We start from the raw sequence: 1,153,433 nt of genomic DNA, 5'->3' as shown, positions 1-1,153,433 counted from the left end.
TATTGCGTCATAACATGTCTTCTTAATCAGTGCAGTCTGTTTTGTTGATAGAGTGTTATACCCCTTTCAGAATAAAAAGCCCCCTTTCAGACAGGTGGCTGGACCTGGCTAATTGCCAGGTCGGCTACATCACTGCACACAGGGACAATGCTGGCGCTTGGAGATGAAATCATCTTCATGTGCCGGCGCTTCCTATGCTGTACTTAGGTCCCGGGTTGGATTGACCTGGTTACCTTTTTACATTTGAGCCTTACCCAGGTCCTTCCCAGGAAACACCATGCTCACAGGGATTCCCAGATTACGGTATTATTGAATTGCATTGAAATACTTTATTGTCAATGTACAATAACAGAAATACATTCATGAACTCACACGGCCTTTATACAGCAGGGCACAAACACAACAACAAACCTATATACAGTTTTTCAGGCTCATTCTAACGATGATCGATATATTTCCTCAATAGAGGGAAGATTAGCATCAATAACATATTCAGCCAATCTCACAACCCTCTCCTAAAGCTTACAGTCTACTTCAGAGCTGTTCCCATACCAAACACATTTTCAAAAACACAGTAACACAAATTCACCAGATTACTTGTCACTAGATTCATCGTCTGCAAATTCCGAGGAAAATTTAGGCGCTGTTGTGCCTTTAACCATAGTTACAATATTTTATGTCCATGACATGTCCTCAGATATGGTGACCCCTTAACAATCTGAGATTAATTATCCTCTCTACCTCTAAGTAATTTAGAGCTAATGGCTACAGATTTGGCTTCACTAGTCTTCTAAAAACACTAAAATAGATCATTATCTTCACTCCGTTTAATCAGGTGATCAATTTCGTCCTGATATGCCTTCTAATCGCCATTAGTAATGAGACCCACTATGGTCGTATTATCGGTGAACTTGACAATAGAATTAGATTAGATTAATCCTAACTACAGTGGACATCACGTTTCCCAATCTTACTAGCGGAGTCCTGTTAATTAAAACATCCAAGATCCAGTTGCACAGAGACACATTACATCCTACCTTACAGACTCTGACTACCAATGTTGCTGGGAAAATGGTATTAAACACTGAACTGTAGTCGATGAAGAGTAATCTCACATAGGTATTAGGCAGTTCTAAGTCACTGAGGGAAGAATGGACCACTGTAAGCAAAGCATCCTCAGTCTGCCTATTCTCTCTGTAGCCACACTGATGTCTAGCAAAGTCATCCTGCAGACTACTTTTAGTATGTGCCCATGTAAGTTTCTAAAAACATTTTATAATAAGTGGAATGAGTGCAATTGATTCGTAGTCGTTAAGACCTGTGACCTTGGGACTTTTTAGGACTGGAAAAATCAAAGTAGACTTACTGTAAAACATTCGGGGACAATACATTTCAGCATGGATATGATAAAACCCCCACAAGCTGGCCAGCACAGAACTTTAGTACTACTTACCCCGGTATCCAGCCAGGGGCTGGTGCCTTCCTAGCTGTAACTATCTGTAAACTTTCTCTAACATCTTGTTCTGAGAAAACCAATACTGAATCCACACATGTAATAGAGCATTATTTCTCTAGTGCTACTATCCCTTTCATAATGAGCATAGAGGTTACTTAACTCACCTGCTAAGGATGCATTCGTATTACCTGCAATAGGATTTTCAATTTTATACTTTGCTGTGCTCTGTGTGTTATAGATGATGGTACTAACAATTCTTCAACTCTACAGAATAAGTATAAACTACAGTATATTACGGTGATGAAGAGGAAAATAACTAATTATTTATTTCCTCACTATTTATTTTTCATAATACGTATAGTTTACATATGTCTCAAACTCCATCTCCCAGGAAGATGCGCTTTCTCTGTAACGTTTGTCAGCAATACCTTCCATCTGCCTCGGGTTACTTCTCATCCTACAGTACTGGGCTGTAATCAAATGTCTATGAATACTGAGGCCACATAGTGTGCAGGAACCCATGCAAAATCTGCTTACTCAACAACTAGCTAAGGAACAGAAGGTTTATATACACAAAATAAGACAAAATAAGAAAACATTACAAGGTAACCCTTTCACTGGCAAGCATGCTGCACATAAGTAGAGTATGTTTGGTTCGTTGGGTCGGCAGTAACTAGGTCGACAGTCATTAGGTCAACCACTATTGGTCGCAGTGACTAGGTCGACACATGAAATAGGTCGATGCGGTCATTAGTTTGACATGGGAAAAGGTCAACATGAGGTTTTTATTTTTGGGGGTTGTTTTCTTCATAAAGTGACTGGGAACCCCAATTAGTGCACCGGGTCCACGTGGATCGTAAAGTATGAAAAAGTTCAAAACATGAAAAAGAAATGTGAAAAACTCATGTCGACCTTTTCATTTGTCGACCTTTGTCATGTCGACCTAGGGACCATGTTGACCTAATGACCATGTTGACCTAATGCATGTCAACTAATAGTGGTTGACCTAAAGAGTGTCGACATAAGTTGTCGACCTAAAGACCTTATATATTATATGTCATATATTAGTGTTCTTCGGGCCTGATGCAAAGTTGGCAGTGTACACGGAAGAATGATTTGTATATTTGCCAGTATGAAGGTTTGCTATTAGTCATCATCATCGGTGAGTATTTGTATCTCCTTACCCCATACTGGGTACAAAAATAACACTACCAAAAAGGGAGGAGGGAAGAACGGGATTATTGGTAATAAAACAGAATTGTATCATTTGTATAAAACAATGTTTTGCAACTTACAGATAAGTCTAAACTGCTTTCATGTTTCGGACTGGTTTCCAATATCAAAACTCCTCTTACATTCTCAAGTGTCATCCCCACATCATTCCTTTGACAAGTGCTTCAATCTGCTTACACCAGAGAAGTTCTGTAAGTCTGGTCACTTGCTGAAATGCTTTTGATATACATCACTGTCATACCTGGACATTTTGGCGCCCTGTGCTTACCTGAGTTCCCCCACCACATTCTCCCTGGCACTTGCACAATCCTCAACCCTCCACCCACCATTTTTTGCTTTCATCCCATGCTGCATAGTCAATATTTACGTAAAAACACCCTCACCAAACTTTGCTTATGCTTTCTCTGCAATAGCAATAAAGCAACCATGTAAAAATGTCAGGAAACTGTTTGTGATCGGCATAGCCACAATGGAAGTCTCACTCAACTAATGTCACAGTCGTGCTGCAGTGGTTGCGGCAAAGCAGTTTGCATCACCCTTTGTTGGCAGGAGTCCACCAGGGCAAGAAGATCTCCTGGTTACAAATGAATGGCATTTTCAGTGAATTACAAAAAGACCGGATGGCACATTTTCATGTGGAACTTTGAAAAGATTTTGAACAAGATCTTGGGCAGTTTTAATTTCATTAAAAGTCTATTTTACAATTGTATCTTTCTTTTAGTTGTATTTTATTACTATTTTAGTGTAATAAATTCACATGGTCCCACAATTCCTCATTTCCCCAGTACACAGAGCCCAGGGGTTTGGAGGTGAACATTATAATTTTTCAGCACAGGGCTGGCAGTTTTTGGAAGTGGAAGGCAACCCCACATAGATACTCCAGATAATGATGAACATGGCTGCAATGGTTCTGTTGTGGGAACCACAGTTTGGGTTTCTCTTATCAGAATCAGAATCAAATTTATTGACCAGTTATACAACAGTACACCTGGAATTTGTATCCGGTCAACTGCATGCCACAAAATTCACAAATATTCAACATACAAACATAAAATAAAAACAGTCAACATACAATCATTAAAACCAACAGAGCTAAAGCAGCGATGTTTTAGAAGAAGAATTACATAATTCAACAATTATTTAACAAACGGATTGCCTGAGGGAAAATGCTGTTTTTTGTCTGACAGTTTTTACGGGATGCACTCTATATAGGGGTAATTCTGAGTTGATTGCAGCAGGAATTTTGTTAGCAGTTGGGCAAAACCATGTGCACTGCAGAGGAGGCAGATATAACATGTGCAGAGAGAGTTAGATTTGGGTGTGGTGTGTTCAATCTGCAATCTAAATTGCAGTGTAAAAATAAAGCAGCCAGTATTTACCCTGCACAGAAACAAAATAACCCACCCAAATCTAACTCTCTCTGCACATGTTGTATCTGCCTCCCCCTGCGGTGCACATGGTTTTTTGCTAACAAAATTCCTGCTGTGATCAACTCAGAATTACCCCCTATAGCTCCTACCTGATGATAGCAACTGAAACGGAGAACAGCCCAGATGTGTCTCATCCTTTACAATATTGCTAGCTTGTTTCTCCACCCTTGATAAATACAATTCCTGAACAGATGGCAAACCCACCCCAATTATTCTTTTTGCAGTTCTCACAATTCTTTGGAGCCTATGCCTATCATGTTCAGTTGTTGAACCAAACCATATTACAACCGACGAGCACAGCACAGACTCGATTATGGCCGAATAGAACAGAATCAGCAACTCACATGGGGGGCTACATTTTTTCAGCTGTCGTAAAAAGAACAGTCTTTGCTGAGTCCTTTTGACAATTGCATCAAAATTGACCCCCTACTTAAGGTCTTGTGAGATTATTGACCCCAAGAACTTAAAGGAGCCCACCATAGACACAATATTGCTAGCTATTGTAAGTGGGGGCACAGTGACCAAACCCCTCCTAAAATCAGCAACCATCTCTACTGTTTTAAGTGGACTAAGCTCTAGATTGTTTTTACAACACCACAGGGCCAACTTGTAGACCTCTCTCTGATATGCTGACTCATCTCCATCCTTGATTAGGCCAATGACAGTGGTGTCATCCGCAAATTTAAAAAATTTCACGGATGACTCACCAGCGACACAGTCATTAGTATATAGTGAGAAAGCATAGAGGATAGGATGCATCCCTGAGGAGCACCCATACTAGTTGTACATACACTAAAAGTGATATCCCCTGCTTTCACAGACTGTTTCCTGTTTGTTAAGAAATCGACAATCCAGTTACAGGTGGATAATGGAACCCCACAGTTTAACAACTTGGAGAACAATTGTGTTAAATGCTGAACTGAAATCTACGAACAGGATCCTCGCATAGGTACTAGACAGATCAACATGTTGCAAGATGTAATGAAGCCCCATGTTGACCGCATCCTCTATGGACCGATTTGCTCTATAGGCAAACTGCAGGGAATCCAAGTGAGGACCTCTTTCAAATTATTCAGCACCAAACGTTCCAGGGTTTTCATGACTAACGATGTAAGGGCGATAGGCCTGTTGTCATTTAAACCTGAAATGGCAGATTTCTTAGGTACCGGGATGATGGTGGAACATTTCAAACAGGTAGGAAACACCTTTCAAACCTGCAATAAAAATAATTGAGCTCATCGACCAATTTCCGGCCCATAGCAGTAGGGGTAGGCACTTTTTTTTATAGTTAGTAACAGCCTGCATTCCTCTCCACACAGATACAGGGTCATTTGCAGAGAAATTTTTCAACAACTTATCAATAAAACACCTCTTGGCAACCTTCATTTCCCTAGTCAGGGTGTTCCTGGCCTTATTCCCACTACTATAGGCCTCTTCCTTAGCACGACTCAACTTCCTAAGCTTATTAGTGGTAACCTGCACACATGGTTAGACTGGTCCAGAGAGGTACATTGTAAACCCCTGGTGGGCCCCACTGCCTGTGGCACCAACTCCTCCTCTAGGAATCAGGTTCCTGAAAATAGGAGGCACTGGGGACTTGGGGATCAGCGTTCAGAAGCCAGAGTAATCCACCAATGAAAATATAAAACTGCATACCAGACGTGTGGAGCTAGAGCAGGGACCAGCTGCTGGAAGGCTGATATCTCTGGTTCTGGGCATAGTAGAGATAAGTTGCTAGTGTCCACCGAAAGGAGAGAGTCAGAGCTATTGGTGTATACACTCAGTAAAACTCTAAGTCAGACAAAACCTGAGATATCTGGCTGGGAAGAGCAACTAACAGGCTCGGATGGGGACCACTGCTTGAAAGTTTGATATCTCTGGTTCCCCAGGGCCAATTTTAAAAAATCTGGTACCCCGGCAAAAAGGGGACCCTCAGCTATCAGCCTAGGGCCCATCTACTCCTAGGGACTTAGAGAATCTGCTCATTGAGCCCATACGAAAAGAAGGCCTTGACCATTCATTTTCTAATGGTTAGCCAAAACTTTGTGGCGACTGGCCACACCCTCACTGGATACTGCTGCAGTACCCCTGTGGGCCCTTCATGGCCCAGTCCAACATTGCATGCCCATGCTATTTAGTTTTGTTTTTACTGTGCCCCCTGCATCGTATAACTAGCACAGAATGTCTAGTGCTGCAATATTTAAAGAATTTGAAGTGGTGATGTTGCCTAATTTCTTTTATAGAGGTTCACCCATTTCTATAGCACATACTAAATGGGATTTTCCATGCAGTGTAAACAGTAGAATCCCCATTGAAATGGATGAGTTATTGCAGGGATGCACAAATCCAATTGCGTTCTAAACACTTTTGTAAATCCATACGAGCTCATCATGCAGTAGTATACTGCATATCAGGGTCATACAGGGGTAGTGCAACAAGTGCTGCCATCCAAGGTGCAATGTTAAGGGGTTGGCATATGTTAATCGCATATGTTAGTACATATGCGATTAGCATCACTGCGGTGGGCTGCAATGTATTTTAATACATCCTGCCCAGGGGCTTAGATTTAAAATGAAAATAGCAGTGGTCCTGCTACACCACTCACTGTGCACGCTGCTGCAGCACCCCTCTCTTCCCCGGCTGCTACAGCACCTCTCTCTGCCACAGCTGCTGCTGCAGCACCTCTCTCTGAATTAGAAACTGCAGAGTAACATGTATACACGGCTCTACTGTGGAATAACGTATATAAATGGCTCTATGGTGGAATAACATGTATAAGGGGCTCTACTGTGTTGTGTAATGTGTATAAGGGGCTCTACTGTGTTGTGTAATGTGTATAAGGGGCTCTACTGTGTGGTGTAACATGTATAAGGGGCTCTACTGTGTGGCTTAAAGTATATAAGGGGTACTACAGTGTGGTGTACTGTGAATAACTGATACTACTGGTGTATTGTGAATAACGGACAATAATGTGCGGTGTAATCTGAATTGGTACTATCCTGTGGCAACGCCCTTCCCCATGAAGCCACATCCCTATATTTTTGTTGCGCGCCTTTGGCGCACACTGTCCCAATTTTAAGCATGGGGGTGCCCAAAGGAAACTTTCACCCTGAGATCCACAAGTTCTAGAACCAGCCCTGTCACCAATTTTAGTATTTTTGAATATTTTTTTTTCTTTTCAAATGTAACATGCACCCAATTCAGTACCGGAGAGGGTGCACCGAAACATACCCTTGCTCCAGGCACCATGGCACCTAGCTACACCTCTGAGTATATGTATTGATACATCGTGATGTATTTTATTTTATCCACTAACATTATTCATCACAAATTCCAAGTTTTACCTGTATAGGGGTCCATTTATTAAAGTGTTAAGATGTAAACTAATTAGATGCACTATTTATTAATGCTATAATAACACTCACTACCTCCCTCGCCTTAGTTCTCTATGGCAGTGGTTCTCAAACTGTGTGCCGTGGCACCCTGGGGTGCTTCGGACATCTGCAGGGGTGCTTTGGATTGGTGGTCCAGGACCAATTCAAATGATTAATGGTCAATGTAATAGACAAAACCAGTGCTGGTGACTGCCAATCATAAAATATGTGACAAACAGATGTGAATCCTGTTCCTCACCACACAAGTGAACCTAAGGATGGCATATAAACACAGTTTACTTAATTTAATTTAGACTTCTCAATAAGAAACTTTGGCCTAGGGGTGCTGTGAAAAACATTTACTGTAAAACTCATTTAAAATAATAGAGTGTATTTAACTTAAAACATATGCTTCATTTAAGAATTGACTATTAACCAATCGTCTTACCTTTGCAGGATCAGTATGAAGAACATGAAAAGTAACCCTCCTTGTAGTAAGAGGTAGAGGGCTTGCTGGGGAAACCATTGTCTTCTCACTTAAGGACAGAGTTATACGGTAAAGGAACTTGAGACCTGTAGTGTCCAGTACATACGTGTATGCCAAGTGTAACTCTTGCAGAGTGGTAGCGTGGGAATACAGACAGGTGGCACAATTTTCTTGTCTCCATGCCCTAACAAAGCCTGCTGGCTTATTGGCATTGTCCGAGTGCTCAGCAGAATGAGCTACACACAAAATTCTCCCAGCAAAGACTAGACTTCTTTAAATTGTGAAAATCTCTCACAGGAACCAGGAATTTTAAACGTACATATCTTTTGTAGCTAAGCTTTTACCATCTGTTCCCTTATTTAAGTGCAGCCTTTTGAAACCTTGTAAATCCTAAGTGGGTTTTTTATATGTACATGTCCTTGGGATTTTACACTCAAAAAGCATTAAATGATTCTCAACTGGAAGCTACAATTAATATGTAATGAACCAAACAAAAATAGTTTATTTGACATTACCGTGCGGTCTCTCCTTTTCAAATGAAAATTACATTATCAGGCTAACTATGCCATCTGCAGTATTTTGACATTGTATTTTCTATGACATAATAGGAACTGTAACCTGTTATTTTTTTGAATGTCATCAAAATGCTGTTTACCCCTTGGCATAATTCACTATTTGTACTTATAATGTAGGTACACATACTGTACCTGAGAAATCCTTTCATGTATTGCTGAGTTTACATCTGTTGTTATGGAAACCCCTTTCCTCTTTTCATCTCTTCCAATCAGTAAAGAATGATACTGTAAAAATGGTGGAAGCATTGGCCTAATTCAGAGTTGATCGCACCAGCAAATTTGTTAGCTAATGGGCAAAACCATGTGCACTGCAGGGGGGGGGGGGGGGGGGAGCAGATGTAACTTGTGCAGAGAGAGTTAGATTTGGATGGGGTGTGTTCAAACTGAAATCTAAATTGCAGTGTAAAAATAAAGCAGCCAGTATTTACCCTGCACAGAAACAAAATAACCCACCCAAGTCTAATGGGTCCTACACACGAGGTGCCCGGGGTCCAATACGGCTGACGGGTTACCCGCCAGGGGGCAGGAAAGGGGGGGGGGGGGTAGTGACGGGGGGAGTAAAGTTTCTTCACTCCCCCCATCACCCGCCTCCATAGCAGTGCATGCTAATATGGACAAGATTGTCCATATTGGCATGCATGTATAAACAACCCGGCACCAACGATGAACGAGCGCAAGGCCGCACATCGTTCATTGTTGGTGCCTACACACTGAACAATATGAATGAGTTCTCGTTCATTAATGAACGAGAACGTTCATATAGCTCAGTTACTTCTTTCAGTGTGTAGGGCCTTTAACTCTCTCTGCACATGTTATATCTGTCCTACCTGCAGTGCACAAGGGGCCTAATTCAGACCTGAACGTTTGCAAGCGATTTTTGCACTGCTGCGATCAGATAGTCGCCGCCTACAGGAGGAGTGTATTTTAGCTGTGCAAGTATACGAACGTATGTGTAGCAGAGCTGTACAAACAGATTTTGTGCAGTCTCTGCGCAGCCCAGGACTTACTCAGCTGCTGCAATCACATCAGCCTGTCCGGGACCGGAATTGACATCAGAAACCCTCCCTGCAGACGCTTGGATACGCCTGCGTTTTTTCCAGACACTCCCTGAAAACGGTAGGTTGACACCCACAAATGCCTTCTTCCTGTCAGTCTCCTCGCGATCGCCTGTGCGAACGGATCCGTCGCACAAACCCATCGCTGAGCGGCTATCCGCTTAGTACCCACGTGATGCACCTGCGCATTGCTGTGCATACACATGCGCAGTTTGGACCTGATCGCCCGCTGTGCGAAAACGCACAGCAGCGATCAGGTCTGAATTACCCCCATGGTTTTGCCCATTAGCCAGAGCCGGCCATAGGCATAGGCAAACTAGGCAATTGCCTAGGGCATTTAATATGCCTAGGGGCATCAGCAACTTCTGCTGATTAAAATGATATGCAGCATGCCTATATTCTGTGTGTAGCATTTCATATGCAGATACAGCCACAGTCTCACACAATATATAGGCATGCAGCATATAATTTTAATCAGCAGGAGCTGCTTGTGCTTCCTAGCCACATAGCAATGCAAATAAGCTGCATTTTCATAAAAAAAGGTGCCAGACATTAACATTGAGGCAAGAATTATGAGGACACATCTGTATCTAAGCAGAGGCAGAGGTCACAGTGTTATTTGGCAGTGTGAGTGCTGTGTGCATGTGAGTGGGTTGGTTGTGCAGTAGTGTTCGGAATATGTGTAAGGAGCATTATGTGTGTCATGTAAAAATGATTTAATAATATGCAACATATGTGTAAAGGGCCACAATGTGTATCATTATGGGGTCGATTCTATTCGGCAACTAATGAATAGCGCCGGGAATTAGCTCCCGACGCTATTCAATTCAGCAACTAGTTACGTCGGCGATGGCCCGTTCTCGCCGACAAAACAGGTAGTTTTGTCGGGAGAACGGGCATTCTCCGACTTAACTCCCCGGCGAGAGGCTGATTCCCGACAGAATCAGCCTCGCGCCGGCCGCGAGGCAGCACTTTTGTCGGGTTTCTCTTCTCATCCCCCGGGGATGAGAGAAGAATTCCCGACAATTGCAGGTAACTAGTTGCTGAATTGAATAGCGTCGGGAGCTAATTCCCGGCGCTATTCATTAGTTGCCGAATAGAATCGACCCCATTATGTGTATAAGGGCATTAATAATGTGCGGCATATGTATAACAGGGTACTACTGTATGTGTGTCATTATGTATATAGGGACACTAATAATGTGCAGCATATGTGTAAGGGGCACTATGTGTGATTATGTGTATAAGGGCATTAATAATGTTAATACTACTGTAAGATGTAATGTGAATTATGGACACTATCGCATGATCAAATGTGAATAAAGTTGCAGTACTGTGTGGCGTAATTTGAATTGGGGTTACTATTGTGTGGCCATGCCCCTTGCCAGCAAAAACACACCCCTGTTTGCGCTGTGCGCCAAATAAGCGACCTGTTTCTATTTAAAATATAGGGGGTACAAACACCAAAATATGGACTGTTATGGGTAAGGGGTGATGGTGCTGGGAAAGAGGTGCAGGGTCAGAGGTGGAACTAGCGGCGGTGCTAGGGGGCACCAGCCAAAATCTTGCCTAGGGCATCATATTGGTTAGGGCCGGCTCTGCCATTAGCTAACAGATTTGCTGCTGCAATCAGGTCTGAATTAGGCCCAATGTCTCATTGTAGATCTATAGTCTGAATCCGGATCAGAGAGCATTCAGAGCTGTGACTGGTAGAAAGGATGCAATGGACCACAAGTCAGGGCACCTTGGGAAGTCGCTGAGAAGCAGGCGGGATTTATACCAGTCACACAGGTGGCAATAGTTCCCATTAGCTGCATACAAGTGAAGTGGCAACACGGTTATTTAATGTAGTACAGATTCTTCATTTTTCGGTGTGTTTACTGATCAAATTAATGCTACTGTATATTCTTATCTAAGGTTGTAGTGCGCATACAGGGTGGCCCAAAAGTAGGCATACTGTAAGTATATATTTATACTATGTTTATATTACATTATTTATTTAATGCTATTTATACTATATTTACACTACATAGTATATTTCTTTGTTCCTCACTCAGATTCCCTGCTATCATTCCAATTCTGCAACAACAACAACAAAAAAGAAAGAATAATAATAATAATAATAATAAAATTGTATTTGTATAGTGCTGTTTCTCCAATAGGACTCAAGGCGCTTAACAGATACATAGCATAATATAGTACAGAAACAATGAAGTACAGAAAGCTTTTGCTAAAATACAGAAGCATGTAGATACTAAAGGGACATTATGGAATGTTTTAGTAAACAGGAAAGTCTTGAGTCTACTTTTGAAGGATTCTATAGTTGGGGCCTCTCGCACTGTGCGGGGAAGTGAGTTCCATAGAGTCAGAGCCGCATGACTAAAAGCTCGACCCCCAGATGAATTACGGGAGATTAAAGGTAATGCTAAAAGTCCTTCATCTACAGATCGCAGTAATCGAGTGGGGCAGTATGGGGTCAGAAGCTTTTTCAGGTACCTTGGGCCTTGGTCATGTAATGCTTTGAAACTCAGTAAGCCAATCCTGAAGATGATTCACCATCTTACAGGCAGCCAGTGAAGGGAGTAGAGGATGGGTGTTATGTGGCTAGAACAGGGCTGATTGGTTAACAGCTTGGCAGCTATGTTTTGCACCAGCTGTAAGCAGTGCAATTATTTTGCTGAAAGACCAAGGTAGAGGGTATTATAGTAGTCTAATCGAGATGATACAAATGCATGTATGACTTTTGGCAGACCATCTGAGGGAATTAAGTTATTGATTCTGGCTATGGCCCTCATTCCGAGTTGTTCGCTCGTTATTTTCCTTCGCATCGGTGCGATTTTCCGCTAACTGCGCATGCGCAATGTTCGCACTGCGGCTGCGCCAAGTAAATTTGCTAAGAAGTTTGGTGTTTTACTCACGGCATTACGAGGTTTTTTCTTCGTTCTGGTGATCGGAGTGTGATTGACAGGAAGTGGGTGTTTCTGGGCGGAAACTGGGCGTTTTATGGGTGTGTGTAAAAAAATGCTGCCGTTTCTGGGAAAAACGCGGGAGTGGCTGGAGAAACGGGGGAGTGTCTGGCCGAGCGCTGGGTGTGTTTGTGACGTCAAACCAGGAACGAAACTGACTGAACTGATCGCAGTGGCAGAGTAAGTCTCAAGCTACTCAGAAACTGCTAAGAAATGTCTATTCGCAATTTTGCTAATCTTTCGTTCGCAATTCTGCTAAGCTAAGATACACTCCCAGAGGGCGGCGGCTTAGCGTGTGCACTGCTGCGAAAAGCGGCTAGCGAGCGAACAACTCGGAATGAGGGCCAATGTTCCTCAGGTTAAAGAATGAAGATTTGATTGTGGCTGATATATGATGTTTAAGTGTCAAGCCACCATCCAGGACAATGCCAAGATTCCGCACATGATCAGTAGAGATGAGCGGGTTCGGTTTCTTTGAATCCGAACCCGCACGAACTTCACTTTTTTTTCCACGGGTCCGAGCGACTCGGATCTTCCCGCCTTGCTCGGTTAACCCGAGCGCGCCCGAACGTCATCATGACGCTGTCGGATTCTCGCGAGGCTCGGATTCTATCGCGAGACTCGGATTCTATATAAGGAGCCGCGCGTCGCCGCCATTTTCACTCGTGCATTGAGATTGATAGGGAGAGGACGTGTCTGGCGTCCTCTCCATTAGAATAGAGATAGATAGATTAGATAGAGAGAGATTGTGCAGAGTCGCAGACAGAGTTAGTTTACCACAGTCAGTGACCAGTGCAGTTGCTAGTTAACTTTTATTTAATATAATATATCCGTTCACTTCTCTCTGCTATATCCGTTCTCTGCCTGAAAAAAAAAACGATACACAGCACAGTCAGTCACACAGTGTGACTCAGTCTGTGTGCACTCAGCTCAGCCCAGTGTGCTGCACAGTCATCAATGTATAAATTAAAAGCTTATAATTAATTGTGGGGGAGACTGGGGAGCACTGCAGGTTGTTAGCAGGAGCCAGGAGTACAATTATATTAATTAACAGTGCACACTTTTGCTGCAGGAGTGGTGACCAGTGCCTGACCACCAGTATAGTATTGTTGTATACTACTAATATCTCTTTAAATATCAACCAGTCTATATTAGCAGCAGACACAGTACAGTGCGGTAGTTCACGGCTGTGGCTACCTCTGTGTCGGCACACGGCAGGCAGTCCGTCCGACCAGAATTGTATTATTTATTATTATATACCTACCACCTAACCGTGGTTTTTTTTTCATTCTTTATACCGTCATAGTGTCATCCTAATTGTTACGAGTATACTACTATCTCTTTATCAACCAGTGTACAGTGCGGTAGTTCACGGCTGTGGCTACCTCTGTGTCGGCACACGGCAGGCAGTCCGTCCGACCAGAATTGTATTATTTATTATTATATACCTACCACCTAACCGTGGTTTTTTTTTTCATTCTTTATACCGTCATAGTGTCATCCTAATTGTTACGAGTATACTACTATCTCTTTATCAACCAGTGTACAGTGCGGTAGTTCACGGCTGTGGCTACCTCTGTGTCGGCACACGGCAGGCAGTCCGTCCGACCAGAATTGTATTATTTATTATTATATACCTACCACCTAACCGTGGTTTTTTTTTCATTCTTTATACCGTCATAGTGTCATCCTAATTGTTACGAGTATACTACTATCTCTTTATCAACCAGTGTACAGTGCGGTAGTTCACGGCTGTGGCTACCTCTGTGTCGGCACACGGCAGGCAGTCCGTCCGACCAGAATTGTATTATTTATTATTATATACCTACCACCTAACCGTGGTTTTTTTTTCATTCTTTATACCGTCATAGTGTCATCCTAATTGTTACGAGTATACTACTATCTCTTTATCAACCAGTGTACAGTGCGGTAGTTCACGGCTGTGGCTACCTCTGTGTCGGCACACGGCAGGCAGTCCGTCCGACCAGAATTGTATTATTTATTATTATATACCTACCACCTAACCGTGGTTTTTTTTTCATTCTTTATACCGTCATAGTGTCATCCTAATTGTTACGAGTATACTACTATCTCTTTATCAACCAGTGTACAGTGCGGTAGTTCACGGCTGTGGCTACCTCTGTGTCGGCACACGGCAGGCAGTCCGTCCGACCAGAATTGTATTATTTATTATTATATACCTACCACCTAACCGTGGTTTTTTTTTCATTCTTTATACCGTCATAGTGTCATCCTAATTGTTACGAGTATACTACTATCTCTTTATCAACCAGTGTACAGTGCGGTAGTTCACGGCTGTGGCTACCTCTGTGTCGGCAGTCGGCAGGCAGTCCGTCCATCCATAATTGTATTATTATTATAATATATACCACCTAACCGTGGTTTTTTTTTCATTCTTTATACCGTCATAGTGTCATACTAGTTGTTACGAGTATACTACTATCTCTTTATCAACCAGTGTACAGTGCGGTAGTTCACGGCTGTGGCTACCTCTGTGTCGGCAGTCGGCAGGCAGTCCGTCCATCCATAATTGTATTATAATATATACCACCTAACCGTGGTTTTTTTTTCATTCTTTATACCGTCATAGTCAGTCATACTAGTTGTTACGAGTATACTACTATCTCTTTATCAACCAGTGTACAGTGCGGTAGTTCACGGCTGTGGCTACCTCTGTGTCGGAACTCGGCAGGCAGTCCGTCCATCCATAATTGTATTATAATATATACCACCTAACCGTGGTTTTTTTTTCGTTCTTTATACCGTCGTCATACTAGTTGTTACGAGTATACTACTATCTCTTTATCAACCAGTGTACAGTGCGGTAGTTCACGGCTGTGGCTACCTCTGTGTCGGCACTCGGCAGGCAGTCCGTCCAACCATAATTGTATTATATACCACCTAACCGTGGTTTTTTTTTCATTCTTTATACCGTCGTCATACTAGTTGTTACGAGTATACTACTATCTCTTTATCAACCAGTGTACAGTGCGGTAGTTCACGGCTGTGGCTACCTCTGTGTCGGCACTCGGCAGGCAGTCCGTCCAACCATAATTGTATTATATACCACCTAACCGTGGTTTTTTTTTCATTCTTTATACCGTCGTCATACTAGTTGTTACGAGTATACTACTATCTCTTTATCAACCAGTGTACAGTGCGGTAGTTCACGGCTGTGGCTACCTCTGTGTCGGCACTCGGCAGCCCGTCCATAATTGTATATACCAGTGACCTAACCGTGGTTTTTTTTTCTTTCTTTATACATACATACTAGTTACGAGTATACTATCTCTTTATCAACCAGTCTATATATTAGCAGCAGACACAGTACAGTGCGGTAGTTCACGGCTGTGGCTACCTCTGTGTCGGCACTCGGCAGCCCGTCCATAATTGTATATACCACCTAACCGTGTTTTTTTTTTTCTTTCTTTATACATACATACTGCAGTGCCACTCCTAGATGGGCCCGGTGTTTGTGTCGGCCACTAGGGTCGCTAATCTTACTCACACAGTCAGCTACCTCATTGCGCCTCTTTTTTTCTTTGCGTCATGTGCTGTTTGGGGAGGGTTTTTTGGAAGGGCCATCCTGCGTGACACTGCAGTGCCACTCCTAGATGGGCCCGGTGTTTGTGTCGGCCACTAGGGTCGCTAATCTTACTCACACAGCTACCTCATTGCGCCTCTTTTTTTCTTTGCGTCATGTGCTGTTTGGGGAGGGTTTTTTGGAAGGGACATCCTGCGTGACACTGCAGTGCCACTCCTAGATGGGCCCGGTGTTTGTGTCGGCCACTAGGGTCGCTTATCTTACTCACACAGCGACCTCGGTGCAAATTTTAGGACTAAAAATAATATTGTGAGGTGTGAGGTATTCAGAATAGACTGAAAATGAGTGTAAATTATGGTTTTTGAGGTTAATAATACTTTGGGATCAAAATGACCCCCAAATTCTATGATTTAAGCTGTTTTTTAGTGTTTTTTGAAAAAAACACCCGAATCCAAAACACACCCGAATCCGACAAAAAAAATTCGGTGAGGTTTTGCCAAAACGCGTTCGAACCCAAAACACGGCCGCGGAACCGAACCCAAAACCAAAACACAAAACCCGAAAAATTTCAGGCGCTCATCTCTAATTGATCAGTGGTTTGTAATTCTGAAACCCCAAGTGTAAGTCCAGTTGTTTGGCTATGCTGCAATCTTGTCCTTTGATGTTGCGGTCCTATCATAAGGACCTCTGTTTTATCCGAGTTCAGTCGCAGCCAACTGGCACTCATCCACTACTGGATCTCAGCTAAATAGCCATTTAGGGTTGTTATTGGGTTTTCAGTGCCAAGAGCAAAGGACAAGTACAGTTGTGTATCATCGGCGTAGCAGTGGTAGACCAGGCCATGGTGCCTGATTATTTTACCCAGTGGGAGCATGTATACTGCAAAAAGCATGGGGGATAGTATAGAACCTTGTGTGACACTACATGGCAATGGCACTGATAGTGATGGGTATAATCCAGATGATACTCTCTGTGACCTGCCAGTGAAAAATTATGTGTACCAGCTTAGGACTGTGCCATCCAGTCCACAGAAATTTATCAGTCGCTCAATCAGAAGCCCATGGTCCACGGTATCATATGCTGCCGAGAGATCCAGAAGGATTAAGATTGAACTGTCACCTTTGTCTCTTGCCATCAGAAGATCATTTAACACACACACCAGGGCTGTTTCAGTGCTATGTCTTCTCCTGAATCCTGATTGGAACCAATCATAAATATCATGGGTTGTCAGACGGGTTTCCACTTGATTTGCAACCACTTTCTCAATAACCTTTCCTAGAAAAGGAAGGTTTGATTCCGGTCTATAGTTGGTCATGCAGTTGGGATAATGAACAATCATTACTGTATACTAACTTTTGGGCCACCCTGTAGCTCAAATTGGTGCTGACTAATGATCATATGGGTGCTGCATTACATTCTGTACAAATGGGGGTATTTAATGGTCAAATTAGTGCTGCCTTGCATACCAGTCAAATGCAGTATGGTACTATAGTGGGTGCTGAGACAGGTATGCAGCTTACAAGGGGAGTGGCCATGTTGGTGTTGCTTTTACCTTTTTTCTTCTGGTAGTGCATACATTATGTCTTTACATTTACCATGTAACCCCTAGACTTTGGCTGTGGCAGCAATGGGGGTAATTCCAAGTTGATCGCAGCAGGATATTTTTTTGCAGTTGGGCAAAACCATGTGCACTGCAGGGGGGGGGGGGGGGCAGATATAACATGTGCAGTGAGAGTTAGATTTGGGTGGGTTATTTTATTTCTGTGCAGGGTAAATACTGGCTGCTTTATTTTTACACTGCAATTTAGATTGCAGATTGAACTCACCCCACCCAAATCTATCTCTCTCTGCACATGTTATATCTGCCCCCCCTTCAGTGCACATGGTTTTGGCCAACTGCTAAAAAATTTCCTGCTGCAATCAACTTGGAATTACCCCCAATGAGAGACACATTAATAATGTTATCTGGCAATATCTGCCATGGCAACCAAAAAAATATAATATACTGTATACGTTTAATCTACATTTTTTATACATACATTTATATCACCAGTACATGTATTCAATATATTACATGGATCTTTGATTTATATATTTAACTTCATTTATTTTTGATAGATCTACATAGAGTATTTCTTTTTGAAAGCTGCTGTAACCTCCCCACAAAGAAATGGTAGAGTGCTGCTCACTTATAATGACAACCTATTTAAACCATGAACAAAGTTGTTGGTTCCTGTAGTGCTGATAAATAATGACCGACATGCAATAATAACTATGTACATTATTCTGGGATTAAGAGTATAAACACAGGAAAGGATCTGTTAAGTACCACAGCTGTCTCTTGGTTTGTGGCTTTATCCTGGATTGTAAACCTATACAGCTTCATGTTATGTCAGGGAGAATATTTGACTACTCTATTTTTATCTCACACAGGGTCCTAGATCGGAGAGTGTAACATACTTTTGGATGCACACCAAATTTACATCAATGTAAAAAGAGCCAGGTTTATTATGGACAGACAAAATAACATCCAATCATTTACCGCAGACAGTATATCCTTTTGACATACTACTGTACAGAGGTCTGACTTCATTCACTCATTAGGGATTGCTACTTATAGCTATCCTACTCCACAGACTGTTTCCCATCAATCCATTGTAAATGCTTATGTCAAGCTATCAACCTGAAAGCTGCATCATGTGAGATGTCCTGCTCTACAATTCCACCACCATGCATCATCTAAACTAATGTGGTCACTCTATACCAACTAGTCCTTAGACAAGAAAGAAACTCAAAGTGCTGTACCTGGTATTTGTATGGTGAGTAATGTTTTGCTAACTCAGGACCAGTAAGTGTGAATAATTGAATGATGTTGTGGTTCTAACAAATAGGGCCCGATTCTGAGTCGCAGACTGATGCAACTGCTTTTGCGTCTGTTTCCATAGCTGTGTCTGTGTCTTTATGCTAATGCTAGTATCAGCCTCCCCCGGTGTAGAAGCCTGCGTCTATCCTGATGCGTAACCTAATCCTGAGGCTGCTCCTCCATCCCCCTACCTCATGCCTTGAACATCTCGGCTTTGCTTACATACTGCCATCAGGCTACCTCCCGCTTGCTTGCACCTCATGTCATCTGTCTGTCGCCCCTTCTCACTAGATTGTTAGCTCTTCAGAACAGGACCCTCTTTCCTCTTGATGTTTAAGCCCTCTTCTCGACACATTTCACTCACATCTCTCTCCTACTCAGCGACCATCTTTACCTGCTTTCTCTCCTACTGGTAAAGGCTCATCTCTCTCTATGGCTGCCAGCCCCAAGTAGTACGATGGTTACTCCCTCGCTACTTACATCTTAGCTGTATTATGTTTTGAGAATTGTGGTGCTCTATGTTACTTGTACTCTATTTTTGTTATTTATTTATTTACTGCAATGCTAAGTTTTGTCTCCCTGTACTGTCTTTTGTATGGTGCTGCAAAACACTTGTGGCGCCTTATTAATAAAATGTAATAATCTCCTATATATTAGCCCAGATCTGTGACTTTGTGCCTCATTTGCTAATGCTGGGTGGAGTCACAATGCTGGGCAAAGTTAGTCAAATGAGTCACAGATCTGGGCAAATCTAAAGGAGACTAGGAGCAGAAGCAGATGGTATGGGCATGGCACAGGCAGGGGTGTGTGAGGGGTGTGTGCCATACAGACAGACGGCACTGGCTCACTGTGTGCTTGACCCCCCAAATCAGCATACTCAGCAGGGGCGTTCTGGCGCACCTCTGTTATCTCCAGCCCCGGCAACCCCACCGCTAGCTGCTGCGCTGCCGCCCGTAGTGAGGTGCGCCAAGCTTCTTCTCAAGCTTTAGCCGGCGGGCAGCGCTGCAGAAGCCCGCGCCGCTTACAGGCTCCAACCTCCTCCTCCCTCCGGCCGCAGCGTCTTCTGGGGGCTACAAAGTCACTCCCAGTCTCCCCATATCACAGTGCCTGGCAGCCACGAGGTCTGCGCCGCGTGCAAGCTCCGACCCGCTTCTCCCTCTGGCCGCAGCATCTCCTGGGGGCTAACCAGTCTCCCCTTACCACAGTGCACGGCAGCCGCGCGAGGTCCGCAGTGTGACTGAGGAGTGGGGGGGGGGATGCGGGCAGATGCAGGCGGGCAGAGGAAGCAGGACGTCAAGCCTGAGAGAGTCAGCCATGCCAAGTCTCCAGCAGCAGCAGCAGATCCCAACAGGCTGGAGTGGAACAGCAGCAGCCAGCAGCAGTGACCCCGGTAAGATACATCTGTCTGTCACTGTCACCACTGTTTTGTCCCTAATACCAATCTCTCCCATGCCCTGTGTTCTGTCACCCCTGACATTGCCCTGTCACCCCTGGCCTTGCCCTGTCACCCTTATCCTGGCCCTGTCACCTCTATCCTGGCCCTGTCACCCCTGTGCTTGCCCTGTCACCCCTGTCCTGGTCCTGCCACCCCTACCCTGGCTCTGTCACCCCTATCCTGTCCCTGTCATTTCCGTCCTGGCCCCGTCACCCCTGTCCTAGCCCCGTCACCCCTGACCTGGCACCGTCACCCCTGTTCTGACCCTGTCCCCCCTGTCCTGGCCCTGTTACTGCATACCCTCCAACTACCTTTTTGGCAGGTACAGTACCCGCAGCGCCTCCAGACCCCAATGCAGCACACCTCCGTACCTTCCTCTCCACCACATGAGGCACCCCACCCCTCCCCAACATGCTGTGCCTCCAGACCCTTCCACCACCGGCGGCTCCCACTCCCCCGCCCCTCCACCACCCACAGCACCTCCAGACCCCCTCCACCATCCAACCCCCATATATGTCTCCCCCACACCTGCCCCCCCTCCACCCGCAGAATCTGAAGACACCCTCCCCCATCCGTGGTCCCTCCCCACACCCACCCCTACCCCACCCACGGCACCCCCACCCCCGCCCCTCCACCACCTGCAGCGCCTCCGGACCCCTTCCCCATCCGCCGCACAACTCGTACCTGCCCCTCCCCCACCTGCGGTGCCTCCGGACCACCTACCCCACCCCCGGCACCTCCGCCCCTTCCCATTCCACAGCACCTCCGGAACCCTTCAACCGTCCGCAACATCCCCGCAACTGCCCCTCCCCCACCCATGGGACCCCTGCCCCTCCCCCACCTGCAGTGCCTCCGGATCCCTCCCCCATCTGCAGCCCCCACTCCTTTGCCCCTCTCCCACCCGCAGCACCTCCCGGCCCTTCCCCTTCTGCCCCCCCTCCATCCGCAGCATCTGCAGACACCCTCCCCCATCCACAGTCCCCCCCGCACCCGCTACATTCTGTACATCGTGCCTTGCAGGCGCTGTTCACACCGTCGCAAGGGGCTGCGCCTCCTTCACCATCGCACGCCCTTTCATCGTGCAATATTTAACCACTAACAAAGGAATGCAGGTAATACTCCATATAATACAAATATTGAACCCCAGAAAGGCGTGCAAGGGTTAAGGGGGCGTAGCCCCTTGCGACGGTGTGAAGAGTGCCCGTAGGGCACGATGAAGCACCTAGTAATAATAATAATAATAATAATAATAATAATAATAATGACTATATGATAATGCTAGTATCAGCCTTTTCCCAGGTGTACAAGCCTGTGTCTGTGACTATATGCTAATGCTAGTACCAGCCCTTCCCCTGGTGTACAAGCCTGCATCTGTGACTATATGCTAATGCCAGTATCAGCCCATCCCCGGGTGTACAAGCCTGTGTCTGTGACTATATGCTAAAGCTAGTACCAGCCCTTCCCCTGGTGTACAAGCCTGCATCTGTGACTATGTGCTAATGCCAGTATCAGCCCATCCCTGGGTGTACAGGCCTGCGTCTGTGACCAGTGCTGGACTGGGGTATGAAGGGCCCACCGGGGGAATGCAGTGATAGGCGCCCATACATAGTGGTGTGGCCAGTCTACAAAGGGGGTGTGGCCAACCGCCACAGAGTCTTGAAATGCACAATAGTCTTGTGCAGTGTAATGCAACATATCTACCATGTATAATACAAGTGCACAGTCTGGAACATGATCCCTAGAAGAAGGAGTGGGCCCTCAGGCACTGGGGCCCACCGCTGGTTCCCCCTGTACCCCTGTGGACCAGTCTGACCCTGCCTGTGACTATATACTAATGCCAGTATTAGATGTAGTATGTTATGCCGGCGGTTGGGATCCAGAACACGGGCGCCGGGATCCCGACCGCCGGCATGCTGGCAGCGGAGTGAGCGCAAAAGAGCCCCTTGCGGGCTCGCTGTGCTCACCACGCTGCGGGCACGGTGGCACACTGAGCGCGCCATGCTATTTATTCTCCCTCCAGGGGTGATGTGGACACCCCAAGAGGGAGAATAGTTGTCGGTATGCCGGCTGTCGGGATCCAGGTCGGTATGGTGAGCACTGGGATCCCGACAGCCGGCATATCACATGCTTCCCCAGTATCATCCCTTCCCCAGGTGTACGAGCATGTGTCTGTGACTATATGCTAATGCTAGTGTCAACTATTCCCCAGGTGTACAAGTGGGCATCTGTGACTATATGATAATGGTAGTATCAGCCCTCCCCCAGGTGTACAAGCCTACGTCTGTGACTATATGCTAATGCAAGGGTCAGCCCTTCCCCAGGTGTACAAGCCTACGTCTGTGAGTATATGCTAATGCAAGGGTCAGCCCTTCCCCAGGTGTACAAGCCTACGTCTGTGAGTATATGCTAATGCAAGGGTCAGCCCTTCCCCAGGTGTACAGGCCTGCGTCTGTGACTACATACAGTGGGGCAAAAAAGTATTTGGACAGCCACCGATTGTGCAAGTTGACCCACTTAAAAAGATGAGAGAGGTCTGTAATTTCCATCATAGGTACACTTCAACTGTGAGAGACAGAATATGAAAAAAAAAACCTAGGAAATAACATTGTATGATTTTTAAACAATCTATTTGTATATTCTTGCGGAAAATAAATTTTTGGACAATCAAAACGTTTGACTCAATACTTTATAATATAACCTTGGTTGGCAATTACAGAGGTCAAACGTTTCCTGTAGTTCTTGACCAGGTTTGCACACACTGTAGCAGGTATTTTGGCCCACTCTTCCATGCAGATCTTCTCTAGATCTGTCATGTTTTGGGGCTGTCGCCAGGCAACACGGACTTTCAACTCCCTCCACAGATTTTCTATTGGGTTGAGGTCTGGAGATTGGTTAGGCCACTCCAGGACCTTGAAATGCTTCTTACGGAGCCACTCCTTAGTTGCCCGGGTGGTGTTTTTAGGGTCATTATCATGCTTTAAGACCCAGCCACGTTCCATCTTCAATGCTCTTACTGAGGGAAGGAGGTTTTTGCCCAAAATCTCACGATACATGGCCCCATTCATCCTCTCCATAATAGGGATCAGTCGTCCTGTCGCCTTTGCAGAAAAGCATGATGTTTCCACCCCCATGCTTCACAGTGGGTATGGTGTTCTTGGGATGCCATTCATCATTCTTCTCCCTCCAAACACGGCAAGTGGAGTTTATACCAAAAAGTTCGATTTTGCTCTCATCTGACCACATTACATTCTCCCAATCGTCCTTTGGCTCATCCAGATGGTCACTGGCAAACTTTAGACGGGCCTGGACATGTGCTGGCTTAAGCAGGGGGACCTTTCGGGAGCTGCAGGATTTCAATCCATGACGACGTAGTATGTTACTAATAACCTTTGTGATTGTGGTCCCAGCTCTCTTGGTGTTATTGACCAGGTCCCCCCGTGTAGTTCTGGGCTGATTCCTCACTGTTCTCAAGATCAACGATACCCCACGAGGTGAGATCTTGCATGAAGCCCGAGGTCGAGGGAGATTGTCAGTGATCTTGTATTTCTTCCATTTTTTTATAATTGCGCCACCAGTTGATCTATTCTCACCAAGCTGCTTGCCTATTGTCGAGTAGCTCATCCCAGCCTTGTGCAGCTCTACAATTTTGTCCCTGGTGTCCTTAGACAGCTCTCTGGTCTTGGCTATGGTGGAGAGGTAGCAGTCTGACTGTTTGAGGGTATGGACAGGTGTCTTTTATACAGATATCCAGCTCAAACAGGTGCCATTAATACAGGTAACGAGTGGAGGATAGAAGAGCTTCTTAAAGAAGAAGTAACAGGTCTGTGAGAGCCAGAAATCTTGCTGCTTGGTAGGTGTCCAAATATTTATTTTCCACAAGAATATACAAATAAATTGTGTAACAATCATACAATGTGATTTCCTGTTTATTTATTTTTTTTGATTCTGTCTCTCACAGTTGAAGTGTACCTATGATGGAAATTACAGACCTCTCTCATCTTTTTAAGTGGGTCAACTTGCACAATCGGTGGCTGTCCAAATACTTTTTTGTCCCACTGTACTAATGCCAGTATCAGGTGTAGTATGTTATCCCAGAAAACTGGGTTCCCGACCGCCGGCATAAAGGCAGTGGAGTGAACACAAAAGAGCCCTTTGCAGGCTCGCTGTGCTCACCACTGGGCGCGCCACGCTATTTATTCTCCCTCCAGGAGTGTCGTTGATACCCCAAGAGGGAGAATAGTGTCAACTATTCCACAGGTGTACAAGTGGGCATCTGTGACTATATGCTAATGTTAGTATCAGCCCTTCCCCAGATGTACAAGCCTGCGTATGTGATTACTGTATATGATAATGCTAGTATCAGCCCTTCCCCATGTGTACAAGTGGGCATCTGTGACTACTGTATATGCTAATGTTAGTATCAGCCCTTCCCCAGGTGTACAAGCCTGCATCTGTGACTATATGCTAATGCTATTATCAGCCCTTCCCCAGGTGTACAAGTGGGCATCTGTGACTACTGTATATGCTAATGTTAGTATCAGTCCTTCCCCTGGTGTACAAGCCTGCATCTGTGACTATATGATAATGCTAGTATCAGCCCTTCCCCAGGTGTACAAGCCTGCATCTATGACTGTATGATAATGCTGGTATCAGCCCTTCCCCAGGTGTACAGCTGTGTGTATGTGACTCTTCCCCAGGTGTACAAGCCTGTGTCTGTTAATGCTAGTATCAGCCCTTCCCCTGGTGTACAAGCCTGTGTCTGTGACTATATGATAATGCTAGTATCAGCCCTTCCCCAGGTGTACAAGCCTGCATCTGTGACTACATGATAATGCTAGTATCAGCCCTTCCCCAGGTGTACAAGCCTGCATCTGTGACTATATGATAATGCTGGTATCATCCCTTCCCCAGATGTATAGCTGTGTGTATGTGACTATATGATAATGCTAGTATCAGCTCTTTCCCAGGTGTACAAGTGTGCGTTTGACTGTGACGCCCATGTTGAGCATCTATTCACACTAGTACTTTCAGTGTGTCTCTGGAATCTTGCACCAGCCCTATGGAAGATGCAGATTCTCAGGCAGGTTATGGCCTCCTATGTGTGACACTCCCATAATGCCAATGAGATGGGAGCATTTCTATGTGCACCATTAGCCACCTCCCAGTCACCACCCGGGAATGCCCACAACATTTCTGATAGCATGTGTATCAATCACAACTGTGTCTTTGTGTGTGGATACCATGGGAGGCATGTGCCATAGGATTGCACCTGACTGAGGAGGGGGCAGCGGTGCTGGGGGGAAGGATGGTTAGAAGGTTGGAGGAGATTTTAAACTAGGAGCCTGGGGGGAGGGTTTAGCTAGAAACTACGGGTCATGCAGTGAGAATAGTGGGGATGGCGGTAGTAAACGAAATGTAAACGAAATGGGGGAGAAGTTGGGGGGAGGGTAAGAGCAGGCGGTAAGGTTACTAACATGGGTACTAAAAGGGATTTTGCCAAAGCACTAACCAATGACGATTACAGGTCATCCTTGCTACATAAGGTGAAAGATGTCCCTAACGCAAGGGAAGATACTTATCTTAGTTGTATGTATGTAAATGCCAGAAGCATTACTGGTAAAAAGGGTGAACTAGAAATACTTGCAGCAAGCAAACAGTATGATATTATAGGCATTACTGAAACTTGGTGGGATGAATCTCATGATTGGACAGTCAATCTAGAGGGCTATACACTGTTTAGGAGAGACAGACTAAATAAAAAGGGTGGAGGGGTGTGTCTTTACGTAAAGCCGTTTTTAAAACCTAATATATGGGAAGATATTCAGGAGGGTACTGTAGACACTGTCGAGACATTATGGGTAGAAATTGCATGCGGGGAAAAAGGAATAAAAAAGTAGTATTGGGTGTATGCTATAGGCCGCCTGGTATCAACGCATCTGATGATGAATTGTTACTAAAGCAAATTGAAAGAGCAGCAGGAGTAGGAGACATAGTAGTGATGGGAGATTTTAACTATCCAGAGATAAACTGGAAAAACGATTCATGTGATACTGCTAGGGGCAATATGTTTTTAAACACACTTAATGATAACTACTTAGTCCAACTAATTGAGGAACCAACTAGGTACAATGCAATCTTAGACCTGGTATTAACAAACAATGGGGATTTGGTATCAGGTATTATAGTAGGGGAACCCATAGGAAACAGCGACCACAATATGGTCACATTCAATATCAGTTTCTATAAACAGCCCTATACTGGCTCAACTAGGACTTTAAACTTTAGCAAAGCAAATTTTGAAAAGATGAGGGTATTTTTCAGGGATATTGAATGGGAAGGTTTGTTTTTAGGAAAAAATACTACGGAGAAATGGGAGGTACTAAAATTCCAGCTAGCTAAAAATACACTCAAATGTATTCCTATGAGTAGCAAAAAAAGGAATAAAAATCATAAACCGATGTGGCTTAACAAAAAGATTAAGGAACTTATGGGCAAGAAAAGGCGAGCATTTAAAAAATACAAATCTGACGGGGAAGCAGAGTCATTTCAGCACTATAAGGAATGTAACAAAATTTGCAAAAAGGAAATAAGAGCGGCTAAAGTAGAAACTGAAAAACTAGTAGCAAAGGAAAGCAAAGCGAATCCAAAAAAATTCTTTAAATACATTAATAGCAAGAGATTAAAGAAGGAGAGTATAGGCCCTTTAAAAGACAAGTTGGGAGTCTTAAGCAAAAATGATAATGACATAGCGGACACACTAAATGAGTTTTTTTCAACAGTATTCACTCGTGAGGACCCAATTCAGGGACTAACGCACAATCTCAATAATGAGAATATCACACTGATAGGTACTTATTTAAGCGAGGAAGTAGTCTGTGACCGATTAAAACATTTAAAGATTAATAAATCACCAGGGCCCGATGGTATTAATCCAAGGGTTCTAATGGAGCTTCACTCTGAACTGGCAAAACCGCTATCTTTGATCTTTAAGGATTCAGTTATATCAGGTATGGTTCCCAAAGACTGGCGTATAGCAGAAGTAGTGCCTATATTCAAAAAGGGAAGTAAAGCTGAACCAGGTAATTATAGACCAGTTAGTCTTACATCTATAGTGGGGAAAGTATTGGAAGGTATTCTAAGAGATAGTATTCAGAAGTTCCTTGAAACCAATAAGGTAATTAAAAGGAATCAACATGAGTTTATGAAGGACAGATCCTGTCAAACCAACTTACTTGGCTTTTATGAAACAGTAAGCGCAAATCTAGATCAGGGTAAAGACGTGGATGTAATCTTTTTAGACTTTGCCAAAGCGTTCGATACTGTACCACACATGAGACTTATCTACAAGCTACAAGAATCAGGGCTAGGAAGCACAATATGCACTTGGGTCAAAAACTGGTTAGATAATAGGAAGCAGCGCGTTGTGGTTAATGGATCTTTTTCAACTTGGACTGAAGTGCTAAGTGGTGTGCCACAAGGCTCAGTATTAGGACCGCTATTGTTCAATATTTTCATTAACGACCTAACAGAAGGTCTAGAGAGCATGGTGTCAATATTTGCAGATGATACTAAATTGTGTAAGGCTATAAATACAGAGGAGGATGCCGAGTCTCTTCAGAACGACTTAGTTAAATTAGAAGCATGGGCAGCCAAATGGAGAATGCGCTTCAACACAGACAAGTGTAAGGTAATGCACTGTGGTAACAAGAACAAAAATTACACCTACCTACTAAATGGGGTAAAATTAGGGGATTCTGTACTGGAAAAGGACTTTGGTGTCCTCATAGATAGCAAGCTAAGCAGTAGTACCCAAAGTAGGACTGTAGCAAAGAAGGCTAATAAGATATTAGCATGCATAAAACGGGGTATTGATGCTAGGGACGAGAGTATTATACTCCCGTTATATAAATCACTAGTGAGGCCACACCTTGAATACTGTGTACAATTCTGGGCACCGTACTACAAAAAGGATATCCTGGAGCTAGAAAAGGTACAGAGGATGGCGACCAAACTAATTAAGGGCATGGAGACGATGGAATACAAGGAAAGGCTTGAAAGATTAGGCATGTTTACATTGGAAAAGCGGAGACTAAGAGGGGATATGATCAACATCTACAAATATATAAGGGGACAATACACAGAGCTTGCGCGGGACCTGTTTTTGGTTAGATCAACACAGAGGACTCGTGGACACTCGCTCAGGTTAGAGGAGAGGAGATTCCGCACAATACGGCGTAAAGGCTTTTTCACGGTAAGGACAATACGTGTTTGGAATTCCCTGCCCGAGGGAGTTGTAATGGCGGAATCTGTCAACACCTTTAAAAATGGGTTAGATAAATTCTTAATGGATAAGGATATCCAGGGGTATGGTGCATAGTCATGCATTATAGTTACTATAAATAGGAATAAAATGTAACGGCTGACAGCAGCATCAGTCAGAAATTTTAGTCAAATCATCATGCATAGGAGACCACAAATAGGTTGAACTCGATGGACAATTGTCTTTTTTCAACCTCAGATACTATGTTACTATGTTACTATGTATTTGTAGTACTTTTCACATATGCACAGTTGCAATAAAAATTGATCGCCTACATGAACATTGTCAGTGTGTCCATCTCTTAATTAGGCCCATAATATTGATATACCCATACAATATGAAGATAGTCAGTAACAGTCTATCTATGAGCATCACCAAAACTTACACAGGTATCTGATCATGTCCTCCTGTGTGAGCAGTTGTGTATATCCGGGGGCTGCTACTTACAGCGACACTCTCACATCTGCTTATCCCGTCCCTTACTAACCCCCAGGAGCGCCCATTGACTTCCAAAGTCTGTCGGTCCAATTCTGTTCAGCACCTCTGAGTGCAATCAGGATGCTGTGGGACTCATACACAAACTTAAAACATCAGACGACTGCGTGCAGCATCGTCATTGCGTGTGACTCGGGATCAGGCTCTAGGTCTAATGCTGTGTGCGACTCAGGATCAGGCCATAGCTCTAGTGCTGCACGCAACTAAGGATCAGGCCATAGGTCTAGTGCTGTGTGCGATTCAATGTCAGGCCATAGGTCTAGTGCAGTGTGCGACTCAGGATAAGGCTCTAGGTCTAGTGCTGTCAGTGTCGGACTGGGGCATGAAGGGAATGCAGTCGTAGGGGCTCATGTTTAGGGGTGTGGCTAACCATTAGAGTTCATGGTCTGGGTCCATTGTTAAATATGTTTTGCAAATACGGCAAGTGCATGCATAATAATGTACCAGATTAATAACAGCAATACACTGTAGTGATACACCATAGTCCTGTGTGGTATAAGGTAACAGATGTATAATGTAAAATTCAAGTGCACAGTCTGGAACCTGATTTCTGGGGGAGGGGCAGTGGGGCCCACCGGGGGTTTCCCCTGTACCCCTGTGGGCCAGTCCAACCCTGAGTGTTGAGCGCGACTCAGGATCAGGCCCTATGCCTAGTGCTGCATGTAACTAAGGATCAGGCCATAGGTCTAGTGCTGTGTGCAACTCGGGACCAGGCCATAGGTCTAGTGCAGTATGCAACTCAGGATCAGGCCATAGGTCTAGTGCGGTATGCAACTCAGGATCATGCCATAGGTCTAGTGTGGTGTGCAACTCAGGATCAGGCTCTAGGCCTAGTGCTGCATGCAACTCAGGATCAGGCCCAAGGTCTAGTGCTGTGTGCAATTCAGGATCCGGCCCTAGGTCTATTGCTGCGTGCAATTCTGGATCAGGCTAGGGCGGATTAAGCCTTTGAGGGGCCTGGGGCACTTAAGATAGAGGGCCCCTCTCCCTGTACCCGCTATATATGTGCCTTCTATCTCTGCACCTCCATAAGGGAGCAGCTCAGGCCCTACCTGCTATCCGGAAATAAGGCCATGCCTTCTCACACAAAAATAGAAAAAATACTAAAGATGTGTGGGTTCGGATTTACCCGTTTTTTTACTCAGATCTCATAACAGCATCTTATTGGATATCCAGCTGTCACGTGCTTTGGATAGCCAATAAGAGAATCTGGACATATCAAAACTTGCTTTAATTTTGCATGAATATATAAGTAAATCTGACCCCTCACATCTCTAAAAATGACTATGCTGAGCTGAGGGTGGGCTGGATCTGAGACAGAGATGAGGGCAGAGAGAGAGGATGAGTACTGGAATGGAGCAAGTAGCATGGTTACAGAGGAGTGGGGGGGAGACAGAATGAGGGCAGATCCATCTTAACAGCAGTGTAGGCCCCTGGGCACAGCAATGCACTGGGCCCCCAACCCATCCTCCAGCGGTAGGGATGGGGGGTGCTATCAGTGGCAACTTTGATGTCCAGAGGGCGGTAGGGGGTGTTCTCGAGCATGTAGCATTTGGAGCAGTAATTTCTTCTTATTACTCCATTACTGCACAGATGGGGAGGAGGAAGAACACTAATCTGTAGAAGGGGGCATTAGGCTGAGTGAAGGGGCCCTTGTACATGACTTCCAGGGTGGTAAGGGGTGTTTAATACGTAGGGGAGGGGTGGATAGTCGAGTGGGCTTAATATTCATCATTTTCTGGTGGGAGGGCAGCTTGCTTGAATACAGATATTTCAAGTTCCTGAAATAGATTTCTTAGCATTGAATGGGATAAAAAGCTAGAGAGTCCCACCTTCCAGGAGGTACTGGGGACATGGGGATCAGAGTTCAGGGGCCAGAGTAATCTACCAATGAAAATATAAAACTGCATGCCAGGTGTGTGGAGCTGGAGCAGGGACCAGCTGCTTGAAGGCTGATATCTCTAGTTCTGGGCATAGTAGAGACAAGCTGCCAGTGTCCACCAAAAGGTGAGAGTTGGAATATACCCTCATAAAAATTCTTAAGTCAGACAGAACCCAAGATATCTGGCTGGGAATAGTAATTAACAGGCTTGGATGGGGACCACTGTTTTGAAGTCAGATATCTCTGGTTCCCTAGGGCCGATTTTCAAAAATCTGGTACCTCTGGAAAGAGGAGACCCTCAGCTATTAGTCTGGGCCCTTATGCTGCAAGTGCCCAATGAGCCCATACAAAAAGATGACCCTGAACGAGGGTGTGAATCTCAAGTACCAAGTGAGAGTAACAGGCTAAGGAGATAAACAATAGAAGCAAATGAAAGGTAAATCATGGGGTGAAGTGAATGAGAACCAATATGGGACAGTGAGAATAAAGCCTACACAAATAATATCTGCCAAGCAGCACAAATAATGGCTACCTATCTGTAAATTGTAATTGTGGGTCAGCAAGTCCAGACAGAGCAGAACAAGCTAATAGTGGTAAAAATAACCACAATGGAGGTTCCAGGTAAAACAATTTCCCCATGTATAATGCAATGAATGTCTAAAGAGGAGAAGGAGGTAGAACAAGGTACAAAGAAAGGGGCGCAACGCACTGGGGAATTGTAGGTAGGTAATGAAGGTAAAGAAAGGGTGAGGAGGAGAAGGACATGCAGCACGTAAAAAAACAATCACAATAGTGGGGGCTGCAGAGGCATTGTCAAACCATGAGCTGAGGAGGGAGCAGTCCAGCAACATCCAATACTAGATTGGAGAAGCTAAGGAGCAAGAAGAGGGAGGACTTCAGCCACCCCGTGGAGGCTGTATAGAAGGGGAATAGCAGTCATCTACACGAACACCCCAACAAAATGCACAAAGAAAGAGCAGCAGGTCCCAGAGTGTACTTCCATGGAGAGGATCGAAGAGCCCAGCAGTGATCATGGAGATAGGTCGAAACAGGTCCAGTGAGGGGGCAGAGGAAAGCCACAGATGGGAACTGGCTCATCAGCTAAGTGCACGGGGACCCCAGCAGCAAAGTTCCAAAAAGTTCAGAGGGTGATCCAGTAGTGGACATGCCACTCGGCACCATGGAGCCTCCTGGTCCCAGCAGGGGAAATCAACACAGCCTAAGCAGTCAGATGATCCTCAAGCTTGATAGGTGGATTGCTGTCCTGAACTGGAGGGCAGTAGCTACACCAATTTATCAACATCCATCAAGCACACCTGTCTATTTACATGTTTTCTTATCTGCTTAACTAGTCCATCTTCATAATGCTTCCTGATAGCATGCAGTCAGATAGTCCAAAATAGCGTGAGCTCCAGGACCCCGGAAAAGTTAGAGGACGTGTCGTCTCCCCCTCTTTGCCCGATATACCGCGGGCCACTGTACACGCAGCCCCAGAGCAGGACGAGGAAAAAGCAGAGAAGAGCACACTGACTCAGACTCGGAGACTAGGTAGGAAACAGAGCATGCCAGGGGCGACAGCAGTAGACACTGACAGTCAGTACATGCTGGAGCTCTGCAGCAGGGTTACTTCTGTCCTGCTACACCACTCTCTGCCCCCACTGCGCAGCACCTCTTGCTGCCCCAGCTTCTGCAGAACCTTTCTCTGCCTTGGCTGCTGCAGCACCTCTCTCTGCCCTAGCTGCTGCTGCAGGACCTCTCTCTGCCACAGCTGCTGCAGCACCTCTCTCTGTCTCGCCCACTACAGCATCTCTCTTTGCCCAAGTTGCTGTTGCAGCACCACTCTCTGCCCTGGCTGCTACAGCATCTCTCTCTGCCCCAGTTGCTGCTGCAGAGTAGTGGTGCAATGTGTATAAACGGCTCTACTGTGGTGTAACATGTAAATACAGCTCTACTGTGGTGCAACGTGTATAAGTGGCTCTTCTGTGATATAATGTGTATAAACAGCTCTACTGTGGCATAACATGTATAAACGGCTCTACTGTGGTGCAACATGTATAAGTGGCTTTACTGTGTTGTGTAATGTGTATAAGGGGCTCTACATTGTGGTGTAACATGAATAACAGACACTACCTGGTGGTGTAATGTGAATAAAACACAATACCGTGAGGTGTAATCTGAATTGGTACTATTCTGTGGCTATGCCCCTTCCCCATAAAGCCACACCCCTATATTATTGTTGCACACACTGACCCTGTTTTAATCATGGGTGGCATCCAAAGGAAACTTTCACCCTGAGATCTACAAAGTCTAGAACCAGCACTGTCACTAATTTAGGATTTTTAAATATTTTTTCTTTTCAAATGTAACATGCCACCACATGTTGGCCAGGCCCCCAATTCAGTACAGGAGAGAGGGCGCTGAAAACCCGTGCTCCAGGCATCATGGCACCTACGCAGCTACACCTCTGCCCTTAAGTTGCTGGACACACCTCTTCAGATTTCATAGAATCAAAAATCCTAAAGCTTCTGAGGGTCTAGGTGGCCCACAGGCTCCAATCCGTTCACTTAGTTCTATGTGGCAAACATGAACTGTCATCACTACAATGATGTTTCATGTTAATTTACAAGAAAAAAGTAAGGTTGGGAAAAAAGCAAGAGTCAGATACCATGACCTGAGTATACAGATGCCGCGTCAAAACATTATTGCCCAGCTAATGGTCCTGAGTGACAACACATGTTCTGATGAGGTATTTGGAACAGGGATTACCCATTACCAAATGTGTCATTTCGCCTTTGTTGGTGAACTGATGCTGTGCTTAAAAAGTTAATATATTAATATTCACCAATTATTTATTAAGACATACCTTTCTATGCCAGGCATCTGCTAATAACCTATTATAAAATAACATATAGATTGCCTTTTCTAGTCTTAGTGAATTAATAAAATGAGAACAGATGCGTTCTACAACTTAGACATATCATTTAGGGTGTTGTCACATTTTTTAAAATGCATTTTAGACAAGTGTCTAAAGTGCTTAACAAAAACTGCATAATTATAATCCATTATATTTCAACAGTCCTGCCACACAGTGCACTTTAAGCGCTTATTATACTGTAAGCTGGGAGCAATAAAAGCACTGGGCTTTTCCAGCTGAGATAACAATGCTATAATATTAAGCATTAGCGCTTTTGAAGCTGGAAAATCAGAAACATAAAAAACACCCATGTGCCGTTGCCTTTAAGTTTTTATGAGTCCGGAACATTTGGATCAGTTTTAATAGCTATCGGGATGCTGCTCTTTCCGTACATGAAGCTCTTTGTGATGTTGGCGACTGTTAGTGTCAGGTTGGCACTTGCTCTCTAGGAGAAACATTCGCTAAGATAACAAGTTTTAGTTTCTTCAATTGAATATCTGATAAAATAAGCCCGGCATACAAATGCCTGAAGAAGGCGTTACATGTACATTTTTTGTTGACTCACACTTTAATTTATATGTGTTGCAATAGAAAGCTTTACGCATTGCAATTAATTTCGCCATTACAATTAGCTAGTCACTACAATTAGTTTTGTTTGTGTTTTTACTCACTATTGTATACATTGGGTTTATGATTCATGCTCTGTTTTAATTGAAGTGTAGTTCTTCACAGTACAGTTAAAGGAGTGTGATAACAGCACAAGGTGTGATAACGGGATGCAGTCAATATACCGTCACTGGGGATCCGACGTTTAGGAGGCCGACACCGGAATCCTGACAGCCAGTGTAATGCCACTGGCCAGAATCCCGACAAACGAAGGTTATTCCCACTCGGTTGGTGGGTCCACGCCACCAACCGAGTTGGAATATAATCTGTAGCGAGCAAAGCGTGCCACTGGGCCCAAATTGTGGCGAACACACTCGCTGCCTCGCTGCCAGGATTCCAACAGACGGGGCATCGCTGTTGGTATAGTGACAGCTGGCATCCCGTCCGCCAGGATATCATATGTACTCCGTGATAACGTATCACACACACAAAGGACTCCATTAGTGTAAATGTGTTGGAATAGTAGATGAATTTCTGTACTGCATGCACATAAAATGCATTTGGATCTGTGCATATTACATTTATGTCTTGAGAGGAGTAACGGGATGGGAGCATTCTTACATGGTTACTAGAAAATCGGTATGCAATAATGGTGAAGACTATCAAAAGCACTATCTATTCCGCTTCGCTATACTGTATCACATAAAGGCCATCAGCTTGTATTACTTATATGTAGTGATGTGCGACAGAGTGGAACCGCGTCCCGTCTCAGGTCTGTTTGGAACTTGGATTTAAAAACCAAACTCAGGTTTTGGATTGCATTTAAACAACAGGTGCAAATTCCATGATTTTAGCTGTTTTTTTATTTTTTACATTTTTTATTTTTTATTAATGTTTATTGATTTTTAAGGAATCCAAAACTGAACCAAAAACCAGATCTGCACCAAAACACTTGAGGGTGGTTTTGCCAAAACCAAAACATGGTGATGAACGAGAAGCAAAACCAAAACACGGGGTTCTGCGCATATCTCTACTTATTTCTCATCTCCATTTGGGCCACTGTAGGAAAGAAGACTGTCATTATTAAAGCAGTAAACAACAGTTTTTTGATAATTACATTTTAAATCGAAAATATGTTTTTCACACTTAGAAATAACTGTGAGGACACTATTTATTCTTGTAGTTATGACACATTATTACTTTATTATATTATGTACAAATGTGACATTTTCATTTACAATACTTCTAACACTGTAAAGCTACATCTGTACTGTAGTATGCCTGATGTTTGATACTGGGTTAGGAGCATAGAAATATAAAGCACTTTACACCTTAGTAGGTCCATGTTGCACTGCAGGTAGGGCAGATGTAACATGTGCAGAGAGATTTAGAGGCATGTCCAAACTGAAATCTAAATTGCAATGTAAAAATAAAGCTGTCCGGCATTTGTGGGCTACATGCAAAAAAAAAAAAAAAAAAAAAAGGATTTGCGCCCCTTGCGTTGCACCATGGTTTGTCTAGACACAAAAGGGTATATTTACTAGTGATGAGCACCGGAAATTTTTCGGGTTTTGTGTTTTGGTTTTGGGTTCGGCTCTGCGGCCGTGTTTTGGGTTCGAACGCGTTTTGGCAAAACCTCACCAAATTTTTTTTGTCGGATTCGGGTGTGTTTTGGATTCGGGTGTTTTTTTCAAAAAACCCTAAAAAACAGCTTAAATCATAGAATTTGGGGGTCATTTTGATCCCAAAGTATTATTAACCTCAATAACCATAATTTCCACTCATTTTCAGTCTATTCTGAACACCTCACACCTCACAATATTATTTTTAGTCCTAAAATTTGCACCGAGGTCGCTGGATGGCTAAGCTAAGCGACCCAAGTGGCCGACACAAACACCTGGCCCATCTAGGAGTGGCACTGCAGTGTCACGCAGGATGGCCCTTCCAAAAAACACTCCCCAAACAGCACATGACGCAAAGAAAAAAAGAGGCGCAATGAGGTAGCTGTGTGAGTAAGCTAAGCAACCCTAGTGGCCGACACAAACACCTGGCCCATCTAGGAGTGGCACTGCAGTGTCACGCAGGATGGCCCTTCCAAAAAACACTCCCCAAACAGCACATGACGCAAAGAAAAAAAGAGGCGCAATGAGGTAGCTGTGTGAGTAAGCTAAGCGACCCTAGTGGCCGACACAAACACCTGGCCCATCTAGGAGTGGCACTGCAGTGTCACGCAGGATGGCCCTTCCAAAAAACACCCCCCAAACAGCACATGACGCAAAGAAAAATGAAAGAAAAAAGAGGTGCAAGATGGAATTGTCCTTGGGCCCTCCCACCCACCCTTATGTTGTATAAACAGGACATGCACACTTTAACCAACCCATCATTTCAGTGACAGGGTCTGCCACACGACTGTGACTGAAATGACGGGTTGGTTTGGACCCCCACCAAAAAAGAAGCAATCAATCTCTCCTTGCACAAACTGGCTCTACAGAGGCAAGATGTCCACCTCATCATCATCCTCCGATATATCACCGTGTACATCCCCCTCCTCACAGATTATCAATTCGTCCCCACTGGAATCCACCATCTCAGCTCCCTGTGTACTTTGTGGAGGCAATTGCTGCTGGTCAATGTCTCCACGGAGGAATTGATTATAATTCATTTTAATGAACATCATCTTCTCCACATTTTCTGGATGTAACCTCGTACGCCGATTGCTGACAAAGTGAGCGGCGGCACTAAACACTCTTTCGGAGTACACACTTGTGGGAGGGCAACTTAGGTAGAATAAAGCCAGTTTGTGCAAGGGCCTCCAAATTGCCTCTTTTTCCTGCCAGTATAAGTACGGACTGTCTGACGTGCCTACTTGGATGCGGTCACTCATATAATCCTCCACCATTCCTTCAATGGGGAGAGAATCATATGCAGTGACAGTAGACGACATGTCCGTAATCGTTGTCAGGTCCTTCAGTCCGGACCAGATGTCAGCATCAGCAGTCGCTCCAGACTGCCCTGCATCACCGCCAGCGGGTGGGCTCGGAATTCTGAGCCTTTTCCTCGCACCCTCAGTTGCGGGAGAATGTGAAGGAGGAGATGTTGACAGGTCGCGTTCCGCTTGACTTGACAATTTTGTCACCAGCAGTTCTTTGAACCCCAGCAGACTTGTGTCTGCCGGAAAGAGAGATCCAAGGTAGGTTTTAAATCTAGGATCGAGCACGGTGGCCAAAATGTAGTGCTCTGATTTCAACAGATTGACCACCCGTGAAGCCTTGTTAAGCGAATTAAGGGCTCCATCCACAAGTCCCACATGCCTAGCGGAATCGCTCTGTGGTAGCTCCTCCTTCAATGTCTCCAGCTTCTTCTGCAAAAGCCTGATGAGGGGAATGACCTGACTCAGGCTGGCAGTGTCTGAACTGACTTCACGTGTGGCAAGTTCAAAAGGTTGCAGAACCTTGCACAACGTTGAAATCATTCTCCACTGCGCTTGAGACAGGTGCATTCCACCTCCTATATCGTGCTCAGTTGTATAGGCTTGAATGGCCTTTTGCTGCTCCTCCAACCTCTAAAGCATATAGAGGGTTGAATTCCACCTCGTTACCACTTCTTGCTTCAGATGATGGCAGGGCAGGTTCAGGCATTTTTGGTGGTGCTCCAGTCTTCTGTACGTGGTGCCTGTACGCCGAAAGTGTCCCGCAATTCTTCTGGCCACCGACAGCATCTCTTGCACGCCCCTCTCGTTTTTTAAATAATTCTGCACCACCAAATTCAAGGTATGTGCAAAACATGGGACGTGCTGGAATTTGCCCAGATTTAATGCACACACAATATTGCTGGCGTTGTCCGATGCCACAAATCCACAGGAGAGTCCAATTGGGGTAAGCCATTCTGCGATGATCTTCCTCAGTTGCCGTAAGAGGTTTTTAGCTGTGTGCGTATTCTGGAAAGCGGTGATACAAAGCGTAGCCTGCCTAGGAAAGAGTTGGTGTTTGCGAGATGCTGCTACTGGTGCCGCCGCTGCTGTTCTTGCGGCGGGAGTCCATACATCTACCCAGTGGGCTGTCACAGTCATATAGTCCTGAGCCTGCCCTGCTCCACTTGTCCACATGTCCGTGGTTAAGTGGACATTGGGTACAACTGCATTTTTTAGGACACTGGTGACTCTTTTTCTGAGGTCTGTGTACATTTTCGGTATCGCCTGCCTAGAGAAATGGAACCTAAATGGTATTTGGTACCGGGGACACAGTACCTCCAACAAGTCTCTAGTTGGCTCTGCAGTAATGATGGATACCGGAACCACGTTTCTCACCGCCCAGGATGCCAAGGCCTCAGTTATCCGCTTTGCAGCAGGATGACTGCTGTGATATTTCATCTTCCTCGCAAAGGACTGTTGGACAGTCAATTGCTTGGTGGAAGTAGTAAAAGTGGTCTTACGAGTACGACTTCCCCTCTGGGATGACCATCGACTCCCAGCAGCAACAACAGCAGCGCCAGCAGCAGTAGGCGTTACACGCAAGGATGCATCGGAGGAATCCCAGGCAGGAGAGGACTCGTCAGAATTGCCAGTGACATGGCCTGCAGGACTATTTGCATTCCTGGGGAAGGAGGAAATTGATACTGAGGGAGTTGGTGGGGTGGTTTGCGTGAGCTTGGTTACAAGAGGAAGGGATTTACTGGTCAGTGGACTGCTTCCGCTGTCGCCCAAAGTTTTTGAACTTGTCACTGACTTATGATGAATGCGCTGCAGGTGACGTATAAGGGAGGATGTTCCGAGGTGGTTAACGTCCTTACCCCTACTTATTACAGCTTGACAAAGGCAACACACGGCTTGACAAATGTTGTCCGCATTTCTGTTGAAATACTTCCACACCGAAGAGCTGATTTTTTTGGAATTTTCACCAGGCATGTCAATGGCCCTATTCCTCCCACGGACAACAGGTGTCTCCCCGGGTGCCTGACTTAAACAAACCACCTCACCATCAGAATCCTCCTGGTCAATTTCCTCCCCAGCGCCAGCAACACCCATATCCTCCTCATCCTGGTGTACTTCAACACTGACATCTTCAATCTGACTATCAGGAACTGGACTGCGGGTGCTCCTTCCAGCACTTGCAGGGGGCGTGCAAATGGTGGAAGGCGCATGCTCTTCACGTCCAGTGTTGGGAAGGTCAGGCATCGCAAACGACACAATTGGACTCTCCTTGTGGATTTGTGATTTCGAAGAACGCACAGTTCTTTGCTGTGCTTTTGCCAGCTTGAGTCTTTTCATTTTTCTAGCGAGAGGCTGAGTGCTTCCATCCTCATGTGAAGCTGAACCACTAGCCATGAACTTAGGCCAGGGCCTCAGCCGTTCCTTGCCACTCCGTGTGGTAAATGGCATATTGGCAAGTTTACGCTTCTCCTCTGACAATTTTATTTTAGATTTTTGAGTCCTTTTTTTACTGATATTTGGTGTTTTGGATTTTACATGCTCTGTACTATGACATTGGGCATCGGCCTTGGCAGACGACGTTGCTGGCATTTCATCGTCTCGGCCATGACTAGTGGCAGCAGCTTCAGCACGAGGTGGAAGTCGATCTTGATCTTTCCCTATTTTTGGAACCTCAACATTTTTGTTCTCCATATTTTAATAGGCACAACTAAAAGGCACCTCAGGTAAACAATGAAGATGGATGGATACTAGTATACTTATGGATGGACGAGCGACTGCCGACACAGAGGTAGCTACAGCCGTGGACTACCGTACTGCGTCTGCTGCTAATATAGACTGGATGATAATGATATAAAAAATATATATATATCACTACTGCAGCCGGACAGGTATATATTATATAATGACGGACCTGCTGGACACTGTCAGCACTGCAGACTCCTAAAGTAAGCTACTAGTATCAAGAAGATAGAAAAAAAAAAACACCACAGGTAGGTGGTATACAATTATGGATGGACGAGCGACTGCCGACACAGAGGTAGCTACAGCCGTGGACTACCGTACTGCGTCTGCTGCTAATATAGACTGGATGATAATGATATAAAAAATATATATATATATCACTACTGCAGCCGGACAGGTATATATTATATAATGACGGACCTGCTGGACACTGTCAGCTCAGCACTGCAGACTCCTAAAGTAAGCTACTAGTATCAAGAAGATAGAAAAAAAAAAAACACCACAGGTAGGTGGTATACAATTATGGATGGACGAGCGACTGCCGACACAGAGGTAGCTACAGCCGTGGACTACCGTACTGCGTCTGCTGCTAATATAGACTGGATGATAATGAGATATAAAATATATATATATCACTACTGCAGCCGGACAGGTATATATTATATAATGACGGACCTGCTGGACACTGTCAGCTCAGCACTGCAGACTCCTAAAGTAAGCTACTAGTAGTATCAAGAAGATAGAAAAAAAAAACACCACAGGTAGGTGGTATACAATTATGGATGGACGAGCGACTGCCGACACAGAGGTAGCTACAGCCGTGGACTACCGTACTGCGTCTGCTGCTAATATAGACTGGATGATAATGATATAAAAAATATATATATATCACTACTGTAGCCGGACAGGTATATATTATATAATGACGGACCTGCTGGACACTGTCAGCTCAGCACTGCAGACTCCTAAAGTAAGCTACTAGTATCAAGAAGATAAAAAAAAAAAAAACACCACGGGTGGGTGGTATACAATTATGGATGGACGAGCGACTGCCGACACAGAGGTAGCTACAGCCGTGGACTACCGTACTGCGTCTGCTGCTAATATAGACTGGATGATAATGAGATATAAAATATATATATATCACTACTGCAGCCGGACAGGTATATATTATATAATGACGGACCTGCTGGACACTGTCAGCTCAGCACTGCAGACTCCTAAAGTAAGCTACTAGTATCAAGAAGATAGAAAAAAAAAAAAACACCACGGGTAGGTGGTATACAATTATGGATGGACGAGCGACTGCCGACACAGAGGTAGCTACAGCCGTGGACTACCGTACTGCGTCTGCTGCTAATATAGACTGGATGATAATGATATAAAAAATATATATATATCACTACTGCAGCCGGACAGGTATATATTATATAATGACGGACCTGCTGGACACTGTCAGCTCAGCACTGCAGACTCCTAAAGTAAGCTACTAGTATCAAGAAGATAGAAAAAAAAAAAAACACCACGGGTAGGTGGTATACAATTATGGATGGACGAGCGACTGCCGACACAGAGGTAGCTAGAGCCGTGGACTACCGTACTGCGTCTGCTGCAGTGCTAATATAGACTGGATGATAATGATATAAAAAATATATATATATCACTACTGCAGCCGGACAGGTATATATTATATAATGATGGACCTGCTGGACACTGTCAGCAGAATGCGTTTATAGAATAAAAACACCACACGACGAGTGTTTAACTTTTTCAGGCAGACAATCACAATATACTGGTGGTCAGTGGTCACTGGTCAGTCACACTGGCAGTGGCACTCTGGCAGCAAAAGTGTGCACTGTTAAAATATGTACTCCTGCTATAACTGCTCCCCAGTCTCCCCCACAATTAAGCTGTGTGAGCAGTGAGCACTCAGCACAGTCAGATATACAGTATTACATAAATGATGCAGCACACTGAGGCTGAGCACAGATATGGTATGTGACTGTGTCACACTGTGTATCGTTTTTTTTCAGGCAGAGAATGGATTAATTAAACTGGTGGTCACTGGTCACACTATCAGCAAGTAGTACTCCTAATATGCTCCCCAAAATTAGTAAATCAAGTGTCTCTACTACTCTCTAGTCTACTCTAAACGGAGAGGACGCCAGCCACGTCCTCTCCCTATCAATCTCAATGCACGTGTGAAAATGGCGGCGACGCGCGGCTCCTTATATAGAATCCGAGTCTCGCGATAGAATCCGAGCCTCGCGAGAATCCGACAGCGGGATGATGACGTTCGGGCGCGCTCGGGTTAACCGAGCAAGGCGGGAAGATCCGAGTCTGCCTCGGACCCGTGTAAAAAGCGTGAAGTTCGGGGGGGTTCGGTTTCCGAGAAACCGAACCCGCTCATCACTAATATTTACTAAAAGTCAATTTAGTGTCTATTTATAATAGTGATGTGCACCGGACATTTTTCGGGTTTTGTGTTTTGGTTTTGGATTCGGTTCCGCGGCCGTGTTTTGGATTCGGACGCGTTTTGGCAAAACCTCCCTGAAAATTTTTTGTCGGATTCAGGTGTGTTTTGGAATCGGGTGTTTTTTACAAAAAACACTAAAAAACAGCTTAAATCATAGAATTTGGGGGTCATTTTGATCCCATAGTATTATTAACCTCAATGACCATAATTTCCACTCATTTTCAGTCTATTCTGAACACCTCACACCTCACAATATTATTTTTAGTCCTAAAATTTGCACCGAGGTCGCTGGATGACTAAGCTAAGCGACCCAAGTGGCCGACACAAACACCTGGCCCATCTAGGAGTGGCACTGTAGTGTCAGACAGGATGGCACTTCAAAAAAATAGTCCCCAAACAGCACATGATGCAAAGAAAAAAAGAGGCGCAATGAGGTAGCTGTGTGACTAAGCTAAGCGACCCAAGTGGCCGACACAAACACCTGGCCCATCTAGGAGTGGCACTGCAGTGTCAGACAGTATGGCACTTCAAAAAAATAGTCCCCAAACAGCACATGATGCAAAGAAAAAAAGAGGTGCACCAAGGTCGCTGGATGGCTAAGCTAAGCGACACAAGTGGCCGACACAAACACCTGGCCCATCTAGGAGTGGCACTGCAGTGTCAGGCAGGATGGCACTTCAAAAAAAATAGTCCCCAAACAGCACATGATGCAAATAAAAATGAAAGAAAAAAGAGGTGCAAGATGGAATTGTCCTTGGTCCCTCCCACCCACCCTTATGTTGTATAAACAGGACATGCACACTTTAACAAACCCATCATTTCAGCGACAGGGTCTGCCACACAACTGTGACTGAAATGACTGGTTGGTTTGGGCCCCCACCAAGAAGCAATCAATCTCTCCTTGCACAAACTGGCTCTACAGAGGCAAGATGTCCACCTCCTCCTCATCGTCCGATTCCTCACCCCTTTCACTGTGTACATCCCCCTCCTCACAGATTATTAATTCGTCCCCACTGGAATCCACCATCTCAGGTCCCCGTGTACTTTTTGGAGGCAATTGCTGGTGAATGTCTCCACGGAGGAATTGATTATAATTCATTTTGATGAACATCATCTTCTCCACATTTTCTGGAAGTAACCTCGTACGCCGATTGCTGACAAGGTGAGCGGCTGCACTAAACACTCTTTCGGAGTACACACTGGAGGGTGGGCAACTTAGGTAAAGTAAAGCCAGTTTCTGCAAGGGCCTCCAAATTGCCTCTTTTTCCTGCCAGTATACGTACGGACTGTCTGACATGCCTACTTGGATGCGGTCGCTCATATAATCCTCCACCATTCTTTCAATGGTGAGAGAATCATATGCAGTGACAGTAGACGACATGTCAGTAATCGTTGGCAGGTCCTTCAGTCCGGACCAGATGTCAGCACTCGCTCCAGACTGCCCTGTATCACCGCCAGCGGGTGGGCTCGGAATTATTAGCCTTTTCCTCGCACCCCCAGTTGCGGGAGAATATGAAGGAGGAGCTGTTGACGGGTCACGTTCCGCTTGACTTGACAATTTTCTCACCAGCAGGTCTTTGAACCTCTGCAGACTTGTGTCTGCCGGAAAGAGAGATACAACGTAGGTTTTAAATCTAGCATCAAGCACGGTGGCCAAAATGTAGTTCTCTGATTTCAACAGATTGACCACCCGTGAATCCTGGTTAAGCGAATTAAGGGCTCCATCCACAAGTCCCACATGCCTAGCGGAATCGCTCTGTTTTAGCTCCTCCTTCAATGTCTCCAACTTCTTCTGCAAAAGCCTGATGAGGGGAATGACCTGACTCAGGCTGGCAGTGTCTGAACTGACTTCACGTGTGGCAAGTTCAAAGGGTTGCAGAACCTTGCACAACGTTGAAATCATTCTCCACTGCGCTTGAGTCAGGTGCATTCCCCCTCCTTTGCCTATATCGTGAGCAGATGTATAGGCTTGAATGGCCTTTTGCTGCTCCTCCATCCTCTGAAGCATATAGAGGGTTGAATTCCACCTCGTTACCACCTCTTGCTTCAGATGATGGCAGGGCAGGTTCAGGACTGTTTGGTGGTGCTACAGTCTTCGGCACGCGGTGGCTGAATGCCAAAAGTGGCCCGCAATTCTTCGGGCCACCGACAGCATCTCTTGCACGCCCCTGTCGTTTTTTAAATAATTCTGCACCACCAAATTCAATGTATGTGCAAAACATGGGACGTGCAGGAATTTGCCCAGATGTAATGCACGCACAATATTGCTGGCGTCGTCCGATGTCACAAATCCCCAGGAGAGTCCATTTGAGGTAAGCCATTCTGCGATGATGTTCCTCAGTTTCCGTAAGAGGTTTTCAGCTGTGTGGCTCTTCTGGAAAGTGGTGATACAAAGCGTAGCCTGCCTAGGAACGAGTTGGTGTTTGCGAGATGCTGCTACTGGTGCCGCCGCTGTTGTTCTTGCTGCGGGAGGCAATACATCTACCCAGTGGGCTGTCACAGTCATATAGTCCTGAGTCTGCCCTGCTCCACTTGTCCACATGTCCGTGGTTAAGTGGACATTGGGTACAACTGCATTTTGTAGGACACTGGTGACTCTTTTTCTGAGGTCTGTGTACATTTTCGGTATCGCCTGCCTAGAGAAATGGAACCTAGATGGTATTTGGTACCGGGGACACAGTATCTCAATCAAGTCTGTAGTTGCCTGTGAATTAACGGTGGATAACGGAAAATCGTTGCTCACCGCCCAGGCTGCCAAGGCCTGAGTTATCCGCTTTGCAGCAGGATGACTGCTGTGAAATTTCATCTTCCTCGCAAAGGACTGTTGGACAGTCAATTGCTTACTGGAAGTAGTACAAGTGGTCTTCCGACTTCCCCTCTGGGATGACGATCGACTCCCAGCAGCAACAACAGCAGCTCCAGCAGCAGTAGGCGTTACACTCAAGGATGCATCGGAGGTATCCCAGGCAGGAGAGGACTCATCAGACTTGACAGTGACATGGCCTGCAGGACTATTGGCTTTCCTGTGTAAGGAGGAAATTGACACTGAGGGAGTTGGTGATGTGGTTTGCAGGAGCTTGGTTACAAGAGGAAGGGATTTAGTGGTCAGTGGACTGCTTCCGCTGTCATCCAAAGTTTTTGAACTTGTCACTGACTTATGATGAATGCGCTGCGAGCGGGTTCGGAACCTCGGGATCCGAACCCGCCCGAACTTCACCTTTTTTTTCACGGGTACGAGCGACTCGGATCCTCCCGCCTTGCTCGATTAACCCGAGCGCGCCCGAACGTCATCATCCCGCTGTCGGATTCTTGCGAGATTCGGATTCTATATAAGGAGCCGCGCGTCGCCGCCATTTTCACACATGCATTGAGATTGATAGGGAGAGGACGTGGCTGGCGTCCTCTCCGTTATAGTAGAAAAGACTGAGTGACTTATAATTGTGGGGAGGATTGGGGACGGGGAGCAGCTGTTAGGGAGTAAAGTGCAGGGTTTTGATTATACCACCAGTGAGTTTAATCCGTTGTTTCTCTGCCTGAAAAAAAACGCTCCACCATATCTGTGCTCACACAGTGTGCTGCACTGCTGCATATATCTGTGCTGAGTGCACTGCTCACACTGCCTAATTGTGGGGACTGGGGAGCAGTTATAGCAGGAGTACAGTGCACAGTTTTGCTGACAGTGACCACCAGTCCAGTATACGTTTGTCTGCCTGAAAAACACTCCTGTGGTGGCTTTTTTTCTTCTTCATACTAGTTTAGCAGTCTGCTGACAGTGTCCACCAGGTCCGTTATTATTATACAGTATATTATATATATATATAGCAGTACGGTAGGCCACGGCTGTACCTACCTCTGTGTCGTCAGTGCACTCGTCGTCCATAAGTAATATAATACTATACTATAGTATCCATCCATCTACATTGTATACCTGTGGTGGCTTTTTTTTCCTTCATACTAGTTTAGCAGTCTGCTGACAGTGTACACCAGGTCCGTTATTATTATTATACAGTATATTATATATATATATATATATATATATATATATATATAGCAGTACGGTAGGCCACGGCTGTACCTACTTCTGTGTCGTCAGTGCACTCGTCGTCCATAAGTAATATAATACTATACTATAGTATCCAATCCATCCATCTACATTGTATACCTGTGGTGTTTTTTTTTTTCTTCATACTAGTTTAGCAGTCTGCTGACAGTGTCCACCAGGTCCGTTATTATTATTATACAGTATATTATATATATATATATATATATATATACTCCTTCTCCAAACACGGCACTGGAGACCAATTTCATATGCAAAAACGCTTGTATTAATGGTAGACGCACGTTTCAGAGCAGACGCTCCTTCCTCAGTACCATACAAGAACAAACAATAAATGACAATACACACATTTAAATACCTGTGGAGGTCCCGTCCAGCACCGCCGCCGTCCCCCTGGTTCCCGTTCATCACCGCTGCGCTCACTTCCGTCTCCGGTTCATGACCTCATGTTGCTAGGCGACACTTAGCTTGCGTGTCACCAGCCCCACAGTCTATAGAACAGGACGTTACTGGTACTGCAGCTCCGCAACAAGTACACCCGGGATCGGCAGCACAAGCCTGACAGGGACCACAACAACAAATGATAAGCACACATATAACAGACATTAAGGAGAGAAAAAAAAGGTTAAACAAATCATATAAACATTAAACATATATATCTAAGCTAAAATGTAAGAAACCCCTAATACACAAAGGATCAAATGAGGATACCTGGGGAACTAGAGACATTATATCATGGTACTGCTAGCTAATATCTCCCTCACTCAGAACCCCACGGACCAGAATATTATACCTGCAGAGCATGTGACCTTTAAATCCTGAAGTACTGTACTCACACTACATCACGTTCCAATTTATCTTATCATTCAGGCCAAAAGGAGTGAATGTGTTAAGTCTCAGAATCCATCTTGATTCCTTTTCCAACAACCATTTAGCCCTATCTCCACCCCGTAAAGTAAGTGGAACATGGTCTATGCCAAAATAGCTGAGGTCGCTTAGTTTGTGGCCTGCTTGTTTAAAATGACGCGCCACAGGCTGGTCTACTACCTTGCCCTCCAGTGTAAGCTTGATAGCAGACCTGTGGGCTGCCATCCTCTCGCTAAGTTTACGTACTGTTTGGCCTATGTAATATAGACCACAGGGACAAACTATAATATATATCACAAACGAAGTACTACATGTAATGACGTATCTGATGTCATACTTTTTGTCATTAATGTGTGGGTGCTTAAACTCTTTGCACACCGTCATATAGCGACATGTCGTACACTTGGGGCATCTGTAACACCCAGGAGCCTTGCGATAGACGTTGGGTGCAACCCCCATGCCCATGCCTGTGATGTCAGTATGTACCAATCGGTCCCTTAAGTTTCGCCCTCTCCTGAACGCTGCAACTGGTCTAATTTCTCTGAAACTGGGGAGTTCCGGGTCTGATGCTACAATAGGCCAAAGAGCCTTGGAGGCCCTATGGATAATGGGGCTGGCTACAGAGTAATCACTACTCCAAGGCAGAATGGTACTAGCCTGTTTTTTATTGGATATGAGTAAGTCCTTACGGGACATACCCAATACTTTCTGTTTTTGTGTCTGCAGCAGGTGTTTATCATACCCTCGGTGCTCAAATTTAGAAACCATTTCATCCAAGAGATGAGGTACTTTACTCTGGTCACTAGTGATGCGTGCCACTCGCATCATTTGCGATATTGGTAAACCCCTCTTTAAGGCTGGAGGATGGTGGCTAGAGGCGATCAGCAAAGTGTTGCGATCCGTGGGTTTGGAATATATCTCTGATTGTAAAACCCCGTCTTCAAGCATCACTTTCACATCTAGAAAATTGGCTATCTTGTTGTGACATGCATATGTGAATTTAATTGGAGATGATGCATTATTAATCTCCAACATCAGAGCCTCAAAGGATAGCCGATCACCCCCCCACACTAAGAACACATCATCAATGTATCGGGTATACATAAGTATCTTACTTCGTACCGCAGGGTTGTTAAAAAACAATTTCTGTTCCTGGTCGAACATATACACATTAGCATACGAGGGTGCTACCGATGATCCCATCGCGCACCCTCGCAGCTGTAAATAAAATTCACCATCGAACAAGAAATAGTTGCGGTATAGCGTCAGCTCAAGGAGGGTCAAAAATAGGTCATGATTGAATACATTAGGAGCCAGGTTCCTGTTAAGGAATGCCTGCATGGCCCGCATTCCCTCATGATGAGGGATAGACGTATATAAGCTCTTAACATCTAGACAACAAAGCCAAGCATTGGGGGGAATGTCCCGTAGTGTCTCCAATTTGAGTAGGAATGAGGTCGTGTCTTTCAAGAACGTCTCTTCAAGTTGTAATAATGGTTGCAAGATACTATCCAGCAGTTGTGCCACTGGTTGGTACAATGAATCCCTTGCAGAAATTATCGGTCTGCCAGGCGGGAGGGTGTCATGCTTGTGTAGTTTGGGCAGTGTGTACAGCACCGGATTTTTAGGGTGTTTGATACATAATGCTTCATGGACTTTGCCTGGAAGTAGACCGTCCTCCTTTGCTTTTAAGAGGATGTCCATCAGCTCTTTCTGGTATTCCTGAACCGGGTTCTTTCTGAGTTTCTGATAAACTCCAGCTTCCGACAATTGTGCTTGTATCTCATTTCTATAGTAGTCCAAGTCCAGAATCACTATAGCCCCGCCTTTGTCGGCGGGCCTAATCACAATATCCTGATAAGAAGATAGTTGATTAACTGCTTCACGTTCTGCTCTAGACAGGTTGAATTTAATTCTAGCAGGTGCTGCTAGATATCTATTCACAGAATTATCCATCAAACGGCTAAATGTTCTAATAGAAGCGTTGTGAGATGGAGGGTCAAACCTAGACCTGGACCTACTACGCAGAAAAGAATCGAAGATAGAGTTCGCTGTTGTAGATGTTGAGTTCTGAAAATATTCTTTAAGCCGCAGTTTACGTGAGAAATTGTATAGATCACGTGACCAATTAAACGGATCGTGATTATTGGTTGGTACAAAACTGAGTCCTTTATTGAGCACTTGAACTTCTATGGCGGACAGGGATCGTTTGGAGAGATTAAATATTAAGTGTTCTTCTTGAGAGTGACTGCTCGTATGCCTTTTGTTCTGGCCACCCCTGCGGGTGGCAGATTTCCTGAGCCTCTGGCCCCATCCTGGGCTTGTTGTCCTAAAGGGGCCCCACTATGTGTGGGAGTGTCTTCTGATTCTGAAAAGGCGAATTCACTATCACTACTCGAAATTCCGCTCTTTTCCCCTTTGCGTCTCGGGTTCTGCCAAGGGCGTCGTCTCATAGAAGACCTGGAGTTCCTGTCAGGCTCTGCACCAGTCAGCCACCTATACACCTTATTCTCCTCGTAATCCTGGTCCACCATTGCCTTCTTGTTTCTTTTAAACTTCAAGAGCTCACGTCGGTATTGGTCACATTGTTTATCAATTTTTGATATCCAATCCTGTGAACTGTCTTTTTCTAATACTGTCTTGTTCTCACGTTCCAGGTTGTTGATTTTGGTGCGTGTTACTTCTAGTTCTCTATTCGCCTCTTCAATCACAAGGATCATTAGGTCAAAACTACAGCGGTTCAGAATCCCCAACCATTTTCTGACAAAATCAGGGTTCTGTCTGCCTATCGTCGGTACATTCCGCACCCGAAATCCACGAGGGATTTTGTGTTCCCTGTAGTATTCAGACAGCGAAATACTGTGTAGCACAAAGTCGATTTCGCGACGCTTCAGTCGCATAACCTGGAACACATAATCCTCAGCTTTCATCGTTTGATCCTTTATGGGTAAAGCTTCTTTAGATAAAATGCTTTCTATCTGAGCTGCCGTAAAACTGAATGTTTCACTGGGATTCACTGGCTGCATCACGACACATCCCAGGGGATCCTGGGATCTTTGGGATTCTTGTTCCATCATATACCCGAACTGATTTACTGATAAATCCCACTCGCTGGAAATGCACTAGATGATAGCCTCAGATGTGATCCACCTTGTCTGGCAGCTGTCTCAGTGTATTTCACCCAGTGTCAGTAAAGCATACTTGCCTGCAGCCCGCTCAGAAAGCCAAGAGATCAGTCCTGTGTAATTCACAGTGTCTGTGGTGTGCTTCTTTGTTCACAGATATCAGCACAAATATAACAATAGTGATAGGTGCCTTGCCAACAGCTGCTCAAGTTGAGCCTGCATACATATTAGTCCATAGCAGCCGGCACTCTGTGTTTAAATAAGTAATGCGTCCCGTGCCTGTGTAAAAACCACATACACTCCTTCTCCAAACACGGCACTGGAGACCAATTTCATATGCAAAAACGCTTGTATTAATGGTAGACGCACGTTTCAGAGCAGACGCTCCTTCCTCAGTACCATACAAGAACAAACAATAAATGACAATACACACATTTAAATACCTGTGGAGGTCCCGTCCAGCACCGCCGCCGTCCCCCTGGTTCCCGTTCATCACCGCTGCGCTCACTTCCGTCTCCGGTTCATGACCTCATGTTGCTAGGCGACACTTAGCTTGCGTGTCACCAGCCCCACAGTCTATAGAACAGGACGTTACTGGTACTGCAGCTCCGCAACAAGTACACCCGGGATCGGCAGCACAAGCCTGACAGGGACCACAACAACAAATGATAAGCACACATATAACAGACATTAAGGAGAGAAAAAAAAGGTTAAACAAATCATATAAACATTAAACATATATATCTAAGCTAAAATGTAAGAAACCCCTAATACACAAAGGATCAAATGAGGATACCTGGAGAACTAGAAGTAACACGCACCAAAATCAACAACCTGGAACGTGAGAACAAGACAGTATTAGAAAAAGACAGTTCACAGGATTGGATATCAAAAATTGATAAACAATGTGACCAATACCGACGTGAGCTCTTGAAGTTTAAAAGAAACAAGAAGGCAATGGTGGACCAGGATTACGAGGAGAATAAGGTGTATAGGTGGCTGACTGGTGCAGAGCCTGACAGGAACTCCAGGTCTTCTATGAGACGACGCCCTTGGCAGAACCCGAGACGCAAAGGGGAAAAGAGCGGAATTTCGAGTAGTGATAGTGAATTCGCCTTTTCAGAATCAGAAGACACTCCCACACATAGTGGGGCCCCTTTAGGACAACAAGCCCAGGATGGGGCCAGAGGCTCAGGAAATCTGCCACCCGCAGGGGTGGCCAGAACAAAAGGCATACGAGCAGTCACTCTCAAGAAGAACACTTAATATTTAATCTCTCCAAACGATCCCTGTCCGCCATAGAAGTTCAAGTGCTCAATAAAGGACTCAGTTTTGTACCAACCAATAATCACGATCCGTTTAATTGGTCACGTGATCTATACAATTTCTCACGTAAACTGCGGCTTAAAGAATATTTTCAGAACTCAACATCTACAACAGCGAACTCTATCTTCGATTCTTTTCTGCGTAGTAGGTCCAGGTCTAGGTTTGACCCTCCATCTCACAACGCTTCTATTAGAACATTTAGCCGTTTGATGGATAATTCTGTGAATAGATATCTAGCAGCACCTGCTAGAATTAAATTCAACCTGTCTAGAGCAGAACGTGAAGCAGTTAATCAACTATCTTCTTATCAGGATATTGTGATTAGGCCCGCCGACAAAGGCGGGGCTATAGTGATTCTGGACTTGGACTACTATAGAAATGAGATACAAGCACAATTGTCGGAAGCTGGAGTTTATCAGAAACTCAGAAAGAACCCGGTTCAGGAATACCAGAAAGAGCTGATGGACATCCTCTTAAAAGCAAAGGAGGACGGTCTACTTCCAGGCAAAGTCCATGAAGCATTATGTATCAAACACCCTAAAAATCCGGTGCTGTACACACTGCCCAAACTACACAAACATGACACCCTCCCGCCTGGCAGACCGATAATTTCTGCAAGGGATTCATTGTACCAACCAGTGGCACAACTGCTGGATAGTATCTTGCAACCATTATTACAACTTGAAGAGACGTTCTTGAAAGACACGACCTCATTCCTACTCAAATTGGAGACACTACGGGACATTCCCCCCAATGCTTGGCTTTGTTGTCTAGATGTTAAGAGCTTATATACGTCTATCCCTCATCATGAGGGAATGCGGGCCATGCAGGCATTCCTTAACAGGAACCTGGCTCCTAATGTATTCAATCATGACCTATTTTTGACCCTCCTTGAGCTGACGCTATACCGCAACTATTTCTTGTTCGATGGTGAATTTTATTTACAGCTGCGAGGGTGCGCGATGGGATCATCGGTAGCACCCTCGTATGCTAATGTGTATATGTTCGACCAGGAACAGAAATTGTTTTTTAACAACCCTGCGGTACGAAGTAAGATACTTATGTATACCCGATACATTGATGATGTGTTCTTAGTGTGGGGGGGTGATCGGCTATCCTTTGAGGCTCTGATGTTGGAGATTAATAATGCATCATCTCCAATTAAATTCACATATGCATGTCACAACAAGATAGCCAATTTTCTAGATGTGAAAGTGATGCTTGAAGACGGGGTTTTACAATCAGAGATATATTCCAAACCCACGGATCGCAACACTTTGCTGATCGCCTCTAGCCACCATTCTCCAGCCTTAAAGAGGGGTTTACCAATATCGCAAATGATGCGAGTGGCACGCATCACTAGTGACCAGAGTAAAGTACCTCATCTCTTGGATGAAATGGTTTCTAAATTTGAGCACCGAGGGTATGATAAACACCTGCTGCAGACACAAAAACAGAAAGTATTGGGTATGTCCCGTAAGGACTTACTCATATCCAATAAAAAACAGGCTAGTACCATTCTGCCTTGGAGTAGTGATTACTCTGTAGCCAGCCCCATTATCCATAGGGCCTCCAAGGCTCTTTGGCCTATTGTAGCATCAGACCCGGAACTCCCCAGTTTCAGGGAAATTAGACCAGTTGCAGCGTTCAGGAGAGGGCGAAACTTAAGGGACCGATTGGTACATACTGACATCACAGGCATGGGCATGGGGGTTGCACCCAACGTCTATCGCAAGGCTCCTGGGTGTTACAGATGCCCCAAGTGTACGACATGTCGCTATATGACGGTGTGCAAAGAGTTTAAGCACCCACACATTAATGACAAAAAGTATGACATCAGATACGTCATTACATGTAGTACTTCGTTTGTGATATATATTATAGTTTGTCCCTGTGGTCTATATTACATAGGCCAAACAGTACGTAAACTTAGCGAGAGGATGGCAGCCCACAGGTCTGCTATCAAGCTTACACTGGAGGGCAAGGTAGTAGACCAGCCTGTGGCGCGTCATTTTAAACAAGCAGGCCACAAACTAAGCGACCTCAGCTATTTTGGCATAGACCATGTTCCACTTACTTTACGGGGTGGAGATAGGGCTAAATGGTTGTTGGAAAAGGAATCAAGATGGATTCTGAGACTTAACACATTCACTCCTTTTGGCCTGAATGATAAGATAAATTGGAACGTGATGTAGTGTGAGTACAGTACTTCAGGATTTAAAGGTCACATGCTCTGCAGGTATAATATTCTGGTCCGTGGGGTTCTGAGTGAGGGAGATATTAGCTAGCAGTACCATGATATAATGTCTCTAGTTCCCCAGGTATCCTCATTTGATCCTTTGTGTATTAGGGGTTTCTTACATTTTAGCTTAGATATATATGTTTAATGTTTATATGATTTGTTTAACCTTTTTTTTCTCTCCTTAATGTCTGTTATATGTGTGCTTATCATTTGTTGTTGTGGTCCCTGTCAGGCTTGTGCTGCCGATCCCGGGTGTACTTGTTGCGGAGCTGCAGTACCAGTAACGTCCTGTTCTATAGACTGTGGGGCTGGTGACACGCAAGCTAAGTGTCGCCTAGCAACATGAGGTCATGAACCGGAGACGGAAGTGAGCGCAGCGGTGATGAACGGGAACCAGGGGGACGGCGGCGGTGCTGGACGGGACCTCCACAGGTATTTAAATGTGTGTATTGTCATTTATTGTTTGTTCTTGTATGGTACTGAGGAAGGAGCGTCTGCTCTGAAACGTGCGTCTACCATTAATACAAGCGTTTTTGCATATGAAATTGGTCTCCAGTGCCGTGTTTGGAGAAGGAGTGTATGTGGTTTTTACACAGGCACGGGACGCATTACTTATTTAAACACAGAGTGCCGGCTGCTATGGACTAATATATATATATATATATATATAGCAGTACGGTAGGCCACGGCTGTACCTACCTCTGTGTCGTCAGTGCACTCGTCGTCCATAAGTAATATAATACTATACTATCCATCCATCTACATTGTATACCTGTGGTGGTTTTTTTTTTCTTCATACTAGTTTAGCAGTCTGCTGACAGTGTCCACCAGGTCCGTTATTATTATTATACAGTATATTATATATATATATATATATATATATATAGCAGTACGGTAGGCCACGGCTGTACCTACCTCTGTGTCGTCAGTGCACTCGTCGTCCATAAGTAATATAATACTATACTATCCATCCATCTACATTGTATACCTGTGGTGGGTTTTTTTTTTCTTCATACTAGTTTAGCAGTCTGCTGACAGTGTCCACCAGGTCCGTTATTATTATTATTATACAGTATATTATATATATATATATATAGCAGTACGGTAGGCCACGGCTGTACCTACCTCTGTGTCGTCAGTGCACTCGTCGTCCATAAGTAATATAATAATATACTATAGTATCCAATCCATCTACATTGTATACCTGTGGTGGTTTTTTTTTCTTCATATTAGTTTAGCAGTCTGCTGACAGTGTCCACCAGGTCCGTTATTATTATTATACAGTATATTATATATATATATATATATATATATATATAGCAGTACGGTAGGCCACGGCTGTATCTACCTCTGTGTCGTCAGTGCACTCGTCGTCCATAAGTAATATAATACTATACTATAGTATCCAATCCATCCATCTACATTGTATACCTGTGGTGGCTTTTTTTTTTCTTCATACTAGTTTAGCAGTCTGCTGACAGTGTCCACCAGGTCCGTTATTATTATTATACAGTATATTATATATATATATATATATATATAGCAGTACGGTAGGCCACGGCTGTACCTACCTCTGTGTCGTCAGTGCACTCGTCGTCCATAAGTAATATAATACTATACTATCCATCCATCTACATTGTATACCTGTGGTGGGTTTTTTTTCTACATACTAGTTTAGCAGTCTGCTGACAGTGTCCACCAGGTCCGTTATTATTATTATACAGTATATTATATATATATATATATAGCAGTATGGTAGGCCACGGTTGTACCTACCTCTGTGTCGTCAGTGCACTCGTCGTCCATAAGTAATATAATACTATACTATCCATCCATCTACATTGTATACCTGTGGTGGGTTTTTTTTTCTTCATACTAGTTTAGCAGTCTGCTGACAGTGTCCACCAGGTCCGTTATTATTATTATACAGTATATTATATATATATATATAGCAGTACGGTAGGCCACGGCTGTACCTACCTCTGTGTCGTCAGTGCACTCGTCGTCCATAAGTAATATAATACTATACTATAGTATCCAATCCATCCATCTACATTGTATACCTGTGGTGTTTTTTTTTTCTTCATACTAGTTTAGCAGTCTGCTGACAGTGTCCACCAGGTCCGTTATTATTATTATACAGTATATTATATATATATATATATATATATATATAGCAGTACGGTAGGCCACGGCTGTACCTACCTCTGTGTTGTCAGTGCACTCGTCGTCCATAAGTAATATAATACTATACTATAGTATCCAATCCATCCATCTACATTGTATACCTGTGGTGGCTTTTTTTTTTCTTCATACTAGTTTAGCAGTCTGCTGACAGTGTCCACCAGGTCCGTTATTATTATTATACAGTATATTATATATATATATATATATATATATATATATATATAGCAGTACGGTAGGCCACGGCTGTACCTACCTCTGTGTCGTCAGTGCACTCGTCATCCATAAGTAATATAATACTATACTATAGTATCCATCCATCTACATTGTATACCTGTGGTGGCTTTTTTTTTCTTCATACTAGTTTAGCAGTCTGCTGACAGTGTCCACCAGGTCCGTTATTATTATTATTATACAGTATATTATATATATATATATATATATATATATATAGCAGTACGGTAGGCCACGGCTGTACCTACCTCTGTGTCGTCAGTGCACTCGTCATCCATAAGTAATATAATACTATACTATCCATCCATCTACATTGTATACCTGTGGTGGTTTTTTTTTCTTCATACTAGTTTAGCAGTCTGCTGACAGTGTCCACCAGGTCCATTATTATTATTATACAGTATATTATATATATATATATATATATATATATAGCTGTACGGTAGGCCACGGCTGTACCTACCTCTGTGTCGTCAGTGCACTCGTCGTCCATAAGTAATATAATACTATACTATCCATCCATCTACATTGTATACCTGTGGTGGTTTTTTTTTTTCTTCATACTAGTTTAGCAGTCTGCTGACAGTGTCCACCAGGTCCGTTATTATTATTATACAGTATATTATATATATATATATATATATAGCAGTACGGTAGGCCACGGCTGTACCTACCTCTGTGTCGTCAGTGCACTCATCGTCCATAAGTAATATAATACTATACTATCCATCCATCTACATTGTATACCTGTGGTGGCTTTTAGTTATGCGCATTAAAATATGGAGAACAAAAATGTGGAGGTTAAAAAAATAGGGAAAGATCAAGATCCACTTCCACCTCGTGCTGAAGCTGCTGCCACTAGTCATGGCCGAGACGCTGAAATGCCATCAACGTCGTCTGCCAAGGCCGATGCCCAATGTCATAGTACAGAGCATGTAAAATCCAAAACACAAAAAATCAGTAAAATGACCCAAAAAGCAAAATTAAAAGCGTCTGAGGAGAAGCGTAAACTTGCCAATATGCCATTTACGACACGGAGTGGCAAGGAACGGCTGAGGCCCTGGCCTATGTTCATGGCTAGTGGTTCAGCTTCACATGAGAATGGAAGCACTCATCCTCTCGCTATAAAAAAGAAAAGACTTCAGCTGGCAAAAGCACAGCAAAGAACTGTGCGTTCTTCGAAATCACAAATCCCCAAGGAGAGTCCAATTGTGTCGGTTGCGATGCCTGACCTTCCCAACACTGGATGGGAAGAGCTTGCGCCTTCCACCATTTGCACGCCCCCTGCAAGTGCTGGAAGGAGCACCCGTAGTTCAGTTCCTGATAGTCAAATTGAAGATGTCAGTGTTGAAGTACACCAGGATGAGGATATGGGTGTTGCTGGCGCTGGGGAGGAAATTGACAAGGAGGATTCTGATGGTGAGGTGCTTTGTTTAAGTCAGGCACCCGGGGAGACACCTGTTGTCCGTGGGAGGAATATGGCCATTGACATGCCTGGTGAAAATACCAAAAAAATCAGCTCTTCAGTGTGGAATTATTTCAACAGAAATGCGGACAACTGGTGTCAAGCCGTGTGTTGCCTTTGTCAAGCTGTAATAAGTAGGGGTAAGGACATTAACCACCTCGGAACATCCTCCCTTATACGTCACCTGCAGCGCATTCATAATAAGTCAGTGACAAGTTCAAAAACTTTGGGCGACAGCGGAAGCAGTCCACTGACCAGTAAATCCCTTCCTCTTGTAACCAAGCTCCCGCAAACCACACCACCAACTCCCTCAGTGTCAATTTCCTCCTTACCCAGGAAAGCCAATAGTCCTGCAGGCCATGTCACTGGCAAGTCTGACGAGTCCTCTCCTGCCTGGGATTCCTCCGATGCATCCTTGAGTGTAACGCCTACTGCTGCTGGCGCTGCTGTTGTTGCTGCTAGGAGTCGATTGTCATACCAGAGGGGAAGTCGGAAGACCACTTGTACTACTTCCAGTAAGCAATTGACTGTCCAACAGTCCTTTGCGAGGAAGATGAAATATCGCAGCAGTCATCCTGTTGCAAAGCGGATAACTCAGGCCTTGACAACTATGTTGGTGTTAGACGTGCGTCCAGTATCCACCATTAGTTCACGGGGAACTAGAGAATTGCTTAAGGTAGTGTGCCCCCGTTACCAAATACCATCTAGGTTCCACTTCTCTAGGCATGCGATAACGAGAATGTACACGGACGTCAGAAAAAGAGTCACCAGTGTCCTAAAAAATGCAGTTGTACCCAATGTCCACTTAACAACGGACATGTGGACAAGTGGAGCAGGGCAGACTCAGAACTATATGACTGTGACAGCCCACTGGGTAGATGTATTGCCTCCCGCTGCAAGAACAGCAGTGGCGGCACCAGTAGCAGCATCTCGCAAACGCCAACTCGTTCCTAGGCAGGCTATGCTTTGTATCACCGCTTTCCAGAATACACACACAGCTGAAAACCTCTTACGGCAACTGAGGAAGATCATCGCAGAATGGCTTACCCCAATTGGACTCTCCTGGGGATTTGTGGCATCGGACAACGCCAGCAATATTGTGCGTGCATTACATCTGGGCAAATTCCAGCACGTCCCATGTTTTGCACATACCTTGAATTTGGTGGTGCAGAATTATTTAAAAAACGACAGGGGCGTGCAAGAGATGCTGTCGGTGGCCAGAAGAATTGCGGGCCACTTTCGGCGTACAGGCACCGCGTACAGAAGACTGGAGCACCACCAAAAACACCTGAACCTGCCCTGCCATCATCTGAAGCAAGAGGTGGTAACGAGGTGGAATTCAACCCTCTATATGCTTCAGAGGATGGAGGAGCAGCAAAAGGCCATTCAAGCCTATACATCTGCCCATGATATAGGCAAAGGAGGTGGAATGCACCTGTCTCAAGCGCAGTGGAGAATGATTTCAACGTTGTGCAAGGTTCTGCAACCTTTTGAACTTGCCACACGTGAAGTCAGTTCAGACACTGCCAGCCTGAGTCAGGTCATTCCCCTCATCAGGCTTTTGGAGAAGAAGCTGGAGGCATTGAAGGAGGAGCTAAAACAGAGAGATTACGCTAGGCATGTGGGACTTGTGGATAGAGCCCTTAATTCGCTTAACCAGGATTCACGGGTGGTCAATCTGTTGAAATCAGAGCACTACATTTTGGCCACCGTGCTCGATCCTAGATTTAAAATCTACGTTGGATCTCTCTTTCCGGCAGACACAAGTCTGCAGAGGTTCAAAGACCTGCTGGTGAGAAAATTGTCAAGTCAAGCAGGACGCGACCCGTCAACATCTCCTCCTTCACATTCTCCCGCAACTCGGGGGTGCGAGGAAAAGGCTACGAATTCCGAGCCCACCCGCTGGCGGTGATGCAGGGCAGTCTGGAGCGAGTGCTGATGCTGACATCTGGTCCGGACTGAAGGACCTGCCAACGATTACTGACATGTCATCTACTGTCACTGCATATGATTCTCTCACCATTGAAAGAATGGTGGAGGATTATATGAGTGACCGCATCCAAGTAGGCACGTCAGACAGTCCGTACGTATACTGGCAGGAAAAAGAGGCAATTTGGAGGCCCTTGCACAAACTGGCTTTATTCTACCTAAGTTGCCCTCCCTCCAGTGTGTACTCCGAAAGAGTGTTTAGTGCCGCCGCTCACCTTGTCAGCAATCGGCGTACGAGGTTACTTCCAGAAAATGTGGAGAAGATGATGTTCATTAAAATGAATTATAATCAATTCCTCCGTGGAGACATTGACCAGCAGCAATTGCCTCCAGAAAGTACACGGGGACCTGAGATGGTGGATTCCAGTGGGGACGAATTAATAATCTGTGAGGAGGGGGCTGTACACAGTGAAAGGGGTGATGAATCGGACGATGATGATGAGGTGGACATCTTGCCTCTGTAGAGACAGTTTGTGCAAGGAGAGATTGATTGCTTCTTTTTTGGTGGGGGCCCAAACCAACCAGTCATTTCAGTCACAGTCGTGTGGCAGACCCTGTCGCTGAAATGATGGGTTTGTTAAAGTGTGCATGTCCTGTTTATACAACATAAGGGTGGGTGGGAGGGCCCAAGGACAATTCCATCTTGCACCTCTTTTTTCCTTTCATTTTTCTTTGCGTCATGTGCTGTTTGGGGACAATTTTTTTGAAGGGCCATCCTGCGTGACACTGCAGTGCCACTCCTAGATGGGCCAGGTGTTTGTGTCGGCCACTAGGGTCACTTAGCTTAGTCACACAGCTACCTCATTGCGCCTCTTTTTTTCTTTGCGTCATGTGCTGTTTGGGGAGTATTTTTTTGAAGGGCCATCCTGCGTGACACTGCAGTGCCACTCCTAGATGGGCCAGGTGTTTGTGTCGGCCACTTGGGTCGCTTAGCTTAGTCACACAGCTAGTCAGCTACCTCATTGCGCCTCTTTTTTTCTTTGCGTCATGTGCTGTTTGGGGAGTATTTTTTTGAAGGGCCATCCTACGTGACACTGCAGTGCCACTCCTAGATGGGCCAGGTGTTTGTGTCGGCCACTAGGGTCGCTTAGCTTAGTCACACAGCTACCTCATTGCGCCTCTTTTTTTCTTTGCGTCATGTGCTGTTTGAGGAGTATTTTTTTGAAGGGCCATCAGGCGTGACACTGCAGTGCCACTCCTAGATGGGCCAGGTGTTTGTGTCGGACTAGGGTGGCTTAGCTTAGTCACACAGCTACCTCATTGCGCCTCTTTTTTTCTTTGCGTCATGTGCTGTTTGGGGAGTATTTTTTTGAAGGGCCATCCTGCGTGACACTGCAGTGCCACTCCTAGATGGGCCAGGTGTTTGTGTCGGCCACTAGGGTCGCTTAGCTTAGTCACACAGCTACCTCATTGCGCCTCTTTTTTTCTTTGCGTCATGTGCTGTTTGGGGAGTATTTTTTTGAAGGGCATCCTGTCTGACACTGCAGTGCCACTCCTAGATGGGCCAGGTGTTTGTGTCGGCCACTTGGGTCGCTGAGCTTAGTCACACAGCTACCTCATTGCGCCTCTTTTTTTCTTTGCGTCATGTGCTGTTTGGGGAGTATTTTTTTGAAGGCCATCCTGTCTGACACTGCAGTGCCACTCCTAGATGGGCCAGGTGTTTGTGTCGGCCACTTGGGTCGCTAAGCTTAGTCACACAGCTACCTCATTGCGCCTCTTTTTTTCTTTGCGTCATGTGCTGTTTGGGGAGTATTTTTTTGAAGGGCCATCCTACCTGACACTGCAGTGCCACTCCTAGATGGGCCAGGTGTTTGTGTCGGCCACTTGTGTCGCTTAGCTTAGCCATCCAGCGACCTCGGTGCAAATTTTAGGACTAAAAATAATATTGTGAGGTGTGAGGTGTTCAGAATAGACTGGAAATGAGTGGAAATTATGGTTATTGAGGTTAATAATACTATGGGATCAAAATGACCCCCAAATTCTATGTTTTAAGCTGTTTTTTAGGGTTTTTTGAAAAAAACACCCGAATCCAAAACACACCCGAATCCGACAAAAAAAATTCGGTGAGGTTTTGCCAAAATGCGTTCGAACCCAAAACACGGCCGCGGAACCGAACCCAAAACCAAAACACAAAAACCGAAAAATTTCCGGTGCACATCACTAGCACTGACGTATAAGGGAGGATGTTCCGAGGTGGTTAACGTCCTTACCCCTACTTATTACAGCTTGACAAAGGCAACACATGGCTTGACACCAGTTGTGTTAAAATAATTCCACACCGAAGAGGTAATTTTTTTTTGTAATTTGACCAGGCATGTCAATGGCCATAATCGTCCCACGGACAACAGGTGTCTCCCCAGGTGCCTGACTTAAACAAACCACCTCACCATCAGAATCCTCCTTGTCAATTTCCTCCTCAGCGCCAGCAACACCCGTATCCTCATCCTGGTGTACTTCAACAGTGACATCTTCAATTTGACTATCAGGAACTGAACTGCGGGTGCTCCTTCCAGCACTTGCAGGGGGCGTGCAAATGGTGGAAGGCGCCACCTCTTCCCGTCCAGTGTTGGGAAGGTCAGGCATCACAACCGACACAATTGGACTCTCCTTGGGGATTTGTGATTTAGAAGAACGCACAGTTCTTTGCTGTGCTTTTGCCAGCTTAAGTCTTTTCATTTTTCTAGCGAGAGGATGAGTGCTTCCATCCTCATGTGAAGCTGAACCACTAGCCATGAATATAGGCCAGGGCCTCAGCCGTTCCTTGCCACTCCGTGTCGTAAATGGCATATTGGCAAGTTTACGATTTTCCTCAGACGCTTTAATTTAGATTTTTGGGTCATTTTACTGAACTTTTGTGTTTTGGATTTTACATGCTCTCTACTATGACATTGGGCATCGGCCTTGGCAGACGACGTTGATGGCATTTCATCGTCTCGGCCATGACTAGTGGCAGCAGCTTCAACACGAGGTGGAAGTGGATCTTGATCTTTCCCTATTTTACCCTCCACATTTTTGTTCTCCATTTTTTAATGTGTGGAATTACATGCCAGTATCAATAGCAATGGCCTACTACTATATATACTGCGCACAACTGAAATGCACCACAGGTATGGATGGATAGTATACTTGATGACACAGAGGTAGGTAGAGCAGTCGCCTACTGTACCGTACTGCTATATATTATATACTGGTGGTCAGCAAACTGTGCAAAACTAAAATGCACCACAGGTATGGATGGATAGTATACTTGACGACACAGAGGCAGGTAGAACAGTGGCCTACTGTACCGTAATGCTATATATTATATACTGGTGGTCAGCAAACTGTGCAAAACTGAAATGCACCACAGGTATAGATGGATAGTATACTTGACGACACAGAGGTAGGTAGAGCAGTGGCCTACTGTACCGTACTGCTATGTATTATATACTGGTGTTCAGCAAACTGTGCAAAACTGAAATGCACCACAGGTATGGATGGATAGTATACTTGACGACACAGAGGTAGGTAGAGCAGTGGCCTACTGTACCATACTGCTATATATTATATACTGGTGGTCAGCAAACTGCAAAACTGAAATGCACCACAGGTATGGATGGATAGTATACTTGACGACACAGAGGTAGGTAGAGCAGTGGCCTTCTGTACCGTACTCCTATATATTATATACTGGTGGTCAGCAAAATTATGCACTGTACTCCTACTATATACTACAATGCAGCACAGATATGGAGTTTTTTTTCAGGCAGAGAACGTATAATACTGGTGGTCACTGGTCAGCAAAACTCTGCACTGTACTCCTCCTATATAATACTGCTGGTCCCCAGTCCCCACAATAAAGCAGTGTGAGCACAGATATATGCAGCACACTGAGCACAGATATGGAGCATTTTTCAGGCAAAGAACGTATAATACTGGTGGTCACTGGTCAGCAAAACTGTACTCCTCCTATATAATATTGCAGGTCCCCAGTCCCCACAATAAAGCAGTGTGAGCACAGATATATGCTGCACACTGAGCACAGATATGGAGCGTTTTTCAGGCAGAGAACATATAATACTGGTGGTCACTGGTCAGCAAAACTCTGCACTGTACTCCTCATATAATACTGCTGGTCCCCAGAATAAAGATATTTGCAGCCCCCTGAAAGTTCTGAAACAAAGTGAGAGGACGCCAGCCACGTCCTCTCACTATCATTTCCAATGCACGAGTGAAAAATGGCGGCGACGCACGGCTCCGGCTCCTTATATAGAATCCGAATCTCGCGAGAATCCGACAGCGGGATGATGACGTTCGGGCGCGCTCGGGTTAACCGAGCAATACTGGAGTATCCGAGTATGCCTCGGACCCGTGTAAAATGGGTGAAGTTCGGGGGGGTTCGGATTCCGAGGAACCGAACCCGCTCATCACTAATTATAATTGACCAGAAGAGGACCAACATCCCCAGAAAATTTACTACAGTGTTTCTATTCCAAATAGCTCATTTACTAATAGTCAGTTTTGAGTTTATAAAATTAATGAGTGGTGTTAGTTCTATTTAAAGTTCTAAAAGTTTTTCTATTCATAAAAAATCGACACAAAATCGATAAAAATTAATCCAAAATAGACACAATTGTACAAAAGCATTTCTATTGGCCAGGGTCACATGCACTGTGTTACTCACAAATACCTTCATTCCTGGGCTAATTAGCATATCCACTATTTTTAAAAAATCATTGCTGTGTCTTTCGATGTCATGTTTCATGCAGCGAGTGTGCCCCACATGCTTTTCTACCCTGTATTTTCCATCATATTGACAATTATACTGTACATGATATAAAATCAAGTAGAACTGTTTCTGATGGTTCTATTGAAAATAGTGATTTTGGGTTGATTTTGAGTTGATTTTCAAATCGACTATTAGTAAATATGGGTTAGCAATTGAACTCTAAGTTAAAGTATTGAAGGTACTATTGTAGTTCTATGTGTCAAGTTCTATTTCAGTTGATTTTGGGTTGATTTTGACTTTTGTAAATACCTGTCAGACAAAATTGACTGAAAACTAAAATCGACTTTTAGTAAATACCAGGTGATTCATCGCGCCCTACGGGCGCTCTTCACACCGTCGTAAGAAGCTACGCCCCCTTAACCCTTGCACTATTTGTATTATATGGAGTATTACCTCAAATCATAACAGTGAGTGGTATCCCCTTGCAACGGTGTGAATAGCGCACGCAGTGCCTGATGAATCAGGTAGGTGCTGTGGCTGGGGGAGTGGCAGGTGCGGGGAGACGCAGATGGTAGAGGGGTTCCTGGGGTGGCATGGGTGGGGGAGGGTGGTTTGCGGGGGATGCCGCGGGTGGGGGAGGGGCTGTTGCGGAGGTGCAGTGGGTGGGGGAGGGGGGGTGCCGCTGGTGGGGGAGGGGTGGGTGCAGGGGTGCTGCAGGTGGGGGAGGGGGTCCAGACCCACCATGGGTGGGGGTGCCACTGATGGGGCCTGGAGGTACTGCGAGTGGGGGAGGGGTGGGTAATGCTTCTCCTGCTTCTCCTCTTGGAAGTAGCTAAGCTGCTGTCCTCCCTTTGGCAGTGGCTCTACCAGAGACTCGCACAGCAGCCAAGCAGCCAGTAACTATTGTTAGCACCGGTGTCCCAACGCGCCACATTACAGGGAAGAAGATGCCCTCAATAAACTACAACTCCCAGCGGGCCTTAGCACTGGAATGCTTCATCGCTAAGGGCTGCTGGGAGCTGTAGTTTATTTAGTGCATCTACTTCCCTGTAAAGCGGCGCGTTGGGACACCAGCGCTAACAATAGTGACTGGCTGGCAAAACTGAATGACTCACTGTTATATCTGCCCCACCTGCAGTGCACATGGTTTTGCCCATTAGAGGAACATGGTGTTTTGAAATCAACCTTGAATTAGGCCCTTTGTCAGACAGTGCTCCACATGTGCAGAACGGGTCTCCTAATCTACAAGCAGGGGCACCCAGCGGGGCAGCATGTCGCATGTGATGCGACCTGGCCAGGTAACGTACTCCTGGGCCCGGTCGCATTTTGTGCGACTATGCCAGGCAAGTGATTAAGGAGCTCTCCTCTGATTTCAAAAGCCAGTCAATATTAGTGAATAAATGTCTGGGGTTGTTTGAAAGTCATCTCAAATAGGGGGATATGTATTAAACAGTGTAAGAAGAAGGAGGAGAAGTGGAGAGTGGGAAGTTGCTCATAGAAACCAATCTGCTTCTACCTATCATTTTATAGAATGTACTTGATAATTGCAACAGAGAAGCTGGTTGGTTGCTATGGGCAACTTCTCCACTTGCCTAGTCTTTACACGGTTTGATACATCCCCCCTCATAGTTCCTTGTCAACCTCAAGTGTGAAGCCTTCCATAATCTTGTTTGTCGACTCTTGAAGGAACCTACAGGTTGATCTGTAGTTTTCCAGTTTAGGAAATATGTCTGTAAAAAGCTGGTGTGTATGTCAGACATGGGTTGTCTTGTAGGGAGATTGTTTAGAGGAAATTTATGTTATTGGCAATTAAAATTTGTATTGATTTGGAGCACTCTTTTAGGTGTTTATTGTTTATTTAAATGTATGTAAAGTATAACTGTGGAATTGTCTGAAAACTGTAGTTAGATTTCAAAAGGCCCACTACGAGGCCCACTACAAATGAACAAACCTGTACAATTTCAATTATGTTTTGTTTCATGTTTGTATGTAAAGTTTGTGAATATTTCGCCTTTCAGATTTAGGAGTTAGACACACAAATGTTATTTTCAATTAAGAATAAAAGTTGTTTTATGATTCTATTCAATACAACATGGGTAATATTTAGTTATACATACAAGTGCCCTATATAGAAGAGTCTATTACCATCCTCTTTTGGTATCCCCTTTTTGTATACCATGGGAGTCTTCAGCACAGGACATGTACCATTATATTATTTGGAGGAATAGGAACATAGCTTGTGTAATCCCCATTAAACAAACCTATACATTACTATTCAACATGAAATAAAGTGTTAGGGTGCTGGAAAAATATGCAGCAGCAGTGTGGCTGGGCAATTAGATAGTTATTATCTGTAGTATAAAATTGTAATTTATTTTGAATCACCTTTCTAATCACCACCCTTGATGGTATATGCCCTTAATTAAGACATCTGAAATACAAATAGTATTTAATTAATGTGGCATGTACAATGAATCACTGACTTCTCCTCTATGCTTCTGTAAGTTAAACACTGTATACTACATTAAATACAAATGTCAATTTATAGCAGTGTGGAATGAAAATACATCATTAAATCAATTGAAATCCACTGTTTTAATGACATTTTGTACTATGCTTCATTACTAAATTATTTTTTTTCCTTTACAAGGAAATTGGATTTAAGATAAGGAATGCATACTACAAAGAGCAACATAATCACCAGCATAAAAGTCGGATTTTTTTTTGGGTGCTTGCAAAGTGTTTATCCTAACGACCTCATTAAATTGCCCACTGCACGTTACAAGATGGCGGGAGGATACTAGGATGGCAAGATTTAACACCAAAGCAATTACAATATTTTTTCTTATTCAGCATTTCAAAGCATTCGGACAGCATCATCTGGTCAGCATTCTGTAAGTAAGACAGCCATGAATGTATTTCAGTTCTCTTTCCTCTAGTTGAAAATATTAGTTATGGTATTACAACTTTCTGCTTTTACAGAAGCTATACTAAGTCCAATTTATAAAAGCAGAACAACTGTATGTGTATAATATGATCCAATGTAAACAACACTGGGCCTAATTCTGACATGATCGTAGATATGCTAAATTTAGCACATCTACGATCAGTTTCCCTGACATGCGGGTGGGGGGGACGGGTGGGGGGGACGCCCAGCACAGGGCTAGTCTGCCCCGCATGTCAGGCTTTACGTCGTCGCACAAGTACAAAAGCATTGCACAGCGACAATGCTTTTGTACTGGAAGAGTTGCTCCCTGCCAGCGCAGCTCCTGCGCACTGGCAGGCGCTACTCAACGCTGTGAGGGTCGCAGCGGCTGTGTGTGATGTCATGCAGCCACCGCGCCCCCCCCCAACGGTCCGGGATGCCTGCGTTTCCCAGACTGTGCCCCCCAAACGGCAGTCAAACGCTGTTGGACTGCCCCCTCCCGCCCAGCGACCGCCTCTGCCTGTCAATCAGGCAGTGGAGATCGCAGGGCTAAGACAGCCATTGCCCTGCACATTGCTCCGCCGCCCGCTGATCGTGCTCCTCTGCCGCCCGCCAGAGATTCCTCCAGCCATCGTGCACGGGCTGCACAGTCAGCTCTCCTGCTGCCCAGTCCGTGACCTATGGTGACGTGCTGTGATGTGCGCATTACCGCCCGCGCTTGGTGCTGGTGTGTGCTGCAGCCTGCGGACTACCCTGCACTGCTCATACTACTCCAGCTCGGATATACAGGACTTCAGGCTGACATTATAGAGGGGGCTGTGAGTACTACTAAATGGAGGGAGGGGATGGGGCAGTGTGTGTGTCATTACTGTGGGGTATGTGAGTACTATTACAGGGGGTAGCAGTGTGTGTGTCATTACTGTGGGGTATGTGAGTACTATTACAGGGGGTAGCAGTGTGTGTGTCATTACTGTGGGGGCTGTGAGTGTCATTACAAGGGGGGGGCAGTGTGTGTGTCATTACTGTGGGGTATGTGAGTACTATTACAGGGGGTAGCAGTGTGTGTGTCATTACTGTGGGGGCTGTGAGTGTCATTACAAGGGGGGGGGGGCAGTGTGCGTGCCATTACTGTGGGGTATGTGAGTACTATTACAGGGGGTAGCAGTGTGTGTGTCATTACTGTGGGGTATGTGAGTACTATTACAGGGGGTAGCAGTGTGTGTGTCATTACTGTGGGGTATGTGAGTACTATTACAGGGGGTAGCAGTGTGTGTGTCATTACTGTGGGGTATGTGAGTACTATTACAGGGGGTAGCAGTGTGTGTGTCATTACTGTGGGGTATGTGAGTACTATTACAGGGGGTAGCAGTGTGTGTGTCATTACTGTGGGGGCTGTGAGTGTCATTACAAGGGGGGGGGGGCAGTGTGCGTGCCATTACTGTGGGGTATGTGAGTACTATTACAGGGGGTAGCAGTGTGTGTGTCATTACTGTGGGGGCTGTGAGTGTCATTACAAGGGGGGGGCAGTGTGTGTGCCATTACTGTGGGGTATGTGAGTACTATTACAGGGGGTAGCAGTGTGTGTGTCATTACTGTGGGGGCTGTGAGTGTCATTACAAGGGGGGGGCAGTGTGCGTGCCATTACTGTGGGGTATGTGAGTACTATTACAGGGGGTAGCAGTGTGTGTGTCATTACTGTAGGGGCTGTGAGTGTCATTACAAGGGGGGGGGGGGCAGTGTGCGTGCCATTACTGTGGGGTATGTGAGTACTATTACAGGGGGTAGCAGTGTGTGTGTCATTACTGTGGGGGCTGTGAGTGTCATTACAAGGGGGGGGCAGTGTGCGTGCCATTACTGTGGGGTATGTGAGTACTATTACAGGGGGTAGCAGTGTGTGTGTCATTACTGTGGGGGCTGTGAGTGTCATTACAAGGGGGGGGCAGTGTGTGTGCCATTACTGTGGGGTATGTGAGTACTATTACAGGGGGTAGCAGTGTGTGTGTCATTACTGTGGGGGCTGTGAGTGTCATTACAAGGGGGGGGGGGGCAGTGTGCGTGCCATTACTGTGGGGTATGTGAGTACTATTACAGGGGGTAGCAGTGTGTGTGTCATTACTGTGGGGGCTGTGAGTGTCATTACAAGGGGGGGGCAGTGTGTGTGCCATTACTGTGGGGTATGTGAGTACTATTACAGGGGGTAGCAGTGTGTGTGTCATTACTGTGGGGGCTGTGAGTGTCATTACAAGGGGGGGGCAGTGTGTGTGCCATTACTGTGGGGTATGTGAGTACTATTACAGGGGGTAGCAGTGTGTGTGTCATTACTGTGGGGGCTGTGAGTGTCATTACAAGGGGGGGGGGGCAGTGTGCGTGCCATTACTGTGGGGTATGTGAGTACTATTACAGGGGGTAGCAGTGTGTGTGTCATTACTGTGGGGGCTGTGAGTGTCATTACAAGGGGGGGGCAGTGTGTGTGCCATTACTGTGGGGGCCAGTGCATTTGATTTATACCTGTGGGGGTCAATGTGCTTGATAACTGTTGGGGCCAATGTGTTTAATTACTGTGGGGACCAATGTGCTTATTTGATATCTGTGGGGGCCAATGTTTTTTTTTTTCCGTGGGTAACTGATAGCATGCCTTGAGAATTTTGAAGTCTTGTTAGGCATGCCGCGAGTCGAGAAAGGTTGAAAATCACTGCTCTAACCTAATGTGAGAAGAATTTGTCTGTGGTTTTACAGAAAATTTGGTGTCTGAACCAGGGCAGCTATCAGGGGGGGACTGAGGGACTGAGAGAGGGGCCCACCCCTGGCATCTACTGCTGATACTTGGAGAGCTGCACCAGGTGTGTACAACAGTGGGCTGAAGCGCAGGAAGGACTACTTAAATTAAGCCTCCCTGTGCATCAGCTCTCTGTGAATTTTTCTTGCAGGTCTGTAACGCTCCACCCATATGTAACTTCACAATGTATGACATCACATAGATGTGGGGCCCCAATGTATGACATTGCAGAGGAGTCTTTTTTTTTTTTGCGGGGTGGAAGGGGGGGGCTCTCTATTTTGTCAATCCCGGGCCCCACAATTTCTGATTGCAGCCCTGGTCTGAACCATTAAGATGTTCCCTATTCGATGGAAATAGTTTTCTCACTAAATTGCGGGTGGTTGACAGCCATTGGATGCAGCTTTCCACTGCCCATCTGATGGCTAGCTGCTTCTCGGCAGCAGGGACGTGCAGTCAGGGGAGGCAGTGCTTCCATTGTCATTAATGATTTCAATAATATAAGAAGATACTTAGGACACATATTTTGTGTCTTAAGTATATGCTTTATATTATTGTAGTCTTTTGTACATTATAAAACGGGTTTAAATGTGTTTCGGAGGCACTAAGAACGGTGCCTCCCGTGGCCAATGATAAAGGACCGGAAGCAGGGGGCGGGGCCAAAGAGAAGGCTGTAAAAGCCCATTAAAAAATCTACTGGATGTGGCACTAGTATAAGTGCCTTAGTGACAGGGGCGTGCTTTCAGCCCATATGAAATCTTGCCCCTGTCACTGAGGAAGAGATGATTGGGCAATAGATTTGGAGCTCTCCCTGAGGTCCAGCCCACTTTCACTGGGATTGACTCCTTTATAGACCGGGACCCTGCACCTGTTCCTCCACACCTCTTGATCATCACTAGAAGCTGGGGGTAGCGTCCTTTCCATCAGTGGTGGATTTAGGAGGGGGAGGGGTGATTGGGGGTGTCCCCCCCCTACAGCTCCATACCTCTCATCAGAGCCGTAACTAGGTGTGTGCCGATGGTGCCTTGCCCACAGCGCAAATGCACTGAGGGCGCACCATCTGGCATCACACCCACATGGCTGCTAGCTCAGGGTCTAGACTCACTGCGGAAGGCGGTGGCGCCTGTGTCTCGCTGAAGGCGGCACTGCCTGTGTCCCGCTGAAGCTGCCATCTGCCTGTGTCCCTCTGAAGCCGCCGCCCGCCTGCCTGCCTGTGTCCCACTGAAGCCGCCGCCTCCCGCCTGTGTCCCACTGAAGTCGCCGCCACCTGCCCACCTGTGTCCTGCTGAAGCCACCTGTGTCCCGCTGAAGCCGCCACCCGCCTGTGTCCCGCTGAAGCCGCTGCCGCTGCTGCTGTAAGGTCCCGGCAGCGCTGCAGCTGAGGTGTGTGTCAGAGCGCTGCTCTTCTCATTGGCCCAGCGGCAGCCGGCTCGGCCCCCCTCCCCTGCAATTCGGGAGAGACGTCATGTGATGACATCAGACGTCTCTCGCACACTGCCCTCTACCCTGCGCCTATTGCTGCACAGCGAGGAGCTGCCGAGCTGGTGTGGTTGAGGAAGGAGAAGAGATCCAGAGCCTCTGGAAGAGCCTGTGCTGCTGACTGTGACACTGTCTGCCGTAATATGTAAAAAGGTGACGCTGTCTGCCGTAATGTGTAAAAAGGGGACGCTGTCTGCCGTAATGTGTAAAAAGGGGACGCTGTCTGCCGTAATGTGTAAAAAGGGGATGCTGTCTGCCATAATGTGTAAAAAGGGAGACGCTGTCTGCCGTAATGTGTAAAAAGGGGACACTTTCTGCCGCAATGTGTAAAAAGGGGACACTGTCTGCCATAATGTGTAAAAAGGGGCGCTTTCTGCCACAATGTGTAAAAAGGGGGACGCTGTCTGCCGTAATGTGTAAAAAGGGGACGCTTTCTGCCGCAATGTGTAAAAAGGGGGACGCTGTCTGCCGTAATGTGTAAAAAGGGGACGCTGTCTGCCGTAATGTGTAAAAAGGGGACGCTTTCTGCCGTAATGTGTAAAAAGGGAGACGCTGTCTGCCGTAATGTGTAAAAAGGGGATGCTTTCTGCCGTAATGTGTAAAAAGGAAACGCTTTCTGCTGCAATGTGTAAAAAGGTGGACGCTGTCTGCCGTAATGTGTAAAAAAGAGATGCTGTCGGCCGTAATGTGTAAAAAGGGGATGCGGTCTGCCGTAATGTGTAAAAAGGGAGACGCTGTCTGCCGTAATGTGTAAAAAAGAGATGCTGTCGGCCGTAATGTGTAAAAAGGGGACGCTTTCTGCTGCAATGTGTAAAAATGGGACGCTGTCTGCCGTAATGTGTAAAAAAGGAGACGCTGTCTGCCGTAATGTGTAAAAAGGGACGCTTTCTGCGACAATGTGTAAAAAGGGGGACGCTGTTTGCCATAATGTGTAAAAAGGGGGACTGGCTGCCGTAATGTGTAAAAGGGGATCTACCTGGTGTAGTGGCACTACTGTGCGGCGTAATTTGAATAATGGAGACTACTGTGCATCGTAGTATAAATTGGTATTATTTTGTGTCCACACCCCTTCCCTATGAAGCCACGCCCCTAATTTTTTTGCACGCGCCTAAGGCACGCACTGCCCGTGTTTTCCATAAGGGGGGGGGCAATGCCGTTTCTTGCACACAGCGCTAAAATGCCTAGTTACGGCACTGCCTTTCATCCCCCTCTACCTCTGTGCCCATGTACAGCTGCGCAGCCACCAGCTCCCTCCCGCAGGCTCCCACCCGTAGCGGCGAACCGCCTATCGGCTTAGGCACGGAGCAGAGCACTTTGTGCATACTGCCATGCTCATGCCTGAACCAGCTGCCAGGGACCCGATCAAAGCATAGCTGCAGCATCTCCGGAGGAAGCAGTAACAGGCCGGGTAGACAGCCGGGGAAAGGGGGGGGCGCTGCCGGGAAGCTGCGGGAGCGTCCATGATGTACTGCTGGGTGGAAGAGTCGGGCCAGGAATCCGGGAGGTGATCGTGCTGCTGGCTGCCTGGGTGCAGCTCCTCATTAACATCATCGCCCTTATCTGAGGAGGGAGTTCTGGTAAGTATTACCATTCTTATGTACTCTAATTAACTAAAAAAATAAAAAATACAAGAGAAATATGCTGGACATTACCAGGGAGTCAGGGACCCATGCATCCTGACTTTACTTCGGGGTAGAGATATCAATTCTTGAAGATAAAGTGGAGAAGTTGCCCATAGCAACCAATCAGCTACTAAGTGCCATTTTATAGACCAGATAAATGATAGCTAAAAGTTGATTCATTGCTATGGGCTACTTCTCCACTTTATCTCTCTCTCAGGATTGATACATCTCCCCCTTTACATGGGCAGGTGGCAAGTACACTCCAACCTTTTCCTTTGAGAATTCCCTGGACAGATAACTTCTCTTGTTTCGCTTACAGAGAGAGATTTATCTGGTTAGGTATGTGTGATCGGCGGTGAGGAGACCGCCAGTCACAATACCGACGGCAGGATTCCGGCTGTTGAATGGCCAGTGGGTGGGTGAGCGCAAGGAAGCCCCTTGCGGTCTTGCTGTGCTCGCCACAGGTTCTATTCCCACTCTGTGGGTGTCGTGGACACCCATGAGTGGGAATAGCCCTCGGCCCCCTGCCAGCATTCTGGTGACCGGGATCCCTGCAGTAGCTGCACTCACTGCCACTACCCAGACCCTGGCTGCCGCTACTCCCCTTACATTTGCGACGGCATCGGAATTAGGAATTAGTGGTGGGGGCGAGAGCTGGCGGGGCAGCACTACAGTAGCGGGCAGAGGCGGCTGCGGACAGTAGCGAATCTACCACCACTATACAGCCAAAGCTGCCCGGCAGGTTGCAGGGGGCCCCAGACAGGGCTGTATCATACTTCCTCACCAGCAGTGAACTGCCAGCTGCTAGCAGGGCTCTGGGCGAAGCCTCCTCCGATCCGCTGCCATCCACCCTCCCTTCTCCTCCCTCTGCGCTTTGTTTTCACTGGCGGCTGGCCTTGGCCAGTTGAAATGCACCAGGTAGTGGGAGCAGGCAATTATTCCCCCGGATAGTTCCTCACACACCCAGCTGATTTTATTGGTACCCCTCCTCCTTACAGTCACCCCAGGTTCCTGTCTATGAGTCGGAGACACCCTGATCTGAAACAAACTAAAGGTGATGCGGCAGTGGCGAATGTAGAGGGAGAGGGGGTGTACGAGCTGCTGCAGCTCCTCGTCGGTTGTTTACTCTGAGGAGCTGACATTCTAATCGGAGAGGGGATTTGAGGTGGGCTATTCTACCTGAGCACTGTGTTTGGGTGTCTGAGGAGTGGCTGTGTACTGGCAGTGAGGAGTGTGTTAAGGGAATAGGTAAATGGAAATGAAACATGTGAAATGGAGAGATTGGGTGTGTGGCTCTGCCTGATTATGGTGGGTTTGATATATATGTGTGGTTCTGCTGCACAGGGGTAGATGAAAGGAGGTTGTACTGTTACTCTGGGAAGGGTCAGCAGTGATGACTTTTGGGGAAATGTAAAGGGGTGTCTCCATTATACAGATTGCAGGAGTTGTGAGATGGCCTGTGTTCCCTATACTGGGGAGCGGTAGATGATTTGGGATCATCATGCTGGAGGCAGGTGATCAGCTTTGCCACCACTCCCCCCTGGCTTAAGAAGCAAGGCAGGTGGGCATGCAGACGTCAGGGACTGCTGCATCCACAAATGTAACAGACTAATAGTTGCCCTCTGTATATATGTGTGACATATATGTGAGAGATAATATCGGGATTCTGGCGCTTGGTATGTCGACAGTCAGAATACCGACAGCGGCATCCCGACATGCAGGATCCCGACAACTGTTAGGTTGTTACCCTAGCCCTAATCCCCAACCCCTGTAACCCTCCCTGCCTGCAGCCTCACCACCATTGCATCGATGGATTTGATATTGGAAGCCTGGCAACCTTTCGATGCCAGGCTTCCGATGTCTATCCCAACATCACGGGAAATCTTTACAGGTCTGGATTATGTTTTTGCATTAGACTAATTTGTCACATGGTATTTTTATTTGTAGGTTTTCATGCCCTATTATATATTTCAACAAACCTCCGAAGTGTAGATACTGTAGATATAAAATAAGAAAATAAAAACATTTACAAACTACCAAAGAGAATATAATGGGCAGCCTGCCACCACTGCTGTTCTGCTGTCCTAGGTCTTCGTTTTTCAAAATAACAGGGAATATGAACTAGTCTTGGTAATTACATATGATCATCCAGAGCTAATCAGCACCCTGTGATGAAAATGGCATTGCACGAAAGCTTCTCTGTAGTAGAATACACATGTCTGCCAGTATTTGGTGAAAATGACTCCTAATGGTAGTAGAACATTTAGAGATCTGAGCATATAATTGCAAAGATATGGTAAAGCCACCAGGCCTCAGCAAGACTTCTCTGATACTAGCGGTCCCTAATGCTACATGGTAATAGCACCCACGTTTGGTCATATAATCATAGGCATGCGCAGGGGGGGTGCCTGGTGCGCACAGGCACCCCCTAATGTCCGGCACCCCCTCACAGATGCCTGCTGCTATCCCTACAGCATCATTCCTGTGTCACCACCCGCTGCGCCATCCGCCCGGTCTGGCCGCCAGCTGTCCGGACACCAGAGATGGGTTCATCATTTATTTGCATGGGTGCAGCGTCGCTGACAAAATCCTCATCCCGATTCCGCCTAACTGCGCGATGTGACATGATGATGTCACGCCGCGCTCCCGCCCGCCTCGCTCTCCACTCATTGTATTCCATTCCACACTGACGCCACATCCCGCAGTGTTCCTCTTAGGAGGAGAGGAGGAGGGCGACTGGGTGACAAATTCAAATTCAAATCAATGATGACAGTTTGAGTGACAGTAAGTTATAATAACTTTAAGTAAACTGCTGCAGCTGAGCTTGCTCATGCAGGGGAAAGAGAAGGGGGCAGCCAGGGGATATACAGTACAGTATATTATTAATAATAACAACGGATTATTATTACATAAATTACACCGTATATTATATGACACAGTATATAATATACTGTGTAATATAAGTAATAATAATACATTATTATTATTATTATTATTATTATTATCAATAATAATAAATATTTTAAATGATGAGTTGATAATCCATGATAATAAAGCATACAAATTTAACATACATGAAACAGATGTTATATATATTTTTTTCATACGCATTATCCAGGCAGGGCCGCCATCAGGGGGGTGCCCTGTGTACAGTTGTCCCGGGCCCAGCCACTCTGACAGAGTGGAGGGCCCGGGCTGCACACACAGCGGCTATTCCCAGCGGCGACCGCCGCCGGTGACACTGACCGCGGCGCGGCTTTTGCCCCTTCGTGTCCCGCCGCCGATCACAGCAAGCTGCAGCTTGCTGTTCGGCTAAATAAAGTTTATTTTATTCAAATGCGACGCAGCGTGACGTCATGACGTTACGCCACGTCGGGTGAAGAGGAGCCGCGGAGCTAGGGACAGGAGGCGGCCGGCAGCAGCAGATAGCGTGGGAGAGACAGGGAGAGCAGAGAGGACGGATTTGTAGGTAAGTATTTCTTTACACAGGTAAGTATGTATGTCTCTGTTGTCTGTGACTGTGTGTTTTATGAAAAGGGGTCCCGGAGCTTTGAGGACATGTGTACCTGGCACTGGGGAGTGGGACATATCTGGCACTGGGGGCATATCTGGCACTAGGGGCATATCTGGCACTGGGGACATATCTGGCACTGGGGGCATATCTGGCACTGGGGGCATATCTGTATCTGGCACTGGGGGCATATCTGGCACGGGGAGCATTTCTGTATTTGGCACTGTGGGGTATTTCTGTATCTGGCACTGTGGGCATATCTGGCACTGGGGGCATATATGTATCTGGCACTGGGGGCATATATGTATCTGGCACTGGGGGCATATATGTATCTGGCACTGGGGGCATATATGTATCTGGCACTGGGGGCATTTCTGCATCTGGCACTGGGTGCATATCTGGCAGGCACAGTGGGGGCATTTCTGTATCTGGCACTGGGGGCATATCTGCAGGCACAGTGGGGGCATTTCTGTATCTGGTACTGGGGGCATATCTGGCACTGGAATAGAAATATTATTTTTTCTTTTTTGGAATATATATTTATTTTACTTTTTTTCCGGGAAAGGGGGGGGGGGGGGGGGGCTTCCTATTTGGTCAGTCCCAGGCCCCACAATTTCTGGTGGCAGCCCTGTATCCAGGTACACATATTTACCCCTATCACTTGTATATGGTACTTGAATGTATTAATAAGCTCAGACAGGGACTGGGATTCTGTAAAGGAGGCCATCCCTGTGATGTGCTCAGTGAGCTTGTGGGGGGGCTGTAGTCTGAGCATGCGCGGTCAGTGTTTCCGCACTTGCACAGCCACCACTTCCAGGGACGGTTCTGAGGAGGAACCTTCAGATGGCTGAGATTGCAGTGAGTAGCCCATAGGCTACACTGGACCACCACCATTTTCAGATAGCGGTAGCCAATATTGGGAATGCTTTGCATTCCAGATATTGGTAAAATGGGCAGCATCGCATCCACCACAGAAACTGCCAAATGGAGGGAGATCTGCTGCGGTGCCTCCTTCATACATTTGAGATATACTTAATATTTGTGACTAACCTCCGAAAATATGTGTTTTTTTGGGAAATAGCTGTAAATATTGTTTGACAAATGGGCCCCTTAGTCCCCTTTTTCTTTATCAAGAGCCATTTATGGATGCACTATACCAGTAGTTGCCAAACTTTTTTGAATCTTGGCACCCTAGAGTATCGGAACTTTTTTCATGGCATCCCAAAAACAAAAGTTTCTTATTGAGAAGTTTTGAAAAAAATGCAGGTTTACAGATTTTGGGTTTAATAATTATCTAAGGAGCCAGCCCTGACTGTACAATCTATTTAATCAAATTCCCAATAGTATTTAGTTTGCATTGAGTGGCAATATGCAGTGCTAGACACGCCCAATAGGTGGTATTAGTCACGCCCAATAGGTGGTATTAGTCACGCCCAATAGTTCATGCTAGACACGCCCCTCCAATCGTGCACCCCCTAATAAAATGTGCTGCGCACGCCTATGCATATAATTGTTTATTGTTATACCACACGACAACAGCACAACACAATTTTTTATAAAATGAGATCCAACTTACCTATAGTCACCCCTAGATTCTCCAAATGGCACTATAAGAACCAAAATGCTCTCCAAATGCTGGTCCCATCTGTTGCTGTTCTGAGAGGCATATGTTATCATGTGACATAACATTAAGCAGTTACTTAACCCAGAGTGGGTTTTTATAGTGTCTTTATAGGATCATGTATGTAAAAACTATACAGTAAAAATAAACTAGTTACTATAACAAAATATTCTTCATATGTTATTTGTTCAGGTATCCATTTAATGTTAGGAACTATTAACATCTTGCCACCATTTATCTAAATTCATGCAATAGACTGACTGTCTTGAACTGATCTCCCATAATTGTCAGCAATAAATTTTGCTTAGTAGTATACTTAATGCTGAGTGATGGCTGCAGTCTGTGGATTGTAGCAGTATACTTATTGCTGAGTGATGGCTGCAGTCTGTGGATTGTAGCAGTATACTTATTGCTGAGTGATAGCTGCAGTCTGTGGATTGTAGCAGTATACTTATTGCTGAGTGATGGCTGCAGTCTGTGGGTTGTAGCAGTATACTTATTGCTGAGTGATGGCTGCAGTCTGTGGATTGTAGCAGTATACTTATTGCTGAGTGATGGCTGCAGTCTGTGGATTGTATCAGTATACTTATTGCTGAGTGATAGCTGCAGTCTGTGGATTGTAGCAGTATACTTATTGCTGAGTGATGGCTGCAGTCTGAGGATTGTAGCAGTATACTTATTGCTGAGTGATGGCTGCAGTCTGTGGATTGTAGCAGTATACTTATTGCTGAGTGATGGCTGCAGTCTGTGGATTGTAGCAGTATACTTATTGCTGAGTGATAGCTGCAGTCTGTGGATTGTAGCAGTATACTTATTGCTGAGTGATAGCTGCAGTCTGTGGATTGTAGTAGTATACTTATTGCTGAGTGATGGCTGCAGTCTGTGGGTTGTAGCAGTATACTTATTGCTGAGTGATGGCTGCAGTCTGCGGATTGTAGCAGTATACTTATTGCTGAGTGATGGCTGCAGTCTGTGGATTGTAGCAGTATACTTATTGCTGAGTGATGGCTGCAGTCTGCGGATTGTAGCAGTATACTTATTGCTGAGTGATGGCTGCAGTCTGTGGATTGTAGCAGTATACTTATTGCTGAGTGATGGCTGCAGTCTGTGGGTTGTAGCAGTATACTTATTGCTGAGTGATGGCTGCAGTCTGAGGATTGTAGCAGTATACTTATTGCTGAGTGATGGCTGCAGTCTGAGGATTGTAGCAGTATACTTATTGCTGAGTGATGGCTGCAGTCTGTGGATTGTAGCAGTATACTTATTGCTGAGTGATGGCTGCAGTCTGTGGATTGTAGCAGTATACTTATTGCTGAGTGATGGCTGCAGTCTGTGGGTTGTAGCAGTATACTTATTGCTGAGTGATGGCTGCAGTCTGTGGATTGTAGCAGTATACTTATTGCTGAGTGATAGCTGCAGTCTGTGGATTGTAGCAGTATACTTATTGCTGAGTGATAGCTGCAGTCTGTGGATTGTAGTAGTATACTTATTGCTGAGTGATGGCTGCAGTCTGTGGGTTGTAGCAGTATACTTATTGCTGAGTGATGGCTGCAGTCTGCGGATTGTAGCAGTATACTTATTGCTGAGTGATGGCTGCAGTCTGTGGATTGTAGCAGTATACTTATTGCTGAGTGATGGCTGCAGTCTGCGGATTGTAGCAGTATACTTACTGCTGAGTGATAGCTGCAGTCTGCGGATTGTAGCAGTATACTTATTGCTGAGTGATGGCTGCAGTCTGTGGATTGTAGCAGTATACTTATTGCTGAGTGATAGCTGCAGTCTGTGGATTGTAGTAGTATACTTATTGCTGAGTGATGGCTGCAGTCTGCGGATTGTAGCAGTATACTTATTGCTGAGTGATAGCTGCAGTCTGTGGATTGTAGCAGTATACTTATTGCTGAGTGATGGCTGCAGTCTGTGGATTGTAGCAGTATACTTATTGCTGAGTGATGGCTGCAGTCTGCGGATTGTAGCAGTATACTTACTGCTGAGTGATAGCTGCAGTCTGCGGATTGTAGCAGTATACTTATTGCTGAGTGATGGCTGCAGTCTGTGGGTTGTAGCAGTATACTTATTGCTGAGTGATGGCTGTTTAAATTTCTGAAAGGTCGAGTTTGGAAATGGAAATGGGCCCTGCTACCATCTATTTTCATGCCATGGTGAATTTGCATCGTATTAATTCAGAAAAGAAACTATGGCGGCAGCGATCGCAGTCTGAATTACTATGCACATTTGCAGCCAGTGAGATGCCTCTGCCTGACTGACAGGCAGAGACAGTAGCTGGGCGGGAGGGGGCGTGCCAACGGTGTCCCCCCGCATGTCAGAGTAAATGTTAGTACTGTAGATGTGCTAAATTTAGCACATCTACCATCAACTCTGAATTACCCCCAATGTTTTTGTTCCATTCTGTCCATGGGTAGAGACACTTCAAGCCATATGCCAGAATAACTCCGTTACTGGTGGTAACGCTCTTTCTCCTTAATCTGGAATGCTCCTTCTAGTGGCATATTTTTTGCTGCCATCAAGCTGCAACATTCTTAGGATTAGTCACTATTAAATTTCTCAGTCAAATGCAAGCGAAATAATGGCAAATAATAAACTGTTATAATAAATATGGTATGACTCACTGCAGTGTATGCTACTCTTATACATAACTTACAAAACATTTCCCAGTACACTAAGCATTGTAGGCTGTCTGCAATTTTTTTTTATATAACCATGCTCATAAATTGAGTCTAGAGGTATGGAAAGTGTTTCTGATTTATTTTGTGTGGCCCACAGGAATAACTGCAGCAGTAGCTGTAGCTGGTGTGAATCACAGTAACAGATGCCTTACTGATTTTTTTTTATTAATGCAGTTCTGGTGGGAGAAGTGCAGCTCGCAGTCTTATCGAAGCACTATGGGGTAATTTCAAGTTTATCGCAGCAGGAAATTTTTTTTGCAGTTGGGCAAAACCATGTGCACTGCAGGGGGGGCAGATATAACATGTGCAGAGAGAGATAGATTTGGGTGTGGTGAGTTCAATCTGCAATCTAAATTGCAGTGTAAAAATAAAGCATCCAGTATTTACCCTGCACAGAAACAAAATAACCAACCCAAATCTAACTCTCTCTCTGCACATGTTATATCTGCCTCCCCTGCAGTGCACATGGTTTTGCCCAACTGCTAAAAAATTTCCTGCTGCGATCAACTTGGAACTACCCCCCATATGCTATGATTATGGGGCTAAACTGCAATGCTAACATGCATCCAATTGTAGCACTTCTTCACCGCCATCATCAGTCATTCTAGTCATGATTGAAACCCTTACTGTACATGTTTTGCCTATTTTTTAGCTATCTCCTTGGTCCTGCGTGTGTCAGTTGCCTAGTGGGTTGGACATGAGGGCTGCTAGCAGGGGCAAATTAACAGAGGAGAGGGCCCGTTTGCAGACTCTATATGGGCCCCCTCCTCTCAATGGCACCGTAGACTCTGGCATTATGCCAGAGTCTACTGCACATGCGGCAGTCTCCGGAAACATGGCACCCGCCATGTTCCAGTGACTACAAACTACTGTGCATGGTATCCGGACTCCAGGTAGACAACAAAAAGGTCGACACACCTTAGGTCGACGCCAATTGGTCGACACACCTTAGGTCGACATGGACAAACGGTCGACAGGAACAAGGTCGACATGGAAAAAGGTCGACATGAGTTTTTCACGATTTTTTTCTTTTTTTGAACCTTTTCATACTTAACGATCCACGTGGACTACGATTGGAACGGTAATCTGTGCCGAGCGAAGCGGTAGCGGAGCGAAGGCACCATGCCCGAAGCATGGCGAGCCAAGCGAGCCATGCGAGGGGACGCGGTGCACTAATTGGGGTTCCCGGTCACTCTACGAAGAAAGCGACAACAAAAAAACATAAAAAACTCATGTCGACCCTTTGTCCATGTCGACCTAAGGTGTGTCGACCAATTGGCGTCGACCTAAGGTGTGTCGACCTTTTTGTTGTCGACCCTGAGCCCCAGACCCCTGTGCATGTGTATATTTTCCCATTGATTTTGTGTCATGGCTGCAGCGCTGACTTGGGACTCTGGAAAGATATGTTTTTAACACTGCACTTATTATAGAAACGCCAATTGCTGCTACCATGTGTCCAATAGGAAAGTCCATCATCTTCCTTGCAGGGACCCTGGTTAAGACCAGACAACACTGAGACTCATAGATAAGTCACTGTCAACTGCAAGCAGCAGTGTTGGTCTACACAATGTAGAGACTATTGTATGTGACTGATTTTGAGTTGTGAATAAATCAAGAAAGAGCAAGTATCTGTGTACCTGGACAACCCATGTTGCAATGCAAGGGGTGTAGATACATACATTTTTTGCATGTGAGGTAAAGACTGGCTTCTTTTGCGGGATGCGGTCAAAATGCCGCCGGCCAGAATCCTGGCGGTCGAAATACCGACGCCGGAATCCCGACCGCCACAATCCCGACATATTCTCCCTCCGTGGGTGTCCACGACACCCATAGAGGGAGAATATAATAGTGTGCCGAGCGTGGCGAGCGAAGCGAGCCCGCAAGGGGCTGCATTCCGCTCGCCACCCCTGTTGGGATTGTGTGGTCGGGATTCCGGCGTCGGGATTTCGACCGCCAGGATTCTGGCCGGCGGCATTTAGTACTGATCCCTCTTTTGCATGTAGTCCACAAATGCTGGAAAGCTTTAATTATACACTTTGGATATGCCTGTCTCAAGTCTAAGCGGCCTATTTACTAAAGGGGAGATGTCCTAAGCAGTGATAAAAGTGGAGAAGTGAGCCAGTGGCAACCAATCAGCATTGACGTAACAGTTAAAACCTGCATACTATAAAAGTCTACAGAGCAGCTGATTGGTTGCCATGGGCAACTTCTCCACTGGCTCACTTCTCTACTTTTATCACTGCTTAGTACATCTCCCCCTAAGTCTTGGAAGGAGATAAAGTACCAGACAATCACCTCCTAACTGTCATTTTTCAAACCCAGCCTGTAACATGACAGTTAGGAGCTGATTGGCTAGTACTTTATCTCCAGCGACTTTATCTCCATCCAAGGCTTAGTAAATAGACCCCTCAGTCTCACTCTGCACATTTTAAATCTGGGCCACCCGCAGAGCAACATGGTCTTACCAAGATGCACAGTTACTTGTTCTGTCTTGTTTTATTCTCAGTCTCTAATGTATCTCAGCTTGTAGCTATTGTATAGGCAGATGCAGATTATTCATAGGACTTATTATTAAGATCCCCAGTGGGCTGATGTGTCTGTGTGTGGGATCTGTTTTGTTGTGGCTTGTGGCCCTGACCCCCACATGACAGCTGGTGCTTATTACACTAACTCACTGCATTGTCCTCATTAATACTTTTATTCCATCTCTGTGTATTGTCTGGTGTACAGCATCTCTGCCATTGATCATCTCATATCAGTGTATAGCACCTGCATGCCTCACACCAGTATATATTGAGCACATGCATGTCTCACATGATGTCTCTCATCAGAGTATATACAGCACGCATATTCTCCAACATGACCCACTCCATTAGGTACAAAATGCTCTGTTCCTGGACTTCCTTGCCAGTAGCAGTTACAGAGACGCGGCTGCAGCACAGTCCAAAATTCAAATAGGGGAGCCACACCAGCTGCCACCCCAAACACTGCCAACCATCACCGGGACTCGATGGCAATAGTCAAAATCGCAAGGAAAGTTAGTGCAAATCGCAAGGTATTAGCCACCTTGCGATACCGATTCGATCCCGATGCGCACTCCCGCGGGGACGGTATCGCAAGGTTAGATTGACTGTGCAGGCAAGTCAATTTTGACTATCTAGTAGTAAAAGTATAATCAAAATTGGCACTTAGTCAAAATCACACATAGCCAATATTGCAAGCACACACAGGGGGACATGTACTAAACAGTGATAAAACTGGAGAAGTGAGCCAGTGGAGAAGTTGCCCATGGCAACCAATCAGCTGCTCTGTATATTTTTATAGAATGCAAATCATAAATGTTACATCAATGCTGATTGATTTTCAATATTTTGAATATTATAGTTAGTTACAGAATTTTCACTAGTTCTATGTAGGTATTAGTTACAGAATTCTCACTACTCCTCCTATGGGGATCTGGTCAGGATCCCGGCACTTGGGATCCTGGCAGTAGTAATATCGATGTCAGAATCCCAACACTGCTCAGAATGCCGACGCCGGCATCCCGACATGGATTGCAATATCAGCGTCGGGATCCTGAATGCCAAAATCCTGATCAATGTCTGCCAGGAGTCTGCCCTGCTAAGCCCTTGGAGTGTAGGGGCTCTGGTATGAAAGATAGATAGTGTCTAGTTAGACAGTCAATAGATAGACACCATATGTTAGACAGACATTAGGTCGACAGGTCAAAAGGTCGACAAGGTCAAAAGGACGACATAAAAAAGGTCGACAGGGTCAAAAGGTCGACACGAAAGAGGTCGACATGAAAAAGGTAGACACCATGTTTTTTGCATTTTTGTGGTTTGTGTGGATAGTTTTGTCATCTGGGACCCCCAATTGTAGAAAGGCATACCCTCACGGGGCTCGCTGCGCTCGCCACAAGGTTTATAACCAACTCTATGCTGACATGGATAGAGAAGGTATGAAATAGTCCAAAAATATGTTACATTAAAAAAACATTTGTCTATCTTTTTCATGTCGACCATTTTCATGTCGACCCTTTGACCCTGTCGACCTTTTGACCTGTCGATCTTTTGTACTGTCTACCTTTTTCATGTCGACCTTTTGACCCTGTCGACCTTTTGACCATGTCGACCTAATGTCTGTCTAACATATGGTGTCTATCTATTGACTGTCTAACTAGACACTGTCTATCTACCAAACGGATACCGTAGGTTTAGGCTGGTGGTGGAGGATTAGGATTAGGCTGTGGGGGGGGAGGTTAGGGTTAGGCTGTGTAGGGCGGTTTAGGGTTAGGCACCCCAGGGAAGGGTTAGTTATAGGCTGCTGGGGAGGCAGGGGTAGGTTTAGGTTGAGGGGTGGGGGGCTTAGGGTTAGGCACCACCGGGGAGGGTTTGAGAGAGGCTGCGGGGAAGGGGGAAGGGTTAGGGTCAGGCTGCAGGAAAGTAGTGTCAGGGAGGTTAGGGGTAGTTTACTTACCAAATAGGTGCCGGGATCCAGAGAGTCAGGATGCTGCTGTCAGTATTTACAACGGGATCCCGATACCATCCCCTTCTAGGTACTGTAGGTCAGACTTGCCTACTCTCCCGGAATGGCCGGGAGGCTCCCGAAAATCGGGTGACCCTCCCGGCCCCCCGGAAGAGCAGGCAAGTCTCCCGATTACAGGGGTCCCCCCAAGCCCGGCCGCCCACTTAGCGAGTAAAGTGGGCGGTCCGGGCAGGCGATGACGCGATTCTTGTTGAATCGCGTCATTGTAGCCACACCCCCTGCTGTATAATGCCATAATAGCGGCATTACAAAGCGGGGGCGGGGCTTACACGACACGATCCCCCACAGTCACGCCCCCGGTCCGCCTCCGTCACGCCCCCGGTCCGCCTCCGGCCCGGCCCCCTCTGCACACACATTGCAGCCCGCCCCCCTGCCGAACCGACCTGGCTGCTCTCTCCCGGAGAGAGCAGCAAAAAAGTCGGTAAGTATGCTGTAGGTATTAGTTACAGAATTCTCACTAGTCCTATGTAGGTATTAGTTACAGACTTCTTACTAGTTCTTCTATGTAGGTATTAGATATGAGATGCTTACTTTTTTGTTTACATATTGTATCAGATTACATATGACTACAAATGTAATACCCGTTTCTTCATGTATGTATAGACCAAAACAAAGTTGTTAAAAAAAACAAACATAAGAATAAGGGGTATATTCAATTGCAGTCGAATTCCGGCTGGAATTCGACCGTTTTTGGATTCGACACAATTCGACAGGCGAAACCCTCCCGCCGGGACCCGAATTCGACATATTCAATAAATAACGGATTCGACAGTGCCGCTGTCGAAAAACGGACCAATTGACGAATAGTGGGCGGCCTGGATTTGACTTCATGGACGGCACAAAAGTGTTCAATAAATCCTGGAAAAAAATGCGTGGGGTCCCCACTCCTAAGCATAACCAGCCTCAGGCTCTTTGAGCCGGTGCTGGTTGTAAAAATACGGGGGGGGGAAATGACAGGGGTTCCCCCATATTTGAACAACCATCACCGGGCTCTGCGCCTGGTCCTGGTGCAAAAAATACGGGGGACAAAAGACGTAGGGGTCCCCGTATTTTTAACACCAGCACCGGGCTCCACTAGTCAGAGAGATAATGCCACAGCCGGGGGACACTTTTATACCGGTCCCTGCGGCCATGGCATTAAATCCCCAACTAGTCACCCCTGGCACCCCTAGTTTCCCCCCCCCCCCCCCTCCAGCCACCCAAGGACCAGGGGTGAAGCCTGAGGCTGTCCCCCCATCCAAAGGCGACGGATGGGGGGCTGATAGCCTTTTGTGTAAAAAAAAGAATATTGTTTTTTGTAGCAGAACTACAAGTCCCAGTAAGCCTCCCCCGCAAGCTGGTACTTGGAGAACCACAAGTACCAGCATGCAGTGGAAAAACGGGCCCGCTGGTACCTGTAGTTCTACTACAAAAAAATACCCAAATAAAAACAATACACACACACCGTGACAGTATAACTTTATTACATACATGCACACCAACATACATACATAATTACTTACTAGTGATGAGCGGGTTCGGTTCCTCGTAAACTGAACCCCCCCCGAACTTCACTCATTTTACACGGGTCCGAGGCATACTCGGATTCTCCCGTATGGCTCGGTTAACCCGAGCGCGCCCGAACGTCATCATCCCGCTGTCGGATTCTCGCAAGATTCGGATTCTATATAAGCAGCCGCGCGTCGCCGCCATTTTCACTCGTGCATTGGAAATGTTAGGGAGAGGACGTGGCTGGCGTCCTCTCCGTTTATTCATTGTTGATGCAAATATTTGTGCTTGCTTATATCTTAATTGTGGGGACTGGGGAGCAGCTGTATTATTAATATAGGAGGAGTACAGTGCAGAATTTTGCTGATCAGTGACCACCAGTTTTATCCGTTCTCTGCCTGAAAAAAACGCTCCTTATCTGTGCTCAGTGTGCTGCATATATCTGTGCTCACACTGCTTAATTGTGGGGACTGAGGAGCAGCTGTATTATATAGGAGGAGTACAGTGCAGAGTTTTGCTGACAGTGACCACCAGTATACGTTGTCTGCCTGAAAAACACTCCATATCTGTGCTCAGTGTGCTGCATATGTAGCAAGGGCCAGTGTACTCGTGTGGTCACTGGCCCTGCTACTAGCCTGCACCTCCCTCCTTACCTGGGATGGCTCAGCGCCATCCCATGGGGCCGGAGGTCGCACTCGCTCCGGGCAGCACTGGGGGCCGGGCCTGGTCCGGTCTTCCCCTGCCCGGCCGGTTGCAGAGTTCGGCAGCGGGCGTGGGGGCGGCGGTGAATATCCACCGCCGATTCACGCGGGTGATGGCGGCGGGCCTGCATCCTCCGGGACTCAGGCCCCGCCAATCACAGCGCCGCTTTTTGAATTTGGCGCCAGCCGCGAGCCAATCACGGCTCGTGAACTGGCAGCCAATCGGGAGTGGCGGCGGCGAGCCAATCCCGGCTCGCCGCGTCATAGCCCCGCCCCCAGCACTGGTTTGTTTTAGCCAGCGCCGGGCGCGGGAAGTCAGTTCGGCGACGGAGAAGGAGCGGAGAAGAGCTCCTGAAGATAGAAGAACGAAGACGGCGCCGGAAGTCCCGGAGGGCGGCGGTAGTTGCAAAAGAGCTGAGACACGCCGCCGCCCGCCGGGTGAAGTACAAGGAGCCGACCCCCGTTGGTGAAGACCTCGGAAGCCCTGGGACAGTGGTGTGCAACGCGAAAGAGCTTGCACAGGCCACCGCTGCCCAGGTGAAGTCTCCAGGAAGCCCGGAGGTGGTGGGAGCCATCCCAGCTCCGGCGAAGACAACGCGGTGGGCGTGGCCGGACCAGGCTTGGTCCAGCCGTGGCCCTTTGGACGGGTAAGTACAGGCGGTGTCGCCCCCCCCCTCCTTCCCCTAGACCACCAGGGATTCGGGCACCAGGCCCGGGGGGCATGCAGGCACTAGGCCTGAGGCGCATTAGGCGGGCACTAGGCCCGGGGGACCGAAGGGGGCATTAGGCCCACTAGCCGGAGGCACCTTAGGTGGGCACTAGGCCCGTGGGGCAAAAACAGGCACCAGGCCTGAGCAGCAAAGGGCATTAGGCCCCCATTATCCCCCCACAGTTAGGCAGACATTGGCAGGGGGCATCCAGGGCCAGGAGGCCCAACGCAATGGTGTGTACATAAGTCGGCACTAGGCCGCAGGTTGCTGAAGTCGGCGTTAGGCCGCAGGTTGCTGAAGTCGGCGATAGGCCGCAGGTTGCTGAAGTCGGCGATAGGCCGCAGGTTGCTGAAGTCGGCGATAGGCCGCAGGTTACTGAAGTCGGCGTTACGCTGCAGGTTGCTGATGTCGGCGATAGGCCGCAGGTTGCTGAAGTCGGCGTTAGGCCGCAGGTTGCTGAAGTCGGCGTTAGGCCGCAGGTTGCTGAAGTCGGCGTTAGGCCGCAGGTTGCCGAAGTCGGCGCTACGCCGCAGGTTCGCATAAGTTGGCGCTACGCCGCGTGTGTGATGAGTTCTCAGTTTTCCCCACAGCCAGGCCCCCATGAAAGGTAGGCTGTCGGAAGTACGCGTTGGTGAGTACCACAAGATTGAAACAGTATTACGGTGTTGTGCTATAACCTTTGTATAAGTGTCTCTCCGTCATAAAGCGTAAGCAGCGCCACGTCACGTGGGCTGTGTTGTGTGTTCTCTTACAGGAGCAAAGTAGAAGAAGGGCCAGTCGTCTGGCGGAAGCCGATTATATAGCTGGTGAGCATAAAGGTGTTTTGTGTGTGTTCGTGGTGTATGTTGCCCCTCCCCCACCTCCCCTTTGGGCGTTTTCGTTCAGGGTCGCCCCTGGTGCTTCGCACCACTACGGGGGCACCCAGTCTGAGGCCACAAGTGCCAATGATGACCCTTCACTGAGCCCAGTGTAGGCCACCCCTGCGTAGTGTGTCCCCCATTCGTTTCAGGTCACCCCAGGAAGTTCTGTGTCTGGAGGTGTGCCAGTACCGTCTGAGCTACTTCGACGGACTGAAGGTAGAGGACGGGAGGCGTGAGGTACGTAGGCTGGTAAGTGAGCGATCCGAACTTTGTTCCCCAGGGCCCCACCCCCGTGCCTCTTACACATATATCTGTGCTTACACTGCTTTATTGTGGGGACTGGGGACCAGCAGTATTATATAGGAAGAGTACAGTGCAGAGTTTTGCTGACCAGTGACCACCGGTATACGTTGTCTGCCTGAAAAACACTCCATATCTGTGCTGCATTGAAGTATATAGTAGGAGTACAGTGCATAATTTTGCTGACCACCAGTATATAATATATAGGAGTACGGTACAGAAGGCCACTGCTGTACCTACCTCTGTGTCGTCAAGTATACTATCCATCCATACCTGTGGTGCATTTCAGTTTTGCACAGTTTGCTGACCAACAGTATATAATATATAGCATTACGGTACAGTAGGCCACTGCTGTACCTACCTCTGTGTCGTCAAGTATACTATCCATCCATACCTGTGGTGCATTTCAGTTTTGCACAGTTTGCTGACCACCAGTATATAATATATAGCATTATGGTACAGTAGGCCACTGCTGTACCTACCTCTGTGTCGTCAAGTATACTATCCATCCATACCTGTGGTGCATTTCAGTTTTGCACAGTTTGCTGACCACCAGTATATAATATATAGCATTACGGTACAGTAGGCCACTGCTGTACCTACCTCAGTGTCGTCAAGAATACTATCCATCCATACCTGTGGTGCATTTCAGTTTTGCACAGTTTGCTGACCACCAGTATATAATATATATAGCATTATGGTACAGTAGGCCACTGCTGTACCTACCTCAGTGTCGTCAAGTATACTATCCATCCATACCTGTGGTGCATTTCAGTTTTGCACAGTTTGCTGACCACCAGTATATAATATATAGCATTACGGTACAGTAGGCCACTGCTGTACCTACCTCAGTGTCGTCAAGAATACTATCCATCCATACCTGTGGTGCATTTCAGTTTTGCACAGTTTGCTGACCACCAGTATATAATATATATAGCATTATGGTACAGTAGGCCACTGCTGTACCTACCTCAGTGTCGTCAAGTATACTATCCATCCATACCTGTGGTGCATTTCAGTTTTGCACAGTTTGCTGACCACCAGTATATAATATATAGCATTATGGTACAGTAGGCCACTGCTGTACCTACCTCTGTGTCGTCAAGTATACTATCCATCCATACCTGTGGTGCTTTTCAGTTTTGCACAGTTTGCTGACCAACAGTATATAATATATAGCATTACGGTACAGTAGGCCACTGCTGTACCTACCTCTGTGCCGTCAAGTATACTATCCATCCATACCTGTGGTGCATTTCAGTTTTGCACAGTTTGCTGACCACCAGTATATAATATATAGCATTACGGTACAGTAGGCCACTGCTGTACCTACCTCTGTGTCGTCAAGTATACTATCCATCCATACCTGTGGTGCATTTCAGTTTTGCACAGTTTGTTACCACCAGTATATAATATATAGCATTACGGTACAGTAGGCCACTGATGTACCTACCTCTGTGTCGTCAAGTATACTATCCATCCATACCTGTGGTGCATTTCAGTTTTGCACAGTTTGCTGACCACCAGTATATAATATATATAGCATTACGGTACAGTAGGCCACTGCTGTACCTACCTCTGTGTCGTCAAGTATACTATCCATCCATACCTGTGGTGCATTTCAGTTTTGCACAGTTTGCTGACCACCAGTATATAATATATAGGAGTACGGTACAGAAGGCCACTGCTGTACCTACCTCTGTGTCGTCAAGTATACTATCCATCCATACCTGTGGTGCATTTCAGTTTTGCACAGTTTGCTGACCAACAGTATAAAATATATAGCATTACGGTACAGTAGGCCACTGCTGTACCTACCTCTGTGTCGTCAAGTATACTATCCATCCATACCTGTGGTGCATTTCAGTTTTGCACAGTTTGCTGACCACCAGTATATAATATATAGCATTACGGTACAGTAGGCCACTGCTGTACCTACCTCTGTGTCGTCAAGTATACTATCCATCCATACCTGTGGTGCATTTCAGTTTTGCACAGTTTGCTGACCACCAGTATATAATATATAGCATTACGGTACAGTAGGCCACTGCTGTACCTACCTCTGTGTCGCCAAGAATACTATCCATCCATACCTGTGGTGCATTTCAGTTTTGCACAGTTTGCTGACCACCAGTATATAATATATAGCATTACGGTACAGTAGGCCACTGCTGTACCTACCTCTGTGTCGTCAAGTATACTATCCATCCATACCTGTGGTGCATTTCAGTTTTGCACAGTTTGCTGACCACCAGTATATAATATATATAGCATTACGGTACAGTAGGCCACTGCTGTACCTACCTCTGTGTCATCAAGTATACTATCCATCCATACCTGTGGTGCATTTCAGTTTTGCACAGTTTGCTGACCAACAGTATATAATTTATAGCATTACGGTACAGTAGGCCACAGCTGTACCTACCTCTGTGTCGTCAAGTATACTATCCATCCATACCTGTGGTGCATTTCAGTTTTGCACAGTTTGCTGACCACCAGTATATAATATATAGCATTACGGTACAGTAGGCCACTGCTGTACCTACCTCTGTGTCGTCAAGTATACTATCCATCCATACCTGTGGTGCATTTCAGTTTTGCACAGTTTGCTGACCACCAGTATATAATATATAGCATTACGGTACAGTAGGCCACTGCTGTACCTACCTCTGTGTCGTCAATTATACTATCCATCCATACCTGTGGTGCATTTCAGTTTTGCACAGTTTGCTGACCACCAGTATATAATATATATAGCATTACGGTACAGTAGGCCACTGCTGTACCTACCTCTGTGTCGTCAAGTATACTATCCATCCATACCTGTGGTGCATTTCAGTTTTGCACAGTTTGCTGACCAACAGTATATAATATATAGCATTATGGTACAGTAGGCCACAGCTGTACCTACCTCTGTGTCGTCAAGTATACTATCCATCCATACCTGTGGTGCATTTCAGTTTTGCACAGTTTGCTGACCACCAGTATATAATATATAGCATTACGGTACAGTAGGCCACTGCTGTACCTACCTCTGTGTCGTCAAGTATACTATTCATCCATACCTGTGGTGCATTTCAGTTTTGCACAGTTTGCTGACCACCAGTATATAATATATAGCATTACGGTACAGTAGGCCACTGCTGTACCTACCTCTGTGTCGTCAAGTATACTATCCATCCATACCTGTGGTGCATTTCAGTTTTGCACAGTTTGCTGACCACCAGTATATAATATATAGCATTACGGTACAGTAGGCCACTGCTGTACCTACCTCTGTGTCGTCAATTATACTATCCATCCATACCTGTGGTGCATTTCAGTTTTGCACAGTTTGCTGACCACCAGTATATAATATATATAGCATTACGGTACAGTAGGCCACTGCTGTACCTACCTCTGTGTACTCAAGTATACTATCCATCCATACCTGTGGTACATTTCAGTTTTGCACAGTTTGCTGACCACCAATATATAATATATAGCATTATGGTACAGTAGGCCACTGCTGTACCTACCTCTGTGTCGTCAAGTATACTATCCATCCATACCTGTGGTGCATTTCAGTTTTGCACAGTTTGCTGACCACCAGTATATAATATATAGCATTACGGTACAGTAGGCCACTGCTGTACCTACCTCTGTGTCGTCAAGTATACTATCCATCCATACCTGTGGTGCATTTCAGTTTTGCACAGTTTGCTGACCACCAATATATAATATATATAGCATTACGGTACAGTAGGCCACTGCTGTACCTACCTCTGTGTCGTCAAGTTTACTATCCATCCATACCTGTGGTGCATTTCAGTTGTGCGCAGTATATATAGTAGTAGGCCATTGCTATTGATACTGGCATATAATTCCACACATTAAAAAATGGAGAACAAAAATGTGGAGGTTAAAATAGGGAAAGATCAAGATCCACTTCCACCTCGTGCTGAAGCTGCTGCCACTAGTCATGGCCGAGACGATGAAATGCCATCAACATCGTCTGCCAAGGCCGATGCCCAATGTCATAGTAGAGAGCATGTAAAATCCAAAAAACAAAAGTTCAGTAAAATGACCCAAAAATAAAAATTGAAAGCGTCTGATGAGAAGCGTAAACTTGCCAATATGCCATTTACGACACGGAGTGGCAAGGAACGGCTGAGGCCTGGCCTATGTTCATGGCTAGTGGTTCAGATTCACATGAGGATGGAAGCACTCATCCTCTCGCTAGAAAAATGAAAAGACTTAAGCTGGAAAAAGCACAGCAAAGAACTGTGCGTTCTTCTAAATGACAAATCCCCAAGGAGAGTCCAATTGTGTCGGTTGCGATGCCTGACCTTCCCAAAACTGGACGGGAAGAGCTTGCGCCTTCCACCATTTGCACGCCCCCTGCAAGCGCTGGAAGGAGCACCCGCAGTCCAGTTCCTGATAGTCAAATTGAAGATGTCACTGTTGAAGTACACCAGAATGAGGATATGGGTGTTGCTGGCGCTGGGGAGGAAATTGACAAGGAGGATTCTGATGGTGAGGTGGTTTGTTTAAGTCAGGCACCCGGGGAGACACCTGTTGTCCGTGGGACGAATATGGCCATTGACATGCCTGGTCAAAATACAAAAAAAATCAGCTCTTCGGTGTGGAATTATTTAAACACAAATGCGGACAACAGGTGTCAAGACGTGTGTTGCCTTTGTCAAGCTGTAATAAGTAGGGGTAAGGACGTTAACCACCTCGGAACATCCTCCCTTATACGTCACCTGCAGCGCATTCATCATAAGTCAGTGACAAGTTCAAAAACTTTGGATGACAGCGGAAGCAGTCCACTGACCACTAAATCCCTTCCTCTTGTTGTAAGCAAGCTCCTGCAAACCACACCACCAACTCCCTCAGTGTAAATTTCCACCTTACACAGGAAAGCCAATAGTTCTGCAGGCCATGTCACTGGAAAGTCTGACAAGTCCTCTCCTGCCTGGGATTCCTCCGATGCATCCTTGAGTGTAATGCCTACTGCTGCTGGGAGTCTAACAGCCTAATGCTGTTGTTGCTGCTGGGAGTCGATCGTCATCACAGAGGGGAAGTCGGAAGACCACTTGTACTACTTCCAGTAAGCAATTGACTGTCCAATAGTCCTTTGCGAGGAAGATGAAATATCACAGCAGTCATCCTGCTGCAAAGCGGATAACTCAGGCCTTGGCAGCCTGGGCGGTGAGAAACGTGGTTCCGGTATCCACCGTTAATTCATAGGCAACTAGAGACTTGATTGAGGTACTGTGTCCCCGGTACCAAATACCATCTAGGTTCCATTTCTCTAGGCAGGTGATACCAAAAATGTACACAAACCTCAGAAAAAGAGTCACCAGTGTCCTAAAAAATGCAGTTGTACCCAATGTCCACTTAACCACGGACATGTGGACAAGTGGAGCAGGGCAGACTCAGGACTATATGACTGTGACAGCCCACTGGGTAGATGTATTGCCTCCCGCAGCAAGAACAGCAGCGGCGGCACCAGTAGCAGCATCTCGCAAACGCCAACTCGTTCCTAGGCAGGCTACGCTTTGTATCACCGCTTTCCAGAAGAGGCACACAGCTGACAACCTCTTACGGAAACTGAGGAACATCATCGCAGAATGGCTTACCCCAATTGGACTCTCCTGGGGATTTGTGACATCGGACAACGCCACCAATATTGTGCGTGCATTACATCTGGGCAAATTCCAGCACATCCCATGTTTTGCACATACATTGAATTTGGTGGTGCAGAATTATTTAAAAAACGACAGGGGCGTGCAAGAGATGCTGTCGGTGGCCCGAAGAATTGCGGGCCACTTTCGGCATTCAGCCACCGCGTGCCGAAGACTGAGGCACCACCAAACATTCCTGAACCTGCCCTGCCATCATCTGAAGCAAGAGGTGGTAACGAGGTGGAATTCAACCCTCTATATGCTTCAGAGGATGGAGGAGCAGCAAGAGGCCATTCAAGCCTATACATCTGCCCACGATATAGGCAAAGGAGGGGGAATGCACCTGACTCAAGCGCAGTGGAGAATGATTTCAACGTTGTGCAAGGTTCTGCAACCCTTTGAACTTGCCACACGTGAAGTCAGTTCAGACACTGCCAGCCTGAGTCAGGTCATTCCCCTCATCAGGCTTTTGCAGAAGAAGCTGGAGACATTGAAGGAGGAGCTAAAACAGAGCGATTCCGCTAGGCATGTGGGACTTGTGGATGGAGCCCTTAATTCGCTTAACCAGGATTCACGGGTGGTCAATCTGTTGAAATCAGAGCGCTACATTTTGGCCACCGTGCTCGATCCTAGATTTAAAACCTACGTTGTATCTCTCTTTCCGGCAGACACAAGTCTGCAGAGGTTCAAAGACCTGCTGGTGAGAAAATTGTCAAGTCAAGCGGAACGTGACCCGTCAACATCTCCTCCTTCACATTCTCCCGCAACTGGGGGTGCGAGGAAAAGGCTAAGAATTCCGAGCCCACCCGCTGGCGGTGATGCAGGGCAGTCTGGAGCGAGTGCTGACATCTGGTCCGGACTGAAGGACCTGCCAACGATTACTGACATGTCGTCTGCTGTCACTGCATATGATTCTGTCACCATTGAAAGAATGGTGGAGGATTATATGAGTGACCGCATCCAAGTAGGCACGTCAGACAGTCCGTACGTATAATGGCAGGAAAAAGAGGCAATTTGGAGGCCCTTGCACAAACTGGCTTTATTTTACCTAAGTTGCCCTCCCTCTAGTGTGTACTCCGAAAGAGTGTTTAGTGCAGCCGCTCACCTTGTCAGCAATCGGCGTACGAGGTTACTTCCAGAAAATGTGGAGAAGATGATGTTCATCAAAATGAATTATAATCAATTCCTCCGTGGAGACATTCACCAGCAGCAATTGCCTCCAGAAAGTACACAGGGACCTGAGATGGTGGATTCCAGTGGGGACGAATTAATAATCTGTGAGGAGGGGGATGTACACAGTGAAAGGGGTGAGGAATCGGAGGATGATGATGAGGTGGACATCTTGCCTCTGTAGAGCCAGTTTGTGCAAGGAGAGATTGATTGCTTCTTTTTTGGTGGGGGCCCAAACCAACCAGTCATTTCAGTCACAGTCGTGTGGCAGACCCTGTCGCTGAAATGATAGGTTCGTTAAAGTGTGCATGTCCTGTTCATACAACATAAGGGTGGGTGGGAGGGCCCAAGGACAATTCCATCTTGCACCTCTTTTTTTTTTTCATTTTTCTTTGCATCATGTGCTGTTTGGGGACAATTTTTTTGAAGTGCCATCCGGCCTGACACTGCAGTGCCACTCCTAGATGGGCCAGGTGTTTGTGTCGGCCACTTGTGTCGCTTAGCTTAGTCACACAGCGACCTTGGTGCGCCTCTTTTTTTCTTTGCCTCGTGTGCTGTTTGGGGACAATTTTTTTGAAGTGCCATCCTGCCTGACACTGCAGTGCCACTCCTAGATGGGCCAGGTGTTTGTGTCGGCCACTTGTGTCGCTTAGCTTAGTGACACAGCGACCTTGGTGCGCCTCTTTTTTTCTTTGCATCATGTGCTGTTTTGGGCCAATTTTTTTGAAGTGCCATCCTGCCTGACACTGTAGTGCCACTCCTAGATGGGCCAGGTGTTTGTGTCGGCCACTTGTGTCGCTAAGCTTAATCACACAGCGACCTTGGTGCACCTCTTTTTTTCTATGCATCATGTGCTGTTTGGGGACAATTTTTTTGAAGTGCCATCCTGCCTGACACTGCAGTGCCACTCCTAGATGGGCCAGGTGTTTGTGTCGGCCACGTGTGTCGCTTAGCTTAGTCACACAGCGACCTTGGTGCGCCTTTTTTTTTCTTTGCATCATGTGCTGTTTGGGGACAATTTTTTTGAAGTGCCATCCGGCCTGACACTGCAGTGCCACTCCTAGATGGGCCAGGTGTTTGTGTCGGCCACTTGTGTCGCTCAGCTTAGTCACACAGCGAATTTGGTGCGCCTCTTTTTTTCTTTGCATCATGTGCTGTTTGGGGACAATTTTTTTGATGTGCCATCCGGTCTGACACTGCAGTGCCACTCCTAGATGGGCCAGGTGTTTGTGTCGGCCACTTGTGTCGCTTAGCTTAGTCACACAGCGACCTTGGTGCGCCTCTTTTTTTCTTTGCCTCGTGTGCTGTTTGGGGACAATTTTTTTGAAGTGCCATCCTGCCTGACACTGCAGTGCCACTCCTAGATGGGCCAGGTGTTTGTGTCGGCCACTTGTGTCGCTTAGCTTAGTGACACAGCGACCTTGGTGCGCCTCTTTTTTTCTTTGCATCATGTGCTGTTTGGGGACAATTTTTTTGAAGTGCCATCCTGCCTGACACTGTAGTGCCACTCCTAGATGGGCCAGGTGTTTGTGTCGGCCACTTGTGTCGCTAAGCTTAATCACACAGCGACCTTGGTGCACCTCTTTTTTTCTATGCATCATGTGCTGTTTGGGGACAATTTTTTTGAAGTGCCATCCTGCCTGACACTGCAGTGCCACTCCTAGATGGGCCAGGTGTTTGTGTCGGCCACGTGTGTCGCTTAGCTTAGTCACACAGCGACCTTGGTGCGCCTTTTTTTTTCTTTGCATCATGTGCTGTTTGGGGACAATTTTTTTGAAGTGCCATCCGGCCTGACACTGCAGTGCCACTCCTAGATGGGCCAGGTGTTTGTGTCGGCCACTTGTGTCGCTCAGCTTAGTCACACAGCGAATTTGGTGCGCCTCTTTTTTTCTTTGCATCATGTGCTGTTTGGGGACAATTTTTTTGATGTGCCATCCGGTCTGACACTGCAGTGCCACTCCTAGATGGGCCAGGTGTTTGTGTCGGCCACGTGTGTCGCTTAGCTTAGTCACACAGCGACCTTGGTGCGCCTCTTTTTTTCTTTGCATCATGTGCTGTTTGGGGATAATTTTTTTGAAGTGCCATCCGGCCTGACACTGCAGTGCCACTCCTAGATGGGCCAGGTGTTTGTGTCGGCCACTTGTGTCGCTTAGCTTAGTCACACAGCGACCTTGATGCGCTTCTTTTTTTCTTTGCATCATGTGCTGTTTGGGGACAATTTTTTTGAAGTGCCATCCTGCCTGACACTGCAGTGCCACTCCTAGATGGGCCAGGTGTTTGTGTCGGCCACTTCTGTCGCTTAGCTTAGTCACACAGCGACCTTGGTGCACCTCTTTTTTTCTTTGCATCATGTGCTGTTTGGGGACTATTTTTTTGAAGTGCCATCCTGTCTGACACTGCAGTGCCACTCCTAGATGGGCCAGGTGTTTGTGTCGGCCACTTGGGTCACTTAGCTTAGCCATCCAGCGACCTTGGTGCAAATTTTAGGACTAAAAATAATATTGTGAGGTGTGAGGTGTTCAGAATAGACTGAAAATGAGTGTAAATTATGGTTATTGAGGTTAATAATACTATGGGATCAAAATGACCCCCAAATTCTATGATTTAAGCTGTTGATGAGGGTTTTTGGTAAAAAAAAACACCCGAATCCAAAACACACCCAAATCCGACAAAAAATTTTCAGGGAGGTTTTGCCAAAACGCGTCCGAATCCAAAACACGGCCGCGGAACCGAATCCAAAACCAAAACACAAAACCCGAAAAATGTCCGGTGCACATCACTAATACTTACCTATGTTGACACAAAGAGTTGGTCCCCTTCTCCACATAGAATCCATGGGTTACCTGTAAATAAAATTATACTCACAACAATTCGGTCCTCTTCTGTTTGTAATCCACATACTTGGCAAAATAAAAAAACGAAAAACACGATCCACACACTGAAAGGGGTCCCATGTTTACACATGGGACCCCTTTCCCCGACTGGCGGCACCCCCGTGACTGCTGTCAACGAGGGTCCCTTCAGCCAATCAGGGAGCGCCACGTCATGGCGCTCTCCTCGTAGGCTGTGCGCGTCTGAGCTGTCAGTCAGGCGGCGCACTCAAGATACAATGTAGCGCATAGGCACTCCATTATATCCAGTGGTGGGAACTTTGCGGTAAGCGGTAGACCAAAAGAGTGACCCCACATAACCTCACGGTCTACTACTGACCGCAAAGTTCCCACCATTGGATATAATGGAGCGCCTATGCACTACATTGTATCTCAAGTGCGCCGCCTGACTGACAGCTCAGACATGCACAGCCAATCAGGAGAGTGCCATGACGTGGCGCTCCCTGATTGGCTGAAGGGACCCTCTTTGACAGCAGTCACGGGGGGTCCCGCCAGTCAGGGAAAGGGGTCCCATGTGTAAACATGGGACCCCTTTCAGTGCGTGGATCGTGTTTTTTGTTTTTTTATTTTGCCAAGTACGTGGATTACAAACAGAAGAGGACCGATCTACACTGGATTGTTGTGAGTATAATTTTATTTACAGGTACCCCGTGGATTCTACGTGGAGAAGGGGACCGACTCTTCATGTCAACATAGGTAAGTATGTATGTATGTTGGTGTGCATGTATGTAATAAAGTTATAATGTCACAGTGTGTGTGTGTGTATTGTCTTTATTTGGGTATTTTTTGTAGTAGAACTACAGGTACTAGCGGGCCCGTTTTTCCACTGCATGCTGGTACTTGTGGTTCTCCAAGTACCAGCTTGCGGGGGAGGCTTGCTGGGACTTGTAGTACTGCTAAAAAAAAAAAACAATATTCTTTTTTTTACACAAAAGGCTATCAGCCCCCCATCCACCATCCTTGGATGGGGGGACAGCCCCGGGCTTCACCCCTGGCCCTTGGGTGGCTGGAGGGGGGAGACCCCTTGATTTAAGGGGACCCCACTCCTCCAGGGTACCCCGGCCAGGGGTGACTAGTTGGGGATTTAATGCCAGGGCCGCAGGGACCAATATAAAAGTGTTTCCCGGCTGTGGCATTATCTCTCTGGCTAGTGGAGCCCGGTGCAGGTGTTAAAAATACGGGGGACCCCTACGTCTTTTGTCCCCCATATTTTTTGCACCAGGACCAGGCACAGAGCCCGGTGCTGGTTGTTAAAATACGGGGGAACCCCTGTCATTTCCCCCCCCCCCCCCCGTATTTTTACAACCAGGACCGGCTCAAAGATCCCGAGGCTGGTTATGTTTAGGAGGGGGGACTCCACGCATTCTTTTTCAGGATTTTTAACCATTTCACACCCCTTCCAACTGAAAAACATGCACTGATCTCTCCATATATTGTAGTTAGTAAAAAAAAATATATATATATTCTTTTAAAAAATCGATTAAATAATACTTGTGGCTCCTAAATAGACAAACCAAGTAGATAATCCCTTCAAATATAAATAGATATGCTATTAGCAATAAAAAAAGCACCAAAAAATACATTTTTAAAAAAAATTATTAGATCACGACAGAAAAATGAGGCAGAATGAAATTGACGAAATGACTGTCGAAAAGCACTGTTGTCGAATCGACATTCTTCAATTGAATATACTTTTGTCGAAAAGCCCCATTTTTAACATTGCAGACATGTCGAATTGAAAAAATGTCGAATTGCAAAAAGTCGAAAATTAAACGGCAGTTTTTTTGTCGAAAAGTACTGTATTGAATTGTCAAATCAAATTCGACAGGTTTTTTGTGTCGAAAATTACCCATTTTTCGACATTTTCGGCAATTCAACCGCAATTGAATATACCCCTAAGTATACAAAACTATTTAATTCTACTAGTATCATTTTATACTATTTACAATGTAACAAGGAAAATTATAGACGCAGCACAGCTGGCCTTATTCAAATGTATGTCTGACTGAATGGAAAGACTGTGTATGGCTGCATGATGTCAATGATGCATACATGTAAGTACATATACATCAAACATAACAACATGATTGTGTGACAGCAGTTAATACCACAGTCACTGACATGAGGCAGTCAGGGATTGTAGACACCCAGCATCAAAGTAATAGCTAAATAAGGACATGCTCAGCAATAGTAACATACTGTATTATTACATGTAACAGCAGCACCCCACTGCTACCTAATCAATTCTCTTAGCATGTTATACAAAAGCCTAATACTAATTACTGCTCCTGGTAAAAGCAGTCTTTGCCAAAACTAAATGCAGAAGTAGAAAATATTTGAACTATGAATATAAAGTAGAAACAAATACTGTATTATTATTGTTTGACATTTAGAATCCATTTAAAATATAAACATTTTCAGTTAAAAAGTATCTAAAAATCTTTGGAAATTTTCATTATCCCAACTCTTTTCTGCAGCCTTCAGTTTGTCCCAAATATAAACAAATACAGATATTATTATTATTATTATTATTATTATTATTATTACTACATGCTATTGCATGAATCCATAGTTAATGTTTAACTTTACATTATTTAAATTTTCTCTAGATGCTTATTGAGTAAACATGCATTACAGTATTTATTCATTTATCAAAGATCTTTACAATTGGAAACAAAGTAATAAAGCAATACTGGGTAATAACAGACAGACAGCTTACAATCTATAGGGAAACAGGAATTTGACAAATGAGGCTACATAACTGATCCGACCAGATTGCAAGTGCTTGGGCGTGTGATCCAGTCCTGCAGCAATTTTGGAATGGGGTCAAAGGGCCGTTTGGGCATGTGAAAAACATATGTACTGTACATTTTGTGTAGATGGGAGGTAACAATGGCGTAAGTTTGTCCCAGATGGACGGAGGCAAGTTAAAACTTGGTGCCCCCCCCCCCCTTGCTATGTATTGATTAATATATACGTATGCAGACTATGGAAGGGGTCATTGACATGATGCATTGATCTTGAACGGTCATTTATTGACCGAGGTCCACGGACTGATAAGTTACCATCTATACCTTCTTTTAAGCATAAATATTGGATTGCAGATGTTGGCACTATGTCTGCTATTATGGATGTATACAATGTGTTGTAATTTTTTTATGCCATGCCACCATTCCATAAATTTCATTCATTTTTGAGTGCCCAACCTGGGTGAAAAGAAAATAAATGATTTTTCTACATTGTTTTTATATATATATATATATATATATATATATATATATATATATATATAAATAGCTCTATGTAAGAAATGGCACTCAGAGTCGACATTATCAGCAAAGAACAAAACTGTATTGTTTGTTCTTTGCTGATAATGTCGACTCTGAGTGCCATTTCTTACATGGAGCTGTGAATTGGACTATGCTGCACCAGGGCATGCTGTTCAGGTCAAGTGAGTGCCGGCAATATATGGATGTATATATATATATATATATATATAAAATGTTCGATGGCCATCCCTAAAACAGTATGCAAGAGACTCAAAGTTAAAAATTGTAATTTAACTAGAATAACAGAGAAATGCCTAAAGTTGTGAGAGTTGTGAGTGGTGAGAGAGGGGTCAGATGTGAGCTGAGTTAAAGACTGACAGATTATGGCAGTGTCCTAAATACTTAGCCTAAACTTTTTTGTAAATAACATATAAAGGGGGTATCTAATGAGAAGGGCTACTTTTTTTGGTAGAAATAAAAACAACAGGCTATTATTGCGGTTTTAGCCCGATGGTCATTATCGGGCTATCCACTATAGCCCTTTTTTTTTTTTTCCAGATGAAAAATTACCTGTTTTCGGGCAATAACACATGGGATTATAACTAAGTTATAATAATATCTCCTACTTGTCTGATTATAAGGAGAAGATCTATTATTATTATTATTATTATTATTATTATTATTATTATTATATTTCTCTGATGTATAGAGATAGCATGTTTGAAAAATGTCTGAGTCAGGAAGGTATTCTAAACTCTGGATCATTAAGAAAACCAGCCATGGCTAATCTTCATTTACACTGAACTGGACAGTGATTACAAGAGAAGAGTGGCCGCTGAGGGGAATGGAGTTGCATAAAATGCCATGTTAGACACATACAGTAAGGGGGAATTTAATAGCCTCCAATTTTTTTAAAAATGGTGAGATTGCTTAAGCTGCATGCATTTTATGCTATCTGTCCAGGAAGGACATAACAAAGAGCCACAGAAAACATACAGTTTACTGAGCCACTACTTAATACTCAATTATGGGGCCCAGAAAATAATAAATATTTTGATAGGCCATAATTATTTAATTTATTATTGGGGAAATAATGTTACAAAAATAAGAAAATTTTAAATGATGAAGACAATAATATTTTATGATAAAAGTACATCCATGTTAGCACTTGAGTGCCAAATGTTTGTAATATAGGGGGTCATTTCGAGTTGATCGCTAGCAGCTTTCGTTCGCTGCGCAGCGATCAGGCAAAAAAATGGCACTTCTGCGCATGCGTATACGGTGCAATGCGCACGTGCGTCGTACTATTACAACGAACTATGTAGTTTCACACAAGGTCTAGCGAAGCTTTTCAGTCGCACTGCTGGCCGCAGAGTGATTGACATGAAGTGGGCGTTTCTGGGTGTCAACTAACCGGTTTCAGGGAGTGTTCGAAAAAACGCAGGCATGTCAGGAAAAACGCAGGCGTGGCTGGGTGAACGCAGGGCGTGTTCGTGACGTCAAAACAGGAACTGAACAGTCTGAAGTGATCGCAAGCGCTGAGTAGGTCTGGAGCTACTCTGAAACTGCACAATTTTTTTTGTAGCCGCTCTGCGATCCTTTCGTTCGCACTAAGCTAAAATACACTCCCAGTGGGAGGCGGCATAGCGTTTGCACGGCTGCTAAAAACTGCTAGCGCGCAATCAACTCGGAATGACCACCATAATTAGCACTTCTAAAATTAATTAATATGGCCTTAATTAATATAAAAAAAATTGTCTGCAATATTTTAAATGTTATTATTTGAAAATATTATTGCCACACTATAATAAAATGTTTAATTAATTATGGTTCATTAATATTTTTATTATTTGTGGGGGTAGTAATTAGTGGCAAAGTAATACATATGTTTAATGTGGATCTTTATTATGTTCTATCCAGACACATTGGGCCTAATTCAGACCTGATTGCAGCAGCAAATTTGTTACCAGATGAGCAAAATCATGTGCACTGCAGGGGGAAAGGGTGGGGGGAGGGGCAGATGCAACATGTGCAGAGAGAGTTAGTGAAAAGTCAAAGGAATCTCACTGCGATTTCCAAAAAATGTAAACATGGCAAAAATATGCAACCTATTAGATCCCTCTTTAGATTTGTCTTGGGGCCAATTATCATATTGATGTGTGAACATCGATTTTTTTACAAGTCCCTGCCCACAGAAACCAGACTTTGTAAGAGTGCTAATTTCAATATTTTTATCCTTATTATAGACTCTTGTGCAATTTATAGTCTTTGCATGGAATCTATTATCACTGTTTTTCTGTACTTAAGCATTGGCTATATTTTTCCATATTAAATCTTTAAATTGAATAAGTCATGAATCTGTGATCTCAAGTGTCAACATTTTAGCTTTTGTAAAGCAAAAGATCTGATTAAAGTAAATTCTGGAAGTGTATTGTAAAGTATAAGGTAGGGAGAACTGTTGTACTCCTTATGGCTGAAAGTAATATTAATTGTGTTATAGGAAAAAGAGGAGGTTTTAATAATTTTTACACAGATCAAGTGGATGTTTTTTATTAACCCTTTGGGTGGAATTGAGTTGTTTGAAAAGTCGGTTGGGTGTCTGTTTTTTCCTGTCTATTCGATAGGAAAAAAACAGACACCCAACTGACTTTTAAAACAATTGAATACCCTCTTTGTCTTGCGAGTATCACAACAGGTGAGAACTGGTTGTGACACACACATACTATGATGTCTGCCCATGGTTACAATGTACTCTTGCTAATGAGGTTAGCACAAATTGGGACATTTTATGTGACCATCATTGTGTATATTTTTTAATTAGTTTGCGCAGGATCGGACTGGGCCACTGGGGAGCCGGTGAACTCACCGGTAGGCCCTGACGAGTGTTAGGCACGCCCTCTTTTGTGTGAGGGCGGGGCTGCACTCTCCTCACTCTCCTCCCCGGCTCCCGTCCCAGCCACAGGAGCAGTGCAGCAGCTGGCAGGTGATCCCCGTGGTGGCGGTGATTGCAGAGTCCGGCTGAGGGGAGGAGAGGTGCGCGCTGCAGCCGACAGGTGATCCCGTGGGGTGGCGGTGAATGTAGAGTTGAACTGAGGGAGGAGAGGCGCATGTTGCGCTCTCCTCCCCGGCCCCCAGCCGCAGGACCAGCAGCGGGAGCAGCAGCAGAGCCAAGGCAGCGCAGGTAAGCAGCACTGTGGAGGCATCTGGCATTGTGTGGGCAGTGCCTGTGTATATGGCACTGCTGGGGGCAGTACCTGTGCATCTGGCACTGCTTGGGGCAGTACCTGTGCATCTGGCACTGCTGGGGGCAGTACCTGTGTATCTGGAACTGCTGGGGGCGTATGTGTGTCTGGCACTGCACTACTTGCGGTGTTTGTGTATCTGGCACTGCTGGGAGCATCTGTATCTAGCACTATTGAGGGCATCTGTGTATCTGGCACCGCTGGGGGCATCTGTATATCTGGCACTGCACTACTTGCAGTGTTTGTGTATAAGGCACTGCTGGGGACATCTGTATATCTGGCACAGCACTACTTGTGGTGTTTGTGTATCTGGCACTGCTGGGGGCATCTGTGTATCAGGCACTGCTGGGGGCATCTGTGTATCTGGCACTGTGCTGCTGGGGGCGTATGTGTATCTGGCAGTGGGCTGCTGGGGGCGTATGTGTATCTGGCAGTGCGCTACTGGGAGCGTATGTGTATCTGGCACTATTGGGGGTGTATGTGTATCTGGCACTGCACTACTGGGGGCATCTGTGTATCTGGCACTGCACTACTGGGGGCATCTGTGTATCTGGCACTGCACTACTGGGGCATCTGTGTATCTGGCACTGCACTACTGGGGGCGTATGTGTATTTGGCACTGCACTACTAGAAGCGTATGTGTATCTGGCACTGCTGTGGGTATCTGTGTATCTGGCACTGCACTACTGGGGGCGTATGTGTATTTGGCACTGCACTACTAGAAGCGTATGTGTATCTGGCACTGCTGTGGATATCTGTGTATCTGGCACTGCACTACTGGGGGGCATCTGTGTATCTTGCACTGCACTACTGGAGGCATATGTGTATCTGGCACTATTGGGGGTGTATGTGTATCTGGCACTGCACTACTGGGATCATTATTTGCATCTGGCACTAAACTGGGGTCATTATTTGTATCTGGCACTGTACTGGGGTCTTTATGTGTATCTACTGCTCTCTCCCAGTGTAACCCAGGCACATTTACTGCTGCTCTCTCCTGGTGTAACCCAGGCACATATACTATTGTTCTCTCCAGGTGTAACCCAGGTGCGTATACTACTGCTCTCTCCTGGGCCAAAATTTACTAATATTCGTGTTTTAGCCGTTTTAAGGGTGTTTGAACTCGAATGGTATCAGGTGCATTTTACTGCAACTTTTTGAATCCTGATACGGTCAGTTACTAAGCTGCCGAGTTTTCAACATTTGTTTTTTCTGATGTCGATGTGATTCGTAATGTCAGGCAGTGTTTTACGGGAGTGATGAGTAAAACACTGCCTGACAAAACACAAGGAATCCCGGCCGTGTTAAAAATCAAGAAAAAAATTGCGTGGGGTCCCCCCTCCTAAGCACAACCAGCCTCGGGCTCTTTGAGCCAGTCCTGGTTGCAAAAATATGGGGGGGAAATTGACAGGGGTTCCCCAATATTTTAAAGCCCCCCATCTGCAGCCCTTGGATGGGGGGGACAGCCTCGGGCTTCACCCCTGGCCCTTGGGTGGCTGGAGGGGGGGGACCCTTGATTTATGGGGTTCCCACTCCTCCAGGGTACCCCGGCCAAGGGTGACTAGTTAGTGATTTAATGCCAGGGCCGCAGGGACCTATATAAAAGTGTCCCCCGGCTGTGGCATTATCTCTCTGACTAGTGGAGCCCGGTGCTGGTTCCAAAAATACGGGGGACCCCTACGCTTTTTGTCCCCTGGATTTTTTGCCCCAGGACCAGGCGCAGAGCCCGGTGCTGGTTGTTAAAATATGGGGGAACCCCTGTCAATTTTTTTCCCATATTTTTGCAACCAGGACTGGCTCAAAGAGCCCGAGGCTGGCTATGCTTAGGAGGGGGGACCCCACGCAAATTTCCCCCCCAGTTTTTACATTAAACAGACCCTTTCCCATAGATAACCATGCACAGATCTCACTGATCCGTGCATGGTTATCCAAACTCGACTGGAAAAAGCAGGTCTATTTTTTTGCTGCTTTTTTTAACGATTCGCAAAAAAATACACCTGCACTTGAGCACTCAGAGACTAACACCCAAATACGAATGAATAGTGAATACCCGTGTTGTAGGAAATAACAGCCGCGTTTGACCGATGGTCTAGTCATTCATATTTCTGAACTTTGCCAATCAAACCATTACGAATAGACCAAACACTGCCGAGATTTGTGCTTAGTGAATTCCCATGTTGGGACTTAGAAAAAAAAACACAAATCGGACAAGCTCGGATTTTTAGTAAATATTGGCCCTGGTGTAACCCAGGCACATACACAACAGCTTGAAGTGGGCAGCGAGGTAGAGCTCTTTTTCTTTATATACTATGCTAGGTGGCGCCTTTAATGGCTGGCCACTCCCCTCTGGTCCCCTGGCCACACCACTTCTAGCAAATGGCAACACCCCTTAGTGGGCCCCTGTGATTGCATTTCCCTGGTGGGCCCTTCATGCCCCAGTCCGACACTGAGTTTGCGACATTCATGTAGAATGCAAGACATAAAATGACACGGTTTTATCATACAGTGGGAGGGTAATAGGAAAGGAGGAAATTTATGCTACACTGTACTCACTTTTTTGCAGTTCACAGTAAAACTCTTAATGCAATTTACATGTAATCGGCAATTTCACTTTATGAATATACACATAAAAAGGAAACTCCAACATCCGTGGGATTCCCAGTGATGTCATTGGATTCCCTAGCGACCTCCATGATATGGTAGTATTCACACACTTCTGTATTTTGAGCACAGCATTCACAGTGATCAATAAGCTTCAACAGTAAACTATTGAATTGTCACTGACATCCTGAGTTTGTTAATGGTTCTGCAGTGCACACATACAGTACAGTAGATGCTATTGCAGCCCATTGCCGTTGAGGCCCACTGTTTTACTAAGTTGGCTCCTGATGTCACAGGCCTCTAAAGTAGAAAGAATTACCCGTTCAGACATTTTACGCACTATAGCTAATATTTTTTCCAAGAATTTCCTCAAAATTGTCGATTTTTTTATTATCAAATTACATAAATTAATATTAGTCTTTCAACAAATCAATTTTCACAATTTAGCTATTTAAACCTGATTCAGTATCATTTTATTAACAAATATACAGATTTGTTAATAAAATTATACTGAATAAGAGTTCAAAATCTCTTATTTTCAAAAATTAGATCATTTCAAAAAAAGTCAACAATTTTGGGGACATTTTTGGGGAAAATTGTTTTTACAGTTATGCAGTTAAAAGAAAAAACTTTACTAAGAAATATACTGATCAGCCATAACATTAAAACCATTTACAGGTGAAGTGAATAACATTGATTATCTCCATATAATGGCACCTGTCAAGGTGGGATATACAGTATTAGGCAGCAAGTGAAGTTGATGTGTTGGAAGAAGAAAAAATGGTCAAGTGTGAGCAACTTTGACAAGGGCCAAATTGTGATTAATAGATGAGTAGGTCAGAGCATCTTCTTGTGGGGAAGTGGGGTGTTACCGGTATGCAGTGTTTAGCACGGAAGAGCTACTGTAGCACAAATTGCTGAAACAGTTAATGCTGGCTATGATTAATATAAAGGTTTCAGGACATACTGTACATGCATCACATTTACCTGGAGAAGAGATGGCACCAGGATGCACTAAGGTAAGAAGGCAAGTCGGTGGAGTCAGTGGTATGCTCTGGGAAATGTTCTGCTGGAAAACCTTGAGTCTTGGCATTTATGTGGCTTTTACTTTGACATATGCCACCTACCTTTGCTTTGTTGCAAACCAAGTACACCCCTGGGCAATGGTATTCCCCTATGGCAGTGGCCTTTTTCAGCTGGATAATGTGCCCTCCCACACTACAAAAAATGTTCAGCAATGGTTTGAGGAACATGACAAAGAGTTCAGGGTGTTTGCGTCCAAATTCCATAGATCTTAATCCAATCGAGCTTCTGAGGGATGTGCTGGAAAAACAAGTCCGAGGCATGGAGGCTTCTCCTCGGTTCTTATAGGACTTAAAGGATCTGCTGCAAATGTTTTGGTGACTTTCATGGACCCACTTAGTATCTCTGGCTGACTGCACCCTGACTATGGTCAGAGGCAGTGATTTGAATCATCTAGACCATAGGTTCTCAAACTCGGTCCTCAGGACCCCACACAGTGCATGTTTTGCAGGTCTTCTCACAGAATTGCAAGTGAAATAATTAGCTCCACCTGTGGACCTTTTACAATGTGTCAGTGAGTAATTAATACACCTGTGCACCTACTGGGTTACCTGCAAAACATGCACTGTGTGGGGTCCTGAGGACCGAGTTTGAGAACCTGTGATCTAGACCATATCACATTAGTGGTAGGACTTAGATTGCAGAGATCCCCATGTCCTGATACAGTGAGGGCAGAGGCAAATATAACATACTGAATGTTCTATCTCTCTGCCCATAGTACCATACATCTTTTCTACCACCACCCATGGTTAATTACCAAGGAGCCACAGGTTTCCTAACACTATCACAATTGCGTAAGCTCGGTGACACAGACTATCACGCAGTTAGCATAATTCCCCTCTGCTTCTAGCAATCAATAACAGTTATAGCGTAACCTTAGTGCTCCAACAGCCTCCTCAAAGACTGGATTCTGAAGCTTATATGAAAAAGACTTATAAAAGAATATCCTATTTCCCAAAGAAGTACAATGCTTAGTTACATAAATGTTATAAAGAATCGGTTACACACATACATAGACAAACGTATTGCAATTTCAAATAAAAAAGGAAAACCATTTAACACAGATTAATACATAGCTAACCTGTCTGGAAGAATAGAATAAAAATGCAGGAACCGTCTTCAATACAGAAATTGATCCCCAAGTTTGAACACACCACATGAATGATGTCAATCAAGTCTCTGCTGACTGGCTGCGCAGTTAAATAAATCTGAAATCATCCCAGAACTGCCCATGTAACTTTTAATTTAAATAATTGTGCATAGCTTCCAGTGTGCAATGACTATCTACTGTAAGGTTTAGTATGTTCACCTTAATCTCTATTTTTAAGATATGAGTGTAAATATGTATTAGGGCACATCTAGTAAACCACACAAACTCCCAATATTCGACTACAGGATCTTCACCTGTAACAGAGGGTCTTCATCTATAACAGCTGCCGTTCTCGTAACAAAGTAAATTCTAAACAGTACTTGGATGCCACCAGGTCTTATACAAAAGATAGAAGGAGTTAATGTAGGAACTTTGTGAGCACAGTGAGTAGGCTGGAGTGGGTAAGTGGCTGTAAATTGGGAGATAGAATAACCAGGTACTGAGCTGGAGGGATAGTTTCAGGAAAACCCGCAGATCTAGGACTAGAGACAGGGTGTTGGCTGAAAGGTCAAATAACAAGGAGCAACTACAGGATTCACTGGTAGGCAGAGTCCAGGCAGAAATCCTGGAGACAGGCAGCAGCAGGTCTGCTTCATGCAGGGCAAAGAAACTATAACCGGCAGGGAGACTAAGCTCTCCCTACCCATTACCAGAAAGTAGAAGAAGTGTCCCGGCTGCTTAGTAACAGCCAAGACTGTTGGCCAGTGCACCACAGGTGAGACCTAGTTGCATAGACAACTGTCAGGACCAGAATTCCCAGTAACCGGTGTGATGCGGTGTCCTGGCAGCCCGGTAGCATCCGGGACACCGGGATACCAGCATTTAAAATGTTGCTGCAACTCAGAAAAACATCCCAGATTACAATATTTATAGGAGCTGCCATACTCCAGAGATTTTTTATTTTTTTATTTATGAAATAATTTCACTTATTTCTTTCTATTTCTGAAACAGGTTATAAAAAAAAGTATCAAAATAAAAGTGTTGGTACCATGAGAAAAAAGGTTATGTATGCATGTGTATGTCTGTGTGTATAAGGGAAGCCTTTTAAACTATTATCTGTACTTTAGCTCTAGCCTGACAGACATGAAATCCATGTTTTTCGTTCTTTGAGTTTGACAACACCCAACTACCCTTAGGAAATGATGAGGAATGGTCTGCTGTTTGGCCTATCTGCAAGTCTTCACCACAGTCACACCATGGAGCCTTCTAGACACATAAGTTGCTCACTGTGCCAAACTTCACTCCTCCCATCAGAACACAGCTGCATACTGCAGGCTTTATATAACAAACCTAGTCTGCGCTAAACTAAGAAGCTGAAGGACTGTACACTGAATCTGGGTACACGGACAATATATCACAAGCCTGCCGGCGGGTGAGTACCCCCGACATGTCTGTGAATGACGTTGTTCACAGACAGACACCCAGCTTAACAGCCAAAAACCAGTGAGTTACTTTCACATGATGGGTTTGGCTTTTTACCCCCGCTACCACCTTTCTTAACATGTGTTTCAAGGTTCTAGTAAAGTATCTATCAAGCCATCAGCTTGGGGATGTAAACTGAGGTATGAGTAGTGTTTATCACTTCATCAGCTATTCAGTTTTGACATAAATGGGGTGCCCTGACACAGGGTTGCCATCAGAATTTGTGGGGCCCGGGACTAACAAAAGAGACAGGGCCCCTCCCCCCCAAAAAAATAAGATTTTGCAACACCACTTCACACCAATGTGATGTCATATATTGTGATATTACATATAAGCCTGCAGTTGAAGGCATGTTTTAAGAAGTCTTCACTCTGCATCTCTACAGGTATTGGTAGTAGGAGCCAGGGGTGGGGCCCACTCTCTGTAAGGGCCCAGGACACCAGTCCCCATAGTCCCCCCCTGATGGCTGCCCTGCCCTGACGTCACCTATGTGCACAACCTCTTCATGTAGCTGATGGACACCCTATTATTTTGTACATGTATGACCCTATGGCTATCACTTTCAAAAGTTACTATTGTCAACTGTTAATGTGTTTATCATGTCTGCCGGGAAAGCCCTTTGAAAACGAGAATTGCACAGCAAAGACTTTTCCCGTAGCAAAGTCTTTCTCTGTTATCATAACGCAACTACACAAGCTGTCACTTCCTGCAGGAAACTTCTGAGCTTGTGACGCCGGAAGTCTATAAAAGCGCATATGGCAAAGGACATTTTTGAAGGCGCTTTACCTATGGAAATGGCTGCTAATGCCATCTTGAGATGTTAGCTACTGAGGGGAAAGCTATTACACTTGGTAATTTTGCAGTCCCCATAGAGCTTTAAGGGAATGGTGGTACTGCCCTTTTACTGTTTTAACGCCAGTGGATCAGTGATTTCTCTGATGTAAAGGCTTTAATAATACTGATTCTAAATTGACAATTTCTCTGGCAACTGCTGACATATGCCAGAATTAGTGCTTCTTAAATAGGCCCCTAAGAGTGGTTAAGGCAGTGCTGCATGTTGAAGTGGTGTTAATTATCCAATAGAATGTCATCATTTGACTGTTAATATAAATAGGCATTCAATACAAGCTCACGGGGAAAAAATCAAGTGGATTCTACAAAAATAAAGGTGATGGGTCTTTTAAGGGTTAAAAAAAAGTTACAGCTGCTGATTATTGCAATGAGAGCCCTGCTTTCAGAGCCTTTACCTTATATCGCTGAGCAGACAGCCTGCGGAGGACGATTATCTCCAGAGGGGTGACTCTAGCTGCAAAGTTATTATAAAATCCCGCAATTTGAAAAACCTTTTAGTATAAGTACTTTGTTTATTTTTATGTTTTTATTCTTTAATCCTTAAAAAAAAAAAAAAAAAAAAAAAAATCTTCCTAAAAGCTTTCATTGATTTAGGAGTTTGTGGCAGTTGTGAACAACATATCAAATTAAATAGGACTGGAAAATATAATTAGTAGGACTCTAATTATTATTCTATTGACAGTACAAATGTACTGGTTGTAGCAAGATAGTTAATTATACCTATAAATTGCAACATTTCTGGAAATATTTTTTAATTGATTTGTAAGGTACCACATTGCTCTGCAGAAGAGGCAGTGGGAAAATGGCACCTACTGTTAGGGGTGGATTTAGGGGTCAGGGCACCCCTAGGCACAACAGTAATGGCCACCCCCTCTGTCAATTTTCATTGTTTGGTTACAAGCCCTCCTTTGATAATTATTAATTTCATATAATAATAATAATAATAATAATAATAATAATTAATAATAAGACATGAACAATGACATTGTTTTATTTTTAATTATGAATTCCTATTTTCTAAGCAGGACAGGTTACAGGGGCTGATGTCCTACCAATTTATACTCCACTCATGATAGCAAACAGTAAGGTACCGTGGAAATATTTTGTAGTTACTGGTAAATTTTGGACTGACAGTGCTAAAACAAGAATCCAAGTGCCGCCTCCCAACAAGTGCCGCCTCCCAACAAGTGCCGCCTCCCAACAAGTGCCGCCTCTAGGCACGTGCCTCATGTGCCTAATTGGAAATTCACAACTGCCTACTGTAAACAAAACCGGGCCATACAGGGTGGCCAAAGTAAATGCAGACAAGAACCTAAAGGTTAGTGAGGGCATTGCTCATGATAAACTTTCAATTGATTTGGAAACTAAAACTTCAAACATCTAATAATCCATTACTCTATATCCATTTATTAATAGATGTTTCAATTGTCATACCTTGGTGCGGTGTAATCCATACCTCCCAACTGTCCTGATTATTTGCAGGACAGTCTCGTTTTTTGTGACTGTCCCGCTGTCCCACCTGTGGGCCGCAGTATCCCACAGTGGGGGGAGCAGCTGGGAGGCTCCTATCAGTCACTGTTCTGCCTAGCAGAGCAGCAGTGAATAGATGGGAGGTATGGTAATCCTTGTGTCTCTCAAATTTATTGTACCTACCAGGTGCTTAGACTCATGTATAGGGAAAGAGGAAAATGATGCCTACAATATTTAAAGCAAAGTTAGGTAAAAGACATTATATGCATATGGGTTCCCGTCACCATACTGGCGATTGGGATGCTGGGGGCATGTATATGGTACACTTTCCCTTTAAAAAAAAAACAACTTCTGCAGTAATAAAACAAACATTAAAAGTAGTTAGAAGAAAAGTGCCATTATCATCGCTGTTTAATGAGCCCTGGAAACATTTTCTGAATCAGCAGTTATTTTTCTACATTATTTGTTGGATGAATCCAAAATAAAGCATAGTGCAAACATCATCTGGTTTGGGTTTTGCATTTTTTGTGTTAGTCTTTGTCTTTTATCATTTGCATTGTGGTAAGCTGGTGCACACAATTTGCTCATCTCTGGTAGAATACTTCTGTAAATGTAATTTTTGCAGCCAACTACTGTATTCTTTGTCACACCTACCAGTCACCTGAAAAGGGTGTAGTATGGTATGCCGGCGGCCGGGCTCCTGGCGACCAGCATACCGGCGCCGGGAGGCCGACCGCCGGCATACCGACAGGGTGGCAAGCGCAAATGAGCTGCTTGCGGGCTCGGTAGCACACTACGCGCGCCACACTATTTATTCTCCCTCCAGGGGGGTCGTGGACCCCCACGAGGGAGAATATCTGTCAGTATGCCAGGTGTCGGGATTCCGGCGCCGGTATACTGTGCGCCGGGATCCCGACATTCGGCATACTGAAGACCACCCTCTGAAAAGTCCTCTGTTCTGCATGGTTCACAGAAAACATCACAGAAGGCATATGTTTATTCTACCTGGTGACTTGCTCTTTGATAAAGCCCTCTACAACGAGGGCCAGATTTGTCAGAGATCGCCCATGTTCAGGGCCAGTTCTAGACCTTGTGGGCGGCGCCCAGGGCGGAAGTTTCCTTTGGCGCCTGCCCCCCCCAAAAAAAATAATAATAAAAATTAAATTAAAATAATAATAATAAAAACAGGTAAAAAAGGGTTCATGTGCGCCGTAGACGCACGGCAAAAATAGGGCGTGGCTTCATAGGGAAGGGGCGTGGTCAGAGTTATGCCCCCTGTAGTTGTGCCCCCCATAGATTTGCCCCCTGTAGTTGTGCCCCCTGTTGCTGTGCCCTCAGTAGTTGTGCCCCCTGTTGCTGTGCCCTCAGTAGTTGTGCCCCTGTTGCTGTGCCCTCACTACTTGTGCCCCTGTTGCTGTGCCCTCACTACTTGTGCCCCTGTTGCTGTGCCCTCACTACTTGTGCCCCTGTTGCTGTGCCCTCACTAGTTGTGCCCCTGTTGCTGTGCCCTCACTAGTTGTGCCCCCTGTTGCTGTGCCCTCAGTAGTTGTGCCCCCTGTAGCTATGCCCTCAGTAGTTGTGCCCCTGTTGCTGTGCCCTCAGTAGTTGTGCCCCCTGTTTCTGTGCCCTCAGTAGTTGTGCCCCTGTTGCTGTGCCCTCAGTAGATGTGCCCCCTGTTGCTATGCCCCTAGTAGCGGCGCTTTAAAAAAAAATACTCACCAGCCCCGCTCCTACTTCCCGACCGCAGCTGCTGTCCTCCGTCTCCGATCGCCGCTCCTCAGATCTGCACAGTCTTTCCCATAGCGCCGCACACTGCACAGACACTAGAGGTCAATTATGACCTCTAACATCTGCGGCTGCTCCCACAATGCTGTGCAGTGCGCGATGACGTCAGGCGCTCGGCACCGGCACAGTAGCGGGCGGCTCTTGCCACGGCAGCGGCGGCGGTGTCCTCAGGGCAGCGGAGACCCGGGAAAAAAGCCTGCTTGCCCGTGGCAAGAGCCGCTACTGCCCATGTTGGAGGACACTTACCTGGCTAATTAGAAGTGCTTATTGTGAGGTCACATATAATTGTGGAGGAACTGGACACAGACACCAGTGCTGCCTTTCACATTAGGAGATTGGTGCTTGAAGAACTGCATTATAGTGGTGAGTGCTACAGAAGGATTAGCACAGAGTTACTACACACTCAGCGGCTTTTGAGAGATCCCAGACGGCTACTGTGCCCAGGGAAGAGACTGCATTTCTAGCGGTGTGTGGACACTTGATACCTACTCCCTGTCAAGCCATAAGTAAGCAGCGTTTAATTGTATTGCCCGGCTCATATATCAGCTCTGCACTAACTGCTGAAGTGAAAGCATACTCTGGAACTTGTAGTTCCACAGGGAGGATTTCTCCATTGACCCTCTTACTGTATATAGGCCCATTGTCTGATCATAAACAAGCAGCACTTTACTGGATTGCCTGGCTCATTTTCTAGCCCTGCACTAACTGCTAAAGTATAAGCATACTCTGGGACTTGTAGTTCCACTGGAGGATTTCTCCACTGTAATTTTTATATAATGTGGACTTTATATGAATCATTTTATAGGCACTCTTATTTATACACAGTGTGTTTTACTAAAAAGGGCTAATAACTAATTGATATGGAATAATTTTAGTTGTTCTTATTAACTGAATATATAGATATTAAAGTAATTGTATATATATTCTTCACAGTATTATCGTGGCTTGACTTATTGCGCCATATCAGTATTTGATGTTTTAGTATTTTCATATAAACACTGTCTCGTTTGTTTTGTGTTTGTTTGGTATACAGTATATTAGTTAAATTTTTACACAGATTTGACAGAGCCTGCAGCTTTGTATATATTTATATATTTCGATTTTCTTCCTATATACTTTTATTTACATTTTTTATTAAAGCCAAGGAGCTTTTTTCTTATTCTACCTGATGAGTTTTGTTAAAATCTATTACTGAGCTTATTGGGTCAAAAAACAAACAAACACCTTTTTATAGCAAGGCATTAAGGGTTGTTTACAAAAATCCAAATCTATGGACTGCATCACAAATGCAATTAATACGCCTTTCACACACGCAGCTATATCCTGGGTGCATGTGAATATGCATCAGCCCGGAATTCTGCATGTGTGAAAGGAAACAACCCGGGACTAATGGCGCATACACACGGAGCGATTGTGGCTATTTTGGCTTAACGCTTTCCCTTGAACTTCCAGGAGTCTAGAACCAACTATATTGACTATACACACGGAGCAATTTTGGCTATGGCCCTCATTCCGAGTTGTTCACACGCTAGCTGCTTTTAGCAGCAGTGCAAACGCTAAGCCACCACGCTCTGGGAGTGTATCTTAGCTTAGCAGAAGTGCGAACTAAAGAATCGCAGCGCTGCTACAAAAAAAGATTGTGCAGTTTCTGAGCAGCTCCAGACCTACTCCTAGCCTGCGATCACTTCAGACTGTTTAGTTCCTGTTTTGACGTCACAAACACGCCCTGCGTTCGGCCAGCCACGCCTGCGTTTCCCCAGCCACGCCTGCGTTTGTATTTGGCACACCTGCGTTTTTCCACACACTCCCCGAAAATGGTCAGTTACCTCCCAGAAACACCCACTTCCTGTCAATCACTCTGCGGCCAGCAGTGCAACTGAAAAGCATCGCTAGACCTTGTGTGAAACTACTTCGGCTGTTTTGAAAGTACGTCGCGTGTGCGCATTGCGCCGCATGCGCAGAAGTGACGCTTTTTTACCTAAACGCTGTGCTGCGAACGAAAACAGCTAGCGAACAACTCGGAATGACCACCTATGAACGATTTTGGCTATACTAGAAACCAAGCTAGCAAGCGTTTTTTTTAACTGCTGTGATCACATAGTCCCCGTCTACAGGGGGAGGGTATTTTAGCTGTGCAAGTGTGCGAACGCATGTGTAGCAGGGCTGTACAAAAAGATTTTGTGCAGTCTCTGCGCAGCCCAGGACGTATTCAGCCCCTGCGATCACATCAGCCTGTCCGGGACCGGAATTGACGTCAGGAACCCTCCCTGCAAAAGCATGGATATGCCTGCGTTTTTCCAGACACTCCCTGAAAACGGTCAGTTGACACCCACAAACGCCTTCTTCCTGTCAATCTCCTTGCGATCGACCCGTGCGAACGAATCTGTTTCACAAACCCATCGCTGTGCGGTGGTCCGCTTTGTACCCATGCAACGCGCATGCGCATTGTGGTGCATACGCATGCGCAGTTTGGACCTGATCGCCCGCTGTGCGAAAATCAGCAGCGATCAGGTCTGAATTACCCCCTATGATGGAGTGGCTATGATAACGTAAATCGGTATTGTTGGTTTTTATAGTTAAGTACCGTACACACGTAACGATATGAACTAGTCAAGTTTCTAGCCAATATGTATGTGCACGCACAGTCTATTTTTTCCAACGATGACGATCCGTGGGAGCACGCCTCGTTTAGCGTTGGTTCTACACACATGGAGCGATATGCACTAGTTTTTCTATTGATATAGACTATATAGTGCATCAGGGCCAGCTCCAGGCCTGCTAGTACCCTGAGCGAGAACATGTAAAAGCGCCCCCCCCCCCCCAAAACCCCTATACGCGTGTCCCAGGAAAAGTAGGTGTGGCCTCTGGAAAAGTGGGCGTGGCCTCAACTTCATATTATTAGACTATAAATAAATATATTTTCACACCCACTCTACGCACACAATTAGCAGCCTACACATAACAGCCACAGTAGTGTTCCTTACACACAATGTCTCCAGTATAGTGCCAGATACACATAATGTCTACAGTAGTGCAGTGCCAGAGACACATGATATACCCCCCAGCAGTGCCAGATAGACATGACATGCCCCCCAGCCGTGCCAACTACACATGAAATGCCCCCATCAATGCCAGCTACACATGACATGCCTCCCAGCAGTGCCAGCTACACATGACATGCCCCCCATCAATGCCAGCTACACATGACATGCCCCCCAGCAGTGCCAGCTATACATGACATGCCCCCCAGCAGTGCCAGCTACACATGACATGCCCCCCAGCAGTGCCAGCTACACATGACATTCCCCCCAGCAGTGCCAGCTACACATGACATGCCCCCCAGCAGTTCCAGCTACACATGACATGCCCCCCAGCAGTGCCAGCTACACATGATAGTGTTCACTTTTTAGGGCAGGGTGCTGATCACAGGGAGGGCACATTTTTAATTTAGTAGGGCAAAATGATGTACATACTGTAATGCTTGGTGCTCATCTACCTACATGGCAAAACAAAAATTTAGGAGCGTTGCTTCGTGGGGAAGGCGCGTGGCCACATAATAGTGGCAATTCGCATTACACCACACAGTAGTGCAGTTAATACACATTGCACCAGGTAGAACCTCCTATACACTTTGCGCCAGGCACAGAACGTTAGACACTTTGCGCCAGGCAGAGCACGTTAGACACTTTGCACCAGGCAGAGCACGTTAGACACTTTGCGCCAGGCAGAGCATGTTAGACACATTGCCTAGCCACAGACGCCTAGCGGGAACACTACATGATATGCTCCCCAGCCGTGCCAGCTACACATGACATGTCCCCCAGCAGTGCCAGCAACACATGACATGCCCCCCCAGCAGTGCCAGATATATAAATGGCCACACAGTGCCAGATATGTCCCCACAGTTCCAGATACATAAATGCCCCCACAGTGCCAGATACATAAATGCCCCCACAGTGCCAGATACAGAAATGCCCCCACAGTGCCAGATACATAAATGCCCCCACAGTGCCAGATACATAAATGCCCCCACAGTGCCAGATACATAAATGCCACCACAGTGCCAGATACATAAATGCCCCCACAGTGCCAGATATGCACCCACAGTGCCAGATACATAAATGCCCCCACAGTGCCAGATACATAAATGCCCCCACAGTGCAGATATGCCCCCACAGTGCCAGATAAATGGCCCCACAGTGCAGATATGACCCCACAGTGCCAGATACATAAATGCCCCCACAGTGCCAGATAAATGCCCCCACAGTGCCAGATACATAAATGCCCCCACAGTGCAGATATGCCCCCACAGTGCCAGATAAATGCCCCCAAAGTGCAGATATGACCCCACAGTGCCAGATACATAAATGCCCCCACAGTGCCAGATAGATAAATGCCCCCACAGTGCCAGATAAATGCCCCCACAGTGCCAGATAAATGACCCCACAGTGCCAGATAAATGCCCCCACAGTGCCAGATAAATGCCCCCACAGTGCAGATATGCCCCCACAGTGCCAGATACATAAATGCCCCCACAGTGCCAGATACATAAATGCCCCCACAGTGCAGATATGCCCCCACAGTGCCAGATACATAAATGCCCCCACAGTGCCAGATACATAAATGCCCCCACAGTGCCAGATAAATGCCCCCACAGTGCCAGATAAATGACCCCACAGTGCAGATATGACCCCCCACAGGGCAGATATGCCCCCAACAGTGCCAGATAAATGACCCCACAGTGCAGATATGACCCCACAGTGCCATGCCCCCACAGTGCAGATATGCCCCCAACAGTGCCAGATAAATGCCCCCACAGTGCAGATATGACCCAACAGTGCCATGCCCCCACAGTGCAGATATGACCCCACAGTGTCATGCCCCCACAGTGCAGATATGCCCCCAACAGTGCCATGCCCCCACAGTGCAGATATGCCTCCAACAGTGCCAGATAAATGCCCCCACAGTGCAGATATGACCCCACAGTGCAGATATGCCCCCAACAGTGCCAGATAAATGCCCCCACAGTGCAGATATGACCCCACAGTGCCATGCCCCCACAGTGCAGATATGACCCCACAGTGCCATGCCCCCACAGTGCAGATATGCCCCCAACAGTGCCAGATAAATGCCCCCACAGTGCAGATATGACCCCACAGTGCCATACCCCCACAGTGCAGATATGACCCCACACAGTACCATGCCCCCACAGTGCACATAAGCCCCCAATAGTGCCAGATAAATGCCCCCACAGTGCCATGCCCCCACAGTGCAGATATGCCCCCAACAGTGCCAGATAAATGCCCCCACAGTGCAGATATGCCCCCACAGTGCCATGCCCCCACAGTGCAGATATGCCCCCAACAGTGCCAGATAAATGCCCCCACAGTGCAGATATGACCCCACAGTGCCATGCCCCCACAGTGCAGATATGCCCCCCCAATACCTGCGGCGCTGGGAGAGGGAGGAGTGCTGCTGTCTGCGGGTGCGAGTCCGAGTGCAGGCGCGGGCGGGCGCGCGGACAGGCGGGCAGCCTCCATAGCGGTTGTGTGCACTATGCGCGCTGCACAGCGCCGGCGTCTGACGTTAGACACCGGCGCCGCTCAGCGCGTACTGGCACACAAGCGTTCTGCTGCACAGGGCCGGCTCCAGGTTTGAATATGGCGGCGCCAGCGAGCGGCGCCCATTAAGGGTGGCGCCAAGCGCGGCCGCTCTATTCGAACATGCCTGGAGCCGGCCCTGTAGTGCATATTGTTAGCTAGTATAGTTCCGTGTGTAGGCTCCTTAAGTCCTGGGTCCACTACCCTGCTTCCTGTCAAGCTGAGACTCGGGAATTTGCAGACTGCTATACCTGGCTCTTAAGTCTGAAAGCGGTAAAAGGCGCATAATACACTTACATTTTGTACATGTCCTTAAGAATTTGTACATAGATTTGCAAACAAGGCTTATGGCTTCTGCACGGGTGCATCATTTTGGGTAATCAGATGGAAGCAGCTGGTCAGATTGATGTGTGCGGCATAGGTTATGCCTAGTAATGCACAAATCAGATTTCATTCAGTGATATGAGATGATTTAAATGAACTTCAAGAAGTGGAGCAGATGCATTAGTGGACATTCTCTCTTTGTTTTTTACAATTTAGGCCAGGACTTGTTGTATGCCAGGCCTGGCCAACCTGTGGCTCTCCAGTTGTTTTGAAGCTAAGTCCCAGCATGCCTTGCCACTGTTTTGCTATTAGGAAATGCTAAAACTGGGCAGGGCATGCTGTAATGTGTAGTTTCACAATAGCTGGAAAGCCAGAGGTTGGCCAGGCCTGGCCTATGCACTCACTGGCAAATCAGTTTCATCTTTCATCTGTACTTTGTAGGCAACTTTCAAATTGTTTTTCAACTGCAGATGTGCGCCGGCCCAAATCTTGGGTTTTGGGCTCTTGTTTAGGATTTGTATTTTAGGATTTGTATTGCCTTCATGTTTTGGCTCTGTATTGGTTTTGCCCAAATCTCCCTTGCAGGTTTTGAATCTGTATTTGTTTTAGATCTGTATTTTCGTTTAATAAAAATCATATAAACAGCTAAAATCACAGAATTTGGGCCTGTTTCTGTTCCTACAGTATTATTAACCTCCATAACATTTATTTCCAGTCATTTCCAATTAATTTTGACCACCTCACTGTTCACAATATTATTTTCATCCATTTTAGACCAAAGGTTGCAGCGATCCGCCAGCTGGTCACTAACCGACACAGTAGAGGCACAAATATGTAGCACTTTACAGCGCATCTATGAAACATTGCCACACCGCAGTGCAGAAATTAAAAGTGGTGCATGATGGAATTGTCCTTGGACCCTCACTCCCACCCTTATGTTGGATATTAAAAAGGACATGCACAATTTAACAGCAACAGTGACTGACACTTTTGTGGCTGAAGTGCTTGGTTTGTTTGGGCCCCCACAAAACAATTTTTTAGAAGGACTAGCTCCAATCACTAAGGATGATGATGTTGATGAAGAGGGTGTTAATTACATTATAATCTTGTACAATAAATTTAATGTCTTTGACACAAATGACGTAACATAGAGGAGGTGCCTAGATGGCTAACGTCCCTACCTCTACTAACTTTGGCCTCATAAATGGAGCAGATGCCTTCACAAACATTGTCAGGATTTGGGGAGAAATAACCCCAAACCCAAGAGGTGACTTTCTTTTGGTCTTTTGCCCAGGCATCACTATGGCTTTCTTTTTATCACGGGCAACACCTGTAGCCACTGGTGGCTGACTTACACAAAAACATCATCATCAAATCCTCACTGTCAGATAGTACACACATATCACCCTCATCCTGTTCCACTTTCACACACGAATCCTCAATTTCTATTATGTCCTCCTCATCATCAGCATCTTTACTTGTACTGCTCCCCACAGATGATGCAGAAATGGTGGAAGGAGGTGAAAGAGGCTTCTCTATGAGGACAGTGTGAGAATGTCAGACTCACACATAGCTGACGTGGACACCCCTAAACGTTCCTCAAGAATTTCTGTTGGTTCTGAATGCACAGTTTTTCTTACTGCCTCTGCAGCTAACTTTCCTGTTGATGTTATTTTCTTTACCCTTGTAAAATTAAATTACTTTACATGCCCTGACTTAAGCCCTCTATGCCCTTCGGCATCGGCCATAGTAGATGATGCTGATGGACTTGTATCGTCATGACTGGTGGCAGCACCTGCATCACTAGTATGTGCTTCCTGCTCTCCTCTCAATTGTTTATCCTCCATATCTATCCACAAACATGAATAAAGTGGGGTATAGCACACACCACAATTTGTACAAAAAATGTAATAGTCAGAAATAGTAATCAAACAATGCGGTTTCATTTCACCAACAGTGTCGCACAATACTTGTATGAGATGAGTACAATAATATATTACTGTGGTACCACCTTCACCCACAGTGTTGCACAATACATGTATGAGTCAGAAATAGTAATCAAACACTGCGGTTTCATTTAACCCACTGTTGCACAAAACGTGTATTAGTCAGAAATAGTAATCAAACACTGCAGTTTAATTTCACCAACAGTGTCGCACAATATGTGTATGAGTACGAAATAATAATATACTAGTTTTTGACCAGCAGTGTCACAGTACATATGAAAATAAATAAAAATTGTATAGTACACTGGGGTACAGCACAAATAAAAATGTTATAATTATAATTTAAGCTTTTTTAGCTTTTTTTCATTTTAATTTTACACTGGGGCGTACCAAATGGCAATATATTGAAATATGTTATTTAATAAAGGGTATTGTAACTGAATAACAAAAAGCCATCAACTTAAGCGCACGAATGTGGGATAAAGAGGATTTGTGTCCATATCCAATTTGTTGCATTGCTCTATTAATGTATGTGTGCATTGTATGTGTGCTTTATATATATATATATATATATATAAATATATATATATATATATATATATATATATATATCCAGTTATGTATTAAAGTCTTGAAGTGAATGAGGTTACTGAGGAGAGTGCTGGGTTCTCTGTATATGTATAAGTGAGCAGGTGGTCACAGCCCGCTGCACCCCAACCTAGGGGCGGAGAGTGCATGTGTGCACGCCATTTCTTGGGACTGCGAGTGCGGTGGATTCCTGTATGTGTAGAATATGGTTATTTTTTAATTAGCCCTTTGTGGTCATAGATCTCCTATGCACCCCTTGCTAATCTCATTTACTTTAAATCTGGGTCAGATGTTTCATGGGTGTGCTGGTGACTGTCTCACTTTTAAAAGGCAGTAGTCAATTGGCAGGTGAGCTTTAAACCAGGTAAACAAACACATGAGTGGAGTTGTGTTGGTGACTGTTTTACCTTTAAAAGCCAAAAGTTTGTTGGCAGGTGAGCTTTAAACCAGGTAAGCACATTTTCTCCTATTGGATAGCAGTTGCCAGGTTTCCAATAAATCTATGTAAAAAATGTATGTGATAGAGAAGTACTTGCAATGAAATGGGCTGCAAGCTTGAATGCATTGTACAGTTCATGAACTAAAACCCCATTATTTATCCAGTTATGTATTGAAGTTTTGAAGTGAATGATGTTACTGAGGAGAGTGCTGGTTTCTCTGTATATGTATACGTGAACAGGTGGTCACAGTCCACTGCACCCCAACCTAGGGGTGGAGAGTGCATGTGCTGTTTTGGATCCCATTTAGTGCTGGCAAGCTATCTGTATACAGCAACAAGTTGTGAATAACAATTACATGACATGGCTTTGTCTATATGCTACAATCTGATTAAAACAACAATTACATGCCATTATTTACTGAAGTCCTTTTACTGGCATTCTATTGGAGCGTAACCATGCCTGATTAGTGCCTAATTAATCATCAAAGATGGACCTTGAAATTGTGTACTGATATAAGACCCCTGAAGAAGTTCTTTGGGCGAAATGCGTTGGTTTATATGCTGAGTTCCGTAACAGATTGAATTCAGAAGCTTTGTGTTGCACAATAAAATTTCAACATTGTTACTGATTTTGATGTAAAGACTTCTATAATTTTATTGTTCATTGTGAATACTGTACATTATTGACAAAACAGAGACTGTGAATCATTTTATGTAAACATGCAACATGTTCTGTGAATAAATGTGTACTATTTGAACTGATGTGGTCAAAAGTGAAATATTGCTGGTGGTAAAAGGACTCATTCAATTCAATTAGCTCCCTTGGGAATCTTTTTTTCTTGTATTTTTATCTACTGTACTATGTCTAACAGGGGGGACTTTCTTGAGGTGTAGCGTAGTCTTATCAGCACAAAGTAAGGTCACATTGTACATATCTATCTATCTATCTATCTATATATTTATATATATATTTATATTGAGTCGTGCATAGCGTGCTGTCTCACTGTCCCATAAACAACCACAGCAAAGCGCCGTCAGTCATCATTGTCATCCGGACTTATACCAGGCCATGCTGGGTGCAGAAGATGCATCAAAGATGAACAAGTGCAGTAACTCTGCATACACACCCACTGCACACCCATAGCCACATAAAACTATGTGCAGGTGGCCATTAAAACCATATACTCATGAGAGAAGATGCACGCAATTTGTGTATAGGTCAGAATTCCTCCGTACATGTGTATCTAAGAGTATATTTGCTGCAAGCTAGGACATACAGTGCATGCGGAAAGTATTCACAGCGCTTCACTTTTTCCACATTTTGTTATTTTACAGCTTTATTCCAATATGGAAGAAATCATTTTTTTCCCCTAAAAATTCTACACACAATACTCCATAATGACAAGCTTGGCACACCTATCTTTGGGCAGTTTCGCCCATTCCTCCTTGCAGCATCTCTCAAGCTTCATCAGGTTGTTTGGAAAGTGTCGGTGCACAGCCATTTTCAGATCTCTCCAGAGCTGTTCAATCGGATTCAAGTCTGGGCTCTGGCTGGGCCACTCAAGGACAGTCACAGAGTTGTCCTGAAGTCACTCCTTTGATATCTTGGCTGTGTGCTTAGGGTCGTTGTCCTGCGGAAAGATGAACCTTTGCCCCAGTCTAAGGTCAAGAGCACTCTGGAGCAGGTTTTCATCCAGAATGGCTCTGTACATTGCTGCATTCATCTTTCCCTCTATCCTGACTAGTCTCCCAGTTCCTGCCGCTGAAAAACATCCCCACAACATGATGCTACCAGCATCATGCTTCACTGTAGGGATGGTATTGGGCTGGTGACGAGCGGGTGCCTGGTTTCCTCCAAACATGATACCTGGCATTCACGCCAAAGAGTTCAATCTTTGTCGCATCAGACCAGAGAATTTTGTTTCTCGTGGTATGAGAGTCCTTCAGGTGCATTTTGGCAAACTCCAGGCGGGCTGCCATGTGTTTTTTACTAAGGGGTGGCTTCCATCTGGCCACTCTACCATACAGGCCACTGTGCTCATTGGGACCTTTGACTTCATGCTTGGTTTGTGCTCAGACATTCACTGTCAAGTGTGGGACCTTATATAGGTGTGTTCCTTTCCAAATCATGTCCAATCAACTGTATTTACCACAGGTGGGCTCCAATTAAGCTGTAGAAACATCTCATAGATGATCAGTGGAAACAGGATGCCCCTGTGCTCACTTTTGAGCTTCATGGCAAAGGCTGTGAATACTTATGTACATGTGATTTCTTTGTTTTTTGTTTTTTATAAATTTGCAAAAATCTCAAAATAAAACTTTTTCATGCTGTCATTATGGAGTATTGTATGTAGAATTTTGAGAGAAAAAATGAATTTATTCCATTTTGGAATAAGGCTGTAACATAACAAAATGTGGAAAAAGTGAAACGCTGTGAATACTTTCCAGATGCACTGTATGCGTAGTATGGATATTGGGGCCACTGTGTGTGTGACTCAGAATAAGGCACTTTATAGTATGTTTGCTAGAATCTGGACTGAAGCAAGATGGCATAGTGGCTAGTAGTGTTTGTGGTACCACCTAAATCATTGCACCTCCATGGAAGCAAAGAGAAACAGCGATGTAGGAGGACCTGCAAAGTACTGCTGCAGAACACAATGAATGGCACATCATAATTAATTGTACTGACCCCTTGGCAGTTTTAGCAAGGCGCCATGCCCTGCCCATTTTGTGATTGAAAAAATGTGCTCTTCCATTTTCCAGAACACTTTGAGTTGCTGAATACAATCCTAACAGTGTGAGCTTGGCTAAGCTGTGGAGTCCGTTGGGAACGGGTCACTGTTGGCAGCACTTGTCAATTAACTGTTTTAATTACTGTCACTTGTAGCTTCAGTCCCCTCTTTGAAGCCCAGCATCTCCTGACCGCCCCTTTCTCCTTCCCCCACCCCTTCCATTGCTAATACCTATACAACAGTCATGAACTTTACTTGAGAGCTCTTTGTTATTCAGTCACACTGTCCTTTATTACATTTCAAGGATGTTGACATACCTGGGATTCAAGCCCATCGCTTGTGGCATTGCAGTCAGACACTGTATTAATTGAGCTATCTGCCCTTACATAGAAAGCTACAGCATTCTAACTATTAGAAGCTCACCTTGTAGCTTGGGAAAAAATTATCAGTATTGCAGCTGAGCAGATCTATGTAGTGTGGATTGAATGTGTGGCTGCACACTACATAGATCTGCTCTTTTCCAATGTTGTTTATTTTTTTACAAAGTACAAGTAGCATCATATAGTTAGAAATCTCATGGGTTTTATGCAAGGTCAAATACTGGGTATGGCAGTATATTGAAATGTGTTATTTAATAAAGGGTATTGTAACTAAATAACAAAAAGCTATCAACTTAAGTGCATGAATGTGGGATAAAGAGGATTTGTGTCCAAATCCATTTTCTTGCAGTGGTCTATAAATGTGTGTGCATTATATATATATATATATATATATATATATATATATATATATATATATATATATATATCAGGGCTGGCCAAACCAGTCCTCGAGATCTACCAACAGTTCACATTTTCCAAACCACCTAGCTAGTGCACAGGTGTAGTCATTTCTAATTAAGATGTGCTGCATTCATTCCTAACTGACAATTCTACAGATCTCCAGGAGGCCTGGAAAACATGAACTGTGGGTAGATCTCGAGGACCGGTTTGGTCAGCCCTGATATAGATATATATATATATATATATATATACATATATACAGGTCAGCCATCGGGGGGGGGGGGGGGGCGGACTGTGGGGACTGGTGTCCCGGGTACTTACATAGGGGGGCCCCCATGCCTGGCTCCTACTGCCAATATCTGTAGAGCTGCATCAGTCTGTAAATCAACAGCAGGCTGATGCGCAGGGATTTCTTCTTAAAACAAGTCTTCCATGTGCATCAGCTCTCCGTGAAGCATTCCTGTTGGTCCACAACTTTTTTTGGGGGGGAGAAGGCCCTGTCTATTTTACCAGTCCCGGGCCCCACAATTTCTGATGGCAGCCCTATATATATATATATATATATATATAGATATATACAGGTTGAGTATCCCATATCCAAATATTCCGAAATACGGAATATTCCGAAATACGGACTTTTTTGAGCGAGAGTGAGATAGTGAAACCTTTGTTTTTTGATGGCTCAATGTACACAAACTTTGTTTAATACACAAAGTTATTAAAAATATTGTATTAAATGACCTTCAGGCTGTGTGTATAAGGCGTATATGAAACATAAATGAATTGTGTGAATGTACACACACTTTGTTTAATGCACAAAGTTCTAAAAAATATTGGCTAAAATGACCTTCAGGCTGTGTGTATAAGGTGTATATGAAACATAAATGCATTCTGTGCTTAGATTTAGGTCCCATCACCATGATATCTCATTATGGTATGCAATTATTCCAAAATACGGAAAAATCCCATATCCAAAATACCTCTGGTCCCAAGCATTTTGGATAAGGGATACTCAACCTGTATATATATATATATATATATATATATATATAATGTGGGAAGGGGCATCGTGGCATAGCATGGGCTTTCTCTGGGATCAGTTTTGTCATGCATCTTCCCCATAAGGGCATTGTAAAAATGGGGTGGGAGTGATGCGCCAATTCTCTTTCTGGCCCAGGGCACCAAAACATCTATTTATGGCTCTGCAGTTGACTGTTAAAGGGCTGTTACAGCTCTGCCTAGAAAACTAATATCTAGGCACTTATACAAAGAAGCGTAATGGCTATCGTAAAGAAACGGCTCTCAAAAATGACCCTTTTTGACAGCTTACGTCCATGATGTGACGAATGTAGACTGCTCTGAGGACAAATGCTGAAAACACACTACTTCTAAGAATGACTACAATGGTGGCTGCTGGACAAGATTGTATACAGGCTTAATTGAGTTGACTATTACCTACATCTTCCCATAAACAACTGCAAATAATGACAAGTTCAATCAAGTTCAGTGAGAACAAATCATTCTGAAAACAAGAGGACAACAAAAAAATAACTTATAAAAGCAGTGTGGATAGAACAAAACAATTACAGCAGCGTTGTGTAGTGAGACGTGTCAGAAGCATTGCAACACACGACAATCAAGCACCACTCTGCCTGAGACACAGCCATTTGCTGCACTCTGCATAGGCAGAAACGTATGCACAATTTGTTACATTGGTTTGAAAACCATTAACCGCACTAGCATTTCAGACATGATGAGACTAATTTAAGACACATTGGCAACTGAAATATGAATCACTGAATAGCTTGTAATATATACTACTGAATTCCTTTGCAAAGATTTACAATTCTATAACAGTAGTTAGAATAATACAGCACACAGGCTAACACTTTAGATGCACAGATTTATATCTGGAACTAAAGTCCTGTAGACTGTAAGCTCTCACAAGCAGGGCCATGCGTCCCTTTCGTCACACGCCTGTACCTCCTTCGTCAACCTTGTCTGTGTTTGTTCTCCCTTTATGTACCATTGTATTTGATAGAATTTGTAACACTGTGGGGGCGATTCAATTATTTATTGTGCGCCGCTAAGTAATGAGCACCCAAGGGTGCAATTAAGTTGTTTATGGGCGCCCATTACTTATTACTCGTGTCGAACCAAATAGCAAAGGGTTTAGCCGCGTAAAGCTATCTCTCCGGCGATACTATCTGGCAGTGATAAGAGAAGTCTTACTGCTCGCTAGGAAATCACAGTGATCCTCTGTGCATGCGTTACACAACATTGCTGCATAACATCTACAGTGCATCCGTAAAGTATTCACAGCGCTTCACTTTTTCCACATTTTGTTATGTTACAGCATTATTCCAAAATGGAATAAATTAATTTTTTCCATCAAAATTCTACACACAATACCCCAAAATGACAACATGAAAAAAGTTTTTCTGTGATTTTTGCAAATTTATAAAAAACAAAAACAAACTAAGAAATCACATGTACATAAGTAATCACAGCCTTTGCCATGAAGCTCAAAATTGAGCACAGGTGCATCCTGTTTCCACTGATCATCCTTGAGATATTCCTACAGCTTAACTGGAGTCCGTCTGTGGTAAATTCAGTTGATTAGACATGATTTGGAAAGGCACACACCTGTCTATATAAGGTCCCACACTTGACAGTGCATGTCTGAGCACAAACCGAGCATGAAGTCAAAGGAATTGTCTTGTAGACCTCCATGACAGGATTGTCTCGAGGCACAAATCTGGGAAAGGGTACAGAAAAATATTTGCTGCTTTGAAGGTCCCAATGAGCACAGTGGCCTCCATCATGCGTAAATGGAAGAAATTCGGAACCACCAGGACTCTTCCTGGAGCTGGCCGGCCGTCTAAACTGAGCGATTGGGGGAGAAGGGCCCTAGTCAGAGAGGTGACCAAGAACCCAATTGTCACTCTGTCAAAGCTACAGCATTCCTCTGTGGAGAGAGGAGAACCTTCCAGAAGGACAGCCATCTCTTCAGCAATCCACCAATCAGGCCTGTATGGTACAGTGGCCAGACGGAAGCCACTTCGTAGTAAAAAGCACATGGCAGCCTGCCTGGAGTTTGCCAAAATGCACCTGAAGGACTCTAAGACCATGAGAAACAAAATTCTCTGGTCTGATGAGACAAAAATTGAACTCTTTGGCGTGAATGCCAGGCGTCATGTTTGAAGGAAACCAGGCACTGCTCATCACCAGGCCAATACCATCCCTACAGTGAAGCATGGTGGTGGCAGCATCATGCTGTGGGGATATTTTTCATTGGCAGGAACTGGGAAACTAGTCAGGATAGAGGGAACGACCCTAAGCACACAGCCAAGATATCAAAGGAGTGGCTTCAGGACAACTCTGTGAATGTCCTTGAGAGGCCTAGCCAGAACCCAGACTTGAATCCGATTGAACATCTATGGAGAGATCTGAAAATGGCTGTGCATCGACGCTTCCCATCTAACCTGATGGAGCTTGAGAGGTGCTGCAAAGAGGAATGGGTGAAACTGCCCAAAGATAGGTGTGCCACGCTTGTGGCATCATATTCAAAAAGACTTGAGGCTGCAATTGCTGCCAAAGGTGCATCAACAAAGTATTGAGCAAAGGCTGTGAATACTTATATACATGTGATTTCCTAGTTTTTATTTTTAATACATTTGCAAAAATCATAAAAAAATTTTTTTTCACGTTGTCATTATGGGGTATGGTGTGTAGAATTATGAGGGAAAAATGAATTTATTCCATTTTTGGAATAAAGCTGTAAGATAACAAAATATTGAAAAAGTGAAGCGCTGTGAATGCTTTCTGGATGCACTGTATCCAGCAATATTGTGTCCTATAGTAGAGTGTGGGCAGGATAACAAGTGGGGGCAATGCTATCAAGATGTGGAGGTCTTGAGTAGTGGGACAGGCCCTGCCAAGGCTTAATCTAGCCCTGCCACTGCTGATATACTGGCAGCACATATATTACATACATCTTCACATGTATGTTTATATGTGGCTGGCCCCCCTTTCACACATATATATTTATTTTGAAAATGGCATGGTATAATAACAGAAAACTCAGTAACATGATTGGACATTACATCACATAACCGTGCATTATTCCCAACAACCACACAGTTCACAGTATAACGGGACACGTGAACTGCTTCCAACTGTCACATGACCACCTGTAACCAACTGCATCACTCACAGAGACACTACTGCCATATTCATCATACACACCAAGGCTTGCATATATCAGAGCACAACCGCACACCCAAGAGTTCTATATATATTACACACAAACATACCACTCTTGCCTACTCTCCTGGAATGGCTGGGAGGCTCCCAAAAATTGGGTGGCACTCCCAACCACCTGGAAAAGTGGGCAAGTCTCCTGCAACTTGCTCACACTCTCGCACAATTTTAAAAAAAAATGCTAACCAGGTTGGTTTTTACTTTCACACACTTTAAAATATTTGTTACTAAAATCACCAACTAAGAAATGAATACATTATATAAGCAATATTCTATTTTATCATTTAACTGACCATAAATCTGGGCAAAATTATTTTATATATAATTAAAAGTTATAGAAAAGAGGAAAAGATAATGTCAGATATTAACAGATATTTTGTCAATGTGCAAACTGAATTCCCAGGGGCACCCTACACACCATACCATTCATTACACTTCTTGTCCAGGGGGAGTGAGAGGGATGGGGCAAATTGAGTGTTCGCCAGTATGAAATGGGGGATGGGGCACACTCCTCACCACTGCATATGTGTCTTTAATCCATCTGTTCCATACCCGTTCATAACTTAATCAGATTGTTTATTTTAATTATAAAATGGAATAATTAGTGTTAATCATTGTCATTATCAGATGTTATCCATTTTAATTATGGCTTCCCCATGATGAACACACTAGTTGACGTAGCACGGCTTTCATTAAATGGCTCAGGTATGCTCAGAACAGTGGCCCCTCCACGTGCCTGGGCACCCATGTGAACCGCTTGTGATTGACTTCTTGCGAACGTTCTGCTGATGTTGGTTTGTGATTTTTTTTGTCACTAAGACATATGCTTTTGTGTGCTTGTTTAAACAACTTACTTTTTTTACTTAAACATACCAGCGACTAGGAGGTTTCGCAGTTTACTAATCTCTATTAACAAATACATTTGAAGCCCCCTTATTAAACCTCCAGAATCTATTACTTTATTTACCACAGTTTTGTGCTGATTTATTTTATTATTGTGTATTTTTATAGCACCACATAAATACTGGAGAACATACACACTCCACACAAATAAGGCCTTCCTCAGGAAACAAGCTCATGACCCTAGTGCTGTGAGACAGCAATGCCTACCACTGTGCCACAATATTGCCCTGTTTATCTGCATAAAGTCCTCCACTTGCTCCCAAATACAGTGTCACCCTTTGTATTTTATGATGTTGAAGCTGTTTCCTAAGCGGTGTTCTATTTTAATTTGTACTTAAATGTTGCTTAAATGGCTGTCTCTTTCCATGCGACATGTTATCATTAGAATAGTCAGCACAATCATTTTTTTCCACATATAAAAAAAAGAAAGAAATATTTTTAGTAACCAATGTATCCGTCTTTTCCTGCACCTCCCTAATGTGCACCTTGGAACTGCTCGATGTCATCTAGCAATACAAATGCATTGTTTTTTAAGCTTACAGTGGTACATTGAATGGTTTGCAGGTTCAATATACAAATACATAAATAGTCTGGAGTCATATAATTCAATGTCATGGTGACATCTGTGTGGGAGCAGGAACATGGTAGGTGGGGCTAAAAGAAGGACAAATGAATGACTGTAACTGTGTCTTCTGTTCTTCAATCCATCAAGTTACATGCTTGCTTTTCCACATTAACTTTACACCACCTTGTCATATTTACAGTGAGCTGTACATACACAGAAAACAACCTCTTTACATATTTTTGGGACACTTTGGGAAAGTAGACAGCACTATATTATCACAAATGTAAAAGATGATTCATCGATGATTTGTGTAGGGAATAATACATTGCCAAACATTCATACACTTTTCAATGTCCTTGCCTGTTCATGCAAGCATTATGTTCCCAATAAACGGTGTTGCAAATATGAATTTTCTGGCTGCATGTAGCATGTGAAGAACACTTCTGCCTACTGTATACAAGTTCCTGGCAGCATTGATAGAAAATATATACATTAACACTTGTTCATTCTAGCCGCATTAACTGCACAACATCCTCTAAGGTAAGCAATTAATAGAAATCTTACTTTCATGATTCTTTTGATGTGTTCACTCTGTTCAGCCATCTCTCACGTTCGCTCTTTCTTCTTTGCCTTCATTTTTCGATAAACCCCCTCCTCTATAGGGCCCTTTTTACATCTGGAGTTTCAAAGTGCTAATTACTCAGTGGGAGTCCTGTAGCTGCTTTACTGCTTGTGTAACGGGGACTGTACTAGGATTAAGCTTCCTTCTCTGTGCAAAGCTAGCACCCATGCAATCTCCTCCTTCGCTCAAAATAAAGGCGACATCGACTAAACTCACATTTGCCAATCCCCTTCAGGATGCTCAGATTGTATTTCCTAAAGCCCTCTAACCCCTTTCACTGCTCTGGGATTCCTCACTCTTTCAGCAGCTTTCATTAAGAATAGCATGGAATACTCACTATTTCTGCAGAGTGTGATGGTGTGTACATGTGACAATTCCATATTGTTTGCGGCTTTAAATACGAAGTGTGCCCACCTTCAGCTTCGTTGTCAAATGCAGTCATGCTTAAAGGCAAATGATCACTACTGTATAGGTTCCTCCTATCTTCTGCCATATAGTGCAGTATTTTGTTTAAAATAGTAATTGAAACAACTCTAGTTACCTAAAATCTCATTTAGTTTGTGTATGTATGTATATGACTATGTGCACATAAACTGTGTATAATAAGGCTTATCTGTGTATATAACCGATTGCTTGGCTGTAGATGAAAGCTAAATAAAGAGGTTGCTTTACAGGTCAAGAACTTGAAAGAAATATCGCACATCTTTCCATTTCAGTCATAGCTATTTTATTGTAGAAGTAATAGTGTTGTGCAGACACAATACAGGTTTTATTTTTAATTGTAAGTACATGATCACGTTTCTGTTTCACTATGTCAGAAGTAGCCTAGCTAAGGGTTTAAAGGAAAATATATACAGTTATAAAATAAAACTCCCCCCCCCCCCCCTCCCCGTTTTTCTCCAGTAAGACCTGGCTGGAAGCATACAGTAAGTAATTCCACCTAGTCCACCTTCTTCCTCTCCATATTTACATATATTCTTATATGTGATTAATACTGCCATTTTCTTGCTCTGGGCGTACAAATCACCTATATCAATGGTGACTAATAGAAGAGTGCTGCTGAGTCAAGGTCGGATTTGGAGTGCACTCCAGGGTCCCATCAAGGGCGTAGCTACCATAGGTGCAGGCAGTGCAGCTGCTATGGGGCCCAGAGCTGAGAGGGGCCCACCTTTCCTGTCAAAGTTACATGTGTAATATACATTTTTCGTCATAGGGTGGTACGTAGGGGTCCTTTTAAACTTTTTCCTTGGGGCTTGCACTATATCTAGGTATGCCCCTGGACCTGCTCATTGTAGTGTGGTATAAAATGAACTGGAGTGCATTATATATAATATAAACCGGAGCACTGTAATGAGGAACAATATGATCGAGGAGCACTACATAGCATAATATGAATTGAGGGTACTGTGCTGCATAATGTGTACTGGCAACTCTAAAATGTGATATATGGTGAACTTAAGGACTACTACGATTCAGAAAGGAAACTAGGGCACTACTATGGGGCACAACATTAAATTAGGCTCTACTATGGTTCAGAAAATGAACTAGGGCACTATTATAGGGCATAAAATTAACAACTGCTGCAGAGCAGTGTCTCTCTAGAAGCATTGGAATTGGGGCCCCTTCAAAATGTTGCTATGGGACCCACAAAGTTCTAGTTACGCCCCTGGGTCCCATTGTCATATGGGGGCTCTGCATGATTTTGCATATTTGCTTTAAACCATAAGCTATTGGCAACTGGTGTTAGAGCAGTACGTAATTCATTGACCTGAAAGAGAAATGCTGCTATTCTGCTGCATGATCCAACAGAGCAGCATAGGACACACAAGCAATTACGTCAGTGCTACTGATCAGAGATCTGTCGTATTGGGGATAATTCGGATCCCAAAGGATCTGTGTCCTGATGCGCAAAGTGCTGATGTTTGGTACTTTACGCATGCGCAGGACCCATTCTGTGACAGTGTTTGACAGCCTGATGCTGTTTGGGGGTGGGAAGGGACACTTACAGCCAAAAATCACTACCAAAGTGGCAGCTGCACATGTGCAGTAGGTAATTAGTCTCCAGACCATGTCGGACGTCATGTTTCTGGAGACCTGCACATGCGCAATAAAGAGGAGGGGGTCCTGCACACGGGCCCCCTCCTCTCTTCAAATGCCCCTGCTGTGACGGGTGTCTTGTACAACCCCATGGGTGCCACAAGCCACCTGATGGTGTTGTAGTGATCCAATGCTGCGTCCCTGTCACTACTGCAGCAGGAGGCATCTACTTGTAATAAACACCACCTGCTGCATTTACATACAGAGCTATTGCTGCTGCTTCCAAGAAAGTGATCACTACTCTAACCACATCTGAATTAGCCCCTTTATACTGGTCAGGTTCCCTAGTGCCAGGTGTGATTACTGGTACATTAATGAAGCTAGATCAGATGGTCGTATAATAATACTCTGTATGCAAACTATAGACAGAAGCTAAGGTATCAGGACTGAGTGGAAGTGGCAGTTGCAGAGAATATCCTTATACCAGGCACTAAATGGGATCCGGTCTGAAGATCGACACTGTCTAGGTCGACAATGTTTAGGTCGACCACTGTAGGTCGACAGTCACTAGGTCGACAGGGTTGGAAGGTCGACAGGGTTTCTAGGTCAACATGTGCTAGGTCGACAGGTCAAAAGGTCGACATGAGTTTTTCAAAAAATTTTCTTTTTTTGAACTTTTTCATACTTAACGATCCACGTGGACTATGACTCAGTAATCAAAGTGGCCTCCTGTATACACCTCCTGTATATACTTGCTTTTGTGTGAAGAAATACTTTACGTTGATTATTTCATTGGCGGAATTCTTGACACCAAGATCTGGATGTAATAACGCCCGAGTTCGGCGGCCGTGCGGGATGCCGCCCAAACACGGACATTTTTTTTTAAGGGGCAATCACTTACAAGGCAAAACCATGCGTTGTAGTGATTGCCCCTTTAAAAAAAATATCCAAGTCCGGCCGGCATACCGCAGAGCCACCAAATTCGGACGTCATTACATCTGGCACCAAATATAGTTTAAACACTAAGGGGCATATTGATCACAGCACGGAAAGCCCCATGGTTGTTTTGTTTTTTATTGGTCCATTGCAAAATAATGTGACACATGGCATAGCCCGGAAAAAAAACATTAAATGAAATCTTGGGAATTAATAAAACAATATATAGTGCATGCCGGGTAGTTAGCATTTTATAAATGAATGGCTGGTTAAAAACAATGGGGCATGAACTACTGTGAAATCTCCTAATGCACTAGTACACAATTATAATTATATTGTGGTATAACTACACTACTACTGTAGGTCTGTGTAAGCCACAGCAAATTATCAGGCAATTTATTACTGTAATACCTGTAATAAATTGAACTTATTTATCTTTTCAATTATCTAAAAAAAAAAAAAGACAGCTTTTATTTTATAAAATCATTTTTGTTTTATCTTAATAAAAGTTGTATAGGGGATCACAACATGTCTATTTGTATGAGCAGTTTCCTGCCAGGTTGAATTTGGCAGGCAATGCTTTTGCAGATCAACATTTTATTTGTTTTGGCTGTAAATGTAATAGCATAGCTTACTTGCACTACCAACATCTGTGCAATCTGCACAGTAGATTATAACTAGCAAACATTATCTTTCAGAAAAAAAGACATGTTAAATAGAAATAAAAATGACTGCTACCTTCGGGTGACTTTCATTGATCAGGGCTGATACATGCCCCGTGCAGCTTTTATTAATTGCATTGGTTTATTTTTATTGTTTCATTCTGTGATTTTCAGCCATGTCATTACATAATTAGTAAGATTTGGTGTTCATTGCCCTGTAATACCAAACATCTATGTTTTATTCTTGATACTAGATACAACTGTACCCATAGAGAGTCTTCACGTCTTATCATAACAATGTATTGTACCAAACTATATTAATAGTCTAAGAAAAAATCTAGTACAAAAAAAGCTATGTATTAAGTAAAAGTCGCAGGATGTGTAAACAAATTTGTAAGCCAATAAAACATTTTTGCAAATGTTTTCATGTAATTTCTCCTTGTCACTACCAGTTGCTCTATCTAATTGTCTATCCTTCCATACATGTCACCGGGTACACAGGGTATAGAGTCTTCTGCGTTCTTCAATTTTTTTTACAGGGACTGGTCTATGTGGTTTCCGACGCCTTCCCCATGCTTGGATGTGTCCTATTGCTGAGTTTATTTTCTGTTCTATCATACCTCCCTCTACCTGCCCCCTTCATCCCATCCCATCTAGCCATTTGGACATCTGGTCATTATTACAGGCGCTATTCCTATGGTGTTCCGTTATACAGATCCTTTAAGAGTGATCTATGTATTTGTTATATGTTGATTTTATATGTCTACATGTGACTGGAGAAAATTCAATCATTGTTTCTGGCTGCCTACTGGCAGTGTTGTGCTAAATATTTTTTCCTTTCTTTTGCATGGGTTTATTATTATTATTATTATTATTATTATTATTAATAATAATATTATTATTATTATTTTATTATGTGAAATGCTTCATTTCCATTTATTTCAAGTAAGAGTAGGTATATGCATTGGTGTTTGGATAGAACCCGAAAACAGTACTTTAGTCTCCTGGAGCTGGCTGAGTGAAATGGGCGGTCGATGACGTGATTCGCGCTGGATCGCGTCATCATTCCCCCCGCCCCCCATTTAACAATGCTGATAATCGCCCATCGATGCGGTGCCACTCCCCCCGCTGTGCTGACCTGGCTGCCTCCTCCCGGAGGGTGCATATTACACTATGTTCTATTTTTTATTTATTTTTATGTACTTATTGAATATGAATATATACATTGTGGTAACACTACCCAGATAGCTTAAAGGAGGTTCCCTGCAGCAATCACAGAATCATTGGGGGGTATTCAATTGTTTGAAAAGTCAGTTGGGTGTCTGTTTTTTCCTATCTAATAGACAGGAAAAAACAGACACCCAACCGACTTCTGAAACATTTGAATTCCTCCCATTATATCAGTTGTTCAGTGTCATCTATGAACTTTCATCACAGCTGCAGTTGTCAGGAGCATTGTCACGTTTCAGTTACACCAGGGATGGCCAGTTTTTTGTGACCTGGAATCTACTTTTTGTTTACTTACTTATTGGTGATCAATGCGTTGAAACCTAATGCTTAATTTATTGATATATAACATGCACTGCATGGCATCAGAAATCTTTGAATAGTCAGACAGTAGTAGGTAATCACTCCTAAACATTAGCAGACGGCCAGGTGGTCAAAAATAGCCTTATTGTTATGATCCTGCCTGCAACAACCAGTGGAGTATCTATATTGGGTGCAGTGTGTGCAGTGCACACGGGCCCCCGGGGTGGAGCGGGGTACACCCTGCACACATTTTTTCAATACTCACCTCTGCAGAGTTCCCCATCGGGAGCAGCACCTCTTCACAAATCATTAGGAAAATGGGGCGGCAACCATTTTCCCAGCGTTTTCCGCATGCACAGTAAGGAAATCTCTGGGAAAATGGCTGCCGTAAGCAATAGAATATTTGCTCCCTAGTGTTCAGACTATTTTGCTGGTGGCTATAGAGAAGGAGGCCCGGATGGAGGAGGCTACACACGGGCCTCCTCCTCTGTCAAAACTAGAGATGTGCGCCAGCCCATTTTTGCTGTTTTAGGCTCAAAGACTGATTTTGGTCTTGGATCTGTATTTTTTTTTTTAAATAAAAATAAACAGTTAAAATCACAGAATTTTGACCTTTTTTTGTTCCTACGGTACTTTAACCTCAATCACATGCATTTCCACGCATTTCCAGTCAATTTTGACCACCTCACAGCTCACAATATAGGCCCTCATTCCGAGTTGATCGCTCGCAAGGCGATTTTAGCAGAGTTACACACGCTAAGCCGCCGCCTACTGGGAGTGAATCTTAGCTTCTTAAAATTGCGAACGATGTAATCGCAATATTGCGATTACAAACTACTTAGCAGTTTCAGAGTAGCTTCAGACTTACTCGGCATCTGCGATCAGTTCAGTGCTTGTCGTTCCTGGTTTGACGTCACAAACACACCCAGCATTCGCCCAGACACTCCCCCGTTTCTCCGGCCACTCCTGCGTTTTTTCCGGAAACGGTAGCGTTTTTATCCACACGCCCATAAAACGCCGTGTTTCCGCCCAGTAACACCCATTTCCTGTCAATCACACTACGATCGCCGGAGCGAAGAAAAAGCCGTGAGTAAAAATACTATCTTCATTGTTAAATTACTTGGCGCAGTCGCAGTGCGAATATTGCGCATGCGTACTAAGCGGAATTTCACTGCGATGCGATGAAAATTACCGAGCGAACGACTCGGAATGAGGGCCATCGTTTTCATCCAGTTTAAGCCAAAGAATGCAGCGAACTGGCTGGTTACTAAGCAACAGAGCAGTGGCACAAATACACAGCAATTTATAGCACATCTATGAAACACTGCAACACAGCAGTGGCAGAAATTAAAAGTGGTGCAAGATGGAATTGTCTTGCTGGTGTTACGTTCCTGGTGCTCAGAACAAGAGAGATGTTGCGTAGTGAGTCCAGAGCACCAGAACGTGACGCTGAAATAAGGTGTGGTGTGGAAATAGCCCCTAGCACCCTACCTCCATTGTTTCACCCGTGTGGTCAGTTCACGCCTGAGTGACTATGGTTTCTTGGGCCCACGGCAGCCGCGTTTGAAGGGCGGATTAGGTCTGCCCAACTCCGATGCCCCCAGGTCTTAGAGTGAGACAAGGCGTGAACCGAGACAGGATAATAACAAGGGGACCTCTAACTAAAGCAAACAGAAGGCTAGGGGCTACTAACAACCCTAAAACTAAATACATGTGCGGCACGCCACCAAAGGAAAAGAACAACAAAGGAAATGCTGTCCACACGCCGACACTATACTGTTGTGTACCGGCGGTGACAGCATATGCAGAACCCTCTGCAAAAAAACAGTAACAGATATAACCAAGGAATACAGCGGCCTAGGCCGACGGACGCGGCAAAGCCGCTACTCACGGAACCGGTACAAATACTGGCAAACGGACAGGAACCCCCAATGTAGCCGACACAGGCTCTCAGAACCGGAGGACAGGCAGAATCCCAAACGATAGACCGGTGGACACCGAGAAGCCAGATACTCGACCAGGCACAGACAAAGCCACAGGACTTCTGGACAGGAACGCTTCACGGCAGGACACGGGATCAGACACTGGATCAGACACTGGATCAGACACTGGAACTAGCTCAGAACTCAAGAACTATCACCGGCGTCTGTGTATTGCACTGAGCCAGAATATAACAGAGAGCCCTAATTAATTATGCCATGCAGCTGCCCTGTTGCACGGCTCCAAACTGACAAGATGCAATTAGCAGACAGGTGAGGCCAAACACATGGAAACAGGCTGCAATACACAGACTCACCACCGGCAGCAAACAAGAATCTTCTAAACCAGAGCAAAGGGAAATCCTGGCCTGCAAGAGAACTATAAACATAAAATAGGAATGAACCACTACCTGTGGTTCATAACAGTACCCTCTCCTTAAGGGTGGGCTCCGAACACCCCATGACACCCACGGGGAACAGAAACACAAGTATAACATAAAATACATAACCAAAATGCAAAACAGGAATGAGCCACAGCCGTGGCTCATAACAGTACCCCCCCTTGAGGAGGGGTCAACGGACCCCAAAATTCAGACTTTCCAAAACAAGGGATACAAAAAAAAACCTGACACACTGGTCTAACAGGCAAGAAAACAGTAACAAGCTGTGGCAACAGCTTGTAACAGTGCCCCCCCCCCCTCCCCCCTTGACGGTGGTCACTGGACACAAGACAAGGAAAAAAAATCTTTTTTTTTTTTTTATAACAAGGCAAGAGTCAATAATTATTTCTTTTTCTTCTTCTTCTTATTTTTACAAAGTTCTTGAGGTCTGACCAAGGTAATTCCCCAAACATTGTCTGAACTGATGGTACCTCCCAGCAAGGCTGGGTTCAAATCAGAGATTGGTTTCTTAACCTTGGGAGCTGAACTTTCAGGCAAAGTACTACTATTAGAAGAAGACAGAAAAGCACATCCTGCAGTCAAAACAACGGGCTGAGACTCTTGTGCCGAGTTTACAGTATACGGTGGACTCTCAGCAGATAAGACGGGTGACCTAGAGGAACCTGAACCAATTTCTTTGGAACCATATCTCTTAATAACTGCATCACTGAATGCTGGGGGATCCTGAAGAATGGGATCTTCAGTTTTCATTAAATTTGATGCCCACTCAAAAGGCTCCCCTCTAAAGGAATATATCAGATAGAGCACAAGGTTCTCTGAAGTGATGCCCAGAAATGGTCTAGACAACATAATGATGTAATAGTGTTTGTAAAGCGCCAGAAATTGGACTAAGTCCCCATCAAAGATTATAGATGTTGAGATATCAACAGAGTCAGGATCTGCTATCTTCCCATCTGACTGACTAGAGTGCTTTGCTAGGACCTGGTCACTACTGACCTTACTCGAGGCTGAGACTTTCTGAACCCCACCTGGGGTAGTGACTTTCAGAACCCCACCTGGGGCAGCGGTCCTCGGAACCCCACCTGGGGCAGTGGCCCTCGGAACCCCACCCGGGGCAGTGACTTTCTGAACCCCACCCGGGGCAGTGGCCCTCGGAACCCCACCTGGGGTAGTGACTTTCTGAACCCCACCCGGGGCAGTGGCCCTCAGAACCCCCTCTGGGGCAGTGGCCTTCGGGAACCCCGCTGGGGCAGTAGCCTTCGGGAACCCCGCTGGGGGCAGCACCTCGGATTGTTTTACTGGGACCGGGCCGTCAGCCTCCCTCTCTGGGACCGGGCCGTCAGCCTCCCTCTCTGGGACCGGGCCGTCAGCCTCCCTCTCTGGGACCGGGCCGTCAGCCTCCCTCTCTGAGTCGATAATTATCGAAACTTCTCCCGGGACTATGACTTCCGGGACTTTTGCTGAAGCTATAACCTTCAGAACCTCCACTAACGCTATGCCTCTTGAGTCCTTTCCTGGGGAAGCGACTTCTAGACCCTTCTCTGGGGCTGTGTCTCTCGAGACCCCACTTGGGGATATTACTTCAAAGATCCCTTCTGGGGTTTTGCTTCTCGAGTTCCCTTCTAGAACTATGGTTTTAGACACCTTCTCTGGAGTTGCGCTTTTCAAGTCCCTACCTGGGGTAACAGCTTCTGAGACCCCTTCTGGTATTGACACCTGAGCTATAATATTCGATGTCCCTCTATGACCCAGAGCATCGGGTACCGCTCCAGGACTCTGGGCATCGGGTACCGCTCCAGGACTCTGGGCATCGGGTACCACTCCAGGACTCTGGGCATCGGGTACCACTCCAGGACCATGGGCATCGGGCACCACTCCAGGACCCTGGGCATCGGGCACCACTCCAGGACTCTGGGCATCGGGCACCACTCCAGGACCCTGGGCATCGGGCACCACTCCAGGACCCCGGGCATCGGGCACCGCTCCAAGGGTTTGCAACTCTGCTTCAACAGGAAAATCAAGAGAGGAGAGAAACATTCTCTTTTGGTTCCTGAATCTATAATAGGGCTCCCTAGCCCAAGGACCCCAATTATAGGACAGAGTGCTTTTTAGTGTGGGTTGTGTGACAAGTACCTCTGCCACAGTAGAGACAGGAGTAGGTCTTGTATCCTGACTCAACTTGGCCAGAGGGCAGGACTTGTCGCCACACTTTGGCTTGCGCAACTCACAGGCCTGCAGATAGTGGCCTAAACCCCCACAATATAGGCATAAGTTTGAGTTTCTGCGACACAGACGCTCCCTTTTCTGAGAGCCTGGGCCGCGGAAAACTTTTAAACCTTTTCTCTTCAATTAAACCTGAGGATTCTCTGGTCACCATACTGTGAACAAGAGTCTCTTTAGAGGATGAACTCTCAACCACTTCTGGCAAAATAAGCAAAATTTTGGTCAGAAGGTTTTGCAGTTGCTTTAAGGATTGCTGCAAAACTCCCAGTGCTCAGGTTTCAAAGCACTGAAAGCAGAGTTCAGGGCTGAGAAAGACGCCTGCAGGGCTTGCATAGTTGGCATAGGAGGATTTTAAACTAGACAAGACAAGACTAGACACGATTCTAGACACGATTCTAAGACAAGATTCTAGACAAGATTCTTAGACAAGATTCCAGACACGATTCCAGACACGATTCTAAGACAATATTCTAGACAAGATTCTAGACATTGGACTGGGTTCTGCACACTGAATTCTAGACAGGACTGGTTTCTAAACACCGGACTGGATTCTGCACACTGAGTCTAGACAGGACTGGATTCTAGACAAGACACTGGACCAAAAAAGAAAAAACTACTATTTAGCTTTGTTTCTTTTTTGTTGTATGGCCGGTGATAATGTTACGTTCCTGGTGCTCAGAACAAGAGAGATGTTGCATAGTGAGTCCAGAGCACCAGAACGTGACGCTGAAATAAGGTGTGGTATGGAAATAGCCCCTAGCAGCCTACCTCCATTGTTTCACCCATGTGGTCAGTTCACGTCTGCATGACTATGGTTTCTTGGGCCCACGGCAGCCGCATTTGAAGGGCGGATTAGGTCTGCCCAACTCCAATGCCCCCAGGTCTTAGAGTGAGACAAGGCGTGAACCGAGACAGGATAATAACAAGGGGACCTCTAACTAAAGTAAACAGAAGGCTAGGGGCTACTAACAACCCTAAAACTAAATACATGTGCGGCACGCCGCCAAAGGAAAAGAACAACAAAGGAAATGCCGTCCACACGCCGACACTATACTGTTGTGTACCGGCGGTGACAGCATATGCAGAACCCTCTGCAAAACACCAGTAACAGATATAACCAAGGAATACAGCGGCCTAGGCCGACGGACGCGGCAAAGCCGCTACTCACGGAACCAGTACAAATACTGGCAAACGGACAGGAACCCCCAATGTAGCCGAAACAGGCTCTCAGAACCGGAGGACAGGCAGAATCCCAAACGATAGACCGGTGGACACCAAGAAGCCAGATACTCGACCAGGCACAGACAAAGCCACAGGACTTCTGGACAGGAACGCTTCACGGCAGGACACGGGATCAGACACTGGATCAGACACTGGATCAGACACTGGAACTAGCTCAGAACTCAAGAACTATCACCGGCGTCTGTGTATTGCACTGAGCCAGAATATAACAGAGAGCCCTAATTAATTATGCCGTGCAGCTGCCCTGTTGCACGACTCCAAGCTGACAAGATGCAATTAGCAGACAGGTGAGGCCAAACACATGGAAACAGGCTGCAATACACAGACTCACCACCGGCAGCAAACAAGAATCTTCTAAACCAGAGCAAAGGGAAATCCTGGCCTGCAAGAGAACTATAAACATAAAATAGGAATGAACCACTACCTGTAGTTCATAACAGTACCCTCTCCTTAAGGGTGGGCTCCGAACACCCCATGACACCCACGGAGAACAGAAACAGAAGTATAACATAAAATACATAACCAAAATGCAAAACAGGAATGAGCCACAGCCGTGGCTCATAACAGCTGGGTATTACAAAGGAAATGCACAGTTTAACAAATCAAGCAAAAGATACTGCCACTTTTGTGCTGAAGTGGTTGGTTTGTTTGGGCCCCACAAAACAAGTTACCAGTTGGCTTAAGGCAACTAAGCTAAGATGCTCACACTGCTGCGAATCACAGGGCATTTATATGTACATGAACAAATGCACTGGGGTACAGTGCACAACACAGTATAAACAAAAGAACAATATATTTTTTTTATTTGTTCAATTCGCAGCTCAGCTCACACTGCGGGGATTCAGAGGATTTTTATATGTACAGTATGTGAATAAATGGGATCCGTTCCGGATCCCAGTGGTCAGGATCCCGGCAGTCGAAATACTGATGCCAGAATCCCAACACTACTCGGAATGCGGACCCTGGCATTCCAAATAGGGTCACAAGCCCGGCATTGGAATTTCAAACGACAGGATCCTGGACAAGGGGTTGGGCTGAGGTGGGGGGCTTAGGGTAGCCTGCAGAGGGAGGGCTAGGTTTAGGCTGCGGGGAGATGGGGTTAGATTTAGGCACCACCAGGAAGGGCTAGGGTTAGGCTGCAAGGGGGGAGGGTTAGGTTTAGGCTGCGGGGAGTCGGGGTTAGGGTTAGGGGGCCGTTGGGGCAAGGTAAGTATACTTACCTTCCCCTGTCAGCATTCTCAACATCAGGATGCCTTGGTTGGTATTCTGGCCACTGGCATATCGATCCTAAACCAAATAAACTCTCTGGGGTACAGCGCAAACAGGTTGTACAAACTTAAAAGAAAATGCTTTTTCTTTTTTTTTCTTTTTTTACTTTTTATTAACTTTTGAGAAATGTATTTGCAACTGACATTGCGGGAAGTCACACTATTTATATGTGAATGCAGTGGGTTATGGCTTGCTGAGTCAGTGCCACACCACTGTGTCACAGAAATAATTAGACTAAGGGGACAGGACACACACAGCACAGCTTGTGGATGGACACAGTGACAGTACAGCTTGTAGATGGACACAGTGACAGTACAGCTTGTGGATGGACACAGTGGCAGTACAGCTTGTAGATGGACACAGTGACAGTACAGCTTGTGGATGGACACAGTGACAGTACAGCTTGTAGATGGACACAGTGACAGTACAGCTTGTAGATGGACACAGTGACAGTACAGCTTGTGGATGGACACAGTGACAGTACAGCTTGTGGATGGACACAGTGACAGCACAGCTTGTGGAAGGACACAGTGACAGTACAGCTTGTCGATGGACACAGTGATAGTACAGCTTGTGGATGGACAGAGTGATAGTACAGCTTGTGGATGGACACAGTGACAGCACAGGACACAGTGACAGCACAGCTTGTGGATGGACACAGTGACAGCACAGCTTGTGGATGGACACAGCGCTTAGACACAGCACAGCACACGGCAGCTTGATTAGAGTGAAATGGCGCAGAGTCACCACCACGGGGTCCTTATATAGAATCCAAAACACACAAGAATCCAACGTCGGGATGATGATGTTTTGCCTTGATTTGGAATCCAAGCCTGGCAGGAAAACCCAAGCCAGGGCTCAGATATACTTGTTTACCGGAAGTTTAGGTTGGCTCAGATTTCTTAAAATTCGAACCGCTCATCTCTAGATGAAATGCCCATGGCAATAACTACAGTTTGGTCAAGTGCCTTTGTTTCTATTTCAATTACATTCCAGGCTAAAGTTCTGTCTGAGACACCACCTGTGTCTGCAGCCTACTTCTCATTACAGTGCTTACCACAGCCCATACAAGCAAGTGCAGCTACAGTGCATTTCTCTATCTGCTCCAGAGATCTTGAACACTGCCCTGCTGTAACTAGGGTTGCCACCTTGGGTGTGGTTTGTTAGGTAGGTAAGACTTAGGTCGACAGTGTCTAGGTCAACCACGATTGGTTGACAGTAAGAAGGTCGACATGGTTTCTAGGTCGACAGGGACTCTAGGTCAACATGTACTAGGTTGACATGAGAAAAGGTCGACATGAGTTTTTTTTACTTTTTTTGGTATTGTTTTCTGTATACAGTGACTGGGAACCCCAATTAGTGCACCGTGTCCCCTTACATGGCTCGCGAGCTTCTGGCAAGGTGCCTTGCTCTGCTACCACTGCGCTCGGCACAGGTTAGCTTTCCCAATTGTAGTCCACGTGGATCGTAAAGCATGAAAAAGGTCAAAAAATAAAAAAATTGTGAAAAACTCATGCCGACCTTTTGGCATGTCAACTTAGTACATGTAGACATAATGACCATGGGGGTCATTCCGAGTTTTTCGCTCGGTATTTTTTTCTTGCAACGGAGCGATTAGTCGCTAATGCGCATGCGCAATGTCCGCAGTACGACTGCGCCAAGTAAATTTGCTATGCAGTTTGGTATTTTACTCACGGCATTACGAGGTTTTTTCTTCGTTCTGGTGATCGGAGTGTGATTGACAGGAAGTGGGTGTTTCTGGGCGGAAACTGGACGTTTTATGGGAGTGTGTGAAAAAACGCTACCGTTTCTGGGAAAAACGCGGGAGTGGCTGGAGAAACGGAGGAGTGTCTGGGCGAACGCTGGGTGTGTTTGTGACGTCAAACCAGGAACGACAAGCACTGAACTGATCGCACTGGCAGAGTAAGTCTCGAGCTACTCAGAAACTGCACAGAGAAGTATTTTCGCAATATTGCGAATCTTTCGTTCGCAATTTTGATAAGCTAAGATTCACTCCCAGTAGGCGGCGGCTTAGCGTGTGCAAAGCTGCTAAAAGCAGCTTGCGAGCGAACAACTCGGAATGACCCCCAATGTCGACATAATGACCATGTCGACCTAATGCATGGCGACCTAACGACCGCCATCCGTCCGCGACATCCCTGGAGGGAGAATAAATAGTGTGGTGCGCGTAGCACTCCACCGTGCCGCAAAGTGGCGAGCGCAGCGAACCTGCAGGGGGCTCTTTTGCGCTCGCCCTGCTGCTGGCATTCCGGCAGTTGGGATCCCGGCGCCGGGATCCCGACAGCCGGCCAGTCCATAGTATACCCTCCATTAGTATATAAATGCTCACAAGAAAGCAGTTATATCACCAATATTTCCAGAGGATAAATAAACCTGGAACGGAGTGGAACTGAGTTCCGCCAGTTCCATTTGGATACGGAACGCAGTTCCGCCTCCTCCAGCTCACCTAACCTAGGGAAATGCCGGGCGCCCGCTGAGACTGTGTTAGCAGCAGGCGCCGGCTCTTTCTCGCTAAGCGCTGCCGGAAGCCGGAGCTCACTCCCCAGCTCCGGCTTCCGGCTCAGGCAGTGTGTGCGGCTGTGCGCTATGGGAGAGACATCATGATGTCTCTCCCATAGCTGCGAGGAGAGTATGCGATCTGCCCTGTGAGTTGTCAGCCCTGGTCGTCTCCCGCTGCTGGGGATTCCCGCAACACAATACAGTCATACAGTGTGCGGTGTGTATAGTGTTATCATTAGAGATGAGCGCCTGAAATTTTTCGGGTTTTGTGTTTTGGTTTTGGGTTCGGTTCCGCGGCCGTGTTTTGGGTTCGAACGCGTTTTGGCAAAACCTCACCGAATTTTTTTTGTCGGATTCGGGTGTGTTTTGGATTCGGGTGCTTTTTTCCAAAAACACTAAAAAACAGCTTAAATCATAGAATTTGGGGGTCATTTTGATCCCAAAGTATTATTAACCTCAAAAACCATAATTTACACTCATTTTCAGTCTATTCTGAATACCTCACACCTCACAATATTATTTTTAGTCCTAAAATTTGCACCGAGGTCGCTGTGTGAGTAAGATAAGCGACCCTAGTGGCCGACACAAACACCGGGCCCATCTAGGAGTGGCACTGCAGTGTCACGCAGGATGTCCCTTCCAAAAAACCCTCCCCAAACAGCACATGACGCAAAGAAAAAAAGAGGCGCAATGAGGTAGCTGTGTGAGTAAGATTAGCGACCCTAGTGGCCGACACAAACACCGGGCCCATCTAGGAGTGGCACTGCAGTGTCACGCAGGATGGCCCTTCCAAAAAACCCTCCCCAAACAGCACATGACGCAAAGAAAAAAAGAGGCGCAATGAGGTAGCTGTGTGAGTAAGATTAGCGACCCTAGTGGCCGACACAAACACCGGGCCCTCTAGGAGTGGCACTGCAGTGTCACGCAGGATGTCCCTTCCAAAAAACCCTCCCCAAACAGCACATGACGCAAAGAAAAAAAGAGGCGCAATGAGGTAGCTGTGTGAGTAAGATTAGCGACCCTAGTGGCCGACACAAACACCGGGCCCATCTAGGAGTGGCACTGCAGTGTCACGCAGGATGTCCCTTCCAAAAAACCCTCCCCAAACAGCACATGACGCAAAGAAAAAAAGAGGCGCAATGAGGTAGCTGACTGTGTGAGTAAGATTAGCGACCCTAGTGGCCGACACAAACACCGGGCCCATCTAGGAGTGGCACTGCAGTGTCACGCAGGATGTCCCTTCCAAAAAACCCTCCCCAATCAGCACATGATGCAAAGAAAAAGAAAAGAAAAAAGAGGTGCAAGATGGAATTGTCCTTGGGCCCTCCCACCCACCCTTATGTTGTATAAACAAAACAGGACATGCACACTTTAACCAACCCATCATTTCAGTGACAGGGTCTGCCACACGACTGTGACTGATATGACGGGTTGGTTTGGACCCCCCCCAAAAAAGAAGCAATTAATCTCTCCTTGCACAAACTGGCTCTACAGAGGCAAGATGTCCACCTCATCTTCACCCTCCGATATATCACCGTGTACATCCCCCTCCTCACAGATTATCAATTCGTCCCCACTGGAATCCACCATCTCAGCTCCCTGTGTACTTTGTGGAGGCAATTGCTGCTGGTCAATGTCTCCGCGGAGGAATTGATTATAATTCATTTTAATGAACATCATCTTCTCCACATTTTCTGGATGTAACCTCGTACGCCGATTGCTGACAAGGTGAGCGGCGGCACTAAACACTCTTTCGGAGTACACACTTGTGGGAGGGCAACTTAGGTAGAATAAAGCCAGTTTGTGCAAGGGCCTCCAAATTGCCTCTTTTTCCTGCCAGTATAAGTACGGACTGTGTGACGTGCCTACTTGGATGCGGTCACTCATATAATCCTCCACCATTCTATCAATGTTGAGAGAATCATATGCAGTGACAGTAGACGACATGTCCGTAATCGTTGTCAGGTCCTTCAGTCCGGACCAGATGTCAGCATCAGCAGTCGCTCCAGACTGCCCTGCATCACCGCCAGCGGGTGGGCTCGGAATTCTGAGCCTTTTCCTCGCACCCCCAGTTGCGGGAGAATGTGAAGGAGGAGATGTTGACAGGTCGCGTTCCGCTTGACTTGACAATTTTGTCACCAGCAGGTCTTTCAACCCCAGCAGACCTGTGTCTGCCGGAAAGAGAGATCCAAGGTAGGCTTTAAATCTAGGATCGAGCACGGTGGCCAAAATGTAGTGCTCTGATTTCAACAGATTGACCACCCGTGAATCCTTGTTAAGCGAATTAAGGGCTGCATCCACAAGTCCCACATGCCTAGCGGAATCGCTCCCTTTTAGCTCCTTCTTCAATGCCTCCAGCTTCTTCTGCAAAAGCCTGATGAGGGGAATGACCTGACTCAGGCTGGCAGTGTCTGAACTGACTTCACGTGTGGCAAGTTCAAAGGGCATCAGAACCTTGCACAACGTTGAAATCATTCTCCACTGCACTTGAGACAGGTGCATTCCACCTACTATATCGTGCTCAATTGTATAGGCTTGAATGGCCTTTTGCTGCTCCTCCAACCTCTGAAGCATATAGAGGGTTGAATTCCACCTCGTTACCACTTCTTGCTTCAGATGATGGCAGGGCAGGTTCAGTAGTTTTTGGTGGTGCTCCAGTCTTCTGTACGTGGTGCCTGTACGCCGAAAGTGTCCCGCAATTTTTCTGGCCACCGACAGCATCTCTTGCACGCCCCTGTCGTTTTTTTAAAAATTCTGCACCACCAAATTCAAGGTATGTGCAAAACATGGGACGTGCTGGAATTTGCCCATATTTAATGCACACACAATATTGCTGGCGTTGTCCGATGCCACAAATCCACAGGAGAGTCCAATTGGGGTAAGCCATTCCGCGATGATCTTCCTCAGTTGCCGTAAGAGGTTTTCAGCTGTGTGCGTATTCTGGAAAGCGGTGATACAAAGCGTAGCCTGCCTAGGAAAGAGTTGGCGTTTGCGAGATGCTGCTACTGGTGCCGCCGCTGCTGTTCTTGCGGCGGTAGTCCATACATCTACCCAGTGGGCTGTCACAGTCATATAGTCCTGACCCTGCCCTGCTCCACTTGTCCACATGTCCGTGGTTAAGTGGACATTGGGTACAACTGCATTTTTTAGGACACTGGTGAGTCTTTTTCTGACGTCCGTGTACATTCTCGGTATCGCCTGCCTAGAGAAGTGGAACCTAGATGGTATTTGGTAACGGGGGCACACTGCCTCAATAAATTGTCTAGTTCCCTGTGAACTAACGGTGGATACCGGATGCACGTCTAACACCAACATAGTTGTCAAGGACTCAGTTATCCGCTTTGCAGTAGGATGACTGCTGTGATATTTCATCTTCCTCGCAAAGGACTGTTGAACAGTCAATTGCTTACTGGAAGTAGTACAAGTGGGCTTACGACTTCCCCTCTGGGATGACCATCGACTCCCAGCGGCAACAACAGCAGCGCCAGCAGCAGTAGGCGTTACACGCAAGGATGCATCGGAGGAATCCCAGGCAGGAGAGGACTCGTCAGAATTGCCAGTGACATAATAATAATAATAATAATAATAATACTTTATTGTCATCAATAGTTCAATGAACAATCAACGAAACTAAAAAGCAAGCATATACAGAGACCATAAGAACAGAACGAAGAGAGCACTCCTAAACCCAAGACATTCCCAATTGTCAATTTATCTCGGTCCTATCTGGTTTAACATGTTTATTGCTTTTGGGAAAAAACTACCCCTTAACCGGTTTGTCCGACAAAGAATAGAACGGTAACGCCTATTAGATGGCAACACAGAAAACATCCCCCCATTTGGATGAGATAGATCTCCCAGAATACTTTTCACCTTAGTGAGGAGCCTTTTTTCATATATATCCTGAATACAGGGCAGGCTGACTCCAATTACTCTACTTGCAGTTTTAACCACTCTCTGAAGGGACTTACGTTCTATAGCAGTACAGTTTCCAAACCATACTATAATTCCGTATGTGAGGACACTCTCTAAAATTGCTGAATAAAAGTTTACTAAAATCTCCTTACGTATCCCTGCCATGCGCATTTTCCTCAATAAAAACAGGCGTTGTTGAGATTTTTTAACAACACATCGTGTATGGATACCCCAAGACAGGTCATTGGAGATGTTAATACCCAGGAATTTAAAGGACTCAACTGTCTCCACAACCTGGTTATTTACGACTAGGGGACAAGAAGGCTGCATGTGAATTTTCCTAAAATCTACAATCATTTCTTTTGTTTTTTTTACATTTAAAATTAAGTGATTAGTTTGACTCCAAGCTTCTAACCTAGCGACCTCAGATCTATATTCTGACTCATCGTCCTTACTTATTAAACCTACGACTGCGATATCATCGGCAAATTTAATAATGTGAACTGACTCCGAATTTGAATGGCAATCATAGGTAAACAGAGAGTACAGCAGGGGACTCAGTACACAACCCTGAGGCACCCCTGTACTGATTACAAGTTCGCTTGACAGGGAATTGTACAATCTAACAGATTGGGGCCTGTTAGTCAAGAAATCCAAGATCCATCTACATACAAAGTTATTCAATCCCAACTCAGATAATTTAAACACTAATGATGTTGGGATTACTGTATTAAATGCCGAACTGTAATCCACGAACAAAATTCTCGCAGAGGAACATGTGGATTCTAGATGGGTAGCCACACGATGAATCAAGGTGATAGCAGCGTCATCTGTCGACCTATTTGCTTTATATGCAAATTGAAAAGGATCCAGATTGGCTGGGATACTTTTTTTTATGTGTCCCATAACCAATCTTTCAAAGGCCTTCATTATAAGAGATGTCAGAGCAATTGGTCGGTAATCGTTTGGCTCACTGGCCTTACCATTTTTGGGGACCGGGACAATAATAGATGACTTAAAACACTTAGGCACATGACAAGTGGCAAGAGAAAGGTTAAAAATTATAGTAAAAATCCCAGCCAACTGCTCAGCACATGTCTTGATAACATTTCCCGGAATCCCATCTGGGCCGGGGGCCTTACCTGATTTAGAACTGGCAAAGCACCGTCTGACAGACAATTCATCCAGTACCAGGGGCTCCGCGTTCTCCAGATTCCCATCCCAGTCTACAGGGGAAACAGCCATGCTATCAAAACGAGAGTAAAATATGTTTAATGTCTCCCCTAGGGAACTGTCAGCCTCTTTATGAGAGGGGTTCTTATTAACTTTGTAGTCAGAGATATCTTGAATACCTTTCCACAGACTTTTTGCATCTTTATCATTTTTAAACTTGCTTTCGAGTTTAACAGAAAAGGCCCTTTTTGCCTCTATTATACCCTTTTTTAATTTTTGACGGGCAGCCCTAAAAACATTTTGGTCACCAGATCTAAAAGCTTTGTCTCTCTCACTTAATAAGGTTCGAACCGTACCATTTATCCATGGTTTATCATTTGCGTAAGTACGAACACACTTTTTAATTGTTACACTCTGTATGCAACAACACACATAACCAAGGACCATGGAAGTAAGGGAGTCCACATTCACATTATTATCATCCCCCAATGATTCTTCAATGAACAACCCCCAATCAGTAAATTCCAAAGCATCCTGAAGTTTCTGCATTGCCCCCTCAGGCCAAACTGTAATACTAGTACTAGTCGGCCTAAACCGTTGGACTACGGTTTTGTATGCTGGAACCAAAAATAGGGACATGTGATCAGAATGACCAATATTGGGATATCTAAAAGTCGCATAAGCATCCTTAATATTACAATAGACATGGTCCAACACATTTCCCCCTCTAGTAGGGACTTTAACATATTGATAGAATTTTGGTAAAACTACCTTCAATCTAGCCTGATTAAAATCCCCTGCTACTAAAAGAACCCCCTCAACATATTTAGTTTCCAGTTTAACTATAGCAGCGTGCAAGATATCTAATGCAGATTCTACATGAGCAGAGGGAGGAATGTATACGGCCATTACCAACGCCACTGAAAATTCTCTTGGCAAATAGAATGGTCGACACTTTACCACCATATATTCCACATTTACAGAGCAAAAAGTCGCAACAAGACTGGCATCAGTACACCAGTTATTATTTACGTATACACATAGTCCACCTCCTCGCGTTTTCCCAGATTCCATGGTTCTGTCTGATCTAAATAATGATCTATCTGTAAGCTGAACTACAGAGTCCAGGATAGAGTCATTCAGCCATGTCTCTGTGAAAATCATGAGAGAGCAGGTCTTTAAAGGGGACTTGTTTGCCAGTCTCACATGGATCTCATCCAATTTGTTCGTAAGAGATCTTACGTTTGCCATAAATAAACTGGGAAGCGCTGGTCTATAGGGGCACAGATAAAGTCTTACCCTAATACCTGCTCTTTTACCCCGCTTTTGCTTCCTCTCTCTCCGTGGTCTGCGTTTCCATCTGGGCTTGCATACCCTCCAGGGACTAGGCATCCTCCATTCATGGGCAGAGTCTTGTTGCTCAGGCTGCTCGGGCTGACCAGATTCCAGGCTTCCTTGCCTCCTCCAGCCCCTAGCAACCACGGTCCTCCTGAGACCTCCGCAGGATCCACCACAATTCTCCTGACCAGAGGAGCACCCAGCATGCCTCGGGCCATCACCTCCTCTGACCCCGGAACTAGCCTGCGAGCCCGCCGCAGCAGCAGCACTCAGAGGCCGGCCAGCGCCTCCCACATCCACAGCAGCAGCGCCCGGAGGCCAGCCAGCGTCCCCGCCAGCCCGCACATGGCCTGCAGGACTATTGGCATTCCTGGGGAAGGAGGAAATTGACACTGAGGGAGTTGGTGGGGTGGTTTGCGTGAGCTTGGTTACAAGAGGAAGGGATTTACTGGTCAGTGGACTGCTTCCGCTGTCACCCAAAGTTTTTGAACTTGTCACTGACTTATTATGAATGCGCTGCAGGTGACGTATAAGGGAGGATGTTCCGAGGTGGTTAACGTCCTTACCCCTACTTATTACAGCTTGACAAAGGGAACACACGGCTTGACACCTGTTGTCCGCATTTCTGGTGAAATACCTCCACACCGAAGAGCTGATTTTTTTGGTATTTTCACCTGGCATGTCAACGGCCATATTCCTCCCACGGACAACAGGTGTCTCCCCGGGTGCCTGACTTAAACAAACCACCTCACCATCAGAATCCTCCTGGTCAATTTCCTCCCCAGCGCCAGCAACACCCATATCCTCCTCATCCTGGTGTACTTCAACACTGACATCTTCAATCTGACTATCAGGAACTGGACTGCGGGTGCTCCTTCCAGCACTTGCAGGGGGCGTGCAAATGGTGGAAGGCGCATGCTCTTCACGTCCAGTGTTGGGAAGGTCAGGCATCGCAACCGACACAATTGGACTCTCCTTGTGGATTTGGGATTTCGAAGAATGCACAGTTCTTTGCTGTGCTGCTTTTGCCAGCTTGAGTCTTTTCATTTTTCTAGCGAGAGGCTGAGTGCTTCCATCCTCATGTGAAGCTGAACCACTAGCCATGAACATAGGCCAGGGCCTCAGCCGTTCCTTGCCACTCCGTGTGGTAAATGGCATATTGGCAAGTTTACGCTTCTCCTCCGACAATTTTATTTTAGGTTTTGGAGTCCTTTTTTTACTGATATTTGGTGTTTTGGATTTGACATGCTCTGTACTATGACATTGGGCATCGGCCTTGGCAGACGACGTTGCTGGCATTTCATCGTCTCGGCCATGACTAGTGGCAGCAGCTTCAGCACGAGGTGGAAGTGGATCTTGATCTTTCCCTAATTTTGGAACCTCAACATTTTTGTTCTCCATATTTTAATAGGCACAACTAAAAGGCACCTCAGGTAAACAATGGAGATGGATGGATTGGATACTAGTATACAATTATGGACGGGCTGCCGAGTGCCGACACAGAGGTAGCCACAGCCGTGAACTACCGCACTGTACTGTGTCTGCTGCTAATATATAGACTGGTTGATAAAGAGATAGTATACTCGTAACTAGTATGTATGTATAAAGAAAGAAAAAAAAACCACGGTTAGGTGGTATATACAATTATGGACGGGCTGCCGAGTGCCGACACAGAGGTAGCCACAGCCGTGAACTACCGCACTGTACTGTGTCTGCTGCTAATATATAGACTGGTTGATAAAGAGATAGTATACTCGTAACTAGTATGTATGTATAAAGAAAGAAAAAAAAACCACGGTTAGGTGGTATATACAATTATGGACGGGCTGCCGAGTGCCGACACAGAGGTAGCCACAGCCGTGAACTACCGCACTGTACTGTGTCTGCTGCTAATATATAGACTGGTTGATAAAGAGATAGTATACTCGTAACTAGTATGTATGTATAAAGAAAGAAAAAAAAAACACGGTTAGGTGGTATATACAATTATGGACGGGCTGCCGAGTGCCGACACAGAGGTAGCCACAGCCGTGAACTACCGCACTGTACTGTGTCTGCTGCTAATATATAGACTGGTTGATAAAGAGATAGTATACTCGTAACTAGTATGTATGTATAAAGAAAGAAAAAAAAACCACGGTTAGGTGGTATATACAATTATGGACGGGCTGCCGAGTGCCGACACAGAGGTAGCCACAGCCGTGAACTACCGCACTGTACTGTGTCTGCTGCTAATATATAGACTGGTTGATAAAGAGATAGTATACTCGTAACTAGTATGTATGTATAAAGAAAGAAAAAAAAACCACGGTTAGGTGGTATATACAATTATGGACGGGCTGCCGAGTGCCGACACAGAGGTAGCCACAGCCGTGAACTACCGCACTGTACTGTGTCTGCTGCTAATATATAGACTGGTTGATAAAGAGATAGTATACTCGTAACTAGTATGTATGTATAAAGAAAGAAAAAAAAACCACGGTTAGGTGGTATATACAATTATGGACGGGCTGCCGAGTGCCGACACAGAGGTAGCCACAGCCGTGAACTACCGCACTGTACTGTGTCTGCTGCTAATATAGACTGGTTGATAAAGAGATAGTATACTCGTAACTAGTATGTATGTATAAAGAAAGAAAAAAAAACCACGGTTAGGTGGTATATACAATTATGGACGGGCTGCCGAGTGCCGACACAGAGGTAGCCACAGCCGTGAACTACCGCACTGTACTGTGTCTGCTGCTAATATATAGACTGGTTGATAAAGAGATAGTATACTCGTAACTAGTATGTATGTATAAAGAAAGAAAAAAAAACCACGGTTAGGTGGTATATACAATTATGGACGGGCTGCCGAGTGCCGACACAGAGGTAGCCACAGCCGTGAACTACCGCACTGTACTGTGTCTGCTGCTAATATATAGACTGGTTGATAAAGAGATAGTATACTCGTAACTAGTATGTATGTATAAAGAAAGAAAAAAAAACCACGGTTAGGTGGTATATACAATTATGGACGGGCTGCCGAGTGCCGACACAGAGGTAGCCACAGCCGTGAACTACCGCACTGTACTGTGTCTGCTGCTAATATATAGACTGGTTGATAAAGAGATAGTATACTCGTAACTAGTATGTATGTATAAAGAAAGAAAAAAAAACCACGGTTAGGTGGTATATACAATTATGGACGGGCTGCCGAGTGCCGACACAGAGGTAGCCACAGCCGTGAACTACCGCACTGTACTGTGTCTGCTGCTAATATAGACTGGTTGATAAAGAGATAGTATACTCGTAACTAGTATGTATGTATAAAGAAAGAAAAAAAAACCACGGTTAGGTGGTATATACAATTATGGACGGGCTGCCGAGTGCCGACACAGAGGTAGCCACAGCCGTGAACTACCGCACTGTACTGTGTCTGCTGCTAATATATAGACTGGTTGATAAAGAGATAGTATACTCGTAACTAGTATGTATGTATAAAGAAAGAAAAAAAAACCACGGTTAGGTGGTATATACAATTATGGACGGGCTGCCGAGTGCCGACACAGAGGTAGCCACAGCCGTGAACTACCGCACTGTACTGTGTCTGCTGCTAATATATAGACTGGTTGATAAAGAGATAGTATACTCGTAACTAGTATGTATGTATAAAGAAAGAAAAAAAAACCACGGTTAGGTGGTATATACAATTATGGACGGGCTGCCGAGTGCCGACACAGAGGTAGCCACAGCCGTGAACTACCGCACTGTACTGTGTCTGCTGCTAATATATAGACTGGTTGATAAAGAGATAGTATACTCGTAACTAGTATGTATGTATAAAGAAAGAAAAAAAAACCACGGTTAGGTGGTATATACAATTATGGACGGGCTGCCGAGTGCCGACACAGAGGTAGCCACAGCCGTGAACTACCGCACTGTACTGTGTCTGCTGCTAATATAGACTGGTTGATAAAGAGATAGTATACTACTAATATTATATATACTGGTGGTCAGGTCACTGGTCACTAGTCACACTGGCAGTGGCACTCCTGCAGCAAAAGTGTGCACTGTTTAATGTTAATATAATATTATGTACTCCTGGCTCCTGCTATAACCTATAACTGGCACTGCAGTAGTGCTCCCCAGTCTCCCCCACAATTATAAGCTGTGTGAGCTGAGCAGTCAGACAGATATATAATATATATAGTAGAGATGAGCGGGTTCGGTTTCTCTGAATCCGAACCCGCCAGAACTTCATGTTTTTTTTCACGGGTCCGAGCGACTCGGATCTTCCCGCCTTGCTCGGTTAACCCGAGCGCGCCCCGAACGTCATCATGACGCTGTCGGATTCTCGCGAGGCTCGGATTCTATCGCGAGACTCGGATTCTAATTAAGGAGCCGCGCGTCGCCGCCATTTTCACACGTGCATTGAGATTGATAGGGAGAGGACGTGGCTGGCGTCCTCTCCGTTTAGAATTAGAATAGATTAGAGAGACACTTGATTTACTAATTTTGGGGAGCATTAGGAGTACTCAGTAGTGTACAGTGCAGAGTTTTGCTGATAGTGACCAGTGACCACCACTTTTATTTATAATCCGTTCTCTGCCTGAAAAAAGCGATACACAGCACACAGTGACTCAGTCACATACCATATCTGTGTGCACTGCTCAGGCTCAGGCCAGTGTGCTGCATCATCTATTATCTATATATAATATTATATATATCTGTCTGACTGCTCAGCTCACACAGCTTATAATTGTGGGGGAGACTGGGGAGCACTACTGCAGTGCCAGTTATAGGTTATAGCAGGAGCCAGGAGTACATAATATAATCCGTTCTCTGCCTGAAAAAAGCGATACACAGCACAAAGTGACTCAGTCACATACCATATCTGTGTGCACTGCTCAGGCTCAGGCCAGTGTGCTGCATCATCTATTATCTTTATATAATATTATATATATCTGTCTGACTGCTCAGCTCACACAGCTTATAATTGTGGGGGAGACTGGGGAGCACTACTGCAGTGCCAGTTATAGGTTATAGCAGGAGCCAGGAGTACATAATATATTATATAGTGAGTGACCACCAGACACACAGTGCAGTTTATTTAATATATCCGTTCTCTGCCTGAAAAAAGCGATACACACAGTGACTCAGTCAGTCACATACCATATCTGTGTGCACTGCTCAGGCTCAGGCCAGTGTGCTGCATCATCTATATATATTATATATCTGTCTGACTGCTCAGCTCACACAGCTTATAATTGTGGGGGAGACTGGGGAGCACTACTGCAGTGCCAGTTATAGCACTACTACTGCAGTGCCAGTTATAGCACTACTACTGCAGAGCCAGGAGTACATAATATTATATTAAAATTAAACAGTGCACACTTTTGCTGCAGGAGTGCCACTGCCAGTGTGACTAGTGACCAGTGACCTGACCACCAGTATATAATATTAGTAGTATACTATCTCTTTATCAACCAGTCTATATTAGCAGCAGACACAGTACAGTGCGGTAGTTCACGGCTGTGGCTACCTCTGTGTCGGCACTCGGCAGCCCGTCCATAATTGTATATACCAGTGACCTAACCGTGGTTTTTTTTTCTTTCTTTATACATACATACTAGTTACGAGTATACTATCTCTTTATCAACCAGTCTATATATTAGCAGCAGACACAGTACAGTGCGGTAGTTCATGGCTGTGGCTACCTCTGTGTCGGCACTCGGCAGCCCGTCCATAATTGTATATACCACCTAACCGTGGTTTTTTTTTCTTTCTTTATACATACATACTAGTTACGAGTATACTATCTCTTTATCAACCAGTCTATATATTAGCAGCAGACACAGTACAGTGCGGTAGTTCACGGCTGTGGCTACCTCTGTGTCGGCACTCGGCAGCCCGTCCATAATTGTATATACCACCTAACCGTGGTTTTTTTTTCTTTCTTTATACATACATACTAGTTACGAGTATACTATCTCTTTATCAACCAGTCTATATATTAGCAGCAGACACAGTACAGTGCGGTAGTTCACGGCTGTGGCTACCTCTGTGTCGGCACTCGGCAGCCCGTCCATAATTGTATATACCACCTAACCGTGGTTTTTTTTTCTTTCTTTATACATACATACTAGTTACGAGTATACTATCTCTTTATCAACCAGTCTATATATTAGCAGCAGACACAGTACAGTGCGGTAGTTCACGGCTGTGGCTACCTCTGTGTCGGCACTCGGCAGCCCGTCCATAATTGTATATACCACCTAACCGTGGTTTTTTTTTCTTTCTTTATACATACATACTAGTTACGAGTATACTATCTCTTTATCAACCAGTCTATATATTAGCAGCAGACACAGTACAGTGCGGTAGTTCACGGCTGTGGCTACCTCTGTGTCGGCACTCGGCAGCCCGTCCATAATTGTATATACCACCTAACCGTGGTTTTTTTTTCTTTCTTTATACATACATACTAGTTACGAGTATACTATCTCTTTATCAACCAGTCTATATATTAGCAGCAGACACAGTACAGTGCGGTAGTTCACGGCTGTGGCTACCTCTGTGTCGGCACTCGGCAGCCCGTCCATAATTGTATATACCACCTAACCGTGGTTTTTTTTTCTTTCTTTATACATACATACTAGTTACGAGTATACTATCTCTTTATCAACCAGTCTATATATTAGCAGCAGACACAGTACAGTGCGGTAGTTCACGGCTGTGGCTACCTCTGTGTCGGCACTCGGCAGCCCGTCCATAATTGTATATACCACCTAACCGTGGTTTTTTTTTCTTTCTTTATACATACATACTAGTTACGAGTATACTATCTCTTTATCAACCAGTCTATATATTAGCAGCAGACACAGTACAGTAGTTCACGGCTGTGGCTACCTCTGTGTCGGCACTCGGCAGCCCGTCCATAATTGTATATACCACCTAACCGTGGTTTTTTTTCTTTCTTTATACATACATACTAGTTACGAGTATACTATCTCTTTATCAACCAGTCTATATATTAGCAGCAGACACAGTACAGTGCGGTAGTTCACGGCTGTGGCTACCTCTGTGTCGGCACTCGGCAGCCCGTCCATAATTGTATATACCACCTGACCGTGGTTTTTTTTTCTTTCTTTATACATACATACTAGTTACGAGTATACTATCTCTTTATCAACCAGTCTATATATTAGCAGCAGACACAGTACAGTGCGGTAGTTCACGGCTGTGGCTACCTCTGTGTCGGCACTCGGCAGCCCGTCCATAATTGTATATACCACCTAACCGTGGTTTTTTTTTCTTTCTTTATACATACATACTAGTTACGAGTATACTATCTCTTTATCAACCAGTCTATATATTAGCAGCAGACACAGTACAGTGCGGTAGTTCACGGCTGTGGCTACCTCTGTGTCGGCACTCGGCAGCCCGTCCATAATTGTATACTAGTATCCAATCCATCCATCTCCATTGTTTACCTGAGGTGCCTTTTAGTTGTGCCTATTAAAATATGGAGAACAAAAATGTTGAGGTTCCAAAATTAGGGAAAGATCAAGATCCACTTCCACCTCGTGCTGAAGCTGCTGCCACTAGTCATGGCCGAGACGATGAAATGCCAGCAACGTCGTCTGCCAAGGCCGATGCCCAATGGCATAGTACAGAGCATGTCAAAACCAAAACACCAAATATCAGTAAAAAAAGGACTCCAAAACCTAAAATAAAATTGTCGGAGGAGAAGCGTAAACTTGCCAATATGCCATTTACCACACGGAGTGGCAAGGAACGGCTGAGGCCCTGGCCTATGTTCATGGCTAGTGGTTCAGCTTCACATGAGGATGGAAGCACTCAGCCTCTCGCTAGAAAACTGAAAAGACTCAAGCTGGCAAAAGCACCGCAAAGAACTGTGCGTTCTTTGAAATCCCAAATCCACAAGGAGAGTCCAATTGTGTCGGTTGCGATGCCTGACCTTCCCAACACTGGACGTGAAGAGCATGCGCCTTCCACCATTTGCATGCCCCCTGCAAGTGCTGGAAGGAGCACCCGCAGTCCAGTTCCTGATAGTCAGATTGAAGATGTCAGTGTTGAAGTACACCAGGATGAGGAGGATATGGGTGTTGCTGGCGCTGGGGAGGAAATTGACCAGGAGGATTCTGATGGTGAGGTGGTTTGTTTAAGTCAGGCACCCGGGGAGACACCTGTTGTCCGTGGGAGGAATATGGCCGTTGACATGCCAGGTGAAAATACCAAAAAAATCAGCTCTTCGGTGTGGAGGTATTTCACCAGAAATGCGGACAACAGGTGTCAAGCCGTGTGTTCCCTTTGTCAAGCTGTAATAAGTAGGGGTAAGGACGTTAACCACCTCGGAACATCCTCCCTTATACGTCACCTGCAGCGCATTCATAATAAGTCAGTGACAAGTTCAAAAACTTTGGGTGACAGCGGAAGCAGTCCACTGACCAGTAAATCCCTTCCTCTTGTAACCAAGCTCACGCAAACCACCCCACCAACTCCCTCAGTGTCAATTTCCTCCTTCCCCAGGAATGCCAATAGTCCTGCAGGCCATGTCACTGGCAATTCTGACGAGTCCTCTCCTGCCTGGGATTCCTCCGATGCATCCTTGCGTGTAACGCCTACTGCTGCTGGCGCTGCTGTTGTTGCCGCTGGGAGTAGATGGTCATCCCAGAGGGGAAGTCGTAAGCCCACTTGTACTACTTCCAGTAAGCAATTGACTGTTCAACAGTCCTTTGCGAGGAAGATGAAATATCACAGCAGTCATCCTACTGCAAAGCGGATAACTGAGTCCTTGACAACTATGTTGGTGTTAGACGTGCGTCCGGTATCCGCCGTTAGTTCACAGGGAACTAGACAATTTATTGAGGCAGTGTGCCCCCGTTACCAAATACCATCTAGGTTCCACTTCTCTAGGCAGGCGATACCGAGAATGTACACGGACGTCAGAAAAAGACTCACCAGTGTCCTAAAAAATGCAGTTGTACCCAATGTCCACTTAACCACGGACATGTGGACAAGTGGAGCAGGGCAGGGTCAGGACTATATGACTGTGACAGCCCACTGGGTAGATGTATGGACTCCCGCCGCAAGAACAGCAGCGGCGGCACCAGTAGCAGCATCTCGCAAACGCCAACTCTTTCCTAGGCAGGCTACGCTTTGTATCACCGCTTTCCAGAATACGCACACAGCTGAAAACCTCTTACGGCAACTGAGGAAGATCATCGCGGAATGGCTTACCCCAATTGGACTCTCCTGTGGATTTGTGGCATCGGACAACGCCAGCAATATTGTGTGTGCATTAAATATGGGCAAATTCCAGCACGTCCCATGTTTTGCACATACCTTGAATTTGGTGGTGCAGAATTTTTTCAAAAACGACAGGGGCGTGCAAGAGATGCTGTCGGTGGCCAGAAAAATTGCGGGACACTTTCGGCGTACAGGCACCACGTACAGAAGACTGGAGCACCACCAAAAACTACTGAACCTGCCCTGCCATCATCTGAAGCAAGAAGTGGTAACGAGGTGGAATTCAACCCTCTATATGCTTCAGAGGTTGGAGGAGCAGCAAAAGGCCATTCAAGCCTATACAATTGAGCACGATATAGTAGGTGGAATGCACCTGTCTCAAGTGCAGTGGAGAATGATTTCAACGTTGTGCAAGGTTCTGATGCCCTTTGAACTTGCCACACGTGAAGTCAGTTCAGACACTGCCAGCCTGAGTCAGGTCATTCCCCTCATCAGGCTTTTGCAGAAGAAGCTGGAGGCATTGAAGAAGGAGCTAAAAGGGAGCGATTCCGCTAGGCATGTGGGACTTGTGGATGCAGCCCTTAATTCGCTTAACAAGGATTCACGGGTGGTCAATCTGTTGAAATCAGAGCACTACATTTTGGCCACCGTGCTCGATCCTAGATTTAAAGCCTACCTTGGATCTCTCTTTCCGGCAGACACAGGTCTGCTGGGGTTGAAAGACCTGCTGGTGACAAAATTGTCAAGTCAAGCGGAACGCGACCTGTCAACATCTCCTCCTTCACATTCTCCCGCAACTGGGGGTGCGAGGAAAAGGCTCAGAATTCCGAGCCCACCCGCTGGCGGTGATGCAGGGCAGTCTGGAGCGACTGCTGATGCTGACATCTGGTCCGGACTGAAGGACCTGACAACGATTACGGACATGTCGTCTACTGTCACTGCATATGATTCTCTCAACATTGATAGAATGGTGGAGGATTATATGAGTGACCGCATCCAAGTAGGCACGTCACACAGTCCGTACTTATACTGGCAGGAAAAAGAGGCAATTTGGAGGCCCTTGCACAAACTGGCTTTATTCTACCTAAGTTGCCCTCCCACAAGTGTGTACTCCGAAAGAGTGTTTAGTGCCGCCGCTCACCTTGTCAGCAATCGGCGTACGAGGTTACATCCAGAAAATGTGGAGAAGATGATGTTCATTAAAATGAATTATAATCAATTCCTCCGCGGAGACATTGACCAGCAGCAATTGCCTCCACAAAGTACACAGGGAGCTGAGATGGTGGATTCCAGTGGGGACGAATTGATAATCTGTGAGGAGGGGGATGTACACGGTGATATATCGGAGGGTGAAGATGAGGTGGACATCTTGCCTCTGTAGAGCCAGTTTGTGCAAGGAGAGATTAATTGCTTCTTTTTTGGGGGGGGTCCAAACCAACCCGTCATATCAGTCACAGTCGTGTGGCAGACCCTGTCACTGAAATGATGGGTTGGTTAAAGTGTGCATGTCCTGTTTTGTTTATACAACATAAGGGTGGGTGGGAGGGCCCAAGGACAATTCCATCTTGCACCTCTTTTTTCTTTTCTTTTTCTTTGCATCATGTGCTGATTGGGGAGGGTTTTTTGGAAGGGACATCCTGCGTGACACTGCAGTGCCACTCCTAGATGGGCCCGGTGTTTGTGTCGGCCACTAGGGTCGCTAATCTTACTCACACAGTCAGCTACCTCATTGCGCCTCTTTTTTTCTTTGCGTCATGTGCTGTTTGGGGAGGGTTTTTTGGAAGGGACATCCTGCGTGACACTGCAGTGCCACTCCTAGATGGGCCCGGTGTTTGTGTCGGCCACTAGGGTCGCTAATCTTACTCACACAGTCAGCTACCTCATTGCGCCTCTTTTTTTCTTTGCGTCATGTGCTGTTTGGGGAGGGTTTTTTGGAAGGGACATCCTGCGTGACACTGCAGTGCCACTCCTAGATGGGCCCGGTGTTTGTGTCGGCCACTAGGGTCGCTAATCTTACTCACACAGTCAGCTACCTCATTGCGCCTCTTTTTTTCTTTGCGTCATGTGCTGTTTGGGGAGGGTTTTTTGGAAGGGACATCCTGCGTGACACTGCAGTGCCACTCCTAGATGTGCCCGGTGTTTGTGTCGGCCACTAGGGTCGCTAATCTTACTCACACAGCTACCTCATTGCGCCTCTTTTTTTCTTTGCGTCATGTGCTGTTTGGGGAGGGTTTTTTGGAAGGGCCATCCTGCGTGACACTGCAGTGCCACTCCTAGATGGGCCCGGTGTTTGTGTCGGCCACTAGGGTCGCTAATCTTACTCACACAGCTACCTCATTGCGCCTCTTTTTTTCTTTGCGTCATGTGCTGTTTGGGGAGGGTTTTTTGGAAGGGACATCCTGCGTGACACTGCAGTGCCACTCCTAGATGGGCCCGGTGTTTGTGTCGGCCACTAGGGTCGCTAATCTTACTCACACAGTCAGCTACCTCATTGCGCCTCTTTTTTTCTTTGCGTCATGTGCTGTTTGGGGAGGGTTTTTTGGAAGGGCCATCCTGCGTGACACTGCAGTGCCACTCCTAGATGGGCCCGGTGTTTGTGTCGGCCACTAGGGTCGCTAATCTTACTCACACAGCTACCTCATTGCGCCTCTTTTTTTCTTTGCGTCATGTGCTGTTTGGGGAGGGTTTTTTGGAAGGGACATCCTGCGTGACACTGCAGTGCCACTCCTAGATGGGCCCGGTGTTTGTGTCGGCCACTAGGGTCGCTAATCTTACTCACACAGTCAGCTACCTCATTGCGCCTCTTTTTTTCTTTGCGTCATGTGCTGTTTGGGGAGGGTTTTTTGGAAGGGCCATCCTGCGTGACACTGCAGTGCCACTCCTAGATGGGCCCGGTGTTTGTGTCGGCCACTAGGGTCGCTAATCTTGCTCACACAGCTACCTCATTGCGCCTCTTTTTTTCTTTGCGTCATGTGCTGTTTGGGGAGGGTTTTTTGGAAGGGACATCCTGCGTGACACTGCAGTGCCACTCCTAGATGGGCCCGGTGTTTGTGTCGGCCACTAGGGTCGCTTATCTTACTCACACAGCGACCTCGGTGCAAATTTTAGGACTAAAAATAATATTGTGAGGTGTGAGGTATTCAGAATAGACTGAAAATGAGTGTAAATTATGGTTTTTGAGGTTAATAATACTTTGGGATCAAAATGACCCCCAAATTCTATGATTTAAGCTGTTTTTTAGTGTTTTTGGAAAAAAACACCCGAATCCAAAACACACCCGAATCCGACAAAAAAAATTCGGTGAGGTTTTGCCAAAACGCGTTCGAACCCAAAACACGGCCGCGGAACTGAACCCAAAACCAAAACACAAAACCCGAAAAATTTCAGGCGCTCATCTCTAATATATAGATGATGCAGCACACTGGCCTGAGCCTGAGCAGTGCACACAGATATGGTATGTGACTGACTGAGTCACTGTGTGTATCGCTTTTTTCAGGCAGAGAACGGATATATTAAATAAACTGCACTGTGTGTCTGGTGGTCACTCACTATATAATATATTATGTACTCCTGGCTCCTGCTATAACCTATAACTGGCACTGCAGTAGTGCTCCCCAGTCTCCCCCACAATTATAAGCTGTGTGAGCTGAGCAGTCAGACAGATATATATAATATTATATATAGATAATAGATGATGCAGCACACTGGCCTGAGCCTGAGCAGTGCACACAGATATGGTATGTGACTGAGTCACTGTGTGCTGTGTATCGCTTTTTTCAGGCAGAGAACGGATTATAAATAAAACTGGTGGTCACTGGTCACTATCAGCAAAACTCTGCACTGTACTGAGTACTCCTAATGCTCCCCAAAATTAGTAAATCAAGTGTCTCTCTAATCTATTCTAAACGGAGAGGACGCCAGCCACGTCCTCTCCCTATCAATCTCAATGCACGTGTGAAAATGGCGGCGACGCGCGGCTCCTTATATAGAATCCGAGTCTCGCGATAGAATCCGAGCCTCGCGAGAATCCGACAGCGTCATGATGACGTTCGGGCGCGCTCGGGTTAACCGAGCAAGGCGGGAAGATCCGAGTCGCTCGGACCCGTGAAAAAAAACATGAAGTTCTGGCGGGTTCGGATTCAGAGAAACCGAACCCGCTCATCTCTAGTTATCATGGCTGTTCTTGTCTGCAACTGTCACAGCTGGGTTTGGTAAATAGATTTATTGTCAACATTGAGGGTGTCAACATACATAATGTCGACATGGACGGGGGGCGTCAAGTCAAAAGTTGACATTGACATAATGTTAACATTGGCAAAATAATGTTGACACTGTGGAGAAAGGACGTGAGAAAGGACAGTCATCTGTAATGCTGCATCGCTCACATTATGGCCCTCATTCCGAGTTGATCGCTCGCTGCCGTTGTTCACAGCATAGCGATCAGGCTAAAAATCGGCACTTCTGCGCATGCATATGGTGCGCACTGCGCACGCGCGACGTACTTTCACAAAAGCCGATGCAGCTCTAGCGACGCTTTTCAGTCGCACTGCTGGCCGCAGAGTGATTGACAGTGGGTGTTTCTGAGCGGTAACTGACCATTTTCGGGGAGTGTGTGAAAAAACGCAGATGTGCCAGATAAAAACGCAGTGGTTTGGAAAACGTAGGCATGGATAGGCGAACAGAGTGCGTGTTTGTGACGTCAAAACAGGAACTAAATAGTCTGACGTGATCGCAAGGTAGGAGTAGGTCTGCAGCTACTCTGAAACTGCACAATTTTTTTTTTGTAGCAGCATTGTGATACTTTAGTTCGCTATTCTGCTAAGCTAAGATACACTCCCAGTGGGCGGCGGCTTAGCGTTTGCACTGCTGCTAAAAGCAGCTAGCGAGCGAACAACTCGGAATGAGGGCCAATATACATCCAACTCCACATGAGCGGCTTTTAGTGAAGACTCTTCATAGAAAGTAAATTATGGGAGGTGAAATGGAATGAGTGCTAAAATCTGCTAAACATACCGCTTTTAAATTACAAGCTTTGTGTATGTTACAAAAAATCCCATCCATATAGATTATGTGTCTGAAGCCAATCAGAAAAAGCGATTATCTTTGTATCTGGAACACACCATGCTACAATGCAAGGGGAGCAAATACATTAATATCCCTTTCACATCGCCAAAATAACCCGGGTCGTGGAGTGGGTGCCAGACGGAGGCTGCGGTCCGGAAGCAGGAGCGGGGCAGGTGAGTATTGTGTTTTTGTTTTTTTTTACTTTTGTGTGTGTAAGCAGCGCTACTAGAGGGGGAAACTGGGGGCATATCTACTGGGCGGCAAACATACTGGGGGGGCATAACTATTGGGGGCAAACCTACTGGGGGCATATCTACAGCGGGCATAACTACAGGGGGCACATCTACTGGGGACATAACTATGGGGGCATTACTACTGGGGGCATAACTACTGGAGACAAACCTACTGGGGGCATATCTACAGTGGGCATAACTACAGGGGGCACATCTACTGGGGACATAACTACGGGGGCATTACTACTGGGGGCACACCAACTGGGGGTATAACTACTGGGGGCATATCTACAGCGGGCATAACTACAGGGGGCATATGTACTGGGAATATAACTACAGGGGCATTACTACTGGGGGCAATACTAATGAGAACATTGCAAGGAGGGCACTTAATAAGGGGCATCACTCCTGGGGACATCAGGGGCACTACTACTGGGGGCACTGAATAAGGGGCACCAATACTAGGGGCTCTACATAAGGGGCACTACTACTGTGGGCACTACCACTGCAGTGGGTATTGCATAAGGGGCACTACTGCTGTGGGATTATGTGTAATAGGAGTGCTACTACTGTGGGCTTTGTGTATAAGGGGCACTAATGTGTGTCATAACATGAATAAGGGACACTACTGTGTGGTGCAATGTGAATAAGATTGTGCTACTGTGCGGTGTAATTTGAATTGGGGATACTATTGGGTGACCACGACCATTTTTTGGAGCGCATAATCGCTTCGTTTCACAAGCGGAGGGGGGGGGGGTGAGTTCCACCACCTCTCTAGGACCATTTTAAGCACTGAATATATCCATTTTTGTACTGTTACTGTACTACTTTTCTTCATGTGCTATTTACAGGCCACCCCCTGCTGAGAGACATTATAAAGTTATCCAGTGACATAATTGTTCTATAATATATACAGTATGTCTCAGGGTTTGGGGACACTTATTGGTAAGGTACAGTATAAGTAAGAAGGATCCAGCTACCAGTTTTTATGTGATCAGCAACGGAGCAATATGTCTGCAGCTTTGACAATCTTGATACTGTTTGGCAACTATTAACTCTCCACCACATGTTTACAGAGGAACTTTATGAAGCCATGTACTTGCAGACGTGTCTATTATATTTACTGTGCTGATTGAGAATTCCTCATATGACCACATTGGCAGCTTTGAAATATCACGTTATTACACCACATTATCTTTAATAATTTTGCTATTTACCCATAACACTTTCAAGATGTTTGTTTTTGTTATGTACATCTTTACCCTATTTTAACTGATGTATTAAAAAAAGCTAAGTTTTATTGTTTATCATAAGCATGCCCCCAGCAACATGAGAGTTTCTTTTCTCTCTTTCCTTGTCCCAGAAGCCATTGCAGGTTGGTTTTTGTTAAGTTGATTGGGATCTATTCTCTGGCATTTTCCCTTCATGCTTTACACATGCTGTTGTATAACCCATTCTCAATAAACCTTCTCTTGATCCTGCCTCTATATAAAGGTAGCCTAATGTATACTACCTGTCTATAATCACCTCACCAGCTATCTCTTCTCTTATTATTGGCGGTTGCTCCCAGAGGGCTGCAGCGCAGACCACAAATAGCCGAGGGAGCGGGGGCCATTAATACATAAGCCTAACTGTACCTTTCATCTTGTTTTTAATATCTGCGGGTATCTGTGTCTCCTGTCTCTATCTGCCCGCCCCTCCTGTGTAACTACAGTATACCTTCTTGGCGCGCCAGGTCTTATGCATCTTTTTTAGTCAAATGTGTGTCTTAATCGCAATGCGTGTGACAAAACCACTTTACGAACTACACTGATTACTTTGATATGTAGTACTTGTATATCCGTGTGCGGAGGGCTTGATTCAGACCAGGACGCTGTGGCTAATCTGTCACAATTCACCAATGTCTTTAGATCTGTACATGTGCAGGAGTTGTACTGCCCATTTGCAGATCTGGTCTTGTGTGGTTGGAAGCAGTGCGGCTGCAGATGTCAGATAATTGTCAGTACTATGCAGCCATTTGGGGGCAGGAAGGGAGAACGTTGCAGAAAATGGGGACGTGTCGACACCGTTTTGTGGGCGTGCAGAGGCCAGAGAAGCCAACAGTGGACGTCTCTGTCCAACTCCTAAGGCTTTTGCTTATTTACATACAGCTACTGCATAACAATGATGCAGTACCCAGGGGGTCGGGGGGAGATGCAACCTATACTGGTATCATTATGTCTGTTGTGGCATAATGTCTCTGGGGCCCCTGAGGGCCATGCTTACCTTCAGAAACGTGTTTGGCATAGTGTTGACTGAAGGGAGCGGTGGCAGCATGTCAGTCCATCAGCAGCCTTGGTCACACATGGGGCCCGCTGCTGCATGTGTGTGTGTGACACGGTGAGGAGGCGTGAACAAGAACGCATCCTGCTGCTGCTGGGAGCAAAGCGGGACTCCCTCCCGGGGCTGCACTGACAGCGGCTGCAGGATGGGGGGATGATCCACCTCTGCAGCAGCTACGCACAATTTATCACTGTATTACTGTTATTATGGGGGATATGTACTAAAACATAATTATCTCAGAAAAGCTGGAAAATTTTATATTTATGTTCTCTGGAGATGAAGATAAATATCTCCTCTCCAGTGGCAGTTGCAGCACAGTCCAAAATTCAAATAGCAGAGCCGCACCAACTGTCAGTGAGTCCCGGACAGTAATGTCTGGCAGTGTTTGGGGTGGCAGTTGGTGTGGCTCCCCTTTTTGAATTGTGGACTGCGCTGCAACTGCCACTGGAGAGGAAATAATCATCTTCATCTCCAGAGAACAGAAATATCACATTTTCCAGCTTTTATGAAATAATTATGTTTTATTAAATATCCACCCCTGTATGAGCACCCGCTTCATTACATACACAGTGAGTCAAGCCAACCCTGGGTGCCTGACGGTGTGAGAAAAATGCTGGGCAGAGCGTCCATTAAAAAGGCCTTGGGGAAAACATTGCGTATGATACATTAATTTCACCCCATCCATAGAATAATCTACAGCATTAATTTTAATAGTTTATATAATACAGGTTGAGTATCCCATATCCAAATATTCCGAAATACGGAATATTCCGAAATACGGAATATTCCGAAATACGGAATTTTTTGAGTGAGACTGAGATAGTGAAACCTTTGTTTTCTGATGGCTCAATGTACACAAACTTTGTTTAATACACAAAATAATTAAAAATATTGTATTAAATGACCTTCAGGCTGTGTATAAGGTGTATATGAAACATAAATGAATTGTGTGAATGTACACACACTTTGTTTAATGCACAAAGTTATTAAAAATATTGGCTAAAATTACCTTGAGGCTGGGTGTATAAGGTGTCTATGAACCATAAATGCATTCTGTGCTTAGACTTGGGTCCTATCACCATGATATCCCATTATGGTACGCAATTATTCCAAAATACGGAATAATCTTATATCCAAAATACCTCTGGTCCCAAGCATTTTGGATATGGGATACTAAACCTGTAGTTGAATATCACAGAATGAATCCTCTCTTTTAGCATGTTTAGGGGTCAGTGGTTACTGGTGTAGTAGTATATCTTCACAGTATTTACATAGACTAATATAACGGAACAGGGCTCTGCGTGTAAAACAAATGTAATACAGTAAGTGGGCAAAGTTATCCATGAATAACTTGACTCCATTGTGTGTACTTGATATATTTTTTCTCTTTATTATGTAACCTGCACATTGATTTATTAGTATTTACTCTTCCAATTTTGCATTGCAATATTTTACAACGAACTTATGATATTCAATAATAAAGTATTTTACATTGCATCTCACAAATATCTGTTAAATTTGATTGAATCAAATAAAGGTCATTTCACAGGCTTGTATGGGAGTTAGTATACACTCCTGTCCTGTGTACATACCCTTGACAAGCAATGTGGGATATTAATTGACCTCAATTCTTTCCTGTTGTCTTGAAAAGCTGCTTTGTCTTACATGTCACCTTCCACCACAGAAAACATTCTAATAATCTTTGTAAGGTGTTTTTTTCTTCAGTTTCATTTGTTAAACAGAATCTTTTAAACTCTTCAAAAGAACCCAACATTGGAAGATTCCAGTCTTAGAATCACAGAAATCCCTGTAGATGAGAGCAAATAAATTGATGAAACTGCTACCCACAAAACACAATTTGTACGCAGAACATGTGCAGTTCAAGGACTCTCTACTAGCAAGAAAATTAACCTGTTCCTCCTGCGCTGTCTATGGAGACACTTTGAGGAAAGCACTGTGAAACGCTGCATACAATAAATGACAAAGGCTATTACATGACATATAATCTCAGTGTATTTAATATTCCAGTTCATTTATTCATTTCTTTTTTTGCACAGAGAAAAAAGTTAATCTAACATTACCAGTGGACAACTAGAGATTTTACACCTCCACAACAGCCGACACTCTGCATGGAAAACTTCAATCAGCCTCCGTGCCCGATCATAATAATCTACATACTTCCACAAAGAACGGCACTGGAGGCATTTTCAATATCACAAGATTATTATGTGCTATTAAAAATGCCTCTAGTGCCGTTCTTTGTGGAACTATATATATATATATATATTGACAATGCTAAATTCCTTTGTCGTATAAACAACCCTTTATGAAGCTAAGAACACTGTACGCTGTTTACTTAAGAAGTACCGTAATGGTACGCTATCTGCGTAGCGATCGCTCAGCCGTAGGCGAGACGCTCAAGCGTCACGTTCGCTCACGGCCCAGTGATCACAGGACACGTTATTGGTTATGTCTAGGGGAATGATTCGCTGTAGCGTAGCATACGCTCGAGACCACGAGGAGGTCACCAGCGATGCAGACGCTTACAACACTATACCTTTATGTTAAAACCTTATACCAATGAAATACACTGAATACCTTAATGTGAGTACAGGGTGTAAGTGCAACCTTGTGTAACCTGACTATCTACAAAGCTGCTTGAGCGTCACCGACGCTCAAGTGAACACTTAACACTATAGAAAATACACAGATGCTGGTTTAGGTTCCAAAGCCTATTAACTGTATTATATCTAATATACTTGTAAAAGGGGATAACAGTACAAATGATACACTACAATATAACAGAGACTTCCTAACCACAGAACTAAACAATAAATACAAAAAGACAATACTACACTGACCTAAATGCAATACAATACAATACTATCTAATACAATACAATACTAGCCTAGTCTAGGGGAGATATAAGAGAACAGATCAGAGAGAGAGAGAGAGAGAGAGAGAGAGAGAGATTGGCTCACAGAAAGACAATGATAACATTAAATAAGAGACAACATGGTTGCAGATAAAACTACACATGTGAGAGACAATCGCTGCGCAGTTAGTCAATGCTGAATACAGCATGGGATGGAGGCTAGACTCCATTTTGAGAAACCTCCACTTGATTCCAAAGACCACACCACATGGCTGAAAGGGGGAGGGGAAGACATCCAGCAGCAGCCATTTTAGATTTGCAGGTCCAAACACATGGCACTCTATACTAAACCACAATCACATAGCAGAAAACACAAGACTCCATTTTCTTCCAAAATGTCCAAGCCTCAAAACAATGCATATGTTCTGATTTTACAATTCCAAACCATCTAAATCACCTTTCACAATGTAATCCAACTTCCTAGAACCATCTCATAATTTCACATCCCAAACAACTTCAGTATCTCAATAACCAGAGCATATTCATCACAAGACCAGATCACAATGTAATTAACACAAACGTAACTGCATGGTGGTATTTATGATTAACAGGATATATATATTATAACTAACCAGCACAATCTATTTTAAATCTCCATAGGCAAACAAATACCACAAATACTATACTACAGATTGTATACTGTTCCAATTTATCACAGACTTCACAGAGTATCCACAAACACCCAACAATCACACAACCAAGTTACAATATCCTATTTAAACCAGAAAGCAATCTATCTGTTTCCTTATCTAGCCATGTGAGGTTCAATACTTAGCCTTTAGTTTGGAAGATGTCCTGGGGATTTAGCTGCCATGCTGCTTGGTGCCAGGTAGCTGTGTGTGTGTCTGTGAGTGTAGCTACATTACATCTGTTCTCTGAGGCCACACCTGACCACTACCTTCCTGTTTGACCAGTACCTGGGGGAGGGGTCTTTCTTTCTCCTTTGTACTGAGTCACCATTCTCTTTGTATATGCTAATCAGGTTCAGCCCTGAAAACTTAGTAAAAGGTTGTCTTGAGCATCATATTGTTCTAACAATATGATCTTAGCTTTTATACATATAATCATATCTATCCGCTGCAATGTCCCACAACAACACAACAGGCCTCAAACTAACCCACACCTGATTCTGCTTGCTTCAATACCAAACATGATGTGTTTATCTGGTTCGGTTCGAATGATACACATCCATGACATTAATTCATTAGCCAATTCTAAATCTCCATGATGTCTGGTGCTGTTCATTATTATAACCATGTACTGTATGAAACAAGTGCCGAATCCATCTCTGTGCCATGTCCGAGCAAATGCGTGTGTTTCCATATATTGCTGTGCTCGCTGCGCATATTTGCAAGTATAGCGACTTATATGTGTGCAGTTTATATGGTCTCTCTATGTAATATTTTTGACTTTGACAGTCCACCCTTTGGCAGTCACCAATAACTGCCACTTCCTAAAACATTTCAAAAAGAGAAAAATATATGTCAGGGGTTAATACATTTCCATGGTTGGGTAAGGGAGGAGAGAGGAGAAGGTGTGAAGAGGGTATGACCTAGTGAGAAAGCAGAAGCATGTGTGTATGAATCCATGTTTGGGGGGGTCATGTATCATCGTGCCGTACGTGTTGTACATCAAGCTTCGAGGTATTGCGAAGTATACATTTGAATTCCTTCTTATCCCGTACTAAGGGTCTGTGGATGGGCTGTCAAACTTTACCGAGCTCATTTCGGCTGTGGTTGTAACAAAATGGGGGAGCACATTTTAGTTGATGATACATGAATGGGGGAGGTATGTGGTTGTTGATATCTGTGCCTGTATTCCCTATCGTCTATGTGTGTCATTACCTGAGGGTTGTAGAGATGAAGATAAAGAACACTTATGGAAAATGGAATGATATTCTATGTCAGGGAAATGTACATCTGTCGTCGAAGTTGTTTTCGGTATCTGTTGAGAGTCGTCTTCTTTGCGCTGTATTGCTCCTTAGGCATGAGCAAATAGCTTTGTCTGAGCCATCAGATTTACAAAAATGTTGGGCTAGCGTGAGTTTAAAGATACTAGGGAAACTGGGGATCTATGGCAAAGTTCATCAAGTGTCCATATTTAAAGTTGTCAAATCTTCTTCTTTGGTCAATCCGTTGTCTGTATACATCTCGTCTCGTCAGCTTCCTCGTCCAAGGGGGTCTTTGTATCTTGGAGAAAAGCAGAAAAACAGGTGAAAGAAACGGACCGTATAATCGCATTTTCATCACATTCTGGTTTCTATCATTGGGTCATAAATCAAATCCAGGTTAATTACGGTTTCCTCACTCCTCAAGCTCATCACTTTTGTACTTTGTTTGCACCTCATTAAAGCCTGCCCGCATCTAAATATCAATCCAATCGATATAATGACACCCAAGATACATAGTAGAAACTTTCCAACATCCATTTTGACTCCTTGAGCCCAGTCTCCCAAACCGGAGAACCAATTTCGCGGGTTCAACCATGACACCCAACCAGTCAGCTCATTACCTACAGCAGCAAGGGTGAGATTGTGTTTTCGACGAAATTCCCACTTTAATTGCAGAATATCATCCATCTTTTGGTCTATGACCTCTACCGGATCCTCGGTGCTATTTGTGATATACGTGCAACACTTTATGCCGTACTGTGTTGCCAATGTAACACAATATCCGCCTGTTACTGCTGTAAGATAATTAAGAACCATCCTATGCTGAACTAGTTCTGTTTTATAAGCTTGAAGTTCTCTTCCAGTGTATCTAAACGTGTCATCATACATTTCAGTGATATTATCTAACAAATTGGCGAGTGCGGAAATGTATCTATAATTCATCACTCCCCGAGCGGTACGAGTGAAATCTAACGCTACCAGAACCTGAATCCCGGTGGATTCATGGATAAGATCAGAGGCCGGATGCTCTAACCTTTCTGACAGTTGTCTTTTAACCCGGTGCTCGTAGTGAGTGTGAGTATAAGGAGCTTGGGCACCACGGTGTATGTCTTTCATTTTGTCATGTGTAACAGTCATCACTTCAGGCAATACTTTTCCAATATAACACAATCCTTCAGAGTTTGGGGCAAGCCATTTGTACGCCTTTCTCCCGCATATGAAATATGCATCATCGGGGAGAACATAAGGGACGGAGAAGGACATGACCATGTTACAAACCTTCCAGGTGAAATCTCCTGACCCTAATTCTTCCATCTGCCTAATGCACGTATCAGTTTGTATGACATGTGCACAGTATCCTGGTGATACCTCTCCAACTCTAGTAATCCTATTTCCTAAGGTATATCGATACCGAAAAGATTTTCCTCTACTGGCTATGTGGCGTACCAGCTCTGTATCTGTAGGCATTCTATCTGCTCTGTGTGAAAAGGTCATGGTAAGGTTGCTCCATGACACTTCCCAATTTCCCGGTTTTCTGGGATTGGAGATGTTAAAACATAAGAGGGACCTATCCACATGGTATTGGTGGAGCTTCAAACTAGGAGGGCTGGAGATGTTAAACCTCCGGTCCACCGGTCTCCCACCCTTTAGCTCAAGTACCTCCCCTAACGTTAAAGGAAATGGTACTAGCCCTGATTTGCTGTGTCCCTGAGGTACTTGAGAGCATACCCAACAATCGGTCTTATTTAACACATTACCCACTAAGGAGTGATAGTCACTCAATGGATGCCGGTCCATATGGATATTAAAACTGGATTGGCATTTCTTTGTTACAGAGCCTACAGATACAACTTTCTTTTTGAACTAACATTCCTTCACAGTTGTTTACAAATAACATGGTTGTTAGATCGTGCCCGGTACTCGCCTTTGCTTGGTGATTGGGTTGCTATTGGAAATTTACACCTCCGTCTCAGTCATCAGGACCTTTCTGGATCCTTTCTCGACCTCACTGGTACTCTCACCGAAACAGACTGCTCTGGTCAACATCATGGTTAGCGGGAAAATCCATGTCACAGTCTCTTGGGGCAAGTCCATCTTACAGGAGGAGAAAAGAAGAAATTTGTAAAGGGGGTATAAGAAAATCAGTTTGAGGGGGAGAGAACTCGTTACGATAATAAGTTCTCTCGTCTTGTTGTTCTTCTTGTTCTGCTGTCCTCTCAAAGGTGTTGTCTCTCAGTCTTCAAAAACGATCATTCTGGTGATGCAATATTCCTTCCTAACCGACGATCTTTCTGTAAGGAGCAAAAATCTGGCATTACCATTGGTCCAACTGAGGGGTGACATACCATCTTTAAATCATGGAAACATGAGTGAGAAGAGAGAGAAAATAAAAACAAAAGAGATAGAGAACAATTCATGTGCATATATACATTACATAACTCGACAATAACCATCAATAAGAGAAGAGAAACAAAGCATTTTTAAACATTGTCAACATTAAGAAAACATTGTCAGACTATTAGGCTGTCGTATCTACGTGTCTAATGGTTTCCTTGAGCAGTCCCTCCCCACCAGCACTTGCATTACTCCACTGTCTGTATCTGGCCAGAAATACATTGTGGTGGATAGGTCATGCTGGGGTTTGGTAGACTTCTGCAAGGACCAAGCGAATATGCAATGTTTGAATTCTTACCAATAATCGTCAGAGATGGGGATAGAGAGAGGGAGAGAAAAACATTTTTCACAAATACATTTACAACTTTTCACCTGGTCATTCCTGTGTCTTTAGTGAATGACCTCCCACTTCATTAACCGTTACTTCAGGCTTGCCTCCATTCCTAATAATCACCTTTCCTAACTATATATTATGGGTGTGGCCCAGAATTCTTCCTATATGATCCCTGCTTGTAATTTGGTGTGTCATAACTTTTGCTCATTTTCATGTCTAGGGGGTCTGATTTTATGTGGGCTGTTGCAGTTACTGGCATAATGCCCTTCTCTTTTGCACAGATCACAAATCCTTAAGTTCCTCCATGTGCCAATGGCCTGGGGTTTTGGTTGATTTGATGCCTCCTCAAACGCTCGGATGTTCATCATCATCAACCGCTTTCCCTGTACCTACCTGATTCCTTGGATACCATGATTATGTCGTTGTCTAGGGAGTTGATATACCTTCTGTGAATCTTTGATCATACAGTTAGATCTTTCCTAGGATCTGGGTAATCAGACATGATTGATCTCAATTCTGTCCGGGACCAGGGATGGCGCATTGCACTGTCCTTGACGGGAATGGTTCCCTGATCGTCAGTCTTCCCATTGGGGACTGTGATCACCCTGACAGGACTAAACTCAATTACATCACCTTGTTTTGGTCTTATAATATGGGGTACATTTGTTTGTGCGTGATATAAAACATTGTACGTACCTGTGGACACGACCTCACCTGACCCTCCGTTAGGGGGTTTGATTATTGCCTTTACCAATTTGGTCGTGTCCACCTGGATGTCTTGTAGGATGGCTTCTGGAAGAGGTGCCGACATCGTTCTGGGCTCACTTTCTTGTTTGTATTCCTGAGGGAGGTTTGACATGGGGTGCAGCTTGCACAGGTTAATAGTTGTACATTCAACAGTATTACAATAATCATTGTTACATTTATTACACTTATTCTTATAATCTATATTACAGTTGCTAAGAGCGTTTTTATTGTTCCACCTTTGTGCTTTTCTCTCCGCAATCAACTCCTCTCCTGATGCCATATCTCTCCTCTCAAGATAAGAGTCAGAAAAGTCAATAGACTCTTTTTGTAATTCACTTTCCTGTTGCCATAACTGTAAATATTCATAATGTTTATTTTGTCTCTTCGTTGGTTCAACGAGACTTATCCTCCTCCTTAAATTTTGTAACACTACTGGACTGAAGCTACCTATTCTTGGGAATTTGTCCCTGTCTTGTACAGTCATTCTCTCCCATTCATCACATAAAACTTCAGCGTGATTTCCATATTTCTTACACATCACATATCGTGCCGACCCGATGGATCGGTTCTCTGAATCAACCCGAACCGAGGTTGATCGCCCCCTACCTGAACAAATGGCCCCCATAATCTGCAGGCGTTGCCTATTCCTCCTTGAATATCAAGGCTTTCAGCGAACCCTTACAAACAAACCAAGATGTCCTTGGGCAGGCCGGCGGTGGTGGTTTATCAAGTACCCCACTTACTTCTCGCCCACGTTGGCCTGTGCTGCAATCACTGTAGCCAGAGCTGCTGGACCCAACCTAGGGCCCCTGTGAACCTTTAGTTTACTGGAACATATGAGGGTTACCCGCAGGACACTTACTCTTTCCAGTAAAGTTGGGGTTGTTAGATAGTTCCTGAGTGACCAGCGAACTTCCCTTCCAAAAATAAAAAATTACACAAATCACGTCAGAATGTACAGATAGCGTTTGTGACCACTTTACTCTAATGGTATTAGGTCAGATTACTAACTACTGCACACAATAACGTGCGGTCCAATCGTTCAGTATACGAGCACTACTTGTCATGTACTGAAAGATCAATGGAATCTATGTTTCCGGCTGCGATTCCTTCAGCCAGAGCTTGTATGGCCTATATGGGTTCTGCACCAACACCCCAGGCGTTGTGCCACTGGACTTTTATAGCGGACCTTTTACCTTACGACCTCCTGGTCTTGTTACCTTATGACCTCCTGGTCTTGTTACCTTATGACCTCCTGGTCTTGTTACCTTATGGTCCGCTATACTCTAATGCTCAAATATTATTTAACCAGGGATGCCTCCCTGGCCACCGTATATGTCACTTACACGTATGTCCCTTGACGAGTACCCGGCTTTCCTTTTGGTTCCACCTTAAAGTTATATAAACTTTTGTATACAAAACACACTCACTCAACACATGTACACTTTTGTTTCTATATCTATTTCTGCGCAGAAATTTGTCTTTAGCCCAACAGTGTTACCAATTAGGAGCAGGATCTGTTAAACTAAATTTCAGATTTTCTAAAAATAGATTTGCGTTATTTACCGCTTCGCGTTATCTACCGCTGTGCGTTACTTATCGCCTTTGCGTTACTTCACTTTATCACAACTTGAGCTACGTGGGCGTAACCGGACGCTACGTTGCGTAATGAACGCTGCGTGCGTCTGCCTTTTGGATTGCGTACGCTAGTCTTTGTTAGCGACACGTGTACGCAATGCAAAGGATCCACCGTAACACAATATATTTTTATCAATGTAAATGATCCCTGATCATCTACCGCAATCCACACTGACTGCCTTGTATCTCAGACAAACCGTGTGTTTGTTCTATACTTTAACTATCACCTCTACTATGAAATAACAGCAAATCTCTTTTTAGCACTTTCTATCAACTATAAAATTGGCAAACAGGAATGTGAGATGTGAAACTTACACAGATGAAAATGCAATTCTAAATTTAATCTAATAACATACATTGATGTAAGCACACGCATATGAAATTACATATAAGTACCAATCACTATTACTTATGATTGACTATGATATAGATTAAATAAATGCATAAAAAAAAAACCTCATTAAATGATGATTTCTTTTTGACAGTGGATGGCTGATTGTTTCCTGAGTCAACTGAAAACCAGCCGCTCAGAAAAAAAAAAAAATTTTTTTTTTGACCTTCCCAAAATGGCCGCTGCTCCTCCCCCTTCCACCTCCATGAGGGTCACACAAAATGGTGGACAGACCATGCGGCCTCTTGTCACAAAGAAAGTCATCATTCAAAACTCCTAAAGTTATTCTAGGCCTGAGTGTGTAGTTGGCACCAAATTGAAATAAAAACCAGATTTTCAAAGACAATAGCGTACTGTTCTTACCTCCGGTTACCGGGTTCCTTCAGCACTCTTTATCTAAGCGAAGCAGACGCTTATCCCGTCAGCACTGTGAGACAACCTCCCACCCTTTGCTGGAGGGATAATGTCTGCTGATCTACCTAGTGCAGATATGAGAAGTATAGGACGAGCCCGCAATTGACAATGCTAAATTCCTTTGTCGTATAAACAACCCTTTATGAAGCTAAGAACACTGTACGCTGTTTACTTAAGAAGTACCGTAATGGTACGCTATCTGCGTAGCGATCGCTCAGCCGTAGGCGAGACGCTCAAGCGTCACGTTCGCTCACGGCCCAGTGATCACAGGACACGTTATTGGTTATGTCTAGGGGAATGATTCGCTGTAGCGTAGCATACGCTCGAGACCACGAGGAGGTCACCAGCGATGCAGACGCTTACAACACTATACCTTTATGTTAAAACCTTATACCAATGAAATACACTGAATACCTTAATGTGAGTACAGGGTGTAAGTGCAACCTTGTGTAACCTGACTATCTACAAAGCTGCTTGAGCGTCACCGACGCTCAAGTGAACACTTAACACTATAGAAAATACACAGATGCTGGTTTAGGTTCCAAAGCCTATTAACTGTATTATATCTAATATACTTGTAAAAGGGGATAACAGTACAAATGATACACTACAATATAACAGAGACTTCCTAACCACAGAACTAAACAATAAATACAAAAAGACAATACTACACTGACCTAAATGCAATACAATACAATACTATCTAATACAATACAATACTAGCCTAGTCTAGGGGAGATATAAGAGAACAGATCAGAGAGAGAGAGAGAGAGAGAGAGAGAGAGAGAGATTGGCTCACAGAAAGACAATGATAACATTAAATAAGAGACAACATGGTTGCAGATAAAACTACACATGTGAGAGACAATCGCTGCGCAGTTAGTCAATGCTGAATACAGCATGGGATGGAGGCTAGACTCCATTTTGAGAAACCTCCACTTGATTCCAAAGACCACACCACATGGCTGAAAGGGGGAGGGGAAGACATCCAGCAGCAGCCATTTTAGATTTGCAGGTCCAAACACATGGCACTCTATACTAAACCACAATCACATAGCAGAAAACACAAGACTCCATTTTCTTCCAAAATGTCCAAGCCTCAAAACAATGCATATGTTCTGATTTTACAATTCCAAACCATCTAAATCACCTTTCACAATGTAATCCAACTTCCTAGAACCATCTCATAATTTCACATCCCAAACAACTTCAGTATCTCAATAACCAGAGCATATTCATCACAAGACCAGATCACAATGTAATTAACACAAACGTAACTGCATGGTGGTATTTATGATTAACAGGATATATATATTATAACTAACCAGCACAATCTATTTTAAATCTCCATAGGCAAACAAATACCACAAATACTATACTACAGATTGTATACTGTTCCAATTTATCACAGACTTCACAGAGTATCCACAAACACCCAACAATCACACAACCAAGTTACAATATCCTATTTAAACCAGAAAGCAATCTATCTGTTTCCTTATCTAGCCATGTGAGGTTCAATACTTAGCCTTTAGTTTGGAAGATGTCCTGGGGATTTAGCTGCCATGCTGCTTGGTGCCAGGTAGCTGTGTGTGTGTCTGTGAGTGTAGCTACATTACATCTGTTCTCTGAGGCCACACCTGACCACTACCTTCCTGTTTGACCAGTACCTGGGGGAGGGGTCTTTCTTTCTCCTTTGTACTGAGTCACCATTCTCTTTGTATATGCTAATCAGGTTCAGCCCTGAAAACTTAGTAAAAGGTTGTCTTGAGCATCATATTGTTCTAACAATATGATCTTAGCTTTTATACATATAATCATATCTATCCGCTGCAATGTCCCACAACAACACAACAGGCCTCAAACTAACCCACACCTGATTCTGCTTGCTTCAATACCAAACATGATGTGTTTATCTGGTTCGGTTCGAATGATACACATCCATGACATTAATTCATTAGCCAATTCTAAATCTCCATGATGTCTGGTGCTGTTCATTATTATAACCATGTACTGTATGAAACAAGTGCCGAATCCATCTCTGTGCCATGTCCGAGCAAATGCGTGTGTTTCCATATATTGCTGTGCTCGCTGCGCATATTTGCAAGTATAGCGACTTATATGTGTGCAGTTTATATGGTCTCTCTATGTAATATTTTTGACTTTGACAATATATATATATATATATATATTGGTAGATGCTCAATTAGCTTAGTGATATCATTCAGGTGCTCCAAAGGGAGGGGTATTTCTAAGCAAGAAAAAAAGGCATTTTTTTCCCCCAGCACCCTGAATGAAAACCGTAACCAGATATATACACACACACACACACACACACACACACACACACAGGCACACACACACACGCACGCACGCACACACACACACAAACACAATATACAGCAGACTGGCACTCCACATACAATTTTAAATACCTGGGTGCCCTCCCAGGAAAAGCCGATATTTGCTCTCCATAGATACCTCCTGCAGTGGAATGGCACTCCTCTGGATTTAAACACAAGCCAGCCAACTAAGGCATAAGTAAAGCCAATGTTTCAATTGTTTGATATTAATTTTTGTCAGGGAACTCTGACACTAAATGTTGTTAAACAATTGGAACATTTGCTTTACTTATGCATAAGGCCCCCATACATCAGCAATCAATTGGGTCAATTTGGCATTTTGCAGATGATTGCGTAAATATATTTGCAATGTATGGGGTTCACAGATCAAAGATTCAGAGCAAAAATCGATTATGATTGTTCAATCAGGTTGTCCAACATGTTGGATTTCATAGATCATTTGGGGCTGTAGTTTGCTAGTGTATGGTACTGTAACAATCAGCAGATTTGCAGGCCATTTCTAGAAAACTGATGAGCCTTTCAAGATCTGTATTTGCTGAAAATTATCTGCAAATCACTGAAAAATGTCTGGGGCGGGCAGCGGCCATTTTGGATACATGGGACACAGTCTGATGCAAGTTGTATGCACCTGAATGCAGCCACATCTGCCCCTCACTGCACCAGGGACCATCCATGTGCAGCATATGACCATCTGGTCATCCCCACTCTGGATCCAGAACCTGGAGGTGAGAGAAACCCCCCTGCTTATTCACACTAGGTGAGGAGACCCACTGTGCCAGCCCTTGCATCCATTATATAGTGTCACCCCTCTATCCCTTGGCTGGTCCAGGATCTGCGGTGACCTGCTGTGCATTGGGCAACGGTGTCCCTTACTGAAGAGTGGCATAGACAAGCGGACGCCTGCGCATGGGGGCTTCCATCGACCATTTGCAGCACCTTTGGGACTACCGATCACCCTTTCGAAATCGTTTCTGCATTATGCTTTTGTAACAATGTGGTGAAACCACCCATGTTCTCCCATCGCTCTCTATACATCTTATGACGCACTGAGTTACTGCCTTATTATAGCCAACCTGGTTGATCTACAACTATACGTGTGAATGCAGTTATTAGGACCTGTCTACATTTATTTCTTCACCATGCCTAAACTAAAGAAGGATAACCATGGGACCCCCTAAAGTAATTTTCTTCAAGGCAAATCCCTTGCCGCCTTCAGCTAAGTCCTCGCCGACGGGATCGGAACCGTCTTCACAACTTTCAACTCTGTCTAAACCATTTGACCCGGTGCGAGCTACATCGGCTCAATCTCTGGATCACGGAGATGATGCCTCTTTGACAGTAGGCCTAATGAAACAACTATTATCGTCATTTAAAACGGACATTTCCACTGAATTCAAAAATGCCTTGCAGACATGCCAACAGAGCATCGATGACATTGGTCAGAGGACTGACCATCTGGAAAATAAATTTGAGGAAATGATTCAGTCCCATAACGACCTTATCACCTCCCATGATGCAATGCAGGTTGAAGTTGACTTCCTGAAAGCTAAAGTCGGGGATCTCGAGGATCGTTCCAGAAGTAACAATGTCAAAATAACGGGGATACCAGAATCTATAGCCATCTCCGATCTGGAGGACCATGTTCTGAGCATCTTTAAAAGGTTAGTTCCAGATATTCCTTCTACCGATCTTCTGCTTGATCGTATTTACCGTCTACCTAAACCCAGGACCGCCCCGGCAGATGCCCCTAGGAACACTATTATGCGTTTCCACTATTTTCATGTCAAAGAGAAGGTTTTGAGTCTCTCCAGATCCAATTAGAAGGAATTGTTGGCCATGGGAAACCTCCAAATTTGTGGTGATTTATCGGCTGCCACAATAGCCCGATGCCGAACCTTTCTCCCGGTAACCAAGGCGCTCCAAAAGGGGGACATACCATGCCGATGGGGCTTTCCAACCAAACTCATCATCCATCACAACAGATCAACGCTGGCTGTCTCTTCATCAGAGGATGGCGTTAAGCTTTTGGTAAGGTGGAATTTAGTCACCATTTCTGCAACTGGCCCCAGACACTCTCCGGTGTCTCGGGACTGGTCGAAGGCCTCATAAATGGCTGTATCCTTTGCTATATACTGTTGATATTTCATCCCATATCTACCATAGTTCTGAGCTCTATGTTTATCTGTATTGTTACATTATGTTTGGGGGGGCATCCGAGTCCCCATGTCTATTGCGGTCTGCAATGACTTGCTGCTCTGGGGTCTCGTCGGAGATGGGGGATCGGAGATCCCTCAGAATGGTCTGATTTATCACACACTGTTTTGTTACGTTGCTTTAAGATACGGTTGTTGAGCATTTACACCACTCTCTATCTACCCATTCTCCTTTATAATGGTTGCAGGTTGGCTACTTAGGGTTTTCAATTGTCTATTTAAGCAACCAATGCTCAGTTGCTTGCTTGTTGTGTGATTTAGTTCCTGTAGAGAGTGATGGGGGACAGGTTCTACCTCCACGCCTCCCAATGTGTCGCCTACTGAGGCGGCCTCTGGTTAGAGTGCTGTATGGCACTTACTACTTTTTTATTTTGGTTTACCTTCGTTTTCTCCTCCCCATACCCCGACCCGACCACGATCCTACATTACCTTCCATGAAAGTACATTTCCTACATGGTGTCCCTTGGCCTCTGTGTGCCCGTCTGCATCCGGAGGGCCACACAGATGCCTTGGATTATCTCAGCCTATCTACTATGTGTAGCCTATCTCCACACTCTCGTAGATAATGGTTAATGTGATCTCTGTTAATGTGAAGGGTCTCAAGTCACCAAATAAAAGGAAAATCGCATTGAGGCACTTTGCAAAGCTGAAAGCGCATGTCGTAGCAGTTCAAGAGACCCATTTCATGTCCTCCTCCCCTTCCCAATTTTTTAACTATAAATTCCCTCTATGTTACACCTCCAATGGCCCAAAAAATAAAGCGGGAGTTGCCCTGCTGTTCTCCTCTACTTGTCAGTTCGTACTGGAGAAGCGGACATCTGACGCAGAGGGTCGCTATCTGATTCTCAATGGTACTTTAGATGATAAGCAAATCACCTTAGTGGTGGTTTACGTACCTAACTCTAAACAGATTCAGTTTCTCCGTAAATTCTGCACCACCCTACAGATTGTTTGTTCGGGAGCATTATTGATTTTGGGCGATTTTAATTTAGTATTGGATCCCCATTTGGACAGATCCTCCCCACGTCGCCACAAGCGTAGACCCACCGCTAGGGATCAGTCGTCCCAATTTAGGTGAATATTAGATGAATACGACCTCTATGATGTATGGCGGGCGAAAAACCCTTTACATAGGGATTATACCTTTTATTCCCCAGTACATAGCTCGCATTCTCGAATAGATATGGCCCTGTCGGACAAATGGACCCTACAATCGATTCGGAGATCCCAGATTATCCCCATTTCTTGGTCGGATCATTCTGCCTTGTCTCTCCGCTGGTGTATTCGGCACCCAATGTTTCCCATAGACAATGGCACCTTGGCAGGTATCTTTTGAACGACCCTTCTGTTAAGGAAACTATATTGCACTCGATACAATTGTATTTAGACACGAACACCCCTGAGGAAACAATTTTTTTTAATTATTGGTGTGCCTGAAAGCGGTCGCTAGGGGTTCCTTCATACAAGCTGCCGCTAGATGGCGCGCTACTCACAACAAAATGTTAAAAACAATAGAATCCCGCCTAGCGGATCTAGAATCCAAACTTAAATCAGCCCCTTCAGATAAGAGGATATATAGGGAACTACTTAAAGCCAGAGAGGAGTGGAATACTTTGACTCTTCAAGAAGTTCACAGAACCATGTTCAGACTGAAACAAAAATTCTATGTGCAAGGGGACAGGGCGGGTAGGATGCTAGCCAGGAAGCTCAGAGGTAAAACGGCGCATGAACGTATTAAAGGAGTTGTGAATCTGAAGGGTATTAAAGTCACGGACCCTTCGGACATAGCAAATGCTTTTGCTTCATTCTACTCCTCTCTGTACAATTTAGGTGATGACCCTATGACCCCCCAACCAACATCAGAAGGCATTGAGTCCTTCTTAGAGAAATTGTCCCTGCCCTCCATAGATACGACCACGCTTAGTGACTTGGAGAAGCCATGGTCAGTAGATGAGATCACTCGGGTTATTCGAGAACTACCCTTGGATAAAGCGCCGGGGCCAGACGGTTATTCTAATGATGTCTATAAATGCTTTAGTGCACACCTGACTGGACCATTGCGGTTGGTGTTTGAAGAGGCCTCCCGCAATGGGACATTCCCGGCTTAAATGCTGGAAGCAAAATTAATAACTTTCCCAAACCAGGGAAGAATCACTCGCTTTTGGCCAACTATCGCCCTATTGCCCTGTTAAACTCCGACGTGAAACTATATGCTAAACTTATTGCTAATAGATTGGTGCTACTACTTCCGACCCTGATCCACTCAGATCAGGATGGAATTATAAGCGGTCGACAAGCCCCGGATAATACAAGGAGGGTGATTGACGTGCTGGATGCCTTCTCCGCTTCCCCTGAACCGTTGATATTGCTTTCGTTGGATGCGGAGAAGGCATTTGACAGGTTACACTGGGATTACCTGCGGGCGGTGCTGCATAAATTCGGTATAGCCGGCAGAGCCCTTTCCTCAATTACGGCTCTTTATTCCCACCCGTCAGCTAGAGTTCTTATTAATGGGCTGCTTTCTACCCCTTTAGTATTACGAATGGCACTAGGCAGGGCCCCCATTGATGTTCGCTTTAGCAATCAAGCCCTTAGCGGAAGCTATTAGAAGTGATCCTAAGACAACAGGCCCGGATTTATATGGTGTCCCGTGTAAAATAAGTTTATTTGTGGATGACGTCTTGTTAACCCTCACTAACCCGCTTGTGTCCTTGTCCCAACTCCATGTAATCCTTCGAGAATACTCCTCCATATCCTTCTATAAGTTGAACTGTTCCAAAACGGAGGCCTTACCTATTTCCTTTACTCCCGACCTATTGACACATTTAAAATCAACTTACCCCTATGCATGGCAAACTACTAGTATTAAATACTTAGGTATAAACGTACCTACCACTATGAGGGACATTGCCTCTTGTAACTATCCCCCACTCTTAATTAAATTTACACAATTGACACAACATTGGATGATGCATCAAGTATCATGGCTGGGACGCATTGCTGCTCTCAAAATGGTCCTGCTGCCCAAGATATTGTACCTATTTAGAACAATTCCCATTATAGTCCCCGATACTCTCCTAGCTAAGTTTAATAAGATATTTGTGACATACATATGGAAGGGGGAAAAAACGAGATTTGCACGAGCAAAGATGGCCCTCCCTAAATCTTTGGGAGGATTGGCTTTCCCAGACCTGCATGCTTATCATCTAGCCTCCCTTCTGTCCCCATTGGAAGCTTGGAATCCGGGGGTTGACCCGAAACTGTGGGTAGTGTTGGAGCGAGGCCTCTTATCCCAATTCCCGCTTCAAGATTTACTTAGATTACCATTAAAGGAAGGGAAACGTATATCTCTCCCATCCATCATTGTTTCCTCACTGTGCAAGGCATGGCACATGTTCATTTCTAAAACCTCCATGTTCTCTCTACCTTCCCTAGACCTATCACTGAAAAGTATCACATTCTTAATACCCAACCTGTCCTTCACCACCTGGGCACTGAGGAACATAAACACGCTCCATGATGTCACAGAAGCAGGTGTATTATTATCGTTCTCCCAGATTCAAGCTCAATATTCTATACCTTGGAATGACTTTTATAAAAATCTCAACTGAGGCATTGGCTACATGGTTCCAACGCGACCCGGCCACCTCTTTGATCATTCCCTAAACAGATCCTAGCTCTCCTTAATAAGTCTGATAAAAAGAGCGCTATATCTAGGTGTTATTCTGCGTTCATAACCCCTGACCACGGCCCTAACTTTCCTTCCTTACGAAAATGGGAAAGGGACTTAGGTTGTACTATATCGGACAATGAATGGTATGGTGATTTCGAACATGTTTTGGAATGCCTAAATGTATATCTCATATCGAGCAACACTTTAAGCTTATACATAGATTGTATATGACACCAGCCCTGCTCCATAAGATGTGGCCGGATGCTTCAGGAGCATGTTGGCGTTACTGTAATGGTGTGGGATCAATTTACCATATATTCTGGACGTGCCCTATGATAACTGAATTGTGGAAACATATATTCCGTCTTATCTCTGCCATTTTGCATGACGATATTCAACCACACCCAAAGATAGCACTACTGCTCATACTCCCAGAAAATATTTCTGCACCCAATGCCTATGTTATATGTCACATTCTATCCACCACTAAACGATACTTAGCACGCAATTGGCGTACCACCTCAATCCCCCACTGGACCGATGTGGTGAAGATAATTCAATCCAATTACGAATTTGAAATGGCTGAAACTCTCTTAGGCCCAACCCCCAGATCTCTTATTATTAAAAAATGGGCCCCATGGCTTGCTTATAAAACCTCCTTTTTGAATAGTATGATGAACCCCGTGGTCTCCCAGAGTTGATAAGTTTTTTTCTCTGAACCTCCCTCCCATCCATCCTCTTAGTACCTATCTAGATTACACTGATGTTTGAGGTGGCATGATACTGGAGGGATTGGCCTGATTTTTAGGACGGAGGGATACTTACTTACTTAGTATGCCATTTTTGTCAGTATTTTTTTCCTTGGTGACCCTGTATATTGCATTGTCGGTTAACTTACCAATGTCTATGTACATTCAAACTGTTTCCTTTTGTATACCCTTTCCTGTATCCCCCCCCCCTCTTTTGTTCTGTACCCCTTTCCCCTTCCCCCTATTACTATTTCTGTTTGTTAAAAAAATCAATAAAAATCTACTTTGGAAAAATGTCTGGGGCGCAGATTGGTAGATTGGGGAATCTTTAAATCTGGGAAGAAATATCAGAATCTGCAAACTTTTTTTCTCATACGTCCTAGAGGATGCTTGGGACCACATCAAGACCATGGGGTATAGGCGGTTCCGCAGGAGCCATGGGCACTCAAGACTTTTCAATGGGTGTGAACTGGCTCATCCCCCTATGCCCCTCCTCCAGACCTCAGTTTTAGAAATGTGCCAAGGCAGACTGGATGCACTCTGAGGAGCTCTACTGAGTTTCTCTGAAAAGACTTATGTTAGGTTTTTTATTTTCAGGGAGATCTGCTGGCAACAGACTCCCTGCTTCGTGGGACTGAGGGGGCAGAAGCAGAACCAACTTCCTAAAGAGTTTCATGGCTCTGCTTCTGGCTGACAGGACACCATTAGCTCCTGAAGGGAACTAAACGCTAGCCGTGTCTAGATGCTCACTCCCACAGCACGCCGTCACCCCCTCACAGAGCCAGAAGTCAGAAGACAGGTGAGTATAAGAAGAATGAACTTCTATCAAGTAAGTGACGGCTGAGGTCCGGTGCGGCTGGTGGGAGCGCAGCGCACTATTGCTGTCCACGCACACAGGCACTGCAGGGTGCAGGGCGCGGGGGGGGAGCGCCCTGGGCAGCAAAAATATACCTCAAAACTGGCTAAAAGGGGGCATAAGGTGCCGCTGGCACAGCCCTACCCCCGCCAGTATAAATATTACAGTGATTACTGAGTGTAAGGACGCGCCATTGCGGGGGCAGAGCTTCTTCCTCAGGCAGCCAGCACACTGCTCAGCGCCATTTTCTCTCTTTCCTCAGGCTGCAGAGAACACACTGGTCCTCTCCTCCACTTCTGACAAGTACAGGGTGATATTTGGGGAGGCACAAGGCGTTGTGGTGTATTTTATAGTGTGATTATCTGTATAAAAGCACTATTGGGCTGTGGGCATTCTGTGTTCACACTCATTACATACTGGCGCTGGGTTTGTGAACTGGCTGCTCCTATACTGTGTCCCTCTGACAGATTTTACTATGGGTCTGTCCCCAAATAAGTCCCAGTGTGTCTGTGAGTGTGCTGTACACGTGTGAGGCATGTCTGAGGCAGGGAGTTCCTCCCCGGAGGAAACCATGTTAGGGACATAGAGTTGTAATGTGGTGGCGCTGCCGGCACACCAAGAGCCTGCATGGGTGAAAGAGATACGTGACAGTATGCATCTGATTAACCAAAGATAAGTCTGAATCTAATGCTGCATGCTGGAGAAAATCTGTGGAAGATGTGATTTTTCAGGATTCTGTTATTCCTTATGCATGCAGTCCCTCTGGGTCACATAAGAGACCATTTGCGAATGTTGTAAACACTGATACCGACACGGACTCTGATTCTTGTGTCGACGATAGTGACTCCAGAGAGATAGATCATAAATTGGCGAAAAGTATACAATATATGATTGTGGCTATAAGGGACGTGTTGGAGGTTACAGAAACCACTCCTGTACCTCAGGAGAAGGATTATTTTTATAAGGAAAAGAAATCCAAAGTCACGTTCCCTTCTTCACACGAACTAAATGCTCTCTTTGAAGGGATGTGGGTGAATCCTAATAAGAAATTTCGTATTCCCCAAAGGATTCAGATAGCTTACCCTTTCCCGGCTGAGGACAGGAAAAAATGGGAGTCACCCCCTGTGTTAGACAGTGCACTTTCCAGGTTGACAAAGAAAGTAATGCTCCCTGCACCTGGCACGGCTTCACTTAAGGAGCCGGCAGACCGTAAAATGGAAACAACATTGAAATCCATTTATGTTACCAATGGTACACTGCTCAGGCCCACTATTGCATGCGTGTGGGTGAGTCGCGCTATTGAAAAATAATCAGAAAGCGTGTCATTAGAAATTGACACGGTTGATAAAGATGAGATACTCCTTAAGTTAGGGAATATCAAGGACGCTGCTGCCTACATGCTGGAAGCAATGAAGGATATTGGACTCCGCCGCTACCATGGCAGTATCGGCTAGGCGGGCATTGTGGATTCGCCAGTGGAACGCGGATGCAGATTCCAAAAGAAACATGGAGGCTCTCCCATATAAAGGTGAGGCCTTATTTGGCGATGGCCTGGATGCGTTAGTCTCGGTGGCTACCGCAGGTAAGTCGTCATTTTTGCCCTCTGCGCCTGCACCGGCAAAAAAGACCTATCACCCGCACATGCAGTCCTTTCGGCCCAATAAATACAAAAAGACGAGAGGTTCCCCCTTCTTTGCAGGTAGGGGAAGGGGAAAAGGAAAGAAGTCCGCAGCGGCTTCCGGTTCCTAAGAGCAGAAGTCTACCCCTACTTCTGCCAAATCCTCAGCATGACGCTGGAGCTCCCTTGCGGGAGGCCGCTCGGGTGGGGGCACGTCTCAAACTGTTCAGCCAAGGTTGGAGTCTGTCTGGCCTGGATCCCTGGGTGTTGCAAATAGTATCCCAGGGATTCAAGCTGGAGTTTCAAGACGTTCCCCCATGCCGATTTTTCAAATCGACCTTGCCAGTTTCTCCGCCAGAGAGAGAAGCAGTAACAGCGGCAATCCAAAAAATATGTCAGGACCAGGTCATAGTCCTGGTACCGTTGTCACAACAAGGGCGGGGTTTTTATTCAAGCCTCTTTGTTGTTCCGAAGCCGGATGGCTCGGTCAGACCGATCCTAAACCTAAAAGATCTGAATTGCTACCTGAAAAGGTTCAAGTTCAAGATGGAATCACTTCGGGCGGTGATTTCCAGTCTGGAGGAGGGGGACTACTTGGTGTCGGTGGACATAAAGGATGCTTACCTGCATGTTCCCATTTATCCTCCACACCAGGCTTATCTGAAATTCGCGGTTCAGGATTGCCATTACCAATTCCAGACGTTACCTTTTGGCCTCTCCACAGCGCCGAGGGTATTCACCAAGGTGATGGCGGAGATGATGGTCCTCCTTCGTCAGAAAGGAGTCAATATAATTCCTTATCTGGACGATCTCCTGATAAAGGCGAGATACAGGGAGCAGTTGTTACAAAACATCTCACTCTCTCTGTCAATACTCCAACAACACGGGTGGATCATAAATTATCCAAAGTCACAGTTGGAACTGACGACAAGGTTGTCTTTCCTCGGGATGATTCTGGACACAGAAGTTCAGAGAGTATTTTTGCCGTTAGAAAAGGCTGTGGAAATACAGAAAATTGTAAAACAGATACTGAAACCAGAAACACAAAGTTTTTCCCCAGCGCACTGGACAGGATATAATAATACTAAAACACTTAACGCAATAAATTTCCTTTATACTAGTAATATTTTTCAAATGTATTTTATTGAAACCTTCAAGGTGATAGGATTATCGGTTTAGAAACCACATATGGATATATCTGTGACTACCTATTACCGGTAAACATGGACATGACAAGAACAAACAGGAAACATATAGTGGGAGGTAAAAAATCAGAAAGTAATTGTAATCTGATAATTATGCCCCACAGTACTTTAGTAGTCTCCAGTACATAGAAGAAAAAAAAAAAGAAAAAAATCAAAAATAGACGAGACACGCTAATTAGCAGCTTACTCTCTCTATGGGAATTAGTTAGATCACTGCTGGTAACTTTCCAGGAGTAATCCCGCAGTCCAGCACATTAAAAAGGTCACTGATAAAGTACTAATAGAATTTCCCTTCCAAATGGAGTTAGCCTTCAAAAACGTCCAAAGAATGTCCTGCACGTGGGAATTTGCCTTCAGAGACGCTATCCTGACGAAGCCTCATTCAGGTGAAACGCGTAGATCGCAGATAACATCGATCCCGAGCAACGCCGTGTAGCGCTACAGGCAGCGTGCACGGGATTTCCGCCGGCGGACTCCAGACCCCGCTCATCAGTACGGAGGACTACACAGCCAGGGTGCCTTCCCGCGTGCAGGACATTCTTTGGACGTCTCTGAAGGCAAATTCCCACGTGCAGGACATTCTTTGGACGTTTTTGAAGGTATCTCCATTTGGAAGGGAAATTCTATTAGTACCTTATCAGTGACCTTTTTAATGTGCTGGACTGCGGGATTACTCCTGGAAAGTTACCAGCAGTGATCTAACTAATTCCCATAGAGAGAGTAAGCCGCTAATTAGCGTGTCTCGTCTATTTTTGATTTTTTTTCTTCTTCTTCTATGTACTGGAGACTACTAAAGTACTGTGGGGCATAATTATCAGATTACAATTACTTTCTGATTTTTTACCTCCCACTATATGTTTCATGTTTGTTCTTGTCATGTCCATGTTTACCGGTAATAGGTAGTCACAGATATATCCATATGTGGTTTCTAAACCGATAATCCTATCACCTTGAAGGTTTCAATAAAATACATTTGAAAAATATTACTAGTATAAAGGAAATTTATTGCGTTAAGTGTTTTAGTATTATTATATCCTGTCCAGTGCGCTGGGGAAAAACTTTGTGTTTCTGTGTTTCCAATTTGGTGGAGCAGGGTAGTAGCTCCACTCCCTTCAGCAGCACCGACAGGAATAACCCTATCCTTCCCTATAAGCGCAGTACCGCAACTTTTTCTGTGTAGATACTGAAACCATCCTGTGTGTCGATCCATCAGTGCATTCGGTTGTTGGGGAAGATGGTGGCAGCCTACGAGGCCATACAGTTTGGCAGGTTCCATGCCAGAATATTCCAGTGGGACCTGTTGGACAAGTGGTCGGGGTCAAACCTACACATGCACCGAAAGATAATCCTGTCGTCAAAAACCAGGATTTCGCTCCTGTGGTAATTACACAGCTCTCACCTACTAGAGGGACGCAGGTTCGGGATTCAGGACTGGGTCCTGGTAAACCACGGATGCAAGTCTCCGAGGCTGGGAAGCAGTCACTCAGGGAGAAAACTTCCAAGGACATTGGTCACATCAGGAAGCCTGCCTTCACATAAACGTGCTGGAGCTGAGAGCCATTTACAACGGCCTTCAACAAGCGGTACATCTTCTTCAAGACCGTCCCGTTCAGATCCAGGCGGACAATGTAACAGCAGTCGCGTACATAAACAGGCAGGGCAGAACGAAAAGCAGAGCGGCAATGGCAGAGGCGACAAAAATTCTCCGCTGTGCAGAAAAACAACTACAAGCTCTGTCGGCAATATTCATTCCGGGAGTAGACAACTGGGAAGCAGACTTCCTCAGCAGACACGATCTCCATCCAGGAGAGTGGGACCTCCATCAAGAAGTCTTCGCAGAGGTGACAAGTCTTTGGGGAGTTCCTCAAATAGACATAATGGCATCTTGCCTCAACAAGAAGCTTCAGAGATACTGTTCCAGGTCGAGAGACCCTCAAGCAGTAGCAGTGGATGCGCTAGTGACCCAGTGGGTTTTCCCGTCAGTGTATGTCTTTCCTCCACTTCCGCTGATCCCAAAGGTACTCAGGATCATAAGAAAAACAAGGGTTCGAGCAATCTTCATTGCCCCAGACTGGCCAAGGAGGGCTTGGTACCCAGATCTTCAGCAGTTGCTCATAGAAGATCCTCGGCCTCTTCCTCCTCGCGAGGACCTGCTGCAGCAGGGGCTGTGCGTGTATCAAGACTTACCGCGGCTACGTTTGATGGCATGGCTGTTGAGCGCCAGATCCTAGCCAGGAAGGGTATTCCCAAGGAAGTCATCCCCACTCTTATTCAGGCCAGAAAGGGAGTAATGTCGAAACATTACCACCATATTTGGAGAAAATATGTGTCCTGGTGTGAATCCAAGAAAGCTCCTATGGAAGAGTTTCACTTAGGACGTTTACGCCATTTTTTACAGGCTGGTGTGGAAGCGGCCCTCCGATTGGGATCAATCAAGGTCCAGATTTCGGCCTTGTCGGTGTTCTTCCAAAAACAATTGGCCTCTCTCCCAGAGGTTCAGACCTTCGTGAAAGGGGTGCTGCACATCCAGCCTACATTCGTGCCTCCAGTGGCACCATGGGACCTTAACGTGGTGTTGCAGTCCCTTCAATCGGATTGGTTTGAGCCTCTACAAGAGACAGAGTTGAAGTTTCTCACTTGGAAAGTGGTGATGCTTTTGGCTTTGGCATCTGCAAGACGGGTTTCTGAATTGGGGGCCTTGTCTCACGGGAGCCCTTACCTGATCTTCCATGAAGATAGGGCAGAGTTGAGAACTCAACAACATTTTCTTCCTAAGGTGGTTTCATATTTCCACATAAACCAACCTATTGTAGTGCCAGTAGTTACTGACACATTCACTGAATCAAAGTCTCTAGATGTGGTTAGAGCTTTGAAAATCTATGTTGCTAGAACGGCTCGTATACGGAAAACAGAGGCCCTGTTTGTCCTGTATGCTCACAACAAAATTGGGTGTCCTGCTTCCAAGCAGACTATTGCACGTTGGATCAGAAATACGATTCAGCAAGCTCATACTACGGCTGGATTGCCGTTTCCAACATCGGTAAAGGCCCACTCCACTAGGAAGGTGGGCTCATCCTGGGCGGCTGCCCGGGGGGTCTCGGCATTACAACTGCGCCGAGCAGCTACTTGGTCAGGGTCAAACACATTTGCAAAGTTCTACAAGTTTGACACCTTGGCCGATGAGGACATAAAGTTTGGTCAATTGGTGCTGCAGGGTCATCCGCACTCTCCCGCCCGTACTGGAGCTTTGGTATAAACCCCATGGTCTTGATGTGGTCCCCAGCATCCTCTAGAACGTATGAGAAAACAGGATTTTGATACCTACCGGTAAATCCTTTTCTCCTAGTCCGTAGAGGATGCTGGACGCCCGTCCCAGTGCGTACTTTACCTGCAGTTTAGTTATTCGAGTTACACAAGTTGTGTTATCTTAGTTTCAGCATGTTGCTGCAATTGTTTCATGCCTGTTGGCGTGTGTTATGGTGAATGCCATGTGTGCGGCATGGTTGAGGGTGTGAGTTGGTATGTATCTCACCACTAGTATTAAAGTAAGTCCTTTCCTCGAAATGCCCGTCTCCCTGGTAGAGATGAGCGCCTGAAATTTTTCGGGTTTTGTGTTTTGGTTTTGGGTTCGGTTCCGCGGCCGTGTTTTGGGTTCGACCGCGTTTTGGCAAAACCTCACCGAATTTTTTTTGTCGGATTCGGGTGTGTTTTGGATTCGGGTGTTTTTTTCAAAAAACCCTAAAAAACAGCTTAAATCATAGAATTTGGGGGTAATTTTGATCCCAAAGTATTATTAACCTCAAAAAACATAATTTACACTCATTTTCAGCCTATTCTGAACACATCACACCTCACAATATTATTTTTAGTCCTAAAATTTGCACCGAGGTCGCTGTGTGAGCAAGATAAGCGACCCTAGTGGCCGACACAAACACCGGGCCCATCTAGGAGTGGCACTGCAGTGTCACGCAGGATGTCCCTTCCAAAAAACCCTCCCCAAACAGCACATGACGCAAAGAAAAAAAGAGGCGCAATGAGGTAGCTGACTGTGTGAGAAAGATAAGCGACCCTAGTGGCCGACACAAACACCGGGCCCATCTAGGAGTGGCACTGCAGTGTCACGCAGGATGTCCCTTCCAAAAAACCCTCCCCAATCAGCACATGATGCAAAGAAAAAGAAAAGAAAAAAGAGGTGCAAGATGGAATTATCCTTGGGCCCTCCCACCCACCCTTATGTTGTATAAACAAAACAGGACATGCACACTTTAACCAACCCATCATTTCAGTGACAGGGTCTGCCACACGACTGTGACTGATATGACGGGTTGGTTTGGACCCCCCCCAAAAAAGAAGCAATTAATCTCTCCTTGCACAAACTGGCTCTACAGAGGCAAGATGTCCACCTCATCTTCACCCTCCGATATATCACCGTGTACATCCCCCTCCTCACAGATTATCAATTCGTCCCCACTGGAATCCACCATCTCAGCTCCCTGTGTACTTTGTGGAGGCAATTGCTGCTGGTCAATGTCTCCGCGGAGGAATTGATTATAATTCATTTTAATGAACATCATCTTCTCCACATTTTCTGGATGTAACCTCGTACGCCGATTGCTGACAAGGTGAGCGGCGGCACTAAACACTCTTTCGGAGTACACACTTGTGGGAGGGCAACTTAGGTAGAATAAAGCCAGTTTGTGCAAGGGCCTCCAAATTGCCTCTTTTTCCTGCCAGTATAAGTACGGACTGTGTGACGTGCCTACTTGGATGCGGTCACTCATATAATCCTCCACCATTCTATCAATGTTGAGAGAATCATATGCAGTGACAGTAGACGACATGTCCGTAATCGTTGTCAGGTCCTTCAGTCCGGACCAGATGTCAGCATCAGCAGTCGCTCCAGACTGCCCTGCATCACCGCCAGCGGGTGGGCTCGGAATTCTGAGCCTTTTCCTCGCACCCCCAGTTGCGGGAGAATGTGAAGGAGGAGATGTTGACAGGTCGCGTTCCGCTTGACTTGACAATTTTGTCACCAGCAGGTCTTTCAACCCCAGCAGACCTGTGTCTGCCGGAAAGAGAGATCCAAGGTAGGCTTTAAATCTAGGATCGAGCACGGTGGCCAAAATGTAGTGCTCTGATTTCAACAGATTGACCACCCGTGAATCCTTGTTAAGCGAATTAAGGGCTGCATCCACAAGTCCCACATGCCTAGCGGAATCGCTCCCTTTTAGCTCCTTCTTCAATGCCTCCAGCTTCTTCTGCAAAAGCCTGATGAGGGGAATGACCTGACTCAGGCTGGCAGTGTCTGAACTGACTTCACGTGTGGCAAGTTCAAAGGGCATCAGAACCTTGCACAACGTTGAAATCATTCTCCACTGCACTTGAGACAGGTGCATTCCATCTCCTATATCGTGCTCAATTGTATAGGCTTGAATGGCCTTTTGCTGCTCCTCCAACCTCTGAAGCATATAGAGGGTTGAATTCCACCTCGTTACCACTTCTTGCTTCAGATGATGGCAGGGCAGGTTCAGTAGTTTTTGGTGGTGCTCCAGTCTTCTGTACGTGGTGCCTGTACGCCGAAAGTGTCCCGCAATTTTTCTGGCCACCGACAGCATCTCTTGCACGCCCCTGTCGTTTTTTAAAAAATTCTGCACCACCAAATTCAAGGTATGTGCAAAACATGGGACGTGCTGGAATTTGCCCATATTTAATGCACACACAATATTGCTGGCGTTGTCCGATGCCACAAATCCACAGGAGAGTCCAATTGGGGTAAGCCATTCCGCGATGATCTTCCTCAGTTGCCGTAAGAGGTTTTCAGCTGTGTGCGTATTCTGGAAAGCGGTGATACAAAGCGTAGCCTGCCTAGGAAAGAGTTGGCGTTTGCGAGATGCTGCTACTGGTGCCGCCGCTGCTGTTCTTGCGGCGGGAGTCCATACATCTACCCAGTGGGCTGTCACAGTCATATAGTCCTGACCCTGCCCTGCTCCACTTGTCCACATGTCCGTGGTTAAGTGGACATTGGGTACAACTGCATTTTTTAGGACACTGGTGAGTCTTTTTCTGACGTCCGTGTACATTCTCGGTATCGCCTGCCTAGAGAAGTGGAACCTAGATGGTATTTGGTAACGGGGGCACACTGCCTCAATAAATTGTCTAGTTCCCTGTGAACTAACGGCGGATACCGGACGCACGTCTAACACCAACATAGTTGTCAAGGACTCAGTTATCCGCTTTGCAGTAGGATGACTGCTGTGATATTTCATCTTCCTCGCAAAGGACTGTTGAACAGTCAATTGCTTACTGGAAGTAGTACAAGTGGGCTTACGACTTCCCCTCTGGGATGACCATCGACTCCCAGCGGCAACAACAGCAGCGCCAGCAGCAGTAGGCGTTACACGCAAGGATGCATCGGAGGAATCACAGGCAGGAGAGGACTCGTCAGACTTGCCAGTGACATGGCCTGCAGGACTATTGGCATTCCTGGGGAAGGAGGAAATTGACACTGAGGGAGTTGGTGGGGTGGTTTGCGTGAGCTTGGTTACAAGAGGAAGGGATTTACTGGTCAGTGGACTGCTTCCGCTGTCACCCAAAGTTTTTGAACTTGTCACTGACTTATTATGAATGCGCTGCAGGTGACGTATAAGGGAGGATGTTCCGAGGTGGTTAACGTCCTTACCCCTACTTATTACAGCTTGACAAAGGGAACACACGGCTTGACACCTGTTGTCCGCATTTCTGGTGAAATACCTCCACACCGAAGAGCTGATTTTTTTGGTATTTTCACCTGGCATGTCAACGGCCATATTCCTCCCACGGACAACAGGTGTCTCCCCGGGTGCCTGACTTAAACAAACCACCTCACCATCAGAATCCTCCTGGTCAATTTCCTCCCCAGCGCCAGCAACACCCATATCCTCCTCATCCTGGTGTACTTCAACACTGACATCTTCAATCTGACTATCAGGAACTGGACTGCGGGTGCTCCTTCCAGCACTTGCAGGGGGCATGCAAATAGTGGAAGGCGCATGCTCTTCACGTCCAGTGTTGGGAAGGTCAGGCATCGCAAACGACACAATTGGACTCTCCTTGTGGATTTGGGATTTCAAAGAACGCACAGTTCTTTGCGGTGCTTTTGCCAGCTTGAGTCTTTTCAGTTTTCTAGCGAGAGGCTGAGTGCTTCCATCCTCATGTGAAGCTGAACCACTAGCCATGAACATAGGCCAGGGCCTCAGCCGTTCCTTGCCACTCCGTGTGGTAAATGGCATATTGGCAAGTTTACGCTTCTCCTCCGACAATTTTATTTTAGGTTTTGGAGTCCTTTTTTTTCTGATATTTGGTGTTTTGGATTTGACATGCTCTGTACTATGACATTGGGCATCGGCCTTGGCAGACGACGTTGCTGGCATTTCATCGTCTCGGCCATGACTAGTGGCAGCAGCTTCAGCACGAGGTGGAAGTGGATCTTGATCTTTCCCTAATTTTGGAACCTCAACTTTTTTGTTCTCCATATTTTATAGGCAGAACTAAAAGGCACCTCAGGTAAACAATGGAGATGGATGGATTGGATACTAGTATACAATTATGGACGGACTGCCACGGTTAGGTGGTATAAAAAAACCACGGTTAGGTGGTATATATTATAATAATAATACAATTATGGATGGACGGACTGCCTGCCGACTGCCGACACAGAGGTAGCCACAGCCGTGAACTACCGCACTGTACACTGGTTGATAAAGAGATAGTAGTATACTCGTAACAACTAGTATGACACTATGACGACGGTATAAAGAAAGAAAAAAAAATACCACAGTTAGGTGGTATATATTATAATAATAATACAATTATGGATGGACGGACTGCCTGCCAACTGCCGACACAGAGGTAGCCACAGCCGTGAACTACCGCACTGTACACTGGTTGATAAAGAGATAGTAGTATACTCGTAACAACTAGTATGACACTATGACGACGGTATAAAGAAAGAAAAAAAAATACCACAGTTAGGTGGTATATATTATAATAATAATACAATTATGGATGGACGGACTGCCTGCCGAGTGCCGACACAGAGGTAGCCACAGCCGTGAACTACCGCACTGTACACTGGTTGATAAAGAGATAGTAGTATACTCGTAACAACTAGTATGACACTATGACGACGGTATAAAGAATGAAAAAAAAACCACGGTTAGGTGGTATATATTATAATAATAATACAATTATGGATGGACGGACTGCCTGCCGACTGCCGACACAGAGGTAGCCACAGCCGTGAACTACCGCACTGTACACTGGTTGATAAAGAGATAGTAGTATACTCGTAACAACTAGTATGACACTATGACGACGGTATAAAGAATGAAAAAAAAAACCACGGTTAGGTGGTATATATTATAATAATAATACAATTATGGATGGACGGACTGCCTGCCGACTGCCGACACAGAGGTAGCCACAGCCGTGAACTACCGCACTGTACACTGGTTGATAAAGAGATAGTAGTATACTCGTAACAACTAGTATGACACTATGACGGTATAAAGAATGAAAAAAAAACCACGGTTAGGTGGTATATATTATAATAATAATACAATTATGGATGGACGGACTGCCTGCCGACTGCCGACACAGAGGTAGCCACAGCCGTGAACTACCGCACTGTACACTGGTTGATAAAGAGATAGTAGTATACTCGTAACAACTAGTATGACACTATGACGACGGTATAAAGAAAGAAAAAAAAATACCACGGTTAGGTGGTATATATTGTAATACAATTATGGATGGACGGACTGCCTGCCGAGTTCCGACTGCCGACACAGAGGTAGCCACAGCCGTGAACTACCGCACTGTACTGTGTCTGCTGCTAATATAGACTGGTTGATAAAGAGATAGTATACAATACATACAACAATATACTACTATACTGGTGGTCAGGCACTGGTCACCACTAGTCACACTGGCAGTGGCACTCCTGCAGCAAAAGTGTGCACTGTTTAATTTTAAATTAATATAATATTATGTACTCCTGGGGGCTCCTGCTATAACAACCTGCAGTGCTCCCCAGTCTCCCCCACAATTATTATAAGCTTTGCCTTTTATACATTGATGTGCAGCACACTGGGCTGAGCTGAGTGCACACAGACTGAGTCACACTGTGTGACTGGCTGCTGCTGTGTATCGTTTTTTTTCAGGCAGAGAACGGATATAGCAGAGAACGGATATATTATATTAAAATAAATAAAAGTTAACTAACAACAACTGCACTGGTCACTGTGGTAAACTCTGTCTGACTCTGCACAATCTCTCTCTCTCTTCTAATCTAATTTCTAATGGAGAGGACGCCAGCCACGTCCTCTCCCTATCAATCTCAATGCACGTGTGAAAATGGCGGCGACGCGCGGCTCCTTATATAGAATCCGAGTCTCGCGAGAATCCGACAGCGTCATGATGACGTTCGGGCGCGCTCGGGTTAACCGAGCAAGGCGGGAGGATCCGAGTCTGCTCGGACCCGTAAAAAAAACATGAAGTTCGTGCGGGTTCGGTTTCAGAGAAACCGAACCCGCTCATCTCTACTCCCTGGGCACAGTTCCTATAACTGAGTTCTGGAGGAGGGGCATAGGGGAGGATGCAGTAAGTCCTGCATTAGGAGGAACCCAGGGCCAACCGCACCAGCATATGGTCTCACAAGGGGTCTGAGGAGCTCATCTCGGTACCTAATGGCAGTCAGTCTACCTCTGGCCAGCACATGGAAGGCTGTGCAGCCCCCCAAATAAATGCCACCCCACACCATTACTGACCCACTACCAAACCGGTCATGCTGGAGGATGTTGCAGGCTGCAGAACGTTCTCCTTGGCGTCTCCAGACTCTGTCACGTCTGTCACATGTGCTCCGTGAGAACCTGCTTTCATCTGTGAAGAGCACAGGGCGCCAGTGGCGAATTTGCCAATCTTGGTGTTCTCTGGCAAATGCCAAACGTCCTGCACAGTGTTGGGCTGTAAGCACAACTCCCACCTGTGGATGTCGGGCCCTCATACCACCCTCATGGAGTCTGTTTCTGATCGTTTGAGTAGACACATGCACATTTGTGGCTTGCTGGAGGTCATTTTGCAGGGCTCTGGCAGTGCTCCTCCTGTTCCTCCTTGCACAAAGGCGGAGGTAGCGGTCCTGCTGCTGGGTTGTTGCCCTCCTACGGCCTCCTCCACATCTCCTGATGTACTGGCCTGTCTCCTGGTAGCGCCTCCATGCTCTGGACACTACGCTGACAGACACAGCAAACCTTCTTGCCACAGCTCGCATTGATGTGCCATCCTGGATGAGCTGCACTACCTGAGTCACTTGTGTGGGTTGTAGACTCCGTCTCATGCTACGACTAGAGTGAAAGCACCGCCAGCTTTCAAAAGTGACCAAAACATCAGCCAGAAAGCATAGGAGCTGAGAAGTGGTCTGTGGTCACCACCTGCAGAACAACTCCTTTATGGGGGTGTCTTGCTAATTGCCTATAATTTCTACCTGTTGTCTATTCCATTTGCACAACAGCATGTGAAATTGATTGTCAATCAGTGTTGCTTCCTAAGTGGACAGTTTGATTTCACAGAAGTGTGATTGACTTGGAGTTACATTGTGTTGTTTAAGTGTTCCCTTTATTTTTTTGAGCAGTGTATATATTTTTTTATTTGGTAAATTATTTAACTGGTGCAGAGCACCCCTAGATTAGCAAATGACCCCTTTGTGTACAACAAAGCAGGGACAACCTACAGTATCACTCACAATACGTGTATTATAATTTATAGTACACTATACATTAATGATCATACAGTAACCCAGGTCCCTTGATGGAACACAGCACCCCTGGTGGACACAGGTACCCCTTTAGCAGCCCCAGCCCAAACAGAGCACCCCTGGAGCACCCCAGGATGGACACCGCAGTGATACGTCCATTCACTACAACCTCCACAGCAGAGTGAAATGGCGCAGATCACCAGGGACCTTTATAGAATCCAAAACGTGAGAATCCAACAGCGGGAGGATGACAGTTTGCCTCGTTTTGGGATCTGAGTCAGGCTGGAAAACCAGAGCTGGACTTGAATCCCGGCTCCGATCCCTAAGTTTGGGTTGGTCCGGCCAGAGATGTAAATGGGAGAGGAGTGGATGAGGGCCTTGTAAGTGAGTGTAACATAGTAACATAGTAACATAGTATCTGAGGTTGAAAAAAGACAATTGTCCATCGAGTTCAACCTATTTGTGGTCTCCTATGCATGATGATTTGACTAAAATTTCTGACTGATGCTGCTGTCAGCCGTTGCATTTTATCCCTATTTATAGTAACTATAATGCATGACTATGCACCATACCCCTGGATATCCTTATCCATTAGGAATTTATCTAACCCATTCTTAAAGGTGTTGACAGATTCCACCATTACAACTCCCTCGGGCAGGGAATTCCAAACACGTATTGTCCTTACCGTGAAAAAGCCTTTTCGACGTATTGTGCGGAATCTCCTCTCCTCTAACCTGAGCGAGTGTCCATGAGTCCTCTGTGTTGATCTAACCAAAAACAGGTCCCGCGCAAGCTCTGTGTATTGTCCCCTTATATATTTGGAGATGTTGATCATATCCCCTCTTAGTCTCCGCTTTTCCAATGTAAACATGCCTAGTCTTTCAAGCCTTTCCTTGTATTCCATCGTCTCCATGCCCTTAATTAGTTTGGTCGCCCTCCTCTGTACCTTTTCTAGCTCCAGGATATCCTTTTTGTAGTACGGTGCCCAGAATTGTACACAGTATTCAATGTGTGGCCTCACTAGTGATTTATATAACGGGAGTATAATACTCTCGTCCCTAGCATCAAAATTGAATTGGATTCTGAAAGGGAAGGGGAGCCAGTGAGGGGCTTGTAGGAGAGGGGAGGTGGACGTATTACATTTGGTGAGGAAGATGAGCCTGGCTGCAGCATTGAGGATAGAATGGAGAGATGCATTTGTCAGGGATGCCACATAGGAGGAGATTACAGTAGTCCAGTCTGGAGATGACCAGTGAGTGGATAAGGGTTTTAGTAGCATCCTGGATGAGAAAAGGTCTAACCCTGGAAATATATGAGATGAAAACGCGGGTTTGTGAGAGGTGCTGAATGTGTGGTTTGAAGGAGAGGCGTTAGTCAAAGATTACTTCAAGACAGCACACTTGGGGGCTAGAGGAGATAGTTGTACCATGGATAAAATCAGGGCCTGATTAAGGGTTCCAGCCACCCTAGGCTAATGAAGAAGTGGCCGTGCCCCCTACACCCCCCACCCCTACCAATTTTATTGCTTAGATTTTTTTAGCTAATAGTCTTCCCCTCCTGTCTTTTATTCTACACATTTATTTCTATCATTCCAACTATTCCCTCCTGTCTCTTATTCTGTCCATCCCCTAGGACAGGGGTGGCCAACCAGTCATAGGCAAAGAGCTAGAAAAGATCTGTAGTCAAGGGCAAGACACTATCATACGCGCGCCTTTGGCGAGCGTGCAAAAATGGGGGCATGGCCTCGTTGTCACAAAGCCACACCCCATTTTTGTGCGCACACCTTTCGGTATGACATTTGTAGGAGTATGACCTTGTATCATAACCCTCTTTTTAGTCATGTTGTACAGTGCCACATACATATAATGCCCCAGTACAGTGCCACATACATATAAAAACACCAAAGAATGGGTGCCTTCACAGTGTCAGATACATATATGCCCCATAGTGCCAAAAACCCATATGTTTCCACAGTGCCAGATACATATATACCCCCAGTGCCAAATACACATACCCCCACAGTGCCAGATACACATGCCCCCACAGTGCCTGATATATATATATTCCCCCACAGAGCCAGATACATATATGCCCCCAGTGCCAGATACATATATGCCCCAGTGCCAGATACCCATGTCCTCACAGTGCCATACACATATATGCTCCCAGTGCCAGATACATATATGCCCCCAGTGCCAGATACATATCTGCCCCCAGTGCCAGATACACATGTACTCACAGTGCCATACACATATATGCTCCCAGTGCCAGATACATATATGCTCCCAGTGCCATATACACATATGCCCCCACATTGCCAGACATATATATGCCCCAAGTGCCAGATACACATGTCCCGGGGATTCCCAGGATACCCGGGATTGGATTTTCCCTATGTGGCCACCCCCCTCACCACGCCCCACCCTGCCCCACACACATAACTCCCCATACATCCAGGGCGGATGGGAGGGAAACATCCTCTTCTCCCTCTCAGCTGCTCCCAGTGGCGGGTGATGGCGTAGCGTGACCTGTGACTGCACGTCACGCAGCGCGGGGGAGCAGGGAGCCAGGCAGCATCTGAGCGTCCCGATCCCACAAACCCCGGGATTGGAGCTTCCAATCGCGGGATTGAATCCCAGCTGTTTTTTAGCCTAAATGCAAGGATTGGCCTCCCTATGCCCCACAATGCCAGACACATATATGCCCCCAGTGCCAGAGACATATATGCCCCCAGTGCCAGATACACATATGCCCCGACAGTGCCAGACACATATATGCCCCCTGTGCAAGATACACACGTCCCCACAGTGCCAGATACATATACATACGGCTGGAGCGAGGCGGCGGCGGTGAAGACCCTTCTGTGGCTGGAATTAGATGGCGGTGGCGGTGGTGAGGAGCCTCCTGGACCCTGCAGCTGGAGCGGGAGGGCGGCAGCAGTGAGGAGCCTCCTGGACCCTGCGGCTGGAGAGCCTCCTGGACCCTGCAGCTGGAGTGGGACAGCAGCGTTGAGATCCTTCTTGGACCCTTCTCTCCTGCCAACGGCTCTGGGAGTGCGGGCGGGAATGGCGTCAGTGTGTGATGTCATGATGCACATGACGTCCGTACCCACCGCGCCCCCCAGGATCCTGCACTCCAGGCTGCAGCCTGATCAGCCTATTGGTTGATCAGGCCCTTGATAAAATCAATACCACACATGAGTACGTTCCTTTATGTCAGTACTATGGGGGTCATTCCGAGTTGATCGCACGCTGCCGATTTTCGCAGCGCAGCAATCAGGTTACTACTGCGCATGCGTATGCACCGCAATGCGCATGCGCATTGTACGGGTACAAACAGCATTGTTGCTGTGCAATGCTTCTAGCGACGATTCCATTCGCACAGACATTCGCAGGGAGATTGACAGGAAGAAGGCGTTTCTGGGTGTCAACCGACTGTTTTCTGGGAGTGGTAGGGAAAACGCAGGCGTGTCCAGGCGTTTGCAGGGCGGGTGTCTGACGTCAATTCCGGGACCGGACAGGCTGAAGTGATCGCAGCGGCAGAGTAAGTTCTGAGCTACTCAGCAACTGCAATAAACTTTTTCGTCTCGCTCGGCTGCACATGCGATCGCACACTTGCAAAGCGAAAATACACTCCTCCATGGGCGGCGACTATACGTTTGCACGGCTGCAAAACGTAGCTAGCGAGCAATCAACTCAGACTGAGGGCCTATATCTGTTTGCAGGTTGCTGGCCTGGGCCTGGTAAAAAGGAATGCACAGGGCTTTGGCACTAAGGACCTGATTCAAATTGTAAGTAAGGCAAAAAAAGCAAGCAACTGGGTAAAACCATGTGGCACTTCAGGTGGGGCTGATGTAACATCTGCAGAGAGTTAGAATAGCCATTAAATAACTAATCTCATTAATTAACCACTTACAGAAAGTAGCTTCCAGTTTCCTCAAGAAGAAAAATCCTTTTTTGCTGTAAATTCTGGCTTATACATACAGTATGTACCGATGTATCATTGCGACTCATACTGTAGCATACATCCTAGTGACGGAATACATACTATTTCACGGTGGGTGGGATGCCGGCTGTCAAGATCCAGTCAGTGGCATCCCTCCCGCCAGAATGCCGGCAGCCGGGCGAGCGGTACAAGTCCCCTTGTGAATAGTCCCCATGGGGTGGTAGTCATGTGACCGCCGGTCGGCTGACCGACAGTCACATGACCTCCTCCGTGAGCCCGACGGCTCACTATCCCGATGGTCGGCATGCCGACCAACGGACTATTTCCACTCGTGGGTGTCCACGACACCCATAGAGTGGGAATAGAACCCGTGGCGACCGCAGGTCGCCGCCGAGCCCGCAGCGTGGCGAGCGCAGCGTGGCGAGCGCAGCGTGGCGAGCGCAGCGAGCCCGCAAGGGGCTTGCTGCACTCGCCTCTCCCCGCCGGGATCCCGGCGTCGGTATGCTGCCGGGATCCCGGCGTCGGTAAGGTGACCGGCGGTCAGGAGACCGCCGGTCACCCGTACTACACCCGTCCCCATGTGCTGGGATTCCCGCTGTCAGTATTGTCGGCTGTCAGGATTCTTGCTTTGGTATCTTGACCACCGGGATCCTGACAGACAAATTGATTGCATCCCCTAGTGAGGACTTGCACTGCAGTCATATGCACGGTACAGTACATATTCATTTCCTAGCTCCAGATACTTTAACCAGAAGCTGACGCTGCAAGGTAAAGCCTGCAACTAGTTTTATTCCCCCCCAGAGCCGGCCTTAGGCATAGGCAAACTAGGCAATTGCCTAGGGCATTTGATATTCCAAGGGGCATCAGCAGCTTCTGCTGATTAAAATGATATGCGGCATGCCTATATTCTGTGTGTAGCATTTCATATGCAGATACAGCCACAGTCTCACACAGTATATATGCATGCTGCATATCATTTAAATCAGTAGAAGCTGCTTGTGCATCCTAGCCACATAGCAATGCAAATAAGATGCATTTTCATTACAAAAAAGGTGCCAGATGTTAGCATTGAGGCAATATTTATGAGGACACATCTGTATCCAAGCAGAGGCAGTGTTAGTAGCAGTGTGAGTGCTGTGTGCATGTGAATGGGTTGGTTGTGCAGTAGTGTTCGGAATATGTGTATGGAGCATTATGTGTGTCATGTAAAAATGCATTAATAATGTGCAACATATGTGTAAGGGGCACTATGCATGTCATTATGTGTATAAGGGCATTAATAATGTGCTGCATATGTATAAAAGGGTACTACTGTATGTGTGTCATGTGTATTGGGGCACTAATAATGTGCAGCAAATGTGTAGCGGGCACTATGTGTGTCATGTGTATAAGGGCATTAATAATGTGCAGATTATGTGTAAGGGACATTATGTGTAAAAGGACATTAATAAAGGTTGTCATAATGTGTAAGGCGCATTATGTTTATAAGGATAATAATGTGTCTCATATGTGTAAGGGGCATTACTGTGTGGAATTATGTGTATAAATGCATTACTAATGTGTGGCATTATGTGTATAAGGTGCTCTACTATGTGGCGTTGCATATAGAAAGGGCACTACTGTGTCGTCTAATGTGAATAAAGAGCAATAGGGTGTGATGTAATGTGAATAAGGAGCTCTACTGTGAGTAGTAACGTTTATAAGGTAAAGTGATACTACTGTGGGATGTAATATGAATTAGGAATACTATCGCATGATCAAATGTGAATGAAGTTGCAGTACTGTGTGGCGTAATTGGAATTGGGGTTACTATTGTGTGGCCATGCCACTTGCCTGCAAGAACACACCCCTTTTTGGGCTGTGCGCCAAATGTGCAAACTGTTCCTATTTAAAATATAGGTGGTACAAACACCAAAATAAGGACTGCTATGGGTGAGGGGTGATGGTGCTGGGAAAGAGGTGCAAGGTCAGAGGCGGAACCAGCGGTGGTGCTAGGGGGCACCAGCCAGAATCTTGCCTAGGGCATCATATTGGTTAGGGCCGGCTCTGTTCCCCCCTCGGGCTAGCTAATGAGAAGGGTATGGGCGATGTTTCCTTTAACAGCTGCAACTCCCATGTATATCAGAAATCCATCCACCTTCTTATGATTGAAGTCACCATACTGTACATTTACTGTACATTATGTGAATTGAAAATGGTACATGAATGTAAGCTCTCACGAGTAGGGCCCTCTTCCCTCATGCGGTTATCCTTTTCTTACTTTAATAATCCTCAACTGCCCAAATCCCGCAGTTTTTTGGCCACCTCGGAACTTATCTCTATGTCGTTTACTGGTGTAGTTATGCTTAGTTACTTGTCCTATATTGTCTTCAACTGTAAGTCACTGTTTTCCTGTTTTGATTATGTGCACATGTACTCTGTAAGTCAGTGGCGCACCCAGGGGTGGTTTCGAGCACCCAGAAACCCCCCTCCACCAAAAAAAAGCAACATTTTTTTTTTTTTGCTGCATGAGTATTATTAATGGCTGTCTAGCATCCTCTGCAGCCTGCTGTCTTCCTGGTGGCACTTGTAAGTGCTTAATAAAAGTTTACTTTATTTTAATTTTAGTACATACATACATATAAACACACACACATATGATATATTATATACATGTGTATATATACATGTACTGTGTGTGTATATATATATATATATATATATATGCATGTTTAATATGCTATGTATATGTGTATATATATATATATATAGGTGTATATACGGTATATATATATATGTGTAGATATGTGTGTATGTATATACATATATATATTTATATATATATACACAGACACACTAGTTTTACGGACCCAGCATATACTGGGTCACCTCAGTCCCCACCCCCGTGATTGGCTCCACCCAGTTCTGGAAAAAAAAAACATGCAAATCCTGCGTTTGCCACTGGGGACGGCGGCGCGGCTCCGGGAACGAGCAGCTAGGCTATACCAAGTGATCAGACCCTCTGGAGCTAATTGTGTCCAGTAGCCTAAGAAGCAGAGCCTTTAACTCACAGAAGTAGGTCTGCTTCTCTCCCCTCAGTCCCACGAAGCAGGGAGCCTGTTTCCAGCAGTGCTCCCTGAAAACAATAAACCTAACAGAAAGTCTTTTCTAGAGAAACTCTGTAGAGCTCCCCTAGTGTGTGTCCAGTCTCTCTGGGCACAGAATCTAACTGAGGTCTGGAGGAGGGGCATAGAGGGAGGAGCCAGTTCACACCCATTTAAAGTCTTAAAGTGCCCATGTCTCCTGCGGATCCCGTCTATATCGCCATGGTCCTTTTGGAGTCCCCAGATCCTCTAGGACGAAGGAGAAATATTAATGCTGTATTCCATGATCTGCAGAGTGGGAGATTGTGGATTGCATTTGGAAACCCCCCCTTTAGAAATCCTGCTTTGCCGTTGCAATTGGGCACTGCGGAACCCTTGTGGCGCCATATAAATAAAGGATAATAATACTAATAATAATATTACTAAATAGTTTTTATATTAAGATTGACTGCACAATTTTAAGATGGATACAATGCCCTTATCTGGATAAAGCCAAATGTCTATATTGCAATGCATTATTGCTTTCAGTATCAATTGGTCCATGGACGTAAAGTTATTTATTGTTAATAATTTGCATGTTTTATTTTTTGGAGGGAGGTGGATTATTGTGCTGGTTTTAAGGCCTGTATACACTAGGGGGTCTATTCATGTAAGAATGTGATGTTTATGTTTAACTTATCACTAAACATCACATTCTTATTTCAGGTTTTTTTTCAGATTTCTAACGCAATTCATTAATACTTACCTATTCCCTGATGCGATGCGGTATTAGGCTGTTCCGCGATCCCGGCTTCCCCAGTCTTCTCTCTTCATACCGCGGCTGGGGGCTTCTGCACATGCGCAGTGTCATCTGCGCATGCGTCGGGGAAACGAGACCTCGAGCGGCGGGCAAGGGCAGCAAGGAGGAGGTGACACGGCATATGCAAATGCATATGCCCTGGGCTCCTCTGATTGGCTCTTGTCACGGAAGGGGGCGGGGAGAAGTCAGGAGATGGACGTCTTCACTGCTCTTCTCCTGTACAAGCCTCCCCATCGCCTGTCTGAGATGGCGATGGGGTTTTGCGAAGGGTAACGGAAAGCTGGGCTTTCCGTTCCTACATGAATTGCAGTCACCGTACAAACGTATGGTGATGCAATTCAGCCACAGAGCGGTGGTGCCGCTGGGGAAGTCAGGGACTTCTCCACGGTAACCCGCTCTGTGAATTGCGGTAAGCAGAGAAAAGCCCTGTTTACCGCAAAACAGGGCTTTTCTCTGCTGCATGAATAGACCCCTAGGTGATTTGCTCCAGGAGCAACTAGAGATGAGCGGGTTCGGTTTCTCTGAATCCGAACCCGCCAGAACTTCATGTTTTTTTTCACGGGTCCGAGCGACTCGGATCTTCCCGCCTTGCTCGGTTAACCCGAGCGCGCCCGAACGTCATCATGACGCTGTCGGATTCTCGCGAGGCTCGGATTCTATCGCGAGACTCGGATTCTATATAAGGAGCCGCGCGTCGCCGCCATTTTCACACGTGCATTGAGATTGATAGGGAGAGGACGTGGCTGGCGTCCTCTCCGTTTAGAATAGATTAGAGAGACACTTGATTTACTAATTTTGGGGAGCATTAGGAGTACTCAGTACAGTGCAGAGTTTTGCTGATAGTGACCAGTGACCACCAGTTTTATTTATAATCCGTTCTCTGCCTGAAAAAAGCGATACACAGCACACAGTGACTCAGTCACATACCATATCTGTGTGCACTGCTCAGGCTCAGGCCAGTGTGCTGCATCATCTATTATCTATATATAATATTATATATATCTGTCTGACTGCTCAGCTCACACAGCTTATAATTGTGGGGGAGACTGGGGAGCACTACTGCAGTGCCAGTTATAGGTTATAGCAGGAGCCAGGAGTACATAATATATTATATAGTGAGTGACCACCAGACACACAGTGCAGTTTATTTAATATATCCGTTCTCTGCCTGAAAAAAGCGATACACACAGTGACTCAGTCAGTCACATACCATATCTGTGTGCACTGCTCAGGCTCAGGCCAGTGTGCTGCATCATCTATATATATTATATATCTGTCTGACTGCTCAGCTCACACAGCTTATAATTGTGGGGGAGACTGGGGAGCACTACTGCAGTGCCAGTTATAGGTTATAGCAGGAGCCAGGAGTACATAATATTATATTAAAATTAAACAGTGCACACTTTTGCTGCAGGAGTGCCACTGCCAGTGTGACTAGTGACCAGTGACCTGACCACCAGTATATATAATATTAGTAGTATACTATCTCTTTATCAACCAGTCTATATTAGCAGCAGACACAGTACAGTGCGGTAGTTCACGGCTGTGGCTACCTCTGTGTCGGCACTCGGCAGCCCGTCCATAATTGTATATACCACCTAACCGTGGTTTTTTTTTCTTTCTTTATACATACATACTAGTTACGAGTATACTATCTCTTTATCAACCAGTCTATATATTAGCAGCAGACACAGTACAGTGCGGTAGTTCACGGCTGTGGCTACCTCTGTGTCGGCACTCGGCAGCCCGTCCATAATTGTATATACCACCTAACCGTGGTTTTTTTTTCTTTCTTTATACATACATACTAGTTACGAGTATACTATCTCTTTATCAACCAGTCTATATATTAGCAGCAGACACAGTACAGTGCGGTAGTTCACGGCTGTGGCTACCTCTGTGTCGGCACTCGGCAGCCCGTCCATAATTGTATATACCACCTAACCGTGGTTTTTTTTTCTTTCTTTATACATACATACTAGTTACGAGTATACTATCTCTTTATCAACCAGTCTATATATTAGCAGCAGACACAGTACAGTGCGGTAGTTCACGGCTGTGGCTACCTCTGTGTCGGCACTCGGCAGCCCGTCCATAATTGTATATACCACCTAACCGTGGTTTTTTTTTCTTTCTTTATACATACATACTAGTTACGAGTATACTATCTCTTTATCAACCAGTCTATATATTAGCAGCAGACACAGTACAGTGCGGTAGTTCACGGCTGTGGCTACCTCTGTGTCGGCACTCGGCAGCCCGTCCATAATTGTATATACCACCTAACCGTGGTTTTTTTTTCTTTCTTTATACATACATACTAGTTACGAGTATACTATCTCTTTATCAACCAGTCTATATTAGCAGCAGACACAGTACAGTGCGGTAGTTCACGGCTGTGGCTACCTCTGTGTCGGCACTCGGCAGCCCGTCCATAATTGTATATACCACCTAACCGTGGTTTTTTTTTCTTTCTTTATACATACATACTAGTTACGAGTATACTATCTCTTTATCAACCAGTCTATATATTAGCAGCAGACACAGTACAGTGCGGTAGTTCACGGCTGTGGCTACCTCTGTGTCGGCACTCGGCAGCCCGTCCATAATTGTATATACCACCTAACCGTGGTTTTTTTTTCTTTCTTTATACATACATACTAGTTACGAGTATACTATCTCTTTATCAACCAGTCTATATATTAGCAGCAGACACAGTACAGTGCGGTAGTTCACGGCTGTGGCTACCTCTGTGTCGGCACTCGGCAGCCCGTCCATAATTGTATATACCACCTAACCGTGGTTTTTTTTTCTTTCTTTATACATACATACTAGTTACGAGTATACTATCTCTTTATCAACCAGTCTATATATTAGCAGCAGACACAGTACAGTGCGGTAGTTCACGGCTGTGGCTACCTCTGTGTCGGCACTCGGCAGCCCGTCCATAATTGTATATACCACCTAACCGTGGTTTTTTTTTCTTTCTTTATACATACATACTAGTTACGAGTATACTATCTCTTTATCAACCAGTCTATATTAGCAGCAGACACAGTACAGTGCGGTAGTTCACGGCTGTGGCTACCTCTGTGTCGGCACTCGGCAGCCCGTCCATAATTGTATATACCACCTAACCGTGGTTTTTTTTTCTTTCTTTATACATACATACTAGTTACGAGTATACTATCTCTTTATCAACCAGTCTATATATTAGCAGCAGACACAGTACAGTGCGGTAGTTCACGGCTGTGGCTACCTCTGTGTCGGCACTCGGCAGCCCGTCCATAATTGTATATACCACCTAACCATGGTTTTTTTTCTTTCTTTATACATACATACTAGTTACGAGTATACTATCTCTTTATCAACCAGTCTATATATTAGCAGCAGACACAGTACAGTGCGGTAGTTCACGGCTGTGGCTACCTCTGTGTCGGCACTCGGCAGCCCGTCCATAATTGTATATACCACCTAACCGTGGTTTTTTTTTCTTTCTTTATACATACATACTAGTTACGAGTATACTATCTCTTTATCAACCAGTCTATATATTAGCAGCAGACACAGTACAGTGCGGTAGTTCACGGCTGTGGCTACCTCTGTGTCGGCACTCGGCAGCCCGTCCATAATTGTATACTAGTATCCAATCCATCCATCTCCATTGTTTACCTGAGGTGCCTTTTAGTTGTGCCTATTAAAATATGGAGAACAAAAATGTTGAGGTTCCAAAATTAGGGAAAGATCAAGATCCACTTCCACCTCGTGCTGAAGCTGCTGCCACTAGTCATGGCCGAGACGATGAAATGCCAGCAACGTCGTCTGCCAAGGCCGATGCCCAATGTCATAGTACAGAGCATGTCAAATCCAAAACACCAAATATCAGTAAAAAAAGGACTCCAAAACCTAAAATAAAATTGTCGGAGGAGAAGCGTAAACTTGCCAATATGCCATTTACCACACGGAGTGGCAAGGAACGGCTGAGGCCCTGGCCTATGTTCATGGCTAGTGGTTCAGCTTCACATGAGGATGGAAGCACTCAGCCTCTCGCTAGAAAAATGAAAAGACTCAAGCTGGCAAAAGCAGCACAGCAAAGAACTGTGCATTCTTCGAAATCCCAAATCCACAAGGAGAGTCCAATTGTGTCGGTTGCGATGCCTGACCTTCCCAACACTGGACGTGAAGAGCATGCACCTTCCACCATTTGCACGCCCCCTGCAAGTGCTGGAAGGAGCACCCGCAGTCCAGTTCCTGATAGTCAGATTGAAGATGTCAGTGTTGAAGTACACCAGGATGAGGAGGATATGGGTGTTGCTGGCGCTGGGGAGGAAATTGACCAGGAGGATTCTGATGGTGAGGTGGTTTGTTTAAGTCAGGCACCCGGGGAGACACCTGTTGTCCGTGGGAGGAATATGGCCGTTGACATGCCAGGTGAAAATACCAACAAAATCAGCTCTTCGGTGTGGAGGTATTTCACCAGAAATGCGGACAACAGGTGTCAAGCCGTGTGTTCCCTTTGTCAAGCTGTAATAAGTAGGGGTAAGGACGTTAACCACCTCGGAACATCCTCCCTTATACGTCACCTGCAGCGCATTCATAATAAGTCAGTGACAAGTTCAAAAACTTTGGGTGACAGCGGAAGCAGTCCACTGACCAGTAAATCCCTTCCTCTTGTAACCAAGCTCACGCAAACCACCCCACCAACTCCCTCAGTGTCAATTTCCTCCTTCCCCAGGAATGCCAATAGTCCTGCAGGCCATGTCACTGGCAATTCTGACGAGTCCTCTCCTGCCTGGGATTCCTCCGATGCATCCTTGCGTGTAACGCCTACTGCTGCTGGCGCTGCTGTTGTTGCCGCTGGGAGTCGATGGTCATCCCAGAGGGGAAGTCGTAAGCCCACTTGTACTACTTCCAGTAAGCAATTGACTGTTCAACAGTCCTTTGCGAGGAAGATGAAATATCACAGCAGTCATCCTACTGCAAAGCGGATAACTGAGTCCTTGACAACTATGTTGGTGTTAGACGTGCGTCCGGTATCCGCCGTTAGTTCACAGGGAACTAGACAATTTATTGAGGCAGTGTGCCCCCATTACCAAATACCATTTAGGTTCCACTTCTCTAGGCAGGCGATACCGAGAATGTACACGGACGTCAGAAAAAGACTCACCAGTGTCCTAAAAAATGCAGTTGTACCCAATGTCCACTTAACCACGGACATGTGGACAAGTGGAGCAGGGCAGGGTCAGGACTATATGACTGTGACAGCCCACTGGGTAGATGTATGGACTCCCGCCGCAAGAACAGCAGCGGCGGCACCAGTAGCAGCATCTCGCAAACGCCAACTCTTTCCTAGGCAGGCTACGCTTTGTATCACCGCTTTCCAGAATACGCACACAGCTGAAAACCTCTTACGGCAACTGAGGAAGATCATCGCGGAATGGCTTACCCCAATTGGACTCTCCTGTGGATTTGTGGCATCGGACAACGCCAGCAATATTGTGTGTGCATTAAATATGGGCAAATTCCAGCACGTCCCATGTTTTGCACATACCTTGAATTTGGTGGTGCAGAATTTTTTAAAAAACGACAGGGGCGTGCAAGAGATGCTGTCGGTGGCCAGAAAAATTGCGGGACACTTTCGGCGTACAGGCACCACGTACAGAAGACTGGAGCACCACCAAAAACTACTGAACCTGCCCTGCCATCATCTGAAGCAAGAAGTGGTAACGAGGTGGAATTCAACCCTCTATATGCTTCAGAGGTTGGAGGAGCAGCAAAAGGCCATTCAAGCCTATACAATTGAGCACGATATAGTAGGTGGAATGCACCTGTCTCAAGTGCAGTGGAGAATGATTTCAACGTTGTGCAAGGTTCTGATGCCCTTTGAACTTGCCACACGTGAAGTCAGTTCAGACACTGCCAGCCTGAGTCAGGTCATTCCCCTCATCAGGCTTTTGCAGAAGAAGCTGGAGGCATTGAAGAAGGAGCTAAAAGGGAGCGATTCCGCTAGGCATGTGGGACTTGTGGATGCAGCCCTTAATTCGCTTAACAAGGATTCACGGGTGGTCAATCTGTTGAAATCAGAGCACTACATTTTGGCCACCGTGCTCGATCCTAGATTTAAAGCCTACCTTGGATCTCTCTTTCCGGCAGACACAGGTCTGCTGGGGTTGAAAGACCTGCTGGTGACAAAATTGTCAAGTCAAGCGGAACGCGACCTGTCAACATCTCCTCCTTCACATTCTCCCGCAACTGGGGGTGCGAGGAAAAGGCTCAGAATTCCGAGCCCACCCGCTGGCGGTGATGCAGGGCAGTCTGGAGCGACTGCTGATGCTGACATCTGGTCCGGACTGAAGGACCTGACAACGATTACGGACATGTCGTCTACTGTCACTGCATATGATTCTCTCAACATTGATAGAATGGTGGAGGATTATATGAGTGACCGCATCCAAGTAGGCACGTCACACAGTCCGTACTTATACTGGCAGGAAAAAGAGGCAATTTGGAGGCCCTTGCACAAACTGGCTTTATTCTACCTAAGTTGCCCTCCCACAAGTGTGTACTCCGAAAGAGTGTTTAGTGCCGCCGCTCACCTTGTCAGCAATCGGCGTACGAGGTTACATCCAGAAAATGTGGAGAAGATGATGTTCATTAAAATGAATTATAATCAATTCCTCCGCGGAGACATTGACCAGCAGCAATTGCCTCCACAAAGTACACAGGGAGCTGAGATGGTGGATTCCAGTGGGGACGAATTGATAATCTGTGAGGAGGGGGATGTACACGGTGATATATCGGAGGGTGAAGATGAGGTGGACATCTTGCCTCTGTAGAGCCAGTTTGTGCAAGGAGAGATTAATTGCTTCTTTTTTGGGGGGGGTCCAAACCAACCCGTCATATCAGTCACAGTCGTGTGGCAGACCCTGTCACTGAAATGATGGGTTGGTTAAAGTGTGCATGTCCTGTTTTGTTTATACAACATAAGGGTGGGTGGGAGGGCCCAAGGACAATTCCATCTTGCACCTCTTTTTTCTTTTCTTTTTCTTTGCATCATGTGCTGATTGGGGAGGGTTTTTTGGAAGGGACATCCTGCGTGACACTGCAGTGCCACTCCTAGATGGGCCCGGTGTTTGTGTCGGCCACTAGGGTCGCTAATCTTACTCACACAGTCAGCTACCTCATTGCGCCTCTTTTTTTCTTTGCGTCATGTGCTGTTTGGGGAGGGTTTTTTGGAAGGGACATCCTGCGTGACACTGCAGTGCCACTCCTAGATGGGCCCGGTGTTTGTGTCGGCCACTAGGGTCGCTAATCTTACTCACACAGCTACCTCATTGCGCCTCTTTTTTTCTTTGCGTCATGTGCTGTTTGGGGAGGGTTTTTTGGAAGGGACATCCTGCGTGACACTGCAGTGCCACTCCTAGATGGGCCCGGTGTTTGTGTCGGCCACTAGGGTCGCTAATCTTACTCACACAGCTACCTCATTGCGCCTCTTTTTTTCTTTGCGTCATGTGCTGTTTGGGGAGGGTTTTTTGGAAGGGCCATCCTGCGTGACACTGCAGTGCCACTCCTAGATGGGCCCGGTGTTTGTGTCGGCCACTAGGGTCGCTAATCTTACTCACACAGCTACCTCATTGCGCCTCTTTTTTTCTTTGCGTCATGTGCTGTTTGGGGAGGGTTTTTTGGAAGGGACATCCTGCGTGACACTGCAGTGCCACTCCTAGATGGGCCCGGTGTTTGTGTCGGCCACTAGGGTCGCTTATCTTACTCACACAGCGACCTCGGTGCAAATTTTAGGACTAAAAATAATATTGTGAGGTGTGAGGTATTCAGAATAGACTGAAAATGAGTGTAAATTATGGTTTTTGAGGTTAATAATACTTTGGGATCAAAATGACCCCCAAATTCTATGATTTAAGCTGTTTTTTAGTGTTTTTTGAAAAAAACACCCGAATCCAAAACACACCCGAATCCGACAAAAAAAATTCGGTGAGGTTTTGCCAAAACGCGTTCGAACCCAAAACACGGCCGCGGAACCGAACCCAAAACCAAAACACAAAACCCGAAAAATTTCAGGCGCTCATCTCTAGGAGCAACATCGCCTAGCGTGTCCCCTTCCTGGCCACCCAACATGGGCATACACACTGTGCGATATCACTAACCATATCGCACAGAGACGTAATGCCGAGGCCGGCCCAAACATGCAGCGTCTGATATTGTCAGATTGAGCTGCATGCACAGACGATGGAGGGGGTCGTTAATGACCCCCGTGACCGTGCAGTGGCATACACACTGAGTAATGTAGTAAGAGATATCGCTCCGGAGAGTACAAATGAGCAGTGGTGCACGCGGGGTGGGGGGGTTCTGAGTACCCAGAAACACCCACCCCCCCCACCCCCCGATGTACCAATTTGGCAACCCATGTCCAGGGGTTCTGAGTACCCAGAAACCCCCCCCCCCCCCGATGGATCAATTTGGCAACCCATGTTCAGAGCTCCCCAGCCACTGCCAGTGTCGCTGTCAGTGGCGCCAGCGTTTGTAATAGGCAGCCGCAACTACTTAAGGGCGTCGGGACCTGAACCAGTTACCGCACATGCTATAGTGCGACCCCGTTCTGCTTACAGCAGTGTGGCCATTATTACTATTCCTCCTCTCCCGGCTCTGCTCCCCATTTCTCCAGGCTCTGCACAGCTTCCACGCCGGCCACCCTGTGCCTCTCCCGATGGCAGCAGCAAGACATGCCCTCCGCATTCACCTTCTTATCTCAGTGGAGATGGCCAGAGTAGCTTCCGTCAACTGTCAACTGCTGTATAATGTGAGTCCCACAGCAGGTGAGAGGCAGCCGGAGAAGGCCAGGGGGGCTTCTCTGTGGCCGCTGGAGACGGTAGGGGTGCCTGGCCAGGGAGTATAATACCAGTAAGGTGGACAGGGAGAAGTTAATTACTCAGCTGGCAACAGGTACACCGAGAGGAGTCAGCTCACACCTCACAGTGCTTTATACAGTCCCTAATCCTGGCACAGGACCTGGGAAGAGAATCTGGGGAACTTGGACCTTACTGCAGATCACAGGGTAGAGTCACAGATATCACCTCCAAAGTACAGTAGGTAGTGGTACATGTCAGATTTGCAGAGGGTCAGAGGTGCTCCCTAAAGTACTGACATGCTGGGAGGTGGGGGTGTCATCAAAAGGTGTTGACATGCTTAGTTCAGTGGTCGTGTGTGCACCTAACATAAAATCTGTAGTTCTGCTCATGTTGAAGTGCCTTCCCCCTAAAGTGTTGTCAAGTTGGGGTTAATAGATGTCCCCCCGAAAAAAAATTGTTTACTGCTCATAGGAACCACCTATACTGTGTGGTGACCTGCTGTGGTGGTCATATGTGCCCCCTATAATGTATGGCATTCTGAAGTGTTCATAGCTGCCCCCTGCAATGTGTTCTCTGATGATGGGTTAAATAAACTCGAAACGTTAGAAAGCACAATATAATCTCAGTGTCTTATGTTCCTGTATGAAGTCTATGGAGTTGCATTTGCTCTGGGAGATATGTTATGGGAATGCAGACCATCTTGGATTTGTGTATGTATGTGTGTGGTTGTGTGTGTGTGTGTGTGTGTGTGTGTGTGTATATATATATATATATATAGCTATAGCTGTATACTGCTCCGGCACTTCAGGCCTCCCCCACAGGGTATAACTCGCTCTGGTTCCCTCCCCAGAGATCACATCCCTTGTATTGTATATCCAAAATCAGAGGCGGCACTCAGAGACTGGTGTATAAACACGAATGCTGTATTATATATATAGCAGAGTTGTGTGCATACCTCCCAACTGTCCTACATTCGGACTGTCCTGCTGTCCCATCCGTGGGCCACAATATCCCGCTGTTTGTGGGGGGGGGGCAGTTGGGGGGAGCACACAGCGCTGCTCAACACAGCTCTGCATATCATATCAGACATATATATATATATATATATAGAGAGAGAGAGAGAGAGTGTGTGTGTGTGTATATATATATATACACACACACGGAAACCCCTCCCATAAAAATCCTACGTTTTCCCCTGATGAGCGATATCTCTTACTATATCACCCAGTGTGTACGGGCCTATTTTCTACACAGAACACAAATGCAGAAGTTATTTTAGTAAACAGTATTAAATAAGCATCTGATTAGCTGAAAACAGTACTTTGTGGAAGCCATTACCCACTGGTGTAAAAATAAGGCTTTTGATCTGTAGCATTGGTGGTACAGATGCGAGTTTTGGACATTGCCTGCTCTTTTTAACTGTGGGCCTGATTCAGAGATGTACATAAACCCAGTGATTTACATACATCTTTGTGGAGGGTGGCTGGGCATGTGCAGGACCTGTTTTGTGCATGTGCAGACAGGTTTATCTTTTTCTTCACACAGCTTTATTGCTCCTATGTTACTATGATCAATTCCATTAATGTTATTGAGTCATTTTTACATTTGTTATTTAAAACATTATGAGGGGAATTACCCCCTATATATTTTAATGACTGAAACGCAAGAACCTATTTTGTATTAAGTTGAAGATCATTTTATTGTTGCTTAAAAAGTTGAATAACTGAAAATTTTAAATAAAGTATATAAAGTCTTAAGCACTGTATTGTCCAAAGCTCTTTAAGAATTGTTTAATTCTCAGAATTACGGTAACATAACATACTGTAACCAGGGAGAATTGTATTGTGATTTTGTGAGCACTCTTTTAAACACCCATTTCCTAGCAGGATATGAATTCTTAATACATGTTTTTAGATTAGGATACAGATAGTTAATTCTCACCAATGTGGTTTATATTAGGTACTGGATTCTTTTTATTCTTTTTGCTTATTTTATTCTTTGCATTTTCCAGTTGCTAAGAGACCATTTTTACTTTGTGAACCTTTAAGCATTTAAATGATGACAGCATCCATACCACAATGATAACCTAAGACTGCATATTACCACTGTAAAGATCACATGTTGCCAGTACATTAAAGGAGACATTTATTAGGCTTGTGCAGCAGTCTCCTGCACTGCACCTATTTCTAGTGACCCTGTGTTGTAAAAGGACAAGTGTAAAGAAAGATAGACATTGGTGATATCCAGTGCCGTAACTAGACATTTTAGCGTTTTAGCGCTGTGTGCAAGAAATGGCCTTGGCGCCCCCCCTCTATGCAAAACAGGGGTAGTGTGCGCCGCAGGCGCGCCAAAAATATATAGGGGCGTTGCTACATGACGAAGGGGTGTGGTTACAAAATAATACCAATTCATATTACGGTGCACAGTAGTCTCTATTATTCAAATGACGCCACACAGTAGCGCCACTACACCAGGTAGAGCCCCTTTTACACATTATGGCGGACAGATTCCCCTTTTAACACATTACGGCAGACAGCGTCCCCTTTTTACACATTACGACAGGCAGAGTGCCCTTTTTACACAATACGGCAGACTGTCCCCCTTTTTACACATTACGACAGGCAGTGTCCCCTTTTTACACATTACGTCACCCAGTCCCCTTTTTTACACATTACGTCAGCCAGAGTCCACCTTTTACACATTACGGCAGACAGAGTCCCCCTTTTTACACATTACAGCAGCCAGCCCCCCTTTTTACACATTATGGCAGCCAGTCCCACTTTTTAAACATTACGGCAGCAAGTCCCCCTTTTTACACATTATGGCAGCCAGCGTCCCCTTATTACACATTACGGCAGATAGCGTCCCTTTATTACACATTACGGCAGACAGCGTCCCCCTTTTTACACATTACAGCAGACAGCATCCCCCTTTTTACACATTACGGCAGACAGCGTCCCCTTTTTACACATTACGGCAGACAGCGTCCCCCTTATTACACATTACGGCAGACGGCGTCCCCCTTTTTACACATTATGGCAGACAGCATCCCCCTTTTTACACATTACAGCAGAGTCTCCCTTTTTACACATTACGTCAGCCAGTCCCCTTTTTTACACATTACGTCAGCCAGAGTCCACCTATTACACATTACGGCAGACAGAGTCCCCCTTTTTACACATTAAGGCAGCCAGTCCCACTTTTTAAACATTACGGCAGCCAGTCCCCCTTTTTACACATTACGGCAGCCAGCGTCCCCTTATTACACATTACGGCAGATAGCGTCCCCCTTTTTACACATTACGGCAGATAGCGTCCCCCTTTTTACACATTACGGCAGATAGTCCCTACACACACACACACACACACACACACACACACACACACACATTGTCCCATCCAGTGACTACACACACACACGGCCTGTCCCCTCCAGTCACTACACACACACAGCGTCCCCTCCAGTCACACCACACACACACACACACACACACACACACACCACTCCCCACCCGTCCCCCGGTCCCCAATGTGTTACCTCCAGTAGAGCTGTAGCAGAGATGGACGCCGACAGACCAAACAGCAAATTCGGGGACGAGGCCTAATCGCGGACCCATGGCCATGCCCCCTTTCAGCACCGATAGGCGGACTGGGAGAGGAGGTGGCGCAGGACCGGACATACAGCAATCTCATCCAGCGTCCTGATCCGCTGCTGCAGCTACAGTACTCCTGCAGAAAAGCACTGAGCAGCATTTAAAAGTACTATGGGCCTAATTCAGAGTTGATTGCAGAAGCAAATTTGTTAGCAGTTGGGCAAAACCATGTACACTGTAGGGGGGCCAGATAAAACATGTGCAGAGAGAGTTATATTTGGGTGGGGTGTGTTCAAACTGAAATCTAAATTGCAGTGTAAAAATAAAGCAGCCAGTATTTACCCTGCACAGAAACAAATAACCCGCCCAAATCTAACTCTCTCTGCGCAAATTTTATATCTGCCACACCCGCAGTGCACAGTTTATCGCAGCGTCGCAATCAGGTCAGAAGTGCGCATCCGCCGGTGCCGCAGTGCGCCGGCGCATGCCCGACAGCCGAAGGCTGTCGCTGCGCTACGATCGCCTCTGCCTGATTGAAAGGCAGAGGCGGTCGCTGGGCGGGGGGGAGGGGGGGCGGAACGGCGGTGTTTGCCCGCCATTTCGCCGGACCGTGCGGGGGGCGGGCCGCAGCGGCTGTGTGACGTCACAGTCTGCACTGTATGATGGACTTTGTTGTCTATGTCTTGATATGCCCATGTGGTTTATATTATGTGGGTATGACCAAAAGATGCTTTCGTGACAGGATGGGCAATCATAGGTCTTCTATTAGAGCAGTAGTGCAGAATGGGACATCAGACAAACCGTTAGCCTTGCATTTTATGCAAATGGGTAACTCTATCGCAAGCCTTAAATGGATGTTGGTTGACCACGTACCAAAGCCATGACATGGCGGAGATCGGTTATCAGCATTACGCAAATGTGAAGCCAAATGGATTTTCGAATTGGACACTTTGATCCCGAGAGGGTTGAACGAGTCAAATCCTTATTATATCTTTTTGACGTAAAATGAATTTATCAGCAAGATTTTTTTGGATTGGCTATGTATATTTATTTTATTTCATTTTTTGAAAATGACCAGGAATTTATAAACTTTAAGAGTTTATATTATATTAACTTATGTGTATGTCTTTTATGTGTGTTATATAATTGTCACTTAGGGTGTGTCTACTTCAGGTTTACTACCCCCCTTCTTTACAGCATGCTCGCCATTACTATTTGCTGCTAAATGAAGTATTCTATTTTTCTCATACGTCCTAGAGGATGCTGGGGACTCCAAAAGGACCATGGGGTATAGACGGGATCCGCAGGAGACATGGGCACTTTAAGACTTTGAATGGGTGTGAACTGGCTCCTCCCTCTATGCCCCTCCTCCAGACTCCAGTTAGATTCTGTGCCCAGAGAGACTGGACACACAACAGGGGAGCTCTCCTGAGTTTCTCTGTAAAATACTTTATTTAGGTTTATTATTTTCAGGGAGCACTGCTGGCAACAGGCTCCCTGCTTCGTGGGACTGAGGGGAGAGAAGCAGACCTACTTCTGTGAGTTAAAGGCTCTGCTTCTTAGGCTACTGGACACCATTAGATCCAGAGGGTCTGATCACTTGGTATAGCCTAGCTGCTCGTTCCCGAAGCCGCGCCCCCCCCCCCCCCCCCCCCCACCTCACAGAGCCAGAAGAAAAAAGCCAGGTGAGTAACCGAAGTACAGAAGACTTCAGGAAAGACGGCAGAAGACTTCAGTGTCTCTGAGGTACCGCGCAGCGATCGCGCTGCGCGCCATTGCTCCCACACACTAGCGGCACTACAAGGGTGCAGGCCTCAGGTATTAGCCTGGCAAAGAGGTATACAGTGCACAGGCACTGTATACAGACCCCCCGCCAGTATAAAAATTCCAAAAAGTAGCGGGACTGAAGCGCGCTGATAAGGGGGCGTGGTTTAGCCCTCACTGCTCTATCCAGCGCCATTTTCTCCTCACAAAGACGATGGCCCCGCCAAAACACTGATGAACAGCTCACAGTGTAAAACGGGGGGGGGGGGGCACAGTGGTTTAGTGCAATATAGGTGGAAAAATAAAGCACTATATACATAATGAGCGTGTGGAAAATGAGCTGGTAAACGTTTTCTGTGTTTTCCCTGTCAGATACTGGGATCTACTCCTTATAGTCAGTGTAATGTTGGTGGGTGTTTAGTACACGTGTGTCGACATGTCTGTGTGCTCTGCTGCAAACGGCTAGGGGAATCCCTCTGTCGGCACCGCCGACTCCTGATGGTACTTGATTCATGAAATTAAGTGTCTGCATGTCAATAGTGGTATGTTTTTCCAAAAGAAAACGCTATATGGGAGACACAGGCATGTGTGGAGTGACCCTGTCAGCACCAACTAATCTGCTGCGTAAAAATTAACATGATAATGTGATGCATTTCAAAAAGCTATACCTGTATATATATATGTATGGTACGGTTGCATTGATCTGTGGCTCGAGCACAGACGTAGTAATGCTTGTGGGGGCGTAATATTAATAATATATATATATATTTCCCTCAGACCCCTCGGGGACCTAAAAATTTTATTTTGCCCAGTTAGTACTCCCTGTTGTCGACACGAATACTATGTCTTATGTCGACCATAATGTTTCCTGATTAGATCCACAACATCAGCATTCAGTACATGTTTCATACACATTAAGAACGTATTAATGTCACTAGGGACCCTGCTGTTCCTGACAAAATATATATATATGAGATATGTATATATAGATATATATGTGTGTGTATATGTGTATTTAAATGTGTATATTTATAAAAAAAAATAATATTTTTATAATGAATGCTGAAGTAAACTTTTCCTTCTCATGTGCTGGTCGCTCAGTTGAATAACTCTAGGTCAGCCGGGACAAGATGGTTTCAAATCATCACGAGTAGTCCGAGTGTTTATTCTTTTCCCGCCGTGGATAGAATAAAGTGAGAGTCAACCCCTGTTCTGCACGGGGCCCTGTCACAAAGGATCGTTTACAGGAAGCTAAGTGATATTTTAATTATATGCTTGGATTATACTTGCATTGCATGTGCAGGGGAAAGTGCTTGTATTCAGGAATGGTCGGTTACTTTGTCATCCGATATAATTACCCTGGGGAGAGATGTGATACTCTTTAAGTTGGGTCATATCTAGAACATTGCAGCATATTGCCGTGCGACTACAAGGGATGGAACTCTTGGGTGCGCGGGCCACTTCCATGGCGGTCTCGGCTAGGAGGACGTTGTGGATTCACCAAAGGGATGCAAATGCTGACTCCGGAAAGAAGTGGAGTCTCTTCCCCATGAAGGTGAAGCCTGGTTTGGTGATGACCTTGTTAATATGCTCTCGGCAGGTGCCACGGGTAAGTCTACCTTCTTCCCCTGTGTTCCCTCACAACGGTTGGTGACGCATTGTTGTAGGATGCAGTAATTTCGAACGAATAGATAAAGATTCCCCTTTTCCTTGCAGTTAAAGGAAGGTAAAAAAGGTAAGAGGTCAGCTGCCTTTTCAGGTTCACAGGAGCAGAAATCATCCGTTGTTTTCTGCCACGTCCACCGCAGGACGTTGGGTCTATCTTGCGGGGGCCCACACCAGTGGGACCACGTCTAAAACTCTTCAGTCAGTCCTCAAAAGGACATGGACCAGTGAGTTAAGCATAGAATCCCTAGGGGAACATACGGGAGTTTCCAGGTGTTCCCCTCACCGATTTTTTTCACAATACAAGAGTGGTGTCAGGATCAGGTCATGGTCCTGCTGTTCCTGTTTAAAAAAAAGAAATAAAAAAAAAAGAAAGAGAAGAAGCTGTTATTCATGCTTTTTCGTGCTCCCGAGGCCGGACGGCTTGGTCGGACAAATCCCAATATTCCTGCTTAAACTCCATGAGGAAATCTCTCATGGCAGGGTTCTCCACTCTGAAAGAGGATGAGGGAGGTCTAGTTACGGTGTCTTCCACATTAGGCTTCCCTGAGGATTGTTGTTGCCATTTCACGAGGGTGATGGCGGTATGATGGGTTTCCTTCGATAATAAGGAGTCATAATTATTCTGTACTGGATCGCTCTCTGATTTACGGAGAGATTAAGAAGCCAAATGGTGCAAAACGTTGTTTTCTCCTTGACAGTTCTTCAACAACAGGACTTGCCAGAATCCCTGTTGGTCCCAATGACGCGGTGGTCGGCTTGGGCAATATCATTAGATGCAGTACTGAGGAGAGTTTATTTGCTTCCAAAAAAAAAGGGGAAGCTCTGAGAATTCAGAGTCTGGCAGACCAGCAACGGTGTCAATCCGTCAATACATTCAGTTGCTGAAAAAGATGGTTGCGGCCTACGAGGCCATTCAGTGAGCAGGTTGTAGGCCTGAGTGTTTAGCGGGACCTGTTGGACAAGTGGTCCGGATCCCACCTGGGATAATCATGGTTTCAAGACCAGTACCTCGCTCCTGGGGTAGCGACGCTATTCTCACTGAGGACAAGGGTCATGTTGGGATACTTGTTGCCTCATTAACGGTCTAAAGTTAAGGGCCGTTATAACAGTTTTCCGCAGACAATAACTGGAGAAGAAATGGCAAAAGCTAGAAAGATTTCCCGCTGGGCGACGAAAACATTTACGCGCTCTATCAGCGATGTTCGTTCCAAGAGTGGACAACCGGGAAGCAGACTTCCTCGGTGGACACGTTCTCTGTCCAGGAGGGTGAGTCTTCATCAAGCGGTTTTCACAGAAGTGACAAGTCTTTGGAGAATTCCGCAAATAGACAAGATGGCGTCTCGCCTCGACAAGAAACTTCAGAAATATTGTTCCAGGTCGAGGGTCCCTCAAGCGATAGCGGTGGACGTCCTAGTGCCCCCGTGGGTGTTTCGGTCGGTCTATGTGTTCCCTCCACTTCCACTTTTTCCAATGATGTTAAAGATAATGAGAGAAACAAAGGTTCAGGTGATACTCATTGTACCTGACTGGTCAAGGAGGGCTGGTGTCCGGATCTTCAGCAATTACTCATAGGAGGTCCCTGACTTCTTCCTCTGCGAGAGGATCTGTTATAGCAGTGGCCGTGTATGTTCCAAGACTTACCGCGGTTTCCATTGACGACTTGGAGATGGAACATCGGATCCCAGTCCGAAAGGATATTCCCAGTGAAGTCATCCCTACTCTTCTTCAGGCTGAAAAGAAGTAACGTCAAAACATTACCTCCATATTTGGAGGAAATTATGTGTCTTGGTGTGAATCCAAGAAGGTTCATACGGAAGAATTCCAGTTGGATCGTTTTCTCCATTCTTTTGTTACAAGATTGTGTGGATGCGATCTTAGGTTGGGCTCGATTAAGGTTCAGATTTCAGCCTTATCGGTTTTCTTCCAAAAACAATTGGCCTCCTTGCCGGAGTTTCAAATTTTCGTTAAAGGAGTCTTACACAGCCATCCTCCCTTGGTGACTCTGTGGCACCATGGGATCTTTACGTGGTGTTGCAGTTCCTGCAATTTCTTTGGTTAAACTTTTCAGTAGGGTTGAGTTGAAATTCCGCATTTGGAAAGTGGTCATGCGGTTGACCTTGGCATCCACAAGGCGGGTGTCTGAGTTCGCAGCTGGGTCTCACAAGAGCCCTGTTTAATCTTCCATGAAGATAGAGCGGAGTTGAGAACTCTGGTAGAGATGAGCGCCTGAAATTTTTCGGGTTTTGTGTTTTGGTTTTGGGTTCGGTTCCGCGGCCGTGTTTTGGGTTCGAACGCGTTTTGGCAAAACCTCACCGAATTTTTTTTGTCGGATTCGGGTGTGTTTTGGATTCGGGTGTTTTTTTCAAAAAACACTAAAAAACAGCTTAAATCATAGAATTTGGGGGTCATTTTGATCCCAAAGTATTATTAACCTCAAAAACCATAATTTACACTCATTTTCAGTCTATTCTGAATACCTCACACCTCACAATATTATTTTTAGTCCTAAAATTTGCACCGAGGTCGCTGTGTGAGGAAGATAAGCGACCCTAGTGGCCGACACAAACACCGGGCCCATCTAGGAGTGGCACTGCAGTGTCACGCAGGATGTCCCTTCCAAAAAACCCTCCCCAAACAGCACATGACGCAAAGAAAAAAAGAGGCGCAATGAGGTAGCTGTGTGAGTAAGATTAGCGACCCTAGTGGCCGACACAAACACCGGGCCCATCTAGGAGTGGCACTGCAGTGTCACGCAGGATGGCCCTTCCAAAAAACCCTCCCCAAACAGCACATGACGCAAAGAAAAAAAGAGGCGCAATGAGGTAGCTGTGTGAGTAAGATTAGCGACCCTAGTGGCCGACACAAACACCGGGCCCATCTAGGAGTGGCACTGCAGTGTCACGCAGGATGGCCCTTCCAAAAAACCCTCCCCAAACAGCACATGGCGCAAAGAAAAAAAGAGGCGCAATGAGGTAGCTGTGTGAGTAAGATTAGCGACGCTAGTGGCCGACACAAACACCGGGCCCATCTAGGAGTGGCACTGCAGTGTCACGCAGGATGTCCCTTCCAAAAAACCCTCCCCAAACAGCACATGACGCAAAGAAAAAAAGAGGCGCAATGAGGTAGCTGTGTGAGTAAGATTAGCGACCCTAGTGGCCGACACAAACACCGGGCCCATCTAGGAGTGGCACTGCAGTGTCACGCAGGATGTCCCTTCCAAAAAACCCTCCCCAAACAGCACATGACGCAAAGAAAAAAAGAGGCGCAATGAGGTAGCTGACTGTGTGAGTAAGATTAGCGACCCTAGTGGCCGACACAAACACCGGGCCCATCTAGGAGTGGCACTGCAGTGTCACGCAGGATGTCCCTTCCAAAAAACCCTCCCCAAACAGCACATGACGCAAAGAAAAAAAGAGGCGCAATGAGGTAGCTGTGTGAGTAAGATTAGCGACCCTAGTGGCCGACACAAACACCGGGCCCATCTAGGAGTGGCACTGCAGTGTCACGCAGGATGTCCCTTCCAAAAAACCCTCCCCAAACAGCACATGACGCAAAGAAAAAAAGAGGCGCAATGAGGTAGCTGTGTGAGTAAGATTAGCGACCCTAGTGGCCGACACAAACACCGGGCCCATCTAGGAGTGGCACTGCAGTGTCACGCAGGATGTCCCTTCCAAAAAACCCTCCCCAAACAGCACATGACGCAAAGAAAAAAAGAGGCGCAATGAGGTAGCTGACTGTGTGAGTAAGATTAGCGACCCTAGTGGCCGACACAAACACCGGGCCCATCTAGGAGTGGCACTGCAGTGTCACGCAGGATGTCCCTTCCAAAAAACCCTCCCCAAACAGCACATGACGCAAAGAAAAAAAGAGGCGCAATGAGGTAGCTGACTGTGTGAGTAAGATTAGCGACCCTAGTGGCCGACACAAACACCGGGCCCATCTAGGAGTGGCACTGCAGTGTCACGCAGGATGTCCCTTCCAAAAAACCCTCCCCAATCAGCACATGATGCAAAGAAAAAGAAAAGAAAAAAGAGGTGCAAGATGGAATTGTCCTTGGGCCCTCCCACCCACCCTTATGTTGTATAAACAAAACAGGACATGCACACTTTAACCAACCCATCATTTCAGTGACAGGGTCTGCCACACGACTGTGACTGATATGACGGGTTGGTTTGGACCCCCCCCAAAAAAGAAGCAATTAATCTCTCCTTGCACAAACTGGCTCTACAGAGGCAAGATGTCCACCTCATCTTCACCCTCCGATATATCACCGTGTACATCCCCCTCCTCACAGATTATCAATTCGTCCCCACTGGAATCCACCATCTCAGCTCCCTGTGTACTTTGTGGAGGCAATTGCTGCTGGTCAATGTCTCCGCGGAGTAATTGATTATAATTCATTTTAATGAACATCATCTTCTCCACATTTTCTGGATGTAACCTCGTACGCCGATTGCTGACAAGGTGAGCGGCGGCACTAAACACTCTTTCGGAGTACACACTTGTGGGAGGGCAACTTAGGTAGAATAAAGCCAGTTTGTGCAAGGGCCTCCAAATTGCCTCTTTTTCCTGCCAGTATAAGTACGGACTGTGTGACGTGCCTACTTGGATGCGGTCACTCATATAATCCTCCACCATTCTATCAATGTTGAGAGAATCATATGCAGTGACAGTAGACGACATGTCCGTAATCGTTGTCAGGTCCTTCAGTCCGGACCAGATGTCAGCATCAGCAGTCGCTCCAGACTGCCCTGCATCACCGCCAGCGGGTGGGCTCGGAATTCTGAGCCTTTTCCTCGCACCCCCAGTTGCGGGAGAATGTGAAGGAGGAGATGTTGACAGGTCGCGTTCCGCTTGACTTGACAATTTTGTCACCAGCAGGTCTTTCAACCCCAGCAGACCTGTGTCTGCCGGAAAGAGAGATCCAAGGTAGGCTTTAAATCTAGGATCGAGCACGGTGGCCAAAATGTAGTGCTCTGATTTCAACAGATTGACCACCCGTGAATCCTTGTTAAGCGAATTAAGGGCTGCATCCACAAGTCCCACATGCCTAGCGGAATCGCTCCCTTTTAGCTCCTTCTTCAATGCCTCCAGCTTCTTCTGCAAAAGCCTGATGAGGGGAATGACCTGACTCAGGCTGGCAGTGTCTGAACTGACTTCACGTGTGGCAAGTTCAAAGGGCATCAGAACCTTGCACAACGTTGAAATCATTCTCCACTGCACTTGAGACAGGTGCATTCCACCTACTATATCGTGCTCAATTGTATAGGCTTGAATGGCCTTTTGCTGCTCCTCCAACCTCTGAAGCATATAGAGGGTTGAATTCCACCTCGTTACCACTTCTTGCTTCAGATGATGGCAGGGCAGGTTCAGTAGTTTTTGGTGGTGCTCCAGTCTTCTGTACGTGGTGCCTGTACGCCGAAAGTGTCCCGCAATTTTTCTGGCCACCGACAGCATCTCTTGCACGCCCCTGTCGTTTTTTAAAAAATTCTGCACCACCAAATTCAAGGTATGTGCAAAACATGGGACGTGCTGGAATTTGCCCATATTTAATGCACACACAATATTGCTGGCGTTGTCCGATGCCACAAATCCACAGGAGAGTCCAATTGGGGTAAGCCATTCCGCGATGATCTTCCTCAGTTGCCGTAAGAGGTTTTCAGCTGTGTGCGTATTCTGGAAAGCGGTGATACAAAGCGTAGCCTGCCTAGGAAAGAGTTGGCGTTTGCGAGATGCTGCTACTGGTGCCGCCGCTGCTGTTCTTGCGGCGGGAGTCCATACATCTACCCAGTGGACTGTCACAGTCATATAGTCCTGACCCTGCCCTGCTCCACTTGTCCACATGTCCGTGGTTAAGTGGACATTGGGTACAACTGCATTTTTTAGGACACTGGTAAGTCTTTTTCTGACGTCCGTGTACATTCTCGGTATCGCCTGCCTAGAGAAGTGGAACCTAGATGGTATTTGGTAACGGGGGCACACTGCCTCAATAAATTGTCTAGTTCCCTGTCAACTAACGGCGGATACCGGACGCACGTCTAACACCAACATAGTTGTCAAGGACTCAGTTATCCGCTTTGCAGTAGGATGACTGCTGTGATATTTCATCTTCCTCGCAAAGGACTGTTGAACAGTCAATTGCTTACTGGAAGTAGTACAAGTGGGCTTACGACTTCCCCTCTGGGATGACCATCGACTCCCAGCGGCAACAACAGCAGCGCCAGCAGCAGTAGGCGTTACACGCAAGGATGCATCGGAGGAATCCCAGGCAGGAGAGGACTCGTCAGAATTGCCAGTGACATGGCCTGCAGGACTATTGGCATTCCTGGGAAAGGAGGAAATTGACACTGAGGGAGTTGGTGGGGTGGTTTGCGTGAGCTTGGTTACAAGAGGAAGGGATTTACTGGTCAGTGGACTGCTTCCGCTGTCACCCAAAGTTTTTGAACTTGTCACTGACTTATTATGAATGCGCTGCAGGTGACGTATAAGGGAGGATGTTCCGAGGTGGTTAACGTCCTTACCCCTACTTATTACAGCTTGACAAAGGGAACACACGGCTTGACACCTGTTGTCCGCATTTCTGGTGAAATACCTCCACACCGAAGAGCTGATTTTTTTTGTATTTTCACCTGGCATGTCAACGGCCATATTCCTCCCACGGACAACAGGTGTCTCCCCGGGTGCCTGACTTAAACAAACCACCTCACCATCAGAATCCTCCTGGTCAATTTCCTCCCCAGCGCCAGCAACACCCATATCCTCCTCATCCTGGTGTACTTCAACACTGACATCTTCAATCTGACTATCAGGAACTGGACTGCGGGTGCTCCTTCCAGCACTTGCAGGGGGCGTGCAAATGGTGGAAGGTGCATGCTCTTCACGTCCAGTGTTGGGAAGGTCAGGCATCGCAACCGACACAATTGGACTCTCCTTGTGGATTTGGGATTTCAAAGAACGCACAGTTCTTTGCGGTGCTTTTGCCAGCTTGAGTCTTTTCAGTTTTCTAGCGAGAGGCTGAGTGCTTCCATCCTCATGTGAAGCTGAACCACTAGCCATGAACATAGGCCAGGGCCTCAGCCGTTCCTTGCCACTCCGTGTGGTAAATGGCATATTGGCAAGTTTACGCTTCTCCTCCGACAATTTTATTTTAGGTTTTGGAGTCCTTTTTTTACTGATATTTGGTGTTTTGGTTTTGACATGCTCTGTACTATGCCATTGGGCATCGGCCTTGGCAGACGACGTTGCTGGCATTTCATCGTCTCGGCCATGACTAGTGGCAGCAGCTTCAGCACGAGGTGGAAGTGGATCTTGATCTTTCCCTAATTTTGGAACCTCAACATTTTTGTTCTCCATATTTTAATAGGCACAACTAAAAGGCACCTCAGGTAAACAATGGAGATGGATGGATTGGATACTAGTATACAATTATGGACGGGCTGCCGAGTGCCGACACAGAGGTAGCCACAGCCGTGAACTACCGCACTGTACTGTGTCTGCTGCTAATATATAGACTGGTTGATAAAGAGATAGTATACTCGTAACTAGTATGTATGTATAAAGAAAGAAAAAAAAACCACGGTTAGGTGGTATATACAATTATGGACGGGCTGCCGAGTGCCGACACAGAGGTAGCCACAGCCGTGAACTACCGCACTGTACTGTGTCTGCTGCTAATATATAGACTGGTTGATAAAGAGATAGTATACTCGTAACTAGTATGTATGTATAAAGAAAGAAAAAAAAACCACGGTTAGGTGGTATATACAATTATGGACGGGCTGCCGAGTGCCGACACAGAGGTAGCCACAGCCGTGAACTACCGCACTGTACTGTGTCTGCTGCTAATATAGACTGGTTGATAAAGAGATAGTATACTCGTAACTAGTATGTATGTATAAAGAAAGAAAAAAAAACCACGGTTAGGTGGTATATACAATTATGGACGGGCTGCCGAGTGCCGACACAGAGGTAGCCACAGCCGTGAACTACCGCACTGTACTGTGTCTGCTGCTAATATAGACTGGTTGATAAAGAGATAGTATACTCGTAACTAGTATGTATGTATAAAGAAAGAAAAAAAAACCACGGTTAGGTGGTATATACAATTATGGACGGGCTGCCGAGTGCCGACACAGAGGTAGCCACAGCCGTGAACTACCGCACTGTACTGTGTCTGCTGCTAATATATAGACTGGTTGATAAAGAGATAGTATACTCGTAACTAGTATGTATGTATAAAGAAAGAAAAAAAAACCACGGTTAGGTGGTATATACAATTATGGACGGGCTGCCGAGTGCCGACACAGAGGTAGCCACAGCCGTGAACTACCGCACTGTACTGTGTCTGCTGCTAATATAGACTGGTTGATAAAGAGATAGTATACTCGTAACTAGTATGTATGTATAAAGAAAGAAAAAAAAACCACGGTTAGGTGGTATATACAATTATGGACGGGCTGCCGAGTGCCGACACAGAGGTAGCCACAGCCGTGAACTACCGCACTGTACTGTGTCTGCTGCTAATATATAGACTGGTTGATAAAGAGATAGTATACTCGTAACTAGTATGTATGTATAAAGAAAGAAAAAAAAACCACGGTTAGGTGGTATATACAATTATGGACGGGCTGCCGAGTGCCGACACAGAGGTAGCCACAGCCGTGAACTACCGCACTGTACTGTGTCTGCTGCTAATATATAGACTGGTTGATAAAGAGATAGTATACTCGTAACTAGTATGTATGTATAAAGAAAGAAAAAAAAACCACGGTTAGGTGGTATATACAATTATGGACGGGCTGCCGAGTGCCGACACAGAGGTAGCCACAGCCGTGAACTACCGCACTGTACTGTGTCTGCTGCTAATATATAGACTGGTTGATAAAGAGATAGTATACTCGTAACTAGTATGTATGTATAAAGAAAGAAAAAAAAACCACGGTTAGGTGGTATATACAATTATGGACGGGCTGCCGAGTGCCGACACAGAGGTAGCCACAGCCGTGAACTACCGCACTGTACTGTGTCTGCTGCTAATATATAGACTGGTTGATAAAGAGATAGTATACTCGTAACTAGTATGTATGTATAAAGAAAGAAAAAAAAAACACGGTTAGGTGGTATATACAATTATGGACGGGCTGCCGAGTGCCGACACAGAGGTAGCCACAGCCGTGAACTACCGCACTGTACTGTGTCTGCTGCTAATATAGACTGGTTGATAAAGAGATAGTATACTCGTAACTAGTATGTATGTATAAAGAAAGAAAAAAAAACCACGGTTAGGTGGTATATACAATTATGGACGGGCTGCCGAGTGCCGACACAGAGGTAGCCACAGCCGTGAACTACCGCACTGTACTGTGTCTGCTGCTAATATAGACTGGTTGATAAAGAGATAGTATACTCGTAACTAGTATGTATGTATAAAGAAAGAAAAAAAAACCACGGTTAGGTGGTATATACAATTATGGACGGGCTGCCGAGTGCCGACACAGAGGTAGCCACAGCCGTGAACTACCGCACTGTACTGTGTCTGCTGCTAATATATAGACTGGTTGATAAAGAGATAGTATACTCGTAACTAGTATGTATGTATAAAGAAAGAAAAAAAAACCACGGTTAGGTGGTATATACAATTATGGACGGGCTGCCGAGTGCCGACACAGAGGTAGCCACAGCCGTGAACTACCGCACTGTACTGTGTCTGCTGCTAATATAGACTGGTTGATAAAGAGATAGTATACTCGTAACTAGTATGTATGTATAAAGAAAGAAAAAAAAACCACGGTTAGGTGGTATATACAATTATGGACGGGCTGCCGAGTGCCGACACAGAGGTAGCCACAGCCGTGAACTACCGCACTGTACTGTGTCTGCTGCTAATATATAGACTGGTTGATAAAGAGATAGTATACTCGTAACTAGTATGTATGTATAAAGAAAGAAAAAAAAACCACGGTTAGGTGGTATATACAATTATGGACGGGCTGCCGAGTGCCGACACAGAGGTAGCCACAGCCGTGAACTACCGCACTGTACTGTGTCTGCTGCTAATATATAGACTGGTTGATAAAGAGATAGTATACTCGTAACTAGTATGTATGTATAAAGAAAGAAAAAAAAACCACGGTTAGGTGGTATATACAATTATGGACGGGCTGCCGAGTGCCGACACAGAGGTAGCCACAGCCGTGAACTACCGCACTGTACTGTGTCTGCTGCTAATATATAGACTGGTTGATAAAGAGATAGTATACTCGTAACTAGTATGTATGTATAAAGAAAGAAAAAAAAACCACGGTTAGGTGGTATATACAATTATGGACGGGCTGCCGAGTGCCGACACAGAGGTAGCCACAGCCGTGAACTACCGCACTGTACTGTGTCTGCTGCTAATATATAGACTGGTTGATAAAGAGATAGTATACTCGTAACTAGTATGTATGTATAAAGAAAGAAAAAAAAAACACGGTTAGGTGGTATATACAATTATGGACGGGCTGCCGAGTGCCGACACAGAGGTAGCCACAGCCGTGAACTACCGCACTGTACTGTGTCTGCTGCTAATATAGACTGGTTGATAAAGAGATAGTATACTACTAATATTATATATACTGGTGGTCAGGTCACTGGTCACTAGTCACACTGGCAGTGGTACTCCTGCAGCAAAAGTGTGCACTGTTTAATTTTAATATAATATTATGTACTCCTGGCTCCTGCTATAACCTATAACTGGCACTGCAGTAGTGCTCCCCAGTCTCCCCCACAATTATAAGCTGTGTGAGCTGAGCAGTCAGACAGATATATAATATATATAGATGATGCAGCACACTGGCCTGAGCCTGAGCAGTGCACACAGATATGGTATGTGACTGACTGAGTCACTGTGTGTATCGCTTTTTTCAGGCAGAGAACGGATATATTAAATAAACTGCACTGTGTGTCTGGTGGTCACTCACTATATAATATATTATGTACTCCTGGCTCCTGCTATAACCTATAACTGGCACTGCAGTAGTGCTCCCCAGTCTCCCCCACAATTATAAGCTGTGTGAGCTGAGCAGTCAGACAGATATATATAATATTATATATATAGATGATGCAGCACACTGGCCTGAGCCTGAGCAGTGCACACAGATATGGTATGTGACTGAGTCACTGTGTGCTGTGTATCGCTTTTTTCAGGCAGAGAACGGATTATAAATAAAACTGGTGGTCACTGGTCACTATCAGCAAAACTCTGCACTGTACTGAGTAGTGAGTACTCCTAATGCTCCCCAAAATTAGTAAATCAAGTGTCTCTCTAATCTATTCTAAACGGAGAGGACGCCAGCCACGTCCTCTCCCTATCAATCTCAATGCACGTGTGAAAATGGCGGCGACGCGCGGCTCCTTATATAGAATCCGAGTCTCGCGATAGAATCCGAGCCTCGCGAGAATCCGACAGCGTCATGATGACGTTCGGGCGCGCTCGGGTTAACCGAGCAAGGCGGGAAGATCCGAGTCGCTCGGACCCGTGAAAAAAAACATGAAGTTCTGGCGGGTTCGGATTCAGAGAAACCGAACCCGCTCATCTCTAAACTCTGGACCAGTTTCTGCCAGATGTGGTTTCCTCGGTTTCTCTTGAACCAACCTATTGTGGTGCCGGTGGCTCCTGACGCCTGGGCGACATCGAAGTATCTTGATGTGGTCTGAATTTTGAAAATTTTGTGTTGGCAGATTGGCTCAGATTAGGAAAATGGAGGCTGTTTATCTTATATGCTCCCAACATGATTGGGGTTCCTGCTTCCAAGCAGACCATTGCACGCTGGATCTGTAATCTTAAGCTTGCTCGTTTTACGTCTGGATTGCCGTTACCGAAATCGGTCAAGGCCCATTCTACCAGGAAGGTGGGCTCATCCTGGGCGGCTGCCCGAGGGGTCTCGATTTTATAGCCTTGCAGAGAAGCCTCTTGGTCGGGTTCGAACACTTTTGCAAATATTCTACAAGTTTGATACCCTGGCGGATGAGGACCTCTTGTTTGGGCAATCGGTGCTGCAGAGTCATCCGCACTCTCCCGCCCGTTTTAGAGTTTTGGTATAGACCCCATGGTCCTTTTGGAGTCCCCAGCATCCTCTAGGACGTATGAGAAAATAGGATTTTAATACCTACCGGTAAATCCTTTTCTCTTAGTCCGTAGAGGATGCTGGGCGCCCGTCCCAGTGCGTACTGTATCTGCAGTTATTGGTTATGGTTACACTCATGTTGTGTTTCTTTTCAGTCAGTCTGTTGCTGACGTTATTCATGCCATGGCATGCGGTATGCTATTATTGGTTGTGTTTACACACAGGTTGTATTACATTTTCGGTCAGCATATTGCTGTATATTTTTTCATGCCGTCGGCTGGTGTTCTATTGAATGCCACGTTCTGCGGCATGTTTGAGGTGTGAGCTGGTATGACGCTCACCGTGTTTAAACAATAAATTCTTTCCTCGAAATGTCCGTCTCCCTGGGCACAGTTCTATAACTGGAGTCTGGAGGAGGGGCATAGAGGGAGAAGCCAGTTCACACCCATTCAAAGTCTTAAAGTGCCCATGTCTCCTGCGGATCCCGTCTATACCCCATGGTCCTTTTGGAGTCCCCAGCATCCTCTACGGACTAAGAGAAAAGGATTTACCGGTAGGTATTAAAATCCTATTATCTATATAATGTATGCTAACTGGTGTTGTGTATACTTCCTGGTGTGGTTGCTATGGTGCCCTGCGTTCCATGCTATGTGGACTCCATAGTATCCTCTGTTGCTTTGATATTTAGCTGAGCGCTATTGAGCCATGAGCGACATTGCCACTTCCGGCTGTGCGTTCCACAGATCGGTGGAACGCACGCGGCTTCCATTTTTTCGAAGCCGCGTTATGATTAAGTTCTATGGGTCATTCTGATTGATATCTGAGAGCGTTTTTTTAGGTTAGTAAGACCCCGCTCTGTGTGTGTCACTATGATGCAAATTAAGTCTTATATAGAGTGTTGCTATTAGGTGTTTTAGCCCAGTTCCTGATTAAAATTATTCCATGATGCATTGCACTAGTGGGTGTGTATTGCTGGTGATTGAGAGGGGTATTTAAACTAGAGATGAGCGGGTTCGGTTCCTCGGAATCCGAACACCCCCGAACTTCAGCCTTTTTACACGGGTCCGAGGCAGACTCGGATCTTCCCGCCTTGCTCGGCTAACCCGAGCGCGCCCGAACGTCATCATCCCGCTGTCGGATTCTCGCGAGGCTCGTATTCTATCGCGAGACTCGGATTCTATATAAGGAGCCGCGCGTCGCCGCCATTTTCACACGTGCATTGAGATTGATAGGGAGAGGACGTGGCTGGCGTCCTCTGCGTTTAGATAGAGAGTGAGACACTTGATTTACTAGTAATTTAATTTTAGTAATTTTGGGGCGCATTAGGAGTACTCAGAGAGTGCAGAGTTTTGCTGATAGTTATACTAGTGACCAGTGACCACCAGTTTTATTTATTATTTAAAATCCGTTCTCTGCCTGAAAAAAAACGATACACAGTCACATACCATATCTGTGCTCAGCCTCAGTGTGCTGCATGATAATATCATCTATGTATATCTGACTGTGCTGAGTGCTCACTGCTCACACAGCTTAATTGTGGGGGAGACTGGGGAGCAGTTATAGCAGGAGTACATAACAGTGCACACTTTTGCTGCCAGTGTGACTGACCAGTGACCACCAGTATATTGTCTGCCTGAAAAAGTTAAACACTCGTGTGGTGTTTTTTTTTTTTATTCTATAAACGCATTCTGCTGACAGACAGTGTCCAGCAGGTCCGTCATTCATTATATTATAATATATACCTGCAGTAGTGATATATATATATTTTTTATATCATTATCATCCAGTCTATACTAGCAGACGCAGTACGGTAGTCCACGGCTGTAGCTACCTCTGTGTCGGCAGTGCTCGTCCATAATTGTATACCTACCTGTGGTGGGTTTTTTTTTTTCTATCTTCTTCATACTAGTAGTTTAGGAGTCTGCTGCTGACAGTGTCCAGCAGGTCCGTCATTATATAATATATACCTGTCCTGCAGTAGTGATATATATATATTTTTTATATCATTATCATCCAGTCTATACTAGCAGACGCAGTACGGTAGTCCACGGCTGTAGCTATCTCTGTGTCGGCAGTGCTCGTCCATAATTGTATACCTACCTGTGGTGGGTTTTTTTTTCTATCTTCTTCATACTAGTAGTTTAGGAGTCTGCTGCTGACAGTGTCCAGCAGGTCCGTCATTATATAATATATACCTGTCCTGCAGTAGTGATATATATATATTTTTTATATCATTATCATCCAGTCTATACTAGCAGACGCAGTACGGTAGTCCACGGCTGTAGCTACCTCTGTGTCGGCAGTCACTCGTCATCCATAAGTATACTAGTATCCATCCATCTCCATTGTTTACCTGAGGTGCCTTTTAGTTGTGCCTATTAAAATATGGAGAACAAAAATGTTGAGGTTCCAAAAATAGGGAAAGATCAAGATCGACTTCCACCTCATGCTGAAGCTGCTGCCACTAGTCATGGCCGAGACGATGAAATGCCATCAACGTCGTCTGCCAAGGCCGATGCCCAATGTCATAGTACAGAGCATGTAAAATCCAAAACACCAAATATCAGTAAAAAAAGGACTCAAAAATCTAAAATAAAATCGTCGGAGGAGAAGCGTAAACTTGCCAATATGCCATTTACCACACGGAGTGGCAAGGAACGGCTGAGGCCCTGGCCTATGTTCATGGCTAGTGGTTCAGCTTCACATGAGGATGGAAGCACTCAGCCTCTCGCTAGAAAAATGAAAAGACTTAAGCTGGCAAAAGCACAGCAAAGAACTGTGCGTTCTTCGAAATCACAAATCCACAAGGAGAGTCCAATTGTGTCGGTTGCGATGCCTGACCTTCCCAACACTGGACGTGAAGAGCATGCGCCTTCCACCATTTGCACGCCCCCTGCAAGTGCTGGAAGGAGCACCCGCAGTCCAGTTCCTGATAGTCAGATTGAAGATGTCAGTGTTGAAGTACACCAGGATGAGGAGGATATGGGTGTTGCTGGCGCTGGGGAGGAAATTGACCAGGAGGATTCTGATGGTGAGGTGGTTTGTTTAAGTCAGGCACCCGGGGAGACACCTGTTGTCCGTGGGAGGAATATGGCCATTGACATGCCTGGTGAAAATACCAAAAAAATCAGCTCTTCGGTGTGGAAGTATTTCAACAGAAATGCGGACAACATTTGTCAAGCCGTGTGTTGCCTTTGTCAAGCTGTAATAAGTAGGGGTAAGGACGTTAACCACCTCGGAACATCCTCCCTTATACGTCACCTGCAGCGCATTCATCATAAGTCAGTGACAAGTTCAAAAACTTTGGGCGACAGCGGAAGCAGTCCACTGACCAGTAAATCCCTTCCTCTTGTAACCAAGCTCACGCAAACCACCCCACCAACTCCCTCAGTGTCAATTTCCTCCTTCCCCAGGAATGCCAATAGTCCTGCAGGCCATGTCACTGGCAATTCTGACGAGTCCTCTCCTGCCTGGGATTCCTCCGATGCATCCTTGCGTGTAACGCCTACTGCTGCTGGCGCTGCTGTTGTTGCTGCTGGGAGTCGATGGTCATCCCAGAGGGGAAGTCGTAAGACCACTTTTACTACTTCCACCAAGCAATTGACTGTCCAACAGTCCTTTGCGAGGAAGATGAAATATCACAGCAGTCATCCTGCTGCAAAGCGGATAACTGAGGCCTTGGCATCCTGGGCGGTGAGAAACGTGGTTCCGGTATCCATCATTACTGCAGAGCCAACTATAGACTTGTTTGAGGTACTGTGTCCCCGGTACCAAATACCATCTAGGTTCCATTTCTCTAGGCAGGCGATACCGAAAATGTACACAGACCTCAGAAAAAGACTCACCAGTGTCCTAAAAAATGCAGTTGTACCCAATGTCCACTTAACCACGGACATGTGGACAAGTGGAGCAGGGCAGACTCAGGACTATATGACTGTGACAGCCCACTTGGTAGATGTATAGACTCCCGCAAACGCCAACTCTTTCCTAGGCAGGCTACGCTTTGTATCACCGCTTTCCAGAATACGCACACAGCTAAAAACCTCTTACGGCAACAGAGGAAGATCATCGCTTACCCCAATTGGACTCTCCTGTGGATTTGTGGCATCGGACAACGCCAGCAATATTGTGTGTGCATTAAATATGGGCAAATTCCAGCACGTCCCATGTTTTGCACATACCTTGAATTTGGTGGTGCAGAATTATTTAAAAAACGAGAGGGGCGTGCAAGAGATGCTGTCGGTGGCCAGAAGTATTGCGGGACACTTTCGGCGTACAGGCACCACGTACAGAAGACTGGAGCAACACCAAAAACGCCTGAACCTGCCCTGCCATCATCTGAAGCAAGAAGTGGTAACGAGGTGGAATTCAACCCTCTATATGCTTCAGAGGTTGGAGGAGCAGCAAAAGGCCATTCAAGCCTATACAACTGAGCACGATATAGGAGGTGGAATGCACCTGTCTCAAGCGCAGTGGAGAATGATTTCAACGTTGTGCAAGGTTCTGCAACCTTTTGAACTTGCCACACGTGAAGTCAGTTCAGACACTGCCAGCCTGAGTCAGGTCATTCCCCTCATCAGGCTTTTGCAGAAGAAGCTGGAGACATTGAAGGAGGGGCTAACACAGAGCGATTCCGCTAGGCATGTGGGACTTGTGGATGGAGCCCTTAATTCGCTTAACAAGGATTCACGGGTGGTCAATCTGTTGAAATCAGAGCACTACATTTTGGCCACCGTGCTCGATCCTAGATTTAAAACCTACCTTGGATCTCTCTTTCCGGCAGACACAAGTCTGCAGGGGTTCAAAGAACTGCTGGTGAGAAAATTGTCAAGTCAAGCGGAACGCGACCTGTCAACATCTCCTCCTTCACATTCTCCCGCAACTGGGGGTGCAAGGAAAAGGCTCAGAATTCCGAGCCCACCCGCTGGCGGTGATGCAGGGCAGTCTGGAGCGACTGCTGATGCTGACATCTGGTCCGGACTGAAGGACCTGCCAACGATTACGGACATGTCGTCTACTGTCACTGCATATGATTCTCTCCCCATTGAAAGAATGGTGGAGGATTATATGAGTGACCGCATCCAAGTAGGCACGTCAGACAGTCCGTACGTATACTGGCAGGAAAAAGAGGCAATTTGGAGGCCCTTGCACAAACTGGCTTTATTCTACCTAAGTTGCCCTCCCACAAGTGTGTACTCCGAAAGAGTGTTTAGTGCCGCCGCTCACCTTGTCAGCAATCGGCGTACGAGGTTACTTCCAGAAAATGTGGAGAAGATGATGTTCATTAAAATGAATTATAATCAATTCCTCCATGGAGACATTCACCAGCAGCAATTGCCTCCACAAAGTACACAGGGAGCTGTGATGGTGGATTCCAGTGGGGACGAATTGATAATCTGTGAGGAGGGGGATGTACACGGTGATGAATCGGAGGATGATGATGAGGTGGACATCTTGCCTCTGTAGAGCCAGTTTGTGCAAGGAGAGATTAATTGCTTCTTTTTTGGTGGGGGTCCAAACCAACCCGTCATTTCAGTCACAGTCGTGTGCAGACCCTGTCACTGAAATGATGGGTTGGTTAAAGTGTGCATGTCCTGTTTATACAACATAAGGGTGGGTGGGAGGGCCCAAGGACAATTCCATCTTGCACCTCTTTTTTCTTTCATTTTTCTTTGCGTCATGTGCTGTTTGGGGAGTGTTTTTTGGAAGGGCCAGCCTGCGTGACACTGCAGTGCCACTCCTAGATGGGCCAGGTGTTTGTGTCGGCCACTAGGGTCGCTTAGCTTACTCACACAGCTACCTCATTGCGCCTCTTTTTTTCTTTGCGTCATGTGCTGTTTGGGGAGTATTTTTTTGAAGGGCCATCCAGCCTGACACTGCAGTGCCACTCCTAGATGGGCCAGGTGTTTGTGTCGGCCACTTGGGTCGCTGAGCTTAGTCACACAGCTACCTCATTGCGCCTCTTTTTTTCTTTGCGTCATGTGCTGTTTGGGGAGTGTTTTTTTGAAGGGCCATCCTGCGTGACACTGCAGTGCCACTCCTAGATGGGCCAGGTGTTTTTGTCGGCCACTAGGGTCGCTTAGCTTACTCACACAGCTACCTCATTGCGCCTCTTTTTTTCTTTGCGTCATGTGCTGTTTGGGGAGTGTTTTTTTGAAGGGCCATCCTGCGTGACACTGCAGTGCCACTCCTAGATGGGCCAGGTGTTTGTGTCGGCCACTAGGGTCGCTGAGCTTACTCACACAGCTACCTCATTGCGCCTCTTTTTTTCTTTGCGTCATGTGCTGTTTGGGGAGTGTTTTTTGGAAGGGCCATCCTGCCTGACACTGCAGTGCCACTCCTAGATGGGCCAGGTGTTTGTGTCGGCCACTTGGGTCGCTGAGCTTAGTCACACAGCTACCTCATTGCGCCTCTTTTTTTCTTTGCGTCATGTGCTGTTTGGGGAGTGTTTTTTGGAAGGGCCATCCTGCGTGACACTGCAGTGCCACTCCTAGATGGGCCCGGTGTTTGTGTCGGCCACTTGGGTCGCTGAGCTTAGTCATCCAGCGACCTCGGTGCAAATTTTAGGACTAAAAATAATATTATGAGGTGTGAGGTGTTCAGAATAGACTGAAAATGAGTGGAAATTATGGTTATTGAGGTTAATAATACTTTGGGATCAAAATGACCCCCAAATTCTATGATTTAAGCTGTTTTTTAGGGTTTTTTGAAAAAAACACCCGAATCCAAAACACACCCGAATCCGACAAAAAAAATTCGGTGAGGTTTTGCCAAAACGCGTTCGAACCCAAAACACGGCCGCGGAACCGAACCCAAAACCAAAACACAAAACCCGAAAAATTTCCGGTGCACATCTCTAATTTAAACCTGATTAGTTGTGTTGGTGATCAGTTCTCTTCCTGGCTGCTCTCTGTGCACATCTATACTGCTGCTATGTCCTGATGATGATCCTTATGGGTCCGAAACGTCAACTGTATGTATTTTTCACTTGTCCTAATATGGATTAAATTTTGATTATCCTATTTTTGTGGTGGTGAGTGCCTGAAAAATATACTATTGGATATTGATGGACCTTGTGTCTTTATTGGAGCACCCCAAATGCATCTTTTCTTCTAATGATGAATGCGGATACTCTGGAAAGTATATCTACATATATATATATATCTATATATCTATATATCTATATATATATATACCACTGATGGTCTACATTATATGGCGGTCACTTCTACACTCACTGCAAACCTCTCTGCATTATATGGCAGGTTTTAGAATTCTGTGCATTATGGCTGTCAGTGAAATGTTCTCTATTAAATGGTAGTCACTGTGAAGTTCTCTGCATTATAGGGCAGTCATTGTATTGTTCTCTGCATTATATGTCAGTAACTGATGGTGTTTGTATTATATGGCAGTCATTGCATAGCTCTCTGCATTATCAAATGGTTACCTTCGATGCTCTCTGCATTATATGGTGGTTAATTAACTGCTCTCTGCATTATCTTCTGGTTATTGTTATGTTTTCAACATTATATGTTGGTAACCATAATATTCAGGGACGTGCGGTGAGGTAAATTGCTGAGGAGGCACTCGCTAGTACCAGAGCCAGATTTACACACAATATTTGAGTCAAAAGGGAAACATATGATATCCCGGCAGACAGGATGCCGGCTGTCACTATACCGACAGTGGCATCAAATCTACTGGAAACCCGGCAGCGAGTCCCCTTGTGGGGTCCCTGCGCTCGCCTTGCATCAGGTCCAGTGGCTTGCTGCACTCGCCACATGTTCTATTCCCGCTCGTTTAGTGGTTTGGACCCACCAATGGAGTGGGAATACAGGGCGGATGTTGGGATTCCAGCTGTCAGTATATCACCGGGTGTCGGGATTACGGAGTCGGTCTCCTGAACGTCGGGATCCCGACAGACGGTAAATTGACTGCATCCCAGTCAAAAGGATCATGTAGGCATTATACACAGGTGTAGCAGTATATACTGCTGGAAATTTGGTGAGTTTTGCTCAGAGATGTGCGGAAAAAGGTAGATAGGTGATGCACTGCCTCACCTGCCATAGACTGTTTACTCCCGAGTTTTGACTATGAAAATGATCAGAATAATACAAAGAAGATATTTCTAATATATTGTTTGTATTTTTCATATACTTTATATAGTCAAAACTCTGGCGTATACGTTAGTATGACAGGAAAGGCTCAGCCTCACCGCACGTCACTGATAATATTCTTGTATTATTTGGTGGCAACTGCAATGTTCTCTGTATTATATGGCAGTCACTATGATATTCTCTGCATTATATGATGGTCCCCGTAATAATCTGTGCATTATATCGCGGTCACTGCGACACTCCCTGTATGGTATGTTGCTCATTGCAATGCTCTGTGATGGCTGAGGGAATTTAAGATATGCAGCAATACTTAGCCACTGAGGCTTGAAATATTCGAGCCTGCATGCTGCAAAGTTTATAAACCCCAGAACCACAGGAAAAATGTATAAGGTTGCACTTTAATGCAATAGTACTAAAATATTTTTTCTCACTGTGACATGGGAGGGAACCATAAAATTTTATTTTTGTGTGTATAACCTATGAATGTATATTCTGTCTGAAAATTTTTATTTTCAAATAATATGTAAATTGTCAGCGGACATTTGGTGGTCTATGCCTCAGATCTCCTATCTCTTCTCTCCCAGGTTGTGAAAAGAACTGTGTGTACTACTGTGTACACCTAAGGGGGCTGTGCATGGGCTAGTGGAATCTCACCTTTTTGCTTTGAGTACAGACTGTGTTGCTACACAACTGACAAAAATGTCCTAAGGAGAAGAGATTTGAGAAACCTTCTCCTACCTGACAAACCCATACATCTGTCCATAGCAGTGATAAGAGACCCTGCTAGCATGACAAATAGACCCTGTGTTAAAAGAACAAAAGAGGCTATAAACACATGCATCAATACATTTTGGTACTGAGTTAATCCCAAAGGTGGGGTCTGAGGAGTAGCTGCCAGGGGTAAGAGGGGTAAGAGTCAGATGTTCTCAGCATAAAGTGTCCATTACTTAAAGGAAAGTCTGCAGACTGGTAATGCATCAAACCTTTCTCACGTGACTCTTTTCATGGCAGAGTCCTAGCCTATCTTGTAAATAAGTGAATTCTGTTTTCATTTCTCCTTTTTATTTTCTTGAAACTAATACAATATAATCTGTATATCAATATTTGTAATATCTTTTAATAATTAAACTTTGGTAATTTTTTTGCTTAAGTACATTTAATCAAGCATATTCTCTGTGTTTCTTGTTGAACTTGCGAACCTGTGAAATCAATGCTACATACCTCTGTGTAAATAAGTGTGAAATATTAATATTTGTGCAGAGGACATAAAGATTCCCTGAAATTATTTTGTGGCAGCAGAGTGAAATGCTGTTATCCTAAGTACCCGAAGTGCCCACTGCCACGACCCAGCTGTCCGAGATTGTGTTATCTGAGGGCAGGCTGGAATCGTGACACTCACCCTACATACATTTCAGTCTTTACAATGTTGACAGCTACGTACATCCAAGATAGCCAAGGTGACTACTATTTACAGGGGTGGAGGGGGCTGCCGGTGAACCATGGGGTCTATTTACTAAGCCTTGGATGGAGATAAAGTGGACAGATATAAAGTACCAGCCAATCAGCTCCTAACTACCATGTTACAGGCTATGTTTGAAAAATGACAGTTATGAGCTGATTGGTTGGTACTTTATCTTGGTCCACTTTATCTCCATCCAAGGCTTAGTAAATAGACCCCTAAGTCTTTGCACTAGGGGTGTCATTCCGAGTTGATCGCACGCTGCAACTCTTTGCAGCCCGTGCGATCAACTAGACGCTGCCTATGGGGGAGTGTATTTTTGCATAGCAAGGCTGCGATCACTTGTGCAGCCTTGCTATGCAAAAAAAGTTTTGTGTAGAACAAGACCAGGGTAAGAGTTACTTACCCTGTGCGATGAATCCAGCGTTGCAGGTCCCGGAAATTGACGTGAGACATCTGCCCTCCAAACGCCTGGACACGCCTGCGTTCGCCGCACCACTCTCAGAAAACGGTCAGTTGATACCCACAAATGCCCTCTTCCTGTCAATCTCCTTGCAATCGGCTATGCGAATGGATTCTTTGTTAAAACGATCCGCTTTGTAGCCGTACGACGCGCCTGCGAATTGCAGTGCATACTCATGCGCAGTAGTAACCTGTTTGCTGCACTGCGAAAAATGGCAGCGAGCAATCAACTTGGAATGACCCCCTAGGTGACAGAAAGCCTAGCTTTACCCTTGCTGTGTACACTGTATAATGAAGATACTGTTAGATCATTCTTGCCTGTGTGATTCTGGACTGTAAGAATATGATGGGGCAGCAAAAGGCCCATTTATCATTAATCGCATTTGCAGTATGCAATTCTAATGCCTTGATGTAACAAAGAGCTTTCTTCATTGGTTTATTCTTAAAATTCTTAATCTGTGACTTTATTGGACAGTAAATGTAATGTGTATTTCTTTGTAGTTTGTTCAGATATCTGTTTTGAGTAGATGACAGATATGTTTTAATGATAAAATCCTGAATGTGATATAATTTGAATATTTACATGTGGATCATGTTACATGCAAAATATAGCTGCTGCATTAGTAAAATATTGTCACAGTTTGAAATAACTAATGAGTTATTTGAAATAATATTTGGTACAGTCACAGTTACATTATCCTATTACTCATATGTGTTATACTTACATGGCAGAGCACTAGACGGTAGTGGTGAAACTTGGCACCCAGTTATGATAAAGTATTATGTAATTCCATATTACATCAACTTGTGCTGTCTGCAAAGTACCATATGCACTAGAGCTAGGATTATCTCTCTTAGCAAAACGGTATTATGTTAGACTTGCAGGATAAAATACATTTCTCTGTGCAAACCAGAGGTATTTTTTTCACATAAACTTGTTGCATTTGTTGACAAACGTTATTGAAAAATGGGTTTACAAATTATTGGTGATTAGGCCCAATGTAAGGTCTGACCCAGAGCCTTTCTGTCCCTAATGTCTGTTCTCTGCACAATCCCCCTTCCCGCCTTTGTTACATTGAGCCAGTTAGACAACAAAGCCTTGCTACATGTTTCTGCAAAAAAATTAAAAAATATTTTTCGCATGTTTTTTACCTGATTTTTTTTGGGTGGAAAAATTTACCAGTGTTTATGCGAAAACACAGGATCTGGAATAAGTTCCTGGATCCGTGACATTTTGTGATCGCAGCCAGGCAGGTGAAATAAAATCCCCAATAATGATGGCCATCGGCTTCAAATGAATTACCCTCAGGAGATCAATTAGGGTAAATTCCCTCTCTCTCTGGCATACGCAACACTAGCAAATGGTACCTACTAACTACAATTGGCTGTTTATCACTGACAGCTTGAGGGGGCTTGTGGTCCAGCGCACACTGTAGTGAGTGGTTGTTACATGTGAACTGTGGGACATATTTACAGTGACAACCTCTTCAACTGCAATAGTGATATCAATATTATTAGAAAAGACGAATGTATGTGTATATATATATATATAATATTTGTTACATATGGAGATGCGTTTGACATCAGTCTTCCTGCATCATTTTGAGGAACCGAACTGTTAGAAGCCCTGCGCGTTCCACTGTGTTTTAACCCATGGAATTACATGTTGTGTTTCCCGACAGACAGCTAATAGTACTACCACAAGGCTTTTGTCACACGCATGCAACAATAAACTTTATAAACACTGTGTCATTCAGTTGTCTGATTGGCTGCAGGCTGTGCTATGTCTGCCTATTTGAAAATTATAGACCCACATTCTGGTTAATAGCAAAAAGGTGCTTACACCTATTAAAAACACACCTTAAAAAAGCATCACATGACATTTGTTTTGAGACATATTAGTAATCAGACTATTTGAGGAAAATACACATACTGTATGTAAGGAGTGGACCCTCTGTAACTCACTTCATTTGATGCATGAGTTGTTACAGATAGTGATGGGTGTGAAAATAAAAGTCAGGAGCCAATCTGAGCTTTGATGCAATCCTTTTCAAATTCTTTATTGGCATAAGTAATAGAAGACAGCGGCACTTTTACGAAACACTGCATGAGAAAACACAGTTGGGTAGGAAGGGGAAAAATAAAACCATTCCAAGATGAATGAGCTGTCTTCAGACAAGGCAACTCGGAAGTCAGAGTTACATTGAGCTTTGACCAAATCCCTATATAGAACTCGCTCCCATCTGTAGAAGCGTTTTCTGCAGTTTGACATTCAGCGTAAAATTATAAATACCTTTTGAAAGTGTAGAAAATGTTAGAAATGTTTTCTGTACAAAATTTACAGAGTAAGACCCTCTTCTATCCCGTCCTGCCCTCCCCAATATTTTGATTATCACAGTCTATAGCATTTTTCTCTCATGACTTCACATCTACTTATATCCATCTTCCACCACAATATTGAAAACAAAATAATTACACATAAATCCGTTCTGCAGAAATCTGACATTTAATGGAGCAGTATCAGCTCACTCGTACTGTACAACATTTGAATTCATTTTGCTTCAAAGTGTACTGGTTATAGTAACTGTACACGGTGGAGGCTGACATTTCGTGGACTGAAACAATTTTATTGAGCAGCCTATCAAGTCCATGCCCCTGGCTCCTAGTGAGGTAATAGTTTGCAGTCTTATGATGCTTAGTTGACCCAACAAAATGGCTGATCCAGTCCATTTGGGTGGGGTGTTTACTTTAAGGGGCAATTACAGTTTTTAGCAGAGGAATGAAATTAGTTTTTATTTTGCACAAATCCCAATGAGATGCACATGGGGTAAGTGTACTGCTTGAGAAAGCTTCTTAGCTGGAGGAGCAAATTAAGTTACTGAACTGATACCCAGCTGAGGTAATTCAAGTGAAAATAACAAAAATTAACACAAGGCAAAGAAAATGGCTGCATGTTTCAGATAGAAATTTGTTTTAACTATATAATCTTCCATGTTTACACTCATACTCCAAGAATACAGCTGTAATAGACTTGATGTGATAGGTTTGGATTGGATTTGCCCTTCGGAACACCCTCAAGCATGACACCTTCCATCTTGCAGCTAATGTTCTGCTCCCGATTTTCTGCTTAATTTAGTCTGGCAGTTACCTATGCTAGATTAATTAAGTGACGTTTAAAAAAACCCCTCCCTACTCATTAATTGATTAAATCAGCCTAGGTAACTGCAATAATAAATTAAGTGGGAAGTTCAGAAGCAAAACATTTTGTACTGAGTGTCAGGGATCATGTTACAGAGACAAAGGTACAGAGCGGGCAGTTCAGGCAATGTTTTCACTAGATTCTCATTGTCCAATTGAACAGCTACTACATTTACTGCAGATTATTATTTTTATATTTACTGCCGGCACGATACAGAATTGCATTCTTATAAATATAATTTATTCAGCAAAGTGTTTCGTTCCAATGTCTGAGCACAGTTTACTTTCATTATTGTGGCCCAGCCCCTAAATCATCAATACCTTACTATAATGTTTTACTTCTAATTTGTACGTCATCTTAATAAGACTTGGAGCTATGGTTGGCACTTCCAGTTTGGGGATAAACAAAAAGGATTCATGTGACCCTTTCCCAACTTGCTCACTGAACTGCTTTTTGTGTTACTGCTACAAAATGCCCTGTAGAGCTACACGTTGCACACTTGGTAGCATGATGGTGCAGATTGCAGTGTATAGGTAATTTTTGTGGTGTAAAATGCAAGTTGGCTTGTGTATTTTCCTTGACGTTTGAGGAGACTTTAGATGTAATGAAAGGGTTGAGGCTAGATCCAAGTGGCCTAAGGGACCTTTTCCGTCAAGGGGAGGAGCCACAACAAAAGGGGGAGGAGCTACGCCAGCGGGACAGTTGCTCTAGTATCCACGCCACCAACTATATACCTTTAGTAATTAGGTGGCGAGCGAAGCGAGCCACCGTGCCCGAAGCGTGGCGAGCGAAGCGAGCCCGCAAGGGTACTTTTCGGGTACCTTGTTCGGCCGTAGCTCCTCCCCCTGGTGATGAGTCTCCTCCCCTAGGTACGTCAGAAGGTCCCTTCTCCCACTCCGATATAGAATCAACCGTAATGAAAGGCATAGCTACTGTTGGTGCAGAGGGTGTGGCCACTACATTCACGTCACACTTCAGAGAAGTATTACCCGGGCACTGCCTGGAGGGAAGATCACATCTCCCGACAGCACTGCATTTGGCCATCTCACCTACACAATGGGGCAGATGTATTAACCTGGAGAAGGGATAAAGATAAAGCAGTGATAAGCACAAGGTGGTAACGCACCAGCCAATCATTATGGATTTGAAAAATGACAGGAGCTTTCTGGCTGGTGTGTTATCACCTTGCACTTATCACTGCTTTATCACTTCTTTATCCCTTTACCAGGCTTAATACATCTGTCCCAGTGTTCTATATCTATACTGGGAGGGGCAATGACATCACAATTCCCAGCACTTCAGTGGCAGTGTTATGGTTGTCACTAGATCCCCTTTGACGTCAGGTGCAGGATGGGGCCACTGGCAGTGGCAGGAGTCTGAGTGATCAGTGGTGGTGACTGGCCAGGATAGAAACCAAGGTGCTCCGGGGCATTCATACTGTGAGGTGGCTATGTGCGGCTAGTGTGTGGCAACGGGACCCCAGGAGAAATGTGGCCAGCTGGTGACTCTATGGCTGGCTGACTTGCTGTGCACAGGGGAATGGCACAATGGCACAATTGTAAAGGTGTGTGGCGTGCAAGGAAAGAGGGGGAGGTTGTTGGTGCCAAGTGTGCACCCCTGGACTTATTCACAGCTTTTCTCCACTTGTGTGCTGCCCGGCATATCAACCCGAAAACATCAGGAGTGCACAAATAAAGATTACTACAGGTCATATGCTGTCACAGAGACAGAGAGATATATTACCTGTTACTTATTTTGTTTATCTCTACTTACGCGTACTATAGCAGAATCAGCAGGAAGCAGAAGTTTGGAGATGGGCAGTGACACGAAATGTCCAATACTGTGTATGTGTCTCAGTATAGACTGTATTCCGGCCTATTACGGAGCAATCAGTTTAATGTTTATAATGTATTTACTCAGATATGATCATTAAATCATTGAATTAGAAATGCAGCTGTAACTCAGTAAGTGCTTTACTGTCCTTATCGCTATAAGAAGATACATTAATTAGCGGGCTATTTTTTCCAAGCAGTAAAATAAAAGCCTTCTTATACCAGGTCATTCAAGTGGCCTTGCTATGAAAATAAAATGCCTAAAAAACCCCATAAAATTATTTATTTAATCCTCACTTGTGATAGAAGCTATTCAAGCAGACTCATTGCAAGAGATGGAACAGTGGCGTGTGTCTGTCATACATGCCTTGCCACCCAGCTGTCACAATTAAAGGACTGTCCTGCCATCCGGGTAGTCAGGGGTATTGTCCCATCTGCTATGACAGATGGAAAGTGTGTCCTGGTCACCAAGGTGCATCGGTGCCACATGTACCTGTCACTGGTGGGGGTACTTCAGTTTGGGGTACAAGGTATTAATGGCAGACTAGCACTGCAGAAGCGCTAAGTACACGACTGGGGAGTGAACTACGCCCCAACGCTATGCAGCCGTTCCCCCTTCTCATTGCATCAAGAGACAAATGCAAGATTTCTACAGGGAAGTTTTAAATGCTTAAGTTAGGGAAAAAACATAAGTCAGACTGTAGTAATAAGCCTAAAATGGACACTTTTTTGTTAAATTATACATAAATAACAAGCACGGTGGATAAAGTAACATGCAATAATGTATTACGTGTTCACACAATCTTATCTAACAGAGATTGATAATTAAAAAGGGTAAAATGTTTTTTACTTACTATAAAGAACTCTCTCCCAGCAGTGAAGTTAGCTGCATACTCCACACGGAATACATACGATATCTCGGCAGATGGGATGCCGACGGTCATATGACCGACACCGATATGCCAAAGCAGAGAATCCCAACAGGGGTCGGGTGAGTATGTTTACCCCCCCCCCCTTCCTTACCCCCTAACCCTCTCTTCCCACAGCCTAAACCTAACCGTCCCTTTCCTGCAGCCTACAACCTAACCATAACCCTCCCCCCTGCAGCCTAAACCTACCCAACCCCCAGCACTGTCAGTGCTGGGAGACAGGCTCACAGGATTGACAGACACTAAAAGTACTAGGAGACAGGCTTACAAAAAAATGGACACACTGAGAGTGAAGTGAGACAAACTAAAAAAAATGGACACACAGTAGTGGCACTCATGCTCACAGGACAGACTGACACACTGACATTAATGGAAGACAAACTTAGAGGTTGGACACACTGACAGTGTTGTGAGACAGGCTCATGGGACAGGCACACACTGAAAGTACTTTATGACAGACTCACAGGCCATACAGTCACAATGACAGGTCTTTGGGACAGGCTCGCAGGGCAGACATACTGTTAAGACAGAAACACTGACAGTACTCACACTCGCTCCACTGTGGATCTGGCATCTTCATATATCCCTTCTCCCAGAGCCTCTTCATGACATTGGGGAGACACTAAGGTCACATTTGGTTTGTTCTACTGATTCCTGACTTTTTCACCCCTCCCCTTCTGCTCTCAGACCAATACAGAGCATGCAGCTTCTGTATGACAGAGAAGCTACAGTATACATTAGTTTTCAGTTACTATGGTGGTTTCTGGGCAACTGGATAACCCCACCTCCCCCAAGAGTGCTCCTGGTGTACTTGCTTTAGGAAATTAATGTTGGGGGTGTGTGCTGATACATTAAAATATCTACAATGAGAGTGCAAGTGACTATTTTTTGTTCATTAATAAACTTTTACTGTGTATATAGTGGATAGCTTTTTGATGTCCGTTAGCCAACCTTATCCTAAATTTACTGATTAAAATGATTTCTGAAGACCAAAATTGCATGTACCTCATTTCCACTGGTGTACCAAAGTTTTGCCAAAGTGTTTTAGGTTGTGGAACATGATGCCATGTGGCTGATGGGAAGAATTGGGTGGAACTAGGGTAACAGGTTTTAATCCGGCTTTGGCAAAGACAGGAAAGTAGGCATACATTTGAAATGTACTAAGCAGAATAAATGCCTTTTGCAAAACCAAATCTTGGCTTCGCCTTGGCGGTACTGCATTTATAAATCTAATGCTCTTGATGCTGTTATACTGTATTGAGCTTTTACTATATGTCCCAGGTCAATATTTCTGTATAGTGTGGCAAATGGAAGTGATTTTTCCAGGGCAATGTTATCTGTGCTGAGTGTTAACCAAATTTTATCCCTAGCTATAAGGTCAACAATGGGGAAATGGTATACAACATTAATTAAATCACTTGATGTTAATGCATAACCAATTTTTTTTTACCAATGTTACTGTTATATTGTTATATTGTCTGGCCTATTTAACGTTAATTCCAACTATGGGGGTCATTCCGAGTTGTTCGCTCGTTGCCGATTTTTGCTATGCTGCGTTTTGTTGCTAATTGCGCATGCGCTTAGTTATTTAACTAAAAACTTAGCAGTTTTGCTGTGGATCCTGCGGCGCTTTTCAGTCGCACTGCTGATCGGAGAATGATTGACAGGAAAGGGCCATTTCTGGGTGGTAACTGAGCGTTTTCTGGGAGTGTGCTAAAAAACGCAGTCATGTCAAGGAAAAACGTGGGAGTGTCTGGAGAAACGGGGGAGTGGCTGGCCGAACGCAGGGTGTGTTTGTGACGTCAAACCAGGAACTAAACGGACTGAGCTGATCGCAATCTGTGAGTAGGTCTGGAGCTACTCAGAAACTGCAAAGAATTACTTAGTAGCAGTTCTGCTAATCTTTCGTTCGCTATTCTGCTAAGCTAAGATACACTCCCAGAGGGCGGCGGCCTAGCGTGTGCAATGCTGCTAAAAGCAGCTAGCGAGCGAACAACTCGGAATGAGGGCCTATGACCATTTAAGTGCACTTTAATGATCTCTAACATTTTTTTCCTTTTACCTCCTTTCTTTTTTCTGTCACTGTCTTTCTTTATTTCTTCTTCTTACTTCAGCTCTGACTCCATAGACAGGGTCTTGTTTTCAAGAAATGTGAGAGAATACAATAAAAGAGCATTGATGTTTATATTCCTATGAGGATATGCCCCATTTCTGGGGCTGACAATGCTTATGAGCAGTTTAGTTTGAACAGCTCAGTTACAGACAGGTGCGACTGTGCTCTCGTATATGTTCCACTTCCTTTCATTATCATTTTAAAGAAAAATGCACCCAAAGATCCACCAGGCTCATTCCATTATGTGTTATTTCTCTTGACTTTCACTTTTTCTGTTTTTAAAATGAAATGCATAAAATCCTTGGAGCACTTTTTTATCCGTGTTGTGTTGTAGCAAGAATACACAGCCAATATAAGCTCTTACAGTTTAATAAACTGAAGAGCAGAAAAATGAGTGACAGCAGTGCCATCAGAACCTCAAGCTTTATTTAATCTCCCCCTCAGTGTGCAATGTGTGTGGCATTAGTACGATTCAATAACCAGAGGTCTCACTCACAAATTTGAAACCCAAATTAAAACTGCTCATACAAGGGCACAACTTTTATTTCACCAAATCTGCCCAAATCTGCCACATGTGTATGAGGCCAATTCATATAAAGATAGGCATTACATTGGGCTTATATAGCACATTAATGCTGCAGTAGCAGCCATAGTCTGACCACATATTCCACCAGTCTCAATCGTTCCTGATCACGATAAGCAACCATTTTGAGCCCATACATATGGCAGTATGTATTCAGTAAGGTCTAAACTGCAGTGCTTATGTGCACCTTCTGTAAGACCATGTAACAGGACACAGAAATACATGGATGATTTACCAAATATATTGTATGTAAGATTAGGATAAAACATGCAGCGTTAACAAAAAATGCCTTGTAAACTTTTATATAAACTTTCATAATTATGTCACCTCTTACCCATCAACAGGGCTTAGATTTACTAACAGTACATTTTAGTGCAAAACTGTACTGACCTACATCAACCAATCAGCAAATAGCTTTTATCTGTCTGGTGCAAGTTAGATGGTGAAAGCCATTGTCTGACTTGATGTTATGGTTTATTGCAAATTTTTGCACCTAAATGCAGTGTTAGTATTAGAGACCTATTGAGTAAAAAGTGGTAGTGCTTATTATTGAATTAATATATATATAAGGAATGAAAGATTAATTTGCTCCATGTAAATGTCCTCTGTACTGCATGAGGAAAGCAGCATGCCATCAGTAGCTTAACAATGAACACAAGTAGACACAGATAAAAGACCAGTAATTCAAGACATCTTTCAACCATTCCAGTAACTAATGTACAATCTCCCGCCAATCAATCAGATGCATAAAACTGTAGAGTCTTCATATTTCCCCTATCAGTTTCGTTCATCAAAAACATCTTAAAAAAATAAAATTGATGTTTCAGAATCTCTAACGTTTGTCCTCCACAATCTGAGGAACACAAACGCAAGATAAATGATTGTAGATAGTCAAGATTTCCCCCTTATGCATTAACTGCTAGAGATGGCCACAGGACCGTGAAATCACAGGATTCTGCGGCTTTTTCTAGCATATAGGAGGTACATAATTAGGGTCAGTTTGGAGGTATGTGTGCAACTGGCCCTCAGAGATCAATACAGCGCATATAGTGACCATCAAGAACCTGTAATAGCTCCGGTCAGAAACACATCTTCTAATCTCCTAGCATGCCAATTTGTTGAGGAGGTTTTAACTTCCCTTTTCAACACTCCCATTCACTGGTGGACTAACACAGAAGGGGCAGCACAGGGCTTGTTCTCAGGTTGCATTGCAAGGCTCTGCCAACTTGACATTTTTGCTGCCTTTCCTATAATGCCTTCCACCTTTAGATCTTCCACAGTTGGAGGAGAACAATAGTGTTCGGGACAGGAAGGCGGCAGATGTAGAAGAGGGGACACGGAGACGCCAATGCACAAGATATCTGTCACAGCCTGTAAAAAAAATAGAAAATAATTTGAAATCATGTATTAACAGTAAACAGGTTATTAGTGATTCCATGACTACACTTTGTATACTTGAAAGTGTTGAATAACTTTTCAAATAGACCTTTTGTAGCTCACCAACTAAATATTTTCAGAATTAAATATCAAATGGGCTCAGCATTACCAGAAAAATGACACTGTTGTCTGTAAAATGAAAAAAAACAAAACAAAAAAAAACTTGTCTAGTGGATCTAGTGGAGACGACTGACTTTTGTAACGATCTCACCATTTTAATCTAGTAATACAGATTGTCAGGGGCCATCAATCTAATAGAATATTGGACGAGTTTGGCTGATTTGTGACCGAAAGTAACCTCACCGCTGACCGCAAAGTTCCCACCATTGGCTACAATGGAGCGCATAGGCGCTACATTGTATCTGTGCCGTGTGCTGCCTGACAGACACTACAGGTGCACACAGCCAATCAGGAGAGTGCCACGACGTGGCGCTCCCTGATTGGCTGAAGGGACCCTCTTTGACACGAGTCAGGGGGGGTCCTGGCAGTCGGGGAAAGGGGTCCCATGTGTAAACATGGGGCCCCTTTCAGTGCGTGGTCGGGTTTCCGTTTTATTATTTTGCCAAGTATGTGGATTATACAAAGAACAGAAGGTACACTGGATTATGTGAGTATAATTTTTTTCACAGGTACCCCTAGGATTCTACATGGAGAAGAGGACCGAGCCTCGTGGGAACATACGTAAGTATGTGTGTATGTTGGTGTGCATGTATGTAATAAAGTTGTACTGTCACGGTGTGTGTGTCCTGTTTTTTTGGGGGTATTTTTTTAGTAGTAGTACTACAGGTACCAGCGGGCCCGGTTTTCCACCGCATGCTGGTACTTGTGGTTCTCCAAGTACCAGCTTGCGGGGAGGCTTGCTGGGACTTGTAGTACTGCTACTAAAAACAATATTCACATTTTGTAAACAAGGCTATCAGCCCCCCATCCGCCACCCTTGGATGGGGGGGACAGCCTCGGGCTTCACCCCTGGCCCTTGGGTGGCTGGAGGGGGGGGACTCCTTGATTGAAGGGGTCCCCACTCCTCCAGGGTACCCCGGCCAGGGGTGACTAGTTGGGGTTTTAATGGCACGGCCGCAGGGACCGATATCAAAGTGTCCCCCGGCTGTGGCATTATCTCCCCAGCTAGTGGAGCCTGGTGCTGGTTTCAAAAATACGGGGGACCCCTACGCTTTTTGTCCCCCATATTTTTGGAACCAGGACCAGGCGCAGAGCCCGGTGCTGGTTGATTAAATATGGGGGAATCCCTGTCATTTTTTCCCCCATATTTTTTCAACCAGGACCGGCTCAAAGAGCCCGAGGCTGGTTATGCTTAGGAGGGGGGACCCCAGGCAATTTTTTTAAGACTTTAATGAACTTTTTGAGGTACACAATGAAGCCCTGCACGGATCTCACAGATCCGGACGGGATTCCTTGTGTTTTGTCAGGCAGTGTTTTACTCATCACTCCCGTAAAACACTGCCTGATATTACGAATCACATCGACATCGGAAAAAACGAATGTGCAAAACTCGGCAGCTTAGTAAATGACCGTATCAGGATTCAAAAAGTTGCAGTAAAACGCACCCGATACCATTCGAGATCAAACACCCTTCAAAATGGCAAAAACACGAATATTAGTAAATAAACCCCATGGTCTTTTTGTACTTTTCCACCTTAATCAAACAATGTTAGTTCATAGTATACAGACCACATTAATTAAATGTAATTATTAAATATAAATTATTTCAAGTTTTAAGGATCAAGGATTTATATTTTGTAATTAGATTAAATACAAAAGAGTGATAATTAAAATTGTTACTAGAAGGAGACAGGGTTTCTTGGCTAGATGAACAAGTATTTATGAATTTAGGTTATTGACAAAGTAGATTGATAATTGATCAGAGTAGATGACCTGTTAGCAGTGATCTGTTGTGGAGTCTTTACACACTTCAGTGTCTATATTCTGAGAGACTGCAAAGTACTTGTGAAATTAAATTGATTTAGGAGCAGATGACAGTTGCTATAATTGCTATTTCACTTATGGACCTGATGCAGAATTGAACACAAATCGGTTGTATATCCTCCAGCATTACTTGCTGAGAAATAAATGCATTTATGCACCCTTAAGCAGTGTTGCTTGCATCTTGTAGTGCATCATATCCATACGCTGGGTTTGCTACTCATGATCTGCATCAGCATGCACCAACCTAAACTCTGCATAGTCCTCAGTTGCGTTGACACACCCTAACTGTACTTTGCCTTTCAGATTATTAACAAATTTGCTGCTGATGGGTTTTTTTGTTTGATTTTAGAAGTTTTGATTTTTTCAGAAAATACAGTATCTATACCTACTCATAAGCAAATTACACGTATCTAAAATGGCCAAAGAAGGGTTGTTGTTTTTTTTTATAAAATTGCAAGAAAAGGGAACTACAGGTTGAGTCTCCTATATTCGAAATGCTTGGGATTTTGGATTTCAAATTTTTACGTATTTGGAATATTTGCATACCATATCTTGAGGATTGGACCCAAGTCTGAACACCAAATGCATTTATGTTTCACTAGCTGTTCTACCTGTTCTTCGCACAGAAGTTTCTGATTTTCACGGTTGTACATATAAATGAGTGTTAATTTGGTAACTCTATAGGGATGTAAATTTGAGACGTCTTAATGTAAGTAAATATAAATCCATTGTTCTTGGCATTACCTGAGGAGCACCCGTAGCAGATATGGTAAAAAGTGACAGGACCATTTTTGTAGTTTATTACATTCTACACACTGGTGGTGCAATCTAAATTTTGATCCAATTGTATGTTTGGGCGTTATCATACACACAATGAAAGCCACGCATCGGTAATGACGTCATTATGTCAACCCCATTTTCTTCCCCTTAGAATTAAATTAAAAATTAAAATTCTAATTACGTAGTTTTCCTATTTCCCACCTGAAGAACACTTATGTGAAATTTCAACTTCCTAACATATCGGGAAGTAAGAGAATTAGTGATGAGTCAGTGAGTGAGTGAGGGCTTTCGCTTTTATATATATAGATATACACCTTATACACACAGCCTGAAGGCCATTTTACACAATATTTTATTAATTTTGTGCATGAAGCAAAGTTTGTGTATATACACAAAATGAATAATGTTTAATATACACCTTATACACATAACCTGAGGATCATTTTATACAATATTTTTAATTTTGTGCATTAAGCAAAATCTGTGTACATTGCACCGTCAGAAAGCAAAGGTGTCACTATCTCAGTTGCGCTGAAATAATTCCGTATTTTGGATATAGGACACTACGCCTGTATGAGCAAATGTATATGACAAAGTAGCTTAGCTTAGCTGCAAATAATGTACTCTAGACTGGAACTTGTTTTGATGAAGCATATGTTAGGTCTTGGTGAAGGTTACTCACTCAGCTGATTTCCAAAAGTGACCTGGATGAGAGAGACGTCTGTTCCGCTTTGGCAGTTTTTCCAGCATCTCCATCAGTTTGGTGAAACTTGGCCTTTCTTCTTGCTCAAAGGCCCAGCAGAATAGTAGAATGTCCTAAAAACATTAGTGAACATCCGGCACTTAAATTATTTAGCATCAAAGCAGTATATAATACAGGAAATAGCAAAAAAACTTGTCTGAACAAAATGAAATAAAAAATACTTGGAATAAACACATATATGTTCCTTCCCAGGCTAAACCATTCATAAGGAAAATAGGAAGGTAAATTGACAAATTTTCCAGTCCTCACTTACATGAAATTTTTATGTACCACAACTGGTTGTTAATTATGTCTTAATTGCACCGTGATGCTTTCACTAGTAAGCAAGTTGTGCTGTCTTGCAAACAAGTGATAATTGGTTTGATTAGGTATGATTAGGGTGTTTACTGCAGGAGTATATTTGGATATTCTTAGTTAAATTATTGCAGTCTTTTTTGGTTTATAATTGTCCTTTATTTAGACAAGTGTTCACATCCGTCTATCCACCACCTGTTCCTCTTATAGCATGCTCTGACAATCAAGTGAACACTTGACAGAAGCATCATTAAGAAATATACTACTACTTTTCCACCCAAGTCCCGGGTCTGACCTAAAATTTGTAACACAGTTCCAAACCAGGTCAGACCCAGGACTGACCCTTTCCACCGCTGCTTCGACATGGATTATTCCCGGGTTGGAGCCAGTTACACTGCACCGGAGTATCTCAGCAGCAGTAAAGACTCTGGCTCCGCCCTGACCTCTCTGGCCTGCCCTCAGATGTGTGACAGCACTGCCGGAAGCAGCGTCCCTATCGTGAATCTACCTATGGTGTAAACGGGATCCGGTTTAATCTTATTCTGGGTCAGTGTCGGACTGGGGCATGAAGGGCCCACCAGGAGAATGCAACGGTAGGGGCCCATATTTTGGGGTGTGGCCAGCCGCAACAGAGGCTTTGCTAACCATTACAGAGTGCATAGTCTGCGCCCCTTAATAAATATATATAGTAAATGCTGTGAGTGCATGCATGATAATGTACCACATTAATAACTGCAATGCACTATAGAAAATACACCATAGTAGTGTGTAGTATAAGGTAATATTTATAATGTGAAATTCAAGTTCAACTGAAACTTGATCCCTAGAGGAGGAGGTGGGCCCTGTCAAAGTCAGAAAAATATCATGCTGCACGTTGCCATATATTCACCTCATGCGCTCGCCCGCTGCACATGCACTTTCTCTGGCGTGCGTGCACATATTCGCAGTTGCGTGATGGCGCCCCTACGGGCGTGCGCTTGAACGCATGGTATGTGCATTTACGGTAGAGGTTGTGTGCGTCTAGCGAGCGACACAATCGCTACTTAATAAATCCATATAGCAGGTTTAATAGATAATGTTCCCCTTAATAGTAACAGTAAGTTTGGTTAGTGTAGTTGGTCCCTGGACAAAGGAATTCCTCTTTTTGTTGTACGAAGGGCCAGACAGGGTTTGAGCAGATGTGTTTGGTACCTAACCGAAGAGTATTTTAATAGCAACAATCCGGTGTTGGTTAGGTAAAGATTAATCGCTCCTGCATATAGTTATGGCCATTAGTAGTTTCTGGACATTTCTTATATTGCAGTTCATTATCCATGCGGCGGGAATCCGGCGATTCCCTCCCACCTGAGCTGTTTGTAATAGTCACAGCCCACCTGTTCAAACTAACCTATGACCTTTTGCTATGATGCGAGGAGACATTCCTGTGTCCAATGAACAATGAGATTATAGGTCCCTTTGTAGTATACTGTATGCAGTGTATATAAGATCAGCCAGCCTGGACAGCTCACTCTCTCACTCCACAAACGGTTTTCATATTGACTAACTTGGAGCTGGTACCAGGAATAGCGCAGCGATCGTTCCCAGTGTGTGTAAGTAATTCTCTGTAATCAACTCGCTCTTTGTTTGTATTGGCCATTCACTCTCTCTCTCTCTCTGTTATAGTATAAGATTGTAACGTTATTGTATATTTCTGTCTAGATATTCTGTTAGAATTATATGTTAGCTTGTAGTGTATGACTTGTAAACTGTTTACCCCTTTTCGATATAACTAAAAGCTTGTTAGTAAAGGTGTTGGAACCTTAGCACGGTATCGTGTGTTCATTACATTGCAGAGGGTAATAGGAGCGTCTCGATCGCTCAAACAGCTTTAGGATTAACAAGGATAAGCAGCGTTATATCGCTGCAGTATTTCAGTACAAGGTTTACAGCATAAGAGTATCCTTTCTGTGTGTTACATTCAAGGTTTACTGATTGTCATCCTGTGAGCGTCTGCGCCGTTCGTGATCTCCTCGTGGTCTCGAGCGTCCGCTACGCTGGTAGCGTAGCATTACGGTAGTTGCCCACCTATAGCGTGCCCGACACCACGCATTAAGCTGTGAGCGAGCGTATCGCATGTGCGTCTCGATCACGGCTGAGCGTATGCTACGCTAAGTGCGTACCCTTACTGTACCCCATACGCCAATTGCGTACTATGTCTCTTACCCATATATAGTGAAGGTTATAAGGTAATCAAATCAGCATTATCAATTGGCGGCTCGTCCGTCCTCCACATATCCGCACTAGCGAACACAGACTTTATCTGTCAGCAAGGGCGGGAAGGCAGTATCCCTTCGTATCGGGATACAGTAGTGCTGGCTAGATAAGCGTCTGTTTCGTTACGTTGAAGGAGTGCTGGTGGAATCCGGAACCGGAAGTAAGAACAATACGCTATTGTCTTTTTAAAACTGTTTTATTTCTGTTTTGCGTACGCACGCACGCATACATCTGCATTTCTTTTCATTTGTGTATTTTCACATCACTCTCCTGGTTGCCATTTCATAATTGATAACGTGCTGAGAAAGATTTGTTGCTATTGGTAGTTAAAAGTAATATTAATACGTTAAGGAGTAATTTGTAAAACACGCGCACGGCTTGCCTAAGATACAAGGAAGTTCGGTGTGGTGTTCGGTAGATGATTACAGTTAAAGATCATCTACATTGATATAAACGTGTTAATTGTATTTCTGTGGACATATCTGGCTGGCGTACACGTGTCTCTAACAAAAGGGTGAGACTAGCGTGCGCGACGCAAGGGCCAACGCACGGAGCGTATATTACACAACGGAGCGTCTGGGTACGCCCACATAATACAAATCACACGATAGTATTATTTTAAATAGGCGAAAAGGAGGCAACGCGATAAAAGCGCAAATCGATCTCAGTGTCCAAAATTTTAAGCTAATAGATCCTTCTCTAATTTGCAACTCATCTGGACTAGACTGTGTTACTGAATGAAAGGGATTTCTGCGCAGAAACAAAAGTAAAGTGTACATGAGGTGAAAGTGTGTGTGTATACATATATAAGTATTCTCTTTTTGATTGGAACGTAGAAGTCGAGTTCTCGTGAGGACATTCACGTAAGTGACGGCGTGGTGGCTTGGGAGGCATCCCTTGTTAAACATATACAGGAGCATTAGAGTATAGCAGAGTAAAAGTCTACTGTAGACACAGACCAGGAGGTCACGGACCAGGAGGTCCAGAGAGACAGACCAGGAGGTCTAGGTACAGCAGACTAGGAAGTCCGCTATAGATAGAGAAAAGAGGCACAACCCAGGGGGTTGGTGCAGTACCAATATAGGCCATTAAGCTCCGGCTGAAGGAATTCGCAGCAGCAATTTTCGATTCCACTGGTCGTTCCGCACATAAGATTAGTTGCTTATGTGCAGTACGATTGTACCGCACGTAATTGTGTGCATTAGTTAGTAACTTGACCCAGTACCGTTTGCGTACGCTAGAGGGGTCATAAACGCTATTTGTACATTCTAACGTGATTTGTGAAATTTTTTTTTATTTTAAGGGAGGTTCGCTGGTCACGCGGGAATTCTCTAACAACCGATACTTGCTGGGGATGGGTAACCTACTCCCACACGCCCCAGAAATAAAGGTTTATAGGGGCCCTAGGTTGGGTACAGCAGCTCTGAGTCAGTGATTGCAGTATTGGCCAACGTGGGCGAGAGTTTGTGAAGGTACTCGGTAAAGTTTCACCGTCGGCCTACCGGACATCTTGGTTTTTGTAAGGGTTCGCTGAAGACCCTGATTTGAAGGTCAGAGGTAGTGAAAGCAACACCTGCAAGGATGGGGGCCAGTTGTTCAGGTAGGGGGTGATCAACCATGGTTCCGGTTGATGTCGTAAACCGGCTAATAGAGTCGGCAAGGATAACGTGTGATACAGACCGGGAAGTCCGAAATGGATCACACACAAAGGTATTGTGCAATGAATGGGAAAGAATGACTGTGCATGACGGGGAAAAGTTCCCACGGGTAGGCAGTTTTAGTCCCGAGGTGTTACAAAATCTAAGGAGAAGGATATGTCTCATTAAATCTGCAAAGAGACGGATCAAACATAATGATTATTTACAGTTATGGCAACAGGAAGGTGAAATACAAGGAGAATTAGCTTACACAGCTGACTCTCACTGTGGTAAGAAAAATATGGCAACAAGAGAGAAGGTGGTTACAGAGAATGGCACACTGGTGTTTGATAAACATGCACTTAGCAACTGTATTATAGACGATAAGAATAATTGTAATAAATGTAACAATGATAAAAGTAAAACTGTTAAATGTATAACTGTTAACCTGTGCAAGTCGCACCCCATGTTAAACTTCCCTCAGGATTACCAGCAAGAAAGTGAGCCCAGCACGATGTCGGCACCTTTTCCAGCAGCCATCACACAAGACATCCAGGTGGACGCGACCAATTCGGTAAAGGCAATAATCAAACCCCCTAACGGAGGGTCAGGTGAGGTCGTGTCCACAGGTACGTACGGTGTTATATATCACGCACAAACAAATGTACCTCATATTGTAGAACCAACACAAGATGATGTAATTGAATTTAACCCTGTCATGGTGATCACAGTCCCCAATGGGAAGACTGACGCTCAGGGAATCATTCCCGTCAAGGACAGTGCAATGCGCCGTCCCTGGTCCCGGACAGAATTGAGGTCAATTATGTCTGAATTTCCTGATCCTAGGAAAGATCTAGTTGCATGTCAAAAGTTTATTAAAGAACTAGGAAATTCCACAGAACCCACCAACAAAGATTGGCGGACAGTGCTGAGGGCAGGTTTGCCCTCCAGTGTTGACCCTGCAAAATGTATTGCTGATTGTAAAATAGACACAGAAATACCTCAAACGGAGGAACACAATCAGGAATGTATTAAGCAGATCAACCGACAGTTAGCAGTATATTTCCCAGCCATTGTCGAGTGGAACGAAATCTTCTCCATAAGACAAAACGAAGGGGAAAGTACTTCTAATTATTTCCATCGGGCATTGCAGGACATGACTAGGTATACCGGTATAGCAAACATCAAAACAAATGTGAAGCATAGAGAAGTAGCGGTTAAGGTATTAATGAATGGTTTAAAGAAAGTGTTGAGAACAAGGGTACAGACCACCAACCCAAACTGGAGAAATATCTCGGTGGCTGCTTTAAGAAAGTCCGCTGTTGGGCATGAGCAAAACATCAGCAAGCACAGGGAAACACAGAGACGTAAGGAGCCTCAGATCCCTGTGGGTAAGTCCAAGGTGATAAGGTGTTATAATTGCCAGAAGGAAGGTCATTATGCAAGAGATTGTAGATCAAGAAATTTACAGAAGGTATATCAACCCCCTAGACAACAACAACATAACCATGGTATCCAAGGAATCAGGGAAGTACAGGGAAAGCGGTTGATGGTGATGAGCATCCAAGCGTTTGAGGAGGCATCAAATCAACCAAGACCTCAGGTCACTGGCACTTGGAGGAAGCCCAGGGTTTGTTATCTTTGTAAAAGAGAAGGGCATTATGCCAGCAACTGTAACAGCCCACATAAAGTCAGACCCCCTAGACAAGAACACGAACAAGAGCCATGACACACAAAAAAAAAAAAAAAATTGTAATCAGGGATCGCATAAGAAGAAGTTTGGGCCGCACCCATAAGATGCAGTCAGGAGAGGTGATCATTAGGACTGATAGTAAGCCTGAGGTTACAGTTAATGAAATTGGGAGGTCAGTTCCTTGTAGACACAGGAACGGCCGGGTAAAACGTTGTAATTTATCTGTAAATGTTTTTTTTTTGTCCCCATCTCTGATGTTCATCGGCAGAACTCAAACATCACATAGCTATTTGGTCCTTGCAGAAGTCTACCAAACCCCAGTGTGACCTACCGACATCGGAGTGTCCTGGCCAGGCGCAAAACGGTGGGGAGTGGAAATACTGGTGGGGAGGGGACTTCGCAAGGACACCAGTGGAAGTGTTGGTGTGACAGCCTGATGGTGAACGGAAGATCTGACAATGTTTTTTTTTTTTTGTTTAATGCAAAATGTGATGAATTGTTCTCTCACTCGTTTGTTTTTCTCTCTTCTCTTCTTTCTCATGTTTTAAAGATGGTATGTCACACATCAGTTAGACAAATGGTAATGCAAGATTTTTGCTCCTTACAGAGAGATCGCTGATTTGGAAGGAATATTGTATCACCGGAGTGTTCGTTTGGAAGACTGAGAGACAGCACCTTTGAGATGACAGCAGAGCAAGAAGAACAACAAGACTAGAGGACATAAGACGTCGTAACATTTTTCTTTCCCCTCAAAGTATTTTTTTTGTACCCCCATTACAAATTTCTCTTTCTCCTCCTGTAAGATAGACTTGCCCCAAGAGACTGCAGTCCGTGTTTTCCTGTTGACCATGATGTTGACCAGAGCAGTCTGTTTCGGTGAGAGTACCAGTGAGGTCGAGAAAGGATCCGGAATGGGTTCTGATGACCAGGACGGAGGCGTAAATTTCCAATAGCAACACAATCACCAAGCAAAGGCGAGTACCAGAAAACGATCTAGCAGCCATGTTATTTGTAGACATTGTGAAGGATTGTTAGCTGAAGAGAACTGCATCTGTAGGCATTGTGACAATATAGTTGAGGATGGGTGTATCAAGAAATAGAAATGTCAATCCAGTTTTAATATCCATATGGACCGGCATCCATTGAGTGACTATCACTCCTTAGTGGGTAAAGTGTTAAACCAGACAAACTGTTGGGTATGCTCTCAAGTACCTCAAGGCCATAGCAAATCAGGACTAGTACCATTCCTTTTAACGGTAGGAGAGGTACTTGAGCTAAGTGGTGGGAGGCCGGTGGACAGGAGGTTTAATATCTCTAGTCCTCCTAGTTTGAAGCTCCACCAATATCATGTGGATAGGTCCTTAGTGTGCTTTAACATTTCCAATCCCTGAAAGCCGGGAAATTGGGAAGTGTCATGGAGTAATCAAACCATGACATTTTCACATAGAGCCGACAGAATGCCCATAGACACACAACTTATACGCCAGATAGCCGACCATAGGAAATTCTTTCGGTATAGGTACACCTTAGGAAGTAGGACCATGCGAGTTGGAGAAGTATCACCAGGATACTGTGCACAGATCGTACAAACTGATACGTGTACTAAACAGATGGAAGGATTAGGGTTAGGAGATTTCATATGGAAAATTTGTAATATGGTTATGTCACACTCCGTCCCATATGTTCTCCCCGATGATGCATATTTCATATGCGGGAGGAAGGCGTATAAGTGGCTTGCCCCAAACTCAGAAGGGTTATGTTATATTGGAAAAGTACTGCCTGAGGTAATGACTGTATCCCACACTAAAATGAAAGATATTAACCGCAGTGCACAAGCTCCTTATACTCACACCCATTACGAGCACATCGTTAAACGGCACCTGATAGAGAGAACAGAGCATCCGGCCTCTGACCTGATCCATGAATCCACCGGGATTCAATTCCTAATCGCGTTAGATATCACTCGTACCGCCAGAGGAGTGTTAAACTATAGATATATATCTGCGCTTGCAAATTTATTAGACAATATCACCGAAATGTATGACGACACATTCAGGTATACTGGAAGAGAGTTACAAGCCTACAAAACAGAACTGGTTCAGCATAGGATGGTTCTCAATTATCTCACAGCAGTAACAGGCGGGTATTGTGTTACCCTAGCGACTCAGTATGGAGTAAAGTGCTGCACGTACATTACAAACAGCACTGAGGACCCGGTCGAGGTCATAGACCAAAAGATGGATGACATTTTGCAATTAAAATGGGAGTTCCGAAGGAGACATAATCTCACTCTCGCCGCTGTGGGCAACGAGCTGACCAGTTGGGTGTCATGGTTGAACCCACGAAATTGGTTTTCGGGCTTAGGAGAATGGGCCCAAGGTATTATTATGGATGTAGGGAAATTTCTTTTGTGTATTCTGGGAGTCGTCATATTGGTTGGCCTGATATTTAGATGCGTTCGGATTTTAACAAAGTGTAAACGTAGTACCCGAGTGATGAGTCTAAGGAGTGAAGACACTGTAATTACAATGACTAATTTGATTTATGACCCAACGATAGAGACAATGTTGTGATGAAAATGTGATACCACGGTCCGTTTCTTTCACCCGTTTCTCCTTTGTTTTCCTCCAAGGTACGAAGACATCCGCTTGGAAGAAGAATTTGACAACCTTTTACACAGATCACTGATGGACAATGCCATAGACCCCCAATATCCCTAGTGACTTTAACTTTTACGATAGCCCAATACTTTAAAGATTGTAAGTCTATGGACATTGAGAAAGCTTTTTGCACACCATTTATAGCAAAAGCATCGGGAGACTACAGTCAACATGTACATCGAGACAAGACACAAGACAAGACCTCAATCGGCAAATGTATATTAAACTCACATAGTTTATGACTGCATTTACCATAATTGCTTCTTATCTTCATTTCTACAACCTTCAGGTAATAACACACACATAGTCAATAGGGAACATAGGCACAGATATCAGCACTCACATATCCCCCCATTCATGTATCATCAACTAAAATGTGCTCCCCCATTTTGTTACAACCAAAAGCCGAAAAGAGCTCGGTAAAGTTTGACAGCCCATCCACAGACCCTTGATACGGGATAAGAAGGAATTCAAATGTATACTTCGCAATACCTCGAAGCTTGATTTAAAACACGTACGGCACGATGATACATGACCCCTCAAACATGGACTCATACACACATGCTTCTACTATTTCACTAGGTCATACTTTTTTTCCCACCTTCTTCTCTTCACCCTTACTCAATCATAGAAATGTATTACATATGACATATATTTTTCTCTTTTTGAACTGTTTTAGGAAGTGGCAGTTATTGATGACTGCCAAAGGGTGGACTGTCAAAGTCAGAAAAATATCATGCTGCACGTTGCCATATATTCACCTCATGCGCTCGCCCGCTGCACATGCACTTTCTCTGGCGTGCGTGCACATATTCGCAGTTGCGTGACGGCGCCCCTACGGGCGTGCGCTTGAACGCATGGTATGTGCATTTACGGTAGAGGTTGTGTGCGTCTAGCGAGCGACACAATCGCTACTTAATAAATCCATATAGCAGGTTTAATAGATAATGTTCCCCTTAATAGTAACAGTAAGTTTGGTTAGTGTAGTTGGTCCCTGGACAAAGGAATTCCTCTTTTTGTTGTACGAAGGGCCAGACAGGGTTTGAGCAGATGTGTTTGGTACCTAACCGAAGAGTATTTTAATAGCAACAATCCGGTGTTGGTTAGGTAAAGATTAATCGCTCCTGCATATAGTTATGGCCATTAGTAGTTTCTGTACATTTCTTATATTGCAGTTCATTATCCATGCGGCGGGAATCCGGCGATTCCCTCCCATCTGAGCTGTTTGTAATAGTCACAGCCCACCTGTTCAAACTAACCTATGACCTTTTGTTATGATGCGAGGAGACATTCCTGTGTCCAATGAACAATGAGATTATAGGTCCCTTTGTAGTATACTGTATGCAGTGTATATAAGATCAGCCAGCCTGGACAGCTCACTCTCTCACTCCACAAACGGTTTTCATATTGACTAACTTGGAGCTGGTACCAGGAATAGCGCAGCGATCGTTCCCAGTGTGTGTAAGTAATTCTCTGTAATCAACTCGCTCTTTGTTTGTATTGGCCATTCACTCTCTCTCTCTCTCCGTTATAGTATAAGATTGTAACGTTATTGTATATTTCTGTCTAGATATTCTGTTAGAATTATATGTTAGCTTGTAGTGTATGACTTGTAAACTGTTTACCCCTTTTCGATATAACTAAAAGCTTGTTAGTAAAGGTGTTGGAACCTTAGCACGGTATCGTGTGTTCATTACATTGCAGAGGGTAATAGGAGCGTCTCGATCGCTCAAACAGCTTTAGGATTAACAAGGTTAAGCAGCGTTATATCGCTGCAGTATTTCAGTACAAGGTTTACAGCATAAGAGTATCCTTTCTGTGTGTTACATTCAAGGTTTACTGATTGTCATCCTGTGAGCGTCTGCGCTGTTCGTGATCTCCTCGTGGTCTCGAGCGTCCGCTACGCTGGTAGCGTAGCATTACGGTAGTCGCCCGCCTATAGCATGCCCGACACCACGCATTAAGCTGTGAGCAAGCGTATCGCATGTGTGTCTCGATCACGGCTGAGCGTATGCTACGCTAAGTGCGTACCCTTACTGTACCCCATACGCCAATTGCGTACTGAGTCTCTTACCCATATATAGTGAAGGTTATAAGGTAATCAAATCAGCATTATCAGCCCCCAGGCAGTGGGGCCTACCGGTGGTTTTCCCTGTACCCCTGTGGGCCAGTCCAACCCTGTTCTGGGTCCTTCCTAGGACCAACCCTGCAAACTAACTGTACTGGATTCCCACGTCACTGAACCCATTTAACCCTTTTCCACTGAGCCACAACCCAGGTTATCATGGCAATAACCCGGGTTTTAGCGGCAGTGTAAAAGGGGTATAAGTAAAATGGGACTGTTGGAGGTCTGGGAGACCCAGAAAAATAGCTGAAGATCATTTTATACAATATTGATTCTTAAACAAAGGTGACATCATAATTTGCCATTGTCTGATGTATGCAGCGTAATATTTAGATAACACAAAATATCATCCCAGAATGCAGTACACATGTGCCCAGCAGTAAAGTTAAAATTAAGTGCAAAGAGAGGAACTGAAAGTCCCCACTGAACAATGGGATTAATTAAAGTTTGTACGCAGCAGATGCAATTGCGATTATCTAGGCTATAGAGCTGCTGTTGTTAGCAAGTGAAGCTGCTGCCCAGGAACCAAAAGAGACGCCCACCGGAGCCATTGCATACTCGTTCGCAATTGCGTAGACATTAACAGCATATATGTAAAAATGAGGAACATCGGGGCTAAGGGTTGGTCTATAGCTATGCAGACTGCACACAGCAGTAGCGACTCAGACGCCATGTTTTTGCATGTACAAGTTTGCAGCCGTCAGCAGATACACACCCCAAAAACAGCCATGACACACCTGTGTTTATCCAACCATTCCCCATAAACACTCCGTTATCACCTCCAACTGGTCACTTCCTGTCTTTTCCATGAAATCTGCAAGCGACATCGCAGCGGCCCCTTTGTGCATTGCGATCACAGCACATTGCGTGCTAATCTGCTATTGCATACAAACATGAATTAGGCCCCCTATTGTCCTCTGTGATTTGTTCCGCAGAACTCTGCATTAGGGGGAAAATCTATTGTGGGGATCTAGGGACACTGGGGAGGATTTTAATGCTCATAAGAATTAATGGGGAGGTTATTGTTAAGGGGAATTATTATTTTTTTTAACACCGGGGGTAGGGAAGTTCTAATAAAATGGGAGCTTATTACCACAGGGAGGAGGGGTATTGTTTCAATGGCTAAATATGGGCAGTCGGGGAAGATACCACTGGTGACTATTTCCACTGGGGGGCAATGCCACTGGTGAGGTGGGGGTAATATTATAATAGGAGCCTATGGGCACTGTGAAGGATGCTAGACAACCACTAAACATTCTTTTACGCTAAACTATTTAAACGTGGTTTTAAAAATGTTTTCAATTTTAAATAAAAAAATATGAAAATTTCTTAGTGATTTTTGGAAAAAATATTAGCCAGTTAAGGAGGGAATTCAATTAGGAGTGAATACACATCGGGAGCAAAAAATGGACGTTTTTCGCAATGTTTCCTGAAGTTTATTCTGCATTTTTTTCGGCTATCCAATTTGGTCTCCTGAAAGAAAGAAAAAATTATCTCCCGAAAACACACAGGTTCAGTGAAACCTGTGTGATGCCGGGAGAAACAGACCCCATTTTGGCCCAAAAAAGGGGCTGTTTTTGAGACTTTGTTTCTCCTGCCAGAGGCAGTGAGACGCGGCTTATCGGTGATAACTGAATAGGTGTAGGGGAAGGGGAGGGGTGGGGGCAGGGGAGAAGTGTGTACCCTGCCACAGCTGTGATAACTTCTTTTTACTTACTGATTCAGTGAAACGCTATTTTTGAGCCTGCAGCCTCCCCACAGCATCAGGGTCCCAGGGACTCCATGCTGTGCACCAGCATAAGTGACTTTCTACTGCACTGGGGCACACCGCGCCCCCTCCTGGCTATTGCTGCCTGCACTCCCCCTCCTATCCATAGTACTCCACTCTGTTGCGTCATGACATCACAACATCACGTCAGGAGCGTGCTTTACAAAGGGGGATACTGAGGAGGAGCAGGTGGCGGCAGCAGCAGCAGCTGGCGGGGGGGTGAGACCTCTGACAACGAGCAGGAACTGTGGCATAAGGGGCATTATTAGTGTGTGGGATGCATAATATGGTGTCGGGCATTACTGTGGGGCAATGTAGCTCCTACCTTTCCTAGGTAGGGGGGCTGCCGCTACCCACATCAGTGAGAAAAGAAGAGTCCCGTCACTGTCCCAGTGCCAGTGCAATGGAGCTGACAGGCACTGAGCCCCTGCGCATGCGTACAGGCATCAGCTTGAGTGCACATGCACTAACCCCCAGATTCTATGGACTGCATCGGTTGCAGCCCATAGAGGCCAGCTAGGCAAGGAGTGGCTCTCTGCCAGTCACAGCCCGATTTGGCAGTCCTGGATGGAGGAAACATCTCCCAATGGGACTGCCTGTACTATGGATAACTGGCAGGTAGTACTTCCAATAGGAATTCCCTGTCACAGTGAAGCCACTGAGCCAATACAGTCACACAGACTGCAACTAGCTCAGCAGAGCTCACTGAAGTGACAGATTTTACTGGAGGGACTGCAGTCCTACAACCCATAGGTAAAATCCACCACTGCTGTGGGAACATAATATGGTGACAGGGACAATACTGTTGGTGCGTAATATGGTGTTGGCCATTACTGTAGCGACGTAATATGGTGTCAGGGGCATTACTGTGGGGGAGTAATATGGTGTCGGGCATAACTGTAATATGGTGTCAGGGACATTACTGTGGGGGCATAATATGGTGTCAGGGGCATTACTGTGTGGAGGATAATATGTCCCGTCTTTGTGAGACCACACATTTTTTGCGGTGCGTTCCTTCTGTGCGCATTGTCCCTTTAAATACGTGTATCCCATCAATGGGCCCACATAGCCTAAACTATGTTTTTAAGAGTTTACGCACCAATTGATGCCCCACCCTTGTGGTAGCTCCACCCACATCCCCATCCACCTCTGCCCCGCCTGCAGTTCCTGAACCTATTTTCCGACAAAAATAGCACTGTTGATGACGAGTAATATTAAACAATACAAAACATTGTCTCACCGATATCTCCTTTCCCATCCCAATTTGGCTTAGATTTGGCTTCATGCCTGTTCCAACTTGCCATATGATCGCCTCTGCTGGCTGGTTTTTGAATGGCCACTCTCGGGCATGCAGCTCATACCAAATAGTTCTGTGAATATGAAATAAGATAGTATTATTAAACAAAAAAACAATTGTTGCAGTCTTATTTAGGTATAACACTTAGGAAAGTAAGTGCATGGCATAGAAATAGTACAGATTATAGCTATACTGTTCTTACATGTTGACTATTCCAATATTATGGGCAAACAATCTCTTCTGTACTGCCAATTTTACTATCAGAGACCGCTATTTACTCAGTATGGCTCTGGCAAAAGAGTGTCTATTTCAGACCAAACAGACATGGAATCAGTGCAGCTAAAATGATTGCCACAGACTAAAATCAAATATAGCAGACTCAGAGGCAGTTTGAGTGAAAACACAAAGTAAAAGTGCTGCAGCAGATACAGGTGTGAATAGGGTCTCATAGCACAGGATGACATAGGATGCCCTGCCACTTTGCTATTGTACCTCTATTGTGGTTTGGGAAGCCGCTGCATTGGGACATACAGTACTGTAGCAGTATAGAAACAATGGGCTAGATGCATCATCGCTTGGAAAGTGATAAAATGGAGAGTGAAAAGGTGTCAGCCAATCAGGTCCTAACTGACATTTTTCAAATACAGCCTGTGACATGACAGTTAGGATCTGATTGGCTGACACCTTTTCACTCTCCATTTTATCACTTTCCAAGCGATGATGCATCTAGCCCAATATAATATACAACCCAGGGCAATAGGAAAAACAGTAGTAAAAACGAATGTATGTGTTTTTGGTGAGCCATATGTCTAGCTTGTGACAGTATGTTATTTAATGTTATTTAATATCTCTACTTACCCAAGTGCAAATACATCTGAGAGCTTTGAGAATGGAAGTTTATCCTCCTCTGTGTCAGGAGACAATTGTCGTATTATTTCAGGAGCCAAATGGCAGAGCCATCCATTAGGGATCCGGAGCTTGTCTTGCCGCCTGATCAAGAGACAGGTTTAGATTATATAAATATTTGTGTCATAGATCACATGTTCGTAAGGCTATGACTAGATGCTACACCATGATTATATATATTAAGCTACATGCTAACTTCATAGATGAACTGTCACAGCAGGGGTGTGCATGTGTGTGTGTGGGTATATATACTGTATATACATAATACAGGATGGATGGATAGATAGACAGACAGACGGATAGATGTTTTTATATATATATATATATATATATATATACATACAGAGAGAGAGAGAGAGAGAGACTACATATATAGAGACCAACACCCGACCCTCTGTGTGTACACAAAGCAATTTGCCAAGGTGCCTCCCTTGAACAGCCTGTTGTGAACAATTTTGTTTCCTTGTCCACCAAAAGTATTACTAGAAGAATGTCCCAGCATTCCTATATACAGTATATGTTCCCCAGAATCCACATGTAATTGGAGAACTCGGCGGGGAGAAAGCTTTCCTTAAGGTTACTATTACATTCCTTAATTATCTCCAGAACCTGATTTTACTCCTTCAAAACTTTTCACTCTTTACGTCAAGAGTCTGTGTACTAACAAACCACATACTGTATGGCCGGTTTAGAAGCAACGTGCAGGTTGATCACCAATAATAACAAGTATTCGGAACTTGACATTACATTCTTGTTACATCAACTAGAGCCAACCCTCACAAGAAATTATCTGTACATATAATAAGGGCAGATGCTCGGTGAGCCCACTTGCCAACTGCCACTGGTTGTGTTTTTTTTTTTTCTAAAAAATGGATGTTGGGTGTTATGAGAGTGTCTCAGGCATGTCACTGAAAGCTATTGCATACAAAGATGCTGAATGGCTCACATAAGAGGTCATATTCCCATGGATAATCTGCACCTGCTTTGATGATGCAATGGATAATGCATCTAAAGATGCACCAAGCGATATTTCAGCATCTACACGCGCTAATGGTGGGCATGTCAGTTACTGCACGTTTGGACACATGGATGTACACCAGGGAAGGCTTTATAGTGGTATAAGCATATAGTCTCAGCCCTAACTGTGGCAAAAGATGACTCTAAATCAGGCCCAGTGTGGCCTAGCCATCAGAGCCTGTAGTCGGGGGCATGGTGTGGGCAGAGTGGTAGCTCTTGATTAAATGTTGCCTCCCCGATTGAGCAGGCAAAACAACTCCCTGATGTCTGTGCCTTCTCACTCTATACCCTCAATGCCAGAAGTGCGTCATTCACCAGAATCTGGGAGGCTACACAACCTGTGTTGTACATTGCCTATTGTAGTAGTCCGGCAGGTTGTAGCCTTTTATTTTACATTTGTGGTCCAACTCTCAGATATCTGCACTTCTCCTCCCCAGTACGGACTCTGCCTGGCACAGCTCCTCTTACAGAAGTGTGATGTGGACTGCACTGTGACCAGCCAGCAGAGGACAAGGCGAGATGAGCACCTGATCTGCCAAAACTCCTACATCTACAGTTCACAGACTGCCTCTTCTTTACGTGTTTGTGTCTGTGTCTCCCTGATACTTCCTTTCTCATCCTGCTGTGACTGTCTCTGTCACCCCACATCTTTTCCTCATTATTTTGGTTTTCAAAATATCCTCACTTTGGGGTAAATGTAATAGCGTCCTAGTTGCCGGAGGTGCAGCCTTTTGGACGTATTTTTAAAGCGCCAGTCATTTGCAAAGCAAAACCAGGTTTTTTTTATCTTTTATCCAGCAAACGTGGGGGGACATCAACTGTGCATTTTTCAGTCTATTATAATACTATTAGAAGGGTCCTAGAGTGGTCCAGAGCAACCAATATTAAGCAGTGGGTTAACATAGAGAAGGAAATACTACCTATACACATTGCACAATACACCTAGAGGTCCAAAGTCCCTGTTATTCCTCATCCTACTATTGATCCAACTTTGGCTTGTTGGAATAGAAATGACAGTTCGTGTCCTCCAAATCCTCACCTTTGTTTAATTACCCTGATTAATTACCCTGCTATTTCTACTTTTGCTATTTGGGTGAAATGGGATGCATAGAGTTGGTCAGCTGGTGCATGGGGGAAGTGTATCTTCTTTCTCCACTTTGCAGACTAATTGGGACCTTCCACCCTCTGAGATATGGTGCTACTTACAATTGGAACATTTTATGCAGACTGGGAACTTGCGTGCAGCTTCCATCATACCTCTGACCCCTTTTAAGAACATGTGTTTGGCAACTGTGCATCCGGCACACTTTCTCTCGAGGGGGTGCGGGGTCCTGATCGAACATACGTACCCTGCTCTTCCCAAATATGCTAGAGACTTGCAATTTGAGTTGGATGAAGATAAATGGATTAGGATTTTCCAGAATACATTTGCTAGCTCTGTGAGTTGTTCTGTGATTGAGACTCAATGTAAGGTTCTTTCACACTGGTACAGGTGTTCTCTAACGCATACTTGCCTACCTGACCCTCTCCATGAGGGAGAAAATGCTCTGTTCCTGGACTTTCCTGGTAATGTATGATTGCCATCACCTGTGGTGAGCTAGTTAATTGATAAGAAAGGTGTTTCACCACAGGTGATGGCAATCATACATTACCAGGAAAGAACAGGAACAGAGCATTTTCTCCCTCATGGAGAGCGTCAGGTAGGCAAGTATGCTCTAACGCTGGAAAAGATGTTCCCTGGGGGTGCCCGATACATGTTGGTGCTGTAATGCAGAGGTTGGCTCCGCACTTCATATTTGGTGGGATTGTCGGCTCTTGCTACCTTTTTGGCATACCTCCCAACATTACCCTCTCCAGGAGGGACACAATGCTCTGCTCCTGGACTTCCCTCTTAATTTATGATTTCCATCACCTGTGGTAAAACACCTTTCTTAGCCATTAACCTGTTCAACACAGATGCCAGCAATCATACATTAAGAGAAAAGTCCAGAAGCAGAGCATTCTGTCCCTCCTGGAGAGGGTCATGTTGGGAGGTATGTTTTTGGGACCAAGTGATATCCATTTCTAGGTTGATAATAGATGTTAAGATCCCTTCCACCCTCACTTTCTGGCTTCTTAATGCATATCCTGACTCCCCAGCCTTTTTAAAAAAAATCCTTATTGAAATTCCTCAACAGTGCTGCGAAGGCCACATGTCCAATGGAGGATTTTCCAAATGACTCTGGAGCGGAACCAAGATTTCACGGGTACCTGCCATACTCACCAGCCTCCCCCCCCCCCCCCCCCCCTCTCTCTTTTAGCTTCTTTCTTTTGGTGTCTTGTGCCTGTTTCTGTCTAATTGTTTGACTTGTCTTACGTGTTTTATTTCTGCTTTGTTTGAATTGTAATGGGTACTGTTTGGACACTTTTGGTACATTTCATACATCATTTCTTATGCACCAGTTTTATACTGCATTTGCTGTCTTTCTTCCTGACCAATGTGTTTATTTTGTGTATTGAAAGAATAAAAATATTTTTGGGGAAAAAAACTGGTAGGTTTTGCCTTGTAAATGATTGCCGCTTTAAAAATATATGCTTTTGGGTAAATATCCCTGTCTCCAATGTCCCACAGGCAGGAATGTGAGACCCATCATTTCTTTTTCCAAAAGTTGTCAGTACATTAGGGAATGCAAAAATTACAGGTGCAACCTAATTCACAATCAACAACTGCCTGCATTCTGCCATACCATTGCACTTTTGGCAGGAGAGACACGCTTTTCAGGGGCTGTCCCACCATCCCAAATGCTGACCTCGGTGTCCCGCCCTGGGGTGATATTGGGGGGAGCACTCTGCTCTGCTTCCTTTTAGATCTTTGCAAAATTTTGACTAAATCTTAACTAAAAGAAAGTAAAAAAAAGTGACTAAACCAAAATTTTAAATCCTTGTAAAAATAACACTGGAAGTAGGGTTTACAATTTGTAAAGAACAAGTATGTGTTCTACTTAAACAGAAGATTTATTCCAGTTCTCTGCACTCCTGGACACCATAGATGCAGCTGGTGGATGGAAAAACAGGAGGGCACCTTACTCCAACAATCAAATCTTTAAGAATAAAAGGAACCATCCACCTGCTCCAGTGTTAATATGGATACCTCTATCACATGAGGGGTTAATTCGACATCTACTGTGAAAATGTATCAGCTCACACGCCAGCTAGACAGAACACACTTATGAGCCATACACACTCGGCGATCCGCCGCCGAGCTGTCCGACGGTGGATACACCCGAGGGGCAACGCGGCGGCGGGGGAGGTGACGGGGGGAGTGAAGTTTCTTCATTCCCCCCGTCACCCGGCTCTATAGCAGTGCATGTTAATATGGATGAGATTGTCCATATTGGCCTGCATGCATAAGCGACCCGGCACCAATGATTAACGAGCGCGGGCCGTGCATCGTTAATCATTGGTGCCTACACACTGCACGTATGAACGAGTTCTCGTTCATTAATGAACGAGAACGTTCATATCATGCAGTGAGATCTGTAAGTGTGTAGGGGCCATTACCTTCTGGTTCTGTCTCGCATTCACGTAACAGTTTCTTTAACTGACACACAGTCACAACTTCAGGCTAATTGGAGACAAACTTACATTTAAATTCTGTCTTGAGTTCACATCAAAGGTTTCTTTACAATCAGCGCTGAATGAAGTCCTCACCATCAGGAAATGTAGCAAGTTCTTTTAATTTTAAAATTTAACAATACAGCATGTAGAATTGTTCGTTTTTAAAAATGCAGTTATCGGCAGACACAGACACAAGTACAAAACCCGGTGCAGTGCAGAAGTCCCCAGATATACTCTGCAGTCGTTACCCGGCTGTTACCTTCGTCCAATGGTTCGTAAAGTGTCTCTGGTGCTGTTCATTCAGAAGCAGGAAAAGCGGCACACAACGCGTTTCGGAGTGTGCACTGCTCTTTTTTCAAGTTATGCTACCATAGTAAAATCTTAACATTTTTAAAGGCAAGATCATATGATCGTGACAACTAATAAAAATCAAAGCAGTATGACAAGTCACATAATATAACATAAACAGTTACACCTGGATTGATTAGTCTGTATATACCTGTAGCTTTTTTATCCAGCCCCATGCTATAAACAGAGTTACATATTATATAAACATTAACCTCAGAATTGCCAAGTGTAACAGTACGAACATAACAACATTCACTTTATAAAAAAACACAATTAAAATACAAGATTCTTTCTAACATGTTATACAAAAAAACATACAAGAAATTTATGATAATGCATAAATGACACCCCGTTTTATAATGATATATAGTCTCCACGATTTGTGAATGCGAGACAGAACCAGAAAGTGTGTTCTGTCTAGCTGGTGTGTAAGCTGATACATTTTCACAGTAGATGTCAAATTAACCCCTCATGTGATAGAGGTATCCATATTAACACTGTTAAAGAGATCATCTGACACAGGTGGATGGTTCCTTTTATTCTTAAAGTATGTGTTCTAGATATTTGCAGAAAATATAATATGACCTACTATGAAGGAAATATGGTTGTTTATTGCACTTGTATTTTGTATATGATATATGGGAGTACTGTGGTAAGTCAGATTAAGTATGAAACACATTCTCAGCCTACTGAGCCTAGATTACTAAACACATTATTAAAGGTACAGTATGCAACAATCTCAAGGAAATTTTAAAGAAATGTTCTTCAGCAAAATCCATTACAAATGTTATCTGTACAGCAATACTTAATCATGATATACAAGCCTTGCAAAAACTAGGGCAGAGTGTTTTGAAAAGAAAATGCATTGCATGGGGTTGGGTGCCTTATCTTGTATGCCTATTGAAGTCTTAACCATTGTCCGTTATATCTTTCTGACATGGATTGAAATGATATATTGGCCATATTGTCTAGTGTGTACCACCAATTGTGTGCATTCTAAATGCAACCATGAATGATAGACAATATTGCGCAATTGCGATATATATTGTTCAGTGTGTATGGCCAACCGATATATCTTTCTATCGATCGTACCATCGGCCAGGAAACACATTGTTGTGATGTGCACCCAGCCTTAGGGAAGCATTTTAAATGTTGTTTACTATCATTATGAAGGCATACAAGATACTGTAGCTCTATGGTACATACTTACCGACATTGAAAATCTCCTCTCCGGGAGATGCCTGGAGAGGAAAAGCAGGTAGGTGGAGATGGGTTCGGGGCTATGCTAATCACACCAATAGGGCCCCACCACACATTCTACCCACTTCATTCCCACTCTATAAAGTGGGCAGAATGCGAGACGGGTGCCTACTCTTCCGGGGGGTACAGAGGACAACCTGAAAACTTGTGTGTCTCCTGCAGAAACCGGGAGAGTAGGCAAGTTTGCTATAGTGCTAAAAAAACAAAACATAAAATGTAGAGCTGTGCACAGTATCAGTGCCAGACCAGTTGCTGGGCTATAGACATACAGTATACAGTAACTCTTTTTGCAGAGTATGTTAAACCAACTCACTGTAGCTTATGATCACACCATGTTTCCTAGGCATTTACCAGAAAGTATATTTTCCCTTCAAAAGCAGTTAATCAGCTGTTTAGGAGGAAAGACTTGGTTAGCATCCTTGATACTGTATACCACATTTCTTGGATCCAATATATCATACTTACTCATGTTTGCCCTAAGGGAGAGATCCTGAAGAGGACATGCGGATGATCACTGTGGGAGGGCAGGGGCCAGGGGGCGATTGCTTTGCAACATTAGTCCCTGTAACTCAGTGGTATAATGCTGCATATCATGGGATTATGAAGCGGTAGCAAGATGACGCAATTATCTAAGAATCACTTGGTCACGCCCCCATCCTGGTTCTGCTCATGAATTGGCAGGATGTAGGACATTGACGCACTCTCCAAGAAGTCCATCAGACTTTCCAAGACAGTAGCCATGTATGTAATTTCCTTCAGGTATTAGTTAATACTTTTGTATCCACTGAACATTTACTTCCCGCTGTTTTTTTCTTTTGTTATATGTATATACAAAAAGAGATTGCATTGAAATGTAATTTTCAGTAGAACCCACAAAAAATTGTATGCTTTGGCAGCTATGAGTATTCTGGTACTTGTAGTTCTACAAGCCCCAGCTTATCCAAACAGTTTATAGCTGCCAGGGCTTGCTGGGATCAGTCGTTTCACATATTAAAATGCATACTATTTTTTAGACTTTGCAATAGTGCTTTATGCTTCAACATGTAGGTTTACACAAAAAAATCTGCTAATTATTATGGGGGCGATGTATCAAGCCGTGGAGAGAGATAAAGTACCAACCAATCAGCTTACCTCATTTTTCTAGCACAGCCTGTAAAATGATAGAAGTTGATTGGTTAGCACTTTTCTCTCTCATCACTTATTCACTCTACAAGGCTTGACACATCTCCACCTATGATGTTTTTTTTTTAACTTTTTTTTGCACATCTCAATTTAAACTCTTACTATGGGGTATATTTACTAAGCTCCCGATTTTGACCAATTTTGCGTTTTTTCTTCAAAGTGTCATCTCGGGAATTTACTAAGCACAAATCTCGGCAGTGATGAGGACATTCGTATTTATTTTGAAGTGCAAGAAAAAAAATACGAATGAATACACCATCGGTCAAATACACCTGTTATTTTATAGAACTCGGTCATTTACTAAAATTTGTATTTCACAAACACTGCCGGCAATAGCCAAACACTGCCGTGAATAAAAACAAATCGTAAAAAAAAGCAGTTTTAAAATAGACCTGCTTTTTTTTTACCGTGTTCTGATAGGCATGCACGGATCCGTGAGATCCGTGCATGTTTATCATTGGGAAGGGGTGGGAAAGTGTTAATTTTTTTTAAAAAAAATGCGTGGGGTCCCCCCTCCTAAGCAAAACCAGCCTCGGGCTCTTTGAGCCGGTCCTTGTTGACAAAATATGGGGGGAAAAAATAAGAATTTACTTACCGATAATTCTATTTCTCGTAGTCCGTAGTGGATGCTGGGGACTCCGTCAGGACCATGGGGAATAGCGGGCTCCGCAGGAGACAGGGCACATCTAAAAAGCTTTTTAGGTCACATGGTGTGTACTGGCTCCTCCCCCTATGACCCTCCTCCAAGCCTCAGTTAGGTACTGTGCCCGGACGAGCGTACACAATAAGGAAGGATCTTGAATCCCGGGTAAGACTCATACCAGCCACACCAATCACACCGTACAACTTGTGATCTGAACCCAGTTAACAGTATGATAACAAAAACGAAGTAGCCTCCGAAAAGATGGCTCACAACAATAGTAATAACCCGATTTTTGTAACAATAACTATGTACAAGCATTGCAGACAATCCGCACTTGGGATGGGCGCCCAGCATCCACTACGGACTACGAGAAATAGAATTATCGGTAAGTAAATTCTTATTTTCTCTAACGTCCTAGTGGATGCTGGGGACTCCGTCAGGACCATGGGGATTATACCAAAGCTCCCAAACGGGCGGGAGAGTGCGGATGACTCTGCAGCACCGAATGAGAGAACTCCAGGTCCTCCTTAGCCAGAGTATCAAAATTTGTAAAATTTTACAAACGTGTTCTCCCCTGACCACGTAGCTGCTCGGCAAAGTTGTAATGCCGAGACTCCTCGGGCAGCCGCCCAGGATGAGCCCACCTTCCTTGTGGAATGGGCATCTACATATTTCGTCTGTGGCAGGCCTGCCACAGAATGTGCAAGCTGAATTGTACTACAAATCCAGCGTGCAATAGACTGCTTAGAAGCATGAGCACCCAGCTTGTTGGGTGTATACAGTATAAACAGCAAGTCAGACTTTCTGACTCCAGCCGTCCTAACTATATATATATATATATATTTTTAGGGCCCTGACCACGTCTAGTAACTTGGAGTCCTCCAAGTCCCTAGTAGCCGCAGGCACCACAAGAGGTTGTTTCAGGTGAAAACGCTGACACCCCTTCATGAAGAAACTGGAGACGAGTCCCAGTTCTGTCCTGTTCAAATGGAAAATTTTAATATGGGCTTTTGTAAGACAAAGCCGCCCATTCTGACAATCGCCTGGCCGAGGCCAGGGCTAACAACATGGTCACTTCCCATGTGAGATATTTGTCAACAGCATGGTCACTTTCCATGTGAGATATTTCAAATCCACAGATTTGAGCGGTTCAAACCACTATGATTTTAAGAAATCCCAACACTATGTTGAGATCTCACAGTGCCCCTAGGGGCACAAAAAAGCTGTATATGCAATACATCCTTTACAATCTGGACTTCAGGAACTGAAGTCAATTCTTTCTGGAAGAAAATCTACAGGGCCGAAATTTAAATGTTAATGAACCCCAATTTGAGGTCCAAAACACTCCTGTTTTCAGGAAGTGTAGAAATCGACCTAGTTGAATTTCCGTCGTGGAGCCTTCCTGGCCTCACCCACGCAACATATTTTCACCACATGTGGTGATGACGTTGTGCGGTCACCTCCTTCCTGGCTTTGACCAGGGTAGGTATGACCTCTTATGGAATGCCTTTTCCCCTCAGGATCCGGCATTCAACCGCCGTGCCGTCAAACGCAGCCGCGGTAAGTCTTGGAATAGACATGGTACTTGCTGAATCAAGTCCCTTCTTAGCTCCCCAGGCCCTTAGTCCTCTGTGAGCATTTCTTGAAGTTCCGGGTACCAAGTCCCTCTTGGCCAATCCGGAGCCACTAGTATAGTTCATACTCCTCTATGTCTTATAATTCTCAATACCCTGGTTATGAGAAACAGAGGAGGGAACACATACACAGACTGGTACACCCACGGTGTTACCAGAACATCCGCAGCTATCGCCTGAAGGTCTCATGACCTGGCGGAATACCTGTCCCGTTTTTGTTCGGGCGGGACGCCATCATGTCCACCTTTGGTCTTTGCCAACGGTCCACAATCATGTTGCAAAACTTCCCTATGAAGTTTCCACTCTCCCGGGTGGAGGTCATGCCTGCTGAGGAAGTCTGCTTCCCAGTCGTCCACTCCCGGAAAGAACACTGCTGACAGTGCTATCACATGATTTTCCGCCTAGCGAAAAATCCTTGCAGTTTTCACTGCCCTCCTGCTTCTTGTGCCGCCCTTCTGTTTACGTGGGCGACTGCCGTGATGTTATCCCACTGGATCAATACCGGCTGACCTTGAAGCAGAGGTCTAGCTAAGTTTAGAGCATTATAAATTTGCTCTAAGCTTATTTATGCGGAGAGAATTCTCCAGACTTAATCACACTTCCCTGGAAATTTTTTCCCTGTGTGACTGTTCCCCAGCCTCTCAGGCTGGCCTCCGTGGTCACCGGCATCCAATCCTGAATGCCGAATCTGCGGCCCTCTAGAAGATGAGCACTCTGTAATCACCACAGGAGAGACACCCTTTTCCTTGGATATAGGGTTATCCGCTGATGCATCTGAGGATGCGATCCGGACCATTTGTCCAGCAGATCCCACTGAAGAGTTCTTGCGGGAAATCTGCCGAATGGAATTGCTTCGTAAGAAGCCACCATTTTTACCAGGACTCTTGTGCAATGATGCACTGACACTTTTCCTGGTTTTAGGAGGATCCCGATTAGCTCGGATAACTCCCTGGTTTTCTCCACTGGGAGAAACACGTTTTTCTGGACTGTGTCCAGAATCTTCCCTAGGAACAGTAGACGTGTCGTCGGAAAAAGCTGCGATTTTGGAATATTTAGAATCCACTCGTGCTGTCGTAGAACTACTTAAGATAGTGCTACTCCGACCTCCAACTGTTCTCTGGACCTTGCCCTTATCAGGAAAGCGTCCATGTTTCTTTTAAGAAAAATCATCATTCCGGCCATTACCTTGGTAAAGACCCGGGGCGCCGTGGACCATCCAAACGGCAGCGTCTGAACTGATAGTGACAGTTCTGTACCAGGAACCTGAAGTACCCTTGGTGAGAAGGGCAAATTTGGACCTGTAGGTAAACGTCCCTGATATCCAGTGACATCATATCGTCCCCTTCTTCCTGGTTCGCTATCACTGCTCCGAGTGACTCCATCTTGATTTGAACGCTTGTATGTAAGTGTTCAAATATTTCAGATCTCACCGAGCCGGTTGGCTTCAGTACCACAATATAGTGTGGAATACTACCCCCTTCCTTGTTGTAAGAAGGGTACTTTGATTATCACCTGCTGGGAATACAGCCTGTGAATTGTGTGAGGGGGAGACGTCTCGAATTTCCAATGTACACCTGGGATATTACATGTAGGATCCCGGAGTTCCCTTGCGAGTGTTGCTGAAACTCTTGAGATGACCCCCTACCGCACCTGAGTCCGCTTGTACGGCCCCAGCGTTATGCTGCGGACTTGGCAGAAGCCGTGAGGAGCTTCTGTTCCTGGGAATGAGCTGCTTGCTGCAGTCTTCTTCCCTTTCCTCTCCCCCTGGGCAGATATGACTGGCCTTCGCCCGCCTGCCCGTATGGGGACGAAAGGACTGAGACTGAAAAGACTGTGTCCTTTTCTGCCAATATGTGACTCGGGGTAACAAAAGGTGGATTTTTCAGCTGTTGCCATGGCCACCAGGTCCAATGGACCGCCCCTTTATACGGCAATACTTCCATATGCCGTCTGGAATCTGCCTCACCTGACCACTGTCGTGTCTTCGTCTGGCAGATATGTACATCACATTTACTCTTTGATGCCAGAATGCAAATATGCCTCTGCGCATCACACATATATAGAAATGCATCCCTAAAATGCTCTATAGACAATAAAATCCTGTCCCTGTCAAGGGTATCAAAATTTTCAGTCAGGAAATCCGACCAAGCCCCCTCAGCGCTGCACATCCAGGCTGAGGCGATTGCTGGTCGTAGTATAACACCAGTATGTGTGTATATACTGTTATGATATTTTTCAGCTTCCTATCAGCTGGCTCCTTGAGGGCGGCCGTATCTGGAAACGGTAACGCCATGTTTTTTATATGCGTGTGAGCGCCTTGTCCACCCTAAGGTGTGTTTTCCAACTCGCCCTTACTACTGGCGGGAAAAAGGGTATACCGCCCATAACTTTCTGTCGGAGGAACCCCACGTATCATCACACACTTCATTTAATTTATCTGATTCAGGCAAAACTACAAGTAGTTTATTCCCACCCTACAAAATACCCTTATTTGTGGTACTTGTGGTATCAGAAATACGTAACACCTCCTTCATTGCCCTTAACATGTAACTTGTGGCCCTAAAGGAAAAATACGTTTGTTTCTTCACCGTCGACACTGGGGTCAGTGTCCGTGTCAGTGTCTGTCGACCGACTGAGGTAAATGGGCGTTTTTACAAGCCCCTGACGGTGTCTGAGACGCCTGGACCGATACTAATTTGTCCGCCGGCTGTCTCATGTCGTCAACCGGCTTGCAGCGTGTTGACATTATCACGTAATTCCATAAGTAAGCCATCCATTCTGGTGTCGACTCCCTAGAGAGTGACATCACCATTACAGGCAATTTTCTCCGTCTCCTCACCAACATTTTCCTCATACATGTCGACACACACGTACCGACCTACAGCACACACATACAGGGAATGCTCTGATAGAGGACAGGACCCACTAGCCCTTTGGGGAGACAGAGGGAGAGTTTGCCAGCACACACCAAAAGCGCCATAATGTATATAACAACCCTAGAAGGTGTTGTTTCTATATATGGGCTCTTAATATATAATTATATCGCCAATTTATGCCCCCCTTCTCTTTAACCCTGTTTCTGTAGTGCAGGGGAGAGTGGGAGCCTTCCTCACCAGCGGAGCTGGTCAGGAAAATGGCGCTGAGTGCTGAGGAGAATAAGCTCCGCCCCTTTCACGGCGGGCTTTTCTCCCGGTTATTAGGAAAACTGGCCTGGGTTAAATACATACATATAGCCTTAATGGCTATATGTGATGTATTTATTTGCCAAATAGGTATTTATATTGCTGCCCAGGGCGCCCCCAGCAGCGCCCTGCACCCTCCGTGACCGTGTCAGTGAGCCGTGTAGCAACAATGGCGCACAGCTGCAGTGCTGTGCGCTACCTCTCTGAAGACTGTGAAGTCTTCTGCCGCCTGTTTCCGGACCTCCGTTCCGCCGTCTTTCTTCAGCGTCTGTAAGGGGGATCGGCGGCGCGGCTCCGGGACGAACCCCAGGCTGACCTGTGTTCCGACTCCCTCTGGAGCTCAGTGTCCAGTAGCCTAAAACTTCAATCCTCCTGCACGCAGGTGAGTTGCAAGTCTCTCCCCTAAGTCCCTCGTTGCAGTGATCCTGTCGCCAGCAGGAATCACTGATTAGAAACCTAAAAAAAAACTTTACTAAACAGCTCCTTAAGAGAGCCATCCAGTTTGCACCCTTCTCGGACGGGCACAAAAACCTAACTGAGGCTTGGAGGAGGGTCATAGGGGGAGGAGCCAGTACACACCATGTGACCTAAAAAGCTTTTTAGATGTGCCCTGTCTCCTGCGGAGCCCGCTATTCCCCATGGTCCTGACGGAGTCCCCAGCATCCACTAGGACGTTAGAGAAATTACAGGGGTTCCCCCATATTTCATAAACCAGCACCGGGCTCTGCGCCTGGTCCTGGTTCCAAAAATACGGGGGACAAAAAGCGTAGGGGTCCCCCGTATTTTTGAAACCAGCACCGGGCTCCACTAGCCAGGTACATAATGCCACAGCCGGGGGACACTTTTATAGTGGTCCCTGCGGCCCTGGCATTACATACCCAACTAGTCACCCCTGGCCGGGGTACCCTGGAGGAGTGAGAACCCCTTAAATCAAGGGGTCCCCCCCTCCAGCCACCCAAGGGCCAGGGGTGAAGCCCGAGGCTGTCCCCCCCATTTTAAGGGCGGCGGATGGGGGGCTGATAGCCTTTTGTAAAAAATGTGAATGTTGATTTTAGTAGCAATACTACAAGTCCCAGCAAGCCTCCCCCGCAAGCTGGTACTTGGAGAACCACAAGTACCAGCATGCGGAGGAAAACCAGGCCCGCTGGTACCTGTAGTACTACTACTAAAAAAATACCCCCAAAAATACATGACACACACACCATGAAAGTATAATTTTATTACATACATGCACACCTCCAAACATACATACTTACCTATGTTCACACGAGGCTCTGTCCTCTTGTCCCTGTGGAATCCTTGGGGTACCTGTGAAAAAAAATATACTCACATAATCCAGTGTAGATTCTGTCCTTTGTATAATCCACGTACTTGGCAAAACAATAAAACGGAAACCCGACCACGCACTGAAAGGGGTCCCATGTTTACACATGGGACCCCTTTCCCCGACTGCCAGGACCCCCCTGACTCGTGTCAAAGAGGGTCCCTTCAGCCAATCAGGGAGCGCCACGTCGTGGCACTCTCCTGATTGGCTGTGTGCTCCTGTAGTGTCTGTCAGGCTGCACACGGCAGAGATACAATGTAGCGCCTATGCGCTCCATTGTATCCAATGGTGGGAACTTTGCGGTCAGCGGTTGACCGAAAGTAACCTCACCGCTGACCGCAAAGTTCCCACCATTGGATACAATGGAGCGCATAGGCGCTACATTGTACCTCTGCCGTGTGCAGCCTGACAGACACTACAGGAGCACACAGCCAATCAGGAGAGTGCCACGACGTGGCGCTCCCTGATTGGCTGAAGGGACCCTCTTTGACACGAGTCAGGGGGGGTCCTGGCAGTCGGGGAAAGGGGTCCCATGTGTAAACATGGGACCCCTTTCAGTGCGTGGTCGGGTTTCCATTTTATTGTTTTGCCAAGTACGTGGATTATACAAAGGACAGAATCTACACTGGATTATGTGAGTATAATTTTTTTCACAGGTCCCCCAAGGATTCTACATGGAGAAGAGGACCGAGCCTCGTGTGAACATAGGTAAGTATGTATGTTTGGAGGTGTGCATGTATGTAATAAAATTATACTTTCACGGTGTGTGTGTCCTGTTTTTTTGGGGGAATTTTTTTAGTAGTAGTACTACAGGTACCAGCGGGCCCGGTTTTCCTCCGCATGCTGGTACTTGTGGTTCTCCAAGTACCAGCTTGCGGGGGAGGCTTGCTGGGACTTGTAGTACTGCTTCTAAAAACAATATTCACATTTTTTACAAAAGGCTATCAGCCCCCCATCCGCCGCCCTTGGATGGGGGGGACAGCCTCGGGCTTCACCCCTAGCCCTTGGGTGGCTGGAGGGGGGGACCCCTTGATTTAAGAGGTTCCCACTCCTCCAGGGTACCCCGGCCAGGGGTGACTAGTTGGGTATGTAATGCCAGGGCCGCCGGGACCAGTATAAAAGTGTCCCCCGGCTGTGGCATTATGTACCTGGCTAGTGGAGCCCGGTGCTGGTTTCAAAAATACAGGGGATCCCTACGCTTTTTGTCCCCCGTATTTTTGGAACCAGGACCAGGCGCAGAGCCCGGTGCTGGTTTATGAAATATGGGGGAACCCCTGTCATTTCCCCCCCCATATTTTTGTCAACCAGGACCGGCTCAAAGTGCCCAAGGCTGGTTTTGCTTAGGGGGGGGACCCCACACATTTTTTTTTTTAGATTTTTAACAGTTTTTTTTTACGAAAGGTGCCCAATGAAGCCCTGCACGGATCTCACAGATCCGGCCGAGATTCATTGTGTTAATGTCGGCAGTGTTTTACTATTCACTCCCGTAAAACACTGCCAAAAAATACAAATGACATCGACATTGGAAAACACGAAAATGCAGAATACGACAGCTTAGTAAATTAGTCGTAATAAATTCAAAAAGTTGCAAATTTACACTTTCGATGTCATTCGTGTTTGAACTTTAACCTCATTCGGAAAAAAAAGAATTTTAGTAAATATACCTCTATGTGTATGAATTATATTGTAGCCCAATAAGGACCATCATTTTTAATAATAGACAACCTAAGAAATGTAATTGTGAGCCACAGACAGCATAATAAATAGAAACTCATATACATAAACACATACCTCCCAACTTTTTTGGGGTCTGTCCTGCTGTCCCTCCCGTGGGCTGCAGTGTCCCGCGGTAGGGTGGTCTAGTTCAGAGTAGAGGTGAATAAACTCTGTGCACAGCATCTATTCCAGTGAGCAAGAGGGCTAGGGGGCATGGCCAGCAGCTCGCAGAGCGCTGGCCGTGCTCCCACTGTGACGAAAATAGGAGGTGTGGGTCGCGATCGCGGCATTCACATGAAGCAACACCCCCTTTTCAACAGACCACGTCCATTTTCGGTGGCGCGCAACTTCGCCGTGCAAGGGGTCCCGTCTTCTAGCCTCTAGTTGTTGGGAGGTATGTAAACATAAGTGTAAATATACATTAGTACAGGAAAAAAGGGTATCCTTTTTTATTTGACACAAGATGGGGGAAGGCCTTGGCTTTAGAACACCCTATCTGTGTATTTTTTGTGTCATTTTTGAGTTACTGTCCGGTGATCAACAGACAATTACTGATAAGGGGCAGATTGATTGAAAGAGGAAACTCCCCTCTCTCAAAACAGGAAGCACCCATGTGTGTGCGTGCCATATGGTCCAATTTTCTGCCGTAGCGCGGTGCGATATTGTCTGGTGATCACAAGTAATCATCAGGCAATAGCTGCTCATGTGAAAGAGGGGACTCCCCTATTTCATATGTGGTTTCCCTCACGTTTACAGATGTATTTTTGGGCATGAAACATGATACGTGCCCTCCCAGTAAAATACAGAAAATGTCTATTTTCAAACCACAGAGTAATACTGTCTGGTGATCACAGGTGCTGCACTAGAAAATAGCTATTAGTGGGCCCCATTGTTTGAAAGAGGGTATTCCCTGATTTCGAATATGGGTAACACTAACTACACAGTTGCAGGTGTAATTAAGATAGCACTGCGATTGCCCCCTCCCCCCTTCCCCACCACGACCACCATATACAGAAAACGTATGCTTAACATAGTATGAGTTAACAATAAGTGCTAAGGTTTCCCATCATTTGGAAGTAGGGACCCCCTTATATTTGGTTGGACTACATTATTTTTCTGTAGTGCCGTAGATCCATGTCTGATGATCAGTGGGACCTCTTTCAAACGAGGGTAACCCATACTTACCGACAATCTGGCTGCCCCCTCCGGGAGGAGGCAGCCAGGTTCAGAGCAGCAGGGGCGTGGCGATGGTGGAGGCTGACGTTTAGGGGCGGGATTGGGTGCGTGGCCACATGCTCATGTCATCATGGCTCCGCCCCCTATCTAGCAATGCAGATAACATTGGCATTGCAAGGCAGGGGGTGGGGCCGGGATGACACGAATCGTGCCATCAGACCCCCAGACCGTCCACTTTCAACTGCGCCGCCAGGGGTTTGTTAGGAGATGCGGGGGGGATGCGGGTGGTGGGCGCTCGGCCGGTAGACTTGCCCACTCTTCCGGGGGGCCGGGAGCGCCACACGATTTTCGGGAGCCTCCCGGCCATTCCGGGAGAGTAGGCAAGTATGGGGTAACCCCATCTTTCTACTTTATGTCAAAGGGAAGATAAAGGGACTTAAAAGTCCCTTACCACACCATTTTCCTAAGACATTGGGGCAGATGTATTAAGCCTGGAGACGGCATAAGGAAGTAATAAACCAGTGATAAGTGCAAGGTGATATACGCACCAGCCAATCAGCTCCTAACTGTTAATTTACATATTGGAGCTGATTGGCTGGTGTGTTTATCACCTTGCACTTATCACTGGTTTATCACTTCCTTATGCCTTCTCCAGGTTAATACATCTGCCCCATTATTCCTTACAGCAGTGCTGCCGGCGTGCCTCTTCTGGATCCAGCAGTGAATGACCAGTGGGACAAGGTAATTGGAGCTCGTCCTACGCACTTTGGGTGAAAATAAGAGTATGAGTCCCACTTGTCCTCCGCAGCAAAGGGGTTTATATACTATACAGCTTTATTTTTCATAAATGTAGCCCTTTGGAACCTTTAATAGCACCAATGTTGGTAGCATTGTTTTCTTCCTGATCAGTAGCAGTTAAATATGACAAGAATAACAGAATAACTGGAAACCAAAGAGACATGACCAACAGCATGCACATTATATTCTTTAAATACACATGGTGTTAAAGCACCCCTTTATTACCAGCGGGGATATCAGGCTGCTGTAATGTTAGACTCTGTTATGCTCCAAACAAAAAATACCCACGGGTGTAGCGAAAACCTTAGATCAGAAATTGGAATAAGAGATCACAGAAGCAGGAGGAAAGAGCCCACTACAAAATTCTATAGATGCCCAGGCTTCAGGCCGTGGATGACAAGATACTGTATTTACAGCAAAAGCGTAGCACAAGCAACTCTCTGTAGCTTTATAAAATAGATGGGTGTTCCCTGGCATCCGGCACTGCTTCTTCTGTGGTGCTTTATACAGTATTAGGATCACTGCTTCAATATTGGAAGAAGTAAACCTCGTAGTTTTGTACATTTGTAGAAGGTCATTTCTAGGGTGTCACAACTTGTACACAGAGCCTTGCAGCCTACATCACAAATTGGAAAAACAACAACTTCAGAATATAATAGGAGAGAGGTCCCTGCCCTAAGATAGAACTCTGTGGGGGGATTGAATAGTAGTCTTGAGGCTGTCGTCACAAATATTAATCTGTCCACCCAAGCAGTCATGTGTGACATGAGAATGTTTTCTACTATTTAACCTCTTTGCTGCTGTTCTCTGGCATTTTTAGGGCTGGCCATATTCCACCATAATTATCAGCAATTATTTATGCAGTACCCACACAAATTGTTTTGTTTGTTTGTTTGTTTGTTTGTTTGTTTTCCAGAAGAATTTGAATTTTCTGGAAAAAAAAATATTTATTTGCTTATCTCTCCAAAGCAAAAACATCTACCCAAAATGACAAAAAGTAAATTTTTAACTGAAACTGGCAGAAGGATGACTAAAGAAAATATGCATATTTTTTTATAACCACCTACGAGAATTACTTACATTAATCAACCATTCCAAACCCGCAAAAAAACACCTAGGTTTCTATAACAAAATCGAAATTTTTAACACACACAATTTGAAAGCGAAGACTCTTCTTCTTTCAAATAACATTTTGCAAGTGCCGGGCTGTTCTCTGGTAAACATACATAATCACCAGAAAATAAATGCTCAGTGGTCACACCATTTGAAAGAGTGCTCTACCCTCTTGTAAACATGGCTGCAAATGAGGCTGTGGGATATGGGGAGGATGCATCAACCATCGCATTTTGTTTGCTATGAATCCGGCCAGTCATCGCTAAGAGCTGTTCTTTGCGATGATAGTACTGCCGGGTTTAGGACCCGGTAGTCCTTCTCTGACTGCGTCAGGTGACTCACCCGCCGCATGGGGTGCTGAGGGGAAATGCAAAAAGAAGCCCATAGGCTTAAATAGGGTAACGTCACACATCCAAGTGATACATTCCAGAGCTTGGTGCATTTTAGAAAAACAGATAAACCTCAGAAAATAGCACTATCAGAGGTTTGGAAGCAGTTTTAGCTATTATGCATGCCCCACTGTGGTAGTAATTCAGACCTGATCGCTGCTACAAATCGCATTGCAAGCGGCATTTCTTTGCCAAATGAGCACGCGCAAAGTCACGAGTGCGCATGGGCCGGCCTCGCCGTGCAACAAATGTGCAGACATACACATTAAATTTGTGAGTGCAGACAGACAACGACCAACGACACGACAAAGAGGCGTGGTGAAGTCAGTGCAAAGATGAAAAAGAGGTACACCAAGGTTGCTGTATGACTAAGCTAAGCGACACAAGTGTGCGGCACAAACACCTGGCCCATCTAGGAGTGGCACTGCAGTGCCAGACAGGATGGCACTTAAAAAAACTAGGCCCCAAACAGCACATCGTACAAAGAAGGAAAAGAGGTGCAATGAGGTAGCTGTAGGACTAAGCTAAGTGACACAAACAATTGGCCCATCTAGGAGTGGCACTGCAGTGTCAGACAGATGGACAGATATAAAAAAGGCCCCAAAACAGCACATCATGCAAAGATGAAAAAGAGGTAGCTGTATGACTAAGCTAAGCGATACAAACAATTGGCCCATCTAGGAGTGGCACTGCAGTGGCAGACAGGAGGACAGATATAAAAAAAGGCCCCAAACAGCACATCATGCAAATATGAAAAAGAGGTGCAATGAGGTAGCTGTATGACTAAGCTAAGCGACACAAACAATTGGCCCATCTAGGAGTGGCATTGCAGTGTCAGACAGGATGGCACTTAAAAAAAAATAGTACCCAAACAGCACATCATGCCAAGAAGTAAAATAGGGCAATGAGGTAGCTGTATGACTAAGCTAAGCGACACAAGTGTGCGGCACAAGCACCTGGCCCATCTAGGGTTGGCACTTCAGTCCCACTGCACTAATGGTGGATACCAGATGCACGTCTAACACCAGCATAGTTGTTATGGCCTCAGTAATCCGCTTTGCAACAGGGTATATATATATATATATATATATATATATATATATATACGGTAGTATCACTGGAATTATATGGCAGTACCACTGAACATATAGGGCAGGATCACTAGAATTATATGGCGGGATCACTGGATTTATACGGCAGTACCGCTGGACACATACAGCAGTATAACTGGACATATATACGGCAGTGTCACTGGACTGGACTTATACGCCAGTACCACTGTAATTATACCGCAGGATCACTGGATTTATACGTCAGTACCACTGGAATTATACGGCACTATCACTCGAATTATACGGCAGGATCACTGGATTTATACGGCAGTATCACTGGATTTATACGGCAGGATCACTGGATTTATACGGCAGTATCACTGGACATATATGGCAGTGTCAATGGACATATATGGCAGGATCACTGGACTTATACGCCAGTACCACTGGAATTATATGGCAGGATCACTGGATTTATACGTCAGTACCACTGGAATTATACGGCACTATCACTGGAATTATACGGCAGGATCACTGGATTTATACGGCAGGATCACTGGATTTATACGGCAGGATCACTGGATTTATACGGCAGTATCACTGGACATATACGGCAGTGTCAATGGACATATATGGCAGGATCACTGGACTTATACGCCAGTACCACTGGAATTATATGGCAGGATCACTGGATTTATACCGCAGTACCGCTGGACATATGCGGCAGTACCGCTGGACATATACGGCAGTATCAATGGACATATAGAGCAGTATCACTGGACATATAAGGCAGTATCAATGGATATATATGGCAGGATCCCTGGACTTACACGCCAGTACCACTGGAATTATATGGCAGGATCACTGGATTTATACAGCAGCACCGCTGGACATATACGGCAGTATCAATGGACATATATGGCAGTATCACTGGACATATATGGCAGTATCACTGGGCTGGATTTATACGCCAGTACCACTGTAATTATATGGCAGGATCACTGGACTTTTACGCCAGTACCATTGGAATTATATGGCAGTACCGCTGGACATATACGGCAGTACCGCTGGACATATACGGCAGTACCGCTGGACATATACGGCAGTATCAATGGACATATACGGCAAGATCACTGTAATTATACGACAGGATCACTGGAAATATACGTCCGGATCACTGGACATATACGGCAGTACCACTGGAAATATACGGCAGCACAGGGACACCACCACTGGACTTATGCAGGACAACACAGCACCACTGCAATGAACTGGACTTATACAGCAGCACTGGACATATGGCAGCAGAGAACACCACCACTGTGACTGGACTAATGCAGCACAACACACCACCACTGGACTGGACTTATACAGCAGCACTGGACATATGGCAGCAGAGAACACCACCACTGTGACTGGATTGATGCAGCACAATACACCACCACTGAACTGATGCAGCACATCACAGCAACACGTTAAGGGGCATATACAGCAGCACTGAACACATGGCAGCAGAGGACACAACCACTGTGACTGGACAGATTCAGCACAAGACACGGACACTGAGGACGGAGACAGGTCCTCTCTCTACACTCTCCAATGCTGGTGTGAAAATGGCAGGGATGCGCGGCTCCATATATGGCAACCAAACCCCGTGAGAATCCGACAGCGGGATGATGATGTTTTGCTCCGTTCTGGTTTCTGAGTCAGGCAGGAAAACCCAAGCCTGACTCGGAACCGGGCTCGAGTGGTGAAGTCCGGTAGGGTTCGGTTCTCTGAGATCCGAACCCGCTCATCTCTAGTTTAAAGGCCCTCTTTCTTGTGTTCACATTGCTTTAAGCTGTCTATTAAGCCTCACTGTGCTAAAAAAAAATACACATACTGTATGGATCACACCCACATACATGCTATGTTTTCTGGAGGAATACATTTGTTGTGTGACTCTCCACCATACTGCACGTTTACATATAATGTTCAGTAATGATGCTTCAGGTACTAGTTTAATATTGTGGATTATTTTTTAAACCCATAAAAAATAACCATAGCATTATGTTTAGAAAAAAAATAAAAAATTAGCCATTACGATGCATCACAATCAAATCAACACTATTTTTGGACAAAGTGTAAGGGGTGCTAAAGTTTTTAATAATAAATCATAAATTTAGAAATCATAACATAAAGACAAAGAGAACAAAAAGAAAGGCTATGACAAATGGCACAGCAACAAGCACATGGCTTTGCAGAAAAGAGGATTACAGTGCCCAGTAGTCAGTTACCCCCATCTCTTCAACAAACACAACAAAAAGCTGGTCTCAGTACCCTGGCTGAGGAATATGTGAGGCAAACAGACAAATAAACTGGTCTCAGTACCCAAACGCAACAATCAGTCCCACAAACTGAAGAGGAAGGTGGGGCAAGTTCATAGCCTACTGCATCACAGACAGGTAAAGAAAAGAGAAGACGCCAACCTTCATTTGGCAGGATGAAGTTGCACATTCTTGTCCCACAAGCCATTGACAAAATTCATTTTGGAAAAAAGAACATGGGCGCTGGAACCAAGGGCCGCATCTGGAGAAAAATCACCGTCTGCCCCTTTTTTTGGCCGGCTGAAGAGGTTGTTCTTCAGAGTTGGCTCTGCGCGTGGTTCTGCGAGGGTCCTGCCCAGTGAGATCTTGTTCCTGAGCAGGGCTAGGGAATGGGGCAGGTGTTGTGGCCTCCCTGAAAGTCTGGCCAAGGAGGGCTGCAATGGTCTTCATGCCTTGACCAATAGTGGCGGATATGTCACGCCTAGCTTCGGCAATAGAGGAGATATCACACATGCGTTGTTGCACAGTGTAGGTAAGCTAATGGACCTCCAGGAGCATCTGGTCTTGGAACTCAGCGTTGTTTCTCCCTTGGTGCTCAATTTGCACCAGAAGCTCCTGGAGACTGGGTTGGAGGGGTGCCTCAGTGTGTTGGCGGGATGGTGTGCTTTCTGGGCCCACACTGTAGCTGTCGTCGTTAGCACTCTCCCCAGCCTCAGTGAGCTGCACCTCCTGTGCTGTGATTGGAAAAACGAGACGGAAAAAAAAAACATTAGTAAACCCATTTTTTGGTTTGTATTTAAAATTCACAAATATTTTTCAACATTTACCTGGCAAGGCATGTGGAGATTCAAGGGCAGGCATGTCTGTGTCCATTTCACACACACCTGCCACCTCCTCATCCGCCACACAGACCAAGGCTTGCTCCTCCAAGGAGGTGTATTCCAGACTCTCAGGGTTTCTCCCTCCCCCTGTCTCCCTGGCAGATTTCCACCGCGCAGACATCTTGTTTTTCAGCCGGCACTTGAAGTCAGCCCAACTACAGATGTTTTTGGTTGAAATAAAATGTTTAAAACATTTACATTATTTTCATTTTTTACACTTAACTTTTTTAAGATTCTGTCCGTCTATTTTTTTTATTTATTTAGAGTTTTTGGTGCAATTGTATACATCAAACAATCACAAATATCATAACCTAAATTACTTAGGTAAACTTCCACTTGTACACATACATAGCAGTAAATATTGTAAGATGATATTTTTACTTCAATATATAATTTTGCACATAGCAAACAAACATTAATCTGCTCATTTTTCAGACACCTTCTAAAGGTTATATATGTAATAGTCTTGGTTGCTATAGGCAACATCACATCTAAAAAGGAACTACCATTTTAGTTAATGCACACAATAGTGTTTTTCAGTGTGATGAAGTATGTACTTACCATCTCCTTACTTCTTGAGGTGTGCGGATAATTGGGGCCACCTCATTCACGGCTTCGGTGATTTCTCTCCAGATATGCTCCTTGGTCGCAGCGCCCATGTTCTTATTTCCAAAATGGATTTTGTCAATGGGTTGTGGGACAAGAATGTCCATCTCTCTCCTGCCAAATGGGGGTTGGCGTCTTCTCTTTCCTTTCCCTGGTTGCGATGAAGTAGCCTGTGAACTTGCCACACCTTCCTCTTCAGTTTGTGGGCCAGATTGTTGCGTTTGGGTAGTGGGCACAGAATCTTCCTCAGTTTGCCTCACATCTTCCTCAGCCAGGGAACTGAGGCCAGCTTCTTTTTGTGTTTGGCCAGTAGATGGGGTACTACACTACTGGGTCCTGCTCCTCTCTCCTCTGCACAGCCAGTTGGTTGTTGCTGTACCATTTGGCCTTATCTTTCTCTCCTTTCTATTTGTCTTTGTCTAAAAGTTGCATATTGTGCTTTAATCTTTTAATTTGAAGTGTTATCTCAGTATCTGAGTCCATGATGCTTGTAGCATGTGCGTATGGTTCAGAGGGTGATGTTTTAAACCTGCGTCTGCATGCTTAGCGTAATTTCTCACAGGTAATGCATACACAATTGGTACATTTGCTGTGATTGCCTACATTATTTAAGCATGTTCTAGCCATCCGTGGTTTGTGGGAGGAGAAGAAGCTGTCTGTCGAGGTGTGTGTTGTTGAGAGGTCTTTGGAGGTGAGTTTTTTTTTTTTTTTTTTTTTATTGAATAAATGAAATATGTAGTGATTGTGTTTAAATTTCCCTGGAGTAATGTTGATGTAATGTGTTATGCAGAGTTGTGCTGGTTTTGCTTATTTTTTTCATTCTTCTGGTAAGTATGTGGTATGGTGATAGTTGTGTGACTCCGCACAGCGTGTCTTTGCAACATGGCCTTGTGTAGTGTGTTTTGGGATGTGGTGCATTCATGTGGTGTTTTGCGGTCGCACAGCGTGTAGGACAAACAATGTATGTTGTATTTGTTTTTGTTAATGGATTTTTATGTTTGTATTTAAGGATGTCTGTAGTGTGTTTTTTTTTACTTTTATTTATGGGTTGTTTTTTTTTTCTCTTTTGTCATTTCTTCCTAAGGGAACATCCGTTTATTTAGTTTTTTTGGCCAAGTAGCCTTTTTGTTTTGTTTTTTTGGAGCAATATATTTATCTGCGGGTAAGTATATGCATGTTCCTAGGTGTGTGTTGGGTGTTGGGGTGTTGTTTTCTGTCAGTGTGTTTATGAAGCTTAGTTCTCTCTTTCCTGAAGGGAGCAGCATTTTAATTTCGTATTTTGACAAAGTAGCCCATTTTCTTTGATTGTTCTGGCCTTTTGCCTTTTCTTTTGATTTGTCTACTCATCTGCGTGTAAGTATATGCATGTTCATAGGTGTGTGTTGGGTGGTGGGGTGTTGTTTTCTCTTAGTGTGCTTACTAAGTGTTTCTCTTTTCTTCTCAAGGGAGCTTATTTTTTAAGATTTTTGGTTAAAGTAGGTCTTTTAAGTTATTAGCAGCCTTTTGCTGTTTTTTTGTTCGGGTCTTTTCGTCAGGTAAGTATATGCATGCTTATTGTGTTGGTTTGTTGTATGTGGTTTATTTTGTTCTTTACTTGTATTTATTTGAAAATGTATACAATGTTCCTTTCCTCCTGTAATGCACAATTTAGAGATGGATTACACCACACCTGTAAGTGTTTTTGTTGTTGTTAATATTGGTTGTCAAAAATGCTTGGTACCAATCACTGGTTTATGAATTAACACTCTGTTAAATGTGTATTTCAGTTGGCGACGGTGGCATACCTGTATATCTTATACGGCCAACCCCAACCTGCCCCTCATCCTCGAAAGCCAAGGAGGCGTGAAAGGCCTAGTATCTTTCGAATCCCTGTAACCCTTTTTGGAATGCCAGATGATGAAGTGGTGCAGCGCTATAGACTGCCCCCTCATGTCATCCTAGAAACTCAATAATAGAGAGTGATCTATAGAGTACAATTCGCACTCCTACAGCAATTCTACCACTGACACAATTCATTGCTGTCTTACATTTTTGCACCTCAGGGTCCTACCAGCATATAGCTGGAGTCCTGCTTTGTACCTGTGCGACGCGCCTGCGCATTGCGGTGCATACGCGTGCGCAGTTTGGACCTGAACGCCCACTGTGTGAAAACGTACAGCAGCGATCAGGTCTGAATTACCCCCAATGTCTGAAATAAATTATAATAATTGTTCAAACATTCTTTACAGATGCTGAGGTTGGAGATCCAAATGCCCCAATTCTTTTGTCCCTGCGCAGGATGGAGCTACATGTTAGAGGCGTCCTTGACTAAATAAAGTTTTTGTTAAACATGTTTTGTTGATTTTTTTTTGTTAATACGAATTATTTGGAATTAAAGTTACATTATAAGTATAAAATTGATTAAACAAAATTTTGTGTTTTTGTTAAAGGACAATGGGGGTCATTCCGAGTTGATCGCTAGCTGCCGTTGTTCGGAAAAAAAATGGCATTTCTGCGCATGCATATGCTGTGCACGCGCGACAAACGGGTAGAAAGCCCATTGTGGTTGTGCACAGGTTCTAGCAAAATTTTCAGTCGCGTTGACGGCCGCAAGAAGATTGACAGGAAGGGGGCGTTTCTGGGTGTCAACTGACCGTTTTAAGGGAGGGTTTGCAAAAATGCAGGCGTGTCTGAAAACACGCTGGCGTGGCTGGGCGGGTGTATGACATCAAATCCGGACACGAATAGGCTGAAGTGATCGCAAGCGCTGAGTAGGTTCAGAGCTACTCAAACTACACAAACTGTTTTTGCAGAGCTCGGCTGCACATGCGTTCGCACTTCTGCTAAGCTAAAATACACTCCCCAGTGGGCGGCGGCATAGCGTTTACACGGCTGCTAAAACTAGCCAGCGAGTGATCAACTCGGAATGACCCCCAATATCATATATGTTGAAATGAAACCTCACTGTGTAAGTGTTAAAATGGAGAGTGATACAGTTGCATCCAAAAAACTCCAAAATGCCATTTTAAATACACAGACTGTGATATGGCAGTTAGGAGCAGAATGTATGCTACTTTATCACTCCCCTTTTCAACACTTACAAAAAGATGAAACATATATGCAAAAGTACTTAATGTGTCTATAATGAATATAGCAATTCACATTACTCTCAATAAGGGGGTATGGTCTGGGCTACTTTACCACATTCCCAAAAAATGTACCTTTTTGGAGCTTGGCCCCAATAGCTAAGACTTCCTGAAGAAGCAGTTAGCCTCCCGGGCAGCCCCCATTCTCATTTCCATCCTTTTATCGCAATGTTTGCAGAGTCGCACACACAGGATCATTATCACTTTCCTGCAGGCTCTTCACCAGGACAGGCTCCTATCACCAGGGCCGGATCAAGGGCTGTGGGGGCCCCTGGGCAACAAACTTGTGGGGGGGGGGGGGGGGGGGGGGGGGGGCGGGGGGCTATAAATTTTTATTCACCTTGGGCTGCTGCATGGGTTAAAATAGCCACCCACTCCCCCCCCCCCCCCCCCCCCCATCCCGCTCCATCCACCTCACTAACTGGCCGTTGGAGAACGAAACTGAGCTGGCCGCTACTCCTGCTATGTGTGATGGAATACAGTGCAGCGTGAGGGTGCACGCTCTGTAGAGAATGGAGGAGGTCCGGGCAGTGCGTGGCCTGGCAGCTGCTGAGGGAGGGAGGGTGCCGCACATTCGGAGTCCCGCTGGTGGGGTCCGAGTGTGTTTGCGTCCAGGTAAGTATACCCCGCTATGGCAGCCTCACTCTCTACTCCCGGAAGACACGGTCGCGGAGGTTCCGTGTCTTCTGGGGAACTCTGAGAGGAGACGGAGAGGTGGCGTCGGGGTTCCGGAGGCAGAGAGTGAGACTGCCTAGGCGAGGTACACTTACCATTGTGTCACATTTGCAGTGCAAGTTCTGGGGGACAGTGTGTGGGGGCCCCCGGGACGACTGCCCTTGTCGCCTCTGCTATAATCCGGCTCTGCCTATCACAGTTGCTGTCCCGGCAGGACATTTTTGACAAAAGGCAAAGAACATTTCTGGATGAAGGGACCCACAAATGCATGTAAATAATGGCAGCCCTTGGCTTAACTCATCCTTTTGTTCCTGAGCAATTGTTCACTCTAAATTTGGATGAATGAATTTATATGGGTTGGTTCCCACGACTACATCCTCAAATCTTACAGCCACGTTGAATATTCTTGTGCTGTAGTATGTGCTGTGCTGCCAGTACAATGGCACAGATTTATCAAGCCTTGTAGAGTGATAACTTGCACAGTGATAAAGTGCCAGCCAATCAGCTCCTACCTGCTATATTACAGGCTGTGTTTGAAAAATGACAGTTAGGAGCTGATTGGTTGCTACTTTATCACCGTGCTATTTATCACTCTCCAAAGCTTGATAATTCTGGGCGCATATGTTGTACTGATACATGTGCAATGTTTTCAAGTACGGGATATGGTCATTAGGTCGACCACACTTAGATCGACAGTCATTAGGTCGACCACTATTGGTCGACATGCATTAGGTTGACATGGTCACTAGTGTCGACCTAGTTACTGTTGACCAATAGTGGTCAACCTAATGACTGTACACCCAATGCGTGTCAACCCTATGACCCATACCCTCAAGTACTTTACCCATTTTCTTGGTGTACTGTATATATGTGAATAACGTACACATACAGCATTTAAGCTGGGTATTATAGACAGCTGCCAACCATGATCATCATCAGTATATGTATCAGCATAAAGTATACTCTGAAACGGGAGGCATTCGATATGCCGGCTGTCGGGATCGCGATGCCCAGCATACCAACAACTATTCTCCCTCTTGGGGTGTCCACGACCATGCCCGCAGCGTGGCAAGCGCAGCAAGACCGCAACGGGCTCTTTTGCACTGGCCCCGCTGCCAGCATGCCGGCGCTCGGGACCGCGGCGCCGGTATGCTGGGCGCCGGGATCCCAAGCGTCAGTATAACATAGTACACCCCTCTGAAACAGTACACTGTCACTTTGGGGTCGATTCTATTCGGCAACTAATGAATAGCGCCGGGAATTAGCTCCCGACGCTATTCAATTCAGCAACTAGTTACGTCGACGATGGCCCGTTCTCGCCGACAAAACAGGTTGAATTGTCGGGAGAACGGGCATTCTCCGACTTAACTCCTCGGCGCGAGCCTGATTCCCGACAGAATCAGCCTCGCGCCGGCCGCGAGGCAGCACTTTTGTCGGGTTTCTCTTCTCATCCCCCGGGGATGAGAGAAGAATTCCCGACAATTGCAGGTAATTAGTTGCTGAATTGAATAGCGTCGGGAGCTAATTCCCGGCGCTATTCATTAGTTGCCGAATAGAATCGACCCCTTTGATTTAGAGATTAAAACCTGCTACTGGAGACAGTTTCCCAGTATTTATGTTTGTATGTAAATTACGCATGTATGAATACACTGTATGTACTTGCGAACGGTTGCCTGTGTGGTTCCACAAAGTGTGGTAGTATTTGTACTGTAAATGTGTGACTATTTGTAGTAGTCACATATTTAGTGACTATTTGACATTTACAGTAGAAATATACATTATTTGTACAGTACATGTGTGTCCAGGGGCGTAAGTTCGTTTCCATTGCCTCTGGAGTTCCACCCCTGTGTGCGGCTATATACAGTGTTTGTACTGTACATGTGTGATTATATACAATATTTGTACTCTACATGTGTGATTATATATTGTATTTGTACTATAAATGTGTTTTAGTAATTTGCCATGTACAATATATTGGAGCCTCATCCTAAGTTTCCTAAGGTCCATGAAAATAAGATAATTATGTTGTGTGTTTGTGTGTACATTATTGTGGTAGCATGATACAATTGTTTCATTATAAGATAACTAGTTACCCGCCCGCCAAAATGATGGAGCAACATAACCGTAATGTCAGCGCCAGCGGCTGTGTGACCCAAAACAGAGCAACACTTGAATTGCTACGTTGTGCGCCATCTAGTAACCATTCTTTTAAAAATTATTGTGTATGAGGCCTATGGGGGATCTCCGGAGACTCACAATACTAGTGTAACAGTTTTAAGACTTGGGGCAATCACCGTTAGGGAAAATTAAAATATATATATTCAATTGTTTTATCTTGATTTTATTAGATAGATTAATGCACCTCGAAAGATAAGTGTATCTCTGTTAACACATGTGGGCTGTCATCGACACAGTTTCATATTGGAAAGATTGTATTTCTGGAAAAAGGCGACCAACCTCCGCAGTCCGCCTGCCCCTAAGACCAAAGAACAATAACGCCGGGTGTTTAAAGATAACCTTGAAGCGTATAATTAGAAGGTTTTTCTGTTGTTGGAACTGATGTTTAATGCATCCCGAGCCTTTCAAACCCCAGCAAGGCAGCGTAGAACGCTCACAGTAAACTGTGCCAGGTGTCCTAATTTCCTGACTGTGCAGCTCATCCTGACACATCATAAGAAAAATAATTGCTCAACATCAATTTTTGCTGTGTTTTAATTGCAAGTTATGTTACAATGAACCGCGCCTCATAAAAGGCACGGAAGAAAGGATCTCCCACATAATAATGCAGAAACTTTACAGCTGCTAACAGCAGTTTTAACACGTGTTCACAAAGTCTGACATACTGTACTAACTAAGAATGAACCTGAGCCTCTAGAGACAAAGATGGCAAAGAACTGACAATCTACAGCTGACTTTGTCAGGATTTTCAGTCCTTATGTGAAGTAATGTTTACGGTGGTGCACATAGCACTGTCCGTACTGTATGTAGCACATAATCAGTATGTGAATTGGAATAAAACAGGCATGTCTTAGCTAGATACCGCTGAGCCCTCTATTCTGATTTCACATTTACAATACTGTACTTTGTAAATAGAATGGGGAAGGAATTGTCTCTTCTTGTATTGCTATTTTTATTCATAGCAATTTGGTTCTCCAGTGACTCTATGCATCCCCTCCTGCTGTCACTGTACAGATTTATTTTACAGAGAGATCTTGTTCTTCTTAGGAAGCATCCAGCTAACCTGTATGTCTTCAGCTTAGATTCTAGTTCTTTGGACTGTTGTAACATCCCATGGTTCCTGGTTATCATGGAGATGCATAGTTCTGTATATGATAATGAAATGACATAAAATATATGTGTTCCAGTCAGCATTTATATCTGTATACTGTAGATTGATAAGTTCTGTTGATCTATTCTGCAAAGACTACTGCTCAACCTAGTGCTTGCTAGCAACTTGGGGTGCAAGTTGAGTATTATGTTGTCCTTATCCAAAGACTTGTTTATTAGATAACTTTTCTATGCAGCACTCAGTAGCTAGTACAGGTTGAGTATCCCTTATCCAAAATGCTTGGGACCAGAGGTATTTTGGATATCGGATTTTTCCGTATTTTGGAATAATTGCATACCATAATGAGATATCATGGCGATGGGAACCAAGTCTAAGCACAGAATGCATTTATGTTACATATACACCTTATACACACAGCCTGAAGGTAATTTTAGCCAATATTTTTTATAACTTTGTGCATTAAACAAAGTGTGTGTACATTCACACAATTCATTTATGTTTCATATACACCTTATACACACAGCCTGAAGGTCATTTAATACAATAATAAGATTTTACTTACCGATAAATCTATTTCTCGTAGTCCGTAGTGGATGCTGGGACTCCGTCAGGACCATGGGGATTAGCGGCTCCGCAGGAGACAGGGCACAAAAATAAAAGCTTTAGGACTAGGTGGTGTGCACTGGCTCCTCCCCCTATGACCCTCCTCCAAGCCTCAGTTAGGATACTGTGCCCGGACGAGCGTACACAATAAGGAAGGATTTTGAATCCCGGGTAAGACTCATACCAGCCACACCAATCACACCGTACAACTTGTGATCTGAACCCAGTTAACAGTATGACAAACGTAGGAGCCTCTGAACAGACGGCTCACAACAATAACAACCCGATTTTTTTGTAACAATAACTATGTACAAGTATTGCAGACAATCCGCACTTGGGATGGGCGCCCAGCATCCACTACGGACTACGAGAAATAGATTTATCGGTAAGTAAAATCTTATTTTCTCTGACGTCCTAGTGGATGCTGGGACTCCGTCAGGACCATGGGGATTATACCAAAGCTCCCAAACGGGCGGGAGAGTGCGGATGACTCTGCAGCACCGAATGAGAGAACTCCAGGTCCTCTTTAGCCAGGGTATCAAATTTGTAGAATTTTACAAACGTGTTCTCCCCCGACCACGTAGCTGCTCGGCAGAGTTGTAATGCCGAGACCCCTCGGGCAGCCGCCCAAGATGAGCCCACCTTCCTTGTGGAATGGGCCTTGATAGATTTAGGCTGTGGCAGGCCTGCCACAGAATGTGCAAGTTGAATTGTGCTACAAATCCAACGAGCAATCGTCTGCTTAGAAGCAGGAGCACCCAGCTTGTTGGGTGCATACAGTATAAACAGCGAGTCAGATTTTCTGACTCCAGCCGTCCTTGAAATATATATTTTCAATGCCCTGACAACGTCCAGCAACTTGGAATCCTCCAAATCGCTAGTAGCCGCAGGCACCACAATAGGCTGGTTCAGGTGAAACGCTGAAACCACCTTAGGCAGAAACTGAGGACGCGTCCGCAGTTCTGCCCTGTCCGAATGGAAAATCAGATATGGGCTTTTATACGATAAAGCCGCCAATTCTGACACTCTCCTGGCTGAAGCCAGGGCCAGTAGCATGGTTATTTTCCATGTAAGATATTTCAAATCCACCGATTTGAGTGGCTCAAACCAATGGGATTTGAGAAAATCCAAAACTACATTAAGATCCCACGGAGCCACTGGGGGCACAACCGGGGGCTGTATATGTAGTACTCCTTTTACAAAAGTCTGGACTTCAGGAACTGAAGCCAATTCTTTCTGGAAGAAAATCGACAGGGCCGAAATTTGAACCTTAATGGACCCTAATTTGAGGCCCATAGACAATCCTGTTTGCAGGAAATGTAGGAATCGACCCAGTTGAAATTCCTCCGTCGGGGCCTTCCTGGCCTCACACCACGCAACATATTTTCTCCAAATGCGGTGATAATGTTGTGCAGTCACCTCCTTCCTGGCTTTTACCAGGGTAGGGATGACCTCTTCCGGAATGCCTTTTTCCCTTAGAATTCGGCGTTCAACCGCCATGCCGTCAAACGCAGCCGCGGTAAGTCTTGGAATAGACACGGTCCCTGCTGAAGCAGGTCCCGTCTTAGAGGTAGAGGCCACGGATCTTCCGTGAGCATCTCCTGAAGTTCCGGGTACCAAGTTCTTCTTGGCCAATCCGGAGCCACGAGTATCGTTCTTACTCCCCTTTGCCGTATAATTCTCAGTACTTTTGGTATGAGAGGCAGAGGAGGAAACACATACACTGACTGGAACACCCACGGTGTTACCAGAGCGTCCACAGCTATTGCCTGAGGGTCTCTTGACCTGGCGCAATACCTGTCCAGTTTTTTGTTGAGGCGGGACGCCATCATATCCACCTTTGGTTTTTCCCAACGGTTCACAATCATGTGGAAGACTTCTGGATGAAGTCCCCACTCTCCCGGGTGTAGATCGTGTCTGCTGAGGAAGTCCGCTTCCCAGTTGTCCACTCCCGGAATGAACACTGCTGACAGTGCTATCACATGATCTTCCGCCCAGCGAAGAATCCTTGCAGCTTCTGCCATTGCCCTCCTGCTTCTTGTGCCGCCCTGTCTGTTTACGTGGGCGACTGCCGTGATGTTGTCCGACTGGATCAACACCGGCTGACCCTGAAGCAGGGGTTTTGCCAGGCTTAGAGCATTGTAAATCGCTCTTAGCTCCAGTATATTTATGTGAAGAGACATCTCCAGGCTTGACCACACTCCCTGGAAGTTTCTTCCCTGTGTGACCGCTCCCCAGCCTCTCAGACTGGCATCCGTGGTCACCAGGACCCAGTCCTGTATGCCGAATCTGCGGCCCTCTAACAGATGAGCACTCTGCAACCACCACAGAAGAGACACCCTTGTCCGTGGAGACAAAGTTATCCGCTGATGCATCTGCAGATGCGATCCGGACCATTTGTCCAGCAGATCCCACTGAAAAGTTCGTGCGTGGAATCTGCCGAATGGAATCGCTTCGTAAGAAGCCACCATTTTTCCCAGGACTCTTGTGCATTGATGCACAGACACTTTTCCTGGTTTTAGGAGGTTCCTGACAAGTTCGGATAACTCCCTGGCTTTCTCCTCCGGAAGAAACACCTTTTTCTGAACCGTGTCCAGAATCATTCCCAGGAACAGCAGACGTGTCGTCGGGGTCAATTGAGATTTTGGAAAATTCAGAATCCACCCGTGCTGTTGCAGCACTACTTGGGTTAGTGCTACTACGTCCCCCAGCTGTTCTCTGGACCTTGCCCTTATCAGGAGATCGTCCAAGTAAGGGATAATTAATACGCCTTTTCTTCGCAGAAGAAACATCATTTCGGCCATTACCTTGGTAAAGACCCGAGGTGCCGTGGACAATCCAAACGGCAGCGTCTGAAACTGATAATGACAGTTTTGCACCACGAACCTGAGGTACCCTTGATGTGAAGGGCAAATTGGGACATGCAGGTAAGCATCCTTGATGTCCAGGGACACCATAAAGTCCCCTTCTTCCAGATTCGCTATCACTGCTCTGAGTGACTCCATCTTGAACTTGAATTTTTGTATGTACAGGTTCAAAGATTTCAGATTTAGAATAGGTCTTACCGAGCCGTCCGGCTTCGGTACCACAAATAGTGTGGAATAATACCCCTTTCCCTGTTGTAGGAGGGGTACCTTGACTATCACCTGCTGAGAATACAGCTTGTGAATGGCTTCCAATACCGTCGCCCTGTCTGAGGGAGACGTTGGCAGAGCAGACTTTAGGAACCGGCGAGGGGGAGACTTCTCGAATTCCAACCTGTAACCCTGAGATACTACCTGCAGGATCCAGGGGTCCACCTGTGAGTGAGCCCACTGTACGCTGAAATTCTTGAGTCGACCCCCCACCGCCCCTGAGTCCGCTTGTAAAGCCCCAACGTCATGCTGAGGGCTTTGCAGAAGCCGGGGAGGGCTTCTGCTCCTGGGAGGGAGCTGCTTGGTGCACTCTCTTACCCTTTCCTTTGCCTCGGGGCAGATATGACTGTCCTTTTGCCCGCTTGTTCTTATAGGAACGAAAGGACTGCGGCTGAAAAGACGGTGTCTTTTTCTGTTGGGAGGGGACCTGAGGTAAAAAGGTGGATTTCCCGACCCCAAATAATTCCTCCCCTTTATACGGCAATACTTCCATATGCCGTTTGGAATCCGCATCACCTGACCACTGTCGCGTCCATAAACTTCTTCTGGCAGATATGGACATCGCACTTACTCTCGATGCCAGAGTGCAAATATCCCTCTGAGCATCTCGCATATAAAGAAAAGCATCCTTTAATTGCTCTATAGTCAATAAAATACTGTCCCTATCCAGGGTATCAATATTTTCAGTCAGGGAATCCGACCAAACCACCCCAGCACTGCACATCCATGCAGAGGCGATGGCTGGTCGCAGTATAACACCAGTATGAGCGTATATACTTTTCAGGGTAGTTTCCAGCCTCCTATCAGCTGGATCCTTGAGGGCGGCCGTTTCAGGAGACGGTAACGCCACTTGTTTTGATAAGCGTGTGAGTGCCTTATCCACCCTAGGGGGTGTTTCCCAGCGCGCCCTAACCTCTGGCGGGAAAGGATATAATGCCAATAACTTCTTTGAAATTAGCAGTTTTCTATCGGGGTTAACCCACGCTTCATCACACACTTCATTCAATTCCTCTGATTCAGGAAAAACTACAGGTAGTTTTTTCAGACCCCACATAATACCCCTTTTTGTGGTACTTGCAGTATCAGAGATATGCAAAGCCTCCTTCATTGCCGTGATCATATAACGTGTGGCCCTACTGGAAAATATGTTTGTTTCTTCACCGTCGACACTAGATTCGGTGTCCGTGTCTGGGTCTGTGTCGACCGACTGAGGTAAAGGGCGTTTTACAGCCCCTGACGGTGTCTGAGACGCCTGGACAGGTACTAACTGGTTTGCCGGCCGTCTCATGTCGTCAACTGATTTTTGTAACGTGCTGACATTATCACGTTGTTCCATAAACAAAGCCATCCATTCCGGTGTCGACTCCCTAGGGGGTGACATCACCATTACCGGCAATTGCTCCGCCTCCACACCAACATCGTCCTCATACATGTCGACACACACGTACCGACACACAGCAGACACACAGGGAATGCTCTTATCGAAGACAGGACCCCACTAGCCCTTTGGGGAGACAGAGGGAGAGTTTGCCAGCACACACCCAAGCGCTATAAATATATAGGAACAACCCTACAGAAGTGTTGTTTCCTTTATAGCAGCTTAATATATCAATATCGCCAAAAAAGTGCCCCCCCTCTCTGTTTTTTTACCCTGTTTCTGTAGTGCAGTGCAGGGGAGAGTCCTGGGAGCCTTCCTCGCAGCGGAGCTGTGCAGGAAAATGGCGCTGTGTGCTGAGGAGATAGGCCCCGCCCCCTATTTCGGCGGGCTCTTCTCCCGGTGTTTGTGAGACCTGGCAGGGGTTAAATACATCCATATAGCCCCAGGGGCTATATGTGATGTATTTTTAGCCAGAACAAGGTATTATCATTGCTGCCCAGGGCGCCCCCCCCCCAGCGCCCTGCACCCTCAGTGACCGCTGGTGTGAAGTGTGCTGACAACAATGGCGCACAGCTGCAGTGCTGTGCGCTACCTCATGAAGACTGAAAAGTCTTCTGCCGCCGGTTTCTGGACCTCTTCACTTTTCGGCATCTGCAAGGGGGTCGGCGGCGCGGCTCCGGGACCGGACTCCATGGCTGGGCCTGTGTTCGATCCCTCTGGAGCTAATGGTGTCCAGTAGCCTAAGAAGCCAATCCATCCTGCACGCAGGTGAGTTCACTTCTTCTCCCCTAAGTCCCTCGTTGCAGTGAGCCTGTTGCCAGCAGGACTCACTGAAAATAAAAAACCTAATAACTTTTTCTAAGCAGCTCTTTAGGAGAGCCACCTAGATTGCACCCTGCTCGGACGGGCACAAAAACCTAACTGAGGCTTGGAGGAGGGTCATAGGGGGAGGAGCCAGTGCACACCACCTAGTCCTAAAGCTTTTATTTTTGTGCCCTGTCTCCTGCGGAGCCGCTAATCCCCATGGTCCTGACGGAGTCCCAGCATCCACTAGGACGTCAGAGAAATTTTTAATAACTTTAAGTATTAAACAAAGTTTGTGTACATTGAGCCATCAAAAAACAAAGGTTTCACTATCTCAGTCTCACTCAAAAGTCTGTATTTCGGAATATTCCGTATTTCGGAATATTTGGATATGGGATACTCAACCTGTAGTATATTGGCTGTATCAGACATGCAGAGGTGTCCTCCATAGGCGTTTCTATAATGGGTGCAGGGTGTGCGGTGCACGCGGGCCCCTAGGTCAGAGGGAGGCCCACAATGCACACACTGCATCCATATAGTTACCCCTCCGGAGACCTGCGGCAGCAACCCTGCAGTGCGGGCACAAATCACTCAGACAATGGCCCCCGCCACTATTTCTGAGTGATTTGCACATGCGCACTGGAGATGTCCCTCCCAGAGACCTGCGCATGCGCAGTAGACTCTAGCATTATGCCAGTCTACTAGCTGCCGGAATGGAGGGGGCCCGCAATGGAGGCTGCACGCAGGTCCCGTCCTCTTTTGAAACGCCCCTGGTGTCCTCATACATCTTTGCTGCAGTCACACCAAACAGCCCTTCTTGGCATTGCGTGAGAATCTGCTAGCATCGGGCATCTTTTTTTGCTAAAAACGCGGCTAGGACGCATGAGGAGACTGTGCTGCTTAATTTGATACATTACATTTGTATATTGTCTACAATGTAGGATGATGTGTTGGAAGGATGCTGGTGCTTTGGTAGATATAGAATTAAAAAGAGATGGGGAAGCAATACTCTCAAATAATTTGGTAGTCCAAACTACCATTGGATAGCTGAGCATGGTATGCTGCTAAGTAATATTTTCTGGAACTAGGAATGCCAAGGACCCTTTATTTGTGAGATACACATTTGAGTTGCGGTAATTTATTACCCTAGATAAATTGTTACCATGGATTTTAAGCACTAACAGTTCAATAATAACAGCTAACAGTAATTGAGAGATGGAAAACCCCTGGCGAGCAGTGCAGTAAGGAGGTATAGGCCTTGGCAGCAACATTTGTAAATGGATTGTGGTAGCACCATTAGGGAAATTCCTGAATAACCAATGTAGACAAAAGTTCTGAACATGAGTGTACAGTAGATCTGATTACAAGACCTTTCCATGCCAATGTCAATAACTAGTGAACGACACTTCTGCTCTGCTAGATCTACTAGTCTAGTATTCTCTGGGGCATGACAACCTAGGACAAAACTGTCTTGGTCTCTTGTTGAACCAGGGCTGGGATTAGAAAGTTTAGGAGGTTTGTAGAGTATAATAGCATAGCAAACAATATTTGCTGTGATATTCAACAAGTAAAACTGAGTCTAGTAAAATTGGTCTATAGCTAATGTAATGCATGAGGGGACCCTTTCTGGCCTTGTGATGGCCTTGGGGAGAGGATATCAGAGATTTTTTGTAATATAAAGCTGTGAGGCCATCTTGTCCTAAAGCAGCGTCATCTATTTGATGGCTTCAGTCGATACCTAAACGGAAATATCAGCATTTAACATGAGTACATTTTGGTTTGTCAACAAGTATGTGTTGAGTGAACTATTTAACTTTTTAAACAGAGAGTTTGTGAGCCTGCCTTTGGGTCAAATGGGATGTGCCTTCCAGCGTGTCAGAATTTATTGTACTCATATAGTAGATATTGGTTTGGTGCATTTTAATAGTGTAAATCGTGTCATGTTAAAAAAAAAAGTACGGGCTCCAATATATGTGTTTGTCCGTTGGTGGTGACACGGTCAATTCACAGAAACTATTACATATATATTGAATTAACATTAAAACATGGATCATATAACTGTTCAGCGTGTCAAAATAGGAAACAAGAGCAGATTTTAGATTAATTTCAGTGTTATTAGCGCAACTGTGGCAACGACTGAAATTTATGGGCCCACTCATGTCAGTGCTTGTGCATGTATAAAAGTGTATTATGGGTGTCATCTCACTGGTTTTAACCTTATCTCAGTATTTGACACCAGTGAAAACATTTGCGGTCATTTCCAAAATACTGGAAATGTACTAAATTAATATTTCAATGATTCATATGTTCAATATTTACTAAAAGTAAAGTAATTTCAGTAATTCTGCAATGTGTGGTTATTTTTTTCTGAGGTTGGAGAATCTGGTGACAGTTCTAGGCAGTGCTATTTTTCTAGAAAAATACTGTAGGTTTAGGAACTCCTGAGGTGGGCAGTGGTGGGCGGAGCTGTGGGTAATGTGGAAGGGGCTGTAATGGGCAGGGCGCCTTTTTAAAAAGAGAGAATTTTCACAAAAAAGGGGGCGTGGCCTCACTGCAAGGTGCGTGACTTTGCAGGAAAAGACTACCTTATACTGCATTTTTACAACCTGCAAGCCCAGACATTGGCCACCACAGGAAAAAAATATCCTGATTCATGCCCCTTACATTATTTGTCATTTTTTTCTAAAAGGATAGGGAAAAGGGATATGACTAGGCACCAGTTCATTAATTTCACAGATATATTAACAAGAAAAGCCCTGATTAATAACCATCAAAATATTACATACGTATTGATAGGTTGTCGGGGGTGCTACCAAAGACAAGATTGATAACCACAAAAGAAGAGAAGAAAGAATGTCTCTTTGTTGGCGCATGTAAATAGAATAAAAATATAACTTTTATTGTGTTAATTAAAAGTCGTCCACCCACAAAGTAAAGACAATACATTTAAACATATATGTACAATACAAATAGCGAATAAAGTGTGTAAAGTGACACTAAAAATAAAGGCTCACTACCTATCTGCTACTTTTAATCTTATATCTCTCAATAAAGATGAGAGTATAGCAATATCTGTACTTAACAATGAGTCTGTACTGATAAATATTGGTGAATGCATTTGTCATTTTTCCTCCTTATAGTAATGCCCCTTACACATTATGCCACACACCATAATGCCCATTACACAATATGTCACAAACCGTAATGCCCATTACACAATATCCCATACACAGTAATGCCCATTACACATTATTCCACACACCGTAATGCCTATTACACATTATGCCGCAAATTGTAATGCCCATTACACGTTATGCCACACATTGTAATGCCAATTACACAATATGTCACACTCACTGTAATGCCCATTACACATCATGCCACACACAATAATGCCCCTTACAAATTATGCCCCACAGTAAGGCTTCTAATTACTTTTAATTACCTGCTCATTGTCAGGGGTCTCATGATTACTGTCAGGGGTTTCATACTTGTTGCCAGGGGTTTCATGCTCATTGTCAGGGGTTTCCTGCTTGTTGTCAGGGGTCTCATGCTCGTTGTCAGGGGTTTCATGCTCATTGTCAGGGGTCTCATGCTCGTTGTCAAGGTTTTCATGCTCTGGGTTCCATACTCATTGCCAGGGGTTTCCTGCTTGTTGTCAGGAGTTCCATGCTTGTTGTCAGGGGTTTCATGCTCATGGCCAGGGGTCACTGACTGATGGGTGTAGTAATATAAAGAGTGGGCACTTGCTACAATCAGTGAGGGGGGGCACTAACAGTGACAGTGCCCCCCATCCTTCACCTTTGCTGATTGTAGCAGGTCCCCATCCCTTATATTTATTATAGCACCCATCAGTGATTGTCCCAATAAATTATATTGCCACTCGGATATATACAAAGTGAAAACCAGTATGCTGTATGTCTGTGGGTAAAACCAGTATGCTGTATGTCTGTGGGTAAAACCAGTACGCTGTATGTCTGTGGGTTTTTTTACATACGTAATAGCAGCAGGCAGGCACAGCAAGAATGTACCTCTTTCCTTTTTAGTTTGGGTTGGTACGTCCCTGCTCCTCTCTCCTCTTCAGTGTCTCCACCTGTCTGATGTTATTTACACATGCGTGTGATGTCATGATGTCACACACACAACTTGGGAGCGCAGAGGGAGGAAGTTTACGTGGCTCATGACATCAGTGAGTAGAGAGCTGCGGGGGGCAGGTGCTGCATTCACATTGCCCAGAGCTCAAGCTCCACCGGAGCCACCCTCCCTATGCCCCTGGGTACTGGTACTTCCCGTGATATTCAGGGGTACTTAAAATAAATTCTGTAATTGCAGGGCAGCCTGGTGATAACTAGACACATAGGAAAAGCAGTGACCTAGGGATCAATAGCCCTTTGCATCCCAGTAAGAACTTGATAACAAAAAACACACACAAAAAAACCCAACTCTATTCATGTAGAAGAAGCAATTTCAGATAAATAGTAATGTGAGAAATATATGTATATGCTTCATTCTATTCTTGAGTTATGGTTTTTTTTTATCTTGTTTAGATCATATATATTGCTTTTATATCTAGAGACACCTAAACATGTGATTCAAAAGCAATTCTAGGGCTTGATTCTGATTTGTATGTAAACCTGATGGGTTAGGTCAGTGGTTCTCACACTGTGTGCATAGGCACTCTGGGGTGCCTCGGGACGCTTACAGGGGTGACTTTGATTGGTAGTCCAGGACCAATTCAAATTATTTACGGTCAGTGTAATAGGCAAAACAAGTGCTGGTGGCTGTCACTCATTAAATATGTGGACAAACAGAAGCAAATCTTGCCCTTCACCACACAACTGAACCTACAGTTAAGATGACATATAAACGCAATTTACTTAATTTAATATTTCTTTCTAAATTTCTCAATTAGAAACTTTTGGCCTAGAGGTGCCTATATGTTGTACAATAACTTGCTGTGTAAGGAAGAAGGGTAGGCTTGGTCAGTAGGTGACTTTATGAGGATATTTTAATGGGAATATGTCTACAAAATGTTGTCTATGTTCTTGAGAAACGTAGGGATGCATATAAATGCCAGAAAATAATGCAGTATAATTTTCTATGCATGGTATCAGTTTAAGGAGAACTGGTAAGAAAGTCCTCGTCAAACATACAGATTTGTCAGAGAACTCATAGCCCATAAAATGGTAACAGTGCGATATGTATATTTATAGAAGCCAAAATTGATTCTAGAGCTTTTCAAGTTAATGGCTGCAGTGTGCTGATAACATAACAATTCCGTTATTCACACAGCCTGAAAAGCATTACCCTACTGCATATGATCATATAATTACTAATGTTTCTTACAACATTTGTTTAACATGTAGCATAATCTGTTTGATATATACCATTTTAATAATGTGTATACCAAGGGACAGCAGATCAGAGTTTATGCCATTATCCGCAACACATTATAAATCTATTTTCAAGATGCATGGTCTGGCAAGCACAGCACAAGACTAATATATTGGAAAAACTACTGGGAATAACTTGGAGAAAAGAAGCTGAAGATTAGTCATGTACAATATCTGTTTATTAGAACCAATTTGTGTGTGGGATATAAAACATGTTAATCTAAGATATTTATATAAACATCTCCCTGTTTAGCAGTATGCTAATGGAAAGAATAAAATATTAAACATTTAAACTTTGCAGATTTTATAATGTGATTGTTCCCTAGTTGCAGAGATTAAACCACAAATGGTCAAACACAAAACCTCAGTTCCAGAAAGAAAAAAGAGAGGTATTTTCTACTACTTTAGATAAAAGCGTTAAATTCTAGAGGGTGCAAGTTAACGCTGACTTTTGCGTGGGGGATACAGGACCTAACAGGTCCGAGACGACAATAATTGGATATGCCTCATAAGGTTGTTTGGGTATTCCCAAAATGTGGCACAGCAGAAGACATATGAAAGGTGAGAGGGTAATTAGACCCAAACTGAGTTTGACACTGATTGCTAGGGCCCTAGAAGCAGAAGCACTAGTGGATCCATGGGTACAGTGCAGGCGGTGTCATAAGATTTACCGCCATAGACCAAAGCTGTTGGATCACTGGGCATTCCTACCAGACATGGAAAATGTGCCAACCATACCGCAGCTATGCCAACACTGATCAGAAAAATGTGGGTCGAAATGGACTAACCTATCAGGAGTCAAGTACCATTGGGTATATACGTTAAAAGACTTTTCCCTGATATTGATGCTAATGGAAGTTTTAGTAATCCACTGTCGGATGTGAGACTATCCCTCTTTGTCTAATTGTAAACTCAGATTGCGTTCCCACTCTACTTCAAAAAATTCCTTAGGAGGTGTTCAGGAGCTATAATGGAATGGCATAACACATAAATGGTGTCCTTAAGTCCCACAGAATACAGGCATTGACGTTCCACAGAGGAAGGCCGGTGAAGAATCCTTAAATGGCATTGGGACTGTGCGAAGTGAGTGATCTGTAAATAGGTGTTGTGAAGAGTGGAGGCAAGTTAATAGCGTTCGTGAAAGTCTGCAAATGTGGATGGAGCAAACTGGCAAGAAATGTGCAGAAAAGTGTAATCCCACAAGAAAAATACAAGACACAGCTCATCTACCAGAGAACCCTGATGGAAACAGAGGGTGCCTCCAAACAGGCGTTAAGTGGGATGGGTAGGATGTGAGGGAAAAATGTCTATTAATTGCATCCCTAGTCGTCAGTGTAAATTGGACAGAGGGGTGAGTGTAAGCCGAGGCCGGTCTGTGAATGCGCAGCAACCAGGGGAGAACTTCTACTCCAAGATCTAATATGTGTTTTCAATATCGACCAATTGCTTTGTACCAGGAGTGGAGTGGCATGAAATTATATGACTCAAACTAGTGGTATTATAATAATAATAATAATAATAATAGTAATAATTCTTCAGAAAGGGAAGACCTAATTTGCAACAATCTGTAGATTTGGTCAAAGTCAACTGGCTCAACCATGTTTTTGTACTCGCCCAGACAAATTTCCCAAACAAAGGGGGTTATTCAAAGTTGTTAGCACACCAAAAAAGTCAGCAATTGGGCAAACCATGCTGCACCCAAATCTAAATCTCTCTAGATCCCTATGTTTGGCTATAGTGGTAGGGGCTAGATCTTGAAAAATGTAAACTTTCGATCATTTAAAGTTTATGGATAGAGAGTTGTGGCTCACAGACAGAATTTGTTTCTTTATTCGAAAGGGCAGAAAATGGAGGACCACATCTCTAGCAGGTTCAGAGTCTTTAGGTTTAGGACACATTGCCCGGTGTGCACGCACAATGCCTATATCTGAAGGAGACAAGGTGTCACTGACCTGGGTTGGGAGTGTTGAGAACTCGGGGGTTCTTACGATGGTAGGGAAGAGGAACCACAGCTGGGCCGGAGCAGGGATGGCCGGATGTAGGTTTTCCTCATGCAGAACTTAGCCGTTGTACCCGACGTGTAATGCTAAAGAATTAGTTGTGGCCAAGGCTTGGGGGCGATGCTGAAGTACAGTACACAGAAGAATGAAGAACTTGTGAGCGATGTTGAAGAAATGAATGAAGATTTGAGAACGATGTTGAAGCAGACAGAATAATGAAGAACTTGTGAGCGATGCTGAAGAGATGAATGAAGATTTGAGAACGATGTTGAAGCACACAGAAGAATGAAGAACTTGTGAGTGATGCTGAAGAAATAAATGAGGATTTGAGATTCAGTGTAACTCTGGAAGTTTGGGAGGCGTTCCACTTAGGGATACCCTGTAATACTGGAAGCACAGGAGGTGTCCCTCTGAGAGATACACTGTAACGCTGGTAACGCAGAGAATGTCCCACCGAGTGATACACTGTAACGCTGGTAGCACAGGGAAGGTTCCACTGAGTGATACACTGTAACGCTGGTAGCACGGGGAGGGTTCCACTGAGTGATACACTGTAATGCTGGTAGCACAGGGAATGTCCCACTGAGAGATACTCTGTAACGCTGGTAGCACAGGGAATGTCCCACTGAAAGATTCTCTGCAACGCTGGAACACAGGAGACGTTCAGCTTGAGAACACGCTGAACGCTGCTAGCACTGGTGATCATTGGAAAGACGATACTCAGGCGCCGGGGCTCTGTACGGCATCTGCCTTTGAACTTCCCGCCCTCTCCTGATTGGCGGAAGGGGCCGATGACGTCACCCGCTCACCACGCTCTCGTGGATGCCGGGTGCAATGGCGGCGCCCACACCCCGGGAACCCGCCGGAGGCAGCGCCAGCAAGACGCGACGACCCGGAGCCCACCGGGGGCGACGACTGCCGGGAGACCCAGCGCACTCGGAGCGGTAAGCGCGGCAGCCGCAGCGCCGCTAGTGTGACGCTACCCCCTCCTCTAGGAGTGGCCCCTGGACACTTTCCTGGTTTCGTTGGATGTTTAGAATGAAAGTTCCGGACTAGTCATGGAGCAGTGACTTCAGAAGCTTTGACCCAGCTCCTCTCCTCAGGACCATAACCTTTCCATTCTACCAGATACTGTAAATTCTTGTGAAGATAACGAGAGTCAAGAATAGTTTTGATTTAAAATTCTGTTCCAGCTTCAGTCTCTACCGAGGTTGGGCTAGGAGACTCCGAATGAAACCGATTTAAAATGAGGGGACGAAGGAGAGAAACATGGAAAGAATTTGGTACCCGAAAGTGGGAAGGCAATCCCAATTTGCAAACAACAGGGTTCAGGACTTGCAAAACGGGGTAAGGACGTATGAACCTCGGAGCAAACTTCATAGCGGGTACTCTTAAACGAAGATTGCGGGTAGAGAGCCATACCCTGTCACCAACTTTGTATTGAGGAGCTGCTTGCCATTTTCTATCCGCAAAGAATTTGTAGCGGCCAGAGATTTTCTTGAGATTAGCATGAACCCTACTCCATATTTGACTGAAGTGCCGGAGAGTGGAAGCTGCAGCAGGAACATCCTCCTAAGGAAAAATTGGTAATTCTGGGACTCGTGGATAGAATCCGTAATTAATGAAGAATAAGGACTCACCAGTGGAAAAGTGGTACAGATGATTATGGGCAAACTCGGCCCAGGGTAACAGTTCCACCCAATTGTCCTGTGAAGGAGAGAGATAAACGCGGAGAAAAGTCTCTAAATCTTGATTGACACGTTCAGTTTGCCCATTGGTTTGTGGATGGTAAGCAGATGAGAACTTGAGTTTTATTTGTAAGGCTGAGCAGAGGGCCCTCCAAAATCTTGCAGTGAACTGTACCCCTCGATCAGAGACGATCTCCCGAGGTAACCCGTGCAGACGGAAGTGTTCACGAATAAACAGTAAAGCCAACTTGGGAGCCGTTGGTAAACCGGTCAACGGAACAAAAGGTGCCATTTTTGAAAAGCGGTCAATAATCACCCAGATGGTATTGTAACCCTTGGAGAGGGGTAATTCGGTAATAAAGTCCATAGAAATATGGGTCCAGGGTTTCTTAGGAATGGACAGTGGACGAAGCAACCCCGCAGGAGGCAGACGAAGAGTTTTGTGCTGAGCACATTGAGGACATGAATTGACATAATCTTGTATATCCTTCTTCATGGTGTCCCACCAATATGACCTTCGTAGATATTCACACATTTTTTGAACTCCAGGATGACCGGAAAACTTGGAGATATGAACCCTCTGCAGTAACTTTGGTCGAAATTCAACTGGTACAGACATTCTCCCAGGAGGAGGACCCAGAGAGGTGGGAGCTGCTGAAATAGAGACTGGACTGAGAATTAAACTCTTTTCAAAGGAATTCTCCTCATCCGAGGCCGTTAAAGAATGAGACAGAGCATCAGCCTTAGCGTTAAGAGTCCCGGCCCGGTACTTAATAATGAACGAGAACCGAGTGAAGAAGAGCGCCCATCTAGCTTGACGGGGATTCAAGCACTGGGCCGTCTTGATATACAACAAGTTTTTGTGATCGGTGTAAATAGTAATTAGGTGTTTAGCACCTTCCAGTAAGTACCTCCATTATTCTAGGGCAGATTTTATTGCTAAAAGTTCCTGATCTCCAATGGTGTAGTTTCGTTCAGCAGGAGAGAACTTACGAGAATGGAAACCACATGGATGTAACTTCCCATCAGAAGAGTACTGTGAAAGGATGGCACCGATGCCTACTGAGGAAGCATCGACTTCCAAGAAGAATGGTTTTGAGAAATTCGGTTGTTGGAGTACCGGAGCAGACATAAAGGCTGATTTCAACCGGGCAAACGCTTCTACAGCTTCGGAAGACCAGAGACTTGGGTCAGACCCCTTTTTGGTTAGGGCAGTAATGGGTGCAACGATGGTAGAAAATCCCTTAATGAATTTCCGGTAGTAATTTGCAAAGCCCAGGAATCTTTGTACCGCTTTCAAGGAGAGAGGCTGAGTCCAGTCCCGAATGGCAGTGAATTTTTCCGGATCCATGCGAAGCTCCGTACCCGAGATTACATAACCGAGGAACGGAATCGAAGGGACCTCAAAGATACATTTGGAAATCTTGCCGTAGAGACGATTCCTTCGTAAGCGAAGAAGTACTTCTTTGACCTGTACTCTGTGCTCTGCATGATTCTTAGAAAATATCAGAATGTCATCCAGGTACACCACTACGCTTTGGTATAACATATCTCGGAAGATTTCATTTACAAATCCCTGAAAAACGGCAGGGGCATTGCTGAGGCCAAACGGCATTACCAGATATTCGTAATGCCCATCCCTGGTATTGAAGGCCGTCTTCCATTCATCCCCCTGTCAGATACGTATCAGATTATAGGCTCCTCTTAAGTCGATCTTAGTGAAGACGTGGGCTCCACGAACCCTATCAAATAGCTCAGTAATTAGCGGCAAAGGGTATTTGTTCTTAACGGTGATATAGTTTAAGCCACGATAATCAATACATGGTCTTAACCCCCCATCCTTCTTCACGAAAAAGAAACCTGCTCCAGCCGGGGAGGTAGAGGGGCGAATGAATCCTTTCAGTAGATTAGATTTGATATAGTCCGACATAGCTTGGGTCTCAGGTAATGACAAGGGATATGTGCATCCCCGGGGTGGCATTTTCCCTGGGATAAGCTCAATGGGACAGTCCCAGGGTCTATAGGGTGGTAACTGATCGGCCGCCTGTTCCGAGAACACATCTGTGAACTCCCGGTAGGCCTCCGGAATGAGCTCCTCATCCGACTTGGAAGATGCACGGAGCGGGTAAACAGGAGTGAGACAACTAGTGTGACAAAACGAACTCCAGGACAATATTTGTGACGACTTCCAGTCGACGTGAGGGTTGTGAATTTTAAGCCAAGGTAGAACAAGATCGTGAGGTATCCCTGGAATTACTAGAAACTCCAAATGTACTTGATGCAGAGCTCTGACCTGCAGCTTGATTGGCTCTGTGTGACTTGTAATAAGACCATTAGATATTTTGGTACCATTGATGGCAGTCAACGTTATAGGTCGTTTGACAGACTGTAACTGTAAACCCAGACTCTGAACACAAGAAAGAGAAACAAAATTCCCTGCAGCCCCAGAGTCCAGCAGGGCCTTAACAGGTTTGGATATAGACTCAGAAAACAGAGACAGAGAGAGTAAACAATCCACTGACTCCTCCGGAACAAGCTAGGACTGCCCGTTTCCCGGACGGGACTTGCAGAACTTGATAAAGTGATCCGCGGCTCCACAGTAGAGGCAGAGTTTACCCTCACGACGGCCTCACGACGGCGCTGTCGTTCCTCCGGGGACAGCCGGGATCGGTTGATTTGCATGGGTTCGTCCGGACTCGAGGTAACTGTGTGCTTAGGCGGGAGAAGCCGGAATCTGGATCGATCCGACCGACTACGTTCGCCACCTCGTTCCTGCATGCGAAGATCCACCTTGAGAGTGAGATCAACTCTTCTAAAGGATCCGGCAGATCCCTAGTGACCAGCTCGTCCTTCAGACGGTCAGAGAGCCCGTTCCAGAAAGCGGCTCTGAGAGCATCATTATTCCAGCGTAGTTCTGAGGCAATGGTCTGGAGGTGAACCACATACTGTCCCACAGAACGGGAGCCTTAACGGACTCGGAGCAGGTCAGAGGAAGCAGCGGTCGTTCTGCCGGGCTCATAAAAAATCCTTCGGAATGACGAGATGAAATTAGTGTAACTGGAAACCAATGGGTCAGATCGTTCCTACAACGGAGACACCCAATCCAACGCTGAACCTTCAAGCAAGGAAATAATGTATGCCACTTTGGACCGATCCGTGGGGAAATTGTGTGAGAGAAGTTCAAAATGCACCTCGCATTGGTTGAGAAAACCACGGCAATTCTTTGGATTCCCATCATAGCGAGAGGGAGTGGGAAGCTGAAGGCGTGACCTGGTTCCAGACGAGGATTGATCATTACTGGAGACGACTACTGGAGCGGGTACTGGAGCAGGAGCCGGAACTACTGAAGCAAGGAAGGCCTGAATTTGATCCGGCCGGCAGGATAATTCCTGGAGATACTGCATCACCTGGCTCTGTGCCGCCTCCTGACTCTGAACTCGGGAAGCCAAGTTTTGGATGGCGCTTGACTCTGGGTTCCGATCCCCCGGGTCCATGTGGCCTGAGTATACTGTCACTGACCTGGGTTGGGAGTGTTGAGAACTCGGGGGTTCTTCCGATGGTAGGGAAGAGGAACCACAGCTGGGCTGGAGCAGGGATGGCCGGATGTAGGTTTTCCTCATGCAGAACTTAGCCGTTGTACCCGACATGTAATGCTAAAGAATTAGTTGTAGACAAGGCTTGGGGGCGATGCTGAAGTACACAGAAGAATGAAGAACATGCGAGCGATGTTGAAGAAATGAATGAAGATTTGAGAACGTTGTTGAAGCACACAGAAGAATGAAGAACTTGTGAGCGATATTGAAGAAATGAATTAGGATTTGAGAACGATGTTGAAGCACACAGAAGAATGAAGAACTTGTGAGTGATGCTGAAGAAATAAATGAGGATTTGAGATTCAGTGTAACTCTGGAAGTTTGGGAGGCGTTCCACTTAAGGATACCCTGTAATACTGGAAGCACAGGAGGTGTCCCTCTGAGAGATACACTGTAACGCTGGTAACGCAGAGAATGTCCCACTGAGTGATACACTGTAACGCTGGTAGCACAGGGAAGGTTCCACTGAGTGATACACTGTAACGCTGGTAGCACAGGGAAGGTTCCACTGAGAGATACACTGTAACGTTGGTAGCACAGGGAATGTCCCACTGAGAGATACTCTGTAACGCTGGTAGCACAGGGAATGTCTCACTGAAAGATACTCTGTAACGCTGGTAGCACAGGGAATGTCCCACTGAAAGATTCTCTGCAACACTGGAACACAGGAGACGTTCAGCTTGAGAACACGCTGAACACTGCTAGCACTGGTGATCATTGGAAAGACGATACTCAGGCGCCGGGGCTCTGTACGGCGTCTGCCTTTGAACTTCCCGCCCTCTCCTGATTGGCGGAAGGGGCTGATGACGTCACCCGCTCACCACGCTCTCGTGGATGCCGGGCGCAATGGCGGCGCCCACACCCCGGGAACCTGCTAGAGGCAGCGCCAGCAAGACGCGACGACCCGGAGCCCACCGGGGGCGACGACCGCCGGAAGACCCAGCGCACCCGGAGCGGTAAGCGCGGCAGCCACAGCGCCGCGAGTGTGACACAAGGAAGGCACCATTGATAAAAAAAAAGGTAAGAAAAGAAGAAAGGGCTGTAGGCTTAGCTGATTCTGGTTATTGCGTCGTTCTCTGTTCTTGATGTCCTAATTCTTCTCCTTCAAAAAGTCAAGTTCACGACTAAGATATTCCATGTGTCTGCAAATTTCAGATTGGAAGGTAGAATGCTGGGAGGTACTGGCTTCTAACCCTGAGGTGAGTTTATCAAGAGCAGAGATGGCCTGATTTAGCTCACCTACCATTTTGTGAAATTTAGCTGTAAGGGTGTTGGTAAAAATCACAAGAAGAGATCAGAGATATTCTTCTTAGTAGCCGGTGCCTCCTCTTGGTCCATGTCATAGTCGGTAGAGTGGGATGGGGGACTGATTGAGAGCTTGTGGTTCCCAGTTTACCCTGTTTGCTGAAATGATGCATAATTTCTGCTTGAGACCCCTTCCTGCCCTTGGGTTGGGTTCTGTTCATAATGAGAAAAGAATAACAAATGGTTCCAATGATACAGCAAATGAGGAATAAACTTGCTGGGAGAAAGAAGCTCAGGAAGCAACACGCAATAGTTAACCAGGCATCATCTATACGGAGTCAATACACAAAGAAACAATGGCACTGCAGTGGGTGTCTGATTTGTCTCACCCCTACAACAGAACCAAAGAGAAAGGAGGGTGTAACAAGAAGAGTGCTGTGGTGGGGGCACAGTGTCCAGCAGAGGGATGAACCTTATAAGTGGGACAGAAAAGTGGGCACTGTCCAGGAGACAGAGTACTATGAGCAATCCACAATGTGTAATATGGAGCACAGGCACTGCAGAGATATAAGGATAGTTAGTCACTCTAGTTAACGGCCTCTGTGGGAAGCAGGTCTGGAAAAAGGTCCACCCTGTAGGCTGTGAAAGTGAGCAGTGGTTGGGACCACGATGGACAGGAACCGCAGCCAGATTATGAGATCACAGACTGAACATCTCTGTCACTCCCTACAAGAGGCAAAACAACTTTCACTATAGCTATTTTCTGCTGCTATACACTTAGAGGTGAGAGGCGGTCCACCATCCTAAGGCCCTTATATCAGAAGAAGCAACATTGTGCATGGCCTGTCATCACACACACATGCTCAGAAAGACAGCAATGGCCTAACTCTAACTAACTGCTAATAGTAATTTCATCATCATCCTAATTGGGCTTCTTTGATGCTCTATAACTACAGTGACTACAGGATGTGTGACTGCTATAGGGTTTGATACAGGGGTGGCCACGCAATGCCAGTCCACCCTCCTGAGGCCTTCATTTTGCTCCCTTTATAGTACATGTGCAGACCTAGTGTATGCTCAGCAGAGACTCCTAGTAGAGACGCCCAGATAGGAGACAGGGAGCTTCCAAGGAAAGGAACAACATTTTTCCACATTCTCTCCTGTGGTGGTCTTTGTGGAGCATTGACAAGGTCTGTACATGTACTGTGATGTCCCTTCTGAGAGTGAAAAAGTAAGGTCTCAGGTGGGTGGACTGGCATTGTGGGGCTGCCCTTATCCCAAGCCCTGTATCAGTCACCAAACAGGTACTTCTGGCCTGCTGGATAAACTATTTGATAGGTTTTTCAGTAAAACAAAGGGTAGCTTATCTTAAAAAGATCAGGGTGATCAGGGACATCGAGAGCTGACTCGAGCCCAGGTACTGTAAGGATGTGATCAAATCTGGAGAGGTGTGGCCACGCCCCCTAAAACAATGTGTAAAATACTATGCCACGGTGTCGCACACTGCACAAGAGCTGTAAGTTGTGCTGAAATTGACTTAAAACCTACAAATAATATGTGCAGGCTTGGACTGGCCCACAGGGGTACAGGGGACACCACTGGTGGGCCCCACTGCCTGGGGGCCCACCTCCTGCTCTAAGGATCAGGTTCCAGACCGTGCACTTGAATTATACATTATACATTTGTTACCTTATAGTGGACTATGGTGTATTTTCTACAGTGCATTGCTGTTATTATAATCTGGTACATTATCATGCCTGCAGCAACTGAATTTACTGTATATATTTATGAAGGGGCCCAGACGTTGCACTCTCTAATGGTTAGTCAAACCAATGAGGTGGCAGGCCACACCCCCTCTGCAGACTAACCACACCCCTAAACATGGGCCTTTGCCTCTGCATCCTCCTAGTGGGCCCCACATGCCCCAGTCCGACACTGAATATGTGGATTGAAAAACAAGAATCTCACGATCTATTTATTGTGCATAATGTTGACCGTTAAATATTTAATTTTACTTACAACATTATTTTTAAATAAAAACATAATCATGAAGAATAGCTGGGTCTGTTTTACATTAGGATGCTGTGGCTTTTTAATGAACATAAAAAGCACAACTGTATGTGTCTGAAAGCAAATGCATCCTCTTACAAAATTAATATACCAATAAAACATTATATTTACAAATGCAGAATCTAAAATAGTGCCAGACTTACCATTAATAGCTCTTCAACCCCCTTTATAAATAATACAACTTTTTATACATTGTCTGCTACCTTTATACGTTATACTTGTTTTGACTCAGTCACTATCAGTACTGTAGATCAGACCTGGCCAAAACATTGATCGCGATCTACCGGTAGCTCGCGACCAACTACACAAAAAGCAACCTGTAATTAGCACCATGCTAATTAGCCGCTGATCACTTGGGAGGCCCCATAGTTCCCAGTGATGCAGTGCATGGTGACGTCATGAGCCAGGTGAAGCAGCCAGCAGGAGCTCAGACAGCAGGGAGCGTGAAGTCTAAAGCCAGTCAGAGTGAAGACTTCAGGTAAGTTCCGATATCTGGAGCATGTTGAACAGGGGTATTGTACAGAGGGCAGTTATGCACTCGGAGGTGAAGGGGGGAATCTGCACTGGAGGGTGACTGCACAAGGATAAGGAGATCTGCATGGGAAGGTTTCTGCACAGGGTGTATTGCACCAGGGAGTATTGCATGGGGGCTTTTCTGCACATGGGGGAATCTGCACAAGGGAGGGTATTCTGCACTGAGGTGATTCTGCACAGGGGAGGGGGTATTCTGCCCAAAGTGGAGTTCTGCAGAGGGGCAATTAAATATAGATTTTTTTTGTGGGGGACAATTTTTATTTTTTGTGTGGGGCAATGTGTTTGAGTTTTTTTCTGTGTGAGGCAAATTGAGGTTATTCCTGTGTGGGTTAATCATATGTTTGAGGTTTTTCCTGTGTGGGACAATGTGCTTATTACTGTGGGGGCCAATGAGTGATTTTGGAGAGCCAATGAGTGACTTGGGTGAGACAGTCCCTACACCCAATGCATTGAGGTAACTCTCCCTTTTTGTTAAGCCTTTTCATGCATGCTAATGTGCCACACATGTAGCTCACAAAGGCATTCAGCTTCCAAAGCAGATCGCCAAATTCACACCCCTGCTGTAGATTCTACATCATGGTCTATCACAAAATTAGGATGCCAATGATAGAGAACCTGACATTAAATGTAAATAGCTAAATCATTTTAAATAGATTTGAGAAATAGAGACGTTCGGCGCCACTTGTGAGATGACTCTTAGCCTTACCTTACCAAAAAAAATTTTTTAAGCAGAAAACAGGTTAATAGACACTCCCTTAATATGGGCGTCAGCTATCCCCTAATTAAATAGCAATGGGAAATTACTGAGAGGTTAGCATGGGAAAAGACAGATAGGGGTTCCAGCGTCCAGTGGTACCATATATTATTAATAATTAAACGAGAGCACACTAAAATATATATATATATATATATATATATATATATATATATATAAAAATATATATTCAATGACGTGCGATGGGGTGAGGCAGAGCCTTTCCTGTCATTCTAACATTTGTGCCAGAGTTTATACTGCATAAAGTATATGAAAAATACAAATAATATGTTAGAAATATCTTCTTTGTATTATGCTAATCATTTTTATAGTCAAAACTCTGTAGTAAAAGTCTGTGGCAGGTGAGGCAGTGCCTCCCTTGCTTATCTTTTCCAAACATTTCTGATCAAAACCCACCAAAATTCCAGGAGTTTATACTGCTGCACCTTTGCATAATGCTCACATTCACCCTTTGGCTCATATATTGTGCGTAAATATAGCTCTGGTATTAGCCAGTGCCTAGTGAGAAATTTACCTTGCCGCACGCCCCTAATATATATATATATATATCTACATACAGCGTAACGCCGGCACTCTGGATGCCCCCTAGGGCTTGCTTACTCTGGTGCCCTCCATGTGGGTTTGGCAACCCCCATATGTAGATCACCTGTTTACTTTTCAACAAATCTCTGAGTGCCGCCTCATTTTTTTGATCTATATATATATATATATATATATTCACAATGAGGCCGCACTCACATCTTCCGGAAAAAAAATCTAGGGGTCTTCAGATATAGAAAAATACAAGCAGGGGCACTCTCCAGGCTGATGTAACTGATCAAGCAAAGGTTTTTATTTTAAATAGACATACTTAACTTATAGTCCCAAACGTTTTCGTTCCTGACAGGATCTTCATCAGGAGCTACTATTGCACAAATTCACAAGCAACATAACCTACAGTGATCCAGCAGCAGAGCTGGTTGTGCCTACCTGGCTCCCCTTATATATCAGTAAATTAAAAAAAGACGCCAAATCAACAACTTCTGCGTTCCATCTGGAACGCATCTTATGTCACTTCCCCTAGTTACCGCACTGTCCAATGCCTACTTGATAGAAATACAAAATGTAAACGTACGGTATACGGTGGTTGTACTGACAGGGTATTGGGTGTACTTTAAAGCTCTCCTCCGGTGATATTTGCGCACACACAGCACTGAATCTTCCGGCCAGCCGCTGATAGAAACTCAATTCATGGGACCGTCAAGCAACTTCTGGCTTCAGGATGCTGGAATGCAAAGTGCCACGACCGGAAGTATCGATTCAGCAACTTGACATCTGATCAGAGACACGCTGTCATGTCCCTACGCGATAATGTCAAGATCGTTATCTGCCTCGCTGATAAGGGCGGGGCTGTTGTTATACAGAATTTTATGGATTATGACAAGGAGATCAGGCGACAACTTGCTGACACTTCCATGTATACTAACTGGTCATCTAATCCGATACCTATGATTAAGAGGAAGGTGGTTAGTTTGGTTGATATGGCTGTGAGCAATAGTTGGTTGTCTGACCAAATATCCCAATTTTTAAAGGTTGAATACTCCATTTGTCCCATGAATTTCCCCTTTACTGAAAGTGCACAAGACTTTAGTTGATCCTCCTGGCAGACCAATAATTTCTGCCAGGGGTTCACTGCTGCAGCCTTTGGCTGTATTCATAGACTGCTTCATACAGTATTTGATCCCCCACATACCAAGATATCTGTGGGACACAGGTAACTTTTTGGAGAAAATCATGGAGATGGGTGATATCCCTGAAGGGACTTTGTTAGCGACACTTGATGTCTCGTTTTTGTATACGATTATACTGCACTTATTGGGCATTGGTGCTGTGAGAAAACTCATGACCTCCTCTGGAGGTTCAACATTGCCGGTTGAATTTATTCTTGAACTGCTAGAGGTGATTTTAGTGAATAATAACTTTATGTACCAGGGAAAGTATTTTATTCAACACTCAGGCACCGCAATGGGCTCGAATGTGGCCCCTTCCTACGCAGGTATCTTCATGCATGACTATGAGACCACCTACATTTTATCTACATATGGCACTAGAATCATCTATTATAAATGTTTTATAGATGATATTTTTGTTGTTGTGGGATGGCACTGAGGGGGATTTTGCTTTGATGCTGGATGACCTTAACCAATTGGAGTCCACAGTACAGTTTACAGGGAAGTCTAGTTTGGAGTCTATTAACTTCTTGGATGTGGCAGTCTTTCATGATGGCACAAGACTGGGCACCACCCTTTTCAGAAAAGCAACTGATCGTAATACCATCTTGTACATGTCAAGTAATCACCCGCCGAGCTTGAAAGCCAGCCTTACCATTTCACAATATATGCGCGTGTTGCGTAACAATACAAACCCGATTACAGCACAGAAACAGATTTTGGATATGAAAAATCAGTTCCTGAAGAGGGGTTACAATAAGAGAAATATTGAGGAGTGCCTTGTTAAGGGACGTGCGAGACTGGAGACAAACCAAATAAAGAAAAAACATATGATTTTAATAACACAATTTGATCACAAGGCTACTGATATTAAAAAAATCTATCAGGAGACACTGGCCACAAGTGCGATCTGAACTGAGATTTCATGAGACTCTCAATGATCCACCAAGTATGGCGTTTAGATGTGGACGTAATTTAATGCAACTGCTGCTGCATCCTGTATATCAGCCAACTGGTTGTGACAACACCAGGTTAAACACATAAAAGCCAGGGTGCGTCAAGTGCAGAGGATGTGTAACCTGTCGCTCGATGTTAACGGGCAGCACTTTTCCACATCCATAGAATGGAAACCCATTAAGATACGATTTAAGCTCCATTGTAGATTGGATCATGTGATCTATATGCTGCTATGTCCTTGTGGATTGGCCTATGTGGGACTGACCACTTGCATGTTTCGGGAACGTATGGCAAACCACGGAAGCTCATCATGCCAGGCTTTGACAATGGGAACTACGGATAAACCGGTTCCCCAACACTTTCTTGATGCAGGGCACCAAGTAGCATCACTAAAATGCACGATAATTGATTGAGTGCCAATTCCTAAATGTGGGGGTGACCGTGCCTTGATCTTGAAAAAACTTGTAGCAAGATGGATTTTTAGACTCAGTACAGTAACACCAAATGGGCTAAATGAGTCCTATCCTTTAAATATTTTTCTAAGCTAATCAATCCTATTGGACCAGTACACTCCTTTAGTGAAATATATTCATTTTTACATTTTTGTATTTTCTTTTTTGTGGTTTTAATATTATGTGATTTAATATTTATGTTTTTGTAAATGTGTATTATATGAACTTACAGTATATTCTATGTTATGTATGGTATATTCATCATGCATTCCTGGCCCGCATATATGCCCTTCTTTATATATATATAATTTTACCCTTTTGGGTATCCCACACCAGATCTGTTTTCTTCAAGCTGGTTTGGTTGTGGTTGATTATAGTGTTTAACTGGTATGTTTAGACCCCTTAATATAGTAGGGTTGAGCTGACAAGAACATATGCACTGATCTACATAAGAACAGTTTTTCTGTTCCGCGTTGTCGGTGTTACAATTTTCCGGTGGGGAGACCTGTTGGCACTGGCACGTTGCTCCATCGAGGCCTCCGATACTTCCGGTCGGGATACTTAATGTAAAATAACTATGTTCCAATCATCGGTGGACCAATACATTAACCATCGATAGTTGAACTGATGTTTATATTTAAAAAAGTTTAACATTTTTTATATTTAAAAAAAAAATTGTGTTGGATATGTTTTAAATTAATTTTCTTAAATTATTTCAATCATAAAATAGATGATTTCTGAGCAGTTTTTGGAAAAAAAATATTAGCCAGTTAAGTGATTAATATGCATTCTTGTTTTGCCCCTTAATTACATACCTCCCAATATTTAATGCCTATGAATCAGTACAGAGAACATAAGGGTATTTCCACATTATGGGCCTAATTCAGACAAGATTTGGGTTCGGTGTGTTCAAAATTAAATCTAAATTGCAGTGTAAAATAAAGAAGCCAGTATTTACCCTGCACAGAAACAAAATAACCCACCCAAATCTAACTCTCTCTGCACGTTATATCTGCTATATCTGCCCCCCCCCCTCCCCCTCCCCCCCATTTCCTCCCCTGCAGTGCACATGGTTTTGCCCATTAGAGAAAGATTGTACTTTTGCGATCAGGTCTGAATTAGGCCCTATGCAGGGTGCGCTCATTAACTGATACGGTACCCTTAACAATCCTCCTTCTAACATCCATTTCATGATGCTTGCAGAACATCTACATAAACAAAGATACAGACTAAAAAAACAATGTGTATTTGCATGCATATGCTCAGTCGGAGGAATAGAATAATGGCACCACCAGCATATACTGTACACCAGGTTTATGCCTGGGGTAACAAATGTAATGTAGAGAAAGTGTACAGATGTGGCTTGACAGCATTAAGGGGCCTACACACGGTGCGATTCTGCCTGAAGGCCGATTTTGACTTTGCAATTTCCTTTGAACTCCCCGAAGCCAAGAACCACCGATAATGACTATAAACACAGAGCAATTTTGGCTATGTAAAATTTTGACTATGTACAATTTTGACTATACTATAAACTAGATTGTACACTTTCTAGTCAAATTGACCTGCCTGCACAGACTATTTTTTCTTGGGATACCGACCCCGCGAGCTGTATACACATGATGCGATATGTACTATGGGGGTAATTCAGAGTTGATCGCAGCAGCAAATTTGTTAGCAGATGGGCAAAACCATGTGTACTGCAAGAGGGGGGGGGGGGCAGATATACCATATGCAGAGAGAGTTAGATTTGGGTGGGTTATATTGTTTCTGTGCAGGGTAAATACTGGCTGCTTAAATTTTACACTTAATTTTTGCAATTTAGATTTCAGTTTGAACACACCCCACCCAAATCTAACTCTCTCTGCACATGTTATATCTGCCCCCCCTTGCAGTGCACATGGTTTTTGCCCATTTGCTAACAAATTTGCTGCTACGATCAGGTCTGAATTAAGCTCTATGTCTTCTACGGACTATATAGTCCATATCGGTAGTTCATATCTCATCGTATAGTAATAAATGCACAATTGGCATTACCCTATTTATACACAATATAATAATATATTGTATTGACATTTACACAACAGTATCTGTATAATTAATAAATGGGAAAGATACATTTCCAATATAAAATAAACTACAAAAACTAATACAAAATACAAGTTCATTTTAATAAAATTTAAGAGAAATGAAAAGCAAACATTATTTTTTCCTTTCATTTTTTCAGTGCAAATGCACATATCAATTAATGCTAATAGAAGTCTGCAGTGGTATGCCAGGGAGAGCGAGTCTCGCTGCCGTTGCTGGCATTTATATGCCTTTATAATGGCAACTCGCCAACTTCGCTCCTAATTTGATTGACCCCATTCAGTGAATAATTATTTGAAGTCAGCGAGTCTGAGTTTAACAGTAGAATCCAGGTACATTTTATCTGTGTAGAATTCCTGAGATAAAGGAACAAGTAATATTTGTGATGACAACCTGATGCAGGTGAATCATGCCAGCTGCTACAGAAGCCAAAGCATGGAGTGTCAGCTCTTGTACAGCATATAAAAGATGACATTGAATTTATTGAAACTACGAAGCATGTGCTGCAGGTGTTCAAAGGCTGAAAGAGTGGACTATGTCAAAAGATGGTCTCCTACCCATTTATTACAACAACTATGACTGTGTTGGTGCACTTGTGATGTGCTACTGGTAAACTGTTTTTAAAGCTGCCCAAAGGCCATTTGTCAAAAGAGCTCAGAAATGTGAAGAGACTAAGATTGCCTGGTGGTACCCTGTCAACTGACATCTACACACTCATTATTTCCTGTGGAGGACAAATATAATCCATCAAATATAAATATGATCCTAGATAGAAGCCACACATACATTTTCCAACTTTTTTATTTTGTGAGTTGAGACTACATGCAAGTGCCAGGGCAGTATCTAGGGTGGTGCCACTGCACACGGCACCACAAGGCAGGTGGTCGATGTTCTGAAGCACCTGTCGATTTTCTGTTTTAATCAAGCTCAATTGCAACATCCTCCTCTTTAATTCCCACTATCACAGGGCCGCCCCTATCTTCCCTTCACGTCCCTAAGCACTTTCAGTCACTTTCACTTTCAGTCCTTTATTTAAGGCACACATTTTAAAATGCTCTCATAATTCCCATACAGGAGCAAATAGCTCTATGAGTAAAGTGTATGACTGCAATGTGGGTATGACTGCTAGGAAATGTGTGATTTAAAATAAAGTACAATGATATTACCAGAGGATAGGGTGCCGGATGTAATGACGCCCGAGTTGGCCGGAGGTGCAGATTCCCAGACGAACTCTGGCTTTTTTTTAAAGCGGCAATTGTGTACAAGGCAAAACAATGCCTTGGAAAAGATTGCCACTTTAAAATAAAGTCTGCGTCTGGCCAGGAACCCGCACCTTCGGCCAACTCAGGCGTCATTACACCCAGCCTTTGGTGTCCAAATCCATTTTCTTGGGAGTGTTGTGTAACACATGTAGGGCTGGATGTATCAATTTCTGCTGCATAGCAAGTGCTTTCACTGGATGCCAGGTCTCGCCTTATATACATGTGCAGGGGAGGGGGCAATGCATTTCTTGCTGGCCCAGGGCACCAAAATGTCTAGTGCCATAATTTTGCACCCTCACGCATACAAAATGCAGTGTTCACACACATTTAAAGGGATATTTAGTAAACCTTCTAAAGAGAACAAGTGGAGGTGTTGTCCACGGCAACCAATCGGATTCTATTATTTAGCTTGTATACTCTATAAAATTATAGATAACATCTGATTGGTTGCTTTGAGCAACACTTCTACTTGCCCTCTTTATAAGTTTTGATCATTTTTGCCTTTGATGTGTTATGTCAACTCGAGGAGCATTCTATAAATTCTGAAGTGCTTGGCCACCTCCAGCCACCTACCCATACCCTAATAGCTTACATTCAACTCCGAATGTACCCGCCTTTGATTTATATGGCAATGAATGGTCAGTTGTTAGTCTTATATACCTTCCAACTGTTCTCAAATCAGGATCTTCTCCAATATATTCGAATTGTTGAGACAGTTGGGAGGTATGTACTGCTGTGGTGCCTTCAAGTGCAAGAACGGTGGCTCCAAAAAAAATCTACTTATCCAATGCAATATCAGTTATCTGTAAACCGATTTCCTGTAACATATCACCGAAGATCAATGTAATGCAAATATTTTTCACAGTATAACTGCACTTCCTATAAAGTCATCCACAAACAATATATTATTAATTATGAGACAATAATTTTGTTTTTTAAATATCTTTTTTCTTATAGTGATGTACTATAATTATAAAGATGAAAAAAATAGTAGTAAAAGACTGCTTTTATAGATTGGCTCACATGCTGAAATGTGGGGTATAGTGCAGTATAATATCACAGCGACACTAATAATTATATGGTGTGGGAGATCTGAGGCAGAGCTGGGAATATTGCTGGTATTAGGATGCTGCTGAAAGAATTCATAACTTTATTCAGAAGATATGTAATATGCTCACTCTATATAGGTATTGCACATATTTTTAGATAGAATATGCATAACATACATATTGATATACACAGAGATAATACTCAGTAGATGATTTCCATTTTCACAGTGACAGTTCATCAGGAGTGAGGGGAAGAAGTTAGATGGCAGTGGGAGGTAAGAAGTCAGGCCATTAAACTTAATAGCAGTTAGTGACAAAGCTTCACACACAGAGGAGTGGGTTTCATAGTCATTTAACTTATAACCTTCATTTGGTTATAATGGTGTCTTTTATATCAGGCAGAAACACGGAGCTGCCGAGTGGATAGATATAAAACGTGACATTGAGATTTCATATTCCCTGAATTTAAAGCAGCAACGAGATAAGTGGTTTCAGGACAATAGGAGAAGATATGCCAGGTCAAAAAGACAAGGCATTTCGGGACGATAAGACAAGGCATTTGAGGACAAAAGCATAAGGTGTTTCATGACCATATGTTTCAGGACAATAGGGCAAGATGTTTAAGGCCAATAAGACAACACATTTAAGGACAATTAGACAAAGCATTTCAGGACAACAGGAAAAAGCATTTCAGGACAATAGGACAAGATGTTTCAGGACACAGGACGTTATTTCAGGACAATAGGACAAGATGTATCAGGACAATAAGACAATGCAGTTCAGGACACAGGACAATAGGACAATATATTTCAGGACAAGATGTTTCAGGGCAATATGGCTTATTTGCTAGAATTGCTTCTGCTGTACTGTAGGTGCAATATTTGTTCTACACCACAGCTACCAAATAGTAATTCATTCCTATCTGTCTAGTGCACGTAAGACAATTAAAGCAAAGTATAATATTGTGATAAACATAACATTACATTCACAGTGAATTAATTGTTTTCCTTTTATTTCCTCCCTCTCCCCCCATGCCCTCTTGGTCCTTTAGTCTGGCTTTTGTCCTCTCCATTCCACAGAAACTGCCCTCACAAAAGTTACAAACAACCTTCTTGCACCCAAATCTATTAGCCATTACACTTTACTTATCATTATAGACCTTTCTGCTGACTGACTCTGTGACACTGCCCATTATTGACTGTCTTCCTACCTCTATGCACTCTTCTGTCTCTTATCATGACATACGGTAATTTGGTGAAGGAGGGGCGCATGCCAGAGAGCCGCTGCATGACTGCCCAGCTGGACAGAGCTGAAAGATCCAAAAAAGGTTAATAATCCATCAGCTGAACTGAAATACCCTTCAGTTTAGCTGTGCTGTGGGTGTCTCAGCTCTTGCATATTGACACACTGGCAGCACATGCAGCACTCTATGGTGGGAGGAAAGATGCACTCAACTTAGGAGCCTGTCAGAAGCATGGATTGGCAGTCAGATAGTGCTGAATTTCCCACTAGGTCAGCACCTAGTAGGGGTGGCACGGCAGCTCCCCCACCCTCATTTGATCCCTCTATTTAATGTTGTCTAGAAATGGTGACAGACAGTCCAGGATCATCAGCAGCTGCTTTGATGGAAGGCAGGTCGCATGGGATGGGGGGGGGGGGGGGTGTTGGGAGGTAGATAGTACCAGCTGCCGGGTCCCAGAATGGAGGCTTCCTGAATGGGATGGTGCCACGGACTGCTATGTTCATACAGAGTCATCTATCAGAGCCCCCGTGTATCAGAGCACTAGAACTAGATCTTTAACCTAGCTCTTATGGGCTGCTGCCAGTGATGGAGGAGGCCATGCATTCCATCGAACAGCCCCACCTCCCAACGGGTGTAGTTGTGAATGAGGGCCAGCTAATATTATTGTGCCTAGGAGCGGCCTAATTCCTAAATCCACCAAAGAGACTTAGTTGAAATACTACATGCCTGCAGCTCTGCACTGACAGTTAGTAACATGTTTTTGTAAACTGGTGATAACTACACACTGAGGGGGAGATGTACTGATCCTTGAAAAGTGATACATTTCACGGTGATAAAGTACCAGCCAATAAGCTCTTTGCTGCCATGTTACAGGCTGGGTTTAAAAAATTATAGTTGAAAGCTGGTTGGCTGGTACTTAATCACTGTGGTATTTCTCACTTTTCAAGGCTTAGTACATCTACCCCTCTGAGTCTTATGGCATATATGAGGCATTTGTTGGGTATGATGGCATATTAGGGGCATGTGGAGGAATCTGTTGTCACAAAAAGAGTGTACTGTATATGGGTGTAATGGCATATATGGTGCATGTGGAGCAATCTGATGGCATACAAGAGATGTGGAGGGTCTGATGGCATATTAGGCCATGTGGAGGAGTCTGGTGGCATTTCAAAACCATAAAGAAATTAAATATGTCTAAAACTGAGTTTATCATCTCTCCACCCTCCCCACTCCCCTCACTTCCCCCTATTTCACTATCTATAAACAGCATCACAATCCCTTCTGTCCCTCAAATCAACGTAGGAGTTATTCTTGGCTCCTCCCTCTTTAAAACCCTGTATGCCCTCTCCCATTGATGCTGCTTCCACTGCTATGATGTATCCCATCTGTTATGAGCCACCGCGCTAGCCATAATGTCTCACATTTACACTTCCGCCCGGTTGGCAGCTGGGGCGCCTCTCACAAGCTCTACCAAGCTTCTGGGGGCTTAATTCCTGTACTGGATGTGACTAGTTGCTGGGGCGGTAAAAGGCAGGCAAGGCAGTGCCTCCCTGCAGGTTATAGTGTCCATGCTCTGACCCTCCACCTGCCATGCCAGCTGTGACCTTCTTTTTCTGAATTCAGCCTGTGTAGTGCCAGTCAGAAGTCCAGTCTGTCTTCAAGATATGGTTCCCATTTACCAAGCCTTGGAGAGTGATTACTAGCACGGTGATAAAGTACCAACCAATCAGTTCCTAACTTCCATGTCACAGGCTGTGTTTGAAAAATGACAGGAGCTGATTGGCTGGTGCTTAATCACCATGCTATTTATCACTCTCCAAGGCTTGTTAATCTGGGCCTTTGCTTTGTCTACAGTGACCTGACCTCCTGGCTTCCAGTCTGTGTTGTGCCTGTCAGCAGCCCTGCTCTTAACCCTATCCCTCCCTTTGAATTCCAGTCTGCATTCTACCAGTCAGCAGCATCTTGTTACTCTCTTATACCTGCGTTTACCATCTGAATTTCTGCCAGTATATTGCCTGTAAGAAAAAATAAAGAACAGGGATCAGTTTCTCTGGGTGCACTCGGTCCCATTCATATGTATGCTGTATCTATATTGATAAATTTATTGATTAACACTTAATTTAATAATACAATACCAATACCCACATGGAATAATTATACTTTATTGTGTATCAGATATGAAGTATTAATATGACCTACAGTATGTACAAGGTCATAAAAAGCAAAATATATAAAAACAAATGAAAGAATAAGTAAATGTGATGGGGGAAAAATTGGACAAAAAATAAAAATATTTTTTTTCTCTGTCCTAGTGAAAAATAATAAAAAGATATTAAAAACAAGACCGTGTGCTGTCTTTAATTTATTGAATATGTAAATTATCTCTGTAGAGTGTGTTCCACTTCCTTATTACTTAGAACATATTTCAGATATATACTGTATATTTGTTATAAATGGTAACCCTACCAATGTTATTTTCTATAGTAAACCTGTCGCAAACCTGCTCAAGTTATGTTATACAATTCAGCTTAAATAAGATTGGGCATTAGTATATGGTCAGTTACCCCTTAAGGGAATAATTCCAGCAGATTAGACAGTATCTATGCTGTTGTATGGTGGTTCTATTGAATAGTGCAGTAATAGCCAGTGATACACACGTGGTTGTCCAACATAGTAAGGAGTAAATGTAAATGATACAAATGTTGCTAATAGTAAACAATGTCTCTCCCTGTATCAAATCTGTGTCGCTATCCTTTAGAGCAGGGGTCTTCAACCTTTAAGACAGTGTGGGCCACATAAAAAAATGAAACGAAGCCGAGGGCCACTAAGCTATACTGCGGTATTTAGAATCTAAATTTTAATTTATGATTGTAATGAGACCTTTTCTAGACTCATAAGACCATAAAAAAGACTTCAAAAGATAATTATTGTAATTTAATGAATGAAACATGGTCTACTTTACCTTTGTTATTATAATAAGTTCATATCAGTGGGAAACTTGGCATTGTTTTTGCTTGGCCAGCTTGTCGATGTTGGCATCAATGTTAGAAGTCGCTATGCGCAGAGTATTCTCAAGATGTTGGTCTGTAAGCACTGAACTGGACTCATACGGCAGTATCACTGGACTGGTGGGTATAATGTGGGCATGCTTTCACAATATTGCTGCTGTCTGTCTGTGATGGGGGGAGGGAGGGTATGATAGCGCCTATGTCAAGACATAGGTGCTATCATACCCTCCCTCCTCCCCATCACAGACAGACAGCAGCATTGTCAAAGCATGCTCCCTGCCATCTCTGCTCTTAATACTTAATACACCCCCTGCTGGGTCCCCCGCCACGCCCCCTGCCCTCAATACTAATTTATTCACTGCCATGCTCAGGCTGCCGCACCCCCGTCCCCGCCGCTCCCGCACGCCGGGTTCCTGCACTGCCCCCTGCCCTCAACACTTATACACTTTTATTCTCCTGCCGCAGCCCCCCCCCCCCCCCGCGCCGGGTCCCCGCCGCACACAGCCATGCTCAGGCTGCATACATGCTGCCGCACCCCCTCCGCTCCCGCCCGCCGGGTTCCCGCACTGCCCCCTGCTCTCAATGGTAACTTGCCGCACCCCCCCCAGCCGGGTCCCCGCCGCTCTCACCCACCTATTCAACACTGCAGGCGGAGGGAGACACAGGGAGGGAGACACAGTAAGGGTGACCAGACCACTGACCAGCCTAAGAGGAGCTACTCCCCTTCTTCACAGGCAACCAGTGACAGTGCGGGGGAGTCACATGACTCCGGGAAAGGGAAAAAAAAATTTTTTTTTTGTGTGTTCATATGTGCGCTGCGGGCGGGCGCGTCGGCGGGCCATGGAAACCATAGCAGCGGGCCACCTGTGGCCCGCGGGCCACGGGTTGAAGACCCCTGCTTTAGAGATCTGCAGTCTCTTGCAATGGAAGGATCCCCTTAAATGTATAAATTAAACTGTATTGCACAAAGTACTGACATCATGGAAATATATTTGTGTGATCAGTGGCTAAACAGCCCTTAATAATAATTTATGATTGCACTTTGTTAAGAACTTGGAAAGTACCATGATGATCTGTATTTTATATGTACATGATGGTGTCCCCTTATATTATAGCCAAAGATATAGCGCTAAAGGTATGATGTATGTTGATAGTGGCAGTCTATTGAATAAACCAAATGGGCTATCCAATGATGTTCACACTGCTGAATTAAGAACTATCAAATTCAGGAGGAAGCATGCTCACTTTTATTAAGATAGATCAACACTCACTAAACTTCATAGTATTGCTGCATTGACTATTTAATGAGGACTGATGATTGCACTTTAAAGGCGCATGGTCTATTAATTAACCATGCATCCTTAGGTAACCAATAATACAGTACATACTGCTCCTATTAATTGAGTTGTATAGGTATACCTTCTGAGTTTCTCAGATAGTACAAATGATAGAGTAATAAACTATGTAGGTGATACACTGTTGCTGGTATTATGCACCGTATGGCTGTGACCCCTGTCGAATATCAGATAGTGGGGAAGCCGTTATAATGACAGCTTGTTGCTATAACATGAGCATATATACTAGTATAGGGGCTGCTTAAGCACACTTGTAATATAGATTAATATTGTAACATGTACATACAGTATAGCGTATCTGAAGGTACTGAAATGTACTATAGTGTATCCTTACACATGTGTACTATATTATTGGTTACCTAAGGATGCATGGTTAATTAATAAACCATGCGCCTTTAAAGCGCAATCATCAGTCCTCATCAAATAGTCAATGCAGCAATACTATGAAGTTTAGTGAGTGTTGAACAAGTGTGAGAACAAAATTCTTTTTCTTTTTTGTCCAATTTTTTCCCCATCACATTTACTTATTCTTTCATTTGTTTTTATATATTTCGCTTTTTATGACCTTGTACATAGGTCATATTAATACTTCATACGGGATACACAATAAAGTATAATTATTCCATGTTGGTATTGGTAATGTATTATTAAATTAAGTGTTAATCAATAAATTTATCAATATAGATACAGCATACATATGAATGGGATCGAGTGCACCCAGAGAAACTGATCCCTGTTCTTTATTTTTTCTTGTATCCATTTTAGGATCAGTGGGTAGCACCAGGGTATTATTATATATGTGGACTTCACACAGTCTAATAAGAGACCATATCCCTCATACTGTATCACAAATTTATTATTTTGAAAAAGTTCTGGTGCTGGACATCTTATCCTTTCTATGAATCAGTATATTGCCTGTCTCAGCACAGTTCTCCCAATGCCTGCCTATGTTCTATATACATCACTGCAGCTATCTGCATTCCAGCATTCTTGGATGACCAGCTGCATCAGTCTCCTTGTTACCAGTGACTGGTGATCTGAGCCCGCTCTAGACTCTAGATACTAACCTCTGACCTACTCCAGTTACTCTTCCTGTAGCCACCAGGTTTCTGTCATAACCTCCTACTACCTTGAGTTTAAGTCCTGGAGGTACTTATCTAGCTGTGAGAATATTGATCTCTACGTTGATCTCTATGGGAAAGGTTCCTGCTATAGATGAAGACCTCTCTAGTCTAGTTCTAGGAGTTCATGCAGTAATTCGGGTGCACTATAACATGAGCAGCTCCTTCTTCTCTCATGCACTCTTCTTTTCCTTACATATGCCATCTTCTCCTCTATTTTAATATTTTGCAGTAAGTAGCTCTGAACCTGTCTGCTGCGACCATCCCCTGAGGTGTGGGTAAAGCCAGCACTGTTTTTCTCGGTAAAGTGACTATATTTGCATAGATATGTATTTATTGACTGCCACATTCATATTTATTTCTTCCTAGTGTACTGTTCACACTGTACTATCATAAGCACTTATTGTCCTCTTATGTTTGGAATGAACTTTTATATGCATTTTGTACAACTCTGCTGACCCTTGTGTTCCCATGGATAATAAAAAAGGATGAGCATTTTCTCCCATCAAGTACTATAGATTTCACACACATATACTGTACTTGTATTTCTATATAATCAAAGCAGCCCTTTTAGCTATGAAATATTTCACTATAATAGACATTTCACAAAAACAAATTACAATTTGTGAACTGACCACCTGTGTATACAGTAAGAGTTGGGCCAACCGAAATAGCTTGAAAAAGTTGCTAGGCAACAATCTCTGTGACAACCAGTGATAGTAAATGTATAAGTAATATATAAAGGAGAAACTACTGGGTCAGACTGGGATTCTCTTCTCCCACTGGGACTGAGCTAAGGTAAGCAGAGAAGGATTATGATCACCATGTGCTAATAGCTAAAGAAATGGCCTCCACCTTATACCACAGAGGTCATTTAAGCATCACCAGTTAGTCTGCTTAATATACAGTGTACAAAACATACAAAATACCGCATACTGTATATATAAATATACTGCCTCAGAAAATGTTGGTATTTCATTAATTCAAGAAGATAATTATAATGATAGGTAATTTAGTATTCATTTCTGCAAAATTACATTACAGTAGATTCTAAGATGGACACTTTAGCATTTACCAGATTTAGGTGTTTATTTGATGTAGAATGCACATGTTTGAATATTGAGGGATAATTTCAATCAATTGCGGAAATTTACTGTGGGCTAATTGATCCTACGGGGCTATTTAATTAGCCACAAAGGCTGCATTTAACAGGAATTTATTTTTGGGTTTGAGCAGACCTGAAAAGAGTTCCCTGATAAATGGCCTGTTTCCAGGGTTGCGACACCTGTTAACACATAGGTCATTGGAACTTATCCCAGATTCTATGGGCAGTATTCAAATGATATATCACGCCAAATCTCCTTTCTAAAGTTCTCCTTTATCGCGCACAACGCGCCTATAGTAATCAGGTTTAGCTGCGTAAAGGGTTGGCCACCTAGCTGCCACGGGGGTAGCGAGCTGATAATGATGATACACCTGTCAGCAGATACAGAACAGGTGTGTAAGGGGGCAAAAAGAATTGAATACCGCCATATGTGTTAACACCCAAAAATAAGGTAATCTAATAGGCAAAAAAAAAAGAGGCTCTAAGTGAATAGCCTCGGTCGTTAAAGTTCGAGTCTACTCCTTTTTTCACCCTCGTGAAATCAACAAGGCTAAAGGAATTCCCCCCTAAAAACACATTTTTTTGGAGTATGGACAAAAACAATGTGTTTTCCTGTGTACAGATTACACTATGTCTGTATAGCATCTTTTTACATCTGTTGATGCGGAATAGCTGAGGGAGAGAGAATTTTAACATACACTATGGGGGTCATTCCGAGTTGATTGCTCGCTGCTGTTTTTTGCAGCGCAGCGATCAGGTCTCTACTGCGCATGCGTATGCACCGCAATGCACATGCGCGTAGTACGGGTACACAGCGGATCATTGCTAAGCGATGGATTTAACGAAGAATCCATTGGCACGGGCGATCGTAAGGAGATTGACAGGAAGAGGGCATTTGTGGGTGGCAACTGACTGTTTTCTGGTAGTGTTTGGAAAAACACAAGCGTGTCCATGCGTTTGCAGGGCGGGTGTCTGACGTCAATTCCGGCACCAAAAAGACTGAAGTGATCGCAAGGGCTGAGTAAGTCCAGACCTACTCAGAAACTGCACAAAATGTTTTTGTAGCGCTCGGCTGCAAAGCCGTTCGAACGCTTGCAAAGCGAAAATACACTTCCCCGTGGGCGGCGACTATGCATTTGCACAGCTGCTAAAAGTAGCTAGCGAGCGATCAACTCGGAATGAGGGCCTATGGGGGAATATCCAATTAGCCACAGAAATTTTTTGAGACTGAAAAAAATATGTATTTTTTTTTTTTATATATATATTTTTCCGGGCTATCCAAATAGCCCACGTTTTTTACTCCTGAAAAAAAAAATTGGGGGCAAAAACACAGAATGTGCAAAACTTGCGGACCTAAGTGTTTTTGCAGTCCCAATCAGGAAAAAAATTCTGCTTATCGCAGATTTGGTTTCGCCTACCTGAAGAAGGTAAAGCAAAATCCCAGATAAGTGCCAGCATCGGGGCTAATTGGATAGCCCCATTGGAGGTAATTGGCTGCTGTAAATTTCCGCAGTTAATTGGCTTTCACCCTAAGTACAGTAAAGACCCATTTACGCACATGTGCTCCACTAAGAGGTAGAGAAAGTCACAGATAGGCCTGGCTAGATAGGCCTGTGAGTACTGTCAGGGGCGGTGCAAGGTTTCTCGGCACCCTAGGCAAAACTTCTGCCCCTTCCCCCTACCCACCCTTCAGATGAAAGGCATGCTGCTCTCACCCCCTCCCCCCTACTCTGTTAAATGTCTGCTGTTCTATCCCCCCCAAAATATGTGTGCATGGTGCTGCTCATCCCCCCAGACTGTGTGCATGCCTGCTCCTTATCTCCTCCCCCACACCCCCTCACCACACCGCTGCTCTTGCTCTCTTTCCTTATCAATGCAGAGAATGCACTATGCAGCCACCTTACCTGCAGGCTGCAGTGCAGAGTTGGAACTGAGTAGTCTGTGAAAGAGCCTGGAATGAAGAGCAGTGCTTCATGTCACCCCCAGCCAGGACTCCAGGAGGTGTCAAAGTTACTGCCTGTGTCGGGTGGAGGTGGAGCTGGAGGCTGCAATACGGGAGCTTAGCAGTGACGGCTACTGTAAGATATGCATTCTGGGGGATTGCAGTGGCTGTGAAAGGTAGGACTATGTTACCTTTTTTAGGCAGCTGTAGCAGGCCGCCCCCTCAGGTCCCGGCGCCCCTAGGCAGCTGCCTAAAGCTGCCTAGTGGAAGCTCCGGCCCTGAGTACTGTACCCAAGGAGTAAATGACCACAATGATGATGATGCTGCTGCTGATGATGAATATGATGATGATAATGATGATGATGAATATGATGATAATAGTAATGATGATCATCAGAAGCAGCACAGACATTTGTAGTTTAAAAAAGTATATATTTTTTAAATGATAAAAATATATATATATATATATATATATATATATGTTCCCCCTCCTGTTTGTGACAATTGGGGGAGAATAAACAGCATGGTAGAACCTGAGTAATATCCACTTTTTGCGTTTTGGGTTTACATGTGGTCAAGTATAAATGAGTCTGCTAATGAGTACTATTAGTGTTATGCTCATTGTTGGAAAGTCTAGAGATGTGTCTTGTGGATAGTTGTGGAGCAGGTCTACATTACTGTCAGACATGAGTGAAGACTGTCACATAATGGCTCTGCATTTAATCGGCATAGCTATAGAGGGTGCAGGGGGTGCCATTGCTATGGGGCCCAGAGGCTTAGGGGGACCCAGACACAGCTCATATAGTTGTCTCCCAAGATCCCAGAGTTAGCTGATAAGCTATTGAGTCCAGCCTGTGCCCAGGTGTAAACAGGGTCTTGTCAGCACAGATGCAGCTGTGTTAATCAGTGCACTCAGCAATATGAAAGCATAGGCCTCTCTTTGATTACAACCTTTGTGAATGGAGCTGGGGGTGGGGATTGTGCTCCAAGCATAGGATTGTACCAGAAAGGGACATGGTTCTGAAATGAAGAAAGTCTCCCCACAAAGTGGAGTTTCCTGCATAAGGAAAGTAGGAGCTGACTGGTTTCTCCACCCCCACCCCTCCTCTTCTCTCTTTACACTCACTGTAAACTGCAATTTTCCCTGTTCCGAAGGCCCTGCTTATGTAGGGATGTCATGTAGGATTCAAAAGCTGCCAATACTAATGGGGCACTTGAAGCATTGCCTACGCAAATAAGGTGAAAAATTAAACACAGAAATTAACTAGGGCACCACTATGGGCATAACATAAACTTAGGCACCACTATGGGCATAACATTAAGTAGGGCACTACTATGGGTTATAACATAAAACAGGGCACTGCTTTGGGTAATAACATTAACTAGGGTACTACTATGGGGCATAGCATTAACTAAGGCTCTTATACTGGGCATAACATTAACTAGGGCACCGCTCTGAGGCATAATATTAATTAGGGCACTACTATGGGGCATAACATTAACTAGGGGACTATGATGGAGAATAACATTATCTAGGGCACTACTATGGGGCATAACATTAACTAGGGAACCACTATAGGGCATAACATTAACTAGGGAACCACTATGGGGCATAAAATGAACAAACACTGTGGAGAGAGGTGTCACCTAGAAGCACTGGGGCTAGGGTCCCTTCAATACTGTATGTTGCTATCTATCTAAATGTGTAATCTCCTGAGCCAGTATCACATCAGTAATTACTATTGTCCATTTAAATCCAGCCCTCTAAGCCACTGAGAATCTGTGGCTTTGACCTTTAGTAAATATACCCTCTAGATTAGAATATGGACACACAACAGTAGCACAGCAGCAACAATATGAAACCTGTTAGATCTTTTTTTCAAGAAGGATTTCGAATATATTCAAACTATTGTGAAGAGTTTCTCAAATTCATCAAATAACATTTCCAACACTTTCAGTATTTTCTTCCCGAATTCACATAATTGAGATTTTTTTTTATCTACACATATTTTCAATTGAAAAACACCACCATACATTGTATAAAATATAAATGAAGGATAATGCATATTACCTCCCAGCCTGCAGCACACCAGATATACTGAATAGACCAAAGTCTGTGATCACTACTTTTCCATTGTCATAGAAAACATTTTTTGATTTGAGATCCTTATGCAAAATGCCCTTGGCATGAAGATAACCCATTCCCTAAAGTGGATGAATAAAAGTAATGTAATTAGTTGAGCTGACATCATAGGAACTTGAAATCAAAAGACACATTGTATTAAAGAACATTATTTAAAACGTACAATCTACCGTATGTTTGAGTTGAGTTCATTAATTTATGATGAACTGTAAAGATCTACTTACTTGTGGTATGCTTTTCTTCCGCCATCCTGAAGGTCCACCTAAATCTTAGACAGCCCAGCCATGCTCTATACCCAGCAAACACTGTGGGCTAACACTAACCTGCTTAAAGTACACAGTGCTGTCTTTGAAGCCCTTGGGGGCTTGCCATTTGCATGACTTGGAAGTTCACAAGTGAGAGGCACTGATGTTGTAGTGTGTGTGTGTGTGTGTGTGTGTGTGTGTGTGTGTGTGTGTGTGTGTGTGTGTTATGAGTGGGGGGGGGGCAGTGCTGGATGATAGGAGTCTGAAACCCAGGTAGGTGGTGCACTGTAGTTAATAATAAATCAGTGACCTCTAAGCAAGACTGTATTTTCTGTGTTTGGTGTAATTGTTCTTTAATACCAGCCATCACTGTAAATCACATCCAAGTTTATATTTAATAGCAATATAAACAAATATATGTTTTCATATATTATAATAGTAAGATTTACAGGTAAGATGTATAGGTACATATACCCTGATCACATGGTTTCAAGTTCATTATTGTTTTAACTATATATATATATATATATATATATATATTTTATAAATCTTACCTATTATTTTAGCAGATTGTATCTCAGTGCATACTTTCTTCCGCTGTATCTGGGTGTAAAGCATAAGCGCCAGACTTATGTACATTTGTTGTGTTTTAAGTAAATGTCTGTATGGCTTATTGTTTTCTTATATCATTTTCCAGTCTACTTCCTGGAGAACTGTATGTCGTACTGGTATCTTTTGCAATTTTCTCACCTATTTTTCACTTTTCCTTTTTCTATGTGTTGACATAAGACCAGAGACACAGATAAGTGCATCATGTAGGTCTTTTTCTCTTCTCTACTCAATAGATAAGGATCATTACTAAAAGAATCGGGAAGGCGTATAAGAAGTGTTTTAAGAAAGGAAGCATCTGCATAAATAGGAAAACCGACATACCGTCCTCACTTTGTACTCACAGCTGCCAAGATATGGAAATTGTAAATAACATTGAAAAATTAACTGTTGGCAAATAAAGACCCCTACTCAATCTACTGTAGCTTGGTCAAGTTTTATTTTTATATATTAAATCATTCTTGGGGTAGAAAATCAATTACACATTCAGTGAAGGAACTGTTCTATCCGCCGTATTGTTGAGTCATTTTCTTTAGTTGAATTTTGAATTATGGAATACATTCTGCTACTAAATTATGAATCCATTTATTTACTTTATTATTGTAAGCATTAATTTGGGGCTCATGCTGAATTGGATGGAATTGGCATCTAAACAGCAAGCACTCGACTGTATACAAAATCAACATTGTGTACATCTCTGAATAAGGCCCAAAGTTCTTTTATGGCAAAAAATTTGTTTTGTCAGAACAGGCCTACATATAATGACATAGAAAAGTGTGTAGCTAAATCTCTTGGCTAATTCACAACTTGTGTCTGAGATTCATTCGACCATTGGAACGCAATATATTGCTAATATATTATTAATTATATTTAGAAATGTACTTAAACCAGTATAAGTTTGCACATGATTTCACAAAGGCAAAGGTCAAATGTCAATTACAGCAGCTGATTTAGATCCTGATCCATTAGATGCACTTTCTTACTCAAGAGCATTTTACAATGAAGACTGAATGCTCCATCATTGTGATTCATTCACTTGAAGTGGCGATGAATGAAATACATAACATTCCCTTTCTCAACAGCCTTCTGTTGCAGTGATGATCCTACAGTTAGATTTGTTACACAAAGGATCATAACTCAAAACTTTTTCACAGACTGGAAAAATAGCTATTGTGTTTTAAACAGCTCTTACAGGATGTAGATGCGCTTCCTAAATCATTGTCCATATGGTGGTGGGAAATAAATGAACTACTTGTCAGAGGAGATATTTTATGCTGATAATGCAAGACATGTTAAGTGTAAGAAGAGGGTGATATGCATAAAGTCATTTCGGGGAAATGTTTATTACAACAAAAAACAAAAAATATCGTCATAAACAATATTACCAACTGTGTCCCCACTAAAGGTCAACAGAAGATAAAAATAAAATGGTCAACCCTGACTCTTCTGGAAGACGTAGAAACATTTAAACACATTTAGCTGTATCACAGTATGGGGACCCTTACTTATATTCTTGCAGGGTCAGGCCTATAAAATGGGTCTTGAAGGGCTGCTTATAGGGGATTCTGCTGCGTGCCGCCTAACCTCCGATAATTGTTGACGGGCGGTGCTAACTGAATAGCCCCCTGGGGGGAACTATTAGTCGCAGTATTTTACAATGGCTAATTGAATACTTCCGCATGTTTTGGTCCCTTTGATATTATCTTTTAAAGCCCATTATGTACTACCAACTAACAAGAGGATTTTGGTACTTACCGATAAATCCATTTCTCTGAATACACTCGGGGACACTGGAAATCTGAAACAGCTGGGGTGAGAAGGATGTAGACCAGAGGTAGAACAATCTAAAAAAAAATTATGCACAGCTGGCTTCTCTCCATTCACGCCCCCTAATCCCTCCAGTTTGAAAAATTGATGGAGAGAAGAGGGAACATGAACCTGGACCTTTAAGGATCCCAATCTCAAACCACCATCCAAACCATTTTGGAGAAATCTCAACAGTCTAGTTAGGCGAAACTCTCTGTGATACCAGCCCTTAGACTGGCTTCAGTCCATATGCTTCTTCCAAATTCTATAGTAGTATGCTGCGGTTACAGGCTTCCTTGCAGCTAACATGGTAGGAATAGCCAATTTCAGGATACATCTGTCTCTTAGTATCCTGTTCTCAAGAACCACGCCGTCAAACATAGACAGTTCAGATCTGGGTGAAGGAATGGGCCTTGTGACAACAGGTCCTCCCTCTGTGGCAGTTTCCAAGGATTTTCCGCCAGGAGTCCCCTCAGGTCCGAGTACCAACTCCTGCGAGGCCAATCTGGGGTTATTAAAATCACCCACGCTCTTTCCCGTTTGACCTATTTTAACACTCTTGGTAGAAGGGGAAATGGTGGGAAGACATACACTAGATGGTATGTCCAGGGAATCGCCAGTGCATCCACCGCCTCTGCTGCTGGATCCCGCGTCCTGGCCACATATCTTGGCAGCTGATGGTTGTTCCGAGAGGCCATTAGGTCTATTTGCGGTAGACCCCACCGTCGTACCACTGCCCCGAATACCTGTGGATGTAGACACCATTCCCCTGGATGCATATCTTGACGACTGAGGTAGTCTGCTTTCCATTTTTCCACTCCTGGAATGAAGGCTGCCGACAGGATTATGTTGCGCTTTTCTGTCCAATCTTTGTGGCTTCTTTTAAAGCCATGCAGCATCTTGTTCCTCCCTGACGGTTTATGTATGCTGTTGCCGTCACATTGCCCGACTGCACTCTCACTTGCTGAGCCCATACTAGGTCTTCCGCCAGAAGGAGTGCATTGTAAATGGCCCTTATCTCCAGCACATTTATTGGGAGACTGCTCTCCTGTGGTGACCATCTTCCCTGAAACTGATGGCTGCCCATTACTGCTCCCCATCCTCTGTGACTGGCATCTGTCATCAAAATCTTCCAATCCCAGATTCCAAACCTCTTTCCTGCTGCTAGGGTCCTGTGGACCGACCACCAAATTAACGAGGTCCTGGCAGGGGGCGACAAGCGAATCCTTTGGTGAAGAAGTAAATTCATGCCTGCTCCCCGTGCAGTCAGATTCAGCTGAAAGGGTCTGGAATGTAGTCTGCCATATTGGATCGCTTCGAAAGATGCTACCATCTTTCCTAGAAGCCATACACAAAGATGTAGAGAGACCGTCTGGTTCTGTAGGACCTGACGTACCATTTCCCTGATGTCCCGAATCTTATCTCCTGGGAGGAATATCTTCAGTTGTATTGTATCTAAAATGAGGCCTAGGAATTGAATCCTCTGCGTTGGTTGCAGATTGGATTTCTTGAAATTTATTATCCAGCAGTGTCGAATCAGAAACCGATGAGTGATCTGAGCATCCTGGGTCAACTGGTCCTGAGAGGGAGCCTTGATAAGAAGGTCATCCAGCTACGTTATTATCGTTATCCCTATCTATCTCAATTTTGCTACCATGACTGCCATGATCTCTGTGAAGACTCTCGGGGCTGATGATAGGCCGAACGGAAGGGCCCTGAATTGGTAATGATTCTTGCCTGCAAACCGTAAATAGGCTTGGTGGGGGGTCCAAATTGGGACATGGAGATACGCATCCTTTATGTCCATCGACACCATGAACTACCGTTGTTCCAGTCCCGCAATAACTGACTGTATTGATTCCATCTTGAATCTGTAAGTTGTCAGAAATTGATTTAACACCTTTAAATTGAGGATTGGTCTGACCGATCCATCCGGTTTTGGCAGTACAAAAAGATTTCAATAAAAGCCTGTCTCTCTTTGAGAAGTCTGAACAGGCATAATCACTTCTGTCTGAAGTAACTTTTTAATAGCCCTGTCTAATGCCTTCACTTTCTGAGGGCATCGAGGAAGGCCTGTCGTAAAGAACTGATTGCGAGGTCAATTCAGAAATTCTATTTTGTAACCTTGGGAAATGATATTGTTGGTCCAGACTTCTGGTGAGGTTTCAGTCCAGGTGTCCTGAAACCTTTCCAACTGTGTGCCCACCATAGGAGACCCAAGGTGAGCTGGGATACCATCATGCCACGGTCTTGTCAGCAGGTTTGGGGTCCTGTTTTTGGGCTGTGGACAGGGAACGGCCTCTGCCTCTGCTTCCACGAGCTTGACCGCCAAAACCTCTTCCTCTAGCTCGAAAGGATTGAGACCTAAAAGAATTGCACCAGAGTAATTTCTTCTGACCGGTGGCATGGTTCTAGGATACATGGTAGGCAGAAAAGTAGATTTTCCCGCTGTTGCTTGTGAAATCCACATGTCCAATTCTGGCCCAAATAAAGCTTCCCCTACAAAGGGGATCGCCTCTACCGCCTTCTTGGAATCAGAATCCATTTGCCATTCGCTGAGCCACAGAATCCTTCTAGCCGATATAGCCGAAGACGAGATGCGTGACGCTATCCTGCTAGCATCCTTTGTAGCCCATTTGATTCTGGAGAGTCTGAGGAATCGGAAAAACTGCTGTTTGCGGTTTATGAGACTAAAATAAGTCAAATACTTCAGGTTCGTTAATCTCTTCCTCCTTGAAGTTAAGAACCTGCTTTACTAACTCTCCCTCTTCCTCCTCATCTATGTGACCCTCCTCCTCTTCCGATTCTTCTTGCAGGATAGGGAGGGGTCTATTTACCGCTTTACGCACTTTGTTTTCCACCTGTGCGGGTGGAGTTATTATAATTAGGAAATCCTCCATAGTCTTGGAAAAACCCGCAGCCCATTCTAAATTTTGCTTGTGGGATTCCGCCATTTCCTTAGAAATATCTGCCAGGGCATGTTCCCATGACCCAGACGGACCACTGCTCCCAGGTTGAGTGTCCATTCCCACACATGTGTCGCACACCCCAGAGCTGCAAACATTAGTGCTCTTTTTTTCACATTTTGAACATACATAGCAAGTTTTTGTGGTCTTGGTTGGTGCTTTAGACATGTTAAAGACACACACATGCCAAACAGCAGTACTTTCACCCTATTAGAATAGGAAGAGAAAGACCGTAGGGATATAGGGTGCAATGAAAAATTGGGAGTCACACAGCTGGAATTACATTTTACACAAAAAAATAATAATAATAATAATGAAAAATAAATAAAAAAATAGGATTTTAATACCTACCAGTAAATCCTTTTCTCCTAGTCCGTAGAGGATGCTGGGGTCCACTTCAGTACCATGGGGTATAGACGGTTCCGCAGGAGCCATGGGCACTTTAAGACTTTTCTAGAGTGTGAACTGGCTCCTCCCTCTATGCCCCTCCTCCAGACCTCAGTATAGGAACTGTGCCCAGGGAGATGGACATTACGAGGAAAGGATTTACTTTAAAGTTAACGGTGAGATTCACACCAGCTCACACTTCAACCATGCCGCACAACATAGCATTCAACATAACACATGCCAACGGGTATGAACTATTGCAGCAACATGCTGAAAATAATTGTAACACAACACTTGTGTAACTACAACAACTAACTACTACAGGTAAAGTACGCACTGGGTCAAGTGCCCAGCATCCTCTACGGACTAGGAGAAAAGGATTTACCGGTGGGTATTAAAATCCTATTTTCTCATACGTCCTAGAGGATGCTGGGGTCCACTTCAGTACCATGGGGTTATAAAAAAGCTCCAGTACGGGCGGGAGAGTGCGGATGACCCTGCAGCACCGATTGACCAAACTTGAGGTCCTCATCGGCCAAAGTGTCAAACTCATAAAATTTAGCAAATGAGTTTGACCCTGACCAAGTAGCTGCTCGGCAAAGTTGTAAAGCCGAGATGCCCCGGGCAGCCTCCCAGGATGAGCCCACTATCCTAGTAGAATGGGCCTTCACCGATTTCGGTACCGGCAAGCCTGCCATAGAATGAGCGTGCTGAATTGTCCCTCTGATCCAGTGCGCAATAGTCTGCTTAGAAGCAGAACACCCAATCTTGCTGGGAGCATACAGGACAAACAGAGCCTCTGTTTTCCGTAACTGAGCTGTTCTTGCAACATAAATCTTCAAAACTCTAACCAAATCTAGAGACTGTGACTCAGTGAAAGTGTCAGTAGCTACTGGCACCACAATAGGTTGGTTTATGTGGAAGGACGAAACCACCTTTGGAAGAAATTGTTGACGAGTTCTTACACCCGCCTTGCGGATGCCAAGGCCAAAAACATCAACACTTTCCAAGTGAGAAACTTCAATTCTATCTCCTGCAGAGGTTCAAACCAATCTGATTGAAGGATCTGCAATACCACATTAAGGTCCCATGGTGCCACTGGAGGCAAAAATGGAGGCTGGATGTGCAGAACCCCTTTCACGAACGCCTGAACTTCTGGAAAGGAGGCCAATTGTTTTTGAAAGAAAACTGATAAGGCCGAAATCTGGACCTTGATTGACCCAAATCTAAGGCCCGCATCCACACCAGCCTGCAGAAAATGGAGAAAAACGTCCCAACTCAAACTCTTCCGTAGGAGCCTTCTTGGATTCACACCAAGATACATATTGTCTCCAAATACGGTGGTAATGTTTAGACGTTACTCCTTTCCTGGCCTGAATAAGAGTGGGGATGACTTCCTTGGGAATACTCTTTCGGGCTAGGATCCGGCGCTCAACAGCCATGCTGTCAAACATAGCCGCGGTAAGTCTTGATACACACACGGCCCCTGCTGTAGTAGGTCCTCTCGAGGAGGAAGAGGCTGAGGATCTTCTATGAGCAACTCCTGAATATCTGGACACCAAGATTGCTCGAACTCTTGTTCTACTTATTATTTTGAGAACTTTTGGAATCAGTGGAAGTGGAGGGAAAACATATACCGACCGAAACACCCACTGGGTCACCAGTGCATCCACTGCTATTTCTTGAGGGTCTCTCGACCTGGAACAATATCTCTGAAGCTTCTTGTTTAGATGAGATGCCATCATGTCTACTTGAGGAACTCCCCAAACTCTTGTCACCTCTGCGAAGACTTCTTAGTGGAGGCCCCACTCTCCTGGATGGAGATCGTGTCTGCTGAGGAAGTCTGCTTCCCAGTTGTCCACTCCCGGAATGAAAATTGCTGACAGAGCTCTTACATGTCTTTCTGTCCAGAGGAGAATCTTTGTCACCTCTGCCATTGCCGCTCTGCTTTTCGTTCTGCCCTGACGGTTCTGTGTCATGAATCATCCCTAAAAAGAACAATCTTGTCGTCGGTTCCAACTGCAACTTTGGAAAATTCATGATCCGTGTTGTTGGAATATTGACAGGGAGAGTGCAATGTTCTGCACCAACTGTTTTGACGAAGGAGGACTATTATCTCCGCCATCACCTTGGTGAATACCCTTGCTGCCGTGTAGAGTTCAAACGGCAACGTCTGGAACTGGTAATGGCAATCCTGTACTGCAAATCTCAGATAAGCTTGGTGAGGAGGATAAATGAGAACATGCAAGTAAGCATCCTTTATGTCTACTGACACCATGAAGTCCCCCTCCTCCAGACTAAAAATCACTACCCTCAGGGATTCCATCTTGAACTTGAACCTTTTCAGGTAGAGATTCCGATTTTTCAGGTTTAAAATCGGTCTGACCGAGCCGTCCGGCTTCGGAACTACGAAGAGGCTTGGTAAAAAAAAACTTCTCCTTGCTGAGATAAGGGTACCAGGACAATGACCTGATCCTGACATAATTTTTGAATTGCCGTTGTTACTGCCTCTTTCTGGAAGCTGGCAAGGTCAATTTGAAAAATCGGCATGGGGGACGTCTTGAAACTCTAGTTTGTACCCATGGGACACTATTTGTAAGACCCATGGGTCCAGGCCAGATTGAATCCAGATTTAACTGAAAAGTTTCAGACGTGCTCCCACCCAAGCGGACTCCCGCAAGGGAGCCCCAGCGTCATGCTGCAGATTTGATAGAAGCAGACTTCTGCTCCTGCGATCCGGGAGACACTGCAGATTTTTTCCTTTTCCCCTTCCTCTACCTGAAAAAAAAAAATTCTGATGAAGCCGCTGAACCCGGAGGGAGGCGGGGAAACGCATTAAGGACTCATATATCTCTGCTCCATACCACTGCCAACTGTACTGCTCACCGCCAGTAATATCTTCAGATCTACATGGATGATTCCCTCCAGAGATGACTGCCCTTAAAGGTTAAAAGCACCAGCAGCCGGGAGGAGTTCACTGTGATCTTAATGCTGGAAGAGAGCGGTGAGCATACATATTCTGTCTGGCCAGACACTTTTAAGAATTAATCCTTTTAGCTTCAACGAATCCCAATTTCTAAATGGACTTCCTGTCACGTTGTTGTCATTGAAACCCATTATTGCAGCTACCAGTGATTATTGCTGGCTGGATTTATCAGCGTACAGTGTGTCACACTGCTACATTATTTCTACAGTGATACAGTGTTTTTAAATATCTGAATGGACGGCTACATTGTTAAAGTGGACTGATTTAATATAGCAGTCAAAACATACACTATAGAGGATATTGCTGAATGAGCTTTTGTCTATTTTATCAATAGTGTTCAGACAGAAAAGAGCATATTTCATGTTTTTTAAAATAATATATTGATGTGTTTCAATTACCGGCCGGTGGTTATGTTTGTTGGTTTTATTAAATTGTATTTGTTATCTTTTGAAATGAAGCAATACATTTTTGCCCAATCTATATGCGCTACAATATCTCTGTTTGTTGATTACAGTCTTACGAGCCTATTGCCTCCTTTCAGCCAGGTTGGATCGGCTCATATCAATATTTAAATAAAAGAAAATCTCTTATGGAGCAAGAGCTCCTTTGTTGTGCTGCTAACTTCCAGCACAATTTTTCAAACTGGAGGGATTAGGGGGCATGAAGGGGAAGGAGCCAGCTGTGCAGAATTTTTTTTAGATTGTGCTTCCTCCGGTCTAAATCCTTCACACCCCAGCTGTCTGAGATTTCCAGTGTCCCCTAGTGGATGAAAGAGAAATATTCATTATTGATCATGTTTTTAGAAGTCCCCAAGTTCCCATTAAATGCAGCATTTTTAACAATACAACAGTATATATTATACACTTACACAGTGTAGACAACTGTAAAATCTTTAAGAGGAAGTTTATTAAAAAGTGGACAAAGGATCATGAAGCCGACTGACAGACAGATGGCCAGATTCATTTGTCTGTTAGGTAAAACCTTGTTTAAATAAACACAGATTTCCTAACCTGAAATCTGTTGTGTGACATCGTGCAAGGTTCTCGCGGAACCTCACAGCTAACTGTGGGGCAGATTTATTAAGCCTGGTGAAGTGATAAAGTGGAAGGTGATAAAGCACCAGCCAATCAGTATCCAACTGCCATGTTACAGGCTGGGTTTAAAAAATGACAGTTAGGAGCTGACTGGCTGGTGCTTTATCACCTTCCACTTTATCACTTATCCGAGCTTAATGAAGGTGCCCCTGAATCTGCCCCATAAATTGGATCCCATACAAAATAAGTTAAAAGTCCCATTCTCATGATGAAGCAACTGTCTTTGAAACATTTACAGGGCAGCAAAATGTAAATTCATTAAAAATATTAGTGTTCTTTCTGCCATGGTCTAGGTCAGTGGTTCCCAAATGCAATCCTTAAGGCACCCTAAAACTACAGGGTTTGTTTTGTTTTGGGGGTTTTTAAATCGAAAATGTGTAGTACGCATCTTCACATACAACATGGGTGGTCATTCCGAGTTGTTCGCTCGCAAGCTGCTTTTAGCAGCTTTGCACACGCTAAGCCGCCGCCTACTGGGAGTGAATCTTAGCAGAGTAAAATTGCGAACGAAAGATTAGCAGAATTGCGAATAGACACTTCCTAGCAGTTTCTGAGTAGCTCCAGACTTACTCGGCAACTGCGATCAGTTCAGTCAGTTTCGTTCCTGGTTTGACGTCACAAACACTCCCAGCGTTCGCCCAGACACTACCCCGTTTCTTCAGACAATCTCGCGTTTTTCCCAGAAACGGCAGAGTTTTTTCACACACACCCATAAAACGGCCTGATTCCGCCCAGAAACACCCACTTCCTGTCAATCACATTACGATCACCAGAACGAAGAAAAAACCTCGTAATGCCGTGAGTAAAATACCTAACTGCATAGCAAATTTACTTGGCGCAGTCGCACTGCGGACATTGCGCATGCGCATTAGCGACTAATCGCTCCGTTGCGGGGAAAAAATAACGAGCGATCAACTCGGAATGAGGGCCATAGTTGTCATAGAAATATTCTCACAAAAAGGCAAATAAAAACAGTGCGTTGCACATTATATAACCTACCCATGGCAGGAACATCCTCTCAAACAATCAACCCCAATAGAAACCCAGGAATAAATTAGGTTCACTCAGCCTAAAGAAGGCAAGGAAATTGGGGGGTCCTCTAACAAAAGCCAGGTTTCATACCAAGAGGTACACCGGAAGTAGAAATGTATTTGACGTTTAAGGCCCAAAGTCAAACAGTCTATATAACCCTCCTACAGCTGGAAAAAAGAAGCTGTTTTAATCTCTTTATGCAAGTTACTGTAGTCTCCAGCCAATTCAGTTGGAAGGCGAAAAACAGCTTAGCCTGGAACAGAGAAATCAGTCTCTGGAGGAACTGCATGAGTCCGTGGGGGTCATTCCGAGTTGATCGCTCGCTACCAGTTTTTAGCAGCTGTGCAAACGCTATGCCGCTGTCCACTGGGAGTGTATTTTAGCTCAGCAGAAGTGCGAACGAATGTATCGCAGAGTGGCTACAAAGTTTTTTTGTGCAGTTTCAGAGTAGCTCAAAACCTACTCAGCACTTGCGATAACTTCAGACTGTTCAGTTCCGGTTTTGATGTCACAAACCCGGCCAGCGTTCGCCCAGCCACGCCTGCGTTTTTCCTTGCATGCCTGCGTTTTTACGAACACTCCCTGAAAACGGTCAGTTGACACCCAGAAACGCCCACTGTGCAAAACTACATTGTTCGTTATGCCCGTACGATGCGCGTGCACATTGTGCCGCATACACATGCGCAGAACTGCGTTTTTTTTAGCCTGATCGCTGCGCTGCGAACAAATGCAGCTAGCGATCAACTTGGATTGACCACCCATATCTGTATTATACACTTAAGGGCCACCACCAATATATGGAACATAGTTTTATACTTTCCCCTCTACCTGAAATAGATGGCAGCAAAATACCCCGAATCGCCAGCTCCACCGATAATGAAAGAAAATTTACAAGATACATAGAAGCAAATATATTAACAGACCACCAGAATCTACGTATAAGGGAGCAATCCCACATACAATGTATAAAGTTTACATTAGAAGCCCCACATTTACGACAAGCACTGACGATCCCAAGAACTTACGGAAGGGGGAAAGGTACCCATTGTGATAGATATTATCGAACGTTTCTCTGTACATGCTAGATGACAGCAATGACTGAGAGTTGAGAAGTAACCTTAATAGATTTTCCATGGAAATATAAGGGAATACAGTACACCAAGAAGGTAATCCTGTAGATATTTTAGTATGATCTAAAGGAGTTTAAAGAACTTTATAATAAAGAGATATTGCCCTCCCTCCCTCCATAGGTCTCATTAATAACAAGTCAAAAGAATTGGACCAGTCCTCCGAGGAAAGTGCCCTTAACATGGAGCTCACATAATGCTGTGCCTGATATAAAGCCAGATAATGGGATTGAGGCAAATTATACTTATCAACCAATTCTGCCACTCGATGATGTCTATGATTTTCAATATCAACCAATGCTTGCACATAAGCAATCCCCATGTCAGGCCATGACTAGAAAGGAGCAGAAGCCTCCCCACTTTGAAACTCTGGATTTAGAAGTAACGGGAGAATAAGAGAATGAGGGCAATTTAGATTTGGTTGCTTCCTCATACAATGCCATACTCGCCACACAGCCATCAATAAGGGATTCCCAATAGCATCCTCAGATAGCTCTTGTTTATGGGAATAAAAAAACACCAATACATGCTTATTAGGTAGAAGAGATTGGTCCAAAACAGTTCGAGGACATTTACTTTTCTAAATAAAGTCCCAAAACATGTTGTATAAGGATTTTTCATCTGCTTTGGTCAACAGAAGAGGCAACATCTGCCAGACAGTCCAGGATATAAGAATATCCCTGCTTGTGCACAGATGGTATAATCAAACTGACTGAGGTATTAATTAAGGGGCAGATGTACTAAGCCTTATTTATCTATCTATTCATTTGGTATTAATTAAGGGGCAGATGTAGTAATGGCTGACACTATATCTCCAGCGGTGGATTTTACCTATGGGATGCAGGACTGTAGCCCCCCCCCCCCAGTAAATTCTGCCACTGCAGTGAGCCAGTTGCAGTCCATGACTGCACTGGCTACACTGTGACTGGCAGTAACTTTCCATTGGAAGTCCTACCTGCCATTCACTCGCAGGACAGGCAATCCTATTGGGAGATGTTTCCTTCCTCTGGGACTGCCAGAAAAGGCTACCATTAGCAGAGAGCATTCCCTGTCTGATCATCAGCCCTAGCAGGCTTCTATGGGCTGCAGCTGATGCAGTCTCTAGAAGCTAGGAATTTGCGCATGTACAGTCAAGCCGCTGGCTGTGCGCATATGCCGCTCCCGGCACCTGTCAACTCATTGAACAGGTGACAGGACATGCCTGGCGGCAGACAGCATGGCCAGCGGCAGCCCCCCTCCTTCACAAAGGTAGGAGCCGCCGCTGTTTATCTCCCTCCACTGTATAACTATACAAGGCTTAGTGCTTTTCGCCCTAAGTCACCTGTGCTTTAGCATGGATATCTTTAAAACTTGGACTATTATGGTGCCTTGAGGACCGTGTTTGGGAACCACTGGTCTAGGTTTATGTTTTTTATCCTTTTGGCAAATAGAATCATTATATTTGTTCTTTAGGGTGCATGTTACAGTAATTCCAACGCTTCTCAGTTTAAGTAAATGATGATAAAATGCCACTTAAATAATCCCCTGAAGCAAAACAACTAAGTTCCCCCCTATATGACTACAAATGTAATAATGTACTTATTCACATCAAGCTGAATTCATTTTACATATATGGCTATTTCTTTTCTCTACTGTATGGCGCTCTAAGTAACTAAGTATATAGCGATCTCGTTATATATGACATACCATTAATAAGAAAGCCATAAACACTGCAATATTAGTATTAGGCTGATTACAGAGAGGGTCATTCCAATTTTGCTGCTGGAAATTAAGAATGATCCACAACAATAGGGACACAATTAATTATATGAATAGCGCACCTACACATGCTGTGATCTTTTCACCTCTATGGACTCAGTAGAGCAGATAATTAAGTCTTGTAATTTTTCTCATTTTTGATGTGCGCTGCATAACATTTTCCTGAGAAATGATTTACATCTATCATTGTCAGTTGTGTGGTTTACAATACGTTGTAGCATCATTCTGCTTACATTGCAAAAGCTCTCGACATATTTAGCATCACAGAGTAATTCCATTTTTGAAATGCAGTAGAAATTATGAACTACGCATCAAAATTGTTTTCACTTACTATGCTATTTATCTCTTGTGCTCTTCATGTGAAAGGTTAAGGGTACTGGATCCAAAATAGAATGAGAAATAATGTTTTGTAGTTGGTCTTTAAAGATTGTATTCTGCCCTGTCATACATAACAGCTTGTTTTATTTCCCCATAGTGACATTTCTTATCTTTCCATCTTTCAGCACAATGCTTAGATTTACATTGTGTGATGTTGTGTGACACAGCTACTTTGACCTTAACCCCTACGTCAGGACAGGTGGCCTTCAGCATTCCAGTAATTCTTCATAGACTTATATCAATAACAATAATTACTGTAATATTTCTAAGAACATGAACCTTTATCTTTAGCGGGATGCGGGCAGGATCCTGATACTTGGGATCCCAGCAATCAGAAGAACAACATCAGAATCTCGACAGAAAGAATGGTGACAGATACTAGGGGGAGGGTTAGATAGGGGGAGTTAGGGTTAGGCTGCTGGAAGGTATGGTAAGGGTTAGCTATGGGAGGCGTCGGTTAGGGATAGGGGTAGGGTTAAAATGCTTGCTGGGATCTGTCAGGATTCTTTCCTTCGGGATTTTGCTGTTGTTCTTTGCACTGTCGGGATCCCAACAGCCGGGATTTCGTACCCAACTCTCGTAAATATGGACCTTGCTATATCAAAGGAATACAGCATAGATATCTTATTATTTGGTCTATTAACAAAAGCCACAGCAGTATGCATCTGGTAAACCACATGCAGAGAAAAACAGACGTTTCTGCTACTGTGCACTCAGCTATGTTATGGAAGTACTATAGTTATCCACAGGAGCAGGGTGCCATAACCTGCCTTAGATACAGCATATTAACACACTAAGGTTATACAATATCACACAGATACATGATTAACTTTACATGAGTAATTGTACATACATATAGAGTCAGCCAGGTAGTTTCTTGCTGAAATAAGAGACTTACCTTCACAATTTCCTGTGCTATCTGTCTGGTCTTGTTGACATCTAAGACAATTTTTGCATCCCGGACCACTGAGTATAGTGTTCTTCCCTTGCACAAGCTGCAAACAAAGGTATTACATGATGAGAATAACACTAATGGTCATCTACAAAAGTTCTAATGACTTATCTGTGCATAAACTCTCCTGTGTTGTATGGGTAGGGCTGGTATTTGTGGGACTAGATGGTTTCCTGCAAGGGTGCAACATTTTGCATCTTCTAATGGGTCTTGATGGATACGTTTTCTGGCTTGCTGAGTGTGGGAATGCCATATTCTGCACACACATCAAACTAATCATTTCATTTTGAAGGATGATAGAAACAGATGAGATTCTGAGTGGGAGCGAAGCGTTTAAGTAAGGGTTCCACCGTGTTTCCCACCACCGAAAAGACTTACAGTGTGTGTACCTTGTAATGTTGGTAATCATGAGTCTTCCTATCATTCTAATGGATGCTTGTTGCCCCTCACAAGTATACTTTTCTGGGAAAACACATTTCTACATGTATCTCTAATACTGTAATGTGAAGAAGCAGAATGTTTGTCTGCCAATAAGAGGAGCTGGACAGAAATGAGATCAAAGGGTGGAGAATTGAAGGCATGTTTATATGCCCTGTCACAGAGCACGCAATCCTTTTTACACCACGAGAACACTCAACTATTACACCATGGGGGTCATTCCGAGTTGATCGCACGTAGCAACTTTTTGCTGCTGGTGCGATCAACTAGACGCCGCCTATGCGGGAGGGTTTTTTTTGCATAGCAAGGCTGCGAATGCTTGTACAGCCCTGCTATGCAAAAAAAGTTTTGGGTAGAACTAGACCAGGGTAAGAGTTACTTACCCTGTGCAATGAATCCAGCGTTGCAGGTCCCTCCAAACGCCTGGACATGCCTGTGTTCACCGCACCACTCCCAGAAAACGGTCAGTTGATGCCCCAGAACACCGTCCTCCTGTCAATCTTCTTGCGATCGCGGTAGCGATCGCTTTCTTCGGTCTTCTTGTTGCCCAGCGCCTGCGCATAGCGGCCACCGCGTATGTGCAGAACCGACCTGTTTGCACCGCTGCGAGAAACAGCAGCATACAAACGGTTCGGAATGACCCACCATGTCTGAGCCGCCAGAGATCAGGTTTCATCCTATGCTTTTACATTTTACCCTTTCCAGTTATACTTTGGTAGAGAAATGCTCTGTCCAATGTCATGAAAACATTCAGACACATAACAGAGATTCATGTAATAACGGCCGTCCTGATATAACCTTGCTCTAGTGATTAATGTATGATATGAATGAGGCTAAAATGAGCAGTATTTTGGAGAAAATCAGAAATGTTTAAATTAATATAGGGATTGTTCCTAAAGTGTTAGTATGCTAACCTGTATATGCTATACCTGTATTTTTTAACTTTTATAAAATCCTTTACCGTCTTCATCTCAGTTTTGCTGATTTGTGAGTGTTCCATGTAGACTAGTTCCAACACTTTCACAAGTACTGTGCTAAGCATTCACCTCTGTAGGCTCTGATCTCTGACACTTGGTCAATGTACAACAAACCCGACCCAAGCCTTGACCTTAATACCACTACACAAGTTATAGATGAACACGATAAGTAAACAACAAGTAAACAACACGATAAGTAAACAACAAGTAGTAAAGTATAAAAATCCTTCATCCCATAAAACAAGTTGTCTAGCAACCAAACATCCATAATCAAATATAAGATGTATTCTGTAATGTTTTGAGTAGCTTTAATCAAAATGCTTTTGATGATGTTAGAAAAGTAGATATTTAAATGCTGAGAGAGAAATGTTCCACTGCAGTGTTTTTACATGTCCTTCAATGAGACTCTAATGCACAGACATACACATAAAATCAAGGACAGAATATCCTGTCAGTTGATGAAAACATCTGTGTGTGTGTGTGTGTGTGTGTGTGTGTGTGTGTGTGTGTGTGTATGGAAATGGGACAGCTCAAGGTCACACCAGCCACTAGTCAGTATGTTCCCATGTACTGTATAACTGTTGTAACAGTTATGTATATAGTGGTCTGTTCATGAAGCAGTGAAAAGAGTGGAGACGTGAGCCTGTAGAGAAGTTGCCCATGGCAACCAGTCAGCTGGTCTGTACAATTGTATAGTATGCAAATTGTAAATGTTACTTCGATGCTGTTTGGTTGCCATGGGCAACTTCTCCACTGACTCACTTCTCCACACTTTTCACTGATTCATGAATAGACCCCCAAAGTGAGTGGGCACTGGGTATCCAGTGAGCTTTGTATATGAGGCTCAGGACAAGTGTATATATGTTGTGCTTAGGGAAGCCAATCCCGGGCCATTTTTTCAATCCCGGGTATCGGGATTGAAAAATGGCCAATCCCGGGATTCCTGGGATACCCGGGATTGGCTTTTAGCTAGGAGGCCGCCCCCTCGCCCCACCCCGCCCGCCCCGCACATATAACTTACCATATACCGAGGGCGGGCGGGAGGGGAACATCCGTTGATCGCTGCTGGGAGCCGCTGACAGCACAACGTGACCTCTCACGCTGTGCTGGGGATCCGGAAAGAGGAAGCCGGGCAGCGTCTGAGCGTCCTGTGGACGCTCAACGCTGATCCCTCAATCCCCGGGATTGGAGCTTCCAATCCCGGGATTGAATCCCGGCCATTTTTGGCCCTAAATCCCGGGATCCCGCTGATCCCGATCCCGGGATTGGCCACCATAGTTGTGCTCTAAAAAAAAATAAAAAAAAATAGGTAAAGCCTTTTACACAGTATTTCTGATCTAGTTTTAGGGTTTCAGAATCTGTAATACCTTCTGGGTTCTTGTATATGCGCTTATAGTATTTACATGAAGCATTAAAGTGCAATCTATATAACAGTATTATTTTACAAAAAAGGTTTTTATTGATTTGTTCTTCTATACATACTGATGTGTCCTCATATATTGGGCATCTTTTACCACATGGTGTGATACACCCCAGGGGCAGCCCAAGGCAAGTTCCTTAGTTGTGGCCATGCGGGGTGCTGGGCTCCTAAGGGTGAGTGTCAGGCATCTCAAATATGGCACCAGTTCGTCAGCCAATCAGAGCTTACAAACCGGCAGTGGCGGCTGCCGGACTGTAAGCTTTGATTGGCTCACGAACCGGCACCATATTTGAGATGCTCGCTGCCATTGAAGATGGGAAACCAGACTTAAGGGCAGGAAAGGCGCGTGTATCTGGCACTATAGTGGGGGTATTAGGTGTATATGGCCCTATACTGGGGACATTGTGTACCTGGCACTATACTGGAGACATTATGTGTAATTGACAATATACTAGGGGTATTATGTGTATTTGGCACTATACTGGGGGCATTGTGTGTATCTGGCACTATACTGGGGGCATTATGTGTATCTGGCACTATACTGGGGGCATTATGTGTATCTTACTCTATACTAGGGACATTATGTGTAACTGACACTAACTGTGAACATTATTTGTATCTGGCACTACTGAGGAGATTATGTGTATCTAGAACTACTGTGGGCATTATGGGCAAGGGGCATTACTGGGAGCATTATGTGTAAGGGGCATTACTGGGGGCAGTATGTGTAAGCAGATATTACTGTGGGCATTATGTGTAAGAAGCACTACTGTGGACATAATGTGTATCTGGCACTACTGTGGGCTTTATATATAAGAGGCATTACAGGGGGCATTATGTGTAAGGGGCATTACTGGGGGCAGCGTGTATAAGCCGCTATTACTGTGGGCTTTATGTATAAGGAGCACCACTGTGGACATTATGTGTAAGGTGCATTACTGGGACAGTATGTGTAAGCAGCTATTACTGTGGGTGTTATGTGTAAGGAACACTACTGTGGATACTATGTGTAAGGCTGCTAATTGTGTATGTGTGTGTGTGTGTGTGTGTGTGTGTGTGTGTGTGTGTGTGTGTGTGTATGTAGAGGGCGGGGTGATAATATATATATATATTTATTTATAGTTTGATGACATAAAATAAAGAGGCCACGCTTACTTTCCCAGGAGCGCCACTGAAGGGAGGGCGCCTTCAAAATTTTTTGTTCAGGGTGCTAACAGGCCTGGAGCTGGCCTTGATACACATAGCGCTACTGAGACACTCTGGGAGGAGTAGTGCACAGTATTTTTCTTTAAAGTTTACATCTTAGTTACATCACAGATACAGTGAAAAGCTGTTCACAGTGTGCTAGAGACGATAGGCTACGACTTTAACTGCACAGGAATTGATTTTCCACAAGTATAAAGTTGCAGAATTAGCATAACGGAATTTATAACAAAAAACGCTATGTACTGTAGCCCTTCTTACACAAATTCAGACTCTGACGCACACAGATGTACAAATGTCACACACCCCAGTGTGGTCAGTGTACATGCAATGCAGTTCTTTGCACAGCTGAGTCCCACAGGACCTATTTGGCACAGCTAAAGATAAAAGGCACCTGTACAAATCTAAACAATACAGTTTCAGTAGCATGCTATATTTCCAGTAAACATGATTTCTGCATTGGATTATGTTTAAAATAAATCAAGCTAACTGAGCAGCCCTTCTGGTAGCTTTATTCAAAATGAACAAGTTTCCATGTTGCTCCTTGCTGTTACCAATTGTATGACACATACTGTAAGTTAAGGTAAAACAAGCAGTATGATGGAAAGACAATGAAATTTATAAGGAAGATGGAGCCAATTGGGACAATTCATTTGTCCATGACATGTGCTATGGAGTCATACCTTCAAATGTACAATTGTTTTATCCTGATTAGAATCATCAGTATACGGTAGAGAGAAAGGGAATAAGGTAACGCAGATGTATCTCACATTGGTTTATACAGTATATAACATATTTACAGAGATCAGAAAAAGTCTATCAAACTATAAAATTGTTCATCTTGGAGCAAGGAGTTTAAGAGAGATCATCAGAGTAGAGAGTAGAGAGTATAACTTGTTTTCCGTATAGACACTCGGCTTTTACACACACCATGTTACAGCACATATGTGGCTAATTCATTTATCTTTAGATTTGTCACAAGATCTAACAAGTTTTTCAAATGAAGAAGCTGAAGCAACAGAAATTCTAATTAGTCGCAATGGGGTTTGAAACAAATGTAATAAACTAAATGTACCATATCCAAGTCCAGCCCATTGGGATCTACTCCTAAAGCATGAAGTTGTAGACAGACAATATTCTGCAATTCAACTGCCATTATTTTTTTCTTACATAAATTAATATTATTTGCATGAAAAAAACAATGCCTAAATCGACTATTGTGAAGCGAATAAGAATAGAGCAGGAGAGGAAACTACTTTTAAGTCCTTAATGTTCCTCTTGAAGCCACAGGACTTCCTTGAGTGTGTGAGTTAGCTCATATCCCAGCTTAACCAATCCAACATTTGCATTGGGAGCAATTTGCCAATGAGTGAGTTGGGCCAGTCTACAGGCATCGTAAATAATAGGATATAAGAATACTGTAGGTACGCAAAGGCCTCACATAAGTTTGGAAGCAGATAGAATATTTGTACAGATGCAAGGTCCTCCCAAAATAAAACTAGTGATATAAGAACAAAGGTGATTATGGCATGGGTTTGGGTAAGGCTCTAAAGAGATTAAACAAAGGGGAATCAACTTTACTCTGCTATGCAAGTAGACCAAACCAGTTGAGCATGAAGTGTATTGCTGTAGATGCAAGGATATAGTTGAAACAAAAAAACGCGTAGAAGCAATAAAGCTTACAGCATAGCTAAGTTTCCAAACTGCAGGATTTCAACATACATTCAATAGATAAAGAAGTAGAATGGTATGTGCACTGCTGCTAACTGCTGGTTTACATCAGGCAACACAGTAGAACACCTAACAAAGGGAAGCACTTCAGTACTGTACCTCAAAACACATAGGGGCATATTCATCATGTTAATTATTGGGCGCCGGGCGTCCCCTGATAATTAACATTCTGAATCGCTGCGTGCACAGGAGCAATTCCTAATTGCTTAAGCGCAGAAACAGCTGATGTGAAAATCAGCTATTTCCATGAAATTGATTGACATGGCAATACGGTGGTGGAATTGCTAGACCTGTGCATCACTAAGTAACAATGAGCCTGATTCAGAAGTGGACATTATGCAGTAGTGGCTGCAACAAGTTGGGGTATATGGAATAACAAGCTACACAAAAATTCCCATTTTTCTGTACGGTGATTTACTTATAATTTAAATTGCAAAAAGATTGGTATAATCAAAGTCAGTACAATGAATATTGGTATTGCAGTTCTCCAGATTGCATTGAGAACGTATTGCATGTGAGATGCTCAGATAAACTCCCTCTAACACCCTGGATGTTTTTTCACCCATATCATAAAGTAATACTGGGACCGGAGACACATGCTTGAATATAAGGACTATGCGCTTCTGTTATTTATTCGGGATTTAAATTTAAAAGTAGTTGCCAACTGCTGTGACATAGGAAGTGATAGTAATTGTCCAATCACTAGCCAGGGGGGTTGGTGGTGACTGAACAAGTCTTTCTTTGAAATGCCTCCCAGGGGGTATTGTGGAACTTCCTAAGAAGATGTTGAGGGTGTGAAATATCCGAACTAGGACTCCTGTCACCCAGGGCAAGGCAGTAATTTGCCTCCTTAAGTCTGGTGCCCGGGTCATGTGCCTCCCTAGCCCTACCCAGTTGCTGTCATGTAGGAGGATTTCCCCATGCTGGGAATCCCCTAACAGCCCAGGTCCAGTGGGAACAAAACAAATCTGTGATGGGTTGGCCCAGCAAGGTGTATCCAGTCACAAATACTGAGACAGAGCATATAGAGGAGCACCTAGGATTCTTGGCCAGAAATGCTGAATTATCTGTTTCTGTCCTGCCTCATATTGCACTGAATCTCAATGGCAGATTCAGAAACATTCATCGATGATTATGCCTAACCCTCCCCTTAGTGCCTAACCCCCTCCCACAGCCTAACTCAAACTGCCCCTCCCGTCGCCTAACTCAAACCTCTCCTCATGCAGCATAACCCTAACCGTCCGCTTCTGGTCAGTGTAGAATATCTGTGTTTCACATGCCAACATTGTTGAATATGTTGACATTCTGCATATGCCAACATGTTCAATGTCGAAATCATAACTGTTGACATTATGTCAATATTATGAATGTGTTTTGACTGAATCCACCTCAGTGGGCTCCAATGATTAAGAGTTCTGCCCTTTCAGGTAAAGCAGTACTAGCACCATCCTTTCACATAGCACCACACTGGTCCTACCCCCATCACATAGCACAGTGCTGGCCTACTCTCCACCAAACCAACCCCTCCACAAGCCACCTACCAAAGTTCTATATGGTTCCAGGGTAGGTGACCATATTGTAAATTTAGGTCACTGTCAACTTCAACTGTCTGATTATGAGACATAAATAATTAAGCCATGTACATTAAATAGGTATAGTATGCAGATATGGAGAGGCATGGCCTTTTAGTAAAAACAACACACACCCTAATCTAATTGTGTTTACAATCATTTCATTCATCTATTTATTCCATCCTTGACCCATTCCAATCCAGCTTTTGATCTCTTCACTCCACCAAAACAGCTTTACCAATGTCATTAATCACCTCCTCATAGCCACATTCAAAGGCCACTTCTCTATTCCCTTACTCCTCTGCCTTGCAGCAGCATTTAACACCATTGAGCACCCACTATTTCAGTCCTTTTATCATTCTAATAGTGAAATAAACAGGTATGTGTTTGAGTTTACATAGTGTGCGTGTGCGTGCGTGCGTGCGTGCGTGCGTGCATTAGATGAATAGTGCTTATAGAATGTCCATTAACAAGACAAATAGAGTTACCTACCCACCAGAAAATCACCCTGGATATTGTGTTCAACATCTGGTAAGCTTGTGTATATAGGGGATGTACTTGGCTCCATGATTGCACTAAATATACTTCTTAATTCTATATGTACATTTCCTAAAATATGGCTTACTGACAGAAAATCACTGACCTAAAAATGAAATAGAAAGAGAACATCATCTTGCCTCATGCACCATTAATGATATATTGGACGTTCAGAGAATCTGAAGTTCTAATTAGGTATTCATTATATGTAGTTTAACATGGCTTATCTTGCACTAATTAGCCTGACAAACCAAGACCCTTTTGATTTCTGCTTAGAAAGGATCTTCTCTTCCCAAGACTAAACATCCCCAAGTAAACAAGAATAGTCTGTAATTATCAGTTTCATGTTTCTACACACAAAACCTTTATTGTTTGTGTAACCCCTGCATAATTATTAATTATTCCTTACACAAATAAATAAATAAATAAATAAATAAATATAGGTATATCATTTGGTTTAACTTTTGGCTTAACAAAGTCTAAAGTTCGTAGACTATTGAATGATCAATATTTCCAATAAACTTTGTAGTCACTTCCTCTTTCCAGATCACAATGAAAAGTGAAATATTTGTAAATTGTCTACAATTATTTTGCTTCCTCTTTCCCCCTTAGTGCCCTTACATAGTCCATGTCCCTCTTCACATGTAACAATGACTGCAGCCAATACTGCTGCCTGGTTGGGAAATTACAGGTTCAATAACTGGATTTTCTAGGGTTGCAGATGCCTTTCATACAATAAATTCATACAGGTCAAGAGCAACTATTCAAAACTTGGGGCCGTTACATAAAAATTGTATCGTCAGAACAATTTTCACTGTATTCTAATGTTTGTCAATACAAAGAGCATCGTGATGACTTATATACACTACAGAGATCATCTTGGAGACCAATAGATAACTCAACATTCTAGTGACTTGTAATGAAATAGGGTACAGGGTATTGATAAAACCAAAAATTATCCCAAAAAGCAGCCTTGGAATGTCAGAAAAGCAGCTAATAATCACAGTACCAACTGAACACGTAGTCCAGTACAGCAAGTCAACCAGAAGCTCATACAAATGGTGCTTACAATTCCATTGATCGTTACCACATTACATCTCCTCTATCGTTCTGACTTCCAGAGCACTTCAGTGGTATAACTGCCTGTGGGGGAGCATACCCTCCAACATGACCCAAGGCAGTATGGATGGTGTAATGGTTACCTTTACTGCCTCACAGCACTAAGGTCATGGGTTTGATTCCCACCATGGCCCTAACTATGCGGAGTTTGTATATTCTCCCCGTACTTGCGTGGGTTTCCTCCCACAATCCAAAAATATACTGGTAGGTTACTTGGTTTCCAACAAAATTAACCCTAATTTGAATGTCTGTGTGTACATGTGATAGGGAAGATAGATTGTAAGCTCCACTGGGGTATGGATTGACATGAATTGGCAAATATTCTCTGTAAAGCACTGCGGAATATGTGTGCGCTATATAAGTAACTGGTAATAAATGTAAAAAATAATAAATTCCATTAGGTACAAAATGCTCTGTTCCTGGACTTCCTTGCCAGTGGCAGTTACAGAGGTGTGGGGCAGCAGCACAGTCCAAAATTCAAATAGGGGAGCCACACCAACTGCCAGAGAGTCCTGGCCAGCGATGTTTGTGTGGTGTGGCAGTTGTGGATCCCCTATTTGAATTTTGGACTGTGCTGCAGACCCACCTCAACAACTGCCACTGGCAAGGAAGTCCAGGAACAGAGTCATGTTGGAGGGTATTTAGCGATGATATTGGTTACTAGTGAGTTGACAGACTATAATGGCTGGCTACGTCGTTTAGGCAACAGATGCACATTTGAAACATCTGATTTTGCTTTGTAGTTTGATTATTAGTGGTGTGCCTGTCAAGATGAACTGCACTTGGCTTAAGAGGCTGAGCAAGTAACTTTCCTACAGGGCTACTTGTCTTGTGAAAACAAAATTCATACAGTATGTAAAAAACATTATCCCACTCCCAATCTGGCCAGTATTTGGTTTAGTCTACTAGAGGAGGCCTGAATAAATAACTTGAGGGATATTGAATGCTGGTTCTTGCCTATTGGAAATGGCCCTCAATAAAATAAAACAATCCCCCCCCCACCCACCATCAAAAAATACCTAATATATTCTTTCTCCCTTAGTTCATCATCATGTATAGACCAAGAGATTTTATCTGCAAGTGTTTCTTCTGCCTCAGGTGCAAGATTCTCATTTGTTGAAAGAACCATAATCACTGTAAAAATATCCTCTCTCTTTAATTGTGATGTCTCCTTCAGACTTTCTTCTGTGGTAGACACTAGAGCAGGGGTGCACCGGAGCAAGGAGTCTAATGAAAAGGAATATGGTTATAAATGTGTCAGCATGTATTGTACTCTATATTTAAGCAATGTAGTCAGGGGCGAATTGGAATGCAAAATCAGCCTGGGAAATTTATGGAGACAACCCTAATAGGGGCGGGGTCTGTTGAGGGAGCAAGTTTCCTTCTCATTGGGTCTGATTATAAATTGGACACAGTTGCAGCCTAACGTGTCTTTTGCTGTTTTGCTTCTGAGAGTTTATGCTAATGATGCTACAATGCAGTTCCCTAATGTACGTCTGTGCATCCAAATATGCAAGGACTAAGATGCCCACTCTCAGTGTCTACAAACGCTGCAATCATGCTGCACCATTGAAACTTTCACCAGCCCTATGCGAGGTGCAGATCATCCGAGTATAGCTTCCAATGTGAGGAATTAAAAATCTCTATATGCAACAATTTTCAGCAACACGTCCATACTATGTTATAACTGCCTCTGATTAGCCAACCCCCTGTAACCACACAGGAATGTCCAACGCACTTCTAATACACTTCTTGGTGCGTGTGTCTGACTCTGTACTGCAACTCTGTATGAATACCATTGCGGTGCATGCATGCACGGTGCAACTCAGGTGCAAGCGCAGATGAAAAAGATTGCACAAAAAAAAAAACATTGGCCCCCACAGGAAAAAACACACACATTGGCAACCACAGAATAAAATAAAGCAAATTGACCCCCCAAAGGAAAAAAACAAATGTATAATACAGCTTTTGGTATTACAATTTGTTTCAAATTTCCACTGCTGTTTGAAAGGCCCAGTGACACCAAGAGGTTTTATAATTCTTGGCTCTAACATCTATATATTTTATTTATTAACATTTTTGTAGCACTAGCATGTTCCACTGCACTTTGTTTCAAAGTCGAACAGGGGCAGATGAAAAACTAAAAGTGGCCCTACAAAATTCTGTAGAAATGCCCTCACATGGGCAGCATCAGAGGTATATCATATAACCATGGCGGCAGCACCACTCCTCACATGTGAAAATACAAAACAGGCCCCACGTGCACATTGGCCAACCAGGAATCTTCCCTGTAAGCCCTTTGGCCAATCTGCGCCTGGTAGAGTAAAATATAGCATGACTTTGACCCAAAGCAGCCGTGCCTATTGATTTATATAAAGAGAAAACCTGATTTCCTTATTTTAAAAGACCTAATTGATTTGTTAATGTTTCAAAAGTTATATGTACAAAATAAAAAAGCTCATGGCAGTACATATGTTGGTGCTTGTACAAATTATTAATTCAATAATATGTTCTTGATAATTACTTGTTTCACTCATACTTCACTCATTCTGGAGTGGTGGTCCATGTGACAGGTGCAGAAGAAATGGTGCAAATGGCAAATGTAGGGGGACATGGTAACACAATTTGTATCATCATAGCCCTAACCCCCATGGCATCACACTTAAGAGGGCGGAACAATAGGCGCTGTAAAAGAGGTGGCAAGAGGGCATCTTGTCCCCCAAACATTTGAGGACCGCCAATGTATTGGGTTGTGCAGCACAATGCGTCCGTTATCTAGGATTATCACTGCAAGTGTCAGGATGGAGATAATCTCCTTTCTTACTGCTCCACCTCCAGACAGCCCTTCTCCACCCACCTTTAGAGCACCCCCCTCCACTGCACCCAGTTCCTGCACTGTGTGGCTAGTTACTGTGGGCTGGCCACTCCTCTGAGACCAACCCTGTGCACTTCTCACCTACCACTTCATATGATCGTCCCCTCTTCCTCCACAGCTTCCCCTTTATTCATTCTCTCTCCCCTCCTTGGACCCAAATGCCCCCTCCTCATGACACCCAATAACACCGCCCCCCCCTCCCGCGGCACCTCACCCCCCCATCCCCTGGTACATGCAGTTGTAGGGGGACGTGGTAACACAATTTGTATCGTCATAGCCCTAACCTCCATGGTATCACACTTAAGAGGGCAGAACCATGGGCACTGTAAAATAGGGGGCATCTTGTCCCCCAAACATTTGAGAACCACCAATGTATTGGTTTGTGCAGTGCAATGCATCCACTATCTAGGATTATCACTGCCAGTGTCAGGATGGAGATAATCCCCATGCTACCTGCTCCATCTCCACACAGCCCTTCTCCACCCACCTTTAGGGCACACCTCTCCCCTGCACCCAGCTCCTTGGTGTGGCTATTTACTGTGGGCTGTCACCTCCTCTGAGACCAACCCTGTGCACTTCTCACCTCCCACTTCATATGATCCTCCCCTCTTCTTCCTTAGCTTCACCTTCATTCCTTGTCTTTTCCCTCCTTGGACCCAACTTCCCCCCTCCTTATGAAACCCCCTGACACCCCCCCCCCACCCCCCACCCCCACCCCTCCTGTTGTAGCACCTCCCAAACCCTCCATCCACCACTCACCCCCTGGTACATGCAGTTGTCCCTGAGGAGGGGTGACAGTCAGTGATTTAGGGGCCCCAAAATTAAATTATATCTTGGCCCCCATAACCTAAAAATGCTGTGGCACCCCGGGTGGAACCATGATGAAGTGATTGTGGCATGATCCAGGGGGCTCCCTGCTCTCCCGGGAATCAAGGATAACTCAACAAAAATTTGGTAGTCTCATGGACATACCAGGAGAGTAGGAAAATATGGTTTTGCAGCTTCCTTGTCTAGCTAAATGAAAGATCTTGAAATACAAAATAGTAATTGCTTAATCTGACCTCTCTGGCCTTGATCAGTGAGAATTTTTTTTAATTGCACCCTGCAATCTCCTGTCACTTTAGACAGGAGATCGGTCTGCAAAACAATGGAATTCCTTCCCATGATTGTTACCAGGAGTGTCCCTTCATAAGAATACTTCCTCCTTATATCTATTCATGTTATTCTGGGGAGGACCACCCACATAAACCTGACAGACCAAGGTGAATAATTCCGGATAACGATTAACTAATCACTACAATTATACAACTACACATCCTGTGTGGATTATTTATGCTTTTTAATCAATTGCAATATGTAGTAAGACTCTTCATCACCATTTTCTACATTTATGTATACGGTATGGTCCTAATTTTACACCTCTTTGAATGGCCTGTTTTCGATTGGAGTGAAATTTTGTAGTAATATTGATTATAAATAATGATAATAGCATGACTGTGTGTTTTTAATTTGCCAGCAATTTTGTTTTTTTGGAAGTGATGCTTAACTCCCCAAAAATAATAATAATAATAATAATAATAATAATAATGAAGTGGGCAAACAGTATACTGTACACTGGCTTTATCAGAGTGATCCATATTTCTTCAGCTGCAATAAATTCTTATAAAAGGACTGTCTATCTATTACTGCCTGGTACTGCAAATTCAAGGTTAGCTTGCTAATTTTCAAACTAGGGTGTTAAGATTATGCTATTTCAATGAGGCTCGTTACCGAAATGTGTGATAACAGTAATAATGTATGTGTGCTAGATCTATGTAGAGGCTTTCATGGCAGAAGTTTATGTTACTAATGATTTTGTGACCAAAATAGGTCATTATAAAACTATAATAAGTTTTTCTTGTGTGTAACATCTCAAAAAAGCCTGTTCATCACTGGGACCCCCAAATGGATCCCATGATACCTTTACAGATCCATATGCCAGCTGTCTAAGGTAAGATGACTGTATATTCTTAGGAAGCAGGGCACTGAAAACTCACCTATTCATCAAAGCGTACCCCTCCGATGCATAACCTAGTCCTTAGGCTGCTCATCCATCCCCCTGCCCCATGCCTTCAACATCTCTGCTTTGCATACATATTGCCATCGGGGTTTCTCCCGCTTGCTTGCACCTCATGTCATCTGTCTGTCGCCCCTCCCCACTAGACAATATACTGATACCATCTGGATATACCACTTCTATGACCTGGAGAAGACAATCGAAGGTACAGGGCAACAGGCATAGAGGAAGGAATAAACGGCTTGTTAGTACAAGAATACAACCAATGATGCAATTGTAAATATTTTAAAAAATCATATTTCGATATATTAAATTGTAATTGTAACTGAGAAAAAGGCATTAGACCATCTGCATTAAAAACGCCCTTCAATTTCACTATTCCCGCAGTAATCCAGGAATCTAATTTAAGATTAGGGATAGAGTAAGCTATAGCTCCAATAGAAAGGTCGGCCGCAGGTAATAAGATAGTAGTATCAGCTGATATTACTGAGTGCCAAATATGTAACGTAGACCTAATCGAGGCTCCTGGACCTGACCACAACGGGACAGTGTGTGCAGGTAGCGAAAACAAATCTGTGAGAGCTTGTAATCCCAGGAATGACCTTTCTATTAGGACCCAAGGTTTAGGAGCGAACACAGCGAACCAATCTCGAGTTTGGCTGAGGAGGCAGGTGGAGTGATAGGCAATCAAATCAGGATAAGCTACCCCTCCGAAACGTTTAGGTAAGATCAAAATGCGCCTGGCAATACGGGGTCTAGAGCCTTTCCAAATAATTTGATAAAATTTTATTAGCTCTTATACTGAGGGATTTAGGGAAATTGCGAGGAATGGCCCGGAACAAATACAGAAGCTTGGGTAACAGCACCATCTTGGTGGCAGAGATGCGTCCTAACCAAGATATTTCATGATGAGACTATTCCCTAATCAACTTCTCAAAAGAGCTCATTAGTGGAGAAAAGTTGCAGTCAAAAAGGGTAAATGTCCTGCGCTAAATGCACGCCTAAATATTTAATGGATCTCGATTGCCATGTATACCTATATCTATCTTTAAGTAGAGCTAAAGTAGTTGCTGGGATATGGAGCGGGAAAGCTTCAGTTTTAGAGGTATTTAATTTGTAATAAGAGATTTTGTATATGTGTCTAATATTATATGAAGCCTAGGAAGGGAGGATTCAGGCTGGAGCAGGCAAAGCAAAATGTCATCTGCAAAGAGACTTATCTTGTAATTAAGCCCTCCTATCTTGGGGCCAACTACGTCTGCAGCCACCCTGATAGTTTCAGCCAGGGGGTCAATAGCCAAGGCGAAGATGAGGAGCAACAAAGGGCACTCCTGCCTAGTATCATTAGAGATACCGAATCCCCTGGAGAGGCAACCATTCACAAAGACCTTCACAGAAGGGACAGAATATAAGGCTAAAATAGAATCTAAAAATCTTCCTTGGAAACCAAGTTTACACAAAAAAGATTTTAAGTACCCCCAGTGCAGCCTGCCAAATGCCTTCTCTGTGTCCAAAGACAGGACCAGTAAAGGAGTTTTATGAAAATTACAGAATTCCATAATATTGAGGACACTGTGAGTATTGTCCGGGGCCTGCCTGCCCGGCACGAAACCAAACTGGTCTGCTGCTATCAGGGAAGGTAATAGGGGGCAAAGATGGTTGGCAATTAACTTAGCATAAAGCTTAACATCTGTATTCAGCAGTGCTATCAGGCGATAGTTTTGGACTGAAGTAGGGGGTTTGCCCTGCTTAGGGATAGCAACAATCTGGGCTTCAAGCATTTCCCTCGGAAAACTCCCGACACTAGAAGCTTTGTTAAAAACATTTAATAGAACCGGGGCTAATTCTGCCTTATAGCTCTTATAAAAATTAGACGGGACTCCGTCCGGTCCAGTGGCATTATCCCATAGGAGGGCGTCAATAGCTGCCTCCAGTTCCGAAAGGGACCAAGGGGAGCACAAGGACAGGCAGGTCTCGGAGGTCAAGCCAAGAAGGGACAGATTATTCAAGAAGGATTGGACTTCAGCCTCAATAGGTTGGGGAGTATCTGGGTCATTCTGCAAGTTATAGAGTTGAGAATAATATTCTGCAAAGGTGTCTGCAATGGCATATGGATCAGAGACCTTAGAGCCCGTTGGCGTGTGAACATGATGAAGTCGAGCCTTAGCACTAAAAGGGCTAAAAGACGACCTGCTTTATTCCCGAAGACATAAAATCTCTGATTCAGACGAGCTATATTGCGTTGTACTTCCCGGAGAGAAAAAGAGTTAACTCTTTCCCTAGCAGAAAGCAAAAGCTTGAGAATAGACTTATTAAGTGGATCAGCCTTGTGTTCAATCTTGAGCCTGGCCACCTTGCTCTCAGCCAACACAAGGTTACATTTTTGAGCCCGCTTTAGTCTAGCTGCAGCCTGAATGGATGATCCCCATAAAACAGCTTTGAAGGAGCACAAATGGTTAAAGATCAAAGTGTCTTCAGGCGCATTGGTGTCCAAATATAACTTCAAAGATTTCTGGATAGCCTGAAAAGCATCCTGACGGAATAATAGGTAGTTCCCCAATCTCCATGGACCTGGGGCAACTTTACGGGCCCCCAAATCCCAGACAACCTTTAAAGGGGAGTGGTCCAACCAGGTCATAGGCAAAATATCAACTTTACTAATGGACTTTAATGTCCACTTATCTGTCAAGACCAGGTCAATTCTGGAGTATGAGGAGTGTACATGGGAATAGAAGGAATAGTCCCTAACGTAGGATGTTTAGTCCCCCAGGCATCATACAAGTCAAATTCTCCAAGTAGATGATGAAAGTCTAAGGCCTTGTCTGGGGGAATCAAAGATCTAGAAGGGGAATTCCTAGTTGGTCGGGACCTATCTATAGAGGGATCAACATCAAGGTTAAAATCACTGAGCATCATTATAGCACCCTTAGCATGTTTCTGTACCAATGAGCACACTTTCCTGCAAAATGGTAGTTGTTTGGAGTTAGGGGCATAACATGAGACTAAAGTGACGTCAATATCATCAAGACGTCCTATTAAAATCAAGTAGCAACCCTCTGGATCCTCATATTTAGAATCTAAAATAAAAGAGCAGTTGAGTGACATATTTGTAGCTACTCCCGCTTTTTTTGTAGGGCCATTTCACATATAGCAGGTGGGGTAATGATTATCAAAGAATCGAGGGGGATCAGATTTCCTAAAGTGAGTTTCCTGAACAGCGACTATGGTCGCTTTCATCTTATGAAAGGAGGCCAAGGCCAACCTGCGTTTTTGTGGGGAATTCAACCCCTTAACATTCAGAGATACAATATTAACCATAGATATATAAAAAAAAAAGAAAGATTAGCGTAAGTAAGCATATGAACTCGGGAGAGCATAACCCTGTTCCCTGGATACATACAGGGAAGGACAGAGGAAAGACAATACACAATGGGAAGACAGAATGGAAAAACAAAGAGAATATTTAGGCAGACTCTGTTCAGAGTCAGAGTCTTTGTAAGGCGCCACAGGAGCAACGCCTCACCTGAAGGAATAGAGGGGGTAGTGACCTACCAACTACCATGCGACCACACAACATACAATAATGACAATAGCATACAGTATATTAGGCAAATGGGAACCTGTAAAGCGGTACCTGGAGGACATGACATAAACACAGATCTCCGAACCCAACGGGGCATAGCTCAGTAAATTAAACTGAAAATAAGACTGGAAGTGTAAGAAAAAATGGAAATATGGAGCACTCAGTAAGGCCCAGAGATCTGTGAACATACTCAGGCCCAGCAAACCTGCAATGCTGTAACATAATATATATATATATATATATATATATGTATATAAATTCAAAGGCAACGTGTTGTAACAACTAAAAAAGAACATCAAGGATTTCAAAAAAAATCATGGAAAAGTGAGGCTTTAGAAACATGTACCCGAACACATTGAATTAGTCACAGCTATAACAACATTTGAGGTCAACGGAACATGAGGGAAGGAAGCACCAATAAGTAAAGGACATTAATGAAGGGATAAGGTTACTTCGTAACCGTCGACCAGTCCGGCTGGAGTCGACGGACAGATGATGCAGCCCTCTGGCCTCCAGGAACATTCCATTTGTTAAGGAGGCTCATACCATCCTCTACAGTAGCTACAACTATGGTAGAGCCCTCACGGGAGATAGTAAACGCGTGAGGAATCCCCATCTATAAGCAATACCAGCCTTATGAAGGGCGACTGTAACAGGTTGGAAAGAGTGTCTCTTGGTGAGGGTAGCCTGTGACAAGTCTCCAAAGAGTTGAAGCGATCCAAGGGAGTCTGCAGTGTCAGACGAAGGACTAGCCGCCTTGAGCAAGGATTCCTTAATATGGAAAAAGTGGACTCTTATTAGGACTTCCCACGATGCTCCTTCAGGGGCACTGTGGGATTTTGGAACTCTGTGAATACGATCCAGAAGCAAATCAGAAGAGGTAGCAGATGGCAAAAGCCTCTTGAATATCTCAATGGTGTAGTCGTGGAGGCTATTATTCGAGATGGATTCAGGAACCCCTCTAAGTTTGAGGTTGTTTCTGCGTAAGCGGTGTTCTAAATCCGCTATTTTGTCTCGCAGAGCTGCCACTCCTCCCTTTAGAGCATCATGGGAATCAATCAGAGTATTACGGGAACCCACCACCTCTCCCATTTTTCGTTTCTAAGTGGCCAGTCCTCTCACCTAGATCATCACTAGAACTTTGGTAGGATTGCAGCATGGTACGAAACTCGGATGCCACTTCATCTTTAAATTGGTGTAACAGGAGTTTCATAGTGCCCACCGTTAAGGCCTCGCTATCCTCCAGTTGTATCGGAAGGGAGGTGCTATGAGATGAAGAAGGGTCCACCATGCAAGATGAAGGTAAAGTAGAGTGCCCAGAGCCAGCGGTAGGATTCCCAATCCTTTGAGGAGTAGCACGCTGGGGAGATGGCTAGAAAAAGGAAACCTGAGATAAAGACTTGGAGACCTTGTGTTTCTTCGGAGGCATAATAAGAAAAAATCCACCCCAAAATATTGCTAATAAAAGATTCTGTGAGGAGTCACATATAGCAAAAATATCCGTATGCCATGTAAGAAATCAATCCATAGGGGGTGGTTGCAGGGTGTTGCGGAAGAAGACCATTATTGGAAACAACTACATCTGGTCAATAAAGCACCAAACAGCTGGACTTGAGAGAACCAAACACACTGAGCTCCCCAGGATGAATAAAGGCGTTATGCAGCCGCCAGATGATGCAGGGATTCCTATCCGTCTAGGACAGCCCAGCAGACTCTATATCAGCTGCTTTCATGCAGCCAAGATGGCCGCCACTGTGTACAGGAGAGCTGGAGGCAGAGGACAGCCAGCAGCTCAGCAGACAGCCTGACCACCCACCCAGTTCAGATCCCGCGGCCCGGGAGTCACCAAGCGCTGTGCAAGACTCAGGTGGGGGAAGGCAGCAGGGGCAGCCACACGAGAAGCCGCGGTCCTCCACGACGCTTCCGATTGAGCTCAAGGGGCGGGCACGCTTCCTAATTGAGCCCCTGGTCTCACTCGAGAGGAAGGCCACAACCTGCAGGGAGGGAATTTCCCGTCCCCCGGCTCCGCAGCGCTGTCCACCTCCGTAGCGGAGAGTCTCCCACAAGCAGCAGGTAAGGTGTGGATTAAGAAAGGTAGGGGGAGAGGGAGAATATAGGGGTTTTGGAGGTGGAACAGGAGCTCCAGGGAAACGCTGCCAGGCACCTTCCCATCTAGGCCACGTCCCAGCTGTATTATGTTTTGAGAATTGTGGTGCTCTTTGTTACCTGTACTCTATTTTTGTTATATATTTACTGTAATGCTATGTTTTGTCTCCCTGTACTGTCCTTTTTACGGCGCTGCGAAACACTTGCTGCGCCCTATAAATTAAATGTAATAATAATAATACTACAGTATGTGGCTCAGACATATTTTGTTTTCATGGCTGAACTAGAGGATCTTGTGTTGAAAGACCGGATCATTAAACTTACTCTTCGTGAGCCCTATAGTTATCCTGATATAGCAATGTTATTTATATACTTAAACTGTTGCAAATGCTATTCCCATGAATAAATAAAAGCAATATGCTATATAATATGTACACTCCACTATAAAGTAGTGACAATCAGTGTTTAGCCTGAGATGACATTAGCTATGACCAGCAATGAGTGATCCCTCTGGATAAAGCATAAACAGTATGCACACTTTGCTTTTACCTTTCCCTGAAAAAACTATGCCTTGTAAATGATTGCCGCTTTAAAAAAAGTCTGAGGTCAGCTGGGAAACCGCACCCCCGGCCAACTCAGACATCATTACATCAGCATACCTTCCAACATGACCCTCTCCAGGAGGGACAGAATGCTCTGCTCCTGGTCTTCCCTCTTAATCTAGGATTGCCATCACCTGTGCTGAAACACCTTTCTTTTCCATTAACCTGTTCAACACAGGTGCCGGCAATCATAAATTAAGAGACAAGTCCAGAAGCAGAGCATTGTGTCCCCTCCTGGAGAGAGTCATGTTAGGAGGTCTGCATCAGGCCCTTAGTGTAACACCACATTGAAGGTTTGCTTTCCTGCATAGCAAGTCAGTTTACAGGCCTTGTACATGGCCCCAAAATTAAAGCAAACTTTGAAAGTGGTTTTAATGGATAAGTTTATTAGGCATATTTATCATTTCTTATAGTTCTCCCTTGCTCACTGCCTAATATTTAAAAATATAAATAAATAAAGCTCAGATTAAGTTAAAAACATCTAGTTAAACAAATCTAACACAATTTTATTATTATTTTTTTTAATTAAAAAATTTAAAATAAATTCCTAAACATCAGTTAAACATCGATGACCAGAATATCAGACAATTGATCATTGGAACCTCGTGACCATTAAAAACGTACATTGTCATGAGGGCTGCTTCTCTCTGCAGCCGCCGCTTGTACACAGTGCCTAATTCATGTTTGTATCTTAATGCGTTAGCAATGACAATTTTCTAGGCAATGAAACTGCTAATGTTAGCAAGTGAAGCTGCCGTCAAGGAATAAACATAGACGCCCACCGGAGCCATCGCATACTCAATTGTAACTGCGTACACATTAGCAGACTTCTGGGAACATCGAAGCTATGGGTTGGTCTATGGCTACACAGACTGGACATGGTAGTAGGGATGCAGAGGCCATGTATTTGTATGTAGAGCTCACAGCTGATGGCAGATACCCGCCCCGAAACGCCCATGATACTGTATGTCTCAGTGACGTGAGGTGAGGTCAATGACTGGGGAGGCACTGTTGTGAATGAATGTGAATATCAATATATATAAAATACAAAACACCAAACAAAAATGACATGTAATGTATACTGTATTTAAAAAAAAAAGGCACTGTATTTATAATAATACTGAAACACTGAATGAGAATGCACAGAAAGGTACACACACAATATAAGCAATCCCATGTAATGTAATAAGAGGGAGCTGAGCCCACACATTGCCTCACATCAGCTGGATACCTGCTATTCTTCTCTCCCCCCATCTTTAGCTGGCAGTGCCAGTGTAGGTGGGTCTCAGCAGCCATTTCTCTCCTGTCACTTGCCCGCTGGTTTATCCTCCATATCAGGAGCCACAGGCGGAGGACGAGGAGGGGGCTTCAGAGACTCCGAGGGTGAGCGAAGGAGGACCGAAGAACAGACAGCAGCACCAGGACAAGCCAGAAAAGGAGACTCTGAGCTCGGTGGCTGGAACACGGACAGGGTTCCTATGCTGGGTGCTCTCACCTCCTTTCATTGTGCGGGGCTGGTAACACAGCAGGGGAACTGGTGCAGGGTAGGGTGGGAGCTCACTGTGTCCCTCCAGCATTTTATTGTAGCATCAGCGTGGATTGGGGCATCATAGCTAGATACACGCCCCCCAACGCTGAGGCATGCCTCACATTGCTCTTTTTCTAAGGAGTATTATTGGTCACAGTGTAGCCCCGCCCCACTCTGCACACTGTGGCAGGCAATGTCAAACTATGTGAGATGAGGCTGAGCTGTTGTTGCCTCAACTCTCTTCTATCCCAACCATTCAAGGGAGCCCTGTAAAATCTAGAGATGAGCGGGTTCGGATTTACTCGGTTCTTTTCGTCAAAATTATCGTCATTTCTTATTTTCTGGATTTTTCTTATTCTTATTGGCTAACCAAAACATGTGACTTCCGATAGCCAATATGGAGATTCGGGTAAATCCGAGTAAAACCGAACCCGCTCATCTCTAGTAAAATCTAGCAAGTTGTAACTATAAAAATGATTGCTATAATACAAAGATGCTTAGAAGTTATAAATATCTTTGTATTACTGTAATAATTTTTATAGTGATATAGTCAAAACTCTGGAGTATGACAAGCAGTATTACAAGAGAGGCTCTGCCTCCCCTGCCTCCCCTGATTGCACGTCCCTGGTATGTCTGCTTTTTACTAGCCACTCCCTGAAAAGTCATTGTTAACACATACAAATGGTCACTTCATGTCATGTTCCTGTTCCCGATTTCCATTAAATCCTCACTGCAAGCAGGATCGCAGTGGCACACTTGCGCATGTCCATTGCAATACATGCACAGTTTACTGATAATCGCTCTATTGTGTGATAATCGCCCATTGCGTACAAATATGAATTTGTTCCACAGTCAAGGTAAGGAAGACTTCTATTATATTTCCTTGGCGGCTGCTAATCTCTGGGATGGGAGGTGCAGACTTCTTCGACTCATGATACTTTGGAATTTATTCAGCAACAATGTCAATGTTGCCTCAAATATTTTTAGACAACATCGACACGATATTTAATTTTACTCAATTTTTTTGCCTGCTATTCAGGAAAAAGCTAAGTTTCTTTTTAAAAGGGCAATAATGTACAATGATAAACCATGCCTTGTACATGATTGCCCATTTAAAAAAAATGTCAGAGTTCGGCCGGCAACAATGGCTCTATAGTGCAATATTATTGGAGCAGAATATTAACAGAAAAGATAATTGCGTTATCTTTTCTGCTAACCCTTTGCTAAATAGCGGAAATACTTGTGTTCATTTCCGCATTATTTAAATAGAAATTTGAGTGTTGAATAGAGCCCTTTAATCATTAACATTGTGTTTGTAAACTAATGAATGGGAGATCAAACTTTTCATAGAAATAAAGTGTAGGTGTTTCACATAGCAATCGATCGACTTATTTTATAAACTGTGGTTGATAAATGATAGCTAGAAGGTGGCTGGTTGCTATGGGAAACACCTCCACTTTATCTCTCTCAAAGGTTTGATACACCTCTCCTGTGGCAGGGAAATGCTGGGATGTGTAGTTCCATAGCAGCCACATAGTCATGGGTTGCCTACCCCTGCTCCGCAGAATCTGGAGAAAAGGAGAAAACATTTATGAAACAGATGGAATAAAAGGATGTTATTCTCCAGATTTCAGTGAAGACTAGCATATTGCTAGCCAGAAGAAGTATAAATAACATCTGTATAGTTCTTATTGTCATTGTATTGAAACTGTATACATCAATAACAGATAACAGATAAATTATTTTTTTCTCCAAGAAAGCCTACAAAAACACTGAGGGGTCTATTCATGGGAAAAGAATGAAGAAGTGAGCCTGAGGAGAAGTTGCCCATGGCAACCAATCAGCTGCTCCGTACAATTGTATAGTATGCAAATTATAAATGTTACTCCAATGCTGATTGATTGCCTTTGGCAACCTCTCCAGTGGCTCACTTCTCCACACTTTTCACTGCTTCATGAATAGGTCTCTGAGTTAATGAAACGTCCAGTACTGTTTGTTTATTAATTTTCCGTTAATAAGAACACAGGAATTTAAAGTGAAGTGAGAAAATGTTGAGCAAATGAGAAAAGACTAGGGGTCTATGGGGGTCATTCCGAGTTGATCGCTAGCTGCCATTGTTCGCAGCGCAGTGATCAGTGAAAAAAAAGGCTAATATGCGTATGCACCGCAATGCGCACGCGCGACATACGAGTACAAAGTGTGATGTTAGTGTATTAGAATGCTTAATATTTGTAGACACTCCCTTACTAATATGTGTAAGCCTGAATCTTCAGTGATGGTCCCTGGGACCAGGGGGATGCTGGGAAGTGGGTGGTAGAGTGTGCAGTGTGCCTGGAGTTGGTGATGGAATAAAAACAGCACAGCAGTGAACTTACATGTCTCTGTGTCCTTATGACTGGATTTACAAACATATGAACAAAACATGGTGTCAGAAGAAGTTTAACTTGGACTGCTAGTGGTCTCAGAGTGTGAAAGAATCCTGCAGCAGTCTTTAAGGCTGTGATACTCAGTGTCTGCAAAGCCTGCCGTGTGCTCCTATCTTCAAACAGTGAGTAACCATGGATAAACTAGCTCCTGCAACCGGCATGCTGATGTCTGGTAACTTGTCTGAAAACTGGAAAAGATTTAAGCAAAGGTTTAATATATATCTTGCTGCATCTTCTAAAATGCAAAAGTTTGAAGATTACTTTGTGCCAAGGAAAAATGTGACATATGAAAGATATAAGTTTTTCACATGTGATCATAAGTCTGTAGATTAATTTGATCAGTATGTTACAGATCTGCAATCACTCAGTAAAACCTGTGAGTTTGGTGATTTAAAGGATTCACTGATTAGAGATCGTATTGTCTGTGGAATACCTGATAATGGACTCAGAGAGAGACTGCTGAGAGAGCAAGACCTAACACTAGACAAGGTAGTGACTATTTGTAGATCTGCAGAAATAACTAGATATCAAGCCAAAACGTTACACAAGGAAGTTGATGCTGCTGTCCATGTAGTGCAGAAAACAGAGCCAAGCAAACCTCCATTCTCAAGAATGAAGCAGTCTAAGCCACAGTCTAATAAGGAAATGTGTAGTAGATGTGGAAATGCTCACAATCCTAAAATGTGCCCGGCTTATGGTAAAACCTGCATGAAATGTGGTAGACTTAATCACTTTGCCAAATGCTGTAAAATGAAAAGGGAAACAACCAATGTGCATGCTGTTAAACAAACAGAGGAATTCTTTGTGGATTGCATTGAACTTTGCAGTGCAGATAAGAAAGAATGGATTGTCCCTTTAACTGTGAACGAGATTGTCATTCCCTTTAAGCTTGATACTGGCGCGCAGGTGAATTTAATATCGTTTCAAGACTATAAGACTTTTAGAGTAAAACCTAAAATTCATCCAGCCAAAGTGAAAGTTACAGGGTACACTGGGGAGGAAATTCCTGTGAAAGGTACATGCTTAGTGACACTGAAATATAAGGGACAACAGTTTAAAACATCTCTACTGATTGTGGATAAAAATGTGCAACCGATTCTAGGATTAAGTTCCTGTGAGAAACTAAGCTTGCTAAAGAAAGTTTTTATGGTGACATCACAAGTAGAAGATGACTGCAAATCGATGTTTACAGAATACAGAGACTTGTTTGAAGGTCTAGGTTGTTTGCCCGGAGAGCATAAAATAAATATAGACACGCAAGTTTCTTCAGTGATACACCCCTATAAAAAGGTGCCGTTTGCGCTGAGAGAAAAACTGAAACAAGAGTTAAATCGCATGGAAGCCTTGGGTGTGATACAGAAAGTTGATGAACCTACTGAATGGGTAAGCTCCTTAGTAATTGTTGAAAAGAAAAATGGACAACTCAGAATATGTCTAGACCCCAGAGATTTAAACAAAGCTATTAAACGAGAACATTTCAAACTACCAACCAGAGATTAAATCATGTCGCAATTTGTGGGAGCAAAATGGTTCAGTAAATTGGACGCATCTTCAGGATTCTGGCAAATGAAGCTAGATGAGGCCAGCTCAAAGCTTTGTACATTTAATACACCAGAAGGTTGATACAGATTTCTTCGCCTACCATATGGAATGTTGTCTGCTCCAGAAGTATATCACAAAAAGATACACATGATTTTTGAACATATTTCAGGTGTTGGAACAATGATGGATGACATTATTGTCTGGGGATCTACAAAGGATGAATATGATTCTAGACAGAGACAAGTAATGGAACTTGTCAAGAAAGTGAATCTAAAGCTAAACAAGGACAAATGTGAATTTGGCATGAATACACTTACCTTTATGGGCGACGTGGTCTCGGATCAAGGTGTAAAACCAGACCCAAGGAAAATATCAGCCATAGTGAACATGGAACATCCTAACAACAAAGACGACGTCAGAAGATTCCTAGGAATGATTACTTACTTAGGAAAGTTTATTTCTCAACTCTCTGAACGAACAGCCTCTCTTAGATGGTTGTTGGACAAAGATAACGAGTGGATGTGGTCACATGAACAAGAAGAAAGTTGGCAAAACTTGAACAGATCATTACAGAGCAACCAGTGCTAAAATTCTTTGATCCTGCAAAAAGAATAAGAATTTCAGCAGATGCTTCGCAATTTGGCCTAGGCTCAGTGCTGTTACAAGAACATGAGGATACATGGCAACCAGTAATCTATGCATCAAGAGCACTGACAAGTGCTGAAACAAGGTATGCTCAGGTAGAAAAAGAACTTCTAGCGATCACATATGCATGTGAGCGATTTCATCAGTTTGTGTATGGTCAAACACAGTGGAAACTGACCACAAGCCATTGGTAGCTATCATGACTAAATCATTACATGACTGTCCCATGAGAATTCAACGAATGCTTATCAGACTACAGAAATATGATGTACACTTGCTGTACTGTCCCGGCAAATACATGTACATTGCTGATACACTTTCTCGTGCTGTGGACAAAAGTGAAGGTTCCAAAAGTCTGATGGATGAAGAGATAGAAGCCTATGTTAATTTGATCATAGCTTCTCTACCATTGTCTCTTGCAAGACAAGATCAGATTAGGAAAGAAACTGAGACAGATGACACAATGAAAGTGTTGAAAGATATCATTCTGAAAGATTGGCCAGCAGAAAAACATGCGTGCCCGCTGTCTATCCATGATTATTGGGTGTAAAGCAGTGACCTTACAGTTGTCGATGGTATTATTTACAAAGGCAATAGGTTTGTCAAACCTGCACGACTAAGAAAAACTATGCTGTGCAAGATACATGAAGGCCACTTAGGAGAAGAAAAATGTAAGCAGAGAGCGCGTGAAGTTATGTATTGGCCAAGAATGAACCAAGACATAGCACAGACTACAGCTACATGTGAATTATGTCTTACGTATAGACCGAAACAAGTCGAGCCACTGAGTCCTCACGCAGTGCCAGAGAGACCGTACCAGAAAGTTGGCGCAGATTTGTTTGATTGTAGTGGGAAAATGTACATTGTCGTGACTGATTATTACTCTAACTACCCTGAGGTGAAGACACTACATACAACTACTAGTAAAGCCGTAATCAATTGCATGAAGTCAATCTTTGCAAGGCATGGTGTTCCTATGGAAGTGTTCACTGACAATGGTCCTCAGTTTTCCAGTGCTGAATTTAGACAATTTGCTAATGAGTGGGAATTTGTCCATACTACATCAAATCCCCATTATCCATGCTCAAATGGGTTGGTGGAAAGTTCAGTAAAAACTGTAAAGAGTCTCATGAAAAAAGCTCAAGAAGGTAAAGAAGATTTCTACAAAAGTATTTTAATCTACCGCAGTACACCTTTACAGAATGGACTTTCTCCTGCACAAATGCTGATGGGAAGGAGGATTAGAGCAAATCTCCAGATACATGATGAACTGCTTAATACACATAACTCAGCGTTGGTCAGACTGAGTAAGGAACGTCAACAGGCGAAACAGAAACTGTTCCATGACAGGCGAGCAAAAAGCTTATCTGATCTAAAATCGGGTGACCAAGTCCGTCTCAGAGATCACGAGAAAGGTATTTGGGTGCAGAAAGGTACTGTGCAAGCACAAGTAGCACCAAGATTTTATACTATACGTACAGAGCGTGGAACGGAAGTAAGAAGAAATCGGGTGGATTTAAGATCTCAACCTAATAGTGATGAGTGGATTCGGTTTTAGTCGGTTCTCAAAACGGCATCTTATTGGCTCACAGATGTCACGTGTTTTGGATAGCCAATAAGATGCCGTTTTGAGAACCGAGTAAAACCGAGTAAAACCGAATCCGCTCATCACTACAACCTAACCATAATGAAGACAACATGACTGAAGAATACCCTTCATCTGACATGTATGATGATCCTGATAATGGTGAACAAACCACGATTCTAGAAAGGTCCAACATGGTCGATGAAACACAGACTGTGTATGAAAGACCCAAAAAGGAAATACGCAGACCTGAGAGACTCATTGAAATGTGTTAGATGATGTTCTTAGTATGACGTTGTTAATTGTTGCATTGAAGCGTACAGGGCTTATCTTTAAAGAAAAGAGGATGTGATGTTAGTGTATTAGAATGCTTAATATTTGTAGACACTCCCTTACTAATATGTGTAAGCCTGAATTTTCAGTGATGGTCCCTGGGATCAGGGGGATGCTGGGAAGTGGGTGGTCCAGTGTGCAGTGTGCCTGGAGTTGGTGATGGAATAAAAACAGCACAGCAGTGAACTCACATGTCTCTGTGTCCTTATGACTGGATTTACAAACATATGAACAAAACACAAAGACCATTGTGGTTTTGCACAGGTTCTAGCAAAGCTTTCAGTCGCACGGCCTAACACAGGAAGATTGACATGAAGTGGGCATTTCTGGGTGTCAACCGACCGTTTTCAGGGAGTGCTTAGAAAAACGCAGGCGTGTCGAGAAAAATGCAGGCGTGGCTGGGCGAACGCTGGGCAGGTGTGTGACGTCAAAAGCCATCCCTCCGTCGTTAGAATCAACGCACACGAAGAGTAACTACAGGGCTGGTCTTGTTTTGCACAAAATGATTTTGCAGGCGCTCTGCTGCATAAGCGTTCGCACTTCTGCAAAGCGATAATACACTCCCCAGTGGGTGGCGACAATGCATTTGCACCGCTGCTAAAAGTAGCTAGCGAGCGATCAACTCGGTATGACCCCCTATGTACTTAGCCTTGGACAGAGATACAGTGGACAAAGATAAAGGGCAGGTTGCATCAAGCTGTAAAATGCGGCCAAACCTCCGAAAATGCCATTGACGGAGGTTGGACGCTTAGCGCATATGCACCATGCCTCGGAAAGTGATAGATTAAGGGACTTGGATGTAGTGGGCAATGCCATGGGTTTCCTTTGCATTTCCCTGCTTAGCTGGATCTAATCAGATCTCTCCCAGCACCCCTCATGTTCAGATGAGCTCCAGGGTCATAAACCCAGAAGTCCACACAGCGCAAAGGACAGCTTTTACCACAAGAGCTGTCCTTTGCTTAAATGTTTATGCATATGGTGTTAGTAAACGCCAATATGCATGCAGTGAGTGGAATTGAAAATGTGATTATTGATGCATCCCACCCAAAATATCAACCAACCAACTCCTAACTGTAACAGTTAGGAGCTGATTGGCTGGTACTTTATATCTCTCCAATTTATCACTCTCCAAGGCTTAGTACATATTTCCATAGTTGACAAGTTAATGCGAAAGGGGTGAAAGACATCAGTGAGGAGAAAGTGTAGAACACAATAGGGATGAGTGTTGGAGAAGAGCTGTTGAAAGAGAATGAAATACCCCTTTTACACCTAAATCCCAGGTCCAATCCAGGATCATCAACACAGTTTCAAGCCATGTTGATACCCATTTTAGACCCTTTCACACCTAGGCAAGGACCCGAGATATAGGGTCGACCCAGGTTAAAGCTACATGGGCATCAATGAAAGTCAGTTAAAGTAACCCAGGTCACACTTTCCACACTGCAGCCTACGTGGGTTACTCCTGGGTTCAGCTCTTGTCACGACCATGGTCGAGGAACCGGGACACACAACCCAGGTTGACCCTTTCAGACACACAACCTGAGTTGCCCTGACAATATCCTGGGTCCGAGGTGCAGTGTGAAGAGGATATTAGCGAGAATAGGACAGAAAATGTATAGGTTAGAGAATGTATAGTTATGCAGTACAAGTAGTGTGATAGAGAATGTATAGTTATGCAGTACAAGTAGTGTGATAGGCACAGAGAATAGGTTTGCATCAGACCACAGATTAGATGGTTTTACTGCAGGTAAGGAGTTCAATTGACTAATCTCAAATACTTTAGGCCATACTTTCTAGGGTTACAAATTGCCCTTTAATTGAAATGGTTAGATGGCAGGAGAAACAAACTGATAATGAGAATAGTGCCGAGCAACACAGGTACCTAAACGTATACCGCAAGGACAATGTTAATTCTAACTCAGACACGTAAATAAATCTAAACAAATGTGAGCCACTTTATCAAATTGCCAACATGACTAGAGAGGAAATGAAAAAGTGACAAAAACTGAGCAAGAAAATTGTACAAATGAATCAACGGTGTGTATGAAGCAGGATGGTAGGAGAGAGATGAGGAGAGGAAGAAACAAGGTGAATGGGGAGAGGAGGAAATGTCTACCAAGTTATCTAATGTGCTGTCATTCATATAATGAGTTTCCTCTCCATTACAACTCATCCATTAGTTTTGCCGACATGACAGTCAAGTATAGACCGGTGTCATAATAAAGATTAACGACAGCTTTCACCCTGCCAAGGTAATAAGAAAAAAACCATAACAACAACATATCTTGTTGGGTCCAAAATTCCATAGAAGCAAGTGATTCCATGCAGATTAGTCCCATGCAGGGGATCAATATCAGAAGTCTTAGGTCGTCCACTGTGGGTTTTTTAGATCACTGACTGACTTTATGCATACAATGCTTGTTATTGCTGCTTCCATTAATATACTCCCAACGTGGAAATTACGTATGAAATTACTCTAACTCTGGGCCTAATTCAGACCTTATCGCAGCAGCAAATTTGTTCTCTAATGGGCAAAACCATGTGCACTGCAGGGGGGGAGATATAACATGCAGAGAGAGTTAGATTTGGGTGGGGTGTGTTCAAACTGAAATCTAAATTGCAGTGTAAAAATAAAGCAGCCAGTATTGACCCTGCACAGAAACAAAATAACCCACCCAAATTTAACTCTCTCTGCAAATGTTATATCTCCCCCCCCCCCCCCCCCCCCTGCAGTGAACATGGTTTTGCCCATTAGAGAACAAAGTTGCTTCTGCGATAAGGTCTGAATTAGGCCCAGAGTTAGGGTAATTTCATTCCTCCCAACTGTCCCAATTTTCGCGGGACAGTCCAGTTTTTTTTGTACTGTCCCACCCGCGGGCCGCAGTGTCCCGCGGTGTGTGTGGGGGGGGGGTTTGGGGGGGGAGTTTGGAGGCTCCTGTGGTTACTGCTTTGCCTAGCAGAGCAGGAGTGAATAGATACTGTGCGCATGTGCACAGCGTCTATTCATGGGAGACAGCAGGTCTGCGGGCATGCCAGCAGCTCACAGAGCACTGGGCATACCCCCTCATTGACGGAAAATGGGGGCATGGCTTGCTATCGCAGCACTCCCGTGATACCATGCCCCCTTTTGTATAGGCCATGCCCCCTTTCGGATGCGGCAAGAAATCCCGCCTGCTCCACTCCAAATGTTGGGAAGTATGTAATTTACCTACGAACTTCATTCAGTTCCCTGAAAGTGAATAACTCTTGATATTTATACCAAGTTGTTACTAATTATCGGCCTGTTTGGTAAATAATCATCTGATCTGGCCAATCATTAAACAGTGTATTGCCACATTTGATCAGTAATTATCGGTCTGTTGAACATGCAAAATCGACCAGCATGTCTGATAGATTCGATAATTGGTCGGCTACCGCAGCTGACTACCTGATGTTACCCCTGTTCATTCACAGTGGTGGAACAGGAAATGTTTCCTTCCTAGGGGAGAAACGCAGATAGTGTGGCCATACACTGTGAAATATCTGACAATGTATGGCCACGACATCTGATGGGTTCCAGCTTGCCATATAAAATGCCTGTTGATCTGATAGACATTATACCACCCAGTGTACTGTATGCCCTGCAAAAGTAGTATGTTGTCGTTGTGGTAGCAAAAGTAGAGATGAGCGGGTTCGGTTCCTCTGAATCCGAACCCGCCCGAACTTCATGTTTTTTTACACGGGTCCGAGCGACTCGGATCTTCCCGCCTTGCTCGGTTAACCCGAGCGCGCCCGAACGTCATCATCACGCTGTCGGATTCTCGCGAGGCTCGGATTCTATCGCGAGACTCGGATTCTATATAAGGAGCCGCGCGTCGCCGCCATTTTCACACGTGCATTGAGATTGATAGGGAGAGGACGTGGCTGGCGTCCTCTCCGTTTAGAAATAGATAGGAGAGTGAGAGTGAGACACTTCATTTACTGGAGCTTAGGAGGAGTACTCAGAGAGTGCAGAATTTTGCTGATAGTAGTTAGTTAGTTATACTAGTGACTGACCAGTGAGACCACCAGTGCAGTTTTATTATTATTTAATATAATCCGTTCTCTGCCTGAAAAAAACGATACACAGTGACTCAGTCACATACCATATCTGTGCTCAGCCCAGTGTGCTGCATCATCTATGTATAATATCTGACTGTGCTCACACAGCTTAATTGTGGGGGAGACTGGGGAGCAGTTATAGGTTATAGCAGGAGCCAGGAGTACATATTAAACAGTGCACACTTCTGCTGCCAGAGTGCCACTGCCAGTGTGACTGACCAGTGACCTGACCACACTGACCACCAGTATATTGTGATTGTCTGCCTGAAAAAGTTAAACACTCGTCGTGTGACTTGTGTGGTGTTTTTTTATTCTGTAAAAAACTCATTCTGCTGACAGACAGTGTCCAGTAGGTCCGTCATTATATAATATATACCTGTCCGGCTGCAGTAGTGATATATATATATTTTTTATATCATTATTTATCATCCAGTCTATACTAGCAGCAGACACAGTACGGTAGTTCACGGCTGTACTACCTCTGTGTCGGCACTCGGCAGTCCATCCATAATTGTATACCACCTACCCGTGGTTTTTTTTTTCTTTCTTCTTTATACATACTACATCTCATTATCATCCAGTCTATATTAGCAGCAGACACAGTACAGTACGGTAGTCCACGGCTGTAGCTATCTCTGTGTCGGCACTCGGCAGTCCATCCATAATTGTATACCACCACCTACCCGTGTTTTTTTTTTTCTTTCTTCTTTATACATACTACATCTCATTATCATCCAGTCTATATTAGCAGCAGACACAGTACGGTAGTCCACGGCTGTAGCTACCTCTGTGTCGGCACTCGGCAGTCCATCCATAATTGTATACCACCTACCCGTGGTTTTTTTTTTCTTTCTTCTTTATACATACTACATCTCATTATCAACCAGTCTATATTATCAGCAGACACAGTACGGTAGTCAACGGCTGTAGCTACCTCTGTGTCGGCACTCGGCAGTCCATCCATAATTGTATACCACCTACCCGTGGTTTTTTTTTCTTTCTTCTTTATACATACTACATCTCATTATCATCCAGTCTATATTAGCAGCAGACACAGTACGGTAGTCCACGGCTGTAGCTACCTCTGTGTCGGCACTCGGCAGTCCATCCATAATTGTATACCACCTACCCGTGGTTTTTTTTTCTTTCTTCTTTATACATACTACATCTCATTATCATCCAGTCTATATTAGCAGCAGACACAGTACGGTAGTCCACGGCTGTAGCTACCTCTGTGTCGGCACTCGGCAGTCCATCCATAATTGTATACCACCTACCCGTGGTTTTTTTTTCTTTCTTCTTTATACATACTACATCTCATTATCATCCAGTCTATATTAGCAGCAGACACAGTACGGTAGTCCACGGCTGTAGCTACCTCTGTGTCGGCACTCGGCAGTCCATCCATAATTGTATACCACCTACCCGTGGTTTTTTTTTTCTTTCTTCTTTATACATACTACATCTCATTATCAACCAGTCTATATTAGCAGCAGACACAGTACGGTAGTCCACGGCTGTAGCTACCTCTGTGTCGGCACTCGGCAGTCCATCCATAATAAACGTACCCGTGTTTTTTTTTTTCTTTCTTCTTTATACATACTACATCTCATTATCATCCAGTCTATATTAGCAGCAGACACAGTACGGTAGTCCACGGCTGTAGCTACCTCTGTGTCGGCACTCGGAAGTCCATCCATAATTGTATACTAGTATCCATCCATCTCCATTGTTTACCTGAGGTGCCTTTTAGTTGTGCCTATTAAAATATGGAGAACAAAAATGTTGAGGTTCCAAAATTAGGGAAAGATCAAGATCCACTTCCACCTCGTGCTGAAGCTGCTGCCACTAGTCATGGCCGAGACGATGAAATGCCAGCAACGTCGTCTGCCAAGGCCGATGCCCAATGTCATAGTACAGAGCATGTCAAATCCAAAACACCAAATATCAGTAAAAAAAGGACTCCAAAACCTAAAATAAAATTGTCGGAGGAGAAGCGTAAACTTGCCAATATGCCATTTACCACACGGAGTGGCAAGGAACGGCTGAGGCCCTGGCCTATGTTCATGGCTAGTGGTTCAGCTTCACATGAGGATGAAAGCACTCAGCCTCTCGCTAGAAAAATGAAAAGACTCAAGCTGGCAAAAGCAGTAGCACCGCAAAGAACTGTGCGTTCTTCGAAATCCCAAATCCACAAGGAGAGTCCAATTGTGTCGGTTGCGATGCCTGACCTTCCCAACACTGGACGTGAAGAGCATGCGCCTTCCACCATTTGCACGCCCCCTGCAAGTGCTGGAAGGAGCACCCGCAGTCCAGTTCCTGATAGTCAGATTGAAGATGTCAGTGTTGAAGTACACCAGGATGAGGAGGATATGGGTGTTGCTGGCGCTGGGGAGGAAATTGACCAGGAGGATTCTGATGGTGAGGTGGTTTGTTTAAGTCAGGCACCCGGGGAGACACCTGTTGTCCGTGGGAGGAATATGGCCGTTGACATGCCTGGTGAAAATACCAAAAAAATCAGCTCTTCGGTGTGGAAGTATTTCAACAGAAATGCGGACAACAGGTGTCAAGCCGTGTGTTGCCTTTGTCAAGCTGTAATAAGTAGGGGTAAGGACGTTAACCACCTCGGAACATCCTCCCTTATACGTCACCTGCAGCGCATTCATAATAAGTCAGTGACAAGTTCAAAAACTTTGGGCGACAGCGGAAGCAGTCCACTGACCAGTAAATCCCTTCCTCTTGTAACCAAGCTCACGCAAACCACCCCACCAACTCCCTCAGTGTCAATTTCCTCCTTCCCCAGGAATGCCAATAGTCCTGCAGGCCATGTCACTGGCAATTCTGATGATTCCTCTCCTGCCTGGGATTCCTCCGATGCATCCTTGCGTGTAACGCCTACTGCTGCTGGCGCTGCTGTTGTTGCTGCTGGGAGTCGATGGTCATCCCAGAGGGGAAGTCGTAAGCCCACTTGTACTACTTCCAGTAAGCAATTGACTGTTCAACAGTCCTTTGCGAGGAAGATGAAATATCACAGCAGTCATCCTGCTGCAAAGCGGATAACTGAGGCCTTGACAACTATGTTGGTGTTAGACGTGCGTCCGGTATCCGCCGTTAGTTCACAGGGAACTAGACAATTTATTGAGGCAGTGTGCCCCCGTTACCAAATACCATCTAGGTTCCACTTCTCTAGGCAGGCGATACCGAGAATGTACACGGACGTCAGAAAAAGACTCACCAGTGTCCTAAAAAATGCAGTTGTACCCAATGTCCACTTAACCACGGACATGTGGACAAGTGGAGCAGGGCAGGGTCAGGACTATATGACTGTGACAGCCCACTGGGTAGATGTATGGACTCCCGCCGCAAGAACAGCAGCGGCGGCACCAGTAGCAGCATCTCGCAAACGCCAACTCTTTCCTAGGCAGGCTACGCTTTGTATCACCGGTTTCCAGAATACGCACACAGCTGAAAACCTCTTACGGCAACTGAGGAAGATCATCGCGGAATGGCTTACCCCAATTGGACTCTCCGGTGGATTTGTGGCATCGGACAACGCCAGCAATATTGTGTGTGCATTAAATATGGGCAAATTCCAGCACGTCCCATGTTTTGCACATACCTTGAATTTGGTGGTGCAGAATTTTTTAAAAAACGACAGGGGCGTGCAAGAGATGCTGTCGGTGGCCAGAAGAATTGCGGGACACTTTCGGCGTACAGGCACCACGTACAGAAGACTGGAGCACCACCAAAAACTACTGAACCTGCCCTGCCATCATCTGAAGCAAGAAGTGGTAACGAGGTGGAATTCAACCCTCTATATGCTTCAGAGGTTGGAGGAGCAGCAAAAGGCCATTCAAGCCTATACAATTGAGCACGATATAGGAGGTGGAATGCACCTGTCTCAAGCGCAGTGGAGAATGATTTCAACGTTGTGCAAGGTTCTGATGCCCTTTGAACTTGCCACACGTGAAGTCAGTTCAGACACTGCCAGCCTGAGTCAGGTCATTCCCCTCATCAGGCTTTTGCAGAAGAAGCTGGAGACATTGAAGGAGGAGCTAACACGGAGCGATTCCGCTAGGCATGTGGGACTTGTGGATGGAGCCCTTAATTCGCTTAACAAGGATTCACGGGTGGTCAATCTGTTGAAATCAGAGCACTACATTTTGGCCACCGTGCTCGATCCTAGATTTAAAGCCTACCTTGGATCTCTCTTTCCGGCAGACACAAGTCTGCTGGGGTTGAAAGACCTGCTGGTGAGAAAATTGTCAAGTCAAGCGGAACGCGACCTGTCAACATCTCCTCCTTCACATTCTCCCGCAACTGGGGGTGCGAGGAAAAGGCTCAGAATTCCGAGCCCACCCGCTGGCGGTGATGCAGGGCAGTCTGGAGCGACTGCTGATGCTGACATCTGGTCCAGACTGAAGGACCTGACAACGATTACGGACATGTCGTCTACTGTCACTGCATATGATTCTCTCAACATTGAAAGAATGGTGGAGGATTATATGAGTGACCGCATCCAAGTAGGCACGTCACACAGTCCGTACTTATACTGGCAGGAAAAAGAGGCAATTTGGAGGCCCTTGCACAAACTGGCTTTATTCTACCTAAGTTGCCCTCCCACAAGTGTGTACTCCGAAAGAGTGTTTAGTGCCGCCGCTCACCTTGTCAGCAATCGGCGTACGAGGTTACATCCAGAAAATGTGGAGAAGATGATGTTCATTAAAATGAATTATAATCAATTCCTCCGCGGAGACATTGACCAGCAGCAATTGTCTCCACAAAGTACACAGGGAGCTGAGATGGTGGATTCCAGTGGGGACGAATTGATAATCTGTGAGGAGGGGGATGTACACGGTGATATATCGGAGGATGATGATGAGGTGGACATCTTGCCTCTGTAGAGCCAGTTTGTGCAAGGAGAGATTAATTGCTTCTTTTTTGGTGGGGGTCCAAACCAACCCGTCATATCAGTCACAGTCGTGTGGCAGACCCTGTCACTGAAATGATGGGTTGGTTAAAGTGTGCATGTCCTGTTTATACAACATAAGGGTGGGTGGGAGGGCCCAAGGACAATTCCATCTTGCACCTCTTTTTTCTTTAATTTTTCTTTGCGTCATGTGCTGTTTGGGGAGTGTTTTTTGGAAGGGCCATCCTGCGTGACACTGCAGTGCCACTCCTAGATGGGCCCGGTGTTTGTGTCGGCCACTAGGGTCGCTTATCTTACTCACACAGCTACCTCATTGCGCCTCTTTTTTTCTTTGCGTCATGTGCTGTTTGGGGAGGGTTTTTTGGAAGGGACATCCTGCGTGACACTGCAGTGCCACTCCTAGATGGGCCCGGTGTTTGTGTCGGCCACTAGGGTCGCTTATCTTACTCACACAGCTACCTCATTGCGCCTCTTTTTTTCTTTGCGTCATGTGCTGTTTGGGGAGGGTTTTTTGGAAGGGACATCCTGCGTGACACTGCAGTGCCACTCCTAGATGGGCCCGGTGTTTGTGTCGGCCACTAGGGTCGCTTATCTTACTCACACAGCTACCTCATTGCGCCTCTTTTTTTCTTTGCGTCATGTGCTGTTTGGGGAGGGTTTTTTGGAAGGGACATCCTGCGTGACACTGCAGTGACACTCCTAGATGGGCCCGGTGTTTGTGACGGCCACTAGGGTCGCTTATCTTACTCACACAGCTACCTCATTGCGCCTCTTTTTTTCTTTGCGTCATGTGCTGTTTGGGGAGGTTTTTTTGGAAGGGACATCCTGCGTGACACTGCAGTGCCACTCCTAGATGGGCCCGGTGTTTGTGTCGGCCACTAGGGTCGCTTATCTTACTCACACAGCTACCTCATTGCGCCTCTTTTTTTCTTTGCGTCATGTGCTGTTTGGGGAGGGATTTTTGGAAGGGACATCCTGCGTGACACTGCAGTGCCACTCCTAGATGGGCCCGGTGTTTGTGTCGGCCACTAGGGTCGCTTATCTTACTCACACAGCTACCTCATTGCGCCTCTTTTTTTCTTTGCGTCATGTGCTGTTTGGGGAGGGTTTTTTGGAAGGGACATCCTACGTGACACTGCAGTGCCACTCCTAGATGGGCCCGGTGTTTGTGTCGGCCACTAGGGTCGCTTATCTTACTCACACAGCTACCTCATTGCGCCTCTTTTTTTCTTTGCGTCATGTGCTGTTTGGGGAGGTTTTTTTGGAAGGGACATCCTGCGTGACACTGCAGTGACACTCCTAGATGGGCCAGGTGTTTGTGTCGGCCACTAGGGTCGCTTAGCTTAGTCATCCAGCGACCTCGGTGCAAATTTTAGGACTAAAAATAATATTGTGAGGTGTGAGGTATTCAGAATAGACTGAAAATGAGTGGAAATGATGGTTTTTGAGGTTAATAATACTTTGGGATCAAAATGACCCCCAAATTCTATGATTTAAGCTGTTTTTTAGGTTTTTTGGAAAAAAACACCCGAATCCAAAACACACCCGAATCCGACAAAAAAAATTCGGTTAGGTTTTGCCAAAACGCGGTCGAACCCAAAACACGGCCGCGGAACCGAACCCAAAACCAAAACACAAAACCCGAAAAATTTCCGGCGCTCATCTCTAAGGTGAAAAGTAAAGTTCACGACCTACCAGTCTTGTATGGGAGATATGTATATCTATTACCCAGGTTTCAGAAAGGTCCAGATAAGCTGGTATTTTCCTATACTGTTGTTGGAAAACTTCTGGACTACAAAGAAATGGAGAGAGAATTGACTGCATAGGAAAGGAAAGAGTTAAACATCCTGTGAGGGGTGGACAGTGCCGTTTCTAGCGGCGGGCGAGCCGTGCAACCGCACGGGGCGCCCGCCGCGTCACTTTGTGACTCCTTATCTCCTCTCCCCGAGCGCTCCTGCTCGGGGGGGCGGAGTTTCGCGGAATGACGCGTTTGCGTCGTGACGTCACGACGCAAACGCGTCATTCCGTGAAACTCCGCCCCCCGAGCAGGAGTGCTCGGGGAGAGGAGATAAGGAGATACGCATGGAAGGAGGAGGCGGCCGGCGCGAGGGACGTGAGGCGGCGGGACCGAAGAGCGGGAAGATGTAAGTATCCTCTCTCTCTTTCTCCCTCTTCCTTCCCCCCCACTTGAAACCTGCCTGCCGCACTGTGTAAAATGGGGACACCTGCCTATGGGGATACCTGCCTGCTGCACTGTATAAAATGGGGACACCTGCATATGGGGTTGCCTGCTGCACTGTAAAAATGGGGACACCTGCATATGGGGTTGCCTGCCGCACTGTATAAAATGGGGACACCTGCCTTTGGGGATGCCTGCCGCACTGTATAAAATGGGGACACCTGCCTATGGGGTTGCCTGCCGCACTGTATAAAATGGGGACACCTGCCTATGGGGTTGCCTGCCGCACTGTATAAAATGGGGACACCTGCCTATGGGGTTGCCTGCCGCACTGTATAAAATGGGGACACCAGCCTATGGGGTTGCCTGCCGCACTGTATAAAATGGGGACACCTGCCTATGGGGTTGCCTGCCGCACTGTATAAAATGGGGACACCTGCCTATGGGGTTGCCTGCCGCACTGTGTAAAATGGGGACACCTGCCTGCCGCACTGTGTAAAATGGGAACACCTGCCTGCCGCACTGTGTAAAATGGGGACACCTGCCTGCCGGACTGTGTAAAATGGGGACGCCTGCCTGCCGGACTGTGTAAAATGGGGACACCTGCCTGCCGCACTGTGTAAAATGGGGATACCTGCCTGTCGCACTGTGTAAAATGGGGGCACCTGCCTGCGTACTGTGTAAAATGGTGATATCTGCCTGCCTTACCGTGTAAAATGGGGATACCTGCCTACCGTACTGTGTAAAATGGGGATACCTGCCTACCGTACTGTGTAAAATGGGGATACCTGCCTACCGCACTTTGTAAAATGGGGACACCTGCCTGCCGCGCTGTGTAAAATGGGGACACCTGCCTGTCGCGCTGTGTAATATGGGGACACTTGCCTGCTGTAATGTGTAAAAAGGGGACTTTTTTATTTTTATTTTTTTTCCCCTGTGGTGGGTGTGATGATATCAGACGAGGCTGCGCCCACTTTAATGAGACCACACCCATTTTAATCAGGCCACACACCCTTGTCGGGAGCGCGCGCGCATGCTTTTTCTTTTTACGGCTATATGGGGGGGGGGGGGCGCATTTTGAAATCTCGCACTGGGAGCCAAATTGTCTAGAAACGGCCCTGGGAGTGGACCTAGCTGTGAGGAAAGTACAGGGGGAGAAGGAGGGACAGAGAGTGGGGCAGCAGAGCTGCTCAGGGCCGGGAAGAGTCACGCCATGGCGCCCTCCCAGCGGGCGGAGGGAGCTTCGGCCTGCGGGGGGAGGGTGCGCGCGGCGGGATAGAGAGCGACAGCAGCGCTGGCTCCGGCGGGCAGTCCAGCGGAGTGGGCAGAGTTTGGTGGGGGTCAGGGCCGCTGGCGCGTAGGGGCGCTGCCCATTCCCCACCGAGGCAGGCTGGGCGCAGGGCGTCGGGGCCCCAGTTGGCGCCGGTCAGGCGTCCGGCGAGCAGGCGTGCGCCCACACCGGCTGGGGAACTTGCGGGGGGCGACGCTGAGTTTTGGGGTGGTCAGGACCCCTCCGGAACTTTGGCGTCGGCCCTGGCCACGGTGGTGGCGGCGTTGGAGCCGCTGGCAGCGGCCGCTTCCCCGGGGGTGGCTAACAGTTTCGGAGCGCATGCGGTGGCAGGCGGGTCTGGTGCGAGGACAGTTTCGGCGGCGCATCGGGTTGCTCGGGCATGCCGGGAGCTCGGTGTGGCCGCAGCGCAGCTTGATCATCGCGCCTCCCCTCTGAGGTGCTGGGCATGCTCCGCGACTGTTGCCTGGGTCTTTCTCTCCGTCTTTTTCTGCAGGTGATCGCGGAGAAGGGGAGATGGAGGTGAGCGAGGATGATGATTTTGCGTTCGCCACGCCAGAGGATTCTAGGTCCGAGCAGTCGACGGCGTCAGGTGAGTCGGACCAGTCTGGGTCGGGCTCCAGCACGCGCTCCAGTTCTCGCAGCTCGTCCTCGTCTCTGTCGTCACAGGCGTCCGAAGTCAGTAGTACGACTAGGGCAAAGAAGCGCGCGACGAAATACGCCAAGAGGGCGGCAGGCCGACAGGAGAGACGGAAGAGGCGGAGGTGGATTAGCGAGGACGCTCGCAGGGCCAAGAAGCGCCGCGACCTACCTGGTGTAGTCCACTGCGATTACACCGCAGTGTTGCGGGGATTGAGGGACAGCTGCCGTAGGAAAATATGCAGGGGGGATTACGTGGATATGTTCGTCTTGACGAAGGACGCAAAGAAGGAGTATAAGTCGGCGTCAGCGAAGAAGGGCATCGGAGCCAAGGCTTTCCGTACCTTCGATAACTGGCTGGCCGGTTTTTGTGTCTTCGCGGCTTGTTACCTAGAGGATAGGCCGGATGAGCATATGAATGTCATTCATTACCTGCATTTAATCCACGACATGCAGTGCACATCGTCGGGCATCGAATGGCGGATGTACGACGAAAAATTCCGGGAAAAGCAGGACTGCTTGCAAGTGATAGACTTCGGTTGCAAGAACGTCGAAGTCTGGCTACAAGTTACCCGGGCCTCTCAACAGGCTAGGGAGCCCCGGATTCCGGGGGCGGACGGGCACCGCGCAGGGTCGTCCGCCCAAGGGACCGGCGCGGACGGCGGAGCGGGCAAGGCAGGTAGGTCGGCCGTCCGCGGAGGGGGGCAGGCCGTCGCAAAAGGAAAGTGCTTCGCGTTTAACAATGCGACCTGTTCCTTCGGCAAGCAGTGTCGGTTCCGACATTTGTGCTTGCAATGTGGCGGCTCCCACCCAGCCTCTACCTGCTTTAAAGGCACTCGACAGGGTGCCCGGGGTAAGCAAAATTACCCAAGACCTGGGGCGGGCGGGAGCGCTCCGCAGGGCTCAAACGCCAATTAATTTGGATACAATGGGCAAGTGGTTGAAGTGGTATCCAAATAGGGCGGATGCGCAGTTTTTGTTTGACGGTTTTCGGTTTGGTTTTCGCTTGCCTGTTGCGAGCAAGGTTTCGGTTCGGGCCCAGAGGAATCTCCAGTCTGCTCGTGCCTTGCCGTTAGTTCTGCGGGAGAAAGTGGATAAGGAGGTTAGGCTGGGTAGGATGGAGGGACCGTTTCTATCACCCCCAGTGGATGACTTAGTCATCTCCCCAGTGGGGGTGGTTCCCAAGAAGACTCCAGGTGCTTTTAGGCTCATTCAGCATCTTTCTTACCCGTCGGGGTCATCAGTCAACGACGCAATCCCGCCGGCTCATTGCTCGGTGGTGTATCAGTCGTTTGACGAGGCGCTAGAGCTGGTCCGTAGTTACGGCCATGGGGCCCTGATGGCTAAGATAGATGTTGAATCCGCATTTCGGTTGCTGCCGTTGCATCCAGACTCATTCCGTTTTATGGGTTTTCGGATCGGAGCGGAATATTTCATTGACAAATGTTTGCCGATGGGTTGTTCCGTGTCCTGCTCGTTCTTCGAACGGTTTAGCACTTTTCTTCATTGGTGCGTGGAGTCTTCGTCAGGGGGTCACGGGGTCGCACATTACCTCAACGACTTCCTGTGTGTGGGTCCGGCAGATTCGCCGCGGTGCGGCGACTTGCTGTTCAGCATCCGAGCTCTGTTTTTTCACTTCGGCGTTCCCGTGGCCAAGGATAAAACAGAAGGGCCGGTCTCCTGTTTGTCATTTTTGGGGATAGAGATCGACACGGTGGCGGGATCCTGTCGACTGCCTCCGGACAAGGTTGCAAAGCTCCGCGAGGCTATCTGCCGGTTCGGAAGGTCGCGAAAATTCACTCTGCGGCAGGCGCAGTCCTTGCTGGGCATTTTGAATTTTGCTTGTCGGGTAATCCCGATGGGCAGGGTTTTCTGCCGGAAGCTGGAACGGGCGACCGCAGGGTGTGCCAGACCGCATCATTTCGTGCGCTTGTCCTCCGAGATTCAGAGGGATTTGGCCGTATGGGCCTCGTTCCTGGAGGACTTCAACGGGGTGTGTATATGGCAGGCCCCAATGGTCGACAGCGCCGGGCTGCAGCTGTTTACTGACGCGGCAGGTTCCTCTGGGTTCGGTTGTTATCTGGAGGGATCTTGGTGCGCGGCCTCGTGGCCGGCGGAGTGGCATCGCGAAGGTTTGACTAAGGACCTTTTGCTGCTGGAGCTTTTCCCCATTATGGTGGCGCTGGAGGTTTGGGGCGATCGCCTGGCTCATCGCAGCATCTTGTTCAGATGTGACAATCTGGGCGTCGTGCACGCGATAAATAACCAGAGGGCGAAGTCGCTGGTGGTCCTGAGGGTGCTGGGGCAGTTGCTGTTGACATGCCTGCAGAGGAACGTGTGGTTCCGCGCGCAGCATGTGCCTGGTTTGCAGAACGGAATTGCCGACGCTTTGTCACGCAGTCACTGGGAAAGGTTTTGTTTGTTGGCACCCGAGGCCGACGAGCGCGGTTTTCAATGTCCCGATTATGTCTGGCAGGTGATCGGGCCGGATTGGAGAGTCTAGCGATGCGGTCAGTCGCTCCGAATACGCTCAAGGCTTATGGACAAGCTTGGAGCGAGTGGGAGGAGTTTGTTCGAGGACGAAGTCAGCAAGGTAAGAGCGGGCATCGAATGATGCTTTCTTTTATTTGGCAGCTGTTTGTTGCGGGTAGGTATCCCGATACTTGGCTGGTATTTCGTTCTTTGGCAAAATCAAGGGCGTCCCTGACGTGACGAAAAGCGGGATTCTGCTTAAGGCGATGAAGGGATGGGCGCGCGTGGCGCCGGTGCCGCCTGACAGGAGGCGGCTAACTTGATGCGGCCTTGCTTCCGGATGTCATTAGGGCGGTGGGCGGTATAGCGTCGTCCTTGTTTGAGTCGCTGCTGTTCAGTTTGGCGTTCTCAATGGCTTATCACGGTGCCTTTCGGGTTTCGGAGCTGGTGGCGCCTTCTAAGCGAGCAGATTTGCGCATGCTTCTCGAGGACGTGGTGGTGGGTGAGAGGTCCTTGCTGTGCCGATTGCGTCGCTCTAAGACGGACCAAGGTGGTAGAGGTCGATGGGTCACCTTGGTTCCGGCACTTGAGGAGAGCATTTGCCCAGTGAGGTTGGCAGTTCGATATGCGGCAGTACGGCCCGATGGTCGGGGGTCATGGTTGCTTCATTATGACGGGCTGCCAGCGACGAAATATCAGTTTCGTTGGATGCTGGGTCGCTGTCTGGCGAGCTTGGGCCTTCCACCCGCTGCTTTCGGGACGCATTCCTTCCGCATCGGGGCTGCGACGTCGGCTGCGTCGGCAGGGCTTTCCGTGGCTGAAATCCAGGCGGTGGGGCGATGGAAGTCGTCAAGTTACAGACGATATATTCGCCCCGTTGCGTGAGACGCTGGCTTGCACTGCGTTTGTTTAGTTGTAGTTGTTAATAAGTCATGTTGTACAGTTCAGTACGTCCTTGTGTTGTACGTCCGTTTTGTCTTCCCGTTTTATCCTACTCAGGGATTAGCCACTCGCCGCTGCTGGCAGCGGGGGTCTGGAGTTCTTTTGCGATTTTTTGCCTGACTTGACGGACTGAATTCTAATCCACAATTCGGCTGATCAGTTCTATCAAAGTCCCTCAGCAGGTTTTTACGCTTTCACCTCCAGCTGAGTTCTTACATGTTTTTCCCATTTTATACCCCCCCCCCCCCCCCCCTTGTTTAATTTCTTATTTTAATTTTGATTTTCCCATTTGTGTGTTTATGTTCTGCTTCAAATTGGCTGGAAGCTTGTGCAGATCGGCTAGGCCGTAACTTCTGCAATAAACGAAATCTCAATTTTTTTCTTTTGGCAGATCCTTCAGGTTAATGCGTTTAATAACAATGCTATAGATAATTAGTAAGCAATTTTACCCCCTTTCCTTCTCTTCAGGTTGTTTTGGCGACGACTTGGCTATATGGGTGGTTGGCCACTCTTATGTGTATTGGGCAGCCAGGTTTTTGGCCTCAGAGGGGGCACGGATGTTTCCTAGGGCTCAGGGAGTTCGTTGGCTTGGTTGGCGGGGGATGATGTGGAATGAGCTGAAGAGTAGACTAGTCAGTCAGGCCAGTGAGCATGGAGTCCCTAGGGTGCTGGTTGTCCATTTAGGTGGCAACGACCTGGGGAAGAGGACATCTTTGGAGCTGCGGTGGGCCATGATAAAGGATCTGGCAAGTGTGGCCGCAAAATGGACCAATTGTGTCTTGGTGTTCTCTTTGATGGTGCCAAGGTTGAGTTGGCGAGGTGTGGAGGATGGTCGCCTGATTGATGAGGCCAGGCAGAAGGTGAATGGGGCGGTGGCGAAGTGGGTGTTGTCCCACGGAGGCAAAGTGGTTCACCACCCTAGGATTCGGTTCCGAGACAGTCACCTTTTTCGTCCTGATGGTGTGCATCTATCCAATGAGGGGATGATGCTTTTCCTGGAGGATCTGTGTCTAGTGTTGCAGGAGTTAGGGTGAGGTTATGGTGGCTGTGCGAAGACTCTGGGGAGGAGTCTTTCGCTGTTGGCGGAAAAGAACGGCAGGTTGTAGTTTGTATTGTTAGCTGTAGTGATTTACAGTTTGGTGTGGTTTAGGTGCACTCACCTCCATCGACTTTTAGGGCCGCTCGACCACCCTTCCGGGGGCAGCGGCAGGCACCCATCAGGGTGGGTAGTCACTGTGGGGGTTGAGTTGGGCACCTATTACCGATTTGATAGTTTGTATTTAAATTAGGATAGTTTTGAATTTTAACATTTTAAGGTTAGAGTCAGTTCAATAGAGCTGTTCTTTTTTCTGCCACCATATGCCGGCTGTTTCGGCATGCTAACCAAAATTTTCAATTACAGGTTTGCTTATGGTTAGGGTATAATAAATAGCTAGCAATTTTTCTGCCAAATTCAAGTCTCCGTGTCATTATTTCTGGGTATTAGAGGTAATGAATGCTTTACTTTGAAGGAAGAGGTCCACCGAGTATCATTAGGATGTTTAGAGTTTGTTTATTAAAGTCTTGTTTGTTTGGTTTCTGATTGGGTTTAAGTGACATTTCTGTCTTACAGGTATCACAGGCAGGTTAATAATCTTTTACTCTGGTACGGTATGTAGCTAATCACAGGAGAGGACGGTCAGCATCACTGAGAGAAGATGAAAAGTTATTTGAAAGGAAACTGTATGAGTTAGGAGTCATGATATTTAAAACTGAAAGAAGTTGGTAATCACAGTTGGAAAACAAGCTTTGTAATTGACATTATCAATTAAGGTAATTTCCTCACTGGCAGATTTTATTTAGTATTTTTGTTCATTTGCAGATGCGTCTCTGTGTGAAAAAAACATCTATCTGCCCCCACTACTGATTCTGTATTTTGTGTGTGAAACAGAGCAACACTAATTGGCATGATATTTGCAAAAACACATTAAATGCTCAATTCAAAGGTTAGATTAAAAACTGTTTATGACTCAGGGCGGGATGTACTAAGAGGGCGGAATACATACCTCCAGATATTGCATTGATACTAATTACATATGTACTAACATATGCGATTAATATCACAATGCGATAAGAGCTGCCCCTTGCGTAGCCTGCACTGCCAGGTAAGAGGGTATGCGGGAGTCTCAGCCACCTCCTACCCCCTAGAGGTGACGTCTGCAAGGAGTACCGGGCTCCTCCTCCTCCTCACTGCAGCCGGAAGGACAGCTGGCTGTGTTGCTGGGGGAGAAAGAGGTTGGGAGATCCAGGAGCGCACTGGGATGCTGACAGCACACAGGTGGGGAGGGGTTGGGTGAGGGCTGAAGTGAGCGGTGCTGGTCGGCAGAGGTGGCGGGATGCGGAAATAAACCCATAGGCTTCTATAGGGTAACGTCTGAAAAAGCTGGTGTTACCCTCCGCATCGGTAAGGGGGCGGCCCAGCCCGGGTGTTGAAAATGTGGTAAATACCCTAAAAACTGTTTTTTTCCCAAAGTTTTCCTTAAGTAAATGACGGCCTAAGGGTCTAATTCAGATTTGTACCTTCAAACATTGCGATGGTGATCTGAGACTGAATTCTCAGACGCAGCAATCGGATCTCTCAAATGCATGCAGGGGGCGTCTATCTCCTACAAAGCCAAACATGCTCCTCTGATGCTATAAATAACACATAACAAAAAAATAAGAATTTACTCACCGGTAATTCTATTTCTCATAGTCCGTAGTGGATGCTGGGGACTCCGTAAGGACCATGGGGATTAGCGGCTCCACAGGAGACTGGGCACAACTATAAAGAAAGCTTTTAGACTACTGGTGTGCACTGGCTCCTCCCACTAGGACCCTCCTCCAGACTTCAGTTAGGATACTGTGCCCGGAAGAGCTGACACAAATATGAAGGATTTTGAATCCCGGGTAAGACTCATACCAGCCACACCAATCACACCGTATATCTCGTGATACAATACCCAGTTAACAGTATGATAACAACTGAGCCTCTCAACAGATGGCTCAACAATAACCCTTAAGTTAAGCAATAACTATATACAAGTATTGCAGACAATCCGCACTTGGGATGGGCGCCCAGCATCCACTACGGACTATGAGAAATAGAATTACCGGTGAGTAAATTCTTATTTTCTCTAATGTCCTAAGTGGATGCTGGGGACTCCGTAAGGACCATGGGGATTATACCAAAGCTCCCAAACGGGCGGGAGAGTGCGGATGACTCTGCAGCACCGAATGAGAGAACTCAAGGTCCTCCTCAGCCAGGGTGTCAAATTTGTAGAATTTAGCAAACGTGTTTGACCCCGACCAAGTAGCTGCTCGGCAAAGTTGAAGAGCCGAGACCCCTCGGGCAGCCGCCCAAGAAGAGCCCACCTTCCTCGTGGAATGGGCTTTTACGGATTTAGGATGCGGCAGTCCAGCCGCAGAATGTGCAAGCTGAATCGTACTACATATCCAGCGAGCAATAGTCTGCTTTGAAGCAGGTGCACCCAACTTGTTGGGCGCATACAGGATAAAGAGCGAGTCAGTCTTTCTGACTCCAGCTGTCCTGGAAACATAAATTTTTAGGGCCCTGACTACATCCAACAACTTGGAAGCCTCCAAGTCATTTGTAGCCGCAGGCACCACGATAGGTTGGTTCAGATGAAAAGCTGATACCACTTTGGGGAGAAACTGGGGACGAGTCCTCAATTCTGCCCTATCCATATGGAAAATCAGATAAGGGCTTTTACATGACAAAGTCGCCAATTCTGAAACACGCCTGGCCGAAGCCAAAGCCAACAACATGACCACTTTCCACGTGAGATATTTCAAATCCACGGTTTTCAGTGGCTCAAACCAATGTGACTTTAGGAAATCCAACACTACGTTGAGATCCCAAGGTGCCACTGGAGGCACAAAAGGGGGCTGAATATGCAGCACTCCCTTAACAAAAGTCTGAACTTCAGGTAGTGAAGCCAATTCTCTCTGGAAGAAAATCGATAGAGCCGAAATCTGGACCTTAATGGAACCCAATTTAAGGCCCATAGTCACCCCTGACTGTAGGAAGTGCAGGAACCGGCCCAGCTGAAATTCTTCCGTTGGGGCCTTCCTGGCCTCACACCACGCAACATATTTTCGCCATATGCGGTGATAATGGTTTGCGGTTACTTCTTTTCTAGCTTTAATCAGCGTAGGAATGACTTCCTCCGGAATGCCCTTTTCCTTCAGGATCCGGTGTTCAACCGCCATGCCGTCAAACGCAGCCGCGGTAAGTCTTGGAACAGACAGGGCCCCTGCTGCAGCAGGTCTTGTCTGAGCGGTAGAGGCCATGGGTCCTCTGACATCATTTCTTGAAGTTCCGGATACCACGCTCTTCTTGGCCAATCTGGAACAATGAGTATGGTTCTTACTCCTCTTCTCCTTATTATCCTCAGTACCTTTGGTATGAGAGGAAGAGGAGGGAACACATAAACCGATCGGTACACCCACGGTGTTACCAGAGCGTCCACAGCTATCGCCTGAGGGTCTCTTGACCTGGCGCAATATTTTTCTAGCTTTTTGTTTAGGCGGGACGCCATCATGTCCACCTGTGGCTTTTCCCACTGGTTTACAATCATTTGAAAGACTTCTGGATGAAGTCCCCACTCTCCCGGGTGGAGGTCGTGCCTGCTGAGGAAGTCTGCTTCCCAGTTGTCCACTCCCGGAATGAATACTGCTGACAGTGCTAACACGTGATTTTCCGCCCATCGGAGAATCCTTGTGGCTTCTGCCATCGCCGTCCTGCTTCTCGTACCGCCCTGTCGATTTACATGGGCGACCGCCGTGATGTTGTCTGACTGGATCAGTACCGGCTGGTTTTGAAGCAGGGGTTTTGCCTGACTTAGGGCATTGTAAATGGCCCTTAGTTCCAAAATATTTATGTGCAGGGAAGTCTCCTGACTTGACCATAGTCCTTGGAAGTTTCTTCCCTGTGTGACTGCTCCCCAGCCTCGAAGGCTGGCATCCGTGGTCACCAGGACCCAGTCCTGTATGCCGAATCTGCGGCCCTCTAGAAGATGAGCAGTCTGCAGCCACCACAGCAGAGACACCCTTGTCTTCGGAGACAGGGTTATCAGACGATGCATCTGAAGATGCGATCCGGACCACTTGTCCAACAGGTCCCACTGAAAGGTTCTTGCATGAAACCTGCCGAATGGAATCGCTTCGTAGGAAGCTACCATTTTTCCCAGGATCCGCGTGCAGTGATGCACCGACACCTGTTTTGGTTTTAGGAGGCCTCTGACTAGAGATGACAGCTCCTTGGCCTTTTCCTCCGGGAGAAACACTTTTCTCTGTTCTGTGTCCAGAACCATCCCTAGGAACAGCAGGCGTGTCGTAGGGACCAGCTGTGACTTTGGAATGTTTAGAACCCAGCCGTGCTGTTGTAGCACTTCCCGAGAAAGTGCTACCCCCACCAACAACTGCTCTCTGGACCTCGCCTTTATCAGGAGATCGTCCAAGTACGGGATAATTAAAACTCCCTTCTTTCGAAGGAGTATCATCATTTCCGCCATTACCTTGGTAAAGACCCTCGGAGCCGTGGAGAGACCGAACGGCAACGTCTGGAATTGGTAATGACAATCTTGTACCACAAACCTGAGGTACTCCTGGTGAGGATGGTAAATGGGGACATGTAGGTAGGCATCCTTGATGTCCAGCGATACCATGTAATCCCCCTCGTCCAGGATTGCAATAACCGCCCTGAGCGATTCCATCTTGAACTTGAATTTTTTTATATATGTGTTCAAGGATTTCAAATTTAAAATGGGTCTCACCGAACCGTCCGGTTTCGGTACCACAAACATTGTGGAATAGTAACCCCTTCCTTGTTGAAGTAGGGGCACCTTTACTATCACTTGTTGTGAATACAGCTTTTGAATTGCCTGTAACACTGCCTCCCTGCCTGAGGGAGTGGTTGGCAAGGCAGATTTGAGGAAACGGCGGGGGGGAGACGTCTCGAATTCCAGCTTGTACCCCTGAGATACTACTTGAAGGATCCAGGGATCCACCCGTGAGCGAGCCCACTGATTGCTGAAATTTTTGAGACGGGCCCCCACCGTACCTGGCTCCGCCTGTGAAGCCCCAGCGTCATGCTGTGGACTTAGAGGAAGCGGGGGAGGACTTTTGCTCCTGGGAACTGGCTGTATGCTGCAGCTTCTTTCCCCTGCCTCTGCCTCTGGGCAGAAAGGACGCGCCTTTAACCCGCTTGCCCCTATTGGGCCGAAAGGACTGTACCTGATAATACGGTGCTTTCTTTGGTTGTGAGGGAACATGGGGTAAAAATGTAGACTTCCCAGCTGTTGCTGTGGAAACGTGGTCCGAGAGACCATCCCCGAACAATTCCTCACCCTTATAAGGCAGAACTTCCATGTGTCGTTTGGAATCTGCATCACCTGTCCACTGCCGAGTCCATAACCCTCTCCTGGCAGAAATGGACATTGCACTAATTTTGGATGCCAGCCGGCAAATATCCCTCTGTGCATCCCTCATGTATAAAAGTGCGTCTTTTATATGCTCTACGTTTAGCAAAATAGTGTCCCTGTCTAGGGTATCTATATTTTCTGACAGGGAATCTGACCACGCAGCAGCAGCACTGCACATCCAGGCTGAAGCTATAGCCGGTCTCAATATAACACCTGTGTGTGTATATATAGATTTCAGGATAGCCTCCTGCTTTCTATCAGCAGATTCCTTCAGGGCGGCCGTATCCGGAGACGGTAGTGCCACCTTCTTTGACAAGCGTGTGAGTGCTTTATCCACCCTAGGGGATGTTTCCCAGCGTGACCTATCCTCTGGCGGGAAAGGGTACGCCATTAGTAACCTCTTAGAAATTACCAGCTTTTTATCAGGGGAAGCCCACGCTTCTTCACACACTTCATTTAACTCTTCAGATGGAGGAAAAGCTACTGGTAGTTTTTTCTCTCCAAACATTATACCCTTTTTTGTGGTACCGGGGGTAACATCAGAAATGTGCAACACATTTTTCATTGCCTCAATCATGTAATGGGTGGCCCTACTGGAAGTTACATTAGTCTCCTCGTCGTCGACACTGGAGTCAGTATCCGTGTCGACATCTGTGTCAACCATCTGAGGTAGCGGGCGTTTTAGAGCCCCTGATGGCTTTTGAGACGCCTGGGCAGACACAGGCTGAGAAGCCGGCTGTCCCACATTTGGTATGTCGTCAAACCTTTTATGTAAGGAGTCGACACTATCACGTAATTCCTTCCACAGCACCATCCACTCAGGTGTCGACCCCGCAGGGGGTGACATCACATTTACAGGCATCTGCTCCGCCTCCACATAAGCCTCCTCATCAAACATGTCGACACAGCCGTACCGACACACCGCAAACACACAGGGAATGCTCTGACAGAGGACAGGACCCCACAAAGCCCTTTGGGGAGACAGAGAGTATGCCAGCACACACCAGAGCGCTATATAACACTGGGATCCCACTATCAATGAGTGTTTTCCCTTATAGCTGCTTTTTTATATATCTGATATATATATATTATCTATACTGCGCCTAAATTTAGTGCCCCCCCTCTCTATTTTACCCTTCTGTAGCGTTCAGACTCCAGGGGAGAGCCAGGGAGCTTCCTTCCAGCGAAGCTGTGAGGGAAAAATGGCGCCAGTGTGCTGAGGGAGAAGCCCCGCCCCCTTTTCGGCTGACTTTCTCCCGCTTTTTCTGGAATACTGGCAGGGGTAATTTTACATCTATATAGCCTCTAGGACTATGGGGGTCATTCCGAGTTGTTCGCTCGGTAAATTTCTTCGCATCGCAGCGTTTTTCCGCTTAGTGCGCATGCGCAATGTTCGCACTGCGACTGCGCAAAGTAAATTTGCTATGCAGTTAGGAATTTTACTCACGGCTTTTTCATCGTTCTGGTGATCGTAATGTGATTGACAGGAAGTGGGTGTTTCTGGGCGGAAACTGGCCGTTTTATGGGAGTGTGTGAAAAAATGCTATCGTTTCTGGGAAAAACGCGGGAGTGGCCGGAGAAACGGAGGAGTGTCTGGGCGAACGCTGGGTGTGTTTGTGACGTCAAACCAGGAACGACAAGCACTGAACTGATCGCAGATGCCGAGTAAGTCTCGAGTTACTCAGAAACTGCACAGAGATGTCTTATCGCAATATTGCGAATCTTTTGTTCGCAATTTTAAGATGCTAAGATTCACTCCCAGTAGCGTGTGCAAAGCTGCTAAAAGCAGCTTGCGAGCGAACAACTCGGAATGAGGGCCTATATATGATGTATATTTGCCAGCCAAGGTGTCATATATTGCCCTCAGGGCGCCCCCCCCCAGCGCCCTGCACCCATCAGTGACCGAAGTGTGAGGTGTACATGAGGAGCAATGGCGCACAGCTGCAGTGCTGTGCGCTACCTTGGTGAAGACTGAAGTCTTCTGCCGCCGATTTTCCGGACCTCTTCGTTGCTTCTGGCTCTGTAAGGGGGACGGCGGCGCGGCTCTGGGAACGAACACCAAGGTCGGGTCCTGCGGTCGATCCCTCTGGAGCTAATGGTGTCCAGTAGCCTAAGAAGCCCAAACTACCACCTGTTAGGTAGGTTCGCTTCTTCTCAACTTAGTCCCTCGCTGCAGTGAGTCTGTTGCCAGCAGATCTCACTGTAAAATAAAAAACCTAAATATACTTTATTTCTAGATGCTCAGGAGAGCCCCTAGTGTGCATCCAGCTCAGCCGGGCACAAGAATCTAACTGAAGTCTGGAGGAGGGTCTTAGTGGGAGGAGCCAGTGCACACCAGTAGTCTAAAAGCTTTCTTTATAGTTGTGCCCAGTCTCCTGCGGAGCCGCTAATCCCCATGGTCCTTACGGAGTCCCCAGCATCCACTTAGGACGTTAGAGAAAATTGAAAATATATGGTGTGTTTCTTTCCTCAAATGACTGGGAAATGTTTTTCAATAACATAAACAAAGAAAAACCTCTCCTTTTTGGAGAGCTACGTTGTTTGTTTCTTCAGAAATCTGATTCCACCCAAATTTGTGGACCAGAACCAAACCAAAACCCAGTCTGGATCCCCCGTGGAGATCTGCTCCAAACCGACCCCGGTTCAAATCTTCCCATGGGTTCGGAATTCAAATCCAAATTTTGGGGGTTTGTATTGCAAACATGAACCAAAATCCGAACCAAAACACTTGAGGATGGTTTTGCCAAGCCCAAAATCAAAACAGAAGGAAGAACCAAAGCACGGGGTCCGCACTCATCTCTACTTTTTAGTTGTCTTTTATTGAGCTTTTTGTTTAGTTATACTCTACTTTATGTCAGGAGTTAACACCATGAGCAAACTGCTTCTAGATTTACAGTATATACTTAAAATGAAAGCAAAGAAAAGGGTTTGTTAATTAACTGTGTAGTAGCTAGATACTGTATAAAGATATATATATATCATTTGCTTGTTTTATATCATTACTAGGATTATTTGATGTTATAGCCTCATATTGACCGAAGTAAGGGTTTCCTCCCCCTGATCAATGTGCTTTGCTATTTCTCTTGACTGGATGCCAATATCTCTTTAACTTTAGATTAATGGTGTTCATTACATTAAATACTGCTAAGAAATAGCCTCATAAGAGAGAAGGTCAGACATACAGTACACAAGAGAGAAGAGATTCAGTCAGAAAGATTCAATATGAAATGTTGCTTGAATGTCCAATATTTAGTAAAGGGAAACAGCTTTGGTTACCAATTTAAAATGAATAAAGATTACTCTTTATGTACTGTATGTTTGATAAATGTAAAAAAACCCGTGCACTGATAGATTGTAAAAGCTGCTGCACTCTTCTTCCCTGTCCTCCACTGCCCCCCTTCCTCACCCTCTTTTCCTGGTTTCCTGCCTTCTGCCGTAGTGCAGTGGCGTCACATGTGAGTTGCGGGGGGTGCGTCGCGCACCTGGGTGTCACCCTCGGAAGGGGTGACACCAAAGTACCGGCTCTTCAGCAGTGACAGGAGCCAGCACATAAAGAGCCAGTACTGCACTCAGCCCAGTCTCTGGGGGAAGTCAGAATCTCCGGGGATGCTGGACACGCCTTCCCCGGAGTGAATAAATGGATACCCCACTGAGACCACACACCCCTTTTTGTTAAGCCACACTCCTTTTCAGGCGGCCATGCCAGAGGCGCGGGAGTAGTAGTGCAGAGTGTGCACCGGATGTCATCACACCTAGTGACGCCCCTGCCGCAGTGTACAAACATGCAGCTACTGAATCAGGCCCAAAGTCCACAAGGTAGCATTCCACGTTATTAGTAATTTATTACCAGTTATTTATATATAGCGCACACATATTCCACAGCGCTTTACAGAGAATATTTGGCCATTCACATCAGTCCCTGCCCCAGTGGAGCTTACAATCTATGGGGCAGATGTATTAACCTGGAGAAGGCATAAGGAAGTGATAAACCAGTTATAAGTGCAAGGTGATAAACGCACCAGTCAATCAGCTCATAACTGTCAATTTGCATATTGGAGCTGACTGGCTGGTGCGTTTATCACCTTGCACTTATCACTAGTTTATCACTTCCTTATGACTTCTCCAGGTGAATACATATGCCCCTATATTCCCTACCACATGTACTGTACACAAACACACATTTACGCTAGGGTTAATTTTTGTTGGGATCCAATTAACCTACCAGTATATTTTTGGATTGTGGAGGAAACCGGAGTACCCGGAGGAAACCCACGCAAGCATGGGGAGAATATACAAACTCCACGCATTTAGGGCCATGGTGGGAATCGAACCCATGACCTCAGTGCTGTGATGCAGTAATGCTAACCATTACACCATCCGTACATGGATTCACAACTGCTGAGTACTCATCTAGCAGGTACTGTATCTGTAAACAAGTTCTGTATTGGATTTCAAATCTACTGAAGGACAGCATATGACAAGAGCCTGTGGTTTCCTACACAATTTATAATGAATAGGCTGCAGAGGTTTAATATTAAGTGAATAGTTGGTTAGTTTTACAAACAGTACTGTATGTGTTTGTATATGCAAGTCTATTCACTGAGAAGAAGGGTATGCCAATTCAATAATACATTCAATTGCATTCCCTCATGGTTTGTAACTAATGAGTCCTAGATGGTTTACATTAATCTCAATGAGGAGAGGAAATGACAAGTGGTAATAGACCTACGGTGTCCGATTAACTATTTATATGCCACAAAGCACCAAGCCTCCAGGCACAAGATAGAATGTGCTGTGATTTTATGATACAAGAGTAAAACAATAAATGGTGCTGAAAAAATCTTGGAACCATCTATGAGTGACATCACATTGATTGTTAAGGAATTATTTGATAGGAACTGTTCATTAGTTGCAAAACATATTCAAACTAATTTAAAGCAGTTAAATGGGTAGACTGTGTATCCGTGCTGGGCCCTATCCTTTTCAATCTTTTATTTATTAATGATTTGTCAATTCCTGCAGATAATCTCACAGGACACAGCCTCCTGGCTAGTCTTACTAGGTGACAGCTGATATAAGAAAGATAGATACAGGCCAAAGTCACAGCAGGCAGCTCAAGTTTAACGACAAAGTGCAATGCAAAGTCAGGAGCAGAGAGCGAAATGGAATAACAGGCACTGAGGTCACAACACAGCCCCCCCAAAAAATACACAGTAATTCAGCAGCAAATGTAGGATCATGTAATTAAGGTACAGAGGCCCTCATTCAGTATGCGACGAAGATTATAAAAACTCACAAACGATCGTTTTGTAGTAATCTGCGCATGTGTAGCGGGCACAAAGTGCGTGCATGACCCCTCACAGTGCGATTGCATCCCGGAAGGATTCGATCACACTATGACAGCAGCAGCCATCGGAGGGGCATCGATGCGGCATTGCGGGGGCTTGGTCCGGACAACGCAGGCATGTCCGAACCATTTAGGGGTGACCTCATGATGTCACACACGACTGCTGCAACGACAAAAATGCTGGCACTGCGTCTGAGCAGGAGGTTTTCCTTCATTTCTGATTCTGCGATGCGATCACAATTGATTTGCAATTGCATCGTACAACAGACAGAGGTGGATTTAGATCTCATGGGGCCCTAAGCAAGACACCAATTTGGGGCCCCCCTTTCTCAAACTATCCATAGTCCATCCAAGTACGGACCTAATTCATGACTGCACGCTGTGGCCGGCGTTCACGTAAGTAATCAATTATCGGCAGACTGAGCATGTGCAGTAATCACACTACGCATGTGTCAAGGGGCCTTTGTGATCTCGCTCACAGTGAAGGGTGTGTGTGTGTGTGTGTGTGTGTGTGTGTGTCAATCTCCACAGTTATTGCTATGTAGCAATACAATGCAACTGTAAAGCCCCCCCCCCCCCCCCCCCCCCCGAGTCAGTGTATGTGTATTCCACTCTGCAGAATTTTAATTTTTTTTTCAAAATGTTTTCCTCAGTTCTCAATTAATTTGAAGTACCTTTAATAATTAAAGTGCAGAGACTTGGTAATGTAATAAAAACGGTCATGAATGCTTATTCCTGTGAATTGTTAATCAAGGCACAGACAAGTTTACAAACATACCCATCACCCCAGTCACACACGGTGCAATAATCTCATTCTATAGTAGATATTAGCAGCTAAGTCTGCTTACAAGTATCTGTCAGTAGGCTAAAACATGAAGCTGCTAAATGTTGATGAGGCTTACTTGACGTAGAGGATGACAGGGAGAGCCACTGAGTGACAGGGAGAGGGTGACAGGAGAGAGAGGGTGATGGGGAGATAGTGACGCAGAGGAAAGGTAGAGGGTGAGGCAGTGGGTGACAGGGAGGGAGTGGGAGACGGATAGGCAGAGGATGACAGTGGGTGACAGTGAGAGGCAGCAGGTGATGCTATGGAATGGGTGACGGGGAGACGGTGATGCAGGGGATAGAGGGTGAGGCAGTGGGTGAATCACCCAGGCATCTCTAGGTAAGGGGCCAGTAAGTTTGTTTGGACCAGGCTAACCATAAGTAGTATTTTTTGTTGTTGTTGTTGTTACTTCTGAGTAGAGCTTGGCTAATATAGACAATGAATGGTAAAGAATATTTCCCATCTAAATTTTGCAAGGAGCCTTGCTGTAAGTCGCATGTTTTGTGCTAAACTGCATGCAATTTAGGAACTATAAACTACCACACATCAACAGCGAACAAAGTTTTCCCGATTCAAACCACAGGAACTAAATCCTGTGGTCTGAAAGTGAAAAACCACCACTGATACGTGGCTGATTGCAAACCTCTTTTATTTCACAATAGAGGCAAAAGCCCAAAGTTGGTTGCATTTTTCATTAGAAACTCAGAATGATCTATAAACGTGAGCTCTTCTGGTGGGAAAAGGAGGAGAAAAGCAGACCAGAGACAATTTTTGACTTATTCCATTTTTTAACTTAATCTCCCGAAACCCAGATATATTGCATATCATCAATAGTTGTTGGAAGGTCACTAGATGGCACCTCATCCTTTATTGCCCTAATGTATCAACCAAAGCTTCCATTCCATTACGCGGATGGGGTTCAGAAATGGAAAGTATATTGAACACAGTTGTAGTGCCCTGTGTAAGACATATGTGTGAAAAGAACTATTAAGCTGAATGAGTTCATTGTTTTCCCACAAAATCAGAGGTGGCCTGGCCTTGTCCAGCTAATAATGATTGAAGGCTGCTTTAGCCTATTGACTGTCGAAATATCCCTATTATGGCAAGTTGGTGTTGGAATATGTAGAATGGACATTTTCTCTCCTTCAATATGAATCAGACATACAGAAGCTGGAGCAACACTAGGGCCTGAACCAACAGGAGCACATGAAGTGTATTAATGTGGAAAGACAGACATACTGTAGCAAAAAGGGAATACTCTGCTCCAATTTATACTGACATATTCTACTAGCTGGAAGACGGCATCAACATAGAGACTGGTAACAGAATGTCAGCCTGGTGCTTGGCCTGGACAAGCTGTCATGGAACATATCTGAGATAGAGCAACTACACATCTAGCAACTGATGCTGACTAAACAAAGTATAATATGATTACTGGTCCTCACCAGAGACCCCTGCAACTGAATGATAAACTTTGCTGCAAAGAACACAGGTCACGGCTGATAGACAGAATAAATGTGGATACAGACTGAGTTCATGGTAGGCAGCTCAGATTCAAAATCCAATCAATTTAATGCAAGCTCAGGCAGCACAGATGAATAAAAATATAAAATATTAAAGAAGAGGATAAGAGTCTCAAGCAATCAGACCTATACAAGCAACCATATACTGTAAGTACAGTACACAGGCAAGTGTGGAAATTGTTTCTTAGGCAGAGTTACTTAAATAAACTGTATGATGTCATGTGCATGTACAGCTATGCACTCAAACACACATATTCATAAATGGCTAGAGACTGAGTAGTAGTGAATCTTTTCAGATGCATGGACAGGTAAGTGACAGATAGACCGTTAGAAATGACAGAATAGTGCAAAGTCCATGGTCAGCAGAAAGACATTGTTAGTGAGGGCTAGTGCCATGCTGCATTCATCACATCAGGAAATGTGTATGCACATGCTGATGCCGGCCTCCCCACCGGGTCCTGCCGCCCGCAAAGTTGCTGGGTACACACATCAAACACACAACAGCCACCACCTCAAGACATGTGAAGCCCCAGAAGGCCAGGCGCAGGAGTTAGCGTGCTAAGGCTCAAACCTTAAATTATGCTCAAGGTGTTCGGGGATTCTGATGTTGCCTTCCTCTCTGAGCAGGAAGTGCAGACTTGTGTGCAGCAATGCAGCAGAGAACAAGAGGAGGCTTTTGGAGTAACTTGCCAAAGTAAGAAATGAAGTTGAGTGAAATAGAAGAGTAGGTGTTCCTCGCCAGAAACCTTGGTGGCCTTGCTAAATTTTGCTATGGGTGTCCAAGTTTCCCTGTATGCCCCTGTCCCCCAGTTTTATTTGTTAAGAAATTAATACTTGGTTAATTCTCTGTTTTGTGGGAAAAGTACATTTCAGAACATTGCTGATGTCCATCTCCTTGATATAAATGGAGATATAACCAAGAGATAAATTATACATCTATTTTCTCAACATATGTGATCATTAATGGTATGCATGTATTTCTGAATGGTAAAAAGTATGAGTTTGGCCAAAACTTGTACATCCCTTTTCATCGTCTTTATTACTAAACCCCATTGGATAAAGAAAAAAGCATAGTAAGGTGAAATATAAGATTTGTGATCAATAATTCTCACAGTGGTCATATGTGTGTGTGCTCCTTCCATGACATAAAATACCTGACATTTCTTTGGGCAGCTGTCAGATTCTGCATCCAAAAACAAGTGCTGTGGGAATGTCACTGCTCTGTTCAGCAAAACGAAAGAGGCCCTTCATGTGCGTTTTTGATCAGGTTTCACTTTCTCAGGCATCACCCAAAGGGATAGCTTCAGAGACATTTCCTCTGCACACGTTCAGCATTCACAGAGGAATAGGGACATTCTGCCAATTCATCAACAAATAGGAGAAACCTGACAGCTATAAATGCCTCTGGAGAAGGCTACAAATTGATAATTGATATTTATGACACAACAAATTATTTTTCAAATATATTAACAGTACATGCAGTTACTAAATGATCAACTAACCCTTGTGAACATATAAAACTTGCAGTGAAACCTCACAGAAACACCCAAGAATAGCCTATAACGGAGAGCATGTTTTATCAAGAGAGAAGAGCATGTAGGGCAAAGCCAGTATCTTACATATACAGACTAGAACTTCTGCTCCCACACAGCAAAATCATTCTTCCCATTGAGACCAATTGAGATGTCTCTCCAACAGGCCTGTTATATATACATGTAGACTATGAGGTTCAGTACGGAAAGCCGGAAGCCGGGATCCCGACAATTGAAATACCGCCGTTGGGATCCCAATTGCGAAAAAGCCAAAACGGGTGAGTAAGGGGGTGCTATACCCTCTCCCCTATCTCCTATCCCTTACCCTCCTTACCCGCTTAACCTCCCCGTTAGTGCCTAACCTTACCATCCCCCCTAAGTGACTAAACCTAACCTCCCATCCCCGCTGCCTAAACCTATCCCTCCCAGCCCGCAGCCTAACCCACGAAGGGGGGGTGCCTAACACTAAACTCCCCCTCCCTTCCCTCTAACCCTCCCGGGGCGCAGCCTATCCCTAACCCTCCTCCCACAGCTTAAACCTAACCTCCCTCCAACACCCCCCTCCCCCCACATCCCCACCCCCCCTTCCCCGCACTTCCCCCTGTGGCTTACCTCTTCACTAGCGCGGTGTCAGGACATTCGGCATCCCAGCTGTCAGGATTCCAACACCGGTATGTCTGCCTATTTGGAATACCGGTGTCGGCATTTCGAATAGTGTCAGGATTCCGGCATCGGTAATCTGCCTGCTGGGATCCTGACTGCATCCCAAGAAATATGCTACAATATGAATAGTGGTAGCATAGGGGACCAGTGTGCGCATGTGGTCTGCCTCTCCAGCCTCCATGTACTGTGGAGTCTGATTGGCTAAGAAAGCTGATTGTCACTTCACCCACCCATAAGGAAACTATTGTCTCAAGCTACTCCCCAGGTCTGTGACTCACATACATGAAATAATGCATGCTACAGTACATATACATGTTAATTCATTTTGTCACCCCTTAAATAACCTTGTTTCTTCAGTCACCGTGCTGCCAGTCAGTCTGCTCACAATTCCAAGCCCTTTCATTAATATCCAGGTTACCATATAAACAACACTGAAAAAGTACTGTTTTAAGAAAAAATCCATAAACATATAATTATTTAAGATTTCCTTTCTTTGTCAAAACAGACAACTATCTGTAGCAATAATAGCCTACTGAAGTAATATACAGTATATGTTCTCATTATTGTATTTGGTGACCAGAAGTCTCTCTATGTTATATCAATCACCAGGCACTCAGCATCTCTCAAAAGTTATGTCCCTTATTGCTCTTTGCCTTAGACACCCCTCCCTATAAAGCAGGCAGTGGTGAGGTGAGCGGGGAGGGGGTGAATTTAGTTTTGTATAATGAATGCTTAAGGAGCTCTGGGTGGGAGCTAAGCATAACACAAACTGTGGTGGTGGGGAAGCAGGACGTTATACAAGTGGGGGAGGCACACTCCCTCTGGAGCAGAGAGTGTTTCTTTTGAGCCCATAAAGTTCTTGTTACGCCCATGATATGAAATGCATAAAAATGTACAAAACATATGAATATTTATACTGTAATACTGTCTAACTAGAAGCTTAATGAAGATGGGAACACAATAACTAAATATGTGAGGATCACCTGGTGTTCATAATAGTATAATGAGTTTATTAGAATTGATGGAAAAAATACAGATCTAATAAAACTATGAGATCTTAAGGGTAATTTGCCTCATAGAAAGACCTCCTTTACCTTGTGAGTGCATTGTCTGTGGATGAGGAGCTGGCATGCACACCCCTCCAGGGTTTAGTGAGGTTGCCAGTGACAATCACTTGGAATGCTTGGGTAGTTGTGTTTTGTCCATTTGACTCTTGGCTAGAGCAGTCACACCAATTCTAGCGTACACTGGGGCCTTTTAGTGTGGTTACAATGTAACACATAGAATACAGTAATCTACCAAGGGAACTTTCAAAATGCCCAATAATGATCTGTAAGATTTTGATTGATTTATTATTGGTCATGTCTCTTGTTCTTAGCTATGCAAATTGTAAAACATCACCAGCAATATCATAGCATTTGTGGCTACTGTTAGTGAGCTGATCTGTGGTCACCTGTGAATTCTGTATGGGCAGAAGGAAGGAAATTGATTTTTACCCCATGAGATTTAGGTCCCATATAAAATGAACCTACAATAAATATACAAATAACAATAAAGTGATATTACCTGGTGATAATTGCTAGGTGTGGAGGGCTCATGCAGGCCCCCATGAAGAGTACCACATTCTCATGCCGCGTCTGTCGGTAAGCCATCACCTCCCTTTTAAATGCTTTTAATTGGTCCTCATTATCCCGCTCAATGTCAATGAGTCTAATTGCCACTTCTCCATGCCAACGTCCATGGTACACTAAACCAAATCGTCCTTTGCCAATCATCTCCCCAATTTCCAGCTGTTCAAATGGGATGTCCCACTCTTGCAAGAAGATGCTGGTTTGACTGGCTTTGCGGGGGAAGTTCCTGGCTGACAGCAGCAAATGGTTCATCTCCTCAAAGTCATCCTCAGACTCCTCTGCTTTCTCATTACTTTCTTCATTCTGGTGAGAAAATGTTAAAGTATTAAACCATGAGGGGAACTAACACTGTAAAATAAATGGTGAATGTCAGTGTTTCCAAATCAAGTCCTCAGTGAACCCTAACAATGCATTCTTTTCAATCTCCTTGCTGGAGCACAGGTGTATTCTGACTGATGCATTTTAAAAGATCCACAGGAGGTACTAATTATTTCACTTGTGAGCTGGTGTTATTTTGCTTGAGACCTGGAAGACATGCACTATTAGTATTCCGTGAGTACTGGATTATTTATTTACACACACTCACACTGATGCATGTGCAGGACGACTGCCAAGCATGTGCAGTACGGGTCCAAATCCAGAAGCAAAGTGATAGTGTCACTGTGCTTCCAGCCATTTTCCTGGGCAGGATGCTTTTGCAAATCTATGACCTGGTGCCACCAGCAATGATACATGCAAGCAATCATTTACATTACTGCATTGCAAATTGCGTTTAGTTACTGTACTTAAGGTATAATTTATATGTGATACTTACTCCCTTAAAGTGATTAAGTAATTAAAGTGGTAATACTTAACTAACTTTTCAGTCATATTATAGGGAAAGTTCTCTATACCTGAATAGGCAGAAGTTGACTGAGAAGGTTAATGGGTTTGAATACTTGCTCTGCAGAAATGCACAGTGTTGATTGGGGGATTTAGAAATAGCGGCAGAAAATGATGTCACAGCAACTCAAATGATAGCAGTCTCAGATTCTTCATTTCTGTGTTAGCACTCATTAGAATACTATTAACGATGTAGAAGGGGCTTCAGCTGTCTCTGGTTACATGCAATCACATTCTCACCACCCAGTTCCCATCCCCATGTGTTTAGAGTTCTGTACGAGACAATAAAATGTGGTGAATTAGTCCCATATGGATAGTGAAAATTTGAGGGCGGGAATTGTGTTGGTGATGGCCTACAGTATGTTTGGGGAGGGACCATATCAGGGAGAGTGATTGAGTTTTATTAGAATAAATCATAGATGTGTATTTCATCAGGCTAATTCTTTCTCTTACATCTATTTTAACAAAAAGAAAGTTGTCAATATCCATGTGATGTCTAAAAGCAAGAAGCAAGGATAACCTAATTTCTAAAAGAACAGTAGAGTGACATGACCAGGCCACAAGGGCGGACTTGATGGACATTAGTTTGTAGTGTGGTCAACTAAAAACATGTTGATTTAAGAGTAGAACCTAGTCATCTTAGAATAGTGAATAATAAATGTGAGAGGTTGGTTACAAGACTCTCCAAGAGTCATACAAATGATAGGATTTCAAAAGACTTAAATGCTTTCTGCAGAGAGCCTTAAGGGGCCAGTTCTACCAATTGAGTAGTTTAACACTTTGTTGAAAATGTAACTCATGAAAATACCACTTGAATGAGTCAGAACAAATCAAGAGCTTTAGCCAAGAAAGCACCCTGGCCCCATTGTGCACGTATAGATTAGCTATGGCTACAAGACAATACTGAAAACCATCTCCAGGGTAGGCGGCGAAGGGCCAGTCCCTCTCTCTATGGCTTCTCTATGGGAATTGGGAGGTTGGCTGTGCCGCACATAAGATGCAACCTCTTGATCTAGACCACAGGTTCTCAAACTCGGTCCTCAGGACCCCACACGGTGCATGTTTTGCAGGTCTCCTCACAGAATCACAAGTGAAATAATTAGCTCCACCTGTGGACCTTTTAAAATGTGTCTGTGAGTAATTAATACACCTGTGCACTTGCTGGGTTACCTGCAAAACATGCACTGTGTGGGGTCCTGAGGACCGAGTTTGAGAACCCCTGATCTAGACCATTGTAGGCGCTTATTAGCCATTTAGTGACTAACACTCCTGCATTGGTACTGCATACACACCTACACAATCGTCAGCCATTCACTCGATAATGGGAGAATGGGCGATGATTGTGTACTTTAGGTGTGTGTCCAACTTAAGACAATCATCAAAAACCGTTGGGTTCTGGAATCTAGGGTAATTAATACATTTGTGACCCCTAAGGTATCAACTTTGCCACCCCAATGCGACCAGTATAATTGCATAGGTCCATGTATTATTATTTTTTTCAAACACTTTACATTGGGGACTCTTTTAGTACATTGCTCAGAGAGCACCTACAATTCTCCACAGGGTTGTGCTATTGCCATGACTGTGCAAGAACAGGCAGTAAGGTGTATAGACAATAATGTGCAATAAATCAATAACAATCACTTTACTGCCAACCTCATTGGCGAGATAGGCTCCTATAAGAGTCACCATCTTGGTAAGGGTTTTATAAAAGGGAACAAAAAATAATTTGCTATTGCCTCAATATGTGATAATTTTTCATGTTATGCTTTATAGGTATAATATACTAACAATCAGAGTCGGATTGGGGCCTGAGGGGCCCACCGGGGGGATTCTGTTGTATGGGCCCATGCTTAAGGGTGTGGCCAAGCTCCAGTGGGAGCGTGGCCAGCCACCACAGAGGTTTGGATAACCATTACAGAGTACATGTTCTGTGCCCCTTTGTAAATGTATAATAAACCAAATTCTTGTGAAGTATAATGTAATATATGCATAATGCATAATTCAAATGCACTAGGATAGAGTTTGGAACCTAATCCCTAGAGGAGGAGGGTGGCCCACAGACAATGGGGCCCACCAGTGGTTCCCCTTGTTCCCCTGTGGGCCAGTCCGACCCTGTTAACAATTACAGTACTTCAATCTCTTCTAGTGAGGATTCCCCATTGACCTCAGACAGTAGGAATAAACTATTAAAATAAAATTAACAGTGTATTTGTCGACTACAGTTTATTTCAGGACTAAAATTATACTCAAATTTAGACTAAAATAAAAACAGAGATCCACTGACTTAACCTTAACTAAAACAAAGCAAAAAAAGTGTCTAAGACTAAAACTAAATTTAAAATCCTCGTCAAAATTTGCACTGGAAGTTTTACATTTTAAAAGAATATTTGTGTTCTAGATATTTTCAAAAATTTCAATATTACCTGCTATGAAGGAAAAAGTATTGTGTATTGTACTTATTTGTTCTAAGAAACTTAAAGCACCAATTTGTACATGATATACTGTATAGGAGTCCTATGGTAAGTCGGACTCAGTATGTAAACATATTCTCAGTCTACTTAGCCTAGATTACTAAACACATACACCAGGGGTGGGGAACGTCCAGTCCACGGGCCGTATAAGGCCAGCACAGCCTCTTCACCCGGCCCGCGGCTCACCTAACCCAGGAGGGAGATGCCGGGTGCCTACTGAGATTGTGCTACCAGCGGGCGCCTGGCTCCTTCCCCTCAGTGGCAGCCGGAGGCAGGAGCTCACTCCTGAGCTCCTGCTTCTGGTTCAGGCAGTGTGCGACTGTGAGGTATGGGAGAGATATCATGATGTCTCTCCCATAGTTCCAAGGAGCGGGCCGCCAGATGGAGGGCAGCATGGTCCGGAAGCAGAAGCGGGGCTGGTGAGCATTGTGGTTTTTTTTTGTTTGTTTTTTATGTGTGTGTGCAGGCTGCGCTACCAGGGTGTACAACTACTGGGGGCACATCTTCTGGGGGTACATCTTCTGGGGGCACATCTACTGGTGGCACATCTACTGGGGGTACAACTACAGGGGGCATATCTACTGGGGGCACATCTTCTGAGGGCATAGCTACTGGGGGCACATCTACTAGGGGCACAACTACAGGGGGCACATCTACTGTGGGCACATTTACTGTGGGCATAACTACAGGGGACATATCTACTGGGGGCATAACTACTGGGGGCATATCTACTGGGGGCATATCTATTGAGGCATAACTACTGGGGGCATAACTACTGACTGGGGACACATGTACTGGGGCATATCTACTGGGGGCATATCTACTGGGGCATATCTACTAGGGCATAACTACTGGGGGCATAACTACTGGGGCAGGTTAATTTTTAAGTTGATAATTTTTGTATGGCCCACGAAGGATTTTATAAATATCAAAATGGCCCTTGGTAGAAAAAAGGTTCCCTACCCCTGACATACATGGTCAAGTAACCATAGTAGCTGACGTTTACCTCTCATATCAATGGCACATGGTGCTCTAAAGTTTTCACCTCAGTTATTCGCAATGCTGCCATTTGTCCAGTCAACGATACACCTTCATCACAGCAGCATGCGAACAGTTCACAAACTGCGCAGTCTCAGAAATACTGCCACACTTGGCCCAAAAGCAGATAATTATTATACCTTTTTGCAACTTGGATTAAATCGCTCCTTTTACCCATGATAGCAACGAGTGATATGTGTGTAGGCGGCCTATCACACACCACATATACCCATGAAGCCAGTCATGACATACATCATGGGCTACACGCTGCCGACGTCAAATGTAGGAGGTGGTCATAATAATTTGACTTAACAGTGTAGTTATACTGTAGGTATGCAAACTTCTCAAGGGAATTTAAGGGAAATGCTCTTCAGAAAAATCCATTAGAGTATCATTAATCTGCAGAAGTTTTGACTGAAACATTGACTAAAATTATACTAAAATGAAAACTGATTAAAACGAAGAAAAGAAAAAGACTAAAATGTGGCTTTAATCCAACTTAAATTTTAAATAAGCGACTAAACTAAATTGAAAATTCTTGTCAAAATTCACACTGATTGTAAAAGTCGCTGTTTTCTTTTGGTTTTGGAGGATAAAAGGCTCATCATATCATGATTTATTTTTAAACCTGTGGCTGTCTATATGGACCGAACAGGACCCTCGCCATATGAGCCCCTGAGGAGCACCTTAGGTGTGGAATCATTTGGTGAACTAGGTTTTTATGTTGGAAGGTTTCTCATTTTTTATTTTTTATTCCGTGTCTAAGTTTTTTTTATTTTATTAATTTTTCCATTGTGCACTACTAGTACCAGTGAGCCCCAGATGACAGGCCATTTAAAGGTGATTTGGGCAAGCTTGAAGCACGGATCTTGCACCAGGAGATAACAGGCATATATGCTGCTGCTTCCACCTCTGCTGTACAATGTAATTAGTGTTAACATGCTCTTACTGTTCTGAGGCTATGCTAAGTCTATCTATCACCTCACTCATTCCACCTCTCTATGGGGGTCATTCCGACCCGATCGCTCGCTGCAGTTTGTCGCAGCGCAGCGATCGGGTCAGAACTGTGCATGCGCCGGTGCCGCAGTGCGCCGGCGCATGGCAGTCGTCGTTGCCTAGCGATCGCCACTGAGGCAGAGTCGGTCGCTGGGCAGGAGGGGGCTGGACGCGGTGTTAAGCTGCCGTTTAGGGGAGGCGGTCCGGCCAATGCAGGCATGGCCGGACCGTTGGGAGGGCGGGCCGTGGCGGCTGCATGACATCTCACGCAGCCGCTGCGGCCAGCAGCAGCGACGAACAACTCCAGGCCAGCCGCAGGAGCTGCGCTGGCCGGGAGTTACTCCAGAAATACAAAAGCATTGCCGCTGTGCGATGCTTATGTATTTGTGTGTGTGTGGGGGGGGGGGGGGCGGACTGACATGCGGGACGAACTAGCCCTGTGCTGGGCGTCCCCCCGCATGTCAGGGAAGATGATCGTAGCTGTGCTAAATTTAGCACAGCTACGATCAATTCGGAATGACCCCCTATGTGCAACACGCATATACATCTCAATCTGCATACAGACCAAGATGCTCTTTATCTCACTGCACATGTGCAGTACAGAAAGAGCATTCTACACTTCCTGAACATGAATTCCATAATGCACATCATAATAACGAATGTCAAAAAGATTCACTAACCATAAATGGGAAATAACTCATCACTGCACCTGCAGCATATTTTTTCTTTAAATAAATATCCAATCTATGGCGCCCCTGGTGGCTGTGCTGTTGTGGATTGTCCAAAGTCTGCTAAAGCTAAATAGTAATGTACAGCTCAGTCCAAAGAGAGTACTGAATGTTATTCATGAAATAATATTATGCCACAAAAATTGATAGACAAGGAATATAACATGAAGTCTTGCTGCACGTCAATAAATTATATAGGTTGACTATATTACCTCAGATGTTGGTTCCACTTCAATTTGAAGTACTGGATTTCCTTCATTACTGGAACAAATAATAAAAAAATAATAAGTTATAGAGACTGATAGCTGGCTGATCTCATAAGAACAGGGACATTCAAATAAGAGAACATGCGACTGTCTAAAAAAATTCTTGCATTTACTAAACAGATTGACATAACCAGGCAGAGATTGGCAAGTGTGAAGATGTATGTATCATGCTGAAAACATTGATGCAGCTAACAAATAAGTACTTCAGTTAAGATAAATACTTCACCATAAATGTTTTATCTCCTGTGAACTACTGCTTTCATTACATCTTACCTTGGCTCCTTCAAAATTACTTTTTCAAGGACCTGTTCTGTACTCAAGGCCATTTCTTGGCCAGTCAGTATTTACCTGTAATTAATGTCAGGCATTGGGCCCACCAGTGATCTCCAACTTCTCTATTCTATTTTTGTCTTAAAGTTGGTGGCGGTACAGGGAATGTCCTCCAGTATATAATGCGTGAACTCTTCATTTACAGCCTGATTGAAAGCTGCATGCTCACATTGTAATTATGGATGAAATGCTTATATTTGCTGGTAGTCAGAGTTGCACATATCTATTTAACTCCTAGACTAGCTGCTCTTCCTTCTGTGTGATCCAGAATGCACAGTAAACCGGTGTAGAAGGATGAGTGGGGCCAATAAGAAAATATTTATATATGGCCAGCTTCATAGCATCCACAAGCAAATGCCACATCCACCTTCACAAGTGACTGATAAAACATTAGCTAGCACAATAAAGGTGGAACCAGAACTTCCTATGCAGCTGATCCAACAAGATAACACAGTAGAAGAGAACACAACAGAGGAGAAGACTAGTCCCCACATGGAACTGACCCAGTGTGACCTTAGTAGAGGTAAAGCCAAGCCACACAATTTCCTAACTGAATAAGAGCTGATACATATACTTTGTCCACCCTGCACTGTGAGTACAGGTTGAGTATCCCATATCCAAATATTCCGAAATACGGAATATTCCGAAATAAGGAATTTTTTGAGTGAGATAGTGAAACTTTTGTTTTCTGATGGCTCAATGTACACAAACTTTGTTTAATACACAAAGTTATTAAAAAATATTGTATTAAATGACCTTCAGGCTGTGTGTATAAGGTGTATATGAAACATAAATGAATTGTGTGAATGTACACACACTTTGTTTAATGCACAAAGTTATTAAAACTATTGGCTAACATCACCTTCAGGCTGTGTGTATAAGGTGTATATGAAACATAAATGCATTCTGTCCTTAGAATTGAGTCCCATCGCCATGATATCTCATTATGGTATGCAATTATTCCAAAATAGGGAAAAATCCGATATCCAAAATACTTCTGGTCCCAAGCATTTTGAATAAGGGATACTCAACCTGTATATGAAGGGTAAACTTGCTAAACATTCGTGACCTAACACAATAGGGGAGCAGTCTGTCACTCACATGTAACGGATCCAACACAATTGAAGGGATGCTTTGCATCCACATATACTGTAACTAACCTCATATGGATCAAATTTAACAGAAGATAAGCTAAGCGTAGATATGCAACTATGTGCGACTATATATATACTCTCCTGAGGTCCCTGTTTATAGTACCTGCTCTGCTAAGGCTGACTTTATATAAATGACATTTCTAATTTTGGATACAAATATTTAGATTGTAATACTAGCTGCAGACATCTGGTGACCTCAGCCGTGCTTATAACTGTACATAGTTCCTGGAATAACATTATTTTAACAGAGAACAAAAACTCCTACTAGGGATGGTCATCAGTGGGTAATTAATCGATGGTACCATTGATGGATAACATTGATGGTGTAAAACCAATGGTCACCCCTGCATTACTGTAAAATGAACTGCCTGCCAAACAGAGCCAGGGTTCGTGGTTTCGTGCTCTGACACTTTGATAAAAAAAAAGAAATTGGTAGCACTTAACCATCAATGGCGGGAAACCATCTGGTTCTCCCCCATCGACTGTAAAAGTATTTGACATTGGCCATATACCATCGATGATTTTGAAACACTGATGGTCGATGGGAATCCCTAACTCCTACTGTACATCATGCCACCACCCCACCTCATGAAAAGACAGCTTTCCTTGATGAAAAACAGGTACATAATGAACTGGATACAGACACATATACTGTAGCCAAGTGTTGAGATGCAATTAATTTACCGGCTGTCGGGATCCTGGCGGTCAGGAAACGGATGCCGGAATCCCGTCAGCCAGTGAAATGCTACCGGTCGGAATTCCGACCACAGCCCCGAGTTCCTACTCAGGTGGTGGTCCACGCTACCACCTGAGGGGGAATATAATAGTGTGGCTAGTGAAGCTCGCCAACAGGCCCAAAGCGTGGCAGGCACAGTGAGCGGGATTCCAGATGTCGAGATTCTCCTGACCGCTGGTATTACATACTGGACCCGTCCAGTTAGTGTGACAAAAAATACTCTTAATCTATTGGAAACGTTCTTTTCTCTGACGTCCTAGTGGATGCTGGGACTCCGTAAGGACCATGGGGAATAGCGGCTCCGCAGGAGACAGGGCACAAAATAAAAGCTTAAGGATCAGGTGGTGTGCACTGGCTCCTCCCCCTATGACCCTCCTCCAAGCCTCAGTTAGATTTTTGTGCCCGGCCGAGAAGGGTGCAATCTAGGTGGCTCTCCTGAGCTGCTTAGAATAAAAGTTTAGTTAGGTTTTTTTTATTTTCAGTGAGTCCTGCTGGCAACAGGCTCACTGCATCGTGGGACTAAGGGGAGAAGAAACGGACTCACCTGAGTGCAGAGTGGATCGGGTTTCTTAGGCTACTGGACATTAGCTCCAGAGGGACGATCACAGGTTCAGCCTGGATGGGTCACCGGAGCCGCGCCGCCGTCCCCCTTACAGAGCCAGAAGAGACGAAGAGGTCCGGTGAAATCGGCGGCAGAAGACATCCTGTCTTCAGACTAAGGTAGCGCACAGCACCGCAGCTGTGCGCCATTGCTCTCAGCACACTTCACACTCCGGTCACTGAGGGTGCAGGGCGCTGGGGGGGAGCGCCCTGAGACGCAATATAACAGTATATAACTTAGGTGGCAAAAAGAATACATCACATATAGCTCCTGGGCTATATGGATGTATTTTAACCCCTGCCATTTTTACACAAAAAAGCGGGAGATAAGGACGTCGTGAAGGGGCGGAGCCTATCTCCTCAGCACACAAGCGCCATTTTCCCTCACAGCTCCGCTGGAAGGACGGCTCCCTGACTCTCCCCTGCAGTCCTGCTTCAGAATCAGGGTAAAAAAGAGAAGGGGGGGCATTTTTGGCAGCAAATAACGATAATAACAGCAGCTATAAGGGAATAACACTTATATAAGGTTATCCCTGTATATATATATAGCGCTGGGTGTGTGCTGGCAGACTCTCCCTCTGTCTCTCCAAAGGGCTAAGTGGGGTCCTGTCCTCTATCAGAGCATTCCCGGTGTGTGTGCTGTGTGTCGGTACGCGTGTGTCGACATGTATGAGGAGGAAAATGATGTGGAGGCGGAGCAGTTGCCTGTGTTGGTGATGTCACTCCCTAGGGAGTCGACACCTGACTGGATGATTGTATTTAAACAATTAAGTGATAATGTCAGCAATTTGCAAAAAACTGTTGACGACATGAGACAGCCGGCAAATCAATTAGTGCCTGTCCAGGCGTCTCAGACACCGTCAGGGGCGCTAAAACGCCCGTTACCTCAGTGGGTCGACACAGACCCTGACACAGATACTGAGTCTAGTGTCGACGGTGACGAGACAAACGTAATGTCCAGTAGGGCCACACGTTACATGATCACGGCAATGAAAGAGGCATTGAACCTTTCTGACACTACAAGTACCACAAAGAAGGGTATTATGTGGGGTGTGAAAAAACTACCAATAGTTTTTCCTGAGTCAGAGGAAATAAATGAGGTGTGTGATAAAGCGTGGGTTTCCCCCGATAAAAAACAGCTAATTTCTAAAAAATTATTAGCATTATATCCCTTCCCGCCAGAGGTTAGGGCGCGTTGGGAAACACCCCCTAGGGTAGATAAGGCGCTCACACGTTTATCTAAACAAGTAGCGTTACCGTCTCCTGATACGGCCACCCTCAAAGAACCAGCTGATAGAAGGCTGGAAAATATCCTAAAAAGTATATACACACATACTGGTGTTATACTGCGACCAGCAATCGCCTCAGCCTGGATGTGCAGTGCTGGAGTCGCATGGTCGGATTCCCTGACTGAGAATATTGATACCCTGGATAGGGACAATATTTTGTTAACTATAGAACATTTAAAGGATGCATTACTATATATGCGTGATGCACAGAGGGATATTTGCACCCTGGCATCAAGAGTAAGTGCTATGTCCATCTCTGCCAGAAGAGCGTTATGGACGCGACAGTGGTCAGGGGATGCGGATTCCAAACGGCACATGGAAGTATTGCCGTATAAAGGGGAGGAGTTATTTGGGGCTGGTCTATCGGACCTGGTGGCCACGGCAACGGCTGGAAAATCCACCTTTTTACCCCAGGTCACTTCACATCAGCAGAAAAAGACACCGTCTTTTCAAACTCAGTCCTTTCGTTCCCATAAGTACAAGCGAGCAAAAGGCCACTCCTTTCTGCCCCGGGGCAGAGGAAGAGGAAAAAGACTGCACCATGCAGCCGCTTCCCAGGAGCAGAAGCCCTCCCCTGCTTCTGCCAAGTCTTCAGCATGACGCTGGGGCTTTACAAGCAGACTCAGATATGGTGGGGGCCCGTCTCAAGAATTTCAACGCGCAGTGGGCTCACTCGCAAGTGGATCCCTGGATTCTACAGGTAGTATCGCAGGGGTACAAACTGGAATTCGAGGCGTTTCCTCCTCGTCGGTTCCTGAAGTCTGCTATACCAAAGTCTCCCTCCGACAGGGAGGCAGTTTTGGAAGCCATTCACAAGCTGTATTCCCAGCAGGTGATAATCAAGGTACCCCTCCTGCAACAAGGAAAGGGGTATTATTCCACGCTGTTTGTGGTACCGAAGCCGGACGGCTCGGTGAGACCAATTTTAAATCTGAAATCCTTGAACACTTACATAAAAAGGTTCAAATTCAAGATGGAGTCACTCAGAGCAGTGATAGCGAACCTGGAAGAAGGGGACTATATGGTGTCTCTGGACATCAAAGATGCTTATCTCCACGTCCCAATATACCCTTCTCACCAAGGGTACCTCAGGTTTGTAGTACAAAACTGTCATTATCAGTTTCAGACGCTGCCGTTTGGATTGTCCACGGCACCTCGGGTCTTTACCAAGGTAATGGCCGAAATGATGATTCTTCTACGAAGAAAAGGCATTTTAATTATCCCTTACTTGGACGATCTCCTGATAAGGGCAAGATCCAGGGAACAGTTAGAAGTCGGAGTAGCACTATCTCAGGTAGTGTTACGTCAGCACGGGTGGATTCTAAATATTCCAAAATCGCAGCTGATTCCAACGACACGTCTACTGTTCCTAGGAATGATTCTGGACACAGTCCAGAAGAAGGTGTTTCTCCCGGAGGAGAAGGCCAGGGAGTTATCCGAGCTAGTCAGGAACCTCCTAAAACCAGGCCAGGTCTCAGTGCATCAGTGCACGAGGGTCCTGGGAAAAATGGTGGCTTCTTACGAAGCGATTCCATTCGGAAGATTCCATGCAAGAACGTTTCAGTGGGATCTACTGGACAAATGGTCCGGATCGCATCTGCAGATGCATCAGCGGATAACCCTGTCGCCAAGGACAAGGGTGTCTCTCCTGTGGTGGCTGCAGAGTGCTCATCTACTAGAGGGCCGCAGATTTGGCATTCAGGATTGGATCCTGGTAACCACGGATGCCAGCCTGAGAGGCTGGGGAGCAGTCACACAGGGAAGGAATTTCCAGGGCTTGTGGTCAAGCATGGAAACATCTCTTCATATAAACATTCTGGAACTAAGGGCCATTTACAATGCCCTAAGTCAAGCAAAACCTCTGCTTCAGGGTCAGGCGGTGTTGATCCAATCGGACAACATCACGTCAGTCGCCCACGTAAACAGACAGGGCGGCACGAGAAGCAGGAGGGCAATGGCAGAAGCTGCAAGGATTCTTCGCTGGGCGGAAAATCATGTGATAGCACTGTCAGCAGTGTTCATTCCGGGAGTGGACAACTGGGAAGCAGACTTCCTCAGCAGACACGACCTTCACCCGGGAGAGTGGGGACTTCACCCAGAAGTCTTCCACCTGATTGTAAACCGTTGGGAAAAACCAAAGGTGGACATGATGGCGTCACGTCTAAACAAAAAACTGGACAGATATTGCGCCAGGTCAAGGGACCCTCAGGCAATAGCAGTGGACGCTCTGGTAATGCCGTGGGTGTACCAGTCAGTGTATGTGTTCCCTCCTCTGCCTCTCACACCAAAAGTACTGAGAATCATAAGAAGGAGAGGAGTAAGAACTATACTCGTGGTTCCGGATTGGCCAAGAAGGACTTGGTACCCGGAACTTCAAGAGATGCTCACGGACGAACCATGGCCTCTACCTCTAAGAAAGGACCTGCTACTGCAGGGGCCTTGTCTGTTCCAAGACTTACCGCGGCTGCGTTTGACGGCATGGCGGTTGAACGCCGGATCCTGAGGGAAAAAGGCATTCCAGAAGAAGTCATTCCTACTCTGGTCAAAGCCAGGAAGGACGTAACCGCAAAACATTATCACTGCATTTGGCGTAAATATGTTGCGTGGTGTGAGGCCAAGAAGGCCCCTACAGAGGAATTTCAACTGGGTCGTTTCCTTCATTTCCTGCAAACAGGACTGTCTATGGGCCTAAAATTAGGGTCCATTAAGGTTCAAATTTCGGCCCTGTCGATTTTCTTCCAGAAAGAACTGGCTTCAGTACCTGAAGTTCAGACATTTGTAAAAGGGGTGCTGCACATACAGCCTCCTTTTGTGCCTCCAGTGGCACCTTGGGATCTCAATGTGGTGTTGAGTTTTTCTAAAGTCACATTGGTTTCAACCACTTTCCACTGTGGACTTAAAATATCTCACATGGAAGGTGTCGATGCTGTTAGCCTTGGCTTCAGCCAGGCGTGTGTCAGAATTGGCGGCTTTATCATATAAAAGCCCTTACTTAATTTTTCATTCTGACAGGGCGGAATTGAGGACTCGTCCTCAATTTCTACCTAAGGTGGTTTCTGCATTTCACATGAACCAACCTATTGTGGTACCTGCGGCTACCAGGGACTTAGAGGACTCTAAGTTGCTTGACGTTGTCAGGGCCTTGAAAATATATGTTTCCAGGACGGCTGGAGTCAGAAAATCTGACTCGCTGTTTATCCTGTATGCACCCAACAAGCTGGGTGCTCCTGCTTCTAAGCAGACGATTGCTCGTTGGATTTGTAGTACAATTCAGCTTGCACATTCTGTGGCAGGATTGCCACAGCCAAAATCAGTAAAAGCCCATTCCACAAGAAAAGTGGGCTCATCTTGGGCGGCTGCCCGAGGGGTCTCGGCTTTACAACTTTGCCGAGCAGCTACTTGGTCAGGGGCAAACACGTTTGCTAAATTCTACAAATTTGATACCCTGGCTGAGGAGGACCTGGAGTTCTCTCATTCGGTGCTGCAGAGTCATCCGCACTCTCCCGCCCGTTTGGGAGCTTTGGTATAATCCCCATGGTCCTTACGGAGTCCCAGCATCCACTAGGACGTCAGAGAAAATAAGATTTTACTTACCGATAAATCTATTTCTCGTAGTCCGTAGTGGATGCTGGGCGCCCATCCCTAGTGCGGATTGTCTGCAATACTTGTATATAGTTATTGTTACAAAAATTCGGGTTATTATTGTTGTGAGCCATCTTTTCAGAGGCTCCTTTGCGTTTATCATACTGTTAACTGGGTTCAGATCACAAGTTGTACGGTGTGATTGGTGTGGCTGGTATGAGTTTTACCCGGGATTCAATATCCTTCCTTATTATGTACGCTCGTCCGGGCACAGTATCCTAACTGAGGCTTGGAGGAGGGTCATAGGGGGAGGAGCCAGTGCACACCACCTGATCCTTAAGCTTTTATTTTATGCCCTGTCTCCTGCGGAGCCGCTATTCCCCATGGTCCTTACGGAGTCCCAGCATCCACTACGGACTACGAGAAATAGATTTATCGGTAAGTAAAATCTTATTTTTTTCATTATTGCATTCGTTCCATCACTAATCATTTCATAAATAGTTAAAATCATTATTTATTTTATTAAAGTCATCATACTACATCAAAAAACTGTCCTGGATAAACAAATGTAAAATTGTATACAAAAAAATCACTAGTGCAGAGATTAATTGATAAATTACATTTTAGTGACACAAGATGAAAATGGACATAATCAATGATATACCAAAAATAAAGCATAAATAAAGGTAAAAATGTAACTTTAATACTGAAACGCGTTTCACAGTGTCTGACAATATAGATAGCAATGATAAGTGATGATACAGAAGGTTTGGTTACCTACCATACAGTTGCATTATAATACATATACCCCTAAATGAGATTCTTTAGGGTCAATTCAATTCAATACAATGTGCCACTGACCATCGTCATGATGAATGGTTGCGCACATATCAGTCATTTACGGTAGGTTGTACATCAAGTTTTCCTGTACAGGGGAGTACTTGCGACCCCAATGTCCGCAATGTGCCATTCCAGATAGCACATTGTGCCCTTGTGCTCAACTGAATCGCCCCCTCTGTCTTATCTGTCTGAAAACTGGTAACTGTACCCAGCATGGACAGGCGTGTCTGAGTATGACTATTTTGAAATACAGCTTTGAGACACATTAATGCATTTCATATGACTAATTCAAAAACTGTGCAGGTCTTTTACAAAGCTTAGCAGAAGTTTCCCTAGCGCAATATCAAGGTACGTGTATCAAGTGCCCTGACATGTGGGAAGGTGGAAAAATCTTTAGGAGTTGCACTGTTAAAAAATATCTATGTGACATAAAATGTTTTATCATAACCCCTTGCAGTAATATAAACATTTCAGTTTTTTAGTACAATATTACTCATTTCCACCTAAGGTATTACTGAACAGTTCATGACAGTGATAATATATCAGGACATATTTTATCACATGTGCATACCTTCCAACTGTCCAGATTTCAGTGGAACAGTCCTGATTTCAGAGTAACCTGATATGTGAGGTGGAGGGTTGGTAGGTATTCCACTGAGGTAGGTAAAATTTATTAGATTGCTCTGGTTGCACCTAGAAATATGCTTCTTCATCAATATTTTATTGATGCAAAAAAGGTCCTATGCACAGGTTCGGTACTTAAAATGCAATAACACGGACAGCGAGCCACAAATCCTCAACCTGTAATAGTAAAAACAGTGTTCCAGGCTAATTAGCAAATGTTTGCTAACTCTGGTTCATACTCTGTTGTGGCATTGGACATAGGCGGCCATTGTTTTCAGTCTGCACATGTGTCTGAGCCACACAGCGCAAACGTTTTGATGTTTACCATCGGGAGTCCCAGAACAAATTCAAACACATAGGTTGGCAGCCTCAGTGGGCATTGTTGGGAGGTAAGAGGGGGTGGCTAGTCAGATGCAGGCGTGTACCTGCTAGTAACTGGATCTTTTGTCCCAGACTTTGCTGGTGCATATCCAGTGGTACAATCAATGTGCAACCAATGTAGTGTCGTTGTATGCACAGCGGCGGATTAGCGCCGCAGCTGGTGTACGTCTCAGTAGTAAGCCCATCAAATGCGGCAGAAGCATACAGGTACAGTTGTGCTGTGCACAAAGACACTTTCGCGGCTTAAACTGCATCCACCACTAAATCAGGCCCTCTTGAGGCAGCACAAAAACAGTGTCCTTTCCTACCTCCCAGCTCTAGAGCTATTCCTGTTTCTCCTGTGCTTTGATGCCTAGAGCAATTAATGACATCTGGACCCCCAGAGTGCCACCTGTGATACCTCAGTGGTCCTAGACTAACAGACTGACCCTTGCTAATTATACTTTAATATAAACTTAATAAACTAAAACCCCCATCATCACATTACTAAATCTAAAAATAGGATCTTGATAACCTACTGGTAAATCCTTTTCTCCTAGTCCGTAGAGGATGCTGGGGATGACATCAAGACCATGGGGTATAGACGGGATCCACAGGAGACATGGGCACTCTAAAAACTTTTCATTGGGTGTGAACTGGCTCCTCCTTCTATGCCCCTCCTCCTGACCTCAGTTGTAGGAACTGTGCCCAGGGAGACTGACATTTCGAAGAAAGGAATTACTTAACTAGTGGTGAGATATCTACCAACTCACAACCTCAACCATGCCGCACACATGGCATTCAACATAACATGAACAGGCATGAACTAATTGCAGCAACATGCTGAAACCAAGATAACACAACTTGTATAACTGTAATAACTAAACTGCAGGTAAAGTACGCACTGGGACGGGTGCCCAGCATCCTCTATGGACTATGAGAAAAGGATTTACCGGTAGGTTATCAAAATCCTATTTTCTCATACGTCCTAGAGGATGCCGGGGATGACATCAAGACCATGGGGTCTATACCAAAGCTCCAGTATGGGCGGGAGAGTGCGGATGACCCTGCACCACCGATTGACCAAACTTGCGGTCCTCATAAGCCAAGGTGTCAAACTTATAAAATTTAGCAAATGTGTTAGACCCTGACCAAGTAGCTGCTCGGCAAAGTTGTAATGCCGAGACGCCCCGGGCAGCCGCCCAGGATGAGCCCACTTTCCTAGTAGAATGGACCTTCACCGACTTCGGTACCGGCAAGCCTGCCATAGAATGAGCGTGCTGAATTGTCCCTCTGATCCAGTGCGCAATAGTCTGCTTAGAAGCAGGACACCCAATCTTGTTGGGAGCATACAGGACAAACAGCCTCTGTTTTCCATAACTGAGCTGCTCTTGCGACATAAATCTTCAAAGCTCTAACCACATCTAGAGACTGTGACTCAGTGAAAGTGTCAGTAGCTACTGGCACCACAATAGGTTGGTTTATGTGGAAGGACGATACCACCTTTGGAAGAAATTGTTGACGAGTTCGTAACTCTGCCCTATCTTCATGGAAGATCAGGTAAGGGCTCTTGTGAGACAAGGCCCCCAACTCATACACCCGCCTTGCGGATGCCAAGGCCAAAAGCATCACCACTTTCCAAGTGAGAAACTTCAATTCTATCTCCTGCAGAGGTTCAAACCAATCTGATTGAAGGAACTGCAACACCACATTAAGGTCCCATGGTGCCACTGGAGGCACAAATGGAGGCTGGATGTGCAGAACCCCTTTCACGAACGTCTGAACTTCTGGAAAGGAGGCCAATTATTTTTGAAAGAAAACTGATAAGGCCGAAATCTGGACCTTGATTGACCCCAATCTAAGGCCTGCATCCACACCAGCCTGCAGAAAATGGAGCAAACGTCCCAACTCAAACTCTTCAGTAGGAGCCTTCTTGGATTCACACCAAGACACATATTTTCTCCAAATACGGTGGTAATGTTTAGACGTTACTCCTTTCCTGGCCTGAATAAGAGTGGGGATGACTTTCTTAGGAATACCCTTTTGGGCTATGATCCGATGCTCAACAGCCATGCCATCAAATGTAGCCGTGGTAAGTCTTGATACACACATGGCCCCTGCTGTAGTAGGTCCTCTCGAGGAGGAAGAGGCAGAGGATCTTCTATGAGCAACTCCTGAAGATCTGGATGCCAAGCCCTCCTTGGCCAGTCTGGGGCAATGAAGATTGCTCAAACTCTTGTTCTTCTTATTATTTTGAGAACTTTTGGAATCAGTGGAAGTGGAGGGAAATCATATACCGACCGAAACACCCACTGGGTCACCAGTGCATCCACTGCTATTGCTTGAGGGTCTCTCGACCTGGAACAATATCTCTGAAGCTTCTTGTCTAGACGAGATGCCATCATGTCTACTTGAGGAACTCCCCAAAGACTTGTCACCTCTGCGAAGACTTCTTGGTGGAGGCCCCACTCTCCTGGATGGAGATCGCGTCTGCTGAGGGAGTCTGCTTCCCAGTTGTCCACTTCCGGAATGAAAATTGCTGACAGAGCTCTAAAATGTCTTTCTGCCCAGAGGAGAATCCTTGTCACCTCTGCCATTGCCGCTCTGCTTTTCGTTCCGCCTTGCCTGTTTATGTACGCGACTGCATTGTCCGACTGGATCTGCACGGGATTTTGAAGATGTACCGCTTGTAGAAGGCCATTGTAAATGGCTCTCAATTCCAGAACGTTTACGTGAAGGCAGGCTTCCTGACTTGACCATTTTCCTTGGAAGCTTTCCCCCTGTGTGACAGCTCCCCAACCTCAGAGACTTGCATCCGTGGTTATTAGGACCCAGTCGTGAATCCCAAACCTGCGTCCCTCTAGTAGGTGAGAACTGTGTAGCCACCACAAGAGCGAAATCCTGGCTTTGGGGGACAGGATTATTTTCCGGTGCGTGTGTAGGTGGGATCCGGACCACTTGTCCAACAGGTCCCACTGGAATACTCTGGCATGAAATCGGCCAAACTGTATGGTCACGTAGGCCGCTACCATTTTCCACAACTACCGAATGCATTGATGGATTGACACCCTTGTTGGTTTCAATATTTGTTTGACCATTTTCTGGATTTCCAGAGCCTTTTTCACTGGAAGAAATACTCTCCGTACTTCTGTGTCCAGAATCATCCCTAAAAAGGACAATCTTGTCGTCGGTTCCAACTGCGACTTTGGAAAATTCATGATCCAATCATGTTGTTGGAGTATTGACAGGGAGAGTGCGATGTTCTGCACCAACTGTTCCCTGGATCTCGCTTTTATCAGGAGATCATCCAGATAAGGAATTATATTAACTCCTTTTTAACGAAGGAGGGTTATCACCTTGGTGAATACCCTCGGTGCCGTGGAGAGTCCGAACGGCAACGTCTGGAACTCGTAATGGCAATCCTGTACTGCGAATCTCAGATAAGCTTGGTGAGGAGGATAAATGGGAACATGCAAGTAAGCATCCATTATGTCTTCTGACACCATGAAGTCCCCTCCTCCAGACTGGAAATCACTACCCTCAGGGATTCCATCTTGAACTTGAACCTTTTCAGGTAGAGATTCAGATTTTTTAGGTTTAAAAACAGTCTGACCGAGCCGTCCGGCTTCGGAACTACGAAGAGGCTTGTATAAAAACCTTCTCCTTGCTATGCCAAGGGTACCAGGACAATGACCTAATTTTTGAATTGCCGTTGTTACTGCCTCTCTTCCCGGAAGAGAAGCTGGCAAGGTCGATTTGAAAAATCGGCATGGGGGGACGTCTTGAAACTCTAGTTTGTACCCATGGGACACTATTTGTAAGACCCATTGGTCCAGGCCAGATTGAATCCAGATTTGGCTGAAAAGTTTCAGATGTGCTCCCACCCGAGCGGACTCCCGCAAGGGAGCCCCAGCGTTATGCTGCAGATTTGGCAGAAGCAGGGGTGGTCGGGAGACGCTGCGGATTTCTTTCCTTTACCCCTTCCCCTACCTGCAAAAAAAGGGGGAACCTTTGGCCTTTTTGTATTTGTTGGGCCGAAAGGACTGCATGTGAGAGTGATGTGTCTTTTTCGCCGATGTAGGAGCATAAGGCAAGAATGTTGACTTACCTGCAGTAGCCACCGAGACTAACGTATCCAGCCCATCACCAAACAAGGCCTCACCTTTATATGGGAGAGCCTCCATATTTCTTTTGGAATCTGCATCAGCATTCCACTGGCGAATCCACAACGCCCTCCGAGCCGATACTGCCATGGTAGCGGTTCTTGATCCCAAGAGACCAATATATTTCATGGTTTCTAGTACGTACGCAGCAGCGTCTTTGATATGACCTAACGTTAGGAGTATCTCGTCTCCATCTATTGTGTCAATGTCTAATGATAAGTTTTCTGACCACTTTTCAACAGCACTACTCACCCACGCACAGACAATGGTAGGCCTGAGTAGTGTCCCATTGGCCACATCAATAGATCACCTCACTCACTTGCGGTCTGTCGGCTGCTTAAGTGAAGCCATTCCAGGCGCAGGGAGAAACACCTTTTCTCTTTTATGACAGGACCCTGTCTAAAATGCGGGGTGACTCCCACCTTTTTTGGAAAAAGGTAAGCTGCCTGATATCCTTTTGGGAATCAGAAATTTCTTTTCAGGTTAAATCAGACCTGAGGTGGAGGGAAAATTACATTACTTCTTTACTAAAGTAAACCCTCTCCTTGTGGTAAAAGAGGGGGCTTCATAACTTCTAACACCTCCTTTATAGCTAAAACATGTTTTGAATGCTTTTTTGCTAACTTAGGACCTATTCCCCTGGAATCACTAGTGTCGACACAGGAATCAGAGTCCGTGTCAGTATCAGTTTGTACTACTTGTGCAAATTTGTATGTGACCCAGAAAGGTCCCTGTGGATGAGAGGCAGAACTATTAGAAATCACATCTTCAACAGATTATTTTCATTTTCTGTATGAGATTCAGTCTACCTCTTACTGATATGATTCACACTATCATGTAACCTTTCACCCAGTCAGGCTCTTGGTGTCATATTACACCTCTGTGTCCCTAACATGTCTCCACAGAGTTCCCTGCCACAGACATGTCACACACGTGCAGAACCACACCACAGACACTCCGGGATTTATAGGGGACAGACCCACAGTAAAATCTGTCAGAGGGACACAGATAGGATTTTGCCAGTTCACAACCCAGCGGCAGTAACACAATGTCTGTGACACAAAATTCCCACTGACATTCAGCGCTTTTATAATGTTAATCACACAATTATATAGCACCAAATTCACTGTGGCCCCCCCCCCTGTTTTGCACCCTGATACTTGTTCAGTAGTGGAGGAGGACCAGTGTTGTCTCCACCAGGGACGTGCAGTGAGCCTCACCCCACCGCACATCACTGGTCTCCACTCTTCAATGGTGGGTTTCTCTTCACCTTTTATGAGGTAATTTTTTATACTGGCGGGGGTAGGACTGTGCCTCAGCAACTTATGCCTCTTATTTATGCCGGTTTCCATAGGTTTCATGCTGCCCAGGGCGACCCCCGCGCCCTGCACCCTGCAGTGCCTGTGTATGTGTGGGCAAAATGGCGCGCTGCGCTCCTGCCAGCCGCGCGGTACCTTTAGCCGTCACTTTCTTGATTGAAGATCTGTCTTCTAACACTCACCTGTCTTCTGACTTCTGGCTCTGTGAGGGGGGTGACGGCATGCTGTGGGAGTGAGCATCTAGACACGGCTAGCGTTCAGTTCCCTTCAGGAGCTAATGGTGTCCTGTCAGCCAGAAGCAGAGCCATGAAACTCTTTAGGAAGTTGGTTCCTACTTCTGCCCCCTCAGTCCCACGAAGCAGGGAGTCTGATGCCAGCAAATCTCCCTGAAAATAAAAAACCTAACATAAGTCTTTTCAGAGAAACTCAGTAGAGCTCCTCAGAGTGCATCCAGTCGACCTGGGCACATTTCTAAAACTGAGGTCTGGAGGAGGGGCATAGAGGGAGGAGCCAGTTCACACCCAATGAAAAGTCTTTAGAGTGCCCATGTCTCCTGCGGATCCCGTCTATACCCCATGGTCTTGATGTTGTCCCCAGCATCCTCTAGGACGTATGAGAAAAATGTTTTCTTGTTTGATCCTCTTAAGTCCAAATGGAAAAAAGATACCCATGAAAACAAACCTCTATACTCCGCAAACTGCCAATGCAAAATAATTAGAGCCTGGAGCCCCCAGGATTCTGTTGCGACAGTAGCCAATCACAAATGTTTTTACATACTGGCTGCTTGTGACTAACTGGCCAGTGAACATCTTGGCCAGCCAATCACTAGTAGCTAACAGAGGAAAATGCTTACAATTGGATGAGTTGTGAGGGGGTGTCCCAGCTACTCCTGTCTGTAATACTTTTGTAGGGATATTTTTGTTGGTTGTTTTGCTTCACTTTTATTTTTAATTTGTACTACACAAACACACACACACACACACACACACACACACACACACACACACACACACATTCACCTGTATAGTGTTTTTAATTGCAGTAGAAAAATAAATCTTCCTTTTAAACATTTCCACAAAACGAGGTACACTGGTGGGCTTATTACAAACTTTCTCAAATCCATTCACCTCCTGTACATACTTCTGCTTCTCCTCACACCTTGACCTGCAAATCTATGTGTCCCAATACAAATGAGGGTGCATGGCAGGTCTAAAGCAGCTTTTATGTTGTTTTTGTGCTTTGTAAAGAACTGTTGTGAGTGCAATTTGAATGCAGCTAAAATCAGGCAGTGGCTTAAAAGTAGGAGCTCTAGTTATTGCCAAACAATTTTACTTTCCCTGTTTATACAGCTGCCTACACTGCACCCTGCCAGAGGATTAATGTATAATTATTTTTTTTTCTCAGTCAGAGAGAAACACTAAATCTCTTTTTATGTTTTTATCATTCATCTAAACGATGGATATGCAATGCTAAAGAATATTTATGTGATTTAAGTCTAAAGAGACCCCATGCTGAAACTACTGAATAATTTTAGGAACACACACACACAAAAACGTTTGTAGTTAGAAACTAAGAGGATCTATTTATCATATGTATCAAATCTCCTAGCGCTGCAATTTATCAATAAGCATTTTTGGGCAGCTAAGCTTTGCTCAGCTACCTGGTCGTACTGCCTGGCACTCAATTTGCTAGCCAGTCCTGGTCCCCTCTGCGCAGGTGTCACCAGGCTTTGGTGGGTAAGACATAAATACCTCACTAGATGGCTGGATTTGTGCTTCCCGTAGCAGATTATTAACAAAAATAAAAAGTGACAAACATAAAAATGGTAAAAAAATAAATAAATAATGGATAAAGCATTTTTTTCAGCTCCTAGCCCCAGATTGCTATGCTATGAGAGTGTTCTTAAATAGATTTCCTCATGCTTACCAACAATAGCTGTCACTGGCCAAGGACTCTAAACTGGTTAGTGCAGAACGTATAACATAATGTATTTGCGCACAGGCATCTTAACATTTGTCCATGATGACATGCTCTAATTGTGAACGTTCCTTACGTAGTCCTTAAAATTCAATTGAACATTATGAGGAATGTGCACTAAACAACAATGCACTAAATTTTAGACTCTCTGAGACGATATTATTGTTAGTAGTAGTAGTAGTAGTAGTAGTAGTAGTAGTAGTAGTAGTAGTAGTAGTATCAAGGGTACTATAATGGAAACTACTGAGGAGGAAAGGGATTTAGGAGTCACTATTTCAAGCGACTTGAAGGCAGGAAAGCAATGCAACATGGCAATGAGAAAGGCAAGTCAGATGCTTGGTTGCATAGGGAGAGGAATCAGTAGCAGGAAAAAAGAAGTAATAATGCCACTGTATAGGTCATTGGTACGGCCCCATTTGGAATACTGTGTCCAGTTCTGGAGACCATATCTCCAGAAGGATATAAATACATTAGAGAGTGTACAAAGAAGGGCAACTAAAATGGTGCATGGCCTACACAAAACATACCCGGAAAGGCTAAAAGATCTTCACATGTATAGTTTGGAGGAGAGAAGGGAAAGGGGGGACATGATAGAAACTTTCAACTATATCAAGGGTCTTAACAAAGTTCAGGAGGGAAACAGTCTTCAAAGGAAGAAAAGTATTAGAACTCGAGGACAAACACTGAAACTGGAGGGAGGCAGGTTCAGGGGAAATTTAAGGAAAAATTACTTCACAGAAAGGGTAGTTGATAAGTGGAATAGCCTCCCATCAGAAGTGGTAGAGGCTAAGACTGTAGAGCAATTTAAACATGCTTGGGATAGGCATATGAATATCCTTACAAAGAATTAAGGTTCAAAAAGGGCTGAGATTACTTTAAGGATAAAAAAAGGGTCAGACTGGCTGGGCCAAGTGGTTGTTATCTGCCGTCAAATTTTATGTTTCTATGTTTAGTAGTAGTATGACCAAACCTCCCAACATTTTAAAATGTGGATGCGGGACTCCTGCGCATAGCGCGCACGCGGCCGAAAAGGGCCGTAACCTATATAAAAGGGGGCATGGCCTTGCGGCAGTGCTGCGATCTTAAAGCACACCCCCGTTTTCCATCACTAAGGGGGCACGCCCAGCGCTCTGAGAGCTGCTGGCATGCCCCAGTACCTCTGTCTCCACTGAATAGACGCTATCTATTATCCATAATTTACGTGGATAATAGTATACCCCCCATTGTATCTAAATGCTATTCATATAGATAGATTAAGCTTGTGACCAAAACTGTACCTAGTGTTATTAGAGTTTGTGCACCTGAGGTAGGGAAATTAAATTGTTGTGGGTATATTTACTAAAGTGCGGGTTTAGAGAAGGGGAGATGTTGCCCATAGCAACCGATCAGATTCTACTTATCATTTATCTAGCACCTTCTAGAAGATAAGAATTAGAATCTGATTGGTTGCCATATGCAACATCTCCACTTCTATAAACCTGCACTTTAGTAAGTATACACCCCTAAAGTCCCTGGTTTAGAGACCGCTAGTCCATTTAGGGCTGACGTACCTTAATCAACATTTGTACTTCTAGTGCAAATTAAAAAGATTTTAAATCAATACTTAGGATTTTTTCAACAAAGTGGTACTGTATGCAAAATAAACTGGGACAAAGAAAGTTTTGTGTGTTTTTCAGCACATAAGTAAAGGTATATTCTACAAGCTGCTGCTCTGCTGCTTCTGAGATTGTACAAAGCCCTGCATGTTCTATGCTAAATATTAGTGCAGCTTTAAATTTGTCGGTGAAACCCGCCAAGAAGCTTCATAAATATACCCCATAGAGGTGTGTGTGTGTGTGTGTGTGTGTGTGTGTGTGTGTGTGTGTGTGTGTGTTTTTTTTAGAGATGATGTGGGACCACATATGTGGCCATTAGTAAATAAAACTGATTCAAGATGGGTCTACCCACCTGTAGTTCACTTTACAGTATGTCATTTTACAGACAGATTTTGTCAAGTCAACATTTTTTCATGTTATGGTTTCATTTTAAATTGGTGTTCATTTTTTTCTTCCTTCAGTATAGATAACAGACAAACAGAGAATAAAAAGAAAATCACTTTTAAAAAGCACATATTAATGACTTCCCAGTATTGCTAACTGGGAAATGCAGACAGAAAAGCAAAAAACCCTGAAATGACAAACTATCAATTTTAAAAATGTTATCTGTCAAGATAAAACAAACAAGGACATGAAACTAGCGACAGCAGTTGTTAGGGTACGCACTGATTCTTCAACGGTGAGGAACATACTGTACTTCTAGAAGTGGAAAACACTGCAAGACCAATAAAAAAGAAACTCCTTTCAGCTAAAAGTAAGGAAACTCACTTGTAATGGGCTGAAAATTACAAGAACTAGATCAGATATGATTGGAAAAAGGGATTTTTCCAATGAAAACCATTTATTTGTGGAAGAGTACAGAAAAGTTGTTGTACGGTAAAGTCATTCTGATTGTCTATGAATGGGACATATTCAGCAGACAGTAAAACATCTCCCCAAAATGTTTGGTTGATGGTTGTCCTCTACAGGGCCTGGAAGTCTTGTTCCCATTGAAAGAATGATGAATTCAGAAATATAGAGTGATAATCTAAATCTCAGAGTTACAGTATTTCAGCTGTTGAGGCAAGCTTCCAACACGGGTGGTCATTCCGAGTTGTTCGCTCATTACCGTTTTTAGGAGAATAGCGATCAGGCTAAAAATGGGCGATTCTGCACATGCGTATGGGCCGCAGGGCACACGCGCTAAGTATTTTCACACAAAACTATGCAATTTTACACAGGTCCGAGCGACGCTTTTCAGTCGCTCTGCTATTCGGTGAATGATTGACAGGAAGTGGGTGTTTCTGGGCGGAAACTGAGCGTTTTCCGGGAGTGTGCTAAAAAACGCAGGCGTGTCAGGCTAAAATGCAGGAGAGTCTGGAGAAATGGGGGAGTAGCTGGCCGGACGCTGGGTGTGTTTGTGATGTCAAACCAGGAACTAAACGGACTGAGGTGATCGCAATCTAGGAGTAGGTCTGGAGCTACTCAGAAACTGCAGGGAAATATTTAATAGCAGAACTGCTAACCTTCTGTTCGCACTTCTGCTAAGCTAAGATACACTCCCAGAGGGCGGCGGCCTAGCGTGTGCAATGCTGCTAAAAGCAGCTAGCGAGCGAACAACTTGGAATGAGGGCCATGGTGACATATTTTAAGAAAAGCAAAGAACAGTATTGAAGAACTAAAAAAATATACACGCTTTAGTGACCTAGGGACTTTCCAGTGTTACACCCCATAAGACTCATTACACCCCATAAGACTGTTCAACTAGGGTACATTTAATTTCTAATGTGTTTTCCTGATGATGAAATAAGAAATACATACAAAAACCGGGTGGTCTTCAGTATGCCGACTGACGGGATCCCGGCGCACAGTATACCGGCGCCGGGATCCCGACAGCCGGCATACCGACACTTATTCTCCCTCATGGGGTTCCACAACCCCCCTGGAGGGAGAATAAAATAGCTTGGCGCGCGTAGCGTGGCGAGCGCAGCGAGCCCACAAGGGGCTCATTTGCGCTCGCCACGCTGTCGGTATGCCGGCGGTCGGGCTCCCGGCGCCGGTATGCTGGTCGCCGGGAGCCCGACCGCCGGCATATAGTAGTGAACCCACAAAAACCATATGTTGAGACTAGTGATGAGCGGGTTCGGTTTCTCGGAATCCGAACCCCCCCGAACTTCACCCATTTTACACGGTTCCGAGGCAGACTCGGATCCTCCCGCCTTGCTCGGTTAACCTGAGCGCGCCCGAACGTCATCATCCCGCTGTCGGATTCTCGCGAGATTCGTATTCTATATAAGGAGCCGCACGTCGCCGCCATTTTCACTCGTGCATTGGAGATGATAGGGAGAGGACGTGCAGCGTTCTCTCAGTTTCTGTGTTCAGTGTGCTGCAAATATCTGTGCTCAGTGTGCTGCAAATATCTGTGCTCAGTGTGCTGCAAATATCTGTGCTCAGTGTGCTTGCAAATATCTGTGCTCAGTGTGCTGAAAATATCTACGTTCTCTGCCTGAAAAACGCTCCATATCTGTGCTGCATTGTAGTATAGGAGGACAGTGCAGAATTTTGCTGACCAGTGACCACCAGTATATAATATATAGCAGTACGGTACAGTAGGCCACTGCTCTACCTACCTCTGTGTCGTCAAGTATACTATCCATCCATACCTGTGGTGCATTTTAGTTGTGCGCAATAAAATATAGTAGGAGGACAGTGCAGAATTTTGCTGATCACCAGTATATAATATATAGCAGTACGGTACAGTAGGCCACTGCTCTACCTACCTCTGTGTCATCAAGTATACTATCCATCCATACCTGTGGTGCATTTTAGTTGTGCACAGTATTATATAGTAGGACGACAGTGCAGAATTTTCCTGACCACCAGTATATAATATATAGCAGTACGGTACAGTAGTCCACTGCTCTACCTAACCTCTGTGTCGTCAAGTATACTATCCATCCATACCTGTGGTGCATTTTAGTTGTGCGCAGTATTATATAGTAGGAGGACAGTGCAGAATTTTCCTGACCACCAGTATATAATATATAGCAGTACGGTACAGTAGTCCACTGCTCTACCTACCTCTTTTTCGTCAAGTATACTATCCATCCATACCTGTGGTGCATTTTAGTTGTGCGCAGTATTATATAGTAGGAGGACAGTGCAGAATTTTGCTGACCACCAGTATATAATATATAGCAGTACGGTACAGTATGCCACTGCTCTACCTACCTCTGTGTCGTCAAGTATACTATCCATCCATACCTGTGGTGCATTTTAGTTGTGCGCAGTATTATATAGTAGGAGGACAGTGCAGAATTTTGCTGACCACCAGTATATAATATATAGCAGTACGGTACAGTAGTCCACTGCTCTACCTACCTCTGTGTCGTCAAGTATACTATCCATCCATACCTGTGGTGCATTTTAGTTGTGCGCAGTATTATATAGCAGGAGGACAGTGCAGAATTTTGCTGAACACAAGTATATATATAGCAGTACGGTACAGTAGTCCATTGCTCTACCTCTGTGTCGTATAGCATACTACAAAAGTTCAGTAAAATTAACCAAAAATCAATATTAAAAGCATCTGATGAGAAGCGTAAACTTGCCAATATGCCATTTACGACACGGAGTGGCAAGGAACGGCTGAGGCCCTGGCCTATGTTCATGGCTTGTGGTTCAGATTCACATGAGGATGGAAGCACTCATCCTCTTGCTAGAAAACTGCAGTGCCACTCCTAGGTGGGCCAGGTGTCTGTGTCGGCCACTTGGGTCGCTTAGCTTAGCCATCCAGCGACCTTGGTGCACCTCTTTTTTTCTTTGCATCATGTGCTGTTTGGGGACTATTTTTTAAATCGGCTATCCTGTCTGACACTGCAGTGCCACTCCTAGATGGGCCGGGTGTTTGTGTCGGCCACTTGGGTCGCTTAGCTTAGCCATCCAGCGACCTTGGTGCACCTCTTTTTTTCTTTGCATCATGTGCTGTTTGGGGACTATTTTTTAAATCGGCCATCCTGTCTGACACTGAAGTGCCACTCCTAGATGGGCCAGGTGTTTGTGTTGGCCACTTGGGTCGCTTAGCTTAGCCATCCAGCGACCTTGGTGCACCTCTTTTTTTCTTTGCATCATGTGCTGTTTGCGGACTATTTTTTAAATCGGCCATCCTGTCTCACACTGCAGTGCCACTCCTAGATGGGCCAGGTGTTTGTGTCGGCCACTTGTGACGCTTAGCTTAGTCATCCAGCGACCTCGGTGCAAATTTTAGGACTAAAAATAATATTGTGAGGTGTTCAGAATAGACTGGAAATGAATGGAAATTATGGTTATTGAGGTTAATAATACTATGGGATCAAAATGACCCCCAAATTCTATGATTTAAGCTGTTTTTGAGGGTTTTTTGTAAAAAAAACAAACGAATCCAAAACACACCCGAATCCGACAAAAAATTTTCAGGGAGGTTTTGCCAAAACGCGTCCGAATCCAAAACACGGCCGTGGAACCGAATCCAAAACACAAAACCCGAAAAATTTCCGGTGCACATCACTAGTTGAGACTATAGAGCATACAATAAGTTATTGGAGATCAGGGTAATTATATTTTCTTAATACCATAGAAACAGCATAAAACAAGCTTGTCCCAGTTAATTTGCTGAACACTTTATATCCTTAAACCAAAGCAAAACCTACATCTTAAGCAAATCCAATGCATATTTTACCTAAGTACAAGTACATAGACCCCAAATAGCCTGGATCTTGTAGTGAAATATCATGTGAGAAAATGACTGTACAGTACACATGGAATCAGTATGGGATCCGTATGGCCAGGATCCTGGCGGTCATAATATCGATGCCGGAATCCCGATATGCAGGAACCTGACGGCGAGAACAGTATATCCGCTCGCCACACTTCGGGCCTGGTGGCGTACTTTGCTCGCCACACTAACTTATTCCCCCTCGGGGGGTGGCATGGACCCCTTCCCCCTCCCGAGTGTGGATTTGGCTGCCTTGGTCTGGAGTTCGACCGCCGGGATCCCGACCGTCGGGAAACTGATTCCTGGACAAACATTGTATACAGCGGGGGTATTCAAAATACAGCCATCCAGTAGTTGTGAGACTACACATGCCAGCATGCCCTCCACAATTTTAGCATACCCTAATAGCAAAAATGTGGCGTGGCATGCTTTGATGTATTGTTCCACAGCAGTTGGAGGTCCACATATTGATATATACCTGGTGTAGAGGCAAATACACTACTTTTATTTACGGAGCATAGTATAGAGTACTTACACTGGATTAGAGTTGACTGGATGAAGGATTACTTGGGGAGCTCGAGGGACTTCAGGCACAACATCTACAAGTAAGTAATAGCACGTGAATAAAATGCAGACAACAGCATGTATTCAACAAAGACAAGCACACTGATAGGACACCAATAAGACATTGCTTTAATCTGTATTACATGTCTTTAAGTGTTTATATATCATTGGTTGCTTTAGGGCCCCCAAAAGGTATCATTCCTTGTCACTGAATGTCACAGAGATAAGGAATGATTTTTCTGGGCTAGTTAACAATAAATCCTTGGCAGGACAGTGGCTTCATAGAGGTTTGCACTACATAATAACTATTGCTATCACTTTGTTGTGGCCTTTGGGCCGCACGTGCACAAAGTAAAATTGCAATAACCAGCCAGGGAGGAGCACGGAGGTTGCTGGGGAGGGATCAGAAGAACCCCTCACAGGATTACAACAGGTAATGCCATCATCAGATAATGGTAGTAGTTGGTGTCAAGCTCCAAGCTATGCTTTTTGAAGCTTTGTAAATGATCCCTGACAAGAGTCACCACTAATAATAATGGAGACTGCTATCTGTATCAATAATATTCCTAACGCAGGCGATATCTGTGATTTCTCTTATTTAGGCTCCTCTTAAATAAGCTAGCTACTATAATAAATAACAGCATCATAGTAATATATTATTTATTATCAGTTATGTACAGGTATATAGTGCAAACATATTCTGCAGCACTTTACAGAGAATATTTCACCATTCACGTCAGTTCCTGCCCCAGTCAAGCTTACAATGTATATTCCCTACTACATACGGGTGTGCTGGGGGAGCCCAGTGGTCGGGATGCAGGCGGTCACATAACCGGCATTCCGACAATTAGAATGCCGACAGGGGATGGGGTCATTAATTTACCGATCCCCTGCCTCCTACCCTAACCAGCCTGGGGTGGGGGCTAGGGCTAAGATAGTGGGGGTGGTGGCTAGGGCTAAATCACAGGGGGTGGCGGCAAGGGCTAACACTTGAGGGGTGGTGGCTATGGCTAACCCCCCTATCTCCTCTAGTGCCTAACCTTCGCGCCCCCCCCCCCCCCCACACACACACACACACACCCCAGGCCCTAACCCCTTGCCGTCAGGAACCAATTAGCTATATTGCGGGAGGAAACTGGAGTCCTTGGGGGGAACACACACAAGCACGGGGGGATAATATACAAAGGGAGAATATGAAGCTGTCCGTATAGGGACAGACAGGTGCAGGAAGTATATGTCCAGTGAGGCAAACCATTGGCTTGGCAAGCCTGCAAAGCAGGGACAAAAGCTCTGCCTCCCAAATGCTGCAGCATATCAGTCATGCTGCGGCTAAAGGTGGGTTGCGAACGATATCACAAAGACCCTTTCTGCTCATGCACGGAACGGATCTTGAGCAAAAACAGACCTCAAACCTTCGTATTTGTATGGAAAGCATTGGGAAGGCATACAAAACCCAAGCAGGCCCTCAATGAGGAGTGTTAACCAGTTTATGCAGGTAAATTCAACTTACAGTGTCTGGGCACAAATCTTTTGCTATTCAATTAGCTGCATGTGTTAAGTGGCATTACTGCTCCATAAGAATTAACGCATCATTTTGTTTGCAACCCTTGAGCTGGTGAAAAGTTGGGGATAATTCCTATTTTAAGGTAAAAAAAATTGTTACTTGGTTCAGAACCCCTGGAACTAATGATTAATTAGGCCCTTAGAAGTTTTTAATTAGCATAATTTTTCCTATAATGACATGTCATTTTTGGGTGATATTTTGTAAAATGTAGAATAAAGAGTCAAATATAAGGGACAGGTATATGGGGGTGCTGTATGTATGAGACAGGTGTTTATATGTTTGCAGGTGGGAGTTACAGGTGTTTTCTTCTTAAAACATTTTTAAAAGTGGTTAAAAATAACACAAAAAAACAACTTACCAGCATTTTTATGCACCACAAACTTTTTACTAAAAAACACTAACTTTCTAAAAAAAAAAATGTAATAACTTATTTAAAACATGCAAAAAAACTGCTATTTCACAATTTCATGAGCCCAAAATACTTTGCTTTTGGCCAGTAATAAACTTCTATACTGATATCCAATGTTAGATTGCACTTTCCTGGGGTACAGGATGATTTCCGCATTTTACCGCACACTTAACGCAGCGAAAATGACTGTAGAAACCACCCAGGGTAAGCCTTTTGCAATTGAATTGTACAAATAGCGGGAATGTACAAATGTGTGGTAAGCAAAATTAGCATGCAATATGCACATTAAGTCAAGCTGCAGTAAACAAAGAGTTGACCATGACTAATTGAATTTGACGCTTAGAGAGAGGTTCAAATGTTCCGGATGCCCCCTGCTGGGCGTCTAAATGAATGGGCGTCTGATTGGAGCATTTCAATTGTTGCTCCGATCAGACACCCATTAGCAGCGGCAGACAGATTTACCTTCAGATGCTGTGAAAAAAAATGTGTGAAAAGTCCATATTTTTGGGAGCCCAAAGCACCCACACCACAACTTTAGATGCCCAAACAACAACTTTGGATGGTTTCAGCTATGCTGTCAGCCACATTAAATACTAATGGAATATGATTAGAGCAACAATTGAATTGCTGCGATATACACCCAATTGTTTAGATGCCAAGCAGGGGGCACCCAGAAGTATTGAATCGCCCCTTAATGTGTTACTTTATGGTAATTAGAAATGGGTTATTAGAATTGGTGGTTTAATATGAAGTCAGAGCCGGCGCTACCCGCTCAGCAAGGGTATGCAATGCAGGGAGGCGCTGAGGTGAAGAGGCGCTCTCCCTGCTCTGCTACCCTGCTGCTGCGCCTGTCAGTCTGGATGACAGGTAGCAGCGCTGGCAGCGGGTAGCGCGGCTCTCTCCCCTCCTCCTCCCCAGTGAGACTGCAGGCAGTGGCACTGTGCAGACTCACCCCTCACACAGCTGCTCCGCTGCCGCCCGCCGCCGTCCCAAACTGTATTAGGGGCGTGGCCTAATCGCGGGAGGCGTGGCCACGCCCCCTCATAGAAAACTTTTTTTTTTTTTTAAATCTTAATGGCGCCTGATGATCCCTGAGCCCCCGGCCAGCCCTGTTAGGGTCTCCTGCCCTGTGCTGCCACGTCGTCATGGCAACCGGGAGACAAGTGCTAGCAGAGTAACCTGAGCGCAGCTGATACTCCGGTTCGGGTCTTTTGCTGTGCAGTGGTTACAGGCTCTGTGCACGGTAGGGGATCCGGTGCTGGTTTTTGTGCTCACAGTCTGTGAGGTCTGAGTGGGGCGTGGACAGCACCTGCTTTATAAGGCCTCTTCTTAGGGTAAGCAGGTGCTGCTGAATCTTTGTTGGTTAGTCAGTTCCTGAAAGTTAGCCAGTACTGTGTAGCTTTGTATTTGTTTGTTGCTTACTGCAAATAGGCCTGGGGATTTGGTATTACACTCTGCCAATCCAGACCTAGCAGTAAGACTGGAGTCAGTCGTTTAGCTTGCTGGGGTTCTGTTACTACTCTGTGAACTTAGCAAGTTTGCGGCTGTATTCTAAGACTTGCCTGTCTAATCCTGTCTCACTGTGCTAGGTGTCAGGGGTCAGTTTAGTGGCAGTAAGCTGAACCTGTGCACTGCAAGTGAGAATTAGGATTGTGGAGACTCTCCTTGTGTCTATCATTCCATCTCTGACCAAGGAGTTTACTGCCACACCCGTTGGTAACCCTTTAGGGTTTTGCTGTTGCCCTTAGCAACAGCATTTCGGGTTCTCTACGTATTAAAACACAACATCTTGCTTTTCTCATCTGAGCATTACTAATACAAGGGAGACACCCAGTTCCTTAGCCTCTGGGCTTCTCTGTTCACTTTGTGTGTATTTTGTTACCCTATCACCTTCTGTGTACGTTATGTCATATTCCCCAGTCTGTCTGTGAGTCCATTTGTTTTGCATAACAGTTCAAACACCAGTACATTCCTGCAGGCACTGGTGTGCATAACAAGCCCCTCAGGCAGGGTGAATTCAGTGTAGGAACATTATCAGTGTGATCACCCTCCGCCCCCCTCCCCACCTATACAGGAACAGGCAGAGGCTCAGCATTAGCAGCATATGCTGTGCTCCCAGGATGAAAGCCTTATGCTGCTGCCCAGTAAAGAGGGATGGTGGTGGGAGTGCAGCAGACCAGGGTCCATGCTGGGCCACTCCATAAGTCCCAGGTAATTAGTACCCGCTCCCCCCTCGTCATCACTTCTGACATCCTACAGCCGCTGAAGTAACGGAGCCTGCAAGAAACCGGAGGCGGAGAAGGGAGAGAAGGAGCAGTGCCTGAGCCGGGACCTCCTGCAGGTACTTGGGCCGCATTGTGGTGGGAATGACGGCTGTACCTGACATAGGGGGTCATTCAGAGATGAACGCAGATGGTGTATATGCAGCCAGATCTGCGTTCATCTCTGCACATGCTGAGGGCCGCCCAGCACAAGGCAAGGCAGCCCAGCATGTGTGGCGCCGCCTCCCGATGCATCCGCAATTTGATTGAGGACACATCTGATCTAAGGATGACCCCTGGCAGTGCAGCTTGGTCAGCAGCCATTTTTTATGGGAGCGGCTGTGTGACGTCCTGGCCTGCCCCCTTTTTTACCGGCGTCACCCCCGCAACACCTTAACTCTGCTACGCTGTCGCCTATCAATCACATTGTGGTTGCATCCATTGGGGAAGCGACCGCAATGTGTGTGGCCTCATCCCACTGCGCATGCAGTTTGCTGCCACTGGCAAATTGCGGTGAGGGCCGCTATTGCAGCGGGGTCTCAATGACCTTCATAATGTGTATAATGGGCTGTACCTGGCATAATGTGTATAATGGGCTCTACTCTGGCGTAACGTGTAATAGCGGCTCTCCTGTATGGCGTAAGGTGTATAAGGGTACTACTGTGCGGTGTAATGTGACTAACGGACACTGCTGTGCGGTGTAATGTGACTAACGGACACTGCTGTGCGGTGTAGTGTGAATGACGGACACTACTGTACAGGATAATGTGACTAACGGACACTACTGTGCGGTGTAACGTGACTAACGGACACTGCTGTGTGGTGTAATGTGACTAACGGACACTACTGTGTGGGGTTATGTGAACTGGTACTATTCTGTGGCCCTATATTTTTGGCACGCGCCTTCGGCGCGCACTGTCCCTGTTCTGAGCATGGCCAGAGGAAACTATTGCCCTGAGCTCTTAGAGATCTAGAACTGGCCCTGTCATTGATTTTAAATGTGAATAAGGGGCACTATTATGTGGCATAATATGAATCAGGGACACTACGTTTGGGTTAATGTGCATAAGATTGTAATACTGTGTTGCGTAATTTGAATTGTGGGTACCATTGTGGTCACGCCCTTCCTTTTGTGAGCACACCCCTTTTTGCAGTGCGCGCTATCCCTTTTTTATGGATGGGAGGGCGCAAATTTATTATTTGCAGGAGGGCGCCAAACACTCTAGCACCGGCCCTGTATGAAGTATTTCTATTACAATATTTGGCCAGTTATCTATGACCAAGACATGGCCGTAACCAGGAGGAGGGGGCCTAGGGGGTCACGTGCCCCGCAGGCGGTACTGTAGGGGGCACTAGGAAGTCTGTTTCTGGTGCTGTACTGCTCCGACTGCCTCCTGCTGCGGGGAAAAAGCAATAGCTGTCACTAGCTGACAGCCTGGTGACCTGCTGTGGGATGCCGGTAGCGTCTAGCCGGGTACCGGCTCCAGGCGCTCACAGTGCTTCCTGGTTTCAGCTGCAGCTGCATGCTTGTGATGTCACACGCACGCCGCGGCAGCTGAAACGATTAAGCGCCGTGAGCGCCTGGAGCCGGTACCCGGCTAGACGCTACCGGCATCCCACAGCAGGTCACCAGGCTGTCAGCTAGTGACAGCTATTGCTTTTTCCCTGCAGCAGGAGGCAGCCAGAGCAGTACAGCACCAGAAACGGACTTCCTAGCGCCCCCTACAGTACAAAAAGAAAGGAAGAGAGATCAGAGACGGGAGTCCGGTGGCCGGGAATGAACCCACGCACACACAAAAAATAAAAGAAGATGTGTGCTGGCAGCAGTACTGAGATAAAAGTTGGAGGGGAGGGGGGAGGGGGAGTGAATCAGAGACGAGTACAGTAGCTGCCAGTGCCAATGGGGAATCTGGCATCCACCTACAGTACCCTGCACTGTAGTGTAAACAAATTCTAAAGTTAAAGAAAATGGAAGTGCACATTTATTTATAAAGATGTGTACATTACTGAACTAAAAAAATTATTTAAAATGTACTATTTTTAATACATGCTTATAATTAAATTTGCACTTTCAATTTTGGAAACCAGTGTCCCCCATTTCATCTATCTATCTATCTATCTATCTATCTATCTATCTATCTATCTATCTATCTATCTACAGTATATGTGTGTGTATATAGATATCTATATATATATATATATATATATATATATATCTAGATATATACATATATAGCGAGCGACACTCAGGGTCAGAAAAGGCCATCTTTCATGGTTAAAATAAAATGATGCCTGAAAGGGCAGAGCCTATAGTTGTGGTGGTGGTATTTTGGTGAGCGGGGGTGGAAAGGGGCGCACGCGCGCAAATTACTTCTTTGCCCCGGGTGACAGGAATCCTAGTTTCGGCCCTGACCAAGATGAGAACTGGAGTGTCAGAAATTAATATGATAAACATGAGTGTATTGTAGCTATTTATATGCAGGGACTCTAAAGCATAGGATGTGTCTCTGCATCAATCATCTAAGACAGTGTTTCCCAACCTCGGTCCTCAAGGTACACTAACAGTGCAGGTTTTAGTGATATCCAGGCTTGAACACAGGTGACTTAATTAGTACCTCAGTTATTTTGATTTAACCATCTGTGCTGAAGCCTGGATATCACTAAAACCTGCACTGTTGGTGTGCCTTGAGGACCGCGGTTGGGAATGCCTGATCTAAGACATAGCACCCAAATATTTATCAAAAGCTACACTGAGATCAAAGGATAAAGTTTGGCATGATATGACATGCCCCTCAGCTCACAAGGACTCCTTAGGCGATATTCAACAGTTTATATCTCCTGATCTCCCATCTAAAGTGCCGTGAGGTTGGGGAGAGGGGTATATTCAATTGTTTCTTTTTATTACGCTTGTCGCATCCAGAGAGGTCAGGTTTAGCCGCGTAAAGCAGCTGCACCCAACCAAATTAGTGCTCAAATGGTTCATATTTAGCTTATTTCAGTTCGCCACCACCGCGGTGGTGATATTTTAATAAAGATCACGCAATTTGTTTTGTGAATAATACGGTTACCTGGAAATATGAATTGCTGTTTGTACTTGTAGTAATGAGAACCTTGCAGCAAAGATGAGGTACATGGATGAGAAGTGCTGTTGGACCCTAGAAGAAAATAAAGGCACACGGAACCAACATTAATATATACTGTGCACGTGTGTATATCAACAATCACAAATGCTAATGTCTTTCTCAGAACGTTCTAAATGGGAGATTGCATTGTGAGATAACTCCAGACAACATGTAAAGCTAAACTATGTGAGCAATTTTCATACAATTTGTAAATAAACTTTAAGCAATTAAGCCAAATTCACAATTATTCCACATTGAGTAAGCGGTATATAGTTCATGCTCCCAGTTGCATATTTCAAGTAGGTTCACAATTACAGTATAACAACAGTAGCATTCCAGTTCTATAGCATAGGCACTGTTTTTCTAGTGGTGGATAGGAATTATATTCCAGCAGGGTAAAATCAAAAGTGTTCACAAGAGGTGGTTGGATTACTGGGCCTCCTGTCAACATGAAATATATCTTTACTCTGTCCTATGAGGGAAAAGTGTTATACAGGCTTTTTGCCAGCATGACGTGTAAAGAACACATGTTTTATGGCCAAATAAACAAGAGGGAGGAAGCTATGTATTGTCCTCTACATCAGGGTCTCACTCAGTAAGTTACCACTCGCTGATTCAGATACCCAATGGGGAACTCAACAAGGATGCCCCTTAAGGTCAATGTTTTCATTTGGGTTAACCCTTCATGTCCTTGTGTATCTTTAGGATGTATCACCTATTAGCTCACAAATGTAAATATGTAAAATGTCAGTACGGCAGTTCTGTAACAAATTGAATATAGTGTACATTATTATCATCACCTTCTATAGAACTTACATCTGATCCTACCAGAGCGATTCATGTGTACCTACCAAGCCTCTGGGCTATTGTAGCTGTGACCAAGATATCATGTTTGCATGTTTGTTCTTTACTAGATTCTAGTACGTATATACTAAGAACTGTTTAAGGTTTAGCACTCTATGGATGTGAGTGTACATATTAAGTGAAGCGAACAATGGCATATTTTGCAAGAAATATTGAACAAGACTAGCACAGTAGTTGGGCAGCATGTGTTTCCCTTTGTGACACAAAATTATTCTAGGGTAAAGATTGTATTTCTACGTCAGGATTTATAGATGGGTTCCTCATAATGTGGTTGGGTTAAACAAGACTGTCAGACGCACTGTCTTCAGCACCAAATTTTTATATATATATATATATATATATATATATATATATACATACAGACACTGGATATACCTGTATAGTATACACCATCTCGACACTCACAATCCCATCTCTGGAAAATCCAGATGGATCCTGATGGTATTAGGTTAAGGTTTAGAGTTAGGCATTAGGGGGAGGGTTAGGCTTAGGCTGCCAAAGGAGACAGGGTTAGGCTGCAGGAGGGCTGTTAGGGGTCACCAAAAGCTGTCAGGATTTTCACCATCGGGATGCTGCTGTCAGGATGGTGAGTATCGTATATATATATATATATATATATATATATATATGACATCTATATATGTGGGTTGGGCTTGAAATGCCGGTGGTTGGGATGCTGGCGGTCTAATTACTGACTGCGGCATCACGAGATCAGAATCCCAATGGGTATACTTACCTTCCCCCACTGGTCCCCTAACCCTCTCTCCCCGCAGCCTAAACCTAACCCTACCCGCAGATGTATACTATAAATATTATATAAATACACTGTATATATATTTATATAGATAGATATAGATAGTAATATAGATAGATAGATAGATAGATAGATAGATAGATAGATAGATAGATACACTGTATATAGACACTAAAATTCCATTGCCTGTGCAATAAAATCTGCATAGATGAGGACAATGAAGTCATCACACAACAGTCGTGTCTGAGGTAAATTTTACAGGGTATATGCTAAAATGCATCTGATCAGACCTGTTAAATTAGGACTACCTTAACCTGCATCCTTTCAGCTCTGTAAAATATTTTATCTTGCAGAAGGAAATGTCATTTACATATTTGTGTAAAACAGGGTGGATTACTACATCGATCCAGTGTTCCCTTTTGCTCAACTGAGCCTATTAACAGAAATAAAATGTCTCCCTTACAAAGTAGCAATAGTAATAATAATAATAATAATAATGATATGCATGCAAATTAAAATAGGCAGACGTGCAGAAAAAGGTGCGCAGTGTCACAAAGGGGGGGGGGGGGGGGGGGGGGAGAAATATTGTTTACTTAGTGTACCACAAATTGTTTTGGCTGATAAGTGAGCCATACAGTCTGATAACAGGTTGCAGAGTTTTTGTGCTTTTACCAGTAAAATGTAAGTGGAACAAAAAGCAGAACACAAAGTAGATTGATAAAGGCAGTACATAATGAGTATTCAAGGTTCCTGCAGTTCCTTGCCTTGCCAACCCGGAGCTTACACTCTAACAACAATTCAGTTATATACATTAACAGCTCTAAAACATACAATTGAGCTGTTGCGGGATAAAACTGAAAGCTGCTGATATCATATGACTCTTCGCTTGATTTATGGTTGTGTCTCATGCAGTTCTGATTCCCGTGGATTTCATCAAGACAAAATATGACTACCGTACATGTACATTTTTCCAGGTGATATATGTTGGGCTTAGAGCTGATAACAACTAGGACTGACAAGTGAGGCCTCACAATATAAATCATTATAGTCGAACCTGGATAAGTGGGACCTGGGAAAGAGGAAAACCTCTATTACTGGGCCTAGTTGTTTTTGCACAAAAGGCCTCCGTTAGTGAGACTTTCTAACCTCTTTAACTAAGACTGATTTTTCTTGATTATTAGGAATAATCACCTCTATAACTGGGACGATTGCTGTTAGGACCTATTTAAGTGAGATTAGTCCAGTTTATTAACTAGAGATTAGCGGGTTTGGTTCTCTGAGAACCGAACCCTACCGAACATCACGTCCTGAGCCCGGATCCGTGTCCTGCTTGGGTTTTCCCGCCTGACTCGGAAACCAGAACGAGGCCAAACGTCATCATCCCGCTGTCGGATTCTCGCGGGTTTTGGATTCCATATAAGGAGCCGCGTGTCGCCTTCATTTTCACTCCAGTCCTGGAGAGTGTAGCGAGAGGACGTTTCTCTCTCCTCAGTGTCTGTCTGTGCGGGAAAGTGGTGTGGTGACCTTCTATGTCTTATGTGTGTCATTCCAGTGCTGTGTTGTGCTGCATCAGTCCAGTGGTAGTGTCTTGTGCTGCATCAGTCCAGTCAAAGTGGTGGTGTCCTCTGCTGCCATATGTCCAGTGCTGCTGTATAAGTCCAGTCCATTACAGTGGTGCTGTGTTGTCCTGCATCAGTCTAGTGGTGGTGTCCCTGTGCTGCTGTATAAGTCCAGTGGTACTGCCATATAAGTCCAGTGAAACTGCCGTCTATGTTCAGTGATACTGCCGTATAAATCCAGTGAAACTGCCGTATATGTCCAGTGATACTGCCGTCTATGTCCAGTGATACTGCCGTATAAGTCCAGTGATACTGCCGTATAAATCCAGTCCAGTGATACTGCCGTATATGTTCAGTGATACTGCTGTATATGTCCAGTGGTACTGCCATATAAATCCAGTGGTCCTGCCGTAGAAACCCAGTCCAGTGGTATTGCCGTATATTTCCAGTGATACTGCCGTATATGTCCAGTGGTACTGCCATTTAAATCCAGTGATGCTGCCGTATATGTCCAGTGGTACTGCCATATAATTCCAGTGATACTGCTGTATATGTCTAGCGGTACTGCCGTATAAGTCCAGTGATACTGCTGTATATGTACAGTTATACTGCTGTATAAGACCAGTGATACTACAGTATAAATCCAGTCAAGTGGTACTACCGTATAAGTCCAGTGATACTGCCGTATATGTCCAGTGATACTGCCGTATATGTCCAGTGGTACTGCCATATAATTCCAGTGATACTGCCGTATATATCCAGTGGTACTGCCGTATAAATCCAGTGATACTGCCGTATAAATCCAGTCCAATGATACTGCCGAATTTGTCCAGTGATACTGACGTATATGTTCAGTGGTACTGCCGTATAAGTCAAGTGATACTGCTGTATAAATCCAGTCCATTGGTACTGCCATATAAGTCCAGTAGCACTGCCGTATAAATTCAGTCCAGTGGTACTGCTGTATAAGTCCAGTGGTACTGCCATATAAATCCAGTGATACTGCTGTATAAGTCCAGTGGTACTACTGTATAAGTCCAGTGGTACTGCCGTATAATTCCAGTCCAGTGGTACTGCCATATATGTCCAGTGATACTACCGTATATGTCCAGTGGTACTGCTATATAAGTCCAGTTATACTGCCGTATAAATCCAGTCCAGTGGTACTGCCGTATAAGTCCAGTGGTAATGCCATATAAATCCAGTCCAGTGGTACTGCCGTATAAGTACAGTGGTACTGCCATATAATTCCAGTGATACTGCCATATAAGTCCAGTGGTACTGCTGTATAAGTCCTGTGATACTGCCGTATAAGTCCAGTCCAGTGGTACTGCCGTATAAATCCAGTGGTACTGCCGTATAAATCCAGTCCAGTGGTACTGCTGTATAAATCCAGTCCAGTGGTACTGCATTATAAGTCCAGCCCAGTCCAGTGATACTGCCATATATGTCCAGTGGTACTGCCGTATCAGTCCAGTCAAGTGGTACTGCCATATAAGCTCAGTGGTGCTGTCCTGTGCTGTATATTATTTACTCCAAATAAAGGGGTTATCAATATTTAATCCAAATAATTTTAACAGTGTTTGCCCTGTGTGGTGTAGAGGTACGCTCTCCTGTGCTGCATTTTGTTATATAACTCCAGAAAAATAATGGAGAACAAAAATTTGGAGGATAAAATAGGGAAAGATCAAGAACCACTTCCTCCTACTGCTCCTGCTGCCACTGCTGTGAGCTGATCCTCATCCCAGAGGAGAAGTCAGAAGACGACTTGTACTACTTCAACTAAGCAAATGACTGTCCAACAGTCCTTTGCGAGGAAGATGAAATATGATAGCAGTCATCCTGTTGCAAAGCGGGTAACTGAGGCCTTGACAGCTATGTTGGTGTTAGACGTGCGTCCGGTATCCGCCATTAGTGCAGTGGGACTGCAGTGCCAATCCTAGATGGGCCAGGTGTTTATGTCGCACACTTGTTTCGCTTAGCTTAGTGATACAGCTACCTCATTGCACCTCTTTTACTTCTTTGCATGATGTGCTGTTTGGGGCCTAGTTTTTTTCAGTGCCCTCCTGTCTACCACTGCAGTGCCACTCCTAGATGGGCCAGGTGTCTGTGCCGCTCACTTGTGTCGCTTAGCTTAGTGATACAGCCACCTCATTGCACCTCTTTTACTTCTTTGCATGATGTGCTGTTTGGGGCCTAGTTTTTTTCAGTGCCATCCTGTTTGCCACTGCATTGCTACTCCTAGATGTGCCAGGTGTTTGTGCCACACACTTGTGTCGCTTAGCTTAGTCATACAGCGACATTGGTGCAACGTTTATGCCTAAAACAATATTGTGAGGTATGAGGTGTTAAGAATAGACTGGAAATTAATGTTATTGAGGTTAATAAAACAATAGGATCAAAATTACTCCCAAATTCTGTGATTTTAGCTATTTTTATGTTGTTGTTTTTTCAAAAATCATCCAGATCGAAAACCAAAATCACAACCCGAAAGGGTGGTTTTGGCAAAACCTATCCAGATCCAAAACACGAGCGAGGATCCAGATCCAAAACCAAAACACGAAAAGTGCCCGCCGCACATTTCTATTAACCTCTATAATTGAGACAACCACCTTTAGAACCTCTGTAACTGGGATTAGTACAGGTTTGACAAGTCACTATATGATACCCCACTAAAGTACCCTGTACCTGGATTTACAGGGGTTTCCCTGTACTTCCTTGATTTGGAGATTAAGGGGGTTCATTCCGAGTTGATTGCTAGCTGCCGTTGTTCGCAGCGCAGCGATCAGGCAAAAAAATCGGCACTTCTGCACATGCGTATGGCACGCAGTGCGCACACGCAACGTACTTTCACAAAAGCCGATGCAGTTTCACACAAGGTCTAGCGACTCTTTTCAGTCGCACTGCTGATCGGTGAGTGATTGACAGGAATGGGGCGTTTCTGGGAGGTAACTGACCGTTTTCGGGGAGTGTTGAAAAACACAGGCGTGTCAGATACAAACGCAGGCGAGCCTGGGGAAACGGGGAGTGGCTGGCCGAACGCAGGGCGTGTTTGTGACGTCAAATCAGGAACTAAACAGACTGAAGTGATCGCTAGCTAAGAGTAAGTCTCGAGCTACTCTGAAACGGCACAATCTTTTTTTGTAGCAATGCTGCGATCCTTTCGGTCGCACTTCGGCTAAGCTAAAATACACTCCCAGAGGGCGGCGGCTTAGCGTTTGCACTGCTGCTAAAAGCAGCTAGCGAGCGATCAACTCGGAATGACCCCCTAAGCGCAGCCCTAAATCGATTTTATTTTATCCTGTTTGAACCTACATAAGGGAGAGCCTCTATAAGTGAGACAAAAACTTCTTGAACCTGGATAAGTAAAAACTGGATAAGTGAGACACCTCTTTTGTGAGGCTAAATGTGGCGTCCTTGAAATTCCACTTAGCCAGATTTGACTGTAGTTCATGACAGTTCAGTGGATATTAATATTCAAAAGTGCACTTTATTTTGTTTAAATTATGTTGTTGCTAAGTACAGCCAGCTTTTTGCTGTAGCATTGGTGACTATTACAGCATGAGCACACAGAGTTCACTTGTTCAGAAATCAGAATATTTCACGTGACCATTTTCTGGCAATGGTTTTACATAAAAGCAGCAGGGATAACTGTAACAAGAATGGACAGACCACAAAGCTGTACACATTTAAAATCACACTAATTATTTTTGCTTTCTCCGACTCTATAACGTTAAACATGTGGACAACACAAATCACAATAAATTGCAACTCAAAATCTTCCAATTTTGCAAATAATTGAAATGACCATCAATAAACAGAAAAGTGCAATGTAATTTTCATTCTTGCTACTGTATAGCATACTTGCCACAGTATTACAGGTAAAAGGTTTGGAAGTAAGGTAGTTGATAAGGGTGATAACTATTACATCTGGAAACCTCTAACATTTTGCCACATATTCTAAAACACATCAGAAACATTTATCAAAATTGACAGGTAAAATAACAATAATTCATAGCAACCAATTAAATGTTTGCTTTCATCATTTTTATAACAGCACTAAAAAAATCAAAAAAAAATCTGATTTGTTGTTTTCATAAATATCACCCCCTCCACCCCCAGTAGTTCTAATAATGAATCTGCATGCACTATTGCAATACTGTAGGTAACCTTTCCAGTGCCACTCGTTTAGCACAGTTTTAGGTTAGTAAGCAGCACTTTGCCTGTCCCAGGTGGGTTTTACTACCTGGTAAGTTGTACGGCTTCTGTTGGCGGGTGCATTGTGGGGAAGGGTGGAGAGGAGAGGGTGGGGTGGCACTGGGGGGAAGCGGAGGAGCAGGTGAGGACGGTGTGGAGGATGTCGTAGAGGAGGGGTTGCTGCTGGAATCTGGCTGGTAGGGCACTGGAATGTGGTCCTGGGAAAACAAAAGAGATAACACATTGGGAAGCAGATGAGAGGAAAGCAGACGTACTGTGAAACATTGGACGAAACGTTTAATTTTATCTCTTTTATGAGATAAGCATGGCATTGTGATCAATATCAATGTACTGTAATGCATGCACATTATAATATAGCCAATGTGAATTGTTTTAGGAAACAGCAGGCTGTAGGTCTCTTATTGCTGTACTATAAGTCCCAGCATGCTGAGGCATGATTATTTAGGGAATTACAGTTCAACAACGCTCGAACAGCACTATTTGCTTACACACATCCCCAAAAACATGGTGTGGGCTGCTATTTTGTGTCCTCTATCAATATATATAGCAGAATGCAGCCTATCATGTCACGAGAAACCAGTTATTGTGGTATATCGATGTCATTCTCAGCAATAACATAATATGGATAGCACCTATCCTTGTGTATCATCGCCTATTTCCCCATAGATTGTAAGCTTGCGAGCAGGGCCCTCCTACCTCTATGACTGTTTGTTATTACCCAGTTTTGTCTTTTCATAGGGGGTCACTCACACCTGATCGCATGCTAGGTTTTTTCGCTGCGCTGCGATCAGGTCAGAACTGTGCATGCATATGCACCACAATGTGCAGGCACGTCGCACGGGTACAAAGCGGATCGTTGCTATGCGATGGGTTTTACAAAGAATCCATTCGCACAGCCCATCGCAAGGAGATTGACAGGAAGAAGGCGTTTCTGGGTGGCAACTGACCGTTTTCAGGGAGTGGCTGGAAAAACGTAGGCATGTCCAAGCGTTTGCAGGGCGGGTGTGCGACGTCAATTCCGGTCCCGGTCAGGCTGAAGTGATCGCAGCGGCTGAGTAAGTCTTGGGCTACTCAGAAACTGCATAATATCTTTTTGTACTACTTGGCTGCACATGCATTCGCACACTTGCACAACTAAAATACACTCCCCTGTAGGCGGCGACTATCTGATCGCAGCGCTGCAAAAAACTGCTAGCGAGCGATTAGGTCTGAATGACCCCCATTGTGTCCAGTTGTAAAGCGCAACGGAATTTGCTGAGCTATATAAAAAACTGTTAATAATAATAATAATAATAATATTAATAATAAAAATAATAACACTTCAGCCCACAAACTGACAGCCCCCACTCTGTATAGTTGGTGGGAATGCTTTAAGATTGGTATAAAGTGAATAATTTATATAAAAAAAATGACAGTTTATGTTTCTATCATTTCTTGGCTTCTCTTTCCCACACATTTTCTCAGTTTTAATTGTCCTCCCCCTCACCACTGTTTGTTTGTTTTGTTATTATTTAATTTTATGTATATGTAAAGACACAATGCCTGAAATCCCTACATGCCATCTGGAAAGAGACTGTTAGCAGATGGCTCCACCGCCATAGAGTCAGTTTTTACCAAGGAAGAAGTGAACATTGTGCCCTCAGCATAACCCCTCTGTCCCTCACCCACTGATCTCGTACAATACAGGCTTGCATTTCCGTTGTCATCCTCAGTATATTCACCAAGTATCCAGATTACAATCTTGTGACATTAATCAAAGAACAGGCTCTTGTGCCTCCATTATATCCATTACATAAATATTATAATCAAAGTGTGAATGTGATTTTCAGAATTTGCTTCTGTCATGAGATAACCACTGAATACAAGAGAGTAAGCTGCATGGATAAGGAATTAGGATTTAATAAATGTGATACATGTACCATAAGAATCACTGGTCAGGGAACTGACATTTTTATAAGCACAAACCTATGGACAAAAAGGGAATTATTTCTAGAGAATGTTATCAAGTTACTGTTCCTTCTATACAAATACATATACATGTGTTATCTTCAGTATACATAGATATGTGTTTTGTAAATAATATAAATGGTGCACCCTGGCTTTGGAAGTATTCGTATTATTTATATATTACTCGAAGTGCCTCTGGGGTTAAACACCTACAAATGGAGTCATGTCATATAAATGTATTATTTTGCCCTCCACTTTAAATGCCAAATTATTTCTGGTCCTTCAGTTCACTTTGAGTTTAGGCTCATGCTAAATATTCCAAAATTACACACACACAGTCACACACACACACACACACACACACACACACACACACACACACACACACACACACACACACACACACACACCACCACCACCACCACCACCACCACCACCACCACCACCACCATCTCAATATTATCTCTCCCATTGTCTCCCTTTATCACAATGGTCATCTGATTTGCGGGTGAGTGTGGGGGCATCAGGAGGTGTTGCCCTGCAAATAACTTTTTTTGGGGGGCATAAAAATACCAAAAGGGTTATGTCCATGCACACTCTGAGACAGTTACAGCCCCCACCCATCCTGATTACAAATGATGTAATGTTGGCAGAGGTGCAATATTGTTAATGTAAGTTAAGTTAAAAGAGCAGAACATTGTCTGCAACAGCAAAACTTGGATTGAGGTCTGGAGGTGCCCACTCATGAAATGAGGGTCAGCTCCAAAACTCCTAAATCACCTTATACTATCTTGATTCAAGCACTTTATTAATGCAGAAAGTTTTAGTTCCTTTTCAGATGATTTTAAGAAAATTCTATTTATCTAGAGTGATGCTCATTATGTCATTGCGTTAGTGCACAAGGAGAGAAAGAGAGAGACAGAAACACAAATAAAGACACCCAAGAAACATCAGACTGATCCCTTATAAACTTACACTATAGATTAGTTATGAGCATATTCACTTCCTAACTTGTGTAAGGGGCTAAACACAATCTCATTTCCCCAATATCTACTTCATGTATGGATCACATTAGTACTATACTTGACAATTGTTATTTACTCCTTCCATATTTATTTGGTGATCAAAATGTGGGTATATATATATATTTCCTACAAAACTCACTACCAATCTGCTAAGTGTCAGTTTACATCCCCACTTGTGTAACCAACGTTATTGCTGCCATAGAATATGAGGGCAGTCAGTACAATAAGAACATTATATAAGGCTTATTATGTCTTGCAGATAATTTTAGAGTATTATCACAGTACTATGGGGGTCATTCCGAGTTGATCGCACGCTGCTGATTTTTGCAGCGCAGCAATCAGGTTACTACTGCGCATGCGTGTGCACCACAATGCGCACGCGCGTCGTACGGTTACAAACAGCATTGTTGCTGTGCAATGCTTCTAGCGACGATTCCATTCGCACAGCCGTTCGCAAGGAGATTGTACAGAAAGAGGGCATTTATGGGTGTCAACTGACCATTTTCTGGGAGTGGTAGGGAAAAAGCAGGCGTGTCCAAGCGTTTGCAGGGCGGGTGTCTGACGTCAATTCCGGGACCGGACAGGCCGAAGTGATCGCAAGGGCTGAGTAAGTTCAGACATACTCAGAAACTGCAAAAAACTTTTTCGTCCCGCTCGGCTGCACATATGATCGCACACTTGCAAAGTGAAAATACACTCCCCCGTGGGCGACGACTATACGTTTGCACGGCTGCAAAAAGTAGCTAGTGAGCGATCAACTCGGAATGAGGGCCTATATTCCTTGGACTGGTTGACAGCAGAGAAGAGTGAAATGACATGTGAATCAAGTGTTGAGGAGGTGATACAATCTTTACGTTCCACACTTGTGCTATTACACACTGCACTGTAACATCCCAACTTATAGGGGTATATGCAATTGCGGTCGAATTGCCCAAAATGTCGAAAAACGGGTCATTTTCGACACAAAAAACCTGTCGAATTTGATTTGACAATTCAATACAGTACTTTCCGACAAAAAACCTGCTGTTTCATTTTTTACTTTTGGCAATTCGACATTTTTTCAATTCGACATGTCTGCAATGTTAAAATGCGGCTTTTTGACAAAAGTATATATTCAAATGAAGAATGTCGATTCGACAACAGTGCTTTTCAACAGTCATTTTCGTCAATTTAATTCCGCCTCATTTTTCTGTCGTGATCTAATACATTTTTTAAAAAACATGTATTTTTTGGTGCTTTTTTTTATTGCTAATAGCATATCTATTTATATTTGAAGGGATTATCTACTTGGTTTGTCTATTTAGGAGCCACAAGTATTATTTAATCGATTTTTTAAAAGAATATATATATTTTTTTTTACTGACTACAATAATATGGAGAGATCAGTGCATGTTTTTCAGTTGGAAGGGGTGTGAAATGGTTAAAAATCATTAAAAAAAATTGTGTGGGGCCCCCCTCCTAAGCATAACCAGCCTCGGGCTCTTTGAGCCGGTTGTAAAAATATGGGGGGGGGGGGGGGGAATGACAGGGGTTCCCCCGTATTTAAACAACCAGCACCGGGCTCTGCGCCTGGTCCTGGTGCCGAAAATACGGGGGACAAAAGACGTAGGGGTCCCCCATATTTTTAACACCAGCATCGAGCCACAGCCGGGGGACACTTTTATACCGGTCCCTGCGGCCGTGGCATTAAATCCCCAACTAGTCACCCCTGGCCGGGGTACCCTGGAGGAGTAGGGACCCCTTAAATCAAGGGGTCCCCCCCCTCCAGCCACCCAAGGGCCAGGGGTGAAGCCCGAGGCTGTCCCCCCATCCAAGGGCGGCGGATGGGGGGCTGACAGCCTTTTGTGGCAAAAAAAGAATATTGTATAGGTAAGTATGTATGTATGTTGGTGTGCATGTATGTAATAAAGTTATACTGTCACGGTGTGTGCGTTGTGTTTTTTGGGGGGTATTTTTTTGTAGTAGAACTACAGGTACCAGCGGGCCCGTTTTCCCCTGCATGCTGGTACTTGTGGTTCTCCAAGTACCAGCTTGCGGGGAGGCTTGCTGGGACTTGTAATTCTGCTACAAAAAACAATATTCTTTTTTTTTACACTGGCTATCAGCCCCCCATCTGCCGCCCTTGGATGGGGGGACAGCCTCGGGCTTCACCCCTGGCCCTTGGGTGGCTGGAGGGGGAGACCCCTTGATTTAAGGGGTTCCCACTCCTCCAGGGTACCCCGGCCAGTGGTAACTAGTTGGGGATTTAATGCCACGGCCGCAGGGACCAATATAAAAGTGTCCCCCGGCTGTGGCATTATCTCTCTGGCTAGTGGAGCCCGGTGCTAGTGTTAAAAATACGGGGGACCCCTACGTCTTTTGTCCCCGGTATTTTTGGCACCAGGACCAGGTGCAGAGCCCGGTACTAGTTGTTAAAATACAGGGGAACCCCTGTCATTTTTTCCCTTGTATTTTTACAACCAGGACCGGCTAAAAGAGCCCGAGGCTTGTTATGCTTAGGAGGGGGGACCCCACGCATTTTTTTTTCAGGATTTATTGAACACTTTTGTGCCGTCCATGAAGTCGAATCCAGGCCGCCCACTATTCGTCAACTGGTCCGTTTTTCGACAGCGGGACTGTCTAATCCGTTATTTATTGAATATGTCAAATTCGGGTCCCGGCGGGAGGGTTTCGCCTGTTGAATTGTGTCGAATCCAAAAACGAATTGTGTCGAATTCCAGCCAGAATTCGACCGCAATTGCATATACCCCATAGTCTTCAGAGTGAAGATGACAACGACCGTGTTTAGTTCATTCTGCTGTGTGGTTGAGGCTGTACTGGGAACACTTATGGTCTAATTCAACCAACAAAGTGTTGCAGCTAAATGTGAAATGGGGTGAATATTTCACCAAGCAGTTTTAAAAAGATATACAGTATTTCTACTGGGCATACATGCAGCAAAGATAAGCGTTGGAGTGAAGAACAGTTGCTTGTAGAGGCAAGACACTGATATTGATTATTGCAATAGTCTTCTTACTGGTCTTACCAAGAACAGACTCTCACCTTTACAATCCATTCTGAATGCAGCTGCAAGGCTAATATTCCTCGCTAGACGTTCATCGTCTGCAGACCCACTATGTCAGTCCCTCCATTGGCTACCTGTATTCTACCGTATTCAATATAAAATACTGTTACTTACACACAAGGCTATTAACCATACTACACCAACATACATCTCTTCGCTTATCTCAAAATATCTCCCAACCCGACCCCTTCGCTCTTCACAAGATCTACGTCTCTCATCCACACTCATTACTTGCTCCCATGCACGATTACAGAATTTTCTTTGGGCTGCACCCACTCTGTGGAATGCCCTACCACGTACAGCAAGACTCTCCTCTAGTCTTCAAATCTTCAAGCGTTCCCTGAAAACCCACCTTTTCAGACAAGCTTATCAAATTCCAGAAACGCTCACATTATTTTCATAGTTTTCCTATCCAATTATATCTCCACAGTACATCCCCCACATATTTTCTTTCTCCACTCTCCCTCCCTCCGGACCCTGGTTCATCTCTGCTGTGATGTGATATCATGCAGCCCACCAAGAACCTTTACAATCTGGTGGACAACTATGCAATAAATAGCACCTATCCTTGTGTATCAATGCCTATTTTCCCATAGATTGTAAGCTTGCGAGCAGGGCCCCCCTACCTCTATGACTGTTTGTTTTACCCAGTTTTGTCATGTAATTGTGTCCAGTTGTAAAGCGCAATGGAATTTGCTGCGCTATATAAGAAACTGTTAATAAATAAATAATAAATATACCCGGTTATATTTTCTGAGGGCTCAGGAAAGTTCAGTGCTTCCGATTGTGAAATAACCATGAGTTGGATCTTACATTATAAATGGGAAGAACATGCAGTAATTGCTATGACTGGCACAATACAAATCAATGTAATGCAATCAGGTCTGTATTTCCTGTTATCTGTTGTGTGGTGTGGATGTGACTATTTATCATTTGTCCCTGAATCTATTCATCTGTACAAATGCATTATCGTCCGTGCCAGGCCTGTAAATTCTCCAGCACATATATCCATATGCCTAGGCTATTGATGCTGACAACATAAATAAATGTGACTAGATGAACATAGCTTCCTACATTCATTCTCTGTACATTATAATCTTCTAACTACAGTAAGTCATGACTAAATGATGTCACACTATTTGTAACCACGGAATTGTATGATATTTGTAAGACCAGAAGTCAAGTCGCAAAATAATGTGGTATGTAAGTTACGCAGCAAGAACAGAATCTGTTGGATATCACTTCGACATTTTACTAAGCAGAGATCTATGAAATCACTATTCAGTGACTGTATTTATTGTACCCCAGCTGTAAAAGCGACTAAACTTCTACAATATTCTTTCAAATGACCTTTATTTCTCTGTGCATTGGTTTAACTACAAGTTGTACCTCAAGTTTCTACCCTTGATGGCTGGGGATAAACTGAGAGCTCCGTCTTCACATTGGGTTTAGTATGATTTACCGACGGACACAATACTGACGGTCATAATCCAGCCATTGGCCTACAGTCAAAATACCAACACGGTCAAAATACCGACATTCATTATGCTGACATGTTCAAAATACTGACATAGGGGTGCAGGAGTGTTTTAAGAGAGGAGGAGGCCCGTGTTCAGCCTTCTCCGTTCGGGCCCCCTTCTCTCTGCCTGGAGCGCTGTAGAGTCTGAGCACTAGAGGGCTCAGACTCTACTGCGCATGCGCAGATCTCTGGAAAAATGGCGCGGTGGCCATTTTCCCTGAGATTTCTCTACTGCGCATGCACATAACTCAGTGAAAATGGCCGCTGAGCCATATTCACTGTGTTCTAATAGCACTGCGGATGCCGGCGCTGGACTTCGGAGGGGTGAGTATTTTAAAAATGGGTGCAGTGTGTGCGGTGGGGGCCCCCTCTGGACTCAAGGGCCTGTGTGCACCGCACACACTGCACCCATTATAGAAACGCCAGTGTAGGGGTGTATTCAATAGCTGTCAGAAGCTGCCATATTGTCTGAAAAACGGCAGCTTCCGACAGATTTAGGTCGGAAAGGGGTTCCGACCTATTCAAAATGTGCACTTTTTTTCCAACAAGTCGGGAATGAGAAGCACCTTGCCTAGCCATCCCCCGGCCAGGCACCTCTCTCCCTGCAGTGCCTCCTCCCGCCGCAGACATAATCCCCGCTGCCGCAGATGCTGGCAGCTCCGCCTGTTGCTATCCAGCTCCCCCGCCGCCCTGCAGCCGTCACCGCCCCCCGTCGTAGTCTGCTCCCCCTGCCGCCGTTGTCAGCACACCTGGCAGCTGCTGACAGCAGTGGCAGGACAGGACCCCGGGTACGGCGATTTGGCTCAAATCCGACAGTCTGATTTGGCCATCCACCGAACAGCCCTTGTCGGAGCCATTTCGACAAATGCATGCTTCGTACACCATTACCGTTCCCAATCGTAATCCACGCGGATCGGAAAGTATGGAAAAGTTCCCCAAAAGAAAAAAAATGTGAAAAACTCATGTCGACATCTTGATGTGTCGACCTTTCATGTGTCGACCATGTGTCCACGTCGACCATGTCAATGTCGACCAATAGTGGTCGACCTAATGACTGTCGACCATAACATGGTCGACCATCCAAACGGATACCCTTATTCTTATTAATATTTTTTTTTACTTAAGGTTTCTTACACTTCTTTGTCCAGTACCCAAATTGTGTTAGCCATTCAACTTGTTGAACTACTATCAAGTAATAATTAATTAGGTACAAACTAATGCTGTTAAAAATCTGTTTACAAATATGCATTTTAGTTGGCAGCATGCAATAAGTGTGCAAAGAGAGATTACTACCCTAAATGCCACATACTGGGTAATGTAATGGAATTTCTTGGGAGAGGCATATAATTGCTTTATCATTTGTTGTTGTGCTATTTATTAGTAGTATAATAGGAAACCTTGCTAATAATGTTTAATTGTTCAGTTATATAATTCTCAGTGATGGAATTTAGTACAACAGACAGCTACTTTGATTATATTCTACATTATTCTACAGTATGGGGGGGTAGTTATCCTATATTGTGTCAGCACACTGGCGTTTCTATAATGGGTGCAGTGTGTCCAGAGGGGGCCCCCACCGCACTCGCTGCACCCATTTTGTGAATACTCACCCCTCCGGAGTCCCGCAGCTACGTCCACGGCTGTGTTAAAACTCCGTAAAAATCGCCAGCGGCCATTTTCACAGAGTTCTGCGCATGCGCAGTAGAGAAATCTCAGGGAAAATGGCCGCCGCACCATTTTCCTGGGGATCTGCGCATGCGCAGTAGAGTCTGAGCCCTCTAGTGCTTAGACTCTCCCCGTTGCCGGCAGAGAGGAGGGGGCCCGAATGGAGGAGGCTGCACCCGGGCCTCCTCCTCTCTTAAAACGCTGCTGTGTCAGCATCAGCATTAATATAGACTGCCTTGAAAATCTCACTAGCTAATTCGGCTTCCAATACCAAGTCTACCAGTCATCTCCTGAGCTCTTTCCCTCTATCCTATCTTACGTTTCTAACTGCCTTTCTGGTATCTGCCATCTTCACCTGGATGTCCCAGTGCTTCCTGAAACTTAACATGGAAAGTAATGAGCTAATTTTTTTTTCTCCCCTTTAGGGGGTAAACATCAACCTCTTTTCTGTCCGCTGCCTCAGTGCCATCCACGACTTCGCTCTCTCCTTCATTCCCCACATTCAGGCCATCACTCAATCTGACAACTCTGCAACATCTCCAGAATCCGTCCCTTCCTCGCCACCAGAACTCTCATCCCCACACTCATCATCTCCCACATAGGCTATTGTAACATACTCATTTTTGGTCTTCTTCACTCTCCCCTTTTCCCACTTCAGTCGATCCTTAACACTGCTGCTCATCTCATTTTCCTTTTACGTTTTAACATTTTTTCCTCCCCCTTGGTGACCTGCTTCATTGGCTTCAAATGTGGCCCTCAAATATGCCCTTACGTTAAGACCCACTTCTTCAGAAAAGCCTAACAACCCTCCTCTAACTCACCATTTAACTCCTTCTGGCAACAGACCTACATCTTTACTAGTTTATTCTCCTGCTTACACCACTTCCTCTTAGACTGTAAGCACTCATGGTATGCACCTTATTCCCTTGTTCTCTCCTCCTTGAACTACTCTTTTATGCCCCCTGTCTACCATCCCCCGCCTATTTTACCTTTGTACTGATGTATTATGTATTATTTGGCACCACATAAATAATAATAATAATAATAATAAGAAGAAGAAATTATAATACACCCTCACATTTAAAACCCTTCATCACCCCTCTCCCACCTATATGTGCAACCTCATCTCTGTCTGTACTTCCTCCCTTCCCCCTTCTCTGCTCCTCCTCTAAAGACCACCTCACATCAACTCTGATCTCTTTTTCAAATGCCTGCCTCCTAAATTTCTCCCTCGCCTAGTCAGACTTTCTGTCAGTCTACCCAGCTTTAAAAGTGCCCATGATTCAGACGTATTTGCTACAGTATACCAGCTCTCCTCTTAACTCGTCACTTTACATCCTCCAGCTTTCTTTGCGTAAGATTCACACTCCATGGGGTATATTTACTAATATTCGTGTTTTAGCCGTTTTTAAGGGTGTTTGAACTCGAATGGTATCGGGTGCATTTTACTGCAACTTTTTGAATCCTGATACGGTCATTTACTAATCTGCCGAGTTTGCAACATTCGTCTTTTCCGATGTCGATGTGATTTGTAATGTCAGGCAGTGTTTTACGGGAGTGATGAGTAAAACACTGCATGACAAAATACAAGGAATCCCGGCCGGATCTGTGAGAAAAATTAAAGTGTTAAAATTTAAAAAAAAATTGTGTGGGGTCCCCCCTCCTGAGCACAACCAGCCTCGGGCTCTTTGAGCCGGTCCTGGTTGCAAAAATATGGGGGAAAAATTGACAGGGGTTCCCCCATATTTTAACAACCAGCACCGGGCTCTGCGCCTGGTCCTGGTGCCAAAAATACGGGGGGGGGGGGAAGCGTAGGGGTCCCCCGTATTTTTAACACCAGCACCGGGCTCCACTAGTCAGAGAGATAATGCCACAGCCGGGTGACACTTTTATATAGGTCCCTGCGGCCCTGGCATTAAATCACTAACTAGTCACCCCTGGCTGGGGTACCCTGGAGGAGTGGGGACCCCTTAAATCAAGGGGTCCCCCCCTCCAGCCATCCAAGGACCAGGGGTGAAGCCCGAGGCTGTCCCCCCAATTCAAGGGCTGCGGATGGGGGGCTGATAGCCATGTTTAAAAAAAATTATATTGTTTTTTGTAGCAGTACTACAAGTCCCAGCAAGCCTCCCCCGCAAGCTGGTACTTGGAGAACCACAAGTACCAGCATGCGGGGGGAAACTGGCCCGCTGGTACCTGTAGTACTACTACAAAAAAAATACCCAAATAAAAACAACTCACACACCTTGAAAGTAAAACTTTATTACATACATGCACACCTACATTCACACATACTTACGCACGGCAGAGATACAATGTAGCGCATAGGCGCTACATTGTATCCAATGGTGGGAACTTTGTGGTCAGTGGTTGACCGTGATTAACCTCACCGCTGACCTCAAAGTTCCCACCATTGGATACAATGTAGCGCCTATGCGCAACATTGTATCTCTGCCGTGCGCAGCCTGACTGACAGCTCAGGAGCACACAGGCAATCAGGAGAGTGCCTCAACGTGGCGCTCCCTGATTGGCTGAAGGGACCCTCTGTGACAGGAGTCACGGGGGGGTCTCGGCAGTCGGGGAAAGGGGTCCCATGTGTAAACATGGGACCCCTTTCAGTGCATGGTTCGGGTTTTTCGGTTTGTTTTTTTGGCAAGTACGTGGATTACAAGCGGTCCAGAAGTGGACAGATCTACACTGGATTTTTGTGAGTATAATTTTATTCACAGGTACCCCATGGATTCTACTTGGAGAAGTGGGCCGACCCTCGTGTGAACATAGGTAAGTATGTGTGAATGTAGGTGTGCATGTATGTAATAAAGTTCTACTTTCAAGGTGTGTGAGTTCTGTTTTTATTTGGGTATTTTTTTTGTAGTAGTACTGCAGGTACCAGCGGGCCCGTTTCCCCCCCGCATGCTGGTACTTGTGGTTCTCCAAGTACCAGCTTGCGGGGGAGGCTTGCTGGGACTTGTAGTACTGCTACAAAAAACAATATTCTTTTTTTACACATGGCTATCAGCCCCCCATCCGCAGCCCTTGGATGGGGGGGACAGCCTCGGGCTTCACCCCTGGCCCTTGGGTGGCTGGAGGGGGGGGGGGGGCTTGATTTAAGGGGTCCCCACTCCTCCAGGGTACCCCAGCCAGGGGTGACTAGTTAGTGATTTAATGCCAGGGCCGCAGGGACCTATATAAAAGTGTCACCCGGCTGTGGCATTATCTCTCTGACTAGTGGAGCCCGGTGCTGGTGTTAAAAATACGGGGGACCCCTACGCTTTTTGTCCCCCGTATTTTTGGCACCAGGACCAGGCGCAGAGCCCGGTGCTGGTTGTTAAAATATGGGGGAACCCCTGTCAATTTTTTCCCCATATTTTTGCAACCAGGACCGGCTCAAAGAGCCCAAGGCTAATTGTGCTTAGGAGGGGGGACCCCACGCAATTTTTTTTTAACGTTTTTACACTAAACAGACCCTTTCCCATAGATAACCATGCACAGATCTCACTGATCCGTGCATGGTTATCCAAACTCGCCAGGAAAAAGCAGGTCTATTTTTTTGCTGCTTTTTTTATTGAAACGCAAAAAAATACACCCGCACTTGAGCATTCAGAGATTAACACCCAAATACGAATTAATAGTGAATACCCGTGTTGTATGAAATAAAAGCCGCATTTGACCGATGGTCTATTCATTCGTATTTCTGAACTTAGCCTTGAAAACCATAACGAATAGCCCAAACACTGCCGAGATTTGTGCTTAGTGAATTCCCGTGTTGGGACTTAGAAAAAAAAACACAAATCGGTCAAACTCGGATTATTAGTAAATATAGGCCCATCTTTCTCCTTCCACCAAGTTCAACCTCCACTGTTCTCCCCTTCTTTTAGTATGTACTGTAAGTCCTCAGACAGGGCCCTTTTCCCTTCTGTTCTCCCCCTCGCAGTTTTAAGGTCACCAGTGCTCATTGTCTTTTGTCTCCTTGTCCCTTCAGCGACTCTGATATTGTTTGTTTTGCTTGCCCATTGAGACTTGCTCTACCCTAAGCTCTGTACACCTCACTCACTGTCTGTGGTTTTACTGTAAAGTTTTGTATTCATGCTATGTACTTACAGTTGTGTCATCTCTCATCATTTCCACGGAAGCGGCTATACAGTATGCGGCAATGAGATCACAAAAAAAATTCCCGCAGCCATCTGTGGGCACGTGCGTACTTACCCGCTACCATTTAGAATGTATTGATGCGTATGCACTTGCAACAATTTGCAGCCAGTTATGTATTAGCTACTCTGTTTTTCTTTACCCATATATGGTGCTGTGTATACTTTGTAGTGCATAACAAATAAAACAATACACAATGCTGCATATACAGTAACATTGAATAAATATTGCGCACAGACCAGTATCACAAAAATCTACTGCACAGCTCATTCTACTACCGAGATTAGTGTGTGTTAAAATGTGGGCTGACTTACCTTGTTAATTTTATTGGTTTTAGGAAGTGTTTGGCTGACATGGAGGTCTGAGTATCGAGGAGGTTTTCTTAAAGGATTATTGATGTCACATGGTACAGATTCGGTCCTAACTAGACGGGCTGAAATGAAAATGAAACCAGTATTAGTGATGAAAAGTTGTGGATAGCTCAGTCATCTGTTGTATGGTTTATGGTTCAGTAAGATAAGACTCAGAGGGATACAAACTATATACAATAGAAACAGATTTCTCTTTGAGTCACAGCCACAGATCTTGAACAAGCTAATTAGTCTCCCCTTATCATTTGTAGTACAATGTACAGTAGCATCTATGCTCCACTGATCCAAGTTGTGCTTGAGATTTGTTATGTTCAGTATTGCTTATAATAATTGACCATGTATAAAAATATTAAAAATTAAAGTATTGGGAACTCATTGATACACTGCACCTTATGTGATATACAGTAGCAACTAGCTGTTGTAAGCTGACCACCAAAGTGTAATATTTTCAGAGATATATTCTTATTAATGTAGGGATTTCTTTCCTCAAACAAGAATCCTTTTTTTTTTCTATACAACTATTTTGAATACAAAAAAATGAAATAAACATTATTGTAGAATAAAAAAAACTGAAATAAGAAAGAAATAAAATTCCCAATCTGAGATTATTAATGTACATGATTTAAGGAGCAATCATTCTCATACTGGGCCCGCCTATTTAGGTTTGTAAGTAAAGCAAATAAGCACACAACTGGGCAAAACCATGCTGCATTTCAGTGGGGTGTGTTCAAACTAAAATCTAAATTGCATTCTAAAAATAAAGCTGGTTAACATTTGTGGGCTATATACAAAAGCTATTTAGGGGGGTCATTCCGAGTTTATCGCAAGGTAGCAGTTTTTTGCGGCCCTGCGATCAGATAGTCGCCGCCTGGGGGGAGTGTATTTTAGCAATTGTGCGATCGCTTGTGCAGGGGAGCTGTGCAAAACGTTTTTGTGCAGTTTTTGAGTAGCTATGAACTTACTCAGCCACTGCTATAACTTCAGCTTGTCAGGTCATGGAATTGCCGTCAGACACCCGCCTTGCAAACGCCTGGACACGCCTGCGTTTTCCAGGGCACTCCCAAAAGCTGGTTAACATTTGTGAGCTATGGGGGTCATTCCGAGTTGTTCGCTCGTTGCCGATTTTTGCTATGCTGCGATTTGTTGCTAATTGCGCATGCGCAAGGCACGCTGGGCGCATGCGCTTTGTTATTTAACTAAAAACTTAGCAGTTTTGCTGTGGATCCTGCAGCGCTTTTCAGTCGCACTGCTGATCAGTGAATGATTGACAGGAAAGGGGCGTTTCTGGGTGGTAACTGAGCGTTTTCCGGGAATGTGCTAAAAAATGCAGGCGTGTCAGGGAAAAACGCGGGAGTGTCTGGTGAAACGGAGGAGTGGCTAGCCGAACGCAGGGCGTGTTTGTGACGTCAGTGAGTAGGTCTCGAGCTACTCAGAAACTGCAAAGAATTATTTAGTAGCAGTTCTGCTAATCTTTCGTTCGCTATTCTGCTAAGCTAAAATACACTCCCAGAGGGCGGCGGCCTAGCGTGTGCAATGCTGCTAAAAGCAGCTAGCGAGCGAACAACTCGGAATGAGGGCCCATATGCAAAAGCAGCTCATTTTTACCCTGCACAGAAACAATAAAGCCCGCCCAAATCTAAATCTTTCTGCATATGTAAAAATGCCCCACATTTGCTTACAAACCCGATTTAGGCCCACTCAGCAGAGGCGGTCAAAATAATACAATTATACATAGGACAGACTTTACAGTAAAACTCGGTGGTAACCCTGCAAACATATTTAATTCAGACTACACTGATTCTGCAAGATAGGATACATACCTCCCCGGTGTATAATTAGTAAATGACATGGAGGCGCCTCTTTGGTGCATTTGTTGTGGCACTTTAGTCTAATAAGAAAAGAGAAAATGAACAAATCATTTAATCTGAAAAGCATTACAGACAGCAAGTAAACCCTACCTGGAACTGTGCCAAAAAGATCTGTAGAAGTCACTGAACCATCTTGTCCTGCATAATGCAACCGTTTCTCAACTATACTTTCATTCGATATTCCAAGGTGTAAAAGTAAATGATGCAAATTTTCACTTCATTTAAATAGAATATAATATGAGTGTGAGTGTAGTGCTTGCAATTTCTGGAGTACATACATATCGTAGTAGTTCACACCTGTTTTCATTGGAGATAGAGCTTGTCTCTACTCCATAAAAAGTATCAAACTATTGTTTTTTAGGTACACAGAAAATAAAGTTCCACTCTTTGCTAATCTTTACTTTAGAAATGTTGTTTTTGAAAGCATAAGCTTGTCTGGTTTTTAAGCATTTAAACATAAAAGGTTTTTAGAATTATACAAATCTTATTCCTTAGTGGCCAATTTAGATAAGTGTCATATGAAACAGGTCATGCTTACAATTATTTTAGCATGGAATTTTTTTGCTCAGTTATACAGCATTGGATATAGACAGATGCTGTACATTGAATGAGAATACCGCTACAGTAGATACAAACTGGGTGATTCAAAAAGTGACTCAATTCACTGCCCCAAATTAGCTGCAACAGACACTTTTACATGGTCAATTTGCTTTAGGTAAATAGCAATTATAGTTGAGTCACAAATTGTTGCTTTTACATAAGTAAACATAGACATACATGAAGTTATAGATAATAATACTTTTTTCCTTTTTTTTCTCATCAGCACCTCCTGGACTCCAGAGAGGCATTGAGTGTCCTCTGACTGATGGTGCCATCCGGGGAGTGCAGTGATTGTCAGATGAAATAAGTTTATCTAGCTCTCAGGCGGAGATTTCTTTACAAAAAGAATTCCCATCACCATTGGGAACATGACTGCAGCTTTGAACCAGGGACCCTGTTCTGGGCCATCTACTGGATGGATTTGGAAGAAAAGATCCCAGAGTGGTAACAATGGATTCCAGAAGACAAATTAGGGGGTTGGGGTCAAAAGGACCTCACAGTAGAATGTGCAGGAAGAACTTTGACCCAGGGACCCTGTTCTGGGCCTTCTACTAGGTGGATTTGAATGAAAACTTCACAGAGTGGTAACATTGGATCCTAGAAGACACAGTGGAATGTGCCTGACAGTGCTGTGACTCAGGGAGCCTGTTTTGAGCCTATAACTGGATGGATTTGGATGAAAACTTCACAGAGTAGTTACAGTGGATCCCAAAGACAAACTAGGGGGTTGGGGTACCGGTTGGACCTCCCGTTGGTGTACGCTGGTAAGTACTTTGACACAGGGAGCCTGTCCTGGGCTTTCCATTGGATGTATTTGGAAGAAAACTTTACAGAGTGGTAACATTAGATCCTAGAAGACATACTAGGGGGATGGGGTTGGCCAGACATCACAGCGGAATGCGCCTAGCAGGGCTGTGACCCAGGGAGCCTGTTCTGGGTCTTTCCCTGGATGGATTTGGATGAAAACTTGGGGTCTCGGTCAGACCTATCGTTGGTGTATGCTGGGCAGTACTTTGACACAGGGAGCCTGTTCTGGGCTTTCCACTGATGGATTTTGAGGAAAATTTTAATGAACTGTAATAACTGATAGAGATGACCATAATTCAATGGCATGAAATAACTGACTGAAATAACCATGAATCAATGAACTAAAATAACTGACAGAAATGGAAGTAGGAAGACAAAAGCCCTGTAATAGCAACATTAACAACAGAAGGAAAACTTTACACCCATCTTGCAACGGAAAAGTGATTATAACGCTGAACAGAAAGAAAAGCTAGGGATCAGGGCTACTGGTGACACCCTAAAATCAAAAACGACAGTGGCAGCCACCTCATGGGTGTGTTGGACGAGCTACTAAGTTAATAATTCACTGTAATATGTTGACAGTTGCATCCAACTCATTCACGACTTGATGACCGGGTATCGTTGGTAGTTCGGCTAGTATATATATATATATATATATATATATATACATACATACACACACACATATACTTTTTGGGGGTCTGGGCCACTACCAAATGTTTATGATCTGCAAATGCCAAGGAAATGCCACAATTAGAGCAAAATTAATATTAAAGGGAGATTGCTGTTTGATAAATCTATTCTTCATTCCTACCTAGCATGGTTGCTATCACATTTCTTTAGCTCTTGAAATTATTCTTTAACTACTTAACTGATGACACAAAATGGTCATAAATTGTTGTGTTAAAAAAAATGTAATGTAATTTAAAAAGCATTTTTAAAACTATATTTTATTTATTATTTTTTTAAATATGCCTAGGGGGTGTCTCACACCACCCCGTGTCCATTAGCCCCCATTATAAAATTACTTTTCAATCTCCTTTTTTTGCACCCCCTCCTCCTTCTGTGGCCAGTGTATATATTTTCTATTGTATTATTTTACCACCCCCAGCAATGACATTTTACTATTTAACCCCCTACACTACCACCATAGGTATTACTGAGCCCCAATATGCAGTGCGCAGCAGAGCATGCTCCCGGCAGCTGCTGCTCTATGCAGCTGCCTGGTACATAAGGGGGAGAAGCGCTGACATCCCGCCGGTTGCTGCTCTGTGCAGTAGCCGGGTACGTACTGGAGAGCAGTGCTGGCATTCCGGCGGCTGCTGCTCGAAGTAGCTGCCGGGTGGCAGCGGGTGATGCCGGGCTTCCCAATCACTGTTGCCAAAGTGATCTGGACACTCTAGAAGAGGAGCCATAGCGGCCCAGGGGCCGGGAGGTCCCTCTTACATTGGCGGCTGTGGTAAGAATCTCTTCCCACAGCAGCCCAGTGGGCGTTTTTGACTGGTCGCATCAGATGCGACCATGTCAGGGAAAGCCCAGCCTGATGTGGTCGTATCTGATGCAACCATGCCAGTTAAGTGGTTAAATGAGCTACAGTCTTTTCTGAACACAAGCATAATTAGACATCCAAATAGTTTCAGTATGAAATACAGGCGGCCGGGATGCCAGCGGTCAGTATACTGACAGCGAAATCCCTGACATCAGTATGTGGGAAGCAGGGGCGAGCGCTAGAAAGCCCCATGCGGGCTCACTGAGCTTTTCACATTGCGGGCACGGTGGCTCGCTGCACTCGCCACAGGTTATACCCTCCCTCTATGGGTATCGTGGACACTCAAAGAGGGAGAGTAGCCTCTGGCTCTGGTATTCCGGTGGTGGCATTTCACTGCTAGTCGGGATGCCAGGATCGGCATTGTGACCTCCAGGATCCCGACTAGCGGTATTGTAACCGCTTCCCATCCAAATTTACACAATCGGTTCTTTTTAGAAAATAAATATGACAAAGATAAATATTTACACCCGGTGCGGGAGATTCCAAATGCGCATGGCTGCTGGCAAAAGGGGCATGACCTTGCAGTTTAGGGGTGTGGCTTCACAGTGTGAGTGCAGTGTTGGCTCCTACACAGTGATAGGAGCTGGTTGCTGCACGTAATGTCACAGTGCAGCACCCGGCTCCTTTCACTGAGGAGGAGTCTGCACTTTGATGTCACCCCTGCTGGTAGGTGACACCCAGGTGCAGGCCACACACCTGTTGTGTTTCATTTCAATGCCAATCCAGATGCCTTGAGACTGCCAAAGTAGCCCCAACCTCACCTCCTGGACAGCAATATGCTGCCTACTGTCCCACTCCCACCAGTTGCAAAATAAAATACTTTAAAAAATACTTTAAAAAATAAGTCGTAATGACAAAGAAAGAATAACCTGGCCTCATCAGCCTGGTGTGCCACTCCCACCAAGTGCCACATAAAGACACCTGCCTAGTGTGAAATCCACCACTGCCTGTATGTAGCGTATCTAACGGAATGCATTCAATATCCCAGCTGTTGGGATCCTGGCGCTCAGCATACCAGCGCCAGGATCCCGACCGCTGGGATAACGACACCTATTCTCCCTCTTGGGGTGTCCACCATGCCCGCAGTGTGGCAAGCATAGCAAGCCCGCAAGGGGCTCTTTTGTGCTCGCCCCGCTGCCGGCATTCTGGCACCCGGCATCACGCAGATGGGATTCTGACCACCAGGATGACGGGTGCCGTTATATCTATACCAACCCTATCTAACAGCTGTCTTTTGGTGTGAAGTCTGCAACCTCAGAATGCTGAGCATATTCATGTCCTCTAAGCATTTGTACATTTATGGGCAGTACGCATGGCGTAATGGTTAGCACTACTGCCTCAGAGCACTGAAGTCATGGGTTCGATTCCCACTGTGTGCCCTATTTCTTTTACCATATCCAGCTATCAGCACTGTATTATCCTTTCTACTTTATCATATCCAAGGGACTAACTATCCCTATAGTCAGCAGCTTGAAGGTAAAGCCTCTCATCTCAGTGGCGCCAGAACCTTTACTTCCGCCTTCCATGGAATATAGTTTGTAAGCTCCACTGGGGCAGGGACTGATGTGAATGGCCAAATATTCTCTCTAAAGCGCTACGGAATATGTGTGTGCTATATAAATAACTGGTAATAAATAATGTATGCAATGAATTGCAGCACCTATACAGTTAAGCGTCCAGTATTTAACTGTAGCCCTGTTCTTGTATATAGTATACATTACTGTAATATTCCCTAACAAATTGTGAGTGATATGGAGAGTACTTACCATGCTGCTAGGTCTGGATAAGTCTTCCTGTCCAAATTTTGGTAAATATGTCTGTGCTATGTTTTTGGCAGTATGTGTGATCGAATAGCTGTCATTTATAAGATTGATTTTGCCCTTGTTTCCATCTTTTTTCTGGAAATTGAGTTCCCTCTATTATATTTGCAGCTGCTGAGAACTTTGTGAAGGTTATTTCCAAATACAAAACAGAGTCAAGCATCTGAATGATGTCTTTGCAGTTCAAAGTGAAAAAAAGACCTGTTATTTAGTGGTGTGCTCCTGACTGTTCTTGGCCATTAGATTTATTTGTTAAATCTAAAGTGTGAAGGTGAAAAATAAGAGGCACAAGAGAGATATAACAGACCACATAAGCGTACATTGACTAAGCTGTACTAAGTAAAGCTAACCTTAATTTTCTGATGGGCATATGCACCTATGTTTCCATCTATACCACAATCATTATTGTATCTTTACACTGTAAAAATTAAACAGATTAAAATGCATTAAACTGTATCTATTTAGTAATGTATGTAAAAATAATATAATGCACAATTTATTATATATAAGGTTATTTATGTGTATGAGCAAATTGAACTGAAAGCCAGGACATGGTCTTTCTGTACCATTGCATATTTATGAGCCAGCAAGCACATATGTGCAGAGATGTCAGCAAATCGATCAAGCCTCTGTCAGGGGCCCTCTGTAGGGTATCCAGATGATAGATCTACACTGTCTAGTTAGACAGTCAACAGGTCGACACCATATGGTCAACATGCATTAGGTCGACTGGTACAAAAGGTCGACAGATGAAAGCTCGACAGTGCTTAAGGTCTACAGATACAAAAAGTCAACATGACAATGGTAAACACATTTTTTAGGTTTTTCACATGTTTTCCCAACATTTGCTTTATATACTATCCACGTGGACTATGACTGGCAAATAGGAACCTGTGGCAAGTGCAGAGGTAGGAGAGCAAGCTATCTTGCCTGAACGAGGGTCTATGTATGTACTGTTGGTGGTCACAGAATATGAAATATACAAGATGTGGCTAAAAAAATGTGTTGAAGGGGCGTGGCTAGCAGGCTGAAGACGGCGGACTCATTCTGAGGGGACTCCATCTTGTCTCTCTATATTGGGCTGGCAGGAGCCAGTACAGAGTGCGGGAACAGTGCTGTTTCCCCCCAGGGCCAACGCTACTCACCACGGGCATCTGAGCAGTGAGCTTAGTGCTGTAGCCACACCAACCAGAGGTCTGAGCAGGAAGTCTCTACCATCATGAGCCGGGTCTGTGTCTGCAGCCGGAAGCTGCTTCCATCTAGGTGAACCAGGTACAGCGTGACCAGGTCTCCACCACTATCCCACTGCCAGTGGTTCCTGAGCATGTTCTCTCCCTGCACACCAGTCTGTTGCGCTGTCAAGAGATGCATTACCATAGTGCTTTCCCACAACGCCATCCTGATTATGGAGAGGGGTGAATAGGAGGCCCTGGTTCTTTCTATTAAGGCTGGCTCCAGCATCTGAGCCAGACATATAATACAAGGACAGGTCAGAGCATTACAGCAGCCTCTGACATATATGAAGGTGCTCCCTGCATGATTTCTCCAGCCCACCTTGACAGCAGCCTCTGGTATTACAGCAGCCCATGACATATGAAGGTGCTCCCTGCATGATTTCTCCAGCCCACCTTGGCAGCAGCCTCTGGCATTACAGTAGCTTCTGACATATATGAAGAGCCTACCTTGACTCCCTTTGCCTATCCTGCTTGCTTACTAGATATGTATAGTTCAACTTGTTAAGTTCATCTACACAGAAGGATGCACTGTTGTGGGAAGATGCTGGGATAATACTAATGGGGATAAACCTGGGGGACTCTCACTGCTCTCACTGCTTCATGGTACACAACATGGATACATAATCTCATTACTTACTATATTTAGCTGCCTGGTTTCAATGCTACTTTGTGTGCATAATGCCCAGATCTCGTAAGTCTGCTCCACCAGCGGATCTCACTACGTTTATTTCTAAAATGAAACCAGGAGCTGGTAAACAATTTTCTGCCTCTCGAGCTGCCACAGTTTCAGAATCTGAGGAGGAATTGCATTCTTCTGACATATCAATGAAAGATAGCTTAGCCTCCATTCTCGCAGAAATGAAATTGCTCAAATAAGCCTTCCACTCTGAGATTCAAAAAGCTGTCTCAGGCTTAAAAGAGGAGGTTTCCGCATCGGGTGCACGCACTAATGATGTTGAACAAAAAAGTGATGAAGTGGTTCACTTCCAACAGGAACTGGAGCGCTCTGTCTATGTTATGCAGGAAGATATTCACCTCCCCCAGGACCAACAGGAGGATTCTGAAAATAGAGCGAATCGCAATAATTTGAGTATTAAGGTGGTCATTCCAAATTGTTCGCTCGTTAGCTGCTTTTAGCAGCATTGCAAATGCTAGGCCGCCGCCCTCTGGGAGTGTATCTTAGCTTAGCAGAAGTGCGAATGAAAGATTAGCAGAATTGCTACTGAATAATTCCTTGCAGTTTCTGAGTAGCTCCAGACCTACTCCTAGATTGCGATCACCTCAGTCCGTTTAGTTCCTGGTTTGACGTCACAAACACGCCCTGCATTTGTACAGCCAATCCCCTGTTTCTCCAGCCACTCCTGCGTTTTTACCTGGCATGCCTGCGTTTTTTAGCACACTCCCTGAAAACGCCAAGTTGCCGCCCAGAAACACCCACTTCCTGTCAATCACACTACGATCACACGAGCATTGAAAAAACGTTGCTCGAGCTTGTGCAAATCTCAAAAGTTTTATGTTAAATTACTAAGCGCAGGCGCGCTGCATACCATGCACATGCGCATTTTCCACCTAATCGCTGCATTGCGAAAAACGGCAACGAGCGAACAACTTGGAATGACCACCAAAGAACATTATGAATTTGTGGAACCGGATCAATTGGAAGACTTTTTGACACGCTTTTTTCAATATTTGCTGCCTGATACACCACTGGAACTTTTGCTATTGAATAGGGCGCATCGCTCACTAAGACAGAAGCCCTCATCGACAGCCACTCTTCTAGATGTGGTATTACGCTGTCATTACTACAAGACCAAGGAAAAAGTTCAGATGCCTTCTCGGGAAAAAGACACTTGTCAGTTTGAATCTTTTAATCTGTTGGTTTTCCAAGACCTATCTCCTATTATGCTTAAAAGGTGATTTACGGCACTACACCCAGATTCTTCGCGACAATCAAATTCTATATAGATGGGGATTCCCCTTTGCTCTGATAGTTCAAGTGGAGGGGAAGCAGATGTCAGCAAGATCAAAGGAAAAGCCAACCACCTACTTCTGGGTCACCAATACCACAGAGAGCACCCCGGCACATTTGGTCAACAGTCCCTTCTGGCACCTTGGTCCGATGTGACCCTCCATGAACTGATCTCTATGGATGGTTTGATTGCTCATTATAGTTTACTCTATGCTGTGTTATTAACTATGTGTGAGTCTCCAGCTACTTCCATTGAAGCTGTCTGCATGGTTTTTGATTGTTATCCATGTTATGTATGGTTAGCCTTAATATGTTTGGTCCTTTTGCCCCACCAGGGGTTCCCTTATTGAGATGTGTGCCGCCAAGATGTGGTCTGTACTATGCCCCCATCAGGACTTTAGGACCTGCTATGAGCATTATGGAGGTTTAACCCGCTTTGTTTTTCCTATATGGGAGCTCAAAATTGTCGACTCGTTCCCTTGGGGCAATGAGTCTATGTTTTTGTTTTTCTTCTTCCTTCTTGAATGTCTCTCTGTCTATCCATCGTTCTACTCTTTAAGCTTTTCTTCCCTATTTCTGTATTCTATCTTTTCCAGGAGGTCCACCATGTTAGTTGTAATGATATTTTTTTGGATACAAATGTATATTTAAATATGGTGACCAATATAATAACTTATAATGTCAAGGGTCTGAACAGCCCATAACAAAGGACCAACTTATTTATCTTTCTAAAACAGGTGAAGGGGGACTTAGTGTTTCTTCAAGAGACCCATTTTCATGGTACTACCCATCCTGAATTACGTTCAAGGCATTATCCCATAGTAGTACGTGCTTGTGACCACACTCATAAGAAAGGGGGGGTTAGCTATAATGGTAGCTGCTCATTTACACTTAGAAACAAAAAGATTACATGAGAAAAGAGAGGCATATTTCTCATAATAGTGGGTAAATGAAATAATGCCCCAATTACTTTGGTCAATGTATACGCCCCTAATACCGACCAAGCTTCCTTCTTCACCTCACTCGACTCTAAAATATCACTATGCATGAAAGGAGACGTTCTAATGGCCGGGGATTTTAATACGATTCTACACCATAGATTTCATCATTCCCATTCTCTCCCTAGTTCTCAAACCTATAATAGCTAGCAGAACACTAAAGCGTTACTTTCCTTACTTAAAAACCACTTACTATTCGATTCTTGGAGAGTTCACAATCCTTTAGCAAAGGATTTTACTTTTTTTCCCCCAGTGCATAAAATTTGCGCTAGAATTTAAATGATAATGATTGGGCGAGGTCTGACTTCCAAGATTCAAAAGATTACTATACACCCCATATCTTGGTTGGATCATGCCCCACTGTCTTTACTGTAGTCAGGTATAACCCATACTTTGTCCCCCCCATCCTGGTGTCTTAATGAAGCCCTACTTCAAAATCAGGAGGTTAAAACTCAGATCCCTCAGATTTTAGTTGACTGTTTTACTATTAATCAGACCCCTGATATAAGTGACATGACTTTATGGGAGGCACACAAAGCGGTCTTACGATGCCATTTTAATCAGATTGGCTCAAAACTTGCAAAAGCACGTACCCAGGTGATTTTAGATTTGACTGAGCAAGTGCATCATCTAGAGGATAAGCATAAGATGTCTCTTGACCTTACTGATTTGGATCAGCTGGTTAAAGCTACTGGCGAACTTAATATGTTGTTGTCTCACAAAATGGAACAATGCCTTAGGCGCCTTAACCAATTGTACAATGCTTATAAATTCCTTTCAAGGAAATTAAGAGCTCAAGTATCTTCTAAAAATATCTTATCCATTAAAATTAAATCTGGAGACCTGACCCATGATCCTGGTAAAATTCTCAAAGAATTTGAAGATTTTTATACTACACTGTATACTGCTGATGTTAATACCACTCCTCCTCCATCATTATATAATGGGATTGATTCTTTTCTTGACAATTGCAAACTACCTAGACTGAGCCAATCCAATGTATCTCAGTTGGGATCAACGATAACTCTCGAAGAGTTAGAGAGAGCTCTTAAACTTCAGAAATCTGGAAAAGCCCCTGGGCCTGATGGCATGTCTATATCATATTATATGAAATTTAACACTCTTCTATTGCCTCATCTATGTAGGCTATTTAATGGTTTTCTTCACGGAGATCCCTTGTCACCACGCACGCTGGAGTTCGTATTGCTTAATTCATAAACCTGGGAAAGATCCCAACATTTGTTTGAGTTACCGCCCTATCTCGTTGTTAAATAATGATATAAAACTTTTTGCTAAGGTCTTAGCTTTGAGACTGAATGAAGTTCGACCTCAATTGATTCATGCAGACCAGGTGGGCTTTATCCCCGGTCGACAAGCAAGAGATAACACTCATAGAACAATAGATCTTATTCATGTAATTAACAAGCACAAGACGCCTTCTATCCTTCTCTCACTTGATGTAAAGAAGGCTTTTGATAAGATTCTATAGCCTTTTATGTTTGACACTCTAAACAGATTTGGCCGGGAGGAAGCCTACTGACTGGTATTCAAGCCTTGTATTTTAATCCAACAGCGAGAGTGAGGGCAAATGGCAGGGATTCTAATACATTTAAGGTAAGTAACGGCACCTGTCAGGGTTGCCCCTTCTCACCTTTAATATTTGTATTGACGATTGAGCCTCTAGCGTGCTTGATATGCGCTAGCGCAGATATTAAGGGAATTGTGGTTGGGGACTCTGAATATAAGCTATCATTATTCACAGATGATGTCCTACTTACTCTCTCTTCACCACACACATCTATCCCCAATCTGTTTCAGACCTTATCCTCATACCCGACCTTACCAGGCTACCACATAAATTATTCCAACTCTGAAGCTCTCCCCTTCATATTAAAGAGGACACTAGGTCCTTATTAGCTAAAAACCTTAATTTTACATTGCGTACCAAGAAAATAAAGTACTTAGGTACTGTATATATTTACGCATTCCTATGGGTCTTTGTATAAGGAAAACTTTCCTGCTCTTTTTATTAGCATTATAAGTAATTTAAGGGCCTGAGGAACCAAATAATCAGTTGGTTTGGCCATATAGTTACGATAAAGATTAATGTACCGCCTAGGCTGTTATACTTGATGCAAACTATACCAGTATCTATTCCCACAAAGGCATTGAGTCAGATGCAGAAGGACATACTTCAATTTATATGGTTAGACAAACCTCATAGACTTAAAACATCTACTTTAATTAGAAGCCCACTAGGAGGAGGTAGAGGTTTGCCTGATATTCAAAAATATTATCATGCAACTCATTTGAGTCAGGCGCTTACCTGATTTCCTCAGTCTGTCAATTTACCGTGGATATATATTGAATTGGCAGAAGCCAGAGTCTCCACATTAGTCTCTCTTTTATTACCAACTAGACCAAACCAGGAGGCATGGGTTTGCACTCCGGTTACCAAATTTACATGCTCCATATGGGTCTCTTGCCTCAGGCGCTATGGTCTCTCTTCTAGTCCATCCCCTCTTACCCAAATTTGGGATAACCCAAACTTTCCTTCAGGTTCCTTTCTATGATCACACTCATGGCTTCAATTGCCACTGTGCCCTAGATTTGTCTTTGATTTTATTTAGGGTAATTCTTAGCACTCCTTTGATTCCTTAGTTAATAAATATGAAATTTATCATCCTGCATTTTTTTAATATCTACAACTTTGTTCCTTTTTACACTCCTTACCGAAGACAAAAATCTTTCGTCAGCTTACTCCTTTCGAAAGATTGTGTCTTTATTCACCAATGAGGCAGGGTATTATTTCTATTCTTTATTGTTTATTATGATCTTCGGTCCCAGATGGTACTCTCCCACATGAAACTAACTGGGAGCGGAAACTGGACCCTCCTCCGGAGGAGGATGCATGGGAAATCACTAGGCAGCATGTTGCACAATCCTCCATATCTTCCCTGATTAAAGAGAATGCATAAAAAGTATATACTAGATGGTATTTAGTTCCATCAAGACTAAATAAGATTTTCCCTGCATCCTCTCCTCTCTGTTGGAGGGCATGTGGCCAAATTGGTGACTTTGCACATATTTGGTGGAAGTGCCCTAAAATTAGATCATTTTGGAATCAAGTCGAATCTCTCTTAAAGAAAATTCTCTTATTTTCAGTCTCTGAGCCCTTGGTCAGCGTTATTAGGCCTCCCAATTTCTCACATCAGTTCAAATGCTAATAAGCTTATGTCTCACATACTCAATGCAGCTAGATGTGTAGTGGCTAAATGTTGGAAAAATCCAGAACCCCCACCGCTGCACATGGTAATATCTAAAATTATCAACAATGGAGAAGATAACCGCATCTTTGCATTACAGATCTACTGAATTTGATACAGTTTGGGAACCTTGGTTTATGTATGCCAAGACTTCCACTTCTAAGATTTGAACGGGTAAAGTTGTGTGGCGTGGTCTGGGTCATTTTCGAGGTATATGTTTCTACGGGTCGTTTTGGGATCTTATCCAGCTTATATGACTGTGTTTCGTCTTTGGGTCTAAAATATTTAGCTCTTATACTGCATTATGTGCTATGAGTGTCCTTATTATAATGGCCAGTTGATCTGGCTTTTCACGGTGGTCCTCCTTCTTTCTCTTTCCTTTCCATTTTCTACTTCTTTCTTTCTCTCGCCTTTCAGTTATTTGGTTTTTATATTCTTCTGCTCCTACGTAACTCTTACTGTTCATGTCTATTAAGGTTCAAACATAAAATTTTGTCGAATAGTTTGTATTCAGTCCAAATGCTCTGTTATACTGTATCTGGACCTCTGGTCTTTGTTTTTGCTTCTTTGGATTACTGTAACAATGTATGTGTATTTGTATCTGCCCATTCGATATTTGGCAATAAAAATTAATTCTTAAAATAAAATAAAAAATGTGTCGCCCATTTTTGTGCAGACCATTGTCACATCGAACTTTTAACCCTGTCAACCTTTTGTACCTATCGACCTTAACCACTGTCAACCTTTGATCTGCAACCTTTGGACCCCGTCGACCTTTTGTTCCTTTCGACCTATTGACTGTCTATGTAGACCAGGGGTGGGGTACCTTTTTCTACCAAGGGCCATTTGGATATTTATAAAATCATTCGGGGACCATACAAAAATTATCAAATTAAAAATTGTTATGCCCCCAGTAGTTATGCACCTTAGTGGTACTGAGTGCGCGCAACTAAGGCGCGTGGTGCCAAAAAATGGGTTTGGACAATCAAAATAGTACGTGATACACATATGCCCCCGATAGTGCAGTGCCAGATACACATATGCCGCCACAGTGCCAGATACACAAATACCGCCACAGTGCCAGATACACAAATGCCCCACAGTGCCAGATACACAAATGCCCCACAGTGCCAGATACACATTAACCCACAGTGCCAGATACACATTAACCCACACATGCCCCCCACCCCACTGTGCTGATCACAACTGCTGCTATGTCAGGGTAGGAGAGCGCAGCGTGCGCCTCTCCTGCCCCTTAGTGCTCGGTCCGGCGGCGTGTGTCGTGTCAGGAACCAGGTAGGGAGGAGAGCGCAGCTATGTTGGGCGGCGTTGGCATGTAGGACCTCAAACCAGCCGCCGGTTCGTGAGCCAGTCAGAGCTCGCGGACCGGCAGCGGCGGCTCCTGATTGGATGCCAGTCTGCGAGATCTGATTGGCTCACGAACAAGAAAAAAAACCCACAAAAAATAAGATTTTAAACCTACCGGTAAATCTTTTTCTCGTAGTCCGTAGAGGATGCTGGGGACTCCGTAAGGACCATGGGGATAGACGGGCTCCGCAGGAGACATGGGCACTTTATGAAAGACTTTAGGTATGGGTGTGCACTGGCTCCTCCCTCTATGCCCCTCCTCCAGACCTCAGTTAGAGAAACTGTGCCCAGAGGAGACGGACAGTACGAGGAAAGGATTTTTGTTAAACCAAGGGCAAGATTCATACCAGCCACACCATTCACACCGTATAACTTGTGATAAACTAACCAGTTAACAGTATGAAAAAACAACATAGCATCAGTCGGAGACCGATGAAAACAATAACATTACCGTTATGTAAGCAAAACTATATACAAGTCTTGCAGAAGTAGTCCGCACTTGGGACGGGCACCCAGCATCCTCTACGGACTACGAGAAAAAGATTTACCAGTAGGTTTAAAATCTTATTTTCTCTTACGTCCTAGAGGATGCTGGGGACTCCGTAAGGACCATGGGGATTATACCAAAGCTCCCAAACGGGCGGGAGAGTGCGGATGACTCTGCAGCACCGATTGAGCAAACAGGAGGTCCTCCTCAGCCAGGGTATCAAACTTATAAAACTTTGCAAAGGTGTTTGAACCCGACCAAGTAGCAGCTCGGCACAGCTGTAGTGCCGAGACCCCTCGGGCAGCCGCCCAAGACGAGCCCACCTTCCTAGTGGAATGGGCCTTGACCGATTTTGGCAACGGCAATCCAGCCGTCGCATGTGTCTGTTGAATCGTGTTACAGATCCAGCGAGCAATAGTCTGCTTTGAAGCAGGAGCGCCAACCTTGTTAGCTGCATACAGGACAAACAGTGCTTCTGTTTTTCTGACTCTAGCCGTTCTGGCCACGTAAATTTTCAAAGCCCTGACCACATCAAGGGACTCGGAATCCTCCAAGTCTCGTGCATCCACAGGCACCAAAATAGGTTGGTTCATATGAAAAGATGACACCACCTTAGGCAAAAATTGAGGACGGGTCCGCAATTCTGCTCTATCTATATGGAAAACTAGATAGGGGCTTTTATGAGGCAAAGCCGCCAATTCCGACACTCGCCTAGCCGAAGCCAAGGCTAACAACATGACTACCTTCCAAGTGAGATATTTTAACTATACCATTTTAAGTGGTTCAAACCAGTGCGACTTAAGGAAACTCAACACCACGTTAAGGTCCCAAGGCGCCACCGGAGATACAAATGGAGGCTGAATATGCAGCACTCCCTTCACAAAAGTCTGTACTTCTGGGAGAGAAGCCAATTCTTTTTGAAAGAAAATGGATAAGGCCGAAATCTGAACCTTAATGGAGCCTAATTTTAGGCCCAAATTCACTCCAGTTTGTAGGAACTGAAGGAAACGGCCCAGATGGAATTCTACCGCAGGAGCAAGAAACATATTTTCGCCATATACGGTGATAATGTTTAGCTGTCACGTCCTTCCTAGCCTTTATCAGAGTAGGAATGACCTCATCCGGAATGCCCTTTTCCGCTAGGATCCGGCGTTCAACCGCCATGCCGTCAAACGCAGCCGCGGTAAGTCTTGGAACAGACAGGGCCCCTGTTGCAACAGGTCCTGTCTTAGAGGAAGAGGCCACGGATCTTCTGTGAGCATCTCCTGCAGATCCGGATACCAGGCCCTTCGTGGCCAATCTGGAACAATCAGAATTGTCTGTACTCCTCTTTTCTTATTATTCTCAACACCTTTGGGATGAGAGGAAGAGGAGGAAACACATAGACCGACTGGAACACCCACGGTGTCACTAGGGCATCCACAGCTACCGCCTGAGGGTCTCTTGACCTGGCGCAATACCTCTGTAGCATTTTGTTGAGGCGGGACGCCATCATGTCTATCTGGGGCAGTCCCCACTGGCTTGCAATCTGTGCGAAGACTTCCTGATGAAGTCCCCACTCTCCTGGATGCAAGTCGTGTCTGCTGAGGAAGTCTGCTTCCCAGTTGTCCACTCCCGGAATGAACACTGCTGACAATGCGCTTACATGATTTTCCGCCAAGCGAAGAATCCTGGTGGCTTTCGCCATTGCCACTCTGCTCCTTGTGCCGCCCTGGCGGTTTACATGAGCCACTGCAGTGATGTTGTCTGACTGGATCAGAACTGGTAAGTCGCGAAGCAAGGTCTCCGCTTGACGAAGGGCGTTGTATATGGCTCTCAGCTCCAGGACGTTGATGTGAAGACAAGTCTCTTGACTTGACCAAAGACCCTGGAAGTTTCTTCCTTGTGTGACTGCTCCCCAACCTCGGAGGCTCGCGTCCGTGGTCACCAGAACCCAGTCCTGAATGCCGAACCTGTGACCCTCTAGAAGGTGAGCACTCTGCAGCCACCACAGGAGAGATACCCTGGCCCTGGGGGACAGGGTGATCAACTGATGAATCTGTAGATGTGACCCGGACCACTTGTCCAGTAGGTCCCATTGGAAGGTCCTCGCATGGAACCTGTCGAATGGAATGGCCTCGTAAGATGCCACCATGTTTTTCAGGACTAGAGTGCAGTGATGCACTGACACCTGTTTTGGTTTCAATAGGTTCCTGACCAGAGTCATGAGTTCTTGAGCCTTTTCCATTGGAAGATAAACCCTTTTCTGGTCCGTATCCAGAATCATGCCCAAGAAGGTCAGACGAGTCGTAGGAACCAGCTGCGACTTCGGGATATTAAGAATCCAGCCGTGTTGCTGTAACACCTTCAGTGAAAGTGACACGCTGTTCAGTAACTGCTCTCGTGATCTCGCTTTTATGAGGAGATCGTCCAAGTACGGGATAATTGTGACTCCCTGCTTGCGCAGGAGCACCATCATTTCCGCCATTACCTTGGTGAAAATTCTCGGGGCCGTGGAAAGCCCAAACGGCAACGTCTGAAATTGGTAATGACAATCCTGTACCGCAAATCTCAGGTACGCCTGATGAGATGGATATATGGGAACATGAAGGTATGCATCCTTTATGTCCAGAGATACCATAAAATCTCCCCCTTCCAGGCTGGCGATGACCGCCCTGAGCGATTCCATCTTGAACTTGAACCTTTTCAAGTATAGGTTCAGGGATTTTAAATTTAGAATGTGTCTGACCGAACCGTCTGGTTTCGGGACTACAAACAGGGTTGAGTAATATCCACTCGCTTGTTGAAGTATAGGAACCTTGACCACCACCTGTTGAAGATAAAATTTGTGAATTGCATTTAACACTATCTCCCTTTCTGGGGGAGAAGTCGGCAGGGCCGATTTGAAAAACCGGCGAGGAGGCACCTCTTCGAATTCCAGCTTGTAACCCTGAGAAACAATTTCTATTGCCCAGGGATCCACCTGTGAGTGAACCCAGATGTGGCTGAAAATTCGAAGACGTGCCCCCACTGGGGCGGACTCCCTTAGCGGAGCCCCAGCGTCATGCGGTGGATTTTGTAGAGGCCGGGGAGGACTTCTGTTCCTGGGAACTAGCTGTGTTGTGCAGCTTTTTCCCTCTGCCCTTACCTCTGGCAAGAAAGGACGAACCTCGTACTCTCTTGTTTCTTTGTGACCGAAAGGACTGCATTTGATAATGTGGTGCTTTCTCAGGCTGTGAGGGAATATAAGGCAAACATTTTTATTTACCAGCTGTAGCTGTGGAGACCAGGTCCGAGAGACCTTCCCCAAACAATTCCTCACCCTTGTAAGGTAAAACCTCCATATGCCTCTTTGAGTCGGCATCACCTATCCACTGCCGGTTTCATAGGACTCGTCTAGTAGAAATCGACATAGCGTTGATTCTAGAACCCAGTAGACCACTGTCTATTTGAGCATCTCTCTCATATATAAGACAGCATCTTTTATATGTCCTAGGGTCAATAAGATGGTATCCCTATCCAAGGTTTCAATTTCCGCTGATAAGGTATCTGTCCATGCTGCTACAGCGCTACCCACCCAAGCCGACGCAATAGCCGGTCTGAGTAATGTACCCGAATGTGTGTAAATGGACTTCAAGGTAACCTCCTGCTTGCGATCAGCAGGATCCCTGAGGGTAGCCGTATCTTGGGATGGCAGCACTACCTTTTTGGATAAGCGTGTCAACGCTTTGTCCACCCTAGGGGAGGATTCCCACCGTATCCTGTCCTTTGGCGGGAAAGGATATGCCATAAGAATCCTTTTTGGGAATCTGCAGTTTTTTGTCTGGAGATTCCCAAGCTTTTTCACATAACTCGTTTAGCTCATGTGAGGGAGGAAAGGTTACCTCAGGTTTCTTTCCCTTATACATGTGTACCCTCGTGTCAGGGACAGGGGGTTCCTCTGTGATATGCAAAACATCTTTTAATGCAATAATCATATATCGAATACATTTAGTGATGTGCACCGGAAATTTTTCGGGTTTTGTGTTTTGGTTTTGGGTTCGGTTCCGCGGCCGTGTTTTGGATTCGGACGCGTTTTGGCAAAACCTCACCGAATTTTTTTTGTCGGATTCGGGTGTGTTTTGGATTTGGGTGTTTTTTTCAAAAAACCCTAAAAAACAGCTTAAATCATAGAATTTGGGGGTCATTTTGATCCCATAGTATTATTAACCTCAATAACCATAATTTCCACTCATTTCCAGTCTATTCTGAACACCTCACACCTCACAATATTATTTTTAGTCCTAAAATTTGCACCGAGGTCGCTGGATGGCTAAGCTAAGCGACACAAGTGGCCGAAACAAACACCTGGCCCATCTAGGAGTGGCACTGCAGTGTCAGGCAGGATGGCCCTTCAAAAAAATTGTCCCCAAACAGCACATGATGCAAAGAAAAAAAGAGGCGCACCAAGGTGGCTGTGTGACTAAGCTAAGCGACACAAGTGGCCGACACAAACACCTGGCCCATCTAGGAGTGGCACTGCAGGATGGCCCTTCAAAAAAATTGTCCCCAAACAGCACATGATGCAAAGAAAAAAAGAGGTGCACCAAGGTCGCTGTGTGACTAAGCTAAGCGACACAAGTGGCCGAAACAAACACCTGGCCCATCTAGAAGTGGCACTGCAGTGTCAATCAAGACAGGATGGCACTTCCAAAAAATTGTCCCCAAACAGCACATGATGCAAAGAAAAAAAGAGGCGCACCAAGGTGGCTGTTTGACTAAGCTAAGCGACACAAGTGGCCGACACAAACACCTGGCCCATCTAGGAGTGGCACTGCAGTGTCAATCAAGACAGGATGGCACTTCCAAAAAATTGTCCCCAAACAGCACATGATGCAAAGAAAAGAAAAGGCGCACCAAGGTGGCTGTTTGACTAAGCTAAGCGACACAAGTGGCCGAAACAAACACCTGGCCCATCTAGGAGTGGCACTGCAGTGTCAATCAAGACAGGATGGCACTTCCAAAAAATTGTCCCCAAACAGCACATGATGCAAAGAAAAAAAGAGGCACACCAAGGTGGCTGTTTGACTAAGCTAAGCGACACAAGTGGCCGACACAAACACCTGGCCCATCTAGGAGTGGCACTGCAGTGTCAATCAAGACAGGATGGCACTTCCAAAAAATTGTCCCCAAACAGCACATGATGCAAAGAAAAGAAAAGGCGCACCAAGGTGGCTGTTTGACTAAGCTAAGCGACACAAGTGGCCGAAACAAACACCTGGCCCATCTAGGAGTGGCACTGCAGTGTCAATCAAGACAGGATGGCACTTCCAAAAAATTGTCCCCAAACAGCACATGATGCAAAGAAAAAAAGAGGCACACCAAGGTGGCTGTTTGACTAAGCTAAGCGACACAAGTGGCCGACACAAACACCTGGCCCATCTAGGAGTGGCACTGCAGTGTCAATCAAGACAGGATGGCACTTCCAAAAAATTGTCCCCAAACAGCACATGATGCAAAGAAAAAAAGAGGCGCACCAAGGTCGCTGTGTGACTAAGCTAAGCGACACAAGTGGGAGACACAAACACCTGGCCCATCTAGGAGTGGCACTGCAGTTTTCTAGCGAGAGGATGAGTGCTTCCATCCTCATGTGAAGCTGAACCACTAGCCATGAACATAGGCCAGGGCCTCAGCCGTTCCTTGCCACTCCGTGTCGTAAATGGCATATTGGCAAGTTTACGCTTCTCCTCAGATGCTTTTAATTTTGATTTTTGGGTCATTTTACTGAACTTTTGTGTTTTGGATTTTACATGCTCTCTACTATGACATTGGGCATCGGCCTTGGCAGACGACGTTGATGGCATTTCATCGTCTCGGCCATGACTAGTGGCAGCAGCTTCAGCACGAGGTGGAAGTGGATCTTGATCTTTCCCTTTAACCTCCACATTTTTGTTCTCCATTTTTTAATGTGTGGAATTATATGCCAGTATCAATAGCAATGGCCTACTACTATATTTACTGCGCAAAACTAAAATGCACCACAGGTATAGAATGTAGATGGATAGTATACTTAATGGATGACGAGTGACGACACAGAGGTAGGTACAGCAGTGGCCTACCGTACTGCTATAAGTATATATATAGTATACTGGTGGACACTGTCAGCAAACTGCAAAACTGTCTAAAATGCACCACAGGTTTAGAATGTAGATGGATAGTATACTTAATGGATGACGAGTGACGACACAGAGGTAGGTACAGCAGTGGCCTACCGTACTGCTATAAGTATATATATAGTATACTGGTGGACACTGTCAGCAAACTGCAAAACTGTCTAAAATGCACCACAGGTATAGAATGTAGATGGATAGTATACTTAATGGATGACGCGTGACGACACAGAGGTAGGTACAGCAGTGGCCTACCGTACTGCTATAAGTATATATATAGTATACTGGTGGACACTGTCAGCAAACTGCAAAACTGTCTAAAATGCACCACAGGTATAGAATGTAGATGGATAGTATACTTAATGGATGACGAGTGACGACACAGAGGTAGGTACAGCAGTGGCCTACCGTACTGCTATAAGTATATATATAGTATACTGGTGGACACTGTCAGCAAACTGCAAAACTGTCTAAAATGCACTACAGGTATAGAATGTAGATGGATAGTATACTTAATGGATGATGAGTGACGACACAGAGGTAGGTACAGCAGTGGCCTACCGTACTGCTATAAGTATATATATAGTATACTGGTGGACACTGTCAGCAAACTGCAAAACTGTCTAAAATGCACCACAGGTATAGAATGTAGATGGATAGTATACTTAATGGATGACGAGTGACGACACAGAGGTAGGTACAGCAGTGGCCTACCGTACTGCTATAAGTATATCTATAGTATACTGGTGGACACTGTCAGCAAACTGCAAAACTGTCTAAAATGCACCACAGGTATAGAATGTAGATGGATAGTATACTTAATGGATGACGACACAGAGGTAGGTACAGCAGTGCACTCTGCACTGTACTCCTCCTATATAATATTAATTATACTGGTGGTCCCCAGTCCCCACAATAAAGCAGCACACTGAGCACAGATATGGAGTATTTTTCAGGCAGACAACGTATACTGGTGGTCACTGTCAGCAAAACTCTGCACTGTACTCCTGCTATAGCTGCTCCCCAGTCCCCACAATTAAGCAGTGTGAGCACTCAGCACAGATATATTATGCAGCACACTGAGCACAGATATGGTATGGAGTGTTTTTTTCAGGCAGAGAACGGATAAAAAAACTGGTGGTCACTTAAGTTATCAGCAAAACTCTGCACTGTACTCCTCCTCCTAACAGCTGCTCCCCAATCCTCCCCACAATTAAGCAAAAGCAATAAACCAATCAACTTCTCTAGTTCTACAATAAATGGAGAGGACGCCAGCCACGTCCTCTTCCTATCATCTCCAATGCACGAGTGAGAAAATGGCGGCGACGCGCGGCTGCTTATATAGAATCCGAATCTCGCGAGAATCCGACAGCGGGATGATGACGTTCGGGCGCGCTCGGGTTAGCCGAGCAAGGCGGAAAGGTTCGAACCTGCCTCGGACCCGTGTAAACAAGGTGAAGTTCGGGGGGGTTCGGTTTCCGAGAAACCGAACCCGCTCCTCACTAAATACATTTAGCCACTTTTGGCTGTAACTTTGCATCATCGTAGTCGACACTGGAGTCAGAATCTGTGTCTACTATTTGGGACAGTGGGCGCTTTTGAGACCCCGAAGGGCCCTGGGACATAGGGACAGACATGGGTTGACTCCCTGGCTGTTCCCTAGCTTCCGCTTTGTCTAATCTTTTTTGCAATGAATTTACATTAGCACTTAAAACATTCCACATATACATCCAGTCAGGTGTCGGCGTTGTCGACGGAGACACCACATTCATTTGCTCCTCCTCCTCCCTAGGAAAGCCTTCTACCTCAGACATGTCGACACACGTGTACCGACACACCACACACTCAGGGAATCCTCTTATCTGAAGACAGTTCCCCCACAAGGCCCTTTGGAGAGACAGAGAGAGAGAGTATGCCAGCACACACCCAGCGCTATATGACCCAGGAAAAAACACACACAATATGTTTACCTAGATAGCGCTGTATGTATTTTGCACCAAATATGTGCCCCCCCCTTCTTTAAAACCCTCTTTCACCGTGGATAAGCAGGGGAGAGTCCAGGGAGCTTCCTCTCAGCGCTGTGCTGTGAAGAAAATGGCGCTGGTGAGTGCTGAGGAAGAAGCCCCGCCCCCTCGGCGGCGGGCTTCTGTCCCGCTCAAATATCTAAAAACCTGGCTGGGGCTCTTTATATATACAGTGCCCAGTTGTATATATATACTTTTGCCAGAAAACGAGGTTTATTGCTGCTCAGGGCGCCCCCCCTGCGCCCTGCACCCTTACAGTGACTGCCGTTTGTGTGTGCTGTGTGGGAGCAATGGCACACAGCTTTACTGCTGTGCGTTACCTCGGTGAAGATCTGAAGTCTTCTGCCGCCTCTGATGTTTTCTTTCTTCTCATACTCACCCGGCTTCTATCTTCCGGCTCTGCGAGGAGGACGGCGGCGCGGTTCTGGGACGGACGGCGAGGGTGAGACCTGCATTATCGATCCCTGTGGAGCTAATGGTGTCCAGTAGCCTAAGAAACAGAGCCTAACATTAAAGTACGTCTGTTTCTCTCCCCTCAGTCCCTCGATGCAGGGAGTCTGTTGCCAGCAGGCTCCCTGAAAATAAAAAAACTAACAAATACTTTCTTTCAGGAAACTCAGGAGAGCTCCCTGTAATGCACCCAGTCTCCTCTGGGCACAGTAGTAAACTGAGGTCTGGAGGAGGAGCATAGAGGGAGGAGCCAGTGCACACCAATACCTAAAGTCTTTCTTAAAGTGCCCATGTCTCCTGCGGAGCCCGTCTATCCCCATGGTCCTTACGGAGTCCCCAGCATCCTCTAGGACGTAAGATAAACATACAGTGAATAAACATATACAATCCATGTCACAATGTTATATACATATCAATAAAGAGTGCCATGTTTATATCAATACACAAGGGTATTGTGGTCATTAATCTCGCATATAGTATTATCAATCAGAGAGTTGAGCTGGAGCCGCCATAGCCGTAGCTAGACCGGAGGTGTTCCACCTGTCCCACTTATTGAGATAATGGGTCAGGGTCCCTCTAGACCAGGGGTGTCCAACCTTTCACCTTCCCTGGGCCACATTAGAAGATGAAAATTTGGTTTGGGCCGCACATAAAATAAAATAACAGTAACGATACCTGAATGAGAGACAGATTACTTACCTACATCCCACGCCGGTCACGTCCACTTGTCCAGTAGAATCCAAAAGGGTCGGTACCTATAAAAATGAAAATTATACTTACAAACGAATGAATGAATATTATGCCCTCACTGACGCGGGAAGACGTTCGCCCCTTGTAGTTGTGCCCCTGTAGCTGCGCCCCTTGTACTGTGCCCCTTGTAGTTGTGCCCCTGTAGCTGTGCCCCTTGTACTGTGCCCCTTGTAGTTGTGCCCCTTGTAGTTGTGCCCCTGTAGCTGCGCCCCTTGTAGTTGTGCCCCTGTAGCTGCGCCCCTTGTAGCTGTGCCCCTGTAGCTGCGCCCCTTGTAGTTGTGCCCCTGTAGCTGCGCCCCTTGTAGCTGTGCCCCTGTAGCTGCGCCCCCTGTAGCTGCGCCCCTGTAGCTGCGCCCCTTGTAGTTGTGCCCCTGTAGCTGCCCCCTCGTACTGTGCCCCTTGTAGTTGTGCCCCTGTAGCTGCCCCCTTGTACTGTGCCCCTTGTAGTTGTGCCCCTGTAACTGCGCCGCTTGTAGTTGTGCCCCTGTAGCTGCGCCCCTTGTACTGTGCCCCTTGTAGTTGTGCCCCTGTAGCTGCGCCCCTTGTAGTTGTGCCCCTGTAGCTGCGCCCCTTGTACTGTGCCCCTTGTAGTTGTGCCCCTGTAGCTGCCCCCTTGTACTGTGCCCCTTGTAGTTCTGGCCCTGTAGCACTAGCTGCCCCCTTGTACTGTGCCCCTTGTAGTTGTGGCCCTGTAGCTGCCTCCTTGTACTGTGCCCCTTGTAGTTGTGGCCCTGTAGCTGCCCCCTTGTACTGTGCCCCTTGTAGTTGTGGCCCTGTAGCTGCCCCCTTGTACTGTGCCCCTTGTAGCTGCCCCCTTGTACTGTGCCCCTTGTAGCTGCCCCCTTGTACTGTGCCCCTTGTAGTTGTGGCCCTGTAGCTGCCCCCTTGTACTGTGCCCCTTGTAGCTGCCCCCTTGTACTGTGCCCCTTGTAGTTGTGGCCCTGTAGCTGCCCACTTGTACTGTGCCCCTTGTAGCTGCCCCCTTGTACTGTGCCCCTTGTAGTTGTGGCCCTGTAGCTGCCCCCTTGTACTGTGCCCCTTGTAGCTGCCCCCTTGTACTGTGCCCCTTGTAGTTGTGGCCCTGTAGCTGCCCCCTTGTACTGTGCCCCTTGTAGCTGCCCCCTTGTACTGTGCCCCTTGTAGTTGTGGCCCTGTAGCTGCCCCCTTGTACTGTGCCCCTTGTAGCTGCCTCCTTGTACTGTGCCCCTTGTAGTTGTGGCCCTGTAGCCGCCCCCTTGTACTGTGCCCCTTGTAGCTGCGCCCTTGTACTGTGCCCCTTGTAGCTGTAAAAAAAAAACACACACACAGACACATACTTACCGCTCCTGCAGCGCTGCCTCCGTCTCCGTCCGCCGCTCCTCTCTGCTGTACTACGGGAGGGACGTCTGTACAGGACACTGTACAGCGGCGCAGGCCGCGGCCACGGACTTCAGATCTTGATTCCCCCCCCTTCCCCGGACACTGTACAGCGGCGCAGGACTTCAGATCTTGATTCCCCCCCCTTCCCCGGACACTGTACAGCGGCGCAAGACTTCAGATCTTGATTCCCCCCCCCCCCCCCCCCCGGACACTGTACAGCGGCGCGGCCACGGACAGACACCCACCCCCGGCTCACTTACGTGTTCTTATACAACCAACTTCTCTGCTGGGCTCCTCTACTCTCGCGCTGCTCAGTCACGTGTGCCGCTATGCAGCGGAGGAGGGCTACACTGTGACTGACAGCGGAGAGGGCGTGAGCTGGTGCTGGTCCCAGCAGCAGCAATCCAATCAGGATGTGCTGACAGCCTGCTGGGGCCGGCTCAGCCTCACATGTGGTGCCTGTACTCGAAAAAAAAAAAAAAAAAAAACCTCTGCTGCAGCGCTGCTCCTGGGCCGCATTACTAGCCGACTTGGGCCGCATGCGGCCCACGGGCCGCGGGTTGGACAAGCCTGCTCTAGACCTATGTGTAAACCTTTCATGTCCAGATACTTCATATACCAGAGCCCGCCAGTTGTATAGGTTAGGTGGGGAGACAGCAAACCAGATACATGCTATAATCACCTTCGCTAAGGTAGTCAAGCAAAGAACATATTTATAAAGTACTAGACAGTAGGTTTCCTCTAAATCTAGGGCAAATATACACAATTTAGGAGAGATGGGGGGTAAAGTCGGTTCAGTAATTAGTATATCTGACCAAATTGCTTCCCAGAAAGCATACACAGTTGGGCATAACCATAATATGTGCCAGAAATTAGTTCCAGAGGCACCACACCTCGGGCAAGTATCATTAGGCCGCAGCCCCGCTTTAAAAAGAGAGACTGGGGTTCTATACGATCTATCAAGAATAAAAAAGAAGACTTGTTGATATCTGATACATGGAGTAGTATACTTAAGAGAGCACAACACCTGGAGCCACTGGTCATCTTCAAGCAGACCTATGCCCTGCTCCCATTTAAGTTTAAGCGAGTCAAAAACATTCGGGCATATGTGGACATTAAGGCTAGCATACAAAGTGGAAACTTGATACCTAGTACCCAGGTCCATAACCAATTCTTTAATTGGCGAATTAGAATGGTCGGAGGCGAGACCCCAAATTGTGCCTGCACTGCATGACGGAGCTGTAGGTAATGATAAAAGGATTTATTGGATACATCAAGCTCCTCCCACAGTTACGCAAAATATTTGAAAACACCATTATCATAAAGCTGTGAAATTGTTGTAAGGCCCAAACCGATCCATATATTATCTTGTGTAAGATGCAATAGTTCCCTATACGCTGTGTTAAACCAAAGGGGCGTTATCAGAATCTGTATCCCTCCAGTCATAAAAAGAGTGAGTCAGTCGCCACACAAGTAGCGATTGACGGAGTAAAGGAGGAAGACCAGCAGTAGAAGAGGCAGAAAGAAGGAATTGAACAGGGTAGAAATGAGACCCCACACACTCAGCAAAGAATCTCTCAAACGTGGGACTATACCTATTTACAATCCAATTGGGAAATGAACAAGTTGAGCAGCCAGATAATTAGCGCGCATATTAGGAAAACCCAATCCTCCATCAGATTTAGCCTTAACCATAGCTCTCAGGGCAACCCTAGGCGTCTTGTTACCACAAACAAATGAAGAGAGTACACTATCAATGCCAGAGAATACCTTCTTAGGTATATAAACAGGAGAATGTTGAAATAGATAAAGACATTTCTGTTGGATCACCATTTTAATTAGATTAATGCGACCCGTGACGGTAAGGGGGAGCTTCTTCCATACATGGTCCCGACGCTTCAAATCCTCCACGACCTGGTCTATGTTATGATGTACAAAAGTTGTGACATCAGGAGTGATCCAGACACCAAGATATTGAAAGCGGAGGGTCCACTGCAGTGAGCAAACAATAGGCAACAGGTCAGGGATAATACCAGATAAGGGAAGGATATGAGATTTATTCCAATTGATAGACAAGCCAGAATAGAAGCCAAATGTGTCAACAATATTCAGGAGGGAGGTCAGGGAAACATTGGCATCATTGAGAAACAAAAGCATATCATCAGCATACAATGCGATAACATCCTCATGTCCATCAATAGTAATGCCCCTAACGTCAGGCAACACCCTAATAAAACTCGCCAGTGGTTCTATAGCTAGGGCAAAAATGGCAGGGGACAGCAGGCAGCCCTGTCTACTACCACGATACAAAGCAAAGGGGGGCATAACAAAACCATTGACAGATAATCGAGCCATAGGAGAGGAGTAGAGCATTTGCAGCCATCATATAAATTTGGGGCCAAAAGCAAATTTTTTAAGAACTTCCCATAAGTAATCCCATTCCACAGAGTCGAAGACATTAGCGGCGTCCAAGGAAACCACCATGGCATCCGATCCCGATTGATCCGCCCTCTGTAGAAGTCAAAACAGCCGTCTCAAGTTTTGTAAGGTAGACTTGCCGGGCATAAACCCTGTCTGGTTATCATGAATAATAACAGTATTAAGTTGAATTGCCAAAATTTTGGCCAAAAGTTTAACATCAGTGGATAACAATGATATTGGGCGGTAGGAGTCTGGGACCGTAGGGTCTTTACTTGGCTTAAGGATCACTGCAATAAGTGCTTCCGACATAGAAGGGGGCAAACAACCAACTTCCAGTAGAGTGTTAAAAAGATTTAGAAGATAAGGGCCAGAATATTCACAATACTGTTTAAAGACCTCAACAGGTATACCGTCACTACCCGGGGCTTTCTTATTGGGGAAGGAGGCAATAGAGGCCTCAACCTCCTCAACAGAGATACCACTATCGAGAAAATCAACAGCTTGTTGTGATAATTGGGGCAAATCAATATCAGAGATGTACTGCTGCAATTGATCTAAGGTATAAGTGCTTCTAGAAGTATATAACGAGGAGTAAAAGGACTGGAAAATTTGGGCTATCTCAGGGGTAGTATAGACTGTTGCACCTTGGGGGTCACAAATCTTTTGAATGGATTCTCCAGCTCTCTCCTCCCATGCCAGAAAAGATAAATAACTACCGCCGACTATGAATAGAGGGCATGTTGTGAGAAAAGCAATTTACATTTGGATTTATCTAATAAGTGGTCAGACCAGGCCTACCTCCCACTTCCAACGGTCACTAAGGGTTCTGGTACAAAGATAAACAGATTCACTTTGGCTCCACATGCAGGTATCGTATCCAGGACCACCAGCAAGGGCGAGTGGTCCGAGATCCCCCTCTGTAAATATCGGACATCAACTATTCTAGGGGTGAGATCAGGGGAAACCAAAGCCAAATCTATCCTTGAAAAGGTATGAAAACTGGCTGAGTGGCAAGAGAATTGTAACTACAGAGGGTGTTTTAGTTTACAAACATCTACGAGCACAAGTTCATTAACCAACTTCACAAAAGGCGTAGGGGAAGGGGAAACCTTTATCCAAAACATTATTAAAATCACCTATGCAGAGGATTGGTGCTGAGGGAGAGGGAGCAATAAATGCCATAGCATGATGAAGTACCTCATTATTGTAGGGGGGGGGGGGGACACACAGACAGCAAGTATATGGAGAAGTCTGCAATTAACATAAGCCCTGAGGAAGACATACCTATCATTTTGGTCAATTTGACTATGGACCAAGTGAAAACTGACCGACTTCCTTATCAAAACCAAAACACCTCGAGAATTAGTGGAAAACGTGGAATGATATGACAGACCAACCCAAGGCTTCCCGAGAGCTAAGGACCTAGTACCAAACAAATGGGTTTCAGAAAGACATATAATATCTGCTCTATATTTCTGTACCTGAGACAAAACGAGAGCACGCTTAATACGGTCATTTAGGCCCCTCAAATTCCAGCCGAGAATGCGGAGCCCATAAACCCCCATAGCCATGAAGAAAAGAAAGAAGGGACAGAAGGAAAAAAAGATCAAGGTGAAAATACAGAGGAGCAGAGGAGACTAAGTACCTATGAGAATAGAGGTACACAGTAAAAAGGAACCTGTATTGGAGAAAAGGAAAAGACCAAAAGGGCCCTTATGGCACCCTTCCAGAAAACAAATATGACATAGAGAAACCACAAAATATACATAGCTGAATATTGAATCACATGGCAGTTCAAGAAAAAAAATAAAAAATAACACAGTGACACAGGTATTATTATACAAACAAGAACAAAAACAATCACAAAGCAGCTCAACCACCCACCACCCTGTATATCCATTACAACCTAGATACAATTGGATCCCCAAAACAATCCTATCTAAAGCTAAAAAACTATTGCAACCCCGGGGTACAGAGACAAACGATACCTCTATAAAAAAAAAGCTATATCCTAGCATTAAGCTCCAAAAACTAAAACAACATCCCCGCTGTATGGACAATGAAAAAAGGTACATAGCTGTGAGAAGGAACCCAGCATATATTGTAACGCCTGAGAGGGAAAAAAAAGAGCAAGAAAGACCTCCGAAATATCAGAAAGCAAAGAAAAATCAACTAATCAAACAACCGTCCTCAATAAGGGGCACGAGGTCTGCAGTCCAGCCAGGCCTCCACTTCCTGAGGGGTATTAAAGAAGTGTGTAGAGCCATCATGCACAACCTGTAAGCGTGCCGGGAACAACATGGAGTACTGCAGCTGTTGGTCGTCAATTGAAAAAATGTACGCATGGGACTTTTGGACATCCACAGCGAAATCCGGATAAACAGATATAACTTGCCTGTCAAACTTTAAAGGCCCCTGAGTGTGGGCCAGCCGTAGGACCGCATCCCGGTCTTTATAGTGCAGAAAGCGGGCTATGAAAGTACGTGGAGGTGCACCCAGGGGAGGAGCCCTAGCGGGCAGACAATGCGCTCTTTCCACAGAGAACTGAGGACTTAAGTCATCACGTTGAAACAATTGAAGGAGCCATTTTTCAAGGAATGATTCGGGAGAAGAGCCTTTCCGCTCTCTCCGGGAGGCCAACAAAATGTACATTATTACGGCAAAGCCTTCCTTCAATGTCGGACAGTTTCGCTTTTACTGCTGACATCTGGGTAGTAGCACCTTGGGAAGGTTGAGAGGAGGATTGAGAATCCCTTGCAAATTTTTCAAGCTTGGAATCCGCAGCTGTATTGCCCCCACGCACCATAATGCAGTTTGAGAGGAGCACGGTGGGCAGGTAGAAGCAGTAATAAGAACAGAGGTCAGGTGTTGGAACACACTCCACTATAGTTAGAAGGAGGTACTTAAATCAGGGATACAGCAAAGGAGAGTACAGGGTAGTGCAGTCCCTAAAATAAATAGTCACCAAAGGGAGGAGAGAGAGTGTGCGCTCACCACAATCTGCATGGACCTCAGGCTTCTACTGACAGGGTAGTGTAGGGAGTGCAGCGTCAGTACAGGCAGGCAAAGACTCCCAGCAGGTGCAGCCAATGGATTGCAGAGCCCCTCCAGAAAGTGAGCAGCAGCTCCCAGTATATGGCGTCCCCCGGCCCGCCGATCACAGTGTGCGGGAATACAGGGCAGCGGAGAGCAGGCGGGAGCAGGAGCAGCAGAGGCAGCGGGTATCACGCTGGAGAGGAGCTCCGGTGTAGCGCGCTGCTAGCCTCCGCTCACAACCCCCAAGATGGCGCTGCACTTCCGGCCAGACAGAGCCAGGGAGATTGAGCGGCGCAGACCCCAAAGCGTCCAGTGGCTGCACCAGGCAAGGTAACACGCCGGGAGAACCCTCAAAATGAGCAGGAGAGGATGCCAGACAGGGTGAGCAGGGCCAGGGACGTCCAACAGCGGGGAAGACAGGATAAGTGCAGGATGTTAGACGGAGCTCTGTCACCTAACTCCCTATAGAATGCTCAGCCAAGCCACACACCCCTCCCCTGTTTGTTTTTTTATTAATAAATAATCAATGGAAAGTGGAGAAAAATAGGATTTTAATTACCTACCAGTAAATCCTTTTCTCATAGTCCGTAGTGGATACTGGGAAATCATTTAGTACCATGGGTTATAAACGGGTCCACTAGGAGCCATAGGCACTTTAAGAAATTGATAGTGTGCGCTGGCTCCTCCCTCTATGCCCCTCCTACCAGACTCAGTCTAGGAAACTGTGCCCGAGGAGACGGACATACTTTTGAGAGAAGTATAGATAAGGAAAGTGCTGAAATTACGAACCAGCAGAGGAAAGCCATGCTAACCAACGAAAAAACAGGAACAGCGACAGCTGAATAAACCAGAATACTTAACCAAGTAACAGTGCAGAAAAAAACGAAGCACTGGGCGGGCGCCCAGTATCCTCTATGGACTACAAGGAAAGGATTTACCGGTAGGTAATTAATATTCTATTTTCTCTTACGTCCTAGGGGATACTGGGAAACCATTTAGTACCATGGGGAAGTATCAAAGCTCCCAAACTGGTTGGGAGAGTGCTGAGGTTCCTGCAGAACTGATTGACCAAACTGAAAGTCCTCAGTGGCCAAAGTATTGAATTTGTAAAACTAAGCAAACGTGTTCGAACCTGACCAAGTAGCTGCTCGGCAAAGCTGTAAAGCTGAGACACCCCAGGCAGCCACCCAAGAAGAACCCACTTATCCTCTCTGTTGGGAGGGCATGTGGCCAAATTGGTGACTTTACACATATTTAGTGGAAGAACCCACCGACCTAGTAGAGTGGGCCTGTACAGATTTTGGACATGGCAAGCCTGCTGTGGAATAAGCATGCTGGATAGTGAGCCTGATCCAGCGTGGAATTGACTGCTTTGAAGCAGGGCACCCAATTTTATTGGGATCATAGAGAACGAACAGTGAGTCCGATTTCCTGTGAAGAGCTGTTCTAGTTACATACATCTTCAAAGCCCTCATAACATCCAAAGATTTGGAAGTAGCAGAGGTGTCCGTAACAATCGGAACCACAATAGGTTGGTTGATGTGAAATGCGTACACCACCTTAGGAAGAAATTGCTGACGAGTCCTGAGTTCAGCTCTGTCCTCATGGAAAATGAAGTAGCGGCTCTTGTAAGACAACGCCCCTAGCTCCGACACACGTCTTGCTGAAGCCAAGGCCAGCAGTGTGACGGTCCTCCACATAAGGTACTTTACGTCTACCTTCTGTAATGGTTCAAACCAGTCCAATTGTAGGAACTGCAGCACTAAATTGAGATCCCAAGGTGCCGTGGGAGGCACAAAGGGAGGTTGGGTGTGCAGAACACCTTTCAAGAACATCTGGACCTCAGGGAGAGAAGCCAATTGTTTCTGAAAGTAAATAGACAAGGCTGAAATCTGGACTTTAATGGAGCCCTAGACGTAGGCCCACATTCACTCCCGACTGCAGAAAAAGGATGAAACGTCCCAGATGCAATTCCACCACAGGATATTGTCTGCTTTCACACCATGAGACATACTTCTTCCAAATATGGTGGTAATGCTTAGACGTTACCCCCTTCCTGGCTTGGATCATAGTCGGGATGACCTTGTCAGGAATCCCTCTCCTGGCTAGAATCAGCCGTTCAACCTCAACTTCCATGCCATTAAACATAGCCGCGGTAAGTCTTGATAGACGAATGGGCCCTGTTGCAGAAGATCCTCGCAAAGAGATAGAGGCCACGGATCTTCAATCAGCATCTCGAGAATATCCGCGTACCAGGCCCTTTGAGGCCAGTCTGGAGTAGTGAGGATTGCTTGAACCTTTTCCCTTTTTATTTTTAGAATTCTTGGGATCAGTGGAAGTGGAGGAAACACGCCACAGAGTTGTCAGGTCGTCTACCGCCACTGCTTGTGGGTCTCTCGACCTGGAACAATACTGCTTGAGCTTCTTGTTGAGTCAAGAGGCCATCGTGTCAATCTGTGGATATCCCCACTGACGTGTTAACCCCTGGAACACCTCCAGGTGAAGTCCCCACTCCCCCGGGTGCAGGTCGTGTTTGCTGAGGAAGTCCGCTTCCCAGTTGTCTACTCCCAAAATGAAGACCGTCGACAATGCCACGGCGTGTTTTTTTCGCCCCAAGGAGAATTCTTGACACCTCTGACATTGCTGCTCTGCTTTTCGTTCCGCCCTGTCGGTTTATGTACATTACCACTGTAATATTGTCCGACTGGACTTGAATGGCCTGATTCCGAAGTAGAGATGAGGCCTGCAGTAGAGTGTTTTAGATAACCCTGAATTCCAGGATGTTTATTGGAAGGACGACTTCCTGACTTGACCATCTTCTTTGAAACTGAACCTCCCCAACCTCTGAGGCTCGCGGCTGTGGTTAGCAGAATCCAATTCTGAATCCTGAACCTCCAACCCTCGACGAGGTGAGAAGTCTGTAGCCACCACAGAAGGGAGATCCTGGCTTCTGGTGACAGACGGATCCCCTGGTGCATGCGAAGATGCGATCCGGACCATTTGTCAAATAGATCTAGCTAGAAGGGCCTCGCATGAAACCTTCCGTACTGAAGCGCCTCGTAAGGCAAATGCACAGATCCACCGAGATCCGGGGTGGCTTCAGGATAGCCCGAACCATCGATTGGATTACCATAGCCTTTTCCAAGGAAAGGAACACTCTCTGAGACTCTGTGTCCAGTATCATTCCATTGTAAAGGAAGCCTCTGTGTCGGTTCCAGGTGAGATTTTGGTAGGTTCAGAATCCACCCGTCATCCACGAGTAGTCTGATTGAGAGGCCAATGCTGTTCAACAACCGCTCCCTGGATGGTGCCTTTATCAGAAGATCGTCCAGGTACTGAATTATGTTCACTCGCTGTTTGCGGAGTAGAAACATCATCTCTGACATCACTTTGGTGAACACTCTCGGAGCCGTGGAGAGACCAAATGGCAGGGCCTGGAACTGGTAGTGACAGTCCAGCAGTGCAAACTGTAGATAAGCCTGATGAGGCGGCCAGATCAGAGAGTGAAGGTAGGCATCCTTGATATCCAGAGACACTAGGAATTCCCCCTCCTCCAGAACTGAGATCACCACTCTCAGAGACTCCATCTTGAATTTGAACACTTGTAAGTACGGGTTCAACAACTTGAGGTTCAGAATCGGCCTCACCGAACCGCCCGGTTTCATGACTACAAACAAGTTGGAATAGTACTCCTTGGTTTGCAGATGATGTGGAACGGGAACAATGACCTGGTGTCCGTACCAATTTTTGAATGCGTCCTGTAAAGTTGTACTTGCCTCTTGTGAAGCTGGTAAGCCTTATTTGAAGAATCTGTAAGGTGGAGCTCTTGGAACTCCAGTCTGTAGCCCTGGGAAATAAGATCTATGACCCAGGGATTCTGGCACGATGTTGTCCAGATGTGACTGAAGAATTTTAGCTGGGCTCCCACCCGCCAGTCTTCAAGGCATCTCGGTCCACCGTCATGCTGAAGGTTTAGAGGAAGCACAGCTTGAGCCCTGTTCCTGTGAACTGACAGTTGCTAGTTTGCGTGGTTTACCTCTAGCGCCTCTGGTGGTGGTAGAAGAACCTCTGGTCTTGCCCCTAAACTTGGCAGTCCGAAAGTACTGTAAATTGGGTCCTGAGTAGGCCTTCCTAGCTGGGGGAGCTGCAAAAGGAAGGTATGTGGTCTTACACGCAGTAGCTTTGGAGATCCATTTGTCTAGTTCATAGTTTCTCAAACTCGGTCCTCAGGGCCCCACACAGTGCATGTTCTGCAGGTAACCCAGCAGGTGCACAGGTGTATTAATTACTCACTGACACATTTTAAAAGGTCCACAGGTGGAGCTAATTATTTCACTTGTGATTCTGTGAGGAGACCTGGAAAACATGCACTGTGTGGGGCCCTGAGGACCGAGTTTGAGAACCTGTGTTCTAGTTCATCTATAAATAAGGCCTCGCCTGTGAAAGGTAGGCCTTCAAAGCCTTTCAGGGGAGTCCGCATCCGCAGTCCACTGGCGCAGCCACAGACACCTGCGTGCAGACACTGACATAACTGTAGTGCGTGCATTAAGCAAGCCTATTTCTTTTATGGTTTCCACCATAAAGTTTGCAGAGTCCTGCATATGTTGCATGAGCAAAACAATCTCCCCTTGAGGTAAGGTATCTAACCCCTCAATCAGGTTACTCGACCATTTTGTGATGGCTCGCGTAATCCACCCGCATGCTATAGTGGGTCTATGGGCCACCCTCGCAGCTGTATATAAAGATTTGAGCGTAGTCTCAATTTTGCGGTCAGCCGCATTTTTCAGGGAGGCTGCACCGGAGACAGGCGATACAATTTTCAGTGAGAGCCTGGATACCGATGCATCCACTATTGGCGGATTTTCCCATTTTTTCCTATCCTCAGGAGGAAAGGGAAAGGATGACAACAACCGTTTGATGATTTTACATTTCCTATCAGGATTAACCCATGGTTCTTCAAACAGGGTATTTAATTCCTTCGACACAGGAAAAGTGGCTGAGGATTTCTTTTTATATTAAAATAAGATTCCTCACTCTCCTCTGTCACCTTATCAGGGATATTCAGAACCTCTCTGATAGCTTCTATAAGAGCCTCTATTCCCTGCAACAGAGTACCCTTCCCCACCTCTGAGTCCACCTCAACCTCCTCCATGTCTGACCCTTCATCATCCGAGTCAGACTGCAGGATATGGGCCAAAGTGCATTTTTAAGGACAAATGGCAGGAGAATGAGATGCTGGTTTGGGTAGATTGTGGAAATAATTCCCCAAATGGAGTCCAGCCATGCTGGTTCTGCCCCACTTGCCTGGGAAGGGACACTGCATTGAGTACACACTAGTGAACCCCCTGGGGAAGAGGAACACTGTGCTTTACATGAAACACACTCTTTGCCTGACATACTGTAACAGTGACAGCACACACAGGAAAAGGTTAAATGCACAATTAACCTATAAAGAGCCCTTCCAGGGAGACACAGTGGGAGTATGGAACCAGCACATGGCGCCCTTAACACTAATGCCAAGCTTAGCCGGGTTGCAGACTAAGTGCCTGGATTAAGGATTTAGTACACTAATAATCGCTCCACCCCCCCCCCCCCCCTCCCCTGCTATGACCCCCTGGTACCGCTGAGGTAATCTGGAGTCTCTCCGGAGGAGCTGCGCATCCCTGTCAGTCAGCGGCTGTGTCAGCTGCAGAGGGAAAATGGCGCTAGTGAGCTGCTGGATCAGCTAATAGTGAAGCCCTGCCCCTTCAATGGCGCGCGGTCTCCCCGATCTTTTTTATATACTGGCTTTACGTGTCTTGTGCATAAAATGGAGACAGACTCCTTTTATGGCTATGTTGCCAGTCTGGGTACTGTGTCCTCTATTCAACGTCTGTGTCCGTACACAGCGGGAGACGCAGTCCGCCCTCTTTAGAAGCTGTGCGTCTCCGTACTCCATAATGGCCTTCGACCTGCTAACCGTGACGTTGGCTTAGTACTCACCACTCTTCTTTCTTCTGGCTCTGTTAGGGGTGGCGGTGTTCTGCGGGAATGTACGCTCGCTGTGGTGGGGTTTGCAAATATTTCCCTCAGGAGCTAGTGTCCTGTCAGTTGGGAACGGGACCATTAACCCTGAAAGAGGCTGGGCTGTCTTCACCCCCAAGTCCCACGAATCAGGCAGGCTGGTGCCATCCAGTTCTGCCTGAAAATAACAAACACAGAAAATAAATGCAGAAAACTCTTCAGGAGCTTCCAGAGATGTGACCAGCTCCTCCGGGCACATTATCTAAACTGAGTCTGGTAGGAGGGGCATAGAGGGAGGAGCCAGCGCACACTAACAAGTTCTTAAAGTGCCCATGGCTCCTAGAGGACCCGTCTATACCCCATGGTACTAAATGGATTCCCAGTATCCCCTAGGACGTAAGAGACAGCAAGATTTGCTCCTATAAAAAGCTACTTTGGTTAGTTGTGAATTATGTTTTGCATGATAAGGCCACATCATCTGAAATGTTATACTTATAACTGAGATGTTATTATGCGTCTTGGAGATGTGTTCTTCCAAATACCATTTTCCAGCTACAGAGAAATTTTGTACAGGGTAGCTTCTAGTGTATATATTGTTGTGTCATCTGCATATACTGTAAGTGCAATTTAGAGACTACAGCTTTATGGTAAAAATACTGTAATTTAGTATATGTAAGAGTATGTAGAACTTGTGTAATCGCCACCCTTCCTTCTATCTGAGCCTGTCATATGTTTTGGCAGCCCTGCATATGCTGAGCACAGGTAATATATAATCATTCAAATGCAAACATGTAACCCGGGCAAAAAAAGATTTTGCACCTGAGAAAGCAGTATTATTTACAGGTGGTATGGGGCAGTGCAAATAGGGGGTAGAGGGAGAGAGATAGAGATGTGAATGGGAGCGTAAGATGTGGCGGGAAGAGAGACACACAGTATGAGGAGGGGAGATAGAGAGAGAGAGTGAGAGACAGACGTGAGAGAAAGAAAGACAGAAAGGGAGAGGAGGGAAATAAACCTCAGCAATAGCTAGACATGGAAAATGACGGGTCCAAAATACTAGTACAGACACAATACAATGCTGTATGTTAGGCCAAAATTATTATTTTACTTTAAAAAAATTACCAGTGATACTCAGAAATCAGTAAATTATAGAAATAAAGTGGGGATTTACCTTCCTGGTAAAGTACATTTTTAGTCTTTCCTTCAGGCCAGTCTGTCAGAGGAGCTGAATCTAGAACAGGCACATACAACTGGCCATGGGAGAAGCAATCACTCCTCAGATCCACACCAGCCACTTTCAAACTCTGCCCCTGAGCTTTGTTAGTGATCATGGCGTAGCAGACCTTTACCGGGAACTGCAGCCGTTTGAACTGGAAATGGTAGTCTGATAGGTTCAGAGGAATTCTCGGACTGAAAACAGTTTTAGGTGGATGCTAAAGAAGACCCTAACAATCCTCCAATTTCAAATGAAACAAAAATCGACCAATTTTCGGTAAAAGAATTGTTAAAAAATAATTGTTTTTCCTTTACAGATGCTACCCTTGATGGTCTCAGATGCAGATTTAAAAGTTTTAAATACTGCTGTAAGTAAATTTGTATGGGCTGATAAAAAAAAAAACATGTATCTCCTTGTTTAAGGTTAATCAATCCCCCATATTGGGAGGGGTTAATTTACCATGTTTTCGCACGTATGCATTAGCGGCAAATTATAGATATGCCCGAGACTGGCTACGAGATTCAGAACATTATGCTAACACAACTTTGGAACAGGCATTCTACCCTCCGATACCATTGTCTAGCCCAGGCATTCCCAACCACGGTCCTCAAGGCACACTAACAGTGCAGGTTTTAGTGATATCCAGGCTTCAGCACAGGTGACTTAATTAGTAGCTCAGTTATTTTGATTTAACCATCTGTGCTGCAGCTTGGATATCACTAAAACCTGCACTGTTGGTGTGCCTTGAGGACCGTGGTTGGGTATGCCTGGTCTAGCCTATTACATATGCAATCTACTGACTTTCCTGATAGTATTTCCCAGAACTTACTATTGACTACTACATGCACAGCCCACCTGGAGGACGACCAGGAAAAAGTTAGGGGCCTCCGCCTCTCAAACGATTTTCATCCCCATAACCCATAATACAGACTTCCTTAGAGGCCTTTCTTATGAGGTATTTGCCTCTTGATCTCGGAAAGGTCTTCGTTTGGTTCACCAGTGTTTAGACGTAAACACCCTACAGATACAGTATGTACATACAGTATGAACAACTACAACAATCATTTCCACAAATCTCTCTATACCTCTCTTTGAATATTTTCAACTTTGTAGTTTTATAAAGAAAGTGGTTTCAGCCCTATCGGACAAAGATAAGCTATGTAAAATCGATAACATAATTACTCAAGAGTCCTTATTGATTTGCTCAACTTCATTTATTTATTTCCTTGTAAAAAGTCAGTTAAACTTAGACATGTTAAATTCAGGTCTGGTAAAATGGAAAGGGGAGTTTCCTGATATAACTATACAAGAAGTATTGCCCTCATTCATCAAATTAAATAAACACCTCATTTCGACATCATATGCAGAGATGCATTATAAGTTGTTACATGATCATCGTGCTTACATCAAACCTAAATTACAGTTTTTAACAGGTGCCTCCTCAAACTCAAACTGCTTTAAATGTATGCAACCAGATGCAGGTTTTATGCACTGTATGTGGGCGTGTAAAGATGTTCAGACATTTTGGGCATTAGTTCAGTCTTTTATCAATGACACTCTTAAACTAAGGTTTAAGGTCACCGCTGAGTGGGCAATGTGGAACATTTATACTCCACATCCTCACCCCAGATTGTCTAAAGGGGATAAATTGTTGTTAGCAAAAATAACAGCGGAAGCTAAAAAACGATTCTGTCGCAATGGGCCACTGCTGGTACTCTATCCCTGGCGATACTTATGCCTAGAATAGAGCACCTGTTCCATATGGACTGGCTGTAAAAATCGCTCAACAAAGATAACTTCTTTGGTGTTTGGTTGCCTTTCATACAAACATTACCCTCAAATAGGAAGGATATTCTCCGTGCGGCAATAAGCCTGACTTCTTGGTATAATTTAGAAACCCTGTACTGTTCTATTATTTATCCTGATTGTGTGTAGCTATCAAGTTTTCAATTTTGATGTACCAATGTCGAATCTTTATGTTTACTGACACATGCTGTGTTATTCTCCTTTGATCTCTGTAATTTGCATATACAGTTCTATAATAAAATATGTTTTATAAAAAATAATAATTGTTTTTAAACCTAGATTAACATACTGCTAAAAATATATACATCTACTTAGGCACTTAATTTGGTAACGTTTATATGCAAAAACCAAATCAAAATCTTATCTGGATTAAGAGATAATGAAGAATTTGTACACAAAACACATTTCACTTCTTTAGAGGTAGACTTTTGAACAAATCCCTTCCTAGTAGGTACCTACATCACAAAACAAAGCTACTGTTCAGATTTCAAGTTCCTAGTCCTCATGGTTCCTGAGATTTCATGATGAGTCAGTGAGTCAGTCAGTGGTATTTGTGGCATTTTTTTCACCTATTTTCACCCCTTTGGGGATGGACTTTTGAAAAATCCCTTCTTAGTGGGTGCCTACAGTATGTCACAAAATAAAGCTACTGCCCAAATTTCAAGTTCCTAGTCCTCATGGTTCCAGAGATTTTGTGATGAGTCAGTGAGTCAGTCAGTGGTATTTGTGGCATTTTTTCACCTATTTTCACCCCTTTGGGGATGGACTTTTGAAAAATCCCTTCTTAGTGGGTGCCTACAGTATGTCTCAAAATAAAGCTACTGTCCACATTTCAAGTTCCTAGTCCTCATGGTTCCAGAGATTTTGTGATGAGTCAGTGAGTCAGTCAGTATACTTTATATACTTTCTTTTTTTCCTTATTAATTTTCCATGGAAAATTCATTTGAGCAACACACAGGTTTTGAGCAACATGGCACATGCACTGGCTGGACTTGTGCAGGGGGTCTCAACACTGGCTGGAGAAGCATTACGATTCCTCTTACTGTTGTCAGCGCATTATCACTGGGGAGATGAGTATCTCCAAGCTATGCCACAGAACCTTTGTTGATATATTGTTGCCATAGATTTTCTATTACTGTTATAAGCAGCTATAGTATAGAAAATCTTTACTATAAAGCACTATTTCACTAATGGTCTCATTTCACGTCTCGCCTCAAAATTTCACAGGATTCTCTGAAACCAAAAGACAAATTCAACAACAATTACATTACCAGAACTACATGCCACTGTGACATCTTGTTGCACTACAACTTGATTTGAAAATGTCCCACCACATCACTCATCTCTTAAACCAGTGAACCATGTAAAGGAGAACAAGGTGTTACAACATACTTGCAGTTTTTACACTTGAGTCCAAACAGCATCCCTTTCCCACATACAGTACAGGTCTGAGACATCCAGTACTTGGTGGAGAACCTAGGAAGAAAACAAAGTACAGTAGGTTGACTTCTGGTCAACAATTTAAAATAAAATAACACTAATTAATGAGCAGAAGAATTTGTTGCTTAGGAATAATAATGCATTTTAATGGCATACAAGACCATAGAGGTGGGGAGAGCACAGAGAAGACTTTCATCACGAGCACTAAAAAGAACTATGTTTCAACTGTATATTAAATATGGCGTAATGATGAGTAAATTAGAATAAAGAAACCCTGATATGTCATAAAAAAGGAATTTGAATGAATTATAAAAGTATTATTATTATTAGTCACGATAATAATAATAATAATCACCATCATACTAATAGTCATCATCATCATCATCATCATCATCATCATCATCATAATACTGTGCAAATTCAATATCACATATCAAGTTTTCTTTGCCACTTCATATTCACCCATCTCCACTCCCAACTAGTTAAGAGCCTAAGGGGTATATTTACTAAGGAGCGGATTTCTAGAAGTGGAGATATTGCCCATAGCAACCAATCTTATCATTGATTCCACTTATCATTTTTCTATCACCTTCCAGAAGATAATAGCTAGAATATGATTGGTTGCCATGGGCAACATCTCCACTAATAGTCTTTGTTTTATTCCTAAAAATGTTAAGGGCCGGATGACTTCAGTTTTGCTGGCAGTGCTTTCTAGGTCCTGCCCTCACTTTCCACTTCTGAAAACTGGTAATAGTATTAGTAGGAGAGTTTTTCCTGGCAGTGCCTCTCTTCTAACTGTGTCTATTGGTTCAGCTGCAGCTTTGTGTACAAACACAGAGAAATACATACTGCATGTATTATACCACAGATCTCCTTATGTTATGATATGCAACATTATAAAAACGAGTGATAGATACAAGCATTAACTTTTATTTAAATACATTGGTTTTATTGTAAACACAAGGCATATCACAGGGATGAGTCTTTCCACTGATTGATAGTCCTTGGACATCACTCTGTCACTCGTTCTCTCTCTCTCTCTCTCTCTTTCTTCACTCTCTCTCTCTCTCTCTCTCTCTTCCCTCTCTCTCTATCTAATTTAGATTTTCCAATTTTCCCCACACTTTAAATCCAATTTCATGTCGGTTTGTTTATATATTGAGGTTCTAACATGCAATGACTCAGAAACTCACAATAGCTCTGGTATCTCTTAGACTTGCCCATTTATATTTGCCAGTCATCTGCATTTTAACATGAAATCTCGGTAACCCTGTTTTTATTTTGAGCTCACAATACGCAGAATTTCGCAACAGGAAGGATTTTCAAGTGTGTGCAGAGTGGACATCACTACACTTGACAGATATCAGACTTTATATATACGACTTTATACACAGTGTATTAACCTAGTCCAATATTCACATGAGAAAATGTCTTATCGATGGAAGGATGGGAGAAAGGATTGGGTTCTATCTCCAATGCGCTTACAGAATTCTTCCTCTTTCGCCGCATAGAATTTATTGCTGCTCTGCCAAGCCTCAAGTTAATTAGATTTTTTTTATCATCCTTGCTGAGAGTTTTATCTCATCTTAATAGTTCTGCTGTTGTAATGGGATTCAAATTCAGGCCAGATCCTCCTTCTTGGGAGATGAGTGAGGGAGCGGGAGAGAGTAGAAGAAGATGAGATTGCTCTCAGGTAGGACGAGGATGGCTCAGTCTTTACTCTTCTTAAACAGAGAAATCAATCACCTTGTATTAAGCAAGGGAAGCATTTTACTTACACTCTCTTGAAATACCATGGTTTAACTTTTACAGATAAATGTAATTTTCATGCTAGCTAGAATTTATTCCATTAACTGTAAGGCAATAGGCATTGGTAATAAGCAACAAATGGGAAATGTATAAAGAAAATTAAATAAGCATGCTTTCATTAAATTATTTAAAAAAAACGACTATGCTGAAGTTGCTAAAGTGTTTTTTATTATTATATATTTACATTGCTGCTGACAACATTTGTATTTAAAGTATACAAACAGGATACAGTACTATAATATTAGGATATATTTATGTAGAATGGTGTTTTTCTTTCTTTCTAGAGGGAAGAATGTTTCTCAAAGGCCTGACTTGAAAAATGAACTGATGGCCTAAATAACAAAGCTGCAGTACTGATCTTGGTATATTACTATGCTTAGTATATTCTTTACTGCAATTAATGGTGATGAGCAAACAATAACAACTCCCAAAAAGGCATGTATATAATACATATTGTATGACACATATCACTGCATTCACAGGACACATTTCACTACTTACAGATCATTGTTAGGCTGTAGGTGCTTACATTTTAAGTGTTTAATTCAAAGATGTTAATCATAATATTTGCATTATACCGGCATTAAACATAAGGAAACATAATATAAACAAACACTACTACAGAAGGATTGCTTTGATACTACAAATGTGAGTTCAGCAACTGTTCATGGCAAAACACCCGCTGCATGTATAACCTGGACATTCTACACTGAACTCCATGTTTGCGCACTGCAAAAACTTACCAGATAGGTATGTACTACCCTAAATATCTATACTTTTTAATCAAAATCACTAGGTACCACAAATTGCTCTTTGCAATCTCATTCCATTGTATCTTCTTTAAGGCTATTACTATACATCCTTCACTCTCCCTGCAACTCATCTCCCTGTGTACACTGCAGTCTCAGTAAATCACTCCCCTCTTATTAACTCCCATGAGCCTTTTGTTTACCAATATATACGGACTGTAACATGCTCAACCTGTTGCCATTTTAAAACATTCAAACACCTCCTACAACTATACTTATCCCTATCCTTCTGCTTCTACTACCTGGTGACATATCACTAAAGCCAGGCCCCACCCACATGCCCCACTCACATTCATATGAATAAAATCTAGCAAATCTCATGAACACTGTGTCTCCCAACACCCTCCAACTTACTAAAATGCGCCTCATGGAATGCACGCTGTTTGCAAAAAAAAAAAAATAGCATCCAACCATGCCCTATTCATTTAAAAAAACTTAACAGAAACATAGCTCACACGATCAGGCACAGCCTCCCATGCAGCACTGTTACATGGTGGTCTCCACTTCACACATACTTCCAGGCCTGGTAACAGTAAAGGAGGGTTGTTTGGAATATCACTGTCCCAATTCTTCACATACACGGTTTAGCCCTCAATGAAGTGGCTCCAGCTACCTATCACACTCCACGTTGACTTAGATGTCAACCATGGCATATAAATTAACAAGACACCTACAAAAACTCTCAATGTCACTGAAGTCTACCAAGCTTCCTCAAAACCGCAGAACTATTAATGCTTTTAATTTTCAACAGCTATCCATCTCTCTACAACAACTGCTCTCACCAATCCTACATCCACTTCTCTAGAAATAGCCCTAAATGAAGTGGCTCCAGCTGCCTATCACACTCCACGTAGACTTAGATGTCACCCGTAGCATATAAATAAACAAGACACCTACAAAACGCTCCCGTAAAGTAGAACGCCAGTGGTGTAAATTTCGTACTCCAAGCGACTTCTTCACATATAAGACTGTCTACCACTCTTACCGTAATGCTGTGGACACTGCCAAACATATTTCCAATCTCTCATCTCTGCTCAAGCCTCTAATCCCAAGTAACTATTTTATACCATTTTTATTCATTGGTTTTTTTTTTGGGGGGGGGGGGGGATTTTAACACTTACACCCACATGAACAGAATAAAGGGGAGTCAGGACAAACATATACATTGTCAGAGAATGAAACAAAAGTTTGGCATTAATTCGAACAACAAATATCAATGACCTAGTAAAAAGACAACATATACAAATTAGTATATGCATTGGCCTAGTATGTAGCTTGATATGTAGGATACATATCAAAGGAAACATAAAATAAAGGATAGATTGAGGTAGCCAAATCACAGGCAATCAAAATCAATGAAGAAATAACTTCTAACATATAGATAGCCCACAGGTATAAAAACCTCTTTTAGGACAATAATATGGGTGCCAGAAGGTGCCACACAGGCCCCCACTACAGAAGATCAAAATAACAGGAGAGGTAAGTACTAGCAGAATATTAAAAAAAAAAATCAATGTAGAGGATCAATATAACTCTCAATAAAAAAATTACATACAGTCTAAATAGGAAAGGCCTCAGTACCCAATACTAGATCAGGTCATGCAGATATCAGCTCCTCTAGAAAAATAGAAATAAAACTAAAGTAATGAAAACACACATCAGCCAAAGTCTCTAAAGCATGGACAGCAACTGTAAGAAAATCCCCCCTTTTTCCTCCCCAAACCCCAACTACTCTACACTACGTACCCCCTTCCCCCCCAATCGAAGAACAAAGAAGGCAAGTAAACTCAGCCATTACTAGCGAGGCCCTTCAATAAATTTTATGGAGCGGTAGCCCCAAATGGTAAAATACTAATACTAATGTCAGGCGCTAATAATATTGGTTAAATTTGAACAATTGCGGATGGGTGTCTATATCTGTAATCACACCCACTCCACACAAAAAATTCCAAATTTGCTCTCGCAACTCATGCAATCTAGATAGCCGCAAGCAGGGTATATTGGCCTGTGGATATGGCCAACACAATCTCACCTGATTGAAACCAGGTGTACCAAAAACAAACTGAATAACCCCTTGCGCTATTTAAATTAGAGGCAACATGACATGAATACACTCAATAGAATAATTATAAGATAATTTTAATATCTATAAAATCAATCATGTATAGGTTACATAGACATAATCATAAAAAATTGAGTTAATTAGTATGCGCATACAAGTAAAAGAGCTGAATGCTAAACCTACTAATTGAGCATAAGAGGTGGATCATATAGCTACTAGTGACCACATAGGGCTAATTCAATAATCATATGTTGACAATGTCCTTATTTTTGTTCTCAGAATAGGACAGTCCCATTAGATGTGCTCATAGATATTTCATGATTAAATATCATGTGGTGTGATAAAAATAAATATGGAGCCTTTGTTTAGGTATATACCAATAAATGAGTTTAACCAATTGCTCATATATATGAATAGTTCTTTACATGTGGAAAAGCTATCCAGAATACATGGAGGAAATTTGTATATCACCCGGGGCTTGGTGCACAGCAAGCACCTGTAGAAGAAAGCTCCCGTCTTCCACAGTCCGTAAGTGGCGTCCTCCGTCTCCCACTGTGTCTGGCTCTCGTGCACACACCTTTGATCGCTTTGAGAGAGAGAGGTTGGTCCGGCTCCCGGAGCTCTGCGCACCGCAGGCGCTGATCAGTTGATTTTGCTCCCGTCTTCAAGCCGCCGCATATAGCGTCCTCCCGTCTCCCGCTTGTCAATCTCGAGCAGCGTTGCACATCAATGTGGACCTATAAGCAATGTCCACTGGGTCACATAGGGCACCTTCTCTGTGAAGGAGAAGGTGCCCTATGTGACCCAGTGGACATTGCTTATAGGTCCACATTGATGTGCAACGCTGCTCGAGATTGACAAGCGGGAGACGGGAGGACGCTATATGCGGCGGCTTGAAGACGGGAGCAAAATCAACTGATCAGCGCCTGCGGTGCGCAGAGCTCCGGGAGCCGGACCAACCTCTCTCTCTCAAAGCGATCAAAGGTGTGTGCACGAGAGCCAGACACAGTGGGAGACGGAGGACGCCACTTACGGACTGTGGAAGACGGGAGCTTTCTTCTACAGGTGCTTGCTGTGCACCAAGCCCCGGGTGATATACAAATTTCCTCCATGTATTCTGGATAGCTTTTCCACATGTAAAGAACTATTCATATATATGAGCAATTGGTTAAACTCATTTATTGGTATATACCTAAACAAAGGCTCCATATTTATTTTTATCACACCACATGATATTTAATCATGAAATATCTATGAGCACATCTAATGGGACTGTCCTATTCTGAGAACAAAAATAAGGACATTGTCAACATATGATTATTGAATTAGCCCTATGTGGTCACTAGTAGCTATATGATCCACCTCTTATGCTCAATTAGTAGGTTTAGCATTCAGCTCTTTTACTTGTATGCGCATACTAATTAACTCAATTTTTTATGATTATGTCTATGTAACCTATACATGATTGATTTTATAGATATTAAAATTATCTTATAATTATTCTATTGAGTGTATTCATGTCATGTTGCCTCTAATTTAAATAGCGCAAGGGGTTATTCAGTTTGTCCAAATGGTAAAATAGCACATGTCCTCCCACCCCGCTGCCCTTGCCTCCCAACAAAAAAATTAATTGAAAAACAACCCAAAAAACAAAAGCATAACACAGTAAAAGCATAGAGTATAAAAGAATCACATAATTGAATCATTAATGAAATGGGAGGAACAGAAAATGATAAAGAACTCATGAGTACCCCGAAACAAAACGACAAACAAGTCCAGCAAAGGATATCAACGATGAGGCCGCGGGCGTCCACCTAGCCAAGTCTCAGCTTCACTGGGAGTATTGAAAAAATGAGGAATGCCGCCAGTCACCACACAGAGATGAGATGGGAAAAGCATAAAGTAGTGCAGCTGTTGATCACATAGCTTGCGTTTAACAGGAAGAAATTGATAGCAAATTTTCTACACCTCAATAGCAAAATCAAGATAGACCATCATTGAATGATTGTCAATCTGACATGGCCACGCTGCCGGACCAGTCACAGAACAGTATCACTATCCTTGCAACAAAGCAGGTGGGCAATAAAAGTACTTGGCAGAACTCCAGGAAAAGAGGGTCTAAAAAGCATGTAATGGGATCGTTCCACAGAAAGCTGCAGGAAACAGTCATCCCTGCAAACAACTGCACCAGCCAATTTTCAAGGAACACCTCAGGAGTGAACCCCTCAGCGCACTCTGGAAAACTCACAAAACGTAAATTATTTATTCTAAGCCGACCGGCTAAATCAGACAATTTAGAATGACACACAGCCATTTCAGTGGATAGAGAGGCAATTTGCCCTGGCAGTAGTGCAGTGAGATCCTCTACAGCAGAGAGACGGCATTCACCTTCCCTCACTCGTTCCCCTATCTTCTGGAGATCATGTTGGATAGTTGAAATGTCCACCTTAACCTCACCAATATTGACTGGGAGGCATTTCTCCAAATCATCAATAGCATAAAGGAAATATTTAATGGAGAGGTGAGGGATGTTCACATTACCAGAAGCAGTCAGAAGGAGATGGGGTATCAACTGGTGGAGGGGGAGCAGAATTCCGAGCAAAACGTTCCAGTTTAGAAGCAGCCCCGTAAGCAAGGCCAGACTTCACCATGTTAAAAGCTAAAAGTAGGTGAGACAGCAGTAGGGTATCTACAGCAGGAGAACCACAGATCCTAGGCAGAAAGTGCTGCACACCATTCACAGCACAAAGGATTAGATGAAAAAGGGCAGAGTGCGATCCACAGCAGCAGGGAGACCAGCCAGAGGAACGGAAGTGCACTACAAGTGCCAGTGAAGATAAAGGAATCTAATCTGGTGTACCATTATGCAATAGATAACACCTATCCTTGTGAATCAATACCTACAGTACTTCCCTATTGATTGTAAACTTGCTAGTAAGGCCTTCCTACCTCTATGTCTGTCTGTTAATGGCCAGTTTTATTTTATCACTGTTGTTTCTAATTGTTTTGTTTTATTTTATTTTATTACTGTTGTTTCCAATTTGAAAGGACAATGGCATTTGCTGTGCTATATATGAAACTATAAATAAATAAATAAGATGGCTACCATCAGTGTGAAGTCCCGGGAGCCGCCAGTGGAGTTCAGGGAGAGAGAAGACAACTCAGCAAACAGCCCAGTATGCAGTCCAGCCAGAGCAGTTTGAGGCGCCGCAACCTGGGAGCCCACCAGCAGAGGAGATGCGCTTTACAACAGCCGCCGGGAAGAGACACCAGAGACTGCAACCAATCATTTGGGAGCCGCAGGCACAGCTCCAGGAGAAGTCCCGAGCCCAAGGAGCCATATCCACTGCAGTAGAAGCCCCAAGTCCGACCCAGGGAAACTGCTCCTACAGGGTGGCAGCCAGGATATTCAGCAGCACAGCAGGCAGGTACAGTCCTATGCCAAGCCTCGCCCCAACTTTTTAGTACATTTAAATCACTTCATATCCCTCCCCAAACCCACCCGCAGGAGTATGTAATTTATTTTATTATTTATTACCAGTTATTTTTATAGCGCATACATATTACGCAGCGCTTTACAGAGCATATTTGGCCATTCACATCAGTCAAATATCTCGGTTTTCTCTCAAATTTTATTGTCAAACTGTGGTTGTTTATTGTGAAGGTTATAAATATATCCATACTGTAAATGCATGTCATAGGTGTATGGCACAATTATAATACATTGTGAGGCAACATGTATTATATGATAATATACTCCTTGGAGGTCAGATGTTTGTAATTTGTAACACGGAGATGACTGATCAAAGAACTGATGAACAGTCATAAAGCAAAAAAAGAGTTAAATCATTAAAATCCATAATATTATAAAGAGATGTAGAATATGTAAAGGTTATTGGCATAAAGACAACTCTTTTTCACAATTAAGTTGGTTAGTAGCTTTCAGGACCTCATAACAAATACACAATAGAATCCCAGGAGCCCCATGCTGGCTAACATAGATTCCTATTTCCTGTCTGTGCTGCACGCCCATGTCCCATTACCTGTGTTTGATAGAGTTTCCCAGATCTCTGCGTGGAATCTGCGGGGACCAGCGAGGCACTGACAGTGTGTCTGGAAGTAATAAACCAGGATTAGTCAAACACCAGTAATATTATATGTCATAATAACGACAGTGCTTCAGCAATGTAGGAGAGACATATCTATCTGATATTTTAGCAGTAAACACATTATAAGCCTATTTGGTCACAATGTGATTAGATCATCTTGCATATTAGAAATACCAACAGAGCATACAATTACAGTAACAATTCACAGTAATATTTTCCCACATATTAAAAACAATAAACCCACGGGGTGTTCTACATCTTAAAATACAGGCTATGTTCCTTTTACCTAGGAGCTGGCAATCAGTCAGGGGAGTGACTGAGAAGACTGGGATAATAAGGCCATGTAATCCAGGATACAACAAACTGTATACAGTAGCAGCCACTGACGCAAAGTAAATGACTGAGAACATCACATATACAATTGCAAGGCTCAGAAAGTGTAAGTAGTGGCATGTGCAGGGCCGGACTGGTCCACAGGGGAACAGGGGAAACCACCGGTGGGCCCTACTGCCTGTGGGCCCTCCTCCTCTTCTAGGCATCACATTCCAGACTCTATCCTAGTGCACTTCAATTATGCATTATACATGTGTGTTACATTATACTTCACAAGAATATGGTTTATTATATATTTACCAAGGGGCATAGAACATGTACTCTGGAATGGTTAGACAAACCTCAGTGCTGGCTGTCCATGCCCCACTGGAGTCTGGCCACACCCTTAAGCATGGGCCCCTACAACAGCATCCCCCCTTCATGCCCCAGTCCGACACTAGGCATGTGAATTCTATGTATCTGTCTGAACAAAGACCTAAAGGAAATCTTTAAAGGTTATAAAACAACCAGTATATTCTATAGCAAGATTGAGGATTGGGAACTAAGGGGGACATTTACTAAGCAGTGATTAGAGCGGAAAAATGTAAACAAGTGGAGAAGTGGCCCCATCAACCAATCAGTAGCTCTGTATCATTTTATAGTATGCAAATTATAGATGTTACTTCAGTGCTGATTGGTTGCCATGGGCAACTTCTCCATTGGCTCAATTCTCTGCTCTTATCACTGCTTAGTAAATGTCCCCCTAAGAAAAAAATGTATTGGATTAATTCTGCTACCATGCTTTTACTGCTTTTTAATAGATAATTGTGTAGACAACTGATACAATTCTTGTAAGATGTCTATGTGTAGCTGACTTACCGAAGAGATATTTGTGGTCATTCCGAGTATTTCGCTCATTGCCGATTTTCGCTATGCTGCGATTTGCTGCTAAATGCGCATGCGCATGGTACGCAGAGCGAATGCGCTTAGTTATTTAACTAAAAACTTAGCAGTGTTGCTGTTGTTCGTGCGGCGCTTTTCAGTCGCACTGCTGATCGGTGAGTGATTGACAGGAAAGGGGCGTTTCTGGGTGGTAACTGAGTGTTTTCCGGGAGTGTGCTAAAAAACGCAGGCGTGCCAGGGAAAAACGCAGGAGTGGCTGGAGAAACGGGGGAGTGGCTGGCCGAACGCAGGGCGTGTTTGTGACGTCAAACCAGGAACTTAATGTACTGAGGTGATCGCAATCTGGGAGTAGGTCTGGAGCTACTCAGAAACTGCAGGAAATGATTTAGTAGCAGTTTTGCTAATCTTTCGTTTGCTATTCTGCTAAGCTAAGATACACTCCCAGAGGGCGGCGGCCTAGCGTTTGCAATGCTGCTAAAAGCAGCTAGCGAGCAAACAACTCGGAATGACCACCCTTGTGTATTTTATTATTTGTACCTAACTTTCCCTGTACTGCATGTACATTTTTCTGCATATTTTTATTTTATTTGTATTGAGCTGTGTGCAAGGCTCTGATTCACTATATTATACAGTATAATATGCATATCATTGGTGATATTACTATGAAGAGTATTTATTTAGTGTAGTTGTCATAAGAGATACAGTATTATATCTGAGACAGGATTTTATGGATAGAGTGATCATATGTTACAGTTTTTCATCCCGTGTAGCTACTATCGAGGAATTCTCTTGTGATTGGCGTTTGCTCATGATAGTATTTAACACCTGGACATGGTTATACTTTACTGAAACACTGCAAAAGGCCAATTAAGTTTATTCTTTTGTGATTTATTACATTATAGTAGAAGTACTGCTTATTATTTTTACTGGGAAGCAATGTTTTTATTTTATTTATTTCCATTAATTATGCATTTCTTAAAAAACACTAAAGATACGGCACACCTCCCAACTGTCCCGATTTTCGTGGGACAGTCCCGTTTTTTTGGGGACTGTCCCGCAGTCCCACCCGCAGGCCGCAGTGTCCCACGGTAGGGGGGGGGGGCAGTTGGGAGGCTCTGTCTCTCGCTGCCTTGCTTAGCAGAGCATGCGCACAGCGTCTATTCAATGGAGTCAGAGGGAGAGGGGGCATTCCAGCGGCTCACAGAGCGCTGGGCATGCCCCCTCAGTGGCAAAAATGGGGGAGTGGCTCGCGATCGCAGGTCCTCCCATGAAGCCACGCCCACTTAGACCACGCCCCTTTTGGCCACCGCGCGTGTGTGTCCCTCTTTCTACAAATGAAAAGTTGGGAGGTATGGATACGGTAGCAGTCATCTTCAAGTTGATGATGATGACTCCTTCATTTTTTATCTGCTCACATCATATTGTTCCTTGGTGCATCTGTACATTTACACTGTATTTTAAGTTGCATGTATTAAAAATACAACAGTAAGTGTGCAATTTTGTATATGGAAATGAAAAATCAGGCCCAATGTGAGATTCATTTATTTATTTCATTGAACTTTTGCCAAGGGTGCCGAGAAACCTTGCACCGGTCCTGGATGGGGGCTAGAAAGTCGATATTAGATTATCCTTGGGGACCCCAGTAGCCAAGGGTATGGACCTCACTGCTCTTACTAGTTCCAGATGATAAAACTGATTATTTATATAGAAAATGTTTTTTTTTTAATATATTTATTTAAAAATTAAATCAGCACTTGCTGCACATGGTTGCATCAGATGCGACCATGCCTGCAAGTGCTCTATCTGACCTGGTCGCATAGGATGCGACCAGTCAGATGGAGAGTGTTAGCAGCGGCACGGAAGGGAAACTACCCTCCGCTGCTGCTGTCAGAGGGACCGGAAGGTCCCTCTGCCTCCCTGCACTCTCCCCTACTGATTGCCGTGATCGGTCAGCACGGCAGGACCCCTTCCCCCCCTCCAGTGGCTGCAGACAATGGCAGCCGCTGGGGTGTGTAAATGAACCCTCCCAAGCCACCCAAAGCCCCCCCCCCCCCCCACCTCCTGAATACCTGGAGGCTGTCCCGGCTTTTAAATGAAAGCCGCAATGTTCCCGATGTTCCCGATGGTCGCGATGTTCACAATCGATGTTTTGATGTTTAAATATATATATATATTTTTTTTTTAATGCAAAAAAAAAAGTTTTCTTTTTTTTAACTAAAATCAATTGGGATAGGGTTAAATTCATGTTATTCACCTAATTCACTCATAAAAAAACATAAAACAATTTTGGAGCGGTTTTTGGCGAAATAAATCGTCAGTAAAGTGGTTAAGGCGTTGACTTGTACACACACATACATAAATTGAAAACGGGATTAGTAGGAGATCCCAGGGGTGGTCGGGATCCCAGCGGTCAGGAGACCGATGCCGGGATCCTGACAGCTGGGATCCCAGTGAATAGCGCAGCGTGTCCCCTTGCATGCTCGCTGCACTCGCCAAGCTTCAGTCCCGGTGGTGACCGGTTATATTCCCCCACAGCTGGTGGCGAGGACCACCACCTAAGTGGAGAAACCAGTCCAGTTCCAACCGCCGGTATTGCAGATGGTGTCAGGATTCCGGCGTCGGTATATTGACCGCCTGGATCCCGTCCGGCGGTCAATTGACTGCCTCCTTTGAAAACAGGTAAAAAAAATTTTGCTTTCAAAGGCTATTTTGAAGACAGAATAGAGAAGAAAATAAACAATCGCTGAAAACATGCAATAATAAAGTAGGCAGGGGTTCCCAAACCGGGTGATGAAGGGCACTTGCAATGTTGACACAGGTTGGTTGTCAAGCCCAAATCAAATCATTTAGTCAATGTGACAGGCAAAACTAGTACTGGCTGCTGCCAATGATAAAAAAAAATACATGGACAAAAAGAAACGTAAGTACACAACTGAACCTATAGGTAATCACAATTTACTTAACTTCATAATTGTAAACGATTATCTTAGGCTCTAGTGCACCGTGAGATGAGAAACTTTGGGAACCACTGATGTAGTGTGTTGCTACCAGAAAAGGAAACATCAAGTATAAAACACTTGCTGCAGTCACAGGTCCACAGTAGAATATATCACAAACAAAAGAAAGGTTCATAGATGTCAAAGAAGCGCTAATTCTTAGGAAATCAAAAGTATAATTGAGAATTTCAATATTGAAATCCTAAAGAAGAAAATATGCTGGGCTGGTCAAAGCCAGGGACAATCTACAATCTACACTATGAATAATCTCCTTAACAGGTGGGTGAATATATCTAGAAGTACAGTATACTGTATAAGGGAGCCCAAATCTTATGATATTTATGAATTATCTTGTTAATTAGTTAAGCTTTACTTAATTGTAGCAAGTTGACAAATCTTATTATGCAACTGCTGCAAAGATGGAAAGTCTGGGTATTTCCAAAAATAAGCTACTAAGCATCTAGCTGCACTGAGGATTTAAAAAGAGATTATTAGAAAAAAAGGGTCAGAGGTTTTGGGAAATATGCTTTTGGGCGATGTTAGTAATGAGGGTCGCTATGTTATGCCAGAGTGTGGTTATTTTGGTATAATTCTACTAAATATGGAGGAAGGAGACTAATTTTCCACAGCTTCTCCAATATTTGCAAAATATCTTCCATGTTCGAGTTCACACTAAGTACAACCTATAGTAAATGCAGTAAAAATGTCAATTATGAATCCAAATGGTGGACTTCAACACTCTTCTTTCCCTTATAGTACATGAAGTGTTCTCTTAAAGTAGCATTCCCAGATCTACTTTCCAATTAGATTCATGTTTAGACTGTGGACAAAGCCTTGCTGATCTTCCAAAACATCCAGTACCATCCTAATACCATTGTTAGACCAGGGTGCAAAGTATGACTGGCATGGGGGAAACTCAAAATTGTACCAAAGGACAGAAATACCAAAGGGGAGGGATATTAGTTTTGAAGTGCAGTTAACATTGGTCCCACATTTTGCAGTAAATGTGAGTAACATGATGTAAGACTTGGTTTCCTTCTGGCCAGGACTCCCATAATGGGAATCAGAGCAGACATCCTACAGAAAGAGCTATTCCCCCTGGAGCATGGTTAGTTGCAAACCAGGCAAGTGCTAGGCTTATGTGGAAAACTTTTGATCCATTGGAAGTAGCACGCCTGAAGTTATAGAAGATAGATCTTGATGGCCTGTCTTAAATCGATAGATTAGTCTTGACAGCAGATTCATTTTGAGAACTAGAATTCTTTATGGCCACAATATGAATAGTTCCTTGTTTTCTTCATGAAGGGTATCATAACTATGTGTAATATATACCCCCAGGGATTTTATTATGTTAGTCTTCCAGAAGTAGTTGATGTTCTTAGAAAAAGAATACACAATAAATAAGAAGGGGAAGAGTCTCCCTTAAAGAGTAATTAATTGTGTATTGTAATAGAAGACCATACAGCGAGAGAGAGAGAGAGAGAGAGAGAGAGAGAGAGAGAGAGAGGGAGAGAGAGAGAGAGAGAGCATAATATATAGGCCAGTGAGTGAGGTGAGGGGGCATTTAGAGTGACAGCAACAGTAACAAGGAGATTTAATAATCCTTTTACTCTATTGGCAAACCCTTTATACTGTATCTTGATGAGATAACCAGATTCTCTCTTTGGCTTCAAGCATCTATTCTTAGCAGTTACCTTTTAAAACACTGTTCTACAGGGCAGTAGACAATGGATGAGTATTACACTGAACATTTTGAAGTATAAGGCTCTGAAACCATCTGGATCTGATGTTATCAGGTTTCTAATGACATCAGACCATTTTGCATCCTGCACCCCTAGAGCATTTGCAGGTAATCTTGAGAAGTGGCATTGCGTCAGCAAGCCATGGACTGACTCAACAGCAGTTGTGTGCAGGGTCGGACTGGCCCACAGGGGTACCAGGGAAACCACCGGTAGGCCCCACTGCCTGAGGGCCCACTCCTTCCTCTAGGGATCAGGGGGGTAATTCTGAGTTGATCGCAACAGCAAGTTTGTTAGCAATTGGGCAAAACCATGTGCACTGCAGGGGGGGGGGGGCAGATATAACATGTGCAGAGAGAGTTAGATTTGGGAGGGTTATTTCGTTTCTGTGCAGGGTAAATACTGGCTGCTTTATGTTTACACTGCAATTTAGATTTCAGTTTGAACACACCCCACTCAAATCTAACTCCCTCTGCACATGTTATATCTGTCCCCCCTGCAGTACACATGGTTTTGCCCAACTGCTAAAATATTTGCTGCTTCGATCAACTCAGAATTAGGCCCCAGGTTCCAGACTGTGCACTTGTATTATACATGGTAGATATGTTGCATTACACTGCACAAAACTATTGTGTATTTCAAACCTAGGGGGAGGCTGGCCACACCCCCTTTGTAGGCTGGCCACACCCCTAAGTATGGGCCCCTATAACTGCATTCCCCTGGTGGGCCCTTCATGCCCCAGTCCGACACTGGTTGTGTGTGAGGTAACATTGTGTGCCATATTGTAGAGTAAATTGTAACATTTTATAACTGCAACCATGATTTGTTAGGGATCCCAGATGCTTTTGTTTTTGTATGTACAGTTTACTTTAGACTTCATACAGTACAATTATTGTACATACTAACTACAAGAACAAAGTATTATCATAATGGGCAGTACGGATGGTGTAATGGTTAACATCACTGCCTCACAGCACTGAGGTCATGGGTTTGATTCCCACCATGGCCCCAATTGTGAGTAGTTTGTATATTTTCCTGTGCTTGCATAGGTTTCCTCCAGGTACTCTGGTTTCCTCACACACTCCGAAAATATACATTACTGTATGTTAATTGGCTCCCAATAAAAATGTGTAAATGTGTGTGTACAGGTGTTTAGGGCAGACTAGATGGGCCAAGTGGTTCTTATCTTCCATAAAATTCTAAGTTTCTAAAATAAGGTGAAAGCTCAGTAAATACAGGATACATATCAATCAGTATGAAGAAAAATAACTCACACAAGGATAACCCCCCACCAACACTACCATTAGTAACGTACCCAAAACATAGTAAGCACAGTCATGAGTTAGAGACAAAGCATGAACATCAATCAGCATAGATTTCAGAAATCGACAATAGGGTAGAGGAAACTACAGTAGCAAGTTGTGCAGTGTTCCAAGCTCCCCTCCTTTTCCTTCCCTACAATCTCCTAGAAGAAACAAGTCAGAGAAACAAAGGAAAACATGTTGCTAAACAACTGAGTTGCCAGATTGGACAATAACTATTTTACTGTTTGGTTCAAAGAAAGTGTGAAAAAAAAAAAAAGATTGGCTCTCATTATGCTGTATCTGTATTGGACAAGGTGGTCACTGGTTTACATTATTTGGCCAGAATTCAATCAGCCGTGGTATATTACCGTGGGCTAATTGATCCCACAGGGCTTTCCTAAGAATTAGGAATAGATAATAAGTAGTGATAAATACTATTTGCAGTCAAACAAAAAAGTATAATTATTAATACTGTACAGCAGTGGTTCCCAATCTATTCTGAATCACGGAGCCCTAGACTATCAGAGTTTTTTTCACAGCACCCCTAGGCTAAAAGTTTCTTATTATGAAATTCAGAAAACATATTAAATGAAAGCAAATTGTGTTTATACTATATGTCATCCTTAGGCTCAATTATGTGGCGGGGAACAGGATTCACCTCTGTTTGTCCACGTAGTTTATGATGGGAAGCCACAAGCACTGGTTTTGCTTACTACATTGATCATAAATAATTTTAATTGTTACTGGACCACCAATCCAGGGTACCCCTACAAGTGACCTGAGACACCCCAGGGTGCCACAGCACCCAGTTTGGGAACCACTGCTGTACAGTAATTATGATTATTTTAAGTTGAAACGGCAGCTGACACTTTGGGTCTGAGTCCCACACATCTCTTCATGCGGCTGCATCTAGGGAATTTTGGCAATCTGTGCATGTGCCATAGTGAACATAGGGATATTAGTGTATCTGCAGGTGAGTCAGACAGATCTTGCTCATTTGCCCATATGCATGAAATAAATGGGCGGCCGTACGCTCAGAAGAGAACTGCCACGTGAGTGTCATGAGAGTGTTGTGAGCATGCAGCTAGAGTTGCATCCTATTCAGGGACAAACATATGCTGAGAGGACGCCTATTTCAGATAGCTATCGTACACCCATCAGGGTCAGTGCATGCACCGTTACTAGTGATGGCTGCTGCATTAAAGAAAGGAAACAGTGCAGCAGCACAATGCGTAAGCATGAAGATGTGAGTGTAGTCGCATTAGAATTCTGTTATAAAAAAAAAAGGTGCATTTCGAATGCAATCAATAGCTGCGGGAGACACAGAATCAGGCTCTTTGGCATAGACATGACTTTGATTACATGCCCATGACGGAAGGTAGCTATTAACCCTACGTTCACAATGTCTGCAGTCACACTGTCAGCAGCCCACACTGTTAATATGGTGATAATGTCTATTTACTAAGCCGTGGAGAGAGATACAGTGGAAAGAGATCAAGTACCAGCAAATCAACTTCTATCTCCCATTATTACAGGCTGTGCTTGAAAAATGACAGGAGCCGGCTGGCTGGTACTTTATCTCCATCCACTTTATCTCTCTCCAAGGATTAATAAATAGACCTCAAAGTTAGTTAAAGCATTGTAACCGAGTTGGCACTTTAGACATTATACTTTTCCATCATGTTTTAAACTTATGCTGCCGGGACGGTTACAATGCTTTAACTAACGGCATATTGTGGTTGATATTACACTGCTGATGATGTGATTGTTGACATTGTGAAGGCAGGAAAGGCATACCGATCCCACCCATGGCATTCCCATAAGATGGTTATCTTCCATATGGCCACCCAGTTGACACCCAGAAACACCCATTTCACTTATGAAGAGAAAAAGCCAGCAACTGCCTGACCCGGAATTGTCCGGAGATACCCAGAGATGCGTATATGTTCACTGCGTCACATGCACAGTTTGCTAAATTCACTAGATGCGGCTTCATACTTAGCGTGTGTGACTCAGATTAGGCTCCTAATGTTGACCTTACAAGTGCCTCATAAACACACTAGAGCTAGAGTTGGAGATAAAGTGCTAGTACTCAGAAAAAAATGAACCCTCTGTTGTGATTATGTAATGAATCACGAGATATTATGCAACATGCAACCCGTCATGTTTATTAAGTGTATTCATTTTAATTACCAGCGTGGTGACCTGCGATTGACCATTGATGTCCAGCTGCAGAATTAATTATTTGTCTGAGAAGATGCCAGGTGAGGGGTAGGCTGGCAGATCTATGTATAGACCACTGGGATTGGCAGCACACACACACACAGTACACACACACACACACACACACACACACACACACACACACACACACACACACACACACACACAGTACATACACACAAAAAAAACAAGGAGCTCCTGAATCAACCTTGCGTGGTGGCAGAACCTGAGAATTAATAGTAAGTGGGAGAGGTACTGAGCAGTGTAATCATTTCTGTGGACAGACCAAGTAGTTGTCTTTGATAAACTCTGTGCAGGGCTCATGTCATGCAGGCTCGTGCTGATCGTGAGAAAGATATGGACAGTGGATACTGAGATTAGAGTATTTTAAACCTGAGACGGTGACCATAAGATATTGAAGGTAATATTGGTGATAAAAATTTTTTTTAAAAAAAAAAGTAAATTAGGGGTGTGTGATTCCTGATAGAGGGACAGCAGCCTAATTCACTAGAGGCTTAACTCAATGCTTAAAAGATTTTTAAGACATATGGTGCAAATAGTTATTTTTCCCCTCCCTTTGTACTGTTTTTCTTTTCTATCTTTTATTTGGCAAAAAGTGAGGTACCAGCTGTCAGACTTTCCTCCATTGTTCTGCGTGTTGAAGAACCCCAAGAGTGTGCCATGCACAATCTATAATCAGTCACTGTCATTAACCAGGTAACTGTGGCTTTAAGAGACACCGGGCAGATGTTTCTCTTGTGCATTCATCCAGGGAAAGACTATTTCTGTATAAGGAGAGGGTGGGTTGCATTCTGCCATGTCAATGACAAGGGTTTACCTGTACTGAGGGCGGGGAGAGGCGTGTGAGAAGGGTTGGGCTTGGGTGACCGGAGGTCGGGATCCCGGTGGTCAGCATACTGACATTGAGATCCGAGCCACCAGATTGCTGCCGGCGGGGCGGGGGGGGGGGGGGGGGGGCGCTTGCTACCCCCCAGAAAACAGTCTTTTGATTTCCACACACTGAAAGTCAAGGAAATAGAGGGGAGGGGGGCAACCTGAAACCCGTAGATGTATGAAAACCATATCCCATATGCAGAAATTTGTGCAATTCTTGGGACCCAATCTGACATTGGTAATTTATATATAAATGTTTTCTGCGCTAATGCTATGTGGCAGCTCTAATTATAATAATAAATATGTGGTAAAGAATGAGCGCTTATGTTTAATGTGGCACCTGTAAAAAAAGTTAGTTATTAAAAACAAATGTTTACAGCCCATGGGGAGCAATATGCGGAGAGAGCACGGCGCAGAGACAGCCTCCCACCCAGTACTTCTGCCCTACCCTGATGTGGCTTCAGGGTAGGGCGGAAGTGCTGGGTGGGAGGCTGCTACCCTGATGTGGCATCAGGGTAGGGCGGAAGTGCTGGGTGGGAGGCTGCTACCCTGATGTGGCATCAGGGTAGGGCGGAAGTGCTGGGTGGGAGGCTGCTACCCTGATGTGGCATCAGGGTAGGGCGGAAGTGCTGGGTGGGAGGCTGCTACCCTGATGTGGCATCAGGGTAGGGCGGAAGTGCTGGGTGGGAGGCTGCTACCCTGATGTGGCTTCAGGGTAGGGCGGAAGTGCTGGGTGGGAGGCTGCTACCCTGATGTGGCATCAGGGTAGGGCGGAAGTGCTGGGTGGGAGGCTGCTACCCTGATGTGGCATCAGGGTAGGGCGGAAGTGCTGGGTGGGAGGCTGCTACCCTGATGTGGCATCAGGGTAGGGCGGAAGTGCTGGGTGGGAGGCTGCTACCCTGATGCGGCATCAGGGTAGGGCGGAAGTGCTGGGTGGGAGGCTGCTACCCTAATGTGGCATCAGGGTAGGGCGGAAGTGCTGGGTGGGAGGCTGCTACCCTGATGTGGCATCAGGGTAGGGCGGAAGTGCTGGGTGGGAGGCTGCTACCCTGATGTGGCTTCAGGGTAGGGCGGAAGTGCTGGGTGGGAGGCTGCTACCCTGATGTGGCATCAGGGTAGGGCGGAAGTGCTGGGTGGGAGGCTGCTACCCTGATGTGGCATCAGGGTAGGGCGGAAGTGCTGGGTGGGAGGCTGCTACCCTGATGTGGCATCAGGGTAGGGCGGAAGTGCTGGGTGGGAGGCTGCTACCCTGATGTGGCTTCAGGGTAGGGCGGAAGTGCTGGGTGGGAGGCTGCTACCCTGATGTGGCATCAGGGTAGGGCGGAAGTGCTGGGTGGGAGGCTGCTACCCTGATGTGGCTTCAGGGTAGGGCGGAAGTGCTGGGTGGGAGGCTGCTACCCTGATGTGGCATCAGGGTAGGGCGGAAGTGCTGGGTGGGAGGCTGCTACCCTGATGTGGCTTCAGGGTAGGGCGGAAGTGCTGGGTGGGAGGCTGTCTCTGCGCCGTGCTCTCTCCACATATTGCTCCCCATGGGCTGTAAACATTTGTTTTTAATAACTGACATTGGTAATTGCTTGATCTTGTGGCTCTCCGCAGACAGATTCCTTTTTGTTTATAAGAAAAGTTGTTGCCACTGAGTAAGTCCTATGACGAAATGTGTTAGGACATGGCCTTCTGATGTTGCTTCCTGCTGCTCCAGCATCCTCCTTCTACTCTGTAGCCTGGCTTCCATCCATCACACTGATACTTGGCATGCTGTGGAACAGTTCAATATGCTGCCTGCTGCTGAGTATCGGCATGGTGTGTGGTCCCGGTGGCGATGGTTGCTGTTTGCCTGGTACAGTATGACATGCCATGCGATAACCAGTCCACAGTGATTAATATTTTGGCACAAGTATAACTCATTTATGCTGGAGTCGTTTTTATGCTGTGTTAATTAAATTCTTTTACGCACTATTGAGCTCCCCTTTTTTGCTTACTTTTGATAGATTGATACTGGACACATGAAATCCTGGGAGAATTCCAACAGAGGGGAGCTGCAGTCTTAAATACAGAGACTCTGGTTCTACTATCCCCATATAGTGGGTAGTTCTGTGCAACTAGATTAATTGAAGTGACTATTCATTAGTTATTCACTGAGTGTGCTTCATATATATATATATATATATATATAAATATATATATATATATATACATACATTCCAGGTAAATAAATGAACCCTGTCTTCCTAACCAAACCCACACTAGTTTCCTACTGCAGTCCCATCTGGACCACCTGACTGTGGGGGTAACTCAGACCTGAACGTTGCAGCATGTTTGTTAGCAGTTGGGCAAAACCATGTGCACTGCAGGGGGAGGGGGGGGGGGGCAGATATAACATTTGCTGAGAGAGTTAGATTTGGGTGGGTTATATTGTTTCTGTGCAGGGTAAATAATGGCTGCTTTATTTTTACACTGCAAATTTAGATTTCAGTTTGAACGCACCCCACCAGTGGCGGAACAAGCAAGCGGTGGGCCCAGGTGCAACAAAATGCTTTGGGCCCCCCCATCCCATCCAAGTCCACCCCATGGGCAGTGCGCGCCGTAGGCGCGCGCAAAAATACATAGTGGCGTGGCTTCGTGGGGAAGGGGTGTGTCCACAAAATAATACCAATTCATAAAACGGTGCACAGTAGTCTCCATTCTTCAAATTACGCCGCACAGTAGCACCACTACACCAGGTAGAGACCCTTTTACTCCTTACAGCGAACAGATTCCCCTTTTTACACATAACGGCAGACAGCGTGCACTTTTTACACATAACGGCAGACAGCGTGCCCTCGTTACACATAGCGGCAGACAGCATACACTTTTTACACAATGGCAGACAGCGTGCCCTCGTTACACATAGCGGCAGACAGCGTGCCCTCGTTACACATAGCGGCAGACAGCGTGCACTTTTTACACATTACGGCAGACAGCGTCCCCATTTTACACATTACGGCAGACAGCGTCCCCATTTTACACATTACGGCAGACAGCGTCCCCATTTTACACATTACGGCAGACACCATACACTTTTACACATAACGGCAGATAGCGTGCCCTTTTTACACATTACGGCAGGCAGATTCTACCTTTTTACACATAGCGGCAGGCAGATTCCCCATTTTTATACATAGCGGCAGGCAGATTCCCCCTTTTTACACATTGCGGCAGGCAGATTCCCCATTTTTACACATTGCGGCAGGCAGATTCCCCATTTTTACATTGCGGCAGGCAGATTCCCCATTTTTACATTGCGGCAGGCAGATTCCCCATTTTTATACATAGCGGCAGGCAGTCCCCCCTTTTTACACATTGCGGCAGGCAGTCCCAACAAATAAAAAAAGAAAGAGAAAGAAAGAAAGAAAGAAAGAAAGAAAGAAAGAAAGAAAGAAAGAAAGAAAGAAAGAAAGAAAGAAAGAAAGAAAGAAAGAAAGAAGAATTATACTTACCCTCTCTGTTGGCTCAGGCTCCTCGGTGCAGCTTCCCGGGCAGTAGAGAAGAAGGAGGAGGGAGGTGAAGGAGGGAGCCGCAGCAGCGCTGTGTTACTGGTGGAGGCGCTGCTGCTGCTGCCCCTCTGCTTCCCTATAGGCTGTTCTCAGAGACAGCCTATAGTGAAGCAGAGGAGCAGCAGCAGTAGCGCCTCCACCAGTAACAAAGCGCTGCTGCGGCTCTCTCCTTCACTGAGAGACTGTGACCTGTTTGTATATGAGGGAGGGAGGGACGGACCCTCCTCCCTCCTTCGTGTGCGGGTGGCCAGAATCGTTCCTTATGACGGGCGGGTCACGGGAGCGCTGGTGTGCGGCTGCGGCATGACATACAATGAGTCATTGTGACTCATTCATGTAATGCCGGCCGGCGGCTGTGGGCCCTTGAGTGCGGCGGGGCCCCAGTGCAATGCACTGCCTGCCCCGCCAGTAGTTCCGCCCCTGCACCCCACCCAAATCTAACTCTCTCTGCACATGTTATATCTGCCCACCCTGCAGTGTACATGGTATTGCCCAACTGATAACAAATTTGCTGCTATGATCAGGTCTGAATTACCCCCTGTGTTCACTAGCAGCCTCACCTGGGCTCTGTGCAAAAGGCAGCCACTAGGGGGGTCATTCTGACCTGATCGTACGCTAGGATTTTTCGCCGCGCAGCGATTAGGTCAGAACTGCGCATGCATATGCACTGCAATGCGCAGCAGGCGTATCGTACGGGCACAAAGCGGATCGTTGCTGAGCGATGGATTTTATGAAGAATCCATTCGCTCAGCCGATCGCAAGGAGATTGACAGGAATAAGGCGTTTGTGGGTGTCAACTGACCATTTTCTGGGAGTGGTTGGAAAAACGCAGGCGTGTAGAAGCGTTTGCAGGGCTGGTGTCTGACATCAATTCCGGGCAAGAACAAGCTGAAGTGATAGAAGCGGCTGAGTAAGTTTTGAGCTACTCAGAAACTGCACAAAACTTTTTTGCAGTGCTCGGCTGCACATGCGATCGCACACTTGCAAAGCAAAAATATACTCCCCTATAGGCAGCGACTATCTGTTCGCAGCTCTGCAAAAAATAGCTAGCGAGCGATCAACTCGGAATGACCCCCTAGGTGAGTTCCCACACTTCTCTTCTTCTCTGTGTGGGCGGATCCCTCCTGTTCCACACAGACTATGCTGCGCACCAGTGATACAGCCACGATGCATATTTACACACATACCTGTACACACACACACACACACACACACACACACACACACACACACACACACACACACACACACACACACACACATTTAGAGATCATTGCTTAAACCAGAAAGTTGTTTATTAGCATAAAGCATTATTCCATGTCACAGTGTCATAAGACCTTTTCTCAATACAAAGTGTTTTATATGGTCATAGACATTGTGGCTTTTCTCTATTTAATTTTTTCCTTTGGAACCCATTTTCAGAAATTGTTTGATATGGAGTAACAAACAAGGTAATTATCTATCTATCTATCTATCTATCTATCTATCTATCTATCTATCTATCTATCTATCTATCTATCTATCTATCTATCTATTCATAGCAACAGGTTAATTACTACTTTGAAATCTACAGTTGTAAGCCTGCAATACTGCAAAGGTTTTGAAGCAAACCATTGTTTTGTAGAAAATAATTGTTTGCTTTGTATGAGTGACCTGATTCAGTGTTCCTGAGAATATTGTAAATTACCCTTTTAATAACTGTTTGGCTATAAAATTAATTGCTGCATTGTCTTGAAGAACAAGGACTTATTATAGAGGGTTGGCTACATAGTTATTAAAACTACACTGTTAATCTTTGTTAAAGTACACTTGATTAGGTTACTATGTTACGTTTCGGTCTTATGATTCTATTGTTACATATTATATCTTTTTGGGATCATACTTAATTTTTTTACATTTTACAATAAAAAGAAATTCCCAGAAAGGATAAATTATGTACAGAGGCTACAGGTACCTCTCTATTTAGCAGCTGTGCCAGCAAGATGAACCAATAGCAACAATTTAGTTCTTGTCCCTGTATCCTTCCTCACGCTAATCATAATGATCTCTGTGCAAAATATTTATTCGGAGGTGGATGCAAAGTATTTGCAATGATGATGTTTGTGAACTTGAACAAATTGTTGTTGTACTGGGCGTGCATCTGAGTCTTACTGTGCATGCGTCTCGATGGACTTATGATGGTTGTTGCAATGGGAATTTGCATGGAGATTGATAGGCAGTGAGAATTTGCTGGAAGTAATAGTGGGTGGTGACGGAACCCTGCATCTAACTTAATGTGACCACTGAGTCATTTTATGCAGAGGAAAGGAGCATATCTGTTTCCGACTCTAGATGTCCCAGTGCATGTGGACATTTTAAGCTTTCACTGCCAACATACTTGAACTAAAATCTAGAGATGAGCGGGTTCGGTTTCTCTGAAACCGAACCCGCACGAACTTCATGTTTTTTTTACGGGTCCGAGCAGACTCGGATCCTCCCGCCTTGCTCGGTTAACCCGAGCGCGCCCGAACGTCATCATGACGCTGTCGGATTCTCGCGAGACTCGGATTCTATATAAGGAGCCGCGCGTCGCCGCCATTTTCACACGTGCATTGAGATTGATAGGGAGAGGACGTGGCTGGCGTCCTCTCCATTAGAAATTAGATTAGAAGAGAGAGAGAGACTGTGCAGAGTCAGACAGAGTTTACCACAGTGACCAGTGCAGTTGTTGTTAGTTAACTTTTATTTATTTTAATATAATATATCCGTTCTCTGCTATATCCGTTCTCTGCCTGAAAAAAAACGATACACAGCAGCAGCCAGTCACACAGTGTGACTCAGTCTGTGTGCACTCAGCTCAGCCCAGTGTGCTGCACATCAATGTATAAAAGGCAAAGCTTATAATAATTGTGGGGGAGACTGGGGAGCACTGCAGGTTGTTATAGCAGGAGCCCCCAGGAGTACATAATATTATATTAATTTAAAATTAAACAGTGCACACTTTTGCTGCAGGAGTGCCACTGCCAGTGTGACTAGTGGTGACCAGTGCCTGACCACCAGTATAGTAGTATATTGTTGTATGTATTGTATACTATCTCTTTATCAACCAGTCTATATTAGCAGCAGACACAGTACAGTGCGGTAGTTCACGGCTGTGGCTACCTCTGTGTCGGCAGTCGGAACTCGGCAGGCAGTCCGTCCATCCATAATTGTATTACAATATATACCACCTAACCGTGGTATTTTTTTTTCTTTCTTTATACCGTCGTCATAGTGTCATACTAGTTGTTACGAGTATACTACTATCTCTTTATCAACCAGTGTACAGTGCGGTAGTTCACGGCTGTGGCTACCTCTGTGTCGGCAGTCGGCAGGCAGTCCGTCCATCCATAATTGTATTATTATTATAATATATACCACCTAACCGTGGTTTTTTTTTCATTCTTTATACCGTCATAGTGTCATACTAGTTGTTACGAGTATACTACTATCTCTTTATCAACCAGTGTACAGTGCGGTAGTTCACGGCTGTGGCTACCTCTGTGTCGGCAGTCGGCAGGCAGTCCGTCCATCCATAATTGTATTATTATTATAATATATACCACCTAACCGTGGTTTTTTTTTCATTCTTTATACCGTCGTCATAGTGTCATACTAGTTGTTACGAGTATACTACTATCTCTTTATCAACCAGTGTACAGTGCGGTAGTTCACGGCTGTGGCTACCTCTGTGTCGGCAGTCGGCAGGCAGTCCGTCCATCCATAATTGTATTATTATTATTATAATATATACCACCTAACCGTGGTTTTTTTTTCATTCTTTATACCGTCGTCATAGTGTCATACTAGTTGTTACGAGTATACTACTATCTCTTTATCAACCAGTGTACAGTGCGGTAGTTCACGGCTGTGGCTACCTCTGTGTCGGCACTCGGCAGGCAGTCCGTCCATCCATAATTGTATTATTATTATAATATATACCACCTAACTGTGGTATTTTTTTTTCTTTCTTTATACCGTCGTCATAGTGTCATACTAGTTGTTACGAGTATACTACTATCTCTTTATCAACCAGTGTACAGTGCGGTAGTTCACGGCTGTGGCTACCTCTGTGTCGGCAGTCGGCAGGCAGTCCGTCCATCCATAATTGTATTATTATTATAATATATACCACCTAACTGTGGTATTTTTTTTTCTTTCTTTATACCGTCGTCATAGTGTCATACTAGTTGTTACGAGTATACTACTATCTCTTTATCAACCAGTGTACAGTGCGGTAGTTCACGGCTGTGGCTACCTCTGTGTCGGCAGTCGGCAGGCAGTCCGTCCATCCATAATTGTATTATTATTATAATATATACCACCTAACCGTGGTTTTTTTTTCCATTCTTTATACCGTCGTCATAGTGTCATACTAGTTGTTACGAGTATACTACTATCTCTTTATCAACCAGTGTACAGTGCGGTAGTTCACGGCTGTGGCTACCTCTGTGTCGGCAGTCGGCAGGCAGTCCGTCCATCCATAATTGTATTATTATTATAATATATACCACCTAACCGTGGTTTTTTTTTCATTCTTTATACCGTCGTCATAGTGTCATACTAGTTGTTACGAGTATACTACTATCTCTTTATCAACCAGTGTACAGTGCGGTAGTTCACGGCTGTGGCTACCTCTGTGTCGGCAGTCGGCAGGCAGTCCGTCCATCCATAATTGTATTATTATTATAATATATACCACCTAACCGTGGTATTTTTTTTTCTTTCTTTATACCGTCGTCATAGTGTCATACTAGTTGTTACGAGTATACTACTATCTCTTTATCAACCAGTGTACAGTGCGGTAGTTCACGGCTGTGGCTACCTCTGTGTCGGCAGTCGGCAGGCAGTCCGTCCATCCATAATTGTATTATTATTATAATATATACCACCTAACTGTGGTATTTTTTTTTCTTTCTTTATACCGTCGTCATAGTGTCATACTAGTTGTTACGAGTATACTACTATCTCTTTATCAACCAGTGTACAGTGCGGTAGTTCACGGCTGTGGCTACCTCTGTGTCGGCAGTCGGCAGGCAGTCCGTCCATCCATAATTGTATTATTATTATAATATATACCACCTAACCGTGGTATTTTTTTTTCTTTCTTTATACCGTCGTCATAGTGTCATACTAGTTGTTACGAGTATACTACTATCTCTTTATCAACCAGTGTACAGTGCGGTAGTTCACGGCTGTGGCTACCTCTGTGTCGGCACTCGGCAGGCAGTCCGTCCATCCATAATTGTATTATTATTATAATATATACCACCTAACCGTGGTTTTTTTTTCATTCTTTATACCGTCGTCATAGTGTCATACTAGTTGTTACGAGTATACTACTATCTCTTTATCAACCAGTGTACAGTGCGGTAGTTCACGGCTGTGGCTACCTCTGTGTCGGCAGTCGGCAGGCAGTCCGTCCATCCATAATTGTATTATTATTATAATATATACCACCTAACTGTGGTATTTTTTTTTCTTTCTTTATACCGTCGTCATAGTGTCATACTAGTTGTTACGAGTATACTACTATCTCTTTATCAACCAGTGTACAGTGCGGTAGTTCACGGCTGTGGCTACCTCTGTGTCGGCAGTCGGCAGGCAGTCCGTCCATCCATAATTGTATTATTATTATAATATATACCACCTAACCGTGGTTTTTTTATACCACCTAACCGTGGCAGTCCGTCCATAATTGTATACTAGTATCCAATCCATCCATCTCCATTGTTTACCTGAGATGCCTTTTAGTTCTGCCTATAAAATATGGAGAACAAAAAAGTTGAGGTTCCAAAATTAGGGAAAGATCAAGATCCACTTCCACCTCGTGCTGAAGCTGCTGCCACTAGTCATGGCCGAGACGATGAAATGCCAGCAACGTCGTCTGCCAAGGCCGATGCCCAATGTCATAGTACAGAGCATGTCAAATCCAAAACACCAAATATCAGAAAAAAAAGGACTCCAAAACCTAAAATAAAATTGTCGGAGGAGAAGCGTAAACTTGCCAATATGCCATTTACCACACGGAGTGGCAAGGAACGGCTGAGGCCCTGGCCTATGTTCATGGCTAGTGGTTCAGCTTCACATGAGGATGGAAGCACTCAGCCTCTCGCTAGAAAACTGAAAAGACTCAAGCTGGCAAAAGCACCGCAAAGAACTGTGCGTTCTTTGAAATCCCAAATCCACAAGGAGAGTCCAATTGTGTCGTTTGCGATGCCTGACCTTCCCAACACTGGACGTGAAGAGCATGCGCCTTCCACTATTTGCATGCCCCCTGCAAGTGCTGGAAGGAGCACCCGCAGTCCAGTTCCTGATAGTCAGATTGAAGATGTCAGTGTTGAAGTACACCAGGATGAGGAGGATATGGGTGTTGCTGGCGCTGGGGAGGAAATTGACCAGGAGGATTCTGATGGTGAGGTGGTTTGTTTAAGTCAGGCACCCGGGGAGACACCTGTTGTCCGTGGGAGGAATATGGCCGTTGACATGCCAGGTGAAAATACCAAAAAAATCAGCTCTTCGGTGTGGAGGTATTTCACCAGAAATGCGGACAACAGGTGTCAAGCCGTGTGTTCCCTTTGTCAAGCTGTAATAAGTAGGGGTAAGGACGTTAACCACCTCGGAACATCCTCCCTTATACGTCACCTGCAGCGCATTCATAATAAGTCAGTGACAAGTTCAAAAACTTTGGGTGACAGCGGAAGCAGTCCACTGACCAGTAAATCCCTTCCTCTTGTAACCAAGCTCACGCAAACCACCCCACCAACTCCCTCAGTGTCAATTTCCTCCTTCCCCAGGAATGCCAATAGTCCTGCAGGCCATGTCACTGGCAAGTCTGACGAGTCCTCTCCTGCCTGTGATTCCTCCGATGCATCCTTGCGTGTAACGCCTACTGCTGCTGGCGCTGCTGTTGTTGCCGCTGGGAGTCGATGGTCATCCCAGAGGGGAAGTCGTAAGCCCACTTGTACTACTTCCAGTAAGCAATTGACTGTTCAACAGTCCTTTGCGAGGAAGATGAAATATCACAGCAGTCATCCTACTGCAAAGCGGATAACTGAGTCCTTGACAACTATGTTGGTGTTAGACGTGCGTCCGGTATCCGCCGTTAGTTCACAGGGAACTAGACAATTTATTGAGGCAGTGTGCCCCCGTTACCAAATACCATCTAGGTTCCACTTCTCTAGGCAGGCGATACCGAGAATGTACACGGACGTCAGAAAAAGACTCACCAGTGTCCTAAAAAATGCAGTTGTACCCAATGTCCACTTAACCACGGACATGTGGACAAGTGGAGCAGGGCAGGGTCAGGACTATATGACTGTGACAGCCCACTGGGTAGATGTATGGACTCCCGCCGCAAGAACAGCAGCGGCGGCACCAGTAGCAGCATCTCGCAAACGCCAACTCTTTCCTAGGCAGGCTACGCTTTGTATCACCGCTTTCCAGAATACGCACACAGCTGAAAACCTCTTACGGCAACTGAGGAAGATCATCGCGGAATGGCTTACCCCAATTGGACTCTCCTGTGGATTTGTGGCATCGGACAACGCCAGCAATATTGTGTGTGCATTAAATATGGGCAAATTCCAGCACGTCCCATGTTTTGCACATACCTTGAATTTGGTGGTGCAGAATTTTTTAAAAAACGACAGGGGCGTGCAAGAGATGCTGTCGGTGGCCAGAAAAATTGCGGGACACTTTCGGCGTACAGGCACCACGTACAGAAGACTGGAGCACCACCAAAAACTACTGAACCTGCCCTGCCATCATCTGAAGCAAGAAGTGGTAACGAGGTGGAATTCAACCCTCTATATGCTTCAGAGGTTGGAGGAGCAGCAAAAGGCCATTCAAGCCTATACAATTGAGCACGATATAGGAGATGGAATGCACCTGTCTCAAGTGCAGTGGAGAATGATTTCAACGTTGTGCAAGGTTCTGATGCCCTTTGAACTTGCCACACGTGAAGTCAGTTCAGACACTGCCAGCCTGAGTCAGGTCATTCCCCTCATCAGGCTTTTGCAGAAGAAGCTGGAGGCATTGAAGAAGGAGCTAACACGGAGCGATTCCGCTAGGCATGTGGGACTTGTGGATGCAGCCCTTAATTCGCTTAACAAGGATTCACGGGTGGTCAATCTGTTGAAATCAGAGCACTACATTTTGGCCACCGTGCTCGATCCTAGATTTAAAGCCTACCTTGGATCTCTCTTTCCGGCAGACACAGGTCTGCTGGGGTTGAAAGACCTGCTGGTGACAAAATTGTCAAGTCAAGCGGAACGCGACCTGTCAACATCTCCTCCTTCACATTCTCCCGCAACTGGGGGTGCGAGGAAAAGGCTCAGAATTCCGAGCCCACCCGCTGGCGGTGATGCAGGGCAGTCTGGAGCGACTGCTGATGCTGACATCTGGTCCGGACTGAAGGACCTGACAACGATTACGGACATGTCGTCTACTGTCACTGCATATGATTCTCTCAACATTGATAGAATGGTGGAGGATTATATGAGTGACCGCATCCAAGTAGGCACGTCACACAGTCCGTACTTATACTGGCAGGAAAAAGAGGCAATTTGGAGGCCCTTGCACAAACTGGCTTTATTCTACCTAAGTTGCCCTCCCACAAGTGTGTACTCCGAAAGAGTGTTTAGTGCCGCCGCTCACCTTGTCAGCAATCGGCGTACGAGGTTACATCCAGAAAATGTGGAGAAGATGATGTTCATTAAAATGAATTATAATCAATTCCTCCGCGGAGACATTGACCAGCAGCAATTGCCTCCACAAAGTACACAGGGAGCTGAGATGGTGGATTCCAGTGGGGACGAATTGATAATCTGTGAGGAGGGGGATGTACACGGTGATATATCGGAGGGTGAAGATGAGGTGGACATCTTGCCTCTGTAGAGCCAGTTTGTGCAAGGAGAGATTAATTGCTTCTTTTTTGTGGGGGGTCCAAACCAACCCGTCATATCAGTCACAGTCGTGTGGCAGACCCTGTCACTGAAATGATGGGTTGGTTAAAGTGTGCATGTCCTGTTTTGTTTATACAACATAAGGGTGGGTGGGAGGGCCCAAGGATAATTCCATCTTGCACCTCTTTTTTCTTTTCTTTTTCTTTGCATCATGTGCTGATTGGGGAGGGTTTTTTGGAAGGGACATCCTGCGTGACACTGCAGTGCCACTCCTAGATGGGCCCGGTGTTTGTGTCGGCCACTAGGGTCACTTATCTTTCTCACACAGTCAGCTACCTCATTGCGCCTCTTTTTTTCTTTGCGTCATGTGCTGTTTGGGGAGGGTTTTTTGGAAGGGACATCCTGCGTGACACTGCAGTGCCACTCCTAGATGGGCCCGGTGTTTGTGTCGGCCACTAGGGTCGCTTATCTTACTCACACAGCGACCTCGGTGCAAATTTTAGGACTAAAAATAATATTGTGAGGTGTGATGTGTTTAGAATAGGCTGAAAATGAGTGTAAATTATGTTTTTTGAGGTTAATAATACTTTGGGATCAAAATTACCCCCAAATTCTATGATTTAAGCTGTTTTTTAGGGTTTTTTGAAAAAAACACCCGAATCCAAAACACACCCGAATCCGACAAAAAAAATTCGGTGAGGTTTTGCCAAAACGCGGTCGAACCCAAAACACGGCCGCGGAACCGAACCCAAAACCAAAACACAAAACCCGAAAAATTTCAGGCGCTCATCTCTACGTAAAATCCAAAATGGGGATCCACAGCACCAGACTCTGCATCTGCTGAGACAAGCAGAGCGGGGCCCTCTGTAGCACATGCACATTCATCGCTGGACACCCCTGTTCAAGACTATACATTGATTAAAAACAATAATAAACAAAATCTATATGATAAGACAACTTGGGCTGTAGATGGTTGAATAAATGAAAGTCTGGAAACAGTATGTTTTTTTAATAGTGAGGCACACGTGGGATGTCCACAGTTTGCACCAGGAGCCATAGATTAATTATCTAATCATGCTAGTTAGATGCTGTTCTAGTACTACTAAATTTACATTTTGTGTGATTCTAGCCGGGTGGAAATAATTAGTGATGTTGTCCGGTTGGGGGTGCTCTGTATGCCATCCTTCCATCCACAAGGGAAAGCTGAACAAAATGACTCAGTCTACTGCTGAAATGAGAATCAGTGGGGAATGACCAGAGACCATAACCTGCACAGCACGTAGGGTGGTTTTGGTTTTAATTATAGATCTTTCCTCTGAACATTTCAAAGAATAGCAGAGTTAATTGACTAAACTTTGCAGTTTAGGTCTCTGTGTTTCTTCTCAGCATTTATCAGTCTGTGAGCTTTACAAGCCGACAGAGAACACCGCTACTGCCTTCAATATCCTCACAGCTTGCATGTTTCTACGTCACTGTAAATCACCTAGCATTATACACACTTAGTGAGGTCTCCAAGGCAATGCTCAGTGAATAGATTCATACAGTACACTTCCACTTATTTATATAGCATAGGGAAATATATATCGACACACCTTCTAATTAGTGTGTCTGGCCACACACATATTGCTAACATGCGCATAAGATGAAGTACACAGCCATGCAGTCTCCATAGTCGAACATTAGCAGTAGAATAGGCCATTATGAAGAGTGACGTTCACCATGGTAATGTTATAGGATGCCATCTTTTCAACAAGTCGAATTGTCAAATTTCTGCCCCAGTAGACTGTAATTATTGTTATTATGAAGTGGAAGTGGCTAGGCGCAATAGACATACTAGCGCTCAGCATGTGACTGCCACCTAGCATGTAAAAATGATCTGTCATCTGTACATACTGTAGTACCAAGCTGCATCTGAAAGCGTTGGACCTGATTTTTAGTTGTGCGGCACGCTATGCCGAGATTTATTATTTATTTATTACCAGTTATTTATAAAGCACACACACATATTCCGCAGTGCTTTACAAGGGATATTTGGCCATTCACATCAGTCCCTGCCGTTGTGGAGCTTACAATCTATATACACAGTTGAGCGATTATCATAAGGCTGTGCATGATCCACACTCGCACTGCGCATGCACCAAGGAACCACAGTGATGCCACTTGCAACGAGGATTTATTTGAAAAAAGCGATTGAGTCAGGGACTGTTTGTGGGCGGTTATGGAGGGTGAGGGCAAAAACGCAGGCTTGTCAAAGGCTGTGACTGCAATCCTGTACTCAGATAAAATGTTCTTGCAGCTATTGGAAGCTGCATGGATTTTGTATCCATGGCTTAGCAGCTGCACAAAAGCCTTAGATCATCATGCGCTAGTGCAAACATATGTAGGTTGGTGAGCGGTGTGTAGCACACCTTTATTGTACACTGGAAAAGTGGAAATGAGTTCTCTGGAGTGATGAATCACGCTTCACCATCTGCCGTTTTGAAGTCAAATACGGGATTGGTGGATGCAAAGAGAACCTTATTTGCCTGAATGCCTACTGTAGTTTGGTGGAAGATGAATAAAAATCTGAGGTTGTTTTTCATGGTTTGTCCTGAGCTCCTTCCAAACAAAAATATTCTAGAATATTATGTACTTCCAACTTTGCTGTAACAGATAAGAGGAAAACCCCAGATCTGGTGTGGAAAAAACATGCCTTGCCTGTGCAGAGTCCTGACCTCAACCCCAAGGAACACCTTTGGCATTAATTGGAACTGACATGTGCTTGAGATCGTGTCAAGGCGCAAATCTTGTCAGTATAAGTCAATCAGTTACGTTATGCCATCATGTGGCTATGCGGTGGGGTACACATGTAACGCGCTGTCAACAAAAGTCACAGTGCATTTTTTTGGCTACAGCAAAGTGGCTGCCACTTGTACAACTGAGTTATGGAAGGTGGATGTGACACAGATATGCTAACAAAGGGGTTGTAAACTACAGTAAGAGAAGCATAGTTTATAAAGAATAAGCACTCTCTTTTCGTGTAGCAGTTAGGGCATATTTACTAACCTTCCGTGTGGGTGAAAAAGATGTGTTAACCAAACAGCAATAACATTTTACCTGAATAGCATGTGTTACATATAAGTGTCGAATTTGTACCTAAAAGCAGTGCAAGTAAACAAGCCCTATTATCTTGCACCCAAATGCAGTCTTTTTTTTTGGAACAATACAAATGTTTCAAACAAAACATACTAACCCATATCAACCACCTCCTGGAGGCCCGCAATACATCCATTAGCTGCCCTGTCACCTCTATCTGCCCTGGACTATATCTCCAGAAGGATATATAAATACATTTGAGAGCGTACAAAGAAGGGCAACTAAAATGGTGCATGGCCTATATCACAAAACGTACCCAGAAAGACTAAAAGATCTTAACATGTATAGTTTGGAGCAAAGGGAAAAGGGAGACATGATAGAAACTTTAAAATATATCAATGGTTTTAATAAGGTACTGTACAGAAGGAAGACATTCTTCAAAGGAAGAGAAGTATTAGAACATGAGGGCATGGGGAAATTAAGGGGAAATTTGAGGAAAAATTGCTTCACAAAGTTAATAGTTGACAAGATGTGGTAGAGGCAATGACAGTAGAGAAATTTAAACATGCTTGGGATCAACATATGAATGTCCTAGAGGGCCCTACACATTGACCGATCTGCCGCCAAGCTGCCCGACGGCGGATAAGGCCGACGGGCAACCCGGCGACGGGGGGGAGTGAAGTTTCTTCACTCCCCCCGTCACCCGGCTCCATAGAAGTGCAGGCAAATATGGACGAGATTATCCATATTGGCCTGCATGCACAGCTGACGGGGCACCAGCGATGAACGAGCGCGGTGCCGCGCGTTGTTCATCGCTTGTGCCTCCACACTCAAAGATATGAATGGTATCTCGTTTATTAATAAACGAGATAGTTCATATCTTTGAGTGATATCGCCCAGTGTGTAGGGCCTTTTACACAGAACGAAGGATCAATTAGGTTTGAGATTACCTAAAGGATAAAAAAAGGGACAAGCAAGATGGGCCAAGTGGTTCTTATCTGCCATCAAAATGTATGTTTCTTTGTCCTTATTAAGAAGTTGGCTACAAATCAGTTTATTATACAGTATCTGAACACAACTTTGCTAGATAAGCTTCCGGTTAAATACAATTTTAATATTGATGCTTACTATACACAATTGCTTAGTAAGTGCTGTCAGTGATGACTGAAAGAACATAATTTAAATGTTGCAAATAAGACACAATCCCCTGATGCTGGAACCTGAGCCGTGTTATACACGGTGTGTTCCATTTCAGCATATTCTTTCATCTAAAGCAAACCTACAGCCTAAATATTCATCTCCTAAACATCCTAAACATTCATCACCTTCTAAAGTCCATTTGTTAAAAGTGTTACATGTTGTGTGCCAGGTGTACAGTATGTGGAAGCCGCTTGGCATACTGTTATTCACATTCTACCACAGTGCAGTGCAGGAGGTGGGGTGACAGTGCTATTATCATAGGTGACAGCGAAGTGAGACCTCTGTATGACAGGTGACAAGTCCACATTTACCTTCCGTGCATTAAGAGGTACGAGTTGAGAGACAGCATCAGCCATCAACCTGATCCTCTTGTTATGGTTATGAGACTAGGTCAGAGGGGACACACATTATGCAAAAATAAAATGTATGTATAGAAAGAATGTCTTTAGTATATGACACTGAGCTGCCCATCACTAAAATGACAGGTGACGATTACACTGTTTAAAGTGTGCGCTTGATAACCTATTGAAAGCTACTACAAACCACTATAAATGCTGTAGAAATCATTACAAATAGACTTTTTCTGACAATTCGTGAATCTCTCTCACAACAATCCCGAATCTGCAGACATCTGAAACCTACAAACACCCACCTATTTATAGTATTTAACTAGGAACTTAAAGAAAGTTATTGTGAAGAATTAAACACAGCATATTAATGACAAAGTTGTAATTCCTGTGAAAAGTATTGTGCAATGCTATCCCTCTTTTCTCTCTCCTTAGTATCCTTCCTGAGTTTGAATGGTATTTAAAATGTGTACACCCATTTTTTGAATGCTTACCACTCCGGAGTGCCGTGCCGACGGCAGCAGTGCTACATAAATCACTGGCAAAATGGAGCGACGGCCATTTTGCGCATATGTAGTAGATAAATAGTCAGGAAAATGTCCTCCGTGCCATTCTCCCAGAGATCAGAGCAGGCACATTAGAGACTAAGGGGTCTATTTACTAAGCCTCGGATGAAGATAAAGTCGACGGAGATAAAGTCACAGCCAATCGGCTCCTAACTGCCATGTCACAGACTACATTTAAAAAATGTCAGTTAGGAGCTGATTGGCTGGTACTTTATCTCCATCCAAGGCTTAGTAAATAGACCCCTGAGCCTCTAGTGCTCTGACTTTACACAGTCTAGATGGAGGAGACTGCACATGGGCCTCCTGCTGTCTTAAAGCACCCCTGGTAGGACACAAACTAATGAAATATTTAATTAGCAAACAAGAAGTAAAATGGTTGCCATGCAGCTAGTAACTAATAGTTTAATTACTTTTCTATGTATTATTTTCCAAAAATAGACTTGTCTACTGGCATTGTACAGATTCAAATGAGAGTTGACCCTGCAGCTGGCAATTTATAACCAAGGACATGCAAGTTCCATATGTTGTTATCAAGTAGAACCTCAAAACTTTGTGATTACCTTAAGTATTAAGGGAAAAAAAGTATAATGAAATGTTAGATGCTACATATAAGATTTTGTTTCCATATGTGGAAATTTTGCCTAAGAGCTCACCCTCTCATAGGCAGCCTTTAGATTTAAGGAACTTGACGGTAAATACATAACTTTAATTTAAATGTAAATATGCCTTATTTAGCATAACAAAACAATGATTTAAATAAAATGATAAACCTAGCTGTAGCTTAGCTACAGTAGCTTAGAGGAGACGTAATCAATGTTTATACATTTAACAAAGGTCAATATACAGTAAGTAAAAAAAAAGCATAGGGCCATAATAAGGCCAAAGGTCGATAAACAATGCGGTTGTGCCTGATATTAGTTACTTATAAATTATTGGTGGTGGTTAAATCATGACTGTATGCAGTAAGGCAGTGGTTCCCAAACTTTTTTTCCAGTTTGCCTTCATTTCTCTCCTTACATTATGACAATCTTTGCTGACCATCCAGCCTGTCTGCCATAACACATTCTTGATGACACTGTATGCCTCTCTTCGGATAATTTCTGGGGGTAGGTCACAGCATGATTTTGTATGTGTGTCTGGGAGGGGGGAGGAGTGGAATGGCAATAAGATTTGCATCAAAATGGTGTTGTGGTTGTGCTGTCACTGCACAATGATAGAAATTGCAGCAAGACACAGCTGAGGTGGATCTTTATGATGCAATTCCCTGCAAAGCTCTTCATCAACTGGGGAAGTGGGCAAGAATCCCTTAAGTTTCTCTTGTCATCCTGGAATCCGAAAAATCTTAAGACTCATGGGCTTTCCAAGAGAGTAGGCAAAGTATGTTATAACATAACCATGAGTGGACAGATCACTCAATTCAGTTATCTGATGACTAATAAACAGTGTGCCTTGGATGACAAGGAGAATAAGGCTTAAAAAGTAAGGGACTCAGGGCCTATTTCAGATTTCTACATAAAACCGATGGTTTACGTACAAATCCGTCAGGTGTGGGGCTGTGCAGCTGCAGGCGCAAGACCTGTTCTGAGCATGTCTATATATATAAATGTGAAAGCCCGCACTCACTGACTGACTCATCACTAATTCTCTTACTTGCCAATATGTTAGGAAGCTGAAATTTAACATAGGTATTCTGCAGGTGGGAAATAGGAAAACTGTGTAATTATAATTTTACTACACCTCCCCTAAAGGCATGAAAAGGGGTTGACATTACCGATGTGTGGCTTGCGTTGCGTGAACGATAATGCTTAAATGGACGATCGGATCAAAATTTGGATTGCACCTCCAGTGTGTAGAATTTAATAAACTACAAAAATGGTCCTGTAATTTTTTACCGTATCTGCTGCATGTGCTCGTGTAATGCCAAGAACCATGAATTAATATTTACTTACATTAAGATGTTTTTTGATCACTAGTTGATTTATTTGATATTAGAAGTGGCATTGTATTGTAACAGATTTGGGCTGTAGCGGTGGTAAATAGCGGAAACAAGTACAGGTTGAGTATCCCATATCCAAATATTCCGAAATACGGAATATTTCGAAATACAGACTTTTTTTTGAGTGAGAGTGAGATAGTAAAACCTTTGTTTTTTGATGGCTCAATGTACACAAACTTTGTTTAATGCACAAAGTTATTAAAAATATTGTATTAAATGACCTTCAGGCTGTGTGTATAAGGTGTATATGAAACAAATGAATTATGTGAATGTAGATACACTTTGTTGAATGCACAAAGTTACAAAAAATATTGGCTAAAATTACCTTCCGGCTGTGTGTATAAGGTGTATATGTAACATAAATACATTCTGTGCTAAGACTTGGGTCCCATCACCGTGATATCTCATTATGGTATGCAATTATTCCAAAATACGGAAAAATCCGATATCCAAAATACTTCTGGTCCCAAGCATTTTGGATAAGGGATACTCAACCTGTATAGAAATTTCTATGCTGAGAAAACTGTTGGAATATTGGTTCTTATGATTAATCAATTTATAGTTATTTTTTAACAAATTCTGCTGTCATTATGTGAGGAATAATTTGTTACAATAAATTCACCACTTAAGTTTATTCGTTTTTTGATAATCGATAGTGGCATCCCTAATGGTCAAGGGGTGCATCATAGATCATGTATTGATTTCAATGTGTTAATTTATGAACATTGTGATTTAATTACCTCATTCTATTTTATGGAAGTATATTAAAGGTTACGGTAAGTTTTATATTGTTATAATCATGTCAAATTAGTCTTACAATTTACTTTAAAAAAATGCTCCAAAAAAGCAATTTACTTCTTTTTGTTGGTTTCTTCCAACAAGTGTCTGTATGAATGTATGGTTCATGATTGCAGGAGCACCTCCAGTTTTTTCGAATTACATAATCCCAAATCAGGGTATACTTTATAGAGCTGTTTTTTCCTAAATATTCATGATATATTATTTATTATTACTACTACATGTCTGGTGCGGGACATAAATATCAAAATGTGTTACATTAAGATGTCTCATATTTGCATCTCTATACATTTCCAAATGTTTAACACAACAGAAACTCCCCAGCTAGTAAACCAAATAAGGAAAAGTATATGAATTAGGGTACTCATTTAGTATTGGACCTGAATGATTGTTGTGGCATAAATATAGGCACTTCTGTACATGAATACCAAAAATGATTCTACATCAAGACTTGTATGTATCTAAAATCTGTTGGTACATGTGAACAGGGGTTGTTTTGAACATATAAAAAATGATTTTAGAGATAATCTTAAATTTCCATTCTCTACTAGATATTAAAATATACTTGTAGAAACTATTTTTTTGTGTTACAGTGCCCTCTTCTGTAGATTCCAAATTTGGGGGACATTTTCAGACAGCTTTGTGCTTTATGCATTCTATTTATATTTTTTTCTTCTGCAAAGGCATACCCAACAGCAGAGAACAACTAATTGTGTATTTCATTTAACAGCTTATCCCAAAGAAGCAGCCATCTAATATTATAGTTTAGCTACTTTGCCGTCTACTTAAAGACAAGTATGCCGTAATTTGACATTCACTTTATTTAAAAAAATCTATAAATGCAATGCATTTTTTTCTATTATGTAAGTCTGCATGCATCTATATCCATGACTCTAAAAAATACAAAACCAGTTTTAAAATCCAATACCGTACATACACTATTTGGACCATCATTTAAACATTAGACGCAGAACACTTGTTTCTTTACATTGCCTGAGCTCTGTTCTTAACCCTCTCATGACTGGTGGATTGACCAAAGTCAAATTTTCAGAAATAGTCTATTTGACATTTTTCCAATGTATGTGCTTTTAATTATTTTCAGTAGGATGGAACACAGTCACACCACTCAAGTAATGACTTGCCTGCCTAAATTGTGAAAGTGTTACTTTCCTAAACAGCCCTTACAGTATATATCTAACCCTACGTAAACGGATGTTGGCCAGTAACTGGTTGTCAGTGACAAAGTGTAAAAGTCTGAAACAGTTCCACATTGAGCGGTTAGAAGTGATGTATAATCTACTGATGACACCACCAACAATTATCTGTATGGTGAGGCTACAATATCAGTGTGGGAAGTCCTGATCGGATATCCCCTGGCTCCAATATTGTTAGATCCAAAGTAACATGGATCTAATAGCAGCTTACATGTAAGATAGATAGAGATCTATTTATTAAGAAAATCCCTTTCTCCAATGTTTTCCATAGAGCAAGTATTACTTACCTTTTCCCGGAGATTTCTCAGGTGCTTACCTATTTAGCACCACCTACATATACTTCTATGACTAATGGCTAATGTCTATGCAACATGCTAAAGCTATGACCTACGGTATGAATAAAAACTGATATATCACATTACTACCATTTTGAAAAGTAATTTACACTGAATTATATATAAAAAAAATCTATATTTTTCTAATGTGCTATAGTTTACCCCTGGTAAATATAAAATTTAAGTCTGACCTCCCTTTATTATCATTTTGTACCACTGTAGCGCTTAATTAAATGGTGATGTCATACGAAAGGAGCATGAACCAAGAAAATGTGACTCAGACTCACACATTAATGTGTAGGAAGACTTTATAGAATTGTAGACACGTTACATCAGAGGCGGAACTACCGCCAGTGCAACCAGTGCGTTGCACTGGGGCCCGCCTCTGACCAGGGGCCCAAAGCATGTAATGAGTCAAACTGACTCATTACATGCCGCTATGCGCTGCGGGCAACCGCTGCCCGTAGCGCACAGCCGCCCGGAGAGAGGAGAGGAGCAGCGGTACGGGGGAAGGAGGAGGAGGGAGGTGAAGGAGGGAGCCGCAGCAGCGCTTTACTACTGGTTGAGGCGCTGCTGCTGCTGTCCCTCTGCTTCACTATAGGCTGCCTTCCGAGAACAGCCTATAGTGAAGCAGAGGGGCAGCAGCAGCAGCGCCTCCACCAATAACACAGCGCTGCTGCGGCTCCCTCCTCCACCTCCCTCCTCCTCTTTCTCTCCAGCCCGGGAATCGTCTGACACTGCACCGAGGAGCCTGAGCCAGCGGAGAGGGTAAGTATAATTCTTCTTTCTTTCTGTCTCTTTCTTTCTGTCTCTTTCTTTCTTTCTTTCTTTCTTTCTTTCTTTCTTTCTTTCTTGGGACTGCCTGCCGCTATGTGTAAAAATGGGGGACTGCCTGCCGCTATGTGTAAAAAGGGGGAATCTGCCTGCTGCAATGTGTAAAAATGGGGAATCTGCCTGCCGCTATGTGTAAAAATGGGGGACTGCCTGACGCAATGTGTAAAAAGGGGGAATCTGCCTGCCGCAATGTGTAAAAATGGGGAATCTGCCTGCCGCAATGTGTAAAAATGGGGGACTGCCTGCCGCAATGTGTAAAAACGGGGGACTGCCTGCCGCAATGTGTAAAAATGGGGAATCTGCCTGCCGCAATGTGTAAAAACGGGGGACTGCCTGCCGCAATGTGTAAAAAGGGGGAATCTGCCTGCCGCAATGTGTAAAAAGGGGGGACTGCCTGCCGCTATGTGTAAAAATTGGGAATCTGCCTGCCGCTATGTGTAAAAAGGGGGAATCTGCCTGCCGTAATGTGTAAAAAGGGGGAAGCTGTCTGCCGTAATGTGTAACAAGGGCACGCTGTCTGCCGTAATGTGTAAAAAGGGGACGCTGTCTGCCGTTATGTGTAAAATGGGGGACGCTGTCTGCCGTTATGTGTAAAAAGGGGACGCTGTCTGCCGCTATGTTTAACAAGGGCACGCTGTCTGCCGTTATGTGTAAAAAGTGTATGCTGTCTGCCGCTATGTGTAACAAGGGCACGCTGTCTGCCGTTATGTGTAAAAAGGGGACGCTGTCTGCCGTTATGTGTAAAAAGTGCACGCTGTCTGCCGTAATGTGTAAAAAGGGGGACGCTGTCTGCCGTAATGTGTAAAAAAGGGACGCTGTCTGCAGTAATGTGTAAAAAGAGGAATCTGTCTGCTGTAAGGTGTAAAAGGGTCTCTACCTGGTGTAGTGGTGCTACTGTGCTGCGTAATTTGAAGAATGGAGACTACTGTGCACCGTTTTATGAATTGGTATTGTTTTGTGGCCACACCCCTTCCCCACAAAGCCACGCCACTATGTATTTTTGCGCGCGCCTACGGCGCGCACTGCCCCTGTTTTGCATGCAGGGGCGGGGCTCCGATGCCGTTTCTTGCACACAGTGCTAAAATGTCTAGTTACAGCACTGTTGCTAGGTATCCATTTCTCTGGCCCTGAGCAGGTTCCCCTCACCAGATCCTCTCCAGGGGTGAGGGGGTGGACTTGGATGGGATGTGGGGGGGGGGGGGGGCAAAGCATTTTGTCGCACCTGGGCCCACCGCTCGCTAGTTCCGCCACTGCGTTACATCTTTGCCAAAAGTATTCATAAAGTACTGCATAATTATGGAAAAGAAAATAAACTGATCATTTTGTCTCTCGATTCACAAATTATTTCTCACTATGTCAGGATCAAAGTTCAAACTTGCAATCATTTCTTGACAGAAAATAAAATGCCAATTCAGTCAATTTTGGCTGTGACCATGGAATTAAATGTTCTGTTCTAGGATTCAGGATTTTATGTCAGAGGTTGCTAACATCAATCTCAGCATCGCTTAGGGCGCCTGTCATTGTACAGGTGGAGAGGATATAAAGATGTAGGTTTTCTATTACAAACATTGGTGATTTAAAGTAATTCAATTTTCAGGTAAAGGGTGGTGACTGGAAAACGATTATAGTGGCAAGGCTGATTGTTAGGGGGAGTTGACTTCGTAACTATGTATTTTCCTTCATGTGCAGGTTAGTAGAGGTGTTCTCAGGTGGAAAAAGACTATTTTTTTACAACTGACTTGATGTATTGTTAAGGTACAATTTCAAAGAGCAGCTGGTTGCACATTCTAGTTTAGTAAGTTGGTAAGTAAAAGATTAAGGGATATGTTTATCAGTTGTGGCAGTTGGATCCAAAAAGTATTTTTTATTGTGGTATGATGCAGCGATAAGAAATCAGTTGTCACTATCAGTTTACAGCTGTCTCAGACAATGCACATGCATGACAAAGCAAATCTGCAACAGATGAGTAGTAGAGGAGCATGGAGACCGCCGGGGAAGGAGTAGAAGATCCCTCTCCACACAGGATAAGCCTGAAGAAGCAGCCAGCAAGACGTTTTGTGCATATCAATAAGGTTACCCACTTACCCTTAAGAATCCTCTATTTGTCCAATTTTAGCATTTTTTTTATTTTCATTTGTATATTTTATTTGTTATATTTATAATTGGATTTACCCAGTGCTTTATGGTTAGATTCATGCCTCTGTAATTTGACCATAGGTTGTTACAAATATAATCCATGTTTGAAATAAATAATTTTACAGTAATTAGGGTCTAATTTCAGCAATTTATAAATTATGTATCACAAAAGACACTTATCTAAAGCATCCCATATCCTCTGGTAAATATTTTGCTACTAATCTCCATTAGCAACATAAAGGGGGGTACACATGGAGAGATCCGTGTTTAAAATCTAAGCAATCTGACTAGATTGCTTAGATTTAAGCACGGATCTGCCGTGTGTATGCCCCCCAGCGATAGGGCTGCGCATCGCTATCACCGGTGCTAGATTGAGACTGCATGCAGGCTCAATCTAGCGGGTCGCTCACTTCACCGCTCTTTGAAGTGAGCGGACCCCCATCCGTCCCCCCGCTCAGCACATCGCGCTGTGCTGAGCGGGGGGAGAGATGTGTGCTGAGCGGTCTGTGTTAACATCGCTCAGCCCACATCTCTCCCGTCAGTACCCCCCTTAACATTCTTTGAAAGAAATCAACGGGTGACCGCATGATAAATATATCTGTAATCAAAGAAGATGGAGCAAGTGCCTCATGGTGCAGTAACTTCTCAGTATATTGAATATACACACAGTACATGTGTAGGTAGTCTGCGTACCAGATAGTAAGTTCAGTTGCGTATATCACATATAGTAGTCTCGCCTCCTTGTTGATAATAAGCACAATTTATATAATGGTTATCCTATTATTGGACTATGACAAATTGCACACAGTGCTCTTGGAAGGTTACTTTATACTACATAGAGCCATCTGGAAAATAATTTGACCTTCAACGTTGTAATTTTTGCTTCATTCATTAGTAAACAATTGTTTTTGTAAAACTGATTTCAACTATAGTATAAAGGGATCTCTATTCATTAATTTCATTATGCACATACTGAATAGGACTAACTACCAATACATCAAACAAGGCAAGTGTTATTCAAGTTTCACATTTTAAGAGATTGAACTAAGCTTGCAGGAATTTATCAACCTATTAGAAACGGTGACTTTGCATTTATCAGTAGGTGATTGTTATTTGTTAATTACTTGCTATGTTTTGTTTTCTTAATGACTATAGTTCTATTTCAAACAAAGCTGATTGTAATGTTTCCACAGTGAAGTGAAATTGCTGATAAATGAAGCAACGTGCCAGGTTTTCTTTTCAAGTACTTGGTAAAAAGCAATTTTAGCAAGAGGTCAGAAATTCTTCTGCCTCTGTATTTCAGCATTAGCAAGTGATCTATGCTGCAGAGCTGAAGGTTGTGACATAAATACTGTACACAGAGTGTCAAGCGTCCTTCGAATATGATGGGATGATGATATGACTTATATGTCTTTTTCCTGACCGCTATATAAAGAGTGCCTACTTAAATGGTCAACTTCAGGGGCGAACAAATAAAATAAATACCAGAGGTCTATCAAAGTAAATGCATTTACTTTAAGTGATTCGACTTGACAGATAAACTTCTATTTTGAAGTTAATTAACTCTTTAAACTTACATAAATGTATTTTAGTATGCCACTGTGTTTTTATTGTAGTCTTTAGCTATTATTCAAATAAACCATTATTACAAGTACAGGTTGAGTATCCCTTATCCAAAATGCTTGGGACCAGAGGTATTTTGGATATGGGATTTTTCCGTATTTTGGAATAATTGCATACCATAATGAGATATCATGGTGATGGGACCCAAGTCTAAGCACATAATGTATTTATGTTTCATATACACCTTATACACACAGCCTGAAGGTCATTTTAGCCAATATTTTTTATAACTTTGTGCATTAAACAAAGTGTGTGTACATTCACACAATTCATTTATGTTTCTTATACACCTTATACGCACAGCCTGAAGGTCATTTAATACATTTTTAATAACTTTGCGTATTAAACAAAGTTTGTGTACATTGAGCCATCAAAAAACTAAAATTTCACTATCCCACTCTCACTCAAAAAAGTCCGTATTTCGGAATATTCCATATTTCGGATATTTGGATATGGGATACTCAACCTGTATTTAAAATTGTTTTGTTTTCTCTATCTTAAAATTTCTTTTTTCATTTTATTTCTACTATATACTGTACTGTATAATACAGAATCTGCATCTGGAAGCTTATGACCACGGTACATGTGGAGAGGGAGAGAGTCACATTATTATGACCACTTCCTACAATTGACGTCGGCAACGGGTAGCCCATGAAGTATGTCACGTGTCATGGGCTGGCTTGGTGGGTATATAAGGTGTGCAATAGGCTGTTCTGCACACATATCACTCGTTGCTGTCATGGGTAAAAGGAGCAATTTATCTGAGTTGCAAAAAGGGATGATTATCTGCTTTTGGGCTAAGGGTGAAAGTATTTCTAAAACAGCGCAGTTTGTGAACTGTTCGCATGCTGCTGTGGTGAAGGTGTATCATGACTGGACAAATGGCACAATTGTGAATAACTGACGTGGAAACTGCGGAGCACCATGTGCCATTGATGGGAGAGGTGAACTTTGGCTGAGGGCTACCAGACGTGTATCTAAAATGACAGTTCAGCGAACCCTGCTGCGTATGGGGCACCGAAGCGGTTACTCTGGCTATTAGCTGGTGGTCATAATAATGTGACTCGACCGTGTATAATAATGCTGCCTGACTGTATTACATCACTTATCTGCCCCGCTAAGTGATGAGAGAAAATCTAACTTTTAGGTCTATTTGAAAAATAGGTCCCTTTGTCTCTGGAACTCTTCCCTGGCTGCTAACAATTGAGATCCTTCCCTGAACATTATATACTGCAGAAACAGTGCGTCTGCTCTTCAGTTCGGTATCACTGCTCTCAGGCCCATGACAGGGGGAATGTCTGTCTACCTTCGGTACAATGACTGGGGGAGAAAACTGCAAACTAACCTGATCCATTGTCACTTCATCCCCACCTCCACAATGTAACTGAGAGAAAGCTTTACGTTATAAAATCAGTATTATAGAGGATTTTCTCTGCCTCTGCGATAAGTGTCCCCAACTACTTCCAAATTTATCCCATAATGCTACAAATTAAAATGTGACAATTCCAGAGGAGAAATTAATCACTACTGTACTATGTATAAAAATAAAGTGAATATATACATTTACAATAGTTATCTAAAACAGCCATACTAATGTATTTTCTGAAGAGCACTACTGATAAATTAACAAATACATATTGTTAACTTTTATTCATTATAGTAAGGAAAAAAATACAAGCCATTGGATACTTCTGAATCTATCCTGCCCATGGTACCCATATGAAGTGACACGCTACTTAACAAGGGGCTTTAAAGATCTCTCTGCTTTGGAAATACTTCTGATATTTTGAAAATACATTCTTCTTTCTACTTCCATAGTTGAAATATTGCATAGATACTGTAGGTCCTGTTGTAAGAATATTCCTTGCAGGAGTTGCAACTACTGCTGGTCTCATATTTTTCTCCCTATCCCTATTAATCAAGTTAGCCTAACCATAATCCTACATGATGGAGCCTAAACCGGGTGTAGGGGAAAGCATGCTACAAATATTGTAAGGTAGGAATAGAACAGAACAGAGGAGACGTGGAACCAGTGAATTTATGGGGTTCACTACGGCTGGCCGGCGGTCGGGCTCCCGGCGACCAGCATCCCGGCGCCGGGAGCCCGACCGCCGGCTTACCGACAGCTTGGCGAGCGCAAATGAGCCCCTTGCGGGCTCGCTGCGCTCGCCACGCTACGCTCGCCACGCTACGGGCATGGTGGCGCGCTACGCGCGCCACACAATTTTATTCTCCCTCTATGGGGGTCGTGGACCCCCACGAGGGAAAATAATTGTCGGTATTCCGGCTGTCGGGCTCCCGGCGCCGGTATACTGAGCGCCGGGAGCCCGACCGCCGGCAAACAGAAGACCACCCGAATTTATGGGATGCTACCTTGTGACACCATATTAGTTGTCATAGCCTTATCACTAGATATTTGTTCATTAACATATCACTCAAAGGCGCTCTAAGTCATGTCTAACCAGAAGTATAGTGAAATGAGGATGTGCGTAGTTGCACGTCAATATCTTAATCCTACCAAAGTGTAAATTAGCATATTCCACATAATGGGCCTGAGTCACACGCAAAAGTGAACACAGCACCATCTAATGGTGCTCGCCCAACTGTGAGAGTTGCAAATGCCGTTACAATCCCCTTCCCTAATGTACATATGTTCGGCCGAATGAGCAAGGAATGAGACACCCACTTTTAGTATCCATACCCCTCCATTGACACGTATCAGCCCTAAGCCAGGAGCAGTTTCTTCTTTGGACTATGTCTGCAGCTGTATGTCTGTGAATGCAGCCACTTGACGCACACATAATACGCCCACTGCACGGCCCATTTTTGCATGCACTAGTAATCGCCGCCCAGGAACACCTATCACTTTTCCACACCATTTTTGAAAACATCTGAATTGATACTGACAGCACCTTTGCGTGTACACTCTGTGTAAGACATGCACCACAGGGGTTTTCAGAAATTGTTGTGCATGCGCAGTTGCAAAAAACCCCACTCAACTACATGAACATCGGCATTGCGTGTGCATTGACCACAACTCAGGTTCAGGCCCAACATTATATTTCAGAATGACCATTTTCTCCTCATAAATGTCATTCGGTTACATGGGAATTTTCAAAGAACCTTTGGATATGTCAGCTGAAATTTGAGATAACGTATATCATTCATGTTTGGGTTTGGGTTTTTACCATACCTGTTTCAACATAGAGTAGTTATTTAAAATTATATTAGAAATTAATAAAAAAATAAGGAGAAGAAACTGTGTTTTTCAAAAATGCAAGAAGGTAACCCTCTATTATCACCCCATGACCATACTTCATATGATTGTATATGTATGTGTGTATATATATATATATATATATATATATATATTCACTAAGAGTTTTAAAAATCAGAATGTGTCTCACTACTAAGTAGTAGCAAGTATCATTACAGCCCATAAACCTGTCACTACAAATTTTTGCTCTTACACTGCTGAGCAACACAGGAAGAAGTCTTGCTTTCTCGCCAACTTCATCCATTCCAAACTCCTATCCAGCTCTGCTCTATCTTACACCAAACAGTTTATTCCAAATCTCTTATTTCCTTCCAGTCTTCCAAAAATGTCTCTTTACTACTTTCAGCACCTTCATCTGCCATCCCTCCTACTCCCTTATCCACCTCCCTACGTGCCTATAACTCTGCCATCTATTTCACATGCAAAACTGATAATATCCACCAGATATGCCACTCATGAATTTCCTCCTGCCCTACCGTCTCCTGTCTTCAATTGCCAATCCTACTCCCCTGCTATGGGGGATTAAATTATTGCCCTTCTTACACCTTCTCCCCCTTCATCTTCCCCCTTGACTCTGTTTCCTCTCACTTCCACTCCCTACCTCACAATGCCTGCTCCCACCTAGCTCCTACTACTTTAGTATACCACTTCTTATTCCTGTCCACCTCTGCCCTCTGTCTCTCTCATCTCTCTCCCCTTCCCCATCACTCTCTGACTCCTCTCTGTTCCCCTCTCCCTCATCTCTGTAATTTCTCCCACGCTGAGGGATCGTTGGTGAGTGGGAGGCTTTTGGTGGGAGTTTCTGGCTCCAGGTGCTGACAGGACTCAGTGAACAGTCTTATCATAGTGTATATTACTGCAAATTTTGAGGATTCTATCAATCCTATACCAAAACACAATGGGGCAGATGTATTAACCTGGAGAAGGCATAAGGAAGTGATAAACCAGTGATATAAGCAAGGTGATAAAGGCAGCAGCCATTCAGATCCTAACTGTTAATTTACATATTGGAGCTGATTGGCTGGTGCCTTTATCACCTTACACATATCACTGGTTTATCACTTCCTTATGCCTTCTTCAGGTTAATACATCTGCCCCAATGAACTGTATCCTGCAGGAGAGGATCCCCAACCAACACTTTAAGGCAAAGTTTTTGATTTGAATTTTTTGGAATGATCCGAAGAGTCATTGCATGAATCATTGATTAGAAACAATCTGTAATAGAGTGTATCTAACAGCTTGTCTGCTTCATTGTTGTATTTGCTGTACTTTTTAACCTACGTGTAATACCAGCAGTTCCTACTGAAATGAAAAGCTGCATTGAAGAAACCAGCATTGGTTCAGTCTAAAATAAGCTGCCTCCACACTAATTGATGTTGAATATGCTTTAAGAGAAACAGAATAAACAATTGAGTTGGTTTGATTTTTAGCCGGTTTTGTTTTGTTTGTTTTTTGGGCAGAATTAAGATTAATAACACAAAATGAAAGGTCTGATCTAAACAGATCAACTTTGTGAAGGAAATGCAAAAGAGCCATTGAGATCAGCTTTGACAGATGCATTGTTTTCTATCATCTCTCATTGTATCAAAGCCCCGTTTTTTGTGTTATATATGGTTATTGCAGCCCTCTGTGATGTAGCAAGATGAAGGTTTCTAATTCAGGGAGACATAAGTAAACAGAGCCTGTGTTCCGGTCTGTATGGTGATTTCATTTAGCTAGAGTCACCAGATGCAGAAAGAGTCATACTGGAAAGAGTATTAACCCTTTGCCTTTCATAAAGAACCAAGGGCTATATCATTTACAAAGCGAAAGGTGTTACTTCTCTGAGGTTTTTTGGTGAAAATTTAAAGCGGCACTAACATTAAGTGTAAACCTGGCAGGCTTTACACTTAATGCTCGTGCCACTTTATATTGTCACCTCAAACCCACCAAATATAGTCCTAAAACACATTTAAAAAAAAACTTGTCAGGGGCAACACACAGCATTGCTCAAATAAGTACCATTATGTTAGAATTATGTATCAGGATTATAGTCAAGCAATATAACTGTTACATTCTGTCTGAATTACCATTTTTGTCTGTTTTCCAATGTTTGGAAGCAAATGACCAATTATAACTTACTCCCATACATTACCAGCTTTTTATACCAAACAGCCAGACTGGACAGATAATATACTGTAGTGTGTATATAGCTTTACTAACATTTCTTCTTTGTGATGTGCAAACAGTACTTCTGTACAGAAATGCCCAAGATAACTGCATCTGCAACAGCGGAAAGGTTTGCAGCGTCTATTGCAATATCTTTGGAGGATTACTTGCTGTGGATTGGGTTTTTATGGGTAGGTGCAGAACAATTTCCTCACCAGAAAAACAAATTAATTCTCTGGTTCATTAAAGGTGCTTGAAATTCAACCTTGTCCCTAACTGGGACACATCTGTCACATTACATTACAGTTTAACTGTAGTGCATTTCTGTGCCCATTTAATGACACAGGAAGAAATACACACGTGTCCTCATTCTCAAGGGTTGAAGTAAGTTGGACTCTCTTTGCGAACTTACAAACCCACAAATGTAGGCTCTTCCACTTTTATGGGCTGTTTCCAAAGACTGAGAAGAGAACTGTTTCATGAAATAGATTTGATGGACAATTAAGCATGCTTGCAAATAAGCATTGCAGGATGCAATTTTTACAGTTTGTAATTTCCCTTAATGTGTGCTGTACCAACTATTATATACATAGCAGGAACACAGATGAGTAACAAAATGTCTCCAGCTGCATTTTTATGGAGAAATAGGGAATTCTGTTTAAAACAGTCCCTTAATTCCAAGCCATGGTCATTACAGGCCAAGGAAGGAACTTGCTTTAAAGTGAATGAAGAATGGACCATGGGCACAGCATGCACTGCGTTCTTCTGTCCATAGATCATTCTGCATTCACTATGAACGCTCTTGTGTAATGAGGGTTCGTTTACAGTATAAGGATCAATGTTTCCTATTGCAAGTGCCATCTATTCACTGTGAACCATTTAGTAAATGGGGAACAATAGGAATTGCAAAATGAAAAGAAAAAAACTAATGTGCCATTCATTTCCAATTATCCAGATGGGACTCATTCTCAATGAATTTGCTGAATTGTGCTATGTTTTATCAAGGTGAGGTTAATTTCCAATTAATTATCTTAGTGTTCCAGCACATTTACATTTGGTAAATTGTTTATTGATTTACAGTAAAACAGTAATTTGTAAGCACAGTCCAAGGTTACAAGTCAGATATATGGTTTATTAACTAAGGGGGTCATTCCGACCTGATCGCACGCTAGCTATTTTTTTGCAGCGCTGCGATCAGGTCAAAACTCGGAAAAACTTTGCATGTGCGTTGTACGGGTACAAAGCGGATCGGTGCTGGGCGATGGATTTAACAAAGAATCCATTCGCACAGCTGATCGCAAGAAGATTGACAGGAAGAAGGCGTTTATGGGTGTCAACTGACCGTTTTCTGGGAGAGGTTGGAAAAACGCAGGCGTGTCCAAGCGTTTGCAGGGCAGGTGTCTGACGTCATTTACAGGACCTTTACAGGACCTGACAGGCTGAAGTGATCGCAGCGGCTGAGTAAGTTCAGACCTACTCAGAAAACTGCACAAACTGTTTTTGTACCGCTCGGTTGCACAAGCGTTCGCACACTTGCAAAGCGAAAATACACTCCCCCATAGGCGGCAACTATCTGATCGCAGTGCTGCAAAAAATAGCTAGCGAGCGATCAACTCGGAATAACCCCCTAAATGCAAAGCAAACATAAAACAACAGATACCTGTATACCATATTATACCGCTTTTATACTAAAATGACGGGTCGCGCCCGTCAAGAGACCACTTTCAGACAGCGACCCGACCCGGCATATTGCTGGGTTGGTGATGTTCCCATTGACATGTACGGAGGCAGTGCTTGGAGATGAAATGATCTCCAAGCGCTGGCTCTTCTCTATGCAGTGAACGGGTCCCAGGTCGCACCGACCTGGCTAACCCGTTTACAATGAACTGCGTGACCTACATTGCAAGCTAGATGGGTTGTATTCCGGGGTAACTGGACCCGGGTTAACCCTTTTACACCGAGCCACTCCCGGGTTATCACAGCAGTAACTCGGGTTTTTAGTGGTGGTGTAAAAGGGGTATTAAAGTCGCTGCAAGTGGTATATACTGTACATGTAGGGATATAATTTTAGCAGTATAGCAAAGCAGTATAACATCTTATTCTATGGGAAGAAATAACGAGATTGTGGTTTAGCAAGCAGATTGATCCAGAGTTACTGTAACTATGAAAAGAATGTATTAACATCCCAAATATACAGTAAGCTTTCAAATGGGCGATTTTATTTAATTGCTTTTCAATATTTATATTTTATAAAGCAGAAATTCATCATTAGAGGTGCATCTTGCCCAACAGGCCATTTCTAATGTTATGTCTGCGGCAGTGACATGCGGTGGAGTGAGGCAGGTGAGGCAGAGCCTTTTCTGTATTACAAACGTTTGCATCAGAGGTTTGACTGTATAAAGTACACGAAAAATACAAAGAACATGTTAGAAATATCTTCTTTGTATTATTCTAATAATATTTATAGTCAAAACTGTAGATTAAAAAGTCTATGGCAGGCTTATCTTTTCCACACATCTCTGATCAAAACTCACTAAATTTCCAGGAGTATAAACTGCTGCACCTGTGCATAATGCTCACATAAACCATTTGGCTCATATATTGTGTGTAAATCTGGTTTTGGTACTAGCCAGTGCTTGCTGAGTCATTTCCCTCAAAGCACGTCCCTGGTCTGCGGGTAACCAATTCTATATATCTGACATTAGAAGGCCGACTCAATCAGCTTCAAGGATCTGGCTAAACCTTGCACGTCACCATAACACATGTTATTAAGATAGGATAACCATTCTCATTTCTATTCATAACCCATAGAGCAAGGCTTCCCTGCTGTAATTACCAACATTGTGCAAGGCGCAAAGTTCTGGCAGAACCTCACTCTTACTTGAATCTGCCCCTAGAATTGGGCTGAGAATCAGCAGAGATTTTGAGGTGAAAGGAATGCTATGGGGTTCCAGTCCCCGCATTAGTTTGACCCTATGCAACTATGTTCCTGTATTAGTGTGCCCACAGTCCACACACCCCGTATTAGTGAGGCCCTCAGTGCCTTTCTTCCTGTATTAGTGAGCCCACAGAACACACCCCTAGTATTAGTGAGGCCCTCAGTGCCTTTCTTCCTGTATTAGTGAGCCCACAGAACACACCCCTAGTATTAGTGAGGCCCTCAGTGCCTTTCTTCCTGTATTAGTGAGCCCACAGAACACACCCCTAGTATTAGTGAGACCCTCAGTGCCTTTCTCCCTGTATTAGTGAGCCCACAGAACACACCCCTAGTATTAGTGAGACCCTCAGTGCCTTTCTCCTTGTATTACTGAGCTCACAGGCCGCACACCTAGTATTAGTGAGACCCTCAGTGCCTTTCTCCCTGAATTAATGAGCTCACAGGCCGCACACCTAATATTAGTGAGACCCTCAGTGCCTTTCTCCCTGTATTACTGAGCCCACAGAACACACCCCTAGTATTAGTGAGACCCTCAGTGCCTTTCTCCCTGTATTACTGAGCCCACAGAACACACCCCTAGTATTAGTGAGACCCTCAGTGCCTTTCTCCCCGTATTACTGAGCCCACAGAACACACCCCTAGTATTAGTGAGACCCTCAGTGCCTTTCTCCTTGTATTACTGAGCTCACAGGCCACACACCTAGTATTAGTGAGACCCTCAGTGCCTTTCTCCCTGTATTACTGAGCCCACAGAACACACCCCTAGTATTAGTGAGACCCTCAGTGCCTTTCTCCCTGTATTACTGAGCCCACAGAACGCACCCCTAGTATTAGTGAGACCCTCAGTGCCTTTCTCCCTGTATTACTGAGCTCACAAGCCACACACCTAGTATTAGTGAGACCCTCAGTGCTTTTCTCCCTGTATTACTGAGCCCGCAGAACACACCCCTAGTATTAGTGAGACCCTCAGTGCCTTTCTCCCTGTATTACTGAGCCCACAGAACACACCCCTAGTATTAGTGAGACCCTCAGTGCCTTTCTCCCTGTATTACTGAGCCCACAGAACACACCCCTAGTATTAGTGAGACCCTCAGTGCCTTTCTCCCTGTATTTTTTTTTTTTTTTTACTTGAAGCCCGAGGTGCGTGGCTTCATCAACCAGTGTCTTGTGCAAAACATGCTGGGGGCGTAGGACTTTGGATCCTCTCCAAAAGGAGAAGGGCCCCGTTACTCCCCGACCCATCAGAGCCAAAAGGCCTACTGAGGGGAAAAAGGGTCTGTGAGTTCCTCCTTGCCGAAGCGCAGAGGGACCCTCGGGTATCCCCAGGGTTGGCCGAAGCTTCCCCCTGGGGATTGAAAACATCCTCTAGCCCTGCCCAAAATGAGAGGGCCTCAGCAACTAGGGGAGAGGGTGGCCCATAAGGGTCTCACCTAAACCCCGAAACAAAAATGTGACTCAAACACAAAAAACACAAAAAGGTGCAGTAAGTGCATGTGTAAGTGTATACACACGTGAAAAATAAATAAATAAGGCCCCAGCCAGAAGGCCGGGGGAAAAGTAAAAATTATCCTTGCCCTAGCCAAAAGGCCGGGTCAAAGGAGTAGGTGCAGACGGAAGGGTGAAAGTGCTCCGTGCTAAAGTGCCCTAGTGCAAGGTGGTCCGAATCCCCAGTGCATTTCAGGCACCCCTGTCCCTTCCAGTTCCAGAGGCACAGAACACCTCGAGCTTTAGGTTGCTCCCGACCTCTCAGCCAGACCAAGCTTCATACCCACTCTTTGCCAGGGTCAACCCCCAGTACGAGAGTAGATACTAGAGATGAGCGGATTCGGTTTTACTCGGTTTTACTCGGTTCTCAAAACCGAATCTTATTGGCTATCCAAAACACGTGACATCCGTGAGCCAATTAGATGCCGTTTTGAGAACCGAGTAAAACCGAGTAAAACCGAACCCGCTCATCTCTAGTAGATACTAGACCCGGCTGTTCCCGCTCCACGTAAGGGGTCCTATTTCATCCCCTTAGATGGCAACGGATACTAAGCCCAGTTTTTCTCCACTCTCGACCAGAGGCATTGCCACACCCCGGCATGGTACTCCACAGGGTGTTTCTCCATTCCACACTAGGGACCTCTCACGCTCCTAGTGTAAGAACAGGTACTCCGCCAAGTGTTTCCCTCGAGCAGGTACTACACTTGATCTTAGCCAAAAGGCCGAGAAGCCTTTCTCCCTGTATTACTGAGCCTGCAGAACACACCACTAGTATTAGTGAGACCCACAGTGCCTTTCTCCCTGTATTACTGAGCCTGCAGAACACACCACTAGTATTAGTGAGACCCACAGTACCTTTCTCCCTGTATTACTGAGCCTGCAAAACACACCCCTAGTATTAGTGAGACCCTCAGTGCCTTTCTCCCTGTATTACTGAACCCGCAGAACACACCCCTAGTATTAGTGAGACCCACAGTGCCTTTCTCCCTGTATTACTGAGCCTGCAGAACACACCCCTAGTATTAGTAAGACCCTCAGTGCCTTTCTCCCTGTATAAGTGAAAGCCCCAGTGCCTGCACTCACTGTCTTGCCCCTCCCTGTATAAAAGAAACCCTCAGGCCCCCTCAATGTTAGTGACACTCCCAGTTCTCCCTACATGTATTGCAGAGACCACTTGCACCTCTCTCCCTATATACACCCAGCTGTGTCCCTGTACACAGCAGATTAATGCACATACTGTATGCGAACTGCTGGATTTGGGAGGGTCCACTGTCTGCTGGAATAAAAGGACAAATTAAAAAACGCAACGTGGGGCAGGGCCTAGAGCTTGTTTCAGTTTTCGTATTCTCCATACTATATTGCCTACAAATAAATAAATATTTAGCCATAGGCTAAGTTAGGGGTAATGTCCTGAAGGAATGCAGCGGGGTTTGGAAACATGAAGAGTTACAGTGATGAGTGGCAGGGAGCACAGTGAAGGTGGTAACGGGGGATTGATGCTCTCCCGTCAGTTTCATAGTATGTTCCTGTTTTGCTGTGGTGGTATTGTTCTTCTAGGCTGTATCGTACTAAAGAGAATGTTAGGGCTAAATAAATTTGATTACCATATTGTGGGAAAACAGTAGGGTGTGACGTGAGAACAGCAGGCAATTAGAGCAGCATTAGATATAAAAGCACTAACATAGGAGAAGGTATTGTAGCAAATCATTATGTAAGTTAGATAAATTGCTCAAAACCTACCAAACAAATCTGAAATACAGTATTGTGCTTAGCTTTGAAAAAATGTCAGTGCGATCAACATGCAACACACATTGAGAGAATGGGATGTAAGCGCTTAGTGAACGTCATCAGTTTTCTGAAAGACGCAATGGGCCATACAGTATACTGTAGGAGCAGTCGGTTTCTCTGATTTTCTCTTATTATGAGAAGTCTCGGAACCAGGTTTACACATAAACTACTGTCTGATTTGCAGCTGTCACAAGGATATTAAATATTAAATGATACCACAGATCAGATAGCGTTTACTTTGGGTTAGTCAGAGTTGTTATTAAAACAAAAAAAGCACACTAATGGGCAAAACCATGTTGCCCTGCAGGTGGAGCAGATGTAACATGTGCAGAGAGATTTAGATTTGGGTGGGATGTGTCCAAACTGAAATCTAAATTGCAGTGTAAATATAAAGCAGCCAGTATTTACCCTGCACAGAAACAATATAACCCACCCAAATCTAACTCTCTCTGCACATGTTAGATCTGCCACACCTGCAGTGCACATGGTTTTGGCCATTAGTATGTTTTTTTGGTTTGTTAACAACTCTGAATAACCCCCATTATCTATCTGTGGACCAGTTAAGCAGTGTACAGTATACAGATGGAGTCACGCTAGTGGCTCAGGCATCTCCGTCTCTGGCTCCTCCCTCTATGCCCCTCCTACCAGACTCAGTCTAGAAACTGTGCCCGAGGAGACGGACATCTTCGAGAGAAGGATTATACACAGATAGTGGCGAGATTCATACCAGCTCATACATACAAGGCACATCAAGCTAACGAGCTTGAAAAACTTCAGCAACAGCTGAAACATTACTTACCAAGTAATAACGCAGTACATAACTAACAACAAAGTTGTACTGAACCAGATAACAACTGCAGGAAAACGAAGCGCTGGGTGGGCGCCCAGCATCCTCTACGGACTAGGAGAAAAGGATTTACCGGTAGGTAATTAAAATCCTATTTTCTCTTACGTCCTAGAGGATGTTGGGGTCCACATTAGTACTATGGGGATGTACCGAAGCTCCCAGAACGGGAGGGAGAGCGCGGAGGCTCCTGCAACACTGATTGACTGAACTTCAGATCATCAGAGGCCAAAGTATCGAACTTGAAGAACTTTGCAAATGTGTTCGACCCAGACCAAGTTGCTGCTCAGCAAAGTTGTAATGCCGAGACACCCCGGGCAGCCGCCCAGGAAGACCCCACCTTATGAGTAGAGTGGGCCTTAACAGACTTAGGACACGGCAAGCCCGCCATAGAATACGCATACTGGATAGTGAACCTGATCCAGCGAGAGATAGTCTGCTTAGAAGCAGGACACCCAATTTTCTTGGGATCATATAGGACAAAAAGAGAGTCCGATTTTCTGTGACGAGCAGTCCTCTTCACATAGATCTTCAGAGCCCTTACCTCATCTAAGGACTTAGATGAAATTGAGGAGTCAGTAGCAACTGGCACCACAATAGTTTGGCTGATATGAAATGCTGACACAACCTCCGGAAGAAACTGCTGACGTGTCCGGAGCTCAGCTTATCTTCATGGAAGATCAAGTAGGGGCACTTACAAGACAAAGCCCCCAACTCCGACACACGCCTAGCAGAAGCTAAGGCCAACAAAGTGACAGCCTTCCACGTAAGAAACTTGACCTCTACCTCTTGCAGAGGCTCAAACCAGTCCGACTGGAGAAGCTGCAACACCACATTAAGATCCCATGGCGCTGTAGGTGGTACAAAGGGAGGATGGATGTGCAGAACTCACTTCAAAAAGGTCTGAACCTCAGGGAAGGCAGCCAATTGTTTCTGGAAGAAAATGGATAGGGACGAAATCTGGACCTTCACAGATCCCAACCTCAGGCCCATATCCACTCCTGGCTGCAGGAAGAGGAGAAACCGTCCCAGTTGAAACTCCACCGTAGGAAACCTCTTGGACTCACACCAAGACACATATTTTTTCCAAATACAATGGTAATGTTTAGACGTTACTCCTTTCCTAGCCTGTATCAGGGTAGGAATAACTTTGTTCGGAATGCCCTTCTGAGCTAGTATTAGGCGTTCAACCTCCATGCCGTCAAACGTAGCCGTTGTAAGTCCTGATAGGCGAACGGCCCCTGCTGCAGCAGGTCCTCTCGAAGAGGAAGGGGCCTCAGCTCTTCTTGTAGTAGATCCAGAAGGTCCACGTACCAAGCCCTTCTCGGCCAGTCGGGAGCAATGAGGATCGCTTGAACCCTCGTTCGCCTTATGAGCTTTAGGATTCTTGGGATGAGTGGGAGTGGTGGAAACAAGTAATCAACTGGAACACCCACAGAGGCACCAGGGCGTCCACTGCCACTGCCTGTGGGTCCCTTGACCTGGAACAATAACGCTGAAGCTTCTTGTTGAGACGAGAGGCCATCATGTCTATTTGGGGTAATCCCCAAAGGTCTTTTATGTCTTTGAACACCTCCGGATGGAGACCCCACTCCCCTGAATGGAGATCGTGTCTGCTGAGGAAGTCTGCTTCCCAGTTGTCTACTCCCGGAATGAAGATTGCTGACAGCACCAACGCGTGTTTTTCTGCCCAAAAGGAGGATTCTTGTTACTTCCGCCATGGCAGCTCTGCTCTTCATTCCGCCCTGTCGGTTTATGTAAGCCACTGTTGTTACGTTGTCCAACTGTACTTGAATGGCCCGATTTCTTAGAAGATGGGCCGCCTGAAGAAAACCGTTGTATACGACTCTTAGTTCCAGAATGTTGATTGGAAGGCTGACTTCCAGAATTGACCACCTTCCTTGGAAGGTCTCCCCTTGAGTGACTGTGCCCCAGCCCCGGAGGCTTGCATTCGTGGTTAAAAGGATCCAGACCCGAATCCCGAACCTGCGGCCCTCCAGAAGGTGAGGTAGTTGGAGCCACCAGAGGAGCGAAATCCTGGCCTTTGGTGACAGACGAATTCTCAGGTGCATGTGCAGATGAGATCCTGACCACTTGTCCAGGAGATCCAGTTGGAAGGACCGAGCATGAAACCTTTCGTACTGGAGAGCCTCGTAAGAGGCCACCATCTTTCCCAGAAGGCGAATGCATTGATGAACCGACACCCGGGCTGGCTTCAGGACATTCCGGACCATTGTTTGTATCACCAACACTTTTTCCAGTGAAAGAAATACCCTCTGTACTTCCGTGTTGAGGATCATCGCCAGAAAGGACAACCTCCTGGTTGGTTCCAAGTGTGATTTTGGAAGGCTCATAATCCAACCGTGGACACTGAGATCGGTCGTGAGAGCAATGGACCAAAATAGTTTCTCCTTGGACAATGCCTTTATCAGCAGATCATACAGATATGGAATGATGTTCACCCCCTGTCTGCGATGGAGAACCATCATCTCTGCCATGACCTTGGTGAATACCCTAGGTGCCGTTGAGAGGCCGAATGGTAGGGCCTGGAACTGGAAATGACAATCCAACAAGACAAAGCAGAGATACGCCTGATGCGGCAGCCAGATCGGAATGTGGAGGTACGCATCCTTGATATCCAGGGATACCAGGAATTTCCCCTCTTCCAGACTTGACATCACCGCTCGAAGAGACTCCATTTTGAACTTGAACTCCTTTAGAAAGAGGTTTAGTGACTTTAGGTTCAGAATGGGCCTGACCGAACCATCCGGTTTCGGTACCACGAAAAGGTTCGACTAGTAACCCTTGTTGCGCATATGAGGTGGTACGGGCACAATGACTTGTGATTCCACCAACTTATGGACGGCGGCTTGTAGGACTGTCCTGTCTGCCAGCAGAGCTGGTAAACCTGATTTGAAAAATCAGTGAGGGGGGAGATTTTGAAACTCCAGCCTGTACCCCTGGGACACAATATCTTGCCCCCAGGGATCCAGGCCGGACAACACCCAGACGTGACTGAACTGCCTGAGTCTTGCTCCCACCGGCCCCACCTCCGGGTTCAGCAGTCCACCGTCATGTAGAGGACTTTGGTGTACCTGAAATAGGTTTCTGTTCCTGGGAACCTGCCGTAGCGGGTCTCTTGGACTTGGGCCTACCTCCCCAAAAGAAGGTGTTGGACGGCCTGGCCTTTCTGGGCTTCGTAGTCCGAAAGGGCTGTGATGTAGGTGAAGAAAACGGTTTCTTCGGAGCAGGAGCAGCTGAGGGAAGAAAAGGAGACTTACCCGCTGTAGCCGTGAAAATCCATGCATCTAGCGCTTCCCCAAAGAGAGCCTGACCTGTATACGGTGGGGACTCCACACTTTTCCTGGATTCTGTGTCGGCAAACCATTGACGTAGCCACAGTCCTCGCTGCGCTGAGACCGACATGGAAGAAATTCCTGCAGCCATGGAACCCAGATCTTTCATGGATTCCATCAGAAATCCCGCTGAATCCTGAATGTTGCGCAAAAATAAGCCAACATCATCCTTATCCATAGTATCCAAATCTTCAAGTAAGGTACCAGACCACTTTACTATAGCTTTGGCAACCCAAGCACTGGCAATAGTGGGACGCAGTATAGCCCCTGAAGCCGTGTACATGGATTTGAGCGTATTATCAATCTTACGATCAGCCGGCTCCTTTGAGGTGATAGATACCGGAACAGGCAACACCACCTTTTTTTAAAGTCTGGATACTGACGCGTCAACAATAGGCGGGTTTTCCCATTTTTTCTTATCCTCAACAGGGAAAGGAAATGCCACCTGAACCCTCTTAGGGATCTGGAATTTTTTCTCAGGGTTTTCCCAAGCCTTCTAAAAAATAGTATTTAATTCTTTTGATGCAGGGAAGGTTAGCGAGGCTTTCTTATTCTCAGTGAAGTAAGCCTCCTCAACCTGCTCAGGTGGTGTATCATTAATATTCAACACATCCCTAATAGCCTCTATCATCAACTGCACCCCTTTAGAAAGAGATGCTGTCCCCGGTACCCCATCATCACCGTCAGAATCTGTATCAGTGTCATCCTGCATAATTTGTGCTAAAGGACGCTTATGGGAGTACACAGCGGTGGGACCTGAGGTACCAGAACTGGGCCAGACTGCCATATTCTGCAGCACCTGGGTACCAGATTCATTTTGTGCAACCCTCTGTGAAATCTGAGAAATCATATTTTTGATAGAGGATAACCATTCCGGCTCCCTTGCTGGAATCTGTGCTAAATCAGTGCAATCCTGATTACATGGAATGGGATCATCTTGAGGACAAATCCTCTGCAGAATATGACACAGAGTCCCTGGACATTGCTATTGGTGACCACAAACACTCCACACACACACACACAGGGTATACAGACAGAGTTTCTCCTTAAGAATGGCAAGAGAGACACAGAGATTGGAGCCAACCCAAACACAGCGCTTTTATACATATAAGGGAGACCCCTTATAAGTGCTGACTGTGTACCTTAATAGGTTACACAGCTGTTTTGCAGCCTCCCCCCCCTTCTACAATTCCCTGGTACCATGAGATAGCTGGAGATTGCTGTGGAGGGACTTGCTTCTTTCCTGGACAGAGCTGTGCAGGCAGGAAAATGGCACTGAACGCTGCTGGGTCCGCTCTGAGGAGAAGCTCCGCCCCCAAAATGGCGCTGTTTTCCCACTCTTCATAGGATTATACTGGCCTGAGGATTGATGCTGGCTGAGACCCAGGTACCCTGACAGGCTGAGTGACCAGTGTAGGGTGCATGCGCTGGCTCAGGGCGCCCCTCACAGTGCCGCATAATGTACCACTGAGCCTCCTGGAGCGCAGTTAATACTGCGCTCCTACCCTGATGCCGCGATCTTCACGCCGGCCCCCCGCTTGCTAGGGGGGTCGGTGTCTTACTCGCCACAATCTTCAGCTCTGCAAGGGGGTGACGGCATGCTGCTGGGGTGAGCGATCCCCTGTGGCGGGGAACGATCTATCCCCTCTGGAGCTCAGTGTCCAGTCAGTGGAGACAGTGGCTCAGACCCTGCAGGGCGGACACTGCTCCCCCCTAAGTCCCTCGCTGCAGGGAGGCTGTTGCCAGCAGCCTCCCTGTAATACAATAAACTCTAAAAAATAACTTTTACTAAGGAAACTCTGGAGAGCTCCCCTAGCTGTGACCGGCTCCTCCGGGCACATTTTCTAAACTGGTCTGGTAGGAGGGGCATAGAGTGAGGAGCCAGCCGACACTCTCAAACTCTTAAAGTGCCAATGGCTCCTGGTGGACCCGTCTATACCCCATGGTACTAATGTGGACCCCAGCATCCTCCAGGACGTAAGAGAAAATAAGTTTTGGGCAGAAGCAGTATCTACAGCAGTATACCTCAAGAATCGTGCACCTACAGTAGCCGTCAAAGGTAAAACGCCACTGGAGGCATGGTCCAGGAAAAAGCCAAGAGAAAGTGATCTTCGAGGCTTCGGGAGCAAAGCTTTTGCACATATACCAAAGGAGAAAGCTAGATTCAAAATCCGTAGAATGTACAATGCTTAAGTACTGCGACGAAAGCAAAGGATACAGACTTTGGGATGTTACAATTAATTGTCTTCTTAAATCCAGAGATTTGGTATTCTACGAGACAGCACCACTAATTGGAGCAGTGGAGCAACAAGAAAATGTATTATTGGATGTACAGGCAGAAGAAAGCGTGTCTGAATCTGAGAGTGTCAAAGCGGACAACATATCAGGGAACAGACGTTCCATGAGGAGCAACAAAGGTGTTCTAGCTAAGAAATACAGTGAGGAGTATGCAAACATAGCTTACTGTGACCCTCAAAACATACAGGAAGCCAAGCAGTGATTGGACAGAGTGGAAGTCAGCAATTGATACAGAACTGTCAACACTAAATGATAACAGTACATGGACTATGGTTGATAGACCAAGCGACTGTAAAACGATTAAAAACAAGTGGGTTTTCTGCAAGAAGTTGAACACAGGCGGGACAATAGCTCGTTACAAAGCCCGCCTTGTTGCCAAGGGATATACACGAAAATATGGAATCGATTACGGAGAGATCTACTCGCCAGTCACAAGGTATAGCACCTTAAGGTTAGTGATTGCTATTGCTACACTACATGATCTACTACTACATCAGCTAGACTTTGATTCTGCATTCCTGAATGGAGAGTTAGTTGAGGAAATTTACATGGAGCCACCTGAACACTATGATATGGACATATTCCAAAATGGGAAAATTTGAATCTTAAAGAAGTCACTATACGGCATCAAGCAAAGTGGTCATTGCTGGTATGTAAAGCTGGATGCAGCGTTACTAGAAATGAACTTTGTTAGATCAGAGACTGATCACTGCCTATACCACAAAACTATCAAAGGAAAATTGTTCATCATATCTGTCTTTGTGGATGATTTACTTTTGAAAGGTCAAGAAGATCATATCACTGACGTCAAGCACCAGCTTAAGCAAAGATTCAAGTTGAAAGATTTAGGCCCTGCAAATCATCCATTAGGTATGAAAATTGTACAAAACCTGCAAGAGGGAACTGTCACAATTGACCAACAAACATACATTGAGGCAATAATTTCCAAATACAGAATGATAGATGCACAACCAGTAAGTACTCCCATTGATAAAAGTACAAAGATGGTCTAGGCCATGTCACCAAGTAGCAAGGGGGAGATAGAGGAAATGCAAGATATCCCTTATCAAAATGCTATTGGTAGTTTGATGTATGCAAGTATTGGGACATGACCTGACATTACACATGCGGTGAGTTAGGCAAGCCAGTTCGCAAACAATCCTGAGAGACAACACTGGATTGCAGTAAAGAGAATACTAAGGTACCTCAAGGGTACAAGTTCACCAAAGCTGAGATTTACAAGATCAACAGATACCAGCTTAAAAGTATTCTGTGACGCCGACAGAGGATGATAGATGTTCTTATACTGGATACCTGTTTGCACTGGCAGATGCAGCCACAAGCGGGGCAAGCAGGAAACAACCCACAGTTGTCTTTCTACAACAGAGGCAGAGTACATGGCGCTCACAGAAAGTTCAAAAGAAGCGCTTTGGATAAGAGAGACTTTGGGGGTCATTAGGAGTTGATCGCTCGCTAGCAGTTTTTAGCAGCCGTGCAAACGCTATGCCGCCGCCCACTGGGAGTGTATTTTAGCTTAGCAGAAGTGCGAACGGTTGTATCGCAGAGCAGCTACAAAAAAAATTTGTGTAGTTTCAGAGTAGCTCAAAACCTACTCAGCGCTTGCGATCACTTCAGACTATTCACTTCCGGATTTGACATCACAAACCCGCCCAGCATTCGCCCAGCCATGCCTGTGTTTTTCCTGGCACGCCTGCGTTTTTCCACACACTCCCTGAAAACGGTCAGTTGCCACCCAGAAACGCCCTCTTCATGTCAATCACTCTGCGGCAAGCAGTGCGACTGAAATGCATCGCTAGACCCTGTGCAAAACTACATCGTTCGTTGTGCCCATACGCCGCACGTGCGCATTGCGCCGCATACGCATGCGCAGAACTGCCATTTTTTAGCTTGATCGCTGCACTGCGAACAGATGCGGCTATAGATCAACTCGGAATGACCCCCATTATGTGAATTAGGTCTTCTTTATCACAGTGAGATCATCAACATAAAGTGTGATAACAAGGGAGCAATTGATCTTTCTTGTAGCACAAAGCACCATGGATGGTCTAAGCACATTGCTATAAGACATCACTTCATCCGTGAGTTGTTGGAAAACAAGTCCGTCAATGTGGAATATGTTGCAAGTGAAGAAAATATTGCCGACATGTTGACAAAAAGACTGTCATCACACTCAGTGCCAGATTAAGGGCCTGGAGCTGAAATTTCTGCAGGGCCTATTATGTGCCACTGCAGGGGGCGTAGCAGAATGGCGGGTGTGTGGATAATAATATGGGGGTGTGATCAGTGCTGTAAAAATATTTTGTGAAAGATTCTGGCAGATAGGAAAAGTAGGTTGGGGAACAGCTGGGATAGGGAGAAAGATGGGATAATGTGACACAGAAGAAAAAAGAAAGTGACAAGGGGCAGAGGCATACATGTTGAGTGAAGAAGGGACAGAGACATATGTGGGAAGTGGAGGATGGGCAGAGACACATGGGGTGTGAAGTGGGAGGCAGAGGAACATATACTAAACTATATAGTGTAGAGACAAAGACGGTGGAGACAGAGTAGTGTCTAGTTTACCTTTTTAGAGAGGACTTTTCCCATAGTGCACTGGGTCCACATCACCAACGATTTGGAATAGTAACCTGTGGCGAGTGACGGATGGGGAAGCAGGGACAGATGAGCAAGGTGGTAGGGAGGGAATATAGAGATGCAGGGCAGTAGTGAAGAAATAAAGATATGTAGGAAGGGAATTTAGAGATGCAGGGTTGTAGGGAGGGGATAGAGAGATGCAGGGCGTTAGAGAGGGAATATAAAGACGCAATATGGTAGGGAGGGAATATAGAGATGCAGAGCAGTAGGAAGGGGATAGAGACAGAGAGCGGTAGGGAGCGGATAGAGAGATGCTGGTCGGTAGGGAGGGGAGAGAGAGACGCAGGGCGGTAGGGAGGTGATAGAGAGATGCAGGGCGGTAGGGAGGGGATGGAGAGACGCAGGGTGGTAGGGAGGTGATAGAGAGACGCAGGGTGGTAGGGAGGGCATAGAGAGACGCAGGGTGGTAGGGAGGGGATAGAGAGATGCAGGGTGGTAGGAAGGTGATAGAGAGATACAGGGTGGAAGGGAAGGCATAGAGAAATGCAGGGGGGTAGGGAGGGGATAGAGAGATGCAGGGTGGTAGGGAGGGGGATAGGGAGACGCAGGCTGGTAGGGAGGGGATAGAGAAACACAGGGTGCTAGGGAGGGGATAGGGAGGTGCAGGGCAGTAGGGAGGGGAAAGGGAGATGCAAGGTGGTAGCGAGAGGATAGAGAGACGCAGGGCGCTAGGGAGGGGATAGGGAGACGCAGGGCGCTAGGGAGGGGATAGGGAGATGCATGGTAGTAGGGAGGGAATATAGAGACGCAGGGTGGTAGGGATGGAATAGAGAGATGCAGGGTAGTAGGGAGGGCATAGAGAGACGCAGGGCAGTAGGGAGGGAATATAGAGACGCAGGGTGGTAGGGAGGGGATAGAGAGATGCAGGGTAGTAGGGAGGGCATAGAGAGATGCAGGGCGGTAGGGAGGGAATATCGAGATGCAGGGTGGTAGGGAGGGTATAGGGAGACGCAGGGCGGTAGGGAGGGGATAGGGAGACGCAGGGCGGTAGGGAGGGGATAGGGAGACGCAGGGCGGTAGGGAGGGGATAGGGAGACGCAGGGTGGTGAGGAGGGGATAGAGAGATGCAGGGCAGTAGGGAGGGAATAGAGAGATGCAGGGCAGTAGGGAGGGAATAGAGAGACGCAGGGTGGTAGGGAGGGAATAGACGCAGGGTGGTAAGGAGGTGAATAGAGATTTAGAGATGCAGGATTTTTCTTGGGCAGTGTGTCTGACAAAAGTTCCCAGTGAGGAAGCTGAGGGAGAAGAGGAGGAAAAGTGGTGGAGAGGGTGGACTCTGGGGCAGAGACCTAGTGAATAGAGAAGAGGAACTGATACTGCCCTGCCTAAATATGGCAGTGCAGTGGACCTGCTCCAGATCCTGTTAAACTATTGGGGACCTAGTGGTTGTGACCAGAGGTGGAAGTGACACCCTGACCCCCACACACATCACTGGGGAGGGGGTGTTACTATGTATGCCGATAGCTGCGCTCTCTCCTGGCCCCCAGCTCGCACTAGATGCAGCACAGCAGCACACGCTCACCTGTGAAATCGATTCAGTGAGCAAACACACTCTGCATGCCATTCCCCACCTCAGGGCTTCTGGGCCGGCAGCCCAGATGCTGTGTTGAAGAGACTGTCTGGACATCTGGGCGCAGCGGTGGTGGGGAGGCACGTATGTTGCCTCACAGGCACGGAGGAGGCACTGAGTCTCAGTATACGGCGCAGGGAGGGCTATGAAAGCCTTCCGCTGTGCTGCCCTCGTGAACATCTGTGCTATGCTGGCGGCCGCAGCAGCTTTTGTTTCACTGGCGGTGCGGCTGGGGAATGAGGGGTTGCTGATGCGGAGGGGGCAGACGGACTAACACAACCTAGGATGCTGTAGTAAGAGGCTTTTCTTTCTATCTACAGCACAGACTTTATTGATTTGTTTGATAAAATGTCATGTTCTTTAAATTTGTGACCGAAGACAGTCTTAAGCGAGGGGGAGTGTTAGGATATGGTGCGCTCTGTGCCTGTCTCCTTCTACAGAGAAGTCTATGGGCGCATCCCCTAGTGTTAATTCCCTAGTGCCAAGAGTCACTCGGAGGCGGAGCTATGTGATGTAATCCCTGCTCCTCCATTTTAGAGTGAGTAAGAGAGACTGAGTCCTGGTGTGTGCAAGCATGCAGAGCTGAGACCAGGAGCGGATCTCAGCTACAGAGACGCACAGCGTTCCACTCATGTATCGCTGCTCCGGAGCTGACGCTTAGCCAAGCGCCGCTTCTTCTCAACAGTGGGAGTCAGACTGCACGGCTTTGCAGTACTCCGTCCCTCACAGACAACTCCTGATAAGTACCGCTACCACTGCTTTTATCTTGTATGATATAAGGGCCCCTGACTGCCTATATCAGTATTACATCTGAGTCACCTGTGTTCACTGAATAAACCTGCATTACTGTTTCAACCATTAAGTGTGTGGACTGATGACACTGCAGCAGGGAATCCAATACACTCTACCAACAGGCCGCACATGGCGAGCAAAGCGAACCATGCAAGGGGACGCTGTATACTAATTGGGCTTCCTGGTCATGTTACGCAAAAATACATAAAAAACAATCAAAAATGCTAAATCTTTTTATGTGTTGACCTGCCATGTGTCGATCATTTCACTGTGTCGACATTTCCCCATGTTGACCATGTCCATGTCGACCAATAGTGGTCAATCTTAACTAGGTCGACCCCTTGAACCATAATCATTCATCTTCTGACTCAGACCTCAACCCCTTCGCCTGTTCTCCAATCCCTATACTTGCTTATTGATTTTTGTTGCCACTAGTATTCTACCTGGCAGCACTTTCTCTATGGCCAGCTGCAGCTAATGGCACACATTAACTGGGTGTGCGACGGGATCCTGGTGGTCAGGATGTCGGCGGTTGCATGACTGACACCTACATCACGACCATGAGAATGGCGACAGGGGGTGGGGTAATGATTTTACTCCTCCCCTGCATCCTCCCCTAACCAGCCTGGGGTTTTGGCTAGGGCTAAGATAGTGGGGGTGGCGGGCTAAGACCCAGGGGGTAGTAACTAGGGCTAAGACTCAGGGAGGTGGCTGCTACGGCAAACCCCCCCTTTTAGTGCATAACCGCCGCCACAGATTACTGGTCCCTAGGTGCAGGTAAGTGGGGGGGTTGGCTTTTTTTACACAGTGATCAGCCGGTGTATCTAGCAGGCACACATGGCTGATCAGAGGGGCCTGATCCGAGCTAAGCCGTCACTGCCAGCACATGGGGAAGGCTGTGCAGGAGAAGGGGAACCGGAGAGAAACCTGGATAACACTATCTCAAGATGCCCATTAGAATATTTTAGAGATACTAAAATAATGTGAAAATGGTGTGAAAAACCCTTTTTCACATTATTTTAGTTAAAATAATATTGATAAATATGCCATGAATCACAGTCAAGTAATGCAGAACTGAAATATAGCAACACTGACCACAAGGTTCCGTGAAGTACTGAAAGACAGTGGTCCAATGTAAAGGTTACAGTGCAAACCTCACTGACTCAATGTGATATCATTGGTTATTATAGACATATAACTATAGCGAAGCCAGGGAGAAATCCATAACTGACTGGAGTTTGTAGGCCAATTTATTTGCAGTGTAAAAGGAGAAGGATGCAGTGTATCTATGTATTATTGCATGGGGTATGACTGTATGTAGTAGTATTTTAAAGATTTACATAAACATTTGCTTGATACGAAATCACTCCAAACAATCAAACCTGGTAGAAAAAGTGTTTTTTTATTTTCGGAGCCTACTTGTCCGCAGTAACAATACTGGACCACACATGGCTGTAACTAGAAGTGTGCGAGTGGTGCTCTCGCCCAGGGCGCCTTCATGTGGCTTGCAAGAAGCCTGGAACGGCACACTGTAGACAAGTGCAATGCTCCAAAGCTTTCTGGAGCACCCAAGGGACCCTGCGCGGGCAGGCAACCAGCAGCCTATGGAGCTGCTTAGAGCGTCCGATGCAAAGGACTGTACTCTACTTCCTAAAGCCAATGGCTCTGGGTATGACATCACAAAGGCACAGGTTTTGTGGACAGGCCAGCACATGGTGGCATAGAGCTATGTAAAGGCCCTGGTGGGAGATGTACTATTATTATGCTGCTTTAGCTCTTCCTGCTTCATGTCTTATCCAGGTGCAGCAGGAAGCAATTACTCTGAGATGTATTAACGTCTCGGCCGCTAGAGGGGAAAGAAAAAACTCCCCCTTACTGGCGATCCATGCAAAAACCCACAGTCTAGTGCAGATGTGCCATATTATACCTTTTAATCTGCCGCATGCCAAAACACATTGCACCCATGTTTTAATACTTACCTTTCACAAGTCCAGCATCGGATGATGCAGTCTTGGAAAAAATCACTGCCATAATGGCTGCCACACATGCGCAGTAGTAATAAGTCTCCGGAACATGGTGGGCGCTATGTTTCCGGAGACTTGCAAATGCGCAGTAGACTCCAGCACAATGTGAGAGCGTACTGTGCCATGGAGAGGAAGGGGCCTACCCGGAGTCTGCACACGGGCCCCCTCCTCTGTTAAAACACCTCTGGCACAAACATTGTAAGATCTCATGCAGAGCCGGACGGAATAGAAGCTGCCGCAGGCTTGTATATATATCCTGCCAACATGGGAAAAAAACCTATAAGCTGCAAAAGTGCACTTATACGTTTTCAATACCGTGAATGATTTTCCATAACCATGCAATAATACAATAGTATGGCAATGGCCAAATCGGTAGATATTTGCAGATAACGTAGCGAAAGTGATTTTTACAACGCTGCCTTCATACATACCGATGTTATTTGTATAGATGTAGCAACTGTCATCTATCCCACGATGCATACGCACGTGCGCACTGATCGGGGGAGCAAATTGTCACAGCAGGGTGTGTACAGTCGCACCCATGGTTATCGCACCCACAGTTAGACAATACAATGTCTATGGGCCGTGGGTGCGATTGTACACACGTGCCCGTGGCTATTCACACCCTGGATAAGGCTGGCTACATCTGTGTCAATAAGCACTGGTTATAGCGCATTTGACACTTGCCATCTCTTCTTACTTCTTCCCCACTGTCTGGAACAATTTGTGCAAGTGTCATTTGCAATACAAACAAATCTGGTGACTTTTTGGGAGGTTGAATACTTTTGCAAGCCACTGTATATTGGGCCTAATTCAGACCTGATCGCAGCAGCAAATTTGTTTGCAAATGGGCAAAACCATGGGGGTCATTCCGAGTTGTTCGCTCTGTATTTTTTTTCGCATCGCAGCGATTTTCCGCTTAGTGCGCATGCGCAATGTCCGCAGTGCGACTGCGCCAAGTAAATTTGCTATGCAGTTAGGAATTTTACTCACGGCTTTTTCATCGTTCTGGTGATCGTAGTGTGATTGACAGGAAGTGGGTGTTACTGGGCAGAAACTGGCCGTTTTATGGGTGTGTGCGGAAAAACGCTACCGTTTCTGGGAAAAACGCGGGAGTGGCTGGAGAAACGGGGGAGTGTCTGGGCGAACGCTGGGTGTGTTTGTGACGTAAAACCAGGAACAACAAGCACTGAACTGATCGCAGATGCCGAGTAAGTCTGGAGCTACTCAGAAACTGCTAAGAGAAGTGTAATCGCAATATTGCGAATACGTCGTTCGCAATTTTAAGAAGCTAAGATTCACTCCCAGTAGGCGGCGGCTTAGCGTGAGTAAATCTGCTAAAAGCAGCTTGCGAGCGAACAACTCGGAATGAGGGCCCATGTGCTATGCAGGGGGGGGGCAGATATACTGTAACATGTGCAGAGCGAGTTAGATTTGGGTGGGGTGTGTTCAAACTGAAATCTAAATTGTAGTGTAAAAATAAAGCAGCCAGTATTTACCCTGCTGCACAGAAACAATAGAACCCACACAAATCTAACTCTCTCCGAGTCTGCACGTTATATCCTCCACACCAGTGCACATGGTTTTGCCCATTTGCTAACAAATTTGCTGCTGCGATCAGGTCTGAATTAGGCCCACTGCCACGATGAGTGGGGAGAGAAAATATGTTTTCTTCACCATATGGGATCTGATCTAATCCATCACACTTGGGATGTGGTTTGAGCTTATAGCCCTTAAACTGCAGGACAGTAGATCACACAGGGGCAGATTTATTAAGCCTGGTGAAGTGATAAAGTGGAAGGTGGTAACACACCAGCCAATCAGCTCCTAACTGTCATGTAACAGGCTGGGTTTGAAAAATGACAGGAGCTGAGTGGCTGGTGCGTTATTATCACCTTCCACTTTATCACTACACCAGGCTTAATAAATCTGCCCCAGAGTTTGGTTCTGAAAACCACATCAGATGTGAGGAGCTTTGCAAACTACATATAAAACTGCTGCTTATTTTTGAGCATTCTGGAAAAGAGATTCCATATCTGTAAATTACATTTTTATTGGTATTTGGGTGCATTTTACACTTGTAGATTAATATATTGTAGTACAATACAACAGAATCATATTTCTGCTTCTTCTGAAGTTGAATGAGGAAGGAGATGGAATATTGACAAATATGCCAAATCACTTGAAACTAATACCGCATAATAATCTAATCAGGTTCCCTCTGGCAACCGAGGGGTTCTTGCAAATTCTGTTGTTTTTTTTATCATCCTGCATTTTTGGATTGCTAGGTTTTTTTTTACAGAGCAGTCTGACATCCCACAGCACAACACAGAACCTACCCATGACACAAGTGACGACAGTGATGCTGATTATATTAAATTGCTGATGGAGATCTAGGCTGGCAGTGCCACAGGGAGTGGGATATATCCTTTCTGAGGCTATATATATACATGTATCATCATAACAAACGCTAATTACATAGCAGGAATATGGATGAGTAGCAAAATGTTTTCAGCAGCATCTTTATAGAGGAAGAAAGACTTTTGTCTGTTCAAAACAGTGGTACATTTTGATAACTTAAATGCAATGCTAAAACACACACACACACACACACACACACACACACACACACACACACACACACACACACACACACACACACACACACACACACACACACACACACACACACACACACACACACACACACACCATACTTGCCTGCCTGACCCTCTCCATGAGGGAGAAAATGCTCTGTTCCTGGACTTTCCTGGTAATGTATGATTGCCATCACCTGTGGTGAGCTAGTTAATTGATAAGAAAGGTGTTTCACCACAGTCAGGTCAGAAAGGCGAGTATGACTGACACACACACACCTATATGATTTACTGCATGGATCCTTAGTGTATGCTAACACAGTAGTTTATGACCCCCCCCCCCCCATCACCAAGCAGCAACATGTGGGGGGGATACATAGTATAAGAGGGGGGAACACGTAGCATACATTGCAAATATTACACGTATGAGTTCATACTGCACATTGCAAGTGTACGATAGACTCAACATCTTAGACATATTATAAATGTTAGACTTTTAATATATTGTTCAGCTGGTGGACAGCTAGTGGGAAGAAGCTTTTAATGGATCTGGTCGACTCTGCGAAAATGGACCTGTAGCATCTGCCTGATGGAAGCGATTCAACTAGTTTGTGACCTGTGTGCTGCATATCTGCCACGATTTTCTCCGCTCGCTTCCTGACCCTTGACTGGTATAATTCCTGGACGGGAGGGAGGTCAGCCCCATCCATCTTTTCAGCTGTCCTCACCACCCTGTGCAGCCTCCGTCTGTCACTCTCATTGGCAGCTCCATACCAGACTGTGATTGAGGAACATAGGACCGATTCTACGACCGCTGTGTAGAAGATGAGCAGCAGCTTCTGTGGGATGTTGAATTTCCTGAGGTTTCTCAGAAAGAACATCCGCTGCTGGGCCTTCTTTATGACAGTGATTATGTTGGGTCCCCATTTGTGGTCTCGGGAAATTTTTGACCCTAGGAATTTGAAGAAGTCGACCCACCGGTATTTCAACAGAGGTGATTGCAATCATAACTTAAGAAGGAAGCCCAGGTAGAGAGCATTTTGTCCCTTTTGGAATGGGTCATATATGGATTGTGTATCTTAAATTTAAGCCAATGGTATATATTAGATTTAATTGTTTAATAATGCTTGGGTACTGTTTGTAGTGCCACCTAATTGAAAGACAACTATTATATATAATATTCTTGTAATGGAATAAAGACAACTTAAACTTAAAATAAAAAAAATAAAAAATGTATAATTTATCTTGTTACATGCAAGAATAGCAGCAGCCTTTGAACTACTTACACACTGGGACAGGACTCAGGAGGACTGTGTGTGTCTGTGTTTCTCCAGACCCTAATTAGATAACAGATTACAAAGAACCCAGGCAACCAGGTGGGGAGAAGGAGAAGCTCTGATCCCTGTGTCACTTACAGCTGTCTCCATCCTCCTTTCACTCATCTGGTCAGAAAGCTCCGTCAGTAGCTCATGAAACCTGATACTAGTGATGTCAGTGTGCCCTGGTCCCCCCTGGTCAGGTACAGTATCTTCTGTCCCCTCTCCCCCCCCTTCCCCCAAATATTTGTGAGGCCCCAGTCAAAGTAATGGGTCGCGGGGCGCAGTGCGGCCACCATCTTCAGTTAATACAGGCAGTGTCATGATGGAGATAATACTTTTTTCAGCTGCACCACCTCCTCCCTCCTCACAGACTTTCTCCACCTACTGTATCTCCAGGGCCCTACTCCCCCATGCACCCAGTTCCAGCTCCTACAGTTTGTCGCTAGTTACTGTGGTCTGGCCCAGGGCCGGTGCTAGGGTGTTCGGCGCCCCCCTGCAAACTATAAATTTGCGCCCTCCCATATTCCTTTGGCGCGCGCCAGGAAAAGGGGTGTGGTCTCACAAGGGGCATGGCAACACAATAGTACCCCCATTTAAAATTATGCCAAAATGTAGCACAATCTTATTTATCTTATACGTAATGCCCCACCCGTAGTAGTAGCGTCCTTATGCATAATGCCCCCCCCCAGTAGTATTAGCGTCCTTATACATAATGCCTCCCCAGTAGTAGTAGCGTCCTTATACGTAATGCCTCCACCAGTAGTAGTAGCGTCCTTATACGTAGTGCACTCCAAGTAGTAGTAGCGCCCTTATACATAATGCCCCTTCCAGTAGTAGTAGCGTCCTTACACGTAATGGCCCCCCCAGTAGTAGTAGCATCCTTATACGTAATGCCCCCCAGTAGTAGTAGCGTCCTTATACGTAGTGCACTCCAAGTAGTAGTAGCGTGCTTATACGTAGTGCACCCCCAGTAGTAGTAGCGTCCTTATACGTAATGGCCCCCCCAGTAGTAGTAGTGTCCTTATACATAATACCCCCCCAGTAGTAGTAGCGTCCGTATACGTAATGGCCCCCCCAGTAGTAGTAGTGTCCTTACATGTGATGCCCCCCCAGTAGTAGTAGTGTCCTTACATGTGATGCCCCCCCAGTAGTAGTAGCGTCGTTATACGTAATTCCCCCCCTGTAGTGGCGTCCTTATACGTAATGCCCCCCCCCCCAGTAGTAGTAGTGTCGTTATACATAATGCCCCCCCTGTAGTAGCGTCCTTATACGTAATGCCGCCCCTGTAGTAGTAGCGTCATTATATGTAATGCCCCCCCTGTAGTTGCGTCCTTACACGTAATGCACCCCCCCAGTAGTTGCGTCCATAAAGCACGTGCGCACACACACAATTCACACATATAGACACACACATACACACCCACCATATATATATACACACACACACACACACACACACACACACACACACACACACACACACACATTTCTCTGTCACCCTCCACTTACCTAAGCCACTGTCTCCCTCAGTACAGCACTGAAGCAGCCTGGTCCGTGTAGCTCCGCCCCCTCTGTCCCGTTTAGCTCCGCCCATTCCGGTCCGTGTAGCTCCGCCCCCTCCTTTGATATGTGCCGAGCCACTCTGCCACTGACACACAGGTGAGGGGAAGGGGGGACTGGGCTTTTCATGCTGCCAGCGCCGCACAGCAGCTGGCAGCAGCATGCAGCAGCAGCAGCAGTGGGGTCAGGACGGCGCAGCAGGGAAGGGAGGCAAAGCAGGGTGAGCGCCTCTCCCTCCCAGCGCCTCCCTGCACTGCATCCCTTCGCTGAGCGGGTAGCGCCGGGCCTGGTCTGGCCCCTCCTCTGGGGTTATCCTTGTGCCTTTCTCATCTCCAGCTTCATATGTTCTTAACCTCTTCCAACTCCTCCCACCCCATTCCCTCGTGGCACCCAGGGGTGTAGCGAGGGTGGCTCTGGTGGAGCGCGAGCTCCAGGCGCCGGAAATTTTGAAAGCGCTCCATAGACCAGAAGGAGGAGGAGCAGAGGAGGCGCACACTGACTCGGACTCATATCCTAGATCGGGAACAGGGCAGGCAGAGGCGACAGCAGGAGGCACAGCCAGCCAGCATATGTTGGAGCTCTCCTTGCCCCCTCTAGCTGCTACAGAGCAGCTATTTCTGCCCCTTAGGCAATTCTGGGACATTATTTTCATTGAGAAATTGGGAGATTATCAGATCTGAGGAGGGGGTCAGTTTTGGGGCATTATTTTAATTGAGAGATTGGGGGCGATTATCAGTTCTGTGGGAGGTCACATTTGGGGCATTATTTGCATTAAGGCATTGGGGGGTTGTGAGGTCAGGTCAGTCGGTGCATACATAGTGTTTTTAATTTATTTGAATGAAAAATGTAAATAATTGAATACAGCTACTGGCTCTACTGTGGTGTAACGTGTATGAGGGGATCTACCATGGCATAACATGTATAAGGGGCTTTACCATGGTGTAATGTGTATAAGGCGCTCTACTGTGGCATAATATGTATAAGGAACTCTACTGTGGCATAATATGTTTAAGCAGCTCTTCTGTGTGGTATATCATGTATAAGCAGCTCTTCTCTGTGGTTTAATGTTTATAAGCAGCTCTACTTTGGCGTAACGTGTATAAGCAGCTCTACTGTGTAATGTGAGTAACGGACACTCCTGTGCAATGTAAGTGAATTGGTCCTATTATGTGGCCAGTGCCACGCCCCAATATTTTAGTTGCGCGTGTTCGGCACACACTGTCCTTATTTTATAAGTGGGGCACCCAAAGGAATTTTTTGCAATGAGCTCTACAAGGTCTAGAACGGACCCTGTCATCAATTTTAATAGTGTTTTAAATAGTGTTTCTTTTCAAATGTAACATGCTATCACATGTTGGCCAGGCCCCCAATTCAGTACAGGGGAGAGAGGCGCCAATACATGCCCTTGCTCCGGGCACCATGGCACCTAGCTACACCTCTGGTGGCACCCCATGACCTTCCCCCATTTTCAGTGGTGGCTGAAAAGTACCCTGTAAAGTCTCATTATCTTCCATGCACAGCCTCAGCCAGGGTGTGAGCTATGAGTGAATCCTGTCATTTCTTCCTCTACATAAAGTCACTCACATGTTACAGTTATGGTTTTGCGGCATATTTATTATACACATTTTGTGTGAAATCCCCCGAAAAACTGAGACCATAAAATGTAAATATCTCCTGAAAGTATTACAGGGGTGCTGCAGCAGATATCAAAGGTACTGTATCTGTTGCGCTTTCTGTTTCCCACCTCTGTCATCTGGTAGGTGGTATTGCGGTAAGTCCAGCTGCTCTTGAGGGGGCAACATTCAGCAATTTAGGGGCACCAAAATGAGATTATATCTTGCCACCACCCAACCAAAAAGGTTGTGCCGCCCCTGGAAACCTCTGATTTTGGGGAGAAGGTATTTTTAAAAATATGCAATAATATCCAATACTTGAGCTTTACCCTATATCTTAGTCCTCTGTACTGTATGTTTGTTTCTGATGTGGGCGTTAATACTACACTTAAGTCTTTAGGTAGCTGAACCATTTAATTGTATGGAGCCAACATGTCAATCTCTTTATGAATCACTGTTAAGAGTGGGAGCACATCAAAGTCCTATATTGCCAGTCATAATAGGTATTACATGAATGCACTCTTCCCACACAACTCTCTCTGCACAAGCCAAAGGCCTGCTTTCAGACACTGTGCAGGTGCAACTCCGACAGTCACATTTAAAGCGTTCCTTTCAATCACTTGATTTTATAGTGCCAGTTCTGCTATGTATTTTGTTAAGATGTCTTACATAAACTGCTGAAGCAAAGTAGTTTCAGATGTCGTCTTGACATTAAATGGAATCATTCAGCATAAACCTTTTCTCAAATGTATGTACATATTAACCACAGTCCTGAGGCTTTTGTAAACTCTACAAAAAGATCTTGTAGTGTGTGCACCCTACAGTACTTTGTCAGGTTACATAAAGAATACCCATGGCAGCATCTAGTGAGAGGATTTTAGAAATATCTGCTCATGTGAACTGAATTGTCGTACACCTACATTTCACAGGTGGGTGGAAGCAAATGTAGAACAGCAATGAAAATAAATACAAATACAACTTTTATCTGTCACACTACCTTTTAATTAAATTAATAAAAATGTGCATACTGTAGCTGTTCATGTTTCATTTTCTGACATCACAGTATATACTTGTGCACAGCCACACGTTAGAAAAATTGACCTATTTATTAAGGTCCGCATTTATGCCACATTAATATCAGTTCGTAGAGATGACAGAACAATTAATGTGGCTAGTTATTATTGAAGCCATGCCAGGGCAGCAAGTATGATAACAGGATGCCCCAGTGATGACTTTCCCCCAGTAAAAGCCCCTCACCAGTTGATTCTCGTGGCAGTGAAGATGATGTTTGTGCTGGGTATTCCCGACCATTGGGCCATGAAGGCACACAGTGCTGCTGCTATAATGGAGTTTGAACATCCCTCTCCTGCAAACTGTAGCCTATAGTCCATATTGACTAATACTATCTGAATATGGCTATGGTTAGGTTTAGCCAAGTCCACAGTCCCAATTACTGCACTATGTTACTGAGGGGGCTAGTCAGAGTTGGTTGTAGATTTTGCAATCTAAGCAAAATCTGCAACCACTAAAACCACATTCTGGGGGCCACCCAGCACAGGGCAAAGCCACCCAGCATGTGTGTGCATCACAAAAACCACTGCCTGCACAGCATGGTTGCATATGCAGGGGTACCGTCAACATGTTTCCACTTCCAAAAAACACAGGCGATGTCATCCAGCCACAAACCAGAAATTAGAACCCTGTCATACACCACAAGCGCTAAAGAAGAATATCACCATAACGTTCCTTTTTGGACCAGGAGATGGGCTCTATTCTTCTGAGTAGAGTCTTCAATTTAGTTCAATACAAATATGGGATTTCTCAGATGTTGATATCATAGAAGACAAAAAATGGCGAGAACAAACCAATGTGTAGTACATACAATCAGGATTTGTTTTCAATCATACAGTGTCATAAGATGGATAACACCAATATGTCCCACTACTATTCTCCGATTTAATTATAGACCACCTCTAAGTTTCCTTTTTTGGGGTCAATTTCTTTTTAGGGTTATAAAGCCCCTGGAGTAATCTGCTAAAGTTCCAATCAAACTGGGGGAAACTTTATCACAGTTTTCTGGGGAAGGCAGATGATGCGTACCCCAACACTCACACTCTGTGTGCTGCTGACAAACATATAAAGGTATCTTTCGCTCTTTCAGCAATAGAGGTGATCCACTAAACGCGTACCCCAACTCACGATTTGGAAGGCTTTATAACTCCTATAAAGGTATCTTTGGGTATCTCCTTGGAGGTCTCGGTAGGGAGTCTCTGATGTGGTCTCCAGAGTGACAATCACACATAGAAAAATAAAAAACAGCCAATGTGTAGGAGGTTCCACTAATTTCAATATGGTGTGTAGGGTATCTCTAATGAATATTTAAATAGACATAGAGTGTACCCCACTTACACATGTATAGGGAACTTTACGCATATAATGGTTTCTTTCTTGTTAGACATACACCAGGCTGACACAAAATTTCAGGGATGAACGATCGATGCGTACCCCAACACTCACACTCAGGCAATCGGTTAGAAGCATATAAGGGTATCTTTTACTCTTCTAAGTATCAAATTGGTGATCATTCAATATGGCGTACCCCAACTCACGGTTTATTGTGGCGAAGGACTCTTATCAAGGTATCTTTGGACTCCCGGTAGAGGATGAGGTTTGTGTACTAGGACAGGTTTAGTTCCATTAACCCCAAAAAAAATGAAAAAATAGCAGGGCTCATACCAGACTTTAGATAAAAAAGTTTAACAAATTTTATTTAACAGTACAAGTGAAAGGCTATGTGCAGGAACAACCCCGCATGACAGTATCACAAGGAGAAAAATGTGGAATTAAAAATCGGCAAAGAGAGATGATTGACTCTTGCAAAAAAAATAAAAAAAATATTTTTAAAAGAAAAAAATCAACAATTAAAAAGGTATCAGAAAATCCGGATAAAAAGTGGCTACTCACACTCCAATTTGTCGTGTGAGTAGCCACTTTTTATCCGGATTTTCTGATACCTTTTTAATTGTTGATTTTTTTCTTTTAAAAATAATTTTTTTATTTTTTTTGCAAGAGTCAATCATCTCTCTTTGCCGATTTTTAATTCCACATTTTTCTCCTTGTGATACTGTCATGCGGGGTTGTTCCTGCACATAGCCTTTCACTTGTACTGTTAAATAAAATTTGTTAAACTTTTTTATCTAAAGTCTGGTATGAGCCCTGCTATTTTTTCATTTTTTTGGGGGTTAATGGAACTAAACCTGTCCTAGTACACAAACCTCATCCTCTACCGGGAGTCCAAAGATACCTTGATAAGAGTCCTTCGCCACAATAAACCGTGAGTTGGGGTACGCCATATTGAATGATCACCAATTTGATACTTAGAAGAGTAAAAGATACCCTTATATGCTTCTAACCGATTGCCTGAGTGTGAGTGTTGGGGTACGCATCGATCGTTCATCCCTGAAATTTTGTGTCAGCCTGGTGTATGTCTAACAAGAAAGAAACCATTATATGCGTAAAGTTCCCTATACATGTGTAAGTGGGGTACACTCTATGTCTATTTAAATATTCATTAGAGATACCCTACACACCATATTGAAATTAGTGGAACCTCCTACACATTGGCTGTTTTTTATTTTTCTATGTGTGATTGTCACTCTGGAGACCACATCAGAGACTCCCTACCGAGACCTCCAAGGAGATACCCAAAGATACCTTTATAGGAGTTATAAAGCCTTCCAAATCGTGAGTTGGGGTACGCGTTTAGTGGATCACCTCTATTGCTGAAAGAGCGAAAGATACCTTTATATGTTTGTCAGCAGCACACAGAGTGTGAGTGTTGGGGTACGCATCATCTGCCTTCCCCAGAAAACTGTGATAAAGTTTCCCCCAGTTTGATTGGAACTTTAGCAGATTACTCCAGGGGCTTTATAACCCTAAAAAGAAATTGACCCCAAAAAAGGAAACTTAGAGGTGGTCTATAATTAAATCGGAGAATAGTAGTGGGACATATTGGTGTTATCCATCTTATGACACTGTATGATTGAAAACAAATCCTGATTGTATGTACTACACATTGGTTTGTTCTCGCCATTTTTTGTCTTCTATGATATCAACATCTGAGAAATCCCATATTTGTATTGAACTAAATTGAAGACTCTACTCAGAAGAATAGAGCCCATCTCCTGGTCCAAAAAGGAACGTTATGGTGATATTCTTCTTTAGCGCTTGTGGTGTATGACAGGGTTCTAATTTCTGGTTTGTGTATTTGCGTTTTAAATGTGGTGACATTTATTCAGAGTCCTGTTACATCTAAGCAGCTTAGCGCCAGCTGAACCACCCCCACAATTCTTGTTTATATCGATGTCATCCAGCCGCCTCGAAAATGACCATGACACACCTGCATTTCCTGCTCTCCCACCCCCAACGCTACGTCGCCGCCCCCGGATGCCTATCACCTGTCAATCACTATGCAATCCCATCCTTCCAGAATGTGATTGCATAGTGAAGGGTCACACATGCGTATTGTGGCTACAGTGCATGCGCAGTTGACTGAAAATTGCCTGTTTTTGGTCAACTGCAGTCAGGTCTGAATAGCCCCCTGAATGCAGGAGACTTCTGTGACATCTTCTGCAATCAAATTTTTGCAAAGAGGAGGGATACTTAAATCATTCCCGAACGATTTCTGTGGGAGAAAGCATTAATAAAAATAACCAACTGAGCGGTTTACACTACAACTGCACATTACTGCCCACTGTATAAGCTAGTTAATTACATATATAGAGGGCCAGTAAGACCTGGCCGCTGATGCGGGTCGCAGCGCAGTTTGTCAATGGCGGCAAACAGCGCATGCGCAGTGGCAGTAAAGTGGATGCGCAGACACACAGGTTGCATTACCGATAGATGCGACCACAATGTGACTGACAGCGGCGAGCGTTTGCGGGGTGGCATTGGGGGGGTCGGGTCACTAGCACACCTGTCTACATAACTGTAAAGTTCAGTGAGACTACTATATTGTACCATACAGATATGGGTATACTCAATACCGATTGGTAAATAGCCAACAGTGAAACTGTGCCTTTAGTTACAATGCAGACTTACTTGCAGAAGCAGGTTCAGTATGAACAGGGGGAGTAGAAGGGAGGAAAGATGGGTAGCCCACAAAGAAAGAACGTAGGGAGCGTTCGGACAGAAGAGGAGAGCGCTGCGATGGAATATTCTCACAGCTACCCACACTGTTGTGTATCTTGAGGTTCAAAGGCTTGTTCTTTTTCTTTGTTCTAGGAGATAGACAGAGGAGGGAATATAAAAAAGAAAAGGAAATAAGTAAAAGTAATGTCAGTTTAATTGTTAGTAAAAGCTATAGAGGAACTGTTAGTTATAAGCAAGCTTAGCAACATTAATAACATATTATACAAACATGTTTTATAAAAAATGTATATAATAAAAAAAGGCTTTTCCTAATTAAAAAGTAAAGCCATTTTCACACTTGTACATTAGGCCAATAATAAACATAAAACACATTATGTATTAAGTTGAAATAAATGTGTCTCTCGTGTCTGTTAAAATCTTTGAAGGGCAACTATTGCTGGCAGTGAGGTGGCTTAGTACACGCATGAGATGGTCCATTGTATGGGCGTGTTTTGTACGTGGGTGAATAGTTACCTACCCTCCTGCATTCTGCGGGGCAGGGCCATCTTAACTGCAGTGTAGGCCCCTGGGCAAAGCAATGCACTAGGGCCCCTACCCATCCTACAGCGGTAGTGGTGGGAGATGCTATCAGTAATGTCCCGCAGGCAGTAGGGCGTGTTCTATCTTCCGCTCAGCATGTAGGACCTGGAGCAGTAATTTCTGCTTATTACTCCTTTACTGCACAGCAGGGCCGTGCTGTCAGGGGAGGAACATCCCTGCTGTGCAGTGAAGGACTAATTACTCGCTGCGCTCGCTACGCTGCGGGCTCGGTGGTTCGCTGCGCTTGCCACACTTTTATATTCTCTCTCTATGGGTGTCGTGGACACCCACAGAGGGAGAATATGTCAGGATTGTTGCGGTCGGGATTGTGAATTGTGGCGGTCAGGATCCCGGCGTCGGTATTCTGAGTGCCGAGATCCCAACAGCCAGGATCTTAACTGGGTCCTATATATATATATATATAGTGCAGAAGGGCAGGAGCATTAGGCTGAATGAAGGGGCCCCGATACATGACTTCCAGGGTGGTAGAGGGTGTTTAATACACAGGGGCGGTGTGGATAGTGAAGTGGGCTTAATATTCATAATTTTCCAGTGGGAGGGCAGCTTGCTTGACTGCAGATATCTCCTGTTCCTGGAAATAGAATACTTATCTTTCAATGGGATAAAAAGCTAGAGAGTTCCACCCTTCCGGAGGTACTGGGGACTTGGGTATCAGAGTTCAGGAGCCAGAGCAATCTACCGACAAAAACTGCATACTAGGCGTGTGGAGCTGGAGCAGGGACCAGCTGCTGGAAGGCTGATTTCTCTGGTTCTGGGCACAGTAGAGACAAGCTGCCAGTGTCCTCCGAAAGGGGAGAGTCCCAGCTTTTGGAATACACCCTCAGAAAAACATGTCAGACAGAACCCAAGATAATCTGTCTGGGAAGTGCAATTAACAGGCTTGGATGGGGACCACTGCTTAGAAGTCGGATATCTCTGGTTCCCCAGGGCCGATTTTCAAAAATCTGGTATCCCTGGAAAAAGGGGACCCTCATCAATCAGCCTAGGGCCCTTAGACTCCTGGGGCCCTTGGGCAAGTGCCCACTGAGCCCATACAACTAGATGTCCTTACTGCGGGGGATTCCCTGAAATAGTAGCAATCTCCCTGACTCCCTGAATAGTCCATAAATCTCCCTGATTGCACCTTATTCCTATTATGCAGCTGTTACAATCTTGGGGGGAAAAAGAAACCAGAGATACATACATTCAAATGAGCTCGTCAGTGCCATTTCCCTGCATTGGTTATAAGGCACAATGATCCCTATGGCTACATGCATTTTAAATAAGGTTTCTAGTGGCCACTTACAGTATAAGGAACTTCTTGTAAAACATAATACAAGAACAAATACTGAAGAATATCAGAGTCTTTTCTTCAACAAGTAGATCTTACTAACTTTTAGGGCTCATATACATTTGATGTAAGTCATTTTTATCACACGCCTCTCAGATGTAGCAGTACACGCCCGCACTGATAGGTGTTACTTTCACAATCTCCCTGAAATGCTTTTTCAAAAGTAGGTAAGTATACGTGGGGGTGTCGGTCATAGTAGTTGTGAGTACACAGACACTCACCCGCTCACACAGGAGGTCGTACTCAGATGGAGACACTGCACCTACAGTACGGTTGGTGCATGGTGTGATGGAGTGACCAAAGGTGCGTGTAAAGATGCAGCAGTCGGTATTACAGCGTGTACATATGCTGAGAGTGGGTGTCTCAGCCCTTGCACACTCAGACACACAGATGTACACAAGGGAAGGACTTTTTATCAGCATTCCCATAAAGTCACAGGCAGGCAACCACTAATAGGCACAGGTGCCAGAGCTTCTCTGTCCATCTCCGAATCAACCACAGTACTGTATGTTGACAATAAATCCAATATAATTATAATAATAATAATTATCATTATTATTATTATTAGTTATTTATATATCGCACACATATTCCGCAGTGCTTTAGAGTGAGAATATTTGGCCATTCACATCAGTCTCTGCCCCAGTGGAGCTTACAATCTATATTCCCTACCACATGTACTCGCACACACATTTATACTACGGTTAATTTTGTTGGGATACAATTAATCTACCAGTATATTTTTGGATTGTGGAAGGCAACCAGATTACCCGAGGGAAACCCACGCAAGTACGGGGAGAATATACAAACTCCACACAGTTATGGCCATGGTGGGATTTGAACCCATGACCCAGTGCTGTGAGGCAGTAATGCTAACCATTACACCATCTGTACTGCCGCACAAATAATAAAAGGCGAATGTTTCTCCTCACCTCTATGGGGGGGAATTATTGTGTTTTGCATGCCAATGGTCAAAGGATGGCGCCAACGGTGCAATTCAAGTGTTGCTCCGTTCAGGCGCTGACATTACTGTTATGTTGTTCCGTCATTTTGTCAGGCTGGTCACTAGTTATATAATCAAATGTGATGTCTTTGACGTCATTTATTTGTATTTTAATACTTTATTTCACAAAATGGTGTAAATGTCTCTGGGCCTAATTAAACATGTATCTGTTATCAGAAATTGCAGTTGTCTGCAAGTAGAAAGGCTCCGCCCTGACAGAAAGAAAAACCCCCTGTGTAAATTTGCGAATGCATCGCAGATCGCAATACACTTGTAGATGCATATGCAATCCCGGAACATCGAAGAGTCTTTGGGGCGTGGTTCAGACCTGATCGCTTGGCTGCTAAATTTGTTGTCTTGCGATCAGATAGTCGCCGCCCAAGGGGAGTGTATATTCACCGTGCAAATGTGCGATCGCATGTGCACGTTGTGCTAAAAATATCCCTCAGCCAGTGGACAGCTGCAAATCTCACTCAACATCAAATGTTTTTACCACTGTGTGCAGTCTGTGCGCAGCACAGGACTTACTCCTACAGTGGGATGACAACAGGCTGATCGGGTCCGGAGCTGACGTAACAAACTCTCCCTGAAAATGCTTGGGAACGCCTGCGTTTTCCCTGACTCTCCCAGAAAACGGTCAGTTGCTACACACAAATGGCCTCTTCCTGTCAATCAGCATACGAATGGCTGTGCGATTGAAATTTTCGCACCAGCTTGTCGCTGCTCAGCGATGCCTGTTGTTGATTGGCGATGTGTGTTTTTTCTGACACACCCAGAAAACGTTAGGTTTCCGCCCAGAAATGATGGCTTCCTGTCAGTCAAACGGCGGCTGCATTGCTTTTACGACCTGTAGGCATTTTCTGTCGCTGTTACCCCACGCACGGGCACAATGCGAATGCTACGCATGCGCAGTCATTCTATAACTGCTCCATTTCCGAATCCTCTAATTAGCGATCCATGCTGAATTAGGCCATCTGAGCTATAAATTATACGCTGTGATAATGTGCAGACAATTACAGTGTGGTCTTACTCCAAAAATATAGCGCTAAAAAAATATTTATGTATACTCTGTCCCGAAACCTGTCTATAAGAGCATCAATCAAATGTCTCCCAACTAGGACAACCCTTCTGAAGTTCAGTAACTGACTTTTTGTGAGAGTTTCAAACACTCGCCTGGAATGATAACCGTCCACTCCGAAAGTGCACCAGCTATTGTTTTTGTAAAGATAACACATTGAATACAACAACTCTATATACAGTAAAATCCGAAACATTAATTACATTCTATCTTGTTTCCTTGGCAAATTTTAAATATAAGTTATTATTAAAGAAACCATACAGGTCAACCATGCAGGTCTCCAACTGTGAGATCACTCACAAGGCCCACAACACACACCATGACTGACATGCTGCGCCATTTAGGGGCGGCCATGGTGACCGGTTTTTAAAATGAAGGCATGTTCCCCTGTTTTGTAGGCGTACTGACCTTGTCTGTGTCAGAAGATGTGGATTTCCTGGCCCAGGAAGAGGCATTTTGCTGCCTGTTCTGGACAAGCTTAGACTTACTCAGATGGACAATGGCTGTGACTGATGGTCATAATGGTGATCAAATGTTGCATCTTCAAATGCAGCACTCGGTCCTGTGATACCAGCAGAAGACATTTTTTCTTCAGATGCCTCCTGTGCCATTAGCATACAGTTGTTTAGCAGTAGCGGAAGTGACAACCGTTACAGCTGCTACTGCTTTCAGTACAATAATGAATCTGACCCAATCTTCTGTCCTTAGAAGGAGAGGAGTATTATGCTCAGCAGATTATGTGGTGGAGAATGCTGGTCATATGCAGTGGACGGCATATGAGCCACACTTCAACTTGCATATGGAGAGGAATCTGCAGCAGAAAGAAAAAAGTAATAATGCCACTGTATAGGTCATTACTGCCACTTTTAGAATATTGTGCTCAGTTCTGGAGTCCATATTTCCAGAAAGATAGAAATACAGTACATCAAGGACTGTAAAAAGAAGGGCAACTAAACTGGTGCAAGGCCTACAGCAGAAAACTTACCCTGGAAGACAAAAAGACTTTCACATGTATTCAGTGGCGGAACTTAGGAGTGGTGGGCCAAGGAGCAAAAATATGCTCTGGGCCCCCCTTCTCCACCCTATGAGGAGATGCAGAGGGTGGTAGGTGGTGACTGGGAGTAAGTGGGTAATGCAGAGGTAGAAGGTGACAGGGAGAAACAGTGGGTGTCAGGGAGAAGCAGTGGATGGCAGGGGTGACAGGGAGATGTAGAAGGTCTCAGGAAGAGGCAGATAGTGAGATGCAGTGGGTGAGTGGGGAGGCACAGGGCACTGGGGAGAGACAGAGGGTAAAAGGAAGAGGCAAATATGGAGAGACGTTGGGAGACAGCAGAAGGCAAAGGGTGACATGGAGTGGCTGACAAGGAGATAGTGGGTTCCAGGAAAGGCAGTTGGTGACAGTAAGATAGTGGGTGACAGGAAGATAGTGGTAGACAGGGAGATAGTGGGAGGCAGGGGTGACAGGTAGACAGTGGGTGACGGAGACAGTGGGAGCAGGGAGAGAGTGGCGGGGGAGTCAGTGGATGACGGGGAGGAGCAGATGGGGAGAGGCAGTGGGTGAATGGGGAGGCAGAGGGGGGTGGAGATGCAGAGGGTGATAGCAGAAGGCAGAGGGTGACGGAGAGGCAGTGTGAAGGCAGAGGGTGACTGGGAGAGACAAATAGGGTGAGACAGAGGGTTACAGTGGAAAGCAGAGGGTGACAGGGAGAGAGTGACAAGGAAATAGTGGGTGATGGGATAGTGTGGCAGGTAGATAGTGGGCAACAGGGATAGAATAGCAAGGAGATAGTGGGTGACAGAGAGAGGGTGGCTGACAGGCGAGGCAGTGGCTGATGGGGAGATAGTGGGAGACATATATACATAAACACACACAAACTCTGGCTCCACACCAGCAAAAATTTATATTGATAGAGATAGACATTTATCTTTAAACACATAAATAAATAAATAAATAAACATGTGAAACTTTTGTGTTCTCACTAGGGGATGCTGCTGCTGCGCAGGGAAATGGCTCCTCCTTCCCTCCCATTATGAGAGATCCTGGCATGAAGTGATGCTCTCATGTCCCTGGTGTCCAAGAAGAGGCGCATGTACGTAGAGGGGCAACAGAGGTGGGGGAGGGGCGGAATATAAATAGGAAGGGGGAGGAAGGGGTAAAAACTGAGAGCGGCCCTTTTCATCAGCGCCACTGAAATAGGTCAGGATGGAAAAGCAGAAAGAGAGAGGCCCCTCCTCCTGCTTCAAACGGACAGTGAGCCCCACAGTCAGCAGTATTTGTGAGGAGGAGGCTCTCAAGAGGAAAGGGGTGGAGATGGAAGAGCGGCCCCTCCTCACGCTTCATAATCATCAGGAGCACCAGACGCTCGAGACGGGAGGAAAGGAAAGAATAGCCCCTCCTTCTACTCTAGCTGTCCGGGACTCGAGTATGCGCTGCCGCAGCATACTACTATACATTACCGGGGGCACTGGCGGCCGGCGCAACGGTGGTGGGCACAACACTGGTGGCAGCAGCATACAATGAGTCAGTGTGACTCATTGTAATGCTGGCAGCTGTGGGTCCCTGCACTGCGGTGGGCCTCGGTGCAATGCACCGCTTGCACCGCTGCTGGTTCCTCCACTGCATGTATTATTTGGAGCAGAGAAGGGAAAGGGGGTACATAATATAACTTTAAAATATATCAAGGGTTTTAACAAGGTACAGGAGGGAAACATTATTCAAATGAAGAGAAGTATTAGGACACGAGGACATGCACCGAGACTGGAGGGAGATAGGTTGAAGGGAAATTTGAGGAAAAATGACTTCAGAGAAAGGGTAGTGGACAAGTGGAATAACCTCCCATCAGAGGTGGTATAGGCTAAGATAGTAGAGGAATTTAAACATTGCTTGGGGGAGAAATAAAGATATCCTTACAAAGTAATTAGGATCAAATAGGGTTTGAGGTAACAAATGGATAAAAAGGGACAGACTAGATAGGCCAAGTGGTTCTTATCTGCCGTCAAAATTCTATATTTCTTTGTATACAGATGCATCAGCCACTGGTACAGTTACATCATCTCTGCTAGATGTTAGGGAGCCTTAAATGTCAAATATTTTTGTTTAAATATAAATCTACTGTGCAATTAATAATAATTTTAAACTTTTTAAAGGTTTGTTCCTGGAAGTGTTTATATTTTTATTAACTAGTATACACTCTACCACATTTATTTCACTATGTTCTCTGTTAGATCAGAACCATTGTCATTTTCTCAACAATTAATTGTATGACTAATTTGTGTTTCGTTGGGAGGAGTTCAATTGCCGGCAATTAGCACCAAATTTGCACAAATATGCCGCTTCCCTATGGGGTAGTGAACACTTTTGTGCAAATTTCTACTGCAGTAAAGTGCGGTGGGAGACACACAGATTTGTCCGGGCAAAGGATTCGCCGGAATTTGAATTCCCTCCTTTATCAAAAGTATAAAGAGGGCCATAATTATACCTGAAATAGCAACTCTTTGACGACACCACCCAGGTTTCTAAAATTTGGAGTACTAAAAATGCTGTCTGGTGCTCTTGGCATTCTCAGGCTTCAAATGCCTTGTGATGTTGTTGACTGAATATATATATACTATATTATACAACGCCTAACTTACCCGGACAAAGGGCAAGAAATGTAAAAGGTACGCAAAGGCAGATGGAGATGCAATTTGCCGGCTGTTGGGATCCCGTCGGTCTGGATACCGACACCGGAATTCCGACAGCTGGCAATGCTGACAGCCAGAATCCCGGCGCTCAGGGTCTATTCCCACGCGTCGGTGTCCACGACACCCATAGAGTGCGAATAGAACCTGTGGTGAGCGCACAAGGGGACTCTTTGCGCTCGCTCCGCTGCCGACATTCTGTCGGGCGGTATGTCGCTGTCGGGATACTGACAGCCTGCATTCCCGTCCACATGGAATACGTATATGTGTATTCCGTTCATGTTTGTGATAAAATTTGTATTTTTAGCATTTTCTTCTTGAAACACGTTACATAATATATTTAATCTATAATTTGTTCATCAATAAAAAAGATTTTCTTTACTTGAACTGCAAACACTACTGTATTTGCTGTTTGCTGTTCCAGGTTCAGTGCTCACATTACGGGTTTAACGCTCGCAAATAAGAAAATGCTAAAATATTAAAATGTAACTCTGCTGCATAAACTCATGGAGCTTTTTGCAGATTAACGTAGAGCTTTTATAGAAACGGTTCAGACAGTTGTGGTTTTTTATAGTGTTACGTCAATCTGTTTCATTTCCAGGTGTTACTTCCTCTATATCTTTGTATCTCAATAGACCAGAATACAGGATTGAACTAATATATAAAAGTGCAAATTAATATTGTTTCTACAGAGAATTAAATGATGGAAAGGTGGAAAGCTAGGGATTACATATTCAGCATACAATATAAAACTGACAAATGCTTAATTTATGATATATTTAAGTTATGGCATTGCTAAAATAACTTAGTGATTCATTCCCTCTGTGTGTCTTGGTCACCAGAATACCGAATACTGCTTTCTATGCCCAGATCACTGAATACATGTATAATGCTTGGAAGCAATCTCAAAAGTATACACTGTATAATTCAGTAGATTTTTGAAGTAGAACTCCACAAGTCTTAGATATATTGCAGGTACAATAAGTTATAGTACCACAAATCCATAAATCAGTGAAAGCCTAAAATGAAGCAGGCAAGGCACTACTCCAAATACATTTTAATGGGCCTCATACTAAATATAGCTATAAAATATAAATCTGGTCATTCACCTTTTTTACTATTAAACCTGTTATATCATAATGCTGCAATGCAGACTTTTCCCTGGTTTCTTTTCATGATCAGTGTTAATAGCATGATTGATTAGATTGCAAAAACATCTTTCCTCTTTTATAAATCATATGTGTAACACGTTTATTGTGTTTTGCATTATAATAGTAAGTTACTGGAAATTAAATTAAACACTAGTGACACCTGTAGGTCAGATATTGTAGCCAGGCTTGTCATCATCTTCATGTTTAGCAGTTCCTTTTCCCATAGCTGTTAATGTGTTCCCCTGGTATTCAGTTGCCCCAGGTACTCTAACTATAGTGGCAGACCAATGCGGCCCCAGTAATGAGCTACACAAGGGTGATAGTAGATTGGAATAGGATAAATAGTGCAAAATCAGCAAGCAGTAAAGTTAATAAACAGGGAGGGGGAGTAAAGGCAGAGGACCAGATCTACGTAGTTATGCAAACAGAAGCAAAGATTTAAAAAAATGCAAATATGCAAATTGAACTATGCCTATATCTACTTTATTTGACCCAAAACAGATAGTTGCAAATTGATTCTCAAATATATCCTAAATTTAAAAAAAAACAAGTATCTGCACAAACCTCCTATATCTGCAGATGAAAACGACAATGATGTCATGCCTGCATCATGGGAAGGAGGGTTAGGCACCCCAGGGGAGGGTTAGGGTTTGGCTGCGGGAGGGGAGGTGAGGGTTAGGCTGCAGGTAAGGAAGGTTAGGGTTAGGGAGGTTAGTGGTTACAGGTAGTATACTTACATGTAGGTGTCGGGATCCGAAGCATCAGGATTCCACTTTCGGTATTCTGACTGAGGGCATCCCAAGCACCGATACCATCCCCTTTATACTATATGGTCATGGGACCCCTTGGTGGCTTCCAATAACCTTAAATTGACAGCTACAGATGTGTACTCTTACATCTTTGCTGCAGTCATGCTAAACAGCCCTTCAAGTCGCGCCATGCATCGTTTTTGTGTATTTTGTTGCAATGTAATGCAATAGGATGCACGAGCAACTTCTGCTGATTAAAATGATACACGGCATGTCTATATTTTGTATGTAATAGCAACTCTATCTGCATCCGAAATTAAACATTACAGCGTTTTCCAGGAAAGCACTGTAGCACAGCATTTTGTATGCAAATACAGTCGCAGTCAAATACAGAATATAGGCAAGCTGCATATCATTTTGATCAGCAGAAGCAGCTTGTATGTCCTTTTGCATTACATTGCAACTAAGATGCAAAAAAGACACTCAGTGCAACCGAGTCACATGGCACTCACGCATTATGTGTAACACGACTTGTAGCGTATGGAGCAAAGTTGTAAGAGGGCACACCTGTATTATTTACAATAGATGACCAAATTATGAGTCTGCAAATGTAGTAAAAAAAGTACTTTAATGCTTGTATCAAACAAATGTTTGACAGCTATAGACACCGCCATGATAAGGGAGTTGGGTGTGGTAGACGCCATGCAGAGGCAAAGGGGTTACATTGTGCAAAGAGCTTCACAAATTAAGGACAAACCCTTATGTCAACAATTGTTATGACTATGCTGCTATATTGGGAAGTAAATGTACTTTTACTGTACCCATAAGCCAAAAAAGCCAAAGAACTAGCTGCTAGACAGTGCAAGAGTTAATAGTGGAAGTAAATGACTCATCTGCCATGAATCGATACACCTTTTCTAAAAGTTAATTCAACATTTTCTTTCACTACGATTAATCCAGTAGATTTTGCTATCCATCAAAATAACAGGTTATTGGCAAGTCGTCTAAAAATATCCATCTATTAGGAAACTCCAGAATGGAAACTCCGCTGCAGTCATCCAGACTTCATGTGATAGAATTCTACCATATCAGTATGTGTTCTACCAAAAAAGAGAAAATGCCACACCACCACTGTCTATTACTTTACTGTCATCTCAATCATCATTCGGCACCAGAAAATTCAAATTGCAGTCATCTATACAGGAACTCCTGGTCCCAAGTCTACTGACAGTGGGACTGATTCAGGGGTGTACCCACTGCTGATGTCGGATGTAGTGGAGAACTTTTTGCTACTGCACATGTGTCTTATGCTGAGTACACACTGGGTAATATATCATCCGAACGAACAATATATCAGTAGCAGGTTGGCGGGTGTGTATACCCGATTTGTCTGTGAACAACGCCCTGCAGCACAGCCGATGCCCAATATATCTGCATATATATTGGTGTATCTGGTTGTGTATACTGATGACCCACCTGTACACTGGCTGCACTGACTGATGTCACAACTGGACGGGCAAATTCAGCTGTAATCATCTTGCGGCCCAGCACCAAATCCACACCTGAGGCTGCTGAGGAGGTGTGAAGCTGATGAAGGGACACAGGGGATTGAGTACATATGCTGTGGGGCAGGCTGTGCCATAATGTGTAAGGGGCATTACTCTGTGGCATAATGTTGTAAGGGGCAATACTGTGTGGCGTAATATGTAAGAGGCACTACTATTGTGTGGCATAATGTGTTATAAGAGGTAATACTGCATGTCATAATCTGTTAAGGGCATTACTGTGTGGCAAGGGCATTACTGTGTGGCATAAAGTGTAAGGGTATTACTGTACATGGTATAATGTGTTATAAGGGACACTACTACTGAGTGGCATAACGTGTATAATGGGACTACTGTGTGGCATAACGTGAATGTGCTCTACTGTTTGATATAATGTGAATTGTCTCTATTGTGTAGTGTAATGTAAACATGTGTCACTACTGTGTGATGTCATGTAACATGAATAAGGGGCACTACTGTGTGGTGCAATGTGAATAAGGGACACTACTATGCACTGTGATGTAACAAATGGGCACAACTGTGCGGTGTAATGTGACTAAGGGGCACTACTGTGTGGCATAATTTTAATTCGGAGTACTACTATGTGGTCACACTACTTCCCAGTGAAACCACACCTGCTTTTGTGCTCTCCTATTATGGAGGGGGCACCAATACCCACAAAATGTGTAGTTAAGTCTCTGGTGTTAAGCACCTATGCCCTACAAAATTCCTGTAGTCAACACTATCTAATCCTCTCCAACTGCTACGCTAGGGCTTGGTCAATTGGGAAAATGCCTTCCCTTTTCTTTGTGTGTGATCTACACCAATGAAATGCCAGCTTTAGCTAAAAGAACCAACCAAATACCAAATGTCCAACTATGGGACATGTTTGAATCCCCTGCAGGATGAGCTCTTTTGTGTGTATTTATTTTTAATACAGAGAATGATGAACACTTGTACTGATTCATCCTTCCTCAACTAGCCTCCATACGTAATGAATTACAGCACACGGCGCACGACACCCACCAGTTCCCTCGCTACTTGGTCAGCACTAAATGTCTTTTTTTCCTAAAAATGCATCTAATTTGCATCATTATGCAATTAAGATGCACAAGCAGCCTTTGTTGATTAACATGTTATGTGGCATATATTCTGCCTATATTCTGTGTATGGCTGCAGCTGTATCTGCATATGAAATGCACAGGAAAACAGTGTGACGTAGCATTTCGCATACACAGAATATAATCATGCTGAATATAATTTTAATCAGCAAATGCTGCTCGTGTCTCATTCATATAGCACTGTGAATAAGATGGATTTTCGGGGGGGGGGGGGCATGGAAAGAAAGGCAGTATTAGTAAATGCGCTCACGACTAGGCGCGACTAGAAGGGCTGCTTAACGTGATTGCAGCAACGATGAGGGAAGACACATCTGTATATTCTAATATTAATTATATTTGTAAGAGCATAGACTAAGTACTGTAGTAGCAGGAGTCGAGAATAGTAAGGGGAGGAGGCCTGTTTTTAGTCCCAGTCTTGCACTACCTACTAGTGTGATAAGAACTGCTGGACAATTTTTTTTTTATGATAAATGAGCATATATAAAATAAAACCCTATCTAAATAAAAAAAAAATCAGGGGCAGTAATGAGGCTACACTCGATAATTATAGTGAGAAATTAAGTGCAAATGGTACAGCTACAAAGAAAAAAATAACCTAGATTAACATTAGCATGAGTAGTAACTGAAACCTCTGACATCTATGATTTCTTATTTGCATACTGAAGAAAATTGCAGGTTGGCTCTGTTTGGTTTATTCTTTCAAAGTACAATGACTGCTGGAAAATTAAGTCTTCTCTTTATATATTTTGCTTGTCTGATTTAACTCCATATTGCATTGAAAATGCATTTTCACACAGTAAGGGCTATTAAAGCAAGAGCAGAAAAAACTGTATGAACTGTAGTATCATCAATTTGGTATGAGAATCAAAGTTAAGCAACTGTTTTTCAGTTATCATATCTCAGACCTGCTTCAATTTAAGGGAACAGTCCCAATTTTAGGGATCTGTCTGCCATTCTGGTTAGAGATGTGCACTTGAAATTTTTCGGGTTTTGTGTTTTGGTTTTGGGTTCGGTTCCGCGGCCGTGTTTTGGGTTCGACCGCGTTTTGGCAAAACCTCACCGAATTTTTTTTGTCGGATTCGGGTGTGTTTTGGATTCGGGTGTTTTTTTCAAAAAACACTAAAAAACAGCTTAAATCATAGAATTTGGGGGTCATTTTGATCCCAAAGTATTATTAACCTCAAAAACCATAATTTCCACTCATTTTCAGTCTATTCTGAACACCTCACACCTCACAATATTATTTTTAGTCCTAAAATTTGCACCGAGGTCGCTGGATGACTAAGCTAAGCGACCCTAGTGGCCGACACAAACACCTGGCCCATCTAGGAGTGGCACTGCAGTGTCACGCAGGATGGCCCTTCCAAAAAACACTCCCCAAACAGCACATGACGCAAAGAAAAAAAGAGGCGCAATGAGGTAGCTGTGTGAGTAAGCTAAGCGACCCTAGTGGCCGACACAAACACCTGGACCATCTAGGAGTGGCACTGCAGTGTCACGCAGGATGGCCCTTCCAAAAAACACTCCCCAAACAGCACATGACGCAAAGAAAAAAAGAGGCGCAATGAGGTAGCTGTGTGAGTAAGATAAGCGACCCTAGTGGCCGACACAAACACCTGGCCCATCTAGGAGTGGCACTGCAGTGTCACGCAGGATGGCCCTTCCAAAAAACACTCCCCAAACAGCACATGACGCAAAGAAAAAAAGAGGCGCAATGAGGTAGCTGTGTGAGTAAGATAAGCGACCCTAGTGGCCGACACAAACACCTGGCCCATCTAGGAGTGGCACTGCAGTGTCACGCAGGATGGCCCTTCAAAAAAATACTCCCCAAACAGCACATGACGCAAAGAAAAATGAAAGAAAAAAGAGGTGCAAGATGGAATTGTCCTTGGGCCCTCCCACCCACCCTTATGTTGTATAAACAGGACATGCACACTTTAACCAACCCATCATTTCAGTGACAGGGTCTGCCACACGACTGTGACTGAAATGACGGGTTGGTTTGGACCCCCACCAAAAAAGAAGCAATTAATCTCTCCTTGCACAAACTGGCTCTACAGAGGCAAGATGTCCACCTCATCATCATCCTCCGATATATCACCGTGTACATCCCCCTCCTCACAGATTATCAATTCGTCCCCACTGGAATCCACCATCTCAGCTCCCTGTGTACTTTGTGGAGGCAATTGCTGCTGGTCAATGTCTCCACGGAGGAATTGATTATAATTCATTTTAATGAACATCATCTTCTCCACATTTTCTGGAAGTAACCTCGTACGCCGATTGCTGACAAGGTGAGCGGCGGCACTAAACACTCTTTCGGAGTACACACTTGTGGGAGGGCAACTTAGGTAGAATAATGCCAGTTTGTGCAAGGGCCTCCAAATTGCCTCTTTTTCCTGCCAGTATAAGTACGGACTGTCTTACTTGGATGCGGTCACTCATATAATCCTCCACCATTCTTTCAATGGGGAGAGAATCATATGCAGTGCCAGTAGACGACATGTCCGTATCCGTAATCGTTGGCAGGTCCTTCAGTCCGGACCAGATGTCAGCATCAGCAGTCGCTCCAGACTGCCCTGCATCACCGCCAGCGGGTGGGCTCGGAATTCTGAGCCTTTTCCTCGCACCCCCAGTTGCGGGAGAATGTGAAGGAGGAGATGTTGACAGGCCGCGTTCCGCTTGACTTGACAATTTTCTCACCAGCAGGTCTTTGAACCCCAGCAGACTTGTGTGTGCCGGAAAGAGAGATCCAAGGTAGGTTTTAAATCTAGGATCGAGCACGGTGGCCAAAATGTAGTGCTCTGATTTCAACAGATTGACCACCCGTGAATCCTTGTTAAGCGAATTAAGGGCTCCATCCACAAGTCCCACATGCCTAGCGGAATCGCTCTGTGTTAGCTCCTCCTTCAATGTCTCCAGCTTCTTCTGCAAAAGCCTGATGAGGGGAATGACCTGACTCAGGCTGGCAGTGTCTGAACTGACTTCACGTGTGGCAAGTTCAAAGGGCAGCAGAACCTTGCACAACGTTGAAATCATTCTCCACTGCGCTTGAGACAGGTGCATTCCACCTCCTATATCGTGCTCAATTGTATAGGCTTGAATGGCCTTTTGCTGCTCCTCCAACCTCTGAAGCATATATAGGGTTGAATTCCACCTCGTTACCACTTCTTGCTTCAGATGATGGCAGGGCAGGTTCAGGCGTTTTTGGTGGTGCTCCAGTCTTCTGTACGTGGTGCCTGTACGCCGAAAGTGTCCCGCAATTCTTCTGGCCACCGATAGCATCTCTTGCACGCCCCTCTCGTTTTTTAAATAATTCTGCACCACCAAATTCAAGGTATGTGCAAAACATGGGACGTGCTGGAATTTGCCCATATTTAATGCACACACAATATTGCTGGCGTTGTCCGATGCCACAAATCCACAGGAGAGTCCAATTGGGGTAAGCCATTCCGCGATGATCTTCCTCAGTTGCCGTAAGAGGTTTTCAGCTGTGTGCGTATTCTGGAAACCGGTGATACAAAGCGTAGCCTGCCTAGGAAAGAGTTGGCGTTTGCGAGATGCTGCTACTGGTGCCGCCGCTGCTGTTCTTGCGGCGGGAGTCCATACATCTACCCAGTGGGCTGTCACAGTCATATAGTCCTGACCCTGCCCTGCTCCACTTGTCCACATGTCCGTGGTTAAGTGGACATTGGGTACAACTGCATTTTTTAGGACACTGGTGAGTCTTTTTCTGACGTCCATGTACATTCTCGGTATCGCCTGCCTAGAGAAGTGGAACCTAGATGGTATTTGGTAACGGGGGCACACTACCTCAAGAAATTGTCTAGTTCCCTGTGAACTAACGGCGGATACCGGACGCACGTCTAACACCAACATAGTTGTCAAGGCCTCAGTTATCCGCTTTGCAACAGGATGACTGCTGTGATATTTCATCTTCCTCGCAATGGACTGTTGGACAGTCAATTGCTTACTGGAAGTCGTACAAGTGGTCTTCCGACTTCCCCTCTGGGATGACCATCGACTCCCAGCAGCAACAACAGCAGCGCCAGCAGCAGTAGGCGTTACACGCAAGGATGCATCGGAGGAATCCCAGGCAGGAGAGGACTCGTCAGAATTGCCAGTGACATGGCCTGCAGGACTATTGGCATTCCTGGGGAAGGAGGAAATTGACACTGAGGGAGTTGGTGGGGTGGTTTGCGTGAGCTTGGTTACAAGAGGAAGGGATTTACTGGTCAGTGGACTGCTTCCGCTGTCGCCCAAAGTTTTTGAACTTGTCACTGACTTATTATGAATGCGCTGCAGGTGACGTATAAGGGAGGATGTTCCGAGGTGGTTAACGTCCTTACCCCTACTTATTACAGCTTGACAAAGGCAACACACGGCTTGACAAATGTTGTCCGCATTTCTGTTGAAATACTTCCACACCGAAGAGCTGATTTTTTTGGTATTTTCACCAGGCATGTCAATGGCCATAATCTTCCCACGGACAACAGGTGTCTCCCCGGGTGCCTGACTTAAACAAACCACCTCACCATCAGAATCCTCCTTGTCAATTTCCTCCCCAGCGCCAGCAACACCCATATCCTCCTCATCCTGGTGTACTTCAACACTGACATCTTCAATCTGACTATCAGGAACTGGACTGCGGGTGCTCCTTCCAGCACTTGCAGGGGGCGTGCAAATGGTGGAAGGTGCATGCTCTTCACGTCCAGTGTTGGGAAGGTCAGGCATCGCAACCGACACAATTGGACTCTCCTTGTGGATTTGGGATTTCGAAGAACGCACAGTTCTTTGCTGTGCTTTTGCCAGCTTGAGTCTTTTCATTTTTCTAGCGAGAGGCTGAGTGCTTCCATCCTCATGTGAAGCTGAACCACTAGCCATGAACATAGGCCAGGGCCTCAGCCGTTCCTTGCCACTCCGTGTGGTAAATGGCATATTGGCAAGTTTACGCTTCTCCTCTGACAATTTTATTTTAGATTTTTGAGTCCTTTTTTTACTGATATTTGGTGTTTTGGATTTTACATGCTCTGTACTATGACATTGGGCATCGGCCATGGCAGACGACGTTGCTGGCATTTCATCGTCTCGGCCATGACTAGTGGCAGCAGCTTCAGCACGAGGTGGAAGTCGATCTTGATCTTTCCCTATTTTTGGAACCTCAACATTTTTGTTCTCCATATTTTAATAGGCACAACTAAAAGGCACCTCAGGTAAACAATGGAGATGGATGGATACTAGTATACTTATGGATGACGAGCGACTGCCGACACAGAGGTAGCTACAGCCGTGGACTACCGTACTGTGTCTGCTGCTAATATAGACTGGATGATAATGAGATAAAATTAAAATATATATATATATATCACACTAGTACTGCAGCCGGACTGGTATATATTATGTAATGACGGACCTGCTGGACACTGTCTGTCAGACTCAGCACTGCAGACTCCTAAAGTAAGCTACTAGTATCAAGAAGATAGAAAAAAAAAACCACGGGTAGGTGGTATACAATTATGGATGGACGAGCGACTGCCGACACAGAGGTAGCTACAGCCGTGGACTACCGTACTGTGTCTGCTGCTAATATAGACTGGACGATAATGAGATAAAATTAAAATATATATATATATCACACTAGTACTGCAGCCGGACAGGTATATATTATGTAATGACGGACCTGCTGGACACTGTCTGTCAGCACTGCAGACTCCTAAAGTAAACTACTAGTATCAAGAAGATAGAAAAAAAAAACACAGGTAGGTGGTATACAATTATGGATGGACGAGCGACTGCTGACACAGAGGTAGCTACAGCTGTGGACTACCGTACTGTGTCTGCTGCTAATATAGACTGGATGATAATGAGATAAAATTAAAATATATATATATATATCACACTAGTACTGCAGCCGGACAGGTATATATTATGTAATGACGGACCTGCTGGACACTGTCTGTCAGCACTGCAGACTCCTAAAGTAAGCTACTAGTATCTAGAAGATAGAAAAAAAAAACCACGGGTAGGTGGTATACAATTATGGATGGACGAGCGACTGCCGACACAGAGGTAGCTACAGCCGTGGACTACCGTACTGTGTCTGCTGCTAATATAGACTGGATGATAATGAGATAAAATTAAAATATATATATATATATCACACTAGTACTGCAGCCGGACAGGTATATATTATGTAATGACGGACCTGCTGGACACTGTCTGTCAGACTCAGCACTGCAGACTCCTAAAGTAAGCTACTAGTATCAAGAAGATAGAAGAAGAAAAAAAACCACGGGTAGGTGGTATACAATTATGGATGGACGAGCGACTGCCGACACAGAGGTAGCTACAGCCGTGGACTACCGTACTGTGTCTGCTGCTAATATAGACTGGATGATAATGAGATAAAATTAAAATATATATATATCACACTAGTACTGCAGCCGGACAGGTATATATTATGTAATGACGGACCTGCTGGACACTGTCTGCAGAATGCGTTTATAAAAACACCACACGACGAGTGTTTAACTTTTTCAGGTAGACAATCACAATATACTGGTGGTCAGCAGACAATCACAATACTGGTGGTCAGTGGTCACTGGTCAGTCACACTGGCAGTGGCACTCTGGCAGCAAAAGTGTGCACTGTACTTAAAATATGTACTCCTGCTATAACTGCTCCCCAGTCTCCCCCACAATTAAGCTGTGTGAGCAGTGAGCACTCAGCACAGTCAGATAATGATATACAGTATTACATATGATGCAGCACACTGGGCTGAGCACAGATATGGTATGTGACTGTGTCACACTGTGTATCGTTTTTTATCAGGCAGAGAACGGATTAATTAAACTGGTGGTCACTGGTCACACTATCAGCAGCAAGTAGTACTCCTCCTAATAATATGCTCCCCAAAATTTGTGTCTCTCTCTAGTACTCTAGTCTAAACGGAGAGGACGCCAGCCACGTCCTCTCCCTATCAATCTCAATGCACGTGTGAAAATGGCGGCGACGCGCGGCTCCTTATATAGAATCCGAGTCTCGCGATAGAATACGAGCCTCGCGAGAATCCGACAGCGGGATGATGATGTTCGGGCGCGCTCGGGTTAACCGAGCAAGGCGGGAAGATCCGAGTCGCTCGGCCCCGTGTAAAAAAAACTGAAGTTCGGGCGGGTTCGGATTCCGAGGAACCGAACCCGCTCATCTCTAATTCTGGTCTGGACAAATTGGTCCTGTGAATCTGAGAGTCGAGAACTGCATAGCAGAGCAGAAGTGAACAGGCAGGTTTAGGCGGGCAAGAGTGGGTGATTGGATGGGAATGGAAAGTGGAAGCCTAACCCAAGGTGTATTCATACCTCTACTGTGAAATGGACACACCTTCATAATGACATGGCCATTCCCCCTGCACCAATTTTCTGCGCTACAAATTAACTTTGTACCTTTTTCGTGGGTCTGACACTCAGTGGTGCAAGTAGAAAAAATGTGTTATAAGTACTGTGTGCGCGCGTGTCGAAAAAATGGGTGTGGCAAAATGTCACATGGGGGTGGCCAATGAAAATGGGGGCGTGATACACATATGGGGGGATCAGATACACTTATGACAGCAATAGTGCCAGATACACATATGCCCCCACAGTGGCAGATACGCTCCCACCGTGCCAGATATGCTCCTACAGTGCCAGATGCACAATTGCCCCATGGTGCCAGATGCACAAATGCCCCACGGTGCTAGGTACACAAATGCCCCCAGTAGTGCCATATATGCCCCCACAGTGCCAGATACACAATGCCCTAGAGTGTCAGATACACATTGCCCTAGAGTGTCAGATACACATTGCCCCAGAGTGTCAGATACACATATGCCCCCACAGTGCCAGATATGCCCCCACTGTGCCAGATTCACATATGCCCCCACACTGCCAGATACACATGCCCCCACAGTGCCAGATATGCCCCACAGTACCAGATACACATATGCCCCCACAGTGTCAGATATGCCTCCACAGTGCCAGATATACATGCCCCCACAGTGCCAGATATGCCCCCAGTGCCAGATATGCCCCCCAGTGCCAGATATGCACAGACAGTGCCAGATATACTTGCCCCCACAGTGCCAGATATGCCCCCAAAGTGCCAGATACATATGCCCCTACATCGCCAGATATGCCCCAGTGCCAGATACACATATGCCCCCACAGTGCCAGATATGCCCCCACACTGCCAGATACACATGCCCCCACAGTGTAAGATATGCCTCCACAGTGCCAGATACACATATGCCCCCACAGTGCCAGATATGCCCCACAGTGCCAGATATACATGGCCCCCACAGTGCCAGATATGCCCCCACAGTGCCAGATATGCCCCCAGTGCCAGATATGCCCCCCGAGTGCCAGATATGCCCCCACAGTGCCAGATATGCCCCAGCAGTGCAACTCACCATTGTTGCTGCTGACTGGGGCTGGCACTATCTTCTGCTGCTGAGAAGAGAGCGCAGCACGCGCTCCTCCTGTCCCTCGCCTGCCCTCAGTCCGGTCTCCTGAACTGCCAATCAGGCTCGCAGTCCGGCAGCAGCAGCTCCTGATTGGCTGCCGGTCCGCGAGCTCTGATTGGCTCACGAACCGGCTCAGTGCAGGCCGCTGCCGGACTCAGGGGACTCGCAGGCAGGAGAGGAGAGACGCATGCTGCGCTTTCCTCTCTCCATCACCCGGTGTCTGCAAGGTGGCGGCGCGGCAGTACGGCGTACCTGCTGGGATTTTCTTACAGGTACACCGTACCACCCTGTACCGCCATACTTGCAGCACTGCTGACACTTCAAGACATTCCATCCAGATTCACTTGGGAGCTGGCACTGGTAGGGAATTGCTTTGGTTTCTGGCACACACAACATTTCAACATTTTCAGGAAGTGTTTATTTAAAGTGTTTAATAAACCAGCCAGTATTTCATAGTCTAAAATTAAGTATCAGCTGTATTGTGAACATTTTCATTTAAACCCCAGTAATGTCCTCCACTAGTGGCAAGAAGTCTACAAGATGCTTTCATGGAGTCTTTGATGTTTTCTTGTAGAAGATTAGTGGACTTCAGTTTACTAAGCAACACTGAAATATGTATATAGTACGGTACGTTCAGTTTCAGATACTCTGCAATGACATGTTGCGAGGTCAGTTCTCTGGAAAACCACTGTCTTAAATAAGAGCCAGATTTACGCACATATACAGTATATGAACCCGTTGATTCACGTAGGCATCATACAAAGGTGCAGCGATATATACTTTGTTAACCTATAAACTGAAATATCATACTTAGAGCAAATCTCTATTTTTAAGCATGCCATCCCCTTGGCACTATCTGCTTCCTCTCTGTGGCAGATGGGTATGTTTGCCCACAGGAGGGGACAACCCTGTATCCCACTTTCCCAGCTCTAGCAGCTACTCACCAGCACGTTACCCTGTATTTTAGCCAACTTGATCAGCTTCTCCTTCATGTTGGCTGTGTCTGGCCCAGGCAGATCATATTTGCCTCACCTCTGGTCCCTCCCTGACACTCCCTGTATATCCAGCTGAGCGCTGTAAATTTGGTGAGTTTTGACAATAAAATCTTTATAAATAGGGGGCGGGATGTAATGGAGTCCGAGATCGCTGGAGGTGTGGTGATGCGGGCCGATCTCTGACTTTTTTTTAAAGAGCCAATCACCTTACAGGGCAAAACCATGCTGTAAGTGATTGCTCTTTTAAAAAAAGATCCGAGATCGGCCAACATCCCACACCTCTGACGATCTCAGACACCATTTCATCCCGCCGGTGATATTTATAACGTATGATATCTTCATTGTATTATTCTAATCAATTTAATAGTCAGAACCCTGGAGTATACTGCAGTATGACAGGTGAGGCTCTGCCTACCCTGACAGGACAACGCTGCTGCAAGCATATCCCTAAGGAAACAGAGTATGAAAGTTAAACCATATTCTGAATAGCGTTTAAGCAATCCAGGTCTCAGTCAGTGATTTTTGGTAGGCACAAAATTTGTGATTGCCAGAATAAGTGCATCACAGCTTCCATATCAAACTCCCAACAGACTTTCCTAACAGTGCCAGATTAAGGTCCACATGAAGCTGGGTCTGAAATTTATAAAGGGTGTGTTGAGTGCAGCCACAGGCGATGTGATTATGGTAGTGGGGGTGTGACTATTGATGTGGGAGTATGGTCTGCAGATGGCCTGTGGCCATAGTCATGGGGTGTGACTAATGCCTACCTTGAAAAACCTAAGTCTCCCTCCCCTCTCTGCCTATATCAGTAGTGTAATGTGAGAATCTACAAATGAACAAAAGGAAATACCCCTTGTTATCGTGACCATAATATGAAAAAAAGAAAAATGGCACTTAATGAAAACGTAAATGTGAAACTCCTCTACTAAAGAGGCTACTGTACATGTCACATGAATGTGAATTCTCTCTCTCTCGCTCTTTATATATATATATATATATATATATATATAAAAATAAATTTTAAATCCTGATAATGCTTGTGCAATAATTTTAAATGAGATATTTGTGCTTAATTGAAATGAAGATAACCAGCTAGCATGTACCCAATGCGTTTCATAACAACACACCTGTGTCCTATCACTCTGGCGTCCTCAGGGGTTAAAAAATAAACATATATATATTAGAGATGAGCGGGTTCGGTTCCTCGGAATCCGAACCCGCCCGAACTTCAGGTTTTTTTACACGGGGCCGAGCGACTCGGATCTTCCCGCCTTGCTCGGTTAACCCGAGCGCGCCCGAACGTCATCATCCCGCTGTCGGATTCTCGCGAGGCTCGGATTCTATCGCGAGACTCGGATTCTATATAAGGAGCCGTGCGTCGCCGCCATTTTCACACGTGCATTGAGATTGATAGGGAGAGGACGTGGCTGGCGTCCTCTCCGTTTAGACTAGAGTACTAGAGAGAGACACAAATTTTGGGGAGCATATTATTAGGAGGAGTACTACTTGCTGCTGATAGTGTGACCAGTGACCACCAGTTTAATTAATCCGTTCTCTGCCTGATAAAAAACGATACACAGTGTGACACAGTCACATACCATATCTGTGCTCAGCCCAGTGTGCTGCATCATATGTAATACTGTATATCATTATCTGACTGTGCTGAGTGCTCACTGCTCACACAGCTTAATTGTGGGGGAGACTGGGGAGCAGTTATAGCAGGAGTACATATTTTAAGTACAGTGCACACTTTTGCTGCCAGAGTGCCACTGCCAGTGTGACTGACCAGTGACCACTGACCACCAGTATTGTGATTGTCTGCTGACCACCAGTATAATTGTGATTGTATGCCTGAAAAAGTTAAACACTCGTCGTGTGGTGTTTTTATAAACGCATTCTGCAGACAGTGTCCAGCAGGTCCGTCATTACATAATATATACCTGTCCGGCTGCAGTACTAGTGTGATATATATATATTTTAATTTTATCTCATTATCATCCAGTCTATATTAGCAGCAGACACAGTACGGTAGTCCACGGCTGTAGCTACCTCTGTGTCGGCAGTCGCTCGTCCATCCATAATTGTATACCACCTACCCGTGGTTTTTTTTTTCTATCTTCTTGATACTAGTAGCTTACTTTAGGAGTCTGCAGTGCTGACAGACAGTGTCCAGCAGGTCCGTCATTACATAATATATACCTGTCCGGCTGCAGTACTAGTGTGATATATATATATATTTTAATTTTATCTCATTATCATCCAGTCTATATTAGCAGCAGACACAGTACGGTAGTCCACGGCTGTAGCTACCTCTGTGTCGGCAGTCGCTCGTCCATCCATAATTGTATACCACCTACCCGTGTTTTTTTTTTTTTTCTATCTTCTTGATACTAGTAGCTTACTTTAGGAGTCTGCAGTGCTGACAGACAGTGTCCAGCAGGTCCGTCATTACATAATATATACCTGTCCGGCTGCAGTACTAGTGTGATATATATATATATATTTTAATTTTATCTCATTATCATCCAGTCTATATTAGCAGCAGACACAGTACGGTAGTCCACGGCTGTAGCTACCTCTGTGTCGGCAGTCGCTCGTCCATCCATAATTGTATACCACCTACCCGTGGTTTTTTTTTTTTTTCTATCTTCTTGATACTAGTAGCTTACTTTAGGAGTCTGCAGTGCTGACAGACAGTGTCCAGCAGGTCCGTCATTACATAATATATACCTGTCCGGCTGCAGTACTAGTGTGATATATATATATATTTTAATTTTATCTCAATATCATCCAGTCTATATTAGCAGCAGACACAGTACGGTAGTCCACGGCTGTAGCTACCTCTGTGTCGGCAGTCGCTCGTCCATCCATAATTGTACACCACCTACCCGTGTTTTTTTTTTTTCCTATCTTCTTGATACTAGTAGCTTACTTTAGGAGTCTGCAGTGCTGACAGACAGTGTCCATCAGGTCCGTCATTACATAATATATACCTGTCCGGCTGCAGTACTAGTGTGATATATATATATATATATATATTAATTTTATCTCATTATCATCCAGTCTATATTAGCAGCAGACACAGTACGGTAGTCCACGGCTGTAGCTACCTCTGTGTCGGCAGTCGCTCGTCCATCCATAATTGTATACCACCTACCCGTGTTTTTTTTTTTTTTCTATCTTCTTGATACTAGTAGCTTACTTTAGGAGTCTGCAGTGCTGACAGACAGTGTCCAGCAGGTCCGTCATTACATAATATATACCTGTCCGGCTGCAGTACTAGTGTGATATATATATATATTTTAATTTTATCTCATTATCATCCAGTCTATATTAGCAGCAGACACAGTACGGTAGTCCACGGCTGTAGCTACCTCTGTGTCGGCAGTCGCTCGTCATCCATAAGTATACTAGTATCCATCCATCTCCATTGTTTACCTGAGGTGCCTTTTAGTTGTGCCTATTAAAATATGGAGAACAAAAATGTTGAGGTTCCAAAAATAGGGAAAGATCAAGATCGACTTCCACCTCGTGCTGAAGCTGCTGCCACTAGTCATGGCCGAGACGATGAAATGCCAGCAACGTCGTCTGCCAAGGCCGAAGCCCAATGTCAAAGTACAGAGCATGTAAAATCCAAAACACCAAATATCAGTAAAAAAAGGACTCAAAAATCTAAAATAAAATTGTCGGAGGAGAAGCGTAAACTTGCCAATATGCCATTTACCACACGGAGTGGCAAGGAACGGCTGAGGCCCTGGCCTATGTTCATGGCTAGTGGTTCAGCTTCACATGAGAATGAAAGCACTCAGCCTCTCGCTAGAAAAATGAAAAGACTCAAGCTGGCAAAAGCACAGCAAAGAACTGTGCGTTCTTCGAAATCCCAAATCCACAAGGAGAGTCCAATTGTGTCGGTTGCGATGCCTGACCTTCCCAACACTGGACATGAAGAGCATGCGCCTTCCACCATTTGCACGCCCCCTGCAAGTGCTGGAAGGAGCACCCGCAGTCCAGTTCCTGATAGTCAGATTGAAGATGTCAGTGTTGAAGTACACCAGGATGAGGAGGATATGGGTGTTGCTGGCGCTGGGGAGGAAATTGACAAGGAGGATTCTGATGGTGAGGTGGTTTGTTTAAGTCAGGCACCCGGGAGACACCTGTTGTCCGTGGGAGGAATATGGCCATTGACATGCCTGGTGAAAATACCAAAAAAATCAGCTCTTCGGTGTGGAAGTATTTCAACAGAAATGCGGACAACATTTGTCAAGCCGTGTGTTGCCTTTGTCAAGCTGTAATAAGTAGGGGTAAGGACGTTAACCACCTCGGAACATCCTCCCTTGTACGTCACCTGCAGCGCATTCATAATAAGTCAGTGACAAGTTCAAAAACTTTGGGTGACAGCGGAAGCAGTCCACTGACCAGTAAATCCCTTCCTCTTGTAACCAAGCTCACGCAAACCACCCCACCAACTCCCTCAGTGTCAATTTCCTCCTTCCCCAGGAATGCCAATAGTCCTGCAGGCCATGTCACTGGCAATTCTGATGAGTCCTCTCCTGCCTGGGATTCCTCCGATGCATCCTTGCGTGTAACGCCTACTGCTGCTGGCGCTGCTGTTGTTGCTGCTGGGAGTCGATGGTCATCCCAGAGGGGAAGTCGGAAGACCACTTGTACTACTTCCAGTAAGCAATTGACTGTCCAACAGTCCTTTGCGAGGAAGATGAAATATCACAGCAGTCATCCTGTTGCAAAGCGGATAACTGAGGCCTTGACAACTATGTTGGTGTTAGACGTGCGTCCGGTATCCGCCGTTAGTTCACAGGGAACTAGACAATTTCTTGAGGTAGTGTGCCCCCGTTACCAAATACCATCTAGGTTCCACTTCTCTAGGCAGGCGATACCGAGAATGTACACGGACGTCAGAAAAAGACTCACCAGTGTCCTAAAAAATGCAGTTGAACCCAATGTCCACTTAACCACGGACATGTGGACAAGTGGAGCAGGGCTGGGTCAGGACTATATGACTGTGACAGCCCACTGGGTAGATGTATGGACTCCCGCCGCAAGAACAGCAGCGGCGGCACCAGTAGCAGCATCTCGCAAACGCCAACTCTTTCCTAGGCAGGCTACGCTTTGTATCACCGGTTTCCAGAATACGCACACAGCTGAAAACCTCTTACGGCAACTGAGGAAGATCATCGCGGAATGGCTTACCCCAATTGGACTCTCCTGTGGATTTGTGGCATCGGACAACGCCAGCAATATTGTGTGTGCATTAAATATGGGCAAATTCCAGCATGTCCCATGTTTTGCACATACCTTGAATTTGGTGGTGCAGAATTATTTAAAAAACGAGAGGGGCGTGCAAGAGATGCTGTCGGTGGCCAGAAGAATTGTGGGACACTTTCGGCGTACAGGCACCACGTACAGAAGACTGGAGCACCACCAAAAACGCCTGAACCTGCCCTGCCATCATCTGAAGCAAGAAGTGGTAACGAGGTGGAATTCAACCCTATATATGCTTCAGAGGTTGGAGGAGCAGCAAAAGGCCATTCAAGCCTATACAATTGAGCACGATATAGGAGGTGGAATGCACCTGTCTCAAGCGCAGTGGAGAATGATTTCAACGTTGTGCAAGGTTCTGCTGCCCTTTGAACTTGCCACACGTGAAGTCAGTTCAGACACTGCCAGCCTGAGTCAGGTCATTCCCCTCATCAGGCTTTTGCAGAAGAAGCTGGAGACATTGAAGGAGGAGCTAACACAGAGCGATTCCGCTAGGCATGTGGGACTTGTGGATGGAGCCCTTAATTCGCTTAACAAGGATTCACGGGTGGTCAATCTGTTGAAATCAGAGCACTACATTTTGGCCACCGTGCTCGATCCTAGATTTAAAACCTACCTTGGATCTCTCTTTCCGGCAGACACAAGTCTGCTGGGGTTCAAAGACCTGCTGGTGAGAAAATTGTCAAGTCAAGCGGAACGCGACCTGTCAACATCTCCTCCTTCACATTCTCCCGCAACTGGGGGTGCGAGGAAAAGGCTCAGAATTCCGAGCCCACCCGCTGGCGTGATGCAGGGCAGTCTGGAGCGACTGCTGATGCTGACATCTGGTCCGGACTGAAGGACCTGCCAACGATTACGGATACGGACATGTCGTCTACTGGCACTGCATATGATTCTCTCTCCATTGAAAGAATGGTGGAGGATTATATGAGTGACCGCATCCAAGTAGGCACGTCAGACAGTCCGTACTTATACTGGCAGGAAAAAGAGGCAATTTGGAGGCCCTTGCACAAACTGGCTTTATTCTACCTAAGTTGCCCTCCCACAAGTGTGTACTCCGAAAGAGTGTTTAGTGCCGCCGCTCACCTTGTCAGCAATCGGCGTACGAGGTTACTTCCAGAAAATGTGGAGAAGATGATGTTCATTAAAATGAATTATAATCAATTCCTCCGTGGAGACATTGACCAGCAGCAATTGCCTCCACAAAGTACACAGGGAGCTGAGATGGTGGATTCCAGTGGGGACGAATTGATAATCTGTGAGGAGGGGGATGTACACGGTGATATATCGGAGGATGATGATGAGGTGGACATCTTGCCTCTGTAGAGCCAGTTTGTGCAAGGAGAGATTAATTGCTTCTTTTTTGGTGGGGGTCCAAACCAACCCGTCATTTCAGTCACAGTCGTGTGGCAGACCCTGTCACTGAAATGATGGGTTGGTTAAAGTGTGCATGTCCTGTTTATACAACATAAGGGTGGGTGGGAGGGCCCAAGGACAATTCCATCTTGCACCTCTTTTTTCTTTCATTTTTCTTTGCGTCATGTGCTGTTTGGGGAGTATTTTTTTGAAGGGCCATCCTGCGTGACACTGCAGTGCCACTCCTAGATGGGCCAGGTGTTTGTGTCGGCCACTAGGGTCGCTTATCTTACTCACACAGCTACCTCATTGCGCCTCTTTTTTTCTTTGCGTCATGTGCTGTTTGGGGAGTGTTTTTTGGAAGGGCCATCCTGCGTGACACTGCAGTGCCACTCCTAGATGGGCCAGGTGTTTGTGTCGGCCACTAGGGTCGCTTATCTTACTCACACAGCTACCTCATTGCGCCTCTTTTTTTCTTTGCGTCATGTGCTGTTTGGGGAGTGTTTTTTGGAAGGGCCATCCTGCGTGACACTGCAGTGCCACTCCTAGATGGGCCAGGTGTTTGTGTCGGCCACTAGGGTCGCTTAGCTTACTCACACAGCTACCTCATTGCGCCTCTTTTTTTCTTTGCATCATGTGCTGTTTGTGGAGTGTTTTTTGGAAGGGCAATCCTGCGTGACACTGCAGTGCCACTCCTAGATGGGCCAGGTGTTTGTGTCGGCCACTAGGGTCGCTTAGCTTACTCACACAGCTACCTCATTGCGCCTCTTTTTTTCTTTGCGTCATGTGCTGTTTGGGGAGTGTTTTTTGGAAGGGCCATCCTGCGTGACACTGCAGTGCCACTCCTAGATGGGCCAGGTGTTTGTGTCGGCCACTAGGGTCACTTAGCTTACTCACACAGCTACCTCATTGCGCCTCTTTTTTTCTTTGCGTCATGTGCTGTTTGGGGAGTGTTTTTTGGAAGGGCCATCCTGCGTGACACTGCAGTGCCACTCCTAGATGGGCCAGGTGTTTGTGTCGGCCACTAGGGTCGCTTAGCTTACTCACACAGCTACCTCATTGCGCCTCTTTTTTTCTTTGCGTCATGTGCTGTTTGGGGAGTGTTTTTTGGAAGGGCCATCCTGCGTGACACTGCAGTGCCACTCCTAGATGGGCCAGGTGTTTGTGTCGGCAACTAGGGTCGCTTAGCTTAGTCATCCAGCGACCTCGGTGCAAATTTTAGGACTAAAAATAATATTGTGAGGTGTTCAGAATAGACTGAAAATGAGTGGAAATTATGGTTTTTGAGGTTAATAATACTTTGGGATCAAAATGACCCCCAAATTCTATGATTTAAGCTGTTTTTTAGTGTTTTTTGAAAAAAACACCCGAATCCAAAACACACCCGAATCCGACAAAAAAAATTCGGTGAGGTTTTGCCAAAACGCGGTCGAACCCAAAACACGGCCGCGGAACCGAACCCAAAACCAAAACACAAAACCCGAAAAATTTCAAGTGCACATCTCTAATATATATATATATATATATATATATATATAAATGTCCAACAATGAACGGCACTCAGAGACACGTATACTTGCAAAAGATTGTATTCCAAATCGTCAACGTTTCGGGGAGCGACGACGGGGTTTCGCTCCCCGAAACGTTGACGATTTGGAATACAATCTTTTGCAAGTATACGTGTCTCTGAGTGCCGTTCATTGTTGGACATTTATTTATTATTGGTTCTGGCACCTGAGCTTCATTAACTCTTATATGGGAGTGCCGGCTGCTGCTGGATTCATATATATATATATATATATATATATATGTATGATCAGTATGATATGCTGGCTGCTAGGAACCCTTGGCTATATCCCTGGATATGCACTGTCTGCTGCCTGCAACAACCTCGACTACGTCCCTGGACATTAACTTTCTGCCGCCTGCCCTGAGCTTGGCCAATGTAGATATTGATTTATTTTTTTTACTGAAATATATACATTGCTCGCTTAACAAAATAAAGTTTAAAGAATAAATGTTTCTTTATTAAATATATGTGGATTTACTATGCATTATGATCAGCGACTGCGTCTAAAGATGCAAACAGGTGGCCATGTTCATACTCCCATTGGCTGGTTTCACAGCTTATTGAAGATAGACAGGCTGAGCACTGTGTGCCTGTGTCCTGTGCGTGCTGCGGATGCTGCTCCCCAGGTAAGGAAGTCAGAAAATATGTCCCATACATCTTTGGATGTATGTTTATATGTGCTGGCTGCATCCCCCCCGGCAGTCTCTGGTCCACTGGAATCAGTATGTGCTGTGAGCAGATCGGGGTAGGGATGACGTCTGCTGGGGTAGACAGGTCACGTTTTTCAGCAGTCCCAAATAGGAATACCGTAGTCCAGGGTATTTGGTACAAATAGCCTAAGCTATTTTTATTTGCAGCCAAAGTAAAACAAAAACATAAATATAAATCCTAGCCTTTCTGGGTACTAACTATACATAAGATTTCCCTCTCTATGTGTGAGAAGGACCTACTATACCACTCACCAAAACAGCAGGTCAACACAGCACTCACTTTAGGCAGAAATGGTGTTTCTCTCTGCAAGCCAGCAGCTTTCTCTCCAGACAATGAGAGACTGACAGGGTTTTATCACACCTATACAGGGTGTGATAAAATTAACCTTCTCTGAGGCTGCAGGCCTTGAAGACCCAGACTGGGCCTAATGGATGGAGCCTGCTCTCTCTCACCATCCATACCCCCAGGACCCCTTAACCAGCTTTTACTAAAAGCCCACACTCTAACTAAGGGTCTGATGTATTAAGCCTGGAGAAGTGATAAAGTGGAAGATGATAATGAACCAACCAATCAGCTGATAACTGTCAAGTTACAGGCTGGTTTTGAAAAATGACAGTTAGGAGCTGACTGGCTGCTGCATTATCACTTTCCATTTTATCACTTCTCCAGGCTTAATTCATCTGCCCCTAAGGGGGATATCCAATTAGCCCCGGTAATTTACCGGGGCTAATTGTCCCGCCAGGGGCTATCTAATTAGCCCCGATAAGCCGGCGCGTGCCGCGCTTATCAGGGATTTTGTTTCACCTGCCTCCGGCAGGCGAAGCAGAATCCCCGAAAACGGGTTTCACACGAAAACACACAGGTTTCACTGAACCTGTGTGTTTTCGAGAAAAAGGTTTTTTTTTTACAGGCGATCCATCTGGGTAGCCTGTAAAAAAAAAAAAAATCGGGGAAACATTGGAAAAAAGTCCAAAAAACTGCCATTTTTTTGGGACCCGATGTTTTAACGAGGTTAATTGGATATCCCCCTATGTCTGTTTTGTTTTGCAGACATTTTCCTGAGGTTTTTAAACTCATAAGACAGAAACCTTGGACATATATACCTGCCCTCAAACACAATTCCACAGCTTTTATCAGAGTGCATATCACAAATCATATGAGGTTTCGCTTAATTGATTCTTCCCAAGTGAGTGTGGCTGCTGTTGCCATGGAAGTCTAAGGGCCAGTGCAACTAAAGGGCCCCATACACTACAATGATAATGCCCGATTTCAGCCATTCCGACCAATATATCTGATAAAATTAGGCATATCGGATGTGTTTTACATTCAATCCGATCTGATGTTCGGTCCCGTGAGCATCGGATCGGATCCCCTAGATAGACTGTGCTGCACTAGTGATATGTCGGACCCCGCAGGCATGGCTGGGATCAAGGGTGATCGCCTGCGACATGAGGGTCCGACATGTCGCAGTAGTATATGAGGCCCTTAAGACAGCTGCGTGGGATGGGTACTGAAGGGTGTAGGCCATATCCAGGAGGTGTGGCCATGACCACTCTGGAACAAAAATTTGGTAAAATACAATGTGCCGAATGCCAGCAGTTTGACCGGACCCCTGGCAGACCCCTCCAAGAGCCCTAGGCTAGTTAGTACCTATCCACCCCCTCACAGCACCCCTGAACCTGGAGTCTAACAAAAGGGTTCTAAAGTACCCTTTATAGTATCAATCTAGTCCTGTAAAAGTGAACAAAGGCTAAAAAAAATATACAACAAATGTCACATAGCAAAAAGTAACATTTTACACAGTGCCTCCAGGTTATTCCGCTATAAAGAGAAATTAGATAAACTACCCACTAAAAATACCACAGCGGCTGGGAGGGGTTTGTCAGACCCCACAATAAGACAAACAATATACAAAAAAGTACCAGCGCTAGGAGTTGTATCACCAATTATTCAATAAGTCAAATACCACTGGATCAGTTATAGTATTTAATAATGAACATGATTATCACACACATTAAAAACGTGAGAATAAAAGATATTAAGAAATATTGACCATACAAATAAAAATAAAGATAAAAATTGGCTCTGAGGTAATAATTAATTCAAATTGCTGATAAGGACCCAACCATTATTTTAGTGATCCCGGACTTATTAAGGTGCAGATTTCCTCCTCCTTAGATTATTATGCAGTCAGCTGGTAATACCCTTATTAGTACCTCTCACACAGTTCCATATAAAGATGGTACCAATTGCTCGTCTGTGTAGATATTCAAGGGGTTTCCATATTCTTGTTGGTTATGCTGAAAAGGAGTGGTTTTAAAGGTCTGGTCCTTGGAAATCCAAGTAGGCAGAGAAGTCCTTATCTGGATCAAGCTGGACAAAGGTTGGGATTCCACAGCAGTGCCTTAACGCGTTTCCCTGAGCCAGGTCGCTCAGCTTCTTCAGAAGAAGCTGAGCGACCTGGCTCAGGGAAACGCGTTAAGGCACTGCTGTGGAATCCCAACCTTTGTCCAGCTTGATCCAGATAAGGACTTCTCTGCCTACTTGGATTTCCAAGGACCAGACCTTTAAAACCACTCCTTTTCAGCATAACCAACAAGAATATGGAAACCCCTTGAATATCTACACAGACGAGCAATTGGTACCATCTTTATATGGAACTGTGTGAGAGGTACTAATAAGGGTATTACCAGCTGACTGCATAATAATCTAAGGAGGAGGAAATCTGCACCTTAATAAGTCCGGGATCACTAAAATAATGGTTGGGTCCTTATCAGCAATTTGAATTAATTATTACCTCAGAGCCAATTTTTATCTTTATTTTTATTTGTATGGTCAATATTTCTTAATATCTTTTATTCTCACATTTTTAATGTGTGATAATCATGTTCATTATTAAATACTATAACTGATCCAGTGGTATTTGACTTATTGAATAATTGGTGATACAACTCCTAGCGCTGGTACTTTTTTGTATATTCCGCTATAAAACATTATTGCTATATGTGCAGAAGTTTAGTTAGAAAAAATTTGATGTAATAGAAGTTGTAGATTGCAAAAACTTTTAATAGCCTTCATCTGTCCCTGACCAGATGCTCATTACACATAATTGCCAGAACCAACATTGCCACAGTGTGATTGTTTGCCTAACCCTCTGTGACAGAGTGATGGCCTTGGGGACTTTTAAAAACCTCACACCTTTTAATACATTTAAACAGTAACCTCATAATTAATTTCTGGATAATTAAAACTTCTTTTTAAGTGGATTTCTCCCTGGGAGAGCTGTCTTTTTATGTGCATCTTTATTTAATTTTAACAGTTAACATAAACACAGCAAGTGTAAGTGGATAATCACAAAGCTGAAGCTTCTTTTTAAATATGGGAGTTTGAATCACAGCTGCACGTACATAGAAGCAGAGTACCGCATGTACAGTAATACACATCTGGAAACATTTAACTTTTATAAAGAACCTATCATCCAAATATAATAAGGGAATGGATATAGGGCCTGATTCAGAAATGGACGCTTTTGTAAGTCTTTGGACTCGATCATTGGCAGTGCCACCCCGCCCTGCCCTCAAACGGTTGCAGCATGTCAATCATGCTGCAGCTTGGGGGCACTGGGTCAGATGTATTAACCTGGAAAAGGGATAAAGAAGTGATAAAGCAGTGATAAGCGCACCAGCCAATCATTACGAATTTGAAAAATGACAGTTGGAGCTGATTGAGCCATTATCACCTTGCACTTTTTTTTTTTTCACTTCTTTATCCCTTCTCCAGGCTATACATTTGCCCCACTATGTGTAATCTCACAGGACTCTTCCTGCATATGTCCTGTTCATGCACAGTCCCACAAACAATGGAGATGTACAGTACTTAAAGTAACCATCGAGTTTACGTGCATCTCTGAATCTGGCCAATAAAACTGTAAGCACAAGGGCCCTCATTCCGAGTCGTTCACTCGGTAATTTTCATCGCATCGCAGTGAAATTCCGCTTAGTACGCATGCGCAATATTCGCACTGCGACTGCGCCAAGTAATTTAACAATGAAGATAGTATTTTTACTCACGGCTTTTTCTTCGCTCCGGCGATCGTAGTGTGATTGACAGGGAATGGGTGTTACTGGGCGGAAACACGGCGTTTTATGGGCGTGTGGATAAAAACGCTACCGTTTCCGGAAAAAACGCAGGAGTGGCCGGAGAAACGGGGGAGTGTCTGAGCGAACGCTGGGTGTGTTTGTGACGTCAAACCAGGAACGACAAGCACTGAACTGATCGCAGATGCCGAGTAAGTCTGAAGCTACTCTGAAACTGCTAAGTAGTTTGTAATCGCAATATTGCGAATACATCAGTCGCAATTTTAAGAAGCTAAGATTCACTCCCAGTAGGCGGCGGCTTAGCGTGTGTAACTCTGCTAAAATCGCCTTGCGAGCGATCAACTCGGAATGAGGGCCAAGACCAGGTAAGTCTTTACTTATTATTGTGAAAGCATATGTTTAGACCGTCAATTTTCCATTCGCTAATTTCACACTAGCCCTCACCACTCAGAGGCAAACGCAGGAGGGGTTTCCGGTTGCACGGAAACCCCCTCTACTTGGCAACTGGCTCAAATTATGACCACAATAGCAATGGTATATAATACTATTACTAGAGCTTCCACCACTTCATGCAGTGTAAGGGACAGAGCAGAGCTGCTGCACATGCCCAGTGGTAGAAGCTTCTTCTACCAAGTTTGGTGTGTGTGTGTGTGTGTGTGTGTGTGTGTGTGTGTGTGTGTGTGTGTGTGTGTGTGTGTGGATCTAAGTCCTCAATCAGTGCGCTGGACCAGAGAGTAGCTTCCAGGAAGAACAGACAGGAGCCTTATCATGAGGGGCGGGATGTACTAAAGCAAAAATGCGGTAAAACCCCCGAAAACGGGGGTTTTACCGCATTTTCATATTTACTAACACCCTACCGCCGCGTTTTTCGGCGTCCAGGGTATCGCCATCTCTGGATGGCGATACCCTATAGAAGCCTATGGGCTTCTTTTCGCCGACCGCCGCAAACCGCCGACACCGTCGACACCGCCGCAGACGCCGACCCACCTCCCCCCCAGCTTACCTTCCTCCATGATGCCCCGGACCTGGAAGGTAATCTCCTCCTCCTCCTAGCAACGCAGCCGGACGTCCTTCCGGCTGCAGGGGGGAGGAGGAGGCGCCGGGGGCAGCCTGCTGCTGCTTCCCGGCATCTAGCCTGTGTGGGGACCCCATGGAGGTGACGGAGACCCCCCGCAGACCACCTAACAGGTATCGCGGGGGGCCTCCGTCACCGCATCGCGATGTTGATCGCATATGTTAGTACATACGCGATCAACACCGCTGCGGTAACCGGCGAGGTGCGGCGATGTATGTTAATACATCCCGCCCGAGGTGAGAGAATGTGTGATTAGAAAGTGCAGTACTGGTTCTATTATGTTTGTGTATTTATTTATTATGGTATGTTAAACCTTTTCCTGACCACTTCTCTTATTTAAATATATTTGATACAGCCTATACCCTAGTTCTGTGGTTCTCAAACTCGGTCCTCAGGACCCCACACAGTTCATGTTTTGCAGGTCACCTATAGATTTTTTAAATGTGACAGTTGGTGATACACAGTGCACCTGCTGGGTGACATGGAAAACGTGAACCATGTGGGGTCCTGAGGACCGAGTTTGAGAACCACTGCCCTAGTTAGATATTAATACTGTGTTCCATACAGTGTCCAGTATATAAAAAGTTTAATGTTTACATTAATGTCCAGGATTATTACCAGGTTCTTCTAACGCTCCCCCAGACTCCCGCACTTGCTCCAATGTTCCACAGAGTGGGAGATTGTGGATTGCATTTGGAAACCCCCCTCTAGAAATCCTGCGTTTGCCACTGCCACTTACTGACCTCCATCCTTAATCAATCCTTAATGAGTAATACAAGCTCTACTACAATGAGCTGTTAGCTATGTCTTTCAAAAGATTCATTTCTCACTTAAAACATATCTTCTAAAGCCAGTGATCCCAAACTCGGCACTCAAGCACCCTAACAGTCAAGGCTTTAAGGATATCCATGCTTCTGCACAAGTAATCTAATTTGAGAAAACTGCTCTATATCAGTGGTTCTCAGCCTCAACTCTCAAGTATTCCCAAAAGTTCATGTTTTGAAGATTTCTGTCAACTCAGCAAAATAGATGATCTCACCTGTGCACGATTAAAGAAATTCTCAAAACATGGCCTGTTGGGGGTACTCGAGGACTGGAGTTGAAAACCCCTGCTCTATGAGGCTCATACAGGTGTGGTGACACAGCGGTCAATAGTCCCGATTCAGACCTGATCACTGTTGTGCGAATTTGCAAGGCAGCCGATTGTTGATCGACTGCGCATGCGTATGATTAATAGTGCGTACGCGCGAGGCCAAGCTGCAAAAAAATCCAGCGTCTTTTTTGATTGCTAGGCTAACACAAGATGACTGACAGGAAGCGAACGTTTAGGGGTGGTAACTGGCTATTTTCTGGGAGTGTCAGCAAAAAACGTAGGCATGCCTAAGTGTTTTCAGGGAGGGTGTGTGACTTCAGCTCTGGCACCAATCAGCTTGCTTGTATCGTACTGCAGCAGTAGGTCCCGGACTACTCACACACTGCACACACTGGAAAAACATTTGATGGTGAGTGAGTTGCGAGCAGATTTGCAGCTGACCAGCGATTGCAAAGATTTTTGCACAGCATACGCAGACTTGCACGGGGCGGATTTTCACTCTGTCTGGGCAGCGACTATCTGATCGCAAACCTCTGCAAATTCACAGAGGAGCAATCAGGTCTGAATTTGGTCCAATGTCTGAGCTGCAATACGCACGTGAGAGTGAATTGTGATTGTGGTCGCACTGAGGAATGATTCGCAACGTGAATGACAGGAAGACAGCGTTTGGGTGTGGTGTCGAAGTCGGAAAATATTATGGTACACACATCACGTATAAAAACCACACAGATGGCCTCCGTGCGCGTACTTGTTCTGCCGTGCGTGCGCATATTCGCAAGTTGCGTATGACCGCTCACGCAGTAGTGCATATTAGCGCGTGGTATGAGTAATTACGGTAGCATTTGTATTCGCACGGAAAAGTCACAAAGACATATCTCATATTTAATCCACATAATGCAAAATGTACACATAGCCCACATGCACCACACCAGCAAGTTATACTTGTTTAAAAGGTACAATAACAAAGGGATTCACTTTTACAGGATATGAGGGGACAGCATTAGGTTATGAGGTGGTGTTTGGTATCTAGCTGGAGGATATTTTAAGGGCAACATTCCGGTAGCAGTTTGCAGAAGATAACACGCTCCTGCGCATAATTATGCGCAGGAACAGAATATTAATATTACACTGTATTTACTAGTGATGAGCGGGTTCAGTTCCTCGGAAACCGAACCCCCCCGAACTTCACTCATTTTACACGGGTCCGAGGCATACTCGGATTCTCCCGTATGGCTCGGTTAATCCGAGCGCGCCCGAACGTCATCATCCCGCTGTCAGATTCTCGCGAGATTCGGATTCTATATAAGGAGCCGCGCGTCGCCGCCATTTTCACTCGTGCATTGGAAATGTTAGGGAGAGGACGTGGCTGGCGTCCTCTCCGTTTATTAACGTTGCTGCAAATATTTGTGCTTATTGCTTAATTGTGGGGACTGGGGAGCAGCTGTATTATATAGGAGGAGTACAGTGCAGAGTTTTGCTGATCAGTGACCACCAGTTTTATCCGTTCTCTGCCTGAAAAACGCTCCATATCTGTGCTCAGTGTGCTGCATATATCTGTGCTCACACTGCTTTATTGTGGGGACTGGGGACCAGCAGTATTATATAGGAGGAGTACAGTGCAGAGTTTTGCTGACCAGTGACCACCAGTATTATACGTTGTCTGCCTGAAAAACGCTCCATATCTGTGCTCAGTGTGCTGCATATATCTGTGCTCACACTGCTTTATTGTGGGGACTGGGGACCAGCAGTATTATATAGGAGGAGTACAGTGCAGAGTTTTGCTGACCAGTGACCACCAGTATTATACGTTGTCTGCCTGAAAAACGCTCCATATCTGTGCTCAGTGTGCTGCATATATCTGTGCTCACACTGCTTTATTGTGGGGACTGGGGACCAGCAGTATTATATAGGAGGAGTACAGTGCAGAGTTTTGCTGACCAGTGACCACCAGTATTATACGTTGTCTGCCTGAAAAATGCTCCATATCTGTGCTCAGTGTGCTGCATATATCTGTGCTCACACTGCTTTATTGTGGGCACTGGGGACCAGCAGTATTATATAGGAGGAGTACAGTGCAGAGTTTTGCTGACCAGTGACCACCAGTATTATACATTGTCTGCCTGAAAAACGCTCCATATCTGTGCTCAGTGTGCTGCATATATCTGTGCTCACACTGCTTTATTGTGGGGACTGGGGACCAGCAGTATTATATAGGAGGAGTACAGTGCAGAGTTTTGCTGACAGTGACCACAAGTATATATAGCAGTACGGTACGGAAGGCCACTGCTCTACCTACCTCTGTGTCGTCAAGTATACTATCCATCTAGATTCTATACCTGTGGTGCATTTTAGTTTTGCAGTTTGCTGACAGTGACCACCAGTATATATAGCAGTACGGTACGGAAGGCCACTGCTCTACCTACCTCTGTGTCGTCAAGTATACTATCCATCTAGATTCTATACCTGTGGTGCATTTTAGCTTTGCAGTTTGCTGACACAGTGACCACTAGTATATATAGCAGTACGGTACAGAAGGCCACTGCTCTACCTACCTCTGTGTCGTCAAGTATACTATCCATCTAGATTCTATACCTGTGGTGCATTTTAGTTTTGCAGTTTGCTGACAGTGACAACCAGTATATATAGCAGTACGGTACGGAAGGCCACTGCTCTACCTACCTCTGTGTCGTCAAGTATACTATCCATCTAGATTCTATACCTGTGGTGCATTTTAGCTTTGCAGTTTGCTGACAGTGACCACCAGTATATATAGCAGTACGGTACGGAAGGCCACTGCTCTACCTACCTCTGTGTCGTCAAGTATACTATCCATCTAGATTCTATACCTGTGGTGCATTTTAGTTTTGCAGTTTGCTGACAGTGACCACCAGTATATATAACAGTACGGTACGGAAGGCCACTGCTCTACCTACCTCTGTGTCATCAAGTATACTATCCATCTAGATTCTATACCTGTGGTGCATTTTAGTTTTGCAGTTTGCTGACAGTGACCACCAGTATATATAGCAGTACGGTACGGAAGGCCACTGCTCTACCTACCTCTGTGTCATCAAGTATACTATCCATTTAGATTCTATACCTGTGGTGCATTTTAGTTTTGCAGTTTGCTGACAGTGACCACCAGTATATATAGCAGTACGGTACGGAAGGCCACTGCTCTACCTACCTCTGTTTCGTCAAGTATACTATCCATCTATATTCTATACCTGTGGTGCATTTTAGTTTTGCAGTTTGCTGACAGTGACCACCAGTATATATAGCAGTACGGTACGGAAGGCCACTGCTCTACCTACCTCTGTGTCGTCAAGTATACTATCCATCTAGATTCTATACCTGTGGTGCATTTTAGTTTTGCAGTTTGCTGACAGTGACCACCAGTATATATAGCAGTACGGTACGGAAGGCCACTGCTCTACCTACCTCTGTGTCGTCAAGTATACTATCCATCCATACCTGTGGTGCATTTCAGTTGTGCGCAGTATATATAGTAGTAGGCCATTGCTATTGATACTGGCATATAATTATACACATTAAAAAATGGAGAACAAAAATGTGGAGGTTAAAATAGGGAAAAATCAAGATCCACTTCCATCTCGTGCTGAAGCTGCTGCCACTAGTCATGGCCGAGACGATGAAATGCCATCAACGTCGTCTGCCAAGGCCGATGCCCAATGTCATAGTAGAGAGCATGTAAAATCCAAAAAACAAAAGTTCAGTTAAATGACCCAAAAATCAAAATTAAAAGCGTCTGATGAGAAGCGTAAACTTGCCAATATGCCATTTACGACACGGAGTGGCAAGGAACGGCTGAGGCCTTGGCCTATGTTCATGGCTAGTGGTTCAGGTTCACATGAGGATGGAAGCACTCATCCTCTCGCTAGATAACTGCAGTACCACTCCTAGATGGGCCAGGTGTTTGTGTCGGCCACTTGGGTCGCTTAGCTTAGTCATACAGCTACCTCATTGCACCTCTTTTTTTCTTTGCATCATGTGCTGTTTGGGGACTATTTTTTTGAAGTGCCATCCTGTCTGACACTGCAGTGCCACTCCTAGATGGGCCAGGTGTTTGTGTCGGCCACTTGTGTCGCTTAGCTTAGTCACACAGCGACCTTTATGCGTCTCTTTTTTTCTTTGCATCTTGTGCTGTTTGGGGACTATTTTTTTGAAGTGCCATCCTGTCTGACACTGCAGTGCCACTCCTAGATGGGCCAGGTGTTTGTGTCGGCCACTTGTGTCGCTTAGCTTAGTCACACAGCGACCTTTATGCGTCTCTTTTTTTCTTTGCATCATGTGCTGTTTGGGGACTATTTTTTTGAAGTGCCATCCTGTCTGACACTGCAGTGCCACTCCTAGATGGGCCAGATGTTTGTGTCGGCCACTTGTGTCGCTTAGCTTAGTCACACAGCGACCTTGGTGCGCCTCTTTTTTTCTTTGCATCATGTGCTGTTTGCGGACTATTTTTTTGAAGTGCCATCCTGTCTGACACTGCAGTGCCACTCCTAGATGGGCCAGGTGTTTGTGTCGGCCACTTGTGTCGCTTAGCTTAGTCACACAGCGACCTTGGTGCGCCTCTTTTTTTCTTTGCATCATGTGCTGTTTGGGGACAATTTTTTTGAAGTGCCATCCTGTCTGACACTGCAGTGCCAATCCTAGATGGGCCAGGTGTTTGTGTCGGCCACTTGTGTCGCTTAGCTTAGTCACATAGCGACCTTGGTGCGCCTCTTTTTTTCTTTGCATTATGTGCTGTTTGGGGACTATTTTTTTGAAGTGCCATCCTGCCTGACACTGCAGTGCCACTCCTAGATGGGCCAGGTGTTTGTGTCGGCCACTTGTGTTGCTTAGCTTAGTCACACAGCTACCTTGGTGCGCCTCTTTTTTTCTTTGCATCATGTGCTGTTTGGGGACTATTTTTTTGAAGTGCCATCCTGCCTGACACTGCAGTGCCACTCCTAGATGGGCCAGGTGTTTGTGTCGGCCACTTGTGTCGCTTAGCTTAGCCATCCAGCGACCTCGGTGCAAATTTTAGGACTAAAAATAATATTGTGAGGTGTGAGGTGTTCAGAATAGACTGAAAATGAGTGTAAATTATGGTTATTGAGGTTAATAATACTATGGGATCAAAATGACCCCCAAATTCTATGATTTAAGCTGTTTTTGAGGGTTTTCTTGTAAAAAAACACCCAAATCCAAAAAACACCCGAATCCAACAAAAAAATTTCAGGGAGGTTTTGGCAAAACGCGTCCGAATCCAAAACACGGCCGCGGAACCGAATCCAAAACCAAAACACAAAACCCGAAAAATTTCCGGTGCACATCTCTAGTATTTACTGTACTCTGATATTCGGAGGGAACCCAGTGGAGACCAACTGCAAGTGCACCTGGACCAGGCATCACCCACCAATTCAAACCAACCTATGACCCCTCCTGTACTGTAAATGACCAGCCCTTTGACCTATAGGTGAAGAGATTACAGTTTCTATTGTATTATGTTTTAGCCAAATGTATAAAAAGCCAAGCTGCCTGGCTGGTCTCTCTATCTCTCTGAAGGTCATCTTGCTTGATTGACTGAATACCGGGACCATGTGGCGCTGGAGAAACAAACGTATGTACCATTGATTGTAGCCTCTTTTCTCTTATTGTGATTGTATTGTTATTGTAACCCCCTTTTTGCAATTATATGTTGGTGGGTCGGATCCCAGCATTTTAAATACAATTGGTGTCGTGTCTCTTTCCTGCTAAGGTTTAAAGTGCATTTCAGCCACACGTGTAGTTGCATTGTGCTCATAGCGTGTTGGTGTGTGTATACGCTAAGTTAGTAAAAAGTATGTATGCTAAAGATTACATCCAGGAGCCACAGCTGCTCGAATTTCAGTGTAAAAGGTATTGCTTTTTCTGTCCTGTATGTTAATCAACATCAACAGTGGGAATGGGGAGTGGATGAGAGGAAGAGGGAGGGGAGAGAAAGAAAAAAGGCAACCCCGGATACAACAGCTTGATTGGCATAAAACACAACAAGCCCCCCCCCCCCCCTCCAAATAAAACTTAGTAATTTGGCCCCGGATGCGGAGTTGTACGTTTGCCAGTCTGTCAATCATGTCTAATATGTTTTTGCACTGCACTTGCTCTAGAACTGAGTGTAGGCAAGTACAGGACATGCATAGTCATATATGCACTTACATCACATTTACAATCACAGAAATGAGGATGCATAAATGGCCTGTAACATAGGCAGAGGTCAGTGTGGGCTATTGGATGTAAGTGTAACATTTCATGTTATCAGACGTATCTTTTGCACCTAGTATAAGGCTGGTGCATGTGCGCACTAATGACGATAACGAGTATCAAACCAAGAGTAGGGTTAGGAAGCAGGCGCACAGCAAGACGCGTACTACTTTGCATACAGCCAAACATACACTTTTTTAACCATGCATGCAATGCATGAACATATTCAGACGATTTTCATCCAGCTCTGCTCTCTTTTGTAATGCACCGGACATTCTGGGATGTTTCCTTGACAGAGAGAAGCAGGGACATGAGCAGAGCTGCTGAGTAACTGTCACACTGTGTTCTGTCAGTATGGAGAAGGAAAATGCTGCAATATGATGCTGTCAGGGAGCCCTGTACGGTGGAGCTGTGACCTCAGAGGCAGGAAAGATAGAAACGTGGACATATAGACACTCAGAAAAAGGAAAGAAAAGGAACAGGTTTTAAGGAACAAATGGCAGAATATGGGTGGAAAAGTACTGAGAAGAAATAATGCAAGTAGAGAAAACAGAAATATGACTATGACGTGCGGCACGTGACAGAGGAAAGAGATATTAATAAGAGAGAGTAGAGTAAGGAGGCAAAGCATAGGCTGCCAGGGAGAGACAGAAGATGCAGAGCCTGATGCAGAGGTGGACGCTATGCCAATGTTTGCACACTTGAGCAATGTTTTCTGTACTTATACTGCGCGTGCGTCACTATTGATTATGGACAATGGTCGCATTGAGTGACAGTCAGTGTGTATTTATTGGAGGTAATAGGGGGGTGGCTACTGAAACGCTTGCGAATTGCTCAGAAGTTTGATGATGTATCTATATGTGTACCATGGTGGATCAGAGACACAGACTATGGGATCTCTGTACACATTCCAGCAGTTGCACCATTAGTACATTTTTGCAGTACGATGCTTACAAAAAAGCTGTTGCAGTGGGATTTGCGCCCCCCTCAGACCCACAGTGAGACACGGTTATATGTCGGAAAGCCAGTCAGCTAGTTAGTCAGACAGTTGTCAGTTTACTAATCATGATATTAATAATAACTGCTAATTAATTATTCATTTGGGACCTATTTGCAAAACAATTTCCTCCTGATATTCATGTGGACAATTCATGCGGAAATGGCTATTTCCACATTAATAACTCACATTTATTAGTGATGAGCGGGTTCGGATCCTTGGGATCCGAACCCGCCCGAACTTCACCTTTTTTTTCACGGGTCCGAGCGACTCGGATCCTCCCGCCTTGCTCGGTTAACCCGAGCGCGCCCGAACGTCATCATCCTGCTGTCGGATTCTCGCGAGATTCGGATTCTATATAAGGAGCCGCGCGTCGCCGCCGCCATTTTCACACGTGCATTGAGATTGATAGGGAGAGGACGTGGCTGGCGTCCTCTCCGTTATAGTAGAAAAGACTGAGTAACTTAGTTATAATTGTGGGGAGGATTGGGGACGGGGAGCAGCTGTTAGGGAGTACAGTGCAGGGTTTTAATTATACCACCAGTGAGTTTAATCCGTTGTTTCTCTGCCTGAAAAAAAACGCTCCACCATATCTGTGCTCACTCAGTGTGCTGCACTGCTGCATATATCTGTGCTGAGTGCACTGCTCACACTGCCTAATTGTGGGGACTGGGGAGCAGTTATAGCAGGAGTACAGTGCACAGTTTTGCTGACAGTGACCACCAGTCCAGGATACGTTTGTCTGCCTGAAAAACACTCCTGTGGTGGCTTTTTTTTTCTTCATACTAGTTTAGCAGTCTGCTGACAGTGTCCACCAGGTCCGTTATTATTATACAGTATATTATATATATATATAGCAGTACGGTAGGCCACGGCTGTACCTACCTCTGTGTCGTCAGTGCACTCGTCGTCCATAAGTAATATAATACTATACTATAGTATCCATCCATCTACATTGTATACCTGTGGTGGCTTTTTTTTTCTTCATACTAGTTTAGCAGTCTGCTGACAGTGTCCACCAGGTCCGTTATTATTATTATACAGTATATATTATATATATATATATAGCAGTACGGTAGGCCACGGCTGTACCTACCTCTGTGTCGTCAGTGCACTCGTCGTCCATAAGTAATATAATACTATACTATAGTATCCATCCATCTACATTGTATACCTGTGGTGGCTTTTTTTTTCTTCATACTAGTTTAGCAGTCTGCTGACAGTGTCCACCAGGTCCGTTATTATTATTATACAGTATATTATATATATATATATAGCAGTACGGTAGGCCACGGCTGTACCTACCTCTGTGTCGTCAGTGCACTCGTCGTCCATAAGTAATATAATACTATACTATCCATCCATCTACATTGTATACCTGTGGTGTTTTTTTTTTTCTTCATACTAGTTTAGCAGTCTGCTGACAGTGTCCACCAGGTCCGTTATTATTATTATACAGTATATATTATATATATATATATAGCAGTACGGTAGGCCACGGCTGTACCTACCTCTGTGTCGTCAGTGCACTCGTCGTCCATAAGTAATATAATACTATACTATAGTATCCATCCATCTACATTGTATACCTGTGGTGGCTTTTTTTTTCTTCATACTAGTTTAGCAGTCTGCTGACAGTGTCCACCAGGTCCGTTATTATTATTATACAGTATATTATATATATATATATATAGCAGTACGGTAGGCCACGGCTGTACCTACCTCTGTGTCGTCAGTGCACTCGTCGTCCATAAGTAATATAATACTATACTATCCATCCATCTACATTGTATACCTGTGGTGTTTTTTTTTTTCTTCATACTAGTTTAGCAGTCTGCTGACAGTGTCCACCAGGTCCGTTATTATTATACAGTATATTATATATATATATATATATATATATAGCAGTAGGGTAGGCCACGGCTGTACCTACCTCTGTGTCGTCAGTGCACTCGTCGTCCATAAGTAATATAATACTATACTATAGTATCCATCCATCTACATTGTATACCTGTGGTGGCTTTTTTTTTCTTCATACTAGTTTAGCAGTCTGCTGACAGTGTCCACCAGGTCCGTTATTATTATTATACAGTATATTATATATATATATATATATATATATATATAGCAGTACGGTAGGCCACGGCTGTACCTACCTCTGTGTCGTCAGTGCACTCGTCGTCCATAAGTAATATAATACTATACTATCCATCCATCTACATTGTATACCTGTGGTGGGTTTTTTTTTCTTCATACTAGTTTAGCAGTCTGCTGACAGTGTCCACCAGGTCCGTTATTATTATTATACAGTATATTATATATATATATATATATATATATAGCAGTACGGTAGGCCACGGCTGTACCTACCTCTGTGTCGTCAGTGCACTCGTCGTCCATAAGTAATATAATACTATACTATCCATCCATCTACATTGTATACCTGTGGTGGCTTTTTTTTTCTTCATACTAGTTTAGCAGTCTGCTGACAGTGTCCACCAGGTCCGTTGTTATTATTATACAGTATATTATATATATATATATAGCAGTACGGTAGGCCACGGCTGTACCTACCTCTGTGTCGTCAGTGCACTCGTCGTTCATAAGTAATATAATACTATACTATAGTATCCATCCATCTACATTGTATACCTGTGGTGGCTTTTTTTTTCTTCATACTAGTTTAGCAGTCTGCTGACAGTGTCCACCAGGTCCGTTATTATTATTATACAGTATATTATATATATATATATATATATATATATATATAGCAGTACGGTAGGCCACGGCTGTACCTACCTCTGTGTCGTCAGTGCACTCGTCGTCCATAAGTAATATAATACTATACTATCCATCCATCTACATTGTATACCTGTGGTGGGTTTTTTTTTTCTTCATACTAGTTTAGCAGTCTGCTGACAGTGTCCACCAGGTCCTTTATTATTATACAGTATATTATATATATATATATATAGCAGTACGGTAGGCCACGGCTGTACCTACCTCTGTGTCGTCAGTGCACTCGTCGTCCATAAGTAATATAATACTATACTATAGTATCCATCCATCTACATTGTATACCTGTGGTGGCTTTTAGTTGTGCGCATTAAAATATGGAGAACAAAAATCTGGAGGTTAAAAAAATAGGGAAAGATCAAGATCCACTTCCACCTCGTGCTGAAGCTGCTGCCACTAGTCATGGCCGAGACGATGAAATGCCATCAACGTCGTCTGCCAAGGCCGATGCCCAATGTCATAGTACAGAGCATGTAAAATCCAAAACACAAAAGATCAGTAAAATGACCCAAAAATCAAAATAAAAGCGTCTGAGGAGAAGCGTAAACTTGCCAATATGCCATTTACGACACGGAGTGGCAAGGAACGGCTGAGGCCCTGGCCTATGTTCATGGCTAGTGGTTCAGCTTCACATATGGATGGAAGCACTCATCCTCTCACTAGAAAAAAGAAAAGACGTAAGCTGGCAAAAGCACAGCAAAGAACTGTGCGTTCTTCGAAATCACAAATCCCCAAGGAGAGTCCAATTGTGACGGTTGCGATGCCTGACCTTCCCAACACTGGACGGGAAGAGCTTGCGCCTGCACTGCAGTGCCACTCCTAGATGGGCCAGGTGTTTGTGTCGGCCACTAGGGTCGCTTAGCTTAGTCTCACAGCTACCTCATTGCACCTCTTTTTTTCTTTGCGTCATGTGCTGTTTGGGGAGTATTTTTTTGAAGGGCCATCCTGCGTGACACTGCAGTGCCACTCCTAGATGGGCCAGGTGTTTGTGTCGGCCACTAGGGTCGCTTAGCTTAGTCACACAGCTACCTCATTGCGCCTCTTTTTTTCTTTGCGTCATGTGCTGTTTGGGGAGTATTTTTTTGAAGGGCCATCCTGCGTGACACTGCAGTGCCACGCCTAGATGGGCCAGGTGTTTGTGTCGGCCACTTGGGTCGCTTAGCTTAGTCACACAGCTACCTCATTGCGCCTCTTTTTTTCTTTGCGTCATGTGCTGTTTGGGGAGTATTTTTTTGAAGGGCCATCCTGCGTGACACTGCAGTGACACTCCTAGATGGGCCAGGTGTTTGTGTCGGCCACTAGGGTCGCTTAGCTTAGTCACACAGCTACCTCATTGCGCCTCTTTTTTTCTTTGCGTCATGTGCTGTTTGGGGAGTATTTTTTTGAAGGGCCATCCTGCGTGACACTGCAGTGCCACTCCTAGATGGGCCAGGTGTTTGTGTCAGCCACTAGGGTCGCTTAGCTTAGTCACACAGCTACCTCATTGCGCCTCTTTTTTTCTTTGCGTCATGTGCTGTTTGGGGAGTATTTTTTTGAAGGGCCATCCTGTCTGACACTGCAGTGCCACTCCTAGATGGGCCAGGTGTTTGTGTCGGCCACTTGGGTCGCTGAGCTTAGTCACACAGCTACCTCATTGCGCCTCTTTTTTTCTTTGCGTCATGTGCTGTTTGGGGAGTATTTTTTTGAAAGGCCATCCTGCCTGACACTGCAGTGCCACTCCTAGATGGGCCAGGTGTTTGTGTCGGCCACTTGTGTCGCTTAGCTTAGCCATCCAGCGACCTCGGTGCAAATTTTAGGACTAAAAATAATATTGTGAGGTGTTCAGAATAGACTGGAAATGAGTGTAAATTATGGTTATTGAGGTTAATAATACTATGGGATCAAAATGACCCCCAAATTCTATGATTTAAGCTGTTTTTTAGGGTTTTTTTAAAAAAACACCCGAATCCAAAACACACCCGAATCCGACAAAAAAAAATTCGGTGAGGTTTTGCCAAAACGCGTTCGAATCCAAAACACGGCCGCGGAACCGAACCCAAAACCAAAACACTAAACCCGAAAAATTTCCGGTGCACATCACTAACATTTATACACCAAGGTATTACAGAGGACTACTGAAAACCAGTGTAACCATATTCCTGTATGGGAGCACTGCCTTCTCCAATTTAACAACCTCCAAAAAGCATTGCTGTTAGCAGGCTCTCCCCAAAGGAAATCAGGACAATGATTTCTTCAGATTCCTCCTCTTCCTTAAACTGTGGGCCTAATTCAGACCTGATAACAGCAGCAAAATCTTTCTCTAATGGGCAAAACTATGGGGGTCATTCCAAGTTGATCGCTGGCTAGCTAATTTTAGCAGCCATGCAAACGCTATGCCGCCGCCCACTGGGGAGTGTATTTTAGCTTAGCAGAAGTGTGAACGCATGTGCAGCCGAGCTCTGCAAAAACAGTTTGTGCAGTTTCAGAGTAGCTCTGAACCTACTCAGCGCTTGCGATCACTTCAGCCTATTCATGTCCCGATTTGATGTCATACACCCGCCCAGCGAACGCCCAGCCACGCCTGCGTTTTTCCAGACACGCCTGCGTTTTTGCAAACACTCCCTGAAAACGGTCAGTTGACACCCAGTAACGCCCCTTCCTGTCAATCGTCTTGCGGCCGCCAGTGCAAAGAAAAACTTTGCTAGAACCTGAGCACAACCACAAAGGACTTTGTACCCGTACGTCGCACGTGCTCATTGCGGGGCATACGCATGTGCATAAATGCCGTCTTTTCACCTGATCGCTGCGCTGCGAAAATCGGCAGCGAGCGATCAACTCGGAATGACCCCCTATGTGCACTGCAGGGGGGGCAGATATAACATGTGCAAAGAGACTTAGATTTAGGTGGGTTATTTTGTTTCTGTGCAGGGTAAATGCTGACTGCTTTATTTTTACACTACAATTAGATTTCAGTTTGAACACACCCCACCCAAATCTAACTCTCTCTGCACATGTTATATCTGCCCCCCTGCAGTGCACATGGTTTTGCCCATTAGAGAAAAATGTTGCTGCTGCAATCAGGTCTGAATTAGGCCCTGTATGCACATACAAAAACTATGGGCGTGCAAGCGTTGGAACATTGGGGGTCATTCCGAGTTGTTCGCTCTGTAAATTTCTTCGCATCGCAGCGATTTTCCGCTTAGTGCGCATGCGCAATGTTCGCACTGCGACTGCGCCAAGTAAATTTGCTATGCAGTTAGGAATTTTACTCACGGTTTTTTCTTCGTTCTGGTGATCGTAATGTGATTGACAGGAAGTGGGTGTTTCTGGGCGGAAACTGGCCGTTTTATGGGCGTGTGGGGAAAAACGCTACAGTTTCTGGGAAAAACGCGGGAGTGGCTGGAGAAACGGAGGAGTGTCTGGACGAACTCTGGGTGTGTTGTTTGTGACGTCAAACCAGGAACGACAAGCACTGAACTGATCGCACTGGAAGAGTAAGTCTCGAGCTACTCAGAAACTGCACAGAGATGTCTTTTCGCAATATTGCGAATCTTTCGTTCGCAATTTTAAGAAGCTAAGATTCACTCCCAGTAGGCGGCGGCTTAGCGTGTGTAAAGCTGCTAAAAGCAGCTTGCGAGCGAACAACTCGGAATGAGGGCCATTGTTGGGATAAAACACGTGGCAAGTTCTTCGCTTTGGCTGGAGCATCATCTTTTCCAGAAATGGAAAGGAGCAGCCAGGGTCCCTCAAACCCTGGGAGCCTTCTGTGGACAACACCCTTTATAAAGTTTAGGTTCAAGGGTGCAGGTAGGTGGGGTACAGTGGGAGCAAGCATACCACCTGCTAAAAATCGCGGCCTATGTGGTCCCAGTAGGCATTCCCATGGGCTCTATTTGTTTTTGTTATTTTCCCATAATAGCGGCAGCTAAAACACCTGTTCATCAGCAATTCAGCTTCCGGGGGAAGGGGAGTGTTTATGCCATGGCCATGAATTTCATACATACCTGGCTGGTCTGGAATCTGCGCACTGTTCAGATAGTTTCTCTGATTGGCTGCACTCAGTATGACACAGAAGAACTACTTCTACTAGTAGAAGCAGTACAGTCTGGCATAATGTAAATTACTGAGGGCAGTACAGTGTGGCACAATGTCAGCTAATTGGGGCACTACAGTGTAGTATAATGTGATCTACTAGGGGACTACAGTGTAGTAGGGACCAGCGATGTAGTAGGGCTCAGTGTGGTTAGGTTCCTACACTGCATGCGGCAATTAAATGGCTGTGGAGAGAATTATCACACCCACAATGACACCTATTTTTTTTTTTTTTTTTTTTTTTTGGTATTATTCAAGAAAGAAATAATAAAACTAGAATATGAGATAACTAAAGATTTCAGCTTGTCACTATAAGCTTGATTTGTTATTTTCAGCAAACCTATACAGCTGAGATGTAGTGCAGCCACAAACAGGTATGGTTCCCTAAGTGGTTAATAACACTCCAACACTTTGCAACATTACATAAGCTGGGAGGTGCACAGGCTTTCATGATCTCAATAAAGAAATGGTTAACAGGCGTTATTTTGGTTTTCCACACAACTATATATCCAAACTGACAATACAGGCAATGTCTGGAATTTCTGATGCTCAGTGCCACTCACTTGTCGGTTTGAGTGGCACTTCAATTCCCTCCTTGCTGTGGCGATTCAGGATACCAGATGGCTTGCCATTGCTTCTTAAACATTTAGATATGAGGCAGTCTACTTGAATCTCAGACTGTCCCTCAAGGTGGTCTGAACACTGGCCCTCATTCCGAGTTGTTCGCTCGCAAGGCGAATGTAGCAGAGTTACACACGCTAAGCCGCCGCCTACTGGGAGTGAATCTTAGCTTCTTAAAATTGCGACCGACGTACGCGCAATATTGCGATTACAAACGAGTTAGCAGTTTCTGAGTAGCTTCAGACTTACTCTGCCTGTGCGATCAGTTCAGTGCTTTTCGTTCCTGGCTGACGTCATAAACACACCCAGCGTTCGCCCAGGCACTCCCACCGTTTCTCCGGCCACTCCTGCGTTTTTTCCGGAAACGGTAGCGTTTCCAGCCACACGCCCCTAAAACGCCGTGCATCCGCCCAGTAACACCCATTTCCTGTCAATCACAATGCGAACGTCGGAGCGATGAAAATGCCGTGAGTAAACTTACTTTCATCATAGTAAAGTTACTTGGCGCAGTCGCAGTGCGAACATTGCGCATGCGCACTAAGAGAATTCTCACTGCGATGCGATGAAAATCTCCGAGCGAACAACTCGGAATGAGGGCCACTGTTTTCAGGAATGAATTAAGCTGTCTATCAGCAAACTATAACATACCAACTCTTAACATGGAAAAGGCCTATTCATTACTACTGTTGTTATTCCGCTTCAACTGCTCTGGCGCAGAACTTAATAGAGTTCAGATGAGAGGGAGACAAACGGATACCTGGACCAGTCCCAAATCTCTGAGCTCATCTTCCAGCACTCTCCCTACCCCAGAATGAATGCATGGGCTGCCAGCTCCCAAAAAGGCTTCCTGTTCTACAATTATTACATCAACTAATCTGATTTTTCTCCACCCATAAATCAAGTTACAGACCAAAATATTTACACAAAAGAACAATTTCCTTCTGAAGCTGGTTTGATGACAGCATTCATTATTTACAGGAAGGCTCATTCTGGGCAGATATTTTCTGACGCTTTCTCTTTCTTATGATTATTTAAAAAAAAATTACTAAAAAATAAATTAAATTTGCAAAGGACAAATATTTTATTTTATTTTAATTGCCCCTGTTATACTACAGAAGAGTTCCAGTAATCTAGCTTCTGTATATTGTACTTTGGATTTATTACCATCATAAATGAGTGCACAATACAAATTATTCCATTACACTGCTAACTTCAATATACGGTACGTTTCCCTGGCCACAACCCTATAATATCTACAGGAAAATATTGGTACAACCAACAAGCTGAAGACATTACTCTAGAAATACATATTATTTATCAGCTAACAGGGGTGTGATAACTAAGGAGGGGGCTCGGGTCTAGTCTCCATCTGGGCCGCCTTCTCTCTAGCCAGCGAGATGCTGTGCCAGAGTCTACTGCGCAAGTGCAGGTCTCCATGTAAATGGCCATTTTCCCAGTTATTTTTCTACCACGCATGTACTGCACATCTGGAAATTTTATTGCACACCCCTCATATATAAAGGGAAACAAGCAGGGCACTCATGTGGGACATGTTAAGAACTTTTCTTGAATAAAGCAGCAACGTTATGGATAATCCAACTCCTTGCTTGTAGCTTGAGAAAGCTAGATATATACAGGGGCGGATCCAGACCAAATGACAGGGGGGGCACCACGATAGGGGAAGATGGGGGGACTGGGGTGGGAAAATAAGTGTGGCCTCATGACAAGAGGCGCAGTCTCACGAGAATGCTGTACCCACGAGCCACTGCCTCATTTTCATCATGCTGAGGGCATGAAGTACAGGTCTGGTGGGTGACTGTTAGGCGCCGAGGGTCCGCCCGTCAGTGCGGCCCGGCGCCTAGCAACTAGGGACGCCGCATGCGGACAGCCGCCGGCTCCCTAGCAACGCTAGACGCCGGGCGCACGGAGCCGCTCAGACCCTAGCAACGGGGACGCCACTGTCGGACCGCGTTCCCCGTTGCTGGGTCTAGATTAATCACCTCATTGGTATCCTGGCCGTGCAGCATGCAGCTGCACGGCATGATTGTTAATTACCCTGTCTGGCTCCTGATTGGAGAGCTCCCAGTTAAAAGCACTCTCTGGACTTCTCACAGACGCCGGTAATAGCTTCCTGTTTGCTGTGTCTGTTGCAGAGAGTTTTCCAGTCCTGTCTATCCGGTCGTTCCTGTCCTCAGTGGTCCAATACTCGGAAGTTGTCATCTTTTCCTGGAGTCCTGACCGAGCACCTTTAACATCCTGTGGTGTTCGTGAGTCACGGCGTAGCCGTGTGTTGCGGCTTGACCGCTTACTATTTATTATTTGGTTACATTGTGTTTCGGAGCTTTTGCGGAGGATTCCGCTCCCACAAATCCACTCTGGTATCCAGCGGTGCTGGATAGGAGTAACGGATTCGTGGATTTTTGGTTGTCCTTTTCCCTGGCGGTTTGTCCGCACATACTTCTGGTTTAAGTTAGTTAGCTTGTAGCCCCTGGCCTGGTTGCTTAGTCAGAGGGCCCCTTGTTATCACCCTGTCTCGGATTTCCCTTTGTCTCCCATTAAGACCTGAGGGGGCATCGGAGTTGGGCAGACATAATCCGCCCTTCAAACGCGGCTGCCATGGGCTCAAGCAACCATAGTCTCGCAGGGGATTTCTGATAACACGGGCGAGACAACGGAGTTAGGGCGCCAGGGGTTACTAGGCTTTCCTGCTCCCGTAACCAGCATTCCATTCCAGTACTCTGACCTCCGTCATAAGATCACCTCTGGTCAGACGTACTGGTATCATAACATTATTACCGGCCTGACTAAAATTTAAAATTAAACAGGGTTTGATTTTTTCCCTTATTTCAGTTTGGAAGATTTGTCGGCCTCATGAATCCCACTGGTGTAGGGCCAAATCCTGGCCAGCTTCTAGTTAGTCAGATTCAAGAACTTACTCAGATGGTTCAGGATCTGTCCCTTCGGGTGAGGTCACAGGAAGATCTGTTACGGACTTCCCCGAGGGTCGTTCCTGAACCAAAAATGCATTTGCCTGACCGTTTTTCTCGGGATAGAAAGCAGTTTTTTTAATTTTAAAGAGTCTTGTAAACTTTATTTTCGTTTAAGACCAGTCTCCTCAGGTACGGAATCTCAGCGGGTCGGAATTATTATTTCTTTACTTCAGGGGGATCCCCAGACCTGGGCTTTTGGTTTAAGAACTGACGATCCGGCATTGTTGTCTGTAGACGCCTTTCTGGGGTCTTTAGGGCTATTGTATGATGACCCTGATAGAGAGGCATCCGCCGAGAGTCATTTGCGTGCTCTCAGACAGGGTAAGAATCCCGCAGAGATTTATTGTACGGAGTTTCGCCGTTGGTCGAACGACTGTGGATGGAATGACCCAGCCCTGCGCAGTCAGTTTCGCCTCGGCTTATCTGAGTCTATAAAAGACAGTCTCCTTCAGTATCCCGCTCCTGAGACTCTTGATAAACTCATGGAGCTTTCTATTAAGATTGATCGTCGTCTCAGAGAGCGGAGGGCTGAAAAAGGAGCATCTGTCGGGTCTACTCCTGGTGTTTTTTCCATTCCTGTGGACATAGAGGAGCCCATGCAGATAGGTCTCTCCAAGCTGTCTTCTGAAGAAAGAACCAGAAGGCAAAATTCTGGTCTTTGTTTGTACTGTGGGAGTAAGGGACATTTTGCCCGTAATTGTCCGAACAAGTCGGGAAACGCCTCGACCAAGTGAATTGTGAGGGGGTTCACTTTGGTCTGCAGCTTATCTCCTCAAATAATTCACTGTTAGTCCCAGCTAAAGTTTCCTTTGGCAGCCTCTGTTCCTCGGTGTCGGCTTTTGTTGACAGTGGAGCTGCAGGGAACTTTATGGACTTAACGTGGGCCAAGGCCTTAGGGATTCCTCAGTTAGCCTTGGGTAGGTGTATCACCATGCATGGTTTAGATGGGAGTCCCTTGTCCAATGGGGTTATTTCTCTCTGTACACCTCCTGTACTATTTTCGGTAGGAGCTCTTCATTCCGAAAAAATTGAATTTTTCCTTACCCATTGCCCAGCAGTTCCAGTGGTTCTGGGTCACCCTTGGCTGGCCTTTCATAATCCCATCATTGATTGGCAGTCGGGGGAGATCTCACAGTGGGGTACCATCTGTAATAAGGAATGTATTACGCTTCCCATCAGAATAGCTGCTGTCATTCCCGCACCCATTCCTGTGGAATACCAGGATTTTGTTGATGTATTTTCCAAGGGCAATGCGGACATTCTGCCTCCCCATCGGCCTTATGATTGTGCTATTGAGCTAATTCCTGGTGCCACTTTGCCTAAGGGAAGGTTATATGCATTGTCCGGACCAGAAACTGTGGCCATGAATGAATATGTTAAAGAAAGCCTAGGGAAAGGATTTATCAGGCCGTCTAAATCCCCTTTAAGTGCAGGCTTCTTCTTTGTGGAGAAGAAGGATGGATCACTCAGACCTTGCATTGACTTTAGAGCCTTGAATAAAATCTCAGTAAAAAATACTTACCCTTTGCCGCTGATTTCTGTCCTCTTTGATCAGCTACGTTCGGCTGTGATTTTTTCTAAGATTGACCTGAGAGGAGCATATAACCTCATCCGAATCAAGTCAGGGGATGAGTGGAAAACGGCATTCAGTACTCAGTCGGGTCACTATGAGTATCTGGTTATGCCATTCGGCCTGTCTAACGCTCTGGCAGTTTTCCAGGATCTCATTAACGATGTGCTCCGTGATTTTCTTGGAAGATTCGTAGTAGTCTATTTAGACGATATCTTGATATATTCTGACTCTATTGAACAACACGTTACCCAGGTGCGTCAGGTTCTAAAAAAATTACGTGAAAATCACCTATATGCCAAGCTGGAGAAGTGTGAATTTCATGTCACGGAGGTATCCTTTTTAGGGTACATTATTTCCCCTCGGGGATTCTGTATGGAACCGAAGAAGCTCCAAGCCATCCTTAGTTGGGCGCAACCCACCAACTTAAAAGCAATTCAGCGCTTTTTAGGGTTTGCGAATTATTATAGAAGATTTATTCACTCTTTCTCCGACCTAGTTGCTCCCATTGTGGCACTGACTAAGAAGGGAGCGGATCCAACCAACTGGTCACGTGAAGCTGAGTTATCTTTTCAGGCCTTGAAACAAGCCTTTGTCTCAGCCCCGGTCCTCAGACATCCCAACCCAGAATTGCCTTTCATTGTTGAGGTTGATGCCTCGGAGGTTGGAGTAGGGGCTATCCTATCTCAGAAGGATCCGGATTCTCTGGAATTACATCCTTGTGCCTTTATGTCCAGGAAATTCTCATCTGCTGAATCCAACTACGATGTTGGTAACCGGGAATTACTGGCTATTAAATGGGCTTTCGAGGAGTGGAGGCATTGGCTTGAGGGAGCAACACATACCATTTCAGTTTTGACTGATCACAAAAATCTTCAGTACATTGAATCAGCTAAACGGCTGAATGCCCGGCAAGCTCGTTGGGCTTTATTTTTTACTCGTTTCAAGTTTATTATCACCTTCAGGCCAGGTTCCAAGAATGCCAAGGCGGATGCCCTGTCACGCAGTTTTCTTCCAGTTCATGATAACAGTCCTGTTACTCCCATACTTCCGTCTTCAGTCATTCGGGCAGGCCTCACACAAGATTTATTTACCCAGTTAAAGCAGCTTCAACATCAAGCTCCTGGAAATACTCCTGCTGGTCGTCTTTATGTCCCTGAGTTTTTGAGAGCAACCGTTTTGACGGAGTTTCATGATAGCAAAGTTGCCGGGCATCCAGGGATCGCTAAGACTTTGGAATTAGTCTCCCGCTCAGTATGGTGGCCTGGTCTTTCCAAAGACATTAAGGAGTTTGTTTTTTCGTGTCAGGTCTGTGCACAGCATAAAGTTCCCCGTTCCTTGCCTATCGGTCAACTTATGCCCTTGAATGTTCCTCTCAGGCCATGGTCTCATATTTCCATGGATTTTGTGGTGGACCTCCCTCTGTCAGCCGGATGCCGAGTCATATGGGTGGTAGTTGACCGTTTTAGCAAGATGGCCCATTTCATTGCTCTTCCCCGATTGCCATCTGCCCAGGGATTGGCAGTTTTGTTCCTCCGCCATGTTTTCAGACTCCATGGGTTACCCACTGATATTGTTTCTGATCGGGGTCCACAATTCATTGCACAATTTTGGAAGTCTTTTTGTGCCTCTTTAAAGATGAAATTGTCTTTAACGTCTGGCTACCATCCCCAATCCAACGGGCAGACTGAGCGAGTTAATCAATCATTAAAACAATATTTGCGTTTGTACTCGGCCAAACTCCAAAATGACTGGTCCGAGTTTCTTCCGTTGGCGGAGTTTGCTTACAACAATGCCTGTCATTCCTCCACCAATGTGTCTCCATTTTTTACAGTTTTTGGTTTTCACCCCAGAGCTAATTCCTTTTTTCAACATTCCTCTGTCTCCTCACTGACCTTGACCGCTCATCTCAGACTCATTTGGAGAAAAGTGCACCTTGCTCTCAGAAAAGCGGCATTTCGGGAGAAAAAATTTTCTGACAGGCTCCGGCGGCCGTGCACTTTTAAAGTTGGAGATAGGGTGTGGTTGTCGACTCACAACATTAGACTTCGACAAACCTCAGCCAGATTGGGCCCTAAATTTATTGGACCATTTCATATTATAAAAAAAATCAATCCAGTTGCTTTCCGGTTACGTTTACCAAGAACTCTCCGGATCGGAAATACTTTCCATTGCTCCCTGTTGAAACCATACGTTTCTTCCAGTAGATTTCCTCGGAAGATCTCTCAGGGGAAATCACCAATAGATGTACAGGGTCAGCAGGAGTTCTTGGTGGAGAAGGTTCTCGATTCCAAGTTGTCCCGGGGTCGGCTTTATTTTTTGGTACATTGGAGAGGTTATGGTCCAGAAGAAAGGTCTTGGGTCCTGGATGAGGATCTCCACGCCCCGAGGCTCAAAAAGGTATTTTTTCGAGAATTTCCTCAGAAACCTGGCCTTAGGGGTTCCTTGACCCCTCCTCAAGGGAGGGGTACTGTTAGGCGCCGAGGGTCCGCCCGTCAGTGCGGCCCGGCGCCTAGCAACTAGGGACGCCGCATGCGGACAGCCGCCGGCTCCCTAGCAACGCTAGACGCCGGGCGCACGGAGCCGCTCAGACCCTAGCAACGGGGACGCCACTGTCGGACCGCGTTCCCCGTTGCTGGGTCTAGATTAATCACCTCATTGGTATCCTGGCCGTGCAGCATGCAGCTGCACGGCATGATTGTTAATTACCCTGTCTGGCTCCTGATTGGAGAGCTCCCAGTTAAAAGCACTCTCTGGACTTCTCACAGACGCCGGTAATAGCTTCCTGTTTGCTGTGTCTGTTGCAGAGAGTTTTCCAGTCCTGTCTATCCGGTCGTTCCTGTCCTCAGTGGTCCAATACTCGGAAGTTGTCATCTTTTCCTGGAGTCCTGACCGAGCACCTTTAACATCCTGTGGTGTTCGTGAGTCGCGGCGTTGCCGTGTGTTGCGGCTTGACCGCTTACTATTTATTATTTGGTTACATTGTGTTTCGGAGCTTTTGCGGAGGATTCCGCTCCCACAAATCCACTCTGGTATCCAGCGGTGCTGGATAGGAGTAACGGATTCGTGGATTTTTGGTTGTCCTTTTCCCTGGCGGTTTGTCCGCACATACTTCTGGTTTAAGTTAGTTAGCTTGTAGCCCCTGGCCTGGTTGCTTAGTCAGAGGGCCCCTTGTTATCACCCTGTCTCGGATTTCCCTTTGTCTCCCATTAAGACCTGAGGGGGCATCGGAGTTGGGCAGACATAATCCGCCCTTCAAACGCGGCTGCCATGGGCTCAAGCAACCATAGTCTCGCAGGGGATTTCTGATAACACGGGCGAGACAACGGAGTTAGGGCGCTAGGGGTTACTAGGCTTTCCTGCTCCCGTAACCAGCATTCCATTCCAGTACTCTGACCTCCGTCATAAGATCACCTCTGGTCAGACGTACTGGTATCATAACAGTGACAGGGTGACTGTGCGGGGACAGGTCTGGCAGGTGACAGGATGAGTGTGTTGGAACAGGTCTACTGGGTGACAGAGAGAGTGTGCCGGGTGTGCGGGGACAGGTCTGGTGGGTGACAGGGTGAGTGTACTGGAACAGGTCTAGTGGGTGATGGAGAGTGTGTCGGGTCAGGTCTGGTAGGGGTCAGGGTGAGTGTACAGGGACAGATCTGGTAGGGGACAGGGTGAGTGTACAGGGACAGATCTGGTAGGGGACAGGTGAGTTTCCGTGGGGCAGATGTTGTGAGTGACAGGGTGAGAAAGCTGTAGGCAGGTCTGCACATAGCACCCCCCCCCTTTCAATGTCCACCTCACAGCACTCCCCCACTTCAGTTAACTCCCCCCCCCTTACCACATCACAGCACCCCAACCCATCCATCAATATTCATCACATCACAATACTGCTGCCCGTCCCATCCTGACTGGCTGCCGTTATAGCTGTGCTCACTGCTATTATCAGGCTCCGCCATATACAGTTAATGATCTACATGGAATGGGCCGTGTCTCTGATGCACATCTCGCTGCTCACCTGGAGGCATCGATGCTGTCACTACCCCTGCAGGCTTTAAAACATCCCGCTGAGTAAACTATCACAGAGAGGGGAGCGTGCAGGGCCGTCTTAACAGCAAGTAGGCCCTGGATAAAGCAATGCACTGGAGCCCCTACCCACCCATTCACGGGAATAAAAATGCAATGAAATAGAGAAAACTAGATAGGATACACAGAAGGGAGAGATAAATAAAACACCCGCTATCTGAAAATTTTGTGTTTGCCCGTGAACGGAGCAAACACAGTTTCGGTGTATGCCTGGGGTGTGCCCCAACTGCTTCTAATGTGAGCGAGACAGGACAGACCTAGGAGGGAATGACTGGCTGACAGGAACAGTGTAGGTATTGGAGTGGGAGACAAACAACAGGGGGTGACGGAGCAGTGGGGTGAGGGGGGAAGAAGATGTGAGGTATGTTTGTGTGTATATGAATCCTCTTTGATTGCATCAAATACACTGAGCTGTGCACTACTTCTGACTCCTCAATGTAAACAGCATAGAACAAGGAATTAGAATCTTAACCATCTCAGCACGTGTTAATTAAGAGTAATGGTTTAAGCCACCATAAAATCAGCATATACAGGTCCAATCTTTATAACATACTATAAATGTAATTGGGAAATTAATTTTGCAAATTGGATTCAGTAATGTAGTGCTGGTAATGATTTCCTATTGTCCTTTATTTACTTAATCAATACACCTAGGTCATGTCGTGTCATCAAAAAATATCTACCCCACAATAACAGACTTAGGGGTAGATGTAAGATTCGATGTAATGTGGCTGATACCGCTTCTCTGTGTTGGGTATGGAATGCCGGCAGCCGGGATCCCACCTTCAGAATGGCGGCAGGGGGGCGAGTGCAACGAAGACCCTTGTGGGCTCGGTGGCTCGCTGCACTCGCCGCAGGTTCTACTCCCACTCTACAAGTGAGAATAGCCCGTTAGCCGGGATTCCGTCCGCAGTATCCGCAATTGGGGGGGTGGGGGGGGGCAGTTGGGAGACTCCTGCACTCGCTGCTCTGCTCAGTTCAGATCAGAGCAGCGTCTATTCCAGGGAGGCAGAACGACTGGGGAAATGGCCAGCAGCTCACAGAGCGCTGACCATGCCCCCCACTGTGACTAAAATGGGAGGCGTGGCCCACAATTGAGGCATCTCCATGAAGCCATGCCCCTTCTTATAGACCACACCCCTTTTTGGTACCGCACGGCTTCGTTGCGCAGAATGTCCCTCTTTACCTCCTGAGAATGTTGGGAGGTATGCGGTCGCCCGTCTGTGACTTTATGCAGATACTGATACTAACTCTTTCCCTAGTGTACATTCGTGCAGCTGAATGTGCAAGGACTGACACACCCACATTAAGCAGCCGCGCACGCTGTAATACCGACTGCTACGTCGTCATGTGCCACCATCAGCCCCAAAGCAGGTACAGTTTCTCCCTCTGAGTATTGCCTCCTACACCTGCAGCAAAGGCGTTTCTATAATGGGTGCAGTGTAGGCGGTGCACACGGGCCCCTAGGTCCGGGTGGGGCCCACACAACACACACTGCACCCATATAGTATACCTACCCGTCAGGAGTCCTGCAGCGGCCCTGCAGTGCGGGCACAAATCACTTAGTAAAATGGCCACCGCGGCCATTTCCAAGTGATTTGCACATGCGCACTGGAGAAACAGGCATCACAGCTGCACGTGGGTCCCCTCCTCTATTAAAATGCCCATGGCCTGCAGCTGTGTGTCTGTGAAAGCAGCAACTCTCATTTACATGCCAAAGACCCCTATAACACACCCAATGAATGTGCCATGTTTGCATGCACCAGTAGCCACCCCCAGTTACCGCCCAGAGATGCACATCACTTTTCTATAACATTTCTGGCAGAGTCTGTCTCGATTGCAACAGCATCTTTGTGTGTACACCCTGCGTAACACATGCGCCATATCAGTTTGTAGAAAATTTGCGCAGTAGCAGTAAATCACTACATGAACACTGGAACTGCGGTCAGATTACATGCAGCCCCGAAACAGGCTCCAAGAATCAAATCTGTATAAAAAAGATATATTCCAGTCAGTGCCATATATGCAAATACCACTTTCTTGACCAGTCTGACAGGAAGTAGGAAATATTGTGCTCCTTGTAATTTAGTCATGCATCAGTAATTTGGCTCAGCTACAGCGGTGCAAGTGGGCGGGTACAGGGGGATACAGCGTACCCTTAAGAATTTAGCCGTGGGTACGCTGTACCCACCGCCGATGGGCCGATGCTCCTCGCAGCTCCCTCCCTCCGCTGCTCACCGACGCTGCTGCATGAGGGGAGGAGAGCGCAGCGTTTGCCTCTCCTGCCCCTCAGTGTCTTCCTTCAATTCAGCGCCGACCTAAGAGCTAATCAGAGCTCCCGGACCGGCAGCCAAGGCTGCTGGACCGCGAGCTTTGATTGGCTCACAGATCGGCGCTGAATTGAAGGAAGACACCCGCACCACCGCCGAAGACTGAGGGGCAGGAAAGGTGCAGGCTGCGCTCTCCTTCCCTTACACACACACACAGGACAGCAGCAGCAGCGGTGAGCAGCAGGGAAAGCGGGGGCATGTATACCTGGCACTGGGGACATATCTGGCACTGGGGGACATGTGTATCTGGCACTATGGGCATATCTGGCACTGCAGGGGACAAGTGTATTTGGCACTGGAGGCATATCTGACACTGAGGGCATATCTGGCACTGGGGGCATATCTGGCACCGGGGTGTGTGATGTTAGTGTATTAGAATGCTTAATATTTGTAGACACTCCCTTACTAATCTGTGTAAGCCTGAATCTTCAGTGATGGTCCCTAGGACCAGGGGGATGCTGGGAAGTGGGTGGTCCAGTGTGCAGTGTGTCTGGAGTTGGTGATGTAATAAAACAGCACAGCAGTGAACTCACATGTCTCTGTGTCCTGATGACTGGATTTACAAACATATGAACAAAACATGGTGTCAGAAGAAGTTTAACTTGGACTGCTACTGCTCTCAGAGTGTGAAAGAATCCTGCAGCAGTCTGTCAGGCTGTGATACTCAGTGTCTGCAAAGCCTGTCGTGTGCTCCTCTCTTGAAACAGTGAGTAACCATGGATAAACTGGCTCCTCCAACTGGCATGCTGATATCTGGTAACTTGTCTGAAAACTGGAAAAGATTTAAGCAAAGGTTTAATATATATCTTGCTGCATGTGGAGCTGATACAGAGGCTGACAAAACGAAGGCATCCATTTTCCTCCAAGTGATAGGAGAGGATGTGCTGGACATTTATAATAGTTTTCAGTTTGATGAGGGGCAGAATATGGTGCTATCTTCTATAATGCAAAAGTTTGAAGATAACTTTGTGCCAAGGAAAAATGTGACATATGAAAGATATAAGTTTTTCACATGTGATCAGAAGTCTGGAGATGGATTTGATCAGTATGTTACAGAGCTGCAATCACTCAGTAAAACCTGTGAGTTTACTGATTCAAAGGATTCACTGATTAGAGATCATATTGTCTGTGGAATACCGAGAGAGCAAGACCTAACACTAGAAAAGGCAGTGACTATGTGCAGATCTGCAGAAATAACTAGATTTCAAGCCAAAAAGTTACACAAGGAAGCTGGTGCTGTCCATGTAGTGCAGAAAACAGAGCCAAGCAAACCTCCATTCTCAAGAATGAAGCAGTCTAAGCCACAGTCTAATAAGGAAATGTGCAATAGATGTGGAAATGCTCACAATCCTAAAATGTGCCCTGCTTATGGTAAAACCTGCATGAAATGTGGTAGACTTAATCACTTTGCCAAATGCTGTAAAATGAAAAGTAAAACAACCAATGTGCATGCTGTTAAACAGAGGAATTCTTTGTGGATTGCATTGAACTTTGCAGTGCAGATAAGAAAGAATGGATTGTCCCTTTAACTGTGAACGAGATTGTCATTCCCTTTAAGCTTGATACTGGCGCGCAGGTGAATTTAATATCGTTTCAAGACTATAAGACTTTTAGAGTAAAACCTAAAATTCATCCAGCCAAAGTGAAAGTTACAGGGTACACTGGGGAGGAAATTCCTGTGAAAGATACATGCTTAGTGACACTGAAATATAAGGGACAACAGTTTAAAACATCTCTACTGATTGTGGATAAAAATGTGCAACCAATTCTAGGATTAAGTTCCTGTGAGAAACTAAGCTTGCTAAAGAAAGTTTTTAAGGTGACATCACAAGTAGAAGATAACTGCAAATCGATGTTTACAGAATACAGAGACTTGTTTGAAGGTCTAGGTTGTTTGCCTGGAGAGCATAAAATAAATATAGACACGCAAGTTTCTTCAGTGATACACCCCTGTAGAAAAGTGCCGTTTGCGCTGAGAGAAAAACTGAAACAAGAGTTAAATCGCATGGAAGCCTTGGGTGTGATACAGAAAGTTGATGAGCCTACTGAATGGGTAAGCTCCTTGGTAATTGTTGAAAAGAAAAATGGACAACTCAGAATATGTCTAGACCCCAGAGATTTAAACAAAGCTATTAAACGAGAACATTTCAAACTACCAACCAGAGATGAAATCATGTCACAATTTGCGGGAGCAAAATGGTTCAGTAAATTGGACGCATCTTCAGGATTCTGGCAAATGAAGCTAGATGAGGCCAGCTCAAAGCTTTGTACATTTAATACACCAGAAGGTCGATACAGATTTCTTCGACTACCATATGGAATATTGTCTGCTCCAGAAGTATATCACAAAAAGATACACATGATTTTTGAACATATTCCAGGTGTTGAAACAATGATGGATGACATTATTGTCTGGGGATCTACAAAGGAAGAACATGATTCTAGATTGAGACAAGTAATGGAACTTGTCAAGAAAGTGAATTTAAAGCTAAACAAGGACAAATGTGAATTTGGCGTGAATACACTTACCTTTATGGGCGATGTGGTCTCGGATCAAGGTGTAAAACCAGACCCAAGGAAAATATCAGCCATAGTGAACATGGAACGTCCTAACAACAAAGACAACGTCAGAAGATTCCTAGGAATGATTACTTAGGAAAGTTTATTTCTCAACTCTCTGAATGAACAGCATCTCTTAGATGGTTGTTGGACAAAGATAACGAGTGGATGTGGTCACATGAACAAGAAGAAAGTTGGCAAAACTTGAAACAGATCATTACAGAGCAACCAGTGCTAAACTTCTTTGGTCCTGCGAAAAGAATAAGAATTTCAGCAGATGCTTCGCAATTTGGCCTAGGCTCAGTGCTGTTACAAGAACATGAGGATACATGGCAACCAGTAATCTATGCATCAAGAGCCCTGACAAGTGCTGAAACAAGGTATGCTCAGATAGAAAAAGAACTTCTAGCGATCACATATGCATGTGAGCGATTTCATCAGTTTGTGTATGGTCAAACATTTACAGTGGAAACTGACCACAAGCCATTGGTAGCTATCATGACTAAATCATTACATGACTGTCCCATGAGAATTCAACAAATGCTTATCAGACTACAGAAATATGATGTACACTTGCTGTACTGTCCCAGCAAATACATGTACATTGCTGATACACTTTCTCGTGCTGTGGACAAAAGTGAAGGTTCCAAAAGTCTGATGGATGAAGAGATAGAAGCCTATGTTAATTTGATCGTAGCTTCTCTACCAGTGTCTCTTGCAAGACAAGAACAGATTAGGAAAGAAACTGAGACAGATGACACAATGAAAGTGTTGAAAGATATCATTCTGAAAGGTTGGCCAGCAGAAAAACATGCGTGCCCGCTGTCTATCCATGATTATTGGATGTACCGCAGTGACCTTACAGTTGTCGATGGTATTATTTACAAAGGCAATAGGTTTGTCATACCTGCACGACTAAGAAAAACTATGCTGTACAAGATACATGAAGGCCACTTAGGAGAAGAAAAATTTAAGCGGAGAGCGCATGAAGTTATGTATTGGCCAAGAATGAACCAAGACATAGCACAGCCTACAGCTACATGTGAATTATGTCTTACGGATAGACCGAAACAACAAGTCGAGCCACTGAGTCCTCACGCAGTGCCAGAGAGACCGTACCAGAAAGTTTGCGCAGATTTGTTTGATTGTAATGGCAAAACGTACATTGTCGTGACTGATTATTACTCTAACTACCCTGAGGTGAAGACACTACATACAACTACTAGTATAGCCGTAATCAATTGCATGAAGTCAATCTTTGCAAGGCATGGTGTTCCTATGGAAGTGTTCACTGACAATGGTCCTCAGTTTTCCAGTGCTGAATTTAGACAATTTGCTGATGAGTGGGAATTTGTCCATACTATGTCAAGTCCCCACTATCCACGCTCAAATGGGTTGGTAGAAAGTTCAGTAAAAACTGTAAAGAGTCTCATGAAAAAAGCTCAAGAAGGTAAAGAAGATTTCTACAAAAGTCTTTTAATCTACCGCAGTACACCTTTACAGAATGGACTTTCTCCTGCACAAATGCTGATGGGAAGGAGCATTAGAGCAAATCTCCAGATACATGATGAACTGCTTAATACACATAACTCAGCATTGGTCAGACTGAGTAAGGAACATCAACAGGCGAAACAGAAACTGTTCCATGACAGACGAACTAAAAGCTTATCTGATCTAAAATCGGGTTACCAAGTCCGTCTCAGAGATCACGAGAAAGGTATTTGGGTGCAGAAAGGTATTGTGCAAGCACAAGTAGCACCAAGATCTTATACTATACGTACAGAGCGTGGAACGGAAGTAAGAAGAAATCGGGTGGATTTAAGATCTCAACCTAACCATAATGAAGACAACATGACTGAAGAATACCCTTCATCTGACATGTATGATGATCCTGATAATGGTGAACCAACCACGATTCTTGAAAGGTCCAACATGGTCGATGAAACATAGACTGTGTATGAAAGGCCCAAAAGGGAAATACGCAGACCTGAGAGACTCATTGATGATGTTCTTAATATGACGTTGTTAATTGTTGCATTGAAGCGTATAGGGCTTATCTTTAAAGAAAAGAGAATGTGATGTTAGTGTATTAGAATGCTTAATATTTGTAGACACTCCCTTACTAATCTGTGTAAGCCTGAATCTTCAGTGATGGTCCCTAGGACCAGGGGGATGCTGGGAAGTGGGTGGTCCAGTGTGCAGTGTGTCTGGAGTTGGTGATGAAATAAAACAGCACAGCAGTGAAATCACATGTCTCTGTGTCCTGATGACTGGATTTACAAACATATGAACAAAACCGGGGGGACATGTGTATCTGGCACTGGGGGAATATCTGGCAATGCGGGGACATGTGTATCTGCCACTGGGGGCATATCTGGCATTAGGGGCATATCTGGCACAGGGGGGACATGTGTATCTGGCACTGGGGGCATATCTGGCACTGGGGGAACATGTGTATCTGGCACTGGGGGCATATCTGGCACTGTGGCCATATCTGGCACTGCAGGGACATGTGTATCTGGCACTGTGAGGCAATGTATATCTGGCACTCTGGGGGCATTTGTGTATCTGGCACTGTGGGGCAATGTGTATCTGGCACTGTGAGGCAGGGACGTGTGGTGAGGTAAATGGCTCAGGAGGCACTGGCTAGCACCAGAGCCAGATTTACACACAATATATTAGCCAAAGGGTACATCTGGACATTGGGGGTCATTCTGACCCGATCGCTCGCTGCAGTTTATCGCAGAGCAGCGATCTAGTTGGAACTGCGCATGTGCCAGCAGAGGAGGTTGCTGGGTGGGAGGGGGATGGATGGCGGCGTTAAGCCGCCATTTAGGGGGCACGGTCCAGCCAACGCAGGCGTGGCCGGACTGCTGGGGGGGCAGGCCGTGGCAACTGCGTGACGGCACATGCAGCTGCTGCGACCCGGGGCAGCAAAGAGGTTCTCCCGGCCAGCCGCAGGAGCTGCGCTGGCTGGAAGTAACTCCTGAGATGCAAAAGCATCGCCACTGTGCGATGCTTTTGCATTTTTGCGGGGAAGGGGGGGGGCGGGGGCGGCACTGACATGCGGGACGGACTAGCCCTGTGCTGGTCGTCCCCCCTGTATGTCTGAGTGCCTGATCGTAGCTGTGCTAAATTTAGCACAGCTACGATCAACTCGGAATGACCCCTTTTATACACAGGTGCAGTAGTATAAACTCCTGGAAATTTGGTGCGCTTTGATCATAGATGTGCGGAAAGGTTTAGGTAGGTGAGGCACTGACCTCACCTGCCATAGACTTTTTACTACAGAGTTTTGGCTATAAATATGATTAGAATAATGCAAAGAAGATATTTCAAACAAATTATTTGTATTTTTTATATACTTTATACAGTCAAAACTCTGGCACAAACATTAGTATGACAGGAAAGGCTCTGCCTCACCTGCCTCACCCCACCGCACGTCACTGCTGTGAGGCAATGTATATCTGGCACTCATGGGGCATTTGTGTATCTGGCACAGTGAGGCAATGTGTATCTGGCACTGTGGCGCAATGTATATCTGCCACTGTGGGGCAACGTGTATCTGGCACTATTGGGGTCATATGTGTATCTGCCCCTACCCCCATATGTGTATCATGCCCCCATTTTGATTGGCCACACCCCATGTGGCATTTGGCCACACCCTTTTTTTTGCACGCGTGTGCACACAGTACCTACAAGACATTTTTTCTGCTTGCACCACTGCTCAGCTACCACAGGTTCCTTTATTTGGCGTTAGGGTCATCCAACAGGTGCAAAACCTCTGGCCCTCAGAACACCTGATGAAATGTGATAACGTGTATTTTATCTTTAACAACACCCTTTTTAAAGGGAAGCTCAAAGATCTTCTGCCAAAGCAGCAGCATCTCCTCATGGAAGGAGAAAGTCATGCTGGGTAACTGCTACCTGAATGCAGCTCAGATGCTCGCACTTATCAAGGGTTTAATACAACTACAAATACAAAGTAAATGAAATTACAGGGGTGATGCTAGTTTGCTGTGCATACAAAATGCAATAAGACAACATGTAAACAGGGCCGGTGCTAGGGTGTTCGGCACCCACCTGCAAACTATAAATTTGCGCCCTCCCAAATTTCACAAGAGAAAAGGGAAAAGGGATGTGGTCTCACAAGGAAGGGGCATGGCCACACAATATTACCCCCATTTAAAATTACGCTACACAGTAGCACAAACTTATTCACCTAATACAGTATGTAATGCCCCAATTAATGCCCCACCCATAGTAGTAGCATCCTTATATGTAATGCCCCCCAGTAGTAGTAGCTTCTTTATACATAATGCACCCACAGTAGTAGTAGCATCCTTATACGTAATGCTCCCCCAGCAGTAGTAGCGTCCTTATACGTAATGCCCCCCCAGTAGTAGTAGCATCCTTATAGGTAATTCCCCCCCAGTAGCAGTAGCGTCCTTATACGTAATGCCCCCAGTAGTAGTAGCTTCCTTATACGTAATGCGCCCCCAGTAGTAGTAGTACCGTCCTTATACATAATGCCCCCCCAGTAGTAGTATGTCCTTATACGTAATGTTCCCCCAGTAGTAGTAGCGTTTTTATATGTAATGCCCCCCCAGTAATAGTAGGGTCCTTATACGTAATGCCCCCCCAGTAGTAACGTCCTTATGCATAATACACCCTCCCCCAGTAGTAGCGTCCTTATATGAAATGCCCTCCCCAGTAACAGTAGCGTCCTTATACGTAATGCCCCCGCAGTAGCGTCCTTATACGTAATGCCCCCTCCCCAGTAGTAGTAGCGTCCTTACATGTAATGTCCCCCCAGTAGTAGTGGCGTTCTTACATGTAATGTCCCCTCAGTAGTAGTAGCATCCTTACATGTAATGCCCCACCCCTAGTAGTAGTAGTAGCATCCTTACATGTAATGGCCCTCCAGTAGTAGTAGCGTTCTTACATGTAATGTCCCCTCAGTAGTAGTAGCATCCTTACATGTAATGCCCCACCCCTCAGTAGTAGTAGCATCCTTACATGTAATGGCCCTCCAGTAGTTGTAGCGTCCTTACATGTAATGCTCCCCCCAGTAGTAGTAGCGTCCTTACATGTAATGTCCCCCTAGTAGTAGTATCATCCTTACATGTAATGTCCCTCTAGTAGTAGTATCATCCTTACATGTAATGTCCCTCTAGTAGTAGTATCATCCTTACATGTAATGTCCCTCTAGTAGTAGTAGCATCCTTACATGTAATGCCCCCCAGTAGCGTCATGACCCCCCAATAGTAGTAGCATTCTTACATGTAATGCTCCCCCAAGTAGTAGTAGTAGCGTCCTTACATGTAATGCCCCACCCCTCAGTAGTAGTAGCATCCTTACATGTAATGGCCCTCCAGTAGTAGTAGCGTCCTTACATGTAATGCTCCCCCCAGTAGTAGTAAAGTCCTTACATGTAATGTCCCCCTAGTAGTAGTATCATCCTTACATGTAATGTCCCTCTAGTAGTAGTATCATCCTTACATGTAATGTCCCTCTAGTAGTAGTAGCATCCTTACATGTAATGCCCCCCAGTAGCGTCATGACCCCCCAATAGTAGTAGCATTCTTACATGTAATGCTCCCCCAAGTAGTAGTAGCGTCCTTACATGTAATGCTCCCCCAAGCAGTAGTAGCGTCCTTAAATCTAATACTCCCCCAAGTAGTAGTAGCGTCCTTACATGTAATGTCCCCCCAGTACTAGTAGCATCTTTACATGTAATGCTCCCCCCAGTAGTAGTAGCGTCCCAGTAGTAGTAGCGTCCTTTACATGTAATGCTCCCCCCAGTAGTAGTAGCGCTTACATGTAATGCCCCCCCCAGTAGTAGTAGCATCATGGCCCCCCAGTAGTAGCAGCGTCCTTACATGTAATACTCCCCCCAGTAGTAGTAGTGTCCTTACATGTAATGCCCCCCAAGTAGTAGCGTCATGGCCCCCCAGTGGTAGTAGCGTCCTTACATGTAATGCTACCCCAAGTAGTAGTAGCGTCCTTACATGTAATGCTCCCCCAAGCAGTAGCAGCGTCCTTACATGTAATGCCCCCCAGTAGTAGTAGCATCCTTACATGTAATGTCCTCACAGTAGTAGTAGCGTCCTTACATGTAATGCCCCCTCCCCCAGTAGTAGCATCGTTATACGTAATGCCCCCCTGTAGTAGTAGCATCCTTACATGTAATGTCCTCACAGTAGTAGTAGCGTCCTTACATGTAATGCCCCGTCCCCCAGTAGTAGCATCGTTATACGTAATGCCCCCCTGTAGAAATAGCATACTTACATGTAATGGCCCCCCAGTAGTAGTAGCGTCTTTACATGTAATGGGCCCCCCCAGTAGTAGCGTCCATATTGCGCGCGCACACAGGCACACCTCCCACACACACCATACACATACACACACACACTCTACACACACACACACAAACCATACACACACACACACCCACCCACCATACCAACACACATACACCCCCCACCATACACACACACATACATACATTTCTCTTTCACCCTCCACTTACCTAAGTCTGGCTGGCTGCCACTGTAATTACTCTCCCTCTGTACAGCAGACTGGTCTGTGTAGCTCCGCCCCCTCCATCCAGTGTAGCCCCACCCCTGCATCCATGTAGCCCCGCCCCCTCTTCGGATCTGTACACAGCAGCTGTCACACAAGTGAGAGGAGGCGAGTAGGCTTTTCATGCTGTCGGCGCCGCTGCCTGTCATACAGTGACAGGCACAGCAGCCGACAGTAGCAGGGGGACAGGGCGGTGCAGCAGCAGGGAAGGGATGCAGAGCAGGGAGAGCGTCTCTCCAACCTAGCGCCTCCCTGCACTGCATCCCTTCACTGAGCGGGTAGCGCCGGGCCTGCATGTAACTTTTAATCAAGAGCACTAAGCTGCACCCCTTTGTGTTTGGAGAGGCGGATCAATGGGAATACTGTAAAATGTAATTTACAGGAATAATGTGCAGAGAGACACAGAGCAGGGAATCATTATATTGTGGCACTATGTTCTGTGTTGTGCCATGGGGCACAGGGCCACAATGATGCAATTTGCAGCAATTTGTGTCATCAAACCCCCACAATAGACCACTTCACTAAGGAAATAGACGGGTTACGGGAGTGTTTGTGGGCCATGGTGATGCTGATGGTGACAGCCATCAACATGTGTCTTATAAATAAAATAAATGGATTCATTTAAAAGTGTAATTGGCATCAGAGCAAGCTACAAATACAGACCGGTGTTCCCTGCAGAGGTTATTGCTAGCACCGGAGGCCACATTACTTGATACAGTCACTTGCCCTTAGCACTTCATAGCTGCTTTTACAATCTCAGCAGTTTTGCTACAATAAGTGTCATTTCTTATCATCACATATTTGGGTAATAAGAACTATTTTATCAGGGACAATTTATCAAAAGTGTCTTGGCTAAAAAGTAAGTGAGGGCTAAAAAGTAAAGTGATAGCTTGCACAATCACCATACCTTTGGGTTCGGACTAAGCAACTGTGCATCCAATGCCACTGAGCCACACATGCGCTTACACTAATTACAGGAGAGGGATCTGCAGGATCCCCCTCAAAAAAACAAATGCACACACGTTTCCTCTAGTCTACAATGGGATAATGCCTTCTAAAGCTAATGGGGATAAGCTTTTCTGGAGCTTGGTAAATGGGGTATTTTCACAGTCCCCATAGAAACCTTAAGACATTGGCAAATAGTCCCAATGATATCAGTAAATGGCCTCAATGCTCAAAATGTGGAAATTTGTTCAGAGAATTGGCTGAATTAATAGGCTACTCAAGGTCCATACACACTTGCCAATAAAATGAGCGACGTCGCTCATTTTCCCCCTCCCTGAGCGACGTTGCTCATTTTATTGGCAAGTGTGTATGCCGCCAGCGCCGACCGATGCGCGGCCCCGCGGGTCGGCAACGATCGTCGCTGTCGGTAGGACATGCATGCAGGATCTGGATTGTCGTCCACGACCTGCATGCAGGGCTGGCGGAGACGTGACGTCACTGAGCAATATGAGCGGTCATATCGCTCAGTGTGTACAGGCGGCCGCGGACCGGTCGGCCCGTGAGGGGAAAATATTAGACGACATCGCTCACAGAGTGACATCGTCTAATGTGTATGGACCTTTAGAGGAAAGGTGTAGTGGAAAAGCTCCATTTGCATTCCTTCATTTGTCATGACACATTCATTTAGCTAACAACATGAATGGCTTCAGTGGGACAAAAATATCACAATACCACATTTGCAAAGTAGACTCACATTTCTGAAGCTTATTAAGTGACTCTTAATGAGCTTTACAGCCTGATATTGTTGGCACCCAGATGTTATTAAGCACAGATTTTTAAGTAGAGCGGGGTGAAAGTAAAAGAAGTATTAGTTCTCACCTTTCAAAGATACAAGCCAGTTTTCATTGTTCTAGTGCGTTTAAATACAGTCATTTTATTTAATAGATTCATAGCAATGTGCATTCTAGCAGTGTTCTTAGATCAGCTGATATTTTATTAAGAGGATTCTACATAATAAAGCATAATAAAAGTAGCATGGAATGGGTCACTTGGACGATTGTTTCAGTAATATGGTTATGTAAAATATTCACCAATGAGTTGACATTAACAATTGTCTATAATGTGAATAACAACAGTTATACAGCAAGAGCCCCATATTACAATCCCATATAAGCATGTTACTCATCTTTGTAATTGCACAAATGGAAGGGCACCGGAGACCAGTTGTACTGCTGGTAATTACTAGTGGGAGGCCCATGCCATAAAGTTATTTGCAGATACATTATAATGCTGAATATTTGACATATAAGGCTATTAAGCTAAATTCATATAAGGCATAAGTACTGTTATGTAGTTCAATATTTGGAAGTGGAATTAAAAAAATACTACAGTGATCTAATCATGATATCACAAAGCAAATCTACTTTGAGTGTTCACATCTTCTAATCTACAAAATTATCTATCTCTCTATCTCTCCATCACTGGACTGGAGGACTGAGGTGTCAGGTAATTCTCAGTGGGCCTCACTGCCTCACAGCACTTACCAGGGGCGTAGACAGAACTTTTTGGGCCCCATAGCAACACTTTGAAGGGGCCCCCGTCGCAATGCATCTAGAGGGACACTTCTCTGCAGCAGTTTTTCATTTGATAATAATGCCCTAGTTTATTTTCTGAACCATAGTAGAGCCTTATTTAATGTTGTGCCCCATAGTAGTGCCCTAGTTTCTTTTATGAATTGTAGTAGTGTTTAAGATTGCCCTATGTCACATTTCAGAGCTGTTAGTACACATTATGCCGCACAATACCCCCAATTCACAATATGATATATAGTGCTCCTCATTGTGCCTCATTGCAGTGCCCCGGTTCATATTATATAACTTTAAAATGCCCTTCAGTACATTTGATACCATACTACAATAAGCAAATCCAGGGGCATACATAGATATATTGCAGGCCAACCAGACATGTGGGGGGGCTGGGGGTTGCAAATCCCACCCCTAAATTTCCCTTCAGCACACTAAAAATTACATGTGACCATACCTGGACCTATCTGGTAATAGAAATTCAGAGAATTAGTCACACGTTTGCAAACACATGTTTAAGCTGCTGAGCCACTTCACGGCTTCTCCGATATCAGCAGTCCTAACACTACATAACAGCAGTGCCCACATAGGGCCATGTAATTTGTCACAGTAGGCCTCATGATAAAGGCTATTACTAAAACAAATCCAGACAGAGAGCTAACTTACCCAGGAGCCATCCCCTGGATGTGTTTTAGTAATAGCCTTTATCATGAGGCCTACTGTGACAAATTACATGGCCCTATGTGGGCACTGCTACTATGTAGTGTTAGGACTGCTGATATCGGAGAAGCCGTGAAGTGCCTCAGCAGCTTAAACATGTGTTTGCAAACATGTGTGACTAATTCGCTGAATTTCTATTACCAGATAGGTTCTGGTATGGTCACATGTAATTTTTAGTGTGCTGAAGGGAAATTTAGGGGTGGGATTTGCAACTCCCCCCTGTCTGTTTGTCTGTGACCCCTCCCCCTGTCCAGCACCTGATACATAATTATCTCCAGGAATGACCGAGCAACTACTATTGTTTGTCTGCTTGTTTGCGAGAGGCACTGAATGGGAGCAGCATTTGGAAGGCATGCAGTTCCTTGTAGTGCCAATGGGAGATCCTGGGGGTGGCTCCTGGGAAAGTTAGCTCTCTGTCTGGATTTGTTTTAGTAATAGCCTTTATCCTGATGCCTACTGTGACAAATTACATGGCCCTATGTGGGCACTGCTATTATGTAGTGTTAGGACTGCTGATATCGGAGAAGCCGTGAAGTGGCTCAGCAGCTTAAACATGTGTTTGCAAACATGTGTGACTAATTCCCTGAATTTCTATTACCAGATAGGTTCAGGTATGGTCACAGGTCATTTTTAGTGTGCTGAAAGGAAATTTATGGGTGGGATTTGCAACCTCCCCCCCTCTCTGTTTGTTTGTCTGTGACCCCTCCCCCTTTCCAGCACCTGATACATAATTATCTCCAGGAATGACCGAGCAACTACCATTGTTTGTCTGATATATTGCAGGCCTCAAGGAAAAAGTTTGAAAGGACCCCTACGTACCACCCAGTGGCGAAAAATTTATATAACACATGTAACTTTGACAGGGAAGGTGGGCCCCTCTGAGCTCTGGGCCCCATAGCAGCTGCACTGCCTGCACCTATGGTAGCTATGCCCTTGGCACTCACTGACACCTCTGTTGTGGATTGTGCCTATGACTGACAGCAAAGTATTCTTAGTGGGCACCATCCCTTACTCTGCCATCATGGAATTCTGAGTGAGCAGGAGTTGATTGGAGCATCTGGGCAGAAAGAGTCAGAAGCAGCATCGTGGGAGAACCCGGAAGTAGCCAAAAGCAAAAACTTGAAGTGCACTTAATGGTTCAATAGTGGTAAAAATCGTCAAGGTCAATCTGAAGAATGGTATAATCAGAGGTTTTAATAAATAATTTTGGTCAGGGCTGCAGGAGTATGTACTAAATAGCAATGTCTACAGCTGTGGCTTATTTCTGGCTCATCCTAGGATATAGTAAAATAACAGTGGTCTATAGTTTTGTTCAAACACCTACTCTTATAGCCTGTGGATACAAGAAGCTTTTGCCAATCTTCAAATAAAGTTCATATACAAAAAAAGGGTACCACAATGGCCCTAATGTAAAATACATACTTCAAAGTGTGTTCAGTTCTAAAGTTCACACCACTAAAAGCATGTAAATGAGTTCTTACTGTCAATAGATTTTTCAAAAGTGGGCTTTTTTTGTCAGCAGCAGCTCCAGCAGGAGACGCGCGTCTTGGCTGTTGACTGGGAGCCAGGACGCCGTGTCTCCTGCTGATCCCCGCCCGGTGCCTAGCAACAGGCTGATACTGGGGGCAATGCCTCCTGGTCCCCACACGGCGCCTAGCAACAGGTGGACGCCAGAAGAAGACGGTGTTCCCCGTTGCTTAGGGTGTGATATATGTGCAGCAGGGCAGCTGCATAGCATTTTGTTAATTAGACTACAGCATTCTGATTGCAAGCACCATTTATATTCCCTTCCTGGTCTCTCCCAAATCGCTGGTGATAGTTCATGCTCTTAGGGGGTTATTCCGAGTTGATCGCTCGCTAGCTAGTTTTAACTGCCGTGCAAACACTATGCCACCGCCCACTGGGGAGTGTATTTTAGCTTAGCAGAAGTACGAATGCATGTGCAGCCGAGCTCTGCAAAAACAGTTTGTGCAGTTTCAGAGTAGCTCTGAACCTACTCAGCGCTTGCGATCACTTCAGCCTATTCGTGTCCGATTTGATGTCATACACATGCCCAGCAAACGCCCAGCCATGCCTGCATTTTTTCAGACACGCCGGCATTTTTGCAAACACTCCCTGAAACCGGTCAGTTGACACACAGAAATTCCCCCTTCCTGTCAATCTTCTTGCGGCCATCAGTGTGACTGAAAACTTCGCTAGAACCTGTGCACAACCACAACGGGCTTTGTACCCGTACGACGCGCATGCGCATTGCAGTGCATACGCATGCACAGAAATGCTGATTTTTAGCCAGATTGCTGCGCTGCGAACAACGGCAGCTAGCGATCAACTCGGAATGACCCCCTTAGTGAGAACCTGTCAGCCTGTGAATATACGTGATTCTGAGACCCTGTCTGACTGCTTTCCTGATCAGATCCAGCTAGCCTTCTATTCAGGTTTTGGTGTGGAGTTTCCACACAGGAACTGTCATTGCCTACATTTCTTTATTGTATCCAGCTTGTGCATTGTTGCATTAATATTTAATTAAGTTGCTTATTACATCCTGTGCATTGTTGCATTTACAAATCATTTGTATATATAGTTTAGTTGCTAATAACACCCTCTGCATTGTTGCATGTACATATTGATTGTGTTAAGATTATATTCCAACCTGTGCATTGTTGCACTTACGTGCACTCCTTATATACTCCTCAGTCTGTGTCTTAGCATAGTAGTAAGGTTGTGTCTGGCGAATGTCTCACCATACTGCTTTTACCCCTGCCCAGCCTCTAATTGTCATCTTGTCCATACATAATACCTGGGGGCATCTGAGTACAGGGTGGACCTAATTCACCATGGAAAGGCGGCAGCTATAGGAGAAGCCTAGCATTGCAGGGGGCTAAAAGACTGCTGGGCAGGTGGGTAGTTGCATGAGCGTCACAAGGCACCACCTATAAACCTACGGAACTGAGTGTAAGCATAACATCTTTCTGTCTCCTCCTCTGTTAAACACAGTATAATACGGAGTTCTCTGTTACCAGATCAAATGCATCATACCCATTTGCAGTAATCGTGCAGCCACTTGTAATGGCAAACAGAGAATCACCACAATAGTGCAACACTTTAATAAAATTGTAACTATTTATTGATACATCGCACTCACATTCTCTATAAAGAAACAGGCCTATACATCCACCACAAAGTAGGGTCCACCCAGGGTTCATGTGCTTCACAGAGCTGTCCAATCTGGTTCAAAGACGGTAGTGGATGGCATGGAACAGATCCCGGCAGCCAGCTCTCACACAACCATATGAATAAAGGCATTTTCTGTAAGTTATCTTCCCTGGGGTCCAGTGTCACCAGCCTAATGCATTTTAGACCATCAGGTCCTTCATCAGAGGCCTGATGGTCTACTATACTTCCGGATTTTTAGTAAGGGAATTAGGTGTAATTCTTCAGGGAGCACCCTTCTTACATATAGTATAGCCATAGGAGACTGCTATACGTCCCAATGCTATAAATCTAATGGTCAATTATTTATGATAGTTATGCTGTTATGCTCAGTTTTGCTGTGACTTGCTTCACGAAATTATAAGCAGTTTATAAAGACAAACTGCCTTCTCACTAAAGACTAAACTATTCAGCAGCACGCCTGTGGTTTGAAGTGTGAATCAAGATTGTGTTTTTGAGGTTGTTCTTACGCAATTGATTTTGCAATAAATTAAAATTGATTGTATGATGCAAATGTATTATATGTTTTCTGGGATCGGTATGAAATACCTACAATCAAAATCCCGATGGTCGAAATACCAACAGCAATTGACCGATGGTCAAAATCCCGACATGGTCAAAATCCCGACATGGACAAAATACCAACATTTAAAATACCGACAAGGACAAAATACCGACATGTAAACTTTCGACAGGTCAAAATGCTGACATGTGTTTTCATTGTTTTTGTGTGTGTGTCGACATAGGTCGACATGGACACCATATAAGTGTACCTCATCCCCTCGCATTGCTTGCGCTTCGGGCACGGTGCCTCGCTGCGCTCAGCACACTATTATATTCCCCCTCCAGGTCAACTGGGATGGTAAGGTATGAACAAGTCGGTTTCAATGAAAAAAAAATCATGAGGGGATGTGGCCTAGCACCGGAGAGCAGTTGCAGCTTTGCTCAGCTCCTGCTTTCATACAACCCTATATCCCTCCTGGCCCACTCAAATCCGTCTCTTTCCCTCTCCCATCCCTCCACTGCTTCCTCCTAACCCCCGTGTAGCTGAATCTCTGCAGCCGCGGAATCGGGGAGCGCCGTGGAGGCTCCCGCGGATTGCGGCCTGCAGCCTGTCAGCAAGCCGGGGCCTCGATTTTAGATTAGCCCCGCCGGACTTCCGGGTCCGCCGTGACGGCGGCATTTGTGGTCGGACGGCCTCCCTCCTCACCTTTGGACCGGGCTGCTGGTCGGGTCCGGCCATGCTCAGCCCACAACCGCTGACCACGCTGAGCCATCTGGAGCAGGAGGCGGGGCTCTCCCTCACTGACGAGGCGGCGGATCCCGGCGGCCATATTCCCGCCATTGCAGCAGACAGCCTCGCGGGTCCGGAGGAGAGGTCACCAGCGCCACTTGGCCAGCCGCAGCACCTGGTAAGGTGTCCCTCCTCATACTCCATCTGGCGCCTCTGCCTACAGACAGCCGGCCTGGTCCTTGCCGCGGACACTGGTGGAAGCTCCGCTCTGGCAACACATTCTACCTCCTCTCCGGTTGCTGCTGTACATATCCCTGACGGCCACCCCCCCCCCCTTTTTTTTTCTTTTGCCTTCGGGTCACCTTGGGGTTTGTGACGGCGGGAGACGGGAGCTGCACTGTCGCCATTGAAATACACTGACAGTGCAGTGAGGAACTCTCCCTCCTCCCTTTCTTCAGGTGTCTTTTACAACATATATCAACGGTGGGCCTCTGGTCATCGCTCCCTACTGTTCCACTCTGTCACGCTGCAATGTAATGTGGGCACCTCCGACATATTGTTCTTTCACGTCTTATCTGCACGGAACTTTTACCAGGCCTCCTTGCCTCATGAAGATGTAACTCTCTAGATTGTCCTTTTCACTGCTGTGACTCTCATCAGTCTACTCTCTGCACCGACTTCTACTGCCTATAGTGTATTTCTATCTTTGGTAACCTCACATGGAAAAATTCCTGGTGTCCACACCTATGTCCTCCTCTGGCCCTACGTCGGGCGTTCGCGAAGATACTTTCCACAGAAATTCATCCGACTCTGACTGCTCCACCACTCATTCTCGTTCCCAACGGAAACGTACCAACACTGTGGCTACTAAACAGCCTAAAATAAAACCCACAGATATTGCAGCGGTATTGGGGCCTCTCCTAGATGAAAAATTGGTGGGCATCAAGGAGGCCATTGACTCCACCCTGACTCAACTGACCCAACACAATGGCCGTCTGGATGATGTCGAGCAGAGGGTCTCGACGTTGGATGATGACCTACAGTCTGCACAGACCACTATAGAGGCCCAAACTAAAGAAATTCAAGGCCTTTCTGACAAGCTTGACGACTTGGAGAATCGGAGCTTCGTAATAACCTGCGGGTGGTGGGCATTCCGGAGTCGGTGAGAGGCCATGCGTTGCTGGACCTACTTTCTACATGGTTGCCAGACAAACTGGACATGGACCTCCACGGATCACCTTTAGTCATCGAAAGGGCTCATCGTTTGGGTCCTGAGCGCAGAGACTCTGCTGGACGCCCTCGCCCTGTTATCATGAGAATTCTCAATTACGCAGACAAAACCAAGCTATTGGATCACTATCGTAAGTCGGAGTCTCTACTTTACAAGGGGGAAAGATTGCTTATATTCCAAGACTTCTCCACATATGTCGCTAATGGCCGCAGAGAGTTCACCCCAATATGCAAACAGCTGTTTGAAGATAAAGTCAAGTTCTCATTACTATACCCGGCCCGCCTTCGAGTCTTTTAAAATGGAAAACCGCTCTTCTTCGATGATCCATTGGCGTTGAAGGCACACTTTGCTGCTCCTGGTACTTGACTTTTAGGTTCTTCTTTATGTTTGCTCCCTTTTTCAAATGTTATCACCTGCGGGTCGTGCAGTGTTAAGGATACGCTGATGGCATACCATTTATGTATGCCAGAGGCTATGCCTCTACTTGTTTTTTGTTTGTTGGTTTGTTGTTCTTGAATGTCTATTTTTATTTCTATTTTGCTTGCTGGAATTCTAGGTCTCGGTCCTCCATAGGTTGGCCCTTCCCTGCTCGCTGGGACTGGGAGGGACACCGATTTAACCATGATATCTTGCTGCTCTGTTCTCCTCCTGTGGGGAGAGGGTAGTATGACTGATAACGCCATTTCCCAACCCTCTGGCCCGGTAACCCGCCCTACTTTTTGATTTTAATATCGTAATAACCTGTGGGTGGTGGGCATTCCGGAGTCGGAATATTAATTTAATATCCTGGAACGTGGAGGGTCTTAATAGCCCCATTAAACGTAAAAAGGTGCTCGCACACCTCTCCCGTATGACCCCTCACATTGTATTCTTGCAGGAGACACACTGGCTACACGACTCCTCTGTTTCCTTGAAAGCCCCTTGGATTGGAGAGTGCATCTCTGCTCCTTATACTAACAAAACTACGGGTGTCGCTATACTTTTTCAGAGAAATCTCCAATATTCCATTCTTAAAAAATGTATTGTTCCCGAAGGCAGATTTATCTTGTTGGATGTCTCTATTGATAACACGACTTATACCTTTTTGAACCTTTATGCACCTACCGGATCTAATAACCTTTTTTTTGCAGATATTCTCCAGAGAGTCCTATCTTGGGGAGGTCAGAATCTGATTTTAGGGGGTGACTTCAACACAGTCGTCGATCCGTCCATAGACAGATCTGGGGTGAGTACCAACAGACCCGATTCATCTTCCACTCTTCTTCTCCCCTTCTGTTCCCAACTTGCTCTACTAGATCCTTGGCGTATACATCATCCCCTCCATAGAGATTATTCTTTTTATTCACATCCACATTCCACCCACTCTCGCATTGACTATTTATTCTTATCTAAACATCTGCTCTTTAAAGTATCTCACACCTCGGTCAAAGACATTATTATTTCAGACCATGTCCCCATAACTTTATCCCTACACTTAGCTTTACCTCAATGTATATCCAAATGTTGGAGGTTCCCAGCATATCTCATGCACTCCGAAGATTTCTTGCTGCATCTTAAACATACCTGGCTTGACTATGTCACTGACAATTCGGAACAAGAATCTAATACCCCACTTTTCTGGGGGCCTCTAAGGCTGTCCTCAGAGGACATATTATTTCTTATGTTAACTCTAAACGCAAGAAGTTTAACGCTAAATTGCAGGAGTTGAGTACGGCGCTCATGCTTGCCTATCGTACCTATGTACAATGCGATAGTCCTATCCACAGGGAAACGTACCTCATGGCAAAACAAATCTATGACACCTTCCTTACTGAACAAGCCCAACTGAGCTATGATTATAGCAGGAATAAATTCCATAGGTGGGGAAATAAGTTAGGAAAGCTCCTAGCTAATTTAGTCAGAGGACCACGGAATAAAACATGGGTCGATGCAATACACAGTTCTGGAACTATCCTTTCCAATCCCACTGATATCTGTTCTGCTTTTATGAGCTTCTATAAGTCTCTTTATACTGCGGATGCTGATAGTGCGCTAGATGGCCAATCCTTTTTGGACGAAGCACAGCTGCCGGAGCTCACATCGGAGGAAAGAGACTTATTGGATGCTTCTATCACTGAGGATGAGGTCCAGGCCACCATTAAGTCCCTCCCTAATGGGAAAAGCCCTGGTCCTGATGGCTTTAGTGCCGAATTCTATAAGATGCTAACTGCCGATATACTCCCTGTTCTCACTAAGCTATATAACCATATCCTTAAGACTGGAGAGACCCCCTCCGTTTTAATGAGGCACGACTCATTGTGCTTGCAAAGCCTGGCAAGGATCCCACCCTGGTAGGCTCTTACCGCCCTATCTCGCTCCTCAACCAAGATTTTAAAATCCTAACTAAAATAATGGCTAACAGATTACAGACCTGCCTTCCCCACCAAATTTCACCTGCGCAGATGGGTTTTGTCAAGGGTAGACAATCCACACGGAGAATAAGGGCAGCCCTGGCTGCAATATCTCACACTCGTCTTTGTCAGGCCACAAGTAATATTATTATAAATCTAGATGCAGTAAAGGCGTTTGATAAGATCGCCTGGCCTCATCTGGCTAGAGTACTTATCCACCAACGCTGTGGCCCATTGTTTCGTAACTTGGTGCAGACCACCTACACTAACCCTGTGGCACAGGTTTTAGTTAACAGTGTAGCATCTGCCCCCTTCACGTTGGAAAGAGGCACCAGACAGGGATGCCCGTTATCTCCCCTTCTCTTTAATCTGGCGTTGGAACCCCTTATCAGGTTTATTCTGCTACATAGGGAATACAGAGGCATTGCCGTGGGTGCTCGGGAGTTGAGGGTGGTGGCATTCGCTGATGACCTTCCCACCTTTCGATCCCCCAATTGATCACCATGATTGACCGCTTTACTTCTTTCGCTGGATTTTCGGTTAACTATGGGAAGTCGGAGGCGTTGGCCATATTTGGACGGGCGAAAACAGGGTGGGGGGGGGGACACCTTTCCCTTTAAATGGGCAACTACGCATATAACTTTTCTAGGTGTTGCGCTCCCCTCAAATCCTTGTCACTTAAATTGATACAATATTACCCCGGTTTTGCGCAAGATTAAGACTGAGCTAGGTCTTTGGCAAACTCTTCCTCTGAACTTGCTAGGACGCTGCAATCTGTTTAAGATGGCTAGCTTCCCAAAACTTCTCTATATCTTACAGATGACTCCTCTATTATTATCTAGCTCGGACCTATCCTCACTGAATACTTCCATTACCAATTTCATATGGTCTGGAAAACAACCCCGGATTGGTATGAAAAAATTGTCCCAAACAGTACTTAGAGGTGGAGTTAACCTGCCCAACATCAAACAATATAACCTTGCCTGCCTCCTTCGCATTGCTTTGGACTGGCTCGGAGATAACAATTACTATACAGACTCCACTCTAGACTTACAATTCTGTGCTCCTCTGTCTCTCAGTTACATACTACATGCCAGACCTTCCAAACTGCCCTTAAGTATCACTAATAATTTATTACTATTTCCCATTATACAGGCGTGGAGAATGGCAAGGAAGCCTCTTAAGCTTCAATATTTCTACTCGCTTTCGCTACCCCTAGTCGGCAACCTGGAATTTCAGGAGGGGAGTTCTTTGAGACCCTTCACTGCCTGGTATTCTTTGGGTATCCGTAACCTACGCGACTTGCTTAATGCCTCCCATCTCCCGTTGTCCTTTGCTGAAGCGAAGGATAAATATGGCTTACATCCTCGACAGGAGTTTTCCTACTTCCAGGCAGTCCACTATCTTAAAACTGTTTTGCCCAACTTGACGGACTATGATCTTTTAGATCCTCTTCTTATACTTCTCCGCTCTGGCTTTTATTCTATCTCGACTATTTATGCACGCATACGCATAGAAATTGACCCTACTACGGATGTTCCAGAACTGTCCCAATGGCCCTCCCGCATTCCATCAGTCACCCCTGACTCCCTCTTAAATCATTTTCAGCTGACACTGAAACTCATTCCAGCTAGCTCGTACCAAGAAATGGCCTATAAAATGCTCCATAGAGCCTACATCTCACTTAATCGCCGACATTTAATGGGCATCTCGGAAGAAGCGAGATGCACCAAATGTCTAACGGATGGGGCGGATCTTTTGCATTGTTTTTGGGATTGTGATTTAATTAAAAAGTTTTGGCATGAGGTACATCAATATGGAACTATGACGCTAGGCGTGTCTTTCCGTTGCACTATGTCTTGGGCTCTGTTTGGCTTTTTAGCAGACCAGACGGACGTCCCAAGGGCCAACAAAAAGCTTCTTGTGATATTGTCAGCGGCTAGCAGAAAAGCTATCTTACAACAGTGGATTCATGATTCTACTCCCACTCTCTCAATGGTAACATCCAGACTATTCTTTTTGTTTACCATGGATTGGTTGGAGGCTTCCATCCATAAAGAAAAACTCACTCCAACTTTATTCCAGTGTTGGGATAATTATATTCGGACACTTCCCATGACCACTAGACAAGCACTTCACAACTGCTTCCAATCTACTTCATGGTATTTACTCCACTCTCTAGATCATCCTAACCCCTTAGGTCTTTGAATACCGCACCTTTCTATTCTATCCCCTCTTTTAGTGTTTCTTTTCTTTTTCTCTTTATTCTCCTGTATTACCGGGCTGATTGGGAAACTGATCTCCTAAATTTGGGAATATCTCTATAGATGGATCGACGGCCCGTGACCTCTAGTGAGCATTGACTACTTTAAATGTTTTAAGTATTTTCAGTTTTATTTTGTTTTGATTTATTTTGTTTTAGTTATTGTGTCTATATCTGGAGAATTGGATGTAATATATCGGCGTCAGCAAAAGACGTCTGTCCCACGTATGTTTTCTTCTTGCCATTTTGCATTATGTTCATATATTTTATCCTCCGCTATTACTTGTTACACACACGATTTTTTCTATTAGAATGTTTAAATGTTTTGAGGAAAATTTTTGAAAACGAGTTCTAATTTCTCCTTGGTCAGCTGTGAGACTGCCTATTCGATCTCATGCGGCCCTTTGGTAGGGTGGCAATATATCTATACTGTAATATGTTACTGTCTCATTATTCAATGTACCAAATTGCTATTTATGCATTTTCTTCTTTGTACTGCGAGAAATTGGAATAAAAATATTTAAAAATAAAAATAAAAAATAAAAAAATCATGAAAAACTCATGCCAGCATATTACATGTCGTTATTTTAACCTTGTCGGTATTTTGACCATGTCGGTATTTTGACCTTGTCGGGATTTTGACCGCCGGTCAATTGCTGTCAGTATTTTGAGCATCGGGATTTTGATTGTCGGTAAATTGACTGCATCCCGTTATGCTTCATACCCATTTTACCCATAGATAATACAAGGCATACTTTGCTGAAAGCTTCTTCAGCAAAACAAAACACTCAGCCTATTTATTAATACAGGTTGAGTATCCCATATCCAAATATTCCGAAATACGGAATATTCCGAAATACGGACTTTTTTTGCGTGAGAGTGAGATAGTGAAACCTTTGCTTTTTGATGGCTCAATGTACACAAACTTTGTTTAATACACAAAGTTATTAAAAATATTGTATTAAATTACCTTTAAGCTGTGTGTATAAGGTGTATATGAAACATAAATGAATTGTGTGAATGTAGACACACTTTGTTTAATGCACAAAGTTATAAAAAATATTGTCTAAAATGACCTTCAGGCTGTGTGTATCAGGTGTATATGAAACATAAATGCATTCTGTGCTTATATTTAGGTCCCATCACCATGATATCTCATTGTGGTATGCAATTATTCCAAAATACGTAAAAATCCGATATCCAAAATACCTCTGGTCCCAAGCATTTTGGATAAGGGATACTCAACCTGTATAGCCCTGTAACAAGGATCCTCTATTTCCACTTATTGGGACATTAGAAAATCTTTTTTGGACAATTTAATAATAAAAGTTAACCAGGGGAACTGCCTGTGTATTAATACTGGCTGGCAGCGATCTTGAGGGAAGAAGATGATAATTAACATTTAACACCAATAAAATGTAAAATGTCTTTAAAAAGACAGTCTATTCCTAATTAAAGGTACCAGGAATATAACAGCATACAGATGCTCTTAGCAGTTCAGATGATACACACATCACCATGAACACGTTGGTAAAAACATTTCAGTCACATCAATCCTTCTTATACAATAATAGTACACAGTGTAGCTATGGGCTAGACAGCCCCCAGTCTTTTTAAACCTATTAAGATAAGTTCACAAATCTTGATTTAAAATGTAGCATCGTGAAACAATGCCTTCCAAAAACCGATATAACTTTAATTGACAGGAAACTGACAATTGAGTTCATCTTCAGTATTTGCCACACAGAATCAAATTAGCTATGTGTATTTGCACAGCAATTTTATTTCATTGGAATAACTTAATCTATGGGATACTTCCACACTAATTTCTACAGACAGGCTAAAGAAATGCTCTTGGTCAATTAACACTAAAAGCTTTTCTAAGATCAGTATAATAACATTTGCTTTCCAATGTCAGAATGTCTCAAAGCAATTAAAATAAAATATGCAATACCTTACAAAGCAAATACCTTAAAAGTACTGGTGTAGTATAGTGCATGGACTAAATCTCCATTTGGCAGAGCAGTGCCACCTATTAAATAATATTTAATAGGTGGCACTGCTCTGCCAAATGGAGATTTAGTCCATGCACTATACTACACCAGTACTTTTAAGGTATTTGATAGCCAATAAGATTCGGTTTTGAGAACCGAGTAAAACCGAGTAAAACCGAATCCGCTCATCACTATTAAATATACAGTAGCATGTTATTATAGTTGCACATACTAAAGCATAAATTGCATAACATTAGCCATAGATTCATGCCACATTAATTGCACAGCACTGATATTTCCCCTTGATGGTTTTTCAACACTAGAAAAAAGGAACAGAGTCCGCACTAGATATCCCCCTATGTCCAATTGTCCCTTTTACAATCTCTGAGGGGGTATGGGGGTCTGAAAGTAAACAAATTGGTTGGTGGTGCTCCCTAGAGTCAAAAAAGAGTTATTGATCTTTTCTGAACCAGAACTGATAATAACATTGATAGGCAAGGTGTTGGAACTGATAAAGAGTGCATTTTATTTTCCCAATGACAGGTTATTAATAAAGTCTGATTAAAAGTTAAGTTTTCTTTTTCCCTCTCTTGGTGATGCAGCCCGAAAGTTTATGCAGTGGTGGCCATCTTTGTGTCTTGGCTCAGGGTCACTGACCACAAGCCCCTATTCTCTCATACAGCCAAGAAGGAATAGTGGACATTCCTACAGTATGTCCCTTTCAAAATCATAAGGTAAAGTTTGGCTAACCTATGCAGTGTCAGCAGTTTACAATTTACCTTCTATCTATCTATCTATCTATCTATCTATCTATCTATCTATCTATCTATCTATCTATCTCATACAGTATATTATGTATAATAGCTGCTGGTTACTATACTGTGAGTCATCGGCATAGCTACAGTGGGTGTAGAGGATGCCATTGATATGAGGCCCAGGGGGACCCAAACCGAGCTCATGCAGTTGTCTACCAAGGTACCGGAATTAGCTGCTAAGCTATTGAGTCCAGCCTGAAAACAGGGACTTGTCAGCACTCATACAGGTCTCTGTCTCTGCCTCTCAGTAATGTCCCACACTAATATAATCCAACTCACACACTCCCACAGATGCAGATGTGCTAATCAGTGCACTCAGCAATATAAGATAGTAGGTCTCTCTTTGATTGCGGCCTTTGTGAAGGAAGCTGGGGTTGGGGACTGAGCTCCAAGATTAGGACTATACCAGACTGGGACATGGTTCTGTAATTAAGAAAATCTGCAGACAAAGTGGAATTTCCTGCATTAGGAAAGTAAAAGCTGACTGGTTCCCTACTCCCACCTCTTCTACCCTGTCTTTACACTGACTGTAAACTGCAATTTTCTCAGCTCTGAAGGTCCTGCAGATGTGGGGCTGTAGTGTAAGATTCAAAAGCTGCCAATACGGATAGAGCACTTGAAGCATTGCCTTCACAAATAAGACAAAAAATTAACTAGGGCATCACTATGGGGCATATCTTTAACTAGGGCACCACTATGGGGCATAACATTAACTAGGGCACCACTATGGGTTATAACATTACCTAGAGCACTACTATTATGGGGTATAACATTAACTATGGCACTACTATGGGGTATAACATTAACTAGGGCACCACTATGGGCATAACATTAACTAGGGCACTACTATGGGGCATGACATTAACTAGGGCACCACTTTGGGCATAACATTAACTAGGGCACTACTATGAGGTATAACATTAACTAGGATACTATTATGGGTTATAATATTAACTAGGACACTACTATGGGGTATAACATTAACTTGGGCGCCACTATGGGCATAACATTAACAAGGGCACTACTATGGGGTTTATCATTTACTAGGGCACCACTATGGAGCATAACATTAACTAGGGCACCACTATGGGTTATAACATTACCTAGAGCACTACTATTATGGGGTATAACATTAACTATGGCACTACTATGGGGTATAACATTAACTAGGGCACCACTATGGGCATAACATTAACTAGGGCACCACTATGGGCATAACATTAACTAGGGCACTACTATGGGGCATGACATTAACTAGGGCACCACTTTGGGCATAACATTAACTAGGGCACTACTATGAGGTATAACATTAACTAGGATACTATTATGGGTTATAATATTAACTAGGACACTACTATGGGGTATAACATTAACTTGGGCGCCACTATGGGCATAACATTAACAAGGGCACTACTATGGGGTTTATCATTTACTAGGGCGCCACTTTGGGAACAACATTAACTAGGGCACTACTATGGGCTATAACATTAACGAGGGCACTATTATGGGTTATAACATTAACTAGGGCATTACTATGGGGTATAACATTAACGAGGGCACTACTGTGGGGGCATAACATTAACTAGGGCACCGCTATGGGCATAACTTTGCCTTGGGCATCACTATGGGGCATAACATTAACTAGGGCACTATTATGGGGTATAACATTAACTAGGACACTACTATCGGGTATAACATTAACCTGGGCACTACTATGGGGTATAACATGAACTAAGGCACTACTAAGGGGTATATTATTAACTAAGGCTGTTATGAACCACGGGTAGTGGTTCATTCCTATTTTATGTTTATAGTTCTCTTGCAGGCCAGGATTTCCCTTTTCTCTGGTTTAGAAGATTCTTGTTTGCTGTCGGTGGTGAGTCTGTGTAATTGCAGCCTGTTTAAATGTGTTTGGCCTCACGTGTCTGCTAATTGCATCTTGTCAGTTTGGAGTCATGCAACAGGGCAGCTGCACGACATAATTAATTAGGGCTCTCTGTTATATTCTGGCTGAGTGCAATACACAGACGCCGGTGATAGTTCTTGAGTTCTGAGCTAGTTCCTGCCAGTTCCTGAGTTTCTGAGCTTCTGTCTAGCAGCTTCTGTCTGGCAGCTTCTAGTGTCGGTTCCAGTGTCGGTTCCAGTGTCGGTTCCTGTGTCTGATCCCATGTCCTGCCGTGAAGCATTCCTGTCCTGAAGTCCTGTGGCTTTGTCTGTGCCTGATCGAGTATCTGGCTTCTTGGTGTCCACCGGTCTGTCGTTTGGGATTCTGCCTGTCCTCCGGTTCTGAGAGCCTGTGTCTGCTGCATTGGGGGTTCCTGTCCATTTGCCAGTATTTATACCGGTTCCGTGAGTAGCGGCTTTGCCGCGTCCGTTGGCCTAGCCCGCTGTATTCTTTTGTTATTTGTTACTGGTGTTTTGCAGAGGGTTCTGCATATGCTGTCACCGCCGGTACACAACAGTATGGTATCGGCGTGTGGACAGCATTTCCTTTGTTGTTCTTTTCCTTTGGCGGCGTGCCGCACATATATTTAGTTTTAGGGTTGTTAGTAGCCCCTAGCCTTCTGTTTGCTTTAGTTAGAGGTCACCTTGTTATTATCCTGTCTCGGTTCACGCCTTGTCTCACTCTAAGACCTGGGGGCATCGGAGTTGGGCAGACCTAATCCGCCCTTCAAACGCGGCTGCCGTGGGCCCAAGAAACCATAGTCACGCAGGCGTGAACTGACCACATGGGTGAAACAATGGAGGTAGGCTGCTAGGGGCTATTTCCATACCACACCTTATTTCAGCGTCACGTTCTGGTGCCCTGGACTTACTATGCAACATCTCTCTTGTTCTGAGCACCAGGAACGTAACAAAGGCACTACTATGTGGCACAACATTAACCAGGGCACTACTGTGGGGGATATTATTAATTAGGGCACAGCAATGGGGCCTAACATTAACTAGGGTACCACTATGTGGTATAACATTAACTAGGACTCTACTATGGGCCATACAATGAATAACTGATGCAGAGAGATGTGTCATCTAGAAGCATTGGGGCTGGGGCCCATTCAACATGTTGCTATGGGTGGGGCCCATAATGTTCTGGCTATGCACCTGCTTTGAGGCACAGTGTACAATGATTGTTACTCCCAATTGTTTGGTGATTTATATTGTACAGTTTTGGCATTGGTATGCTTAGCCTCGCTATAAGTATTATTATTATTATTATTATTATTATTATTATTATTATTATTGTTGTTGTTGTTGTTGTTGTTGTTGTTGTTGTTGTTGTTGTTTTATTATTATTATTATTATTATTATTATTATTATTAATGGAATTCTCTAGGCAATCATTATCTAAGTTTAAGACATGTACTTTTAAAATTAATTCTATTCTATTCTATTTTATTTATTTAAAAATACACTATTATTTTGGGGTTATTTTAGCCCAACTTGAAATTCTAAAAACCTTCAACAAGTTCAGGAAATACTTGGTCATAAAATAAAGTCTTTAAAGGAAATATCTTTTCGCATGCTTCAATTTAATCCATAAAATAAAAAGACATGCACTCATAAATTACTTTTTACCTTTTTATATATTGCTGCCTAAATATAATGTGGAATAAAAAAAGGCACTTGGCTAACATCAAGAATAAATTGGAGTATGTGCATGAGTGAATGAAAATATATCATCAGAAAGTCTCCAGATTTCCTATATGGGAAAGCCAGATGTAGCTCTCCTGGTCCCCTTACTGCCATGCTATTGGACCCGGAGGTCCATTATTTTTGATAAGACACAGAGCAATTGACTACATTGCCATTTAACTGGCCCTCTGAGGATCATCCAAACATATTAGTGATGGTAGAGCTAACAGATGGGCCTGAGGGAGTCAAAGAATGAGGCGTTTTTAATTCACCAGCTATTCCCATATTTTTGCTGATATTATGGTTCATAAAAAGGGTGCTCTCATGAACATTTCAGAAAACATAAGCAGTAAAGTGTAGAAAACATTTGCCGGAATGATTTGAATGACTTGAAGTTGAACTGCACTGAATATGGATAAGTCAACATAATAGTGAGAGAGACCCTAATACCAACTTGGAAGGTGCAGTACTATTTTCCACTGCAAATTAATGTAATATAATTAGAAAATAAGGAAAAGTAGTGTGGGTGCTCAAAAAGAATAGAAAAAGTTGATACAGCTGCCGGTTTAACAAATGTACAATTTATTCTTAAAAAAGAAAATTATTAAAATAAGTGTGATATCACTTTAAGATCGATGCATAAAATACGACAAAGGAACATTAAAAAGCTAGGCAATACTGGGGGTAATTCAGAGTTGATCGCAGCAGCAAATTTGTTAGCAGTTGGGCAAAACCATGTGCACTGCAGGGGGGCAGATATAACATTTGCAGAGAGAGTTAGATTTTGGTGGGTTATTTTGTTTCTGTGCAGGGTAAATACTGGCTGCTTAATTTTTACACTGCAATTTAGATTTCAGTATGAACCCACCCCACCCAAATCTAACTCTCTCTGCACATGTCATATCTGTGCCTCCTGCAGTGCACATTGGTTTTGTCCAACTGCTAACACATTTGCTGCTACGATCAACTCTGAATTAGGCCCACTGTCCTTTCTAATAGACTCACACTTGCTGGTTTTAAAGCAAGAAATATTTAGGAATGCATATGCTGGCTGTTAATTGCAATAGGTAAGCATGAAGCAAGAGCACAGTTTGTTATTAGTAAAGCAGTCCCTATTATACCCCTTTCACATCTCCAATGCCAGATCCCGCCCGGGATTTGGAAACGGGTCCTTCCCGGGTGGGATCCGACATTGGAGACTCTCTATCCCTTTTGGCTGGCTGGCCGACCTGGCAATATGCCGGGTCGTTTGCCATAGTGGCGGGGGGGGCAGAGGCGGCGCTGGGAGATGAGATGAGCTCATCTCCGCGCCGCCTCTCTCTATCTAGTAAACAGGTCCCGGGTCGCATCGACCCGGGAATCCGTTTACGCAGCCACTAACCCGGTATTGAACCCGGAAATAACACTGCTTATAACCCGGGTTGAATTACCGGGTCAGACGACCTGGGAATTTGGACTTGGCGCTTTCACACCGCACACTGACCCATGTCGACCCGGCAATATGCTGAGTCGATACCGGGTTATTTGTGTGATGTGAAAGGGGTAATAGTAAACCATTACAAATAATACTTCACCAGGCTTTGAGTTTCAGGTGTTTGAGAGTCCGCTGTGGATACGTTAATACACAGCTTTGCATAAGGGTAATCAGTCCCAACGCAGCTTTTTGCAGCTGTATGCCTTAAGCGAAATAATTTACAGTCCGTGTACTAGTGCCAACGCTGTTCAATTGCCCACACTACGGCGGCTTGGGAGGCCCAACGATGCCTTGACCGGTGATCGGAGAAAACTACCGTGGAACACAGGTGGAATGCACCGGAAACCGGGAGTTCTGAACCCGGAAGTCGCAGCACGTGACCACTATCAGCGTCCCCTGCTTCAATGGACTCTGCTACACAGCTCCAATGCATCGCTGGGCCTCCCAAGCCGCCGCAGTGCGGGCAATTGAACAGCGTTGGCACTAGTACACGGACTGTGAATTATTTCTATTAAGGCATACAGTTGCAAAAAGCTGCATTGGGACTGATTACCCTTAAGCAAAGCTGTGTATTAGAAAGGACAGTATTGTCTAGCTTTTTAATGTTCATTTGTCGTATTTTATGCATTGATCTTAAAGTGATATCACACTTATCTTAATCATTTTCTTTTTTAAGAATAAATTGTATATTTGTTAAACCGGCAGCTGTATCAACTTTCTCTATTCTTTTTGAGCGCCCACACTACTTTTCCTTTTTTTATAGTTTAAACACATTGGTGGATACCCAGATCCTCCTTGTGTGGGCAGCCATTAGGATAAAATACTCAGCTTACTTTTTCGTTTTTTATATAGCGACCACTATTGTTCTCCCTTTACATGTAATATAATTGTTCTGTATGATGTGAGCCAATTGATCTAGAACATAAGGACATGGGTAGGGTGAAAGGGTTGTTAGAGAAGGCACAGAATACCTGAGGAGAAACAATGAAAAGGAGCATAGGATATGAAACAGAAGGCAGGTAAAACACAAAATGATTTAAAGTTCCTAAGAATTAACCTCATTGTCGAGATATAATTGCAAGTCACAGTGCACAAACACCACTGCCCAGTTCCTTATCACAGATATCAATGCCAGTCATGGTATGCAGTTAAATTACCAGCTGTTGGCACCCCGGCGGTCAGGATACCAACACCAGAATCCCGATAGCTAGGGAAATGCCGGCGGTCGGAAGCCCGACCCAAACCCGGTATTCCCACTCGGGTGGTGGTCCACGCCACCACCCGATGGTGAATATAATAGTGTCGGGCCCAAAGCACGGCAAGTGCAGCGAGCATGTGAGGGGAGACGATGTGCTTGCTGCTGGAATTCTGGTTGTCGGGTTCCTGGCGTCGGTCTACTGACTTCCGGGATCCCGACCATTCCAGCATCATAACACAGCCGTAACTGCCAGCCACATGCTGCTGAGCTATAGCATATGCACCTACTCACCTAGACCTAGGAGACACCCAAACTTCAGAGAGTAGGTCACCCTTCTTTATCACAGACACTAGGAAAATGAGCGGAACACAACTTGGAGCATGATGATAGAACTCCCAGCCAAACAATACAAATTGCCCCCCACAGTGACCTTCTGCTTCTCCCCTAGGGTAACTCTCCCGAAGGGCTGAAGCACAATATCAAAAAGTACTGTACAGTATGCCTTTAAGTAAGTCACTTTGCACAACCCACCAGCCAGATTCCACAGACCCTGTGGTGTAGTCACAACCCCAGTTCCATGGCACATGCCATACCTGCCCAACAAAAGAACTGGGCTGGGGCAGAGAAAATAAATTGACCCATGTTTCCTTCAGAGTTCAGAGAAAACCTCATGTACAGTACTGTATATACAACACTTTACTCAGAATGTCAGAAAACACATAAATAGTTAAATAGCAAATGGACATTATGCCTTTCCATATCACCAGCCAGTCCAAGTGTCTCTGTCTTGCTTTGATTCCTTTATACAAGGGAAACCATGAACAGTAGGAGTCCAGCAAAAGCCATCTATCTGGGATGCAGTTCGTTTTCCAACGGCCGGGATCCCAGCGGTCAATATACCGACGCCGGGATCCCAAAGGATGCCACAAGCCCGGCGTCTAAATACCGATGCCAAATGGGATACCGGCGTCACAATACCGACAGCCAGAATCCTGAATGTCCATCCGGCGGGATGTTCTACCGCAGGGGGGAGGGAGGTTTAGGCAGGAGAAGGGGGGTTAGGGTTAAGGTGCAGGCCGGGAAAGTTATGCATCAAGCGGGGAGGGTTAGGTTTAGGCAGTGAGGAAGGGATGGTTAGGGTTAGGCACCACCGGGGAGGGTTAGGGTTAGGTACAACAGGGGAGGGTTAGGTTTAGGCACCCACAAGAGAGGGTTAGGGTATGGGGCAGGGGAGAGTTAGGGTACTTTAGAGTAGAGATGAGCGCCTGAAATTTTTCGGGTTTTGTGTTTTGGTTTTGGGTTCGGTTCCGCGGCCGTGTTTTGGGTTCGAACGCGTTTTGGCAAAACCTCACCGAATTTTTTTTGTCGGATTCGGGTGTGTTTTGGATTCGGGTGTTTTTTTCAAAAAACACTAAAAAACAGCTTAAATCATAGAATTTGGGGGTCATTTTGATCCCAAAGTATTATTAACCTCAAAAACCATAATTTACACTCATTTTCAGTCTATTCTGAATACCTCACACCTCACAATATTATTTTTAGTCCTAAAATTTGCACCGAGGTCGCTGTGTGAGTAAGATAAGCGACCCTAGTGGCCGACACAAACACCGGGCCCATCTAGGAGTGGCACTGCAGTGTCACGCAGGATGTCCCTTCCAAAAAACCCTCCCCAAACAGCACATGACGCAAAGAAAAAAAGAGGCGCAATGAGGTAGCTGTGTGAGTAAGATTAGCGACCCTAGTGGCCGACACAAACACCGGGCCCATCTAGGAGTGGCACTGCAGTGTCACGCAGGATGTCCCTTCCAAAAAACCCTCCCCAATCAGCACATGATGCAAAGAAAAAGAAAAGAAAAAAGAGGTGCAAGATGGAATTGTCCTTGGGCCCTCCCACCCACCCTTATGTTGTATAAACAAAACAGGACATGCACACTTTAACCAACCCATCATTTCAGTGACAGGGTCTGCCACACGACTGTGACTGATATGACGGGTTGGTTTGGACCCCCCCCAAAAAAGAAGCAATTAATCTCTCCTTGCACAAACTGGCTCTACAGAGGCAAGATGTCCACCTCATCTTCACCCTCCGATATATCACCGTGTACATCCCCCTCCTCACAGATTATCAATTCGTCCCCACTGGAATCCACCATCTCAGCTCCCTGTGTACTTTGTGGAGGCAATTGCTGCTGGTCAATGTCTCCGCGGAGGAATTGATTATAATTCATTTTAATGAACATCATCTTCTCCACATTTTCTGGATGTAACCTCGTACGCCGATTGCTGACAAGGTGAGCGGCGGCACTAAACACTCTTTCGGAGTACACACTTGTGGGAGGGCAACTTAGGTAGAATAAAGCCAGTTTGTGCAAGGGCCTCCAAATTGCCTCTTTTTCCTGCCAGTATAAGTACGGACTGTGTGACGTGCCTACTTGGATGCGGTCACTCATATAATCCTCCACCATTCTATCAATGTTGAGAGAATCATATGCAGTGACAGTAGACGACATGTCCGTAATCGTTGTCAGGTCCTTCAGTCCGGACCAGATGTCAGCATCAGCAGTCGCTCCAGACTGCCCTGCATCACCGCCAGCGGGTGGGCTCGGAATTCTGAGCCTTTTCCTCGCACCCCCAGTTGCGGGAGAATGTGAAGGAGGAGATGTTGACAGGTCGCGTTCCGCTTGACTTGACAATTTTGTCACCAGCAGGTCTTTCAACCCCAGCAGACCTGTGTCTGCCGGAAAGAGAGTTCCAAGGTAGGCTTTAAATCTAGGATCGAGCACGGTGGCCAAAATGTAGTGCTCTGATTTCAACAGATTGACCACCCGTGAATCCTTGTTAAGCGAATTAAGGGCTGCATCCACAAGTCCCACATGCCTAGCGGAATCGCTCCCTTTTAGCTCCTTCTTCAATGCCTCCAGCTTCTTCTGCAAAAGCCTGATGAGGGGAATGACCTGACTCAGGCTGGCAGTGTCTGAACTGACTTCACGTGTGGCAAGTTCAAAGGGCATCAGAACCTTGCACAATGTTGAAATCATTCTCCACTGCACTTGAGACAGGTGCATTCCACCTCCTATATCGTGCTCAATTGTATAGGCTTGAATGGCCTTTTGCTGCTCCTCCAACCTCTGAAGCATATAGAGGGTTGAATTCCACCTCGTTACCACTTCTTGCTTCAGATGATGGCAGGGCAGGTTCAGTAGTTTTTGGTGGTGCTCCAGTCTTCTGTACGTGGTGCCTGTATGCCGAAAGTGTCCCGCAATTTTTCTGGCCACCGACAGCATCTCTTGCACGCCCCTGTCGTTTTTTAAAAAATTCTGCACCACCAAATTCAAGGTATGTGCAAAACATGGGACGTGCTGGAATTTGCCCATATTTAATGCACACACAATATTGCTGGCGTTGTCCGATGCCACAAATCCACAGGAGAGTCCAATTGGGGTAAGCCATTCCGCGATGATCTTCCTCAGTTGCCGTAAGAGGTTTTCAGCTGTGTGCGTATTCTGGAAAGCGGTGATACAAAGCGTAGCCTGCCTAGGAAAGAGTTGGCGTTTGCGAGATGCTGCTACTGGTGCCGCCGCTGCTGTTCTTGCGGCGGGAGTCCATACATCTACCCAGTGGGCTGTCACAGTCATATAGTCCTGACCCTGCCCTGCTCCACTTGTCCACATGTCCGTGGTTAAGTGGACATTGGGTACAACTGCATTTTTTAGGACACTGGTGAGTCTTTTTCTGACGTCCGTGTACATTCTCGGTATCGCCTGCCTAGAGAAGTGGAACCTAGATGGTATTTGGTAACGGGGGCACACTGCCTCAATAAATTGTCTAGTTCCCTGTGAACTAACGGCGGATACCGGACGCACGTCTAACACCAACATAGTTGTCAAGGACTCAGTTATCCGCTTTGCAGTAGGATGACTGCTGTGATATTTCATCTTCCTCGCAAAGGACTGTTGAACAGTCAATTGCTTACTGGAAGTAGTACAAGTGGGCTTACGACTTCCCCTCTGGGATGACCATCGACTCCCAGCGGCAACAACAGCAGCGCCAGCAGCAGTAGGCGTTACACGCAAGGATGCATCGGAGGAATCCCAGGCAGGAGAGGACTCGTCAGAATTGCCAGTGACATGGCCTGCAGGACTATTGGCATTCCTGGGGAAGGAGGAAATTGACACTGAGGGAGTTGGTGGGGTGGTTTGCGTGAGCTTGGTTACAAGAGGAAGGGATTTACTGGTCAGTGGACTGCTTCCGCTGTCACCCAAAGTTTTTGAACTTGTCACTGACTTATTATGAATGCGCTGCAGGTGACGTATAAGGGAGGATGTTCCGAGGTGGTTAACATCCTTACCCCTACTTATTACAGCTTGACAAAGGGAACACACGGCTTGACACCTGTTGTCCGCATTTCTGGTGAAATACCTCCACACCGAAGAGCTGATTTTTTTGGTATTTTCACCTGGCATGTCAACGGCCATTTTCCTCCCACGGACAACAGGTGTCTCCCCGGGTGCCTGACTTAAACAAACCACCTCACCATCAGAATCCTCCTGGTCAATTTCCTCCCCAGCGCCAGCAACACCCATATCCTCCTCATCCTGGTGTACTTCAACACTGACATCTTCAATCTGACTATCAGGAACTGGACTGCGGGTGCTCCTTCCAGCACTTGCAGGGGGCGTGCAAATGGTGGAAGGCGCATGCTCTTCACGTCCAGTGTTGGGAAGGTCAGGCATCGCAACCGACACAATTGGACTCTCCTTGTGGATTTGGGATTTCGAAGAATGCACAGTTCTTTGCTGTGCTGCTTTTGCCAGCTTGAGTCTTTTCATTTTTCTAGCGAGAGGCTGAGTGCTTCCATCCTCATGTGAAGCTGAACCACTAGCCATAAACATAGGCCAGGGCCTCAGCCGTTCCTTGCCACTCCGTGTGGTAAATGGCATATTGGCAAGTTTACGCTTCTCCTCCGACAATTTTATTTTAGGTTTTGGAGTCCTTTTTTTACTGATATTTGGTGTTTTGGATTTGACATGCTCTGTACTATGACATTGGGCATCGGCCTTGGCAGACGACGTTGCTGGCATTTCATTGTCTCGGCCATGACTAGTGGCAGCAGCTTCAGCACGAGGTGGAAGTGGATCTTGATCTTTCCCTAATTTTGGAACCTCAACATTTTTGTTCTCCATATTTTAATAGGCACAACTAAAAGGCACCTCAGGTAAACAATGGAGATGGATGGATTGGATACTAGTATACAATTATGGACGGGCTGCCGAGTGCCGACACAGAGGTAGCCACAGCCGTGAACTACCGCACTGTACTGTGTCTGCTGCTAATATATAGACTGGTTGATAAAGAGATAGTATACTCGTAACTAGTATGTATGTATAAAGAAAGAAAAAAAAACCACGGTTAGGTGGTATATACAATTATGGACGGGCTGCCGAGTGCCGACACAGAGGTAGCCACAGCCGTGAACTACCGCACTGTACTGTGTCTGCTGCTAATATATAGACTGGTTGATAAAGAGATAGTATACTCGTAACTAGTATGTATGTATAAAGAAAGAAAAAAAACCACGGTTAGGTGGTATATACAATTATGGACGGGCTGCCGAGTGCCGACACAGAGGTAGCCACAGCCGTGAACTACCGCACTGTACTGTGTCTGCTGCTAATATATAGACTGGTTGATAAAGAGATAGTATACTCGTAACTAGTATGTATGTATAAAGAAAGAAAAAAAACCACGGTTAGGTGGTATATACAATTATGGACGGGCTGCCGAGTGCCGACACAGAGGTAGCCACAGCCGTGAACTACCGCACTGTACTGTGTCTGCTGCTAATATAGACTGGTTGATAAAGAGATAGTATACTCGTAACTAGTATGTATGTATAAAGAAAGAAAAAAAAACCACGGTTAGGTGGTATATACAATTATGGACGGGCTGCCGAGTGCCGACACAGAGGTAGCCACAGCCGTGAACTACCGCACTGTACTGTGTCTGCTGCTAATATATAGACTGGTTGATAAAGAGATAGTATACTCGTAACTAGTATGTATGTATAAAGAAAGAAAAAAAAAACACGGTTAGGTGGTATATACAATTATGGACGGGCTGCCGAGTGCCGACACAGAGGTAGCCACAGCCGTGAACTACCGCACTGTACTGTGTCTGCTGCTAATATAGACTGGTTGATAAAGAGATAGTATACTCGTAACTAGTATGTATGTATAAAGAAAGAAAAAAAAACCACGGTTAGGTGGTATATACAATTATGGACGGGCTGCCGAGTGCCGACACAGAGGTAGCCACAGCCGTGAACTACCGCACTGTACTGTGTCTGCTGCTAATATATAGACTGGTTGATAAAGAGATAGTATACTCGTAACTAGTATGTATGTATAAAGAAAGAAAAAAAAACCACGGTTAGGTGGTATATACAATTATGGACGGGCTGCCGAGTGCCGACACAGAGGTAGCCACAGCCGTGAACTACCGCACTGTACTGTGTCTGCTGCTAATATAGACTGGTTGATAAAGAGATAGTATACTCGTAACTAGTATGTATGTATAAAGAAAGAAAAAAAAACCACGGTTAGGTGGTATATACAATTATGGACGGGCTGCCGAGTGCCGACACAGAGGTAGCCACAGCCGTGAACTACCGCACTGTACTGTGTCTGCTGCTAATATAGACTGGTTGATAAAGAGATAGTATACTACTAATATTATATATACTGGTGGTCAGGTCACTGGTCACTAGTCACACTGGCAGTGGCACTCCTGCAGCAAAAGTGTGCACTGTTTAATTTTAATATAATATTATGTACTCCTGGCTCCTGCTATAACCTATAACTGGCACTGCAGTAGTGCTCCCCAGTCTCCCCCACAATTATAAGCTGTGTGAGCTGAGCAGTCAGACAGATATATAATATATATAGATGATGCAGCACACTGGCCTGAGCCTGAGCAGTGCACACAGATATGGTATGTGACTGACTGAGTCACTGGGGTTTATTTACTAAGATTCGTAATTTCCGAAAAAAGGTCAAAGTTCAATCACGAATGACATCGACAGTGTAAAACTGCAACTTTTTGAATGGATTACGACTAATTTACTAAGCTGTCGTATTCGTGTTTTTCTTTGCTTCCGATGTCGATGTCATTCGTGTTTTTTTACCTAATTTAACGGCAGTGATTAGCAAAACACTGCCGTTTTTTTTTACAATCAATCTCGGCCGGATTTGTGTGATCCGTGCTGGGGTTTTTTTTTTTTTTTTTTTAAAGTAAACAATGTAATTTTTTAAAAAAAAATGCGTGGGGTCCCCCCTCCTAAGCATAACCAGCCTCGGGCTCTTTGAGCCGATCCTGGTTGCAGAAATATGTGGAAAAAAATGACAGGGGTTCCCCCATATTTAAGCAACCAGCATCGGGCTCTGCGCCTGGTCCTGGTCCCAAAAATACGGGGGACAAAAAGAGTAGGGGTCCCCCGTATTTTTAAAACCAGCACCGGGCTCCACTAGCTGGACAGATAATGCCACAGCCGGGGGTCACTTTTATATAGTGCCCTGCGGCCGTGGCATCAAAAATCCAACTAGTCACCCCTGGCCGGGGTACCCTGGGGGAGTGGGGACCCCCTCAATCAAGGGGTCCCCCCCCCCCAGCCACCCAAGGGCCAGGGGTGAAGCCCGAGGCTGCCCCCCCCCATCCAATGGGCTGCGGATGGGAGGGCTGATAGCCTTTGTTGTAAAATAAAAGATATTGTTTTTAGTAGCAGTACTACAAGTCCCAGCAAGCCTCCCCCGCATGCTGGTACTTGGAGAACCACAAGTACCAGCATGCGGCGGAAAAACTGGCCCGCTGGTACCTGTAGTACTATTACTAAAAAAATACCCAAAAAAACACAAGACACACACACCGTGAAAGTATAATTTTATTAAATACATACACACATACATACATACTTACCTTAAGTTCCCACGCAGGTCGGTCCTCTTCTCCAGTAGAATCCAAGGGGTACCTGTTGAAAAAATTATACTCACGAGATCCAGTGGTCCAGGCTCCTCGGCAAATCCAGGGTTAATCCACGTACTTGAATAAAATAAAAAAAACGCTGTCACGACCACGAACTGAAAGGTGACCCATGTTTGCACATGGGTCACCTTGCCCCGAATGCCAGAAACCCACTTTGCCTTCTGGCTAAGTGGGTTTCTTCAGCCAATCAGGGAGTGCCACGTTGTAGCACTCTCCTGATCAGCTGTGTGCTCCTGTCTTCACTGACAGGCAGCACACGGCAGTGTTACAATGTAGCGCCTATGCGCTACATTGTAACCAATGATGGGAACTTTCTGCCCTGCGGTTGACCTAAAGTGACGTCACCGCTGAGCAGAAAGTTCCCATCATTGGTTACAATGTAGCGCATAGGCGCTACATTGTAACACTGCCGCGTGCTGCCTGTCAGTGAAGACAGGAGCACACAGCTGATCAGGAGAGTGCTACAACGTGGCACTCCCTGATTGGCTGAAGAAACCCACTTAGCCAGAAGGCAAAGTGGGTTTCTGGCATTCGGGGCAAGGTGACCCATGTGCAAACATGGGTCACCTTTCAGTTCGTGGTCGTGACAGCGTTTTTTTATTTTATTCAAGTACGTGGATTAACCCTGGATTTGCCGAGGAGCCTGGACCACTGGATCTCGTGAGTATAATTTTTTCAACAGGTACCCCTTGGATTCTACTGGACAAGAGGACCGACCTGCGTGGGAACTTAAGGTAAGTATGTATGTATGTGTGTATGTAATAAAATTATACTTTCACGGTGTGTGTGTCTTGTGTTTTTTTGGGTATTTTTTTAGTAATAGTACTACAGGTACCAGCGGGCCAGTTTTTCCGCCGCATGCTGGTACTTGTGGTTCTCCAAGTACCAGCATGCGGGGGAGGCTTGCTGGGACTTGTAGTACTGCTACTAAAAACAATATCTTTTATTTTTCAACAAAGGCTATCAGCCCTCCCATCCGCAGCCCATTGGATGGGGGGGGACAGCCTCGGGCTTCACCCCTGGCCCTTGGGTGGCTGGGGGGGGGGACCCCTTGATTGAAGGGGTCCTCACTCCCCCAGGGTACCCCGGCCAGGGGTGACTAGTTGGATTTTTGATGCCACGGCCGCAGGGCGCAGTATAAAAGTGACCCCCGGCTGTGGCATTATCTGTCCAGCTAGTGGAGCCCGGTGCTGGTTTTAAAAATACGGGGGACCCCTACTCTTTTTGTCCCCTGTATTTTTGGGACCAGGACCAGGCGCAGAGCCCGATGCTGGTTGCTTAAATATGGGGGAACCCCTGTCATTTTTTTCCCCATATTTCTGCAACCAGGATCGGCTCAAAGAGCCTGAGGCTGGTTATGCTTAGGAGGGGGGACCCCACGCAATTTTTTTTAACAACAAAAAACACTTTCCCACCCCTTCCCATTGATATACATGCACGGATCTCATGGATCCCTGCATGCATCTCAAATCACGAATAAAAAAAGCAGGTCTGTTTTTTTTTAGGACTTTTTTGCGAATTGTAATTTTTCACGGCAGTGTTTTGTGTTTTTTTGCTTAGTAAATGACCGAGATTCGTATCTAAACAGGCGTAATTTGACCGATGGTGTATTCATTCGTAATTTTTTACCTGAACTAGCAAAAAATTACGAATGCCCTCATCACTGCCGTGATTAGTGTTTAGTAAATGACCGAGATTGACCGAGATGACACTTTGATGAAAAAACGGCATCTCGGTCAAAATCGGGAGCTTAGTAAATATACCCCACTGTGTGTATCGCTTTTTTCAGGCAGAGAACGGATATATTAAATAAACTGCACTGTGTGTCTGGTGGTCACTCACTATATAATATATTATGTACTCCTGGCTCCTGCTATAACCTATAACTGGCACTGCAGTAGTGCTCCCCAGTCTCCCCCACAATTATAAGCTGTGTGAGCTGAGCAGTCAGACAGATATATATAATATTATATATAGATATTATGATAATAGATGATGCAGCACACTGGCCTGAGCCTGAGCAGTGCACACAGATATGGTATGTGACTGAGTCACTGTGTGCTGTGTATCGCTTTTTTCAGGCAGAGAACGGATTATAAATAAAACTGGTGGTCACTATCAGCAAAACTCTGCACTGTACTGAGTACTCCTAATGCTCCCCAAAATTAGTAAATCAAGTGTCTCTCTAATCTATTCTAAACGGAGAGGACGCCAGCCACGTCCTCTCCCTATCAATCTCAATGCACGTGTGAAAATGGCGGCGACGCGCGGCTCCTTATATAGAATCCGAGTCTCGCGATAGAATCCGAGCCTCGCGAGAATCCGACAGCGTCATGATGACGTTCGGGCGCGCTCGGGTTAACCGAGCAAGGCGGGAAGATCCGAGTCGCTCGGACCCGTGAAAAAAAACATGAAGTTCTGGCGGGTTCGGATTCAGAGAAACCGAACCCGCTCATCTCTACTTTAGAGGGGGTTGTCGGGATTCTGATGGATGGGATACCACTGTCAGGATTGTGACCGGCGGCATCCCGTCCATCGGGAAATCATACTAAACCCATCTCTGCCTGCTTCGCTCAGGGCAGCTGCCTCTATGAGGTAGAGATGAGCGGGTTCGGTTTCTCTGAAACCGAACCCGCACGAACTTCATGTTTTTTTCACGGGTCCGAGCAGACTCGGATCCTCCCGCCTTGCTCGGTTAACCCGAGCGCGCCCGAACGTCATCATGACGCTGTCGGATTCTCGCGAGACTCGGATTCTATATAAGGAGCCGCGCGTCGCCGCCATTTTCACACGTGCATTGAGATTGATAGGGAGAGGACGTGGCTGGCGTCCTCTCCATTAGAAATTAGATTAGAAGAGAGAGAGAGATTGTGCAGAGTCAGACAGAGTTTACCACAGTGACCAGTGCAGTTGTTGTTAGTTAACTTTTATTTATTTTAATATAATATATCCGTTCTCTGCTATATCCGTTCTCTGCCTGAAAAAAAACGATACACAGCAGCAGCCAGTCACACAGTGTGACTCAGTCTGTGTGCACTCAGCTCAGCCCAGTGTGCTGCACATCAATGTATAAAAGGCAAAGCTTATAATAATTGTGGGGGAGACTGGGGAGCACTGCAGGTTGTTATAGCAGGAGCCCCCAGGAGTACATAATATTATATTAATTTAAAATTAAACAGTGCACACTTTTGCTGCAGGAGTGCCACTGCCAGTGTGACTAGTGGTGACCAGTGCCTGACCACCAGTATAGTAGTATATTGTTGTATGTATTGTATACTATCTCTTTATCAACCAGTCTATATTAGCAGCAGACACAGTACAGTGCGGTAGTTCACGGCTGTGGCTACCTCTGTGTCGGCAGTCGGAACTCGGCAGGCAGTCCGTCCATCCATAATTGTATTACAATATATACCACCTAACCGTGGTATTTTTTTTTCTTTCTTTATACCGTCGTCATAGTGTCATACTAGTTGTTACGAGTATACTACTATCTCTTTATCAACCAGTGTACAGTGCGGTAGTTCACGGCTGTGGCTACCTCTGTGTCGGCAGTCGGCAGGCAGTCCGTCCATCCATAATTGTATTATTATTATAATATATACCACCTAACCGTGGTTTTTTTTTCATTCTTTATACCGTCATAGTGTCATACTAGTTGTTACGAGTATACTACTATCTCTTTATCAACCAGTGTACAGTGCGGTAGTTCACGGCTGTGGCTACCTCTGTGTCGGCAGTCGGCAGGCAGTCCGTCCATCCATAATTGTATTATTATTATAATATATACCACCTAACCGTGGTTTTTTTTTCATTCTTTATACCGTCGTCATAGTGTCATACTAGTTGTTACGAGTATACTACTATCTCTTTATCAACCAGTGTACAGTGCGGTAGTTCACGGCTGTGGCTACCTCTGTGTCGGCAGTCGGCAGGCAGTCCGTCCATCCATAATTGTATTATTATTATAATATATACCACCTAACCGTGGTTTTTTTTTCATTCTTTATACCGTCGTCATAGTGTCATACTAGTTGTTACGAGTATACTACTATCTCTTTATCAACCAGTGTACAGTGCGGTAGTTCACGGCTGTGGCTACCTCTGTGTCGGCAGTCGGCAGGCAGTCCGTCCATCCATAATTGTATTATTATTATAATATATACCACCTAACCGTGGTTTTTTTTATACCACCTAACCGTGGCAGTCCGTCCATAATTGTATACTAGTATCCAATCCATCCATCTCCATTGTTTACCTGAGGTGCCTTTTAGTTCTGCCTATAAAATATGGAGAACAAAAAAGTTGAGGTTCCAAAATTAGGGAAAGATCAAGATCCACTTCCACCTCGTGCTGAAGCTGCTGCCACTAGTCATGGCCGAGACGATGAAATGCCAGCAACGTCGTCTGCCAAGGCCGATGCCCAATGTCATAGTACAGAGCATGTCAAATCCAAAACACCAAATATCAGAAAAAAAAGGACTCCAAAACCTAAAATAAAATTGTCGGAGGAGAAGCGTAAACTTGCCAATATGCCATTTACCACACGGAGTGGCAAGGAACGGCTGAGGCCCTGGCCTATGTTCATGGCTAGTGGTTCAGCTTCACATGAGGATGGAAGCACTCAGCCTCTCGCTAGAAAACTGAAAAGACTCAAGCTGGCAAAAGCACCGCAAAGAACTGTGCGTTCTTTGAAATCCCAAATCCACAAGGAGAGTCCAATTGTGTCGTTTGCGATGCCTGACCTTCCCAACACTGGACGTGAAGAGCATGCGCCTTCCACTATTTGCATGCCCCCTGCAAGTGCTGGAAGGAGCACCCGCAGTCCAGTTCCTGATAGTCAGATTGAAGATGTCAGTGTTGAAGTACACCAGGATGAGGAGGATATGGGTGTTGCTGGCGCTGGGGAGGAAATTGACCAGGAGGATTCTGATGGTGAGGTGGTTTGTTTAAGTCAGGCACCCGGGGAGACACCTGTTGTCCGTGGGAGGAATATGGCCGTTGACATGCCAGGTGAAAATACCAAAAAAATCAGCTCTTCGGTGTGGAGGTATTTCACCAGAAATGCGGACAACAGGTGTCAAGCCGTGTGTTCCCTTTGTCAAGCTGTAATAAGTAGGGGTAAGGACGTTAACCACCTCGGAACATCCTCCCTTATACGTCACCTGCAGCGCATTCATAATAAGTCAGTGACAAGTTCAAAAACTTTGGGTGACAGCGGAAGCAGTCCACTGACCAGTAAATCCCTTCCTCTTGTAACCAAGCTCACGCAAACCACCCCACCAACTCCCTCAGTGTCAATTTCCTCCTTCCCCAGGAATGCCAATAGTCCTGCAGGCCATGTCACTGGCAAGTCTGACGAGTCCTCTCCTGCCTGGGATTCCTCCGATGCATCCTTGCGTGTAACGCCTACTGCTGCTGGCGCTGCTGTTGTTGCCGCTGGGAGTCGATGGTCATCCCAGAGGGGAAGTCTTAAGCCCACTTATACTACTTTCAGTAAGCAATTGACTGTTTAACAGTCCTTTGCGAGGAAGATGAAATATCACAGCAGTCATCCTACTGCAAAGCGGATAACTGAGTCCTTGACAACTATGTTGGTGTTAGACGTGCGTCCGGTATCCGCCGTTAGTTCACAGGGAACTAGACAATTTATTGAGGCAGTGTGCCCCCGTTACCAAATACCATCTAGGTTCCACTTCTCTAGGCAGGCGATACCGAGAATGTACACGGACGTCAGAAAAAGACTCACCAGTGTCCTAAAAAATGCAGTTGTACCCAATGTCCACTTAACCACGGACATGTGGACAAGTGGAGCAGGGCAGGGTCAGGACTATATGACTGTGACAGCCCACTGGGTAGATGTATGGACTCCCGCCGCAAGAACAGCAGCGGCGGCACCAGTAGCAGCATCTCGCAAACGCCAACTCTTTCCTAGGCAGGCTACGCTTTGTATCACCGCTTTCCAGAATACGCACACAGCTGAAAACCTCTTACGGCAACTGAGGAAGATCGTCGCGGAATGGCTTACCCCAATTGGACTCTCCTGTGGATTTGTGGCATCGGACAACGCCAGCAATATTGTGTGTGCATTAAATATGGGCAAATTCCAGCACGTCCCATGTTTTGCACATACCTTGAATTTGGTGGTACAGAATTTTTTTAAAAACGACAGGGGCGTGCAAGAGATGCTGTCGGTGGCCAGAAAAATTGCGGGACACTTTCGGCGTACAGGCACCACGTACAGAAGACTGGAGCACCACCAAAAACTACTGAACCTGCCCTGCCATCATCTGAAGCAAGAAGTGGTAACGAGGTGGAATTCAACCCTCTATATGCTTCAGAGGTTGGAGGAGCAGCAAAAGGCCATTCAAGCCTATACAATTGAGCACGATATAGGAGATGGAATGCACCTGTCTCAAGTGCAGTGGAGAATGATTTCAACGTTGTGCAAGGTTCTGATGCCCTTTGAACTTGCCACACGTGAAGTCAGTTCAGACACTGCCAGCCTGAGTCAGGTCATTCCCCTCATCAGGCTTTTGCAGAAGAAGCTGGAGGCATTGAAGAAGGAGCTAACACGGAGCGATTCCGCTAGGCATGTGGGACTTGTGGATGCAGCCCTTAATTCGCTTAACAAGGATTCACGGGTGGTCAATCTGTTGAAATCAGAGCACTACATTTTGGCCACCGTGCTCGATCCTAGATTTAAAGCCTACCTTGGATCTCTCTTTCCGGCAGACACAGGTCTGCTGGGGTTGAAAGACCTGCTGGTGACAAAATTGTCAAGTCAAGCGGAACGCGACCTGTCAACATCTCCTCCTTCACATTCTCCCGCAACTGGGGGTGCGAGGAAAAGGCTCAGAATTCCGAGCCCACCCGCTGGCGGTGATGCAGGGCAGTCTGGAGCGACTGCTGATGCTGACATCTGGTCCGGACTGAAGGACCTGACAACGATTACGGACATGTCGTCTACTGTCACTGCATATGATTCTCTCAACATTGATAGAATGGTGGAGGATTATATGAGTGACCGCATCCAAGTAGGCACGTCACACAGTCCGTACTTATACTGGCAGGAAAAAGAGGCAATTTGGAGGCCCTTGCACAAACTGGCTTTATTCTACCTAAGTTGCCCTCCCACAAGTGTGTACTCCGAAAGAGTGTTTAGTGCCGCCGCTCACCTTGTCAGCAATCGGCGTACGAGGTTACATCCAGAAAATGTGGAGAAGATGATGTTCATTAAAATGAATTATAATCAATTCCTCCGCGGAGACATTGACCAGCAGCAATTGCCTCCACAAAGTACACAGGGAGCTGAGATGGTGGATTCCAGTGGGGACGAATTGATAATCTGTGAGGAGGGGGATGTACACGGTGATATATCGGAGGGTGAAGATGAGGTGGACATCTTGCCTCTGTAGAGCCAGTTTGTGCAAGGAGAGATTAATTGCTTCTTTTTTGGGGGGGGTCCAAACCAACCCGTCATATCAGTCACAGTCGTGTGGCAGACCCTGTCACTGAAATGATGGGTTGGTTAAAGTGTGCATGTCCTGTTTTGTTTATACAACATAAGGGTGGGTGGGAGGGCCCAAGGATAATTCCATCTTGCACCTCTTTTTTCTTTTCTTTTTCTTTGCATCATGTGCTGATTGGGGAGGGTTTTTTGGAAGGGACATCCTGCGTGACACTGCAGTGCCACTCCTAGATGGGCCCGGTGTTTGTGTCGGCCACTAGGGTCGCTTATCTTTCTCACACAGTCAGCTACCTTATTGCGCCTCTTTTTTTCTTTGCGTCATGTGCTGTTTGGGGAGGGTTTTTTGGAAGGGACATCCTGCGTGACACTGCAGTGCCACTCCTAGATGTGCCCGGTGTTTGTGTCGGCCACTAGGGTCGCTAATCTTACTCACACAGTCAGCTACCTCATTGCGCCTCTTTTTTTCTTTGCGTCATGTGCTGTTTGGGGAGGGTTTTTTGGAAGGGCCATCCTGCGTGACACTGCAGTGCCACTCCTAGATGGGCCCGGTGTTTGTGTCGGCCACTAGGGTCGCTAATCTTACTCACACAGCTACCTCATTGCGCCTCTTTTTTTCTTTGCGTCATGTGCTGTTTGGGGAGGGTTTTTTGGAAGGGACATCCTGCGTGACACTGCAGTGCCACTCCTAGATGGGCCCGGTGTTTGTGTCGGCCACTAGGGTCGCTTATCTTTCTCACACAGCTACCTCATTGCGCCTCTTTTTTTCTTTGCGTCATGTGCTGTTTGGGGAGGGTTTTTTGGAAGGGACATCCTGCGTGACACTGCAGTGCCACTCCTAGATGGGCCCGGTGTTTGTGTCGGCCACTAGGGTCGCTTATCTTTCTCACACAGTCAGCTACCTCATTGCGCCTCTTTTTTTCTTTGCGTCATGTGCTGTTTGGGGAGGGTTTTTTGGAAGGGACATCCTGCGTGACACTGCAGTGCCACTCCTAGATGGGCCCGGTGTTTGTGTCGGCCACTAGGGTCGCTTATCTTACTCACACAGCGACCTCGGTGCAAATTTTAGGACTAAAAATAATATTGTGAGGTGTGATGTGTTCAGAATAGGCTGAAAATGAGTGTAAATTATGTTTTTTGAGGTTAATAATACTTTGGGATCAAAATTACCCCCAAATTCTATGATTTAAGCTGTTTTTTAGGGTTTTTTGAAAAAAACACCCGAATCCAAAACACACCCGAATCCGACAAAAATAATTCGGTGAGGTTTTGCCAAAACGCGTTCGAACCCAAAACACGGCCGCGGAACCGAACCCAAAACCAAAACACAAAACCCGAAAAATTTCAGGCGCTCATCTCTACTATGAGGCAGTTTCAATTAAGTGCAAGGTTCTGTTGTAATCTCGCACTGTACACAATACAGCTAGTTATGAGGGGGAGAGCTGTGCATGTCTTGCTTGTGGCTCTGTGGGATGAAGGCAGGAATGATCAATGTTATCCTGCCCAGACAACCTGCGTTATGATAGCACACAAGATTCCGATAGCAACTCGCTGATAATTAAATCTGCCCCTACAGTATGTTCATGTGCAAAAAATAATGTGCCCACTCCCTCCCTGGGGCTACCAGCTCCACACCTAAAAGCACTGAGGGCTCTCCCTGACGCAACTGGTTGTGAGAGCTGTGGTAGTTAAGTTTGGGAGCCTTGAAATCACAACTTTGCCACATCACTGGTCCTAGTAATTTATATGTCTATTATACCATCAAATATTTTAATTAATTTATTTATTTAGAAGCATACAATTTTAATATAAACTCTCACTGAATGAAAAATAATTGATTTTTTTTTTCCCTCTGTCCCTTCTTCCATAGAGGACAACAAGATTAAATCTATGTAAAAGGTGTAATCGGGCGAGAATGAGTACTAATTTCTGTGCGTACATAATATATATATTGTTGTTACAAGCTGTTTTATTACTGCCAACGGCAAGTTTGGTCTTTTTCTGAACATTCAAGGTCTTTTTTTGAGAATTGATAGGACCTAACAACACCTAATATATATGTGTGTGTGTGTGTGTGTGTGTGTGTGTGTGTGTGTGTGTGTGTGTGTGTGTGTGTGTGTGTGTGTGTTTATATATATATATATATATATATAGGTGTGTGTGTGTGTGTGTGTGTGTGTGTGTGTGTGTGTGTGTGTGTATATATATATATATATATAGGTGTGTGTGTGTGTGTGTGTGTGTGTGTGTGTGTGTGTGTGTGTGTGTGTGTGTGTATATAATTAAATAAATAAAAAAGTATAATAAAACTGTCAGGGTTGTGATTGTACATACAGTATATACTTCTAAGGACTTCTAAGGAGAAATGTACTTCTAAGGACTGTTTATGAACTATGGAGACAAAAAAAAATATTTTCAACATTTTTGGCCGTCTGTCTGTTCGTTCCGGCATCACGCAAAAAGTACTGGATGAATTTGAATTACGTTTTCACTACTGTATAGCTTAGTGACCTTGAAAGACACTGAGGTATGTATGATCTCGATGGGAGAGGAGAAATAAAGGAAAATAGGAACTTAATACCTACCGGTAATTCCTTTTCTCGTAGTCCGTAGTGGATACTGGGGAATAGTATATTACCATGGGGTATAGGTCGGGTCCTCTGGAGCCTGGCACTTTAAGAAACCAGTAGTGTGTGCTGGCTCCTTCCCTCTATGCCCCTCCTAGCAGACTCAGTCTAGGAAACTGTGCCCGAGGAGACGGACCTACTTTGAGAGAAGGATATAACACAAAGCGGTGAGGTAACGAATCAACACACAAACAATAGGATAGCAGAGCTAACCAGAACAGAGGAAAGCAACGCTAACTATAGAAGGCTAGCAACGCTAATCAAACTTGGAACATGGAAAGCAACAGCAAACCAAACCTTAACACTTACAACCAGGTAAGCAGGAAAACGAGGCACTGAGGCAGGTGCCCAGTATCCACAAGAAAAGGAATTCCTATTTTCTCTAACATCCTAGTGGATACTGGGGAATAGTATATTACCACAGGGATGTCCCAAAGCTCCCAGAATGGGTGGGAGAGTGCCGAGACCCAGCAAAACCGCCTGACCAAACTGAAGGTCATCCTTGGCCAAGGTGTCGAACCTGTAGAACTTAACAAACGTGTTCACACCAGACCAAGTAGCTGCACGGCACAACTGTAAGGCCGAGACGCCCCGGGAAGCCGCCCAGGAAGAACCCACCAACCTTGTGGAGTGGGCTTGAACCGAACTCGGCAGCTGCAGAGCCGCCGAAGTTAAGGCTTGTTGGATAGCCAATTTTAGCCAATGAGCAATGGATAGCTTGGAGGCAGGACAACCAATTTTCGTAGCATCATAAAGGATGAAAAGCGAGTCAGACTTCCTCTGATGAGCAGTCCGTTTGATGTAAATCCTCAAAGCCCTCACAACATCCAGGGACTTTGGAGCAACAGAAGTGTTGGATAATGCAGGAACCACATTAGGTTGATTCAAATGAAAGGCCAACACCACTTTCGGCAAAAATTGTGGGCAAGTTCTAAGCTCTGCCCTATCCTCATGGAACACCAAGTAAGGGCTCTTACATGACAAGGCCCCGATTTCTGACACTCGCCGAGCTAAAGCCAAGGCCAATAACAGTCTTCTACGTTAGGTATTTTAAGTCAACCCTATGTAAGGGTTCAAACCAATCTGATTGGAGAAAGGTCAATACCACTGTGAGGATACTGGGTTCAAAATCACTCAAGCTTGGTGGTAGATGAAAAACCAACAGTGGTTTATTGAACAGAATGGGTTATAAACAGCTCAGCACACTTCTGTGATCCAATTCTACACGACAATTCCCTCCTGGAACTCCTGACAGAACATTACTTCTTAGCCAGTCTCCTGCCACTCTCTGACCTTCTCTCTCAGATCTCTCTCACCTCCCCTGTTTGCTATTATCAAAACCTTTGTCTTTCCTACAATAAGGCGACACCCCCAGAACAGTTTCAGCGCAAACCTACTTTCACATGCCCAGGCATGTTCCCTAGGCCACAATAGATGTTAACTAAATTAACCTTACTTAATCTGATTGTGTGGCCTGGAATCCATTGTGTGGGGAAGAATGAGGGGGTTGTATGGCCTGACATCTGAGACTGGCTGTATCTACCCAACAGCAAACACACAGGTTATCTGAGCAGTCACATGGGGGGAACATTATTTTACAAACTATAACACAATAACCAATACATTCATATATATACATCGAAAACATAACTGTACCCTTGTAACAATAACATCATACAATATAATACAATATTGCCTAGTACATAGCCAAATACAGATCAACAATCAGTGTAGTCCATGGGTAAGACCAGGGCTAGGGAAGTAGCTGCATGTCTTTTACCACTGTGTGACACAACGCGCTGGCTGTGTTGTCACAACCACATTGAGGTCCCACGGAGCAGTGGGAGGAACAAAGGGTGGTTGAATGTGCAACAACCCCTTTGGAAAGGTCTGTACTTTAGGAAGTACCACCAGTTGTTTTGGCAAAAAGATAGAGAGAGACGAAATCTAGACCTTGATGGAGCGTAACCTTAAGCCCTTATCCACTCCACGGGAGAACATTTTCGACCCTCACACTAAGAAACATATTTCTTCCAAATCCGGTGGTAATGTTTGGAGGTAACCGTACATGCCTGAACCATAGTGTAAACCACCTTGAAGGGAAGAACCTTCCTGGTCACGATCTCCCTCTCAACTTCCAGACCGTCAAACGTAGCCGCTGTAAGTCTGGATAGATGAACAGGACTTGTTGAAAAAGGTCCTTGAGAAGCGGCAGAGACCAGAGATCCTCCAACGACAGGGTCAGGAGGTCCACATACCAGGCCTATCGAGGTCAATCCGGAGCAATGAGAATTGCCTGAACTTTTTCCATCTTGAGTTTTTTGAGAACTCTTGGGATTAGAGGAATTGGAGGAAACAGGTAAATGAACTGGTAAGTCCAAGGCATCGTCAGAGCGTCTACCGCCATTGCCTGTGGGTCCCTCGTTCTGAAGCAGTAATGACGAAGCTTTGTATTGAGACAAGAAGACATCAGGTCTATTTTTGGACAACCCCACCGGTGAACAAGTTGTTGAAACACCTGAGGGTGGAGGCCTCGTTTCCCTGGATGGAGGTCGTGCCTGCTTAGGAAGTCCGCTTCCCAGTTGTCCATGGAACGTAAATGGCTGAGAAGGCCCTTGCGTTGTATTCCACCCAGAGGAGTCTTCTTGATACCTCTCGCATTGCGGCCCTGCTTCTTGTTCCTCCCTGTCGGTTGATGTACGCTACTGCCGTGACGTTGTCCAACTGCACCTGGATGGCCCGATTTCAAAGAAGGTATGAGGCCTGTATTAGAGCATTGTAAATTGCTCTGAGTTCCAGGATGTTGATCGGAAGAGCAGATTCCTGAATCCACCATGTCCCTTGGAACTGCGCTCCCTGAGTCACAGCCCCCCAACCCCGGAAGCTGGCATCTGTTGTCAACAACGTCCATGACTGTGTGTTGAAACTCCGACCCTCCACCAGATGGGGGACCTGTAGCCACCAAAGCAGGAATATCCGAGCTTTCAGTGACAGGGTTATCTGCTGATGCATGTGCAGGTGAGATCTCGACCATTTGTCCTACAAATCCAGTTGAAACGGTCACGCATGGAATCTGCCATACTGTATCGTCTTGTAGGAGGCTACCATTTTGCCCAGCAAGCGAATTCACAGATGAATTGAGACCACACGAGGTTTCAGCACCGACCGAACCATAGACTGAATAGTCAAAGCCTTGTCCATGGGAAGGTAAACCTTCTGAGACATCGTATCCAGGATCATCCCCAGGAACTGAATTCTCTGAGAAGGTTCCAAGTGAGATTTCTGGAAATTGAGTATACATCCGTGATCCATAAGCAAACGAGTAGTCAAGTCTATACTGTGCAACAGCTGTTCCCTGGACACTGCTTTTACCAGTAGATCGTCCAGGTATGGAATTAGTTGGACCCCCCTCATGCGCAGCTGTAGCATCATTTCCGCCATGACCTTTGTGAATACCTCTGGGGCTGTGGAGAGACCAAAGGGTAAGGCTGAAACTGGAAATGCTGGTCCAGAATTGCGAACCGGAGGAACGCTTGGTGAGGAGGCCAAATTGGGATATGCAGGTATGCATTCTTTATATCCAGGGATACCAGAAACTACCCCTCCTCCAGATTCGCTATCATTGCTCTTAGAGATTCCATCTTGAATTTGAACACCCGAAGATACGGGTTCAGGGATTTGAGGTTCAAGATCGGCCATACAGAGCCGTCCGGCTTCGGAATCACAAAGAGACTTGAGTAAAATCCCTTTGTGTGTAAGTGAGGAGGTACTGGAATAGTAACTCCTGTAGAAAGCAGCTTTTGCACTGCCTCCTGTAAGGAAACCCTTGCTTCCTGTGAAGCTGGTAAGCCTGACCTGAAGAATCAGAGAGTAGGGAGTTCCTGAAATTCCAGCCGGTATCCTTGGGATATGAGGTCCCTCAGCCAAGGATCCCAGCAGGACTCTGCCCCTATATGGGCAAAGTGTTGAAGATGAGCACCTACCTGAAAGTCGCCTGCTGCTGGGGCCAACCGTCACATGGAGGGCTTCGTGGCAGAGGATCATGAGGCCTGGTCCACAGGTCCAGCAGCTGCTGGCTTCCGAGACTTGCCACTAGTTCCTCTAACAGCACTGGAGGCACCTCTGGCCTTGCCTCTGAATCTGGCCACCCGAAAAGACTGCAGGGAGGGTCCAGGGTAGGGCCGCCTGGCAGGTGGCGGGGCAGATGGCAGATATGTAGATTTACCTGCAGTTGCCTGAGATATCCACTTGTTCAGCTCTTCCCCAAACAAGGCATCCCCTGTAAAAGGAAGGTTCTCAACCCCTTTTTTAGAATCAGCATCTGCTGACCATTGTCGCAGCCACAGGGCTCTATGAGCCGATACTGCCATAGCAGTGGTATGGACATTAATGATACTAAGTTCCTTGACAGCCTCACTCATAAAGTTTGCAGCATCTTGGATATTTTGGAGTAATGTAACTATCTCTTCCTGAGGTAGTGTGAGCAGCCCCATCAGAATCCCTGTATTCTCTTTATACTGGCTTTCTCCATTTAAAGTGTAAAACGAGAGCCCACAACCCCCGAATACCATATTGCCAGTCTGGGTTTCCAGTGGGCACCGTGGCCGTAGCCAGGTGATCACCATCCCTTCATGCCCCCAACCAAATCTGTCTTCAGCATCTGTTAAGGGGTGGCGGCATGTTGCCGGCGTGGGCTCACACTCTGGGAGTGTGAGAAACATCCACTCAGGAGCTCAGTGTCCTGTCAGCTGGGATTACGAACTATTAACTCTTAGGAAGTTGGTTCAGTCCCCCCCTTAAGTCCCACGACGCAGGCAGACTGGTTGCCAACAAGTGCTGCCTGAAAACAACAAACTAAAATACATTTCTGAAGAAAACTCTCTGGAGAGAAACAGAATGCACCTGGCTCCTTGGGCACATTTTCTAAACTGAGTCTGCTAGGAGGGGCATAGAGGGGTGGAGCCAGCACACACTATTAATTTCTTAAAGTTCCAGGCTCCAGTGGACCCGATCTATACCCCATGGTAATATACTATTCCCCAGTATCCACTAGGACGTTAGAGAAAATACAGATGCTTAACACTCGGCACATGCAGTGTATAACATGACTATATGTGTGTAAAAAATTTTGAATTCACTTAAAGCAGTAGGACTTCCAGCGCACAGCATTGCACTGAAAGTTAGTGTTCCGATCATGCTTCTGCAGAACTTGACCCCACCTAAGTTATGCAAAGGAACTCGACTTAAAGTGACTGCTATGCAGAGGAACCTAACTGAAGCAGAGAGTCTAACAGTTGAGGGGTAAACTTTTGGGGCGTGGGGCTCCTTGGATTGCCCTGGCTGGGCCATTTTAGGGCATCACCACCTTACATTTATTTCTAACACCTATATCACCCTGTATTTGTTTTTTATTTATAGTATGTAGCATTTTTCACACATCTTTTACAGTTGTTAATTGTTCAGCCCTCCTAATACTCAGAAGCTACTTTTTGGCTAGGGTGGTTTGGGGGTACCCTGTGCCCCAGAGGTGAACCCCTATAATGTTAGGGACCTGTCCAATGAGATCACTGTGACGATGGTGGGCAGGCTCATATATTGGCCAGTGTATGCCAAGAACCTCAATATGATGGATAATTAAATTATTATAATTCTAATGGTTGTATGGTGCACCTGCACTCTTGTTCCTATATTGTAGTACTAAGTCCCAGCAAGGTAGTGCATCCTATTATAAGAAGCTATGGTGTGCACAGTCCAGGTCCCCTCCCCCCAATAGTTTCCTGTAAATGTCTGCTACTCTATAATGATCAACAATTCGCAGGGGCACATCTAACAACCAGATGCTTTTCCCATGGGCATCTTTACATGGCTTGCTCGCGGGTTAGTAGCCCCAAGCATCTTTTTCTGTTGATCCCTGAAATAAAAACTACAAAAATAATTTACAAAGAAATTTTGTGATCAATGGGGGTCATTCCGAGTTGTTCGCTCGCTGCCGTTTTTAGCAGAATTGCGATCAGGCTAAAGACCGGCAGTTCTGCGCATGCGTATGGTCCACAGGGCGCACGTGCTATGTACTTTCACACAAAACTATGCAATTTTACACAGGACCGAGCAACGCTTTTCAGTCGCTCTGCTGATCGGTGAGTGATTGACAGGAAGTGGGTGTTTCTGGGCGGAAACTGAGCGTTTTCCGGGAGTGTGCTAAAAAACGCAGGGGTGTCAGGTAAAAACGCAGGCGTGCCTGGGGAAATGAGGGAGTGGCTGGCCGAACGCAGTGCGTGTATGTGACGTCAAACCAGGAACCAAACAGTCTGCAGTGATCGCAATCTAGGAGTAGGTCTGGAGCTACTCAGAAACTGCAGGGAAATATTTAATAGCAGAACTGCTAACCTTTCGTTCGCACTTCTGCTAAGCTCAGATACACTCCCAGAGGGCGGCGGCCTAGCGTGTGCAATGCTGCTAAAAGCAGCTAGCGAGCGAACAACTCGGAATGAGGACCCATGTGTACAATCTAAAATAATATACATCACAGTATTAGATGGCACTACTGTCTTTGTAACATTAGTTCTGCTGAGCAATAACAGACATCCATCCGAGCTATGCATGCTGGCAAACGCTAGTGTGTGTGTGTATATATATAATGGACTGTTATCGTGGACTTTTCTTTGCAGCTCCTGGGTCTTAGGGGGTCATTCCGAGTTGATCGTAGCTGTGCTAAATTTAGCACAGTAACGATCATTCACACTGACATGCATGGGGACGCCCAGCACAGGGCTAGTCCGCCCCGCATGTCAGTGCCGCCCCCCCCCCCCCCCCCCCCCCCCGTAGAAATGCAAAGGATGCCTTTGCACTTCAAGAGTAGCTCCCGACCAGCGCAGCTTTAGCGTGCTGGCCGGGAGCTACTCGTCGCTCCCCGGCCCGCAGCGGCTGCGTGTGATGTCACGCAGCCGCTGCGAACTGCTCCCCCCCCAATGGTCCGGCCACGCCTGAGGCGCCAGCACATGCGCAGTTCTGACCCGATCGCTGCGCTGCGATCGGGTTGGAATGACCCCCTTAATGCGTGTGGTAAACCCACTAATTGTATTGGCAGGTACTGCTAGTTAGCTGCATGGTTAACCTTGCGGCTAATTGGATTCCCCCTATTTCTCAATAGCTTTATCTAAAACCATTACAGTGTACAAATTTGATGTTTGACGTTACTGCTCCTCCTGGTAGTTCCCTGCTCCCTCTGACTTGTAACAGAGCAAAAATGAAACAAGCTCCAAGAGGGTGCTTATGGTGTGGTAAGTTCTGCATCTTTGAATTTTGCCTCCTGTGAGGCCTCCGTCAAACCACCTGAGGTACAGAGGTAGTATCGGTATTTGATTAACTCCCAGGACAGATGTACTAATATACAACGCCACCTATCGCAGCGCTACTAATCGCATATGTACTAACTAACACATGCGACTAGTATCGCATTGCGATGACAGAGACCCTATGCATTACCTGTGAGAGGGTGTGCGGGGGTCTCCGTCACCTCCTACCCCCCAAAATGTGACATCTGTAGCCAGTCCCAGGGGTTGGGGGATCGGAGAGCATGCCTGGAGGCTGACAGCATGCCGGTGAGGAGGGGGGGGGGGGGGCGTCGTGAGTGGCGCTGGGGGCAGTGGGATAAGACGAGGCTTCTTTAGGGTATCGCCATAAAAAGATGGCGATACCTTCCGTATCGGTAAGTGGGTGGCCAGGTTTTAGTAGATTTGAAAATGCTGTAAAAAAAAAAACAAATCTGTGTTTTTACAGCATTTTTCCTTTGGTAAATCCCACCCTCAGTCTCCAAAGTCTCCTCATATGAGATTTCAATAGAGATGAGCGGTGGGCACTTTTCGTGTTTTGGTTTTGGTTCTGCTTCCATGCTCGTGTTTTGGATCTGGATTGGTTTTGACAAAACCACCCTTTCATGTTTTGGTTTTGGTTTTGGATCTGGATGATTTTTGAAAAAACATAAAAACAGCTAAAATCACAGAATTTTGGGTTAATTTTGATTCTACAGTATTATTAACCTCAATAACATTCATTTCCAGTCTATTCTGAACACCTCACAATATTGTTTTTTAGGTCAAAAGGTTGCACCAAGGTGGCTGTATGACTAAGCTAAGCGACACAAGTGTGCAGCACAAACACCTGGCCCATCTAGGAGTGGCACTGCAGTGTCAGACAGGATGGCAGATTTAAAAAATTGGCCCCAAACAGCACATCATGTATAGAAGTAAAAGAGGTGCAATGAGGTAGCTGTACGACTAAGTTAAGCGACACAAGTGTGCGGCACAAACACCTGGCCCATCTAGGAGTGGCACTGTAGTTGCAGACAGGATGGCACTTAAAAAAACTAGGCCCCAAATAGCACATCATGCAAAGATGTAAAATAGGTGCAATGAGGTAGCTGTATGACTAAGCTAAGCGACACAGGTGTGCGGCACAAAAACCTGGCCCATCTAGGAGTGGCACTGAAGTAGCAGACAGGATGGCAGATTTAAAAAATAGGCCCCACATAGCACATCATGCAAAGAAGTAAAAGAGGTGCAATGAGGTAGCTGTATGACTAAGCTAAGCAACAAAAGTGTGCGGCACAAACACCTGGCCCATCTAGGAGTGGCATTGCAGTTGCAGACAGGATGGCACTTAAAAAAACTAGGCCCCAAACAGCACATCATGCAAAGAAGTAAAAGAGGTGCAATGAGGTAGCTGTATGACTAAGCTAAGCGACAAAAGTGTGCGGCACAAACACCTGGCCCATCTAGGAGTGGCACTGCAGTTGCAGACAGGATGGCACTTCAAAACTAGTCCCCAAACAGCACATCATGCAAAGAAGAAAAATAAATGCAATGAGGTAGCTGTATGACAAAGCTAAGTGGCACAAGTGGGACGTGCTGGAATTTGCCCAGATGTAATACACGCACAATATTGGTGGCACAGGAGAGCGTACCCCTAAACCACACACACACATGGCAAAGCCTGTAAAATTAATTTGGATAATAACTCTTTTATTTGGAGTAAATAATATACAGCACAGGACACCACCAATGGACTTATGGCAGCACAAGACACCATCACTGGACTGATGCAGCACAAGACACCACCACTGGACTGATGCAGCACAATACAGCACCACTGGACTGAACATATACAGCAGCACTGGACATATGACAGCAGAGGACACCACCACTGTGACTGGACTGATGCAGCACAAGACACTACCACTGTACTGATGCAGCACAACACAGCACTACTGGACTGGACTTATACAGCAGCAGAGAACACCACCACTGTGACTGGACTGATGCAGCACAAGACGCAACCACTGTACTGATGCAGGAACAACACAGCACCACTGCACTAGACTTATACAGCTACTCTGGACATATGGCAGCAGAGGACACCACCACTGTGACAGGACTGATGCAGCATAAGACACTACACTGGACTGAGCAGCAGAAGATAGCACTGGAATCGCCACCCCACTTTCCCTCTCGCACAGACACTGAGGACGGAGACACGTCCTCTCATTACACTCTCCGGGACTGGAGTGAAAATGGCGGTGACGCACAGCTCCTTATATGGAATTCCAAACCCGCGAGAATCCGACAGCGGGATGATGATGTTTTGCCTCGTTCTGGTTTCCGAGTCAAGCAGGAAAATCCAAGTCGGGCTCGAGTAGTGAAGTTCGGGTGGGGGGGGGGGGGGCGGGGTGTTAGGTTCTCAGGGAACCGAACCCGCTCATCTCTAGATTTCAATATCTAGGTCTTACTTCTGTAAGTTAACCCTTACACCAAAAGCACCTGAGAAACAAGGCCCAAGTATTACAAAAAGTTTTTTAATAACTCTTTTAAAACTTTTTAAAAACCTTTACCTAAAATTCATTTGTGTATGCACAAAACTGAGGTGAAGTATAACACGCAGGTGTCACAAGGATGGTGTGGGCAGCATCCGGGTGTCACCTACAGAAGGGGTGACATTAAAATGCAGACTCCTCCACAGTGACAGGAGCCGGATGCTGCAGTGTGAGATTATTGCTGCATTCAGATCGCAAATGCCGGATCCTACCCGGTAAGAGAAACGTGTCCTTACCGGGTGGGATCCGGCATTTGCGCTCCTCTGCTGGCTTTCCGACCCGGCAATATACCGGGTCGGTTGCCATAGAAGCGGGGGGCGCAGCAGCAGCAAGGGCGGGGGTGGAGGCGGCGCTGGGAGATGAGCTCATCTCCTGCGCCGCCTCTCCCTATGCTGTGAATGGGAGCCGTGTCGCATCGGAACGGCTCCCATTCACACTGCACCTGACCCGGTATTCAACCCGGTAATAACTAGAGATGAGCGGGTTCGGTTTCTCTGAATCCGAACCCGCCCGAACTTCATGTTTTTTTTCACGGGTCCGAGCGACTCGGATCTTCCCGCCTTGCTCGGTTAACCCGAGCGCGCCCGAACGTCATCATGACGCTGTCGGATTCTCGCGAGGCTCGGATTCTATCGCGAGACTCGGATTCTATATAAGGAGCCGCGCGTCGCCGCCATTTTCACACGTGCATTGAGATTGATAGGGAGAGGACGTGGCTGGCGTCCTCTCCATTTAGATTAGGGTTGAGAGAGAGAGAGAGAGATTGACCTGAGGCTGTGATACTGTAGAAGAGAGTGCAGAGTTTAGTGACTGACGACCACAGTGACCACCAGACAGTGCAGTTGTTTGTTTTATTTAATATATCCGTTCTCTGCCTGAAAAAAACGATACACACAGTGACTCAGTCACATACCATATCTGTGTGCACTGCTCAGCCCAGTGTGCTGCATCAATGTATATATATATCTGACTGTGCTCAGCTCACACAGCTTATAATTGTGGGGGAGACTGGGGAGCACTGCAGTGCCAGTTATAGGTTATAGCAGGAGCCAGGAGTACATAATATTATATTAAAATTAAACAGTGCACACTTTTGCTGCAGGAGTGCCACTGCCAGTGTGACTAGTGACCAGTGACCTGACCACCAGTATATATAATATTAGTAGTATACTATCTCTTTATCAACCAGTCTATATTAGCAGCAGACACAGTACAGTGCGGTAGTTCACGGCTGTGGCTACCTCTGTGTCGGCACTCGGCAGCCCGTCCATAATTGTATATACCACCTAACCGTGGTTTTTTTTTCTTTCTTTATAGTCATACTAGTTACGAGTATACTATCTCTTTATCAACCAGTCTATATTAGCAGCAGACACAGTACAGTGCGGTAGTTCACGGCTGTGGCTACCTCTGTGTCGGCACTCGGCAGCCCGTCCATAATTGTATATACCACCTAACCGTGGTTTTTTTTTCTTTCTTTATACATACATACTAGTTACGAGTATACTATCTCTTTATCAACCAGTCTATATTAGCAGCAGACACAGTACAGTGCGGTAGTTCACGGCTGTGGCTACCTCTGTGTCGGCACTCGGCAGCCCGTCCATAATTGTATATACCACCTAACCGTGGTTTTTTTTTTTTCTTTATACATACATACTAGTTACGAGTATACTATCTCTTTATCAACCAGTCTATATATTAGCAGCAGACACAGTACAGTGCGGTAGTTCACGGCTGTGGCTACCTCTGTGTCGGCACTCGGCAGCCCGTCCATAATTGTATATACCACCTAACCGTGGTTTTTTTTTCTTTCTTTATACATACATACTAGTTACGAGTATACTATCTCTTTATCAACCAGTCTATATATTAGCAGCAGACACAGTACAGTGCGGTAGTTCACGGCTGTGGCTACCTCTGTGTCGGCACTCGGCAGCCCGTCCATAATTGTATATACCACCTAACCGTGGTTTTTTTTTCTTTCTTTATACATACATACTAGTTACGAGTATACTATCTCTTTATCAACCAGTCTATATATTAGCAGCAGACACAGTACAGTGCGGTAGTTCACGGCTGTGGCTACCTCTGTGTCGGCACTCGGCAGCCCGTCCATAATTGTATATACCACCTAACCGTGGTTTTTTTTTCTTTCTTTATAGTCATACTAGTTACGAGTATACTATCTCTTTATCAACCAGTCTATATTAGCAGCAGACACAGTACAGTGCGGTAGTTCACGGCTGTGGCTACCTCTGTGTCGGCACTCGGCAGCCCGTCCATAATTGTATATACCACCTAACCGTGGTTTTTTTTTCTTTCTTTATAGTCATACTAGTTACGAGTATACTATCTCTTTATCAACCAGTCTATATTAGCAGCAGACACAGTACAGTGCGGTAGTTCACGGCTGTGGCTACCTCTGTGTCGGCACTCGGCAGCCCGTCCATAATTGTATATACCACCTAACCGTGGTTTTTTTTTCTTTCTTTATACATACATACTAGTTACGAGTATACTATCTCTTTATCAACCAGTCTATATTAGCAGCAGACACAGTACAGCGCGGTAGTTCACGGCTGTGGCTACCTCTGTGTCGGCACTCGGCAGCCCGTCCATAATTGTATATACCACCTAACCGTGGTTTTTTTTTCTTTCTTTATACATACATACTAGTTACGAGTATACTATCTCTTTATCAACCAGTCTATATTAGCAGCAGACACAGTACAGTGCGGTAGTTCACGGCTGTGGCTACCTCTGTGTCGGCACTCGGCAGCCCGTCCATAATTGTATACTAGTATCCAATCCATCCATCTCCATTGTTTACCTGAGGTGCCTTTTAGTTGTGCCTATTAAAATATGGAGAACAAAAATGTTGAGGTTCCAAAATTAGGGAAAGATCAAGATCCACTTCCACCTCGTGCTGAAGCTGCTGCCACTAGTCATGGCCGAGACGATGAAATGCCAGCAACGTCGTCTGCCAAGGCCGATGCCCAATGTCATAGTACAGAGCATGTCAAATCCAAAACACCAAATATCAGTAAAAAAAGGACTCCAAAACCTAAAATAAAATTGTCGGAGGAGAAGCGTAAACTTGCCAATATGCCATTTACCACACGGAGTGGCAAGGAACGGCTGAGGCCCTGGCCTATGTTCATGGCTAGTGGTTCAGCTTCACATGAGGATGGAAGCACTCAGCCTCTCGCTAGAAAAATGAAAAGACTAAAGCTGGCAAAAGCAGTAGCACCGCAAAGAACTGTACGTTCTTCGAAATCCCAAATCCACAAGGAGAGTCCGACTCCAATTGTGTCGGTTGCGATGCCTGACCTTCCCAACACTGGACGTGAAGAGCATGCGCCTTCCACCATTTGCACGCCCCCTGCAAGTGATGGAAGGAGCACCCGCAGTCCAGTTCCTGATAGTCAGATTGAAGATGTCAGTGTTGAAGTACACCAGGATGAGGAGGATATGGGTGTTGCTGGCGCTGGGGAGGAAATTGACCAGGAGGATTCTGATGGTGAGGTGGTTTGTTTAAGTCAGGCACCCGGGGAGACACCTGTTGTCCGTGGTAGGAATATGGCCGTTGACATGCCTGGTGAAAATACCAAAAAAATCAGCTCTTCGGTGTGGAAGTATTTCACCAGAAATGCGGACAACAGGTGTCAAGCCGTGTGTTCCCTTTGTCAAGCTGTAATAAGTAGGGGTAAGGACGTTAACCACCTCGGAACATCCTCCCTTATACGTCACCTGCAGCGCATTCATAATAAGTCAGTGACAAGTTCAAAAACTTGGGCCAACAGCGGAAGCAGTCCACTGACCAGTAAATCCCTTCCTCTTGTAACCAAGCTCACGCAAACCACCCCACCAACTCCCTCAGTGTCAATTTCCTCCTTCCCCAGGAATGCCAATAGTCCTGCAGGCCATGTCACTGGCAATTCTGACGAGTCCTCTCCTGCCTGGGATTCCTCCGATGCATCCTTGCGTGTAACGCCTACTGCTGCTGGCGCTGCTGTTGTTGCTGCTGGGAGTCGATGGTCATCCCAGAGGGGAAGTAGTAAGACCACTTTTACTACTTCCACCAAGCAATTGACTGTCCAACAGTCCTTTGCGAGGAAGATGAAATATCACAGCAGTCATCCTACTGCAAAGCGGATAACTGAGGCCTTGACATCCTGGGTGGTGAGAAACGTGGTTCCGGTATCCATCATTACTGCAGAGCCAACTAGAGACTTGTTGGAGGTACTGTGTCCCCGGTACCAAATACCATCTAGGTTCCATTTCTCTAGGCAGGCGATACCGAAAATGTACACAGACCTCAGAAAAAGAGTCACCAGTGTCCTAAAAAATGCAGCTGTACCCAATGTCCACTTAACCACGGACATGTGGACAAGTGGAGCAGGGCAGGGTCAGGACTATATGACTGTGACAGCCCACTGGGTAGATGTATGGACTCCCGCCGTAAGAACAGCAGCGGCGGCACCAGTAGCAGCATCTCGCAAACGCCAACTCTTTCCTAGGCAGGCTACGCTTTGTATCACCGGTTTCCAGAATACGCACACAGCTGAAAACCTCTTACGGCAACTGAGGAAGATCATCGCGGAATGGCTTACCCCAATTGGACTCTCCTGTGGATTTGTGGCATCGGACAACGCCAGCAATATTGTGTGTGCATTAAATATGGGCAAATTCCAGCACGTCCCATGTTTTGCACATACCTTGAATTTGGTGGTGCAGAATTTTTTAAAAAACGACAGGGGCGTGCAAGAGATGCTGTCGGTGGCCAGAAGAATTGCGGGACACTTTCGGCGTACAGGCACCACGTACAGAAGACTGGAGCACCACCAAAAACTACTGAACCTGCCCTGCCATCATCTGAAGCAAGAAGTGGTAACGAGGTGGAATTCAACCCTCTATATGCTTCAGAGGTTGGAGGAGCAGCAAAAGGCCATTCAAGCCTATACAATTGAGCACGATATAGTAGGTGGAATGCACCTGTCTCAGGAGCAGTGGAGAATGATTTCAACGTTGTGCAAGGTTCTGATGCCCTTTGAACTTGCCACACGTGAAGTCAGTTCAGACACTGCCAGCCTGAGTCAGGTCATTCCCCTCATCAGGCTTTTGCAGAAGAAGCTGGAGACATTGAAGGAGGAGCTAACACGGAGCGATTCCGCTAGGCATGTGGGACTTGTGGATGGAGCCCTTAATTCGCTTAACAAGGATTCACGGGTGGTCAATCTGTTGAAATCAGAGCACTACATTTTGGCCACCGTGCTCGATCCTAGATTTAAAGCCTACCTTGGATCTCTCTTTCCGGCAGACACAAGTCTGCTGGGGTTGAAAGACCTGCTGGTGACAAAATTGTCAAGTCAAGCGGAACGCGACCTGTCAACATCTCCTCCTTCACATTCTCCCGCAACTGGGGGGTGCGAGGAAAAGGCTCAGAATTCCGAGCCCACCCGCTGGCGGTGATGCAGGGCAGTCTGGAGCGACTGCTGATGCTGACATCTGGTCCGGACTGAAGGACCTGACAACGATTACGGACATGTCGTCTACTGTCACTGCATATGATTCTCTCAACATTGATAGAATGGTGGAGGATTATATGAGTGACCGCATCCAAGTAGGCACGTCACACAGTCCGTACTTATACTGGCAGGAAAAAGAGGCAATTTGGAGGCCCTTGCACAAACTGGCTTTATTCTACCTAAGTTGCCCTCCCACAAGTGTGTACTCCGAAAGAGTGTTTAGTGCCGCCGCTCACCTTGTCAGCAATCGGCGTACGAGGTTACATCCAGAAAATGTGGAGAAGATGATGTTCATTAAAATGAATTATAATCAATTCCTCCGCGGAGACATTGACCAGCAGCAATTGCCTCCACAAAGTACACAGGGAGCTGAGATGGTGGATTCCAGTGGGGACGAATTGATAATCTGTGAGGAGGGGGATGTACACGGTGATATATCGGAGGGTGATGATGAGGTGGACATCTTGCCTCTGTAGAGCCAGTTTGTGCAAGGAGAGATTAATTGCTTCTTTTTTGGGGGGGGTCCAAACCAACCCGTCATATCAGTCACAGTCGTGTGGCAGACCCTGTCACTGAAATGATGGGTTGGTTAAAGTGTGCATGTCCTGTTTTGTTTATACAACATAAGGGTGGGTGGGAGGGCCCAAGGACAATTCCATCTTGCACCTCTTTTTTCTTTTCTTTTTCTTTGCATCATGTGCTGATTGGGGAGGGTTTTTTGGAAGGGACATCCTGCGTGACACTGCAGTGCCACTCCTAGATGGGCCCGGTGTTTGTGTCGGCCACTAGGGTCGCTAATCTTACTCACACAGCTACCTCATTGCGCCTCTTTTTTTCTTTGCGTCATGTGCTGTTTGGGGAGGGTTTTTTGGAAGGGACATCCTGCGTGACACTGCAGTGCCACTCCTAGATGGGCCCGGTGTTTGTGTCGGCCACTAGGGTCGCTAATCTTACTCACACAGCTACCTCATTGCGCCTCTTTTTTTCTTTGCGTCATGTGCTGTTTGGGGAGGGTTTTTTGGAAGGGACATCCTGCGTGACACTGCAGTGCCACTCCTAGATGGGCCCGGTGTTTGTGTCGGCCACTAGGGTCGCTAATCTTACTCACACAGCTACCTCATTGCGCCTCTTTTTTTCTTTGCGTCATGTGCTGTTTGGGGAGGGTTTTTTGGAAGGGCCATCCTGCGTGACACTGCAGTGCCACTCCTAGATGGGCCCGGTGTTTGTGTCGGCCACTAGGGTCGCTAATCTTACTCACACAGCTACCTCATTGCGCCTCTTTTTTTCTTTGCGTCATGTGCTGTTTGGGGAGGGTTTTTTGGAAGGGACATCCTGCGTGACACTGCAGTGCCACTCCTAGATGGGCCCGGTGTTTGTGTCGGCCACTAGGGTCGCTTATCTTACTCACACAGCGACCTCGGTGCAAATTTTAGGACTAAAAATAATATTGTGAGGTGTGAGGTATTCAGAATAGACTGAAAATGAGTGTAAATTATGGTTTTTGAGGTTAATAATACTTTGGGATCAAAATGACCCCCAAATTCTATGATTTAAGCTGTTTTTTAGTGTTTTTTGAAAAAAACACCCGAATCCAAAACACACCCGAATCCGACAAAAAAAATTCGGTGAGGTTTAGCCAAAACGCGTTCGAACCCAAAACACGGCCGCAGAACCGAACCCAAAACCAAAACACAAAACCCGAAAAATTTCAGGCGCTCATCTCTAGTAATAACCCTTCTTTTTTACCGGGTTAAATTACCGGGTCAGGCGACCCACTAATTCTGCAAAGGACCTTTCACATCGCACACTGACCCGTATCGACACGGCAATATGACGTGTCGATACCGGGTTTTTAGTGCGATGTGAAAGGGGTATATCTTGCTGCAACTGGCTCCTGTCACTGAGAAGGATCTGGCCATGCGGGTATTAGACTCTAGGGACAGCCCAGAATCTCCGGGGAAGGGCATGCCCCCAGAGTAATGTAACCAGGGGGAGCTTTCCACTGGGCCATGACCTTTTGTGACATCAGGGCCTAAACCTTTGAGTGAGGCCCTGGCACTTTTTTGAGGTGCGCAAGGGAGTATATATATATATATATATATATATAGTATCTATTGGCCGCATCAGAGTCATCAATCCTGGTGCTGCCACTGGTATTATATACAGTAAAAGTTAACCTACTGTACAGTTTAACTTTTCTGTGTTATAAGAAATAACTTATCTATGAACATACCCTTGGTCCTATTGGTTCCCACATTTCTTCCCTTCGTTTCCATTTCCTTATATCTGTTCTTCCTATCTCTGTTTTGACTACCAAGGAAATATGGTACCATATTACGAATAAATAGATCTTTAAAAAAGTAGTTGTATGTATGTTTGTAAAAACAAGTTCATGTATTTCATATGTTAATAATGTAAAGTATTACATATACATCTATAACTTAAAAAATTGTGGAACCAGAATATTTTCCTGCTCTAGTTTCCATAGCGCCAGACCTTTTCATTATTCCGCCATCTGTACCTATAATTAAATGCGTGCGTACGGTAAGAAGGTACAATGATGAAGTCACTGCACATTGGAGTATTCCAAAGTATCTGTCAATACAGGTTGAGTCTCCCTTATCCAAAATGCTTGGGACCAGAGGTATTTTGGATATGGGATTTTTCCGTATTTTGGAATAATTGCATACCATAATGAGATATCATGGTGATGGGACCTAAATCTAAGCACAGAATGCATTTATGTTACATATACACCTTATACACACAGCCTGAAGGTAATTTTAGCCAATATTTTTTATAACTTTGTGCATTAAACAAAGTGTGTCTACATTCACACAATTCATTTATGTTTCATATACACCTTATACACACAGCCTGAAGGTCATTTAATACAATATTCTTAATAACTTTGTGTATTAAACAAAGTTTGTGTACATTGAGCCATCAAAAAACAAAGGTTTCACTATCTCACTCTCACTCAAAAAAGTCCGTATTTCGGAATATTCCGTATTTCGGAATATTTGGATATGGGATACTCAACCTGTATAAGGGCAATCTAATGAAACACTACAGTCTTATTGCCAAGTTAATGGCAAGCGTAATTTAGAAATACTGACTGAAATATTCTTTGTTCCCTTCCATTATGATATTATATGCTCCGTTAGCTTGAAAATAACAATGAGTGGCGAGTACAACTTGTATATTACTTATGTTTGTCCCAGTTCTCTTAAGCTTGAAATTTCCAGGGGAGTATTTGGATTGGCAGTGAAAGAGAGTATTTTCTCTGTGGCTTTTCAAGAAGCGTGATAAACTCATCACGGCAATGGCAAGCTGATCGCGGCAACAATAAAATGAATACATACATTTTGTATACAAAAAAGGAACAAACATTTAACTTTTTTTTAAATGAAGAAATAATTTATTTTATCAATATAGCATTGTTTCCTTCATCATTCCTCCTGTCGAAGTTGAAAATATTATACCCACACGCATCACGTGCAAACACCACACAGAGTGGCCTCCGTGCATGTGCTTGTTCTGCCGTGCGTGCGCATGCCCGCAGGTTGCGTATATTGGCTCACGAAGTCCTTCGTATTAACGTGTCGTATTAGTAAATACGGTAGCATACGCATTCGCATGGAAAAGCCACAAAGACATATCTGATATTTAATCCACATAGTGCATAATTTACACATAGCCTACACGCACCACACCAGCAAGTTACATTTACTTTGGAAGTATAACAACAGAGGAATTCAACTTTACAGGATATGAGGGGACAGAATTAGGTTAAGATGAGGTGTTTGGTATCCAGCTGTAAAGTATTTCAAGGGCAATATTCCAATGGCAGTTTGCAGAAAGTAGCACGCTCCTGCACATAGATATGCGCAGGAATATATTATTAATATCACTCTGTTTTTACTGTACTCTTGATATTCGGCGGGAACCCAGTGGAGGACACCTGCAAGTGCACCTGGACCAGGCATCGCCCACCTATTCAAACCTATGACCCTTCATGTACTGTAAATGACCAACCCTTTGACCTATGAAAGAAGTGATTACAGTTTCCTTCGTTTCATGCTTTGCATTATTGTATAAAAACCAAGCCTCTTGGCCGGCCTCAGTCTATTCTCTGAAGGTCATCTTTCCAGATTGACTGAGGACCGGATCCGGGTGGCGCAGGCGAACAAATGTATGTATCCATTGGTTGTAGCTTCTTCTCTGTAATAGTGTTGTATTTCTCTGTGAACCCCCTTTTAAGTAAATATTTGTTGCTGCGTTGGACCACAACATAACATATACAATTGGTGTCGCATTCCTTTCCTGTTAGGGGTTAAAGTGTATTCGGCCGCACGTGTAGCTACTTTGTGCTTACAGCGTGACGGCGTGCTTACGCAACGTGTACGCATTTCATAGAGGTTTAACACACACATGCTTAGAGGTCGCAGCAACCCGAACATTTCTGTATTAAGGTATTGCTTTTTCTTCCTATAAGTTAAACGAACTTAACACTTCCTAAATCATCTTGACATGGTGGACAATGGCAGTCCTTGTTAAAAAAGCGATATCTACAGTACCTTTACCTGGAGAAACCTACATATTCGGGGACATCAGCCACTGGTGGCAGCCCATAATAAAGAAAAAAAGGCTTATTTACATTTTTGTCTGAATTAGGACTTTTCTGGATTTAATAGACAAACGTTCTTTTCACTCTGCTAATGCATGCTGCTTCTCCTGCCTACTGATTACCTCCTCCCACTCATATCGCCAAGGTTTTTCACGTGCTGCTCACTTTCTCTGGAATTCTTTACTTCTCCCTATCAGACTCTCCACCTCTCTACAAAACTTCAAAAGGGCTCTCAAGACCCACTTCTTCACCAAACACAGCCAGCTCTCATCCTAACCCTCTGTTCCACTTTCACTGTCTAACCCATCTGTGTCACCCCTATCTGTCTGTCCCTCCCCGAGAGAATGTAAGCTCTCACCAGCAGGGCCCACTTCCCTCATGTGCTTTTCCTTCTCTTGCTTAAACCATCTTCAACGGCACCTAATCCCACAGTTTCCTGCTACCCTGATACTTATTTCACTGTCTGCTGATTCAGCTATGTTCATGTACCCTGTATTTGTCCTATACTGTCTTCAACTGTAAATCACTGTTTTCTTGTTTTGCTTATTTGTAATTGAGCGCTGCTGATCCCTTGTGGCGCTATATAAATAATAATGGATAGTAATAATAATAATAATAATAATAATAATAATAATAAAAGATTCTCTAGGGTCTCTCTAATCTCGTGTCGCATATCCCACTCGCTACCCCCCCTATGCTTCTTTCCAAATTTGTTTCCTTGTTTTCTTGTATACCCTGCTGTTTTTAAACTCAGTCTTACAACACGTTTTTGGATTTCCCTTGTCATTTCCTTATTTGATTGTGTAATGCTGTTTTGGATGATGTACGTATATTACATATTGTCTGCACCTTTGTATTGCAACTCTATTTCAATAAAAAAAACACTAAAAAAAATAAAAGGTTCTCTACTATGCATTTTTTTTTTACTATGCTAGGAAACATGGCTATATACAGATGGGTCCACCTTTATCTTGACTTCTTTGCTGCGCCTAGGCACCCTTCATCTATTGTTCTCAGCTGCAATACAATACAGAGAACAACACATCAAGGGATTAAGGTGGTCATTCCGAGTTGTTCCCTCGATAGCAGTTTTTAGCAGCCGTGCAAACGTTATGCCGCCGCCCACTGGAAGTATATTTTAGCTTAGCAGAAGTGCAAACGAAAGGATCGCAGAGCGGCGGCAAACTTTTTTTGTGCAGTTTTAGAGTAGCTCAATACCTACTCAGCGCTTGCGATCACTTCAGACTGTTCAGTTCCTGTTTGACGTCACAAACACACCCTGCGTTCGCCCAGCCACGCCTGCGTTTTTCCTGGCACGCCTGCGTTTTTCCAAACACTTCCTGAAAACAATCAGTTAACACCCAGAAACGCCCACTTCATGTCAATTACTCTGCGGCCAGCAGTGCGACTGAAAAGCTTCACTAGACCTTGTGTGAAACTACATAGTTCGTTGCAATAGTATGACGCGCGTGTGCATTGCGCCGCATACGCATGCGCAGAAATGCCTTTTTTGCCTCATCCCTGCACAGCGAACGAATGCAGCTAGCGATCAACTCGGAATGACCACCAAAGTCATTACAGCAGGGAATTAAGTCTGACTGACCTGGCTCACTTAATCCTATTAAAGGCCAAGATAAATGTGGACCCATCTGTACATAATAACAGAACTAACAACCACAAATCTGTTTTCCTCAGAACCCAGTGGCAAACGCAGGATTTCTAAAGCAGGGTTTCCAAATGCATTCCACAATGTTCCACTCTGTGGAACATTGGAGCAAGTGTGGGAGTCTGAGGGAGTGGTAGAAGAACCTAGTAACGACCCTGTACATTAATGTAAATATTGGTCTTTTTATACTATATGGAACAGTTTTAATTAACACTATAGATGGCATGTTTTAAATATTATATATATATATATATATATATATATATATACAGTAAGTGGTCAGGAAAAGGTTAAACATATAATACTAAATTAATAAATAAATAAATACACAAACATAATAGAATCAGTTCTTCACTTTCTAAGCACACATTCTCCCACCTCATGGTAAGGCTCCTGTCTCTTCTTCCTGGCAGCTACTCTATGGTCCAGTGCACTGATTACGGACTCAGACCCACACACACAGCAAACTTGGTAGAAGAAGCTGTTAACACTGGGCATGTGCAGCAGCTCCGCTCTGTCCCTTAAACTGCATGATGGTGGCGGCAGCTCTAGTTATTATCGTATTATATACCTTTGCTTTTGTTGTCATAATTTCAGCCACTTGCCAAGAGGAGGGGGGTTTCCAGGCATCCGGAACCCCCCCTGCGTTTGCCTATGGAACCAGTATCAAAATAACACAGATGTATGAGTAAGGACCCAAAATGACATGTACTTTTACTATAAAATGTATTATGATATTGTTCAACTTTGAGGACATCTTACTGTAATTCACAAACTCTGATCGAAATGAAAGTGCATGCTACAAGTGTTATGTGGAAGTTTCATTTTAATCAGATTATGTTGCATTTTAATTTGTTCTTTATTATAAATTTTGCTTTTTAGCATCTCACCTTCTAATTTGTTCCTTCATCAGGGACTGGATATATTACACTCATGTGATTAGATTCTCATCATTGTAAATGCCCATTTAAATTCACGGACATGTTTCTGTTTTTGAAAAAAATCACAAAAATCCACATCAAGGGGAAAAGCCCAGATACAGAATTTGAGGAACGTCACAATACGTACTGTATAGCATTTTATTTTTATTTTTATTTTTGTGTAAGCAAAATCCTAAATTCTTTATGTTAAATATAATTATCAGCTGTATGCTAAAACTACGCGATAAGGTTAATAACTACAAAGTCATAGGAACAGAGGGCACAACACATCAACAGACATGCCACTAACAGGGAGAACAGTTCAACCATGGCATGTGGTATATGCTCATCAGTTTATCACAATGATAAAACAGATGGTCTGGGGATACTAATTATCATAAATAATACAAATGCATTGGGATAGCCTCCGGTACATGATCATTGCAGAGATACAGTGGCACCCTGCTTCTCCAGAGCTGCAATGTTTTACTAATATTCACTTTTATCCGGCAAGAGCACTAATTTATTATCATATAGAAGAAAATATAATGGGATATTCAAACAAATGATTTGATCAGCACCACTAGATTTGTGTAGCCTGAAACTAAAAAGATTTAATTTACTCGTTACTCACTTGCCAATAAAAATATAAAAATATATAATATAAAGAAATGTAGAGTGATTTCTACACACAAAGAATCATGCATTGTACTAAGGTTGTAGCCAGGGCCGGTTCTAGCCCTTGTGGCGCCCCGGGCAAAAAATAGTGGCGTGGCTTCCTACGGGGGCGTGGTCAGTTACGCCCCCATTTGTGCCCCCTGTAGAGTAGCGCCGCTGAAAGAAAAAAGAAATAAATAAATGAATACTTACTATCCCAGCTCCTGATTCCCGACCGCTGCAGACCTCCGCCGGCACCGCTCCTCTCCTCGGATCTATGGGAGAGACGTCATGACGTCTCTCCCATAGCACAGCATAGACACTAGAGGTCAGTTATGACCCCTAGCCTCTTTGCCAGTCCCACAATGCTGTGCGGTGCGTGATGACATCATTGCGCACCGCACAGCAAAGGTCCTCTCCACGAAGGGAAACTAGACGGGTAGCGTCTAGTTCCCTTCACAGCGGGGGACCAGCGGGGACACAGAGGCAGCGGGGGGCACAGTAGCAGATCTTGCCATGCTGCGGCGCCCGCCTGATGGCGCCGGCGCCCTCCAGAAGGCGGCGCCCCGGGCAAAAGTTCTGCTTGCCCGTGGCAAGATCCACTACTGGTTGTAGCATACTGGGATTCTAGTAGTGTCACGCAGTGGCTGAATGTCGAAAGTGGGCTGCAATTGTTTGGTCCACTGGCAGCATCTCCAGCACGACCCTGTCATTTTTAAAAAATTCTACAATTGGTGGACTTATACGGCGATACCCCGGGACTAATACAGCAGTACCCCTGGACTCATACGGCAGTGTCAGACAGGATGGCACTTTTCAAAAACTAGGCCCCAAACAGCACCTCATGCAAAGATGTCGAAGAGGTGCAATGAGGTAGCTGTATGACTAAGCCAAGCGACACAAACATTTCCCACTGGAATTCTACGTCCAAATCACTGGAATTCTACGTCCAAATCACTGGAATGAAATGGCAAAATCACTGGAATTATACGTCCAAATCACTGGAATTAAATGGCAAAATCACTGGAATTATACGTCCAAATCACTGGAATTAAAAGTCAAAATCACTGGAATTATACGTCCAAATCACTGGAATTCTACGTCCAAATCACTGGAATTAAATGGCAAATCACTGGAATTCTACTCTCAACTCACTGGAATGAAATGGCAAAATCAATGGACGTATACGTCCAAATCACTGGAATTAAATGGCAAAATCACTGGAATTATACATCCAAATCACTGGAATTATACGTCCAAATCACTGGAATTAAATGGCAGTACCACTGGACATACATGGAAGTGTCAGACAGGATGGCACTTTAAAAAAAATAGTCCATAAACAGCACATGATGATAAGTAGAAAAAGAGGAGCAAGATGGAATTGTCCTTGGGCCCTCCCACCCACCCTTATGTTGTATAAACAGGACATGCACACATTAACAAACCCATCATTTCAGCGACAGGGTCTGCCACACGACTGTGGCTGAAATGAGTGGTTTGTTTGGGCCCCCACCAAAAAAAGAAGCAATCAATCTCTCCTTGTACAAACTGGCTCTACAGAGGCAAGATGTCAATCTCATCCTCATCCTCCGATTCCTCACCCCTTTTACTGTGTACATCCTCCTCCTCACAGAGTATTAATTCATCCCCACTAGAATCCACCATCACAGGTTCCTCTGTACTGTCTGGAGGCAATCGCTGGTAAAGGTCTTCCCAGAGGAATTTATAATTCATTTTGATGAACATCATCTTCTCCACATTTTGAGGAAGTAACCCCCTACGCCGATCGCTGACAAGGTTACCGGCTGCACTAAACACTCTTTCGGAGTACACACTGGAGGGGGCACAACTTAGGTAAAATAAAGCCAGTTTGTGCAAGGGCATCCAAATTGCCTCTTTTTCCTGCCAGTATACATACGGACTGTTCTGACATGCCTACTTGGATGCTGTCACTCATATAATCCTCCACCATTCTTTCAATGGTGAAATAATCATATGCAGTGACAGTAGACATGTCAGTAATCGTTGGCAGGTCCTTCAGTCCGGACCAAATGTCAGCTTTTGCTCCTGACTGCCCTGCATCCCCACCAGCGGGTGGGCTAGGAGATCTTATCCTTTTCCTTGCAGCCCCAGTGGAGGGAGAAATTGAAGGAGGAGCTGTTGACGGGTCACGTTCCGCTTGAGTTGATAATTTACTCACCAGCATGTCTTTGCACCTCTGCAGACTTGTGTCTGCCGGAAAGAGAGATACAATGTAGGCTTTAAACCTAGGATTGAGCACGGTGGCCAAAATGTAGTGCCCGATTTCAGCAGATTGACCACCCTTGAATCCTGGCAAAGTGAATGAAGGGCTCCATCCACAAGTCCCACATACTTTGCGGAATCGCTCCGTCTTAGCTCCTCCTTCAATTTATCCAGCTGCTTCTGCAAAAGCCTGATGAGGGGAATGACCTGACTCAAGTTGGCAGTGTCTGAACTGACTTCACGTGTGGCAAGTTCGAAGGGTTGGAGAACCTTGCACAAGACAGAAATCCTTCTCCACTGCGCTTGAGTCAGGTGTATTCCCCCTCCTTTGCCTATATCGTAGGTGGATGTATAGGCTTGAATGGCCTTTTGCTGCTCCTCCATCCTCTGAAGCATATAGAGTGTTGAATTCCACCTCATTACCTCTCAGTTGATGGCAGGGCAGGTTCAGGAGTGTTGGCTGTTGCTCCAGTTTTCGGCACGCGGTGGCAGAATGTCGAAAGTTGCCCGCAATTTTTCGGGCCACCGACAGCATCTCCTGTACGCCCCTGTCATTTTTCAAAAAATTCTGCACCCCCAAATTCATTGTATGCGCAAAACATGGGACGTGCTGGAATTTGCCCAGATGTAATGCACGCACAATATTGGTGGCATTGTCCGATATCATAAATCCCCAGGAGAGTCCAATTTGGGTAAGCCATTCTGCGATGATGTCCCTCAGTTTCAGTAAAAGGTTGTCAGCTGTGTGCCTCTTATGGAAAGCTGTGATATATAGCGTAGCCTGCCTAGGAACAAGTTGGCGTTTGCGAGATGCTGCTACTGTTGCCGCTGTTGTTGTTGCTGCGGGAGGCCATACATCTACCCAGTGGGCTGTTACAGTCTTATAGTCCTTAGTCTGCCCTGTTCCACTTGTTCACATGTCCGTGGTTAAATGGACACTGGATACAACTGCATTTTGTAGGACACTGGTAACCCATTTTCTGACGTCTTTGTACATTCTCGGTATCGCCTGCCTAGAGAAGTGGAACCTAGATGGGATTTGATACGGGGACACACTATCTCCATCAAATCTCTAAGTCATACTGAACTAATGGAGGATACCGGATGCACGTCTAACACCAACATAAGTGTCAAGGCCTCAGTTATCCGCTTTGCAACAGGATGACTGCTGTCATATTTCATCTTCCTCACAAAGGACTGTTGGACAGTCAATTGCTTACTGGAAGTAGTACAAGTGGTCTTCCGACTTCCCCTCTGGAATGACGATCGACTCCCAGCAGCAACAACAGCAGCGGCAGCAACAGCAGGCGTACCACTCAAGGATCCTCTGGAGGAATCCCGGTTAGGAGAGGACTCTTCAGTCTTGACAGTGACATGGCCTGCAGTACTACTGACGTTCCTGACTGAGGAGGAAGTTGACGTTGAGGTAGTTGGTGGTGTGGCTTGCAGAAGCTTGGGTACAAGAGGAAGAAGGGATTTAGGGGTCAGTGGACAGCTTACTCTCTTACCCAAAGTTTCACAACTTGACACTGACTTCTGATGAATGCGCAGCAGGTGACATATAAGGGAGGATGTTCCTAGGTGTTAACATCCTTACCCCTACTTGTTACAGATTGACAGAAGCAACAAATGGCTTGACACCTGTTGTCCGGATTTGTGGAGAAATAATTCCACACCGAAGAGGTGGCTTTTTTGGTAGTTTGTCCAGGCTTATTCATCCCACAGACAACAGGTGTCTCCCCCAGTGCCTGACTTAAACAAACCACATCACCATCAGAATCCTCATCGTCAACTTCCTCCTCAGCACCAGCAACACCCATATCCTTATCCTGGTGTACTTCAACAGTGACATCTTCAATTTGAATATCAGGAACTGGACTGTGGGTGCTCCTTCTAGCACTTGCAGGGGGCGTGCAAATGGTGGAAGGAGCCACCTCTTCCCATCCAGTGTTGGGAAGGTCAGGCATCGCAACCGCTGACACACTTGGACTCTCCTTGGGGATTTGTGATACTATCTCAGAGCGCACAGTTCTTTTCTGTGCTCTTTCCAGCTTAACTCTTTTAATTTTTCTAGTGGGAGGATGAGGGCTTCCATCGTCATGTGAAGCTGAACCACTAGTCATGAACATAGGCCAGGGCATCAGCCGTTCCTTGCCACTCCGTGTCGTAAATGGCATATTGGCAAGTTTATGTTTCTCCTCAGACCATTTAAATTTATTTTTTGGGGTCTTTTTACTGAACTTTGGCTTTTTGGATTTTATATGCCCTCTACTGTCACAATGGGCATCGGCCTTGGCAGACGACGTTGATGGCATTTCATCGTCTATGTCATGGCTAGTGGCAACAGCTTTAGCACTAGGAGGAAGTGGTTCTTGATCTATCCTTATTTACTCCTCCAAATGTTTGTTCTCCATTATTTTTCTGGAGTTATATAACACAATATGCGGCACAAGAGAGCGTACCCCTACACCTCACAGGGCAAACCCTGTAAAAATTATTTGGATTAAATATTAATAACCCCTTTATTTGGAGTAAATAATATACAGCACAGGACAGCACCACTGAACTTATGTGGAAGCACCACTGGACTGGATTTATATGGAAATATATGGATTTATATGGAATTATACGGCAGGATAACTGGAATTATACGCCAGTATCACGGGAATTATATGGCAGTATCACAGGAATTATACGACAGTATTCTGAGAATTACATGGCAATATCACTGGAATTATACGGCAATATCATAGGAATTATACGCCAGTATTCAGAGAATTACACGGCAATATCACAGGAATTATACGGCAATATCATAGGAATTATACGCCAGTATTCTGAGAATTATACGGCAATGTCACAAGAATTATACGCCAGTATTCCGAGAATTATACGGCAATGTCACAAGAATTATATGGCAATATCATAGGAATTACACGCCAGAATTCCGAGAATTATATGGCAATATCACAGGAATTATACGACAGTATCACAGGAATTATACGCCAGTATCACAGGAATTATATGGCAGTATCACAGGAATTATACGACAGTATTCCGAGAATTATACGGCAATACCACAGGAATTATACTGCAATATCACAGGAATTATACGCCAGTATTCCGAGAATTATACGGCAATGTCAAAGGAATTATACGCCAGTATTCCGAGAATTATACGGCAATATCACAAGAATTATATGGCAATATCATAGGAATTATACGCCAGAATTCTGAGAATTATATGGCATTATCACAGGAATTATATGGCAATATCATAGGAATTATACGCCAGTATTCCGAGAATTATACTGCAATATCACAGGAATTATACGCCAGTATTCCGAGAATTATACGGCAATGTCAAAGGAATTATACGCCAGTATTCCGAGAATTATACGGCAATATCACAAGAATTATATGGCAATATCATAGGAATTATACGACAGTATTCTGCGAATTATATGGCAATATCACAGGAATTATACGGCAATATCATAGGAATTATACGCCAGTATTCCAAGAATTATACGATAATGTCATAGGAATTATACGCCAGTATTCAGGGAATTATACGGCAATGTCACAGGAATTATGCGCCAGTATTCTGAGAATTATACGGCAATGTCACAGGAATTATACGTCAGTATTCAGAGAATTATACGGCAATATCACAGGAATTATATGACAGTATCACAGGAATTATATGGCAGTATCACAGGAATTATACGACAGTATTCCAAGAATTATACGGCAATACCACAGGAATTAAATGGCAATATCATAGGAATAATACCCCAGTATTCCGAGAATTATTTGGCAATACCACAGGAATTATACGGCAATATCATAGGAATTATATGTCAGTATTCCGAGAATTATACGGCAATGTCACAGGAATTATACGCCAGTATTCCGAGAATTAGACGGCAATATCACAAGAATTATATGGCAATATCATAGGAATTATACGCCAGTATTCCAAGAAATATATGGCAATATCACAGGAATTATACGGCAATGTCATAGGAATTATACACCAGTATTCCGAGAATTATACGGTAATGTGAAAGGAAGTATACGCCAGTATTCCGAGAATTATACGGCAATGTCACAGGAAATATACGCCAGTATTCTGAAAATTATACGGCAATGTCACAGGAATTATACGTCAGTATTCAGAGAATTATACGGCAATATCACAGGAATTATACGCCAGTATCACAGGAATTATATGGCAGTATCACAGGAATTATACGACAGTATTCCAAGAATTATACGGCAATACCACAGGAATTAAATGGCAATATCATAGGAATAATACGCCAGTATTCCGAGAATTATTTGGCAATACCACAGGAATTATACGGCAATATCATAGGAATTATATGTCAGTATTCCGAGAACTATACGGCAATGTCACAGGAATTATACGCCAGTATTCCGAGAATTAGACGGCAATATCACAAGAATTATATGGCAATATCATAGGAATTATACGCCAGCATTCCAAGAAATATATGGCAATATCACAGGAATTATACGGCAATGTCATAGGAATTATATACCAGTATTCCGAGAATTATACGGTAATGTGAAAGGAAGTATACGCCAGTATTCCGAGAATTATACGGCAATGTCACAGGAAATATACGCCAGTATTCTGAAAATTATACGGCAATGTCACAGGAATTATACGTCAGTATTCAGAGAATTATATGGCAATATCACAGGAATTATACGCCAGTATCACAGGAATTATACGCCAGTATCACAGGAATTATATGGCGGTATCACAGGAATTATACGCCAGTATTCCGAGAATTATACGGCAATGTCACAGGAATTATACGCCAGTATTCCGAGAATTATACGGCAATACCACAGGAATTATACGGCAATATCATAGGAATTATACGCCAGTATTCCGAGAATTATACGGCAATGTCACAGGAATTATATGACAGTATTTCGAGAATTAAATGGCAATGTCACAGGAATTATACGCCAGTATTCCGAGAATTATACGGCAATATCACAGGAATTATACAGCAATATCACAGGAATTATATGCCAGTATTCCGAGAATTATACGGCAATATCACAGGAATTATACAACAGCATCACAGGAATTATAAACCAGTATCACAGGAATTATATGGCAGTATCACAGGAATTATACGCCAGTATTCCGAGATTTATACGGCAATACCACAGGAATTATACGGCAATATCATAGGAATTATACATCAGTATTCCGAGAATTATACAGCAATGTCACAGGAATTATGCGCCAGTATTCCGAGAATTATATGGCAATGTCACAGGAATTATACGTCAGTATTTCGAGAATTATACGGCAATGCCACAGGAATTATATGGCAATATCATAGGAATAATACACCAGTATTCCAAGAATTATACGGCAATGTCACAGGAATTATGCGCCAGTCTTCCGAGAATTATATGGCAATGTCACAGGAATTATACAGCAAAATCATAGGAATTATACGCCAGTATTCCGAGAATTATACAGCAATATCACAGGAATTATTCACCAGTATTACGAGAATTATACGGCAATGTCACAGGAATTATACAACAGCATCACAGGAATTATAAACCAGTATCACAGGAATTATATGGCAGTATCACAGGAATTATACGCCAGTATTCCGAGATTTATACGGCAATACCACAGGAATTATACGGCAATATCATAGAAATTATACGTCAGTATTCTGAGAATTATACGGCAATGTCACTGGAATTATACGCCCGTATTCCGAGAATTATATGGCAATGTCACAGGAATTATACGCCAGTATTTTCCGAGGATTATACAGCAATATCACAGGAATTATACGCAATATCACAGGAATTATACGCCAGTATTCCGAGAATTATACGGCAATGTCACAGGAATTATGCGCCAGTATTCCGAGAATTATATGGCAATGTCACAGGAATTATACGTCAGTATTTCGAGAATTATACGGCAATGCCACAGGAATTATATGGCAATATCATAGGAATAATACGCCAGTGTTCCAAGAATTATACAGCAATACCACAGGAATTATACGGCAATATCATAGGAATTATACGCCAGTATTCCGAGAATTATACGGCAATGTCACAGGAATTATACGCCAGTATTCCGAGAATTATACGACAATACCACAGGAATTATACGGCAATATCATAGGAATTATACGCCAGTATTCCGAGATTTATACGGCAATGTCACAGGAATTATACACCAGTATTCTGAGAATTATACAGCAATATCACAGGAATTATACAGCAGCATCACAGGAATTATACGTCAGTATTCCGAGAATTATACGGCAATGTCACTGGAATTATACGCCCGTATTCCGAGAATTATATGGCAATGTCACAGGAATTATACACCAGTATTTTCCGAGAATTATACGGCAATATCACAGGAATTATACGCAATATCACAGGAATTATACGCCAGTATTCCGAGAATTATACGGCAATATCACAGGAATTATACAACAGCATCACAGGAATTATAAACAGTATCACAGGAATTATATGGCAGTATCACAGGAATTATACGCCAGTATTCCGAGACTTATACGGCAATACCACAGGAATTATACGGCAATATCACAGGAATTATACGTCAGTATTCCGAGAATTATACGGCAATGTCACAGGAATTATACGCCAGTATTCCGAGAATTATATGGCAATTTCACAGGAATTATACGCCAGTATTCCGAGAATTATACGGCAATACCACAGGAATTATACGGCAATATCATAGGAATTATATGCCAGTATTCCGAGAATTATACGGCAATGTCACAGGAATTATACGCCAGTATTCCGAGAATTATACGGCAATACCACAGGAATTATACGGCAATATCATAGGAATTATACGCCAGTATTCCGAGAATTATACGGCAATGTCACAGGAATTATACGACAGTATTCCGAGAATTACACGGCAATATCACAGGAATTATACGGCAATATCATAGGAATTATACGCCAGTATTCCGAGAATTATACGGCAATGTCACAGGAATTATACGCCAGTATTCCGAGAATTATACGGCAATACCACAGGAATTATACGTCAATATCACTGGAATTATACGCCAGTATTCCGAGAATTATACGGCAATGTCACAGGAATTATACACCAGTATTCCGAGAATTATACAGCAATATCACAGGAATTATACAGCAATATCATAGGAATTATACGCCAGTATTTCGAGAATTATACGGCAATATCACAGGAATTATTCGCCAGTATTCCGAGAATTATACGGCAATGTCACAGGAATTATACAACAGCATCACAGGAATTATAAGACAGTATCACAGGAATTATATGGCAGTATCACAGGAATTATACGCCAGTATTCCGAGACTTATACGGCAATACCACAGGAATTATACGGCAATATCATAGGAATTATACGTCAGTATTCCGAGAATTATACGGCAATGTCACTGGAATTATACGGCCGTATTCCGAGAATTATATGGCAATGTCACAGGAATTATACACCAGTATTTTCCGAGAATTATACGGCAATATCACAGGAATTATACGGCAATATCACAGGAATTATACGCCAGTATTCCGAGAATCATACGGCAATATCACAGGAATTATACAACAGCACCACAGGAATTATAAGACAGTATCACAGGAATTATATGGCAGTATCACAGGAATTATACGCCAGTATTCCGAGACTTATACGGCAATACCACAGGAATTATACGGCAATATCACAGGAATTATACGCAATATCACAGGAATTATACGCCAGTATTCCGAGAATTATACGGCAATATCACAGGAATTATACAACAGCATCACAGGAATTATAAACAGTATCACAGGAATTATATGGCAGTATCACAGGAATTATACGCCAGTATTCCGAGACTTATACGGCAATACCACAGGAATTATACGGCAATATCACAGGAATTATACGTCAGTATTCCGAGAATTATACGGCAATGTCACAGGAATTATACGCCAGTATTCCGAGAATTATATGGCAATGTCACAGGAATTATACGCCAGTATTCCGAGAATTATACGGCAATACCACAGGAATTATACGGCAATATCATAGGAATTATACGCCAGTATTCCGAGCATTATACGGCAATGTCACAGGAATTATACGCCAGTATTCCAAGAATTACACGGCAATATCACAGGAATTATACGGCAATATCATAGGAATTATACGCCAGTATTCCGAGAATTATACGGCAATGTCACAGGAATTATACGCCAGTATTCCGAGAATTATACGGCAATACCACAGGAATTATACGGCAATATCACTGGAATTATACGCCAGTATTCCGAGAATTATACGGCAATGTCACAGGAATTATACACCAGTATTCCGAGAATTATACAGCAATATCACAGGAATTATACAGCAATATCATAGGAATTATACGCCAGTATTTCGAGAATTATACGGCAATATCACAGGAATTATTCGCCAGTATTCCGAGAATTATACGGCAATGTCACAGGAATTATACAACAGCATCACAGGAATTATAAGACAGTATCACAGGAATTATATGGCAGTATCACAGGAATTATACGCCAGTATTCCGAGATTTATACGGCAATACCACAGGAATTATACGGCAATATCATAGGAATTATACGTCAGTATTCCGAGAATTATACGGCAATGTCACTGGAATTATACGCCCGTATTCCGAGAATTATATGGCAATGTCACAGGAATTATACACCAGTATTTTCTGAGAATTATACGTCAATATCACAGGAATTATACGGCAATATCACAGGAATTATACGCCAGTATTCCGAGAATCATACGGCAATATCACAGGAATTATACAACAGCATCACAGGAATTATAAGACAGTATCACAGGAATTATATGGCAGTATCACAGGAATTATACGCCAGTATTCCGAGACTTATACGGCAATACCACAGGAATTATATGGCAATATCACAGGAATTATACGTCAGTATTCCGAGAATTATACGGCAATGTCACAGGAATTATACACCAGTATTCCGAGAATTATACAGCAATATCACAGGAATTATACAGCAATATCATAGGAATTATACGCCAGTATTCCGAGAATTATACGGCAATATCACAGGAATTATTCGCCAGTATTCCGAGAATTATACGGCAATGTCACAGGAATTATACAACAGCATCACAGGAATTATAAAACAGTATCACAGGAATTATATGGCAGTATCACAGGAATTATACGCCAGTATTCCGAGACTTATACGGCAATACCACAGGAATTATACGGCAATATCATAGGAATTATACGTCAGTATTCCGAGAATTATACGGCAATGTCACTGGAATTATACGCCCGTATTCCGAGAATTATATGGCAATGTCACAGGAATTACACACCAGTATTTTCCGAGAATTATACGTCAATATCACAGGAATTATACGCAATATCACAGGAATTATACGCCAGTATTCCGAGAATTATACGGCAATATCACAGGAATTATACAACAGCATCACAGGAATTATAAGACAGTATCACAGGAATTATATGGCAGTATCACAGGAATTATACGCCAGTATTCCGAGACTTATACGGCAATACCACAGGAATTATACGGCAATATCACAGGAATTATACGTCAGTATTCCGAGAATTATACGGCAATGTCACAGGAATTATACGCCAGTATTCCGAGAATTATATGGCAATGTCACAGGAATTATACGCCAGTATTCCGAGAATTATACAGCAATACCACAGGAATTATACGGCAATATCATAGGAATTATATGACAGTATTCCGAGAATTATACTGCAATGTCACAGGAATTATACGCCAGTATTCCGAGAATTTTACGGCAATACCACAGGAATTATACGGCAATATCATAGGAATTATACGCCAGTATTCCGAGAATTATACGGCAATGTCACAGGAATTATACGCCAGTATTCCGAGAATTACACAGCAATATCACAGGAATTATACGGCATTATCATAGGAATTATACCCCAGTATTCCGAGAATTATACGGCAATGTCACAGGAATTATACGCCAGTATTCCGAGAATTATACGGCAATACCACAGGAATTATACGGCAATATCATAGGAATTATACGCCAGTATTCCGAGAATTATACGGCAATGTCACAGGAATTATACACCAGTATTCCGAGAATTATACAGCAATATCACAGGAATTATACAGCAATATCATAGGAATTATACGCCAGTATTTCGAGAATTATACGGCAATATCACAGGAATTATTCGCCAGTATTCCGAGAATTATACGGCAATGTCACAGGAATTATACAACAGCATCACAGGAATTATAAGACAGTATCACAGGAATTATATGGCAGTATCACAGGAATTATACGCCAGTATTTCGAGACTTATACGGCAATACCACAGGAATTATACGGCAATATCATAGGAATTATACGTCAGTATTCCGAGAATTATACGGCAATGTCACTGGAATTATACGCCCGTATTCCGAGAATTATATGGCAATGTCACAGGAATTATACACCATTATTTTCCGAGAATTATACGGCAATATCACAGGAATTATACGCAATATCACAGGAATTATACGCCAGTATTCCGAGAATCATACGGCAATATCACAGGAATTATACAACAGCATTACAGGAATTATAAGACAGTATCACAGGAATTATATGGCAGTATCACAGGAATTATACGCCAGTATTCCGAGACTTATATGGCAATACCACAGGAATTATACGGCAATATCACAGGAATTATACGTCAGTATTCCGAGAATTATATGGCAATGTCACAGGAATTATACGCCAGTATTCCGAGAATTATATGGCAATGTCCCAGGAATTATACGCCAGTATTCCGAGAATTATACGGCAATACCACAGGAATTATACGGCAATATCATAGGAATTATACGCCAGTATTCCGAGAATTATACGGCAATGTCACAGGAATTATACGCCAGTTTTCCGAGAATTATACGGCAATACCACAGGAATTATACGGCAATATCAACAATATCATAGGAATTATACGCCAGTATTCCGAGAATTATACGGCAATGTCACAGGAATTATACGCCAGTATTCCGAGAATTATACGGCAATACCACAGGAATTATACGGCAATATCACTGGAATTATACGCCAGTATTCCGAGAATTATACGGCAGTGTCACAGGAATTATACACCAGTATTCCGAGAATTATACAGCAATATCACAGGAATTATACAGCAATATCACAGGAATTATACGCCAGTATTTCGAGAATTATACGGCAATATCACAGGAATTATTCGCCAGTATTCCGAGAATTATACGGCAATGTCACAGGAATTATACAACAGCATCACAGGAATTATAAGACAGTATCACAGGAATTATATGGCAGTATCACAGGAATTATACGCCAGTATTCCGAGACTTATACGGCAATACCACAGGAATTATACGGCAATATCATAGGAATTATACGTCAGTATTCCGAGAATTATACGGCAATGTCACTGGAATTATACGCCCGTATTCCGAGAATTATATGGCAATGTCACAGGAATTATACACCAGTATTTTCTGAGAATTATACGGCAATATCACAGGAATTATACGGCAATATCACAGGAATTATACGCCAGTATTCCGAGAATCATACGGCAATATCACAGGAATTATACAACAGCATCACAGGAATTATAAGACAGTATCACAGGAATTATATGGCAGTATCACAGGAATTATACGCCAGTATTCCGAGACTTATACGGCAATACCACAGGAATTATATGGCAATATCACAGGAATTATACGTCAGTATTCCGAGAATTATACGGCAATGTCACAGGAATTATACACCAGTATTCCGAGAATTATACAGCAATATCACAGGAATTATACAGCAATATCATAGGAATTATACGCCAGTATTCCGAGAATTATACGGCAATATCACAGGAATTATTCGCCAGTATTCCGAGAATTATACGGCAATGTCACAGGAATTATACAACAGCATCACAGGAATTATAAAACAGTATCACAGGAATTATATGGCAGTATCACAGGAATTATACGCCAGTATTCCGAGACTTATACGGCAATACCACAGGAATTATACGGCAATATCATAGGAATTATACGTCAGTATTCCGAGAATTATACGCAATGTCACTGGAATTATACGCCCGTATTCCGAGAATTATATGGCAATGTCACAGGAATTATACACCAGTATTTTCCGAGAATTATACGGCAATATCACAGGAATTATACGCAATATCACAGGAATTATACGCCAGTATTCCGAGAATTATACGGCAATATCACAGGAATTATACAACAGCATCACAGGAATTATAAGACAGTATCACAGGAATTATATGGCAGTATCACAGGAATTATACGCAAGTATTCCGAGACTTATACGGCAATACCACAGGAATTATACGGCAATATCACAGGAATTATACGTCAGTATTCCGAGAATTATACGGCAATGTCACAGGAATTATACGCCAGTATTCCGAGAATTATATGGCAATGTCACAGGAATTATACGCCAGTATTCCGAGAATTATACAGCAATACCACAGGAATTATACGGCAATATCATAGGAATTATATGACAGTATTCCGAGAATTATACTGCAATGTCACAGGAATTATACGCCAGTATTCCGAGAATTTTACGGCAATACCACAGGAATTATACGGCAATATCATAGGAATTATACGCCAGTATTCCGAGAATTATACGGCAATGTCACAGGAATTATACGCCAGTATTCCGAGAATTACACAGCAATATCACAGGAATTATACGGCATTATCATAGGAATTATACCCCAGTATTCCGAGAATTATACGGCAATGTCACAGGAATTATACGCCAGTATTCCGAGAATTATACGGCAATACCACAGGAATTATACGGCAATATCATAGGAATTATACGCCAGTATTCCGAGAATTATACGGCAATGTCACAGGAATTATACACCAGTATTCCGAGAATTATACAGCAATATCACAGGAATTATACAGCAATATCATAGGAATTATACGCCAGTATTTCGAGAATTATACGGCAATATCACAGGAATTATTCGCCAGTATTCCGAGAATTATACGGCAATGTCACAGGAATTATACAACAGCATCACAGGAATTATAAGACAGTATCACAGGAATTATATGGCAGTATCACAGGAATTATACGCCAGTATTTCGAGACTTATACGGCAATACCACAGGAATTATACGCCAATATCATAGGAATTATACGTCAGTATTCCGAGAATTATACGGCAATGTCACTGGAATTATACGCCCGTATTCCGAGAATTATATGGCAATGTCACAGGAATTATACACCAGTATTTTCCGAGAATTATACGGCAATATCACAGGAATTATACGCAATATCACAGGAATTATACGCCAGTATTCCGAGAATCATACGGCAATATCACAGGAATTATACAACAGCATTACAGGAATTATAAGACAGTATCACAGGAATTATATGGCAGTATCACAGGAATTATACGCCAGTATTCCGAGACTTATATGGCAATACCACAGGAATTATACGGCAATATCACAGGAATTATACGTCAGTATTCCGAGAATTATATGGCAATGTCACAGGAATTATACGCCAGTATTCCGAGAATTATATGGCAATGTCCCAGGAATTATACGCCAGTATTCCGAGAATTATACGGCAATACCACAGGAATTATACGGCAATATCATAGGAATTATACGCCAGTATTCCGAGAATTATACGGCAATGTCACAGGAATTATACGCCAGTTTTCCGAGAATTATACGGCAATACCACAGGAATTATACGGCAATATCAACAATATCATAGGAATTATACGCCAGTATTCCAAGAATTATACGGCAATGTCACAGGAATTATACGCCAGTATTCCGAGAATTATACAGCAATATCACAAGAATTATACAGCAATATCATAGGAATTATACGCCAGTATTCCGAGAATTATACGGCAATATCACAGGAATTATACGCCAGTATTCCGAGAATTATACGGCAATGTCACAGGAATTATACAACAGCATCACAGGAATTATAAGGCAGTATCACAGGAATTATATGGCAGTATCACAAGAATTATACGCCAGTATTCCGAGACTTATACGGCAATACCACAGGAATTATACCGCAATATCATAGGAATTATACGTCAGTATTCCGAGAATTATATGGCAATGTCACTGGAATTATACGCCAGTATTCCGAGAATTATACGGCAATATCACAGGAATTATACAACAGCATCACAGGAATTATAAACCAGTATCACAGGAATCATATGGCAGTATCACAGGAATTATACGGCAATATCATAGGAATTATACGTCAGTATTCCGAGAATTATACGGCAATATCACAGGAATTATACAACAGCATCACAGGAATTATAAACCAGTATCACAGGAATTATATAGCAGTATCACAGGAATTATACGCCAGTATTCCGAGATTTATACGGCAATACCACAGGAATTATACGGCAATATCATAGGAATTATACGTCAGTATTCCGAGAATTATACGGCAATGTCACAGGAATTATACGCCAGTATTCCGAGAATTATATGGCAATGTCACAGGAATTATACGCCAGTATTCCGAGAATTATACGGCAATACCACAGGAATTATACGGCAATATCATAGGAATTATACGCCAGTATTCCTAGAATTATATGGCAATGTCACCGGAATTATACGCTAGTATCACGGGAATTATACGGCAATATCACGTGAATTATACGCCAGTATCACGAGAATTATACGGCAGTAACACTGGATATATGGCAGCAGAGGACACCACCACTGTGACTGGTCACTGGACTGATGCTGCACAAGACACTACCCCTTGTCTGATGCAAGACAACACAGCAAAAATGCAAGGGACTTATACAGCAGCCAGCAGCACTGGGGACATATAGCAGCAGAGGACACCAACACTGTGACTGGCTGGACTGATGCAGCACAATACACTGACTACACTGGACTGGACTGAGCAGCACAACACAGCACAAGGCTCGCCACCCCACTTTCCCGCCCCCACACAGACACTGGGGACGGGGACACGTCCTCTCACTACACTCTCCGAGACTGGAGTGAAAATGGCCGCGATGCGCAGCTCCTTATATGGAATCCAACTCCCACGAGAATCCGACAGCGGGATGATGACGTTTTGCCTCGTTCGGGTTTCCGAGTCAGGCGGGAAAACCCGAGCCTGACTTGGAACCGAGTTCAGAGCGTGAAGTTCGGTACGGTTCGGTCCTCTGAGAGCCGAACCCGCTCATCTCTACTAATTACATAGATGTTATTGTGTGACCACATGGTAGAATTTAATGTAACTCCTTGCAGGAACATTAACATCCAAAACACTGGATTTGTTTTTCCAGTAAATACTGCATGATTGTATTTCTTTATGTGATTGACCTCCAGAGGTCCAGACAAGACCTACACATGTTCATAATGGACTGTACATTTAATCTGTATGAACACGGAATCACAGTTAAAGAGAATAATTGCATAACTACAATTTTGACCTTATTTCTTGTAAACATCTGTATCCAACAATCATCTCAAGCTAAATACTGCGTATCTATTAACCACTTAATTGGTATTTTTTTGTTTCTTTTTTTTTTTCTTTCTAAAAGCTGCTCCAAAATTGTCAGTTTTATTTTATGATTGAATTAGGTCAAGAACATGTATGTAAAAATTATTTAACATTTGCAAAATATTGCTCCCCCCCCAAAAAAACAACAACAAACCAACATCGGAACATTGCAACCATCACCACCGGAACATCGCAACCATCACAACTTTGATTTCACCAGCGGCTGCTCCTTTGTACAGCTGCTTTGTGGGGAGCCATGACATACTGACTGATCAGCAGAGCTCGGCAGCACAGCAGACACTGGGGGAGAGTGTAGGGATGCAGAGGGGCCCGGGAGGTCCCTGTGGTATTGGCGGCTGCTAGACTAATTTCTTTCGACAGCCTGCCACTGTGTGTATCTGACTGGTTGCATTGTTTGTGACCAGGTTTGATAACGCACAGTCTGGTGTGGTCGCAAATATTGTGACCACGCCAGGCAAGTAATTATTATATGTGGGAGTAGTACAGCCATAAGTAAAACTCGATCTCTTCTCCCCATCTTTTCCCCCAAACTGAACATCCTTTGATCAACCACACAGCTCCTTCACCTGATGCTTCAGTCATAATGATAAGAAATAGATTTGAACCAGTGTATCACAGGGCTCTTTATCACTGCGGATATTAACGCCATAACGGCAATTTAATGACTCTGATGAGCATAATCAGCATCAAACAGCAGACAGCCTCTGTGGGGTTTAAATGATCACTACATTGTCTCTTCATTCACCCACGGCTGCACACTTATTTTGTTTTATGTTCATCAATTTATTTTTTCTACAAAGGAGTATGGTTTTGTAAGGAAGTACTGCTTATTGTACTGTGCATGTATATGCTACTGCGCCAGTGGTCTGCTTCAGTAGTACTAAGGGGAATGTTTTCACAGGGGCAAGTTTGTTACCATTTTTTTTTGTATGCAAAGATTATTGCGGATATAAAAGGTAATTGTGTGACATCTCACTTGGATTCTTTAACAGTTTTTGTCATTTCATACAGTGATAATGGGGTTGTTCAGTATGGATTGCAAAATCTGCTAAAAAGCAGAATCTGCAATCCGTTCTTTAGTATGCTGGGGACCAGTTATCGCAGGGCAAGGCCGCCCAGCATGCAGAATGGCCCGCCCAGCGACTGCGACCGCAATTTCATTGCGGTTGCAGCAACTGTGAATGTCCCGTGCGGCTGCCATTTTTTAGATTGGTTATTGCAGTCGCATTGCTAAGAATATTTACCACAAACCACATTTAAAATGATTTTTTGTTTTTTTTTCTTGAGTGAACATATTACCCCAGTTCACAATACGGTAATGTAATAATAATAATAATAATAATAATAATAATAATTTTATTTATATAATGCTCTTTCTCCAACAGGACTCAAGGTGCTTCAATAAATGTTTGCACTTGTCATAGTTGGGGTGCTAGGACAGAGGATGCCCTATTCCCATGAATGATTAGAAGCAAAGTGATGGTTACGGCTTCTGGGTCCAGACCTGGCAAACGTATTGAGCATGCCCAGGAACGGACGAACGGATGGGATCTGGAAGGATCCCTCTTTGAAAAAAAATGTGATACAGTCAACCATAGGCTACTATGAGATAACACTATTTGAAGATACTTGAATTTAGTGAAGATAGTGTTAGCTACCGAGACCAAGCTGCGGCACGCTGCCCGGGGCTGTTTATGTGAACAGGAGATACTTATGTTTTTGCAGGATCCCCCCCACCCCCCACACAAAAAAAAGCACAGTACATATGCCCCCTAATTTGTTATTGTGATAATAATAGTGCCAAGGTGATGATTTATAGAAAACATTTCAATAGATTTCATAAGAATTCATTAAAACTGTCAAATAAGAAATCACCTGCTGGCTGCTGTAGATAATAGGGAACCTTCAAGTTAGCATGTATTACCCTTGGATGTGGTAATAAGTGGTTTATATTATGTAATCATAGGCATATTTATAATGTGTGCAGGGTGTGCGGTGCACATAGGTCCCTAATATACAGCTGGTGCAAGTGTGCACTGATGATGATGACTAGCAGCAAACAAAGCCTACAGATAGCGGACTGGCGCACCACAAGATGCATGCAACTCTGAATAAACGCAAATATATGAGTTAGTTTCCATGCACATAATGTGGGAACCTAAGGTATATTTATAATGGGCGCAGGGTGTTCGGTGTCCAGGAGGACCCTGCACCACCCACTCTACACCCAGAGTAGTTACCATGTGCCGGCAAGAGGGTCCATGCTCTCCCTTTGCATTTTCTTTCAAGGGGATGTAGTTATGTGACCGAAAAGTCACGAGGGGACCCGTCGTTCATTAAAAGGGGATCCATGTATACACATGGATTCCCTTTAGTGCCATGGACCGGGGTTTTGTTTTGTTTTTTTAACCCCTGTATGCCTACATGGACTGAAGAGGACTGATCTACACTGGAAATAGGTGAGTATATATTTTTTTTACAGGTTACAGGTATGTGAGTGTGCAAGTATGTTTTAATAAAGTTGTACTGTCACGGTGTGTGTGTAATGTCTTTATTGGAATATTTATTTTGTTGTGGAACTACTGGTACCAGCAGTCTCTTTAATGCCCCACATTAGATCTGTGCAACTATTACAGTACACAGTGGGCGCTGATAAGGGGTGTCATTTATATATAACAGCGCTGTGAGTGGGTTTGCTCTGATCTCTGTGTCTCTCTTGCCATTCTCAGGGGGAAACTCTGGCTAACCTACCCTGTGTGTGTGTGGAGTGTTTGGGGTCTCCAGTCAGCTATGTCCAGGGACTCTGTCATATGCAGCTGAGGACATGTCCTCTCAGGATGATCTCATTCCATGTAATCAGGATTGCACTGTTGTAGCGCAGATACCAGCAGGGGAGCCGGAGTGGGTATCCTCTATCAAAACTATGATTTCTCAGGTTTCTGCTAGGGTTGCTCAGAATGAATCTGCAACTCAGGTTTTACAGAATTATATGGCTGTGTGGTCTGGTTCTGTTATATCAGCCCCCCCCCCCCCCCCCTCTCCCTCTCTCTGTGGGTTGCCACAAATGTGCTCTTGCCCAGATCATGCAAGACGACACGGATACCGACTCTGACACGGCAGACGGTGATGGGGACGTGCTCAGGGGGGCTGCATCTCTTGCAAAAGGGGTGCAGTTGATGATAGAGGCTATTAGAGATGTGTTGAATATTACTGACACAACACCTGAACAGGTTGAGGAGGCTTACTTTACTGACAATAAGAAAGCCTCGCTAACCTTCACTGCATCCAAAGAATTAAATGCAATATTTGAAAAAGCATGGGAAAATCCAGAGGAGGATAAAAAAAATGGGAAAACCCACCCATAGTGGACGCGTCTCTAACCAGACTCTCAAAAAAGGTGGTATTACCTGTCCCAGGATCAACCACCTTAAAGGAGCCGGCTGATCGCAAGATTGATACTACGCTCAAATCCATATACATGGCTTTAGGGGCGACACTCCGTCCTACTATTGCCTGTGCATGGATTTCCAAAGCTATAGTAAAGTGGTCAGGCAAGTTACTTGAGGATTTGGATACGCTAGATAAGAGTGACATTGAATTGTTTCTCCGTAGCATTCAGGATTCTGCAGATTTTATGGTGGAATCCATGAAAGACCTGGGTTCAATGGCTGCAGGAATTTCTTCCATGTCCGTCTCAGCTCGTCGAGGACTTTGGGTGCGCCAGTGGTCTGCTGACGCGGAATCCAGGAGAGGTGTGGAGACCCTACCCTACACAGGTCAGGCTCTCTTTGGGGAAGCATTGGATGCATGGATCTCCACGGCTACAGCGGGTAAGTCGCCTTTTCTTCCCTCAGCAGCTCCTGCTACGAAGAAACCTTTTTCTTCACCTGCATCTCAGTCTTTTCGGGTTTCTAAACCAAGAAAGACCAAACCGGCCAACACCTTCTTTAGAGGGGGCCGACCAAAATCCAAGAAACCTGCTGCGGCATGACGGTGGACAATGCAGCCTGGAGGCAGGGCCGGTGGGGGCGAGACTCAGACATTTCAGTCACGTCTGGGTGTCGTCCGGCCTGGACCCCTGGGTACTAGATATTGTGTCCCAGGGGTACCGGCTGGAATTTCAAGATCTCCCTCCTCATCGGTTCTTCACATCGGGCTTGCCAGCATTGCCGGCAGACAGGGCTACCCTACAGGGAGCCATCCAGAAGTTGGTGGAGGCACAGGTCATTGTACCAGTCCCTCCTCAAATGCAGAACACAGGTTACTATTCGAACCTTTTCGTGGTACCGAAACCGGATGGTCAGGCCCATTCTGAACTTAAAATCGCTAAACCCCTTTCTGAGGGAGTTCAAGTTCAAAATGGAGTCTCTAAGGGCAGTGATATCAGGTGTGGAAGAAGGGGAATTCCTGGTATCCCTGGATATCAAGGATGCGTACCTGTACATTCCGATTTGGCTGCCGCATCAAGCTTATCTCCGATTCGCTCTGTTGGACTGTCATTTTCAGTTCCAGGACCTACCATTCAGCCTTTCCACAGCATCAAGGGTTTTCACCAAGGTGATGGCAGAAATGATGGTTCTCCTCCGCAGACAGGGGGTGAACATAATTCCGTATCTGGACGATCTGCTGATAAAGGCATCTTCCAAGGAGAAGCTGTTTCAGTCAATAACTCTAACCAGCTTCTCAAGGAACATGGTTGGATCCTGAATATCCCAAAATCCCATTTAGAACCTACCAGGAGGTTGTCCTTTCTGGGAATGATCCTCGACACGGCGGTGCAGAGAGTGTTTCTTCCAGAGGAAAAAGCGTTGGTGATACAATCAATGGTCCGGGATGTCCTGATGCCAGCCCGGGTGTCGCTTCATCAGTGCATTCGCCTTCTGGGGAAGATGGTGGCCTCTTACGAGGCTCTGCAGTATGGGAGGTTTGACGCTTGGTCCTTCCAACTGGATCTCCTGGACAAGTGGTCGGGATCCCATCTACACATGCACCATAGAATGCATCTGTCGCCAAAGGCAAGGATTTCACTTCTCTGGTGGCTGCAATTACCTCACCTTCTGGAGGGCCGCAGGTTCAGGATTCAGGACCGGATCCTTCTAGCCACAGATGCAAGTCTCCGTGGCTGGGGCGCACTCACTCAAGGGGAAACCTTCAAAGGAAGGTGGTCAAGTCTGGAAGCTGGCCTGCTGATAAACATTCTGGAACTAAGAGCCGTAATACAACGGTCTTCTCCAAGCGGCCCATCTTCTGAGAAATCGGGCTGTTCAAGTACAACGTGATGACAGTGGCTAACATAAACCGACAAGGCGGAACGAAGAGCAGAGCTGCAATGTCAGAGGTAACAAGAATCATCCTCTGGACAGAAAAACAAGCGTTGGCGCTGTCAGCATTCTTCATTCCGGGAGTAGACAACTGGGAAGCGGACTTCCTCAGCAGACACGATCTCCATCCAGGGGAGTGGGGTCTCCATCCGGAGGTGTTCAAGGAGGTAATCGATCTTTGGGGCATACCCAAAATCGACATAATGGCCTCTCGTCTCAACAAGAAGCTTTGGCGGTATTGTTCCAGGTCGAGGGACCCGCAAGCAGTGGCGGTGGACGCCCTAGTGAGTCCGTGGATGTCCAAGTCGGTGTATGTGTTTCCTCCACTTCCACTCATTCCAAGGGTTCTCAAACTCATAAAGAGAACAAGCGTTCAGGCAATCCTCATTGCTCCAGACTGGCCAAGAAGGGCTTGGTAGGCGGATCTTCTGGATCTACTGCTAGAAGAGCCGAGGCCTCTTCCTCTTCGGGAGGACCTGCTGCAGCAGGGGGCGTTTGCCTATCAAGACTTACCACGGCTACGTTTGACGGCATGGAGGTTGAACGCCAGATACTAGCTCGGAAGGGCATTCTGAACAAGGTTATTCCTACCCTGATACAGGCTAGGAAAGGAGTAACGTCTAAACATTACCATCGTATTTGGAAAAAATATGTGTCTTGGTGGGAGTCCAAGAAGTTTCCTATGGTGGAGTTTCAACTGGGACGTTTTCTCCTCTTCCTGCAACCAGGTGTGAATATGAGGTTAGGATCCATAAAGGTCCAGATTTTGGCTCTATCCATTTTCTTCCAAAAACAGTTGGCTGTCCTCCCTGAGGGTCAGACTTTTTTTAAGCGAGTTCTGCACATCCAACTCTGCTGAGCAGCTACTTGGTCAGGGTCGAACACGTTTGCAAAGTTCCACAAGTTTGATACTTTGGCCTTTGAGGACCTTAAGTTTGGTCAATTGGTTCTGCAGGAGCCTCCGTGCCCTCCCTCCCATTCTGGGAGCTTTGGTACATCCCCATGGTACTAATGTGGACCCCAGCATCCTCTAGGACGTAAGAGAAAATAGGATTTTAATTACGGTAAATCCTTTTCTCGTAGTCCGTAGGGGATGCTGGGCGCACGCCCAGCGCTTTGTTATCCTGCAGTGGTTATTTAGTTCAGTACTGCTTAGTTCTGGGTAAGTACTGTCTTGTTACTTGGTAAATAATCTTGTTCAGCCATTGCTGATGTTTCAAGCTAGTTAGCTTTGGTTGCCTTGTGTGTGAGCTGGTGTGAATCTCTTCACTACCTGTGTAATCCTTCTCTCAAAGATGTCCGTCTCCTCGTGCACAATTCTAGACTGGGTCTGGTAGGAGGGGCATAGAGGGAGGGGCCAGCCCACACTCTCAATCTCTTAAAGTGCCAGTGGCTCCTAGTGGACCCGTCTATACCCCATGGTACTAATGTGGACCCCAGCATCCTCTACGGACTACGAGAAAAGCATTTACCATAATTAAAATCCTATTTTTTACACAAACGCTATGAAGTTGCCATCCACAGCCTAGGGTCCTTGGGTGACTTTATTGGGGGGTCCCAATTTCCCCAGGTAAACAATATAAATGTGTCCCTTGGCTGTGGCATTATCTCCTTGACTAGTGGAGCCCGGTGCTGGTTTAAAAAATACGGGGGACCCCTACGTCCTTTTCCCCCCATATTTTTAGAATCAGGACCGGTCCAAGAGCCCGTTGCTGATTTTTAAAATACTAGGAACCCCTATGCAATTTTTTCACGGTATTTTAAAACCAAGACCAGCTCAAAGAGCCCGGGGCTGGTTATGTTCAGGAAGGGGGACCCCACACATTTTTTTTAACTCTTTACTACACTTTTAAATAGAGAAGCATGCAGGGATCTCACTGATCCATCCGTGTTTCTCCAAACACGCCAGCCAGAAGCAAGTCTATTTGAAAGTTCTATTTGTGTGCGAATTCCATCCATTTCTGGCAGTGCTTGGCTATTGTCGGCAGTGATTGAGAACATGAATTCTTAGTAAATCTCCCGTGTTCTATGAAGTGTATGTGAAAAACCAACTGTGTTTGCTCAATGGTCTATTGATTCATATTTGTGTGGATGGCAGTTTATCTCAATACGAATTGGTAGAAATCTGCCGTGATTGCTGTTCAGTAAATCACCGAGTTGCATTTTCATATGAAAATGCAAACTCAAATCAAATTGGGAGCTTAGTAAATTTCCCTTTATAATTGTAAAGCATTCTGGACCGGAGACAATCCCAAATAATAGTGAATTAAGAAAAAAACAAAACTCTGGTCTCATTTTTCTTTAGGAGCTCGTTCTGTAAATTTTGTATTTTTTTTTTCAATCAAGTGCAATTTTGTGAACCATACTGAAATGTTTTTAGTAGAGATGAGCGCCTGAAATTTTTCGGGTTTTGTGTTTTGGTTTTGGGTTCGGTTCCGCGGCCGTGTTTTGGGTTCGACCGCGTTTTGGCAAAACCTCACCGAATTTTTTTTGTCGGATTCGGGTGTGTTTTGGATTCGGGTGTTTTTTTCAAAAAACCCTAAAAAACAGCTTAAATCATAGAATTTGGGGGTCATTTTGATCCCATATTATTATTAACCTCAAAAACCATAATTTCCACTCATTTTCAGTCTATTCTGAATACCTCACACCTCACAATATTATTTTTAGTCCTAAAATTTGCACCGAGGTCGCTGGATGACTAAGCTAAGCGACCCTAGTGGCCGACACAAACACCTGGCCCATCTAGGAGTGGCACTGCAGTGTCACGCAGGATGTCCCTTCCAAAAAACCCTCCCCAAACAGCACATGACGCAAAGAAAAAAAGAGGCGCAATGAGGTAGCTGACTGTGTGAGTAAGATAAGCGACCCTAGTGGCCGACACAAACACCGGGCCCATTTAGGAGTGGCACTGCAGTGTCACGCAGGATGTCCCTTCCAAAAAACCCTCCCCAAACAGCACATGACGCAAAGAAAAAAAGAGGCGCAATGAGGTAGCTGACTGTGTGAGTAAGATAAGCGACCCTAGTGGCCGACACAAACACCGGGCCCATTTAGGAGTGGCACTGCAGTGTCACGCAGGATGTCCCTTCCAAAAAACCCTCCCCAAACAGCACATGACGCAAAGAAAAAAAGAGGCGCAATGAGGTAGCTGACTGTGTGAGTAAGATAAGCGACCCTAGTGGCCGACACAAACACCGGGCCCATTTAGGAGTGGCACTGCAGTGTCACGCAGGATGTCCCTTCCAAAAAACCCTCCCCAATCAGCACATGACGCAAAGAAAAAAAGAGGCGCAATGAGGTAGCTGTGTGAGTAAGATTAGCGACCCTAGTGGCCGACACAAACACCGGGCCCATTTAGGAGTGGCACTGCAGTGTCACGCAGGATGTCCCTTCCAAAAAACCCTCCCCAATCAGCACATGACGCAAAGAAAAAAAGAGGCGCAATGAGGTAGCTGTGTGAGTAAGATTAGCGACCCTAGTGGCCGACACAAACACCGGGCCCATTTAGGAGTGGCACTGCAGTGTCACGCAGGATGTCCCTTCCAAAAAACCCTCCCCAATCAGCACATGACGCAAAGAAAAAAAGAGGCGCAATGAGGTAGCTGTGTGAGTAAGATTAGCGACCCTAGTGGCCGACACAAACACCGGGCCCATTTAGGAGTGGCACTGCAGTGTCACGCAGGATGTCCATTCCAAAAAACCCTCCCCAATCAGCACATGACGCAAAGAAAAAAAGAGGCGCAATGAGGTAGCTGTGTGAGTAAGATTAGCGACCCTAGTGGCCGACACAAACACCGGGCCCATTTAGGAGTGGCACTGCAGTGTCACGCAGGATGTCCCTTCCAAAAAACCCTCCCCAATCAGCACATGACGCAAAGAAAAAAAGAGGCGCAATGAGGTAGCTGTGTGAGTAAGATTAGCGACCCTAGTGGCCGACACAAACACCGGGCCCATTTAGGAGTGGCACTGCAGTGTGACGCAGGATGTCCCTTCCAAAAAACCCTCCCCAAACAGCACATGACGCAAAGAAAAATAAAAGAAAAAAGAGGTGCAAGATGGAATTGTCCTTGGGCCCTCCCACCCACCCTTATGTTGTATAAACAGGACATGCACACTTTAACCAACCCATCATTTCAGTGACAGGGTCTGCCACACGACTGTGACTGAAATGACGGGATGGTTTGGACCCCCACCAAAAAAGAAGCAATTAATCTCTCCTTGCACAAACTGGCTCTACAGAGGCAAGATGTCCACCTCATCATCATCCTCCGATATATCACCGTGTACATCCCCCTCCTCACAGATTATCAATTCGTCCCCACTGGAATCCACCATCTCAGCTCCCTGTGTACTTTGTGGAGGCAATTGCTGCTGGTCAATGTCTCCGCGGAGGAATTGATTATAATTCATTTTAATGAACATCATCTTCTCCACATTTTCTGGATGTAACCTCGTACGCCGATTGCTGACAAGGTGAGCGGCGGCACTAAACACTCTTTCGGAGTACACACTTGTGGGAGGGCAACTTAGGTAGAATAAAGCCAGTTTGTGCAAGGGCCTCCAAATTGCCTCTTTTTCCTGCCAGTATAAGTACGGACTGTGTGACGTGCCTACTTGGATGCGGTCACTCATATAATCCTCCACCATTCTTTCAATGGGGAGAGAATCATATGCAGTGCCAGTAGACGACATGTCCGTATCCGTAATCGTTGTCAGGTCCTTCAGTCCGGACCAGATGTCAGCATCAGCAGTCGCTCCAGACTGCCCTGCATCACCGCCAGCGGGTGGGCTCGGAATTCTGAGCCTTTTCCTCGCACCCCCAGTTGCGGGAGAATGTGAAGGAGGAGATGTTGACAGGTCGCGTTCCGCTTGACTTGACAATTTTGTCACCAGCAGGTCTTTCAACCCCAGCAGACTTGTGTCTGCCGGAAAGAGAGATCCAAGGTAGGCTTTAAATCTAGGATCGAGCACGGTGGCCAAAATGTAGTGCTCTGATTTCAACAGATTGACCACCCGTGAATCCTTGTTAAGCGAATTAAGGGCTCCATCCACAAGTCCCACATCCCTAGCGGAATCGCTCCGTGTTAGCTCCTCCTTCAATGTCTCCAGCTTCTTCTGCAAAAGCCTGATGAGGGGAATGACCTGACTCAGGCTGGCAGTGTCTGAACTGACTTCACGTGTGGCAAGTTCAAAGGGCATCAGAACCTTGCACAACGTTGAAATCATTCTCCACTGCGCTTGAGACAGGTGCATTCCACCTCCTATATCGTGCTCAATTGTATAGGCTTGAATGGCCTTTTGCTGCTCCTCCAACCTCTGAAGCATATAGAGGGTTGAATTCCACCTCGTTACCACTTCTTGCTTCAGATGATGGCAGGGCAGGTTCAGTAGTTTTTGGTGGTGCTCCAGTCTTCTGTACGTGGTGCCTGTACGCCGAAAGTGTCCCGCAATTCTTCTGGCCACCGACAGCATCTCTTGCACGCCCCTGTCGTTTTTAAAATAATTCTGCACCACCAAATTCAAGGTATGTGCAAAACATGGGACGTGCTGGAATTTGCCCATATTTAATGCACACACAATATTGCTGGCGTTGTCCGATGCCACAAATCCACAGGAGAGTCCAATTGGGGTAAGCCATTCCGCGATGATCTTCCTCAGTTGCCGTAAGAGGTTTTCAGCTGTGTGCGTATTCTGGAAAGCGGTGATACAAAGCGTAGCCTGCCTAGGAAAGAGTTGGCGTTTGCGAGATGCTGCTACTGGTGCCGCCGCTGCTGTTCTTGCGGCGGGAGTCCATACATCTACCCAGTGGGCTGTCACAGTCATATAGTCCTGACCCTGCCCTGCTCCACTTGTCCACATGTCCGTGGTTAAGTGGACATTGGGTCCAGCTGCATTTTATAGGACACTGGTGAGTCTTTTTCTGAGGTCCGTGTACATTTTCGGTATCGCCTGCCTAGAGAAGTGGAACCTAGATGGTATTTGGTAACGGGGGCACACTGCCTCAATAAATTGTCTAGTTCCCTGTGAACTAACGGCGGATACCGGACGCACGTCTAACACCAACATAGTTGTCAAGGCCTCAGTTATCCGCTTTGCAGCAGGATGACTGCTGTGATATTTCATCTTCCTCGCAAAGGACTGTTGAACAGTCAATTGCTTACTGGAAGTAGTACAAGTGGGCTTACGACTTCCCCTCTGGGATGACCCAGCAGCAACAACAGCAGCGCCAGCAGCAGTAGGCGTTACACGCAAGGATGCATCGGAGGAATCCCAGGCAGGAGAGGACTCGTCAGAATTGCCAGTGACATGGCCTGCAGGACTATTGGCATTCCTGGGGAAGGAGGAAATTGACACTGAGGGAGTTGGTGGGGTGGTTTGCGTGAGCTTGGTTACAAGAGGAAGGGATTTACTGGTCAGTGGACTGCTTCCGCTGTCACCCAAAGTTTTTGAACTTGTCACTGACTTATTATGAATGCGCTGCAGGTGACGTATAAGGGAGGATGTTCCGAGGTGGTTAACGTCCTTACCCCTACTTATTACAGCTTGACAAAGGGAACACACGGCTTGACACCTGTTGTCCGCATTTCTGTTGAAATAGTTCCACACCGAAGAGCTGATTTTTTTGGTATTTTCACCAGGCATGTCAACGGCCATATTCCTCCCACGGACAACAGGTGTCTCCCCGGGTGCCTGACTTAAACAAACCACCTCACCATCAGAATCCTCCTGGTCAATTTCCTCCCCAGCGCCAGCAACACCCATATCCTCCTCATCCTGGTGTACTTCAACACTGACATCTTCAATCTGACTATCAGGAACTGGACTGCGGGTGCTCCTTCCAGCACTTGCAGGGGGCGTGCAAATGGTGGAAGGCGCATGCTCTTCACGTCCAGTGTTGGGAAGGTCAGGCATCGCAACCGACACAATTGGACTCTCCTTGTGGATTTGGGATTTCGAAGAACGCACAGTTCTTTGCGGTGCTTTTGCCAGCTTGAGTCTTTTCAGTTTTCTAGCGAGAGGCTGAGTGCTTCCATCCTCATGTGAAGCTGAACCACTAGCCATGAACATAGGCCAGGGCCTCAGCCGTTCCTTGCCACTCCGTGTGGTAAATGGCATATTGGCAAGTTTACGCTTCTCCTCCGACAATTTTATTTTAGGTTTTGGAGTCCTTTTTTTACTGATATTTGGTGTTTTGGATTTGACATGCTCTGTACTATGACATTGGGCATCGGCCTTGGCAGACGACGTTGCTGGCATTTCATCGTCTCGGCCATGACTAGTGGCAGCAGCTTCAGCACGAGGTGGAAGTGGATCTTGATCTTTCCCTAATTTTGGAACCTCAACATTTTTGTTCTCCATATTTTAATAGGCACAACTAAAAGGCACCTCAGGTAAACAATGGAGATGGATACTAGTATACAATTATGGACGGACTGCCGAGTGCCGACACAGAGGTAGCCACAGCCGTGAACTACCGTACTGTACTGTGTCTGCTGCTAATATAGACTGGTTGATAAAGAGATGTCGTAGTATGTATGTATAAAGAAGAAAGAAAAAAAAAACACGGTTAGGTGGTATACAATTATGGACGGACTGCCGAGTGCCGACACAGAGGTAGCCACAGCCGTGAACTACCGTACTGTACTGTGTCTGCTGCTAATATAGACTGGTTGATAAAGAGATGTCGTAGTATGTACGTATAAAGAAGAAAGAAAAAAAAACCACGGTTAGGTGGTATACAATTATGGACGGACTGCCGAGTGCCGACACAGAGGTAGCCACAGCCGTGAACTACCGTACTGTACTGTGTCTGCTGCTAATATAGACTGGTTGATAAAGAGATGTCGTAGTATGTATGTATAAAGAAGAAAGAAAAAAAAACCACGGTTAGGTGGTATACAATTATGGACGGACTGCCGAGTGCCGACACAGAGGTAGCCACAGCCGTGAACTACCGTACTGTACTGTGTCTGCTGCTAATATAGACTGGTTGATAAAGAGATGTCGTAGTATGTATGTATAAAGAAGAAAAAAAAACCACGGTTAGGTGGTATACAATTATGGACGGACTGCCGAGTGCCGACACAGAGGTAGCCACAGCCGTGAACTACCGTACTGTACTGTGTCTGCTGCTAATATAGACTGGTTGATAAAGAGATGTCGTAGTATGTACGTATAAAGAAGAAAGAAAAAAAACCACGGTTAGGTGGTATACAATTATGGACGGACTGCCGAGTGCCGACACAGAGGTAGCCACAGCCGTGAACTACCGTACTGTACTGTGTCTGCTGCTAATATAGACTGGTTGATAAAGAGATGTCGTAGTATGTATGTATAAAGAAGAAAAAAAAAACCACGGTTAGGTGGTATACAATTATGGACGGACTGCCGAGTGCCGACACAGAGGTAGCCACAGCCGTGAACTACCGTACTGTACTGTGTCTGCTGCTAATATAGACTGGTTGATAAAGAGATGTCGTAGTATGTACGTATAAAGAAGAAAGAAAAAAAAACCACGGTTAGGTGGTATACAATTATGGACGGACTGCCGAGTGCCGACACAGAGGTAGCCACAGCCGTGAACTACCGTACTGTACTGTGTCTGCTGCTAATATAGACTGGTTGATAAAGAGATGTCGTAGTATGTATGTATAAAGAAGAAAGAAAAAAAACCACGGTTAGGTGGTATACAATTATGGACGGACTGCCGAGTGCCGACACAGAGGTAGCCACAGCCGTGAACTACCGTACTGTACTGTGTCTGCTGCTAATATAGACTGGTTGATAAAGAGATGTCGTAGTATGTATGTATAAAGAAGAAAGAAAAAAAAACCACGGTTAGGTGGTATACAATTATGGACGGACTGCCGAGTGCCGACACAGAGGTAGCTACAGCCGTGAACTACCGTACTGTGTCTGCTGCGACTGGATGATAAATAATGATATAAAAAATATATATATATCACTACTGCAGCCGGACAGGTATATATATTATATAATGACGGACCTGCTGGACACTGTCTGTCAGCAGAATGAGTTTTTTATAGAATAAAAAAAAAAAAACACCACACAAGTGAAGTCACACGACGAGTGTTTAACTTTTTCAGGCAATCACAATATAGTATACTACTAACTATACTGGTGGTCAGTGTGGTCAGGTCACTGGTCAGTCACACTGGCAGTGGCACTCCTGCAGCAAAAGTGTGCACTGTTTAATTTTAATATAATATGTACTCCTGGCTCCTGCTATAACCTATAACTGGCACTGCAGTGCTCCCCAGTCTCCCCCACAATTATAAGCTGTGTGAGCTGAGCACAGTCAGATATATAATATATACATAGATGATGCAGCACACTGGGCTGAGCAGCGCACACAGATATGGTATGTGACTGTCTTGTACTCCTGGCTCCTGCTATAACCTATAACTGGCACTGCAGTGCTCCCCAGTCTCCCCCACAATTATAAGCTGTGTGAGCTGAGCACAGTCAGATATATAATATATACATAGATGATGCAGCACACTGGGCTGAGCAGTGCACACAGATATGGTATGTGACTGAGTCACTGTGTGTATCGTTTTTTTCAGGCAGAGAACGGATATATTAAATAAAACTGCACTGTCTGGTGGTCACTGTGGTCAGTCACTAGTAAACTCTGCACTCTCTTCTACAGTACTCCTAAGCTCCAGTAAATCAGGTCAATCTCTCTCTCTCTCTCTCTCTCCTAATCTAAATCACTGTACTCCCTAACAGCTGCTCCCCGTCCCCAATCCTCCCCACAATTATAACTAAGTCACTCAGTCTTTACTCTTTTCTACTATAACGGAGAGGACGCCAGCCACGTCCTCTCCCTATCAATCTCAATGCACGTGTGAAAATGGCGGCAACGCGCGGCTCCTTATATAGAATCCGAGTCTCGCGAGAATCCGACAGCGTCATGATGACGTTCGGGCACGCTCCGGTTAACCGAGCAAGGCGGGAAGATCCGAGTCGCTCGGACCCGTGAAAAAAAACATGAAGTTCGTGCGGGTTCGGATTCAGAGAAACCGAACCCGCTCATCTCTAGTTTTTAGTGTATTTTTCTGACGGTAGTCACAAACTTTAACATTTATATCTCTTTGTTATCCTCCTACAAATCGTTATCTCCTTTCAAATATCTCTGGAGCAAAAACAAGCATGGCAGACTCCATCAGTCTGCTACACAGATGCAAGCTGTCAGTTACAGCAAAAGGAACACTAGTTTGCAGGAATCTATGACCTGCAAACTCTCTTTGTTCTAGGGAATAGGATTGCCACCTAGCAACAGCTGGTGGGTTAGGTGCAAGCCTCCCTGAGGCGCTAGGCCCCGCCCCCAGGTTAGATTTTACGGAAGCTTACAGATGGCAATCCCAACTAGAACAAAAGAGTACATTTTTAAAAGGGGGTAAGATCACCCTAGCTCCAGTAACCTAGTAACAAAGGACACGGGAGACCATATATATGCAGAAACAAAATGTGTTTACTAGAAACCTTTCAACAGTAATACATGTGATAAGAAACAACGACTGGCGATGGCCAAGAAGGAACTGTTATGCTGTTGTGTAATTAGCCTATAAGCAAAAACTCCTGCAACTTGCAGAACTTATTAAAGATATTTGTAAGGCTATTTTTGTTCTTTAGGTTGCTGCGTCTGCGGCTGCTTCTTCGGACCTTTCGGAGCGCCTGAAATTCAAAGAGATAAACAGGCATAATTAATGACTGTTGTTAGAGATTACAACCAACAGACCTAGCAAGGTATAGGGTGGGTAGGGTGGGAGCTGTTGCTAGGTGGCAATGCTATTCCCTAGAACAAAGAGAGTTTGCAGGTCATAGATTCCTGCAAACTAGTGTTTGTTCGTCGGGAGGCTTGCCACCTAGCAACAGCTGGTGGGTAGACTACCACATACCTGGTGGTTGCTCTAATGAATTCTATCCTTTGAGTATCAGAAGGCCTCCAATAATGTTTCACGAAGGTACGAGTGGACGACCAACGTGCGGCCTGCATTATGGATTGTAAGGTTAAGCCTTTTGCCGCTGCCGATGTGACAGCGGCTCCACGGATGGAGTGTCCCCTAAAAATGGAGGTATCTATTCCTGAGCTTTGCATGGCAGAAAATTATCCATCCTCTGATTGTAGAGGGTCTGGCCGGACGAAAAGGCTTTCGGCATGTGATAAAAAGGTTAAAAATGTTATCTCTCCATGGAGCTGTTGTTGTGAGATAAGCGGATAAGCACTCAACTATGCAAAGATTCGTGTCTGACTGGTCACTGACTAGGTCAAACTCCACCAAAGGGTTTTGAATGGAACTGGTTTTTGTGTGACCTTTAAGGACGATATGGAACCCCATTGGAGTGGTTGTCATCCAGGGTTCAGATGTGTCTATTAAGGAAAGTTCGGCTCCTCTGGCTGCGAAAGCTAGTGCTAGTAGAGAAGCCAGTTTTCTTGAAAGATTGGAGATGTCGGAATCTGAGGGTATTGTGGCCAAATAATTTAAGAAAGGATTAATGTCCCACGTGGAAGAGTATCGCGGACATGGAGGCCTAGACAAGAAGATACCCTTGAGTAATCTAAGGTACATCTTGTTTTCCGTAAGCCCTGGAATGAGAAGAGCTAGGGCTGAGCCATAAGACCGTATGGTGGCGGATGCCAGGCCTGACTCAAACTTAACGGCTAGGAAGTCTATCGCTAAGTTAGGTTCGGAAAGAGAAGCCGAAGGAAGATTTTGAAAAGCTTGCCAAGACATAAACTCATTAATGATGGACTGGTACCTGGACTTTGTTCTGGGTCTAAGGGAAGCATTGATTAAGGTTACTGAGGCGGTCGAAAGGTTAGTAGTGGTCAGCAACCGAGTAAGGTCGCTACCCACATGCAATGTGGAAGTTTCTGAAGGAGGTCGGGAGTCCCTTGGAAACAATCCTTGGACATGCCTAGGGGAAGCTTGGGTCCCTTGCGAAGAGGGTTGATCAAGGGGAACCAAACTCGGGAAGGCCAAACGGGGTAAACCAAGACGAGCTGAGGCACTCTGTCTGTCTTGATTTTGTGAAGTACCTTCAGTAGCAGAGCTGGGGGAGGGAAAGCATATGGGAGAACTAGATCTGTCCACGGAAAAGACATTGCGTCCGAGTGGAGAGCCCCCTGAGTCCAGATTTTGGACACGAAGGTTGGGACCTGTGTGTTCGATGGAGTTGCAAACAGGTCTACTTGCGGTTGACCAAAGGTTTTCATGATACTGGTGAAAATTTCCGGTCTCAGAGTCGCCCGATCCAGTGTTAATTTCTTCCTGGATAAGGAGTCGGCTAACTCGTTTAGCTCTCCTGGGACATATGTTGCAGAGAGGAGTATGGATCTTTCCACTGCCCAGTTCCATATGTCTATAGCTTCTTGACAGAGTGTTAGGGATCGAGTGCCCCCCATTCTGTTGAGGTAGGACACTGCCGTCCTGTTGTCTAGACATAGGAGAACTGAGATGTTCTGGAAGGTCGGGGGAACTAGAGAGGAAAGTGCTAACTTTGCCGCCCTTAATTCTAATAGATTGATGTGCGCTGTCGATTCTTGAGCGGACCATCTTCCCCTTACCGCTCGGTCTCTTGTAAATGCTCCCCAACCCGAGAGGGACGCATCTGATGTGATGACAATGTCTGGAGGAGGAGGTAGGAGGGGTCTGGGGGATGGTAGCTGAAGGTCCCTCAAACTGCAAATCTCTTTGAGAACCAAGGGTGTCAAGATGATTTTGTCTGACCAAGTCCATCCCCGATGAAGGAGAGCTGAAAGAAGAATCTGAGAGTGTCTGCAGACAAGGGGAGCGTGGAGAAAACCGGGATCTAAAGATCTCATCTTCCCTATGACTCTGGCCAAGTCTCTCAGCGAGAAACTGTGTTTCAGGGTTCGAGTTACGAAGTCTTGAATGTCTCTCCACTTGTCTGGGGGAACTGCTATCGAGAAAGAAGGGGTATCTAGTAAGAAACCCAGAAAAACAATTGATTGGGTGGGTGTTAATATGGACTTGTCGTAATTTATTGTAAACCCTAGGTTCTGGAGGAGGGAAAGAATTAGTTCTTTGTGAAGCAGAAGGGTTTTCTGGTCTGCATGTACTATTAATAAGTCGTCTAGGTAGATTATACAACGGATCGTTTTCTGGCGTAGGTGAGAGATCACTGCTTTCATAAGACGAGTGAATGTGTAGGGAGCGTTGGAAAGGCCGAAAACCATGACGGTCCACTGATAGAGAACGTCTTTCCACAGGAACCTTAGAAGTCTTCTGTGGTTTGGATGCATTTGAATTGTGTGAAAGGCCTCCATGAGGTCTATTTTGATACAGAAATTGTTCCTTGTTAGTAGGAAAGGTATGTCGGCTAAGCCCTCCATACGGAAAGAGCAAGGTTTTATGTGTCGGTTGCGCGATTTGACATTTAAGACTGGTCTGTATGAACCGTCCTGTTTTCTGACGGGAAAAAGGTGACTGACCCAGCCTTTTGTGGAAGTGTCTGCCAGCTCTATTTTGCCTAACTGTAGGGCAAGGGATAGGACTCCATCTAATAACGGACTGGCGTTTTTTGAGCAGGGGAAAATTTGTCGTGGAAAATGTAAAAGGGGGAGGGATTAACCTTTTTCCACGATTCTTAGCAACCACCTGTCTGTGGTAATCTGCCTCCAGGAGGCTATTGCCTGGGAAAGACAAGGAGGAGGTTGCAAAGTAAAGTGACTTACCGTATCCTCTGTCTTTCCTGGGGGCGTATGTGCCGCCAGACCCTGCGCCTCTTGCGGTCCGTGTTCGGGAAGGGCCACCTCTGTGAGCTCTGGGAGCGCCTCTGTAGTCTCGGGTCAAGCTGCTGGCTCCCGCAGGATGACCCTCCTGATGAAAGGGCCGTCTGGAAGGCTGAGGTCCTTTAAGGTCCGCGAAGGATTTGCGAGCTTTATAGCGTACCTTCACTTCGTCTATGAAATCGGGTCCGAAAAGGTCAGAATCTATCAGATTGGGGACATCTACTGGTCTGGGTGCTAGGTTAGTTAGCCCTGCATTAGCTAGCCAGCGAGTTCTACGTGAGTTCGATATGAAATCAAATGTCTGACCAATTATTAAGGTAGCCCTACTAATAGCTTTTATGAGTGCCATTTTAGAAGCTACCAGGGAATCTAGGGAGCCCCCTGAGACGCCTTCTTTTTCTGCTTTGTCAAGGACAAATAATAAAGGACCGGCGGTGTCTGAAACCTTAAATTGGATTTTTCTTAGCAATTTATCCATAGTGTCACTCTGGACTTTTTCCCCCACGAGTGAAGTTAAGGCTGGGTCGATGTCAGGGGCAAACAGGGCCGGAATATCTGGGATGCCAGTGTGGTTACGGAGAACCATGTCATCCTCCTTAACTAATGCCGTTCTAAAGGGTAACTGGGCAAAATTGTATACTTGGGAGAGTTCGCTCAGAGCCCAGTGGGCTGAATATATTTTAGAAGGTGGCATTCTACCCGCTAAGGCTACACGGGCCATCTGCAAGTCACTATATTCGCCTCTGCGAGAGGATGCGCTAGTCCTGGTTACTTCCTCTGATTCCCAATCTACTGGAGGGTAACCAGTCTCCCTAAATGCATGGGAAAGGGGAGTTGTATGACTATGAGTAGTCCCCTTATGAGAGCGGTCCTGTGCAGGTTGCCGATCAGTGACAGGGAATGTATGCCGGCTGTGGGCAGGAGAGGGGGGTCTGCTATGGCCCTTAGAGGTATTCCAAGCACTGGCAATACCTGGGAAAGAGATATTTTTACCTGAACAGGCATCTCTAGAAGAAACATGGTCAGTGTGTTTCTTTTTACTTGTGCACTTTCTCACCACTCTGTGAGAATATGCAGGAGGAGAAGGAGTCTCAGCATTCTGACTGACTTCTCCCTCCTCAAAGCTGTCCCTGTTGTCATCCGACCTGACAGGGTTAATGATTTTTCTTCTTTTAAATATAATGTCCTCATTTGAGGAAGTTGTGTCAGCAGCCTCTCCTAGGCTTTTCCTAGAAGGCTGCCTGCCTCTTTTGCTGCGCTGTGGGGACACTATGAGGGTGTCTGTAGCTGACACAGACACTGTCCTCCATCCTGCAGCGCTGAGGTAAAATCTAACCTGGGGGCGGGGCCTAGCGCCTTATATGGTGCACACGCACGTGCCCAGCGTGAGCGCGCGTGCCCGGCGGTGCGCGCGCGCTCCCGTGACACGCGAACGGGTCCGGGAGCGGCCGCTACCCGCGGCTTCGTCCCCGCTCTCCCCAGTGCTGTGGAAGGGTAAGTGAGAGTTTCTTTCACTTTACCCTTCCAGCCAGAGCCGGCCTTAGGCATAGGCAAACTAGGCAATTGCCTAGGGCATTTGGTATGCTTAGGGGCACCAGCAGCTTCTGCTGATTAAAATGATATGCGGCATGCCTATATTCTGTGTGTGACTACGGCTGTATCTGCATACAAAATGCTACGTTGCAGTGTAGTCCTGGAAACCACTGTAATGTAGCATTTCATATGCAGATACAGCCGCAGTCACACACAGAATATAGGCATGCTGCATATCATTTTAATCAACAGAAGCTGCATGTGCATCCTAGCCACATAGTAATGCAAATAAGATGCATTTTTATAAACAAAAGGCGCCCGACATTAGCAGAGCTACCAGCTGACTCATGCCATCATCTCCTGCAGAACTAGCGGCGGTGCTAGGGGGCATCAGCCAAAATCTTGCCTAGGGCATCATATTGGTTAGGGCCGGCTCTGCTTCCAGCGATCGTCAGGGAGGCTTGCACCTAACCCACCAGCTGTTGCTAGGTGGCAAGCCTCCCGACGAATAAAAGGCATTCTTACCTACTATCCCAGACCCTTCTGGAGACTCCCAAAATTTTGGAGGCCCCCCTGGAAGTAGGGATGTGCAGAAAGGGGAGGCTCCCTCTCCTGTCATACTCCCTGTCAAACTCCTGAGATTTTATATAAAAATGATTAGAATAATACAAAGAATATATTTAACATAAACATCTTCTTGTTTATTGCAATCCTTTTTATAGCTAACGCTCACCAGCTTTATTGAGATCCCTGGTGCTGCAGGGAGACAAGAGATGAGGCAGCAACAGCTCTGTCAGACACTCCTTTGCAGAGCTGGGGGTGGGGCCACACCACAAAGTAAAACTGCACAGAAAGGAAGCTAATAGAAGCATGCATCTGAGTGTGGGAGCGGGGTCTTGTGATAAGACACATGGATGCAGGTAGGAGACTCAATGGACACTGTAGCTTAGTGTAGTGAGGGGAGAGTTACAGTGAGTAGGGGGTGAGACAAGTTCCCAGCATTCATACCCCTCCCCAGCCATTCACCTCACCGCACGTCACTGCCTGGATGAGTGGATGATCCTCTTACATCCCACCTGCTTCATGGGATGTGGGCAGGACTGGGAGAATAATTCAGGCCCATGGGGAGGAACAGAGCTAATATGACATGTTTATGCTGGCCCATGGGGAGGAGCAGAGCTAAGCATGTCTGTTTGGTCTAACCCTCGCTTCGATTCATGGCATTATGAAACAAGGGAGTGAGGCCTGATAATGTAAAGAGACTAGCCCCACCCCCATCATCAGTCACTTGTGTGGGTTATAGACGTCGGTAAGAATGAGTAGCGATAGTATAGATATCACAGTGCAGATAGAACTCAAGGGTGTTCCACAGCCTCCCTGCTCACTACATTATGTCACTGCATTGCTCATGATAGATAGTCTATAGAATCAAGTGATAGATACAACATCGATTATATGGAACCTGCGGGAGGGCTCAATTAGGCCTTAGGGTAGAGTTAGGCTGCGGGGGATGGGGGGTGGGGGAGTCAAGCTGTGTGAGGTTTAGGTGCTGTGGGGAAGGGGATATTAGGCTACAGGAGGGTTCAGCTACGCTGTGGGAGGGAGGTTTAGGATAAGGTGGTGGGGGTAAACCATTGGGATGCCACTGTATGTACCACCAATAATCTGGCCAAATGGATATTCAGGCACAGTGCTGGAACCAAGGGTGCCAGGTTATCGGTGGTGTACCTGTAATAGCATCCCGGAAAAAGATAGCAAGGAAAAATGGTATATATAACCATATTCTACTTAAAGCGTGTAGCAGTGATTTATATTAAAAAGCAAATCTAATTTTCTGTATGATTGCTGCTTTAATTATGTTCCGATATGTACTAAAAACACAGACTTCACAGAGAGTGATCTTTATTCTTCACGACTGTAGATGCAATGAGAAAGACAACCTATCCTCACACAATGTAATCATTCATTTGTACATGTTTCAGAGATTATACCATTCCTCCATCACCAAGCCTTTACTTGGTATAGATATAGCTGACATATGTACCATACTGTATAAAAAAAAAGTTTATAACATACATATAGCTACAAAAATTTAAAGAATAAAAGAAATTACTGCGCCACTTGTGTTCACCAACGTTAGATAAAAACAATATTAATCTGACACTCCCTAGAAATTAAGGGCGTCTGCTTACCCCTTAACAGGGATGGCGGTTCCCTGTATAAGAAAGTTACATGTAATTGGGGGGAGGGGGTTTAGCGACCAATGGTGTCTATAAGAATTACACTTTAGGTGAATATTTTCAAAGTAAAACACAATTTATTAGTGTGTACAATTTAAAAATGACAAGAAACTTTTTCTAAAAAAATGGGATAAAAACTATACATAAAAATATAATACCAGTTAAAAAGTGAATAAATAGTAAAAAGGATTCCTTTTACTATTTATTCACTATTTTATTTTACTATTTATGACACCCCTTGATGAAGTCTTAAGGACGAAACGCGTTGGGCTATCTGGCAGTGACTACATACCAAGTTAAGGAATCCTTTTTACTATTTATTCACTTTTTAACTGGTATTATATTTTTATGTATAGTTTTTATCCCATTTTTTTAGAAAAAGTTTCTTGTCATTTTTAAATTGTACACACTAATAAATTGTGTTTTACTTTGAAAATATTCACCTAAAGTGTAATTCTTATAGACACCATTGGTCGCTAAACCCCCTCCCCCCAATTACATATACATATAGCTACCATTAATATTGTTTCATAATATTAAGTAGTTTACGCGCTACATTTAAATTGTTGGCTTTCCCCATGCAGAAAATCGAGTATCTTTAAAGCATCATAATCAAAGCAGCATCCTGCTGTTATTGTAAGTAAGAGTTCACAGCTGGAATCTCTGCAAATCTTTTTATTTCCACATCATTCACCCTGTGGATGCTATTTTGTACTCTCGCAAAATGCTATTTTCAGAGAAGGGCTTCTTTTAATCATGTTTTTTTTTATATTGTTGTATTGCGTAACTGTCCAGTCCAACACTGAAATAGCGCAAGGCCTATGTAATGATAATCAGGTCTGCTGGTCTTTTCTGTTTAACACACAGTGGGGCAGATGTATTAACCTGGAGATGGCATAAGGAAGTGATAAACCAGTGATATGTGCAAGGTGATAAAGGCAGCAGCCAATCAGCTCCAATATGTAAATTAACAGTTATGAGCTGATTGGCTGCTGCCTTTATCACCTTGCACATATCACTGGTTTATCACTTCCTTATGCCTTCTCCAGGTTAATACTAGTGATGTGCACCGAAAATTTTTCGGGTTTTGTGTTTTGGTTTTGGATTCGGTTCCGCGGCCGTGTTTTGGATTCGGACGCGTTTTGGCAAAACCTCCCTGAAAATTTTTTGTCGGATTCGGGTGTGTTTTGGATTCGGGTTTTTTTTTACAAAAAAACCTCAAAAACAGCTTAAATCATAGAATTTGGGGGTCATTTTGATCCCATAGTATTATAATATTAACCTCAATAACCATCATTTCCACTCAATTTCAGTCTATTCTGAACACCTCACACCTCACAATATTATTTTTAGTCCTAAAATTTGCACCGAGGTCGCTGGATGACTAAGCTAAGCGACCCAGGTGGCCGACACAAACACCTGGCCCATCTAGGAGTGGCACTGCAGTGTCAGACAGGATGGCACTTCAAAAAAATAGTCCCCAAACAGCACATGATGCAAAGAAAAAAAGAGGTGCAATGAGGTAGCTGGGTGACTAAGCTAAGCGACCCAAGTGGCCGACACAAACACCTGGACCATCTAGGAGTGGCACTGCAGTGTCAGACAGGATGGCAGATTTAAAAAATAGTCCCCAAACAGCACATGATGCAAAGAAAAAAGAGGTGCACCAAGGTCGCTGGATGGCTAAGCTAAGCATCACAAGTGGCCGACACAAACACCTGGCCCATCTAGGAGTGGCACTGCAGTGTCAGGCAGGATGGCACTTCAAAAAAATAGTCCCCAAACAGCACATGATGCAAAGAAAAATGAAAGAAAAAAGAGGTGCAAGATGGAATTGTCCTTGGGCCCTCCCACCCACCCTTATGTTGTATAAACAGGACATGCACACTTTAACGAACCCATCATTTCAGCGACAGGGTCTGCCACACGACTGTGACTGAAATGACTGGTTGGTTTGGGCCCCCACCAAAAAAGAAGCAATCAATCTCTCCTTGCACAAACTGGCTCTACAGAGGCAAGATGTCCACCTCCTCCTCATCGTCCGTTTCCTCACCCCTTTCACTGTGTAGATCCCCCTCCTCATAGATTATTAATTCGTCCCCACTGGAATCCACCATTTCAGGTCCCTGTGTACTTTCTGGAGGCAATTGCTGCTGGTGAATGTCCCCACGGAGGAATTGATTATAATTCATTTTGACGAACATCATCTTCTCCACATTTTCTGGAAGTAACCTCGTACGCCGATTGCTGACAAGGTGAGCGGCTGCACTAAACACTTTTTCGGAGTACACACTGGAGGGGAGGGGGGCAATTTAGGTAAAATAAAGCCAGTTTGTGCAAGGGCCTCCAAATTGCCTCTTTTTCCTGCCAGTATACGTACGGACTGTCTGACGTGCCTACTTGGATGCGGTCACTCATATAATCCTCCACCATTCTTTCAATGGTGACAGAATCATATGCAGTGACAGTAGATGACATGTCAGTAATCGTTGGCAGGTCCTTCAGTCCGGACCAGATGTCAGCACTCGCTCCAGACTGCCCTGCATCACCGCCAGCGGGTGGGCTCGGAATTCTTAGCCTTTTCCTCGCACCCCCAGTTGCGGGAGAATGCGAAGGAGGAGCTGTTGATGGGTCACGTTCCGCTTGACTTGACAATTTTCTCACCAGCAGGTCTTTGAACCTCTGCAGACTTGTGTCTGCCAGAAAGAGAGATACAACGTAGGTTTTAAATCTAGGATCGAGCACGGTGGCCAAAATGTAGTGCTCTGATTTCAACAGATTGACCACCCGTGAATCCTGGTTAAGCGAATTAAGGGCTCCATCCACAAGTCCCACATGCCTAGCGGAATCGCTCTGTTTTAGCTCCTCCTTCAATGTCTCCAGCTTCTTCTGCAAAAGCTTGATGAGGGGAATGACCTGACTCAGGCTGGCAGTGTCTGAACTGACTTCACGTGTGGCAAGTTCAAAGGGTTGCAGAACCTTGCACAACGTTGAAATCATTCTCCACTGTGCTTGAGTCAGGTGCATTCCCCCTCCTTTGCCTATATCGTAGGCAGATGTATAGGCTTGAATGGCCTTTTGCTGCTCCTCCATCCTCTGAAGCATATAGAGGGTTGAATTCCACCTCGTTACCACCTGTTGCTTCAGATGATGGCAGGGCAGGTTCAGGACTTTTTGCTGGTGCTCCAGTCTTCGGCACGCGGTGGCTGAATGCCGAAAGTGTCCCGCAATTCTTCGGGCCACCGACAGCATCTCTTGCACGCCCCTGTCGTTTTTTAAATAATTCTGCAACACCAAATTCAATGTATGTGCAAATCATGGGACGTGCTGGAATTTGCCCAGATGTAATGCACGCACAATATTGGTGGCGTTGTCCGATATCACAAATCCCCAGGAGAGTCCAATTGGGGTAAGCCATTCTGCGATGATGTTCCTCAGTTTCCGTAAGAGGTTGTCAGCTGTGTGCCTCTTATGGAAAGCAGTGATACAAAGCGTAGCCTGCCTAGGAACGAGTTGGCGTTTGCGAGATGCTGCTACTGGTGCCGCCTCTGCTGTTCTTGCTGCAGGAGGCAATACATCTACCCAGTGGGCTGTCACAGTCATCTTATCCTGAGTCTGCCCTGCTCCACTTGTCCACATGTCCGTGGTTAAGTGGACATTGGGTACAACTGCATTTTTTAGGACACTGGTGACTCTTTTTCTGACGTCTGTGTACATTGTCGGTATCGCCAGCCTAGAGAAATGGAACCTAGATGGTATTTGGTACCGGGGACACAGTACCTCAATCAAGTCTCTAGTTGCCTGTGAATTAACGGTGGATACCGGAAACACGTTTCTCACCACCCAGGCTGCCAAGGCCTGAGTTATCCGCTTTGCAGCAGGATGACTGCTGTGATATTTCATCTTCCTCGCAAAGGACTGTTGGACAGTCAATTGCTTACTGGAAGTAGTACAAGTGGTCTTCCGACTTCCCCTCTGGGATGACGATCGACTCCCAGCAGCAACAATAGCAGCGCCAGCAGCAGTAGGCGTTACACTCAAGGATGCATCGGAGGAATCCCAGGCAGGAGAGGACTCGTCAGACTTGACAGTGACATGGCCTGCAGGACTATTGGCTTTCCTGTCTAAGGAGTAAATTGACACTGAGGGAGTTGGTGGTGTGGTTTGCAGGAGCTTGGTTACAAGAGGAAGGGATTTAGTGGTCAGTGGACTGCTTCCGCTGTCATCCAAAGTTTTTGAACTTGTCTCTGACTTCTGATGAATGCGGTCCAGGTGACGTATAAGGGAGGATGTTCCTAGGTGGTTAACGTCCTTACCCCTACTTATTACAGCTTGACAAAGCCAACACACGGCTTGACACCAGTTGTCAACATTTCTGTTTAAATAATTCCACACCGAAGAGGTGATTTTTTTTGTATTTTGACCAGGCATGTCAATGGCCATATTCGTCCCACGGACAACAGGTGTCTTCCCGGGTGCCTGACTTAAACAAACCACCTCACCATCAGAATCCTCCTTGTCAATTTCCCCCCCAGCGCCAGCAACACCTATATCCTCATCCTGGTGTACTTCAACAGTGACATCTTCAATTTGACTATCAGGAACTGGACTGCGGGTGCTCCTTCCAGCACTTGCAGGGGGCGTGCAAATGGTGGAAGGCGCAACCTCTTCCCTTCCAGTGTTGGGAAGGTCAGGCATCGCAACCGACACAATTGGACTCTCCTTGGGGATTTGTGATTTAGAAGAACGCACAGTTCTTTGCTGTGCTTTTGCCATCTTAACTCTTTTAAGTTTTCTAGCAGGAGGATGAGTGCTTCCATCCTCAGGTGAAGCTGAACCACTAGCCTGGAACATAGGCCAGGGCCTCAGCCGTTCCTTGCCATTCCGTGTCGTAAATGGCACATTGGCAAGTTTACGCTTCTCCTCAGACGATTTTGATTTAGATTTTTGGGTCATTTTACTGAGCTTTATTTTTTTGGATTTTACATGCTCTCTACTATGACATTGTGCATCGGCCTTGGCAGACGACGTTGATGGCATTTCATCGTCTCGGCCATGACTAGTGGCAGCAGCTTCAGCACGAGGTGGAAGTGGATCTTGATCTTTCCCTATTTTACCCTCCACATTTTTGTTCTCCATTTTTTAATGTGTGGAATTATATGCCAATAATAGATCAACGTATAATACTGGTGGTCACTGGTCAGCAAAACTCTGCACTGTACTCCTCCTATATAATACTGCTGGTCCCCAGTCCCCACAATAAAGCAGTGTGAGCACAGATATATGCAGCACACTGAGCACAGATATGGAGCGTTTTTCAGGCAGACAACGTATAATACTGGTGGTCACTGGTCAGCAAAACTCTGCACTGTACTCCTCCTATATAATACTGCTGGTCCCCAGTCCCCACAATAAAGCAGTGTGAGCACAGATATATGCAGCACACTGAGCACAGCAGTGGCGGAACAAGCAAGCGGTGGGCCCAGGTGCGACAAAATGCTTTGGGGGCCCCCCCCCATCCAAGTCCACCTCGGGGGCAGTGCGCGCCGTAGGCGCGCGCAAAAATACATAGTGGCGTGGCTTCGTGGGGAAGGGGTGTGGCCACAAAATAATACCAACACAGTAGTCTCCATTATTCAAATTACGCCGCACAGTAGCACCACTACACCAGGTAGAGACCCTTTTACACCTTACAGCGAACAGATTCCTCTTTTTACACATTACAGCAGACAGCGTGCCCTTTTTACACATAACGGCAGACAGCGTGCCCTTTTTACACATAACGGCAGACCGCGTGCCCTTGTTACACATTACGGCAGACAGCGTGCCCTTTTTACACATTACGGTAGACAGCGTGCCCTTGTTACACATTACGGCAGACAGCGTGCCCTTGTTACACATTACGGCAGACAGCGTCCTCATTTTTACACATTACGGCAGGCAGATTCCTCCTTTTTACACATAGCAGCAGGCAGATTCCCCATTTTTACACATAGCGTCAGGCAGCCCCCCTTTTTTACACATTACGGCAGGCAGATTCCCCATTTTTACACATAGCGTCGGGCAGATTACCCCTTTTTACACATAACGGCAGACCGCGTGCCCTTGTTACACATTACAGCAGACAGCGTGCCCTTTTTACACATTACGGCAGACAGCGTGCCCTTGTTACACATTACGGCAGACAGCGTCCCCATTTTTACACATTACGGCAGGCAGATTCCCCTTTTTACACATAGTGGCAGGCAGTCCCCCATTTTTACACATTGCGTCGGGCAGATTACCCCTTTTTACACATAGCGGCAGGCAGTCCCCCATTTTTACACATTGCGGCAGGTAGTCCCCCCTTTTTACACATTGCGGCAGGCAGTCCCCCCTTTTTACACATTGCGGCAGGCAGTCCCCCCTTTTTACACATTGCGGCAGGTAGTCCCCCCTTTTTACACATTGCGGCAGGTAGTCCCCCCTTTTTACACATTGCGGCAGGCAGTCCCCCCTTTTTACACATTGCGGAAGGCAGTCCCCCCTTTTTACACATTGCGGCAGGCAGTCCCCCCTTTTTACACATTGCGGCAGGCAGTCCCCCCTTTTTACACATTGCGGCAGGCAGTCCCCCCTTTTTACACAGTGCGGCAGGCAGTCCCCCCTTTTTACACATTGCGGCAGGTAGTCCCCCCTTTTTACACATTGCGGCAGGCAGGCACAAGAAAGAAAGAAGGAAAGAAAAAGAAAGAAAGAAAGAAAGAAAGAAAGAAAGAAAGAAAGAAAGAAAGAAAGAAAGAAAGAAAGAAAGAAAGAAAGAAAGAAAGAAAGAAAGAAAGAAGAATTATACTTACCCTCAGGCTCCTCGGTGCAGCTGCGTCAGACGACGATTCCCGGGCAGTAGAGGAGGTGGAGGAGGGAGCCGGAGGACGGAGCCGCAGCAGCGCTTTGTTACTGGTGGAGGCGCTGCTGCTGCTGCCCCTCTGCTTCCCTATAGGCTGTTCTCGGAAGACAGCCTATAGGGAAGCAGAGGAGCAGCAGCAGCAGCGCCTCCACCAGTAACAAAGCGCTGCTGCGGCTCCGTCCTCCGGCTCCCTCCTCCTTCCCCCGTCTGTACCGCTGCTCAGCTCCTATCTCCGGGCGGCTGTGCGCTGCGGGCAGCGGTTGCCTGCAGCGCACAGCTGCATGTAATGAGTCAGTTTGACTCATTACATGCTTGGGCCCCTGGACAGAGGCGGGCCCCAGTGCAGTGCACTGCCTGCACTGCCGGTAGTTCCGCCTCTGGAGCACAGATATGGAGCGTTTTTCAGGCAGACAACGTATAATACTGGTGGTCACTGGTCAGCAAAACTCTGCACTGTACTCCTCCTATATAATACTGCTGGTCCCCAGTCCCCACAATAAAGCAGTGTGAGCACAGATATATGCAGCACACTGAGCACAGATATGGAGCGTTTTTCAGGCAGACAACGTATAATACTGGTGGTCACTGGTCAGCAAAACTCTGCACTGTACTCCTCCTATATAATACTGCTGGTCCCCAGTCCCCACAATAAAGCAGTGTGAGCACAGATATATGCAGCACACTGAGCACAGATATGGAGCGTTTTTCAGGCAGACAACGTATAATACTGGTGGTCACTGGTCAGCAAAACTCTGCACTGTACTCCTCCTATATAATACTGCTGGTCCCCAGTCCCCACAATAAAGCAGTGTGAGCACAGATATATGCAGCACACTGAGCACAGATTTGGAGCGTTTTTCAGGCAGACAACGTATAATACTGGTGGTCACTGGTCAGCAAAACTCTGCACTGTACTCCTCCTATATAATACTGCTGGTCCCCAGTCCCCACAATAAAGCAGTGTGAGCACAGATATATGCAGCAGACTGAGCACAGATATGGAGCGTTTTTCAGGCAGACAACGTATAATACTGGTGGTCACTGGTCAGCAAAACTCTGCACTGTACTCCTCCTATATAATACTGCTGGTCCCCAGTCCCCACAATAAAGCAGTGTGAGCACAGATATATGCAGCACACTGAGCACAGATTTGGAGCGTTTTTCAGGCAGACAACGTATAATACTGGTGGTCACTGGTCAGCAAAACTCTGCACTGTACTCCTCCTATATAATACTGCTGGTCCCCAGTCCCCACAATAAAGCAGTGTGAGCACAGATATATGCAGTACACTGAGCACAGATATGGAGCGTTTTTCAAGCAGACAACGTATAATACTGGTGGTCACTGGACAGCAAAACTCTGCACTGTACTCCTCCTATATAATACTGCTGGTCCCCAGTCCCCACAATAAAGCAGTGTGAGCACAGATATATGCAGCACACTGAGCACAGATATGGAGCGTTTTTCAGGCAGACAACGTATAATACTGGTGGTCACTGGTCAGCAAAACTCTGCACTGTACTCCTCCTATATAATACTGCTGGTCCCCAGTCCCCACAATAAAGCAGTGTGAGCACAGATATATCAGCACACTGAGCACAGATATGGAACGTTTTTCAGGCAGACAACGTATAATACTGGTGGTCACTGGTCAGCAAAACTCTGCACTGTACTCCTATATAATACTGCTGGTCCCCAGTCCCCACAATAAAGCAGTGTGAGCACAGATATATGCAGCACACTGAGAACAGATTTGGAGCGTTTTTCAGGCAGACAACGTATACTGGTGGTCACTGGTCAGCAAAACTCTGCACTGTACTCCTCCTATATAATACTGCTGGTCCCCAGTCCCCACAATAAAGCAGTGTGAGCACAGATATATGCAGCACACTGAGCACAGATATGGAGCGTTTTTCAGGCAGACAACGTATAATACTGGTGGTCACTGGTCAGCAAAACTCTGCACTGTACTCCTCCTATATAATACTGCTGGTCCCCAGTCCCCACAATAAAGCAGTGTGAGCACAGATATATGCAGCACACTGAGCACAGATATGGAGTGTTTTTCAGGCAGACAACGTATAATACTGGTGGTCACTGGTCAGCAAAACTCTGCACTGTACTCCTCCTATATAATACTGCTGGTCCCCAGTCCCCACAATAAAGCAGTGTGAGCACAGATATATGCAGCACACTGAGCACAGATATGGAGGCAGACAACGTATACTGGTGGTCACTGGTCAGCAAAACTCTGCACTGTACTCCTCCTATAATACTGCTGGTCCCCAGAATAAAGATATTTGCACTGCAGCCCCCTGAAACAAAGTGAGAGGACGCCAGCCACGTCCTCTCACTATCATTTCCAATGCAGTGAAAAATGGCGGCGACGCGCGGCTTTATATAGAATCCGAATCTCGCGAGAATCCGACAGCGGGATGATGACGTTAGGGCGCGCTCGGGTTAACCGAGCAAGGCGGGAAGATTCGAATCTGCCTCGGAACCATGTAAAAAGGGTGAAGTTCGGGGGGGTTCGGATTCCGACGAACCGAACCCGCTCATCACTAGTTAATACATCTGTCCCATAGTACATTGGGGCAGATTTATTAAGCCTGGAAAAGGCATAAAGAAGTGAAAAGCAGTGATAAGTGCAATGTGATAACGCACCAGCCTATCAGCTCCAATATGTAAATTGACAGTTATGAGCTGATTGGCTGGTGCGTTATCACCTTGTACTTATCTATGCTTTATCAATTCTTTATGCCTTCTCCAGACTTAATACATCTGCCCTATTCTTTGTTCACACAGTTGTGTGTTAAACCAAGATTTTTTTAGTAGCATTATGCTACTGAAAAGTCTCGTCTTGTTTTCCTTATACTCTTACATCTTTAGTTAAAGATGGTTTCCACTTTAAAAATCAAATTTAGTAAATAAATCCCCACACAAATAATATATTACTTATAACTAGGATATTTGTGATTCACCTTTGGCATTGTGCAATCTTCTCTATAGCAAGGAAGATCTGACACAGCAGCCTAAAGGTGCCCACACACGGTCTAATATTTTAAACAATGTGGGTCTTTCTGACCGATCGGAACAACACATTGTTTAAAAAGTGCTGTGTGTACGGACGATAACGACGGTGATGCACACACCCGCCAGCAGAGGCGTAGAGAGGGCGGCACCGGTGGAGCTCATGCTCCAGGCGCCTGCCTCTAGCAAGGGCGCTGCAGTCCCGCCAGCAGCTAACACTGCGCTGTCAGCGGCATCCGTGCTCTGTCGCTGCACTGCGGGAGGAGGAGGGATGGATGCTCTCCCCGGCGCCGCCGCCACCAGCACAATAAAGTGATGTCCGTGCGCTGTGACTGAAGAACAGGAGGAGCCGCCCACCGCCACAGCGACGAGGAGCTCAGGACGAGGGCAGGAGAGGTAAGTGTATTTACTGGAGAGACACGGGGTGGAGAAAGCCATGGGGAGACACGGGGAGGGGGTGCAAGCAGCCATACATATGGAGACAAGACACAGGGGGGACAGCAGCCATGGAAAGACACGGGGGGAGAAAGCCATGAGGACACACAGGGGGAGAGGCAGCCATGGGGATACACAGGTGTGAGGCAGCCATGGGGAGACACAGGTGGGAGGCAGCCATGGGGAGACACAGTGGGGAGGCAGCCATGGGGAGACACAGTGGGGAGGCAGCTTTGGGGAGATACAGGGGGAGAGGCAGCCATGAGGAGACACAGTGGGGAGGCAGCTTTGGGGAGATACAGGGGGAGAGGCAGCCATGGAAAGACACCCCTTTAGTTTAACCCCACTGTACACTTGGGGGGGGGCGACAAAGCACAGATGTGCTCCAGGCGCCATATCTACACGCTACACCTCTGCCCGCAGGTTATTCATTGCCCCCTCAAATCTCTTCAACATGCATAATACTCTGAGGAGGTGGCGAACGATGCCATGCTGCCAAATGCAGTATAGTCATGTGATATCCAAGCGCCGCCCCCCCTGCATCACCGCTGATGTCACCAACCCGGTAATATGCTGGGTTGGAAACAGCGGCAGAGAGGGGTCTGAGGCGGGTCACGCCCAGGAAGCACCCATGTCAGGCTCCCGGGTGCGACCCGCTTAATTAGGTATAAAAGGGGTATAAGTGATGAGGAACCCCCCCCCCCCCCCCCCGCCCAAAATACTATTATGTGTCAGGTAAATTATTTATCAAAATGCATTTTTATAATGGAAGATATATAGTGTAAAAAATTCTTCGTCTCCTTACTAGAAATTATTAACTTAACCTGTGCATCATACTTGCCTATTCTCCTGGAACCCTGGAACCTGTGGGAGACACACGATTTTTAGGGTAGTCCACCATAGCCCTTGAAGAGTGGGCACCCCTCCCACATTCTACCCACGTCCCAGTGAAGGAATGGGGAGATAAATATGGAAACCACGGGGTCCTCAAGAAGAGGACGGTGCCTAATTATGCATTTCTATGAAGAAGGTGTGATTTGGTTCCGCCTCTATGCAAATAATAGCAAATTGCTGCAATTTTCCCACAAGGGGGGTGTCTAATAATGCAGCTAGTATGGCCCCACCCCCATCACTGCCCACCTACTTATCCTCTCCGGACTTCTCCTGGAGAGGTAAAATGTAAGGAACGCAAGTATGGTTTGCATATGTTGTAATGTTGGTGGCACTCCTGAAATATTTTTGACTTGTAATGTTAAAAGCCTGGCACCCTAACAGAAATATGTTGCCTACCATGTACTATACAGTAGTAGGAGTACACAATAAAGCTTCCAATGTCCATCCTTACATCATAAATTATCACAGTCGAGCTAGGGTTTGTGGGGAGGCCACAATTTTTTATATTCAATATATTACATATTGTAAACATTTAAACACAAGCTCAGTTGGACTGTAGAGGATCATCACTGAGGAGTCAATATAATAGCTTGCAACTTGCAGACTAACATCTTGACCCAGATCATGCCTTTCACACTGGAGTTATCCAAGTTGGACTGGAAGTAACTCTAGTAGTGACCGGGGTAAAGGCCCCATCAATTTGTACCAGAGTAGATTGTTTCACACTGAGCCAGGACCCAGGTCGCTCCGGCTTGCCCCGGCAATATCGCTCACTGTGAAATGGGTATTATTAATACAATAATGCCAGAGATATCACAGATATCGCCTGCATTTACTAAGTTACATCATTCCCCATAGTTCTTTGTATTAAACATCTGAAGATGGCACTTTGTTAATTTTCACTATGGGTAAAGACTAGTGACGTGCACCGGACATTTTTCGGGTTTTGTGTTTTGGTTTTGGATTCGGTTCCGCAGCCGTGTTTTGGATTCGGACGCGTTTTGGCAAAACCTCCCTGAAATTTTTTTGTCGGATTCAGGTGTGTTTTGGATTCGGGTGTTTTTTTACAAAACCCCCTCAAAAACAGCTTAAATCATAGAATTTGGGGGTCATTTTGATCCCATAATATTATTAACCTCAATAACCATAATTTCCACTCATTTCCAGTCTATTCTGAACACCTCACACCTCACAATATTATTTTTAGCCCTAAAATTTGCACCGAGGTCGCTGAATGACTAAGCTAAGCGACCCAAGTGGCCGACACAAACACCTGGCCCATCTAGGAGTGGAACTGCAGTGTCAGACAGGATGGTAGATTTAAAAAATAGTCCCCAAACAGCACATGATGCAAAGAAAAAAAGAGGTGCAATGAGGTAGCTGTGTGGCTAAGCTAAGCGACCCAAGAGGCCGACACAAACACCTGGCCCATCTAGGAGTGGCACTGCAGTGTCAGACAGGATGGCAGATTTAAAAGATAGTCCCCAAACAGCACATGATGCAAAGATAAATTAAAGAAAAAAAGAGGTGCAAGATGGAATTGTCCTTGGGCCCTCCCACCCACCCTTATGTTGTATAAACAGGACATGCACACTTTAACAAACCCATCATTTCAGCGACAGGGTCTGCCACACGACTGTGACTGAAATGACTGGTTGGTTTGGGCCCCCACCAAAAAAGAAGCAATCAATCTCTCCTTGCACAAACTGGCTCTACAGAGGCAAGATGTCCACCTCCTCCTCATCGTCCGATTCCTCGCCCGTTTCACTGTGTACATCCCCCTCCTCACAGATTATTAATTCGTCCCCACTGGAATCCACCATCTCAGGTCCCTGTGTACTTTCTGGAGGCAATTGCTGCTGGTGAATGTCTCCACGGAGGAATTGATTATAATTCATTTGGATGAACATCATCTTCTCCACATTTTCTGGAAGTAACCTCGTACGCCGATTGCTGACAAGGTGAGCGGCTGCACTAAACACTCTTTCAGAGTACACACTGGAGGGGGGCAACTTAGGTAAAATAAAGCCAGTTTCTGCAAGGGCCTCCAAATTGCCTCTTTTTCCTGCCAGTATACGTACGGACTATCTGACGTGCCTACTTGTATGCGGTCACTCATATAATCCTCCACCATTCTTTCAATGGTGACAGAATCATATGCAGTGACAGTAGACGACATGTCAGTAATCGTTGGCAGGTCCTTCAGTCCGGACCAGATGTCAGCACTCGCTCCAGACTGCCCTGCATCACCGCCAGCGGGTGGGCTCGGAATTCTTAGCCTTTTCCTAGCAGCCCCAGTTGCGGGAGAATGTGAAGGAGGAACTGTTGACGGGTCACGTTCCGCTTGACTTGACAATTTTCTCACCAGCAGGTCTTTGAACCTCTGCAGACTTGTGTCTGCCGGAAAGAGAGATCCAACACAGGTTTTAAATCTAGGATCGAGCACGGTGGCCAAAATGTAGTGCTCTGATTTCAACAGATTGACCACCCGTGAATCCTGGTTAAGCGAATTAAGGGCTCCATCCACAAGTCCCACATGCCTAGCGGAATCGCTCTGTTTTAGCTCCTCCTTCAATGTCTCCAGCTTCTTCTGCAAAAGCCTGATGAGGGGAATGACCTGACTCAGGCTGGCAGTGTCTGAACTGACTTCACATGTGGCAAGTTCAAAGGGTTGCAGAACCTTGCATAACGTTGAAATCATTCTCCACTGCGCTTGAGTCAGGTGCATTCCCCCTCCTTTGCCTATATCGTAGGTAGCTATATAGGCTTGAATGGCCTTTTGCTGCTCCTCCATCCTCTGAAGCATATAGAGGGTTGAATTCCACCTTGTTACCACCTCTTGCTTCAGATGATGGCGGGGCAGGTTCAGGAGTGTTTGCTGGTGCTCCAGTCTTCGGCACGCGGTGGCAGAATGCAGAAAGTGGCCGCAATTCTTCGGGCCACCGACAGCATCTCTTGCACGCCCCTGTCGTTTTTTAAATAATTCTGCACCACCAAATTCAATGTATGTGCAAAACATGGGACGTGCTGGAATTTGCCCACATGTAATGCACGCACAATATTGGTGGCGTTGTCCGATATCACAAATCCCCAGGAGAGTCCAATTGGGGTAAGCCATTCTGCGATGATGTTCCTCAGTTTCCGTAAGAGGTTGTCAGCTGTGTGCCTCTTCTGGAAAGCGGTGATACAAAGCGTAGCCTGCCTAGGAATGAGTTGGCGTTTGCGAGATGCTGCTACTGGTGCCGCTGCTGTTCTTGCTGCGGGAGGCAATACATCTACCCAGTGGGCTGTCACAGTCATATAGTCCTTAGTCTGCCCTGCTCCACTTGTCCACATGTCCGTGGTTAAGTGGACATTGGGTACAACTGCATTTTTTAGGACACTGGTGACTCTTTTTCTGAGGTCTGTGTACATTCTCGGTATCGCCTGCCTAGAGAAATGGAACCTAGATGGTATTTGGTATCGGGGATACAGTACCTCAAGCAAATCTCTAGTTTCCTGTGAATTAACGGTGGATACCGGAAACACGTTTAACACCGCCCAGGCTGCCAAGGCCTGAGTTATCCGCTTTGCAGCAGGATGACTGCTGTGATATTTCATCTTCCTTGCAAAGGACTGTTGGACAGTCAATTGCTTACTGAAAGTAGTACAAGTGGTCTTCCGACTTCCCCTCTGGGATGACGATCGACTCCCAGCAGCAACAACAGCAGCGCCAGCAGCAGTAGGCGTTACACTCAAAAATGCATCGGAGGAATCCCAGGCAGGAGAGGACTTGTCAGACTTGCCAGTGACATGGCCTGCAGGACTATTGTCTTTCCTGTCTAAGGAGGAAATTGACACTGAGGGAGTTGGTGGTGTGGTTTGCAGGAGCTTGGTTACAAGAGGAAGGGATTTAGTTTTCAGTGGACTGCTTTCGCTGTCACCCAAAGTTTTTGAACTAGTCAATGACTTCTGATGAATGCGCTCCAGGTGACGTATAAGGGAGGATGTTCCTAGGTGGTTAACGTCCTTACCCCTACTTATTACAGCTTGACAAAGGCAACACACGGCTTGACACTAGTTGTCCGCATTTCTGTTGAAATAATTCCACACCGAAGAGGTGATTTTTTTTGTAATTTGACCAGGCATGTCAATGCCCATATTCGTCCCACGGACAACAGGTGTCTCCCCGGGTGCCTATCTTAAACAAACCACCTCACCATCAGAATCCTCCTTGTCAATTTCCTCCTCAGCGCTAGCAACACCCATATCCTCATCCTGGTGTACTTCAACAGTGACATCTTCAATTTGACTATCAGGAACTGGACTGCGGGTGCTCCTTCCAGCACTTGCAGGGGGCGTGCAAATGGTGGAAGGCGCCACCTCCTCCCGTCCAGTGTTGGGAAGGTCAGGCATCGCAACCGACACAATTGGACTCTCCTTGGGGATTTGTGATTTAGAAGAACGCACAGTTCTTTGCTGTGCTTTTGACAGCTTAAGTCTTTTCATTTTTCTAGTGGGAGGATGAGTGCTTCCATCCTCATGTGAAGCTGACCCACTAGTCATGAGGAACATAGGAGAGGGCCTCAGCCGTTCCTTGCCACTCCGTGTCGTAAATGGCATATTGGCAAGTTTACGCTTCTCCTCAGACGCTTTTCATTTAGATTTTTGGTTCATTTTACTGAACTTTTGTTTTTTGGACTTTACATGCTCTCTACTATGACATTGGGCATCGGCCTTGGCAGACGACGTTGATGGCATTTCATCGTCTCAGCCATGACTAGTGGCAGCAGCTTCAGCACGAGGTGGAAGTGGATCTTGATCTTTCCCTATTTTACCCTCCACATTTTTGTTCTCCATTTTTTAATGTGTGGAAATATATGCCAGTAATATATCAATAGCAATGGCCTACTGTACCGTACTGCTATATATTATATACTGGTGGTCAGCAAAATTATGCACTGTCCTCCTACTACTGCGCACAACAACTAAAATGCACCACAGGTATGGATGGATAGTATACTTGACGACAGTGCCGTAACTAGGCATTTTAGCGCTGTGTGCAAGAAACGACAGTGGCGCCCCCTCCCCATGTAAGATAGGGGCAGTGCGCGCCATAGGCGTGCAAAAAATTAATAGGGGCGTGGCTTCACGGGGAAGGGGCGTGGCCACAAAATAATAGCAATTCATACTACGGTGCACAGTAGTCTACATTATTCAAATTACGCTGCACAGTAGCGCCACTACACCAGGTAGAGCCCCTTTTATACATTACAGCAGACAGCATCCCCCTTTTTACACATTACAGCAGACAGTCCCCCTGTTTACACATTGCGGCAGCCAGTCCCCCTTTTTACACATTGCGGCAGCCAGGCCCCCTTTTTACACATTGCGGCAGCCAGTCCCCCTTTTTACACATTGCGGCAGCCAGGCCCCCTCTTTACACATTGCGGCAGCCAGTCCCCCTTTTTACACATTGCGGCAGCCAGTCCCCCTTTTCACACATTGCGGCAGCCAGTCCCCCTTTTTACACATTGCGGCAGCCAGTCCCCCTTTTTACACATTGCGGCAGCCAGTCCCCCTTTTTACACATTGCGGCAGCCAGGCCCCCTTTTTACACATTGCGGCAGCCAGTCCCCCTTTTTACACATTGCGGCAGCCAGTCCCCCTTTTTACACATTGCAGCAGCCAGTCCCCCTTTTTACACATTGCGGCAGCCAGTCCCCCTTTTTACACATTGCGGCAGACGGTGTCCCCCTGAGAGAGAGAGAGATATACTTACCATCTCCCTGCTGGCAGTCAGGCTCCTCGTGCAGCTCCCTCGGTGCAGGCAGTGAGGTGAGAAGGAGGAGGAGGGAGGGAGAGCAGGGAGCCGCAGCAGCGCTATGTCATTGGTAGTAAGCGCCGCTGCAGCATCCCCCTCTCCTTCCGTATTGGCTGCCCGGCGCTGCTGTGGATGCTGGGATGGATGATCCGCATCCCAGCATCCACAGCAGCGCCGGGCAGCCAATACAGAAGGAGAGGGGGATGCTGCAGCGGCGCTTACTACCAATGAAATAGCGCTGCTGCGGCTCCCTGCTCCCCCTCCCTCCTCCTCCTTCTCCGCTGCCCGGCGCTGGTCTCTTCTCCCTCCACAGCGCGGCGCACACAGCAGAGGCGGCATGTAATGAGTCAATTTGACTCATTACATGCTGCTGGCCGTGCGCCCTCAGGGCAACTGCGCTGTGTGCCAAGCCCACTTGGCACACACGTAGTTACGGCCCTGCTTGACGACACAGAGGTAGGTAGAGCAGTGGCCTACTGTACCGTACTGCTATATATTATATACTGGTGGTCAGCAAAATTATGCACTGTGTTCCTACTATATATACTGTGCAAAACTTAAATGCACCACAGGTATGGATGGATAGTGTCAAAGTTGAAAAATATTGTAGTACACACAGCGCGTACTAACAACACACACATGCCCGCTGCGCGTGCACTTGTTCCGCCGTGCGTGCACAAATCCGCAATTTGCGTATGGTCGCTCCCACGGTCCTGCGCGTGGTATGAGTATTTACGGTGGAGTTTGTGAACGCATAGAGGGTTATCAAAAAATTACATATTTAATCCAAATAGTGCACATTGTACACATAGCCCCCCTGCACCACGTCAGCAAGTATCAACAGTTTAAATGATTCCAGGACTAAGGGATTCGCCTTTGCATGATAGGAAGGGACAGACTAAGGTTATAAGGTGGTGTCTGGTATCCAGCTGTAGGGTATTTTAAGGGTAACATTCCGGTGTTGGTTAGAGGAAGATCGCATGTTCCTGCGTATAGTTATGTGCAGAAGTAGAATATAGATATAAACTGTATTTACTGTATATTATGTATGCGGCAGGAATCCAGAGGAGACCACCCACAAGAGCAGTTGAGAAAGACATCGCCCACCTTTTCAAATCAACCTATGACCTCTCCTGTAATGTAAAGATGCATCCCTGTGTCCAATGGACAAAGGGATTACAGTATCCATTGTATTACTTTTGGAAGTAGTGTATAAAAAGCCTGTTGCTGCCTGGCCGGTCAGAAGACTCTTAACGCTATCTAACTGATTAGCGGAGGACTGGACCAGGAAGCGCATGCGAATATTCTCACGTATGTACATTGACTGTAGCCATTTACTCTGTTGTATTGTAGTGTATAAATTGTATTGTTAACCCCCTTCCAGATATATACTCTGTGGTGTCGGAGCCCAGTGTTTAACTACAAATCTGTGTTGTGTCCTCTTTTCCCTGCTAGGGTTTAAAGCGTATTACATTACCTAACTGTATAAGGTTTAAAAGTGTATTGATAAGGTGTGTACGCGCTGCGGGTACTTTGTACCGTCAGCGCTGCATAAGGTTTAAGGTGTAACATCATTGCAGTGCTTTGCTGCATAAGGTTTAAAGTGTAATAATATCATTGCATTGCGTTACTAATAAGGTTTAAAGTATAACTCTGGGTGTGTGCGCGCTGTGTGTACTTTGTACCCCCAGCGCGGCGTTTATACGCTAAGTCCGTACAAGGTACGGGACTCTGTACGCAAATAGCGTACAAAGTACGTAGAGTGCATATTAAGTCTAGCGGCCGCAGCGGCTCCATGGTAAAAGTGTGTTTAAAGGTATAGCTTTATGGTTTAAGATAATATCGACATTATCAATAGTATACTTGATGACACAGAGGTAGGTAGAGCAGTGGACTACTGTACCGTACTGCTATATATTATATACTGGTGGTCAGCAAAATTATGCACTGTCCTCCTAATATATATACTGCGCAAAACTTAAATGCACCACAGGTATGGATGGATAGTATACTTGACGACACAGAGGTAGGTAGAGCAGTGGACTACTGTACCGTACTGCTATATATTATATACTGGTGGTCAGCAAAATTATGCACTGTTCTCCTACTACTGCGCACAACAACTAAAATGCACCACAGGTATGGATGGATAGTATACTTGACGACACAGAGGTAGGTAGAGCAGTGGCCTACTGTACCGTACTGCTATATATTATATACTGGTGGTCAGCACAATTATGCACTGTCCTCCTTCTACTGCGTACAACAACTAAAATGCACCACAGGTATGGATGGATAGTATACTTGACGACACAGAGGTAGGTAGAGCAGTGGCCTACTGTACCGTACTGCTATATATTATATACTGGTGGTCAGCAAAATTATGCACTGTCCTCCTACTATATATACTGCGCAAAACTTAAATGCACCACAGGTATGGATGGATAGTATACTTGACGACACAGAGGCAGGTAGAGCAGTGGACTACTGTACTGTACTGCTATATATTATATACTGGTGGTCAGCAAAATTATGCATTGTCCTCCTACTATATATACTGCGCAAAACTTAAATGCACCACAGGTATGGATGGATAGTATACTTGACGACACAGAGGTAGGTAGAGCAGTGGACTACTGTACCGTACTGATATAATACTGGTGGTCACTGGTCAGCAAAATTCTGCACTGTCCTCCTACTATATACTACAATGCAGCACAGATATGGAGCATTTTTCAGGCAGAGAACGTAGATATTTTCAGCACACTGAGCACAGATATTTGCAAGCACACTGAGCACAGATATTTGCAGCACACTGAGCACAGATATTTGCAGCACACTGAACACAACTGAGAGAACGCTGCACACGTCCTCTCCCTATCATCTCCAATGCACGAGTGAAAATGGAGGCGACGCGCGGCTCCTTATATAGAATACGAATCTCGCGAGAATACGACAGCGGGATGATGACGTTCGGGCGCGCTCGGGTTAACTGAGCAAGGCGGGAAGATTTGAGTCCGCCTCGGAACCGTGTAAAATGGGTGTGAAGTTCGGGGGGGTTCGGATTCCGAGGAACCGAACCCGCTCATCACTAGTAAAGACATACTACTACTAATAATAATAATAACAATAATTTTATTTATATAGCGCTCTTTCTCCAACTCATGGCGCTTTACAACATCAAAAACAATGCACATATTACAGAAGATTGAAGTAATACAGCAATAGACAAGCCACATAGACAGAAAAAGAAAACCTTAAGCGCACAGTAAGCATAATGCAGGATTGGTGTATGTATTTTTGGTAATAACTTCCACGGGTTGGGTATTCCACCCTCACAGGTACCAGATGAGGCAGCCATCTTGTGTGCATTACCCTGGTTGGAATAGTCTACTCTTAGAAGAGATGACACAAAATGGGGTGATTGCAGTGTCCTAACGCTCAGGATAGGGTCCCAACCAAACTGTCAGGTCCATGTCTTTTTTATCCCATCAAGTGTACCAGATGAGGCATCCAACTTCTGATCCTTCTCCTGCAAGTTGACTGTTCCTACCCTCCCTTTTTGGCCTATTGTTTCTATGGTACTGCAAGGCCTTATGGCTACATTTGTGCAGTGGCACGCCAAAAACTCTTTTGCAAGCACGGGACACACTGTCCCGGGATGAGTTCCTCGAAATTATATCTCTTATATCTGTGCATAGCTGCACTAAGATGATCTTAACTGGGCAAAATTTTAGTGCATGATAAATATGCTCCTACAGTATATCTGAAGTGTAAGAAAGCAAGGTGGTAGGGTCTGTTACCCAGAGCAACCGAATAAAACAGAATTACTTCACAGGTGGCCGTGCTGCATACTTGCCTACTTCTGACAAAGCATTTCAGGGAGATGTGAAAGTAGCACCTGTCAGCGCGGACGTGTACTGCTACATCTGAGAAGCGTGTCACAAAAATGACTTACATCCAAATGTAAATGAGCCCCAAAGTTAGTTAGATCTATTTGTTGAAGAAAATACACTGATATTTTTCAGGATTTGTTCGTATATTGTGTTTTACAGGAGATTCCATATACTGTAAATGGCCTCAAGAAACCTTATTTAAATTGCATGAAGCCATAGGGATCATTGTGCCTTATAACCAATACAGGGAAATGGCACTGATGAGATCCCATTTGAATGTACGTACCTCTGATTTATTTATTTTTCCCCAAGAATGTAACATCTACATAATGGGGATAAGTTAAAATCAGGGAGATTGATAGACTATTCAGGGAGTCAGGGAGATTGCTACTATTTCAGGGAGTCTCCTGCATTCTGAGGGAGGGTAGGCAAGTATACCGTGCTGTATCATCCTAACTAAAAGCTTAAAAGAACCATGGTTTATTTTCAAATACAGTATGTATTTTTTGGCATAATAGAAAACTTATTTGAAAGCGAACACGTCCCTTAATATCACACCTTCTTGTTAGGAACAGCAAATTCAAAATGACATGGCTAAGATTATCTGGTAAAATATTTTTGTTCAAATGTATTAACACAGACATAACAGCTTTGAAATATTTCAGTATCTTCATCAGAGGTTTCCAATGAGTTAACGAGGAGAAAGAAGAATCTCTGGTCCAAAACAGCTGCAAATTAGTCTACGAAATGAAGGATCCAGGAAGCAGTGTCTGCATTAGGCTGCAGTATGGGGTCCTGCTTCCCGCACCCATCTCCGCTGCTCTAACTAATTCTTTAGTCACAATCCCATCTGCCTACTGGGGGTATTTGGGCCTCCAGTTTGCATGCAATGATAATTTACAGTCTTCCAGTAAAATATTGTTGTCTGCTGCTTATGTGAGACTGTCCAGGACATTTGCAAATAGCATAGGCCGGATATCTGAATTCCCACACATGGTCATGAATCTGTGAGGGGAATCTCATGTGTGCAAGTGTGCACGTTTTAAATGGCATTTGCTATATATAATGAAACAATCAGGATGCCTGATAATTGGCCCGTCTTTTGCCTATTTTATTGTCTAATGACATAATTCCTTTTTTTCTAAATAAGTATATTGGATATTTATATCAAGCATCAAGAATGCTTTTTATGAAAATAAAGATCTAAAGGTCACTCACCCATTCTACAAAGCATCTCTTTGTTCTGGAGTACTGTATTCCAGGAATGTAAAATATAAAGCAACCCAAAAGAGAAATATGGGGCTAATTCATAGATGTACGCAGACATATGGATTCTGTACATCGCCAACGTTAGCTTAGCTGCGCATGCACAGGACCTGTACTGCACATGTGCAGATCGAGGCCTTCAGCGTTTGTGGCAGTGCTCCCTAAGCCGCAACTTGATTGACAGGCTGCGGACATATGGGTGCGACGACGGACAATTTTCCAGAAAATGGGGGCGTGTTGATGCGAGTGGCTGTGTCTTTTGGGAGCAGCTTCACTGGCCTCGGCAGCATGAACACACTGGCCATCCTGAGTAACCTGAGGGTAACGCAGATGACCGATAGTCACGCATAGTGATCTGATGCGTCTTCAGGCACCCAAGTAGCTCACAGAAGCCTACAGGATGCCTACTGTGGCATTAACATTTTTTCATATAGAGTCCAAATATGCAGCTGATGTATGTATAGAATTAGACCCTGTGTCTTTTGTAAGATTAGAATAAGAACAGTATACAGAAATTACGTTTGCACTACACATACATTTACATTTTCTAACCCCATAACTATTTGCCTACATACTATAAACATTACATCTTGTAAAAAGATATATTTTATAATATATATATATATATACATTGTTTTTTTTATTAAAACCACAAGTATATATTAATAAAATTATTATCGTCTGCATTCATAGTAACCACATTCAATAATAACCAGTGGTGCAAGATTTTTTCATACAGGTACTCTGTGCGTGTGCTGACAAATGGGCGTGGCCACACATCACCTGGGCATGGCCATGTCACTAGGGGTGTGGCCATACAGTCCCTTTTCCTGGCGGCATCTCTAAGGACACCTCCCTGCATGCAGCAAATAACAGGCTCTGAGTGTTGTGGGGTAGAGAGACCTATAGCTTCACACAGCCAGGTACATATAGCAAGGGACGTGGAAAGTGCACCCAGCTCCCAAGTTCCTCTTTGCGCCAGCAGCAGGAGCATGCTGACATCACCTTTACATACCCAGCAGCCCTGGAAAAGAAGGAGGTGCTGTCATGTGTATAAGTGGCACTACTGTGTGGTGAAATTTTAATAACGGACACTACTGTGTGATGTAATGTGAATTGGTACTATTCTATTGCCATACTCCTTTCCCCATTAATCCACACCCCTATATTTTTGGTGTGTGCCTTTGGCGCACACTGCCCTTATTGTGAATGTGGCGGGGGGGGACCAATTCTCTTTCTGGCACCATAAGTATGTAACCAGGAGCTCTCATGTGGATATGCCCCACCCTGGGAGTCTCGGGTGCCCTGGAGTTAGTTGATATGATAAACAGTAAAGCAGATCAGAACAAAATCAATGACCAGTTGATAATATGTACAGGATAACTGATGCCAGAATGCAGGAGGGAATAGCATCAACTTGAATAGTGGACAAGATCATAATAATACAAGAAGGACATAATAAGGCCTGGCTTGTATAGGATCAGAGGCATCACCAGGTGTGGTGACAAACGGTGCGCACCCTTGATATCCCAGCGCGCCAGAGGCAAGCTCACGTCAAAAAGGGGTGTGGCCGCAAATAAAGGGACAAGGCCTCGCGGCATTGTCACCCAGGGGGCGTGCCCAGTATCTTCAGAGATGCTGGGCTGTACTGGGCTTCCCCTGAAGACTGTCTCCCAGCGCTGTCGGCTCCTCTTCTATGACAGGAACCGGGTGCTGCAGCAGACTTTCACACTGCAGCATCTGTCTCCTGTCACTGTGGAGGAGCCCACAGATTGGTGTCACCCCTTCCAGGCATCACACCAGGGTGCGGGCAGCACAATGGTTTGTGTACATACAGGAATCATGGTTTGTGCAGGTGCAATAGACACCCACGATGGCGCCGCAGCCAGGCTGGATTTTTAGCAGCTCTATTCAGCTGCATTTTAGGAATACAAGTCTTTCACAACTATCAATGTGCATTAATACAGGGTAGCAGCTAAACCGCACTGGACACAAGGCAAGGAGCTGTCCAACACCTAGAATACCTTATGCAGCTGAGCAGCAGCTACATAGGCAGGAGCCCTGAGTAAGGAAAGATCCAGAGTAGGATCCACAGGAAGGAGAGCTATTATCCTGTTATACAGATGTCATTTAGTGAGGTGATCTCTGTGGCAGATTGCAGTATGAGGCAGTGTCTTTGAAGGTGGCATTTTGCTAAACTTGGGAGAGGTCACGACAGGGTCTGGGGAAGGGTTAATGCTGGGGAAATATGTTATAAATGTAATGCCTGAAGTAGATATGATGGTTAAAGACAGGAATGGAAATTAACAGATGCAAGTATTGCTGAAAGAAAATGTATGAACCTATGTGAAGTGTAGTCCCACTGTGGCACATTCCATGGTCCAGACCCAGTCTGGCCACACACTGGACACATCTAAACAGCACTGAGCCCACCAACACTATGAACAACAGTTTCTGCTAAATAGATTAGATTAATAGAGTGATTAGTTACATCTGATTGTATTACTTTCTGAAAAGAAAACTGGGACAATTATCATTGCTTAATCACTTTTAATAAGTAAAGTTATTCTAAAACGTATTTTGTAATATATATTTTGACTTTGTTTATGGAAACTTAACTTATGTTTGAACAATAAATCCACTTTAATGGTCATTTCAGTTTAGGAGTTTAATGTGTTGGCTAAATAACCCGTATACTGAGAAAGGTTGTCTGTAAGATATACTCTTTACCGCAAAGTCTACCTCTTCAGGTGGTATATGTAGTCTTGTTTCTATGGCTGGCTTCCATCAGACCTTTGCAAACCCAAGTATCATAGTGTTTGAATCAATTACAGCTAACCAGTTGAAACAGCTGAGCCAGCTATATGATGCTGCAGCGCTGGGAGGCCTTAAAAACAAGATTGCATCTGCCCAATCCCACCAAGATAAAGTCACTGCAGAACTTGTAAGTGAAAAATACACTCTACCAGATACTATGGGGGTATTCAATTAATTGTGTCGCCTGGGGGCTATTCAATTAGCCCCAATAAGCCGGCGTGAGACATAGCTTAACAGAGATTTTGTTTCACCTGCCTTAGGCAGGCAAAGCAAAATTACCGAAAACAGCCCCGTTTTCATCCGAAAACAGAACTGTTTATACCGAAAACACACAGGTTTCACTGAACCTGTGTGTTTTCGAGTGAAAGGGTATTTTTTTTTTGGGTGACCTAATTGGATAGCCCGAAAAAAAATATTGAAGAAACATTGGGAAAAATCAGGAAAAACTTAATTTTTTTTGCTCCCAATGCTTCTTCGCAGGTAATTGAATACCCCCTATATCTAGCGAACTACTACACACACTGTAGATTAGGACAGTGATGGTCAACAATCCTTTTCCTGCGTCCCTTAGATATGTACCACCAGAGTTATTATCTGCATTAATGTGTAGTCAGTTAAAAAGTCTTACTCTTTTTATTTATAGGAGTTGCTGCTTACAGTATGTAATAAATACATGGCCAAGGATAGAATGTCATAAACTAAAATAAAAAAAATTGGTGTGATGTTATGAGCAGTGATGCAAAAAAAAAAAAAAAACCTCAGAAAGTGGACAACAACAGAACTGGGGAATGTCATCTGGGGGAAAAAGTAATTATCCTATGTTCACTTTCACATAGGTGGTAGAGTAAAGCCCCCTACACACTGGGCGATGTAAGCAACCAACGATATATCGTCCACCTATACTATCGATGGTCGATTTTGCCTACACACCGGACGATATCGATGGTCAATTTGGACGATATGAGAGTACATTACATCTATATCGTCCAAATGACTTGCATGTATAAACGGCGATAGATCAACGATGAACGATCGCGAGGCCGTGCATCGTTCATCGTTGATGCATACACACTGAGCGATATGAAGATTTATCGTTCATTACTGAACAAGATCGTTAATATCGCCCATACACAACGCCCAGTGTGTAGGGCCCTTCAGTGATGGCCTTTGTAAAAACAACTACCAGTGCTTGCAGATCTGCTGCCCTCCTGTCAGAGCTGTGTACTTTCCTGCGGAGCTGTGTGATCTCTACTAGAGAAAGTAGAGTGATGAACAGCACAAGAACTACATTTAAATATAATATAAATCCTCAATTAACTGTTATGTCAAGTTAAAATCATGGCAATTCAATTAAAAGAAATGGAATTTTTTAAGCTACAACATTTTGTGAACATTATACCAGTACTAAAATGTGGTAGTTTCATACCATAATATAGACTGGAACAGTTTCTCTCTGTAACAGCAAGGTATACAATTTTTCATCCTCTATATGTAGTGACTTACTTGGGTGTGTGAGACTCATCCACGCGGTGACCAACTTGGAACTCATGAGATTTGCTCCGATGCAGGAAAGTGAATCCAGGGATTAGGTGAATGAGTTTTCTGGATGAAGGCGGTGGTGTTCCTGGTGGTTTCAGTTTGTTCCTCCGTCTGACGGGGGGGGTGCCCGGAGGGGTCATAGTGGTGACTATGTTAGGTGTCCGTGGTGGATTGTTGTGCGCTGAATGCCGTTGGCGGGGGGATGGTGGTAATGAGCGGTGTCCAGTCTCTGAAGGTTGGCATGAGCCTGGATATGCTTCAACAGTCAACCTATCTACATTAGTGTAGAGGGATCCATGGGCTACAGGCAAATGGGAATAGTGCTGGAGGCATTTGGCCTGTAGTTTTGGACTCTGTGAAAGGTGCGTTCGGATCCATTGAGCAGTCTCTTGCTGGGTGTAGGCAATATTTTCCTTCCCTGCTTCGGAGGCTGGCCATTGAATGGCCCAATCTTGTTTAGATAGACTGCTTCCTATAAGTGATACAGGCAAATACAAAGAAAACAAGAAATCTTTTAGCACTACAAATAAAATAGCTGTAGCATTTCAATAAAATTATTGCGCTCCAGTATTTAGCAATAACAATTTACAGATTTGTAGACTCTGAGATTTTTTTCCCAGATTTAAAGATTCTCCAATCCACCAATCTGCACCCATACATCACAGATATTTTACAGTGATTTGCAGATCATTTTCAGCAAATACAGTTCTGACAATCATAAAAGGCTCATCGCTTTAGCGGTCTGTAAATCTGCTGATTTTTACCATACACTAGCAATCTACAGCCCCAATTGATCTGTGAAATACAACGTGTTGGACAACCAATCCCAATCGATTTTGCATGGGCACACCAAATATTGATTTGATTTAGATTTCTCTTCTTTTCATTCAAATTGCATTTTGTTTATTGATAAATTATTAACACTTCTATTTTTTAAAATACTACTTACTTTACAGCATTTTTTCTGCACCTGAATACAACTTTAACATAGTACTGTACATCATATTATTTATATTTTAGTGTCCATATTTTATCCTTTTTCTTGACTTAATTAGTACCACAGTCAATTTGATGTAATAACCTGGACTCAAGCATGGATATCCTTAAATCTTGGACTGTAATGGAGGAGTTTGGGAAGTTCTGGTTTATACAATGTGATTAAAAAATGGACCACCTTGGGGACATCTCAGCTGCCACAGTGCTACCTGGGAGAGGGGATGGAGGCGCGGCTGTACTGGAGCACGGAGCCTGAAGCAGACTGTGGCTGCTGAATGGGTGGATGTGGGTGGTGTTTGGGCAGCAACAATGTGAACACATGTAATAGAGCTGATTCGTGGGTATGTGGGAATGTCATGAGTATGTAGCTAGAGTTACTTGCTGTTCGTGTATATGCATTGTGGACAGCAAAGTCACAGTCTGGGTGCCATGGACAACTAATAGAGGTCAGGCTGCAGGAGGATTGCCTTTCTGTAGCCACAGGTGGGCAATCCATTTAGTATCAACCCACTTCTGTAGATCTGCCAGAGGAGGCTGGGGGAAGGTTGCTGGGGGCCGGACGAGTGGTCTGAGCCTGGCAGCTGGCAGAAAGTTAACTTCCAGCAGCAGCTTGCAGACTTTTCTGACATGCATCTAGCTATTGTTCACATAGTGTGCATGTGTCATACTTAGGCTGCAAAGGCATCTACAAACAAGTCAGACTTCTACATACTGTATGCCAGTTGTGTCTCTGCGACCATTCAATACCTGAGTGGTATGTGCAGCAACAATGTGAACACATATAAGAGAGACATTTTGTGGGTGTGTCAGAGTCTGTAGTGGATGAATAGCCAGAATTATTTGTGTATATACAATGAGCAAAGCCAGTCACTTCTCTTGCACCTAGCATGAAGTAGGTGTAACTGCCAATGATAACGACAGCCTAGATCCATATGATTTAGAATGGGTGTAGTATGTGCACCCATTTAGAATACATAGTAGAATTAGCATTCTGTTCACATTCCATTAGCAGTGGACACTCCAAGTTGTGTTTGCAGTACATTTGACTCAAAATCAGACCCAAAGCGCAAAGATGACCTCAAACACGGAAAATAAGAAGGTGATGGAAACCATTAGATAAAAATTGCCCAAAACACTTATCCGTTTAATGCACTAACTATTTTAATCTTCATTAAAAAAAATATATACTTTTAAAATCTAATAAAAGGCTATTTTTAACTTGCTACCACATGTGTTTTGTATGTTATGCCACCCAGCTGCATATTACGCTAAACATTTTAACTGGCCGTCCATAAACTGTCGTTACAGGATGTAAAGAATCTTGTTGTAAAAACGAACAGAACATTTTTCAGAAAGAGATCATTTCAGGTTCAATACAATGCCCGGCTCCACTTTTTGTATTGCTCCGTGCTCTCCCTCTCTGTGTTAGGCCACCCAGCTGCATTACACTGTAAGCTGCTATGGATGATATTGTACAAATGCAGATTGGTGGTATACAGTAGAGTAGCATACTGCAGAAATGAAGCTTGGAAGGAGGTGCTGAGCACAGTGACTGTTTATGCTGCCTGAATGTGATTGGCCAGCTTATCAGGGATCACCTTCCACTGACACAATATTGTTTTCAGTACTGTAGTTTTCGCCACCCAGCAGTTAAACTGTGTATTGCATGGCGTGGATTCTATAGTAACATGCTGTCGGGATGCCACGCTATGACCTGCCGGGAATGCCATGCTCAGAGCAAAGGTGCAACAGGACACATCTGTATGTCATCCAATATTGTCCAAGGTTTGGAAGCCCTGGGCAGACCACTTTGAACCTCCTTTAACCACCATTTAGCTTCACCACTTCTCAACACTGTTCTGTTTATATCAGCACACACATCGACTGGCACCCTTCTCCTCTCCCTTCTGTTCCCCCTCCCTCCCCTTTTTTTCTTTCTTTTTCATTCAGTTCTCTTCCTACATATTTAGCTTTTACTACAAGTACAGCGTTGCTCTGGACAACTTGTGTTATCCTGCCCATAACTGTATGAACATTAGGATCGATTGACATTGGAATGCGTAACATCAATTCATTCACCTGTTCTAAAATTGTTATGATGTTTCCTGTATTTGTGATAATTTTCTTATGATGTAAACCCTTGAAAAACCTTTACAAAAAAGATCTCATTTTAAAAAAAAAAATGATTTGCCAAACTGAAGTTACTACACTCAATACTCATCATTTCATCACAAGATAGTTGTTATTATCAGTACAGGTTGAGCCTCCCATATTCAAAATGCTTGGGACCAGAAGTATTTTGGATATTGAATTTTCTGTATTTTGGAATATCAGTATACCATAATGAGATATCTTGGGGATGGGTCCCAAGTCCATACACCTTATACACGTGGCCTGAAGATAATATTATACAATATTTGTGTACACTGAACCATCAGAAATCAAAGGTCTCAATATCTCAGTCGCACTCAGAAAATTCTGTATTACGTAATATTCCGTATTTTGGAATTTTCGATAGGGAGGCTCAAACTTTACTGTACATAAATAAAACATACAGTAATTAATTTTTATTACAAATTGCAAGACACCCTAGCCTTTACCCACATGAAGTGTCGTAACTCCTGTCTCTGCCTTTGCAAACGTTCTTTTTCCTTTCCTCCCAATACGTCTACCTATCAGCACCTACCTATCTCCTCTAAAAACCTGGTACCCCTTTACTGCAGGGACGTGCAGTTAGGGGAGACCCGTCATTAATACAAAAAAAAGCAAAGAAGATACTTATAACACATAGGGGTATATTCAATTATGGTCGAAAACTATTGTCTGTCGAAAAGACGGCAGTTTTCGACTTTTTAAGGTCGAATAGTGATTCGACCTATTCAATCCCAGCTGTTTTTTTTCGACAAGTCTGGGAATTCGACTTGTGGAATAGTACGTGAATCGGTGGTATAGCTGCCGATTCACGTACTTATGAGTGAAACGGGGCCAAATTTGACTGGATTTGGCCCCGTCTCCGACCATCTCAGTCCGACATAAAATAATGTCGGACTGAGATGTGGGACCCAGAGGAGGAGAGGGGGGGGGACCGCAGGGAGACGGGGGAGAGCCGCGGGCATACAGGGGAGATCAGCTCTACAGCACAGTGCTGCAGCAGAATGTCTCACAGCCGCGCCGCTCACGGCAACGTCCACCCGGCTCCAGCAAATTAGGTCACACTTGCTGGAGCTGGGTGGACACTGCCGTGAGGTCGGGCGGCTGTGACATCCTCCTGCAGCGCTATTGTAGCGCTCCTCTCCTCCTCTGGGTCCCTCATCTCAATTCGACTTGAAAAAGTCGAATTGAGATGAGATTGAATAGGGGTTGTCGGATCGATTCCGACAAATGCATGTCGGAATGGATCCGACCCTAATTGAATATACCCCATATTCTGTGTCATAAGTATCTTCTTTATAGTATTCTAATCATTTAAATACATTAAATTAGCTTGGGAGGCACCGATAACAGTGCCTCCCGTTGACAATAGGAATGGGGATAAAGCGGTGGTGGGGCCGTGAGCAGTAAAAGCTCATTAAAAAAAGTGGAGAAAGCGGCACCTATACAAGGGCCTCACTGACAGGAATGTGCTTTCAGCCCACATAAAAGCATGCCCCTGTCAGCGAGGCAGATGTGATTGGACAGTGGAACCAGTGCTGACTACACGTTCCAATCACCCATATGCGGTGGAGGGGAAGCGGCAGCGGACAAGGCGAATGGTAGAGTCACACACCAGGCAGCAGAGGATGTAAGAAACATACCCTGTGTTACTTATGTGGGAGCTGCCTAAGAGTGTCCCAGGTCACATCACAATGATTCCCACCAGCTCCCCTCTCCTCCTCATTCCCCCTGACTCACCTGTTGGTGGGAGCCTGATCTCTCTCCATAACACCGCAGCAGCTGGCATCATGGAGGGGGCAGAGACAAGTGCAGCTAATCCACAGCGACCCTGGCGGTAAACCCAGAGTTGGGAGTGCATGCGGCAGCCGGCACTCCTTCCTCTCCTTCCTCCTCCGCCTTCCCAGCCAGCAGCAGCAGTGGCAGCACTTCCACCCAGACTGGAGGCTCTGCACAGGGCACGTCTGTCCAGGACCCAGGTGAGAAAGGGAGGCAGTAGGCTACAAGGGAAGTGAGTGGGCAGCTCACCCCCAGATCCCCTACACCCACCCAGGTACATAGACTGCAGGAAGGTGTACATTGCTATATTAAATAAACAGATAGATAGATAGATAGATAGATAGATAGATAGATAGATAGATAGATAGATAGATAGATAGATAGATAGATAGATGGGATCAGTATGTATTACTGACGGTTTGGATGTCGGTTGTCAGTATACAGACAACGCCATCCGGCTGTCAGTATACCAACAGTGGGCCGAGCAATAGAAAGCCCCTTGGAGGCTCGCTGCACTCGATGTGCTGCAGAGTCGGTGGTTCGCTGCGCTCGCCAAAGGTTCTATTCCCACACCATTGGTGTCATGGACACCTCACGAGTAGGAATAGACCCTGTGAGCTGGGATTCCGGCTGGCGGCATTGTCAGCAGTCAGGATTCCGGCAATGTAGCTGCATCCCCTACATGTAGCACATTGACGTGTGCTGCCTGCATGCTGTGTGAGTGCAGCAGATTTTGAAGAGGGGGTGCAGAAGCCCACGGGTGATGGCGCCCATGGCATCCGATGCTGTCTGGGCACTTTGGGTCTGTCCTGTAACCACAGTATATACACAATGGCTGTAGTGCCAGCCGCCCACCACCCATGCACTCTATTGTATTTGCTGTTCCTAAAAAGTGTTCTTGCACTGCTGGGGATGTAGTGGAGAAGGGCAGAAGCCAGCGCCTCCCCAGCGCCGCCCCAGCCACTGACCTCACCACATGTCACTGACTTACTGTCATTCTGACCACTTACCTGCATTTGTTGGCTCCAAACTCTGCATTGTGTAAAACAAGAAACACACTTAATGCCCTTTCTGCACCTTGAATGTGGTGTTTATAAAAACTTATTACCTATAAAGCTCTATTTTAATGATATAATATAGAGGCCATTAAGATTTTATGGCTACAAATTTATCATGTGTTACATATTGCATTATGCCTTATGGATATTTTGGTTGGCAGAATCCTTTCCACAGGGATCCTTTATTGCCACTAAGGAAGCACAGAGCGTTGTGACTGCAGTTAGATACACTTCAATGCAGAGAAAATGACACCACACATCTGTCCCTTAGCTGTAAAAGTTATTTTAATAAGTGTCCATTTTTAAACCCAACAAAACACAAACAAAACTGATTTAGTTAATGTACTTGTGTAAATGTTGTGTTTACAACAATCTATGATCTCAAAATATAGTTTACAGTATAGTTTAATTAGAAACAAAAATGTAAAAGTTATAAAGATACCATTTTAAATAAAAAATCACAAATTGAGTGTAGTGATGAGCGGGTTCGGATCCTCGGGATCCGAACCCGCCCGAACTTCACCTTTTTTTTCACGGGTCCGAGCAACTCGGATCCTCCCACCTTGCTCGGTTAACCCGAGCGCGCCCGAATGTCATCATCCCGCGGGTCGCGAGATTCGTATTCTATATAAGGAGCCGCGCGTCGCCGCCATTTTTCACTCGTGCATTGGAGATGATCGTGAGAGGACGTGGCTGGCGTCCTCTCAGTTTCTATGTTCAGTGGGCTGCAAGTTGTGCTGCAAATATCTGTGCTCAGTGTGCTGCAAATATCTGTGTTCAGTGTGCTGCAAGTGCAAATATCTACGTTCTCTGCCTGAAAAACGCTCCATATCTGACTGTGCTCAGTGTGCTGCAAATATCTGTGCTCAGTGTGCTAATTGCTTTATTGTGGGGACTGGGGACCAGCAGCATTATATAGTTGGAGGACAGTGCAGAGTTTTGCTGACCAGTGACCAGTGACTACCAGTATTATTCGTTCTCTGCCTGAAAAACGCTCCATATCTGTGCTGCATTGTAGTATATAGTAGGAGGACAGTGCAGAATTTTGCTGACCACCAGTATAACTATATATATAGCAGTACGGTACAGTAGTCCACTGCTCTACCTACCTCTGTGTCGTCAAGTATACTATCCACCCATACCTGTGGTGCATTTCAGTTTTGCACAGTTTGCTGACCACCAGTATATACTATATAGCAGTACGGTACAGAAGGCCACTGCTCTACCTACCTCTGTGTCGTCAAGTATACTATCCATCCATACCTGTGGTGCATTTCAGTTTTGCACAGTTAGCTGACCACCAGTATATACTATATAGCAGTACGGTACAGAAGGCCACTGCTCTACCTACCTCTGTGTCGTCAAGTATACTATCCATCCATACCTGTGGTGCATTTCAGATTTGCACAGTTTGCTGACCACCAGTATATAATATATAGCAGTACAGTACAGTAGGCCACTGCTCTACCTACCTCTGTGTCGTCAAGTATACTATCCATCCATACCTGTGGTGCATTTCAGTTTTGCACAGTTTGCTGACCACCAGTATATACTATATAGCAGTACGGTACAGTAGGCCACTGCTCTACCTACCTCTGTGTCGTCAAGTATACTATCCATCCATACCTGTGGTGCATTTCAGTTTTGCAGTTTGCTGTCCACCAGTATATAATATATAGCAGTACGGTACAGTAGGCCACTGCTCTACCTACCTCTGTGTCGTCAAGTATACTATCCATCCATACCTGTTGTGCATTTCAGTTTTGCACAGTTTGATGACCACCAGTATATACTATATAGCAGTACGGTACAGTAGGCCACTGCTCTACCTACCTCTGTGTCGTCAAGTATACTATCCATCCATACCTGTGGTGCATTTCAGTTTTGCACAGTTTGCTGTGCACCAGTATATAATATATAGCAGTACGGTACAGTAGGCCACTACTCTACCTACCTCTGTGTCGTCAAGTATACTATCCATCCATACCTGTGGTGCATTTCAGTTTTGCACAGTTTACTGACCACCAGTATATACTATATAGCAGTACGGTAAAGTAGGCCACTGCTCTACCTACCTCTGTGTTGTCAAGTATACTATCCAACCATACCTGTGGTGCATTTCAGTTTTGCACAGTTTGCTGTCCACCAGTATATAATATATAGCAGTACGGTACAGTAGGCCACTGCTCTACCTACCTCTGTGTCGTCAAGTATACTATCCATCCATACCTGTGGTGCATTTCAGTTTTGCACAGTTTGCTGTCCACCAGTATATAATATATAGCAGTACGGTACAGTAGGCCACTGCTCTACCTACCTCTGTGTCGTCAAGTATACTATCCATCCATACCTGTGGTGCATTTCAGTTTTGCACAGTTTGCTGAGCACCAGTATATAGATACTATATAGCAGTACGGTACAGTAGGCCACTGCTCTACCTACCTCTGTGTCGTCAAGTATATTATCCATCCATACCTGTGGTGCATTTCAGTTTTGCACAGTTTGCTGACCACCAGTATATACTATATAGCAGTATGGTACAGTAGGCCACTGCTCTACCTACCTCTGTGTCGTCAAGTATACTATCCATCCATACCTGTGGTGCATTTCAGTTGTGCGCAGTATATATAGTAGTAGGCCATTGCTATTGATATATTACTGGCATATAATTCCACACATTAATAAATGGAGAACAAAAATGTGGAGGGTAAAATAGGGAAAGATCAAGATCCACTTCCACCTCGTGCTGAAGCTGCTGCCACTAGTCATGGCCGAGACAATGAAATGCCATCAACGTCGTCTGCCAAGGCCGATGCATAATGTCATAGTAGAGAGCATGTAAAATCCAAAAAAATAAAGCTCAGTAAAATGACCCAAAAATCTAAATCAAAATCGTCTGAGGAGAAGCGTAAACTTGCCAATGTGCCATTTACGACACGGAGTGGCAAGGAACGGCTGAGGCCCTGGCCTGTGTTCAAGGCTAGTGGTTCAGCTTCACCTGAGGATGGAAGCATTCATCCTCCTGCTAGAAAACTTAAAAGAGTTAAGATGGCAAAAGCACAGCAAAGAACTGTGCGTTCTTCTAAATCACAAATCCCCAAGGAGAGTCCAATTGTGTCGGTTGCGATGCCTGACCTTCCCAACACTGGATGGGAAGAGGTTGCGCCTTCCACCATTTGCACGCCCCCTGCAAGTGCTGGAAGGAGCACCCGCAGTCCAGTTCCTGATAGTCAAATTGAAGATGTCACTGTTGAAGTACACCAGGATGAGGATATGGGTGTTGCTGGCGCTGTGGAGGAAATTGACAAGGAGGATTCTGATGGTGAGGTGGTTTGTTTAAGTCAGGCACCCGGGGAGACACCTGTTGTCCGTGGGACGAATATGGCCATTGACATGCCTGGTCAAAATACAAAAAAAATCACCTCTTCGGTGTGGAATTATTTCAACAGAAATGCGGACAACTGGTGTCAAGCCGTGTGTTGCCTTTGTCAAGCTGTAATAAGTAGGGGTAAGGACGTTAACCACCTCGGAACATCCTCCCTTATACGTCACCTGGACCGCATTCATCAGAAGTCAGTGACAAGTTCAAAAACTTTGGATGACAGCGGAAGCAGTCCACTGACCACTAAATCCCTTCCTCTTGTAACCAAGCTCCTGCAAACCACACCACCAACTCCCTCAGTGTCAATATCCTCCTTAGACAGGAAAGCCAATAGTCCTGCAGGCCATGTCACTGTCAAGTCTGACGAGTCCTCTCCTGCCTGGGATTCCTCCGATGTATCCTTGAGTGTAACGCCTACTGCTGCTTGGGCTGCTGTTGTTGCTGCTGGGAGTCGATCGTCATCCCAGAGGGGAAGTCGGAAGACCACTTGTACTACTTCCAGTAAACAATTGACTGTCCAACAGTCCTTTGCGAGGAAGATGAAATATCACAGCAGTCATCCTGCTGCAAAGCGGATAACTCAGGCCTTGGCAGCCTGGGTGGTGAGAAACGTGTTTCCGGTATCCACCGTTAATTCACAGGGAACTAGAGACTTGACTGATGTACTGTGTACCCGGTACCAAATACCATCTAGATTCCATTTCTCCAGGCAGGCGATACCGAAAATGTATACAGACGTCAGAAAAAGAGTCACCAGTGTCCTAAAAAATGCAGTTGTACCCAATGTCCACTTAACCACGGACATGTGGACAAGTGGAGCAGGGCAGACTCAGGACTATATGACTGTGACAGCCCACTGGGTAGATGTATTGCCTCCCGCAGCAAGAACAGCAGCGGCGGCACCAGTAGCAGCATCTCGCAAACGCCAACTCGTTCCTAGGCAGGCTATGCTTTGTATCACCGCTTTCCATAAGAGGCACACAGCTGACAACCTCTTACGGAAACTGAGGAACATCATCGCAGAATGGCTTACCCCAATTGGACTCTCCTGGGGATTTGTGACATCGGACAACGCCACCAATATTGTGCGTGCATTACATCTGGGCAAATTCCAGCACGTCCCATGTTTTGCACATACATTGAATTTGGTGGTGCAGTATTTTTTAAAAAAATTACAGGGGCGTGCAAGGGATGCTGTCGGTGGCCCGAAGAATTGCGGGCCACTTTCGGCATTCAGCCACCGCGTGCCGAAGACTGGAGCACCAGCAAACAGTCCTGAACCTGCCCTGCCATCATCTGAAGCAAGAGGTGGTAACAAGGTGGAATTCAACCCTCTATATGCTTCAGATGATGGAGGAGCAGCAAAAGGCCATTCAAGCCTATACATATGCCTACGATATAGGCAAATGAGGGGGAATGCACCTGACTCAAGCGCAGTGGAGAATGATTTCAACGTTGTGCAAGGTTCTGCAACCCTTTGAACTTGCCACACATGAAGTCAGTTAAGACACTGCCAGCCTGAGTCAGGTCATTCCCCTCATCAGGCTTTTGCAGAAGAAGCTGGAGACATTGAAGGAGGAGCTAAAACAGAGCGATTCCGCTAGGCATGTGGGACTTGTGGATGGAGCCCTTAATTCGCTTTACCAGGATTCACGGGTGGTCAATCTGTTGAAATCAGAGCACTACATTTTGGCCACCGTGCTCGATCCTAGATTTAAAACCTACGTTGTATCTCTCTTTCCGGCAGACACAAGTCTGCAGAGGTTCAAAGACCTGCTGGTGAGAAAATTGTCAAGTCAAACGGAACGTGACCCGTCAACAGCTCCTCCTTCACATTCTCCTGCAACTGGGGGTGCGAGGAAAAGGCAAAGAATTCCGAGCCCACCCGCTGGCGGTGATGCAGGGCAATCTGGAGCGAGTGCTGACATCTAGTCCGGACTGAAGGACCTGCCAACGATTACTGACATGTCGTCTACTGTCACTGCATATGATTCTGTCACCATTGAAAGAATGGTGGAGGATTATATGAGTGACCGCATCCAAGTAGGCACGTCAGACAGTCCGTACGTATACAGGCAGGAAAAAGAGTCAATTTGGAGGCCCTTGCACAAACTGGCTTTATTTTACCTAAGTTGCCCCCCCTCCAGTGTGTACTCCGAAAGAGTGTTTAGTGCAGCTGCTCACCTTGTCAGCAATTGGCGTACGAGGTTACTTCCAGAAAATGTGGAGAAGATGATGTTCATCAAAATGAATTATAATCAATTCCTCCGTGGAGACATTCACCAGCAATTGCCTCCAGAAAGTACACAGGGACCTGAGATGGTGGATTCCAGTGGGGACGAATTAATAATCTGTGAGGAGGGGGATGTACACAGTGAAAGGGGTGAGGAATCGGACGATGAGGAGGAGGTGGACATCTTGCCTCTGTAGAGCCAGTTTGTGCAAGGAGAGATTGATTGCTTCTTTTTTGGTGGGGGCCCAAACCAACCAGTCATTTCAGTCACAGTCGTGTGGCAGACCCTGTCGCTGAAATGATGGGTTTGTTAAAGTGTGCATGTCCTGTTTATACAACATAAGGATGGGTGGGAGGGCCCAAGGACAATTCCATCTTGCACCTCTTTTTTCTTTCATTTTTCTTTGCATTATGTGCTGTTTGGGGACTATTTTTTTGAAGTGCCATCCTGCCTGACACTGCAGTGCCACTCCTAGATGGGCCAGGTGTTTGTGTCGGCCACTTGTGTCGCTTAGCTTAGCCATCCAGAGACCTTGGTGCACCTCTTTTTTTCTTTGCATCATGTGCTGTTTGGGGACTATTTTTTAAATCTGCCATCCTGTCTGACACTGCAGTGCCACTCCTAGATGGGCCAGGGGTTTGTGTCGGCCACTTGGGTCGCTTAGCTTAGCCATCCAGCGACCTTGGTGCACCTCTTTTTTTCTTTGCATTATGTGCTGTTTGGGGACTATTTTTTAAATCTGCCATCCTGTCTGACACTGCAGTGCCACTCCTAGATGGGCCAGGTGTTTGTGCCGACCACTTGGGTCGCTTAGCTTAGCCATCCAGCGACCTTGGTGCACCTCTTTTTTTCTTTGCATCATGTGCTGTTTGGGGACTATTTTTTAAATCTGCCATCCTGTCTGACACTGCAGTGCCACTCCTAGATGGGCCAGGTGTTTGTGTCGGCCACTTGGGTCGCTTAGCTTAGTCACACAGCGACCTTGGTGCACATCTTTTTTTCTTTGCATCATGTGCTGTTTGGGGACTATTTTTTCAATCTGCCATCCTGTCTGACACTGCAGTGCCACTCCTAGATGGGCCAGGTGTTTGTGTTGGCCACTTGGGTCGCTTAGCTTAGTTACACAGCTACCTCATTGCGCCTCTTTTTTTCTTTGCATCATGTGCTGTTCGGGGACTATTTTTTTGAAGTGCCATCCTGTCTGACACTGCAGTGCCACTCCTAGATGGGCCAGGTGTTTGTGTCGGCCACTTTGGTCGCTTAGCTTAGTCATCCAGCGACCTCGGTGCAAATTTTAGGACTAAAAATAATATTGTGAGGTATTCAGAATAGACTGAAAATGAGTGGAAATTATGGTTATTGAGGTTAATAATACTATGGGATCAAAATTACCCCCAAATTCTATGATTTAAGCTGTTTTTAAGGGTTTTTTGTAAAAAAACACCCGAATCCAAAACACACCCGAATCCGACAAAAAATTTTCAGGGAGGTTTTGCCAAAACGCGTCCGAATCCAGAACAGGGCCTCGGAACCGAATCCAAAACACAAAACCCGAAAAATTTCCGGTGCACATCACTAATTTAGTGTAGTTATGTCTACCTTGTGTTAGAGGACATCTGTATGCAGAACAATATGAGACATGAATGCATTATGACCTCTGAAGCTTGGAGTTGTTATTATGACCCCCTATGCACATGTATAAAGCTCAGGCACCATCGGAGACATTAGGTATATACAGTCAGCATACTGTCAACCTCATCAGAGACACCAGGTATGTACAGTCGGCATACTGTCTACCTCATCAGAGACACTAGGGGGTATATTTACTAAGATTCGTAATTTTCCGTTTGAGGTCAAAGTTCAATCATGAATGACATCGAAAGTGTAAATATGCAACTTTTTGAATTTAGCACGACTAATTTACTAAGCTGCCGTATTCTGCATTTTCGGTTTTACCGATGTCGATGTCATTCGTTTTTTTAGGCAGTGTTTTACGTGAGTGACTTGTAAAACACTGCCAACTTTAATACAATGAATCTCGGCCGGATCTGAGAGATCCGTGCTGGGCTTCATTGTGCACTTTAAAAAAAAAAAAAAATCAGTGTTAAATTACAAAAAAAAAAATGCGTGGGGTCCCCCCTCCTAAGCAAAACCAGCCTCGGGCTCTTTGAGCCGGTCCTGGTTGCAAAAATATGGGAAAAAATATGATAGAGGTTCCCCCATATTTCAACACCAGCACCGGGCTCTGCGCCTGGTCCTGGTTCCAAAAATACGGGAGACAAAAAGCGTAGGGGTCCCCCGTATTTCTGAAACCAGCACCGGGCTCCACTAGCCAGATACATAATGCCACAGCCGGGGGACACTTTTATATAGGTCCCGGCGGCCCTGGCATTACATAACCAACTAGTCACCCCTGGCCGGGGTACCCTGGAGGAGTGGGGACCCCTTCAATCAAGGGGTCCCCCCCCTCCAGCCACCCAAGGACCAGGGGTGAAGCCCGAGGCTGTCCCCCCCATCCATGGGCTGCGGATGGGAGGCTGATAGCCGTTGTGTAAAAAAAATAATATTGTTTTTAGTAGCAGTACTACAAGTCCCAGCAAGCCTCCCCCGCAAGCTGGTACTTGGAGAACCACAAGTACCAGCATGCGGAGGAAAACCGGGCCCGCTGGTACCTGTAGTACTACTACTAAAAAAATACCCCAATAAAAACATAAGACACACACCTTGAAAGTATAACTTTAATACATACATACACACCTCCATATACACATACTTACCTTATGTTCACACGAGGGTCGGTCCTCTTGTCCATGTAGAATCCATGGTGTACCTGTGGAAAAAATTATACTCACATACTCCAGTGTAGAAGCATCTTCTTCTTGTAATCCATTTGTAATCCAGGTACTTGTCAAAATAAAAAAAACGGACACCCGACCTCGCACTGAAAGGGGCCCCATGTTTTTACATGGGACCCCTTTCCCCGAATGCCAGGAACCCCCTCTGACTTATGTCTAAGTGGGTTCCATCAGCCAATCAGGGAACGCCACGTTGTGGCATCCTCCTGATCGGCTGTGTGCTCCTATACTGTATGACAGGCGGCACACGGCAGTGTTACAATGAAGCGCCTATGCGCTCCATTATAACCAATGGTGGGAACTTTGTGGTCAGCGGGTGACCGAAAGTAACCTCACCGCTGACCACAAAGTTCCCACCATTGGTTACAATGGAGCGCATAGGCGCTACATTGTAACACTGCCGTGTGCCGCCTGTCATACAGTACAGGAGCACACAGCCAATCAGGAGGGTGCCACAACGTGGCGCTCCCTGATTGGCTGAAGAAACCCTCTTAGACATAAGTCAGAGGGGGTTTCTGGCATTCTGGGAAAGGGGTCCCATGTGAAAACTAGAGATGAGCGGGTTCGGTTTCTCTGAATCCGAACCCGCCCGAACTTCATGGTTTTTTTTCACGGGTCCGAGCAGACTCGGATCCTCCCGCCTTGCTCGGTTAACCCGAGCGCGCCCGAACGTCATCATGACGCTGTCGGATTCTCGCGAGACTCGGATTCTATATAAGGAGCCGCGCGTCGCCGCCATTTTCACACGTGCATTGAGATTGATAGGGAGAGGACGTGGCTGGCGTCCTCTCCATTTAGATTAGAAGAGAGAGAGAGAGAGATTGACCTGATTTACTGGAGCTTAGGAGTACTGTAGAAGTGTAGAGAGTGCAGAGTTTACTAGTGACTGACCACAGTGACCACCAGACAGTGCAGTTTTGTTTTATTTAATATATCCGTTCTCTGCCTGAAAAAAACGATACACACAGTGACTCAGTCACATACCATATCTGTGTGCACTGCTCAGCCCAGTGTGCTGCATCATCTATGTATATATATCTGACTGTGCTCAGCTCACACAGCTTATAATTGTGGGGGAGACTGGGGAGCACTGCAGTGCCAGTTATAGGTTATAGTAGGAGCCAGGAGTACATATTATATTAAAATTAAACAGTGCACACTTTTGCTGCAGGAGTGCCACTGCCAGTGTGACTGACCAGTGACCTGACCACACTGACCACCAGTATAGTTAGTAGTATACTATATTGTGATTGCCTGAAAAAGTTAAACACTCGTCGTGTGACTTCACTTGTGTGGTGTTTTTTTTTTTATTCTATAAAAAACTCATTCTGCTGACAGACAGTGTCCAGCAGGTCCGTCATTATATAATATATACCTGTCCGGCTGCAGTAGTGATATATATATATTTTTTATATCATTATTTATCATCCAGTCGCAGCAGACACAGTACGGTAGTTCACGGCTGTAGCTACCTCTGTGTCGGCACTCGGCAGTCCATCCATAATTGTATACCACCTACCCGTGGTTTTTTTTTCTTTCTTCTTTATACATACATACTACTACATCTCTTTATCAACCAGTCTATATTAGCAGCAGACACAGTACAGTACGGTAGTTCACGGCTGTAGCTACCTCTGTGTCGGCACTCGGCAGTCCGTCCATAATTGTATACCACCTACCCGAGGTTTTTTTTTCTTTCTTCTTTATACATACATACTACTACATCTCTTTATCAACCAGTCTATATTAGCAGCAGACACAGTACAGTACGGTAGTCCACGGCTGTAGCTACCTCTGTGTCGGCACTCGGCAGTCCGTCCATAATTGTATACCACCTACCCGTGGTTTTTTTTTCTTTCTTCTTTATACATACATACTACTACATCTCTTTATCAACCAGTCTATATTAGCAGCAGACACAGTACAGTACGGTAGTTCACGGCTGTAGCTACCTCTGTGTCGGCACTCGGCAGTCCGTCCATAATTGTATACCACCTACCCGTGGTTTTTTTTTCTTTCTTCTTTATACATACATACTACTACATCTCTTTATCAACCAGTCTATATTAGCAGCAGACACAGTACAGTACGGTAGTCCACGGCTGTAGCTACCTCTGTGTCGGCACTCGGCAGTCCGTCCATAATTGTATACCACCTACCCGTGGTTTTTTTTTCTTTCTTCTTTATACATACATACTACTACATCTCTTTATCAACCAGTCTATATTAGCAGCAGACACAGTACAGTACGGTAGTTCACGGCTGTAGCTACCTCTGTGTCGGCACTCGGCAGTCCGTCCATAATTGTATACCACCTACCCGTGGTTTTTTTTTCTTTCTTCTTTATACATACATACTACTACATCTCTTTATCAACCAGTCTATATTAGCAGCAGACACAGTACAGTACGGTAGTCCACGGCTGTAGCTACCTCTGTGTCGGCACTCGGCAGTCCGTCCATAATTGTATACCACCTACCCGTGGTTTTTTTTTCTTTCTTCTTTATACATACATACTACTACATCTCTTTATCAACCAGTCTATATTAGCAGCAGACACAGTACAGTACGGTAGTCCACGGCTGTAGCTACCTCTGTGTCGGCACTCGGCAGTCCGTCCATAATTGTATACTAGTAACCATCCATCTCCATTGTTTACCTGAGGTGCCTTTTAGTTGTGCCTATTAAAATATGGAGAACAAAAATGTTGAGGTTCCAAAATTAGGGAAAGATCAAGATCCACTTCCACCTCGTGCTGAAGCTGCTGCCACTAGTCATGGCCGAGACGATGAAATGCCAGCAACGTCGTCTGCCAAGGCCGATGCCCAATGTCATAGTACAGAGCATGTCAAATCCAAAACACCAAATATCAGTAAAAAAAGGACTCCAAAACCTAAAATAAAATTGTCGGAGGAGAAGCGTAAACTTGCCAATATGCCATTTACCACACGGAGTGGCAAGGAACGGCTGAGGCCCTGGCCTATGTTCATGGCTAGTGGTTCAGCTTCACATGAGGATGGAGGCACTCAGCCTCTCGCTAGAAAAATGAAAAGACTCAAGCTGGCAAAAGCAGTAGCACCGCAAAGAACTGTGCGTTCTTCGAAATCCCAAATCCACAAGGAGAGTCCAATTGTGTCGGTTGCGATGCCTGACCTTCCCAACACTGGACGTGAAGAGCATGCGCCTTCCACCATTTGCACGCCCCCTGCAAGTGCTGGAAGGAGCACCCGCAGTCCAGTTCCTGATAGTCAGATTGAAGAGGTCAGTGTTGAAGTACACCAGGATGAGGAGGATATGGGTGTTGCTGGCGCTGGGGAGGAAATTGACCAGGAGGATTCTGATGGTGAGGTGGTTTGTTTAAGTCAGGCACCCGGGGAGACACCTGTTGTCCGTGGGAGGAATATGGCCGTTGACATGCCTGGTGAAAATACCAAAAAAATCAGCTCTTCGGTGTGGAGGTATTTCAACAGAAATGCGGACAACAGGTGTCAAGCCGTGTGTTCCCTTTGTCAAGCTGTAATAAGTAGGGGTAAGGACGTTAACAACCTCGGAACATCCTCCCTTATACGTCACCTGCAGCGCATTCATAATAAGTCAGTGACAAGTTCAAAAACTTTGGGTGACAGCGGAAGCAGTCCACTGACCAGTAAATCCCTTCCTCTTGTAACCAAGCTCACGCAAACCACCCCACCAACTCCCTCAGTGTCAATTTCCTCCTTCCCCAGGAATGCCAATAGTCCTGCAGGCCATGTCACTGGCAATTCTGATGATTCCTCTCCTGCCTGGGATTCCTCCGATGCATCCTTGCGTGTAACGCCTACTGCTGCTGGCGCTGCTGTTGTTGCTGCTGGGAGTCGATGGTCATCCCAGAGGGGAAGTCGTAAGACCACTTTTACTACTTCCACCAAGCAATTGACTGTCCAACAGTCCTTTGCGAGGAAGATGAAATATCACAGCAGTCATCCTACTGCAAAGCGGATAACTGAGGCCTTGGCATCCTGGGTGGTGAGAAACGTGGTTCCGGTATCCATCATTACTGCAGAGCCAACTAGAGACTTGTTGGAGGTACTGTGTCCCCGGTACCAAATACCATCTAGGTTCCATTTCTCTAGGCAGGCGATACCGAAAATGTACACAGACCTCAGAAAAAGAGTCACCAGTGTCCTAAAAAATGCAGCTGTACCCAATGTCCACTTAACCACGGACATGTGGACAAGTGGAGCAGGGCAGGGTCAGGACTATATGACTGTGACAGCCCACTGGGTAGATGTATGGACTCCCGCCGCAAGAACAGCAGCGGCGGCACCAGTAGCAGCATCTCGCAAACGCCAACTCTTTCCTAGGCAGGCTACGCTTTGTATCACCGCTTTCCAGAATACGCACACAGCTGAAAACCTCTGACGGCAACTGAGGAAGATCATCGCGGAATGGCTTACCCCAATTGGACTCTCCTGTGGATTTGTGGCATCGGACAACGCCAGCAATATTGTGTGTGCATTAAATATGGGCAAATTCCAGCACGTCCCATGTTTTGCACATACCTTGAATTTGGTGGTGCAGAATTATTTAAAAAACGACAGGGGCGTGCAAGAGATGCTGTCGGTGGCCAGAAGAATTGCGGGACACTTTCGGCGTACAGGCACCACGTACAGAAGACTGGAGCACCACCAAAAACTACTGAACCTGCCCTGCCATCATCTGAAGCAAGAAGTGGTAACGAGGTGGAATTCAACCCTCTATATGCTTCAGAGGTTGGAGGAGCAGCAAAAGGCCATTCAAGCCTATACAATTGAGCACGATATAGGAGGTGGAATGCACCTGTCTCAAGCGCAGTGGAGAATGATTTCAACGTTGTGCAAGGTTCTGCTGCCCTTTGAACTTGCCACACGTGAAGTCAGTTCAGACACTGCCAGCCTGAGTCAGGTCATTCCCCTCATCAGGCTTTTGCAGAAGAAGCTGGAGATATTGAAGGAGGAGCTAACACGGAGCGATTCCGCTAGGCATGTGGGACTTGTGGATGGAGCCCTTAATTCGCTTAACAAGGATTCACGGGTGGTCAATCTGTTGAAATCAGAGCACTACATTTTGGCCACCATGCTCGATCCTAGATTTAAAGCCTACCTTGGATCTCTCTTTCCGGCAGACACAAGTCTGCTGGGGTTGAAAGACCTGCTGGTGAGAAAATTGTCAAGTCAAGCGGAACGCGACCTGTCAACATCTCCTCCTTCACATTCTCCCGCAACTGGGGGTGCGAGGAAAAGGCTCAGAATTCCGAGCCCACCCGCTGGCGGTGATGCAGGGCAGTCTGGAGCGACTGCTGATGCTGACATCTGGTCCGGACTGAAGGACCTGACAACGATTACGGACATGTCGTCTACTGTCACTGCATATGATTCTCTCCCCATTGAAAGAATGGTGGAGGATTATATGAGTGACCGCATCCAAGTAGGCACGTCACACAGTCCATACTTATACTGGCAGGAAAAAGAGGCAATTTGGAGGCCCTTGCACAAACTGGCTTTATTCTACCTAAGTTGCCCTCCCACAAGTGTGTACTCCGAAAGAGTGTTTAGTGCCGCCGCTCACCTTGTCAGCAATCGGCGTACGAGGTTACATCCAGAAAATGTGGAGAAGATGATGTTCATTAAAATGAATTATAATCAATTCCTCCGCGGAGACATTGACCAGCAGCAATTGCCTCCACAAAGTACACAGGGAGCTGAGATGGTGGATTCCAGTGGGGACGAATTGATAATCTGTGAGGAGGGGGATGTACACGGTGATATATCGGAGGGTGATGATGAGGTGGACATCTTGCCTCTGTAGAGCCAGTTTGTGCAAGGAGAGATTAATTGCTTCTTTTTTGGGGGGGGTCCAAACCAACCCGTCATATCAGTCACAGTCGTGTGGCAGACCCTGTCACTGAAATGATGGGTTGGTTAAAGTGTGCATGTCCTGTTTTGTTTATACAACATAAGGGTGGGTGGGAGGGCCCAAGGACAATTCCATCTTGCACCTCTTTTTTCTTTTATTTTTCTTTGCGTCATGTGCTGTTTGGGGAGGGTTTTTTGGAAGGGACATCCTGCGTGACACTGCAGTGCCACTCCTAAATGGGCCCGGTGTTTGTGTCGGCCACTACGGTCGCTAATCTTACTCACACAGCTACCTCATTGCGCCTCTTTTTTTCTTTGCGTCATGTGCTGTTTGGGGAGGGTTTTTTGGAAGGGACATCCTGCGTGACACTGCAGTGCCACTCCTAGATGGGCCCGGTGTTTGTGTCGGCCACTAGGGTCGCTAATCTTACTCACACAGCTACCTCATTGCGCCTCTTTTTTTCTTTGCATCATGTGCTGTTTGGGGAGGGTTTTTTGGAAGGGACATCCTGCGTGACACTGCAGTGCCACTCCTAGATGGGCCCGGTGTTTGTGTCGGCCACTAGGGTCGCTAATCTTACTCACACAGCTACCTCATTGCGCCTCTTTTTTTCTTTGCGTCATGTGCTGTTTGGGGAGGGTTTTTTGGAAGGGACATCCTGCGTGACACTGCAGTGCCACTCCTAAATGGGCCCGGTGTTTGTGTCGGCCAGTACGGTCGCTAATCTTACTCACACAGCTACCTCATTGCGCCTCTTTTTTTCTTTGCGTCATGTGCTGTTTGGGGAGGGTTTTTTGGAAGGGACATCCTACGTGACACTGCAGTGCCACTCCTAGATGGGCCCGGTGTTTGTGTCGGCCACTAGGGTCGCTAATCTTACTCACACAGCTACCTCATTGCGCCTCTTTTTTTCTTTGCGTCATGTGCTGTTTGGGGAGGGTTTTTTGGAAGGGACATCCTGCGTGACACTGCAGTGCCACTCCTAAATGGGCCCGGTGTTTGTGTCGGCCACTAGGGTCGCTAATCTTACTCACACAGCTACCTCATTGCGCCTCTTTTTTTCTTTGCGTCATGTGCTGTTTGGGGAGGGTTTTTTGGAAGGGACATCCTGCGTGACACTGCAGTGCCACTCCTAGATGGGCCAGGTGTTTGTGTCGGCCACTAGGGTCGCTTAGCTTAGTCATCCAGCGACCTCGGTGCAAATTTTAGGACTAAAAATAATATTGTGAGGTGTGAGGTATTCAGAATAGACTGAAAATGAGTGGAAATTATGGTTTTTGAGGTTAATAATAATATGGGATCAAAATGACCCCCAAATTCTATGATTTAAGCTGTTTTTTAGGGTTTTTTGAAAAAAACACCCGAATCCAAAACACACCCGAATCCGACAAAAAATATTCGGTGAGGTTTTGCCAAAACGCGGTCGAACCGAAAACACGGCCGCGGAACCGAACCCAAAACCAAAACACAAAACCCGAAAAATTTCAGGCGCTCATCACTAGTGAAAACATGGGGCCCCTTTCAGTGCGAGGTCGGGTGTCCGTTTTTTTTTTTTTTTTGACAAGTACCTGGATTACAAATGGATTACAAGAAGAAGATGCTTCTACACTGGAGTATGTGAGTATAATTTTTTTCACAGGTACACCATGGATTCTACATGGACAAGAGGACCGACCCTCGTGTGAACATAAGGTAAGTATGTGTATATGGAGGTGTGTATGTATGTATTAAAGTTATACTTTCAAGGTGTGTGTCTTATGGTTTTTATTGGGGTATTTTTTTAGTAGCAGTACTACAGGTACCAGCGGGCCCGGTTTTCCTCCGCATGCTGGTACTTGTGGTTCTCCAAGTACCAGCTTGCGGGGGAGGCTTGCTGGGACTTGTAGTACTGCTACTAAAAACAATATTCATTTTTTTACACAACGGCTATCAGCCTCCCATCCGCAGCCCATGGATGGGGGGGACAGCCTCGGGCTTCACCCCTGGTCCGTGGGTGGCTGGAGGGGGGGGACCCCTTGATTGAAGGGGTCCCCACTCCTCCAGGGTACCCCGGCCAGGGGTGACTAGTTGATTATGTAATGCCAGGGCCGCCGGGACCTATATAAAAGTGTCCTCCGGCTGTGGCATTATGTATCTGGCTAGTAGAGCCCGGTGCTGGTTTCAGAAATACGGGGAACCCATACGCTTTTTGTCCCCCGTATTTTTGGAACCAGGACCAGGCGCAGAGCCCGGTGCTGGTTGTTGAAATATGGGGGAACCTCTATCATTTTTTCCCCCATATTTTTGCAACCAGGACCGGCTCAAAGAGCCCGAGGATGGTTTTGCTTAGGAGGGGGGACCCCACGCAATTTTTTTTCAAAAAATAAACACTTTCCCATCCCCTTCCCACTGATAAACATGCACGGATCTCATGGATCCGTGCATGCCTATCCAAACACGGGGAAAAAAAGCAGGTCTGTTTTTTCTTAGCACTTTTTCACGAATTGTATTTCAGCACGGCAGTGTTTGTGATTTGCACTTTTTAGTAAATTCCCGATTTCTACCAAATTGCAGGCGTATTTGACCGATGGTGTATTGATTCGTGTTTTTTTCCTAGGACTTCCAAAATATTATGAATGCCCTCATCACTGCCGAGATTTTTGCTTAGTAAATTACCGAAATGACACTTTGAAGAAAAAACGGCATCTCGGTCAAAATCGGGAGCTTAGTAAATATACCCCTAGGTATGTACAATCAGCATACTGTCTACCTCATCAGAGATGCTAGGTATGTACAATCGGCATACTGTCTACCTCATCAGAGACGCTAGGTATGTACAGTCAGCATACTGTTTACCTCATCAGAGACGCTAGGTATATACAGTCAGCATACTGTCTACCTCATCAGAGACACTAGGTACTGTATGTACAGTCAGCATACTGTCTACCTCATCAGAGACACTAGGTATGTACAGTCAGCATACTGTCTACCTCATCAGAGACACTAGGTACTGTATGTAGGTACAGTCAGCATACTGTCTACCTCATCAGAGACACTAGGTATGTACAGTCAGCATACTGTATACCTCATCAGAGACACTAGGTATATACAGTCAGCATACTGTCTACCTCATCAGAGACACTAGGTATGTACAGTCAGCATACTGTCTACGTCATCAGAAACACTAGGTACAGTATGCTGACTGTACACACCTAGTGTCTCTGATAAGGCAGACAGAATGCTGATTGTACATACCTAGCGTCTCTGATGAGGTAAACCAGGGGTGGGGAACCTTTGGCCCTCCAGCTGTTGTTGAACTACACATACCAGCATGCCTTGCTACAGTTTTGTTATATGGCCATGCTAAAACTGTTGCAGGGCATGCTGGGATGTGTAGTTCAACAACAGCTGGAGGGCCGAAGGTTCCCCATCCCTGAGGTAGACAATATGCTGACTGTACATACCTAGTGTCTCTGATGAGGTAGACAGTATGCTGACTGTGTATACCTAGCGTCTCTGATGAGGTAGACAGTATGCTGATTGTACATACCTAGCCTCTCTGATGAAGTAGACAGTATGCTGATTGTACATACCTAGCCTCTCTGATGAGGTAGACGGTATGCTGACTGTACATACAGTACCTAGTGTCTCTGATGAGGTATCAAAAATTGGATTGCATCTCCAGTGTATAGAATTTAATAAACTACAAAAATGGTCCAGTCACTTTTTACCATATCTGCTACAGGTGCTCCTTGGGTAACGCCAAGAACCATGGATTAATATTTACTTACATTAAGACGTCTCAAATTTACAGCTATATAGATTTACCAAATTATCAACACTCATTTATATTTACAACCATCTGAGACTGTTCTCAGGTTGTGCTGATGTAAAGAAGCTCTGTTGTTGGTCCTGATGAAGGTCCGGTTTGGATGATCTTTAATAGAGCACCCCACTAATGTACCTTTGGGACTTTTCTGAGTGCGGACATATATATATATATATATATATATATATATTTATATTAGGGGGAACACCTCTGCAGGGGGGTAGGGCCTGGCATGTGGGGTGGACTAGCCCTTTGCCGGGCGTCCCCCCACATGTCAGAGATTTTGATCATAGATGTGCGGGGGCAGGCGGCTACCTGCTATGTTTTGGGCCGCAGAGGCTGCATCTGATGTCACGCAGTCGCAGCGGCCTGCCCCACCAAAAGTCCGGACATGACTAAGTTGTCCGGACCGCGCCCCCCCATTGCCGCCAACACCACCCCCCCAATGCCGCCGACAACGCCCGCAACGGCCCCGCGATCACCTCTGCCTATCAATCAGGCAGAGGCGATCGCACCAGTGGGATGCTTTTGCATCTCACTGTGTGCGCACGCACAGTGCGACCGCTGTGCGCACGCACTGTGCAACCGCTGTGTGTGCGCACACCACATATGGTTTCAGCCTGCGATCGCTGCTGTTGCAGCGACCAGCTCTGAATTAGTTAATACTAGATCTAGCGCTCTGTCACTCCAATCAATATGCTGCCAGTAACATAGGGCTACTCACCCCTATTAGATTAAAAAATCAAACAAGCAACAAAGAAACTAGTGTTACAGCGCATATGGATTAGAAATATAAAGGTTGTTTTATTAAAACATATATATAAAATATGCAATTTATACCACCGGCCGGTCAATTTACCGTTGCAATAATTAATTTACATATGAACTGGATGTAACATTCATTATAACAAGTTACTCTGTATCTCCTTAGAATTTCTTAACAACACCTGTTGTAATGGTTAAAATGTAACTTATCCAATGCTTACTGAGGCTAAATAGCACACACAGTTCTTTTCTGTGAGACTGTATGACAGTCACTTTAGTGAAAAAAAAATGAAATAAGGTTATTTCTCACATTAGATGTGGGTTTTTACACTGTCCCATTTATATAGCCACAGCCTGTGGATAATGTGAGCCAATGTTTCCTCTAAAATTGTGTCTGGCCAGACATTTATGCAATGCGGTCTCACCACTCCTATGTATGGATTATTTCACCAAGAATGTCCTCCCCGGCTGCTGGTGCTTTCAACCTTTATCGTGCAGTCATCTCTGGGGGATCATCAGTAAAGGTGGAAAATTCCTGGAGTGTTAATGTTGGTTCTCGAGACCTCCGGATAGTGGTATGAACAGCAATTTAGATGAGTAATTGACGCGTTTCCCCGCCTCCCTCCGGACTCAGCGGCTTCATCAGAAGCTGATGAAGCCGCTGAGTCCGGAGGGAGGCGGGGAAACGCGTCAATTACTCATCTAAATTGCTGTTCATACCACTATCCGGAGGTCTCGAGAACCAACATTAAAACTCCAGGAATTTTCCACCTTTACTGATGATCCCCCAGAGATGACTGCACGATAAAGGTTGAAAGCACCAGCAGCCGGGGAGGACATTCTTGGTGAAATAATCCATACATAGGAGTGTTGAGACCGCATTGCATAAATGTCTGGCCAGACACAATTTTAGAGGAAACATTGGCTCACATTATCCACAGGCTGTGGCTATATAAATGGGACAGTGTAAAAACCCACATCTAATGTGAGAAATAACCTTATTTCATTTTTTTTTCACTAAAGTGACTGTCATACAGTCTCACAGAAAAGAACTGTGTGTGCTATTTAGCCTCAGTAAGCATTGGATAAGTTACATTTTAACCATTACAACAGGTGTTGTTAAGAAATTCTAAGGAGATACAGAGTAACTTGTTATAATGAATGTTACATCCAGTTCATATGTAAATTAATTATTGCAACGGTAAATTGACCGGCCGGTGGTATAAATTGCATATTTTATATATATGTTTTAATAAAAAAACCTTTATATTTCTAATCCATATGCGCTGTAACACTAGTTTCTTTGTAGCTCTGAATTAGGCCCTATAACCGGGTGTTATCACATAAGCTAAATCACAAAGGTGCGTGTTTATGGAACAGTGACTACACAGAGTTGTGCATACATGTAATTATGGCTTTCTTCAGAGGGATCTTTTGCAACAGATATAGAGAGAGATGTTTCAAAATGATGATGGCTATGAAACTCAGCATGCAGATGGGGGTGTCTGGCCGCAGAGATACATACAGCACAATTGTGAGTGATTATGGCCAACTTGCGTTCATCTGCTTGCTAGTCCCTGAATGTAAAAGTATTTGAGATTGTGTCTAAATTAATAAAGACATCATGATCTAAGTGATTTTGAACAGACATAACACAACAATCTTACAGATTCAATGCTCTTTTTCATAATCTAGACTTTAGGCAAAGCTTTTCAATTCCCACCAAAATGTTGCATTGCACAGATGAAAATAAAATGAAATGTACTTTAACAAGGATTTTACTGAACATTTAAAAAAAATCCCCATTTTTTATTCTTGTGGTTGTCAGTTTCAGGTCGAGACCAAGAAAAGTGAGTGAAGAACACATTCAATCTCCTGGATGACTCCACAGCTGATAAGAGAATTGAATTCTGTGTTCTATGTGATATTCTTGTCATCAACCCTTCTGGGGATTGCAGTTATCAAAAGGAACTGCGATTAATTACTAGAAGTGCCTCCTGCAGGCAAGATCCTCCTTATTGCAGTAAGAAACCTTTAGAAATGGCCAACTGCTGGACTGTGTAAAATATATCATTTTCTACTGCTTTTGATCATCTTCCTTAATTACATTGAAGCTGAATAGACATGCAAATCTAGTAATGGGATTTAAAAGAGAATAAGTTGTTTTTTTTCTGTTTAATCATTTTCCTTTCCTTTTTATTTTGAGTAATAAGAGTCAATCTCCTTAATCTTTCTGCCTTTTCTTTGTGCTGGAGTCATTCATTCCTTATCCCTATAATAATTGCCCTTTTTATTAATACTATACAGTACATGGTATAACGACAAATCAATTTAAAATAAGTAGAGATGAGCGGGTTCGGTTCGTCGAGATCCGAACCCCCTCGAACTTCACGTGGTTTACACGGGTCCGAGGCAGCCTCGGTTCTTCCCACCTTACACGCAAAACCCGAACGGGGGAAAACTTCATCATCCTGCTGTTGGATTCTCGCGAGATTCGGATTCCATATAAAGAGCCGTGCGTCGCCGCCATTTTCACTCATGCGTTGTAGATTGAGCGGAGAGGATGTGGCTACGTTCTCTGCCTGAATAGCCCAATATCAGCTCAATATCTGTGCTCAGTATCAGTGCTGCATTGTGGTGACCAGTATATAGTAGTACAGTACAGTAGTCCATTGCTGCTTTATCTTGCTGCTCCGTGTCAGTTCTAGTATCCTGAACAGTGCTCAATATCTATGCTCAGTATCAGTGCTGCATTGTGGTGACCAGTACAGTAGTCCATTGCTGTATCTTGCTGCTCCGTGTCAGTTCTAGTATCCTGAACAGAGGCTCAGTATCAGTGCTGCGTTGTCGTGACCAGTATATAGTAGTACAGTACAGTAGTCCAGTGCTGTTCTCGCTGCCCAGTGTCAGTTCTATTATACTGAACAGTGCTCAATATCTGTGCTCATTATTATCATTGCTGCATTGTGGTGACCAGTATATAGTAGTACAGTACAGTAGTCCATTGCTGTATTTTGCTGCTCCGTATCAGTTTTATTATCCTGAACAATGCTCAATATCTGTGCTCAGTATCAGTGCTGCATTGTGGTGACCAGTATATAGTAGTACAGTACAGTAGTCCATTGCTGTATCTCACTGCCCAGTGTCAGTTCTAGTTTACTGAACAGTGCTCAATATCTGTGCTCAGTATCACTGCTGCATTGTGGTGACCAGTATATAGTAGTACAGTACAGTAGTCCAGTGCTGTTCTCGATGCCTAGTGTCAGTTCTAGTATCCTGAACAGAGCTCAATATCTGTGCTCAGTATCAGTGCTGCATTGTGGTGACCAATATATAGTAGTACAGTACAGTAGTCCAGTGCTGTTCTCGCTGCCAGTGTCAGTTCTAGTATCCTCATCAGTGCTCAATATCTGTGCTCAGTATCAGTGCTTCATTGTGGTGCTGTAGGGTGCTGTGGTAGTGTCCTGTCACTGTGCATAGGTCATCATCATTCCAGTCACAGTGGTATCTGGTATCTATCTAGTGGTATCTAATTCCAGACATTACTGCCGTCTAATTCCAGATATATTACTGGCATATAATTCCACACATTAAAAAATGGAGAACAAAAATGTGGAGGGTAAAATAGGGAAAGATCAAGATCCTCATCCACCTAGTGCTGAAGCTGCTGCCACTAGTCATGGCCGAGATGATGAAATGCCACCAACGTCGTCTGCCAAGGCCAATGCCCAATGTCATAGTAGAGAGCATGTAAAATCCAAAAAACAAAAGTTCAGTAAAATGACCCAAAAATCTAAATTAAAAGCATCTGAGGAGAAGCGTAAACTTGCCAATATGCCATTTACTATACGGAGTGGCAAGGAACGGCTGAGGCCCTGGCCTATGTTCATGGTTAGTGGTTCAGCTTCACATGAGGATGGAAGCACTCATCCTCCCACTAGAAAAATGAAAAAAGTTAAGTTGGCAAAAGCACAGCAAAGAACTGTGCGTTCTTCTAAATCACAAATCCCCAAGGAGAGTCCAATTGTGTCGGTTGCGATGCCTGACCTTCCCAACACTGGATGGGAAGAGGTGGCTCCTTCCACCATTTGCATGCCCCCTGTAAGTGCTGGAAGGATCACCCACAGTCCAGTTCCTGATAGTCAAATTAAAGATGTCACTGTTGAAGTACACCAGGATGAGGATATGGGTGTTGCTGGCGCTGAGGAGGAAATTGACAAGGAGGATTCTGATGGAGAGGTGGTTTATTTAAGTCAGGCACCCGGGGAGACACCTGTTGTCCGTGGGATGAATAAGGCCATTGACATGCCTGGTCAAAATACAAAAAAAATCACCTCTTCGGTGTGGAATTATTTCAACAGAAATGCGGACAACAGGTGTCAAGCCGTGTGTTGCCTTTGTCAAGCTGTAATAAGTAGGGGTAAGGACGTTAACCACCTAGGAACATCCTCCCTTATACGTCACCTGGAGAGCATTCATTAGAAGTCATTGACAAGTTCAAAAACTTTGGGTGACAGCGGAAGCAGTCCACTGACAACTAAATCCCTTCTTCCTCTTGTACCCATGCTCCTGCAAACCACACCACCAACTCCCTCAATGTCAATTTCCTCCTTAGACAGGAACGCCAATAGTCCTGCAGGGCATGTCACTGGCAAGTCTGTCGAGTCCTCTCCTAACTGGGATTCCTCCGATGGATCCTTGAGTGTAACATCTACTGCTGCTGGCGCTGCTGTTGTTGCTGCTGGGAGTCGATCGTCATCCCAGAGGGGAAGTCGGAAGACCACTTGTACTACTTCCAGTAAGCAATTGACTGTCCAACAGTCCTTTACGAGGAAGATGAAATATCACAGCAGTCATCCTGTTGCAAAGCGGATAACTCAGGCCTTGACAACTATGTTGGTGTTAGACGTGCGTCCGGTATCCGCCGTTAGTTCACAGGGACTTAGAGAATTGCTTGAGGTAGTGTGTCCCCGGTACCAAATACCATCTAGGTTCCACTTCTCTAGGCAGGCGATACCGAGAATATACACAGACGTCAGAAAAAGAGTCACCAGTGTCCTAAAAAATGCAGTTGTACCCAATGTCCACTTAACCACGGACATGTGGACAAGTGGAGCAGGGCAGACTAAGGACTATATGACTGTGACAGCCCAGCGGCGGCACCAGTAGCAGCATCTCGCAAACGCCAACTCGTTCCTAGGCAGGCTACACTTTGTATCACTGCTTTCCATAAGAAGCACACCTGACAACTTCTTACGGAAACTGAGGAACATCATCGCAGATTGGCTAACCCCAATTGGACTCTCCTGGGGATTTGTGACATCAGACAATGCCACCAATATTGTGCATGCATTACATCTGGGAAAATTCCAGCACGTCCCATGTTTTGCACATACAATGAATTTGGTGGTGCAGAATTTTTGTAAAAATCACAGGGGCGTGCAAGAGATGCTATCGGTGGCCCGAAGAATTGCGGGCCACTTTTGGCATTCAGCCACCGCGTGCCGAAGACTGGAGCACCAGCAAACACTCCTGAACATGCCCTGCCATCAGCTGAAGCAAGAGGTGGTAACAAGGTGGAATTCAACCCTCTATATGCTTCAGAGGATGGAGGAGCAGCAAAAGGCCATTCAAGCCTATACATCTGCCTACGATATAGGCAAAGGAGGGGGAATGCACCTGACTCAAGCACAGTGGAGAATGATTTCAACATTGTGCAAGGTTCTGCAAACCTTTGAACTTGACACACGTGAGGTCAGTTCAGACACTGCCAGCCTGAGTCAGGTCATTCCCCTCATCAGGCTTTTGCAGAAGCTGCTGGAGAGATTGAAGAAGGAGCTAAAACAGAGCGATTCCGCTAGGCATGTGGGACTTGTGGATGGAGCCCTTAATTCGCTTAACCAGGATTCACGGGTGGTCAATCTGTTGAAATCCGAGCACTACATTTTGGCCACCATGCTCAAACCTAGGTTTAAAGCATACGTTGTATCTCTCTTTCCGGCAGACACAAGTATGCAGATGTTCAAAGACCTGCTGGTGAGACCATTGTCAAGTCAAGCGGAACGTGACCCGCCAACAGCTCCTCCTTCATTTTCTCACGCCATTTTAGCTGCCAGGAAAAGGATCAAATTTCCAAAACCACCCGCTGACGGTGATGCAGGGCAGTCAGGAGCTATAGCTGACATCTGGTCCGGACTGAAGGACCTGCCAACGATTACTGACATGTCGTCTACTGTCACTGCATATGATTCTGTCACCATTGAAAGAATGGTGGAGGATTATATGAGTGACAGCATCACTGTAGGCATGTCAGACAGTCCGTATGTATACTGGCAGGAGAAAGAGGCAATTTGGAGGCCCTTGCACAAACTGGCTTTATTTTACCTAAGTTGCCCCGCCTCCAGTGTGTACTCCGAAAGAGTGTTTAGTGCAGCCAGTAACCTTGTCAGCGATCGGCGTAGGAGGATACTTCCAGAAAATGTGGAGAAGATGATGTTCATCAAAATGAATTATAATCAATTCCTCCGTGGAGACATTTACCAGCAATTGCCTGCAGAAAGTACACAGGGACCTGTGATGGTGGATTCCAGTGGGGACGAATTAATAATCTGTGAGGAGGGGGATGTACACAGTGAAAGGGGTGAGGAATCGGAGGATGAGGAGTAGGTGGACATCTTGCCTCTGTAGAGCCAGTTTGTGCAAGGAGAGATTGATTGCTTCTTTTTTGGTGGGGGCCCAAACCAACCAGTCATTTCAACCACAGTCGTGTGGCAGACCCTGTCGCTGAAATGATGGGTTTGTTAAAGTGTGCATGTCCTGTTTATACAACATAAGGGTGGGTGGGAGAGCCCAAGGACAATTCCATCTTGCACCTCTTTTTTTTTTTTATCTTTGCATCATGTGCCGTTTGGGGACTATTTTTTTAAGTGCCATCCTGTCTGACACTGCAGTGCCACTCCTAGATGGGCCAGGTGTTTGTGCCGCCCACTTGTGTTGCTTAGCTTAGTCATTCAGCGACATTGGTGCAAATTTTAGGACTAAAAATAATATTGTGAGGTGTGAGGTGTTCAGAATAGACTGCAAATGAGTGGAAATTATGGCTATTGAGGTTAATAATACTATAGGATCAAAATTACCCCCATATTCTATGATTTAAGCTGTTTTTGAGGGGTTTTTTTTTAAGAAAAACACCCGAATCCAAAACGCACCCAAATCCAACAAAAATTCTTAAGGGAGGTTTTGCCAAAACGCGTCCGAATCCAAAACACGACCGCGGAACCGAATCCAAAACCAAAACACAAAACACGAAAAATGTCCGGTGCACAGCTCTAAAAATAAGGGGCAGCATGTTTTAAATCAGTGTTGTTCTATATCATGGGTCTTCAACCTGCGACCCTCCAGCTGCTGTGGAACTACATATCCCAGCATGCCCTGCCTCAGTTTTAGCATACCTTAATAGCAAAACTGTGGCAGGGCATGCTGGGATGTGTAGTTTCACAGCAGCTGGAGGGCCACAGGATGAAGACCCATGTTCTATATTTTGACCTGTCCAGTTTCACTTTAATCTAGAGATGAGTGGTTCCGTTTTGTTGAAAACCTAACACACCCGAACGTTAGGAATCCAATTAGAACTGAGTCCCGGGCTCAGAACACTTTTGGGGATCCGAGTAGACCGAGAGCCCGAGTCGGGTTTTCCCTTGAGTTCGGAATTCAGATTTAAAAATCAAATCTTGGGATTTGGATTGCACACATGTCCCTCCCACGTGATTTCAGGTGTCATTTAATTCAGGAGAGTATATGGGGGGTCATTCCGAGTTGTTCGCTCGCAAGCTGCTTTTAGCAGCTTTGCACACGCTAAGCCGCCGCCTACTGGGAGTGAATCTTAGCTTATCAAAATTGCGAACGAAAGATTAGCAGAATTGCGAATAGACACTTCTTAGCAGTTTCTGAGTAGCTCCAGACTTACTCGGCATCTGCGATCAGTTCAGTCAGTTTCGTTCCTGGTTTGACGTCACAAACACACCCAGCGTTCGCCCAGACACTCCTCCGTTTCTCCAGCCACTCCCGCGTTTTTCCCAGAAACGGTAGCGTTTTTTCACACACTCCCATAAAACGGCCAGTTTCCGCCCAGAAACACCCACTTCCTGTCAATCACATTACGATCACCAGAACGAAGAAAAAACCTCGTAATGCCGTGAGAAAAATACCTAACTGCATAGCAAATTTACTTGGCGCAGTCGCACTGCGGACATTGCGCATGCGCATTAGCGACTAATCGCTCCGTTGCGAGAAAAAAATAACGAGCGAACAACTCGGAATGACCCCCATGGTGAGGTGAGCAAAAGTTACTGGAAATGACTGGAAATTAATATCATTGATGTTAATAATACTACATGAACAAAATCAGGTTCAAGGTACATGATTTTAGCTGTTTTTATTAATTTGTATAGAAACCCAGATCCATAACTAAACCCAAAATACTTGAAGGTGGTTTTGCAAAACCAAACCAAAACACAACAATGATTTAGAACCAAAGCATGAGGGTCTGCGCACATCTATACTTTAATCTCCCTTGCCCAATGTGCTTAGTGTTAAACATTTAAGTTTATATTATGTCCAATAATAATATAAGATGCCTTTTAATTTTATCAATGACCATCTATAATCTGCACATACTTGCCTACTTTTGAAAACTAGAATCAGGGCGATGACAGTAGGATGTGCTGCGCAAAGCGAGACTTGCCTCCAAGGGTGCATGTCATTCTCTAACAAAAGGGCGTGTCTAGTTCCACAAATGGGCATGTCTATGCGTGAATGCTTGTTATTGCATGATATTTCTACATAACGTTAGTAACAATATATTTTGGGAAGTTTTGCAAGTATTGATACTTACATTGGGCCTAATTCAGACCTAATCGTAGCAGCAAATTTGTTGGCAGATGGGAAAAACCATGTGCACTGCAGGGGGGCAGATATAACATGTGCAGAGAGTGAGTTAGATTTGCCTCCTCTGCACTGCGCATGGTTTTGCTTATCTGCTAACACAATCGATGCTACTATCAGGTCTGAATTACCCCAATTGTTGTCTGCAGTATGGTATTTGGTTGCAATATATGTTCGCTGTGATATTTCTTTTCTTCTTACTCAGCAAAATATACATGATAAATGATATGCGTATGCAATAAATTCCAAATGCAATTTGACCTTGTGTGAATTCAACTAAAGAAAGATTACTAACAACAATTCTTACCCTAACATCTCACTAGCAGCAGCATGCTATGGATGAGTACACAACACACACACACACACACACACATACACACACCCCGCAGATAAAAAAAAAGACCCTGTGTGTGATTATGTGCTGCTGTCTCTCTCTCTCCTGTCAGGTGTTCCCATAAAGGGAGATCATGAGAGTTGTCAGCAGTGAGTCCTGAGCAGCTACAGCAAATCACTGTTATTACAAAGAAACTCCTTAGTGCAGAGGTTCCCAAACTGTGTGCCGTGGCTCCCTGGGGTGCCTCGGGACACTGGCAGGGGTGCCCTGGGTTGGTGGTCCAGGACCAATTCAAACTATTCATGGTCAATATAATAGGCAAAACCAGTGCTGGTGGCTGCCGGTCATAAAATATGTGGCCAAACAGAAGCAAATCTTGTCCCTCACCACACAACTGACCCTAAGGATGACATATAAACGTGATCTACTTAATGTAATATTTCTTTCTAAATTTCTCAATAAGAAATTTTTGGCCTAGGGGTGCCGTGAAAAATATTCTGATATTCTAGGGCGCAGTGATTAAAAAAAGTTTGGAAACCACTGCCTTAGTGTCACACTTGGCAGAATCTGAAGAATCCGGGAGATTTGATTTACAAAGCAGGGTAGCAGGAGATTTATGACTGAAACGGGAGTGCAACCCGGCAGTGGCAGTAGTGGTGATGTCAGTAACACAATCGTCCATAAACCATAAGTATTAAAATTGTATTTCTATTTTCCTCACACAAAGATGTAATTTTTCTACTTTTACATATTAGTGAGACGTTTGGCTGATAATGTAGGGCAGAGTTTCCAAACTCCATTACAATCCAAGTTTTAATGATATCCATGCTTGAATCCAGCTGGCTAAATCAAATTTACTGAGGTACTAATTAAGTCACCTGTACTCAAAACCTGGACTGTATTGGTGTAGGGGCTGTAAATGCCCTTATGGTATGGGCCACACCTACAAAGCATTGGCTACACCTCCTCTGTAGGCCCATGATTATTTTCAGCCTCAGACCCATGTGGTCCTTAATCTGACCTTGCCTAGAGTCAATTGTTTTTGCACATTGACCACATATTGTTTGTCAATACTTGCAAGTCAGGATGAAGCATGGGGTGTGGCGGCACATTTTATTTCATGGCACAAAGGGCCTAAATCAGGTTGGCTCGCAGATCCAACCGGAATTATTGACAAAAAGATACGGCCGCATGCGCAGCGCCCATCCTGCGCATGCGCCCGTATTTTCTGCAGGGGGGCGTAGAAAATGCGATCACCTGTGCCTATCAATCAGGCAGAGGTGGTTGCTGGGTGGGGGAGGGGGGGAATGGCAATGCTCTGTTTCCAGGGAGGAGACGGAGTGTTGCGGGGGTGGAGCCGGACTAAAGGGGGTCCATGCAGCGCAAATGGGGGCATGTTGCGGCATGATCCCGGTGGCTGTGTGATGTCACACGCAGCCGCTGATATCAGGAAGATGGCGGCGAGTCTCCTGCAGGCGCAGCTAAGCTGCGCCAGCAGGAGGCTTCCTCTATTTTAGTTAACAAGCAGAAATTGCGATGCAATCGCAATTTCTGCTTGTTGAAGGGGGGGAGGCGGATGGTAGCATGCTGGGTGGCCTTGCCCTGCCCTAGGGATGGCCATCGATGGTCTGATGGTGAATGTTTTCACAATCAATAGAATACCACAGATGGTGAACCATCGATGGTTAATCCCTGATGGTGAGCACTGGCCTCCCCTATGCGCATGAACAGGTGTCGTCTGCGCATGTGCATACCCATTGACAGTTAATTACTACTGGTGAAATAATTGTCTATCAATGGGAAAGCCATGGATGGTCATCACTACTTATGTCTGCCATGTCTCCGCTTTTACCTGGCCCCAGCTTCTTCCCCTCCCTCTTCCCTTGCTCCCATTGGTCAGGCATAGTGTGCAGCCCATCTGTACCTTTGCCCCTCTCCCAATGCATGCCTCTGCCATCTAGCAATGTGTGCCTCTGTCTCTTCTGCCCATGTATTACTCTGGTTTGATAGGATACAAGGGAAATTCCATAGCGAACATGTATGTAGAGGCCAGGGGGGCATATGTTGTCCATCAGTACTATACAGGGAGCTTCATAGATTGTGCTTGCTCTGGGTAACAAAGTTCAGTTCCACATCTCTGCGTCCACCAGGCCATTGGGGAGAGGGGATTAAAGGAGATGGGGTGCCTTGCCTTTTTTTGGACTGGGTCCCACAATTTCTAGTGGCAGCCCTGAATGCGATTGTAAGTTATAAGGCTAAAATCACGTACACAAGTGGAGCATAAACTGTATGGAGATTTTTAAACCAGGTATATGGCAACATAGCCAGAATCAAGCACTTAATTTCCTCAGAAGATCTGCCTAAAGTCATAGATGCATTTGTATCATCACGCCTAGACTACTGCAATGCCCTCTACCTTGGCCTCCCAGCAAAAGAATTGCACCGCTTGCAGATGGTACAAAATGCAGCTGCCAGACTATTAACCAACCAGCCGGTTCCAGCTACATAACATCCATTCTCCACTCCCTTCACTGGCTACCTGAAAAATGGCAAATCGTTTTCAAGATTGGCTTGCTGACTTTCAAAACCCTACATGACCAGGGCCCAAGGTACCTGAAGCAGCTTCTGATTCCTTACTGTCCCACTTGATTACTACGATATGTAGATGATCAGAGGCGTTACTGGGTGTGGTGACACCTGGTGCGCAACCCTGATCTCCCGGCGCGCTCACGGCACAAAGGGTGTGTGGTCTTATATAGAGGGAGCATGGCCTTGCGGGCATGGCCTCCCAAAAATCGTTACTACGGGGGTGTGCCCAGGACTTCCAGTCATTTCCAGTCAACTTTGACACAGCCCACAATATAGTTTTCATCCACTTTAGGCCTAAAGGTTGCCCTAGGTAGTTGGATGACTAAGCTAAGCGACAGCAGTGGGTGACACAAACATGTGGTGCTTAAACTTCCAATATGGCACATCTAGGAGTGGCACTGCAGTGGCAGACAGGATAGCAGATTAATAAACTATGCAAAAAAAACCAAAACATTTACCAATGCTCCAAACAGCGCTTAATGCAAAGAAAAGACTTAGCCAAAGTTTCTGAATTTGTCAAAAACTTCTCATTAATCTGCTGCAAGTGATGTAGTAGGGAGGAGGTTCCTAGGTGGTTAAGGTCCGTACCTCTATCTACTATGGCTTTACAAAGGCTACAGACAGCTTGACAGTTGTTGTCCGGATTTGGGTAGAAATAATTCCACACATAAGAGGTGGATTATTTTATCTTTTGCTCAGGCATGACAATGGGGTTTTTTATACCTTGGGCAACAACTGTCTCCACTGGTGCCTTATTTAAACAAACAACATCCTCATCATCAACATCCTCATCATCAACATCCTCATTAGCGCCAGCTACACCAATATCCTCCTCATCCTGGTGTACTTCTACAGTGACATCCTTTCAATGTCAGCATGTTGACTTGTGCTGCTCCTCCCAACACTTACAGAGGGTGTGAGAATGGTGGAAGGAGCCTCCTCTTCCAGTACAGTATTGGAAACGTCAGGCTCACACATGGCACACGCGGACACACATGGACTTTCCTCTGGGATTGGTGATATTTCTGAGCACAAAGTTTGATCCTGTGCCTTAACAAGTTTATTTTGTTTTTAACTCTTCTACAGAGAGAAGGGCTTACATTATCATTACGAGATGCAGAACCACCAGTCATAAACAAAGGGCAAGGTATTAGCCTTTCCTTTCCACTTTGTGTAGTGAATGGTATATTGGCGGACATTCCGAGTTGATCGCACGTAGCAATATTTTGCTGCCCATGCGATCAACTAGACGCCACCTATGGGGGAGGGTTTTTTTGCATAGCAAGGCTGCCAACGCTTGTGCAGCCGTGCTATGCAAAAACATTTTGTGCAGTTTCTGAGTCGCTTTTAACTTACCCGCTGCAATGTCTTCAGCCTGTCCGGTCCCGGAATTGATGTCAAACACCCGCCCTGCAAACGCCTGGACACGCCTGCGTTGGACTCACCACTCCCAGAAAACGGTCAGTTGACGCCCCGGAAACGCCTTCCTCCGCAAACTTCTTGTGGTAGCGATCGTTTTCTTCGTTCTTCTTGTCATTGCCGTCGCTGGGCAATGACACGCCTGCGCATTGCGGCCACCGTGCATGCGCAGAACCGACCCATTCGCACCGCTGCGAAAAATAGCAGCGTGCGAATGGGTCGGAATGACCCCCATTGCCAATTTTATGTTTCTCTGCACTAACTTTACTTGTGTTTTTTTAGCACTCTAAAATTATATTGCTTCTTTGATTTTATATGCACTGACTTTGATTTCTGATGCCTTCTTTGCCATTGGGCATCGGCCTTAGCAGATGACGTTGACGGACTTGTATTGTCAGGACTAGTGGCAGCAGCTTTAGCACTAGTATCTGGTTCATGAGCTCATCTTAATTGTTCGTCCTCCATTTCTATCAAGAAACGCAAAGTGGGGTACAGCTCACACCACAGTTTGTAACAAATATGTACCACCTACAGGCTCACCCAATATGTGTATGCGTCAGAGATAGTAATCGAACACTGCGGTTGACCTTCACCAACAGCGTTGCATAATACATGTATGAGTCAGAAATTGTAGTAGAACACTGTGGTTGACCTTCACCAACAGCGTCACACAATACATGTATGATTTAGAAATGGTAGTCGAACACTACTGTTGACCTTCACCAACAGCGTTGCACAATACGTGTATTAGTTAGAAATGGTAGTCGAACACTGCGGTTGATCTTCACCAACAGTGTTGCACAATATGTGTATGAGTCAGAAATGGTAGTCGAACACTGCGGTTGACCTTCACCAAGAGCGTCGCACAATACACGCATGATTTAGAAATGGTAGTCGAACACTGCGGTTGACCTTTACCAACAGCGTCGCACAATATGTGTATGAGTCAGAAATGGTAGTCGAACACAGAGGTTGACCTTCACCAACAGCACTGCCCAATACGCGTATGAGTAGAAAATAATATTATACTGCGGTCTGACTGGCAGTGTCACAGTACTTATGAAAATAAAATAAAAATTGTATATGACACTGGAGTACAGTACAAACAAACAAAAAAATTTTTTTTAATAATTATAATTTTAGGCTTTTTGTTTTTAGCTTTTATTGTTTTAATTTTACACTGGGGCAGAGCCCCCTGGATGTATGGACAGATCACCCCTTTCAAATACAGCAGACAGAGCACCCCTGGTTTGATATTGATAGGACACACCAGCCCCTGAATGTTACTGGGTTAATTTAATTAACACTGGGGCAGAGCTCCCTTGATGAATGGACAGATCACCCCTTTCAGATACAGCAGGCAGAGCACCCCTGGACTGATAACAGCAGAGCAGACAGAGCATCCCAACTGATACAGCAGAGCGGACACAGAGCACTTGTTTCAGCTACACCCGCCCCACGCAGAAATTACACAGTACTGACGGACACGTCCATCCAGTACACTCTCCACAGTCGGAGTGAAAATGGCGCCAATCACCCGGGACCTTTATAGAATCCAAAACCCGCGAGAATCCAACAGCGGCAAATGGAATTTGGCCTCGCTTTGGGGTCCGAGTAAGGCGGGAAGTCCTGAGCTGGGCTCGGATCCGGACTCGTATTGCAAAGTTCACGTTGGTCCGGTTCTTGGAGAACCAGACCCACTCATCTCTAATTATTACATATGGTACTGTTGCTGACCAGTATTCATCTAAAGACAGGTTGTACTTTGCATATGTCTGTAAGTGTGGCTTCTTAATGAAAGCAAATTGCACCTGTGGTATTTGGAGAAATTGCGTCTAATTCTACATCAGCCCTACTATGTTTCATTGTAGTTGAAATATCTAAAGAAAAGTTGTTGTTTTTTTACTTTTAAACATCTCTTTACATTTTAAAACTTTCTGTTATAGAATTCATGTCACTTGTGGGGCTAAGCACTGGAAAATGCATTACTACTTAATGAAACATCATTCAATTGTTAATACAAATATTTTACAGAACAGTGCAACTAAAGACCATTAGTAATCAAATTTAAATGAGGAAATAGAAGGGAGCAGGTGACCTTCATCAGGAATGACATTATGGCAAATGGATCAAAGAAAAGGGGCATACACAAATGTCTGCAAGGAAAGGGTATTGCTTATATGGTGATTATAAATGAGTCTTAACATCTAAAGAAACTAAGCAGCATCAAGATGAATAATGAGAATGTCAATATGATCTAAAGCATTCATTTCATAGTTTGGCTGCTGAGGCTAGCCTCTACGTTTACTGTGGAATTTAAAGACCTACTATACGTTCATACTTTAGCTTGGATACTTAAACATTTCCTCATACTTTACACAATGTGTCCTTTAGTGATATTTATTATGGGTAACAGGTGATGTATTTAGTAGAGATGAGCGGGTTCGGTTTCTCTGAATCCGAACCCGCCAGAACTTCATGTTTTTTTTCACGGGTCCGAGCGACTCGGATCTTCCCGCCTTGCTCGGTTAACCCGAGCGCGCCCGAACGTCATCATGACGCTGTCGGATTCTCGCGAGGCTCGGATTCTATCGCGAGACTCGGATTCTATATAAGGAGCCGCGCGTCGCCGCCATTTTCACACGTGCATTGAGATTGATAGGGAGAGGACGTGGCTGGCGTCCTCTCCGTTTAGAATTAGAATAGATTAGAGAGACACTTGATTTACTAATTTTGGGGAGCATTAGGAGTACTCAGTAGTGTACAGTGCAGAGTTTTGCTGATAGTGACCAGTGACCACCACTTTTATTTATAATCCGTTCTCTGCCTGAAAAAAGCGATACACAGCACACAGTGACTCAGTCACATACCATATCTGTGTGCACTGCTCAGGCTCAGGCCAGTGTGCTGCATCATCTATATATATTATATATCTGTCTGACTGCTCAGCTCACACAGCTTATAATTGTGGGGGAGACTGGGGAGCACTACTGCAGTGCCAGTTATAGGTTATAGCAGGAGCCAGGAGTACATAATATTATATTAAAATTAAACAGTGCACACTTTTGCTGCAGGAGTGCCACTGCCAGTGTGACTAGTGACCAGTGACCTGACCACCAGTATATAATATTAGTAGTATACTATCTCTTTATCAACCAGTCTATATTAGCAGCAGACACAGTACAGTGCGGTAGTTCACGGCTGTGGCTACCTCTGTGTCGGCACTCGGCAGCCCGTCCATAATTGTATATACCAGTGACCTAACCGTGGTTTTTTTTTCTTTCTTTATACATACATACTAGTTACGAGTATACTATCTCTTTATCAACCAGTCTATATATTAGCAGCAGACACAGTACAGTGCGGTAGTTCACGGCTGTGGCTACCTCTGTGTCGGCACTCGGCAGCCCGTCCATAATTGTATATACCACCTAACTGTGGTTTTTTTTTCTTTCTTTATACATACATACTAGTTACGAGTATACTATCTCTTTATCAACCAGTCTATATATTAGCAGCAGACACAGTACAGTGCGGTAGTTCACGGCTGTGGCTACCTCTGTGTCGGCACTCGGCAGCCCGTCCATAATTGTATATACCAGTGACCTAACCGTGGTTTTTTTTTCTTTCTTTATACATACATACTAGTTACGAGTATACTATCTCTTTATCAACCAGTCTATATATTAGCAGCAGACACAGTACAGTGCGGTAGTTCACGGCTGTGGCTACCTCTGTGTCGGCACTCGGCAGCCCGTCCATAATTGTATATACCACCTAACCGTGGTTTTTTTTTCTTTCTTTATACATACATACTAGTTACGAGTATACTATCTCTTTATCAACCAGTCTATATATTAGCAGCAGACACTTTACAGTGCGGTAGTTCACGGCTGTGGCTACCTCTGTGTCGGCACTCGGCAGCCCGTCCATAATTGTATATACCACCTAACCGTGGTTTTTTTTTCTTTCTTTATACATACATACTAGTTACGAGTATACTATCTCTTTATCAACCAGTCTATATATTAGCAGCAGACACAGTACAGTGCGGTAGTTCACGGCTGTGGCTACCTCTGTGTCGGCACTCGGCAGCCCGTCCATAATTGTATATACCACCTAACCGTGGTTTTTTTTTCTTTCTTTATACATACATACTAGTTACGAGTATACTATCTCTTTATCAACCAGTCTATATATTAGCAGCAGACACAGTACAGTGCGGTAGTTCACGGCTGTGGCTACCTCTGTGTCGGCACTCGGCAGCCCGTCCATAATTGTATATACCACCTAACCGTGGTTTTTTTTTCTTTCTTTATACATACATACTAGTTACGAGTATACTATCTCTTTATCAACCAGTCTATATATTAGCAGCAGACACAGTACAGTGCGGTAGTTCACGGCTGTGGCTACCTCTGTGTCGGCACTCGGCAGCCCGTCCATAATTGTATATACCACCTAACCGTGGTTTTTTTTTCTTTCTTTATACATACATACTAGTTACGAGTATACTATCTCTTTATCAACCAGTCTATATATTAGCAGCAGACACAGTACAGTGCGGTAGTTCACGGCTGTGGCTACCTCTGTGTCGGCACTCGGCAGCCCGTCCATAATTGTATATACCACCTAACCGTGGTTTTTTTTTCTTTCTTTATACATACATACTAGTTACGAGTATACTATCTCTTTATCAACCAGTCTATATATTAGCAGCAGACACAGTACAGTGCGGTAGTTCACGGCTGTGGCTACCTCTGTGTCGGCACTCGGCAGCCCGTCCATAATTGTATATACCACCTAACCGTGGTTTTTTTTTCTTTCTTTATACATACATACTAGTTACGAGTATACTATCTCTTTATCAACCAGTCTATATATTAGCAGCAGACACAGTACAGTGCGGTAGTTCACGGCTGTGGCTACCTCTGTGTCGGCACTCGGCAGCCCGTCCATAATTGTATATACCACCTAACCGTGGTTTTTTTTTCTTTCTTTATACATACATACTAGTTACGAGTATACTATCTCTTTATCAACCAGTCTATATATTAGCAGCAGACACAGTACAGTGCGGTAGTTCACGGCTGTGGCTACCTCTGTGTCGGCACTCGGCAGCCCGTCCATAATTGTATATACCACCTAACCGTGGTTTTTTTTTCTTTCTTTATACATACATACTAGTTACGAGTATACTATCTCTTTATCAACCAGTCTATATATTAGCAGCAGACACAGTACAGTGCGGTAGTTCACGGCTGTGGCTACCTCTGTGTCGGCACTCGGCAGCCCGTCCATAATTGTATACTAGTATCCAATCCATCCATCTCCATTGTTTACCTGAGGTGCCTTTTAGTTGTGCCTATTAAAATATGGAGAACAAAAATGTTGAGGTTCCAAAATTAGGGAAAGATCAAGATCCACTTCCACCTCGTGCTGAAGCTGCTGCCACTAGTCATGGCCGAGACGATGAAATGCCAGCAACGTCGTCTGCCAAGGCCGATGCCCAATGGCATAGTACAGAGCATGTCAAAACCAAAACACCAAATATCAGTAAAAAAAGGACTCCAAAACCTAAAATAAAATTGTCGGAGGAGAAGCGTAAACTTGCCAATATGCCATTTACCACACGGAGTGGCAAGGAACGGCTGAGGCCCTGGCCTATGTTCATGGCTAGTGGTTCAGCTTCACATGAGGATGGAAGCACTCAGCCTCTCGCTAGAAAACTGAAAAGACTCAAGCTGGCAAAAGCACCGCAAAGAACTGTGCGTTCTTTGAAATCCCAAATCCACAAGGAGAGTCCAATTGTGTCGGTTGCGATGCCTGACCTTCCCAACACTGGACGTGAAGAGCATGCGCCTTCCACCATTTGCACGCCCCCTGCAAGTGATGGAAGGAGCACCCGCAGTCCAGTTCCTGATAGTCAGATTGAAGATGTCAGTGTTGAAGTACACCAGGATGAGGAGGATATGGGTGTTGCTGGCGCTGGGGAGGAAATTGACCAGGAGGATTCTGATGGTGAGGTGGTTTGTTTAAGTCAGGCACCCGGGGAGACACCTGTTGTCCGTGGGAGGAATATGGCCGTTGACATGCCAGGTGAAAATACCAAAAAAATCAGCTCTTCGGTGTGGAGGTATTTCACCAGAAATGCGGACAACAGGTGTCAAGCCGTGTGTTCCCTTTGTCAAGCTGTAATAAGTAGGGGTAAGGACGTTAACCACCTCGGAACATCCTCCCTTATACGTCACCTGCAGCGCATTCATAATAAGTCAGTGACAAGTTCAAAAACTTTGGGTGACAGCGGAAGCAGTCCACTGACCAGTAAATCCCTTCCTCTTGTAACCAAGCTCACGCAAACCACCCCACCAACTCCCTCAGTGTCAATTTCCTCCTTCCCCAGGAATGCCAATAGTCCTGCAGGCCATGTCACTGGCAATTCTGACGAGTCCTCTCCTGCCTGGGATTCCTCCGATGCATCCTTGCGTGTAACGCCTACTGCTGCTGGCGCTGCTGTTGTTGCCGCTGGGAGTCGATGGTCATCCCAGAGGGGAAGTCGTAAGCCCACTTGTACTACTTCCAGTAAGCAATTGACTGTTCAACAGTCCTTTGCGAGGAAGATGAAATATCACAGCAGTCATCCTACTGCAAAGCGGATAACTGAGTCCTTGACAACTATGTTGGTGTTAGACGTGCGTCCGGTATCCGCCGTTAGTTCACAGGGAACTAGACAATTTATTGAGGCAGTGTGCCCCCGTTACCAAATACCATCTAGGTTCCACTTCTCTAGGCAGGCGATACCGAGAATGTACACGGACGTCAGAAAAAGACTCACCAGTGTCCTAAAAAATGCAGTTGTACCCAATGTCCACTTAACCACGGACATGTGGACAAGTGGAGCAGGGCAGGGTCAGGACTATATGACTGTGACAGCCCACTGGGTAGATGTATGGACTCCCGCCGCAAGAACAGCAGCGGCGGCACCAGTAGCAGCATCTCGCAAACGCCAACTCTTTCCTAGGCAGGCTACGCTTTGTATCACCGCTTTCCAGAATACGCACACAGCTGAAAACCTCTTACGGCAACTGAGGAAGATCATCGCGGAATGGCTTACCCCAATTGGACTCTCCTGTGGATTTGTGGCATCGGACAACGCCAGCAATATTGTGTGTGCATTAAATATGGGCAAATTCCAGCACGTCCCATGTTTTGCACATACCTTGAATTTGGTGGTGCAGAATTTTTTAAAAAACGACAGGGGCGTGCAAGAGATGCTGTCGGTGGCCAGAAAAATTGCGGGACACTTTCGGCGTACAGGCACCACGTACAGAAGACTGGAGCACCACCAAAAACTACTGAACCTGCCCTGCCATCATCTGAAGCAAGAAGTGGTAACGAGGTGGAATTCAACCCTCTATATGCTTCAGAGGTTGGAGGAGCAGCAAAAGGCCATTCAAGCCTATACAATTGAGCACGATATAGGAGGTGGAATGCACCTGTCTCAAGTGCAGTGGAGAATGATTTCAACGTTGTGCAAGGTTCTGATGCCCTTTGAACTTGCCACACGTGAAGTCAGTTCAGACACTGCCAGCCTGAGTCAGGTCATTCCCCTCATCAGGCTTTTGCAGAAGAAGCTGGAGGCATTGAAGAAGGAGCTAAAAGGGAGCGATTCCGCTAGGCATGTGGGACTTGTGGATGCAGCCCTTAATTCGCTTAACAAGGATTCACGGGTGGTCAATCTGTTGAAATCAGAGCACTACATTTTGGCCACCGTGCTCGATCCTAGATTTAAAGCCTACCTTGGATCTCTCTTTCCGGCAGACACAGGTCTGCTGGGGTGCAAAGACCTGCTGGTGACAAAATTGTCAAGTCAAGCGGAACGCGACCTGTCAACATCTCCTCCTTCACATTCTCCCGCAACTGGGGGTGCGAGGAAAAGGCTCAGAATTCCGAGCCCACCCGCTGGCGGTGATGCAGGGCAGTCTGGAGCGACTGCTGATGCTGACATCTGGTCCGGACTGAAGGACCTGACAACGATTACGGACATGTCGTCTACTGTCACTGCATATGATTCTCTCAACATTGATAGAATGGTGGAGGATTATATGAGTGACCGCATCCAAGTAGGCACGTCACACAGTCCGTACTTATACTGGCAGGAAAAAGAGGCAATTTGGAGGCCCTTGCACAAACTGGCTTTATTCTACCTAAGTTGCCCTCCCACAAGTGTGTACTCCGAAAGAGTGTTTAGTGCCGCCGCTCACCTTGTCAGCAATCGGCGTACGAGGTTACATCCAGAAAATGTGGAGAAGATGATGTTCATTAAAATGAATTATAATCAATTCCTCCGCGGAGACATTGACCAGCAGCAATTGCCTCCACAAAGTACACAGGGAGCTGAGATGGTGGATTCCAGTGGGGACGAATTGATAATCTGTGAGGAGGGGGATGTACACGGTGATATATCGGAGGGTGAAGATGAGGTGGACATCTTGCCTCTGTAGAGCCAGTTTGTGCAAGGAGAGATTAATTGCTTCTTTTTTGGGGGGGGTCCAAACCAACCCGTCATATCAGTCACAGTCGTGTGGCAGACCCTGTCACTGAAATGATGGGTTGGTTAAAGTGTGCATGTCCTGTTTTGTTTATACAACATAAGGGTGGGTGGGAGGGCCCAAGGACAATTCCATCTTGCACCTCTTTTTTCTTTTCTTTTTCTTTGCATCATGTGCTGATTGGGGAGGGTTTTTTGGAAGGGACATCCTGCGTGACACTGCAGTGCCACTCCTAGATGGGCCCGGTGTTTGTGTCGGCCACTAGGGTCGCTAATCTTACTCACACAGTCAGCTACCTCATTGCGCCTCTTTTTTTCTTTGCGTCATGTGCTGTTTGGGGAGGGTTTTTTGGAAGGGACATCCTGCGTGACACTGCAGTGCCACTCCTAGATGGGCCCGGTGTTTGTGTCGGCCACTAGGGTCGCTAATCTTACTCACACAGTCAGCTACCTCATTGCGCCTCTTTTTTTCTTTGCGTCATGTGCTGTTTGGGGAGGGTTTTTTGGAAGGGACATCCTGCGTGACACTGCAGTGCCACTCCTAGATGGGCCCGGTGTTTGTGTCGGCCACTAGGGTCGCTAATCTTACTCACACAGTCAGCTACCTCATTGCGCCTCTTTTTTTATTTGCGTCATGTGCTGTTTGGGGAGGGTTTTTTGGAAGGGACATCCTGCGTGACACTGCAGTGCCACTCCTAGATGTGCCCGGTGTTTGTGTCGGCCACTAGGGTCGCTAATCTTACTCACACAGCTACCTCATTGCGCCTCTTTTTTTCTTTGCGTCATGTGCTGTTTGGGGAGGGTTTTTTGGAAGGGCCATCCTGCGTGACACTGCAGTGCCACTCCTAGATGGGCCCGGTGTTTGTGTCGGCCACTAGGGTCGCTAATCTTACTCACACAGCTACCTCATTGCGCCTCTTTTTTTCTTTGCGTCATGTGCTGTTTGGGGAGGGTTTTTTGGAAGGGACATCCTGCGTGACACTGCAGTGCCACTCCTAGATGGGCCCGGTGTTTGTGTCGGCCACTAGGGTCGCTAATCTTACTCACACAGTCAGCTACCTCATTGCGCCTCTTTTTTTCTTTGCGTCATGTGCTGTTTGGGGAGGGTTTTTTGGAAGGGCCATCCTGCGTGACACTGCAGTGCCACTCCTAGATGGGCCCGGTGTTTGTGTCGGCCACTAGGGTCGCTAATCTTACTCACACAGCTACCTCATTGCGCCTCTTTTTTTCTTTGCGTCATGTGCTGTTTGGGGAGGGTTTTTTGGAAGGGCCATCCTGCGTGACACTGCAGTGCCACTCCTAGATGGGCCCGGTGTTTGTGTCGGCCACTAGGGTCGCTAATCTTACTCACACAGCTACCTCATTGCGCCTCTTTTTTTCTTTGCGTCATGTGCTGTTTGGGGAGGGTTTTTTGGAAGGGACATCTTGCGTGACACTGCAGTGCCACTCCTAGATGCGCCCGGTGTTTGTGTCGGCCACTAGGGTCGCTTATCTTACTCACACAGCGACCTCGGTGCAAATTTTAGGACTAAAAATAATATTGTGAGGTGTGAGGTATTCAGAATAGACTGAAAATGAGTGTAAATTATGGTTTTTGAGGTTAATAATACTTTGGGATCAAAATGACCCCCAAATTCTATGATTTAAGCTGTTTTTTAGTGTTTTTGGAAAAAAACACCCGAATCCAAAACACACCCGAATCCGACAAAAAAAAATTCGGTGAGGTTTTGCCAAAACGCGTTCGAACCCAAAACACGGCCGCGGAACCGAACCCAAAACCAAAACACAAAACCCGAAAAATTTCAGGCGCTCATCTCTAGTATTTAGTGAAGCAGAGATTGATAGTGTGGTTAAACTTGTAAAACAGCAACATGTGTTTATTGCTAATCTACTCTTTCCCTGGGATTTCCCGACACCTATAGGGGTCAAGTTGCAAAACTTCCTGACCTTTCATCTTGCATCTAATTTTTAGGCACACTGTCAGTATAATTTAGCTTTTGTGAATACTGCACACTATTAGTATAATTTACATATTGGCAACTCTGGTATTAGAAATTATAAGGGCATATTTATGAAACTTTTATTCCTTGATATTAATTGGGTAATGGTTGTTCCCACTGGAATATCTGACACTTAGCAGTGTTATTTAACATAGGAGATATCAAATATATTTCTTGTCATGTACTGCTGAATGCTGCCATCCCCAGTTCTTTAGGAGACTTTTCAAATCTTATCTCCAATAAATAGCGCCATCGTCAAAGGGAATTAGCAGCTCTTCTTTATGTTGAGAGCAATCAGAGAGCTAATAGGGATCTCTTCAAGTCTATTCTATCGTTATGATTCTTTTTGTACGTATAGTATGCTTAGCAGGAACACTGCTGTGACATTCTGTAACCTGATACTGTAATCTTTCCCACCTGCAAGCAGTGGCAGTATACCATTTGTAGGGACAGCTGCTTATCAGAACAGTTCTCCTGGCATGAAAAAGCATCATATATGAAACGGGATCTGTGATGTAACTTCGACAGATCAAGGATATGGCCTAAAGGTTCCTTACTGGAAATGTTGTGAGCTAGGAGCACATGAATATTCATGGTGTGCCTCAGTGATGTTGGTGCTTTTAGTGAATTGATAGGCTATGCTTTGTCATAAATATTTATTTAGTCCACAAAATCGAGTCCTCCAGCATGAATATGTGACAACAGAGCTCATTTACTGGTTTGGGTGGCAAATCCCAGAATGATCATGATATTCAAACTGTAAATAAATAGCACATTGCAACTGTAGAGACATGGCATATTTTGCACAGCGCTATGGAATATGTAGGTGCAATATAAGTAACTGTTAATATAAACACAATCTAAGTTTAAAGTAATTAAAAATGTGCTATTTACAAAAACATGTATATTACATTTGCAGTATGTATTATAGCTCTGTAGTTATTTTAAGCCTTTTTCATTGTACATTCTCTGGTAATCTGTGTGACTATTTTGTTGTAAACATAAAAACAACCAGGGCACTCTTGCACACCTATATGTGGTCACACGTTTTTACCTGAGGAAAGGATGTACTGTAACTCTGAAACGTCTCCTGCTGATGCTGTGATTTTATCAATACATTGGCTCCAATTAGCCTTGCTGAAGCTCTATGAGTGCGCTTTCTTTTTCTATTTATGCTGACTTGCGATGGGATTTTTGTTGGAAACCCTGGTTTTCCAGCGTGCACCTTAGCAAGACTTCAGCCTCTAACACATGAGTGCAGGTGGTATATATTCTCTGTGTCTTCTGGGTGCACGTATACGTTGTCAATAAGGATTATAAAAACAAGGGAGGGGAGCAGTAATTGGTATTGCACAAATGGCACAAGCTACTTCTAATAATATAAATTCTTTCAAAATACTCTTGTATTTAAGATCAGTTTTATTTAGGTAAACTAAAAAATTCCAACAGGATAGGGATTGTAACAATATTAAATGCGCAGTAACAAACCTAAATGAAATTAGCTATGAAATGTTTTATGAATTTTAAAAAGCAGTTCAAATCCAAGGATCAACGGAACTTGGTTAGAACAGAAGTTTGATCAGTTACGTTTCCATAGCCAGTCCCAACAACAAAACCATTGCATATGTATAATTATACAAGTATAGAAACTGTAGTGTTATCAATATTAAAACTCTGTGAAGACCATGAGGAACACTAAACCAATATAATATGCAACATGATCAACCTCTATTTTATTCAGACAAAACCAGGGCGTTACAGGTGAGTCTGACATCTTTGAATGATTAACTTTATGTATGCACAGATTATCATTAATTATAGGGTGTAGTACGGGTGACCGGCGGTCTCCTGACCGCCGGTCACCTTACCGACGCCGGGATCCCGGCAGCATACCGACGCCGGGATCCCGGCGGGGAGGGGCGAGTGCAGCAAGCCCCTTGCGGGCTCGCTGCGCTCGCCACGCTGCGGGCTCGACGGCGACCTGTGGTCGCCACGGGTTCTATTCCCACTCTATGGGTGTCGTGGACACCCACGAGTGGAAATAGTCCCTGTTGGTCGGCATGCCGACCATCGGGATAGTGAGCCGTCGGGCTCACGGAGGAGGTCATGTGACTGTCGGTCAGCCGACCGGCGGTCACATGACTACCACCCTTAATTATATATTAGATGTCTTCAATGTTCTTTGCAAAGAGGCTGGAACACAAAGCAGCTTGTCTGCGTCTTTTGCCAGTCACAAATCTGCAAGTTTATTCAAATACCGCAACAATACCTTTCCCGGTGTACAGCCGTGCATCATAATGTGAAAGGGCTGAGAGGCCCACTTTGTGTGTCTTTAGACGCTCAAATACTGGTAGATGCGTATTTGAACACAACCATCGCTCGCACCCTTGAAACTTGCACCATCTCACAGACCATCTCCATACGTCTGCATAGCCACCTCCCAGTCACCATCCAGGAGCAGCCATTACACTTTCAATATATTTCTTAGTCCATGAGTCTCAATCACAACTTTGGATGGACTCCGGAACCATACACAGTAAGAAAGAAAAACAAAAGCTCAACTGCATCTGACATCGGCAGTACATCTCATTCAGACTCAGGCGCACAATGAGGGTGACCTTCGAAGCCATTAAAGGTCAATCTCGACCAAAATTTAGGGAATACAAATGTAAGCTATTACATACTATTACATACTTTTATTCCAACAAACGGCATGATCTGGTGGGTCCTCCAATATCTGCTGTGATTAGTGGATGCTGTCCTCACTCCTGATGGCAGTATCTTACAGTATTAATGGACAACACAATGCCTTTATCATAAAAGACCACTGGAGTTAGGCGGGCATTACCCAATTCTGGCAGACTTTGGAGGACTGTTTTCACTCCTGCCAACAACCCTCGTGCAGGAGTGCAGAGCTAGATTACCTGGGGGCTTGGGGGCATAGGGTTTGAGTACCCCTGCAACCCCCTTTCTCCAAGGGCACCCCAGATGGGATCAGCTCCTGGCGAGAAGTGTTCGCAGCATAATTGTTCACTGTATAGTCAGCAGGGGCGGGTTGGTGCGTTTTGCTGTGTGGGGGCTGAACTAAGCAGAGATGCAGCCGGGAGATCTGTAGTGTATGCTTCCGGGGTCACAGGCAGCAGGTCCCTGATTTCAAAGTTGCTGCTGCTATCCTGCATTAGCCAGCCCCTTTTACCCAGTAGTACTATGCTTTACAGTGGGAACTAAGGGGGTCATTCTGACCCGATCGCACGCTGCAGTTTATCGCAGCGGTGAGATCGGGTCAGAACTGCGCATGCGCCGGCGCCGCAGTGCGCCGGCACATGGCAGATGGCCGAAGGCCATCGGGCCACTACGATCGCCTCTGACTGATTGACAGGCAGAGGCGGTCGCTGGGCGGGGCGTTTGGAGGCGTTTGGCCGCCGTTTCGTGGCGTGGTCCGGCCAACGCAGGCGTGGCTGGACCGAGGGCTGCGGGCTGCAGCTGCTGCGTGACGTCACACACAGCCGCTGCGGGCCGGGGAGCGATGAGTAGCTCCCGGCCAGCACGCTAAAGCTACGCTGGTCGGGAGCTACTCTTGAAGTGCAAAGGCATCGCTGCTGTGTGATGCCTTTGCACTTCTGTGGGGGGGGGCCGGCACTGACATGTGGGGCGGGATAGCCCTGTGCTGGGCGTCCCCCCGCATGTCAGTGTGAATGATCGTAGCTGTGCTAAATTTAGCACAGCTATGATCATCTCGGAATGACCCCCTAAGATAAGTAATAGTTCACATTTTTATTTAACACATTTACTTTCATCCAAAACTGACTTTCTAATAATAAATATATTTACTAGGTCAATCTAATAAAATGGAAACTATGACAATAATAATATAAGTGTTTTTAACAATTTTCAATTTTCAGCTTTTATACACTTTTCTTTTTTTATTATACACATAAAAATGATTTGTTTATCACTGCATACATATTGATTTGTTTATTTCCGTGTGTCTTTTATAAGCCGCTAGTTCTTGACAAAAATGTGCTGATTGCCAGTAGTGTAGCAATGGCCATTCTGACTGACAAGTTGGCTGGCAGGTATTCTCACCTAGCACCTCTAGCTCTTAAAACGCCACTCAAAAAAGCTTTATTGACAGGTTTATCTGTCATCCAACTAGTGATCTCCTTTTCCTACCTGTTGCTGAGTCAGTGACCCAGAAACAAACATGTATTTTTTTTTTTTGTATAGTTTAAAGGCCAGCATAAACACTTGGCTGGATTTACGTAGATATCAAAACAAAATGGAAATTAAAATATCCTGTTTTTTCTGTCTTGATCTATATCTACAAATGCTCCAGCCTCTTACAAACTAAAAGTATCTTCCATTTTATTTCCTTTTTTTAAATTATGAACTATAATTAATGTGTTTGAGCAAAAAGAGAGGTCGGGAAAACTTAAATATCTAATCTCAATCACGCAAATTGTCTGTTGCTTAATGAAGTGTTATCAGTAAGGAAGTGGGCAGGAACGTACTTGCAGGTAAAACTGTTCACGGCTTTCAAACTTCATCAGTGTTTAAGAAATTAGGAAAAAAGGATTAGGGTGATCAGATGGTGAGATTTCTGTCTCTTTTTTTCGGCAAATGTATTTATTTTCAAGAGCAGAATCATGCATTGTATCCAGAACTAGGTAGCTTCCAAATTTCTAAAAAAGATCCGCTCAACCCACATGCAATGTCACGCCAACCTCCATGTATGTTATGAGCCACGGCAGTGGCTCATTCCTGTTTTGCATTTTGGTTATGTATTTTATGTTATACTTCTGTTTCTGTTCCCCGTGGGTGTCATGGGGTGTCCGGAGCCCACCCTTAAGGAGAGGGTACTGTTATGAACCACAGGTAGTGGTTCATTCCTGTTTTTCGTTTATGTATTTTATGTTATAGTTCTCTTGCAGGCCAGGATTTCCCTTTGCTCTGGTTTAGAAGACTCTTGTGTGCTGCCGGTGGTGAGTCTGTGTAATTGCAGCCTGTTTCCATGTGTTTGGCCTCACCTGTCTGTTAATTGCACCTGTCAGTTTGGAGTCGTGCAACAGGGCAGCTGCACAACATAATTAATTAGGGCTCTCTGTTATATTCTGGCTCAGTGCAATACACAGACGCTGGTGATAGTTCTGAGCTAGTTCCTGTCCAGTTCCTGAGCTCCTGTCTAGCAGTTTCTGTCTAGCTGCTTCCAGCCTTGATCCAGTGTCTGATCCAGTGTCTGATCCAGTGTCTGATCCAGCTTCTTGCCTTGAAGCGTTCCTGTCCTGTAGTCCAGTGGCTTTGTCTATTCCTGATCCTGATTCGGTATCCTGTTCCTTGGTGTCCACTGCTCAGTCGTTGGAACTCTGCCTGTCCTCTGGTCCTGAGAGCCTGTGTTGGCTACATTGGGGGTTCCTGTCCGTTTGCCTGTATTTGTACCGGTTCCGTGAGTAGCGGCTTTGCCGCGTCCGTCGGCCAAGGCCGCTGTATTCTTTAGTTTCTAGTTACTGGTGTTTTTGCAGAGGGTTCTGCATATGCTGTCACCGCCGGTACACAACAGTATTGTGTCGGCGTGTGGACAGCATTTCCTTTGTTGTTGTTTATCCTGGCGGCTGTGCCGCACATACTTTATTTAAGTTCTGTAGCGCCCCTAACTCTGTATTTCTGTCTTTAGTTAGAGGTTCCCCTTGTCATCACCCCGTCTCGGTTCACGCCTTGTCTCACATTAAGACCTGGGGGCATCAGAGTTGGGCAGACCTAATCCGCCCTTCAAACGCGGCTGCCGTTGGCCCAAGAAACCATAGTCACGCAGGCGTGGGCTGACAACGAGGGTGAGACAATGGAGTCAGGTTTCCGTAGGGGTTGCTGCTGAGCTCCGCATCTATTGCAGCTTTACGTTCCTGTACTTGGGGCTCATCCGCCCAGTTCCAGGAGTACCAAGTACAGTGAACGTAACGTTATCACCGGCCCAACTACAAAAAAACAAAACAAAGCTAAATAGTAGTTTTTTCTTTTTTGGCCCAGTCCAGAATCCAGTCCTGTCTAGAGTCCAGTGTACAGAACCCAGTCCAGTGTGCAGAACCCAGTCCAGTCTTGTCTTGTCAAGTTCAGAATCCAGTCTAGAATCCAGTCTAGAATCCAATCTAGAATCCAATCTAGAATCCAGTCTAGAATCTTGTCTAGAATCTTGTCTAGTCTTGTCTGGTTTGAAATCCTCCTATGCCTACTATGCAAGCCCTGCAGGCGACTCTCTCAGCCCTGAACTCTGCTTTCAGTGCTTTGAAACCTGAGCAGCTGGAAATTTTGCAGCAATCCTTAAAGCAACTGCAAAACCTTCTGACCAAAATTTTGCTTATTTTGCCAGAAGTTGTTGAGAGTTCATCCTCTAAAGAGACTCTTGTTCACAATATGGTGACAAGAGAATCCTCAGGTTTAATTGAAGAGAAAAGGTTTAAAAGTTTTCTGCGGTCCAGGCTCTCAGAAGAGGAGCGTCTGCGTCACAGAAACTCAAACTTATGCCTATATTGTGGGGGTTTAGGCCACTATCTGCAGACCTGTGAGTTGCGCAAGCCAAAGTGTGGTGACAAGTCCTACCCTCTGGCCAAGTTGAGTCAGGATTTTAGACCTACTCCTGTCTCCACTGTGGCAGAGGTACTTGTCACAAAACCCACACTAAAAAGCACTCTGTCCTATAATTGGGGTCCTTGGGCTAGGGAGTCCCATTATAGATTCAGGAACCAAAGGAGAATGTTTCTCTCCTCTCTTGACTTACCTGTTGAATCAGAGTTGCAAACCCCGGTAATGGAATCCCAGAGTCCTGAAGCGGTGCCCGATGCCCGGGGTTCTGGAGCGGTGCCCGATGCCCGGGGTCCTGGAGCGGTGCCCGATGCCCGGGGTCCTGGAGCGGTGCCCGATGCCCAGAGTCCTGGAGCGGTGCCCGATGCCCAGAGTCCTGGAGTGGTGCCCGATGCCCAGAGTCCTGGAGCAGTGCCCGATGCCCAGAGTCCTGGAGCGGTGCCCGATGCCCAGAGTCCTGGAGCGGTGCCCGATGCCCAGAGACCTGGAGCGGTACCCGATGCCCAGAGTCCTGGAGTGGTACCCGATGCCCAGGGTCCTGGAGCGGTACCCGATGCTCTGGGTCATAGAGGGACATCGAATATAATAGCTCAGGTGTCAATACCAGAAGGGGTCTCAGAAGCTGTTACCCCAGGTAGGGACTAGAAAAGCGCAACCCCAGAAAGGGTATCTAAAATCATAGTTCTAGAAGGGAATTCAAGAAGCAAAACCCCAGAAGGGATCTTTGAAGTAATATCCCCAAGTGGGGTCTCGAGAGACACAGCCCCAGAGAAGGGTCTAGAGGTCGCTTCCCCAGGAAAGGACTCAAGGGGCATAGCGTTAGTGGAGGTTCTGAAGGTTATAGCTTCTGCAAAAGTCCCGGAGGTCATAGTCCCAGGAGAAGTTTCGATAATTATCAACTCAGAGAGGGAGGCTGACGGCCCGGTCCCAGAGAGGGAGGCTGACGTCCCGATCCCAGAGAGGGAGGCTGACGGCCCGGTCCCAGAGAGGGAGGCTGGCGGCCCGGTCCCAGAGAGGGAGGCTGACGACCCGGTCCCAGAGAGGGAGGCTGACGGCCCGGTCCCAGAGAGGGAGGCCGATGGCCCGGTCCCAGTAGAAGAATCCGAGGTGCTGACCCCAGCGGGGTTCCCAAAGGCCACTGCCCCGGGTGGGGTTCCGAGGGCCACTGCCCCAGGTGGGGTTCAGAAAGTCTCAGCCTCGAGTAAGGTCAGTAGTGACCAGGTCCTAGCAAAGCACTCTAGTCAGTCAGATGGGAAGGAAGCAGATCCTGACTCTGTTGATATCTCAACATCTATAATCTTTGATGGGGACTTAGTCCAATTTCTGGCGCTTTACAAACACCATTACATCATTATGTTGTCTAGACCATTTCTGGGCATCACTTCAGAGAACCTTGTGCTCTATCTGATATATTCCTTTAGAGGGGAGCCTTTTGAGTGGGCATCCAACTTAATGAAAACTGAAGATCCCATTCTTCAGGATCCCCCGGCATTCAGTGATGCAGTTATTAAGAGATATGGTTCCAAAGAAATTGGTTCAGGTTCCTCTAGGTCACCCGTCTTATCTGCTGAGAGTCCACCATATACTGTAAACTCAGCACAAAAGTCTCAGCCCGCTGTTTTGACTGCAGGATGTGCTTTTCTGTCTTCTTCTAGTAGTAGTACTTTGCCTGAAAGTTCAGTTCCCAAGGTTAAGAAACCAATCTCTGATTTGAACCCAGCCTTGCTGGAAGGTACCATCAGTTCAGACAATGTTTGGGGAATTATCTTGGTCAGACCTCAAGAACTTTGTAAAAAAAAGAAGAAGAAAAATAAATAATTATTGACTCTTGCCTTGTTTAAAAAAAATGATTTTTTCCCCCCTTGTCTTGTGTCCAGTGGCCACCGTCAAGGGGAGGCACTGTTACAAGCTGTTGCCACAGCTTGTTTCTGTTTCTTGTCTTTGTTTGTTCCAGTATCAGGTTTATTAATGTATAGCTTGTTTTGGAAAACCTGAATTTTGGGGTCCGTTGCCCCTCCTCATGGGGGGGGGTACTGTTATGAGCCACGGCAGTGGCTCATTCCTGTTTTGCATTTTGGTTATGTATTTTATGTTATACTTCTGTTTCTGTTCCCCGTGGGTGTCATGGGGTGTCCGGAGCCCACCCTTAAGGAGAGGGTACTGTTATGAACCACAGGTAGTGGTTCATTCCTGTTTTACGTTTATGTATTTTATGTTATAGTTCTCTTGCAGGCCAGGATTTCCCTTTGCTCTGGTTTAGAAGACTCTTGTTTGCTGCCGGTGGTGAGTCTGTGTAATTGCAGCCTGTTTCCATGTGTTTGGCCTCACCTGTCTGTTAATTGCACCTGTCAGTTTGGAGTCGTGCAACAGGGCAGCTGCACGACATAATTAATTAGGGCTCTCTGTTATATTCTGGCTCAGTGCAATACACAGATGCCGGTGATAGTTCTGAGCTAGTTCCTGTCCAGTTCCTGAGTTCCTATCTAGCAGTTTCTGTCTAGCTGCTTCCAGCCTTGATCCAGTGTCTGATCCAGTGTCTGATCCAGTGTCTGATCCAGCTTCTTGCCTTGAAGCGTTCCTGTCCTGTAGTCCAGTGGCTTTGTCTATTCCTGATCCTGATTCGGTATCCTGTTCCTTGGTGTCCACTGCTCAGTCGTTGGAAAACCGCCTGTCCTCTGGTCCTGAGAGCCTGTGTCGGCTACATTGGGGGTTCCTGTCCGTTTACCAGTATTTGTACCGGTTTCGTGAGTAGCGGCTTTGCCGCGTCCATCCGCCAAGGCCACTGTATTCTTTAGTTTCTAGTTACTGGTGTTTTTGCAGAGGGTTCTGCATATACTGTCACCGCCGGTACACAACAGTATTGTGTCGGCGTGTGGACAGCATTTCCTTTGTTGTTGTTTATCCTGGCGGCTGTGCCGCACATACTTTAAGTTCTGTAGCGCCCCTAACTCTGCATTTCTGTCTTTAGTTAGAGGTTCCCCTTGTCATCACCCCGTCTCGGTTCTCGCCTTGTCTCACATTAAGACCTGGGGGCATCGGAGCTGGGCAGACCTAATCCGCCCTTCAAACGCGGCTGCCGTGGGCCCAAGAAACCATAGTCACGCAGGCGTGGGCTGACAACGAGGGTGAGACAATGGAGTCAGGTTTCCGTAGGGGTTGCTGCTGAGCTCCGCATCTATTGCAGCTTTACGTTCCTGTACTTGGGGCTCATCCGCCCAGTTCCAGGAGTACCAAGTACAGTGAACATAACAATGTAATGTCATGCCTACACCACACACACAGACTGACAAGGTCAGGGCATGACATGTAGAGCTGACACAGTCATCCCTCCAAACCCCATCTAATATCACTATATATATATATATATATATATATATATATATATCTCCAGACAATGAATCAGAGGGCGCTCTCTATCACTTTATCTTAGTATCAACTAAAATGGACCAAATAAGTATGTCATTTAAACAATTTATTAAAAGCAAGTTATTGCCCAATAAAGACAGAGGTGACCCTTTTACAAATACAAATCACACAATATGTCGAATGATGGATATTATAAGGTGTCTTTCACTCTGTCTTCAACCCTGACGCGTTTCATCCTATGTGGACTTCTTCAGAGGGATGGTCAATATAGCTAAAGAATAAGTCCATGCAGTAACCATAGGCATATTCAAAATGAGTTGAAACACTTTAAGGTTCAGAAATGTTGGGCACTTGTTCCTGTGTACTCTCCCAGCTGCATTTGGGAGAGTACACAGGAACAAGTGCTGTATCTGTTTGGCTTAATTGCGAACACATCACATACTATGAGGCTCACCCAAAGTGGGACACCTACGTTTTGAATATTCGGACCACCTTGTTTTTGGAAAGAGGTCTTATTTAATAAAGTATAAACTGCCCAACATTTCTGAACCTATAGGTGAGTTTTTGGTAAGGTTTTGGGTGCGAGTTTAAAACTGGTACCCTTTTACATTGTCACAGTTGTATGTTTTCCTATAGAAAACATATGGATGCAAGTTTAAATTGTGAGAGTTGTGAGAGTCCTAAAAACATGGGTGTTTGCAGGTTCTCGGACCCTATTACATTGGTCAAGTTTACAAAATGTGCAAGTTAGCGCTAAACTCGCACATTTTGAAAACTTGGACAATATTAAATCTCGCTATTAGTATTACCCCGGAAACCTTGAATATTTTAGCTGTACCACAGCTCCCCCAAGACACAGCTTAACAGTAATGTACTGTATGGTTTCCTATCTAATTACACCAACACACTTCTGCTGCTGGCAAATGCATCACCTTATAATGATAAATATATTTAGAAATGGTTTATTTGATGGGCTGTCGTGCAAACCTGACATTAGCTATTTGTCATAAAGTAATTCTTTTCATAGACAGCAGTAGCATTATTGATATCTAAAGACTGTAAGCAATTACTGCCTAACATAAACTAAGTATATAATCCATAGTAAATGTAATCAGAATTATAGATTTAAGAACACACTGAAATGACAAATGTTTATGAATTGTGAAGTCTAATTATACTATGAATTAAAAATAATACAACATAAAACCTTATTTGTAAATTCTGACATATTATGTGTGAGCTATAGAATTTAATAGCTGGAAAACGTGATGGAAATATTACATTTTTTAAGGTATTTTTCTTTCTCTGTTCTTGGTTTTTCTTGTTAGGGTCACATTGTCAGTCATGAAAGGCAGGAACATGCAGCACCACTCACAAATATTGGAATTCCTTTCATTCTAAGGAGCAGCACACATGCAATATTAATATTTCTGAATTTGAATGTAAATATTTATGTTCACATATCAAAGAAGACTATCTGCACAGTAAACGAACACTGAGATTAAATACACGCTAGAGTGACAATTAACAGTGATAAGCAAAGGAAACAGTATTGACAAGAATTGCATTGTATTTTTAAATTAACAATCTAATTTAAAACAGAGAATTCGTCTTCAGATCTGCATTTATTAAGATTCAAAAGGCAAACCTGGTGTAGGGCACTAGACAGGACAGAAGGGTGACATGAAGGAGTAAGTAAGCTCCCATAGCCAGGGGTGCATTTAGGGGTCAGACTACCCCAACATTATCGGTCTCTCCCCCATCATGGAACTACCCCCTTCATGTTGGGGCCTCCCGACTGCCAAAGCAGCAAGCAACCCCCCCCCCCCCACACACACACACACACACACACACTTCCCTTCTGCAGCACAATTTACTGAGCATTGTCACCTCCTCCCTCAGCAGTTGCAAAATAAACAAATAAGTCGTAATGGCAAAAAAAAAAAGAATCAGCTGGACTCATCTGGCCATCAGCCTAGCAGGGCTCCCATGCAATTGAGCGTTCTGTGCTGCCCCCAGCAAGTGACACCCATGGGCACGTGCCTCAGAGGCCTAGAGGGAAATCTACTACTTCCCATAGTTTGTATTAGAGTGGAGACATATGGGTTTGGATAGAATAAGAAGGGATTGGTGGTGACTACAGTGCAGGCTTACTATGGAGCAGATTGTGAGTCACATGTAAAGTGGCTGTAGCTGTGAGCAGTCTCAGCAGCCTGATTTACTACCTTATGCTAATGAAAGAATCTGTGTGGCTAATGCAGGGGGTTTGAGCATCTGCATACGGAAACACATGCCGCCCATTGATTTTTTTGGCAGCCACCAAAACTGTTATCATTAGTATTGGCACTGTATATGGCACGGTATACCAGCCCTATGCTAGGTGCAATATATCGGTCAGAATCAGACTTCCCTTCTCCATATGCATGACTCAAATTTGCACGGAGCTTTTGATACTATACACACCCATGCCACTGTCACAAGTCAGGGTGGTTCCATGTGCTTGCATTGTCGCCACCCAGTTGCTTTCCCACAAATCACATCCATCCAAGTTCCATACGACTTAGTATAGGAGAGTGATACATAATAAATTGCATCTGTGCATTCACTGTATGCAAAAACTCATAGTTTGCGCCCTTGCATAGAGATCCATCCAACTCAGAATCAGTCCCTATATGTGGACACTATTTTTCTTTCTAGGCCTTATCATGTCCTATCTCTGGGATTGGATTGCTGATAATCCTACATGGCTGTTCTTAGTTACTCTTGTGTAACTGGCAATCTTCAACATCCAGTTAAGCCTTAAGTATGGGACTCTACAGCCATTTGTTTTATTATGGTCAGTCCAAAATGTTTTGAAAGCAAATTTTCAAAGCAAGGAAATTGGGAGGTGCCCTTTATTGAGTCTAGGGGAGATTGGAACCCTAAATCCATCCCTGTGGAAAGGACTACGAAATATTATTAACAGGGTCAATCCACACAGCACATGAAGATGGCAGTTGTGCAGCTTGCTCTGATGAGGGGTTACTATGTGATGTCAGATCCCCAGTGTCCACATGGTCCCTATTCATGAGATCCTACATTCTTAATGGGAGAGGACACAACTGAAACAAGTGGAGAGCTTGTGGTTCTGAGTGAAGATTGAGGGTGCATTACTGTAGTATACGTGGAGGTAGGGTAAGTTCTAAAAGAGAGATGGGATTTCAGATGGAACTTAATTAGGCATTGAGGTGGCACAGGAGAAGACTTGTATGTGGGAGTGAGAGGTGGTTACCAGTGACAAGGCAAGACACAGGTAAGAAGTTGATCAAACAAATGATTGATGACCTAGGTAGGCTTGAGAAATGGTCAAGAACGTGGCAACTACAGTTTAATGCTAAAAAATGCAAAATCATGCACTTGGGTCTCAAAAACCCAAAGGCTAAGTATAGTATCAAGGGTACTATAATGGAAACTACTGAGGAGGAAAGAGATTTAGGAGTCACTATTTCAAGTGACTTGAAGGCAGGAAAGCAATGCAACAAAGCAATGAGAAAGGCAAGTCAGATGCTTGGTTGCATAGGGAGAGGAATCAGTAGCAGGAAAAAAGAAGTGATAATGCCACTGTATAGGTCATTGGTAAGGCCCCATCTGGAATACTGTGTCCAGTTCTGGAGACCCTATCTCCAGAAGGATATAAATACATTAGAGAGTGTACAAAGAAGGGCAACTAAAATGGTGCATGGCCTACATCACAAAACTTACCCGGAAAGGCTAAAAGATCTTAACATGTATAGTTTGGAGGAGAGAAGGGAAAGGGGAGACATGATAGAAACTTTCAAATATATAAAGGGTCTTAACAAAGTTCAGGAGGGAAACATTCTTCAAAGGAAAAGAAGTATTAGAACTCGAGGGCATACATTGAGACTGGAGGGGGGGAGGTTCAGGGGAAATTTAAGGAAAAATTACTTCACAGAAAGGGTAGTGGATAAGTGGAATAGCCTCCCATCAGAGGTGGTAGAGGCTAAGACTGTAGGGCAATTTAAACATGCTTGGGACAGGCATATGAATATCCTTACAAAGAATCAAGATTAAAAAAGGGTTGAGATTGCCTAAAGGATAAAATAAAAAAGGGGCAGACTAGATGGGCCAAGTGGTTCTTATCTGCCGTCAAATTCTATGTTTCTATGTTTCTATGTAACTAAGATGGCAAGGGGGAGAGGTTTTTCTTTGATATTTATTAAGAGTTTATTTTATAGTGCATCAAATTCCATTGTGCTTTACAATTGGAAACAACAGTGATAAGACAAAACTGGGTAATAAACAGTCATAGAGGTAGGAAGGCCCTGTTCGCAAGCTTACCTATCGGGAAATAGGCATTGATACAAGGATACATGCTATCTATTGCATAATTGTCCACCAGATTGCAAAGGTTCTTGGTGGGCTGTATGTTACGGTCATACAGTGATGTTGGCCTTGTGTCAGGAGGATGGGAAAAAGAAGAAAGAGAAAATATGAGAGGATAAATGTGGAATGTACAGATGTTATGTACAGTAACTGGTTTAGAAGGCTTATGAAGGTTGAGTTAGCTGTTCTAGAATTTGATAAGCTTGCCTGAAGAGGTGAGTTTTCAGGGAACGCTTGAAGGTTTGGAGACTAGGGGAGAGACTTATTGTGTGTAGGAGGGCATTCCACAGAGAGGGTGCAGCCTGAAGAAAGTCCTTCAATCGTGAATGGGAGTGAATAATGAGTTTGGATGAAAGACGTAGATCTTGTGAAGAGCAGAGGGGTCGGGCTGGGAGATATTTTGAGATAAGCAAAGAGATGCATTGGTGTAGTTTGGGTAATGGCCTTGTATGTGAGTAAAAGTTTTTATATTGAATACGGTAGAATACAGGTAACCAATGGAGGGACTAACTGAGTGGATCTGCAGCCGATGAACATTTAGCGAGGAAGATTAGCCTCGCAGCTGCATTCAGAACTGATTGTAGTGGTGAGAGTCCCTCTGGTAAGACCAGTAAGAAGACTATTGCAATAATCAATGTGGGAGATAATGAGAGCATTGATTAGATTTATTGCAGTGTCTTGTGTAAAGTTTGGTCGTATTTTTTAGATGCATGTAACATGATTTTGAGACAGATTAAATGTGGGGAACAAAGGACAGTTCAAGGATGACATCTACGCAGCGAGTTTGTGGGGTAGGATTGATTATCGAGTTTTCAACAGTGATAGAGATATCAGGTTGGGAACTACTATTGGCTGGTGTAAATATAATTCTGTTTTGGAAATATTAAGTTTGAGGTGGTGAGATGTCATCCAAGATGAAATGGCAGAAAGGCATTCTGTGACACGGACCAATACAGATGGTGACAAATCTGGGGAGGATAGGTAGATTTGAGTATCATCTGTGTACAATTGATACTGAAATCCCAAAAAGCTGATTAGTCTGCCAAAAGATGTGGTACAGATAGAGAAAAGCAGAAGACCTAAGACTGAGCTGTATGGTACTCCAACTGAAAAAGGTAACGAAGAGGAGGTGGATTCAGAGAAGCGGACACTGAAGGAGTGATTAGATAGGTAGGATAGGAATCAATAAAGAGCTGTGTATTGAAGACCTAGGGATTCTTATGTTTGTATAAGAAGAGAGCGGTTAACAGTGTCAAAAGCAGCAGAGAGATCTAGAATAATAAAAAGTGAGTAATGGCCTTTGGAATTCGCAGTGACTAGATCATTCATTACTTTATTCAGTGAAGTCTCTGTGGAGTGTTGGGAATGTAAGCCTGACTAAAGTGGGTCCAATAAATTGTGTGAGTTAAAAAGTGCGTGAGATATATGTAGGGCTGGTGATGATGAGGGATTTTTGTGCAAAGATGAATCATTTGAAGTGGATATTTGATGCAATTGGGACTCAGTGTAGGGATCTACAATGTTGTGCCACAGATGTGGATTGACAATAGATAGATTGGCGCAGGGATAAATCGGTGAGGGGATTGCCACATAGCAGGAGGTTGCACTTGGGTAAGAAAGGGAGGTATACTGGTAACATTTCCAAGGTGGAAATTACAGGACTGGGAAAGACAATGAGTTTGAGGAATAAAGCAGAATGCAGAGACCAATGTGATAAGGCAGTGGGCTTTGTTGGACATGTTAGGCTCTAGACAGTATTGGAACAGCAACGTGGAGATAGCAGAGAGACGGTAGGTTACACAAGATAGTACTGTACGTAAGAGGAAAGGTTAGGGGAGTAAAGAGAGCATTTTGTGCTGTCAGTGTAGACTGTGGAGGCCAAGGAGCTGATTCAGAGTTGCATACAAGTCGGATGCACTGCACAATTGAAAATAAATGTATCCCTCCCCCTCCACTCTTATACATCTGCTTGTGAAATTAGCCACCTTACTATGAAGCGCATTTTCACTAGCCTTATTCTTAGTGCAAGAAAGATCAGTTACAAATCACATAGATCTCTATATAACCTCATCTTTAAACATCATGCAATTCCAACAACAAGGCACCAACATGCCCTCATAACATTTACCCAACGTGCAACAGTTTGCAAATGTTTGCAGTTTGCAGCTGTAGTTGCACAAAGTTGAGTATACTCAGCTATGGAGTATACACAGAGCAAAGAATCTCAAGATCCATCTGCAAAACAGACTTACCTACAACTCTTAATCAGCCCCTGAGTGAGCAAATTAGGGGAGATGTGTACAATAAGAAAAATGCAGAAGGCCAGAACCAGAGCCTTTTGGGCCCCAGCCAATAGTAAAAGTAGAGTACAGGATGTGTTAGGGTAGAACCACTAAAGAAGCAATTCGATAGACAGGTAAGGAACCAGAATAAAACTGTGTAATGGAGGCCAATGCAGTGAAGGATGTGTAGGAGAAGGGGGTAGTGAACAGTATCAAAAGCAGCCAAGACATTCAGGACAATGGGCATGAGGAGATTACTAATCACTTTTTTAGACTGTTTAAACATTTTGATTTAAGAGAAAATGGAGTAAGAGAGAAAGTGAAATAGGTCAAGAGGCCTCTTCTCTAGTCCCTCCACAGCAGAGTGTGGGGCGCAGGAGGCCACAGCAGCATTGCTGTTTTGTTGTGTGGTCCCACTGATGCAGTATTCCATTCCTGTGCTTACTTGTTTACATGCTGTGCTCAGGGGATGTAGTTATGTTACTGGCGGCCAGGAGAACGCCGGTCACAATACCTCATAGAAACATAGAATTTGACGGCACATAACAACCACTTGGCCCATCTAGTCTGCCCCTTTTTTTATCCTTTAGGTAATCTTAACCCTTTTTGAACCTCCACCTACATACCGCCCACTCACAAGCCTGCCAGTCGGCACGCTGACTAACAGGGACTATACCCACTCATGGGTGTCCACGTCACCCATAGAGTTGGAATTGAACCTGTGGTGAGCGCAGCTTCGTTGCTGGGATCCCGCCATCGGTATTGTGACCGGCAGTCTCTTGACCACCAGTCACACATACCCAACCCATGTTCAGGATATTTGTATGTACATCCTGTTGTATACACATGCGGGTTCTGTTTGCAACCCGGCACCATTGGTCTTCCAACCTTCACTCACCATGGCAGCGGTCGAAAGGGGAGGGGAGTGGGGGGGGAACAGATTATTTGGGCACAGGTTTCTCTGGGGGCCCTGGCAGCCAGGAGGGAGTAGTAACACACATGCAAACATCCACCATACTACTTCAAATTACTGGTTGCTGATCATGGTAGGTCACATCTCTAGCACCAAGGTCAGCAAATGTTCTTGACAGCACTGCACTGTGTAAGGAAGCCTGTGTAGAGATCTCATCTGGTAGACAGACCTCCTTACAATAAGTATACAACAGACATATCATACTCGCAGCCCGCGGGCCGCATGCGGCCCACAACCAATACTTTTGCGGACCAAGCTTACTTTTTTTGAAAACAATGGAATGCAGCCCGACACTGCCGGATGAGTTACTGTTGTCCTGTCTGCTGTGATCGGAGCTTAGCTACGATCGGACAGCATTCACCGTTCTGCATATGTGCGAGAAGATAGTGATAGAGATGGGGAAATGTCCACGGGGGAGCTGCTGCGCATGCCCAGCTACCTTTGCAAAGCTCTGCAAAGCTCTATCAGGGGGCATGTGGTTGGACTGGAGGGACAGAGGAAGGCTGGAAGTGACACATTTTAGTAGCTCACAAAGAAATGCATTATAGAGGAGAGGGGACCACACAGTGATATATGCGGAAGAATAACACAGCTCCCAGTTCATACTGATATATGGTATTATTAATATATAGAGGAGAGGGGACTGCACAATGATATATGAGGGGTAATAACACATCCACCAGCTCACAGTATTAAAGTTGTTTTCTTCCCGATACGTTACATCTCTTTATTGTTGATTTTTTTGAATAAACCTTTCAAAATTGCATATAAAGGTGTGTACACATGGTGCGATATGCACTTAACTTTTCTTACGATTTTGACTATATAGTCAAAATCGTAAGGAAAGTTAGTGCATATTGCACTGTGTGTATACAGCTTGCGATGCCGATGCGCGGTCCCACGGGATTGGCATCGCAAGCAAAAGTAGACTGTGCAGGTAGCCTAATATTGACTAAATAGGAGGGCACGCGCTCCGGCCCCGTCGAATAGTCAATGTCGGGCTAAAGTTGCATTGCATCGTGTGTACACGGCTTAAGACTTTTGCTTGCAGCCCACACAAGACTGAGACCTTGATTATTCGGCCCAGGTAGGATTTTGAGTTTGATATGCCTGGTATACAACAGGGGTGTCAGTACACAACAAAAATGTTGACACATTGACGAAAGCTAGGTACACACTATACAATTATCTGTCAGATTATCTGCCAGATCTAGCTGGTTGGAATGGAAATCTGGTAATGGATGAGTGCAAATAACAGTCGACCATTTACTCCCAAACACTGCAAAAGGGACAAAAACAGTTGTCCATACAAGTTGGTTAAATTTGCGTTTAACCATTTTGTCTGAACGACAGATTTTGTTTGTTTTCCAGTGTTTGGGAGCAAATTGTCGATTGTCATTTGCTCTCTTCCATTACCAGATTTTAAATACAACCAGCCAGATCTGGCAAATTATCTGCGAGATAATTGTATAGTGTGTACCTAGATTTAAGAAGCCGCCTTCTTTTTTTGTTTGGCCTTGCTAACTGCATGATTAGAAGTTCTGTTGTATGGTTCTTGGGGCGTAATGAATGCATGAACCGGCTTTGATGGTTTATACATGCACAGTGGACTGGAAGCCTGGACTTGGACTTCTAGTTGCACATTCATTAAAAAAAGTATATTTATAAAAAGCATAAAATGTGAGGCATTCATTTGGGTGCTAGGTTTGGGCCTAATAAAAACCTCGCCGACCTTGCGCCTACTGGATTACAGCGAGTATATGTGCACCCGAAACCCACAGTAACCAAATAAAAAATATGCACGTAGGGTTTTCCACTTAGAAAACATCACAGTGCGAGAAAGAAAAAAAAGTCAGATACTTATCGGTCCGGTGGTCTCCGCGGGTCCCGGTCATCTCCCCTCCACCTTTCCACTGGGGAGGTGGCTGCTGGGAGATGTAGTTCTCCCTGCTGTTGCCTCCAGACACACGTGGGCAGCAGAGGGCGGGGGGTCACACACACACTCTCTTACACATACAGATGTGTTCACTGACATCTAGTCTCCCTGCACGTTTAACAGCCCTTCTAGTCACACCATGCCGTGGTGTGACTTGGTGACACCATGCATCTTTTCGTATGACTACTTCTATTAAAACGGTGCTTATTTGCAAAACGATATGACTAGGACACACAAGCAGCATTTGTTGAAAAAAAATATGTTAATATGACATGCCTATATTCTGTGTGAGACCGCAGCTGTATCTGTACTGTATATGAAATGTTACGCTACAGTGTTTTCCTAGAAAACACTGTAACAAAACATTTTGTATGCAGATACAGGTGTGGTCACACACAAAATATAGGCACACGGCATATCATTTTAATCAGCAGAGTCTGCTTGAGCGTCTTATTTGCATAGCGATTTTAGGCAAAAAAAATACACCCAATGCTAACGGAGTTAGGCAAGATGTATTAGGACACATCTGTACTTACACACACTCACACATACTTACCATATACCCCTGCTGCAGAAAACCAGCCTGTCGGGATCCGGAGAAAGAAAATGCCGTTTTGGAAGGTGAGTGAGTAATGACTAATTAAGTTAATGGGAAACTTCCAATTGCTTTATTAGTCATTAGGGTAATGATTTTAAAAAAAAAATCAGTCTTGCTCTGGGGGTGCGTGAGAAAAGATGCGGCGCATCTCATTTTCTCTCCTGCAATTGAATAGAAAAAACCCAGCTATAGGAAATCCCTGTGCCATTTGGTTTTTTAAAAAAACCTGCGCACAATTGAATGTGCCCCAATGTATACCACCATAAGTCTTCTAGAACAGGCTTATGCATACATAGCCATCGCTGGCTGAGGGGCTTGTTAAATAGAGAGAAGTCTTATTTACGTGGAAACCACCTATATATATATATATATATATATATATATATTTATTATTTTATTTTTTATTTTTTTACAGATTTAGGGATATAGGTACCAACAATCAGTTGTCAATGCCGCCAATCATCCGCCTTTCTTTGTTGTTTATTTCTATTGCTGTTTGAAATCTATCAGTCTAAGCCATCAATGATTGGCAGCTTTGACAACCTGCTGGTTAGTAAATATATTTCTTAGGACTGTTCCCTGCCAGCGATGCTCAAGTTCATGTCTATAGAAAATGTTGCATCCTAAGGTGAGGCTGATATCTGTGTGGCACAGGGATCTCAGACTGCAAAGCCTCCCCTCCACCAAGAGGTCCAGAACCCGATAACCCTCTCTCACTATCATTATTAGTGTAGTAAAATAACAAAGCTCTAGTTCAGAGGTTCTCAAACTCGGTCCTCAGGAACACACACAGTCCATGTTTTGCAGGTAACCCAGCAGGTGCACAGGTGTATTAATTACTCACTGACACATTTTAAAAGGTCCACAGGTGGAGCTAATTATTTCACTTGCGATTCTGTGAAGAGACCTGCAAAACATGCACTGTGTGTGCCCCAGAGGACCGAGTTTGAGAACCTCTGCTCTAGTTGATCCACCCCCAGCTTTAGAAGAACCACAATAGTGTGGGGATTTGGAATACTCAATGCTCTGATGAGGAAAAGTATCTGCCTATAAGTGATGTTCATCAGACTGTCTAATAAAATATATTAAAAATTAAAAGTAGGCTTTACTAGACTTGGCTCCAAACAAAATATCACATCTGTTGCTTTGAAAAATGAATAAGTCAATTTCTAAATAAAGGGTGTCGTGGCACGTGTAATAGGTTATGATAATAAACACTACAAGAAATGAATAGGTCTGTAAACACCTTTCATATTCACAGCAACACAATTTCGATTGGAATATTTTTTTTATTTTAATTTGGCAACTTACTAAAGGAATGGATGTGAAGTAAATGATGATAGTGTAAGTCACACCATGCTTTATGTGCTAGAAGGTAACAGGTACACTCAATCTTGTCTTTCAACAAGCTGCACATCGCCAAATAAAGAGTCCCAGCATGTAATGCTTTCTGCGGCCACATCATCCTTCTCTCTTTCCTTTGTGCATTTAGAATTTGCCAAGCCTTAGCTAAATACTCCATTGACAAATCTGTAATGGCAGACCATTTTTTTCTCTCCACTTGAAATGGCTAATTACTCATCACTCCCTAGTCACACGCCATTAGCTTCCTAGTCTCTGGCTGTACTTCTGAGAGACCATATCACATTAATCCTGCATGAAGTTCAAAGACAGTATGCTCAAATGCAGCCTCACAGAGGATACACTGGCAATATACCTGCTAAATCCAAGTATTACAATGTTAGTGCTGGTAGGGCATTACTTTACTGTTGATATGAGTATAATCGAATTTAAACATGAGGTAATATCACTTTATAATATAAAATAGGACCCGGTAAGTAAAGATCTGTTAAATATCAAGGCTCCGACAGTGAAAAAATATAACCGTGATCTCATAATAGCTCTAAGCCCATTCTAGTTGGGTGTTTGTTTTAATCTTGAACTGTATTGCAGAGCTTTGTGGTATAATTTTTCACATAATAAATGTGTCACAAATAATCCCAAATCCCCATCAAAGGAAAAATTTTGATTGGTGAATCAAGATAGATGCTTCAACAAAGACGACTACATCTGCATGGTGAGATAAAATATAGGGCCGGGTCTACTGTATGTTCTATGTGGAGTCTGTCACATGGATTTTTTTTCTCTCCAGACTGAAATAAGTTATGAGGCAAATATTGTACACTGCTCAAAAAAATAAAGGGAACACTTAAACAACACATCCTAGATCTGAATGAATGAAATATTCTTATTAAATACTATGTTCTTTAGATAGTTGAATGTGCGGACAACAAAATCACACAAAAATGATCAATGGAAATAAAATTTATTAACCCATGGAGGTCTGGATTTGGAGTCACACTCAAAATTAAAGTGGAAAAACACACTACAGGCTGATCCAACTTTGATGTAATGTCCTTAAAACAAGTCAAAATGAGGCTCAGTAGTGTGTGTGGCTTCCACATGCCTGTATGACCTCCCTACAATGCCTGGGCATGCTCCTGATGAGGTGGCGGATGGTCTCCTGAGGGATCTCCTCCCAGACCTGGATTAAAGCATCCGCCAACTCCTGGACAGTCTGTGGTGCAACATGGCGTTGGTGGATGGAGCGAGACATGATGTCCCACATGTGCTCAATTGGATTCAGGTCTGGGGAACGGGCGGGCCAGTCCATAGCATCAATGCCTTCGTCTTGCAGGAACTGCTGACACACTCCAGTCACATGCGGTCTAGCATTGTCTTGCATTAGGAGGAACCCAGGGCCAACCGCACCAGCATATGGTCTCACAAGGGGTCTGAGGATCTCATCTCGGTACCTAATGGCAGTCAGGCTACCTCTGGCGAGCACATGGAGGGCTGTGCGGCCCCCCAAAGAAATGCCACCCCACACCATTACTGACCCACTGCCAAACTGGTCATGCTGGAGGATGTTGCAGGCTGCAGAACGTTCTCCTTGGCGTCTCCAGACTCTGTCACGTCTGTAACATGTGCTCAGTGAGAACCTGCTTTCATCTGTGAAGAGCACAGGGCGCCAGTGGCGAATTTGCCAATCTTGGTGTTCTTTGGCAACTGCCAAACGTCCTGCACGGTGTTGGGCTGTAAGCACAACCCCCACCTGTGGACGTCGGGCCCTCATACCACTCTCATGGAGTCTGTTTCTGATCGTTTGAGTAGACATATGCACATTTGTGGCTTGCTGGAGGTCATTTTGCAGGGCTCTGGCAGTGCTCCTCCTGTTCCTCCTTGCACAAAGGCGGAGGTAGCGGTCCTGCTGCTGGGTTGTTGCCCTCCTACGGCATCCTCCACGTCTCCTGATGTACTAGCCTGTCTCCTGGTAGCACCTCCATGCTCTGGACACTACGCTGACAGACACAGCAAACCTTCTTGCCACAGCTCGCATTGATGTGCCATCTTGGATGAGCTGCACTACCTGAGCCACTTGTGTGGGTTGTAGACTCCGTCTCATGCTACCACTAGAGTGAAAGCACCGCCAGCTTTCAAAAGTGACCAAAACATCAGCCAGAAAGCATAGGAGCTGAGAAGTGGTCTGTGGTCACCACCTGCAGAACAACTCCTTTATTGGGGGTGTCTTGCTAATTGCCTATAATTTCCACCTACTCAAGGGGGGGTGTACCAGCGCACTAGGTTTTAATGAGGTCGGCGAGCTGCTTACAAAGTAGGGTGACTGACCTACGGAGAGCAGTAAACAATTGGTAATTTGCAGCGCTCAACCTATATGAGTATATAAATGATGATGCTATGAAACAAAGTGAAATATCAAAAAATGACTTGGTTTTATTACTAAAAAGACAAATGCATAAATAATATGCATGCATAAACGAAATAGCAATCAAGAATTAATCTGTTGAGGATATGTTTTGGGTAGTGATGTAATTGCTGTTGGGGACGGTAAATGTATAATAAGATGCTAGAGCGGAATTGCAGGATGCACAACCAGGTCGCTAAGCCTGCTGAGAAATGTGGTTCTGGTGGTAAAAATGTCCAGTTAAATGTAAGAAAAAAGGAGCGGAAAACAAGGAAAAAGTAAAAAGTTCTGTTCAGCTGTGACCCAGCTGGTTGTAAGAAATCCAAATAGCAGTAAGGAATAAAGTCACTTTCAGGATAGTTAGCGGCGTCCCGCTGACTATTTGCACGAGCTGATGATAATGCCGGCTTACGGTGATTGCGGTGTTCCCCCGGGGTTCAAGGTGCGACGGGTGCGGGGAGGGTGAGGGGACAGGGAGCTCCGGACCGACTAGGCCCTGTGGGAAGGGAATCCTCCCGTCTCTGTCCTGGTACGGACAGCGATGGGAGATCCGGCCACCGCAGGGATTGGTCTGGCGGCGGTCAGCTAGTGTGGGCTTGTTCAGAGCCGTCACTGCCTACCGTCCGCCGGGAACGGAGGTTCTTGGTTTACCTGTCTCTCCCCCCTCCTCCGCTGATCGACTCGGAAACACCCCACCGGCTTACCTCGTCTCCTTCGGGTCTCTCTCCGTCGCTGCTGACTTCTTCCGGGTAGGGGAGTCACGTGGCCCCCGCTCGGCTAGTCTGAAAAGGTTCCACGGCCCGTACTGTCTGTACGGTGGTGTGGGAAATCAGTCGTGGATGCCCAACGCGTTTCAACCCTCTAGGGGTCTTCTTCCAGGGATTAGTGTGTAATGTTGAGATTCATCTCACCCTTTAAAAGGGAAGTGGTTCAGTCTCATTGGTCCATATCCCGGTGTACGCCTACTTGTGGTTTCTTCTGTTTTCATTGGTCTTTCTAGACATCAATCATGATGTATAAATACAGAATTGAAGCTGTTTGTGAGAAAAATATTAAATGTACTGTGTGTATAGGAAGAGGATGAGATTCAGTCAGTCTTCTTATTAATATGGATTGCTAATGATCATGGTAGCATAACTCCTTTATTAGTGGTATGTCCTAATATCCCCGAGTTGATATATAACAACCAATTTGAACACGGTTGTCCGTAATAGATGGTCAAATGATGATCTGCTGATTAATGACTTGTTTAGGATTCATGTTACACATTAATGATTGTGTCTCCCAAAATGGAGAAAAAATGATGATTAATTCCTTACAATTGGGGTGAAACATCACCATAGTGTAATAATATTGGGTATGGTTACCCTCACATGATTGTGTTTCTATCGTGGCCCTGACCAATAACTGATTCATATGTGCAAATTTGTCGGATATTGAAGCCCATGGTTAAGGTGTGTATTTAATAGAGATGAGATCCTGATATATTGCCCTGTTTGTGTATCTAGGCGATCCGTGTTGCCACGTGTCACTGGGTTCTCGATTAGTTAGGAAATGACTAATCCAGTTGTTGGTGTGGGGAATGGGGGAGAGGGGGAAGGGGGGCAGAAGAAAAAGGAAGGGCCTGATGTATGTTATGATGATGTGAAGCTGAATCTAATCTGAGATGTGTCATTGATTACAGATTATGGCCTTCACTTCATTGTCCAAGTTGTGCCCCTGTGGTGCAAAAGTCTTGAGTTCAAATATCCATCTTAACTCTGTGGTATTCATCTGATGCGTAAAGTCTCCACCCCTCCAGTTTGGTTGTACTCCTTGTATGCCCATGAATTTTAGAGTGCCTGGCTCGCTATTATGTATTTCTTTATAATGTCGTGACAGACTGTGTTCTTCATAGCCCTTTTTGATGTTCCTTATATGCTCACTTATTCGTATCTTGAGCGGTCGTGCTGTCCTCCCTACATATTGTTTTTTACACGGGCACTCTAGGAGATAAATGACCCCTTTGCTGGTGCAGGTTAATCTTTCTTTCACTTTGTACTTCTTGTTTGTCGTGTACGATGTGAAGTCTGAAATTGGTCGAGTGCTTCGCATTTTTGCGTTCCTGCATCCTTGGCAGGACCCGCAATAATAGAAGCCACTCTTGGGGATGCTTTCATCAATACTGGTTTGTTTCATTTCTTGTGGTGGTATATGGTTATGGACTAGGTTTTTCTTGATATCTGGTGCTTTTCTGAATACGAACTTGGGTCCTGTTGGTAAGATGTCACTTAGAACTTCATCTTCTAATAGCAGTGGCCAATGTTTCTTGATAATGTGTCTTACTTGGTTGGCTTGTCCTGAATAATTCGTTATAAATGGAATGCTGTTGTCGTAGTGTCCCTCTTTGTTCTTGTCTTTATAACTGAGTAATTTGTCTCTGTCTATTGTTGTAACTTCTTCAAAGGCCTGTCTGACCTGGTCAGTTTTATACAATTTATCTGTGAATTTTACAGCTAATTCCTGACCTTGTGTGTGATAATCCTCCAATTTCGAGCAATTTCTATGGATTCTTAAGAACTGGGTATTGTTTGTAGCCAGCTGGGATGGTGCCAGCTGGTGGCCAGGATGAAACTATTGACATCTACTGGTTTCTGGTAAGTCTTGGTATGTATTTGTCCTTGGTCTATAAATATATTAAGATCTAGAAATTCTATACTTGTTTTACTGTAGTTCGTGGTGAACTTCAGATTGTTAGTGTTGGAGTTCATGTAGTGTAGGAACTCTGTTAGTGACTGTTCGTCGCCCCGCCAAATAATTAGTATGTCGTCAATATATTTTTTCCATAGCACGAGACTCGCCCCAAGCTCTGTATTGGACCAGATGTTATGGTCCTCCCACCAGCGCATAAAGAGGTTGGCGTAGCTTGGGGCGAATCTCGTGCCCATGGCGGTGCCCCTTGTTTGAAGGTAAAATTGTTTTTCGAACCAGATATAATTGTGTTGTAGTAAAGGAGGTGTGTGGGTGAAAGGAGTTGGCGCTGGAAGGGGGTAGGAGAATAAAACTGATGATTCAGTTGGGAGGTTATGGTTTGAAAAGATGGAAAAAAGAATACTTATCTGTAGGATTTTTAATTAAATCCTGATTCTTAAAAAGGCGACGTTTTTCCTCCAGAAAACGGTGGTATCATAAGATCTGTAGGATTTTTGCTGAAAACCTGATTCTTAAAGAAGAGACGTGGTTCCTCCAGAAAGCGGTGGGATCATAAGACGTGATGGTATGAAAAACACAAATTAGAGGGTTTTTTTCAAAGTGGGAAATCTTCAAATAAATGCAGTAGATGTTAGGTGGTAATAGATGTATAAATGAGTTTCAGGAAAGGTAGTCGTACCTCATTTACAATAAGTGAGCGAGGTTTAAAACATATAAAAGTTTCTTTGGAATACAGGTACTAAATTGGTTGGCGTACCTAACTTACAATATAAAATAAAGATAAAAACACATCAAGGTATCTTTATAGGCTGACCTGCGTACCGGTACTCACTGGTAGAAGCGTGTTCTGTCTGCGCATCAAGGTATCTTTATCCAGAAAGCATTCATAAATGGCCACCCGTATAAAAAATGGAATTTATTGGATAAAAACACATAAAATTTTCTACAGGGGGAGTGTTGGCCACGAGGAAGGGGAGCTGCCAGGCAGGGGAAACTACAGGACCATCAAAAATAAGTTCAGAAAGGTCCGGTACCGATAGGACCTAAAAGTGAATAAAGAGGGTTTTACCTTTCCCCCGCCGTGCAGGTGACAATCCAAGTGAGCAAGAATCCTCCTCCCATCCAACGCGTTTCGAGATAACTCTCTTTATCAAGGCTCAAACAAGGGGCACCGCCATGGGCACGAGATTCGCCCCAAGCTACGCCAACCTCTTTATGAGCTGGTGGGAGGACCATAACATCTGGTCCAATACAGAGCTTGGGGCGAGTCTCGTGCTATGGAAAAATATATTGACGACATACTAATCATTTGGCGGGGTGACGAACAGTCACTAACAGAGTTCCTACACTACATGAACTCCAACACTAACAATCTGAAGTTCACCACGAACTACAGTAAAACAAGTATAGAATTTCTAGATCTTAATATATTTATAGACCAAGGACAAATACATACCAAGACCTACCAGAAACCAGTAGATGTCAATAGTTTCATCCTGGCCACCAGCTGGCACCATCCCAGCTGGCTACAAACAATACCCAAGGGACAGTTCTTAAGAATCCATAGAAATTGCTCGAAATAGGAGGATTATCACACACAAGGTCAGGAATTAGCTGTAAAATTCACAGATAAATTGTATAAAACTGACCAGGTCAGACAGGCCTTTGAAGAAGTTACAACAATAGACAGAGACAAATTACTCAGTTATAAAGACAAGAACAAAGAGGGACACTACGACAACAGCATTCCATTTATAACGAATTATTCAGGACAAGCCAACCAAGTAAGACACATTATCAAGAAACATTGGCCACTGCTATTAGAAGGTGAAGTTCTAAGTGACATCTTACCAACAGGACCCAAGTTCGTATTCAGAAAAGCACCAGATATCAAGAAAAACCTAGTCCATAACCATATACCACCACAAGAAATGAAACAAACCAGTATAGATGGAAGCATCCCCAAGAGTGGCTTCTATTATTGCGGGTCCTGCCAAGGATGCAGGAACGCAAAAATGCGAAGCACTCGACCAATTTCAGACTTCACATCGTACACGACAAACAAGAAGTACAAAGTGAAAGAAAGATTAACCTGCACCAGCAAAGGGGTCATTTATCTCCTAGAGTGCCCGTGTAAAAAACAATATGTAGGGAGGACAGCACGACCGCTCAAGATACGAATAAGTGAGCATATAAGGAACATCAAAAAGGGCTATGAAGAACACAGTCTGTCACGACATTATAAAGAAATACATAATAGCGAGCCAGGCACTCTAAAATTCATGGGCATACAAGGAGTACAACCAAACTGGAGGGGTGGAGACTTTACGCATCAGATGAATACCACAGAGTTAAGATGGATATTTGAACTCAAGACTTTTGCACCACAGGGGCACAACTTGGACAATGAAGTGAAGGCCATAATCTGTAATCAATGGCACATCTCAGATTAGATTCATCTTCACATCATCATAACATACATCAGGCCCTTCCTTTTTCTTCTGCCCCCCTTCCCCCTCCCCCCCATTCCCCACACCAACAACTGGATTAGTCATTTCCTAACTAATCGAGAACCCAGTGACACGTGGCAACACGGATCGCCTAGATACACAAACAGGGCAATATATCAGGATCTCATCTCTATTAAATACACACCTTAACCATGGGCTTCAATATCCGACAAATTTGCACATATGAATCAGTTATTGGTCAGGGCCACGATAGAAACACAATCATGTGAGGGTAACCATACCCAATATTATTACACTATGGTGATGTTTCACCCCAATTGTAAGGAATTAATCATCATTTTTTCTCCATTTTGGGAGACACAATCATTAATGTGTAACATGAATCCTAAACAAGTCATTAATCAGCAGATCATCATTTGACCATCTATTACGGACAACCGTGTTCAAATTGGTTGTTATATATCAACTCGGGGATATTAGGACATACCACTAATAAAGGAGTTATGCTACCATGATCATTAGCAATCCATATTAATAAGAAGACTGACTGAATCTCGTCCTCTTCCTATACACACAATACATTTAATATTTTTCTCACAAACAGCTTCAATTCTGTATTTATACATCATGATTGATGTCTAGAAAGACCAATGAAAACGGAAGAAACCACAAGTAGGCGTACACCGGGATATGGACCAATGAGACTGAACCACTTCCCTTTTAAAGGGTGAGACGAATCTCAACATTACACACTAATCCCTGGAAGAAGACCCCTAGAGGGTTGAAACGCGTTGGGCATCCACGACTGATTTCCCACACCACCGTACAGACAGTACGGGCCGTGGAACCTTTTCAGACTAGCCGAGCGGGGGTCACGTGACTCCCCTACCCGGAAGAAGTCAGCAGCGACGGAGAGAGACCTGAAGGAGACGAGGTAAGCCGGTGGGGTGTTTCCGAGTCGATCAGCGGAGGAGGGGGGAGAGACAGGTAAACCAAGAACCTCCGTTCCCGGCGGACGGTAGGCAGTGACGGCTCTGAACAAGCCCACACTAGCTGACCGCCGCCAGACCAATCCCTGCGGTGGCCGGATCTCCCATCGCTGTCCATACCAGGACAGAGACGGGAGGATTCCCTTCCCACAGGGCCTAGTCGGTCCGGAGCTCCCTGTCCCCTCACCCTCCCCGCACCCGGCGCACCTTGAACCCCGGGGGAACACCGCAATCACCGTAAGCCGGCATTATCATCAGCTCGTGCAAATAGTCAGCGGGACGCCGCTAACTATCCTGAAAGTGACTTTATTCCTTACTGCTATTTGGATTTCTTACAACCAGCTGGGTCACAGCTGAACAGAACTTTTTACTTTTTCCTTGTTTTCCGCTCCTTTTTTCTTACATTTAACTGGACATTTTTACCACCAGAACCACATTTCTCAGCAGGCTTAGTGACCTGGTTGTGCATCCTGCAATTCCGCTCTAGCATCTTATTATACATTTACCGTCCCCAACAGCAATTACATCACTACCCAAAACATATCCTCAACAGATTAATTCTTGATTGCTATTTCGTTTATGCATGCATATTATTTATGCATTTGCTTTTTAGTAATAAAACCAAGTCATTTTTTGATATTTCACTTTGTTTCATAGCATCATCATTTATGGTGTACACTTGGTATATACATCCAAATCACAAAAAATATTTCATTCCACAATGAGAAGGAAATAGATAAAAAGAAAGAAGGAAATACGTAAAAAATTTCTTCAGTTCCCCAAAGGAAAAAAGTTACACTAGGCAGTGCAAGAGGGGAAGTCCGGACCCCCAAATGTATGGGTAGTGGAACAGTACCTTCAGGTCCCTGAGTGGAGTAAAAAGCGCTTCAAAGTCACAGTGCCAGGATCTGTCCCAGATCCACTTGGATGTATATACCAAGTGTATTTTTCACGATGGGATGTATATAACTCCTTTTTAAGAAACTATAAAGACGTTTGTTTTTAACTACTGTGGATCGGTTTGCTTTTTTTGGAAAATAACTGTGCCACACCGAGTCAGATTGGACACTATACCCCTGGGGACTGTAGCAGTGGAACCTACAGACTAAAGAAACCCAGATAGGAGGGATATCTCCATCTCCATGTGTGAGTAAGGGTACGCATTACCTTAAACAAGATAAAAGAAACCTTTATTGAGACTGATAGTCCATGTTTTAGAAGTGAGTTGGGTACGCACTCCCCCTTTCTCATCTATTGTTTTAGAGGTTAAACCGGGTTCGGATATAGAAACTCCTTAACAGAATTTGGAGGGGTTTCATACTGTGAAACAGGGTACGCCCTATTCATTTCCCTTATTTTTTGTTTGGGAGATTAAGGGTTGACCAAATTACAGTTATAAAGCAGCTCCACACATTGCATGTTGTTCTCTTTTCACATACCCACGTGATATTGAGAATTTTGGAAGAAATAAAAGAAGGGCCTGAAGAATAGGAAGCATTGGTGGAGCCATCATTTTGGACCCAAGTAAAGAAACCTTTTGAAGCTTGTACCCTTCCTCTGTTGAAGTGAGTTGGGTACGCAACCGTTTATAAATAGTTGGGTAGATGTCCCATGTCAATCTCTTATTCGATATAAATTTTGGGAGATACTAGTACAAGTCGGGGACCCGGTGGTAAAGGGTACACGAGACTTAAGATCAAGAAACTGCTACGTGTACAATAGACAATACTTGATTGTGAGTTGGGGTACGAAATAGTCTCTAACGAAATATCCCCGTTGTGTGTGTCCAGTGAACTATTTGCATTAGAACATACTTGAAGCATTTCTACACATTGTTTGCTTTTTCTGTGTTTTATACATTGGAATTGGATTGGAAACATTTCCCTCGACAACACTGAAGACTGAGGATTAAAAGAACATCACTGTGGACATATCAGGAATGTATCATCTATTTGTCTATCAATGAGCGCTTATACGAGTATTTTCTCCCGCCAATATTGTTGTACTTCCACTTGGTGCCTGGCTCATGCTGAGTAAAGACCTGTATTACACTGATGCTGCAAGTGTCACCCTGATTTTGTTGTTACACATCTACATGGTGTCAGAACTGGGATGCCATGGCACAAGGTCTCAGGAAAATAGATCCGCTGATATTTGATGAAAATGTGGCTGACAACTGGCTGAGGTTTAAAGGGAAATGGCACGTATGCTCGATAGCAGGCCTTTCAGACAAATAAAAAAAAGTCTAGGCATACACGCTGCTGAACCTTGCAGGCACCGATGCTGTGGACAAATCAGATGCTTTTGTATACGCTGACAGAGAAGACAGAGAGGATTCCGACATCCTAATTGCAAAGTTTGAAGAGATCTGCATGCCAGTAAAGAATGTAATTATGGACAGGCATGTTTTCAACAGCACAGACCAAAAGGGGGATGACACTATACAGTCCTGCGTCTCCACGCTAAAGCTGCTGGCAAAGAGGTGCAATTTTGATATCCTCACAGAGGAGCTCATCCGTGACAGAATCGTATGCGGCATATGCAGCGACAAGGTAGGTGCACAGCTGCTGCGGGAGAAGTGCCTCACATTAGAAACTGCCATAAATATCTGTAGGTTAAATGAGGGAACTAAGAAAGGACGCTGAGGTGTGTGTCAGCACTCTCCTGACAAAGCTGCCCCGCATATGATAAACGACGTAATGCATGTGGCAAATGGAATCATTTTGCAAGGTGCTGCTCCTCCAAAGATCAAACTCCCATAAAGCGACAGTCGGAGTCACGCTATAGCCGCTCATCCCGGCGGATTAACCAGGTTGAAATGGAGCCAGGGTGTGAATCGGTTTGCATGACAGTTTGTGATAGTGTAGACCACTTTGATAAATATTTCGCCCTTTTCATCCAACTGAGAACAAAGCATACGAACAAGGTGTCCATAGTCAAAATAGACTCGAAGTGCAATGTCATATCCTACAAACAACTACGTGAACTAGATCCAACTGCACAGATAAACCCACGAGACAAGATCAACTTGATAGCTTATGGTGGCCAGATCATCACCACACTGGGTACCACAAAGCTAAAGTTTACCCGTGCTGATTTGCTATTCCACATTGTGGATCAAAAGGTTAAACCACTGCTAGGCCTCCCTGACAGTATGAAGCTTGGCCTTCTCAAATTGGGGCCTGTGGTACACGCAATACAGAGGACCGTCCCAGAGATAAAAGACTTTCAGGATTTATTTGATCGCAGTACACTTGGCAAGCTTCCTGTTGTGCACCATATGAGGCTGGATGACTCTATTGTACCTACTATCTGTGTCCCCCGGAGGGTTCCTATCGCAATGAAAGACAAAATCATTAAAGAGATCCACAGAGTGACTCAATTGGGTGTCATTGATTTCCCCCATAGAGGAAGCAACACAGTGGGTGTCCGCCATGGTGGCCGCATCAAAAAAGGATGGGACTGTACGTCTTTGTATTGATCAAACTTGAACAAAGCACTGCTGCTTCCATATCACCCTCCCCGCACCATCGAGCAAGTGATTGCTGACATGCCAGGTACCACAATTTTCAGTACTGTGGATGCAAAGTGTGGATTCTGGCAAATCCCTTTGGACAGAGCTTCGTCCCTGCTCACCACTTTCATGACCCCGATATGGTGGTATGTCTTCCTTCGCATGCCCTATGGAATCACTACGGGCAGTGAGGTCTTCCAGCGTTGCATGGAGCAGCTGTTTGCAGACTATCTCTGTGAAATCATCATCGATGACATCCTGGTATGGGTCCGCACCAAGGAAGAACACGACCAGCGACTGCACCAGGTACTTGAACGGGCCTGTGCTTTAAACCTCAAGTTCAACCTAGACAAATGCAAGTTTAGAGTTATGAATGGAGGGGGAAGGAGTACCTGGTACTAGTTGACTCCTATTCAGGATGGTTTGAGATAAACTACTTGCCCAGCACCACAAGTCAAATGGTCATTGCAAAGCTGAAGAGACACTTTGCAGCACATGGCACCCCTCAGCAGCTGATCACTGATAATGCCATGCAATTCAAGAGTAGAGAGTTCAAGGACTTTGCAAATACATGGGACTTCCAGCACATCACTAGTAGTCCATACTACCCACAGTCAAATGGATTGGCTGAGCGTGCAGTCCGCTCTGCAAAGCACCTAATGGAGAAGTGTACATGAGATGGATCGGACATATACTTGGCACTGTTAAATTTGAGAAACACGCCCCGAGATGGACTTCCATCCCCTGCACACTGCCTATTAGTATGGCGCACCCGCACAGGCTTCCCAATGGCAAAGCAGCTCCTGCAACGCAGAGTAGAGCCACAGGTACAGGAGAAAATCAGCAAGCGCAGAATGGCTGCCAAAGCTTTTTATGACAGATCAGCATACCGCCTGCCACCACTGTCTCCAGGCCAGCCTATCCGCATGCAAACTGAGCAAGGATTTGACAGAATGGCAGTGGTTCAGCATCCTGCAGGTCATCCAAACAGCTACGTGGTACAGTCTGATAATGCCCTCTATGAACGCAACTTCCGCCTTCTGTTAAGTGTACCTGAAGAAAGCTCTACACAGCCTGGCTCATCAGTTTCTACCACAGCTGCAACCAATGTCAGTGATGATTCGCATTACATGGACAGTCCTTCCTCAGAGACCACTTCTGAAGTAATAGAACCCTCTGGTGTCACAGCGGACATGCCTATGGGTTCCCAGTGTACCATTACCAGATCGGGCCGTGTGTCCAAACCCAATGAGCCAGACACCAAGACTTTATTGTATAATGTCTTTTCTTTTGTTCACGACTAACATTGTCACATTATTTCATTTGTTTCATCTATGTTCTGCATCCTTCCAGTTTGAAAGGGGGGATGTAAATGCATGCTGAGCATCATGGAAGATGATGTCATGCCGAGATGACTCACTTCCTGTTTGTCTCCTGTTACTTCCACTTGGTGTCTGGCTCATTCTGAGTAAAGACCTGTATTACACCGATGCTGCAAGTGTCGTCCTGATTTTGTTGTTACACATTTACAATTGCTACTTCACTGAATGCTGGTTCCCCATGAATGAAAAAGTGGTGGCTGAGAGGAGCTTTAATACACTAAGCTAAAGCACAAATCCCAAGCTTCTGAGTCCTACAGTTATTCTCCAGGTCAATGGAGAGGAATTTCTGGTGGTGTGTAGCTTAAGCAAAGGGCATGTTAAGAGGTGTAGACATGCCCCCCCCCCCCCTTTTTAATGAAGTGAAACAAAACTCTTTATGCCACTTTGTCTGGACCCTGCAAACCGGTATATATACCACATATCACCACTAGGCACATGCTCAGTGGACAACATGGATATTAGCTTTTACAGTTGTGGGTTCCCTGCTGGTTTCTAAATGCTTCAAAACATTAATAAATCAAACTACTAAAAGTTAAGGGGTCTATTTACCTATTTGTGGCGACAAAGTAAATCAGTTATCCCAAAATTTAACAAAAAAATGTTTGTTGGGACAGATGAATGATACTGACTGGTGGCTATCGCCAGAGTTGGACTGGGGTATGAAGGGCCCACCGGGGAAATGAAGTGATAGGGGGCCATATTTAGGGGTATGACCAGCCTATAAAGGGGGTGTGGCCAGCCTCCATAGAGGCTTGAACTGCACAATAGTCTTGTGCAGTGTAATGCAACATATCTACCAAGTATAATACAAGTGCACAGTCTGGAACCTGATCCCTAGAGGAAGGAGTGGGCCCTCAGGCAGTAGGGCCCACCGGTGGTTTCCCCTGTACCCTGTGGGCCAGTCCGACCCTGGCTATCGCCGTCCCGAGATGTCCATATCAACATAAGGACAGTCACCAGTATTTGTTAGCTACTGCCAGAGGTTGCGGGAGAGGCCATCACCGGCAATACCTATTTAGAGCTTTCCTCTGTTTCATATACTGTATATCTCTTAGTTTCACACAAATAAGGTTAGTTACACTGCATGAAATAGGCATTTATGCATTTATAAGGCCTTAGGTAGAGAATCCTTGACGTTATTTTCTTAAAGATGTGTGGGAGATTCCAGAGGGTAGCATGGGTGAGGGAGGCGGCTATTCTCATAATTGTGACCCAGCCGCCCACTGCTCAATACTGTGATCTGGGGCAGCGCACAATGGGAGCCAGTAATGAGACTCACCACTAATCACATCATCTTCTCCATAGAGGCCGGTCTACTTTCTCTGTAGTCCAGGAAAGCTCCCTGACATTCAGGATTCTGTTGGCAGACAACTATGATGTCTAGTTAGAAGCACAATCAGCTGAAGGCAAAAATAATTGCACCTAAAAATCATATTGCAATACAGTGGGTGCAAATGCACATTTAGTTTCACACAGGGAAAATACTACCTGCTCTTGAAATTTAGAGTTCAGATAGTATGCAAGGACTCCAATATGTCCACACCGTTAATATGGCTATCCAACCGCGCAGAGCAATATGTCTTTGCCAGGGTACAAACGGTCACCTTCTAGCTAAACCACACCTACCTCTAAATGAAGCCCACAATGTCAAACGTCTGCAAAGAATATTATAAAATGTGTAATGTAGAAACAAGTGTGGGAAACTGATACTAAAATTAATTTGCTAAAAGTGACATCAAATTATTTTTAATTAGTGAAACTCGATTTGTAATGCTGTATTTTGTATCTTCGTTTAAACCACATTTTTCCCCTGTCCTATAATATTATGGCTGCTCCATTGAGAATCAAAGATTTATCCTAATAAGCTGGTCTTGGGTACAGTGTTAACCTTTTTAATTAATCTCTATTTATTGAAGCATTAATTACCTTTGCTTAATTTCCCTTGCTATTTCTTCACTAGAATGGTCTGGAGTGAATGAGATGGAAGGAGTAAAAAGGCAGCTTATCACTTCTAATATTCTTATACTATAATTAAGCTTTAGCTGTATGATTTGGATATATGGATGCTATCAGCCTGTGCTTGAGAATAAGGAGTTTAAATCATGTTTTATGAATATTGTGCCCTCCCACTCTCCAACTAATGTAGTCTGCAATTATACCCCCCACCACCACCACCACCCATCATAAGAGTATAGATTTACCCCATTATAATTTAACCCTGAATGCACTTGTAAGAAAATAACTGATAGCTTTACTGCATAACATCGAAAGACAAGATGATTTGTGGGAGGAGTGAGAAGTTGAGATGAATGGAGGGTATGTGAGGTGGAAAATAGAATGGATTGAGAGTATCTGGGCTGGAAGGAGATACTGAATGGTGTTTATGTGTGCAGAGAGGAAGTGAATGAAGTGTATGTGGAACGGGAGCAAATGATGAATGAGAGGTATGTGGAATAGGAGGAAATGATGAAAGGAGTGCATGTGGGCTGGGAGAAATAAGTGTAGTATATGTGGGCTGGGGAAAAATAATGAGGAATGAGAAGTGATGAATGGTGTATATGGGCAGGGAAGAAGCAATGAATGAATTGGATATCAGACTGGGTGCAATATATGTATATATATATATATATATATATATATATTATACATACAGTCATTTTGGACTTGAGGACGCTGCACACTGTATGTGTCGAGTGATAGTAAGTTATACAATAGTGAAAACACAATCCAAGTTCACTCAGTAGTTTTTGCATGATGCCAGAGAACCAACAAAAATTCTAAAAAAAAATTCATCTCCATAGTTCAAAAACAGTCCCTAGTAGTATATTTTAAAAAAGAAAATGCTATGTACAGAGTACAGACTTACAGTTTTATTATATTTGAAAAGTTTGTGTTGTTTCAAAATGGTGTTCCGTGGCGCACTTTTGCATCAGAAGAACCTATTTTTCTTCATCATCTCCATATCATGTATAAGATGTATGAATGTCTAAGTAAATTGCCAAAGAAACCTGAGACACGGAATGTAGCAATTATGAACCAGAATAGCACAGGGTTACATTCACCTGCAGAAAACAAAATGATATTGTAGGCAATATACTAATGCTCTACCAGCCTAATTAAGGTTACTTGATAGAAAGTAATTGATCCTATTAGTGCTTGCAGTAGAATAGGAAACATGGCTATAAATGAGAAAATACTTCTCCGTTTGGGCAATTAAAAGTTAGTACTTATAATAGAATTCAGCTTTACGTGAACTGTAGCTGTTGTGTATTTCCTGTCAATGAACCATCTCTTTTCTCATTTCTCGTTTTAATTAATAGTGACATGAAATATTTATTTTCCCACAAGTAATCAGTCTTTATCATTTCCATCAAATCGTGCTCATATACAGGATGGTGTCAGATACATTTTCTAACAATTTCTACACTTTTCTGGATGAGGTAGCGAAACATCTTTTACACAAGAGTGCTGAGCTATTTGTGTCCCATTATTGCATACAAAAAAATAAAATCCCTTAGAACAAGTTATATTTTAAAGGGAGATATGAATGTGATGTATTAGTGATATAAAAAGTACTCCTGATATAAAAGGTTACAGTGAATTAAGTTACATGGCCGAATGCAGTGTGTACACAGAGACTCAGACTTACAAGTAGCAGCTTACTATGGGGGTCATTCCGAGTTGATCGTAGCTGTGCTAAATTTAGCACAGCTACGATCATGAACTCAAACATGCGGGGGCGCCCAGCACAGGGCTAGTCCGCCCCGCATGTCGGTGCACTGCGGCGCCGGCACATGCGCAGTTCTGACCCGATCGCTACGCTGCGAAAAACTGCAGCGTGCGATCGGGTCAGAATGACCCCCTGAGTCCAGTAGATTTTAACAGAATCACTTCCCTAAAACTTAAAACATGTATTAAGAGACAAATATTGTACAGCTAAGTTGTGCATAATAATACTCACATCCAGGCAAGTACTTACTAATTTTTGGTATGCGGTTGTTAGGTCGACAGTCAATAGGTCGACCACTATTTGCCGAGATGCATTAGGTCGACATGGTTCAAAGGTCGACATTGACACTAGGTCGACATGGCAAAGGTCGACACAGAAAAAGGTTGACATGAGGTTTTGTTTGTTTTTTAAATCTAAATTTTTTGAACTTTTTCATACTTTGCAATCCACATGGTCTATGATTAGGAATAGTAACATGTGCCAAGCGCAGCTGTAGCGGAGCGAGACACCTTTCCCGAAGCAAGGTATGCGGTGCACTAACTGGGGTACCCGCTTATTTTACGGAGTAAATTACACTAGAAAAGTACAAAAAACTGATGTTAACCTTTTCCAGTGTCGACCTTTGCCAAGTCGACCTATTGTCAATGTCGACCTTTGAACACACTCATACCCCCCACCCCCTTTTCTCTGTCTTACCTCTCTCTTTTTCTTCACTTCTATCCATTTTGTTACAAGTGATTTTTACTGTTAGTCCCCACCCCTCTCCCCCACATACAGCTTCCCCCACTCTCTTCCTCTTAGCTGCGCTGTATCCCATATAATGCTGCAGCAGGCCAGCCAGAACCCGGCAGGTGTCAAGATGCAGGTCACCTGTGTTGTTGTGCAATGCACATGAAGTGATGACCTGTCACCTGTGTTGTTGTGCAATGCTCATGAAGTGATGACCTGTCACCTGTGTTGTTGTGCAATGTTAATGAAGTGATGACCTGTGTTGTTGTGCAATGCTCATGAAGTGATGGCCTTCCTGACTGGCTTGTAACTGTTCATAAGTTCTGTTCATTGTGCTTTTTACTGTTAGACACCGCCCCCCCCCCCCCCCTTCCCATCTCCAGTTTCCCCCTTTGTGTGAGCTGCACTGTATCCAGAGCCGACCTTAGGCATAGGCAAACTAGGCAAATGCCTAGGGCATTTGGTATGCTATGGGGCACTAGCAGCTTCTGCTGATTAAAATGATATGCGGCATTCCTATATTCTGTGAGTGACTGCAGCTGTATCTGCATATGAAATGCTAAGTTGCAGTGTATTCCTGGAAATCACTGTAATGTAGCATTTCATATGCAGATACAGCTGCAGTCGCACACAGAATATAGGAATGCTGCATATCATTTTAATCAGCAGAAACTACTTGTGCATCCTAGCCACAAAGTAATGCAAATAAGATGCATTTTCATAAACAAAATGCACTTGACGTTAGCACAGATGCCAGCTGACTCATGCCAGGCATCTCCTACAGAACTAGCGGTGGTGCTAGGGGGCACCAGCCAAAATCTTGCCTAGTGCATCATATTAGTTAGGGCCGGCTCTGACTGTATCCTATCACATGCTGTACTTTATATACACCTTCCTGAGGTGAGCACAGTACAGCTTAGTTTTGTTGAAACTGACCTCCTGCCTGCAGCGCCAGTCACCCTCTGACTGTTCTTCCTGTGCGCGCTGGCCGCTGTTACCAGGGTGCATGGCTGGGAGCTGGGAGATCAGTGCATCTCGCATAGATGCTGCGGCCATAGAGGGTGGAGCCAGGTGGGTACAAAGAACGCTGGCAGGCTGCTGCAGCGCTGCCTGGCTAGCTGTAATTTATGTAACTGCGTGATGAGGAGACAGGACAATAGTGTGGCCTTGCGGGTGCTGCCGAATGGTTCTCTGGCCACAGAGCATATGTGCTGTGTGCCAGGCAATGCTGGCACCACCCACGGCCTTGCCACCTACTACTTCTGTCAGTGCATATCTGTATTATCTGTATGTTTACACCTGCATATATTATTTTAGTCCATATCGCTATACATCTCTTTACATCACTGTATATAGTATCTATACATGTCATTGCATCAGGGTTGGGCTGCCTAGGGCAGGGGCGGATTTAGGGGTGAGGGTGCCCCTAGGCACAACAGTAACCCCCCCCCCCCCTTCCCCCTTCCATCCTGCCTAATTGTATTATTTTCATTGATTGGCTATAAGCCCTCATTTGATGGTAGCCAATTTCATAGAATAATAAAGAAAAATCCACTATGACATTTTTAATTACCGCACAGCATGTATATATATATATTTTCTAAGTAGGGCAGCTTACAGGGGCAGTATGTGCATCTCCTACCGGATTACACTCCATTCAAGATGGCATATGCTACAGTACAGTGGAATTATTTTGCCGTTACTGTTACTTTTTGGGCTGACAGTACCAACACAAGCATCCAAGTGCCCCCCACCAAACAAGTATCGCCCCCAAGTCTCTCATGTGCCTAATGGTAAATCTGACACTGCCTGGGGCGCTGCCTCTATTTACTGTCAGCTATCAGCCACCAGGCAGTAGGCACATCCTCTATCATATGCAATCTGCACATGCAAGGCTTACTGGTGTGTCTTTCCTCCACGGCACACTGCTGGAAGGAGGAGGGGTGCTAAGAGGAGCATGCAGGCTGTCGAAGAAGGAAAATTGCAGTTGGTCAGGGATGGGGTTGGCTCTTGAGGTGACACAGGAAGCTGTAGTGACAGGGGACAGGAGGCTGGAGTGACAGGGGGTAGAAGGCAGGTAATATAGAAGTTGGAGTGACAGAAGGCTGGAGGGGCAGGGGGTAGGAGGCTGATAGGTAGGAGGCTAGAGTGACAGGGGTCAGGAGGCTGGAGAAGCATGGGGCAGGAGGTTGGAGAAACACATGGGCAGGAGGTGACAAAGGGGCAAGAGTCTAGTTGATGACATTGGTTATATTCCTATAAAAACAGTCATCTTCTGGACTAAGGACACTGTCTGTCCAGAGGGGTATCATTTCCTTTCAGAGGTTCCCCATTGCAGAGAAATCACAATATAGGTACGGTGTATTTATGTAGTACACACATATTTTAAGAAGGCACCAAAGGTACTGAGTTCTACTTGGTTTAGAACCAGCCCTGCATTGCGTTTTACCAGCTTCAGTTTGCACATATGATGCACCTTAAAATACCTATACGTCTCCATTAGGATTAAACATTGCGATGATAAATGCAACTACTAGACCCTTACTTTGCAAACTGTAAGAAGGTAAGGCTGAAAAAAGGGAAGCGATATAGGCATTAGGATATATCTCAAATGTGACAAAAAAGCAAAATGCAAGATGGCAAGAGTCATCTAGTTAAAAAGAAAGCCACGTAAAGAGAAGCAAGTACTGTTTCTTGTAAAGATTCAGGGAGAGGGTGAGATACGGATCAACTCTCTCCTTATTTTCTTCTCGCTTGTCTTAACCAGCAGTGACATGAAATATTTCATTTTCCTGGAGCAATTAGTCTTTATCATTGTCATCATATCTTGTACTAACTCATCTATGTGAGTCACCAGCATCTACAGAATTTGTGAAACTATAAAAGTATTCAGTTATCGAACAGTTGTTTTGCAAGCAGAACAGATTAATTCACTGTTTGTTAAAGAGGACTTATTTAAAGGTTTGGGACTTAGAAAGTATGGAAAATTTGTGACCCATTTTTGGACACAGAAACATATCCTTTCGTTTTAGGAACCCCGATTCAAGCAGAGGCGGATTTATACCTCATGGGGCCCTAAGCAAGACTGTGATTTGGGGCCCCCCTTCCTCAAACAATCCATAGCACTATATTTTTGTTCCTGATATCAAAGTGAGCCAATCGGACCTCTTCGGAAGCCTAGATTTTCTTTGTGGTCTATCCCAACCTACAGGTAGCCTTTCTCCCAAGCACTCTGCCTGGTTGATACCACTAGCTTTCCTATCTCCTCCAGGCGACTCCAACCGTATACATGCTGCCGGCTTGACCATTGCTCCCGTCAGACACTAAGTACTCCATCTGGCTACAAGTGACCGCTTTCACCTGCTGCCTGATGGGAGTTACCGGGAATAGATAGGAAAGCTAGTGGTATCAGCCATGCAGAGATCTCGGGAGAAAGGCTACCTGTAGGTTTGGACAGACTGCAAAGAAAATCTGGCTTCCGAAGTGGTCCGAGCTCACTTTGATATCTTCCGGCTAAATATACCACTAACTGCTGTAAGGAGTACGAGTACCCTTGGTGGAGAATTGTTTTATGGAATTATCTTTTATGTTAAATAAAGTTTGGATAATTTTAGATATGCAGACATCTGGCGATTTGGAACTTTAAACTGTTTTGTTTTTCGTACATTGTGTTCATATTTTGTGGAGAGATGGAATTTTGATTAGGGCTGGAGATGTTTTTTTGGAAGTGTATACTTCTGACGAATTTTAAGGTGTGGACACAATTCATAAAGGAGGATAATGTTTTTATATGGAATAGCGTCCCTCTGAGATATTTTCATTTAAATGGAGCACTAACGCCATTATAAAGAAGAAAAAAAGTATACATGCAATATTGCCCTTTGACAAATCTGAGTTTGGTGCAGGCTCTTATCTGGAAAACATGGTGTGCTAAGTTAACAGCACATGAAGTGTTATATTTTGAAAACATCTGTGTTGAGTAGGAGCAGTGCTGTTTTACTTTAATTACCTTTATTTCCGAAGAGTTAACAGGTGTTTGAGGTGGTGATTGAAAGTCTTGAATCCTTGTTTCATAAACTGTTTCATAGATTTGAAATATGCACTCCTAGCACCCCCATCCCCCCACCAACATCGATCGCTACAACCCCCCCAGCCGTTCACTGCAGCACCACCTTCCTGTTCAACACACCACCACCCCATCTCATTCACGGCACCACTATTACACCACATCCTCCGCTCATTCACCACACCACCACTCAGGGCCGGCAACAGAAATCTTGGGGCCCCATACAGTGATAGCTCCTCTCCCAGCACACCACAGTAACTGACAGTGCAGAAGAGGAGATGGAGCTGTGATCACTGGAGCCGGCACTCAATATATACTTAACTATGCTCCCACAAAGTCCGGGGAACTCTAGAATTCTGTGAGACCTCCCATATCCAAACACTTCTTCAGAGGCCAGATGGCGCAATTGTCGTGAATATACCGGGCCCACCCGCTGTTGCAAAACCCAGCATTGTACAGTGGGGAAGCAGTTAGTTTCCTGACGGTCGGGATCACGGTGGTCATAATACCAAGCCGGATTCCCGACATCCATGGGAATCCTGGCGGTTGAAATCCCGACCAGGGCCCCAAATCCAAACTCAAGAAAAGGGGGGGGGGGGTGATCCACACCGCCATCCGAGGGGGAATAAATTAGTGTGCTGACCATCGGGATCCCATACTGATTCCGTACAGTGGGCTGGAATACTCCCCCGTGTACCGACCTACCCCTCCCACATCTCTCAGGGGTCCTGGGTAAAGGGTAGCAGGTATTACTTAATGTGCTTTATGAGCTGAATTGCCGACCTGGCTCCAGATGCTATAACTGTATCCCAAAAAAACCTTCGGTCATGATCAACAACCTGGTCACAGAGTGACGCTGATTCTGAGTTGCATGCAAAGAAGCTGTAGCTGCTGGCTGGGGTTAATGTGCCTGCAAGTGGAAATCCTTGCTGCCCACTGTTTTTATGGCAAATGTTACAACAGTAATTATTAGTATCTGCACTTGCACCAGCTCCATGCAAGAGATCCATCAGAAACAGTCTTCCCTTCCTCGTATGCACGACTCGTAACCGCACAAAGGTTTTCATACACGTCCACGACACTCCCATCAAACTACCATGACACACCCACAAGTCAAGGTAGTTACATGCGATCGAATTGTCACTGTCCAGTTTCCGCCCTGAAACACCCAATTTCAGATTCGGTGAAGTTCCTTACAACTCAGATTAGGACAGACATAAAACTGTATAAATTTGCTTCTGCGCTTACGCTGTATGCTAAAACTCGCCATTTTCATCCATGCTAAGAGATCCGGCTTCAGACCCAGTGGCCACATATGACAGTGTGTATGATCACTGCCTGACGTAACTGTACAACATAGAATCCATCTGTTTTGGATGAACAGTATGATTTGTCCTATTTGGCGAGACAGATGTGGCATATATCTTCCCTTTTAGGTATGAGTGTATTTACTGCTGTTTCTCGTTGCTCTATTTTTTTTATAGGAAAATAAATATTAAAATGTCTTCAGAAAGTATTTGCAGAAATGTCATCAGTTGTTTGAACGGGTTGCAGTTAAAATGCAAGCTGTCAGGATCCCAGCGTTCGGAATACCGACGCCGAAATCCCGACAACCGACAATACTGACAGATGAAATCCCGGCGTGACAGGGCTATTCCCTATACAGATCCTGTGGCGAGCGCAGCGAGCAACCAAGCCCGCAGCATGGCGAGCAAAGCGAGCCCGCAATGGGACTCTTAGCGCTCACCCCTCTGCCGGCATTCTGACAGACGGGATGCTGCTGTCGGGATATTGACAGCCGGCATCCCGCCTGCCGGTTAATAGTATGTATTCCGATTGAACAGCTCTTAAAGCCCACTGTCCTAAACTATTACACAAATGAGCAATTATTTCACCCACAACCCCAGTATGAATCATCTAAACGGCAACTAACGGGCAATTCAGCCCATGTATTTTAATCATTCAGTTACTGGTTTACACAGAGCTATGTTTAGCAAAATATAGTAACCGATAATGAAACATGGACCATGTGAGGTGTGTATATGTCTTTAATGTCGTTATTGATAGGGATGAATGCATATGCCAGGGGAGACTTGTGCTTTCATCTATGCAAGCAGGAGGTCTCATCTAGCACATGGTATAGAGGGATGAGGATGAAATAACGCACTCTCCCTTGGCATTACATGTCTTTTTTGCAGAAGATAATTTTGTGCGTATTAGGTAGCAGAGCATTATCAGTCCTACTAATTGGCCTTGGAGACTTGGCAATTTTTGTAGGCATATGATACAGGTTTTAATGATATGAGCAAACATATATTACTGTGTGTATTAAGTTTCACAATTTCTCTGTGCATTTATGCCTTCTGCCTTGGGATAAGATTATAATATATTGTAACTAATAATATAATGACATTCTAACCACTTAACCCTGGTATATTACAGCAACAAAGTTTTATAAGCATTTCCCTGTAATTGCGGTGTCAGACTGGCACACACTGTAAAATCTACAATGTGCTATGGAGGCAGAAACAAAGGAAGTGGCTGAGGACAGTTACAGCATGTAGCGAAGAGCAAATTAGACATTTACTAGCTTTAAATGACATATGAATTACACAAGTTTAAGACATACATATCTTTGATTCATTTCGGGAAAAAACAAAAGAAAAAAGAAATGTGATTGTTATTGGCAGTGGTACCAGCAATGGCCCTCATTCCGAGTTGTTCGCTCGGTAAAAATCTTCGCATCGCAGCGATTTTCCGCTTAATGCGCATGCGCAATGTCCGCACTGCGACTGCGCCAAGTAAATTTGCTATGCACTTAGGAATTTTACTCACGGCATTTTCATCGTTCTGGCGATCGTAATGTGATTGACAGGAAATGGGTGTTACTGGGCGGAAACAGGCCGTTTTATGGGCGTGTGGGAAAAAACGCTACCGTTTCCGAAAAAATGCAGGAGTGGCCGGAGAAACGGAGGAGTGTCTGGGCGAACGCTGGGTGTGTTTGTGACGTCAAACCAGGGACGACAAGCACTGAACTGATCGCAGATGCCGAGTAAGTCTGGAGCTACTCAGAAACTGCTACGAGGTGTGTAATCGCAATATTGCGAATACATCGTTCGCATTTTTAAGATGCTAAGATTCACTCCCAGTAGGCGGCGGCTTAGCATGAGCAAATCTGCTAAAATCCGCTTGCAAACGAACAACTCGGAATGAGGGCCAATATCTCTTTCTTAGGAGACGATTTATTAACATTATTTTTACTAAAATAATGTGAAAAATAGTGTTTTCATACCCTTTTCACATTATTTAAGTATCACTGAAATGTATTAAAATGCATTTGGAGCAGTTTTCATGAAAAACTGCTCCAAATCCTTTGTCATTTTTTTTTAGTAACCCACATAGCATTTCCCATACTTATAATGGGAAACGCTATGTGGCCGAATTTACTAAAAAAAACATACTTACAAGTCCAGGGAGCCGGGGATCGGTGCTCCAGTGCGGGCTGCTGTGTCCTCCATATGCTGCGTTGTGACCCCTGGTGCAGTAAAGTGACGCTGCAAAATGGCAGCTCATTTTACAGCACTATCACAGCACAGAAGAAGGATATGGCGCCCGGCAGCCTCATGGAGCAGTAGACACTGGCTCCTGGGACTGGTAAGTATAAAATCCGGGGGGCGGGGAGGTGCTTTAAGTGGCGCGGGGGTAGTAGCGTCGCGGGGGGGGGGGGACCTGACGGTGGTGGTAGCGATGGGTGGCGGCGCATGCGCAGCAAAACATTGAGGGTTTATTTTTCTAAAAATACCCTGATGATGCTGTGGACAGGCATTGCAGGGACAGCTCTGTCCCTGCATGTGATAATTGATACATCCATGTGATGTACTCAATAATCGCAGAGCTAGACCCCAAAATATTAAATTGTAATTATCATCAAGGGATAAATTAGAATAAGTTGCAGTGTCCTTGCATCTATAACCAAGCAGTCACTCCAAAATATCTCTCTGATTTACAAGTTTCTAATGCATTACAAACTGCAATGTAAACTACAAATAGCAAGAAAAGTGAATAATCTAGCCTAACGTGTTTGTTAATATTGATTCAGGTGTTTAGATGGGATGTAAGACTGAATCTCACTGCAATAGTGGCCACACACAGCCACATCATTCAATAGGTGGGTACTGTATTGATTGAGGAGCTCATTCAGAGATGGACGCAGATTACTTTAATCGGAGCGGCTGCTTGTGAGGTCAAGCAGCCCCCCCCCCCCCCCGAAAACGGTCCCAGTCCCCCCCCCCGTTTGGTCTGCCCCGTCCCCATGCCACGTCACCACCCCATGGACGCCCGCCGCTGTCAATCACATTGTGGCCACATCCTTCCAGGATGCAAAAGCAGTGTGTGTGCCCACGCAGCCGCGATGTGCTGCGGGCCGCATAAGTGGCGACCACAGAATCAGCCCCTGAGTTCTCAAATTCTACAGTGGTTGGTCACACTGAGCAGGTCAGTGAAAGCTGAGAGCTGACAGGCCAGCAGTGCAGTCACCAACTGACCAGTCTACATTAACTGGTCCTCAGAGAATCAGTCGATCCCTTGCTTGAGATCTGAGAACTATATGAGCCAAATGTGATTACTCACATAAATGAGCATATTGGACTGACCGCGCACCATAATCCTGCTGAAAAGATACTGCGACCCATGTAAATTGTGATAGCTTGATAACAGCCATTTTTATCCCTTGAATGCCAGAGATTGAAGCTCCAGTTTCACTTTTACTGGAACAAATGCTTGCAGGGTTGCCAAGAATGTAAGGTGCGCCCCCCCCCCCCCCCCTATTTTACCAGCAGCAGCCCCTCTCCCCAGCCCACGCTGACGTGTGTTCTGCTGCAGGGAAGCCAGAGAGGTTGTTACCGCTGAGCAGCAGCAGTCCCTGCCTCCGCGGGGGGAGCCATCACACTAATCACCCTCCCACCCATGTAATTGCCCCTGGCTGAGGGAATCACAGCAACCTCCTCTCCCTTTTCAGCATGCTGGCTTTGCAAATATTCTTTTTCCTATTTTTCTGTAAGGGGTCGTAATTAGGTCACATCCCAAAAAGTACCAGGGCCCGGCACAGCTCTATACTGCCGGCCCTGTATCTTTGCAGCTCCCAATTGCTGGAATGCGGGCCTTAAAATATTTTTAGAACTGCACAAATTTTACTGAGCAGCTAATCATCCCAAACTTTTTATATGCAGTGAAAATATGTGCTGATTTTGCATGTAGCATACTGGGCAGATACTGGGCAGCTTTATACTTACACTGAAATTTAAAATTGAGCTATGCATAAATCGGACAAGCCCTCTGCAAGCAAAAACTTTTCATTGCATACCACTGGTATCACAAGTGCATAGTCATACCTGTGGTAATTCAAAATTAGGCACAAGGTATGCAAAATCCCACAATGAATATGCCCCTTAGACAATTTAATTAGCTACTGCCACTTGATCAAAATTAACTTTAACACCTTTCACCTATGGCTTTCTCCCCCTCACCTACATCCCAATGCAATGGCAAAGGGCTCAAGAAAAATGTGCATACCTGCCCCACATTGAAACAGGGACGTTCGGTGAGGTAAATAGCAGAGGAGGCACTGACTAGTACCAGAGCCAGATTTAAACACTATATATGGACCCATGGGTTCACGTGGGCATTATACACAGATGCAGTGAGTTTTGGGGGTCATTCCGAGTTGATTGCTAGCAGATTTCGGTCGCTGCGCAGCGATCAGGCAAAAACTCGGCACTTCTGCACATGCGTATGCGCGTCGTACTATTACAACTAACGTTTTAGTTTCACACAAGGTTTAGCAAAGCTTTTCAGTCACACTGCTTACCGCAGAGTGAATGACAAAAAGAGGGCGTTTCTGGGTGTCAACTGACCGTTTTCAGGGAGTGTTTGAAAAAACGCAGGCGTGCCAGGAAAAACGCAGGTGTGGCTGGGCGAACGCAGGGCGTGTTTGTGACGTCAAAACAGGAACTGAATGGTCTGCAGTGATCGCAAGCGCTGAGTAGGTCTGAAGCTACTCTGAAACTGCACAAAATTATTTTGTAGCTGCTCTGCGATCCTTTCGTTCACACTTCTGCTAAGCTAAAATACACTCCCAGTGGGCGGCAGCATAGCGTTTGCACGGCTGCTAAAAACTGCTAGCGAGCTATCAACTCGGAATGACTACCTTTGATCAGAGATGTGTGGAAAGGTAGGCAGGTGGACTTTTTACTCCAGAGTTTTGACAATGCAAATGATTTGAATAATACAAAGGAGATATTTATAATATATACTTTGTAGTTTTCATATGCTTTATATTGTCAAAATTCTGGCATATACTGGAGTATGCATGGCCAGCTCCAGACCTACTAGCACCCTGAGCAAGAACATTTTCGAAGCACCCCCCCCCCCAAAAAAAAAATGTGGACATGGCCGTGCAACTTCATATTACCAAACTATAAATAAATATATTTTCACACCCTCTCTACTAGAGATGAGCGGGTTCGGTTTCTCTGAATCCGAACCCGCACGAACTTCATGTTTTTTTTCACGGGTCCGAGCGACTCGGATCTTCCCGCCTTGCTCGGTTAACCCGAGCGCGCCCGAACGTCATCATGACGCTGTCGGATTCTCGCGAGACTCGGATTCTATATAAGGAGCCGCGCGTCGCCGCCATTTTCACACGTGCATTGAGATTGATAGGGAGAGGACGTGGCTGGCGTCCTCTCCATTTAGATTAGGAGAGAGAGAGAGAGATTGACCTGAGGCTGATACTGTAGAAGAGAGTGCAGAGTTTAGTGACTGACCACAGTGACCACCAGCAGTGCAGTTGTTTTATTTAATATATCCGTTCTCTGCCTGAAAAAAACGGTACACACAGTGACTCAGTCACATACCATATCTGTGTGCACTGCTCAGCCCAGTGTGCTGCATGCCTGCATCATCTATGTATATATTATATATCTGACTGTGCTCAGCTCACACAGCTTATAATTGTGGGGGAGACTGGGGAGCACTGCAGTGCCAGTTATAGGTTATAGCAGGAGCCAGGAGTACAAGACAGTCACATACCATATCTGTGTGCACTGCTCAGCCCAGTGTGCTGCATCATCTATGTATATATTATATATCTGACTGTGCTCAGCTCACACAGCTTATAATTGTGGGGGAGACTGGGGAGCACTGCAGTGCCAGTTATAGGTTATAGCAGGAGCCAGGAGTACATATTATATTACAATTAAACAGTGCACACTTTTGCTGCAGGAGTGCCACTGCCAGTGTGACTGACCAGTGACCTGACCACACTGACCACCAGTATAGTTAGTAGTATACTATATTGTGATTGCCTGAAAAAGTTAAACACTCGTCGTGTGACTTCACTTGTGTGGTGTTTTTTTTTTTATTCTATAATAAACTCATTCTGCTGACAGACAGTGTCCAGCAGGTCCGTCATTATATAATATATATACCTGTCCGGCTGCAGTAGTGATATATATATATTTTTTATATCATTATTTATCATCCAGTCGCAGCAGACACAGTACGGTAGTTCACGTCTGTAGCTACCTCTGTGTCGGCACTCGGCAGTCCATCCATAATTGTATACCACCTACCCGTGGTTTTTTTTTCTTTCTTCTTTATACATACATACTACTACATCTCTTTATCAACCAGTCTATATTAGCAGCAGACACAGTACAGTACGGTAGTTCACGGCTGTGGCTACCTCTGTGTCGGCACTCGGCAGTCCGTCCATAATTGTATACCACCTACCCGTGGTTTTTTTTTCTTTCTTCTTCATACATACATACTACTACATCTCTTTATCAACCAGTCTATATTAGCAGCAGACACAGTACAGTACGGTAGTTCACGGCTGTGGCTACCTCTGTGTCGGCACTCGGCAGTCCGTCCATAATTGTATACCACCTACCCGTGGTTTTTTTTTCTTTCTTCTTCATACATACATACTACGACATCTCTTTATCAACCAGTCTATATTAGCAGCAGACACAGTACAGTACGGTAGTTCACGGCTGTGGCTACCTCTGTGTCGGCACTCGGCAGTCCGTCCATAATTGTATACCACCTAACCGTGGTTTTTTTTTCTTTCTTCTTCATACATACATACTACGACATCTCTTTATCAACCAGTCTATATTAGCAGCAGACACAGTATGGTAGTTCACGGCTGTAGCTACCTCTGTGTCGGCACTCGGCAGTCCGTCCATAATTGTATACTAGTATCCATCCATCTCCATTGTTTACCTGAGGTGCCTTTTAGTTGTGCCTATTAAAATATGGAGAACAAAAATGTTGAGGTTCCAAAATTAGGGAAAGATCAAGATCCACTTCCACCTCGTGCTGAAGCTGCTGCCACTAGTCATGGCCGAGACGATGAAATGCCAGCAACGTCGTCTGCCAAGGCCGATGCCCAATGTCATAGTACAGAGCATGTCAAATCCAAAACACCAAATATCAGTAAAAAAAGGACTCCAAAACCTAAAATAAAATTGTCGGAGGAGAAGCGTAAACTTGCCAATATGCCATTTACCACACGGAGTGGCAAGGAACGGCTGAGGCCCTGGCCTATGTTCATGGCTAGTGGTTCAGCTTCACATGAGGATGGAGGCACTCAGCCTCTCGCTAGAAAAATGAAAAGACTCAAGCTGGCAAAAGCAGTAGCACCGCAAAGAACTGTGCGTTCTTCGAAATCCCAAATCCACAAGGAGAGTCCAATTGTGTCGGTTGCGATGCCTGACCTTCCCAACACTGGACGTGAAGAGCATGCGCCTTCCACCATTTGCACGCCCCCTGCAAGTGCTGGAAGGAGCACCCGCAGTCCAGTTCCTGATAGTCAGATTGAAGATGTCAGTGTTGAAGTACACCAGGATGAGGAGGATATGGGTGTTGCTGGCGCTGGGGAGGAAATTGACCAGGAGGATTCTGATGGTGAGGTGGTTTGTTTAAGTCAGGCACCCGGGGAGACACCTGTTGTCCGTGGGAGGAATATGGCCGTTGACATGCCTGGTGAAAATACCAAAAAAATCAGCTCTTCGGTGTGGAACTATTTCAACAGAAATGCGGACAACAGGTGTCAAGCCGTGTGTTCCCTTTGTCAAGCTGTAATAAGTAGGGGTAAGGACGTTAACCACCTCGGAACATCCTCCCTTATACGTCACCTGCAGCGCATTCATAATAAGTCAGTGACAAGTTCAAAAACTTTGGGTGACAGCGGAAGCAGTCCACTGACCAGTAAATCCCTTCCTCTTGTAACCAAGCTCACGCAAACCACCCCACCAACTCCCTCAGTGTCAATTTCCTCCTTCCCCAGGAATGCCAATAGTCCTGCAGGCAATGTCACTGGCAATTCTGACGAGTCCTCTCCTGCCTGGGATTCCTCCGATGCATCCTTGCGTGTAACGCCTACTGCTGCTGGCGCTGCTGTTGTTGCTGCTGGGAGTCGATGGTCATCCCAGAGGGGAAGTCGTAAGCCCACTTGTACTACTTCCAGTAAGCAATTGACTGTTCAACAGTCCTTTGCGAGGAAGATGAAATATCACAGCAGTCATCCTGCTGCAAAGCGGATAACTGAGGCCTTGACAACTATGTTGGTGTTAGACGTGCGTCCGGTATCCGCCGTTAGTTCACAGGGAACTAGACAATTTATTGAGGCAGTGTGCCCCCGTTACCAAATACCATCTAGGTTCCACTTCTCTAGGCAGGCGATACCGAGAATGTACACGGACCTCAGAAAAAGACTCACCAGTGTCCTAAAAAATGCAGCTGTACCCAATGTCCACTTAACCACGGACATGTGGACAAGTGGAGCAGGGCAGGGTCAGGACTATATGACTGTGACAGCCCACTGGGTAGATGTATGGACTCCCGCCGCAAGAACAGCAGCGGCGGCACCAGTAGCAGCATCTCGCAAACGCCAACTCTTTCCTAGGCAGGCTACGCTTTGTATCACCGGTTTCCAGAATACGCACACAGCTGAAAACCTCTTACGGCAACTGAGGAAGATCATCGCGGAATGGCTTACCCCAATTGGACTCTCCTGTGGATTTGTGGCATCGGACAACGCCAGCAATATTGTGTGTGCATTAAATATGGGCAAATTCCAGCACGTCCCATGTTTTGCACATACCTTGAATTTGGTGGTGCAGAATTATTTAAAAAACGACAGGGGCGTGCAAGAGATGCTGTCGGTGGCCAGAAAAATTGCGGGACACTTTCGGCGTACAGGCACCACGTACAGAAGACTGGAGCACCACCAAAAACTACTGAACCTGCCCTGCCATCATCTGAAGCAAGAAGTGGTAACGAGGTGGAATTCAACCCTCTATATGCTTCAGAGGTTGGAGGAGCAGCAAAAGGCCATTCAAGCCTATACAATTGAGCACGATATAGGAGGTGGAATGCACCTGTCTCAAGCGCAGTGGAGAATGATTTCAACGTTGTGCAAGGTTCTGATGCCCTTTGAACTTGCCACACGTGAAGTCAGTTCAGACACTGCCAGCCTGAGTCAGGTCATTCCCCTCATCAGGCTTTTGCAGAAGAAGCTGGAGACATTGAAGGAGGAGCTAACACGGAGCGATTCCGCTAGGCATGTGGGACTTGTGGATGGAGCCCTTAATTCGCTTAACAAGGATTCACGGGTGGTCAATCTGTTGAAATCAGAGCACTACATTTTGGCCACCGTGCTCGATCCTAGATTTAAAGCCTACCTTGGATCTCTCTTTCCGGCAGACACAAGTCTGCTGGGGTTGAAAGACCTGCTGGTGAGAAAATTGTCAAGTCAAGCGGAACGCGACCTGTCAACATCTCCTCCTTCACATTCTCCCGCAACTGGGGGTGCGAGGAAAAGGCTCAGAATTCCGAGCCCACCCGCTGGCGGTGATGCAGGGCAGTCTGGAGCGACTGCTGATGCTGACATCTGGTCCGGACTGAAGGACCTGACAACGATTACGGAAATGTCGTCTACTGTCACTGCATATGATTCTCTCACCATTGAAAGAATGGTGGAGGATTATATGAGTGACCGCATCCAAGTAGGCACGTCACACAGTCCATACTTATACTGGCAGGAAAAAGAGGCAATTTGGAGGCCATTGCACAAACTGGCTTTATTCTACCTAAGTTGCCCTCCCACAAGTGTTTACTCCGAAAGAGTGTTTAGTGCCGCCGCTCACCTTGTCAGCAATCGGCGTACGAGGTTACATCCAGAAAATGTGGAGAAGATGATGTTCATTAAAATGAATTATAATCAATTCCTCCGCGGAGACATTGACCAGCAGCAATTGCCTCCACAAAGTACACAGGGAGCTGAGATGGTGGATTCCAGTGGGGACGAATTGATAATCTGTGAGGAGGGGGATGTACACGGTGATATATCGGAGGGTGATGATGAGGTGGACATCTTGCCTCTGTAGAGCCAGTTTGTGCAAGGAGAGATTAATTGCTTCTTTTTTGGGGGGGGTCCAAACCAACCCGTCATATCAGTCACAGTCGTGTGGCAGACCCTGTCACTGAAATGATGGGTTGGTTAAAGTGTGCATGTCCTGTTTTGTTTATACAACATAAGGGTGGGTGGGAGGGCCCAAGGACAATTCCATCTCGCACCTCTTTTTTCTTTTATTTTTCTTTGCGTCATGTGCTGATTGGGGAGGGTTTTTTGGAAGGGACATCCTGCGTGACACTGCAGTGCCACTCCTAAATGGGCCCGGTGTTTGTGTCGGCCACTAGGGTCGCTAATCTTACTCACACAGTCAGCTACCTCATTGCGCCTCTTTTTTTCTTTGCGTCATGTGCTGATTGGGGAGGGTTTTTTGGAAGGGACATCCTGCGTGACACTGCAGTGCCACTCCTAAATGGGCCCGGTGTTTGTGTCGGCCACTAGGGTCGCTAATCTTACTCACACAGTCAGCTACCTCATTGCGCCTCTTTTTTTCTTTGCGTCATGTGCTGATTGGGGAGGGTTTTTTGGAAGGGACATCCTGCGTGACACTGCAGTGCCACTCCTAAATGGGCCCGGTGTTTGTGTCGGCCACTAGGGTCGCTAATCTTACTCACACAGTCAGCTACCTCATTGCGCCTCTTTTTTTCTTTGCGTCATGTGCTGATTGGGGAGGGTTTTTTGGAAGGGACATCCTGCGTGACACTGCAGTGCCACTCCTAAATGGGCCCGGTGTTTGTGTCGGCCACTAGGGTCGCTAATCTTACTCACACAGTCAGCTACCTCATTGCGCCTCTTTTTTTCTTTGCGTCATGTGCTGATTGGGGAGGGTTTTTTGGAAGGGACATCCTGCGTGACACTGCAGTGCCACTCCTAAATGGGCCCGGTGTTTGTGTCGGCCACTAGGGTCGCTAATCTTACTCACACAGTCAGCTACCTCATTGCGCCTCTTTTTTTCTTTGCGTCATGTGCTGATTGGGGAGGGTTTTTTGGAAGGGACATCCTGCGTGACACTGCAGTGCCACTCCTAAATGGGCCCGGTGTTTGTGTCGGCCACTAGGGTCGCTTATCTTACTCACACAGTCAGCTACCTCATTGCGCCTCTTTTTTTCTTTGCGTCATGTGCTGATTGGGGAGGGTTTTTTGGAAGGGACATCCTGCGTGACACTGCAGTGCCACTCCTAGATGGGCCAGGTGTTTGTGTCGGCCACTAGTGTCGCTTAGCTTAGTCATCCAGCGACCTTGGTGCAAATTTTAGGACTAAAAATAATATTGTGAGGTGTGAGGTATTCAGAATAGACTGAAAATGAGTGGAAATTATGGTTTTTGAGGTTAATAATAATATGGGATCAAAATGACCCCCAAATTCTATGATTTAAGCTGTTTTTTAGTGTTTTTTTAAAAAAACACCCGAATCCAAAACACACCCGAATCCGACAAAAAAAATTTGGTGAGGTTTTGCCAAAACGCGGTCGAACCCAAAACACGGCCGCGGAACCGAACCCAAAACCAAAACACAAAACCCGAAAAATTTCAGGCGCTCATCTCTACTCTCTACACTCTACATACACAATTAGCAGCCTTACACATAACAGCCACAGTAGTGTTCCTTAAAGATAATGTCTCCACTATAGTGTCAGATACACATAATGACACCAGTAGTGCAGTGCCAGATACACATGATATGCTCCCCAGCTGTGCCAGACAGACATGATATGCCCCCCAGTAGTGACGGATAGACATGATATGTCCCTCAGCAGTGCCAGATAGACATGATATGCCCCCCAGCAGTGCCAGATACACATGATATGCCCCCACCAGTGCCAGATAGGCATGCTATGCCCCCCAGCAGTGCCATATAGGCATGATATGCCCCCCAGAAGTGCCAGATACACATGATATGCCCCCAGCAGTGCCAGATACACATGTCCCCACAGTGCCAGATACATATATGCTGCACAGTGCCAGATATACATGTCCCCACAGTGCCAGTTACATATATGCCCCACAGTGCCAGATACATATATGCCCCCAGTGCCAGATATACATGTCCCAACAGTGCCAGATATGCCCCCAGTGCCAGATACACATGTCCCCACAGTGCCAGATATGCCCCCAGTGCCAGATACACATGTCCCCACAGTGCCAGATACACATGTCCCCACAGTGCCAGATATGTCCCCAGTGCCAGATACACATGTCCTCACAGTGCCAGCTACATATATGCCCACACAGTGCCAGATACATATATGCCCCCAGTGCCAGAGATACATGTCCCCACAGTGCCAGATACATATATGCCCCCAGTGCCAGATACACATGTCCCCACAGTGCCAGATATGCCCCCAGTGCCAGATACACATGTCCTCACAGTGGCAGATATGCCCCCAGCTCCAGATAGACATGTCCTCACAGTGCCAGATATGCCTCCAGGGCCACAGTGTCGGATATGCCCCCAATGACAGATACACACGTGCATCCCCCCCCACCCCCCACCCAACATGCTGCTCACCGCGCTGCTGCTAACTGTTCTTGGGAACGGGGAGTAGAGCGCAGTGTGTACCTCTCCTGCCCCTCAGTCTCTGGAGGCAGTGTCTAACTCCAATTAGGCGCCGGTCCGTGAGCCAAAGCATGCGGTCCAGCAGCCGCTTACATGGAGTGCTGTGGGGTGCTGTGGGGTGCTGTGGGAGGTGGGCCGTAGGACGAACGCTGCTGCTGCAGGGACCTGGCTCCAGGGCAGGCTCCAATATGGCGGCAAGAACTAGCGGCGCCTAATAAGTGTGATGCCCTGTTCGACCGCTCTATTGGAACGTGCCTGGGGCCGGCCCTGGGAGTATGACATGAAAGACTCTGCCTCACCTGCCTCACCTCACCGCACGTCACTGCATACCTCCTCTTAAATAGGAGGAAGCTGTGAAAAACAGTTTCTCCAGCAAAATAGCGGAGTGTCACTGCATCATAAACAGAATATGTCAAATAAGCAAATCAGTGACACAGCACATTGACATTCATATTAATAATGCAGCTTATCAGTTCATTAGGTACAATCATGTCTCTAATGCTAAAGTCATGTCATTTTTTCTAGTGAATTTGTATACTGCTTTCTGGGGGTTCAGTATGATTTGCCAGCGGACGGGATGCTGTTTGTCAGAATACTGACACCGGCATCCCAATAGTGGAAATACCGACAGGGGGGAGGCAAGACTGATCCCCCCCTCTGCCCTACCCCTCCCTTTCTGCCACTTAATCCTAACCCCCCTCCCCTACACACACACCCCGGGTGGCGCCTAACCGTCTGCCATACTTACAGCCAGGATGCCAGCTGTTGTGATTCCGGCATCATCCTCCTGACCCTGTCGGGATTCTGGCATCGGCATTCCAACTGCCGAGATCCCGACAGCCGGCATCTTAACCGCATCCCGATTTCTGACTATTGTCAGCATATAATATGACAGTACCTCCACTGTGTACTGTCATATTACATGCTGGTGACATTAGTACTGTATATGGCATCTACAACTCTAGTGATAATAAAAGTGCGTTCTTTTGGGTATATTTAAGAATTTCTTAGTACATACTGTATGTGAGGTCATTTCCTATACCCAGCAGATATCACCCCTGCACATGCTCATTAAATTGTGTAGAACACCATACAGCGCAAAAGAAACACATTCTTATGAAATGGAATGTTGTTTCATTCGTTACAGGTTATCAGTACTAGTGGGGTGTAGTTAAAATGCAGCTGGAGGGGATACCATCGCTTGAAATACCGATGCCGGAATCCCAACCGGTGGCACAATGGAGGCATTGAAATCCCTATGGAGCTCGACACCTAGAATCCTGAACGTTCTGTTAGCAGTGCGCGCGCACGTCCTGCCACGGAGGGTGGGAGGTTAGGTTTAGGCATTAGAAGGGGGGTTAAGGCTAGGCTGCAAGGATGGGAAGGGGATGGTTAGGTACCGGGGAGGGGTGTTTAGTGTTAGGCACTTACAAGGGGAGGTTAGGGATAGACAGGGCCGCCATCAGGGGGGTGCTGAGGGCACAGCTGTGTCGGGCCCAGCCTCTCTGACAGTGAGAGGAGGGTCCGGGATGCTCATGCAGCCACCTGCCTGCCTGTTGCCGTCCCCGCCGTTCCACGGTTGTCCCCGCTGTTCTGCCGCTGTCCTCCGACCCTCCAGCAGCTCTGTATTGAAAAACTTCCCTCCCAAAATGGCCGCCACCACAGAGGAGACAGTTAATCAAGATACTAGAGGAGCCCTCTAGTATCTTGAATAACTGTCTTCTCTGTGGTGGTGGCCATTTTGGGAGAGACGTTTTCAATACAGCTGCAGGAGGACGGAGGAGAGCAGCAGAACAGCGGGGATGGAGGCGGACAGGCAGAGGCATCAGCATCCCGGGCCCTACAGACAGCGCACATGTATGTATGCATGCATGTGTGTGTATATATTACACACACACACACGTGTTAACTGGTGCAATTCTACAGTGGGGTGGGGGCGCCCTGCCTATTTTGTCAGTCCCGGGCCCCGCAATTTCTGATGGCAGCCCTGGGGATAGGCACCACTGCGGAGGGTTAGGCTTAGCAGAGGCGTAGCCAGAACTTTGTGGGCCCCATAGCAACATTTTGAAGGGGCCCTGTCCCAATGCTTCTAGAGAGACACTGCTCTGCAGCAGTTGTTAATTTTATGCCCTATAATAGTGCCCTAGTTCAGTTTCTGATATAGTAGAGCCTTATTTAACGTTATGCCCCCTAGTAGTGCCCTAGTTTCTTTTATGAATCGTAGTAGTCCTTAAGTTCACCCTATGTCATTTTAGAGCTGCCAGTACACATTATGCCGCACAGTACCCCCAATTCACATTATTCATATTGTGCCTCATTACAGTGCCCTGGTTCATATTATATAACAATAAAATGCCCTACAGTTCATTTTATACCACACTACAATGAGCTGGTCCAGGAAAATACCTAGATATATTGCAGGCCCCAAGAAAAAAGGACCCCTACCTACCACCCAATGGCAAAAAATGTATATAACACATGTAACTTTGACCTGGAAGATGGGCCCCTCTCAGCTCTGGGCCCCATACCAGCTGCACTGCCTGCACCTATGGTAGCTACGCCCTTGCTGATACCATAAAATGTGAACAGAAGAAATTATTCATATTTTGAACGGGGGCAATCATTACTATTATTATGAAAGGAAGTAATGAGCATTAGTATTTTGAGAGTAGCTGCCGGGAAGCAGAGGCATGAGATGGGATAATGTGTACTTAGAAAGTGCAGTTCTGTCTCTACTCGTTCTATTATGTTTGTGTATTTATTAGAGATGAGCGGGTTCGGTTCCTCGGAATCCGAACCCGCCCGAACTTCATGTTTTTTTTCACGGGTCCGAGCGACTCGGATCTTCCCGCCTTGCTCGGTTAACCCGAGCGCGCCCGAACGTCATCATGACGCTGTCGGATTCTCGCGAGACTCGGATTCTATATAAGGAGCCGCGCGTCGCCGCCATTTTCACTCGTGCATTGAGATTGATAGGGAGAGGACGTGTCTGGCGTCCTCTCCATTAGAATAGAGATAGATAGATTAGATAGAGAGAGATTGTGCAGAGTCGCAGACAGAGTTAGTTTACCACAGTCAGTGACCAGTGCAGTTGCTAGTTAACTTTTATTTAATATAATATATCCGTTCACTTCTCTCTGCTATATCCGTTCTCTGCCTGAAAAAAAAAACGATACACAGCACAGTCAGTCACACAGTGTGACTCAGTCTGTGTGCACTCAGCTCAGCCCAGTGTGCTGCACAGTCATCAATGTATAAATTAAAAGCTTATAATTAATTGTGGGGGAGACTGGGGAGCACTGCAGGTTGTTAGCAGGAGCCAGGAGTACAATTATATTAATTAACAGTGCACACTTTTGCTGCAGGAGTGGTGACCAGTGCCTGACCACCAGTATAGTATTGTTGTATACTACTAATATCTCTTTAAATATCAACCAGTCTATATTAGCAGCAGACACAGTACAGTGCGGTAGTTCACGGCTGTGGCTACCTCTGTGTCGGCACACGGCAGGCAGTCCGTCCGACCAGAATTGTATTATTTATTATTATATACCTACCACCTAACCGTGGTTTTTTTTTCATTCTTTATACCGTCATAGTGTCATCCTAATTGTTACGAGTATACTACTATCTCTTTATCAACCAGTGTACAGTGCGGTAGTTCACGGCTGTGGCTACCTCTGTGTCGGCACACGGCAGGCAGTCCGTCCGACCAGAATTGTATTATTTATTATTATATACCTACCACCTAACCGTGGTTTTTTTTTCATTCTTTATACCGTCATAGTGTCATCCTAATTGTTACGAGTATACTACTATCTCTTTATCAACCAGTGTACAGTGCGGTAGTTCACGGCTGTGGCTACCTCTGTGTCGGCACACGGCAGGCAGTCCGTCCGACCAGAATTGTATTATTTATTATTATATACCTACCACCTAACCGTGGTTTTTTTTTCATTCTTTATACCGTCATAGTGTCATCCTAATTGTTACGAGTATACTACTATCTCTTTATCAACCAGTGTACAGTGCGGTAGTTCACGGCTGTGGCTACCTCTGTGTCGGCACACGGCAGGCAGTCCGTCCGACCAGAATTGTATTATTTATTATTATATACCTACCACCTAACCGTGGTTTTTTTTTCATTCTTTATACCGTCATAGTGTCATCCTAATTGTTACGAGTATACTACTATCTCTTTATCAACCAGTGTACAGTGCGGTAGTTCACGGCTGTGGCTACCTCTGTGTCGGCACACGGCAGGCAGTCCGTCCGACCAGAATTGTATTATTTATTATTATATACCTACCACCTAACCGTGGTTTTTTTTTCATTCTTTATACCGTCATAGTGTCATCCTAATTGTTACGAGTATACTACTATCTCTTTATCAACCAGTGTACAGTGCGGTAGTTCACGGCTGTGGCTACCTCTGTGTCGGCACACGGCAGGCAGTCCGTCCGACCAGAATTGTATTATTTATTATTATATACCTACCACCTAACCGTGGTTTTTTTTTCATTCTTTATACCGTCATAGTGTCATCCTAATTGTTACGAGTATACTACTATCTCTTTATCAACCAGTGTACAGTGCGGTAGTTCACGGCTGTGGCTACCTCTGTGTCGGCACACGGCAGGCAGTCCGTCCGACCAGAATTGTATTATTTATTATTATATACCTACCACCTAACCGTGGTTTTTTTTTCATTCTTTATACCGTCATAGTGTCATCCTAATTGTTACGAGTATACTACTATCTCTTTATCAACCAGTGTACAGTGCGGTAGTTCACGGCTGTGGCTACCTCTGTGTCGGCACACGGCAGGCAGTCCGTCCGACCAGAATTGTATTATTTATTATTATATACCTACCACCTAACCGTGGTTTTTTTTTCATTCTTTATACCGTCATAGTGTCATCCTAATTGTTACGAGTATACTACTATCTCTTTATCAACCAGTGTACAGTGCGGTAGTTCACGGCTGTGGCTACCTCTGTGTCGGCACACGGCAGGCAGTCCGTCCGACCAGAATTGTATTATTTATTATTATATACCTACCACCTAACCGTGGTTTTTTTTTCATTCTTTATACCGTCATAGTGTCATCCTAATTGTTACGAGTATACTACTATCTCTTTATCAACCAGTGTACAGTGCGGTAGTTCACGGCTGTGGCTACCTCTGTGTCGGCACACGGCAGGCAGTCCGTCCGACCAGAATTGTATTATTTATTATTATATACCTACCACCTAACCGTGGTTTTTTTTTCATTCTTTATACCGTCATAGTGTCATCCTAATTGTTACGAGTATACTACTATCTCTTTATCAACCAGTGTACAGTGCGGTAGTTCACGGCTGTGGCTACCTCTGTGTCGGCACACGGCAGGCAGTCCGTCCGACCAGAATTGTATTATTTATTATTATATACCTACCACCTAACCGTGGTTTTTTTTTCATTCTTTATACCGTCATAGTGTCATCCTAATTGTTACGAGTATACTACTATCTCTTTATCAACCAGTGTACAGTGCGGTAGTTCACGGCTGTGGCTACCTCTGTGTCGGCACACGGCAGGCAGTCCGTCCGACCAGAATTGTATTATTTATTATTATATACCTACCACCTAACCGTGGTTTTTTTTTCATTCTTTATACCGTCATAGTGTCATCCTAATTGTTACGAGTATACTACTATCTCTTTATCAACCAGTGTACAGTGCGGTTTTTTTATACCGTGGTTTTTTTATACCGTGGTTTTTTTATACCGTGGTTTTTTTATACCACCTAACCGTGGCAGTCCGTCCATAATTGTATATATAGTATACTAGTATCCAATCCATCCATCTCCATTGTTTACCTGAGGTGCCTTTTAGTTCTGCCTATAAAATATGGAGAACAAAAAAGTTGAGGTTCCAAAATTAGGGAAAGATCAAGATCCACTTCCACCTCGTGCTGAAGCTGCTGCCACTAGTCATGGCCGAGACGATGAAATGCCAGCAACGTCGTCTGCCAAGGCCGATGCCCAATGTCATAGTACAGAGCATGTCAAATCCAAAACACCAAATATCAGAAAAAAAAAGACTCCAAAACCTAAAATAAAATTGTCGGAGGAGAAGCGTAAACTTGCCAATATGCCATTTACCACACGGAGTGGCAAGGAACGGCTGAGGCCCTGGCCTATGTTCATGGCTAGTGGTTCAGCTTCACATGAGGATGGAAGCACTCAGCCTCTCGCTAGAAAAATGAAACGACTCAAGCTGGCAAAAGCACAGCAAAGAACTGTGCGTTCTTCGAAATCCCAAATCCACAAGGAGAGTCCAATTGTGTCGGTTGCGATGCCTGACCTTCCCAACACTGGATGTGAAGAGCATGCGCCTTCCACCATTTGCACGCCCCCTGCAAGTGCTGGAAGGAGCACCCGCAGTCCAGTTCCTGATAGTGAGATTGAAGATGTCAGTGTTGAAGTCCACCAGGATGCGGAGGATATGGGTGTTGCTGGCGCTGGGGAGGAAATTGACCAGGAGGATTCTGATGGTGAGGTGGTTTGTTTAAGTCAGGCACCCGGGGAGACACCTGTTGTCCGTGGGAGGAATATGGCCGTTGACATGCCAGGAGAAAATACCAAAAAAATCAGCTCTTCGGTGTGGAGGTATTTCACCAGAAATGCGGACAACAGGTGTCAAGCCGTGTGCTCCCTTTGTCAAGCTGTAATAAGTAGGGGTAAGGACGTTAACCACCTCGGAACATCCTCCCTTATACGTCACCTGCAGCGCATTCATAATAAGTCAGTGACAAGTTCAAAAACTTTGGGTGACAGCGGAAGCACTCCACTGACCAGTAAATCCCTTCCTCTTGTAACCAAGCTCACGCAAACCACCCCACCAACTCCCTCAGTGTCAATTTCCTCCTTCCCCAGGAATGCCAATAGTCCTGCAGGCCATGTCACTGGCAATTCTGACGAGTCCTCTCCTGCCTGGGATTCCTCCGATGCATCCTTGCGTTTAACGCCTACTGCTGCTGGCGCTGCTGTTGTTGCTGCTGGGAGTCGATGGTCATCCCAGAGGGGAAGTCGTAAGACCACTTTTACTACTTCCACCAAGCAATTGACTGTCCAACAGTCATTTGCGAGGAAGATTAAATATCACAGCAGTCATCCTACTGCAAAGCGGATAACTGAGGCCTTGACATCCTGGGTGGTGAGAAACGTGGTTCCGGTATCCATCATTACTGCAGAGCCAACTAGAGACTTGTTGGAGGTACTGTGTCCCCGGTACCAAATACCATCTAGGTTCCATTTCTCTAGGGTTGCGATACCGAAAATGTACACAGACCTCAGAAAAAGAGTCACCAGTGTCCTAAAAAATGCAGCTGTACCCAATGTCCACTTAACCACGGACATGTGGACAAGTGGAGCAGGGCAGGGTCAGGACTATATGACTGTGACAGCCCACTGGGTAGATGTATGGACTCCCGCCGCAAGAACAGCAGCGGCGGCACCAGTAGCAGCATCTCGCAAACGCCAACTCGTTCCTAGGCAGGCTACGCTTTGTATCACCGGTTTCCAGAATACGCACACAGCTGAAAACCTCTTACGGCAACTGAGGAAGATCATCGCGGAATGGCTTACCCCAATTGGACTCTCCTGTGGATTTGTGGCATCGGACAACGCCAGCAATATTGTGCGTGCATTACATCTGGGCAAATTCCAGCACGTCCCATGTTTTGCACATACCTTGAATTTGGTGGTGCAGAATTTTTTAAAAAACGACAGGGGCGTGCAAGAGATGCTGGCGGTGGCCAGAAAAATTGCGGGACACTTTCGGCGTACAGGCAGCACGTACAGAAGACTGGAGCACCACCAAAAACGCCTGAACCTGCCCTGCCATCATCTGAAGCAGGAGGTGGTAACGAGGTGGAATTCAACCCTCTATATGCTTCAGAGGTTGGAGGAGCAGCAAAAGGCCATTCAAGCCTATACAACTGACCACGATATAGGAGGTGGAATGCACCTGTCTCAAGCGCAGTGGAGAATGATTTCAACGTTGTGCAAAGTTCTGATGCCCTTTGAACTTGCCACACGTGAAGTCAGTTCAGACACTGCCAGCCTGAGTCAGGTCATTCCCCTCATCAGGCTTTTGCAGAAGAAGCTGGAGACATTGAAGGAGGAGCTAAGACAGAGCGATTCCGCTAGGCATGTGGGACTTGTGGATGGAGCCCTTAATTCGCTTAACAAGGATTCACGGGTGGTCAATCTGTTGAAATCAGAGCACTACATTTTGGCCACCGTGCTCGATCCTAGATTTAAAACCTACCTTGGATCTCTCTTTCCGGCGCACACAAGTCTGCTGGGTTTCAAAGACCTGCTGGTGAGAAAATTGTCAAGTCAAGCGGAACGCGACCTGTCAACATCTCCTCCTTCACATTCTCCCGCAACTGGGGGTGCGAGGAAAAGGCTCAGAATTCCGAGCCCACCCGCTGGCGGTGATGCAGGGCAGTCTGGAGCGACTGCTGATGCTGACATCTGGTTCGGACTGAAGGACCTGACAACCATTACGGACATGTCGTCTACTGTCACTGCATATGATTCTATCACCATTGATAGAATGGTGGAGGATTATATGAGTGACCGCATCCAAGTAGGCACGTCACACAGTCCGTACTTATACTGGCAGGAAAAAGAGGCAATTTGGAGGCCCTTGCACAAACTGGCTTTATTCTACCTAAGTTGCCCTCCCACAAGTGTGTACTCCGAAAGAGTGTTTAGTGCCGCCGCTCACCTTGTCAGCAATCGGCGTACGAGGTTACATCCAGAAAATGTGGAGAAGATGATGTTCATTAAAATGAATTATAATCAATTCCTCCGCGGAGACATTGACCAGCAGCAATTGCCTCCACAAAGTACACAGGGAGCTGACATGGTGGATTCCAGTGGGGACGAATTGATAATCTGTGAGGAGGGGGATGTACACGGTGATATATCGGAGGATGATGATGAGGTGGACATCTTGCCTCTGTAGAGCCAGTTTGTGCAAGGAGAGATTAATTGCTTCTTTTTGGGTGGGGGTCCAAACCAACCCGTCATTTCAGTCACAGTCGTGTGGCAGACCCTGTCACTGAAATGATGGGTTGGTTAAAGTGTGCATGTCCTGTTTTGTTTATAGTTACAACATAAGGGTGGGTGGGAAGGGCCCAAGGACAATTCCATCTTGCACCTCTTTTTTCTTTTATTTTTCTTTGCGTCATGTGCTGTTTGGGGAGGGTTTTTTGGAAGGGACATCCTGCGTGACACTGCAGTGCCACTCCTAGATGGGCACGGTGTTTGTGTAGGCCACTAGGGTCGCTTATCTTTCTCACACACACAGTCAGCTACCTCATTGTGCCTCTTTTTTTCTTTGCGTCATGTGCTGTTTGGGGAGGGTTTTTTGGAAGGGACATCCTGCGTGACACTGCAGTGCCACTCCTAGATGGGCCCGGTGTTTGTGTCGGCCACTAGGGTCGCTTATCTTTCTCACACACACAGTCAGCTACCTCATTGTGCCTCTTTTTTTCTTTGCGTCATGTGCTGTTTGGGGAGGGTTTTTTGGAAGGGACATCCTGCGTGACACTGCAGTGCCACTCCTAGATGGGCCCGGTGTTTGTGTCGGCCACTAGGGTCGCTTATCTTTCTCACACAGTCAGCTACCTCATTGCGCCTCTTTTTTTCTTTGCGTCATGTGCTGTTTGGGGAGGGTTTTTTGGAAGGGACATCCTGCGTGACACTGCAGTGCCACTCCTAGATGGGCCCGGTGTTTGTGTCGGCCACTAGGGTCGCTTATCTTTCTCACACACACAGTCAGCTACCTCATTGTGCCTCTTTTTTTCTTTGCGTCATGTGCTGTTTGGGGAGGGTTTTTTGGAAGGGACATCCTGCGTGACACTGCAGTGCCACTCCTAGATGGGCACGGTGTTTGTGTCGGCCACTAGGGTCGCTTATCTTTCTCACACACACAGTCAGCTACCTCATTGTGCCTCTTTTTTTCTTTGCGTCATGTGCTGTTTGGGGAGGGTTTTTTGGAAGGGACATCCTGCGTGACACTGCAGTGCCACTCCTAGATGGGCCCGGTGTTTGTGTCGGCCACTAGGGTCGCTTATCTTTCTCACACAGTCAGCTACCTCATTGCGCCTCTTTTTTTCTTTGCGTCATGTGCTGTTTGGGGAGGGTTTTTTGGAAGGGACATCCTGCGTGACACTGCAGTGCCACTCCTAGATGGGCACGGTGTTTGTGTCGGCCACTAGGGTCGCTTATCTTTCTCACACACACAGTCAGCTACCTCATTGTGCCTCTTTTTTTCTTTGCGTCATGTGCTGTTTGGGGAGGGTTTTTTGGAAGGGACATCCTGCGTGACACTGCAGTGCCACTCCTAGATGGGCACGGTGTTTGTGTCGGCCACTAGGGTCGCTTATCTTTCTCACACACACAGTCAGCTACCTCATTGTGCCTCTTTTTTTCTTTGCGTCATGTGCTGTTTGGGGAGGGTTTTTTGGAAGGGACATCCTGCGTGACACTGCAGTGCCACTCCTAGATGGGCCCGGTGTTTGTGTCGGCCACTAGGGTCGCTTATCTTTCTCACACAGTCAGCTACCTCATTGCGCCTCTTTTTTTCTTTGCGTCATGTGCTGTTTGGGGAGGGTTTTTTGGAAGGGACATCCTGCGTGACACTGCAGTGCCACTCCTAGATGGGCACGGTGTTTGTGTCGGCCACTAGGGTCGCTTATCTTTCTCACACACACAGTCAGCTACCTCATTGTGCCTCTTTTTTTCTTTGCGTCATGTGCTGTTTGGGGAGGGTTTTTTGGAAGGGACATCCTGCGTGACACTGCAGTGCCACTCCTAGATGGGCACGGTGTTTGTGTCGGCCACTAGGGTCGCTTATCTTACTCACACAGCGACCTCGGTGCAAATTTTAGGACTAAAAATAATATTGTGAGGTGTGAGGTGTTCAGAATAGGCTGAAAATGAGTGGAAATTATGTTTTTTGAGGTTAATAATACTTTGGGATTAAAATTACCCCCAAATTCTATGATTTAAGCTGTTTTTTAGTGTTTTTTGAAAAAAACACCCGAATCCAAAACACACCCGAATCCGACAAAAAAAACCCGGTGAGGTTTTGCCAAAACGCGGTCGAACCCAAAACACGGCCGCGGAACCGAACCCAAAACCAAAACACAAAACCCGAAAAATTTCCGGCGCTCATCACTAGTATTTATGATGGTAACTGACCACTTATTTTATTTAGATTAGTTAAATATGTTTAATACAGTCTATCCTATAGACCATCTATAGTGTTAATTATTAATACTGTATTCCATATACAAGTGTTTAAAAAGACTAATGTGCACATATATGTTCCAGGGTCAGTACTGTTTCTTCTACTGTTCCCTCAGACTCTCGCACTTGCTCCCATGATTTGCAGAGTGGGAGACTGTACATTGCATTTGGAAATCCCCCTCCTGCATTTGCTCCTGGATTGGTGTGGGGATGTGCCACACTGAGAGGAAGCCCTGTTTAGGCAGGTGTTTTGTGTATAGCGAAATTACCTATACTACCAGGGACGTGCGGTGTGGTAAATGGCTGAGGTGGCACTGTCTAGTACCAGAGCCAGATTTACACACAATATATGAGCCAAAGGGTACATGTAGGCATTATACACAGGTGCAGAGGTATAAATGGCTGGAAATTTTGAGAGTTTTGATCAGAGATGAGTGGAAAAGATAGGTAGGTGAGGCACTGCCTCACCTGCCATAGACTTTTTATTCCAGAGTTTTGACTATAAAAATAATTAGAATAATTCAAAGAAGATATTTCTAACATATTGTTTGTATTTTTCATATACTTTATATAGTCAAATCTCTGTCACAAACGTTAGTATGACAGGAAAGCGTCTGCTTCACCTGCCTCACCACACCGCACATCACTGTATACTACAGATGATTGGTTAGATTTGGTATTTAATTCTGTGAAGGAGATGCGGAACGCACACTGGGTTAGATGCATTGTCGCTTGGAGAGTGATAAAATGGAGAGAGAAAAAGTACCAGCCAATCAGCAATCAGCTCCTAACTGTCATGTTACAGGCTGTGTTTGAAAAATGACAGTTAGGAGCTGACTGACTGGTGCTTTTCCGCTCTCCATTTTATCACTCTCCAAACGATGATGCATCTCCCACACTATTCCTGGCCTTGAAAAAAATCCTAGAAACGCGTTGGAATTTGTGTGGACTATCCGGTAGATGGAGAAGGATTCTGGAGCCATTGCCTGACTGGGAGCTATGCCGTGGTTGTGATCCGGGACACCTGCAGGTATTTCTCTAAACATCTATTCTATACAGAGAGTTAATTTACATTGGTTTCATTCCAGTGGTGGAACTAGCGAGCGGTGGACCCAGGTGCAACAAAATGCTTTGCCTCCCCTCCCCCCATCCTGTCCAAGCCCACCCCCTCACCCCTTGAGAGGATCTGGTGAGGGGGGACCTGCTCAGGGCCAGGGAAATTGATACCTAGCAACAGTGCCGTAACTAGACATTTTAGCACTGTTTGCAAGAAACAGCATCGGAGCCTCCCCTCTATGCAAAACAGGGGCAGTGCGCGCCGCAGGGGCGCTTATTTTTTTTTAGGGGTGTGGCTTCATGGGGAAGGGGAGTGGCCACAAAATAATACCAATTCATATAACGGTGCACAGTTCTCTCCATTATTCAAATTACGCCGCACAGTAGCACCACTACACCAGGTAGAGCCCCTTTTACACATTACGGCAGACAGATTCCCCTTTTACACATTACGGCAGACAGCGTCCCCTTTTTGCACATTACAGCAGACAGAGTCTACCTTTTACACATTACGGCAGACAGTGTCCCCTTTTTTACACATTACGGCAGACAGCGTCCCCTTTTTACACATTACGGCAGACAGCGTCCCGTTTTTACACATTACGGCAGACAGCGTCCCCTTTTTTACACATTACGGCAGATAGTGTCCCCTTTTTACACATTACGGCAGATAGAGTCCCCTTTTTTACACATTACAGCAGACAGTCCCCCTTTATACACATTACGGCAGACAGCGTCCCCATTTTACACATTACGGCAGACAGAGTCCCCTTTTTTACACATTACGGCAGACAGTGTCCCCTTTTCACACATTACGGCAGACAGCGTCCCCTTTTTACACATTACGGCAGAGAGTCCCCCTTTTTACACATTACAGCAGACAGTCACCCTTTTTTACACGTTACGGCAGACAGTGTCCCCTTTCTACACATTACAGCAGACAGCGTCCCGTTTTTACACATTACGGCAGACAGCGTCCCCTTTTTACACATTACGGCAGACAGTCCCCCTTTTTACACATTACAGCAGACAGCGTCCCCTTTTTACACATTACAGCATTACACATTACAGCAGACAGCGTCCCCTTTTTGCACATTACAGCAGACAGCGTCCCCTTTTCACACATTACGGCAGACAGCGTCCCCTTTTTACACATTACGGCAGACAGCGTTCCCTTTTTACACATTACAGCAGACAGCGTCCCCTTTTTACACATAACGGCAGACAGTCCCCCTTTTTACACATTAAGGCAGACAGACAGGATAGATAGATAGATAGATAGATAGATAGATAGATAGATAGATAGATAGATAGATAGATACATAGATAGAATAGATTATATCTCCGCTGGCAGTCAGGCTCCTCGGTGCAGCTTCTGGCAGATGATGATCCTGGGCAGGGGAGAAGGAGGAGGAAGGAGGGGGACTCGGGAACCGCAGCACTGTAATTGGTGGAGGCGCCGCTGCAGCTGTCCCTCTCCTTCCACATAGGCTGTCCTCTGCTGCTGTGATGAGGGAAGCGCATCCCAGCATTCACAGCGGTGGTCAGCCTATGTGGGAGGAGAGGGACAGCTGCAGCAGCGCCTCCACCAATTACACTGCGCTGCTGCGGCTCCCTCCTCCACCTCCCTCCTCCTCCTTCCCCGCTGCGGCCGTTACGTCCCTGCTTTTCCTCTCCTCGGCGGGCAGCGGTGGCCCGCAGCACACAGCGGCATGTAATGAGTAATGATGGTGACGGAATCCTGACTGCCGGTATCCCGATTGTAACAATGGGAGGGTTTAGGCACTAGAGGGAGGTTTAGGGTTAGGAAGCAGATGGGGGTTAGGGTTAGGCACGAAAAAGGAAGGGTTAGGGTTAGACATTAAGGGGAGAGGGTTAGGCTGCGGAGAGGGAGGGTTAGGGTTGGGTACTAAGCAGGGAGAGTTAGGGTTAGGCTGCTGGGAGGGATGGTTGGGATTAGGGGGGTAGAGGGGGAGGTTTAGAATACTGTACTTATTTACCAGGTGTAGGTATTCTGACCACTGGCATCAAAACCGGTGGGATTCCGATACCATCCCCTTACCAGGGCCAGAACAGGGCTCTATGCCTTCTTATACCGAACACGCCCCCTAAACCTGTGATGTCATGACCTCCCACCTAGAGAGAGTAACCTCGGGCTCTAGGCAGAGTATCCTAAGAATGCTCCAGGCAGCTCCACAGGCTGCAAGGTGCCTGCCCAGAGCATTCCTCGGATGCTCCAGTCAGCTTAGCAGCAGTGCTAGAAGGCACCCTGCAAGTCACATGCAGGTGCCATGGGGTATAAATGGTGCCATCCACAGGGCTATGCACCCTGTGCAATGGCAACACTTGTACACCGATAGTTATTAGTGATGTGCACCGGACATTTTTCGGGTTTTGTGTTTTGGTTTTGGATTCGGTTCCACGGCTGTGTTTTGGATTCGGACGCGTTTTGGCAAAACCTCCCTGAAAATTTTTTGTTGGATTCGGTTGTGTTTTGGATTCGGGTGTTTTTTTTACAAAAACCCCTCAAAAACAGCTTAAATCATAGAATTTGGGGGTAATTTTGATCCCATAGTATTATTAACCTCAATAACCATAATTTCCACTCATTTCCAGTCTATTCTGAACACCCCACACCTCACAATATTATTTTTAGTCCTAAAATTTGCACCGAGGTCGCTGGATGACTAAGCTAAGCGACCCAAGTGGTCGACACAAACACCTGGCCCATCTAGGAGTGGCACTGCAGTGTCAGACAGGATGGCAGATTAAAAAAATAGTCCCCAAACAGAACATGATGCAAAGAAAAAAAGAGGCGCAATGAGGTAGCTGTGTGACTAAGCTAAGCGACCCAAGTGGCCGACACAAACACCTGGCCCATCTAGGAGTGGCACTGCAGTGTCAGACAGGATGGCAGATTAAAAAAATAGTCCCCAAACAGCACATGATGCAAAGAAAAAAAGAGGCGCAATGAGGTAGCTGTGTGACTAAGCTAAGCGACCCAAGTGGCCTACACAAACACCTGGCCCATCTAGGAGTGGCACTGCAGTGTCAGACAGGATGGCAGATTAAAAAAATAGTCCCCAAACAGAACATGATGCAAAGAAAAAAAGAGGCGCAATGAGGTAGCTGTGTGACTAAGCTAAGCGACCCAAGTGGCCGACACAAACACCTGGCCCATCTAGGAGTGGCACTGCAGTGTCAGACAGGATGGCAGATTAAAAAAATAGTCCCCAAACAGCACATGATGCAAAGAAAAAAAGAGGCGCAATGAGGTAGCTGTGTGACTAAGCTAAGCGACCCAAGTGGCCTACACAAACACCTGGCCCATCTAGGAGTGGCACTGCAGTGTCAGACAGGATGGCACTTCAAAAAATAGTCCCCAAACAGCACATGATGCAAAGAAAAAAAGAGGCACAATGAGGTAGCTGTGTGACTAAGCTAAGCGACCCAAGTGGCCTACACAAACACCTGGCCCATCTAGGAGTGGCACTGCAGTGTCAGACAGGATGGCACTTAAAAAAATAGACCCCAAACAGAACATGATGCAAAGAAAAATGAAAGAAAAAAGAGTTGCAAGATGGAATTGTGTTTGGGCCCTCCCACCCACCCTTATGTTGTATAAACAGGACATGCACACTTTAACAAACCCATCATTTCAGCGACAGGGTCAGCCACACGACTGTGACTGAAATGACTGGTTGGTTTGGGCGCCCACCAAAAAAGAAGCAATCAATCTCTCCTTGCACAAACTGGCTCTACAGAGGCAAGATGTCCACCTCCTCCTCATCCTCCGATTCCTCACCCCTTTCACTGTGTACATCCCTGTGTACTTTCTGGAGGCAATTGCTGGTGAATGTCTCTACGGAGGAATTGATTATAATTCATTTTGATGAACATCATCTTCTCCACATTTTCTGGAAGTAACCTTGTATGCCGATTGCTGACAAGGTGAGCGGCTGCACTAAACACTCTTTCGGAGTACACACTGGAGGGGGGCAACTTAGGTAAAATAAAGCCAGTTTGTGCAAGGGCCTCCAAATTGCCTCTTTTTCCTGCCTGTATATGTACGGACTGTCTGACGTGCCTACTTGGATGCGGTCACTCATATAATCCTCCACCATTCTTTCAATGGTGACAGAATCATATGCAGTGACAGTAGACGACATGTCAGTAATCATTGGCAGGTCCATCAGTCCGGACCAGATGTCAGCACTCGCTCCAGACTGCCCTGCATCACCGCCAGCGGAAGGGGTTAAGAATTCTTAGAGGTAGGTAGAGCAGTGGCCTACTGTACCGTACTGCTATATATTATATACTGGTGGTCAGCAAAATTCTGCACTGTCCTCCTACTATATATACACCGCACAACAACTAAAATACACCACAGGTATGGATGGATAGTAAACTTGACGACACAGAGGTAGGTAGAGCAGTGGCCTACTGTACCGTACTGCTATATATTATATACTGGCAGTCAGCAAAATGATGCACTGTCCTCCTACTATATATACACCGCACCATTTAAATGCACCACAGGGATGGATGGATAGTATACTTGACGACACAGAGGTAGGTAGAGCAGTGACCTACTGTACCGTACTGCTATATATTATATACTGGCGGTCAGCAAAATGATGCACTGCCCTCCTACTATATATACACCGCACCACTTAAATGCACCATAGGGATGGATGGATAGTATACTTGACGACACAGAGGTAGGTAGAGCAGTGACCTACTGTACCGTACTGCTATATATTATATACTGGCGGTCAGCAAAATGATGCACTGCCCTCCTACTATATATACACCGCACCACTTAAATGCACCACAGGGATGGATGGATAGTATACTTGACGACACAGAGGTAGGTAGAGCAGTGGCCTACTGTACCGTACTGCTATATATTATATACTGGTGGTCAGCAAAATTATGCACTGTCCTACTATATATACACTGCACCACTTAAATGCACCACAGGTATGGATGGATAGTATACTTGACGACACAGAGGTAGGTAGAGCAGTGGACTACTGTACAGTACTGATATATATTATATACTGGTGGTCGGCAAAATTATGCACTGTCCTCCTACTATATATACACCACACAACAACTAAAATGCACCACAGGGATGGATGGATAGTATACTTGACGACACAGAGGTAGGTAGAGCAGTGGACTACTGTACCATACTGCTATACTGGTGGTCACTAGTCAGATATTTTCAGCACACTCAGCACAGATATTTGCAAGCACACTGAGCACAGATACTTGCAGCACACTGAGCACAGATATTTGCAGCACACTGAACACAACTGAGAGGACGCTGCATGTCCTCTCCCTATCATCTCCAATGCACGAGTGAAAATGGCGGCGACGTGCGGCTCCTTATATAGGATACGAATCTCGCGAGAATCCGACAGCGGGATGATGACGTTCGGGCGTGCTCGGGTTAACCGAGCAAGGCGGGAGGATCCGAGTCTGCCTCGGACCCGTGTAAAATGGGTGAAGTTCGGGGGGGTTCCGATTCCGAGGAACCGAACCCGCTCATCACTAGTTATTAACTTAATTCCTACACTTAGGGTAAGATGTACTAACTACAGGTATATACCTGGCGCTGTCATTAATCAAAGTGTCAACAACTTGTCTCGAAGATTTGATCCCAATTACCCCAAACAGGAAAAACCACAGAAAATATGAGACTGCGCTTCTCACTTTGATCACAATTTTATCAAATAAATAATAAAACACATACTCTAAAAAATACATATACCGGGCAGTATCATAAAATTCTAATACATACAGTACATTTATTAGACACACATTCCTAAAATTTAACTAATTACGTTAAATGAGCCCATAAAACTTAACAGCACATTATACACCTAAATCCTTATATTAACGATTTCTCTATATCAGATGCCTCCGAAAAAGATGTTATATTTATATCTGAGTCCCCATGCAGTTATCACTTTCACTCAATCCACCTTTATATCCAAACTTGATAATGAGTTAGTGATTCATAAACACCGTTAATTTCATATGCAGCTTTCTCCGGATTAATAGCACTTTAAAAGCAGTTAGTAATTCATTAGTGTGCACACATGCAATTATAGCATTGAAACCGGTTAGTAATAAAATCCAGCAAGCACTCAGGGTACACCATACAATGCACCCTAAGTGGTACCTCTCCCTGCTGCTATTGTAGTAAGCAGTCTTGCCTGGGATCACACACTGGTATGCAGAGTACTGCTTTCTTCCCCTTAGCACTGGGGTATAGCAATAATGAATGTCACCGGCCAACTTAGCAATGACAGAATAGAGCAAATCAGTGCTACATTGGTCTGGAGAAATGTCCTGTCCTGTGACATACGCGTTTCCCCGCCTCCGGACTGGTATCAGCAGCTTCCTCAGTTTCAGAAAAAAAAAAAATTTTTTTAGAGAATGTGTTTTATTATTTGTTTGATAAAATTGTGATCAGTGAGAAGCGCAGTCTCATATTTTGTGTGGTAAGATGTACTAAGCCTTGAGAAAGATAAAGTACCAGCCAATCAGTTCATAACTGCCATGTTACAGGTTTTGTTTGAAAAAAGACAGGAGCTGATTGGCTGGTACTTTATCTATCTTCACTTTATCTATCTCCATGGCTTCATACATCCTACCCTTGGTTTGATATCTGTAATCATCATCAGTGCAGACTTGCACCAGCCAGCAAATGTAATACCTGGAAACAGGCGTATTTACACTTATGTCCAATGCTGCATAGACCGCAATTGTATCGACATGCCCTCACTTAACTTTGCCCCAGTAGGAATGCCCCCTTACAGCCCAGTTACACATTCTTAGTTGCAAATGTTAACCATACTTTTGTGCGCTCAGTTCTAGACTATGCGGAGTGCGATGGCATGTAAGATATGCTCTGCATATAGTAATAGGGCTGAAGTTACCATTTTGCATGATCACCATCGTCACCTGCCGCCGGAAAAGAGAAGAGGATGTTTCCCACCTACCCGCGATGTACGGTGAGTTATGTGTGTGGGGCAGGCAGGCAGGGCGAGGGGGGCGGCCACATAGGGAAAAGCCAATCCTGGGAATCCAGTGATTGACCATTTTTCAATCCCAATACCCGGGATTGAAAAAATGGCTTGGGATTGGCCTCCCTAGACATGGACAATGGCAGAGGCTGAAGAGGGTCAATTCCCAGTTCAAACTCATGCCAGGAGAAAGGAGCAGGGCATAGGCTGCCTTTTGGGAGGTTGGGTAAGTGTTAGGGTCTCCTGCTCTGTGCTGCCACGTCATCATGGCAACCGGGAGACAAGTGCTAGCGGAGTAACCTGAGCGTAGCTGATACTCCGGTTCGGGTCTTTTGCTGTGCAGTGGTTACAGGCTCTGTGCACGGCAGGGGATCCGGTGCTGGTTTTTGTGCTCACAGTCTGTGAGGTCTGAGTGGGGCGTGGACAGCACCTGCTATATAAACCCTCTTCTCAGGTTAGGCAGATGCTGCTGAATCTTTGTTGGTTAGTCAGTTCCTGAAAGCAAGCTAGTACTGTGTAAACTTTGTATTTGTTTGTTGCTTACTGCAAATAGGCCTTGGGATTTGGTATTACACTCTGCCAATCCAGACCTAGCAGTAAGACTGGAGTCAGTCGTTTAACCTGCTGGGTTTGCGGCTGTATTCTCAGACTTGCCTGCCAAAATCCTTTCTCACTGTGCAAGGTGTTCAGGTGTCAGTTTAGTGGCAGTAAGCTGAACCAGTGCACTGCAAGTGAAGACTAGGATTGTGGAGACTCTCCTTGTGTCTATTATTCCATCTCTGACCAAGAAGTTTACTGCCACACCCGTTGGTAACCCTTTAGGGTTTTGCTGTTGCCCTTAGCAACAGCATTTCGGGTTCTCTACGTATTAAATCACAACATCTCGCTTCTTTCCATCTGAGCATTCCTAATACTAGGGAGACACCCAGTTTCTTAGCCTTTGGGCTTTTCTGTTCACTTTGTGTTTATTTTGTTACCCTATCACCTTCTGTGTATGTAATGTCATATTCCCCAGTCTGTCTGTGAGTTCATTTGTTTTGCATCCCTCTCCGTTCAGACACCAGTACATTCCTGCTGGCACTGGTGTGCATAACATATTCAGCAGCCTAATACTCCTGTTGAAATTTTGTGGGAATATGGAGCATACCCCTCAAAATACTTTGCAACAGGTGGTCGATCAGGTGCAGGTCCTGACTCAACAATTTAATGATTTGTCCATTAAAATGCACACCTCGCAGGCCGCTGGCGGAGCTCCCGCAGCAGCAGTACCTTCAGGGGTTAAGGAGCCGAAAGTAAATCTCCCGGATCGTTTTTCTGGAGATCGCTCGCAGTTCTTTTGTTTCAAGGAGAGCTGCAAGCTATATTTCCAGCTTAGGCCTCAGTCTTCTGGGTCGGAGATTCAGCGGGTGGGCATAGTGATTTCCTTGCTACAAGGAGACCCACAGGTCTGGGCATATGGGTTGCAGCCTGACTGTCCGTCGCTTAAAAGTGTTGATGCTTTTTTTACGGCACTGGGCATGTTGTATGATGACCCTGACAAGACGGCCTCAGCCGAGGCTCAGATTTCGATCCTTAAGCAAGGGCGAAGGCCAGTTGAGGTTTATTGTACGGAGTTTCGGAGGTTGGCCCATGATACCCAGTGGAATGACCCAGCCCTGAGACACCAGTACCGAAGAGGTCTTTCTAACCAGTTAAAAGACCAACTGGTACAATATCCCTTGCCTGATAGCTTGGATCAGCTCATGCAGTTATCCATTCGGGTGGATAGACGGCTGAGAGAGCGCAGGCTTGAAAGGGAGACCGAGGTTTCCTTCTTTCCCAAGGGAACCTCAGACTCTGAGGAATTTTCAGAGGAGCCTATGCAGATTGGGGCTACCCGCCTCTCCTCGCGTGAGAAGACGCGGAGGAGACTGCAGGGGTTATGTTTGTACTGTGGGAATAAAGGTTATGTGGTAGTATCATGCCCAGAAAAGCCGGAAAACTTCAGGGCCTGAGGGTGATGGGAAATATCCTGTCAGGCCAGAAGTCAGAATTTCCGAAGAAGACTTTTATCATTCCGGTGACCTTGAAGATCCTCGGTCAAACTGTCAAGACTGAGGCCTTTGTGGACAGTGGGGCCGACGGGGTTTTTATGGACCGCCAATTCGCCCTGAAACACTCTGTTCCCTTAGTACCCTTGGCATCGGAAATTGAGATTTGTGGGTTAAACGGGGAACCATTATCCCAGGGTAAAATTACCTCTTGCACCAGCCAGATTTCTTTGTTTATTGGAGCCACACACTCTGAAAAATTGTCCTTTTATGTGACTGTCTGTACTTTTCCCCCATTGGTGTTGGAGTTACCCTGGTTAAAGGCCCACAATCCTCAATTTGACTGGGTCTCTGGGGAGATTCTTAGTTGGGGTACTGATTGTTTCAGGAGTTGCTTGAGCCTTCCAGTCAGGCTTTCGCAGCTAAGTTTGCCAGGATTGTCAGGATGTTATGCAGATTTTGCGGACGTGTTCTCCAAAAGAGTTGCAGAGGTACTACCTCCCCATCGCCCCTATGACTGTGCCATTAATTTGTTGCCGAATGCTAAGCTTCCCAAGAGCAGGTTGTACTCCCTGTCACGTCCTGAGACTCAGGCTATGGCAGAGTACATTCAGGAGAACTTGGCTAAGGGATTTATCAGACCTACACAGTCTCCAGTTGGGTCGGGGTTCTTCTTCGTGGGTAAAAAGGACGGTTCGTTGCGACCCTGCATCGACTTCAGGGAATTGAATCGTATCACGATTAAAAACTCATACCCATTGCCTCTCATTTCGGTCTTGTTTGACCAGCTTCGTACGGCCACCATTTTTTCTAAGATTGACCTACGTGGTGCGTACAATCTAATCCGAATAAGAGAGGGGGATGAATGGAAGACTGCCTTTAATACCCACTCAGGGCATTATGAATATTTGGTGATGCCTTTTGGGCTCTGTAATGCCCCGGCAGTCTTCCAGGACTTCATGAACGATGTGCTCAGGGAATATTTGGATAGATTCTTAGTTGTATACTTAGATGACATCCTAATCTTCTCCCATTCCCTGGAGGAACATCGGAAGCATGTAAGCTTAGTCCTCCAGAAACTCAGAAACCACCGGCTTGGGGCGAAGCTGGAGAAGTGCGAATTTGAAGTTCAGCAAATCGCATTTCTAGGATATATTATCTCTCCAGAAGGTTTCCAAATGGAGGGTTCCAAGGTACAGGCAGTCCTGGATTGGGTGCAGCCCACTAGTTTGAAGGCGCTTCAGCGTTTTCTGGGCTTTGCGAATTTTTATAGACGATTTATCGCTGGATTTTCGTCTATAGTGGCGCCCTTGGTGGCACTCACTAAGAAAGGGGCGGATGTTGCTCACTGGTCTTGTGAGGCCAAAGCGGCTTTTGCCCGTCTCAAAAGAGCATTTGTCTCGGTCAAGGTGCTGCGACACCCAGATCCAGAGCGTCCTTTTGTGGTGGAGGTGGATGCCTCTGAGATGGGTATTGGGGCAGTGCTCTCTCAGATGGGGGTGTCTGATAATCGCCTTCATCCCTGTGCTTACTTTTCCCATAAATTTTCGCCTGCCGAGATGAATTATGACGTGGGTAACCGGGAATTGTTGGCTATTAAGGATGCACTCGAGGAGTGGAGACATTGGCTTGAGGGGGCTAAGTTTGTGGTCTCAATTCTCACTGACCATAAGAATTTGGCATATTTAGAGTCAGCGAAGCGCCTCAATGCCAGGCAGGCACGATGGGCTTTGTTTTTTGCTTGCTTTAATTTTTTGATAACATATCGCCCTGGGTCAAAAAACATCAAGGCTGACGCGCTCTCGCGGAGTTTTGCTCCAATACAGGAGACCACCGAGGAGCCATTGCCCATTGTGTCCCCATCATGTATTAAAGTGGGCATTACCCAGGACCTCTTGTCATTAGTCCTTAGAGCACAAGAGCAGGCTCCTCCAGACCTTCCGGTAGGTCTTTTGTTTGTGCCTCCTAGGTTAAGACAGCGAGTGTTCTTGGAATTCCATGCCAAGAAGTCGGCAGGTCACCCGGGTATTGCCAGAACTCGGGAGTTGCTATCTAGGGCGGTGTGGTGGCCCTCGGTGGCTAGGGATGTGGATCAGCGGGTTCAGGCATGTGACATCTGTGCCCGAAATAAGACTCCTAGAGGGGTTCCTGTTGGCCCATTACATCCACTCTCTATTCCATCTAAGCCATGGACCCACATTTCTATGGATTTTGTGGTGGACTTGCCCAAATCCTCGGGGATGACAGCCATCTGGGTTGTCGTTGACAGGTTTTCGAAGATGGCGCACTTCGTTCCATTGGTTGGGCTGCCATCGGCCAGACGCCTGTCTGAATTATTTATGCTGCATGTTGTGCGCCTCCACGGGTTGCCACTTGATGTGGTCTCTGACCGCGGATCCCAGTTTGTGGCCAAATTCTGGAGGGCATTTTGTTCCGATCTCCAGATTTCTGTCAGCTTGTCGTCAGGCTACCATCCGCAGTCTAATGGGCAGACTGAAAGGGTGAACCAGTCCTTGGAGCAGTTCCTCAGGTGTTATGTCTCCAAGTGTCAGACTGACTGGGTTGCTCATCTGTCCATGGCGGAGTTTGCCTATAACAACGCGGCTCACTCTGCTACAGGGATCTCTCCCTTCCTTTGTGTGTATGGGCATCATCCTAAGGCCAATTCTTTTGACCCCCTGGACTCCACGCCTGGTTGTTCCTCTGTGGTTTCGGTCCTTAGAGGTATTTGGAGGAAAGTGAAGAAAGCCCTTGTGTCTGTGTCATTAGTGACCAAAAGGGTTTTTGATAAGCGGAAGAGACCCTGCAGCTTCAAATTAGGAGACTTCGTCTGGTTGTCTACCAAGAATTTGAAGTTGAGACAGCCATCTCATAAGTTAGGCCCCCGGTTCATCGGTCCTTATAAGATCACTAGGGTTATCAATCCGGTGGCATTTCAGTTAGATCTACCCCGTTCTTTGGGTATCAATAAAACATTTCATTGTTCCCTTTTAAAACGGGCGATTAGTAATCCTTCTTCCAGTGGAAGACCTTCCCCTCTTCTGATACGTGGCCAGAGGGAGTTTGTTGTTAAAAGGATTCTTGACTCCAAGATGGTTCGGGGTTGGCTGTCATTTTTGGTGCACTGGAAGGGGTATGGCCCGGAGGAGCGGTCGTGGGTGCGCAGTTGTGATCTTCATGCCCCCAGACTGTTACACTCTTTCTTCTCGCAGTTCCCCGATAAACCCGGTGGTAGGGGTTCTTTGACCCCTCGTCAGAGGGGGGGTACTGTTAGGGTCTCCTGATCTGTGCTGCCACGTCGTCATGGCAACCGGGAGACAAGTGCTAGCGGAGTAACCTGAGCGTAGCTGATACTCCGGTTCGGGTCTTTTGCTGTGCACTGGTTACAGGCTCTGTGCACGGCAGGGGATCCGGTGCTGGTTTTTGTGCTCACAGTCTGTGAGGTCTGAGTGGGGCGTGGACAGCACCTGCTATATAAACCCTCCTCTCAGGTTAGGCAGATGCTGCTGAATCTTTGTTGGTTAGTCAGTTCCTGAAAGCTAGCTAGTACTGTGTAAACTTTGTATTTGTTTGTTGCTTACTGCAAATAGGCCTTGGGATTTGGTATTACACTCTGCCAATCCAGACCTAGCAGTAAGACTGGAGTCAGTCGTTTAACCTGCTGGGGTTCTTTTGCTACTCTGTGAACCTAGCAGGTTTGCGGCTGTATTCTCAGACTTGCCTGCCAAAATCCTTTCTCACTGTGCAAGGTGTTCAGGTGTCAGTTTAGTGGCAGTAAGCTGAACCTGTGCACTGCAAGTGAAGACTAGGATTGTGGAGACTCTCCTTGTGTCTATTATTCCATCTCTGACCAAGGAGTTTACTGCCACACCCGTTGGTAACCCTTTAGGGTTTTGCTGTTGCCCTTAGCAACAGCATTTCGGGTTCTCTACGTATTAAATCACAACATCTCGCTTCTTTCCATCTGAGCATTCCTAATACTAGGGAGACACCCAGTTTCTTAGCCTTTGGGCTTTTCTGTTCACTTTGTGTTTATTTTGTTACCCTATCACCTTCTGTGTATGTAATGTCATATTCCCCAGTCTGTCTGTGAGTTCATTTGTTTTGCATCCCTCTCCGTTCAGACACCAGTACATTCCTGCTGGCACTGGTGTGCATAACAGTAAGACCCATCTGTTATTGGCATCCTCTCCTTGTGACTGGCTTCCTTTTGTTTTTATATGATTGAGTTACACAGATTTGCCTTGTATTGTGCCCATTAAACCCCTTTAATTCCTTTAACAGCCATTGATCTGCCACATGAGCTAGATATATGGGTGTATTCAATTGATGTCGGATCATTTCCAACTAAAAGGATCCGACATTTGAGTATTCAATTAACGGGCAAATCCGACAGGATTTGGCCATTCTCGACAATGCCGATCCAACTTTTTTTTTAAAGTCGGATTGACACTGTCGGAAACGGGGCTAAAACCTGTCGAATTTGGCCGCGATTGCGACAAAACATGTGGATCCGCGGCTATTCCGCCGATCCACATGTTTTATAATGGGAGGCCTATTAAATAGGTCGGAACAGTTTCCGACCTACAATTAAATACACCCCATACACTAAAAGATATAGGATCAAAGTTGCTTTTAACAAATGACATCCTTCTGCATTGTTTGTACTCACATAAGTGTAAGGAGCTGCATTTGAGTGTCGCTTACTGTACCAGTAGGGGCCTATGCAGCAGCCGCGCTGCCAGTGAACTCCTCCCTGTAGTTTATAGCATCCAGTCAGCCTGTACAGATTTATTGTGCCAGCACCTCACACTACACTGATACTATCATATATGGCACTTCCAATGGAAACCGTTCCTGAGTTATTTGACATTTGCTAGAGCAACATAAAAAAAAAATACTGCATGATTATTAATAATTAAAGTCTACAGTAATATTGCAGAATTCACTAGAATCCAGATGTGGATGGATGCTGGCATAATAGGTAATTATACAATATACACTGCTCAAAAAAATAAAGGGAACACTAAAATAACACATACTAGATCTGAATGAATGAAATATTCTTATTAAATACTTTGTTCTTTACGTAGTTGAATGTGCTGACAACTAAATCACACAAAAATGATCAATGGAAATCAAATTTATTAACCCACGGAGGTCTGGATTTGGATTCACACTCAAAATTAAAGTGGAAAAACACACTACAGGCTAATCCAACTTTGATGTAATGTCCTTAAAACAAGTCAAAATGAGGCTTAGTAGTGTGTGTGGCCTCCACGTGCCTGTATGACCTCCCTACAACGCCTGGGCATGCTCCTGATGAGGTGGCGGATGGTCTCCTGAGGGATCTCCTCCCAGACCTGAACTAAAGCATCCGCCAACTCCTGGACAGTCTGTGGTGCAACGTGGCATTGGTGGATGGAGCGAGACATGATGTCCCAGATGTGCTCAATTGGATTCAGGTCTGGGAAACGGGTGGGCCAGTCCATAGCATCAATGCCTTCGTCTTGCAGGAACTGCTGACACACTCCAGCCACATGAGGTCTAGCATTGTCTTAGCAACATTTTGAAGGCCCCCGTCCCAATGCTTCTAGAGAGACATTTCTCTACAGCAGTTGTTAATTTTATGCCCTATAATAGTGCCCTAGTTCATTTTCTGAGCTGCCAGTACACATTATGCTGTACAGTACCCCGAATTCACATTATGATATATAGTGCTCCTCGTTCATATTGTGCCTCATTACAGTGCCCCGGTTCATATTATATAACATTAAAATGCCCTCCAGTTCATTTTATACTACACTACAATGAGCAGATCCAGGGGCATACCTAGATATATTGCAGGCCCCAAGGAAAAAGTTTGAAAGGACCTCTACGTGACAAGAAAGGTGGGCCCCTCTCAGGTCTGGGCCCCATAGAAGCTGTACTGCCTGCACCTATGGTAGCTACGCCCTTGAGGCTTAGGCACCCACAAGGGAGGGTTAGGGGGCAGGGGAGGGTTAGGGTATTTTCTGGGGGGCTGTCGGGATTCTAAAGATCAGAATGCCGCTGTCGGTATTATGACGACCGGCATCCCGTCCATCGGTACTGTATATCATACCGAATCTGTATTGGTTGCCCTCCTATGCTCCAGCCAGTAAACTATATTAAACTATTTTGAGGCAGGATCCAGCATGTCTGTTCTCAGCTCATCTGCAGAAGTTGAAAAAAATTAATGAACATTTGAGCTCAAGTTCTCCAGAGTCATTAAAGCACCTGAACAAGTACCCAAGAACTGAAACGAGAGCAGATCCTTCAGCAAACAAAAATAATTAGCATATGCACTAGATCATGTTTAATGACGTGCAAAGTGCATAAGAGGGAGGATGCAACAACCGAGCTGTGGAAGATACATTCAGCACAATCTCCTCCCTCCCTCTGCTTTGCCTACTTTTAAATGAATTAAAACCAATTATTTTTTACAGGAAATTGCAGATATGGTCAAATATTTTTCCCCAATACTTTTAAGCAATCAACTTAAAGATTTCCACATTCACATGAATATATTAATACTAATGCTATCACCAGTGTACCCGGGGCTGTACAGTATTTCATCCAATAAAACAAGACAAATGTCTAGGGCAGCAGGAAACAAATGTTTTCCCTACTGTAATGAAAGGACTGGGTTATTGAACACTGGTATGAGTTAGGGTGTATTTAGTCCCAGTTAGTCAGTGCCATAAAACATATGCTTCTTACCAGGAGAGTGTTATGAGATGAGCCTCCGTTGCAGCCTCCGTTGTGGGCCCCTCCTCTCATAAAGCCAGAGTCTATTGAGGATGCGCAGGTCTCCGGGAAAATGGCATCCGCTCCTTGTCCCAGGGCATCTCTAGTGCGCATGTGCAAATCACTCGGAAATAGCCATGGTGCCCATTTTCCAAGTGATTTGTGCCAGCAGTGCAGGGCCGCCACCATGGGATTCAGGTGGGGTAAGTATACTATATGGGTGCAGTGTGTGCGGTGTGGGCCTCCATGGACCTAGTGGGCCGTGTGCATCGCACACACTACACCCATCTCACTATAATAATCATTAGCAACAACCTGTTTTTAAATCCTAACTTTATCGTAAAGGGTCAACAATTATTAAGTCACATTTATATATTTGGGATTTTTAGATTTAGTTACAAACCTATAACAACAGAGATAAACATTTCAACAAACTTAACAATAAACTTTATATCAATACACATTTTTCATGTAAATGCTCTATGAAAGAGAAACCACCAATTTATTTGTTTTAAAGTAACCTTAGGCATACCTCCCAACTTCTTAACCTCTGTAGGAGGGACACCTGTGCGCACCTCTGGCGTGCGCCCAATATTAGGGGCCGTGGCCTCACAGGAAATGCCACGTTTATGAGCCACACTCCCGTTTTTGTCACTATGGGGGCATGAACAGCGCTCTGTGAGCAGCTGGCCATGCCCCCTGTCTCTCTCTGCATGGTGTATAGACCCTCTGCGCATGCGCAAAGCGTCTATTCACTTCTGCTTTGCTAAGCAGAGCAGCGTGAAAGAGGGTCTCCCAACTGCCCCTCACAGCGGGACACTGCGGCCCGCGGGTGGGACACAGGGCCGGCTCTACCATTAGGCAGGTTTAGGCAGCTGCCTGGGGGCGCTGACCACTGGAGGGCACCACTGAATTCATCTAGCAAAAAACTGAAGATATTTCTGTATGCGGACTCCTCCTTATACACAGCGCTGGCCGCTGCTGTGGGTCTAATCAGGTCATACTTGCCTACTCTCCCGGAATGGCCGGGAGGCTCCTGAAAATCGGGTGACCCTCCCGTCCCCCCAGAAGAGCAGGCAAGTCTCCCGATTTGATGGGTCCCCCCTGCCCGTCCGCCCACTTTGTGTGTAAAGTGGGCGGTCCGGGCAGACGATGATGCGATTCTTGCTGAATCGCGTCATCATAGCCACGCCCCCTGCATTGTAATGCCGGTGATCGCGGCATTACAGAGCGGGGGTGTGGCTTAAAGGAGACATCACCGTAACCACGCCCCCGTCCCATCCTTGCTCCGCCCCCATCCCATCTCCAGCCCACCCCCTCCATTCGTCAGAGTGCTCCCTGGCCCGCCTGTTGAGCCGACCTGGCTGCTCTCTCTACCGCAGAGAGCAGCCAGAATGTCGGTAAGTATGAATCAGGTGAAGCTGCCACTATCAGGCTGTACCACATAGTGCCTCAACGCTTCCTCCATGCTGACACATGTAATATCAAGTCTTGTGGAGGCACATAGGAGGAGGATGTAACTATGACTCCCAAGGACACTCCCCATAGCCCTGATGCACCTCCTCCAAGGCCCCTGGATCACGGATCTCCTGGCACTCAGCAAAAACATGAAATTGACCTCAGTGTCCTATACAATTCCTAACATGCCAGCTAGTGTGTATACACAGGCAGTAAGAATGGTCGTCACTCAAGGATTGGAAAGTGAAAGTATATTGTGAACAAAGTCACAAAATGTTGTGACTTTGTTTACAATATACTTTTCCACTTTGAAAGTCCTTGAGTGTTGCCCCTTTACTCTGTATATGTATAATAATGCAATTCCCCCCAGCCCACCTAGTGGCTACCTGCATCTTACCTCTGAGAGGTGGTAGTGGTGGGGAGTTTGCAGGTTAGGGGGCGCTAGGCTGAAGCTTTGCCTAGGGTGCAGAGAGACCTTGCACCGGCACTGGTGGGACAGCCCATGAAAAATGAGACTGCCCATGGACATCGGGACAGCTGGGAGCTATACATAGGTAAACTATTGATCTAGTCAAAGTGGTTCTACCTTACATATCACAACTCCGCTAATGAGCACTGCATCTATAAGGTGCATCTGCAGATGCTTATCAGTCTACACTGGGCAGTCATGTTTGTAAGTAAAGCAACAAAGCAAGGGGAGCAAATACATTTATACTGTTTCTGTGCGGGGTAAATACTGGCTGTTTTTGCATGCAGCTCACATATGCTAGCTTTATTTTGACACTGCAATTTAGATTTCAGCTTGAACACACCACACCCAAATCTAACTCTCTCTGTACATGTTACATCTGCCCCACCTGCAATGCAGCATTATTTTGCCCAGGTGCTTGCTTTTTTGCTTTGCTTAGAAACATAAATCAGGTCCCTAGTGTGTAGTGAATTACAAACTATGAAAATATTGCTAATTTACTATTTGGACTATTTGTCATTGTGTAACCGCCTATGTCTGCATATTGTTAATGATCTTAAATCAAAGATACTGCTGACTATGGTAAAATTGCTGTCATCGTGTTACTAGTGATAGTGGAAAATAGCTTCCGAGGGCATGTTGTTAAGCAATGTAATTATATAGGTACAATAGCTATAGATTAAATAGTGCATCAGATACTCAAGGTAAATAGCATTCTGTTTGATTAGATGGTAAACAAAAACAAAGTACCACTTTACCTTATAAATGTTGCTCCTCACAGTAGTGCCCCTTATTAATTTTACAACACACTGAATTGCTCCTAATTCACATTACACCACACCATATTGCTCTTTATTCACATTAGACCACACAGTAGTGCCCTTTATATATGTTACTCCACACAGTAGAGCACCTTATACACATAATGCCACACATTAGTAATGCATTTACACCCATAATACCACACAGTAATGCCCCTTACTCATTGTAAATGTCCTTATAAACATAATGTGCCTTACACATTATGCCAACCTTTATTAATGCCCTTATACACATAATGTCCCTTACACATATACCACACATTATTAATGCCCTTATACACATAAAGACACACATACTGTAATGGGCTAGATGCATCATCGCTTAGAAAGTGATAAAATGGGGAAAGAAAAAGTACCAGCCAATCAACTCCTAACTGCCATGTCACGGGCTGTGTTTGAAAAATGCCAGTTAGGAGCTGATTGGCTGGTACTTTTTCACTCTCCATTTTATCACTTTCAAAGCGATGATGCATCTGGCCCCATGTCCCTTACACATATGCCGTACATTATTAATTCATTCATAAACGACACACATAATGCCCCTTACACATATGCCGAACACTATTGCACAACCAACCCACCCACACACAGCACTCATATGGCCGCTAACACTGTGACCTCTGCCTCTGCTTGGATACAGATGTGTCCTCATACATCTTGTATGCTGCATGGCGTATTGAGCTGCATGGCTCAATATGCCATGCAGCAGGAGATGCCTTTTTTGCCGAAAATGCATCTTATTTGCATTGCTATATTGCTAGGATGCAAAACAGTTTCTGCTGCTTGAAATGATATGTGGCATGCCTATGTTCTGTGTGCGACTGTGGCTGTATCTGCATACAAAATGCTACGTTACAGTGATTTCCACTGTAACGTAGCACTTCGTATGCAGATACCAGCCAGTGGAGAAATTGCCCATGGAAACCAATCAGCTGCTCTGTATACTTTAATAGTATGCAAATTATAAATGTTACGTCAATGCTGATTGGTTGCCATGGGCAGTTCTCCACTGGCTCACTTCTCCACTTTTATCACTGCTTAGTACATCTCCCCCTGTCAGTTATGTAAATGTGGATTTTCTTCAGTCATTAACATTTGTATAATTATATGTTGCATAATTCTTTTAAAAAAACACATTAATTCATGATGATTGATACAAATGACTCATAAGAGGATCTTGATGTTCATATCCAGCTCTTTATAGAACAGTTGTAAAAAAAAATATCTAGTCTACATATGCATTCTCCCTTTTGTTGAATAAATGCCAATCATAATATATAATAACATCACCCTGCCTACTAAATGCCATCGTTCTCCAGGGAAAAGAAAATGCGTATAAACTAAATCCTAAAAACTTTTAAAATACTGGAAACTGAACATAAAAAGTGTGTATACAAGATTCAGTGACAGACAGTGCATTGCTGTACATTGCTGTTTTATAAGTCGTGGACTACTGATGCCCCCATCAGGACGAACTTGTGCATTGCAAGAACAAGGTAAACAAACTACAGTATACAATAGAAAGTCCTGCCTGCTGGGGAGACAGGGTTTGACCAGCACAGTCAGGGACGCACCACTAATACCATAAACAGGGAGAGGTAAAAAGCCTTTCAGATTATAGAGGTTAACAAAACAGGCATGGCAAATGCTATTCAGAATTTTAGTATATAAATCTAACCAGCTGAAAATAAACTGTATTCCATGCATTTTTAGATTGTATAATACAATTCTGAATAGCATTTACCATGCCTTTTCAGCTAACCTTTCAAATCTGGAAGTTTATTTTTTTGCCTCACTCTATATGTCATCCATATAGGGGTGTATTCAATGCTTGTTGGATCCTTTCAGACAGAAAGGATCCGACAACGCAGTATTCAATTTGCGGCCAAATCCAAAAGTTTTTGGCCGTTCCCGACAATGCCAATCCGACTTTTTTTAAGGTCAGATTGATATTGTCGGAAACGGAGCTAAAACCTGTCGGATTTGGCCGTGAATCCGACAAAACACGTCTATCGGCGATGTGCTTTCCGACAAGTCGGATTTTCTGACTTGTCGGATAAATGGAAGTATGATTGAATAGGTTGAATCTGGATTCGACCTTAAACTCCCGTTAATCCGACAAGTCGGGAAATCCGACTTGAATTGTATACACCTCTGAAGGGCCCCATACACTTGTCCGAGCTCATGTCGGAGGCGATTGCAGGTGATCACCCAGGCAGCCTCCCGGGGAACAGGATCGCCCAGGACACATTGGATGCTGTCCTTTTGCATCCGATGAATCCTGGGCGATCCCAGTCATGCCCCCAGGTCGGACCAGATTGAATGTGCAGCACATTCAATCTGGAGGATCCGATCCGATGCTCACGGGAATGCGCATCGGATTGGATCAGCCCGGAGACACCTCAAAAATGCCCGATTTCACCCAATATATCGGGCCGAATGCCTGAATTGGGCTGAAAACGGGCATTATCGCTCTAGTGTATGGGGCCCTTAAGTCTTGAAAACAGATGGAAAATAAAATAGTGAGATACTCACTTTACTGTGGACACAAGATTGGAATTACTACCTCCCAGTAACCACCCTGGAACTCCCAGCATGCACCGTGTGAACTTATCTGCGAGTTAGATGTATTTTAGAAACAGGCCATTTGCATAAAAATCGTCCTTGTGTGCAACTCAGGCCCTACATGTGCTATACTGAGGTAAATATATGTTAGTCACTTTATGAATTACCTTAACATAAAGTTTATTTTAAATTAAAGGAATTTAAAAAAAAATCAGATGCTATTATCTTCATTATTGGAGTCAACATCACAGAACCTTCATCTCTAACACAAGGTCAGGAGGATTTGCTTTAAGAATACTGCAATTGCTGAGCAAGCGATCATTTACATACAGTACGTCAGAAAAAACTGCACTAAAGTTTTACAGCATTTGTTTTGATAGTAAAATGCACATTCGATATTAGGTTTGAATCAGATTTATAAAAATAAATTTCTCGCCTGTATGAAAAAACAAAATCTCACTAAAGTATGCAAACTTGAGAATTGTTTAATACAGTATACACATAAAAAAATAAATCAGCTTTATTACAGTGAAACCCAGTCAGCCAATCAATAGTGGTTAGTTTCAGAATAATCGGGATGCACATGAAACAGTACATACTGGCTATCATAACTGACACCTTTTTAACAAGCTATTATGTGTCTGCATCTGCTCGCAATGAAACGAGCATGCCAAAACTATACCCGGCTGGCGTTGTCCCTTCCCTCCCCATCCCAAACATCCAATCGGAAACTGATGCAGGCACCAGCCATCCGCAAATCTGCATAAGAGCATATGTGTGCATTGCAAACTGTATTCTAGGCAAGGGCAGAACCAAATCGTATATTTTATAGTACACAATCTGGTTTAAGGCCAACTCTGTGTCTTTGCCATTATTTTTAATAACAAAGAAATGTTAATGTAGGGATGTACAGTATAATGTCTTCATCTGCAAGTTCAGAAGGCACTCCAGACAATTTGGAACACATTTGGGTAACATTTCCAGTTTTGTAAACAGTTTTAGCAGATGAAAAACAATGGGATGGGAACCAGCTGGCGGCGCAAAAAAACAACACACAAAAAACAAAATACAAAATGAATGGTGTGGTTACCTAAAAACTGCCGAAACTGTACAATGTCCTTATTATGCAGAGACCCAAAGTCCAGGAACTTCTTAATGGTGGTTCTTATGGATCCCCAAAACCATGTGGTAATATGTAAAAAAACACAAATTGTATACACCAGTTCAGTAATACAATCCATTAACTGTCTTTGTAATGGAGATTATTCCCCAGACTTCCTCACAGGAAATTTTATGATTTACCCTATGTAACTGGATCGTTTAAATGTATACTATATTCACTTTTGTGGTTTTAATGGCCTGCCTTTAGTTATACATCCATCCATACATATTTCACCTAATGGGCTTATAACATTCTTTTTAATCCAGTATTCAATTACCATCATGTTTTGTTCAGGCATACCTGCGTTCCATTGCAGTTGGAACGCAGGAAACAGAATGAAGTAGGTTAGAACCCGACGTGGCGGTGACCCGCACGACGAGATACACCTAGTGACGGGTCACGCCACCGCCTCACGTCATGACGTACAAGTTGGCAAAACGTCACAAAGTGGGACTATGGCAACCACGTCCCGTATGAGGCACCTCCCAAAGCGGGACTGTGGTTACCACGTTCCGTATGCAACACGTCCCGGAGCGTGACCATGGCAACCGCTCCTAACAGTATCCTAGTGGACGCTAAGGTATTTCCGCCGGAAATCCGGCGGAAGTAGAGTGCGTTCCATATGTAATGGAACGCACAGTATAATTCAAAACCTTTAAACTCCTTCTCTCCTTTATGTTTTTGAAATTAAGAACCCTACCTTAGAACACAGTAACCATAAGGTCATTTTCCCCAGTATAGAACACATAATAATGTTATGCAGCAATTAACTAAATAGGACCCTCCCAGGAAGGGGCGGATGTTTTTACACCGTACGAGGTATAAATAGAAGGTATGGTTCATCTCACATGCACCTTGATAAAGACTGATAAGTAGAAACGCGTTGGTGGAGCATGTGACAGATTGGACTACCACGGTTACCAGTTTTTCCAGCCAGAAAGCGGTGAGATTTCCCGGGGTAGCATCTTTTTCTCATTGTCGGACTGTGCTGTATAAGATCTGTATCTCTGGTCTCTTGATTGTGGGAGTTCAATTTCTTTGTCAAATTCTTGATCAATTTTAAAATATTTTATAATAAATTTATACGAATCCTCATACGTCCCTTCATTTATATGCTTATTACCGAGCCTAATACGAAGCGAGGAAGTATATGAGGACGACAGGATGGCTTACCTGTAAAGAAACCGCTACATGGAAGAACGGCGTCTTTCAAAGTAAGCGCGAATGTGAGCACTTCATTTTTAAGGATTTTTATGACAATATCTGCCACTTGGGCATAAGAAGTATTCAAGTAAAGGCTTTAAAGAAACCTTTATGTGTTTTGTTGGGAGTGTATGAAAGTAAGCACACATGTGAGGAGCTCCCATTACCTTTCACACCAAGGTGAACCTGTACAGCTAGAACAACACCTCCCGTAGACTCCATAGTACAAGGAATCCTGGAATAAGCCTCTTTCATTAGAAATATCTATCTGAGACTGTCTCCTGAACTGGTGTATACAATTTGTGTTTTTTTACATATTACCACATGGTTTTGGGGATCCATAAGAACCACCATTAAGAAGTTCCTGGACTTTGGGTCTCTGCATAATAAGGACATTGTACAGTTTCGGCAGTTTTTAGGTAACCACACCATTCATTTTGTATTTTGTTTTTTGTGTGTTTTTTTGCGCCGCCAGCTGGTTCCCATCCCATTGTTTTTCATTGTGTATATTACCTCAGGTGTGTGTGGTGACACACCAGGGTAGGGCACCACTAAAGGCTGCAATTAGAGTGCGCAGGAATTCACCTTCAATCATTTTGTAGTTTTAGCAGATGAACCAGTTGAGATAATGAAGAAATATGTGAATCTGATAACAAGTAGCCTCAAGCTTTTACTACTAAAAGCATCGTACAATTAGAAGGAGCCCTCCAGGCTGACACCTGGCTACTTTTAAGATCTGTAGAGCGGTACAAATTCTTATGTTACTGTCAGGGCAAGATTAATAATGGGTGGAAGGAGCTCCAGCTGCAAGCCTCCACATAAAAATATTCCCATCATCAGGACAGTTTGATGATAACAAGCCATCTAGCTGGCTACACGGGCACCCATAAATAAATAAGAATTTACTTACCGATAATTCTATTTCTCGTAGTCCGTAGTGGATGCTGGGAACTCCGTAAGGACCATGGGGAATAGCGGCTCCGCAGGAGACTGGGCACAAAAGTAAAGCTTTAGGACTACCTGGTGTGCACTGGCTCCTCCCCCCATGACCCTCCTCCAAGCCTCAGTTAGGATACTGTGCCCGGACGAGCGTACACAATAAGGAAGGATTTATGAATCCCGGGTAAGACTCATACCAGCCACACCAATCACACCGTACAACCTGTGATCTGAACCCAGTTAACAGCATGATAACAGAGGAGCCTCTGGATAGATGGCTCACAACAACAATAACCCGATTTAGTTAACAATAACTATGTACAAGTATTGCAGACAATCCGCACTTGGGATGGGCGCCCAGCATCCACTACGGACTACGAGAAATAGAATTATCGGTAAGTAAATTCTTATTTTCTCTGACGTCCTAGTGGATGCTGGGAACTCCGTAAGGACCATGGGGATTATACCAAAGCTCCCAAACGGGCGGGAGAGTGCGGATGACTCTGCAGCACCGAATGAGAGAACTCCAGGTCCTCCTCAGCCAGGGTATCAAATTTGTAGAATTTAGCAAACGTGTTTTCCCCTGACCAAATAGCTGCTCGGCAAAGTTGTAAAGCCGAGACCCCTCGGGCAGCCGCCCAAGATGAGCCCACCTTCCTTGTGGAATGGGCTTTTACAGATTTTGGCTGTGGCAGGCCTGCCACAGAATGTGCAAGCTGAATTGTATTACAAATCCAACGAGCAATAGTCTGCTTAGAAGCAGGAGCACCCAGCTTGTTGGGTGCATACAGGATAAACAGCGAGTCAGATTTTCTGACTCCAGCCGTCCTGGAAACATATATTTTCAGGGCCCTGACTATGTCCAACAACTTGGAGTCCTCCAAGTCACTAGTAGCCGCAGGTACCACAATAGGTTGGTCCAGATGAAACGCTGAAACCACCTTAGGGAGAAAATGAGGACGAGTCCTCAATTCCGCCCTGTCTGAATGGAAGATCAGATAAGGGCTTTTACAGGATAAAGCCGCCAATTCTGACACACGCCTGGCCTAGGCCAGGGCCAACAGCATGACCACTTTCCATGTGAGATATTTTAACTCCACAGATTCAAGTGGTTCAAACCATTGTGACTTTAGGACCCCCAAAACTACATTGAGATCCCAAGGTGCCACTGGAGGCACAAAAGGAGACTGTATATGCAGTACCCCTTTTACAAACGTCTGAACTTCAGGAACTGAAGCTAGTTCTTTCTGGAAGAAAATTGACAGGGCCGAAATTTGAACCTTAATGGACCCCAATTTTAGGCCCATAGACACTCCTGTTTGCAGGAAATGCAGGAATCGACCTAGTTGAAATTCCTCCATCGGGGCCTTACTGGCCTCGCACCACGCAACATATTTTCGCCTAATGCGGTGATAATGCTTTGCGGTTACATCCTTCCTGGCTTTGATCAGGGTAGGGATGACTTCATCCGGAATGCCTTTTTCCTTCAGGATCCGGCGTTCAACCGCCCTGCCGTCAAACGCAGCCGCGGTAAGTCTTGGAATAGATAGGGTCCTTGATGGAGCAGGTCCCTTCTTAGAGGTAGAGGCCACGGGTCCTCCGTGAGCATCTCTTGAAGTTCCGGGTACCAAGTCCTTCTTGGCCAATCCGGAGCCACGAGTATAGTTCTTACTCCCCTCCGTCTTATAATTCTCAATACTTTTGGTAAGAGAGGAAGAGGAGGGAACCCATACACTGACTGGTACACCCACGGTGTTACCAGAGCGTCCACAGCTATTGCCTGAGGGTCCCTTGACCTGGCGTAATACCTGTCCAATTTTTTGTTTAGGCGGGACGCCATCATGTCCACCTTTGGTTTTTCCCAACGGTTTACAATCATGTGGAAGACTTCTGCTGAGGAAGTCTGTTTCCCAGTTGTCCACTCCCGGAATGAACACTGCTGACAATGCTATCACATGATTTTCCGCCCAGCGAAAAATCCTTGCAGCTTCTCTACGTGGGTGACTGCCGTGATGTTGTCCGACTGGATCAGCACCGGCTGACCTTGAAGCAGAGGTCTTGCTTGGCTTAGGGCATTGTAAATGGCCCTTAGCTCCAAGATATTTATGTGAAGTGATGTCTCCAGGCTTGACCACAAGCCCTGGAAATTTCTTCCCTGTGTGACTGCTCCCCAGCCTCGCAGGCTGGCATCCGTGGTCACCAGGACCCAGTCCTGAATGCCGAATCTGCGCCCTCTAGAAGATGAGCACTCTGCAACTACCACAGGAGAGACACCCTTGTCTTTGGTGACAGGGTTATCCGCTGATGCATCTGAAGATGCGATCCGGACCACTTTTCCAGCAGGTTCCACTGGAAAGTTCTTGCGTGGAATCTGCCGAATGGAATTGCTTCGTAGGAAGCCACCATTTTTCCCAGGACCCTTGTGCACTGCTGCACTGACACTTGGCCTGGTTTTAGGAGGTTTCTGACTAGTTCGGATAACTCCCTGGCTTTCTCCTCCTGGAGAAACACCTTTTTCTGGACTGTGTCCAGGATCATCCTTAGGAATAGAAGACGTGTCGTCGGGATCAGCTACGATTTTGGAATATTAAGAATCCAACCGTGCTGCCGCAACACTACTTGAGATAGTGCTACCCCGACTACCAACCGTTCCCTGGATCTTGCCCTTATCCGGAGATCGTCCAAGTAAGGGATAATTAAAACTCCCTTCCTTCGAAGGAGTATCATCATTTCGGCCATTACTTTGGTAAAGACCCGGGGTGCCGTGGACAAACCAAACGGCAGCGTCTGAAACTGATAGTGACAGTTCTGTACCACAAACCTGAGGTACCCTTGGTGAGAAGGGTAAATTGGGACATGGAGATAAGCATCCTTGATGTCCTCTTCTGGCAGAAATGGACAGCGCACTTACTCTTGATGCCAGTCGGCAAATATCCCTCTGTGCATCACGCATATATAGAAATGCATCTTTTAAATGCTCTATAGTCAGTAATATACTGTCCCTATCTAGGGTATCAATATTGTCAGTCAGGGAATCCGACCAAGCCACCCCAGCACTGCACATCCAGGCTGAGGCGATTGCTGGTCGCAGTATCACACCCGTGTGAGTGTATATACATTTTAGGATATTTTACTGCTTTCTGTCAGCAGGTTCCTTAAGGGCGGCCGTATCCGGGGACGGTAGTGCCACCTGTTTAGACAAGCGTGTGAGCCTTTATTCACCCTAGGGGGTGTTTCCCAACGTGCCCTATCCTCTGGCGGGAAGGGGTATGATGCTAATAACTTTTTAGGAATTAACAGTTTTTATCGGGGGAAACCCACACATCATCACACACTTCATTTAATTCCTCAGATGCAGGAAAAACTACAGGCAGTTTTTTCTCACCCAACATAATACCCTTTTTAGTGGTACTGGTATTATCAGAAATGTGTAAAAACATTTTCCATAGCCTCAATCATGTAACGTGTGGCCCTACTGGAAGTCACATTCGTCTCTTAATCGTCGACACTGGAGTCAGTATCCGTGTCGGCGTCTGTATCTGCCATCTGCGGTAACGGGCGTTTTAGAGCCCCTGATGGCTTTTGAGACACCTGGACAGGCACAGGCTGAGTCGCCGGCTGTCTCATGTCATCAATCTTTTGTAAAGAGCTGACTCACATAATTCCTTCCATAAGCTCATCCACTCAGATGTCGACTCCCTAGGGGGTGACATCTCTGTTACAGGCAATTGCTCCGCCTCCACCTCATTTTTCTCCTCATACATGTCGACACAACGTACCGACACACAGCACACACACAGGGAATGCTCTGATAGAGGACAGGACCCCACTAGCCCTTTGGGGAGACAGAGGGAGAGTATGCCAGCACACACCAGAGCGCTATATATATATACAGGGATAACCTTATATAAGTGTTTTTCCCCTTATAGCTGCTGTATTGTTATACTGCGCCTAATTAGTGCCCCCCTCTCTTTTTTAACCCCTTTCTGTAGTGTAGTAACTGCAGGGGAGAGCCAGGGAGCTTCCCTCCAACGGAGCTGTGAGAGAAAATGGCGCCAGTGTGCTGAGGAGATAGGCTCCGCCCCCTTCTCGGCTGCCTTTTCTCCCGTTTTTCTGTGGAATCTGGCAGGGGTTAAAATTCATCCATATAGCCCTGGGGGCTATATGTGATGTATTTTCGCCAGCCAAGGTGTTTTTATTGCTGCTCAGGGCGCCCCCCCCTAGCGCCCTGCACCCTCAGTGACCGAAGTGTGAAGTGTGCTGAGGAGCAATGGCGCACAGCTGCAGTGCTGTGCGCTACCTTGGTGAAGACAGGATGTCTTCTGCCGCCGATTTTCCGGACCTCTTCTTGCTTCTGGCTCTGTAAGGGGGCCGGCGGCGCGGCTCTGGGACCGGACTCCGAGGCTGGGCCTGTGTTCGGTCCCTCTGGAGCTAATGGTGTCCAGTAGCCTAAGAAGCCCAATCCACTCTGCACTCAGGTGAGTTCGCTTCTTCTCCCCTTAGTCCCTCGATGCAGTGAGCCTGTTGCCAGCAGGTCTCACTGAAAATAAAAAACCTAAAACTAAACTTTCACTAAGAAGCTCAGGAGAGCCCCTAGTGTGCACCCTTCTCGGCCGGGCACAAAAATCTAACTGAGGCTTGGAGGAGGGTCATGGGGGGAGGAGCCAGTGCACACCAGGTAGTCCTAAAGCTTTACTTTTGTGCCCAGTCTCCTGCGGAGCCGCTATTCCCCATGGTCCTTACGGAGTTCCCAGCATCCACTAGGACGTCAGAGAAATAAGTATTAAAACTGTATTTCTAGTTTACTTTTATGTATTTTGTGAGACAGTGGGAGTGGGTCTGATAGTGTAGGGGAGTACACACCCACGCGGTACTGGCCACACCCACACAGCACTGGTCACACCCACACACACAGTATTGGCCACGCCCACACAGCACTGGTCACATCCACATGGCACTGACCACACCCACACAGCACTGGTCACAGCTCCTCCCTTTCTCAGTATAGACCCGTAAAACATTTTAAGCCTCAGGCCAATGTGACCCTTCATCCCTAATTACTGTACATGTAAACACAGTGCACATAAGAACAAGTTGTATCACTGCACTGTTACTAAAACTTGTTAGAATATTTGGAAGATGAGTAACTGTAATACCACAATGTAATCTATTTTCCAGCGTGCACTTGTGGCCTCTAGTACATAGGCTGTGCTAAGGCCTGGTTCTATGTCAAACTCATAGGCGATGTCAGACGCAGTGAAGCTATGTTTTTTTGTCTGTGCATGCATCTCAATACTGTACATACAGAGGCGCAGTACAGATTTGGATGCACATTAGCAGAAGTATAATGGAAATGTATGGGGCGTTCCTGCGCGGTGACTGGGAGGTAACTAAGGGAAGTCTAATCAGATGCAGAGAGGTTACATCAGACTGGAGTGTCCTCGGCAGGTCTTGGATAGTAGTTTCATTCACAGATGCAGAATCTTTCAGATGGATAATATGAATTTAGATGGTGCGACCAATGATGTGTGTAAAGACGCACCAAGCAGTACTTGGGCATCTGAGGATGCTGAAAGTGGGCGTCTCAGTCCTTACACAATCGGACACACAGATGTAAACCAGGGAAGGGATTAGCATTAGCGATCACTTCACTTTTAACTAGAGATGAGCGGGTCCGGTTCCCTGCGAACCGAACCCCCTGAACTTCACTACCCTAGCCCGGATCCGAGTCAGGCTCGGGTTTTCCCGCCTGACTCGGAAACCAGAACGAGGCAAAATGTCATCATCCCGCTGTCGGATTCTTGCGGGGTTTGGATTATATATAAGGAGCTGAGCGTCGCCGCCATTTTCACTCTGGCATTGGAGAGTGTAGCGAGAGGACGTGTCTAGGGGGGGCTAAGGGGGCATGCGCCCCGGGTGCAGGAATTGAGGGGGTGCGGAGGAGTTTACAGAGGAACAGGGGTTTTTTGGGGGTTTTTTTTTACCAGCAGTGCTGTGCTGCTCCAGTGAGACAGCAGACTGCTCCCGGGGCAATGTCTTTGACCCAGCTGTCTATCCACAGTTGGCTCCAACGCTGTGCGGATGAGCTCCAGTACCTGGGATCTCTCCTATGCCGGCTACTGTCTTAAACTCTCTTCTTTGCCATGCAGTGCTGCGACTAGCATGCAGTGTACTGTGTAAGCTATAGAGGTGAGCTGTTGGTGCTGTGTTTTTAAGCAGGCTATGATCCCTGCTGCCTGGCCAGCACCAACCGATAACAAGCTGCCGCCTACACACCATTGAGAAGACACGCTGTAGTGAGGTGATGTAGTTCAGCATGTAGGGGATGTTGTACGAGTGATGTAATGCAGTGGATATGGGAATGTAGTGCAGTGATATAGTGCAATGTATGGGGACACACAGGGGGGCATGTAGTGGAACACGCTGCTGGGGGGGCATGTGACGCTTAGGGCATTTGGGGCACATAGGGGAATATTGTCCAATAGTATCCCCTTTTTTTTCAAATTTTTTGATAGCATGATTATTTTAGTCTGACAGTGTTTGTTTGCATGTTTATATTTTTTTTATTTTTCGGGGGGCGACAAATTACCGCCTTGCCCTGGGTGACGAAAATCCTAGTTTTGGCCCTCCCTCTGGTGCCATATGTCCAGTGCTGCTGTATAAGTCCAGTCCATTGCAGTGGTGCTGTGTTGTCCTGCATCAGTCCAGTGGTGGTGTCCCTGTGCTGCTGTATATGTCCAGTGATACTGCCGCATATGTCCAGTGATACTTCCGTATATGTCCAGTGGTACTGCAGTATAAATCCAGTGATGCTGCCATATATGTCCAGTGGTACTGCCATATATTTTCAGTGGTACTGGCATATAAGTCCAGTGATACTGACGTATAAATCCAGTCCAGTGGTACTGCCGTATAATTCCAGTGATACTGCTGTATAATTCCAGTGATATTGCCAAATAATTCCAGTGATACTGCCGTATAATTCCAGTGATACTGCCTTATAAATTCCAGTGATACTGCCGTATAATTCCAGTGGTACTGGCGTATAAATCCAGTGATACTGACGTATAAATCCAGTCCAGCGGTACTGCCATATAAGTCCAGTGATACTGCCGTATAATTTCAGTGGTACTGCCATATAAGTTCAGTGGTGCTGTCCTGTGCTGTATATTATTTACTCCAAATAAAGGGGTTATTAATATTTAATCCAAATAATTTTCACAGGTTTGCCCTGTGTGGTGTAGAGGTACGCTCTTCTGTACCACATATTGTTATATAACTATAGGGAAAGATCAAGAACCACTTCCTCCTAGTGCTGAAGCTGCAGACACTAGTCATGACATAGACAATGAAATGCCATCAACATCGTCTGCCAGGGCCGATGCCCAATGTGATAGTAGAGGGCATGTAAAATCCAAAAAATTGAAATGGTCTGAGGAGAAATGTAAACTTGCCAATATGCAATTTACGACACAGAGTGGCAAGGAGCAGCTAAGACCCTGGCCTATGTTCATTACTAGTGTTTCAGTGTCCTCATCCTCCCACTAGAAAAATGTTAAGCTGGTAAAAGCACAGCAAAGAACTGTGCGTTCTAAGATGGTATCACAAATCCCCAAGGAGAGTCCAAGTGTGTCGGCGGTTGTGATGCCTGTCCTTCCCAACACTGGACGGGAAGAGGTGGCTCCTTCCACCATTTGCACGCCCTCTGCAAGTGCTGGAAGTAGCACCCATAGTCCAGTTTCTGATATTCAAATTGAAGATGTCACTGTTGAAGTACACCAGGATGAGGATATGGGTGTTGTTGGTGCTGAGGAGGAAGTTGACGATGAGGATTCTGATGGTGATGTGGTTTGTTTAAATCAGGCACCGGGGGAGACACCTGTTGTCCGTGGGATGAATAAGCCCATTGTGATGCCTGGGTAAAATACCAAAAAAGCCACCTCTTCGGTGTGGAATTTTTTCTACACAAATCCGGACAACAGGTATCAAGCCATCTGTTGCCTCTGTCACTCTGTAATAAGTAGGGGTAAGGACGTTAACCACCTAGGAACATCCTCCCTTATACGTCACCTGCAGCGCATTCATCAGAAGTCAGTGTCAAGTTGTTAAACTTTGGGTAAGAGCGTAAGCAGTCCACTGACACCTAAATCCTTTCTACCTCTTGTACCCAAGCTCCTGCAAGCCACACCACCAACTCCCTCAACGTCAACTTCCTCCTCAGTAGTCCTGCAGAGGCCATGTCACTGGCAAGACTGAGGAGTCCTCTCCTAACCGGTATTCCTCGGGAGGAACCTTGAGTGGTACGCCTACTGCTGCTGTTGCTGCTGCTGCTGCTGTTGCTGCTGGGAGTCAATCATCATCCCAGAGGGGAAGTCAGAAGACCACTTGTACTACTTCAACTAAGCACTTGACTGTCCAACAGTCCTTTGTGAGGAAGATGAAATATGACAGCAGTCACCCTGTTGCAAAGCGGATAACTGAGGCCTTGACGGCTATGTTGGTGTTAGACGTGCGTCCGGTATCCGCTATTAGTTCAGTGGGACTTAGAGAATTGATGGAGGTAGTGTGTCCCCTGTACCAAATCCCATCTAGGTTCCACTTCACTAGGCAGGTGATACCAAGAATGTACAGAGACGTCAGAAAAAGTGTCCTCAGTGTCCTAAAAAATGCAGTTGTACCCACTGTCCACTTAACCACGGACATGTGAACAAGTGTAACAGGGCAGACTCAGGACTATATGACTGTGACAGCCCACTGGGTAGATGTATTGCCTCCCACAGCATCAACAACAGCGGCACCAGTAGCAGTAGCTCGCAAATGCCATCTCGTTCCTAGACAGGCTACCCTATGTATCACCGCTTTTTGTAAGAGGCACACTGCTGACAACCTCTTACGGAAACTGAGGGACATCATCGCACAATGGCTTACCCCAATTATACTCTCCTTGGGATTTGTGATATCGGACTACTCCACCAATTTTTTGCGTGCATTATATCTGGGCAAATTCCAGCACGTCCCATGTTTTGCACATACAATTAATTTGGTGGTGCAGAATTTTTTTTTAAATGACAGGGGCATGCAGGAGATGCTGTCGGTGGCCCGAAAAAATTGTGGGCTACTTTCGACATTCAGCCACTGCGTGCCGAAGACTGAGCGCCAGCAAACACCCCTGCCATCACCCGAAGCAAGAGGTGGAAACGAGGTGGAATTCAACACTCTATATGCTTCAGAGGATGGAGGAGCAGCAAAAGGCCATTCAAGCCTATACAGCCACTTATGATATAGACCAGGCTTTTTCAACCAGTGTGCCGTGGCACACTAGTGTGCCGCGACCAGTTGCAATGTGTGCCGCGGAGCCAGAGCAGCTTCCTGCACCTTCAGAGTGAACAGTTGGCCCGGGCTCTTCTTAGAGGATCAGTCGTGCTCTGGCCGTGACCTATACCTTGAAGACGCGCCGGTGTGATATCATAGGTCACAGCCGCCACGTCTCACCACCCAGCCAGCCCACCTGCCTGCATACACATCTTCCAGTTCCTGCCTGTATACACAGCTTTCCTTGCCCACCCACATCCACACTTGCCCGACTGCCCGCTGCTCAGTATTCGCAGCACTCCACTATGAACAACCCTCGCCACTGAGGGACAGGGAGGAGGACAGCTGACCGGTAGGAGCTAATATTTGTTATTTTATTTCTCCTGTGGGGAACAATAGGATTTATGTGGGTAGAATAAGGATTTATGGATAGCAATGTGATTGATTTATGTGGGGAGCGATAGGATTTATGTAGGGAGCAACATGATTTATGTGGGGAGCAATATGATTGTTTTTTCTGTGTAGGCCAATGTATGTGTGGATTTTTTTTTACTGTGAGGGCCAATGTGTGTTTTGTTTTTTTTTTTTCTGGGGAACTGATGGTGTGCCTTGGCAATTTTAAAATATTGTTCGGTGTGCCGCGAGTAAAAAAAGGTTGAAAATCACTGATATAGACAAAGGAGGAGCAGCAAAAGGCCATTCAAGCCTATACATCCATCTACGATATAGGCAAATGCACCTGACTCAAGCGCAGTGGAGAATGATTTCCGTCTTGTGCAAGGTTCTCCAACCCAGGCCCGGCGCTACCCGCTCAGCGAAGGGATGCAGTGCAGGGAGGCGCTGGGATGGAGAGGTGCGCCCCCTGCTCTGCATTCCTTCCCTGCTGCGCCGTCCTGTGCCCCCTGCTGCTGCTGCTGCTGCTGCTGTGCCTGTCACTGTATGACAGGCACTGGCTGCGGCACCTGCAGCATGAAAATCCTCCTCCCTCCCCTTCCCTCACCTGTGTGACAGGACAGCGTTGTGCACGTACAGAAGGGGGCGGAGCTAATTGGGGCGGAAGGGGCGGGGCCAAACGGGACAGAAGGGGGCGGAGCTACACGGACCAGGCTGCTGTAGTGTAGGGAGACTGGCTTAGGTTAGTGAAGTGTGAGAGGGAAATGTGTGTGTGTGTGTGTGTGTGTGTGTGTGTGTATTGTGTCTGTGTGTGTGTGTATTGTGTCTGTGTGTGTGTGTGTGTGTGTGTGTGTGTGTATGTGTTGTGTGTGTGTGTGTGTGTGTGTGTGTGTGTGTGTGTGTGTGTGTGTGTGTGTGTGGTATGTCTGTGTGCGTTTATGTGTGCTTTAAGGACGCTACTACTACAGGGGGGGCATTACGTGTAACGACGCTACTAATGGGGGCCATTGCGTGTAACGACGCTACTACTGGGGGGTCATTACGTATAAGGATGATACTACTACTTGGGGGCATTATGTATAGGACGCTACTATTACTGGGGGGGCATTACATATAACAGTACTACTACTGGGGGAGGGCATTACGTATAAGGATGCTACTACTAGGGGGGGCATTATGTATAAGGACGGTACTACTACTGGGGGCGCATTACGTATAAGGACGCTTCTACTACTGGGGGTGCACTACGTATAAGGACGCTACTACAACTGGGGGGGGGCATTACGTATAAGGACGCTACTACTACTAGGGCGGAATTATGCATATGGACGCTTCTACTACTGGGGGTGCACTACTTATAAGGACGCTACTACAACTGGAGGGGTCATTATGTTAAAGGATGCTACTACTACTGGAGGGGTCATTATGTTAAAGGATGCTACTACTACTGGGGGGGCATTACGCATAAGGATGCTACTACTACTGGGGGTGCATTACGTATAAGGACGCTACTACAACTGGAGGGGGCATTACGTATAAGGACGCTACTACTACTAGGGGGAATTACGTATAAGGACGCATCTACTACTGGGGGTGCACTACGTATAAGGACGCTACTACTACTGGGGGGGGCATTATGTATAAGTATGCTACTACAACTGGGGGGCATTATGTATAAGGATGCGACTACTACTGGAAGGGCATTATGTATAAGGATGCTACTACTACTGGGGGGGCATTAATCATAAGGATGCTACTACTACTGGGGGGGCATTATGCATAAGGATGCTACTACTACTGGGGGGCATTATGCATAAGGATGCTACTACTACTGGGGGGCATTATGCATAAGGATGCTACTACTACTGGGGGGGCATTATGCATAAGGATGCTACTACTACTGGGGGTGCACTATGTATAAGGACGCTACTAGTACTAGGGGGGCATTACATATAAGGACGCTACTACTACGGGTGGGGCATTACGTATAAGATGAATAAGATTGTGCTACATTGTGGCGTAATTTTGAATGGGGGTACTATTGTGTGGCTATGCCCCTTGTGAGACTACACCCCTTTTCCCGGCGCGCACCAAAGGAATATGGGAGGGCGCAAATTTATAGTTTGCAGGGGGGCACCGATCACCCTAGCACCGGCCCTGCTCCAACCCTTCGAACTTGCCACGTGAAGTCAGTCCAGACACTGCCAGCTTGAGTCAGGTCATTCCCCTTATCAGGCTTTTGCAGAAGCAGCTGGAGAAATTGAAGGAGGAGCTAAGATGGAGCGATTCCGCTAAGTATGTGGGACTTGTGGATGGAGCCCTTTATTTGCTTTGCCAGGATTCAAGGGTGATCAATCTGTTGAAATCAGAGCACTACATTTTGGCCACTGTGCTCGATCCTAGGTTTAAAGCCTACGTTGTATCTCTCTTTCCGGCAGACACAAGTCTGCAGAGGTTCAAAGACCTGCTGGTGAGAAAATTGTCAACTCAAGTGGAATGTGACCCGTCAACAGCTCCTCCTTCATTTTCTACCACAACTGGGGCTGCAAGGAAAAGGATAAGATTCCTAGCCCACCCGCTGGTGGTGATGCTGGGCAGTCAGGAGCGAGTGCTGACATCTGGTCCAGACTGAAGGACCTGCCAACGATTACTGACATGTCTACTGTCACTGCATATGATTCTGTCACCATTGAAAGAATGGTGTAGGATTATATGAGTGACAGCATTCAAGTAGGCATGACAGACAGTCCGTATGTATACTGGCAGGAAAAAGAGGCAATTTGGATGCCCTTGTCCAAACTGGCTTTATATTACCTAAGTTGCCAATCCTCCCCCCCCCCCTCCTCCCCCTCCAGTGTGTACGCCGAAAGAGTGTTTAGTGCAGCCAGTAACCTTGTCAGCGATCAGCATAGGAGGTTATTTCCACAAAATGTGGAGAAGATGATGTTCATCAAAATGAATTATAAATTCCTCCGGGAAGACCTTTACCAGCAATTGCCTCCAGAAAATACACAGGGACCTGTGATGGTGGATTCCATTGGGGATGAATTAATACTCTGTGAGGAGGAGGATGTACACACTGAAAGGGGTGAGGAATCGGAGGATGAGGATGAGGTCGACATCTTGCCTCTGTAGAGCCAGTTTGTGCAAGGAGAGATTGATTGCTTCTTTTTTGGGTAGGGGCCCAAACAAACCAGTCATTTCAGCCACAGTCGTGTGTCAGACCCTGTCACTGAAATGATTGGTTTGTTAAAGTGTGCATGTCCTGTTTATACAACATAAGGGTGGGTGGGAGTTCCCAAGGACAATTCCATCTTGCACCTCTTTTTCTTCTTTGCATCATGTGCTGTTTGGGGACTAGTTTTTTAAAGTGCCATCCTGTCTGACACTGCCGTATAAGTACAGGGGTACTGCCATATAAGTCCAGTCCAGTGGTGCTGTCTTGTGCTGCATAAGTCCAGTGGTGGTGTCTTGTGCTGCCATAAGTCCAGTGGGGGTGTCCTGTGCTATGTATTATTTACTCCAAATAAAAGGGTTATATACATTACTTATATTATTATCAAAAATAATGTTTACAGGGTTTTCGGGTGTAGGGGTACGCTCGCCTGTGCTGCATATTATTATAATAGCTCCAAATAAAAAGGGTTATTATTATCCAAATTAATTTTACAGGCTTTGCTGTGTGTGTGTGTGTGTGTGTGTGTGTGTGTGTGTGTGTGTGTGTGTGTGTGTGTGTGTGGTTTAGGGGTACGCTCTCCTGTGCCACCAATATTGTGCGTGTATTACATCTGGGCAAATTCCAGCAAGTCCCATGTTTGTGCCACACACTTGTGTCGCTTAGCTTAGTCATATAGCTACCTCATTGCACCTCTTTTTCTTCTTTGCATGATGTGCTGTTTGGGGCCTAGTTTTTTTAAGTGTCATCCTGTCTGCAACTGCAGTGCAACTCCTAGATAGGCCAGGTGTTTGTGCCGCACACTTGTGTCACTTAGCTTAGTCATACAGCTACCTCATTGTACCTCTTTTTCTTCTTTGCTTGATGTGCCGTTTGGGGCCTACTTTTTTTAAGTGCCATCCTGTCTGCCATTGCAGTGCCACTCATAGATGGGCCAGGTGTTTGTGCCGCACACTTGTGTCACTTAGCTTAGCCATCCAGCTACCTAATTGCACCTCTTTTTCTTCTTGCATCATGTGCTGTTTGGGGCCTATTTTTTTAAATCTGCCACCCTGTCTGCCACTGCAGTGCCACTCCTAGATGGGCCAAGTATTTGTGCCGCACACTTGTGTCGCTTAGCTTAGTCATCCAGCCACCTTGGTGCAACCTTTTGGCCTAAAAACAATATTGTGAGGTGTGAGGTGTTCAGAATAGACTGGAAATAAGTGGAAATTAATGTTATTGAGGTTAGTAATACCGTAGGATCAAAATTACCCCCAAATTATGTGATTACTAGCTGTTGTTTTTTTTTTTTTAAACCAAAACCAACCCAGATTCAAAACACGAGCATAGAACCAAAACACAAAACACGATACGTGCCCGCCGCACATCTCTACTTTCAACACAGTGCAGGGAGTGAGCACCAGTACCTGCTGGGGTATTTTGATACATAATGGCGATCAATAATTGTTATTGCCGCAAATCAGTTCTAGGACATGATAATAAATATGCCCCATACAGTTTCTTTTGTTTCAGATCAGTTCCACTCAATACACTATAACAAGGATGTATGCTTAATGAATGAATGCCGTGTTGTTTCATGGCATAACCCTGATTTCATGTGGCACCGTTTATTATATCCTAATCTGTTAAAATAAATTTGGGGGCATTTCCACATGTACAGAAATTGTGACCTGGTGCTTCAGGCAGTGCCCTATTATGTTTATTTTATTTTTTTTCCGAACCATGAACTTTGACCTTTACAGAGGTCTATAAGACATTACAATCTTTCAGTAAGTTTTTTGAACGCTCCATATTGCTATCATTCACTGCTGTGAACCCTGAATGCCTGTGAGTGTCTGCTTGGCTCCGTTGACACAAGGACACTAGCTGCCACATGCAGTACTGCCGTCACTTGCAAAGCGCACAGTACCCTCAATTCCAGCAAATTCTCTGTGCTGTTGCTAATATTCTAATGATCGGATTGGCTACAGGTATTTAATTAGGTGGTACAAAAGCAGGAGATGAACATTGATAACATAAAGGTGCTCTAACCCTGGACATCAAAGCTCTTGTTAACTCAGCCTGCAATGCACCACCTTACCAACGAAAAAACATTGGATGATGTCACAATTTATTCTACATCACCTCTGACCTTACAATATATCCCCTATATCCGATAAATGCTACCTTAATCACTTGGTAGCACAGTTATATTGCTACATATTTATATTTACTTTTACCTTGTCAGTGCAAACAATACTTGTACTAATATAGGACTGACAGAAAATAATGCAGTAGGGAAGGAATGAGTATTATGTGCAAGAACAACGCCAATTTCTATAAAAAGTATAGTGTATTTAAAATATGGGAAGGAATGCATGAAATATGACGAGTACTCGTATAGTGTAAGTTTCTGCAAGGTGCCCTCACCTGACTTGTGCACTGTGCGTAGACACGAGAGGGAGGCATTTAGACGGTCACATTCTTCGCTGTTGGCGCCAAACTTCCCCAGCGTTTCACAAACTTGCTCATCACTCATATCTAACAGTTCTTCCAACGTCAGCTGTCCAGTGTTGATTTCCTGAAAGAAAATATTTTATTACATTAATTAAACAATGATGTTAGGTTACTTACCTATACTACATAGTTCAAGTTGGTAGTTCTATACTACATAGTTCTAGCTGGTAGTTCTATACTACATAATTCAAGCTGGTAGTTCTATACTACATAGTTCTAGCTACATAGTTCTAGCTAGTAGTTCTATAGGGATGTAGTTATGTGACCGCGGTCTCCACAATACCTCCACCTCCATCCCGCCCCCTCACTATCCCGACGGTCAGCATGCCAACAGGGACTATTGGGTGTCCACAGCGTGGCGCAAGGGGCATGTTGCGCTCCCGCCGGTATTCTGCGGCCGGGATCCTGGCGTTGGGATGCTGACCGCCCGGATCCCAGCTACTGGCAACGCACACCACACCCATTCTAGTTCTAGCTACATAGTTCTAGGCTTCTAGCATAGTTTTAGCTGAATCAAAAAGAACAACTGCCCTGAATATTAGGCTTTACCTTCACTTCTGTACATTCTAAATATTTTTAATTAATTTCTAGCAAAGCAGGGGAGAGACTATGGTACTGAAGCATTTATACCAGTAGGAAACCATACCTGCCTGCTTTTGGGAACTCCCTTACTGGAGTTTCTCTATGGTATGTGTAATTGGTAAGTGCAGGGGGTATGGTGATGCAAAATGGTATCATCATGGCCTGGCTCCCCACTGGGCAACGCTGCAATTCACGGCAAGAGACAGGGAGGTAGGGCTATAAAGATACGACTCACTGTAAATTATGTCATTAAGCCCATGCCTGCTCATTTCAATAGGCAATTGGGCAGGATCCGGCAAGGTGTACTGTTCTCTGAGAGTCTGGGAAAAGTCTCCGACATACAGGAGTCTCATGGACATTATGGATGTAGGAAGTATGGACAAAACCTAATCTCTGCCAACTGAGAGTTTGTGAAAAATCAAGAGTCCTTTCGCTAAGTGCCATTTCCACCTTGTTATCTCATTCTAATACTCTTGATACAAGAAAAGAACTCTGATTTCATTTTCCCAGGAGACAAACTGTGCTAGTTTTACTAAACATCGGCATGTGATAGCGGCCACGACTCAGCAGGTTTGACCACGAAATTTAAAGCAATACATTTAATGCTTTGCATTTAATATTAGTGTCTCTTTAAATATAAAGAAAAAACCTGCTGAGAATTGGCGGCTAGCAAAAGCTGGAGTTTAGAAAATCTAGCCCAATAGTCTAAGAGAACTGCAGAAATGCAGCATTCCTTTATGGGTTGCAAATCGTAAATTACTGTTGTTTTTAATTACTACATTTGTAATTAATATTATTGCAGCTGCTACATTTCAATCTTCATTTTAAATAAAAGCAACATAGTCAGACCTCTTAATCATATGTAAAAGCATTTGAAAGAGTTGGGACCACATTATTCTTAAATTCCTAATAGCCAAGTACAGTACCTTAGGGACGTGGGGGTTGAGGGCATATGCAGTCCCAAATCACTGCATTAACGTACCTCCTATAGGGTTATTATGACATCAAATTATGAATCATAGTCAGTAGCGCTTTTAGGTGTGGGCTAGCAGTGCGGTGGCCTGGGGCGCTGCGGCCTGGGGGCGCAGCGCAGTCACCACGCAGGCACTCATACCAATGCCCAGATCTTTTTTGCTGCCGGGACAGTCTGGAACGCAATTGCTGAAGGTCCTGTGTAGTCTTCAGGAACGGCATTCCAGAGCCTCCTGTCAGCTGGGCCGCTGGCGCGTTTAAACTCCTTGCCCTGTCCACCTTTTCCCAGGCAGCTCTCCTCCGTACCCCATGGAGAGATGGGGAGCCCGGCCAGAAAGACCCGGAGTCGGGACCAGCAAAGCAGACTAGAGGAGCTCTGCACCAAGAGGAGTTGCCCAGAGTGCTGCCCGACTGCCCGGAGCCCCTGAAGGAACCTGGTGTAGAAGTGAGGCAGCAGCGCTGGGATCGGAGGAGCAGCCCGAGGACCAGGACTTCAAAGGAGACTCCCTAGGGACTTGCAGGAGCAAAGGAGAAGTGCTGCCCAGGGCCGATGTACCTGAAGGTACCTTGGAAGACAACCTGCTTCTGGGAGTGAAGACCTCCAGAGAAGACTCCAGACGGACCCAGTAGGAAAAGGAGAGGGCCCTGGTGGAAGGAGACATCCATGATATTGCCCGACAGGACAGGCCTCGTAGAGGACGAGGACAGAGGATGTTGGGGAGGCAGGACAATGAAAGACGCAGCGGAGAAGAAGGATGAGTCCCCTGCCAGCCACCACAAGCCAGTCAGGATCCAGCAAAAAGGACCCCAAGCTGCAGGCACCACAGAGGTTGTCCCTAATATGGTAATATGGTGTCGAGCATTACTGTTTGGGGCGTAATATGATGTCAGGCATTACAGTTTGGGGTTAATATGGTGTCGTGCATTATTTTCTGGGGTTTAATATTGTGTCAGGGGCATTACTGTGTGGGGTATAATGCATAAGGGGCATATTTATAAGGAGGGAAAATGAAAAATAATGTGAAGAGCATAAATCAGGTTTTTTACCTGTTTTTTATTTTCCTGTGTTGTATAAGGGGCTCTACCTGGTGCAACATGTATAAGGGGCTCTGCTCTACTGTGGTGTAATATGTGTAAGGGGCTCTAACATGGCATAATATGTAAAAGGGGTACTACTGTCTGGTGTAATGTGACTGACAGACACTACTGTGTGGTGTAATGTGAATTGGTATTATTCTGTGGCCACGCCCCTCCCTATGAAGCCACACCTCTATTTTTGATGCAGTAACCCTGTTTTATTGGGGGGGCTCCAAAGGATACTTTCGCCCTGGGCGCCATAAGGTCTAGAACCGGCCCTGATCATAGTTGCAGAATAAAGTATTATTGAAGACGAAGAAATATATTTAGCTTAGATGTAATATAGAAATAGTTTCAATTAGTAAATTACATTATAGTTATATAATATGTTTATATAATATGTTTAATGGTCTCCAAGCCATATGTTAAACATTTAAAATATTTAAAGTTTTGAACAAAAGAAAGAAATCAGCAGCTGCAGGAAAATATCATAGATTTTTATATAAAGAGCTGATCCAAAACTGCACACCTACCTTAGGCTACAAGAGAAAGCAGTTCACTATCCCAAAGGACTCATACCGTGATAACTGCTAGTGAATAATTAACAAATGCGTAATTAACCGTTCCAGAGGGACACGTAAACACCACATCCCTGTGTTAAGCGCTGCATTCTAGGCAATGAATCTTTTCCAATAATATACTGTACATAAATGGGCCTGGGAGATTAAGGAAGAAGCAATGCCATTATTTGACATTAATAGATTTCAAAGTCTCTGTACTACTGAGCTAAATAATATATATTAAATAACTGTAGTGTTTATACTTAACAAAATAACTGACCCTCTTTAATCCCCGACCCCATGACTGTTATATTTGTGTCATCCCATAACCACTAATGAATCAAATATGCATAAGATAAATAAATGCCAATAAAACAGCACTTATAGAGCCCTATGGTTAAATATTGGTAACATCATTAATATAGACAAGTAAACTGAAAAGTAAACATAATGATGGGCAAGTTAAGCAGAGTATCACTCCTTTTATCTTGCCTATTCAGTGGACTGTATTGTGCCCTCTTCTTTTCCATATTTTTTTATGTCCTAAATCCTCATAGATGGCCTGGAGGCGAAGGTCCATATTTGCTGAAGACACTGAGCTACAGTATGTACAATTTTACTTTACACAGTAACTTGCTACATAGAAAAACAGGTTGTCCTCTGCTAGGCACAGAGAAGAAAGAAAACTCCTTTGTGGGGAGCACCTAGCAGAGGACCACCTGTGTTAGACAAATGTATAGGCTAACTCTGGGGTGCACCACCAACACAGACAATTCATAGATCTACAACTACCATATTTTTAACCTATTGTTGGTCTTAAACATTATATAAAGTATAACCAAAAAGTCCTGTGCAGAAAACCTCCCTCAAACCCATCATACATATTTAGGTATGCCATAGAAAAGAGGCCATGATACTGGCTATGCTATATAAGTAGAGGAAACTAGCTGAGGTACCCAGCGGTTTACGTTTTCCAGTTATTAAGTTATCAATGAGTTGGATGTAGCTGTCAACATATACAACATATACAAAATAATTAGTAGCTTAATAGCTCTTCCAACATACCCATGAGTTGGCTGCCTAGTGTCGTTTTTGCTTTTTGGGTGTCGCCAGTAGCCCTGTTCCTCAGCTTTTCTTCCTGTTCAGTTTTATAATCACTTTTATTGTGAGATGGGTTTAAACATTTCTTTCTGTTATTAATGTTGCTATTTCAAGGCTACCCAGCGTACATTAACGGGAGGTCTGGCCGAGACACCAACCCCCTAGTAGAAGGCCCAGCCCAGACTCCCTGGGTCTAAGTTCTGCCCGGCACATTCCGCCATGAGGTCCATCCGACACCAACCCCCTAGTATGTCTTCTGGGATCCAATGTTACCACTCTGTGAAGTAATAATATTGAACAGGGAATTGTTGGGCCACATAGCAAAACTTAGGTAGTGTCCCACGGACACTGGGGTCTATGGAATAAGCTTTGGAGAGAGTTAAAGTGGCCGGAGATAAAGTACCAGCTGCCGACTCTGAACTGTTATGTTACAGGCTGTGTTTAAAAAATTACAGTTAGGAACTGATTCGCTGGTACTTTATCTCCATCCACTTTATCTCTCTCTCTATGGCTTAGTCCATAGACCTTGCTGTTCTGCTATCTGAGGTTCTACTCTTTTTTGAGGGTAGCCAGGCCAAGGTGGCGCGGGGGTGTGTGGGGAGGGCGCATGTAGAGGGAGTATTGCCACTAAACAATCATTCTCGAACTGCCATGCCCACTGCACCACCTCTAGTCCCACTCTTGATTGTAGGTAAATACACCCACTATAGATTGGCAACAAATATTATGATTTTATTTTGCCTCCACCCAAAAAAAAAAAATGCTGTAATATGAACAGTAAGTTAACAGATTGATACATTACAAACAATATGTTATAGTGAAAACAGCTCTATATAAGAAATTCAGAAGGCACAGCTTCCAAGCGGCCTTTTTCTGCAATTAGTTATTTTCTACAAGAAAACTCAATTTGCCACTAAATAGAAAACACGTAAGTATCTTACTTTTCGCCTACAATGTTTCAGTAACTAGGATGCTGCCCACACACAAGTATGACCCACGCACACCTTATCTTCCTACACACACTCATTCTTATTACAAACTTCAGGGATTAATAGAAAAGGCTGGGACTCTTGGACATTTCCCTGCCTGACGCCCACATATCTGGCAACATTTGTTATATTAGAAAGTTTCTTCTTCCGCTGTTGCTTAACCCATTCATGCTGAGAGCTCAGAGCTTGTGAGCAGCGTTACAAAATATCATATATGTATTTTTTTTTTAATACCTTAATCACCCTCCCTATTCTAAGCATCTCATACAAATTCAGATCTTTACATCTATATACGCAAAAGAAAAATGCAGCTTGGGTGGAGATATACAATCCTGCAGTTTGGAGGCTGAAAACTGAAAGTATATCCAATGTGTGGCAGTCTATGAAGTCCCAAACTGCACATGGTTTATAGCAAACCACTGATTTTTCTGTATGTCAAAGCTTTCTAAAGTTTACTCTTATTTATCAAATGGCTACCAAAACTGGTAGCAAGTACTGCTTGTGGTAACTATCTCCAAGTACCGTTGGTGGCGGCTATTGCCAAGTACTGTACCTCTGGTGGTAGCTATTGCCAAGTACTGTACCTCTGGTGTTGGCTATTGCCAAGTACCGCTGGTGGTGGCTATTTCCAAGTACCGCTGGTGGTGGCTATTGCCAAGTACCGCTGGTGGTGGCTATTGCCAAGTACCGCTGGTGGTGTCTATTGCCAAGTACCGCTGGTGGTGTCTGCTGCAATGTACCGCTGGTGGTGGCTATTTCCAAGTACCGCTGGTGGTGGCTATTTCCAAGTACCGCTGGTGGTGGCTATTGCCAAGTACCGCTGGTGGTGTCTATTGCCAAGTACCGCTGGTGGTGTCTATTGCCAAGTACCGCTGGTGGAGGCTATTTCCAAGTACCGCTGGTGGTGACTATTGCCAAGTACAGCTGGTGGTGGCTATCACCAGGTATCACTGGTGGAGGTTATTGCCAAGTGCCACTGGCGGTAGCTATCACTGTGGCTGTGCAGTGAATGTTTTCCAAATCCACATGCATTAGAACAACAAGGTTAGTTATTGATGTGCTCATGGCAGGAAAAAGGGCTTTCTTATTAAATAATCCTTAGATAAACATACATTGAAAATATATATATATATAATATATATATATATATATATATATCATTTTATTTTTATTTTTTATTTTTTAATTATTTTTTTTTCATTGTTTTTCATTGAATATTAAGTGGAAGCCCAAGTTCGGGTTGCCAGTGCAAAGCATATGTGTGAACTGACAAGTCAAGTCACGCACATGTAGATGGGTCCAAGACTGGCTGGCGAAGCAGTAAGATTCCTCTTGGTGCTATCAGGCAGTAGTGCTAGGAAGCAGAGTATCAGCTACCCCAGTGATATTTAAATGGTAGATTAGGCTGTAAAAGAATTTCTATCACTATGCTAAGTGGCAATAGACTATTGTATTTAACACCCATTAGTCCCCTAAATCTCAAAGTACTTATCAAGAATCAAATTGGCTTTTGCATAGTTTGAGTGGCATATGAGGGGAGGGGGGGTCTGGGAGACAAGTGGGGGAGGTCTATGTGGCATTGAGGGAGTTCATGTTGAAGTTTATGTGGGATCATGGAGCAAGTTGGGGGCATTTTGAGGCAAAAGGGTGGTTTGAGTGGCATTTTGGGATCAGTGATGTGGAGGGCCAATGTCACACTTGTTGAGTATTGACGCCTACTTCTACTTTTTATCTTTTATTTATAGATGTAGCCATGCTCATCTTTGCTGCGATGCAGCATGCTGCAACACTTGCTGCAACATGCCGCATCACGGTAAGATGAGCAAAGCTACATCTGTAAATGTTGACACAACATGTCCACAGCACTGTGCATTGATTAGTATTACAATGGCTAGGATAACAGGAAATATTTATTTATTAACAGTTTCTTACATAGCGCAGCATATTCTGTTGCGCTTTACAATTAGAACAACAGTAATAGAACAAAACTGGGGAACAACAGTAATAGAACAAAACTGGGTAAAACAGACAGACATATAGGTAGGAATAGCAATATGATGGGAAGAGTAGACCAACTCATTATGCCTAGTAAAAGCAAATAACATTAATTAGTGTAGGAAAGGGGGTCAAGTAGGTATTGCATCAGCATTCAATGATCCTGTACCCAGGGCCGGTGCTAGGGTGTTCGGCGCCCACCTGCAAACTATATATTTGCCTTGACGCTGCTGCTCTGCTGCTGCCTGTCACTTTTGACATGCGCAGCAGCAGCGGACACTGTAGCAGCAGAGCAGGGATTTAGTTAGCTGAATGCTGATGATCAGAAATCATTTATTATGATAAAAAAATACAATTATCTGTCATCCTAAGTGGCAGTATCATTATGATAGAGTTGATAAATACCGGATAAGTTGTACTGCAGTATATAATATTGGGGGTAATTCCAAGTTGATCGCAGCAGGAATTCTGTTAGCAACTGGGTAAAACCATGTGCACTGCAGGGGAGGCAGATATAACATGTGCAGAGAGAGTAAGATTTGGGTGGGGTGTGTTCAATCTGCAATCTAATTTGCAGTGTAAAAATAAAGCAGCCAGTATTTACCCTGCACAGAAATAAAATAACCCACCCAAATCTAACTCTCTCTGCACATGTTATATCTGCCTCCCCTGCAGTGCACATGGGCCCTCATTCCGAGTTGTTCGCTCGTTATTTTTCATTGCATCGCAGCGATTTTCCGCAAACTGCGCATGCGCAATGTTCGCACTGCGGCTGCGCCAAGTAAATTTGCTAAGAAGTTTGGTATTTTACTCACGGCATTACGAGGTTTTTCTTCGTTCTGGTGATCGTTGTGTGATTGACAGGAAGTGGGTGTTTCTGGGCGGAAACTGCCCGTTTTATGGGAGTGTGTGAAAAAACGCTGCCGTTTCTGGGAAAAACGCGGGAGTGGCTGGAGAAACGGGGGAGTGTCTGGGCGAACGCTGGGTGTGTTTGTGATATCAAACCAGGAACGACAAGCACTGAACTGATCGCACTGGAAGAGTAAGTCTCGAGTTACTCAGAAACTGCAAAGTAAAATCATTTCGCAATATTGCGAATACATCGTTCGCAATTCAGCTAAGCTAAGATTCACTCCCAGAGGGCGGCGGCTTAGCGTGTGCATTGCTGCGAAAAGCGGCTAGTGAGCGAACAACTCGGAATGAGGGCCATGGTTTTGCCCAACTGCTAAAAAATTTCCTGCTGCAATCAACTTGGAATTACCCCCCTTGTAAGGAGCAGCAGTGAACAAATGCATTGTAGAGCCCATAGCAAAATAAAAGCAGCACCCAATGTTCCAAAGCTGGGCTCTTCTGACCATGAGTGTCCAGCATGTGCCACCACTGTGCATGTGCCACTGGAGAAGTTCTTAAGTAATGCTGCAGGGGCCATGGTTTGTTTGGATAACAATTTTCATAAAATCTGAGCTATACGGCAAGTGAATAAATTCTATATAATGAAAATGTGCCGAAATGAAAATATTATATAAAGTGGAGTTTCATTAATTAGAAAGTGAGAATAAATGTATGCTGTATATGGCAGTATGAAATCATTTAAATAATGGAGAAATAGCTACTGATGTCCTAGTACTACAATATAAAGGAAAATAGATATAAAATCTATATAATAAAATCAACTACTGATAAAATTATGTAATTGGAGTGTAATTACCCCTTCCACCAGAATCAGAGATGGACAGGAGAGAATGAGGGAGCAGTCATAGACAGTGGATGATGGAGAAGGAGAGGTGTGAGAAAATAAATAAAAGCCAGGCAACACCGAGCTTTACAACTAGTAATGAATATTAAGTACCCTTTTTATAAATATCACATATTATTTTATCTTTTTGTTCTTCTACTGTCATTGCTGTTATATTTTAATACTCCTTCCTGGATTCATCACCAGACTAGTCCATTCCAGCAACTTAATGACCAGATTACATAGTAACATAGTAACATAGTATCTAAGGTTGAAAAAAGACAATTGTCCATCGAGTTCAACCTATTTGTGGTCTCCTATGCAGGATTATTTGGTCTAAAATTTTGACTGATGTTGTTTTAGCCCTCTTTTTATAGTAACTATAGTGCATGATTATGCACCATAACCCTGGATATCCTTATCCATTAGGAATTTATCTAACCCATTCTTAAAGGTGTTGACTGAGTCCGCCATTACAACTCCCTCAGGCAGAGAAATCCATACACGTATTGTTCTTGCCATGAAAAAGCCTTTACGCTGTATTGTGCGGAATCTTCTCTCCTCTAACCTAAGTGAGTGTCCACGAGTCCTCTGTGTTGATCTAACCAAAAACAGGTCCTGCGCAAGCTCTGTGTATTGTCCCCTTATATATTTGTAGATGTTGATCATGTCCCCTCTTAGTCTCCTCTTTTCCAGTGTAAACATGCCTAGTCTTGCAAGCCTTTCCTCGTATTCCAGCGTCTGAATCTTTTCTAGCTCCAGGATATCCTTTTTGTGGTATGGTGCCCAGAATTGAATTAGTGAGACACTACCCTGGATACAGGACCTTCAGCAGAAAAAAGCACTGTGTGCAGGGACTTCTCTATAGAGGAGGGGACCCGTGTGCAGACTCTGTGTACGGGCCCCCTCCTCTCCCGTAGCCGTTGCGCCGCTGCTAGCGCTCTGAGCGCTGTAGACTCTAGCACAGTGCCAGAGTCTACAGCGCATGCGCAAGACTCTGAAAAATGGCAGCCGTGCCATTTTTTTCTGAGTCCTACGCATGCGCTGTAGACTGTGGTACTGTGCCAGAGGGGCAGATTTATTAAGCTCGGTGAAGTGATAAAGTGGAAGGTGATAAAGGACCAGACAATCAGATCCTAACTTCCATGTCACAGGCTGTGTTTGAAAAATGACAGTTAGGAGCTGACTGGCTGGTTCTTTATCACCTTCCACTTTATCATTTCACCAGGCTTAATAAATCTGCCCCAGAGTCTCTAGTGGTGAGTGCGCTAGCACCGGCGCAACGGCTACGGGAGAGGAGGGGGCCCACACACGGTCAGCGATGGACTCCGGAAAGGTAAGTATAGGAGAAATGGGTGCAGTGTGTGCGGTGTGGACCCCCCTGGGACTCAGGGGCCTGTGTGCACCGCACACACTGCACCCATTATAGAAACGCCAATGACTGTGTGTAACTAATGCTTCATGGGGTTTTTTTTTCCCCACAAGGGACACTTAAAAATTATTCTATAGGGCCCTTTAACAAATTGCTAAGCCCCAAATGATGCCATCTCTTGGGAACACTAGCTCCTCATCTCAGGTCCTGACACTGCTTGCTGCAGCAATCCCTTATAATAACTTGGGCCTTGTCTCATACACATTGTATGATCTCCTTTTGCTGGATATCATAGGAGGCATATAGAACACACTCCACATGCCTATACTTAATGTCAGTTGGTTTGACCTCAAAATGATGGAGGGGCAGATTAGGCTTTTAGCTTTGTACGATGATCAGGCATCCTTATTCACATGCACCCTAAACCACTATGGGCAAAAATGTAACTATTTTAGCCCAATATTAATGAAAACAGGAGGCAAATAAACTGTAAAAATGTTGCAATCCAATTTTTTTATATCAGTTAACAAGATTTCCAAAAAGTATTATAAAAAAATAGGAAACACAATACATTAGGGGACAAGGCTATTACGTTAAATGTTCATAACAATGTAAGTAAAATGTAGTATTTCTATAAAGTACAAACCTGATTGGTTTATTAAACACAAAAATATAAAGGGATCATTTATGTTATTGGAACCACTATGTCACAACTGAGGGCCTGAGCTGACGGGAGGCAGCCTCAGTTGTAGGGGCTGAGATGTACCGGAACCTGGGAGGTTGTATCAGACCCCTGGACATGTAAGTAACATGAATAATAACTGCCCGAAGGCGTGACCACGACAACTTAGATAAAAGTCAATGATGTTTATTATGACAACTCCGCATCACAGCAGCAATAAAGGAAAACGTAAAAGTCAGCAAAGAATAAATACAGTTCCTGAGTACTACAGCATGGCAGGAGCCACAGGGCACTGGTAGTGTGAGATAGTTCTTATGATCTTCTAGATGGAAAGTCCTTACCAGGCCCGGCTGTAGCAATGGAGATAACCCAGGATTGTACCAGCTGGTGTTCCAGGAAGAGCTGGGTTGCTGAAGGTAAAACAGCTGCTGTGGATACTGGCTGGAACCAGACTGTTGTTAGCACGGAGTGGATACTGGCTGGAACCAGTTAAATAATAAATGAACTTTGGGAGCGATGAAATGTAGAACTTGAGAGCGGAGAAATAATAATTCCGGTGGAGAGTGGTAAAGTGTAGAAAGGACACCGGCCCTTTAAGGGAAGCTGTATTCTGCTGGAAGCTGAGGCTGGAAGCAGGTAGTGTTGTAGCTGGAAACAGATGAATCCACAATGGATTGGAGAGTATGGCTACACCGCAGGTGGAATGCCGGTGCGGGTCTCTATGGTGGAAGTCTTGAGACAGGAGCTGGAACCTGGAAGACAATCATAGAAGAGAGACAAACAGGAACTAGGTTTGACAACCAAAGCACTGACGTCTTCCTTGCTCAGGCACAGCTTACTTATACCTGCAGCAAGGAAGGGGTTGGCTAGGCAATTATGCAAATCAACAATACAAACAGCAGATTGGTGGAAATGATCAGATGACAGAATCCAAGATGGCTGCGCCCATGCAGACACTTGGAGGGAAGTTTGGTTTGTAATCCATGTGGTCTGGGAAACAGTAATGGCGGCGCCGGCCACCGGAGACGCCAGGCTGATAGATGCACATTTAACCACGCGGGCACAGCGGAGGCCGCGGCTGATGAAAACACCACTCTGACACTCTGCATGTGGAAACTCAGGAACAGCGGAATCTGGTCCTGGAACGCTGAGCCCGCCTTAGGAGGCATCTGAAGGGTAAGTAATGGCGTCCAGATACCCGGATCGTGACAGCACCCCCCCCTTTAGGAGTGGCCCCAGGACACTTCTTAGGCTTTAAAGGAAACTTTGCGTGGAAATTTCGGACCAAGGCAGGAGCATGGACGTCAGAGGCATTGGTCCAAGAGCGTTCTTCAGGACCATAGCCCTTCCAGTCAATGAGATACTGAAGTTGACCGTAACGGTGACGTGAGTCCAGGATCTTGGCCACTTCATACTCAACGCCTCGTTGAGTTTGGACTTTCGGAGTTGGTGGAAGTGAGGAATGAAACCGATTCAAGATTAGCGGTTTCAACAGGGAAACATGGAATGTCCTGGGTATTTTTAAGAAGGGAGGTAACTGGAGTCTGTAAGCAACAGGATTGATGACTTGATCAATTTTAAAAGGACCGATGTAGCGAGGTGCAAACTTCATACTGGGAACTCTTAACCTCAAATTCTTCGTGGATAACCATACCCGATCACCCACCTTGAGAGCAGGAACTGCTCGACGCTTCTTATCCGCAAACTTCTTGTACCTGAACGATGCCTTGAGCAGAGCTGATCGTACGCTCTTCCAGATATTGGCAAACTGATGCAAGGTGATATCCACTGCGGGAACAGAAGTTGCTGGAAGCGGTTGGAACTCAGGGACTTTAGGGTGGAATCCAAAGTTGGTGAAGAATGGTGTTGAAGAAGATGAAGAATGATACTGGTTGTTATGACAGAACTCGGCCCAGGGAAGTAATTGAACCCAGTCATCTTGAGAGGAGGACACATAGATGCGGAGGAAGGCCTCCAAGTCCTGATTCACCCTCTCAGTTTGACCATTGGTCTGAGGATGGTAAGCCGTGGAAAACTTTAACTTGACTTGGAGGACTTGACATAAATTTCGCCAGAATTTGGCTGTGAATTGAACTCCTCGATCTGAGATAATTTCTTCTGGAAGACCGTGGAGTCGGAAGATCTCTTGTATGAATACTTGAGCCAACTTGGAAGCTGACGGAAGACCGGTGAGAGGAATGAAGTGTGCCATCTTGGTGAACCGGTCAACTACCACCCAGATGGTATTGAACTTGTTGCACATGGGCAAATCTGTAATAAAATCCATCGACAAATGGGTCCATGGTCGACGGGGAACAGATAGTGGAACCAGTTGCCCCGCAGGCGACTGGCGGGATACTTTATGTTGAGCACACTTTGGGCAAGATGCAATAAACTCCAAAACGTCCTTTTTCAGAGTTGGCCACCAATAGGACCTAGAGATAAACTCCAGGGTTTTTTGGATACCTGTATGTCCGGCAAAACGGGAAGCATGGGCCCAATGCATGAGCTTCTTCCTTAGTGTCGGCTTCACAAAACTTTTCCCTGATGGGGGCGTAGAGTCCATCCCTACCGTGGAGAATGCCAACGGATTTATAATAGGATGCTTGTCTGAAGACTCTGACTCATTTTCTTGCTCCCATGAGCGGGAAAGGGCATCGGCCTTGCGATTCTGAGAGCCCGGACAGAACTGGAGTTTAAAGTCGAACCTGGAAAAGAAAAGTGCCCATCTGGCCTGACGAGGGTTGAGACATTGTGCGCCTTTTAGATATAGAAGGTTCTTGTGGTCTGTAAGGATGGTGATTGAATGAGAAGCTCCCTCCAACAGATATCTCCACTCCTCTAGAGCGAGCTTGATGGCTAGCAACTCCTGGTCGCCAATGGCATAGTTGCGCTCCGCTGGGGAGAACTTCCGTGAGAAGAAACTGCAAGGATGTAAATGACCATCTTTAGCCCTCTGAGATAACACCGCTCCTACTCCAACGGAGGAGGCATCCACCTCTAAGATGAAAGGAGAGTCGACGTCAGGCTGTTTCAGGACAGGTGCAGAGATGAACCTCTGTTTTAAAAGATGAAAAGCTTGCATGGCTTCTTCAGACCACTTGGACGGGTTAGCACCCTTCTTGGTGAAAGCAGTAATAGGCGCCACAATGGTGGAAAAGTCTCGTATAAACTTTCGGTAATAATTGGCGAACCCTAAGAACCTCTGGACCCCTTTGAGGGTTAAGGGTACTGGCCAATTCTGGATTGCTTGTAGTTTCTCAGGATCCATCTCTAGTCCGGAACCGGACACAATGTACCCTAGAAACGGAATGGACTTGACTTCAAAGACGCATTTCTCTAATTTGCAGTAGAGATGATTGACACGGAGACGGGACAGAACCTCCTTTACCCAGAAACGATGTTCCTCTAAATTGTTGGCAAAAATGAGGATATCATCTAGATAGACCACGACATGACGGTATAGAATGTCTCTGAAGATCTCATTGACGAAATGCTGGAAGACAGCTGGAGCATTGCTCAATCCGAAGGGCATGACGAGGTACTCATAATGTCCGTCACGGGTGTTAAATGCGGTCTTCCACTCGTCACCCTCACGGATCCGGATGAGATTGTATGCACCTCTCAGGTCCAGCTTTGTAAAGATGGTAGCTCCGCTAACTCTGTCAAAGAGCTCAGTAATCAGGGGTAAAGGATAGCGGTTCTTGATGGTAATGTCGTTCAAACCTCTGTAGTCGATGCACGGCCGCAGACCACCATCTTTCTTCTTTACAAAAAAGAAGCCTGCGCCGGCTGGAGAAGAAGAAGGTCGAATGAACCCCTTTGCTAGGTTCTCTTTTATGTATTCCTCCATAGAATGCGTCTCGGGGAGAGACAACGGATAAGTTCGGCCTCGAGGTGGAACCTTCCCTGGAACGAGATCAATCGGGCAGTCCCATTCTCTATGAGGGGGAAGGATATCAGCAGAAGCTTTACTGAACACATCCGTGAAATCTTGATATGGAGGAGGTGGAACATCAGACGACCTGGGGGAGGAGGAACAGACAGGCAACACTTTAAACAAACATGTCTTAGTACAGGAGGAACCCCATGCCAGGATTTGCGTAGTCGTCCAATCAATTGTAGGATTGTGAAGACGGAGCCATGGAAGGCCCAGGACCACAGGATGTGTGGCTCTTGGAATCACTAAAAGTGAAATAAGTTCGGAATGAAGAACTCCCACTCTCAGACGAACTGGTAGAGTCCTTAGAGAAATAACTGTATCAAAAATTTTACTGCCATCCACAGCAGTTAAGGAAAAGGACGAAGGAAGTCTCTCGGTGGGTAGGGACCACCGTTTAACATAGGCTTCGGTAATAAAGTTCCCAGCTGCTCCGGAATCCAGGAGGGCAATGACGTTCTGATAACGTTGAGCAACTTGAAGCGAGACTGGGAGGTTACAATCTTGAGGAGATGGAGAGGAGATCATTACTCCTAGCCGGCCCTCTCCTTGGCGAGCTAGGATTTGGAGTTTCCCGGACGTTTGGGACAGGCATTAATGGTGTGAGACGGAGCTGCACAGTACAAACAGAGAAACTCGGAGAGACGTCTTCGGCGCTCAGCAGGAGTTAAACGGGAACGGCCAATTTGCATGGGTTCATCTTTAGTTGGTGACAGTTGGCGAGGAGGAGGAGCAGAAGATTTTGGAGCAGATGATCTTCCACGCTCAGTTGCTCTCTCTCTGAAACGTAAGTCAACTTTCGTACAAAGTGAGATTAACTCATCTAACTTGGAGGGTAAGTCTCTGGTAGCTAACTCATCTTTAATACGCTCGGATAAACCATGCCAGAATGCAGCATACAGGGCCTCGTCGTTCCATGCCAGTTCGGATGCCAGGATCTGGAACTGTATAAGATATTGTCCTACAGTACGTGATCCCTGGCGTAAACGGAGAATCTCAGACGAAGCTGAAGTTACCCGGCCTGGCTCGTCGAAGATGCGCCTGAATGTTGACACGAATGCAGTGTAAGAAGATAGCAGGGTGTCGGACCTCTCCCATAACGGTGATGCCCAATCGAGGGCTGAGCCACTGAGAAGAGAAATAATGTAGGCAATTTTTGTACGGTCACTGGGGAAATTGCCAGGTTGTAGCTCAAACTGAATCTCACACTGGTTGAGAAATCCCCTGCAGAATCTTGGAGATCCGTCAAACTTTGCTGGCGTTGGAAGATGAAGACGTGGAGCAGGAATGGATAAGGTGGGTGGGGTTATAGCTGGAGTCACTGTGGTTGACGCACCAGACGCGCCTGATCCACGGAGAGTGGTCTGAATCCCATCCAGCCGAGTAGAGAGATCCTGGAGACAGCGGATGATGTGGCCCTGTGCAGCCTCCTGATGTTCTAGTCGGGCTGCCAGTTCTTGCATCGGCCTGGCCGCTTGATCCTGGTCTCCGGCTGGATTCATTAGGTCAGTGCTTACTGTCACAACTGAGGGCCTGAGCTGACGGGAGGCAGCCTCAGTTGTAGGGGCTGAGATGTACCGGAACCTGGGAGGTTGTATCAGACCCCTGGACATGTAAGTAACATGAATAATAACTGCCCGAAGGCGTGACCACGACAACTTAGATAAAAGTCAATGATGTTTATTATGACAACTCCGCATCACAGCAGCAATAAAGGAAAACGTAAAAGTCAGCAAAGAATAAATACAGTTCCTGAGTACTACAGCATGGCAGGAGCCACAGGGCACTGGTAGTGTGAGATAGTTCTTATGATCTTCTAGATGGAAAGTCCTTACCAGGCCCGGCTGTAGCAATGGAGATAACCCAGGATTGTACCAGCTGGTGTTCCAGGAAGAGCTGGGTTGCTGAAGGTAAAACAGCTGCTGTGGATACTGGCTGGAACCAGACTGTTGTTAGCACGGAGTGGATACTGGCTGGAACCAGTTAAATAATAAATGAACTTTGGGAGCGATGAAATGTAGAACTTGAGAGCGGAGAAATAATAATTCCGGTGGAGAGTGGTAAAGTGTAGAAAGGACACCGGCCCTTTAAGGGAAGCTGTATTCTGCTGGAAGCTGAGGCTGGAAGCAGGTAGTGTTGTAGCTGGAAACAGATGAATCCACAATGGATTGGAGAGTATGGCTACACCGCAGGTGGAATGCCGGTGCGGGTCTCTATGGTGGAAGTCTTGAGACAGGAGCTGGAACCTGGAAGACAATCATAGAAGAGAGACAAACAGGAACTAGGTTTGACAACCAAAGCACTGACGTCTTCCTTGCTCAGGCACAGCTTACTTATACCTGCAGCAAGGAAGGGGTTGGCTAGGCAATTATGCAAATCAACAATACAAACAGCAGATTGGTGGAAATGATCAGATGACAGAATCCAAGATGGCTGCGCCCATGCAGACACTTGGAGGGAAGTTTGGTTTGTAATCCATGTGGTCTGGGAAACAGTAATGGCGGCGCCGGCCACCGGAGACGCCAGGCTGATAGATGCACATTTAACCACGCGGGCACAGCGGAGGCCGCGGCTGATGAAAACACCACTCTGACACTCTGCATGTGGAAACTCAGGAACAGCGGAATCTGGTCCTGGAACGCTGAGCCCGCCTTAGGAGGCATCTGAAGGGTAAGTAATGGCGTCCAGATACCCGGATCGTGACACACTAGGGTCTGTCATAAGGCAACATGAGTCTCTTTCTGTTAATGTGGCTGTTTACTACTGTTATCTGCTGCCCTCTTGTGGCCATTAAGAAGAATATTGCCTTTTTAAGCCCAGTGCTTCTGATTTTCTGGAACACTGGTGGAAATTTATTAAGCTCCCGATTTTGACCGAGATGGTGTTTTTTCTTCAAAGTGTCATCTCGGGAATTTACTAAACTCAAATCACGGCAGTGATGAGGGAATTCGTATTTTTTTGGAACTCAAAGAAAAAAATTACAAATGAATACACCATCGGTCAAATACGCCTGTTATTTGGTAGAACTCGGTAATTTACTAAAAAGTGTAATTCACAAACACTGCCGGCAATAGCCAAACACTGCCGTGAAAAAATACAAATCGTAAAAAAATGCTAAAATAAAACAGACCTGCTTTTTTTTACTGTGTTCTGATAGGCATGCACGGATCCATGAGATCCGTGCATGTTTATCAGTGGGAAGGGGTGGGAAAGTGTTAAATTTGTTTGAAAAAAATGCGTGGGGTCCCCCCTCCTAAGCAAAACCAGCCTCGGGCTCTTTGAGCCGGTCCTGGTTCACAAAATATGTGGAACAAAATGACCGGGGTTCCCCCATATTTCATAAACCAGCACCGGGCTCTCCGCCTGGTCCTGGTTCCAAAAACACGGGGGACAAAAAGCGTAGGGGTCCCCCGTATTTTTGAAACCAGCACCGGGCTCCACTAGCCAGGTACATAATGCCACAGCCGGGGGACACTTTTATATTGGTCCCTGCGGCCCTGGCATTACATACCCAACTAGTCACCCCTGGCCGGGGTACCCTGGAGGAGTGGGAACCCCTTAAATCAAGGGGTCCCCCCCCCCTCCAGCCACCCAAGGGCCAGGGGTGAAGCCCGAGGCTGTCCCCCCCATCCAAGGGCGGCGGATGGGGGGCTGATAGCCTTTTTGTAAAAATGTGAATATTGTTTTTAGTAGCAGTACTATAAGTCCCAGCAAGCCTCCCCCGCAAGCTGGTACTTGGAGAACCACAAGTACCAGCATGCGGTGGAAAACCGGGCCCGCTGGTACCTGTAGTACTACTACTAAAAAAATACCCCAATAAAAACAGGACACACACACCTTGAAAGTATAAGTTTATTACATACATGCACACCTACATACATACATACTTACCTATGTTCACACGAGGGTCGGTCCTCTTCTCCATGTAGAATCCATGGGGTACCTGTGGAAAAAATTATACTCACATAATCCAGTGTAGATCGGTCCTCTTCTGTTCTTTGTATAATCCACGTACTTTGCAAAATAAAAAAACGGACACCCGACCACGCACTGAAAGGGGCCTCATGTTTTCACATGGGACCCCTTTCCCCGAATGCCAGGACCCCCCCTGACTCCTGTCTAAGGGGGTTCCTTCAGCCAATCAGGGAGCGCCACGTCGTGGCACCCTCCTGATTGGCTGTGTGCTCCTGTAGTGTATGTCAGGCAGCACACGGCAGTGATACAATGTAGCGCCTATGCGCTCCATTGTAACCAATGGTGGGAACTTGGCGGTCAGCGGTTGACCGAAAGTAACCTCCTGGGTCCAAAGGCCTCTCACCAAGCTTCTTTTACTCTTCTGCCGCAGAGACTCCCAAGGGAGGAATGTTACCTGACTTCTCTGTGCATGATGTTCTTTCATTTTCTTTAAGCATGGAATCTCATCAATGCTTTTGTTTGCCTTTGGCTCAGATTCCTATTCTCTTAGTTTCTCTGTACTATTTCATGTCATTTAACTGGTAGCCCTCGTGTATCCATTAGCTCACTATATTTTATTTGTTTATGCCATGTTTCTCTCAGGGTTACATCAAGGATCATATGCTCATTATTTACTGTATTACAGTAATGATGTTGATTGTTACGCCCTCGCTTCTGTGGCCTTATATTATTTCTAGATCTCCTCTCTCTGCTTTTATTCACACGCATACCTGGAGAGGGGCCGCGAGTCATTGGGACTTCCAATTTCTACATTACGCTTGTGCGTGACTACTTTCCTAGTTATTCTGTCTGCTGTTATTTATTATTTACAGCTGTCGTATATTACGTCAAGGTATAACTATTTTTCACTTGTGCACTTACTTTATGTATTGATATTGATTTACTTGTTTCCGAGTATTACTATTACTGTATGTTTTTATCATGTTAGCACCTTAACTAGTTTGTTAGGTGCTTTTAGTCTTTATTTTTATATGTGGTGTATTTTTGCACACTAGGGATGTTTTCATAGCTCCCCTTTTTCATACACAATCCATAATTCTGTATGGGTAACATAGCCACATACCCCTACACGGTTGCTGTGACCGTCTTTGGACATTTTTGGCTTACCAGCCTACTGCTCCCGTGGGCCCGATTCACTGGACAGGGTTTAGTTCTGTTCCACCAGCTCCTCTCTCCCTGCCCGGGGTTGATCACATATTGCTATTCCTTTATTCCAGAGCTCTTCATTCTTCTAATCTTTTGTTGTTGCTTTTACTTTTTATTACCCAAATGGTACTTAAAATACTTTCTTTGAACACCAAGGGTCTCAATAGTCCCAGTAAAAGGTCTACATTGTTTATTTTACTTAAACAGATGAGGGTTGATATAGTGTTTCTGCAGGAAACTAATTTTTCCGGTGCTCATCATTTCGAGCTTAACTCTAAATGATACCCCAACGTCTACTACGCCTGTGATCCTTGACGCAAGAAGAAAGATGTTTCTATCTTATTTGCTAATCGCCTCACTTTAGTTTCTTCTAATATTGTCCGTGACCCAGAGGGGAGATTCTTAATCCTAGATCTTCTAAACAACGTACCCTACACTTTAATTATTATTATTATTACCAGTTATTTATATAGCACACACATATTCCGCAGCGCTTTACAGAGAATATTTGGCCATTCACATCAGTCCCTGCCCCAGTGGAGTTTACAATCTATATTCCCTATCACATGTACACGCACACACATTCATGCTAGGGTTAATTTTGTTGGGAGCCAATTAACCTACCAGTATATTTTTGGATTGTGGGAGGAAACCGGAGTACCCGGAGGAAACCCACGCATGTACGGGGAGAATATACAAACTCCACACAGTTAGGGCCATGGTGGGAATTGAACCCATGACCTCAGTGCTGTGAGGCAGTAATGCTAACCATTACACCATCCGTACTGCCCTATTCACTTTAATGAATGTGTATGTCCCTAACCAAAAGCAATCTCATTTCTTTCACACTCTGGATGAACACATTTCTTTACACCGCAAAAGGAATGTGATTTTAGCTGGTGATGTTAATACTATTGTAGATGGCCATCTGGACAGATCCAAACACCTTCCTAAATACCTTCAAAGAGTGTCTCTGTTTGCACTCCTCACAAAATAAATCTTATTTGATAGGTGGTGGGTCTGGGAGACCACAGCCAGAAATTACACCTTTTATTCCCCGATGCATGATGTCTACACTAGACTAGACATTATATTTCTCAGTGCTGAGCCAGTCCGAACAATCTTAGATATCTCTAGTCTGTCTCGAACCTGGTCAGACATGGTCCAGTAACTGATGACATTGTTGGCCCTAAATGTGGTCTTCTACAATGGCGTCTCAATGATAGGGTCCTCCTCAACCCCCACACTAAAGCCCTCTTGGTCAACGTACTCCGCCATTACTTGTTTACCAATTCCGCACCAATTATGTCCCTAATGCTGTAATGGGAGCCCAATAAGCTGTGATCAGAGGTCAATTAATTAGCGCCTCAGCCCATTTTAAGAAAATTAGGACTCAACACATAAATGCCCTTACAGAGCAGATGCATGCCCTTGATATGAAACATAAGTCTTCAGGGTCTAAAGACGATCTTTCTTGTCTACTGGTTGCCCTTGGAGAATTAAACCTTCTCCTCACTGACAGAGCCGAACACACACTGAAGTGGCAAAACCAGTCATACTATGAAGAAGGGGGACAGGCTGCTTGCCTCCAAATTATGATCTAAGATCTCTCACAACAATATCCTCTTGACTAAAACCTCAACGGGGCACGTGTCCCATAACATCAAACACATTACAGAGTAATTTATTTATTTTTATTTGAAATTATATAACTCATCTCGCAATTCTACTCCACCGTTGGTGTCCTCGATGAAATGTGATCTCCTTCGCCTGTCTCCTGAGATCTTTGTTACTTTAAGCAATGACATCTTCGAAGACGAGGTAACGCAGGCTATTAAATCTATGAAATCTAATAAAGGTCCAGGCCTGGACTGCCTCACTGCAACTTATTACAAAGCATTTTCAAGCATTTATTCCCCCCCACTGTCAACGTTATTTAATAGTGTTTTAAATGGTGTTTCTTTTTCCCCATAAACCCTCCAAGTGCACATTATTGTGATCAGTACTATTTTTCTGGACAAATAGGTTCAGGAACTACGGGCCTGGAGGGGGAGTTATTAAAAAAAGTGATAAACAGATGATCCTGTGGATAGATAGATAGATAGATAGATAGATAGATAGATAGATAGATAGATAGATAGATAGATAGATAGATAGATAGATAGATAGACAGATACTTTTTAGAAATAAGGCATTTCAAATGGACTTTAAAATAAAACTTATCTTATGGAAAATACATTTTGGCCCAGAACAGGCTCAGGAACCCAGTTCCTGATTATGTCATATTTAATGAGAGGTTCGGGAAATGAGCTTCTGGTTAACTGTGCTTATTATCAGCCAATATCATTACTAAATACTGATCTTAAATTTTATTAAAAAATTCTGGCAACCTGCTTAAACTCTTTTTTTCCTCAATTAATTTGTAGTGAGACAATTAATTCCCACAAGAATTCTGCTCTTTTACTTTCTCTGGACACAGAGAAAGCATTTGACTGGATTAGTTGACCATTTATGTTTTAAATGCCTTGGCTTTGGGGGTCCGTTTCTTCAGGGCGTCCTTGCTCTATACTCACCCCCACTCAACTGGAGCTGAAGTTAATGGAGTTGTTTCGCAGCCCTTCTCTATTACCAGTGGGACCTGACAGTGGTGTCCTTTGTTGGCCCTGGTTTTTGCATTGGTAATAGAACCTTTAGCCACGAGCATCCGCCAATCCTTGAGTATTACGGGGGTTCAGGTGGGTTTAAGGGACTTCAAAATCTCTTTATTCACTGATGACATCCTGCTCATTTTATCCTCTCCCCAGTTATCACTTCCCAATATGTTTGACCTTCTTGGTCAGTATGGTATAAGATCAGGTTTGTGGCGGATGTTGTGGAAGGCGACACCTGTATGAACCTGGGTGATTTACAGAATAAGTTTTCTTTCCCAGATGTGAATGTTTTTATATATCTCCAGCTGAAACACTTTGTTACCTCCCTACGCTGTTCGATACGTCCCTATCTCATGTCCTCATTAGCTACAACAGCTATGTCTGAATAACTCTCTCCTGAAAGGTTTGATTTTCGTCACTGTATATCTTATTATTGCATTCTACAGAACCTCCCACTCCAAAATACAAGTTGCAATGGAAAACCAATTTTGGGGATCCCCCTGGAGGAGGAATCCTGGTCTGTAATTCGAAAAAGTGCCTCCAAATCATCTATCTCTACGCAAATCAAGGAAAATGCCTATAAGGTTGATTTTCGTTGGTATATGGTACTCGCCTGAATAAGATATTCTGGTCTACATCTCCACTCTGCTGGATTTTGACGGAGGTCTTATGCTGTCATTCGGGATTCCGGTGTCTGTATTTCGACTGCCGGGATCCCGTCCGGTGGCATTTTAACTGCATCCTGTTTATTCAACCAAGACCCTCACTGCTAGGCGAGTTAAATTTGTCAAGAGATACTACCATCCCTTTGCTAGCTACATTCTCTTTGGATAGAACTGAGATACATTTGTCATTGTCCCAACCCAAGATTCTTTATACATCTGTGTGTCAATTCCCCTATTGGCAAGCTATGGCACTACAGAATTCTACCAGAGCGCCAACGTTTATTGCCGGTGAAGATCATTGTACCTTGGTAAGGGAAAGCTAGAAAGTTAGTGTTTGTTATTGCTGAATGTGTTTTTCATCACTGTCCTCATGACCAAGTTATAGGCTGTGATTCCAAAAAATGCTAATATCTGTGATTCCAATTATAATATGCTAATCTGTGATTCCAATTATAGTCTGACCATATGTGTGATTCAAATCGATTGTCTTTTGCATTTTGAATTAGCCACTGTGCTGTGAACTGTAGCCAATTGTCTTCTCTTTGTTCTTCTTTAATACCCAATTATTTTTGTGATTATTCAAATTTTATGTCAAGTAACCAATCATCAACCTCAATCCAGAGTTCATTGCGGCCTAATTAAAAAACATAATGTTGGAATTGCTGATTCACTCCTGTTTCATATCAATCTATCCTACCTCTCTGAGCACAGTACTACAGGACAAGGTACAGGGAGGAACATTTCAGAGGAAAGGTCCAGCACATAGCCACCCAACAGCTGTGATACCTCTTTCAACCACTTAGATATACCCGCCAACCCCGGGGTGTTACAATATTATACCCAGAATGATGCATTTACAGCAAAAAAAAAATTAAATAAACTCCAAGAATTGAAAACAGGTACTATTTCCAAGGGGCTTTGTTGTGCTCGCCCCCACCCCACCCCACCCTGCCCCGCATCCCTGTTGGCCGGGATCCCAGCGTTGGTATGCTGACTACCAGGATCCTAACCGCCGGTCACCCTTACCAAACCCCCGTAACTACCTATTGGTAAGTATGTAGTTATTGCATATATTATTGCCCGTAGTGAATGCTGCGAAAGTCATTCACATTGTATGGCTGGGGCATAGTGTATAATAGTCTTTAGTGGATCTGCTTCAATCTGTCCCATGTGAGGTGTTGGGCAGAGTGAGTATGTTTCTTGCTAAGCACATAGTAGGTGCACTGCTGCTGTTTTGTGAAGCCTGGCAAAATCGATATCTCATTTTGCAGAGCGATATTTTTTAAATGGGTGTATAATTGTAGGCTCATTTGTAATCTGCAATAACACTTAATTTTTGCATCGTCTCTGGGCTGGCTGAGGCTCATCCAACCCTTTCAATTGACTAAAGTTATTTTCCTTCCAGAGCACTTCGACAATAACAGTCTGTTTAGATATTGTGAATTCTGCTTCCTTCCATATTGCAAAAAGTTTGTGGCTGCGATGTCATTATACACAGAGATCTTGCAATATTTAAGAATGTGATTTCACAATAGAAGTAAAACACACAAGGTTGTATAGAAAGTACTTGTCTTGTGGAAAACTGTTGCAGCATTTGACTGTACAGTACCATAAACACAGTCAAAGATCGCCATCTAGTGGTGCACATACTTTCATAACCCAAAACATCCAATTTTGACTACACTAGCACAGATGCTATATGTGTGTAATGTGTTTGCTTCATAATCATTAGGACAAAACATTTTACAGACCATAAACTCCCCATGGCCTATTATCTAAAACATGTCCAAAGAATCATTTCCAGCATATACTTGTTTATTATTATTATTATTACTACAAGGTTGGGAAACACAACATGAGTGTCACTGTTATATTTTCTATTTCCAAATAATTATACTATTTTGAAATCAAATATGACCTTAATTGTCCATGAAATAAAAAAGGTCTATATAGAATCTACTATAACAATCAGCTTCTATTTCCTTATCCAAACAAATACAAAGCCACATTTACATGTAGAGGGATTGAGTAGCCAGGAGCTCATTAACTATTCCTTAGGGGTGGTATTCAGTATACCGGTTGTTGGGATCCCGGCGCACAGTATACCGGCGCCGGAATCCAGACAACCGGCATACCGACACCTTTTCTCCATCTTGGGGGGTCCACGACCCCCCCGGAGGGAGAAAGCCACCGTGCCCGCAGCGTGGCGAGGGTAGCGAGCCCGCAAGGGGCTCATTTGCGCTCGCCCCACTGTCGGCAAGCTGGCGGTCGGGATCCTGGCACCGGTATGCTGGCCGCCGGGGACCCGGCCGCTGGCAACTCATACTACACCCTTCCTTAGAACCATCACATCTGAAATATGCCTTTATATGTGTCTGAGAAAGATAAAGAAAAGCTTAATCTTGTGGAGTGCAAACTATTTTTGTTTTATCCAGAGGTTAATGTGGGGCTTAGATGTAATAATTCATACCTTCCAACTGTCCCGATTTTTGTGGGATAGTCCCTTTTTTTGGCACCGTCCAGCTGTCCTACCCCGCAGGCCGGGGAAAGTTGGGAGGCTCCTATCACTCACCACTCTGCTGTAGAGCAGCGGTGAATAGACGCTGTGCGCAACTATTCATAGGTGACAGAGGAACTGGGGGCTCACAGAGCGCTTGCCATGCCCCCACTGTGACGAAAACGGGAGGCGTGGCAGGCATGAATCAATGCCCCTTTAACCGAGGTCACATCCCCTTTTCGGGCGGGCGTATGGTATTTGTATGTGGGATGTAGTTGGGATCCAGCGCTCGGGATCCCGCCAGTCAGAACGCCGGCACCAGAATCGGAATGACACCTGTCAGAAAACCAATGCCGACGTAAGCAAGGACGCTTTAAGAGAGGAGGCGGCCCGTGGGCTGTCTCCTCCATTTGGGCCCCCTCCTGTCTGCTGGCAGTGCTGGAGAGTCTGAGCACTAGTGGTCTCAGACTCTACTGCGCATGCGCAGATCACCAGGAAAATGGCACGGAGACCATTTTCCAAATGATTTCTCTACTGCGCATGCGCAGAACCCCGTGAAAATGGCCGCTGCGCCATTCTCACGGTGATTCCAGAGCGATGCTGATGTCGGCGCAGGACTCCGGAGGGGTAAGTATTTAAAAAATGGGTGCAGCGTGTGTGATGGGGCCCCCTCTGGACTCAGGAGCCCATGTGCACCACACACACTGCACCCATTATAGATACACCAGTAGACGTAAGTATCCCGGGAAGGTTAGGGATAGTCTGTGGAGGGAGGGTTAGGTTTAGGCTGCGGGTGTGTGTGTGGGGGGGTTAGTGTAAGCCTGCGGGGAGAGGAGGTTAGGGTTAGGTTGCAGGAACAGAGGGTTAGGTAGGTTTAGACAATGGCGAGGGAGGGTTAGTGGGAAGGAGAGGATTATGCTTAGCTCCCTCCTGCAACCCTGTCAGCATTTTAAACAGTCGCTGCAGGGATGGGTGAATCAATTCAATCAATTGATGATGTTTGCATCAATGATCTCAAGCCTGTTCCCCAGTGTCTTTCTTCTTACTGGGCATGCGGGACCTTTTCTTTTTTTATTGCACATGCGCGGGCTGTCATTAATGCCCGAACTGCGCACGTGCTAAAAATAATATCCAACCAGATTTTACTTGGTATCAAATACAAAGATGCTGATCCCCATATCGATCCAAAAGATTGATATGGGACCACCCACTGGCCATCTCTATATTAAAACATCAAAGCCGAAGGTTTCCAGCAGGCTTGGACTGGCCCACAGGGGAACAGGGGAAACCACCGGTGGGCCCCACTGCCTGGGGGCCCACCCCCTGCTCTAAGGATCAGGTTCCAGACTGTGCACTTGAATTATACATCATACATATGTTACCTTATACTGGACTATGGTGTATTTTCTACAGTGCATCGCTGTTATTAATCTGTTATTAATCTGGTACATTATCATGCATGCAGCAGCTGAATTTACTGTATATATTTATGAAGGGGCCCAGATGTTGCACTCTCTAATGGTTAGTCAGACCAATGATGTGGCAGGCCACACCCCCTCTGCAGACTGACCACACCCCAAAACATCGGCCCCTACCACTGTATTCTCCCGGTGGGCCCTACATGCCCCAGTCCGACGCTGGTTTCCAGTGTTTTCCCTTACTCTTAGCCACTTATAAGAGCCAGTCAAACTGGTGACTAGTGGCTGGCTCCAGTGAAGAGGGGATTCATGGTTTTAATAATTTACCGCCAGCTGTTCACAGAGGGTCATATCTGGTGGTGGAGGGGGCTTTCTATTTGAACTAAGACAGATGGAAGAAAAAAAAGGAAAAGGTTTTGTAAGGGCTCTTGTCGATTATTAAAAGCAATGTATTCCTGTGTCATTCCAAACTTTTCTCACACCAACGCCTGCTCTTGTATCATTGACACATATCCAGTGAGACATAAAGTGAGCCTGTAATGCATAATCCACCATATTTCCCTAATTGTAGCCAGAACCCAGAGTGCATGTTGTATCTCTTGCAGGAAGAAGCATGACTAAAGCAGATCAGCAGAATGTGTGTGCAGTGTGGGAGTATATTTATATATGTATACGTACACAGGAAATATCCGGCTGCCACATCTCTTCTATCTATTTACTGCCTTGTTTGGCAAAACATGTGCTGGTATGGGTTGTTTGCAAACTCATTAGTGTTGTATATTTACATTGCGCACTAGTCATTTTCTAATGGGTGACATGGGCCCACTTTTTTGTGTTTTAACCATTTATTTGTTTAACAAATAAAAAATAATGTATACAGTATATAAAAAGGATCAGTTAAATCAAAATACAGGGTTAGAGAAGTGAATGGAAAGAAACTACCTTAGGCAAGCCATATGGTCATCTGACAGAATGTAAATCCAGGAGTATGGGGAAGTGTAATGACAACGAAAACCACTTGTGAATCCAGGCAGGGCCTGATGCATAGTTGTACACATGATTTGTGTACAACTACGATGGTGGGAGAATTGCACATACATAAGAACCACTCTCTGCACGTGCAGAATGGGTCCTGCATCATCGCACACTGGACAGCGTTTCCAACAATGGAAGCGTGTCATCTCCGTTTTCTGGGAGTGCCATGGCCAGTGTAGTGTCTTCCAATGCAGCGTTACTAGTCCCAGAAGCCCGAACAGCCCAACTATTCTGAGCAACTTGAGGGTTAATCGGATCGGCAATGCAGTGGCAGACCTAGGGCCAGATGCATCATCGCTTGGAAAGTGATAAAATGGGGAGTGAAAAAGTACCAGCCAATCAGCTTCTAATTGCCATTTTTCAAACACAGCCTGTGACATGGTAGTTAGGACCTGATTGGCTGCCACTTTTTTACTCTCCATTTTATCACTTTCCAAGCGATTATGCATCTAGCCCCTAGACTTTACTGTTAGGGGGAGCGGTTTAAAAATCCTGATTTCTCCCCTCAACTCATAGCTCCTCCCACTTACACACACACATCTAATCAATTGTGCAAATATAAAAATACACACATGCAAACAGGATATATATTATGACTACTCAATATTGTTTTAATAAAGATTTGATGCACTTAAACCAGGCATTTCCAGCCTCAGTCCTCAAGACATACTAATAGTCAAGGTACATACTTGCTCTCCCCTTGTCTGTATGTTATTATGCTAGAGAGCCCTGTCTGTATGACCTTTAAAATGATTTACTTATTACCAGTTATTTACATAGCGCACACACTTTCCGCAGCACTTTTACAGATAATATTTGGCCATTCACATCAGTCCCTGCCCAAGTGAAGCTTACAGACACTTTTTCCATAATAATATCTTCCAGGAAACCCCCATCATTATATAGTCCAGGTATAACGCCTGTAATAATGTGATCCAGAACCCAACAGAAAATATATTTCAAACTTACTCCCCTTATTAATATAATCCCCTCTGGTAAAATTATGCTCGCTACCCCCACTCTCGTATTAATATGCACCACACACACCAGCCTCCCCTCCCAGTAATAATATGCTCCCAGACCCCCACTCCCCCAGACGGGTTGCAGTTATGTGACCGGTGGCCAGGAGGCCGCCGGCCACAATACCGGACCCTAAATCCCGACCGCTCACAATTCCCGATGCCCATGACACCCATATAATGGAAACAGAACCTGTGGCGAGTGCAATCCAACCCCCGCCGGCATTCTACTGCCGAGATACCGGCGTCAGTATGCTGACCGCCGGTCACGCATACCCAACCCCCTCAGACAACCCCCACTCCTGGTAATATGCTCCAGAATGAACCCCTATTGTAATGTGCTCCATTCAGACCACCCCATACCTTAATACTATGCTTCAAGATCCCCTCCTCCGCGCCATGATAATATTGCTCCAGACAGGCAGCAGTCCCCGAGTACATTATCCCAGATCCCCCTCTCTCTCCCCCATAATATTATGCTCCAGACAGCCCCACTGCCCCAGTAACAGTAATAATATGCACCAGCCCCTTCTGGAGGGAACCTGGATACATCCGATGATGCGGCGGCACATGGTAGAGACTGTGAGCATGGTGGTGAGCCTTGGTCCTGGGTAACCAATCCCTGTCAGCCATTAGTGCAGAGTTCAGCGGTGGGGAGCTTCCACAGCTACTCTACATGTTCATTTTTAAAATGCAATAATGCCACAGTGAGCCAATCGCAGCTTACGTCAACACTTCACCCCCCTGGCCTGGTTTATATTTTTAATAAATTTGCAAAAATCTAAAAAAAGCAAATCTAAAAAAAACTTTTTTCACATTGTCATTATGGAGTATTGTGTATAGAATTTTGAGGGGGAAAAAAAATTTATTCCATTTTGGAATAAGGCTGTAACATAACAAAAATAGGATTTTAATTACCTACTGGTAAATCCTTTTCTCGTAGTTTATAGAGGATACTGGGGTTCTATTTAGTACCATGGGGTATAGACGTGTCCACTAGGAGCCATAGGCACTTTAAGAATTTGATAGTGTGGGCTGGTTCCTCCCTCTATGCCCCTCCTACCAGACTCAGTCTAGGAAACTGTGCCCGAGGAGACGGACATATTTTGAGAGAAAGATAGATAAAGAAAGTGGTGAGATTCCGAACCAGCACACACAAAATAGAGAAAAGCTATGCTAACCCAACTTTAAACAGGAACAGCAACAGCTGAACCAACAATACTTAACCAAGTAACAGTGCAGGAAGAACGAAGCACCGGGCGGGTGCCCAGTATCCTCTATGGACTACGAGAAAAGGATTCACCGGTAGGTAATTAAAATCCTATTTTCTCTTACGTCCTAGAGGATACTGGGGTTCCATTTAGTACCATGAGGATGTACCAAAGCTCCCAAACCAGGTGGGAGAGTGCTGAGGTTCCTGCAGAACTGATTGACCAAACTGAAGGTCCTCAGAGGCCAAAGTATCAAACTTGTAGAACTTAGCAAACAAGTTCGAACCAGACCAAGTAGCCGCTCGGCTGTAAAGCCAAAACACCCCTGGCAGCCGCCCAGAAAGAACCCACCGACCTAGTAGAGTGGGCCTGTACAGGCTTTGGAACCGGCAAACCTGCCGTGGAATAAGCATGCTGGATAGTGAACCTGATCCAGCGTGAAATTGTCTGCTTTGAAGCAGGACACCCAATTTTATTGGGATCATATAGAACGAACAGCAAGTTGGATTTCCTGTGGCGAGCTGTTCTCTTTACATACACCTTCAAAGCTCTCACAACATCCAAAGACTTTGAAGTAGCAGAGGTGTCCGTAACAGCTGGAACCACAATAGGTTGGTTGATGTGAAACGCGGACACCACCTTAGGAAGAAATTGGTGACAAGTTCTGAGTTCAGTTCTGTCCTCATGAAAAATTAAGTAGGGACTCTTGAGAGACAATGCCCTTAGCTCCGACACACGTCTTGCTGAAGCCAAGACCAACAGTGTGACGGTCTTCAACGTAAAGTACTTCACGTCAACCTCCTGTAACGGTTCAAACCAGTCCAATTGGAGGAACTGCAGCACCAAATTGGTGCCGTGGGAGGCACAAAGGGAGGTTGGATGTGCAGAACACCTTTCAAAAATGTCTAGACCTCAAGGAGAGAAGCCATTTGTTTTTGAAAGGAAATGGGCAAGGCCGAAATCTGGACTTTTATGGAGCCCAGACGTAGGCCTACATCCACACCTGCTGCAGAAAAAGCAGGAAACATCCCAGGAGAAATTCCACAGCAGAATATTTTCTGCCCTCACACCAAGAGACGTATTTCTTCCAAATACAGTGGTAATGCTTAGATGTTACCCCCTTCCTGGCTTGGATTATAGTCGTGATTCCTGTGTTAGGGATCTCTCTTCTGGCTAGAATCAGCCGTTCAACTTCCATGCCGTCAAATGTAGCCACGGTAAGTCCTTATAGACGAATGGGCCCTGTTGCAGAAGATCCTCGCGAAGAGGTAGAGACCACATATCTTCGAGGAGCATCTCCAGAAGGTCCGCGTACCAAGCCCTTCGAGGCCAATCCGGAGCAATGAGTATTGCTTGAACCTTTTCCCTTTTTATCCTTTTGAGAATTCTTGGGATCAAAGGAAGTGGAGGAAACACGTACACCATCTGATAGACCCATGGAGTCGTCAGAGCATCTACCGCCACTGCCTGTGGGTCTCTCGACCTGGAACAATACTGCTTGAGCTTTTTGTTGAGACGAGAGGCCATCATGTCGATGTGTGGATATCCCCACCGACGTGTCAGGCCCCACTCCCCCGGGTGTAGGATGTGTCTGCTGAGGAAGTCTGCTTCCCAGTTGTCTACCAGAATGAAGACCACTGACAATGCCACAGCATTTTTTTCTGCCCAGAGGAGAATTCTTGACACCTCTGACATTGCTGCTCTGCTTTTCATTCTGCCCAGTCAGTTTATGTACGTCACTGCCGTCACATTGTCCGACTGGACCTGAATGACCCAATCCTGAAGAAGATAAGAGGCCTTCTGAAGGGTGTTGTATATGGCCCTAAGATCCAGAAAGTTGATTGGAAGGGTGACTTCCTGACTTGACCATCTTCCTTGAAACTGCACCCCCTGGGTGACTTTTCCACAACCTCTGAGGCTTGTGTCCGTGGTTAACAGAATCCAGTCCTGAATTCCAAACGTCCGACCCTCAACGAGGTGAGAAATCTGTAACCACCACAGAAGGGAGATCCTGGCTTTTGACGACAGATGGATCCTCTGGTGCATGTGAAGATGCAATCCGGACCATTTGTCTAACAAATCGAGCTGGAGGGGTCTTGCGTGTAACTTTCCGTATTGAAGCGCCACCATTTTCCCCAGAAAGTGAATGCATAGATGCACCGATATCCGGGTTGGCTTCAGGACATCCCGAACCACTGACTGGATTACTAATGCCTTTTCCAATGGAAGGTACACTTTCTGCGACTCCGTGTCCAGTATCATTTCCAGGAATGGGAGCCTCCGTGTTGGCTCTAGGTGAGATTTCGGAAGGTTCAGAATCCACCCGTGATCCTGGAGAAGTTTGGTTGAGAGGCCAATGCTGTCCAGCAACCTCTTCCTGGACGGCGCCATTATCAGAAGATTGTCCAGGTACGGAATTATGTTCACTCCATGCTTGCGAAGGAGAAACATCATCTCTGCCATCACTTTGGTGAATACCCTTAGTGCCATGGAGAGACCAAATGGCAGGGCCTGGAACTGGTAGTGACAGTCCTGCAGTGCAAACCGTAGATAAGAGTTATACTTGCCTCTTGTGAAGCTGGTAAGCCTGATTTGAAGAATCTGTGAGGTGGGAGCTCTTGGAACTCCAGTCTGTAGCCCTGGGAAATAAGATCTATGACCTAGGGATCCTGGTACGAACTTGACCAGATGTGAATGAAGAATTTTAGTCGGGCTCCCATCTGACAGCCCTCCAGGCATCACGGTCCACCGTCATGCTGAAGGCTTTGAGGAAGCAGAACGTGAGCTCTGTTCCTGAGCACCTGCAGTTGCTGGTTTGCGTGGTTTACCTCTTGCACCTCTGGAAGACGTAGAAGCACCTCAGATAAGTAGACTTACCCGCAGTAGCTTTGGAGATCTATTTGTCTAGTTTGTCTCCAAACAAGGCCTCTCCTGTGAATGACAGGTCTTCCACGCCTTTCCTGGAGTCCGCATCAGCAGTCCACTGGCGTGGCCACAAGCCCCTGCTTGCTGACACTGCCATAGCGGTTGTGCGTGCATTAGGCAAACCAATCTCTTTTATGGCTTCCACCATAAAGTTTGCAGAGTCCTGTATATGCTGCAGGAGTAAAACAAAATCCCCCCTAGACAAGGAATCTAAACCCTCAATTAGGTTACCTGACCATTTAGCAATGGCTTTTGTGATCCATGCACATGCAATAGTGGGTCTTTGGGCTACCCCAGCAGCTGTGTACAATGATTTGAGTGTAGTCTCAATTTTACAATCAGCCATATCTTTTAGGGAGGCTTTACCAGGGACAGGCAATACAATATTACATGACAGCCTAGAGACTGATGCGTCCACTATCGGTGGATTTTCCAATTTTTTCCTATCCTCTAGAGGAAAAGGAAAAGATTAGAGCAACCTTTTAGGGATTTGAAATTTCTTATCAGGAGGATTAACCCACAGTTCTTCTAACAAGGAATTCAATTCCTTTGACGGAGGAAAAGTGACTGAGGTTTTTTTTTGTTTTGTTTTTTTACATTAAAATAAGATTCTTCACAATCCTCTGACACCTTATCAGAAATTTGCAGAACATCTCTGATAGCCTCTATAAGAGCCTCTATTTCCTGTGACAGAGTAGCATCCCCCCGCCCCCTCCAAATCCACCTCACCCTCCTCCATGTATGACCCGTCAGAGTCAGACTGCAGGATATGGGCCAGAGATCGTTTTTGCGGACAAATGGGAGGGGATTGAGACGCTGGTTTGGGGACTGAGTCTCTATTCATAAACTCATCCACAGTCTGTCTTAAGTATTGCTTCTCTTTCTTCTCTTTCTCATTGCGGGATAGCTTTGTAGAAACATTTGAGATCATTCCCTTACTGGAAGTAACCCAATCCGGTTCAGCCCCGCTATTCTGGGAAGGTGCATTGCCCTGAGTACCCAGTAGTGAGCCCCCAGGTGAAGAGGAACACTCCGCTGTACAAGAAACACACTCTTTGACTGACATAATGTAAATGTGACAGCACATACACACAGGAAAAGATTAAGCACAATTAACCCACAAAGAGCCATTCAGAGTAATTTGGAGCCAGCCCCCACCGTGCCCTGATCGCTAATGCCAAGCTTAGCTGGGTCTCTCCGGAGGAGCTGCGCGTCCCTGTCAGTCAGCGTCTGTGTCCACTGCAGTGTGGGTACTGTGTACAGTGTACTGAGACACAGCTGTGTACTGTGTCTGGAGACGCATTCCGCCCCGGTTAGAAGCCGTGCGTCTCCGTACCCTCCTAATGGCTGGCGACCTGCTAGTCGGGACGCTGGCTTAGTACTCACCACTCTTCTTTCTTCTGGCTCTGTTAGGGGTGGCGGCGTGCTGCGGGAATGTACGCTCACCGTGGTGGGGCTTGCAAATAGTTCCCTCAGGAGCTCAGTGCCCCGACAGCGAGGAACGGGATCATTAACCCTTCTAGAGGTTGGACCAGTCCCCCCTAAGTCACATGAAGCAGGCAGGCAGGAGGAGCCAGCAAACACTATTAAATTCTTAAAGTGCCCATTGCTCCTAGTGGACCCGTCTATTCCCCATGGTACTAAATGGAACCCCAGTATCCTCTAGGACGTAAGAGAAATGTGGAAAAAGTGAAGCGCTGTGAATACTTTACAGATGCACTGTACCTCCGGATCCCCGCGGGGACTCCTACTTTAAAAAGGCTGGACCTAGCTGGCTCTTCACTCTTCAGGGATGCATTACTGGGAGAAGGCGTGGCTTTGCTGGGCCTGCTGGGACATCCCCGCCTCCTTCCAGTGATGCATCAGCGAAGAACCGGCTAGGACAGGACAGGGGGCAGCACCCTGCGGCCCCGGCTGCAGACTTTTAAAGTAGGAGTCTCAGCGGGTATCCGGAGGTAAGCGTTCCCACTCCCCAGCGCCTGCGTCGTGTGCCCCCCCCCCCCCCCCCCCGTCCCCGTCCCAATGTCACTGTGTGAAGGGCATTATCATTTGTAACAGGGAATGCAAATTAAAATTAGGGCCTAAGACAGGCCCGGCGCTGCCCGCTCAGCGAAGGGATGCAGTGCAGGGAGGCGCTGGGACGGATAGGCGCTTCCCCTGCTCTGCATCCCTTCCCTGCTGCGCCGTCCTGTCTCCCCTGCTGCTGCTGCCAGCTACTGTGCCTGTCACTGTATGACAGGCACTGGCAGCGGTGCTGTCAGCATGAAAAGCCTCCTCTCCCCTCCCCTCACCTGTGTGACAGCGAGGTGTATGTACGGGACAGAAGGAGGCGGAGCTACATGGGATGGAAGGGGCGGGCTAAACTGGACATAAGAGGGCGGGGCTACATGGACCAGGCTGCTGTACAGAGGGAGACTGGCTTAGGTAAGTGGAGGGTGACAGAGAAATGTGTGTGTGTGTGTGTGTGTGTGTGTGTGTGTGTGTGTGTGTGTGTGTGTGTGTGTGTGTGTGTGTGTGTGTATGGTGTGTGTGTGTATGGTGTGTGTGTGTGTGTATATATGTGTGAATTGTGTGTGTATGAGGTATGTTTGTGTGGGCGCGCTTTATGGACGCAACTACTAAGGGGGCCATTACATGTAAGGACGCTACTACTACTGGGGGGGGCATTGCGTATAAGGACGCTACTACTACAGGGGGGGCATTACGTGTAACAACGCTACTACTGGGGGGGCCATTACGTGTAAGGACGCTACTACTACTGGGGGGGCATTACGTATAAGGACGATACTACTACTTGGGGGCATTATGTATAAGGACACTACTATTACTGGGGGGCAATACGTATAGCAATGCTACAACTACTGGGGGGCATTATGTATAAGGACGATACTACTACTTAGGGGCATTATATATAAGGACGCTACTATTACTGAGGGGGGCATTACGTATAACAATGCTACTATTACTGAGGGGGGCATTACGTATAACAATGCTACTACTACTGAGGGGTGGGCATTACGTATAAGGATTCTACTACTGGGGGCTCCCCTTCCCTTTCAGAATCCAATTCAAACTTCTCACACTCACTTACAAAGCACTCACCCACTCCTCTCCCATCTACATCTCTGACCTTATCACCCTTTACTCTCCCACCCGTCCTCTTCGCTCTGCTAATGCACGCCGACTCTCCTGTATTCTGATTACTTCCTCCCACTCCTATCTCCAAGGTTTTTCACGTGCTGCTCCCTTTCTCTGGAATTCTTTACCTCTCCCCCTCAGACTCTCTACCTCTCTACAAACTTCAAACGGGCTCTTAAGATCCATTTCTTTACCAAACCCTGCCAAATCTCATCCTAACCCTCTGTTCCACGCTCTCTATGTACCCCATCTATGTCACCCCTGTCTGTCTACCCCTCCCCTTAGAATGTAAGCTCTCACGAGTGGGGCCCTCTTCCTCATGTGCTTATCCTTTTCCTACTTTAATAATCCTCAACTGCCCAGATCCCGCAGTTTTTTGGCCACCTGGAACTTCTCTCTATGTTGTTTACTGGTGTAGTTATGCTTAGTTACCCTGTACTTGTCCTATATTGTCTTCAACTGTAAGTCACTGTGTTTCTGTTTTGATTATATGCATATGTACTCTGTAAGTGGGCACTGCGGAACCCTTGTGGCGCCATATAAATAAGGATAATAATAATAATAATAATAAGGATGCTACTACTACTAGGGGGGAATTACGTATAAGGACGCTTCTACTACTGGGGGTGCACTATGTATAAGGACGCTACTACTACTGGGGGGGGCGCATTACGTATAAGGACGCTACTACTACTAGGGGGCAATTACGTATATGGACGCTTCTACTACTGGGAGTGCACACGTATAAGGACGCACTACTACTGTGGGTGCATTATGTATAAGGATGCTACTACTACTGGGACGGCATTATGTATAAGGATGCTACTACTACTGGGGTGCATTATATATAAGGATGCTACTACTACGGGTGGGGCATTACGTATAAGATGAATAAGATTGTGCTACATTGTGGCGTAATTTTAAATGGGGGTACTGTTGTGTGGCCATGCCCCTTACTTGTGAGACCACACCCCTTTTCCCTGCGCAAGCCAAAGGAATATGGGAGGGCGCAAATTTATAGTTTGCAGGGGGGCGCCGAACACCCTAGCACCGGCCCTGGCCTAAGACCTCCATACGATACCAATATAAATGTTTCTCTGGAAGTAACACACATTGACAGGTGTATAATGTAAGCTTATAACGCTGTGTTCACTTTTCCCAGCGTTAGTTGGACTCAGATGTAACTTTGTGAAGGCATTCGGAACTGTGACACATACCAGTGAAATTGTGAGTATGAGGATTGGAAGATATACAAGCAATAACTCCTAATCACCTGTTTCATCAACTGATTAATAATAACTAAGGGAGACATTTACTAAGCAGTGATAAGAGTGGAGAAGTGAGCCAAAGGAGAAGTTGCCCCATCAACCAATCAGCAGCTCTGTATCATTTTATAGTATGCAAATTATAGATGTTACTTCAGTGCTAATTGGTTGCCATGGGCAATTTCTCCACTGGCTCACTTCTCCGCTCTTATCACTGCTTAGTAAATGTCCCCCTAAGAGTATTATATTCCTATTTTCCTGTAAATAATTATAAAGGAAATCAGTGCTTACAGTAAGGTTCCATTTGTGCCCTGATGTATCAAGCAATTAGAACTTGAATAGAAACATCTTTCTGTGTAGGACATATCACAACCATATTGGTTCATACTTTCCTACTTTGCTGCCCTCTCTCTGGGAGCGGGAAGTCAGGTTGGAGCTGTGATTCAATGTAAATCGGGTCATCGGATCCAACTCGGACTGCCCACATGTACTCTGTTGTGGGCGGCCGAGGCGGGGTGCTGGGGCTAGCGGCAGATGTGGGAGACTTGCCTGCCTTTCCTGAGTGCCACCCCATTTTCAGGGAGCCTCCTTGTCACTCCAGTAGGGTAGGAAAGTATGCATTGGCCACTTGTACCTTTGGGGAAGATTTAGTTAAATTTGGGGCAGGCATCTGTACTGGCAGATTTTGGGGCGGATTACTCAGGCACGTAATACCCCGTACGTCATGTAGAGGATTTTTATTTTTATTTTTTTACCTGCAATTAGGGCCGTCTATAGCAAGGCTTCCATCGGCATTGGGCAAGCTAGTAGCACCGCAGTGCTGCTTAAGCAAGTGACCAGCAGCTGGCAGTGTAGCCAGCCACCATCATGTGATCAGCGCTAGCATGGCACCCAACAGACTAGTATGAGTGCCAGCTCTACAGGGACACCCGCAGCCCACAGCGCTGCTGCAGTCAGTAACACTGCAAGCCAGGAGCAGATTGGACCTATGGAATGGATACTTCTCTGCAGTGACGGACTGGGGCCTCGATTCGGCCCTGGCATCTGTGAACGCACTCGTGGAAAAGGCGCGCGCGCGTAACGCGTGCCAGTCCGGCCATGCTTCTCTGAGTGACTGCTGGCTGCGGCCAATCGGTGACAAGCAACCTGCACAGGCTCAGTGTACTTGTAGGCACTGGCAGTGTCCGCGCAGGCTGCACTGACTGCACAGCAGGGGAAGATGTGGTGGCCAGCTGGGCATGGAGGCATGTGAGGAGCAGAGGTGCTGCTGGGACACTGCAGTCCCACTCTCAGACAACGGTTGAGGCAGCTCCCATTGTGGTAAGGAAGTTAATGCACGGGAGGATGTGGGTTATCTGTGAGGTTAGGAAGATGATGGGGGAGAAGGATGATGATGGAGTGGAGGATGAGCACACTTATCCTGTTACACACTGGACCAGTCCCCACACACTCACCCTGTCACCCACCAAACCTGTCCTGCACACTCACCCACCAGACATGTCCCTGCACACTTGGCGTCACCCACCAGACCAGCCCCGGCACACTCATCCTGTCACCTACTAGACATGTCCCCGCACACTCACCCACCAGGGGTGGTCTTCAGGTTGCCGGCTGTCGGGATCCCGGCGCACAGTATACCGGCGCCGGAATCCCGACAGCCGGCATACCGACACTTTTATCTCCCTCTTGGGGGTCCACGACCCCCCTGGAGGGAGAATAAATAGCGTGGCGCGCGTAGGGCGCCACCGTGCCCGCAAGGGGCTTATTTGTGCTCGCCATGCTGTCAGTATGCCGGCGGTCGAAATTCCGGCGCCGGTATGCTGGTCGCCGGGAGCCCGGCCGCCGGCATACAGTACTACACCCCCCAACCAGAACTGTCCTGCAGACTCACCCACCAGACGTGTCCCTGCACACTCGCCATCACCCACAAGGCCTGTCCCAGCACACTAATCCTGTCACCTACTAGACCTGTCCCCGCACACTTACCCTGTCACGCACCAGACCTGTCCCCTTTACACTCACCCTGTCACCTACCAGATCTGTTCCTGCACACTCACCCTGCCACTTACCAGACCTGTACCTGCACACTTACCCTGTTACCCACAAGACTTGTCCCTGCACACTCATCCTGTCACCCACAAGCCCTGTCCCGCACACTTACCCACCGGACATGTCCCTGCACACGCGCCGTCTCCCACCAGGCCTGTCCCGGCACACTCACCCTGTCACCTGTCATGGAGTTGCTGCATGTTGTATTGTGTTCTCTGGCATTGACTGGGAGGTGGACGCTGACCACTACAGCTGTGAGGAGTGACGGAGGCGTGACGGAGTGACGGAGACGCAGTGAGGACCCGGAACCGGAAGTGATGGCTGCTGGTTGACGGGCGCCAGGGAGCACAAGCAGGACGCGCTCGTGCGGGACGGAGGGGGATCGATGCGGTGAGCCGGTCGGACCAAGGTGGTGCTGATTCCCAGGAACCGGGGAGTGCGCTAAGCAAGGGAGAAAGACGGGCACCGGGGGATCACCAGGGGGGAGCCAAAACAGCGGATCCACAAGTGGGGGAGGCATCAGAGCCACGTTCCGGGAGAGAGAGCAGTGGTGGTCTGACCGAGGCTGGAGCAGGGCTGCTGGAAAGAGCCAACCAGGGAAAGCTGGTACCAGTAAGTAAGTGCTGCTGTTTTTTGTGTTTTGTTTTCTTACTGTTTTCCATTGAAACACTCTTATACATTGCATTGCCAATAACTGTGTTGAAAATTGTCTTTTTCCACAGCTAGGCTATAGTATTGTGTTGTGTAGCATAGTCTGTACTGTTTGTTTTGTAATACATAGTCGGTATTGTTTGTATTGTATTGTATTGTTTTTATAAAGGTACAGGGAGTTAGAGTGTTTAGACAAAATGGGGGAGTCCATGGTTGGGAATCTCACTCAGTGCATGTCTGTTATGCACACCAGTGCCAGTAGGAATGTACTGGTGTCTGAACGGAGAGGGATGCAAAACAAATGAACTCACAGACAGACTGGGGAATATGACATTACATACACAGAAGGTGATAGGGTAACAAAATAAACACAAAGTGAACAGAGAAGCCCAAAGGCTAAGAAACTGGGTGTCTCCCTAGTATTAGGAATGCTCAGATGGAAAGAAGCGAGATGTTGTGATTTAATACGTAGAGAACCCGAAATGCTGTTGCTAAGGGCAACAGCAAAACCCTAAAGGGTTACCAACGGGTGTGGCAGTAAACTCCTTGGTCAGAGATGGAATAATAGACACAAGGAGAGTCTCCGCAATCCTAGTCTTCACTTGCAGTGCACTGGTTCAGCTTACTGCCACTAAACTGACACCTGAACACCTTGCACAGTGAGAAAGGATTTTGGCAGGCAAGTCTGAGAATACAGCCGCAAACTTGCTAGGTTCACATAGTAGCAAAAGAACCCCAGCAGGTTAAACGACTGACTCCAGTCTTACTGCTAGGTCTGGATTGGCAGAGTGTAATACCAAATCCCAAGGCCTATTTGCAGTAAGCAACAAATACAAAGTTTACACAGTACTAGCTAGCTTTCAGGAACTGACTAACCAACAAAGATTCAGCAGCATCTGCCTAACCTGAGAAGAGGGTTTATATAGCAGGTGCTGTCCACGCCCCACTCAGACCTCACAGACTGTGAGCACAAAAACCAGCACCGGATCCCCTGCCGTGCACAGAGCCTGTAACCACTGCACAGCAAAAGACCCGAACCGGAGTATCAGCTACGCTCAGGTTACTCCGCTAGCACTTGTCTCCCGGTTGCCATGACGACGTGGCAGCACAGAGCAGGAGACCCTAACAATGTCGTGCATGATGTATGCGCACCTGGAGCAACCAGCCCAGTGTGAATACATCTGCGCGAGGTGTACACAAACGGTTGCCCTGGAAGCCCAGGTAACTGATCTAGAGCAAACTGTCACGCAACTGAGGAGTATTCACAATCTCAAACTGAGCTTAGATAGAATGGTGGAGGAGTTGCAGGAGGGGTCACCGGTAGATGAGGATGAGGACAATCAGGTAGCTAGCTGGGTCACAGTTAGAAGTAAAAAGAGGGGGAGGGGGAGACAGGACATCTCCGACCTGCCAAACCCCAATAAATTCGCCCGACTGGAAGATTCTGGGGATAGCAGTGAGGAAATGAAGCCACTGGAGGATACTGTTCCCTCTAGCAACCAGAGGAGCGGTCCCTCCAGGACAAAGGGAAAAAAAGAAAGTGAGGTACCTAGTCAAATTGCGGTGGTAGGGAATTATATTAAAAGGAAGACAGATAGGGCAATCTGCTAACGGGACTGTGATCGCCGTACAGTCTGTTGTCTCCCGGGTGCTCGGGTACGGCACATTGCGGACCGGGTAGAAAGATTGTTGGGAGGGGCCGGGAACGACCCGGCGGTCTTGGTGCACGTTGGCACCAACGACAAAGTTAATGGTAGGTGGGCTGTCCTTAAGAAAGATTATAAGGACCTAGGACAAAAATTAAAGGCAAGGCGATCTAAGGTAATATTCTCTGAAATATTACCTGTGCCACGCGTTAGTCCAGGAAGGCAGAGGGAGATTAGGGAGGTAAATGTTTGGCTTAGAGACTGGTGTAGGAAGGAGGGGTTTCTGTTCTTAGAACACTGGGCGGACTTCTCAGTCAGGCGCCATCTTTTTTGTTGCGATGTTGCACCTGAATGAGGAGGGGGCAGCGGTGCTGGGGGGAAGGATGGTTAGAAGGTTGGAGGAGATTTTAAACTAGGTGCCTGGGGGGAGGGATTAGAAAGAATTAGTGGGACAACTAGAGAGCGAAGAATAGTGGGATGGATAAAGTATAATGGGGTGGAAAGGGGGGAAGGAGAAATATAGCTAGCAATGGTAACTTAAGGGAAACCCAGGTTCCTAAGGAAACGTTATGTACAACAAAACTTGCAGATCAGGGAATTACTAAATTTAAGTGTATGATTGCAAATGCGAGAAGCCTAACAAGTAAAATGGGGGAACTAGAGACAATTGCACTTAATGACCAATATGACATAATAGGCATTACAGAGACATGGTGGGACGATTCTCACGACTGGGCGGAAAACATTGAGGGGTACACCCTCTTCAGGAGAGATAGGACTAATAAAAAGGGAGGGGGTGTTTGTCTTTGTGTTAAACCATTCTTAAAACCATATTTAAAGGAGGTCATTTATGAGGGGACTAGAGTCATTATGGGTTGAGATTTTGAGTGGGGGTAAAGATCCAAAAAAACCTTTTAATAGGGACATGCTATAAACTGCCAGATATTAGTGTGGCAGATGAATTACAACTCTTGCAGCAAAACAAAAAAGCTGCAGGTATGGGGGATGTCATTATTGTTGGGGTCTTTAATTACCCGGACATCAACTGGAACACCGAAACAGTAAATACAGCTAGGGGTAACAGGTTCTTAAACATGCTAAATGATCATTACTTGTCCCAGGTAATTGAGGAACCAACTAGGCAAAGGGCTATACTGGACCTAGTACTAACTAATAATGAGGAAATAATAATAAATACAAAAGTAGGGGAGACCCTAGGAAATAGCGATCACAATATGATTGTTAGGCGCCGGGGTCCGCTTGTCTGCGCGGCCCGGCGCCTAGCAACTAGGGACGCTGTGCGCGTACAGCCGCCGGCTCCCTAGCAACGCTAGACGCCGGGCGCGCTGAGCCGCACGGACCCTAGCAACGGGGACGCCACTGGCGGACCGCGTTCCCCGTTGCTGGGTCCTTTGAATTCATAAGTGCACCTGTTCCCTGGCCGTGCAGCAAGGCAGCTGCACGGCATTTATTCTAATCAGCTCTGTCAGCAGCTGATTGGAGGACTCCTGATTAAATACACTCTCAGGGCTTCTCACAGACGCCGGTAATAGCTTCCTGCATGCTGCCTTTGCTTGCTGAGAGTCTGTTTCCAGTCCTGCTGTATCCGGTCATTCCAGTCCTCTGAAGTCCTGTACTCGGGAGTTATCATCTCGTCCCTGGAGTCCTGACTGATCACCGTTTAACATCCAGTGGTGTTCGTGAGTCGCGGCTCTGCCGTGTGTAGCGGCTCGGCCGCTTTACCCTTTATGTTTTGTGTTTTGGAGCATTTGCGGAGGGTTCCGCTTCCACAGGTCCACTCTGGTATTCGGCGGTGCCGGGTAGGAGTATTGGACAAGTGGATTTTGGTTGTCCTTTTCCCTGGCGGTTTCTCCGCACATACTTTAGGTTTTGTAGTTAGCTCATAGCCCCTGGCCTGTTTGTTTAGTTAGAGGGCCTCTTGTCATCATCCTGTCTCGGATTTCCCTTTGTCTCTCACTAAGACCGGGGGGCATCGGAGTTGGGCAGACATAATCCGCCCTTCAAACGCGGCTGCCAAGGGCTCAAGAAACCATAGTCTCGCAAGGGATTTCTGACAGCACGGGTGAGACAACAGAGTTAGGGCGCCAGGGGCTATTGTTCTTTCCTGCTCCCTTCCCCAGCATTCCGTTCCAGCGCTCCGGTCCTTGCCATAAGATCTCCTCTGACCAGGAGTGCTGGAATCATAACATTAATACCGGCCATACCAAAACTTAAAATTAAACGGGGTTTAATTTTTTCTCATTCAGTTTTGTGAGAGTTTATCGGCCTCATGAATCCGACAGGTTTAGGGCCAAATCCCGGTCAGTTCTTAGTCAGCCAGATGCAAGAACTTACTCAGATGTTTCAGGATCTTTCTCTTCGGGTGAGATCGCAGGAAGATCTTTTGCGAGCCTCCCCGAAGGTAGTCCCTGAACCAAAGATGCATTTGCCAGACCGTTTTTCTGGCGACAGAAAATAATTTTTTAATTTCAAGGAATCCTGTAAACTATATTTCCGTTTAAAACCTACTTCCTCTGGTACTGAATCTCAGCGGGTTGGGATAATTATTTCTTTACTCCAGGGGGATCCTCAGACCTGGGCATTCGGTTTAAGGGCAGAGGATCTTGCGTTGTTGTCAGTAGATGCTTTTATTGAGTCTTTAGGGCTTTTGTATGATGACCCTGGTAGAGAGGCGTCTGCTGAAAGTCAGCTGCGCGCTCTCAAACAAGGTAGAAATCCTGCGGAGGTTTATAGTACGGAGTTTCGCCGCTGGTCGAACGACTGTGGCTGGAATGACCCAGCCCTGCGCAGCCAGTTTCGCCTCGGCTTATCAGAGTCTATAAAAGACAGTCTCCTCCAGTACCCCGCTCCTGAGACTCTCGATAGACTCATGGAGCTTTCTATTAAGATTGATCGTCGTCTCAGAGAGCGGAGGACTGAAAGAGGAGCACCTATAAGGTCAAGTCCGTGTGTATATTCCATTCCTGAAGACATAGAGGAGCCCATGCAGATGGGTCTCTCCCGGCTGTCCCCTGAGGAAAGAGCCAGAAGGCAAAAATCCGGTCTTTGTCTGTACTGTGGGGGTAAGGGACATTTTGCTCGAAACTGTCCGAACAAGTCGAGAAACGCTTTTGACCAGGTAAATTGTGAGGGGGTTCACCTAGGTCTGCAGCTTATCTCCTCGAATAACTCCCTTTTAGTCCCAGTTAAGGTTTCCTTTGGCAGCCTCAGTTCTTTGGTGTCGGCTTTTGTCGACAGTGGAGCTGCAGGAAACTTTATGGATTTAACTTGGGCTAAGGCCTTAGGCATTCCTCAGTTACCTTTGGGTAGGTGTGTCACCATGCATGGCTTAGATGGGAGTCCGCTGTCCAATGGGGTTATTTCTCTCCGTACACCCCCTGTACTACTTACAGTAGGAGCTCTACATTCCGAAAAGATCGAGTTCTATCTTACACATTGCCCAGCAGTTCCAGTTGTTCTGGGTCACCCTTGGCTGGCCTTTCATAATCCCACCATTGATTGGCGGTCAGGGGAGATTTCACAATGGGGTACTTTTTGTGCTAAGGAATGTATTACGTTTCCCGTCAGAGTAGCAGCTATCATTCCAGAACTCATCCCTGTGGAATACCGGGAGTTTGCTGATGTTTTCTCCAAAGGCAATGCGGACATTCTACCTCCCCATCGGCCTTATGATTGTGCTATTGAGCTAATTCCTGGTGCCGCTTTGCCAAAGGGAAGATTATATGCATTATCCGGGCCAGAAACTGCGGCTATGAATGATTATGTTAAGGAGAGCCTAGAGAAAGGATTTATTAGACCATCAAAATCTCCTTTAAGTGCAGGCTTCTTCTTTGTGGAGAAAAAGGATGGCTCGCTTAGACCTTGCATTGACTTTAGAGCCCTGAATAAGATCTCAGTTAAAAACACTTATCCTTTGCCGCTGATTTCTGTACTCTTTGACCAGTTACGTTCGGCTGTGATTTTTTTCTAAAATTGACCTTAGAGGAGCGTACAACCTCATCCGAATTAAATCTGGAGATGAGTGGAAGACGGCCTTCAGTACTCAGTCGGGTCACTACGAGTACCTGGTGATGCCGTTCGGCTTGTCTAATGCTCCAGCAGTTTTTCAAGACCTCATTAACGATGTGCTCCGTGACTTCCTAGGGAAATTCGTGGTCGTTTACTTAGACGACATCCTGATTTATTCTGAATCAATGGAACAACATGTTACCCAGGTGCGTCTGGTTCTTCAAAAGTTACGTGAAAATCATCTATATGCCAAGCTGGAGAAGTGTGAGTTCCATGTCACGGAAGTATCTTTTTTAGGGTACATTATTTCCCCTCTGGGATTTTCCATGGAACCAAAGAAGCTCCAGGCCATCCTTAGTTGGGCGCAACCCACCAATTTAAAAGCAATTCAGCGCTTTTTAGGGTTTGCGAATTATTATAGGAGGTTCATTCATTCTTTTTCTGACCTGGTTGCTCCCATTGTAGCTCTGACAAAGAAAGGAGCGGATCCTACCAACTGGTCGCGTGAAGCTGAGTTGTCCTTCCGGGCCTTGAAACAAGCCTTTGTCTCGGCTCCAGTCCTCAAACATCCCAATCCGGAATTGCCCTTTGTTGTGGAGGTTGATGCCTCGGAGGTTGGAGTGGGGGCTATCCTTTCTCAAAAGGATCCGGAGTCTCTGGAGCTACACCCTTGTGCCTTTATGTCCAGGAAATTCTCCTCCGCTGAATCCAACTATGACGTTGGTAATCGGGAGTTACTGGCGGTAAAGTGGGCTTTCGAGGAGTGGAGGCATTGGCTGGAGGGAGCAAAACATACTATTTCAGTATTGACTGACCATAAGAACCTGCAATACATCGAATCGGCTAAGCGGCTTAATGCCCGGCAGGCACGTTGGGCTTTATTTTTTACTCGTTTCAAATTTATAATCACTTTCAGGCCTGGTTCCAAGAATACTAAGGCTGATGCCCTGTCACGCAGCTTTCTTCCGGTTCACAATAACAGTCCTGTTACTCCCATACTTCCATCTTCGGTCATCTGGGCAGGCCTCACACAAGATTTATTTACCCAGTTAAAACAGCTTCAACATCAAGCTCCTGGAAATACTCCTGCTGGTCGTCTTTACGTCCCTGAGTTTTTGAGAGCTACTGTTTTAACGGAATTCCATGATAACAAAGTTTCCGGGCATCCGGGAATCTCTAAGACTTTGGAGTTAGTCTCTCGCTCAGTATGGTGGCCTGGTCTTTCTAAAGACGTTAAGGAGTTTGTTTATTCATGTCAGGCTTGTGCACAGCATAAGGTTCCCCGTTCCTTGCCTATCGGGCAACTTATGCCCTTAAATGTTCCTCTCAGGCCATGGTCTCATATCTCCATGGATTTTGTGGTTGACCTTCCCCTTTCAGCCGGATTCCGAGTCATATGGGTGGTAGTGGACCGTTTTAGCAAGATGGCTCATTTTATTGCTCTTCCCCGATTGCCTTCTGCCCAAGGGTTGGCAGTTTTGTTTCTCCGCCATGTTTTCAGACTTCATGGGTTGCCTACTGACATTGTTTCTGATCGGGGTCCACAATTCATCGCACAATTCTGGAAATGTTTTTGTGCCTCGTTAAAAATGAAGTTGTCGTTAACATCCGGTTACCACCCACAATCCAACGGGAAAACCGAGCGAGTTAACCAATCATTGAAACAGTATTTGCGTTTGTATTCAACCAAACTCCAGAATGATTGGTCCGAGTTTCTTCCGTTGGCGGAGTTTGCTTACAACAATTCTTGTCATTCCTCCACGAAAGAGTCTCCATTCTTTTCAGTTTTTGGTTTCCACCCCAGAGCTAATTCTTTTTTTCATCATTCCTCAGTCTCCTCGCTAACCTTAACCTCCCATCTCAGAGCCATTTGGAAAAAGGTGCACCTTGCTCTCAGAAAAGCGGCCTTTCGTGAGAAGAAATTTTCTGACAGGCTCCGACGTCCTTGCACTTTTAAGGTGGGAGATAGGGTGTGGTTGTCGACTCGCAACATCAGGCTTCGACAATCCTCGGCTAGACTGGGACCCAAATTTATTGGGCCATTTCTTATTATTAAAAGAATCAACCCAGTTGCCTTCCGGTTACGTTTACCAAGATCTCTCAGGATTGGAAATACGTTTCATTGCTCCCTGTTGAAACAATACGTTTCTTCCAGTAGATTTCCTCGGAGGATCTCTCAGGGTAGATCTCCAGTGGATGTACAGGGACAACAGGAGTTCTTGGTGGAGAAGGTTCTCGATTCCAAATTGTCCCGGGGCCGGCTTTATTTTCTGGTTCACTGGAGAGGCTATGGTCCGGAGGAAAGGTCTTGGGTCCTGGATAAGGATCTTCATGCCCCGAGGCTCAAGAGGGCATTTTTTCGGGAATTTCCTCGGAAACCTGGCTTTAGGGGTTCCTTGACCCCTCTTCAAGGGGGGGGTACTGTTAGGCGCCGGGGTCCGCTTGTCTGCGCGGCCCGGCGCCTAGCAACTAGGGACGCTGTGCGCGTACAGCCGCCGGCTCCCTAGCAACGCTAGACGCCGGGCGCGCTGAGCCGCACGGACCCTAGCAACGGGGACGCCACTGGCGGACCGCGTTCCCCGTTGCTGGGTCCTTTGAATTCATAAGTGCACCTGTTCCCTGGCCGTGCAGCAAGGCAGCTGCACGGCATTTATTCTAATCAGCTCTGTCAGCAGCTGATTGGAGGACTCCTGATTAAATACACTCTCAGGGCTTCTCACAGACGCCGGTAATAGCTTCCTGCATGCTGCCTTTGCTTGCTGAGAGTCTGTTTCCAGTCCTGCTGTATCCGGTCATTCCAGTCCTCTGAAGTCCTGTACTCGGGAGTTATCATCTCGTCCCTGGAGTCCTGACTGATCACCGTTTAACATCCAGTGGTGTTCGTGAGTCGCGGCTCTGCCGTGTGTAGCGGCTCGACCGCTTTACCCTTTACGTTTTGTGTTTTGGAGCATTTGCGGAGGGTTCCGCTTCCACAGGTCCACTCTGGTATTCGGCGGTGCCGGGTAGGAGTATTGGACAAGTGGATTTTGTTTGTCCTTTTCCCTGGCGGTTTCTCCGCACATACTTTAGGTTTTGTAGTTAGCTCATAGCCCCTGGCCTGTTTGTTTAGTTAGAGGGCCTCTTGTCATCATCCTGTCTCGGATTTCCCTTTGTCTCTCACTAAGACCGGGGGGCATCGGAGTTGGGCAGACATAATCCGCCCTTCAAACGCGGCTGCCAAGGGCTCAAGAAACCATAGTCTCGCAAGGGATTTCTGACAGCACGGGTGAGACAACAGAGTTAGGGTGCCAGGGGCTATTGTTCTTTCCTGCTCCCTTCCCCAGCATTCCGTTCCAGCGCTCCGGTCCTTGCCATAAGATCTCCTCTGACCAGGAGTGCTGGAATCATAACAATGATCACATTCGATATCAGCTTCCAAAAACAATTATATAAGGTTTTAACTAAGACTTTTAACTTTAGGAAAGCTAATTTCATATTGCTGAAACAAGCAATGAAGGGAAATTGTATTTCATGGTAAGAATACTGCTGAAATGCGCTCAATAAGTACATTAATTTATATATTCCCAAAGTCAACAAAAACAGGAGTAGGAAATTCAAACCGATGTGGCTTCATAAGAAAGTCAAGGAACAAATGGATAAAAAAGGCGTGCTTTCAAAGCATTTAAGTCTGACGGAACGGTGGAATCATTCCAGTTCTACAAGGAATGTAACAAAAAATGCGAAAATGCAATCAGAGCAGCTAAAATAGAAAACGAAAAACAAATCGCAAAGGAGAGTAAAACAAACCCCAAAAAGTGATTTAAGTATATAAATGGTAAAAGGTTAAAAAGGGAGAATATTGGGCCTTTAAAGGGCAAGTAGGATGTTTTGATTAATGATGATAGGGAAAAAGCGGATTTATTTAATAAATTCTTTTCATCAGTATTCACGAAAGAGGACAAGTTCACGAGAGTAGAGCATAACATAAACTATAATAACGACCCGTTGCTTGATACTTGGTTAAACAAGGGAGTAGTCCAGGAGAAATTAAGTAAAATTAAGATAAATAAATCTCCTGGGCCGGATGGACTCCACCGCAGGGTTCTTATGGAACTCAACGTAGAGATATCAAAACCTCTATATTTGATTTTCAGCAGTCAATTAGATCAGGAGTGATACCAAAGGACTGGAGTATTGCAGAGGTAGTCCCAATATTTAAAAAGGGTATTACCGGTAAGCTTGACATCTATAGTGGGGAAAATACTAGAAGGTATATTAAGGGATAGCATACTAGAGTACTTGGAAACCTCCAAGGTTATTACTAGGAATCAGCATGGCTTTGTGAAGGACAGGTCATGTCAAACTAACTTAATAAGCTTCTACGAGAAAGTGAGCGATAATATTGATCAGGGTCAAGCAGTGGATGTGATCTTTTTGGACTTCGCTAAGGCCTTTGACAAAGTTCCACACAGGAGACTAATTCTCAAACTAAGAGAGATTGGGGTAGGAAACACTATTTGTACTTGGGTGAGTAATTGGCTGTTTAATAGGGAACAGCGAGTGGGGATTAATTGGGATGTACTCTGAATGGGCTTCAATACTCAGTGGAATACCGCAGGGTTCAGTACTCGGGCCATTGCTGTTTAACATATTCATCAATGACCTAGGAGAGGGACTGGAAAGCACAGTGTCAATTTTCGCAGATGATACTAAACTATGTAGAATAATTAATTCAGACAAGGATGTTAAGTCTCTACAGAATGACTTAACTAGACTTGAGGTCTGGGCGGATAAATGGAGAATGAGGTTAACTATAGACAAATGTAAAGTTATGCACTTTGGGACTAAAAGCAACCAGGCAGCCTATAAACTAAATGGGGAAAATGTAGGGATAACGGTAGTTGAAAAAGATTTGGGAGTGCTCATCGATAATAAACTTGGTAGCAGTACGCAATGTCAAAATGCAGCAACAAAAGCTAATAAGGTGTTGGCATGCATAAAACGGAGTATGGAGACAAGGGATGAGAGTGTAATCCTGCCACTGTATAAGTCATTGGTGCGGCCACACCTGGAATATTGCGTACAGTTTTCGGCACCATACTATAAAAAAAATATCTTGGAACTCGAAAGGGTTCAGAGGCGAGCCACTAAACTGATTAAGGGGTTAGAGGCACTGGATTATGAGGGAAGACTTAAAAGGTTAAATATGTTCACACTGGAAAAGAGGCAACTGAGAAGGGACATTATTAATATTTATAAATACATTAAAGGACAATACAAGGATCTGGACACGAGGACACCCCCTGAGGTTAGAGGAAAAAAAATTCCATACTCAACGGAGAAAAGGGTTCTTCACAGTAAGAGCAGTAAGGATTTGGAATTCTCTGCCAGAGAGGGTAGTAATGGTGGAATCAATCAATAAGTTTAAAAATGGATTAGATAAATTCCTAGCGGAAAAAAATATCCAGGGATACAGCATTTAATTAACATTAAAAAAATTATAATATAGGTTGAACTCGATGGACTTTTGTCTTTTTTCAACCTCAACAACTATGTAACTATGTAACCTACTAGACCTGTCTCCGCACACTTATCCTGTACCTCACCAGGCCTGTACCCACACACTCACCCTGTAACCTACCAGACCTGTACCTACACACGTACCCTGTCACCTACCAGACCTGTACCCGCACACTAACCATGTCACCCACCAGACCTGAACCCTGCACACATACCCTGTCATCTGCCTCTGCATATTCACCATCACCCACAAGACCTGTTCCGGCACACTCATCCCGCCACCTAATAGACCTGTTCCAGCACACTCACCTGTACCCGTACACCAGACCTGTGATCCATGCCCCCAGCGTGATGAAAATGAGGTGGTGGCTTGTGGGTACGGCATTCCCTGTGATGCAAAGAGTGAACGCACCCAGAAGAAGCCCCTCCCCCACATTCCCCTATCGTGGTGTTCCCCCTGTCATTTTGTTCTGGATCCGCCACTGCCTGCATGTACAGCAGCACCTGTGTGGTTCATAGCGGGATCCAAGTGTGACCACTGCTCTACCAATGGAGCTCTGCGGCGTACCCGCTGCTGCTGCAGAGTTAATCAGTTCGGTCCCTGGAGACCTGCTAACTCCTGCAACTGGGGACAGGACTGATCCTGCCTGGTACCGCTCAGCTTGCGCTGCAGCAAGTAAAGGTGCACCTGCCGCTGCCGCTAGACTGTGAGATGGGACCCACCGGTGAACGTTAATTCTGCATGCTGCAGACGGCTGAATCTCGTAAGTATGACTCTCACCCACTGGTCGTTGTCACACAACATAGCTGGAGCCCCATCAATTGGCCAAGAGCGCTATCTATATAATTCTGTAAGACGTGTATGTTATTTTATATATATATATATATATATATATATATATTAGAGATGAGCAGGTTCGGATTTACTTGGTTCTTAACGGCAGAATTATCGCAAAATCAGATTTTCCGGATTTTACTTATTGGCTAACCCAAACACGTGACATCCGAGAGCCAATAAGGAGATTCGAGTAAATCTGAGTAAAACCGAACCCGCTCATCTTTAATATATACATACATACAGAGGTGCCGATTTATGTTTTTGCTGGTGGGTGCTCAAGCCTGTTACGCCTGTCAGTGAGGGGGCGTGGCCTTGCTAAAATGGGCGTGGCCTCACAGGAAAAGACTACCATACACCCCAGTTTTTGACCCTGCACCAACAGACTTCGGCCACCACAGGGAAAAAAATTAATTATGCCATATTAAGTGCTACACAGTAATGCCCCTTGTACCATATGTCACACACCGCAATGCCCATAATACATTATGCCCTACATTAAAGTTTCTAATTACTTTTAAATTACCTACTCATGCCAAGGGTTTCACGCGCTGAGTGTCCTGCTCGTTGCCAGGGGTTTCATGCACTGGGACAGGTATCATGCTCGTTGCCGGGGGAAAAGCTCGTTGCCAAGGGTGTGTAATGCTAGTAGCCAGGGATAAAGTTAGTTGCCAGGGGTAACGTTAGTTGCATTATAGACGAGCTAGGGATTAATGTGTACAAATTAAATTAACTGTAACTTCCCTAATGAGCAGAAACGGATGTATTTTTTAATACAGATGATCTTAATAAGGCTTTTAACTGCTTATGTCACATAAGACGTTAAAAGCCTTATTAAGATCATCTGTATTAAAAATATGTTGTGTATTTAATTTTAACATACATATGCCCTTACATCAGCTCCAGCATACAGCAGTCCCTTAAGCAGCAGAAGTCCTGCGTGTATGTGTTGGCGGACACGATGACAGAGCAAGGCGGGAGGACAGCTCAAGGCAGACGGACGCGGGCAGGGCAGGGAGGACAGCGCAGAGTGGCGGGATAACAGCACAGGGCAGGCGGGTGGGAGCGCGGTGTGACGTCAGCACATCACATCACGAGCCGGCTCACCCGCGGATGGGGGAACAGCGCACGGCAGACGGGCGGGAGCGCGTTGTGACGTCAGCACGTCACATCCCAAGCCAGCCAGGGGGTTACGGGTGGGCTTGCTGCGCGGCCAGCCACCCACACAAGTAACAGCCTGGACCTGGTGGGTGCTTGAAATTTTCTGTGGGTGTTCAAGCCCGGGAGCACCCACGGAATCGGTGCCCATGTATACATATACAAAAATAGTGAATAAGTGCCCCAATAGTGATGGTGTAATTAGACCTGAACCTATTGGTCACCAAATGCCTCTGACAAATTATTGCTTCATAGGGCCTATGTAGACAGATACAAAATATTCCGATTTCACTTATTTATTTTAAATAATTTTCACATAAAATTGTATACATGGTAGACTTGTCTGTTTTTTTGACAGAAATTTCTCTCCCCACTTCATGCTATGAAGATCAGAGATCACAATTGAATGAATAAGAGTTATTCATGCAATTCTATGTGAAAATGATTTTAAATAAATAAGTGAAATTAGAACATTTTGTATCTGTCTAAATAGGCTCTAAGAAGCGATAATTCGCCAGAGGCATTTGGTGACCAGTAGGTTCAGGTCTAATTAGACCATCACTATTGGGGCACTTACTGACTATTGTTGTACATTATATTGTTTTTATTTAATTCTTGCTAACAGGGAATTTAGGGGGTAATTCAGAGTTGATCGCAGCAACAAATTTGTTAGCAGTTGGGCAAAACCATGGGGGTCATTCCGAATTAATCGCTAGCTGCATTCGTTCGCTGCGCAGCGATTAGGCAAAAACATGGCACTTCTGCGCATGCATATGCGGTGCAATGCGCACGCGCGTTGTACTATTGCAATGAATGATGTAGTTTCACACAAGGTCTAGCGAAGCTTTTCAGTCGCACTGCTGGCCACGGAGTGATTGACAGGAAGAGGGCATTTCTGGGTGTCAACTGACCGTTTTCAGGGAGTGTTCGAAAAAACGCAGGCGTGCCAGGAAAAACGCAGGCGTGGATTGGCGAATGCAGGGCGTGTTCGTGACGTGAAAACAGGAACTGAATAGTCTGAAGTGATCGCAAGCGCTGAGTAGGTATTGAGCTACTCTAAAACTGCACAAAAAAACGTTGCTGCTGCTCTGCGATCCTTTCGTTCGCACTTCTGCTAAGCTAAAATACACTCCCAGTGGGAGGCGGCATAGCGTTTGCAAGGCTGCCAAAAACTGCTAGCAAGCGATCAACTCGGAATGAGGGCCCATGTGCATTGCAGGTGTGGCAGATATAACATTTAGAGAGAGAGTTCAACTCTGCATTAGGCCCTTAGTGAGAAGAGCAGCCGGTAATAAGGTACGTATTTTCATTAGTGCAGAAGAAGAACTGTTTCATCTATTGCATATATATATATATAAATGAAAAAGCCCGGAGGGCGCTAGAACATCAAACCCATCAAAACCAATTGTTAATAAATAAGTCCATTTAAGTTTACGGATTTCAAGGCCAGATTATTTTCAACCGTTGTTTCTGATTGGACTTGATTGTAAATCCAACTTGGAGTGGGTATTCTTATCTCCTTTCAATCAATGTTCAATAATACTCAGTCAGGTGCAACTCCACTGGCCCAATAATTTTGTAAGTTTACACACTACCCAAATTGGTAGTTAACTGTGTGTGTCCACTATGATCCTATCACCTCAATGTCTGCAGTGCAGACATTGCGCTGATAGGATCATAGTAGACACACATAGTGGCGTAAGTTCATCCCCGTTGCCCAGAGGCAAGTAAGAGTTTGGTACCTCCGCCCCTCGAAAAAAAAGTACCAGGACAGAGGTAATACGGGCAGTACTGAGATGAAAGGGACAGTCCAGTGTGGCTAGGACAGACTAAGACAAAAGGGACAGGCACAGGACAGAGGTGACAGGGCCAGAACAGAGGAGCAGGAGAGATGGGTTACAGGACCAGGACAGAAAAGAGGGGACAGGAGAGAAGGGTGTCAGGGACAGGACAGATGAGGCAGGGCCAATACAGAGATGACAGGGACAGTGGGGAGGAATAGAAATAGGACCAAGCATAGGTGACAGCGCCAGGACAGAGGGGACAGAGACAGAACTGAAGGTATAGAAGAGATGGTTAACAGGGCTAGGATAGAGTTTACAGGGTAATGACAGGGACAGGACAGGTGTGACAGGGACTGCACAGAACGGAAGGGTCAGCAGAGAGAGATGACAGGGCCAGCAGCACAGAGGTGACAGGGACAGAATAGAGGTGACAGTGACAGGAGAGAGGGGAGACAGAGCCAGCACACAGGTGACAGGGTTGGGACAGGACAGGGGTGATAGGGACAGGAAAGAGGGGAGACCGGGCCAGCACAGATGTGACAGAGTCAGGACAGGGGTGACAGAGACAGGACAGGGATGGCAGGGATAGAACAGAAGGGTCAGCTGAGAGAGATGACAGGGACAGGACAGGAGTGACAGTGAGAGGAGAGAGAGAAGGCAGGGCCAGCACAGAGGTGACAGGGACAGGAGAGAAGGAAGGCAGGCTCAGCAGAGCGGTAAAAGGGACAGGAAAGGGGTGACAGAAAAGAGGGGAGACAGGGCCAGCACATAGGTGACAGGTTCAGGACAGGGGTGACAGGGACAGGACAGAGGGGACAGGGACAGGACAGAAGGGTCAGCAGAGAGATGACAAGGCCAGCACAGAGGTGACACGGACAGGGCAGGGGTGACAGTGAGAGGAGAGAGAGAAGGCAGGGCCAGCACAGAGGTGACAGGGACAGGAGAGAAGGGAGGCAGGCTCAGCAGAGCGGTAACAGGGACAGGAAAGGGGTGACAGAAGAGAGGGGAGACAGGGCCAGCACATAGGTGACAGGTTCAGGACAGGGGTGACAGGGACAGGACAGAGGGGACAGGGACAGGACAGAAGGGTCAGCAGAGAGATGACAAGGCCAGCACAGAGGTGACACGGACAGGGCAGGGGTGACAGGGTCAGGAGAGAGGAGACACAGAGCCAGGCTTAGTAAAAAGATCCTGTGACCGGTGACAGCAGTGGGTGTTCTGGGCAGTTACTCAGTTATAGTACCTACTGTACAGGACACTCATCCGCTTCCCAGCCATGCACCTCATCCCATATCATCACTCCCCGCGATGCTACTCTTTTGTTTCCGGGATCACTGGGTCACAGAAGCGGTAGAGGCCGGGAGCCGTGAGGGGGCGGAGCATGCAGGCGGGCAGCTACAGCGCTGCCCGGCTCGCTGTATGCGGCGGTGTGAGGAGGCGGAGCCGCTGTTCCCCACCGCTGGCAGTGCAGCAGCTAGCGGTGTGGGGGCAGGAAAGCCATGCTGGGTCAAGAAAGTCGTAACTGGTCCCTGCGCTGTACACACTGCCTCCGCTGACGCTGCCCTCCACTCGGCAGCTCCTGTGTCTATTACAGCTGGAAGGGCACGTAACTGCCGGGGAACAATGGAGTAAGTGCCCCCTTCAGGGTTGGAGCCCGGCGGCAAAAGACTCCATTGTCTCCGGCAGTTCCGCCCCTGGACACACACAGTTGTTTGTGCCTCTTGATCATTTGAGACGTGTCTGATCAGTGGTCTTTCTCCATAAAAAATTAACTACCAATTTGGGGAGTGTATAAACTTACAAAATTATTGGGCCAGTGGAGTTGCCACATTTCCGACACCACTACTGGCAGTATTTTAATGATTTGCCCCTCGGATTTGATGTGAAGTAGGTGGAAATGATCATTATCCACCACACTGTACATCTGTAGATCTTTATATACACCTGAGGAAGTCCTGTTAAAAGGACAAAATGCGTAGGGTTTTAAAGAAACAAGGTGATTAGGACACCCAGTACACATTGGAGAGTCCCTACCACTGAGCTCACATCCTGGGGTTGTTGGTGGTACTCAGGTTTACATCTGTCTTTGTGTAATTTGGTTGTTCCTTGTAATATACCTTGTATGTAATGTAGAGATTGTCTCACATTATATTTTATGTTTGATGTTATCAATAAACATCGGAATTTTATTAATCCAAGGTTCTGTTTTGGGGACCTCCAAACCGGTGACACCATTGCGCATGCTCAGTCTGGGAAAAGATTTAAAATTAGATGGCCACTTACCTGCTCTTCAAAATTTGTTGTCTATGTGCTTATTTGCCCTTGTGGGCTTCAGTATGTAGGCAAGACTATATGTCAGTTTAAAGAGAGGATGGCGCAACATAGGGCGGCCATTAGAGCCGCACTTCTATCTAGGCATAGTGAACAACCGGTGGCACGCCATTTTGCCCGATTGGGACATGGCGTTGCCACCATACGCTATAAGATCATTGATCATGTGCCTCAATCATTGCGGAGAGGAGATAGACATAGAAGTACTACAACTGGAAGCCCATTGGATTTTCCGTCTTGACACCTTGACCCCCAAGGGTCTAAATGAAACCATGGGTCTCAATTGTTTTCTGTGATCATAAAAAAAAAAATTCCCCCTTGGTATTCAGGTCTCTTGTTTGCGCAGTAATTGCAGGATTGGTTAATGATCTGGGTGGTATGTTGATTGATATTGAGGTGGTCAATCTGGTTTTAGTACTTGAGTCTTATGACAGTTTACGGCATATATTTATTTAGTATGCTTTGTGATCTAGCTGGTATAGATGACAGATGGTATATGTATTAGCTTTGAATGTAAATATTTCTTTTTGGTCTAAAAGAATCTGTCCCAATTATCCTACAATTGTGTTTATATTTTAAGTGTTTTTCTACGGCAACCATGAATTGTTTGTGTTTTTTATATTATATAATTTTTTTATTTTTCATATTATATCATGTTTATATTAGTGGTGTATTTTGTTTATATGGTGACGTGGCACCGCTCGTTTTAAGGATGCAGCCTATGTATTTAGTTGGTCTTACAGTGCTGTTGTGCAATGCCCGTTTTGTGTATTTACATAGTACGTGCTGCGGGTTTCCATGGCAACGCCAGCAGCGTCCTTTGTAGCGAGTGTTGCCGTGTCTCCATAGCAACCTCCCCGACGTTCAGTGTGGTGTGCCGGGTCACTTGCACTTCCGGCAGGAGCCGTGTGAGGGGGGAGTGGCCACGGGTTCCCGGGACGCTGGCGGGAATGCTTGAAATTTTGGATTGGTGGGGGTAATGTATAAATGTTGTGTTTTGATTGCATGTCATTATCCTGATGAAGGGGGAAAACCCCGAAACGTTGATGTGATGATACATTAAAGCTTTGTTGCTTTATTTTGCACGATTTATCAAGTCTCTGAGTGCCGCTTCCTGCTGTTTGTTGCATGTGTAAGAAGGCACCAGAGCTGCTATTACATCTTATTTTTGGAGTGCCGGATCAGCTTTATGGATAGATATATATATATATATATATATATATATATATATATGTACATACAGTACATACATACATACATACACACATCATATTTGTTTTCCATCTCTTTTTATGAAAGGGGACAGGGGCCAAGCTCCGGTAAACTTACGCCACTGGCTTGGAAAAATAAAGTGAAGAGAGATAAAGTAATAAGCCAATCAGCTCCTAGCTGTCATGTTGCAAGCATAGCTTATAAAGTGACAAAAGCTGACTGGTTGTTTTTTTATCTTTCTCCACTATATCGTTCTCCAAGCACTGGTGTTTCTATAATGGCTGCAATGTGTCCGGTGCACACACCGCACACACTGCACTCATATTTTAATACTTACCTTTCCAGAGTCCAGTGTAGGGCGCTGCAGTCACAGTGAAAATCGCTGGCACAATGGCCGTCACGCATGCGGGCGACATGTTTCTGGAGTCAATGTGGAGACTACTACACCATGCAGAGGAGGGGGCCCTTCTGGAGTTGCACATGGATCCCCTCCTCTGTTGAAACGCCGCTGTCTTCAAGCTTTGATAAATTTCCCCTTTTATACCTTCCAGTATGACCCACATCTGGACAAAGACTAGGAGGGGGGGGGGGGGATATAATGAGGAGCCATTTGTTAAAATCACTGAGTTTTGCCATAGGATTTGAAGCAGAGATATTTTTTTTCAATTAAGGAAACCCAGTGTTTTGGGTAGGAAAATATTTTTTATTATTATTATTATTATTATTATTGTTATTTATTTACTTTTAAGTAAATATTCTTATTGTGTCCTACTAAAATGATTTAACCTTTATTATACACATGAGCACATTATAAACTCTAATACAGTTTATGATTTCCCGACTACACTATAAAAGTGTTTGTATCAGTAACTGCGCTTTGCTCCCCTTTACCTCCATTACTTCTTTACGGATGCTGACGATCCTGAACCAATGCACAATTTGGGGAAACCCTTCGAGCTCTGCATTACGCTCTTGCAGAGCCACTTTCCTCTTGCAGGACAGCTGACGGCTGAAGTATTTCACCAGTTTGCTCTGAAACAAAACAGACAAATCAGCAAATGATGGAAAGTATGTCCTTTGTTATTAAGTTAGTAATATTGAAAAAATATTATTTGAGCATGAAACATCTCATATCATTAATGGGAGGATTCTGTGTATGTGGACAAATCTTTTTGACATTGATATTCTTCAGAACTCAAATACCATGCAGTTGGAGTCTAATACCAATTATGTGATTTTCTAACATCTTCTGGGCATTGCAGTGTGAGTGTTCACAGGAATCTTCATAAGTACTTAGTAAGTGGTTCCTGGAACTCTTACCAATATGTGGCCCCTTACTGAAAAGTTTACTTTTTTGTAAAAAGTGTTTGTTTTCAACTTGCAATCTCAGACATACTGCATATAAAGTACAGAAGTATAGCAAATTTTTGAAAAAGCGAGGACGCCCAACCCTTTATGCAGCTAAACCTGATTACTATGGGCGCGATATGCGAGATAACGGGGATAACTTTAGAAAGGAGATTGGGCGTGATATGGCATTTGAATTCCGCCCTCACTAGCCAAAAAGGACCATCTTTTAAAAAAATGTGCTATATTTCTGTACTATAGTATATATGCAGTATGTGTGCTAAGAACTTCAATTATACTTCATGTTAATTGTGAGGGTTTATTTCAATTATTTTTACTCTCAGTGTTCTTAGTGCTAGGAGTGTGCATCTGCATCTCTCTTCCTCCAGCTTGGTATTAGAAGCCTCAGCATGATAGCAACTCTTGATATCTTTAGTAATAGGGTGTGCAATCCAGGTCCCCCCCCCCCCTCCTTTTTCCACTATATTTGTGTATATATTGTACACTGCAAGGCAAGGCTTCCTTCCCCTGGTATTGGCACCCCTCCCATTCACCCTCAGGTGTTTTAATTAGCTGGGTTCCTGCATTTCAGATCACACATTCATAAGGCCCTATTTAGAGGTAAGTCTTGAATAAATTTATAGAATGTGATAGTATTAGGAATGTTAGGGACCCATGTGATGAAGTCACCTGGCCGCGGTACATGGGCCCGCATATTTGCTCAAACGTGTGCTAAGAACTTCAATTATAATCTATGTTAATTGTGAGAGTTTATTTAAATTATTTTTACTCTCAGTGTTCTTAGTGCTTAGAGTGTGCATCTGCATTTCTCTTCTTCCAGCATAGTATTAGAAGCCTCAGCATGATAGCACCTCTTGATATCTTTAGTAATAGGATGTGCAATCCAGGTCCCCCCCCTTTTCCACTATATATGCAGTATGTCTGAGATTGCAAGTTGAAAACTAACACTTTTTACAGAAAAGTTAACTTTACAGTAAGGGGCCACATATTGGTAAGAGTTCCAGGAACCACTTACTAAGTGCTTACTAAGCCCCTGGGGTAGCGAGGCGCCCAATCCTTTATGCAGCTAAACCTGATTACTATGGGCGCAAAATGTGTGATAACGGGGATCACTTTAGAAAGGAGATTGGGCATGATATATGATTTGAATACCACCCTAAATCAGGTAAATTCTGTACCATAACAATATAATGTAAGATGGGAAAACATGGTACCTGGATAAGTGAGGAACAATATAAAATAAAATAAATTAAAAGTAAAGCACATTTTGTTCACTACAGCACAGTTTATCAATGTAAAACTAAACTATCTGATCCAGTGGTGGCAGCTCAGGTGCTGAATGGCTTCAAGCAAGCAACATGTTGTTCTGCTAACCTTCTCGTCCTTCATCCGGTAAGTGCTGTCACACAGTGAGCATAGGGTCTCCAATATAGCATAGTGGCAATATATTATAGTGACACCACCACCCACACTCTGATTGGTGGATGACAACTGACAGCCACTAATCAGTGTGCTACTGTTCATTGTAATGTGGTATAAAATGAACTGAAGGGCATAATGTTACATAATAAGAACTGGGGCATTGGAATGTGGCACAATATGAAGTGGAGGCACTATTATGAGGCATAATATGTACTGGAGACACTGAACTGTATATCATAATATGAATTGGGGGTACTGTGATACATAATGTGTACTGGCAGCCTTACAGTGTTGACATCATGTAAACTAGGGCACTACTACGGTTCATAAAATAAACTGGACACTACTATGGGACATAACATCAACTAAGGCACTACTCTGGTCCGAAAATTAAATAGGGTCCTGCAATGGGGCATAAAACTCACAACTTCTGCGGAGAGGTATCAGCATTCAAACAGGGGCCCCTTTAAAATGTTGTGACGGGGCCCACAAAGTTCAGACTACGACCCTGGATCCACCACTGACTGGATGGTAATGTCTAACTAGCTTTAATAGCCAGCCGTAAAATAACCTACATGACTGCTAATGTCATACTTGCCTACTCTTCCAGAATGGCCAAGATGCTCCCGAACATAGGGTAGCCCTCCCAGCCCCCTGGAAGAACAGGCAAGTATCCCAGTCTCTGAGGCATACCCCTGCCCACTGCCCACTTAGCGAGTAAAGTGGGCAGTCCTGGCGGATGATGACGTGATACTCGATGATTTACGTCATCATAGCCACCCCCCTTCACTGCATAATGCTGGTAATCTCGGCATTGTATTGTGGGGGGCATGGCTACAATAACGTGATGGCGGCCACCACACCGCTGATGTACTACTTTATATTGTTATACCTCCACCCCAGCAGCCCTAGGCAGTTACACCATGGCTACCCATTGAAAGTTGAGCATATGTTCCTCATTTATTATGGTAAGATAATAAATTGGTGTATAATCGGGAAGTATTTATTTAAGTTTCTCCAAGTGTATGTTATTCTCTGGCATTACAAGTCCCAGCAGGCCCTGGATGGTAAGATGTACTCCAGGAACCAGCATATCCTTGCACATATGGGTATGCTTGCAAATGTATTTCCACAACTGCCAGCATAACGAAAACTTACCCCAACATCATCATCCACAGAAGTTTGGAGGTGCCCCAGTCCAGCAGGGTTGTTTTCTCCTATGGAATTATACTATAGGTTTGCACTTGTTTTATGGGGTGACTAACAGAATGGGGTATACTTGGCTACTCTCCTGGAGCTCTTGCAGGATAAGAAGATCCGCCTTCAAAATGGCATTAAGCAGTGGGGGATGGGTCCTGCTAGACTTGGAAACCAGAACGTCATCATCCCGCTGTCGGATTCTCGTGGGTTTTGGATTCCATATAAGGAGCGTCGCCGACATTTTCACTCCAGTCCTGGAGAGTGTAGTGAGAGGACATGTCTCCTCAGTGTCCGTGTGGGAAAAAGGGGTGGCGCGTGGGGTGGCGACCTGCTCTTATGCGTTGTTCCAGTGCTGCCTTGTGCTGTATCAGTCCAGTGGTGGTGTCTTGTGCTGCATCAGTCCAGTCACAGTGGTGGTGTCCTGTGCTGCCATAAGTCCAGTGCTGCTGTATAAATCCAGTCCAGTGGTGCTGTGTTGTGCTGCATCATTCCAGTGGTGGTGTCCAGTGCTGCATCAGTCCAGTGGTGGTGTCCTGTGCTGCCAAAAGTCCAGTGGTACTACTGTATAAGCCCAGTGCAGTGGTGCTATGTTGTGCTGCATCAGCCCAGTGGTGGTGTCCTGTGCTGCCATAAGTCCAGTGGTGGTGTCCTGTGCAGCCATAAGTCCAGTGGTGGTGTCCTGTGCTGCCGTATAAGTCCAGGGGTGCTGCCGAATAAGTCCAGGAGTACGGCCATATAAGTATAGGGGTACTGCCATATAAGTACAGTCCAATGGTGCAGCCGTATAAGTCCAGGGGTACTGCCATATAAGTCCAGTCCATTGGTGCTGCCATATAAGTCCAGTCCATTGGTGCAGCCATATAAGTCCAGGGTTACTGCCGTATAAGTCCAGTGGTGCAGCCGTATAAGTCCAGGGGTACTGCTGTATAAGTCCACCAATATTGTGCATGCATTACATCTGGGCAAATTCCAGCACGTCCCATGTTTTGCACATACAATTAATTTGGTGGTAAAGAATTTTTTTTTTAAATGACAGGGGCGTGCAGGAGATGCTGTCGGTGGCCCGAAAAATTGCGGCCACTTTCGACATTCAGCCACTGCGTGCCACTCCTAGATGGGCCAGGTGTTTGTGCCGCACACTTGTGTCGCTTAACTTAGCCATCCAGCTACCTCATTGCACCTATTTTTCTTCTTTGCATGATGTGCTGTTTGGGGCCTATTTCTTAAATCTGCCATCCTGTCTGCCACTGCAGTGCCACTCCTAGATGGGCCACGTGTTTGTGCCACACACTTGTGTCACTTAGCAAAGTCACAATACTGTTTTTAGGTCAAAAGGTTGCACCGAGGTAGCTGGATGACTTTGCTAAGCGACACAAGTGTGGGGCACAAACACCTGGCCCATCTAGGAGTGGCACTGCAGTGTCAGACAGGATGACACTTTTAAAAACTAGGCACCAAACAGCTTATCATGCAAAGAAGAAAAAGAGGTGCAATGAGGTAGCTTGATGGCTACGCTAAGCAACACAAGCGTGCGGCACAAACACCTGGCCCATCTAGCAGTGGCACCAAACAGCACATCATGCAAAGAAGAAAAAGAGGTGCAATGAGGTAGCTGAATGGCTAAGCTAAGCGACACAAGTGTGCGGCACAAAAACCTGGCCCATCTAGGAGTGGCACTGGACTGGACTTATACGGCAGTACCCACTGGACTTATACGGCTGCACAACTGGACTGGACTTATACTGCAGCACCACTGGACTTATGGCAGCACAGGGACACCACCACTGGACTGATGCAGGACAACACAGCACCACTGCAATGGACTGGACTTATACAGAAGCACTGGACATATGGCAGCAGAGGACACCACCACTGTGACTGTACTGATGCAGCACAAGACATCACCACTGGACTGATGCAGGACAACACAGCACCACTGGACTGGACTTATACAGCAGCACTGGACATATGGCAGCAGAGGACACCACCACTGTGACTGGACTGATGCAGCACAAGACACCACCACTGGACTGATTCAGCACAACACATCACTGGAATGACACATAACACAGAGCAGGTCGCCACACCACTTTCCCGCACAGATAGACACTGAGGAGACAATGGTGGCGACACGCGGCTCCTTTTATGGAATCCAAAACCTGCGAGAATCCAACAGTGGGATGATGACATTTTGCCTCGTTCTGGTTTCCGAGTCTGGCGGGAAGTCCAGAGCTTGGCTCGGGAGATGAAGTTCGGTTCTCAGAGAACCGAACCCGATCATCTCTAGATATAATATATGGGCAGAGGGGACCTTGGACTGCAGACCCTAATTTTAAACATAATGAGAGGTGCTATCATGCAGAGACTTGTAGTACCACACAGAAAGAAAGAAAATGCAGATGCACACTCTATAGTACCTAGCACTGCCAATCAGAATAATTATAATAAACTCTGAAAGTTAGCATAGAGCAAAATCGATCTGCTTGGCATAATATCTGGGCAAAAATATGGGTCCACCAACCAACGTCTGGGTGACCTCATGTGGTGGGTCCCTAACACTTTGGTTCAAGTCCAGGGTACGTGTAATGTAATAAAACTCACACTGTGGCACATTACATTGAAAGCAAAGCTGCTACTGTTACTAGGACTACATGGACATTTGTTTCTCTACATATTTTTACATCATCAGAAAAAAAACTGTATAAATAAATATTAATAGCTATACTTAAAATCGGTTCACGCTGCAGCTGTGTATAAATGTGCTTTTTATTATGTCCACAAGATGGCACTGTGGCACCAACTGTTGATCTATACAAGTACAGACAAGGTAGGAGGATAGTTTAAATGCTAAAAGAGAAAAATGATTACTCATATTTTTCTGTTTTTACAATTCAAGTAATTATTATATTATGTAAGAACTGTATACAATAATCACTCGCTACTGCTGGATCTATTGACTTGATTGTTTAGCCCTATAGGCATATGAACTGATCTGTAGCCAATATGGGGTGTGAGACTTAATGGCAAAGAGCCAGTTAGGGCTGTAACACACTAGCCGGTTTTCCCCGGATGGCAAAAAGCCGGGCAAAGTTTGTCCGGCTTTTTGCCATCCGCCAGGGTCTTTCACACACAATGGCTTTGAGCCGTGTGTAATGCTGTGCGCATGCGCAGCATTAGACAGGGCTTGAAAAAAACCTGTTGTGTGTGAAAGCTCCCATTCACACACACGTTCCACTGCATACAAGGACGGCCCGGCAACCGGACCTTCCAGTGGATATTTTCGACTTCAACCCGGCTGCCACCCCGGGGCTGTGCAGTGTGAAAGGACCCTACCCTTTGCACTGTTAATTACAATACCGGCACGGGAAAAAGCCATCCGGCTTTTTCCCGGCTGGCAAAAGCCGGCGTGTGTGTTACAGCCCTAACTTATTGATGGCAAAAGAAAGTGTGAACATGCTAAGTTGGTCATTGGCCAACCACTTTTCTAATCATGCCCATGAGATTTTTATAGGACAGAATGGTAACTTGAGACCATATGGACCGTGCATTTGGAATAGTTTGGAAGAAATGGCCATGTTGTTGGACTAAATTGCTGTATGTGTGTCCAGCGTAACATTCTAAAGTCACTAAGAGGCTTATTCATTATCCTGTATGGGGACATTCCATAGCGTTTCCGCATGTTTTAGTAATGTCCCTATTCATTATCATCATTATTGAGATAACTGTTGAGTACTTTGGAAGACCAATAATTAGCATGTAATACGAGACAGTAAAATGCAAACAGAAGGGAGTTAGAGCTTATAGGGGGAGCTCAGGTCCAGGAGAGAAATATTACTCAGGCATGCACACAATACTTAGAAAATAACTTCTCACCAAAGCAGCAAGGTACTGAGCGTTCTCTGCTCCCCCACACTGTTACATAAATCCAGCACACAACAGCAAACCTCCAGTATCCGATACACATGATATACAAAGTTGCCTTGTCTCATTACCTCCTTACACATCTACTATGCTCTGAGGATTGCTGGATTCCCCCATACAAACACCACATGCCCAGGAGAACGTGCAGATGTGTAAACTCTCTCCCCTGAGCTCAGTATCCGGCTACAGTATGTCAGCTTGTCTTCTATTTAATCCATCTACCAGGCAGAACCAAAGCAAAGGAAACAAAAGATTTCCCTTTTACTCTACAACTCAAATGCTGTACCTTACACATTTTGTGCTTATCACACCCTTTGGACCAGATGCACCATCGCTTGGAAAGTGATAAAATGGAGAGTGAAAAAGTACCAGCCAATCAGCTCCTAACTGACATTTTTCAAACACAGCCTGTGACATGGTAGTTAGGACCTGATTGGCTGGTACTTTTTCACTCTCCGTTTTATCACTTTCCAAGCGATGATGCATCTAGCCCTTTGTCTCCTACAGATAAAACAGAAAGCTGCACTTAAATATTACTCAATTTACTGACAAGCAGGGAAACACAACTTATATTAATATCATACTTGCTTACCCTCCCGGAATGGCCGGGAGGCTCCCGAAAAACGGGTGACCCTCCCGGCCCCCCAGAAGAGCAGGCAAGTCTCCCGATATCCGCGGGTCACCCCCTGCCCGCCGCCCACTTAACGAGTAAAGTGGGCGGTCCGGGCAGGCGGTGACGCGATTCTTGTTGAATCGCGTCATCGTAACCACGCCCCTGCTGTATAATGCCGGTAATCGCGGCATTACACAGCGGGGGGCGTGGCTTAAATGATGCGGTCCAGAAGCCACGCCCCGTTCCACCTCTGACCCGCCTCCGCTCCGCCTCTGGCCCGCCCCCTGTTACGTCACCTCACTGCCCGCCCCCCCTGCTGAGCCGACGGGCTGCTCTCTCCCGGAGAGAGCAGCCCAGAAGTCGGCAACTATGATTAATATATGTACTTTAACATTTATTGATTTGAGGACTTTGGAATTTCCACAAGAAGTTTGAATGTAGAGCCTGAGAAAATAACATTGACTTCTGGACCTGCACACAAATACCCAGGGGTGGATTGGGATGGAAAACCAGCCCAGGAAATTTATGGAAGCAGCCCTAGTGGGGTCTGTTGTGAGGGTGGGGTCTATTCGAGGGCAGGGATTCCTCCTCATAGGGTCTGTTTCGGAGTTGGTTGCAGTTGCTGCCTTCCTTGCATCTTTTGCTGCAGTTGCAACCGTGACTTTATGCTAATGATATTACAGCACAGTTCCCTAGTGTACATCCAAATATGCAAGTAATGAGGCACACACTTTTAGTGTCTACAGATACTACAGTCTTTAGACGCCACTATCGGTTGTTCAATTGAAACTTTCACCAGCCTTATGCTAGGTGCAGATCATCCGTCTATAGTATGGCATATACAGGGGAGTCCCACCCACTGATGTTTCCAGCAGCCAGCAGCAGGGAACAGCGGCTCTAGGACCACTGACACTGTGCTTGGGAGTATGAGCATAAGGGACACACTGCCCAGAGTGAAACCGCCCTCACAGACCCCTATCATTAACATGCTGCAGGCAGGCTATGATAGTGCTGACAGGTTGTGTGTGATGTACCATTCCCCCCCCCCCCCCCCCCCCTTCATGTCAGTCACACTGTCCAGTCCATTCTTACCAAGTCCACGCCCTGCCCGAGGCTCCGCCCCTTCCCTACCAGGGCTCCACCCCCTTCCAAATATTAACCTAACCTATCTTTAGCCTCTTCACCCGGAGGACCCGCCCCCTTCCCCTCCTTTACCATACCACACTGATCCCTGACCCTGTCCTCCCCAAGTCCCTTCCTCCTCCTCACCTCTGCCCAAAGGCTGTTTCCATCCTTCTGAGCTCACTCAGAAACAAAAGATCCTTCTCCCAGCTGAGGTAAGTATATGGGGTGGGGGTTGGGGGGTCTATTAGTGCAACTTGTAGTTGGATTGTGGGGTGTATGGGTATTATGATGGTATTTTAGTATTATTTATCACTAATGTGTACATTGAAGTTTGTATTTATAGGTTTTAGGGTGTAGTCAGAATCGGAGCTACCCACTCAGCAGAGCATGCAAAGTGGGGAGGCGCTGAGCTGGAGATGCGATCTCCCTGCCCTGTTGCAGATTTCTGTTGTTGCTGCTGGCTGCCCTTGCACCTGTCAAACTATGTGATAGCAACGTCGCTGGCAGCGTGAGCGGCTCTTCTAGCGTCAGCTCCTTCCCTCCCTTCTCTCTCCACCCCGCAACCTGCACTGCATGACGGCAGAGTGAAGCGGCTCTTCTAACGTCAGCTAACACACTCCGTCCTCTCTCCTCCCCCTCCTCCCTGCTGCCTGCACCTTTATGATAGCAGCAGCACCGGCAGCGTGTAGCGTCAGCTATTCCCTCCCTCCTCACCACTGCCTGCACCTATATGATGGCAGCCGTGTCGGCAGCGTGTAGCATCAGTTACCTCCCTCTCTCCTCTCCCTCCTCCCAACTTCTGCACCTGTATGATGGCAGCGGCGCCGTCAACGTGTAGCGTCAGCTACCGCCCTCCCTCCTCTCTACTCCCCCTCCTCCCAACTTCTGCACCTGTATGATGGCAGCGGCGCGGCAACATGTAGCATCAGCTACCTACCTCCTCTCTCCTCCGCCTCCTCCCCACATCTGCACCTGTATGATGGCAGCAGTGCCAGCAACATGTAGCGTCAGCTACCTCCCTCCCTCTTCTCTCCACCCCCTCTTCTCCACTTCTGCACCTGAATGATTGCAGCTGCGCCGGCAGCGTGTAGCGTCAGCAATTCCCTCCCTCCTCACCACCACCCGCACCTATATAATGGCTGCAGTGTCGGCAACGTGTAGCATCAGCTACCTCCCTCTCTCCTCTCCCTCCTCCCAACTTCTGCACCTGTATGATGGCAGCGGCAACATGTAGCATCAACTACCCCCCCTCTCCTCCGCCTCCTCCCCACATCTGCACCTGTATGATGGCAGCGGCAACATGTAGCATCAACTACCCCCCCCCCCTCCGCCTCCTCCCCACATCTGCACCTGTATGATGGCAGCGGCAACATGTAGCATCAACTACCCCCCCCCCTCCGCCTCCTCCCCACATCTGCACCTGTATGATGGCAGCGGCAACATGTAGCATCAACTACCCCCCCCCCTCCGCCTCCTCCCCACATCTGCACCTGTATGATGGCAGCGGCAACATGTAGCATCAACTAACCCCCCCCCCTCCTCCGCCTCCTCCCCACATCTGCACCTGTATGATGGCAGCGGCAACATGTAGCATCAACTACCCCCCCCCCCTCCGCCTCCTCCCCACATCTGCACCTGTATGATGGCAGCGGCAACATGTAGCATCAACTACCCCCCCCCCCCTCCGCCTCCTCCCCACATCTGCACCTGTATGATGGCAGCGGCAACATGTAGCATCAACTACCCCCCCCCCCCTCCGCCTCCTCCCCACATCTGCACCTGTATGATGGCAGCGGCAACATGTAGCATCAACTACCCCCCCCCCTCCTCCGTCTCCTCCCCACATCTGCACCTGTATGATGGCAGCGGCGCCGGCAACATGTAGCGTCAGCTACCGCCCTCCCTCCTCTCTACTCCCCCTCCTCCCAACTTCTGCACCTGTATGATGGCAGCGGCGCGGCAACATGTAGCATCAGCTACCTACCTCCTCTCTCCTCCGCCTCCTTCCAACATCTGCACCTGTATGATGGTAGCAGTGCCAGCAACGTGTAGCGTCAGCTACCTCCCTCCCTCCTCTCTCCCCCACCTCCTCCTAACTTCTGCACCTGTATGATGGCAGCCGTGCCGGCAAAGTGTAGCGTCAGCTACCGCCCTCCCTTCTCTCTCCTCCCCCTCCTCCCAACTTTTGCACCTGTATGATGGTAGCAGTGCCAGCAACGTGTAGCGTCAGCTACCTCCCTCCCTCCTCTCTCCCCCACCTCCTCCTAACTTCTGCACCTGTATGATGGCAGCCGTGCCGGCAATGTGTAGCGTCAGCTACCGCCCTCCCTTCTCTCTCCTCCCCCTCCTCCCAACTTTTGCACCTGTATGATGGCAGCGGCGCGGCAACATGTAGCATCAGCTACCTCCCCACCCCTCTCCTCCGCCTCCTCCCCCCCACATCTGCACCTGTATGATGGCAGCGGCGCGGCAACATGTAGCATCAGCTACCTCCCTCCCCTCTCCTTCGCCTCCTTCCCACATCTGCACCTGTATGATGGCAGCAGTGCCAGCAACGTGTAGCGTAAGCTACCTCCATCTCTCCTCTCTCCTCCCCCTCTTTCCCACATCTGCACCTGTATGATGGCAGCAGTGCCAGCAACGTGTAGCGTCCATCAGCTAACTCCCTCCTTCCTCTCTCCATCCCCTCTTCTCCACCTGAATGATGGCAGCTGCGCCGGCAGCGTGTAGCGTCAGCTACCTCCCTCCCTCCTCTCTCCTCCCCCTTCTACCTGCTACCTGCACCTCTATGATAGGTGCCATGCTGGCAGCTTGCAGCATCAGCTATCCTCCCCCTCCTCCCAACTTCTGCACCTGTATGATGGCAGCGGCGCTGGTAGCATGAAGCGGCTCTTTGGTCCCCAGTCCACCTGACACTGCTCTCCCCGTGTAATGCAGGGCATACACGCTACAATTATTAGCTAATTGCAACGTGTATGTGGCCGAGCAACCCGAAAATATGATAGGTTGAACATGCCGGATCATCCAGCATGTGCCTTGGACATCGGCCGATCAAATGACATTTCCCCTGTTCCTTCACGTGGGAAGGATCAAGAAAGTCTCCTCCCCGGGGACGGAATGCAGATATAATGTGATATACACTGTGTGAGAGCTCACAGTGTGTGTTCCATATATCGGCAGGGTCAGATAAAATGTCTGTCGGTTTGACAGACATTTTATCTGCCCGTGTATGCCCAATATAAGTACTGCATTCCCCCCTCTCTTCCCTCCCACATAAGGGGCACTACTGCTGTGAACATTATGTGTGGCTCTACTACTGTGGGCAGTATGTGTGGCACTACTACTGTCGGAGTTGTGTAAGGGGCACTACTACTGTGGGTATTACGTATGGCAGTACTACTGTGGGCATTATGTGTAAGAGGCACTACTACTGTGGACATTATGTGTATAAGGACACTACTGTTGGCATTGTGTATATGGGGCACTACTGTGTAGCGTGACATGTATAAGGGGTACTGCTGTGCAGCGTAACATAACTGTATGTTGTAACATGAATAGGGGACTTTACTATGGGGTGTAATATGAATTAGGGGCACTATGTGTGATGTAATATGAATAAAATTGTGTTACTGTGTGGTATAATAGGAATTAGGGGTACTGTTGTGTGGCCATGTCCCTTCCTTGTGAAATCACACTCTTTTTTCTGCGCCTTCGGCACGCACTGTCCCCTTTATTATGTATCGGAGGGAGGGCGCAAATTTATTGTTTGCAGGGGGGCGATAATTCTTGACTAACATCTATATATTAATTTATTTTTTAACATTTATGTGACTAATCCTCCATGTTATGTTATGAAATTTTACATGTAACATACCTCCCAACTGTTCCAATTTGTGTGGCACTGTCACGCTGTCCCACCTACAGGTCGCAGTGTCCCACGGTGGGGGGGGCACAGCATCTATTCACGGGAGACAGAGGGGCTGGGGGCATGCCAGCAGCTCACAAAGCGCAGGGGGTCCTGAGTTGCTGGTCTAATATGTTGGGAGGTATGATGTAACGGTTAGATTTATGCCATAATATTTCCTCCATGTCTGATGCATGGACCAAAAAATTCATTCTGTAACATCATCACTACTCGCAAATAAAACAATACCATCTACATCCAATATTAAATGAATACATTTAGTATTACTAATAATATTAGTATTCACAATATTTAGCAGGTTCCTGCACTTAATATAGCTGGGACCTCTGCCATTCACTTTCACTATTGCTTGACTAAAGTATGATGCAATATAAATAATTGTTTTGTTTTTATTAATGTTTTGTTCATGTATCACTCTCATAAGTATTTGTTCTTAACCCCCAAAGGATGCTGTACTATGACGTTATGTATATGAAATGTACGTCAGTCTCTAATCCCTTGGGTTGTGTGTGGATCCATGCTGCATTTTACTTGTTACTTGATATACTATATATGTTTGTAATAACCATGCAACTGACATGCTTGTAACACTCAACTATATCTCTGTTCCTGGTAGGAAAGAGGTTAAATCACCAGTTCTAAAGTGCTGACTGTTTATTTCTACAACAGGAAAACCACCAAGATTGATTTGTTGGGCAAAGGTCAATGATAGTTAATGAGAGAGCATAGAGAAGATTAAAGCATATCTGCTGCTGACTGCTTCTCCAATATGATGTAACACACCAGGGCACATGTAAAAAAAAATGGAATGCTGGGTCATGTAGTTCACAACAGTCCACAGGTTCTCAATATCTGCTCTAAAGTAATTGCCCCATAATTTATTTTATTTTTGAATCTGCCTGTTGAATTTTCACACAATAGAACAAACTTTCACAATGACATATAATTGCCGCGGGTGTAGTAGGGTATGCCGGCGGCCGGGCTCCCGGTGACCAGCATACCGACAGCGTGGCGAGCGCAAATAAACCCCTTGTGGGCTTGCTGCGCTCGCCACGCTGCAGGCATGGTGGTGTGCGCTATTCTCCCTCCAGGGGGTCATGGACCCCCAAGAGGGGGAAAAAGTGTCGGAATGCCGGCTGTCGGGATTCCGGCGCCTGTATACTGTGCGCCGGGATCCCGACAGCCGGCAACCTGAAGACCACCCAATTGCCGTATAATTGACTGTATTCTATTGGTTATTACTTTCTAAATCACTACAGATTTAAATACTCCCCAACCAAATGCCAGTGCGAATCCAACTTTTCATGTGAAACCAGACATTTCTTCAGGAAGCCATATATATACAGTACAGTGCAAAAGTTTTAGGCAGGTGTGAAAAATGCTGCAAAGTGAATGAACAGCAGCGAAATCTAAATCATCTCAATATTTGGTGTGCCCACCCTTTGCCTTCAAAACAGCATCAATTCTTCTAGGTACACTTGCACAATTGCACAAAGGAATTTGGCAGGGAGATTGTTCCAAACATCTTGGAGAACAAACCACAGATCTTCTGTGGATGTAGACTTGCTTAAATTGTTCTGTCTCATGAAGTAATTCAAGACAGACTTGATGATACTGAGATAAGGACTCTGGCGGGGCCATACCATCACTTCCAAAACTCCTTGTTCTTCTTTATGATGAAGATGACATTGATTGCATGTTTTTGGTCATTGTCCTGCTGCAGAATGAAATCAGACGCCTCCCTGATGGTATTGCATGATGGATAAGTACCTGCCAGTATTTATTGCATTATGGATAAGTACCTGCCTGTATTTCTCAGCATTGAAGCACAAAGAAACGGACAAGGTTGAGAACTGTAGTCGCAGTGATTGGCCAAGGAAACTTAGTGCATCAGCTGAAAGAAACATCATGCTTACTTACCTTCAAAATGGAAAGGTGTCCAGTAGTGCCGTCAGCACAGAACTGGCAGAAATAGTAGGACCCAGGTACACCCATCTACTGTTTAGAGACATACAAAAAGGAAACCAGGAACTAGCGCTGCATAGTACATATAGATCTGAAGGTAATCCTTTGCAGTTCTACAAGATCCACTGCTTTATCTCTCTCTGGAATTACACTTACAGATAAATTCTACCACGCGTGTCCATAAAGGTATCTTTGTATCAGAAACAATGTGCTGTCCCACACCAATAGAAACGTAACACACTTACAGGATATTTCTATCTCGCGTGTCCATAAAGGTATCTTTTGCTGTATGTAGAAGGCCCCCAAAAAGACTTCACATGATATATGGATATACAAAATAACTTACATTAACTTCCTTTCACGCGTGCCCATAAAGGTATCTTTGTCTGGTATGTCGTCCCAAAGAAGGATTCTGTACAGTTGATTATCCACAAGTGAAAGTTTTTAATACATGAAGTTAAAAAAATGAACAGAGTTCAAACAAAGGAATCCAGGTATCGGCGGCTGATGTAAGATGTCTTGACAAAGGGGAGTGAACTCCCAGAAACGCGTTGAAGCCGTCTGCCGCTGAAGCCGTCTGCCGCTTGCAGTGTGGGATCCTGGGACTCGGTGATTCGGACTTTGTTCATGTTCGCTTACCTGTCTGCAGCCGGTCGGTGAGAGAACAAGTCTTACATCAGCCGCCGATACCTGGATTCCTTTGTTTGAACTCTGTTCATTTTTTTAACTTCATGTATTAAAAACTTTCACTTGTGGATAATCAACTGTACAGAATCCTTCTTTGGGACGACATACCAGACAAAGATACCTTTATGGGCACGCGTGAAAGGAAGTTAATGTAAGTTATTTTGTATATCCATATATCATGTGAAGTCTTTTTGGGGGCCTTCTACATACAGCAAAAGATACCTTTATGGACACGCGAGATAGAAATATCCTGTAAGTGTGTTACGTTTCTATTGGTGTGGGACAGCACATTGTTTCTGATACAAAGATACCTTTATGGACACGCGTGGTAGAATTTATCTGTAAGTGTAATTCCAGAGAGAGATAAAGCAGTGGATCTTGTAGAACTGCAAAGGATTACCTTCAGATCTATATGTACTATGCAGCGCTAGTTCCTGGTTTCCTTTTTGTATATTCCATGGTTTAAGAGGTTTCTGGGTGTAACCTCTATTTTCTAGGAACAAGCAGCAGCTAGTAAGCGCAGGGCTGCTACCAATTTGCTTTTTTCTACTGTTTAGAGACGTCTGGTCAAAAGTGGTCTTATTGAAGAATTGCAGCAAAAAATCATACCTTCGATGTGGAAGCAAGGCCAAGCGACTTAACTATGCACAAAAACATAGGAACTGGGGTGCAGAAAAATGGCAGCTGGTGGACTGATGAGTAAAAATTTGAAATATGAGAAATACAGTCAGGTACTTATCCATTCTGCAAAACTATCTGAGAGGCATCTGATTCGCTCCACATTTATTCTGCAGCTGGATAATGTCCCCAAACATACTGCCAAAGTCATTATTAAGAACTATCTTCAGCATAAAGAAGAACAAGGAGTCTTGGAAGTGATAATATGGCCCCCACAGAGCCCTGATCTCAACATCATCGAGTCTGTGTGGGATTACATGAAGAGACAAAAGGATTTCAGCATGGAAACATCCACAGAAGATCTGTGGTTAGTTATCCCAGATGTTTGGAACACCCTCCCTGCCGGGTTCCTTCAAAAACTGTGCAAGTGTACCTAGAAGAATTTATGCTGTTTTGAAGGCAAAGGGTGGGCACACCAAATATTGATTTGATTTAGATTTCTCTTCTGCTCATTCACTTTGCATTTTGTTAATTGATAAAAATAAACTATTAACACTTCTGTTTTTGAAGGCATTCTTAATTTGCTGCATTTTTCCCACATCTGCATTAAACTTTGCAGAGTACTATATATATATATATATATATATATATATATTTATTTATTTATAAATATAGATATATATGTTTATAAATATAGATATAGCCTGACCCTAACCTTCCAACCCCCCGCAGACTAACCATCCTCACTTAGTGCCTAGCCCTAACCCTCTCTCCCCGCATACTAACACTAACCCTCCCCTACCGCAGCCAAACCCTCCCTGTTTAGTGCCTAACCCTCCCTCCCCGCAGCCTAACCCTAACCTCCCATGAACTGTCTAAACCTACAACCCCCTCCCCCCCAGCAGCCTAACCCTAACCAGCATCAGCATACTTACCTTCGGGATGCTGACAGGCGGGATGCTGACAGGTGGGATTCCGATGCCGGCATTGTGATCAATGTCTGGATCCCGTCATCGGTCTTCTGACCAGTGCCAGGATTACGGTGTCGGTATTCGCTGACTAAATTCCATGTGAATGTTTTCATTTAACTCTTGGAACTACTCTGAAGAGAAACTATTTTATACTCAATGGCGTACACTACCTCCAAGTTAAGGACATTGCTATGGGCACCAATATGCCCCTATCATTCGCCAAATGTTTTATGTTTTGAGGTGGAGGAGAAACTTTTCTACAGTTAACAGAATATCAGGGATAACATCTCATTATACACTTGCTATATGGACAACCTATTTTTACAATGTTTGGGGACTAAAGATAACATTTTGCAAACTATCCACCAAAATAATGAAAGTGCTCATCCCATCAAGTTAACTAAAGGTTGTGATCACCACAGCATTAATTACTTAGATGTGACCATTGAAATTCAGGAACGCCACTTGGCAATTTCCATTTTCACAAAGCTGCTGGCATGGGGAGCTTCAAATGATGACATATAAGGTCAGTCTTTTGCATTATTTGGAATGGGGAAGTGTTGCGGTTTGTCACACATACACACACACACACACACACACACACACACACACACACATATTTTGAGTGACAGTGGGCTCCATTGAAGAAGAATTCAACTTTGAAAAAAACATACAAAAGTAAATCTGAGACTTGCTAAAATGCATACTGACAAGCCATAATGCTTCTGGTAGAACGTCCTCTGAATAGAGTGAAAACCAGAGCCACATCAGTACTATGTTCACAGGGGGAAAAAAATTAAGCTTTCAGTGAAAAGAACACCATACCCACTGTGAAGCATGGAGGAGGCGCAATTATATAGTGGGGCTGTTTCACTACTTCTGGCACAGGATGCCTTGAATCTGTGCTGAGTACAATGAAATCTCAAAGCATGCTGGAGCAAAACATTCTGCCCACTGTCTGAAAGCTCTGTCTCAGAGGCAGGTTATAGGTCCTCCAACAGGATAATGACCCAAAACACACAGCTACTCTGATGTTGCCTTCTATGAGCCTTCTTATTGAACATCTTCCTGGAAAGAACTGAAACATGTAGTCTGGAGTAGGCACATACAGTATAACATCTGAGGCAGCTGGAGAAGTTTGCTAAGGAAGAGTGGGCCAAACTGCCCATTGACAGGTGCGGAAGTCTCGTGGGGAGCTACAGATATCATTTGACAGCAGTGATTGTCTATATAGGTTGTGTAAAACAATGTTAAGTTAAGGGTCCCATAATGTTTGTCCATGCCATTTTAATTTTTTTATTATTTGCAATATTCTGCTGAATAATCAATGAAATGCAATGTCTGATTTCTATTACATAAGGAATAAACAATAAAGGATACCAATTACTTTTGTCAATTTCAAGTTAGTTCCGAGAAAAATATGGTTTCTTTTTTCATGGAAGGGCATGTATGCATGTATATATATATGTATGTATGTATGTATGTATGTATGTATGTATGCATGTATGTTTTTTTGTGCACTGTTATTTTGTTCTGTATGGCCCAATGAAATCGCTCAACTGCCTTGAAACGTTGTCATAATGCACATTTATATTTTGATTACTTAACACATGTTCATCGCCTTAACACATGGAGCGCCGCCTGGCTTTCTCACTAGTGGGAGCTGCAATGCTTCAAACAGAGGAATCTGTTCTCTCTCTCGCTGTAAATAAATATGGCAGAGGTGCGGCACTCAGAAACATTTGAAAAAAAGCTCACGGACGCCAGAGTCGCGCTTCAACGTTTCAATCCATGTAGGATTTTCGTCAGGAACATCTTGCATGGGTTGAAACTTTGAAGCATTGTATATTTAACGATTGTGAGGGCACCGAAACCAGTTCCTTTTTAGGTGGAGTGCCGGGTTACATGTGTATGTATATATATATATATATATATATACACTGCTCAAAAAAATAAAGGGAACACTTAAACAACACAATGTAACTCCAAGTCAATCACACTTCTGTGAAATCAAACTGTCCACTTAGGAAGCAACACTGATTGACAATCAATTTCACATGCTGTTGTGCAAATGGAATAGACAACAGGTGGGAATTATAGGCAATTAGCAAGACACCCCCAATAAAGGAGTTGTTCTGCAGGTGGTGACCACAGACCACTTCTCAGCTCCTATGCTTTCTGGCTGATGTTTTGGTCACTTTTAAAAGCTGGCGGTGCTTTCACTCTAGTGGTACCATGAGACGGAGTCTACAACCCACACAAGTGGCTCAGGTAGTGCAGCTCATCCAGGATGGCACATCAATGCGAGCTGTGGCAAGAAGGTTTGCTGTGTCTGTCAGCGTAGTGTCCAGAGCATGGAGGCGCTGCCAGGAGACAGGCCAGTACATCAGGAGACGTGGAGGAGGCCATAGGAGGGCAACAACCCAGCAGCAGGACCGCTACCTCCGCCTTTGTGCAAGGAGAAACAGGAGGAGCACAGCCAGAGCCCTGCAAAATGACCTCCAGCAAGCCACAAATGTGCATGTGTCTACTCAAACGATCAGAAACAGACTCCATGAGGGTGGTATGAGGGCCTGACGTCCACAGGTGGGGGTTGCGCTTACAGCCCAACACCGTGCAGGATGTTTGGCATTTGCCAGAGAACACCAAGATTGGCAAATTCGCCACTGTGCTCTTCACAGATGAAAGCAGGTTCTCACTGAGCACATGTGACAGAGTCTGGAGACGCCAAGGAGAACGTTCTGCTGCCTGCAACATCCTCCAGCATGACCGGTTTGGCAGTGGGTCAGTAATGGTGTGGGGTGGCATTTCTTTGGGGGGCCGCACAGCCCTCCATGTGCTTGCCAGAGGTAGCCTGACTGCCATTAGGTACCGAGATGAGATCCTCCGACCCCTTGTGAGACCATATGCTAGTGCGGTTGGCCCTGGGTTCCTCCTAATGCAAGACAATGCTAGACCTCATGTGGCTGGAGTGTGTCAGCAGTTCCTGCAAGACGAAGGCATTGATGCTATGGACTGGCCCGCCCGTTTCCCAGACCTGAATCCAATTGAGCACATCTGGGACATCATGTCTCGCTCCATCCACCAAGGCCACATTGCACCACAGACTGTCCAGGAGTTGGCGGATGCTTTAGTCCAAGTCTGGGAGGAGATCCCTCAGGAGACCATCCGCCACCTCATCAGGAGCATGCCCAGGCGTTGTAGGGAGGTCATACAGGCACATGGAGGCCACACACACTACTGAGCCTCATTTTGACTTGTTTTAAGGGCATTACATCAAAGTTGGATCAGCCTGTAGTGTGTTTTTCAACTTTAATTTTGAGTGTGACTCCAAATCCAGACCTCCATGGGTTAATAAATTTGATTTCCATTGATAATGTTTGTGTGATTTTGTTGCCAGCACATTCAACTATGTAAAGAACAAAGTATTTAATAAGAATATTTCATTCATTCAGATCTAGGATGTGTTATTTTAGTGTTCCCTTTATTTTTTTGAGCAGTGTGTGTGTATATATATATATATATATATATATACATATATGTAAAACATAGAAGTAATCAGCGCCTAATAATGCCTAGAAAATGACGGTGGGGTCATAGAATGATATTTATTGAAAAAAATGGGACAAGCACTTATCTCAGATAGGAATCTTCGGTCCTCTGATATAGGGTCTACATCATATATCTGTATGAGTCTAGAAGATATTCTGTGACTCAACTGACCATTTAAAATGTATTGTCTTATGATTGTTTTTTATTGTCATTGATTTTGTTTTATTATATGTAATAAATTGTATTTTTATTAGTAATAGTTCCCTAACATATTGTCCTAAAACCAACAAAATCTCTGCCTGCTGCCTTCTTGGTTTCTGTATCTGTGGTCTGCACCATACTGTGGTAAGTGAATAGCAGTGAGTAACAGCTATGCTTTAGATCAGCTATGTGCCCTATCTCCCATATAATCATCATCTCACAAATATAAAACGGTGAAGACAGTGAAAAATTCTTGGCTGCACTGTCATCACACTAAGGACAGAGTTGTTTAGAAGATCTACTAAACGCCATCTCAGTTCAGTCTCTGTCCCTCATTGGTACCAGTAGCTACTGACAAACATGGAAAAACGAGTATCCTGACTCTTTTCAACAGTGATCATGATATTAAAGAAAAACACCGGACGGACAGCTATTCCATGCCAACCACAAACATGCCGTTGCAGCACCAAAGCCTTCTCTAGAACCAGGAGAGGGAAAAGGTTCAATGAAACTGGGGAAGGACAGTTAGGACAGACAGCAAATTACTTTCCAGATTGCTATAGATTTGTCATTCTGTGCTCCCTCACCTTGTTGCATGTTATTGTATGCAAATTCTTTATGTCATGAATGATCCTCTCGATGTACAGCACTGTGTAATGTGTCAATGCTTTATAAATGGAAGGTAATAATAATATATGCTCCACACTTCTACTGTCTGTTCACCAAGTCTTGAAGACTGATGTATTCTTCACGCAGACCTTATGAAATCTTCACAGCTCTCCAGAGCGAGGAAAGACAATCTGCGGTGTGTTTCTTTATTCTATCATCAGCAAAAGTCTTGACAAAAAACTTGTCAAAAACTGATGACCTTGCTATGCACGTAAGACTCTATAACAGCAATGTATGGTTACTAACCATTTATGTCCCTGCAGCAGATTGCATGAATGCTGCTAAAGATACAATATTTTGGATCTTTTATTCCATTTGTTGGGTTATGTTCTGCTAAATGTGTTGGGCCCAGGGAAAAGGGCAATGTTGTAATATACTATTATTACAACGGTCCATAAAAAGAGGACAATATGTAGAAGAAAGGCAAATAAAGAAAATGTATTTAAAGCCCCCACTGTGTCACAGACTGGGTTATGTCAGTAAACGTTGATGTAGACCCTCTGTGCTGAGCACATGTCCCTAGCTCACCTGAGTGACATAAGTGATATACCTGAGAAACCCATGATGAAAACAAGGCTTCTCTTATCACTCAGATACAAATATGTACACCACACATCATTGAAACCTACAAACAATATTTGGTCTACAGTGGTACGCTGTGTTGGTGAGACTGGGATCGGGATTCCCCTTTTTGTCCCCGGTATCTGTATTTTTGGCCTATCGTATTCCCAATTTTATGCCTATGTTCTCATAACATTAGTTAAGGTGTTTATTGCTTGGGTTGGATGTCTCCACAAGCCCCGTAATTTGCTGCCTGGATTGGTTTGGTAAACTCTACTATTTCTAATGAACACTTTATGTACACTAAGCGGAAGTGCCCCGATAAGTTTGATATAGTTTGGTTTCTTTGGAAAAACTCCTGCTTTGCCCTAGACATACAGACTTCTGCTGTCTAATTTCCCTTGGTGTCCCATAGGTGTCCCTGCCTTCCCTTTTGTTTTCTGTATGATGTTTGTGTCTGTTATTGTACTTGGTCGTGATAAACAACTTACAGTATCTTACTATGTTCATATCTTGTTTTGTAATGGTTGCTATTATGTTTTTTTCTTGTTCAATTTGAACTATTATATATTTTGTATTTTATTCATGGATGCGTTGTTGTGCCCTATGTATTTTTCTTTGTTTCTTTCTTTTTGTGTTTTATACTGCGTTTTGTTTTATTCTTCTTAATAAAACTTCAATAAAAATACTCAAACAGAAAAACAAACATGTAGAAGAGGACCTCTTTTTAGGAAAACATAATTACTGTCACACACCAGAGGCGGCGTTCGCCGCGCTTACCCCTGCGTGTCTGCTGGTCGATGTTGCGGTCTCTGCCTTCGGTGTGTTGATTTATGGAATCTTATATAACATATATTTATTATATCATATATTGATATAATGGTTTATGTATTTTAGATCTGCAAATATATTGTAATAGGCTTACAAATAGGTGGGCTCATAACAAAAGGGGTGATGTTTAGTACTGGTCCAATCACACAATATGTTATGCGTGGACGTTCCTATTTAATACCTGTGATTGGCTCAGATTTAAGGAGCTATATCTCTACTGTCCAGGAAATATTTCCAGGCAAAGCCTAAATATACTTTACAGAGATATATAATCCTGGCTCATTGAACATATAAGTACTATACTTTGACTACAAGTCAGTTGTCCCAACTTGCAGAGCCTTATATAATATATGCAGATTTCATGTATAACTTTAGTGATTCCGAAAATGAGTTCAAGACTTGGAATACCAGCTCTATTTTGTCTAGTACATTTATTATAGGTGATACAAATTACAAGATAAGATAACACAATGATAATAAATCTTATAATTTATCTAAACTTCCTTAACCATGGTACATACATAAAACACAAACAGTTTTACAAACTTAAACAATTAATACACATACTATACACTTGCAAGAATATGTGAGGGCATAATTCATAGCTACCGTCTTAGGATCCTGACTCCCTCTGGACTTTGTTCCTTCCTCCTCTCCTTCTAACTCTCTATCTATCAGACTGCCCCTTATATCCTATATTCTACCAATTCAAAACTAGTATATGCCCACAGTTTCCAATGGAGTACATAATTATAGGTTTTGACAGATTCCAAAGTGTAATAAAACGTTCTCTGCTAACTCCGTCCCACGGTGGTGAGCATGTAGAGAATTTTGGGATCATAAAGTTTGGTATTCCTTTATCCATCAGAGATCTACCTTTGTATGGATGTGTAAACGATCTATTTCGCCTAGGCCCTAGGGTGTTAGCATAAATGATTGTGACCTGTTTATAGTGCGTTTGATCCTATATTATCATTGCCTCTGGCCAGCAGTATAACTGGACAATAGGCCAGCTGGTTGATGTACTCTCTAAAGGTATGAAGATCTTTGATTGTGAATTCCAATGTACCCTGTTCATACCAGTAACTGTTTGCATATTATGAGACCTGAGCTAGGTGACCTATTGACTTTATCCACCAAGTTATGATTATTTATTTGCTGTGTGTGAATCAAGTATACAGTATACATATATCTACATATCATGTAAACTTTGATTTAATTGTACTTGGTATAGCGCAGATCAGACGTTAATCCTTTGATTAATACAGATATGAATAATGGCATGGAAGGGATGAATTTGTGTAATGCTCAATGTATTGTGTATTCTGGCTATATGGCTTACACAGAGAAAACCTGTCTCTTACATAATGACCCATAATCTTGCAGTAAAACACACAGAAATACATGCTACTAAATTCTCAAAACATAAGACTAATACATTCAAACCTATTTAAGTTATACCTTACAATAATATATATATACACACACTCTTAACTGGTTAAAATCACACTGGGTAATAAATCATATTATTTAATTTACATAATTTGTTCTAACTTTGGTACCTACTAAATTATATTGTTATGTAATGGTCTATATGGCAACAGGTGGGTCGCGGGCTCCGGCGTCTGGCTGACGCGGCTCCCGGCGGTTCTCCGGGGCATGGGCGCCGCCATGACACCCGGCTTCACGTGGACGGGGGGTGGGTGACGTCATCAGACTGCTCCACCAATCCAGCGGTGGCGGGGAATTCAAAGTCAGACGCCGGACGGAGCCTCAGTGCCTGAGTATCATCTTTCCCTGACGTAGATGCCAGCGCTCTTGTTCCCGACAAGGATCCCTGCATTTGTACTCCAGTGTCTCCGGCATTTCCAGTCTGCCAGTTCGCTGCACCGGTTCCAGTGTACTCAGCGGCCGGTATATCTCTCTGCGGTTCAGTCACCAGTGCTCCTAGGAATCAGCGTGGCTGCGGGCCTCAGTCACCGTTCTCAAGTTCTACAACTTAACAGCGTCTAATACCCCTGCACTTCAGTTTCTCACATCCTCAGCGTCTCAGTCACCGTTCTCAAGTTCTACAACTTAACAGCGTCAAAAACCCCTGCACTTCAGTTCCTCACATCATCAGCGTCTCAGTCACCGTTCTCAAGTTCTACAAATTAACAGCGTCCAAAACCCCTGCACTTCAGTTATTCACATCATCAGCGTCTCTGTCACCGCTCACTAGTTCTCTATCCATCCGTGCCTTTAACATCATTTATAAGTTATCAGTGACTTTTAAACATCTCCCACAGTTTCTTCAGTTACCAGCATCTCTAATCCTGCTCATAAAACCCTTCAGTGGGTCTGGACATTTCCCTCATTTACCCCTTTTGTCATTTGACTTTAAGTTGTTTCTCTACAATAAAATTCTTCAATATTTCATCAAACTCCACTGTCAGCGTCCTGTATGAGGAAATCCTATATTAGGCCTCCCCTTTTCCAGCTCCGTTGTGGTTCCTCTTCCCAACCATCGGAAGAATCCCCGAGTTCACAACACCCTCAGTCTAGGCCAGTGACAGTATACTCAGGCCCCATGGACCCGGGGAATCGGAACCCAGAGGCAAGCGCCATGCAGGACCTGGTTTCCCGAATACAGAGTCAGGAAGCAGCACAGAATCAGGTGATGCATTATCTCGAGGAGTTATCTGGCCGGCTGGATCAAATCCAGACTTCGCTGGCTTCAGTGGTCCCAGCTCCAGTTCCAGTATCCGCTCCAGTGGTTGTATCTGGCACTGTTCCTTCCTTGTCTGGAACCAGGTCACGCCTTCAGCTTCCCACTCCTCCTCGTTATAATGGAAATCCGAAAAATTGCCGTGGATTCCTCAATCAGTGTGAGGTACACTTCGAACTCCTTTCACATAACTTCCCTACTGATCGGTCTAAAGTGGCATACATTATCTCTTTGCTTGAGGGTTCAGCGTTGGAGTGGGTGTCACCGTTGTGGGAGCGATCAGATCCGTTAGTCTCTAGTTATACCAACTTCATTACGTCGTTCCGAAGGATCTTTGATGAGCCTGGCCGGACGATTACTGCCTCAGCTGACTTGCTCCAAGTTCGACAAGGCTCTCGTACAGTGGGACAGTATGTAATTCACTTTTAAACTATAGCTTCTGAACTGAGCTGGAATAATGATGCCCTTCGGGCTGCTTTTTGGAACGGGCTCTCGGATCGTTTAAAAGACGAATTGATTACTAGAGACCTGCCAGATTCCTTGGAAAAGTTGGTCTCACTTTGTGTAAAGGTGGATCTTCGTATGCAGGAACGAGGTGGTGAACGTAGTCGGTCAGACCGGTTGAGACTCCGATCTCATCCTTCTAAGCAAACAGTTAATTCCAGTCCAGACGAACCCATGCAGATTAATCGGTCTCGGCTGTCCCCAGAAGAGCGTCAGCGTCGGCGTGAGGGTAGACTTTGCCTCTACTGTGGAGCCGCTGATCATTTCCTCAAGTCTTGCAAGTCTCGCCCGGGAAACGGGCAGTCCTAGCTTGTTCTGGAGAAGTCAAGCTAGAGGTTGTTTCTCAATCTTCTCCGGCAGTGGACTGTCTGCTTTCTGTATCTCTGTTTTCTGAGTCTGAAGTCAAAACCGTTAAGGCACTGTTGGACTCAGGAGCTGCGGGGAATTTTATTTCCCTTTCCTGCGCCCAGAATATGGGTTTGAAGTTACAGTCGGTCGAACGACCTATTACGATAACTGCTATTAATGGTACCCAAATTCCTAATGCTCTGATTACAAGTCATACAACGCCAATTAAGCTGCAAGTGGGAGCTTTGCACCAAGAACATCTGGAGTTCCTTGTGATTCAGGAGATGTCTCACGATCTCGTCCTTGGTCTTCCCTGGCTCAAGCTTCACAACCCTCACGTCGACTGGAGGTCGACACAGATAATTTCTTGGAGTCCATTCTGTCACTCTAATTGTCTTACTCCTGTCTACCCGCTTCGTGCATCGTCCAAGTCGGATGTAGAGCATATTCCAGAGGCTTATCGGGAGTTTACAGATGTTTTCTTGGAACAGGCGGCCGATAAGTTACCACCGCATAGACCTTGGGACTGTCATATTGAGCTCATTCCGGGGAAAATACCAACTCGAGGTCGTACCTATCCTTTGTCAGTACCTGAGACTCAAGCCATGTCAGAATATATCAAATCTAATCTGCAGAAGGGATTCATCCGCCCCTCTACTTCCCCAGCGGGAGCGGGCTTCTTCTTTGTGAAGAAAAAAGACGGAGGCCTGAGGCCATGTATCAATTATCGTGGTCTAAATGAAGTCACCATTAAGAATAAGTATCCTCTGCCACTCATCACGGAACTTTTCGATAGAGTTCGCGGAGCTCGAGTCTTCACTAAGCTCGATTTAAGGGGAGCTTATAACTTGATACGCATCCGACAAGGGGACGAATGGAAGACGGCCTTCAATACTAGGGACGGGCATTATGAGTACCTGGTAATGCCGTTTGGCCTCAGCAACGCCCCCGCCGTTTTTCAGGGATTCATTAATAAAGTCTTTCGGGACATGTTATACCTAAATGTGGTGGTATATTTGGATGATATCCTGATATTTTCGAAGAGTCTCACTGAGCACAGAATACAAGTTAAGGAGGTGCTCCTTCGGTTGCGAGAGAACCATCTTTACGGCAAGATTTCCAAATGCACCCAATCAGAAGCCGCCGGTCCGCGAGCTCTGATTGGCTCACGAACCGGCGGCTGGTTTGAACGAAGTCCGCTATACGCCGCCGCGCCAGACACAGCCGCGCTGGCCGGCGCTACCTCTCCTGACTCACCCGTCCCTCACAGCCGGAGACCGGAGGAGGAACAGCAGCAGCAGCAGCAGATGTAAGCAGCTGCAGCACTGGCTGCTGTGGGGGCAATTGTATACCTGGCACTGTGGGGGCAATTGGCTGGCACTGTGGGGCATTTGTATCCCTGGCACTGTGAAGGCAATTGTTTACCTGGCACTGTGGGGGCATTTGTATACCTGTCAGGTATACAATTGCCCCCACAGTGTCAGATCCACAATTGCCCCCACAGTGTCAGGTATTACCTGACACTGTGGGGGCAATTGTGGATCTGACACTGTGGGGGCAATTGTGGATCTGGCACTGTGGGGGCATTTGTATACCTGGCACTGTGGGGGTATTTGTATACCTGGCACTGTGGGGGCATTTGTGGATCTGGCACTGTGGGGGCATTTGTATACCTGGCACTGTGGGGCATTTGTGGATCTGGCACTGTGGGGCATTTGTGGATCTGGCACTGTGGGGGCATTTGTATACCTGGCACTGTGGGGCATTTGTATACCTGGCAATGTGGGGGCATTTGTATACCTGGCACTGTGGGGGCATTTGTGGATCTGGCACTGTGGGGGCATTTGTATACCTGGCACTGTGGGGCATTTGTATACCTGGCACTGTGGGGGCATTTGTATACCTGGCACTGTGGGGGCATTTGTATACCTGGCACTGTGGGGGCAATTGTGGATCTGGCACTGCACTATTGCGGGCATATAATGTAAATTTCGGCTCATACCGGGTGCTATAATGTGAATTTTGGCTCATACTGTGTGGTATAATGTGAAAGAGGCACCAGTGCTAGATAGTATAAAGGGTCCTACTATTGTGGTGCATAATGCGTATAAGGGGTGTATGGTGTGGTAAACTACACTGAAGGCCACGCCCCTTTTGAGTTGCCACGCCCCCTTTTCCAGAGCGCGCACGCCTTCGACGTGCGCTTAATTACAAACTTCACATTTCCATACCCCCACTTAAAAATTTCCACTTCAACCACTGGTTGTGTGTATTTTAATAGAGAATGATGTACGCTTGTATGTTGTTAGAATATGAATTATATTTGTAAGAGCATAGACTAATAAGTGGGAGGAGTCAGGAATAGTAAGGGGAGGAGTCACAGAGGTGGGCCTGTGTGCTTCAAAAATGCCAGGGCCTATTTTTAGTCCCAGTCCGGCCCTGGTGTCAACTGAGAGATACAATGCAGATTTTTCCAAAGATTACAGACAATGGAGTGGAAAAATAAATAGACTGTGTATTTGTAGTGTTGGGTACGACTGCTTTGATCCCGACTATTGGGATCCCAACCGGATCCCTATTTGCGATTTAAAATCCTTAACAAGAATACTTTTATGATCACAGATTATTTAATTTGTGACTCTGAGGGTGTTGTCTATGTGTCAAAATGCCCCCAAAAATCCATATGGCCTAAAATTGTATGGGTACAAGGAGAACTTTAGATCATGTGGCTACCTAATCCCAAAACCAGATGGAAATGGAAACTTTATTCCCACAAGGATTTGATTTAGACTGTTGTATCCTTTTTAACACATTTGAAGATTTATATGTTCTTATTTGTAAAGATAGATATTAATGATTGCAAATCATTACTTGGAATATTTATGGGATATACTGTACAGTATATGGAGTAAACTTAATAAGGTGGGAGTTTTTTAGAACTGGTGATGTTGCTCATAGTAACCGATCAGATTCTACTTAGCATTTATCTAGAGGCTTCTAGAAGATAATAGATATAATCTGATTGGTTGCCTTGTCAACATCACCAGTTCCAAAAAAAAACCTCCCACTTTAGTAAATTTATCCCTATGCTTCCAAAATAACTTTGAGACAGGTTTATGAATAGAAGAAAATTTTTGTTAGAATTTAATAAAAATGTTATTAAATTAACTACTATTCATCAATAAAGTTTTACAAAGATGGAATTTTTAAAAAGAGAACCTTCATGCATAAGGAATATGCTTGAAAAGGTCTTTTATAGGTCAAAATCCATTTAATCTATGTAACTTTCACAAGTTAAGTCATTTACAGGCCACCACCAAATAGAACCAAGAACATAGAAAGCAGGTATCGTCTACATGCTTTCCATTGGCCATAAGAGACTAACTTGGGAGCTAAACCCTTGGCCTTAGCAGGACATCACTACAAAGGACTCAGAGGAAGAATTCCCAGAGTAAAAATTAGGGTTCGACTTCAATTCTTTATCTTATCTCAAGAACTGAAAATAAAAAGGGGAGCACTTCGCCATGTAACATTTTGGAACAATTCTCCTTAATTATAACTAAAAGAGCTATATCATTTACTGTAAACCTGAACCCTTTTGATGCGCTTTACTTTTACCCTTTTCCGATTATTATTGATTGCTGTAAAAATGCCAGCTAAAAAGCCAGCATCAAGCAAACTCAGCATGGGTGCTGAATACATGTAACTTTCCTCTTCCCTATACGACATTGTACAAAATGGATTGGTATATTTAAGATAAATGATGCTGATAATACGTAATATTAACATTGTTTGCTTAATAATATATTAGATTTATGCATCATTGTGAGCTTACTTCATAAATGTAGCCCACTATATTTACTTCACTCTTTGTTCCAGCAATAGTTTGCTGCTTAAATTCTGGGAATTCTGCCATATTTCTATACAAAACACCAGGAAGACAGAGTACTGTAAAGTGTGTAACCTGTTTTAAAATATCTTCCACTTTATATTTTTAATATTACTACTATTATATACACATCTATACATCTAACATGTAAAATATACAAGTGTATCAATCATATATATTTTGTATCATCAGTGATTGAAAACATTCATTTCTGGATTGATTAATACCAGGATAGAAACCAACTATTTAATCCCCATCTAGCAGCTAATTATCCCTTTTTGACATAAATTAGGTTTAATAAGAACAACCAGCAGTATTGTAATATTTTCTGCTAGTACGATATCGATGAAAGATCACACATATATTATGTAAGCAGAACACTGCAGGAGCTGTGCACTGACCCTCTACGGGGTGATAACCAAGAACTGTGCGTTATATAAGCACAAAACACTATTAAATGCTCTGACAAACTGTATGGAGGGAAATAATGGGAGGGCGAGTGATTGTTTTCATGAATTCACAAGGCAGCTAGAAGATAAAAGAAAACAAGAACAGCCTAACACAGCAGGAATTATGTTACACAAATCTGCCTGAAAAGTTTACTTCATTCGGCAATTGTATTGACAGGATCATAAGGATATTATAGATACTTTCTTTAATAATGTGTATGTATTTTTATTAGTGATGTGCACTGGAACTTTTTCGGGGTTTGTGTTTTGGTTTTGGATTCGGTTCCGCGGCCGTGTTTTGGATTCGGACGCGTTTTGGCAAAACCTCGCTGAAAATTTTTTGTCGGATTCGGGTGTGTTTTGGATTCGGGTGTTTTTTTTACAAAAACCCCTCAAAAACAGCTTAAATCATAGAATTTGGAGGTCATTTTGATCCCATAGTATTATTAACCTCAATAACCATAATTTCCACTCATTTCCAGTCTATTCTGAACACCTCACACCTCACAATATTATTTCTCTGACGTCCTAGTGGATGCTGGGAACTCCATAAGGACCATGGGGAATAGACGGGCTCCGCAGGAGACTGGGCACTCTAAAAGAAAGATTAGGTACTATCTGGTGTGCACTGGCTCCTCCCTCTATGCCCCTGCTCCAGACCTCAGTTAGAATCTGTGTCCGGCCAGAGCTGGGTGCTCCTAGTGAGCTCTCCTGAGCTTGCTAGAAAGAAAGTATTTGTTAGGTTTTTTGTTTTCAGTGAGATCTGCTGGCAACAGACTCACTGCTACGAGGGACTGAGGGGAGAGAAGCAAACCTACCTGCGTGCAGCTAGCTTGTGCTTCTTAGACTACTGGACACCATTAGCTCCAGAGGGTTCGAACACAGGGCCTGACCTCGATCGTCCGTTCCCGGAGCCGCGCCGCCGTCCCCCTTGCAGAGCCAGAAGACAGAAGAGAAGGAGATGAAATCGGCGGCAGAAGACTCCGGTCTTCATTAAGGTAGCGCACAGCACTGCAGCTGTGCGCCATTGCTCCCACTGCACACCACACACTCCGGTCACTGTAGGGTGCAGGGTGCGGGGCGCTGGGGGGGGGGGCGCCCTGGGCAGCAATAAAATACCTTTTGGCATAAAAATACACATAATACAGTCTGTGACTGTATATGTGTAAAACCCCTGCCATTTTTCAGTCAGAAACTGCAGGGAGAAGCCCGCCGCTGAGGGGGCGGGGCCTTCTTCCTCAGCACACCAGCGCCATTTTTCCTTCACAGTTCCGCTGGAAGCAGCTCCCCAGGCTCTCCCCTGCAGTATTCCTGATACAAGAAGGGTAAAAAAGAGAGGGGTGGGCACATAAATTTAGGCGCAAATAATATATATTAAGCAGCTATTGGGAAAAATCACTCATTATAGTGTAAATCCCTGTGTTATATAGCGCTGTGGTGTGTGCTGGCATACTCTCTCTCTGTCTCCCCAAAGGACTTTGTGGGGTCCTGTCCTCAGTCAGAGCATTCCCTGTGTGTGTGCGGTGTGTCGGTACGGCTGTGTCGAAATGTTTGATGAGGAGGGTTACGTGGAGGCGGAGCAAGGGCAGATAAGTGTGGTGTCGCCCCCGACGGGGCCGACACCGGATTGGATGGATATGTGGAAGGTCTTAACCGACAGTGTCAACTCCTTACATAAAAGGTTCGATGACGCAGCAGCCTTGGGACAGCCGGGATCTCAGCCCGCACCTGCCCAGGCGTCTCAGAGGCCATCAGGGGCTCATAAACGCCCGCTAGCTCAGATGGTAGACACAGATGTCGACACGGAGTCTGACTCCAGTGTAGATGAGGATGAGACAAATGCACAGTCTACAAAAGCCATCCGATGCATGATTACTGCAATGAAAAATGTATTGCACATTTCTGATATTAACCCGGTTACTACCAAGAAGGATGAATTAAATGAATTGTGTGAGGAAGCGTGGAGTTCCCCCGATAAGAAACTAGTGATTTCTAAGAGGTTACTGATGGCGTACCCTTTCCCGCCAACGGACAGGTTACGTTGGGAAACATCCCCTAGGGTGGACAAGGCGCTCACACGCTTATCAAAAAAGGTGGCACTGCCATCTCAGGATACGGCCGCCTTAAGGGAGCCTGCGGATAGAAAGCAGGAATCTATCCTGAAGTCTGTGTATACACACTCAGGTACTATACTGAGACCTGCTATTGCTTCAGCATGGATGTGTAGTGCTGCAGCCGCATGGTCTGATACCCTGTCAGACAACATTGATTCCCTCGACAGGGATACTATTTTGCTAACCATAGAACATATAAAAGACGTCGTCTTATATATGCGGGATGCACAGAGGGACATTTGCCTGCTGGCATCTAGAATTAATGCAATGTCCATTTCTGCCAGGAGAGTATTATGGACTCGGCAGTGGACAGGTGATGCTGATTCTAAAAGACACATGGAGGTTTTGCCTTATAAGGGTGAGGAATTGTTTGGGGACGGTCTCTCGGACCTCGTATCCACGGCAACAGCCGGGAAGTCAACTTTTTTACCTCAGGTTCCCTCACAGCCTAAGAAAGCACCGTATTATCATGTACAGTCCTATCGGCCTCAGAAAGGCAAGCGGATCAGAGGCGCATCCTTTCTGCCCAGAGGCAGGGGTAGAGGAAAGAAGCTGCACCAGGCAGCCAGTTCCCAGGAACAAAAATCCTCCCCCGCTTCCTCTTAGTCCACCGCATGACGCTGGGGCTCCACAGGCGGAGCCGGGTGCGGTGGGGGCGCGTCTCCGAAACTTCAGCAACCAGTGGGTTCGCTCACAAGTGGATCTCTGGGCTGTACAAATTGTATCTCAGGGATACAAGCTGGAGTTCGAGGCGACTCCCCCTCGCCGTTACCTCAAATCAGCCTTGCCAGCTGCTCCCAGGGAAAGGGAGGTAGTACTGGCGGCAATTCACAAGCTGTACCTCCAGCAGGTGATAATCAAGGTTCCCCTCCTTCAACAGGGACGGGGTTACTATTCCACAATGTTTGTGGTACCGAAACCAGACGGTTCGGTGAGACCCATTCTGAATTTAAAATCCTTGAACACTTATATAAGGAAGGCAGGGGAAAAGAACAGGCGCCATATGGTGTAGTATTTAGAAATAAATGGAGTGATATGTATATGAATATAATATAAGTACCGGATAGATTCTTGAGATTAGGCCTGTATATCAGATAATTCTTTGTGGCTGTTTCCCCACCAGATGAATTCTTGAGATTAAACCTGTATATCTCAGATAATTCCTTGTGGCTGTTCCCCACCAAATGGAAAATTCAATAAAGCATATAGGATATATATATATCCATATAGAACAAGTCGGTCCAGTGATGTGTGATAGCTGAATCAATCGTCTGCTACTGCCTTGTATATTACCAATAAAGTATTTAATCATTAAAAATAATAATACACAAATACAAAAAATAAACCATAAATCTTAGCTGATTGATATAGGCAGTAGACAGGTCAGTCTCAACGCGTTTCGCCTCCAGGGCTTCCTCAGGAGAATACATCTTATCAGAAAGTGCACATATTTATACTACTTTCAGTTTCATTTTCGACTGCACTTCCGGTTTGCGTCATTTCCGGAACCGGAAGTGCTTGGTCCGACTTATAAAAGTATGCAAAGCTTCATATATGTCATTTATTTGTTATCCTTATGTTTCATTGGTGGTACAGTGGAATAATCACGGGTGATCTCATGGCTGCAGAGCGCCACGGACACATAATACATGTGCTCCGTGAGCTCCGTGAAACCGGAAGTGTCGCGGCCGCGTCACTTCCGGTTTTGGACTGGAGAGCCCACATGCGTTCCAGCAGTAACATCCTGTTAGTGGTTGGCACAGTGGATGGCGGAAGTAACACCAGTGTAATAAAAGTCGTTTGGAAGCAGAATGGAAAGTCCATTTTCATCAATATTGCTCCGCAGCATACTTATACATGATAAATTACATAAAATACATAAATAGATAAATAAGAGATACAGAAGTGCTAGGTTAATATATATATATAGGAATACACCAAAAAATATATATAAAAAAATATAAATATATAAAAATATATGAAAATATATATAGGTAAAAAATCCATATACATATATAAACAATTAAACCATATAGAATTGCCAAGTATATTTCTTATGGGATGTAGAATAAAAACCGTGATTTGTCATGATAAAAAAGGGGTGAATAAATATATAAATGATTGATTAAATAGATAACTGATAACAGGGAAGATCAAGCACATTAATTTTGGGAAATACAAAGGGAGCTATTTCTCGGCGAGCTCATGGTCAAATATAGGAGGCTTCAGTGTGTCTCATAGGAAGGGGGCAATCTCGTAGCCTTCATTGTGGCCGCGAGGTTGGAGGGTATTTAAGGTAAAAATCCAATACATTTCCCTCTGGGATAGCTTTTTTAGGAGATCCCCTCCTCTAGGTCCTAGTGTGACATGTTCGATGGCTCTAAAAGTGAATGTATCCAGGCAGGAGTTGTGAGATTCAGTAAAATGTCTGGAGAGTGGATGACTTTCAATTTTGTTTTTGATATTACGTACATGTTCTTGGATTCGAAGTTTGAGAAGTCTTTTAGTCTTTCCCACATATTTACGATGGCATCCACACTCTATCACGTATATAACTGAAGACGTGTTGCAATTAACAAAGTCCTTCATATTAAATTCTTTAGTTTGGTCAGAATTAAAAAAGGATCGCCTATTCGGATGGACGAATTTGCACATAATGCAGTGTCCGCATTTGATATGAATCAAAATTGAAAGTCATCCACTCTCCAGACATTTTACTGAATCTCACAACTCCTGCCTGGATACATTCACTTTTAGAGCCATCGAACATGTCACACTAGGACCTAGAGGAGGGGATCTCCTAAAAAAGCTATCCCAGAGGGAAATGTATTGGATTTTTACCTTAAATACCCTCCAACCTCGCGGCCACAATGAAGGCTACGAGATTGCCCCCTTCCTATGAGACACACTGAAGCCTCCTATATTTGACCATGAGCTCGCCGAGAAATAGCTCCCTTTGTATTTCCCAAAATTAATGTGCTTGATCTTCCCTGTTATCAGTTATCTATTTAATCAATCATTTATATATTTATTCACCCCTTTTTTATCATGACAAATCACGGTTTTTATTCTACATCCCATAAGAAATATACTTGGCAATTCTATATGGTTTAATTGTTTATATATGTATATGGATTTTTTACCTATATATATTTTCATATATTTTTATATATTTATATTTTTTTTATATATATTTTTTGGTGTATTCCTATATATATATATATTAACCTAGCACTTCTGTATCTCTTATTTATCTATTTATGTATTTTATGTAATTTATCATGTATAAGTATGCTGCGGAGCAATATTGATGAAAATGGACTTTCCATTCTGCTTCCAAACGACTTTTATTACACTGGTGTTACTTCCGCCATCCACTGTGCCAACCACTAACAGGATGTTACTGCTGGAACGCATGTGGGCTCTCCAGTCCAAAACCGGAAGTGACGCGGCCGCGACACTTCCGGTTTCACGGAGCTCACGGAGCACATGTATTATGTGTCCGTGGCGCTCTGCAGCCATGAGATCACCCGTGATTATTCCACTGTACCACCAATGAAACATAAGGATAACAAATAAATGACATATATGAAGCTTTGCATACTTTTATAAGTCGGACCAAGCACTTCCGGTTCCGGAAATGACGCAAACCGGAAGTGCAGTCGAAAATGAAACTGAAAGTAGTATAAATATGTGCACTTTCTGATAAGATGTATTCTCCTGAGGAAGCCCTGGAGGCGAAACGCGTTGAGACTGACCTGTCTACTGCCTATATCAATCAGCTAAGATTTATGGTTTATTTTTTGTATTTGTGTATTATTATTTTTAATGATTAAATACTTTATTGGTAATATACAAGGCAGTAGCAGACGATTGATTCAGCTATCACACATCACTGGACCGACTTGTTCTATATGGATATATATATATCCTATATGCTTTATTGAATTTTCCATTTGGTGGGGAACAGCCACAAGGAATTATCTGAGATATACAGGTTTAATCTCAAGAATTCATCTGGTGGGGAAACAGCCACAAAGAATTATCTGATATACAGGCCTAATCTCAAGAATCTATCCGGTACTTATATTATATTCATATACATATCACTCCATTTATTTCTAAATACTACACCATATGGCGCCTGTTCTTTTCCCCTGCCTTACAGAATTGCATGACTGAACATACCCAAGTCATTTTTGAAGAACGGTGCAGCCACCAAAGAAGCTTGGGAGGTGTCCTTTTAACGGAGTGTTTACGACTGACCTAACCTAAGAAATAGCAGAACTTTCTGACGACCAATTGCTCTACAGTAACATTTTGAACGTATGATTAAGCGCACCGACCTAAAAAACTCTTTTCACTTATATAAGGAAGTTCAAGTTCAAAATGGAATAGCTCAGGGTGGTTATTGCAAGCCTGGAAGAGGGGGATTTTATGGTGTCGCTGGACATCAAGGATGCTTACTTGCATGTCCCCGTTTACCCACCTCACCAGGAGTACCTCAGGTTTGTGGTACAGGATTGTCATTACCAATTCCAGACGTTGCCGTTTGGTCTGTCCACGGCACCGAGAGTATTTACCAAGGTAATGGCCGAAATGATGATACTCCTTCGGAAGAAGGGAGTTATAATTATCCCGTACTTGGACGATCTCCTTATAAAGGCGAGGTCCAGAGAGCAGTTGTTAGTCAGCGTAGCACTTTCTCGGGAAGTGTTGCAACAGCACGGCTGGATTCTGAATATCCCAAAGTCGCAGCTGATTCCTGCGACGCGTCTGCTCTTCCTGGGCATGATTCTGGACACAGAACAGAAGAAGTTGTTTCTCCCGGTGGAGAAGGCCCAGGAATTGTCATCTCTGGTCAGGGACCTCCTGAAACCAAAACAGGTGTCGGTGCATCACTGCACGCGAGTCCTGGGAAAGATGGTGGCTTCTTACGAAGCAATTCCCTTCGGCAGGTTCCATGCAAGGATCTTTCAGTGGGATCTGTTAGACAAATGGTCCGGATAGCATCTTCAGATGCATCGGTTGATCACCCTGTCCCCAAGGGCCAGGGTGTCTCTGCTGTGGTGGCTGCAGAGTGCTCATCTTCTCGAGGGCCGCAGATTTGGCATACAGGACTGGGTCCTGGTGACCACGGATGCAAGCCTCCGAGGATGGGGGGCAGTCACTCAGGGAAGGAACTTCCAAGGACAGTGGTCAAGTCAGGAGATTTCACTACACATAAATATACTGGAACTAAGGGCCATTTACAACGCCCTGAGCCAAGCAGAGCCCCTGCTTCAAAACCAACCAGTGCTGATTCAATCAGACAACATCACGGCGGTCGCACATGTAAACCGCCAGGGCGGCACAAGAAGCAGGATGGCGATGGCAGAAGCCACAAGGATTCTCCGATGGGCGGAAAATCACGTGCTAGCACTGTCAGCAGTGTTCATTCCGGGAGTGGACAACTGGGAAGCAGACTTCCTCAGCAGGCACGACCTCCACCCGGGAGAGTGGGGACTTCATCCAGAAGTCTTCAAGCAGATTGTAAACCGTTGGGAACGGCCACAGGTGGACATGATGGCGTCCCGCCTCAACAAAAAGCTAAAAAAATATTGCGCCAGGTCAAGAGACCCTCAGGCGATAGCTGTGGACGCAGTAGTGACACCGTGGGTGTACCAGTCGGTTTATGTGTTCCCTCCTCTTCCTCTCATACCCAAGGTACTGAGGATAGTAAGAAAGAGAGGAGTAAGAACTATACTCATCGTTCCGGATTGGCCAAGAAGAACTTGGTACCCAGAACTACAAGAAATGATCTCAGAGGACCCATGGCCTCTGCCTCTCAGACAGGACCTGTTACAGCAGGGGCCCTGTCTGTTCCAAGACTTACCGCGGCTGCTTTTGACGGCATGGCGGTTGAACACCGGATCCTAACGGAAAAGGGCATTCCAGATGAAGTGATTCCTACGCTGATAAAGGCTAGGAAACACGTGACAGCACAACATTATCACCGTATATGGCGAAAATATGTTCCTTGGTGTGAGGCCAGGAAGGCCCCTACAGAGGAATTCCAGCTGGGTCGATTCCTGCACTTCCTACAGTCAGGAGTGACTATGGGCCTAAAATTAGGATCCATAAAGGTCCAGATTTCGGCCCTATCTATTTTCTTTCAAAAAGAACTGGCTTCACTGCTTGAAGTTCAGGCGTTTGTTAAGGGAGTGCTGCATATTCAGCCCCCTTTTGTGCCTCCAGTGGCACCTTGGGATCTTAACGTTGTGTTGGATTTCCTGAAATCCCACTGGTTTGAGCCACTTAAGACCGTGGAGCTAAAATATCTCACGTGGAAAGTGGTCATGCTATTGGCCTTAGCTTCGGCTAGGCGTGTGTCAGAATTGGCGGCTTTGTCGTGTAAAAGCCCTTATCTGATCTTCCATATGGACAGGGCAGAATTGAGGACTCGTCCCCAATTTCTCCCTAAGGTGGTATCAGCGTTTCATTTGAACCAACCTATTGTGGTGCCTGTGGCTACTCGGGACTTGGAGGACTCCAAGTTACTAGATGTAGTCAGGGCTTTGAAAATCTATGTAGCCAGGACGGCTGGAGTCAGGAAAACTGATTCGCTGTTTATCCTGCATGCGCCCAACAAGCTGGGTGCTCCTGCTTCAAAGTAAACTATTGCGCGCTGGATCTGTAACACGATTCAGCAAGCTCATTCTGTGGCAGGATTGCCGCATCCTAAATCAGTAAAAGCCCATTCCACAAGGAAGGTGGGCTCTTCTTGGGCGGCTGCCCGGGGGGTCTCGGCTTTACAGCTTTGCCGAGCTGCTACTTGGTCGGGTTCAAACACATTTGCTAAGTTCTACAAGTTTGATACCCTGGCTGAGGAGGACCTTGCCTTTGCTCATTCGGTGCTGCAGAGTCATCCGCACTCTCCCGCCCGTTTGGGAGCTTTGGTATAATCACACCAGCATCCACTAGGACGTCAGAGAAAATAAGAATTTACTCACCGGTAATTCTATTTCTCGTAGTCCGTAGTGGATGCTGGGCGCCCGTCCCAAGTGCGGACTCTCTGCAATACATGTATATAGTTATTGCTTAACTAAAGGGTTATTGTTATGAGCCATCTGTTACTGAGGCTCAGTTGTTGTTCATACTGTTAACTGGGTATGGTTATCACGAGTTGTACGGTGTGATTGGTGTGCTGGTATGAGTCTTACCCTGGATTCCAAATCCTTTCCTTGTTGTGTCAGCTCTTCCGGGCACAGTTTCCTTAACTGAGGTCGGGAGGAGGGGCATAGAGGGAGGAGCCAGTGCACACAAGATAGTACCTAATCTTTCTTTTAGAGTGCCCAGTCTCCTGCGGAGCCCGTCTATTCCCCATGGTCCTTACGGAGTTCCCAGCATCCACTACGGACTACGAGAAATAGAATTACCGGTGAGTAAATTCTTATTTTTTAGTCCTAAAATTTGCACCGAGGTCGCTGGATGGTTAAGTTAAGCGACCCAAGTGGCCGACACAAACACCTGGCCCATCTAGGAGTGGCACTGCAGTGTCAGACAGGATGGCAGATTTAAAAAATAGTCCCCAAACAGCACATGATGCAAAGAAAAAAAGAGGTGCAATGAGGTAGCTGTGTGACTAAGCTAAGCGACCCAAGTGGCCGACACAAACACCTGGCCCATCTAGGAGTGGCACTGCAGTGTCAGACAGGATGGCAGATTAAAAAAATAGTCCCCAAACAGCACATGATGCAAAGAAAAAAAGAGGTGCGGTGCAATGAGGTAGCTGTGTGACTAAGCTAAGAGACCCAAGTGGCCGACACAAGCACCTGGCCCATCTAGGAGTGGCACTGCAGTGTCAGACAAGATGGCAGATTTAAAAAATAGCACCCAAACAGCACATGATGCAAAGAAAATAAGAGGTGCAATGAGGTAGCTGTGTGACTAAGCTAAGCAACCCAAGTGGCCGACACAAACACCTGGCCCATCTAGGAGTGGCACTGCAGTGTCAGACAGGATGGCAGATTTAAAAAATAGTCTCCAAACAGCACATGATGCAAAGAAAAAAAGAGGTGCACCAAGGTCGCTGGATGGCTAAGCTAAGCGACCCAAGTGGCCGACACAAACACCTGGCCCATCTAGGAGTGGCACTGCAGTTTTCTAGCGAGAGGATGAGTGCTTCCATCCTCATGTGAATCTGAACCACTAGCCATGAACATAGGCCAGGGCCTCAGCCGTTCCTTGCCACTCCGTGTCGTAAATGGCATATTGGCAAGTTTACGCTTCTCATCAGACGCTTTTAATTTTGATTTTTGGGTCACTTTACTCAACTTTTGTAGTATACTTGACGACACAGAGGTAGAGCAGTGGGCTACTGTACCGTACTGCTATATATATACTGGTGGTCAGCAAAATTCTGCACTGTCCTCCTACTATATATACTGCGCACAACTAAAATGCAGCACAGGTATGGATGGATAGTATACTTGACGACAGAGGTAGGTAGAGCAGTGGACTACTGTACCGTACTGCTATATATATACTGGTAGTCAGCAAAATTCTGCACTGTCCTCCTACTATATATACTGCGCACAACTAAAATGCAGCACAGGTATGAATAGATAGTATACTTGACGACACAGAGGTAGGTAGAGCAGTGGACTACTGTACCGTACTGCTATATATATACTGGTGGTCAGCAAAATTCTGCACTGTCCTCCTACTATATATACTGCGCACAACTAAAATGCAGCACAGGTATGGATGGATAGTATACTTGATGACACAGAGGTAGGTAGAGCAGTGGACTACTGTACCGTACTGCTATATATATACTGGTGGTCAGCAAAATTCTGCACTGTACTCCTACTATATACACTGCGCACAACTAAAATGCGGCACAGGTATGGATGGATAGTATACTTGATGACACAGAGGTAGGTAGAGCAGTGGACTACTGTACCGTACTGCTATATATATATACTGGTGGTCAGCAAAATTCTGCATTGTCCTCCTACTATATATACTGTGCACAACTAAAATGCAGCACAGGTATGGATGCATAGTATACTTGACGACACAGAGGTAGGTAGAGCAGTGGACTACTGTACCGTACTGCTATATATATACTGGTGGTCAACAAAATTCTGCACTGTCCTCCTATATATACTGCGCACAACTAAAATGCAGCACAGGTATGGATGGCTGGTATACTTGATGACACAGAGGTAGGTAGAGCAGTGGACTACTGTACCGTACTGCTATATATATACTGGTGGTTACCAAAATTCTGCACTGTCCTCCTACTATATACACTGCGCACAACTAAAATGCAGCACAGGTATGGATGGATAGTATACTTGACGACACAGAGGTAGGTAGAGTAGTGGACTACTGTACCGTACTGCTATATATATACTGGTGGTCAGCAAAATTCTGCACTGTCCTCCTACTATATATACTGCGCACAACTACAATGCAGCACAGGTATGGATGGATAGTATACTTGACGACACAGAGGTAGGTAGAGCAGTGGACTACTGTACCGTACTGCTATATATATACTGGTGGTCAGCAAAATTCTGCACTGTCCTCCTACTATATATACTGCGCACAACTAAAATGCAGCACAGGTATGAATGGATAGTATACTTGACGACACAGAAGTAGGTAGAGCAGTGGACTACTGTACCGTACTGCTATATAATACTGGTGGTCAGCAAAATTCTGCACTGTCCTCCTATTATATACTACAATGCAGCAAAGATATGGAGCGTTTTTCAGGCAGAGAACGTAGATATTTGCAGCACACTGAGCACAGATATTTGCAGCACACTGAGCACAGATATTTGCAGCACACTGAACACAGAAACTGAGAGAACGCTGCACGTCCTCTCGCTATCATCTCCAATGCACGAGTGAAAATGGCAGCGACGCGCGGCTCCTTATATAGAATACGAATCTCGCGAGAATCCGACAGCGGGATGATGACGTTCGGGCGCGCTCGGGTTAACCGAGCAAGGCGGGAAGATCCGAGTCTGCCTCGGAACCATGTAAAATGGGTGAAGTTCGGGGGGGTTCAGATCTCGAGGAACCGAACCCGCTCATCACTAATTTTTATTAACCTATTGTATAGGGGTCGGTGGAAGCTACCCCTAATAAGTATACACTTTTCACATCTCTGGCCAGTAGGGGCCACTTGTGATGGGTTACACATGAGCATCCAGTTCAGATCCAATTATATATAGCTATTACGGATATCTCCTGTATGCATAGAAGTTCCAATGTACCTACGTCCCCATACCATAGAATGGGAATGACTTTTCATCAAGCTCCAAAAACTGAAAGGGGGCATGCAGGATGATTAATTGTCCCTTTTATTTAGTATAATGTAATTCTAGGTGTGATAAGTTCAGTGGTAAACTACTGTGGCAGCAGCACAGTATTTGATGAGATGCCATAGAATTAAGGGTAAAAAGGTTCAATTATAGCCTGATAAATGATTTGGCCAAGACTTTGAAAATGGCTGTGTACCGACGCTTTCCATCCAACCTGTTGGAGCTTGAGAAGTGCTACAAAGAAGAATGGGCGAAACTGCCCAAAGATAGGTGTGCCAAGCTTGTGGCATCATATTCAAAAAGACATGAGGCTGTAATTGCTACCAAAGGTGCATCAACAAAGTATTAAGTAAAGGCTGTGAATACTTATGTACATGTGATTTCTTAGTTTTTTTATTTTTAATAAATTTGCAAGAATCTCAAACAAACTTTTTTCACGTTGTCAGTATGGGGTATTGTGTGTAGAATTTGGAGGGAAAAATGAATTTATTCCAGTTTGGAATAAGGCTGTAACATAACAAAATGTGGAAAAAGTGAAGCGCTGTGAATACTTTCCAGTGATTTTTCAGGCTTTACACTACAAAAACCTGAAATTTCAATCAGGGTGTGTAGACTTTTTTATATCAACTTTACATCCATCGAACCTGCAAAAAAGTTAAGTGGCCATTGTGGTAGTGACAACAGTGGGGGCATTCATCAGTTGTTTGAGTTGCTATCGCTGCTGCTTACATAGTAGCAGCACTGATAGCACTAATATGGCAATGCCACAGGAGACGTCATCCCCCTTGCTGCATTACTGATGTAAACTGCGTACAAAGACGCATCGGTTCATCAACAACATCGGCCGGAGATCCTGGCCTTGTCCCTCCTCTACAACGGTGGTGGTGTGCCTCCGTTTTTAGAAACAAAGGCCGTTGCTGCACCCAAATGGTGTCAGACTGTCAATCACTGATGCCGATCTGCATCCATTGTCACAGGACCCATTCACACATGGGTACTGCACATGCGCAAAGTACTGATAATCGGTACTTTGCTATGGACGCAGCAATTCCACCCACATCTGAATGACCCCCCGAGGAGGCAAGGATGACTCTGTGACCACTTTTCTGAATGGCCACGGCAGGCTCCTTACTTTTTTATGCTAATGCAAAAATCTTCTACTGTTTTTAACAGTCATCATAAGTGTCTGGGCTTGCACCAACCCCATGCTAGCTACAAAACATCCATCTGAAACAGGGGTCCGATATCCATCCACGCACTATCATCAAGTAAGGAAAATGGCTTACACACCCACACCACTCCCACAAAGCAGAGCAGTTACATGCATTTGCATGGTTGCCGTTCAGAAACAGCCATTTCACAGATAGTGTGGTCTGTTGACAGATGGATTAATCCATATGCACTAGCAATCACTATCAGTGTGTATGCGCCTGATCGGGTGCATGTGCAGTCGTCAATTTCTTTCTTTATTGGCGCATGAATAATAGGCTGAAATCTGTGAGATCTGTCGACATTTCCACTTGCATCCGACTCAGAGTCAGGCCCATAGAGTATAGGAAAGCAGTTGGACTATCAATACATTTGACACGGAGGCAAATTAGGTATTTTTTTTTGTGATACTGTAGTTGATACTCTTAACAAAGTTATTAGGATGCTAACCTCTCATACAATGATGATGTAATGCTGCCAATCTCCTGGATAATCTGATGCACCTATCAAAAGAGCTACAGTATCAGACAATTGAGGGATATATGAGAATTTGCCCAGGGATGTCAGTTGGCTGTTGAATCTAACACAGACTGTGGATTTAAGGAGGGTGGTATCAGGGAGGCTGGCCTGCTCTCCTAGGGTGCCCCTAATACTATTGATAGCCAATGGAAGAGAGGAATGGTGATAAACCTTGCTAAGTACAATTATCTTGTAGAGCAAGTTTATTGACATGAGATGTAGAGGGGGGCGGCTGCACTTTTAGGGCCATTCCTTGTCATGCAGACAGCTATTTCTAAGCAGAATGGCTTGAATCTTTCACTAATTCAAAGCTAGTGGAGGCTGAGCCTCAATCTAGTCAGACACATTTTGCACCTTTTACTTGATGATAAGTAATTTTTCAAGTGCATTTTGCCCAATGTAAAAAAACTTTCAAACACACAAAAGTGTCTTATAATCAAGTTAGTCCCCAAATCTCATCACCTCCCTGATTAACTGAAGCAATGAATGAGGATAAACCAAGCTGTATTGAGAAAGATGGTAAGTCTGAAAGGGGTAATACTTAAGTGGTCTCTTTACATTTTTCCACCTCCCTACAAACCTATTTGAACTTGCAACGTGTGCACGAAACTACTGAAGAAGCGGATATTGGGCCTGATTCATGTTTGTAAGTAAAGCAAAAAAGGAAGTATCTGGGCAAAGCCATGTTGCACTGCAGGTGGAGCAGATGTAACGGGTGTTGCATGGTATGCCGGCGGCCGGGCTCCCGGCGACCAGCATACCAGCGCCGGAAGCCCGACCGCCGGCATACCGACAGGGCGGTGAGCGCAAATGAGCCCCTTGCGGGCTCGGTGACGTGCTACGCTATTTATTCTTCCTCCAGGGGGGTCGCGGACCCCCACGAGGGAGAAAAACTGTCGGTATGCCGGCTGTCGGGATTCCGGCGCCGGTATACTGTGCACCGGGATCCCGACAGTCGGCAACCTGAAGACCACCCGATGTAACATCTGCAGATTTAGATTTGGGTGGGGTGTGTTCAAAATTAAATCTAGATTGCAGTGTGAAAATAAAGCTGTCTAAAATTTGTGGGCTACATGCAAAGGCAGTCAGTATTTACCCTGCACAGAAACAGTATAAATGTATTTGGTTTGTTCCAGACACAAAGTTACTTGCTTTTTTTTGCTTTACTTACAAACATGAATCAGGCCCATTTGCCTGTATGCTAAGTTGTATGCATCTATGTGAGCACTGGCGTCACAAGGGCAGAGCCGGCCATAGGCATAGGCAAACTAGGCAATTGCCTAGGGCATTTGATATGCCTAGGGGCATCATCAGCTTCTGCTGATTAAAATGATATGCGGCATGCCTATATTCTGTATGTAGCATTTCATATGCAGATACAGCCACAGTCTCACACAGTATATAGGCATGCCGCATATCAGTTTAATCAGCAGAAGCTGCTTGTGCATCCTAGCCACATAGCAATGCAAATGCAATGCAAATAAGATGCCTTTTTTATTTAAAAAAAAAGTGCCAGACGTTAGCATTGAGGCAAGATTTGCGAGGACACATCTGTATCCAAGCAGAGGCAGAGGTCACAGTGTTAGTGGAAGTGTGAGTGCTGTGTGCGTGTGAGTGGGTTGGTTGTGCAGTAGTGTTCAGAATATGTGTAAGGAGCATTATGTGTGTCATGTAAAAATGCATTAATAATGTGCAACATATGTGTAAAGGGCCACTATGTGTGTCATTATGTGTATAAGGGCATTAATAATGTGCGGCATATCTGTAACAGGGTACTACTGTATATGTGTCATTATGTGTATAGGGGCACTAATAATGTGCAGCAAATGTGTAGGGGGCACTACGTGTGTCATTATGTGTATAAGGGCATTAATAATGTGCGGCATATGTGTAAGGGACATTATGTGTAAAAGGGCATTAATAAAGGTTGTCATAATGTGTAAGGTGCATTATGTTAATAAGGACATTAATGTGTCTCATATGTGTAAGGGGAATTACTGTGTGGAATTGTGTATAACTGCATTACTAATGTGTGGCATTATGTGTATAAGGTGCTCTACTATGTGGCGTGGCAAATAGAAAGGGCACTACTGTGTCGTCTAATGTGAATAAAGAGCAATAAGGTGTGGTGTAATGTGAATAAGGAGCAATTCAGTGTGATGTAATGTGAATAAGGGGCTCTACTGTGAGGAGTAACGTTTATAAGGTAAAGTGATACTACTGTGGGATGTAATATGAATTATGGACACTATCGCAAGATAAAATGTGAATAAAGTTGCAGTACTGTGTGGCGTAATTGGAATTGGGGTTACTATTGTGTGGCCATGCCCCTTCCCAGCAAGAAGATGCCCCTTTTTGGGCTGTGCGTCAAATGTGCGAACTGTTCCTATTTAAAATATAGGGGGTACAAGGACTGCTATGGGTGAGGGGTAATCGTGCTGGGAAAGAGGTGCAAGGTCAGAGGCAGAACCAGCGGTGGTGCTAGGGGGCACCAGCCAAAATCTTGCCTAGGGCATCATATTGGTTAGGGCCGGCTCTGACAAGGTGGGTGTGGAGGGTGCGGCTCGCACCCAGGTGTTACCCGCCGAGGGGTGACACCAAAGTGCCAGCTCCTGCTCAGTAACATTACGTGCAGCAACCTGGCTTCTGTCACTGTGTAGGAGCAGGCAACAGAGACATGCTGATCTCCGGGAGCAGCCCGGACGCCCGGAGTAACAAAAATGCGGGTCGGGGTGCTTGGCCACGCCCCTTCTGTGAAGCCACGCCCCTCCCAGGATCCCATGCTTAGCCACGCCCCTCAACGAAGCCACGCCCCTTATGTGTCCGCTCACGCACCGGGTGCAAATGAGGTGAGTGACACCTCTGTATGTGAGATCTCTGTGCATGCACCGTTCCATCTATAATACACAATTGTGCAAATATAATTTTACTGCAGCCTACTCTAGATGATGCAACCCATCATGGGGTCCCATAGGTCCTCTGCAGATGAAAAGAGAGCATTTCTGGTAGGATTTAATGGTAGAAGATTACGTATTACCAAAGTTAGCACTGGCAGAACTCTGCTGTTTAAAAGGTACCACCGCAAGGCAGTTGGCAGGTTAGGCCTTTCAGATCTGCCCCTAGTTGTGGTAGGCAGTTAGCCAAGGCAAGCATGGTACAGAATAACAGTGTACCTGTCCTAGTGTCCTTGTCCTATATAAAATAACCAGGGGTGTCACAGTAGTAATTTAAATGAATAATTGTGCCCCTGCCACATATTAAAAATAATAATAGTGCTCCCAGTAGTCTGAAAACAAATATTTGGGCCCACTAGTATCAAATAATGAGATAAAATTAGTGTTATTATGTACACCATCATTTAATAGTAAATGGTGCCTCCCTACAGACAGCAAATCAAAAGTGGTCTTATACACTGCTCAGCCAATCTCAGATAAGAGCCTGTTCCTGAATGTCTGCCCATTTACTAAGTAGATGGGGTCTCTGGAGCTTAACTAATTGTGCGCCTGGTGGTTCTTGTGTGGTCAGTTTGGTCCATAGGGTATTTTTTTTTTCCCATATGGGTTAACAATCTTCACCTTAGATTATTTTGGACTAAAAAAGGAAAATATTTAGGCATTTGTTAGCAGAGAAACATTTTTTAAATTAACACTAGGTGTACTACTTGTCCTTTTACTCAAGATGGATGCGCTTTTATTTAATTATATTAGAATGGGGCATTATTATGTATTTTTATATTAGGAAGAAGTTAAAACTGGCGCCACTGTGCATGCTGCCACAAGAGCATGCACTATATTTGGAGAATACTAGTATTACGCACCTGTATGATGGGCAACAGAACACACCAGCTAGGGATACCATGAAAGGCCCAGTACTGGCTGCAACTAGTAAGGTGAGGTGGCAGGCTTAATCATTTTGTTTGCTTCGCCCTCTAGAGTACCAGTGCAGAGGTGGCTGGACTTTGAGAAAATGTAAGGGGTAAACAGGATACATTCTACATTCAAATAATTCTATTTAGAAGACTGCAACTACCTAAATCTACAACTCACTCACTGATTGATGCTTCCACTGACATTTAGCTCTTCTACCATGCAGCTTGTTACACCATTGAGTCAGCCTCAGACTCTCAGTACACTGCTGTCTTTTAATGGAGGCAACAGTGTTAACTGACAGACAAGTGCAACATTTTAATAAGCTGTGATTCTGCAGTAACTCATGAAGGGAGACACTTAGGATCCTTGCTGGTCACTGCAGGCAGCGCATTGTCTATTCTCTCAGCTGTTGTCTTGTACAGCACTGCCTGAAGCAACCTGGGGAGACCTCTGATAAGAGAGAGATGTGGCAACTTCTAAATAGCCAATAAACATAGTGTGTATTATAATGATATATACACATTATGAAAAAATAATAATAATTCACTCATCTCGTGCATGTGCCAGGTAAACAGCGTTACAGAGTTTTTAAAAGTCATACCTTAATGGTTGTGTGCAAAGTTATTCCATGTTATAAAATTATAAAGGTATATAGTTTATATGTACACTGTGTAATATAGGTGAATAAAAACATCAGGATTCATCTGCACTATAAGAGATATTTAAGATATAAAGAGCCTTAAAATCATATTCAACTTCCAGCCCTCGTGGTGATTTGATAATAATGGTCATCCTTGGTGATATTAGAAATATTAATATATTTTCTTGCCATTCAGGGGGTATGTAAAAAATAGAAAAAAAGTAGATAAGAACCAATGGACCAGATGAATCTTCATTTATCAGTGTCAGGATAGCAGCATGCACTCAGATACCACAAACTAATACAGCTGGGTCAAGATGTGTGCACAGTTTGGTCACTTAGGATAAATACAAAATCTCCTCTGCCACCTTGACAGACTTTAATGGGGTCTCTGCATTTCCCACCCAAATATTCATGTTTCACACTTACTTGCATGCAGGTATTTAGCTTTGGCCTCACAGTCTAGTGAGGCACAGAGACATGGAGAATACGCTAGATTAAAGTGTATTTTCATCCCAAAAAAATGTTTCCAAGGTTTTGTTACAGAAAAAGAATATTACAAAATATGGACAAACAGATTATATTGCATTAGTTTCAATGAAAAAATAACAAACAGGGAAATGAAATAAAAACAAACCCAGAATCCTAACATCACATACAGTAAGTTAGGTTCTCTTGTCATAAAGGAGTCACATCAGAATCATTCGATATATAACTAGTCTCCAGGACTCTCCTCAAGGTAATTCATGCATTAAGCTGGCTGAACAGCTCACACTTATCATCTCACAACTTCTGGGGTCCCCACCCTTGAGCTTTATTTAACTCTCTTGCTGCTGAAGTTTATTGAATCAGTCAGTAAATCCTAAGAAATTATCTCTCAGTAGATAGGGGACTGGGATAGTCCAGACGGACACAAAATTACTTTTAGAGGTGAACAACTGAACCTTGAGACACTTCTCTACTGTCTCATAACCTTGTTTGAGATTTATTTCTTGGACTAGCCAGGGCTGAGAAGATCTGGTACGAGATTGTTATCTCAAATCTTTCACCTTTTTTTTTTTTTAAACCCATAAACCCTATATTCTTCCAGATAGGTCACATACAGGACACAGCATGTCAGCCATTTGTTTACATAAAATAATTTTTATATATACACTTACAGGCAAATAGAATTTTGGGTAATTACGTTTAACCACTACAATCAGTATGCCCAACTTACTGTACATATTGCAGCTTGGAGAGATAAATCTCTCAACAATTTGCTTTTTGGTTATTTCGTTACAGAAGAACTCAGGCGCAAGCGGGCCAATAAACAATAAAGAAAAATATACAATGTATTGTTAAGGTATATTGGTATTCACCCCCTTAAGGGATATGCACTTTGCATGTATACTTTATGGCGTTTTCAACATCATATCTACATGGTTACAGTATACCCACCATGTGGTGATCAAAAATGATTAAAAATATATATCCTGTAAACTGTAAAAAAAAAAAAAAAAAAGAATAAAATAATGAATATAAGACATTAAAGAGGATACACCAAGTAATGAAAGTAAAAAAAGTTTCAATCAATGAAGAGGTAAACTAAAAATTGATCAGGATGACGATTGTATTCTTTCTCCCATACGTGTTTCTAGCCAACCTGCAAAGATTATACAGGGCAGTTTGAGAATGCAGAATGAAAGCATGCAGTGGGACTGCTATTTTAAATCTACTGCTTCACCCATTGTCCTATTAAGAGGACATACATTTGTGCACAACAAAAAACTATTCCAACATATTTGTATACAGATAGACCCAATGTCCTATACATAGGACACTTAATCATTTTGTAACTGGTGCCTGATTCGTAAAATTATTGGCATATTCATGATTACAATTTTTGAGTAAGTTTATCAATAAATATTTAGAAAATATAAATTTCCTTCTTATGGATTTACATAGGTTAAACAAGATAAGAGCGGTGCCTTGCTAGTGAATTTAGTAAATTTAGTGCACAGTTTTGTATTGGGCATTACTGGGTGAAATCAATGTTTAGGGACAATGTTGGTATAAAAATGTATGGCAGGCAGAGCTAAAAGCCTGTATATTTATATAATAAATGTATGGGTACTCTGAGTCTACTGAGCAGTTTCCTCTGCTATGCAGTGTGCTGTAATTTATTACAAGGTTTTCCCCAGTAGATGGAGCCGAAGTTAAGTCATCAGATGTCTACAGTCACCTCCGTTATGAATCTGACCGTGGCAATGCTACTATATGGTATACAGTACAGCTCTAACATTCTGCTGCATTCTCTGTGACTCTACAGTCACAATTATTGTCCTTTCCCAGGTACATGAAGTAAGACAAATTGCATGTACTCTACTTCAACACGGGAGCATCTTCTCCCACTGGAATTTACCAGAGGGATCTCATATGTTAGCTATTCTGAAAAAAAAATAATAATAATAATAATAACAATAATAATAATAATTGATAGTTTATTATTATTGTAATTTGATGCTATTAGAATAGGAATATTGCATCCTTTTTTCATCAAAATACATGTTTTTATTTGTTATCCTAGGACTACAGTATGTATCAATCAGTTATATATAGTATTATTAAACAGACCTTCTCAGATCATGGGTACTGCTCGCAAGGGCCTTTTCATAATGAAGTTCTGAATATTTTTTAGTACACAACCAGGTATGTAGGCAGCACACTAGCAAAGTGAACTTTGGGGGTCATTCCAAGTTGATGGCTCGCTAGCAACTTTTTGCAGCGCTGCTATCAGATAGTCGCCTCCTATAGGGAAGTGTATTTTAGCTTTGCAAGTGTGCAAACGCTTTTGCAGCCAGCGGCACAAAAAAGTATTTTGCAGTTTCTGAGTAGCTCTGGACTTACTCAGCCGCTGCGATCACTTCAGTCTTTTTGGTCCCGGAATTGAGGTCAGACACCTGCCCTGCAAACGCTTGGACACGCCTGCGTTTTTCCAAACACTCCCAGAAAACGCTCAGTTGACACCCACAAACGCCCTCTTTCTGTCAATCACTTTGTGATCGGCTGTGCGAATGGATTCTTCGTTAAATCCATTGCTCAGCACCGGTCCCCTTTGTACTTGTACGACGCGCCTGCGCATTGCGGTGCATACGCATGCGCAGTTTTGCCGAGATTTAACCTGATCGCAGCACTGCAAAAAGTTGCTAGCGAGCGATCAGCTCGGAATGACCCCCTTTGTATGTCCTCTCTGTGTTTGCATGGGTGCTCCTGAGTATTCTGGTTTCCTTCAATACACCAAAAAATACTAATAGTTTAGATCACTGTCATACTTGACTACTCTCCTGGAACGATCAGGAGGCTCCCAAAATTCAGGTGGTGTTTCCGGCCTACCAGAAGAGTGAGCAAGTCTTCAGGCTGGACACTGAATCACATCAACGTGACGTGGTCACGCTGTCACGCCCCCAGTTATGCCCTTATTTGGCCTCAGGCTGATTCAGAGGTGGACACTATCCTGATATTTGCGCAGTTGAGTGATTTTGTTGCTATTGCGCATGCATGAAAACTCTGGAAAACCCTTATTGCTAACGCATGAACCTAACTCTATGATGGTGGTCGCAGTTGCGTACGGGATCTCTGCCATTAGAGACGGTGACTGCATATTTTTGCAGATGCTGATAAGTAAAAAATCCTAACCATGAATACACAGCATTCCCCCATGAATCAGGCTCACAGGCACTATGCTTCACACAACAGATTTTGTTTTGGTGACAGCTCTCACACTCATAAAAAGTATTAGACAAAAAATACAAGGACAATTTAAAAACAAAAACAAAAAAAATCCAGCCATTTTAAGGTATACAGAGTTGCCTCAAATCTGCAACCTCTTATCCCCATCCCAAATACCATCAACTTGTAATAATCTCCACTGCATAAGAATACAAAGGATTGTTTCATTTTAAAAATAAGTAAATGAGGGGAGTTCATTAAAGACAACCTCCCAGGTTGTACATTGTTCTATGACCCCAATGGCAGGACAGCAGCACAGTTAGTGTATGCGGCGGGAAGCTGCGTACTCAGGGTTTCATGTTAATGCAGCAGGGGGAGGCTGTGCGTCACCCAGCAGCCCCTGGACCGCACATATAAGACAATCAACCCGCACACACTACCTCCAGGAGCAGCTCCGGATGTGCTTAGTGCTATGAGGAGCCTATGTGCCCTTGCAAAGCAAGAAACCTGGCGGTACACCAGCTTCTCATGACACTCAGGCTCAGCACACTCTGTGGATGTGGGGCCAGACTGGCATACAGCAGCAGTAGCGGGCTCCTCACAGTGCACGGTGACATCATGATGTCAAGGGTGGATTGTATTACTGGGAGCTGGGCTTCTGTGGCCCCAGATGTAATGTCAGGCTTATTTTAGTTCATCTGCATCATCATAGCCATGCCCCCTGCTGTGCAATGCCGGTAATCTCGGCATTGTATAGCAGGGTGTGGCCATGGTGACGTGATCACGGGCAACATGTCCTTGTACCACCTCCTATGCCTTGCCCGGCCCTTTATGACGCAACATGCTGCTCCGCAGAAAGGGGGAAGAAAGACGGCAACCATCTCCTGGTGCTTCCTAGATGCATCGTATCACGAATAAGACACATTTTCGAGTATAAATGGCAAAAAAAAAAAAAACTAATTCTAGCAGAGTCACGTGGAAACTGGCGCGCCAAGAAGGGCTTTTAGGTGCAGCTGCAGCAATAATGTATGAGGGCACATCTGTACTTGCTACTCAACTGAAATGACGAAGAGACTGATATATTTATGTGGAGTCCCACAGGCTCTTGGGAGAGTATGTCACTCTACCGCATTCAGGATCCCGTGGATCTCAAACTTTTTTGAGTCACGGTGCCCTGGAGTATCAATATTGTTTTCACGGCACCCCCAGGCCAAAAGTGTCTTATTGACAAATTCAGAAAAAAATATTAAATGAAGTAAATTGTGTTTAGATATCATCCTTAGGTTCAAATGTGTGGTGAGGGACAGGTTTCTCTCCTGTTTGCCCACATATTTTATGACTGGAAGCCAGAAGCACTAATTTTGCCTATTACATTGATCATAAATATTTTTAATTGGTTCTGGACCTACAGCCCAGGGCACCCCTGAAAGTACCCCACGGCACTACAGGGTGCCTAGGCACACAGTTTGAGAACCACTGATGTAGGCAATTATAATACAAAATATAGTTGTTACTAAGTTTGAGTGAAACATATCGCAATATTAAAAAAATATGGTCCAGGTTTATAAATGAGCTGCCCAGAATCAGAATATGGGAAATTTTGGGGGGAATATGAGACACTTTCCCTATGTTGGAAACCACAAATGCTACAGTAACAACACAGCAGAAACTAAACACAATACAACATAAAATCATACTCTCAACCATGTAATATTGTTTACAAGCTAAGAAAGCATTCACAAGTACAGTAAGAACAAAACACCTCTCAAATAGATGGCTTACTAACCCCCACCTATATTTGTTTTTATATTAAACTTCCTGCGCTTATCTAGGACATATTCGCCCACTCTCATGGAGGATCCGGGAGACTCCCTAATTTGGGGAAGGGTCTTCCGGCTCCAATTAAAGTGAGAAAATCCCTGCATCCCATGGCGTGGGCGGGGTGCCTGTCTCATTATATACGATTGTGATGCTCTGCCCCAGTCCCACCTATCTGCATCCTCCTCTCCTTGGATTTCCTAGAGGGAATCGGCAAGTATTAACTAGCATAATGAATGGGGTCTAATGGTGAAACCTGACAGTGTGATTTATTGGAACCATCTCTACTTATTGGGTATCCTGTTAGTCTGCGCCTATTATTACCAAATGCACGTTACTGACTCAATAGAATTTTGAGTTGCACTTAAGTAAAAGCATACTAACATACTGTTTGTAGTGTCAACACTTTATTAATACGAAATCTATTTCCAAAATGCATGAGAGAATATATATAAAGAATATATTTAACAATTAATTTCATACAAATCAAACTACATCTCATGTCTTAAGAATAAGGAGAATGGCATGTGAGACAAGTTGCAGGAATAGGATGATTGATGAGCCGGGGTGTTGCCAGGTTCTCAAATACCTGCATAACTAAGCTAAATACATTAGCAGTAACTCCAATCTCATCACATTATTATTATTATTATTATTATTATTATTATTATTATTATTATATTGCATTATATAGTGCTAGTATTAGGGTTTAACATTGCACTGGAATTCCACAACAATCTTTGTTAAATACGCTTGTTTAACTACTTGCCTGGCATGCTCGCATCATTTGCGACCACACCAGGCAGTGCGTAATCTGATCTGGTCCCAAGCGATGGGACCAGTCATATTCACAAAGTGGCCGGCTGCCGGAATATAATCTTATAGCAGCCACTTCTCACAGAGGGACCTCCCAACACCTCTGCCTCCCTGCACTCTTCCCCAGTGTCTGCTGGTCACTGCGGATCGGTCAGCCCGGCTACACAGAGCAGCCGCACAGGAAATGTAAATAAAACACACACACCCCTCCCCAGCTTAAAGTCGTGATGGTTTCACATGGTGATGATCAATGCTCCGATGTTTTGGGGGTGGGGGGGAACTATATTTTACAAATATTTAAAAAATATATCTTTTTTTTAACCTTTTTTTTATATAAAAGAATTGTGTATACATGTTCTTCACCTAATTCACTCATTAAAAAAAAATCTGAGCAGTTTTTGGAAAAACAATTTGCCAGTTAAGTGGATAATTTGTGTAGGATTAGAGGAAGATTTATCAACTCTTCTAGTAATTATCTTATAAAATGTAATGTACTAGACAAATGATAGACAAATGATAGCTAGAACCTGACTGTTTTCTATGGGCAACACCTCCATTTGGCCTCTTTAGAAGGCTTGATAAATATCCCCCTAAAAGTCACTATTTTACAGAAAAACTAAAATAATGAATACTGAAATTCTGTAACAGATCAGGATCTAATTTAAATAAGAGACAGTTAAAAAGCCTACTTATTTTAAAGCTATTACCAATAGGGATGGCCATCGAACATCAATGGTTAGCAAACATCCATGATTTGCAAGTGATGCTTTTTTTCTTGCCCCAGCACCGGGGGGAATGGAGTTAAGACCCATCCCCTGATACAACACTAGCACCTGCCCGCTCCCCTGCTTGGCCCACAGCCAGGCTTGTCAAGAAGCAGGGATGTGCATTGATGCGTGAAACCATAAACAGTTTTCCATCAGTATTTTCATGCCATCAAAGCTAAGCACTGATAGTTAAGTCTTTGATGGCCATCCTTAATTATCACTGGCCTATAATGGTGTTAATGGCACACAAAAATAAGAACATACAGTATGTTCAGGAATACAGGGTATAGGAAAAGAAAAGTTAATGTAAATACAATCAGATTACTGATTGGGTAGGGCCCTGCTTATTAAAACAGCTATTAAAATAAGTTTTTTTGGAGAGTAGCTCAACCGGTTCCATACCCAGAAGTAAAATTAGTGCTTCATTCAGTGGTTCTCAACTTTCTTGCACTTACTTGAATCACAGCGTCCTAGAGTATCAGCATTTTTTTCACTGCACCCCAAGGATAAAAGTTTTTTATTGGTAAATGTGGGAAAAATATTAAATTAAGTACATTGTGCCTACTTGTTATCCTTAGGTTAAGTTATGTGGTGGTGTACAGTTTTGCTTCTGCGTGTCCACATGTTTTATGATTGGCAGCCACTAGCACTGGTTTTGCCTATCACTTTGACTATAAATAATTTGATTAGGTCCTGGACCACCAACCTGAGGCACCCCTGCTAGAGCTTTGCGGCACCCAAGGTTGCCTTGGCTCACAGTTTGTGAACCACTGGCTTAAATGATCACTTTGCTTTTTAGTCTTTACAGGGATGAATTCTTACTGGAGTTTGTGTCCTTGCAGGAAAACATTAATACATCATTCCCTGAGTACAATATCCATGGAGAAGAAATGGTGGGGTTTAAGGGCAAAATTGGATTATATACATGATATTGTGACTGTAACTGGGAGATACCACCTCATCTCTTCTGTGAGCACTAGAAAGTATAACAGAGGCCTGATAATACTCTGTGCCAGGAGTAACAAATGCATAGGGATGTGGCCTGACAGTGTTAGCAGTAAATCCCAACCCAATTTGTACACAATATAATACTGAAATGAAATGTCATATACATGAGATAGAATAGTGTCTGAACAGTGTTATTAATAGTTGTGAAAGTCTACTTTACCATGTATAATACAATTAAATACAGACAGAAAAAGAATATGAAAGTACATATTAAATTCAATTAAATCAAATGGAAATCATCTCTGCCATGGTCCCAATACAAATATCAATTAAAAAAATGTTAATAGATGTCTACGACTTCATATAAAACAGTAGCCACACAAATGGTTTATATACTACCAGAGGGAGGAGATTAGATGCAACCAGCCAATCAGAAGCAGCTGAAAACAGCCCTCATCATCACTGCGGATTTTACACCAGGGTTACAGCACCCGCAAGAGAAAGTCTTCCTGACAAGTACATACAGTATGCATCTGCGACCAGGTTTAACTCAGTCAAATTCACATGAAGCCACCCTTACTTTGCCTGGTATAGCCATGCCCTCCACTTCCTAAGATTCAATGCAATCTAGACAGAAGCTTAAGTCTTGTTTGTACACACACACACATTGCAGAAATCAGTATTTTATGGAAAAAAAGATTCAGACAGTAGGTCTAACTGTTCTGAATATGGGAACTACTGAAAGAAATGTTACTGGTTGTTCAATTAACCACAATGTTCTCTGTGTGTGCGGTGCAGGCAAATACAAGCAAGGTTAACCTCCTGTAATTATCTGCAATGTGCGCAGCTGCACATTACTTAATTGCATCTCCCCCTTAGATTTCTAAACTACTAGTGGCCAATTCCCCCTCCCAGAGTTCTTCTCTCTCTCTTCCTTACATGGGTGCCTGGAAACAGGTGAGAGTGTGGAACATGGGACAATTACATAAAGAGGGTGTAATTAATCCCTTGAAGTCATGTACAGCATTCCCAATTTTAAGAGTTATTTTTAAATACCTAAATTTTTAAAACTCTCTAATCGCACAGTTCTCAGGTATATCTTTAAAAAATCTGGAATATATTTTAATCTACAGTTATGCTGCCTTCTGTTGCTTTAGATGGCGAGGCAGAGAACTAGAACAATGCAACAAGCCTGATATGTGTTGTTGGTTCTCTTTGCTTCTTCATACATAACTATCTAATTACCACATTTTTATAAAGCGTGTAAATGTCCAAGCTCAGAGGCCACCATTTCTCACTTATTCCTGTAATGCTCGGCAAGTGAATTACTGGAGACAGAGGGCAGGATGTATTAAGATACATTGCCGCCCCTCGCCGGATACCGCAGCGATGTTGATCGCATATGTACTAACATATGTGATCAACATCGCAATGCGGTGACGGAGGCCCCCCGCGATACCTGTTAGGTGGTCTGCGGGGGGTCTCCGTCACCTCTCAGGGGTCCCCACACTGGCTAGACGCCGGGAAGCAGCGGCAGGCTGCCCCCGGCACCTCCTCCTCCCCCCTGCAGCCGGAAGGACATCCGGCTGCGTTGCTAGGGGGAGGAGGAGACTACCTTCCGGGTCCAGGGCAGCCTGGAGGAAGGTAAGCCGAGGGGAGGGGGGTCGGTGTCTGCGGCGGTGTCCGCGGGTTTCCGGCAGTCGCGAAAAGAAGCCCATAGGCTTCTGTAGGATATTGCCATCCAGAGATGGCGATACCCTGGACGCCGAAAACGCGGCGGTAGGGTGTTAGTAAATATGAAAATGCGGAAATTGCTTTAGTACATCCCGCCCAGAGACTGATATGGACCCTATATTCTGTAGCATATTGATGTGTCCTCATACAGGTGCGAGAAGAAAAAAAAAGTGTGATACTTACCAGTCCGGTGGACTCTGCGGTCATCTCCACTCCATCTTTGCACTGCGTAGGGGTGTGCTGGGAGGGGAGGTTGCTGCAAGGAATAGAGGTGGCTGCTGGGAGTTGTTGTTCTCACTGCTGCTGCCTCTGGACACACACGAGGGGAGGGGTAACGCACACACTCCGGGGCTCTCACACACTCACACACATACTTACACACACCTCTTCAGAAGGTGAGTAATTAATGACTAATTAAGATAATTGAAAACTTCCAATTGCTTAATTAGTGAAATGGGGAGGTGCCGCAGGGGTGCCAGGGCAAGTCCTGATGATTTTTCCTAAAAATAATGATTTATTGCTCTGGGGGTGCGAGAAAAAAAAAAGACGCTGTGATTTCTATAGAAATCGTCCACGGCTCATTTTTCTATTCAACTGAATAGGAAAAAGCCTACAGGTGTGGGGAAAACCCAGCACCACAGGTTTTTACAAAAACGAGCACACAACTGAATATGCCCCCTAGTATCCATGCAGTGCCAGGCATCGGGTGCGACTGAATTGCTCCAAGAGAAGTAGCGGACCATATTTTTCTTTCGATTTTGCATCTTATTCACTTTGTTAATGCAGTGAAGCACCAATTACAGTGTACTAGAGATGCTAGGCTGTGAATTTAGCTGCACAAGATTTAGTTTAAACACATGCAAAGTCGCAGCTGAAGCGACCGCTCACATTGAAGCTCTCACATAAATTCAGACTCAGTCACACGGATATAAGTCACACATCACACTGATCAGTGCAAGCTAGCAATGTCATTTTGTCACCCCCAGCTCTTTTATTTATGTAAGACACACTTCTAAGTGTGAAAGATGCTCTGATGTGCCCGAGACGCTCGGGTCCTTGCACACTAAGGGGGTAATTCTGAGTTGATCGCAGCAGCAAGTTTGTGTTAGGGTCTCCTGCTCTGTGCTGCCACGTCGTCATGGCAACCGGGAGACAAGTGCTAGCGGAGTAACCTGAGCGTAGCTGATACTCCGGTTCGGGTCTTTTGCTGTGCAGTGGTTACAGGCTCTGTGCACGGCAGGGGATCCGGTGCTGGTTTTTGTGCTCACAGTCTGTGAGGTCTGAGTGGGGCGTGGACAGCACCTGCTATATAAACCCTCTTCTCAGGTTAGGCTGCTGAATCTTTGTTGGTTAGTCAGTTCCTGAAAGCTAGCTCGTACTGTGTAAACTTTGTATTTGTATGTTGCTTACTGCAAATAGGCCTTGGGATTTGGTATTACACTCTGCCAATCCAGACCTAGCAGTAAGACTGGAGTCAGTCGTTTAACCTGCTGGGGTTCTTTTGCTACTCTGTGAACCTAGCAAGTTTGCGGCTGTATTCTCAGACTTGCCTGCCAAAATCCTTTCTCACTGTGCAAGGTGTTCAGGTGTCAGTTTAGTGGCAGTAAGCTGAACCAGTGCACTGCAAGTGAGGACTAGGATTGTGGAGACTCTCCTTGTGTCTATTATTCCATCTCTGACCAAGGAGTTTACTGCCACACCCGTTGGTAACCCTTTAGGGTTTTGCTGTTGCCCTTAGCAACAGCATTTCGGGTTCTCTACGTATTAAATCACTACATCTTGCTTCTTTCCATCTGAGCATTCCTAATACTAGGGAGACACCCAGTTTCTTAGCCTTTGGGCTTCTCTGTTCACTTTGTGTTTATTTTGTTACCCTATCACCTTCTGTGTATGTAAAGTCATATTCCCCAGTCTGTCTGTGAGTTCATTTGTTTTGCATCCCTCACCGTTCAGACACCAGTACATTCCTGCTGGCACTGGTGTGCATAACATATTCAGCAGCCTAATACTCCTGTTGAAATTTTGTGGGAATATGGAGCATACCCCTCAAAATACTTTGCAACAGGTGGTCGATCAGGTGCAGGTCCTGACTCGACAATTTAATGATTTGTCCATTAAAATGCACACCTCGCAGGCCGCTGGCGGAGCTCCCGCAGCAGCAGTACCTTCAGGGGTTAAGGAGCCGAAAGTAAATCTCCCGGATCGTTTTTCTGGAGATCGCTCGCAGTTCTTTTGTTTCAAGGAGAGCTGCAAGCTATATTTCCAGCTTAGGCCTCAGTCTTCTGGGTCGGAGATTCAGCGGGTGGGCATAGTGATTTCCTTGCTACAAGGAGACCCACAGGTCTGGGCATATGGGTTGCAGCCTGACTGTCTGTCGCTTAAAAGTGTTGATGCTTTTTTTACGGCACTGGGCATGTTGTATGATGACCCTGACAAGACGGCCTCAGCCGAGGCTCAGATTTCGATCCTTAAGCAAGGGCGAAGGCCAGTTGAGGTTTATTGTACGGAGTTTCGGAGGTTGGCCCATGATACCCAGTGGAATGACCCAGCCCTGAGACACCAGTACCAAAGAGGTCTTTCTAACCAGTTAAAAGACCAACTGGTACAATATCCCTTGCCTGATAGCTTGGATCAGCTCATGCAGTTATCCATTCGGGTGGATAGACGGCTGAGAGAGCGCAGGCTTGAAAGGGAGACCGAGGTTTCCTTCTTTCCCAAGGGAACCTCAGACTCTGAGGAATTTTCCGAGGAGCCTATGCAGATTGGGGCTACCCGCCTCTCCTCACGTGAGAAGACGCGGAGGAAACAGCAGGGGTTATGTTTGTACTGTGGGAATAAAGGTCATGTGGTAGTATCATGCCCAGAAAAGCCGGAAAACTTCAGGGCCTGAGGGTGATGGGAAATATCCTGTCAGGCCAGAAGTCAGAATTTCCCAAGAAGACTTTTATCATTCCGGTGACCTTGAAGATCCTCGGTCAAACTGTCAAGACTGAGGCCTTTGTGGACAGTGGGGCCGACGGGGTTTTTATGGACCGCCAATTCGCCCTGAAACACTCTGTTCCCTTAGTACCCTTGGCATCGGAAATTGAGATTTGTGGGTTAAACGGGGAACCATTATCCCAGGGTAAAATTACCTCTTGCACTAGCCAGATTTCTTTGTTTATTGGAGCCACACACTCTGAAAAATTGTCCTTTTATGTGACTGTCTGTACTTTTGCCCCATTGGTGTTGGGGTTACCCTGGTTAAGGGCCCACAATCCTCAATTTGACTGGGTCTCTGGGGAGATTCTTAGTTGGGGTACTGATTGTTTCAGGAGTTGCTTGAGCCTTCCAGTCAGGCTTTCGCAGCTAACTTTGCCAGGATTGCCAGGATGTTATGCAGATTTTGCGGACGTGTTCTCCAAAAGAGTTGCAGAGGTACTACCTCCCCATTGCCCCTATGACTGTGCCATTGATTTGTTGCTGAATGCTAAGCTTCCCAAGAGCAGGTTGTACTCCCTGTCACGTCCTGAGACTCAGGCTATGGCAGAGTACATTCAGGAGAACTTGGCTAAGGGATTTATCAGACCTTCACAGTCTCCAGTTGGGTCAGGGTTCTTCTTCGTGGGTAAAAAGGACGGTTCGTTGCGACCTTGCATCGACTTCAGGGAATTGAACCGTATCACGATTAAAAACTCATACCCACTGCCTCTCATTTCGGTCTTGTTTGACCAGCTTCGTACTGCCACCATTTTTTCTAAGATTGACCTACGCGGTGCATACAATCTAATCCGAATAAGAGAGGGGGATGAATGGAAGACTGCCTTTAATACCCACTCAGGGCATTATGAATATTTGGTGATGCCTTTTGGGCTCTGTAATGCCCCGGCAGTCTTCCAGGACTTCATGAACGATGTGCTCAGGGAATATTTGGATAGATTCTTAGTTGTATACTTAGATGACATCCTAATCTTCTCCCATTCCCTGGAGGAACATCGGAAGCATGTACGCTTAGTCCTCCAGAAACTCAGAGACCACCGGCTTGGGGCGAAGCTGGAGAAGTGCGAATTTGAAGTTCAGCAAATCGCATTTCTAGGATATATTATCTCCCCAGAAGGTTTCCAAATGGAGGGTTCCAAGGTACAGGCAGTCCTGGATTGGGTGCAGCCCACTAGTTTGAAGGCGCTTCAGCGTTTTCTGGGCTTTGCGAATTTTTATAGACGATTTATCGCTGGATTTTCGTCTATAGTGGCGCCCTTGGTGGCACTCACTAAGAAAGGGGCGGATGTTGCTCACTGGTCTTGTGAGGCCAAAGCGGCTTTTGCCCGTCTCAAAAGGGCATTTGTCTCGGCCAAGGTGCTGCGACACCGAGATCCAGAGCGTCCTTTTGTGGTGAAGGTGGATGCCTCTGAGATGGGTATTGGGGCAGTGCTCTCTCAGATGGGGGTGTCTGATAATCGCCTTCATCCCTGTGCTTACTTTTCCCGTAAATTTTCGCCTGCCGAGATGAATTATGACGTGGGTAACCGGGAATTGTTGGCTATTAAGGATGCACTCGAGGAGTGGAGACACTGGCTTGAGGGGGCTAAGTTTGTGGTCTCAATTCTCACCGACCATAAGAATTTGGCATATTTAGAGTCAGCAAAGCGCCTCAATGCCAGGCAGGCATGATGGGCTTTGTTTTTTGCTCGCTTTAATTTTTTGATAACATATCGCCCTGGGTCAAAAAACATCAAGGCTGATGCGTTCTCGCAGAGTTTTGCTCCAATCCAGGAGACCACCGAGGAGCCATTGCCCATTGTGTCCCCATCATGTATTAAAGTGGGCATTACCCAGGACCTCTTGTCATTAGTCCTTAGAGCACAGGAGCAGGCTCCTCCAGACCTTCCGGTAGGTCTTTTGTTTGTGCCTCCTAGGTTAAGACAGCGAGTGTTTCTGGAATTCCATGCCAAGAAGTCGGCAGGTCACCCAGGTATTGCCAGAACTCGTGAGTTGCTATCTAGGGCGGTGTGGTGGCCCTCGGTGGCTAGGGATGTGGATCAGTGGGTTCGGGCATGTGACATCTGTGCCCGAAATAAGACTCCTAGAGGGGTTCCTGTTGGCCCATTACATCCACTCTCTATTCCATCTAAGCCATGGACCCACATTTCAATGGATTTTGTGGTGGACTTGCCCAAATCCTCGGGGATGACAGCCATCTGGGTTGTCGTTGACAGGTTTTCGAAGATGGCGCACTTCGTTCCATTGGTTGGGCTGCCATCGGCCAGACGCCTGTCTGAATTATTTATGCTGCATGTTGTGCGCCTCCACGGGTTGCCACTTGATGTGGTCTCTGACCGCGGATCCCAGTTTGTGGCCAAATTCTGGAGGGCATTTTGTTCCGATCTCCAGATTTCTGTCAGCTTGTCGTCAGGCTACCATCCGCAGTCTAATGGGCAGACTGAAAGGGTGAACCAGTCCTTGGAGCAGTTCCTCAGGTGTTATGTCTCCAAGTGTCAGACTGACTGGGTTGCTCATCTGTCCATGGCGGAGTTTGCCTATAACAACGCGGCTCACTCTGCTACAGGGATCTCTCCCTTCCTTTGTGTGTATGGGCATCATCCTAAGGCCAATTCTTTTGACCCCCTGGACTCCACGCCTGGTGGTTCCTCTGTGGTTTCGGTCCTTAGAGGTATTTGGAGGAAAGTGAAGAAAGCCCTTGTGTCTGTGTCATTAGTGACCAAAAGGGTTTTTGATAAGCGGAAAAGACCCTGCAGCTTCAAATTAGGAGACTTCGTCTGGTTGTCTACCAAGAATTTGAAGTTGAGACAGCCATCTCATAAGTTAGGCCCCCGGTTCATCGGTCCTTATAAGATCACTAGGGTTATCAATCCGGTGGCATTTCAGTTAGATCTACCCCGTTCTTTGGGTATCAATAAAACATTTCATTGTTCCCTTTTAAAACGGGCGATTAGTAATCCTTCTTCCAGTGGAAGACCTTCCCCTCTTCTGATACGTGGCCAGAGGGAGTTTGTTGTTGAAAGGATTCTTGACTCCAAGATGGTTCGGGTCGGCTGTCATTTTTGGTGCACTGGAAGGGGTATGGCCCGGAGGAGCGGTCGTGGGTGCGCAGTTGTGATCTTCATGCCCCCAGACTGTTATGCTCTTTCTTCTCGCAGTTCCCCTATTAACCCGGTGGTAGGGGTTCTTTGACCCCTCATCAGAGGGGGGGGTACTGTTAGGGTCTCCTGCTCTGTGCTGCCACGTCGTCATGGCAACCGGGAGACAAGTGCTAGCGGAGTAACCTGAGCGTAGCTGATACTCCGGTTCGGGTCTTTTGCTGTGCAGTGGTTACAGGCTCTGTGCACGGCAGGGGATCCGGTGCTGGTTTTTGTGCTCACAGTCTGTGAGGTCTGAGTGGGGCGTGGACAGCACCTGCTATATAAACCCTCTTCTCAGGTTAGGCAGATGCTGCTGAATCTTTGTTGGTTAGTCAGTTCCTGAAAGCTAGCTAGTACTGTGTAAACTTTGTATTTGTTTGTTGCTTACTGCAAATAGGCCTTGGGATTTGGTATTACACTCTGCCAATCCAGACCTAGCAGTAAGACTGGAGTCAGTCGTTTAACCTGCTGGGGTTCTTTTGCTACTCTGTGAACCTAGCAAGTTTGCGGCTGTATTCTCAGACTTGCCTGCCAAAATCCTTTCTCACTGTGCAAGGTGTTCAGGTGTCAGTTTAGTGGCAGTAAGCTGAACCAGTGCACCACAAGTGAGGACTAGGATTGTGGAGACTCTCCTTGTGTCTATTATTCCATCTCTGACCAAGGAGTTTACTGCCACACCCGTTGGTAACCCTTTAGGGTTTTGCTGTTGCCCTTAGCAACAGCATTTCGGGTTCTCTACGTATTAAATCACTACATCTTGCTTCTTTCCATCTGAGCATTCCTAATACTAGGGAGACACCCAGTTTCTTAGCCTTTGGGCTTCTCTGTTCACTGTGTGTTTATTTTGTTACCCTATCACCTTCTGTGTATGTAAAGTCATATTCCCCAGTCTGTCTGTGAGTTCATTTGTTTTGCATCCCTCACCATTCAGACACCAGTACATTCCTGCTGGCACTGGTGTGCATAACAGTTTGCTAGCAATTGGGCAAAACCATGGGGGTAATTCCAAGTTGATCGCAGCAGGAAATCTTTTAGCAGTTGGGCAAAACCATGTACACTGCATGGGGGGGCAGATATAACATTTACAGAGAGAGTTAGATTTGGGTGGGTTATTTTGTTTCTGTGCAGGGTAAATACTGGCTGCTTTATTTTTACACTGCAATTTAGATTGCAGATTGAACTCACCCCACCGAAATCTATCTCTCTCTGCACATGTTATATCTGCCTCCCCTGCAGTGCACATGGTTTTGCCCAACTGCTAACAAAATTCCTGCTGCGATCAACTTGGAATTACCCCCTAAGAGGAAGACTTTATGAGGACACATCTGTATTGTGATATTCAAATATGTGGAATTTCAATTTTTGTGACTGAACAGCATTCTCCAAAGTATTTTTCTATATACATTTTATATTGTGCATTCTGGGCCTACTTTAAGATTTGTTGCAAAAGCAAATCATCCTCTAATGGGCAAAACCATGTGCGCTGCAGGGGGGGGGGGCAGATATAACATGTGCAGAGAGTGATTGGGTATGTGGGACCGGCGGTCACAATACTAACATCGGGATTCCGGCTGTTAGATGGCCAGGGAGGATGAGCGCAACAAAGCCCCTTGTGGGCTTACTGCGCTCGCCATGCAGTGGGCTCTGTGGCTCGCTGCGCTCTCCACATGTTCTATTTCCACTCTATAGATGCCGTGGACACCCACGAGTGGGAATAGTCCCTGTTGGTTGGAAGACGACTGTCAGGATAGTGAGGGTATGGGATGTAGGTGCCGGTATTGTGACCGCCGGTCACATAACTACATCCCACAGAGACAGTTAGATTTGGGTGGGTTATACTGTTTCTGTGCAGGGTAAATACTGGCTGCTTTATTTTTACACTGCAATTTAGATTTCAGTGTGAACACACCCCACCCAAATCTAACTCTCTCTGCACATGTTATATTTGCCCCCCTGCAGTGCACATGGTTTTGCCCATTAGAAGAAGATTTTGCTTTTGCGATCAACCTTGAATTAGGCCCTCAGGGGGACATTTACGAAGCGGTGATAAGAGCGGAGAAGCGATCCAGTGGAGAAGTTGCCCATGGCAACCAATCAGCACTGAAGTAACATCTATAATTTGCATACTATAAAATTATACAGAGCTGCTGATTGGTTGATGGGGCAACTTCTCCACTGGCTCACTTCTCCGCTCTTATCACTGCTTAGTAAATGTCCCTCAGTTTGTTATTGCATCTGTTTTAGTAAACACCTGGCTTGGCTGTAGCATCCTGTAATCTGATCTAAATAAACAAAGGTATTCCATTCTGTGAATATATAGTTATGCCAATACAAATGATTTAGTTAAAAAAAAGTTAGTAACATTATTAAAATGTAACTAAGGCCTCGTCACATAGTTCTGTGTGACCACATTTTTTGCATGCTGCAAACAATTGTCTGTGAATTTATCACTAAAGCAGCCAAGCTTTGGCCACATTGATTTCCATGTAAAATGGTTTCTTTATCAAGACCCACAACACAAAAGTAATATTACTTATATATTCGAGTAGATACAGGCTATAGATGTCAGCGAGGTTGCACATCATAAGATACTAAGTAAGTGCTGGTTTACGATGTATATATATATATATATATATATATATATATATACACGTGACATGCAGTGGGGGGAGGCAGGTGAGGCAGGGCCTTCCCTGTCATACTAACGTTTATGACAGAGTTTTAACTGTATAAAGTATATGAACATACCTCCCAACTGTCCCGATTTTCGCGTTTTTTGGGGACTGTCCCGCTGTCCCACCCGCGGGCCGCAGTGTCCCGCGGTGGGGGGGGCAGTTGGGAGGATCTGTGTCTCGCTGCCCTGCTTAGCAGAGCAGCGGTGAATAGACGCTATGCGCACAGCGTCTATTCACTTGAGCCAAAAGGGAGAGGGGGCATGCCAGTGGCTCACAGAGCGCTGGGCATGCCCCCTCAGTGATGAAAACGGGGGCGTGGCTCGCGATCGTGGGTCCTCCCGCGAAACCACGCCCCCTTTTTCTTAGGTTACGCCCCTTTTTCGGGAGCACGCGCGTGTGTCCCTGTTTAGAAAACCAAGAAGTTGGGAGGTATGTATGAAGAATGTTTGAAATATCTTCTTTGCATTATTGTAATCATTTTTATAGCCAAAACTCTGGAGTAAAAAGTCTATGGCGAGCTTATCTTTTCCGTACATCTCTGATCAAAACTCACCAAATTTACAGGAGTTTATACTGCTGCATCTTTGTATAATGGGGGTAATTCCAAGTTGATCGCAACAGGAAATTTTTTAGCAGTTGGGCAAAACCATGTGCACTGCAGGGAAGGCAGATATAACATGTGCAGAGAGAGTTAGATTTGGGTGGGTTATTTTGTTTCTGTGCAAGGTAAATACTGTCTGCTTTATTTTTACACTGCAATTTAGATTGCAGATTTAACTCACCACACCCAAATCTAACTCTCTCTGCACATGTTATATCTGCCTCCCCTGCAGTGCACATGGTTTTGCCCAACTGCTAAAATATTTCCTGCTGCGATCAACTTGGAATTACCCCCAATGCCCAGATGCAGTGCCGGACTGCCTCACAGGGCTGTAGGGAAACTCACGGTGGTCCCCACTGCCGGTGGGCCCACCTCCTCCTATAGGGATCAGGTTCCAGACTGTGCTTTTGAATCATATATTATACATATGTTACATTGTACTGCACAGGACTATGGTGTATTTTCTGCAGTATATTGCTGTTATCCATCTGGTTCATTATCATGCATGCACTAGCAGTATTTACTATGTATACTGTATTTACCAAGGGGCCCAGACCATGCACTCTCTAATGGTTATCCAAGCCTCCGTGGCTGTGGGCCACACCCAGTCTGGAGAGAGGCCACACCCCTAAACATGGGCCCCTACCACTGCATCCCCCCTGGTGGGCCCTTTATGTCCCAGTCCGACACTGCCCAGATGTACCCTTTGGCTCATATATTGCGTGTAAATTTGGTTCTAGGGATAACCAGTGCCTCCTGAGCCATTTAGCTCACCGCACGTCCCTGATATATAGTGTGGCAGAGACAGCACAGATTTAGCAGCATTGTGGTGATGAGAACATAGGTGTGCGCAGGGGGGGTGCCTGGTGCGCACAGGCACCCCCTAATGTCTGGCACCCCGATCTCACATGCCTGATGCAGCAATCACTGAGCAGGCAGATTACTGTCCCCTCTGCGCCGCACCCTGTCAGGACTGCATTACTGACCGGACGCCTGGGTTAATCAAGGGTGCCACTGCCACCTGCTTTCAAATTCCCAGCTCCACCTCCACGTACAAAAACAGTGTAATGTGACGTGATTACGTCATGCTGCTCGCACGCCCACCCGTCACACCCGCCACATGCCCACCTCTCTCCTTCTATGCTATGCCAACGCCAGCCACTGATGAGGAGCAGCATGCAGCCAGCGTTCCTCTTAGGAAGACAAGTTCAATACTGGCAGGCGGTCTGCAGCAGCATTGACACGTCACTCGTTTTTCCAGCAGCAGCAGTACTAGTCTAAGACTGTCAATGTCAGTTTAGTTACAGACTTGTAAGTAAGCTGCTGCAGCTTGCAGGGGAAAGAGAGGGGGAGCCAGACCAGGCTGAGGAGAAGCAGTGTAATTGCAGTGAGTGCCATCAGGGGTGTTTGTTTGGTGCACACCACAACATCTGACAATGTATCTGCTTTATTAGGATTGGTACAAGGGTGGATATTTTATATGCGTTGACCATCAATAGATGGTGCTAGACACGCCCAAAAGGCGATGCTAGACACACCCCTCCGACGGTGCACCCCCTAATGAAATGTGCTGCGCACGCCAGTGGATGAGAATAAAGGTCAGATGTTACTGTTGTTCATGGGAAGCAGTTGATTACAGGCACCCATACCTTCCAACTGTCCCGATTTTCGCGGGACAGTCCCGTTTTTTGGGGACTGTCCCGCTGTCCCACCCGCGGACCGCAGTGTCCCGCGGTGGGGGGGCAGTTGGGAGTCTCTGTCTGTCGCTGCCCTGCTTAGCAGAGCAGCGTTGAATAGACGCTGTGCGCATGCGCACAGCGTCTATTCAGGGGAGTCAGAGGGAGAGGGGGCATGCCAGCGGCTCACAGAGCGCTGGGCATGCCCCCTCAGTGACGAAAACAGGGCGTGGCTCGCGAGCGTGGTCCTCCCGCGAAGCCACGCCCCCTTTTCTTAGGTCACGCCCCTTTTTCTGGAGCGCGCGCGGCTTCGCCGCGCGTGTGTCCCTCTTTGCAAAAACATAAATTTGGGAGGTATGGGCACCTGTAGGAGTGTGTTAAAAGTGTGGATACGTTAGTGCCACTGAACCTGTACTAAGGTGAACCTGTATCGCTATGAACTTGTACTGATGTGACCCTGTACTGCTATGAACTTGTACTGCTATGCACCTGTACTGATGTAAAGCTGCACTCAGGGGTGTTTTAAGAGAGAAGGGTACCAGCGTGCAGCCTCCATTGCAGGCTTCCTCCTCTCTGGCATAATGCCAGAGTCTACTGGGCATGCGCGGGTCTCTGGGAACATGGCGTACACGCCTTGCTCCCAGGGACACCTCCAGTGTGCATGCACAAATCACTCGGAAATGGTTGTGGCGGCCACCTTCCGAGTGATTTGTGCCCACACAGCAGGGCCGCCCTCGTGGGACTCAGGAGGGGTAAGTATAATATATGGGTGCAGTGTGTTCGGTGTGGGCCCCCTTGAATTTATGCACCCCGCACACTGGACACATTATAAAAACGCCTATGGCTGCACTGCTCTGCTATGCTGAAAGATACCTGTGCTGTCTTGTCTAACAAAGATATATAGAAACTGGTGAAGTTTATCCGTTCTATGTGATTCCTGTCACTATATACACAGTATACTAGGTCTGACAATTACGTTTGTGAACTCGCAGTAAAAGTGCTACATACCTCACTGCTGAACATCACTGAGATCGCTTTCAAAGTACTTGGGAAGCTATGCACTGATGCCAGCATCTAGTCCCCCCTTCAAAACAATTTTGGAACTGGTTTGTGAAATGCCTTCAGAGCTGCCGTCGTATTACTTTTGGTGTCATCAATGTCATCAAAATGCCTTCCTTTCAATATTTCCTTTATCTTCGGGAACAGATAAAGTCATTGGGAGCTAGATCCAGTGAATAGATCGGGTGTCCCAACTAGAGATGTGCACTTGAAATTTTTCGGGTTTTGTGTTTTGGTTTTGGGTTCGGTTCCGCGGCCGTGTTTTGGGTTCGACCGCGTTTTGGCAAAACCTCACCGAATTTTTTTTGTCGGATTCGGGTGTGTTTTGGATTCGGGTGTTTTTTTCAAAAAACACTAAAAAACAGCTTAAATCATAGAATTTGGGGGTCATTTTGATCCCAAAGTATTATTAACCTCAAAAACCATAATTTCCACTCATTTTCAGTCTATTCTGAATACCTCACACCTCACAATATTATTTTTAGTCCTAAAATTTGCACCGAGGTCGCTGGATGACTAAGCTAAGCGACCCTAGTGGCCGACACAAACACCTGGCCCATCTAGGAGTGGCACTGCAGTGTCACGCAGGATGGCCCTTCCAAAAAACACTCCCCAAACAGCACATGACGCAAAGAAAAAAAGAGGCGCAATGAGGTAGCTGTGTGAGTAAGATAAGCGACCCTAGTGGCCGACACAAACACCGGGCCCATCTAGGAGTGGCACTGCAGTGTCACGCAGGATGGCCCTTCCAAAAAACACTCCTCAAACCGCACATGACGCAAAGAAAAAAAGAGGCGCAATGAGGTAGCTGTGTGAGTAAGATAAGCCACCCTAGTGGCCGACACAAACACCGGGCCCATCTAGGAGTGGCACTGCAGTGTCACGCAGGATGGCCCTTCCAAAAAACACTCCCCAAACAGCACATGACGCAAAGAAAAAAAGAGGCGCAATGAGGTAGCTGTGTGAGTAAGATAAGCGACCCTAGTGGCCGACACAAACACCGGGCCCATCTAGGAGTGGCACTGCAGTGTCACGCAGGATGGCCCTTCCAAAAAACACTCCCCAAACAGCACATGACGCAAAGAAAAAAAGAGGCGCAATGAGGTAGCTGTGTGAGTAAGATAAGCGACCCTAGTGGCCAACACAAACACCGGGCCCATCTAGGAGTGGCACTGCAGTGTCACGCAGGATGGCCCTTCCAAAAAACACTCCCCAAACAGCACATGACGCAAAGAAAAATTAAAGAAAAAAGAGGTGCAAGATGGAATTGTCCTTGGGCCCTCCCACCCACCCTTATGTTGTATAAACAGGACATGCACACTTCAACCAACCCATCATTTCAGTGACAGGGTCTGCCACACGACTGTGACTGAAATGACGGGTTGGTTTGGACCCCCACCAAAAAAGAAGCAATTAATCTCTCCTTGCACAAACTGGCTCTACAGAGGCAAGATGTCCACCTCATCATCATCTTCCGATATATCACCGTGTACATCCCCCTCCTCACAGATTATCAATTCGTCCCCACTGGAATCCACCATCTCAGCTCCCTGTGTACTTTGTGGAGGCAATTGCTGCTGGTCAATGTCTCCACGGAGGAATTGATTATAATTCATTTTAATGAACATCATCTTCTCCACATTTTCTGGAAGTAACCTCGTACGCCGATTGCTGACAAGGTGAGCGGCGGCACTAAACACTCTTTCGGAGTACACACTTGTGGGAGGGCAACTTAGGTAGAATAAAGCCAGTTTGTGCAAGGGCCTCCAAATTGCCTCTTTTTCCTGCCAGTATAAGTACGGACTGTGTGACGTGCCTACTTGGATGCGGTCACTCATATAATCCTCCACCATTCTTTCAATGGGGAGAGAATCATATGCAGTGACAGTAGACGACATGTCCGTAATCGTTGACAGGTCCTTCAGTCCGGACCAGATGTCAGCATCAGCAGTCGCTCCAGACTGCCCTGCATCACCACCAGCGGGTGGGCTCGGAATTCTGAGCCTTTTCCTCGCACCCCCAGTTGCGGGAGAATGTGAAGGAGGAGATGTTGACAGGTCGCGTTCCGCTTGACTTGACAATTTTCTCACCAGCAGGTCTTTGAACCCCAGCAGACTTGTGTCTGCCGGAAAGAGAGATCCAAGGTAGGTTTTAAATCTAGGATCGAGCACGGTGGCCAAAATGTAGTGCTCTGATTTCAACAGATTGACCACCCGTGAATCCTTGTTAAGCGAATTAAGGGCTCCATCCACAAGTCCCACATGCCTAGCGGAATCGCTCCGTGTTAGCTCCTCCTTCAATGTCTCCAGCTTCTTCTGCAAAAGCCTGATGAGGGGAATGACCTGACTCAGGCTGGCAGTGTCTGAACTGACTTCACGTGTGGCAAGTTCAAAGGGCAGCAGAACCTTGCACAACGTTGAAATCATTCTCCACTGCGCTTGAGGCAGGTGCATTCCACCTCCTATATCGTGCTGAATTGTATAGGCTTGAATGGCCTTTTGCTGCTCCTCCAACCTCTGAAGCATATATAGGGTTGAATTCCACCTCGTTACCACTTCTTGCTTCAGATGATGGCAGGGCAGGTTCAGGCGTTTTTGGTGTTGCTCCAGTCTTCTGTACGTGGTGCCTGTACGCCGAAAGTGTCCCGCAATTCTTCTGGCCACCGACAGCATCTCTTGCACGCCCCTGTCGTTTTTTAAAAAATTCTGCACCACCAAATTCAAGGTATGTGCAAAACATGGGACGTGCTGGAATTTGCCCAGATTTAATGCGCACACAATATTGCTGGCGTTGTCCGATGCCACAAATCCACAGGAGAGTCCAATTGGGGTAAGCCATTCCGCGATGATCTTCCTCAGTTGCCGTAAGAGGTTTTCAGCTGTGTGCGTATTCTGGAAACCGGTGATACAAAGCCTAGCCTGCCTAGGAAAGAGTTGGCGTTTGCGAGATGCTGCTACTGGTGCCGCCGCTGCTGTTCTTGCGGCGGGAGTCCATATATCTACCCAGTGGGCTGTCACAGTCATATAGTCCTGACCCTGCCCTGCTCCACTTGTCCACATGTCCGTGGTTAAGTGGACATTGGGTACAGCTGCATTTTTTAGGACACTGGTGACTCTTTTTCTGAGGTCTGTGTACATTTTCGGTATCGCCTGCCTAGAGAAATGGAACCTAGATGGTATTTGGTACCGGGGACACAGTACCTCCAACAAGTCTCTAGTTGGCTCTGCAGTAATGATGGATACCGGAACCACGTTTCTCACCACCCAGGATGCCAAGGCCTCAGTTATCCGCTTTGCAGCAGGATGACTGCTGTGATATTTCATCTTCCTCGCAAAGGACTGTTGGACAGTCAATTGCTTGGTGGAAGTAGTAAAAGTGGGCTTACGAGTACGACTTCCCCTCTGGGATGACCATCGACTCCCAGCAGCAACAACAGCAGCGCCAGCAGCAGTAGGCGTTACACGCATGGATGCATCGGAGGAATCCCAGGCAGGAGAGGACTCGTCAGAATTGCCAGTGACATGGCCTGCAGGACTATTGGCATTCCTGGGGAAGGAGGAAATTGACACTGAGGGAGTTGGTGGGGTGGTTTGCGTGAGCTTGGTTACAAGAGGAAGGGATTTACTGGTCAGTGGACTGCTTCCGCTGTCGCCCAAAGTTTTTGAACTTGTCACTGACTTATTATGAATGCGCTGCAGGTGACGTATAAGGGAGGATGTTCCGAGGTGGTTAACGTCCTTACCCCTACTTATTACAGCTTGACAAAGGCAACACACGGCTTGACAAATGTTGTCCGCATTTCTGTTGAAATACTTCCACACCGAAGAGCTGATTTTTTTGGTATTTTCACCAGGCATGTCAACGGCCATATTCCTCCCACGGACAACAGGTGTCTCCCCGGGTGCCTGACTTAAACAAACCACCTCACCATCAGAATCCTCCTTGTCAATTTCCTCCCCAGCGCCAGCAACACCCATATCCTCCTCATCTTGGTGTACTTCAACACTGACATCTTCAATCTGACTATCAGGAACTGGACTGCGGGTGCTCCTTCCAGCACTTGCAGGGGGCGTGCAAATGGTGGAAGGCGCATGCTCTTCACGTCCAGTGTTAGGAAGGTCAGGCATCGCAACCGACACAATTGGACTCTCCTTGTGGATTTGGGATTTCGAAGAACGCACAGTTCTTTGCGGTGCTTTTGCCAGCTTGAGTCTTTTCATTTTTCTAGCAAGAGGCTGAGTGCTTCCATCCTCATGTGAAGCTGAACCACTAGCTATGAACATAGGCCAGGGCCTCAGCCGTTCCTTGCCACTCCGTGTGGTAAATGGCATATTGGCAAGTTTACGCTTCTCCTCCGACAATTTTATTTTAGATTTTGGAGTCCTTTTTTTACTGATATTTGGTGTTTTGGATTTTACATGCTCTGTACTATGACATTGGGCATCGGCCTTGGCAGACGACGTTGCTGGAATTTCATCGTCTCGGCCATGACTAGTGGCAGCAGCTTCAGCACGAGGTGGAAGTGGATCTTGATCTTTCCCTAATTTTGGAACCTCAACATTTTTGTTCTCCATATTTTAATAGGCACAACTAAAAGGCACCTCAGGTAAACAATGGAGATGGATGGATACTAGTATACTTATGGATGGACTGCCGAGTGCCGACACAGAGGTAGCTACAGCCGTGGACTACCGTACTGTGTCTGCTGCTAATATAGACTGGATGATAATGAGATGAAATCAATATATATGTATATATAATATCACTAGTACTGCAGCCGGACAGGTATATATATTTATTATGTAATGACTGATGACGGACCTGCTGGACACTGTCAGCTCAGCAGCACCGCAGACTGCTACAGTAAGCTACTATAGTAGTATGTATAAAGAAGAAAGAAAAAAAAAAACCACGGGTAGGTGGTATACAATTATGGATGGACTGCCGAGTGCCGACACAGAGGTAGCTACAGCCGTGGACTACCGTACTGTGTCTGCTGATAATATAGACTGGATGATAATGAGATGAAATCAATATATATGTATATATAATATCACTAGTACTGCAGCCGGACAGGTATATATATTTATTATGTAATGACTGATGACGGACCTGCTGGACACTGTCAGCTCAGCAGCACCACAGACTGCTACAGTAAGCTACTATAGTAGTATGTATAAAGAAGAAAGAAAAAAAAAACCACGGGTAGGTGGTATACAATTATGGATGGACTGCCGAGTGCCGACACAGAGGTAGCTACAGCCGTGGACTACCGTACTGTGTCTGCTGATAATATAGACTGGATGATAATGAGATGAAATCAATATATATGTATATATAATATCACTAGTACTGCAGCCGGACAGGTATATATATTTATTATGTAATGACTGATGACGGACCTGCTGGACACTGTCAGCTCAGCAGCACCGCAGACTGCTACAGTAAGCTACTATAGTAGTATGTATAAAGAAGAAAGAAAAAAAAAACCACGGGTAGGTGGTATACAATTATGGATGGACTGCCGAGTGCCGACACAGAGGTAGCTACAGCCGTGGACTACCGTACTGTGTCTGCTGATAATATAGACTGGATGATAATGAGATGAAATCAATATATATGTATATATAATATCACTAGTACTGCAGCCGGACAGGTATATATATTTATTATGTAATGACTGATGCGGACCTGCTGGACACTGTCAGCTCAGCAGCACCGCAGACTGCTACAGTAAGCTACTATAGTAGTATGTATAAAGAAGAAAGAAAAAAAAAAACCACGGGTAGGTGGTATACAATTATAGATGGACTGCCGAGTGCCGACACAGAGGTAGCTACAGCCGTGGACTAACGTACTGTGTCTGCTGATAATATAGACTGGATGATAATGAGATGAAATCAATATATATGTATATATAATATCACTAGTACTGCAGCCGGACAGGTATATATATTTATTATGTAGTGACTGATGACGGACCTGCTGGACACTGTCAGCTCAGCAGCACCGCAGACTGCTACAGTAAGCTACTATAGTAGTATGTATAAAGAAGAAAGAAAGAAAAAAACCACGGGTAGGTGGTATACAATTATGGATGGACTGCCGAGTGCCGACACAGAGGAAGCTACAGCCGTGGACTAACGTACTGTGTCTGCTGATAATATAGACTGGATGATAATGAGATGAAATCAATATATATATATATATATATATAATTATATAATATCACTAGTACTGCAGCCGGACAGGTATATATATTTATTATGTAATGACTGATGACGGACCTGCTGGACACTGTCAGCTCAGCAGCACCGCAGACTGCTACAGTAAGCTACTATAGTAGTATGTATAAAGAAGAAAGAAAAAAAAAAAAAAACACGGGTAGGTGCTAGGTGGTATACAATATTATATATATATTATATACAATTATATATATATATATATATATATGTATATATATATATTAAACTCATAAACTGGTGGTGATTATTAAACTGGTGGTCAGGTCACTGGTCACACTATCAGCAACTTGCAAGTAGTACTCCTGAGTCCTAAGCAGACAATCACAATATATATTATACTGGTGGTCAGTGTGGTCACAAACAATGGCAGTGTGGCACTCTGGCAGCAAAAGTGTGCACTGTACGTTATATGTACTCCTGAGTCCTGAGTTCTGCTCTCAGACTCTAACTGCTCCCCACTGTCAGTGTCTCCCCCACAAGTCAGATAATACAGTCACACTAGCTCTATCACTTCAGCAAGTACTAGTAGTAGTAGTACTCCTCCTAATGCTCCCCAAAATTACTACTGTGTCTCTCTCTGTCTCACTCTCTTCTCGAATCTCTATAAACGGAGAGGACGCCAGCCACGTCCTCTCCCTATGAATCTCAATGCACGTGTGAAAATGGCGGCGACGCGCGGCTCCTTATATAGAATCCGAGTCTCGCGATAGAATCCGAGCCTCGTGAGAATCCGACAGCGTGATGATGACGTTCGGGCGCGCTCGGGTTAACCGAGCAAGGCGGGAAGATCCGAGTCGCTCGGACCCGTGTAAAAAAACCTGAAGTTCGGGCGGGTTCGGATTCCGAGGAACCGAACCCGCTCATCTCTAGTCCCAACACAGTTATTTGTTTACTAGCTAAAAACTCCCTCACAGACAATGCATATCCAACTTTTTCATGCAGTCTTTTTCAGTACTTCCAAATCGTAAACATGGTTGACTGTTTGTCGGTGTTCACTTGCTCTGCTATATTCCTGAAAGTCAGCCGACATTTTTCATGCACAATTTGACAAAGGTTTGCAATGTTTTCTTAAGTTCTGCTCATTGCTGGCCGTCCTAAACTCTCCTCGTCCATGACACCTTCTCACCCACTTGTAAACTGCTGCTTTCTTCATAGCATTATCCCCAAATACTTGCATTAATAGCTCTCTGATTTGGCTTCCACTCTGCCAAGCTTAACAAGAAATGTAATGTTCATTTGTTTCTCTAATTCATGCTACGGCATTCTCGCGGCGGCACACCAAAACACACACAGACAATAATAGACGCCACCTTATTGTTTCTTGGACTGCTAATTGGTGGAGAGTGCCCCTCCAGACAACTGAAACCTTGTATATCTATCTATCTATCTATCTATCTATCTATCTACTGTATATATATATATATATATATATATATAGAGAGAGAGAGAGAGAGAGAGAAAGAGAAAGAGAATGAGGCTCATGGAAGGCGGCACTCAGGAGTCTGGGAAGTTTGTGCAAAAAGCAGTGCTATTTATTAAAACATGTAAACGTTTCGGGGTACGGTGACCCCGACTTCAGGACACACACTTAAGATGGGATCACCATACCCCGAAATGTTGACATGTTTTAATAAACAGCACCGCTTTTTGCACAAAGTGCCCAGTCTCCTGTGAGCCACCTTCCATTATTTTCTCTGCATTAACAGGCTGCCAGGCCTGTTAGCAGGGCACCAGAGCAATTTACTGCTCAACCCACCGCACGTCACTGCTATATACATATATATGTTCCTCACAGTGTGGCACTCTGGCACTCCTAGCATAAAGAATCACACATATCAACAGCATATTAATAGCCATGAAGAACAATATGCTGCATATTATGTTTGTGGAGGCAACCAGCTACGTAAATCTTATTAATAGGGAGTGCCAGACCCTATATACAATATATATAATATATATATATACATACATACATACACGCACACACACACATATATATATTGAGAGAGAGAGAGAGAGTGTGTTAACTGGCAAAGATGAAACAGATTATTTAAAAAAGGATAACGAGGTAAGAAACAAATTATATTTTAGAGATTTAGGGGAACATTTACTAAGTAGTGATAAGAGCGGAGAAGTGAGCCAGTGGAGAAATTTCCCCATCAACCAATCAGCAGCTCTGTATCATTTTATAGTATGCAAATTATAGATGTTACTTCAGTGCCGATTGGTTGCCATGGGCAACTTCTCCACTGGCTCACTTCTCCGCTCTTATCACTGCTTAGTAAATGTCCCCCTAAGTCATTTGGCTACAAAAACTTATAAAATGCAGGTTTACTAAAACACTGCTGTTATAGTTTCATATATATATATATATATATATATATATTGTAACAAATTTCTTTAAAATAAATACCATCTAATTAAACAAATTGACATTGGAAACACAAGCTAGACTGCAGATGGTTCACATATAAAATATACAGAAAGATTTATAGGAGAGGTGTCCTAGCTTAATTCTAAAATTCAGTGTAAAAACAATACTGCTCAATATTTTTTTACTAAATGCAAGTAGCCAGTATTTTGCATATCTCTTGCATGCACTGCACCCCATCCTTTGCAACATACTGTAGCTTTGTTCCAGAAGCAGGTTGCTCCCAAGTCTGAATCAAGCTCTATAGGGTGGGGGAGGGGGATGTAATATAGGGTATGAGATTCAGGATGTGAGAGATTTTGTAAGAGTTTCCCTGGTTCCCTGGTTTTGCCATGTAAGTGACTAACAGTTTAAACAAACAGGAGAAGTCTCACAAATCCTCTACATCCTGATTCTCACACCCTATTATATCCAGATCCGGCTTTAGGCATAGCCAAACTAGGCAAATGTCTAGGGCATTTGGTATGCCTAGGGTCACTAGCAGCTTCTGCTGATTAAAAAGAGGTGTGGCATGCCTATATTCTGTGTGTGACTGCGGCTGTATTTGAATATGAAATGCTACATTACAGTGTATTCCTGGAAATCACTGTAATATAGCATTTCGTATGCAGATACAGTCACAGAATATAGACATACCGCATATCATTTTAATAAAAAAAAGGAGCCCAACGTTAGCAGAGCTACCAGCTGACTCACGCCAGGCATCTCCTGCTGCATGACGCATTGAGGCAAGATGTATGAGAACACATCTGTATCCAAGCAGAGGCAGAGGTCACAGTTTTAGCAGCCATGTGAGTGATGTGTGCGGGTGGGTTAGCTGTGCAGTAGTGTTCGGCATATGTGTAAGGGGCATTATGTGTGTGAATAAAGTTGCACTACTGTGTGGCATAATTTGAATTGGGGGTACTATTGTGTGACCATGTCCCTTCCCAGCAAGAACACACTCCTTTTTGGACTGTGCGCCAAATGCGTAATGTTCCTATTTAAAATATAGGGGGTAGGAACACCTAAATGAGGACTGTTATGGGTGAGGGGTGATGGTGCTGGGAAAGGGGTGCAGGGTCGGAGGTGGCACTAGCGGTGGTGCTAGGGGGCACCAGACAAAATCTTGCCTAGGACATCATACTGGTTAGGATAGACTCTGATTACATCCCACCCATAGTGTTTATTTTTCAAAAACTGGCAATTTTTGTCAACCTTACATAATTTTATTTTTTAATATAGTAAGTTACACAAATAAAGTGCAACATGGGGAAATCTTAACTAAATAATTTTTCCAACGGAAATTGAATATTTACATCTGGATGGAATACTTTGTACTAAAAGGTTACTTAGCTGGGGTATGTCGATCAGATTACTGTATCTGCCTAGTCTGGCATGCCGCTGCTCTGCTTACTCTTGCTGCAGAATTGCGGTCCATGGCAAGGCCAGCTATAAGAGGGAAATATGTCAGGGGGCATGTGGCTATTGCAAGAACTTACAATAGGAAGATATTTTTGGTAAAGGGGACTATATTACCTTGACAATCATTTACTGAGGCAGAATGCTTCCTGGACATATGTTGTCATCTCCGTTATAAAGGTATCACAGCCACACTGCTCTTTGTAAATTAATAATGAAAGACTCTAACATAAACTTCCAAGAACTTATTGTATAGTAATCTTGAGAGGATTACAAAACAACCAAAATAGCTCTAAGCAAACACACACACTGGATAGAAATTATACCATCAGAACAAATATTAAGGATCCCCCAGATGTACCATAGAGAGACCACAAATGCAGCCCCCATAGGTTTCTATGAGGACTGCTATGCAGTCAGATTTACCAAGCTCAGGAATGCAATGCATTCCGATGCTTAGCCACAATAGGTAACGCAATCTCCAGATGGCGTTAGCCTATAGTAGCCAAAGGCATGTATTCACATGCATACTGGTTCTGCTCACAAAATGGCTGTATAGCTGGCCTGTTTATTTTAAGAGAAGCAAAAGCAGTGTTTTTTTCTGAACAGTATACAGTACTGGCACATTTGTCTGGTATTATGTTTATTAGTTATAACCAGTTCCAGAAACAGGATGAAATCAGGTGAAATCATATGAGAAATTAATAAAATAAGGTCAGAAGACTTGTCCAGTAGGTGAGTACCGGGCCTGCACCTTGTTTCTGGTGTCCTTTTTCATAAAAAAAAACAAGGCGCAAAAAATAAGGAGTGAGATCATCTGAAACTTAAGGGGGTACACATGGGGAGATGCGTGCTGAGCGATCTATCACAGAATGCTCAGCACACATCTCTCCTCCTGCTTAGCACACAGCGCGATGTGTGCTTAGCAAGGGATGTAGTAGGGTATGCCGGCGGCCAGGCTCCCGGCGACCAGCATACCGGCGCCGGAATCCCGACCGCCGGCATACCGACAGCTGGGCGAGCACAAATTAGCCCCTTGCGGGCACGGTGGCGTGCTATGCACGCTACGCTAATTGTTCTCCCTCCCGGGGGCTCCAGGGCCCCAAAGAGGGGAAAAAAGTGTCGATATATGCCGGCTGTCAGGATTCCGGCGCCGGTATCCCGACAGCCGGCAAACTGAAGACCACCCTTTATCAAGGGTAGGACAGGGGGGTCCGAGGATGCTCACTTCACCCAGCGGTGAAGTGAGCGATCTGACTAGATTGGCCTGCATGCAGGCACAATCTAGAGTCAGCAATAGCGACGTGCGGGGCCATGCATCGCTATCGCTATGGGGCATACACACAAAGCAATCTGTGCTTCTTTTCTAAGCAATCTAGTCAGATTGCTTAAGGGCCCTACAGACTGGGAGACCCGCCGCCGAGCTGCCCGACCGTCGATAAGGCAGATGGGCGACCCTGCGGCGGGGGGGGAGGTGATGGCGGAGTGAAGTTTCTTCACTCCCCCCATCACCCAACTCCATAGCAATGCATGCTAATATGGACAATCTCGTCCATATTGGCCTGCATGCATAAGCGACGGGGCACCAACTATGAACGAGCACAGGGCTCGTTCATTAATGAACAAGAACGTTCATATCGTGCAGTGTTATATGCCAGTGTGTAGGGCCCTTTAGAATTTAAGCACACCCCTCTTTAAGGACTGTACACACTGGCCGAGGTGCCCGACGGCCGACTGACACCCGGTGGCGCATGAGGGGGGGGGTAATGGGGGAAGGGAAGTTTCTTCACTTTCTGATGTCACCCGGCCCCATAGCCAGGCATACTAATATGGACGATATTGTCCATATTGGCTTGCAGGTATAACCGAGTTGGCACCAACGATGAATGACCGTGGGGCCGTGCATCGTTCATCGTTGGTGCCTACACACTGAAAGATATGAACAATTTCTTGTTCATTACTGAACAAGATTGTTCATATCGGCTGCACACATCTGCCAGTGTGTAGGGCCCTTTAGTCTGTTGTTAAAACTAAGCCAATATTAATGTATTTTAAACTTGGCTAGAAATAATGGCAGATAATAATTACAGTACCCTATATACGTATAGATCAATAATCTGAGAAGACATATTGTCAATATTTACTATTTAATATGTATTACTATTTAATTAATCATTAACAATTCTTAAATCAAACCAAATGTCAAGTAGTGGTAAAACTAATATACCCAAATTGACAGTAAAAGTATTCTAATGATTATTTACAAAGTGCTTGCCTGTAGAAATAAGCGTACAGTATGTTACATATTGTTTCTAACTACTTGTGTACTAAAACTTTCATCCTTCAAGTAAAAATTACTTTTAGCGCCTCACTCCCCTTTGTCTTCCTAACTCTCCCTGGTAGAGCTTGGCAAGTCTACCAAAGAAGAGTCTTCTTTATTTATCTCAGTAGTACAAGTCCACCAAACTGCACCTGATTATTATTATTATTATTATTATTATTATTATTATTTTCTTCTTACTCTGTGAGGATTCCTTTATGATGTTTAAGGGTTGATGTATCAACAGTGAAATGAGTGGAGAAGTGGACCAGTTGAAAAGTTGCCCATAATGACCAATCAGCTTTGAGGTAGCATTTATCACGTACATTCTATAAAATGATAGGTAGAAGCTTCTCCACTGCTCCACTTATCCAGTCTTTTCACTGCTTGATACATCAACCCCACAGAGAGAGCATTTAATACAGCGTCTAATACAGTGCTCCTTGTATTCACTATAGATAGCAGCACATATCCCCTTGTCTCCCCAAGATTTCTAGGAAAGTCTGCCCTCCTTTCTTCATTTCCCCCCATAGGTATTGCCCTGCCCACACTTTCAAACACCTTGTGCAAAGCATGAGGGCCTGTTCTCCTCTTGGGAGAGTGAAGATGGGCTGTGACATCATAGTCCCACACCACACTCCCAGCCCATTACTCACATAGAGGAGCAACAGCAACAACTTCACTGCCACATGTCATTGTGAGTGGGTGCTGTAGTGAAAATAAACTTAAAAAGTGACAGTATGTCAATCAATCAGTGTTTAAGGGATCCCCTCTAAAACCTGCCACCATAGGTCATCCTGATGGTAATACAGACCTGTGCACTATGCACTCTCCCAAGCCATTGTTTTCTAGACCTCACAAAAACTTTGTGATGAAGTGCAGTTGGCTTGGAAGAAAGAGTAATGAAGTCCCATACCTTGACTTAAAAGCCATGTCACACTTTCCCAGAATGGCTTCCTTTAAACCTCCCTGCTGATGTGAGATCTGGAGGAAGCCAACCCAGGTAAGGGTATAATGTAGCTCATGTACTAAATGCTCCTTCTCCCAGGTGAACAAGGTCACGGAGTTATACAATTTTTTATTTCTAACTACATAGCACACAATAAAGCCATTCAAAAATCCGCTAACCTAGTAAAAGCTCAAGAGCAAAAATGAACACCAATGTTGGTAAATGATCTTATTGTGAATTGGAAAAAAAGAAACAAATGGAAAACAATCAAAACTTGGTAGGAGAGGGAGTCAGCTTAGAACTTCTTCACATGCATTTATATTTCTGCACACTTTTATACACCAGCCATTTTAACCAATATGAGCCATGGCAAATACAATGGAAAGTTAGTGTACTGATGCAAGGAGCTGAGGATTAGTGGCTAAAGGGTCTATTTACTAAAGGGGGGTACTCACGGAGAGACCCATGCTTAAAATCTAAGCAATCTGACTAGATTGCTTAGATTTTAAGCACAGATCACTCGTGTGTAGCCCCCTCAGCGATAGCGATGCGCGGCCCCGCACATCGCTATCGCCGCTGCTAGATTGAGCCTGCATGCAGGCCAATCTAGCGGGTTGCTCACTTCACCCGCTGGGTGAAGTGAGCAGCCCCCGTCCTCCCCCCGCATCGCTCAGCACACATCGCACTGTGCTGAGCGGCAGGAGAGATGTGTGCTGAGCGGTTCGCTCAGCACACATCTCTCCCGTGTATACCCCCTTAAGCCTTGGACAGAGATAAAGTGGGTGGAGATAAACTCAACTCCCATCTGCCATGTTACAGGCTGTAGGGCAGATGTATTAAGCCTGGAGAAGTGATAAAAGTGATAAAGCAGTGATAAGTGCAAGGTGACAACACACCAGCCAGTCAGCTCTTAACTGTAATTTTTCAAATCCGTAATGATTGGCTGGTGCGTTATCACCTTGAGCTTATCACTGCTCTATCACTTTTTTATCCCTTCTCCAGGTTAACAGATCTGCCCCCTGTTTGAAAAATGACAGTTAGGAGCTGGTTGGCTGGTATTTTATCTCTGTCCATATTATCTCCATCTAAGGCTTAGTAAACAGACCCCTTTATATCAATGCCTTAAAAAATTTTTAAGACCTCTAAAGGATAGTTATTGTGGTAGACTACTTTTAGTTTTAAGTTGCAATAAGAGAACGTTATAAAAGTTCTTCCTCGCGTCGGACATGAAACAAGCGACTAGTTTAATGACAGCTTCATAATTAATTCCACCATAGGCCAAGCACTTGTTGCCCTTAGTGTTTTCTCTTAACTCCCATGAATTTTCCACTTTCATTGAGTCGGCATCTGTCACAGTCAAGACACAAAGAAATGCTCTGTGCTGTGGGGTCTAGAAAATAATTTGATTGTCAACACATTTACATTGCATAATGAAAGATGTAGGGTCACAAAAATACCTGTGTATTGGAAAAATAAAAATCTGTTAAATGTATCCAACACAGAGACATGAGATCTGCTAGTTGCAAATTACTTTTCATCAGAAAGCAATCAATAAATTGAATTGAAAACAGGCCATAAACGGACCATCTTCAAAATTGAAACAGAACATTGTTCTACATGTTTACTGAGAAATATATCTGGGGCGACACAGAACATAAAACATAGAATCGACTTAAATTAAATAATAATGAACCACATATGCCACATAATCTTTATTTAGAATAACTACAGTCTAATAATTAACTAATGCTATCAGTTGTGTTATGATGTCCATAAGGCCTCTTAGCAATGAAAATTAAATACGTCTTCTAATAGAAACTATGTTTTACATATAGGTCATTGGTAAATGAACTATGTCTAATGCCATTTATTCATCCTTAACTTCTACGCTTAGCATCTGTGAACATACTGTAAGCCATGTTTGTGTAACAGAGACAGGGACCACCTGACTCAAATGTTTTTTTATCCAAAGTTAGATCTAAGCGATAAAACACAGTAGTAACTGACCTAAGTTTCAAGGTACAGCTTCTAATACTAGAGTAATCTTATACTGACAGCAATATAATACAATTACTGTATTACGCATAGTGGTGGAACACTGTTACAATAAAGATCTAGACAGCAAATGCAAACTGAACTCAATGACACTTGGAGGGTCTGTATAAAATGGGAAGAGGGAATCCCTAATTACTTACAGTGTATCACTTCCCTTATGAGGGTAGAATAAACACACAAAAAAAATCAATTGTAGCTACTGTACATCCCTATCTAGTAAAATGAGCAATCCACAGCAAATGCTATAAACATGACACCAGACTTTAAAGCAGATTAAAGGGCCTAGCTTGGCCAGATCTATCTTTCACTCTATTATTGTATACAATATTATATTGTCCTTGGGTTTCAGCTGTGTTACTCTGCGTGTGTGTGTTGCAAAACCCCAGCCTGTAATACAGTGATTGGTGCCATAGTGAAATATAAGAAATGCATAACACCAGCATCTTTGTACAATGCAGAAACACTTATGACATCTATCTGTAACAATTCAGCAACAATGTATGGCAGCAGGTGTGGGCTGGGGAAGAAGACGGAGGGGATATACTGTAGGAGCCCTGCACAAGTCTCTTTACAGAGAAGCACCTTTGCGACCACCTGCAGAATGCGCAGGCTCACTCCATTTCACTGCAGCTGCTTAATTTATGGCACTGCACACCAAGCAGGGGATATAAACAAACCCACTGGCAGCATGAAAGATAGGGGGATGGGTTGAAATGAAAGATAAAAAATCGCCCCAGTGGGTGCAGAGGAACAACCCAAATACCACTCTGCACCGCAGTACTGGCCGGCAAAGTAGTCAGTGTGTTACAACAGATGCTCAGTAAAGAAGACAGAGGTAGTAATAACACAAGTAGCCAATGCTGACAATAGCGAGGTTTCATGCAGATGCCCCAAGGTAATCTCCTACCTCCAATGTCCTGATTTCTTTCTGTGTCAAGTCGTTGGAGGTGGCACACTTGGTCCTGAGCCCCTCCAGGTTAGAGATGCTGATATCTATCATGTTTTGTACCAACTCGCACTGCTGCAGGGCTTTCTGCAAACTCAGAGGCTGATCGTCGCTGCTGGGCACATTTTCTTCATCCATTTCTCCCCTTTGCTCTGCAGTCACCCTTTTCTTCCCACCCCCCTCCCCCCCACCCACCCCCCCCAGAAATAATATTAATACAAAAATGAGCTGTATCCCTACTCTAACCTTCTCCCACTGGTCCACCCCACCCACCCCTCTGCTTCCTCCCACTACCCCAGTCTTCAGCACAGGTGCATGGATAGGGCAGCCTGTGTGCACAGAGGATACATCCAACCTACACCCTGCACACTAGCTTACTCTTCCATCTGCCTCCATTAGAGTGAGTGCTCCTCGGTGCCTCCAACCGAGATGCTGTATCACACGAGCACCAGGCAGCGGTGCTGATGCTGCCAACAGCCGGAAATAAAGAAATATGTATGCGTGCACAGGCTCTGTCTGCAAAGCTTCCAACAAAAACAAATAATAATACAAATAATAAAAAAATAGAATAATAGTAATGATATCAGTAGGTGTTCATCTCTTCACAACACCTGCACGGCATCTCGGTGCTTGCAGGAGCTCACAGTTGCACTTGGCAGGGTGCTTTCTTTATTATTATTTTGTGGCTGTAGGATGCCTTTTTTTTATTAATAATAATTACTCTTTGTGATGTGTGCATGTGCTGACCCTTAGGGTGATTGCTGCATAAAATTGCTGGAGCCGGTGCCTGCTGCTGCCCGTACTGCTGCTGCTGCTGCTGCTGCATCCCCTCCTGCCTCTTTCTGCACCGACATCTTGCCTGTCAATCATGCGCGCCCTGGATTCGGATGGGAGGAGGGGGCGGAGTTTGGGAGAGGAGCATGAACGCGCACTGACAGGAGGACCAGTCTGTGCTGGGTGTAGGTGAGAGCTGTGTGTATGCTCTTTCACCGTACTTGACTTTGGATACCATTGTACAGTTACTATAAATAAAACAAATACAAGTTGCATTTCTGTCCAGTGAAGTAACCTGGTTACTTGGATTCGATTATCATTGACCCTGCTCAATTAATTAAAACAAGTAGATTGTTTTAAGTGCTATCTAGTCATTACTATGTTTGCCAATTATTTTTAGATTGTCTAGGATAATTAGTTTGACTGTTTCCTTCAAAATCCATACATTTACCATAACCTCACTTTAAGGGGGAGAGTCAAAAGTTTGAAAAGTCAGTTGGGAGTCTGTTTTTTCCTATCTAATAGACAGGAAAGAACAGACAACCAACCGACTTTTCAAACATTTGACTCTCCCCCAAAAAGTTGGTTTATAATAGTGATGAGCGGGTTCGGTTCCTCGGAAACCGAACCCCCCCCCCCGAACTTCACCCATTTTACACGGGTCCGAGGCATACTCGGATTCTCCCGTATGGCTCGGTTATGGCGCGCCCGAACGTCATCCCGCGGTCGGATTCTCGTGAGATTCATATTCTATATAAGGATCCGCGCGTCGCCGCCATTTTCACTCGTGCATTGGAAATGTTAGGGAGAGGACGTGGCTGGCGTCCTCTCCGTTTATTAATGTTGCTGCAAATATTTGTGCTTATTGCTTAATTCTGGGGACTGGGGAGCAGCTGTATTATATAGGAGGAGTACAGTGCAGAGTTTTGCTGATCAGTGACCACCAGTTTTATCCGTTCTCTGCCTGAAAAACACTCCATATCTGTGCTCAGTGTGCTGCACATATCTGTGCTCACACTGCTTTATTGTGGGGACTGGGGACCAGCAGTATAATATAGGAGGAGTACAGTGCAGAGTTTTGCTGACAGTGACCACCAGTATATATAGCAGTACAGTACGGAAGGCCACTGCTCTACCTACCTCTGTGTCGTCAAGTATACTATCCATCTAGATTCTATACCTGTGGTGCATTTTAGTTTTGCAGTTTGCTGACAGTGATCACCAGTATATATAGCAGTATGGTACGGAAGGCCACTGTTCTACCTACCTCTGTGTCATCAAGTATACTATCCATCTAGATTCTATACCTGTGGTGCATTTTAGTTTTGCAGTTTGCTGACAGTGACCACCAGTATATATAGCAGTACGGTACGGAAAGGCCACTGCTCTACCTACCTCTGTGTCGTCAAGTATACTATCCATCTAGATTCTATACCTGTGGTGCATTTTAGTTTTGCAGTTTGCTGACAGTGACCACCAGTATATATAGCAGTACGGTACGGAAGGCCACTGCTCTACCTACCTCTGTGTCGTCAAGTATACTATCCATCTAGATTCTATACCTGTGGTGCATTTTAGTTTTGCAGTTTGCTGACAGTGACCACCAGTATATATAGCAGTACGGTACGGAAGGCCACTGCTCTACCTACCTCTGTGTCGTCAAGTATACTATCCATCTAGATTCTATACCTGTGGTGCATTTTAGTTTTGCAGTTTGCTGACAGTGACCACCAGTATATATAGCAGTACGGTACGGAAGGCCACTGCTCTACCTACCTCTGTGTCGTCAAGTATACTATCCATCTAGATTCTATACCTGTGGTGCATTTTAGTTTTGCAGTTTGCTGACAGTGACCACCAGTATATATAGCAGTACGGTACGGAAGGCCACCGCTCTACCTACCTCTGTGTCTTCAAGTATACTATCCATCCATACCTGTGGTGCATTTCAGTTGTGCGCAGTATATATAGTAGTAGGCCATTGCTATTGATACTGGCATATAATTCCACACATTAAAAAATGGAGAACAAAAATGTGGAGGTTAAAATAGGAAAAGATCAAGATCCACTTCCACCTCGTGCTTAAGCTGCTGCCACTAGTCATGGCCGAGACGATGAAATGCCATCAACGTCGTCTGCCAAGGCCGATGCCCAATGTCATAGTAGAGAGCATGTAAAATCCAAAAAAACAAAAGTTCCGTAAAATGACCCAAAAATCAAAATTGAAAGTGTCTGATGAGAAGCGTAAACTTGCCAATATGCCATTTACGACACGGAGTGGCAAGGAACGGCTGAGGCCCTGGCCTATGTTCATGGCTAGTGGTTCAGATTCACATGAGGATGGAAGCACTCATCCTCTCGCTAGAAAAATGAAAGACTTAAGCTGGCAAAAGCACAGCAAAGAACTGTGCGTTCTTCTAAATCACAAATCCCCAAGGAGAGTCCAATTGTGTCGGTTGCGATGCCTGACCTTCCCAACACTGGACGGGAAGAGCTTGCGCCTCCACCATTTACACGCCCCCTGCAAGTGCTGGAAGGAGCACCCGCAGTCCAGTTCCTGATAGTCAAATTGAAGAGGTCACTGTTGAAGTACACCAGGATGAGGATATGGGTGTTGCTGGCGCTGGGGAGGAAATTGACAAGGAGGATTCTGATGGTGAGGTGGTTTGTTTAAGTCAGGCACCCGGGGAGACACCTGTTGTCCGTGGGACGAATATGGCCATTGACATGCCTGGTCAAAATACAAAAAAAATCACCTCTTCGGTGTGGAATTATTTCAACACAAATGCGGACAACAGGTGTCAAGCCGTGTGTTGCCTTTGTCAAGCTGTAATAACAAGTAGGGGTAAGGACGTTAACCACCTCGGAACATCCTTCCTTATACGTCACCTGGACCGCATTCATCAGAAGTCAGTGACAAGTTCAAAAACTTTGGATAACAGCGGAAGCAGTCCACTGACCACTAAATCCCTTCCTCTTGTAACCAAGCTCCTGCAAACCACACCACCAACTCCCTCAGTGTCAATTTCCACCTTACACAGGAAAGCCAATAGCCTGCAGGCCATGTCACTGGCAAGTCTGACGAGTCCTCTCCTGCCTGGGATTCCTCTGATGCATCCTTGAGTGTAACGCCTACTGCTGCTGGCGCTGCTGTTGTTGCTGCTGGGAGTCGATCGTCATCCCAGAGGGGAAGTCGGAAGACCACTTGTACTACTTCCAGTAAGCAATTGACTGTCCAACAGTCCTTTGCGAGGAAGATGAAATATCACAGCAGTCATCCTGCTGCAAAGCGGATAACTCAGGTCTTGTCAGCCTGGGTGGTGAGAAACGTGTGTCCGGTATCCACCGTTAATTCACAGGCAACTAGAGACTTGATTGAGGTACTGTGTCCCCGGTACCAAATACCATCTAGGTTCCATTTCTCTAGGCAGGCGATACAGAAAATGTACACAGACGTCAGAAAAAGAGTCACCAGTGTCCTAAAAAATGCAGTTGTACCCAATGTCCACTTAACCACAGACATGTGGACAAGTGGAGCAGGGCAGACTCAGGACTATATGACTGTGACAGCCCACTGGGTAGATGTATTGCCTCCCGCAGCAAGAACAGCAGCGGTGGCACCAGTAGCAGCATCTCGCAAACGCCAACTCGTTCCTAGGCAGGCTACGCTTTGTATCACCGCTTTCCATAAGAGGCACACAGCTGACAACCTCTTACGGAAACTGAAGAACATCATCGCAGAATGGCAACCCCAATTGGACTCTCCTGGGGATTTGTGACATCGGACAACGCCACCAATATTGTGCGTGCATTACATCTGGGCAAATTCCAGCACGTCCCATGTTTTGCACATACATTGAATTTGGTGGTGCAGAATTATTTAAAAAAAACGACAGGGTCATGCAAGAGATGCTGTCGGTGGCCCTAAGAATTGCGGGCCACTTTCGGCATTCAGCCACCGCGTGCCGAAGACTGGAGCACCAGAAAACAGTCCTGAACCTGCCCTGCCATCATCTGAAGCAAGAGGTGGTAACGAGGTGGAATTCAACCCTCTATATGCTTCAGAGGATGGAGGAGCAGCAAAAGGCCATTGAAGCCTATACATCTGCCCACGATATAGGCAAAGGAGGTGGAATGCACCTGACTCAAGCGCAGTGGAGAATGATTTCAACGTTGTGCAAGGTTCTGCAACCCTTTGAACTTGCCACACGTGAAGTCAGTTCAGACACTGCCAGCCTGAGTCAGGTCATTCCCCTCATCAGGCTTTTGCAGAAGAAGCTGGAGACATTGAAGGAGGAGCTAAAACAGAGCGATTCCGCTAGGCATGTGGGACTTGTGGATGGAGCCCTTCATTCGCTTAACCAGGATTCACGGGTGGTTAATCTGTTGAAATCAGAGCACTACATTTTGGCCACCGTGCTCGATCCTAGATTTAAAACCTACGTTGTATCTCTCTTTCCAGCAGACACAAGTCTGCAGAGGTTCAAAGACCTGCTGGTGAGAAATTGTCAAGTCAAGCGGAACGTGACCCGTCAACCGCTCCTCCTTCACATTCTCCCGCAATTGGGGGTGCGAGGAAAAGGCTAAGAATTCCGAGCCCGCCCGCTGGCGGTGATGCAGAGCAGTCTGGAGCGAGTGCTGACATCTGGTCCGGACTGAAGGATCTGCCAACGATTACTGACATGTCGTCTACTGTCACTGCATATGATTCTGTCACCATTGAAAGAATGGTGGAGGATTATATGAGTGACCGCATCCAAGTAGGCACGTCAGACAGTCCGTACGTATTCTGTCAGGAAAAAGAGGCAATTTGGAGGCCCTTGCATAAACTGGCTTTATTCTACCTAAGTTGCCCTCCCTCCAGTGTGTACTTCGAAAGAGTGTTTAGTGCAGCCACTCACCTTGTCAGCAATCGGCGTACAAGGTTACTTCCAGAAAATGTGGAGATGATGTTCATCAAAATGAATTATAATTTATTCCTCCGTGGAGACATTCACCAGCAATTGCCTCCAGAAAGTACACAGGGATCTGAGATGGTGGATTCCAGTGGGGACGAATTAATAATCTGTGAGGAGGGGGATGTACACAGTGAAAGGGGTGAGGAATCGGAGGATGATGATGAGGTGGACATCTTGCCTCTGTAGAGCCAGTTTGTGCAAGGAGAGATTGATTGCTTCTTTTTTGGTGGGGGCCCAAACCAACCAGTCATTTCAGTCACAGTTGTGTGGCAGAACCTGTCGCTGAAATGATGGGTTCGTTAAAGTGTGCATGTCCTGTTTATACAACATAAGGGTGGGTGGGAGGGCCCAAGGACAATTCCATCTTGCACCTCTTTTTTCTTTCATTTTTCTTTGCATCATGTGCTGTTTGGGGACTATTTTTTTAAGTGCCATCCTGTCTGACACTGCAGTGCCACTCCTAGATGGGCCAGGTGTTTGTGTCGGCCACTTGTGTCGCTTAGCTTAGTCACACAGCGACCTTGGTGCGCCTCTTTTTTTCTTTGCATCATGTGCTGTTTGGGGACTATTTTTTTGAAGTGCCATCCTGTCTGACACTGCAGTGCCACTCCTAGATGGGCCAGGTGTTTGTGTCGGCCACTTGTGTCGCTTAGCTTAGTCACACAGCGACCTTGGTGCGCCTCTTTTTTTCTTTGCATCATGTGCTGTTTGGGGACTATTTTTTTGAAGTGCCATCCTGTCTGACACTGCAGTGCCACTCCTAGATGGGCCAGGTGTTTTGTCACTTGTGTCGCTTAGCTTAGCCATCCAGCGACCTCGGTGCAAATTTTAGGACTAAAAATAATATTGTGAGGTGTGAGGTGTTCAGAATAGACTAAAAATGAGTGTAAATTATGGTTATTGAGGTTAATAATACTATGGGATCAAAATGACCCCCAAATTCTATGATTTAAGCTGTTTTTGAGGGTTTTTTGTAAAAAAAAACACCTGAATTCAAAACACACCCGAATCCGACAAAAAATTTTCAGGGAGGTTTTGGCAAAACGCGTCCGAATCCAAAACACGGCCGCGGAACCGAATCCAAAACCCGAAAAATTTCCGGTGCACATCTCTAGTTTATAAGTGGTGCCTTTTCGAAACCCTGGTAAGTTCTTATGTTATTCCGTTTCTTTGAAATCAGCATTGTTTCCTTTATAGCAACAGCTATAGGCAGATTGTGGATGGTAATCAAGGCTAAGGTTCTCGCACACTAAAATGACTGACCGGACGATGTATGGATAGATACATTGGATGTGAAAAACCACAAACGATTTGTACAAAATCGCTCATTATGTTCCAAATATTCCCTGCAGCAGAGAAGATCTGAAGTTACGACAAATGACCTGCAGGACTGCACATCGGATCGTTATCATTAGTGAAAGGTAAACGATTTGTACTTTTACTAACGATATATTTATCCAATGTGTCAAAATCGTGCGCATGGTGTACAATATCGTTCTAGTGTGTGGGCACCTTTAGACCAAAAAGTTGTTTGTGTTTCATAGACATTACTCAGATATCAATGCTCCAGTCTTCAAGGCATCCTTCCCGTCCTGTATACAGTAGATGCTGAGAACAGTGTACAATAGCATAGGATATAACAATATGCAATGGAAAATAACTGTACATGGCAGTGTTTGTTATTACTATATATTGCAATACTGTAAATGTAAATTCATTTCTGCTTAGACAGAGCAGGTAGCACATAGCCTGTTCAGATTTACTACCGCGTCAGTAACTCCCTTCTGCATTAGAATTCTGCTTTGTAAGCACACTGTTGATAGAATGTTGGTGTAAAGGTGCACACACTCTGGGCGTTTTTGCCCAGCGTGTGTGCACAGCTATGATCATGAACATCACTGGCAGGAAAATACTTCAGTGCATACACACTGAGCTATTTTCCCTGTGCCCAGCAATGTTCACGGGGGATGGGGGGAATGACTGTGGAAAGTGCTTCACTCGGCTGTTCAAACAGCCCGACAGACGGCGGCAGCCAGCGAGGAGGTGGGAGTGCGCATCAGCGCTGACCGCCCAGCCATACACACTGGTCGAGTTTGAGCTCAAAGTAGCTCAAAATACCAACAGTTTTAAGAGAGGAGGGGACCCGCGTGCAGCCTCCATCGCGGGCCCCCTCCTCTCCAGCAGCAAATAGACTCTGACAGTATGCCAGAGTCTACTGCGCATGCGCAGGTCTCCGGGAACATGGCGCCCACGCCTTGTTCCCGGGGACATCTCATGTGCGCATGCGTAAATCACTCGAAAATGGCCACGGCGGCCATTTTCTGAGTGATTTATGCCTGCACTAGAGGGCACTCGCCGCGGGACTCCGACGCGGTAAATATATTAAATGGGTGCAGTGTGTGCGGTGTGGACCCCCCTGGACCCAGGGGCCCGTGTGCACCGCACACACTGCACCCATTACAGAAACGTCAATGAGTGACCTACTTTGAGCTCAAAATCGGCTAGTGTGTATGGGCCTTTAGACGGATCATTCATCACCCTTTATAGGTATAACCTGCCTTTCTTATAAAAATGCCTACAGTTTGTCACCCATTCAACCCCCACAAGGTTATTATAAAGAATTTACTTTTAAAGTGTTCCACAACATTGAGGTTATCGAAGTTATTATTTTAACGTAAAATTTTTGATTGTCTGCAACAGAGCTGGCCCTAACCAATATGATGCCCTAGGCAAGATTTTGGCTGGTGCCCCCTAGCACCACTGCTGGTTCCGCCTCTGACCTTGCACCTCTTTCCCAGCACCATCACCCCTCACCCATAGCAGTCCTTATTTTGGGGTTTGTACCCCCTATATTTTAAATAGGAACAGTTCGCACATTTGGTGCGCAGCCCAAAAAAGGGTGTGTTTTTGCTGGCAAAGGGCATGGCCACACAATAGTAACCCCAATTTCAATTACGCCACACAGTACTGCACTTTATTCACATTTGATAATGCGATAGTGTCCATAATTCATATTACATCCCACAGTAGTATCACTTTACCTTGTAAACGTTACTCCTCACAGTAGAGCCCCTTATTCACATTACATCACACTGAATTGCTCCTTATTCACATTACACCACACCCTTTTGCTCTTTATTCACATTAGACGACACAGTAGTGCCCTTTCAATACGCAACACCACATAGTAGAGCACCTTATACACATAATGCCACACATTAGTAATGCATTTATACACATAATTCCACACAGTAATGCCCCTTACACATATGAGACACCTTATTAATGTCATTATAAACATAATGCGCCTTACACATTATGACAACCTTTATTAATGCCCTTTTACACATAACGTCGCTTACACATATGACGCACATTATTAATGCCCTTATACACATAATGACACATAGTGCCCCCTACACATTATAAGTGCCCCTATACACATAATGACACACATAGAGTAGTACCCTGTTACACATATGCCGCACATTATTAATGCCCTTATACACATAATGACACAGTGCCCCTTACACATATGTTGCACATTATTAATGCATTTTTACATGACACACATATTCCGAGCACTACTGCACAACCAAACCACTCACATGCACACAGCACTCACACTGCCACTAACACTGTGACCTCTGCCTCTGCTTGGATACAGATGTGTCCTCATAAATCTTGCCTCAATGCTAACGTCGGGCACCTTTTTTTTATGAAAATGCATCTTATTTGCATTGCTATGTGGCTAGGATGCACAAGCAGCTTCTGCTGATAAAAATGATATGCAGCATGTCTATATACTGTGTGAGACTGTGGCTGTATCTGCATATGAAATGCTACACACAGAATATAGGCATGCCGCATATCATTTTAATCAGCAGAAGCTGCTGATGCCCCTAGGTATGTCAAATGCCCTAGGCAATTGCCTAGTTTGCCTATGCCTATGGCCGACTCTGGTCTGCAATGTAAATTAATATTCCTGTAGCAAACATTGCTTGATTTCTATAAAGGCGCTAAAATCTCTAGTTTGCCTTCCTCTAGAATAGTGGTTCTCAAACTTTTTTTTGTGCTGTGACAAACTGAAGATAACATCCACATATGAGATTTTAAAGATATAAAAATAAATGTAAATGAACCTGACTGTACCTAAAACAGTTATTTATATGCAAAACTCCCCTGCCCAATTCCCGTTCTCATTTAACATTGTAGTTTATTTACATTAGGACGCCTTTCCTCTTCATTTCATCTTAGTTTCCTGTCCTACTGAGTCTGCAGCTGCCTGATTGGCCAGAGCACATCCTTGAGCGGGGGGGGGGGGGGGGGGGGGGGGAATAGAAAAGCTCATTGGCGTTTCTATAATGGGTGCAATGTGTGCGGTGCACACGGGCCCCTGGGTCCAGGGGGGGGGGGCCCCACACCGCACCCATTTGAATACTTACCTAACCGGAGTCCAGCGGCGGGTGCAGTGTCCGCGGCAGAAATCGCCGCCAAAATGGCTGCCGCGCAAGCGTGGTAGCCAAATTGGTCTCCGGATCATGGTGGGCGCCATGCTTCCGGAGACCTGTGCATGCGCAGTAGACTCCGGCAGCGCCGTTCAGAGGAGGGGGCCCACCCGGAGGTGCACATGGGCCCCCTCCTCTGTAGAAAAGCCCCTGGGAAAGCTACTCTCCTCCCTTGCACTGCTGATTGGCCAAAGCATGTTCTAGGACACTGCCTGCTTTTTGTCACTCCATTGCCATTGTGCATGACACATCAGGGACCAATGTGCGAATCACTAAGGTGCGAGTGGTGCCGCCAGAGTGCGGGGCAGCACTGTAGCCCTTGCTTGTTGTGAAACCCAGGTAAATAGTGAGATAATTTAAATGGTGAGTCACCCCAAGGAAACAGGTAATTTGGTGTAGTGTCTTTAGAGAAGATTATTTTTCCTTAATCTCCAAAACTCACATTCACAGTACAGTATCATGTTCCAAGACTAAATTAAGTCAGGCAACATTCATCAAGATGTATTTAATAAATTTCTGACAACAAATAAATTTGTTTAGTTTATTTTACAGGAATACTGGAGTTCGAACTGTTTGGAAAGTATAGTTAGTGTTTTGAAAGTTGCTTAACTAACGACAAAACTGTAACACTTCAGAGAATTGGTTACTGGAGATGAAACGTCATTGCATCACTGTTACTAATACAATTAGAATATTCATCTAGACTAATACAATTACAATATACATCTAGATTAATCTACTTATTACTACTAAATTCAAGTACGCTAATAACTTTTCTCAGTTCATGTCCACAGTTCCTATAGGTTAAAGGATGACGATTGAAAGTCTACAGTCATCAACGTTCCCCCGTTTCTTTGTGCTTCAATGCTAAGAGATACAGGCAGGTACTTATTTATCATGCAATACCATTAGGCTCCAAATGTATTTGTAAATGTATTCAGCAGCAGGACCAAGGACCCCAAACATACTGCCATAGTCATTAAGAACTATCTTCGGCGTAAAGAACAAGGAGTCCTGGAAGTGATGATATGGTCTCCACAGAGCCCTGATCTCAACATCATCTAGTCTGTCTGGGATTACATGAAGAGACAGAATGATTTGAGCAAGTGTACATCCACAGATCTGTGGTTAGTTCTCCAAGATGTTTGGAACAACCTCCCTTCCGAGTTCCTTCAAAAACAGAGGATTTGGCTGGTTCCAGAAGCTTTAAAGTCATGTGAACTGCTGCCGGCTCACAGCAGTCTACTTCACCTTAATACATTAAATTAAAGAAATTCTTTACAAGCACTGTTGGGGTGTCATATTGTGGCTAGCAAGGTGCCTGGAATGGAACTCAGCAGCCACTATCGCTGCAACAGTGCCCCCAGATCATCCAAAGTATGGTCCAGGCACTCACAATGCCATCTGTACAGCACAGCGGTGCTGCACTTTCTTGGTGATGTCATGCACTTAGAAGGAGAGGCCAACACAATCAGCACAGTTTGAGAAGCAGTGCTCTAGAAGGTCAATTTAAAAATCTAAATATGGTATGCTTCCAGAAATACGTCAATCAAGAATCTTTATTAAACACTACTTCATGGAACATGTTAAATAGTATATGTTGAACACTTCTCACTTTTAATCCATGTATTATACATTTCAGTTTAATCCCTTTAAAACATTTAATCAATTTCTATGAATGAATGTTTTAGTCAGTTTTCCAATGTTTAGGAACAAATGGTTGATTGTCATTTGCTCTCATCCATTACCAGATTTTCATTCCAACCAGCCAGATCTGGCAGATGATATGCTAAATAATTGTATAGCATAATTGCACATTTCACACCACCACCTCCATGGTCATATTATTAAATAGGAAAGACTGGAACGTAAGTATTGTACCTATAGCACATAGAAGTGTTCTGAGGAATGATCCTGGTACAAAAACAGGATTTTAATACCTACCGGTAAATCCTTTTATCCTAGTCCGTAGCAGATGCTGGGGTCCACTTCAGTACCATGGGGTATAGATGGTTCCACAAGAGCCATGGGCACTTTAAGACTTTTTCAGAGTGTGAACTGGCTCCTCCCTCTATGCCCCTCCTCCAGACCTCAGTATAGGAACTGTGCCCAAGGAGACGGACATTTAGAGGAAAGGATTTACTTTTAAGTTAATGGTGAGATTCATACCAGCTCACACTTCAGCCATGCCGCACAACATGGCATTCAACAAAAACACATGCTAACGAGCATGAACATTACAGCAAACTTTTTTAACCAATTAACAACTGCAGGTAAAGTATGCACTGGGCTGGGTGCCCAGCATCCTCTACGGACTAGGAGAAAAGGATTTACCGGTAGGTATTAAAATCCTGTTTTCTCATACGTCCTAGTGGATGCTGGGGTCCACTTCAGTACCATGGGGTTATACCAAAGCTCCAGTACGGGCGGGAGAGTGCGGATGACCCTGCAGCACCGATTGACCAAACTGTAGGTCCTCATCGGCCAAGGTGTCAAACTTGTAAAACTCAGCAAACGTGTTTGTCCCTGACCAAGTAGCTGCTCGGCAAAGTTGTAATGCCGAGACCCCCCCAGGCAGCCGCCCAGGATGAGCCCACCTTTCTAGTAACATTTGGCATCGGCAATCCTGCCGTTATAATTTTTCAGAGTTCTGACCACATCCAGAGACTTTGACGCAGCGAAGGTGTCAGTAGTCACTGACACCACAATAGGTTGGTTTATATGGAAAGAAGAAACCCCCTTCGGAAGAAACTGCTGACGAGCTCTTAACTCAGCCCTATCTTCATGGAAGATCAAGTAAGGGCTCTTGTGAAACAAAACCCCTAACTCAGACACCCTCTTTGCGGATGCCAAGGCCAACAGCATGACCACTTCCCAAGTGAGAAACTTCAACTCTATCTCTTGTAGAGGTTCAAACCAATCCGATTGAAGGAACTGCAACACCACGTTAAGATCCCATGGTGCCACCGGAGACACAAATGGAGGTTGGATGTGCAAAAACCCCTTTCACGAACGTCTGAACTTCTGGAAAGGAGGCCAATTGTTTCTGAAAGAAAACAGACAAGGCCGTAATCTGGACCCTGACTGAACCCAATCGTAGGGCCGCATCCACACCCGCCTGAAGAAAATGGAGAAAACGTCCTAACTGAACCTCTTCCGTTGGAGCATTCTTGGATACACACCAAGACACATATTTTCTCCAAATACGGTGGTAATGTCTAGATGTTACTCCTTTCCTGGCCTGAATAAGAGTGGGAATTACTTCTTTGGGAATACCCTTTCGGGCTAGGATCCGGCGCTCAACAGCCATGCCGTCAAACATAGCCACGGTAAGACTTGATACACGCATGGCCCCTGCTGCAGCAGGTCCTCGCGAAGAGGAAGAGGCCAAGGATCTTCTATGAGTAACTCCTGAAGATCTGGATACCAAGTCCTCCTTGGGCAGTCGGGACAATGAGGATCGCTCGAACCCTTGTTCTTCTTATGATCTTGAGAACTTTGGTATTAGTGGAAGTGGAGGGAAGTTATACACCGACCGAAAAACCCACTGGGTCACTAGTGCATCCACTGCTATTGCTTGAGGGTCTCTCGACCTGGAACAATATCTGTGAAGCTTCTTGTTGAGACGAGATGCCATCATGTCTACTTGAGGAACTCCCCAAAGACCTGTCACCTCTGCGAAGACTTCTTGGTGGAGGCCCCATTCTCCTGGATGGACATCGTGTCTGCTGAGGAAGTCTGCTTCCCAGTTGTCCACTCCCGGAATGAAAATTGCCGACAGAGCTCTTGCATATCTTTCTGCCCAGAGGAAGATCTTTGTCACCTCTGCCATCGCCGCTCTGCTCTTCGTTCCGCCCTGACTGCTGTTACATTGTCCGACTGGATCTGTACGGGTTGATCTTGAAGAAGATGCACCGCTTGTAGAAAGCCATTGTAAATGGCTCTCAACTCCAGAACGTTTATGTGAAGATAAGTTTCATGACTTGACCATCTTCCTTGGAAGCTTTTCCCCCTGTGTGACCGCTCCCCAGCCTCGGAGACTTGCATCCGTGGTTACTAGGACCCAGTCCTGAATCCCGAACCTGCATCCCTCTAGTAGGTGAGAACTGTGTAGCCACCACAGGAGCGAAATTCTGGCTTTGGATGACAGGATTATCCTCTGGTGCATGTGTAGGTGGGATCCGGACCACTTGTCCACCAGGTCCCACTGGAATACTCTGGCATGGAATCGGCCAAACTGTATGGCCTCGTAGGCCGCTACCATCTTTCCCAACAACCGAATGCATTGAAGAATCGACACTCTTGTTGGTTTCAGAATTTGTTTGACCATTCTCTGGATTTCCAGAGCCTTTTCTACTGGAAGAAATACTCTCTGTACTTCTGTGTCCAGTAGCATCCCCAGAAAGGACAATCATGTCGTCGGTTCCAACTGTGACTTTGAAAAATGTATGATCCAACCGTGTTGTTGAAGAACTGTCAGGGAGAGTGCAATATTCTGCACCAACCTTTCCCTGGACGTCGCTTTTATCAGGAGATCATCCAGGTAAGGAATTATATCGGGTCCTTTCTGTCGAAGGAGGACCATCATCTCCGCCATCACCTTGGTGAACACGCTCGGTGCCGTGGAGAGTCCAAACGGTAACGTCTGAAATTGGTCATGACAAACCTGTATCGCGAATCTCAGATAAGCATGAAGTGGAGGATAAATGGGAACATGTAAGTAGGCATCTTTTATGTCCACTGACACCATGAATTCCCCCTCCTCCAGACTGGAAATCACTGCCCTCAGAGATTCCATCTTGAATTTGAACCTTTGCAGGTAGAGATTCATAGTTTTCAGGTTTAGAATCGGTCTGACTGAGCCATTCGGCTTCGGAACTATGAATAGGCTTGAATAAAACCCTTCTCCTTGTTGTAACAAGGGAACCAGGACAATAATTGATCCTGACACAATTTTTGTATTGCTGCCACTATCACTTCCCTGTCTGGGAAAAATCGGCATGGGGGAATGTCTTGAAACTGCAGTTTGTACCTGTGGGACACTATTTGTAAGACCCACTGGTCCAGGCCAGATCGAACCCAGAACTGACTGAAGAGTTTCAGACGTGCCTCCACCTGAGCAGACTCCCGCAAGGGAGCCCCAGCGTCATGCTGTTTGGCAGAAGCAGAGGTTGATTTCTGCTCCTGTGATCCTGAAGACGCTGTGGACTTCTTTCCTTTTCCCCTTCCTTTACCCGCATCTGAGAGTGATGTGTCTTTTTCGCTGGCGCACAGAGCCAGATTAAGGGGGGGGGGGGGGGGGGTCCCGAGGATACGTACCCCGGGCCCCCCTTTCCAAAAGGGCCCCCTGCCACACCACAGATCGGATCTCTCTTCAATCCGATCTGCGGTGCTGCGCTCACGAGCCCCGGCTCCCCGCTGCCCTGTCCCTCCTCCTCCTTCAGTTCAGCGTGCGGCGCGCCAATGACTGAGCCGCAGGCTTGCTGAGCCGGACAGCAATTGGACAGCTGCGCTGACTACAGCTCTAAGAAGAGTGCTCTAACAGCTGTAGTCAGGGCAGCTGAGCGACGGCTCAGCTGTCCAATTGCTCTCCGGGTCAGCAAGCCTGCGGCTCAGTCATTGGCGCGCCGCACGCTGAACTGAAGGAGGAGGGATTCTTAGCGATGTGGATATATATATATATATATATATATATATATATATATTTTTTTTTTTTTTAGTCCATGGGGGCCCCCTGCTCTTTAGTGCCCCAGGCCTCCCGGGGCCTTAATCCAGCTCTGCTGTCGCAGGAGCATTAGGCAAGAATGTTGGCTTACCTGTGGTAGCCGCAGAAACTAAAGCATCCAGCCCATCTCCAAACAAGGCCTCGCCTTTATACGGGAGAGCCTCCATATTCCTTTCGGAATCTGTGTCAGCATTCCATTGGCAAATCCACAACGCCCTCCGTGCTGAGATTGCCATGGTACCGGCTCTTGATCCCAAGAGACCAATATCTTTCATGGCTTCTAGTATGTACGCAGCAGCGTCTTTGATATGACCTAACGTTAGGAGTATCTCGTCTCTATCTATAGTGTCAATGTCTGATGACAAGTTATCTGACCACTTTCTAATAGCACTACTCACCCACGCACAGGCAATGGTAGGCCTGAGTAGTGTCCCATTGGCCACATAAATAGATTTCAACGTATTCTCCAACTTGTGGTCTGCCGGCTCCTTAAGTGAAGCCGTCCCAGGCGCAGGGAGAATCACCTTTTTTGTTAACCGTGACAGGGCACTGTCTAAAACGGGTGGTGACTCCCACCCTTTTCCTGTCCTCTGCAGGGAAAGGGTAAGCTACCTGCATTCTTTTGGGAATCTGAAATTACTTTTCAGGATTTGTCCAGACTCCCTCAAAGAGACTGTTCAGCTCATGAGATGGAGAAAAAGTTACATTAATTTTCTTTTCTTTACAAAAGTAAGCCTTCTCCTGTGGTAAAGGAGGGGCCTCCGTAACTTCTAACACCTCCTTTATAGCAACAATCATGTATTGAATGTTTCTTGTTAACTTTTTGGATCTATTCCCCTGGAATCAGTAGTGTCGACACAGGAATCAGAGTCCGTGTCAGTATCAGTTTGTACAACCTGTGCAAATGACCTTTTATGTGACCCAGAGGGGTCCCCTGTGGATGAAAAGGCAGAACTATTAAAAATCACATCTTCGACAGATTTTTACCAGTTTTCTGCATGAGACTCAGACTTATCCATTCTCTTACTGATATGATTCACACTATCACGTAATTCTTTCACCCATTCAGGCTCGTGGTGTGCCGGCAGCGCCACCACAGTATCACTCTGTGTCCATAAAATGGCTCCCTCAGGGGAAGAGCTCCCTTCCTCAGACATGTCACACACGTGCACAATCACACCACAGACACTCCGGGGCTTATAGGGGACAGACCCACAGTAAAGTCTGTCAGAAGGACACAGAAAGGAGTTGCTAGCTCACAACTCAGGGCCAAAGACAAAATCCCTGTGTCGCGTACTTTGTACACAGAAACCTTCAAGCGCTTTATATTACGGATAATAGGTTTTAGCACTGAATATTTCACTCCCCCCCCCCTTTTTTTTTGCACTCTGGTACATGATTCAGAAGTGGAGAGGATGATCAGCGTTTCTTGCCCTGCAGCTGCTGGGAGAAAATGGCGCTGAGCAGTGTGCTGGCTGCCTGAGGAAGAAGCCCCGTCCCCTGTAATGGCGCATTTTTCCTCAGCTTTTTGAATAGATATTTATACTGGTGGGGTTGTAGGACAGTGTACCTTAAGCCATCACGATGACCGGAGATCCCTCTCTGCAGATCTCCGTTAATTCTACTCACCAGTCTTCTAACTTCTGGCTCTGTTAGGGGGGCGACGGCGTGCTGTGGGAGTGAGCGCATAGCCGCAACTAGTGTTCAGTACCCTTCAGGAGCTAATGGTGTCCTGTCAGCAAGAAGCAGAGCCATAAAACTCTTTAGGAAGTTGGTTCCTACTACTTCCCCCCTAAGTCCCACGAAGCAGGGAGACTGTTGCCAGCAGCCTCCCTGAAAATAAAAAACCTAACATAAAGTCTTTCAGTGAAACTCAGTAGAGCTCCACTGGAGTGCGACCAGTCTGCCTGGGCACATTTTCTAAACTGAGGTCTGGAGGAGGGGCATAGAGGGAGGAGCCAGTTCACACTCTGAAAAAGTCTTAAAGTGCCCATGGCTCCTGCGGAACCGTCTATACCCCATGTACTGAAGTGGACCCCAGCATCCTCCAGGACGTATGAGAAAGCAAAGCAATCTGTCCAGTGCTCTTCATCAATGAGATCTGCTCTATTGGAAAACCTGAAACCTAGCATAAAGATTCCGGGGGCTCATTTTAAAAAGCTCGGCCCTGAATGCGAATGATGCAAGTTGCCGTTGCATCGGCATGTAAATGCTGGTAGCGGCATTGGAACTCGCCCCCTCAAGGCCTTACCTCACCTCAGATTTGTGCATATTTGTACGCGGCAGCCCTATTGGGCTGCAAACAAACATTCACAAATCTAGTGGTACCGTAAATGCAACATATGCACTTACTCGCACCCTACCCTACTTGGACTGAACCCTAAGACGCATTTGTTTATTATATCATGCACCTAATTTTCCAGAAATGCACCTGCTTTTTTGGGTAAGCGCATGGAATGGTGGTCTTCACTCAGCAGCGTATCTAGAGGTCTATTCATGAAACAGTGCAAAGAGTGGAGAAGTGAGCTTGCTCCGTACAGTTGTATAGTATGCAAATTATAAATGTTACTTCAATGCTGATTGGTTGCCATGGGCAACTTCTCCACTGGCTCACTTCTCCACACTTTTCACTGATTCATGAATAGACATCCGAGAGAGGAGGGAACCCGTGTGCGGTCTCCGTGTGTGGGCCCCCTACGCTCCCGTCCCATAGCCGGCAGCGCTGTTAGTGCTCCGAGCACTAGAGACTACAGTGCGGCGGCCATTTTTTTCCCCAGAGACCTGCGCATGCGCTGTAGACTCTGGCACTGTGCCAGAGTCTCTAGTGCTCACTCAGAGTGCTAACAGCACTGTCGGCTACGGAACTCGGGAGAGGAGGGGGCCCACACACGGACACCAGAAAGTTAAGTATACAAGTAAAGGGTGCAGTGTGTGTGCGGTGCGCACACACTGCACCCATCATAGATACGTCACTGTCTTCACTGTATATCACTTACTGTATCTGCAAAGGGGGGGGGGGGGGGGGGGCTATACTGAACACCAACATGAAATTTATATAGGGCGGATATTTTCTACTAATCAATGCTGCACACTATACAAAATACAATATTAATAATGGTAGTTAACTGTCACATATTTTCAATAATAAAATTACACTCATTAAGATCAAATTTAATAATGATCACATTATTAGTATTTTTTTTTAAAACAATGGTTTTTATTATTTTGAACACAAATAAAGCCAGATACAACAGCACATGTGAAGTCCAACATGAATAGGAGTTGACTGAATTGAATTACCAGCAGAAATACAACAATACAATGACAGTACAACAGGGTATGCAGTTTACTAATCATGTACTGCCAAATCTGGCGACAAACAAATATAGAACTAAAATACCAACAGATAGAGAAAGAGAGAAAGTAAGACAAGGAGAGAGACAACACAGAGACACACATAGGGGATCATATAGACACGGGTCATGCTCCACTAATGGGAACGTTCCCAATAGAACAAATAAAGTATAGATATAAAATACAAATGATATATATGATATATAGCAATATTACTCAGGCAGCATCAGATTGTGGGGAATGTAATTGTGACAGTTCTATAGAGCCAGTAATAACCATAGGTAGCCCCCTCCGCTCCCGAAATTCTTTCCATTTCAACCAAGAATTCAATATTGAAGGTGGTGAAGCCGAATAAATACCTCCAGCTGTTTCAAATAGGAAATGTTTATGTGTGCTGTTAACAATGGCTTGGATAGTGGGTATATTTTGTGTTTTCCACAGCTGTCCAATTGCCGCTTTGGTGGATATGAGGATATGGCCAGCAATGTATCTATCACAATGTAATAGGTCAGGTGATGAATAATGAAATAAAGCAAACATAGGATTCATCGGTACCTCCACCCCCAACACCTCCCGGAGAAGAGAGAATACTTCAGTCCACAGCGACCTCAGAGAAGGACATTCCCAAAAAAACGTGTAAAATATTACCCACATGACCACATCTCCTCCAGCAAACCCTGGAAACCGAAGGCCAAATGGTATGGAGCCGCTGTGGAGTAAAGTACGCCCCTTGGCACAATTTAAAGTACATCTCGGAATGTTGAAGGCATCTCGAGATTTTAAAGCACTTTGAGGAAATGGAGTCCCACTCCTCCTCCCGCAGGTCAATGGAGAGGTCCCTCTCCCATTTCAGCTGCGAGGGAATCTTACCCTGTTTAGAGAGAAGAATTATATACTGATACCATTTAGATATCCCACCGCCATGGTCCGGGGAAGATAGTCTGAGGCGTAAAGAGGCAGGTAGGGGGACGGGGGCCACCACATCACCCCCACATGACTGAAGCCAATGTCGAATCTGCAGATATTTGAAGAAGTCTTGTTTTAGTATACCCGAGTGACTTAATAAACCTAGAGAAGGGCACCAAACCCCCCTCCGAGCATAGGTCCCCTAAATGCACAATTCCAGCCTCGATCCAAGCGTCCAACCCAAGGTTAGGTATGAGACAAGCAATAGTCCTAGTTTGTAAATCAGCCGATGGCAACAAGATTTTCGAATCAGATGCAGCAACCACATGCCAAAGCTTCAGAGTGCATCTAACCGACTCCCCAGGGCCCTGCCGTTTTGGGACACAATGAGCGGGCAACATAAACAGATCTCTCAAGTCAATCGAGCCTAGAAAAGACCGTTCTATGAGGACCCATGGCTTGGGGTTGTGCATGTCGAACCAATCCCGAGCCTGACTGAGAAGGCAAGCGGAGTGGTACGCCTCCAGGTTCAGGTAGGCTACACCTCCGACCGTCTTAGGCAACATCAGGACCTGTCTAGCTATGCGGGGCCTAGACCCCTTCCATATATACTGGGAGATTATCATGTCAGCTCTCACAAGAAGAGGTTTGGGGAAGCTACGAGGGATAGCCCGGAACAAATATAAAAGTTTAGGGAGTAATATCATCTTGGTCGCGGAAATGCGTCCTAACCAGGATATTTCATGAAGGGACCATTCTTTTATTCATTTTTCGAAGGCGCTAAAGAGGGGCAAATAGTTACAGTCATACAGGTCTCTGTCTAGGGAAAGGTGAATTCCTAAGTACTTAATGGATCTCACCTGCCAAGCATATCGGTATCGGTCCTTAAGTAGGGTCACAGTACGTGGCGGAATGTGGAGCGGTAGGGGCTTCGGTTTTGGATGTGTTTAACTTGTAATATGAAATTCTGGAGTATCGATCCAGGATAGTATGGAGCGCAGTAAGGGAGGCATCTGGGTGAGTTAAGCAGAGCAAAATGTCGTCAGCAAATAAACTGATCTTGTGAGTCAGACCACCTATCTCTGGGCCTGTAATTGTTGGCTCAGACCTGATGGTCTCAGCCAGGGGCTCAATAGCTAAGGCGAATATGAGGGGTGACAGGGGGCAGCCCTGTCTAGTTCCATTGGAAATATTAAAGTCCCCTGACAAACAACCATTGACAAACACCCTTGCAGAGGGGGCAGAGTACAGCGCAAAAATGGAATCCAAGAACCTCCCAACAAACCCGAATTTATCTAGTACAGCTCTCAGATATCCCCAGTGGAGTCTATCAAACGCCTTTTCGGCGTCAAGTGAGAGTATTAGAAGGGGCGTTTTATGTGCATCACAATGTTCCAATATGTTATACACTCTCCGGGTGTTATCCGGGGCCTGCCTGCCCGGGACAAAGCCAACTTGGTCAGCAGCTATGAGGGAAGGAAGCAATGGGGAAAGGCGATTTGCGATAAGCTTTGCAAAAAGTTTGACGTCTGTGTTCAACAAAGCTATGGGACGATAGTTTTGGACTGCTGTGGGGGGCTTGCCAGGTTTAGGAATAGCAACTATTTGTGCCTCAAGCATTTCTCTCAGAAACCTCCCCACGCCCGATGCCTCATTGAAAACAGACAACAGTAAGGGGGCCAGGTCAGTCAACGCAGGGAGGGAAATCTCTTTCAAGAGGGACTGAATATCCGCCCCACTGGGTTGGGGGGTGGTCGGGTCAGACTTTAAACCGTAGAGTTGGGAGTAATACTCTGCAAAGGTGTTTGCAATATCATAGGGGTCAGAAACTCTAGATCCCGTAGAGGAACAGACATAGTGTATCCTAGCCCTAGCTCGTCTACTCTGTAGCTTCCGAGCTAAGAGGCGACCCGCCTTATTACCAAGTACATAAAACCTCTGGTTTAGTCGAGCAATGTTACGTTGCACATCTCTGAGGGAGAAAACGTTAACCCTTTCCCTAGCGGCCAATAGGAGCTTAAAGGTAGATTTATTGAGTGGATTCGCTTTATGCAACAATTCAAGTCTGGCAGCCGTCTGGATGGCAGAGCCTCGAATCACTGCTTTAAAAGAGCACCAATTATTAAAAATCAAGGTATAACTGTATAGATCATCGAATAGTGAGAAGGGCATCGGGGTGATTGAGTAAGAACCTCCCCAGTCTCCAGGGCCCTGGGGATATCCCACCTGCCTCCAGCTCCCATACAACCACTAATGGGGAATGGTCAGACCAAGTCATTGGCAATATGTTAATTTCTCGAATGGCCGTCACGGTCTCTTTATTCGTCAAGGCAAGGTCTATCCTGGAGTATGAGGAGTGAACATGCGAATAGAAGGAATAGTCTCGCTCTGTGGGGTGTTAAGTTCTCCATGCGTCATAAAAATCGAATTCCCCCAGTAACTGGCGGAGGTTAGGCCTCCCATCCCGAGCATTCCGATTCCCCGACAGGGTGCTCCTAGTAGTACAAGATCTATCTAGTAGAGGGTCAACAACTAAATTAAAATCCCCCAAGATCATAACCGCCCCTTAGTGTGCTTTTGTATCAAGGAACAGAGCTTCTTACAGAAAGTGAGCTGGCCAGAATTCGGGGCATAGCATGAGACTAAAGTGACCATAACGTTTTCCAATAGCCCTATCAATATGAGATATCGACCCTCAGGGTCTACTATTTGGGATTCTAGTGTGAAAGTACAGTTAAGGGAAAAGAGTATCGCTACCCCAGCCTTCTTTGTAGGACCATTGGCCATATAGCAAGTAGGGAAACGGTTATCATGAAATTTAGGGGGATCCAATTTTCTAAAATGGGTTTCTTGAACTGCAACCACATTCGCCTTCATTTTATAGAAGGAGGACAGAGCTAGTTTACGTTTCTGTGGGGAGTTCAATCCCTTAACATTTAGTGAGACTAACCTGACCATAACTGATTATTAAGGGAATAAAGCAACCGCTGAAGCCAACAGCTAGGAACAAAACCCTGGGGGGGGGACAAGACACATAAGGGAGACAAACAGGGAAAGACAAGAGAGAATTATGAAAGAAAGAATGGAAACAGACCCCATAGAGATATGGGGCCATAGTAAGGCGCCAAAAGATCCAGCGCCTCACACTATGAAATAGAGAGGTTGGTGGCCAACCTCCCCACAATCAAACAGCCGAGGATTATATATCTCGGCGTATGTAAACCCACACGGCGTACAGCGCTCATGACCTAGAGGCGCAGAACCGCAGAGACATACATTGCAGGTCCTATAATTGAGATCTAGGGCAAGTAGATTAACGAACAGGCAGTCAGTAAGAAAAAGGCATAAAACGAACTCTGTACTGCACATAAATAAGCACACCCTAGAATGCAACAGCTAACAAAAAAAAGAAAGCAGTCACAATGGCAGTAATCAACTTAAACAATAACTGTAGCAGTCTCTGCAGTTAACGTCCAGGACATGGGACGATATTCAAGGATAGGGCACTTAAGGCAAGTAAACGTGGGCGGTATACCTCTACTTCTCAACCGTCGACCAGTCCTGCTGGAGTCGGAGGTCCGGAGAACTGGGCCCGTGGTCTCCCCCCAGATTCCATTTACGGAGAAGCTTCATACCCTCATCCACTGACGAGATGGCTATAGTAGAACCGTCTCTGGAGATCAACAGACGAGTGGGGAAGCCCCATCTATAAAGAATGCCAGCCTTCCGAAGAACCGTAGTAACAGGGTGGAAAAAACGTCTTTTGTTGAGAGTGTACTGCGACAAGTCTCCATATAATTGAAGTTTACCCAAGGATTCTGCTGAGTCAGAGGAGGGTCTAGCCGCCTTGAGCAAGGACTCTTTAATATGGAAAAAGTGAACCCGCATCAGAACATCCCTAGACGATCCCTCTGGGGCACCCCGGGCCTTCGGGATTCGATGAATTCGATCCAATAAGAGATCTGAGGAGCTAGCGGAAGGCAGCAATTTTTTTAAGATCTCCATAGTATAATCGTGGAGACTGCTATTAGAAATCGAGTCGGGGACCCCTCTGAGTTTAAGATTGTTTCTGCGCGAGCGATCTTCCAAATCCGCCACTTTATCGCGTAGAAAATTCACTTCACCCTCCAAGGTATCATGGGAGTCTATCAGTGAGTTATGTGAACCGACTACAGCACTCATCTTCTTTTCCAGTTGGCCTGTCCTCTCACCCAAGTCGTCAATGGAGCTCTGGCAGGATTTCAACATGGCTCTAAACTCAGATGTCACGTCGTCTTTAAACTGATACAGCAAAAGCTTCATACTGCCCACTGTTAAAGCTTCACCATCCCCAAGACGCGCTGGAGAGGGTGCGTCACTGAAAGGGGGCTCAGACGCCAAAGGAGGAGACAGCATGGTCTGGGGTGATGAGCCTGCCACAGGAGTTCCAGCCTCTGGAGGTTTATTTCGGAAAGGAGAAGGCTTAAAAAAAGCGACTTGAGTGACCGGTTTGGAGGCTTTATGCTTCTTCGGAGGCATGACTTCTGATTTCTCAGAGAAGTGCCTAATACAGTAGAAGGGGGGTACAGCTTGCTTCAATCCAACAGGGTAACGACTCAGCCGCGTGTAGGTATGTATCAGCTAAAATGACTGCGGGGAGGTACTAGGAGGACATTATGAAAGAAAGATCACATCTCAGTACAGCACGGGCAGGTCAAATGCTCGGGGTCGAACAGTAATCATCACCCCCATCCGAGGGGTCTCAGTCGCAGAAAGCAGCCCCTTAGTATCGAGTGATCAGATATTCAGTGTGATGCGGAGCTATCACTGAGAGCACAGCTGCGGGTGGTGTATTAGGCAGGTTCTTAACAGTGGCCTGCGGCTCTAGGGCCCCCACACTGCCTTCCTATAACAGTGGCTCAGGGAGATCCGGGCAAGCGATCCAGGTGGAATCTATATGTACAGTGCAGATCTGAAGGGAGACTGAGGGCCAACCCCAGGGTAAGGCTGCCAGTGTGATGGAACTGCGTCCCCCCCGGCGCCTAGCTCAGGGCCACTGGCGACGGCCGTCCGCCGATGATAATTGCGGGCTTCAGTGGAGGGGACCACCGCAGGGAGATTAGGCCAGGGGAGCAGCTCACCTCTTCAGAAGCAGGGGTCACCTGGGCCGCACGTCCTTCGCGTCGCTCTGTGGGTCCCGAGACCTAAGATGGCCGCCGCCTCCGGGGCTCCGGGCTTCTCGTGCTCGCGCCCCGCCCATCTCTCCTTCCTCCCGTAACGCCGCCGGTATCAGCAACCAGG

General features: G+C 45.0%; 2 protein-coding genes and 1 long non-coding RNA gene across 5 annotated transcripts in view; all 3 read right to left on the bottom strand.

Moving 5' to 3' along the window:
* The window catches only part of NOS1 (nitric oxide synthase 1), a 460,601-nt gene extending 324,589 nt beyond the window's left edge, over positions 1–136,012 (bottom strand). The window contains exon 1 of one of the 2 annotated variants that reach the window (XM_063964335.1): positions 135,932–136,012. The gene's annotated coding sequence lies outside the window, so the exon portion shown is untranslated. Of the gene's footprint in view, positions 1–135,536; positions 135,841–135,931 lie in introns of those variants that run through there. The other variant, XM_063964332.1, reaches the window with a different exon arrangement.
* A 123,829-nt stretch (positions 136,013–259,841) lies between these two features.
* Positions 259,842–1,128,090, bottom strand: KSR2 (kinase suppressor of ras 2). 2 transcript variants are annotated; one of them, XM_063964329.1, is made up of 20 exons: positions 1,127,890–1,128,090; positions 1,040,350–1,040,490; positions 980,228–980,378; positions 821,854–822,361; positions 618,517–618,695; positions 544,135–544,204; positions 535,364–535,447; positions 494,632–494,699; positions 492,755–492,873; positions 479,103–479,271; positions 471,626–471,712; positions 464,295–464,358; positions 440,405–440,453; positions 434,010–434,377; positions 371,228–371,324; positions 355,870–356,003; positions 281,930–282,061; positions 281,015–281,144; positions 267,264–267,397; positions 259,842–263,791 (listed from the first exon to the last, which is right to left on the bottom strand). In XM_063964329.1, the coding sequence occupies exons 1-20, from the start codon at positions 1,128,064–1,128,066 to the stop codon at positions 263,785–263,787; spliced, it is 2,868 nt and encodes a 955-aa protein (XP_063820399.1). In that variant the 5' UTR covers positions 1,128,067–1,128,090; the 3' UTR covers positions 259,842–263,784. The 2 variants fall into 2 exon arrangements, with proteins under 2 accessions (XP_063820399.1, XP_063820400.1); XM_063964330.1 differs by lacking the exon at positions 259,842–263,791 and having other exon boundaries at positions 267,260–267,397.
* LOC135065110 (uncharacterized) lies at positions 304,543–309,640 on the bottom strand. Its single transcript, XR_010251404.1, has 3 exons — positions 309,402–309,640; positions 305,542–305,750; positions 304,543–305,448 (listed from the first exon to the last, which is right to left on the bottom strand). It is a non-coding gene; the product is annotated as an uncharacterized LOC135065110 (long non-coding RNA).
* Positions 1,128,091–1,153,433: the final 25,343 nt, after the last annotated feature.

The sequence above is a fragment of the Pseudophryne corroboree genome, chromosome 1 (assembly GCF_028390025.1).
Source record: "Pseudophryne corroboree isolate aPseCor3 chromosome 1, aPseCor3.hap2, whole genome shotgun sequence".
NCBI lineage: Eukaryota > Metazoa > Chordata > Amphibia > Anura > Myobatrachidae > Pseudophryne > Pseudophryne corroboree.
Note: the sequence above shows the minus strand (reverse complement) of the source record. Positions and strands in the feature narration are given on the sequence as shown.

What these genes read in the sequence shown, in the direction of transcription:
- KSR2 (XM_063964329.1), bottom strand. Translation starts at nt 1,128,066, where the DNA reads ATGGATGAAGAAAATGTGCCCAGCAGCGACGATCAGCCTCTGAGTTTG. An exon ending in AAGTGGAACCAACATCTGAG is followed by an intron (nt 434,378 to 440,404) that starts GTAATATAGTCA and finishes TTTTCTCACCAG; the next exon opens with AATGAAGAAAGTAATGAGAA. An exon ending in TCAGATGTATTTGCACTTGG is followed by an intron (nt 281,145 to 281,929) that starts GTAAGTAGAGAT and finishes TCATATTCACAG; the next exon opens with AACTATTTGGTATGAGCTGC.